Below are 889736 nucleotides of genomic sequence, written 5' to 3'. Positions count from 1 at the left end.
ACCGCCCACAGTCCAGGCAGGGCCGCCAAGCACCGCGGGCCGCACGCGGGGAAAGCGGGGCTCCTCCGCGCCAGGACTCGCGGCTGTCAGCTCCCGAAGGAGACGCCGACTGGACCCGGAAACGCCCCCCGCCCACCCCGCTCCCGCCCGGCGCCTACCTGCGCACGGATGTGTCATGACCCGGGCGCAGTCGCCGCGCATGCGCACCCGGGGGGCGGGGCCTAGCGGCGGCCGGTCGCTACCAAGGCGCGGAACGGGGGGGGCCGCGGGCCGTACCACCAGCGCGGACGCGTCGTGGAAGGCTACCAAGGCCGCTGGGGGCGGGCGGAGGCGCCCCGCCTCTCCCGCCTCTACAGTGAGCCGGCCCCGGACACACCCCTTACGCCCCAGGTCGATTCCTCCCGAACAGTGATGAGCAAGGAAGGGGTCGCCCTAGCCGACTGCACGCGCGCTGGGGTCCTGGGGCCGCCTGAGGGGCGCGGCCCGGCAACTCCTCTGTGCCCACTGTCCCGGCCCGCGGACAGGACCCGGCAGAGCCCCCATGTGACCCCGAAGCCCAGCCCCCCGGAAGGCCCGCTCGGCCGCGCAGCCCTGACTCAGCCCTGCGGCCCCGCCGGGTCCACGCGCAGAGGCCGGCCCGAGGCCACGGCGCCCGGGAGGCAGGGTCAAGTGCAGTTTCTCTTCCCTACTCCCTGCGGCCGTGGGCAGGGGACCCGGCTCCCCTCCATCCAGTTCCGCCCAGGCCGGCCCCGCGCTCGGAACCGCATCTAGGCCCCGGGGCTGTCACGGCGCCGGCTGGGCATGCGGCCCGAGGGTCGCTGGTTGTGACGGGGCAGCAGCTGGCATTGCTCAGCAGGCGGCGCCTGTGGTCGGCGGAGTGCGTCCCGCAGGGTGTGGGATGGGCGTGTGAACCGCCAGCCGGCGTCCTCCCCGCCCGCGGCCTCCCGCCCGCGAGGCCCGCAGAAGATGCAGCCGAGGGGCCCAGAACCTGGCGCAGCCTCTCCGGCTTGAAATCGGACAGCCCTGGGCTCCAGCCCCGCCAGCTGGGAGAGGTTGAGAGAACCTGCTTAACCTGGAGCCCGGCCTCGGGTGTGAAGGTGGACGCCCGCCTGGCCGGGGGCGCCCCGAAGCTCACGTGTCCCCACGGTCTCACCCCGCAGCCTTTCTTACTTTAGGGTACTTATCACCACTGGGCCTTCTGTACTTTCATGGGTTTCTCTAGTTATTTGTTGATTTTCTGTGTTCTCTGACTAAAATGCCAGCCGCATGAGAGGGGAACGTGGTCTTGTCAGTCTTTTATCCCCAGCCCTGGAACGGGCCCGGCATGTCACTGGTGCCCAGTGCAGGTCTGCGGAAAGAACAAGTGAAATCGCACCGCGGGTCGTCTTTGTCCCGCTCCCCTCCCTGCACCTACCCCCCAGCCTCCTGTATGAGAGGCACGCAGTCGTTTTACAGAGTTGAGTCAAAAGCATGACAGCCCTGAGACTAGCGCTTGTTTTGTGCTGTCCCCTTCCCTGGGAGGTGGTGCGGAGAACCACTGCTTCAGCTACCTCTCAGGACTTCTCTGAGGACGAAATAGGTGTTTAAATTATCAACGCCCCTTGAAAATTCAGCGCATTGGGGAGGTTTACATTCGGGCTCAAATTCAGCTGCTTTTCTGATTCTCGTCTAGGTTGAGGCTAAACCCCGAGTCCTAAGTGTCCTGTGAAAATAGATGTAAATGCTCGCGGTGCCACCACCTCCACGGTGCCTGCCTTCATTCTCTGTTTCTCTGTAGTGCCCAGGCCCGCCTTTCAAAGGAGGAACTGGGGCTCAGGAGGGTGATGACCTGCTTAGTCAAGCAGGCGGTAAATTCCTCAGCTTGTTCAAGGATTGTGTCTTTCTGCTCTGCTATCTTTAAAGCATCCTGATAAAAACCATCATTTTTTTCAAAATTTACAGGTATAATTGGTGATACATAACCCAGCAGAACTGAGAAGACTTTGAATGAAATGCACCCTGATTCCTGCTCACAACCTGTCATCCCCAATGAGGCACCCATGTTTCCAGCCTGGCCACTGGCCTCCCGAGGTCCATCTCCTCCCGGCTCCATCCCTCTCCCTGCCCGACAGCAAGGTCACTGTGTGTGTGACATCAAGCTAAGCCCTTTCTGTAAATGGTCCAGTCCCACCTCAGCTGCACGGCACGCTCTTGGATGCTCTTACCCATGTGTCTTAGATGAGGAAACTGAGGTTTACGTCGGTGAGGCTGTGACTTGTCCTGCTTCCTACAGCAGCTCAGGATGAGGCTGAGTTTTGGGGTTTTACGCCGTGAGGACTTGGAGAAGAGGACTAAAAACTCACCTTTTAGAGGAGGTGGCCAGGACGGCATCTCTTTTTTTTGATCATATAAGTAATACATGCTCATTGTTTGTTTAATCAAGAAAAAACAGGCTTTTAAAAGACATTAGCAGAGGGGTGGTGCGATTTCTCCTCTGTGCCCATTTCTTTCTAAGAAATAAGCTGGTGAGGGAGGGAGGGGTCTCCCCAGTTTTAAACCCGGGAGTTACTCAGAAGAGAGCATGGCTGGCTCTGGAGCGCAGATGTTCCCCACACCCTGCTTCCAAACAGCAGTTTAAAGCCCTGGAACCCAGGCTCGCCATCTGCGGACGATGGGTCATAAACAAGCACAGACCTCTGGATTTCTGAATACCAGTGAGCGGGGTCTCTCTCCCTGACCCAGCGCTAGCTGGGCTTCTCTCCGTCCTCAAGGCCTGACCTTGGGTCTGTCCCTGCGTGGTTAGTTCAACTTTAGCCAAACCGCCCCCCCCGCCCCCCCACCCCCCCGGATATCTGATCAGATTCCTCCTGCCCCACCTCGCTGTGTGATCACCTGAGCTTGCCTTCAGCAAGTGTCCTGCTGGGTCCATCCTGTTCCGAATGCCCCTGGCCTTGACGTTTGCTCCTAGTCATGTCCGGTCCACCACCACCCCAGACACACACCCTGCGCCTTGGCTGTGATCCCCACTCGTCCCTGTTGTATTCGGAGCTAAGCCAGTCCCCCTCCCCCCCCACCACTGCCGCAGGCCCCGTGGTGCTGGTCCCTACACCCCGTGATGCTGGTCTCCGTGGTGCCCTGAATTAGAGCTGCCTCACTGTGCTTTAACTAGTGCCATGAAAACACTTTCCTTCACAACTGTGGCAAAATGAAAGCTTCCGGGAAAGAAAAAACATTTTTCATAGAAAAACGTGTCTTCTTAGAATCATTCCTGCTCCTATGAGTATTCATTATGTCCATTTCTTTTTCTGAAAAACATATTTTGAACCACAAAACATGGTGTCTATGGCTTGGATCCAAGAGTCTCAAAATGTGCTAAAGGCTCAGACTGGGGGCTCGACTCTTCCAGATTTTACTCCTACTGGCTTGTAACCCTGGAAGGGTGGATTAACCTCTCTGAGCCACAAACACGAAAAGATGAGATTGGTCTAACATCTCTTCCAGCATCAAGGCTTCTGCTCCTTGAGTGTCATATAAGTCAGGGCCGGGTTCTCTCTGTTGCAAATGATGACCTTGAAGCTAATGGCTGTAATTATCTTGGCACACAAAGAATCCTTAAATCTCAGTTGGCCAAACACGGGAACAACCAGTTTTTAAAAACGCCTGGATAAGATTATATTGGTTCAAGGGCTACAGAGCCAGGCTGTGCTTGTGGGGTCCACCAGAGTGCATCCTTAGCTAGACCACCTCCCTCAGGGCAAGTCTGGACATTTTTGGTTTTCACAGCCGGTGGGGGTGGGGCGGAGGTGCCGTGGGCATCTAGTGGGTTGGGGCCGGAGGTGATGCTACACGCATTACGATGATGCATTGGGCGGAGTCTCACCAGAGAAACGACAGCCATGGGGGGGCCGGGGGGGAAAGTGCCCCAGTTACAAACTGAAACCCTGCAGAGAGGCCCCCAAACTAGTGGGTCCAGTTCCATCTCTTGGGTTGGTACCAGATGGTATCCAGGTGACCTGGAGGGTCAAGTGCAACTTTGAGAAATGCTTAATTCATATCCACAGAGAGATTAATACCCTAGATCTTTCACCTCGGTTACTATCTTAGAAACAAATGTACAGGCTCAAAAATCACCCTCCCTTCCCCCACCCTCCAAACACAGCACAATGTGATACACAGATCAAATATACAGGCATATAAAGGAAAATGGACTTTAGTGTTTCCAAAATGTCAGGTAGAATGTTGTAAGGTAGGCAGATCCAAAAAGCCACACACTGAGATGGGACGTTTGCGAAATCGCCAAACGACGAAAACCTAGTTTCCAGTTTTCCTCCCTGGGAACTGCCCTGTATGATGCAGAGACAAGGATGTGAGACTTCGGATCAGCTGACCAGAAACCATCAACAGCAATTAGGAAACACACTCCCGATTCTCAGGTCTTTCTCTCTTGTTAAAGTCACTGAACCAAAGTCGTCGTGAAGGAGCCAGATCCCAAGGCTCTCCAGCTCACCGTGGACTGAGGGCCACCGATAACCAGACAATCACTTCTTCTCATGACATCCTCTGCTCAGTAAGACCAGGGTAGAGCTACTCTGGTCTTAATAATTACTTGGTAGGCGTGAGGCATGTTACAAACAAGGTCTGGGTCACTCTGCACAAGAGTCACCCAGCACGAGGACCACAGGATGCCCACACGTCACACCTGGGCCATGGTCACACCTGGCGTGGGGCAGGGTGGCCTGGCACCACATCCAAACCGGAGCCCAGTTGGCAAACCTGTTTAGTGTAAGTTGTTTGAAGGTAAAGAGGGCAGCAAGACTTAGGACAAAGCCTTCAGTGGGTCTGACAGGAGATGGTCTCGCCTTCACCAGGTAAAACTCACCGTGTTGGGGTGACATTGACACGCGCTGACCTAAGAGTCACATTTTCCAACAAAAGTGCAGACAGGGCGGCTTTACTTCTGCACACTGCCAACTGGTCTTTTGTTCTTTTCTACCAATAAATATTAACCCCGAGAGAAGAGAGAAGAGACAGGGCCTAAGCTCAGGGTGGTTACTATATTGTAGAAAACAATAATACCCATGTAGATAATGCTTTAGATTATAAAGTTTGTTTCATAAACATTGTTTTCAGCATGTGCTCTAAGAATATTAATTAAAGGGAACAAGTAACCACAGCCATTTCAGTTAACCCTGATCCATTCCAAAAGAAGAAGAGATATTGCTATAAAACAGAATGTATTCTCGATTGAGAAAGTCAATCTTGGCTTAAAGTGTTGTGTTTGTGTATTAAGGATGTTTTTTATTGTCTGTATTTACGATGCTTTGATATCTTGGGGGTGTGTGACCAGGGAGGACTGCTCCTCTCAGGCTGAGCAGACCACATGTAAACCACGCAGGACAAGCAAAAGTTAAGAGAATTCAGCACCACCAAACCAGCTTTACAACAAATGCTAAAGGAACTTCTCTAGGCAGGAAACACAAGAGGAGGAAAAGACCTAACAAAACAAACCCAAAACAATTAAGAAAATGGTAATAGGAACATACATGTCGATAACTACCTTAAATGTAAATGGATTAAATGTTCCAACCAAATGACACAGATTGGCTGAATGGATACAAAAAATAAGACCCATATATATGCTGTCTACAAGAGACCCTCTTCAGACCTAAGGACACATACACACTGAAAGTGAAGGGATGGAAAAAGACATTCCATGCGATGGAAATCAAAAGAAAGCTGGAAGAGCAATTCTCATATCACACAAAGTAGACTTTAAAATGAAGACTATTACAAGAGACAAAGAGGGACACTACATAGTGATCAAGGGATCAATCCAAGAAGAAGATATAACAATTGTAAATATTTATGCACCCAACATAGGAGCACCTCAATACATAAAGCAAATGCTAACAGCCATAAAAGGGGAAATCGACAGTAACGCAATCATAGTAGGGGACTTTAACACCCCACTTTCACCAATGGACAGATCATCAAAATGAAAATAAATAAGGAAACAGAAGCTTTATATGACACATTAGAGAAGATGTACTTAATTGATATTTTTAGGACATTCCATCCAAAAACAACAGAATACACTTTCTTCTCAAGTGCTCATGGAACATTCTCCATGAATGGTCCATACCTTAGTCACAAATAAAGCCTTGGTAAATTTAAGAAAACTGAAATCATATCAAGTATCTTTTCCAACCACAATGCTATGAGACTAGATATCAATTACAGGGAAAAAAACTGTAAAAAATACAAACACATGGAGGCTAAACATTATGCTACTATATAATCAAGACATCACTGAAGAAATCAAAGAGGAAATCAAAAAATATCTAGAAACAAATGACAATGAAAACATGAGGACCCAAAACCTATGGGATGCAGCAAAAGCAATTCTAAGAGGGAAGTTTATAGCAATACAATCCCACCTCAGGAAGCAAGAAAAATCTTAAATAAACAACCTAAACTTACATCTAAAGCAATTAGAGAAAGAAGAACAAAAAAACCCCAAAGTTAGCAGAAGGAAAGAAATCATAAAGATCAGATCAGAAATAAATGAAAAAGAAATGAAGGAAACAATAGCAAAGATCAATAAAACTAAAATCTGGTTCTTTGAGAAGATAAACAAAATTGATAAACCATTAGCCAGACTCATCAAGAAAAAAAGGGAGAAGACTCAAATCAACAGAGTTAGAAATGAAAAAGGAGAAGTAACAACTAACACTGCAGAAATACAAAGGATCATGAGAGATTACTACAAGCAACTATATGCCAATAAAATGGACAACCTGCAAGAAATGGACAAATTCTTAGAAAAGCACAACCTTCCAAGACTGAACCAGAAAGAAATAGAAAATAAGAACAGACCAATCACAAGCACTGAAATTGAAACTGTGTTTAAAAATCTTCCAACAAACAAAAGTCCTGGACCAGGTGGCTTCACAGGCGAATTCTATCAAACATTTAGAGAAGAGCTAACACCTATCCTTCTCAAACTCTTCCAAAATATAGCAGAGGGAGGAACACTCCCAAACTCATTCTATGAGGCCACCATCACCCTGATACCAAAACCAGACAAAGATGTCACAAAAAAAGAAAACTACAGGCCAATATCACTGATGAACATAGATGCAAAAATCCTCAACAAAATACTAGCAAACAGAATCCAACAGCACATTAAAAGGATCATACACCATGATCAAGTGGGATTTATCCCAGGGATGCAAGGATTCTTCAATATACGCAAATCAATCAATGTGATACACCATATTAACAAATTGAAGAATAAAAACCATATGATCATCTCAATAGATGCAGAAAAAGATTTCAACAAAATTCAGCACCCATTTATGATAAAAACTCTCCAGAAAGTAGGCATAGAGGGAACCTACCTCAACATAACAAAGGCCATATATGACAAACCCACAGCCAACATTGTTCTCAATGGTGGAAATTGAAACCATTTCCTCTAAGATCAGGAACAAGACAAGGTTGCCCACTCTCACCACTATTATTCAACATAGTTTTGGAAGTTTTAGCCACAGTAATCAGAGAAGAAAAAGAAATAAAAGGAATTCAAATGGGAAAAGAAGAAGTAAAACTGTCACTGTTTGCAGATGACATGATACTATGCATAGAGAGTCCTAAAGATGTTACCAGAAAACTACTAGAGCTAATCAATGAATTTGGTAAAGTAGCAGGATACAAAATTAATGCACAGAAATCTCTTGCATTCCTATACACTAATTATGAAAAATCTGAAAGAGAAATTAAGGAAACACTCCCATTTACCATTGCAATGAAAAGAATAAAATACCTAGGAATAAACCTACCTAAGGAGAGAAAAGACCTGTATGCAAAAAATTATAAGACACTGATGAAAGAAATTAAAGATGATACAAACAGATGGAGAGATATATCACGTTCTTGGATTGGAAGAATCAACATTGTGAAAATGACTCTACTACCCAAAGCAATCTACAGATTCAGTGCAATCCTTATCAAACTACCAATGACATTTTTCACAGAACTAGAACAAAAAGTTTCACAATTTGTATGGAAACACAAAAGACCCCGAATAGCCAAAGCAATCTTGAGAAAGAAAAACGGAGCTGGAGGAATCAGGCTCCCTGACTTCAGACTATACTATAAAGCTACAGTAATCAAGACAGTATGGTACTGGCACAAAAGCAGAAATACAGATCAATGGAACAGGATAGAAAGCCCAGAGATAAACCCATGCACATATGGTCACCTTATCTTTGACAAAGGAGGCAAGAAAAGACAGCCTCTTCAATAAGTGGTGCTGGGAAAACTGGACAGCTACATGTAAAAGAATGAAATTAGAACACTTCCTAACACCACACACAAAAATAAACTCAAAATGGATTAAAGACCTAAATGTAGGGTCAGACACTATAAAACTCTTAGAGGAAAACACAGGCAGAACACACTTTGATATAAATCACAGCAAGATCCTTTTTGACCCACCTCCTAGAGAAATGGAAATTAAAAACAAAAATAAATGGGGGCTTCCTGGTGGCGCAGTGGTTGAGAATCTGCCTGCCAATGCAGGGCACACGGGTTTGAGACCTGGTCTGGGAAGATCCCACATGCTACAGAGCAACTAGGCCCGTGAGCCACAATTACTGAGCCTGCACGTCTGGAGCCTGTGCTCCGCAACAAGAGAGGCCGCGATAGTGAGAGGCCCGCGCACCATGATGAAGAGTGCCCCCACTTGCCACAACTAGAGAAAGCCCTCGCACAGAAATGAAGACCTAACACAGCCATAAATAAATAAATAAATTAAAAAAATAAATAAATAAAAAATAAACAAATGGGACCTAATGAAACTTAAAAGCTTTTGCAAAGCAAACGAAACTACAAACAAGACGAAAAGACAACCCTCAGAATGGGAGAAAATATTTGCAAACGAAGCAACTGACAAAGGATTAATCTCCAAAATATATAAACAGCTCATGCAGCTCAATATTAAAAAAACAGACAACCCAATCCAAAAATGGGCAGAAGACCTAAATAGACATTTCTCCAAAGAAGACATACAGATGGCCAAGAAGCACATGAAAAGCTGCTCAACATCACTAATTATCAGAGAAATGCAAATCAAAACTACAATGAAGTATCACCACACACCAGTTAGAACGGGCATCATCAGAATATCTACAAACAACAAATGCTGGAGAGGATGTGGAGAAAAGGGAACCGTCTTGCATTGTTGGTGGAAATGTAAATTGATACAGCCACTATGGAGAACAGTATGGAGGTTCCTTAAAAAACTAAAAATAGAATAACCATATCACCCAGCAAACCCACTACTGGGCATATACCCTGAGAAAGCCATTATTCAAAACGACACATGCACCCCAATGTTCATTGCAGCACTATTTACAATAGCCAGGACATGGAAGTAACCTAAGTGTCCATCGACAGATGAATGGATAAAGAAGATGTGGCACATATATACAATGGAATATTACTCAGCCATAAAAAGAAACGAAATTGAGTTATTTGTAGTGAGGTGGATGGACCTAAAGTCTGTCATACAGAGTGAAGTAAGTCAGAAAGAGAAAAACAAATACCGTATGTTAACAAATATTAAAAAAAAAAGTGGTTCTGAAGAACCTAGGGGCAGGACAGAAATAAAGACGCAGATGTAGAGAATGGACTTGAGGACACGGGGAGGGGGAAGGGTAAGCTGGGACGAAGTGAGAGAGTGGCATGGACATATATACACTACCAAATGTAAAACAGATAGCTAGTGGGAAGCAGCCGCATAGCACAGGGAGATCAGCTTGGTGCTTTGTGATCATCTAGAGAGGTGGGATATGGAGGGTGGAAGGGAGAGACAAGAGGAAGGGGATATGGGGATATATGTATACATATAGCTGATTCACTTTGTTATACAGCAGAAACTAACACACCATTGTAAAGCAATTATACTCCAGTAAAGATGTTAAAAAAAAAAAAAGGAAAAGAGGAACAGATAAGGTCTGCGGAGCTTCTGTCCTCCTGTCCCCTGTTGACATACGACTTGTAAATTCAAGTCAAGCTGCCTTGAAAGTTCTTTCTGTGAGTTAAACCCATGAGCCAATGATGCAAAGGCTCATCTGTGAATCTGGGACGGGGTGCTACCCAGACGCTGACACCATCCATCTCAAATCCAGGCTTTAATTTAGCTTCTTAATGACCATTTTGGTAACAGACATTAAATTATCAACAAGCAGGAAGCAGGAGAAGACTGTGGGGCACCCAAGGCTGGCCTGGAACTGGGGTGCAGCTGTGGGGGGCTATGTGATGAATCTGCACGTCACTGGGGACCTGTCGGGTGGGGGAGGGCGGGGGGCTGCCTGGATCCTGGATCCGAGACTCCTGTTTTAGGCTAAATCACTCTGAGCTCAGTCATGTGAGACACGGAAGAATTTAAACATTACATTGTAAACTCCGCACATAAAGCACCTTGGGGCCAGACAACCACCACTGTGTGGGGCGTCCCTGCAGGCGCTGCACCCCGGGCTCCGTGCAGCGTGCTCCGGGTGGTCGCAGGGGTTCCGTGTGAGGGTTACGGTTGAGCCCAGCGGCTCAGACCCTCGCTTAGGGTCCACTACGTGCTGGTTAGGCCGTCGCTGGGGTAGAAACGTGAAGTGATGATTCGGCATCACTCGCTGCCTCCCAAGAGCTCCTGGTCCAGGAGAAAAAGAGGCACCTCTACCCATTTATCCCATACGGCCTGCTATAGATGGAGTGTGTGTGTCCCCAAAGTTCATGCTTGGACTCGTAATCCCCAAGGTGGTGGTGTTGGGAGGGGGCCTTTGGGAGGCGATGAGGTCACGAGGGTGGAGCCCCCGTGATGGGACCAGTGCCCTGATAAGAGCTCTCTCTCCCCACCCCCATCCCCTCCCTGCCACCTGAGGACACAGGGAGAAGATGCCGTCGATGAACCTGGAAGGGGGTCTGTCTGTCCTCACCAGACACGGGATCTGGACGTCCAGCCTCCAGAATGTGAGCAGTAAACGTCTGCCGTTGAAGCCCCCAGCCTCTGGGGTAGTTACAGCAGCCGGAGCTAAGACATGGGTGCAGCCATCGTGTACGCACGACCACATCTCTGTCTGTATCTGTCATTCTATGTAGAATGTGTATGTATAATACCAGCATACAGTAAGGAAATCAGTGCAGAGAAACTGTGTGTTCACACTGCTGAGAAGTGTCCAGCCGGCCGGCCCGCCTGCACTCAGGACAATCCCTCTCACTTCAGGGTCCTGTCGGTGTCCTGGGGCTGCTGTAACCAAGTGCTACAACCGGGCGGCTCAGAGCAACAGGGATTTATTTTCTCACAGCTCTGGGGGCCGAGCTCCCTTGGGAGGCGCAGGGGAGGGTCTGCTCCAGGCCTCCCTCCTGGCTGGTGGCAGCACACTGCCAATCCTCACGTGCTGTGTCCCTGTGTGCGCCCTCCTCCGTGCTGTGTCCCTGTGTGCGCCCTCCTCCGTGCTGTGTCCCTGTGTGCGCCCTCCTCCGTGCTGTGTCCCTGTGTGCGCCCTCCTCCGTGCTGTGTCCCTGTGTGCGCCCTCCTCCGTGCTGTGTCCCTGTGTGCGCCCTCCTCCGTGCTGTGTCCCTGTGTGCGCCCTCCTCCGTGCTGTGTCCCTGTGTGCGCCCTCCTCCGTGCTGTGTCCCTGTGTGTGCCCTCCTCTGTGCTGTGTCCAGACCCCCTTTTCATAAGGACACGTGCCATACTGCACTAGGACCCACCCTCATGACTTCATTTTAACTTGATTACCTCTATAAAGACCCTACTTCTAAATAAGGTCACATTCTGAGGTGCCAGGGGTTAGGACCCAACATATCTATTCTGGGGGGTAGGGGGGGCAATTTAACCTGTAACTGGATCCTTCACAGAAACCCAGGGATCCCACCTAATCCACATCCCGTCTCTTAAGGCCTCATCCCGTCTCTTAAGGCCTCATTCCGTCGACTCATCACTAGATGATGCTGGGAACAAAGTTTTCATACCCAGGAGACTAAATTTACCACTGAATTTTCGTGGCTGCATGCATTTGGCAAACCTTAGAAGCATCAAGACTGTGTTTCAATTTCATGGTTTCACCTTCAGAACATTTAACTACTGCACCATATCCTTGGACTATATAGAATTCATAGAAATTTAAGTCAATTCCAAATATCCTTGGAATTTCATTTTATATGAAAATAATTCACGAATGAACGCGTTGCCCGGGGTTGTTGTGAGTATCAGGGCCTGGTTCACCCAGCTGGGCCATGAGGCAGCCAGGCAAGAGGGCGTGCTCGTCTCTGGCTGGTTCCGTGGAGTCAGCAGAGACATGACTCACAGTCATAAGCTGGGGGCGGGGTGGGGGGGCCTGTAATCACATCTGGGGGCAGGGGAGGGTGGCCGGTAATTCCGGCTGGTTCAAGCAGGAAGCACTTTGCAGTCAGTCCTGGGAGGGGAGGGGAGATTCTGGTTTGTGGTCCTACAACCTCTCATGTCTGGGGGGACGTTAGGGATCCCTGTCCTGTCCTCTTTTCCTCCCTATCGGCCTCGGTATCCTTCCTTTCTTTCTTTTTTTTTTTTAACATCTTTATTGGAGTATAGTTGCTTTACATTGTTGTGTTAGTTTCTGCTGTATGACAAAGTGAATCAGCTATATGTGCACATATGTCCCCATATCCCCTCCCTCTTAAGCCTCCCTCCCACCCTCCCTATCCCACCCCTCTAGGTGGTCAGTTCTCTTCCTTTGGGGTTTGAGGCAGAACAAGAGGAAAAGTTCGGGGTGGGCGCGAGCAGAAAGGAGAAGAGAAAGTGCAGGAATGGGGCTTTCCTGAGAACAGTGTCTTCTCAGCAGTTATCCCGGGCGACTCGCCACTCAGGAGGGGACAGCGGGCAGCTCAAGGGGGCGGGGAGCCTCCGCCCCACGTGTGGAATGTCGGGAATGTCCCTGTGTTTTGGTGGAGCTTCAACTCCAGCGTGTGGGTCCCCAGGTACCCTGTAGGCACCGAACACAGAGAGCTGGGGGCACAGAGAGCTGTGGCCGGTAATCCGGCCACAGGGTCACCCCAGAGTGACGACAGCTGAGGCCACAGCCGAGGTCGCTGTCACCCTCGAAAAATGTTTGGAACTACGGAGTCGGGACTTTGGTTTTGTTTTGCAGTGGTTTTTGTTTTGCAGAAAGTATTAGGTTGGAGGGAGTGCCATGTGATGTTCTTACAAACTATCAGAGACTTAAGATTTAAACCCCTTCAAGCATCAAAACAACCCACAAGGAAGCCGGAGCAGGCAGGCGCAGCCTGACGTCTGGGCCGTCACCTGGGAGTTCCAACAGCAACACGGGTCCAGAAGTGAAAGAAGAGTTTCCAGCAGCGCTGACTCTGAGCAGCCGCGTGTCCCGGGGCTGCATCTCGGCCACGAGGGTTAGAGTTAGGGAGTGTCTCCACCACCTCTATCCACCGCAGGGCTCGGTCTACTTGGGGAAAACATTTCATCATCCTGGAGAAGAAGGACGATGCATCTCGCCACTAAGTCACCAGGGCTCACCCAATGTCACTCGGTGCTTCCTGTGTGCCCGGCTCGGGGCCCCGAGAAGCTGTTTGGCTTTTCTTGAGGTTTTTTTTTTCTCCTTGCTCTTTAGGGAGAGCTTTGGCGCTCACAGGTCACGCCTGCACTTCGCTCCCTGTGCCGGGGTGTCAGAGGTCCCCGCCTCCCATGGCCCGGGGTCCCCGCCAAGCCCGGCGGCCCGGACCCCGACTCCGCACCTTCTCCCGTGACGTGACCCCTCCCCTGTGCCAACCATCCCTACGACTCTCCATCTTCCCGAACTGACGCTCTGCCCCAGTGAAACACTCACGCCCATGCCTCTCCCCGCCAGCCCCTGGCAAACCCAGGACCTTCGAGTGTTTCTGCGCAGCTCGCGTCTGTGACCGAACTGCTGGGGCGCCAGCCCTCCCCACGCCCCCAGCCGGAAGCGCCGGCACAACCGCGGAGCGCGGCCCACCCCGCCCCCGCGTGCCGCCTCGGACCCCAGGCTGGGCGGAGCTGGGCTCACCCCAGGAGAGGAGGGGGAGGCGCCAACCCTGGGGGGAGGCGGCAGGGACACAGGGACCACACCCAGCGCTCGCTCAGCTGGGGGGAGTGGGGTGGGAGGGGGATGGGGAAGGAGGAGAAGGGGAGGGAAGCACAGTTAACTGGGACCCCCTCTTGCCCTACCCGCCCCCCGAAGTACCTTCCGGCAGCTGAGACTTTTCTCCCTGCCTTTGCTTTCCTGCGGTCTGACTGAGGTCGCCCAGGTGCAACTTCTATTTACCCGTCTTAGTGGTGCAGGTGCTTCTTGTAGCCTCACGCCTTTGATTGGGTTTTCAGGATGTCATCGGCCGTTTTCTCCTCCTACTCTGGCGGGACCCCAATCAATGCACATCCCACCTGCGCGCCTGGTCCTGCTGCCCTGGCGGTGGCCCTCACGCTCTGCTCCGCTCCACATCCCCCTTCTCCGCGTGTCTGCGATCCTATACATTCTTCTCCTTTGCTACATGTAATCAGCCTTAGAGTTCTCATTTTCGGTTATTACATTTTTTCTTTCTAGAATTTCCACGTGATTCTATGTATATAATTTTCACTTCTCTAGTGAGACTCTCCATCTGCTCTGAACACAGAATCACATGACTTTTTAAGCAACATCTCATAACTCTGATCCTGTAATTTCCCATGAAACTGCTTCTACTGTCTGTTCTTATCTCTTGGTTTCTGATAATTTTTTTCTGGTATTATCTCTGCCAACAAATTTTTAACTGAATGTTGATTATTGCATCTGAAAATATTGTACAGATAGTTTGAGGATCTGGATGTATTTTTCTTTCACTCTTGGCAGGCATGTGGGTGGGGCAAATCGTTTTAATCCAGTCAGGATTTAATCCAGTCAGGGGCTGGGTTTCAGGGTTTTTGTATCTTGTTTTTGGTGAACTATTCAGATAGTGAATAGTGCATATGTTTTGTGTTTAGAATCGTGAATTGGAAATTACTTTGTATGCTTGGTTCAGACAGACTGGAGGAATGCGAGCTCAGAGATTAACGTGCTCAAACTGTGACAGCAAGTAAGTCAGTGAAGGATCGGCCCGACTGTGCAGTCAGAGCCCCGGGGCTGGGGGCACAGGCTCGCAGACAGCGGAGGAGGTTTGGTGAGGGGGTGAGCCTACAGGACCAGCTGTGGGGTGCTGAGCACCTGCCGGAGGGGACTCAGCTGTGTCACCTACGTTACCTTAAGGCTCAGCACAATTCCTTAGGAGTTCTAATTTTTCTTCTTTTACAAGAACAAAGCAACCAAATTAGAGTGGGGAATCTTGTTAATCTCCGGCCTTGAGACCCAGCCTGGGCTCAGGTAAAACAGGAACTGGGTGTTATCCTAACCTTTCCCATTTTGTGCCTACATCCGCTCTCTACCCTCTCCACCCGTTTCTCTTTTTTTCCTTTCTTCCCCTGAAGTGTAGAATGATTAAAACATTTGAAACATGAACAAGGACCTACTGTATAGCACAGGGAACTCCACTCAATATTCTGTAATAATCTAAATGGGAAAAGAATCTGAAAAAGAATAGATACATGTGTATGTATAACTGAAACACTTTGCTGTATACCTGAAACTAACACAACATTGTAAATCAACTATGCTCCAATTTTAAAAAAAGTAAAACAAAAAGAAATTTGAAACATGAATGTGGACTTGAAATAGTGAAATAGTTTATGAGTTAAAACAAAAATTAAATCTGTGGACTTCCCTGGTGGCACAGTGGTTAAGAATCCGCCTGCCAATGCAGGGGACACTGGTTTGAGCCCTGCTCTGGGAAGATCCCACATGCCACGGAGCAACTAAGCCCGTACGCCACACACAACTACTGAGCCTGCGCTCTAGAGCCTGCGAGCCACAACTATTGAGCCCACGTGCCACAGCTACCGAAGCCTGCGTGCCTAGAGCTCGTGCTCTGCAGCGAGAATCCACCGCAGTGAGAAGCCCGTGTACCGCAACGAAGAGTAGCCCCTGCTCGCCACAACTAGAGAAAGCCTGTGTGCAGCAATGAAGACCCAACGCAGCCAAAAATAAATAAATAAATAAATAAATAAATAAAAAAAAAAAAAAACAAGAATTAAATCTGTGAAATATATAACCTGCAAGGTACTGTGCAAACTCCCCGACTAGCTTTGGACAGCATGGGTGCCCGATTCATCTCCGTCTACAATGCCTTCTGCCCAGAGATGCTCTCTCTGCAGCAGGAGTAAGAGGGCTGTTCGTGGAAGAGACCCTGTGGGGTGAACACTTTGGCCCAGTGTCAACTGATAAATATTTTCTGCACAAGACATGGCTGGTTAGAGGCAACAGTTACTGGTTGATTTTGACTAGGGATTAAAATAAAAGATGTGTCATTTCCTACTATACCGATCATATTAATTTTCTTATTAATCCAACATGGGGTTTGCTTTCTGAGTCATCTCCTGTTAGTTCAGAGAATTGCTAGTTACAGAATATAATCCTTATTTCACGTTTTCCAGGGTGACAGCTTGTATCAAACTGCTCACATTTTGAAGTATAATGTTGTTTTACCAACCCCTGTTTATTCAACATCCTTGAACAAAGATCGATATAAAAATGACACTGGCGGGCTTCCCTGGTGGCGCAGTGGTTGAGAATCTGTCTGCCAATGCAGGGGACACGGGTTCGAGCCCTGGTCTGGGAAGACCCCACATGCCGCGGAGCAACTAGGCCCGTGAGCCACAACTAGTGAGCCTGCGCGTGTGGAGCCTGCGCTCCGCAACAAGAGAGGCCGCGATAGTGAGAGGCCCGCGCACCGCGATGAAGAGTGGCCCCTGCTTGCCGCAATTAGAGAAAGCCCTAGCACAGAAACGAACACCCAACACAGCCATAAATAAATAAATATTAAAAAAAAATGACACTGGCTTTATGTATTTAACTAAAAAATCAGTGTTTAATTTCAGTGTTTACAGCTGAGCCTCAGGAGGCCTGCTGCCCTCTAGTGGACAATCCTTGAGCTGCAATGTTCTTCACCTGTGATCTGGTGAATCCAGCTCCATTCACTGCAGCCAAAAATACTCCTGTATCCCCAGCAACTGTAATGAGTTGTTGCTGAAGTTGTGGTGTGTGCAGCTCCTTATTATGCATAAGTATGCAAAGCAGATTTGCTGGGTGTCAGTTACTTAATTCAAATGAAGACACCTGTCCAGTCTCTTCTTGGTTATTATGGAGGAAGCAGCCTTGCGTGTGTGCAGCAAATTGCTAACCTCAAAAGCCAAGTCCCTGTGTCACCTTGGGAAGCTTCCATCCATCCTGTTTCAAATGGGGGTGCCCTGACGCTATTTCGCAGGGAGACTGCTGTGGGGATGAGGGCTGTGGAAGGCTCTACAACTTTGCTTGGTTTAGTATCTTACGAAACTACTTTCTTCTTTGCATAGTTAAAACAAGCTCTTACGAGAGCTAAACATTTGAAACATCTCCTAAGTTTTTACAAAATTACAGGTCCAATATCCTGAGTGAGCACGGGATCACCTAGAAAGGCTGGATGTGGAGAATTTGGGGGGCACCACAGAAGGTCAAAGATTCATCAGGATGAGACTGTAATGTTTATGAAGGAAAATCACATGTGAGTAAGAGGAGTTCTGTCCAAGGATCCTCTCCCACCCGCGTGGTGTGGGAGCCTTGCCAGCTTGGGGCCAGCTGACCCGGCCTGCACGCAAGGTCTGGCCTCCCCCTGGGGCTCAGATCACAGGGGCCCAGCAGACTCGACCGTGGCAGAGACCACAGGAAGGGAATCATGGGGGAACATGGGGTTTGAAACGGAGAAAAGGCAAAGGAAGAAACAGAGTAAAAAAACCTGTCGCCGAGTGATCTCAGCACGGGCACCTGGTATCTTGGCAGTTGCAGAACAAACGCTCACAGCAGGGAAGCCGCCCTCCAGGCCCGTCCCCCCAACGCCACGTGTGGGGCACGCCATGAGGGCGATGCCCTGACTGCTGCTTCCGGGGCCATCGCGCAGGGCCCAGCTCTGTGTCCACAACCCGGAGGGCGAGGCAGCGTCTCCCGCGGGGCCAAGAGCATCCTGCCTGAGCAGGATGAGACCAGGGCCCCCAGTTCACCGTCCCTCAGCCGTGCCACCAACACCGCACACACAACATCCACCCGCCACCTCGCGTGGCCCCTCGGAAGTCGGGGTAAAGGAGCCACAGGCCGGGGCTCACGCCGTTCCCCGTGAGGGGAGTAACGAAGTTTCGTACTTGAGCAGCACCGATGAACCAGTAACAGGCTAGTTACTAGCTTGTAAGCAGAGAAAATCTGTGACCTGTCACAGACCCAACACCCTTTGAGAGAAAATCTGTCTGGTAGTTGAACGTAAGTGCTAAGTCCATAACTCTCTCTCTCTCTCTTTTAAAAAGACAGTATCCCCAGCGCGGTGCCCAGGGCATAAATGTTGTGCCGACACAGGCAGGACCTCAGCTCCCGAAGAGGCTGGATGCTTCCAGCAGGGGCTGCGTGTGGAGAGACCGAGGGGGCAGCAGGGGGAGACTGGAGAAAGGGGTTGGAGGACCTGGGCCTCAGAGAGAGGAGGCGTCCCTCGGGGCCTCTCAGCACCGGGGTGTCTGTTGTGAGACTGGGCCCTGGGAGAGGCAGAGGGGGCCGCGGGGATGCACACGAGGGTCCCCGTGTTTTGAATGTGGTCTGCATCGTCCCTGAGTCTCGGCTTTGCAAAGCCTGTTGTGGGTATTTTCACACTCTCAATTGTAGAAGACCATAGCGGTGTAATGAGATGGTTTGGAAATGGATTTTCATGGGCACTGGACTCTAATTGTTTGGGGGAAATCCATCTAGTCGATTTTAAAGTACCACAAAAGTTGTAGGGAGCACTCCCAGGAATTCGAAGGGGTGTTATTTGTCTGGAGGCCAAAGCTTGACGCTTCCAAAACCTTTGTTTCTTTCCAGACACAGCATCTGTGTAACAATCCTCTGAACGTATTAACTGATAAGTTAAGAGCTAACAAAACAAAAATAAACAAAAGTAAGGAGCAGAAATCTTTCCAACATCCTACTTTTCACAAGGCAACTCATTTAAAACTTCAGATAATGGAAAACAAGCTGAAAACATCCAAACTGTGGCATCTGACTTTTCCAATCATTGCTTCTTGCTTTGATGTTGTTGTTTTAGTTCATAGGCTATTTTGGGGAACATTTTGGTTTACAGAAAAATCGAGTGGAAAGTACAGAGTTCCCATATAATTCTTCACCCCTCCTCCCAGTTCCCCTGTTGCTAACATCCTCATGGATGTGGTACATTTGTTACAACTGACGAACTAATATGAATACATTTAAAATGAATATTATACAACTTTCCATGCACTTTTACTGACACCTGAGAAAACAGCGTTAAACCGTATGTGGATAAAAGTGTAAAGTTTTCAATGAAATGCTGAGTAAATTAAAACTTTCATGGAAGGATTATGGGATTAAAAAAGAAAAACATATAAAGCTTTCTTTGTGCTAGTTATAGGTATGTTATAGAAAGAAGCAGGGTGATCATGAGGCAAGAACATACAGTGGAGAAAAGACAGCCTCTTCAATACGTGGTGCTGGGGAAACTGGGCAGCTACATGTAAAAGAATGAAATTAGAACACTCCCTAACACCATACACAAAAATAAACTCAAAATGGATTAAATACCTAAATATAAGGCCGGACACTATAAAACTCTTAGAGGAAAACATAGGCAGAACACTCTATGACATCGATCACAGCAAGATCATTTTTGACCCACCTCCTAGAGAAATGGAAAAATAAACAGATGGGACCTAATGAAACTTAAAAGCTTTTGCACAGCAAAGGAAACCATAAACAAGACAAAAAGACAACCCTCAGAATGGGAGAAAATATTTGCAAACAAAGCAACTGACAAAGGATTCATCTCCAAAATATACAAGCAGCTCATGCAGCTCAATATCAAAAAAAACAAACAACTCAATTAACAAATGGGCAGAAGATCTAAATAGACATTTCTCCAAAGAAGACACACAGATGGCTAAAAAGCACTTGAAAAGATGCTCTACATCACTAATTATTAGAGAAATTCAAATCAAAACTACAACGAGGTATCACCTCACACCGGTCAGAATGGCCATCATCAAAAAATCTACAAATGATAAATGCTGGAGAGGGTGTGGAGAAAAGGGAACCCTCTTGCACTGTTGGTGGGAATGTAAATTGATACAGCCACTATGGAGAACAGTATGGAGGTTCCTTAAAAAACTAAAAATAGAGTTACCATATGACCCAGCAATCCCACTCCTGGCATATATCCAGAGAAAACCATAATTCAAAATGATACATGTACCCCAATGTTCATTGCAGCACTATTTACAATAGCCAGGACATGCAAGCAACCTAAATGTCCATCGACAGAGGAATGGATAAAGAAGATGTACCACATATATACAATGGAATATTACTCACCCATAAAAATAATGCCATTTGCAGTAACATTGATGGACCTAGAGATTGTCATACTGAGTGAAGTAAGTCAGGCAGAGAAAGACAAATATATGTTATCGCTTATATGTGGAATCTAAAAAAAGGCACAAATGAACCTATTTACAAAACAGAAATAGAGTCACAGACGTAGAAAACAAACTTATGGTTACCAGGGTGTAAGGGGAGGGGAGGGATAAATTGGGAGATTGGGATTGACATCTACACACTACGATATATAAAATAAATAACTAATAAGGACCTACTGTGTAGCACAGGGAACTCTTCTCAATACTCTGTAATGGCCTATATGGGAAAAGAATCTAAAAAAGAGTAGATATATGTGTATGTATAACTGATTCACTTTGCTGTACACCCGACACTAACACAACATTGTAAATCAACTATACTGCAATAGAAAGTAGTAAAAAAAAAAAAAGAAAGAAAGAAGTATAGGGTGAGTGAAGGCTAAAATATTAGGTATGTGCTCTCAGTTATTCAGAAATGGTTTCTCTTAACTGAAAACTTATAAATCATGATTGTTCGCAGGCGAGTTGAACGGAAAGGATTCGTAAACGGGTTCAGTTTCCCCAACAGTCCTTACGCGGAACTCACGAGCCTCGGCAATTCTCAACGGACGGCACACAACTCACCGAGGGAAACCAGACCACAGTCTCACCCGTCCCGACGGTCACTAGAGACTTTTTTTCTGCATCTTGCCGCCGCCATCAACTTACCTTAAAACCTCGGCGAGGCCGGAGCGGGTGGAAGGCAGAAAGCAGTTTGGAAAGAGGCGGGAAGCCAGTCCGGGGTGAACATGGGGCAGGTGCTGAGGAGCCTGGGTGCCCCCCCAAGACTGTCCATGCTTCCTGGGGAGGGCTGCAGGGAGAGGCTCAAAGGGGGAGCCGCCTGCACTGACCTCCTGCAAAAGCCAAGGGGCCAGAGGCCGGGCGGCGGCGCAAGCCACGGGGAAGCAGAGATTCCCAGCAGGCAGCGAGACTAATTGGCAACAGGCAGGAGAAGGAAGCACAGGTGCCGTCGATCACGCTGATGGGAGAAGAGCCGCCGAAGCAGAGCGGCGCCCAGGCCGCGCCCACCCGGGGGCTCTTCCCCACCGCGGCCTCTGGGTTCCGCGGACACAGCATCCCCCGGCCCCCGGAGCCTGAGCGGCAGACCCCACACGTGCCCTGACACGCCTCTTGTCCTGCAACGCAAGAGAATCTACAACAAGCATTAACTAGCTGCCGTCGTACTTACTAGTTTTAAGCTCATTTTCATCCGTGCCATTTTTGCATGCGTAGGAAACCTGTCGCCTTAATAAATGTCCATTTCTTTTTAGCAGGTAGAGGAGGTGAGGCTATTTCAACAAGGAAATATATACTGGGGGAAGGGTGAAGTTCTCCGGCTAAAACTCTTTGGTCTATATAATTATTTCTGAGTTTAAAATCACACGAGAATTCACTCCAGTAACAAGCAGACATTACTTTTCTCAAAAAATTTAATTGCAGAACTATTTACAGGAGGTGAACATCAGCAATACAGAAATCAGATGAGAGAGGTGTTATCCTAGGAGAAAAGGTGAGCGCGTTTTTCTTATAATCAGCGGAGAGTGAAAAAAAAGTCAGGAGGAAGAAGAACCCAATGACACAATCCTTCAGCGCCTTAAAGTAAGGACCAGCATTCTGATAAGAAGTTACTGACAAGAAGAAAGAAGGTGTGGTGTGGACTGCGTCCTGTACATTCCGCGGAGGCACCCTGCATGCTAGGAAGTAGGATTTATCAAAAGAACCAGAAAAGCATGAGAAAGAGAATTCCATAAAATAGCTTAATTCCAGTGAAGAGTAACTTTGTACAGATGTTGACTTTTTGGCACTCTCTGTTCATCCTCATTGTTGATGTGATTTCATATGTATATATATTTATATATATATATTTATATACTTTTTTTGTGTTTTTTTTAAAAACGTTAACTAAACAGCTAGTTTCCTGGTTCTAACGTTCCTTGAATTTCTGTAGGAGGCATTTCCTTTAGTCCTTAGGCCACACCTGGGTATTTTGGCATGTGACTTGGGGGGGGTGGGGGGGGGTGTGGACCGCTCTCCGGGCGGGGAGGACCTGCACGGGAGGAAAGTGAGAGCATTTGGAAATAAGAGTTCAGAAGTAGCCTAGGATTCACTACCGGCGAGGGGAAACTGTTTGAATTCGGCAAACCAGTTATAAAGTGGAGGGAGAGAGACGTACTGAGCCCTTTAAGTGATGTGATCGTAGTCAAGCGATGGGCTGGGCCGTGGCGGGGTGAGGTGGGCAGGGGGTGTCAATCAAAGAGCGGGCGAATGGCACCTGTGAGGTCCCACAGACAGCCTTGGAGCTCCCTTCTTGCCTGTTCGCCAGCACGAACCGACATCCTCTCCCTGGTCTGCTTGAAAGCCAGAAATGTGTACACAAATCTGGCAGAGACCTTTCCTTTCACCGTCGTGTCTCCTCCACTGAGGACGTGAACGCTTGCGTTCCCGAGGCTTTCAGGTTCAGAATAAGCACCCATGATGGAGAGTCACACAAAATCTAAGAAAGCAGGGAGGTAAACCCCTGTTACCTGTGTGTGTGTGTGTGTGTGTATATACAAAATCTTTTAAAAAGTAGTGTTGTCGTAGGTAACTAACATTTCCTCTGCGAAGAAGTCATCTGTCAAGAGTTGAGATTGAAACTTGAAATAATTTCTTTCAATGCTGGATCAAAATGCCAGGGTTAGGACAGCAATTCAGGAAATTACGTGGCTTTCTCGATGTTGCAAGGATGAAGAGATGGAGTTTCCTCGGAGCGTTCCCACGGAGCACTTCGCGTTCTCTGAGGTGTGAAACGGGGTCATTATCCAAAGCCAGGCCAGAGGGGCCGGCTTCACAAACCTTCAGCGATTTTGGTCAGTATGTCTGATTCCGTCCTTGGCACTGTCCCACATGCTCAGCTTTCTGCTTCCAAATTGTTTTTTCTTTCTCACGTTCATGTTTCACTTAAGAGCTCGTCATTTCATCTAAGATGAAGCTGTGCTTAAGCAGTGGTGAAAACATCGCCTCATTCTGGGTGGTGCCTGACCCTTGTTCGTGGAAGCATCTAGAAGCGCTTGCCATCAAAGCCAGAAGAAATGGAGAAAGGCCCCCGGTAGTTGTCCACTTCCAAGCCTTCACGGAGCTCCTGGCAGCCTCCTGCTGAGCCCAGACAGCCTTCTCAGGAGGGGCCCGCTGCGTTTGGGGGTCCTGATCATGTCTGAGATGCTCAGGATGTGACTTGACCTCCGCAAGCATCTGCCACACAGAAGGGGGCCGTGGGCATCAGCTTTATCAAGAACGGACACTTTCACGCCTGATTCCAAGGAGCTCAGAGGACGTGAATGTCATCAGTCTTCACAAAATGTCTGTGAGGGCGACGGGGATGGGAGAAAACTGAGACGCGGGGTCAAGAGAAGTGGCGGCTGATATAGGAACAGAAGCTGGGCTTCTCATTCGACTCCAGAACCCTCTGCAGCCACTCTGTGCTAAAGGGCGTTTCCTTAAACTGTAAAAGGGCACCTTTCCCAGCATCGTGTCCACTGCCCACACTTACTACAACTATCAACTTAGTCAAGGGACCAGGTGGAGCTCTTGCTGTGAAGGCACAGGGCTCTGATGTGACCTGATGCCATGAGCTTTACGACAAATGGTGCAGGGGGTGCTGATGAAGCCACTTCCATGGCTCCAGCCTGGTGGCGAAACGTACCTACTAACCAGCAGTTGCTACAGTCTTGGTTGCTTACTCTTGAGGTTTTCTATTTTATTTTCAAATTTTGGAAACCTGTATTCAACCAAAACTTTCAAACAAGTGTAAACAAGTATGCAGGTAAAAACAAAGGAGAACCTCAGGGGCTAGTGTTTGAAAAGCACTGTCTTCAACTACCTGATTAGTATGTTAAATTTGCAATAAAAAGAAAAAAAAATCGGCGGTTCAGGCTTTGAGAAGAAAGGAGGTGCCTGGGAAACGTGCACAGGTCAAAGACGTGGGGTGGAGCCATTTGGCCCATTGCTGGGAGACGTGACAGGAATGTCCCACTTTTCAGAAAGGCGGGGAGGTGTGGCATCCAGGTGCCCTCCCCAGGCTGAACCGTTGGGGCTGCCCTTCTCCACCCGAGGTGGGCACGTCCCTGCCTCACTGGCCAAAGTTCTTGGAGGCCTCCACTCCCCTGGACCAGGTGTTGGTGACTCTGGCCAGCCCGGGGGCCCACACGTTCCCAAGCTGATTCCAGATGAGGCACGTGGGACCTTCTGGGAACCCGACAGAACCCTGAACGAGGCTGATGGCTCTGCCAGCAAAAAGCAGCTCAAGCCTTGGCCACGTCTCCCTTGAGATGCCCCAGTGGCCTCCAGATCCTCAGGGCACTCGAGGTCTGTCCGATTTGACCCAGTTACTGCCGATGGGAAAAGGCTTTCTGATGAGGACCGTTCCTCCTTTCTTCCGCTCCCTACTCGCCACTGAAAGCTTTGGCCCAAAGCAGGCAGCTGCTTTGAAGAGCCCACATTCAGAGTCACTCCAGGCACTTGGACCAAATGTCTGCAACGTGACTTTTCTTTCCAGAGTCCATCCTGGATCGGGCCGTGGATTTCAGTGAATATGCAACGCGGGATCTTTGAACTAAAGTGATGGATACAGTGGCTGCTCCAGATGGTATTGGGAAAGGCAAACGAGAGCACAGACCCCAAAAGAAATGTTCAAACCCCATGCATCTGTGGGCTCTGGAATCGTGTTGTCTTCTGGTCATAAATTTGGCCACTTCTACAGGATCTAGCAGGGAGAGTCCCTCTACTTTTAGGGTCACTGACTTGCTGGTTATTTTTTTTTAAAGAGGGAATCTTAAATGTAATCTGTTATTTTTCCTAATACACTTTTCTATTTACTGCTGGAAGTCTTTAGTATCGATCTTGAGGTGCAAACATCAACAACATTTCCTTTTAAACAAAAATGTAATTTTTTGGTATCATACAACAGTTCGATTCTTCATACCCCATTCTAGGATGGTTCTATAAATTTGCTGAGAAAAAAATGGCAATGACGGTCACTGAGAACAACTACTTTTAAGTTAAAGACAACAGTAACAAATGAAGATGTATGAGATGAATTACATCGAAAGCGCACTTGTGAACAAGTGATATTTGCCTTGTTTGGGTTTTGTTAAACTTTAGGACCCTGTTTATCATACTTGTGTTCTGATTTGGAAAGTTAAGTAGGGCCTTCAGCATGGCAACACCAACTTGTTGGCTGTGAGGAAAATGATTTCTAAAGGGGTACCTGGGTTATAACGGTTATGGGCTGTATCTTCAGGGAATACAAGTCTGTGATCACAGAGAACACGGCACTTTCCATCATAATGTTCCTAGAACATCGTGTATTATCATTTTCAACCATATTCTCAAATTTACATATAATCTTTTAGTAAAATTATATCCACGACGTGGTGAAACGATCACAGGATAGTTCTGTGTCTGTAGAAGTGACTGCAGTAAGTTAGTGTGATGGACTAACACAAGTATTATAAACAGTTTTATTTTTCTTTACATGTACAATGTGTAAACATGGCTTATCGGCTGCATTTCATGATGGGATGTCACCATGAGAACGGATATATTGCACTTGGTCATGTCACACAAACGGGTACCATTCCATCAGACCCAGCCGCAAGCATTCCCCCTGCCCCCCGTCACACGACCTTCTTTGGAACAACGTGGACCAAACAGGGGTTCGTACACGTTCCCCACTTCGCATCAACAACTGATGTCAAATTTAGTTGTAGGTGAATTTGCTCAGCAAGGGATGGTTTAGGCCAAGACTTTGGGGGATTTTAAGATAAAAATGAGTCTACAAAACATAAAGAAAATTAATCCAAATCCAGTGAGTACTTTGGTTTAAGTCAGGATCAGGGAATCTGGGATCTAAAATCATTATTGTCTAATTTTATAATTTGTTGGTATATATTTCGTACAAGTTCAAGGAAATGAGATAAAACCCATCAGCTTCCAGGTGAGGCACACGTGAGTAGGTTGGCAAGCACGTATGCAGTTTACATGTCCCCATGTGAAGGAGTACACACCGAGTTTTCTGTGGTTATTCCTAAAGAACTGTTTGTCTTAATAATACATCATGTTTAAAGTCTAAAATGCCAATGCTTGCAAATACATTTGTCTTTAACATAGTATACTGAATATAGGAAGAAGCATCAGTATTGTATACTACTCAGGATTTAGGTATTTATTTAGGTAGAAAAAAATGTTTAGAATACTCTGGGGGAAATAGGATTCATTTATAGAAGAATATTTCAGGGAATTTTTTTTTTTTTTTGCATTTTTCAAGGATATACATTCGTACTGATTTTTGCTTCCAAATATATTTTAAGGCTGTTTGGTAAAATATATACCAGATATGAGGTTCCATTTACAGGGTTTTGTCCTTACAGGGAATTCTTAACTACTCAGCTTTAAAAAAGTAAAACTTTGAAGCTAAACATGCTTTAATATCATCTGTGCTCCTACGAACCCCATGCTTCGTGAAATGTAGAATATGAGGAAAAAAGAAAAGCTGCAGGCGTTAAGGCGCGCCCCAGCTGTGCGAGGACCTCACCGAAGGCTCTCATACATTATCAGGCTGCAGGGAGAGCTGGGTGCGTCTTAAAGTGCGAGTCAAGGTAGGAAAACAAAGTGCTATGGGGCAGGGTCTGTGCTGCTGGGCTGGGGGCACAGCACTCCTGGGGCCACAGGGGACCCGGCGTTCGGGCGGAAACGCCGCGTCACCTGCTTTTACCTGGAGTCACAGCGAGGACTCTAGTATGGGGTCAAATGGATAAATCCACAGGCGCTTCCTCTGAAGTGATGTCTGAACAGACACACACACCGTCGGATTGGAACAACGGTCACGGCATCTAAATTTCATGAGACGAATGGGAAACCTTCCGTTAGAGACCTTCCTATTTTTCTCTGGTGCCAATCAGAACCACGAAAACGAAGGACCTTTGCTGAAGTCCACAGCTGGAAATCACAATGTGCCCTTTTTCTTTTTGTCTGAAACAGGCAAGAAATATATTCTTGACTTTAGCCATACTGCATAGGACAAGAGAATTCTGGAAAAATACAAATGTAAACTACGTTTCTTCTTTACCATTTAAACTGAGAGATACTTACCACTCACATTCATGTTTCTTAAACTTTTTACAACATCACAACTGTCATTTTAAACAAGCAAACTTTTTTTTGTTTTGTTTTGTTTTTTAAGGATACCCTGGAAAGTCAACTGACAGAGCATTTGAGAATATATATACATCTATAAAAAAAAATCACATGGTGCATAAAGGGTGAAACTTAAAGACAGAACCATGTGTGACATTTTAAGTTACAAAGGAATAAAAAATAAATGACTCTTTTATCTGAGTGAGGACAACTCTTTGCCCTTTCTACTCCTGCTACAGAAGTGCCAGCTTTTCTTAAGACTCTGCTCTGTTTCCATCTGTCTCTCCCTGTGTGAATGAACATTCAGCTGACTTTCTGATTGTGTAGATGCTGCGCTGAATATCTGTGGCGGGGGGCAGACTTCTCACCCCCCAGGTTTCTGGAGAAGCACATGGCGGGGAGCTTGGTGGCTGGAGAGATGACTTCTCATCACCATAGACTTGGCACAGAGAACCACGTGAGGGGTCAGCTGGGTTCAGGGCACGGTGACCCCAGGCCACGGGTGGGGTCTTTCTTTCCTGCACTCAAGCTGTAGCACCTTCCTCTTGGGTGTCTAATGCCTCGAGTGAGTGGTGAGATGCACCCATTCATAGTTTTTTTGTTATTCTTGCCTCTAATATCACACAATTTATAAAAATATAAATAACAAAGTGTGAACTGGGTTCCATCTCGAGAGGTGTTCCTCGTCCCCCTCTGAGAACAGAGTGGGTAGGTCAGGTGTCCCCATGCCTCTCCGTCCCTGCTGACGGGAAGCCAGGCCATCCGGGGAGAAGTCGTCGTGGCCGTGAGCTCGCAAACCGTGGACGTCAGGGTGTTCCAGGGTGTTTATGGCACAAACACAACAGTTGGGGCGAGCTCGCTGGAGGAGTGACACAGGAGTGACCAGGGATGTGATGCATGGCACGGGTGATGGGGAGAAGGGGCGGGAGGGGCGGGCCCGGAGCCCTAGAGCCGGGTCTGGGCCTCGGGGATGTAGATCTCGATGCTGTCGGCCCGCTCGCTGGCCGAGCTCTGGCGGAAGGACGCTGCCCTCTTGGCTGCCGCCAGACGCCTCCGGGCCTCCTGGCGCTGTCTGTCCGGCAGGTCCAGAGACTTCTCTCTGGTGATGGTTAGTTTCCCTTTGGGGGGCTTCTTTGGTATTGGAGGGGGGACCTTTCTTTCCTCCTGAAAAGCATCACAAGTCAAAATTGGGGGAGTCAGAGGAGCCCGGCCGTCCCCCCCGCTCACAGCCCCGCGCCCACCCGATGCCGGCGTGACCCTGCCCGGGGTGGGCCTGCTGCGCCTGCCCCCAGATCACCCGGGGGAAGTGTTTACACACGAGGACATCCATCCTGCACTTGCGCGTGGGACGCCGCCCTAGTCTTAAAGTTATTATGACCCTGTTGCTGGGTGAACACTTGGCAAGCGCTCACAGTTCTTGAGTTTCCCAGGGGTCTCGGAGGATGCAGCTTGACAGCCCTGTCCTACGCGACAGTCTTTTCAACAAGACTCCAAGGTCCAAGGACATGGAAACCTTCTCGCAGGGTGTCCCAGGGAACCGATGTCCAAATTCTCTACTATGGGCCTTAAGCCCTTTGACATGAACTACATATGATGCTTCGCTTACTTGGTAAAAGGATGCACATAACTATTTCTGACCCTTAGCTCGTGTTCTCAAACAAGTCACCCCAAGATACATGTATGCCTCTTCCAGAAAGAGAAATGGCACAATTCTGCAGCAAAGCAACACACAATGCTTGCAAGGGTCCTGGTGGAAGGTCTGTGTCCCACACTGTGTCCTCTATTTGCTGTGGCCCCTCGCTAACAAGGCTGGACCTTCCCAGTGGATGGAGGGCGCGAACTCAGCAACCAGTATCCTTGTCAGGAAAGGGGGTGTTACATACGGGGCCCGGACGCTGCCTTTTCTGAGGAGATAGTTGAGGGGGGCACCCACTCCTCTGTCTCTTTCCCTCCAGCCTCCAAAAGAATCCGAAGGGCACCAGATGGGCCCGGGCTTGGACACTAGTGCAGGTTCAGGTGAACACATGGCAGAATCCTGATGTTGTGTGCTATTGTTTTTGGCAGGAAGATTGTTTTGGTGTCTGAAACTTTGTTCCCATGACTTATTTTAAAATGACTTGGACCAGAAGCAACGTCCCTCCTGGCTTTTTGGCAGGGGTACAATCAGGGGTAATTAATTTGTGAAGACTTCCAGCTATTTCAAAATTTAACTCCTGCCTTAAGTGCTTGACTGTGATTATCTATCTCTCTCCTCTCCTTTCGCAGCCTCTGAAAGATGGGACTGTAAGAAATCAACCATTCTTGTGAGTCTCCGTTTTCAAGAGGCTTACAGGCGTCCTGCAGTGGAACGGGGGCGGGCAGGTGGCCGAGCAGATCTATGAGGCAGAGGGTCAGGACTTGTGTCCCGCGTGTAGGACATGGAGCCTCGGCCGCGTTCAAGGGCTGCTCGCCTTCTGGACGGGGTGCTGTACCCTCAGCAGGAACTGTGTTCATTTTGAGGGCTACTCTCTGTGTACAGTTGAGGTGGAAGGGATTATATTAGCTGTCAATTACCGGAGAATGAAAAATAGGGAGGATTTTTGCATATCATCAGACTAGTTTAATAAGTTGTATTTTTAGCGATTTCTTCGAAGAACTTTTTTATTTGGAATCATTTCTTAAGATTTCCTTCACTTCAAGACCAAACCATAGATTTCCTGGACTTGCTTATGTACAACCTGGTGGTTTGCGGGACCCTCGGCCCCGTTATCCGCGGTGAGGACTTTGTCAGCCGCCCGCAATGGAGCGATGGCCTCCAGCCTAGAGCCCCACAACGATGGTGGGCAGCACGTTTCTGGGAAAATGGATGGTGATGATTCTTTCATTCTAACTATCTAGATATACACCCTGAACGACATATTAAGCACCACTGTCCCAAAGTATGTTGGATTAATTTTCTTTGTCATTTTAATTGATAATGTCTGTCCAGAAAAATCAGATTATGATTATGTAGAACTTCTCTAAAATGTGTTAGGAAGTCAATGTCGTTATAGCTAATTTACACTTATCTATTAGCCCCAGTAAAGATGATCTCTAAAGGGAAGAGGTGAAACCATAGGTTCAAACTTAATGGACATTTCCCGCCTATTTCAGGGCCAGGAAGTTTACATCCTCAAATTGTTCAGGCAAGTTTAAAGTGTTCCTTGTCTTCAACTGCAGATGTGCAACTGGAAAGTTTGTCTCCACAGGAGGCATTGTAACTGAACTGAAACTTCCCCGGTGGGAAACCATCTCAGTACAGTACAAACAGAGGTTTGATGGCGATAACGCAGAGGACAGACCCTACCGGAAACCAGACTGCGGCGGACAACGTGATTTTTGTTGGTGTCTTCCGGGAATTGTCAGCAAGAAAGGGACTCACTACGCATGCTGACGACTTTAGCTCCACCCCGATCACGCACACATGGGTTTATCCCTGAAAATCGGATCCCGTACTGTTAATCAAAGACCGAGACACACATAATAACGTGGCATTTGGAGCAGGAGGCCTGGACGCCGGGAGGTGGCAGCGGCAGGTGGGGGGTTACCTTCCTCTCCGGGGACGCCACCTCCTTCCAGTCGCTGAGCTTCAGCTGGTGCAGCTCGTCGAACTTCATGCTGACGTCCTGGACGGACAGCTGCAGCATGTCCCAGTACCCGGCCAGGTCCTGCGAGGTGGGCCTGGGCATGGCGCTGGGGTCCTGCCGACACACACGCGCAGTTAGAGCTGCCAAGACCTCGGGGGGCGGGGGCGGGGCTGCTCTTCCCAAGGAAGCGGGTTAGGAAGAAGCCCCACGAATTCAGAATCGGGTGCGGATATTCCCGAGGGCCCACGAGGATTCAGGAACAGTTCCCTTAAGTATTTGCTGACAGTTAAAAAGTCTGAAAAGGCTACATTCTGTATGATTCCAACTCTAGGACCTGCTGGAAAAGGCAAAACTATGGAGATAGTACAAGACCAGTGGCCATGGGGGTTGAGGGGACGAGGGGAGAACAGGCGGAGCACCGCGGATTTTCAGGGCAGTGAACCTACTCTGTGGGGTGCTGTAATGGTGGATAGTGTCACGATCACTTCGTCCAAACCCGTAGAATGTCCAACACCGAGAGTGAGCCCTGACGGGAACCACGGACTCTGGGTGGTGACATGTCACTGGAGGTCCATCAGTTGTAATAAAGTACCACCTGGTGGGGGTGCTGATGGTGGGGAAGCTGCGGTGTGTGCGGGCAGGGGGGTGTATGGGATTTTTCTCTGTATTTTTCTGTATTTTCACTCAATTCTGTTGTGAACCTAAAACTGCTCTAAAAAGTAAAGTCTATTAACCTGATTAAGAAAATGGACAGAGGATCTGTCTTCCAAGGAAGACATACGGATGGCCAACAGGTGCATGAAAAGATGCCCAACATCACTAATCATCAGGGAAATGCAAACTGAAACCATAATGAGATGTCACCTCACACCTGTCAGAACGGCTACCAAAGAAAAGACAAGAGATAACAAGGTTAGTGAGGACGTGGAGAAAAGGAAACCCTCGTGCACCGCTGGTGGGAATGTAAATTTGTGCAGCCGTGATGGAAAACAGTATGGAGTTTCCTCAAAAAATTAAAAATAGAACTAGCACACAATCCAGCAGTTCCACATCTGGGTATTATGTGAAGAAAACAAGAACACTAATTCAAAAAGATATATGCACCCCAACGTTCATAGCAGCATTATTTATCAATACGATAGCCAAGACGTGGAAACAACCTAAATGTCCATCAACAGATGAATGGATAAAGAAGATATATATATACAATGGAATACTACTCGGCTATAAAAAAGAATGAAATCTTGCCACTTGAAACAACATGTAAGTCAGACAGGAAAAGAAAGATACTGTATGATTTAACTGATATGTGGAATCTAAAAATCAAAACGAGTGAACAAAAATCAAAATGAGTGAAATAGAGTCATAGATACAGAGAAGAAACGGCTGGTTGCAGAGGGAAGGGGGTGGGGGGAAGAGAGAAATAGGTGAGGGAGATTAAGGGCTACAGGCTTCCAGTTGCAAAATAAATGAAATGTACAGCGTGGGGAATATAGTCAATAATTATGTAATACCTTTGTGTGGTGACATATCGTAACTAGACTTACTGTGGTGATCAGCTTGAAACATCAAATCACTATGTTGTGTAACAGGAACTAACAGTGTTGTAGGTCAGTTGTATTTCAAAAACAAACAAACAAAGAAACAAACTCTTAGAAAAAGAGATGAGACTTGTGGTTACTGGAGATGGGGTGGGGAGTGGCGGAAGGGGGTCAAAAGGTACAAACTTCCAGTTACAGGATAAACAGGTGCTAGGGATGCGATACCCAACATGATAAATACCACCATCACTGGTGTGTGTTATACAGGTAAGCTGTTAAGACAGTAAATCCTAGAAGTTCTCATAGCAAGGAAAAATATATTTTTTCTATTTCTTTACCTTTGTACCCATAGGAGATGATGGATGGTCACTAAGCTTATAGTGATAATTATTTCATGATGTATGTAAGTCACATCATTATGTGGTACCCCTTACATTTACTCAGTGCTGTATGTTAATTATATCACAACACAACTGGAGGAAATGGGAAGAAGAAAAATAAAGTCTACTGAAGAATACACGTGTAGTTACATTCCTTCGCTGTTTCATTTTGAAAACTCTTTCTTGGAACCTGGGGACGGCGGCACGTGTTAAGGCTCCAGCCGCTTGACAGTTGGTGCAGCAGCAGGCCCCATGGTTCTGGTCGCCTGTGGGGTTCTTGGGAAGCTGGTGCCCGGGAAGGGTCTGCAGTGGTGCTGGTGGTCCTGGGCGCTGGGGAGATGGGCCTGGAGCCACGGCCGTTTCTGTTTGTTCTCTGAGCGGTCTCAGCCCTGCTTCTGAAGGTCAGGGACGCCCTACAAATGTACCATGTATATTTCGTTGCTCCCACGCAGAGGGAGGGCAGGCACGTCGATCTCCTGAAGGGACAGAACTGTCTCGGGGACAGGTCCCCGCCCTTGGAGGGTGCAGGTGATACCACGGAGCGGCACACGGGCAGCCAAGGGCGCATGTGTGGGTTTGCTTCTGCACACGGCGCCTGATGTATGTGTAGTTTCAATGAGTTTTCTCTACTTAAAGCTGGTGACTCCACAAGAGCAGAGGGCCAGCGGCCTGGCCACGCCCCCGGCGCCCAGCGCTGGCTGGTGACCGCAGCCCCGAGTTCCCCGGGCCGCGTGACCTGCCTGCAGGCACCTGAGTTTGCCACCCTCAGGTTAAGAGTGTGGATTTTTCTGGGTATGGTTCCCTTGATTCAGTGTGGGGCTATCTCAGGTTAAACAGACAGAGAAATTTCTGATAGGTAAACATTTATCTGAATTTGCCTAAAATGTGCCATTTCCGGCTTGTTCATAAGTCCTTCCCATGAAGCACATCAGGAACTTCTATTTGGTTGGGTTTAAACTTCCTTTAACCTTTGTCTTAGTCCATCTGGGCTGAGAGAACAAGAAAACCACAGACTGGGGTCTTATGAACAGCACAGTCTACTTCTCCCAGTGCTGGAGGCTGGACGTCCAAGGTCAAGGTGCTGGCAGATCCTGTGTCGGGTGAGGGCCCCCTCCTGGTTCACAGGCGGCGTCTTCTCTCTTGTGTCCTCACGTGGAGGAAGGGCTGGGGGCTCTCTGGGGTCTCTGTTATGAAGGCACTGATCCCAGCATGGGGGCCCCACCCTCATGACCTCGTCATGTGAATGTTGGGGGACACAGACATTCAGTCCTGGTTCCACATCCACATCCACAAGGTCACTCTTTGAGCCCCATCCGTTCTGCCAACGCAGCCAGATGGCAGCTGTGCTGACCTGAGGGCAGAAGGTAAGAACCACTGTCCAAACGACTTGCACAAAATTCCCTCATTTTCTCCTCCTCCGACTGGAGTGAAAGTTGCAACCCGGGGCCATTGTCTGCGGTTTGAAGCCCGTTCTCCATTGAGCCACCAGGAGGCGACCTGGGCATGTGGATCGAGGAGCGCAGTGGGCAGATTCAGGGTCAGGTGCAGTGTCAGGGGCAGGTGCAGGGTCAGGGGCAGGGTCAGGGACAGGTTCAGGTTCAGGGGCAGGGGCAGGGTCAGGTGCAGGGTCAGGGTCAGGGTCAGGGTCAGGGGCGGGTTCACAGGCAGGGGCAAGGTCAGGTGCAGGGTCAGGGTCAGGGGAAGGTTCAGGTGCAGGGTCAGGGCAGGTGCAGGTTCAGGTGCAAGGTCAGGTGCAGGCTCAGGGGCAGGGGCAGGAGGGTTCATCCAGTCGCCTGGGTTGTCAGGTACTTGCCTGTCTGAGCTCAGCCACTGCTTGTGAAGAAAAGCAGAGCGAAGGTCTTGCCTCCGGGGACGTGTTCTGCAGGTGACGGGGACGCACGGGGGCTCCCTGGACAGTCAGGGCTTGGGGGGGGACTCCTCCCCCCAAAGGCGGGTCCTTAGCTGCTCTTCTGGAAGATGACACAAGTACAACGTCCTCTCCCGCAGGTGCAGGCGTGACGGGGCCTGAACGTGTCCGAGGGATGGAACGGGTCCCCAGCTGGGACTTCGGGCCCTGGTCCTGCCCCACGGCTGTGCTGAGGCTCATGTCGCCCGAGAGTGGACTCTGTGGTCACCTGCCCTCCCCGCTGGGCCGGCGAAACCTTTGTCCTCTGGGCTCCCAGGGAGCAGAGGCCGTGGAGTCGGTGGAACTGGGCACGGCCAGGGTCTGGCTTTGTGCAGGAGATGGCTGCATCTGTGTCCACTGGACATTCAGACGCCCGATCTGCTTGTAAATCTCATTTTTTCATGTCAGTGGTGAGCCAGGCCGGACCCCTCCCCCAGCAACGTGTACAGAGCCATCCGTCCTTGCTAACCGCAGGCTGTGGGATCCAGGTGGGACGTGGGCTCTGAGGCTCCATGTTCCGGAACATTCTCTGGGAGCTGTGTGTCCTGAGAAGGGCTGAGAAGAGACCGTGGGTCGTGTTCAAGTGCACTGTTAGACCGGCCGGTCTGAGCATGACTCCATTTCTCCCTGCTCTGGGGTGCTGAGCCGCTGGCCCGAGAGGTACCGGTATCGACCCGCCAGCTTCAAGGGCGGGTCCTGCCCGGTGTCGTCCATCCTAAACAGCTGGTGGGCTCTTGACGTATCTCCTGGGGCCACTTTTTGACTGAAAACTAGTCACCGGCCTAAAGCTGCAAAGTGTGGGCAGTGTGGCTTTGCTGAGCAAGGCCCCTGCTCGCACTGTCAGCATTTCAGCTTTTCTGCTGACAGGCCTGCTTAGGGCCCCAACCTGACCTCCTCCAACAAATGCTCCAGACTTTTTTGGTCTAATCCAGACGGAGGTCAAAAGAAAAGGAAGCCGTCATGCCAGACTTTTAAAGGTTAACACAAAACGCAATCTGACATGTATAAGACGGATCAAAACTATTAGGGTGGATAATTTTTAAGTGTAATATCAGCTGCTTCTGGCAGAGAAGACATGCAGATTTTATAAGCTTGAATAATGTGCCTCTGCTGAGTGTAGGGTCCTGAAGATGGGACCCTCCCCACCAGACTCGGTGGAATACGGACCATTCTCTCCAACGGCCTAAATCAATTCCTTAAAGATAATCATTAAATACACACGACAGAGGACGCTAGAACATGCCCAGTAAACATGATAACTGAATGTTTCCACAGCTGTATGTTTCTTTCAGGGACTCTAAACCTGCCTGTTTCCCCTTTTAAATGTTGATTATAACTTCACGTCATAGGCAACCAGGCGGTAACTCTTTAAATTTCATGATGAACTTGAATGGGATTAATTGGAAAATATTAGAGAAAACATACTTTTTAATGATCCTGATTAAAAGGGATAAATTGGCAACTCTGACGTGCTATGCTGCCTTTGATGTGGAAGAACATTCTGTAAATCCACACGCCTCCTTGTAAATTTAAAAACAGAACAAGACAAAATCAAATCACCTTGAACCATTGCTATGGGAGACCTTGCAGAGACCTACTTGTGTTTTAATGAAAATGTTTGGTCTGAAAGAAGTCAGTGTATGGATTATAAATAAAAGAACCTGTAAAGTAATGTGATTACTGTTTGGTTATTTCTCCAAATAATATCAGGTGAATATTTTCTTTAGTCAGATAAGGAAAAGTGTGTGTGTAACAATATATATTTATATTTATTTATACATAGTATAGTATACATATAAGTATACATATAGGTAAGAGTGTCCCCTTGATTTTCAGGAAGATCAGAACCAAGTTTAATGCCAACCGTATTACCTAATTTAGTCCATGGTATTTCTGTTCACTCCTGACTGTAACATATAAAGCACAAATTATCTCTAAAATCTCTTCCTAATCTCTTGCACTGTGGTTGTTTACATGTTTCTCTTCAAGCCACCTCCTAGCACCGTCCTCACTGTGACATCCCCCGTGACAGTGATTTACGTTTCCCCTCCTTCCTGAGGTCCCCTGGGGGACAGCCGGGTGGCAGAGGACACGCCTCACGGCTGGGGAAACACCTGTCTCCTTCCCACCCCTGCCCCTCCCCTGCCCATACCCTCGCGGCCTCTCTGCTTTGGCTGCACTTTTAAATCACAGCTCCCCCCAAAGCTGGGAGTGTCCCCCCACTCATTCACCAGGCTGCACATGTGCAGGGGTCTTTTAACAGGCAGGAAGGCAGTGAGCACAGAAAGAACGGACGTTCAGCTTGGTTACAAGGGGCCGAGGTTACCTGAGGATCCACTTACCATGTTCTGTTGGCAAAGCCAGTAAAACTGCTGGAATTTCTGCGACATCAGAAGCTGGGCGCTCCCAACAGCACTCCTGATTTTCCCGAGAACTGTTAAAAAAAAAGAAAAAACAGGTTTAAAACTGGGTCCATTAAAAAACAAAAGCAAAAGCATCACACAAAGGGGATATGACCCAAAGAGCAAAAGCTATTATTCTATCATCTCTGTTACTGGAGGTGAAACCGCTGAATTTATTATGGCCACGGGCTGAACTGTCTTTCCGTCTGCTCCATTCCTGAGCATGAAGGAAATTCAAAGACGACCAAATGCCAGCTACTAGGATACTTCAGTGTTGGGGGAAATTTAGCTTGGAAAGCTACTGCTAACAGCACCAAGCCCTTCGGGGGTCAGCAGTGTGACCAGTTCTCCCGACCTGCTCACATCACCATCCGCTGACCCGTGGAAGCGTCACAGTCGGTGGTAGTGAGAACATCCCGCTTTGGGGTACCCTGTGGGCTAGCTCACCAGCGCTTTCAGGGCGTAGGAAGTGTCAGTTTAATCCAGAAACGATTTGTAAGTTGTAAGACTTTAATCAAATAGCACTTAGAAAATGTAAATAATATAGTTTTGTCAGTGGAAAGGATTTAACCAATTACCCCATAGCTGTGACAACTTTGGGATTTGCACTGGGCAGATAAAAGACTTTGGGCATGAAATTTCTGGGAAAAACCCACACCTGCTGCCTCCAGGGGCCTCCATACTTCCCATCTTTCTGCCCCAATCCTTCCTTAGTCTGTGTAAACGTCGTCATTATTTTGGAAATAATAGCTTTGGTGGGTCCCGCTCCCATGATTCTCAAAAGCATGCAGGAATCTGTAGGAAAACATTTCTGGCGACTCTACCCAGGCCCACTTATCTCTGACGTTTTGTCTAAAAGCAACAACTCCCAGCTATTTCACTGAGCTTACACGGCATCTTCCTCTGACGGCCAGAAGCATCTTCTCTTCTGGGTCCCCCTCGAGACTCTGTGCAAGACACAGATAACAACCAGCCCCACGGACCCCCTGAAACTCAAAGTCGGGCCAGTTTGCTAGTCTGGCCATTCCCTCAGGCTTTCAAGAGAGCAGGCCAAGCTTGTCTCCAGTGCCCTGCGGGCAAGCCTTCAGGAAAGGGGGGGTTTAGCCTGGAGGTTCGTCCGTCATGAAGCAGAGACACAGCCATCACCACTAACAGGCTATTTAAGTACTTACTCTGGACAGAATGCTTACGTCCTTGAGGTTTTATCTGGAGAAGAGCCCACAAAGGCCAGCCCCATTAGCACGTGAGTCACCTGGGGGTCTGGTTACAGGCAGATTCTGACTCAGGGGGTCTGGGGTGGCGCCTGAGACCTGGCATTTCCACAGAGGCGTAGCCTGAGTCCAGAGAAATAAACTCAATTTCGTTACCTTTCTCCCCAATTTCCCAAACATCAGTAATTTTGACAGGCAGCCTTCAATAAAATGACTTGAGACATTTAACGTGCGTTAGAAACTGGCATCATGGCCTTCCCTGGTGGCGCAGTGGTTACGAAACTGCCTGCCAACGCAGGGGACACGGGTTCGAGCCCTGGTCCAGGAAGATCCCACATGCCGCGGAGCAACTAAGCCCGCGTGCCACAACTACTGAAGCCCGCGCACCCTAGAGCCCGTGCTCCACAATAAGAGAAGCCACCGCAATGAGAAGCCTGCGCACCGCAACGAAGAGTAGCCCCCGCTCACCGCAACTAGAGAAAGCCCGTGCGCAGCAATGAAGACCCAACACAGCCAAAAAAAAAAAAAAAAAAAAAGAAACTGGCATCAAAGACTGATCCCTGAGCCTGGCCACACAGCTGCTGAGACCCTGTTCCTTGGCCTGCCTCGAAGGGAGCGGAGTCACAGACACCGTTGGGAAGGGCCGCGATACCACGTAACCAAGTGTCACATGTTGGAACTGATGTCCCAGAAATAAACCCGTTGCTGTGAGGGGTGCTGAGGACACGTCCTAATGCAACAGAAATCAACCACACGACAGAGGGGACAGCACAGCCTTCACTTCTACAGGGTGAGGCTCTGGCCCTACAGACAACGTGTTCGGAACATGGTGCTCTCCTGGGTAAGTTAGTGGCCTGAAACACTTCTTAGTTTGCCTGTGTTTTCTTACTTGTCCAGATTGTTGTTCCCCAAAGTCTTATTATGGCAAATTTCACACGCAGAAAACTTGAAAGAAAGTATCACAAGCACCTCCACCCCATCCCTTAGAATCACCAATCTCGGAGCGCGTTTATTTTCCTGACCCACTTGGATAAGCTGTGGCCAGAGCCCCATCCGTCATCATCCTGTACGACCACAGCGCCATGACCGCTCCTAAGAAATGAAGAGTTCCCTAATATCATCCAATTCTAGCTTGCTCCTAAAATACGAAGAAGAGTTAAAAATGTAACTTTTTTTTTTTAAATTTTATTTATTTATTTATTTATTTATTTATGGCTGTGTTGGGTCTTCGTTTCTGTGCGAGGGCTTTCTCCAGCCACGGCAAGTGGGGACCACTCTTCATCGCGGTGCGCGGGCCTCTCACTATCGTGGCCTCTCCCGTTGCGGAGCACAGGCTCCAGACGCGCAGGCTCAGCAATTGTGGCTCACGGGCTTAGTCGCTCCGCGGCATGTGGGATCTTCCCAGACCAGGGCTCGAACCCGTGTCCCCTGCATTGGCAGGCAGACTCTCAACCACTGCGCCACCAGGGAAGCCCCTAAAAATGTAACTTTTAATACAAGTGAGTTAAGTGGATAACACTCTGGCATCCTTTCAGACTTAAAAAAAAAATGTTGTCTTGTCAGCATCTTGACACTTGGGCCCTCGTGTCTCCTACCAATCCACTGCGAGAGGGGCTTACTCCCCCAGACCCTTGATCCCGCCCACTTCCTCTGTCTGCTTTGCCTGCAGCCTGGCAGGAGGGCAGTGGGGTTGGAGCACCTCCTGGAAGGGCCAAAAATACTTCCTACTTTGTTCCCAGTTTGATTCCCCAAACTGAATATGTTTATGCAGCTCTGGTCTCACTGTTGCTGAGTGGAAGAGTTAGTTTTGTTTTTGAAAAGTTGAATTTTCACTTGTAAACCCCTATAACTTGCATGACTGATGAAAACCTTTCAAGAGACCTGTTTTAACCAAGCTGTCACTGCAGGAATATATAGAAGTGACTCACGTATAAGTGCACTTCTTTTCACTGACTCTATGCTTCCTGAAATGGTATTTATTTATTTATTGTTAATTTCTCTAAGCCTCAGGTTTTTTTAAAATTTATTTTTTTATACAGCAGGTTCTTATTAGCTATCCATTTTATACATATTAGTGTATATATGTCAATCCCAATTTAAAAAGTCAATCAGTTTTACCCATTTTGAGGTTTTAATCCCCAATTTTCATATTCTTAAAACGTACTTCAACGGAAGTGTTAATATAAAGTACTTCAATTTATCGTCTTTAGCACAACATGGATAGGTGGGTGATATCTGGGTGCTGATTTAATGTAGTGGAGACTTATTATAAAGGGTATAAATTGATTATTGCTAGAGAGAGATAATGACCGTCAGAGTGTAGCTAATGACCTGATTGCGAATGGCGGGAGAATTTGCTGCTCAGTGAATGGGGATGATTCTATCTGATACCTATAATGTAAATAGTTTCCTATAATTGCAAAGAATTTGAAGCGAAAATTCAATTTATTCTTTTCCACTATCCTTCCCTAATTTTGTCATAGTTTAGACACTTTCTTTCAAGAGCTACAGATTAGGACGTATGCTCATCAGAATGCAAACGTACAAAGAACCTGAGACAACCCTGGCCTTTGATGTACAAAGAAATTTGATTAACTGACTTGCCCCTTTAATTTATTTTTCATGCGTGTTCTACAATTGTCAATTCTATCTAAATTTGCTATGAAGTGCCAGGACAACATTTACACTATTCTTTTCTTTCAAAATTTGAGGTGGGTTTTTCTAAAATTTGCAGACAGTTTGAAATGATCATTTGAAGATGTATTACTCCGGGATCTCTTGGGATTCCTTCCTGACTCATTTTGTAGAGCAGGCTGGGGGACACGGCTGCTTTCACAACCCTCCTCGCTTCCGGATCTCTGGCTTTATCATTTTCGTTTCGTTTCGTGTTTCTTGAGCACACGTTTCTTTTTATGCTCCAGTTTGCCTGCGGCCACTGGGTGGCTGGGCTGTGTGGGGACATCTCCGTCGGGCACTGACCACATCCTTAGCAGGATTCCAGGATCCCAACCAGGCTTGTGTGTCCTGGCAGGGGTCTGGAAGCAGTGGCTCTTCGTTCCCTGGACGACTGGTCAGACCCCAGAGGCTGTAGCGGCCGCGGTGTTCAGAAGCATCATCGTTGGCTCTGGTCCTCAGTGTGCTGTCTTTGCTGATGGGGACTCCTGGGCAAACTGCAGACCCAGGGGCACTTTCTCTGTGGCCCGTGGCCTCCTCGTCCCCTGCATTGCCACGTGGCCCACGAACCCTCAGGGTCACTCTACCTGTTGTCTGCTCTTCCCTGTGCCGACCGCACAGCGACCGAGCCACGCCCCCTGCCACCGCCGCCACCCAGGGAGCACTGCCCCTCCGCACGGAAGGACTGGGGGACCCATGCCGGACACCGAACCCCGACGCCGGCGTTAACATGACTTGTGAAGCCGGGGTCCCTTAGATGAGGAAGGAAATCACCAAAGCCCCGAGCTCCGTGAGTCTGCGGGTCCCTGCATCGGACTTGGCGATGTTCAGATTATTCGCTTTTGGGCGGAGCTGTTTTGGGGGCGAGAGAACGTCCCAACACCTCTCAAGAGACCCCATTGTTGAGTTCCTTATACCATTCATATTTCTACAGACCTGCTGAGTAAGATCTTTGTGGTTCTGGAACCATTTCTTTTATTTCAGAAAACATACAATTTTTTTGGTTTTACTTTATGCCACTTACCCGTTTGGTTTAACATAATTAACACAAAAATCCCAAAACACTAGTCTAGTGATGGTTTACAATCCTTCCAGAATATATCTATTTATGTATTAACAATACGAAGCCTGCTTTAACATGACTTAACTGAAACCAGTATTTAACTGGGCTCACGATGTTTTTATTAACCAGAGGGCTGAATGAATCTAAATTCGTTCAGTCAATTCAGTGAGCCGTGATTATAAAATTACAGCTTGGGAGAAAAGTTATCTCACGTAATGGAAATTTCAATATTCCAAGCTCAGAGTTTTGGTTCAACAGCCATTTAATTTAAGCTTTGCTTTATGAAAGGGCCGTAACCAATAACTGTATCTGTTCTTAAAACGAGGACTAGACTTGAAGGTTACCTGACCTTTAAACATTACTAGGGAAACAGATAAATGTGGCTAATATGGTGCTAGTTTAATGGGCAAAGCATACAGTTGAGGTTCAAAACAACTGTTTTGTCATCTTGGTCCACAAAAAAATAAAGCCAGGCCAATAAGAGAAGAAATTAAGAAAATCATAAAAAGGATCAAGTGGATCTATTCTCTGTTCTTTGCCTCTGAGCCTCATAGAAATGCAGTTGCACGTAGTTATTAAACGGTGGTAGGAAAACCCACGCAGAGTCACGATTACTGAGCTGGTGCCTGTGGAACAGGGTCTTCCCCAGCCCGGCCGAGGGCGACTGCAGGATGCGTGGGGTTTAGATGCTACGCTTTAAGAAGGCGTGAGCAGGGCTGTGACCATCCCCCCCGGGTGTGAAGGCTGCACCTCTTCCTGCCTTCTTCCTCTCTCTGACTCTCAGTTGCACAGGGCTTCTGCCAGGCACTGCTGGCGGATAATCGATGTACCAAGTGTGAGCCTTCCAGGAGCCTAAGATCTCAGACGACAGTGGGGGCCACACGGTAAGAGCTCTGGGAAAATGCAGAGCCGTCCCCGCCTTTGAGCAGCGTGTCCCCAAGGCAGTGGAGGACGACAGAGCCCAGGGACTCCAGAGGTCGTGGCTCAGCCTCCCCCGCGGGCAGATGCAGAGTCCACGTCTAAGGGAGGGTCTTCCTGGAGGGTCTCCCAGCCAGTTCTCTGCCTCTGCTTGTGCCCTTGACCCTGCTCTCTCATCACCATCTGCCCCCCCCCCACCTGCTTGACCAAACCCATCTCCCCTCAAGGTCCAGCCCAGATGCCACTGTCACCAGGAAGCCTTCTCAGACTTTCCCTGCTGGCAGCATCTCTCAGGCTCCTGAGAGAGTCCTTTAAAAGCACTGGCTCTGCACTGCTCTTGCTACACTTCATATTTCTCACTCGCCATGAGCAGCTCTGCCCTGGTCTTACTTCACCCCTTCTTAGGTCACCGCAGCTTCTGTGCTATACACTCCTCTTCGTATCCACCTGCAGTCTATCGAACGACTCAGAGTATGGGTTCAGCAAATATCTGCTGGGTGTTTACAAGACGGAGGGAGTCCAGAAGAAGGTCCCGAAGGTGCCAAAAAGATAAAAAAAACACTTGTGTATGGAAATACAATTGAGGGACGGCAGAAACTCCCTTCCCGCTCTGCCTTGCTGAAGGAAAAATGTGTTCTCCAGATGTCCAGTAATAAGACAACTGAACATCCTAAGTGATGGACTCTTATTGTTGATGTGGGTCACTGTAGATCATCAAATCGGATTTCAGACACAGTACACTTATGGCATTACTCCCAGAATTTTCTTGAACGCCCCAGTGACAAGAAAATCATAACTTACGACAATGCTTCAGTGCTGAAGCCTTTTAATTTCACCGCTCAATTTCCAAGGGCTGAGGCACAACCCAAGTATGTATTTTAAGGCTCAGGGATTCTCTCTGGACCACAAATGGGTGTCACAGATTCAGAGAATCAGAATGAAGTAAATGGCCAGGGATAGGGGCTCAACATTTTCTAAAAGAGCAGAAGAAGACAGTGTTAGAATACAGAGAAGGAGAAGTTCCCAGGAATGGAACATCTGGATTAAAAAATGTCAGGCAGCGTGGTGGGAAAGCACAGCTTTTGACACAAGACAGCTCTGACTTCGAGCCTGGATTCCATTGCTCTACTCTGTGGAATGTGGGGCAAGATTTTAACCTCTCTGAACCTCAGTTTCTTTACTTCCATAAAGGTGACAGTATTTTCCAGGTATCACGCTATGCTGAGCCCCTGAAGATGTAAGTGATGCACTTAGCGGAGCCCTTGGCACTGTGTTCAGTACATGATGGCTTAGAGATTTCTTTTAAAAAACATATCTTTAAAAAAAATGATAATCCTTGATAAAATAATAACTGAATTAAAGGTACACACTAAATATGGAAAATCATGACATGGCAGGTTTTGCTCTGGGTTGTCTTACAAACACAGCAAGGACTAAGGTCTCCATCTCTTCCACGCACAGAGGGAGACCAGAACCTTGTGGATGTGTCCTAAACGGTGTAAATCCACATGATTCTAGAATAAAATGCTACAGACATACTGTGGGGTAAGCCCTGACAAGGGTTACCTCTTGCTGAACTGTCCCCCCATCTCCTCCCCTTCAAAGGCATTTCACGGAGGAGCCACAGGGCGTAGGAAACACATCCCGACTCATCAACCTCAGGCTCACGTCTTACAAGCCCCGAGGACCGCTCACCAAGCCCGGGCTGAACGCGGGGGTGTGTACAGAGCGGGAGCTGAAAGTCTCCTTCAAATCCCCGGTCAACTTGGGATAAAGAGGATAAATCCCTGATACAATTCAAACGGCTTCGCCCCGTTGAAGCACATACTGACAAGTGAAGAAAAGCTGCGGGAAACGAGGGATTTTTAAACATCAGATTGAGCGCAGTCACCGTCGGCTGTGCCCTCGACAGGTGACATGTGTGGACAAACACATGGGGGCGGTGTGACTTTGGCAGCTACGTGCAGCGACGCCACACGGCCGGGGCACCGGCTACACTTCCTCCAAAACCCTCAGCGTCTAGTACCCACTCCGGTGAAGGAGGTGTGGGGTGTGATGACTGAGAGAGGAATGTGGGAGAAGAGAACTGGGGATTTGAAGGCACTCTCCCCCTTTCTTCCTAAGTTAACAATGTACATTTTAACAACTCAGGATCAAAACACCAACCATTTTCTTGGACTCCTCAGTGGCCAGGGCCACTGCGTCTATAAGTTACCGTCCTGACACTTTCATCCTTGTGCCTCCACTGCCAGGATTACTGACATTTTCTCCTACAGCAGATTTCTGGACATGCAATGTCAGGGTGACATTCCCAAGGACATCAGGTGTCCTTTTGAACTTCAGGATTTATAGTGATGTAGCAACTGTACAAAGGACTTCATGGAAAAAGAAAAAATTAAAAAGAGCATGCTTTGTCGAGTTAAGACATTCAGAAACGCCTCTGTGAAACTGTATTTGGTAAAGACAGGTGTTAGCTGTACATACACTGCAATCATTCTTGTGGTATTCTTGGTCTATAAACAAAGTAGGGAGCTATCTGTTTCGAAATCAACACAGCAATTCATAAAGGATGCTGTTTCTGGACAATCCTGACAAGTTTCTTCAGGGAAAGGGGAGGCTGGTGCCTTTCTGCGCAAGAGCTGGAGACCCACCTGGCGTAAAGGGTTGGGAGCAGATCTGTGCTGCCCACATGAGGTCGGGGAAGTTAGCTCCCCACCCGCCCGGGGATGGGGAACCGGGAGCCGCCAGCACCAGCTGGCTGGTTAGTCGTCTACCATGTCCAACGTTTCTTTGGCATAAAGCCAAAGCAATTTCTTATAAACACGGGACAGTCATGATTCTAGAAAACGTCTGAACTGCTCCACATCAAGTCGTTGCCAGAATTCAAGAGAACCGGCACGTGCAACAGGAGATAAACTACATCCCTGTGAGCACAAGCCAGCCTGTTATCCAACAAACAAAACAAAACAAAAGGATGCCCTTTAATATTTTAGCGATTGCTTTTCTGCTCATTTACTTGTGTCTTAGAATTGGTGGGAGGCAGTAGGAAGCCCACTCATTTAAATTTACGCAGGGACCCAGGGACTTTCCCCGGGGATCCTGCCGTTTGTGTTACGGCAACATCACGAGTGTCTACAAGCCTCAGAGGAGACCTGGGACCTTACTTTCCTCCGCGAGGTCGTTCTCCTCCGCTTCCCTCTCCATCTCTTTGCACCAGCCTTCCATCCGCTTCGTCTCACTGTGCAGCAGCTTCAGAAACCACGCGCCGTCCCTGTGGCACGGAGACACGTGGCCGCCATCCACCGTGTCCATGGACGGGTCCAGCCAGGGGTCGGGAGGGGGCAGGTCGGCAGTGTCCACGGGGGTCCGATAGTCCTCTCGGTAGCTGAAGAGCCCCTGGGTCCGGACGGTCCGCACCGCCCCGTACTGGGTCGGGGTGCTGGGCTCCGAGTGCCTCTGGAAGGAGGACCCGAACTGCAGGCCCTTGTCCTCCGTGGCGACATGTCCCGGGAAGCCCTCCAGCTCCAGGTCCGCCTGCACCGCGGCCGTCACGCTGTTGGAACGCTTAAAGCGTCCGCATCTGCAAGGGAGGCAAGGGGGACAAGTGGGGACTTTGCGAGGTGACCTCGTGCAGCAAAACCTAGATGCGCCCATCAGGAGCGCGCCTGGGCCACAAGCCGGCACCTCGCGGAGAAGACGAGCGTTTTCATCTCTATTACAAGCACTTTGGCGCTTCATCTATGGCAGAACATCATTTGGCTTTGCAAACAATGAACCTCTCCCTTCTACTTAAGTTTCAATGTGTAAACAATGCCCACTTAAGACTTAAGTTTATTGCACGACACAAGGAGGCTTGATGTATCCCGTGAAACCACTATCTTGGAGTGGTCACTTGCCTTTCAGAAAGACGCTACAAGTTCACTCTCTTCTGTTTGTGGCATACACGTAAAACGAAGCCCTCCTGCTTCTTTTATGTCTACAATTCTTTTAAGTAGTAACATCTGTGTCCTACTGAGTTTTGGTGGCTGTTCCTATCACAGCTCAGGACGTGAGTTTCTTCTCCTATCTGAATACTGTAATATCATCCCGATTTTGTCTTTTATGCAAAATAATGAATCCAAATTCTGACCTCAGCAGGTGTTTAAAAAACATTTTCATCGTATGTATTTAAATGTCAGTCATTCCACACAGCCAGTTACTGAAATGATTGGCAGAAGTGAGCTTATAACAGGAGTGCAGATTTTGCTGGTGAGAACTCTGGGTGTGTGTGTGTGTGTGTATGTGTGTGTGTGTGTGTGTGTGTATGTGTGCACGTGTGCATGTGTGTCTGCATATCCAAACTTTGCCCATGCTACATGTTTTGACTCCTCAACAACTGGCCCCCCAGATGGCACACAGCTGTGAGTACAGCTGGTTAATGGACCTGCCACCATCTCCTGCCCTGGAGGCAAAGGAGCTGAGAACAAGCCACCACGGGGGAAGGAGACAGCCAGCCCAGGTCCCCAGGTACAGACGACGTGCGGGTTCTGAGAGCTCGGCGTCCTGGGGAAGCCATCAGTTTGTGTTCTGAATTCCTTGGCAATCAAAATCTTTGCAGGTTGGTCCTAAAGCCCTCCACTGTGAGCGAATCACCGGGGCTTCACGATGTAATGCGCTCATCAAAATTTGTTCTTATGAAATTTACAAGATATGCTATTTTAAATATAAAATAAAATAGTCACCCTGTTTTTGTTACAAAAACAACACTCCTGTAATGGACTTCTCTGTGTTTGACAGTTTGAGGGGTTCCTTTGAAGTGTCACAATCCCAGCACAGCTAAGGTCTTAAACTTCTTTCAATCTCCCTCCCTCTCTCTCTGTCTTTCCTTTTACTTTTAACATTGTAAGGTGAGAAAACCTGTGTTTGTTTCACCCTCAGCCTGTGTTTTCCCTTTGGATAAAGGACTCTAACATTCAGAGCTGCCAGCCCCTCTGCTTTCATAGGTGGTAAATTACTTTAGAAAAAGCAAGTCCCCTGCCGCTTGCAGAAACAAGGCATAGGAGGAAGTTAATTCACACTTGAATGATATACACTGAAAAGTATAAAGATATGACCCTGTTTCCTGGCCTGAATTATTGATGGTCAAATGGCCTGAATCATTGATGGTCAGTGTGGTCTAGACACTTGCAGTCAGGTTACAAACCAAGAGCCCCGCTTGGGAGATGGCGGGTACTGGGGTATTTGGGGGGCTGCTTACCGTTTCTCGTCCTCCACCTGCACGCCAACAGATTGGTACTCCCGCAGGCCACGGCTCTCCGTGTCAGAGTCGGTAGCTGTTTCCACCTAATTCAACACAGAACACCTTATTTTAGAACTGAGACATGGGACCTGGGCCAGGGACTCTTTGTGTGTGTGTATTCATTTGTGGTAATTAATTGTGTATTTGTTTAATTAATGCAGAGATGCACTTGACCCAGGAAAATGACAGAGAGAGGGAAATGCACTCATATTGGTATAAGTAAGTTGCTACTGTGTTTCATCAAATTCTGCATCACCACTTGAACTCAACACGGCACCTCAGTCTTTTAAATGTATGCAAATAAAATTGCTTTGTTTAGCTCGGGCAAAAAATAGGCTTTGTTAGATTGCATTATGAGAGGACTTAAAAGCTCTTATCACACCCTACAGGTACAGCATGAACCAGATAGAGCTAACAAAACACACAAGCGGTTTAATAGGACTGTGCTGATGGCTGCATCCATATACAAGAACACACGGAAGGAATTTAAGCCTTCACCAGGAACACCGAGGCAACCTCTCCGTCTGCGCCTACACAGAACTGTCTCTCTTTTGCTAACGACTGTGCCCAGAGCAGGGCGACGTCAGAACAGAACAGAAATCGTGCATTCTACACACAATCCTTATGGCGGCTGCGTTTGCCAAAAAGTCTCCCTGAACCCAAAGAACCATTTATGATCATCACTGGTGTAAAGTTAACTCATGAGAGAATTCTTATAGCGCAGGTTTTCTAAAAAAACAAACAAATAAACAAACAACTCCCCCCCGCCCCGCAAACTCTCAGTATGAAAAGTCTGCAAAACCAAAGGTTTAGTCAAATATTATCCCAGCTACTACACTGTCCCTTTTCCTTTTCACAAAGAATATTGCCTACTGTCTCAAAAGGACTTTTGACCCCAATCCACAAATGTCATAACTAAACTGTCAAACACATCTTTTCTTAAAAATATTAATGATTGCTGCAAGGGTAAGATACAAACCATTAAACGAATAATCAGGACGCTCTCCTGTGAGTTATGAAAGAAAAGGTGTACTTAATCATGCCTGTAACTTGGGATGCCCCTCGGCTAAGCCTTTGTCACTGGGGGCTGACTCATTTTGTGGTGAGTAGAAGTCGTGGTACTAAGAGCGAGCTGGCATTTGTTTTCCGCTGACCCCGCACCGGGTACCATGCTAAGAGCAGACAAGTGTTACTACACCTGGTGCACATGATACCCTGTGTCGTTTCCAGCCACATCGAACACTGAGGAATCAGAGAAGGTGAGTAACTTGCCCAGGGGTGCACAGCTTGTCGGGGGCAGAGCCATGCTCTGCACTGATCCGCTGTGGCCAGAATCAACACGGCCCCATGGAGACCCTGCAGCTCCCGGTGGGCTGCGGAGCTGGGGACAGCAGTCGGGGGCTCCCCACTGTTTATTGGTGTAATTCTGAAAACATGCACAGAAGTCGTCTCTCATTTGTGTTGCGTATTTTGGCGGCTGGAAGAGGAAATAGGTTGACTGCAGGGGGAAACGTGCTCGAATGAAATTCCTAACCTTGCTGTTAATCACCACGTCTTTTGAGTTTCAAGTGGGTCACGGCTCACATAAATGTTACCTTGCTGGGTGGGGAAACTGTTGTTATTGTTTTACACAAAAAGATTGCAATAAAAGTTAATATATTAAAAACGTTACCCCACGTCAGTGCAAAAGGAGCTGCCTTGTGCTTTAACTGCTCTTCCATTCTATGGCTATAACCTGATTTATTTAATCAGTCTTCAATGGAGGGATAATGTGGTTATTACTAGTTTTCTGACATTGTCAATGACGCCGCTATAAATACACGTCTGCACGTGCATGTACTTTGGTGACTATACTCACAGCCCATTTGGCGGCTGAGGCAAAGGTATCCCATTTTACAATTTTGGTCGGTATTGTCGAATCTGATAGATACATAATACGGGTGAAATTGCTTCATTCGTATAGTTTTAGAGAGGTATTTGTAATGGAAAGAGCATTAGCTTTTACTCGTAAAAATGTTCCAAGTATTTGCCTTACTTATTCCAGTCTTAGGATTCTGGTCTAAAGAAGTTACCTCGAATTCTAACAAATTATAAGGTGACACGTGGGGACAATAGGAGGCTAGGAAAGTAGGATAATAGTAACATATGGTAAGTTTTCATTTCTCATGACACAGAAGAGCTGTGCAGCTATGAAAATGACGGTTTAAGGATGACATCACGAAAGACGCTTACGATACAATGTCCACTAAGGAAGGTAGACAGGCAGGTGGCGTGAGCGGTCAGATCACAAGACGTGTGTGCACACATACAACTACACATCTTCACAGACACATACACATGCCATAAAGTGACTAAAAAGTACGACCAAGATACCACAAAATGCTTTTTTCTTCCTTTCTCTAGTGTGTATGTTTTCTCTTATAATTCTCTTATTTTTACAGTGAATGAGGAAAAGCAGTTTTGGAGGCAGTCAAATCCTGCCACTTGCTGGCCGTGTGGTACTTGGGTAAATCTCTTAAATTCAGTGGAGTCTTTTCTTCCTACTCTCAAAAGCGAGGGAAGCGCTGGGCACCTGGGCTGATTGATGTAAGACTCTTTGGGTGGAGCCAGATTCAGGTCAGCTTCTCCACAGCACATCTCATGCTCTGCCCTCTCACCCCCGCTTTTAAGATCATCAGCTATATTAACAATAAGGTATTAAATTCAAGGAGTTTATATTTAACGACTTTTTTAGATTTTACAGTGTTTGCCATATGAAACCTTTGTAAGAAAAACATGAAGATAGCTCTACTTTTCAGAAGGTAAAGGTGAAGGGGGACATGATCCAGTGGTACAAGGCCAGGATGAGCTAAATATTTACCATTTCAGAAATCGTGGGACAGCTTTATGTAGATGGGGAAAAAAAGTAAATCTGGGACAGAGAAAAGGAATTACTGTTTTGCACAGTGGAAAGGAAATCAAAGGAATCTTTTCCCAAGAGAAATTTCTGCCTGGGAGGGTAAAAGGATTGTAAAGGTTTTGAGAAATATATGCGTACATTCATTTTTTTACAAGATCCACGGTGTTCCAGGCATTGAGAAGAAAGATGAAATCAGCAAAATCCCTGTATTTTAAGGGAACTCTCTGTGAAGCGAACGCTGTACTGGAGGTGCTCGCTGATGAAAGGGGAAAGGACCACCCCATCGCTGCAGTGAGTGGTGGGCGCCGGGATCCGGAAGCCCCCGCCTCACTCTCCCCGGGCCTCAGCGGAGGGACGGCTGCTGAGCCTCGGGCCAGGAGGAGCAGTGGGAAGGAGGACGGTCCCGCACAGGCCAGTTAGGGAACAAGGAGTTTGGTGTGGCCGGTGTGTGTGTGAGTGCACATGTGTGTGCGTGTACATGCCTGTATGCGTGTGTGCACGTGCATGTGCGCAGCGCATGTGTGTACACGTGAGCGCACATGTATGACTATGCATGTGTGTGCATGGCCCGCGTTTTCGGGAGGTGAAGGCTGATCGCCCGTAGTTGGAGGCACCAGAGAGAAGCAAGCTGTTACGAGGATATTTGCTGGAGCTCCAATCTCAAGTTTTTGCTCTAAACTGAGCTCATTTTAGGCTCTGCTGTCAAAACTTCACACATAGCAAAGCGGGTACGTTGCTTCCCCTACAAAGCCCCCGCAGTTCCCTCAGGGACCTATTACAGGTCCAACAGTTAAATATGAGTTGCCAACCCTGCTGCGTGAGATACTTGCAGCTCAGCAGAAGCAGTTAGGAAGGTGGGGTGGGGAGGGAAGGCTTGCTGGAAACGTGAACCGGCTGGGACTCCGAGGGCGTCCTGGGTCAGGGTAAATCAGCATCACCTCACAGAGGACGTTTAAACCCAGTAACCAGCTGGTGACGCCGCAGAGTGGGAATCGCTCCCATTTTAGAGATGGGGTGACTGAGGCAGACAGGATTGAAGGGTCCCTGACGTTAAACCACATCACAGGGTCTGGGAACAGTAAACGTGTTCTACAGAGTTTCACATGCACACACACACACACACAAGTAGAAACTGCAATAACAGACAAATCACAGATAAAAACAAAAATGAGCACAAAGAAAATAGCTAAATGTCACCACCATCGTGAGGAAAAGTGAGGTAGGGCCAGGTGTGGGCTCCAGGTGAGAAGACAGGTGTGCTGGCTGGGATATGTCACCAGGAGGGACCCAGGTGTCGCGCACACCTGCAGGGCCTGGGGCAGGATGTCCCGGAGGAGCCGTGAGCTGAGCCCCTGGGGACCCTACACCTCGGCGCTCCTCCTGGGCCCGGGCTCCAGGGCAGGTGCAGGCAGGAGGGCGCACTCTGCTCGGTGGGAAAGACAGTGCATGTAAAATGAAAAGACTCTGCACTGTCTAAGTTTCCCCAACGGCTGTGCTTCTGGGAACCCGTCAGGTCCTGGTCTGGGAGGCCAGGCGGGAACCCGTCCCCCCAGTGCTGGATGGGCACGCAGAACAACAGCCCCCCTGCCCTGCAAGCTGAGGACAGCGCGATGGGCCGGGGGCGTTGCCGTCCTCCACGCGGGGTCATGGGGTGAGACCCACAGCAGGCTCCCGGGGGGGGGGGGGTCACCGCAGGACCCTCCTTTCTTCCCCTTCCGTGTGCGGCAGGACACTGCAGCCTGGGGTCCCACCCTCCCCCTGTGGCTGTGAACCTGTAGGCAAGTCACTCACCCCCAGCCTCGGGTTCCCCGTCCCTGACGGGGACGTGGCTCCAGCTGGCCCGTGGGGTTACTGAGGACGAGGGCAGCTCGGGGCGGCGCTGGGACGCAGACTCAGCAGATCTACGCGTGGCCCCGAGCCAGCCCCCTTCTTCGCCCTTAACGTCACCTCTACTTTGTGCCCTGACCACCCTGACGCCCTCGAGCATTCTTCTAGAGCTTTCTAGGCATCTAGGGGTGGTCCTTCCAGCGGCTCGGTCTTCACTTCATCCCTCTTCTCCCCTGTACTCTCGAGCTGGCGCCCCACACCCATCTGTCTCCCGTTTATCCTGACACTCGAGTTTCTTGGACGACATCTTCTTTGGCTTCTAGCTCACTTCCCTTGGCCACCGCGAGGTGACAAGCTTGCTTCGTGCTGTGACATGCCGCCAGGAGGAAAGCGGAACCCCTGCATTCGCACGCTCACCCACACTCGTCCACCGACACTGACCGAGAGCTCACTATGTGCCAGGCGCTGTGCTAGGCGCTGGGTACCAAGAGGCGGCAGGTGCGCCCGGCCAGCACGCGATGCGCAGCTGGGGGCGGGTCTGGAGAGGCTGGTAGGGAGGGTGGCCTCGGCAGAGCGGGGGACCTTCTGGGGAGAGGCACGGTGGCCGGAAGCAGAATGGGGCACGGGGGGGGCTCCTGGGGTGACCTGCAGGCAGGAAGTGGTGGCCGGATAAACTCGCTTTATGGGCTTCTGGAATTACCTGAAATTATCTGAATTATCTGGAAAGTTCCCGCTGTTTTCGGGTAAGTTGGCAACTCCTCGTGTTTGGAAGTCGACCCCCCCAGCCTTGTTTGTGGCTGGGTGGGCAGTGCACCTGTGGGAGGTGGTGGGTGGGCAGACCGGGGGGCACACGCGCCCAGGAAGGTGACCTTGGCCTCCTGAGCTTGGTGGCCTCACAAGTCTCGTCTGGAGACGTGCGTCTAATGGCAGAGCGACCCCCGAGTGAACGCCGGCTGCCCCTGTACCAGCACCCCCAGCCCGGCCAGGCCTCGGCTGCAGCGAGTCGCCTGCCCGTTTGAGCCCCAGTTTCGTCCTCATCAGAGTGGGGCCGATTCTGTGTCATCAGGGGATGCAATGGTTCCCTGCAGTAATATGGGAGCACCTAGCATAGAGCCTGGCATATAGAATCAGGACAGAGAGAGGTGACATGAGCAGTTGTATGAATAATCCAAAAAGGGAGAAAAAACAAAATTCATGCGCACTTGGCTTTGGAGTGTATTTTGGTACTTACATCTGACCTCGGGTACGGCTGATGCTCTGGGAACTCAGAATCCTAAACAAAACAACGAAGCCACAGTGTGGAGACCGGGTTCAGAGGACCCAGGCCAGCGGGCAGTCTCCCCAGCCTGCGTCCCCCGGCCCCCGACACCCAGGACACGGCTCCCCTCTCACACCTGCTGAGCTCGCAGGCCCTCCTCCCTGGCGCCAGGGAGGCCCCCGGCTGGACTCGGGCTGGTGGAGGCGCCCGTGCTCGCCGAGGACGCCACGGGGAACCTGCCTGGCTGGCCGACACCACCTCTTGCAGGGAGTCACGGCAGAAATCTTGGGAAACGCGGTCCGCGCGAGGCCTGTCCTGGGCCGTCCCCGGGTTGGGGCAGGAGCTGGATGGGGCTGTTCCTAGCCGGGCGCCTTCCCCGCCCCTGCACTTGAGTGGATGCGGTGGTGGGAGCTGGCGCAGGGGCAGCCTCTACGGCCTGAGCGGAGGTGGCTCGGCCCTCGGTGCTCAGAACACAGTGACCAGAGCTAACCCACCAGTGTCCTGGGGTCGGCGCGGGGACTTTCGGGGCCACCTTGAGTGGCCGTGAGCCCCTTTTTCGTACAAGCAGCCCTTCCCTGTCCTTCAACTTTGGTCCCAGTGCCCTTCCTCCCCACTCTACTGTTCGGCCACAAGACTAAAAATCAGGTTTCAACCACAAAACCTCCTTCTTAAGCGTCAGAATAACCTATTTACATACTCTCCAAACAGCTGGCAGCCCCTGGAAATGCCTGGGGGGGGCCCTCTGGGTGGCGGGTGGGCCTGGCTGGGGCGTCCTGCCCACTGCACCCATAGGCCGGCCTCCCCTGAAGGCCGGGCCCGGGCTCTGGAGCCTCCGGCCCCCGCGGGGTCCCTGCGAGGGCCCGGGCCGAGGCCGGCAGTGCTCGGTCTGTGTCACCGTGGGGGGCACGCGGGAGGTACCTGGACCCCGACGGAGGAGCGCCGGCTCTGAAGGAAGCCCTCAGCCTTGGACACGACGGTGGCCTTGTCACTGGTCCGCGCCGAGCCGCCCTGGCCCTCGGCGGCATGGCGCTGGGCCGCGGCCGTCTCCAGGGCCAGGCTCATGGCCTTGTTGCTGTCCAGACTGTCCGTGGAGGTGTAGAGGCCGCGGCCGTCCTGGGGCCAGGGCGCCATCCTCGGGGCGCGGCTGTCCTGGTAGGCGTCCTGCGTGGACTCGGTGCTGCTCTGCGCTGCCACCGAGATCAGAGGCTTGGAGGTGGCGCGGGGGGGTACGGGCGGCGGCGTCTTTTTGTAGTTGGTGTAGGACGCGGCTGGAAGAGAGACAGAGGCCCGTCAGCGGGGCCGGGTCCCCGCCGCCCGCAGGGAATCTGGTCCACGACCCGAGCCCTCCCGTGGCCACTGGGCAGGTCTCTCCCCGACGTCTAGCCTAGGAAAATGAGGCAGAGTGTGGGGAAAACGCTTCATGCTCAGAGAGAGTCGACAGGGGTGTGTGTATAACAGCGAAAAACTATAGAAACACCCCCACATCCAGCAGAATAAGTAACGTCTGACTCAGCAGGACGGAAGGCAGCTACACCATCGTCTTCACGCGGGTCACAGTAGCAGGCGAAACGCTCACTGTATGACTCTAAGTTAAAAAAGCGGGGCCTACTCAATTCTATCCAGTCTAAGATGGAATATATTGTAAAGAAAACCTGTGAATGAAGAAAGATGAGAAGTACATTCTAACCACGGTCATCATTCAGTGACGGTGCGGCGGACAGTTCTCTGTATATCCTACCAGCGCTTCTAATGAACAGGTATTCTTTTAATCATGGAGAAAAACACACAGTATCAGAAAGCTCTTTGCTCCCCATAAGTACACACTCCCTGGGTGTAAACCGTTGGAGCCGACTGAGAAGGGACCCGGGTCTCCACGTCTACCGGGTTCATAACCAGCCACTTCGCCTCCTCTGAGCCCTGCACACACTGGAGTTCTACACACGCCGCTGACAGTAAACCCCCCAAAGAAAATAAGTGCAATTCGACATGAAATGATATTAAATGCCTCTTAGAAGGCACCCAAAGTTCATCAGATGTATTTGCTGGGCTCTGGGTGTTACCAATGTTCACAGCAGGAATATATCACATCCGCTGTGAAGGGATGGGTTTTCCACAGGTGCTGGTCGTGTTTCTTTACCTGGAAGGAAGAACTGGCAGAAGTGTTTCCGAGAGGGACCCGGGCACCCTCATCACCACGCAAAGCACATGTGCCCACGCAGGGTGCAGGCGTCGGGGGCTGTTGGCTTGGGGACCAGACATGCCCAGGAGGGCGGCCAGGGAGGGCCGAGGCTCGTCCGTGAGGACAGACGGAGCAGCTGTTTCCTTTAAGGCCTCCAGACACTGTGCCCGGGTATCACCATCCCACTGCGGTGCGGAAATGCACCATTTCCTCTCCTGTTTGTGGGGACTTCAACCAACATTCCTAACCCTTACCCTCTGCGCCAGTGATTTTTAAATCTGCATGAATGGATTTTCCCGAGAAATAAAGCCTCAAATGTCATCCCAGATGAACACAGGCAAATAAAACAAAATGAGTTTGTCATGTCAGGATGATCTGAGTTTTAAGGCATAACAACTTCGCATGAAAATTTATGAAACGCACACATTTTTGAAAGGATGAATGGGAAAGAGCCGCTGAAGGGCGGGAAACACAGGGAGGCACACAGTCATTAGAAAAATGGGCTTCGAATATGTTTACACCCAAGAAACCTCTAAAAGCATTCTCTTTAAAGACGCCCATCAAGCTCTAGAGGAAAGCTGTGGAAAGTTGACTTTATTCAGGGCTTTACTGTGGGAGATTCCGGTGTTTAAGAAAAGGCTCCCAAGCTCCAGCACTTACCACTAGTTGCTGTTCTAGATAAGCCTGAGCCCGGAGGCTGTGTCGCCAGCCGAAGCAAGTGGCCCTCCCTGACGTGGGGCTGCGAGTGGCTCCTCCTGCTTCCCCCGGACCGCCATCCACACCCCAGGGCCCTTGTGCCTCAAGTCCGCTTCTTAAGGGCACCTTCAACATCCTCAGCAGACCTTTCCCCTGTGCTGTCCTAGAGGCTAAAACACTTTGGTTTAAGGAGATCTCTGTCCATCCGGTTTCAGTCAATCACAAGGCATCCACCACCGACCCTGCGGTCCCTCCTGCCCTGGTCCCGCCCTCTGTCCTGTCCTCTAAAGCCTGCAAAGCTTCGGGACCGCCAGACCTGCTCAACGCAGCCTTTTAACCTCCCTCACACACCTACCGTCGCGGCCCTGCCAGGCCCCCTCAGAGCACACCCAGGACTGAACGAGCTTGCTGAAAGCCCAGCATCGTTCCCATGGGGCCCAGGGCACTAGGACACAAGGTCCTAGGAGTCAGGGAGCCCGGCCCCATCACCAGGCTAGGGAACTGCTCCAAGAGAAGAAAACTGCAAAGCAAAGAAAACCTGCCTCTTCAAGAACGTTAACTGGTGAATGTTTTATAAAAACATGCTGTCACAGACATAGAAAATGGACTTGAGACACGGGGAGGGGGAAGGGTAAGCAGGGACGAAGTGAGAGAGTGACATGGACATATATACACTACCAAATGTAAAACAGATAGCTAGTGGGAAGCAGCTGCCTCGTACAGGGAGAGCAGCTCGGTGCTTTGTGACCACCTAGAGGGGTGGGATAGGGAGGGTGGGAGGGAGACGCAAGAGGGAGGAGATATGGAGATACATGTATATGTATAGCTGACTCACTTTGTTATACAGCAGAAACTAACACACCATTGTAAAGCAATTATACTCCAATAAAGATGTTAAAAAAAACACACTGCGTCAACCTGAAGTCTTGCTGTGGACGCTGTGACTCTGGATGCTTGGAATTTGCAGCTTCTTCCCCGTGGGCACCAAAGTCACCGGCTGGAGAGGGTGTGGAGGAAAGGGAACCCTCCTACACTGTTGGTGGGAATGTAAATTGGTGCAGTCACTATGGAGAACAGTGTGGCGGTTCCTTAAAAACTAAAAATAGAGCTACTATATGATCTTGCAATCCCACTGCTGGACATATATCCAGAAAGGACAAAAGCTCTAATTTGAAAAGATACATGCATTCCTATGTTCATAGCAGCATTATTTACAATAGCCAGGACATGGAAACAACCTAAATGTCCATCGACAGATGAATGGATAAAGAAGATGTGGTACATATATACAATGGAATATTACTCAGCCATAAAAAACAATGAAATTTTGTCACCTAGAGATTATCATACTCAATGAAGTAAGCCAGACAAAGACAAATATCATATGATATCACTTATACATGGAATCTAAAATATGATACAATGAACTTATTTACAAAACAAAAACAGAGTCAGACATAGAAGACAAACTCATGGTTAACAAAGGGGAAGGGATAAATTAGGAGTTTGGGATTAGCAGATACACACTACTCTATATAAAACAGATAAACAACAAGGTCCTACTGTATAGCACAGGGAACTATATTCAATATCTTGTAATAAACTATTACGGAAAAGAATATGAAAACGAATATATATATGTATATATATCTGAATCACTTTGCTGTACACGTGAAACTAACACAACATTGTAAATTAACTATACTTCCATAAAAAATAAATAAATTTTTAAAAAAGAAAGGGAAATCTCCCATATTTCCATTCTGGTTCTTTTAGAGCTACAGTAAATCTTCCTTGCTTCAGGCATACAGTGACGTAAGCGTGCGTGTGATCTGGGAGAAGCTGCCTTCTCTCAGCCTTAGTTTGCTCATCTGTAAAAGGGAAGCAGCCACAAAGCCGCTTATCTGCTGTCTCGAGGATGATGGGGAACAAAGCTCAGGCAGGGGCGGGCGGAGCGCGGTCTCGGGAAGGGCGGCCCTTACAGCGGTGGTCACTTAGAGCTGCTCATGGCTCCTCCCCCAGTGGACAGGAAGACAAACACCAACAGCAAACAGCACTCGGCACCACCTCCTTTCTTTGGAGGCTGTTACCAGGTCACCGCAGGGGTGTTTATGAGACACAGTCCCGGGGAAGAACGATCTCTGCGCACCCCGCCCGGAGCACACCCAGGGGCACGGCTACGCCTGGGACAGCGTCTCTGTGGCCATCTGAGCTCTCCATCCTTTAGCCTCACGGAAGCTGCAGAACAACCTTGCCAGTTGATGGCACTTGTTCTTCCATTTCCCAGATGAGAAAACGGAGGTTCCAGTGGCTTTAAACATTTTCCTGAGGGCAGCCGGCGAGTCAGCGGCAGGACAGGACCCAGCGCCACCCCAGCTGCCGACTAGAGAGACTCCTTCCTCCTTTTCCTGACCTTGACCCGGCTCAGCCTGCTTTAATTCCTGGAGTATTTTGGACGGGACCCCTGCATCTAATCCCCCGCCATCCTCTGAGGCAGCTGTCCTCAGGTAGGCAGTGTAGACTCGGGTCCCGGCAACCTTGACGGCTGGTTTGCACCACCGGCTGTGGAGTTCCAGGGCTGCCACGCTTCCACGAGCTGTTCCAGGGGACGACCACGTGACGTCCCCCCAGAACATGGGGCTCCCCTGAAGACATGTGGGCCGACGTTTAGCTAAGTGGCCCAGGGAACGTTCTGGCTGAACACGTGAGGATTTCCCACCCCCTGGGATCCAATCACCATCTTCTCAATGGGGGAAGTATGTGCAAGGGTGGGACAGTTTTAAGCCCCTGAATGTATTTATCACTTGTCACTTGATTCCCCTTGAAATGGCTCCAGTGAAAATCCAACACATACATTTATAATGAAATAAATAGACGCTACCTAATGTTTTGAGAGTAAATTTACACAAGTTAAAGAAGCACATTCAGAAAACACACATAAAAACTTCCAGGCACCCAGATATCAGATCCATTAGTACACATTAGTACAGAAGTCAAAATGGGATTTGTAGTTTCAGACGTAAGACAGGCGTTTAACACACGTTTTGAATGTCCCTTTTGCCACCCTCTCAGGCCCTATATGCACACGATGTGATTCCTCGTGTGACTTTGAATGAGGCTGTTTACTGCTGACAATGCAACACTTTTATATTCTTGGTCAACTGGATGCTTTTGAATTTGATAATTTAAAAATTAAGTGTCAAAAAAAAAATTAAGTGTCAGTTGTCAGTCTTGGGTAAATAAAAATTAATGTATACAGACTACTTTAGATAAGTAAAATAACACTGAGACAGAATTTTTGAAAAATAAAGTATATCAATGTATTCATTCATAAGTCCATTCTTCTGACAAATGCATGTTGGTACTTACAATCTCATGGGGTAGAATTGTATATTCTTAAACGCCTCCTTAGAATTAGAATTAGAAGCTGGGAAATATAGTAAAGAAAGAATTAAAAATGCTCATTTGAGCATGTTAATTTGCTGCCATGGATTAAAATAAACCATTATAGGTAACATTTTACACATTCAAGAAAAATATTCGATTATTCAGTTGAACAGTTTAGGTAATAATGATTGAGCTAATTGTTAGTTACAGGCTGTATTATCTATCATTTTCTACATGTAGGTCACAGAAACATTACATATGAATGAAAATTTTAATTTTAACTTAGCAATGTCATTCTGTCAAAGTGTATACAGCTTCAAAAAGCAGATGAATCAACAGAGAGATTTCTAAACATCCCAAGATTTGTTTCAATAAAAGGGATCAAATATAAATTTTAAAGTAAAAAATGAAATGATTACTTAACATCTTTAGGTATCTGAAGGCCTGACTACTCTATTTTTATTTTTTAATTGAGTCCAGGCAGGAACATTCTTTTGGTTTTAAAAGGCTGTCATCGATTTCTTTCACCATGTGTCTAATACTGTGAAAATCCCTGGAGATTTTCAAGTGGCTTCCTGATTCTAGGGAGAGAGATTAAAATGCACTTGTGTTTTAATCCATTTCCTGAGTTAGTCTGGATTCTGCTAATGTCTTGGGGATCAGATGAGTTGGTGAGACTCACCCTGAAAATAATGGAGGTGACAGAAAGCAGCGGCTCTGTGACGTGCCTTCTCTCCTGAGTCTATTGATACCAATATGAGACTTTGTGCCTCCAAGAAAAGGTTAATTACACTATTTAAGATGGAAGGAGCCATGCATATAATACATTTTAGGGAGATTTCTATGAAAATTGTACTAAACTAATAGTAATGATACTTAAAGGACATGTTACTCTTCCCTGTTAGAGCTGAATGAGAACCATGGCAGAGGCATGTGAAAACCGTACTTTCCCAGGTATACGCGGTACATATACGCGGGATTGAGTTAATCTCATTGGGACCCTTTCTGAAGAAAGGGCTCAAAGTCCTGGTCAGAAGGGTGTGAGCTGGGCAGATGGGGAGAGGCTGCAGCTGCTGACCCTGCTGGCCAAGCGAACTGTGCCCCAAACCTCGTAGATTTATCCTGATTGTGTGAGAAGGGTCGCATTCCAGACGGCTTTGTCCAACAGCATAGCCCGGAGCCAAATTTAAATGACCTAAACTTCCAAAATATCTAAACACCTCAACTACACTTAAACATCAGTTCTTCTGCATTTGAGCTGCATTTCAACTGCTCAATAGTCACGAACAGCCCATGGGGACAGTACTGGACAGAGGCCAGAGAACATTCTCATTGCTGGACGGTGCTGGTCTAGAGGTTTTCTCCAGGCAAAGTCGAATCAGTATGAGCACCGCCCCATCTGTTCAACAGATGACACAAAGCAGAGGACATCGATCATAAGGACTTCCCTTTAGGTCTTCAAAGTGTTGGGTTAGCAAATCTACTGAAGGAGAATTTGGAGAAACACATTTTATTGGAGGTAAAGTAACTTGAATGGGATGAAATACACTGCTGCTCAGTTTATACTTCCACACGGCTCTGCGTAATCTCAAATGTGAATACATCGTTACTTTAAATGCATGCCTAGTATCCCTCCACACCTGGAATTCTGGACACCATTTCTGAATTCAGTCCTTACAAGTCATTTGCAAGCCAAAAAGGAAAGTTAAAAATTAGCATTCTGTCATATAAATACGTAATCAAGATAAAATATTTTTCGAAAGTCAGGCATCGCCGTTCTATTTGAATGTAACAGCGACACTTAAATTCACTGCACTCTTAATTAGAACTTCAAAGATAACAGCATAAAAGGAATTACAGTCATCAAGCCCATGAATGTCTAATGAGAGTCTGGATATTGGAGAAACCAAACCAAAGGCAAAGGTTCGACATAAAATTTTAAAGCTATTTTGACACTTTAATTAATGTTAGTCTCAAAACATAAGTGTAAATCAAACAGGACACAGAAGTCTTATCCCACTGGCGTGCACACAGTGGTTTCCCTAAAGTTACAAAAACTTGCGTGGGTTCCCCAAGTTCTGGGGCAACATTGATGGGCTGGTGGCACAGACATCTACCTCGGATGTGTTAATTAGCAAGAAATTATAGTCTAACCAGCATCTAACATCTTGCAGACTGTAAAATGAAGTGATGACAGCTGTTTCATGGTTTGAGACACTTCCTGTTTTCATTTTAAATATTTAAAACTCACTTTGCACAAGAAGAACTTGGATTTTCTGAAGAAAAACTGAGAATGAGCCAACTTTTAAGGATGTGAAGAATCAGATAAGTTTCTAAGTACAGAATTCTGAGTGTTCAAGGGCCCGGGCAGTAAACAAAATGATAACACAACAGGGAATTGATTATAACGACGGCAAGCGCTGAGCTTATAGAGATCAGATAACAAGACAAAATGATGAAAACGTACGGGCAGCAGAGGGTGTCTCTCCCCCCCGCCCAAATCAAGTGTCCAGTGTGACACATCTGTGTCCCACGTCTTTTGAGAATGGGAGGCTTTAAACTTAGATGAAAAACATTTTTGAAAAGAATGATTTGTTTCAGTGGAAAAGCTGACAGACCAATCACAGGGACACAACTGGGTGACTCGGGTCAATCTGTTCGTGGAGAATTTGCAGATCGAGTAGTGGATGGCACTGTCCTGTCCTCACAAGCAATATGTGGGCTGCTCTTTGTTTCACTTGGGATGTCTAATCGTGAATAAAGTCTACATTAAAGTTGTGCCAGAATTGTATTTTTACCATCAAGATGTGGGAGGGGGTAATTCTTGGGTGGGGTTTTGTTTGATGGCGAAACCACTGATTTTCATGTCTGCTCATGGCAAATAAGGAGTATGTAGCTGTGACCCACTGGAGTTAAAGTATCCAGAGTTACTACATTACTGTCTCTTGACTCAAGGGAAAGAAAACGACCTTCCAATGAAAAAATAAATAAAATGATAAAGCTGATGCTACTTGCAAGGGTAAAATCAACCCATAACTTCTGAGCTATTTACACCTATTGATGCTCAGCGTCTAGTGAATACATCCTAAATATTGTCTACTTCTCCCGGAAAGTTCCATAAGAAGGTTGGAAGACCCCCAGACCTCTAATACGGACAACATAGTCACAATCTCAAGGTGACTGTAGTAGAAACAGATACACAGTCGTGGATCCTGACACACGGGACAAGCGTCAGAGGCATCTTCTGTGTGTGCCGTGTTGAGATCAAGCAGTCAGCTGTGCCAGTAAATCAGAGCTCCCGGCCGGGGGCTTCCCGGTGACCTTTCTGAGCCTGCTTGAATCAGTAACTACTAACAGTTTGAGCACGAACAGGTCGTGTGGCCAGGATGCTGGTGGCCACTAGGGGCGTGGGATGGGGTGTAGTGGCTCTGCCTGGACGCAGTGAGACCCTGGCCCTATTCTGGCACTGCCGTCAGCGGCCATGGGGCTCCAGGCCCCGCTCCACCTTCTGCAAAGGGATGGATCCCTACTCCCTAACAAAGCTCGCCGACCCAGCACAAGGACAAGTACGGTGCAAACACAACGTGTCTGTAAACTCCTGCTTCGTCCTGGCCATGGAACTGTATCTGCTCTGAATTCCCCATTAATAATGGGACCCTGAAAACCAGGGGCCTCTAACAGCGTGAAGGGCTCACTGCAGCCTCCAATCTCTGGGAAATCATGTCCCTCCCTGGCCTGCAGGAGAGGGTGCATTGAGAGAAGAGGCTGGCACGGAGACTGAATAGTGAGTCATCCCCGAGCCCGGCCTTGAGATAAAACAGGGAGGAGATGAGACATGGACCAAAGTGGCCATTTACTCTGCTTTTCAGAAACTGCTGGCAACGTGTCGGTCTGCCAGCTGCCTGCCATTCCTGGGCTCCACCTCCCACGATATTCTTTATTAAAAAGAAAACCTGACCCTGACACCTGGAGCTAGAAAACTGATGACGCAGAGTCTGTAATGAAGCACAAAGAGGCCCTAAATGAGTCCCCACAAAGCACTGGTTTGCTGATCGATGCGTCCCTGGATGTCTGCTGGTGACTGCAGTGTGTTGTCAACGTCACATGAAAAGTTTTACTCTCAGCTCTAAACTCATAACATCAATCACAGAGTGAAAACCACCTGCACTGGGAACAGTGCTACCACCTGAGGGCGGCTCAGAGAGAAAAACATCCTTTACTAATTAACCCGTTTGTTCATTGTTTTCATTAAAAACTCGGCAAGTATTTCTTCAATGTTTAGCACATTCCAGGCCCTGGGGACCCAACGGTGAGGAAATCCCTGCTTTCCTGTTCTTTTGTCCCGGGAGAGGAGACGCTGAGCCAGACGCTTCATAAAAACACAAAGGATGCTCTAGCTGACAGACTCCAAGTGCAACTTCATGACGTGTTTGTGAAAAGTACCACGATGTGTATAAAACCCAATTGACTTTTCTGCCTAAACCTGGGGTCTAGTTTAATATTCAGTTAGCACCAGGTTCATGGAATTATTTTCTTAAAGGAGAGAGAGAGAGAAACACAGCATCTCTAAATTCCACACCTGCATGTTAATGAATGTATGACTAGAAAAAAAGCCAACTTAACTGAAGGGAAAAGAGGAATCATTCAAATGGGGCTTCAGAAAAGGAACTCCCTGATCTCCAGCCACAGGCAGGGCCTCTAAGTGCCTGGAGTGTGGGCGGGGCTTGCCGTGGGCATCCACACCTGCAGGACAGTGGGCGGGGCTTGCCATGGGCATCCACACCTGCAGGACAGTATCCACCTTTCTTCTCCCTAACCTTTCATATTTGGTTCTGATGAGCACAGATCCAGACTGAGACTAGAAACAGAAGCTTTCCTGCAGCCTGGCAGGTGCCCAGTCAATCAGGCATTTTCCCGCGTTACTTGACTCTCAGTGGGGAGAAGGCTCCACCTGCCCTGGGTGGTTCTGCGGATTCGCGCAGTGAACAAAGACATCAGGGCTGCGTGTGAGGTGGCTGGTGGCCGAGCACCGCAGGCAGGAGCCGAAGGGCCACGCAGACCATCCTCGGGAGGGATGGAGGGCCAGTGACCCACAGCTGCCTCTGTGGCCTCCACCCTCTGGGCACCCTGGGGCTTTGGGTCTCCCTGACGATGGAGCTGACGCCTGACTGAGGACCAGGGCAGCTGGGGTCGCTGACCAAGAGCTGAGCTGAGCTGAGCTGGAAGCCGCTCTCGGCTTGACGCTGAGGATCCTGGACTCCCAGGGGACTTTCCCGCTGCTGTGACAGGTCTCGCTCATTTCTGCCAGCCTCAGGGCTGCCCACTGAACACACGGCACATGGAACCTAGCGGGTTCCCCGTTTCAGCCACGCAGGATGCCTGTCAATCCTATTAGCTTCAGCACTTGGACCTTGGGTTGTAGGTTTGAGAGAGTGAATGGGTTTCTTTGTTAGCGCTACTCCCCAGATACTTTCCGTGTGATGCCAGAATTATGCTGAGTGGGGATTTTCTTGGTGGAAATGGGTATGGAGACCTAGATTTGGAGCAATAGTGATGGAGCCTGTATCTGTCCTTTCCCCAGTATCTCTGCTTCAGAGACTCTGTCCCCACGCTCCTGTCATCTACATACAAGGGATGCAGATGTAGACTCTGAGCATCCTTTGAGAAGCACACAGCACCTGCCCCTTCAATAACCCCAAGTGCCAAAGGAACTCATTTCCTTTGGGCACCGTCTGCCACCTAGTACAAGCCTTTTAGAAAACTCCCTCACAGTGACAACTAAGCCTCAGTCTTCAGGAAAGAGTGTGTGGGAGGAGACTTCTCTGTCCCACAGTTAAGATCTAAGATCTAAGTTCATGCCGTAAATATTAGGAAGAGAAGAGAACTTTGAGCATTTCATGAATCATAGACCACTTTGTAATAACTCACCGTTAATAAGTAGAAGGGATCAAATGTTAACTACCAAGTATTAGCAGAGAAAATTTGAGCATGGTGATTATCTATTTGCAGATGTGTCCAGAGCTTCTAAATCTATTTCAAATTCTGTTTCCCTTCATTTCATGAAGCATCTCTTTAGTACTTTAGAGACATTAGACACAAAATAAAAATCTGTGGATTTGATTCCGTTGATTGTGTGACTGATCAAAATGGCAGTGCAGGAAAGACCTGCTATAAACCCATAAACCGATAAAGAAAACACCAACTGTCCATTAGAGAAAGCGATCACAGCACACACAGACAATTTAAAGAACTGGAAAGGTGGCCTTGCCCCATATTTGCCATATGGGTTTTTCTCCAGGAATTCAGCGGACCTACACCTGTTCATGCCAGAAACGAGCACTGTTCCTTAGCTGGCGAAACTTTTCCTTCTTATTTCTTACACTCATGGAAACACCGGATATGATCAATCAGTTCATTCTTCCTTATCCCTCTCCTTCTTGGCTTCCAAAAAGTAATAAATGGATAAACAGAAGTATAAATGTTCTTTATGATAAATCCACTGGGAATTTCAAAGCTCTCCCATTATTTGTGTTTAAAAAGCGCAGCATGGCTCCGCCTCTTAGTGGCTACGTTAGGATGAAATAAATCCAATGTAATTAATTATTTTATAAAGGAATGCTTTACGCATATGAATATGTGTTTCCTATGGTCTATAGAACTATTTCCTTACTATGTTTCACTGCCACCTATCTGTCATTTGAAAGCATCCAGGCAGATATAGCCCAAATCCCTAAAACCATAAACCAAGCCCACTAGGTATATGTGTAGCACTCTACTTTTTTTGGCTTCTGAAAAGGGGTTGAAAGATTAATCGCAACCTCATTCAATCTCTTCCTCCAAACTTGAGAATGTTAAAATGGCCTAAACAAATTCTGTTTTGGCCTAATACCTCTACTGAAAATAAATGATAACCAGCCAGCACTAACTATAAGGTCGAGTTTTGAATAGCTCCAGTACCTTTGTAAAGGCAAAAGGAAGTTAGTGGTGGAATTTTTTCCTCACTTAAAAAATATTTTGAGCTATGTGTATTTGGCTTTTGGACGTCCTCAATGTTAGAGGAAGGCAGTTCCCTCAAATTCAGTTTATATGCCTGAATAATTCTTACCTTTTCAGGGAATCAAAATCAAAATTGGAAGGATCACCTGAAATGATTTTGCAATTAGTGGGCCACTAAGGACCTCTTTTCAGAAGTGCTCAGATATCATCTGAGGAGTAATTAACAGGCATGGGTTGCTGCCATTCTGGGAAAACCTCTGCACTTGACCTACATTACAGGATAAAACTTCAGGATATTATTTGTATGTTTTTTCCCACAATCCTTCCCATTGCAAGCAGCTCTGGGGTTCCTCTCTGCAAAGATTTTGTTGGGGGAAGGTAACTCCAGGTTAACCTCGCCTTGACTTTGGTAAAAACCTAGACTCAATAGAGGTTGCCCAGGGGTCAGCGGGGAGAGGCCAGAGAACAGAGGTCTGCAGAGAATGGCGGCAGGAGGAGAACCTGTGGGTCTCTGAGCAGCTGAGTCCTGACCATGCAGTGGAGGCCCAAGAACCCTGAGGCCATGCGGAAAGGGACACGGAGACCTTAGGGCAGCGGGTGTCCGTGACCGGGGGCCTCCAGATGCCTTGATGCCACATGGGAGTCCTGGCCTTGTAATGCCCTGGGTTCACCCCAAAATGACCAAGGCTGAGTATCAGGCAGGAGGGGTGGGACACTCAGAATTGGTATTAAACTGATTTAAAGAAAATAAACTACTGTGTTATTTCTTGCACAGCTAAGTTGTAGGTGATCCACTCACATGTCACACTGAATATCTGATAAAGAAGTCGGTGGGTACCATGAGTTGGTACCGTCCAAAGAAAAACATCCGAGAGAAAAAGCTGAACGAGAGGTCTGAGGGAAGGGCTTAGCAGAGGGGGAGTTTAAATACTGAATTTTAAATATTAAGTGAGTGCAAACTGTTAGTGTAAATAGATTTAAATATTTTATATGCTGTAAATTCTAAAGTCAACCATTCTTACATTCAACAAATATTTACTGAGTCCTGTACAGCCCAGGTGTACAGATCAGGAGATTGGGCAAACCTAAACTCAGCTGCAGCAAATCCCAAAGTGCCCAAGTGTGGTCCTGACCTGACCTTGGCTGATACTAGGAAATACAGTAACTAAAGATCAACGACGCCCAGAACCATGGGTTTGTGCGCTGTCTTAGGCAGGATGTGCCAGCCCATGAGTAGCAGCCTTGCTTAGTAGTGACAGTGGCATTTGTGATTTCCAGCTGGTTTCACCAGAGCCTGGTGGGGTAAGACTGGTCACGTAGCTACAGGTGCCCGTGTGGCCAGTGCGCCATGAGAGACCCCACCCCGAGCAGACCTTGGGCCTCCTCGCCCCACGGTGTTTGCACACATGCTGCTGCTGAAATCAGAAGGCATGTTCTGTGTGACTAGCAGTGAGAGGACAGAGAAACCCTGGGCCCCTTTGGATGCATCCTGTCCCCCTGTTGTGTACTGTGTCTTTTGATGCAAATTGAACACTCGTGGGTGGTAAACTCCAGCCCCTGCTCTAGAAGTTTCTGATACAGTGTTTAACAGCTCCTAAAGGTGCTTGCTCTCATGGCAGTGGAGGAAAGACAGTCAACAGTAAAAGTTAAAATGATTTCTGATATCGATTATCTAAAAGAAAACCTAATACTGCAAATACTGAAAACTGCACATATCTTACCCTGGGGCTGCAGGATGCCTTGTTGGTCAGAGCAGAGAAATCCTACTGTGATACCTGCCGCTGGGCTGTGACCCGTCAGCAGCTCGGTCAAGCCGACACCCTCCTTCTCAAGATAACGTTTTAAATTCAAAAACTAAAATGCAGAGGATTAAAAAATTACATCAAAATATAATCATCAAAATGTTAAAAATGTTTGTGATATGTTCATGTCTATTAATGCAGTACATAATGAGATCGGGCAACGGGACTAATAACTACTGTAATTTCAAAGCCTGATGAGCGTAAATGGTGTTTCGAGATCCCTGCAGGAATCGTGGGGCGACTCTGAACTGACACTCCAGCACTCAGAATCAGACGCACTGCTAACGGGAGCGTGTTCCGTAGCATTCCTAACCCAGGGCGCTGTGAGTTACAGTCAGACGTCAGAAAAAATAAAGATCCACTTTTTATCCCAGCTCAGTTCATGTGGCCCCAAATTCCTGGCTATATTAGGGACCCCCAGGGGCCCATGGATTCCAGGTTGGGGACCTCAATTCTGGAGCCCGCGGCCTCTGTGGGGAGACTGTTGCCAGCTTCCTCGTTACAGTTTCCTGCAGGGCGTCAGCTGCAGACCCGCCAGGTGAGGATGGGAACCGTCTCCCTGGAACTACATGCCCTTAACCCAGAAGTCAGGATGAGCTCCGGGCCCTGCAGCTCTGTTTCTGCTGAGTCCTGGGCCCTCCCTCAGCCACCAGCTGACTGTCTCTTGGTTGCTTCCGATGCTGGGCCTCTCACTCCCTCCTTTATGGTGATGGACACTGGCTTCTCTGGCTGCCACCCTCGGTTCTCTTCCTAGACCAGAACTTCACTTGCCCTCTGGCTCATGCACGCTGACAGCCCTGGTTAACGAGTCACCCAACCAGTGCCAACCCAGTCCTGGCAGTGGGGACACTCTCAGGGACTCACCTGAACGGCCAAGTGGGACTTCTTTACTCTGATGTCCCCGGGCCCCAGGGGAGGGTGTGGCCCCCAGAAGGTAGCATTTGCTGCCTTGGGTCCAAGCCTGGGCCACGCATGTCCCCAGGGAGCACGGTGTCCCGCAGGCCAGCTCCCTGGCCGTGCCTAAAACCTGTCATGTGACTGTTGGGAACCGCCGGCTTTCTGAAACGAATGGTGTTTTCATACTTTTACATCTGGCTGATTGATCATTTTCAAACGTAGCTTATCGACATCTGTGAAAACACCTTCCATCTTAATGAACCCTCCCCCGCACTGGCCGCCCAGCCACAAGGACAGAAGATTCTGATCCATCTCGTTAAAGTCTGGGTTTTTGTCAGAGAGACAGAAGGCCTGCTGGTGAAAATTCTCTGTGTAAATACTCTGACCATTTAAAACATAGAACCTGAAGAAATATTCTTTGGAGATACTGTATTAGTCACGTCTGTCCAGAGAAGCAGACCAAGAGAATGTATCCATACATAAAGAGGTTTATTGTGAGGAACTGGCTCATGTGACTATGGGGGCTGTCAGGACCGGAGGTCTGGGAGAGACAGCTGATGGGTAAGTTCCAGTCCGAAGGCTGGCAGGCCCAAGACCCAGGAAAAGCTGATGTTTCAGTCCAAGTTCTAAGGTAGGAAAAAGCAGATTTCCTACAGTCGGGCAGGGGGAATCCTCTCCTCCTCAGGGGAAGGTCAGCTTTTTGTTCTGTTCAGGCCTTCAACTGATTGGGCATGGCCCACCCACATTAGGGAGGGCAATCTGCTTCACTCAGTCTATTCACTCCAAAGTTAACTTGTCAAAGAAACACCCTCACAGAAACACCCGGAATAACGTTTGACTAAACATCCAAGCCTGGCAAGTTGACACATAAACTTAACCATCACCGGTATCACACATAGAATTTTCCAGTGTTCCTCAGCTGGAAACGCCTTAGTCCTCAACCACTAGTCCAAAGCAAAAATCAACCAACCACTAGCAAACAGAATGGGAAAGACAGTGATAGCATAAGACAAACAGGTTTCAGGAAGTCTCCTTCTCTTCCCTTTCTGAACAATGCTTCAAAGGATAATTTTTCTTAAAGGCGAACCCTCCAGAAAATAGAAATACCTAACAGGAAACCATTTTGTATAAGTCCAAATACACCACATTAAACTGTCAGTGTTTTTTGGAAACTATAAGCAAAGAAGAAAAATCTGAAGTTGCAAAAGTAACAAGTACATTATACTTTTTAGTGCATTTTAAAGATAATGTATGGAAAAATTTCATAAGTCTTAAATTTAAGTCCAGATAATCAATAAACTCTGTGTACATACAGGATTTTATGGACACATTCCTCTGATTTCCAATGTTAATTCTTTTCTACCTCATTTCAAGGAAAGAAAACTAAATCCTGTCAGTGAGTGATTTGATTGAAAAGCATTGCTACACTATTTCTTTCTTCCTGAGAGCAAAATTATTTTCTTTTCAAAGTTCTTAGAATATTTTATAATTTTGTGAATTTAAATAACTTGTTTTAATTTAATTTTTTTAAAATAACATATTGTAAGAAATAAAAGCCATATATCGATGCTTTCTAAACATATTTATGAGAGGATGTAAGTATACACAAATAGTAAATATAATTTGCTACCGTAGCCTAAATGTTTTGCCATCTCATATCTCTATGTCTTTAAAAGGGAAGTACATTTTATTTATTTTTTATTTTTGTGTGGCCACGCTCACGGCTTGTGGGATCTTAGTTCCCCGACCAGGGATTGAACCCAGGCCCTCGGCAGTGAAAGCATGGAGTCCTAACCCCTGGACTGCCAGGGAATTCCCAGTACATTTTAAACATAAATGAAAATTAGGATTTTTTCTGTTTTAATAAATATGTACTTCTGTTGGAATGCATCTGATAGGGGGGTAGGAGGGAAGGAATTAGATGAAGAGCAAATCAGTGAAGGCTTCCTGGAAGAAATGATTCCTGGGTTGACTCTGAAAGCATAGCTAAGAATTAGGCAAAAAAAAAAAAAAAATTCCGAAAAAGCAAATTCTGGTCTCAGCAAATAGGATATGCCAAAGCCCAGAAGTGAGAGACTGTCAGGAGGGGTGAGTGCCAGGGGAGGGGGTGAGAGGGCAGCTGGGGGCCGGGCCGGGTCATTCAGGTCACACACTGGCTGCAGACACTGTCGCCTCGGCTCATGGAAACCACGAAACCATGGGGGTACCAGGTGGGCAGTGCTGGACCAGGCTGAATTTTCAGAAAGTTGGGTGGAGGGTGGGTGAGAAGGCACTTAGGGGACCAGCTGGAGGGCTAAACAGAGCTCCAGGTGAGCACGGCCGGGTGCACAGCAAAGAGGGTGACGCAGGTGCACAGGGCGGGCTGCCTGGGAGGCCTGAGGGGTCGGCCCCACAGCGCTTGGATCTCTGCAGGATCCTAAAATCTAGCTGAATGATTCATTCATCCATCCGTTTCTTTATGCAAGCATGAATTCATTCATTGAATCACTGATTATTCAGGGCGTAGGATGTTAAATGTTAAATCTGACTGGTTCACTTCTCCACAAGTTAAACAGTCATTTCTTATAGTGACTGATCACTCCTGCTATCGTGATGGCCCCACGGAATCCCCAAGGGTCCTGGCTCGAGGAAGGAAGGAGGGTGGGAGTTGGAGGGGACGTCATGGGGGAACAGGCTGGAGTCACGTGGCCAGAGCTTAGGAAGGTGCCAGACTGCACACGATGGAGGCTGTCTTGGGAACTGGAAATCATGATGTATGCTTCAGGGACAAGGTACTATAGACACATAAACAACCAAATAAAACAAGGTTTATGGCTGTTTTCTCTGTCGTGCTTTGTACGGATTTTCCCTTCCTTGGAATGACTTCTGGAATCAGTTCTGACATATGTTGAGACAATTTCTGACCCAGAGAAAAATCAGTATAATCTAATTTTATAGAGTTTTCCTCCATGATATCAATAACCTTCTCTCCCTAGGAAAATCGGGTGAAATGCATATTTAGACAAGTAAATCTATCTGATAAATCATTTCACAGATGAGAAAGAAACCATGTGTGAAATGAAAGTAGATATTTTCAAAGCCACTTCATTTAGCGAGAGGACCCTAATCAGCAAGTGGGTTTTTTCGTAACAAGAGAAAGAGTGGGATGGAGATACGCCCACAGTTGCAGGTCCCAGGGCTGAGCGGCGGATTCTGGTCCTATTTCAGCTCCCTGGAGATTAGGTTGCAAGCGTCTGTTTCAGCTGAATCACCACGGCCTTGAAGGGTTGAGGGAAAAACAGGTGAACTCAAGCCCCCCAAACAAGCGAAACATTTACTAGCAGCATGAACCTGGCAATGTTGAAAATAGAATGCCTAGCATCAGAAAATCTACAAACAACAAATGCTGGAGAGGGTGTGGAGAAAAGGGAACCCTCTTTCACTGTTGGTGGGAATGTAAAGTGATACAGCCACTATGGAGAACAGTATGGAGGTTCCTTAAAAAACTAAAAATAGAGCAACCATATGACCCAGCAATCCCACTATGGGGTATATACCCTAAGAAAACCATAATTCAAAAAGACACATGAGCCCCCAATGTTCATTGCAGCATGATTTGCAATAGCCAGGTCATGGAAGCAACCTAAATGTCCATCGACAGACGAATGGATAAAGAAGTTGTGGTACATATATACAATGGAATATTACTCAGCCATAAAAAGGAAGGAAATTGGGTCATTTGCAGAGACGTGGATGGACCTAGAGTCTGTCATACAGAGTGAACTAAGTCAGAAACAGAAAAATAAATATCATATATTAACGCATATATGTGGAATCTAGAAAGATGGTACAGATGAACCGGTTTGCAAGGCAGAAATAGAGACACAGATGTAGAGAACAAATGCATGGACACCAAGGGGGGAAAGTGGCAGGGGGATGGTGGTGGTGGGATGAATTGGGAGATTGGGATTGACATGTATACACTAATATGTATAAAATAGATAACTAATAAGAACCTGCTGTATAAAAAAATGAAAAAAGAAAATAGAATGCCTAATACATATTCTAAAGCCTTTCATGCATATGGTTGATATTTAATTATTATTAGAAGAATATTAATATAACATATTTGCATTCATATAGGTGAGACAACAAAAGAACACCAACTTTCATGTTTCAAGCTCAAAAAGAAACATTTAAATAAATCTTATTCTTCAAAATAATCACTGGGAATGTCTTTGAAAATAACTTTTTTTGGGAATTATTTTCAAAAGCTAATTTTAGAAGTATAAAAGAAAATCAATGTGTCAAAATAATCTCTCTCCCTCTCCACACATACGCACACGTCAACCAAGGATAGCTATTAAATGTTATATGATCTTCCAAGCAGTATTTTAACACAAAATCATTGAAACCCTGTTTTTGCCTCTCTGACAGGAGACTCTGAATCTAACTGGAGGTTCAGCTTTAATAGAAAGTGGGCATTTACATCCTCCTCAGTTGGATGCTTTTGTTTTTCTACGTTTTTCCAGACAGAGGTTTCTCATTTCTTTGGTATTTTTCACAGTCTTATTAAGTAGACTACTGTTGCATGCCATCTCAATTCTATTTAGGAACGAAATATAAATATTCAGTTTACAATGCTTAGAGTAAAACAGGGGAAGGGAGGAATTCAGGATTCATCTGCACCTACATTTCTTCAAAAAGGCAACTTGTAATTCGATATTTCAGTTATTTCAAGGCAACTCGATATTTCTCCTAAGGTTTTCCATCTCTCCTCTTATTTCCCAGACCATTCCCTAACTCTGGAAGGCACGCCTGCTCTCTGGCTCTACCACAGTCTGGAGGAAACTGTGACTCCATAGCTAGGCCAAGATCCAGGAGAAACTTTGAAGAGAAGCATTTTGGGGTTTTTTTTGGTGCATACATGTTGGGAATACAAAAATGTACTTGGTAAAATGATATGTACATAAATTAGAATTTTAGTCTCAGTTCTGCACTGGTTCTTGTATTATCTCTATGAAACCGGTTTTACTTTTAGTCTCCCTGGAATGACAGCTCTATAAACAATAAAGTCATTTCCCACTAGGTAATTATTGTTTCAAAGCATTTCTGAAGACCAGGAGAGCGCTTAATTGTCACTTGTTCGTAGGAGACACTCAGCGAATATTGGTGACTATATCAGTAATTACCCCTTAATTGTGTTTTTTTTTTTTTTCTTAATTGTGTTTTTATAAACTGCAAGGACGGTAAGGCTCGTTACTTCCCTAAGTTTGCTCATTTTCCACATTTTTTTCCACTCCTACGAGGGGCAGTCCCCAACTTCACGGACAACAGGGTCCCCAAGGGGTGCAGTCCCGCCGCCCACAAGCCCCCGACGGCCACCCCTGCAGTCCTGCGTGGCTCCCGCAGGGCCGGGCTTCCAGAACAGCGCCCACGGTGACCCCCGGCGTTTCTTCAGAAGGCCCCGGGCTCAGCTGTCGGAGGGCATCACCACCTCCACCCTGGGCCACAGGACAACATAAAAAGATCACCGAGGCCCACAGCACTCTGCGCACTAATCCTCAGGCTGACCTAAGCAGTTACTCAGAGCTACCACTTCTCTTGGACACCACGGAGAACCGAGAATCTGAAAAGCTAACCTGCCCAAGGCCTTAGAGGGATGACGGAGTGGGTTTGAATCTGGTTCGCCTTGTGTCCCACCTACAGGTGCTGTGTGGGACAGCAGAGGTTTACGGCAGCGGCCTGAGGCCTGCAACTTGTAATTACACGCAGTCGCCCCAAAGTCGCGCTCACTGTCTTGGCTTCAGACACACCCAGCTCCGCCCATGGCGTGGTGACACGGGCCCTCCCCCACTCTGGTCCCCAGGGCTGTCCCACGAGCCAGCTTCTCTCCAGTCGTTCCCAGAACTGTCCCTGCTCCCCGCTACCCCACACGACCGCAGGTCCAGATCTCACACTCTTCGCATCGCTGCTCGTGCCTGGGCTGCTCGGCTTGGCCTTCCTATGTGGCTCGGCGACTTTGATGCTGGCGGTTTTAGGGGGTGTTCCCAGGCCACGCTTATTCACTGTGTTGTATAAATAACCATAGTGCAGTGATTCTTAGTTTAGGTGGTAAATTTTCGAAGGGGTGGATGTGGTTTTCCCTAAGAACTGAAGGAAACTGTGACCTTGAACCGCACAGCCCCGAGAAGATGAGTGGATTTACATCAACAATCGATTTGCTCTGCGGCACTGAATCGTGGTTATGGATCTGCTCACCAGGCCACAGAGACTCAGGCTGGACCCGCGCTGAAGGACCCCAGGAGTCATCGCACGTCAGCTGAGGCTTTCCTGCAATCTGTTCAACTTTGGTATTTGAAACACAATCACCTTCCAAATTTTCCTATATAAAACTTTATGAAGACTCTACATGAGTATTGTAAAGTACCTTGACAACCAACAGATTTCTTCCTAAGAAGAAGAAAGGTTACCTATGAAAGAAATGTTTCAAAACACCATTGCAAACAGGACCGTGTCACAAGCGTAACTGGGAAGTGTCCAAACGTTTGGAGGGTAACTTACACCCACTCCTTGCAGGACAGAGGCGGCGCACGCCTGTACGTGCCCCCAGAAGGTCAGAGGGCGTCCCTTACCTGCCGTGGGTCTGGTGGTTGAGCTGACATCAGAGGGAATCACCATGGGGATACGTTCATCGTCTTGGGAGTAACCAGCTTGAATGGCTCGGAGGTAACTGTGACTCCGTGTGCGGAAGCCTCCTGGGAGGTCCAGGGCGTCCATGGCCTGAGATTCCACTTCACTGAAGACAGATTCGCACACTGACTCGAGCTGCCCATTGATGTCCGCCTCGCTCATCTGGAACGACCAACAGCCCGGGTGATGGCGAGACCCAGCCAAGGTCATCACGGCCACGTCGCAAAAGAAAAGAGAGCACAGGTCACCCCCACCTTCACTTACCGTCTTCCATTTTCAGCATAATTAATTTGAAATCAGCATTGGGAATCGTTACGCTTGGGAGACAGCTTATTGTGTTATTTCTTACAAAACACTAAGGAAAACCGCCCACTCCCAAGATGTCCTTGAAAGCCTGTGGACCCCGAGGCAGAACTTTAAAGGATGGCTGGCAGTTATTACCAGTGCAAGAGAGACGGGGAGCTTAAGAGTTTCGCACGCTGTTCAGAATATTAGTCTTCCCTCTTTCTCCGTTTCCAGGTGATGCCTTCGCGCCCTGGGCTGTTTACAGCTCAGACACCCCCAGGCGTGGAGGCTGTACCTGCGAGACTCATGGAAATGGCTCAAGCTGATCTCACTCTGCGTCCGCTCTGCGTCCTGGAAACTAGCGCCCAGCTCGGCAACGCGCTCACATCCTTGTCCCAGGAGAGCAGCACAGGCCCGTGTCCGGGACGGTGCTGCCGTGTACACACAGCATGGGTATCACCTAAACTCCGGCGACGCTGTTTCCCTCCTTCAGTCTGGGATGGTAGTGCCTGCGCTTTGTTAGATGGTTCCGCAGGTAAAGTCATTATTTTCAAGCCTGAGATTTAATTTCCAAGTAGAGAGTCACCCTGGGAACCTAAACGTTCCAACTGTATTTAAAAAAGAAATGAGCAGGCTTTGGCTAGTGCAGGGGTCGTAGGAGATGTGCACACAGGGGCCTGACCGTCGGGTGAGCTGAGGGCCTCCGTGTGTGCAGTTGATGGCGGGACATGCCTTCTGAGGTTTCTAGGTGGTAACGCTCGTGTGTTTCCCAGGAGCCAAGTCTAGAGGTTTTAAATGGAAACCCAATAAAGTGACATAGAGCACTAAGGCAAGGTTAAAGAGCACGGGGTGGGGGAGGGATGGGAATTTTAAGAACGAAAAGCCCCAGTTGGGCAGGTGACGTGCAGCTGCTCCCAGGCCCAGGGCTCGTGGGCAGAGGCAGGGGTGGGCCGGGGGGGCTGGTGTTTGCCCCGTGGTTGGAGGGGACTTGGATGAACGGCCCCGCCCTCACTGCTCCTGTATTTAGGGCCCACCCCCCGGGGGGCACATGTTAACATGGAAGCGTGTGTGGGGATGCTTGCGGTGACCCTGACACGGGAGGGCTGAGGCTCTGGGGGGCATGGGAAGGTGGGAGTGGAATCAGGGCTCAGGCAGAGGCCACAGACGGGGCTCACGGAGGGGCCCGGGAACCTGGGCTGGTCTCCCTGCGCAGGTAGACTCTGCCCTCCGACCCCCTCTGCTCCCCAGTACCCACTCACTCCTCCCAGCCGTGTCCTTACAGCTGCCAAGACCTGGTCACCGTCTCAGGCCAGCACGTCTAACAGTCATTCATTCCACTGCTTGAAATGTCACCCACAACTTCCTGAACACCCCCGGTTATGTTGACAGGTAAATAAAAAAGTATTGTTTTAAACACCAAATTAATCCTTTTCCTCTAATTGTTCAGAGAGTAAAAGCAGGTAAAAGAATCAGATTTCCCCTTCAATAGGGAAGACACCTTCTGCCCACCTCTAATTGTAGACTTGGGTGTGGGTCCTGGCTTCTACCTGAGATGCTTTACCTGAATCCCCTGCTTCTACCTGAGATGCTTGACCTGACTCCCCTGCTTCTACCTGAGATGCTTTACCTGACTCCCCTGCTTCTACCTGAGATTATTCAGGAGCTAGAATAATGGCTCCTTTCCTTTCACTGGACAAACCCCAGCGAGAACAGCCCATGGAGGAAGGTGCTGAGGGGGATTTAAAGGCGGGACTGCTGGCCTGAAGCCCAGAGTAAGAAAGAGAATCTTCAGGTTGTTCAGTCAGAAAAGACCAGAGAAAAATTAATGGGCGACTGCATCATCCGAATGGTTTGAGGGTGTCTGACGTTGGAAAGAGACACACAAATTCAGGGCAAAGACAAATGACGACACCCCACCATGATCACCTTGGGTGCCTAGTGAGGCAAACGCATCTGAAACACTCACACTGGTTTGAAATATGACATTTTCTGGAGTACAAATTCCTTTCAATCCAAGTTTTCCCTTATGTGGAATTATATCAAAAAGTCTCAGATTGTTTTATGTCATTTACGTCAAAGATCCATGTTAGACAACCTGAAAAAGCCAGAAACCGAGTGATGGTGCCGGCGTCCACCAGCTCCAGGACGCAGGATTCCGGTGGATCCCTCCCCTTCTGCAAACCCGCCTGCGCCCAGGAGTTTCTCCACCGGGAAGAGACGCTATCAAGCTTGCACGTGCATTTCACAAACGAGTGATGGACGTTTCCGTGAGGACCATTCGGACAGTGCTTCCAGCTACAAAACTGATTAGTGAGGTTCTAGAAATGAAGGGGACTTTTTTTTCACCCAAACAATTAGTTGAGAAGGATCTCAAACTGGTCTAGACAGGAACTGAAATGACCTGTTCTCTGAGAGCTGATTTGTTCACTAGCTTGAGGGAGATTTGGAAAAGTGGGTGTTTTGCTTGGCAACTCAAACCACAGCTCAGGCCCACTGGAGATGTCCCAGGAGGACGTTAAGCCAGTGCGGTAAATAACCAGTGTGGGCTGAAGCAACCGATTTCTTTTGTGAACTATAAACGCAGAAAAGCACTTAAAGTGCTTCTGGAGAATGTGGGCACCGAGAAACCAAAGAAGAGAAAATTGGGAAGATGGTGAGAAAGGTGACTGTCCCGTTGGTAGCAGAGAGGTCGACATACAGCTGGGGGTGGGCTCCTCGGGCGTCAGGATGGATGACAATTCCAGAGCAAGCATGACGGTGACGGTATGGGGGCCCTGGGACCGTGTGCACAGCTGCTAGGGGTGAAAAATGGGGCAGGCGCTGTGACAAACCATATAGAGTTTCCTCAGAAGGTTAAAACTAGAACTCCTGTCTGATGCAGCAATGCCACTTCTGGGTATACGTGCACAAGAACTGAAAGCAGGGACGTGAACAGACACTTGTACACCCGTGTTCACAGCCGTGTTACTCACAGTAGCCAAGAGGGGGAAGCAACCCAAGTGTCTGTTGATGGACAAACACAATGCGGTCCATTCACACAATGGAATATAATTCAACCTTAAAAAGGAAGCAAATTCTGACACAGGCTACCATATGGATGGACCTGGGGGAAAGTGAAATAAACTAGACACAGAAGGACACATAGTGTATGAGTCACTCACGTGAGGTCCCTGGAGGACTCAGGTCCACAGAGACAGAACGTAGACGGCGGGGCAGGGGCCGGGGAAGGGGAAAGGGCAGTGTGTTTAGTGGGGACAGTGTCAGTTTGGGAAGACGAGAAAGTTCTGCATGATGGTGGCGTTTGCCCAACAATGTGAATGTACTTAATGCCACTGAACTGGACACTGAAAAGTGGTTAAGATGGTAAATTTTATGCTATGTATATTTTACCATAATTTAAAAAAAAAAAGGATGCATGACAGAAAGAAGCTACGATCACACTGAAACAGCTTTTCAAAGATGAGAAAGAGAGAAGAGACGATGGCAGGACCTGACACGGAGGAAGGCAAACGTCCTTCCTTCAGTGAGTGAGGATGCAGGGTGCCCCCCCCCCGCCCCCGTGCGGGTCTCCTGACATCCCCCCGCCCCTGCGGGTCTCCTGACATCCCCCCGCCCCGGCACCCGTCCTGATGCGCAACAAAGCGTCCGCCGCAGCCCTGAGCTTCCCGGGCTCCTGGGAAAAGGGAGCATCGTCAGAATTATCCGAATGGTGGATGAGCAGAAACAAAGTAAACGCAGAGACTGTCTAGGGACGGTGAGCTCAGGAGATTCGGCCGGGCGGAGCCTCAGCAAAGATGCCGCCCCGGGGACAACACGGCGAGGACCAGCTCAGAGCCTCACTCGCGCCCTCGGCCTCGGGACCGTTTTGTCTTCCCGCCCAGGGAGCGGGCGTAGCTGCCCCGTCCCCAGAGCTTGCCCGCTCCCACGACAATGGCCACATTGTGGATCCCAGGGCGAGACTGAAAATATTCCCTCGCACTAGCCGTACATTGGGTCACAGGGACACTGAGAACCAGGCACCGGCGTGTACAGAGTGGCGACTAGGATGTGAGGGGTGAGGAGGGCCGGGTCCGGTGGGGAAGAGGGAGAAGGTCTGCAGGGACGCGGCGAGGCCCCCCGGCAGGTCCCCCTCTTCCATCTGGGGCCTCCGTCTCGCTCAAGCGGTAAGAAGCCGAGGGGAAGGTTTGGACACACCTGCCACCTGGCATCTGCAAAGAATAAGGGAGGGTGTGACCTTGCTCCAGGCTTTCCTGGAGCTGAGAGGGTGTCTGTCCCCAGAAACACCAGCAAACTTGGGCAGCTGGTGCTGGGAGACCCTGTGTGTCCCCTCAGGGTGGGACCCAGACCCTCCACATGGGGGGCGTGACACAGGGAAGGAGGCTGATCAGCGTGGAGGGGACGGAGGGGACGGAGGCCAAGACGGCCAGCTAGTCAGCCATCCCGGCTCAGAGCAGGCGGGAGAAAGAATGACAGAGCCATAAACGCAGCCCCTGCCCCCGCAATTAATCTTATAAAGTTCCCGGGGGCGCAATCAGGCCAGGATGACTCCAGGCCGGAATGCGCGTCTGCTCACGGCCTGTGGCCCTGGCTGGGGCTGACTCAGGGCGGGGTGGGAGGGAGGAGGGACCCCACCTGGCTGACGCAGCTGGCCTGGCTGAGGGTGCTGACGGCCCGCATGTAGCTCTGGTTCCGGGAGCGGAATTTCGGGGAGCTGTAGTTGGCAGAAGGGTCCAGGCTGTGGCCGGCAGGCCCGTCGCTGGCAGCTTGCAGGTAGCTCTGGCTACAGGAAAGACACGGAGAGAAGAGAAGAGGCTTCCGTGAGCATCGCCCAGAGGCTGTTACCAAACTTCGTCCTGCGGTGGACACCTTTGCCTCACGTAAACATTCCTGACAGACACTCGCACAGATGCGATTTCCTCAAAAGCAACAGGGGAGCCTATTTACAAACTTGCTTTGAAACCTGACTTTTTATGATCAGGGAGTGACATTAGCATCACTCCACATAGAATAAAAAAGTGCTGAAAGCACAGGTAACTCACACACCATCAGAGCGAATTGGGGTCAAAAAACCATGAGAGTCTCATAAAAATCAGGGTAGCTTTTAGCAACTTTACAACACTCAGAAAAATGAAAGAAAAAAATCAAAGGCTCGCCTTCAGTTTTAACTTACGGGAAGTTGTGCAGATTACACAATACAGGCAGAGAGCAGACTGAAAAATCAAATCCATATTGTTATCGTAAGGATCATTTTCTCTCAAACAGCTTTAAAAATCTATTTCCTCTGGTATCCCTTCTTGTTCTTCTGCAAAATGTTAAAAGTATGGGAAAACCTTGAGGGCGTCTGGCATGTAGAAGGTTCGGCTTAGCTTACGTTTCTGACTAACTTAACTCCTTTCAGCTTTTGGTGACAGACTTTCCACAATATAGTAAGAATTCCTCTTATTTGACCCCAAACTGGAATAATGTGGACACAAATAATGAGTTTATTCTTCTTTCCTATTGCAGATCACAACGGGAACATTAAATAGGATCACCGCACAGGCCTGTGTATAAAAATGTGTCTAAATATGAGGTTGCTAATTCTGACTCCATATATGGCCGAAGAATGTTCCCTTGTTTTTCAAAGTAAACTCTTGATGTAAATTGCTTTCTCTGTGCCTTACTTCTTTAGAAATGGGGCAGAAGAGAAAAAAATGGGCTCAATGAAAAGTTCTAATTAAGCAAAGCCCATTTCTTATAAAGTCATTATTTTGGGTAAAATTAGTAATATGCATTTTTAGATATTAATAGAATACAATTTATATTGTAAATTATTATAAAAATAATTTTTGTTTTAAAACCAGATGTATAACATATTCCAGCTCCTACCTTCCTCCTCTCTACTCAAAACAAAAAAACAAAGAAAAAAAAAAAGAAAAGAAAGGAAAAGGAATGGGAGAGAAGTGAGCTTGGAGCCAGCTCTGACCTTGGCTCGTAAAGGGTGCAAGCCCCTGCCCAACTCGTCGTCACCCCCGCTGCTCCCGGCCGGGGTCTGCACCAGCACGGCCACGGGTCCCTTTGTGCCTCCGTGGGCCCGCAGCTGGAAGCAGGCAGGTGTGCGACCACCTCCAGCGCCCACGGCCGCCACGTGGGGCCCAGGCTAGCTTGGACGTGACCTCGCCAGCCTCACCTGCACCGTGTTTAGTCCAAGGTCACCTGCAGGGGCCTGAGCATCGCGGCCTTGGCGGTGCGTGTGGAGGTGTGCTGCCCGGACCCTCAGGCTCTCGGCCTCATGTTTGTTTTTGCAAAAATAAAACCTTTCTGGGTTCCCCTCTCCTTCTGTGTTTCCTTGAATCGCTGACTTCACACTACGATTTCTACCTGTTAGCACTTTTATCTTATTTCCTTCCTACAGAAGACATTTCCCTGCTGATTAACACCTCTCTTCACCGTTTCAACATTCTCAAATTAAAGTTCTGAGAATCTTTAAGAGAAGGGCTGTGTCTTCTTGATCTCTGTATCCAGATTTCCAGCCCAGAGCCTGGCGCCGTGAGCCGGGGGGGTGACTCAGAACTACAGCAAATGCCCCTTTGGTCGTGGCTGGGTGGTACCCACACACAATTCCGTGTATTTGTGACTCTACGTTTCAAATACATTTTAAAAACTCCCAACCATCTCCTTATTCCAACACAGGGTAGCCTCTTAAAGAAGGGCTTCCACTATAGAAAGTTAATCAGGTTGTTTTCTTTTACAGACTCACAACAGTTAACGTTTACTATACACTGTTATGCTGGATTCCTGTAAGCTTCTGACCCGGTACCAACCCATTCAGCGCTCGCGGGAACCCCACACGGTAGGGCCTCATTGTGCAAACAGGCAGACCGAGGCGCACCTTGCCCAGGTGCCCCCGGGGCGAACGCAGAGCTAGACTCCGGGGCCAGGCAGCCTGGCTCCGAAACTCATGCTTTTAGCCCCAAGATCGCAGCTGCTGAGTCACAGGAGAAGAAGGCCTGAAAAGTCTGGTCCTCTATCACCAAATGTTTTAAACAGTTAAAAAAACCCAACTGGAAGATCCCACCTGCTGCGGAGCAACTAGGCCCGTGAGCCACAACTACTGAGCCCACGCGTCTGGAGCCTGTGCTCCGCAGCAAGAGAGGCCGTGATAGTGAGAGGCCCGCGCACCGCGATGAAGAGTGGCCCCCGCTCGCCGCAACTGGAGAAAGCCCTCGCACAGAAACGAAGACCCAACACAGCCATAAATAAATTAAAAAAAAAAACCCAACTGTGCCACATTAGGGTTAACAGAACTTTAAACATTTTAATAGCTTGGCATCTTCTAATACTGCCCAGGAAGGCCAGCGATCCTCACGAATCACAGACCCGGAGATGGATCAGGAGCTGAGACGGGGAGGTGAGTCGACGGTGGAGGGGCAGGGCTGTCGTGACCCACTGGAACCGGGGCCGGGACCCCAGGGCCTGTCCCTCTCCCTCAGTTCCTGACGATGGAGTTCTGCTCTTCCTCAGAAACCCGTCTTCGGGAGTTGATACCACTTTGAAGTTCCCTTTAAGCCCCTCAGTTATTCCCTCATAAGAATAAATCCTACTTCGACATCCCAGTTGTCAGGCATGGAAATACATCTTCATGTATAGACTTTCTGGTGGCTCAGAAATTCTTAAGAGGAAACCATAGAACGTTTTCTAAAATAACATGAAACATTTTTTTTTCCAGTTTTTTTCCCTTTCAAATGATGCCCACGTTAGACAGTCATATATGCATAAATGAGATTGGAAACCTATTTTGGAAAGCTGTAAGAGTGAAAAGGAGTCGTATAAAAGAGGTTTCCTAGTTTTCTACTTCTTCCTTTCCCTCTGCAAACTGTCAGAGTTGTCTGCTGGACCACAGGCTCACAAACCTCTTCTGTGACTTCGGATCATCGTAAAAACAAATTCATGTAACAAAACACATGCCAGGCCTCTGGATTCAGCTATCAGATCCACGTGGATATGCTTGAATATTTAGACAAAATAAACAATTCTCTTTATTTTTGTCACCTTACAAAAACAGTCAAGACTCTAAGTAGGTTGTATGAAGGAGAAATATAAGAAAACATTTTTTTCAAACTAAATGTGTTTATTCTAGATACAGAGGGCAACTTCACATTTTTATAAATGGAATCTGACCGGAATGGCATGCATATATGACCACTGTCTTCACTGCATTACGTGGAGAACGGAACATTCTAAACATCATTACAGATAGGGGTGTGAGAAAGTGTGTGTGTGTGTGAGATATAGGTGTGTGTGTGCTATTCCTCCGACAAAATGGAAATTATTCTAATGTCTTTCAGCACACATGTCACATAAGCTTGCAATTAAGTGATTTCAGAAAATGTTTTTTTCCAGATTATTTCCGTATTTAGACTAAAAGGGTCCTTTAAGCTTTAATTGCAGTCGCAGGAGATGAAGGTGTGCTTGTGCCCTAATTACACCATGCTGGGCCGGGGTGTCTGTTGGTGACAACACAAGCGCTCAGACCCTAAAAGTGACACTGGAGGACCTGGCACTCGGGGCCTGGGGACAGCTGAGACCTTCCCGCCTCTATGGAGGCTTCTGAAACGGGGCAGGAAACAGGCTCAGAATCAGGTACCTGCATCTGACTTGAAGGCTGGGGGTGGGGGTGGGGGTCTCACGGAGGAATGGCTCACGTCACGTGGCTGGAAACGCATCCGGAGAGGAGGTGGCCGGCGTCCGGGGCTCGCTAGGGAGGAGCTGCCTGCAGCCCGGAGTCCGTGAACTTTCTACACTCTGCCGAGGTTGCCCTTGCGTCCTGCACTTTCCCCTCGTGCCTCGCTCGACTGTCTGGACCTGCTACTCCGATTCTGCTCCTCTGCTCCTCACGTGTATTATTTTACTGGCCAGCACCCCCTGCGGGGAAAAGCCTTTGTACCTTTCCAGTAAATTCTGCGGATTTCCTCGAGCGGGTGCCAGGAAGAGCGTCAGGCGCGGAAGACAGCAAAGATGGAGGAATAACTGCCAGATCAAAACGCAGGGCACCCGGTTGAGTTTGAAGTTCAGAGGAACAGCAAGTAACTCTTAATATCAGTATGTTCCAAACGTGTCCCAAATGGGACATCCTTATACTAAAAAAATGCACTGTTTACCTGAAACTCAAATTTCACTCTTTGTCTTTCTTACATCTGGCGGTGCTACAGTGGAGGTATGTTCAGGGTTACGGTGTCGGGGATGCAGATGGGAGCGCAGGTGTTCCTAATGCACAATGTCTGGGAGTTTGGTAGAAACGTCTTAGGACACACCTGGGGGAGCTGACAGGGGGGCTGCTCAGATGGGGCCCCCATTTTTCCGGGTCAGATTTTGTCCGAACAAAACATTTCAACTGTTTGATTTTTTTGAAAAGAACAAACCTAGGTGAAGTCATCAAAAGAACATAATTTTTTCTAAAATAGAAATCAAGGAACAGAAAAATAAACACCACTACATTGTTATAAATTGAGACAAATTGATACACGTGAAATGTGCAGAGCCCACATTCAGGACTCAATGAATTCTGACAGTTTCTTTTCTGTAACCCTCACCCACACTCTCATCAGCATTCTAGGTTGTCATTCTTCTCAAGCTGAGCCATTGTACTGAAAGTGAAGTGGTGTCTCCTTAACGTTTACTCCTCATTTCCTGGATGACTAATGATGTGATGATTGGTTATTTGTACATCTTCTTTTGTGAAGTGACTTTTCAACTTTTTCCCCCCATTTTTAATCGGGTTATTTGTCTTCATAGTTTTGTTTTGTGGGAGTTCTTTATGTATTCTGTATTCAAATCCTTTGTCAGATAGGCATTTCAAATATTTTCCTTCACTTTGTGGCTTGCCTTGTCCCCTTCTTTTTGGAGTCTCTTGGTGAGCAGAAGTTTTAAATTGTGATGGTTAGATTCACTCTTGTGTCACATTGATATATTCTGTCCTTTTGAGTTTTCCTTATCCTGAGAGATTTCACCTCCCGCGGGACAGTTGGAAATGCCTGGAGATATTTTGTTGTCACAACTTGGGGTGGGTGCTGGGCAGAGGCAGAGATGCTACCAAAACTCTATCGTGCACAGAGAGTCGTCAACTGAAAAGAGTCGTCTGGCCCCAGATATCACTAGTGCTGAGGGTGAGAAATCCTGGTCTATTCTGACACCAATAGCTCTCTGTCTTAAGGGCAGATGGTCTCCAACCCACAACAGCACCATCCCTAGTCTCCTCAAGTGAGTGCCCATTGGGCATTCAGCACAATAGACTATATTCTAAAACAAACCTTAGCAACTTTGAAAGAATAGAAATCATACAAAGTATGTTCTTGGACCAAAATAAATTAAACTAGAAATCAGTAACAGAAAGATTTCTGGAAAATCCCCAAATATTTGAAAGTTAGGTCTGCAGTGACTCAATTCAGATATGAGAACAGGTTCTGAAAAGTGACCTGTGTGGTCCATCTGCTTAGACTAGTTGACGTTCATGTGATGAGTATTTGTTCATCTTTATTAGTGAGGATTAAAAGACGAGCAGATTATCAAGACTCCTACCTCTTTTGGTCAGACTATGTATTTTGGCAGAGTATGTGAAGAAGAGACCCAGTTTCTAAATGAAGGAGCTCTGCCTTTTCTCTGTCATGCTGAAAAGCTGATATATAATACTATGTAGGTAATATTCCTTCCCTTAACTATGCCTTTCTTGGCTTTGTATATGTTGAAAGAGATAATATCTTTTGAGGAACACGTGTCAAGCAGGAACTTTGGCATGGATTTGGTTTCAGTTGTTTTAAGGATTAATTAATGACATGCCTTGATCAACTTTCCGAACTTTTTTTTAACATATGAATAAAACAGACCAAGGAGCTGGATCTCCTGCTATACTCACATGCCTGCTATCTATCAACTAAAGCTATCACTACTGTCTTGGACAAAGTGGCAAAAGATAAAATAAAATCTTTGAGTGAATTAGTCAGTAGGGTCTGACACATGCTAACAATGCTGTTGACTAGCACCTCAGTATTTCAGCACCTTAGTACAATAAATTTCAGTCAGTCGACAATAAAGCGAGTGTTTCAACTAGAAAAAACAAAAACAAAGACAAAACAAAACAACACCAGTCTTCTAAATTGGTTCAAAGAGGAAGTCTCAATGGAAATTTAAACCTATCTTGTACAGATAAGCAAGGGGAGGGAGAAAAGCTAGAATGAACCATGTTGCATTAGATTATAGTCAGAGGCATCGGTATGAATTCATGTTCAGCTTGATACAGATGCAGACGGGTAGACAAAGTAAATAATTATAGATATAAGCGTGTATACCAGCTCTGCCTGCTAAGGAAACTAGCAGTGAGCACATCCAGTGCCCAGATCTTGGTTTCTAAACACCATTCTCCTGAAAGGCAACAGGGATCCTTGAAGAGACAGCTGGTTCTAGGGCTGGAAAAAATCAGGTAGTGTGAGTTGTCCAACTTTGTTCTTCTTTGTCAAGATTGTTTTGGCTCTCCTAAGGTCCTTTGCATTTTCACACACATTTTAGAATCTTCCTGTCCGTTTCTCTAAAAAGTGAGGCTGCTTTGAATTGCATCAGCTTTGACTGAGGTTGCATTGAAATGATACCTCAGTCTGCGGAGAATTAATAACATCTTAGCAACATTGCAGTTTCCATCACAATTTCTCTCTCCACTTGTGTTGGTCTAATTACATATGTACACGCTACATGTATACACGCACATCTCGTACATACACAGTGAATTCACAGATAAATGTCTCAGACAGATATCTAGCACATACTTAACACACTCCAGAGTGTATGGCTGCTTTCTGTAGCAGAGTTAGTTCTCCGGAGCTCCTACCTGGGGCGTTTTAGTTTTACATTATGTGGTGATGGTCTCTGTCATCTATTTGGCTCACAGACGTCTCAGTCCTTTTGTTGTTGTTTGTTCAGAGAATCCGCCACTGCGACGGGCAGAGGCAGGCTCCTCCTGCAGGACTACACACGTTAACTAGTTCCTTTCTCAGACTCCCCTGGAGCCGGGGGAAGGGCACATGACCTGCGCTCCTCTGATGAGATGCATTCCCCCAGACCTGGGTGAAAGCCAGGATCACAAAGCAGAGTCCACGCTAACGGCGGGATCGCGTCTACAAGGTCATGTGGCTGGGGTTCGGCCCGGGGGTGTCAAACCGAGAGGTGTTTGCACAATGGGGCTGGCAGGCACTGGCTTCACTACGGCAGTTCCAGTTCCGAGTGAGGCTCTTTCCCTGCTGGAGATCCTCCCTTATTTTCTCATACATGTCCTTTCTGCTTATTTAAAGAGCCCACTGTTGAGTTTATGACCCTCTAAGCCCTCTGTGTGATGATGAAACTGTGTTTCCTGGATGCCGAGTATTCCAAGTGGCAGCTGAAGCCACACCTCGATTTTTACAGAGAACAGCGTCCCCCAGGGTCCCTCTGGCTCCACCAAAAGGCTCCTCGGGTCCATTTTACTGAAAACACTGTTGATCCCAAGACCCTCTAAGTCACATATCACAAAACTTGCCTTACTACCCATATTTGTATTAGAAATTGCTGAGTGTAACCAGAATAGAGGGTATCCATTTAAACCTTTGACATTCAGCATTTCTGAGGTTTATTCTTTGAAATTCAATTTGCTAGCATCTTTCACTATAATTTATTTTTCCAAAGAGACACAAAATAGAGGTCAATATTAGTGAACTGTGTACGCAGAGTCCGTATAAACAGAGAGGAACCCAGAGGCCTGCAGACCAACATCATCAGTAAGGACCACAGCAGAACAACCCCTCTTAGGAGATGTTTTTTGGTGTTAAAACGCTCTCCCCAAATATGTTTACCCAGCAAAATGAGTCATTTATCTAACACACATTTATTGGGCACCAAGGACAGAAACAAGATGATTGAATACTCGCCCTTGTTCTCAAGGAGCTTGCTGGGCGGCACATAAATTTTAATAGAATTCGATTTTCCGAAGGATATATTTAAAGAGACCCAATGTCTTTCGAAAAATCCCCTTCTTCTCCATTCAAATTGCCTTATAGTTCAACTTATGAAATGTATTTTAAGGAAAAGGTGGCACTATTGCTCAAAGGATTATGAACTAGAGTCCACTGTAAGGAAAGCAGAGAGATTAAAAAATCAGAAAGAACGATGAGTATTAAGGAAAAGCTCCAATTACTTATCTTCCATGTTATGACACTCTATCAGCACCAATGGATGTAAATGTATCAAGGTTCATGAAAAAATCTGCTCTTGTTACAAAATGATGTGCCTGTAAGCCTTCAGAGATGAAAGCATAAATGGATATAAATAAGAAAATTAAAAAGTTAAAATGAGGGATACAGTTTATACAAATATATTTATACATAAAGCACAACATAGTATAGAATACATTGAAAATTTACATTATTAAGTAGATGAGGTTCAGCCAGTTTAAAAACAGTCTGGGAGCTCTATTTACAATAGCCAGGACATGGAAGCAACCTAAGTGTCCATTGACAGATGAATGGATAAAGAAGATGTGGCACATATATACAATGGAATATTACTCAGCCATAAAAAGAAACAAAATTGAGTTATGTGTAGTGAGGTGGATGGACTTAGAGACTGTCATACAGAGTGAAGTAAGTCAGAAAGAGAAAAACAAATACCGTATGCTAACACATATATATGGAATCTAAAAAAAAAAAAAAAAGGTTCTGAAGAACCTAGGGGCAGGACAGGAATAAAGATGCAGATATATAGCATGGACTTGAGGACATGGGGAGGGGGAAGGGTAAGCTGGGATGAAGTGAGAGAGTGGCATGGACATATATACACTACCAAATGTAAAATAGATAGCTAGTGGGAAGCAGCCGCATAGCACAGGGAGATCAGCTCAGTGCTTTGTGACCACCTAGAGGGGTGGGATAGGGAGGGTAGGAGGGAGACGCAAGAAGGAGGAGATATGGGGATATATGTGTATGTATAGCTGATTTACTTTGTTATAAAGCAGAAACTAACACACCACTGTAAAGGAATTATACTCCAATAAAGATGTTAAAAAACAAAAAACAAGCAAATAAACAAAAAAAAAACAGTCTGGAAGCTCCTCAAAAGGATACATCTCATGTTCCCAAATGACCCTGCAGCTCCACCCCCAGGTATTAGAGAATGAAGATAAGCATCCACATAAAAACTTGTGCATGAATGTTCACTGCAGAACTATTCATAAGAGCCCCAAAGTGGAAACAACTTAAATGTTCATCAAGTGATGGATGGATAAACAAACGGTGATGTAGCCACATGATGGAATATCTTTCAGCCAGAAAAAGAGAGGAAGAACTGACACCCACCACAAAGCGGAGGAACCTTAACAACATGCTGAGCGAAAGAAGCTGGACACACAGGGCACGTACTGTAGGATTCCACGTCCATGAAACATCCACAACTGGCAAACCCGTGGAGACAGAAAGCACATTGGTGGCTGTGGTTGGGGAGGGATTTGGGGAGTGACTGCCGGTGGGTGAGGGGCTCCTTCAGTGTGAAGATATGTCCTGACATTGATCACAAGGACCTCTGTGAATATACTACAAGCCACTGAATTGTATACGCCAAGTGGATGAATTGCATGATCTATAAACTATATCTTAGTAAAGCTGTTAGGAATCAGATAAGAAAAGGACAATATTTAGTTTTCTGTCACTTGTCAATTGAAGTGAAATGTATGTTCACAATGATGGTTTGGGAGGAATTTTCCAAAGGAAGCTGAGGCCCCACTCACCAGTTCACGGTGTGTTCACGGGCCCTGGGCGTCACCGGGAGGGGAGAGGAGGCCCCAAGGCCGCACAGGTGACCACAAAGCGCTTTCATTGTCCTCATCTCCTTTGAGGCTGTCTATGATTCTCTGGGGAAGGGATGCCAACCCACTTGCTTCATGAAGGCAAGGGGATCCTTCCTGAGAGGGGACCCAGGGCCCAAAGGTCCCAGAGCAGGCGCTACACATTCTGCACAAAGATCGCTACCTCCAAAGCCTGCACGTGTTACTTTAGTATTATACATATGTTTTAAAACATTTGCAATGCATTATTACAACTGTGTGATAAAATAATAGCTCAGCAGAATACAAAACCATGCAACGGTTTCTCTCCAGAGCAGAGAGCTGCCAGCTTTGGTTCTGGCACCATCACTGACCCAAGGCCTCAGAGCCAGCACAGGGCCTCATGCTTTGTTTCCTCCCTTAGATGAGAGAACTTTAAAGTCACGGGGCTGGGGGTGGTCGCTGAAATGAGCAGAGCGCAAGGTCTCAGATTGCTAAATGGAAAAATCCTACCCTGAAGCGGCATCTTAGGCAAACAAGGATGGGGAAAGTTTGTAAAGCTAATGGAAAAAGTACAGGCTGGTCTCACTAGACGGTCCGATTGGTGCAATCAGGAGAAATTCTTGCCACCATCTGCTTTCTGAGCTGTGAACAAAAAGACCTCAGGGGAATATGGAAATGGCCTTCCTTCTCCCGGTTGTGATAAACCTTCTCCTCTGAAAGGTCCTGCACATCACCATCCACGTGAACGGAGACAAACGCAAAAGGAGGGCTTTCAGCTTCACCTTAACATGCGCCCCCCAACCAACCCCTGCAAAGAGGGAGGGGCTGCGGGCCGAGAAGAGCAGAGGTCTGCAGCCAGGGGACCTGGGTCCGGGGTCTGAATTTCCCTCTGTCCACCCTCGCAGTGTGAGGCTGAGTGCATCGCTAATGTGCTTGACCCAGACTTCCTCCCTTTGACAAGGACCAGCCCAGCCCCACGCACTTCAGGGTCGTGCAGACGGTTCAGTGACTCAGGCCGCGGCAAAGATTCAGAGAAGCTGGCTGCCAAGCCATGACCTCCATCCCACTTCTCTCACTAGGGCTTCAAAGACAGAGGCGACCGCAGCATGTATCTCGTCACACCACGAGCCCCGTACAGAGTGTCAGACCTCCCTCCGGCGGTGCTGGGCAAGGGCTCCACTCGGCGACTATTCTCGAGACCATCGCAGGGGAACTTTCCTCTGGCCTGAGATCCTTTCAGGGCTATTTACATCCACACCTTCTATGTTTGAGATCGTTTTTTAAGCAAGTACAGAGCTTTCTTCTTTATTAAAATTTCTGACAGTTGCCGGTTTATATTAAAGGCTAGTGTCGGGGCAGCAGGAAAACATCCATTTAATGGTTTCACAAGTGCTAACCTGTATCACAATCCCCTGGGGGCTTGCCAATAATGTAGATTCCTAGATCACATTCCCTAGATGGACTTAGAGGGTGGGGTCAGCCCCAAATCCGAATTTTAATAAACATTCTCGGTGAGTCTATGTCAGGTGGTCTATGGACCAGCCCACAGTTTGAGAAACGCAGGTGTACTTGGACAGAAGAAGAGGGGACCCCACTGAGGGATCTTGCAGAGAATCTGGACGTTTATCCATTTCATCCACAAACAATAATAAACACACTCTTGAAAAGTCTCTCCGCCGGTGCTGGCAGACAAGGTTTGTATCTGCGTGACAGGCAAGCGCCGTGCACTGAGAGCAGGGCCCCCAGGGCACAGCTCACTCAGCCCTGCTTCCTGGAGAGAAAGCCTGAATCCACGCAGATGCTGACCACCTCCGGTCAGAGTCCGGAGCGTCTGGTCACCGGTGTGGTCGTTGTTTAAACATCTCGGGCACCCCTGTGCCAACTTTGCTCTGAGCACTGAGAATGGTGACGTGTGACTGTGGAATCCCTGACACAGGGCAGGTGGGGATGCAGAAATGGGGCCCTGAGGTCCTTGTAGGGTGGGGAGGCAGGGTCGGGAACTCTTCTCGTGGAGGAGACTTCAGTGTAATCATTGCCCTGGAGCTCATCAAATATTAAACGGTCACGTATTGACCGGCGTTTCCTGCCCGGAGAACAATGAGGGAACGTGCAGCCTGGCTTAGAAGTATCCTAACCCTTTCCCAGGCCTGGTCCCTTAGACAAATAACCACCACGACAGGACGTATTGACTGTTCAGCCCTGAGCTGGGCTCGGTGCCCCATCCGAGGGCGGGGAAACAGGACACCAGATCAGTGACGTGAAGCTTTTACTGATGTCATTGCCCGGCCCAACGGTTTTACCAACGGCCAGGACATCGGGGGTGTGGGTCAGACAGACCTGCGCCTTCAGGGAAGGCGCTCTCAGGGCCCGTCCGAGGTGCTGTGCGGTCCAGTGACCAGCCTTCCGAGTCCCTGCTACATAAACATTCAGAAGAAGCCTACCAAACGGGACAAAACGAGCACTGCTGGTCGGGCTAACCAACCTGTATGGCTTATAGGTAATGGCGGTCCAGTAAGGAGTTAATTCCATTAACAAGCTAACTGGTACACTGGATGAATACCTTACCGTTGATTAACTTGTTACCTACGTATTTAACTACTATACCTCTTGGGTGCCACCACGCTGGGCACAGATGTGAAACACAGAACTCGCCTGCAAGTGCATGGAGCTCACGCTCTCGGCGGGAAGAGACTGCACACAAACGATGATAATCAACACTAACTAAATACTTGTGGATCGTGGTGATCAAAGAAAAGATAGAGTGCACATTCAATGACTCCATCATACAGTTGGCAAAAGGAAGCAAGATAATGGCAATTTTGAAGAAAATGGAAAACCCAGAGAATTTGTGAGTGATGGGTGAAATCGGCCAGCCGCGGAAACAGCTGGCCGCCCTGGGAAGCTCTGCTACGGGTCCAGCAGCCCTGTCGTCTCTGGATTATCCAGCGCAGTTACCGCGAGGACGGTGACTTTCTCCGAAATTCTGCTGCCTCACACCCAGAATCTGACTGCTTCTTGCTCTGGCTTTGTCTGCCCTGCTGTGGCCTCCATCACCTGAATCAGGAAGGCTGGTTACTGCAGCATCACTGGTCTCCCTGCCTCTGCCCTTGCAGCTTCTCCAGGCCGACTTCCACCCTGGAGCCAGCATTCCCGCTGACAAAGAACTTCTCCTTGACAGGCTTCAGTCGGGCCCCTCCGAGCCCCGGCCTCCTGACTCTGCCCCCAAAGAGCCCAATTTTAGGGAGAATCCTGCCAAGTCAGAGAAGCCAGAATCCCTCACCTGATATCTGCTCACCCCCAGTTCCGATGGGGTTCCCTGTGCCCCACTCTCCTCCAGGTGAGGTCTGATCACCTGCCCGCCTGCAGCAAGAATCCTGTAAGGTGGGTTTGGCCAGAATCCCTGAGCCCTGATGTTTCCTCTTGGAGATTTTCCATCCGCAACCCCACCCTGCTCCCGGGCTGGAACCCCTGCTTGTCCTTGTGTGTTCACAGTTGAGCCTGGTCCCTCTCCGCCTGTAACACCCATCGCAGTGGTGGCCACACCCGCCGTGATGACTCTGGACAAAGTCGGCCTCACCCTTCTGATCAGGGTCATGGGTGATTTTCTCCTTAAGGCTGTTAAGACATGAATTAGATGACTTCACCTGTCTGCTCAAACCACTGGCTCCCTCTGTCCCCCAAAGTAACGCGGCAATGGATTTATGATCATGTGGATGGCGGGGCCCCGCTAACCTGCCCTCCCACCCAACCCATCGCCTCTCGCCTCTCTGACGACCTTTCCCCTCCTGGCGACTTATTCCAGCCTCACCGGACCCTGCTTCTCCCGTGACTCTGCAGCACGCCCTGCTCCCCGCCAGGAACTCAGACATCCTCTCGCCAACACCTGTGCCTGGCTGTCACCTTCCCGGGAAGCCCACCCTGACCAGGCCACTTTACTTGCAACACCCTCCCCAAGCCACCCACATACCCACACTCGCAGGCCTACCAGACCCCCAGACTTGGATCATTTTTCCCCATGGCACTTCCCGCCTCTAACAAGTGATGCCCTTCACTCATTTATTACTGATTAGTTATCACGTGAATGGTGTGTCTTCCTCTTTTGGAGACTAAGAACCACGAGGCCTGGGATTTCTGTCTGTTTTGTTCATTATGTTTCTAAAGCACCTAAGCGGTGCCTGACACCTCACAGGAGCTCGGTCAGTATCTGCTTGATGGGGAATGAACAAACGCCCTGAACTGGACTGGCCAGTGCCAGCCTGGATGGGTCATGACCATCCCTCCCTGGCCTGGGAGAGTCTGGATGCAGCAAACACACAGCAAAGCAGGAGTGAGTCTGCAGGGTTGTGGCCTGGACCTCTGCGGATGCAGGCCTCAGGGTGTCTCCAGCCCTGGACACTTTGGTTTTATCAGTCAGCACATTCTCCAGTTTGCTTGAGCCTTTCACCTTCAGAGCTAAAGATCCTGGAGCAGACATGACCTCCAAGCAGTGATGTGTAAACAGATGGCTGAATTGCTAAAGAAAGACCCAATTTCAGTGACATTTACCAGCCACAGCATATCATTAACTACAAACAACGTTTTGCAATAATTCTGAACCCACAAAAAGTTCCAAGAATATTGCAGAATGTTTCCATACACCCTTCCCCCACCTCTCCTTAATGTTCACATCTTACATAATTGTAGTATAATTAGAAACACCAGGCAATTGGAACTTATTAGAATTTGACCAGTTTTCCCACGAGTGATCTTTTCATGGTCCAGGATCCATCCCAGGAATCCAGGCTGCGTTTGGTCGTCCTGGCTCCTGAATCTCCTCCAGCCTGTGACGAGTCCCCCGTCCGCCCTTGTCTGTCATGACGGATGCTTTGGAAGAGTGTTCGTCACTTATTACGTAACTATCCCCTCACTTGGGTTGTGGACTTTTTCCATCATCAGGTGGAGGCGATGCATCTCTGGTGAGAACCCCTCAGCAGTGATGTGCTTCTCTGTGCACCATATCCAGGGTGTATGATGTCTTTGCATCTCAGAGGGTCGATGTCAACCCTAATTACCTGGTTAGGTGGGGGAGGGTCCTTCTGGTTCTCCACTGTGACATTTTTATCGCTCCCTTGATAACTAATACACGTCTTGTAGGCAGATATTTTGAGGCCAAGCAGACATGAGCCTTCGCTCACCCATCGGTCACTCTTGCTGCATCATTTAGCATGGCGGCACTGGCCCAGATGTGATTTTCTTTCCCCCAATCCTCCTATGTTAAAAATTCTACTGCAAGAAAGCACTATCCTGCTTCCCCATCATTTATGTATTCAGTGCTTTGCAAATATCTGTATGGACTCATGGGCGCTTCTTTTGTGGATGAGAATCCAATACTTTTTTCTTCTGTGGCTCAAACTGTCCTAGTTTTGGCCACTGGGGCTCCTTCAGGTTAGTCTGTGTCTTTCTGACATGTCCCCACCGTGCCCACCCCTCCACCAGGCCCAGAAGGCAGAGAGAGTGGGCAGTCGGCAGGTAGGCAGCACCGGGTCTGGGAGGTCAGGTCTCTCACCTGGTCACCAGGACTGCGGGGGCCACTCCTCTCCGCCACTGTAGACTCAATGTGTCCAGGCTAGACTCAGCACCTTCCCGATGTCTGCTCCTCCTGCCGGTCTCCCCCTCTCACTGAATCACACCCCCAGCCCCGCCCAAGTCGCAGCCTTGGGGGTTCGCCTGTGCCTGCTCCTGTGTCCGGCTCTGTCCCTAACATGCGTACCTCCCCACACATTTTCTCCACTCCCACTGCCATCACTAAGGCAGCCCCTGACAAGTCATCTGGATTTCCTGATCGACACCTAATTGTGTCCACCCAGACAGACCGATCTCTCTAGAATAGAAATCTGCTAGCCTCCTTGAAATCTTCAGTGGCTCTGTGTGACCTTCAGGAACAACTTTTTAAGAGAATTATTAGCCTCACAAAGGAGATGAGTGGGACACAAAGTTACAGTAGAAATTACCTCTAATAACCACACATAATTGGCCCCAGCTAAAACTTCCTTATAAGCAATTCCATCCATCAAATATTATTAAGCATCTACTCTGTGTCAGGATAACGCAGACGTGTTCTGTGCTCTCAGGAGACTTAGAGGGAAGTCTGGTAACGGAGACCATATCAAATAAATAAATTCCATGTCAGCTGGTGTGTGCAGAGGATGCGGCATGTGGGGAGAACACATTCTGTTCTACCCTGCAATAACTGCCTTTGTTCCAGTATTTTCCCTATTAGCACCTGAGATTAAATACCACTGCAGCAGTTAAATATGTATTTCTATTTTTCTCACTCCATTATATTTTCTGACTCTTGATTTTATAGCTTAAATATGTGATTACCTACCACTGTATAAAATAAGAGGTACATGCTACTTAAGAAGAAAGAGTTCTTTTACTATTGCAATGTTTAATGACAAATGCTGAATTTAATAACTATTTGATACTCACTGTACAAACGTAGGAATCAATAGTAGAATCTACTATCCTGTTGTGATAGGAGATAATCACTACATGTACCTCCATTTGAAATAAAAATAAGAGTGTAACTGTACCACAAAGAGATCATAAATGGGGTCCCAGTCAGCTAGCAATGTTTGTTGAACATTCACTGGATGACAATTACAGGGATAATAAAAAGAAATGAGTGTACATTGTCATTCGAAGAGGTCATAATTTAATCAAGAAGTAGAGTAAAACACAGAAGATAAAAAAGAAGAATTATGACATCAAATGTGCAGGAAAATGACAGATGGAAAACTCTCAGTATGGGAACTCTGCAATAGTTGAAAGTCACCCGATATTGGGAGGGGGCCCGACGCTGGGAGGGGCATCTGTCCCGGGAAAGCCCTTGACTGTCTGGACCAGGGGGATGTTGGAGGCTCCTTTTCCAAGTACTCCTTGTGGTGTTGGACTTAGAAGTGATTTTAGAGAGACTCCAGGTAAGTAACCCTCAAATGCTCATCCCTTTCACTCCATCAAGGAAGAGGTTCCCTGGTGACAACACCAAGCTGCAACTACTCCCAATGACACACATCTCTCCACCAGCATCTCTTTCTGTAAGTCTCATGTAACATGAGCCTTGGAGACACAAAATGTGGGAATACTACTGGGAATAAATTTCATTTTATGGCTTTAAAATCCACATAAAATTATAATTCCACTTGCAGCTGAAAAGTCTAATAAAGTCACTGAGCATAAATTTATTACTACTGTAACTTTACAACACAAGGAAAATTCATTTTAAATGCAGTGTTATTATTGGAGAGACAGTAATTACAGGTTACGAGGGCGCTTAGAAGACAATACAACTGATTTTCAATATCTTTTCTTATTTTAACATTAATATATGCTTTTGGAAAAAGTTTTAAAATATTAAAAAAAATAAAATTCAGCTACGAGTCCACCACCCAAAGATAACCATTACTAATATTTTAGTGCCTTCCTATTTTATTTTTTTGGCTGTGCCACTGGTTTTCAGGATCTTAGTTCCCTTACCAGGGATTGAACCTGGTCCAATGGCAGTGAAATCGTGAAGTCCTAACCACTGGAGTGCCAGGGAATTCCCTAGTGACTTCCTGTATTAGTTTTCCACTGTTGTGTCTGATGGTTCATTTTATGTATCAACTTGGCTACACTGTGGGACCCAGATATTTGGTCAAACAGTATTCTAGATAGTGCTGTGATGGTATACATTTTTTTTTTTAGCTGCAATTAATATTTAAATTGGTGGACTTTGAGTAAGCAGATTGCCCTCCATTATATGGGTGGGCCTCGTCTAATCAGTTGAAAGTCTTAAGAGGAAAGACTGACCTCCTTGGGAAGAGAAATTGTGCCTCCAGACTGTCTTCAGACTCGAGCTACAGCCTAAATTCTTCCTTGGGCCTCTAGCCTGCCAGGCTGCCCTGCAGAACTTGGACTTGCCAGCCTGCAAAATCACAGGAGCCAGTTCCTTACAGTTAATCTCTCTGTCTCTGTCTGTCTACACACACACACACACACACACACCTTATGTTTCTGGAGAACCCTGACTAATACACTGCGTCACACATTACCATAAATTCACTGGCTTAAGGCAACACTCAAGGGTTAGCTCACATCAGAACTGTAGGTCACAGTCTGGCCCAGCATGACCGAGTTCTCTGCTCACAGTATCACAGACGGACACCAAGGCTCCAGCCAGACTGAGTTCTCACTGGAGGCTCTGGGAAGAATTAACATAAGTGTTTTTTTGGATATATATTGCCAAATTTCGCAATAAAAGAGATTTTAAAAACACTTTTAACCGTGATAAAATGATTATTTCAAAAACAGTTTAGTTCATCAAAACCTCACTTTTTAAAACTCTGTGAAAATGATTTGTGTCATTTAAAATTAACTGTTTAGTTTTAGATGCCTAGTTAATATCCTGGCAATCTGTACATTTATTCATTTATTTACTTGATATCTTATTTACACACCCAGCCCTTAACATACACTTACTTACTGGATGAACAAATAAATGGGGAATGCATATATTAAGTATCATACACCAAGGAAGACAATGATTTCCACAGAATAAATCATCTTTACTACATTTGGGAGAATTGCATATAATGTGACTTATTAAAAGTCACTGCTGCTTCAGGTTTACTATTTGGCTTAATTTTATTTAATTTTGCACCCAAATCTTACAGATTTGCCTCTCTTTGCTCTAATCTCTTTATTCAGTGCATTCTCTGGAAACAGTCAGTGCTTTGACAGCCACTGGCTTCTGGTTTATTAACAGAAAGTCCTGTCTGACCTCTCACAAGTGCTCAGCTGATCCACCTGTGTGTCACTGTTAGACGTTTGAAGTCCACAGAGGTAAAGACAGTGACTTGTGTTTAAAGAGTGATTGCTTTCAACACTCTTCACTGTTCAAGTGTGACAAATTCTTTGTCCATTATGCTATCCGAACTCTGGCAGTTCAGCATGAGGTGAACTGAGGAAACGTCCTCAGCTCTGTGCAGGAAAGCACATGTCACACTTAGATGAATGGGAGCAAAAAGGCCAAAAGTAGCTCTGTGGTAGATTGAAGAGTGAGTAAATGAGTATGCAGCTGTGAGAGTCATCAGGAATGACGACTTTTGGGGGAATCGAGAGCTCATACAATGAGAAATGGGAAAACATTGGAAAAAAGAACAATATTTTATCTGTTTCTCTAAAATCAAGTTCCCTGCCCAAAGGGCTGGAAAGGAAAGGTGGTCAGTATTAAAAACTCTACACAATACTTAAGTTTCAAAAAGTAATTAAAAGGAAGAAAAATAGTTACTAGTGGCTACATTTATCCTAGTAAGTTGATCTTTCCTTCATTTAATTCATTCAAACCCTTGATCAAGGTGAAAATCAAAACAAAATTGCAGACTATCCAGAAAGTAGTGACAACAAAAGCCTCACCTATCAGGGTATGTGTGAGGCAGGTATAGGTACACTCTCAGGAATATTCATAGTCTTAAACACTTTCACTACTAAATAAGCATTCAGCTGAAGAATGAGAGAAATAACAAATTAGATCTAAGGAAATACAAAGAAAAAATTAACAATAAGAGCATAATTACTGAATTAGAAAACAAGAAAACAGTAGAGAATAATAACTCAACACAGAGCTGATTCCACAGTCTGAGAATCAAAAGCTGAGTATTTACTAGAGAAACAATCAAAATAAATGAAGAGGTGTGAGGGTGAGATCCTGGTGACATTCATGAATAGCGATAGAAAAAGGCCACAGTGCTGAGCGGGTCCACCCTCCTTCACAGACAGATGCCTGCCGAGTCTGCAAAGCCTGCAGTGGAATTGCTTTCCCTATGGGTGGAGACCTGAGGGGCACAGCGCCAGGTGCCATCCCTGTCCCTTGGTCCCTACCTCCTATTCAGTCTCAGACGGACCATCTGAGCCCATCTTCCCACCTCTTCTCCGGCGCTCACCTCCGAGCCGGGGTTCTCTCCTGTGACTCATTCGATCTCCTCTCCAACCAGCAGCCAAGGGGCATGTCTTATGCTGCCTGATGTGAACCAGCAAAAAGGGGGTGAGGCTGCAGTGCTCTCCCCTCCTCCTGTCCTGGATTAATGTTTATGCCTCGCCACAGAGGAGCTGCTTGCACACACCCCATTTTACCGCCTTCTGTTTTTGATTTTGCAGGACTGGGTTTTCCAGTTCTGGTTCAGTTGCCCACTGTCAGCATCCCTCCCTTTCCGCACAGCTCTGGGCATGGTGGCAGGCGCATGGTCCTGTAGCTAGCATCACAACGCAGATATGGAACTGTCCTTTTCTGCACAGCCCCAGATGTCTGTCTGTCCTCGTATTATCCCATATTCGTGCCTGAAGAACTTCCTTTAATATTTCTCCTAGTACAGGTCTGTTGGCAATGTTTTTCTCTGCTTTTGTTTTTGTGAAAAAGTCTTTATTTCACTTTCATTTTTGAAAGATACTTTCTCTAAGTCTATAATTCTGGGTTAATAGGTTTCTCTTTTAATACTTTAAAGGTTACTTCATTATTTTCTGGCTTGAATACTTTATGACAAAAAGTCTGTGAAAATTTTTTGTTCCGCTGTATGTAATGTGTCTTTAATTTTTCTCCAGCTTTCTTTAAGATCGTCTCTTTATCCTTGGTTTCTGGTAGTGTGAAAATGGTGTGTGTATACGTGTGGCTTTTGTTTTGTTTCTGGTACTTATCTTTCTTGAGATTTTCTGAGATTCTTCAATCTGTGATTTAATGTCTTTTGTTATTTTTATGAATTCTTGGGTGTTATGTCTTCAAATGTTTCTTCTATTGACTGCTTCCCCTTCTCTTTTCCTTCCAGGATTCCGGCGTGTTGGACAGTTTGATATTTTCCCACAGTTCTTGAATGCTCGTTTCCACTTTTTATTTCTTACATTTTTTTCTTTGCGTTTCAGTTTGGTGATTTCTGTGGACCTATCTTCAAGCTCACTGATTATCACTCAGTTATGCTGAGTCTGCTGAGGTGCTCAGCGGCAAAACTCCTTACTTCTAACACCATGATTTTCATCTGTAGTATTTCTAGCTGCCTCTTTCTTCTAATTTTTCTCTCTCTGCCAACTTCCCTTCTGTGTATGTAAGTACTCCACGTTTTCCCTTAGATCCTTTGGCATTAATTTGTTATTTTTAGGTTCTCTCTGATAGTTCTATCATCGGTTATCTCTAAATCTCCTCTTGGCTGCTCTGTTTTTTGAGAGTGGGTTTTATTTTCTTTTATCGTGTCTTCTAAGTTCTGTTATTTCTGAATAGATGGCACATTTGCATAAATGAAGGTTAACACTATATACAGAAAAGGGACATATTGAGATGTCCTGGTCCCAACCCTATTACACCTACTTCCTCTTCACTCCTTAGAGGTAAACATTTTTATTAGTTTCTATTTATTCTTCTATTGTTTCTTTATGTAATATAAACTGATATGAGTTTTAATCTTATCTTCCCATTTTATTATAGAAAAGAGGCAGCTATATAATAATGTCCTATGCTTTGCTTTTTAAAGGTGATGTAACCTGGATCACTCCAAATCGGTACATAGAAATCTTCCTCATTTTTTATAGCTGCCTAATCTTCTAGTATATTCTATTAATAATATTCTACTATTTTAATACTTGTATATCTATTATTCAATCAGCACTATAGTGGTGAACTTTGGATGGTTTTAAACTTTTGCTATTACTGATGATGTTGCAATGAACAACATTTTACTTGTGTCACTGCTTACAGGTGTATCCAGAGGCTAGATTGTCCCAAGTGGGACCCAAGGCCTACTGATGGGCATGTAGGCAATTTACAATTTCTTACAGTGATATACAATGAAATTGTGCACATCACTACATTTTTGCACATATTTGCATGCTTTACAGCAATTTCTTTAGAATAGGATTTTAGATTTTTAGTTTTAAGTGGAATGCTAAAACACTCTCTAAAAGTTTCAATTACTGATAAGGTATGTAAACAGTCTTTTAAAAAAATTAAATTAAATTAATTTATTTCTGGCTGCATTGGGTCTTCGTTGCTGTGCGTGGGCTTTCTCTAGTTGCGGTGCGCGGGCTTCTCATTGCGGTGGCTTCTCTTGTTGAGGAGCACGGGCTCTAGGTGCGCAGGTTTCAGTAGTTGTGGCACCCGGGCTCAGTAGTTGTGGCTCACAGGCTCTAGAGCGCAGGCTCAGTAGTTGTGGCACACGGGCTTAGTTGCTCCGCAGCATGTGGGATCTTCCCAGACCAGGGCTCGAATCCGTGTCCCCTGCATCGGCAGGCGGATTCTTAACTACTGCGCCACCAGGGAAGTGCCGTAAACAGCCTTTTCTGGCCTTTGTCCATTTTTATTGCTACAGTGCTCACCTTTTCCTTACTGATTTGTAAGGCATCTCTTTGTATTAAGAGTATGAAAATGTGTCACCTGTATTATGGAACATTTTCCCAGGTTTTTATGATTGTTTTACTTTGGTGACAGTACTTTTAGTTTGTTGATTTGTTTGTTGGCTTTTACCATGAATACGTTTTTAGTTTTATGAATTAAAATCTGTCAATGTCTTGTAGTTTCTCACTGTGGAATAAGGTTTGGATATGCCTTCTCCAACCCAAGATTGTAAAATATTCATATACACACATTCATGTATATATATACACATATACATATACATACACATGTATATACACATACATGTATACACACATGTGTATATATATACACACACACACACACATACCTGTATATACTCACACATACAAATATGATTCTTATGCTTATATCTGTAACCCACCTGAGTTTATCTTTACATATGAAGTAGTTCTTAAAATAAGCTCTCCTTTCTCTATACATTTAAAATGCTACCTTCTTGAGAGAATGACTCAGAGATGTTCACAATTATTAGAGCTTTGACTTCTCAATTCAACTAAGCAGAAAAATATATCCCAAAGCCCCCAAATTAAGTTAGTTGGTCTACCTTTCATAATTATAAAAAGTGAATTCTCCAGATACTAATACATAAGTTAATTTAAAAATCCAGTAAATTAGATTCAGTAGCATCTTGAAATTTGCACTTCATTTAAAATAATTCTGAATGGTGTCTGCCTATGGGCAGGGTCTGACCCACAGAGAGACAGGGTCTGTCCCCGGCCTGGGGGTCTGATTTTCCTGATCAGTCAACACAACTGTTGAGAATTCTGAGCAGTAAGACAGCTGTGACAGGTCTTTGCGTGTCTGTTTTTGTTTCATTTTTCTTTCGAGAGTGAAAAAACTTTCTGTCTCCTTGCACTCTATAGAGAACACAGCAAGGTGAAAGAGAAAATCCTTATATGTGTAATAAGGACATGCACTCAATTATTAATGAGAAGACTGACTTTTTTCTCGGTTTAACAGCAGGAAGACAAGACAGTGTTCAACAGAATCACTGTTCCCAGAGGTCAAGCATTTCGAGTACATGCGGCCTTCACAGAAGGGGTTTTATATTATATGGCTCAAAAGGGCTGGTAACAGGCAACTAAACACCCAATCTCCTTTCAGGTCTCAGCCGGGCAGATTGAAGAAGGTCTGCTGGGAAAGTCCATTTTATACCGGTGTTTACTGTGACTTGGGAGGCTCGTAAAATTCCTAAGGTTTCAGTGTGCCCATATGATAATTCAACGATAAGAACATAAATCCATCAATCCAACAAATTAAAACTAAAGTATAATTACTAGGTTCATCTGGCTATTTTATCTGCATTCTTAAATACCATTATGAATGTGAATAGAATTAATTGTGCATACTGAGAATAAAACCTAAAGGAGGTTGGCAGACACTAATTCTTATGTTTATCACTTGACTCTTAAACCCTTCTGTCAGTCAGCTCCTGCTGGTGAAGTTCTGTGGTGTCAGAGGGAAAACATTCAGTGCACTGTTAAATCTGATGGCTTTCAGTCATATTTTAAACACAGCTTTACAACTACCACTTCCTTTCCCTCAGAGATCATGCTGGTCCCCAGGTACACGATCCTGCTATTTGGGTGAAATACTTTCCTTGGACGTGGGATTAAAAGAACTTTTCATTTCAAACCCCTGGTCCCTTATGCGGCCTTCAGTACCTTGTTCCTCTGACTCAGGGTTCTGTTCCATAAAATGGGCACACTTTTTATTTCCCTGGGTAAAGAGTTGAGTTTTCATGATGCCATTTAGGACGGAAATAAGTGAAATTATATCGAAACCTATAAAATTCTAAGATGTGCTAAGATCCTAACAGGCAATAATAACAACTTACTTGATATACCTCCCAGTAACATATTTTAAAGAGAAATTTCATATGTTAACACAAAGAGCAACTTGTTATGGGAGTTTCACGGACTTTGCAAATTAGCAGAGGAGTCCTGCAGGGCACGGTGTCGTCTGGACATGTCACAGGGAGCTGCCCCCTCCCCTTCACATCTCCACTGCAGTGTCAGATTTGGGGGAAAAGAATAATTCACACATGTGTAGGGAGAATTTAGCACAGTGCCTGGCACGTGTCGGAGGGATGAATGGAGTGATAAATACAGAATAACGGGAAGAAGGGCCCGACCGAGGGCTTATCTCTGCAGACAGAGTGGGCAGTGTTTGCAAGGCCAACGTAGACGTAAGTGAGCTGAGAACAGCAGCAGGTGTTAGGCAGCATATTCTATTCATTTCCCCCCAAGCTTCCCGAGCTATGAAGTGCAGTGGGTGTGCTGGGGTTAGAAGCCTCTGTGGATGAACCCCCAGCTCCATTTCCACAGGTGGATGGTGAACGGTTACGCTGTCCGGTGGTCTTGCCTCTCCATCACTCTCTTGGGTTTCTGGGGGAATTTTTACGATGTTGGGTAATGATGTGGGTTTTACAAATGTAAACTCCTAACAACATCTTCTGAACATCGTCAGCATTGGCGCCTGGTACAGATGCGGGGAGGGATGAGAGGCAGGCGCTGACGGCTGAAGAAGAAGGGAATCGTGGTCCCGCGGGGAGAGGTCAAGGGCTGGGGACAGGGGTCCAGGGAGCACGACCAGTCTGGGGTCAGCAGGCAGGGAGGAGGGACCTTGTCAATAGGAAAACGAAGTGCGTAAGTCTTAAATGGCCTGATCCCTGCTCGCAGTTCAAACACTGCTTGCTTTTATTTCTTTTTCATGGTTTGCTTTCAATGTGCACAATCATGAAATGAATCACGAACTTTTAAAATGAGGAGTTAAGTCGGTGGCCCTAGCCAGCGGATCAGAACCCCAAGACCTGCTAAGCACAGCTGCTGCCCAGGGACATGGGGTTTTCAGATAACCCAGAGTTCTCAGATGTGTTGTCAGGCACCCCCAAATCAAGCTGGGGAGACTGATGCCTGGTCCAGCCCTCGACGGCTGGGTGCCTGGGTCAGGTGATGCCTTTGGCTCCCCACCCCTAACCCCTCACTTCTTAAGTTCCCAGCACAACCTTCCACTGACAACCTCTTCCAACGGTTTGCTTTCTTTGCTTACACGCCCCCCTCCCGGTTTTCCCTCTGTGAGCTCCACAGGGAGAGCCTCTGGCTTGGCTCCCGGGCACTGATTCACAAACCTCCCCTGACCACCTTCTCTGTGTAAGACAGCGCCTTACCTTAGGGGACCCGTAAGGAAGGAGACAGACGTCGCCGCCTGCCTCACCTGTTCCTGCCTGGCATCCCCAACACAATTGTTGAGGGATTTAAGTGAACGAGGTCATCAAGGTACCGTTCACGTTTGTCAAATGTAGGATACGGTTCAATTCAAAATTTTAATTTTTCATCCTGTGAGGTAACATTTAACGGATGACTGGATTTATCAGGAGAAATCACACCATTGTTTCACATGTCGCCATGTGCACGGGGCACGGGTGGGGGATGACACAAAGGTGACACCCTGGTCACAGCCCCATCCTCTCACTACGTCACAAGAACAACTCTGGATGCAACACTGGCAAAGCACTGAGCTGCTGTTTCACCCTCTTGTTGAACCTTCACACCAGAGAAGCCACAGCTCGTGGTGGGAAAAGCAGACAGTTCTTTGCACTTAACATCCAGACTTAGCTGGAAGGACCAAAAACACACAAGGTGACTGCTAAGAATTACAGTCATATTTTCATAGTTCAAATGAATAGCTGAGTTCCTAGTTTCCTCTGTTTATATTTTGGAAATTAGTTAAATTTATCAACAATGCGTCTTTGCATGCACCCCTATGTTTATTGCAGCACTATTCACAATAGCCAAAACATGGGAACAACCTAAATGTCCATCAACAGATGAGTGGATAAAGAAGATGTGGTACATATATACAATGGAATACTACTGAGCCATAAAAAAGAATGAAATAATGCCATTTATAGCAACATGGATGGACCTAGAGACTATCGTACTACGTGAAGTAAGTCAGAGAAAGACAAATACCATATGATATCACTTACATGTGGAATCTAAAATACGGCACAAATGAAGCTATCTGTGAAACAGAAACAGACTAACAGATATAGAGATCAGACTTGTGGTTGCCAAGGATTGCCAAGGGGGAGGGAGAGGGATGGAGTGGGAGTTTGGGATTAGCAGATACAACTAGTATATATAAACTGGATAAACAACAAGGTCCTACTGTAGAGCACAGGGAACTATAACCAGTCTCCTGGGATAAAACATAATGGAAAAGAATATCAAAAAAGAATGTCTATGTGTGTATAACTGAGCCACTTTGCTGTACAGCAGAGACTGGCACCGCATTGTAAGTCACCTATACTTCAATTAAAGAAAAAACAAAAAAAACCCTGATGTATTTTTGGACAAATATATAAAGCATATGCTATGATATTTGTAAAATTAATCCAGTTCCTGCCTCTACCCTGCAAAAAATTTGTTGCCTACATGTGCACTTGTAAAGTTACAGTAAACAAAAAATTCCCCATTGTGGTTTTCACACACACACACACACACACACACACACTCACACACTCACACAAATGTGCTCCTGATAAATAGCTGGAAGGATCTGAGAAGACACGGATTGGTCATCGGCTATGATAGGTGCTTGAAAATTAATATTTGACATAGAAACTGCCCAAGTGTATTTCCTTAATTACTATGCAATGAGTAAATAACCGAAGGTCTGATTTTTTTTTTTTTTAAGGATTTGAAAATTGATGGCCATTGAGTGTAATATTTTCAACCCAGGACTTTTTCTAGGGTTTTTTGACAAGTGGCCGCGGTTAGTGTGAGAAGAGCCCTGGGCTGGGGTGAGGGAGGCGCACGGGGGGCTTACGTTTGGAGGTCTCCCAGCGGCCTCTGTCCGATGGACTTGAGCAGGGGCTCCGGCCGGAGGGCCAACTTGGGGGACATTTTGGGGCTGGAGTCCGACTCCCCGCTTTCCTCGTCACCCATGGCTTTGATGTAACTCCCGCTCCTCATCCTCCTGCAGGGAATCTCCTCGTCTTTGCCCCCAGTGGGGTACCCTCCCCACTCATCCTGGGGCACCTAGGAGAGAACAGACAGGGCGTGCGTCAGCCTTGGCGTGAGAATTCCGTTACTGCCTCTTTGGGGACAAATCCTCTGAGCTCGTGAAGACACAGCTCGTTATGGTCACTTAGCATTGAAAATCAGACGCTTCTTAGGGGTCTGTCATTCAAATCCCAAAAGGACATTAATATACAATTATTGTTTTCTCCCCTGTAATAAAAGTAATAAACGTTATGGGAAAAGTGAGACAATGTTAGAAACGTAAAAAGAAAAACCCATTTGTAGTCTCAGCACCTGGAAAACAGCACCACTAACATTTCGATTTATTTCCTTCTGGTAGGAAAGCAGTCGAAACTTGAGAAAACTGGAAAAAGAGGTCTCCAGTGTGGAGAAGAAAGAAGAGGAAGAAGGAAACCAGGAGGAGGAGGCCCTGCTGCGTGGTGAGAGCTGACAGGGGTGCACCCCACAGTTGGGTCGTGGCCCACACGCCAGGGCCCTGCACGCCCGGCAAGCACACTGTGCTGGGTTGGGACTCGGACCCCGAACGCTGTCCACGGCCTGGGTCCCAGCAGAGCGACGCCCCCTCAGCGCTTCTGTGTCACTCCTGGGGTGCACGGGCTACGCCACGAAGAGGATGAAGCAGGCCTGCACTCTGTGTCCCCCCGCCATCTAGGAAACCCGGCGTCCTCACACAGCACACACAAGTCACAGGGTGTCTACACCGCACGCGCCTGCCCCGTGCAGCTCACAGTCCACTGGCCGTGACCCTTACAAAGACCCAAACCACGCCCAGCAGCGGCCGAGGGTAGAGGGTGCACGATTCCACACATGCCCGCACCGTCACGCGGAGTTCCACAGTCCAAGGAGCTAACACACGTGCTCTCCGTGCTGCAGGACGGGATCTCCCAGAGCGCTCTTCACCGAGACAGAGGACGTTGCCAGTCTGTCCTGACAGTCTTCAGAGGCAGGGTTCTTCCTATGGTGACTATTCAGAGACTCACGGACACTCCTTAGATCATCCTAAGAGGAGTCCCGTCATTTTTCCAGGGTTTAAAAAAAATTTTATTGACGTCTAGTTGATTTACAATGCTGTGTTAATTTCTGCTGTACAGCAAAGTGACTCAGTTACATACGTATATATTTTTTTCATATTCTTCTCCCTTATGGTCTATCACAGGAGATTGAATATAGGTTCCCTGTGCTATACAGTAGGACCTTGTTGTGTATCCATCCTGTATATAATAGTTTGCACCTGCTAACCCCAAGATCCCAATCCACCCCTCCCCCAGCCCCCCTTCGCAACCACAGTCTGTTCTCTGTGTCTGTGAGTCTGTTTCTGTTTCATAGATATGTCCCTTTGCCATCTTTCCAGTTTTGATGGCGCCAGTGGGCCCATTTGTCACCATCCCCGCCAGGGACGCGCATGCCTGGCTGGAAAGGCAGAGTTTTCAGCTGAAGGCACCTTCTCTCCATTTTCTTAAAACACATCTTCAGACATCTCGCATGTTACAGCCCAGGAGGGGAAACCGGGGATGGGACAGCATGTACCTTCTGTGGTTCCGGCCAAGACAAGCAGGGACGGGGCGGCCCCTCGCTGAGAGGCCAGCGGGTGGGCATCAAGCCCCTCCAGGCCCCGTGGTGACACGTCGTGGGTCCTGCCTGCAGTTTGTGTTTTAAAACAGCTCCCCCTCCGCCCACCCCGAGCTGGCTTAGGTCCGCGGGAAGCGCGTGGAGACTTCGCAGCCACACACAGCAAGAGGAGGGGGCTTAGTGGGGTGGAGATTCCAGGTCCTCAGTGGACCCTGACCCCCCAGGGCTGCGTGGCCCCGGGGGATCCGCAGCCGAGTCCCCGCAGCTGCAGAGCAGGGGCTGTGTGGGTGGCGTTTCCAAGCTCCTTGTCGCCGGGTGCTGAGTGCCTGTCTCCAGGGGGTTTCAGAGGACAGTGACCCTGGGGAGTGGTCCAGAGTGGGCGGGCGGGCACGAGGCCACAGACGGCAGTGCAGAACCGCCAGAGACGCGGTGGGAGGAGAGAAAGGCCCGGTGACAGAGCAAGAAATCAGCCCCCGGGGAAATAGGCGTAGATTTACGCACATAGAAGGTATCTCCTGACGCTCAGGATGTGGGGCACGAGGAAGAAATGACTAAGGAAGAAGGAAGACTGAGCTTCTCTGGGCATTTAGATCCTCATCCGTGGGTTTTCTTACCAAAAGTCAGTTTTCCACCATCAGAACAAATTACCAGGATGGAGACAGATGTGGGCACAGATATTTCCACGCCATTTCACGCCAGGTGGTAATGTGGGTCCAACCTTTACGGCCACATATCAGAAGACTTCAGACTGTGGGCGCCTCTGACCCAGCAATGTCCCCAGGCAACAGGGTTTACGCCAGAGAGTGTGAACCATTCATTAGGGTCAAAGGAGGAAAACTGATAATATCTGATGGGGTGGTGGGAAATACTTACTACAAGCACGCCATGGATACTGTGCAGAAGAACTGATATTTAGCCGAGGAAGGGTGTTCATGGGCGGGAGCATTTTTAGAGTATGCACTCCGTGTTCTTATACTTTAAAGACAGATATGCCTGCAACATGCATAGACACGAAGCCGGAAGGATGTGGAATCATCCCTGGGAGATAGTGACTGCGGGTTTCTCAATGATTTTTCTTTATACTTATGTCTTCTAAATTTTCTACATGGACCATATATCTTGCTAGTGTAATAAAAAGTAAACTTTAGAAAATTTAGTCCTGAATGACAGTACATTTCAGTAGGGAGGCAGGCATAAAAGAAAGTGAATTATGGTTTAATTAGGGCTACAGAAGCAGGTGTGGAGGGAAAACAGGGAAGCAGTCAGTGGAAGCTGTGGACAGAGGGGAAATGATCTGGGAAGGCTTCCTGGAGGAGGGGTCTGGGCTCTAACTTCCTGGGATTTGAGCAGCAGGCAGAAGAGAGAGGCACACAAAGGTCCAGGAAGGAGAAGGCCGGGGTTCCGCTATGGGCCGGGCGCTCCAGGGAGGGAGGCTGGAGACGGCAGGAGACAGATGGAGAGGAGCCGGGAAAGATGTGTCCCCACTGGCAGCTTTATGGAGTTTTTGTGAATTAAAAACATGTTTCCGTAAAAAAAACAAAGATTTTTTCCCCAGCAGCTTGTGAATTAACTAACAAATGAGAGCAGCTTGTATTTTTTTGTTTCTGATGTAAGCCGCCAATTTCGCAGTCTCTGACAGGAGAGATTTCAATACAGAAGGAGTGTAAACCAGAGTCAAGCGTGGGCTCTGAATACTGCTTCCAAAGCACATGTCTCCAGACTATCAAAAGAACAAGGGGGTGACACGAAAATGCCACCGTGCCTGAGTCAATAACTCTTTCTTGGGTGTATTACAGTGTCAAAAACCTGCAATGGCAGGTAAGAGTGGCCAGGGTTGGCCCCAAAACAACAAGTGTTTTAATGAACGAACAAATGAACTTCCTTCCACAGTGACAATGAACTTCCTTCCTCTGCAAATCCATGCGTGATCTTTGCTGCATTTAGCGATAATTATTAATTTAGTTCCTACTTGCATAGAGTGATATTTATGATGTCTAAATAGGCATTTTCCTAAGGTTGAGTTGAGTGTACAGTTCAGGGTCTCCTGCTTCTTGCTTGAAGGAAACTTCAACGCAGCAGATTAAAATGTCCTTTCTTCCTTTCAAGCAGCAAGGCACAGGTGACAAGGGCCAGGGTTTTGTAATAATATTCTCTTTCAGGTGTTGAAACCAAGGAAGAAAATACCATCAAACGCTGTGTGTCCCTGTAGGGAAATGTCTTCTCCATTCATTCCAAAAAATTTTTTTGTTTTGTTTTAAATGCATGCCAGGCACGCTCGCCACTGGGAATATAATTGAGAGCAAGACAGCTGGGCTTCTCAGTTCCAGGTTGTTACAGTAAACAACAGCAGTTCCAAGTGGGGACACCCTCTAGGGCCACCCAAGACACCCATCGGGGGCAGCCGTGACTGCCATATACTTGGTGGGCACGACCAGCATCCCGGGGGCCAGAGATGCTCGTTCTCAGGAAAGCACGACACAATCCCACCCCATGAAGAACTGGTTTGTGTGGTGTATGCTTTTCTGTCTATAATGACCTGAGCCTTGAATCTAACTCCTCTTTGTATGTAAACTAAAGTTTTTTTGCTTTTTTCATTTTTCGTTTGCATGGTTTTAACGAACAGTGGATTTTTCAGGAATGCAACTAACCATGTAAATCAGGGCAAGAGAGAACTTTGTTTGGTGTGATACTTCACCAAGAACTGTTTACCGTTGCCGAAAATCCCATCTGGTGGGTGAATCTGCTGGTGGTGCGTGAATCATTACTATTCCCTCCACGGGTCTAAATTATTGTGTCTTCATCCAGAAACAAGCTTCCGAATACCTCCTTCTGTACATGTTTGCCATGTGCCCAGACATTCTTATATTAAAATTCATGTTCTTAGTTAAAAGTGACCCTCCTTTTATTTCTCTGTTTTATTAGCGTTTGGGCACATTATACATGTAAACAAACCTATACAGTTGACCCGTGAACAATGCAGGTGTTGGGGTGCTGACCCGCCATGCAGCCAAAAATCCGAGTATCACTTGTAGTCAGTCCTCCACATGCTCGGCTCAGCATCTGAGCAGTCAACCAGCCGTGGATCATGTAGCACTGAGTATTTACTACTGAAAAATTCCACCTACAAGTGGACCCACGCAGCTCCAACCTGTGTTGTTCAAGGGTCAAATCTATACTCAGAATAGCGTGTGTAGGTCGCTTACACATGAATTTCATTTTAATTTTTATTTATTTATTTATTTATTTTTGGCTGTGTTGGGTCTTCGTTTCTGTGCAAGGGCTTTCTCTAGTTGCGGCAAGCGGGGGCCACTCTTCATCGCGGTGCACGGGCCTCTCACTATCGCGGCCTCTCTTGTTGTGGAGCACAGGCTCCAGATGCGCAGGCTCAGCAGTTGTGGCTCAAGGGCCTAGTTGCTCCGCGGCATGTGGGATCTTCCCAGACCAGGGCTCGAACCCGTGTCCCCTGCATTGGCAGGCAGATTCTCAACCACTGCGCCACCAGGGAAGCCTGAATTTCATTTTAGAATAGTCCAGGAGACACCATGAAATATTTGCTATACACAGGATACTTGGTTTGACATGTTTAGGAGCCATGGTTACGGGCAGGAAAGTTGTTTAAACAATTGCACAATGGGTATAAATGCATGGACTTTGGAGAGGGCGTGGTTTAGCTATCAACAAGCCTCATAGGACCTGAGAAGGCGTCTCATGAGAAGGTGTCTCACATGTTCCAGAACCACCCCGTACAAAAACAACTTTCTGAGGTTACCAACTTAAACAAGGGATCAAGGTTAGCGTTACCCCTGATATGACATATAAACATCATGTACCCCTTGACATGATGTACTGAATAGGACACAATATCACTTCTGGGTATTCTTGCCAAAAATGCATAACTTTAATCATGAAAACATCTGAGAAACCCAAACTGAGAGACATCCTACAGAATAACTATTATTCTTCAACAGTGTCAAGGTCATAGAGGCAAGGAAAGATTGGGGACCCACCATGTATTCGAGGAGATTAAGGAGACACAATAACTAAAAGACTGTGGGAACAGAAAGAGGACATCGGGGAAAACTGGTGCAATTCAAATGAGATCTGTTTTTAAGTTAATAATATTATAACGTTAATTTCCTGATTTTGACAACTGTGCTATGGTTATCTAAGTTGTTAACACAGGAGAAATGGGGTGAAGGGTACACCTCAGTTTTCTTTTCTATTATTGCAACTTTTATGTAAATCTAAAATTATATCAAAATAAAAAGAAAAAAATTAAAAAAAAAAAAGGAAGGCGTCTCATAAGAAGGCTTCCCAGCTGAGCTCGGACACCTGGGAGGTGGGTGGTGCTGAGGGCGGGGAGTCAGGGCCCGGGAGGAGGTGCAGGCGGAGGGGGGCCCTGCCCCCAGCCCAGGGGAGTCGGCTTCTGATGAGCCCAAGTCCACCTAGTTCTAACCCTCATGCTCTTGGGACGACCCCAGTGGTTCTCAGCTGGTGGTAATTCTGTCTCCCGGGGACACTTGGTGACATCCGGAGACAAGTCTGGTCATCTTCAAGGTGGGGGGACTGCCTCCTGGCCGCTGGAGGCTTGAGGCCAGGGATGCCTCTCACCATCTTGCCCCGACCCCCGTGCACAAGAGAGAATTGCCAGCCCGAGTGTCAGCTCTTCTTTGATTTCTACCGTGCACATTCACAGTCACACACAGACCTCGTCCTGCTTAACTGGTAAACGTGGATAGAGTAGAATATTCACCCACACAATATTATAGGTTTATATAATGACTGATGATTTTCCAAGCGCCTTTCTTACACTGTGTTGAGTCTCACCACAAAGGCTGATATGTATGAGATCAATGAGGCAGAAAGGTTGACTGGGCTCACGGCTGGCAAATACTTGAACCCCAGCATCCTTCAGTGAAGAATTTATCTCAACAACATTTCCCAAATGCCTGTCACAGGCCTGAGACCATACGAGGGACTAAACATGATGCACTGAACGGGGCGTGGCCTCCTGGAGGTAATCCTGTGTGCTGGTCACCCATTAGTCCTCTGTCGGCACCGTCCATATGTGCCGGGCACTGTCCACATGTGCTGGGCAACGTCCATATGTGCTGGTCACTCTCCTACGTGCTGGGCACCGTCCATATGTGCTGGTCATGCTCCCCATGCCCTCTCCTGTCCCCTTTGGTCCCCGGTCTCCTCCCCCCACCCCTTGCTCTGTGCCCTGACACTGAGGGAGCCTCTCGCCAGCCTGGGTCCCTTAGCCTCCGGTTCTGGTTGGCTCTGCCGAGGGCTGCACTGCGTGGGGAGTGGGGAGGGTGCGGAGCACCTTCCAGAGCTCTCTCCAGCTTCAGGCCCACGGTCTGGCAGGAGCTGCCTCAACCAGGCCTCCGAATGCTGGGGGTCCTGCCTGCACGGGCCCCCTCTCTCCGGACCCTGCCCACAGGCCTAGGACGGTAATGGTTTCCCCTGTGCTCTGGGAACGGCTCCTTTCAAACCCTTCCCAGGGATTGCCACTGTTCTCCAGGACCCACCCGTCCACTGTCACGAAAGAACAGAGACGGCAAAATGCCCCACGATGTGAGCGTGTCTTAGGTGCTGATGAAATCGGCCAAGACGTGCACGTGGAAACACGAGAGACCGATTGTGAGAAGCGCCCGGAAGCGGGACGAGGGTTTCCATGGGGACTCCGGGGGAAGGGACCCGCCACCTCAGCAGGTTTGGGGAGTAACCCAACCCACAGAGGGGCCAGAGAAATCTCCTAGTGGCCACGATGCCAGCCATTCCCGGCGGGGACAGCCCCGGGGCTCCGGGGGGCTGGGAACCGGGTGAAACAATTAAGCTTCTGAGAAGCTTGTCAGAATTACTGGTTTTCTGGAGTTGGATGGTCTTCATGAGCCCTAATTCCAACCATCCTGAAGAGTCATGAATCCTGTGAGAGCAGAAGGGGCTGGGGGCTCATCCATCCTCCTGATCACCCCGATTCCAGAACCACCCAGACGCCTCCAGTGCCTGGAAAGACGCTTGTTTTGTTGAACCGACATCTGAGTATCTTTTCACTGCTTCCAGGTGTCCTGCGGCATCACAGGACAAACGAGCCTCCTCGTTCCTTCATTTGGGGCTTTATTACGAGTCCGACCCCACCAGACGCCGGAATAATGCGGTGATGGGGGTGTAGAGTCCTGTTGGGGAGACAGATCGTAGACCAGCGAGCAGAGCAATGCAGGCGGAGGGAGGGACGGGGGCGCGAGACACACTCTGGACAGATGGGGCGGCCACTTCATCCAGGGTGTGGGAGGTGGTCAGCCTCAGAGCTCAGCTCTTAGTCAGAAGTCAGCTTTCACTTCTGATCGCGTGGAAGCACACGTCCAGGGCTCTGGAAGCCTGAGGCCCCTTGAAGTGCTTACTGCAGAAACGAGAAGAGGCCCCCTTTGGTAGAGGTGGATGGTTTCTCTAAAGCACAAACAGAACCCACTGAACGAATGTCATTGGGAAATGCAGCGTTTGTAGGATGTACTTCTGTGCGCACGCCGGTACTTCATCAACTTTATGAGCCGGCTTCCGCTCTGGGATGCAGGATGCTCACGACGTACGGAGCGTTTGGAGCCCTTTCCCGCGCAGGACGGTGGGGCAGGCTCGGTGCCCGGGTCTGGGGGCATGCGGACCTCGGCGGGATGGAGCTTGGGAGTGGGGCTGAAACACTTGGCAAGTGTGGGGAGATTTTCACGCTTCACAGTGGCTCTCCCTGCTCCACAGTCCTTCCGCTCCTCCCCTCTGGCGGCTCCCTGGAGTCGTGTCATGTTGGGACGGGAATTCTTCCTGTGTTAAACACCAAACAAGATGCTGCCTTTGGAACGGCAGCATTATTAGCACAGACACTGGGGTAAGACCCCCAGTCGCCAGGAGAGACCCTGCGAGTCTGGACCACCAGTCGGGCAGAGACAATCAAGAGAGGAAGGAGGGAGGGAGAGTGAAGGAGGCCTGCGGAGAGGCCAGGAGGCCAGGACGGGAGAAGGGGGTACCGAGCTGGTGCTGGCCCCGGGCTACGTGCCACTGGAGTGCGATGTGATGGGGGCCGAGGCCTGTGTTCCTGGCATGTTCTCACGTGTCCCCGCCGTGTTCTCTAGACGACGCAGTTGCCCTCACCCGTCCTCCCATTAGGGCCGGGCGGGCACCTCCTACCTTCGTGTCCCTAGAACCCAGGGCAGCACATGACAAGGGGGCCACCTGTTCCCTGAGCTAAGCCCCCACAGGTCACCCGCCCAACTCACGTGACATTCATTAACACTCTGACCTTAGACGCTTTGTCTGCTGATGGAGAAACTACCCAAACAAGCTCTTTCAAAGAATAAAAAGGACCATAATTTTCTTTCAATTCTGCCTATTGTCTGCTTTGACCTACTTAAAAACATAAAAACTCTTGCTCTAATGTTAACTATGTATTCTGTACAAACCAAAGGTGAAAGTGAAAAGCAATCCTTTTGTTCAGCTCCAAATGTCTCAGCTTTTGGTGGAAAAAGAAAAGCGTATGAGCATTTATTTCTCCTTCTGTTCTTCTAAATCGTATTCCTGCGGTAGCACCTACAGACAAATTCTTCCAGTGCCCCTGCCTTCTGGCTGTGAAATAAGATCTGCGCTGGTGAGGATCCAGAGATCTGTATCCTTCCCCAGAAAGCGTAATGCAGTCAGCGTGGTCAAGCCCTGTAGCAGAAGGTTCTGGAAGTCCGGGCCCAACAGGACAAAGGAGCCTGGGAAGGAGGCGGAGCTCGCGATGCTCCTGGTCTCAAATCTCTCCCCCGTGATCCAGCGGGGGCCCCGGGGAGGACGCGGCTGGCTCCCTTCCGGGAAGGAGCGGGAGGGAGGGGGGCTTGGTAGGAACCCGTCTCCTGAGTGAGCGCCTCACCCGCGTCTCTCTGGGGCCCCGTGGCGCCGCCCTGCCTGCGATGTGGCCCTCACCGCGGGCGCCTGTGGTCCAGACTGTTCTGAGGCTGCATCGTGAGTGAACTCCAGACAGTATCCCTTCACGAGGACCACGCGGCTGGCTCTACGACTGCCCACTCCGAGTGAGGCTCTGGGGGGTTTGCGGGCCTGCGTGATGTTATTTAACACCAGGGGTTGTTCCACCGAATCACAACTTTTCACCGGGATCCAGTCACTTGTCATTTCTCACACATTATCACATAAGGACGAATGTTCCGAAGTCTGGAAACCGGGTTTTGCTGGAGCCACGGCTGGAGGGACGACCCTCTCGCTCCACCGGGCGAGGTCCTTAGTGACCCTCACGCGAGCAGTGAGGGACCACAGCGGGGGTGGGGGGGGGCTGATGGTGGAGGCCCGACCACCGCCTGACAAACACGAGGGCCCGAGAGGCGGCTGCGTGACCCCTTGAGACCCCACAGTTGGAGCCCAGACTGCGGGGAACGTCAGACAAATGGGTTCCTAACCACCGCCCAAAATAAAATCCCTGGGGAGGACAGTGGAGGCAAGAGAGAGCAAAGAGAAAGAGACAGCGGAGAAACCGACAGATTTTCCATGGACAGGGCACCCCACCCCGCACAGGCCCCTGATCTGGATGCCGACGCCAGCAAACCGTGAGAGAGAAATGTGGGCAGACGGGGAACCCTGCACACTGACCAGATATTGAAACGCTAAAGAACTGTGACTCCTTAATGTCTTAATGGCATCGCAGTTGTGTTTCAAAAGGAAGAGCCCTTACCTTCCAGTGTGGGTCTTTTAGAGATAAATACAGAAACACCTACCTAGGCCGTGTGGGCTTTGTTTCAACATAACCTGGACCGGAAGGCAGGTGAGGTACTGATGGGACAAGACTGGCCCTGAATCGATCGTCCCCGAGGCTGGGTGACGAGTGTTTGGGGTTCATTATGTTGCACTCTTGCCTTTATATCGGATTACTAGTTTCCATGATTAGCAGATGTTCGGTAAGCGGAGAGGGGACAGAAAACGTTTGAGAGGGAGGCCCTGAGGGGTACGAGGTGCCCCAAGAAGTGTCATGGAAAAGTCAGGTCATTGAGTCAGGCACCCAAGGGGCCCCATACCCCAGCTGTAGGTCCAGACTGACGTGCTCAGGGGACACTACATTGGAGATTTCCCAGGTCCAAACACGGACACAAACAGGAGAGTTTTGCTTCTCTTACAATGACTAGACTGGGCCCAGAATGGATTTGTCATATTTCTTTAGAGATGTACCGGTAAAAATTTCATATTTATATATCACTGGCATTTGCTAACTACAAGCAAAATTTAAGTCTCTCCCATGGCTACAAAAATAATATTTTATCCATCTACCAATTTGCCTCCTTGAATAAATCTTCCTATAAAAGCAATTTGGTTAGCATTTCCTTTTAAAACAGAACCACTGGGTTTGGGACCATGTTCCAGGATGGCAATTGGAATTGCTAAAATGATTTGCAGCCACCTGACGCCCGAAAAGATTCACAGTTGTTTATCTGTTCCATTAGCTGACCGTCTGATGACTCAGCCAGCGTTTAGCGCTATTATTCATTATTCCGTGAGGGTCTCCCTAACCCAGAGCACAGCCTACAGCAACTGCTGTCGGGCACGTTGAAGGGAGTGTGAATTGGAATACAAATTATACATGCGCTGAAGGAAAACTTCAGACTTTCCAGCTTTGCTAACAGCACTGTTAGCTAACAGAAGCGATTGCAGAGGCCTCTTAAAAGGGCTGGGTGCCTCTCAGTGGCTGGCGCTCCGCCAGCTCCCTCAGGGGTGGCATGGTTAGGAGGCCGGGAGGAGAAGGGACTGATCAAAAACAGAGGATTCCACAATACGCCACCTCCAGCCAGCCACTGCCTTTAATCTGTTTTTGCCTTTGGTGAATGTGTTTCATCCACACCCCAGGGGAATGCATGTGGTTTCCATAATCACGCTCCTTGGCTTAAAGAGGCTACTGTCGGGTAAGGCCCGTGAACTCACTCAAGCTCACTCCCGGACCAAACCAGCCACGTTCAAATGGGAAAGCACTCCCATGGGCTGGCACACGTTTGTGGCCGGTGCCACAACATCCTGCAGCCTTGGAGGCACCCGAGGACCGGCCCGTCGTACCCAGGGCTACGGTCTGGAGGAAGGACCGGGGGGTCCCCCTGGGCCCATCCCACTCGGCCTGCCGAGACGGCACGCGGTGCCCTCCCTTACCTGCAGGTAGTGGCAGGGCCGCAGGGGCGGCTTCGGCTCCGGGGGCCCCAGCGGCTTGTCCAGGTGCAGGGAGCTCTTGCGGTAGGCCTCCTTGGCCTGGCTCACCGTGAGCGTGGACCAGGAGCTGCGCTTCATGTGCTTGGCGTCCGGCGCCAGGGCCAGGCCCTCACAGGCTGAGCACTTGACGTCGCTGTTGCTCTTGGAAATGCGCAGCGAGAGGTCCGCGAAGGGGCCGGGCAGCGCGTCGGGGTAGCAGTGGGCCGCGGGGTCGGCGTGGTGGCGGCTGAGCGCGCTGGGGGCTCGGTAGGTGCTGTCGCTGTCCAGGTTGTCGTCCGAGCTCCACCAGCTGCTCAGCCCTGAGCGGTGCCGGCCCTCGGCCTTGCGCTCCCGGCTCTTACTCCGCTTGCCGTGCTTGGAGTGGTGGCCGTGGGCGTGCTCGTCCGCCCGGCCGTCCCCCTTGGTGCCGTTGACATGGCCCTTGGACGAGCCCTCCAGGGAGTGGGACTTGGTGAAGAGCTTCTGCACGGAGTGGACCAGGTGCCGGATGCGGCCGGGGCTCTCGCTGCGCTGCTCGGCAGCCGCAGACGCGCGCTGGTACTGCAGCGTGTGGAAGCCGTCCCTGTGCAGGGGCAGCTGCTTCTCGAACTGGTCCAGCAGGTTGGCCGGGATCCGGTTGGCCTTGGCGCCAGCGTGGGCCACGGCGCAGTCGTCCCTGGTGTCGTAGTGGGAGCTGTAGTGCATCCGGGGAAAGGTGCTGCTGGACACGTGGTCTCCCAGCGCCACCGGCAGCATCACGCAGTCGGAGTGGACAGAGGTCCGCGGCGAGCAGCGGTGATGGTCCATCGGGCAGCTCTCGGCCGGGCTGAGCAGGTAGGGCTGCCGCGCCTCCGGGCCGCGGTGCAGGCGGCCGTGGCTGTGCTCGCAGTCCTCGGGGGGCGTCAAGCCACAGGTGTGGCCGGAGCACAGCGGGGGCTGGTTCCGACTCCCGGACAAGCCTTTCATAGTCCTCAGCGCAGGGGAGTACCTGTCTTCATTGAAGTGCTGAGTCGGGGACCATGAGTGCTGCTGGTCTGTCGAGAGAACACAGAGGCACCGCGTCAGACTCAGTGGGAACACGGATGGAAGCCCTCGCTTGACACCCATCCCTCTATACGTGGACTATTTGTATCCCGTGGCCGCTCCTGGTCTGGACGCTCAAGTGAACGATCATTGTTTTATACCACATCGCCTGCTCCAAAGTATAAGAGCATTAAAAGTAACTTCGATATTCCCCAGTGTGGTTCGACAACTACGAATACTTAATGCCTAATACGTTCATCAGGTCTCTTGACAGCAAGATTTTGTGGTGTTAAACAAATGAACAATTTGGGGGGAAAAAAACAAGTTACGTTTCAACTAGACTTGCGTGTTGTGGTTCAGTTTAAGAAGTTTGAGAAATCACACCTGCTATTTCATCAGTGACACTGCCTGGTGGGCTGATGCACCACACGCTAGGGGGTCGGTCATGAATCATTTAAAGCTGTGTCCTCACTATGCAGGCGAGCAGCGGAGGTGACTTTCTCAAGGCCACCGTCCGCGTCAGCACGAGGATGGAACCAGGATGTCCTGACTTCCTATTTCAGACTGTTGATTTTGAGCTGTACAATTCTACTCAGAAAAGTCAGGAAAAAAAAGGTCTGATTTTGTGAGCTGCACTATTAAACACAGACCCTCGAACCACCAGAGCTGACCTCTGCCGGATGCTGGGTTTGCTGCTGCTGGGTGCCCTGGTAGGAAGGCAGCTGAGCTCAGTGGTCGAAACGGGGGCCTCTGGGCACGGACTAGTTAGGCTTAGGGTCCCAGTTCTGCCAGCACTAGTGTGGGACTCTCGGCAGGCTTCTGTCGCCTCAACTGTGCGCTGGCAACAAGCAGAGGTCCAGGAGAAGGACACGCTCAATGATTATTTTTAGCTACATTATTATGATTGTAATTGTTACCATTTTCAGTTCTCTTGGGTCAGCATGTATAAAGTCCAGGGTTTATTGGATTCCAGGCTTGCTAGAGAAGCCCCTTGCTCCACTTCTGCTTCCCGCTGTCCCAGCGTCTCTGCTTCTGTTGCTTCCAACTGGTCACCAAACAGATGCAGGAGACACAGACTCTATTATAGTATATGATATGTCTATAAACTATGTATGCATAATGCACATATCCATATAGAATATGCATACCTAGTATATAATATGCATATAATATAATCTATACAGGAAATACAGACTCTGTTATAGCATATGATATGCCTATATACTATGTATGCATAATGCATATATCCATATAGGACATGTATACATAGTATGTAACTTGCATATAATATAATATATAAAGGAAACAGACTCTATTATAGCATATGATATGCCTATATACTATGTATGCATAATGCATATATCCACATAGGACATGTATACATAGTATGTAATGTGCATATAATATAATATATAAAGGAAATAGACTCTATTATAGCATATGATATGCCTATATACTATGTATGCATAATGCACATATCCATATAGACTATGCATACCTAGTATATAATATGCATATAATATAATCTATACAGGAAATATAGACTCTATTATAGCATATGATATGACTATATACTATGTATGCATAATGCATATATCCATATAGGATATGTATACATAGTATGTAATTTGCATATACTATAATATATAAAGGACATAGACTCTATTATAGCATATGATATGCATATATAGTATGTACACATAATGCATATATCATATATAATATGCATACACTGTATATAATATGCATACATTGTACACAGTATGCATATAATATACACAGGAAATACAGACTACTATAGTATATAGCAGGGGTCCCCAGCCCCGGGGCCACAGCTACCGGTCCGTGGCCTGTTAGGAACTGCGTGGCACAGCGGGAGGTGAGAGGCAGGTGAGCCAGCGAAGCTTCATCTGTATTTACAGCCGCTCCCCATCGCTCGCATTACCGCCTGAGCTCCTCCTACTGTCAGATCAGCGGCGGCATTAGATTCTCATAGGAGCGCGAACCCTACCGTGAACTGCGCATGCGAGGGATCTAGCTGGCACACTCTATGAGAATCTAATGCCTGATGATCTGAGGTGGAGCTGAGGCGGTGATGCTAGCGCCGGGGAGCAGCTGCAAATACAGATTATCATCAGCGGAGAGGTTTGACTGCACAGAGACCATAATAAATCAAGCGCTTGCAGACTTGTATCAAAACCCTATCAGTGAGTGGCAAGTGAAAACAAGCTCAGGGCTCCCACTGATTCTACATTCTGGTGAGTTGTATAATTATTTCATTATATATGACAATGTAATAATAATAGAAATAAAGTGCACAATAAATGTAATGCACTTGAATCATCCTGAAACTATCCTCACTCCCCCCTCCTCCCCCGTCCGTGGAAAAATTGTCTTCTACAAAACTGGTCCCTGGTGCCAAAAAGGTTGGGGACCACTGGTATATAGTATACATATATAGTACATAATATGCACATATGGCATGTAATGTAATGTATACTGGAAATACAGACTATTATAGTATATAATATGCATTTATAGCATGTATATATAATGCATATATCCATATATAAAATGCATGTATAGTATACATATAATATATAGAGGAAATAGATCCTATTAGAGTGTATAATATGCATGTATAGCATGTATGTATAATGCATATATTTGTATATAACATGCATGTGTAGTATATAGTATGTATGTAATATATAGAGGAAATAGATCCTATTATAGTGTATAATATGCACATATAACATGTATATGTAGTGCATATACTCATACATAATATGCATATATAGTATACAGCATGCATATAATATACACAGGAAATAGATTCTATATTATAGTGTATAATAGGCACACATAACATGTATACGTAAGGCATATATTTGTATATAATATGCATATACTATAGCATGTGCAGGAAACACGGACTCAGGATGGCAGGCTCCCTGAGGCTACTGGCTGGCCCCAGCCCCGTGCCAGGCCCAGAGCGGATGCTCCGATCTGCGTGGTGACCAGATAAGCCAGCAGAGCCCCTCACTCTAGGTTCATCTCTCAGCTCTCCTGGGAAGTATCCTGTGCTTTGTCACATCAAACTGCTGCTCCTTCTAAAAATTCCCCCGCAGGTCCTCTCCACGCTCTGCTCCCCAGGCTGGGGTGCTTTCTCCAGGATCTGCTCTCTGAGACTCGGCTCCAGCACCACCCACCGCAATTCAGACAATGCCCGGGCCCCCTGTGCGCTGTCCTCAGGCTGAGGGTCCAGAAAGGGACGATAAGGGGACCTTCTCAACGCGTGAGAGCCTCGTCTCCTCAGGAAGGAAGCTGTCTGAGCCCCGACCCACCTAGGTGTCCAACACCCTCTCCCCAGGGCCAGTGCCCACCTCGGCCCCACCCGCCTGTCCTCCTCCACTGAGAATGTCCCCCACTCACCCTCTACTCACAAAGCCTCGCCTGAGACACACACCAGCATGCACAGAGCCACCCACCCTGACCCCCAAAGTGGCCTCCAAGGGCCACTGTGGGAAACAGGGAAGAAAGCTGAGAGACATGAGACTTCTCCCTGATGACCGCCAACCCAGCTCTCCTGGTGATCCACGCAAGGGAAACGTCACCACCTGCCAAGGACACTGGCCCAGTGACTGGTGCAAGGTGTGGAAATGGAGCAGGACCCCATGGGGCCCCCCAGGTACACAGGCCCCGCCGTGTCCCCCGTTTCTTGCTGGTAGATAAAGGCTTTCGTTTCCTAGGCCTTCCCCGAGTCCCAAAGAGCAGACTCAAGCAGTTACTAGTTAGGGAAGTGAGGGAATTGCAGAAATAAAGGAAAAGCAGTCAAGCAAGAAACGTAATGAGAGATTAAACGATAGTTCAGGGATAAACCAGAGTCCTAGTTCCTCCTCAAGGGATGTACCTACCACCTGACACATATCTTGGGGCTGTTCTGCAGAAGCTAAGACCCCTGCCCTGGGGGAGGCCGGTGACTACAGGCTGAGACCCCAGACGGCTCGGGACCAGGAGGCTGAGGATTGAGATTCCCGGAGCATCACCCCGTTGCCGCACCACCGACCAAGCAGAAGAAAGTCACGGTCCCTGCAGCCCTCACCCCAAAGGTTGCCTTTAAAAACCTTACGCTCAGGCCAGCCAGTAACACGGATCAGAGACAAACCTACGTCTCCCATCTTCTTGGCTGTTGCCTCTGGGTCAATGAAACTTTCTCTGCTCCAAACTCTGACCTTTCGATTTGTTTGGCCTCACTGTGCATCTGACACACGGACTTGGGTTCGACACCAGTGTGGGTTCAAAAGGTCCCCTTTTCAGGCTCCAGAACTGCCACTTGTCAGGCCAGCTCAGATGTGGGAATGTATTATAAGAAAGGGACCCGGTTTCACGGATCCCTGAGAAGTTAGGGGCAAGACTTCTACCTGGGAGCAACTGACAGCAGGAGAGAAAGTAAACCTTTTCTGAGGATCCCAAGGGGCTCTCACTCTCTCCTGCACGTTCGCAGCAAACGGTCCCCAATTCCAGGGTCCGTGGGCCCTTTATCTCCAAACAGAGCTTTGCTTCATCCCAGTGTGAGGTGCTTCGCTGTCTCATGGGAGTGGCCATCCCATAATAGCTAGGCAGTGCCTGTCCTTCTCAACAGCCAAATTATAACTAGAGCACTTCAATATATCAGGCAAGGATATTTTAGATTATATTTTAATATAATTAAAAGCAAGTTTTCAAAGGAAATTCAGTATTCAATTGATAAACAGCAAAAACTGTGTTCTGTAATCTAGACTTTACAGCAGCATAAAGTTGTCATCCTATTATCTTTTGCTTCATTTTTGCATTAACATGTATTTAATACAATTCTAATCTTCCTCCATATTAAAAAGCCAGCCCATTATTGCTCCACTCACGCATCCCATTTCTACCTGATGTTTAGCCTGCAATCTACACTGTGAATGTGGCTCCATAAAAGAACAGCACAAAAGAGAAAAGTTTAACTGAAATGAATTAAATTTGATTATGCCACATGTTGATAATATTCTCATTTTCCCTGAATTCCCTGACATATGCGTGGAAGCTTACACATTACCTGTCAAAAATAAAACAATGACAACACACAGGATAATAGTCCACCGTAAATACTGGCGATACCGAAACATATAATGAGGGCTTGTACTCTATAGGTTTTTTAATAAGTCTACATAACATATAACAAATACCTTAGGGGCTGGTAATTTCTCTTTGTGAAAGTGAGGTAACAAACACAAAATGCGGAAGGCATCTTAGCTTCCTAATTTACAGCTATTCACTGAACCCTTTTTTGTTATTAAGCAAAAGAAAACAGCAATTATCATCATTAGTCATTAACTGTCTCCCCAAATTCAAACTAGAATGTAAATGCACATTTTACTGCTGGATTTCATGAGACTGTTGGCATACCCAGTCTAAAAGATATATTTTGAGTGGTGGAATGAAACCTTTTAAAATACAGCTAATGTGATGGAGTGCTCACTGTGCGTGGGGTCGTGTAACAGGCTCTACCCTCCTGGCAGCCCCCCAGGAGCAGGGCCTGTCTCCACCGCAGGCTGAGGGGGCCAAGGCTAGCAGGGCAGTTGGGCAAGGTTCCCCAGGTGGCACCACACGCAGACACACACATGCACATGCACACTCTCATATCAGAGCTGCATCGGAACCCCAGCATCCCAGCTCTGGGCTGCTGATGGATGGGGAGGATGGAGGGGGCCCCTGTGCCCTTTCTGGTTAAACCAGGCTCGTGGTTCCAACACCAAGCCCGGCCTGAGCCACCCAGGCTGGACACACACTGCGGCGAGGGGCCCAGGCCCAGGTGTCTGGGGAAAGCGTGGAGGCCCCTGCCTCCGGGTGCAGACAGGCATGGCCGGGCCCTCCCCAACCCCACTGTGGGTGCTTGGGAGGTCCTTCCCCCGAGGGAACCAGCTTTGTCTCCCTCTGCCGGAAGCTCACTTACACCCAAGCTGCCAGCCTGCCTGCATCTGCCTCTGATTTTATCCCCCATCAGGGGGAGGGACAGACCTTGCACTGCGTCACTTGCCCCTGCCCTCACTTGGGAAGGAAAATCCTGTAGGAGGGAGAGGGCTGCTGAACTAAACGGAAAGAACAACCCAAGGAAGACAAAACGAAGGGGCAAAAACTTTATCTAGTGGACCACGGTGTTGCTCGCTAAATAAAGAAGGATATATTTTCCCCAAACTAGTGGAACTTATCAACATTTCCTCAGAAATTTCAGCTGGGTCTTGTGCGAAGCCGTGAGGCCTCCCTGGTGGTCCCTGGAACCGCCGCTCCCTTTGCATGCTGACTTGTCCTCCTCCCCACTCCTGTGTCCTCCCCGCTGGCCCCGGCAGCACTGGCTCAGCCCACTTCCCTTCACGACTCCTCAGGAGCCGCAGGCCACCTGGCCATCTCGCCAGGACCTTGCGACACAAGTGCAGGTCAGGGAACCCAGAAAGAAAGAGCCGAGTGGACCTGTTCCCGTAGGTAACGTGTGAAGGTATGAAAGATGGGGCCCACCATGTCAAAAGGAGCCTATCTGAAGCTCCTTTAAAAAAGTTTCCTCAAAAATTAAACAGCAAAGTTCAAGATTTGTATCCTGACAGCTACAAAATATTGCTGAAAGAAATTAATGATGCTCTAAGTAAATGGAAAGATATACCCAAAAAAGAATGCATAACTGAATCACTTTGCTGTACAGCAGAAATTAATACAACATTATAAATCAACTATACTTCAATAAAAAATAAAGATATCCTATATTCATAAATTGGAAGAATTAAAATGGTTAACATGGGAATATTCCCCCAAATGACCTACAGATTCAACAGAATCCCCATCAAACCCCCAACTGGCTTCTCTGTCAAAATTCAAAACCAGATCTTCAAATTCATATGGATAGAAAATGAAAACTAAATCTAAAGCTAGCAGGAGGAAGGAAATAATAAAGCTCAGAGTGGGGATAAATGAAATAAGAAACAATACAGAGAATCAATGAAATCAAAGTTGGTTCTTCAAAAAGATCAATAAAATTGACAAACCTTTAGCTAGACTGAAAAGAAAAAAAACACTCAAATTTCTAAAATCAGAAACCAAAGTGTTGGATTACTACTAACCTTATATAAATAAGAAGGATTATAAGGGAATACTATGAACAATTGTATGCCAGCAAATTAGATAACCTAGATGAAATGGACAAACTCATAGAAACACACAAATTATTTTGAGAAGAAACAGAAAATCTTGGCAGAACTATAAGACAGAACTATTGGGTTGGCCTAAAAGTTCGTTTGGGTTTTTCGTACAACCCCAAATTCGCAGGATACAAGATCAAAACACAAAAATCAGTTGTGTTTCTACATATGAGCAATGAACAATTTCCACAAAGGAAATTAGGAAAGCTATTCCATTTACAACAACATCTAAAAGAATAAAATATCTGTGTCTACATTTAACCAAGGAGATGAAAGGTTTGTACACTGAGCATGAGAAAGCAGTGCCAAAAGAAATTTAAAAAGACCTAAAGAAATGGAAAGACATCCTATATTCATGGATTGGAAGACTTAATATTTTTAAGAATTCAATACTATCAAAAGTGACCTACAGATTCAACGCAATCTCTATGGAAATTCCTGCCAGCAATTTTGCAGAAGTGGAAGAACCAATCCTTAAATTCAGTGGAAATTCAATGGGCCCCAAATAGCTAAAACCATCTTGCAAAAGAAGAACAAAGTTGGGGGACTCACACTTCCCAATTCCAAAACTTGCTAAAAAGCTACAGTAATCGAAACAGTGTGACTCTGGTATAAGGACAGACATATAGACTAATGGAATAGAATTGGGAGCCCAGAAATAAACCTATACATCTATGGCCAATTCATTTCTGGTACAGGTGCCAAGAGTGTTTAGGGAAAGAATAGTCTTTTCTATAAAATGTGCTGGGACAACCAGATTTCTACCTGCAAAAGAATGAAGTCGTACCCCTATCTCACACTGTATGCAAAAATGAACACAAAATGGATCAAAGACCCAAAGAAAGGCATAAAAGTATAAAATTCTTAGAAGAAAACACACATGTACTTCTTTGTGAATGTGGATTAGGCAATGCTTTCTTAGATATGTCATCAAAAGGACAGGAAAAGAAGAAAAAATAGATAAAATGGATGCCCTAAAATTGAAAACTTTTGAGATTTAAAAGACACCCCCAAGAAAGTGAAAAGACAACCTGGAGAATGGGAAAAATATTTTGCAAATCAAGTATCTGATAAGGAAATTGTATCTAGAGTATATAAAGATCTCTTACAACTTAATTATAAAAGACAAATAGTTCAAATAAAAATGGGCGAAAAATCTAAACAGACATTTCTCCAAAGAAGATATACAAAGGGCCAATAAGTACATGAAGAGATGCTCAACCATCACCGGCCATCAGGGAAATGCAATTGAAACCACAATGAGATACCATTTCACATCACTAGGATGTCTAAGTAAGAGACAAAGTAACAAGTGCTGATGAGGATACAGAAGAAATGGAACCTCATTCCCTGCTGGGGGGGGTGTCAGATGATGCAGTCGCTTGGAAAGTTCTTCAGAAGGGTAAACACAGAGTAACCATGTGACCCAGGAATTCAAATGTGAGGTACATGCCCCAGAGAAATGAAAGCAGATGTCCCCACAGAAACTTGTATGTGAATGTTCATAGCAGCGTTATTTGTAATAGTAAAAAAAAGGAAACAACCCAAATGCCCATCAATGGATGTACAAAAGTGGTTATGTCCATCCAAATGGAATATTATTCTCCAATAACAACCAATTAAGTATGGGAACACCGTACAGCATGGATGGACCTTCAAAACATTATGCTAGTGAGAGGAGGTAGTCACAAAGGACCACATATTACATGATTCCACTCGTATGAAGTTTGCAGAAGAGGTAAATCCATAGAGACCGGAAATCGATTGTTGAATGTCAGGGGCTGGGGCAGGAGGATAGGGGGTGACTGTCAGGGTGTGGGGTGATGAAAATGTTCTAAAAGTGACTGCAGTGGTGGTCGCACATATCTGTGAATATAAAAAACACTGAATTGTACATTTTAATGGTGAACTGTATGGTAGGTGAACTATATCCCCATAAACCTCTTATAAATGAATAACTATATACGAAGAAGACATAAAAACACAAAATTGAATATATACAAAGTCCACTTTAAAAAATTTTCCTCATGTGTTTAGAACTCAGTAAAAGACCTTTTTAGCAGAATTTAGGAAAGCAGTATGCTTGTTGGTTTGCTTTTAAATGTCCTCTCTCTCCATGGTAGGGACGGATGTGATTGAGCTGAGTTCCATTAATTTGACTGCTAGGCAGCTCAGGGCCAATTTGGGGTCCACGGACAGTCACTTGTTTCCCTTTGCTCCTTCATTCTTACTGAAAGTTCTCAGATCATGATTTCAAATTTGCATTTATATTTCATCAGTATATTTTACATGTTTTTGTTATTCACGCGTCACATTCTTATAAAATGAGATGAGGAATAAATTAGTGAATAAATTAACTTTAAGTGGTTCGATACTATTAGTTCAAGTTATACAGTAGACGGTTGAGAGCTGTTGAATCACCTGCCAGATAACGGCTGGGGAAGCGCGAACGCACTCCGGCTGCGCTGGGGGCAGCAGGGTCAGGAATCCAGGGAGCTGGGGGCCAGAGCTTTCCTCACTCCTGCTATCCAAGGTCTGATAGCTCATGCACGTTTGAATTTCCTTACCCATCTGTGGTTTTGCCTTTATTTGACAAACAGTTCAAAGCCCTTCAAACCTGGGCTATGCACTAGGATCACCCGGGAAGCATTTCAAAGGGCGGTCCCCAGGCATTACCCCGGACACGGTGGGACTCTGTCTCTGGAGCCGTGGCAGCTCCCCAATCTGTAAACGTCAGATGCTGCTCTCGGCTTCACGCAGGGCACTGCTGTCACTTGTCGAGTCTTCCCCTGTGGCTTTGTGTCCCCAACTAGCGCCTTTCACCTCTGAGTCACCGTGTACCTGGGGGGGGGGGTTCCCTTGAACGACTGTCACGTCTCCATCATGGCTGGTAACTGAATGAATATGTAAACAAGCGAAGCTAATAAAGAGGATTTGCGCCCTGGGCTTTGCCAGGGGCAGGACTTGCAGGGAGGTCTCCAAGGTTCTTAGGCAAAATTTAGATCCTCTACCAGCTTCTAGGCCGGAGTTGCTGGAATCACAGAACACTTTCCAGCAGCTGGAGCCCTTTTGATGGGAAGGTTCTGTGTGGAACGCTCTCCGCTTCCAAGCTGTGAAGCACTGAGTGCAGTGCTGTTGAAACGGTTCTGCTGCCGAGCTTTTCTGGCCCTTCTCTCTGCTTGTTCTTTAATTCTTTTTCTAAATTCTGCTTTTGTAAAATCACGGGCCCCAAGGGCAAAAATGCTCAAAGTTTGTGCGCTTTCAACCCGTTTTCAGAGGCACAGCCGTGTACCCCCGGGCGCTAACGCTGCCACGGTTCTTAAGCTGAGGGCCTTCGGGCCTGCGGGGCTCAAGACCCTCCCCTGTGTTACAGATGCAGGTCAGCTCGCTGGGCCCCGGTACTGTCCGTGGAAGCAAAGTCCACAGCTACTCCCTGACCTCGGATGGGACCGGCCGGGAGGAGGCGCGTCTGGGCCGTGATCCAGGTGTTTTTCTTTTTCTCGTGAGGTCACAGATGCCCGGACGGAGCTGCCCAGGGGGAGAGGCCGAGGCAGGGCGTCCGCGGTGAGAGCCTCTGTCGTCCCCCTCCTCTCGCGCTGACCTGACCTCATGGTTCAGCCACCTGCCCACCCTGCACGTCCCAGAACCTGCCCAGATGCAGGCGGTGACAGGTGACAGAAACCAGGGGCCGGCCGCAGGCCAGGGACGGAGGGAAGCGTGGACAGCCAACCCGGGAGGGGTGACAGTGTGTGTGGGTCTCTCCCCTCTCGTGGGCCTCGGGCTCCGGGCGGGGGTCGGGCCTGGGCCGGGGAGGGGCCTGGCGGGAATGCGGTGGAATCTGCGGGCAGAGTAGCTTGGAGGCTGCAGGACTTGGTCTACTCCCTGGAGCAGAGAAGCGGCAGAGGGGCCTGTCTGATGCGCTCCGGGGCTGTGAGCACCGGAGCGGGTGAGGCGACGCGCTCAGGCCTCCTCCACGCCCCAGCCCAGGGGACGGCGGCAGGTAGTGCCCTGCACCCACGTGCCCCGTTCACAGGTCGCAGCTCTGACCCCCAGAGAGTCCGGAGACGGGGCCCGTGAGGAGAGGGCTAAAGGTTAAATGAGGTCCCCGCAGGGCCCTGACCCGCAGCACTGGTGTCCCCAGGGGAAGAGGGAGGGACACAGCGAGGAGGGCCCTCTGCCCCCGGGCACCCTGACCTTGGACTCCCAGCCTCCAGAGCGTGAGAAGCAGACGTCTGTGGTTTACGCCGCCAGCTAGTGGCGTTGGCTGTGGAGGGAGCAGCGGGGGTGCGGGCGGAAATGCCGACACGTGGGCAGTGTGACCCCCCAACGCGGTCCTCCCTGGAAGCTCACTGCCAGCGTGTCCCTGTGAGGAAACGGGGTTCAGAGGGGGGAGTGGCAGCCCTGAGCCCGGGCCCAGCATGGCCCGGAGGCCTCCTCCCTGCCCACCTGTGACGCGGGCTCCAGGCTCCGCTCCTGTGGACGCGACTGCTGCCCGCTACCTCCAGGCCCGTCCAAAGAGGGGTCCGTAATACCGAGTCACAAGCGTGTTGTAACCCCTGGTCACGCCTGTCCCCACATACAAAGGTGTCCTCCTCTCAGGAGCCTCATGGGGGTGTGAAAACCAACACCGACACGTCCACAAGTCCACCTCTGACCCCCGAGCCGGGGCCCCGTGAACACACGTTGTTTCAGCTTCTTCGGGTCCCTTTGGACACGAACGCTGTTTGTTACGAAAACAAACAAAACCCACGAGCGTCGGATCCCATCCTGGGGAGGCTGAAAGACAAGATGAGGAACCCCTTCCGTGACAGGAGGGCGTGTGCCGGAGCCAGGAAATCTAGGCTCCGGCCTCCGACCCCGCAGACACCGCCTCCCCGATCGGGCAGCTCGGTCCTTTCAGGAGCTCCGGGGGAACAGCGTGGGCCCCCGTCTCGGAAGACAGGGTTTGAATCATGAGGGTAAAATCGAATTCCTAGAGGAGGGGTCACAGCACCTGGCAGAATCTCAGTAGACAAGGCAGCGCGAGCCGCCCTCACCCTCAGGAGGAGGAGGGGGTCACAGCATCTCCATCCCCCGCGGCCCCTGCCCGGCGAGCACCACCCGGGAAGAACTTTCCTCTCCTTACAAAGCGCTCTGCCATATCGTACGCTGAGCCTTAAACAGAGAGCAACACAGGGATGGAAACAAACTTAACATGCTTTGCATTTTCTCTCCATTCAATTCTGGTCTGCTTTCCAGGGAATTTCGGATGGTGGAGAGAGCGCGTTTGGCGGTGAGATGAAGGCACAGCCTTTCTGAGGCACAGCACAGCCTGGGGAGGAAGAAGAGTACTGCGCACATGAAGTAGTTTTTGAACGCACTGTAGAGCTTTGCGTGAGTGCAGAAGTGTATTTTGGGTGGATTTAGGTGGAGATAAAAAGAAGACAGAATTCAGCATGGACGGCAGGGTAACCAGGAAGGAAAGGAAGAAGGGAGGAGAGAGGAGGGGGCAGCCTGAAGGCTGCAAAGAGCTTCCTGGCCGAGGGGATGCTTTCCCTCTGCCAGGAGCCTGCGGGGCGGCCCCGCCCACTCCACGCAAGGCCACGCCCTCCGCGGGGACCCGCATCAGCCTGAATCCATGATTCCCCGCGAAGCGAACAGCTCTCTTCCCTCTAAGGTCCCTGTTCCCACGGCGGTGCTTCTCTCCGCGGGACTCTCCGCACTTTACTGGACCCCACCCAGCCTTGAAGACCCACTGCACGGGCTTTCTCCTCCCGTGGGTGTTTCCCCAGACTCTCCACCTAAACCCACTCATCCCCCCTCTGAGTGTAAACAGAGCGTCTCCGCTATGACAGTTACACATTCATTCACACATTCTCCCATCTACCCATCCTCACCCTCAGCCACCCAGCATCCACAGGGCACCAGCTCACGGTCAGGTGCTGGGACCGTCCCTGTTCTGAGGCAGCAATGCCTGAGACGCTCATTCCACTGGAGGAACGAGCATGTGAGCAAACAGAAACCTCTGTGACAGAGAGAAGCACGTGCAGACAGGGGGGAGTTGGGTGAGGGGGACCCGGGCTGGCGAAGAAGGGTCAGGGGCTTGAGACATCATCCACAGCTGACACGTGAGAAAACCACTGCTCTAAGAACGCGATTTCCCGGGGTCAAACAGCTCAGGGGTCCAAGTTCCGGCTAGACCCCCACTGCCCTGACTTCAGTTGTCCTCCTTCGGCCCGCCCGCAGCTTTATCCAGGACAGCGCTCACTGGTCCCTCGCCTGCTCCAGGTGCTGGGGACCCCACGCTGCTTTTTCCTGCTCCCCTGAGCCGACGCTCGCAAAAGGTTTAATCCCGTAGATGGATGAACTGAACGGGGGTCGAAGCTGCCCCCTGTCACCCCTGTTGCATCCCGGCAGGGACACCAGCCTTCTCAGGTCTAGCCGTGCGGGACGGCACGTGTGTTGTCTACAGCCTGCTTCTCTTCTGGCTTCTCCACCTCCTGGAGAAATGGCTCACCTCCCAGCCAAGCCCCGTCCACTCACAGTCTAAGCTCGGGGCCCTGGGGACGGGGACAGAGCTGGCGTGCGCTGCCGCCCACACTTTGCAGGCGTCTGGACTGTGGGTGCTCAAGCGCGGTGCACCCAGGGGGGCTGCGAGAGATTCTCAGAAACACCTCTTCCTGCAGCCCTGCGGCCGCCTTGTTCAGGTGGATAAAAACGGCCGTCTGTACAAGCAAGTCAAGGAACAGTGCAACCCCAATTCACTATTTTTAGTAAAACCAAATCCATTGCCTAGTCTTCCAACTATGCACATTTGGACAAGAGGTCAGTGTGCTGCCCCAAGGCACAGCTGCCTGACCGCTCATGACCTGCCCACATGTCACACGACCTTCCATAAACCCTGCTTCCCGGCCATCCTTCAGGGGATGAGGGATTGAGGGAGGTTCCTTTTCCACCGTGGCATGAGGCCAAGCCAGCACATTGTGGGTGCGTTGATGACGGAGAGAATAAATCACACCTTCTTTCTCAGGGATTTGAAATCCAGACATTTGGAGAGAGAGTTTGTCAGTGCCGTAGCAGCAAAGCGGGGGGACGTCTCAGAGGCTGTGTGGGATGCCCAGGTCTGAGGGCACGACGCCCAGAGCAGCAGCAACCCCGCCTGCACGGCCACTCCATCTGGAAGGATGCTCTGGTCCCCTGCAAGCAGCAGCTGGGCACATGCTGACAGGGTCCTGTCCCCTTGAACCCTCGTGACCTCTGCAGCAAACTGCCTTCCTGAAGGTGACCTGAGGCATCTGTCCCCGGCAGCCAGAAAGAGCTTCATAAGGGGACACTTGGGGGACGAAAACCGCACCTCAGGCAAATGGAAGCAAACTGCCAACTTGCAAACCTAACTGACCAAAGGAGGATTTCACCCATTCAAACCACAGTCTCAGCTAATATTTAGGATTTTATTAACTCTTGTACTTTGTTCCATAGTGTATCCTGCAGTGTTGATTTCGCACACACACACACCCTAGTGATTTAACTTGGCTCTTAGATCGGCAGTTTCCATCAATAATTTGTAAGATATGCAAGTAGCTTTCTTTTTTACCCCCGTTAACTCCACACAGATCAAAGTTCTACTTTAAAAGAAAAGTTGCACCTAGATGTCTTTTGAACGGACGATATCAACACGCAGAGTTTTGTGATTCTAAACTCAGGTGCTGAAATCTTCAGCTACTTTTCAGAATTTCCTTATATTTTTGATTAAGCTTTTATGGTGAGCACGTTGGCAACTTAATTATACTTAATTACCAAGTGACTTCTTATTTATGGGCTAAATAAATAGCTTTTAAACAGATCTTTATTCTGCACTCAAAAACAACAGCTTCCAAAGCACAAAAGAAAATTGCTATCAGTTGTAAATCCAAACCATTACTCATGAGGCCCAAAGTCATTTCTGACTCTTTATTAGGAAATATGCCTTGTGAAATACGCGTGTAGCTTCACAAAATTATAACTGTTTTCCAAGTCTCTTTCTCCCTGAGTTCCTTTGATACAAATCAATCTCCTTAATTTAAATCACAAGTCTCTTTCTCCCTGAGTTCCTTTGATACAACTCAGTCTCCTTAATTTAAATCAATCTCTCTCTCTCCTTTTACATAGTTTTTGATGATTATCTTATATTTCTGCCTTGACAAAAATTTATAAGCTGTCAGAAACGTCTGTTGCCAATTCCCAATGTATATATCCAGTAAAAGAATGCTTGTTTTAAAACATTTGATTTTTGACAATTATTTCATAAGCAATTTTGAAATAGGAGTTCATAGTAAATTTTAAGGTAGTGTTGATGATTACCTTAAATGCCTCAATTTATAAACTTGAAGTTTTATGAAAATTAAATTCATTTTAAGATTTTAGATGATGTAAACTCATAATACAATCCCTGGTGTAAACATTTTAATTTAAAATCCACGCTCTCCACTGGAAAGTAGTCAAGACAGGATTCATTTATCGCCAGTGGTGTCCGGCAATTTCCAGAAGCAGAGTGTTCTTTTGCTAAATCAAATGATGAAGGAAGCAACACCAATATGGATTTACGTCATTAGCTCATTTCTCCCCAGTATCAATGACTACGACTGAAGATTCATTAATAGGGAACATTTCTTTGGGGAGAATGTCTCCCTGGAGAACATTTAGATCAGCCCTATGCATGTGAATGACGCATCTGGAAATAGTTTACATGTGGGAAGAGGAGGAAGAAGTACAGGGGCAGGTGCGCGGGGCCCACCTGCAGCAGGTGTGGCGCGCCGTTTCCTGTTCTGTTTGACCATACTTCTCCCTCCTACAAAGATCCGTTTTCAAAACCTTTGAATAGAACTGAACCTTCTTTTACTGCGTTACAAGTCAAAGAGAGAGGTTTGTCTACAAACCAGCCCCTCCTTTCTACTCATGTAAAAAATTAAATTGAAGTCAAAATATATCTGCACATTTCTATGAATCAAATAGGTATATTAATAATTAAAACAAGCTGTTGTGGCCAGAAAGTGGCAAAGCACGAATCCTTCACTACGGGAGGGTGTTTATAAATTAGTATGACCTTCTGGGAAATAAATGAGGCAAAATCTTAGAAGCCATGAGAATCTTTATACCTCACAGCCAGGGAAGCATACGTACAGTATTCTACAGAAGGAGCAATCTCAGATGAGGAAGTCACCTCTGCACAAGGATGTTTCTGGTGATCTTAGAAAACCGACCTCCTATTTGTTTGTTGGTTTATACGCTGACACGTTCCAGTGAGGATTTAGTTTGTTTTTACAAATACAAATGAGAAAGTGAACTAAATTGAAAAACTTTAACTATGAAGCAAGAGAAAGGAGAGTAGGAACGGTGATGGGGCCAGGACCTCCTGTCTTAGCTACGACTTGATTCTGACAACCATTCGAGGAGAGAAACACCCGATTCGGTTACCTGCACGCTAGAGACACAAGAGTCAGTCAGAAAAATGCAATTTAAAAATCACAGGAGAATTTCCTCCTCTGTGTCCCCTTGCAGAATATATTTTCCCAGCTTTGTTGGGACATAATTGACCTATAGCGTTAAGTCTAAGGTATACAGTGTGATGACTTGATACACGTACGTATCGGGAAATGTTTACCACAAGAAGGGCAGTTAACACGTCCTTCCCCTGACGTCTATAATCACCATTTGTTGTTGCTGTCGTTACGGTGAAAACAGTAAAACTCTCCCGTCTTAGCAACTCCAAGTATACAATCTAAGTGTTGCTGACTATAGTTGCCATGCAGTGCGTTATGTCCCTGAACTCGGTCACCTTATAACTGAGAGTTTATAACTGACAAACATCTCCCCATCTCCCCACTTCTTAGGGAATATTAAAATATAAAAATTCTTAGAGAATATTAAACTATTAAAAAGGAAAGAAATATCCCAAATACTAACATCCTCAATGTTTAAGGAAATCATGAAGGTAAGAAAAATAATTCCCTGAAAAAATTAGCAGGTAAAATGAAAATAATTTCATAGACACAAAATACAAATTACTAGCAAAATATTTTAACCTCACTAACAATCAAAGACCACCAAACCACATGAATAAAATATCTTTCAGAAGCATAGATCCATTTACCAAACTGTTGCACATGGAGCTTTGTCCTAGAAAAATAATAGAACAAAGAGAGAAGGATGGTCTCATTTCACAATCACCTTTTGTGAAATTGGTTCCAAGTCAAGAACACACACACACACACACACACACACACACACACACACACTCGCATACACACACAGGTCTCTCTAATCATCTCAGTATTGAACGGGCCACCATACTCAATTTTAATCAACTGCCCCACTTTTTTTGCGGGGGGAGGGAATTTAAGTTACTTCCAAAAATGGACTTTAAGAAAGTTAAAAAAAATAAACTTTCAGCATACTGAGGGCAAAGTGAAGTTATAGAATATACTTTTGGGGGATTTGGGGTTTCTCAACATTTGTTAAACACAAAAAGTTGGAAAGAAATTTCAAGTTAAAGAGTGTTAGAGAACAAATGGAATTGTTGTACCTAGCCATTTATATTTGGAGTCCAAAGATGCTCTTCAAAGTGGGACATTTCCGCTGAGTTCCCCGTGGACCCCTGCCCCGAGCCCCCACGTGCCCCTTCCCAGAGGGGACATCGTGTCCACTGAGATCACTGAAACCACGGTCACAACAACTTTTACGCGGGATGGGCCAATATTGGACACGTTTACTGCCTGTTCAAGGTGCAATTATTTGCCAATTTTTTCACGTTGTACAACATCAACTTCTGTTATTTTTAACCACTCACTGTACCGGCACTGGTCTGGACTTTGTAGCAGCCCCAGTTTTTGGTGACGAGTGCTCTTTGGGTAGTGAATATTTTTGGAATTGGTACTTTTTATAAACGTTAATTTATCTCAGCATTAGACGAACACTCCGTTCTCTAAATTGTCGCCTTCCTTCCAAAACCCGTGGTCCATCTCACTGACCACCGCTGAGGCAATAAATGAAGGAAATGATAAACATTTCCTGACATCACAATTTGACCAAAATCAGGAAAGTTAAATCACATGAACATTTGAAGAAATACTGGGAAACAATAGGGAAGAAAGTGGTATTAAATACATGGATGGACCTAGAGATGATCACACTAAGCGAAGTAAGTCAGACAGAGAAAGACAAGATTATATGATATCACGAATGTGGAATCTAAAATATGACACAGATGAACTTATTTCAGAAGAGAAACAGACCCACAGGCATAGAGAACAGACTTGTGGTTGCCAAGGGTGGGGGGACGGAAGGAATGGGAGTTTGGGATTAGCAGATGCAATTATTATATATTGGAAGGATAAGCAACAAGGTCCTACTGTAGAGCACAGGGGACTATAGTCACCATCCTGTGATAAACCATACTGGAAAAGAATATGAAAAAGAATGTATATACATGTATAACTGAATCACTTCACTGTACAACAGAAATTAACACAACACTGTAAATCAACTATTCTTCAGTAAAATTAAATTAATTTTTTAATGAGAAAAGGTTCTTACTTTTCCTTAGCATCAATATTTACTTGTGGGGAAGGCACTCGGGAAATTGGGGCTTTGGTCTGCATTCTTCCTAGTCGTGCCCTCTCCTCAGTGACACTGTCCTGTTTCTGTCACCTTTCTTGTTTCCTTCTCCGATTTCTAAACGGGAAACCAGAGACGCTCGTGGCTGCCTTGTGGCTGCACCTGCCGAGACCCTGGGGGCCCCGGCTGCCCGCAGGATGGGGGAGGCTGGCGGAGGCCTCGGCACCCCGCGCCCCGTCCCCTTGCTCCCAGCCCCTGCACACACCCCGTCCCCCATCTGGCCCCCCCGTAGGCCTCCTGCCTCTGCCGGGGACGCCGCACGTGCCCCTCCCTGCCCCCGCACGCCCCCATGGTCAGTTCTCTCCACCTCCCGCCTCAAGGGTGGGGCAGCCCCTGTGACCCCCCCTGCCTGTGAGGAAGCCCGCAGACCCAGCCTCGCTTCCCAGTAGGCGTCCTGACACCTCAGGGCAGTTTTCTGTATGTTTCAGTGCAGAGTTTTTGAAAAAAACAGAACGTTAAGAATGCCGGTACTCCGCCTATGACCAGGACCACTGGCCACCGCACTGTCACGTGGATTTAGGTGGTTCTGTGGCGAATGCCCGTCGCCCTTGTGGGACGATAAGCTTCATCAGAATGGGAGGGCCAGGTGACACGGCCCCTCCCCTTCCCAGACCCGGCCTCTTCTCCCCGAGGCCTCGCCCAGCCTGTAAAGACTCGGACAAACACTAACAAAGTTTCTCTCAGCTCAAGGCCGCATCCCTGGGAGACCCCAGCCCGAGAAAACAAGGTGCTGCAGCCACACCTGAAGACGGGCCCTGTGTCCCAGCCTCTGGCCTGTCCCCTTTGGCCGCAGTTACACTGACCGAAATCCGTCCTTACACCTGCCGGGTGTCAGCCGTGTTCACCTCTGAGGCTGGGCAGACGGCACCGGGCGCTCGGCGTAGGCTGTGGGATTCCTGTGTCATGTGGGTTCTGCTGTTTCCTGACATGTGCTTATGTGATGCTCCCTCAGGCCCTCTTTGGATGGATGAGGATGGAGAGAGAGGGACTGAGGGCCAGTCAGACACGGCCCCCAGAGGCGGGAGGGACGCCGTTGGGACGGGCTGACGGAGGTGGCGCTGGGGTCCGGACCGTGGCTCAGTTGCGGCCTGACTCTCCTCCCTTGCGGAGGGGCTGGGAGACAGAGAAGGATGGTGGGGGACTGCGGGGGACGCTCTGAGGCTACAGCTGTGAGCAGGACCGACGGACGGTGGTCTGGCTACTACGATGTGTGAGGAAGAAAACCGCCTCGTGGGGGAAACACAGGAAGGAATGCCCGTTCCCCCTTTCTAACTCCTGGGTCCCCCCAGTTCATATGTAGGAGTCCCACCCCCGTGCCTCCCGACGTGGCTGTATTTGGGGGGGGGACACTAGAGAAGCACTTCAGTGAGGCCACTAGGATGGGCCCTGATCCAGTGTGACGGGTGTCCTTACAAGAAGAGACGAGGACCCGGGCACGCACAGAGGGGTGACCACGTGGGGACGCGGGGAGGGGGCGGTGGTCCACACCCAGGACGGAGGCCTTGGGGACCAGCCCTGCGACGCTCCCTCTCGGATTCCAGCCTGCAGGGCTGGGGGGAGTAAACGCAAGCCCCCCGTCCGCGGTGCTGAGCTACGGTGGGGCAGTTAGCCCCCAGATGCGGCGCCTTACACTCAGAAGCACAGTTGGAGTGGCCAGTTCCATTTCCCCTGGGCCGCGGCAGCGTGGAGTGACGCGCGCCTGCCTGCCCCCAGGGCCCTGTAAAGAGGCCGCCAACAAGACCACCATGGGTCGCTGGCAGAGGCTGGGCTCCAGATGCAGTCCCGTCCCTCAGGGGCTCCCCAGGACAGCCGACTCGGCCCTCCGCGGGGAGGACCCCCGCTCCTCAGAGCGCAGACAGCACCTGCTGCGCCAGTGAACCTTTCCAAAGACGACAGGTAGTTTACTGGAGCCCCAGAGCCCGACCTCCTTTCTTCCAAACCCTGAACACGAAGAAACCGCTGAAACCGCCGGGTCCTTGGGAGGCCAACGCCTGTGCTCACGCGCCCGCTGGTTTTTCCAACGACGTAGCGACTTCCGTGGGCCCTGATCTACGACACGATTCCTCCTGAGCCACGAGAGGAGTTCAGCTCACTGACTGAATTTGTTAAACCGAGTTGTTTTATCCAGTCGATTCATTCCATAGATTTCTTCTGAATCCCTATTAAGTTCACAAAGTGCTGAGAGAGGCCGGGATGGGCGCGCCCTCGGGGGCTTGTCTTACATCCGTGAGAGCAGGTGCGCTCGAGCGCTTGGATGCCAGGTGTCACTCCTGCTGAAACCGACAAAAATAAAGCACGGAGGCCCCAGAGTACTCAGGGACTGTGGAGTCCTGCCCTTTAGGATCTGGATGCCTCAGCCGTGGTCTGAGCAAAGTATGGGATCTGCCTTGGGACTGGGGAGAGCTGGGCTTGCACCCAGACGTCCTTCCCAGTTTCTGAAGGATGGCTCCACAGCCCCATCGCAGATCTGTAGTGGGATTCCCAGGACGGCCCAGAGACCCCAGGGCCGCCCGTGTGGGGTAGGGCAGCAAGTCCCCACATCTGCGTGGAGTCTTAAACTGCAGGCCAGCGATGCTGTTTTCAACTGGGCCACGGCCACTGGCCCAACGTACAGCTCTCCCCCTGGAGGCTCCACGGGAGCAGTGGATTCTCCTCTGAACGTTTTACTGAAGGGTCATGTCTTAATGTCATGGTGTCCCCTGAGAGCCCAGAGTGGGGGGACTGGTGTCCCTCCCCCAACTTATTTTATTTGAGGAAATTCTCGGGATGGACGATGAGGTCGCCCTTCAAGGTTGTCCTGCTGGTGTCTGGCAGAGCCGGGACACCAGTGATGATCGTTCCTTGGACAACGGTCTTTCCAGCACCCCTGCCCATCTTTATTCTCCACAGTTACTGTGAAAGACAGATGAGAAAATGTAAAGCTGTATCCTTCTCGGTCTGCAGAGCTAGTCCTTGGTTTTTATTCCAAAATTCACACAAGACTACAGAAAGGATAAATGGCTGTTGTTTGCTAGTTAACGTGATGTATTTGTTTGGGAAACATTTAATGTCATATAACTTGAAAGCTTTTGAATTACTATTCAAAATAGGTAATCTCCATTTCCTCATTCTGCTTGCTCATTTTTCTTCTCTCTGACAAAATAGGAGCTTCTGCATTGAGCTCCCACGTCTGGCCGGCTGCCTCACATGAGTTACCTTAGTCCTTCCAACAGCCATGCTCGGAAGGCGTCCGTACCCCCTGTACTGATGAGGAAACCAAGGCATCACAGGCACCAAACCTGAGCCCAAGATCTGCGGCGGGGCGTTGCCGTGTGGTCATGGCACCTGGTGTGAGCTGCGTACGTGTTTACTGGCTGAACCAAAGGAAAGTCCCCAAGACAACTGCCTTGATGTCTGACCTCTCCTGACCTGTCCCCAGGCCCACCGACGGAATCCACGGCCGGCCTTCTCTGTGTCCACCCGACCCAAGTCGCTCCGGGCAGACCTGGAGCTGCTGAGGGAACACAGTTTGGTGGGGAAAAGAAACCTCTGTGTTACAGGGGACACCGCACTAGCAAAATTCTTTACAATAGGAGGAGTCGAGAAGGGACATGGTGAGCAAAGTTTGGGATCTGCCTTGTCCCATGACCATCGGCTCCATTAAAACGTGCTCTACATTCACCGCATTTGGCAGCTTCCACCCGAGCCATCGCTGTGAAATCTAGAGCATAATGATGGCTCCAGCCGTCCTGTGACTCCCTCTGCAGCCAGCCTGCTTTCCCACCCCCGCCTCTGCCCACCTGCGTGGGGACCCTCCCTCACGGCACTCCTCTGCCCCCCGAGGGGCCCCCCTGCCTACCCCCTCCATACTGCATCCCTACAGCTTTCTCTTCCAAAAGCACAGCCCCGACACTGCCCCTCCTCGTTAAACAAACAAACAACCCCAAGACCTCTGAATTGCTCAGTATAAAATCCAAACTCTCCAGACAGGCAAGGTCCTTTGTAGTCTGTTCTCAAAAGCACCCTCCACTTTATTTCTCAGTTTCTCCTTCACATGCTGGTTGCCCACGACCTCCTTCAGTTCAGCCTAACATCAGCTCTTCTGTGGGCAGGGCCACTGGCGGCTGAAGTTGCTGGCGGGGTTCGCACCCCTCCTTCTGCGTGCAGTGTCCTTCCTTGCTTGTCCCCCAGCCTCACCGCCACCACTTTTGTACGGCTGAGCCCTTCCCCTGTGTTAGTTTCCTCTGGATGCTGGGACAAGTGACCACGGTCAGGAGCTTAAACAGCACTCGTTAGGCTTTTGGTCTCTGGTCTGGCAGGTACGGAGCTTGAAGTCGCCACCCCCATCCTCACAACGAGTAACAAACTGAACAAACTGAAAGTCAGCGACTCTTCTTAGACACAGCAGAGAACCAAGGTCACTGATGCAAAAGTTGAAGATGCAGACAGGTGGATACAGAGAATCACAACTTACCGGAACAGAATCCAGGGCTGGGGCAGAGGAAACTGAGCTGTAATGGAGGACTTGCTGGAGGCTCTGTGGGGACAAGTCTGCAAGGGGAAAATTCTAGGGGACCCAGTCTTGGGGGACCCACGCTTTGTGAGATTTACCTCCAGGAGCCTGCCTGGTTCTCCCAGTGAAGATCTGAGAAAAATCCCCTCACTTCCAACAGAGGGAGGGAAAGGAGCCACACTGAAATACGCCAGAGCATGCTGTTCTCCTTAACAAGTTCTTCCTTCTGCAGAAACTCTTCTACCAGAGCTAACTTACTGGGGTTGGTTAGAGCCCAGCTGAGCTGGCGGAAGCCTCCCTAGCCTTCCTGTCTCACCTAAGTGGAGAAAAAATCCAAAACAACAAAACACGAAGTTTTAGCCTCTGACACCTACAGCTACAGCGTCAGTGAGCACAGCCCAACTACTAGAGAGAAAAACATGGCGCCTCACACCAAAGACCTTTCACCAAGTACATCACCTGTAGCTTTTAACCAAAGGTTATAAGGCAAACTAAAGACAACACAGTTTGAAGAGATGCAGAGCACTAGAACCAGAGACAAATATGGCCAGAATGTTGGAATTATGACACCAGGGTTTAAAACAGTTATGATTAATACACTAAGGGTTCCCATGGCAAAAGTGGATGTAATGCAAAACCAAATGAGTAATGGAAGCAAACAGATGGAAACTCTAAGAAAGAATCAAAGGAAATGCTAGAAATCAAAAACACTTTGACAGAAGTGAAGGAAGCCTTCAGACTGAACACTGATGCAACAGACTGAACACTGATGCAAAAGGAAGAATCAGTGAGCTTGAAGAAATGTCAATAGAAACTTCCAATACTGAAATGCTAAGACAAAATGATTTAATTAAGAGGCAGGACAGAATATCCAAGAACTGTGGGACGATTAAAAAGGTGTAACACATTCATAGTGGGAATACCAGAAGGAGAGAGAGAAAAAGGAACAGAAGAATATTTGAAGCAACACTGACTGAGAATTTCCCCAAATTAATGACAGACACCAAACCACAGATCCAGGAAGCTGAGGGAACACCAAGAAGGATCAATACCAAGAATATACATGTAGGCACATCATATGCAAATATTCAAAATCAGAGACAAAGAGAATATTTGAGAGAAGCCACAGGAAAAAACAGCTTCCCTGCAGAGAAGCTAGGGTAAGAATTACACTGGACTTTTCTTCAGAAACCATGCAAGCCTGAAGAGAGTGGATGAGATATTTAAAATGTTGAAAAAAGAAAAAAGAACCTCACTAATTTGTAGTTCTATATTCAGCAAAATATCTTGCAAAATAAAGGAGAAATAAAGACATTCTCAGACAAACAAAAATTGAGGGAATCTGTTGCCAGTAGATCTGTCTTAAAGGAAATGTTAAAAGAAATCCTTTAGGAAGAAGAAAAATTATATAGGTGAGAAACTCAGTCTATACAACAAGGGAAATTCATTAGAGAAGGCATAAATGAAGGTAAAGGAAATTCTCCTTTTTTTCTTAACTTATCTAACAGGCAATACTTTGTTCAAAATAATAACAGTGACCAGTGATTACAGCTCATGGACAAGTAAAAGAAAAGACAGCAATGTTATAAGGGATAAGACAGAAGGATTCAGATGCTCTGTTATAAGGTATTTTCACTACCTATGAAGCAGTATAGTGTTATCTGAAAGAGAACTTGCATTAGCTGTAAATGTATGTTGCAAACCCTTAAAAAAGTAGGAAAAGAAGTATAGTTCATGTGCTAGGGAAAGAGAGAAAACATAACCCTATAAAATGTTCAATTAAAACCAGACAAGGCAGAAAAAGAGTGGAAGACAAAAAACAAAACAGAACAAAACAAAAAAACAAGGATAAGGGCAAAACCAGTAACAAATATAGTAGATATTAATCCAACTATATCAATAATCATGTTAAAAATCAATGGTCTAGGGACTTCCCTGGTGATGCAGTGGTGAAGAATCCTCCTGCCAATGCAGGGGACACAGGTTCGAGCCCTGGTCCGGGAAGATCCCACATGCCGTGGAGCAACTAAGCCCATGCACCACAGCTACTGAGCCTGCGCTCTAGAGCCCGTGAGCCACAACTACTCAGCCCGCATGCCACAACTACTGAAGCCTGTGCACCTAGAGCCCGTGCTCTGCAACAAGAGAAGCCACCGCAATGAGAAGCCCGTGCACCACAATGAAGAGTAGCCCCACTCGCCGCAACTAGAGAAAGCCTGTGTACAGCAATGAAGACCCAACGCAGCCAAAAATAAATAAAATAAAATAAAATAAATTTCTGAACTTCATATCATCTTTATTCATTTATTTATTTATTTTAAAAACATCTTTATTGGAGTATAATTGCTTTATAATGGTGTGTTAGTTTCTGCTGTATAACAAAGTGAATCAGCTATACATATACATATATCCCCATATCTCCTTCCTCTTGCATCTCCCTCTCACCCTCCCTATCCCACCGCTCTAGGTGGTCACAAAGCACTGAGCTGATCTCCCTGTGCTGTGTGGCTGCTTCCCACTAGCTATCTATTTTACATTTGGTAGTGTATATATGTCCATGCCACTCTCTCACTTCATCCCAGCTTACCCTTCCCCCTCCCCATGTCCTCAAGTCCATTCTCTACTTCTGCGTCTTCATTCCTGTCCTGCCCCTAGGTTTGTCAGAACCATTTTTTTAAAATAAATAAATTTATATATAAAAAAATCAATGGTCTAAATACACCCTTCTAAGAAAGATAGAGACTGTCAGAGTGGATAAAACTGAAACCCAAGTGTACACTGTCTACAAGAAAATCACTTTAAATATAATGACACAGAAAGATGAAAAGTAAAGGGATGGAGAAAGCTATGCCATGCTCACACTCATCAAAACAAAGCCGGGATGGCCATATTAATGTCAGACAAGGGAGACTTCAGAGCAAGGAAAACTGTCAGGTGTAATGAGGGGCTTGACATAATGATAAAGTGGTCAATTCTCCAAAAAGACATTATAGTCCTTAGTGTATGAGTGTCTAAGAACAGAGCTTTCCAAATACACGAGGCAAAAACTGATGGAACTGCAAGAAGAAATAGATAAATCCACAATTATAGCTGATTTCAATACCCCTCTATCAGAATGGGCAGACCCAGCAGGAGAAAATGAGTCAGGATGTAGCTGAACTGAGCAGCACCATCCGTCAAGGGGATCTGACATCTGTAGATGACTTTGTTCAGCAACAGCAGACACACCTTCTTCTCAAGGTCACACAGAATATTCACCAAGACAGACCACTGAGCCATAAAACTCACCTTAAAGATTTTTTAAAAATAGAAATCATACAAAACATAATCTCAGACAACAATGGAATTAAACTGGAGATCAATAAGAGAAAGTTACCTGGAAACTCCCCAGATTTGGAGAACAACACATTAAACCCCACATAGGTCAAAAAATAAGTCTCAAAAGACATTTAAAAATATTTCAAACTAAATGAAAATACAACTTATCAAAACTTGTGGGATGCAGCAAAAGCAATGCTCAGAGGAAAATTTATGATACTGAAGCGATATATTAGAAAAGATGTAAGACCTGAAATCAATAATCTAAGCTTCCACCTTAGGAAACTAGAAAAGAAAGAGCAAATTAAATCTAACATAAGCTGAAGAAAATAATAAAAATTAGAAATAATAAAAATTAGAGTAATAAGAATAAATTAAAATGAAAACAGGACATCAGAAAAGAAAATCGATGAAACCAAAAGCTGATTCTTTGAAAGATGAATAGAATTGATTAGCCTCTAGCCTATTTAAGAAAGAGAGAAGGAATACACAAATTGCTAACATCAGAAATGAAAGTGGGGCCATCACTAATGATCTCACAGACATTAAAAGGACAGAAAAGGAATATTATGAACAACTCTAAGCCCACATATTTGATAACCTAGATAAAATGGACCAATTCTTTGAAAGATATACCTCCCAAAATTCACACAAAGAGAAACAGATAATCTGAATAGACCTATATGTGTTATAGGAAATTGAATCAATAATTAATAACATTCTAAAACAGAAAGCACCAACCTCAGATGGGTTGACTGGTAAATTCTACCAAACATTTAAGGGAGAAATTATCAATATATCAATTCTCTACAGTCTCATCCAAAAAAAACAGAATCAGATGGTATATTTCCTTACTCATTCTATTAGGCCAGCATCATCTTAATACCAAAATCAGACAAAGATATGACAGTAAAGGGAATCTATAGACCAATATCTCTCATGAACACAGATCAACAGACTATTAGCAAATCAAATCCAACAGTGTGTAAAAAGATTTATATACATCATGACCAAGCAGGATTGATTCCCTCTTGGAATGCAAAGTTGATTCAAAATTTTAAGATCAATTATGTAAACCACACATCAACACGCTAAAGAAGAAAAATCTATTCAACATAGTAATGGAAGCCCTAGCCCAGCAATCAGACAAGAAAAAGAAATAAAAGGTATCCAAATCAGAAGGGAAGAGGTAAAATTGTCATTATATGCAGATGACTTGATACTCTATATAGAAAACCCTAAAGACTCCACACAAAAACTATTAGAACTGGGACTTCCCTGGTGGCACAGTGGTTAAGAATCCGCCTACCAATGCAGGACACATGGGTTTGAGCCCTGGTCTGGGAAGATCCCAAATGCCGTGGAGCAACTAAGCCCGTGCGCCACAACTACTGAGCCTGCGCTCTAGAGCCTGTGAGCCACAACTATGGAAGCCCGCATGCCTAGAGCCTGTGCTCTGCAACAAGAGAAGCCACCGCAATGAGGAGCCCATGCAATGCAATGAAGAGTAGCCCCTGCTCGCCACAACTAGAGAAAACCTGCGTGCAGCAACGAACACCCAACACAGCCAAATAAATAAAAAAAATAAAAGTTAAAAAAACCCCAAACTATTAGAACTAATAAATGAATTTAGCAAGGTAGCAGCATATAAGATTCACATACAGAAATCTGTTGCATTTCTTTACACTAACAATGAAATAATCAGAAAGAGAAAGTGAAAAAAAAAATCCCATTAAAAAATACGTAGGAGGGGCTTCCCTGGTGGCGCAGTGGTTGAGAGTCTGCCTGCTAGTGCTGGGCACACGGGTTCGAGCCCTGGTCTGGGAGGATCCCACGTGCCGCGGAGCGACTGGGCCCGTGAGCCACAGCTACTGAGCCTGCGCGTCTGGAGCCTGTGCTCCGCAACAAGAGAGGCCGTGACAGTGAGAGGCCCGCGCACTGCGATGAGGAGTGGCCCCCTCACGCCGCAAGTCGAGGGAGCCCTTGCGCGGAAATGGAGACCCAATGCAGCCAAAAATAAATAAATAAATTAATTAATTAATTAAAAGAAAAAAAAATTTAAAAAAAATACCTAGGAATAAACCTAACCAAGGAGGTGAAACATCTATATGCTGAGAACAATAAAACATTGATAAAGGAAATTGAGGATGATTCAAAGAAATGGAAAGATATCCCATGCTGTTGGATTGGAAGAATTATATTGTTAAAATGGCCATATTACCCAAAGCACTCTACAGATTTAATGAGATCTCTATCAAATTACCCATGACATTTTTCACAGAACTAGAACAAATAATCCTAAATTTTACATGGAATCACAGAAGACCCAGAATTGCCAAAGCAATCCTGAGGAAAAAAGAACAAAGCAGGAGGCATAACCCTCCCAGACTTCAGACAATACTACAAAACTAGAGCAATCCAAACAGTGTGATATTGGCACAAGAACAGACAAATAGATCAACGGAACAGAATAGAGAGCCCAGAAATAAACCCACACACCTACAGTCAATCTTCTACAAAGGAAGCGAGAATGTACAATGGAGAAAAGACAGTCTCTTCAGTAAGGGGTGTTGGGAAAGCTGGACAGCCACATGTAAATCAATGCCGTTAGGACACACCCTCATACCATATACGAAGATAAAAAAGTGGCTTAAAGAATTAACTATAAGACATGATACCAAAAAACTCCTAGAAGAGAACATAGGTAAAACATTCGGTGACATAAATCGTACCAATATTTTCTTAGATCAGTCTCCCAAGGCAAAAGAAATAAAAGCAAAAAATAAACAAATGGGACCTAATCAATTTATAGCTTTTGCACAGCAAAGGAAACCATAAACAAAATGAAAAGACAACCTACACAATGGGAGAAAACATTTGCAAATGATGCGACTGACAAGGGATTAATCTCCAAAATATACAAACAGCTCATACAACTCAATATCAAAAACCAAATAACCCAATCAAAAAGTGGGCAGAAGACCTAAATAGGTATTTCTCCAAAGAAGATATACAGATGGCCAACAGGCACATGAAAAGATGCTCAACGTTGCAAATTATTAGAGAAATGCAAATCAAACCTACAATGAAGTATCATCTCACACCCGTCAGAATGGCCATCATTAAGAAGTCTGCAAATAATAGTTGCTGGAGAGGGTGTGGAGAAAAAGAAACCCTCCTGCACTGTTGGTGGGAATGTAAGTTAGTGCAGCCAATATGGAGAACAGTATGGAGGTTCCTTAAAAAACTAAAAATAGAGTTACCACATGATCCAGCAATCCCACTCCAGGGCATATGTCCAGACAAAACTATAATTCAAAAATATACATGCACCCCAGCGTTCATAGCAGCATTATTTACAATAGCCAAGACATGGATCAACCTAGATGTCCACCGACAGATAAATGGATAAAGAAGCTGTGGCACATATATACAATGGAATACTACTCAGCCATAAAAAGAATGAAATAATGCCATTTATAGCAACATGGATGAACTTGGAGATTATCATACTAAGTGAAGTAAGCCAGACAGAGAAAGACAAATATCATATGATATTACTTATATATGAAATCTAAAAAAAAAGTGACACAAATGAACTAATTTACAAAACAGAAACAGACCATAGACATAGAAAAAAGTTTATGGTTACCAAAGGGGAAAGGGGTCAGGGAGGGATAAATTAGGAGTATGGGATTAACAGATACACACTACTATATATAAAATAAATAAGCAACGAGGATTTACTGTATAGCACAGGGGACTATATTCAATATCTTTTAATAACCTATAATGGAAAAGAATCTGAAAAATAATACATTATCTACCTGTCTATCGATCTATCTATCTACCTATCTATCTGAATCACTTTGCTGTATACTCGAAACTAACACAATATTGTAAATCAACTATACTTCAGTAACAAATCAATTATATAACCCACACACCAACAGGCTAAAGAAGAAAAAAAATCACATGATCATATCGATAGATGGAAACAAACATTTGACAAAATCCAACACCCATTTACGATAAAAACTCTCAGTGAACTAGGAATAGAAGGGAACTTTTTCAACTTGATAAAGAACACTGACCAAAAACCTACAGTTAATACCATACTTGATGGTGAGGAACTAGACATTTTCCAGCTAAGATCAGGAACAAGGTAAGGATGACCGCTCTTACCACCTACTCAACATCACACTGGAAGTCGCAGCTAATGTAACGAGACAGAAAAAGGAAATAAGAAGTATACAGATTGGGAAGGAAGAAATAAAACCACTGTTGTTTGCAAATGACATGATTTTCCATGTAGAAAATCTCAAAGAATCAATTAAAAAATTCCTAGAAATAATAAGTGACTATAGCAAGGTTGCAGGATACAAGATTAATATTCATAAGTTAACTGCTTTCGTATATACCAGCAATGAACAATAGGATTTTGAAATTAAAAACACAAAACCATTTATATTGGCAACAAAAAATGAAATAATGCAGCATAAATCTAATAAAATATATACAAGATCTATATGAGGAAAACTACAAAATGCTGATGAAAGAAATCAAACAAGATCTAAATAAATGAAGAGCTATTCCATGTATATGGAAAGACTCAAAATTGCTATGATATCAATTCTTCACTACTTGGTCTATAGACTCAGTGCAATCCCAATCAAAATCCCATCAGGTTATTTTGTGCATAATGACACACCACCAATTATAAAGTTTATAAGGAGAGGCAGAAAAGTCAGAGGACTGGCTGCCTGATTTCAAGACTCACTACCAAGCTACAGTTATCAAGATGGCGTAGTGTTGGTGAAAGAACAGACAAATAGATCAATGGAACAGAACAGAGAGCCCAGAAATAGACCCACACAATATAGTCATTGATCTCTGACAAAGGAGAACAGGAAATTCAATGGAGAAAGAATAGGTTTTTTTTTTTTACACAAATGGTGCTGGGGGACTTCCCTGGTGGTCCAGTGGTTAAGACTCCATGCTTCCAATGCAGGGGGTGCGGGATCGATCCCTGGTCAGGGAACCAAGATCCTGCATGCCACATGGCGCAGCCAAAAACCGCCCCCAAAACAAGAAAACAAATGGTGCTGGAATAACTAGATATTCACATGCAAAAAGAAAAAAAGAATCTGGATACAGACCTTACACCTTTCACAAACATTAACTCAAAATAAATCGTAGACTTGAATGTTCAATGCAAAACTATAAAACTCCTAGAAGATAAGAGAACATAGGAGATAATCTAGGTGACCTTGGGTTAGACAATGAGTTTTTACCAGAAACATGATCCATGAACGAAACAGCTGATAGGGTAGACTTACGTACAGTTAGAGACTTATTCATAATTCCCCAAACTTGGAAGTATCCAAGATGTCCTTCAGTAGGTTGATGGATAAACAAACCACGGGCCATCCAGACAATGGAATATTACTCAGTGATAAAAAGAAATGAGCTATCAAGCCATGAAAAGACATGCAGGAAACTTAAATGCATATTCTTAAGTGAAAGAAGTCAGTAGGAAAAAGATACACCCTGTATGATTACTATTATATGACATTTTGGAAAAGGCAAAACTACGGAGACAGTATCAAGATCAGGGGTTGTTAGGGTTTTAGGGTTGGGAGGAGGGACGACCGGGTGGAGCACAGAGGGTTTTCAGGGCAGTGAAACTACTCTGTATGACACTGTAATTGTGGATACACGACATTGTACATTTCACAAACCTACAAAATGTACAACACCAAGGGTGAGCCCTAATGTAAACCATGGACTGTAGTTAATAATTATAGTTAATAATCTGTAATAATAATAATGGAACCATATTGGCTCATCAACTATAACAAATGTAGCACATTAATGCAAGATTTGATAAGAGGGGAACCTGGGGGGGTTGATATATGGGAACTCTGTATTTTCTGCTCAACTCTTCTGTACACCTAGAACTGCTCAAAATAATAAAGTCTATTAATTGAAAAGGAACAAAACAGAACCTCCCAAGCGACAACACATGTTTATCTCAGATTGCGGGGCTCAGAAATCTGAACTAGATTCCAGTGGGCGAAAGTCCAGACAACAGCAGGGCTGGGTCCTCCCGGGGTGGGGGCGGGGGGCAGGGGCTCCTCGGGGAACCGGCTTCTCGCCTTCTCCAGCTCTAAGGCCCACCCACCCCCCCCCCGCGTGGGCTGGGCCTCCTCTGTCTTCACAGCCGCGGTAAGTCCTTCTCACTCGGCTCTCTTCTCCTGTCCCCTGAGGATGCCGGCGGCTGCACTGGGTACAGCGGGTCCTGCACCGTGCGTGGCCTGGGGCCCAGGATGGCGCTGGCCATGCAGAAGCCCCCTTCCTTCCATCAGACCCAGCCTGAGCAGCTGGAGATGCCCCAGGGTGACTCATCGCCCCTCCGCAGAACTAAACCACGACTTAGAACACGCATGTCACAGGCAGGGCGAGGTGGAGATGGGTCAGAACCCTGGGGTCTGGATCTCAAGTCCAGCTCAGCCCCTCCCCAGCTCTGCCTGAGTGACCTCCACCATGCCTGGCCAGGAAAGCAGTGGGAAGACCACGGGCCCTGGTGCAAGAATTCATTTTACGAAGTATTTAGGGATCAGCCAGCACTGTGAAGCCTATATGCACAGACATATACTTACGCGTGTGTGTGCGTGTGTGTATGTACATATGATTAAAACAGATAATTAATACAGTTGATTTTGTCAGTGGCCGAAGCAGGTGACTAGAATAGAAATATCTCACACTGGCCTAGCTTGATTCTCAGAACCCTGTAGAATTTACATATTACTATCACAGTGTTTGGACACTAAGAAAGGTAAAGCTCAAAGATTCAATAACTTACTTAAATCCACAGTAAATAGCAAAAGGAGAAATAAAAATTTTTATCTGACTCCACACCCTCCAGAAACACTAAAGCTGCCAGGAGACCTGGGCCCAAACCATCTTGAGGTCATTTCCTAGCTGATCAGTGGTTTGACAAGTAACTTGATTCTGAGACTCAATCTCTTTATTGGAAAACTGGATCCTCACAATAGCTTTGCCGTGAGCTCCAATGTTATGTAATTGTCAGCTAGCTCTATTCCACATACCTTACTTCCACACCACCCAGACATGTAGTATGTATTGGCTTTTTCCCTTTATAATGTGCATTTCAAAGTCCATTTTTAACTTTGACTTGGTCTGCCACAGCCAGAGATTAGACAGTTTGAAGACAAAGCAAACAAAACCCCACAAGAGCTAATAGGCTCTGTCCCGGTGAACGCGGATGGAGCAGACAGATCTCATTACGACCGGAATGCAATTTGGAAGCAGCAGCCAATCCAGCTGGGGCAGGGTAGCAACAAACTCGATTTTGTGCCTGAGCCCCGTGGACAAGTCACCCAACCCGGGAAGGGAACGCGCAGTATTCTGGACGGATCTGTGGGCGGCTCCCAATCAGCCCCATCTGACACACACCAGACTCTAATGGAGCAGGGCCATCAGTTTTAATCACTCCTAAATGTTTCTACTGATGTCATTTCAACAAAACAGTCTGCAGATCTGCGTTGAGTGGAATTCAGTTAGGGAGTCGCTGTGAACCAGGCGTTCCTTCTGGCAATTTCCCAGTTGCGAGGCCCACGCCCCCGGACGCTTACTTGGTGCAAAGCCCCCTAATTCCCCACCCATATTCCATTAATTCCCCGGGGCCGTATTACAACGTGAGGCCTTGTTTTTGAAAAAGAAACACGGATTTGTGGCTCCTGATGCAATGAGTACGTGGGTACTGACTTCTCGGGTTTTCATGGAACCAGCAATCCAAGCGTGACAGCAAAGAGAGGCTTGCAAAGGCCACCTCCCGTCCCGACGAGGACAGTCGTGTCCAGAGACGGTGCATCCTTTCTTCTAGCAGGCGCGGCTGCCTCGGGGTGGAGGGTCCCCCACCAGGACGTTTACGCAGAGAAGCGCTCCTTGGTACTTTGCTAAGAGGAGCGACTCTTCCCCTTTCCTGGAGGTGGCCCAGGCAGTGCTGTCAGTCATGTACACGGTGGGGAGAAACGCAGTGGGGACGGGTGTGGAAGTGGGGAGGTAAGGGGGCATGTGCACCGGGGGTAGGGGATGGGGTGTGGGCCCCTCTGCTGTGGCCTCAGCGCTCACCCTGCGGGTCCTGTCTTCCTCCCATCGCTTCAGGTCTGACTGCTCCAAATAGGCCCCGGACCCCGCAGCTGTCCGGCTTCTCCCTGGTCAGGAGGCGGGGGCTTTGGGGGCTGATATGGTCCTGAGGGTGGAGGCCTCACAAATGGGATCAGAGCCCTGATAAAAGGGACCCCCGAGAGCCCCCAGCCCTGCCCCCATGTGAGGACACAGCATGAAGACGCCGTCTGTGAACCAGGGGAGGCCTCAGCAGACACCAAATCTGCGAGCGCCTTGACCTTGGACGTCCAGCCCCCAGAACTGGGAGAAGTGAATGTCAGTCGTCTAAGGGGCCCGGCCGATGGTGTCTTGCTGTGGAAGCCCAGAGGACCGAGACTGCCGCCCCCCTTCCTCCACGTGGCTGCCAGAATCCACCCCCAGGACCCAAGCACGGTTCTTCCAGAGACAAAACCAGACGCAACTTTCACGGCTCCGGCACCTTCCGTGCACAGGAAGCCTATCCAAGCAGCTGGTTGGTCCAACCTCAAGTGGCCGCCTTGGCCGCCACCCGCTCAGCCCGGCCTCACCCGCGTGGCACTGGGATGGGGTGAGTGCAGAGGGCTGGTGCTCGGGCCCCGCGGGTGGCGTGGGCGTGCTGGCCCGTGGAAACGCTTTCTGGTGGTGCCAGCCCTTACCCTTGCCCTAATGAAGCCAGAAATCTGGATGATGAAGGAAAAGCTCCCCTTCCGTTTGCTGTTTGTTTGCGCACTTGGTTTAAAGAACAGCACGTGGGCCACACAAAATACGTGCAAGGGGCCCTCCGGGGGCTCACAGGGGCCGCTGTCACTTCCAGACACGCGTCTTCCCTGTGCTCAGGGTGAAACACACGCCACCGACCCTTCCAGCACGTGCCCTTCAGCGCCCACATAACGTGCACGCCCCTCCAGGGCCCTGGGGCTTCCTTCACAGCGCCTCCCGCAATCGCGGCTGCTCCTCACGCTGGGCACGGCGCCTTCCCCACACCTGCAGCTGCTCCCCCTGGCCCCGGCACGTGCGTGTGCGCGAATGTGATCCTGCGTCTGTGTGCATGTGTGCGCAGTCTGCATGTAATGCATATGTGTGCATGTATGTGCACGTGGTCGCGTGTGCATGTATATGTGTGTGCATATACATGCGTATGTATGCATGCATGTATGTGTATGTGTCTCTGCACATGTGTGTGTATATGTGCGCGCACATGTGCATGTACATGTGTATGTGTGTGCACGTGTGTGCGCACATGAGTGTGTGTGCGCGCACTGCCCGCCATGCTGTGTCTCTCTCTGGGGAAGGGACAGAGACCTGGTCTCTCCCTTCTCCTCCCTGGTGGCCACCCGTGCAAGTGTCTCATGCTGGGACCTTCTGCGTATGAAACGGAAGGACGACACCTGAGCCGGGCAGACTTTCACGCCCAACGTGGGTTCAGCCACCATCCATACACACGATAATCCTCTACGGCTTCTGCCCTAGGTGTCCAGCTGGATCCCCTCATCCCACCCCGACGTGTCACCGTCCCCACGTGATCCAGACTCTGTGTCATCCGTGCGTGGTCCTCGCCCCTGTCCCTCTCGGGCCCTCACCCAGCTCTTCTCCATCACCTGATTCCCAGGCTGCAGCGGCAATGCCCACATCCGGGGTGCTGCACCTTCTCCCACCCCCGTATCATGCGACGGGAGCCACACCAGCCACGGGGTGGCAGCGGGGATGGGGGGAAGGACAAATAAACCAGTCCTACAAGTGAAGTGCTTTAAGCAGAGCCTGGAACTCCAGACTGGCCCGTTCAGTGTAGACCCAGGTGCCACCCAGGTTCCCCAGACCCACACGTCTACCATTTACTCAGACATGAGTGCTCTTGTCGTGAATCCCTGTTGCATCCTCCTACCCAGCATAAATTGTTTTCACTCTTCTCTGATACAGTTGCAACCACACTAAATTTTATAACATTTCATTTCATTGAGTTTTAAAAATGGAGTTTCAAATGCACTTGCAGATTCTGTGCGATGAGTAATAGAAAGCAGAAAACAGGGCTTCCCTGGTGGCACCGTGGTTAAGAATCCGCCTGCCAATGCAAGGGACACAGGTTCGAGCCCTGGTCCTGGAAGATCCCACATGCCACGGAGCAACTAAGCCCGTGCGCCAGAACTACTGAGCCTGCACTCTAGAGCCCGTGAGCCACAACTACTGAGCCCGCATGCCACAACTACTGAAGCCCGTGAACCTAGAGCCCGTGCTCCGCAACAAGAGAAGCCACCGCAATGAGAAGCCTGCGCACGGCAACAAGGAGTAGCCCCCACTCGCCGCAACTAGAGAAAGCCCAAGCGCAGCAACGAAGACCCAACGCAGCCAAATATAAATAAGTAAATTCATATATATATAAAAAGCAGAAAACATGTACATGAAATTTAAAAATCCCTGGGCTGCTCGGAATTAACCTCACTTTGTAGGGTGTACGTGACCTTCTGGGAAGACTGGTGTAAGCAAAAAAATGAGGGTTGAATTTAAAATCGGGCAGGGAGAGGACATCTTGTAGTGGACAGAGAATCTTATTTCTGACTAATTACGGACACTTTCGTCCCCTCTGATTCCACTTCCTCCCCGCTCACTGTCTAATTCGGCACCAGCCCCACGTCTCCCGCTGCCCGCTCAGCAATGCCCACAGGATGCCTGCGTAGCCCTTCTCTGCAGGGAGATACCCAAACGTGCTTGGTTAAAGCAAATCTAACACCCTGCACGGCCTAAAAGAACCAAAGAATTTGAGAGAATATGTAGAGTTATTTGCATCTTTTGGTTCAACATCTAAACAGCATTTTGTATGCAGCGGGGTTTCAATAAACACTTGACTGGGGTGCTGGCTGGCTGGACCTCTGAGCTCTGCAGAGTTAGACGCTGTGCTGTTTATCACGATGCGAGCATGGGAGGGTACTGGGAGACGGGGGCCCTGACCTCTCGGCATGGGTTCTGTAACTTCCCCTGGTTCTATAATTATTTACTAAAGAGTGTGCCTTCTAGTTTTGAGGACTGGAGTGTAGCTAGGAGATTTTGCTGAGGAAGGCGGTAGCTCCCAGGCCTTGCTGCAGATGAGGCTGGGAAGTCTTGCCACCATTTTTGGGTTCAGGAACTCTGTCTCGTCTGTCTCCAGCCTGTATCTGTCTCTTGGAGGTGGGTGTACACTGGGTTATGAGAGGCTGGTGTGTACACAGATAGCTGGTGTTGGTGACAGCTAATGTCCCTGTGACAATACAATGCCTTTCTTCCTCCCTCCCTCCTCCTATTGCTGTTGGGCTGGAGGATACAGGGATTGCATCTTTGTGATAACTCTGCACAGGCTGGGGCCTGGGGCCACGTGGCTTCAGGCCCCGCACAGGTGCACTGAGGATGCTGTAGGGTTCGACTCACTGGGCTAGGTGCCCAGCAGGAGCAGGGAACACCGCAGGGGTCCTCGGAGACACCCAAGTCCCCTTCCCGCTCCTCTCCCATTTGTTCCCTTCATTGCCATCTCACTCTCGATGCCAACCATAAAAATGGAATATTGGAAACATTTCTCAAAAGCCCAGGGCATCTGCTACCTTTCATTTTTCACAAACTACAGAGTTCCTCTAGAAGCCCAACACTGGGTCAGATAATTCTGCTCTTTTCCCTGCCAGCTGACCGTTCATTTCCTATATCCTGGATGCCAGACTTCACAGGCACTAACACCCAAAAAGACCAGCACGCCGCCCCGTTTCTACCTAATTCTGCATCCACTAGACAAGACAAGCACATCTCCGGATGGCTGCCTCACGTTTGAACGCACGTGTGCTCATGAGTCTCCTGCGGTTGAAGCGGCAAACGCTTACACGCACACAAATCTTCAGAATCAAAGAGCAGTCTTGGAATCCGTGTTTTCAGCTTTTGCGACCTGCATACAAATTTAGTAGCCATGGACATCGTGTTCTAGACTAACACTGAGGAAACCAGACGTCCGTCCGGGAGCTGGCGCCCATCTTCCCGTGTACGATCTCTGCCTACGCATCCCTCACTCTTTCACGCTTGGATTAGTGAAGGCGGGCGGGTGACAGCAGAGTGGTCATGACGATCACAAGGGTGACAGTAAAGATGATGAAAGCTAACGTGCATCAAATGCTAATAAAGCTTGCTAAGGTCTTACACTTTTGGGTTTAATCATCCTAATAATCCCAGGAGGTAGGAAGTCCCCTTATGGCTTCCCCTTTATTTGTAATAAACAAGGAATCAAAGGCACAGTGAAATTAGGTGGATGCGAGGTTCCCAGGTGCAGGATTAGGTGGATGCGAGGGCTTCGGGGCTGCCTCGGTGCTTCTGTCCAAGCCACACGGTGGGATCCCTCTCATCTCCCGCCCGGTTCTACGGGGCGCAACTCTGCCGGCAGCTTCCTGCCCACGCCCATCGTGCCCCACACGAGATGCCTTGTACATTGGTACCTAGTCCACACACACACACACACACACCCCTGATGTTTCCTTCAGCGATACTTGCCCTACTATGTGTGATGTGCTTTGATATTTTCTACTCTATACCTTCCATACTTTCCTGTTCTTTTTTTTATTTAAAAAATTGCTGGTAGCGACCCAGTAACTTGAACTCATGACCCACTGAATGGGTTGCAGCCCACGGTTTTACAATCAGTGTCATGTAAATATAAACATGAGAGATAGGAAACGGAATGAAAATTACATGCTGACTCAGCAAACGGCCCATTCACCAGACAGTCTCTTCTCTGATGAGGTGGCTCATCCGTCACCCTCCTCCCTCCCTGACGGGATCTGCCTTCACCCAAGACCATGTCACCCAGCGCAAAGGCCATCGCTTACTTGTCGTAGAAGCTGACGTCTTGAGGTGCTATCGCAGCAGAAGTGTCATTTCAGGAGGAATGGCTTTGAAAGGTGAAATGAAGACTTCCCGTGTTACTCAAATTTGCATGGGTGTGCGTGTGTATACAAAGACAAATGCACGTGTGGAAATACTTGCTTCCTCTAAGATAGACGGATTTCTGCAGGAATGGACCACAGAGCGGGTGTGTTGCATACGCAAGAGCATCTGGGCAGAATCAGGAGGTGGGGCTGAGGAGACACCCCCTGAGTCTGGCTGGGTCTGCAGCAGCAAGAAGCACGTGGCAGCTGGGGTCTCCTCATCCTCGGCCACTAGACAAGCCCAGCGTCCTCACCGGGTCCCTGGCACCTTTTCTGATCTCACATCACTGCACCCTTGTGACATCTACACACTGTCCTCTAGACCCAAGTCCAACCTCCACTGAGTTATCAAGCTCCGAGCCCAATATGATTCTATTTTGCCATAATCCCATATTGAAATGCTGATTTTATCAACAGGTACATAAAAAGATGCTCGAGACAATTAATCACCGGGAAAATGCAAATTAAAACCACAATGAGATATGATCCGACACCTGTCAGAATGGCCGTCATCAAAAAGACTAGAAATAAGTGTTGGTGAGAACGTGGAGAAAAGGGAACCCTTGTGCACTGCTGGTGGGAATGTAAATTGGTGCAGCCGCTATGGAAAACAGTATGGAGGTTCCTGAAAAAACTAAAAATAGAGTTACCATATGATCCAGCAATTCTACTCCTGGGTATTTATCCAAAGGAAATGAAAACACTAATTTGAAAAGACACATGCACCCCAATGTTCACTGCGGCACTATTTACAATAGCCAGGACATGGAAGCAACATAAGTGTCCATCGGCAGAAGAATGGATAAAGAAGATGTAGTATATATATATATATATATATATATATATATATATACATACACAATGGAATATTACTCAGCCATAAAAAAGAATGAAATCTTGCCATCTGTGACAACATGAATGGACCTAAAGGATATTGTGCTAAGTAAAAATAAGTCAGACAGAGAAAGACTGTTACTAAATGATCTCACATATGTGGAATCTAAAAAATAAAACAAATGAGCAAAAAACAAATGAACAAATATAACAAAACAGAAACAGAGTTATAGATACAGAGAACAAACAGGTGGTTGTCGGAGGGGAGGGGAGAGGGGAGGAGAGAAATAGGTGCGGGAGATTAAAAGGGACAGGCTGCCAGTTACAAGATAAATGAGTCATGGGTGTGACACCTACAGTGTGGTGAACACGGTCAATAATAATGTCGTATCTTTGCATGGTGAGAGAGGGGGTCAAAAGGTACAAACTTCCAGCTGCAAGATGACGAAGAACTAGCGATATGATGCTCAACATGCTAAACGGAAGCAACACTGCTGTGTGTTATACAGGAATGTTGCTAATGTAAATCCTAAAAGTTCTCATCACAAGGAAAAATCCTTTTTCTATTTCTTCTCTTTTGTATCCATATGGGGTGACGCGTGTTCACTAAACTTACCGGGGTCATCACTTCACGACGTATGTCGGTCACATCATTATGCTGTACACCTCAACTTATAGAGTGGTGTGTGTTAATTATATCTCAATAAAACTGGAAGGAAATAAACTTGATGTACAATTTGCAAAAGAAAAGGCTTATTTTACTCAGAATGAATTCATCTAGCTACGTTTTGATTAGTATTGATACTTTGTGGTTTAAAAAAAAATGATTTCAAAGCCAAAATGTAATCTTGGGAGTTAAGTCTCTCTTTGTATTCTGCATTATTTTTTACTGAAATCCCCCAATTTTCGTGCTGTTCAGGGGAGGGTCTGGAAGCACAGTTCTCTGTCCAAGGGCACGTGTGGCCGTGTTTGCCTGGGGTTTGGGGGACGCTCAGAGCGACCTCCTGGATGAAAAGCAGCCTCCAGGTTTGCAGGACTGGGGCTGAGAAACCCCGGTCCGGAGCTGACTGAATGGGATACAGCTGGTGGACTTCACCGTGAGAGTCCCTCTCCCACCCTCTCCTGAGCGTCTCCTCCCTCTGAGGCCCGTCTGTCCCCTCCCTGTGGGCCTGGTGATTCCGCTGGTTGGACCACTGATGCATCCCCGGTAGCCCTGGGTCGGGCTCACAGCCCCGCACGTTCCATACGAGCCTGTTTCTCTCCATCTGCAGAAGCCAGAGGGTGGGACAGCGTCTGACTCCTGATCATCAAGTATTTACACAACGGGCACCTTGTCTGGTCCCACCGCTCCAGACCCGCGGTCACCCTGTGACCTTTCAGAAGCCCTGGCGGGAGGGGCCTTGGTACAGCCCCTCCATCATCCCGCACCTTCCAGAAGGAGCCCTGCCCAAGCCAGCACCTGGGTCCATCACTAGAGCACGGTTTTTCAGAACGCATCCTTAAGGTCCCGAGTTCACACGCTGCCCTGACGGACGCGCTGAATAGAGTTCAGGGGCGACCCCACGCCCATGCGGCCCTCCCTGCCCGCCCCCAGCCCCCTGGAAAGGTGCGGGTCCTGACACGTGGCCCCCTCGGTGCTCAGGTGTTTGGCAGCAGGAACGGCCTTACAGCTCCTCTGTGTCTGGAAACCTGCTCGCCCCTGGGACCCCAACCAAAGCCGCCCTGCTCACCAGCCTCTCTGGGTCCCTAGTCTGCAGCAATTTGATTTTGGTCGCAGTATACAGAGTGCTGACAGTGCTTCTCTAACTGCACTGAATTCCTTTTCTCTTATACGCACAGTGGTGACGCACTTGGTTTTTTCTAACTCCTCAGAGCGTGGAGGCCGCTGGGTCAGGGAGCTAGCTGGTCATCCACGTGGGCGCATCCTTCAGGGCAGAAAACACTCAGTAATTGTTGTTTGAGTGAAATCTGCTATAGACTGAACGTCTGTGTTCCCCCAAAATTCATGTGTTGACTCCCAACCGCCAAAGTAATGGTGTCGGGGGGGCCTTTGGGAGGTGAGAGGTCATGAGGATGGGTCCCCCAGGATGGGATTAGTGTCCTTCTAACAGAGACCCCACAGGGCCCCCAGCCCTTCCTCCACGTGAGGACACAGAGAGAAGACGCCGCCTGTGAGCCAGGAAGAGGGTCCTCAGCAGATGCCGAATCTGCCGGCACCCTGATCTCGGACCTCCAGCCTCCAGAACTGGGAGAAGTAAATGTCTGCTGTTTGTAAGCCCCCAGTCTGTGGCATTTTTTTTTCTTTCACAGTAGCCCAAATGTAGTAAGACAAAGCCACACACGCACTGATGGAGGCGTGAATGCATCAAATAAAGATTTACTGTGTGAGGAAGGGAACCAACACGGGAGAAGGTACCGTAATTCATTCGGCAGCAGCCAGGCTTGGAAACTGTGCAAGTTAAACACTGATATTTAGCATAAAAGCTAGGCAGTGCACTCCAGAAATCTAGATGAAAAATCCCAATCTCCTAAGTTCTATAGACACGTGTTAGTAGCTTTAAAACTGATTTTGATTTGTTTGTACAAAGTTTTAACGTTAAATTGTCAAATAAAATACATCTTTTGGGCGGTCCCCTTGATTAGCTGGCACGTGACCTTCCCTCCTCTGCAGCACGCGACAGGGACTCGACGTCACACGCTGGGAGGAGCGTTCCCCGAGGGGTGTCAGGATCCCCAAGGGGCAGGTGGGTAGGAGGGGGCTGCACGTCCTGAGGTGTCTCTGCTGTGGAGGAGGGACCTGGGTGGGGGGGAGGATGGAGGGATGCAGTAAATAGATACATTGTTACTGTCCAGACAGAACCTTGGCAAGGCACCGTGTCCACTATATCTAGAAACTTCTAGAAATTTCCCTGAAGGAAATAAGTGTGGACGCCCCTCAAGTTACAGAGTTACACATCTATATGTACGTGTAGGGGTGTTAATAAAAGGACACAAAAATAAATGTCTAAAAGGGGAGTTCTTTTAAAATGAGTTACATATTATAATTACTTTGAGACATTCATGCAGTTAGATGGTGTGCAGACGTCAAACAATGCCATCTAACATCCTTTACATAAAAATATTTTCACAACATGTGCCTGTCCTGAAGAAGGCTTTAAGTATTGGCAGGTATTATTTTATATTCAGGTATTTTTAAAATTACATAGTGTGTCCGTTTTCTCCGTGCTGTGTCTCATATAATATCTGCCTAATATTCTTTAATTGATCATTTCATTTTGTCTGCCTTTTTTCATTTCAGTTTGCAATTGACTTGCCAGTGCAAAATCTGGTTCAACAGAACAGTCCTCATAAATGCTTATAAATTACCAACTCTTTACAACTGACTTAAATTTAACATTCGTGGGAATTAAGAAAACCCATTATTAGTGATCACATCTCCTATAAATGAGCCAATGTCACAAAAATTACTGGTAGGGCAATTTAATTTCAGTGTGTCTGAGGGTCTTCCCTCAAAATGTTCCTCCTGGAAAAAGTGGGTTTTCTCTTCCATTGTAGTCATTTTGAATGTGCTGCATTAATCCACTTTTATCACTGACTTTAATTTCATAGAAACCTTCTTTATCTTCCTCTGTTCCACGGCCATTTTCCTCATCATAAAATTACTTTTCATACATTACATCCCATGAGCTTCAGAGAATGTCTGTGCCCTAAAATGGAATGGTTAATGGCAAGGGCATGGGGTGTGATACTCACTTCTAAAAAGATGACTTTACTCATTTGTCTGTCACTAAAGAAGATTTTAGGGTTTTCAGTAAATGTCTCTCACCTTTCCTTGGAGTTTTTAGATACTGAGGCCAGTTGAAAAAAAAAAAAAAAGATTGGTATTTTGAACGGGACCAGAGGCAAATGTTCCTGCATTGTTTTATGCCTTTAACTTCTACCAGGCTGCAAAACGTCCCTCAGTGTTCTGTAAATGACAATGAGTCATTTCACTGCAATAGCATGAACATCATTATAAAGCGTTTTTAATTTTAATGTGGACGGTAGAATCAGAGACTCGGAGGAGATGTTAAAAGCCTATCCAGGGGCTTTCCTGGTGGCGCAGTGGTTGAGAATCTGCCTGCTAATGCAGGGGACACGGGTTCGCGCCCTGGTCTGGGAAGATCCCACATGCCGTGGAGCAACTAGGCCCGTGAGCCACAACTACTGAGCCTGCGCGTCTGGAGCCTGTGCTCCGCAACAAGAGAGGCCGCGACAGTGAGAGGCCCGCGCACCGCGATGAAGAGTGGCCCCCGCTCGCCGCAACTACACAAAGCCCTAGCACAGAAACGAAGACCTAACATAGCAATCAATCAAACAATCAATCAATCAATAAATCTTTTAAAAAAAAAAACAAAACCTGTCCAGTTTCACCCTCTCGATTCAGAGATGAGGAAACTGGAAAACCCAGTTTGGAAAATAAAATGTCTAAAATTATGGTGCTTGCTCTCAATTAGTTATTGTAATAACACTGGGAACATAACTTATACCTTCTCTCCTTCCTTCCTCCCCCCACCTTCCTTCCTTCTCTTTTTTTTAAACCTTCCTATAAATTATCCTTTCACACACTTTACATCAGCATTCCTGACCCGAGGTGCGAGTAAGAATCACGTAGGGAACTTTTCTAGATAAGAAGCCCACCAGGTACCAGGATTTAAATGCCCCCCAGGTGACAGTGACCCACGAGAGGCAGGTTGACCCTCATGTTTCAGCGAATGGGCTGCTCAAGATCCCTGGACCGCAGTGCGCATGCGCCTGGCGGGGGCACCTCGGTGCTAAGTCCACTGGCCGGTCCACTGGCTACTTGGCTCCATCCTGCCTTGCCCGACAGCCGATGTAGGGTTTCCCCTTCCCATCAGAACCCACCGCCGCCCACTCACCACCACAAGTGGGAAACTGGGCAACATTTCGAGAACTCCTTTGTAGCCAACGTCACCAAATCCTCCTGTCAGTTTCTTCCCAAGTCCTTTAAAATCTGACTGTTCTCATTATAACCACCAACCATCACCTCATGTCCACACTGTAGGAACGGCTCACTAAGTACTTTCTGTCCCTAAACATTATGGTGGCTTCTAAAAAAATTTTTAAATAGAATTACCATAGGACAAAGTAATTCCACCTCTAGGTGTCTCCCCAGTAATTAAAGCCAGGCCCTCGGTGCCCTCGGGCTGTGCCAGCCCAGGTGAGACAGCACCCCGAGTGCCACGTGCTGTCCAGAGGTGGACGGCAGCCTCTGAGTCAGCCTCAGGTTCCCGCTGCCACGGAGATGGAAACGTGGCCTCAGGATGCATAGGCCTTATGTTTTGGCAGGTCCCCCTCACTCTAAAAGCCTGTCACAGAAAAGAACTGGGGCCATAGACACAATTGTGATGCTGAAAAATCTTAGACCCAGTACAAATGCAGGTGAGCTATTGTCAAAGTCTCATGAAACAGAAGTCAAATGAGTCATCCATTCATTCGGAAGCTTCACAGAGTGAAACAAAAAATAACGCATGCTTATTCCAATGAGGTAGCCAGTATTCCTTCTAAATAAAGCGTAAAAATAATTTTATTGGCCTATTTCCAAGTAGAGAAAGGCCTGGATAGACTGGCAAGTTAGAAATAAATTTCTAACTCAATCATAGTGGATAATATACTGTCATTCTTTTAGGACTATACCTGGTTTCATAACTTTACATTGAAAAGCAAACTTTTTTTGGTTCTAATTTCCTTTAAAAGAAAGCACAGCTTTACACAAAAGGACTCCTGTGATTTTCAATATTATTCTTTGAGCCAGTCAAATGAGTAACAGATTCACTGGCTAAAGATCGGATATAAATTAAGAAAAATTCGAACTTAAATAGAAATCAAGCTTATGATCCGTAAGACGACCTCTGCGCGGTCACAGCAGATGGCCATCAGAAGCTGAGAAGGCAGCTGGAAGTCTTTGAGGCAGGCGAATAACCATGTTAAGTGCAGGGCCAGGAACCCAGAGCCACGGAGAGGGTGTCTTTTCTCAGTTACATTCAATGTGGATTTCATTCAGCCGTTTGATGCTGAATTTATCCAGCACTCCCCATTTCTAAAGGAGCATCTGCCCCGTTTCACGTAAGCCCAACTCCCTGTCAAATGGTGATGGCCAAATGCAGCTCCAGCTTCACTGTGTCTGTGGCAGCATACAGATAAAATTTCCACGTGATTTCAACCAGCACTGGGGAAGATAGAATGTGATAGTAACTCGGAGCTCCCTTGGAAGCAAGCATATAGTTGCATTCAGCACCCAAGCCACGTGGAGCTGGGCTTGCCTGGAGATATCGGCTGTTTTATGTCAAGTAACAGAGTTACTTGAGGAAAATGCAAACAAAAAAGCTTTTCCCTCCCTTAGATTGACTTAGGGTTTAGCGACGAAGGAGGGAAGGAGAGATGTGTCATTCTACATGTGCGGACAGGTCTCAATTATGTTAATGCAGCTTTACTAATAATATTAATTATGTAAATAACTGCCTTAATGATTAATCTGTGATGATCTGGAGAAACTGTGTTCTCATCTAGATCTTCCATAATGTTTACAAACCGCTATTTAAAAAAATTTCACTGCATCTTACTTAGTTCTCATTAGGACCCCCTAAAGTCGAACGTATACTTAAAACATTTTGTGGGGAGGGTCACCAGTGACGGACGTGCACGTCCCCCCCGCCTGGAACGCCCGTCTGCTCTGTGCAGCACCGGTGTGTACTCTACCTAGATCCTCCTCGGCCGGCCCCGGAAAGCTGATGCCCGGCTGGGCCAGGTCCCCGCCCTCTTCCTCTGCAAAGAGAGAAACAAAGTCACTTTTCAGTATGTTGCTGGGGTGGCTCGCGTAATCACAACGCATCCCCTACACGCCCCCCCCCCACCCGACACTCAGACACGAGACACGCTTTCCAGCTTACGCCACTGCTCGGAGCTGGCGCTTGGGGCCAAAGCCCAGGAACCACCACCTTTTCTGACCACAGGCCTGCGGGCGCAGGTGCACGTTTGCCCCACAGAGGTGCCGACTTAGGTGGCCGTGCAAGGGATTCTCGGCTACTCCTCGGTTTCCTGCAGACTTTGTAGACTTTGTCTGCATGTGAACTGGATTCTGTAAACTCGGCCGCACGATTGTTTCCCAGCTGGTGAGTCCCCTGTGAGCCCTACCCGGCCCTGAGGAGGCCTCCTCTGACGTCTGGAAAGTCTCGTACTACCTGAGGCCTCATTTGGCAAAATTCGAAGCCTGCAGTTTCTGTTCTCATCTTAATACTCGTTAACCTTAGGTCAATTTTGTCCAAATCTCATTTCCTTCTCTTGTGAGAACAGGTCACCGGCATTGATTTTCAATTGCTGGGTCTGTGATTAGTGCAGAAGCAGACACGGCATTCTTAGAGGGATACGTCGTGCAGCTGTACAAGGTCTCGGGGGTCATCTCACTCTGGCCCTCCCTACCCAGATGAGGCAACAAAGCCAAAGAGACAAAAGGCCTGGGCTCTTTGTCCAGCTGGCCCTGGGGAGCTGGACACAGACACATCAGTGGCCTTCCGTCCTGGGCTCTGCTCGGCGAGCCAGGCGCCTTGGTCTGCTGGCTGCTCTGGGTCCCACGGGTGCTGCCAGGTGGCTTAGACCTGCTGATGCCCAGGGACTGTCTGCCCCGCGCTGCACAGAGAGCGGGGCAGACAGCGGGTCTCCGTATGGAGACAGGGAGTTTCAGATAAGCTTCATATATGTGCCATCATTTGGGTGTGTAGTCCGTAAATATCATTCTAAATATAATTACATACTCAGACATGCGTTCACACAGGTTTCCAACATTCGCGAATAAGCTTTGGGCAAATATTCTAGTACGACATCCTTCTAGCAATCTTAAATACAGCTACCATGTTATAGTCGCTGGGGGCTTCGTTTTAGGACATTGTGATCAGCCCACTGACATTTTCACCATCTTCAAGTCAGCAAATAGGCACCTTCCACTTTCAGTAAGTTTACAGGACGTTAAGAAAGAAAGGTAGGGTTATTTGTAGTAAGGTGGGTGGGCCTAGAGTCTGTCATACAGAGTGAAGAAAGTCAGAAAGAGAAAAACAAATACCGTACGCTAACATATATATATGGAATCTGAAAAAAAACGGTTCTGAAGAACCTAGGGGCAGGACAGGAATAAAGACGCAGATGTAGAGAATGGACTTGAGGACACGGGGACGGGGAAGGGTAAGCTGGGACGAAGTAAGAGAGTGGTATGGACATATATACACTACCAAATGTAAAATAGGTACCTAGTGGGAAGCAGCTGCATAGCACAGGGAGATCAGCTCGGTGCTTTGTGACCACCTAGAGGGGTGGGATAGGGAGGGTGAGAGGGAGATGCAAGAGGGAGGAGATATGGGGATATATGTATAGGTATAGCTGATTCACTTTGTCATACAGCAGAAACTAACACCCCATTGTAAAGCAATTATACTCTAATAAAGATGTTAAAATAAAAAAAAAGAAAGAAAGGTAGGGGGATTGGCCATGAAAGATGATGTGGAATTTACCACATCTCAGGTAAACTGTGGTGGAATTTCATCTTATGGGGTCTCCCAGGCACTGCTTTTAAAACATATACAATATACATGAATATACATGTATATATGTCTAATAAATGTCTGTCTGAATTGGGGTAAGTACTTTAGAGAGAGCTTATTCGAATGCATTCACATAATTCAGCTGCGCCCCGTTTTTGATGGCTAAGAGTACATTTTGCACATTTGAAGTCTTGTTTTACTGCTAATAAGCCATCGATGACAAAGCTGGCTGGTCAGGTGACCACATTAAGGATAATACGAAACTGAGGATGGCATGTTTCATTTGTTTAGAAGCATAATGCAACAGGATGCACAGTGCTAAGTAGATACGGTTGCCACGGAGACTATGTTCACGTGGTCAGCATTATTAACTTGAAGACCGTCTACGTTAGGTGGGGTAGAATAGAATTAGGAGAATAAACCAAAACAGTGAACCTTCGATTTCGATCCCATTTGTTCTCCTTGAACACACATACACACAAACAAAGGGACAAGCTTTCCCAGTATGAATCTGAACGAGGAGCTAACATCACACAGTGGAACCGCGAGCACGCGCTGAACCGACAAAGACGCCCAGCGGACGCAGACGAACAGAGCCCAGCGCAGTGCAATCAGCCGGCAGCTTCACAAAAGGGCGAGTCTCATTATCCCCAGAACAAGACTCCAAGGACGCCGCCTGAGGCCGTGCGGAGGCCAGCCCTGGACTGTGAGGGTGGACGCCCCCAGCTGCACATTCCACCTCCACTCGTCCTTCCTCAGATCAGATAAAGTGAGGCCTCGGAGCCGCTACACTTAGGGAAAACCTTTCAGTCAAACACATGGAATGTGGGTTAAGGGCAAATGCATTAGACGTTTCTGTTTCTGGTTTTACCTCTTAGCCAGTTGAGCCTCATTCAAAGCGTGTGTTGGTGTCATTAGTGGCTGTGATCCTGCCTTATCCAGCCAGCTTTGTCTTTGCAGTTCACATTTTGTGTATCCGCCAGATACCTACTCACAGCCCAGAGCACTGATCTGGGCACCGTCCTGTTCACATGCACAGACGGGGTCCGCGGGCTGGTCACCCAACGTCCTGTGTCCGCAGCGGGACGAGAACGTCCGAGGTGACCGGCGAAGGAAGCACGTAGGGCGCAGGGCACGTCTCCTCCTCTGATACCTCTCGGTCCCCAAAGCTGCCCCTGCCAGGCTTACAGAGATGCGCCAACACGGGTTCTTCCCGATTCCCATCTCTGACCCAGCTTGCGCCACGGAGAGGAAGCATCTCTCCTGCCAATGCTGCACAGACAAGTGGCGGACCAGGGAGTAGCCCGGCTGGAGCAATGAGCCGGCAGCTCGTGAGACCCCCGGGGACTGCGACCGCTCCCCGGCCACACGAGCACACCACAGCCTGCGGGTGGGGGGGCGGGCAGTCACCGTGCCGATCACACATGTGAGATTAATCACGCTGTAAGATGAGGAGCGCCTGCATCGGACACCATGTTCACATTTCAGCATGTTTTCTTTGCAAAAATAGAAACGTGCCACAGACTGAAAACGTCTGGAAATCATCCACAGACATGTCTGAGTGCATCTAGTGAGTTCTGGTCTTCACTAGAGGATCGGCCCTTCGCTGTTAGGGCTCTGGGCCCTCCTCCCCGCACATTGGGTGCTGACAATACCTTCCAGATGCGTTCACCTTACGGATTAATCGTCTTATTTACCAAGTCGCTAACACATGACCTAGCGACTCGATGACACCTCTGGGTGAATTGTAAGCAGGTCTTTTTGTGGTTCTGGGCCACGGTGCTTCTTCAAAGGGTCAACGCCTAATTCCACGTGTGCACCGAACTTCTCCCAGATGAAATCCAGATGAGGAGGACCAAACGCGGCTGGTGGAGCTGACAGGGAGCTGATGTACCACCACGGAAACACCCCGTGGGCCCGTCTCTGAAATCTCCTGCACACGTCAGACAGTCGCCACCCTCGTCCCCTGCACCCGGGAGCCGCGGAAGTTATCCGAGAGAATCCTGACACACTGCATACGATCCAGGGCGTGGTCATCATCGCAGAGCACGACCGGTTTCTGCCGCCTCTTCTCACGGACGCACCGCTCACGCCCCCTCCAGGGGGACGGGGTCAGCTCGGGGTTCCCTCACGGTCAGACCTCACATGCACGTTCCAGGTGGCTGTGGCATCCACAATGTGCAATGAGGACCAGAGAGGCGGGCATGTCACCTGGGGAAGAGAGACACTGGACGCAGGGGGCCCTGCTGGGACAGAAACGAGAGCTGTGGGTACAAGAGCCCACAGCGGGCGGGGAGACAAGGAGGCCGGGATCCGAGGTCCCGAGAAGCAAAGACCCCACCTCAATGCAGACCAAAGTCGGGTCCCGAGTAAAGAACCCCCCAGTGAGGGTCAGAGCCAAGTGTGCTGGCAGCACCGTGTCAGAATGAGATCTGGCTTCACTGCGCTGAGAGCGTGGCCGTGGGAGTGTCTCCTGCTTCACGGAGAGGGTCCTTCAGGAAGCGACAGGGCCGAGCACCTAACACAGCCCCTGCCCCGCCCCCGCCTTCCTCTCGTCCTCCCGCTGGATGCGATCCAGGACTCGGGCCCTTTTCCGGTCTCGGGAAGTGAGGACTGGCTTCGGGACCACCAGGCAGCACCGCTGGGTCTGCTTCCCAGCTGGCTTTTGGTCATTTGGCCAGATATGGGTGAAGCAGAGAAGAAAAGCGCTACGTGTGATAATGTGTGTGCACATGTGCAAATCCTCAGGCCTCCATTGCCTCACTTCATTGACCCGACCGACCGCTCTGCAGTTATGGCACGAATGGTCCTCTGCCCTGACGGATGCAGAAGTCGAGGCCCGGGAGGTTCCGTGCCTTCCCTGACGTCACGTTAGGGGCGGATTCCCGGAGGCTGAGCCTGGATTGATGGAAGTTCCGGCTCTTTCACCCCGCTGTCTGGGGGCATCTGTTTGGAGGCGTCAGCAACGTGACCCTTCATTTCTTAAAGACCTGACCCACGAACGCCCCGCTGCCAGGCTCAGAAAAGAGTAGGGAGGACACACACTTCCAATCTTTGGGCTTCTAAACCCTCTTAAGCACAAGTACAAATTATACCTTTTGAGGGGGAAAGTTGTCTCTAAATCATGCCCACTTGGAAGCAACATTAAGAAAGAATTAGAAGGAAAAACACTGTTTATACATGAAAAGAGAAATTGCTCATAAGAAAACACCAGATTTCTTGGTGTAAAGGAATACAATACTGTTACTACCTCATAAACACCAAGAAAATGAAATGATACGCTTTGTCCACTGTGCCCAGGACTTTGCAGCAGGTCTTGCTCCAAATGGTGTTTTTACTCATGTGCTTAATCAGTTTTCCCCCACTGTGTCCCTGTGGGCAGAGAGGGGGCAGAGACCACTGTCCTTGTGGACACAGTGGCCACAGGCCTGGAGCAGAGAAGTGATTCGCCCACAGTCCCCAGCAGAATCGTGCTTTCTGATGGAGATTTTCAGTAGCACATCCTTTTTTTTTTTTTTTTTTTTTCCCAAATGACGTCTACACAGAACTCCAAATATAAGAAAGGATGCTATGGGTGCAGTCTGGGAGCACTGGGACAAGAAGGGGATGCGGTGGGGTGTCTGCCCCCCTTTTCTTCTCTTGCCGCCTTCGGAGCTTCTCTGCAGAACCCAGAGCGGCCGGGACACACGGCTGCCCGGGGAGACCACAGGGGTGAGTGACTCTCACTTCTTTTTGTTGCTGGGATGATACCTTTTGAGCCGAGGGTAGTAGCATGTGAAGCTTTTGCTGCTGAATCTAGGTTCCAAAGTCTGACTGATGTTACCAAAGACCCTCCACCATGCCCACCCTGAGTCCAGCTGCATCTCTGGGTCTTCCCTTGGGATCGGTCCCTCTGACGGTCATTTCTTTCCTGTTCCTTTCCACCCAAGCCCAGGGGACCGGTCTGGCTCAACCCACCTGGGCTCCATGCACTCGGCCTCTTCTCCAGCCTCACTTCACCTGATCCACCTGGTCTACCCGCTCACTTCAAGTTCACTCACACCTCTGACCCCGCCCAGATCCTCTGCCAACTAAAGAAGGTCACTCGCATTGGGCTCTACAAGGACTGAGCCACAAGCCACCGTAGCTGCTGACCTTCAACCCACCGTTGAGAGGAGTCCAGGGCGGAGATCAGGAGGGAGGCACTCTGTGCTCCAGGAAAACGCGTGAACAGGCCTTCACATAGTTAGGTATTTTCAGGAGATATTACGAAGCCAAATTCTCGCACCTCCCCATACTCAGAAAAGTGCTAAGACCATTAACTAAGGCATGTGCTCCTGTGACCAACAGAAGCTTCTAGCCAGCTGTGTGCTTGGTTGCACGCACCCTTTGCCTGAATCACACACGTGCTCACCTCCCCCAGCTCCGGGGAGCAGGTCCTCAGAGCCACCGGGAGGCTGTCTCCAGCTCATCGTCCCCGGTAAGTCCCCGAATAACCCTGAACTCACAGCCTCAGGTGGTGCGTTATTTCCCAGTCTCCACCTCCGACCTCTCCTCAGTTAAAAATGTGGCTTGTGAAAATGTCTCCTGACTGTGTGACTGGTTGGAAACTCCTCCTGGTGGACAGAAAGGGCACAGGACACGGAGCCACGGAGTCAGGGTGACGACCACGGGTGGAGTGACCGAATCTCCAGGTGTGACACCCGGCAGCTACTTCTGGACGTGCCCAGGAGATACTCTGCAAATTCAGTAGGTGAAGAAGCCACCCACAAAGTTCGGCGATCTGACAGTTTGCCCAATTTCTAGATTCTTCTCCGTCTTTAAAAGTTTGCTCTGCAGAAAGCACTCAAGTCCCCATTTCAGCCGTTTCCCTAACGACAGGATTTGAAGCTGCTCAAATTAAGGGTTCATCTCTGCTCCTCGAGGATAAAGACACTGATTAGTGCGACCAGCCCCTCCTCCTCACAGCTGCGCCTGCAGCATGCATCCAGCCCCCGCCAGGACCGCTGCTAATGGCTTTTCTCTGAAACACATAAAAATGCTCATAATTTTATTTTGGACCAAAGATCAAGCCTCAGAAGAAGCTGCCTGAAAGTCTGCAGAATTTTCACTCATAGTTAAGTGTCACTCAGGTGAGAGGAAAACTTGGGGTCACAAGAGGAGCAGCTGAAGTCCCGATGGCGGGTGTCAGGGTTCACACCCCTCGGACCCGGGCAGGGGAGTGGCATCCCTTGTTTGCAAACTTTGAGGGCCTCACCACGCATTCAAACAAATCACAAAACCGTCTTCCACAGGAATTCACGTGCGACTAAGGGCAGCACACACTTCACTCTGAATTTCTCTGGACTTGGAAAAGAGAGGAAAAAATGCTGAAGTAAAAGGCAGACTTTCTTATGTAAGAAAGAAAGCTTCAGGCTGAAACGTATCTGTCTGCTGTTAAACTTAAACATTAGTCACTTCAAAAGTGACGTTAATTATATTTTATATAATATGTTTTAAATCTAAATTCCAAATGAATGTAGTGTCAAATCCTCTGCACTACCATCTGTATTTAATAAGGTTTTACACCCAAGTTTGCTGGGAGATATGTCCACCACGTTTAAACTGGAAATACAGTTCTAAGGACAGAGTAAAGGGCATTTTACAAAGCTTAGAAAAAGCTGTCCTTTGCAGCCTGAGCTACTGCTGCCAGACCCTGGGTTAGGTAACCACCTCAGAGATGGGAGTGAACGATGCTGAAACCAGACACCTTCTTTATCTCTGACGGGTGGTTTTCTGCTTGTTCATCAGAAGTTCCTGGGTAGGGCGGCCAGAGGACATCCACGCATTTGAATTTCAGATAAACAAAGAATAATATTGAAGTATATCCCAAGCAGTATCTGTTGTGTATCTGAAATTCAAACTTACCAGGTCATCCTGGATCTTTATTTGCTAAATCCTGCCTCGATGCCCTGGGGGCTTTGAGAAGAATGCAGATGCTCTGGCCTCAATCCTGGAGGTTCTGGGTGGCCCGGGGTCAGTTCACCTCACTCCAGAGGCGACTTTATTATGCAGCCGGGTTGAGAACAACCAACTTCACAGAATGAACAAAAGCGATGTATTCAAGGCCCCCATTCCACCCTCCCTCCTCCAGCTAGGAACAGGAGGCCTGACCGCCCTGCGCCCGTAGGGTCCAGGTGGCTGCCGTCCTCGGCCGCTGGGAGGCCCAGCGTGGCCCTACTCCCCGCAGGCACCTTCCGGAGGTGTTGACTTCATACCGAGACAGAAAGTGGGGCACCTTCTGGAGATGCTGACTTCATACCGAGACAGGGAGTGGGATTCTCTGCTTGGAAAACTCTCTCCCACTTTCTTTGTGATACCACCTACTTTCTGGAGAGGAGTTTTCCAGCATTTTAATGTTATAAAAAGCCACAATGTTAACTTTTAAACACTCTAAATTCTTTGTTTTAATAGATCTTTATTGGAGTATAATTGCTTCACAATCCTGTGTTAGTCTCTGTTGTACTCTAAACTGTTCATTTGACGTATCATCTTAATTTTCTACACTTGATGAATTTCCGGCATCTCTTGGCTCCTTCCAGATGACGTCCACCCGAGCGCGAGGGGCTTTGATGACCCAGGAGTAACGAGAGCTCCAGTAATTTTGTGTCTTTTCCTGGATTTTGTGCAAGTGACTCGAGGGTAAGTAGTGACGCTCTATCTTTTTCCCCCTCTAACAAAATTGGCAAGCCTTGATTTTCAAATATCCAATTAAAGCAGAATGGTTAAATAAATTACGGAACAATCACAGCATGGGATGTTAGAGAGCTTTTAGCCATTTTAGAAATTCCCGATGTAATGCTAAGTGAGACAGCCAAGATGCAAACTCTGAGTGCTTCACGATCCTCGTCTGCTCTGGAAAAAAGACGGGGGCCGTTTACCAACATGCCAAGAGTGACTGTCTGCAGTTGGAGGGATTATGGCCACGTTTTATTCTTCTCTTTAAACTTTTCGTGCTTTCCAGATTTTCTTCGACAGGCCTGTATGCGCTTTATAAATACAAAGGGGATTATAAAAACACTTGGTGTTCAGCAGTCTCCAGTAAAACCAACATCTGTTTTCTTCTTTGCTGGAATTAGATGGCCCGGTTCCCAAGTCCACCTTCTTTCCTATTCCGCGTGTGGGCATTAACCGCTTCTCTGCTTGCTGAACCGTGCGGCCCCTCCAGGCTTAGGTGGGCGTGGGATTAGGATCTGTCTTTGGGAAAGTGACGGGGATAAAATATGTCCTCGGCATTTTTACTTTCACTGTCTTTCTTGGGTGTTCATGTGCCCGCTCTCCTTTCCTAGTTCCTCTTTAAGACACTCCTTTTCCTGAATCAAAATCTGGGCTCAGAAAATAAATGTGCTAAACTCATTCCCAGTAAAGTGCAAAGGGACCCGATCAGCCTCCTTGAGCACGGCCTCTGCATCCAGGGACTGTCTGTGCCCAGAGGGACGGGGCCTGCTTTGGACACCACCACGCAGGGGGTTTCACCCCGCAGATCACAGCGGGGAAGGAGGGCCTGGGCCGTCCACCAGCCCCGCTGCGGCCGTGCCGGGACCCCGAAGGACCTGCTATACAGCACAGGGAACTATATTCAATATCCTGTAATAAACCATAATGGAAAAGTATCTGAAAAAGAATATATATATATATATATATAATAGATATAGATAGATAGATAGAGATATATATAACTGAATCACTTTGCTGTACACCTGAAACTAAAACAACATTGTAAATCAACTATAGTTCAATTAAAAAAAAAAGAAAAAAAAGATATCATTTATTTATTTTTGGCCGTGCCACACGGCATGAGGAACTTCATAGCATGAGGAACTTCCCCGACCAGGGATGGAACCCGGGCCCCCTGCATTGGAAGCGCGTTGTCTTAACCACTGGACCGCCAGGGAAGTCCAAGCCATCATTTAAAAGGTAGCATTTTCACATTTGCTGTTTCACTGGACCTAGCGCTTCCTGGAAGGGGACCTGAGAGGGGTCATCTGAGGGGAGGGGTCCAGAGGCGGCCGTCCCCCCCGGCTGTGTGAACGACACTGTCCCAAACCTGCCCATACTCAGCCCCTGAAATCCCCCCCCCTCACTTCCACCCCATACCTGCCTGCTGACACCAAGTGCTGGCCCTGTGACTCTGAGACGGGACCCACACCCTCGAGGGGCCCACAGTCTGGCAGGAAAATTACATGAAACAGTGACCGCAGGGCCCAGAAAGGAAGGGCAGGAACAGGTCTTCGCGCGGACGAGTGCCATCCCGTGTGGCTTTCTGGATGAGGACGGTGACTTCATAGGGCACCTAATTTAAAAATACATTTTTAACTCCAGTCACTCCGGAGTTAGATGTATCATGTTCAGCTGTTACACAGACTTGAATAAACTCAATTATGTACAGAATTCATCATATAAGTCTATACATTAAAATGTTTCCTAGCCAAAATGTTATGTTGATTCTTACTTTCTAAAAGAAAGAAACTTTGGAAATTTGATTTGTGGTCGGTTGTTTCAGACCCTGAATCTTCGTAAACACCCACTTTTAGTGCCCCTTCGCCGTCAAACTGAATTTTGATCTATATCCCCAGGCCTGCCATGAGTCATTTATTCCTCTTTGGATATTAATCAAAGTGAATCACATTTGTTAGAAAATGACAGATGAACCCGGTTACCATTATGCATCGACAAATCACGTCCAAGGCGTCACTCTTCCGTTTTTGAAATACATCACACGACAAGTTTACTCGCAAGAAACCAAATAAGTACAATGTTTCACGACAGCACCTGGATTGCAATACATTTTTAAAGCCCTCGGATTCCAGATCGATTCTGGTTTAACAAATGATGTGGTCCTTGACCTGAAACCCAACCAGAAGTGGCGCCCCCATATTGTTTCCATCTCCGAAATGGCTGGTCTCCTGGGTCAGCCGGTGACATTCAGAGAGTGGAGACGCCAGCTTTCCCATCTGTTGGTGCTTCAGGAGATTAACAGCGGCAGGACTCATGCATTTTAGCATTTTAATGCCGTGTTTGTGACACAAGTGTGTGGTTCTCAACCTCCTGGTTCACTGGCAGTGAATCTGTCTCCAGCAATTTGTGTTTTCTATTATGAAAAACCCTGGCAATTTCACCCCACTTGGCAGGAAGCGCTTTGCTGGCTCAGAGCTGGAAGAGCCAGAAGCGATGGATGACGGGGACTGATCAGCGGTGCGGGGCCCGCGAGGAGAGTGGCATAGGGGTCCCTGTTCCTGGGGACACGGCATGCGTCAGCTTGCCTGGGGACGCGGAGCAGACAACCTCCCCCCAGGACCTTCCCCTCTCCAGGCAGGACCACTCTCAAAGCTGTTGGGAACACAATGGACCCCATCCACTTGATGGTGTTGCCGTCCTTTCTAAATCACAGGGACCGGCCATCTCCCAGCTCTGAGCCGAGAGTCCCGACCTTGTCCCGAGCACACTTCCTTCCACCTGCCTGGGCTCCACTGCCTTTTACAAACGCCAGGGGAGCCCAGGACCCTTAGCGGAATATTTGGCATTAATACACCTTCACCTTGGACTTCTCCATGGAAATCCAAAGGGCTCTTGCGGGATGCTCCTCATTTGTCCCTTCCCTTCCAGCGTGAAGGCTGAGCCACACCGGGAGGTCTGGCCGGAGTACACGGCCTGGTACCGAGGGCCCGGGCAGGGATGGGGTCCGGAAGAACACGAGGCGGAGAAGAGACCCTGAAGACAGGCACTGCCTGCTTATTGGTTTTCTGCGACCCACCTGAGCCCTTCAGAGGCTCACCCTGTCCTCCACCTGTAAGAGGGCCTGAGTGCCAGACCGCACCCGGCCCCGGCGGCTGAGCTTGTGCGTCTCCAGGAGGACCAGCGCGGTGCCCGCCCCCAGCCATGCTCACACGCCCTGAGCTCGGGACACCCAGCTTGCCCCACATCTCACTGGCTGTCTCCACCGAGAGAATGTTTGCTCCTCGATCACGTTCCTGAAATCTGTGCCTCTCCTGCTTCTCCTTCCCACGTAGGGCATCATGGCTGGCCCATTCTAAACTGGTCTCCCGGGAACTTGGCAGACACATGGTTGCTTTCAAACACACTTTCTGCATGTGAATGACAGGTGAGTCCTGCCTGAGTTCTAAGGTGGAAAAACTAGAGAAAACCTGCAACTCATTAACCGTGTTTACAGTGTACAGCGGGTCTGGCTAATCAACCCGATCTAAATTATACCGAAAAAGCTTATCATAATTATCTGGCAAGATGAGAGAAAAAGATGAGACAAAAATACATTTTTTTCTTACAGAAAAATAACAGGGCAGCTGCATTAAAATCATCCCAATTTTCCAAGTCGTTTCTGAAACCGCTTGCCAAGGCGAACTCAGCGTCCACACAGCTCTCTGAGGCTCCGTGAAAGAGACCGTGGAAACGCCTGATGTTAATGGATAATCTTCACCCTCAATTTATTCATTCTCATCGAAATTGAAGACAACGCCTCCTTACTGACATGGCAGCCACGGTGGCAAAACAAAGTTTCTGCAGGGCAGATGTCAGCGAGAAAAAAGGGCGGGGAAGTCAGGGTGGAAGGTGTGGTGAATTGTTAAGGGGACAAATCAATGTTCCATTGCCAGAAGATTTCGATACAGTCTGATGACTCAGTTTGAGAGGAAATGAAAGCATCTCAGAAACCATAAAATGATCTATCGTTGTCCCCGTTCCTCTTATATTTATGGCCAGTTAGGTCTGGTTTAATTTTTCACGGAGCTCCCATGAGCGTTTATGTACTAACAACATGAATGTTTTTGTATCAGATGCTACAGCCATTTGGAAGAGAAATCCCCTCCCAGCTTATACCTGGGGTCTCCGTTAGCTTCACGGGCTGCAGTGAGCAGGAAGGACCCTGGTGCTTCCAAATCAATTTGAACCCCCTTTGAGTTTCTGGGTCGGAGTTCTGGACTATCACCAATGATAAAGAATTAAAGCCCCATGAAGGACACTTGGGGTCATTGGGATTTCCAGGGACAGAACCTTCCACTGTAGGTCTAAGCCACTAGGTCTAGAATTTTCCTTTTTTTCACGTATTTCTGGGCGATAAGGATCTAAGGAACTCATGTTAGCATCTTAAAAGAATCACCATTGATGTTTCTTTTCTAAATCAAATCAGAAATGTTGAATTCTAGAACTCAAGACCTTTTATCCTGCTGGACCAGAGCAATGATACTGGTCTGATTGCTGAACAAGAGGTCTCCAAAAACTACACCAGTCCACACTGTAATAATCTCAGAAATCCACAGAGACTGTCAGGGTCTTCCTGCTGTCTGGTCTCTCCACATCTCCTCAATGGGGCCAAGCCTCTTCTCTCCTCTTCCTCCTGCTGCCCCCTCCACACCATGGCAGCTTCGCGATGGGCACCATGCCCTCATCCCATGTCATGCCACACCCGCAGCCAGGCATATAGGACTCCTATCTTTGTATAAAAAAAGGAGTTTGATTACTACCTATCACTATTGCTATTTTTGAATCTAATAGATCCTAATCAGTCAAGAATCTTGAGCAAAGGACAGTTTCCAGATGCTCACAAACCACCCCTTGTTCCACAATGGTCCTGGAAGCGTGCTCCCTGCCTTGTCTTTCTTCTCCCTGGAGAAGCCCCAGCAGATCCATCTCTGAGCCTCCTTCTCAGAGCTGAGCCTCTCGGAGCCGTCAAGGCGGACCGCCAGGTGTGCGTCACCTCGTGCAGCAGCTGGAAATTCTGAGATCGCGCAGGTGGCATCACCTGCGTCTAACTGGTCTCTGTCCACTGTGGCCCCGTCCCCGCCTGGTGGAGCAGATGCTGTAGCCATACTTCACTGGATTCCATCACTTCCTCACGGAAACCTCCTGAGCTTCTCAAGGCGAGAATTCTCCAGGTCATTCAGGGACCCTCCCATCAGCCCCAAACGATCTCCTCCAACTGCCTTAGGAAGGCCAAGTCCCTGCTGGTCGCTGAGCCTGCCTCTGCCCGCTGGCCGTGCACGGTGCCCTCCGGCCCCGGTGCCAGGTCCTGGACCCTCTCCAGCCCCGGGGAGTGGGGTCCGGGCCGGGATAGCCGCGTGCGCTCCTGGGCGGCCTTTCTTGGGGGCCCGAGGTGCTGCCCGCCGGCCCTCCCCTGCATCTGCTGCCTCGCCAGCTCCCACTCCTGTGACTTGGACTCAGCGTCCAGTGTGGAGATGACCGTCCTGCCGGTGGCCACGCTCTGGGGGACCACATACTCCACTCACTGTTCACGACAGGGACCCTGATGGCTCAGCTGCCCAAGGACGCGCTCCGGCCAGCAGTCTGTCCCCGGTTCATTGGTTTGGCGGCGGGAGTGGGGCCGGGAGCCCACAGAGCAGCAGGGGCTGGACGGGGACGCGGGGCCGGCGGCCACCGCCCTGGGCCTCATCCCTCAGGGTAAAGGCGGGGGGTTCAGTGAACATGGACCCTCCTTGCTAACTGCACGGTGTCTCCTACAGCTGTTGTGAGAATAACAATGATGAGAAGAATGTATGCAAATCGCCTGACAAAGCGGATATTCGATAAATTCTGACTACTATGATTTCTCTAAATTCTTTACAAAGTAATGCACTGAATTTCAACAAATGCTAAACTGTAGTTCAAGTATAAACACAAAAACTAAGCATCAAGAGACAGAGGGTAGGACGCACAAGTGGGTACAAAGCAGGCCTGGCTGCGGGTTAGTAACAGGTAAGAATGGATCAAAATTCATCTCCGCTCTGTCCTGTCTGGGCACCAAGAAGTAGACCAAATGGCTCTTCAGGTTTCTTTTAAAAGGAAAACCATGACCAGGGAAAGCCATCATTCTGGATTTAAAAGTATCTTTGAGACCCATGTATCCTGAAGCACACAAGATCTGATAAAACTAACACAATTTCCCCCATGCTGTCGCGTAAGCAGATGCTAGGGTGACATCCCACCAGGGCACGGACGGCTCTCTTCTCTGTGAGTGTGAGTGTGGTCATGTGCTGCCCTCCTGAGGAAGATGGACTTGATCCGGTGGAAGTGCCGAGGCCCTAAGGGTCATAGGTCAGGGGCCAGTCCCAGGAATCTCCTCCCGGCTGGTCATTCTCAACGATGGTGGAGACGTGGCCAGGTGACCGTGGCCAGGTCCACTGGAGAGGACAGCGGCTGGGGCCCAGAGGAGGCTCAGCACACAGAGGTGCCCAGGATGAGGTTAATTTCTGGGCTGGCCCAGGAATCAGAGGTTTTTAAAATTCTTTTTCCAAGAGTTTAGTGGCTTAGACAATAAAATCCAACAAACTGTCATCTAACTCTGACTTTTCCTCCTAAGATTTTTCTGCTAAAGGCTGTGCCACTGGAAAGAAAAGTGTGCTTCCTCTTTCCAGCTCAGGCCGGTGGGCGCCATGGCTGGTGGGCCGTCTCTCGGTTTCGCAGGCTCGTGGCCTCACACGATGACCTCGTAGGAAGCACATGAAACCCACACCCACAGACTTTCGGAACACGCTGATGGCTGTCTTTCATTTTTGTTGCTCTTTTATTTTGTTAACACCAACTCTCCTATTTGGCAAATCATTTATAAACGATCCGCTGGGCTGCCAAAGGATCAGCTGTCTGCCTGCGCATTTGCTTAAATTAACTCTCTTCCCTGGTTTAAGTTGTTTTAAAGCAAAACGTGTGTGCGTGCTGGCCCGTCCAGCACCAGGGGTGCTGCCTGGTGATGACGTGATGCTGAACAAAAGCGAGGAAAGACTGAATTGGCCCTGGACCGTCTCCCACCTCCCGCTCCCTCCTCTTTCAGGAAAACACAGGGAAAACCTCACCGAAGTCATGTGCAGTCTCTGAAGCGCCACAGAAGCCAAACCGCACCTTTGGAGACTCCGAAACCCTCACCGGCCACACGGTGTTCCTTGAATCATCAAAAGCTCGGAGGTGGAGGGGGGAGATTTAGTGCAGTTATTACTCAGTGTGCAGATTAAATGCCTGGCTGCAGGGGGTCCTCGGGAAATCATGGTCCTCTCTGGGCGCCAGAGAGAATAATCGCACTCCCATCCGGGTTCATGTGAGGATTAAACGGATTAATACTTGGAAAACATTTTGAATACAGACTGGGGCTTTTATTAAAAAAAAAGTCAAACAGCACAACTGAGTTTAGATACGCAACTGAGGTGCCCTCACAGTAAATCCTACACAATAAATCCTGCCCAAATCTTCCATCCAGAGAAAGGTTTCCACAGCGGATTCTCTTGGCCGCTCGTATTACTCTATTACAAAGCAAAGTGGAGCAGAGATACCAAAAAACTAACAGCCAGCTTGGACCTTCGGGTGAGGCGCAAGGAAAAACCACCGCAAAGCTGACTATTTTCTCCAGCGTAGGGCTGGCCGAACCCTCTGCCTAACAGGCATGATAAGCGAGGCAGAAATCGATGACTGGCCAGAACAACACAGAGAAGGAAACTGTTACTGCTTCCAAGGCTCAGCCCGCGAGGAAAGTGAAGTGCACGTCACCCACCTCCTGCTTCGGAATCAGATCCCCGTCGAGCGGGCTCGGACCCCACCCCCGGACGGCCCGATTCTCAGATCCCCACTTCCGATTCATCACCTGCTGCAGCACCACAGTGGGTTAGTGCCTGGGCAGGAAGTGCTCCCGACCCCACCTCTCAGGACAGAGCTTCCTCGGGCCAAGACAGGGGTCATTTCTGCCCCGAAAAGGCCCAGGGTGGGCGCTCTGCACAGATGGAAATGATCGCCCTGATGGGCTTCGTATCCGACGCGCCCTTACAATTCCCGTCTGCGTTTCCTGGTGGTTGAGTGACGTTCAGGACATGCCTTCAGGGTTTTGAAATGGAACATATTTTTAGACTCAGAGCCCCGCAGTCACTAGGTCACTGGAGGCCGTCCTGTCATTGGGACACTGTCAGGCTGGCCATCTTGGGTTCTGGGTGCTGTCACTTCGTGTTATGGGGCCTGACGAGGTTGATAGATTTAATTGTTTCTGCATTATTTAGGGAGTGTTAATAAATTAATATTTCTTGGAGTTTCTGTGACATGAATCACATTTGGCTAACGCCGCACTCTGACCTTCGATTTGTCCCTCATCCTCACAACTCTTCTTAGCACCCGGCTAACGATGCGTCTTCATGAAGGACTAAGATGGAATAACAGCTCCTCCACCAGGAAGGCCCCCTGGGTTACCAAACACAACACTGCATGGCTCTGACATCAAGGAGCTGCCTAATTTAACCGGAGGCCACGTGAATGGAGAGATGAGTATAATCGGGATAACCTTGGGGAGAAAGAGTGGCCATAAATTTTGGACACCTACAGGCCCACCCAGGAAAGTGAGGGGTTAAAGCTGCAGCCTTAACATTTTGGGGAACCTTAGGAGAATCTTATGGGAATCTTAAACGGACTTTCTGAGAAAACAGGGACGTCCATACACAACCCTTTTTGCCTGCATCGAGGACGATTTCCTCACAGCCCTCCAACGCCCATCAGCGTCCTCCAGGGCACAAGTCCCCGAAGTAAAGAGACGGCAGCCTGTAGCCTGGAACAGGTCACAGGAAGTCACCTGATGTCTCAGGAAGACGAGAAGTAAGCAAAGACAGCAAATAGTCTCTTTTGTAAGAGAAATGCAAGAAAACGAACAGGTAGTTAAGGATGAAACGGAAGGTATTTCACTAACAGCATTTAAGGTCATATGAGCGACAGCTCAGATATTGTTAACAAAAATCGTTTCTTGAAATCTGAGTGCTTCATGACATAGGCAATTGCCTGGTTAGCCAGATTTGCATAATAACCAGCAGATCGCACTTGGAACCAGGGCTGGAACCATCCACCCACTTCTCACAGGCCTCTTCCAGCTGTCAGATGGTGGTGGTCCCGCTGCCACCAACTTGGGTCAATTCAAATGGCCACGGAGATGATGATTATTATTATTTTTTTGGCCACGGAGATTTTAACTGATGGGTTAAGACACGGTGATTACAGTAAAAGATGGCAGTTGGGGGAAAAGGAAGGTGGGCCATTTCCGAAGGTCACATCAACCCCTTGTGTACAAAGGATGAACAGAGTTAAGCCACCCGGACAGAGGGCAACAAACAAAACCTCAAGAGAAACAAAACCTCCGTGCCTCCCGCCCCGAAAAATGCTTTTCTGAGTGGCCAGACTCCACTGGCTCTGTCCACGAGAGCAAAACTAGCGAGACGTCACTCTTCCCTGCTGATGACTGTTTCCCGAACCAGCCCTCTTCTCTCGGTTTGGGTTCTCATGCCATCACGCATCGTTTTTAGTTCCCCACCTTTCAAATTCTTCCGGGCCACATCCTCTAATTGTTGGTCCTCTCTGAGTCTGTGAATCCGTAATAACCCATATGTTTAAACATGAGGAAATAAATGTCAGGGAAGTAAACCCTCCGAGCAGATGGGAAGGATGCTGTTTTGTCTTCACCACAGGCAGGTGAGCTGTGAGAAATTCGACTCCGGATCAGACAGACGCTCCAAAGATGACTGACGTGGCCCCGGAGCTCGGGCTTTAAAGCCGCCTCTCGGAGCCAGAGTTTCAACAAAAGAGCACGATTCCCCACAGTGAAGACTTAACCGGGGGGAGTTCAGTCGAGTTGGGCCACAAGGGAAGGTAAAATAGAGTCAGATGGAGATTGAAGGAGACGGGGAGGGAGAACGGTGTGTGCACGCGGCAGCACGGGATGGCAGCCAGCTGCAGCCGGGTACTTGGGTTCCCGAGAGTCAGACGGAGCACGCAGATTACACAGCAGAGTCTGACTTAGCAAAAACGGGCTACGCATTTGGAGGAGAACGCAGAGCATCAGGAGTGGGGTCTGACCCAAGGCGAGGCACTGAGGGGAGACTGGCTTCTTAGAAGCGTCACTCCGATGACAGTGACACTGACGCCCGCACGGGGGGGAGGAACCGCGGGGAAGCGTGTGATCGAAATATCCAAGCTGGTCTCAGCGGAAATTAGCTTGACTCAGCGAAAACCACACATGCTGTACTCAGCTGAACTGTGAAAATTAGAACCTAGTCTCCTAGGGTCAGGGACACCCTAGGAGCACAGAGGAAAGGAAAGGAAAAGACTTACTGGCCTCACAAGAGTAGATTTATCTTTTAATATGGCTTCACATGCGCTATAGGAACATTGTGAGGATTACATTGCTGTCTCCCGTAGATGTGCATGTAAATAAGGCTTCAGACGGATTTTAAAGCCGAGATTTGCGAGCTGCATCTTCCCACATCCCCCCAGCTTTAAACCGTAAGTTTGAACCCGCAGGTGAGAGGCACAGCTCGGAACTAAAAGCTCATGGAACGGCAGGTTAGTGCTGGATGATTACGCACTGTCACTTTTAGTCTGTTAAACTCTTCATTCTGTTGCTTGAGGATTTAGTCAAGCATCAACTATTTAAGAGAAAATAGAATAAAATACCAATATGTGCTTCTGTTTGCCACCAATCCACTGATTTGGCCGTATCTGAGCTGTTCTACGAAGGTTCGAAGAAGGGAAGGCATGACAAAATACCGTGTTTCCACAGAGGTGGTATTAAAAATATTCATCAACTGTGACGTCACAACGTCCACCACTTAGAATGAATTCCAACCCCACTGGGGTGGCTGCGGGTCATAGGGGTCCATGAGGCCGTACTGGTGCAGAGCGGCTGGAAAACAGCCTTGCGATTAAGGGAAGCATCTGGCTCAGCATGCCTGCAGCGGGCTGGTCACAGCGGAGAGATCGGCCAACAGCAGGAGGCGGATAGACACCATCAGGCAGGACTTCTGCCTGGAGTGACTCGCCGCGATTGAGTTTCGTAGGGTTCCCTCCGCGTGCAACTCTTGGGGGAATGACCGTGGACCATCGGATTGAGGAGGGTCACAGATGGATTTCTGTTAGTTATTTCCTCTTGTGCAGTGGAAGCACTTCAACGAGGCCTGTTGCTGGGGGTAATTTTATTTAGGGCAACAAATCATAAATTTAGTATAATAACAAATTCCTGGGTAAATGCAGAGGCGGTGCTTCTGACATTGAAAATCATCTTGGGTAAGGGCAGAGCACGAAAGGAATCCTTTAGTTGCTAGAGAACCTCTAGTAAAAATAAGTCAGAGGTCTTCTGAGGAAGGTAACCCTTGACAACAGCGGGACAGGTAAAGCCTCAGTAGCAGGGATTTCTCTCTGGGCTACTTTTCATGATCTTCGAGAAGAACATCTCCAGATAGAAACAGGGAAGCAAAACTCACAACAGTTGGCTGCATAAGGTGCCGGTGCTCAAGGGCCTCCTGAGGGGTGGGTGGCAGCCCCTGGGGTCTTCCTAGGAGGAATTGAAGCAAAACACCCATCTTTCTTGGGCGGGGTTCTCTCCACGCACCACGCGGCTCGGCGCCGAACGCTGCAGCCCATCTCCCCAGGAGCTGGGGACACTGCAGCCCGTCTCCCCCGGAGCTGGGGATGCTGCAGCCCTTCTCCCCCGGAGCTGGGGACGCTGCAGCCCGTCTCCCCCGGAGCTGGGGACGCTGCAGCCCGTCTCCCCCGGAGCTGGGGACGCTGCAGCCCATCTCCCCCGGAGCTGGGGACGCTGCTGGCTGCCTGCGGGTAGTCACCCCTGGCCACTGCTCTTCCCCACGCAGGAGCTGGACTGAGGGACACAGATCTAGACCCACAGGACCTTCCTCCAGAGCTCCACGAGGTGGGATCCTGCCAGGTCTTCAGGCCCCGGAGCCTGCTGTGCAGGGCGTTGGCAGCAAGTATTTCTTAGTGAGCAAGACTGATGGCAACTCCTGTGGGGTGATGTGTGTCCCCTATGCCCAGCCCCGGCACCTGCGCCTGTGACGCTAGTCTTTGCAGATGGGGTCACGTTACACTGGGGAGGGTGGGCCCTAAACCCAGTGCCTGCTGACCCTTTGAGGAGACAGGGCTTCGGGCAGAGACACAGGAAGAAGGCCGCATGGTCACAGAGGCAGAGATTGGAGCGAGGCTGAAGGTCACGGGCAAACGGCCAGAGCAGGAAGAGGAAGGGCAGGAGCCTCCCCGGAGCCTTCGGAGGGAGCACGGCCCTGCCACACGGTGATTCTGGACTTGTAGCTTCCCGACTGTGAGGGAACAAGTTCCGTTGTTTAAGCCCGCAGCTTGTGGTCATTTGTTGCGGCCGCCCCAGGACACAAATCTGGCCAGGAGGGCACTGGCCCCCGAGCTCCTTCCCAGGGCGGACAGCACACCAGGACCCTGACCTGGCGAGACTGGACGCCAAAGGCCGAAAATCCATCCGAACAGACCTGGTGATTCTCAGAACCACCGAAATTCCTAGAGAAACATGGGACCAGCCTGGATTTACCTGCCCTTCTGACCCAGGGTCTATGTCTTGGGCAAACTATTCTGAAGGCGGCTCCATCGAGGGGTCAAGATGCAAATCAAAGCCCCCACTGTTCGGCTGTGCAGAGAAGTATGTGGGGAGTAGACGCTCCCTTGGGAGGGGGGACTGGGAAAATTAGCATCCCTCTGCTGGGTGACAATCTTCAAAAATTTTTAGCAGCAGAATTTTTTTTTTTTTTTTTGGTCAAATCAACTTGTATGATGAGACACATGAACGTGGTGGCCTTCTGACAGAAGTGGATCTGGGTTCTCAGAGCGCCAGCACTGCGTCACCCTGCCGCGCAGCGTGGAACCCCCGGGCCCTGCAGGACACAGTCTGAGAACCGGGGAGGCTTTCCTCCCCCCGAGGCTCCCCGGCAGTGGGCAGGAGACATGCTACGCTCTCCGTAGTTACTAGAAGGTCCAGACCCGGGCGCTCACACACTCCCGTCCTTTCACACACTTGCCCTGCCGGGCTCTGCGCCGCGGGCGGGGACCTGACGTCTGCCCGGGACGTGGTCTGGTGAGGGGCCCACTCTGGTGCGCCAGGGAGACCATGAACAAGTGAGTAAAAGGAGGCCCCCTCCTCTGTCTGGAGCTCCCGAGGGGCGTCCCAGAGGAGGGGCCACTGAACTGGGCTCTCCGGCAGAGACCAGGGTGGGGAGGCCATGGGGGGAGGACACAGGGGTGCAGGGGATGTGGACCTGGGGCAGGAGCGGGGAGGAGGGGCCGGCTGTCCAGCTTTGCCAGAACCCGGTCAGCGAATCGATCTACAAGGACGCTTGCTGAGAAACACCAGCAGGACTTGGGTTGAGACTTGGGTCTCCCCGGTGTTGTGCCTCACTGGGCCAGTTCCAGGATCAGAGCTATCTGGGGTTCTTGTTCCCCCCTCGGTGTGATGCCTGCACCACCCAGTGGGTCACTGGGCATAAGCATCAGGAAACTAAGTAAAAGCCTCCCGTGAGACTATCCCTTTGCTATGACTGGACGGAGAACCAGCACCACGGGCTCCAGAAGGACTCCCGGGACCGCAGTCCATCCATCAGGATGTTGGAGAACTCCTCTTCACAAGTGTTTTTATCTCACTCAGTTGCTTACGTATGTTTTACAAGACACACGACACAGCGGTTCTGCACTAGGCGTCATCGTTAGTGAAGAACCAGCACGTGTCGGGGGCTCTCCTTTCGTCAATGGCGCGAATGATTTTTAGTGTTGCTTACAATTTCTCATGTGATGAGAGGAGGAGCAGCATTTGTTTCAGTCATTTGCTGGGAAGCAACATTTTCTTCTGGAATCAACCTTTTGAAAATAAAATGGCTCCGATAAATCACGCGGCGCTGTGCCCTGGGCTGGGGGGCCTGGCGTGTTTCTGGGAGAAAATGCTTCTCAGAAAGTAGCCCAGTGGATGCATCTCCCTCGCCGGCCCTGGGACTTGCTCAGTCCCGGCTCCCGCACCCTCCCACTGGTACCTGTTGCCAAGCAACCCGGGATGTTTAGCCCAAGTCCCGAAGGCTGAGTTACAGCAGCAGAGGAATTACATTAATTTATATCTGCCTGATACAACAACAACAACCCAGTGAAAACTGTGTTCTTTTCAACATGAACCCAGCTGGTCTCCCTTCTTTCTCGTCCTTCACAGGAATCTGTCATTTCACCAAGCTCACCGACTCCTTGGTTATGGAGGTGGGAAACCTAGCCTGGGATTTCCAATTTCAATTCTTTCAAAATTTAGCTTGTTGTTTATGTTCCATAGAGAGTGTGTTTCCTGAATCCCTATCAATCCAGACTTCTATGTGGAAATTATATTGAATAAGAAAATGCGCTGGTGACACAGATGAATAGCTGAATAGTTTCTACGTGGGATACTGGAATCTTCAGCCACAAAATATATTCCCTGATTTAAAAACTAATAATAATTCTTTAATCTTGATTCCATCTCAAGTTCTCCAAAGAGATTGTACCACAAAGTGGATTATGAGATTTTGTCTCTTTCAGGTTGAGGAAATACTGCCCTAATCCAAAATCCAAAAATGTAAAGAAAAATGCACCGGTGTTATCTATAGCATCTCCCTATCTGTCTACAGAAAGCAATCAAATCCAGCATTCCTACAACTAAAACCAGAGCATGAAAGCCATGAGGGGATGAGTGTCAGTTGCGGTGCTTTTGACGTGACCCCCGTTGTCTGCAGGGGAAGTTGCAGAAAGAGGACCTCCTAGTCCAATCCGGGGACGTCACTTCGCTTTGCAGGACTTTATTTTCTTATCATCCTAATACCATGTTAATCCTCAGGTGTTGCTATTAGGACAATGTGAAAGAAGATGAAAAAGGCCTAGCAAGTGTCTGGATAAATATTTGTTTAAACAGTTTTAAAAAATTAAAACGATTAAAAGCTCCATTAATATTTGTTCCTTCACAGCTAATCAAAACAATTAGTTACAAGACACAAGTTCAATACTAAGCTGCTTGCATACAGGGGTAATGGCTACAGTGTGTTTGGGTGAGTGGTCTTAAATAGAAAATAATTTTAACTTGACAGACTCAATTCTTAAGCCTATGTAACTCCATGTTTCAAAGGAAAAATTACTGGGGACAGATGCCCGGAATTTAGGAGCCGTTTCAGGGAACGTGTTGGGAGGTTCCTGGTGGCGTCACACACGTTTCCTGTTGTCTGGTTACTATCAGAGTCATTGTGTCAGTACCAGGACAGGATCTTGTTACTCACTTCATTCCATTAAATGCCAGCGGGTCTGCAGGCAGCAAACCTTCTCTGCACCGTCTGCCCCCATGAAGGAAACAATAGGACTTAAAGCCCCAAGAGAGGCTCCAAAGGAAGCTGCTAGGCTCTGTCCCTGGGGTAGGTCTGCTCGGATTTCATGTGTTCACCCCATCAATCAAGTTTTGCAAATAATCCATGCTTGGTATGCAGCTCATTTGAGGAAGAAATGAATCCAAGCTCACTTCGAGTTTCCCTGACAGTGACAAACACGCCCTCTCAGAATGAAGCCCCTTCAGGGACCCCCCCAGATGCAAAGCTGACCATGACGAGGGGCATCAAGCCTTCAAAACAGGTACAGGATTTGCGACCGGCGACAACCCTCGACACAGCCAGAGAACATCACAAGGCTCGGAGGAGAGCTGTGAGCCCTCACGTGGTTGGATCAGGACAGCCCGGCGCCCCTCCCCATCTGGGAAGCAGGTGGGAGATTGGCCAGGACACCCAGGGATGTCCCAGGGCCTGTCCCAGTCTGCCTGACAGGAAAAGCCCTTTGCACCTCAGGGTGCTGAGCAGACCCTCCGAGTCCTCTGGCCAAGCCCGCCCATCATCGCCGAGTCACTAAAGCTGAGACACAACGCTTTCCCCGGAAATTCACCTGCCACGTCCAGCCCTGGCTCCCTCAAGACGGTTCGGGGACATTCATGGGAGAGTCGGGGATTGCTTCAGGCTGGTAAAGAGTACAGACACATCTACAAAGCATTTTGTGGAAAATTTTAGGGTTTCATTAACTCCCAGAAGCTGAGCCATTATCCACAATGCCAACCAACACCCCGCGTCTAAATATGAGGTTAAACCATAGGATCTGCCATTCCGAAAGGTCAAAGTCAGTGAAGTATCAGTCATCTCATCTTGTTCAACAGACTAAAAGGAGAGGAATAATACCTATTAGAATAAGTTCCACCTGAAATCAGAAAAGGTAGTACGTTTTTATCCTGACTGAGGGAAAAGGCTCAGTTATTCAGAACACTAAACCAACCAAATGACTAAACTACTAGAAAAATTTTTAAAAACTGTATATTTCCAAACACACTGGAGGAAGAACACGTAGGTCTTGTGAAGACCAGAGAACAGACGCACGGACAGGAGTGGTCACTTTTATCACTCGTCTGCATCAATTTTACGAGCCATAGAAACATGCATTCCCTCCAGAACGGGATTAATGAGGAAAATGGCCAAGAGTGTGTGGTCTGTGACAGCAGTCCTGTCTTGCTCTCATGAAGACACACTTGGAAGAAGAGAAGTGTCTCAGGAGGAAGGGGTGGGGTGCTGGCTCTTCACCAAGGGAGCTAAACTTTGCGTTAGAAAAAGAGAAACACGGCTGGTAGCCGCAAATGCAGAGGAAGCACCTGCAAGGAAGACGTGATTTTTAGTAAATATCAGATCTCAGTTTGTCTCAAAATGAAGCTGGTTGAAACTATACTTGCAAGGATCCATCTGTCTTATCAGAATTGAAGACTTGATTTGGTGCCATCAGCTTGTCCTATTAGTATTCGAAATGGATCTTAAAGCTACTAATTAAGGAGATAAACCTGTGTTTCTAGGAGACAGGGTATAGACTAACAGGCTGGAATACGTTTCTCATGACATTTTTTCTCTTCTGGTGTGCACGGCCTGTACAAGAACTCAGAACAGCACTTAGAACAAGAACAAGGAAGGGATCTAGCCCCTGGTTTTCCCTCTGCAGCTACTTTCATGGTGGCCAACTGAGGACCATTTGTATGGATTGTGAATATAACTTGAGAACAATCCTTTGGGTTTAGACCTTTTAAAAATGTAAATAAGCAAGATGAATAAAATGGGATGAAAAAGAATACACAAAAATGCCTGAGTTAACATATTTAATCTGCTGGAAGATAGGATGCCCTTAAAAATCCTATCACTCCACTGAGATGGGAGTCTTTCACCAGGTCTCCCGAGGCTCAGAGGGAACAAAGACAGTGGGTCCTGTAAAGCCCGCGGTCTGCAGGCCTGGGGGTGGAGGAAGCTTGGAGCTCCGACAGGCTGGCTCAGGCCGGAGCACAGAGACCGTCGTACCTCCTGGGCTCCTCAGATTGCCTGCAAACACTGGGCTTGTCAGGGAGATCCTGCTGAAGTTCTCTTTCAGAGAAATTGCTATTTGGCAATTATCAAGCATAAATTCTAGACGACTCATCAACAATCTGTCTCATTTTATTTTTTAATAAATGCAGTTTGTGTTTCTTTGGCAGCACTTTTTTTTTAAATTAAAAAGCTTAGTTTGCTGCAGAAAGGTGATCCTTCTCATCGAAATTTTTTAAAACCAATTTTTACTATTAAATTGGCCACTTCCGAGACTACATTTTCACAATCCCAAGAGTTCCTTATTTGAAGGCAACATAATAGGCACCCGTCAGTTTTGAACAGCTATGTGATTGTCTTGCAAACACTGCTGTAACACCCACACTGTGTTATTCATTTAGTGAGACTGACAGAATTTCAGTCATATTTAAAAGGGCAAAATGAGCAAAAGTAGCGTTGGCAGCTTGGAAGAAGGAGGGGGCTGGTGTACGGAAATGTTTCTTTCCAACCTGCAACGCCGTCTGTGGTTACGAGACGCGTCCTCCGGGTAAGCAGTGTGCCTCGCACACGGGGCTTCTGCGAGGAGAGGGGAATCTTCGTATTTGCAAAATACTGCAGAACCTGCAGCCTCCTCAGGAAAGAGCTTGCTCCAAAACCATCGAGGAGGTCGCTTCCAAATGAGACGCAAGATGGTAGCGGGAGCTTAATCCACGGAAACCACTGGAAAAACCTACAGGTGGGGCAGCAGGGGTTCCTCAGAATCAAAGCAATGGGTTAACGCTGGGTTAAAAGTCAACACGGCGAGTTGGATCTTTTCCCGTGGGATGGGCTGTGGGAGCCTGAGCAGCATCAGGTCCCCAGCTGAACCTCCCAACCACATGCGTGGTCTTAGCCACACCGGGAACGACGCGCCGGGAAGGAAGGGCACACCGGCTACTGCCCTCATGGCGCTCACGTTGGCCAGGGCACCTACGCTGAACAAGAAAGGACTCGTAAGATGAGCTTTACTAAAGGGAGGGGGCACTGTGTTCCGCACACTTAGCAACGAGGCTCAGCTTAGGCTGCGGGTCTAAGTGCTTCCCTGAGGAGGTGACAATTTCATCCCAGAAAAACTGGGTTTCTGGGCCTCTAGCGGGTGGGAGGCCTGGGGAGGCCCTGAGAAGAGGGAGCAGGGCTGATGAAAGAGGAAAGGACTTCAGCCACTCAGCAGAGCCCAGGGAAGAAGGAGGGCGAGCGGCTCTGCCTCGGGAGGACTGCAGGGCACTGCGGCAGCCCCGACGCCTCCTTCGCCCCCAAGCCGGGTGACGTGGAAGCAGGACACGGGCCATGGGGTCGCTCTGTCCACACACTCGCACCTGGATCCCAGCTCTGCCCCAGCCTGGAGTCTCGATAGACATGAATGGGCTGAGGCCCCGTGTGGAGCAGGATGCCCTTGGCTCTCTCTCTGCAGCACGTCTGCCCCTGCGGGGTTGGGAGGCGGCCGTCCGAGTGCTGGGCCTGAAGCCGGCAACTCTGTGGGCATCCTCACCCCCCCACTCTGGCCTCCAGATCCCTGAAGCCAGTCCTCCCAGGATGCAAAGGACCTGTCCAATTCTGACGGGGCTGGTGGCCAGGAAGCGAGGTGGGACCACAGATCTCCCCGGAGTCGCCGCCGGGAACTCTGCCGGCTTCAGACAGGCCCTGGGCAGCCTCCCTCCTGACTTGAAGACCAGAGGATCCGGGAGACGTGTGCCCTTGGACACACCAGCCTGCACCTCAAGGCCTGTCCAGAGCCCTCCTTGCAGGATGCTGGGCCCCAGGTCGGCTGCAGTGCCGGACGCGACGGCTGCGCTGAACCCGATGGGTGGGCGGACGTGCGGGACCAGGAGCCCCGGGGAGGCTGGGAGCCGGCGATGCTCCTGCTGTCCTGGTGCAGCTTTAGCTCGGTGAGGAGGACGCAGCTTCCCTGGACGGCGGGGCTGGGCCGGACCGTCTAGAGGCCCCGTGCCCTCTGCCATGGGCAGCTGAGGGGACGCGCACCAAGGGCGCTCGGGGCACGAGCCAAGCAGGACTTGGCCTCCGACTCACCCGGGGCTCTTCCCACTGCTTCTCCACCCTGCCTTCTCCAGACTCCTAACTGGACCCAGAGGAGAGAAAACGCCTCAAGTCCCAACTGCAACACAGATTAGGGAAGACGTGACATAAAAGCTGCACGTCGCGTATCTGGAAACGCTTCACTGTTTCCTTTTCAGCCCCTGCAATGCAGCTCAGAAATGCGTAGGCATTTTATTTGAGAAAAATCTGTTTCCCTTGAAATAAACACTCACCTCAGCAAATCCCTACCACCCACTACAACGCAGGCTCATGGCTGTGTTTGGTTCATTTCACAGCCAGCAAAGCCCTTGCCTTCAAATACACTTAAGGATGAGAGGTTTCAGTGTAGTCTAAAAAATCAAATCCTACAGGGGAAGGAAACCTCACTCAGCCAGGCTGGCCGCTGCTGGCAGAGGGGAAGTTGTGCTCTGAAGAGCCAGGCCGCTGGGGAAAGCAGAAGGCCACGTTCCCATGGAGCCTCTTTGCTCACATGCTTGTCACCGGCGTTGACAGCTGGCTGTGAGAAGACCCCGTCCTCTCCCCGGCCAGTGTCCGCGCTCTGGTTGTTGGGAAGTTTCTGGTTTTGTATTTCCCCAGAGTCAACCTTTCAACAGCAGCCACCTGTGCCCCGTTTCTTGGATGAATCCCACCGCCGACGTGAGCCTTTTCCATCGGCGCCTCACACCCTGTTCGCTGCATCTGGCTTTTTGTCTGTGCACGTGTCCAAGTTCCAAGACACACAAAAACTCCAAAGACAAAAATATCTTAATGCATCCGAACATCCAGTTTCTATGGAGACGGAAATCAAAGTGAACTAATGAGAGGAGTTTAAAACATTTTTCTTTATACTCCCAGCCTGATGCTTTACATTTTTGGAGTATGTTGAAATGCCCGCAAGCTGGTTATTATTCCAAACACACTTTGCTAAAATGCAATCCCGCATTCTAATGAGAATTATTGATGACAGCTCATTTTCATTGCCATGGCCTCGCTGACCCTTACAAATGCTGATTACACGGTAAGGTGGTGGTTTCGAAACTTTTGGGCTCTGAGAAAGCTCTCTGTTCCTTCTCAGGCCCAGATACAGTGTTAGCCTGGGTCAACAGGGTGCCACGTGCACAGATTAAATGTGTTGCTTCTTTCAAGGGACCCCAAGAGATGTTTTGTAAGATGCCACCAAATTCAGTTTGCAAATGACTGCACTCCAGAATAATCCACTTAATTTCTGGGCCTTTCGTTCAGAATACGTAATGACTGTCAAAGCACTCACACCCACACACACCCTGGCATACACTCCATTTTGTCATTCGTGTTATAGAGGAATTAGATTGACCCTGACAATAACCTAGTTAGAAAAGTACATTTCATTATGGCCTGTGTTGCTCTCGGAGATGTCTATAGGAAACACAAGAGAGATGGTGCTCTTTCGTGCTCAAAGATAACTGTGAGAAAGAAGACTGTCTCACACACGGCTGGTACCCACGTACTCTCTCCAGCGGTGCTGACCTATCAGGTGTCTGAGCTCCCGTCCCAGCTCCCTGAGCTCAGCAGGGCACCCCATCCCATCCCACCCCTGGAATGTCCTCACTGCAAACACCTGAGCTCACCTCTCCCTCCTTAGAGATGCAACTTGAGGGCCGTTATCCTCCGTGGAGACTTTTCCTCCCATTTGTGTCCCTCTGTACTCTCGACCTACTTCCAATGCTCCACGTATGTCGTTGTAGCTTGTCTCTCCTCTAAACAGTGGGTTCCTTGTGCCCCATTCACCTCTGTGACCTGAGCCCAAGCACAACGCCTGGCAGACTTTGAATCTCCACAATCCGAGGTGTGTACACAGTTTGCATCTGGGGATAATACATCCCCCTGGTGCCAAAAGAGTGATTCTCCAGCTTCATACGGTCTGATTCGGTCATGTGGAGCAGGTCCCAGGTGATACCGGAGGTGCTGGTCCACGGGCTACACTTGAGAACCACCGATCCCAGCTGGGATTTGTAGCTCTGCTTCCCAGCCTGGAAGCTGCAGAAAGTGCCTTCCAGCCGGGTCTGTCTGCCCCCAACTTCTCCATTGTCCTCTCCCGTGTTCCCGGCTTCAGCCCCTCCGACTGGGGGTTGGAGACCCTGGCCCCCAGGCCCTGCCCGTGTCCCACCGTGTGTGAGTGGGGTCCTTCCCTGTGTCTGCACCTGGAGGATCAGGAGCCTGGCCTCGTCCTCTTCCCCCCGGGGCTGGTGAGTCTCTCACACACCCAGAGTCCACGCCTTGTCCTGTGTCTGATAAGCTCCTTTGTCTGGTAATGCCACCTACTACACAGAGGCCGCGCCTTTTCCTGGACCCTCACGGTGACCGAGACAGGGCTCCTGGGCAGGAAGGCCTGGCGAGCGCGCTGGCTGCAGCTGTGCCCAACGGCACCTTGAGGAGATGGGCTGAGGCTCTGTGGGGCTGCAGGACACCAGTGCTGGCAGGAGGCGGGCTGGCGAGGAAGCGCTGGAGTCCATTCGGCAATGGCCTTTCCACCTCCTGGGTGTCTGAACTGAATAAATGCCTCAGCCCGGCTAAGCCTCAATTTCCTTCTCTGTAAACCGGCAGCAAGAATGCCGGACTCAAGCTTATTGTGACTTGAACCCCTGGCAGAGCACCATCCCAAGTTCGTCCTCGTCTCAACCGTGCCCCTGGCTGAACCCCTCCTGCTCCCACACACGTGCAGAGACACAGCACCAATGGCAAAGGCTCCTGCCCCTAAATCACACCCAGCTCTGGTCCCTCGGTCCCTGCCCCAGAGGGTGACCCGCCACCATCACCACGTGGCACGTGGATAGTCACCAACGGCTCGAGCGGACTCTCCGCCCTGCCCCACGGATCCTTCCCTCCTTTGTCTTGGGTCCCTTCCTCCTGTGCTTCTGGCTCTTTCCTCGGTGTTCTCACTTGTTGAGACCTGTGTGCTCCACAGTTATGATTCCTGATTTCCGTTAGTTTCCATCGTGATGAAAAGAGGGAACCAGGGACCTGGGACAGGCCCGGTACAGTCTGGACCAGCCACACTGGCGCGCACCGGAGTGCGTTAGGGTGCGTGATCTCAGCCCCACCACGGAATCGGCATCCACGGTTTACAGGTCTCCCAGGTGATTCACAGGCACCAAGCCACGGCCAGATGCAAAGACCCGATTATAAAGGCATCGTCACCGGCTGCGGTCCGTGAGCACGCGGCTGTGCCTCACCCTCTCTCGATGCTCCAGATGCGGGGTCCACGGCAGGGAAACTGACCCCAGATTCTGCGTGTTGCCGGCTGAGTCAGAACAGAGATGACAGAAGGGAAGTCTCTCTTCCGTGCAGGCTCGTCCGAGCCGCGCCCCAGGCCGGTACCAGCCTCCAACTCCCCCGGGGGACAGATAAGAGCCTGAAGCTCAGGAAGTGTCAGTCACTCACGGGCTGTGTTCCCTCGGAGCCAGGAAGGCACCTGGTTGGCTGATGCAAGGCTCCTGCCCTGCCCGTGGGTGCTTCCCGGCCCTGGCGCAGCCTGGCTCCGCCGTGAGCAGGGGGGCTTGTGCGGCGAGGGCTTTGTGACCCTGCAGCGCGGCCACCCCCAGGGCACGGCCGTGCCTGTGTCCCCCTGGCAGATGGGGGCTGGAGCCTTTGTGTGGACCCAGAACAGGGGCGTGGACCTCAGACCCTCTCAACAGCACTAACGTCAAGGTTGCAGTGGTTTCAGCTGCCTGTCTTCTCTGTGACGCCACCACCAACAATGAATGAGGCTGGTACAGACGTGTGGGTTAGTGATACTCTCCCAAATCACGCAGCCCACATTCCAGCGCAGGGATCTAACGACGGGGTCGGGGGCTGCGCTGCCACAGAGGGGCCCAGGATGAGACGTCTCTCTGGGTGGGCGTCCCTGACTTGCACGTGGGGTGGGGCACCGTTTTGGATTGATGCCCAAATCTTGATTTTCTCCTTGACTAGGATTAAGATAGTCTCAGCATTACTAATCCAGAAAAACCTAAACTAGAAAGGGATCAAACTTTTATACAAAATCATGTTTCAATATCTTCTCCTCCGGCAAGAACGATCTAGGCCTCAAAACGACAAGTGCCATATATTAAACTTTTGTTATTTGCCAGATGCTGAGTGAAGTGCATGCATTTTATCCCATTTAACCCTCAAAGTAATCATACAAGTTAGCGCCTATTCTTATTCCTGTTTCACTGAATTTAGAACTGAAAAGGTTATGAAATGGTCATCAATCCCCCAGGTGCTGAGTGATGGGAGTGGGTCAAACTCAGATCTGCCCTGAGAGTCAGGCAGGTGGCGGGGCTCTGGAGCTGGATCTGAACAGAGGCTACGGGGAGAGTTTGCGGTCGTCCATGCTTCCTGGATACACAGCCGCCTGCACTGCTGAGTCAATGAGATCCCAGCTTCACTCTCTTATTTCTGATGTCAGAGGAAAAAAAGATGATCTACTCGCTCTTGGGTCCTGCAAATGAATAATTTCGATTCCGTGGAGGTCAAGTCCTTCCTATTTGCGTGTGATGGGCTAAAAAGAGTTGACGACACTTAATGTAAGAAGGAGAGAACATCACTGGCTTTGTTCACCTAAATTTGAATGAACAATGAGCCCTGCAGCTCTTCCCTATCTCACAATTCCTCTGAGGAAATGGAACGTTCTCTAACCTCTGAAACGATTCCGGACTTCAAAATGCACAGGGAAAAGCCCTAGGTCCTCCCTTCCTGACATCACCGTGTGTGTGTGCACACGTGTGTGCGTGTATGTGCCTGCGTGTGCGTGAGGCTGGGGGCGAAGTTCAGAGCCAACGGCAGATGCCGGCTGTGCAGGTTCGCTGGGCTTTGACCGTCCCTGTCCGCTCGGAGAAGGAAGAGCCGTCTGTGGCGAAGGACAGGCGGCACCAGGTCCACCCTGACGTCCACGGCCAGTGGCACCGAATGACCTTGGAAGAGGCAGAGGGGAGGAAGAGGTGAACCCCTGGCAACCACTCAGCTGTCTGCCCAGGAGCTCCTCCGACTCCCAACAACCACACCTCCTGACTCTTCATATTTCAGCCAACTTTCCCAACACCCCCGACCCGGTACAGTGTCCTGGGGGGGCAGCTGCAGGGGTAGAAGAGGCTTGATGTGGTGCGTGACCTTTGGGTGGACGTGAGCTGGAACGGGGGTCCTCCCTGCACGGCTCCCCAGCCTTGAGCAGTCACCTCACTGGGCTCCGGCTTCTCTGCATATGAAACAGTGACCGTCATCACAGGTACCTTGCTGGGTGATTGAAAAAATGAAAGAATGCACACCATCCATATATAAATACGTATGGGATGTTCGGTGAGCGCTGTGCATTCAGATCACAGCGACATGGAAACCGGCGTATATTCACCGACTCAATGATGACGCAGTACAGAACGCTGACCTGCGCGTGTGCACAAAGGTCGAGACGGAGACAAGGCACAACACTGACCGCAAGGCTGACGGGGTCTGCGTGAGGTTTTCCCTTTTTTATACTAAATAGGACCCGTGTTACTCATGTAACTTTAAAAACTGCCATGGAAACCAACGAGAAGTAAATAGTCTGGAATTCATGACGACTGGGACTTGCAAGTTTCCAATTTGAAGGTGTGATGAGTTTTCAAATAGAGAAAGTAATTCTATAAATACATCAGTGCTTTAACTTAAAAATCAGGAGAACATGTTCAATAAGCAGTTTTTAAAGGACTGCTTATTACAGCGCTTCTTTTAAAATAAAAAGGAATTATTGTTTGTACTTTACTACTTCTCTCTAACTCTCTCTCTCTCTCCTAAATATCTGCCCAAATAGCATTTTTCTGCCTCTCAGGCTTTTGAGCAAAAAGAGACATAAACGTCAGATGAGGAGAATTTTTCCTTTGCCCCTCGGCTGCGGCGGCAGCTGGCATCCTCACACAACTTCATTCTGTAGCATTTCTGTCACCCCAGAATAGTTGGCACATCCATTATTTAGAACTGCGATGTCAACTAATTACAGGGGAGAGTACTACGGGGAGGAAAGATCAAGTCTGGAAGGGAAATGGGGCTGTGAGGGGGAGGGATGCAAGGAAGGGCCCCCAGGTGGCCTCTGTCAACACCAAGGGGAGTAATGACTGCCCTACGGGTCCCCGACTCAGCACGGGCCCCTGCCCTTGACAGCCGTGCTCTGAGATGCTCGCTTCTGGAACAAGGCCTTCTTCCCGTGAGTCTTCATAGGACTTGGGGCTCAGTGTCCTTCCCTAAGATCCATCCTTCAGAGTGGGCGGGAGCCTAGTTCTGGTGGCACGTCTGGTGCCCCATTTCCAAGTGTGGCTCTGGGACCACAGCCCGCGGTCCTGGGAGCTCATGAGACTGTAGATTCTCAGTGTCCCCGGAGCTCAGGGACTCAGCCAGGCTGACACACAGGCGTGCCTTCCCTGGCCGCCTCCCCAGCCCGTTCTTCCTGATGCTGACCCCACAGCAGCTTTGTCCATCTCGAGTCCCCCTGGAAGGCCAGCCTCTGGTCAGCCTGGGACGACTCCCTGGGTCTGCTCCAGCCCGGCAGACGGGCCTGCCTCAGCCCTCCGCCCTGAGTCACATCAGCATCACCCGGGGGCCTGGGACACCCTCTCTGGCCCGCCCCGTCTCAGACAAGTGCACGGGCATCCCTGGGTGAGGACAGCAGTCGGGCAGGTGTGAAGACTCCCCAGGTGACGCCAAGGCTCGGGCTGGACTGAGAACTGTGCTGCAGGGTCAGGGTGACCACGGAACCGAGTCTCCCGTCCTGGGCGATCTCGAGAGGGAAAGAGACCAGTGATGGCAGTCACGCCAGGATGGCAGACAGAGCCCCCCTGCCCAGGGGGTTTGGTTCCCTGACTATGCCAAGCCTCACGCTTGCACCGTTTTCAGGATGGGTATCGGCTTCTGAACGAGAATATGAACTTCACCAGGGCACAGACCCTGTTCTGATGATCTCTGAACACCCAGACCCACCATAATGTTTGATGTGTAGTTGACGCTCAAGGGGCATCGGAAAGTATACAAGGTGACATACAGTCAAGAGTCAGGGTCAAGATTGGAACTCAGGCTTGCCATCTTTCCAATACTCTTTCCAGTACATCTTCGCCAACTTTCCAATACTTTATCAGGGTTATCAGTGCAACCTACTGGTTTTCAAAGGCAGTGATGGAAAGGTGAGGCTAAATGAGAAAGATGAATCTCCACATGAAAAATAGGTTTAAGAAGAATAGCAAAAAAAAATCAACGTTTCCAAGATGGTTGCTCTGAAGTTTACGCATTTAGGTTTATTTAGTCATATTTTCTTTGGGCTGTGGCATTTATTTGGGTGTATAAGTCCCAACTGCTGGTGGTGTGATTATGAAAAAAGTCCAAAGGCTAGTTGGGAGTAAGCATCCGAGAAAAGAAGAGACCGTAGTTAATGAAACTGTCATTAAATTATGGGATTATAAGCCTGAGAAATGAGAAGAAGAGACCCGGGGATGATGTGGAGGACTCCTCAGAACGTTCCATGAGGGGTCTGTCTTTTTAATCCAAGGAGGGATACAAAGTTCCACCATAGAAATGGTGCCAGAGGAAAGATGTCAAACAGAACCGATTAAGGAAGGTGTTAAATGTGGAAATATTTCCAGCAACGGGAACACCCCCCCCCCCCGCCACAAATTCCCTTTTAGATAATAATCGGAGGATTTAATAGTATTGCTAGTAGTTAAAAATTGAGTGTAAGTACCCATTTCTCCGGGCTTGGTCCAGTACACCGTCGCGTTGTTGTCGATTACACAGATCCCAAACAACCTGTGGGGTAGGGTAAAGGGAGGGCAGGGGGTCATGCTTTTCTCCACCACGAATTCAGCACGGTCAGGAAGATCAGGAACGTGGGAAAAGCCACGCAACTGTCAGAAGTATGTCGACTATGACGCTTAAGCCACGGCTCTATTTGTTTTGTTATAGAGCTAAGATTGCAATTAAAAAAAATCAAGGTAGGTTTTTATTTTTTAATCTGTTCCATTTCTAAGTAATGTGACCCTGAACATTTAGTCATGCCACCTCAATGTTGCAGAAAAAGACTTAGTGATTTGCAAAAATAACCCTAGAACATAAAGTGAAAAGGGTAGAAATAAAGAATGATGTTTGATACTATAATTAACAACATGCGGAAGGAAGGGAAGGAGGGGTGGATATATAAATACCCAAACATTCACCGGGATCATCTTTGGGAGGAAGGACTGTATCTTTTCATGTTCCTCTGTGTTATCTAAACCTTCTATAATGATTATGAATTACTTTTGCAACATGAAAAAATGTTATTTTAAAAGTATATATTCAAGCTGCCCAGTATTATCTGTAGTACTAAAATGACAGTATAATGAACGGTTATCTAGCAAAGACAAAATATTAAGCGAATGATCAATGAAGTTAATGGAAATCACAATTAGAAGAGTAACCTTCACCGAGGTATGTGTTTACTCTCAAAACTATTATTTATGGAAAAAGGCTTAAGCATATCTATGTGATAAAAATGACTAGCTGCTCGACAGTCTGGGTGAACGGTACAGTCAGAATGGCTGAACGGGTCAATAGCGCGCAGGATCTAAGTACTGATAAGACATCTCTTTGGTCCGATTGAGGAAAAGCCACATGTCACTCTGCATCTCCAGTTCAAGAAAGTCCTCATTTGGCACCTGGACAGTCCCCATAGGAACTGGTTGATTAGTAAAGCCCACTTTCACTCTATGTTATAAACTTGGAAAACAAATTTCAGTTACAACAGTGACACTTACTGAAATGAGAGGCTGAAGACACGTGTGTTATTTAACAAGCCCAGACATAAGTGAGGTATAATTTTATGCAGTCTTACAGTACAATGATAAATAGTATGTCCATAATTAAATCTCTAGAATCTATGAAAACTCAGAATGCATTTTAATGAAGAGATCAGCACTGAATAAATGCTGCACATCAATTATACTAATAATCTCTTCATTTAAGCATTACTTCCTCAAAATTGTGTTTCTTTGAGCTTGATTTGTATCCTCAGATTACATTTCTAATATAAAATTTTCCTTTCAGTGGCTTTTACATACTTGAATTGTAACCACTGACTATTTCATTTTTCTGCATAAGCACCAACCATTTGGCTAGAAAATCCCAGCGGGGGGAAGGTTATCGTGTAGACGTAGGTTCTTTTACGTTGGCTTCGTTTTCTAAAAGCTATTTCAGAAGTTACTCCTCCAATCTGGGCATAAAAGTAGCACTTTAAAATGTGTGATTAAATGAACAGTTATCAGAATCTGTGTTATAAAACAGTACTGCACACACCAATGAATTCCTCAGGGATAAACATAAAAAGAGCTATCGGTCATTGTAAGTCAAGAGGCGCCTGGTACCTCATCTACAGAAGCTGGTTTCTATCAACATCGCCCTCCTCCTGCTGGGGTGACGGGGGCATGGAGCTCCGAGCTGCACCCACGACCCACTTCGGACCAGAAGAACCGACGCTCTCAGGCTAAGCTAGTGGCAGGTCAGCCACCTTCTTATCAGAACAGCCCACCGTCTCTCTTAATTTCTGCAAACTTCCCCCTGTTGCTCTTAAATGATTCTCACAGCACATGCACATCTTCCAGCTAACAGGTCTCCTCCCTTTTCCCTTCTGTGGATGAAGAGCTCCCACTCTGTTTCTGCACTTGGGAGAGGATGGCAGCGCATCCGCTGTGAAGGGCACCTACATGCCATCCGCTGGCTCTGCACACATTCGTGAAAAGTTAGCTTTAATGAAACATTCAGCTCATAAAATAGTTTGTCCTGCGAGTCTATTTTAAACTTAGATTCAACAGACCTTACGGCACAGAATTCAACGGTATGTTAAAATAGAGATTGAACTCAAACTAGGCACCCAATTAATTGACAGCACAATTTGGGACCATGTCTGTAATTTACATGCTTGGTGCAAGTTGTATCAGGGTCTTTTTTCCTCTTACTTTAACCAACTTATTTTTTTCTTCTTTAAGTTAAGAGAGGTAAACGCCAACATTTCCACTTCTTAGCAGGATGAGAGGTGAGAGCGGCTGAGAGCAGAGGTTGGAGCCAGAGGACTTGTCTCAGCCCTGCTCTGCCCATCACTAGGGTCTGCCCTCAGTACCTTACCAACCTCTGTCTCCATCTGAACTGAGAACAGAGTCAGGGGGTATTATAGGTGTTAAGTCAGTTAAAATCTCTAAAGCATTCAGAGCACTGCCTTGCACATAGCAGATACTCAAATACCAAAATATTGTCGCCTCAAAAACACTGGATTCATTAGTCAGCCGTAAAAAAGAATGAAATAACGCCACTTGCAGCAACATGGATGGACCTAGAGATGATCATACTAAGCGAAGTAAGTCAGACAAAGACAAATATCATATGATATCACTTACATGTGGAATCTAGGAAGTGATACAAATGAACTTAATTACAAGACAGAAACAGCCTCAAAGACATAAAAAACAAACTTATGGTTACCAAAGGGGAAAGGGGAGAGAGGGGAGGAGAGATAAATTAAGAGTTTGGGATTAGCAGATACACACTACTAAATATAAAACAGATAAACCACAAGGACCTACTGTATAGCACAGGGAACTATATTCAATATCTTGTAATAACCTATAATGGAAAAGAAGCTGAAAAAGAATATATATCTGTGTAACTGAGTCACTCTGCTGTACAGTAGAAACTAACACAACACTGTAAATCAACTACACTTTAACAAACAATAAACAAACAAACAAACAAAACTGGATTCAGGTTCATTGCCTAGTAATGGACACAGGAAGCCGGTTCACAGCCTCAGAAATCTCTCCAAGTTCTCCTTAACACCTGGCATCTCCCAGAGCCCTCACCATGCTGTTCAAGGTGTCTCCACACATTCAACTGAACCCAGAGTGTAGACAGAGGTAGGTGGGATTCAGGAACTCTGCCTGTGCTGTACTTTTGTTTCCACACTTCAGCCCTTCGCTCAGGCCATTCTTCTGCTGCAATGGCCTCAATATTTGTCTAGAAAACAGGGTAATGCCCTGCGCCTGAAAACACACAGGTTTTGGAATTGGGAACTGGAGAAGCCTTTGAATCCCAGCTCAGCAAGTAATGACTGTGTAACGTTGAACAAGTGCCTGAACCTCTCTGAGCCCAGGTCCCCAGTCAGTGCGGAGAGACAGTCCTACCCACCTGCCTGGGTGCTGACGGAATTAAAACCAGAGCACGAAGGGTAAGCTGGGACAAAGCGAGAGAGTGGCATGGACATATATACACTACCAAACGTAAAATAGATAGCTAGTGGGAAGCAACCGCATAGCACAGGGAGATCAGCTCGGTGCTTTGTGACCACCTAGAGGGGTGGGATAGGGAGGGTGGGAGGGAGGGAGACGCAAGAGGGAAGAGATATGGGAACATATGTATATGTATAACTGATTCACTTTGTTATAAAGCAGAAACTAACACACCATTGTAAAGCAATTATACTCCAATAAAGATGTTAAGAAAAACCAGAGCACGCTCGGTGTCTCCCTGGGGGCACCGCGGCCCCGTCGGCAGGGACTGCATCGGTGCTCATCCTGGGAGCCTGGACACTTCAACGCCTGCTCCTCCACTGACCTCTCTGCACTCTCGCTGGCTGGTCCGCAGCCCGGGGCACAGCTGCTGGGGCTCAGTCAGTGAGGTGCCTGGCGGGGACCCAACCTAAACTCAACTCTGCCCACACTCTGTGCAGCTTCTGCTTTACCCTTTTAATTCCTAGCTCCTAAAAAACATGCTCTACCTGGTAAATTATCATTGAAGACGAAGCCACCACGTCTTCTGGCAAGGATAATTATTTCCCATTTCTCTTGTTTGTTCTCATCCGAGTCCAAACGGAAGCCGAGACTTCTGTATAACCAAGAACTACTTTTAAATGGCCAAGCATATTTTAACGAAATGATCCTATTTTCATGTTTATATTTCATGAAAGTGATGTTATTTCTAATAAAGAATATTGATTAATATCAGGATATCAGTATTAGACCCCATTTGAATTCCAGCTCGATCCTGCTCAGGAAACAGTTGTGAACCACAGTTTCCATAGCAACGAGCATCGTATTTTTAGCGAGCGCTGCTGCCTTCCCTTCTGTGAACCTCATTGTCTTCAGCCGACAGACGCGGTGATTTTCTCAAGAAGCGCGTATTGGGAGAGGTCGAACACCACCCTTGAGAAAAGACCTTTATGTGTATTGCCCTGTTTCTGCTCCCCTGTGCAAACTATTTCTTCCTTTGTTGCTAGTTTCCCTAAAATATTTTCAACATAATTAATTCTTTTTAAAAAGAAAAATTGCATGGTTGAAACTGAGTGGTGAGTCACCCCTTATATATATGCAGTGGGCTTTCCTCACAAACCGCAGCTCTTTGGGTCTGGGTATGGTTAAGTCAGACCAACAATTTTATCCTTTAGAAAAACTCCCTTCTCAATCCAGGCAAACGGCCTCCTAATCTAAGCAGGGGAGTTGGTGAGATGACACAGAAAAGCTGGTTGTAACTGGCCTCGTGGTTTTAATTCCCAGTAACGTTAAGATCAGGAAGGGCTCTGCAGCTTCCAGCCAGGAAGCAGAGTCTCTCGGTCACCTCGCTGCAGAGCTGGGCTGTACGTGAGGCCTCTCTGACCCCCAAATCTGCATGTTTTCCAGTACACGGCCCCGCCCTGCCCCTTCAGGCAGGGAAAGTGAGAGAGAAGGACCACAGTGTCTGAAATATAAAAATACAGGTGGCAGCTCTGTCCCTGCAAAGTTCAGGATGGAAGACGAGAGTGGCCTCTGGGGACGAGACAAGCATTTTGAAGTAGAAACGCCCATCATATGGCAAATCCTGTGCACAAAGTAAGGATTTTATTGTATCCATTTTGGGTGAAAATATTTATTTTTTACTATATAAGCTGGGTGCATATTTACCGAAAATGTTGGTGGAGGTGAAATAACCTTTCCTCACATAGTCAGGGACTGGGGGTGGGGGGCGGGGGAGGAGCTGGCGGCCATACGAGGCCGAGGTCCAGTCTGGAGAGGCGGGAAGCCCCAGGCAAGAGGACCCCAGCATCCCGGGACCTCCACAAAGCGAGGTCCCCTCAGAATCTGCTCAGAAACAGGGTGAAACAGGGCTTCACTTAAACTGTGTTCTCGTGCCAAAAACCAACAAGGATCCGACTTCTCAGTATTAGAAGTAATTAATATTGCTGCCAGCTTTAGAGATTATAAAGCACTTGCTCACTGATGATCTCATTTAAGACAGATATGCTTGGGAAATAGGCCTCGTTACCCCCATTTCACCCTGGGGTTGCAGTAGGTTCACACTCCCCAGTACAAGGAACTTGATTAAGTCTCACGGCTAATGTGGGAAATCTTAAACTCCAATATCCTGACCTGAAATTGCGGCGTCTGTTTACTAAATAAGAGAATAGCTTTGGAGGGCACTGGGTCTCTGTATCAGAAATCCCAACAGTCAGGAAGAGGGGGTGCCGTCGCTGTTACAATGCTGGCAACACTAAAGTTCCAGAAAGAAGAGAGAGAATATCTGTGTGTGCATCTGGACGGAAAGCGTCACGGCTCCGTTCCCAGCGGCAGGTGAGCGTTCACTGGGTGTCCTCAGCCCCAGGTCGGGGTCCCCTGCCCATGACAGCAGGACAAGGACAATCCCCATGGCTCACATTCATACAGCACTTCCTATCGTTCAAAATGCCTTCACTTTAATTTGCCGAGCAGTATTTTCAACAGCCCTGTGATCGGTGTCGGGAAGATGGCCCGACCTCCCTCAGGGACAAAGACACTCAGGTAGACGGAAGCGCTGGCCTCCAGCGCTGGGCCACCATCCACCATCCAGAAACCGCCCAGGCTGGTTTCTCCCGTCACCTGTCCTGCAATTCAATGACCCCCATCTTCATGGTCTCTGATAATCCGCCAGGGAAGCTAAGTGCGATTTCCTCAGGTCCCTCCAAGAAAGTTCCGTGTTTGCCAAGAGAACACCTCCCCGTAGAGCCGAACTGCTGGCGGTTACGATTGGTCCCCTGATGGCAAACACACGACCCCATGCGGCCCTCTCTCCACGCTCGGCCGCGGACCAGCTGACTCCTAATTAGGTGCTGGTGCTCGAACTGTCTGCAAAATGTCTTTGTTGCAGGCGGGGGGATGGAGGGGCTCAGTGACATCCTGTTTCCTTTATTCTCTCTAATGGTATTTACATGACGAATCTTGGCTGGCGGCTCTCAGAAAGGCATCATCCTCTCCGTTTTTGAGAGCTTCAGGTGCCCCAGGGACTGGGGAGCACATTCGTCCATTGTACTAGATTGCATATGCGTCCTGGAGGAAGGGTAGCAACAAATAAACAAATCTGGATTCCTGCAGAGACGACGGTCATCCCTGTGTCCGACAGCCCGGCTCAGAAGCCAGGATAGTTCACCCTCAGGGCCAGCCAGCACGGTGTGGGCACCTCAGGAGGCTTCAGAGGTTGGCTGAACGCATGTTTGTGGACCCAGAAAAAAAATTCCCAAATCAGTAGGTCTGTGCTTTTACTGCCCGGTGTTTGATAGTTTTCCCATATCGATTACGAATGTGCCTCAAGCATGCTGTCAGGCGGAAGGGCTTTCCCAGGTGGCTCGTGAAACAATGGGCGCAACTGAACCCCTGCAACAATCACACCAGCGCCAAGCAGAGCAATCGCAGGCTCAGCAACAAGGCCTTGCGCAAAGGTCTGCTTCCAAACCATGCTGTTCCAGGCGCAGGCTCGGCGGTCTGTGCACTTAGGGGGCTGGCGGGACCCGTTCACCCATGGCTGACGCCCCGCTGTGGATCACGTGCGTCCGTGACCAACATGCTTCACCCACGGGGATAGCTGGGTGGGTTCAAGAGTAGTTTCAGAGCACCTAGAGAGGACTGGATGGGTGCTGTCCCCAGGAACGCAGGAAGCGTCTTAAGTGGTCGATTTTCAAGACTAAATACTTTGAGCGCTGGCGGAAGGCAAGCCTGGCAGACTTTCTGGAGGCGACGTGAGCTTTCCATTCTAGCTCCCCTGCATCTGCGGCTCTTCAGAGCATCACTCTGGAACGTGCGGTCCAGCCAAGGTAGCCCCTAAAGGGTGCTTTTAGAAGTCTTCGGACTAAAACGCGCCTGAATCAAGAAGGGAGAGGGCGGCGGGGTCATCTTCATGGGAGGTCCAGAGGCCCAGGGACGAGCAGTCTCCTGTGGCCACGAGTGAATTCACAGCCAGGACCCTGATCAGCCAGGGCCCCGAAGTTGAACCGGACTGGCCAGCTCCCTCTGAACCCAGCTTACGCCAAACACACCGCAAGGGGAAATAAACGTGCTCTCCAGGCTAACAGGCCCTGCGTGAGCCACTGCCACCCTGGCATTTTATTTCCAAAACTCAAGAGCATGCCAAATACAACAGACAGGGAAAAAAATAGCTGGGTGTAAGTGCTTTCAATGGGGAGATTTCATATGTGTTTTACTATTAATAAAAAAATGGCCCTGACTTTCTAGAAAAGCATAAAAAGAAATAAAGTTTCACAAATTCAATACCCAGCACGCTTTTCTCCCTATCCCCCAGCCGACAATTTCAGAAGACTATGCCGCAGGAATCATTACGGGACAATTAAAAATAGGCACGCAGGCAAAACTGTGGTTTCCTTGACTGGACTAATCTCTTCACTCTCAGCCCTTGAAAGTAACTTGGTGCTTTATCCTTCCCCCCCTCTTCCTCTCTTTCATGGCACGTAGCATTTCTTGAACGTAAGAGCAGCTTCTCAGATTAAATTTGGCAGCGGTTTTGTAGAGAAAGCAAAGCAAATCAATGCGGAATTTTTAGGTGCTATAATCTTGATCTTGGCAACTGGCCTTTACAAACGGTCTATGCCAGTGGGATCTGGAGAAAAGAAAAAGCAGGGAGAGGAACACCTGTTCCCATCATGAGCGTGTGTGGTGGAAACCGCCCCAGGCAGTCAGCATCCTGTCCGAGCCCGGATGACACTGGAACAGTGACCGGCCAGCACGGGGCTCTTGGTGCCACCACTGTCCCGGGGCTTTGCGATCATCAACCGATTTAAGCACCAAAGCAGCCCCTGATGGAGCCACACTGGTCTCTGCACCTTGTAGATGAAAACTCCGAAGTGAAGAAAGAAAGGAGAGTGAGCGGCCCGCACACCCCACAGAGTCAGCAGGGAGAGGAAACAGTGAGCCCCTCTCCGTCCCGGGAGCGGCAGGTGCCAGCCTCACCCAAGCCCTCCACATTTCAGGTGGAGAAACAGGAGCAGCTCTGCCCGCAGAGTGAGAACCAGGGTGCGAGGGGCCTGTCCACCGAGGCGGTGCTGCTGTGGGTGCCCCGTTACCGCGGCTCGCGGCACAGTCTGCCTGAGGGGGTGAGGCTGGGGCGAGCGTGGTGTCGGACTCCCAGCGGCTGTCCACGCCCGTCGGGCACACGTCGCTGAGTCTGGAAATAAAACGCTACTCTACTCATGGCTAAAACGTTAAATTTACTGATTTCCAGCCTTTAAAAGCACCCTAAATGTTTGAATCAGGGCTTGAACACAGTGGTTCTAACCGGGTGTCAGATGGACAGGAGATGCAATTTTTTACGGATGGCCTGAAGATGCACAAAAGGCAGGTCAGCTGGGCGCTCTACACTTGAATCCCGAGAGCGGTAAATGAACGTTTGTGATGGGGATAACGATCGCCACCTTGGCTTGCGTTTTCCAGTTTACAGGGTCACCTTATTTCACGTGCACACATTACGTTTCCTTTGCTCCTCACAGGAAGGGGCCGGCTGCGGGGACTTCACCCTGTGGGACCCCCTGACGCCCAGAGACAGAGCCGGCTCTCCTGACGCCCCAAGAGCAGAAATCCTTGGTCCAGGGTGAGAAATGAGCCCTCTCCACTCTTCTCATTATTTCTTGTGCTTGATATTTACGAAGTTGCTGTTCCATTCCTGGCTGAATGTTGTCTTTTATTTTAAAGACAAACAGCCTTTGAATCACCACTGAGTCGTTTTGTTTTTCTTTGGAATCTGCAGTTTAAAGCTGTTTCTCAGTGGAAACAAACTTGTGTTTGTGTTAGTGATAGAGGTACACACTTCACATGATTAACTTTGATTTTTCTCAAACAAAGTACACAGGCGGGTTGTAAACTATTCTGGATCTTACAGAAGAGTGACGACACGCTGGGATCTGTAGTCCCATTCTCATTTTAAACACCGAGTCCTTGAGCCTGGAGGTATTCTGGGTTTGCTGGAGGTACTGCAGCCACAAAGTTTGTGCATCCAGGTTTTCTGAACATAATCCCGGTTCCTGCCACCAGGAGACCTCCCACTGGTTAAACAGTCCCCCGCCTGGCAAAGCACATCAGCACAACTTCCTTGTATTCTAGAACCGCATGCCTGTTCACACACACAGCGTAAACATGCCTTAAGTTCCTCTACTAAATGTAATGACGCCTTTTAATATTTAAACTGTATTATTATTTTCTTATTATTTTTAGCAAGGACAATTTCTAATGCCTATTAAAGTCGAAATTAAAATCTAACCAAAGGATCATGGCTCATTGAGGGATTAAAATCTTTTGCAGAAGGGCTTCCTTGGTGGCTCAGTGGTTAAGAATCCGCCTGCCAATGCAGGGGACACGGGTTCGAGCCCTGGTCTGGGAAGATCCCACATGCCACGGAGCAACCAAGCCCGTGCTCCACAACTACTGAGCCTGCGCTCTAGAGCCTGTGAGCCACAACTACTGGGCCAGCGTCCTGCAACTACTGAAGCCCGCGCGCCAAGAGCCTGTGCTCCTCAACAAGAGAAGCCACCACAGTGAGAAGCCCATGCACCGCAACAGAGTAGCCCCCGCTCACCTCAACTAGAGAAAGCCTGCGTGCAGCAACAGAGACCCAACGCAGCCAAAAATAAATGAATAAAAAATAAATAAATTTATAAAAAAAAACCTTTTGCAGAGAACCTTATCTTTAAAGTATATACTGAAACAATTAATGAGTAATAGAATTATCCCAAAAGGCAAATTGTACTGCAGTGGTTTATTTTACCATACTGTCACATAATCCTTCTCATTAAAAATGAATTACGTTTTCACCTATAAATTGTCTCTCCACCTTCTATTTGCTTTCATTCCACAGCACAATACTAACCAGTGTCCCCCTGGAAATTATCTAGAAAGGCACAGGTAATGAATTCCAAGTGCATCCTAATGCAACAAGCAGTAAATAGCTCCTAGAGTGCTAACGCACAGAACTGTGACTACAGACACGATAACTGTGTTATAATCTTTAAACGTGCTAAGAGAGTAAAAACAATGATTTCAACCACTAAAAAGAAAGGAGATGGACCTAGAGATTATCATACTCAGTGAAGTAAGCCAGAAAGAGAAAGACACATGCCATATGCTATTGCTTACATGTGGAATCTAAAATACGACACAAATGTACTTATTTATGAAACGGAAACAGAGTCACAGACATAGAGAACAGACTTGTAGCTGCCAAGGGGGAGGGGGGTGGGGGAGGGACGGAGTGGGAGTTTGGGGTCAGCAGATGCAAACTTGCATATATAGGATGGATAAACAACAAGGTCCTACTGTACACCCCAGGGAACTGTATTCAATGTGCTGTGATAAACCATAATGGAGAAGCATATGAAAAAGAATATATATATATGTATAACTGAATCACTTTGCTGTACAGGAGAAACTAACACAACATTGTAGATCAACTGTATGTCAATAAAATAAATTTAAAAAAAAGAAAATTCAACTATAGAGCATAAAAGAAGGAGAATTATGTGGCATGATAGAGGTGCTAATTATCGCTACCATGGCAATCACAATGCAACACATCAGTGTATCTAATTAACATGTTGTGCACCTTAAGTTTGCCCATGTTACATGTAAAATATATTTCTAAATAAATAAATAAAATGTATTCTGAGCATCTACTTCTGACCCCACCATTAATGACCCAATCACCTTGGCTGAGTTAGATGAGTATTTCTTGAATCTTTTTTAAAGAAGTGAACACAAAATCACTGCCTTTCTGCCTTAGAGGAGAGGGTGCTGGGGGAGCACGCGTTGACCCCCTTCTACACAGGGATGGGCTTGGGAGAGAAGAGCTCTGCTCCGTCGCGGGTGCCGTGCCTGCTGCTGGCTGGCCGGAGCCGAAGGCTGGTCTAAATCACGCTGACACACCACGCGCTGGTGCATTTCTCCAGGCATTGCTATGGCTGCAGACGGTCGTCTTCAGGACTTATTTTTTAGTAAGTTGTTGTTATAAGAATGTTTCACAAAAGGGCAGCCCTCAGCATCACTGAGTAATTATCAGTTAATCCAGCCTTTCATTCTATCGTCATCATTTAGGGTCTATCTCCTGTACTTTATCAAGCGCTGAAATCACAAAGACCAATAACACGGTCTCGGACCCCATGAGCTCACCACGGGCGACAGAGGCCGTCATGGAGATGCCCACATCTCGCTGGAGCAGGGCAGTGCCCGCTGGACGGATGAGGTGGGCTCCGGGCAGCTTCGAGTGAGAGAGCTGCGTCTGCTCGTATGGGAAGTAAAATACACGTCCTGGCACAAGCTCCTATCTGCCTCATGTTACCTCTAAACCTGTGGTCTGATACGTTTTCTGATATTCAACCATCTTTTCATTCCCAAGATCCACCTTACTTCTTCAAGAGTAATCAATACATGAAAATTCAGAGTATGTGCATATTCACTGTGTTTAAATTTTTACTTACTATGTACCTTCAATTTTTTAACATTTTATTTAATGTTTTCCGTCTGTGATCACAAATAAAACTGACTTGTAATTTTCTTTCCTTGTACCGTCCGTGGCCTGTTTTGGTACCAAGAAGACACTATTCATAGTATTGGCTGAGTGTCTTCCCTTTTCTGTGTTCTCTAGAGACTCCCCTTCTAGTTATAACATTCTTTCCCTCCCCTTCTTTTTCTGCTCCCCTTCCTCAAGAAGAGTGGAGATTCAGATTTTTTTTATTATGGTTTTATTTACGAGTATTTGGTTTATTTGGGTTCTCAATTTATTCTCCAGCCAATTTAATTTTTAAAAATTGTCCATTTTAATCTATATTTAAAAATTTTATTATCATGAAATGGCTCATTGTATTATGATTTTAAAAATTTCTACTGTGACTTTTAAAAATTTCTGATTTTTGGGATCAGTTTTGATAGAGCTTTTTCTATTTTCAAGCTTTTTCTGCTTTCCATTTTGATTAATTTTTCTTTTACCTTGATCATTTTCTTTCTCTTTATTTGGTGTACTCTGTTCTTTTTTCCAGATCATTTTGCTATTTACTTAACTCATTTACTTTCCCTTATCCTTGTCATTTTTCAATAAACATATCTATGGATTTTTAAAATTGCAGTCTAATTAATATTTTAGCCTTATTCCCACAAGTATTGATACTAGTTTGTTTGGTCTTATTTAATTCCAAATACTTTATAATGTTCATCGTGGTGTCATTAAGTCATGAATTACACAGAAGACTATTTCCTTTTGGCATTTGATTGTTTTCCAAGTGTACAGGTACGTTTGCTCATATTATGATTTCTAGTTTAATTGCATTATGTTTAGAACAAATAGCTTCATCATATTACATTTATTCTTTAAGTTTTTTGTGGTTGATTTTTGAAAATGTTTTACTCAATATTTGTTGATACATTGTTACAATACATTTGTCATTGCATTACTCAAATCATCTGTAGCCTCATTTTTTTTGTTGTTGGCTTAATGACTTGTCTCTAAAACATATATTAAAATCTACCACTGTAGATTTGTCAATTTCTCCTCTGGATTTTATAGAATTTAATGTATGTTGTAAAGAGCATATTAGCTCATGCTGATTACATGCTCCTGGTTGAATGTATCTGTAATCCTACAGAGTGTTTCTTATCACCCTTTTAATGCATTTTGTCTTTATTAAAGTTATTTGCTGAGACAGAGAAGAGTCTCAACGCTTTATCCTAAGGAAATTATTCCTTTCAATTATTCAAATAAGCACTCAAAAGGTTATTTTTAATCCTCAATAATTAATCAGGCTTACAAAATAATTCTGTTGGTTTATCTGCTTGCTATTATTGCTTGTACCCTGTACCTGCCCTCTGTTATTTTTTTCTTGCTTAAATATACAGTTTAGCAACATTTCAAGTATAATAAAAGGTTGAGCTTTTGTATATCCAGTACTATAGTATTCTACAGTAACTAAATTTTTATCTAGACATGAAGCTTTAGATGGGAAGTTATTTTTCTTCGATACTTAAGGGCTATAATTTGACCATCTTCTCATGTGATTGTTGCTAATGAGGAATTTACTGGGGTCTGATCCTTGTTCCTTTGGAGATTTTCTAGCTCATAGTATGAATTTCTCTTGATCACGGATGGTCTTGAGTTTAACTACAGTCTGTCCAGGTTTGCAGTGTTTTCCTTCCAGGCTGTAGGTGAACATTTTCAGTCTGGTGATGGGTGACGACTATTCTCTGGCCACTGCTTCCTTGTCCTTCCCTGGAATCAATTCTTCTGGAATTCCTCCCTCATGTACTTTGGAGTCTCTAAATTCTTCCTCCTTGTCTCTTAACTTCTGTTTCATACTTTTCATAAGTCGATCTAGAGTTTATCCTGCCTAGTGCGTTATTGTTAAGTTTTAGTGACTGTACTTTACCATTATTTGGTTCCCTCATCTTTCGTATCTGTTCTTGATTCCTGTCTTGTTTTTCGCTCATCATTTAAATTTGTTTAGGATGGATGTCCCTCTTCTTTCCTTTATTTCTGCGTGAATCTTCCCCAGACCTGTTTTAGATCCGTGTCGCAGCTCCTCCGTCACCGGCTCTGCGTTCGCAGTGAACCTGTCTTGCACTTGACGAGCCTGCATCTCCTCCTCCTGCACCTCGTGCTGTGCTTCCTGCAGGGACCCTAACCCTCCCTTGGTGGCTCAGAGCTCTGTCCTGCTGGCACAGGAAGGCCACCAACCCCGCAGGGACCTCCCTCAGGTGTGACTCTGCATTTTGTCTTGTTTCCCCGTCTCTGCTGTGCCCTGGTTGCAGGCCCTGAGTCTGGGCTGGCCCTTAGCTCAGGCCACGTGCCCGCTCAGAACTGAACTCGTGGCTGCCTTGGATGGCGCTGGGGTCCTGCAGCCCCCGCCCCACAGGCACCTCCTTGTGGGTTTATCCTTTCAGTGGGACATGGAGATACTCATTCTGATTCACTACCCGCACAGGCCGCATCCGGACACAGGACAGGAGCCCAGCTTCCCGTCTGGGCCACGCCAGGTGTTCAGGGGACGGCCTCCCGCGCAAGGAGACATCACGCTGGGCACTGCAGGGGCTGCGGGACCGGAGAGGCCAACGCCCCCGACCCTGCTGCACAGATGGCGTCCTCCCTCCTGGGCCCGCAGGGGAGTGACCTGTACACGGCACCCCACGGTCCGCATCAGATGCTTACCCTCCCCGCCCGAAGTGAGTCACCAGCAGAATCACTGTTACCGCTGGCAATGCTGCCTGGTGACGCAGCCATCATTCTTACCCTTATCAAGTTTCCAGGGGCCCGCTGGAGGGATAACACGAGGTCACGTTCTCACCCGGCAGGGGGCGGGGACTTATTCCTCCTCTGCCGAGGGTGGGCACGGCTGAGTCATTAATGTTCTTCGATACACAGATGTGCACGCACACGTATACACACATACACGCACAAATACACATTAACTTAATATGTATATTTTATATATAATATATATTAGCTTTCATTGAAGTCAGTTCAGAGACTGCATTCACAATATTATCATGTCCGAAGCTGTACAGTTAGGTATAATTTACAAATTTAAAAGTCCTTCTGTTGATCAGCGCTGAAATATAATTAAAACATAAATCGTTTGCAAAGTGCTGTACAAGTTTACTAAGAACTGGACACTTCATTTTTTAAAAATTGCAGTAAACTACACATAATATAAAATTTGCCATCCTGCCCGTGGTTAAGTGTACAGGTCAGCAGTGCCCACCCCACTCACACCGCTGTGCCACCACCCGCCGTCCGTCTTACAAGACCGACACTCTATCCCCAGCAAAAACTCACTCGGCCGCCCCTCCCCCAGCCCCCAGCCCCACCAGCTGCGTCCAACTCTGTGAGTTTGACCATTCCAGTCCCACGTGGAGGAGGGATCACAGAACAGTCGTCCTGCTGGGACCGGTTTACTTCACTCGGCGAATGTCCTCAACGTCCACCCATGTGGCAGCACCTGCTAGAACTTCCTTCCTCTTTAAGGCTGAATCATATTCGACTGCACGGGTTTAAAGAACTGAGCATTTTAATTTTCATTATTTCATCTGGAAACCACAGACACCCCACATCCCCCAGTGTCAGTGTGGTCCGGCCGGAGGGAAGTGCGTGTCTAATGAGGACTGAAACACAGTAGGTGCTCAGTACAGACGTTTTAATAAACTTATTTAAGTCTCCTTGAAATTTAAGAATTAGAACAGAGACGGAGGACAGGCCTCTCTCACCGGAGCAAACTTCTTACTTATGCCCAATGATCAGCTCAAGGCCCAGAAGTCCCTGAATTTGGGTAAAGACAGAATTATTTGCAGCAGTACTTGTGTTTCCTCCCGGGGGGGCTTCCCGTCACCCACGTGGAATCTTTTCAGGGAACGAGGACACTCATAAGACACATCTGATTGCTACCTTCAAGAAAATAATAAAAAAGGAAAACCTCAGTCCGACTGGTTACTTAACGTGAGCGTTGAATTATTTGGCTGTTGTTTTTGTTGTTGAACTCATTCAAATCCCGTGTGTTTACAGAGAGAGTACGTCCATTTTTCAACACTGCTTGGTTATTTCAGGCTATTTTGAAGACGTTATACTTGTGCTTTCCTCAGCTCACTCTGGGGAATGACCGTGTATATGCGGGTGCAGTTTTTGAAGAGAGACTAACCTGCAGGAAATTCTTCAGTGACCAGGGGTAGCTCAAACAAGGGGGCTATTTCTCCTGCCCCACCTCCCTCGCTCCACAGGTTCTGGGCACACTTGTCGATCACATTGATACAGACGGGGCATCGCACGTGGGTTGGTGCCGGGCGGCTATGCCCATCGAGCAAGCTCTACCAGAGCTCAACACGCAGAAGCCCGCCTGCCCGAGGGTCCTCAGGCAGTTCTGACAGTCAAGACTATTACGGAGCCAGGGCTTGGGGACAGGTGACTTGAGGGCCGAGAGCTGGTAAAGAAGGGCTGAGCGGCCACCTGTCAGACACCAGGGCACGGTCATCAGAGGTCAGTGAGCACAGGAAGGGGTGCCTGGGGGGTGGGAAATGCAGTTCCAACCCCACTCCCCCGTCCACTGACTTAGCACCTCTGGGGTGGTCCCCGGGATAGTCCGCAGGGCTCTGCACCCACAGAAGCCCTCACACCTTTCCCGTTCAGGAGACCCGTCTCCACCCGCTGAGAAAAGCTGGGGAAGGGAGGGACAGAATCAGGACCAGCTGGAGTTTACAGCCCCACACACCTATTGACATTAAAACGGTAAATCTCTGCCGATCGAATTAAAAAATATGCATCAACCCACCAACCAACCTGCGACCTCTGAGTTAGACGTTGAGATTTACTTATCCATTCATTATTCTGAAAACAGATCGTGCCCCCTAAAAGACAGACATGAGTCTGTGGTGTTGGGGTCATCTAAGAGTTTCAGAAAACCCACACTGCTTGTGCCCAGATGTCTCATCATTCCCCCCTGGGAGCCCTGAATTGTCTTGTTCATCTACCTGTCTATGTATCTGCTCAGGTCCATGTTAGAACAAGACCTCGATAGTTCTCATCTTCGTCGTGCACTTAGCTGACGTGACCAGGAAATGAGACAGTGCTCACCGTACAAATAAATTAAATACTTTAAATCAAGGAATCAGAAATTCAGAGTTCAAAATCTTTGGGTTTATAATGATACTCAAAAAAGAGAAAGGGAAAATAAAGGAAGATTCTTGACCGTTGGAGGCTAGCTAATAAATCTAGAAGGACTGGTGCAATTAGAAAATCACCATTTTCAAAACCAACGTAATGAATCAGACAAGGGCTTGTGTGAAGTTTGTTGGCCAACAGGATATTTACGTAGAGTTGAACTATCGCCTCAAAACTGTCCACTAAGTGAAACCAGGTAAATACACCTTTCCAAGGGAGAGAGTTGTCACCACTGAGTGACACAGTTTACCATCACTGATAGTGCAGACACCTGCCAACATGTGTCTCACAGTGTGGTGTGATGTGAACGACACATGGTCCCTAAGAAGTATTGTTGCCGAAATCATTTAGCCTGAGTCTAATCCAGGCATGATTTTCGGTTTGGAGGAAACACAGAGGTAGAAGGAGCAAATTACACATCTGGCTTGGACTCTGTCAAAAGACATCATGACAAAAGGTCCAACATTTAAAGACACAAAAGTGATAAAATAACCAAATACAAACACATGAAACTTGAGTGAGTCTTGATTTGAAAAACAAAGTAAATGCTGCAAAGCTATAAAAACTGAAAAAGCCATAAAAGACATTCTTGGAAGAATTGGATAAATTGTAATAGAGACAGAATATTACAGAATATTATAGAATTATTGTTAGTTATCCGAGGACAATAATCGTAACCATTTTCATATAAACACCCTCCACGGTCACGGCCTCACTGCCCTGCCATTGCTCCCGTCGGCAGCCTCAGCTCAGATAAATGCAAAGCGCCCCATGGATGTCACCACCAGGACTTCCTTGAGGGCCCCTGGTGACACCCCCACCCCCACCCCGGTCTTTACTTCCTGGAAGATCCTTCTTGTCTTACGTGGCTCCGTCTCTCTTTCCCCCCAGCAGTTCCTTAAACCTTCTGCATTCTCTGCAACTTTGGACTCTTTTCCCCTAACCCTTGGCAGGTTCACCTAATTCATTTACAAATTGCTTCCTCCAGGAAGCCTCCCCTGACTGCTCCAGCACTGGTTGGACAGCCTTCTGGTGTGTCCCCAGCAGCCTGTGTGACCCCGAGAGAGCGTATATCCACTGCATTCCAGCTGGAACTGCACTGGACAGTAAACTCCACGGTGCAGACACGCCAGCCAGCACCCGGCCCCTTCCAGGCCATCAATGAATGCAGTTCCGTGGACGAGGGTGGCCGCCCTGTCGGCCCGCCCTGAGGGAGCTGCCTCTTTCCAGCTTCCTGGCAAGCCGCCCCTCCTGTGGTTTGATCAACTCCTGCAACAAGGGCTTCCTTGCATCTAGAGCGGCTCATTCCCTTTCCAACAGCTCATCCACGTGGTCCCACTTCTGATTGTGGGAACTCTGAACCACCGGCTTCTGAAACAACGCAACCCACACTTCAGCCCAGACTGTTTCTAGTATTTGAAGACAATTTCTGGGCTGAGCACTCCCCGTGCCTTTAGTTTTTCCTCGGTTGACAATGAAACGCGTCCTCCCATAGCTCTGGCTGCAGCCTGGCTGTGTCCCCCACCAGTGTGGGGCGGGTCCACGCCACCCGGGGCCTGCCCGCCTTCTGAGCTGACAGACGGAGGGTTAGGCCCTCAGATTCACCCAATCCCCGGGACGTCCACTCCACCACCCGCCCCTTTTGGTAAAGGAGGTCTTCCGGCTTCATGGAAGGAAGATTCAGGTGTGTTAAGTCTATAAGCACAGAAATGCGGATTCTCGGCATCATGTGATCTCAGTGAATCCACCTCCATCACGGACATCGTGGCTTTTCTTTCTAAATATTCACAAACTGCATCTTAAAAGGCAGGCTGTGTGACTCTGCCTGCGGTGGACGCAGACTTCACCGCTACCTAACTGGTTGTTAGAACCCCCTTCCTCCCTAGTTTGAAAACCGGACGGCACATTTTACCCATCTCCGGGCACCTCTTCCAGTGCCTCTAAACTTCTCCTGTCGGTGCATCAGTGACCAGACCCACTAGCTCCTCAGCTCCCCAGGATGGATTCGTCTGCAAACAAACTCATTTAGGACAATTATGCTGTCAGACAGTCTCCTGGCCTTCCTCAGACCTCAGCTCTCTCCACAAACATGTGTTCCCCTCTTTCTGTCAGAAGATCGCTCTCCTTGGCAGAGAGAGTGGATTCACAAGAATCACGGCCCCCTTCCTCCCCGCCCCCCCACCCCCGCTCCCACTGCTGGCAGAGCCCGGCTGAGCCTCGTCTTTGTGCTTCACCGTGACTCAGACTCTGTGGTCTCAGCCTCGGGTACGTGGGGCGGTTCTGCAAAGGTCATTTGCACGCAAGACCCAGAAGCTGTCAGGGAGCCCAGCCCAGCCCTGGACAGTCCCCCCTAGAGCCTGTACGGGCGGGGCAGTGGGGCCGACCGAAGGGACTCAGGATCGTGGGCACCAGTCCAATCACCCCTTAGGCTTAGCTTCCCTGGGGATCTGACCCTGAACCCTAGGGAAGGACGCATGGAACGCAGAAGGAGCCACGTTCAAACACACGCTGGCCGAGTGGTGAACGCGGAGTGAGAGAGAGGCGTCTTTCCACCTCGTCTGTGTGCACGGCAGGGCTGCAGAGGGCAGAGCCCCATGGCTCCCGGAGGCCTCTGTGCCGGGGCCGCTGTGCCTGCTGACAGCCGAGCAACGGCTATGGGCCTCCAGCCTCAGCGCGCATTGGTGCTGGGAAATCGGGGCTGCTGAGCTCAGGCTGTTGGAACCAGAGTGGCTATGTCTCTCCCTCCTGGAGGCCATGTGGCGTCGGGAATCACCCAAAGTCCATCAGCTCCATCAGGGCCCAGCCTCGCTGTCTGTAAAACGGGGGCAGAATCCTGCTCACCTTGCAGGGGTGTTCTGGGGACTACACGGGATAAAGGACACACCTGGCCCTCAGTGCCTGGCGCACAGTAAATGAACATCAGCGATTATGATTGCCGGTACGCTCATACGCCACGTTGATCATTTACACTAAACCCACATGCTTGCTTCTTGATCATCATTCATCTCTCTTCTGGCTTTTGTGCAACCTTTGGTCTCTTCCATATATGGAGATAGAATTTTCATCGTATTCCCAACTTTAATAACTGGAGCTCTACCCTCCCCCCATTGGAGTATCATGGTGGTGTAGCCCGACTGAGCTACAGCATAAATCTGATCCTCTCTTCAAGTTTCGTTGGCTGATATTCTGATGCTGTGTGGGTTTGCTCAGGTGTCATTATTCTGGGACCCTCTGATTTTGATGTTGATGGATGAACTGCGGTCAAAACTTTATTCAAAACATCTCACGCATGCGCGACATATAGGCATGTTTTCCTGTTTTAAAAGCGCTGGATACGAAATTCAAAGAGGAGCGCGTGGCAGCTGCATCCGCAGACGAAAACAGCTCCCATCATGGGACGTAAAGGAGCTGGACGTCACGCCGTCTTCCAGGGAAAGGAACCAGCCTTCCTGTTTACAAACCACAAAATGAACACGTCTGGAACACATGCCTTGGACAAGTTGTTTTACCATTTTCTGTTTGTCACTTTTTGGAGTAGCTCAAGTTTTCTTGAGTGAGTGCTTTATTCTGAGTTGAAAAGATTATAAGACAACTGGCCTCCTCCTCAGGAGGGTGTTTCCCCTCGGGAAGCTCCCTTTCAGGGCAGCCTTACAGCAGCCACTGGAGCCGCTCAAATCCCAGACAGGCAAGTTCCCTGCGGGGCTGAGGGAGGTGGGCAGCGAAGACAGCAAACAGGACGGAGCAGACGGGCTGCCATGGAAGTGGTCCAAGAGGTTTGCACCTGGATGCCTGTGGGGTTTCAACCAAGGTGCGTGCGGGGGTGAGGTGCACTGCTAAAAAGACCAACACAGAACCAAGGCGGATGGGAAAGTGATGTTTGGGGAACAGCAGGAGGCTTGATTTGGTTGGAGGAAAGGGTGTTTTGGTAGAAGGAACGCAGTTGGGATGACAGATTTGGCCCGGATGGTGTGGGGTCTTGGTTTGGAGGCTAAGGAACCTCACTAAGTCCAGCATAGAACACCTGACATCTTCAGAATGTACTGCAGATACACTAAACATTTTGAGTAGGGTAGTGGCGTGCATGAAATTGTAGTTCAGGACATTTTATGTGGGATGAGTTTGAATGGGAAGAAATTCTAAGCGGTGAAATGAATGGACATGCTAACATAGTCGTGAAGGGGAGAAAGGATTTTCTACATGTTGACAGAAAGATCTGTTTCAAGTTCATTTACCTAAAACACAGTGAAAGTAGACTTAACTCATTGGATTTGGGGCTTAAGAGAGACAGGAGGGCAACACAGCCGTGAATCAGGCTACGTGGCTGGAAAAAAAATTACTTCTCCAAAATGAGCAGAGTTAAATCCATTCACTAGATGTTTTAAAAAAGACCTGAGGATGTATTCTAAAATTTAACAATTTTCAGGTTTCAGACCTTTGAAAGCAAGGTCCTAGAATATTTTTTAGGCATATAATTTAATGAATGGCTTAGTTATAACATGCTGAATACCTATTTCTTCACTGTTCAATGGTGCAGACTATTACACAGTAGGGTTTCTTTTGGCCAACCAAGATCAAGATCTTTGAAAGTGAATTTCAAGAAGGACACGGTACTTGTGGCAACACTGCCTGACTGGAGACGGAGCAGGAGTTAGGTTTTTCTCGCTAATGAAGTCACAGTGTTCTCGAGGGCAGGGAATTCTCCATCCCACGTTTAGGACCTGACAAGACACAGACTCTGCTCCCCAGACACGTGCTGACTTCAGGTCTATCATTCTGTTCTTTGAGACAGATGAATGTGAGCAGCAGTTATATTCTGAACATATAATATTTCACGAGAGCCAAAGGCTCCTGGTGCTATAGCGTCTGTGTTGTGAGCCTCTGAATTCTTGCCAGTGAAGATGGGGCAGTAATTGAATTCTTCAAATACATTAGCAGCATTTGTGTCGACATTGATCAATTTCCCTGAAATCATTCCAGGACCTCTCGGTCTGTTCAGAGACCCCCGTGGCATCTCCACACAGACCCCTGCCAAGTGGGCGGCGGGGCTGCCCCGGTGCCAATGGAGACGAGACTCTGAGCCCATCACCGCTGCTTCATCCGTCCCCACTTCCTCCCTCCCTCCTTCCTTCTGGCTCCTGTTTCCTCCAATTATTTACATCTGCAGTCTGCCTACTACACTGACCTGGAAAAGGGGCCGCGTGAACCTGGCTAGAACCACTCTCATGAGAATGCATATGTACGTGTAACTGAGTCACTTGGCCGTACAGCAGTAATTAACACAACACTGTAAATCAACCGTACTTCAATAAAAAAATAAATACACAGAACCACTCTCACGATACTAACCCCTCAGATCAGAAGGACAAAAAGACATGGAATCAGAGAGAAAGTATAAAGGCAGGATGACCACGTTTGCTTCGGGGTTCTGCAGAGACTGCGTAGCGAGGTCCCTGCAGCGCTGGCGTTGGCAGGTGACAGGTGCCAAGCACACCTGGCCTCCCCCACCCCCACCCCGCCCCGTCCTGGTCTCTTCTGTTGGGTGCCCGGGTTGGGGTAGGGAGAGCACGCCTGGTGCACAAACAGACCCCACGTGGGCAAGCCCTGCAGCACCAGGGACCTGGGCTTCCTAACCAAGTAAGCCTGTTACTGAGAACAAAAGCGCATTCTTTAGAGATTCGAGCAGCATTCACACTAACAGGTTTCAGGCAGAGAATGGATTTATGTTCATACTTTGGAACAAATGCCTGAACACAGACAGGACGTGCAGGAGGAGGGGCTTGAGCAGGATGTTCACGAAAGGAATTCAACGGCCAGAAATGCTCCTTCCACACGATGCCCAGCCCAGAGGTCGCCACGTCCTCATTCCTTTTTTACTTCTGCTGCTGCCCAATAGATGTTTTGGCGGAACTTCCTTGGCGTTTGTCTCTCTGTGGACATTTTCACAGAAGGAGCCAGAGGCGGAGACCATGGCCCCCACATCCTCACTCCATGTCTCTGTGACCTTGGGGGGGTCATTTCAGGGCTGTCGGAACTCCGCCTCTTCACCCACAAAACAGGAGATACATACAGACTCTCTGAGTCTACCAGCACACGAGAGGGCCAGACACAACTGTGTCAAAGTGTAATAACCACACAAATGTAAATTACAGTATCACTGCGCAGAAGACTTTTGAAACCTCACTGACATAGAAAAGCATGTATTGGGACTTCCCTGGGGGTCCAGTGGTTACGATTTCCTCTCCTAATGCAGGGGGCACAGGTTTGATTCCTGGTCGAGGAGCTAAGATCCCACATGCCTCGGGGCCAAAAAAACAAAACACAGAACAGAAGCAACATTGTAACGAATTCATTAAAGACTTTAAAAATGGTCCACATCAAAAAAATCTTTAAAAAAAGAACATATTAATTAATCTATGACAATGGAGGCAGGCATATATAATGGAGAAAAGTCTGTTCAATAAGTGGTGCTGGGAAAACTGGACAGACACAAGTAAAAGAATGAAATTAGAACATTCCCTAACACCATACACAGAAGTAAACTCAAAATGGATTAAAGACCTAAATGTAAGACCGGATACTATAAAATTCTTAGAGGAAAACATAGGCAGAACACGCTTTGACATAAATCGTAGCAATATCTTTTTTGATCCACCTCCTAGAGTAATGAAAATGAAAACAAGATAAACAAATGGGACCTAGTTAAACTTAAAAGCTTTTGCACAGCAAAGGAAACCATAAACAAAATGAAAAGACAACCCTCAGAATGGGAGAAAGTATTTGCAAACGAAGCGACCAACAAGAGTTTCATCTCCAAAATATATAATACAAGCAGCTCATGCAGCTCTATGTCAAAAAAACAACCCAATAGAAAAATGGGCAGAAGTTCTAAATAGACATTTCTCCAAAGAAGATATACAGATGGCCCAAAAGCACATGAAAAGATGCTTAACATCACTAATTATTAGAGGAATGCAAATCGAAACTACAATGAGGTATCACCTCACACCAGTCAGAATGGCCATCATCAAAACGTCTACAAACAATATATGCTGGAGAGGGTGTGGAGAAAAGGGAACCCTCCTACACTGTTGGTGGGAATGTAAATTGGTGCAGCCACTATGGAGAAGAGTATGGAGGTTCCTTAAAAAACTAAAAATAGCATTACCATATGATCCTGAAATCCCACTCTTGGGCATATATCTGGAAAAGATGAAAACTCTAGTTGGAAAAGACACATGTCCCCCAACATTCATAACAGCACTATTTACAGTAGCCAAGACATGGAAGCAACGTAAATGTCCATCGACAGATAAAAGAATGTCCATGGATGGATAAAGAAGATGTGGTACATATATACAATGGAATATTACTCAGCCATAATAAAGAATGAGATAATGCCATTTGCAGCAACACAGATGGACCTAGAGATTATCATACTAAGTGAAGTAAGCCAGAGAAAGACAAATATCATATGATATCCCTTATATGTGGAATCTAATTTTTTAAAAAATGATACATATAAACTTATTTACAAAACAGAAACAGACTCACAAATATCAAAAACAAACTATGGTTACCAAAGGGGAAATGTGGGGGAAAGGGAGGGATAAATTGGGAGCTTGGGATTAACATATACACCACTACATATAAAAGAGATAACCAACTAGGATCTACTGTATAGCACAGGGAACTATAGTCAGTATTCTGTAATAACCTATATGGGTAAGGAATCTGAACAAGAATGAATATATGTATATGTGTAACTGAATCACTTTGCTGTACACCTGAAACTACCACAACATTGTAAATCAACTATATTTCATTAAAAAATTTTAAAAAGACCTAAAATTTAAAAAATTAAATAAAAGTTAAAAAGCACATGTTAACTTAAAACTTCAAATGCTCCACTAATCACTGGAGATCAGTTTCCATGGAGACTACAGTAAGAACCTGGCAAACGTCACTCCAGGTCAGGTTACTAACCCTTGCGTCTTTGACATTGGCACCGTAGGGCACCACGTGGTTGATGTTCAAAGTGAGCATTTAAAATAATTTGAAAAGTATTAACAGTCCCTCTAGCTTACATTATGAAACGTCCATTACATTTCTGTCACCTAAAAACATCTCAGACTCTTTTGAAGTTATTTTTATATTCAGCCTTCAGCACTCTCCTACATCACGCGTCCCCAATCCTTATTTTAAACACTTTGCTTTCAGTCATGAAGTTATTCTTTTAAGCCATAAAGGAACAATAGAAAGCCAGAAGGAGAGAATTAGAAATGAAAGTTTAGTATCATAAAACCAACTCCTGGCTGCCTGGACTCAAGCTAAGTTCATAGACAGAAGAAAAGATACGGACAGACACAGGGAGAAGCAGTGCACCTGTCTGTGTGCGTGTGTGTGTGTGTAAACATACATACACACATACACAGACTGGACACGTGGAAGACAGTGACCAAGGCTCTTTGAACTTATTTCGCAAGCCGTTTGCTGCCTTCATGTCAAGACGTGTTGAGGACAAAAGCCGCCTGGACTTGAAGGGAGAGTGAAAGTTCTGAGGCGGCCGCTAAGCACGCAGCATGGTTCAGCGAGCGCGCCCGTCCCGCTGGCTTTCTGCTCCCAGCTCACGGTTGCGCTGTATCTCGGCCCGTCGGCACCCAGCACTCCACGTGCTCCTGTCTCCCAGACTTGGCAGGCTCTGTGGGGTCTCGTCCTGACTCTTACCTTCAAGCTTCCGGTTCTGGCTGGACACGAAGAGCTCCTCGAGGCCTCTTCTCGGCCGCAGCTTCGGACACGCTGGCCCCAGTCGCCACCCACCAACAGGCTACGGAAACAAGACCAGACTCCAACTGCGGACACACAGCGTTGCACCACGCACAAGCCACACCACTTCAATCCCACTGACAGGTCACGTAACCCTCTGTCCAATCTTTCCCCCTGTTTTTTCTCTGACTCTGTCTTTCCTAACATAAGTCCCTTTCTCCAACCCTAAATATTTTCGTTTTCTTTCTCTTGACCAGCTCTAACTCTGACGTTATAGAACTTCAAAGGAACATCTTTTCCCAACAAGAGGAGGGGGCAGTGTTTTCATATGGTTACCACGTTTTCACTTGATAACATCCATGTTTAGTAGAACCTTTGGATTATTTGCTTTAGATCTCAGCATCCTGAAGGTTGGTGTCTTCAAGGAACAGCTTATTACAGTTTCAAGATTCTTTTTGGAAAAAATTAAGATAAGAACTCAGAGTTTCATGAGGATACAGTTGGTGCTACATATCTGTACGTGCATTTCCTTACTTAGGCCCATCTGAGGCGCGTCTGCTCACGTGTCCTGACGAGGCCCTGGGTTGTTCAAGAGAACCACAGAGTCAGAGACTTGGGGATATCTCCTAGTCCAAGATGATCTATAAGTATGACAAATAGTGAGTCCAGTACTGGTGACTGAGGATTTGATTCCCTTTACATCATTTCTCCGTCCAGGGAAGGGCCTTCCAACACTTTGTATTTCTTGATTTTAAGATGATATTTTTCTAATGTAAACATTTTTTCATTTCTATTATAACTGCATTTGACAGATTTAATGTGAAACAGTCAACAGCTTTTTGAGAATCTAAATAAAATATGCAGAGTGATTTTTGCTTGTCCTTACATTTATTTGACTCATCTTGAAAACAGTCCGTTTTATCCTATTGCAGCACTGAAGCTGCACTTCCTCTAATAGGTGAAGATCATTTATGTTACAATAAACAGTCATCCATCCTTTCCTCTGTTCTCTTATATATCCGTCCACTTGTCCGTTCTTCTATCCATCCTTCTAGCCTTGTGTTTCTTCTTTTATTGACTTTATTTATTTAGAAGTGCTATTAACGAGTAGCTGACAGTAGAGGGACTGAACAGGGCAAAGGGCCACAAGATGAACAAGAGGTGTCATCACTGTATAGGAGCCACAATCCAGTGAGAAGATAGACGGGCGAACCAGAACACAACCTGGTAAACGTGAGAGCAGAGGTCTGCAAGGAGCATGGGGGCCCAGGGGAAGGGGCCACCACCTGCACGGGGAGGGCGAGGGTGCCACAGAGGAGGCAGCCTGGAGTGGGTGTTGGGGGGTCTTCCCGGCTGGGGAGAGGGATTCAGGGAAAGGGAGTGGCACTGATGAGGTGCTGTACATTCAGGAAATGGCATGTGGACCCGAGTGATGGAAACATGGGGTATCGGACAGGAAGTGCTGTGAAGCAGGAGGGATGTATCCGAGCCAGGATGGGGATAACAGCTAATAACCGCCTTAAACTCATTGAGTTTGTACTGTGCCCAAGAGCAGTGCCAAGGATGCAGTAATTCCACGTGTGAACACCCTTGAACTTCACAAGGAGCCCTCTGGGAAGGCTCAGCTGTTACCACCATTCCTCAGATTAGGGCCCGAGGCGGAGAGAAGTTCTCAGCGGGTCAGAGATGGTTGAGGACGTGCAGTCCCACCCGCTCTGTCTACCGGTCAGGGGGGAGCTTCGGGGATCTCGAAGCACTGAGTTCGTGAGATCAGATACGAGCATCAGCCGCATAGCAAGTGTCTGGGCGGAAGGCAGCCTGAGGGCCGGGGGTGGTGGGTGGGATTTCCAGAACCCACCCTGCAGGGCCTGCACGTCCACAGGAAAGGTGGGGAGGAGAAGCCCGTGAAAGGGGCCATTAGAGAGGATGGTGGGGTGGCAGGGAGGGTGCGCCTGAAGGAGCCCTGAGAACGAGGTCCTGCAGGGGGAGGGGCTGCCTAGCAGAAGGGCCCTGTGCTGGGGGAGGGGAGGTCCATAGAGGGCAGGGGTCAGGACCGGATGCGGGTGAGGGAGAAGGGGCAGGAGGCGCAGCCCCCCACCCCCGAGAGGGGCTTGGTGGCAGGGCGAGCAGGATGGGTCCCATCAGAGGCGCCATCAAAGCCCAGCGCATCCCCCATAGCACCCACTTCTCTTCCAGACCCTCGCCCTGCTGTCGGGCTCTAGGAGCAGAAGACTGGAAGCAGGTGATACCGAGGGGGCTGCACACACACCACGCACGGGTGCCCCAATTATCACACGGATGGGGGACACGTAACACAACGAGAGAAGCACAGCCAACGGGTCACGAGGGCAGAGTCGACCAGGAGAAAATTATCTTTGGATACGGGGACTTAGTGCTTAGCTTTCTATAAATTCAGGGTCTGGGAAGTTCATGAAAATAGTTTTGGAAGCTACTTAAATGAAGGTAGGAACATCTTGGTGAGCTTGTGGGTTGTGTGGTGTAGACACTGCGGTTCAACAGGTGGTTCTAAGCAGGAGGGGAGGGAGGGGTGGGGATGGACGGGGCCAGAGGAGAGCGAGGCATGCACTGGTGTGACACCTGGCTGCCTTGTTTAATCCCCCCAGAGCCCACTGGCTTAGCGCTCTTACTCTGCTTTACAGACTACGTACCTAGGCTCAGAGAGGCGACGGCAACTTGGCTGAAGTGAGAGTCAGAAATCGCGGCTCCAAGGGTCGACCCTGGGTTCTCAGGCCCCGAGGTCAGTGCTCCTTTTTGCTTTTGTGGTGTTTTAAGTGGAAAACCTGTATATATTAACACTAAAATTCCCTGCTTTCAACACTACATTACAATTTTTTGGTGTTTTGATTATAGTCGTCTGTTTTCTTTGAGTTATAATAGTATATAATTTAGCTGTTCGTTGTACACGATTAAAATACATAAGTTCAAACAAATATAAGCAGTGATTTTCAAATCGAATAGCTGAAATTAATGATTAAGCAGAACAATTAGCATAAGATGCTTTTCATTAAGAGTCATGGGGTTGCGGGGTCAACAGGCCCAGGGTGGGAGGGCAGTAGACGTGGGTGGTATTTCTTGTGGTGACGCTTGGATCATGCCTGGCGAAACATTTAAAATACCGGAGCTCGGCAACTAAAGGCCAGAGAAATATTGATTTAGCTGCTGAGTCAAATTAATTTACAACACCATAGAATCATAACAAGGTAACTATTAAAATATCTTCAAATGACTGTTTTTACAACTCCACTAGCACTCGCTGTTCCTTCCAGGATAAGACTATTTAGGACACGAAGAAACCACACATTGGCTACGGAGTGTATGCTGGGAGGTTAGAATGAGGAATGATGGCGATTTGGGAAAATCCCTGAACAAAACAAAGGGGATCACGAACCAATAGCTCTAACGACGCTGACGTGGAAGTGGGGCCTGGTGCAGGTCACACGTGGCCGTGGTGACACTGACGTGTGAGTCCTGTGACCTCTTCTTCTTTACGAGGGATCCTGGGGGTTTACGAACGTGACTTGGCTACACTTCACTCCGGGAAGAGAGCCGATCTGATACCTGGGCTTCAGCACATTTCTATCCCGAGCTATTCGTGAACGGAATATTCCGCAGATCAGCTCCTGAGGGAGGCTCTTCTTCAGTCATCCTATTCAACTGTACGATGTTAAAATAAGTTATTTCAGAAACAGGTGAAGGGGGGCATCAAATAAAAAGGACGAGCCTAAATACACGTTTAAAGGGATAAAAGTTCATCAACATTTGTTGTAACCTTTCACCATGAGCTTAGTGGGACCACAGCAAGCCCACGGAAGCCGTTTTGTGTGTCAGGACTGTGGTGTTCTCATCGCCCGTCTCCTCAAAGTCCATGTATTCTGTGTGGTTCTGAGGCAGGTGAGACTCTGACAACCTTTCGAGGGACGGGCACCGAGAGGGGCTGGCGGTCTACACAGAGGGCTGTGTCCTCTTGTGCACGTGGCGTCAGAGCCTGAAATCGCCTGGAAGGAGCCCTGTTTGGCTTACAGACCAGACAGATTTCCTAGTGATCCGCCAAGGGTCTGCACACCTGCAGTGACGAGCACGCAGACAGGGAGGGTGTCCAGCACCTAATCACACTCATCTTCTTTCCTGAACTTGCCCTTGAACTTGGGGAATTTCGGAAATCCATCTTTCCTGAGTCCACTTCCTCTGGTTCTCAGTCTCTCCTGGACAAATACCTGCTCAGGACGACGACCATCAGGGTGAGACAGTGCCCGACACAACAGGGATGGCCCGGGTGGTCTTCAGGAGGGAGACTGAATTCTGGAACCAGGACTGGTGCCCCCCTTGTCACAAGTGGATTCACCTCTCAGGGAATCAGTTGACGCGTCACTGAGGGACACAGACGAAATGCCCATCTTCTCCATGTCGGTGGACCCGTGAGCCCAACAGGTGGCAGGACTCAGTACCGTGAACTGTAGCTGCTGGCGCTCTACTGTCCGAGCCTTTAAAACCTCGATATTAAATCGAATCTTCCAACTCACACAGTGACAGTAGCAGGCGATCGGTCTCTCGGTGTCAGAGGGGTGGGGTTCCCCAGCATCCCTGGACTTAAGTTCATCAGAAAACTCTGCGCTGTCACATGGAAGCTTATAATCTAAACACACAGGAAGGTCAGCAGATGAGTAAAGGGCATTTTCAAAGTTATACGTGATCAAATGTGGCTGCTCCAGACAACAGGTCAGAATTGTATCTATCTTTGCCAGACAAGGTTGCTGTCACAATGCACTGTAGCGTCCCAATCCTCTGGACCACAGGGCCGTCGTCCTCCAGAACCTCAGAGGCAGAAGCCCCCTGGGACCCCAGGATGCTACTCACACCTCACTGATGACCCCAGGTCCTGGCACAGCTGAGAGGTCAGAGGGGAAATGACAGTCTTGGGGGATGGAGGCGAGCTGCGAGTCTGGGATGTTTCCAGAAAGGATCGTGGATGTACTTCGGAGGGCAAATGGAAACCATCAGCAGCTCTTAAGGGGGAAGGAACACATCCTGACTTTCAGGAGGAGAGAGAACTTTGAAAGTGGAATTGGGATTTCCCTGGTGGCGCAGTGGTTAAGAATCTGCCTGCCAATGCAGGGGACTTGGGTTTGATCCTGGTCCGGGAAGATCCCACACGCCACGGAGCAACTAAGCCCATGAGCCACAACTACTGAGCCCACGTGCTGCAACTACTGAAGCCTGCACGCCCTAGAGCCCGTGCTCTGCAACAAGAGAAGCCACCGCAATGAGAAGCCTGCGCACCACAGTGAAGAGTAGCCCCCGCTCGCCACAACTAGAGAAAGCCCGCACACAGCAACGAAAACCCAACACAGCCATAAATAAATAAATAAATAAATATTTTTTAAAAAAGAGAGAAAGTGGAATCGAGGGAAACTGAACGTGTGATGAGTGAGGCAGAGCCTGAAGAACACAGGGTTCCTGGAGGAAAGCTCCACTGCAGTGGGGAGGGTGGGGGGGAGAACTGGGCCGTAATAAAGACCAGCCTCTCGACCAGGGATGCTTCCCCAGGGGGCGTCTGGCAATGTCCGGAGACACGTTTACTGCCCTGACAGGTAACCAGAGGGTGGAGTCCAGGGATGCTATGACACATCCTAAGGTGTGCGGGACAGCCCTTCCCCCAACCAAGAACTACCTGGGTCATGACCTTGATAGCGTGACTGTCGGGAAAGCCCGCAGTGGACCGTTCAGCACCCAGCAAGCCACGCTCGGTGAGTCTGGGTGACAGCGGTGCTGTGACATTCTCATCAGCCCAAATGCCTTCCTGAAGGCTTTGTTCTGTATTTATAACAAAACCAGTCCGTCTGAATTTTGGGGAATAGCTGTGGGAAGCGCATCACATCTTCTAGAGACTCAAGCCCCCTCCAGACACTCAGACGTGTGAGCACGCTGGCAAAGTCCCCAGGACCAGCAACAGCCGTCCCCACGACATGGAGCCCAGAGCCTGGGGCTGGACTCTTGCGCCCCCGCTGAGCCCCGTCCAGCGCGGCTGCTGAACCGGGAAGTGGTGACCCAGGACCTGCCGCATTCCCGGAGCTGCAGAGAAAACCTAGCTCTTCATTAGCGGGCCCGGGCCCTCTCTGCTGGCTTCCGCCCCATGTAAGGTCACAAGAAAAATTCAAAGTTAATAGGAAAACAACCAGGCTACTTTAGGCACTTTCGGACGAGGGTTCTTTACTTTCACTCCACTGCATCCTTACACAGGGCAACGAAGCACAGCAGGATAATGGCACCTCAAAAAGGGCCGTGCAAAGTGAGAGCAGATTGAGGCTGGACTCTCTTATAGAACGTGGCTGACTTGACCCGAAAGCTCTTCTGAGCGCTGTGAGCTCGCGGGAGGTCAGCGCCATCTTCTTCCCAGGAACACAGGTCACGGCAACCACCATGCACCGGTGTCGACACCGACCCAATCCCGGCTCTGACCGGCGGGAGACTGGCCGCCTCTGCCCCTGCCCCCCACCCCCCGGCATCAGTGTTTCCCTCTGAAAATTCGGGGGCTGGATCAGACCATGTGCCAGCTCTTCTTGCTCAGTCCTGTGATCCGGGTTCTTCTGAAAGATGTCGCAGCCCGGGAACAATCTGCTGCCCATCTTTCTCCCCAGTTCCTAGGGCGACACTGTGACCCCTCCATCAAGGTGGACGCGCAGTCATGGGAGGGATGGACAGACGGAGACTGGAGAACAGGGCCACACGGTCGCTGCGTCAGCGAGCAAGGGTCACTCCCAGAGGTCAGCTGCCTGGAAGAAGGGCTTCCACTTACATCTAGAGAAAGAAACTCCCCCTTTTCTGATGTTAGCTCCTTAAATAATGGAGTAAAAGGAAGACGAGAAAACACACCGGCGGCAGCGCCCCAGACGCCTTTCAGGGATTCATTCTCCTTCCTCCTGTGCACCTCTCTGGACCCTGGACGGACCAGCTCAGCCTTGAATCAACGCCAACCGTGTGCTCAGAACGGCGGCCCGGATCTGGGGTCAGGCCTCAGGTCCTCCTGTCCTCTGCTGAACCTCTGTGTCCGGGATGGGCCACGCTCACCTCTCATCGCTCAGAACGTCTCCCTCTGTTCCCACCTTGAGATTCGGGATGGAACACACGTCTCTGCTCAGGCAGGAACTGGCCTCCTGCCCCTGGACTCAGGCTCCGGCCCATGCACCCTGCGGTCGTCTCTGCGCCCCAAACACGCTCGCCCAAACCTTCAAGGTGGTCCCACTGCCGGACTTGGAAACTCAGAGCGCACGGCCTTGGGGTCCAGGCCAGTGGACGCTTCTGAGTTCACCCCCAGCTCCCACCACAACCCCCAACCCATCAAGGGAGCTCCCCGTGGTCCCGTCCCGGACGCCCTGCCCTAAGTGTTCCTCCTGCGCTTGGAATGTCTTCTCCTGTCTGCTGACTGTGCTTCTTCCAACTCGTTTTGGACGTCTAGTTTATACTGACCTGTGGGAGCTGCTCCAGATAACCCGTGTGTGGAGTGACTGGTCTCCCCAGTACCTCTCAAAACACGTCCTGTCAGTCCCCTCCCCGGGGTCCTGCTGTCTGCAAGCTGACTTCTTAGTTTTGTTGAAATCTGTTCCCAGGTCCCTGCCTCACTGGTCGCTTATGAGGGCAGTGATGCCAGCCTGCAGTTCCCGATGTGTCTTCCTGAGCGCAGCACAGTTTGTTTACGCTTATTATGGGCTTGATCTGCAGGCTGACAGATTTGAATATTGGGTTCATACAGAGGTGAGGGCGTAGACCCCCTTTTGTGTTCTCAGGCTGACCCCTCAGCCAAGCACCATGTCCCACCCACCATAGCCGCACTGGAGCCCTCGGCAGCCAACCCCGCAGTTGACGGGAGGTGAAAGGGCAGAAGCCCATCCTCAGGGCAGGTGGGCGCCATGCAGAAGAGGAAGCACGAGGTCAGACACAACACTCTATAACTGCGGGGCAGGACACGGGGGTCTCGGGAGGGGCAGGAGGGGTGCAGAGGTGGCCCCACATACGACCCCATACACAAAGGTCACGGCTGTTTCTTTTTTTTTTAAATTAATTTATTTATTTATCTTTGGCTGTGTTGGGTCTTCTTTGCTGCGTGCGGGCTTTCTCTAGCTGCGGTGGCTTCTCTTGTTGTGGAGCACAGGCTCCAGGCGCACGGGCTTCAGTAGTTGCAGCACGCAGGCTCAGTAGTTGTGGCTTGCAGGCTCTAGAGTGCAGGCTCAGTAGTTGTGGTGCACGGGCTTAGTTGCTCCGCGGCATGTGGGATCTTCCCGGACCAGGGCTCAAACCCGTGTCCCTTGCATTGGCAGGCGGATTCTTAACCACTGCGCCACCAGGGAAGCTGTTTCATTTTAAACTTTCACAAAAATGGAATCATTTTCTCCAGCAAAAGAGGTAGGAAGAAAGAAAAGCAGGATTATTTTAACAAATAGATAAAAAGAGATTATGCGTGATTTTGATGAAGGAAACAGGATGCCGTGTAGGTGACAGCGTTTTCTGCGTCTCCCCAGGATGCCCCGAAAACTGCTTGCATCTGCTTTTCGCCAACATTACTGCTCGTGGCAGAGATCCTTGCAGACTGAACTGGCTGACATCTCGGTAGCCCCCTTGCTGATGTCGGGATGGCGTTTCCTTTAAGGTAGATGCTCCGCCAAGGGTGCTGTGAGCCCATCAACGGGCATAAGCATCTGAGTCTCCTTCCTGCTTTGATGCATCTGCGGAAAAGTTCACCTGGACGTGCTCTGTGCTCACAGCCTGAGGTTCTGGTGCCCTAGCATTAATGTTTTCGGCGAGAATTGTCCATATTTTCTTTCCACGACTCGTGCCTGGTTCCCTGTGCTCGCTGAGTCTGGATGCAAACTGGGTTGGCTGTTCTTTGGTGGTTACAGTCAGGCCTCCTGGTTTTCAGAAGACGGTGCCACCTGGGGCGGACCTGCTTCTAATCCTGCAGGGACGTTGCCCCTGGGTCTTTGCCCAATTTTAACGGCACGGTCCCCGGCTACTCGGCCGTCACCTAAAGGAAGGCGTAGGAAGCTGCTGTCCCCGAAAGACGCTGTGAGGGACGAGCGGCTTGTCTTCTGTTGCATCCACTCTGCAGAACCGGAGGCCGGCGAGGATGCAGTCATGCAACTTCCCCCGTCCAGGCTGCTGAGCGTGGCTTGGATGAAGCGGATGAAGCCACGGCGACAGGGTCACTGATAGCGTGTGGCCTCCGCCCCCGCTGTCACTTCAACACTGTCTCCCGGTCCATCTGGGTCCTGCTCAGGCCCCCCTTCCTCTCGTGCACCGTGATTCCAAAGGTTCGCCTTTTCTTTTACCACCTTCCCTCTGTACATCCTCCGATGCCCCTGAGATCTGCAGCACCTTCCTCCCCGCCCGGCCCTTCCCCGCCTCCGCCTGGGACGAGGCCACTCTCTTCACCACCGCCCTCCTGTGGGCCCCCCTGCCCACTTCTTCCCTGTCTAAGAGCTTTTCCAACAAAGATGCCTGAGTGCCTCTGTTAGGAAGAAACCATGTCCTTCCATCCAATTCCATCCCAATTCCTAACTGCTGAGCTCCAGGCCCCACGAGCGAAACAGCCCTCGTGCAGCTCTGCGGGATGTGCTGGGCCAGCGTGACGGACTCTGAGCCCGACCCTGCTGCTTCCCTGACAGGCTTGGAGCTTTTCCTCGTTCTTAGTGCACCTCGGGTTGGTCTCCAGATAAATCAAGCCCAGCCCAGGACCAGACCTCACCCCTCTCTCTCCCTTCCTTCCAACATTCATCCAGCTAGCTGATCTTTCCTTTAAAAATGCTGCTGAAATTGACCATTTTGCCATTGTTTAGTGTGCAGCTCAGGGGCATTAAGTGCATTCACGCTGTTCTGCCACCGTCACCAGCACCGTCTCCGGAACTTTCTCATCTTCCCGAACTGAAACCTCGAACCCGCTAATCCGACATCCGATGTCAGCCTTTGCATCTGCCAGATGCTTCAAATCCACCAGTTCCCACTCCATCCCCGTCACCACTGCCCAAGTTCAGGGGTTTCCGCTCCCTTCAAACTGATTTCATTCTCTTCTTTAATGAAAAATTTCATCTTTATAACATTTTGCACATCATAAAATTTTACAAAAATCAAATACCAAAGGGCTTATAAGGAAAATCAGTAACCCTGGGTCTCAGCCCTATTTCCCATCTTGAACACCCCTCCCCAGAGGCAGCCCCTTTTTAATATTATCCTCCTGATTTATAATGATCATGATTAGACAGCTATTTTGGGGTATTTAAATTTTAGCTTTTGAGCTGCATCTTCATTACAACCGGTATCTTCTTCCCTCTTCTCTGTCTTTCCAATATTGTAACATTCGTTAAAATCAACATTTAATGCTGGAGAGGATGTGGAGAAAAGGGAACCCTCCTACACTGTTGGTGGGAATGTAAATTGATACAGCCACTATGGAGAACAGTATGGAGGGTCCTTAAAAAACTCAAAATAGAACTACCATACGACCCAGCAATCCCACTCCTGGGCGTATATCTGGAGAAAACTCTAATTTGAAAAGATACACGCACCCCCATATTCATTGCAGCGCTATTTACAATAGCCAGGACATGGAAGCAACCTAAATGTCCATCAAGAGAGGAATGGATACAGAAGATGTGGCACATATATACAATGGCATATTAATCAGCCATAAAAAAAGAACAAAATAATGTCATTTGCAGCAACATGGATGGACCTAGAGACTGTCATACTGAGTGAAGTAAGTCAGACGGAGAAAGACAAATATCGTATGATATCGCTTCTATGTGGAATCTAAAAAAGGGGTACAAATGAAATTATCTACAAAACAGAAATAGAGTCACAGATGTAGAAAATAAACTTATGGTTACTGGGGGGGGGCGGTAAGGAGAGGAGGGATAAATTGGGAGATTGGGATTGACATATACACATTACTATACATAAAATAGATAACTAATAAGGACCTACTGTATAGCACAGAGAACTCTATTCAATACTCTGTAATGGCCTATATGGGAAAAGAATCTAAAAGAGTGGATATATATATCTGTATAACTGATTCACTTTGCTGTACACCTGAACTAACACAACATTGTAAACCAACTATACTCCAATAAAAAATTATTTTAAAAAACCTATATTTAGTATTCACATTATTTCTAGGTAAATATTATTTGCTGAAAACTCACATAATAAGGTAATATTATATTTCCTTTCTTATACAACTTATTGCTTTCCTTGGAGATACTAATTACTTTATTTTTTAGTGTGCATAATTTCTAGGTTCCTACTATTAACAGAGCCCAAGATTCTCAATCATAACATTTCTTTCTATGAATGTGATCAACCTTATCCAAAAATTTGCCAGTTTTTTTCTTCAGATCCCCTCCATAGCCACAGGGATAATTTCCTGCTCTGTTTTCTCCACGCTCATTCAAGAACCTTTTCAACATATGTTGGTGTTTCTGGAGAGTCATTGTAAGCATATTATCTTTTTACTCTTATTTTCCATTGTTTTGTCTTTTTCCTACTTTCTAGGAGATTTTTTTTTTCAATTTCATCTTCCAAATCTTACGTGGATGAAATCAAATATGAATCCACAGGAGACCTTGCTTGTTCCCTGGATGGTCCTTTTCGAGAGCACGCTGTGCAGGCTTCGGATTTCTCTCGTCTCTCTGAGAAGTGGTGGTTTCGTTAGTTTTGCTTTGCAATTTTCTTCTGTTACTTCTGATTATTTCAGCATCTCTTTCAGTCTCTGCCAGTCCTGATAGAGGCTCTTCTCAAGTCTTTGGTGGGAGCTACAACTGACTGGAGCAAAGCACGGAAAAGCTACGGGGGCGCCGGGTGAGGAAATCCGGCTTCTCACTCGGTGGGGGGAGCACTCAGCGGTCAGCATCTCTGCAGCCGGCCCACTTCTCCCAGGGGAGCCCTCAAATGTCCCCTGGGCTTGGGAAGGTGTAAGCCTGCCTGTGAAGCGAGGAGAAGGGCTGGAGAGAGCTCGGGGGGAACACTTGCCTGCCCCCAGCCCCCCAACTGCGCTGCACTTGTCTCCAGAGCCCCCCTCCACCTGCTGCAGGTCAGCCTGGGGCCCACTTGGTTCCCGGGGGTGGAGGACCGGGGCTGGTGCCCAGACTTGCCACGGCCCTGTCCATGTCCCCGTCTCTGTCTCCGTAGGTTTCCGCTGGTCTCCATTCCGGGGCCTTTCTGGAGACTCCCCTGTGTAAGAAGGTTCCCCTCCTTGTCGGTTTCTCTCTGCTGGGAGGGGCACTCCCTCCTCACCCACCTCCCATATTATTCATTGATCTGCTTCCCTTCCCCCAAATGTTGTCATCTCTGCAGGCGAGCGTCATGTCCCACATCCTCTTTGTCCTGTGTGTTTATACTGTTTTTTGTTGTTTTTTTTTTCTCTTCAGCATTTTTTTTCTTTTTAAAATTTATTTAATTTACTTTTTTTTTTAACATCTTTATTGGAGTATAATTGCTTTACAATGGTGTGTTAGTTTCTGCTTTATAACAAGGTGAATCAGTTATACATATACATATGTTCCCATATCTCTTCCCTCTTGCATCTCCCTCCCTCCCACCCTCCCTATCCCACCCCCCCATCCCACCCCTCTAGATGGTCACAAAGCACAGAGCTGATCTCCCTGTGCTATGTGGCTGCTTCCCACTAGCTATCTATTTTACGTTTGGTAGTGTATATACGTCCATGCCACTCTCTCACTTTGTCCTAGCTTACCCTTCCCCCTCCCCACATCCTCAAGTCCATTCTCTAGTAGGTCTGTGTCTTTATTCCCGTCTTACCACTAGGTTCTTCATGACTTTTTTTTTTTTCCCCCCTTAGATTCCATATATATGTGTTAGCATACTGTACTTGTTTTTCTCTTTCTGACTTACTGTTTTTATTGTGCCGTCGCTCTATGTGATTTCGGGACGGGGCCGCATCCACGTGTGTAAAGAGGGGCAGGTCTGGAGGGAAAGGCCCTGGAGCCCTTCCTGCCTGCACACGTGGAACCACGGCCCTGCCCAGCCCAAGTCACATTCTCACTCGTCTATTCAACGTGAAAATCAGAGATCTTCTCATGTTCCATTTTAGAATCCTCTAAAAACTGCCCCTTGTTTTCAGGATAAAACTAAACTCCCTCCTTAGTCTGCTCTCTGCCCACTTCTCTGGCCTCCCCCCCATGACCCCCTCTCGCTCGCCAAGTCCCTGCCACATGCAACAGCGAGTGTGGACATGGCTCTACCCGCCGAGGCTCCGCACATGCCCGTGTCCTCCCTGGAGCCCTTCGTTCTTTCCTCTCCATCCTTTCCTGAGCAGCCATCTCCACCCTGCCCTTCAGAACCCAGCTCTACCGTCTCCTCTGGGGACAGTCCTGACCCCCATGTAGTTTGGAAGCCTGTGTCCACATCCCACGGGGCCACAGGCACTTCTGCCCGACATGAAAGGTTTCCCTTTACATCTCAAGTCCTGCACGAGCCCCAGGGCCCGGGACAAGTAGAAGGTGAACGTGGGGCAGGAGGGGCAGAGCATCTGTTGTTTGTCGTTTCAGTTTCTAGCATAGCGACGATGCTGAGTAGCCTCAATAGATGTTTTCTGAATGAATAGATGAATTTTTTAGTTTTTGTTGCCTTTGTTCCTGGCTCAACCCCACTGACATGGCAAAATGGTTCCTGCAAAAAATGCTCTCCAGGGGTTTTATTTGGACCATCCACTCCTGGCCAGGTAGAGAGGTGGGGCTGTGAGAAACCACCCATAAACCAGCTACCATCTCTATTTTAAAAACAGGTGAAGGATCTTTCTTCAAACACTGTGGTGCTGTATCTCTCATATGAATCCTATGTAAGAAATTTCTCCATACCTGAGAATTGAGGAAAGCTTTGTGACTTCTGAAGAGCTGGCATGCCCTTTATGGTGGGGGGCCATAAACATCTTGTGACCACGGATGGTTCTTCTTTTGTGCCCTGATGGCCTGGATGCTCAGAATCAAATTTATTTCGGGTCATAGAAACCACCATCACTCATCCATTTTCACGAATACTTGAAATGCTACCGTAATGAATTCCGATCGGGTCCTTTATTAACTGATGCTTAAATCAGAGTCTATGCTTTTCCAGCATCTGAAAGGGCTATTGAATAACAGAAGGCTTTTTCTCCTGACGTCCACATATTTCATCACTAACTACGGACACTGAATCTCAACGCGGGCTGTATGAGTCTTCCTGTATGAACATATTGCATCTAAAGAGAGGAGAGGGAGCGCAAATGACCTTTTGTCTCCAGAATCTCCTGCCAAAGGCACCCGCAGCTAATGGGCCCTGTCATCCATGAAGAATAAATAGATTGATTAGTTTACTCAGCTGGAAAATGCCTGCTGGGAACTGCCAGTGGTCATCTGGCCAGGAATTTAATTCATATTTCCTGTCACCATGAAGCTAATGTGGGCTGCGACGTGGTCATTCAAATACCAAGAAGTTTTCATGCCCTTAAAGAGAGAGAACCTGAAACCCCGAGGGCTCAAGGGGGGCAGAGCCCAGCCGCCCATCCAGCTCTCGGGGGGAGTGAAACAGCAGTGAGATTTAGCCATTCATTAAAGAGCTGATGCAATTCCTAAAAAATAAGACACAAGCAGGCAAGCGAGTCTCCTCAGACTGGAAGCTTCCTACCTGTTCTGTGTCACTAAGTTGCTTCTTTCCCTCAGTTGGTCAATCACCCGCCAAATCCCAGTTCCCTCCACGGAACACAGGACGTCCACACAGACGCCATCCTGCAGGGCTCTCACTATACAATCTGAGTCTATTTTGATCAACTTATCTTTTACTGTTGCCTTTCTTTTTATGTTTTATAGCATCCAGCACAAAGTAGGTAGGAGCAGTACTATTTCTTTAAACACTTTTTCTGTATTTGAGAATTTAAAATACTTTATTCCCTGCTTTCACTGCTCAGAAAGTACATCATTATTTTTTAAACAATAAAATAGCCTATTTTTCTGGTTGCAGAATTAATGATTATACATGATAAAATAATTCTAAATTGGCTAAAATATATATAAAGGAGATTATCACTACAACCTTTCCATACAAATATGGCACTGCTCATATTTTAATACCCTTCTTCTAAGTATTTTCTATGTATACATAGATGCTTAGATTCATCTTCTACAAAAGTAAGATGACAGTACTTATGCTACATTTTCAGCCTAATTAACATAATACCTTAGGTATAATTTCTTATTATTGGAGTCTCTCTTTCCACACACACAAACTCATCATACACATGCGTCCCCGCCACAATTTTAGTTGCCCACTGACCTCTGTTTATCAGATGTACTAAAGTTTATTTAACCAGTTCTCTTTGATGGAACATTCATTATGGCTTCTAAATTCTTGCTGTTACAAAAATAAACTATATGTGTTTCTGTACATATGTCTATGTGTATTTGTTTGGCTTTTTTCAAGATTCCATAAATATCTAGTTAAAGCTTTCTGTGTATTTTACTATTCCAGGCGCTGGGGTTCAGATGTGAACAAGGAATTTACATTTTACATTTCCTTAACATAAATTTGCAGAAGTGGAATCCCTATCTCAAGGATTATGCTTATTTTAGCTTGCCACAGTGAACATCAGAAATGTTTAATGTATGTACGTATACTATATACATACATATAATACCTCTATTCAACTAGTGAGAGCCCATTTCCCCATATCTTTGCTAATTTGCTATCGTTGGCTATCATTAACCTTTGCCTGTTTGATAGGTGACGAGTGGAATTTCATGGGAGGCGCACAGACGCTATCTGTGGTGGGTCTGAATGCCTTCTGACTGTATACACTCATTTTCTGAGGGTCTTTGTAAAGTACCTGCTCTATTTTCTCTTGTCCCTCTTTCTGTAGTATCTTATAAAACTTTTCAATGTTAGATATTAGCTCTCTATCAATATCTGCTAGTGATTCCTCTATTTTAAACTTGCCTTTTTAAGTCTAATTTTGATTAAAAAAGAATTTCTCTATTATTGTTCCATGAAGTCAAATATAATAGCTTTTCCATTATGCTGTCTTCTTTTTTTTGGAATCATGCTCAAAACGTCATAACCAATTCCAAGATGATACAAATGGTCACCCAAATTACCTCCCGAAATTCTTATGATTTTGTTTCCTTACGTTTAAAATTTAGGGCTTCCCTGGTGGCGCAGTGGTTGAGAATCTGCCTGCCAATGCAGGGGACACGGGTTCGACCCCTGGTCTGGGAAGATCCCACATGCCGTGGAGCGACTAGGCCCGTGAGCCACAACTACTGAGCCTTCGCGTCTGGAGCCTGTGCTCCACAACAAGAGAGGCCACGATAGTGAGAGGCCCGCGCACCGCGATGAAGAGTGGCCCCCGCTTGCCGCAACTAGAGAAAGCCCTCACACAGAAACGAAGACCCAACAAAGCCAAAAATAAGTAATAAATAAATAAAGGAGTTCCTTTAAAAAATAAATAAAATTTAGTCCCTCTGGGATTTAAGACGTTAGGTAAGAATCTAATGTCGTTTTTTCCAAATAGCTGCCCTTCGTCCCATGTGGTAGCCTACAGTGACCGCTCAGTGGGATGGGTGACGAGAGAAGGTTTAAAGTTCCTCCAGGACATAAAGCGCTGGCAGTGCCACCCCAGGTCCCCAGGACACAACACCCTTGGTGGCGTCCCCACTTCAGGAGTAAGTCAGAGCTACGAGTCTTCCTTATTCCTGTTCATCCTCAAGTGACACTAACTCACGTCGCCTGAAACCAGGTGACACGAAAAAGGTGTAGACGCCCTCTTGGAGGAAAGCTTGTTTATAACATGTCTTTTTTGTGGTAGATTAGCTTTTGCAACTATACGCCTGAGTTCTATGCACTGAGCTGTGTTTTTCCAAAGATGACTGCTTAGTTCAGCTCAGTGATGCTAAGTGAAGGGTCTGGAGATAACCTACAGTCCCATCCCGGACCTCCTGAAGAGGTGGCACTACCGTCGCCCAGGTGTAGCTGCTCCCATCCCGGACCTCCTGAAGAGGTGGCACTACCGTCGCCCAGGTGTAGCTGCTTTCCATGTGGCTGAAGTGCCCAGACCATGTGTGACACCCAGCTCTGCAGACGCCCTGCAGAAGGAAAGGCCAGGGCACCCCCTCCTGCGCCCCAGAACACGTCTTACAGGTCTCCTACGGGTTCATTTAAACATGTTCACTGAATCGGTGTTTGGCAAGGCCCGGGGTCTAAGGAGAAGGGGTGAAGGAGGTGTTGGGGCCTGCCCGGGGAGCTCACACATGTGGGTGTGTGTGCGGGACAGAGCTGGACTCAGGAGAGGCCCCCGGGGGAGCTGGCGGGCTTCACCAAGCAGGGGTCAGAAGGGAGGGCATCCCACATCAGGTGGCCCCATCACAGCCTCTGTGCACCCCCATCATGGCCTGGGGGCACCTTCTCTTCAGTGCTGTGCCTCCCCCTCCCTAATGAGAAGTGGAACTCTCTTCTCCATCTCTGTATCTCGAGGGCCTGGAAGGCCCTGGTTAATAACAATGATAGTCGTTACTGCACACAGGGGTCTGCAGACAGAAACAGTCCTGCTGCGACCTGCCTCTGAAGCCTGTGTCTCCCCGATTGTCTCAGGGTTGCGACGTTCCTCAAATTCCCTTTACGGTGATGTCCATCTTATCTGAAAATCACTGACCCCGGACTTAGGAGGTCTGGCTAGATTCTGATATCCAGCCAGGTGACTTTAAGAATCTGATTCTGGAGTGTCGTAAGGAGGTTCACAAAGGTGAAGAAATGGCCCCGGTGGCCACATCGGGCTCAGATCCCTGTGCAGAAAATAAACATGTGACCCGAGGATCCAGCCCCCCACTTAGCATCTGGCACTGGGGGGGCGGCCCACACACTGTCGCTCTACTAAAGGGCATCGGTCCTTAAAGCAACTCAGACCCCTGAACTATTAAATTAGATAACTCAGTATTTTGCAGCGATTTCAACAATCTAATCATCACTTTCATGACATAATGTCTTGATAACACAAAGTAAAACTAATGAAGTTAAACAAGATGAATAATTATAGGATCGTGAACACTCAGAGGTGAACTTAGAGTTCAAACCTCTAAGGCCCCAATCAGTGCAAATACTCTCTGCAGTAAGTTATAGGATGGAAAGAAGTTTAATTTTCAGAGATACAGTTAAGCACAGCAGGAACAAATCCTTCCCAGATGTCCTTCCTAAGTAAATTGGCGCAAACGGAAAGCTTCAAAATTCCCACTGTTTTCAAAATGACTCTTGTAACCTCTTGCTTAATCGTCCTAAAATGGATGAAAAATAGGCATTGGCCCGGAACACAAGTAGACCTTCTGATAAGCGAAGCTGTAGCGCTGCCTCAGTTACTAACGTGTGCGTCTGGGGGGTTAACGGGAATGTCCTGGGGTTTTCCATGAAGGGGCGGCGCTGGGGTGTGGCTTGGCCCAGGCTCAGGGTCTCCCGTGATCGTTCCCAGACCTCATACCTCAGGTCTCAGGTCCCATCCGTGACCTGCTGGGTTGTGATGAGGAGAAATAACTGACCGTCCAATTGGAATGATTTTTTCCCAACACAGGATGAATGCCCTCTGCGCTCACCCATTCTGCACAGTGATTTACCTGTTGTTTAAAACAGTCTCTGTGCACCTGTTACATACGTATGACCATCCCAGGGGCCAAGATGGGAGAGTCAGCATCCTGAGCGGGCTCCTTGAAGGCACTGTAACCTGTGCAGAGAAGATACGTGGGAGCCAAGCCAGTGAGTCGGATGGTCGCGAGGCTGCATCCGATGAACCCTTCCATAGCGACGCCCAGCGCACCCAGAGGGGCTCGCGGAGCGCCGCCCTGCAGGTGAGCAAGCTGCGCTGAAGCCTGCAGTCCAGCCACTGGCTTTGGAACAACGTCTCAGTCCTCTGGGGGCTGCAACAAAAGGCCACAGATGGGGCAGGGGAGACCTATAAACAGCAGAGGCTCACCTCTCACAGCTCTAGAGGCTGGAGTCAAGATCGAGGGGGCAGCGTGACCGGGCTCTGGGTCCTGGTGAGGCTGCAGACAGCGGACGCCCTGCCCTCGCAGGGGGAGAGCAGAGGGAAGCAAGTGCTCTCCTGAGACTGCACAGGCACCCACCCCATCACAGGCCCCCCCTCAGGAGCTCGTCTAAACGCAATCATCCCCAAGCCCACCTCCTAACACCGTCACCCTGGCGGTCCGGCTTCACTACATGCATTTGACAGGACACACACATTCAGTCTATGACAAATAATGTCAGCAAACACTGACAAAGCCCGCAGCTCCGTCAAGGGCACAATCTCTCAGTGGGCAGACGCATCTCCACACACAGGTCACGCCCGGTCCTGGGCTTGGGTCTCCACTGACAATTCCCACCCTCCCCCACCCCTGACCCCCGGCCCCGAGACAGCGGGTGCCCTTCCCCGACAGGTTGTTGGCCCGGAGTCGGATCTGCATGTGCTCCAAGTCCACACACACACCCGCGGGCACATCAGCCAGTGTGTGGACCTCTGCAGATGCCCGCAAGCCGCCCCGGTTGCCCCTCAGGCCTTCCCTACCCCACCCCTGCCTGTGGGATGAACTGACCGCTTAATGGATCAAACAGCGGGAAATGTAAATATTCGAACGGCCAAGCCAAATTTTATTCTTAAAGCTGTGTCCCGTGCCCTGCGTGCAGACCACCTCCCAGGGTCACACGTGTCGTAATGGGAATCAGTCCCAGTGGTTCAGAGTCCCAGGAGTGATGAGGACAAACCCAAATGTGGTCCCAACGTACAATGAAAGTATGAGCTACGCCGTGATTTTGCATACATTATTATTTAAGTTAACGTGTGACCCACGCTCCTTTCACTGAAGCATTGAATAGCACACTCAGAACATCGCGGATCAATGTTTACATGAAACCCCTAGGGCTCCGTGCTGAAAAGCGAAACACCATTAAGAAATCCTCACACTGGGTTACATTCTGATGTGGTTGTTTCTAGCTCTGTGTTCACTTGGGAAAACATACAGCCTCCCTTGCAATACAGTAAATAAGAAACTAGTCATAAAACACGAGAAATACACTATAACCTACACCTCTCCTCCCCAGTCTCCCCCACCCCCGCCCTGCCCATCCATTTACTCTAAGAGCTTGGATCATCGGCTTCGAGTTGAGAGCTCCGGGTCTGAACAAGAGCTCTCCATTAAGCCGCCTGACTTCTCTGTACTTTTTTTACGAAGTGCTCCTGCTGTGTGGGGGGCAGAGGCCGGGCAGGTCCTAGCTGACCTACGATGGGCAGCACGACCCCCGCTGCAAAGGCTTCTGCAGCCCATGCGTTGACGCGCGGAGCTGAGAAGCCCTGTGCTCGATGGGAACCACGGAGGTCCGCCTGCTTTCCATGCTGAGAGGGAGCAGCTCGGCGCGGGGTCTGCTCACCTGCAGAGTCAGCGCGCAATAAACGGAGCAGTCAAGGGCTTCCCACCCGTGCCTGTGCCCAGAGCTCCTCTCTGGAAAATTTATCTTCAACATTGAAAACAGATTTTTTTTTTTTTTCTGAGTGCGAAACTGTTCCCATCACTCAGCTACTTAACACTCAGCTACTTGATGGTTGCTTATGGCTTAGAGCTGGTCTGTGAGGTGTGATTCCCGGACCAGCAGCATCGGTCAGCTGGGAACTTGCCGGATTCTCAGGGCCGATTCTCAGTCCCTCCTGTCTCTTCGCCCATCACCTTTTTTTAAACATTTCTCTTTTTTTGCTTTCTCTTTTTATTGCATCTCTATGAGATGATGGATGCTAATTAAACTTATTGTTAGCATTAGCTTATCATTTCACAAGATGTGTAAGTCAGACAATTATGCGGTACACTGTCAAGTATTTCTCTATGAAAGGTGGTTTTAAAAGGCAACAAAATCCAAAAACAAGCAAACAAAAACTGTACCTAAAAAAGAAAAAGAATAATACAATTTATAATAATTTAAAAATTGTATTGCTCTTTTTATAGCAATGTTTAGTGACCTAACTCATCGCATGCCTTAGACCCCAGGTCTAGTCCCCGATTCTCTGGAACTGAGCAGCGTGTTGAGGTTGGCTTCCTGAGTGAACTGCCATCACCTTTTGATTCCTGCGGTTTTCTTTGCCATCCGAGGTTTCCCAAACACACCGTGATGTTTCTCTCCCCAGAGCCTTCCCATACACTGCTCTCTCTTTCTGAAATAACTGTTTCTTCCCCTTAGGGAACGCCACCCTTCTTTAAAGGGACATCTCCCCACAAGAGACTGTTCTTTCTTCTAATTTATTCTGTTTTACCCTGGTTTTATATTCTGAAGGAATTTAAAAATTGCATAGAGTCAAAATTACATTTGTAAATCCTGTATTCTGGCACTAGACACATAGTATCCTTATAATTTAGCGGGATACATAGATACATATATATATACACAGGTAGATACACAGGTGGAGATCTAGACACAGATACGTAGAGGTGACACATACGGGGAGGCGGGTGGGGAGAAAGAGAGAGATGGATGCTGGTACACACAGACTCTTCATGAGTCTTGATCTCTGGGAAGGAAGAAGAGAAGACAGGAAAGGATGGAGGGAGGGAGGGATAAATGTCATTTAACCCAGTGGCTTTTCCTATGTAGCAGCTTATATTTATTCATGACCTCTTTTGAACAACAATTATTTTAAAAATGTCACTCATCTGAAGTATTTAGGAAACTAACAGCAAAAGAGCCCCATCAGACAGTTATTCTAATATTTTTAATTGCAGAAATGCTGGCTTACTGCATACACTTGCTGAGACAGGGCGGGAAGAGGGCAAAGGCAGGGCTGCAGGTGAGGTCAGGTCCTCAGGCTCACGCACATGCTGGCCGGGCTCCTGGGCCGTCCCTTCCCCAGCGGGGTCTCAGCACCCATCTGCTCCACCAAGTTTACTTGTTTAAAATGCCACATCTCTGTAAGAAGTTCTTTCCTATTCTCCCGTGCTTCCTCTTTCAGAGCAAAGTGGTATATTCAAGAGAACACTCCCTTGCTAGGGTGTGATGCTCTGGGACCCAGTTTCCCCATCCAGAGCCTAGAAATGCCCTTCTCCCAGGGTTGGTGTGACAGCTGCATGATCCAAAATAAAACACTCAGAATATAGGAAAAGTTTACGAATATTCATGTCTCCTTCCTAACCCGGCAAAGGACACGGAAGCTAAACTCTCCAGCCACGATTCTAGTCTTTCCACGTAGGGCCTTGAGATGTCCTGTTAGCAATGATTTATTCGCCTCAAATTTCAACATCCAGTTTCATTACCATCAAATTTGAGAAAACACAAAAGATCTTTAAATTCCTCCTTTTCCAATCAAGCCACGGGAAGTGAGAGAATAATAGGGTTCAGCTGAAGAGATTTCCAATCATGGAAGCCGCAGACTATCCCTGAATATGAATCCTACAGCCTCCGGGCGTCGGCATTCAGAGCAGAAGGCCAGCCCGGACCATCCTGCCTGCATTGTCCATTTTTCTCGTCGCAAGTCCAGGAAACGCAGCTGACCTTTGTCAAGCCGACAAGATGCATCTCTGGGTGTAAACTGGGCACTGGGACCCAACCTGCCTTAGGGTCCACGACAGGAAGTTTAACGAGAAGATGGAAATGCAGCACAAATAGTGGCTGCATTAGAGGTTTATTGCAAAAGAGAATATCGTTTTGGTGCCATTGGATGTCTGGCTACAGATCGCCTGTTAGGTGCTGGCCGTGCTGCCGGGCACAGGGCAGGGAGCAAAAGAAAAACAGAACTTTTCTCTCCCTCGGGAAGCATGTGTATTAGGGAGAGAAGCAATGCAGACAAAGCAATTAGAGAAATAAACAAGACAGTCTACGGACAAATTTTGCTTCAGATGACAATTACTGCAATAATAATACTAACAGAAGCAGCTACAATAAAATGCTTGCTATTAACAGTGTGAAGCTGAGGACAGAAAGGGAAACCTACAGATGGGAGGTGTCACGGGGTGTGGTCCCAGGGATGGTGCCGTCGCCTGGCTCCGTTCCCCACATTCCTTCCACCTGCAGCTACCGGAGGATGCGATAGAAGACAGCTTTTCCAGTTTTTTAAAAATTTATTCTTTACCTTTTTCATGTTAAGCAAAGAAAAGGGGACTAAGTATGTGGCTTATTATTTGAGTAAAGACAGTTTAATGTGAACAGGAGGTAAAGGAAAACCAGAAAGGGAAAAGAGTAGGACCCACAGAGAGGAGGGGTCCTCCCGGCCCAGGTGGGTGGAGCGGGTGGAGATGAGACCCGGGACCCGCCTCCCCGCGTGAATGTGGGCCCAGCTGCACGGGGGGCCGGGCCCATCTGCAGGGCTCCGTCCATCTGGCCGAGATCCTGGAAGGGAGACTGACCTCGCCGTCTGCCGCTCTGCGGGGCGGCTAAGAAACAGGGTGGGAATTGAGGGAAAGGTGAGGTCTCCTTCCGGGAAGAACTCTCACCCAGCAGGACAGTCCAGGGTCGGTGTAGACGGCTGCCCATGGGCTGTGCTGATCACCCAGGACATGGCCAGCGAGGGCTGCACCCACCACCTTTGGAAAGTGAGCTGGCAAATCCGAGGGCACGTGGCCGGAGAAAGCGTCACGGTTCCCTCCTTTCCGGGAGCTCAGGATCCCCAGGTTCTCCATGTCCAGACACCCGTCTCTCCCCTCCTGCTGCCATTTTCGGTTTACCATGTGTGGGCACTTTTCCCTTCTTTGTGTTGCTTTACGATTTCACCTCCATCTTGCTTCTCTCGCGCTTCTGCACTTTGGGAAGAACAGATGGATCCTTTACAGACGCCACCAGGGGTCAGATCCCTCTCCTTCCTCTGGGCACAGAATCTCGGGGCCTGTGGCCTGTGTGAACCGGACACTCGGTGAACAGGGCTAAACGGATACACACTCCCCAGACCCCGTGTCCAGCCGCATCCTGGCCCGTGGCCTTAGCGACCGAGTCCCCGCCAGGCTCGCGTCTTGAACCTCCTCTGCGAGCCCACTGGGAATACCTGAAGATGTCTGGAAAACCGAGGTATCTTCCTGTATCACTGCCACGTGACTCCTGCAGATGCCAAGCGTGAAGAGTTCAGAGCTCGCAGGACTTAGTTTGGCCTCGGATAGACTGGGGAGGGCTTTGTAACAGCAGAGGGATTTGAACTGGGCTCGAGGGACGGAGGACTGAGGTGAGAGACATGGGGCTCCGTGCATCCACGTAAGGAGAAAGACCCAGAACAATCCATCCCTGTAAAATGCAGGCACTTCCAGAATTTAAATTTGACGTCAAATGAAGTAGAGAAAGCACACAGACAGGGCAAGAAAGGACAGGGCAGCGTCACTGTGTGTCCCCCAGAGTCTACGTCAGAGCCGAACCCCCAGGACCTCAGCATGTGACTGGGGCTGACACAGAGCCTTTCAAGAGGTGATTAAGGTATAATGAGGTCCTAGGGGTGGACTCGAATCCTATATGACCGGTGTCCTTATAAGAAGAGATGAGGACCCAGGCACGCACAGAGGGGTGACCGCATGGGGACACAGGGAGGAGGCGGCCGCCCACACACCCAGGAGAGAGGCCTCGGGGACCAGCCCTGTGACGCCTCCATCCCAGATTCCAGCCTCCAGAACTGGGAGAAATAAGTTTCTGTTTGTCAATCCACCCAGACTGTGGCACTTTGCTTTGGCCGCCCCAGAAAACTCACGCCAACTTGAACCAAAGCTTTGAACCAAGCTGTGTGTTCCTTCACTGCTGGGGGCGGGGGGCTTCTAACACCGCCCGGCAGCCTTCCTCTCTCTCTGGGCTGCCCGCTCCACGCAGGCCCACGACCCGCAGCACTGAGCACCAGGTGCGTGCGGCCGTGCTGGGGGTGACCCTGGGACGTGGCACATGCCAGTGCTGGGAGATGGGTGCACAGCGCATCTGGGGAGGCCATACTGAAGGAGGAGACCACAGGAGCCACAAAAGGCCACGCGGCCTTTGTACTGGAGGAGTGGACACAAGGGGAGCCCCAGGTAAACTCAACTAAACATGAAAAGATGCCTGGGTCCCGGGTTCCTCGGAGCAGAACAGGCTGCCCTGTTTTGTTGGAATAACCAAATAAATCGTTTAACTCCGAAGTTTATCATGTAGTTTACCCAACATTAAAAACATACATTATGTAAAGTCACAAGAAAGATGAAGAGGCTCATGGACATTTCAGTCCTCTTGAAAGATCTGTATTTACTTGTTTTCAATCATTAACCCTCCCCATTAGGCCCACACCTAACACATGCTGGGCGTCTTTCATAAACGTTCTCTCCCTATTTCTGGATTGTCTGCGGGGAGTGCCACGGGGAGCGTGGGACTCGGTGCAGGCACGTGAGTGCCCGGGACCCCGTGCGGCCTGTAGGCCAGCAGCCCGGTCCCACCCAAACCCCAGTTAGAATCTGCCGCCTCACCAGAGCCCGAGGTGGGCCGTCCACACGACAGCACGTGAGGGAGAGTGAACGTGCACAGAACAGAACAGAACAGAGGGCGCGGCTGGTCACCTCCTCCAGTGAGACAGAAGCGCAGGAGCTCACACAAGCACCCCGGGCATCTGCTCCCGCCCCTGCGCCCTCTCTCCACCGTTTACACAGGACTCACGTCTGGACCCAGGCCAAGTGACTGGATACCTCTGGTCAAAACTTGACACTCAGTCCAGGTGCGTTGTAAATTCTCGCAGTTAAGAATGCACACACAATAGCACACACTTTTGTGAAAAGCAGTGTTCAATGAGACACGCGTTAAATCTTCCTAAGATACAGAGGGTTTCCAAGCACAGCAACTAAAGTGCTTTTTATTAGCAGTGTGTGGGCTATGCCTCTCTTGACTTTTAGGATGACAAGAACAGCTCTGGGAGGGGAGGTGGAAGGTTCCACTTTCCCCTGGAGCCTCCAGCGGGGCCGGGACGCTCAGGGTCCTGGCTGTTTCCCAGGCTGGGCTCACAGGGGCTTCAGCTCCTGAGTCAGGAAGCCCCAGATCATGGGCTGATTTTTGTGTTATTGCCGATCTGTGAATTTTCCCAGAGACACAACCACATTTTCACTAGATCCAGGTTTGGGATCCAGAAGAGAATCCCAAAGATCAGTCTTTTTTTTTTTTTTAAATAAATTGATTTTATTTTATTTTTGGCTGCGTTGGGTCTTTGTTGCTGCGCGCAGGCTTTCTCTAGTTGCAGCGAGCGGGGGCTACTCTTCGTTGCGGTGCTCGGGCTTCTCATTGTGGTGGCTTCTCTTGTTGTGGAGCACGGGCTCTAGGCACGCGGGCTTCAGTAGTTGTGGCACGTGGGCTCAGGAGTTGTGGCTTGCGGGCTCTAGAGCGCAGGCTCAGTAGTTGTGGCGCACAGGCTTACTTGCTCCGTGGCATGTGGGATCTTCCCAAACCAGGGCTCAAACCCGTGTCCCCTGCATTGGCAGGCAGATTCTCAACCACTGCGCCACCAGGGAAGCCCCAAAGGTCGGTCTTTAGACTTCAGTTCCTGGAGGGAGTTTCCGGGTTTACTCCTTCGGCCTTGCATCGCCCAGCGAGTCCCACGGATGACAGCCAAGCAGTGGTCAAATCCTTACATTTTGGTTCCACGACCACCCTCCTCGCTCCTTGGAGGAACTGTTTCTCACAACGTGATTTGCAGCTAGTAAGTCCCACTGGTGACTGGGTTCCCTGGTCAAGTGGGAGGAATAACCTGTGCAAATTTCAATGCAGTTGCTTACGACCGGATGTCTCATCTCTCAAAACCTCACTCAGCCACTGAGAAAACGTGCTGCAGGACACCTTAGAAAGTGCACACCTTGGGGGTGGGCGTCTGTCTGCAGCCCCGGGTGCCGGGGCCACCTCCCGGCCTGTTTCTCACCACAGCCCTCTCTCTCGTGCCTGTTTGGGCTGTGCCAGGCACACGCTGTGAGGTGTCCTGCTCAGAGTCTCTGCTCCTGCCTCGTCCGACGCCTGCAGGAGCTCTGGCCCTCACTCGCCTCCACCCTTTGCACTGGCCCACTCCCTTCACCCCTGAGCCTTACCTGGCACCACCTCCTCCAGAAAGCCTTCCCTGATTGCCCCTCCTCAAGCCTCAGTGGATGTCCCTTCTCTCCACCTCCCGATCCCTGTGGGCGGACTTGCAGGGGTCTATGAGCAGCCACTCGGCCTGGAGCCCCCGCTAGACTATGAGGGCAGGACACGGGTCTCATCTCTCTCTCTCTCTCTCTAGCCCTTGGCACTGAATCTGGTGCAAGTTAGGTGATATTTATTTTATGAAGAAATACACGAGGATATTGACAATTCAGGAAATGACCTGTTAGAGATCCTGTTACAAAGAGGGGAAAAGGGAGGAAGAGATAAGAAAATGGGAAACTTTAAACACCGTGAGGACTTCCTGGGTTCCCAGCACAGGGTCTGTGAGTCAGACCAGCGCTCCCACCTGGCGCATCTGTCAGCACCAGCTCTGACAGTGGGGCGCGGGGTCGGTTTTACAAGGACAAGTGTGGCTGGATGATTTCTCTGATGCAGGACACACAAGGCACTCATCCCTCACCGCACGCATGGCTCCTGCCAACACGTATTTTTGCTCCTGGGCAAACATTTATTCTGGGCAGTGAAAGGAAAGGGGCAGGACATTTATATCTGTGCCCCTGCGAGACGCTCACGGCATCCTGGGCGTTGATGCTGAGGGCGCCCCGCCCCCATCGGCCCTGCTGCGGCCCCTCCCCCCTCTGCCCTCTGGTCCTGAGGACATTCAGTAACGTGGCTGCAGGGGCTCTGTCCACGGGGACCAGATCTATGTGCTCCTCTCTGTGTGCTGAACACGTGGCTTTCGAGACGGGTCAATGCCATTAACAGCAAGAGGACATTCAGGTGGCAGCTTTTAGTTCAGCAAGAATCTTTTATCCGAGTGAGCAACCTTCCCCTCCCGGACCCACAAAGCATCCATTCCATGATGTGCACTTTCTCCTTTACCATCAAATGTGTTACTACCGATCTGTGAATTTTCCCGGGGACACGACCTTGGACCCCCTCTTCCTCGTCCACAGGAGGTAATGCTAGCCTTGCAGAGATGCGGGGAATCCACGTCCCTGTATGCTGTCTGTGTCTCCTGAGCCCTGCGACCCCACTCACCTGGGTGTCCCCTCCAGGGCCAAGCCCACTCTGGTCCTGAATGAAGGGGTGTGAACTTGGCTCTGCCCATGGGGCTCCGAGCCCGGCGACAGTGGAGGGTCTGATCTGCCAGCCCGCAGGCTTTGGCCAGAGGTGCTGACCGAGACAGTGCCCTGAGCAGGACTGATTCAGACGTGCCTCTTCCTGACCCCCGTTTCTTAGCGCATTTACTTTAGAAGCTTGTTGTTACAGATCCTCTCTCCGCCCCTTGGAGACGTGGGTCAATCTCTTTAGAAGCCACTTGCCAGGTTCACAGCCCAGGGCTGTGTTTCTCAAGGACCCAGGAGCCGTCCTCTGAAATGTCATCATCCAGGGCGATGGGGCCCATCCCCCAGCCCTGCCGGAGGCCAGGAGCCTGATTTCGGCAGCACCTGCTCCCAGTTGCAAAACTACCTGCCGTCGTGAAGATGAGAGGAAGCTCACGCCTCCTCTGGGAAAGGCCCATCTGCAAAGGCGGGTGGCCTGGGGTCTCCCACCCCGGCTCCCAAATACCCCCTCCCTTCAGCCCCGCAGAGCCGAGCTCAGTTCTCACCCCTGGACCATCAATTCTCCCTCGCCGTCCAACTGTCCTGTGCGATGTTCCCGGTGACACGCATTCGCGTGATGGACAGAAAACTCCAGGAGGCAGCGTTAGGGTCAGCGTGCCGACGAGGGCTTTCGGCTCAGGGAAGCTCACCCAGGCCGGGGCTCCCGCGGTCCTGGCACCTGAGCCCATCCCCTCCTGCCGCCCGTGAGCTTTCTAACAGGGTGTGCAGACTTCCTCTGGAGAGGCTGCCACCTCTGCATCCCCGGGACTAAAACACGCTCAGATCCCCTGTTATGGCTTGTGTTGTTTCTGTGAGAAGAGGCATTGCTGGGTGGCAGTGGGAAGAAAATGCGGGGAGGTGAGCAAGGGCTCATTCGTCCTGCCTCACCCCGGCCTCTAGTTTGGATGCAGAGATGTAGCTTCGAGGGGCAAGAGATCGACGTCCTGAGGAGGGCGGGGGTCCTTCTCGCTGGCCCCTGCGCACCTGCTCTTCCACTGCGGTCTTATTTCCTCTCCTGTAAAGGGAGGGTGGAAACTTCCAGGCTGGCAGCCAACTCTACCTACAGATGGATTTCGTCTGGCCCAATCGTGAGTCACAGTATTTTTTTTAATGAATTACTTGCCAACATCTAAAATAAGAAGTTTCAGACAGAAACCAGATTTTTGGCTTCTCTTGAAAGCTCAGAGGATCTAGCAGTGTTGGGCCCGAGTCACGGTCACGGCGGAGCTGGGGCTGCTCCCTCCGAGGTGGTCCCGCTTCCCCGCGGCCCCTGCCAGGCCCCTGAGTGCTCTGGGTCGCCACCCTTCAACACAGAAAGGCAGCAGGATAAAGAGAGACTTGACAAATGGGAAGGAGGGGGAAAAGGCAAGGAAAACTAGCTGTCTACCTTGAAATTTCACACTAAATTACCTGAGAGAAGTTCAGAAAATCATGAGGTCACGTTTCTTAACCTGAAATGAATATCATTAAGTCAGCGCTGTTCTCAAAACTAAGGTTTTAGCTTCACAAATTAAAGAAGACACGAGAAGAAAATAGATTTGAATTCTTTCTGCGCTCAGGGGTGATGTTAAGCGCTTGGGTTAAGGAGAGACCCCCTTCCCTTGGTAACGGGGTGTTAGGGACTCGTGATTGACTATTATTAGTGTGGAATCCACGGCTCAAGGGAATCAGACAAGAAATTGGGGAAATGAGGAAATAAATGAGCCGTGACACAGCAGCCCCTCTGCACAGACGCTGCAGCCGGTACCTCACCTCCTCCGCACAGAACTCCAGGAAGTCTGAACCATCGCCTGCATTTGTGATGTGAGGACACTGAACTCAGAGGGCTGGGGTGACTTGCTCGAGGTTGTACATAGAGACTAGGCGGGGGGGGATCTGGGTCCAAACCCAGGTCACTCCCCCGACATCCAGGCCTGGACCCATTTTATCCACCCTGCCCTGGGGCAGACATGCCAAGGACCCTGCAGACCCCGCCACCAGGGGCTCTTTCCCACACGCAGCGGCCTGGCCGGTCCTGGGACTTCTCCTCAGACAACTTCGGATGCTTCTAAGGACAGCGTGAGTGTGCCGTAGACAAGAAGAGAAAGAAATCTCTGGAAAGGAAAAGGAACGGCCACCACCTTCAGGCTCCACCTCCGGACTCACTGAGGAAGAAACTGCTCCTCGAAAAAACGGTGCCCTTGACATTGAAGCACTTTGTTAAAGGAGGGAAATTCTGGGAGACGACTCAGCTTGCATTCGACATTTCTGGACAAATTGAGTCGCCAGCTAACGTGCAGTCCTCTTTTGTGTATCTCGGTTCCCACTGGAAGGCGAGAGGATGACTTGCAGAGAAGATGCTTGACACACACTCACTAAACTGAGAAATCTAATAATCGACACAGGTGGGCCTCCGGACAGACTTCTGGTTCTACTCAAACTGTGAGTTGAGTCAGGAAATCAAGCCAAGGGTCAGAATTCATTTAATATCGCTGACCTAAAACCACGATGACCAGAAGGAAGCCCCAGCTCCAGACAGCTGTCCACAGGGCCCTGTGTTAGGACTGACCCCGGTGATAACCAAAGAAAAAAAGGAAAAAAATCGATAGAGAAAAATAATTTCTAAAGGCAACGCGTGGATTTCCATTTGTTTTCATCTTTATAAATCATTAAGAAAGATAAATCCGTGTCCTTCAAATCCAATCTGGAGTAAAAACTACGAATTAAGGTCTAGCCTCAATGCTGCAAAGTCCTTTGTTGGAGGAGAATTTGATCCATGAAACGTCAACCGAAAGAACTGGGCCACAGGGGCCCTGCAGGAGCCGGCTCATCTGGACAGACCTCCAGGGAGCGGGCGGGAGCCAGGGTCTGACAGCGCAGAGTCACTGCCATAAATCTTGCTCAGTGAGTCCCCGAGGGTACCACCAGTGACGGTCATTTTAACTTTTCTGTTCCATTAATAGTGTTAACCTGGGTTCTGGCCCCAAGCTCAGGCTACTGCACGGTGCTTCAAGAGAAAGGATCAGAGAAGCATTTTCTTCCTGTTCTCAGGATGAGATTTTTAATCAGGTGACTTTTTTGGGTAATTGCACGCCTCCCTTTTAGACACAGGGCGTGTGTCTGGAGCACACGTGACCCAGAAGGGGTGTGAGACAAGGTTTCTGTGTCTGGTGGGACTGTATGGAAACTTGAAAGGAAGCAGAGGGTCACGACCAAGACTAACTCTGCAGCCAGAGGGGACGCGGACCCCGATCTCTGGAGGGGGTGGTGCACATGTGCGGCCCCGGGACGTCCTCCTGCACTCCAGCCCAGGCGACACAAAGCAGCACAGAGATGCCTTTAATCGCCTACATGGACCCATGTGCAAAATTTTTAAAGCACGTTCAGGGCGAAGGAAACAACACTTGGTTGCTCGTTTCTGTCTGCGTGTTTGCCAAAAGACAACAATAGAAAAGGTAAATCTGAAATCACATCGCACTTGAAAGCCACGTGAAGGATTTCAGCACTTTTCTCCAATGTCCTTGAATAAAGACATGAAAAGCGGCAAGGGATTGTCACAGGCTCAGGTTGGGTCTCTGCTAAAACCCTGAGGATATTCAGGAGAAGAGTGTGGCTGGGGGGTGGAAGTCCCTCCGTGTTCGGAGCCCGTGGGACTTGCTGGTAACACACAAGACAGAGGCATGCTTAGACCACAAGCAAAGGTCACAAGAGCAACACGCAAAGGCTTTTTCATGAACAAATTTGGGGTGGGCACTTTATTTTCAAGCAGCAAAGCTCGTAAGACCGACGTAAAACCACAGGGAGGAAAACGTGAAGCCTGTCTGTCCTTCCATCCACAATAAGAGGGAGCGGGTGCACTGTCCTCAGACCACAAGGTCAAGCGGGACGAGAACGCGTGAACGCTGTAACATCTGCACAGTCAGCCCAGCAACAGGCCCTCCTGCGGCTCTGACGACAGTAAAAGGTACACAAATGGCAACACCTCTGCGGTCCGACGCCAGGTTCCGGGGGGTCCCCGACCTCCGCGCGAGGGCCTCTGCGTGGCCACGGCATGGCCCCCCATCCCGCCTGGACTCTGAGGGGCCCCCACAGACCAGCCTCTGCTCTGAGCCCCTCCTGAACCCACTTTCCTGGCGTCTGGAAGGGACGAGGGAAACACGGGGCTCGGGAGGCCTCCCCGGCCCTGCGCTCTGCGCCCGTCTGCCCCCGGAGCCCCCGTTTCCCGGGTGCAGGTGCTGAGGCCCCGAGGTCAGGATGGGAGCTGAGCCGCAGCACAGAAGGGGCCGGAACGAGAGTCCAGGGAGACCCGTCCCCAGGGACCCCTGAGCTGCCATTCTGCCAACACCTGCTCTCGCCCTTCAGACTTCTCACTTTTCTGCTGGAATTCTGAACTTAATGCAGTTTCAAAACCAAGAAAAGAGAGATTTTTGTTTCACTGCCGTGAACATCCAACCGTCTGTGTGAGGCCAGCAGATAAACACGCCTGCGTCACCCCCCAGGCGAGTGGCTTCCTCCCCAGGATGCTTCCTGTCATGGAGAAGTGTCTGGAGGGGCCGCTGGGGGGAGGCCACGAGGGATGTCCGCCTGTGGTCAGCAAGCCCAAGGGGGACGGTAACCTTCTAGGGGGCTGCCCTGTTCTGGGAGCATGGCATCTGGTGACCCGGCTAAGACCGATGACCTTGCCCCAGCCATCAGGGGGCTTACGGGTGGGTTTGGGGGGAGGAAAGAGAAAAACAATACGAACACCCAGATAAGGGCCACTGGTGAAGTTCCTTCCCCCGAGTACCGGGAGGGTGGATGTGTGACCTGTGGCCAATCTGAGTGAGAACCCGTGATCGCCGTCTGACACTTGGGGGTGACAGCAAGGGGGACGGACCCGTCAGGGGGTGCTGCTGCCTCGGTGGGAGGGGGGAAGGGGCCAGGAAGCCGCAGAGCTCTACGGGGACTCGTCCGGGCTCGTGGCTGCCAGTCAATCGAGCATTGGTTTAAAATAATATGTACCTTCATTTTAAGACATGCATCCTTCCTTAGACAGAGAAAGGGAATCTCCTACGGCCTCACTTCTTCGAGACATCCCCGCTCGGCCCTGGTCATCACAGCAAGTTCTACACCACGTGCCTTGTCACGCAAAAGTGATCACCTTCGTGAAGCTTCCTGCATTGCTCCATCCACATCCTTCACACATTCGTCTGCAACATCATCTGAGCGGCTCCATCATGTTTCATTATACAAATACTTTCTTTCACTTAATCTCCCACTGTTGAACATCTAGGTAGTTTTCAAGTTTTCATGCTAAGAGAACATCCTTTACAGTAAATACCTAGAACCAGAATCTTGGGCTCAAAGCAAATGAACATTTTTAAGGCTTCTGATATATAATTTTTCCCCAGAAGGCTGCACCAATGTGTCCTCTCATAAACAGTGGTGGCCGCTGCCATTAAAAACAAATTAACAACATGGTAAGTAGAAGAAGGACTTGCTTTTTTTAAGGTTTTTTTCAATTTCCATTTATTTCTTTGCTAGGAATACTGGAATTTTTTCATGGCTTATTAAATTTGTACTTTGTGAAATAACTGTTCTTTCCTTTGTTGATTTTTTTCCCTCTAGGGATACTAACTTGTATCTTCCATATTGAATTGAGATATTTTTCCTATATTAAAATTTTTGTGTCGGTATATTACAAATATTTTTCCTGCTGTGTTCCTGCCTTTTAATTTTGTTGACAATGTCTTTTTGACCTGTACAAATTTGATTCTTATGTTAAGTCAACTATTTGTTTTTATGAATACTCCTGAGTTCAATGTCATCCTTAGAAAGGCTTCCTACCCAGGAATTGCCTCGATTTTATCGCGTACTTTCGTCCACATGTGATAATGAAAACCTCCAACATATGTCAAAGACTTAACTATAAGATGCCCTCATCTGCCCCACAACTGACAATCCAAGCAGGTGCGTGAAGCCAGCAGACACAGGTGGGGACCGTAAGTCTGTCCCCAGCACCTGGAACAGGTGGTTTTTGGGCAGCTCCTGTCACAGTGGACCGGCTGAGGGTCAGGAAGCCATTCCGTAAGGAGTTGCCATCTGCGCCCTGGTGACTTCCACATGTGGGCACGGGGCCAGAGCTCTCCAACACCAGGCTCTCCAAGCCCGGGGGCCTGGAATGGGGGACAGAGCCGCCCCTCTGCTGCCATACTGAGGGCCCGTTCTTGGAAAAATACGGTCCCCCACCGTCCTCTGTCCCCAGGATCCTCTTGCTGCTCCCCATGGGGTTCATTCTGGGGACCGGGGGGCTGCGACCAGGTGGACGGACAGTGGCGTTCCAGATGGCCGAGCTCCAAGTCCAGGCCTGCAGGGAAACGCATGTCCAGGGCCCAGTGAGTGCACGGCAGGCCTGGCCGAGGAGATGCACAGAAAGGAGGAACGTGGGAAAGGCCAGGGGGCCAGGTTCACGGTGCAGGTCGTTCCCTCAACTGGGGGGCAGCGGACAGCTGAGCTTTCGGCTCCAGCGAGTGACACGGTTGCTTACTCATCACTACAAATGCATGGATGGAAGCGATGGTATGACGGACGTTTAAGAGCATTCATCTCGTGGGGAGTCACGGGGATCCGTCTGCGGCGGGGAGGACGGTTAGGAGGTGATGAGAATGGACACCGGGGGTGCTGAGGAAGGAAGGGAAGGAGAGCCCGGGGCTCCCGGGAGGGTCGTCCCCCCTGGGGACCGAGGAGGGGAGAAGATGTTCTGGACCGGACAGTGACTGCACCAGCTGGAGCGGGCATCACAGTGCTCGGGGGTCACTGGCCATCTGTCCTTCTTCCACGACTTTCCTGTTCTCTCCTCTCTCTCCTCTGCCCTGAAGGAAGCCCTCGGGTGTCAGACCAACAGCTCCGGCGGGAGGTGAGTGTGCCGGGCAGGAGGGGGTCAGGGGAGGCGGGATGCGGGGGAGAGAGGCTCACTCCTGCCACGTGGTCCTCACAAAGCCTCCTTTACCACCAGAGGCACCAACACTGGCTCGTCCAAGAGCTTGAAGTTTCGGGCGAGGACCTGGACCAGGTGGCGGGGCCGGGAGACTGAGACGGGACGTGTGTCCCCAGACGAGCCGGCAGCCGGGGAAGCCTCCAGGGGAGCTGCCGGGGCCTCACCTGCAATCTCGGGTCCCGGCAGCAGGAAGCACGGTGAGCCGGTTACTTCTGCCTGAGTTTCAATGATCGGCGGATTTTACACGTTAGAGAAATTACTGCGCCTTGTAAAGGAACCTCTTTCAATATGAAAGCTGTATTTTCCTCCCCTTTATATTAGTTTTGAGGTTATATTTGTTTGTTTCCATTTCTGGGAAAAACCCCAGGACATTTATAAACACGGCACATTCCTAAGACTTTGCCTGGAGATACAGGCGCAAGCGTTTCTCTTGAACGTTAAACAAATGCGTAAACAATTGAAGGCGTCCACAGGATTTATGATGTGACAACACAACCGTAATGTAATTCATGGGGAGTCACGAGTTTCCGTTTCTCTTCAACAAATCTGTGGTCACTTGGTGTCTCAGTCCTGGGGGAGGCCGAGAGGCTGCCCGTGTTTCTCTGATATCTAGTTTACGTACCTCAGCTGTATAGTAAGTGTTAATGTTTAACGTCACGGTGTACAGCCCTGCTGCGCTTTACCTGTGCAGGTTACTGGGAAGGGAAAGGGCACCCTGGACCCATCGGCCTTGAAGATGGGTTCTACCCCAGGAGTGCTGCCCTGAGCAGAGCTTCCGGAGCAAAGCACCAGATCCCTCCTCGGCAGGTAGCATCTCACTATATCTCGCTCCACGCACGATAATATTTACTCACAGAAAGAGTGAGTCAACCCCACCGATGTTTAATATTTAATAATATGTCCAAGCAAGGCCACAGACCTTGGTGGTGAATTTCCAGTGTAAGTCAAGACACATCCAAACCCACCCGGAGACGACTCCCCAGATCCCAAAGCAGAGGAAGCCCAGGGACGAGGAACACATCGGGGGAGGGGTGCATCTGCACGCGCGTGTGAGGCTGAATCCAGCAAGCTGCTCCCATGGCATCTGGAAGGCTGAGGTCCACAGCTGCCTCACAGCTACTGGGAGGGCACGGCAGCGAGGGACTCAGGCCCGGCCGTCTGCAAAGCTCGGACCCCGGGTGTGACCCAGCGGCTGGAAGCTGCCCTAGAGGAAGCAGCGCAGGTGGAGGTCAAGGCCGCCCCGCTCTTCCTGCCTCGTTAAGTCATTAACCTCTGCCTCTTGTGCTTTTCTCCTAGAGGGCTGTCACTAGCAATAATGACAGGGACACACTACAAACATGCTTGTTTAACTTTACAACAGCTCTGCAGCAGGTGTTACAAGCCTCATTATACCGACCAAAAAAAGCTCAGAAAAGTTAAATGTTTGCATTTGCGGCACCTGACGGTTCCAAAGCCTCTGCCCTGGCTCCTTATGAAATGGAGGTGATCACCTGTCCACTCTCCCCCGAGATCAGGGCACAGATCAAAGGAGCTAATACACATAACACAAAGGGCTACGGGAACCACAGGATTAGAAAGTGCAAAGTGTCATGTTTTATTGACAATTCTATTGCTAAAGGAAAGCATGCATTTTTAACCCAATTACTTTGTAGTTTGTAACCTATTTTCTTAAAATAATCAAGATGGCTTTTCATGTTAAAATGTGTCAAACAGGACAGCTCAGATTAAAAAAACGGAAGTAATATCAGAAACTATTTTCAAGGAAGGGAGAGAGCCTGGGGTGAAAAAGTTTTTATAATTTTGAACCTAAATGTCACCTCTCTAGATTTTAGCAGCTGGTTCACAAGAGAGGAAGCGATACCACGTAGTTCTCAGTGGTGATAAAAGAAATCCAACAGGTTTACCTGGAGAAGAAAAACCGAAGGACTGACGTCCACCCTGAGAGGACGTGAACTTACATCTTCAGGTAAAGGAAAGGATTCTCCAAAACCCTATTTCACAGAAAGTTCATGGGGCTCCAGGAGTCCCCTGCTCTTAACTCTGCCGCCACAGCTCAGCCCCTCACTTGCTAATGTTCCATAGGGATGGTCTTTGCAAAGAGCCAGACAACAGGTGCCTTCGAACTTGTCCTCTGAATTACCAATTGTCTCGGTATCTAGTTTGGAAGCCTCTGAAAGTAGCTGATCAGACGGTGAGCCCTCCCGGGATGTTTGATGTGTTCAGACGTCTGGACCAAGAACGCACCTTTGCCTGTAAGTGGCAACATTTACCCCAACAGAGGTGCATGCCGCGTCGTGCAGCCGAGCAGGAGACTCTGAGTCTGTGCCGTGCGTCGTACCAGGGCGTCCTCAGGACAACTTGACGACAACATTCCCATCCTACGGAGCAGGAAGCTGAGGCACAAGGGGTCCAGAGTCTGGGAACTTGTCAAGGTCAAGTGGCTGGTGGATCCTGATGTCTGCGTCCAGACTGCAGATTTTATCCGCACGGGCACCGTGAGGGGGGCAGGCTCCGCTCCATCTCAGGGGGCAGGGAGAGTGTCCTGGGAAGCGGGGCTGGAGACGGGGGTGGGTCAGAGGCGGGACTGCCATGTGCGGGGACCACCCTTAGTCAGAGGGCTCGGGCCCACGGAAGGTGGGGAAGCCTGGCAGGAAGTGAGGCCACATCCAAATCCCCAATTAAAGGGAACAACAGAGGGTCGCCAGCATCTTATTTCGTCAAGTAGGAAAAATGAAAATAAAAACACCATCATTTTCACAATAATATTATAAAAGAACGTGAAAATATAGGAGGGATGCAACCTCAGAGCAAAGAGTGGTCCTTTAACTTCAATGCATTTTGGTTTTGTTTTTTTAAATCTCACCACAATGTCCTACTTTTTTCAGGCTGCAGGCAAGGAAATCTTGTCACAGGCTGGTCCCAGTTCTTAAACTGGAGCCTGGAACCCACTGCTGGGAGTGGTACAGGGTACCGATGGGTTTGTTAAAAGAAGATTATTCTTATGGGCTGAATTGTGAGCCCCAAATTCATGTGTCGAAGCTCTAACCCCAGGACCTCAGAATGTGATGCACTTGGAGGTGGGGCCTTTGAAGAGGTTATGGAGTTAAAAGGAGGCTGTTAGGATGGGTCCTAATCCAGTCTGACTGGGGTCCTTATAAGAAGAGGGAATCTGGATGCACAGGGACACCAGAGATGCATGTGGTCACAGGGATGACCCCATAAGGACACAGCTCGAAGGAGAGAGGCCTCAGCATGAACCAACCTGCCCACACCCTGAGCTCAGATTCCAGCCTCTAGGACTATAAGAGAATACATTCCTGTTATTTAAATCACCCAGTCTAGGTATCTTAGTCTGTTCAGGCTGCTATAACAAAATGCCATAGACTGGGGGGCTTATAAAACAAAATCATCTGTTTCTCCCAGTGCTGGAGGCTGGACGTCCAAGGCCAAGGCACCAACAGGTTCAGTGTCGGGCAAGGACCCCCTTCCTGGTTCACAGACGGCGTCTTCTCCCTGTGTCCTCACGTGCAGGAAGGGCTGGGGGCTCTGTGCGGTCTCTGCTATGAGGGCACTGATCCCATCATGGGGGCCCCACCCTCATGACCTTATCACCTCCCAAAGGCCCCCCTCCTAACACCATCTCATTGGGGTTTGGTTTCAACATGTGAATTTGGGGGACGCTGTGGCATTTTGTTATGGCAGCTCTAGCAAACTAACGTAGTTATCTCATGTCAAATAAAGAGACGTGCAGCCTTGACCAGAGGACAGAAAATATACTCTCAGTTGACTCCCTGTGGCTATTAACTCCACCAGATACACACCATGAGCATTTCCAGTGCCCCATCACGAACACTTCCTCTCACCCCCAAGAGCATCCAACGTTGCTCACAAAAGATGGATTATGCAGAAATCATTTCTAGTGTTTATCAAGGACGAGCAGCTTTGCCTGGGCTCGGTGAGCACAAGAGCTAACTCAGCATGTCCAGGTGTCCTAACACCACAGACTCCAGAAAAAGGACCGGCCTGGACACTCCTGGGAGGTGACCTCAGAGCCCTTGGGATGTCCTGCCTGATAAGAGTGTCTTTGTAAACCCGGGGCCTTGGGCCACACCAGATACTTGATGCTGCTGTGTGCTCACCAGGGAATGCCTGTTTTGTTTGCCGGATGCCTGGGACGAGGTGTCATCATCTGGACTCATACCTACATGACCGAGCCCCAGTAGCCCTGCACACAGGCTCCAGGAGCTTCCCCATGGGCCCTTGCCCTGTACAACTTGTCACACGTGGCTGCTGGGGAATTAAGTCTGACTCCAGGGGCTGTGCCCGGCCTCTCCTGCCCTATGCACCTCATTCTTGGTTGTTATCCTTTCCCTGTAATCACCATAACCATCTCCTATCACCACATCATTGAGCCTGAGGGTGGTCTTGGGTACACACTGGGTGAAGAACAGATTATCAGCTACTAAGAACTGGTTAATGTGTGTGTCTCGATTCAAAGAAATGTGAGGAAAAAGTAGCAAAAGGAATGTAGCAAGAGCAGGTTTCTCCCTAGTACCCCACCCCATGTGTGAGCACAGGCCCAAACCTAACATCTAAAGAAAAACAGGGAACAGCTGGACCCTCGGCACCTGTTTTACTATTTCAGTTTCGTAGCTAAGGCGACACTTAGAAAGCAGTTTAGGCTAAATGCAAAGGGAAGAGGAAGAATTGGGGCTGGTATTTTAAAATAGCGCTTTAACTTAATCGATAGGGAGAAATGCCAAACGCAGAGCAGATGACACCACCTGGCATTTTGACAAATATGCCATATTTTACAAGCTCATTAATTTTCATTCTGAAGTTCTGTTTAGTCACTTTCAATTAATGTTAGGGAGGGATAGAAAGGTGGAGATGAGAAATCTTGCCAGCCAAGAGGCACTTGCTGAAAATTCTAGCACAGCTTGTAAATCCATCTTTTTCAACTTGTCCATGTCAGGAGTTGAACCCTGAAACACACCAAGCCGATTTGATAAAAACAAAACAAAAACGAAAGGAAAGACACGCGCTCACTTCCTCTTGTGATACTACCGGAATCACAACTAACTGCTGAACAAGCACTGACAGGAAGACACTGGAACTCACCAAAAAAGATACCCCACATCCAAAGACAAAGGAGAAGCCACAATGAGATGGCAGGAGGGGTGAAATCACAATAAAATCAAACCCCATAACTGCTGGGTGGGTGACTCACAAACTAGAGAACACTTATACCACAGAAGTCCACCCACTGGAGTGAAGGTTCTGAGCCCCACGTCAAGCTTCCCAACCTGGGGGTCCGGCGATGGGAGGAGGAATTCCTAGATAATCAGACTTTGAAGGCTAGCGGGATTTGATTGCAGGACTTCGACAGGACTGGGGGAAACAGAGACTCCACTCTTGGAGGGCACACACAAATTAGTGTGCGCATCGGGACCCAGGGGAAGGAACAGGGACCCCATGGGAGACTGAACCAGATCTACCAGCTAGTGTTGGAGGGTCTCCTGCCGAGGTCGGGGGTGGCTGTGTCTCACCGTGAGGACAGGACACTGGCAGCAGAAGTTCTGGGAGGTACTCCTTGGCATGAGCCCTCCCAGAGTCCGCCATTAGCCCCACCAAAGAGCCGGGTAGGCTCCAGTGTTGGGTCGCCTCAGGCCAAACAACCAACAGGGAGGGAACCCAGCCCCACCCATCAGCAGGCAAGAGGATTAAAGTCTTACTGAGCTCTGCCCACCAGAGCAACACCCAGCTCTACCCACCACCAGTCCCTCCCATCAGGAAGCTTGCACAAGCCTCTTAGGTAGCCTCACCCACCAGAGGGCAGACAGCAGAAGCAAGAAGAACTACAATCCTGCAGCCTGTGGAACAAAAAACCCACTCACAGAAAGATAGACAAGATGAAAAGGCAGAGGGCTATGTACCAGATGAAGGACCAAGATTAAACCCCCAAAAAAACAACTAACTGAAGTGGAGATAGGAAATCTTCCAGAAAAAGAATTCAGAATAATGATAGTGAAGATGATCCAGGACCTCGGAAAAAGAACGGAGGCAAAGATCGAGAAGATGCAAGAAATGTTGAACAAAGACCTAGAAGAATTAAAGAACAAATAAACAGAGATGAACAATATAATAATTGAAATGAAAAATACACTAGAAGGAATCAACAGCAGAATAACTGAGGCAGAAGAACGGATAAGTGACCTGGAAGACAGAATGGTGGAATTCACTGCCGCGGAACAGAATAAAGAAAAAAGAATGAAAAGAAATGAAGACAGCCTAAGGGACCTCTGGGACAACATTAAGTGCAACAACATTCACATTATAGGGGTCCCAGAAGGAGAAGAGAGAGAGAAAGGACCTGAGAAAATATGTGAAGAGATTATAGTCGAAAACTTCCCCAACATGGGAAAGGAAATAGCCACCCAAGTCCCGGAAGCACAGAGAGTCCCAGGCAGGATAAACCCAAGGAGAAACATGCCAAGACACATAGTAATCAAACTGACAAAAATTAAAGACAAAAATTATTGAAAGCAACAAGGGAAAAATGACAAATAACATACAAGGGAACCCCCATAAGGTTAACAGCTGATTTCTCAGCAGAAACTCTACAAGCCAGAAGGGAGTGGCATGATATATTTAAAGTGATGAAAGGGAAGAACCTACAACCAAGATTACTCTACCCAGCAAGGATCTCATTTAGATTTGATGGAGAACTCAAAAGCTTTACAGACAAGCAAAAGCTAAGAGAATTCAGCACCACCAAACCAGCTCTACAGCAAATGCTAAAGGAACTTCTCTAAGTGGGAAACACAAGAGAAGAAAAGGATCTGCAGAAACAAACCCAAACAATTAAGAAAATGGTAATAGGAACATACATATTGATAACTACCTTAAACGTGAATGGATTAAACGCTCCAACCAAAAGACACAGGCTCGCTGAATGGATACAAAAACAAGATGCATATATATGCTATCTACAAGAGACCCATTTCAGACCTACGGACACATACAGACTGAAAGTGAGGGGATGGAAAAAGATATTCCATGCAAATGGAAATCAAAAGAAAGCTGGAGTGGCCATACTCATATCAGATAAAATAGCCTTTAATATAAAGAATGTTACAAGAGACAAGGAAGGACGCTACATAATAATCAAGGGATCAATCCAAGAAGAAGATATAGCAATTATAAATATATATGCACCCAACACAGGAGCACCTCTATACATAAGGCAACTGCTAACAGCTATAAAAGAGGAAATCGACAGTAACACAATAATAGTGGGGGACTTTAAAACCTCACTTACACCAACGGACAGATCATCCAAACAGAAAATTAATAAGGAAACACAAGCTTTAAATGACACAATAGACCAGATAGATTTAATTGATATTTATAGGACATTCCACCCAAAAGCAGCAGATTACACTTTCTTCTTAAGTGCACACAGAACATTCTGCATGATAGATCGCATCTTGGGTTACAAATCAAGCCTCAGTAAATTTAAGAAAATTGAAATCATATCAAGCATCTTTTCTGACCACAACGCTATGAGATTAGAAATCGATTACAGGGAAAAAAACGTAAAAAGCACAAACACATGGAGGCTAAACAATATGTTACTAAATAACGAAGAGATGACTGAAGAAATCAAAGAGGAAGTCAAAAAATATCTAGAGACAAATTACAACGAAAACAGGATGATCGAAAACCTTTGGGATGCAGCAAAAGCAGTTCTAAGAGGTAGGCAATAAAGCCTACCTCAAGAAACAAGAAAAATCTGAAATAAACAATCTAACCTTACACCTAAAGGGACTAGAGAAAGAAGAACAAACAAAACGCAAAGTTAGCAGAAGGAAAGAAATCATAAAGACCAGAGCAGAAATAAATGAAATAGAAACAAAGAAAACAATAGCAAAGATCAATAAAACTAAAAGCTGGTTCATTGAGACGATAAACAAAATTGACAAACCATTAGCCAGACTCATGGAGAAAAAGAGGGAGAGGACTCAAATCAATAAAATTAGAAATGAAAAAGGAGAAGTTACAGCAGACACTGCAGAAATACAAAGCATCCTAAGAGACTACTACAAGCAGCTCTATGCCAATAAAATGCACAGCCTGGAAGAAATGGACAAATTCTTAGAAAGGTATAAACTTTCAAGACTGAACCAGGAAGAAATAAAAAATATGAACAGACCAATCACAAGTAATGAAATTGAAACTGTGATTACAAATCTTCCAACAAACAAAAGTCCAGGACCAGATGGCTTCACAGGTGAATTCTATCAAACATTTAGAGAAGGGCTAACACCCATCCTTCTCAAACTCTCCCAAAAAACTGCAGAGTAAGGAACACTTCCAAACTCATTCTATGAGGCCGCCATCACCCTGATACCAAAACCAGACAAAGATACTACAAAAAAAGAAAATTACAGACCAATATCACTGATGAATATAGATGCAAAACTCCTCAACAAAATACTAGCAAACAGAATCCAGCAACACATTAAAAGGATCATACACCATGATCAAGTGGGATTTATCCCAGGGATGCAAGGATTCTTCAATATAAGCAAATCAATCAATGTGATACACCATATTAACAAATTGAAGAATAAAAACCATATGATCATCTCAATAGATGCAGAAAAAGCTTTTGACAAAATTGAACACCCATTTATGATAAAAACTCTCCAGAAAGGGGGCAGAGAGGGAGCCTACCTCAACGTAATAAAGGCCATATACGACAAACCCACCGCAAACATCATTCTCAATGGTGAAAAACTGAAAGCATTTCCTCTAAGATCAGGAACAAGACACGGATGTCCACTCTCGCCACTATTATTCAACATAGTTTTGAAAGTCCTAGCCACAGCAATCAGAGTAAAAAGAAATAAAAGGAATACAAATTGGAAAAGAAAAAGTAAAATTGTCACTGTCTGCAGAAGACGTGGTACTATACATAGAGAATTCTTAAGATGCCACCAGAAAACTACTAGAGCTAATCAATGAATTTGGTAAAGTTGCAGAATACAAAATTAATGCACAGAAATCTCTTGCATTCCTATACACTATACACTAATGATGAAAAACCTGAAAGAGAAATTAAGGAAATGCTCCCATTTACCACTGTAACAAAAAGAATAAAATACCTAGGAATAAGCCTACCTAGGGAGACAAAAGACCTGTATGCAGAAAACTATAAGACACTGATGAAAGAAATTAAAGATGATACAAACAGATGGAGAGATATGCCATGTTCTTGGATTAGAAGAATCAATATTGTGAAAATGACTATACTACCCAAAGCAATCTACAGATTCAATGCAATCCCTATCAAATTACCAATGGCATTTTTTACAGAACTAGAACAAAAAATCTTAAAATTTGTATGGAGATACAAAAGACCCTGAATAGCCAAAGCAGTCTTGAGGGAAAAAAACGGAGTTGGAGGAATTAGGCTCCCTGACTTCAGACTATAGTACAAAGCTACAGTAATCAAGACTATATGGTACTGGCACAAAACCAGAAATATAGATCAATAGAAGAGGATAGAAAGCCCAGAGATAAACCCACACACCCATGGTCAACTAATCTATGACAAAGGAGGCAAGGATACACAATGGAGAAGACAGTCTCTTCAATAAGTGGTGCTGGGAAAACTGGACAGCTTCATGTAAAAGAATGAAATTAGAACACTCCCTAACACCATACACAAAAATAAACTCAAAGTGGATTAGTGACCTATATCTAAGACCGGACACTATAAAACTCTTAGAGTAAAACATAGGAAGAACACTCTTTGACATAAATCACAGCAAGATTTTTTTGATCCACCTCCTAGAGTAATGGAAATAAAAACAAAAATAAACAAATGGGACCTAATGAAACTTAAAAGCTTTTGCAAAGCAAATGAAACTACAAACAAGACGAAAAGACAACCCTCAGAATGGGAGCTAATATTTGCAAATGAATCAACGGACAAAGGATTAATCTCCAAAATATATAAACACCTCATGGAGCTCAATATTAAAGAAACAAAGAACCCAATCCAAAAATGGGCAGAAGACCTAAATAGACATATCTCCAAAGAAGACATACAGATGGCCAAGAAGCACATGAAAAGCTGCTCAACATCACTAATTATTAGAGAAATGCAAATCAAAAGTACAATGAGGTATCACCTCACACCAGTTAGAATGGGCATCATCAGAAAATCTACAAACAACAAATGCTGGAGAGGGTGTATAGAAAAGGGAACCCTCTTGCACTGTTGGTGGGAATGTAAATTGATACAGCCACTACGGAGAACCCTATGGAGGTTCCTTAAAAAACTAAAAATAGAATTACCATATGACCCAGCAATCTCACTACTGGGCATATACCCAGAGAAAACCATAATACAAAAAGACACATGCGCCCCCAATGTTCACTGCAGCACTATTTACAATAGCCAGGTCATGGAAGCAACCTAAATGCCCATCGACAGACGAATGGATAAAGAAGATGTGGTACCTATATACAGTGGAATATTACTCAGCCATAAAAAGGAAGGACACTGGATCACTTGTAGAGATGTGGATGGATCTAGAGACTGTCATACAGAGTGAAGTAAGTCAGAAAGAGAAAAACAAATATCGTATATTAATGCATATATGTGGAACCTAGAAAAATGGTACAGATGAACTGGTTTGCAGGGCAGAAATGGAGACACAGATGTAGAGAACAAACATATGGACACCAAGGGGGGAAAGTGACGGTAGGGGGATGGTGGTGTGATGAATTGGGAGACTGGGATTGACATGTATACACTGATATGTATAAAATGGATAACTAATAAGAACCTGCTGTATAAAAAAATAAAATTCTAAAATTCAAAAAAAAAACCCCAAAAAAACAAAAGGAAAAAAACACCCAAAAAAGACCCTGTAAATTCAGTTTCTTAGGAACCCATGAGTTTCACTCATTCATGCTCAGAAAAATCATAGACCAGGTGCTACAGTCCCAGCTTTCAAGCAGGACTATCCCTTTTTAAAAAATTTTATTTTTAAACAAGAATTGTATATATTTAGGGTGCCCAGCATGCTGGTTTGAGACACGTGCACACAGTGAAACGGTTAGTACAGCCAAGCTAGTTAGCACGTCCTGCTCACATGGTGACCACTGTATGTGGTCAGAGAACCTGGGATCTACTCCCTGAGCAAATTTCCAGGATGTGACCCAGCGTTATCACCTGCAGTCACCGTGCTGGACGGTAGTCTCGGGACTGCTCGCCCTGCATCCCTGAAGCTTTGTCCCTGTCACCAGCTCCTCCCCACCTCCCCCGCCTCCCAGCCCCTGGTCACCCCCATCTACCCTCTGCTTCTACGTATTGGACGTTTGTAGATTTCACGTCTAAGTGAGATCATGCAGTTTTTGTCTTTCTCTGGTTTATCTCACTGAGCATAATGCCCTCAAGGTCAGGACTTCCTTTTTCATGGGTGAAAAATATTCCCGTGTGTGTGTGTGTGTGTGTGTGTGTGTGTGTGTGTGTGTGTGTGTGAGAGAGAGAGAGAGAGAGAGAGACGTGTTCTTTATCCACTCATCCGTCCACAGACAGCGGGGCTGTGCCCCCGTCGTGGCCTCTGCTGTGAATACGCTTGAGCAGGACTCTTCCTGACTCACAGACACTTTCCCTCCTTTTATCCCTGTGCTGCCTCATCCCACGAATATTTCTTGAGCAACAGTGAGTGCACCACGGTGTTACTGTCCTGCATCTACACTGGGCAGCAGGGATGTGACACACAGAGGGAAGAAGAGTCACTGCGGAAGCCATTCTCAGTCCCCAGAGGGAGAGGACTGAGGGGGGCACACGCGTGATGGTCCTGCAGGACTGGGAGAGGCAGGCGGTGTCCCCAGCACCTGCTCCCTCCGGACGGTGCCGCCTGACTCCTGCCTGCCTCTTACCCCGCGACTGCACCTGCCTGCCTGGCTCACCTGTCATCTCGTGTGCTAGGTCCCCCCTTGCTCAGGGGCGCCCAGCTGAGACCCCCGCTCCCTGAACTTTGCAAAGGCCCAGCCGTGTCTGAGCGGCCCCTCTTGGCCACCGCTGCGGAGTGAGGAGTGGTCTCGCCTCCTTTCTGTCGGCTGCAAACACAGGGCAGGCGTCATCAGGTAAAAACCACCGGGAGCACGAGGATAGGAGTGGAGCCAGAGCAGAGATGCAGTCACGCTGTGAATCAGGGTGAAGGGAAACAATGCTTGGAAACACAGAAGTGCCGGGTCCCATGGAAGATGCTCTGCCGATAGGTACCCAGCAGGAAGCCCAGGAAGGAGCAGACATGCCTTTCAGAAAAAGCTCGCTGAGGGTGTGTGTGGGGCTGGTCTGTGATGTCAGGAACGCTCCGGGTGTCGCTTGCCCCTGATATCCTTACCCGAGGCCCGGCCCGTCAGACGCAGGGTCTGTGTGAACAGTTAAAGCACTGCTGACCGTCAGCCCAGCCTCCCATTGATGTGTCCAGTCTGCAGGGGGAGGGAGGCGGCGGGACAGAGTCACAGGCTCAATGGCGAACACGCACTGACCACCCACGACATGCCAGGCGCTGTCTGGGCGTCAGAGACACGGGGGGACATCCTTGCCCCCAAGCTTGCGTCCTGCCAGAGTCTGACAGAGGTGGGCACCCAACGGGCGGCCGTGTGGCTGGTGGGTGAGCGCTCATTTCTGAAGTTCGATTTGGGCCAGAGGACGTGCCAGCAGGTGGCTCGAGCCCTCCCTGCCCTTGACGCCGCGGCCTCCCTGACTGCCCGAAGTCCACCCACAGAGCCCGAGGTCTGTGCTCTGCCCGCGCTCCCCTCGGCTCCACGGGGCACTGCCTCCTTCCCCCAATGCCGCCTCCGTGTGCCAGCCTGCCCCGGAACCCCGGGAGCCGGGCTCTCCCTGTGCCTGCAGGTTCCCTTTGCTCTCCTGGACCCGAGTCCAGCTCCGCTTCAATTATCCTCATTAACATAACCCCTCCGGGGCTCCTCGTCTCAGAGCATCCCAGTTTGCTTTTTGGCTAAGTGGGCAAAAGTTGTTATTTCCAAGACTTTGAACCTTCCAAATGATAACATAATAATATGTTATTATTTCGCCTGTGAGACCCTGAGAGAAAATGCGCAGAAGGAACTCGTGCTGGGTCATCAACGCTCCTTCCCTGGCCGTCCCTGATTTTTCTGCGACCCTTGGACACGTCAGGCCTATACTGGGTGCAGAACTGCTGACAAAGCGTTCTGTGAAACACACACGTGTGGTCCAGTGATTTATGACGATGATGTTCAATAACCATTTGGCTACGGAGTGCTTCTGCTTAAGAACTATCTAGCGAAATTAAATGTCCCGTGAAAAAGAAAATGTGCCAGGAGAATTAAATACAGCTCTCCTGGAAAATGCTGGTGGACGTCAAAAAATGCAATTTTTTTAAACAAAAAGGAAACTATTGGTATTTGAAAATGTATTTTGCACGTTGCCCTGGATGCGATGGCGTCAATGCAGAAGGTACCTGGATGCTTCCCTAGCCACGCTTTACACAGGTGACCTGACACCTGTACAGCTTCCTGTGAATAGACATTTTGTCACTGGATCATGGTATCCCAGAGGAAAAAAGAAAGGTTCTACTTTTTATCTATTATTGGAAGTGCTACAGAATCCTTACCAGCAGTGCTGAGAGATGAGCTCCCACGGTTTTTAAAGGGATTTTGTGCCAACGGGAACACGGCGGTGGGGAGAGGGCTCTGAGCTCAGACCTGCCTCTGCGGCCCTGTTGGCAGGTCACCCAACCTCCCCAAGACCCAGGGTTCCCGCCACTACACGAGGGCGAGGAGGTCACCTCTCAAGATCACGCAAAGCCTTAAAGGAGATAATGCCCAAGAAGCTCCTGCTACATTTGCTTTGCCTTTGGTTTGCTTTTTAGTTTTTGAGGTCAGGAAGGTGCCGTGCACCAGGCAGGTCACTCACCCGTCCCGCGACACCAGGTACATGTCTCTGTGTGCACAGCTCACCCTCTGCCCCTGGAGGTGTGCACTGAGCAAGCTGGAGGCTCACGCGTATTGGCCCCGGGCCAGGGGTGTGGAAGTGCCCCCACAAACCCCTGAATGCTCCCCGCACTTGAGGGTATTGTGGGTACAGGAGGGATTACGGGTCCAGGACACAGCGTCCAGAGGCATCTCCATCCCAGAAGGGGTCCCCTCTGAGAATCCTGAAGGAAATCTGTTGCTGTGCATCTATACTTCTGCACAGGCATCTCTGCAATCTTACCCCAACACTGTCTTGGTTTAATTGTTTATTCCATGGAAGAGGCAAAAGGCATCTTTCGGTTTGTCAGTGAAATAGGAAAGTGAGTGGCTCTACCTGTGGGAGCACAGAGGGAGGGTAAGGGTGTCTTGGAGTCAGCGTCGGAGGGCAAAGGGTCGGGGCCGGATCACAGGTCAGAGACGTGCTCCCAACTCAGCAAGGTCAGTGCCTGTTTCTGTGGAATGAGGTTTTCTCTCCGTGGGGTTATTAGCAAAGACGGTTCACCATGACGTGCACTGCACGACGGCCTCGCATGCCGGACTCTTCACACACTCTGGGGACACGAGTGGATGCCTGGCCCTCAGGTCAGCCCCACTCCTGCCCTTGAACCTGCTGTCCATGCACCGAATTCTCCCAGTTCCCTTCCTTTCTGGGAGGCCCCACATGATAACCTGATTTTTTTGTGTGTTGTGTTGGATTATCAAGAATACCCGGTTTTCTTTCTTTTTTCTCTTTTAGTATATTTTTTCAGAGCAATCCTTTGTTTTTGCCACTTAGATATTCTGACCCCTGTAGTAACTGCGCTCTTCTCCAGGACACTCAGCCCCGTCCACAGCCAGAGTGCAGGGTCACTCACTTCACTCGTTCTCATTGTGTGCTGTCTAGGGTTCGGGCTCCCCTGGGGCCCAGGATACAACTGGAGGGAGCAGAGACCTTGCCCGGGGAGCTCGGGCGCCTCTTGTTCAGCGGCTCACAGCCCTGACTGCACTTATTTCCTCCCCTTACCTTCTGTCTGCTTATGTGTTTTTACCCGAATAAATCCTTTTCAGAAAGAGGCGGGACACAAAATACATAAATAACACGCTGGGCTCCCCGAGGTCCCCAAGGCCCTCCGAGAGCTGTGTCTTCTTCTCGGGTGGCTCCCAGCTCTGGCTCCCCATCAGGACCAGGTCAGGAGGCCCCTCCTTGTGAGACACCCCCCTCCCCCATGGTCTCTGGGTTCCTGGAGCACCTGGTACCGCGAGATCACGTTTACACTGCGACTTAATGATCGATTTACCACCTGTTTCTCCAGAGAAGGAACTGTTCCAGGACAAGATGGATGACAAGGGCCATGGGATCCTGCGACTGCATCTTCACGCCTGAGGAATCGGATGTTCTCAGGATGAGGGGCCCATCCACAGGCAAGTCACCCCAAGGTCCCCGGGACTGACTGTTCCTTCAGATCTGCCCTGGATGCGTAGACAGCTCAGCACCAGCCACCGGTTACCCAGATGCTTATAGGACTTCTGCATTTTCAAAGATTAACTGAAGCCCCTGTGAGGTCTGGGTCCCGGGACTCCATCTGATGAGCAGATGGGGAACCGATGCTGCAGGACAGATGTGGGGAGAGCTGAGGGGACAGGGGACGGAGGGGACGGGGGATGGAGGGGATGGGGGATGGAGGGGACAGGGGCATCAGGAGGGGACGGGGGATGGAGGGGACAGGAGGGGACAGGAGGGGACAGGGGCGTCAGGAGGGGACAGGGGCGTCAGGAGGGAACGGGGGATGGAGGGGACAGGAGGGGACGGGGGGACGGAGGAGATGGGGAGACAGGAGAAATAGGAGGGGACGGGAGGGGATGGGAGCTGGGGGGATAGGAGGGGAGGGGGATGGGGAGATGGGGGGGCAGGAGAAGACAGAAGGATCAGAGGGGAGAGAGAAGGCAGAAGGGCAGGCAGTTCATGGGGTGACTTGGTGCCCTTTTCTTTACAACCTGTGGGCACCTCCACCAGGGCACCGGATGGTCGGGAAAGAGCTGAGGCACACCTGTAACCATAAGAGGCAGGAGGCGAGGTTGCTGTGGAAACCCTCCGTGTGGCAGCCAAACCGCCAAGCTGCAGGCTCCGCGGGTTGTTCCGTGGGATCCGACGTACGGCCTCCAGCACGCTCTCCTCGGTGTCGGGGGCAAAGGCGGGGCAGGTACGTGCCTCACACACATCAAGTCTGCACGGTTTCTTAATTGGAAGCTGCTTCCCCAATTGTACCGGCGGCTTTTAAGGAAGATTAAGTGGAACGATAAAGTAAAAATGAGAAATTCACAGGCCGCCTCCACACGTGCTTAGAGAAAATGCAGTTGAGCCCTTGAAAGTCTGCACCGTCCAGACGCAGGGGTCTTGCAGGTGTCGTCTGGGGGGCGGGGAGACGCAGGGCCAGCAGGACAGCCAGCTCGGAACGCAGGTCCCGCACGGCCGTCAGCTGCCCGCCGGCCAATCCTGACCTCCAGGGCTCTCTTAGCTTAAGCGAGTCAGGTTTGCAGCTGGAAAGCTGCCAGTTTTCATTACCATCAAACTCTTCCTTTGCTCTCAACTTGGTGGCTTGGAAGGTAGCCAGTCAGAATTTCCAGAACAGCACGGAGGCGCAATCTGCCCTGCCCCGGCTTTGCTGACGCCCTCACCCAGGCGCAGGCTGCTAGGGGCCTCGGAGGGGGCTCTGGTGGCCCAGGTGGGCCTCAGGCCTGTCCCGAGTCCATGGAGAGAAGCACTCCGCTCTCCTGCGGGGCTCTCCGCGGCGCCTCCCCACCTCCCGGTGCCAGCTCTGACAGCCGCGTGGGTCGGGCCCTGGCAGGGAGGGAAGAAGATGCCCAGAACTCGAATTTCCGCGCCCCTCTGCTGCTGTCAGGGTCTCGGGGGGGCAACCCGCCACATGCTCTGCCCCACTCGGGAAGAACAGCCCCGGCTTCACGCGGTGGCTGCAGGGGGAGCCTCTGTATGTAGGTTCAGACCCACCCAAGTGCCTCTGGCGATGGAAGGCTCAGAGACCGAGGCCACCCTTTCTGACCCACAGCCTCGCTCCTGCCGTGACACAGGCTCCGTGGATGTCCCTGTCACAAGGGGTCACGTGGACGACACGCACTCTGCCCACAAAGACACTTTGGGGGATGTGAGGCTGCCCACGTGTGGCCAGAGGGAGGGCCCAGGGCTGGCAGGGTCAGAGGATGCCCCGGCCTGCATCCTTAGAGATGCCGTGACGTCGGCACTGTGAGTGCGGCGGGGCCCCGGGCCTGCTTCCTGCTGGCGGGGCAGGCGGCTGGTCGGGCCGCAGGGGAATGTTGACAGGCTCTGCTTTTCCAGAGCGAAGAGAACACCCGCAGGAACCGGGATGAAGGCCCCCTGCTCCCTAGGAGCCCCGAGCCCCAGGCAGATGGGGCCGTGGCAGGATCTCACGGGACGCATCCGGGGGGCGTGGGCTCGGTAGCGGGATGTAAATGCTCGTGCCCGGGCCTGGCGCACGGGAACCTGCCTGCTGTTTGCACAGATGCTCAGGCCCGAGTGCAGACCGCTGTCTCTCCAGCCCCAGGAGGCCTGCACAGGACCGTGTCACCCGTCGTGCAGTGGACACTCCTCATTTACCTAAAGTCTGCGGAAGGTACAGACGCCTCAGCCTCGGATTGAAACGCCCACTGCGAGGGCCCCAGGAAGAATAAACAAACGACGGTATCAACAGCCCCCTTCCGGAAACCCTGTGCTTGCAAAAGTGACTTTGGGGCACAACACGCTGTGGAAATCCAGATGATTGCTGTCACGTGACCCTGTTAGGTTTAAAAATACCCTCAGCATCTGCGTGGAAATAAACTGACTACTCAGCTTCTCCACGAGCTGTGGCCCGCGCCCGCTCACAAATGCAGCCACAAGGTCCGGAGCTGGGCCCCAACCCGGTCCGACCAGCACCGGCTTGCCCGGTGTCCACACGGGCAAGCTGGGGATGCAGGCGGGAGACGAGACAGGACAGGCTTGACATCCCCCCAGCTCCAGGCTCCTAACCGTCCACTCATCCCAAGGCTTCCTCAGTGACGTCTGGGACCCTCGAGTTCACAGCTTCTGAAGTCAGAAGTGAAGCTCTGCCCACCCCCAGTTCTTTCCCATGATTTGCTGTCAGGAAGAGTCAGTTTTCTGTTCCACACCTTCCACCAACAGCTTTGGGACCCTTGGCACCGGGCACCAGCCATCCGGGTGCATCAGTGGCACATGTGGATTCTGTATCACGGCTGTTCCCAAGGGCTTTGAAGAGCGACCAAAACCTGGAGCCTTTATCGTGTTCACAGAAACATGGGGACCTGGGGAACGGGAAGGGATGGAGGTCGCCGCCCGGCACACACTCCAGGGGAGCCGGTTCGGGGAGGAGGGCCAGGGTCCGAATCCTCCCGTGAGTTTCCCATCGTGTGCCCTCGAGTGGGTTTCCAACTTTTCTGACTGGTTACTTTGGTTTCTTTAGCTGCGGGAAACCACAAGGCTATTTGGAGGATTAAATGCATTCATGGAAGCTGAACGTCTGGCAGCTGTCAGGTCTTAGGAAAAACAGAGCATGTCTGCTGTTTGCCATGACCTGGGGTGGCAGCCAGGTGGCCCCGCGAGCACAGGAGTCCCGGGGGATGTCGGCTCCTCCTGCCTCCGGCACTTTTCTGCACCCCAGGGAGCGGCCGCCCAGGGCTGGAGGCCAGCGCAGGCTTATCCCTGCCCCGCCCGCAGGATTCCTGACACCAGTTTTAACTTGTTAAAACGGGCTTTAACGAGGGTCACGCGCGCATCTCTCCCCATCTCCTTCCGCGATCTTTATTTTTCTTTGCGGGTGAAGATGGGTATTTCTGCCAAGATTCAGCCCTTGTCAGTTTTTCTTCTCATCATTTGGAAAATCAATAATTACCCAGGCTTCAGCTCTCAGCTCAAGTACTGCCCATCTTCACTCAAGTACCGAAGCCGGCAGCCGGCTCCCCCCGCCTCACCACCCCCCCGCCCCCCGCCAGAGCAACCGCCGCCTTCTCAGACGTCTGCGCTTGGAACGGGTTGTGACTCTCTACCTTTGTTTCTTTTCTCCAAGCCAGTTGTCTGAGTTCAACCAATCTAATAAAAAATAAAATCTCAGTGTATTCACAAAGCTGATTTTAAGATTTCCTCTTCTTTACATTCCAACACAGCTGACTACATGCTTTTTTTAAAAAAATAGCTGACAATTATTAATTGACCTACAAAAACCTGTGCACATTTGAAGTACACGGTCTGATGAGTTTGGACCTATGGACACACCCGTGTCACCACTGTCACCATCAAGGTAATAAACATCCATCACCCCCGAAAGTTCCCCTGGGCCCCTTTGCTCTTTTGTGGCATGAGCCCTTTGCAGGTGCCCGGCCCGGGTGACACGGTTCCACGGCTCCGCATCCCTGGACCTGCAGCTCCCGAGAGCGTCTGTGTCCACCAACAGCGTCCAGACTCAGGCTCCTGTATTCAGAGCCAGGACTTCAGAGGAGAAGCACAGGGACGGCAGGGAAGTGGGGGCAGGAGGCTGAACGGGGGCTGGTGGGCTGGCGGAGTTAGGAAGGTGAGAAAGGAGGCCGTCAGGGTGCGGCTTTGGGTCGCTTCTACGAAGCTGCCTTGAAAAGACGCCGTTTGAATAAAAGGGCACTGAGAACACGAGGGCATCACCTCAGGGCCAACGCTGGGCCCCGTGAGCACGGCTTGGGTGGTGGGCTCTCTCTTCCCTCCCGTTCTCTGCGCCCCTTCCACGTGCCAGGAGGTGACGGGAGATTCCTGAACCTTCCGAGACTTGTTTTCTTAGACAGGGATCTGGTCTCATTATGAGGAACAAGATCCCGCTCTTGTAAGAGGTCCGCACCTGCAGAAGAGGCAGAGGAAGGTGGCCTGGGGAGCCTACCTCTTGAGCGACTGTGAGACGTTACATAAGCGCCTCTGAAACCGTGTCCCTGCGCTTGACACCATTCAGAAGGAAAGTGGGTGCTGCTTCCTGGCGATCAGATGCCTTTGGGAGGAGCGCTGCCGGGGCTGCTCTCGGGAGCGTCAGTGAGGCGCTGCCCCCGCCACCAGCCAGTGTCTCTGCAGCCCCAGCTGCTTGCTGCGCCCCCCCGGGGACGCTCTGTGTCAGCTGCGGTTTCACTTCTGGCCGCCTTCTGGGCGCTGATTTTACGCTTGGCTATTAATAGTCAGATCACAGAAGCTCCTGCTGCCATGAATGGCCCTAAATTGCTCAGGGGAGAGGTGGGGCGGTGCACCAGGGGCGGATTCCCAGCCTGGCAGAGCCCGGAGGCCAAGGGCACTTGGGTGAAGGAGCCGCTCAGAGCGCGAGAGGCCGGAAGGGAAGGGATGTGCGTGCACACACCCTCTGAGGGGCGGACATTCACGTAGACAGACAGACAGACAGACAGACAGACAGACACACACACACACACACACAGACACAGACACACACAGACATGTTTTATGCCAGGACATGGCCGGCATGTCCCAGGCAGGGACGGTGGGCTTCTCCAAGCAGGTCACAGAGCCCAACTAGATGAGTTTTCACCCTGCTCCTGTGGATGCAAACCCCTGACGCTTCCTCCTTCCTTTGAGCTGCTGACCCCGTGGCAACGGCCATCAGGTCATCTGGCGATCAGCACTGAGAACAGATGTGCAGTCAGAGGGGGGCTTCCTCAAGGTCCAGCCGCAGAGTCCCCATGCTGGCTCTGCACCCGCCCCGCCCTGCACCCCCCTGCCCCCCGTGGACACGCTCCCCCTGAAGCAGCTCTCCCTTGTGTGAGACCCTGCTCTGCATCACCAGGCTTTTTCTTCCCTGCTGGAGCACACACACACGTTTCACTCCTTTCCTGGGTGTGGAGCTGTGGGAGGAGAGCAGCCCGAGCGTGCACTGCACTTTACAACCCCTGTTGCCTCTACGTCGGCCGTGTGATGAGTTCTGGCCACAGAAACAGGAATGGAATTGACAGGGGCCATGCGAAGCTTGGCTCCCCACCCTGCACTGGCTTGTCTGCCGGTTTGTGGCCACGAAAGCCACACACTAGAGGTGGCGGCAGAGCCTGGGACCCTGTATGGTCGCTGATGGCGGCGTGTCCCCTCCCCACCCTGAGCTCCCCAACGACGGGACTGGTTGTTGAAAACTAAATGGCTTTCTGTTCTCTTAAGGTATTGAGATTTCATGGCCTATCCTGTGATGGCAGCTTCTGTTAAACATTTCAGGAGGCGGGATTTCCCTTTCGTGGAAGGCAGATGCCGTTGGAGGGCTCTGGTCGGTGGAGTAACGTCACACGGCTTGGAAGAAGTAGGCTTTCTGCTGTGTGGACAAAGCTGCTGCAGAGGTATCGGCAGGAAGCTGCTGAAATATTCAACCCAAATTAAGATGCATTAATCTTAATTAACTAAGGGTGGGACCAGGTGGTAGGTATGGAGCTGCTGAGACCCCCGGTGTGTCCTGAAGGAAGGGCACCTAGAATCTGGGGTTGGACTCAAAGTAGGGACACGTCACAGGAACCGAGGAAGACCCACTGCTTCTGGCTCAGCAACGAGTGGAACGAATCGCCTTCCCCTGAGATGTCGGGCCGCAGAAGGAGCAGGCAGTGAGAAAGGGTGGAGAGATCTGGTTTTTTTTGTTTAATAGACTTTATTCTTAGAGCAGTTTTAGATCAGATAGCACAGGATTCCCATGTGCCCGCTTCCCCTGCTCTCAACCTCCTCATTAGTAACATTTAGCATTAATGTGTACAGCTACTATAACTGACAAACCAATATCGATACTAACGAAAGTCCATGCTTTACATCTACAACCTTGTATGCTTTATATTCTATGGCTTTTGACAAAAGCAAAATGACACGCATCCACCACTGTAGTGTCACACAGAGTCGTTTCACTGCCCTAAAAATCCTCTGCCTGGTCATCCCTCCTTCCCCACAAACCCTGGCAAACACTGATCTTTTTACTGTCTCTGTAGCTTTGTCTTTTCCAGAATGTCACTGAGTTGGAATCATACAGTGTGTAGCCTTTTCAGATTGGCTTCTTTCACTTAGTCATATTCATTTAAGGTTCTTCCATGTCTTTCCATGGCTTGATAGTTCATTTATTTTTAGGGCTGGATAATATTCCATTGTCTGGATGTATCACAATTTATCCATTCACTTACTGAAGGACATCTTGGTTGCTTCCAAGTTTGGGGAATTATGAATAAAGCTGCTATAAACATTGTGTGTAGTAGCTTTTTGTGTGGACATATTTTTTTCAACTCATTTGGGTAAATACCAAGGAGCGTGACTTCTGGATCATACAATAAAAGTATGTTTAGTTTTGTAAAAAAAAAACCTGCCAAACTGTCTTCCAGAGTAGCTGTACCATTTTGCGTTCCCACCAGCAGTGATGAGAGTTCCCGTTGCTCCATGTCCTTGTCAGCATTTGGTGTTGTTGGGCTTTGGGATGTGGTTTGCTTTTAAACGTGTTAAGAGTTGAGATGTTTTTTAGACATCAGTAAAGGTCTGGGGTAGATGCAGGATATAAGAGTTTGGGGTGCCGAAGAGACATTTAAGTTGGATGTATCAATTAGAGAATCATCAAAAAATAGATTGCGCTTAAAGCCATGAGAAGGATGAGGTGACTTGGAACATAAGTCGGGAAGAAATAAGGTCCAAGGATGGAGCTCTGGGCACCAAAACATTCAGAAGCTGGAAAGATGAGGAAGAACTAAAAAAGGCACTGAGCAGCCAGTGAAGTAAGAGGAAACTGGAGAGAACGTGTGAGGGAGAAAAGGAGGGAGAGAGAGGAAGGGAGAGGAGGGAAAGAGAAGTGTCTGGGAGGCTGGAGAAGCTGTTTAGGAAGGAAGCAGATAGTCAAGGATGCAGAGATGCCAGCTGGTCCAGATCTAGTCCCTGGTGAGGCTACAAAAGGAGTTCTCGTTGGTCAGTGAGGCTGAAAGCCTGAGGGGACCACTTTCAGTGAGGAGGCTGAGAGCAGGTAGGGGCAGCAGAGACAAGCCCTTTCTTTGAAGGGAAAGCAGAGAAACATGATAGTGGCTGGAAGCAGATATGAGATCACGAGAAGTTTCTCCTTGAAGGTGGGGGATGCTACCTGCTTGTGTGCCAATGGAGATGCCCCAGAAGGGAGGAAGAAGGCTGGTGACGCAGAGCAGGGTCTGCGAAGGCAAGGAAACGGCCCCTCACACAAGGGGGGCTGCTTCAGGGGGAGCGTGTCCACGGGGGGCGGGGTGGGTGCCAAGCCGGCGCAGGGACTCTGTGGGTGGACCACGCGGAAGCTCGCCTCTGACCGCACGTCTGTTCTCGGCACGTGATGGCCAGGTGACCGACACGGGGTCAGCAGCTCAAAGGAAGGAGGAAACGTCGGGGGTTTGCCTCCACAGGAGCAGAATGAAATGTCAGCTAGTCGGGCCTTGTGACCTGCTTGGGGAAGCCCAGCGGCCCTGCCTGGGGACACGCCACGTCCACGGGAGGAACAGAAACCGTGCTGCAGAGAAAGACCAGCCTGTACTGTGACCTTCTCCAAGGGCAGGAGAGCGCGTGGGGTCAGCGGTGGACGCCGCCGGATGGAGGGAGGTCTCGTCTCAGGAGGGCGGGAGCTGTGTGCTCTTCGTCTGTATCAAGAAGGGGCACAATATCTGAAGGATTCTGGAACCTTCCAGGCCTCCGTGGTATGAGTGACTTGGGAGAAAAAACAGCCAGCACCTAGCAGGGCTCACAGGGTGTGAACTCGGGGTGGGTCTGCTCACACCCAGGCTGGCTCTGCCGTTCCGACTGGGCCACGCGCAACACCGTCTCCTGACCGTCTCAGCATCCCCCAGGACCGGCCAGGCTGGTGCATCGCAGCCATTCAGTAAATATTGGCTGAATTTCCCCCAAATTGCAAAGCAGAATCTACTAACCCTTTAGGCACACGTGAGCACGCACACACAGACACACACATACAAAATACTTTTAGGAATAAAGGATAGGAATGTAAAGTTTCAGAAATCACTATGTTTTGGTCGAAAATGACCTTCCTCAAATAGATCTGCCTTAATCGAACCAATTAATAAAACACTGAAAAGGGAGTATTGTTCTAAAACAAAATACCATTTAATCTCAGTTGGCAAAAATATTTTGAGACAAGCCTTCTGTCATCCTTCTGTGATTAGTTGAGAGTTATGTTCTTTGATGAGAGAATTCCGGAAATTAAAATTACCTTTAAAGACGGACTAGAAGACCCCTCCTTTTTTTTTTTCTAATGCAGACTTTTATCAAAGTCTCTTAACTACTCAACAGCTGGTCCGGGCTCACTTTGGGCTGAGATCGTAATCTGGCTTCATTATGTCGCCATGGCTCGTATTTTATCGCCCTTCCCGGGATTTTTCTTCCTGTCTTCGTGGGTGTCCATTTAACCAGGTCACCACAAATCTAGCTCATGCGACTCTCCCTCAGGACACAACCGCTGTGCCTGACTTGAGCTGTGTCTGGGGGTGAGAGGCGCCTTTCCTGCAAAATCCAAGCATCACCTACTCAGAGTGAATGTTGTAGATAATCAGACACCTCATTCTTTATTATGTCCAATTTCCCCAAAGCCTCCAGCATGTTCCTCAGCCTGAGTGCAAATTATTGCAGTCTCATGGCAAGTATCTATTTTCTACATTTCTCACAAACACGGTTCTAGAACATGAAAACCCAAATATTTAAGCAGTATTCTGGCATTTCCACTGTGTCTTCCATTATTACAGAGAGTTCATTCTGTTGTTGTTGTTCTGTCTTTACTAATAGTTTTTAAGAACACTGAATCATAAAGATCATTGAATTGAGGAAGGAAGTATATTAATTGTAAAAAGATCATCATAACAGAAACGTCTCCCATTCACCCATGAAATCTAAAAGGTTGCGTCGTGCTCTGCACAGACTCTTGGCTGCTCAGTCCTGCCCTGCAACCCTTGCACTTCTGTATAATCTAAGAAAGGGTCCCCAGACCTAATGAAAATGTGGGGAATGGATCTGTTTACAAGTTTTCAATTTTAAGAAGTAGGGTTCTTTAGAAATCTTATATTCATGCAAATAGCCATAAATATAAGAAGTATCCCCCCCAAAAAAGAATAACAACCTACACAAATTACCCTGTATAGAACGCACCCCTGTTACCAGGCCTATAATTGGCAGGACCCAGTGCACAGTGAAAATGCAGGTCCCCTTGTTCAAACAGTAACAGGAGAGCGTTAACCAAGCTGGGGCCCCTCTGAGCACAGGGCCTTTGTGCTGGTGGAGGCCCAGCGCCTCGGGCCAGTGTCTGGGGGAGAGGCCGCCCCAGCAGGACAGCAGCACAAGACCCCACAGCACAGATGCAAACTTCATCCCTGTGGGCGGTCTTCACTCAAAACTGTTATGCCAGAAGGCTTCAGGCCCATCAGAGGTAAATTTTATGTTATTCTACTAACTAAAATGATACAATTTATTACTTGTTCTAACCTATGCTGAAAAGCAATGGATACAAGGCTTTCAAATGAGGTTCAAGCTAGTTTCTACTAGAATCCAGTGCTTGTTCAGTTGCTAATCGTATTCCTACAGTCAGCGAACTACTTTCCTTTCACTTCAAGAAAGAGCATGGCAGTCCCTTCAGTCTCCAAATTATTATTTTTCTGTATGCATGATATAAACAATTTATACTGAAATATTTCACCTTCTACAATCATGTATTATGGCTACCTTGTAAACATGTTCATTCAAATTCATTGTTTTGTCTTTCTATTTTCTACATTTTTTTACTGATAAATTTGCTTTGCCTAAAGGTATCACCTAGGAATCATTCAGTGTTAGTATATATTGGGTTTGCGTTTTAGTTACCAGAATTTACTGAAACACACATTCAGATTTTTCTTTCCCAGTATTGCTTTTATGTTATGGAGTATGATTTATCATTATATATCCTGTCTTTGTAGCCAACAATTTCCCAGTTGCTATAGACTGAATGTCTGTGCCACCAACTCCAAATTCATATTGAACCCTAATCCCCAAGGTGATGGTGTCAGGAGGGGACCTTTGGGAGGTGATGAGGTCATGAGGGTGGGGCCCCCATGCTGGGATCAGTGCCCTCATAACAGAGACATAAGAGCCCCCAGCCCTTCCCCCACGTGAGGACACAGCAAGAAGACACCGTCTGTGAACCAGGAAGAGGCCTCAGCAGACACCAAATCTGCCGGCACCTTGATCTCACACTTCTGCCTCCAGAACTGGGAGAACTGACAGCAGTGTTTGGAGATTTTTTATTTTTCTCTCCGACTCAGTAGACAGTTACTCCCATCTAAGGTTTCCTCCTGGACTTCCCGATGCCTCATAGGACCCTTACAGGAAGGACACGTGTCTGCCCCCTTTGTGGGCACGGCGGGCAGAGGGGAGTGTCCAATGTGGCACAGGGGCCCCGACTCGCTGAGTGCTGTGCTCAGACGGTGCTATGTGATGACTCGACACCTGATGCCCAGCCTGCCCCCAACAGAGTGGAGTCGGCTGAGATGGCGGCGTGTGCCAGAAGACGGCCTCCCCAGGGCCTCGGGAACAGTTCTGTAAATGCTCTCCTGGACTCTCCCTCCACTACATTCACTTACCCCCCTAAAAGACTTAAATTTTCCAAGAACGTCAAGTTCACCCTCTCTGGATCAAGTTTAACAAACTGTAAGTTGGTGAGAACCAAATGAAACCCAGTGATAAGACAAGGAGGGCAGCAAATAACGACTTGGGCATAGAGATTCCACGTTAGATACAGCACATCACAACGAAAATTGAAACAGTTGAGTTGGTTTTGTGCAATGTTTCCACTGTTCCATCAAGCACAAAACGCCCACGTGCCTACAGATGAGGAAATACAGACTAATTCCAGTGATCTGCATACAAGTTGCACACGCTCTCATTTTTATTTAAAACTGGCATTGCGCTGTGTGAGGACAAATGGTAAAGTTCATGCTGATAATTAAAATATAAAATTTTTCTTTACTTAGGATGACATAAAAGGGCAAGTAAACAATATGATGACAACTCAAGAGACCAGAAAAAAGGCAAAGCTCGACTCTTCAGTACTTTTAAGGAGACTTTTCCCTGCTTATTGAACAGGCGCCCCCATGTTTTCATTTGGCACCAGGCCCTGCGTATTAGGAGGGCAGGCGTTCACGTTCTCATGGGCCTTAGTGCTCACTGGGGAAGACGATGATAAACTTGCAACTTAAACTGTGATAAGTAGCACGAAACAGCAGTGTCGGGCTTCCGTGGTGGAACATGAGCTGAGTTTATGGGGGATCCTTGGGGAAAGCTCCAAAGGGAGACTGGGATAACCCCGAGACCGTAATTGTACATTTTATCTTTCTCAAGAAAACAGATCTGAGTTTGGCCATTTTTCGTTAGTAGGTGTACCCACCAAGGTTGCTGTAAACTTTCTAGATGACACCTGCCCACCTGGCCACGGGAACAACGAATAAGCCTGGCTCCAGGCTCTTCTGTTCAGGCCCTTTAAGCTCATGTGTCTTCCTGGTCCATTTAGGGAGAGATCCCTGTCATATTCCAAAGAGAGAAAAGAAAATGGCAATAAGGTTTAATCTGGGCTGAGCTAGCAGTTTATGCATTTGAAGTCTGCACAAAAATAAGTTCATCGAGCACCTCAAATTGAAAGGACGGAAGATAATAAAAGCTCGCTGAAATGACAGAATGCTCCAGCATTTCCTGCAGCGCTTGCTGCAGTGTAGCAGGGCCGGCTCTGAGGGCCAGTTTCGCTGAAGGATGGAGAATGCCCATCTTCAGGTGAAAGCCAGGTGCAGGATGGGTTTGATCTCTAAGCTGTTTGGTCACGGTCGTGGTTTGAGATCTTTTATGTTCCTGTTCTTTGGAGAAAGGAAGTAGGTCAGCTCCTTACTTCATTGGGCTGTCAAGAAAAGTTTTGTTTTAGGTATTACAATCCCTACTTCTCTCTTCACTGCCATTTTAGGAAAAGAGAAATATGCCTGCCTGAATGTCTAGTATATATTAATTTTCAATAATTAAAGGACTGATAAAATGTTAAAAAAAAACAATGCAGCTAAGTAAGCAGTAATTAATCCCCATCAAAAGGAATTTTTGATAGGATAACACTTTTTCCCATGTCATAAAATTTAAAAAGAAAAGTTAATGGAAAATGGATATAATATTGTGCCTTGAATAATTTTACATTTAGAGTAATGTTAATGCCTTAAGGTGATATCAGAACATGTTTGCCGTACATACTAGAACATGCAGAACGAATGCCATGGTGTAATTACAGACAACGTTGGGGACATAAAATCACACTTGGTTTTAAAAGGGCAACTGTAACAGCAACCCAATTCTCTTATAGTTTTGTAAAGTTGAAGCAGGGTTAAGTTCACAGTCAGTGCAAATAAGCAGGGGACAGACTATGAACTCAGGCTCTGGAACAAGGGGTCTGTCGCTCCACTGAAACTCTGATGTCAGGGAATTACAAACACCCAAACACCAATCTGTCATTATGGGGCCCAGACAGTAGTTTGTCCTGATTTGGAAAAGGTTAAATAAGGCTCAAATGCCGTATAACACAAACAGCGTGTCTTGAACACACAGAGACCTGAGACACGTCCTGCATCCCTCACAGCCCTCCCTGTTTAATGAAGCCCAAGCATCCTCAAGACCAGAGGCCACGTCCGTCTCTCCTGTGAGGGTTATGACAGATACACACACACACAGAACTGAATTCATGTAAAGATCCAGCAAGTTCTTCATTCTACTGAAACTGTTAATCCCATGAAATAACAGCTGGGATGTCTGGAAAGAGGTAGGGTGCAAACAGTAAACAAATAATTAAGAACTGTGGTCCCTGAGCAGCCGTGAGCTATAGACCGGCGTGATCATGGAGCAAAAGGTGTTCAGTCCAAAGCTGCTGCAGGTTTCCCGGCAGCAACTTGATCATTCAGCAGAGGCAGTCGGCTGGGTTTCACGGACGGGTTTGTGAATATTTCAGAAAACGGCGCCATAAAGACAGTCGTGGGTAATGACCTGCTAACACGGCATCTCTGCCCTCCGGGAGTCCACCGCCTGCACCTAAGTGGTGACAGGATAGAGCCACGCTCTGTCCACGTGGTGAGATGTGACCACCAGACTCACAACCGGGCACTGGCTGAACCCCGACCCTGCGGACGAGGCTGTGTGTCACAGCTGCTTAGAAAGACTCCAACAGGTTTTCAGTTGAATTTAACACAACCAACATTTGTTACGCACTGTTCTGTTGGGCATGGAGGGGAAAACAGTGAACTTAAAAAAAAAAAGACCCTTACTTTCATGAGTTCATAGTCTAGGAATTGAGGCGGACACTTAAAACAATAATAAATAATAATTATCATTATGCATTTTGACAAATGAAACAACACGTAAATCTGTAAACAGATGAGAATTAAAGAGTGATGAACTCAGCTTATCAGAGAAGACCCTGACATAGTAACATGTGATCCACGTATTTAGTAAGGAAAAGGCATTTTCCAGGGTAGGAAATGTGGGGAAATCATTTCATGCTGAAGAAACCACGAGTGCCTAGCTGCCAGGGCCGTGCTCCCCAACGTGACTGTCTGGGACATTCTTTTACTGTGAAGCGTCCTGACTTGTCTCAGTTGTATTTATCCTGGTAAAGAATGTGTATTTTAAGTCTGGCATTTCAATGTGTTTCATTATGCTTGGCTTTTAACTGAAATTCTATTTTATAAAATATGAAACATGCTAAACTCCTGTTAAATTATGTACATCTGAAATATTTAATGGCTATAAACTGATGTGAAGTTCAAGGCTCACCCGACGTTAAGTCAGGTGTGTGTCACTAGTTACTGTTATCCAAGGTCTCTGCTGACCTGAAGCCTGTTCCCCAGATGAAACTCCTCGGAGATGTGGGCAGGTACACATTCCAGTTTATAGAATTAGAATACAGTTCAGGGTTTATGCTAAATTTTATGCTGTGAAATACAATTAAAATGCTTGCATTTATTGTGTCCGTTTGCTGAGTTACTTTGGAAACTAAAGAATAGGCCTAAGAAAATTGATTCTATAAATCGAAAGTAAAAGAGCTCCAACTTACCAGAACCCAGGTAATCACCAAGCACAACTAATTACACCTTTTTTCTCCCAGAATTCTGAAGTCAGAGAACCAATGAATTTTAGATTTTACAGACAAGGAAACAGAGTCCCAGAGAAATGCCATTGGGTTTATATGTGTTTTTAAACATTCTGAAAAGAGCTTGCAATTCCTTTTCTAACACAAGAACTGAACATGCAAGCAGGCGACATCCTTGGACTGCAAGCACGGTGGCGGGTAGGGGCGGCACTGGGTCCCCGCTAACCGGGTGCCTCCCGCTCGGCTTGGGGAAGGACCCCGGCAGAGTGGGATCCGGCTTCAGGCACGGGGGGAGCAAGGCGCTGAAGGGCGCGGAGGAAGGAGAGAACAGCGTCCCTCAGGGCAAGTGCAGGGACCTGGGGCAGCTGGAGCTCAGCGCGCGTGACCGGCAGGGACTCGGGATAGCCCAGGTCGTGGCAGTGTTCACACCACTATCCCACAGCAGAGGAGATGCCCTGCCCTTGTGTGCAAACCGCCCACCCACCTCCGTCCTTTTGTCTGCCCGTCTCCCAGACCTCTCGCGACACCCCTGCACCCACCGCCTCCTTCCTTCCCTGCATTCCCTTCCTGGTGATCTGATTTAGCTTCGTGGTTTCAAGTCCCATCTGTATGTTCATGCTCCCAGGCAGTCATCCCGGTCCTGGCCGCCTTCCTGCACCCCAGACCTCTGTAATCAGCGGCCTACTTGACACCTCCGTTTCGGTCTTTATTACACTCAGCTTGGCTCAGAGAACCCGTGATTTTCCACGGCAAATCTCTCCCTCCCCCAGTCTTCTCCTTCCCGGTAAACGACACCACGATTCCTAAACCACTCAGCTGCTCGGCTCAAACAGGAATCAGGCATCTTTGATCTGATTTCTTTCTCTCACTTCACAATAAATCCATCAGAACACACTGTCGTCTTTGCCTTCAAAATGAGCCCAGAATGCAAACACTTCCGAACGAAGCCGCCACAGCCCAGGCCACAGCATCTCCCGCCTTGATGCAAACCTTGCAGCTGGTCACCCTTCCCACTCTTGGAGCCCCGCGGTCACCCCCACCAGCATCAGCGCCGCCAAGAGCGTCCAGCCTCGTCCAGGGCAGAAGTCAAGTCCACAGCACGCCCTGAAGGCCCTCACGTCCCCTCGCTTCCTTCCGACCCCACCTGCTGTGGTTCCCACCTCGATCACGTCACTCCAGCATCACCCGCCTGGATGATTCTTACGCACAAATTTCCTTCCCGTTTCAGTTCCTTACACCTGATATTTCACTGCCTGGACTGTCCTTCCTCCAAAGCTCCCAAGTCTCCTTCTTCCCATCCTTCCCATGTCCACCTGAAGGTCAGCTCCTCAGAGAGACTAAGCCTGAGCTAAGACAACCTCCCTTCGCCAACCGCTCCACTTTCTTATCTCAGCACAACTGATGTTGTTTGTTGACGTGACAACTTACTAGGTGCCTACCTTCCCAGGAGAATGTAAGCTCCATGAAATCAGTGAGTTTAACTTTGTTATTGCTGTATTCCTATAATGAATGAATATTTTGTCAGCTCTCTGTATTGGCTTATTGCACATCCATCCCAATCCTGTCTAGAATGCACATGCTGGAAACATAGATCGATGATGTATGGATAGAAAGATACGATACATAGGTGACGCATAAATAGAAAGATATGATAGACTGACCGATAGACGACTGATAGATACATGCATTTCCTAGTCCTTGTAAGGAAGGTTCCAAACCTGATGTGATTTCTGTTCTACCAATCTGCTGCCCTTGCATGAGTCTCTGATTTGAATTTGAGTCAGAGGAGACCAGTTTGAAGTTTCAGGGAATCTATTTTACCAGCACAAATTGTGGCAGAGATGGGGGTGATGATTCCAGGGAGAATCCCACAACTCAGCCACTCACGGGTGCAGCAGCGGAGGCCCTGACCAGAAGCCGGAGGCTGTGGGCTCAGCGGTGGTGGCCACAAGGGCACCCGGGGAGCTGGCCCGAGCCGGCCCTCCGGTCCCAGTAACAACCTGAACGCCTCCCATCCCCCTGCGTCCCCTTTCCACTTAAACTAGCAGATGGGAGCTACTGTTTGCACCTGAGCCCTCACCAATATACCAGCTAAGTCTCCTAAAAAAACCACAAAGGAGATACTAGGTCGATTCCCATCTTCCAGGTGAGAAACATCCATACTGAATCCATGCATGATGAGTTTGGACTTCATCCTAAAATCTATGGGGACCCACTGAACCCTTATCAGTGGTAAAAGGACATAATTAATTTTGCAGTTCAGAAAGATTGCTCTAGCAGCTGTTGGGGACGCCGGGGGCTGGGAGAGCAGGGAGACTGATTACTAACAATGGAAACTAGAAAGATGTCCAAGTCCTCGCCTCCATACACACACTTTCATACTCATACACACACTTTCATACTCATACACAAAATGGATAGGGTTTATACTTTGTTAACCTAATAATGAGCTATTTCACAAGGCAAGAACACCATAATTAAATACATAGTATGTGCTAATTTCTCGGTATTGTTATATATACCAATGGGAAGTTATTGCCAAAACCTAGGACCAATACTTGCCCGATGAAAACACGTCCACAGACACATACAGTCTGGCACGTGGGAGCTTGCAGAGATGCTGCAAGCACCAAACTCACTCAGACGGATGGGGTTTCAACCGTAATCTTTCATCGCTGTGTATCCATTGTTTTGTAAGAGCTCCCTAATTACTTCACGCCTATGGTAACAAGTCAGGCATCTGATGTGGGAAGAATGAGGGTGTTGGGATTATGTGGTTCATGTTGTTTAATCAAGGAGAACACGATTTTTAGCAACATGATTGAAAAAATGACATCCCTAGGTAAATAATTTAAGCTAGAGACCCCAAAACTTCTTTTGTATCTGCAGAAGTATATTACCCATCACGCATTGCAGATTTTGAGAAAAATAACCCTTGTCAGTGACCTGATCTCCCCACTGACTGCTGCCCCTTCAGATAGCTTTCCTGGCTAGTGGGTCACTGCCTGTGCGATTAATTCATTAACTCATTCACTAACTTCTGCAGAAGTCAAGCTAAGTGCCCTGCCTTTAGTTAAGCTGAATCAAATGATTAGGAAAATCTTGTCCTTGTTCACAGACCAGAAAAATCTACCAGTGAAAACAATAAAATTGATGACAGACTTACAAAGCTTAAAGCAATGGTAAAAAATGATTTTAAAAAGTACTGTATTTAAAGTCCTTGTATTAGTTTGCTAGAATTTGCCAAAACAAACCACCACAGGACTGGGCAGCTTCAACAAGAGAAATTCACTCTCTCACAGTCTGGGGCCAGAAGTCCGAGGTCAAGGTGTGAGCAGGGCTGGTTCCTTCTGAGGCTGCGAGGGCATCTGTTCCAGGCTTCGCGCAGCCACCGTGCCTTTGGTGGTCCTCTCCACCCTCCGATTCACGCATGTTCTCGCTGTGTGTGCATCTGTGTCCTAATCGCCTCTCCTTGTAAGGACACCAGTCACATGTGATGAGGGGCCCACCTGACCCCAGTATGACCGTATCCTAACCAATTACATCTGCAGAGATGATATTTCCCAATAAGGTCACATTCTGAGGTGCAGGGGGTCAGGACTTCAACACAGGAACGTTGGAGGACACAATTCAGCCCATAACAGTGTTCATCAGAGATAAAATATATCTCAAGTTACTGTTGACCAGAATAAATCTAAACACCTTAAAACATTTGGATTCATAACGATCCCAGCAGCAATTCAGCTGAAGTCCGACTCACTCGATCCCTCCCGCCCTCCCTCCCTCCCTCCCTCCCTTCCTTCCCTCCTTTTGCTTAAACAACTGGACAATTTATCACCTCACATCCCAGATGCCCGGATGTAGGGCTACTCCGCTCAAACTTGAGCCAACACCAGGCTCCTTCCGTCGGTCTTTCCTTCTCTACCCTCCCCAGCGCTGGCGTCTTGGACCAGAGGTCAGGGAGGACCTCCCGTGGGGTCCCCGTGGCCCAGCAGGAAGGAAGGCTCTTCCTCTTTGGCTCTGTGTTTTCAACAGAGAAAGTTGGAATTTTCCAGTTATCAGCTGGGGATTGTGGAAGCTTAGCTCACTCTCTGGTGGCCCTCGCCACTTCCTAAAACATGTAAAATTTGAGCTATAATTCACCAACTGCAACATTCACCAATCTACAGCGCACAGTTCAGGAGTTTTCAGTGCAATCACAATGTTGTGCAAACATCACCACCATCTGACTCCACAACATTTTCATCACCCTAACCTAAAAGGAAGCCCCCCACCCATCAGCTGTCACTCCCCATCCCCACCTACTGCCAGCCCCTGGCAACCACCAATCTGCTTTTTATTTCTATGGATTTGCCTGTTTTGGGCATTTCATATTAGTGGAAGCACACAGCATGTGACCTTTTGTGTCTGGCTCTTTCATTGAGCGTGAGGTTTTCAAGCTTCATCCATGTTGCAGCCTGTGGTGTCAGTATTTCCCTCCTTTTTATCACTCAGTAATATTCCATATTATGGGAATAATATTCCAATTACATTCAAATATTCCTATATTTATATAAATGGAATAATATTCCATTGTATGGATCTACCATATACCATATCTCTTCCTAACTTTTTATCTTCCTATCTTCCTTTCCTCCTTCTCTTTTTCTGAACAGTAAATGTCTTTAGAGTAGACACTTTAAAAAAAGCCTTTTATTCCTGCTATATCTGTGGAATCCTAACCTAGGTTTGGGCACAGGGAAAGCATTTAATACAAGTTGGCTGTTTGAGTGACAGAAGGAAAGGATGAATGACCCGACCTGCCCGCCCGTCAGGACAGGCGTAGGGTGGTCACAGGGCATGACACAGCACCCTGTCCCCAGATGACAGTTCACCCCTGGGGAGAGAGACTGGCACCTGCCCTCTGAGGACCCTGACTTCCAGGCGAGCAGGAGACCTTGGGTTTGGACACAACAGGTTTTCAGTGTCGCCCTGGCCTCCCCACCGTGGCTTGGTGGCTGTCAGTATATGTCAGTGAAGACTTAGCTGAGATGAGAAAAATCAGACGACGCAGTCTGCAATGCTTCCAGGTGCACAAAAGCAAACAATCATGTTATTAGCTCTCCTGCTAATGGTCATCCAGTCCGTGTTTGCACAGAAAATTAAAACAGGGCAACATTATATTAAACTTTGATATGAGTCACTTGTTCATCTAAAAAGTAATAAATTAGTATATCACTTGACAGTATCTAATTTATAACCTCAGGTCACATTTTAGTGACGTGGGGGAGCTGCTTTTAGCATCAACGGAGGTGACCTATAACGCATATCAGGGGACGCATCTGTCATTCAGGGGAGGATGCCTCACGTGGAGGCTGAACGCCCAAGTCAGAAACGGCCTTTTGCAAAATCAAAGATGCTAAAGGCTGCTGTTTCGCGGAACGGCATGCCCTGGCTCCAAAGAAGCGACGGGCACTAGTAATTTTAATGTACTAGATATGCACAGTGGATAACGGTGCTGGGGAGATAAAATATTAAAGAGCTACTGAAAACAAACCCAAGAAAGTGAAACTGAAGTGATAACCACATATTCCTGGACAAGCTATACACCGAACAAACTTATTTTCATGTTGTTGCTTTGGTTTTGAGAAATTAAAGACTGAAATGCGACTGTTCAACAGTTATTGAAAGACAAGAAAGGAGGGAGGGAGGGAGGGAGGCAGGAAGGAGGGAGGGAGGGAAGGAAGGAAGGAAGGAAGGAAGGAGGGAAGGAGGGAGGGAAGGAGGGAGGGAAGGAGGGAGGGAAGGAAGGAGGGAAGGAGGGAAGGAAGGAAGGAGGGAAGGAAGGAGGGAAGGAGGGAGGGAAGGTGGGAGGGAAGGAAGGAGGGAAGGAAGGAGGGAAGGAAGGAAAGTCACTTCTAGGTATTGTATGAGGGATTCCACACCTATAAATGTTCTGTTTTTAAAACTTGTTGACTTTCTCTAGTGTTGGGAATTACCCCCAATTATTCCTTGACTTACCTCAGGAAGTTTTACTCTTCCCAAAACACTACCCGTTATATGTGTTTTCAATATCTGAAAACAACTCTCTAGTGAAAGTATTAGAAAAATATCACAATGAAGCGATATTCTAGAAATAATATTAATAATTCAGAAAAAGTAACTGCTGCTTATAACTACCTTTCAGTCGATGTCCTGCACCGTACGGGGTACGTTGGGCGGGAGACGTGAAAGGAGGCACACAGCCTTTTTCTGCACAGGTTGCGACTCCGCCTGGAGAAATCCCGGGGACACTGCTAGAGGCTGGTGACCAGCTGCATCCCCTGTGTCCACCATATGGAACAAAAGAAAACTTCCAGGGAATTCGGGGACAGGAAAGCCATGGGGGAGGCCATGGAGAGTTCCCAACCTCAGGGGAGGGGGAGTGGGAGTGTGGCCTGGGTGGCAGCGGGAACCCTTGTAGCTGAGTGTTTGCTACACACCCTGAGCTGGGCTAAGCGCTTTCACTCGTTCTATTCTCTCCTCAAGGCAGAAGAAACTTGGGAGGTGGCCACGGAAGACTGAAATCAGAAAAGTAGCCTATGACATGAGAGTAACTCAGCAGTATTTTTTGATGGAAAATTCTCCAAATACTTTATCAAACAACAGACAGATCTACAGCGTAATGATTTTAACACGTTAAAAAAAAAAAGTATTGTGCGACCCTTAACTTCCTTACTGCTACAAAATACACTGCACTTTTAAGGCCAATAGCACCACGACGAACTCATTTCAGTTAGCTGTAAGATGAAGTTGGGCTTCAGTGTGAGAAGACAATCTATTTTCTAAGGGTCATTTGTCAAAAATATTTCGCATGTGTAGTTAACTTAATACTAATTACAGTGGATAACCGAAAAGCTTGTGTTGCTATAAATTCTAAAGCAAATAAATATGTATTGATAAGTTTCTTATAACACATTTTTATGGGATATTACTGTAATTTTTAAAGTCTATAAACAAGTAGTTAAGTTTTATCATCTTATGTAGGAAAGCACCTTTTTGGCGGTTTCTGGAAGTGAGGGGAATTTACGAGCCTCAGTCTTTGAAATAACTAATGAATCTGGGGAAGGAATAAATACTTGGGCTCAATTTCGGCTCTGCTTGACCCAGGCCTCCTTGTGCTTTCCCACCACACACGACCCAGCCTTTTTCCTTTTGACATTTATATTTTAATTTGAACCTTTCCTCACCCTCTGATTGGAAAATCTTTTGCCTTTTACACGATTGGCCAGTTGGGATTGAATCACCTCCCAGCAGCCTTCAAAATAGGGTGTTTGTATTTCCCACTGCATGTTCTCCACCGTAACGCAGATGGACTACCTCAGCATGTGTGCATATGTGTATGTATATGTATGTGTATATATATATATGTATGTGTATATATATATAAATATATACACACTGTGGGCACGTGGTGAAGACACACGCCCCGACCTCTATCGAGTGAACACTGGTGAGCATTTTCTTTCAGTTCTAACCATGGTCCTATTTCTACTAATGAAGCCAAAGATACATGTGGTTCTGAATATTACCTTTTTATTTTATTTTTTTAATGAAGCTTAGTACCTTTGAAATTAGAACGTATTGTAGATAGGGCTCGACTTCACTCATTTGGTTGGACTCACAGGATTCCATTAAATAGCTGCACAGAGAAGAGAAGTAACCCTTTTCTTAGAGATGGACTATTACATTCGTTTCCAGTCTTTCATTCCTATGAACCCTCCTGCAACAAACAGCTCTACCGCTATTCATGTGAGATCATATGCGTATTTCTATGCAATGAATTCCAATTTAATTAGTTGAGTGAAAAGGTGTGTGCATTAAAAAAAATTTTTTTTGTGAATATCTTTATTGTGGTAAACTATATGTAACAGCAAATATGCCATTTTTTAAACCATTTTTAAGTGGACCAGTCTGTGGCATTAGATACATTCACTATGTTGCCAACTGTCACCACTTATCTTTTTCAAAACTTTCTCATCACCCCAAATAAAAATCTTGTAACCATTTAGTAACAACTCCCCATTCCCCCTCCAGAAGCCCCTGGTAAGCACTAAACTACTTTCTGTCTCTATGTTTGTTTTCTTACTGTTGAGTTTTAATTGTTCTTTGTATATTTTGAATATCGGTCCTTGACTGGATATGCGTGTTGCAAATATGATCAAGTCTGTGGTTTGTTGTTTCTTTTTCTTAACAGTGTCTTTTGCAGAGCAGAAGTTTAATTTTACTGAAGTCCAACTAATCATTCTTTTCTTATTCTCCAGTGTTGTATCTGAAAAGTCATGGAGAGACCCAGGGTCACCCAGATTTCTCCTATGTTAACTTCTACAAGTTTTATAGTTTTACATTATGTCCACAATCTATTTTGAGCTAATTTTTTGTGAAAGATGTAAGATCCAAGACTAGCTATTTGGCCCACATATGGTCTACCTTGGTGAATGTTCCATGTGACCTTGAGAAGAAGGGGTGTCTGCTGTTGTTGGATGAGGTTGTCTATAGATGTCAGTTAGATCCAGCTGATGGATGCTGTTCAGTCCAACTATGTCCTTAGTGATTTTCTGCCCCTGGATCTGTCCATTACTGATGGTGGGGTATTGACATCTACAATTATAACAGTGGATGCACCTATTTCTCCTTGTAGTTCCATCAATTTTTGCTTCATGTATTTTGACACTCTATGGAATGCATAAACGTTAAAAATTGTTATGACTTCTTGGAGAATTGACCCCTTTATCATTAGGTAACAGTAGGCCAGAAACTGGAAGTCTCATCTTTGGGTTTTTCACAAATGTCCTCCATTGTGCTGAGGAAGTCCCCTTCTATTCCTAATTTTCTGAGAGTTTTTAACCATGAACAATTGTAAGGTTTTGAAAATGCCTGTTCTGTATCAGTTGAGATGTTTTCTTTCCTTCTTTTAATGTGGTATTAATCGATTGCTCTTATGTTGAACCACCTTTGCATTCCTTGTTTTTTTCTGAGTTTTTTTTCCCCCATCTTTATTGAGATATAATTCACTTGCCTCCCTTGAATAAATCCCACTTGGTCATGTGTCTAATCTGTTGGATTAGGTTTGCTAGACTTTTACTGAGGATTTTTGCCTCTATGCCCAGAAGGGATATTGGTCGGTAATTTTCTTCCTTGTGATCTCTTTATCCAGCTTTGGTATCAAGATAATGCTGGCCTCAACAATGTGTCGGGAAGTACTCTCTCTTCTTCTATTTTTCTGGAAGAGTTTAAAAAGGATTGGTGTTAATGTTGTATATGTGTTAATTGGTGTATATGTTTTGTAGGATTCAACAATGAAGCCATCTGGACATTTCTTTCTTGGGAGTTTTTTTTTTTTTTTTTTAATTACTGAATTGATCTCTTAACCTGTCATAGGTCTATTGAGATTTTCCATTTCTTCTTCAGTCAGTTTAGGTAATTTGCATGTTTGCAGGAATTTATCCATTTCAACTCAGTTATCTAATTAGTTGTACAATAGTATTCTCTTATAATCACTTTTATTTCTCTATGGTCTGTAGTAATGTCTTCACTTTCATTTCTGATTTTAGTTGTTTATGTCTTCTCTATTTTTTCTCTGTCAGTCTAGTGAAAGGTTTCTTAATTTTTTGATCTTTTCAAAGAATCAACTTTCAGTTTAGTTGATACTCTTTATTGTTTTTCTATTCTTTATTTTAATTTTCTCTACTTGACTACTGATTATTTCTTCCTTCTGATAACTTTGGCTTTCCCTAGTTTCTCAAGGTATAGAGTTAGGTTATCGATTTGAAATCTTTACTCTTTTTAAAATATTTTAATAGCATTTATAGCTATTAATTTCCCTCTAAGCACAGCCTTTGTAACATCCCATATGTTTTGGTATGTGGTGTTTTCATTTTCATTATCTCTAAGTATTTTCTAATTTTCCTTGTGATTTCTTCTTTGACCCATTGGTTGTTTAAGGGTGTCTTGTTTAATTTCCACATACTTGTAAATTTTCTGGTTTTCCTCCTGTTGTTGATTTCTACCTTTTATCCTCAAAAATATACTTCATATGATTTTAATCTTTTCAAATATACAGAGACTTGTTTTATAGCCTAAAATATTGTCTATTATAGAGAATGTTCCATCTGCACTTTATTTAGAAGTGTATTTAGAAGTATATTTTCTCTTTTTGAGTAGAGTGTTCTACATATACATGTGTATTATATCTAGTTGGTTTATAGTATTGTTCAAGTCCTCTATTTTATTGATCTTCTATTTAGACATCCTATCCACTACTAAAAGTGCATGCAAGTCTACCATCCTTTTATTTCCATCTGAATAACTCCCCTTAGCATTTTTTGAGAGCAGGTCTAGTGGTATCAAACTCCCTCAATTTTTTGTTCATGTGGGAATGCCTTAATTTTGCCTTTATTTTGAAGGAAAGGTTCAGTGGATACAGACTTATGTGACAGTTTTCTTCCAGCACTTTAAATATCATCTCATTCTCTTCTGGCCACCACATTTTCTGGTGAGAAATCAGGTAAATAACCTTTTAAGAGTCCTTTGCATGTGATGAGTTGCTTCTCTTTTGCTTCTTTCCCTCTCTCCATTTTTTGTCTTTCAATGGTTTAATTATAATGTGTCTTTTTGTGCATCTCTGTGTTTAGTCTACTTGGAGTTTATTAAGCTTCTTAAACTTGTAGATTCATCTCTTTCCTAAAAATTTTGGAAGTTTGTGGCTATAATTTCTTCAAATATTACTTCTGCTCCTTTCCTTCCTTCTTCTCCTTCTGGAACTCCCATGATGGGTACATTAGTCTCCTTGTTGATATCCACAAGTCCTTTAGGCTCCCCTCACTTTTCTTCATTATTTTTTCTTTCTGTTCCTCAGCCTATAATTTCAGTTGTCTTGTATTAAAGTTTGTGGATTCTTTCTTCTGTGTGCTCAAATGTGCTGTTAAATCTCTGAGTGAATTTTTCATTTCAGTTATTGTACTTTTCTTCTGCAGAATTTCTGTTTGGTTTCTATAATGTTCTATCTATTTATATTCTCATTTGTTTATACATTGTTTTCTCAATTTCTTTTAGTAGTTTGAGCATATTTAAGATAATTGTTTTAAAAGTATTTGCCTGGTAAATCCAGTGTCTGGACTGCCACAGGAATGGTTTCTTTCAATTTACTTTGTTGCTTAGAATGGGCCATACTTTCCTGTTTCTTCTACTTTTTTTTTTTTAATTAAAACTTTAAAATTTTAACAAGTTAAAACTTTCCTATGTGCTTTTTATTTTTCGTTGAAAACTGGACGTTTGAAAATTATACTGTGGTAACCCTGGAAACTCTTCCCCAGGGTTGGCTTTTTTTGTTTTTGAAGGCTACAGTAGTCTGTTTAGTGACTTTCCAAACTTTTTTTTTTTTAAACTGTATTTGCTGTGGTATGTGGTCACTAAGGTCTCTGTTCCTTAGATTGAGACCAGCTAGTGTTTTGACAGAAATTTCCTTGATGCCAGGAGCTAAAAAAACAAAAAACAAACAAAACTGTTTTCCCAGTCTTTCCAGATTTTCTCTGTGCTGAGCTGTCCTCCAATGTGTAGGCAGGTTTGCAAGAGCCTAGATGTTAGCCTGAAGCAAAAACTCAGAGCCTTCTCAGGTCTTTTCTGAACACACACATTGACCTGGGTATACGTGTGGCTGTCTAAATTCCCACTTACAAACAGGTACTTTTTATTATTTTTTTAATCATGGTAAAATAAACATACCTGATGACTGGTTGGAGCCAAGGCAAAGGAAAATTCCACAAAGTTTTCTTACCATTTTTAAGTTGCCTTTTTCTTGATTAAGCATTTTCTTGGTTGCTGTAAACATTCAACTATTTTCCAGTGTTCTGACAAAGTTGTTTCTGACCTTTTCTCCCTGTTTTTTTGATGCTTCTGTGGGTGGATCAGCACTTGGAGCTGCCCACCCCACCATTTTGCCGATGTCACTCCTGTTCACCTTAAATTTCCCTTCAAAGAAGCTCTGTCAGTCTTGGGAGGGAGCATCGAAGGCCTTCATCAGCGTAGTGCATGAAGAAATGTTTTGATCTTTGCCAGTTTGATGAGAAAAAATAAAACACTTCATAAAAAATGCTTCTTTCATCATTAAAAAGGCTGAGCATCTTCTCATATGTTCAGAAATCATTAATGCATATTTATACAGTGAAGTATGCAGCATGCAGCCATCTAGCTTAATGTAGTAAATATACAAGATGAATCACAGTGCCTCACTCAGTACGTGATCACCTGCCACTCTAACTCAGAAAGGGATATGCGTGTGGTGGGGAGACGCACGGGAGGGAAGGGGGAACCCTGAGGGTGGAGAGCACATCCACATGGAAGAGGGACACTGTCACTTTAAAGCTGGCATGACTTGGGCATATGCAGAGTCAAGTGCAATCTAGACTGACTGCTTTCCTACAAGTTCTTTCTGCTCTCTCTGTTTCATGTGACTTTTTCTGACTTCTTTCACTAGAAATTTTAAAAGATACATAAAGGCAGATGCAACTCACTGCAGCCAGTTTGCAACTACCCTTCTCCTTAGTTCAGAATTGTGGTGAGGGAAAGCAGACGGCATTCACATGGCAAGGTAAAGAGAGTGTCCTTATTCCAGAGGCTGCTTCCCTCGTGTAAGGAAAGGAGGGCTTCTGCGTCCTTCGAGACAGCAGGGGACCCACACTTAGGACACAGCCTATTATGTTCTGAGGCGACTGAGCTGCCAGGCTTCGGCCACCGACGTCAGTCGCTGTCTCTAAACTCTTGTCCTGCAGCAAAGCCTTAGCAGGGCCTGCATGTTTCTGCTCCCACTAAGGGCTCCGAGCCGATTAAATGAGCGCTTTAAAACTGCAGTTATCCTTGGGAAGGAAGTAGTAAACCCTGGGTGAAATGATTCACTTTGCAAGGTCCAAACAAACATTTCATCTAATGACCGTCCCCAGTGAACCAGCAGCTATTGGCTATATAAACAAAAAAACACATAAAATAATCTTTGAGCCAGGAAAGAAGAGTAAATTCAGGGGTGATTTACTAACTTGCTGATTGTAATCCAGAAACTTTAGAATTAAAAAGATATATTACTAAAATAGTTTTGAACACCAATTAATTGTATATTGCTTTGATAGGATCTGTGAAGAATACTGAAGAAAAAGAATTCACTTTCTATAAAAGAATAAAAATATTATTACATACAGAAAGCCATGTATAGTGCATACTGCCAGGGACTATGGTTATATTACGTACTAGACATGACACAGCATTCTTTCATGCAGGTCTTGTGTGGGTACCATTTTCTGAAGAAGAAAATGAGGCCAGAGAAGTACCAATAGAACCTGTGAAGGACAAAGTCAGAATTTTAACCAATTCTTAAGGCCCATACCGCAGTTTTAAACGAAGTTATGTTATTGAATAATAGGTTGTGAGGACTCACTATTTTAAGGAAAATGTAAAATAAACACGTGATTTGTATAAACCAAACAGGGCAATACTAAAGATCCAGAGGTTCTGGGGCCCTGTGAAATCACCAAAGCAACAGCTACTGTGTGTTGAGACCACCAGGGACCACGCACTTCACGTGTGGTATTTCTGATTTCCACAACTCCCTAAGATATTGATAGATAGACCCTACTTTCATCTTTTAAAGAAGGAAACTGCACTCAGGGTCATTGGATCGCTGGCTGTGATGGCAGCATGGGAAGTAGCAGAACAAGCTTTAACCCAATGCAGTTGGGCCTTGCCCTGCACCCCACGGCGTCAGCCTGGACGAGGCCAGATGACACTCTGTCGGCCTCGGGCTCACCTCCGGGGGGGCACCTGCCATGTTTCCCCGTTTCCCCACTCGCACCTGCCTTATTCCATCTGCGTGTGCATCTGACCTTTACCTTACGATCTATCTCTACGTGGAAGACAGGTGATGGTATCAAGTGTGATTTCAGATATGTGCCTTTGCAAGTTATTCCCATGATGCCAGACTGTTCATCGTACGTTAATTAATGACAACAGAGATGCACAAAACACCGGCATGCAGGTCCAGGGCCCAGGTGTTCATGTAGCAAGTGTTACTCGACTTTCAAGAAATTATTTCCTCTGTAGTTTCATAACATTTGATTCATTATCTCTCCTGAAGCTCTATTTACCTATGAGAAGTATTAAAACAATTTTTTAAGTATAGTCAATATAAATTTAATTTACTCTATTGGATTAAGAAAAAACAATCACCACTTGTGCCTTTTATTGCTCTATTTTCTTCTTCTTTTAAAAGAAAAAGTGGATTAATAATCTCGGCTTTTAATCAGCTATCATTGTAGTTGTTTTCCTTAGATATTCTACTTTTGCTATAAGCTTTTTATTGTTTGTTTTTGGTGCAAGTGTACTGCCATTATTTTAAAGATCTCATTTACTGCTTTCTTCATAAGCGAAAGCCTAGGACTCTCAGATTTCTCGCCGTTCAGTCACGTCCAGAGACCTCCTTACTTAAGGATCCTGGCTTCTGTGGTTCTCAACAGCCGCCTCACCCACTACACGCAGTGTCCACACGCACCTGCCACAGTGGTTTCCGGCTCAAGCCTAGCAACGCTTTGTGATCCGCAGCTCACCAGCCCCCTGTTCCTTTAGGCAGAACCCAGCTGCTAAATCAGAAGTCCTCAGATATATTTTAGCTCCCTTCAAGGACACACTGACCGGCTACTGATGTAACCTTTCTTTTGGCTTCACTTGCAACCTCATGAATATTAAAATGGCCTCTGCATTGGAAAACGCAGTTAAAAACTCTCTACCCCCGATTCCACCCACTGACCTTTGTGAACTGGGAATAAGTCTCCTGGATACTCTGAGTGGTCTTCCAGGGGTCCCCTCTCCCACAGAGGGAAAAAATCACCACTTTTCTTTAAAAGTGCATTAGCTGCTCCATTTACTGGGGAGATAAATACACCTTAAAAGCCCATCTCTCTCAAGTTCACCTGTGATTCTGGTCCAGAAGAGAGGACGCTGGGATGCGGGGATGGAAGGGGCCCCCCAGGACGGCCAGTGCAGTCGGTGATGGAAGCAGATGTAAGACTGAATTAGCTTATGTAAGAAACAGTCCCAAACCCCGGAGATGAGAGAAGGGAGAAGAGAGGCCTGGCAGGGAGGCACCATCAATCAGACCACCTGACCTTCCTGTTCCCGAGACTCTGCCTTCTCTCCTTTCTTGGGGCTTCTTGCTGGTTCTCGAGCCCCTGTGGGGTTGAGTCACCACTGCGTGCCGGGGGAGAGGGCGGCTGGGCTCGTGCACAGACAGAACTACTGATTCTCCATTAAGAAAACATTGGCTCTTCCAAAGGAAAAAACAAATTACTAAAGCTTACGGATGGCACTAGGGATTAAACACCGTATATCAGCTCCGGGACAATCAGCCTCATACACTTGCTTTCCTCCTTCTTACCCCGTTGCCTGTTCTCTCTTCCAGGAAAGTTGTCTCCCCACTGGAGGCGGGGGTCCAAGGACAGCCAACCACCCATTCGGTTACATTCTGCAGATGGAGCCACGAGAGAAATGGGCTGGGAGGAAGTGGCAAGTTCAGCTGTGTATTCCCCCCACCGCACAGCCGGGAAGTGCCACTCCCAAAGAAGATGCAACCATGCGTGAGAGACAAACAAATGCACGTCGGATTCTGCCCACTACAATAGTGGGGCTGTTCCAGGGGTTGACTTCTGTCTCCCCAGATCTGAGGGCCCGTCTCGGCCACGGTGCAGTCCCAGAGCAGAGGGGTCCCACGCCTGGTCAGCACCCCGTAAATAAGTGACAGTCACCTTTCTTGTAACCCGGGGTCAGTGCCCGGGAAGGTGCGGTTAGGGATGCCAGGCAGAGGCAGACTCTTATTTCTTACAAAAATACTGCACCTGATCTCCAGCTCTTTGATTTATTAAACCGAGATTTGTTTAGTATCGCTGACACTGCCAGGCCAAACGAGATAGATGTCCTCTCACCTGTACACTCGGGTTGATGTGGCTGAAATACGGCTCTGTGTTTTCCAGACATTGAGCGGTTAACGCCGTGTCTCGTGTCCGATCAATGTGGAACTGCATCTCAGCAAACGTGAGGGGAGAGCAGGAAGCTCTCAGGGGCGAACGTCTAGTCCAGGCCCCTTTCAGCCCTCCTGCTCTAAGTCCAGGGGCAGCGCGTACGTTTTGGTGGTGCTGGCTTTGAAAGTTGCTATGGACTGAATTGTGCCCCACCTGCCCCCAAATTCATATATGGAAGCTGAACCCTCAGGGTGACTATATGTGGATTAAGGAGGTTACTAAGGTTAAGTGGGGTCACAAGGGTGGGGTTCTAATCCTATAGGACCAGTGCCCTTTTAAGAAGGGGCACGAGACAGCTCCCCCTCTGCAGGTGAGGACACAACCCGAAAACCACGTCTGCACTCCAGGGAGGGTCCCCACCAGGAACTGAACCTGCTGGCACCTTGGACCCCAGCCTCCAGACTGTGGGAAACAAACGGCTGCTGGGACAGGGCCCCTGTCTGCGGCCTCCTGTACGGCAGCCCCAGCTGATTAGGACAAAAGTCATTCGAATTGTTTTAAATTTTTACTTACACAAGAAAGTGGCTTCAGACCAATTCTTGACCTACTTCAGCAGCGTAGCCTAGTGGGAATTGTAGATGATAATAATTATGATATCATTTTGGTTTTATGCAGCACTTTTCTTCTGAGCAGTTCACAGCACTTTAAAAAAATAATTTAAAAATACGAGGTAGGGATGAGCATTATTAGTCATAATTTGCAATCAACCTTGGAAGACAGGCTTTTAAAGTGAATAATTTGAACTAATCCCTTAGTTATTGAGCCAAAGAATTAGTAAAATCTAATTCTTTTTTAAAATTTATTTAATTTAAAAAATTTTTATACAGTTTTAAAGGTTACTTTCCATTTACAGTTATTACAGAATACTGTCTATATTCCCTGTGTTGTATGATACATCCTTGGGCCTGTCTTACACCCAGTAGTTTGTGCCTTTCACTCCTCCACCCCTCTACTGCCCCTCCCCACACTGGTAACCACTCGTTTGTTCTCTACATCTGTGAGTCTGCTTCTTTTTTGTTATATTCACTAGTTTGTTGTATTTTTTAGATTCCACATATGAGTGATCTCATACAGGATTGGTCCTTCTCTGTCTGACTTACTTCACTGAGCATAATGCCCCCAGATCCATCCATGTTGCTGCAAATGGCAAAATTTCATTCTTCTTTATGGCTGAGTAGTATTCCAATGTATGTATACACCACCTCTTCTTTCTCCATTCATCTGCAAAATCTAATTCTTTTTTTTTTTAAGTTAATACTCTTCATTTTTTAAAAAAATTAATTAATTAATTAATTTTTGGCTGTGCTGGGTCTTCGTTTCTGTGCGAGGGCTTTCTCCAGTTGTGGCGAGCGGGGGTCACTCTTCATCGCGGTGCGCGGGCCTCTCACTGTCGCGGCCTCTCTTGTTGCGGAGCACAGGCTCCAGACGCGCAGGCTCAGTAGTTGTGGCTCACGGGCCTAGTTGCTCCGCGGCATGTGGGATCTTCCCAGACCAGGGCTCGAACCCGTGTCCCCTGCATTGGCAGGCAGATTCTCAGCCACTGCGCCACCAGGGAAGCCCCAAAATCTAATTCTTAAAAGAGCGTTTTTGTTATCATGGAATACTTTCTTCATGTGCTTTTCTGTTAAACATGTGCAACTTTGTATTTCTAAGATTATGGCAGGGAAACGTTAAACATCATTATAATTTTACAGTAAACGCTAGATGAAATCCACATGTGAAAAAGTCTGTGAATCCATTTCCAGATTTCATACTTGTTTGTGCGTTTCTCAGGTGCACGGTGGGAAAGCCCCACTGATCAAAGGCTGGGCTGATGGCCCTCAGGCCCTGGTACTGCCCAGAACGTGGTCTCCACGGGGTCTCGGGGAGCACGGTTTGCCCCACAGCAGCCCGTTCAAAGCGCAGGGCTGTGCCGTCCAAGACAGAGCACTGGCCGCTCTGAGTGCTTGAAGCGTGACTGGTCCAAACTGACTTGATTCTGCTGTTCCTTTTAAATGTGGCGACTAGGAAACGTAAACCTCACAGGGCTCACTCCTCTCTTTATGGGCAGCTCTGGTGTAGACAGACGTTCCCAGGACTCCCACCAACCTCCTCTCTCCTTCAGGCTTTTAGGCCCAGGACACAGCTCGACCACCAGCCCCGGGAAAGGGGCCCCTCCTCCTGTTCAGGCTTCTGGAAGGTTTGCTTATGCCCGCGGTCTCTGGTTAAGCCACCCCCCGCTTTTTGTGAGCTAGCCACAGTTAGGATCACATTGCCTCTCAAGATAATCTCTGCAAATGAAAAGTTTTATTTAAGAAATTCCTATAAAGAAACCCTGCAGTCCCTTTAGTAATTCAGTGACTCCTCACTGACAGGAGAGGACCGTTGCCCTGGCACGTGGCACATCTACTGCAACCGTGAGAGTGACTCGCAGCCAGGTTTTCTCAAAGGATGTTCTCTCGGATTTCTTCCTCGCGCTCACGTCAATGACATGCCGGAAGACGTTATGCCCGTTACTGGTCTTCGGGGCCACAGGTCAGCCTACGCTGAGTTCCCTCCTCTGTGTCCCCATAAAGCCTTATTCACACCTCACTTAGAGAGTTTACCACAATCTGAATTATGGCCTCCTGGGTGTCTCCACTGCTGGTTTCTGACGGTGTCTGGCACACAGCATTGCTCAACCCCTGCAGGATGAACGGGTGGGTGGATGGATGGGTAAATGGGTGGGTGGGTGGATGGATGAATGGATGGGGACGTGAATGAGCTTGGTAAATGGATTTAGAGAATTTAGATTCCATTACTTCTACCAGATCATTTATAAAGATGTTGAAATAAAATTATGCCCAAGGATTTTCATTATCAATTATTTTCTATTTGTCCCTGGTATCTGTTTTGTACCAAATCTCTCATCAGTGAAATGTACAATTTAAAGTTTCCGACTGAAGCTCCAGTTCTTGGAGGAGACAGTGGGCCACTTCTCAGATAGCCTCATCCTAAACACAAGAGGAGATGTGTGCTTTTCTAACATATGTTTATATACACGAATATTAAAGTTTATTTACAGAGATAAATACGTATCTTTCTCTAGATACGTATGAGCTCCTCATTATTTGAACTTCTCAGCCCTTATAACTGCATGGACTCTTTCTTAGTGGATTCCCAGGGAGCCATCTTTCTTCTCAACTTCGTGCAAACCACGCAGCAAAGAGAGGAAAGGGACAAGATTTGCAGAGCATGTGCCCTGTGCCAGCGCAGTATGAGGTTTCACACACTTCCCCTCATTTCATCCTCACCCCAACCATCCAGGTCATGTCCTCTCATTACACAGAGAACTAAACCCTGGCGTCGGGTGAAAGGGCCCCCAGTGCCCTAGAGGCAGCGGGAAATCCAGGCTCAGAACCGAGCCTCCGGGAGCCCTGCCCCGCTGCGTACCCTGTGAGCTGTACTGTCCAGAGTGCAGGGGCCACCCCTCCTTGCCCTTTGCACCCACCACACTGTCCCACTGGAACAGCGTGAGGCTCACTGGAATCACTGCACCAGATCCTTGGAATGAGTCCAGGGGTTTTAAACTCTTTAAGTGCTTTTTTTTTTTTTTTTAATTAATTAATTATTTATTTATTTTTGGCTGTGTTGGGTCTTCGTTTCTGTGCGAGGGCTTTCTCTAGTTGAGGCGAGCGGGGGCCACTCTTCATCACGGTGCGCGGGCCTCTCACTGTCGCGGCCTCTCTTGTCGTGGAGCACAGGCTCCAGACGTGCAGGCTCAGTAGTTGTGGCTCACGGGCCTAGTTGCTCCGCGGCATGTGGGACCTTCCCAGACCAGGGCTCAAACCCGTGTCCCCTGCATTGGCAGGCAGACTCTCAACCACTGCGCCACCAGGGAAGCCCTAAGTGCTTACTTTTTAAAGTGGAGAGTGAAAAGGCTGTGTTCTTTGTTCACAGGACTTGTCAAAATTCAAAATTCAGTAAGACTTCACATAGATTATGAAACCAGCTTTTATGCTGCTCCAGGCACATGTTTATTGATGTAGAACCTCAAAAAGAATTTAATAAAAGGCGTGCTCTGCCAGAGAGGCCGCGACGGAGATTAGCCCACGTTCTGTCGCTCTCCTTCCTAAAGACGTACGTATAAACGGAGGGCTGAGCAGCCCCGAATGATAACACCTGCATTTGATCTTGACAATCATTAAGAACATTTTTTGGAAGTTAGGAAGCCAATGCAACCAGAATTCCATGTGAGATTAAAGGCACTCTGCACATCTCTTTCAAGCACACATTGGAATTTATTTATAAAGTTATAATTGGGACTTCCCTGGTGGTCCAGTGGTAAAGAATCCGCCTTGCAATGCAGGGGATGCGGGTTCAATCCCTGGTCAGGGAACCAAAATCCCACATGCTGCGGGGCAACTAAGCCCATGTGCCAGAACTACTGAGCTCGCATGCCTCAACTAGAGCCCGCGTGCCGCAAACTACAGAGCCCACGCGTCCTGGAGCCTGTGCGCCACAACTAGAGAAGAGAAAACCCGCACGCCACAGCTAGAGAGAAGCCCGTGCACCACAAAGAAGATCCTGCCTGCCTCAACAAAGATCTCACGTGCCGCAGCTAAGACCCGTCGCAGCCAAAAATAAATTAAAAAATAAAAAAAGTTATACTTGAGGTTCTGGGAAAGAACTGAAGGTAGCCCAGGACCACAAGGATAAGACATATTCAAGAAAGTGTCAGGTTTCATGTAGGTTTATCCTTAAGCTCCCAGCTACGGAGGGCCCCAGCCCACCCAGTGGCGGGTGAAAGGCACAGCCCAGCGGCCACCTGGGCTCCAGGCCACAGCGAATCCCTGGAAAACCAGTGCTCAAGGGAAAGGGTGAAAACCACTGGAATGACAGTGGACACAGAGAGGGCTGTGGACAGACATGTCCAGGGTTCCATCAGCTCACCAGTGCCCTTCAGAGGCGTGTCCCTGCCCACCAGCAACACTGCCGTGGGGTTTCTCCTCCAGACACAGGCATGCTGTGACGTGTGCTAATTACAGTCCCTGAAATGATTTCAAATCCCCAGGCACGTGTTGGGGAAGGTGTGCAAAGGATGAATTTTGCTTTAAGCAACACAGTACCTCTCTCTCCCTTTCCTTGGAGTAAAGGGATCACCGCACGGAGGTTCCAGGGCAGCTCCGCCGCCGAATCACCTGCTGTCAGATCGATGCCTGAGCCAGTGCAAGGTGGGGAGCTGCCAGGAGGGCTTTCCTTGACGTTGTCAATGAATCGTGCCTTTTACAAAGACAGTCCACTCCTAAGGACATATATATATATATACACACACACACAGATATATACACTGTATATGTGTGTGCGTGCTTTGTGTGTGTATTCTACATAGGTATGTGCATTATGTATATCTGCCTCTCTGTACTACACATGCACATACACGTGTGCACGAAGGTCACTTTTTAAACACCTTTAAAGGTAAGATGGGCAAAGCACGACACCCGTGGTCTGCACTACACTCCTCAAGGGAGAGCAGAGTATCATTCTGGGTGTAAACCACAATACGCCCGCTAATAAACTCTTTATCTCAGGTATTTAATTAAATGCAACATCTTCTTCCACCATTTACAGTAACGGGAAAGAAAATAGGTATTCTACAGCTCACCAGTACCAAATATGGCAAGATTTTTCGCACTGAAATCTTTTCTGGAAAATGGGTTGGTACAAATAAGGCGCCTCAGAGACGCAGACCTTTGAAGATGTCCATGTAGCCTGGAGTTGGACGTGCCCCTGGAGGTGGGTCCCTGAGCTGAGCCCCTGGGGGGGTGTTCCAAGTGTTGGGAGAGGGGCAGACGGTGGCGCAGGCACCAGGGATCTGTACCCATTACCCCTGTGCACGCAGTGCTGGCGAGACGCCCAGCAGAGGTTTCACCCCAGCATCTCTCCTCCCAGTGGGGCCAAACCCCTGTGACCAGTGACTGACACAGCGATGTAGGCCACCTCCTGCCTGAAGTGGCCTTCGCTTCCCTCCCATCTGGAGGCCCGAGGAAGCTGCCCACGAAGCCCAGCGAGGCCGCGGGGGCCGGGAGACCCTCCCTGAGCCTGGGCTGGGGCTGTCTGCTGGTGGATTATTGGGAGGCTGGCGGACCAGGCCCTGCCCCCTCCCCCCAGACCGCCAAGGTCACGCTCGGTGCCGACATCAACACACACGTGGAGCTGCTTCAGCGGGGCGGCTTTTTGTTTTAAACATTTGGTGATGAACACAAGTAGCTGGTTGACTCTCTTAATTTAAAAAATGCAACTCAACGTTGATCCGGTGGCTTCTCTGTTCCAGGACTCATTCTTGGCCTGGGACACTGAACGGACAACACAGTCCTTGCTGTAGGGACGCACAGAGCGCCGGGGAGACCGTGCCTCCATCACCAACCACCCTGAGGGTTATGATGGACATGTGAGAATCTCTTTAACACACGGTCTCAGTTACTCCTGAGAAAAATGGGAGAAGAGTTCCTACAAGGCAGACGCGTGACAACGTCACTGGTCTCTGCTACACAACATGGGTCACGGTCTGGGTCCATGATATTCTGTTCTGATGGAAAAATGATATTTTCTGCCATAACAAGACAACATTCGCTAAGCCGAGTGTGATGTGATCAGAAAATCCAGCTCTTGTGAAAGAGCTTTAAACCACACCAGCCACCCTGGAGGGCGGGAGGGGAGAGCCTTGAGCTGGGAGATAAGCGACGGCTCACCGTTGTTCTGCTTGGATGCAGGAAACAACGATGAATGAGCAAATCCCCCCCCGCCCCCCCCCCACGCAGGGCAGCTCCTGCATTAGTGGAGCTGCCCTCCCGGGTGGGATCCGAAGCCCTAGGAAAAGGGCACGACCTTTCCTTCCAATATGGTGCCACATGCCCTCAATCGTGGTATTTGTTTTGCAAATCAAAATCAACCTGATGTAGGTCCTCCGAGTACCTGCTTCTGAAGAAAATAAACTATTAAAGTATGCTGATCAATACCACCACCAGATAGAAACACTAGCAACGTCTAATAAAAGGAAAGTTGCCAAGAACTGGAGAAAGAGACTCTGAGATTCAATTCTTCTCTGTTCCACAATGTTCCTGATTGTTTGTAATAATGGGGGGGGGGGCGGGTCCTGGTCTCTGGCTCCCCAGAGATTCTAGAGGCCGCAGGCATGAGGAAATGTTTCCGTTCAAATTGGGGGTGGGCAGCTGAGGCCCTGACAGGTAAATTTCAGCCCAGCATGAAATGGAGAAATACACAGATTATTTCAGGAAAAATTCCAGACCCAAAGGAAGATAATGAGAAAATTTCCTGTGCCATTAAGCCCACCGAGATAAACTGCATGAGCGCAGAAGACAGGGGAGTGAGGGAGGAAAAGTGAGGGAGTATGTGTCCTGAGAGAGCGCTGTCCCTGCTACACACGGGGTGGGGGGATGGGGTCCTTCCTGTACCAGGAGGAGGGGAACGGGGCGTGTGCGTGTGTAAGAGAGAGAAAGACAGAGAGAGAGCGCAAGAGAGGCAGAGATGGAGAAAGACGTGGAGACACAGACACAGAGTCAAAGAAAGAGGGAGAGAGAGAGATGGATTGAAAATGGGGGTTGTGCCCACGTGGGCCCCCTTCCCTCCCGCGACGGGGATAAAGCCGACTCTTCAGTTCACCCTTGGCGCCAGCTTGTCTGGCACAAAATCACATACTGAGCATCCACATCCACCAATTGCTGGAAAAGAGCACGATAAACAAGCACGGCCCCTGCCTGCAGGGGAAGACGGAAAAGCAAGGATCACACTGTGCGGGACAAACGCTCTCATACGCGGTACCCCAGGCGGGATGGGACATTGTTTATCGGGGGTGGGGGTGGTGGGTGACAAGTGACCTGGAAACACGGGTGAGTAGGAGTGAAACAAAGGAGGCTGGGGGAGGCTTTGCAAGAAAAGGGATGACACAAAGGGAGTGAAAAATAGAAGCTTGGGACAGAAGCATGTATTTGACAAACTCCAAATAATTCACTCCTTTGGAGCAAAAGCTGGGCTCATATTTATGTGGCATCTCTCAGTCTATTAAGTGTCCAAACAACGGCTGCCAATATACTTGATAACAGGTTACTTGTCATCTTTTCTGGTCATCTACTTTCCAAAGTATTTTGGGGGGATATTGAAAATAAAATTATACCACATATGTACAAAAGTTGTCAACATAAACATAGAAAAGGACAGGGACTAAATAGAAAAAGGACAGAGCTATCACCTCCCTCAAGAACTCAAACTGACGAGGCATGCTGCCAGCTGCCCAAGCAAAAGTGGGGAAGTGCACAGCATCTGGTGAAGGGAAGCCCCTCCTTCACTGGGTGAGACCCCTCTCTGGGTGGTTTACAGCTTGTTGACGTGTCTGCAGGATGTCAGAGGGCTTGCTACTGTCACCTATTCGTGCTGTCCTTCCTGGTTACCTTTGTCAGAGGGGATGACGGTTCTTTCTGTGGTGATGGCTGGAAAACATTGTGAATTGTACACTAAAAAATGGTTCAGTGGCAAATTTTATGTTTTGTACATTTTACCATGATAAAGAAGGAATGCCATTTCTTTGAAACCTCACCTCGTGCAATTTTGCCTGCGTGGACAACCTCAAGCCATCCAGCCTGGGCATCTCGGAGGGCTGGATGCGTCTTCACACAGTGCTATAATGTTTACACCGTGTATATCCTTGAATGTAAAATTTATACAGATCTGCGCAAACACAGAAAAGCATGTAGGAAAAGCACCGTCCTACCCGAGAGGTCTCTGACTTCCTGTCTCTGAGCCTGCGTCTCTTTTTCTCCCACACAAGCGCCTATTTGCAAATGCCAACTGCAGGGTGCCTCGCCTCCCATAATAACTAAACTTTGACCCATTATAAACGGTGTAGAGCCTCGAATAGGAACTGAAAACTTTTAAATGAGATGAAGATATGGGAAGCAGTTTTGTGGGATGGAGGGAGCAGAGATTTACTAGCCAGACATTTCTAAGTTTCAATCCCATTGTCACTAGTGAGTAAATGCATATACTGAGGCAGGATATTAAGTGCTTCTGAGTCTCACTTTCCACGTCTACGAAATGGGGATAATAATGTTTAATTAGTGGGTGTGTTTTTAAATGAGATTTAAAGAAGACAAATATAGGAAGAAGAACAAGGGCAAAAAATAGAAAATGGTAACAAATATGGTAGATATCAATCCAACTATATCAGTAATCACTTTGAACGCCCATGGTCTAAATGCACTGATTAAAAGACAGAGATTGTCAGAGTGAATCAAAAAAAATACGTTGTCTACCAGAAACCTACTTTAAATATAAAGACACATGTAGATTAAAAGCAAATGGATGGAGAAAAATATGCCATGTTATCGCTAATCTAAGCAAAGCAGGAGTAGCCCTGTTCATTTCAGGCAGAGCAGACTTCAAATCAAGGAAAAGCATCAGGGATAAAGAGGGTCATCACATAACTCTCCAAGAAGATGTTACAATTCTCAACATGTACGCACCCAACCACAGAGCTCTGCCAAACTATGTGAGGCAAAATGGATATAATAGCAGAGGAAAAAGACGCATCCACTATCATAGCTGGAGACGTCAACACCTTGATCAGTAATGGACAGATAGAGCAGACAGAGAATCGAGAGCAGACACAGCAGGACAGAGATGCGCTCAACACCACCACCAGCCAATGGGGTCTCACCGACATCTGTAGACGACCCCCCTATCAGAGCAGAACACACCTTCTTCTCAAGGCCACATAGGACACTGACCACAACAGAGCACATTCTGGGCCGTGAGACACGTCTTAAAGGATGAAATGATAACTAAGTGAAACTGGCTGCGTGCTCAGCGCACACAGGGGCTCAGTGGACACCCTCCTCCCTACTTCCTCCAGCTTTCTGATCTTCAGGTCTGCGTTTCACTCGACTTGGGCTAATTAAGCCACCCCAGGAAGATGTGTGACTCCTCAAGTTCCATAACAAGCTCTGCCTCTCCCACGCATCCCCAACACCTGTATCCCTGGCAGGACTCAAGCCCTATCACTAACTATGTCGCTGAAATATTATGATCTGGACCCTAGAAACTGGTGAGTGGATGCTTGGCTTACGGAGCTGTTTCCAACTGGCTACTCCCAACCCAGCCCACTCTGGCTCAGTTCCTTGTGTTACATCACACCTTCTCTCTCCCCAGATCATACACGGTCAAGAAATATTGAGTAAAACCACATAAGACGGGCTTACGCAACTTAGGAGAGAGTCTTTCACACTGCATTTGCTTCTAAATCTGAGAAGGTTCTCCCCGTTACCCTTTTGCGGCATGCAGCAGGGGTACTCCTGCAAGACGCCAGCGTGTCCTGCTTTCATCAGCGTGTCCACGCCATGTGGGGTTGCATGATCTTGTGAAACGTTAGCTCAGGGGGTACTTTTGTCCGGATGCTGCCTGATGGAGACGGGGAAGTCTATCTTGAAGGCAGCGGGAGAAACTCTGCAAAGCCCAGTCTAGGCAAGTCCCATAGGAGCAAGTACCCCAGGAGTGCACCAGGAACTGGGTGACGTGACACAGTTGATGCTGGATGCACCTTGGCTTTAAGTCCACAGGAATAAACTTTGACAGCTCCACAAAAAATTATATTCAAGACACCCAGTGTGCAGAAGGGCTTACAAGGATACAGAGGGTAACCTTGCAAACAGAACCACTAAGAGCCAATGGCAGAATTCAAATGGCAACTCTGAGTCTCAAAGCAAAACTCATCATTTGTTAAATGTGACTTCTACATGTCATAATATACTGATTTTTACTTCCTCCAATTCATTAAAAAAAAAAGTAGGTGCTTCCATTTATTGGCAATTCTATAACAAACTTACTGCTCTGCTTACCTGATCCAGGCTCTAAATGCTTCCCAACAAACTCGGCTCCTCACGGTAGTTCCTAAGTCATAAACACACTTAAACCCAGAAATGAGTTTCCTTCAGGCTGGGAGTGGTCCAGCATCTCGTTTCAGGCTCCCCCACCCAGGAAGTGCATTTGCATTTCTTGTATCAGAGAGAAGCCAGAGCAGCTCTGAATATTATAGTCAAGGAGAGAAAAGATCCAAAGGGATTTTGTTCTCAGAGATTTTCTTACATTCAGCAACTCCAATACATAGATGACCGTAATTTTCTAAGTCCCGAGCTTCAGGCTAGAAATCTTACATGATTTTCTGCAAAAGAAGCCAACAGGCATCCAAATTCACTTGCGAGCTAAGGCACAGTGAACACCTTTGCAGTATTTTCTTCTTCCTAAATTAACAGGCACAGGCACACACACACCTGTGCACACACTGAACCCAGACACAGCCAAACACACCCAGGGATGGGAGATGCCTGCACATTACACACCTGGCTCTTTTCTTTCTACAAGTAACTTACTGAGGCTGGTAACAGTCTAGCATAACTTGCTGTGGGTTAATTTATAGATAAGCCCCCAATCTAGAGTGTTTACCATTCTCATCACCCTGGAGACTGGCTTTCTTCCCGAATACGTTTGTGCAAATCAAGGCACTTTCCCCACATTGTCTAAAGCGCTCTAATTCTGCCGTGAAGATGGGGTGAATTCACAGACATGTGGGGAGGGGTCCGGTACAGTGCACGGAGGACACACTTTGAAGATCGATATGCGTTAAAATTCCGGTCTCTCCCGTTCACGCCCCTGAAACACGGTGGGATTCTCCTGGGACTGAAGGAGCTGCATGTGGCCCGTCGTGAGCAGGATGAGAGGCTGAAACACACGAGGACTTCATCACCGGAAAGGCAGAAGGGGGTGTGGGTGTGGAAACCACAGAGCCGATACTCATTCGAGCCCCTGCATTGTTCTAATCACAGCTCCAGGTTCTGAATATATGCTGTTTCCTTCATTTTATACACCGAGAAAACTAAGGCTAAGAGCCCAGCTCTCAGACGGCAGAGAACTGATGCGGCTCCTGTTGGCCCCGGAGACCCTTCCCGAAACCTCTTTTCACTTTGATTTCTGCATATTGTATTTGTTGATCTAAAAGAAAAATGTGAGTGGACAAGTCAAAAATGGAAATATTTAAGGCGTATTTGTGGTGTCTCGCATGTCATAAAAATTTCCCTGTTTACAAGCTATTTTTCTTGGCTTAAAAAAGCCGTACTTTTTATATGAATCAGCGGAATTCTTTCCTCAAAATGATGTATCTCATTGTCTGTGTAGCTGGACGGTAGCCTGTTATTATCCTACAATACCATGACACCAAATATTTATGCAAAGCCGAAGCACGTCTTCTATCATCTCTTGGGCAACTTCTATTTATAAACATCTTTTCAAAATATCTTCTAAAGCTAATCTAAATGCACAACATTACATTCACTTGTTAGTGTCTTTTTTGAAATGTGACTGAGCTTACTGAGAAAAATGAATCACAAGGCATTTTTTAAAAAAGAAATGTATCAACCGTTTTTCCAACAATGAATACTGGGACCAACCATTCATATGGTAGATATGAAGATGTTTTAACTAAAAATAGTTTTTTCATCTGCTTATATGCTTATTCCACCATGGAAACTGTTAAGAAGGTGATCAATGAAATCTGTGACGCAAATGTAAGTTCTCATCATCAAATTTTATGTGGAAACTGCCTTATCTGGTAGAGTTTGTACTCTACATAACTCTGCTAAATTTTGGCAGAACACCGAAAGCAAAGTAAATAAGGCAACTTTCAGGTCACTGAGCCCTGTGAATTTGGTGCAGAGGGAGGGGAAGGCAAGAAGAGATGAGTAGAAGCCTGGAAGGTCAAGAACACAGCGGGGTAGGGAACAAGGTTTGGGGGCGAACAAAAGAGCAATTAAAGGAATAGAGAGAAACGGGCCGACCCTGAAGGGGGCAAGCTGGCAGGTCTCCGTTCGTATCCGGACCATCATTTTTTCTTGGAGTGCATCCTTATTTCTTTGACTTGATGTTGGAAACGGTACCGAGATGGGTAAGCCTGCATTCTCTTGCATCTTCTTCTCATGCGGGGCCTCAATGATGTGACAGGATCATTTTAATGGGTCTCTTTGAAGCAATTTAGAAAACCTCTACTGAAAATACAAGCCCCCGGAGAACTGCTTATGTGGCCACTAGCATTTGTTCTAGAAATCAGGGCACTTAGCTACTCGAATGAAAAAGTCCTGTAATTCAGAATGCGTGTAGTATGACTTCCCTGCTGGTCTAGGGACTGGGTGATAGTAATTTTTAAACAAGTTTTCCCACTGATAAGCCACAAACTGGGACTTTGCTGGCAGTCCAGTGGTTAAGACTTCGCCTCCCAATGCAGGGGTACCGGTTCGATCCCTGGTCATAAAGCTAAGATTCCACATGCCTTGCGGCCAAAAAACCAAAACATAAAACAGAAGCACTATTGTAACAGATTCAATAAAGACTTTAAAAATGGTCCACATCAAAAAAAATCTTTAAAAAAAATAACCCACAAACTTATTTTAGAAAATTTGGGATATATGAGAAAGAAGGAAGGCGAAAACACAAGAAGCTAGAGTTCCATGTTGAAATTTTTGATCACTTTTTACATCATTATACTTCATCTATGGATTATTTAGTGATGCTACTTTAAAAACGTACACTATGGCATTTCCCATATTTTTATAAATGTTCTAAAGCATCACCTTGGAAGGATATATATGATTTCAGTGCACGGATGCTACGTGGTGTAACAGCCACCCCTTCCTATCACACTTCAGTGGTTTCCAACTGTTTGCTTTTACTAATAAGATTGCAATACACATGCTAATATTAAAGCTTTTTCTGAGTGTTTACTTATTTCCAGAGATAGAGTCTCAGAATTAGAAGTCCACAGTGTATGAACATTTTCAAGATGCCTGTTAGGTGGCAAAGAGAATTCTTACTAAAAGAAAATTGAATATTCAATAAAAGTCTTCCCAGTATCATCACTGTCATTTTCTGGAGTTTAAAAAAAAATGACAAACAGAAAACTAGAAATTACAACAAAGCAGAACCAAGCATCAGGGCTGAAATAAACTGTCTTTTGCAGCCACTGAAGTAATTCATCTTTTCAGTGGAGCAAAGGGAGATATATCTATATTTTATTTATTTATTTTTTTAACATCTTTATTGGAGTATAATTGCTTTACAGTGATGTGTTAGTTTCTGCTTTATGACAAAGTGAATCAGCTATACTATATTTTATTTTAAAATAGCTTGCATTCAATAAATTAAAACAAATATGTTATACCCAAAGGATCTTGCTTCTTCCTTAACAAAAGGAACAGGCTGGGACACTGGAGGGCCACACGGGGTCACGAGCACGGGCCAGCAGGTTTGGAGCAGGGTCACGCTCTCACGCTCCAAGCCCCCTGCGTCCACTAATTCACAGTGAAGAGCGCCATCACAGACGCTCGTGCTGTGGAGCTGAAGTTCCTCCCGGGGCGGATCAGAGACAAGGTGATGGGCACCGAGTCTCCCTTACGCCTGTGCTACCATCTCCCTCAGCCAGACTCCTGGGGGAGCGGCCGCAGGAGGGGCTCCGCCTTAGCCAGTCAGATCGACGGACCCCGGGGGCTGGATCTCAGGATGAACACCTGGTGCTGTCCTCCGTCCACGTGCTAATTGAAAACTCCCGGTGAAAACAGTGCCGGGCCCAGCACTGGTCAAGCCTAGAACGTGCTTCTGTTCTGGAGGCTGGCTCGGCCCTGCAGTGACCTTGGTCCCACGGGCTGCCTGGGGTCAGATGCGTGACAGCCTGCACCTGGGGGGAGGGGGAGGGGAGGCGCAGGAACGGGCCTTAAGCCCCTAAGCCATTTGGGGTGTCTAAAGGGCAGGGAAACATCAAGGTCACGATGACAGGAAAAGCTAACCTGCAAACTTCCTTGGCCCCAAAATTGGGCACAGAGGCCCTTGACTCAAAACACAAACCTAAGCCTTGGCAGGTATGTGCCTTCTGAGGTTGCTACGTCAGCACTGCTTAGCCATTTATAGGATACAGACTAATTAAAAAACCCAGGATATTTATGCATATTTTTAAAATTAAATTATCACTACATGGAGGGCATTATGATAAAAACTTGACACACATAATCTCATTTAAATCTGACAACACTCTCTGAGCTGGAAAATGTTATGAGCCTAATTTTACAGAGAAAACTTGCAAGGTCATTTCTTGGCCAAGGTCGCAGAGCTGTCTCTGAGATTCCCAGCCCACGCCCAGCGACTCCAAACCCAAGTTCCCCTTACAGCTTCTGCTTTTAGCAGTGGACTTGTTCCCCAGAAGACGGCACACAAAACTTCTGACTGTCGTGTCAGGGGTGGGCGATGTCCTCACGGGCCCCAGTTAAGAACCTCTGCATGACAGGTGACATCTGCAAACACGTCGGGGCACAGAGCTTGACGTGAGCTCCCTTCCAGCCTCGTGGCCCACTCGCCCCGCCCCCTCCACCCTCCACGCCCACGACTCACAGCTTAGCCCACGTGGCCCCTCCCCGTCCCCACCAAACAAAAAATACCCATCACATGTCACTTCTCCCATGAACCTTCTTTTCATCTTTTGTCCATCATCCTGCCTCTTTTTTCTAAGCCCACGCCATTACCTGTTCTTAATTCCTCCCATTAAATCCCCTTCTGTCTAAATACCTAGAGAGGGGTCTGTCTTTCTGACACAAGGAAAATCAATGCCTGTCTGTGAACTAAATGGATAGAAACAAATACATATTGTGACTCAGGTAGACCTCTTGGTTTTCCTCAGTTAAATATTCATCTCAAGGCAAGAGATGGAAGGGATGGGGTGTAGACAGATTTTAAGTGGAGTACAAGGCTGCTTGAAATCCTTAGCTATTGGCCTGAGATCTGATCAATAAACCTGGCCCCTGGAGAGGAAGCCCCAGGGATAGCTAAACCACCCGCTAGAAACGGCTGAATGAGAGGTAACCTCCGAGGCCAAGTATCCCAGGAAAAGTCAGAGATAAGACAGGTCACAGGGAGAGAACTCAAGGACCACCAGACCCCTAAGTGAGCAGCCTTCAAAGATACACAATTCTGGGCTCTCAACGTGGAGAAGTTTCTTCATGTTGCTTCTTCACCCTGGGGCAGTGGGCAGACGCCACGTGGCCCCAGGGACCCTCACTTCGGGGTGTTCACGCCTCCCCTCGCTTGAGGGCAGGACTTGTGCCTTGGACCTCACCAACAGAGGGTGGCCAAGGCGAGGGATGCCACCCTTGCGGGTGAGTCCCACCAGGATGGAAGACTCCATCCTGGGTTCCCTGGCTCCATCGTGGCTTTGAAGCTGCCGTGAATCCTACAGCCTCAGGGGTGAATCCTACCAGCAAGCTCGGTAAGCCTGGGAGCAGGCACTGCTGGGACCCCCTGACAGGTGAGAAGTCAGCCCTGGACACACCTTGACTGAAGTCTTGCCAGAGACCCAGCTAAGCCGGGACCCCTGATGCACAGAAACTGTGACACAATAAACGTGTATTATTTTCGGCTGCCAAGTTTATGGTAATCGTTATGTGGCAATAAAAAAACTCATATGCCTAGAATTCCAATTTCCCTCCAAAGCACACTCTTTGTATGTTGACTAGGACTCTTATTTCTGTCTTGAATCGTAGGTTTGGACATGTCTAACTTTCCTACTTGTTGATAAATTCAGTTAGGACAGGCATCATGTGTACATGTCCACGTGTTCACAGGGGCCAAAGCTCAAAACAGGCCCATCCACAGCAGGTCTGTACAATTTTATTGAACTGGAGTTGAGCTGGAGAACATTCTGGAGACTAAAATCAGTGAGTTGACAAACTCTGATATCAAAATAATCAAGACTTTAAAGTCGTTTTTACGAAGGACTTTTGAGATTGGGAAATTCTAGTTTAAAATTACCACAGTATGACTGTCAAACCACACGAGTGACACCTCTCACCTGCAATTTCACACAAGTATCAGTCAGAAAAATACTGTTTTTTGTTTTTCTTAGCTTAATTGAGATATAATTGACCTTTAACATTGTGTAAGTTTAAGATGTATAACAGGACCATTTGATACACATATATACTGTGAGGTGATTACTACAGTAAGCTTAGGTAACACCTCCATCCCCTCATATAATTAGCACTACTTTGTGTGTGTGTGTGTGTGTGTGTGTGCACGCATCTCACGTTTTCTTTATTCATTCTTCCACCGATGGACACGTAGATTGTCTCCACATCTTGGCTATTGTGAATAATGCTGCAATGAACATGGGGATGTAAATATCTCTTTGAAATAGTGATTTAATTTTCCTTGGATAAATACCCAGGAGTGGAATTTCTGGATCATATGGTAGTTCTACTTTTAATTTTTTTGAGGAACCTCCATGCTGTTTTCCATAGTAGCTGCACATTCCCACAAACAGTGAACACGGGTTCCCTTTTCTCCACATCCTTCCCTGATGATTAGTGATGTTGAGCATCTTTTCATGTACCCATTGGCCACCTATATGTCTTCTTTGAAAAAAATGTCTATTCAGCTCCTATGCTCATTTTTATTCAGATTTTTTTTTGCTATTGAGTTATATGAGTTCCTTATAATTTGGATATTAACCTCTTATCGGATACATGGCTTGCAAACATTTTCTCTCATTCAGTAGGTTACCTTTTCATTTTGTTCATGGTTTCATCTGCTGTGCAGAAGCTTTTTAGTTTGATGTAGTCCCACTTGTCTATTTTTGCTTTTGTTGCTTGTTTTGTTCTTATTTTGCAAATTTATGCAGTTAAAATCTATTCCCTGGGGTGAATAAGGTTCATTTCCTCCCAATTATTGTTATTTTGCTACATATTCTTTCTCCCAGTCTGAAATGGAAGAAACCACTTCTGTATAATAGTCACGGGTTTATCAACGTGAAGGACACTTCTGCATAAATATCTTCTAATGTCTTCTTCTCTGAGAATACTGAGCAGGGCTCATATTTTAATCAAATGAACAGTGAAGCACTTGTATGGCTTTAAGCTTCTCATTGTCAAAGGGCTCTTCATCACACAGTTCATTTATCAAACGTTATAACCAAATACGCATAAAATATAAAGATAGGATGGTATCACCACTGATTAGGTAGAGGGTACAGATACGGCATTTTTAACCTGAATACAATCAGATACACAGGGATCTCTTTACTTCAATACACCCGTGGCTTGACTAAAGAAACATATCTTTTTTATAATAAATTTACATTTTATTGAGCAGCATACGTGAAATAACTGTTAGTTTAAAAATATTAAAATAAGATTTTTTAAAGAACTATATCATTTTTATTAAAACCTGAACTTTAAAAATCCATCAAGTTATTGACAGCACCAGTGAGCAAATAAATTTTTTTTTAAGTTAGCATAAGGATTTAATTGTACTGGAATTCATTTATTCTTCCTGGCATTTATTCCCTCAGCCAACAATAAAAAAATTATCGAGTACTGACCACGTTCAAGATTAAGCAAACGACACGGAGAGTGAAGTATCAGCTTAGGCTCCCTGGAGCCAAGGGCCACGCCTCATCAGCATCGGATGTTGGAACTGGAAGAGATCTCACAAGGTACAGAGGTTTTCCTTTTCCTTTTCCGTGTAAATAAACTGAGGACCCCGGGGACTCGTGGCTTGCCTGGGGTCAGCCGGGTCTTTGGCGGCAGAGAGAGAACCACACAGCCTTTCTCCCTCCACATGTGCGCTGCCTGAGCGGGGCTCCGGTATCTGATCTAACGTGGTGCTTACCGGAGTCAATGGAAAACGGAAAGACCATGTCTCCTGAACGCTGGAATTGGAAGAGACCATTAAAAACTTATTGCTGACTCAGGCCAATTAAGCACAGTCACTGGTTTGAACTGAAAGCAGTTTGATGATTCCTATCTGTACAACCTCCCTCCCGACACCCAGTCCAGAACTGCGTTAAATTAACTGAGATTCAAGAGACGTTTTCCATCACAAGTCTTCCTGTTTACGGACACGTCTATTTAACTTTCCTTGCCCAGTATTTGTCCCAGCAGACTGGGGAGACGGAGGACACTGCACGTGAATTTGAGGAGAATCAAGGTTGGGAGCAAACAGGCTGTAGCCACTGATGTAATGTGACCTGGTGAGTGAGCTTGGCCGGTCCCCATCCCTGAGCTCTGCCACAGCTGCGCCCCACCTGGAGGTCCCCACCCCGCCTACCTGCCTGGCTCACACTTGGACATCTTTCTCCACCAAGTTCAAGACTCACCCCTATTATGATCATTTTTTATAATCCACTTGCCTCCTGGCAAAACGGCCCATTCCCTTTTGGACACTATACATCTATCACAGCATATACATCTTATTTTATATACCTTTTGATATATGTACATCTCCCTTCATCTCCCTGCTCTGATTCTTTCTGCATCCCTAGTGCTTGCTATGGAGCCTGTTAAAAACAGGTTGCCTAGGTATCTGTGAATTAATAACAATAGTAAATAATAGAGCTTCTGAACGTTTGGTGGAACATCTGCACTTGCGCAGACATGCCCTTGGCTTCAGGATGGGAAGGAAGCATATGTGACAGATCACTCCTGTATTCCAAATATTCATTAATAAGGTAACCACACTTTGAATTAACAATTGTATTTCTAGGATTTCTAGAATTTACCCTCAGGAAATAATCATGAATGAGCATACAGATAAAGCTATGAATATATTCATGAAGGTATAATTTATATTAGTAAAAAGATTAGAAACAGCTTAAATTTCCATTAAAAGGGGATTAATCCAATAGGGTTTCCCTGGTGGCGCAGTGGTTGAGAGTCTGCCTGCCAATGCAGGGGACACGGGTTCAAGCCCTGGTCTGGGAAGATCCCACATGCCGTGGAGCAACTGGGCCCATGAGCCACAATTACTGAACCTGCATGTCTGGAGCCCATGCTCCGCAACGAGAGAGGCCGCGACGGTGAAAGGCCCGCGCACCGCGATGAAGAGTGGCCCCCGCTTGCCGCAACTAGAGAAAGCCCTCCCACAGAAACAAAGACCCAACACAGCCCAAAATAAATAAATAAATTAATTAATTTTAAAAATAAAATAAAAAAATAGTGTTTGTAAAAAAAAAAAAAAAAGAAAGAAAAAAGAGAAAAAAAAGGGAATTAATCCAATAAATCACAGTGGACCAATACAATGCAATATGCAACCACTAAAAGTGATACTTAAAAGCATATCTAATGCCGTGGAATAGCATCACAACTCACAGCAAATGAAATGCATATCATAAGGAAAGACGTGTGGTTTAGAGTCAATAAACAAATACATCTATTCCATGTTTAGGACGTCCTCAAAAACCCTGGTACGAAGTGAAAAGCCATAAAATGAACACTTAATTATATTCATTTTCATGAGAGAATTATAACGTCTCCTTTCTCCTTCCAAGACACACAAATAATTTTCACTGATAGAAAATACATCAATTAAGCAATGTAATCTAGTTTATGTTTGTCATCAACAGTACAGTTAAAGTAAACCAACAAAACTGGGCCATAAAATTAAGTACTAGTGGTTTGTTTTAGTCCAGAACAGACTTGCTAAGAGGGAGGGGGGAGTGAGGGAGGGCTCCTTTGGAAGGTGATGGAAAGTCAGACACAACCTTGGGCTCCTACTCAGACCAGCGCTTTACACCGCACCTAGCGTTCCAGCAAGGAACACACTTTCAGGGCAAAATAAAGGATAAGCCATGTCAATAATACACAGCACAGCAAGGTGAAGGGTCACAGGACAGGAGGGGGTACTCAGCACCCCTCCGCCCAGGACGCCCCCCGAAGCAAGTGCCATGGGCTCAGACACGGCCTGGGAGGATGGATGACTTCTGTTTTCATTTTCCTTCTATTTTGTGGTGGTTCTCTTTCGCAATAAGGACAACATAAAATGATTAGAAAAATAAAAAACAGCATTTACATACGGAAAACCTAAATTAATGAACACTTCGAAGAGGGTAATGTTGATTTTTTTTATGAAAAGCATACTTTATTTTAGTCCTAATTATTATTGTCTCCCCAAATCATTATTTTATATGGAATTTATTTTATATGTGTTCTTCTCTTTTTGGACTGGGGACAAAGTTCCAGAGGCCCTAGCATGGCAGTTGTTTACTTCGAGCCTTTCCTTATAAACTCATAAGCAGAGCTTTTGCATCACCTTTGTGTCGCCGTGTCTACGTAAAGATCTGAGAAGGGAACGTAACTGAGGTCACAGGGGGATGAAGCCCAGAAGCGACACATGGAATTCAACTTCTGATGAGACAGTGAAGCCATCACCATCTCGCTTCGGCGCTGCGGTCCACCGCGCTTCAGGAAACGTGACTTATGGAACTTTCCCTCGGCATGCAAGGCACAAATCTGTCACCGTGTTTTGCGTTTTTTATTCCAAATTCTCTGCCAGAAGCTAGACAGCATGTTTGGTTCTATTGCTCCATAAGCAAGGGTGAGTGCTCTGCCTTTCTGAGCCTGCGTTTACCTAACTGCAACCCAGGGACGGGGACCATATGACCTTCACGGACATTTTTCCCCATCCTTAATATTATGATCAAATTATATGTATATAACAACGGAGATGCTTCTGTGTCATTCAGGAAGACGCCAGACCCTGGTGCTGTAGTCAGACGGCTCTAAATTCAGACCCAGGCTCTCACGGATCATATGCGACTGGGCTGGGAACCTCACAGCTCTACTTCTGATGGTGACTAAGGAATAAACAGAGAGAAGCAAGTCTGATAGATGTAAGATGCTGAACACGAGGCAGCCTGTAGGGAGCGCGTAGTATGGCTGCTACAGTTAGTACTGCTGTTTTGGGGAGGCTCTGTGAAGAGTATTTAATAAAAGTTCCCTAATGAAGAAATTAAAGAAATATGGAGCATTGTTAAGTCAATAAATTAAGAGCAAAGGGAATTTCTTTTCTCCTCTTGTTATTAGCCTGAGCGTTAGGTATGTGATTCTTAGGTCTAATTGAGCTGGACCACTACTAAAGCAACAACAACAACAAAAATTTAAAAACTACCTCAGAAAATGAATCCAAAGACACTCATTTTATGTTTTATGTTTCTATACATGTGACCTGTCCTTATGTTCACATTTGTGTGTATGTGTATATGTGTGTGTTCATTCCAGCACACTGATATTTGGAGAGAGAACAGTTACTATTTTAAATAATCTTATCTCTTAGACACATTAAAGTATAATTTAAAAATGCATTTTCCACGTAAAAAATCTGACAAATGCAAATTAAGAAGTGATAAACATAGTGCTATTAGGCTGAGATATCACAGCATTATAAATGATTTTATCGCAAAGCTATTATTTAAATTGACAAGACTTTCATATATGAAAAATGGTTACTGAATGACTCAGGTTTTGAACTGATTTCAAAATCAGAAGGAATATTAATAAGTATATAGCCTGTTGCCCACAGTCTGAGCAATTCTCAGCTACATACAAAGGTACTAAACTCCGGAAAATTCATTTAAAGTTCCCCATTTGGAATTATACATCAATGTCATTCTAGCTTCACTCTTTGAACAGAATCCCATTTACCTCACTGGGAATTCTACAACAAGTTTATCTTAATTTAACATGCAGTATATATCCCAGTTCATTAAAAACAGCTTCTGAGTTAAAGCATTCATACTGGCTTGAGAATTTGGATTAAATTCAAATTCAAACCAATGTTTTTATGCAGTAAACTCCAAGGATCTGTAGAAAGCTAGGAAGCCTTCTGGAAAAGATGGAGCCATCTTTGCACATCACAGAGCTGCAGCAGGACACATAAACTAACACAATTACATGTTCCTGCCCCACCGTGTACACGTGCATCCAGGAACCAAAGGGCCTTATCTCCTGATCATCCCTCTGGAGTGTAAACTCAGTGAAGTGATACCAGCTGTGATTCAGCTACAAGGTCAGATGGGCAAGAGGACCACAGGTCAGCATCCTGGATCTCGCTCTTCATTAGAAGCTCTGGGGGACGGAGGTGCCTATGTTCCCCAAATGAGTACTCAGCAGCTGGGTGTCTCCTGCCCTGCTCAAGGCAGGAGCTCCCCAGCCATCCCATGCCCAGCGACTCGGTACCCAGGGTGGGGGGTAAGTATCTGTGGTCCAGGTGAAGGCCTGTCTCCAACGTGACCCAACCACATCCATCCAGACAAACAAAACTCACTCACAGCAGCTATTTGGACGTTATTACTTACTCTCTCTTGTCGTAAGGGTTGGCCCTGAGGAGGAATTCAGGAGCGAGCAGGACCAAGGTCAGTTCCCAGGGGTCAAGTGGGTTTCATCAGAGATCCAAGGTGGAGATGGACACACAGAGCACTGACATATGAACAGACTGGGAATCTTCCCTTCCAGGCTCCCCACACTCACAGCTCTTTTCACCTTTTCACGGTCATAAACCTCTATGAGAAATTGATGAAAATTCTATGTCCTTTTGCCCCGAAGTATATATAGACAGTCTCAAAAGTTCTGCACACAGTTGTAGGGTATTCACAGACCTACGGCTCATGGGCCCCCTTGAAGAGCTATACGAAAAATCTGCAGCTTGATACGGAAAGCTGCCCGTGATCTGAGTCCTATAGCCCCTTCAAACCCAACACCATGGTTCCTAAGTCTTTGTCCTCTTTTAGGGTCCAGCTCACCATTTGTTTCAGATGCTGTTCCCACGTCCAGTGTCGGACAACTGGTTATTCCTCTCACAGTTGAAATTATTTGCTGTTTCTCTGGCACGATCATAACAGAAAGTTACAAAAGTTACGGCATTTATATGATGTATGTGCCTTTCTTTCCACTAGATGACATTTGTCCCCTGGCTCAACGCCCTCACACAGCATAGACCATCTCCATATACTGACTCACATGAGTGGCTCTAACCTCAAACCCAAAACGAGTGTTGATTCTAGAGATATCAATTCAAACTCGATTTATCTCATGTTTCACCTAAAATGATGATATTCTAATTACTTCTTAAATCTGATTATGTAACTTTCTTATTTTTGCTTCACAATACCTAAGTAACTATTTCAGAATTTGAGAAAGCGGAGAATATTGAAATCACTCTAATTTCATTATTCAAAACCAATAATAACGGGCTTCCCTGATGGCGCAGTGGTTGAGAGTCTGCCTGCCAATGCAGGCGACACGGGTTCGAGCCTTGGTCTGGGAAGATCCCACATGCCACGGAGCAACTACGCCCGTGAGCCACAACTACTGAGCCTGCGTGTCTGGAGCCTGTGCTCTGCAACAAGAGAGGCCGCGATAGTGAGAGGCCCCCGCTTGCCGCAACTGGAGAAATTCCTCACACAGAAACAAAGACCCAACACAGCCAAAAATAAAATAAATAAAATAAATAAAGAATTATTAAAAAAACAAAAACAAAAACCAATAATAAGCAGGCCTGTTAAAAGAGTCATATCAGGTCAACGTATACATATAATCCAATCAAACTGTAATGTGGCGTCTGTATCAAAGCTGAGGTCCCCTCCTCAGTGTCGATCCAGTCTACGTCTCTATGGACTGCTCTCAGGTGTATTCCTAAGACTCCCCAACTAATCATTCCCAGAAAGACCCAAATGGAAATTCCACTTTACTCAGGGTCACTGAGCATTTTTGAGAAAGATCCAACCACATCCTACACCTCTCCCACCCGATGCCCCTCCCAGACCAAATGCCAAGGATGGTGAGGTCTGGAAGGACTGATGGAAGGTCCACTTATACGTAGATTCTCTGCTTTTCTCTCTAGCCTTTAAAAGTGTCAGGAGGACAAATGTGGGGAATTCTTCTGGCACAGTTCCCTGTTGAATCTGTTGGTGACCCAACAGTGAGTGACCCCAATTGAGTCAACAGCATCTACTGCCCTTCTGGTCTGTGCCAGGTGTTAACCCAGGCGCTGATACAGGTGCTGATACAGGTGCTAACACTGGCACCACCAGGGCAGCGATGCATCCATCTGATGGGGTCTCTCTTCTGTCGAGGAAGGGAAGTGATTCTACCAGATGGAGGTGAAGGGTTTCTATAGCTACCTCTTAGAAAAGCCCTAAAATGTAAAAAATAAATAAATAAATAAATAAAAAGATTCCCTCTCTGCATCTTCCATTCTCTGCTTACCCTGAACTACCTCTTCACCTTACGAGCCATATTTTACTATAACTGGGAGCAACTTTCTGTGAAACAATGGATTCATCATCATCATCATCGTTACAACTACTGGTTTATTTGTAGCTATTTATTACAACTGTCACTTTCTCAGATTTTCTTTAGATGCACAACTATCTCCTCATCCTGTATTTCCCCAACACCTGGAATCACAGCTGACAAATATGCATTGAATAAAAACACAGAATAATCGACAACTGAGCAAAGAAGTAAACAGCAAAACAAAACACACACGTCACTGAGTCCCTACTAGGTACCAGGCACTATGCTAGCCACTATAATCTTAAAAGTGCCTTGTAATGTGGATACCATATTACCCATTTCGCAGATGAAGACTTCAGCCTCAGTGAAGTTGCACAATTTGTTCAAGGTCTACTTAAAGGGAGAAAGCTGGATTTGTTCCAAAACCTGTTTAGTTCTAATCTTGTATTCCTAATTTATATTCTTTTTTCCCCCTTTTCACACATTTTTATTCTGTATATTTATCATTAGTTTGTTTAATTCACAATTTATTAATTAGTCTGGTAATAGTTAATCTGCCAAAATTGCCATCAATTTCATGAAGAGGTGGAGGAATCATGAACTTGAATAACAGGAAGTGGGTCAGCCCTCAGCACAGTTTTGAACAATTAGTTCCCATCTGCCTTCATCACCACACGTCTAATAGCAAGACACAGAGTTTCACTAAATCAAAGGCCAATGATGCGAAATGTCATGGAAACAATTGATGCCCATGCAGAGTATCTAGAAAATAAAATGGAGACACTTGAAGCCAAGACTTTACTCTGTAGACGTGCGTGTGTGTGTAGACACACAACTTAGGAAGTCTTAGGCTGAGAACATCAGGTCCACAGGGAAGCTTCTCATGAAAGCTCATGCTTCCATCAACGGAAAGAAGCTGGGACGCTGGCTCCTGATTCCTGGCCCAACTCTCCTTCCACTGGGCTCAGAGCCTGTATTTCTCCCCAGGAAAGTCGATAACCTTGGATACAAGGCAGGAGTCAAAAAAGGCATGTATTTCAAAAACTATATTTAAGGGCAAAGCCAGTGATTTTTTATCCTATTAGTTAATGAAGTTGTGATGATCAATAATCACATCTGTTGAAGGGCTCTCCCTTGCCCATGTTGTATATCCTGCTTTTCTTTCCATTTTTAGTCTCATAGAAACATGTTCCAGCAAGTCTGAACTCTCCTGACTCCACTCACTCCGTATATATAGTTCAGTAGCTCCCATGTCCCTAATTCTACTCCTTTTAACACAGCCCCCCGCCCCTGCACCTGCACGTCATTTCCCATTTTGCTGAGATGAGGCCCACACAATCTTCAGGAAATAAAACCACCCATGGTGCATGGAGGGTGGCGGCGGGGAAGCTCTGTATTATAGTCAAGAGTGAGCTGAGCTGAAGGGAAGACGGTGTGTCTACGGTGATGTGAGGGGGCATTTCTAATGGGAAACTATAGGAAAAATAAAGAGAAATGGAAAAAAGCCCATCATCTGCAGCAGGTTTGCTGAGTAAGGCCTTTCCTGAGAACTCTCTCCAGCCAGGAAAACATGAGCTCTAACCATCCCTTCCCTACACGTCATCTCACAAGAGCCCCTCAAGAATTCCATGAAGACAGAACCACGGCTAGCTCAACATTTTTAGAAAATGAGTCATACATCTAGTTTGCGTTTTTGGTTCCAAGATCACTGATCTGCCCATGACACCACAGCAATTGTCCTATTTTTAAAACACGGTGTCCCCTGCAAGCATTTTGCCAACCTGTAAGTCCATACCCTGAGTTCTGGGTCATCTGATCACAAGATCGGTTGGGGGAGGACACAGTAATTCTATGTTGGGAAGTTTACCTCCAAGGTTATTCCACAGTGATAGACACTGTAAAAATCTCAATAATTTGTTATTCATAACATTGGTAATGAGATGTAACAATCAGAGAGAAAAGCAAAATTATGAATACATATCATTAATAACAACAAGGGATTCAGTAAGAAGGCTTTCTCATCTCTGTCAGTCACTTAAAAGACAAGCAATACCTTAAACCCAGCCAAACCTGTAAACACAAACCCTGGGGCAAGTATTGGAGAAAGGTCAAACCAAAGGCTTCACATCATCTCCTCTGTGAAACGCTGATGACAGACGCTCTGGCCCCATGATGGACGGTCTTTCCAGCACATTCTCAGAGCTCAAAGAACTCTATCCGCGTTGGAACACCCTCCAGCTTTTCTTCCTGGCACCCAGTACAGAGTCTTGGGACTCACTGAATGCTTGTGAAATGCAGGCAGGAAAATGAAGAAAATTCAGGAGAAAGGCAGGAATGAAGTCGCAAACCACAGTCAGGAGAGAGAAGGGCAGACAGAGGAGTGGGAGCATGGGCAGTTGTCCAGAAGCCTTTGATTACATCCAAATCAGGAGCCCTGCTGCTCAATCAGGCCTTTTCCTTGCCTCTGTCTACCTCTAAGACTTGTCTCACTGATAGTCAGGGCCTTGCTGCTGCCCTGTGGATCCACGGGAGAAAGTGGATTTACAGGGCTGGTGGCACCGGGACGGCCATTGTGCCATGAAGCCAACTCTGCCCGAAGGTCCAAGGCACAGAAACGCTTCTTTGTCTTCGAAAGTGTCTTGGTACTCGCCACGTCAGAATGAGACTCCCAAAAGGATTCTCACAACGTTTGCCAGTGTACAGCATAAAACTCAGGGTCAGAAAATTACAGGAAAAGAGGTAATAAGAGGAGATCATTTAACCTCTGCATGGACATTTCATTCTCAGGAAATAGAAGCACTCCACTTCTTCGTGTTCCCAGAGCTTAAGAAGATGGAAAGAATTCTCTCACGGATACTGATTCACATCAACCAAAAGACAGCCTAAATTTTGGGTATTTTAGGCACGGACCCTGAGGTGACATGAATGATATTCAAAATTTAAAACAAAGTTCTTGCTTTCAAGGTGGCGACATTCTAACATGGAAAACAAATGTTACAGCCTGTCTTCATGCTAAATTTCTCTCTTTATCCATTTTTTCCAATATTATAAAGGAGTTTATTATGAATTACTAGAAATAGTAATTTGGCGCTTCTCAACATTCCACTGCATATATTCTGTGTGTGCTTTCACCTCCCAAATATGCTCCAGAATGCAACAAATAGGCATAAGTTTAGCGGCAAGAAAATAGACGGTACTTTACCTACACGTTGGAAACCTGAAACCTGATATTTAAATTATCTGGTGACCAGAAACATAGAATATTTATTTATTCCTTGAGCAAATTAATGAGGTAAAATTGTTTCAGTGCCAGCTGAATGCCTGAATCTCAGATATTGGATAATCTAAAAAAAATTAGAAATTTGCAAATCAGGGTTCTTTGTGCATTTTATGTCATTCGGCATAAATGCATAATTGTGACAGAGTCTCAGACACCAGATGGTATGTGCAATTCATCCCCTTTTCACTCTATTTTATCATATTTAATAGCTGTAGCTTCACCTCTGAGCGAAGCTTACATAACTGCCTTTGTTGGCAATAAGACCAGATATACTAATGATTAGCTTTATGCATTTGGTTCAGAAATACGCAACTGGGCACTTTGGGATGTAAAGATGAAGTGACACAGCTCCTGTGCTCAGAGTGCCTACAAATCAGCACTCATCTCCAAGTCTGGTACACATTGTGCTCCAACAGGTATCCCTGGAGAACAAAGAATGGGAGGAAGGCTACCAGGAAGCACAACAAGGCATGGAAGATCCCAGAGGGTGAGTGCCCATGGGTGACGGAGAGGACCCAGAACCCTGCATCACGGAGATGGAGCTCGAGCTGGTCCTTGAAGGCTTTTCTAGACTTTTCTATGTTTAATACAAATACATTGCAAGTCTCCTCTCCCCCTGTACATGCAAAACTAACCTCTGCTGAGATAACAAGTGCCAACCACCCCTTGCGTGTCCCTTGATCCCCCTCTCTCTGCTCATCACACACACACACACACACACACACGGTCCCCACCAGCCCTCCTCCAACCTCTGTCCATCACAAATGCTTCAGTGTCCAAGTGCACTCTTGGAGCCCTCCATTAGGATGTGGCAACCAGAATCCAGAGGGTGCATGAGTTACTCGTGGCTACATGAGGTGGGAAAGGCAAGATGGGTCAAGTTTATGGCAGATTTTGAATGTGGAGTTCATCCTATAGATGACAGGGACCTTGACACCATTTGAGGAAGGAAATGATACCGTCTGACCTATAATTCAGGAATAGATATTTATCTGCCTCAGGCTATAAAGACTCGAGGGGCTGGAAGGTGGGCTCGCTGAGCTTTGGGGGCCCTGGGAAGGGAAGGCAGAGATGCTCCACCGAGAGAATGTGGTCCAGAGGAATCTCTTTTCATCCTAAAGCCAAGTGGGTTCTGGATTTCTGCAAATATTTCCAATAAAAGCTCAGATTGTTTGGGCAAGAACTTGCTGTGGCCACAGAGCCACAGTATAAAAGGACTGAGGTTGAGCAGAGAACTAAACCTTAACCTTGGCAAGAACTCCCTTCAGCCGTCAGTAGACAGGGTTCCCAGCAGGGATGCCGGGGGGAAAGGAAACACCTAGGAGCTCATCTCTCTCCCTGGGGAACCAGCTTCCTCCTGCAAGATTCTGAGTACGTACTGAGATTAGCGAGTCTCCCATCAGAATTTTGAATTTGTCAGTTTCTCATTGTAATCCTATTTTTCTTTTCTGTCTTTTTTTTTTTTTTGCATATTTTCAGTCTATTCTAAAGTAATGATTGTTTTGGCTTCTTAGAGCAGTATCCTTTTATCATTAAATAATGATTTTATTTATCTGAAAAAATACTTGAGTCACTTCTCTCGTATTTTGTGTTATCTGAGCCTTTTCCCCTCTCTCTCTCCCTCTTTCCCCTTCTAATGAGATTTCTGTTGCACATGTGGCATCTTCCTTACTCCCTTCAATTTTCTCAGTAATCTTTAGACATGACTCTAACGCCAATGCCATCTAACATCAATTTTGATGACAGTAAGCCTCTGCCGTCACTGTAGCTTGTATATTCTCTTTGGCTATATTTAAGATCATTTGTTTGTCTCTCATATTCTTTTTTTAAAAATTTGTTTATTTTTATTTTTTTTTTTGGCTGCATTGGGTCTTCGTTGCTGCGCGCGGGCTTTCTCCAGTTGTGGCGGGTGGGGGCTGCTCTTCATTGCGGTGCGAGGGCTTCTCATTGTGGTGGCTTCTCCTGTTGCGGAGCACGGGCTCTAGGCACGTGGGCTTCAGTAGTTGTGGCTCACAGGCTCAGTAGTTGTGGCTTGCGGGCTCTAGAGCGAAGGCTCAGTAGTTGCGGTGCACGGGCTTAGTTGCCCCGCGGCATGTGGGATCTTCCTGGACCAGGGCTTGAACCCATGTCCCCTGCATTGGCAGGCGGATCCCCAACCACTGAGCCACCAGGGAAGCCCTGTTTCTCATACTCTGAAGTTTCACTTTGTAAGATATGAATGTGCTTTATTTATTGGCTTCAGTATTTGTGGTCTGTAGATCAACAGGCACAGCCCATTGCTTCAGTTCTGGAAAAATCTCAGCCTTTCCTCCTTTGAGCAATGTCTCCTTTCTCTCCATAGTATCTTTTATATGCTTATGCAAAACTCTAGGTAATATCCTCATATCGTTTTTCTAGTTTGCTCATTCTCTTTTCAGCTCTGTCAAATCCACTTATAACACACGGACACAGTAGCGAATTTAAATGACATTTCTTATTTCTAGGTACACAGTTTTTTAATCCGTCTTTGTTTTCATGCCAGATAGTTGTTTTATTATGGTTTCTTTTCCTTTTGAAAATCTCTTTAGTAATTTTAAGCCTACCCAACGTCTCTGCAAGTCTGTTGATTCTCATCCTTCTATCATGTTTTCTCACCCCCAAAGTTTCTTTACAGGGGTTATGTTTTATTGTATGTTTATCTAAAGTGGGGGTCATTTTTTAAGTGGAGGAGTAGCCCCTGGAGCCCTGTTTTGTCAAAGATCCTGTAGATAATTTGTGATTTAGATTCTGCCGCAGCCCGTCAGGTTTGGACAGAATCCTAAATGCTTCTGCTTCTGGAACAACGTTCACATTAATTTCACCACATGGTCCTTCAGACACAGGTGGTAGAAATTCAGATTTCACGTCCGTGCCTAGAGTGTGTGTACCCTGGTAACCATATTCTACCCATGACCCTGGTAATGTGATAAGCTTCCTTTATACTTTCATGGGTCAGTGTTTTCCAGTCCTTCTCTCACACATGGGGAAACTTGCTGAGATTCCGGGTTTCATTCCCAGGGCTCAGTTCCAGCTTCCCCGCCAGCCCCGCACCACAGGTGCAGCCAGTGTCCCTCATCTGCCCGAGCGTCAGCCCTCTGCCCACCCCCGCACCCTTCTGGGTTCACTTCTCAGGGGCCAATGTCCCTTGACTCATGCCTATCCTCGGGTTTAAAATCCTTTCCTAATTCTTGGCACCTAAGCGATTCCCTCTCTTTCTTTCATTCAAGTTCAACCATGTGCTGAAAGCAAATGTTGATAAAATCATGCAGCGATTTTATGTGTGTAGTAGGGCCGGGACAGTCTTCCATGCTTTCTGATGTCCCCCATCATAAACTTTTATGAGGAACAGTATTTTCTGTCTTACCCTAGGCAATATCTTCTGATTTCCGCTATAACACAAACCATTTTAAGGTCCTAGAAGACAGATTGGCTGGAGCAGAGTTCTGTTTTCTCTCAAAAATTAGTTGAATTCTTTAGTTCCTAAGCAACACTAATTTTTTTTTCTAGAGTGCCTGGCACATGGGGAGAACTTAATAAGTGGTGGTTATCTTCCACTAACCATCCAAGAAGAGCAATCAGAAAAAATGATGTTTATCCAAAGCATACAATTAAAAAGGTATGATCTTAAAACAAGAGAGGCACGAGCTGTATTTGAGAATTAATGCCCCCGTTTCCATGGACGGGGGTGAGAGCTGGGAGGAGGGATGGAAATGCTTCTCTCTAAACCCTTTGATGCCCAGTTTTCTAAAAGCAACCTTATTATTTTCCCTAATTGTTGAGGGGCCTTAAAATCTCAGGATGACACATTCTCAATTAAGGTACAAAAAATAGTGCGGAAATTTCCACTGTTTAGAGTCACTTGCAGGGAAAATCTTGATTATTTGTATTAAAAAAAAATCAAGAACATAACACTATAAATACCGGGGGAAATTCTCCTTTTCTCAAATGATGGGTTATGAAGAAAGAAGAGGTATTTGGGACTCATTCTATCTGTAGTAAAATACAAGAGTCTGTATGTCTGTCCAAAATTCCAGGAGCAGTATGCAATTTAAAAACAACATGATCAAAGTAAAAAAAAAATTCAGATTTAGAAAGAAAATCCCTCACTTTAAACTTTTTGAGATTTTCTTTTCTTAACCTTATATTTGTTTTTGGACTGGTATTTCTACAAATAAGATTTTCCCAATGATCCAATGTATATTTATGCCACCACAAATGGTCCACTGCTTTGAAGTTATAATCTTAAGGCCTCTATCACTGAAAAATCTTCCATTCTAAAATCCATCCTAACATTTTTGTAGCACGTTCCTTCATGCCAAATTTATATCATAATAGCCTATTTTATTTCTTAGTTTTAATTGGGTTAAATAACATAAATGTAAGACATTGTTATTACATTATAGTAGATTTCAAATAAGTTCTCCTCAATCCCGCCCAGGCATCAGGATCTGTCTTCCCACATCAGAAAATCTATTAGGTAGGAGGGCAGGTCGAACCACAAAAGTGTAAACAAATAGACAAATGCATGAACGGACATCTGTGGTCCCACCAAATGTCCATAATTTTCCTTGTGGTCTTGTTAAAAAGCAAGGGATATCACGTATCTGTCAGTAAAGTTTGGAAAGGATCATATACCCTTAAATTATCTTCCTATATTCAAGTGATGGATTATAGCATACAAAACCTTCAGAGATACTTTCAATGTCAAGAAGATCTGAGAAGGTGACCTTCTTGCTATATAACATCCAGTTACTTCCAAGGTCTAAACGATAACAGGAACCACTAGGGAAATGATACAAATGGAGACAGTCTTACTGTTAAATTATTATAGAAAATTATTTTAACAAATGAGATGGCTCTGAGTAAATTTTAAGCTTTTTTTGGTTTTGTTTTGGAATGGGTCCCCATCCCAGGGAACCACTGTGGTCACTGTTCCCTTGCAAATGCCTAGATGAATCTGAGTCACTAAATGACCCCCCCCCCACTTTCACGCCCCCTCTCTTGCAAGCATTCAGAGTTGAGTGGTCCGTATATTCTGAGTAGAAAGAAAGATACCAGTAAATAACAATAAATCCCATTAAACATTCTCATAAAAACATAGTCATCCAAATTTCAGAAACCTTGCAATGTAGAAAGTGTAAGCAATACTGAAATTGTGATCTACGTTTTATATACAATTAAACTTTTATGTTCCCTGGAAAACAGGCCACAGCAGTGCAGTGATCCACAATCTCAGAATTCTGAGGTCTCCAGCCTCCCGTAAACTTGGTTCCTAGTCTCACTAGCTTCACAGATATTATCATCTGAGACAATGTTAATTATTCAATCTGGATCCAAAGAACCAGCTCTCTCCCAGAGAACCAATCATTAAAATGCAAATAGGTGTTTCCCACTTCACTGGTTTAGCAGTGAAACGCTGTTCACAGCCTTCTGACAAGAAAGAGGAGCTCAGTCAGTTGATGCCTTAACCTTCTGGGTGTGATGAGCGTGGGCCGCCTGGATCTAAGCTGTACATCCTGTCGCCAGCCTCCAGCTCTGATCCTCCCTGGGCAGGGGGCTTACGAGGGAACTGATTGAAGCTGCCGGAGAAATTACTGAACAAAAAAGCTGATTTCAGATTCCGCTCACTGCACCCAGCCAGCCCTCACTTAGACTAATTACTTAAATGATTTAAAAATGTATGAATATTCATATGATCGTGCTTTTCAGAAAATAAAGCACAGCTGAGGCTGTGCCATCAAGCCTTTCCTGCTCTCTGAGTTGGAGCCACCCACTTGCATGTCTGAAACCCTGAAATGGCTGCAGAGAATCAGATTGTGCTGGGGTGGGGGTGGGGGGTAAGGGGACCCGTAGGGGGTCCAGCCACCGCCCCCCAGATACCCAGCCGCAGCTTGAGACCCCCCCCTCCCCCCGACCTTCGGGGCTCCGGCTGGACGGCTGGGGTCGTTCTCACATGGAGTCAAGCTAGACTCTGACTAAACGTTCACAAGTCCATCTGCCCCAGAACAAGAACAAACGCGTCCCCCGCTTCCCCGGACAGTTCCCCCTCTGCTGGGCTAACGGCTTCCGGGACGTGGACCTTAGACCAGAGCAGATGGAAGCAGCCCCGGGCTTGTCCGAGTCGGGCCGGCCCTGGTGTGAGCGCAGGGCTGGGGCCTCAGCCTGGACCTGGGTCCCGCCTCGCCGGGCTGCAGGCCCGCCGGGGGCTCGTTCGCTCCGGAGCCAGCCCGCCGCCCTGGGCGTCCGCGGACACTGACCGACGCCCCCGAGCCTGGACGCCCGGGGACGCACGTGCCTACCTCCGCCCCTCGCCCCTCGCGCGCGCCGGGCTCCGCCGACCCGGGGACCGCGCTCTGCCCGCCCCGCCCGCCCGCCGCCAAGCACATGCCCGCAGAACACGGCCGGCCGGTCGCGGAAACACGGAGACGGACACACAGCGCGGTTTGCAGCCGCCAACACGTACGAGAATTTCATGTTTCACGACTTTTGTAGGGTACGTAACACGCTGACCACGTTCCACGAAAGGTGTGGGGAAGGGCAAGGAGATTAGACGGGAGGCCAGGGCGGCGGCATGGCCGGTGTGGGGCGACAGCGCAAACCTGCGACAACGAGACAGCACACAGGACACGGTGGAGAACTCCATCAGTCCCCCCGCGACACCCACAGCTCCCCGCAAAACCCCGAGACACCGCATGACACCCACAATCCCCACGACCCCCGGCATCTGCGCGGTTCCCACATCACCAGGCAGCGCAGCTCAGCTGAAACCCGCTCTCGACCGTCATCCTGGAGCAGCCGCCCCGAGGACCATAAAACCCACGCATCGTTCGACCCTGGAAACACCAGGGGCCCAAAGTTCATGTTTCCATGACAGTGAAGCTTAAGACTTTAAAATATGAGCAATCATTGCCATAGCTATCATTATATAGTCCTTAAACAACACGGGAAGAATTCCAAACTTAGCCCTAGCATCTCAATTAACCCAAAACCGAGGAAATACAGTGTTTGATGGAATTTCCAAGTTAACACTAGGTTCACTTTTTTTTTCGACTTGTGGGCAGACACCTTTCTGGTGGTGTGATCGCGTGCATGTACGGAAGCCCCGGGGTGGGGGGGGGGCACTCCACACCTGCTGCCCAGGGCTGGCTGCTCTGACCCCACCCCCTCGGCTTCCGCCCCTGACAACTAGGAGGAAGGAAGAGTTTCCAGAGGTCTCATTGCACGTGAGGCCCGTCAGCGCCACCGGCTAATTTCTTTAAAGCCAATTCATATGTATTTCTAATATTGGCATTTAGAAAACGAACTGAAATTTCTAAAGCCAAACCGAAAGTGTTGCAATTTGGGTGTCATGCCAATTTTCCTTTAGAGATGAGCACCTCCTGCCCAAAGCTCATCCCGCGCTCGGTTCTGATTCTTTTACTCACTTGTTCCATCAAACACCACACAGAACGTGCTTTGGATTTGTAACCCGCCTCTGACAGGCTCCGCAGCGTCTGTCACAGCACAGGCCCCGCAGCGTCTGTCACAGCACAGGCCATGCCCACCTGAGGCAGGTGTGACGAGGGACAGGCACTCACCTTCCGGCTCCCCGCAGAGGGTACACTGGGACTCTGCAAACAGAACAGACAGAGAGACAGTTACTCCCAGGCTCTGCCACTGAGTTAGAGGCTCTGCTGCCGCCTGCCAGGCAGACGGTGCGACCCGGCCGCCCCAGCAAGACGGCCGGCTCTGCCTTTGCACCTCAGCAGATTTTGTTGTAAAGAAACTGCTCTTGCAAATGTTTTACATGATACAGTTTTTCAAAAATGACAATAACTCTTTGTCATATGCATCTGCACACATTATATACATGTTGAAAGCTGTACATGACCCAGATTACTTAGCTGAAATAATAACGATGTATTTTATCACTTAATTTTAATATTGAAAACTTTGATTATGACTCAGATCTCTCAAGCATAAATAATTATGAGCAAAAGTACAGTACTGTATTTCAGTAAAAACACTAAAAAGGACAAATACTGAGTCCTCACAAAACAGGCCCATGACTCAGTACCAGGCTCTGCAGGAGGGACGCACCCCGGGACCCACAGGGAACAAGGGGCCGCAGTCTGCACCTGTGCGGGAGCCCGGGCACCTGTGAGCATGGTGGACGCAGGGCCGCCAGGCTTTCCCACCAGAAACTGGAAAGAGGCGCTTCCTTTTCCCAGGAAGAGTCAGAAAGAGCCACAGAGTCAGGAAAGCCAAGACAGCTGTACACAAGAGCTCCTAGCCCTGAGTGTCTCCCCCCTGCCCTGCCCTCCAAAACCGAGGCCCGGGGGAGCCCTGCAGTGCAAAGTAGCCGCCCCCCTTCCCAAGCAGAGGCCGACGAGGCACCGTGAAGGAGCCCACCCCAGTCTGCTTCACCACGAGCTCCCAAACTCGACTCTGGGTGCTGCACACACACTCCAGCGGCCCCACGTGGGCAGGGGCCCCCGACGCTGCCTGCGTTTAGGGGCGCGCCCGAGGCCCGATGGGCTCCTGTCACGGTGACGAACTCCCCCTGGGACCTTGGGAGCCAGGTCCGCCTGCAGGGAGAGGTCACTGCTGGGGCCTTGGCCTTCGTGAAGCAGATCACGGAGTGAGGATGGGGCGGGGGAGGGGTGGCCACAGGCCAGAGTGTGGCCCTGAGCTCAGAGTGGGCACTTGGGGGACCGGACTTCACACCCAGCCCCACCCTCGGCCTCGACCACCCTCTGCCCCCACTGCCCTGTATGGCAGCAAAACTCAACACCAGGCTGTTTACCCGGGATGAGAATTGCGGAATGATAACCGAATTTGCATCAAAATTGACCCCGAAATTCAAGACCTTCTCAGTAGATGTCATCTCCATCACGGGCTATATATGTTATATACGTTCAAAACTACACAGCAAGTTCAAAACACAGTAGTGGCCCGATGCTGATGATGACTCAGTAACTGACACCCTCAGGAAATTCAAATTCTGTGAATCAAAGATCATTCAAAAGCCTTGGGAGAAAGGTATTAGTTGAGCCGGTGGCATATGAACTTCTCTAGAACACAAGTCTTAAGCAAATGTCATTTCAAATTCAATTATTAATGCATCTAGGCCTTAGCCTTTAAAAAATCATTTCCAGCAAGATCATAAGTGAGAATCTGTCAACTGTGTGTTATAAGCCCAGGACACAAAGCAACTGGCCCGTCACTGCACGTCTGACAGCGTTCTTCTCCTAAAGGTCTGCCCCGGCCTTCTGCCATGAACCACGGGAATTAGTAACGAGATGCGGTGAGGGTCCCCGGCTCTTTCCAGCAAACGCATCCTGGGGGCAGTCACCTCTGAGTCGGAGTAAACAGCTCCAAAGCACCCGACGCCCCATGAGCTGGAAGGAACGGGCGGATGCTGGGAGCTCCCAGCCGGCGTGAGGGCAGGGGCGCTGGGTCAGGGCCGACCCCTCATCACACGGGTCGTGAGCTCCAGACGTTATCATCTCACAATCAGAAACACACACCAGAATAACAACTGACGCCCAGACAGTGACCCACGCAGACGGCGGGCCAGGGACCTCACTGCGATGACACTCCGAATTCCAACACTCCCTTCTCCAGGCGCCTCAGGGACACAGCCCTGGGCCTCCCCCGGGTGCACCCTCTACCTGGTGTCCACAACGCAGAGACAGCAGGCCCACTGCCGCTGGGGATTCACCGGCAACCAGACACACGGAGCAGAAATGCACACAACCCAGTGTGAGCACACGCTAAGACCCCGTGCTGTCCGAGATATCCTGCCCAAGGTTTGCTGAGAAGCAGCTGTTTGATGCGCACAGATATCTCCCAAGCGGCAGCAGGAGAGGCTTCGGAAGCAGGGAGAGGTCCAGACACAGGGGCATCTCCTCTCCTAAGGGCGGCAGGTCCGAGGATCTGACCAAATCCTGGCGCAGGGCCATCGGCACGCACAACTCCAGTGTGAGAAACGCTGACGCTCCCAGAAAATAAAGCCCACTGAGTTAACACGCCCCTTAAAGTCCCTTTCATCCATAAGGCCATTCCGAGCCCCAGTTACATCCCCACCTGTCCTGGGTCCTGTGGTACAAACGGGGAGGTACATTCCTCACTGAGAAGTTTTGCAGTTAGAGGAAAAGGAGGCCTTTCAGAGGCTGGTTGTAGTTCAATGTTACAGCGGCTGGAAGGGCCCTGTGGGTAACAAAGCAGCAGCAGAGAGGAGGGGAAACGGCGGGCTGAGCTGCAGGAAGCTTCCCAGGGAGCGCTTGAGGGGGCGGAGTCACAGCATTGGGGGTTTCGCTGGGCGGGGGGGACACAGAGGTATGAGGCCCAGGCCACCAGGCCCGCACGTGGGGAGTCCCAGGGGAGGCGGGTTGCAGTAGAGGGAGCGGGACGCTCATGGCTCACGTCACGGCGAAGCGTGGGCTCAGGTGAGGGGGGCGTGAGGCCTATGGGGGCCATTTCTCCCAAACACTGAGGGGCCATCAGCACCCGTCTGCAATGTTGGGATATCCCCCTCCTTCCCAGAGCTCAGTTTGCAGCAGGAGGAACCATGGCAGAGATAAACAGGACTCACCTGTCCCAAACCACAAAGCATCTTAACCAGAGGTGGCCATGGGAAGGGGAGGGCATGGGGGGGGGGAGGATGGTCCTGGGACGAAGGAAGGATGGAGGGGCGGCCAGTAACTCAGCGCCAGGCGACGTGGCTGAGGGGACACAGCCTGGAGCCCTGACCCACTTGCTTACGCGACCTAAGACCCTGGGGGTCCCTAGGCAGCGGATGGGGCTTCGCTTCCCTCGTGATTCACTGTAAAAGTAACTATTTCACAGGCTAATGAGGAGGGAGGACCAGCCACCCAGACCAGGGCTGCCCCCCACCCCGTCGGGGCCGCGTGGCCTGTGAAGGCGCTAACCCCTCCAGCCCTGGTTTCCGCATCTGGTTCTCATCTAAAAGGCGGCTCTCCCTGCTGCCGCCACCAAGTGTACTGAACACACGCGGAGCCTGGCGCTGAGCAGGGCTCGGTCAGTGACGGTCCTGGTCCCTGTGCTTCCAGGACGGGGAACCGCTCCTGCCTTGCCGCCCTCGGACACTTCCCCAGGCCCTGCACCAGCCTGACCACACCCCTGGAGCCCCACGGCAGGAAAGGCGCGCCCCCCCGTGGAGCTGGCAGCATCCGATTCACGTTATCACCTCCTTCCTCGAGGAGCACGCACGAAGAGAGAGTCTCCGTGTAGGAGGGAATTAAACGTGACGTGTCGTGCATTCATCATCGTTACTGCAGGGTCTCATTTAAATTAGGAGAAGACTACACTAATTGATGCTAATTGACACAATATGGAGAAATCTGCCTGATGATTTTGTGTGCACATAATCTGTACCTGCTCCGGGCGCAGACCTGCTTATCCCCCCACCCGCGAACCTCATGTCGGGAAGCCGGCCTGCCCTCCTGGGCGTGAGGTGGGCACCGTATTCTAATCTTCCAGCGGCTCCAGTGCGAACCCAGAAAGCATTTTACGGCAGAGGCTGCTCTAGTTTAGGCTCCTGTGTTTAGAGAGGCGGCTCTCAGGCCTGTGAGTGCACAGCTCCCCACCCCCGTTCTCTCTCCTGTCTGAGGATGGGGATGGCCGTGGCCGTAGCCCCCACCTACTTCCCCTCGTGACCCACTGGGGTGGGTGACAGCAGCTGCAGGAGACACAGGTGGCGTGGCAGCCCCCGGGGGAAACGGCTGACGCACAGAGGCCCAGCAGGCACCACTGCCAAGCTCGCTGGCACAGACCTGTGAGCGCGGCCAGGACTCCTGGCAAGGCCAACCTCAAGGTCACTGAGACAGTGACCCCCTGAGGCTCCTTCATATCCAGCCATGAAGGAAAAGCATCGGCGCTCGATCTGCAGGAAGCCGGCCAGCCAGGCGCGGGCGCAGGGCACCTGCTGTGAGCTGGGCTGTGGCAGAGAAGGGCCGGGCGCGCTGGGCTGAGAGGGCGCGGCTGTGCCCCTTGTACTGATGTGCTCTCCCTGCGCCCCCTCCACCTCCCTCCGGAGGCCCTGAGTGATGGCAAAAACAGCCCTCCCTCTCCCGAGCCTCCGCGCCCGGGGGCGCAGGATGCAGGACGCTCTGTGCCCTCACCACCAGGAAGTGGTCCACAGCGACAGCCCCTGCAGGCAAAACTCACCCCTCGAAGGGGAGGTGGAGACACCCGGAACCAGGAGCCACTTCCCGGACAAGCAGAGAGCACGACGGTGCGACCCTCGGGGGAGCTCATGTGACCCGGCGCTCACTCACCAGAGCGCTCGATGTGACACTGCGTGGCGGGATGACTCACGGCAACACACGACACAGGACAACATGCCGAATATTCGGCAAAACGTGACACACAAAACACGGCTATATGACAACACGACTGTATGACATCACTACATGGCAATATACATAACAGCACAACTATAGACAATATATGATCTGTGACAGCATGACTATCTGACAATACAGGACACGTCACAGCCTGACTGTACGATGATATCTCGGGTATATAATAATATGACTATAAAACAACAGGACTATTTGAGAAAATCACTTGACATAATGGCTCAAGAAACCTGACATAAATCATAATTTGTCGATTCTATGAAATCTTATGCGCTAAAATGGAAAAAATCTGAAATATTCAAAAATAAAGAGAAAGAGCCAAGAGTAGAACACTGTGTCTCATTTCCACTTTTGAAAGCATATCCTTTAATATCATTCAATACCTATGTATAGAGAGCCTATTGGGTGCCAGGCTTTATGCTGGGTGATATGCATTGATAATATTACATTGTGACACATGGTGCTGTGTATTTATAAATGCATAGGAAAGCCTAGAATGGTAAACGGCAGATTTTATCAGAAGGTATTTCTAAGGAAGGTAGTGTGATAGCAGGGGTACATGGCCTAGGGCTTAGGTAGGAGACAGAAGGGGATGAAGTGAACTCTCTCAGTGAAGGTACACAAATTTGTAATGCGAAAGGCACTCTTTAAAATTCAAACAGGTTAAGTATAAAGGAAAACAATATTTCTGGCACAAAGTCAGTCCGTAAACATTAGCTGTTAATATTACCATCATCTGACTTGTTCCAATTTCAAATACACAGGATACAATTGACTGTCAAAGGGGGAGCCCTTTGGATTCCCCAATGGATTCTCCCCCCAGGGCCAGTCCAGCAGTGAATGAAGTCATCACATAAATCCTTTCCAAAACCTCGCGCATATTGATCAAACACCAAATGTTAGCACTTTACAAAGAATTTTCATTGACTGTTAATGAATAAAGATAAGGATCACCTCACAGGGGGAGACGCTGAGGAGGAGAACCGATTACAACGGAATAAGAGCCAAGACCAAGAGACCAATGTGTTCTAGAAGCTGCAGCCCCGAGGGAGCAACAGTGACCAGGGCGTGGCAGGGGGAGCAGGACTTGTCTAGAGGGTGGGACCCTTTCGGGAAAGGAATCAGCATACGTGTCTGGGGAAGAAGTCATGCAAGTTTGTTTCTAATCATTTTCAAAATATTTTGTCAAGAGGAAGATTGCTATGTGCAATCTCTCTCTTACCTTTCAGTGGTCACATCAGAAATGTAAAGCATCAAAATAGCAGAAAACTGTATTCAGGCTTCTTCAGTACTTGGGAAACACTTGAAGAAAACCCATCAGAAATTGAGTGGGTGGGAAACATGCTGTTGTGAGTGTGCCCACAGTGGACTGACAGGTCGGGGGGAGGGCAGTTCATTCAAGCAGGTAAATTGCAAGTGAGCAAAATTCTAATGGGTTTTTTAAAATTAAATTTTAAAATGTGAAGGCAAACCCAGGAGTCAGTAGCTTTAATAGAGCGAAGAGCCATAGGGGACAAAATACAAAATCCATAGACAAATAGTTGAGAGGACGTTGTCTTCTCTTGTCTGGAAGCCACTGTTGGCTGGTCATAGACAACCATCCACTCAGGGTCCACAATGGCACATACAACTCAGACTTCAAGATCCGGCTCATGTGGACACCCATGCAGCCAGACCATCTCCCTCCCTCCCTCCCTCCTTCTTTCCTTTCCTCCCTCCTTCCTTCCACAAGTATTGACTGAAATCTCCCATGTCCTAGCATCACCCATGTGTTGGGGGCACAGTTGTGATCAAAACAGAGACCCACCTCCGCTCTGGAGCTCTCATTCTGCACCTCCGGCCCCATCTCGTCTGCTGGGAACAAGCACACAGTGTAGGACGAAGCGCTCACCTACCCCAGAGCTACATCACCTGTGAATGAGTTCACACCTCATCTCACCCCCTTTCCAGCTGTCAAACCCCCAAATGTCATATTTGACTTTGGAATGTTTCTGGGGAGCTGATCTACCCTCCCAGTAAGCTTGACTTAAGGAAGTTAAGTGATTTATTAGAATCTCTGAGCAAAAACAGGGTCCCGAGATTATTCAACTCCAACGTGTGCTCACTGCCAGGCAGAAGTTGAGACTGGGATGCAAAGTCAGCCAAGAGTAAATGTCTCACGGTGAAGAATCGACAGGTCACTCTATTTTACACCATTTTTATCTATGAATTCAATGCTTCCCTCGACTCCAATCTTAACTCCCAGGACGACTGTATGTAAATAACCAGCATTACTATTTCTTTCACTCAGTCAGGAAGAGAGATGCCCAAAGAAATGAAGTCAGTTGCCTGTGGCTGGTCGTGTAGGCAAGTCGACAGTCAGGACCAGCGATCTATTCCTGGGTGACAGATGCTCCCGAGATGCAGCCATGACACCAAGAATTCTGGGCTCAGTAGGTTCCGTCCATTTCCTTTCTCCTCATCGACCAAATAGTCAAGGGCGTGAGCGGTCCTTCCCCATCACTTCCAGCATTCTCACAGAAGGGGCATGAAGAAGCTGTGTTAAACTCAATTTCTCATTTTCCAAGGAGCTGCCCCAGTTCAGTCTCTTCAATATCGCAAGCCAACATAACGACCTCTCTCCTAAAAACGTGATGTCCCCCCAGGCCCTATTCTTGACCCACTGCTTGTCTCACTTTTCAAGGCTTCTTTGGGTGCGTTCATTCAATTTCATGGCTTGAACGATGCGTCGTGTATGTGGATGACATGCCCGAAGCGCAGATGCACAGACCCAGAGCCGCTGGTGCTGAGCGTCCCCTGGTCCCCGAGGTCCTTCCTTCCTGCAGAGACGCTATTCCCACAGTCTGGACCTGAGGAGCCTCCTGCATTTGCCTTCTCCCCGTGTCCCCCCTTCTCCCCGTGTCCCCCTCTTCTCCCCGTGTCCCCCTCTTCTCCCCGTGTCCCCCCTTCTCCCCGTGTCCCCCTCCCCGCCAGCCGCTGCGTGTCCACAGCTCCCTTGTCCTGTGCTCCCAGCACCACCCCCCTTGCTTTAGGGTTCCGGCTCTTGCCCAGGATGGCGTGGCCTCTGATGTGCCCTCCCTGGAGGTCTTCCGATGGGTCCCTGCAACATGCTGGATGCTCGTGCCCCTGCCCCAAACTCACACGTTGAAGTCCCGATCCCCAAGGTTGCTTCACTCGGCATCATGGCCTCCAGGCTCATCCGTATTGCAGCTGTTGTCAGCACTCCCTTCCTTTCAAGGCCAAATCATATTCTCTTGTACGTACACACGGCATCCCTGGACACCTGGGTTGCTTCCACCTTTGGCTGTTGTGAGCTACGCTGCTGTGAACACGGGTGTGCAAGGATCTGTTTGTGAGTTCCTGCCCTCCCTTCTTTCGGGTGTATCCTCGAGGGTGAGATTGCCAGGTCATGTGGACTGAATGTTTGTGTCCCCTCCAAATTCTTATGTTGAAATCTTAACCCGCAGTGCTAGAAGGTGGGGCCTGTGGGAGGTAATTAGGTCATGTTGGGATCAATGCCGCTATTAACAGAGACTAAGGGGACTCGCTTCCTGCTTTTTGCCCCGTGAGGATAATGGGAAGGTGGCATCTGCAGCCTGGAGCCGACCATGCTGGTACCCTGGTCTCAGGCTTTACGTTTCTGCTGTTCATAAGCCACCTGGCCTCTGGCACTTTGTCACAGAAGCCTGATCGGACGAAGACAGTCCTCCACACTGCCACCAAAGGGAGCCACCAGAAAGTGAGCCACACAATCCTGGCACAGGGATTGTCACACACTAGTGACTTCCCCTGCTGATGCCACACTAACCCGCCCAGTGGCTCAGGCCTAAACTCTGAGTCATCGAAATCATACCAGTTCAATCTTTAACATGGGAAGACAGACGGACTGGGTTTTGGGTTTGGTTTGGTTTTATTGTGTATAGACTTTATTCTTTAGAGCAGTTTTAGGTTCACAGCCAAATTGAGAGGGAAGCACAGAGGTTTCCTGTATGTCCCCTGCTCCCCGACCCCAGGCACAGCCCCCCCATTATCAACATCCCCCCAGATGGGACATTTGTTGTCCCATCTACACTGGGACAACAAGTGGTGAACCTACACTGACACATCACCACCACCCCGAGTCCATGGTTTACAGCAGGGGTCACTCTCGGTGTGAGACGTTCTCTGGGTTTGGACAAATGTGTAATGACATGTGTCCATCACTACAGTGTTACACAGAGTAGTTTCACTGCCCTAAAAATCTTCCACATGCACCGGTTTTCACTCCATTGGGATGGTATATTTGGGGTCTCTGGTAGTCAGTGTCTTAAGCCTTGATCATCTCATCTTGATTCACACAGTTAAGGCTAAAATATAGGACTAGTTTTCCCACACCTGCTGCATCCTCAACTGTGACTCCTCTTAAAGGGCAACCCCAGAAGTTATCACGAGTCCACGCCCTCCACCTCCACTGCCAGGCCTCACACGAGAGCCACGAGATGCCAAACCCACTGCAGTCAGAGCCTCCTGGCTGCTCCTAGCTTGCACTCTGGCGTCCAATGTGGCAGCTTTAAAGCATAAATCAGAACATGCCACTCCCTTTTTAAGCTCCCTCGTGGTTTCCCATCACAGCTAAGAGAACAAGCAGGAGTCTGAGTGACACCCACAAACTCCATACCCTCAGACCCCGCCCCCCCATCTCAGCCCTCATCACAGGTTCTACCCCCTGCACTCACACAGGGGAGGGGACTTGCACCTGCTCTTCTCTCTCCCCAGAGTGTTTCTCCTCCAAACCTTCACATGGGGCGTCTTCTCTGCTGTGAGAAATCCGCCCTGAACAAACCTCTCACCCGCCTGCCTCTATCCCATGACCCTATTTCATGTTCAGGCTAAACTCAGTACTGACCCGTTTGTGCATTTGGTCAGATGTTTGTCATTCACCCTTAACCACCCAATAGGATACGAACACAATAAGAGCCTAGATCTCGTTTACTGTGTTCTCCCTTCTATCAACAGATTTAGGACAGTTCCTGGCACACGAAGAGACAATGAATATGTGTTAAATAAATCCAGAACGCTCAAGATTCTTATCACCATAAGGAGTTTCACCACCAAAATGCACACAACGCACATAATTATAAACACCAGGACCCATCAGCCAGCAGTAAAGGTGATGCATTTCAGCACCTCGGCCAGGCAGGACACAAGCACCTGCTATGTGGCTTATTAGAGCAACGCTTCGGACGCTGGCAGGAGGTAAAGTAAGAGAACAGGGAAACGTCAGGAAACAGCTGCCGTGAGAAACAGGATGGGTGGGGCGGTGCTCACGTCTGAAAGCCTGGAACCCAACCTTGCCATGCCGATCACGCTGTCACCTCTGCCCCCCGTCATCTTGTCTTGCACCCCCTCTTGAGGACCAGCTTCACGTGACACATCCCTGACTGACCACTTCCTACCAGTGCCCTCAGGCTACCAGCTACCTTCTTCCTTCTGGCTCATAAGGTTCTTTACACTTTAGTCAGTGGTTTAGGTGGTCTTCTCCCCTCTAGACTGGGGTGTGCTGAGGCCATGGCTGGGCATTCCCTGCATTTGTGCCCAGGTATTTCTCAGAATTAGAACAGTCTTTGAAAATGGAGATTCCAGTCCCCCTTTGAAGAGGAAATTTCCCCAAGACTTACACTGTACTATAATTAATTCCTATTCATTAATCTAACATTATAAGCTGATATTCCTTATATATTTTATGCCATACCAATTACATTCACATAAATATTTAGTCATTCATCTAATAGTTCCATAGGGATCTAATTACATATATGTACATACATGCATACACACATGCATATATAGATAATTACATGTATTAATATAGATATTATGTATAAGTACATAATATATAAATACAAACAGAAGTACATACAAACATATACACATATAATTATATAAATGCTTTTACTATCTATGCGCCTTACATGCTCTGATTGGCACAGATACAAAGATGGATACATATATGCAGACATATGGATGTATATGCACTGAGACTCCTGGTAATGTAGAATGGCACATTCATAGGTGCTCATAAACATTGATTAATGTTTTTAAAAATATATGTTCAGTCATCCTCCGTATCTATTTCTGATAATCTCACACAGAAAACAAATATTAGCCTCAGGGGACTTGACCTAACTTATCATTGTCAAACTAAAGGAAATTCACGTGACATACCAAAGGTACCCAATAGTCTGCAATACCATAATGACACAGGAGACCCAGGACAGGTGCCTTGACAGGAGCCCCTTATGTAATGAGGAGTCCAAGATTGCCACAGGGTGACTTTCACTTCCCTGAACCGTAAATATTTCCACTAGAACCTTCTGTATCAAATATACTTTCCCTGACAGCAGTGTGTCCCTAGTTTGTTCCAAAGTGTCAGCAAAATCTCACTTATTTTGAAGCCTCTTCCTTTGTTTGTGGCAAGGTATTCATCTATTACAGTAGGACTCACAAGAGCTGATGTGCGAGGCGTTATTCAGCACCACAGACAGAGGCTGTTGCTTACTTGTCAAGTCCGGGCTCATTACTCAGACTGCTGCACAGAAAGAACTCCACTGCGAAAGTTGGAACAACGTTCACCAGGTGATGGCCGTCACACTTCAATTCCACTTGAATTTGTATCTTCTATTTTTTGACATAACCTATTTTCCCCCCATTTCTGGCACTTGTAGGCAATGCGTGAAGTTGAAACGGAGTTTAAATATACCTTAAAAAGTATAAGGTCTTTTACAAATGTTTTTGAATTTAGCTTGAATTTATTTTTCAAAGAGAGCAAGTCTTTGTGATAGTTTAGACTGTATAAAATATCCCTCTGAACTGGAGCCAAACACAGCTACACTGGAAGCCTTGTCTCCAATTCTGAGAACCTGAAAGTGACTTAAAAGAGGGGCTCCCCAAACTGTACTTAATTCTGCACCCTGATGAAGAAGAGCATAAGTGATCCCCAAATCCAAAGCATCTGCACAGGTCCCCTCAGTGAGAGGGGCTGAGGAGGAACATGGATAAGAAGTTCACCAAGCTTCTGGCAGCTACGGACAAGTAACATTGGTGGAAAGGAACAGAGGAAAGAATGAGGGATGAAAATCTGAAGAGCAGTTAATGTATCCAAAAGCATCATCGCTTCAACTTTTAATTTTCACAAATATAACTGCAATTAGTAGGAAAACCGTTTCTCTATTTCCAGGTTTTACTGAAAGTTTCTAGAACTCTTCCATTTTTAGGTTAGGTTCTCTCCTTCATTTACCAATTTTGTTTGGACCAATTACCTACGTCCTGAGCACCGAACTGACCAAGTGTTATGAGGTGATTATGAAGTGTTTAGAGGATATATAGGAATCCTAGACATAACACACTTAAAATATTTAGGAGGTCAAGGTGTGTTCATTTGAACTGAAAGGTAGTCATTTATCAATACATAAGTAACAGGAGCAAATTTCAACAAAAATTTCAATGTGGAAATTAAAAGTGCTCTGTTTCTGTTAATAGCTCCATTTCCTAAATGACAGAGCCCTCACCTCTTGACAAGGAATAGACGCACCTCTTCCTACATCCCCTGGTTACATTAGAACCCCATCAGACCACCCAGTGCTCAGACCAAGCCAGGCTCCTACACCCCTGGGCCTTTGCACATGCTATGGTGGTGAAGTGTGTCCTTCTGCCCTTCTTTGCCTGGCAAATGACTACTCATTCTTCTTCTTTAGTGATTTTTTACAATAACAGTTCTATGCAGATACCATTCGTGTACCAAACAATTTTCCCATTTAAAGTGTACAATTCAATGGTTTTTAGCATATTTACAGAGTTGCACAACCATCACCACAATCGATTTTAGAATATTTTCATCCTGTGCCATTTAGCAGTCAACCTCCAGTACCTCATCAACTCAGCCCCTGGCAGCCACTAATCTAATTTCTGTATAGATTTGCCAATCCTGGACATTTCATGTAAATCAATTCTATAATAATGTGGTCGTAATAGGTGACTGGCTTCACTTAGAAAAATGTTTTCAAGGTTCATGCACGGTGTAGCCTGTGTCAGTACTTCCTCCTGTTTGACTGTTAAATAATATTACATTGTACGGCTATACCACAATTTATTTACCCATTCCACGGTTTTTGGGCACTTGGGTTATTTGTACTTCTTGGCTATTATGAATATTGCCTCTATAACATTCATGTACTAGTTTTTGAGTGGACGTATGTTTCATTTCTCTTGGATATATACCGAGGAATAGAAATTCTGGTCATATGGTAACTCCGTGTTTAACATTTTGAGGAAATACCAAACTGTCTTCCGAAGTGGCTGCACCATTTTACATTCCCAACAGTAGTATATGAGGGCTTCGATCTCTCCACAATCTCACCAACACTTGCTACTGTCTGTGGCTTTGATTATAGTCATCCTACTGGGTGTGAAATGGTCTCCCATGGTGGCTGTGATTTGCATTTCACTGATGGCTAATGATGGTGAGCTTCTTTGCACGTGCTTATTGGTTATGTGCGTGTCTCCTTCGGAGAAATCTCTATTCAAGTCCTTAGCTCATTCTTTTATTGGCTTACTGCCTTTCATTATTGAGTTGTAGGAGTTTCTTGTAATTTCTACACATAAGCCTTTATTATATATATGATTTGCAAAATATTTCCCTATTTTGTGGGCTTTCTTTTCCCTTTCTTGATGGTGACCCCTCAAACACAAACATTTTTAACTTCAGTGAAGTTGAATTAGTCTTTTTTCCCTTCATTGCTTGTGCTTTTGGCATCATATCTAAGAAACCACTGCTTAATCTAAGATCACCAAGATTTATGCTTATGTTGTTTTATAATTTTAGCTTTTACATTTAGGTCTTTGATGCATTTTGAGTCAGTTTTTGTATATGGTGTGAGGTAGGGGCACAGCTTCATTCTTTTGCATGTTAATATTTAGGTATTCCACCACCATCTGGTGAAGACCTAGTCATCCTTTAGGATTTATTTTAAATATCAGTCCTTTTGGAAGTCAGCTCTAACTGCTCCATAATGAATTCATTGGCCCCTCCTCTGTGTTTCCATAGCACCTTTTTCACGCGGGGCTTCAGAGGTGATGACTTGCTCCCTCACTCCTTACTCTCTTTCTCATTGAACTTACTTCACAAATGTTTTGAGCACTCACTGTGTTGCAGGCCCCACACAATGTGCTGGGAGTATCTTTTCAGGGAGAGACAAACGTGCAAGCAAAACAAAATATGATAATAAAAGAAAGTGAAAAATGGGGGAGTAGCAGCTGAGTTTGCTGGGGGGTCAGGAATGGCTCTGCAGAGATAAGAAAGACTGAGATGATATTTGAAGCATTGAGGGAACATTTTCATTCATTCATTTCTTCATTGTGGCCCTGCCCTCAGGGCTTACCTTCAAGTGAGAGAGGTATCTGTCCACAAATCAAGGAGTCACAAGGATAAAGAGAACATGTGAAATGTGGCCAGGGCTCCCAAGGGCAGGTGCACAGGGCCCAGACAAGAGAAGATGCCCTAACTCTGTAAGCAGGGATGTTTCCTTGCTTACATCCCTGCTTGAGGAAGGAGCTTGAGCAACATTTAAGAGAAAACAGGATAAGGTCCAGGGAGAGGGAACATTATATAAGAAGCAAGTGATGTCAGCCACACAGGTATCTCCCCATTGTATGGATGGGAGAATCTCAGAGAAATTACATAGGTAACCAAGGCCTCAGGGCTAGTATGACAGTCAAGGCCATGGTCATGGGTCCAGGGATTTTCTTTTCTGCTCCAATTCCTGTCCAGGTCTGAGCAGGCAGTGTGATGTTATGGTTCCCCTAGAACCTCCCCTTCTCCTGCCTGCATCATCTCTGTTCTCTAGCATCCCTGAAACTAGCTCCTCTCCCCCTCCTCCACCCACCCCACACAAATGTGCCAGAGCACATGTCTGTCCCTCAGTACCCAGAGCTCTGCCAGCAAATTGGATAAACTAATTAGTACTTCCATGTTAATTAATTTTCCATTGTTTATATAAGCTCTGAGAGTTCTGTTCTTGTGATGGTCCCTTTAGGTAAGTTTATCTACAAACAAATTAAATCCCATTATACCAAATTATACCAGAATGTCAATCATCAAAGCAAATCTTAAATGAGTGTCTTTCCCTGCAGTACCCGCACAGATAATCTCATACCATAAAGAAACATTTAAAACAGAGGTAATGCTCGTAATTGATGTACGTTGTCATATTAAAACTTCAAAAAGATTTATTAGAAAAGTCATTTGAACAGTGTGACAGCTACATTTTTCTCTATATTTCTAAATTGTGAAAATTAAATCATCAGAATTGAGAGTATAAGTAACACTGAACTTTAAAATTGAACAAGGCCAATCTGAATGTTTCCAGAATTGATTCGTTTTCCAAGACTTACAAGATTTTTGCCAGTTTAAATCTAAATCACACTCTTGCTCTGAGAAATTAAAATTACACAGTTAATGCAAGTCCTTTCTATCAGTTAAAATGGAGTACCTTACAAATGACTAAGTCCAATGTGGAGCGAAACAATTCGGAAGCTGACTGGTTCCCACCTGGGGGCAAATTATATCAGGGGGCTCCCCAGAATGCACCACATTCCACCTCCTCCAGCATTTCTATAGGTAGGTGTCCTCAGGGACAAAGCGCAATAACTCCAAGGAAGAAGTAAACAATACTTCGAGACCTGAGAGAATTCCTAAACCCAGTGCCATGATAATTCAGCACTAAAAAGCATATGTACCACACTGGCTATAAACACTGTGTACTAACTCACTCAAGAGCATTTTTGACCCAGCTCCCAGAGAAATGGAAATAAGAACACAAATAAACAAATGGGACCTAATGAAACTTAAAAGCTTTTGCACAGCAAAGGAAACCATAAACAAGACCAAAGGACAACCATCAGAATGGGAGAAAATATTTGCCAATGAAGCAACTGACAAAGGATTAATCTCCAAGATTTACAAGCAGCTCATGCAGCTCAATAACAAAAAAACGAACAACCCAATCCAAAAATGGGCAGAAGACCAAAACAGACATTTCTCCAAAGAAGATATACAGATTGCCAACAGACACATGAAAGAATGCTCAACATCATTAATCATTAGAGAAATGCAAATCAAAACTACAATTAGGTATCATCTCACACCGGTCAGAATGGCCATCATCAAAAAATCTAGAAATAATAAATGCTGGAGAGGGTGTGGAGGAAAGGGAACACTCTTGCACTGTTGGTGGGAATGTAAATTGATACAGCCACTATGGAGAACAGTATGGAGGTTCCTTAAAAAACTACAAATAGAACTACCATACGACCCAGCAATCCCACTACTGGGCATATACCCTGAGAAAACCATAGTTCAAAAAGAGTCATGTACCAAAATGTTCATTGCAGCTCTATTTACAATAGCCAGGACATGGAAGCAACCTAAATGTCCATCGACAGATGAATGGATAAAGAAGATGTGGCACATATATACAATGGAATATTACTCAGCCATAAAAAGAAATGAAATGGAGGTATTTGTAATGAGATGGATGGAGTTAAAGTCTGTCATACAGAGTGAAGTAAGTCAGAAAGAGAAAAACAAATACAGTATGCTAACACATATATACGGAATCTAAGGGAAAAAAAAAAAAAAAAAGGCCATGAAGAACCTAGTGGCAAGACGGGAATAAAAACACAGACCTACTAGAGAATGGACTTGAGGATATGGGGAGGGGGTGGGGTGAGATGTGACAGGGTAAGAGAGTGGCATGGACATATATACACTACCAAATGTAAAATAGATAGCTAGTGGGAAGCAGCCACATAGCACAGGGAGATCAGCTCGGTGCTTTGTGACCACCTAGAGGGGTGGGATGGGGAGGGTGGGAGGGAGGGAGATGCAAGAGGGAAGAGATATGAGAACATATGTATATGTATAACTGATTCACTTTGTTATAAAGCAGAAGCTAACACACCATTGTAAGGCAATTATACTTCAATAAAGATGTTGAAAAAAAAAAAAAGAGCATATACGAAGCTCCAACCAAATGACCTGTTAATTCTAAGTTATAAGTTAATTCTCACCATCTAAGATTTTCCATCCATGATATCTAACAAGACCAAATTCATTAGCAATCCTTCAAATCCAGATCATTGAATATAATTTTAAGCCTTGTTTTCAAACTGTTCCCTAACACAGGATCATCTTAGAACTGAAGCAACCTGTTATAGGCTGCACTGTGACCCCTATATTTGTAGGTGGGAGTTCTAACCTCCAGGACCGCAGAATGTGACCTTATTTGGAAAAAGGGTCTTTGCAGATGTAGTTAGTTAAAATGAGGTCAACTCTCCTTAGTAGGATGACCCCTAATCCAGTATGACTGGTGTCCTTATAAAAAGGGGACATTTGGACACAGAGACATGCACACAGCGAGACGCCAGGTGAAGATGGGACTGCCGGTGCCACAAGCCAGGGACCTGCCAGCAGTGAGGAGAGAAGCCCGAGCAGACCCTCCCTCACAGGCTGAGATGTAGCCCACCCTGCAGACACCCTGATTTCACACTTCTGGCCTCCAGAACTGAGACAGTCAGTTTCTGTCCTTTGGGCCACCAGGTTTGTGGAACTCTGTTACAGCAGCCCCAGCAAACGAACACACCACCTGTGACAATAATCAAGAGTACCTTCCCCTTAGGAAGGCGTACAGGAAGAGCCTTTAACTCAGTTTACTCTATAGTAATAGGCTTTAGAAATGAAGAACGGCTCGTTAAAAGAAGACCATAAGAGATAAATGAGATGAGTTAATACCTCTGTAGATATTCACTTGGGACTTTCAACAGTGCCAGCACCGCCCACCAACAGAATAACCATGGAATCTTTCCACGGGAGACCCTACTGATCATCTAGTCAGACCCCTCCTATTATATCTGAAGCCCTTTGTATCATTAACATTATTTTTTTTTTTTTTTTTGTAAAACTTTTTTTTTTTTTTTTACTATTTGAAATGCATCCTCTTTATTTATTTATTTATTTATGGCTGTGTTGGGTCTTCGTTTCTGTGCGAGGGCTTTCTCTAGTTGTGGCAAGCGGGGGCCACTCTGCATCGCGGTGCGCGGGCCTCTCACTATCGCGGCCTCTCTTGTTGTGGAGCACAGGCTCCAGACGCGCAGGCTCAGCAATTGTGGCTCACGGGCCCAGTTGCTCCGCGGCATGTGGGATCCTCCCAGACCAGGGCTCGAACCCGTGTCCCCTGCATTGGCAGGCAGATTCTCAACCACTGCGCCACCAGGGAAGCCCTCATTAACATTATTTTAATTACCACAGTTCATATACATCTACATGACACTATCATGTACAGAACTCAGTGCATTTAGCCTATGTCACAGATCTACGGGTTAATATAGCACTTTTCAAGTCTTCTGTATCTGGGCATGTTTTGCCTTTTCAAGTACAGAGTGAGCTCCTTGAGGGACACTTACATTCAACATATTTATATTTCCTTGTGTTGCTTCGGAGGTCAATTGACAGGTACTCACTGAATTCTTATTGACCAAGATCATCTATCCATAACTATAAATGATGTGAAAACTAGGAGTAGGACCAATAGGGCTTGGAGCTCAGAAGTTCTGAGATTGGGCCCAACCCTGACAGTTTACTAGCTTCAGGCTCTTTTCTACATTGTCCAAAAGTCTTTATGATCCATCACTCTGTGTCCTGCCCTTTCATACACTGTGTTCAGCCACACGGGCCACCATTCTGGATCTGCCATACATCAGGCATTCACAAGAGTTACTGAGACCGGCAGTCTCTGTTCTCACGGGGCCATACTTTAGTCTTCTGCTGTTAAATTAAGGGCTCCTTGGAGCAGAGGCAAGACCAGATTCACCTCTGTAAATATACCACATGGCAGAGGGTCAGGCCAACATCCAGTAAAATTAGTGGAATATGCACAAAAAAGGCATATCAGTGTTCGTAGCAGCATTACTCGTCATAACCAAAAGGTAGAAACAGCTCAGATGCCCTTCAATTGATAAGTGGATAAATAAAATAGAGTATATCCATACAACGGAATATTATCCAGCCATAAAAAGGAATGAAGTTCTGGTACACGCTACAACACGGCTGAACGACGCTAGGAAGGGGACCAGTCGCAAAAAACCACCGATGTTGTAGGATTCCATTTATATGAAATGTGCAGAGTAGACAAATCTATTGAGACAGAAAGTAGACAGGTGGTTGTCCAGGGCTGCGGGAGGGGTGGGCCTGGAATTGGGGTGAGTGTTCATGGACACAGGGTTTCTTCCCTGGGGAACAAAAATGCTCTAAAAGTAGATTATGGTGATGGTGCTACCACCCTGTAAATACACTAAAAATCACTGAAGTCTACACTTTAAAAGGGTAAATCATATGGTGTGTTAATTGCATCTCAATAAAGCTAAAAAAGAAGGTTGGCAGAAAAATGAATGAGTGAATGAGGACGTGGCGTCAGGTAAGTTACTGAACACATGCCTCACTTTTCTGAGTGATAACATCTACTTCACAGAGATTTTTGAGGATAAATGAAATACTGTATATGAAGGCACCTTGAACATCAAACACTCAACAAAGACAAACACCTATAAGCAATTTTAAGGGATTCAATTATCCCTCTATATTTGCAGCCCCTCCTTGTTGAGCCTCATGCTGACCCACTAACAATCCAGCTCTTAGATGCCACTCAAGACCTAAGACAAGTTCGTGCAAAGCCAGCTGACCTGGAAGAGGCAGGTTGAAAGACAATGCTTCCCGGTCACCACCACCCACAGGCCAGTGTGATGGTCACCATGGTGAGGGGGCTGGACAGAAAGGGACAAGGGAGTGGGGACCTGGCCCTGCACACTTGGCTCCTCAAAGCCCGTAAGCCAGAGGACAGACAACCCAGCTCGGCGTCCAACTGCCCAGCTCCAACCAGGGCTCGCTCCTCGCTTTGGTGAGCTGGCTCTAGCAAGCCTGACCGTCCTCCTGGCTGACGCACAGATGTGATGCCTTATTGTTTAGTGGAGTGAAACTGATCAGCCACCATCCAATTATAAAAGTGACAAGGTTGAATTATGAACTCCCTAGATAAATACCTCAGAGTCTTCTTCAAATTAAAGTAGAAAAAGAAATTCAAAATTTGGAGTGACTGCTTGTATAGATACTTCCTAAAGCAATTCTTTTATACATAATAAAATGCAAAACAGAAACAAAATTAGTCTTAAGATCAAAGACTGGACTCATGTCCCACCTTAGCTGCTCCAACAGCTATGTGATCATGACTGAGTCATTACAGTACACTGCATCTCAGAACCCTTATCTTTATTTATTTGTTTATTTATTTTTGTGGGGTGGGTGGGGAGTGAAGTAGAAAAGAATAGCTTTATTGATTTGCCAGGTAAAAGGGGCCACGGTGGGCTAAAACCCTTATCTTTAAAATAAAGGTACTAGTTATATGTCTCACAAAGCTCAAAGCAGGGCTCTTTTCTTGGCATGGGGAGAGGAATAGCTTTGCCATGATATAATTCACATACCAATTTACCCATTTAATGTATACAATTCAATGGTTCCTCGTATATTCACAGATATGTTCAAACATCACTACTACAATCAATTTTAGAACATTTTCATCACACCCAAAACAAACCCCATACACTTTAGCAGTTACCCCTCTCCACTTTCTTATCCCCTCAACCCTAGGAAACCACTACTCTACCTCTGTGTAGATGTGCCTATTCAGGTCCCTTGACGGAAATGCAATCCTATAATAATACATCGCTTCTGTGTCTGGCTTCTTTCACTGAGCACGACGCTTCAAGGTTCATCCAAGCAGTGTGCATTAGTATCTCATTCTTTTCATTGGTACATAAGATTCCATTGCATGATGTACCACAGTTTATTAATCCATTCATCAGTTGATGGACATTTGGGATGTTTCATTTTTTGGCTATTATTAGTAATGCTGTGAGGAACATTTGTGTAAAGGTTTTTTGTGGACATACGTTTTCCTTCATCTTAGGTACATACCTACGAGAGGAATTGGTGGCCCTATAATAACTCTATGTTTAATCATTTGAGGAACTGTCAGCTGTTTTCCATAGTGGCTGCACAATTTTACATTCCCACCAGCAGTTCATGGGGGTTCTGATTTCTCCACATTCTTTACCAACGCTTGCTATTATCTGCCTTCTTGATTATAGACATCCTAGTGGGTGTGAAGTGGTATCTCATTGTGCTTTCGGTTTGTGCTCTCCTGATGACTAACGATGTTGAACATCTTTTCACGTGCTTATTGGCTATTTGTATACCTCCTTTAGAGAACTGTCTATTTAGATCACTTGTCCATTTTTATATTGACTTATTTGGTTTTTTTTTTCCATTTAAAAAATTATTTATTTATTTATTTATTTTTGGCTGCGTTGGGTCTTTGTTGCTGTGTGTGGGCTTTTTCTAGTTGTGGAGAGTGGGGGCTGTTCTTCGTTGAGGTGCGCGGGCTTCTCATTGCAATGGCTTCTCTTGTTGCAGAGCACAGGCTCTAGGCGCGCTGGCTTCAGTAGTTGTGGCACGTGGGCTCGGTAGTTGTGGCTCGTGGGCTCTAGAGCGCAGGCTCAGTAGTTGTGGCTCACGGGCTTAGTTGCTCCGTGGCATGTGGGACCCTCCCGGACCAGGGCTCGAACCCGTGTCCCCTGTATTGGCAGGCGGATTCTTAACCACTGTGCCACCAGGGAAGTCCTTATTTGTATTTTTTACTGAGTTGGAGGAGGTCTTTATATATCCTAAATACAAGTCCTTTATTAGATATATGATGTGCAAATATTTTTCTTTCATTCTGTGGATTTGCTTTTTACTTTCTCAATGGTGTCCTTTGAAATATAAGTTTAAAATTTTGTTTTGATGACTTCCAATTGATCTACATTTTCTGTTGCCAATTTTCCTTTTCATGTTACATTGAAGAAAGGACTGCCTAATCCAAGGTTATGAAAATTTGCCTCTGTTTTATTCTAATAGTTTTAGTTATTAAATTTAAAACTTTGATTCATATGGAGTTATTAATTTTTGTCTGTGAAGTAGATACCAACTTCATTATTTTGCATGTGGATATCCAGTTGTTAAAGCATCATTTACTGAAAACACTATCCTTTCTCCATTGACTTGTCTTTGTTGAAAACTAACTGATCATATTGTGAGGGTTTATTTCTGGGATCTCAATTCTATTCCATTTATTTATATGACAATCTTTATGCCAGTAGTATACTGTCTTGATTACTGTAGCCTTGTAATAAGTTTTAAAACCAGGAAGTATGAGAACTTACAAGTTCTTCTTCTTCATTTATTTATTCATTCATTCATTCATTCTTTCATTCATTTATGGCTGCGTTGGGTCTTCGTTGCTGCACGCGGGCTTTCTCTAGTTGCGGCGAGCAGGGGCTACTCTTCCTTGCGATGCGCGGGCTTCTCATTGTGGTGGCTTCTCTTGTTGCAGAGCACGGGCTCTAGGCATGCAGGCTTCAGTAGTTGTGGCGCACGGGCTCGGTAGTTGTGGCTCACGGGCTGTAGAGCTCAGGCTCAGTAGTTGTGGCGCATGGGCTTAGTTGCTCCGCAGCATGTGGGATTTTCCCAGACCAGGGCTCGAACCCGTGTCCCCTGCATTGGCAGGCAGATTCCCAACCACTGCGCCACCATGGAAGCCCACAAGTTCTGCTTTTTCAACACTGTTTTGGCTGTTCTGAGTCCCGTGAATATCCATATGAATTGTAGGATCAGTATGTCAATGTCTGAACAAAAAATCAGCTGGGATCTTGCTACAAATCTGTAGATCAATTTGGGGAGTATTGCCAGTTTAACAATGTTAAGTATTATGATCTGGTCCATGAATATGGGATGCCTTTCCATTGATTGAATCTTCTTTAATTTCCTTCAACAATATTTTAATAGTTTAAGGAATATAAATTATGTACTTGTTACATTTTGTTCATTGGCAGTGTACATAAATGCAATTAATTTTTGTATGTTGATTTTGTACCCTGTAACCCTGTTGAACTCAGTCATTATTTACAATCATTTTTTAGTGGATTCCTTAGGATTTTCCATACAATTTCATGTTTTCTGGAAATATAGTTTTACTTCTTCCTTTCCAATCTGATTTTTTTTTTTTCCCCATAGCCTGACTGCCCTGGCTAGAACGTGCAGGTCAATGTTTAGCAGAAGTTACGGAAGCAGATATCTTTGTCTTGTTCTTGATCTCTGAGGCAAAGCTTTCAGTCTTTCACCATTAAGTATGATGTTAACTCTAGGTTTTTCACAGATGCCCTTATTGTGGTTGAACATTTCCCTTCTATTCCTAATTTGTTGAGTGTTTCTATTATTAAGAGGTGTTGGATTTTGTCAAATACTTTTTCTGCATCTATTGAGTTGATTATGTCATTTTTGTCCTTTTAATCTATTAATATGGTACACTACATTACTTGATTTTCAGATGTCAAATCCACCTTGCATTCCTGGGGAAATTCCAATTGAATATGTTGTATAAACTTTTATATGTTGTTGGATTCAGTTTGCTGGTATTTTCTAGAGAATTTTAGGTCTATATTCATAAGAGATATTGTCTGCAGTTTCTTTTTTTGTGATACTGTTGTATGGTTTTGTATGAGAGTAATACCGGCCTCAAAGAATGAGTTGGGCGTTTCCTCCTCTTCTAACTTTGAAAAAAAATATGTGAAGGATTGGAATTAATTCTTCTTTAAATGTTTGGTAGAAATTCCCAGTCAAGCAATCTGGACCCAAGCTTTCCTTTGCAGGTAGTTGTTTTATTATTATTATTATTATTATTATTATTATTATTATTATTATTACTACTACTACTACTACGACTACTAATGCAACCTCTTTCTTCTTATAGGTCTCTGCAGGGTTTTCTATTTCTTCTTGAGTCAGTTTTGGCAGGTTGTGTCTATCTAGGAATTTACCCATTCCAATTAAGTTACCTAATTTATTTATTGGCTTACAGTTGTTCATAGAACTCTCTTATAGGGTTTCCCCGGTGGTGCAGTGGTTGAGAGTCTGCCTGCTAATGCAAGGGACACAGGTTTGAGTCCTGGTCTGGGAAGATCCCACATGCCGCGGAGCAACTAGGCCCGTGAACCACAACTACTGAGCCTGTGCGTCTGGAGCCTGTGCTCCGCAACAAGAGAGGCCACGATAGTGAGAGGCCCGCGCACCGCGATGAAGAGTGGCCCCTGCTTGCTGCAACTAGAGAAAGCCCTCATAGAAACAAAGACCCAACACAGCCAAAAATAAATAAATAAATTAGAACTCTCTTATAATTTTTTAAAACTTTAAAAAATGGAGGTGAAATTCACAAAACATAAAGTTAGCCACTTTAAAGTGAATAACCCAGTGGCTTTTAGTACCTTCACAATGTTGTGCAACCACCACTGTTATCTAATTCTACAACATGTTTATCACCCCAGAAGGAAACCTTATACCTGTCGGGGAGCTCCTCCCCACATCCCTCTCCCCTGTGTCACTGATAACAACCTATCTGTGTTCTATCTGTATGGACTTAACAATTCTGGATATTTCATGTAAGTGAAATCATACAATACGTGACCTTTTATATCTGGCTTCTTTCACTTAACATAATGCTTTGGTGGTTCCCTGTTGTAGCATGTATCAATACTGTGTTCTTTTTCATGACTGAATAATATTCCATTGTATGTGTACAAGAAAATTGTCTATTCCTCAGTTCATGGGCATTTGGGCTGTTTATACCTATTGGCTACTATATCAGTGCTACTATGAACAAGCTTGTACTTGTTTGAGTATCTGTTTTCAATACTTTTGGGTATATAATTCAGAGTGGAATATGCTGGGTCATATGGTAGTTTTCTTTTGTTTTTTGTGGACAGCTAAAGCATTTTCCATGGCAACTAAACCATTTTACATTCCCATCAGCAATATAGAAGAGTTTCAATTTCTCCATATCCTCAGCAACACTTGCTTTTTTCTGGGCTTTTAGTGCTGTTATTATTCTTTTTAATTATAGTCATCCTAGTGGTATGCAGTGACATCTCATCATGGTTTTGATTGCATTTCCCTAACGAGTAACAAAGTTGAACATCTTACCATGTGCTTATCAGACATTTGTGTTATCTTCTTTGGAGAAATGTCTATTCAAGTCCTTTTCCCACTTTTAAATAGGTTGTAATTTTTGTTCCTGAATCTTAAGAGTTCTTCATTTATTCTGGATGCTACCTTTTAATTTTTTCTGTGAGGTTGGTAGTAATGTCTCTTTGCTCATTCTGTATTTTAGTAATTTGAATTGTCTCTTTTCTTCTTCATCAGTTAGCTAAAGGCTTGACAATTTTGTTGCTCTTTTCAAAGAGCCAAGTTTGGGGTTCAATGATTTTATGTTTTTCTATTCTGTATTTCATTAATTTCTGCTCTACTCTTACATAGAGTAGTTGTGAGAGAAATAAAATCCTGAATGTGAAAGGGCCTTTAAAAATGAACTTGTGTATAAATATTTATTTATACTATTTATTATAACTACTGATTGGATACTTTCTCTCTGCCATGCAGGCTCTGTTTTAGATGCTTGGTATATATGGCAGTGAAACTTTGTTCTAGGCTGTGGTACTTGCAAATGTGCATACTCAATTGTATTTCTTATTTGGAAGAATGATGCCATATCCATCTTTATATCCCATCTTCCTGGCCCACAGAAAATGCTCCATGAATGTCACGTAAATGCTTAAGGAAGAGTAAGATATTTCTATTATCTGTCATTTTCCTTGCAATTCTCTTTGACCATAAGTTCTTTGTGAGTAGTAACCCTATCTTAATCATACTTGTAGTTTAAATACTGCCACTGTGATGCCTGAAACATACTGTATACCCCCCAAACTACCATTTAGATTAATTGATTAGCTTGAATCTGCCTTCATACCAATTAATATTAGGAGAACATACAGAAAGGAGAAATCAAGGCTGATAAAGTAACACAATTGAGGTTAAGAAAATATCCTGAGTGTTTTTAATACCAAGGACCACATCTCCTGCTTCTTTTCTATCTCACACATTGCTTGCTAGAGAGTAGAGCATACAGGTGGTGCGCCATAAATCTCTGCCTATTGTTCAGCTGATTTTATTCTTAAAATTCCAACAAGTAATTGTCCTACCTCACTTAGGGAAAACTGAACCATCATCACAGAACCCTCTCTAATGATCACAGAGAGTAACTTAACCACAGGGCTCACTGTGCAAAACACTTCCTTTTAAGAAATCTTACCCTAGGAACTCAAATAAGTCAGGGCCCCATATGTGGATGTCTCTGGTGTTTGAGCCACACATGACTTTTAATAAATCATATTTTTAAATGATATCAGCCTGTCAAGAAGACAGCTGATAGAACTGGATTTCTCTTATCCTACTCACAGAAAGAAAGAGGAATAAGAGCTCAACAGTTCTGGCCAAACACTTTTTTCCAAGCAGCCCTTATTATGCAATGATTTTTTTTCTTTAATATTTTAAACTTTTAGTCGTCTTGTAGAGGAAAGAGAAATGTCATCCACCCACTAATTGGTTCAAAGTCAGTCTTTTCCTTCCCACCCTGTACAGTAGTCCCTGGATAATAAATGCAGAGCTATCATCTTGTTATGTCTCACTGCAAAATGAAAAACAGCATCTCTATGTTGAATAAATGTCTCCTCTTTACCTTGATTTCTCATTACCTTCCATCAACTAAGACAGAATAGAGTTTATCCCCTAATTATGTTACTACTGTGTAGTTCATTCTGTTTACTTTATATCCAATTCAAGGGAAATATGACCTTTTTGGTGGGGGAGAGAGGATGATATATGTACAATTATGAGAGAGAATGTGGTAGCTGGTAGTGTGGGATTAGACAGTGAAGTTCAAGGAGAGAATTAAATTTAAAAATGTATCAGTGGTTGCAAAACAATGAGGAAGGGAGCCTAATTTACTCAGGTAATGATGGATCATTCTGGAACGCCAAAGCTTCCAGTTTGAACCAGAGACATGACTGCTTGTGATTATGACTCAGCATTTAGGGTAATTAACTTTTTTCACGTAATCGCTGAGAACCCCCATCTGACGGGGCTAAGCACAGCTTGTCAAGCCCCCATAGACACATGCGCACTCTGCAAACGCACACCCCTCTGCCCACACACGCTCTTTGGAAACAGAGGAAACGGTGAAGAAACTCCTGCCATAAATTAGTAGGAAACCAACGTCTGGAACTAAAAGCGACAGCCCGAATGCACAACCGGCCCCCTCCCCAACACCGTCAGAAGCGCATCTCCAAGGCGCTGCACACAAACCTACTTGTTAATGTACAAACACGAATCTCCCATAAGCCCGTTCAGGGGCAGCAGCTGTCAAGAGGACCGCTGACACACATTAATTTGAACTCACAGAGTCTTTGTCTTAATTCCCAATTAGATGTTCTGATCTTGTTCTTCTTTCTGAAGCTGAGACGCTCCACGTATGACCCCCTCCCACTCCATCCCCTTTGTACCGCATTTTTATTAACGCCCCAAAGTTCTTCCCTTGATGATGATATTTACTGTTTCCTACATGGATATAGGTTATTTTCCCTTTTGATTTTCAACAACTCCCATGAGCCTCTGAGAGAGAAGTGAGCTGCAGACTATATGAGCACAGATCACAGTCTCGAAACGGAATTGACTGCATTTCTAAACGCTCGTTCTAGTGAGTATGAGTCAGGGGAGGTGTGCATGTGCCCTAATTAAGTTCCGATTACAGCCATGGACACAGAAACAACAACAAGAGCAGATGGTTTTTAATTCATTAGAGAATACTGTATGTAATTCAAGGCTAATTAGAAAATCTTGATAGTAGCAAGAATAGCAAAGATTTATGGATTCATTCGCCCTCCACAGATTCATTGAATGCCCGCCATGCAGGTGCCAAGAACCGGGTCCAGAGTGTTGAGTGGAAAGATCATTGTCCTCATTACTGGGAGCCCAGGGCCTGGCTGAGGGTGCAGACATCCAGGAGGACACTAGCACACTGATGACTGATGGAAGCTCAAAGGCTCCAAAACCAGGAAGAGGAAACCATGCAGGAGGATAAGCAAGCTGGGAGAATCAGCCTCCCAGGTGGGACTCCTGCACCACTGCTCTCGGCCTCATTCTTTTCGTAAAGCAGGGAGAATAACAGAGTCCTTCTGATTTTTAGAAGACCGTAACGTCCCATCACACGCCACCAACAGTCCCAATGTACGAGTCGCCTTTGGTGTGATTATTAATAGCCCCTGTTCCCTCTGGCAAGCATCCTGGTCTGGGTGATAGGAAAGGTGACCGCCCGCCTTACCGAGGAGGCTGCATCTGCTACCCGCTTGGTAACCCTGAGGCTTTGCTGTGGTGGCGCTTGTGGTCGTGACCACTGTCACCACTGCTGTTTCTATTCAGGTTGGTCAGGAAAGGCCTTTCTAAGACAGAGATGCTTACCTTGAAGGATGAAAAGCAGCCAGCTGGGTGGAGCAGAGGGTCGGGGGAGCGATGGTGAGAGAGGAACCGAGGGCGGGGGGCGGGGAGCGGGGGACAAGAGGCTGGAAGAAACCACATCAGGACGAAGGGTCCCCGAGGAGGAGGACGCTCGGGGGACAAGGGCTGTTCATTCGAAAGCACCTCGAAAAGCCACGGGAAATGCTTTAAGTGACGTTGGAAAGCCTCCAACTACTCCTCCTCCCCGCGTGCTCCCAGCTGGTTGCGGGCAGGAGGCCCGGCTCCGAGGCCCCGGGGCTGCACATCCTCGAGGGGCAGCACTGAGCCGCCCCGGGGCCCTGACACCGCCCCGGGCAGCCTGCAAGCCGGGGCTGGAGAGCAGTTACATGGCAGTTCGCCCGCGTCAGGGGCCTGCTGGGCGGAGAGCGGGGCAGGCAGACCCCAGCAGCTGCCAGACCCTCGAGGGTGGGGCACGGCAGGCTCCAGTCAACCTCACGAGGACACAGTCTCCCCAGGGGCCAAGCCGTCCAAGCTCAGGAAGCGGCCAGCCCACGGGAAGCGGGCCCGGCTATGGGGGAGGGCACAGGGCTGACGTGGGCAGAACTACACTCGGGGGCCGTCGGCGGGGCCTGGGCCACCTCCGTCCTGCGTCCACAGGAGGCTCCACGCTCACGCCTTGTATCACAGGAGGTTACAGAGGACCTGACTCAGTGCCACACAGACCGGTGCCAGCGCCCCAGCCTCACAGGCGACAGGCTATACGTCAGCCCTGACTGCCCCGCGGGGTCAGCCCGGCCCTGCAGCTGTCCCCGGTGTCCTCTGGACGGATGGTATGGACATTCTCTGCCGTGACCCACTGGCCTTGCTTCCTTCCGTCCTCCCTGTGCTGCCGGATACCCAGTGGGTGTGCAGCTGCTCTGTCCGCACTGGACACGCACGCTTCAGGCGGCAGCTGGCTCCCCGGCCTCTGGGGGAACGGGAACGGCGCCCCCGGACCAGGCCTGCACTGCTGCGGGGCCCCAGAGCCCATCCTGGATCCGAAGGAGGTCACGTGGGGCCCCGGCCACGCACAGGCTGTGCACCTAAAACCCACAGCAAGACCAGCACCTGCCTTTCTTAGAATTAGGACCTCGTCGGCTCCTGTAACAGGGCACGGGAAGATATTGGGCCAAATGGACTATTTGGTGCCACTGAAGACACTGAGATCGGGGGCAAGTGACTTCACCTTTCAGTCGTCCAGAGGGCGGACATTTCTCCACTAGGAGATGCTCAAATGCAGTGATGTCCCCATCGGTCGGGAGGGGCCTGGGTTGCGAGGGGGTTGTGCCTCACCCAGGAGGGCTTCTGGGCACCTGCCTGAGAAATAAATTCACTTCTTCTATCAAGAGTCCTAATATTATCTCAGTGAAATGTGAAAACTCAGGATGGACACAAGAAAGAAACAGATCATAAAAGTGTAAAATAAACTCGCGGAAGAACTAATTCCTGGACAGATACTGTTCGACCTGACCCTTAACTATAAAAGCAGTTTATATCAACTGTGACAAACGGCGGTGTCCGAGTTGGCCGCTCAGCTGCCCCCGCGGCTGGACACGCCCGGACGGGGGGCAAGAAGACCCCTTATTTGGGGCCATGGCATCGCGACCGGGGTGATAAATTCCTTCTAGTCCTCAATCGCCCCAGGACCATCATCTTTTCTTTCTATGATTTCCCCACGAGAATGTGACACTACGTTCAGCTCACTGCGACCTGAGAGAAGGTGTCTCCAGGAACGGGTCCCCTCGGGAAGGGTCGGCGCCGGGAAGCGGGCTCCCCCCATCAGTAAGCGCACGCTTCGGCCCCGAGGGTGAGCCGGGCCCCCGGCCTTCGAGGGTCCTGGACGGTGGCGAAGCAGCCACTACGCGCGGACACCCCGACGGTGCAGCGAGCGCTGTGGGCACGCTGCACGGACGACGCCGTGAGTCCCCCTTGACTTTCCCGACGCTGTGCCTTAAACGAGACGTTGAAGGAGGACGAGCTACGAAAGAACACGAGGAGCCTCCAGGCATGAAGAGTAAACTGGGTCGGAGCCCAGAGGCTGAACATAACGGCGCAGCTGGGGGTGATGGGGGTCATGTGGCCGCACTCGGATCGTGAGACGGGGCTTGGGAAGACGGATCCAGGGAAGGGTCGCAGGAGGCCCTGGGCTTCCTGCCTACCGGCACCCATGCTCCGGCCCACCTGAGGGGCATGAATGCCCCCCCCACCCCGGGGAGCCCCGGGCCCGGTCTCTCTGTAGCGCAGGGGCGGGGAGGGCAGGGCGTCGTCATCAGGGCGCCGTCTCCCCAGCTGCGGGGCTGTCACAGAGGGTACGCACGTGCAGGGATCGGGGTGCACACGGCTCACCCCTCACCAGGAAATCCTGAAACCCTAAACCCAGGATCCGCAGAAACTGGGGTGAAGGCACAAGTGTTCCTTTTTCATTTTTACACGCACACTTGATTTTAGCTTGGTCTCCATGTGGACCCGCCAGCTTTCCCTGCAGGGCTGCTTTCAGAGGCGTTTATACCCCCCTTTGAAAAAACTCCGTGAGGGGTTCTAGCCACCCCCTCCTCCTCCCCCACCGAAGGTTAATTAGACCATCTTCCTCAATATAGAATGCCTTGGTCCTATTCTCTCTTAGTATTTAATTTGTCATTCTCATGAGGCACTGTGTCTACTCTCCCTTCCTTGCGTTTGCGTGGCATGGACGCTTTCCGATGCTCTCGTGAGGGGCTGGCTGGCCACCCCACTGTTTATCAGGCAGCAGCAGCATTACCACTGCCTCCTGGCTCTGTATCATCTGTGAATTCAATTAACATATGTCTCCCGACTGTTTCCAAGTCCTCAATGAAGGCCCTGCATTACACTGGATCTGATTCTGGTCCCAAGGGGACCCTAAGAGACATCTCCCCACAGGGCACGGCTGTCCTTCAAGAAACAAAGATACTGAATTACATTAACTGTGGGCCAGAAAAGAAAAGAAGTACTGGAAGTGTCTGCCAGACATTAACGTGAATCACGCAGAGTGAGGGCCGTCTCTGGAGTTGGCAACCCACAGGACGCGAGCCGAGGGACACTGGGACACCCCGCCTGGCGCTGGGATGAGGAGGGACATGCTTCTGCAGAGCCATGCTGGGCCGCTGCTCCAGGAGCCACCGAGGCTCTGCTCCGCGTCCCCTCCCCTCTCCAGCGTCCCCTCTGTGTGCCACCTGCCTGCCTCTTCCTGACCTCACCTGCACTCAGCCTGGAGAGGCTCCACCTCCCCCGGCGCCCGTCCGTCCCTAGATGGCAAGATCGTCGTCAGCTCTCCCGGGGGGCAGACAGGGTCCCCGCCCCAGGAGGAGAGACGTCAGAACACGAGGAGAGGAACCAGAAGGAGGTCCCGACATTTCCCTCCAGAGTCAGGAATTTGGGGGCAGTGAGAGGAGCTGGCGGGAAAGGAGCGGGAGAAAGAGTGATGGAGGGGCCGGGGCAGGAGGACGTGGGGGCCGTTAATCTGGATGACGGATGCTATTTGTTGTGTAATACAGAACTTGTCTGGTTTTGTCCTGGGCTCCTGGCGTAGATGCTCTAAAAGTGCTGGCGTTACGGACTGAACTACGTGCCCCCAGAGCCACACGCGGACAGCCTCACCCCCAGCGTGACGGGGCCTTTAAGGAGGGATTAGGGTTAAATGGGGTCATAGGGTGGAGCCCTGACCCAGGGGGACTGATGTCCTCGCAAAAGGAGGGGACACCAGGGATGCACTGCACAGAGGGACGACCCTGCAGGACAAGGAGGGAGGCCGCAGGGGAGCCAGGCCTGCGACGGCCTGACCTTGGGCTCAGCCTCCAGAACCGGGGAATGAACGCTGCTGTTTAACCCTCCCCTCCCTGGTCTCTGGTGCTTTGTGACAGCAGCCTGAGCTGACTAAGGCATCTGGAATTTCCTGAGTGGTGAGTGGCTTCTAATGTTAATGAGGTGACTCAGGCTGGGCTGGTAGAGAGCTTGGACGGGGGCTGGTCCCCAAAAGGACCAAGGGTGTGACTGGGGGGGTGGGCTTGAGCCAGCCTGACCTTCGGGGGAGGGGCCGGAGGTCATCTCAGGCATCCGCCCAGCCACTCTGGCGGCCGAGGCCCAGTGGTGAGTGGAGGTTCCAGGTGGGCAAGCACAGGGCGGAGGAGGTGACTCCGGGGTGGAGGCAGGGACGCTCTGCACTCAGGAACCACCCCCCCAACGCGAATCCTCCATGAGAAACCGGACCACGCGTGTGGACGCCTTCCAAAGCTCCCTGCGCACTTTCAGGGAATTATCCAACCCGACGTGTCGTGGGAACCTGCACGTTTTTCTCCGGTTGGTCAGAGTGTGGGTGGCCTGGCGACCCCTGGAGGGTAGCGGTCTTGCTGGGGGCCGTGCCCTTTAACCCGGGGGTCCCCTCAACTTGGTTAGTGCCGGAACTGGATTGGGGACGACCAATCCAGTTGGGTTGAAATGGGGACATTATGACAGCTTTGCGGACCGACACTGAGTGACTCGAGTCGGCCACGGGGCTTCCCTGAGCCCCAGGTGCCCGCGCCGGACTCGGGCCTGCCGGCCTGAGGCCCCCCAACCCCCGATGGCTCCACAACCCAGAACCTAAAGGGCCTCGCCCAGGGCTGTGGCTGGCGGGCCTGGGACCCGGCGGTGCCTGAGCTCCCTCACGGCTAAGCATTCTGAAGTGTCGCCTCACCTTTTCCTGCTAATACTTTGTAAGCGCTCCTGTGTCGGACGTAATAAAACCACCATTTATAACAGACCAGCACACCCTGTGGGCTACGTGAGGGGCTCCGACAGGCACCAGTCCTCACATCCGCTGTACCGTTTCTACAGGGGGAGTGAGCTGGGCGCGTCAGTAACTGGCCCGTGGTCACAGGGCCATCGTGTCTGGGCCAGGCGGCAGGGCTGTTTTCTCGACATCACGCCCACTCGCCTTCCCACCTCTGGAAACAAAACCCTCAAGACAGTTCCTCGAAGAGCTCTTTTAATCAGAAGTAACAGTAACCGACATCCCAGGGTGAGAACAGATGACAGGGGGCAGCTTCCTGGAACCTGTCGTGACTGTGACGACCACCCCACACGCACGACCCGGGACCGCGGCTGGCAAGGGCGGCGGGAACAGACCTCGCCTGTGCCAGTCACCTCTCACCAGATGCCCCCCACGTGTTTATTACCTAAAGCGCTGAGGGTCAGGAAGCACCACGTGCCTGATGATAATCTAGCGTCAAGGCTTAGGGCTGGGTTACCAGGAGACCAGAAGCCGGGGCCTTGGCAGGGCCTGCAGTGGGGGGGTGGGGCATCCTGACTGCCCTGGACGTGAGGCCCGAGGACCGGTGCGCACGCAGGGCTGCGGTCACCACGGCGCGGGACGGACAGGGGAACCGGGGAGGCACCCAGACCAGCCCCTACCCCCGAGGAAGGCTGGACAGGCTGGAGGGGACTACTTTCCTCTCTTTCACTTAGAATTGTGGGTTACTGCTATTATGCTGTTCCTGTCATTTCTGAAGTGGAATATACACATTAACCAGGTTTCTACATGGCTTTTAGCAAACTCAGATAAAAATAAATGCCACTGTTCCAGGGGTTTCTGCTTAATAGTAGAAATGATAGCATGGAAATGGAGACTCTATCTCATCCACCCAAATTATCTCCAAAGCCTTTCCTTTAAAACAAAACTGGGGCCAGCGACTGCCCGGAGAGCATCTAAGCTTTCAGAAATTTCAGCCCCTGACGATTTCCAGCACGTGGACTTCGGTCGTCCCTGCCTGTTTCATAGGAAACACCTGGCTTGTAGGTTTGAATGCTCCAGCGACACTGGGTTCCTCGGTGGCCAATGTGGAGAGAAGGAGCTGAGGTGACACAGGAAGCAAGTGCCAGGTCCCGTCTGCCAAGTGGACGCACCTGAGTGCCCCCTGCCCCAGAGCACGCCCCACCCCCAAGAGGGGATGGCTGGCCTGAGCTGCCATCTGCAGCCCTGCCTCTTCCCAGACGTTCCCATCGTGAAAGGAATCACATCCGAGGACTGGAAATAAAAGCTCGTACTCCTCTAGTGAGAAATCAGAAGGATGGGACCCAAGCCCACGGCCGTGCCTCAGCAGGGCTGCGTCACAGCAGAGAGGAACGGACACGGGTTTGGGTCCCAACCTGCCATGTAGGGCACCTGGCTGCCTCCGAGCCCAAGGGGGCTTTACCTGCAGAACCAACCCCAGGCCCTGGAGGACCCGGTGAGGTCGCGAGTGGCACAGTGCCCACTCCTCTCTGAAAGCCGGTCCCCTCCTGGCCCACAGCTCAGGATGCGAAGCCCTGGGGTCACAGTGACCTCTGAGTGTCACAGGGAAACAGCCCCAATCTAGTTCTCGAGGAACACTTTCATTACAGGGAAACTCTGCTTCGTCATGTTTGTGGAATTACAGCCAGAGTGACTCCTGGAAACTAAAAGGTAAACTTTCAGACTCAGCATCACGGGAGATTTCTCACTTACTTTGCAGTAATTGTTGGCAAATCAACCACTTCTTTTCATCTACTACTTTCTGTGAGAGCAGAGCCAAAGGGTAGCAACAAAGCGATGAAAGGAAGAAGGTATAACTGGGAAAATTCCGCTCACTCACCCAAGTTTCCCTAAGACTCAGGGCGAGATAACGTTCCTGCTCCACCTGGAGCGTGTCGGGCCGGCCCCGCTGCCTCGGACACAAGGCCTCACTCTGGAGGCCACCCGGCCTCGCTGCCTCGGACACAAGGCCTCACTCTGGAGGCCACCCGGCCTCCCCGGAACCAGAAGCAGCCCCCGTCACCTAAACTACGACACTTCCGCAGCAGTGGGACAACCACCAGGCCCGGAAGACACATCCTCGTAAAGCTGGAATGTAGGAACTCCACGGACCTGACATCAAATCAAACATTACGTGGCATTTTATGGTTTATGAAGGCCTTTAACCAATAAGGCACACACAGCACAGCAGCAGGCAAGGGGAAGGTTTAATTTTCAAAACTTAATGTGATATTCAGTAGTATGATTAACTAATTGAATTTACTAAAAACAAAACAAACAAAACAAAACTCACCCAAGAAACAGTAAATGAACACCTAACGTAGCACTTGTGCCAACCAGGGAGCTGGGGCAGGACATACGTGATGAACCACAGACCTGCCCCCTGTCTCTCTGGAGCTTAAAATTCAGGAAAGGAAACAATCAACGGTGAGCAAGCCCATGCGGGAGAGGAGTCTCGGGACCGCCCTCTCGAAGGGGCTGGGGAGGCGTGATGGTGACCGTGACGGTGACCGTGAGGGTGCGGGGGCTCCTCTGAGAGGGGCCGGCGGGGCCTGGCTGACTCGGGGACCGGGCACCGAGATGGACAGAAGGCAGCAGGTGTGCGGATGGGAGGCGCAGGCTCTCGGGCGGGGGGAGCAGGTGTGAGAGGCCCGGGAGGGGGGCAGAGCCCACTGAGCTCTCGGGCAGAGGGGGCGGACAGAGTGGGACCAGGGACACGGGCAGGCCGACGGGGAGGGGGTGGTCATCCCGGTGGGGACCTCACAACACCCAGGATGTGCCCTAGGGACCGGCCGGTGACGCTGAGCCATGAACTGCGGCCCTCAGACACCTGTCCAGCCGCAGGACACAGGCCACCCTCCTGTGCCTTCTCTTCACACCGTCCTGCGTCAACAGGACGCTTGGATTCACGTCCCTTTGCTTTCCAGGGGTGTAAGGCTCTCAGACGCACCCTGGCTGAGATGCAGATGAACCTCTTGTTTAGTTTGCTGATGAGTCCCCAGGGTCACCCCGGGTCTCTGAGATTTTGTCAACCTGCCCCGGGCTGGGTGGAGCCCCCCTCGGAATTCCAGGAACTTCACACACAGCCGTCTCCCCGCCCCACTGAAGGAAAACGGAGACACTGGAAACCTGTTCAAAACCCAAGGCCGCCTCAGCCGCATCGCATCCCCTCCCCTCCCGAGGGGCTCGGCCGGAGGCTCCAGAACCCTCCCCAGGGTGGGCCCTGCTGGCAGCGGCGGCCACTCCTCCCACGCTCTGTGAGCCCAGGACCGCGCGTCCCCGGAGCCTCCTAAGGCAGATCCCGCACTGTGGGTCCGTCCTCCCCCAAACGGCAAGAGCACGGCCGTCGTCGCAGAGGCCGCCGGCTGCGCTCCGGGTGCTCCGGCCGGGAGATGCTCTGCCGCGGCTTCGCACCACCAGCTGAGCCAACGCTGCACTTTCCCCCGGGGACTAACCGCGGGGTGGATAAGGAGGCCTGTTCCCAGGACACCGGCCCGGCCCCATCACCGGGTGGACAGGGAACGCACGGATCCCACGCGCCCGGATGCAACTACGGTTTCATTTCACAAACAGACGAGTTGTCACAGGGGCGCCGCCCCCGCCTCCTGGGTCCATCCGGCTGGACGACCGTTCCCACCGTTACCCCCTGCTCTGGGCACCGTTACCCCCTGCTCTGGGCAAACGGCTCTCGCCGGCTCTGGGACCGAGCCCACACTCTGCTCAAGGCCTTTATGATTCGGCTCAGCCCCAAGCGTCTGCCCAAAGGAGCTCCTGTTCTCACCTCTCCTCCCACCAAGGCGGTCCCCTCTCCCCTCTCCCCTCCCCTCGTCCCTCCGTAGTCCCAAGTAGACACCGAGGTTCCCACCCAAGGACAGGAAATGAAGCGCTTACATCGTCAGCCGTATGCCGTGTGCCGGGCGCGTCCCCTTCAGGACGAAAATCTGTACATACGGACAGATGTACTGTGTACGATACAGCATAATATAAATGTACATACCTGCGCAGACACAGTGTATACACACACACACACGCAGGATACATATGTGGGCACTAGGTACCTATGAAAGCCTAGTACACACACACAGAACATACGTAGTGTACAGGTGCATAGACACACATACGTGCACTTGTGCATCTTGTCCTGTCTTCCCAGAGGTAGAAACTAAGATCTTAGAAACGAAGTCACTTGCCCTATGAGAGGTTCGACCCAGATTCGAGCCCAGTTCTACCTCATTCTACGACCCACGAGCGTTAACTTGGCCCCAAACTCCACCAACATTGATGTTCCCTCGTTAACTTCCGACCACCCCGTCGCTTTCACACGACGGCTCCGTAAGGGCCTCTCCCATGCCATTCTGGTCTCCGAAGGTGGTTAGACTCTGTATTACTTACTTTTACTCCTCACTGTACGTAACACAGAGCAGGGCACACAGGAGAAGCTACTCAAAGTACGTCGAGATGTCCTACAATAAACGTCAAACTGTGGTCCCTGGACCAGCAGGGCTGCCATCACCGGAGGGGCTTTCCAGAAGGGCAGAGTCTGCCTCGCCTCAGACCTCCTGAATCAGAATCTGCATTTTAATGAGCTCCCCAGGGGACTCGTACGCATGGGAAGAACTGATCAGCCTGTATTTTCACCTAAAACAAAAGCCTTTTTAGAGCCCACAGACTTTTTGACACTTGAAATGCACATGCTTACTGGCAGGCTCATGGGGTGAGCACAAAATTCCCAACACAAACACAGCGGCTCCTTACATAACTGAGTGACACGTAAATTGCCCATCTCAGCCGACTCACTCAACAGCACACAGGTGAGAAACGGGAACAAAGAGGGTAACTTGTGGGTGATGCTGGCTGTGTGAGAATAACGATGATATTCATCACCGTGAGGTGAGCACAACAGAATTTGTGCACACAGCTGGGAATGGGGCTGGGATAAGCGGATTTATGTGATCTCAGCTCTGGGCTCTGTTCTCCATTCCTTCCTAAGGGAGGAGGGACGTTGCCATCAGGCAACGAAGGCTAAAGGGAAGATAGGAAGATACTCAACACGAGACAGCGTTCGGACGCGTCTCTGCAAGGCCTGCTCGGAGGTAAGAAAAGGTTCTTTGGAAAGGTAAGCTCTCAGGATTATAAATCTCATGGATTTTCAAACTAAGCTGTGGACAGCTGCGCCATTAAAGGACACATATACCCACAGACACGTCATTTCAAAGCGGAAGCTAAACACACGGGGTTCCCAAGGGCGTCAGTGATCACCTGCCACTGTCATCGCGGTCCTCCCGGTCACGTGACTAACGCCGGGTCAGTGAGCCTCGCGGGCACAAGTCTCCAGGACCCTCAAGAGTCATCCCACGCTGCAGACCCCACACCACAGTGTCAGCAAACCACGTCACCATCTCCCGGAGTCCACGGCTTACCTCGGGGTTCCCTCTTGGTGCTGGACATTCTGTGGGTTTGGACAAACGTATAATGACAGGTATCCACCATGAGAGTGTCACGAAGAGTAGATTCACTGCCCTGAAAATCCTCTGGGCTCCGCCTGTTCCTCCCTGTGACCCAAAACCCCTGAGGATGTGTCAACGTAGGTTCATCAGTTGTAACAAAGGGACCATCTGATGTGCGTGGGTGGGGTCAGGGGTACGTGGGAAATCTCTGAACCTTCCCCTCAATTTTGCTGTGAACCTAGCACTGCTCTTAAAACTGAACTCTTTAAACAACGCATCAACTTCTCTGGCTGCAAACACTATCAGGGACACCTCATGAGCCCCCTCCTCTTGCACGGATGAGTCACTGAAGCCGAGTGGGAAGGGAGTGACCTGCCCTCGGGCCCCAGGGGTGGAACAGGGATCCCTCCCGGCTGTGAGGGGTCTGCACTCCAGGACTTGAGACAGCTCCCCGGGGGGCACCTGCCCTGGGGTCTCCCGTGGGTCGAATCTGTGAGGAGGTCTGTGCAGTGACACCGGGACCACCTGCCTTCTTGATAAAGGATCGGCCTCTGCAAAGTGCCGGGGGGTGAAGAGAGCGGACAGCGACCCCCCCGGGGGTCAGAAGCAAGTGCGTAGAAACCAATCTCCCTAACAGGGGTCCCGGCAATGATTTTTTGTCAGCAACAAAATAAAAAATAAGTAAGTGAGACCACATCAAACAAAAAAGCTTCTGCACAGCAAAAGAAAGCATCAACAAAGTGAAAAGACAATCAACTGAATTAGAGAAAATAGCTGCAAATCATACATCCGATAAGAAGTTAATATCCAAAACATATAAAGAACTCATACAACTCAATGGCAAAAAAACCCCAAATAATCCAATTTAAAAATACACAAAGAGTCTGAATAGACACTTCTCCAAAGAAGATACAGGAAACGCCAATACGTACATGAAAAGATGCTCTATATTATTAATCATCAGGGAAATGCAAATCAAAACCACAATGAAATACCACCTCACACCCAGCAGAATGGCCATCATCAAAAAGACAAGAAATAACAAGTGTTGGTGAGGATGTGGAGAAAAGGGAGCCCTCTTGCACTGTTGGTGGGAATGTAAGTCGGTACAACCACTATGCAGAACAGTATGGAGATTCCTCCAAAAATTAAAAATAGAGCTACCGTACAATCCAGCAATTCCACTTTTGGGTGTTATTCGAAGAAAACAACAACGTTAACTTGAAGACATATCTGTGTCCCCATGTTCACAGCAGCATTGCTTACAATGCCCAAGACATGGCAACAACCTAAGTGTCCATCGCAAATGAATGGATAAAGATGTGGTATATATTACATGTGCACACACACACACACACACACATATACACAATGGACTATTACTCAGTAATAAAAAAGAGGAAATCCTACCATTTGGAGTAACACTGAAGGTGTTATGTTAAGTGAAATAAGTCGGACAGAGAAAGACGAATATTGTATGATCTCACTTATACGTGGAATACAAAATATACGCACACAAACGCACACACACTCACAGAAGAAGAGACCAGACTTGTTACCAGAAGCGGGGACGGGGGTGGGGGTATTGGAGGAAGATGGTCAAAAGGGAGAAACTTCCAGTTACAAGATGAATAAGCACCAGGGATGTAGGTACAGTTGGTGACTGGAGCTAACATTGCTGCACGATGTACAGGAAAGGTGATAAGAGTGAATCCTAAGTGCCCTCAACACAAGGAGAAAAAATGTTTCCTGTGTTCTTTCTTTTCTTTTTATTGTATCCATGTGAGACAATGGAAGTTAGCTGAACCTGTTGTGGTCATTTCACAACGTATGTAAATCCAACCGTCACGCTGTATGCCTTAAACTTATGCAGTGATTTCTATCAATTACTTCTCAGTGAAACTGGAAAATCAATACAAGCACTGTAAACCTGAGTCTGGACTCTCTGATGTCAGTGTGTCTTTGAACAGCATCCCAGTTTGGAAGGTCAAGGTTGTGCACCTCCCTGGGGCTACTGCACCCCATGCCCGCACCCACACCTCCCTGGAGGTGAAAGCCTTGGTGCCTTTGGGGAATCACACGGCGGGCGGCTCCAGCAGGGGTCTGGGAGGGCCGGTGGCTCGCAGAACCCGGCAACTTAGCCCAGAGAACAATCCACTGTTCCAGCAACACTGTCCTCCGAGGAACGAGAATCCAGACGGGGAGTTTAATGATGAATGAGCACCAAGACGAGTGGCAACACCACGCGTCACTCTAACAAGTGCTGGCGACTGTCCTGGAGGAAACAAAGTGAGAAGCATCATCCTAACAAGCACTGAAGATAAATTAAGAGGGGACGTGAGGGGCTGTGCTCCGTGACGAAGGGACAAACACAACCCTGGAGCAAGAGACCAGAAACGTGCGGAAAAATCCCCGCTGGAACTTGGGGCACACGAAGGAAGGACACGGAGAAACACAAAGAGGAAAGAAACACGGAGCCCCCATGGGGACCCCCTGCTCAGGGCTGTCTGCCCCCTGCCCCCAGCCCCTTGCTCAGCCATCCTCCAGGGCCTCATCTTGCTCAGTTTTACTCCCTGCTCCCTCTTCTCTGATCGACTCCAAATTCCCTGTGCTTTTTCCACACAGTGACAGCGTGAGGACTAATACTAACAAGACAGGAAGGGTCTCCTGGGGTCTCCGTCCTTACAGATGAGGCTCCACAAAGGAAAGGGGCTGAGGTCTGCTGGCCAGTGGGCTGTCGGACTTGGGGCAGGTCAGGGGGATTTTCCAACTCTTCCCGTCTTCTCTTCACCAACCTGAATCTAACAATACTTGACATTCACACATGCTTTCATCCTCTGGGGAGTTTGGTCCTAATGCATCCTGGACACAAACATTTAGCAAGAGTGAGAGCTGGAAACACACACCTGGGAAAGATCCTCCACCAGAAAGCTCTACTTTTCACTGCAAAGGATGGAATCCACTTCCTGGCACTAATCTGATCCAGGTGAGTTTGAGTCGTTAAGATGGTTTTCCCAAGATCGCATTACTTTTCTGAAGCCAACCTTTGAGTCTTCTGACCAAGAGGCCTGAGAAATAGCGTCGATCTGAAGACTTTCCCGATCTCTCTTCACCTCAACTCTGCCACGTGTGTATCTTTACTGCATTCTCATATTTCATGTTTCATCCAAAATATTAATACAGTGTCTATTGTAATCTGTACTCACTTTCAGTCTTGAAATCTATTTTTCTACTAAGGAGGTAAAAAGGAAAGTGCTACACAAGTTAATAGCCACAACATATTAAAAAGGAAAAACTTAATCTGCTCAAATATTGCAATGTATTTACTTATTCATTAAAGCAGGCTCCTGAATGATATCTATTCAGCCATGCTTTTAATTATTCCCGCTTAAAGTGAAGACATTAAAATTTCATTTCTATAAAATCACTCAATAGTCCAGAACGCTTTTCAGTAATTCAGACTATTGTTTCTGTGTGTGCATCTGTAATTATTTCAGAGTAGAGTCTTACTATCTCCATAACTTACAATCCTTCTAAAGTGAACAATCTGAAAATCTGAAACGTCACCTTCACTCTGTCATCTAATCTGTTCACAAAAGTCTAAGGAGCAAATCTGAAACTCAGCTCCGATGATGCGCTTACATTCAGCACAAAATCTACCTGAAAAGCTTCTGGGTTCAGGCATTTTTTTCTGTGTTCAAAGAAGCTGAATCACCAATATGCTTGCCTCTTTTCCTGAACTTCAACTTCCAGAGAACGGAGGGGATGGACCGAATATTCACTCAGCGCCGGTTACACATTTCACAACCAGGGCAACTCGTGTCACGACGTGCTCACAGTCACTTGTGACGTCAGAGCAAAAGCTTGACTAAATCCCCAAGGTCACAAAGTCGAACACAAGTCTGTTTTGCTCCGGGTTAAAGCACGGACCCAAATCCACACGTGCCGTTGACGGTTCGGCGTCTCAAGTAAACTAATTACATGCTCTGAGCCTCTCGGTCCTCAGCAGAAACCAGTGATCGTGGACCCCCCAGGTGTGAGTGAGGATTAAAGGACACCACACGAGGGACCCAGCTCGGTGTCCGAGCCCAGAGGCCCCTGAGCCAGTGGTAACAAACACTCCGAGAGGAGAAGTATGACTTGCGGCAGGATTTTTAAGTGACAAACAACAAAATAAAAATAAAACAGCAGCAAACCCATCCGAACCATGGTCTATGTCCTTGAACGACAGACGTAAAGTCTGCACCTACTTCCTCCACACTCCTTGGTACATGCGGGCGCGTGGTGAGAACCCTGAGGCCTTGACAGACCTTCACGTTCCAAGTTCAGAGTTCCTGCCGCTTCCTTAACTAGACTCATGGTGCCCCTCCGTCAATAACTCCCCAAAGCGCTCGGTGAGCCCCAGCGTCCAGCACAGTGATTTTCAGGGAAGCTTTAATCCGTTTGTTGATGAATTGATTGGTTTTACCACATGGGAAGGCAGACCTCTAACTGAAATTATTTTGCAAAATTCACCAGTAAACAGGCTGTCCTTTACCCAAGTGAACATGTTTCTAGGAAGCATGGCCTGAAAAGACTCTGCTTGTACAACGGTGATCAGTGTGAGGGTCACTGGGGTCTTTGGGGGAACTACAGGGTTCCCTGGAAAGTGGGGTGACCCGTAGCCAGGAGCACCCAGGTTCAGGGTGCGGGGAGGGTGCAAAATGCTGAGACCCCTCCCGCCACAACGTCAGACGTGCTCTGTCCAATCCCTTTGTTCCATTCCTTAGACGATAACTCTCTGGTCACTTTCAGGTCTAGGAAGCCCAGTTTTAGAGGGTCCACCTTGAACCCGAATGCCCCGTCCTCTCCCACCCAGCGCTGGCCTCATGGTTCTGAGAGAAGAGCAAGGCTTGACCTCCTACTGAAACTTGCCCTCCTTCCGTGCCCCTCTGCTGCAGTCTGAATGCCTGTGCCCCCAAATCCATAGGTTAAATCCTAACGCCCAAGGTGATGGTGTCATGAAGGGGGACTTTGGGAGGTGACAGGTTCACGAGGGTGGGACCCCTGTGAATGGAGTTACTGACCTTATAACAGAGGCCCTCCTCTCCGCTCACCTCTGACCTTGGGCACAACCAAGATAAACCTCCAGAGACTTGTGGGCAGCAAGAGGCCTGACTTAACTCTCCCTGTGAGCCCTGGGTGGGGCTTGGGGGTGAGAGCTGCTCCTCTAATGGGTGGGAGGGTTTAAAAAATGGTTTTTCATCCTCTTGTTTGTTTTTTTATTGTTTTGTTTAGTCTACCTCCATATGTTCAGCTGTTCTAGAAATCTGGAAATTCCAAACTAACGTTGCCATGATTAGCGCATCTCAAACTTTAGGATGCCATCCCCTGGAGATGATTCAGCATGGACTCCTGGCGCCACCCTGGAGGGTCCGAGGATTTGGGGCAGAACTTGTGAATTTCTCCTTGAAACAGGCTCTCAGGTGACACCGAGACCCCCTTGGAGTTCAAGCACCTGGATCCGGAGGTTGTGTTGCACATTATGAGGTATTTTAGAATAAATTCCCACGAGCTATAAAAGGTGAGTCAAGATACACCCAGAAGAAGGTCCCTCCTTGTCTGGGGTTAGAGGAACTGTAATCAGATCAGCAGAGCAGCATATACAAGCCCAGACTCCCGGTGGTATGTTCACTGACCAGCACTGGGAAAGCCCAGGAATGCAAACCACGAGAGCAAGTTTGGAAATGCCCGGCATTGTCATTTCTCTTCAAATTACCGGGAACCTCAGAGACAAGATGCGCCTGATGGCTTCTGTCATCTCCCCGGGCAGGCAGCCTCCTTTCCATTCCGCCCGCGTGGAGTCGGAGCCCGGCAGGGACGCCCTGGGGTGGGTTCCAGAAGGTGCAGCCCCTCCCGCTGGGTTCATCAAGGGAGGCATCTTCATCAGGAGCAAATCAACTCCGCACACTTGTCTTTCTAATGGTTTAAAAATCAGCCCTGAAGTTAAGTCACGCGCTCCGGAGCTCTGCACCGCAATTAGGCATCGCCCAGAGGCCTTGCAATTATTCGAAAACTGACAGGCTCACCAAAGAAAACCTCAAAGGGCCTTTCTTCCCAACTTCTCCGCAACGCAGGGTAGAGCGTCAAGCCATGTCACACACCCGGTGCCACCTGCAGCAGAGGATGCTGGACGTGAAATCGGCTCCGGCCCCGCCCCGTCCCTGATCTGCGCCGCCAGCACCGTCGGTCCTGGAGGGGGGACTCTGCTCTCTGAAGGCCCCAAGGGGACCCGCCTGCTCCTGGGGGCCGACCCGAGGCCAAGTGCGAGGACCCTGGAGGAAAGGTTTCCTACCGGCAGCTAGGAATCTTCCAGGAAGGGAGCAGGTGATGCTAATAACAGAGACGCATGGGTGGCTCAGTCCTCACAGTCACCCGGCTCCTTCCCCTCGAAATAAAACCTCAAGGAGCAGAGATACTGAGAGCGGGAGAGCGGCCTTCCGCATGGAAACAGCTCGAGTAAAGCCCAGTGAGGAAGGAAACGGTGAGGCCCCGCCGGGCACGGGCTCGCCCTCCGGGCACTCTAAGGCTTCCTACGCGTGAGGCCAGCACAGGGGCTCCTGTGGACAGCGTGTGCCCCTGCCCTGTCACCTGGCACACATCCACTGCCCGGTGACCACGAGTCAGCGCCACTGTGTTCTCCATCAGCTCCTATTCACCCAAATCTGTTGGAACTGCACGGGTTTAAAACACTTTTCATAAACCCTCCAGCACGACGTGCGAATTCACTCGTCTTGGACAGGAATTTCCTCGCCGGTTTATAGATGTGGGGACTCCGGGTATCTTCATTTCCTTCATCCTCAAAGTGTGCTTGTCGGCCGAGCATCCTGGGTCCACGTCTGCTGAGTGGGTCGGTCACAGGGACACCAGGAGGGGAGGCAGAACGTCCAGGACCTGGCTCGTCACACAGGAGATGCAGGGAGGTGGCCTTGACTAGGACCGTCACACGGCCTCCCGGGGTTCTTAAAGGTTGGTGAGATCTTTTGAGGACAGACACAGGGGCTGCATTACGGGCTCAAGAGTCAGTGGCAAGGAAGACACGGGGGGGCCCGTCAGGAGGGAGAGAGGGAATCGTTATGATAAATAACGAAAGGGTCATCAAGATACCATGCGATGCACGTCAGGTCCAGGGGCGCCTCGGGCTGAGGGAACCAGGAGGACGGGGCACCTCTGCAGGGTCTGGAGGCTGAGCTGTGTCCCCAACGCTCAGGTCCAGCAGCCCTAACCGCAGGACCTCAGAATGGAAGTGGATCTGGGACGGGGCCTTAAGAGGTGATTAAGGTGAAACGAAGCCGTTAGGGTGGGTCCTGACCCCACAGCACTGGTGTCCTTAGTGTCCTTACAAGAAGAGATGAGGACCCAGACACGCACAGAGGGGTGACCACGTGGGGACACGGGGAGGAGATAGCCTTCCACACGCCCGGGAGAGAGGCCTCGGGCACCAGCCCTGCGATGCCTCCCTCTCAGCCGCCCAGCCTGCAGGACTGGGGAGAATCAACGTCGCCGGCCTGCGTCCTCAGGGGGACCCCGAGCCGACCAGGACCCGCGCTGCAGAGACGGAGACGCTCCTCTCCTCCTCCTCGTCCTCCTCTGGTCTCGCCATCAACAACTTCAGGTCTCACGTTCTAATATTTATCTCCTCGGCTACAACGCTGACCTCATGAAGATGACAATGCTGACCTCATGAAGATGACAATGCTGACCTCATGAAGATGACAACGTTCACTGGATGGAGTGGCAGCCTTTGGGACGAGGGGACGAGCTCACACTGGCCCACGATGAGTGACGAGCCCCCGCCTGCGTCCTCACTGCACGGGACTCAGGGCTGACAGACCGAGGGCACATCCTCACCTTCTCGCGTCTGCGAACCGCTGACCACGCACCCAGCAGGGGAGGGGGCGCGGGACGAGTCGCCCCTCGGAGGTGAAGGGGCACTGAGGCCGCCAGGAGAGGGGACCCACCAGCGGGGCTCACGGCGGTGACCTCAGAGGCCTCCCAGCTACAGGGTCTGCAGTCCCTCTGTGAAAGCCCAGCCTGCTGTTCCAGGGACAGTCTGCACCGACAGATGTGCCCCACGGTCACCCGATCCAGGCGCCAGAAGGTGGCAGTGGGGTCCATTCCAGGTAAGCAAGCAGCTTTGGTCACGTGGTGATAAAAACACATTCAGAGACTCCCCAGAGGAGAGTTTCACGGTGTCCAGGAAACAGCTCTCACTACAGGGTGTGTGGGTGTGTCTGTATCTGCGTGTACGTGTGGCATGCATATACTTTTTTCTGTGCAGATGTATTTACACACACATACAACAAAATATTATCTATTTACAAAAGAATTTGAGATAATTTACAAAAACACCGAAAATATAACACATTGACACACTGTTTAAAGGTGACCATCAACAGTACAGAAAGTCACGTGGAGCGAGAAGAGCCAAGCATCAGGCCCTGGCCAGTGGCGACGTCTGACTCCTGACACCTGCTTTCAGGGTGTGGCCTCACCTGGAAAGTTTCTTCTGTTGTGAGAACTATTCAAAGAGAAACTGAGCTCTCTACTCAGTGACGCTTCTTTACACCAGGCTTGTTACCACTGTGGTAGAGGCCCAATGGAAAAATCCAGAAAGGGAAGTAAATACTAATTAAGCTGGAAGGAAATATTCTTGACTTACAGGAGAATCAGAAATGTCAAAAGCGGGCTTCCCTGGTGGCACAGTGGTTAAGAATCCACCTGCCAATGCAGAGGACACGGGTTCGAGCCCTGGTCCGGGAAGATCCCACATGCCGCGGAGCAACTAAGCCCGTGCGCCACAACTACTGAGCCTGCACTCTAGAGCCCGCGAGCCACAACTACTGAAGCCCACGCACCACAACTACTGAGCCTGAGCTCTGCAACAAGAGAAGCCACCACAATGAGAAGCCCGTGCACCGCAACAAAGAGTAGACCCCGCTCGCCGCAAGTAGAGAAAGCCCACGCGCAGCAACGAAGACCCAACGCAGCCAAAACTAAAATAAGTTTAATTAATTAATTAATTAAAAAAAAAAAAAAGAAAAGAAATGCCAAAAGCCTCAGCTGAGAAGATGTGCCTCGTTTGGAAGCGTTTTCACCAAATGGAACACATCCTTTCAGACCCAAGTGTCCACGGGGCCCCCACGTGGTTCAGGGACCCTCACCCGTCCAGTTCGCCTGTGAGCCCCTGACGAGACGCAGAGACCCCAGGCGCCGTGGGCCATGGCTGCACCCCCTCCGCACAGTCCACGCGGGATTCTTCCCGCACTTTCTCTCCGAGCCTAAAAACACAGCGACGCAGGCAGCACCAGTGGATGACGACTTGAACATATTCATCTCCTGGGGAAGAGGAGAGGCCAGGCTAGGAACCCGAGGACCTGCTGAGCAACGTGGTCCAGCCCAGGCCACACAGCTGCGACCACGGTACCAGCCCCTCTTAGCTCCGTGCTGGCCAAAGAGGGACCGGCGCTCACCCTGGGGTTACTGCTCAGAGTGAAGCAACAGAGAAATAGGCTTGAAGACGCTTCACGGAGAAACACATAAATATAACTGGTAATGTTTCCTCTGACTGGACAAAGTCCCTGCTTATTAACGTAGGAGGTCTCATCAGGGAGCCCCGGTCTCTCAAGCGTTTTGCTCACAGAGAACGTTCACAGACCCCCAGGCCCCCATCATCTGCCACCGCCCCTTCTCCTCTCCCCGCCGTGCTCTCCCCCGCCCTTCCGGGCAGTTGCCCAACATTCAAAGCCCAGGCAGACCATGCCTGCACCAAGAAGCCGCCCTGACCTTTCCCGTCCCCACTGTGTCCTCTGGGTCCCTGCACCTGAAGTGTCCTCTCCCTCCGTCTCTCTCTGTCCCCCTCCCTCCCCCGCGCTGTGAGATGCTGTGAATGATTTCCTTACACGTCTGTCTCCCCTGCTGGACCGTGCTTCCCATGAAGTGGGTTTGTGTCTTGGTCTTGGTGGTACCCCTGCCTCAACACTTCAGGAAAACAGCTTGTAGGATTGTTAGGTTGACGCCAGGTTGCTAAAGATTTAAATTCTGGGAACTCTAAAATTTTAGTTCTATTAAAAGGACAAACAAACAAATAACAACTTTCCTTAAGTCATCTGAAGAGGAATGCGTGGATTTTTTAGGCTCCGTTGCAAGATCTCAAACTTTATGCCTTGCCAAAGCAACCGACAGAATAAAACAGGATGATAAATCCTTCCCCTCCGACAGGTGACCTCTAGCCACTGGTTTCCCCTCTTGTGAGTGACACACAGGACAGGTGACATGGCCGAGGGTGATGACAAAGGCCAGCCTGCCCTGCATGGTGGGCAGGGAACAGCCGGAACAGGGCGTGGAGAGGGGTTGGCCCGTCCCGTGACTGGACACGGGGGGGCTCAGAGCCGCAGGGAGGGTGCTTGGAGGGCAGACGGCCCCCGACCTTGGCTCTGGCCCGAGCACGTGACCGCTGGCCCGCACCCCGGCGTGGTTATGCCTCCCTGAATCTCGGGAGAGGCGCGAGGAGGTGGCAGTGCGTCCGCACGTCCACAGACCAAGGCCAGCGGGAGGACAGGGCGCAGGGAGCCTCTGTGGGGCCCTGGGGACGTGTGAGGTGTCGGAATCCCAGTTTAAGGAAGAGCAACCACTTCTCCCCGGTGCAGACTGGCACCCGGCTCAGGGCCGCAAAGGATGGCTTGTCACCCATTCAGAGGGTCCTTGCCTGAGGAACAGGAAACTCACCGCCAGCAGCCTGCCTGCCGTCCCAGCAGACGGGGGTCTCGGACCCTCACGGACACGGTATCCTCTCTCACGGTTCTCAGAACTTTCTGGGTCGTCTTGTTTCACCCTTAGTGGGGGCTTTCCCGGGCTTTCTAGACGCCCCCCAGCACCTGGACCCTGAGTTAGCTCCTCCCTCCCCCTCTGCCCCCATCTGTGGTCCAGCCTCCCTAGGTCTCGGGTGCCGGTGGCCCCTCCCTGCTGTCTCCGTGGTGTCTCCCCCCGCCCTCCCGCTCCAGCCTCATTCACTCCCCCCAACCCCGCCGGAACTGCCGCCTCGGAACCCAAATGCCAGCTGGATGCCTGGCGTGGTGTCCACATCCCACCAAAGCTGACCTTCCCCAGGGAGAGGCCTGGCCCTGACCTTCCCACACCCCAGATTCCGGGCACAGGGACGTCACACACCAGCTGCTAAATGTGTTCAAACGACCAAAACTACCGTTTCTTCATTAACAAAAGTAAAGCTTAAGCTGGTCTTTCCCTGACTGCCACAAATTCAAAATCAGCAGAGGATAAACGAATGGTGTCACACGTGCAGCGGAACGAAGGTCAGCAACTGTGAAATCGCCCATTTGTTTTGTGATGAACGTCTCCACTCCACAAATTTCTGATAAGCCAAACATCCTAAACAGTCCAGTGTCTTCAATGTTAGCAGAGGACCGACTTCACTTCTCTTCACACTGGAATCTGAGTCTCCACTGCAGGCTCCTGGGTTTCCAAACATTTATTATGTGCCATCCTTGCTTTCAACACTGGCTGAAACTTCTGCCCAGGTTTGAACTCCAGGTAAAATTAACTCAAACAGTTGAAAATGTTCTGAAATGTGACAAAAGCCAAGCGATCTGTGTGACTAAGAGAATATTTGGTGCCGTCTATATTTAGAGTTTTCGGGTTTTTTTTTTTAACGGTGTGGAGTGACAAGTTAGTGGCTGCTAAGAAAGGCACATCCTGAGGACGCAGAGGGGACACGCCTGAAAGCCTTCCTTCCATGCCGGGCAGGGGCCATCTTCCAGATGCCAACAGCTCAGACACCGTAGCAGCGAGTTACAGTCTAACCACTTGCCAGAAAGGGAAGCAACATATACATACTTAGTTCCCTCAAGACTGTTTGCAGCGTGAGTCACCGTGCCTGCTGGGAGGTGCTTTGAAATTCCAAAAGGAAAAGAGCACAGAAGCCTCATGTTATTACTGTCCCTGTTTTTCCATTACAGATAACACGTGGCCTGTGCTATTTTGGTGACACAATATCGTCTTCAAAGGTATTTAAGAGCTGCCTCTGCAGCTGCCTGGAGATTCGGAATAACTCGGAATCCCTCTCTTCCGCTTCTGTTCCCTCACTGACGGCCTGAGCTCGTGTCCTTTGGTGAAGGATCCCAGTGTGAACGAGGGAAGACCCACGTTGTCCCTCAGATGCCATGTGGAGTTTGGGACAAACTTTAAAGATGCCTGTCAGGGCTGCGGGCGGGCGGGCGGTGCAGGCCGGGCGCGGGGGCACCTGAGGACCAGGGAGGTCCCGCTGGTAAGAAGACTCAGGATGGACGCGATCCAGGTCCCCCCCCCCCAGCTGCTCCAGGGACCCCCAGGACGAGCTCAGCCCCGCACAGCGCAGGTGCGGGTGACGCTTCAGATCACCTCACAGACAGCCACGAGACAGCCTCTCCTTGCTGTGTCTGTAGGATCAGAAGACTGCCACCCCCCTCAAGAAAAAGGAACGACAGGACTTCCCCTCAGGGTCACCCTGAAGTTCAGGCAGGGTCCGGGCTACAGGAGTGGCCACAGCGCGCTGAGCACGTGTTAGCTGTGGTCGCTGTGAGCCTCGGCGTGACCTGCACGGGGAGCCTCCGGCTGGCCTCACCGTCCTCACAGCTGCACCACCCTCGGAGCCACGCCCCCCCGAGTTAAGATACGAAGGCACCAACCTGCGGACGGCACGTGCACAGCTCTGCCGCTGCCCCATCAGCCCCCCAAGCTCCCAGACACCCCGGCACCGAGGACCCTGTGTAAACAGCGGCCACGGCCAGGCACTGCCCTCCGTGCCTGGGGTGCGCTGATCCACTTTGATCCCAACACCGACTCCGTGAAGCTGCCACACAAACCTTCCCTTCTACACAGGAGGACACGGGGCAGAGCCCTTGTGGGTCGCCCAGATGAGACGTGGCCAAGGCAGGACCCTCCCGGGATGGTGGCTCAGGGCCCCCCTCTCGGCCGCCACGCTCTGGAGGGCAAGCCTGGGGTCGGCTGGGCAGACCTGCCAGCCAGGAGACCTTGCTTTTCGGTCTGGGGTGCCATCCGCCCGGGCTAGTTTGCCATCTGTCTGTTATCTAAAACTATCCATTGATCTCCCCATATTTCTTTAAAAGCTAGTTTATGATATCTTCCCGCCAATCTTGGATTCTACTGCTTTCTTGTTTGGTTTGGTTTTTTTCCTTCTACCATTTTGCGCTATTAAATGGGGAACCAGCGAGTGACCGATTAGATGCTGAGATATTTCCTGGAAGGAGTTCTGACAATGCGATCAGACAACCTCCATGTTGAAAGACACGTCCTCACAGCTGACGTAAGTGTCAGACCTGCTTCCACTTAGTGGAGCATTTTGCTCTTATTCTCGTGGGGAACGTGCGGTCTTTCAGGAGCGACCGCGTGGCTGTGGAAGGCCTACTGTTGCTGGAAATGCCCCGGGATGTCCACCTGATCCAGGACAACAGTATCGCACACACCTGGCTCCATGCCTTGATCTACGCCCTGAGGTCGGGCAGTTAACTCCCAGAGGCCCCGGGTGCTAGGCTGTAACACACGGGAAGCACATCTCTTACAGAGTGACGTGGAAGGAGGAGTGAGATAGTGAACAGGGCCCTAGAGCACGTGGCACTCAGGAAGTGGCTGGGAATCACAACATCACTGCGGCCGCCACCACCAGGGCCTCTGCGGCCAAGCTCAGCCCTGTTCCTGGTCCTCCCCTGGGAACAGTCGCTCTGCAGCTCCCGAGTCAGGCCCCCCAGTCTCAACCGCTGGCTCCCGAGCCTGGACCCCCTCCATGGCAGGCATGATTCTTGACAGTCTGCGAGGGGAGGGTGAGATGCCTACCGCAGATTCTGGGGCACAAGGAAAAGTTCAACGATCTTGGATTCAGAGGGAACAACCTGGGTTTGAAATCTGCCTCTTTCGCACGGGGTCCCACGATGGGGGCAAATGAGGTAACCTTTCCAACCCTGTGAGCACAGCTCTGTCCTGGAGAAACTTAGACCCCCTAGAACGGGCTTGGGGCGTGGCCAGCTCTCAATAAACACGGGATGAGTTCAGTGTCATATGGCCCTGACTCCCCCCGGCCCAGGACACCTCTCACAGCACCTGTACTGAACCACTTCCTGCTTCCAAACCACACCTGCCACTCCGTGCATCCCCTGCTAAGGTGACCTGTGTGCCCCATGCCTGGCTCAGGACTGCTTGGCAAATGCCCACTTAACTTTCAAGACTGAGGCCAAGCCCTGCTCCAGTAAATGCCCAGGCACGGCTTTCCTGCAACTGCCCAGGAGAAGACACTTCCCCGGACGTCCTGCTGGGTGAGGGGTCTCAGCTGCACCACCGATGTGTCTATACGACTAACACAGGTAGATCTTCACTGAATTATCACCTGAATTATCACGTGAATTATCACCTCAAGAGCAAAGGAAGACACTTTGTAGATAACAAAGTTTCCAGTTAGTTTCAGACTCTGATTTGTATTTCTCACATCTTCCCCACCATTCTGCAGCTACACATAGTTTCACCATGTTTCACATCTTGAACTAATAAACCCAAAATGCTTCCTACCTTCCTACGTGATGTTATCTTTAGTTCACCTTGATTTTTTAATTTCAAATAGTATGTTTTAGAATGATGAGTAAAGACTGGTAAAGACGCCTGAATAACTTGGACATATCAAATGGGTTTGAACAAAATGCAAATATTCTGGATTTTCCAAAGATTTTCCCCTATCCTGATTCTACGCCGGTCCATGTAATGTTAATGTGAATAAAAGTAAAAACCTGTAGAAATTTTCTACCTCCCAGTCATCACTCCTTACATATATCATTTCATTTCATTTTCACAAAATCATATGAATTAGATAGTCTTATTCCTATTGCATAAATAAATAAATGGAGGCTCAGAGACGCTAAATAATTTGCCCAAATTTACACACCTTACAAGTGGCAGGCGCAGGATTTTAGTCTACGCCTGGAGGCTTGCAAAACGTCTTCTGCTCTATGCCGCTTTAGAATTATAAGGCAAAAAAGAGTAAATTCCATTAATGAAGAGGCCCTGGCTAGGAGGCTGCAATGATGTAAACACGACTGCGCTGGAATTAGCTTTTCCCCCGTGCCCTGGGCAGTCCCGTGCCTGCCTGGCAAAGCTTCCCTCCACTCAGGAACCGCAGCGGCCCCGCCAGCTGTGCCTCCCTGGCCCCAGCTTCTCACCTGAAACATGAAGATATGAGGAGGAGCCACCTCGCAGGCTGCCGTGATCAGTAAATGAGGAAATACTTCCAGCGCTTGGAACCCTTCCTTGGCTGGTGAACATGTGCTAGTATTTCTAGTAGCTCGCTCTACAGATCAACTCTTAGAGCAAATATTAGTATCGGGAGACACACTTGCACACACACGGAGCCCTGCCAAAACTGTCATCTAAACACAGATAATCGCTCGGCTAATTACCAATCAGCCACCTTTCCCATTGTTGTTATGCTACTTATTCCATGAACTAAGATTATCTCCCAAACCTCCGAATCTTTTCCATCCCTCATACACGTGACTGTCCCTCCTCCAGCCCCACCGCCCTTGTCCTGAGAGGCCCCTTCTCACTCGGGTCCTCTCTCCCAGCTCATCTTCGCTCCAGCACTGACGTGGCTGAAGGGGCCACCTCCACGGTCAGCCCAGGGGGTCCCACCAGAGCACCATCTGTAACGTCATGGCCCCTATCGTAAAGCTCAGATACTTCTCCTTGTTCTTAAGCGAAGCTCATGCTCCTGCGGTCTACACGCCCCCAGAACTGCCCCCCTGTTCCCTCCAGGGCCTGAGCTTCAGCAGTCCCATCTGACAATCCTTCACTCTGCCAGGCTGGTGTGTCTCCTCACTGAATACTCAACGCTTCCGAACTCTGCTCTGTCCCACTTGCTGACGCTGCCCCGAGGTCTGGAAGCCCAGCGTCCACGTCTACCCGGCCCGGGTCACCTCTTCTTGGATTCTAAGAGCCTCTCCTGTCTCCAGCACACGTTGGGAGCTCATCACATGCTCCTTGGCTTCTAGCACTAACTTCTATCTTATCTGGCTTTTGATATTATACACATTATTCTCCCCAACTAGATTACAAGATCCATAGAAGATGGGAACTTGCCCTTCAAAATTTGTTAAAGAACAAAATAGTTCTTTACATAAATAATGTATATATTTTTATATATTATGTAATTATATATATACTATTATATATAATCATTCTTTATATAAATAATATATATTTCTACATATTATATAATATATATGTATTTATATAAAGTGCCCCAGAATATTAGTTTACTTTCCCAGAATAACTTCTCAAGACAAGTCACCTGGGAGCTTCTAGGAGAGGTATTGTAGGTGACCTGGGCACAAGTTGGGTCACGTGCCCAATGCGGGCAGCTAGCGTGAATATTGGAAAATAGCTGTGTTTTAAAGATTATTACAGAATGTGTGTCAGCTGTGCCTGAGTGGACTGCCCTGGGTTGCGTCACCTGACATCACCTTGTTTACACATGTGGCCAAATACCCAGAGCCACTTGGCTTCAGAGCTGCCCTTTTCTGAATTCTGACTCAGCACATTTACATTCAGGTCCATTCCGGTGTGCGGTCTTGTCTTAATAATTCTGTTAAGCATTTCTAGAACAAAATGGAGATGTGTGTTTCACTTCGTCAGCGAGAGCATCTGGCAGTTAGGTGCACACAAGCCTCATGTTGTTATTTATCCTTAGGGTCCACTTCGTCTACGTGAGGAGGTGTTTCCAGATTTTCAGTTTTCCCTTCTGGGATGTTAACTGAACGTGTCAACCTGCCTGGCCTTGAAGCGCCCAGACACTGGGTCAGGCATGATTCTGGCTTTGTCTCTGAGGGTGTTTTCAGATGAGATTAACGCTTGGACAGGTAGACTGAGTCAAGCAGGTTGCCCTCCTACGTGGGTGGGCCTCATCCAATCAGTTGACGGCCTGAACAGAACAGAGAGCTGACCCCCTCGAGTAAGAGAGGACTCTTCCCGCTTGACTCACTTCACACTGGGACATCGGTTTTCCCTGCCTTCAGACTCAAGATGAAACGCCGGCTCTTCCCGAGTCTCTGGGCTGCCAGCCTTCAGCCCGGACTACACCATCGGCTCTCCCGGGACTCTGATTCGACGGCTCGCCCTGTACATCTCGGGGCTTGGCAGCCTCCAATTCCTTGTTTTAAATCTCTTTCCGTGTAGGTATAGTCACCCTTCCTATGGTTCTGTTTCTCTGGAGAACCCTAACACACCTCCTGTGAGACCCAGTAAACGTTCCGCTTACTGTAGTTATTTGTTCAGGGCCTCGTGCGCGCTGGCTCTGAGATCCCAGGTCAGAACCCTGATTTCACGTCTCCACTGCTCACGCGTAGCCAGCGCCCGACACCCAGAGGTGCGCGGTGCCTGGTGCCTGAGGAGACGCGGGCCTTGACCGCGGGCACTGTGTCCCGCAGACGACACGTCCTCTCGCTCTATTCTTCCCGGCCTTCGATAAAGACTCACTGCTGTGGAGGAGATATTCCCCACCCACCATCCGCTCCCCCGCGTCAACCCGGTGGGACGGCCCAGGGAGACTGGGAATGAGCTGGGAGTCAGCACAGACAGTGCTTAACGCCAGCCTCTCCTCCTGGGCCTTCCCCCCAGCAGGGAGAAGCGTCTGGACCCTGATCTCCATTCCCCCCGGAGGAGCAGGCCTGGCTTGGAGGCTGTGGTTGTGAGGCTGTGGCTGCGGCCGCCCCTCCCCCAGCTCCACTTCCTGGGGCAGTGAGACCCCCAGGGGAGGCCAGACCACCAGCCTGGGGAGGCACAGGGTGCCCAGAGAATGACGGGAACGACGACTGCAGAGCAGACCCTCGTTTCCTCGTGACACAGCTCTGCTTGGACCACAACAACCGGTTCCGAACCAAGTCACGCGGCAGGTGGCCTGATGCAGACACCCACGCATGGGAAGGGCACTCAGCTTATTCAGCCACAAACAGGACCTCAGGTGACAAACGTTGCGAGTCCCTCTCGCTGGCACCCAGAGTGGGGAGGGGGTGATTGCCCTGAAGCCACCTGCTGGGAACCTGCACAGGTCTACACGGTGCTGAGAAGACCACTAGACAGATTACGCATGTGAACAAAGCAGGGATAACGTGTAACTCAGCATTTCCTGCAGAAAGTGCTGGATAGGAATGCTTGGAACAGAACAGCAGCTCCTGGGTCAAAACCATCCATCAGGGGAATGGCTCTTCCGTTGGGCCGTCTGAAGGCTGCAACCTCCCGGGAAGGGTTCCACGAAACTAGACCTGTAAAACTCCCTCTTCACCTTCAACCTTGATTATTCTGCAGCATTTATGTTCACCTCGAATGTCAACTTCTATCAGCGAATCGTGGCCAAGGAACAGGAGGCAGGTGTGCTGGGTGTGCAGGGCAGGCACGGACGCCGTCTGCGGCTGGGGTGGACCGCCACGCTCTCCTGTGGGACCGTCCGCCACCACGCGGCCCCTCGCGCCCACCGGCTACCTCTGCTTCAGTGTCGGCGTTTACCCTGCCTTCGCTCTCCAGGACTGAGTGATGCCCTCAGACTTTGCACCCATTTCTCTGCAGCACTTAACGCAGCGCCCGCAACACCTTACACGCCGTACATGTGGCAGCTTCAAGATCTCATGTTAAATCACACTGCTAACCTTTGGTGAGAGACATCAGGAGACTTTGCTTCTGGTGGCCAAGGCTTCCCCTGAAGAGCTGTGAGGGAACTTTCTGGGATGTGGACAAGTTCTCTGTCTTGATTGGTGCCCGAGCTACATGGGCATATGCACACCTAGTATATGGGCATCTCCTGTATGTAAATTATACATGGATAAGACAAGAACAAACCTGGCTTTATGAGAGAAATAAATTATGATTTGTATCCTCATTTGTTCAAAAAAGAGGGCACTTTATGTCACTGGGAAGGCATATCTGTTTTGATTTATTCATTCAACTTTATGGAATCGTTAGAAAGATAATAGGAATACTCAATAACCTTTTAGAACTGTTTTTCCATTCAAATAAAAACAAATGAGAAGGGCTTCCGTGGTGGCGCAGTGGTTAAGAATCCGCCTGCCAATGCAGGGGACACGGGTTCGAGCCCTGGTCCGGGAAGATCCCACATGCTGCGGAGCAACTAAGCCCGTGCACCACAACTGCTGAGCCTGCGCTCTAGAGCCTGCGAGCCACAACTACTGAGCCCATGTGCCACAACTACTGAAGCCTGTGCGCCTAGAGCCCGTGCTCCACAACATGAGAAGCCACCGCAATGAGAAGCCTGCGCACCACAACAAGGAGTAGCCCCCTCTCGCCGCAACTAGAGAAACCCTGCACAGAGCAATGAAGACCCAACACAGCCAAAAATAAATAAATAAAATAAATAAATTTATAAAAAAAAATGAGACTATGTCTTCACTTTAATTGGGTAGTATCAAACACCAAATATTTAATTGCATTTATTCAAACAATAATCCAGTATTTACTTCTAATGGAATGCTTTAATTTTCCCTCTGCTAGTCATTTTGTTTTCCCATAATTATTTGTGCACTGCAGCTAGTGTTATATATTGAATATTTTTCAATCCATTCTTGGCAATCACTGGGTATACATTTAAGGGTATGCTATGAAGGGTAAAATATTTTTCCTGTTTAGTTCAAAAAATTTTACTCACATTTATATTTCATAAAAATAGTACAACTCGGGCTTCCCTGGTGGCGCAGTGGTTGAGAATCTGCCTGCCAATGCAGGGGACACGGGTTCGAGCCCTGGTCTGGGAGGATCCCACATGCCGCGGAGCAACTGGGCCTGTGAGCCACAGCTACTGAGCCTGCGCGTCTGGAGCCTGTGCTCCGCAACAAGAGAGGCCGCGACAGTGAGAGGCCCGTGCACCGCGATGAAGAGTGGCCCCCGCTTGCCACAACTAGAGGAAGCCCTCACACAGTAAACGAAGACCCAACACAGCCATAAATAAAAATAAATAATTAAAAAAAAAAGATAGCAGGGTGCCTGAAATATAGCACATGTAAAAGAAAAAAAAAATAGTACAACTCTGCATAAGTGTATACTAATGTAGTAATTGCTACTTCCGTATCATTTAATATGTATATCTAGTTTAAACTGTGATTGAAGTACACAGAGAAAAACAGATTTATTTGAAACTACAATGCATAGGTGATGTGGAGAGTTAATTTAACTACTGAGTACCATATTTATTTTACCCTCCTGAATTAAAAAAAGAAAATTAGTGTATTAACTTTCAGTATTAACAGTACTAAGCAGATACAAAGGAAATCGTAAAAGTTTAGAGCTCCTCCGCCTGGCGACAGGCCTGTGGCGGGACGGGCAGAGTCTTGACGTGGATACTGCTGAATGTGCCAGAAGCCAGATGCCGGAGGCTGGGAACCCAGGCCGCTTGGGTTCTCCACATGGCCCAGGGCAGCTCGCAGGGACCAGCAAGGCAGGGGCTGAGCCCTCGGGAAAGCTGAGTCCCTTCCGGCTCCACGACTAACTTCTCTGAAGCCCTAAGTCGTCCTTTCTCCCAAACTGCAAAGTGGAAACAGCAATATGTGTGGATGTTCACTTTCTCTGGGCACTTGAGGGATTCGAGAAATTAAGTCCATAAAACACTCCAGGCTCTTTGGTATTACACGAAGGTGCAGAAAACTTGCTTTGTATTTCTTTTTAAAACCTGTTTGTTGTGGAGCCCTACATCAAGGACACGCTACATCAAGGACACAGGACAAGAATCCCAGAATTAATGGAGCCCCCATAGTAGCTGTTGCCATGGGCTCTCCTGACCTAAACGGGACACCCCACCCCGCCCGACTCCACATTAGGCAAAATAATCACCATGTAGTCACCTTGTCGCATCCTGACCAATCACCTAATGCCATCCTGCCAGCAGGAATTTTCTTTGTCTTGAAGCTATAAAAGTTGGCTACTAGCCCACAAGGGGGGGTCGGCTCTCACTGGTCTATCAGGAAGTCAGCCCGCTGTGTTTGCAGCGCCCTTCACTAACTCTGCTCTCTTTGTTCGCAATAAACTCACTTTTCTAAAGTACTTCGTGTCTGGAAATTCTTCTTCTAACCCGTGCTCAGACCACGACATTTGTGTGTGTGTGCGTGTGTGTGCGTGTGCGTGTGTTGAAACTTAACTCCTGACACAAGCTGGGAGTGACAGCGGAGACACAAACAAATCTGTAGGGACCTCGCGCGGGTGAGATGGAGACCTGGGCCCATCTAGGTGCGCGTGGCAGGTGCAGACCCAGCTCCGAGGGCAGAGGCCGGGGGTTCTGTCGTTGGGGGGTGAGCAGGTTGCTCCCCCTAATTAGAGGAGCCGTCAGAGGCCAAGCAGGGCAGGAGGCTCTCCTGCTGGCTTTTCCCACGGCCGTGGAAACAGAGGTACGAGGTACCAATGGCCAGAAAGGTGACTGGGTACAGGACGACCCTGGGTCTTTCCCGGCATTGACAGAGCAGAGTCACAGGTAAGATTCTTCCTCAAAGTGGAAGAAAATCCAACCCTCACGTTGCTTAAGTGTCCACATCTCGTGCCTTTCCCCAAGAAGAAGCAAGGTGGGTTTGAAAGCTGTGCTGCATTTGTGCTTTAGAATCAGGGGATTACTCAGTAGTTCAAAGCTCACCTGGAAAAGAGCAAGAGAAATGCCTGACCTCACCTAAACGTCGCCTCTCTCTAAATCCCACATGAGACCGAACGCCACGCTCATCGATGCTGCGTGATGCCTGTTATCACAGCAAAGGTGTGACGGACCATGGGCAGAGGGAACAGGGTACCAATCTCTGAGCCAGTTCATTACAACCTCGGGGAAACCCTCCCCACCACCAGCTGCTTCCTGGGACTGTAGGTTTTTCCCTCACAGGAAACAAGCAATCACTGGCCTGCCAAGGTCAAGAGCAAATGCCACAAAGTGAGAGCTCTGTAAATCAGCTGGATAAAGTGCCTGCAGACGCACACGGAAGCAAACTAGTGTCTCCCTCAAATCCACCCTTCACGGCTTTCAGGTGGTCCTCCGGGAGGAACGACTCTCCCAGGAGGCCTCGGGTACCCCTCTCAGAGACCACAGTGACACCCCTGTCCACCGGGCCCCCAGCTCCGACCAGCCCACCGTGACCCGTTACACCCGCCACCATCACAGCCCTTCACGATGGGAAGCACTGAAGCATCCACTTCTGCTTCTTAGGGCTTTGCCTGTTTTCTCTACCTGAGATCGAAATGTGATGGAAATAAACGTTAGCGAAGATTAAAGACACAAATCAACAAAGCCGCACAGCAAGAAACCAAACAACGCCGCTCACCGTGATGCAGCGGACAGCCTGTCCGGAAGCGGGGTGACTCGTGTGCAGACTCCGGTTTGCACAGACATCACGGGCAAGGCGAGGGGGCCTCTTGACGAGGCAGTGGGGCAGGGGTCCACGTTGTCTACCTGGAGAACCTGATAAAACACCCAGGCTCACTGATACGATTCATCCCCTGAGCAAAAAATACTCCAGGAACGTATGGAGAAAAGATAAATAAATATGTGCCTTTGGCCAAGAATCCAAAATAAAGTGCAATACAGTGCAACTGGGGCACAAGGCATCCACAGAGCTGAGCTGTGGGACAGGCTCTAAATGCACCCATGGCAGTTCCTCACCTGCTGAGGGCTGACCGTCCTCAGGGACTAGGACTTCTAGACCAAACATATATTTGCAATTACATACGTAATTATCTAGAGAACTATCACGCATTATACATGTAACCGAGCAGGACCCTCTGGGGCCTTCCCGGGGCAGAGCCCTCCCCCATGTCCTCTGTTGTAGCTCTTCTCTATCTGAGGTATCTGATGCACGCTTCCTGAGTTGCTTTACCCATGCTAACACCCCCGCCAAGTGGAAGAAATTAACTACTTGATGCCCATGAGCACGTAGCCTCCAGACCTCTTGGCGCCTAAGGACTGTAACCTGCCTGTGACCTCACCATCAACCAATCAGAGAACTGTGCACAAGCTGGTCACATACCCTGCGAGCCCCCCACCCATCCGGCCTTTAAAAATGCTTTGCTGAAACCCTTCAGGGATTTTGGGATTTCGGGGGCGTGAGCCACCCATCTCCTTGCATGGCCCTGCAATGAACCTTTCTCTGCTCCAAATGCCGACATTTTGGTTTGTTTGGCCTCACTGTGTGTCGGGCACATGAACTTGTGCTCAGTAACACATATGAAATGTTGTATATTATACATTTCATATATGATGACATATATGTAAAATGTAATTATATATGTTTATGTACATACACAGATGTTGGACTCTGTTGGCGCTATTGTTCTACACCAAGAAAAGTGTAATTAAAAACGTTACCACACTAGCAGCGTGCCCTCCAGGGTGTGGAGACCCCCGGCTCCTAACGCCGTCCAGAGCATGTGTGAAGGCGCCTGTGGCCGAGGCCCGAGAACCCTCCCGGGGCTGCCCGGCTGCCCGTCCCTGGAGACGCGCGGCCGCGTCTGATCCAGCAGGACCGCGTCTCTAGCTTTCACCTCTGTCATCTCAGGGCCCCGTGGAGGGAGCACGGCCACCATGCCCGGAGCCTCCGACAGGCCTGGGTGACTCACGTGCACCCCGCTTTCGGCCCGGCTCGAGGACGACAAGAGGCAGAGCCCGGCGGTGTGTCCTTGTTCCCTGGCTTCTGTCCCCAAGAGGGAAGAGGAAGGAAGCAAAGGGCTCGGCTGTGCTAGTGGGGCCTTGAAGCCGTCACGTCCACGAGGAACCTGAGAGGGAGGACCTCTGAGAACCGTCCCTCCAGCCAGAACCTTCCCCTGCTCCATCCTTCCTTCCACGTCTTGTTCAAGCACCGAGAAGCCGCCTGCAGTGTAGACCTCACAGGGCTGGTGGCACCAGCCTGGACCGGCCCCAGCACGTAAGGGGCGCTGGGGCGCTTCCCCTCTGTCCCCGCGGGCGGCCGGGACGCTGAGAGCAGCGCTCGCTCCTCCCGTGGTACACAGTCACCTGCGTGGAGGCGACACGCGTGGGTGACAAAGGGTGGACTCACGGCCCAAGGAGAAGTTCGCTTAAATCCAAACTCCTTGTACTCTATAGACACCAGCAGCCAAACAGCTGTCACTTGGGATTTACTTTAACCACGAGGGGCCGCCCGACGGGCACACGTGAGCACCACCAACTCAGAGCGGATCTAGTCATTCCCGAAGGCACGACATGTAGCCACACACGTCGTCCCCAAGACTGGCACAACGCAGGGGCGTGTCCACCGCAATCCTCGCTCCTCTTCTCCGGGACAGTCTGGTGTTTGTCACGCCCCGGGGGACACACGTCAGGGCCAGAACATTCCATCCCCACTGGTGACAGCTGAAGAGACTCATGATAACACCTTTTAATAGCAGGAGTGGATCAGGAGATCACATTAGGGTTTCATGGTGGAGCTTCCTGTTTATAAGTGGGCGGCATTTCTGCTCACAAATATAATGGTAGCATCATTTTCCCAGGTGATGATATTCACCCAGAGCTGCTGGTTGATGTGCCAGAGATTCTCGGAAACCAAGCCCGCACAGGCGTGCAGGACCTCCCCACGAAGGGAGCCACTGGGCACGTCTCCCTACACGTGCAGTTTACAAATTCCCACATGTGAGGATGGTCCTGTGCTCGCCCTGGGTCACGAGTAGGGGACTGTGTGGCCCACGGCACAAGTATCCCCAGAAAAACCTTCACATTTACCACAGTAGATGCTCCCAGGTCTGGAGACATGAGGTGGGTCATGGGAGGGGAAGCCTAGATTAATTTCATGGGAAAATTGAATTTATTTTTGTACTTCAATCCAAAGTCTCTACTATTATCTGACTACTTTAGTGGAGGAAAACAATAGAATTTCATTCTCAGAGGAGAAGACAGACATTATTTATTTACATTTATCCCCATAACAAGACGACAGGTGAGCACAGGGCCTCTCAGAGCTGCCTCGTCCCCTGCACCTGTGTCCCCCTCAGCCCTGCACCTGTGTCCCCCTCAGCCCTGCACCTGTGTCCCCCTCCCCTCTGCACCTGTGTCTCCCTCCCCCGCACCTGTGTCCCCCTCCCCCTGCACCTGTGTCCCCCTCCCCCTGCACCTGTGTGCCCCCCTGCACCTGTGCCCCCTCCCCCCTGCACCTGTGGCCACATCTCCTCCTCTCCCCCACGAAGGATTTCCCCACAGGCTGCTGCCCAAGGGAACTCTGACCGCAGACCCAGAAACCCCAGACCAGCAATAACTGATTTCACACTGGCCACCCTAAAGAGTTCCACCATCATAATTATCAAAATAAAGTTAAATTATGTTCACTCCAGTTTTAAGTATTAACTCAACCTGGGTCATTTATGATTGTCTGATCCTCAGGAAAGAGGCTGAGCTTCTGTTGGGAAGCCCTGGGGCTGTAAGAGGCTGTAATTCTGTTCATTTGCACAGAAGCCCCAGGAGTGACAGTCACAACGCCTGCGGCCCAGCAGTGGACGGGCCGCACCTGCTGCCTGACTGGACCCTCTCCTGGCCGGTTTCCTCTGCTCGGCTGCTCTCTGCGGCGCTAACCGGGCTGTGTGTTCCTTCCTTCCAAGATGAAAGCTTCCCGGCCAGAAGTAAAGGGAGACAGAGAGGAGCAATAGTTTTAAAGAACCACGCAAAGACATTTCTCATGAATGCTCTATAAAAATGTCATCATAACAGGGCGATTCACAATGAAAACAGGGGTGTGAGACTATCCCCTCCCCACTAAATGGAACAGTGCCATCGAAGGTGCCCCGCTCTCCCTACAGGTCCACAGAGGGAAAAGCCCACAAGCGGGAGTCAGATCAAAGGCGGCATCACATCAGCACACCCGCCACGTCGGGCCTGCGGTCCCTGCTGCAGGAGTGTCTGGGGGCCGGCACGTCCCCAGGGACAGACGCGGGCGGCCACTACTTCTGGGGCCCAGGCACCTGCGGGGACTCGGGGCAGCAGCTCGTAGGAAGGACGATGTGAGGCACTTGCTGAGAAACAGACAAAGCCCTAAAACTGACAGGTGCCAAGGAGGTCCAGGGAGAGAGGGCTGGGCACCCCCGGCAATCAGGCAGCTGAGGGCCCGGGACTGGGGAAGCGGGGCCCCCTCGGTAATCAGGCAGCTGAGGGCCCGGGACTGGGGAAGCGGGGCCCCCTCGGTAATCAGGCAGCTGAGGGCCCGGGACTGGGGAAGCGGGGCCCCCTCGGTAATCAGGCAGCTGAGGGCCCGGGACTGGGGAAGCGGGGCCCCCTCGGTAATCAGGCAGCTGAGGGCCCGGGACTGGGGAAGCGGGGCCCCCTCGGTAGACTAAGCCTGGACGACGGACGGTCACCGGGCCCCGAGCGAGCTCTTCTGCAACCTGATCCAGCCGATGCCTCCCCAGTAGCACCACAGGGAAAATCAACAACCACGTAAACCTGACGATGGCTCACGCCACACAGACGTCTGACTGCTGAGCTACCCTGTGACTTTAACACCATGAAGTATCACAGAAAGACACACACAAAATCGTGGCCGCCTTCCTCAGCCCTGATACGGAATGAGAATGTGTCTTCTTTCGCAGTTCAGGTTCTTTACTCTCAATAGCGCGTATGATTCTGAGACTACTGTATTAGATATGCTGATCATTTTAAACCCACTTAATTTCTCCTCTTGTCTCCATTCCTAATACAGCAAGTGAGTGAGCTGCATCGTTTTCTTCACCAAGAGGTACAGGTTGCTGTAACTGATTTGTTTGCCTTTACTGCAAGCAAAGCTCCCTTCCCGCAGGTAAGATCTCCCCACCATCAGCCCGGATTACAGTTCAGCCACTGCTCGATGTGCAGCCGCTAGAAACAGGCGTCCAGTGGGTTTAGACTCCGACCCAGAAACGGGCGCGCGGTAACCGCTACACAAACATCTGCTGAACGAATGCATGTTCAAAGCGGGTGAGCTGCGGCCTCCCCGGCATCTCCCACCTGCGTTGTGTCACCTGCACCAGCCCCTCCACTCGGGATGCTTTCTCCCCTCTGCCTCCTCCTGTCCAATTTCCAACCCACCGGTTTACAAACCTTAATGAAACCAAGAAGTAACTAGGGCACTTGTTGCAGATGCAGATTCCTGGGCCTCGCCCTAGCGTCGCCGATCTAGTCCATCTTGGGGAGGACCCGGGAACCTGCATTCTGAAGGGCAGGCGCTACGGGTGACTGTGATGGGGCCGCGGCTCGGCGTGTCTGTTCCCGCGTGCGTCCCCATCGCCTGCACGTGGCCGGTGCCCAGGGGTTCTTCTCAGGAGCTCTCACTCCCCGCTGCGTCCCAGGAACGGCTCCTGCTCTGTCGAGGAGGCTTTGTTTACAGGGACCGTCTCCGCTGGACTCTAAGGTAAACCAGAGACCCTCGGAGTCTGGAGTTTGGCCTCCAGAATGGCTTCCTTTCTGCAGTCACTCAAACCCGCATGGTCGCAGTGCCAGCAAGGAATCAATACCCGCTCCTGCTCCAGAGCGAGCTTGCCAACAAGCAGCGTCGGGAAGCGGGTTTGTAACGTGGGATCTGCCTGCATCTCCGCCAGGAGGCTGTGCTCCTGTGGCCCGACCCTCCCGCCCTCACGCTGGGACCCCGGGCTGCGCCAGCCTTTGATCCAGGCTACAGAGAGGGCCTTTGATCGTGAGGCTAGGACGCTCAGGACAACCTGTCACTCTGCCTGCGAACATTTCAGCCCATCTTCCCACTGGCCATCTACTCTCCAATGGAACTCAGCGAAAGCCTGCGACATTTCAGGCCCTGGGCTGCTGATGGTTGGTTTACACGTTTACAGATCAGTCAGTGCTCCTCTCCAGAGGGTTCTATGCCTGGTGGGAAACTCAGACGAGCTTCCAAAGAGCCAGAGTGCAAACTGTGAGGGTAGGACAGACCTGACAGTGACTGCTGCTACCGATAATTTACAAGAGCAACCATACAACCAAAGCTACGTACAAGGGCTGAGAATATTCTTTAAGTACCTTTAGGAACACATTAGATACAAACAGATCCTTTAAGATACTAGACAACTGTAGGTGCATTCAGCAAAGGTCTAATTTTGCTGTAACTTGGAGGAAAAATAATAATAATTTGTTAAGTGAAAAACCTGCAGTATTCCCAGTCTTCACTTACTTACCCGGTTGCTAGAATCAGGTTTCAAGAACAAACGCAACCAAACAGAAAACAAAATCAAGGCTGGTCTTCAAGATGGTAGAAAAAATGACACCTGCAATGTTTCCAGGGAAGGTTTTGTCATGAAGGACCCAGGCGGGATGGCTTTGTGCTTTTTAATTTGTACAGACTCCGCGCCCCTCCTGTCCTAGAGCAAGCCCTCCTCAGCACAGAAATTTCAGTAAAAACCAGCACTGCCACCATCGCTTCCAGAATCTCTGTGTAAGAACTAAGTTGTTTCCTCGAAACTGGCAATCAGATGAACATAAGATCCAAAGCAAAAAGCACACATACTACATCCTTCTCAGTTTACAATTTAAAAATATCACAAAAGATTCCCTTCACTGAAAAAACCTTCAAGGCCAGAGAAAATCACACACACACACACACACACACACACACACACACACACACACACACACACACACACCCAGAAAACCTGAAGACAAGGACCACCTCCTCCTGCCCTGGACCGGGGGGTGGCGTTCCTCTGACTTGGGCAGAGGATGGGTGATCTTAGACCCGCAGGTCACTGACTGCCCGGGGCACAGACTGAAACCAGCCTGGTCTGTTCACAAGGGTTTCCACCAACATGGAAAACTGCTCTGTTCTTACGAGTGTTTTCGATGCTACACTGCCTACTTGTAAGTAACAGCCCAAGTCTTATGTTGGCACATATGCAGGACAGTGATCTGTTAGCTCCGGCCACGGAGGACGGAGGCTTCCATGGTCAGCTCACGGGCAGGCCCTTCTCCATCAGCAGGAGTGAGGCCGGGGCAGGACCACCTCTCACCCCGCACCTCACACCCCTGCGCCTCTCGGGGTCCTGGCACTAGGGGGACACTCGGTGCCGATTTCCTGTGATGCCTTCAGCAGGGAGGGGCCCTGCAGAGATACACCAGCCTTGGGACCGGGCCGACCTCCTGCCCAAGGTCATCAATAAACACAGAGAGTCACCACTTCTTCCCTGAACCCGTCGCTAGAATTACTCAACTTATGAGTGAAGTTTTGTAACCACAAGTTCGATCTAACTGCACTGACCACGTGTGACATGAAAACACACTTCAAATAGCCAAAGCTTCCTCCTATTTCCATCTGAGACACCTTAGACCATTGTAGGCATTTCATTTCTCTCGTGTAAATCCAGAGAGAACACTGAATACACCCAGTGTATGCTGGTCAGTGAGTTAACGCGTACACACCTCACCAAAAACTCAAATCTCCAAACACCTGAGGGCACAGGCCTGCGCGTGACTGACTGACTGTTGTTAAGTGATGCATCTCCGGAACCCAAGACACAATCAGTTCTAGGGGCAAACCAGTTCTGGGTGGAAACAAGTTCCTAAAAGTCACCGTCACTTTCCTGGTACCTTTTCCTCACATTGTTTAACTACAGCAGCTCCGTAAAGCATGAGAGAACAAGAGATGTTTGAGAAACACGAACCAAAAAAAAATCCTTAAATTTACAGCAGTTTCAGAGGTAAATTTAGTGACCTCGACATTTTCTGTATTTTTTTGTATCAAATAACTTTTGATATTGTTTGTATCAGATAACTTTTTAAAAATCATACAAATCCCTTAAAGAGATAGAGCGACAGTCTGCTTTCTGCCCCCAAAAGAGTAAGAGCAGCCCGGCCTCTTCAGAAACAAACCACTCACATCAGAGTCAGCACATGTGCCTCACATACCAGAAGCACAAAGAAGGAAAACGGGATTCAAAGAAAGTTCGTATACCTTTGAACAGGTTCAGTCCATGAAAGTTCCTTTGATTTGAGTCAGTTTCAGTTCCATGGGTCAGGCCCGACCTCCTACTCATGTGCTTTGGAAAATGCAAAGTAAGGGTTCCACTAAAGTCATCCCTAAAGTGATCAGATCACAAGAAAGTGAGCTTTACGGTCGTCGGTGTGGATGGAATCACAGACACCCTGAGGGTTGGTGTGACTGTGGACCCCGGGCACCCACGGGCTCTTTATGCTGTTCACTCACAAAGGCAAGTCTGCCTTAAAGAGCTGCGTGGGTACATAGGGAGCATAAGGTGGTCTATGGGCTCAGGCTACTTGGTGAAAGTGGAGCAGCTCCTACACGAAGCCAATCGCTCCAGTACTGTCCACAGTCATTAAAAGAGCAATTTCTACACATGAAAATATCACATTTATAAAGTCACTCACATACCCCCCTGAAATGTGTAGTTATATCTTAGTCAATAATAACCCCAAATCATTCAGGATACAGTGAAATTAATTGTAAATCAAGTATAAGTTGGCATTCTCGGACATAAATAGATGAACATTCTGGCTTGCAGATCTCAGGGGAAACAATAGATTACATGCATGTGCACATGTGTAAACACAGATGCACACGCATGTATGTAATGAGATGAACTCTGCTTATTTCTCAATGTAATGCAGCACAGTAGGGTTGATTTTTTTTTTTACTTTGCCTCATTCTTTACATTTTAAAAAATTATGGGGTAGCCCACAAAATAATTATATAGTTTATTTTAACTGATAACTTTAGACTGACCAGGCATGGTTTAAGTTACATGAGCTTTATACAAATAACTGTAAGTACACAGCAGCAGGGCCGATTAGGAAGAAAAAACACAGACTGAATCTGTGTTGAATCTCAGCTCTGTCCCTCCCAGCTGTAGGAATGTGGATGGAGGTTTCACGTCTTTGGGACCCAATGTCCTCGTCTGTAAAATGGGAGTCTGTCTCCTGTGTTGTTTCAGATGTTACTGAAGGAACATGTGGAGAATGATGTTGAACCTCCCCGGGAGCCCAGGGCGCTAGATGGGTAACACTTAGGACGCGCCTCATACAGGGCCGGGCCCCAGGCTCCTCCCTGAGGCCCCTCGTCCCCTCTCGGACACAAATACGAAGCTGTTTTAGGAGAATTATCTAAATCAGGAAGCGCTGGGCACAGGCTGGTGGCTGGCATCTGCCATGATGCTGCCTTGTGCTATTTCCCTAAGAACTGGTCACGGTCACCAAAGAGGAAGGAGGACCTGGACCAGCCCAGGACAATGTCAGGGGCATGTGCTCCAGCAGCTGAGATGCTGAGACCCTGGGCCCTCCCGACTCCCAAACTCCATCTAAACTAAGACTGGCCAATGGGCCCAGGTGGTGAGGGCCGCAGACCTAAGAGGAAGGAACAGAGAGTTTCCAATCATGGTTCCAGCATCCCTGGCATGTGCCCTTAGAAAGGGCGTTCAGTTTCCAGGTAAACTTAAGGTCAGGATGTAAAACGTGAGGCTCAGGCTTTGGCACTGTGAGGATTAAAGGAACATTTGCAGGACACATAGCAGCCAGCCAGACCCAGGGTGACACCCAAAGCAGAGGCCAGCTCGCCTCCCGCCCTCCTCCCCAGATCCGCCCCAGCCTCTGCACGCGAGGACCGCCTTCCAGAGATTTCCGTTCCCTCCTGGTTAAGCAAATGGGCCCCTGGACTTCAGCCTAATTGAAACTGTCCCCCGCAGGAATCTGGCAGAACCCTACGCGCAGGGCTCCAGGCCAGAGAGGGGAGGCCTGGGAAACGGCCAGCCTGTGTGATGAGCCGAAGGAAGAGGAGCGTTGGGCCCTGACGCCCTGGACGCTGCCCCGCCGGGCACAGGCTCTGAGGACAGCCCTTCCCACACACAGCCGCCGCCCCTCTGGGCAGCGCTCGGCTATTTCAGAGCATTCCTGGCCAAGTGGAGGGAAGAGAGAAGTCAGGGATACAGACGGAAGCAAAGGGGCAGTGGTGGGGAACCACGGCCCACGTGAGCTCGTGAAACCAGGGCTGCAGAAGTCCATCTAGGAAATGCTTTCCCACTCCCTCTCCCATCAAGACGGGGCCAAAGGGACCAGGTGGGGGTGAACCAGACGCCTAAGCTGACCTCCAGGACGTGTCCCCCTTCACGCCGCCTGAGGGTCCTCTCACCCTCCGGCACCTGCTCCCGCCCGATTCTGGGACATTCCTCCTCCATACTCAGCCCATCATTTACTCAATCAAACACTCACTGAGGCTCGGCCCTGGGCACAAAGACGCAAGCACGCAAGGTCTAAGTTCTCAAGGAGCTTGTGTCCTAGAGCAGGATTCAGGCGCCAGGATGCCAATTCCCTGCGTGGGGATCTGAGAAGGGGAGCCCGGCGCGTGCGCGGGTGGGGACAGAGGGAAGGTAGGGAACATGCCACACTGCAGGGTGTGCCCTGGAGGCGGCAGTGGGCACAGGGGAGGGGGTTGGGGGCTGCAGGACGGCAGAGACCCACACGTCTACCGCATCCTCCAGGTGTGAAGCCAGCGTGGCGCTGACGATGCACCGTCGTGGGGCCTCAGGGGCAGCACGGCTAGGAGGTCCCGGCCCCTCCCGTCACAATAGGGTCCTGCAAGTCCCTGCCCTCCCCACACGAGAAAACGACCGGGTCCCGTCTTCCCACAAGGGCCTTACTGTGTCGAGGGCAGTTAATATGGAATGAACGTTTGCATCGCCCCAAACCCATATATTGACTCCCAACCCCCAGTGTGATGGTGTCAAGAGGGGGGCCTTTGGGAGGTGAGAGGTCATGGGGGTGGGGCCCCCATGCTGGGATCAGTGCCCTCATAACAGAGACCCCAGCGAGCCCCCAGCCCTTCCTCCACGTGAGGACACAAGGAGAAGACGTCTGTGAACCAGGAAGGGGCCTCACCAGGCACCACATCTGATCCAGGATGTCCAGCCTCCAGAACTGGGAGAAATAAAGTTGTCTATGAGCCGCCTGGCCTGTGGTGTTTTGTTACAGCAACGCGAATGGACCAAGACCGGGGTCAACGTGGTGAAGAAGCCGTTCGGGCGCGAGCGTGAAGGGAGACGTGTCCGAGGCCGCAGGGGCGGTGCGGGGAGCGCCCCCATGAAAGGCAGCGTGGGGGTTCAGAGGTGGCGAATGTCAGGGTGCAGAATGAGAGAAGGAGAAACAGATAACTTAGGGGGTGCAGGGGGAGGCCTGGGGGCCTGACTCTTGGTCCTGGAACTGGTGTGCGGGGGGGCGGCCAGGCATCCGTGAGCCAGAACCAGGACGGAGGTGAGAGGAGGAGGAGGAGCCGAGGAGACGCCCCCGGGGGCAGGTGCAGCTGGGGACAGAGAGGAGGGGTCGGTGGAGATTCCAGGGAAGGAGCCTGAGGAAGGGCCTCAGGACTGGCTTAAGCATTGCAGACCACCGTGCGGGTGACAGAGACACAGGAGGAGAAGCCTGTGTCACACGGGACGGCGGGAGCAGGGCAGGGGCCCAGGGGACCTCCTGGCCGGGCCCCTGCTCAGCCGCCGTCCCCTCCTTCCGAGCAGGCGGCCTCGCTCTCAGCCCGGCCTCTTTGCTACCAGGTTCCCAGACACCCACCCCCGGGGCAGGGAAGCCCCATCCAGGGCCCAACACGAGGACACAGTGTCTGTGCCGAGGAGGCCCCCCGGCCTGCGGGACGGAGCCCACTTTTAAATGTTCAAGACCTTTACAAGTCGGCAGTTAAACAGTCATTCTTAAAAACTAAATTTTGTAAACTTACAGTCGAATAACTCATAGTAAAGCAAAGGTAGTAACCACTCACATTCACCCTAATTACCTGACTACGTTTTCCTGCTCCCTACACTCTCGAGGCCTTTGGCTTCCGTTCTGCCCATGAGACAGATGCACTCCAGCAGAGTGTTGGCCAACGTCGTGCCTGGGCTCCGAGCCGCAGTGCTGGCGGGAGTGTCCCCATCACGGGGACCGTGAGGGCAGGGCTTTCCCTCGGGAGCCGTTGCTCAGCTCAGGCTTTAAGAGACTAGAAGCCTTTGAGGAGCAAGGAGCTGAGAGGGTGCTGGGAGAGACTCCTGAATCTAAAGTAGCTGTAACACTCAACTTCTACGACCTAGAAAATTAAGGCCTGACAGGACTTCCTACTGTCCACACACAGAACCCCAGCATGTTCTAAGGCTGCTGGAAAAAGCCTCCCTGCCCTGCAGGCCCCATGGTCGGTGACACTTTCTTCTCTCTCAGCTCATTTCAGGCGCTAAGGGGATGCGGCCAGATGTGGTAAGACTCACAGTTGCCTAGCAACCTGCCTACGCTGCATCCAGACCTGCTCCCTGAAATATCCTCCTGCAACAGAGCTTTTTTGGAAAGTTCCAGGGAACGTTTTTAGAATGAGTTTCCTGAGGTTGATGAACAATAGCAGGGGTGCAGGAGGCTGTAAGGACCCCTAGCAGTCTGCCCTGGAAAAGGCCCCAGGCCACCCCCCTCCTCCTAGCCCCACGCTGCGGGGAGCCTGGACCGTCCAGAGGCGAGGACGCAGGTGGTCAATGCCCCCGGGAGGAGGGGGCATCAGGATGCCTTGAGGACGGTTCACCTGTGTGTGTATTTAGTTCTCTGGTTCGACCCCCATGTGCCAGAAGGCTCACTGAGCTGGGCAGAGGGGATGCTTGGGACGCAGGGCGTGGCCAGCCTGCCCCACAGGAACCCATGGGGAGCCGCACATATGGCTGACGGGGCCACTGCTGGGAAGTCAGCGGGTGTGCGAGCTGCACAGCCAGGGGGCTCACGGGCCAGGGCATGGGGGCCAGCGGGAAAAGGCAGATCTAACTGAGGAGGGCCAGGGAGGAACCCGGGAGACAGTGGACACAGGCCCGGGGGTCTGAGATGTGCCGGTCTCAGGGGTCCCCAAGATCTCGCAAAGAGTCTGAGGCAGTGGTGAAGTCTGCACCTGAGAAACGCCGTGCGCCAGTGGCCAAATGAGGCTGTTCCCTTGCGAAGGCTGCTTATGAGCAAACTCAACTGGTTTTGCCATTCTCCTTACCATTTAAGAAAGCCATCTGGATAAGTTTGGAAGGTTGGCAAACTTCCCCTAAATGTAATGAAAATGCTTCTCTCTTAACCATCCTATCGAGACAGGTTGAACAGGAGTGAGAATTCTGAGCCTTTGTGAAAAGGAAATTGTTCTCTGAGGCTCAGAATCTGGGCTCCATTTCAACAGGTGATGGAGATCCTTCCTGATTTCCTTGCAGAGACATCTGGGGATGAAGGAAGTGGAGGGGACAGAGATGAAGATGAAGAATTATTACTATTATCACTGTGAGGTTTGAGTGTGTAGGAGGAAAGCTTCCGGGAGAAAAGGAATTCGCTGCCAGACCCAGGGCCCCGGGGTGGGGTGCTCTGAGGACAGGCTGGTGTCCGAGCGCCAGGGGGGAGAGGACCACAGGGGGAACCGTCTGAGCGCCGGCCCGGTGGACTTGAATGCCCTCCTTCCGAGCAGGAACCCCCGGGACGCGCCCGGGATCCGCCAGCGGGAGCCCGCAGCTGGGAGCCGCGCCCGTGACACAGGCGTCCCCCTGCCCTGGCCTGTCCGCCCGCACGAGGGCTCTGGGCCCAGGGGACGGGGGCGAGGACGTCCTCATGAACTTCCTCAGCGGGCGGCTGTCTGCCTCCGGTACGACATTGGCAGCACAGTTGAGACAATTTAACGCTGGAGCTTCCTGGTTACAGATCACGGGCGAGAAGGTGCAGGGGGGCTTCTCGGCTGTGTCCCTCGAAACAGGAGGGGGTGCCGGCCCCGAGCCAGACACTGGCAGGTGGCGGGGGGAGGAGGAGTGGGGAGGCTGGCTGTGGACGCACCAGAGGGGACGTGAGGGGCCAGAAAGACAGAGGGATGCACGTGTGGACGTGGGAGCCACCGGCAGGGAGGCCACGATGGCAACGTGGCCCGGGAGCAGGGACAGCGGCAGAGGGAGCCCCGCAGGGCCACCTGCATTCAGGGGCCAGAGCCCAGGAGCCTGCTCACCCGGTCCCTCCGCCTCGGGGCAGAGCCCGAGCTGGGGACAAGCTCTGGCCAGAAGGTCAATGACACTTCCAGGGGCCCCGGCCACTCAGGTCTGGCCTCTGGGCTGTGAACAGGGACGGCGTGTGGCCTGTGAAAGCCTCTGAGTCCAGATGAAGGGTGCACCTTCGGGAATGTGGACGCAGTGGCCACAGCTCAGGCCACCTCCCAGCCGTCCAGACCTCAGGGACGAGGGGCCCTCCCAGGGCCGTGGGGTACACAGCTGGCAGCGACCGTGGGGCCCTTGTCAACTACCCCACTCACACACCCACCCGGGCCCCCAGACGGGTCTGTGTGCATGTGTGTGTGAACAAAGCCGTGGGCCTGAAGATACCGTTAAATGGGCTCTCATCAGGGCCGGCTGGGACTCACCACCGACTCGACTTAACACGCGTATTAGCTTAGTCATCCGGACATCTGACAACCCACCAACTAGCGAGCGTGAGTTACTATTTCTATCCCTTGTAATAGACGGAACTGACATCAAAGCTGCCAAAGACAGGTGGACGCCCCCAGTAAATGCTCCCAGTCGGGGAATAAATGCCAGGGTCCTGGGCAGACACCTGGGGGAATCCAGGCACCTGGCCCTCAGCAAACACTTCCTGAAGGTCCGTGTCATGCAGTCACACAAATTAAAGTAGACACGGAACACGAGTGTGCGTGAGCATGAGCGCGTGTGTGCATGTGTGTGTCTGACAACTCAGCTGTCAGACAGAGGCCAGTGTGTCAGCTTAAATTCCCTCTCTACACAGGGTCATCCAGGACCACGGGGGCTCAGGGCAGTCCCGACCTCAGCCTGCGGGCATTGGCATAGGAGTGGAAGGTAGGCGACTCCTGCCCCTTGTTATCTGGTCAGTAGCCTGGGGACATGTTGGGGCCCAGGAACAACAGAAACCACCAGAGAATTCACCTGGGCACAGCAGTGAGGTGAGAGGCTTTCCTCCAAGACAGAAACTAAATTCAGTTGAAAAACTGCTCCCTTTATACGAGGATGACTGCTTGAACTCAGAAAGTCAGGGGACACGCAGACCCTGACATCGCGTGACACACACTTAATACACACTAAGAAACAGTCACGACGAAAACCAAATGCCACCCTCAGCCTTTCAGGTTCACTCCCCTGCCCACAGGGCAGCCGTCCATGCAGATGGGGCCACAAATGTCCACTTAATCCTTCAGGGAAAGGTGAGAGACTGGTCTGTGTGATAAGATGTTTTCAGGTCTCCCGTCCTCCCTCACATGGTCTTAAATGTCCGATCCCCACCGAGCTTGTTCAATGTCTAGAAACGGCCACAGAGGACAGAGGACGGTGTCCTACACGTGAACACCATGGACAGAGACAACTTCCCTGGCACCACCCCACTGGTAACATGACCCAACCCTATACAAGGCACTCATCCTGCCCCAAAGTGCAAGCTTTTCAAAGCCAGCAGAAACATCAGTGCCTTTGGATGACTCCCCTGACAATAGGAAAGCTGTCTCCACTCTCAGCTGTCACGGCACAGGGTCAGCAAGCCTGTCCAGGGCATGCGTGCTATAGCCCAGCTTGGGCCACCCCAATCACGCGTCCAGAGCCGGGGAGGGGCAGGGCCAGCTTCTCTTCAGACAGGACTCTGTTTACTTAACTTGTGTCCAGCAAGAACCACTTATCCTCAAGGTCCGGGGAAATATTTCCTCAAATTAGACAAGACTGATTTTAATTTATTTATTTTTTTAAGATTTTTTTTTGATGTGGACCATTTTTAAAGTCTTTATTGAATTTGTTACAATATTGCTTCTGTTTTATGTTTTGGGTTTTTTGTGTTCTTTTTGTCCCCCAGGCATATGGGATCTTAGCTCCCCGACCAGGGATCAAACTCCCACCCCCTGCACTGGAAGGCAACGTCTTAACCACTAGATGGCCAGGAGAGTTCCCTAGACAAGACTGATTTTAATTTCACACACTGGCCTAATTCCTAAGTGCATTTAGCATTACATGCCACACGGGGAGACTCCTGCCTTTAACGGCTTCCTTCTATTTTTCCCAGGACATTTCCACTTCCTGTCCAAACCGCCTTCATTCAACCCACTCCCCCAAGCACACCTGTCCCTTCATCTCCCACCTGCACCCTCTGCCGTCCAGCTCCTGTTCACACCTGACTGTGTCCCATCAGAGGTGCGAGGGGAAAGCCAGCGGGACAGAAGCTCAGAGCATGACGTTTCCAGCCTTCCTAGGGGAGAAACACGCTGTACTTTGGGGGCATCACTCTTCAGATGCAACAGGAAATAAAGCAAATTGGAAGGAAACTGATGTGAAGTAAGGGAAAGACTAGCCAGGGAGAGGAATTAGGCGTAAGCTTCGGAGTAAGAGATCGTGATTCGTTAGAAACAGCAAGAAGAGAAAGCCACATCACGAGGCTTGTTTCCTGAGGACCCTCTGAGTTCAGAACAAAAGAAAGCAGAATGCCAGCTGAAACCCAAACTTCAAAAGTATAACTCAAAGACTAACTGAACTTGTCTTTGCCGTAAATATCCAGCGAGAGCCAGGACCCAAGATGAGTAGCCGCTGACAGCGCCCCCAGCTCCCATCGCACTCCCCAAGGGCAGTGAGGTTCCCTTGCTGAGGGATGCCCAAGGGAAACACTGGAAATATGCTCTGGGGTCCACCTGGGACCCCAGAATATGCTCTGGGGTGGTTTCTGTTGTCCACTTTCCCAGGTCAACGTCCTCTCCCACCATCCAAGTCAGCCTAGTGCCTCGTTATTGGTTTTCTCACACAAACAGCACACACTCAAAACTTAAATAACAAATGGCAAAATTTCATTCTTTTTTATGGCTGAGTAGTATTCCATTGTATATATATACCACATCTTCTTTATCTATTCATCTGTCGGACATTTCGGTTGCTTCTATGTCTTGGCTATTGTAAACAGTGCTGCTATGAACACTGGGGTGCATGTATCTTTTCTAATTAGTGTTTTTGTTTTTTTCAGATATCTACCCAGGAGTGGAATTGCTGGATCATATGGTAGTTCTATTTTTAGTTTTTTGAGAAACCTCCATACTGTTTTCCACAGTGGCTGCACCAATTTACATTCCCACCAACAGTGTAGGAGGGTTCCCTTTTCTCCACATCCTCACTCACAGTTGTTATGTGTGTTCTTTTTGATGATACCAATTCTAACAGGTGTGAGGTGATATCTCATGGAATACTACTCAGCCATACAAAAGAATGAAATTTTGTCATTTGCAACAACATGGATGGACTTGGAGGGTATTATGATCAGTGAAGTAAGTCAGACAAAGACAAATACTGTACAGTATCACTTACATGTGGAAGCTAAAAAATATAACAATCTAGTGAATATGACAAAAAAAGAAGACTCACAGATGTAGAGAACAAACTAGTGGTTACCCTTGGGAAAAGGAAAGGGGGAGGGGCAATACAGGGGTGGAGAATTAAGAGGTAGATACTATTATGTATAAAATAAGCTATAAGGGTATATCATACAGCACAGGGAATATAGCCAACATTTTATAATAACTGTAAATGGAAATATAACCTTTAAAAATTGTGAATCACTATATCATACACCTGTAACTTATATAATATTGTACATCAATTATACCTCAATAAAAAATATTTTTTTAAAAAAACTTAAATAACAAAGAAGCAGCATTAGGATTTAAGGTAAGCCTTCCCTTTAAAGTTCTGGTCCCAAATTAGAGTTACAATGGATACAGTTAAACTACTCTTGATCCCCCAACAGTGAAAGACAATGTGTTATTATACATTAAAAAAAGAAAGCAAATCACAATCCCAGGAGACAGACATAGATTCACCATCCATAACAATCCCAGCACCAAGCACATTTATACAAGTTCAAGGTTACTGGATGAGGAGCACAGGGCCAATGTACACCAAGATCAAACCAGATGACCGTGTTTGGAGATTTTAAGGTAATTTTAACTGATTACAAAGTCATTCAAGCAAAGTATAAAATGCACAGCAGACTACGTGATAGTAACATTAGGGTCAAATGTACTACTGCCCATTGGAAACCCAGTTCATCAACTCCCCTAAGAAGACAGTGACCAACACCTGCCAAAGAGATTTGGGATGTTTGCCCCAGAACAAATCTATCAAAACATTCTTTTTTCATGTGCCTCTGTTCTAACTGATCAAATAGTAGGTGTGACTCACTTCTAACATGAATTATTTGCATGTAAAAAAAACTGCTCTTATTCCGAGAAGGCAAAGAAAATTAATAGGAAGAAAACTGACTATAATACTTAAGCACATTTTTATTTTCTTATTTCTTTCCTTCTTGTTTGTTTCCTTCCTTCCTTCCTCCTTTCCCTTTTTTCTGCTTTCTGTGTCTTTCAAAAGATATTTTTTTAAAAAAGAAAACACAGAAGATGAAAAGTGAAATATGATCACTGTTCTGAGATCTTAAACGTTCTCACAGGTAAGAAAGAAACAGTACTTATGTGACGTGATGCAGGTGTACTAACGTTACAGCTGTAATCAATTTGCAATACACAGGTATCAAATCATCAGGTTGTATACCTTAAAGTTACACAGTGTTATATGTAAATTATATCTCAGTAAAGCTGGAAAAACACAGGATCGCTGCTAACGTGGAATTACCTTTGCACAGGGAGGAAACAGTCCATCACCAGCTGAACATACTTTCATGTCATTAGTGTTTTTCACAAGGAAAGTCCTAGATGTATTTATCAAGACTTCACTAGGTGGCATTTTGTCATTGACATAGATCTGAAAAACATTACGCTGTGTTCTTAATAATTACAGTGGCAAATGTGCCCCACTAAGCAGAGCTAATGACATTAAAACAACGTTAATGATCTGGCAAAACAAGAAAAGTCTAATTTGGATGGATTGTTTCACAATAGAGTCATATCCCAATATGCCCACGGAAAGTTAAAATCAAAGCTATGTTTGTGCAACTTTCACTTAATGTTTGATGATTTCTCTCTAAAGCAAAAAAGGAAAAGAAAATAAAAACAGGCTAATTAATTCAGCTAGAACTATACACATCCCCTCTCCCAGGACGCCTTATGGATTCTGTTAGTGGCAGAAGAGGATCTGTGCAATAACCCACAGGGCTGTAGGCTCTCTGCTCTCTGTGCTACTATGGGGAAAAAACGTGAAATGCTCTATGCTAATTAAATCCTAGACTGTAAAGACGCAGGTAACATGCTACTTAGGAGCCTAAAAAGCTGTTTGTAGCACTCTTGAGGTAGACAGGTTTTGATTTAGATACAGTCAATGCCAAAAGCAGAATTTTTCCTTCTGAAAAACATGACAATTATCTGGACTTGTTCTGAATTAGGACTGATGACTGTCTGCTTAGACAAGGAGGAACCAGGATCTGACATCACTGCAGTCTGAGGCTGAGGAATGCCTTCTCCTGCAGAAACAAGGACAACTTCAAAGCAGAGACAGGATTTTCTCAAATTCAGCACTCTGGAAATCAAACCATTTTCCTTCTTCTAAAAAGGCTTAAGCATGATTAAAGAGGTAAATTTCATTTTTTACTTTCTTTAGAGTGGCTTGGGACTTCCCTGGTGGTGCAGTGGTTAAGAATCCGCCTGCCAATGCAGGGGACACGGGTTCGAGCCCTGGTCCAGGAAGATCCCACATGCCACAAAGCAACTAAGCCCGTGCGCCACAACTACTGAGCCTGCGCTCTAGAGCCCGCGACCCACAACTACTGAGCCCGTGTGCCACAACTACTGAAGCCCACGCGCCTAGAGCCCATGCTCTGCAACAAGAGAAGCCACCGCAATGAGAAGCCCACGCACCACAATGAAGAGTAGCCCCCGCTCACCGCAACTAGAGACAGCCCGCGCACAGCAACAAAGACCCAATGCAGCCAAAAATAAATAAATAATAAATTTAGGAAAAAAAAAAAAAAGAATGGCTTGAATTTTTATGAGTGCCAAATACACTACCAAGGAAAAATGTCTGACTGGGCAAGGTTCCATACTTTTAAAACATGCTAATTCACTTAAGTCATTTCAAAAGCGAGTGGACAGCAAGATAAATGGCTGTTTGGGGAAGAACAGCTAACTGCTTTGGACAGAGATGCTAAGAGTCAAAGTGTAACACAGGTTTGGCCTGTTTTGGGTGTATCCACTCCACTCACTGTACCTCTGGGAGGAAGCTGGTTACACTAGGCATTTTAAGACACGAAGCAATGGAGGAAGGCCCCCTGCTCCACCTCACACCTCACGGTCCTTCCAGGCTGCCTCGTAAAGCCCCCTCCCCACCAGGAGGTTCCTCTTGGATGGAAGATGTCTAATGCCTGCTCCGAGGCCTCAAAGACTTCATCAGATCAACCTCTAACTTACTCACTGCTTTGTATTTTATAAGTCCTTCAAAGAATAGTGTCCAGGGTGAAGGGTGGCAGAAGAGGCCACCCCAAAATATGACGAGAAGCTCAGGACACACCACCCCAAATCATGCCACTTTGGTGTATTGATTATTTTGAACTGAAAGCACTGGAGAAACAGCAAATGCAGGGAGAGGTTTTCTCTGCCTAAAGAACGAGCCTCCTAAAGGAACTCAGGTGCTGTTAAGTCCCCTCCCGGGAGTTTCATCAGTGGGGATGTGTGGGTTGGACTCTTGCCGAGGAGAGGAGCCTGGAAGTGGACCCCACACCAGAGAGGCTGTGGCACAAGCTGTCATCCTCCCCCCATTCTTCGGAGGCCCAGTCTTCCCTCCTAAAATCATTCACTCCCCGCACAGGCCTACTTCCTCCTCCCATTTGCCTATTAAGATGGTTTTTAAGCCACCTGGGGAGTCACTCATCTTCACTGCGTATCTCCCTTGTAAACATGAGGTCTATGTGCTAGTAAACTGTTTGTTTTTCCCTTGTTAATCTGTCTTTTATCATAAGAGGTCTCAGCCAACTACTCAGAAGAGTAGAGGGAAAATTATTTTTCCTCCCCTACAAGAAAAAAAAAAGAATAGATATTTTCCTATTTTGCAAGAACCAGATCACAGAATACAATAAAAATCATTCAATTATTCACAGCTTCTGAGACTGTACTTCGTCCTATGTGAATATTTAATGTTGTTTCTTTGAGGTAAGATGATCCATTCAACCTGCATGCTTAGAATCCAGCAAATGAATGGTATGTTCTAAGGGAAAAGCTGAGTCTACATCACAATTTACGTACGTTAAACATAGTTATGTACATAATAAAAAGACAAAAGTCCAACTGGAAACATATCTCAAAAAATAACAGAAAATGTTAGTAGCAACATTATACAAAAAATTCTTAGAAAACATTAAGAAAATCACTAACATTCTATTTGCTATGCAAAGTAGATAAAAGTCTGAAAATAAAACTTACAGAAGAAATGTAAATAGCAAGTAAATATTTGAACACACATTGTGCTCTCTAGGAAATAAAGGGATGAGAATTAAAACAAGATACAGCTGTCGCCTTTTAATTTAGGAAAGATTAAAACTGAACTGGGATTTAATGTTACTGAGATGCGGGTGAGAAAAGTATTCATAAAATTCTCACAGAAATATAAATTTGTTCAAACAATCAGAAAGGTAATTTGCCTTTATATACCATGAGCCTTAAAAATGTTCCTAACAGGGCTTCCCTGGTGGCGCAGTGATTGAGAATCTGCCTGCCAATGCAGGGGACACGGGTTCGAGCCCTGGTCTGGGAAGATCCCACATGCCGCGGAGCAAGTAGGCCCGTGAGCCACAATTACTGAGCCTGCGCGTCTGGAGCTTGTGCTCCGCAACAAGAGAGGCCGCGATAGTGAGAGGCCCGCGCACCGCGATGAAGAGTGACCCCCGCTTGCCACAACTAGAGAAAGCCCTCGCACAGAAACGAAGACCCAACACAGCCAAAAATAAATAAATAAATAAATTAATTTAAAAAAAAATGTTCCTAACATCTGATCTATAGTTTAACTTCTAATATTTATTCTAATGAAATAATCAGAAATGAAGTCAAAGATTCGTGTAAAAAGAGGCTTATAGCAATAGCACTAATAGTAGTTGTTAAAACCTAGAACAGCCCAAGTGTTTGGTAATAGGGACACAGTGAAGTTAATAAAAATCCAATCATAGTGAGATATAAGCCAGTCATTACCTATGATGATTTGAAAAAAAAATGAATGAAATACAAATTTGTTAACTACACAGTGCTGGATGAAAAAAGCAGAAAACCAAGTCACACAGATGACATGATACCCTCTGCACGTGTACATATGTGTGTGCGTTTTACACACATGTTTACAAACATCAAAAGAAAACAACAGAATTAGACTGATGATAATGCTTATCTCAGAAAGTCATATTACACGTTTCTCATGTTCGTATTATTTTTAAACTCAGAAAAGTGTATCTGACAAAAAAAGTGAGGTTTATATATTTAGAGTAAGGATACTTGGTTTGTTGGAGTCTCACATAACTTTTCGGACCCTGACGCGGATGGCTCACTCCCATTTCTTATAAAGCGTGACATTCCTGAATCTCGTGGTCCTTCCCCGACATCAGAGTGGCGTGTAAACTGAGCAGCTCCCAGTCCTGTAGATGCGCACGGATGGACCGAGGGCTGCCCTTCCCTCCTCGGATTTTCAGAAAGCCACGGGCGGTAAACTGGGATAGTGAACGGCCACCAATCCTCATCTCTGGCCCAAAGGGACTGTTAACTACAAGTGACAAGTCCCCAGAGCCCTGCATCGTAGCCTCGCACGGATTGCACAGGTGTGGGCAGGTACTCGCAAGTACAGCGGGAAGGCCTCAGCGAAGACGAAGAGAACATCGTGAAAGAAGCTGAGACATAACAAGTAAGCAACGATACAACATGATGACCTCCCAGTAAAACACGGTAAGGGAAAGACGGGGGTGACATCACTAAAAAGCTAAAGGAAAATAACTGCCCGCCTGCATGCCCATAGCCAGAGAACTCATTCTTAAAAAGGAAAAGGAAAATGAAGACAATTCCAGGCAAACCAAAAGTGAGGGAATTTGTTGCCAACAGATGCTCACTAAAGCCCAAACTGGGAGAGTTGTCAGGGAGAAGGAAAATGACCCCAGACAGAAACAAGGAAACAGGAGAGTTGGTGACAAGCTAGAAAGGTGAAGATCAATATCAACCACACAGACAACAGGAGTATGGTCTCGCTGGGTTTACAAATACGTGCTGAATTTACACATGGGCCAAAAACAACACAAAGCAGGAGGGAAGAAAAGGAGATAAAGGTTTTAAGGTCCGGAAAGGGGTATGAATACTCCACTCACATCAGCTTCCAATAACATAAGGATGACGACAGTGATCCCTAGAGAAGCTACTAAAGCAACAGTAGCGGAAGCTGCAGATAACAAGGCAGGAGAGGAGAAGATGGAATAATAAAAACAAATCTTGATTAATACAACAGGAGGCCAAAAAGGAGAAAAAACAAAATATTAGAGCTAGTAAGATGGGAGATTTAAACACAATTACATCAGGAATTACATTTAATAAAAATGGTCATACTGGACTAAAGTAAAAGCAACTACCTTACTGTGTAAGGAATACAACTTAAATATACGAACAGAGAAAGTTTGGAAGTAAAATGACTGAAGAAGATGAACTGCACAAATATTAACCCAAAGAAAGCTGATATATACTAACATCAGATGACGTGGATTTTAAGGCCAAAATCAATGAAAGAGAGAGTATTTCATAATGATACAAGGGTGAATTTTCTAGGAAGATATAACAACCTGATATATATGTGTCACTATATGACTTCAAAATATTAAGAAGCAGAAACTGACAAATTGAAAAGAAAAAATAAATAAATCTAGATAAATTTGAAGGGTTAAGCAGACAGATGAATCAGAAAATATCAGTAAGGATTTGAAAGGCCTGAACAAGAGGGCTAACAATCTTGAGTTACTGATTTGTACTGAAACCTGAATACAAAAATAAGATAATTCTGTTCTTATATGCACACAGAACATCTGCCAAAAATTAGCCATATGCTGAAATTTAAAGCAAATCCCAGCAAATTTCAAATGACGGAAAACATTCAGAAAACATATTCTCTGACTACAGTGGAATTGAATCTGAATTCAATAATGAAATAGATAACTCGTAAAGGACCAATTATTTCAAAACTAAGTAATAAACTTCTAAAAATTCCTTATCGAAAGAGAAATTAAATGGAAATTATAAAACATTTTGAACTAAAGGTCTTGCAAGTATTTCATATCAAAACTCACAGGATGCAGCTAAGATTGAACGTAAGAAAGATTTGCAGCCTTAAATCCATGCATCGGAAAAGATAAAAGCTAAACGTCAGTGATTTAATACTACTATACATCACAGGAAGTTAGAATAAGATTAGAAAATGAAAACTAAATAAAAAATAATAAAGATAAAATTAGAAATTCATTAAACAGAAGAAAAGGAACATAGTGTTGGAAAAAAATCAACAAAGCCAAAAAGTTATCATTCTTTAAAGACTAATAAAATTCATAAACCCTTACGAAAGTTAATTAAGGAAATGAAACAAAAGAAGGCCTAAAGCAAAAATATCAGAAATGGAAAAGGAAAAATCATTACAGATTCTAGAGACATTAAAAGATTTTAAGAGGATAAAAATGGTGATGTGGCACATCCTTGTTTTGTTCCTGATCTTAGAGGAGAAGCTTTTAGCTTTTCATCATTGACTATGATATTAGCTGTGGGCTGTCATATATGGTCTTTATTATGGTGAAGTATGTTCCTTGTACACCCACTTTGTCATGAATTTTTATCATAAATGGGTGCTAAATTTTGATAAATGCATTTTCTGCATCTACTGAGATGATCATACGCTTTTCACCCTCCATTTTGTGTGTTATCACATTTATTGATTTGTAGATGTTGAACCATCCTTGCATCCTTGGGATAAATCCTACTTGATCAAGGTGTGTGACCCTCTAATGTATTATGGAATTTGGTTTGCTACTACTTTGTTGAGGAGTTTTGCACCTGTGTTCGTCAGGGATATTTGTCTGTAATTTTCTCTTTTGTGGTGACTTTGGTTTTGGAATCAGGGTGATGCTGGCCTTGTAAAATGAGTTTAGAAGCATTCTTTCCTTTTCAGCTTTTTGGAATATAGTGTGAACAACTTTATATCACAAATCTGTAAGTTAACAAAAATGGAAAAATTCCTTGAAAAACACAACTTATAATAACTATGACAAAAAGAAATTTAAAATCTCAACAATCCTCTGACTAATAAGGAAAATCTGGAACCATAAACTTTCACATAGAAGAATCACCAGGAGGAGATGGTTTCCCCAGAAATATTTCCAATGTTTTAGAGAATAAATAATATTAATTACGCAGACTCTTCAGAGTTGAGAAAAAAGAACATTTCCCAAATTTGTTTTGCTGTCAGATTAATCTTAATTCCAAACCAAAAGGATTAATAAAAGAAATGCAATCTGTTGTAAATATATACAAAAAAGTACCAAATAAAATATTAGCAAATATTATGCAATATTTCAAAAGGATAAAAAAACACAAAAATATTGTGTTTATTTTGGGAAGGCAAATGTGGTTTATCATTCAAAAAACAATCAAGGGCTTCCCTGGTGGCGCAGTGGTTAAGAATCCGCCTGCCAATGCAGGGGACACGGGTTCGAGCCCTGGTCTGGGAAGATCCCACATGCCGCGGAGCAACTAAGCCCATGCGCCACAACTACTGAGCCTGTGCTCCAGAGCCCATGAGCCACAACTCCTGAAGCCTGGGCGCCTAGAGCCCGTGCTCTGCAACAAGAGAAGCCACCGCAATGAGAAGCCTGCTCACCACAACTAGAGAAAGCCCGCACACGGCAACAAAGACCCAACGCAGCCAAAAATAAATAAATAAAATAAATAAATTTTTTAAAAAACCTTTAAAAAAATCAATCAATATAACACCATATAAAGGATAAAGAATAAAAATTATATAATCATCTTGATAAAAAAAGATTAGATAAAATTCAGTTTAAGCAGATAATTAGAAAGAAATTGTCTTGGCCTGATAAAGGTTACATGTACGTCCTATAGTAAATATCATACTTAATACAGAAATATTAGAAATTTCCCACCCTTAACTGAATTTAGGAATACAATTTGGATGCTCAATATCCTCACTTCTATTCAACATGTCCTAGAGGTCCTGGCCTGTGCAATATAGCTAGAAAAATGAATAAAACAACTAGAGAAAAAACTGGCATTTGTATCCAACTTATTATGGATGTAGAAAGTCTAAAATACCTACAGAAGAAAACAGAATAAATTAGCAAATAAATATAGCAATTTTATCAGAACAAGTTTAATAAAACTATTATTTCTATATAACAGTAGTAAACAATCAGAAAATTGTTTAAACTATGTCTTCAATAAATTGCCAGTCAAAGCCTAGTGAGTTATTCTTTGTAAAAACTAAGACACTGATTCTAAATTTCACATGGAAATGCGAAGTGGCAGTACTATAAAGCCAATCTCGAGAAGGCAGGACTCAGTTGGAGGACTTAAATGCCAAGATGCCAAGACACAGTAACAACAGTAATCATGGCAGCATGGTACTGGCCCAGGTGAGACAAACCCCCAACGCTACGTGCAGGCAGTGCAGGAGAGGCGCATGCGTGTGGCTCCCTGGGCCAGAGCAAAGGCTGCAGTGCAGTGTGTGTGTACGGCAGGGCGGGGGATGCAGTGCCCTTTCCATAAATACTGCTGGTTGAAGGGCAGCAGAACACACGAACCCGAAACAAGCCACTCTGGCGTAAGATCACTTTTGAGCTGAAGGTAACTGAGAAGAAGCAGACACAGGAAAAGCTCTCTGCCCTCTCCCTGCTGCCGAAAAGCAGGACATGAACTTAAAAAGGTGCCCCCTGCCCTCTCCACCGGGAAAGACAGAAGCAATCACTGGAGACAACTGTGGACCCTCATCAGCCTGAGACGGCGCCGGAGGAATCCACATAACAAACCCAGCTGGAACAACCTTGTTTACCACCAGTTCCTATATATGTGCCTTCCCACAGCTTGCCACCCTAGAAACCCCAAGTCCTTTTCCTTTGTCTTGTCACTTCCGTACGAATTCCCTGTTCTTTGTTCAGATGCCGCACGAGCCCAAGTTCTAACCACCCTCTGAGCTCCTCATCTCCGTGTGCTCCCATGAACACGCGAGATGCACGTGTTAATAAACGCCTGTGTGTTTTTCTCTTTTGAATCTGCTGTCAGTCTAACCTGCGGCCCCGTCAGAGGGTAGGAATAGATGTGTGTTATTTAAGCCCCCAGCCTACGGCATTTTGTTATAGCAGCCAAACAAACCAAGATAACAGTGCTGTAAGAACTCCGTAAATATCCCTTCTATAGCTTTTGGAAAAGAAATTGTGAAGCAAAATAATAAGAGTTTGATAATGATATTAAGTGAAAGGAATCAGAGTGGCGAAATAATAAATTAAAAATGTTAACGCAGAGTTTCGGGAGAACATTTTCATTACAACCCATGTCACAGAGAAATTCTGCTCGGGGTGGCCCTGTTTTGTGTATGATTCACATCAGTTTATAGAACCTTTCTGTCCTTTCAGGCACTTTTAAGTGTGTTTTCATTTTATTCTCAGAATAACTTTGTACAGAGAACAGGAGAGATTATTTTCCATAAACGAGAGAGCTTTGGCCCAGAAAGTGGTGACCTGACTCCAGTCAAAGGGCCGAGTGGTGACAAGGTCTTGCCTGCAGGATCCCAGGCTCCCCTGGCAGGACCTCTGCTGATTGCCTCAGGTCCCGCAGGTTTGCTTGGAATCAAATCTCCAGAAAACAGACCCTCATTCTTATACATTACCACTCTTCTCTGAGGGAAACTCTCTTAGAGGGAAACAGCTTGGAACAGAAGCAACGGGCCCGCGGTGCAGGGTGGCTCCCCGCTGACCACCTTCCCCTGCTTAGTCCTGGGCATCTTCACGCACAGGTCTGGGCCTCCACACTTTCCCACTTCCTGTCTCCTATCTCCCTACACACATCCTCCTCTGCCTAGAAACTCCCCGCCTCTAACTGCAAAGATAGGAAAGTTCTAAGGCCCCTTCCAGCTATGGTGAAAGCAATTCCAACAGCCAAGGGAACGGCCCTTATGCATTTTCTACTTAAATGGCTGCACTTTCCCCAGAAGCCCTTTTACACCAGGTCTCTAAGGAAAAAGCATCTTAGAATATTTGCCCTTTTCAGTTCTTACAGGCAGAAATGCCGTGCTTCAGCTTCCTTTAGAACTTTTACAAAAGATGTTCTTCTACGCTACCCCAAATAATTCATAAATACCACCTATCAAAGTCCTAAGAGATGCCGGCTTTCCTTCTGATATCTCTTTATATTTGGACACTTGATCTACTTGCTTTCTTATCCATCTCTAGGTCGAGGGATTGCTGAATAAACCTACTGACTCATTTTTTATTAGATTTTAAATTATGAGGCATATACTGCTCAGAACTCATGGCTTATTTATTGCACATTTTTTCTTCAGGAAAGAAAGAAAACTTTATATAACCTTTCAATTCACTGATGAACCACCTTATAATTCTTAATTTCCTTATCCAGTTAATACACGCAAAAATCTCTATAGCAACCCCCCAGAACTTCAAAGATCCTCAGCTCCTTAAATTAAAAAAAACAAAGCTACTATTCCAAATTTCTGAAAAGATTCCTTGTGAAAGACTATGGTCTAAATTGTGATACCACTGCAAAAGAATTACGTATGTAGGCAGAAAATAAAAATTTCTACATCCCCTAGGAAATAGCAAGTGCTTTGAGATATATTTTTCAAATCTTTTCTTAAATAAATGAAAATAAACTAATTGTTTATAAATTCTTCTATATGTAATTTTTATAGAATGCTTACTAGTTATAAACTGAATATGAATTCTTTTTGGAAAATTTGGGGAACATTTTAAGAAGAATAAAGAAACAAAGAAATGATCTAAAATCCAAACAAAAATATCAGTCTTTTGTATTATTATTTATATTCAGCCCTGAAGCATGTATCTTTCAGTTATCTTTACATCTTAAGCATTTTAAAAATATTATTTAAAAATATAATTGTGGTTGCCAGGCTTTGGTACATGACTCATTTTATCATTCTTCTATTTTAGAATTTTAAGGTTATTTCCCAACTCTTGCTAATATGTACATAATGTGTCCATGTTGATCATATCCACAGAAAAAACATTCTAGAATCGGTATATTCTCTTACAAAGGTCAGAGCTAATTGGATTCCCATTAATCGTATAAGAAAGATCCCAGCTGACCATATCACTGATAATTTGTATTGACTTTTCCTTTCTTTTTCTAATATTACAGACTCTCTTCTAAATACCAGCATGCTTTGAATCTGTGAGCTCTGATTCGTGTGTCCATGTACCAATCTTTATAAACTATAAAAGAAATCAGGTCTGATTGGATTTTTTCAGCTGAAATTCAGTTTTGCTGGGAAATTCGGTTGTGAGATTTCTAAATGATTTAATTTAAAATGTACAGTTGTCCCTCAGTATCTGAGAGGGATGGGTTCCAGGACCCCCTTCAGATACCAAAATCCACAGATGCTCAAGCCCCTTATACAAAAGGGCGTAGTATTTGCACATAACTTATGCACATCCTCCTGTACACTTTAAGTCATCGATGACTTCTGTAACCTAATACAATGTAAATGCTATGTAAAGAGTTGCCATTGCAGTTTCGCTTTGGGGAAATTTCTGGAATTTTTTTTCCAAATATGTTCAGTCCTCGGTTGGTTGGAACCTGCAGGTACAGAGGTTCCGCTGTGTTCAGTTTGCAAGGCCCATTAAAATGAACATCCCTTCCCTCATCCCAAGTCCTGCTCCCTCCCTCCTGGTCATTCCCGGTCCACGCTGGGGCCCCTCACACCGTATTTTTGGTCCTCGACCACCCCCAAGACAACTGCCTCTCTCCAGGTACAGCCACAACCCCGTCACCCCTTAACAACTGCCCGCTGTGATAATGGGGAGCTTCTGCTCCAGGGCATGGTGTGGGCCGGGCAGCTTCATGTGACTGTCCCTAGACCACCCACACGGCCACGAGGCGGTGGGGCAGGCCGCACTCGCTGATGTGGCCCCAGCAGTAACGAGACACTCTGGTCTTTGCTCACTTTTGTGGTTTGGTGGGTGCGATGGAGTGAAATGCATCCCTCGAAACTCATAGGTAGAAGCCCTCCCCCCAGTATGACCGTGTGTGGAGATGGGGTCTTTAGGAAGAAGATTAAGGTTAGATTAGGTCACAGGGTGGGACCTAGTCTGATAGGTCTGTTGTCCTTATAAGGAGAGGGACAGACGCCAGAGATGCAGGACACAGGGAGGACCCTGCAAGGACAGCCGTGCCCGGAGGCTGCAGCCCCATCTCTCACCAGCCCCTGCCCCGAACAGTGAGTCATGTGACACCTGACTTAGGATTGTCCTTTCATAGCTGGAGACAGTGCAGATTTTTAAGAGCTTGAGGTGTAGTAGCTAGTAAGTGGGGGGGCCAGGCACTGAGACCATCCCTGCAAAAGTCCAAGGCCGGGTCGGAGGGCAGCAGGACCCAGAGGGTCTTTGGGGGTGGTATCTACTGCTCACAAGCGAGCCCTCCCCTGGAAGAGGATGGGAGAGGGTCCTCAGATCACAGCAGCGGGTCTTTGTTAGCAGGTTGGGGAAAGTTGGTTCTGAGCCCAGAAAGGGGATAAAACTTCTAACTTGAAAGAGGTTTGAGTCTGGAGGGTCAGCGGTTCCACGTGTAGGTGGCAACAGGCAAACAGTAAAACAGCTTCAGTCCAATTTCTTACCTTCCAAGAATGGTCGCTTGTGATGAAAGGACCCACCTCTTCCACCCTGACTCTCACCAAGCCCGGCACTGGCCCCTGGTCCATGGTTTCACCTGCACTGACATCTCCACAAGAGGACTAAACTTGTGAGTGGACATGGCCGTTTCCCGAGCCTGGACTCATGTACCCACCCTGAGGTTTGGCTTTTGAACCAAAGGCTCACGATCTCACAAGCAGCTCCTGGAAAGGACGCTCTCCAAGCTTCTCTGTGCTTCTGTCACATCGCAATGGGAGGAAGAAATCACAGCACCAGAGCATCTCGGGGTTTTGCACTTCAAAGCAGACGCCTGCTCTTTTTTAGAGTCTCACGCTTCTCAACAAATGGGCTGAAAAAAATACCCCTTCCATAATCCAAGGTGAGGAATTTACAAGGAACTATCTCTTCAAGCCTCCCAGAAACCACTTCAGACTCTCCATCTATTCACGTTGACGGCTGTTAAGGTTGTTCAGGGCTCACTTTCTCTTCATGTAACTGAGTTCTGTAGCTGCCTTTTAATTCTTGCAATTGGTTTTGGGGCTGAAGGTTTTGCTTAGATACCCCAGAAAATGCTGACTTCAACCTGCTCATTCAAAAACCAAACCAAAACAAAAATCCAACTTCTTTACCAAGGAGGAGTGCCTACACTCAATTTTTTCCAGCTATGTCGACAAATACAGTTGTACATATTAGAGTGTTCAACACGATGATTTAGTACGCACATACACCGTGAAACTGTCACCACAATCAAGTTAACTAACACCCCGTCAATTCACAGAGTTACTTTGTTTTTTTTTTTTTTTTTGGTGTGGTGCTTACACTTAACACCTACTCTTCTAGCAGCTTTCAAGTACGTAATTCAGTGTCGCTAACTAGTCCACACTGTACGTGAGATCCCAGAACTTATTCATCTTCTAATGGGAGGTTTGTGCCCTTTGACCAACATCTTCCCCCCAGCCCCCAGCCGTTGGTAACCACCATCCTACTCTCCGGTTCTGAGTTCAGCTTTTCTAGATTCCACCTGTAAGTAGATCTTACAGTATCTGTCTTTCTCTGACATCTCACTCAGCATAATGCCCTCAAGGTCATCCACGCTGTAGCAAATGTCAGGACTTCCTCCTTTCTCGTGGCTGAATAATATCACACTGTGTCTATACCACATACTTATGCTTTTAATTTTATGTGCCCAATACCAGGAATAAAAATGTAAAAGGATCCAAGGAAGCTATACATGTGAAGGTGCTAAAGACATTGGGGAGGGATATTTTTCAGTGACTGGATTGGAGAAAATGGATGGTTTTTATCAAATTAAAATGAAGAGTAATAAAATCATTTTACCACAAGGCTCTTTGGTCCTAAAAATCATAATCAAAGTTTAATCAAATAGAGTGCTTTCCTTTCCTTTGATTTAAAATCCTATTTTAGATTACTTTAAATTACCTTGCTCACTTTAATGTGGTTAATATTAATGTAAATTTGTGATGCCAGATGAACTAGAGTTTTGATGCTGGAATAAAATCTGATACAAACCATATGACTTGTAGTCAAATGAGTGGGTCCAGGCCCTTCTTAAACCCAAATCAGCTTTATAATTTGAGAAAGACAGTCACAATCCCAAAAATCTATTTTTGATAAAGTTGGACTTAGTTTTTCCAGAAAATAAATATCTATAAGGTGTCATCTTAAATCTCTTCTAAAAGAAAAAAAAAACATGATTTTTTTGGCTTACACATGTGTATTTCTCATGATGATTTATCCTCCCAATAACCTACAGAATGTTATCATCACCTAGTTTAGCTTTCTGGTTTTACAGAAAGATGAATTTTCTTTATAATCTTCTAAGCACAGTTTCCTACAGAGAGCTATACACATATCTGTTACAGTAAACAAATGTGTTGCCAAGAAAAACCAGCACATCAGTACTGATTGCTGAAGCCAGAGGGGTTTGTTTGGTTGGTAATTAACCCTGGACCCTTCCTTTAATCCCCAGGACGGTCAAGTCACCTGGTATAACACAACAAGAATCAAGAATTCCACAGATGGCCTTGCTGGTCTCTTGTTCACCCACCGGGGCTCCACACAAAGGTTTGTAAGGTGGAGTTTTTGGCCTGGGCTATGAGTAAGCTGATTATGTAAGAGACTGTGTGATAAAAACTACCAAAAGGAAAATAAAGACTCTACGGAATGTAAACGTCAATTGCCAAAAGCATCCCTTTGTGTTTCTACAGTTTACCTCTTTCAGATACTGCAGCATCTTTCTACTCCAAGGCAAAGAGTCTTCACTTGTTGATTTTGCAATAAACACATATAATGAAAAAGTTGTCATTCATTTCAAAAGATCACTGCACTACCCTTCCAACATTTTCTGGGAACATTCACACTATTCTTGTTTTAGTCTATGTTGACAGTTAAATACAACTGGTATTCTTTAATAGTTGGCCAAGCTTAAGATACAGCTGATACTCTCAGATTCATAACAATCTGGCTTCTGAACAAATATGCAAAAATTCTAAGTAAAATATTCATCCATCAAATCCAGTGGGGTATTAACAGAACATCATAATCAAGCAGGGTCTATCCCAGAAGTAGACGAATGACTTGCTCTCATACAGTGTAACAGCATAATTAATAAATCAAGGAGTGAAAACGTAATTCTTATACTAGATGTCCCCCAAGCAGCATGACACTCAAAATATATTCCAGATAAAAACTCTCTACAACCTAGAAATCAAATGTCTTTAAAATAGGACATCTTACCAGAACCTCACAGCAAGCATGATATTTAATGTAAAATGCTGGCAGCTCATTCTCATGAAAGCCACAGGCTTTCCTAGACACGAGCACACACACACGTACACGCGTGCACACGTGCACCACCCCTGGCTTACAGCAGTGGTTGCGCAGAGAGGGCCTCTGAGACCCAGGGGAAGTAGGTAAAAGATTCTAGTTTTCCCCTCAAAGTCTGGATCACTGCTTTTATTCTTTTATAATATGAATGCATTTTATATTTCTTAGGTGATTAAGCATAAATATGAAAATTTTCTCAAAATTAAGGAAAAGAGTGCACCTCCTTTTTTAAGAAAATCAAGTGCCCAAGTAAACATGTGGGGGGTGAAGGTCTTTCCAAGTTCAGATTTACTCAGGCTCCAGTGCAGCCTGGGGGCACATCCAGAACTCAAAGTCCGTTGAATGCGCCCTGACAGCCCCACTACTGAGGGAGGGGCCCCTGCAGGACGCACACAGACCCTCCCCATGGAAAGTCCATCTCCAGCCTCCAGGCTGGACCACCAGAGAGTCCAAGTGCCTCCCTGCCTCCCCCCAGGACGGCTGCACTTTGATGCGATGCCCTCAGCCTCTCGGACACCCGCCAGGGAGGAGAGTCTGGCAGCTGGTTGCCGTGGTTACGAGGTGCTGATGCAGGGTCTGGCCCTGCAGCGCTTTATGGCTCCTGGTGAAAACCCAGTGGGGACGCCCCTCCTCAGGCCCAGGGGTGGTTGCTCTCCACAAGCCCGGCACCTGCTCTTATTGAATGGACACTATCGATCCTGGGATTGACCCTCTGCCCGTTTCATCTGGCTGCTCACACCTGAATCGAGACGCTCGGCCATCATGAGCCACCACGGCGTTTCATGTTGTTAAGTCAGGTCCCTTCCGTTCCCTTATCTTTCAAATTCTGCTTCCCTTTGAACGTGAACTCCTATCGCTGAGTTGCCTTTTGTCATTTTTTTTGAATTAGGACTGATTAAAAAATAAGTAAACACATACAGCCACACATGCATAGAAACACAATAGAACATTAAAATTGTCATCACCTGAAAACCTACTTCTCCAAATCACTCTTTTTAAATCAGAGAGAGGTGGGTACTGGTCGATTATAAATATTAGTCACAGCTCATTAACTGAAGGGTTACTGTGTGCCAAGCACGCGCCCTGTGTCACCTCCCTGAGTTCACGGGAGCACTGAGACGTGTCAGCTGTGACTATCATGGGAGACCCTGTGAACGGGCATTATCACCTCACTTAACACCTGCAGGGTCTGGGGCTCACAGGGCTCATGGTGGGTTGATGTCAGGGTCACTTATGGTCTGTCGACTTTCAACCATAAATCTAGACTGTTCCAATGAAGCATGTGTTTCTGCCACAAAGAATGCCTCTTTCCTATCAAAATAGGCAGGATTATTGTTATCATGTTAAAAAGTGTACACACACACACACACACACACACACACGGGAAACACGAAGCATGCCAAAAATCAAATCTAACTGTATTCCCGGTTACAAACACAACAGTTCAGCTAATTTGAGAAAATGAAGTAAAAATGAAATCGACAGAACAGGTGTCTGTCTACCTCTGAGCACCCACAAGGCAAGGTTTGCTCGGTGAAGCGACACTCCCCAGTGAAAATGTGAATGAGATATTTCCCCCCAATAGTTTATGGAATTTCGTTAGACTTACAGCAGTAAATGTTAGTGATGCTACTTTCCTGACTTCTAAAAAAGCGTATCATTGCCTTTAATTTTTAACCCATTTTACCTTTTGAAGACTGTCTTAATGAAACACATGACTCCAATCTTCACGTCCATACACAAAGACAAGACAGGTCCACGAGCTGGAATTCTGAGTTTGCTGTGATCTGCCGATACTGAAAACCCTTTCCCATCAGTGGCCAAAGCATTTAGAATCGCGGGGGAGGTGTCACCGGTACTGACCCTGCACACGTGGGCCAGCCTGACTCACAGTATCTGATACTTTTGTCTGAGTATAACGTGCATTATGCTTTCAGAATTTATCTCCAATATTGATTGATCAAAACTACTAAAGGTAGATTTCCAATTCTCTAAAAACAATTAGCCCTTAAAATTTTCTTATCAGAGGATGATTTGGGCGTGTTGCATAATTTGGGACATTGGAAAAAGTTACTAAATTCTAGTACTTCAAGATTCAACACATGCTCCTAAGTGTGGAAAATAGCTAGTCTCTAAATATTAAGTTTTTTGGCTACTCCTTTTTAAAAAGGCAAAAACATCAAAATAAAGAAACTTATTTTTAGTGGGAGAATGATGCTATTTTAAAATATTTTGTATGCTTTCTTCATTACTAAAAGATCCAGGAAAGAATGCACATCTTTGACTAGGCTCAGATTCTCTGTAAGCCTCCTGGAACTGTCAACCTACCAGCCACACCTGAACAGATGAGTCAGGGGACGTCCACGTGGGCCTGGCTTGAAAATGCCGGGCTCTGAATCTGCAGGACGCCCGTGGACACGGAGATGTGTTCTGAATGGGGCTGTGATGTGCTGTGGGTTTTGTTATCTTAATCCAGTAGCAGGTGTTAGAACGGTGTCCTGACCTCGTGTGAGAACGTCAGGACATACCTAGGAGCAGGACCGGGAGACGGAGCTCGGAGACAGAGGTGATGTCCTTGCAGCCCGTGCACGTGGGCATCCCCACCCCCTGCAGGTCTTTACTCCTTAGAGCCAAACACAAACACATGCTTCTACGTGGGGACAACTTCCAGAGACCTTCATATTTTAAAAACCAATGTATTTCTGAGCATGAAAGGCACATAGTGTTGGAAATTCATAGCCAGGCAGGCACAAGCGGCCGCCCATCCGTCTAAGGCAGAATCTACCACACCCTTCAGTCCAAGGACTCGCCAACTTGGTGAGTAAAAAGACCAATGTTGTACTCATTGTTTCTTGGCTTTAAGGCATGTGAAATAAAACCACAGCCTGTTAGAGCTGGCAAAGTCCACGGCGTGAGCACAGCATTTACAAGAGGGAGCGGTGGAGACAGGATGCTCGGTGCCCACGCGGAGACTGTCTGTCCTGCTTCACCTCCCGCCATCCCTCCCTGCACATCCTGCCCCGCCCGCCCCGGCCTCAGCCCGGGCCACGCAGCCCTACCACGGTGCAGCCTCAGCCCCTCAGCCCGGGCCACCTAGCCCAACCACGGCGCAGTATGCGTTCCTCTGCAATGTTTGGCTTTCAAATTTCCAAACACCTTCTATTTCATAAGTTACGTGTGAGTCAAAACATGCAGGTCTAAAATGCACAAATAAATCAAATTGCATTTGTAATAAAATAGCCATTCTTTTACGATCTCTATCTAATAAAACATAAACATAAATCAACAGCTTTCATACTAGATTTGAATCCGACTAGACAGCAAGAGGGAACAGCCCTTATTTTCAAGAGCCGAGTGGGCTTCATCAGTATGATGTAATTGGAAATAAGTGGTTACACTGAATTCAAACAAAATCTAGGACTATTTATGATTACATAGTTCATAGTATATGGAGACAAACAACTGTAGCACCTAGAATTAGTTTGAAAATAAGTGTGATGCTATTATAGGAAATTCCATTTCAGGTAATGGAAGAAACTCATTTTTCCATGAGAAAACATTCGCTCCAGAGCTGAGTATTCATCAGGGCCGTAGTGCAATTTCAGTTCCAGAGCTCTCACATAACAGTTGGGAGCCTTGCCGTCCCAGGTGGAGAAGGACATTCATGTACCTTCCTGGGGGTTTTGTAAACCAGATAGCAGTAACAGACGGTGCTCCTGGGAAGCTGTCAGTAGCTCCTCTGTCACATATGAGGCCATGAGGCCGGGAGCCACGTACAGTCCGTCTTGGGAGAACGGGCCCAGCCTGCCAGAACTCAGACACTGAGTGGTTTGGGAAACTGGAATATAGATCAGAAACTGAGAGGTGCTGAAAGGATTAATGATACGAAATGGTCCTTTGGCAGGATTGTCAGAGGGCAAAGAAACGGCAGCTGTAACTGAGAATTAAATCTGGAAATCAGGGGCCCCATTCCTAAGGGGCCGACCTCACGTCAGAAAATGAGAGGATGTGACCAAAAAAAAGAAAATCTGACCTGGGGGGCTGCACATTCAGATGAAACCAATGAAACCTATGAGATACTCTCCATATTTCAAAAATAATGCAAACCACACGCTCAGTGACGGCAACAGCACAAATTAGATCAAACGATAGGTTGGTGAAGGTTCTGTGGGGTTTTTATCAGCTCTGAGCGGTGACACCGTGAGATGAATGGTCAGAACATCAAATCCACAGTGATATGTGACAAATGATGAGAAAGAGGAACATATAAATGATTGCTGAATCAATGCAGCTCGCTTTACAGGCCTAACTTTTTAAAACAGGTGGGAGACCCCTATGTCCCCAGAACCCGGGGAATTCCTCAGCAACCAGGACCGACCCATCTCTGCTGTCCATGGGGACGCCCCACCCGAGTCTCCTGTCATCGGCTGTAGTCCCGGAATGAAAATGTCCCCAGTTTGTGCGAGGATCAGAAGGCGACCTGGGGACAGTCAGCCGACAGGTGCACCCTGGTGTCAACACTCAGACAACGGTCAGACGACGATCAGAAACCTTTCCTCCCACTGGTGATACTGACTGATTTTTCAGCATCCAGAGGAGACGAAGAGCTGATTTTTTTTTTAATGTCATGGTCCCTCACTCCAAAAACAAGACAAGAAAAACAATATCTTCTCTGCTCTAACGAGTGGCTTGGGAGCATAGGGTTAGTCATTACACATCCTTTGTTTCAGAGGAAAGAAGTCTCTCGTGAAAAAAAATTAATTTTATACGAGTGGGAGAGAATAGAGCCTGTATACAGAGGAACAGGTGATGTTAACCCTTATCATTGTTACCAGTGAATGTTAATAAATTTACAAAGTATTGAAGAGAAATTCATTTTAGGTTGTATTCAAAAGGAGTGTGGGTGGGGAGAAGGAGAGAGACAAAGCGAGACAGAGAGACAGAAAGAGAAATGGACTGAGGGGTGAGGGGAGGAGAGAAAGAGAATGAATATTGTACTACTTCCATTATCTTTTTCTTTAGGGAACAAATGAAAGACTATTTACAAATTATTTGAAAGGCCCACTCAGGTTTATGATGTACAGTTTTTCCAGGTTTTAGTCCAAATATATGACACTTCAGTGTTTTTCTTCTAGAATCACCAAAGATGACAGGCACCTCCCGTGTGTGTGCGCTTGGAAACCACCCTGGGTCTGTTCACCAAGCCCTGGGGACCTGCTCTGACTGCAGGACGCTTACCATGAAGTCCCAGGTGTGACTTCAGGAAGCTCAATTCTATCACCCGCCCCAGGGGAGCAAACAACGAAACAAAAGAACAACCTACCAAACGTAAAATAGATAGCTAGTGGGAAGCAGCCGCATAGCACAGGGAGATCAGCTCGGTGCTTTGTGACCACCTAGAGGGGTGGGAGGGAGGGAGATGCAAGAGGGAAGAGATATGGGAACATATGTATAACTGATTCACTTTGTTATAAAGCAGAAACTAACACACCACTGTAAAGCAATTATACTCCAATAAAGATGTTAAAAGAAAAAATTAAAAGATTAAAAATGGTTAATGGCAAAAAAAAAAAAAAAAAAAAACCACCGTGAGAGAGTCAGAGTAATGGAAAGCATTGTTCTTTGCTTTTTCTTTATGCTTTGGGATACAAATGACACTTTTAATTGAAATTGCTGTAAAAGTAGATTAATGGGGGTGCCTTTTGGTTCATAACTCACAAAGCAGTCAAAAGTGCTCATTCCAAGATCCCAAGCTGATGCCGTTTTTCTGTATGGTGAGGTGGTCTAGACAGAGAAGGGTGCATAGTTACCCCACCAGGTCTGGAAGTTCACGGGTCCCGACCAGGTTAGGTTGTGTGAGAGCCTCTCAGGCAGACAGTGAGTTAACGCTCCCTCTGACCACACTACCTTGCTGAGCACGTAACAACCCCAGGTGAACAGAATTCTTAAGAGTTGCGTCACGCTCAGCCTGGGGCTTGTCCGGTTCAATTAGGAGCCCGAGAAACCTCTGCTATCAAATGTGAGGGAAACCGCTGGTCAGGGGAACGAAATGCTGTTTTCAAGACTGAATTAAACTTAAAAAATAAGGTTCCTGAAAAAAAAAAAAAAGAGGAAGGAAGGAAGGGGAGCTTCCACTGTATTTATCTACTAAAAATTCTCCGAAGTGTCAACTTGGCGAACACGAAGCAGGCAAAACGCACGTGAATGTATTCACCATCAGAGAGCGTGTTTACTGCGATAAAACCATTTCAGATAAGGAGGAAAAATTCTTCACTGCAATCAAATAAACAATGTTTTATGGGATGGGGCTATGGCCTCTCTGTGTGATAGACCATAGGGGAAGATGGGTCCATTCTGGGGAGAACAATCATCTAACGGCGGACGGCATCTATGTCACCAGTGACCCCAGGGTTTTGCTGCCCAGTCCACAGAATTCCGTCTGTAACCTGGGAGGAGAGCCCAGAATGTCACATTCTGCGGTCAGAATTTCTCTGAGGAGGCGCCCACGTCCTCTCTTTGTGGAGAACGGCTGGCCTGTATCTGTCTTCAGCTCACACGTGCATGGAAAGGGCATGAGGCAGGTTGCCCGATGTCCTCGGAGGCCAATCCAGGTTGTCGTGGGAATAACTCACTCCCCCTCGGAGCCATGGTGACGTGGTTACAGGAAGAGCTGAGCATCTCAGTGCAGCTCTGTGGCCTTGCTGGAGGGAGGGAGGGAGGGAGGAAGGGATGGGTCCATCCACTGACGTCTCCCTTGATGCTCTCCAGAACGGGAAGGCAGCGACCCTCCAGCCACACGCGGATCGATAGCCAGTGTCGGCACAGAGCGTGGCGAGGACCCCAGGGAGCCGGGGTTCTGGCCCGGAGCGGGAGGGGCGCCAGGTGGGGAGCAGTATCCCGCCCCCGGAGGCCGTGTCTGAGTTTCGCACAATTCAGGGCCCACGCCACTAGGATGGTTCTGGGGGGACGCCCACCGTGCCACTAGGATGGTTCTGGGGGGACGCCCACCGTGCCACTAGGATGGTTCTGGGGGGACGCCCACCGTGCCACTAGGATGGTTCTGGGGGGACGCCCACCGTGCCACTAGGATGGTTCTGGGGGGACGCCCACCGTGCCACTAGGATGGTTCTGGGGGGACGCCCACCGTGCCACTAGGATGGTTCTGGGGGGACGCCCACCGTGCCACTAGGATGGTTCTGGGGGGATGCCCACCGTGCCACTAGGATGGTTCTGGGGGGACGCCCACCGTGTCCCCTCGGCCACCTGGATGGCTCCTCATAGAGGAGCCCCTTCCTCCCACCAGGGAAGGCGTCCCTCCCTCGTCTGGCTCGGGGGGCCCGAGTAGGTACAGAGCCGCTGAGGACGGAGGGGCTGGACCAGGACAGCAATGACCCCTCCCAGGTCAGCCCCAGCTCTCCCAGCGCCGAGCTACCACTTCAGTGTATTCTGTTAAAATCTTGGGGCTGAGCACCTTCTTCCGTAGGAGGAGGTCCAACAGCAGCTTCTAACACTGTGCTGAACACAGAGGCCGCTGCCTTTCACCCTCGAGGCAGAGTCCCCCTTGGGGTGCAGAAAACGGGTGTGATGGCATCGGGGAGACTTGAATTCAAGGGTCAGTCACCAAGCCTCTCATGTACGTATTGATATAATATCATGGGGGCCCCCAGCCGGTCTCCAGGGAAAGCAGATCACCGTGCGCTGTGTCCGGAGCTGCGACCTGGCAAACCCGCCACTCCAGCCCCGGGGCAGCGGGCCGGCCGCGTCCCGCCCACGAGGAGGTGGAGCCGAGGTCAGCACGGGTTTACTGTCCACTGAAGACCCGAGGGGCACACGACCCAAGAAACACCCGGAACAAACCTGCACACACTCAGCACACCTGGGCCCAGGCGCATCCGGCCCGGCCGCAGGGCACGGGGTAGGGGCGGCGGAGGAGGAGGGAAGATTCTTTTTAGTCAAACACTCTTGATACTAAAATATTGTGCAGATGAACAAGGAACTTACATGATTTCAGTAACTGCGGCCTGAAATAAAACCATTTCTACCAAAGATCAGAAACCCACCTAAAATGTATGTCACACTCTACAAATTGGATGCCTCAGTACAGAAAGGACATGGCATTTATGCCGTTAGTGCAAAATAATACAGATCAAAGTTATTTGTAATTTACCAATCCGTACTTAAATGAAAAAAATCACACATTTTTTTTAACATGGAACCAATTATAAATGGTCAGGAAAACAGTTCCTGGTAGAGTCGTCCATTATGTAAGAACGCCTAAGCACGGTCGTCCGCACTCACGTTTACACAAAACGATTAACCCGCTCAATTATCCTATGCAGATGTAACTCTATGCACAAAATAAAACTCACCTGTTCCTCCAAGTCTGAAGTTTCTGGGGGTGTCAGTGGCAGCTCAAGGGCACCGATTATTCTGAAGATTTGGTTATTCAAGGAAGCGGCGCCATGATGGACCCTCCCGAGGACCAGCTTTCTTCCACTTGACACAGTTTAAGTTCAAAACGGGTGTCACTACATAATCCACATACGTGCACCTCAGAATTTCTTCAGTCCCCAGACAGAGAGACTGTTTTGAAGGATGCGCCAAGTGACGGTCGACAAACCGCATCCTCTTCAGCTGCCCTTCCTCAATTCCCGTAGGTTCTGCTGGGACCCAGACCCACCTCCACTGACTAAGGAGCAGAAGAGGCCCCGCTGGGCTCCCAGTGCACAGTTTAGCGCCTCTTCCTGACGCTGCTCTCGGGCTGTAGGGAAGCCGTGTGTCCGGGCAAGAGTTTGCCCCGAGATGACTGAGGCTCTTCTGGCTCCTGAGGGAACATCTGAGCCGGGTGAGGGGTGCACGCTCTCCAGACGGAGCCCGAGAGGGGGGACCACGTGCGCGCCGCTCCTGGAAGCCCTCACCCCGCCCTCAGCCTGGCCCTCACCCCAGGGCTGAGACCCTACCTTGTGTCCCGAGCTCCGGCCGCTGCTGCCGGCCGCCCACTGGCCTGAGCACTCGCTTCTTCAGAACACACCCGCACAGCCCACGTGACCTGAGCGCACGAGAGGACACGGCCCAACGCCCTCGGAACTGCGGCGCAGCTCCCGAGCCGGCCCCTCGCTCCCCGGAACCGAACGCGTTGAGGAGCTGAGATACAGCGCTCGGGTCACAACCACCGAAGGCCTAATTAATCCATAAACTTGTCCAAGTAATCACGATTAGGGAATCCGCTTTATCATTTCATTAGGTCTATTCCACCTGGAAAAGGGCACATACCCACTAACCTTTAAAATGCTCTGTCCATGCTTGCGTTGTTGATATCGATGTCTGCTTTTCTAAAAATTAATTTGAGAATCTGTGAACAGTCGTGGCTCAGTGGGGAGCCTGGGAGGCTGTGAGCCCGAACGGCCCTCAGGTAACAATGACGAACACCTGCCCGCCCACAGGTGCTCCGCATAGGGGCCGCTTACACAGGCTGCTCGCCTGCAGGACTCCGGGCCTCACCCGCTCGGCCACGCCCGGCCTCGCTCAGCACCGCCCCCCCGCCCCCGCTCCGCCCGAGGATTCCACGCTCATGTGGGTTCAAGCTCAGCCTACTGGCCTCCATCCAGAGAACACGCCCCTTCGCTCCTTACTTACCCGTCTCTTTACAACTCCTCACCCCTCCCCCCTCCCCACCCACGCCCAGCCTCCTCGTGCTCTGGACCTCACAGGTGATCATCGGAGATCTGTTACTTGCTTCCAACCTCTGGCCTCACTGCAGAGGGCGTAGTGCACCGTAACTGCACCTCCTGTGGTGGTACCTCCCAAATCAGGATATTTTCACATCTCTGCTCAAGATAACGCCAACAGCTTCAGAAATGGAGGTGCTCAGGCAGCCCCCCTGTGCTACCGTCTGTGCTTTGCCCTCAGGCCTCCATCACAGGGCAGCTCTTAGAGACGATAATGGGTTTTCTAAACCCTTAACGATAAGCGTCCAGGAGGTAAACTGGTTGTGGGGAACTTTGAAAGCCCCCCAGACCTTTCCGACTCTGCAGAGCAGCTCTGGGTTTACTTGGGAACCGTACAGCAGGTTTACCTTTCAGCTTCGTTTTGGCAAAAGAAATCCTGGGATTTCCCTTCCGCCTATTCAACCGAAAGCTGTTGGCTGCTGCTGACTTTTTGCTTTGGTTTCTGCATCTTCCCAGAAAGCGTGTTTAGATTCAAGCCCAGCTGATTTTTATTCAGTTCCCACCACGTCCCACATATTGTACTGGATGTACTCAAGTGCATTATCTGCCCGGTTCTCACGGCGAGGGGGTACGTACCATCACCCCACTTTACAGATAAAGACGCTGAAGGAACAAGGAGACGGCCCCTGCCTTCTGGAAGGCTGCACGGCCCCCGTGGTGTAGGATTTTTAAATTCACACCCAGGCTTTCTGACTCCAAGTCTTCGTCGCCCCAAACTGAAGCCAACGAGGATGATATTCCAGATTCCACAAGAATGTGAGCGCGTGGGGCGTGCAGGCGAGGCTGCCCGACGGCTGACCCTTGTGGGCACCCAGGGCTGCGGGCACCCAGGGCCACACACACATCACGCACGTCCGCGTGCGAACCCCCGTCCCCCAGACCTCAGGAAGCAAGGTCACCTCTCCTGTCCTTCCACTCGAACCCGTGGAGCCACAGAGGAGACGGAGGGAGGCCCGCGGAATTCAGCCATCGTTTAGTCATTCGACAGCTCCCTAGACCCAACGCACAGCACCGACTGGACCCAGAACGGGAGGGTCTCCTCCCTCGTGAGTTCAGGCCCAGGCGGGGTCCGTGGGCTGACATCAGTCACACCCGCTGAGTAACAGACACCCACTTGAGGCCATGCTCTCCGACTCCACAGAGCCCTCCCAGGGCTGCACCCCAGGCTCCCAGGAACCTCCGTGGGCCACACACACTCCTTGGGGGGCAAGTCTGTCACTGGGCGGAATGGCCCCCGAGGGAGGCCCACAGCGACGGCTTCCTGGGACTGGGGCCCGAGAATGACACCCGCCCCCAACGTCTTCTGGGGAACTGGGGCTCGTCGCATCCTGTCACTGCGCACTCAGACAGGTTCAGCACACCTGTACCAACCCCCGCAGGTGATGGGGCTGAACAAGGGATCAGAAAAGTAGAGCTCAGACCCCCTAAGCAGAACAATAGGGGCATGTGTCATTTTTGTATCTTAAGATTACTGAGGTGGACCACTGGTTTGAATTCCTGTACAAAGAGCACCAGCCCCGATTTTAGGGGAGCCAATGGTCTCACTGCGGGGAGACTCTCGGCAGCACAAACGTTTCATCGTTGCAACTTCGTTTTCTTGATTATTTGGATCTTACCATTGAGTAGAAGACGGATTCCTAAGAATTCCATTGTATTTATGCCATTTAAGAAACTCTTATAGCCTCTGTAACACGTTAGGTGCTGTCCTAGCACTTTACAAATAGAAACCCCTTCAACCCTCATAACCACCTTATAAGGTAGCGTCTTAGTCTGCTGAGGCTGCAGTAACAAAGTACCACACGCTGGGTGGCTCATAAATTGATTCTCCCAGTTATGGAGCTGAAGCCTGGGATCAGGCCACCAGCAGAGCACCTGTTCTGGGCTCAGGCTTCTCACTGTGTCCTCACGTGGAGCAAGGGGCTGAGAGCTCTGTGGGTCTCTGTTGTAAGGACACTGATCCCATCATGGGGGCCCCACCCTCACGGCCTAATCACCTCCCAAAGGCCCCCCTCCTGACACCATCACCCAGGGGATTAGGGTTCAAGGTGAATGTTGGAGGGATACATTCAGTCCATTGCAGGTAGTGGGTTAGCACTTTTACCCCCATTTTCAGATGAAAAGTCTGCATCACACAGAGGTTAAGGAGGTTGCCGCTCACACAGGAGGACACTGTGACCCCCCCAGGGGCGTGGCCAAGAATCCCAGCCTTCGTTCCACACTGTGCTGTTTCTCCACAGAACAGACGGAACAGGTTTCCGTTATCATCCTGGGGAAGCTGATGGGCATGTGGAGAATCGGACACAGAGTGAAATCCACGCACCTGCCCCCTCCGGCTCGTTACCCTTCGATTGTTTCCAGGATGCAGTCACTTTTGCATCCGGAGTGCCTGTGACGAATATGCTGGGCTCTGGTGCACAGGCTGGGGGGGCCCCCCGCCCCAGGGGCTCGCCCTCCAGAAGGTGTCAGACATCCAAGCCCGTGTCCAAAGCAAAACACACTCTGCTGCCTTTCTTCTTCTCAGACCAGTTTCCCTGCAGACCAGGGAAATCCTCACCTGGACTCGTTTGGGAGCCGCTCTCTGTAAAGTCTGCAAACACATGCAAGGACAAGACAGGATATCTCAGCAAAGTCGTTGCCTGAGAACTCTTCCAGCCCCTTCCTCACACCCAGGACCTGACTCTGCACACGGCTGTCATTTATGTCCTTTCCCCCCATTTTCTTATTGTAGTAAAATGCACACAACAAAATAAATAAATACATAAATAAATAAAATTCAAAAATTAAAAAAATAAATGCACACAACATAAAATTCCATCTGCACCACGGTTAAGTGCACAGTTCAGGGGCACCAAGGACGTTCTCGATGTTGTGTAACCATCACCACCATCACCTCCAGGACTTTCTCATCCCCCCAGTGAGAATAGGGGGCTCTGTCCCCATTAAACCCTGACTCCTCACCCCTCCCCCAGCCCCTGACACCCGCCACCTACTTTCTGTCACTGTGGATCTGAGTCCTCCAGGGACCTCCTACGTCACGTGGCCTTCCGGGCCTGGATGATTTCAGGGCCACAACGTCCTCAGGTCCATGCATGCTGGAGCGTGTGTCAGAATCCCTTCCTTCCCCAGGCTGAACAGCATCTACTGTGTGGATGGACCACGTTGGTTCATCCACCATCTGTGGATGGACCCTCCGCGACTTCCGAGTTCTGGCTGCTGGGAACGTGGGTGAAACTTACATCCTTCTCTACCAGTTGAAACAAAGCCGTGAAAATAGGGTGGTTTCTTCAAAACACAACAATAAAAAGCAAGCACAATCCGAGCTGGGGTTTACGACCCTCTTCAGAAAAGACTCAGGATGAGCCCGGCATCCGCATTTAGGGGAGGGCTGAGGCCGCTTTAATTGGAGGAGGACAATCAGGGCCTGAGCTTTATACAAGCAGGGCAGGTGGCCCTGCAGGCAACACCTGAGTCCCTCGGGGCTGCCTGCCCTCACGCAGGCCCGCCTGGGAGGGGGCTTCCCCCAGAGCCCAGCGGGGTGGGGGACAGGAGGTGCTGCCACTTGAGCGGGAGGGGAGTGGTGTCCTCGGCACAATTAAAGTGAAATTGTGAACGTGTATGATTTATAAGCAGGCTCTACTGGGGGGAGCAAAAAGGAAGAGCAGAACCAGAACCCCCCCCAGAACCTGTGCAGATGACCACATAACGCAGAAGGCCACCAGCTGGCAGGTCCCACCTTGGGATTCCGCCCCAGCTAAGGGGGCAGGAGTGGTGCCGCAGGCCAGAAGCACTGCCCTCCCTGCCCTGAGCTGCGGCCCTTCAGTGACCCCCGTTCAGGTGTGACCCACAGGGGAGACGACCAGCCACACAGCGGGCCTTCCATGGGACAACCTGGGGATTCAGCCACTCTGGTGAGTTGAGCGCACCTCTGCGCGAAGACCTGCACCGGCCCCAGGGGCATGCGTCCAGTGGGCCCTCCCCCAGTGCAGGGGCTCCAGGCTCAGCACCTACCCTGTGCCCCGCCCACCGACCGGCTGCCAGGAAGCCCTCTGGGGATCCCCCCAACTCAACTCACAGATGCACCGTCAGCCTCCAACCAAAGCCACAGCACAAGTAAGCTGCCCAGCCCTGCTCCCTCCACGGCACCCCCTGTAAATATGCCCCCAGCTTGTATTTTTGATGCATGTGCGGTAATTTCCCAACCTGAACAGCACACAAGTCACATTTTATTAGGATGGAAAATCCATTTTCGGTGCATTTAACACTGCCTTCTCGACGCAGTAAACAGATTTGGTTTAATAGACTTGTCTGCCCTTGTTCTGCTCATTTGCTAAGACTCTTCCCAGCAGAAAATGTGCCTGAGACGTTGAAGAAAACCTGCTTCAAGGACCCTGCGCAGCCCATTCACTACGGAGCACAAATGGCTGAATGACCCTCCTTTAAATTTCCCCTGACGCAGCTCACCACTAGGCACCCCGGCCCGGCTGGAAGAGCCCCTTCGACGGGAGAAGCTCACCCGCAGGGATGCCTGCTTACGGCTCACACGTACCTCCTGCACGACAGCCAGCTCAACGCTCAAAATCGGCCTCAGCAACTTCGCTCTTTCCAGAGCCCCACAAACAGCAACGGAACAGTAGCTCCCCAGTGGACAGGACAATTGTCTTCACGCAAACACCGTGAAGACGCCGGGTGTCTGTCCCTCTGTCCTCACCCTGGAGGACGCCTGGCCGGGCAGCCACCGGAGCTCCTGTAAAACTGCCAGCTCATCGCACATTAGAAAGTCCCAAGCGTTATTGTTCTGAGGTCCCTGACCCACGGGGGGTGATTTGATTCACTAGGTCATTTTCAATTAAGTCTTATTCTCTATCTAGAGAAATCTTCCCTTAATCCCATCAAGAGTTGGGGGGACCGTCCTCTCCCAGAGCCATCCAGGGACACGGGGGCCACTCAGGCTGCACCGTGGCCATGAGGACGGCTCCCCCCCACCCCCGAGCAGCAGCTGGGAGCCATGCGAAGCCACAGACCAGATCTGTTACATGACGGCGCCGAGCCCTCGCAACGGTGCAAGTTGCCCCTGGGCGCCCATGGATCTTGGTGGCTGGTCTGTCCGCGGCAACGCTGAGCTGGGGCCCCGGGAATGCCTGGGGCCCCCCGACCCCACCCACTGGTCTTGGCAGGCAGTGACCAGGATCAGGTCTCCTGGTTCCAGACCTGCATCTGGGGCGGGGGTGGGGGGAGTCTAAAGCGGCTCAGTGCCCGTGGAAGCATGAACACACTGAGGCCTGTGCTGTGACCTCAACACTGCTGCCGTTGTACTTCAGTTGTTAAATGAAGGCTGGCATCACGAAAAACACGGGGAACAGCATTTACCAGACAAACTACCCACTCACTGTATTCACGTGGCCACGAGCGGCCCCTGCAGCCCAGCCCTGTCCTGACTTGCCCAGGACGCCCTCCTGCCCTGTGCTTGCTCCTGGGGCCACGAAGCACCGGCACCCCCTCTGCGTCCAGCCGGAGCAGGTCCCTGCGCGGCAGGACCCCTGCTCAGCACACACGGCGCCCCAGGCCCCTGCTCTGATCGCAGGCTTTGCTCCAAGCACAGTGGTTCACTTACGAGCAGCTGCGGTTCCGCCAGGGAGCGGCCTATGCTGGTGAGCCTCGGGGTTCAGCACCAGCGAGGGCCCGAGCGTGGCCCTGGGGACACCGCCTCGCTGTCACCGCCCGGCCCGGCTGCAGGTGCGCTGGCAGCGGGAACTCTCTGGGCTGCTGTCGGAGACCGCCAACGAGGCAACGTCCCGATGTCACGCCAGCCTCCCCGGTGGGGATGCAGCCAGATCACGCTGATGAACCTGGCGGCGGGCGCTGGTGGTCCTGAGGCCACCCCACCGCCAGGCCGGGGTGGCACAGTAGCTGCATGGACCTCTGACCCCACCCAACCCCGGGCTCTCTTCCTCTGCAGGTGGGCATGGGTGTCCCCCACGTGGTCTCCGGGACTGAGCCCGACAGAGCCGTGCATCCGCCACTGGGCTCACTCAGCCCTGGGCACCTGCCCCTGCTGCACGTACGTGGCTTGTGTCCCTGATCAAGGGTCTCTGCACAGCAGCCCACGGGGCTGGGGGCTGGAGGGCTCCTCCAGGCTCTCCACATGGCACCATCCGGTCTGCAATATTCGCTCCTGGTCCTGCTCCCGCACAGGCCCTCCCGACGCCCCGGGGGACCGGGAACTGGGCTGTCCTGCTGGGAACTGCCCACCTGCCTTGGGCATTGGCCCCATCACTGGGCTTCGGCCTGGCCGCACAGTGTGGCCCCGGGACAGGTCGGGACGTTGTGTCCTAGGGTTCAGCCCTGGCCCTGAGCAGACCAGCTGCTCACGTTCTGCCCCCGTGAAACAAGGACTCCCATCCCCCTCCCCCAGCACCCACCATCCACTTCCCGTCCCTGTGAATCTGACAAGTCCAGGGACCTCACAGAAGTGGACTCACACAGGATTTGTCCTTCTGTGACTGGATATCTCCTGAGCACAGTGTCCTCAAGGTCCGTCCGTGTTGTCACCTGTGTCAGAATTTCCCTCCTTCTCAGGGCTGAGTAATATTCCACTGACCATCAAGACTGGCTTCTAACCCCCCCTGACAGGCATGGCGACGTTGTTTTCCTTCCCAGTAAGTGAGGACCCACTTTGAAAGTCACTGACATTACATTTCAGTAAAAATCCTTTCAAGAGGCTTTAAGAGGAGGCAGAGTCTTAAGGATTCACCCTCAGGGATTTCTTGCTAAACAAAGAGCTTTCCCACTTAATTATTCAGCAAGTACAGAAGCACAAAGCTCCCCAGGTTCCCTGTGCCTGTGGACGACTCCGCACATCCAGTCCTGTTAGGTAACGCATGCAATATCCGCCCTACCCCCCAGCAGCGCACCCGTGCACATGGGCTCAGGCTTCCAGCTCACTTAGCGTCTACACTGCGCCCCCGGATCAGGGCAGCCCCACATTAGGGACGCGCAGGCGGCACATGGCTCTCGGGGGCCGGACACCCACACACAGAGCCTGCGCAGAAAACTGTCACATCGGCCCCGTCACAGGAAATGACACGGTAAAATAAAACATAACTTGTGTTGCTTAATTTTAAAGCATATTTGACACGGACAGCTCTCAAGCAGCTGAAATGCTTCGGTTACGATGGGTTGCTTGGGGAAGCTGATTTTTAACTGCCATCACCTGTAAGAAATTTAAATCCACTTTTCAAATTCAGTCTATTTCTGCAGAGTGCCTCTTCCCAGCTCCATCCTCCTGACGTCACCACACGTGGACAGGGGACGGGGTCAGGGCCCAGACACAGAGCCCACCGAGACGGGATTCCCCACACTTGGTGTCTGAGAACTGTCCTCCTGACTTACTGCTTCACCTTCATTTTCTTATAAAAGCCTACGACAGAGTACGAGCAATGTTGTTACTGAAATAAGGGTCTTCAATGCACACCTACACGTATTAAGAAGGAATCATGTAAGTGTGAGTGAATTATCTTTAGAATGCCAAAGACTGGGTAAACATAAAGACCTGTGTTACTTTTTTCTTTTTTAAAGATTTAATTTTATTTATTTTTGGCTGCGTTAGGTCTTCGTTGCAGTGCGTGGGCTTCTCATTGGGTGGCTTCTCCTGTTGCGGAGCACGGGCTCTAGGCGCACGGGCTTCAGTAGTTGTGGCACACGAGCTCAGTAGTTGTGGCGCACGGGCTTAGTTGCTCTGCAGCATGTGGGATCTTCCTGGACCAGGGCTCGAACCCGTGCCCCCTGCATTGGCAGGCAGATTCTTATCCACTGCACCACCAGGGAAGCACTCAAGACCTGTGCTACTTCTAAATACTGTACCCACCACTTACGAACATCTAAATGTCGGGCCACTTTCAGCGAGTCTACCAGTTGACTTCAAATGAGCTGTCTGCTGAGTTACTATGGGAAGCCCAGTGGCAGATTCGCCCTTCAACACTCCACATGGAAACGGTTCTTCCTCAACCTTCTGGATTCCTCTGCCAGAGTGAAGCCGCATCGCTGTGGCCACTGGGCCGTAAGCTGAGTCAGCCTGGATCTGCTCCCAGGTCACCTACCAGGGGCTCAGAGGCAGACAAACCATTTCAGAAACGATCAACCCCTCATGCTGGCATCTCCGCAGAGCGCACAAATTACTCCTTGTTTTCTTTCTATTGTTGTAAAGTTTCTCGAGCTGCTAACAGAAAACATTAATTCCCAGAAGCACTCTGGAAGAATTCATACCTGTTTGTATGAATTCCAAAAAGCAAGAGCAAATCCAGTGAAATTTCAAGGCACATAAGAGCTTTAGAAAGCTAGATGCCTGGAATGTAAGCAGTGCTGATAACTTAGGTTTTTCTTTCACTTTTTGCCTTCAAAGAATCTCTTTAAAATGTCATAATAATAGTACTTCCTGGGACTTCCCTGGTGGCGCAGTGTTTAAGAATCCGCCTGCCAATGCAGGGGACACGGGTTCGAGCCCTGGTCCGGGAAGATCCCACATGCCGCAGAGCAACTAAGCCCGTGTGCCACAACTACCGAGCCTGCACGCCTACAGCCCGTGCTCGGCAACTAGAGAAGCCACCGCAATGAGAAGCCCGAGCACCGGAACGAAGAGTAGCCCCCGCTCGCCGCAACTAGAGAAAGCCCGCGCACAGCAACAAAGACCCAACGCAGGCAAAAATATATAAATAAATAAATACATTTATTGAAAAAAAAAAATAGTACTTTCTAAATGGACATTAGCCCCAGAGGAGACGGCCCTGAAACGTTCCCCAACCCCAAACAAAACAGCTGTTGAAATGCACACCTCTCCCACCTACAAGGCACATACAGTCAACAGTAACACATTAAAATTTATGATTTCTGTAACGTCCAAAGCAAGAGAAAAGGAAAAAAGGGCCACATCCAGGGACTGGTGGCAGATCGCGGCATCTGTAGGCAAGTGTCTCAGTGCCTCGGGCCAGTTTCCCAGAACGGCCAGCAAACAGCTTGGCCGCGTCCCACATGGTGCCTGTGCCTTGGCAGGAGCCCTCAAGTTTGCCCACAAGGTTGTGAGGGTCCTTGCATGAGCCGCCCTTTGAGAAGGAAGGTTAATCCACAGCCATCTAGAGGCAGAGGCCAGTGAACGTCCTGTGGGCGTCTTATTTACTATCTCACGGCTGACGTGATTCATTTCCAACTGAGTCTACACATTGAAAGTCTACTTTTGGAAACAAATGGGCGTGAGGACGAGTTTCCGTGATGTAAGCGCAGAGAGCTCTGAATTTGGCCGTCCTCCGGAGCCGTGTGCCCCGGGGAGGGAGGTGCACCTAGAAAGTCCCCCACAGGACGGTCAGCTTACAAGAGAGCCGAGCTCCGTCCCCAAGTGAAGCCACTCCCTGAGGGCCTCTTCCGATCAGCATGGTGAACATGCTGAGGGCGGCAGGGATGGAAGCGAGCACAGGAGCAGCCCGGAGGCCAGTGCTCGCTCAGGGCCCAGCAGGTCTGCACATCACGAGCGTCCACTCTGCTGGAAGGATGCTTTCCAGGACGAGGCCGGTGGGCGTCTGGACTGTCCAGCACGGTGTTGCCCAAAGTCCCTCAGGATGCGCGTGACCCGGACTCACTTTAAACACTGCATTTCTGACCCCAACCCAAACCCATTCAATCCAAGTTTCTGGGGAAGAAGTGTGAGCCGGGGCTTAGCAATCTTTTAATTTAAAAGATTTTACAAGGGTCCCGTGTGCTTCTTACGATAGGAGTTTGGGAAATAATCAGTCTCTCTGGCAACTGAGGAAAGTCGGCCGTAAGGCAGAGTGCAAACACGGGTCTAATTTTAATCCAGACCTGCCTACAGCACGTTTTGCGTGTTTGCGCTCTTGTGATTAGGAAAAAGATTCAGGGCGACATCGTTTGTAAACAAACCTGTTTTGTTAAATGTTTACTTTAAGTCTTTTTTTCATTGAACAGCTAGACCTTGATCGCTGAAAAGTAAACTTTGTTTTTCAAGATATGCAAAGTTCCCTAAAATCGTTTGGTGTTCTTGGTGTCAAATTCAGCTGGAGCACTCTCTCCAGGGAAAGGCAAGCAAATGTGTACTCAGCTGACACTTCTTAGGCATCTCATGCTTAAGATCCACATTGAGAAATGAATTAGCTCTTATTAATGTGTGCAATTGCTTTATTACCCTTTCACTTTGGATTCTAGAATCAAAGCAGTTTTTTCCGATATTGAAAGAGGAAAAGATGATGTAAGCGCAAAGCCTCCTGGGTGTTTCCCTCCTCAGCACAGGACCGTTTTGCCCCAAGACCTGATACAGGTGGTGACAACACCAGCGACTACAGGTCACTGCGTACCTACTATGTGGCTACGTGCGTTACATGGGGTTGCTTTCCACTTCTGACCTTCACGACTATCTTGAAAGGTGGCCACTCATATCCCATTATTAAAGTTAAATAAGACTCCTGGAAGTTACAAGAAATAAGCTCCAAATGGTTTCTTATTCAATATCCCCTGTGCTGACCACAGGGACCGGGAACAGTCCTCACCCAAGACCAGCAGCCCCAGTGGAGAGCCTGGCGGACGCCCCACAGCCCGAGGTGCTGGAGTGGTGGCCACAGGGTCTGGGCGGGCGAGGGGGTGTGTACACTAGTTAGTGATGGGCCACCTGTCGGTGAGTCCAGCAAGGGGCTGACAGAGGACATGTGTGGCCCCCTCCACGTGGGGACACTCTCTGGCAAGACTGTTCCTTCCTAAATTTGGTCCAAAATCATCCCAGCCTCCATTCCTATGCTTTTGTGCCCATCATCTTAAAAATGCCAAGAAAAGGATGACTAAAAGATCCCATCTTTCTGCTGAATGGATGCCAAGGTTATCACTGAAGATTGAGTGTCTGTGTTCCCCCCACCAAAATCCATATGTGGATCCCTAGCCCCCATGGGATGGTGGTGGGGGGCAGTATGGAAGGTGATGAGGTCATGAGGGTGGGGCCCCCATGAACGGAATCAGTGGCCTCATAACAGAGACCCCAGAGAGCCCCCACCCCTTCCTCCACGTGAGGACACAGAGAGAAGACGCTGTCTGTGAACCAGGAGGGGGCCTCACCCGACATGGAATCCGCCAGCACCCTGATCCTCGAGGTGCAGCCTCCAGCACTGGGAGAAGTGAGTGTCTGTTGTTTATAGCCACCGAGGCCGTGGTTTTTTGTCACAGCGGCCCAAGTGGACTAATTTGGTCATCTACAGACACCTGAAGGGAAGATGATTCCAGATCGGAGCAGACTGGCCCCCAGAACCTCACCAGAGTCACGACGGAACAGAGATTCTATTTTCTATTCTACTCCTTCCCGGGTCAGCTCTTCCCACACAAAACAAAAACAAAAACAAAGCCCACACGAAACAACATGGAAAACAAACACAAAAGAAACAGTCGTCGGCAGGGTCGGAACCTCAGGTTGGATGACTCTCTGTCCACTGTGTGTCACGCCCACCCTCCTGAAGTAGGCAGCTGTGTTGAGTGCCATGAGTGCTGGGACAGCAGACAGGTGGCTGCTCCGTGGAGAACACGTGTGCAGACACGGACACTCAGGTCACCAAACACTCAGTAAACATAAACCGGAGCGTGGTTCGGAAGGCTTTGGATAAACCTCTAACAGAGTCTCATATTGTGATGAACCAAAGGACTCAAGTTGCAGTTCATTGGTGTCTCCATAGAAACAAGACGTACTGGAAGACAGGATATCGCCAAAGGACTGAAAAATTTAAGGCTCAGCAGAAAACAGAGAAAAGTACTTGAAGGATTTTTTTTTCCTGGAAAAACAAAATTAATTATTCATTCTCTGTACTGGAAGCATTTGGTTTCATGGTAAATACTTGATTCTCCGTCCCTGGGATTTACTGTGGACCCTCCTGACAACCTTCGAACACCGTTAGTGGACTGGGAAGGAAACATTTTTACAGCATAATTAAAGTTAAAATGCCTGAAATTACTCAGCCTCCAGTTGAGCAAGGCTTTCATCATGTTGAAGGTGCGTACCCTCCTGGCTCACACTGAGTTTCTACCCCTGGGACCCTGGGCTGAGGCCGACCTGCCCCATCAGGACCGTGCCCCCAGATGGGCCCCTCGGTGGGGAGACCAGGCTGCCCCCCTACCCACCTCCTCGGGGCTCAGACCTGTCCACTGGCACCTGTGGATGAAGAGGAACAGGCTGTGGGCCCCCTTCCCCGACATCAGCGTGGCCCTCAGCTGACGCCGTGTCCACCTTAGGCACCACTGGGCCGCGAGCTCACTGAGGTCCGCATGTCCAGGAAGCAGAGCAAGCGCCTGCCTGGGTAGCTGACTGTACGTGTCAACTTGGCTGGGCTGTGGTATCAGACATTTGGTCAAACACTAGTCTACATGGTGTAGTGAAGGTATTCTTAGACGGGCATTGCATTGAAGTTGGTAGACCCTAAGTCAAGCGGATTGCCCTCCACAGAGGGGCGGGCCTCTTCCTATCAGCTGAAGGTCGTGGTAGAAAAAGGGTGTGGTCCCCGAGGAAGAGGGAATTCTGCCTCAACTGGCTGTGAACTTCAGCAGCAACAGCAGCTCTCCCCGGGGCCTCCAGCCATCCATCTGCCCTGCAGATTTCAGAACTGCCAGCCCCACAATTCCTTCAAGTAAGTCCCTTAAAATAAATCTCTCTCCCTGTCTGTCTGTCTGTCTGTACACCACCTCCCTTCCAGTCCCGCTCTGCCCGCGCTGCACAGTGAGTGGCCCATTTGGCCGCACCCCTCCAGGAGGACCCCAAACGCACACTGGTGGGCAAACGGCACTGCTGGACTCCTTGCTGGAAGATAGCTGAGAATTTCAGGTGACAGCAGAGCCCCAAGCCAAGGGCAGGGCCCTTGGGCGACTGCCCAGCACAGGAGACCTGACAGAGGCCAAGTGGGCACAGAGGGACACGTGTGTCGGGGCAGATGCCAGCCCACTCACAGCAGCTTGTCTCTGACGGAGCCAGCTGTGCGCATCCCCAGGGAGAGAGACGCTGGAGCGCGGGCGGGCACGGTGCCTTGGAGACAGACCTGGGAAGGGAGGTCCCCTGGGGCAGCCAGGGCTGGTCTTGGTCTCCCATGGTCATTGGAGGCAAGAACACGGAGAACAGGGGAGTACAGGGGAAGGGAGAGGGCGGAGGGGCTCAGAGCTGAGCCGGCGGGGCTGGGGAGGGGCACATCCAAGGAAGACACCCAACCTCAGGGCCCTGGACGAGAGTGGTTGACAAACCACGACTCCGGGGTCTCCTTCCAACACGGAAGATCACAGTGCTGACATCAAAGAGAAACCCTAAACGACGGCAAAATGCCAAGATTTTTGTTAAAAGATAAGCGTGCGGACATACGTGTGCATACGAAGACTCCAGATCAGAACGTTAGCGGCCTGGGTGGTGGAATTATGGGTGGATGATTTTTCTTTCCTTTTCCTATGAGTTTCCTTATTAGTTACATGTTTAATAATTAGCTTGTGATTACAATCAAGAAAAGGAACAAGGCCTCTTCCCGTAAAAAACAAGCTTTTCCCATTCCCTCCAAAAGCTCCAAGTTCGGCAGATACACGTGATAACATCTCTGTGCTCGTTTCTGACCCTGAGTCCGTGGGTTTGGCGCCCCCGAGCCCCACCACCAAGCACGTGCTCTGAGCTCAGTGGGCCCGGGCTCTGGTCTGGTGCCCTCGCTATCTGCAGAGGGAATGCACGCTGGCTCACAAGGGGGTCCAGGCCCCATTTCTTCCCTGCCAGCCCTTTCTCAGAGGACTGAGCCCCAGCCCCAAGCTCCCTGGCACAGGCTGAGTCTGAGATGCCAAGCGAAGCCAGTTGAAAGCCAATCCCTGAGGATGAAATCAGAGCCTGGGATTCTGGTAAACGGAGCCTGGGATTCCGGGGAGAAACATGTTTCTGAAGCAGCTGGTTTAGGTCAGGACCCCGCCACCAGATGACTCATTCTAAACTGACATCCATCGCAGCAATGATGGAAACAATTTTGGCAGGAGTGTGAACAGATTCCGCCCAAAATCCCCGTTAACATGAGCCCTCAATGAAGGGAATTGTGTTCCTTATTTGGCTTTTGCACAAAAAATAAATCAATAAGCCTCTATTAGGGCAAAAAACTGGAAACACAAACCCCAAATTCCCAGCCTCCGGGGGTACCCCGTGTGCCCTGTCTCCCTGTGCCAGGCGGGTTCTGGAGCAGCAAGCCCCCCATGGCCCCTGCCCGACCCCTCCCAGGGTACACTGACTGGGGATTCTTCAGCCCTGTTCCAGGCCTCCGGGCCTCCGCCAGACACCTGGCAGCTGGTACAGAGAAGGATGGTCCCAGAAAAAGCAAAGGCAGATGGGGGAGACCCCTCCCTTCAGGGGCCAGAACACCCCTCCCCCCATCCTCCCAGCTTCCTGCCGCCTCGGCCACTAGGATCGCCCCTCACCACGGGGTTGGGCAAGGACCCCAAGTCTGGCAGACAATCGGGGCTCAACGACGATGTGGGATGAATGAAGAAATGGCCTGTCGTAGGTGTTTCTCCAACGTGCTCCAGTGGGAAACACCGCTCAGGTTTTGTTTTGGTTTGGTTTGGGGGATTTTTTGGGAAAATATTCTTTTAATTGGCCATGAAACATGATAAAATCCCAGACACAACCCAGTTCTCTTCTGGGTCCTCTCTCCTCCTCATTAGATTAGCTAGTTCAGTGTAAATAAGAACAGCATTACTTGGCCTGGAAATTGGTACAGATCTATGACTCTTCAGCACATTTGCAAAATACCCAGTTCCAACCCAAATGGGGAGAGCCAAGGCCGTGGGCTTGGCGCCCCCGAGCCCCACCACCAAGCACGTGCTCTGAGCTCAGTGGGCCCGGGCTCTGGTCTGGGCTGCGCCCCGGGTTGAGGGCACGCAGAGGCTGCAGAAACCTCCCCCGAGGCCTGGGTGCTCGGGGGGCGGAGGGGGGCCAGGAAGGCAGGGGAAGCCGGCGCGGACGCTGGCGGAAGGTGGAGAAGCCGCAGCCGGGCCACGGGGAACAGGCAGGGCGCCCTCCCCAGAGACAAGGCGCGGGCCGCTCCGCAAGGGAACAGACATGCTTGTTCTCACCACGAGGTGTGACGCAGGCCGCCCTGTACAGATTCGAGGAGAGAACGAGTGGGGAAGACAAAGGGGACCTGGGGACCTTGAGAAGCTCCTCCATTCTGAGTGAAAGAGGAGGACCTGCCCACAGCTGAGCGACGACTGAAGGACACGCCCAAGATTGTCAGTGACGTGGCCGAACACCGCAGGAGTCGCACAGAATTAGATGGTGGGCGCAGCCCCTCAGGAGCAGGGGCAGGCTGACGTGTAAGGGGGATGGGGTCCAGCAACGCCCCCCGAGGGGGGAAGGTAGAGGGCTCAGCACATCTGTACGTTGAGAGAAGAGAGTGGGAGCCGCAAAGATGGAGAAATGGGACCCAGATGTGGATGAGGCAGGGCAGAAAGACACGTGCGCCAGCGGGTGGGGGGTCGGCGGGGATGCACCCGGTCCTTCAAATAGTCTCGTATTCACGGTACCGGCAGTAAGACCTACACATCACATGCTGGAAACCAGAGAGACTTTCATGAAGGAGAAATGTTGCTTTACTTTACAACTAAATAAGATGCCTTCAGCGTGTGCTTAAATCATGACTCGTAAGATGGGGAAGAGAGACCTCCCGAGCCACAGGATTTTGCATTTTGCCAGAAGCTCACTCCTTTATTAGAGAACGTGAGTCACTTTCTATTTTAGGAAAAAATTCATTGTGGTGCAAATTAAGACTTTCTTATTTTTCTGAAGGTACATTCATAGTTCTGACTTCTAACTTTCAGAACCCGGTGTAATCGCTGAGTGGGGGACTGGTGCTTGAACAGGAAATTAAGGCTCTTAAAATTCTCTTTTTAATGATCTACTTTAGAAACATGTGCCCTAACAAAAGACTAATAATTATCACATCAATTGTCCCAGTTCAGTTAACCATTAAGATCTGATTCTCAACGATTCATGATACCAGTTAGTACAATTGTGAGGAAAAGGGCCATTTCTAAATTCATACTTCAAATATTCATAGAACATTAATATACGTATACTTTATGGAATGACTGAGCTCAATAAAAAATACTTAGAATATAAATTTGGGTGATGAAGTCAATATAAGCGTAAACTTCATAAAAGAGCAAAATCGACTTCAAAATCCCCCATAATAGCTGGTATTTGCAAAAATCAAATAAGAAATAAAGAATAAAATAAATCAGAAATAAAGGGGCTGAGAAGACTCATCACTTAAAGCAGAGGCCATATCTCGGGGTCACTGGGGGGGAACGGGTGTGAGGAGATGGGGGGAGATTGGAGTCCACTCCCCAGTGGCCTCTGCGGAAAACTCCTTTTAAAATTTAACATCCTCCTCTGCCTCGTTTGAGGAAGAGTTTTCTATAATTGACCACATTTCTTGTCGCCTTGACCACAGTAAACCAGGAGTGAAACCTCATAACTAAGATCAACTGTAGCCGACATTCTTCCTCTTCCTTTTCTATGAATTTCGACAGGTATTTCGACAGGTACATTTCGATATAATTTATTTATAAGCCCATAACAGACCCTTTTAAAAAGAAGTTTTATTTTTAAAGTTTTAAAAGAATTAGATGAGGAAATAATACCTGAATTCATTTACCCTGTCTTCATTTCAAATGGTTTCAGGAAGAGCCTATTTTGAGTTCTCCTTTTCCCAAATCAAATTAGTCACCACTGATGATCTCCACAGAGTGCCATTTGGTTCCTACCAGGTTTTGTACTCCAGGTAAACTCTTACAGAAAGGAAAGAGCGTACAGCCGCCTCTCACATGATGAATACCACTGGTTACCAGGCAGCCCTCAAACAAGCCACTCTAATCTTTCTCTAGGAGACAGCCCATGGATGGGGGCACAGCTGTGCCGAGCCCGGCTTGTACCAAACGTGGATTCCTTGGCAAGTGTGCTCCACACATGCTTCTCCTTCTGAGTCGAATCGTCCAGAAGCGTGTTATTAGTCTACCTCTGAGAGCTACGGTGCCCTCCGTGCGGATGCAATATCTCCTCCACTGGTACCCCAGATTTGCTGCTCCCACCCTTAACCAGAGCCAGACACTACTATTACCCTCCAAACACAGTATGTAAAAAACACAGAGAGTTATGTAGGAATGCGAAGACCAAAAAGAGTCAAAGAAGGAAAGGAAAAAATAGTCTGAAAAATGTTTTTGTTTTTGCAAAAAGTCCATGAAATTGTTTTTGAATTATCAACACAACATACTTTAAGTGTAGTTAGCAACCTACTACTTGAGTTCTGTCTCCAAAAGATTAAAATAAAAAGTATCAGGAGGATGTCTATGTCAACAGCAGGCACCGTCCCATGTAGAGGAAGGGGACTCACATCTCTGCCTGCAGGGAGCCCTGACCTTTCACAGAAGAAAGAAGGTCTCCCTTCTCCTCCTTCCTTTGGGGGATTCCTCTTCTGATTCAACCCAGAGGTTAGGGGACGTTTTCCCGTCACCCTGATTAGGGCTGAAAAGACCAGGGAGACACCAGCATCAGCTCAGAAGCCACTCACTGCTGCAGAGATGAGAACATTTTGCTTCCTCTCTCTGACACTGCAGATGACGTGAAGTTCAGAACAGGTGACAGTGTTTCCAGTTTTACCAAGTTCCTAGTTCAGGGGGCGACCTGCACTCAGGGAAGACTCAACCAACCATGAAAGAGCAGAACGGAACCAGAAATAAAAGAAACACACTGTTGATACATTTCTCCTAAAACATCTTAGTTAGCCTATTACTAATCAGAAATTTAGTAACAACAATAGCAATGGCTGAGCATGATCCAAGTGAGGGAACCTATTAGGGGTACACGTGGGTTAGCATGTTAATGTTACCTAAACTCTAGGAGGTAGATGTTATTGTTATTATTACTACTCTGGCTGTTACTATTATTATTATTTCAGGAACTAGCACACATTAAGAAATGCAGCAGGTTTAAACGTTATTATCCAGTTGTTTAAAAAAGTAGAACAATGTGTGAATGCAAATTTAATTCAATTTTGCAATCATCTCCAGAATAAAGCCTTATTTTAAATTTTAATATACCAAACATAATACCTGTGTATGCAAATGAGGTAATATACATATAATTTCATATTGTTAAACTATCAAGATCTCCATGGCTTCTCCATGTTCAAAAACATTCTGGATCTATGTGTAGAATTCCAGGCAATATTTTACCCTCTTAAAGCAACGCTTAACACGATCCATTTCCAGTACAATAGAGTCAAAAGGACAACTCCTCAGAGTGCCATGTAAGTGGGTGTGACCTAGTATGGGTTTACCACTGATGAGTTGGTTTTTTGAACTTGATGATATGAACATCTGTGACTCATAACTGGGGCTGAGGAAACTGGTTCCTCTGTGACCACCTAGAGGGGCAAGATCGAGCATGTGCTTCGGGACCTTGGCTGAACCACGGTGCGCTCAGCACCACGGACAGAGCTCAATGGGCGCGCTCCCTCTGTCCCTCTCCCCCTCTGTGTCTGTCTCTCCCTGTCTCTCTCCCTCTCTCTCTCGTCTCGCTCCCTCTCTGTCTCTCTCTGACTCTCCATCTCTCTCTCCTTGTCTCTCTGTCTCTCTCCCTCTGTCTCTCTCCCTCTCTCTCCTTGTCTCTCTCCCTCTCTGTCTCTCTCCCTCTGTCTCTCTCCTTGTCTCTCTCCCTCTCTGTCTCTCTCCCTCTGTCTCTCTCCTTGTGTCCCTCTCTGTCTCTCTCTGACGCTCCATCTCTCTCTCCTTGTCTCTCTGTCTTTCTGTCTCTCTCCTTCTCTGTCTCTCTCCCTCTCTGTCTCTCTCTGACTCTCTGTCTCTCTCCCTCTCTGTCTCTCTCCCTCTGTCTCTCTCCTTGTCTCTCTCCCTCTCTGTCTCTCTCCCTCTGTCTCTCTCCCTCTCTGTCTCTCTCTGACTCTCTGTCTCTCTCCCTCTCTGTCCGTCTCTGACTCTCCGTCTCTCTCTCCTTGTCTCTCTGTCTCTCTCTGTCCCCCAGCCCCTCTCCTTTGTAACAAAACAAGTTGACTTCCTTACTATTGACCGTACTCTGCTCAAGCCTGAGAGCAGAGGGTGCTTTCCCAGGCATGATAGTTACCTTCACAACGCACGCCTTGCACGAGGCCCCCAGGCTCCACCAGGGCGGAGGACCAGCCCCAGAGGGAGGAGGCCCTGCCCACTCTGTGCCTGACAGCAAGCTTGGCATCAGTGGGAGAGAAGGCCGCAAAAAGTTCTAATGTGGAGGTACACACATGCTCCATCCCAGCGCCAGCCCACACGGAAACCCGCGGGCCACTGGGGGTCAGGCCCTCCCCACACTCAAGTCCAAGATGCAGGTTCTCACCCAGGCTCTGTCTCCCACCGGCCCCGTTCACCTGTCTGTAGAACCGGGACCATCACAGCGTCACAACACTAGCAACACACCAGGAAGGATGATGCAGACCACGCGAGGGGGAGGTTAGAGATGACAGGCATTCGGGCACGTGTTCAACCGTCCCTTAACCACCTCCCAGCCCTTCATGACGCCGGGCAGCTGCCGGACGCTGCCCCACTGTCTGTCGGCTGGAAATGACTTCTTCCAATTCTGGTATAAACATCCCAGCTGCACTCCAAAGTCCAATCAAAACCTACTCCCTCTGTAAAGCTGTCACTGATCCTTCAAACCCAAATTAAACTGACTTCTTATCCGAGGTCCCCATGGCACTGTGTCCACGACTTCTCAGGAAAGCTGTCTCATTTGCCCTGTGTTGATGCTATTTATGTCGGTGACCATCTTCCCAACTGGATTATAACCTCATTCAATATATGAATCATGTTTTAATTGTCTCTGTATCACCAGATCCTAGGAGCCTTCCTATTCGTGGTTCACAGTCAGTACATGTTCATAAAATAAATGCATGACTATAGAACCTACACCCTTGTTGGGGAACCTAGCTATATGAGTAAAGCTGCAAAAGACAGAGTAAGGTAGCACATAAAGGCGAAAACAGTGCTCAGCACACCATCTGCTAGTCAGCAGGCCATAAACAACTGCTGCTAAACTGATTTAAATTTTGTTGAAACAGTTTCAACAAAAAAATCCAGAAGAAATGAAAGCATTACTACTTAAGAAGGTATACATTACTTAAAAAGATAAACCTATGTACTTATATGTATACATATATGTTTACCGTATATTAAAATAGTGCTTAAGAATGAAAAGGCAAGTCACAGACTGAGAAAAATTATCTGCAAAGCACACATCGGGTAAAAGACAGGTATACAAAGAATTCTCAAACTCAATGAGAAATAAACAACCCAATCAACAATGGGCAAAAGACTTGAACAGACACCTCACCAAAGAATGTATACAGACAGCAAACAAGCACATGAAGAGACGCCAACATCATACATACAGCCGCTCTGGGACACAGCCCGGCAATTTCTTGCAAAGCTAAACATACTCTTACCACACAACCCAGCCATCACACTCCTTGGTGTTCACCCAAATGAGCTGAAAACTTATGTCCACACAAAAACCTGCACTCAAATTTTTATAGCAGCTTTATTCACAATTGTCAAAACTTGGAAGCCATCAAAATGTTCCTGAGTAGGTATGTGGATAAATAAACTGTGGTCCATTCAGACAATGGAATATTATTCAGCTAAAAAGAAATGAGTTATCAAGCCATGAAAAGACGTGGAAGAACCTGATAACTACAGGAAAGAAGCCAAACTGAAAAGGCTACAGAGTGTATGATTCCAACTGTATGACATCCTGGAAAAGGCAGAACTATGGAGACGCTAAAAAGATCAATGGTTGCCAGGGGGTGCGGGGAGGGTGAGGTGAACAGACAGAACACAGAGGATTTTTAAGGCAGTGAAACTACTCTGCCTGATATTATAATGATGGATATATGTCACTATACGTTTGTCCAAACCCACAGAATGGACAACGCCGAGAGTGCATCCTGAAGTAAACTATGGACTTTAGTCAATAATCATATACCAACACTGGTCCGTCAATTGTAACAAACGCGACAACAACGCAAGACGTTAAAATAAGGGAAAGTTCCTGTGGTGGAGGGGGGTACTTTCTGCTCAGTCTTTCTGTAAACCTACAACTGCTCTTAAAGTCTATTAATTTTAAAAGGATGGCTCTAGCTGCTGTTCTTCCTTCACTATTAATATTATTCTAGACACATGGATGTTCTGAACTAGGAGAAAATCCTCCGGGGAGCCCGCGAGTGGAGGGAGCCGGGAAGGGTGGGAATCCAGGATCGTTCCCATTTCAAAGTTCAGGAAAATGACGGGCAGGGGATAACCAGCCCAAGGACCCAGAGGGATCCAACTTCACCTTGGCTTGACCTTCAAGTGCATAGTCCAGAGCTGGAAACAGCCACGAAGGATGCGGCCTGAGGACCCCTCTGGGTTTGGGAGCAAATGGAAACAGCCCTCGCGCAGGGCTGCCACTGGGAAGGGCCACCCCAAGCACTTCCCTCCTGTGGAAGAGGGTGATGTGACAGGCTGACTCACACCACGGTGGGTGACTAAGGGCCACAGCTTAGGGGGGACTGCTCCTCTCCCCGGGAACAGCTGGGCAGCAGAAATAGCTTAAAGGTTTCACGAGACGATTTTTAGTACAAAACTCAGATGTGGAATTCTGGCGGATTTCCCAGTAAATGTGGTATGGCAATTGTCAGTTTAAAAATCCCTAAGCGTACATCCTCCCAGGCCTCAGGTGAGCATATGAGTCGATGTCGCGGCGATCGTTATTCTATGGAGGAATAAACATAGGCCTACGACAGAGGACGCGTTCATCCCGTGCTGTAAACCCTGGCGACCGCGGAGTGGAGAACGGAATCGAATTTCCAACGATCTTGTGCAAAAAGTGCAACATCCCAGTGACAATCAGAATCGAGAAAGGGACTCACTTTAATAGCAAAGGCCATCACCCCACCACGGTCACCCTGCTCCCCAAATCACAGAGGCAACAGCATGGCTGCACCCTAAGACCAGTTCCTACCAAGGGTTCCCTGCTGACCGGTGCCCCTCCCACCAGACTCGCGGGTTGGGGTCCTGACCCCCAGCAGCTTGGACGTGAACTCATCTGGAGACAGTCCTCGCAGACGTGGTTCATTAAGATGGGGCCCCCCTGAGCCCCAGTGTCTGGACCAAGAGAGGAAGTTTGGACACAGACCCTCCCCCCCAGGGAGACCACCTGGTGAAGATGAAGGCAGAGACTGGGGTGATGCATCTACGCTCCCAGGGAAGCTAATGATGCCAGCAAAGTAGGAGGGAGGATGGGACAGACCCCTGAGCCTCAGGAGGCCCCCGGGACACACTGGCCTCGGACGCCCAGCCTCCAGACTGGGAGACCACAGACCCGGCTGTTCAAGCCCACGTGCAGTGCCTGGTGAGGAGCCCAGGACCTCAGCCCTCAGGGCTCACTGGCCTGTAGCTCCGAGGACAAGACTTGTTCTTTCCCCAGATCTACAAATTTCAGGGAGGAGGGGAGCAGACAGAACTCACGCGTGAAAACGGGAGACGGTGCAGCCAGGACAGGAGCCGGGGGGGGGGCGGTGCTGGGGAACAGGGACACCCAGCCCCCCTCAAGGCGGCCCAGCCCCGCCATCTACAGAGGGACCAGGACGCAGGCCCAGCCTTTCTATCCACTTGAAGATTTTCAAGAGAACTCTTTTCTTAAACACCTCTTCTATCACTCGCTGTTTGTAGGAATCACTTTTTCTCTCTGAAAGGCACACTTCACATCTGTCCTCAAACCACCCTCTGTGGATGAGGTAATCACGCTGAGGACTCGGTCCAGACACTGGTCCCGGCTACTTTGACACAGACCGTCCAGAGCCACGGGCGCTGCCTGCACAGACGCTTGTCCGGAGGGCAGCTCGGTGCCCGGCGACCGACTTCACGTGCAAAGGCCGCAGACCACGCCGCAGTGCACCTGCATCTACTGCTGTCCTGGCGCTCGGTCTGTGCGCAGAGCTTCTGGTGTTTAAACGGCTCCTGCCCCCTCCCCACCGAGGAGAGGACGGGGCAGGAGGAGGTGGGCTGGACGGCAGCCGCCCCCACACCCAGGGACACGTGCAGGTCGCTGGGGACGAAACGGCACAGCTGCCAGAAGCCGGCGGTCCTTCCCCGACGCTGCGCACGCGTCCGCCCGTCGACACCGGGCTCTGCCCTCGAACCATCCGTCTGGAGGCTCCCCTCCCACGAGTACGGACGCAGAGTCCACCTTTAAAAGGCAGCTTGACGGGCAAGCCGGGCGGAAGACACCCCCAAAGCTTTGCACAGCCCCACTTGTTAGAAAAGGAAGAGCTTTCCACTCGGCCCAAACAGGGCCTTACCTGGGTATAAAACCAAGCGGGGGAGAGAGACAGAGGCGGAGGGGAAGGGGAAGAGGAAGGAAGGAGGGAGGGAGACAGACAGGAGGTGTCCTCAAATCAATCCCTGGACTTTTCCTCCTCCGGGCCCAGCTAGGAAGCGCGGCCTTTGCAGACACCAGCCCTCCTTGACCCCTGGGTCTCATCCTCAAGGACGACCTGACCTCTCTCAGGCCTGAGGCACCATCAGAGGCGGGAGGAGGGTTCACCTGCCCTGGCTGTCATGGGAGCCCTGGCCTGTGTGGTCAGCGCTCACCCAACCGCCCCGAGGGCTTCGGCGTCGCCCACCCGTCCAGTCGCTGGGACTGAGCACGGCCCTGCCGTGCTCAGTCCAGGCAGGACCCCGCCGGCGGTACCAGCGTCCACTGGATGCTGGCGGTCCCTTTGCTAAGTGGTGTTGAATTTTCTGGGGTAGAAGTGCATTGAGTTTATACAACCCCAAAGAATAGATCAGATGACGTCTCAAAAGTCACCCCACATCTTAATTGTCTGATTATGGGAAAGATGAGTGGCGGGGACATCTCTTTCCATTTCCCCAAAGTTTAACACCCATGGCCACAGAAATTAAGACACTAAGGCAGTTTCTCTTACCAGAAAACAAACAAAAAGATCTTTTGAAAAGTGAGAGAAATAATATACGTTATTTATTTGGGACCAGTTGTGTCATGTTTAAAATTCTGAGTTCACAGGCTGGTTTTCATTCTTTGCTGAGTTACACATGCCCATCTATAAGTTTAACATTGATATACAAATATTTTTATTATAAAATTTCTACAGACAAAGGTCTGATATGCTCCATGGCCATTAGAGAGAAGGACATCCTCAGCGGCTATTTCTCCCTGGTTCCAGCTACTAAACTTCCTAGTTCGGGGCTATTTAATGGCTGTTTTTGCTATATTTTAAAACTTTAATATTTATGGTAAATTTACAAAGGGAATGTGAACTGATGCACTCCAAAGGCAGGAGAGAAAACGATCTCAGATGTTTTTGTGGGGTTTCTATTCAAGAATCGTTTTGGAAGGTGGAAAACCCACTCGCTTCCAAACCATGCCCAGGGGTGGGCATCAGGGCGGACCTTTCCTCTTTCAGTAAAGGAAGTGCCTTTCTTAACGATCCTGGTGACGTCATGGCAGAGGTGCAGTGGGGTGATAATTAGTGGCTTACAATTAAAAATCACAACGTGTCACATGGGAACTCCCTGATTAAGTGAATAGAGTGACAGCGGCTTCCCTCGGAAATCATCACGATCTAGTCAGCAGGGAAAACTTCCAAGTCAGCACGTGGGCAGCATCCAAGTTTTCAAGAACACTCTTATGTTTGAGGACGGGAAGATTTCAACAGATCGAGTGCACACTCGCGAGACACTCAACGCGACAGTGATGAACCACACAGGTGAGGCACTAACGGGCGGAAGCTGTTTTCTTACACGAATTACAGCACAGCCTCTAGCGGTCAGGACGGAAGCAGGTGGAGCAAGGGCAGGCGAAGGCGTGATGGGGCCCCCACCCCCTGTGGCCCTAACGTCCTGTTCTTGACACTCACCTGCCCACCAGCCCTGCTCCGAGAGCCCCACCCCCCCGGACAGAGACGCAGCTCCAGGCCAGGTCCGTGCCATCTACACGTCCACACGCACGGGGCTCCTAGAACCTCACTAGACATGCACACCACGTCTTTGAAGAATTCCTTCTTTGAGTCAGTAAGTGGGTGATAAAGGATATTCATTTCGCCCACATACACACATTTGAAAAATAAATTAAATAAAGTAGGAAAATAAATCTAAACCACATGCACGCACACATACACCTGGAAGCTGCATGCCCGAGACGTTCCTCGTAAGTTGGACGCTAACACAAATGCTTTAAAGAGAGATGAATTTTAGAAACTGGAGTGAGTGAAAATCAGGAGGGATGAGGAAACCGGAAAGTCAGGCACAGAAAGAGGCGACTGAAGGGCAGCAGGACGCCTGTATTTTGCGAGAGGTGTGTAATGGAACATCTGCACGGTGGCCTCCCCTCGGATGCCCCAAGGCCAAGGTTTTGCTGAATCGGGTCCCAGGAGAGCTGTGCAGCCCCCCCCCCCTCCATCCCCACAGAACTCAGGGTCAGCCCTCCCCACCTCCAGCCCCACAGGACCCGAGGGTCTGCCCTCCCCACCTCCATCCCCACAGGACCCGGGGGTCTGCCCTCCCCTCTCCACCTCGCAGGACCCGGGATCAGCCGTCCCCCCTCCATCCCCACAGGACCCGGGGTCAGCCCTCCCCCCTCCATCCCCACAGGACCCGGGGGTCTCCCCTTCCCTCTCCATCCCCACAGGACCCGGGGGTCAGCCCTAGAGCTGGACGGGGTGAGGCCCAGGTCAGAGCCGTCCAGTCTTCGTCAGATGGAGGTAGATGCATGTCCCAGCTTAGCAACCAAACCACAGGAAATGGCAGCGCAGGGGGGCAGCAGGGCCTGGGCCTGACGCAGAAGGATGGCGCCCGTGGCCTGGGACAGAGGAAGCCTGCAGGTCCGGAGGGCTTTCCGGGTGGTGACCAGGACACAGCTCAGCCAGGTCCAGCGGGGACCTGTCGGGTGACAAGTGATCCAGACGAGCTGAGCCAGCCTTCCTGGCTGCGGGGACCAAACATGCCATGTACGCAGCCCGAGGACACGGAGGGCGCGGGAGGGTGCGTGTCCTGTAACCGCCACCCTCACAAGGGGTCCCTGTGGGAACAGCTGTGCTGACACCCCAGAGGCCACTGTCCCTTGGGGCCTCTGGGGCATGACCTGGGGGGGTGCCCTTGCCCCTCTCACTGGCTGAGGAGGTGAGTGACAGCCCATGAAGCCCAGCGGCTCAGGAAGGCCCTCCGGGGCCTCTGGGTCCAGCTCTCCAGATGGACCGGCCTATGGGACTCTCTGGGGACATTAGCGATTCAGATCCTCTGTCTGTGAGCTGCCCACTACACAACCACACACGTAAATGGGAGAACCAGAGACGCAGGCCCCAGGGCGGTAGGGACCCTAAGGTGTGTCCTAAGAGCCCAGTGAAGAGAAGAGGGAATCAGACCCGTCCCGACCCCATGGGAGAGGCAGACGCCGGCCTCTGCTGAGTACCTGTCTTCAGTGAGAGGAGTCCCCAGAGGGTCAGCAACTCACTTTCCAGAGGCGCCACTCCTCACCCACCAGGTTTACAAGCCAAACGCTTTGTGCTGTGTGATACGTGACGAAAACCAAAGATTCCCACCCAAATTCGTCACTTTCGGGCCCCGCTGAACGTGGCACATTTTTCACAAATATGTGTGGACAGGAAAGCAGTTTCACAATAACTATTCTCTAAATAGAAATGTTATGACTTTTTCCCCCTGACGCTAGTCAGAGGAAGAATGCTAATTTTACTACCAGTTATTATCTGGAAATAATCATGAATAAAATAAGGACCTGATGATCAAATTTCTGGCAGCTGTTATGTCTTTGGAAATAACGTACCGAGTCAGAGTTGAGACACCAGCCTCCCAGTGTGGGTCCCGGTGCACAGCCTCCCGGAGGGGGATGTGTGTTCAAATGGGGACGAAGGCCGTCACAACGAGCGTGGGGCGGGGGGGGGGGGGTGTTCAGAAATACCGCGCACACGTTGTGCACCAGGTTACAAGCACACAGAGCGGGGGCGTCTAGTCCCGTCTGGAGACCCACGCTGCGCGGAGGCTGCAGGTGCACAGCAGCCGTCAGACACCCTTCCTGTGCCTCCCGTGACAAGGCCCTGAGCGCTCGCACTCGCCTCTGCCTCCTTAGAAGGGTCTCTGCTAAACCAGGAGTGTGTGTGTGTGTGTGTGTGTGATGGGGCAGGGGTGTGTGTGTGTGATGGGGCAGGGGTGTGTGTGTGTGTGATGGGGCAGGGGTGTGTGTGTGTGTGATGGGGCAGGGGTGTGTGTGTGTGTGATGGGGCAGGGGTGTGTGTGTGTGTGATGGGGCAGGGGTGTGTGTGTGTGATGGGGCAGGGGTGTGTGTGTGTGAGATGGGGCAGGGGTGTGTGTGTGTGTGTGTGTGTGTTACAAGGCAGGTGTGTGTGTGTGTATGGTCATCTTCTTCTTCCTAATCAGCACTGAGGTCAGTGCAGCATGCAGTGGACTCAAAGGAGAAAGGAAACAGTCTCAAATGCTCCTCGTATCAGGCAGAGCCCAGCGTGTGGACAGTCCCCGTTCAGCCTGAGTTGAGTCTGTATTTTTTAGAGGATGTCAGTCTGATCCGCTACTGTAAAAACTCGCTCGTTTAGAAAAAGCAAGCTATCAAATTAAATAGTATTTAAACAAAAGCGATGTTGCTTTAGAAAACAAAAAAGCGCTTTGAAGTTACTGATGCCGGTTTGATCAAACCAGAGCAGAGAGCTAGCGTTTACCCGCCAAATGCACACCAGACTCCGAGGGCATCTCTGGTTTGATTGTAGAAGGTCTGCTGTCTGTCACGTTCAAAGAACTGGGTGTGCATCTTGCAGTTACAGTTTTCCAATTTGAACAGTGTTACTATACAGACTTATTTTCAGGCTATTCATTATTGTTCTGGCCATAAACAGATTGAAATGAGTTGGTAAAAAAATATGCGATATTCATTACTTGCCAACACTTATTGTTGAATTAGTGCTGCAAACCCAGGCTGATGTCACCTGCTCTCCGGGTGGGCGTCTGCTCACACCCATGCCCAGACCTCGGCACACATGCAGTTGGTCTAAATCAAACTCTCTGCATGGCCCTGAATCCCACCAAGGCGCCCACTCCCTAACTGCCCCTCTGGGGACCGTGTAGGGCCCTGTTTCCATGAGTGACATTCGTGACCAGTGATCCTGGGCCAGCACTTGTTGCTGAGAAAAAAGCGTGATTCACAAGCCAGAGAAAGTCCCACTGACTCGTTCTGCTTCCTGGACAAGCTAAAGGCCACAAAATACTCCATGGTGACACGGAGCCTGTGAGTGGAAATGCACCTGAGCTCTGGCGACAAAATTATGAATGAAACAGTCAATATTCATCTAAATATGGGCAAACCAGTAACTGCTTCTTATTGGACGTGCCGGCTTCTGCACAGAGTGTAACATCTACATAGAAGGCATCTTGGTCGTTTATAGCAGGAACTTGTAAAACCAGTTCCCTAGATGCCTGAGTGAATAATAACCTCCCTAATCAACAGCCACTCTCGTTAGGAAGAGGTGGCTGCTACTATTTAGAGGGGGGCATATTTTTGCACAAGGTAAAGCAAAAGAAAAACGTCAGCAGAGCAGAGCAAGAAGCACAAGAAGAAACACCCTCAGCTCACTGCTCAAGGCTCGCCGGGCACCTGCCACCATGCCCCCCCCTGCCCACTGCCCTCCAGGGACCCGGCTCGCGGGGACCCTCAGCAAAGCATGTCGCTCTGAAACCTCAGCAATTCCCTTCACAGCCCAGCACCGTCACCTCTGCCAGGACAGAGGACGGCTGCTCGGCCGGCACCACACACCGAGACCTCCTGCTTCTGAAGGGGTTTACAGCTTTCATGGCATAAACACAAGGCAGCGCTTCCCAGCATCTCCAAGATCTTCCCCCTTCTCTTTCATCCTATTTAATGCAGCTGCAGGGAGCAGTGAGGTTCTGGCTGCAGCAGGCATTACAAAGGAAGCTGTCTTCACAGGCTCTTCTCCCCACAGCTTGCATAAAAAACACGGGTTTTAATAACTGCAGGTCCCTGGACTTACTCGTTCCCAAAGGGATGCTGAAGCCAGCAGCCCAGCTGCTGCATCTTTGCTTTAACAAATGGAGAGAGAGCCAGAATAGTTCTCGCCTTACCCATCGCTCGGATGTTCAGTGATTATTGGAATCAGGGTTAATTGGAGAATGAACTTGTCTTCTCAGAATGACAGCGGTGTCGTTCTAGACCGCCGTGCCAGTCCTCTCTCCCAAACCCTCCTCAGCAATTAAGACGCTCCCCCGCGGCTGCTACCGCGTCTATGGAGAGATGAGTATTTTACTTATAAAGGCAGAGCAACGTACGGTGGGAGGGAGGACAGTGAGAAAACCTGGTGCAAAGTGCCGAGGGCAAGCTGCTCCCGGAGACTAACCAGTCGGGTGCTAATCGCTCCTGGCTGCCTGCCTGATGCCACCGCACTAGTGGAAGTACATCTGAGCTGGGGAAAGTAAGAGACGAGTCATCCTGGACTTACCGAGGCAAGACTCCCGCCGTGCTGCCTGCAGCGTCCAAATGCACAGAGCAGGAGGCTTCTCAGCAAACAGGGAGACGTGCAATGGGAGGAAGGTTCAAAATCACTGCAAGAGAGCGAGGCCAGAGGCGACCCAGCGTGTCTCCGGGGCCGGGCAGTCACGGCGTGGACCAGGCAGCCACGGGGCTCCACCAGACAAGTGCACTGCAGCACGGTGGCGGGCATGGGATTGCGATGCATGTCCCATATATTCAAGCGTAATAGAAAACACGGATCTGGAGTCGACTCCATGTGGATGCGGGGGCCGCCCGGCACCGAGCAGGAAGGGGAGACGCCCCGCTCGTAATGGAATCAGCCACGGGGGTGGACACCTTCATTATGGTGCAGCCCGAGCCCCCGGGGTATCGATTCCAGAAAGCAGGTGCCTGTGCCTCCTGTTTTTTTCAGAGGAACGTCTATAATCTCATTTCACAAATGATCCCTATTTAGACAGGAGCCACCTCTTGTGATGATATCATTTTAGCCATAAATGGGCAACTTCCTGGGGGTGTCACAGCACTGACGACACGGCCTCTGGAAAGTGAGTGGGCAGGGCACGCGGAGGCCCCGTCACCCGGGGCAGCTCCCACTCCCCGGCAGGGCTCCCTGAGGTCTGAAAAGTTATAGCCCAGGAAAGCCCTTCACCCAGAGGGCTCCGGACAACTCCTCCTCCTCCCGGGGAGGGGCCGCCTCTGGGCGGGAGGTGGGGGTCGGCCAGGGAGCGACACACCGGCCTCGGCCACAGGACCCCTCCACCTGCCTCATCAGGCAGCCCGCTCAGAGGACCTCGGAAACGCTTTCTGCTGACAGCGGAGGTTGGGGGGCTTGGCGCCGCTGCTCCTTAAAGAGCTGAGACCCCACCCCTGCTTCACCCACGCCTGCAGTACTCACTCTCCACGACACCCGGTCGGAGGACGGAGGCGGAGCAGGGATGTCCGGGAGGCTGGGTCGCCGGCATCCGTGCACGCAGCCTTGCCACCAAACCTCGGTCCTCTGTACGGGAGCACTGGAGTAGCCAGGGAGCTGGGATCTATTTATGTCCGCCTCTGTCCCATCATCATCTGCGCCCAAAGAAGAGGGGACGGTGAAGATCCAGATGGAGAGTAAGAGGCCGCAGTTGAGTCACCACGTGGAGACAGTACGGGAGGAGCCCAGGCAGCTTCTCATAACAAACCCCCTGAAGCTTCCCTTCCGCTACCCCGGTGACCCAGATACCCACGTGGGAGACGCAGCTTCCCACGGACTCGCTCACCGCTGATGAGCTTGGTTAGTGCATGAGGACGTCGGCTTTACTAAACGACGCTACAAACGTACTTGAGTCAATCACGGAGGCTCTGGGGCGCCGTGTGTTTCTACGGGCTCGAGTTTTCATCTGACAAATTCCCAGCCAGGGTGCCAGCCGATGGGGAGAAGCCTGTCCTGCTGGGTGTTCACTCGAGCCCTAGGGGACGGTGGCACCGAGAACGTGAAACCCACACATAACGCACGATGCCGCATTTAGCACACAAAGTCATAACGGGTCCAAAAGGATGGGGACTCGAGGTGCGTGACGTCACAGGGAGGGGGCCCATGGGATTCGCCTTGAGGACACACATCGGGCTGCTTCCAGGAGTGTCCTCTGGCCCGGTCTCAGGTGGCTTATGGAGGCCCCGACAGGAACCTCGCAGACCCCACTCAGGGAGGAAGGCGCCTGTCACAGCTGAGATGAACATAGGGTGCATCATGTGTGGGGAAGGCATGTCATCATCAGTGGGTTGAACTGTGTCCCCAAACTTACATCCACCTGCAACCTCAGAATGTGACCTTATTTGGAAACAGGGTTTTTGCAGATGTAATTAATTAAGGATCTTGAGATGCAGTGATCGTGGATTTATGGTGGCCCCAAGTCCAAGGTCAGGCATCCAGGGACCTCCAGGGCCTGCCGGCCGCGCCGAGGCCGGGGGAGAGCACGGCCGGACTGTGCCTCGAGGCTCCGAAAGGAACCTGCCCTGCTGACACCGCGACGCTCGACTTCCGCCTCCAGGCTGGGGCCAGCACGTTTCTGCTGTTTCACGCCCCCCGGCCGGTGGTCCTTGGCTTTGGGGCCCCAGGAAACACGTGACCCTCCTGTCTGTCCCAGAACATTCCCAGACTTGATTCAGGGGTTCGGCTCCCCTGGGACATTTCACACTGCCGTCACAAGGAGCTCAAGGTGCAGATCTGCGTCCCTGAGATCCTCTTGCCCGGCTCAGTGAGCTTCCCCAGCGTCACTGCTTTGCTGTCTGGACGCTTTCTCTAGGTTTCCTGGAACCCCAGAGCCTAGAAGCTCCTTGAAATTGCCAGCATTTTAATACATGTGATTTATACTATTGATAACGATTAGAATAATAATGCACATCGTTGCTGCATTCTTAGTCCTCCTAGCCTTCTCATTCTATTCCCGCTGCCTGAAATGCCTTCCATGGGCTGTGTCACCTTATTCTGGTGTTTCTGTGACCCTGGACAGAACAAGACGCCCGTCCCTGCCTTGGCCGAGTGGGAGGAGGAGAGGACGCAGCGGGGGAGGAGCCGCGGCTGCCCCAGGGCCCCCACCACGATGAGCCCGATCGCTCCATCCTCCCGCAGCCTGCGACCCGCTTCACGGGGGAGAGACTGAGGCGCAGAAAGTGCCAGAGCCCAGCGATGCACCCACACGGCCTGGCTCGCGAACGCAGCCCCAGAAGCCGGGCTCCTGGCGGATGCAGCAGGCCTCCCGAGGGCACAGCTCGGAGAGGCCAGGAAGCCCCTGGGAGCCTGGGGACTCTACGGCCAAAGTGGGGACAGGCTTCTCCAGTGAAGGACGTGACGGGGATGGAGGAGGGGGTGGGGGGCCTGGGCAACTCACGGGTTCAAGGTCCTGCTGGGGCACAGAGACCTGCGGCCATGCTCGAGGCCCCTGACTGCTCCCCGGAACAGGGTCTGCGTGTGCCTTCTCAGAAGGAGGGACTGCTTTGTACGTGACCCGCAGATGACAAACAAAGCTTCGCTGAGCTGGATTTACACTTTCCAAGCTCTGAACACCAGTTTTATTCGGTTTTTTCTGGGGGGGTTGGGGTATAGACACAGGCAGGCACTCTCATTGGGGAAACAGCCCCAGAGGTGTGAGGTCATCTGCCTGCATCACGTCAGAGCACCTCTGCGTCCCACCCTGTGCTCCGAGGACTGGGCCTTGGGCCACGTCTAAGACCAGCACCGACCTCCCTCAGAGGTGCCCGAGGGGACTCTAGTCCAGCAACCACATCCAGGATAGGTCCACCCCCGGTGACGACCATAACCTAGACTTCAACAAACCCTAACACGCCTGCCACCTCCACGCGACCTCCTTTCATCAACACCGACGTCTGGGCTGTCGCAATGCCACCCGAGACGTGAGAAGTGCTGCACGAATGGAAATGAACAGCCACGTGGAACATCCCCGTGCACTGACTGGTGAGCTTGCAACTCAGAACTCAATGCGCGATCGTGCTGCACGACGCTCTGGACAACTGCAGCCACGGGGCCCGGCCCTGGCAGGCGGCTAGTATCGGCCTGGGCTCCCCAGAGAAGCAGCACCGAGAGAGGATGGATACAGACACGGATACGGACGAGAGGAGATTCATTATGACGAATGGGCTCGCGTGACTATCGCGGGACTTCTCGGGAGGCCGAGAAGTCCTGCGATCTGCCGCCCGCAGACCCAGGACGGCCGGTGGAGCAATTCGGTCTGAGTCTGGCGGCTGAGACCCAGGAGGGGCGGGAGAAGGTGGACGTCTCAGCTCAGGCAGGAAGGGCGAGGCTTCTCGTCCTACCTGGGCCCTCAACGGGTGCCCGCGTTGGGAAGGGCGGGTCTGCTTCACTCAGTCCACAGATTCAGAGACTAAACTCCTCTGGAAACACCCTCACTGACACACCCAGAAATACTGTTTTACCAGCTACGTGGGCCTCCCAGTCAAACTGACACATAAAGTTAACCGTCATGTGTCCAACTGGGAATTCAGGCTTCTTCCCACAGCACAAAGCAAGCAACAACCTACATGCAACGCAGCAGCTCAGTCCCAAAAGGAGGAATTTCAGCAAAATGGCAAAAATGAGACCCTTTGTGAGTAAATCAGACCAAATGCCCAAGAGAAGTCCATCCCTGAACCCACGGGCTCCACCTCACCCCCACGTGGAGACATGGAAGAGCCACATAACATCCGTCCTTCTCGAAGCAGCTACGTGTACCGAAACCACGCTCTTGCTAGTGGGCTGGTTTTCTTTTCTTTCTTTCTTTCTTTCTTTTTTTTTTTCAAAATCATAGATTCTTGAAGAACCACAAATCTAAAAAAACAAGTTCTCATGTTGTATGCAGCTTTATGCTGGAATCCTAAGAGGTGAAGGATTTAAGAATTGGTAAATAGGTGAGCAGTAGCTCAGCACTTTTTTTATATCTCCAGTCTTAAGCATCAAAGCTTCAACAAGTACTTTGTTTTCCTTCATTAAATGAAAGATTATCTTTCCTTCTGTTTTCTTGGTCACACATTTTAACCTCTAGTTTTGGTATCAACGAACAGAGTCACAATTCTTAACGATGAAAGGCCACAAGCTGTTCACAAATAAATCTCATTCACAGAAAATCACCTCAGAGGCTCTCTTGTCTGCAGGGTCTCTGTTCATAACCTCCAGAAGGATTTTGCGGGTGTTTAGAATAGAGATCCCTAATCTTTCAGAGGTAGATGTAAGAAATGAAGAGAAAGTCCAGCTAGTAAGTTATAGGAACAAAAAATAAACTGCCGAATTCTTAACAGTAATGCCATTTATATCTATAGAAGGGAAACATAATTAGTTGACTGATGATTTATGCCGTTGCTGACACAACTATCACAGTGGAAAATAATTCAGCAAAATTGAAAACACATGCAGTACTTGAATCTTTGGATTAACCTGAACTCTATGTCATCCAAATTTGCCTGTGTTAGAATGTATTTTCATTTGCTCATGTTGCCTAATAACCTAAATTAATACAAACTACTAACTTCAATTTATCATAACTGCATGCCTATCTAACAAGGACTCCATGTCAAAATTATTCTCCAGTTGAAGACTTTCAGACCTTAAAGATGAAACTTTGTAGGAATCACTTTACAACTCAAAGCCATTTTCATGGGGTGAAATGTCCCATCAAACCAGGGTCTGACCATTCCCACTGGCCCTTAAGTTCTCAGGCCGGACAAACACTGTCTTTAGTTCTTCAAGGAGATTCTCTCCTTACGAACATGTATAGACGTATAGAGGTCTATATGCTGGTTGCATTCGTTGGAAAATGAAGGCAGAAAGGATTAAGTGCAGATTACTTCTTACTGAGCTGCCTACTGGCACTATCAGAAGTTGCACGGGTGTAATTGCATTTATTCAGTACGGCTTGTCTGGCGTAGGCGGTGGTGCCTCCAATCTACAACTGAAGACACTGAGGTCTGTTCAGAAAGTGACTTCTGGAGAGGCCCTCTGGCCCGGTCAGAGTGCTCGTCTCGCCCTGTCCCTCAAGTCCTGTCCTTGATGTCGCTAACAGGACTCCTTTTGTTAAACCACACCTGCCCTGAGTCCACCTGTCTGTGTGCACCCTCCCTCCTGGAGACGCTGGGATCCCTGCGTCGGCATCCTCCTGGCTCGGGGGGATGCAATTCTTCTTTACTAGTCCAACAGCAACCAAGAGAAGAAAGAATAACCCCTTGAAATGCACATCCAAAACCAGAAAAACCCTAAACTAAAAACCAAAACAATTAAGTACCCCAGGAAAAAGAGGAGAGCCTAATGGGAGGGAGCCGAAGCGATCACAGCACAGAAACAGGCGGAGCGATGAGAATCAGTCCTTCCCCATGCGCACAGACTCCATCAGTGAAACAGAACTCTGAAACAAACAGGCTTTAAGAAGCTGTGCATGCTCTCACATCATAAGTGGATGACCCAGTGGCCGGGCCTCTCGGAAAATGATTCCACATTATGCACCCGACTGAGACCCTTTAATCAAAAGTTGTCACAAGAAACAGACTGGGTAGGTTTTCCTAAAACATGAATCATAATTTTTTAAAACCCTCTAATACTATTATGAGTTGCCTTAGCAACATAACAGAGGGATGGCCTTGCGATGAAACGTGGTCCTGACACGATTCCACCCGGAAGACAGAGAGCTCGCCTGCCATCCACGCCCACTGTCCACACCGGCTCCCCGCCGCGACCCACCACGACTCACCACTTCTTGCATCTCAGCACCACCTTCACCAAGATTACACCAGCTTCAGCCTGTCCGAAGACTCTTTTCTGTGCTCAAACAGGTATTACTGAGAAGCTGAGGCTTACAGAGATTAAATATTTTGCCCAAACCTATGAAGTAAGAATCCAGGTCCAAACCCAGTTCTGTCAGACTCACACTGACAATTTCCTCAGTGGAACCAGCTGTCATTCGTTTCCACGTCGGAGCCTTGCTGAAGTCTGACTCCTGGTGCAGCCAGACGAGGGCCGAGCAAAGGCTGAGCAACCGAAAGGGCAGTTTCCACTGTCGTAGAACAGTCCTTAGCATTGAGAAAGGAGAGGCATTTGGCTGTAGATTTTTAATGGGAAACGTTTCCCAACAGGACTATTCAAAAATGCATAATGGCATCTAAGTAATAAGTGCAGAGTTTAAGTGGAAAAATATATTTATTATCTGACTCAGATATTAAACCAGATAAAGCCCTAACACGCCCATGGGTGGAGAGCCTGGATCATTTATCACATTAATACTCAGAGCAGAAGGAGGAGACCTGAAAAGTCTGGATGATTCTAAATCACTGTCCTTAAGGTTTAAAACGAAAAATAAAAATCAATTTGCCAGTTTAATAAGTTGAAGCTGAAGTCCTTAATGAACTCACCTTCTTTCATATCCCCTAAAAGAGATCTTACCAGTCCAGATCTACTACTAAACCACTTTATGTTTTGAGATTGTCATAGTTTCATCACATAATTAGACACGTAAGAAGGTGTCTCCTCTACCAAAATGTCTGTGCCATAGATTTGACTTCTCACTAAAATGTTTTGAAAACTTGATCCTTATAAATATCTGAAACACATGTATAATTCATACACGTGGAACTGTTTTTCTGAGCCAGCGATACCTCAACGTGTGCTCCTGTGGGGGCAAACTATTTAGTTTTGTGTGTGTGACTTAATGCTCAGCGAAGAAAAATTTAGTTTTGTGTGTCATGGGCTAAAAGGGCTGTTAATTATTTTGTTTAAAGAAAAGCATTGAGATTTGAGATTTGTTCTCCTGTCTTCTCCTTGGCTGCCTTGTGAATAAGCCCTATCTTCGCTGCAAACCTCGGATGTCTCAGTGTTTTGGCTTGCTGTGTTTCTGACAAAGGGAACCTGGCTCAGATAAATCGCCCAGCAAAGAAAAATCCAACATACCACTCAGATTTTTACCACAGTTGTCTACTCTGTGTGGCTGACAGGGTCTTGGTGCTCCAGCCGGGTGTTGGGCCTGAGCCTCTGAGGTGGGAGAGCCGAGTTCAGGACACTGGACCTCCAGAGACCTCCTGTCCTCACGTAATATCAATTGGTGAGAGCTCTCACAGAGATCTCCATCTCAACGCTAAGACCCAGTTCCACTCAACGACCAGAAAGCCCCAGTGCTGGACACCTCATGCCAAACAACTAGCAAGACAGGAACACAACCCCACCCATTAGCAGAGAGGCTGCCTAAAATCATACTAAGTTCACAGACACCGCAAAACACACCACCGGACGTGGTTCTGCCCACCAGAAAGACAAGATCCAGCCTCATCCACCAGAACACAGGCACTAGTCCCCTCCCCTAGGAGGCTTACACAACCCACTGAACCAACCTTAGCCACTGGGGGCAGATACCAAAAACAACGGGAACTATGAACCTGCAGCCAGCAGAAAGGAGACCCCAAACACAGTAAGTTAAGCAAAATGCGAAGACAGAGAAATACACAGCAGATGAAGGAGCAAGGTAAAAACCCACCAGACCAAACAAATGAAGACAAAATAGGCAGTCTACCTGAAAAAGAATTCAGAGAAATGATAGTAAAGATGATCCAAAATCTTGGAAATAGAATGGAGAAAATATAAGAAACATTTAACAAGGACCTAGACAAACTAAAGAGCAAACAAACAATGATGAACAACACAATAAATGAAATTAAAAATTCTCTAGAAGGAATCAATAGCAGAATAACTGAGGCAGAAAAACGAATAAGTGACCTGAAAGAGAAAATAGTGGAAATAACTGCCACAGAGCAGAATAAAGAAAAAAGAATGAAAAGAATTGAGGACAGTCTCAGAGACCTCTGGGACAACATTAAACGCACCAACATTCGAATTATAGGGGTCCCAGAAGAAGAGAAAAAGAAAGGGACTGAGAAAATATTTGAAGAGATTATACTTGAAAACTTCCCTAATATGGTAAAGGAAATAGTCAATCAAGTCCAAGAAGCGCAAAGAGTCCCATACAGGATAAATCCAAGGAGAAACACGCCAAGACACATATTAATCAAACTATCAAAAATTAAATACAAAGAAAAATTATTATAAGCAGTAAGGGAAAAGCAACAAATAACATACAAGGGAATCCCCAGAAACTCAGTAAGCCAGGAGGGAGCAGCAGGACATATTCAAAGTGATGAAAGGGAAAAATCTACAACCATGATTACTCTACCCAGCAAGGATCTCATTCAGATTTCACGGAGAAATTAAAACCTTTACAGACAAGCAAAAGCTAAGAGAATTCAGCAGCACCAAACCAGCTTTACAACAAATGCTAAAGGAACTTCTCTAGGCAGGAAACACAAGAGAAGGAAAAGACCTACAATAACAAACCCAAAACAATTAAGAAAATGGTAATAGGAACATACATATTGATAATTACCTTACATGTAAATGGATTAAATGCTCGAACTAAAAGACATAGACTGGCTGAATGGATACAAAACAAGACCCGTATATATGCTGTCTACAAGAGACCCACTTCAAACCTAGGGACACATACAGACTGAAAGTGAGGGGATGGAAAAAGATATTCCATGCAAATGGAAATCAGAAGAAAGATGCAGTAGCAATCCTCATATCAAACAAAATAGACTTTAAAATAGACTATTACAAGAGACAAAGAAGGACACTACATAATGATCAACTGATCAATCCAAGAAGAAGATATAACAGTTGCAAATATTTATGCACACAACATAAGAGCACCTCAATACATAAGGCAAATGCGAACAGCCATAAAAGGGGAAATCAACAGTAACACAATCATAGTAGGGGACTTTAACAGCCCACTTTCACCAATGGACAGATCAACCAAAATGAAAATAAATAAGGAAACACAAGCTTTAAATGATACATTGAACAAGATGGACTTAATTGCTATTTATAGGACATTCCATCCAAAAACAACAGAATACACTTTCTTCTCAAGTGCTCATGGAACATTCCCCAGGATGGACCAAATCTTGGGTCACAAATCAAGCCTTGGTAAATTTAAGAAAACTGAAATCGTATCAAGTATCTTTTCTGACCACAGCATTATGTGACTAGGTATCAATTACAGGAAAAAAACTGTAAAAAATACAAACACATGGAGGCTAAACAATACGCTACTAAATAACCAAGAGATCACTGAAGAAATCAAAGAGGAAATGAAAAAATACCTAGAAACAAATGACGATGAAAACACGACGGCCCGAAACCTACAGGATGCAGCAAAAGCAGTTCTAAGAGGGAATTTTATAGCAATACAATCCTACCTGAAGAAGAAAAATCTCAAAGAAACAACCTAACCTTACACCTAAAGCAATTAGAGAAAGAAGAACAAAAAAAACCCCCAAAGTTAGTAGAAGGAAAGAAATCATAAAGATCAGATCAGAAATAAATGAAAAAGAAATGAAGGAAATGATAGCAAAGATCAATAAAACTAGAAGCTGGTTCATTGAGAAGATAAACAAAATTGATAAACCATTAGACAGACTCATCAAGAAAAAAAGGGAGAAGACTCAAATCAACAGAATTAGAAATGAAAAAGGAGAAGTAACAACTGACACTGCAGAAATACAATGGATCATGAGAGATTACTACAAGCAACTATATGCCAATAAAATGGACAACCTGGAAGAAATGGACAAATTCTTAGAAAAGCACAACCTTCCAAGACTGAACCAGGAAGAAATAGAAAATATAAACAGACCAATCACAAGCACTGAAATTGAAACTGTGATTAAAACTCTTCCAACAAACAAAAGCCCAGGACAAGACGGATTTGCAGGCGAATTCCATCAAACATTTGGAGAAGAGCTAACACCTATCCTTCTCAAACTCTCCCAAAATGTAGCAGAGGGAGGAACACTCCCAAACTCATTCTACAAGGCCACCATCACCCTGATACCAACACCAGAGAAAGATGTTACAAAAAAAAGAAAACTACAGGCCAATATCACTGATGAACATAGATGCAAAAATCCTCAACAAAATACTAGCAAACAGAATCCAGCAGCACATTAAAAGGATCATACACCATGATCAAGTGGGGTTTATCGTAGGAATGCAAGGATTCTTCAATATACACAAATCAATCAATGTGATACACCATATTAACAAACTGAAGGAGAAAAACCATACAATCATCTCGGTAGATGCAGAAAAAGCTTTTGACAAAATTCAACACCAAATTATGATCAAAACTCTCCAGGGGGCTTCCCTGGTGGCGCAGTGGTTGAGAATCTGCCTGCCAATGCAGGGAACACGGGTTTGGGCCCTGGTCTGGGAGGATCCCACATGCCGCAACTAGGCCCATGAGCCACAACTACTGAGCCTGTGCGTCTGGAGCCTGTGCTCCGCAACAAGAGAGGCCGCGATAATGAGAGGCCTGTGCACCGCGATGAAGAGTGGCCCCCGCTTGCCGCAACTAGAGAACGCCCTCGCACAGAAACGAAGACCCAACACAGCCATAAATAAATAAATTAAAAAAAACAAAAAACTCTCCAGAAAGTAGTCATAGAGGGAACTTACCTCAACATAATAAAGGCCATATATGACAAACCCAAAGCCAACATCGTTCTCAATGGTGAAAAACTGAAACCATTTCCACTAAGATCAGGAACAAGACAAGGTTGCCCACTATCACCACTATTATTCAGCATACTTTTGGAAGTTTTAGCCACAGCAATCAGAGAAGAAATAGAAATAAAAGGAATCCAAATTGGAAAGAAGTAAAACTGTCACTGTTTGCAGATGGCATGATACTATACATACAGAATCCTAAAGATGCTACCAGAAAACTACTAGAGCTAATCAATGAATTTGGTAAAGTAGCAGGATACAAAATTAATGCTCAGAAATCTCTTGCATTCCTATACACTAACGAAAAAAAATCTGAAAGAGAAATTAAGTAAACACTCCCATTTACCATCGCAACAAAGAGAATAAAACACCTAGGAATAAACCTGCCTAAGGAGACAAAAGACCTGTATGCAGAAAACTATAAGACACTGATGAAAGAAATTAAAGATGATACAAACAGATGGAGAGATATACCATGTTCTTGGATTGGAAGAATCAACATTGTGAAAATGACTATACTACCCAAAGCAATCTACAGATTCAGTGCAATCCCTATCAAATTACCAATGGCATTTTTCACTGAACTAGAACAAAAAATTTCACCATTTGTATGGAAACACAAAAGACCCCAAATAGCCAAAGCAATCTTGAGAAAGAAAAACAGAGCTGAAGGAATCAGGCTCCTGGACTTCAGACTATACCACAAAGCTACAGTAGTCAAGACAGTATGGTACTGGCACAAAAACAGAAATATAGATTAATGGAACAGGATAGAAAGCCCAGAGATAAACCCATACACATATGGTCAACTTATCTTTGACAAAGGAGTTAAGAATATACAATGGAGAAAAGACAGCCTCTTCAATAAGTGGTGCTGGGAAAACTGGACAGCTACATGGAAAAGAATGAAATTAGAACACTCCCTAACACCATACACAAAAAGAAACTCAAAATGGATTAAAGACCTAAATGTAAGGCCAGACATTATAAAACTCTTAGAGGAAAACACAGGCAGAACACTCTATGATATAAATCACAGCAAGATCCTTTTTGACCCACCTCCTAGAGAAATGGAAATAAAACCAAAAATAAACATATGGGACCTAATGAAACTTAAAAGCTTTTGCACCACAAAGGAAACCATAAACAAGACAAAAAGACAACCCTCAGAATAGGAGAAAATATTTGCAAACGAAGCAACTGACAAAGGATTAATCTCCAAAATATACAAGCAGCTCATGCAGCTCAATATCAAATAAACAAACAACCGAACCAAAAATGGGCAGAAGACCTAAATAGACATTTCTCCAAAGAAGATATACAGACTGCCAACAAACACATGAAAGGATGCTCAACATCACTAGTCATTAGAGAAATACAAATCAGAACTACAATGAGGTATCACCTCACACCAGTCAGAATGGCCATCATCAAAATATCTACAAACAATAAATGCTGGAGAGGGTGTGGAGGAAAGGGAACCCTCTTGCACTGTTGGTGGGAATGTAAATTGATACAGCCACTATGGAGAACAGTATGCAGGTTCCTTAAAAAACTAAAAATAGAACTACCATACAACCCAGCAATCCCACTACTGGGCATGTACCCTACAAAAACCATAATTCAAAAAGAGTCATGCACCCCAATGTTCATTGCAGCACTATTTACAACAGCCAGGATATGGAAGCAAACTAAGTGTCCATTGACAGATGAATGGATAAAGAAGATGTGGCACATATATACAATGGAATATTACTCAGCCATAAAAAGAAACGAAATTGAGTTATTTGTAGTGAGGTGCATGGACCTAGAGTCTGTCATACAGAGTTAAGTAAGTCAGAAAGAGAAAAACAAATACCGTATGCTAGCACACATATATGGAATCTAAAGAAAAAAAAAAACGTTCTGAAGAACCTAGGGGCAGGACAGGAATAAAGAGGCAGACGTAGAGAATGGACTTGAGGACACGGGGAGGGGGAAGGGTAAGCTGGGACGAAGTGAGAGAGTGGCATGGACATATATACACTACCAAATGTAAATAGATAGCTAGTGGGAAGCAGCCGCATAGCACAGGGAGATCAGCTCGGTGCTTTGTGACCACCTAGTGGGGTGGGATACGGAGGGTGGGAGGGAGACGCAAGAGGGAGGGGATATGGGGATATATGTATGCGTATAGCTGATTCACTTTATTATACAGCAGAAACACACCATTGTAAAGCAATTATACTCCAATAAAGATGTTAAAAAAAAGCATTAATGAAAACATTTGATAATGAGAAACCTTTCTACATAAGTTATGGCTTTTCTTTACAATTTAATTGTTTGGGGGAGTTTGTTCTCAGTCCACAAAAGAGTTTTAAATCTTGACAAACATAATAGCACAAAACTAGCACAATGCAAAACGGTAAATCTAAATGTTCTAAATAATCTTAGTTTCTGCTGAGAAATTAATTTCTGCTGTTTTGTTTTATTTAAATTAAGCAGTTCTTCATTATCTGACAACTCCTTTGCATTCAGTCTAAGGGGGAATGACAAATTATTGTGCTTGTTTTATTTAATTTTTATATTGTTAGGGAATTCCATGGAAAATGTAAGTATTTGCAGAAATATAATGTATTGTAATATACAGTGAGTTAGACTATCTTAATGATACTGTGATCCAAAGATTTATGTGTATATGATGGTAAAACCAGCCCCCAAATCCTAACAGTAATCACTAACTACAAACTCAAGATTTTTGTCTAAGAACAAAGCTCAGTCGTTTAATACAGACACTAAAATAGCAGCACATAATTTTTTAATACTATGTTTGAATACATACATGACTACTGGGGTTTTATGCATGTATTTTTGTGTTTCTCTCTCTGTGTAGGTGTATGTGTTCTAACTGGGAAAAGAAATATACGAAATAAATAAAGGAACCCTCCAAGAAAGACTTTGCAGCAAACTCTTAGCTCCCAGTTTCAGCACTTTTGATGATGAACAGATCCCAGAAGTCAAATGTTAAACCTGAAACCAGGAAATGAAGCAAGTGTAACAACCAAATTTGTTGTAGCACTCACCACGGCATTCTTTACACAGAAAGACCCAAATAAAAGTTAAATTCCTCAAAAGGACCCTTTTCATCTTTTGGAAAATATAAACCCTACAGCCCTTGCTCTCAAAGCACTGTGGAACAACTTTCTACAAATAGAATGGGAATCCATTCTGCTAAGAAGGGTAAGTCACAGCGATGATAATGGAAAATAAAATATTAAAGTTTTCATTCTTAAATATTATAATGATTTTTTGCTGCTTGCCAACCTGCAACTGTTATGGGCTCTGTTGCTATGGCGACGTCCTGCTAGTCCCCAGTATGTTAGGCAGAACGACTGTGGGCCCTTTGCAATTCAATCCAAGAATTACCCTGTTTCCTGCTGCAACAGGCATCAACCATTTCAGTCCAGGAATTATCCTGTTTCCTGGTGCTGCATTTCATCAACCAATTCCTGCTTGTCCTCAGGGCTTTTGCTTCCTGTTCTTCTGAGACAATCTTCATCGTTCACACGAGTTGCACTAGAACATTTCCCTTCTCACATCTTCACAGGACTGGTCTCAAGGATGTCCAGGTGGGGGGTGGTCAGGACAAAGTCTGGGGTCCCACCTGCCCTCCTGTGCGAGCTCCTTACTCGCTTGCACTGAGTATGTATGAGACATTTGTATGTCGCCTGAAACCTCACAAGACTCACAGGAGGAAGGCATCGTATAGATTAGGAGCCTGAGGTCAGGAAGGACTAAGTAATTTGCCCAAAGGGACAGAGGAGGGTCCACGTCGCCCGCGTTTTGGCCCTGATTCTTTTGAATACCCCAAACTGCAAAATCGAACAGAAAGGATCACTTTACCACTTTCGCAAAAATGCAAACAGCGGTGCGCATTATGCCTATTTCCTTGTGTCTGTAAATACATACACGTATAAAATAAGGCTCAAGCCTGATGACGGAATAACTCCACGAGGAGAAGAAATGTCGGCAAACTTATTAATTACGTCACATTTGCGGTTCTCTTCACAGGTTCATACATTTGCTTAACCTGGGCACTCCTGGGTTTGCTGTGTAGACAGGCATTTGGGGAAAGATCCTGAGTTTGAACACTGCTACTATGAATGCGCTGGTGGAATCCGTCATCACCCGGTGTTTCAGCAGGGCCTCTCCCGGAAATGTGAACCGCCTTTCCAGAACCTTAGAAATGAGCCCAGTATATGGAGCCAAGGTCCTCGCAGACCCCCGTAAGTCACCAGGTCACCAGAACAGGCAAACGTCCCGGGCGGCTGCTCCCATACAGGCACCGGCTGTCACGTTGCCCGGCTCTGCCGCGTGACCCCGGCCCTCCAGGGACTCTGCCCTGTGACTTACCCCTCTCCACGCGCCTGGGGTGCACCAACCACCCCAATAGTATCCCCCCCTCTCTCAGGCCCTCCTCTGAGTCTTAGCACCAACTTTTCCCATGAACAGTATGTGTCACATTAAAATGACCTGTAAAAATGGTTTCTCCCTCCTAGTATCTTTGAGGTCAGGGGTTGCAGGTTATTCAACTTGGAACATCGCACAGCACTTGCCACAGCACCTTATGAAAAATAAATCCTTCGTGTCTGTGGAAAGAAGAAATAAAGGCCCGGGAGAAAGAAGGGAAAGAGCAGGAAAAGGAAGGAGAGATTCCTGGACAGTGACGGAGCCCATTCGGCACAGCACCGGCCGCCTGGCGGGGAGCCCTGCCCCCCGACGACACGCAGAGCTCAGTGCCCAACACCCTGCCCTGGAGCTGAGTCGGGACGGGGACCTGCTGTCACTCGGCAGGACGCACGTCGGGCGGGCTGAGCCCGGCTTCTGCCTCTGCCTCCTTGGGCCATTGCCTGGTTTGCGCGGGAAATCGTAAACGCATCTGCGTCTGCACATTCATGAGCTCACAGCAGGCCAGAATCTAAAGCAAAACAAGCCTCCGCTAGCTCTTCCAGCCCAGGCCTCCGTTCAGAGGGAGTGAGCCCCCCCAGAGAGGCCCAGGGCCCCTCCGAGGGGCTGCAGGGGGCTTCCCAGGGCCCCTGCACAAGCCCACATGCTGAGCGGGGCTCCCCAACAGGATTAAGTCTGAAAGGTCCGAGCGACGAGGCGGATCAGACGTGACTTTACTGTTGACACAAACAACCAGTGCGCTGAGCGCTTAGGAAACGTTATTATTAGGATGAATCGTACACGAGCAAATCCATTGCCACACGTGCAAACGGTCTAAATTCTCTCGTGTGTCTTTAATAGAATATTCTTAGTGTGCCATCTTCTACTGAGGGTATTAAAACTAATAAAACCTGTGCTGTGTGATCACTTTGCGTCCGGGTATAAAAGGAGCTTGTGTTGAGGACACGTCACAGCCAAGACAACACGGCCCAGCGTGCTTTCAGCTACATGCTTCTGGAACGTTCTGTGTGGACACCACCCAGGAAGCCAGCTCTCCCGGGACAGTCTGGGCCACAGGCAGGTGCCTGGACATCGCCCGGAGTGAACCGCTCTGCTCTGCACGCCCGTCCCAGGCCGGCCCCCATCGGCCCCTTTCCCTCCGCGGCTGCGAGCCCGGCAGGGGCCTCACGGCTGTGCGTCAGAGTCTGTCGGGAAGCTCATGCAGAATGCAGGGTTTTCCATCCTCCGTGGACCTAATGAATCAAGGTCTCTAAGAACGTGCACTTCAAACCAGTTCCTGAGAAACCATCCAGGCTTTTCAACACATGTCTGTTCTTAGATGTTGTTACATGTAACAGTGAAAATTGTTGAAGCAATTTAAAGATCAAGAATAGGAGCAACAGGGACTTCCCTGATGGTCCAGTGGTTAAGACTGTGAGCTCCCAATGTAGGGGGCACGGGGTCGATCCCTGGTCGGGGAACTAGATCCCACATGCCACACGATGCAGCCAAAAAGAAAAAAAGAAAGAAGAAAAGAATAGGGGACAACAGGGAACTCTACTCAATACTCTGTAATAACCTATAATGGAAAAGAATCTGAAAAAGGATATATATATATATATATATATATATATATATATATATATGTATATATACACCTGTATAACTGAATCACTGCTGGACACCTTAAGCTAACACAACATCACAACACTGTAAATCAACTATACTCTAATAAAAATTAAAGAAAGAAAAAAGAATAGGGGACAGAGTTGGAAAAAATCGGTACATGGACATGAAATACTCCTAGATATTAAACTCATATAGTAAAACACTTAAAACGGCTGTACTTGTAAGTTACAATTTATGATTCATGTTTAAAAGTTGGTTAAAACCCTAGGCACACCACAAACTCAAGTTTGTTCTCTGAAGGTGTAAGTCCAACGTGCGTGTGTACGCTCGTGTGTGGCGTGGCCGTGCGGGTCTGGGTCTGCGTGCGCCTGTCACACGGAGTGGGTGCCATACAGCCTCGGTGACAGTGGTTATTTCAGGGGTCAAATATGGGATCACAGAGCATATTCTTCTTCTACATGTCCTGCATTTACTAAAGTAAACATTATTTACAAAACCGGAGGAAAAAAGCACAACGAATTTAACTTTAACAAAGAAAGGAGAAAAAGGTAAGTTCTATCCTCATGGGATATTAAATAAGGAGTTTAGAAAGATATCCAAACTTCTCTTGCTGGCTGCATACTTCTAACTGGGATGGGTTTACATGGCGGGACCCTGGGTGGGAACCACGGGGAAGAATATGTCCGTATCTTAAAGGCACTGAAATTATAGAGGCAGAAGAGGCCTTCATACTAAACATTTAAATTTCTAATACTGCTCACAATGTTACCATACATTTTTTTCCCAGTAACTTAAGAGACAACGAATATAAAATCTTTATGGTATAAAAACTCAGAGAGACACTCAATAGTTTTTTAACAAATTATTGATGACATCCTCCTCAACATCTTTCCCCAGGACATATTTATGGGAATTTATCCTAAAATGGGAGGTAACTACTCAATGACAGACACGTCACTTTGTCAATCTCTTATCAATCTCGTTCTGAAAATTCTGTAATTTACTGTATTTCCTGAAAAACTGAGTTCCAATTGTGACTCAAATGGTAGCATCATGGCTATTTTTTTGTTCTTCTCCCCTGTAGACAGCCGATGTTGTTTCAATACAGTTGTGGAAATCACTTACTCACAGTTATAGACACACTGAGTTTTAAAGAGAGAGAGTACCCAGGGGAATAGCTCATTTTAAGGAAGAAAATAAAGACCCATGAGGGGAAGGAGTTGATCCAGGACCTTTGGCTTCAGTGGCAGGAGCGTGGACAAAGCTAGACCCTTTGATGCCCTGTCTGGTCTCAGACGCCCGTCATCTTGGGGCCCAAATCAAGCATATTGTTCCTACCCAACTAATCTGACTCGACTAATGACCCAAAGTGTGTGGCCCAAGTATTCATCACTGTACTTTCTGGTTAGAAATCATTTCAAGCAGAAAGTGCATGTACTGTCATGCATCCCCGCGTACCTCACGGGGATAATCTTGGGTCCCTGTTGGCTGGCAGAGAGTAAGCGTAACCGCGCAGACAAGCCTTGTTACCGCAAGGAGGCAAGTTTTAAAATCAGCCGTTATGACACCAGGAGATGCCCAGCTCAGAACAGAGAGAACAACGGCTTTGTAGTCAGAAGGCAGTGCAAATTCTACCTTCTCCATGTACTTCCTGCTGCACCAGGACAATTCCCTAATTTCTGTGGGCCTTCGTGTCCCCATATGTAAAATGGAGACAACACATAACCTCACAGGACAGGGGGTTGAGTGAGAACACACACCCGGCACGTCCTGAGCAATCTTTGTACGTTACACACCCGTTCCTACTTAAACCTCACGCCAGTTCTATCAGGGAGGTTTTTCTTTGCAGATTCAGAACCTGAGGCTTAGGTACTTGGAGAAATTTCCCTGGGCCAAACTGTTTCCAGCTGACACTCTAACCCAGGCAGGTAGGTGCCAGACCTTGAACTATTTATACAAACACACTGTAACAACGCTGAGTCCATCCCTGCACACCTTAAGGCTCTAAAATGTTCAAGCACAAAGGAAAGATTATCATCTCCTTACGCAAGATAGACATATAGATCTATGGACTAAATCTGAGAGCCCAAAAAATAAACCATTACAAGCGATTTTCAACAAGGATGCCAAGACCATTCACTGGGGAGAGAATTGGCTTTTCAACAAATGAACCTGGGACAACTAGATTTCCACAGATAAAAAGAAGTTGGATCCCTGCCTCAGACCATATGTAAAAATTAACTCAAAATGGATTGTAGATCTACATCTAAGAGCTGCAACCACAAAACTCTTAAAATAAAGCATAGGAGTAATTCTTTGTGGCCACAGATTCGGTGATGTTTTCTTAGGTATGACACAAAAAGTACAAGTGACAAAAGACAGAAATAGGTAAATTAGACTTCATTAAAATTCAGAACTATTGTGCTGCAAATATACCATCAAGAAATTCAAGAGAGGGCTTTCCTGGTGGCTCACTGGTTAAGAATCTGCCTGCCAATGCAGGGGACATGGGTTCGAGCCCTGGTCCGGGAAGATCCCACGTGCCGCGGAGCAACTAAGCCCGTGCACCACAACTACTGAGCCTGTGCTCTAGAGCCCGTGAGCCGCTACTACTGAGCCCGCGCACCACAACTACTGAAGCCTGCACACCTAGAGCCCATGCTTCGCAACAAGAGAAGCCACCGCAATGAGAAGCCCGCGCACCGCAACGAAGAGTAGCCCCCACTCACAGCAACTAGAGAAAGCCGGCGCGCAGCAACAAAGGCCTAACGCAGTCAAAAGAAAGAAAGAAAAAGAAAGTTAAGAGACAACTCTCAAAATGGGAGAAAATATTTGCAAATTATAAACTGATAAGAAACTTGTATCCAGAATATATCAGTTGTCTTTACAACTTAATAACAAAAAGACAAATAACCCAATTTCTTAAAATAAGCAACGGATCTGAATGGACATTTCTCCAAAGAAGACATACAAGTGGCCAATAAGCACATGAAAAGATTCTCAGCATGATTATCTGTCAGGAAAATACAAGTTAAAACTACAAACAGATACCTCTGTACACTCATAGGATGTCTGCAACAAAGGAGACAGATAATAACAAGTGTTGACAAAGATGTAGCGAACCCTCGTGCTTCGCTGGTGGGGATGCAAAATGGTGCAGCCACATGGGAACCAGCTATGGGTTCTGCGGGCGTTAGGGTTACCATGTGACCCAGCAATCCCTCCTAGATTTATACCCAAGGGAACAGAAATCATACGTCCACATACATATTGTTCACAGCAGCATTATCCAAAATAGCAAAAAAATGGAGACAACACAAAGGTCCATCCACTGATGAATAGACAAATAAAACATGGTACATCCATACCATGGGATATTATTTGGCAATTAAAAAGTACTTATCTGTCCTAAAACACAGGTGAAACCTGAAGCCTTGCTAAGTGAGAGAAGTCATACCAAAGACCACCTATAATATAATTTTTTATATAAAATGCCCCATACAGGCAAATGTTCAGAGCCAGAAGGTAGGTTATCAGTTGCCAGGAGCTGAGAGAGGAGAGAACGGGCAGCAACGGCTAATGCACACGAGTTTCCTCTGCAGGTGATAGAACCTGTTCTGGAAAGAGAGCTGTGGCGGCTGCCAGCTCGGCGGGGAGACTGAAACCTGCTGAATTGCGCATCTGAGTGAAGTTCACAGTATGTGAATTACATCTCGGTGCAACCGTTTTCAAAACCTTATATACTGCTGTAATAGAGCAGAATCAGATGCACACGGGCTTTCCCAGCCGAGTGTTCACCCAGTGGCTGCTCACTGTGGCCACGGCACCGACACCTGGGCGTCCAGGTGAATAACAAGGTCAGCAGAGGACCAATAACCCACACACCCCTGGTCCTCGGGCATCTCTTGTACATCAGGGCTTGAAGGAGGTAACCCTGCACTTACAATTGTGAAACCCCATACACGGCCAGAAGCTGATGTAAAGTGGACAGTCCACACACCCACTCACCCACACTCACACACACGCGTGTGCTAGCACCTGTCACGTGGGATTCCGGGTCACCGAGATGGAGAAAACATGTTCACATCACGTAAAAAATCACCAAAACGCCCACATTTGAGTATATTATTACTTGGGCCTCTCTGGTTAATTTTTTAGCAGAGGACGTTTCATTCAGCCAAGTCCAAGGACACACCCACACCCGCAAAGTCATGTACACAGAGGGCTGGGGGCTGGCTGGGGGTTTAGGTCACAAATTCAAATCCGAAGAAGCAGCAATGTCTGGCCAAGAGATGACACAGAATGAGCACCTCGGTAAGACACACATTCTGACATTCTTGGTGGAAAATAGCAAAGCCAATGTTTTTATACCATACACAGTCCATTCAGCAAATGAGAGACTGCATTAAAGGCAGAACAAAAATGAAACCACTAGGGAAATAAAGGTGATTAAACTCACATTATGCCTCAAAAATAAAGTTTCTGTTAATAACCACCTGGCTTTATTCTATTTACCACCAATTTACCAGACTGGGCAGCTTCGATACTGCTGGGCTGCTTTTTGTAACTTTTAATGGAAAAATCTTCAGTAAAATTGAATAGCATATTTCTTCCCTTCCTGAGCTACTCCCTCCTTCACCAATCAAACCCGAAGCGCGTTTACGTCTTGCATCCCTTCACTTTGAAATAACTGGGACGCAGGCACCGAGAAGCTGGACCACAGATGCAGGGGTAACACTCCCCACTGTGCAGACATCCCAGGCCGACTCGGGAGGTTCCCTCCTCTCACGATATTTACTGAGTGCTTATTACCTGCCAGGCCCTCTTCTGTGCGCTGGACAGAAAAGGCAACACGGCAGACAAAGAGCCCATCCCGTGGAGCTGACGTTCTATTGAAGGAAACGAGCAACAGAACAAATATGTTTACCTTTCTGTGGGGAGAAAAGAGGAGAAAGAGGTTTAAGTCTTGGGCCTTTGACACACTAGAGAACGTGTCAAATGGAGATAAAGGCACCGAAAAGTAAAGCAGGGAAGGCGGCAATGAGGCGGGCGGGGGCGGGGCCTGCACTTGTTTTCGGGGGCTGGGGACCTGCGGTGGGCGCGGGTGACCCCCAGGTCGCGGGAACAGGGAAGTGGTCGGGCTTGAGAACGTGCGTGGAGACCGGCGAGCCCGGGGCTCGGGGCACAAGAGAAGGCGGTGGCCACGAGGTCCGGCCTGTATGGGGCTGCGGACTCTGTGAGTAAGCCCGTGGGCCTCCTGGGGCCTTTGGTTTTTCCAGCGAGTGAGCCGGGAGCCCTGGGTTTACTGGAAGGAGCGTTTAGTTGTCCTGTGTCTGGAGGGTCCCTGGGGCCGCTGCGGTGAGCGCTAAGGAGGGTTAACCCTGAGGCGGGGCGGGGGGGAAGGCCAGGGCAGCGGGCAGGTGGCAGCGGGCAGGTGGCAAGGACGCGGCCTGGACGCCCCAGCAGGGGAGGTGGCACTGGGACACCGGGCGTGCACTGAAATTAGACCAGGATCTGCCGAGGGACGGGGTGGGGGACGTCAGAGTCCAGGGCAACCCCGAGCGAGTCACCGAAGCTGGACGGTCAGGGCCGCAGGAGTGGCCTTGGGAGGGGACGTGGGTGTGGACCGCATGACGCGGTTTAGACGTGATGCAGCTGGACGCGTCTCACCGAGCGAGGAAGTGGGTGGAAAAGAGGAGAAGAGAGAGGCAGGTGCCAAGCCCGAGGGGCAGAGCCCAGAGAGACCGGAGCGTAGCAAGGGGCGGCCGGGACGGAGGGGGAGCCGAGGGTGTCCCGAGGGGGTCCCGGGATCCAGGGGAGGCCTGTGGGGAGCCGGGGCCACCGACGGTGTCAGACGGCGATGGACCGAGAACGGGCGGGTTTGACAGCCTGGAGGCCGCAGAGCCCCTGCCCTCTGTGCAGTGAGGCTGCCTGAGCAGAGGAAGGAGGTGGTGACCCCCTGAAGGGGCAGAAGGACGGGGGAAGCTGAGGAGGAAACATCGTCAAGAGAGATCCTTAAAGATGGAGAAACGCCAGCACCCCCATGCTTCGACGGGACGCCTTGCACGCTCACAGGCGACAGGGGCGCATCCTTGGGGCGTGGCCTAGTGGGGACCTGCGGGGGACGCGAGCGATCCCAGGGTTGCCGTAAGGCTGGGGTCACGCGGGTGGAGTGAGGCCCATCTGTGCAGCCCTGCTTCTCCCCCACCTCGCGCAGCCACGGGCGGGTACGGGTGCCGGCGAGGCGGGGGCAGTTTGTGGGCTGGGATGCTGCCACGTGAGCAGGACAGACCCAGAGGCGGGCGGGGGGTCTGCGATCACGGGCACTTCTGTCCTTCTGCCATCTCGATACTCCATTTATCCGGGATGACACTAAGAGACAATTATTTAACGGTTTGCTGTATTTCAGGTTTTAAGCTCATCTCGACACAATTGTAAGGAGCCCCTACTCTTGGCAAAGTGCTGGTGGGAAAGGGGGACAGAAGATGGACCAGAGTCCTCCCCCCGTAAGCTGAGAATCCAGCAGGGGGACCACGAACTACAGACCGAGAAACAGGGTAACCAGACGGTCACTGCTCCACAGGACGCCCGTGGGCCAGCGCTCCATCCTTAGGGCTTCAAGAAAAATGTGAAGCAAATGACCCGCGGTGTCACCACAGACCCTGCAGCCGAGGCCGCCTCCTCTCCCCGGACGCTGACTCTCGCCGGCCGCTGCACGGAAGCCTCACCACGTGCAGTCTTGTCCTCATTGCTTCATTGTCCCCCCAGCCCCGTCACCCAGTCCTCTCAAAGGAGCAGATGCGCCCTGACGAGGCCCCGCCCGTCCCCTCGGCGCCGGCTCCGTCTGGTTGATTTATCCGAGGCACAGATGTGGGCGCGTTGCTATTTGATAAAGTGACGTGTTTTGGTCTCTCTTCCCCTCACACCTGGTCTAAGGGCACGTGGACCTGCCCATCCCTCACTGAGAAGGAGCCACACGTCCTATTCTGCCTTTCTGGTTTCCACCACCTCTGACCGACACCTTCACCATCGTCCCTCTGCAAACTGTCGCCTCCCGAGAATCCCCTGCAGCACCGCGGATGGAGTTACCTTCACAGATTCCCAAGCCGACCAGCACTGTCAGGTCTGGGGACGGGGCCCCGACATGGCGTCTGTCTGTCCGTCTGCAACGCTCTCCCCTCCGTCAGTGCAGGAAACTGGCACATGTTCCCAGATCCCAGGAAAGCAGCCCATCCCCGTGTTTACTCTGACCTCGCAGGCAGAATCGCAGAATCTTCTCTGCGTCCTGGTGGCATTTCTGACGCAGCCTGTCGACTACTGTGACGAAGGCACGAGTTACGTGCACGTGTCCGTCCTCTCCACACTCTGCCCGGGGTGGAGAGCTGTGGGCCGGGCTGTGGCAGTGGAAGGTGCCCCATCGAGGCCGCTGTCCCAGGCTGAGTGGCCCCTGGTGGTTTCCTCCCCGCCACTTCCCACGTACACCTTTGGGTGACAACAACCCCAGGTACGGCTTTCCCCCCAGGATTCACTTTTACAAGATAAAGATAATAAGTACTTTGATAGAGATTCAAGGTCAGAATTAAATCCCGTGCAGCCTCCGAGTACTCAGGAGCGTTTCCTAAAAACTCTCAGGAATCCAGCCTGGACCTGCTTCCTGCAGGGGCCACGTGTTCCAAGCATCGGGGCCTCGACCCCGGTGCGCGTGCAGTCCACACGGACACCAGGCTCCACGCGTGCTGGGGGGAGGCGGCAGCTGGGGTCCAGCCTCTGGCCAGACGAGGCCTGCATGGTGGGCAGGGCCCCCGAGAACGGCGGACGGACAGAGTCAACCTGCAGGGGCGACGCCCACTGGGCGAACACTGGGCTCCCCCCCGGGGCCTGGCCACCTCCGTGCCCAGCGTCCAGCGTGAGGACCGCCACAGAGCCCCTCGCCGACAGGTCTGGTCCTGTGCTCTACAGCAGGTGGACGGCTCCATCTAGGGGACACACACGTCCTGGCCGGCGGCTCTCGGGGGAGCTCCTTCTGTCACCCACACCAGGCCAGGGGAGAGTGGTCACTCCGGGAAGAGGCTGTCATCGGAGATTCTCCTCTCTGCTGCCAGCGGCCAGTGGCACCTATGGCAGATGTGGGAGGCCCGTCGCCTTGGGGCCGATGACAGCAGAGACGATTGCAGGAGGAAACCCCTCCCATCCCCACCAGCACTCTTCCCTCACCGGACGCTTCCCGGCACACGACCACCCTCCGACTTTCAGGGCACGCCCAGCATTTAGGCCACAGCTTGCAACTCCGAAGCAAAAGCCAGAAGCGGTGGAAGGCTTGATCCCCATGTGCCCACAGTCTAATCAGCTCAGCACTGACCTTTCTGTGTCGTCTTCATCAGCACCACCATCACGCTCTGGTTTTCTGCTCCACCCCCGACAAGATGAGGCTTTTTTTAAAAAAAAAAAGGGGGACCCTCTTAGCACACTGACAGCAGCAAGGTGTGATGTGAAAACGTGCAAAAATGTTCCAGGAACCACAAGGGTCACGTGAGGCCCCAAGTACGGCCATCAGAGGGTCAGCTGAGCCGGGCAAACACCCTGCCACCTCCGGGGCCCCGAGCCGTGCTGGCGAACCCTCCAGGACTGGGGTTCTCGCTCAAATGAGGAGAAAGGCTGGCGTCACTGCAGCAAAAGGAAAAGACACCTGCGTGTCAGGACAGGGGTCAGTGCCAGGTCTGCACGTGAGGCCGGCTGCCAACCACGCGTGCGGGGCTGCAGCCAGAGCGGGTCGGGTCCCGGTGGGCGTGGAGGGACAGAACACGTGAGGCAGAGGCTACGGGTCGGGTCCCGGTGGGCGTGGAGGGACAGAACACGTGAGGCAGGTGCTAACCGGACTCCTTCAGGAAGTGTGTGCTCAGAGCCCAAACACGCGGCAGACCCCGAGTTAATAAGACCACGGTGCCTGACCCCAGGGTTTCCGGAATGAAGGATAACGAGACGGCTTTGATGTGATGAGCTTGATGCTGCCATGAAAGAAGGCTTCCATTCCTTAGACAAATCAGGCCCATAGGTGCTAATGTTGATCCTGTTTTATTTCCCCAAATTTAAATGATCCTACAGTTATATTTTGCATTCCAATTTTATTTAAAATTAACCATATCAAGGGGTCAAGGATAGACACATGCCCTAAAGAAAAGGAGAGAGGATCCCGCACCACTCCCCAGATCCAGCAAAAATTCAAAATGCATCCTCCGCCCGTTAACAGGAAGTAACTGAGGCAGAAGTCTGGGTGCGTCCTACGCACTTTATTTATGGCAGCATCCTGCACCCATCCAGAAGTACCGCCCAGATCGCAGGGGCCGCGACCGGGCTGAGATCCATGCCAGGAGGAAAGGCTTCTCTTGGTCTCCGGTCGGGATGCCGTGAGCAGCTCTCTGCTGGGCTCACGCGGTCACTGTCCCCAGGCCGTCCTGACACCGGGTGTTTCCACAGGGATAAGCCCCATCCAGAGCACACCTGTCCGTTTTACAGATGAGGACATCAGGGCTGGAACGGAATTCTGGAAAATCACAGACACTTATTCACCTTCGGATCTTTCCACCAGGTCAGGGTCAGGCCTCTTAAAGGCGTGAGAATTGTGTGTAGCTCGAGACGGACAAACACCAGCCCCTCAAAGGGACAGAGACCCTGAGAAACCTGCAGGCACGTGACAACACAGACACGGGTCCTCAGACCTTCTTACGAAACAGTCCCATTTTCTGAGAAACAACTGAGTTTCCAGCGAACAAACGTCGGGTTGTAGCTATGTGTACAATCCTTCCCGGCCACGAGGTAATGTGGACCCTCACCTATTCTCAGATTTGGCTGCAGTTCTATTATTCCTTCCAAGCCCCTAATTTCATACAGAAATGGAGGCCACAGGGAAGAAAGCCGAGAAATGAAACCACGAACCAGAGAAGGCTCTTAATTTACCCAAGTTGGCAAACTCATAACGGACTTACTTCCTGAGAATTACTGCTAACATTCAATCTTTATTTATTGCCCTAAATGTTATTTAAGAATTATCTCGTTCTGCCGCTCAGTTTCCAATTTGGTGTCTAGCAGACGCTCCTCCAGGGGACGTGAAAATAGTAATTTCATGGGAGGCTGAGGGCGTTTTTCTCATTTCTTCAAGTTCAGGGAGCTGTCCTTAGTGCTGTCTGATGCTCCTGGCACACAGGAAACCTCAGACCCAGGGTCCTGGGGTCATTCTCGAACAGAACTCCCCAGATCCGAGCCCACCAGCCCTCAGAGGGAAAGAATTACCTGGCGTACTCATCCCAACAGTTACCGTAACTCCATGCAGCATCGGCTGAGGACCCGGGCTCCCCATCTGCACAGGCTCTGCATCTACCAACCGGGGCACACGGATGCACATACGGTCCACCTAGCACGATACCCTGTCCACGGATGTACACACGGTCCACCTAACGCGATGCCCTGCACGTGGACACACACGCAGTCCACCTAACACGATGCCCTGCACGTGGACACACACGCGGTCCACCTAACACGATGCCCTGCACGTGGACGCATATGCGGTCCACCTAACACGATGCCCTGCACGTGGACGCACACAAGGTCCACCTAACACGATGCCCTGCACGTGGATGCACACGCGGTCCACCTAACACGATCCACTCACAGCTCGTAAGCACACGAACCAGGCAGTCAGGCGGCCTCTGCAGGCCCCACGGCGGGTTCCCTTGCCCTGAACCAGCCCGCTTGGCTATGTGCACTGGAAACTCGCCACCTTGCTGTCTGCAAGGCCTCAGCTTAGACCAGTGGTTCTCAGCTGTGGTCACCAGACCGGCACCTGGGCACCGCCTGGGAACTCACCAGAAATGCACCTGCTGTGCCACCCCCTGGACGTACTGAATCAGCAAGTCTAGTGCGGGGGAGGGAGGGTTGCGGCCGCTTGAGTGACAGTGAGATCTCCCGGTGAGTCTGAGGCCATTAGTGTTTGTTGGACCAGCAGGACGGCATCAGCTTGAATATTTCAGTGGCCTCAGGAGGTTCCAGAAGCCAGGTTTGTGTGTTTCTCTTTGGTTAAACTTCTAGGATAACAGCTCTCCAAGGAGCCAGCGGCGCCTCACTAAGCAACACATGCAGCTTCCAGGAATTGCAGGTGCTTAAAACGCTGCTTTTGTCGTGTGCAAAAGTGCACCCACTGACGAGCCCTTCGAGAATAACGTGCACGTGATGCCCGAAACCCTTGCAGACAGAGCCCCGTCTCCCCAAGACATCGGGGAGAATACCACCCCCTTCAATCCACGAGAGCCAGGCCCTGCTGGACTCCGGGGGGCAGCGGTCATGGAGAGAGCCCCCCGGCAGCCTGACAATCAGATAAGAGAGGGAACAACGCTGGCCCCCAAGGATGGGCCTGCTCGCTCTACTGAGGGATTTGAATAAGGGGTGTAGTTTGGATCAGATGAAAGCTTGAAGACAGCCTTGCAAAAGGGCAATAAGTAAAAAGGGAACAGCAGGGGCAGTCGGGTGGGAGGGAGGGCAGAAGGGACCCCGCACCCCAGGGAGGCGGTGCCCCGAGCCCACGGGCGCTTCCTCACTCCTTCGTCCTCAAGGGGACCCAGCTCGTCCACCTGCCCAGCTGCCCAGGCTGAAAACACACCACGTGGGGCAACTCTTCACGGAGGTCAAGTCCAGCCAGCGGGACACAGCACAGATTGCCAGATGCTTCCTGGCATCTTCGGAGGCCCCATCGGGAAGATGAGGAGGAGAAGCCGAGCCCGAGCGGCCCCAGGAGAAGGTGACGACACCCAGTATCCAGCAACAAGGCGCTGCTTCCAGACGTAACTAAGGGCAAAGAGTCGCCTGCTGTGATTTTCCAGGGCACTTCCGAGGAACACATTACTGCGCTCTTTTACTTCATTTCACCGTCCCAGGCCCATCCCTCTCGACGGCCTCCCGGCTAATGTCACAGCCTCTGGCACGTCCCCTTCACTCTGCCGGCCCCTCCCAGCCAGAGTGACCCCCAAGGACCCAGCTCCTCCTCCCCGTACAAAACAGGCACCAAGCACCCAGCTCTCTATTAACCTGCCAGGCCCACGTCCACAGCTTCCTTGGGTGCCCAGGGAGCCGTTCAGAATCCCCGGGTACCTGCCTTCCCTCCACAGACGAAGGGAGAGCCCCGTCCCCCCAACACACCTGAGTAATTCACGGTTGCCGCTGCGCACACCTGCCCAGCCCGAGAGCAGGCGCGCGGGCTCCACGGCACCGGGCACCCGCTGGTCTGCTGCTCCACCCGGGCGGTGGTCCTGGCATCTAGCATCCCGTCTACCCATCTCCAGAACAAACACGGGAACGTGCAGGGCGGGCAAGGAGACAGCGCGTTGATGCACAAGCTCAGATCTGACTCCCAGGTTCAGGCTGAGTCTTTGGGCTTCGCTCGCCTGCCCTCCTCCCAGTAACGTGGAGCTAAGTGGCCCGGCCCACGTGCCTGCCGTGAGGGTCCCGTTCATCGTTTCTGTCACTGGCCGCTGGGCGCACAGCCTGGAGCTCAGAGGGGGCTGGCGCTCCGAGGTCCGCTGCCGCGCGTGTGGGCGGTGGGCCGAGAGGTGCCCCCCAAGCCCGCCCCTCTGCTAAGTCACCTGCCAGTCTAACATGTGCTCACAGCCTGGCAGTCCTTGTCTCCTCCCAGGCAGCCCGACGGCCACGAGGACACCGACGCTCAGGACAGAACACGCGACGGCAGACGGAGGCATCGTGATGCTTTATTTATCTTGACAATCACCCCAAAATACACAATTGTGAACAATACTTTCATTCATTTTTTGAGGCCCAAGCCATAAGTGCATTGGTCCTTAAAGCTATGACACTCCGGTGGCAAAGGGATGCTTCAAAGACAAGCACAAGACCATCTCCCTTCTCCAAAGACAAGGCCCTCTCTCCACTCTCGGGAGGGATTTGTGGTTTAACCTGAGGAGGAACTGACTCCAGTACTGAGAAATGGTCCCTTCCCGTCCACGTCCAGCGTCTGGCTTCTCAGATGTGGTAAAATCTTCTAGCACACAGCCACCTAAAAAGAAACCCAGATCAGAAGACGCTTCAATCAGCAAAACAAAAGAGTCCTGAGAGCTCGCCCTCCCTGGGTGTTCTAATGTGTACTCAGCATATCAAGGTCGTTTTCACCAGGTCTGGCATGGAGCGACACCTTTGCTGGATTCGGAGACACGTGGGTCGTGCTGAGTTCCTGACAGGAGAGCATCCCCGGGTCCAGGTACCTGCTGCTCCCACCGCAGGGCAGCCGGGAAGTGCCCGGGCGTCGCCCTCACACTGCCACCCCGCCCAGGCTCCAGGCTACGGAAGCTACACCTGCCGCGGTTTTCCATAAATGAGCTAAACACAATGCCGGCCTGTGCTGACTGAAGCCGGCCAAATGCCCCAGAGGCAGAGGTCTTTTCAGAAGTGCAGGCACTTTTACAGACGTTACTTAAATCACACGCTGGACGCAGACTAAAACCATGGCTCAGCAGGGACGAAAGTCCCTGGGGCCTCATCGGAGGGCAGAAATTCCAAGTCGATGGGCAAACTTGCTTCTTTAGCATTAAAGATCCAGATTTGGAAATGGTGGCCATCAGTGAATTCATTTCTAATGGTAATGGACTACTTTAAAAGGATTGTTTTTAAATGTAGTGGAGAAATCTTCTAAGCATCATAATGATTTTTTTTTTTTGGTAAAATTATCCTTAATAAAAATGGACTCATTCAGACATTTCCATCCTTTTGCATTAATGCTCTTTCTGAAAGGGATCATAGATTTCTGTGTGTGTTGCAAATGACCTCAGAAGGACACTTCAGAAAAGCCTGAGTGCCGGACCCAAGGGTGCTCGACCGGTCGGTGGGACTGACCAAACGGGAGGGCCTGACTGGGCCACCTCGCTCGTAGAAAAAGACGCCTCCTGGCACTTCCACCTCCCTGGTGCCCGGAGAAGTCACGATGCCCCCTTGCTGCCTTGGTTCCCGGGACTTCTGCAAAGGAAGCCGAACCTGTCCTATACTCGGCGAGGCACAGGCTGCATTCTGACACAGCAGTGGGGCTTGTCTGATGTGACAGCAGAATCTGCTGAGGAAACAGCAGCGGGCGGGGGGCTCTGAAAACAGAGGAGACAGAAGACCCCCCCGCCTTGAGGGAAAGTAGCTTTTCTTAAAATCGTTATTATTTTTTAAACAACAAAAAGAACTTACCATTTCCAGGAGGCCGTGTGGATCCGATGGAGGGTCAGGCTCACACCCTGGGCCCTTTCTTGGATTTCTCTTCAGACCCTCCATTGCCTGAGGTCAGAAACTTGCTCTGTGTTGACTCTTTTCCCTCTAAGAGAGACCGAAGATGCCATACTGGCTGTTTGGGCTGCTTTAGCTTAGATCAGTGAACAAAACCTTAAGAACGTCACCTCTCTAGATAGCGTCTTGCCTCCTGTCACTTGGGTGACATCAAGAGTACAGCTGCTTATATAAACGAAAACCGCAAAGCAACCAACACAAAGGAAATGTGGAATATGCGTCCTCAAATCCTCCACAGGCGGGCAACAGCGCATTCGTTAACTCACTAAAGGTACCGAGTACTAAAGATTAAAAACTAAAAATGTTTTTTGGAGAGTATTTTATGTTACATGCTTTAAACCTCACTTCTTTCCAACATTTTAAGGAATGATAAAATCCATACTATGACAGACGCCAAGACTATCCAAATCCTTAAATGGAACAAGTGAACACGCGTCTGAGCTGCCCTCATCTTAGAATGCCATGTCCTGCAGCAGGGCTCAAGTCGCCAGAGCCTCGGTGTGTTTTGATCAGTAAGATTAATTCTGAACAAAATTACATTTGAAAAATATTTAAGTAGTTTCCTTTCACCTCAAGAAGAAAATACAAGGGAACCGAAGAGTTTGGGGGAAGAAACGTAACGCGTCACTTTTTATTTTTAGGAGGGGCCAGCTGTGTGTGGAAGTCGACGTGTGAACAGACCGCGGGCGGGAAGTCTCGGGGCGCCTGGTTCCCGGGTCCCCGCGGGCTGTGAGTCTACGCGATGCTTCGGCTTCACAGACGACCTGGGGGGTGGGGAGGGGCTGCGACATCAGCTACTGTCTCATCTGGTCAAAGGATCCCTTTCTTTAAAAACGTAATGGATTTTTTCAAATTCTGAAGTTGAAATAAAACTGAAATCCTGGTAATCAGGCCGGTGAACGTGCGGACCTCCTGGGTTACAGCCGTGACCGGCCTCAGCCTTTCCCGGGCGCTGACCGGCCTCCAGCCTCCTGTTACCAGCTTCTTCAGTGTCCAGCTCTCTCTTTCTGCTGGTCTCTGCCCAGAAGGACTCAAACCGGTTCTTGTCTTTTCGGCTCACAAACACGCCCACCCCGGCCCACCTGCTGCTCTAACGCAGCCTCACCTTCAGGGACTGGACGTGTGTGCGGGGACCGTGCAGTGAACACGCCTCCCCCGCTCCCTCCCAGCAGGGTCACCCACACCCGACGACCTCGACGCCGCTGGCTCTTCCAGCGTCCCACTGCGCCCCGGCTACACGTCCTCACCTGTCCGCTCCGCTCACCCCGCGTCTCAGGGCTCCTCTCCCCTTCCTCACCCACGTCCTTTCTAAGAATGTCTCAGCTCCAGTCCACATCCTGATGCTGACAGATCTTCCCAAAGCAGCTCCAGCCCAGACCCCGCACCAGGACAGCCGAGGCCCCCCGGATGCGATGGTCCAGATGCACAGCCTCGGAACCAGGGCTGGGAGGTCAGCCCTCACGCCCCTGCCCTCCCCTGGCGTCCTGCCCACATGTGAGGGCCACTCGGTCCTCCCGTCTGCTCAGCAGGACCCAGGGGTCAGCATGGACCACCCCCTTCTGTATCCGCGTCCAGGTAACTGTCAGCACTGCTGATTCCGCCGCCAACACCCCCTTCCCGTGGCTGCGGCTCCCCCCGCTCTGCTCCCCGCCCGCCCCCAAGGCCACTGCGTCCCCAGGTTCCTGGCAGAGTCTTTGGAGGGTCTCTCCGGGTCCGGTCCTCCGTCTGCACCTCTAACCCACCCTCTGTGCCACAGCCCTAGGGAGCTTCCGGAGATGCAAATCCCAGCCAAGGATGCCCAGCACGGAACAGCCCTGGGAGCTTCCCACTGCCTTTGAGACTCCAAACTCCCACCACGGTTCACGACAGTCTGCGAGCTGACCCCCACCCTCGCGCCCGTGTCCTCTCTCACAGCTCTCAGACTGCACCCCAGGCGCGAGAACCTCCTTCCGACATGCGTCCTGCCGTCCACGCCACGTCCGGGGCCTGAACAGCTACGCCAGCCCCGAGCCCGGACCTCACGGATGCCCAGCGAACATCTGCCGCGTTAACTAGCGCATCACGCCCCGCATGTTGGGGTTATAACCCTATTCTAGAACAAGGCATGAAGTAACTGAACATGGGAAACGCCTCCATTTCCTACTGCCTTTCCTGGGAAGCCGTTCACTGAAGAATCGTAACTAAATTCTGAAAACCAAAGGCACGGCCCTCAGAGATGCACCTACCACAGAGAGTGCACCTACACAGAGACGTTCACCGTCTCCCATAGGATCCTGAGCTGGTTAACATTGAAGCACAAATGTGAGTGATTTTAATAATTTATACACCAGTCACACCTAAAAGAGCAGACATTTCTAACGTTCAGTGATAATCTTTAGAATTCCAAAAGGAAAACGAGCATATATTTGTTGGGGAACAGTCACAGTATCCATTTTAAAACTTGTCACTACGCTTGTGGGTATTTTAATAAATATTTCAGCTAAATAAGATAACTGAAAGATTAGATTGTCATTAAATGTTAAGTTATATATAAATAAAGTTTATATATAACTTAACATTTCACTTGAATAAGAAGTTTGAGTTATTATGGAAATAACTTAAGTGCCCATCGATGGATGAGCAGATACAGAAGATACAGTATATATATTACATATCGTATATAATACACACACACACACGCACACGCACACGCACACACGCACGCGCACACACACACACACACACACACACACAAATGGAATACTATTCAGCCATGAAAAAGAAAGAAATCTTGCCACCGTGACAACATGGATGGACCTTGAGGGTATTATGCTAAGTGAAATAAGTCAGACACAGAAAGACAAATGCTGCATGGTGTCACTTATATTCAAAACAAAAACAAAAAATAAGTCAAATTCGTAGAAATGGAGAGTAGCAAAGTGGTGGCCGGGGCTGGGGCTGGGGAGACAGCTGGTAAAAGGGTACAGACTCTCAGCGCTAAGTGGGTAAGACCTGAGGACCTGATCTGAACATGTGATAACACTGCATTGTATCACTGACATTTGCTAAGAGAGTATAACTTAAATGTTCTCACAGGGCTTCCCTGGTGGCGCAGTGGTTAAGAATCCACCTGCCAATGCAGGGGACATGGGTTCGAGCCCTGGTCCGGGAGGATCCCGAATGCCACAGAGCAACTAAGCCCGTGCGCCACAACTACTGAGCTCGCATGCCACAACTACTGAAGCCTGCATGCCTAGAGCCTGTGCTCTGCAACTAGAGAAGCCATCACAATGAGAAGTCCACGCGCTGCAATGAAGAGTAGTCCTGCTCACAGAAACTAGAGAAAACCTGTGCACAGCAACAGAAGACCCAATGCAGCCAAAATAAATAAATAAACAATAAAAAATAAATAAATTTAAAAAAAAATGTTCTCACCACCAACAAAAAAGGATAAATATGTGAGATGATAGGTATGTTAATTAACTAGAATAGTGGGGATTCCTTTACAGGGCGTACCTCTATCAAATCACCGTGACATACACATATATCTCACAATTTTATGTCAATTATTCCTTAACAAAGCTGAAGTTAAAAGAGAAGAAATCTGAGTCAGACCAAATATTTTATAGACGTTTAATTTCACTTTTCAATGTTTTTGATTCAAGATGACAAAATAAATATGTAAACAGTAACAGAACTTCTTGTGGTCTTCTGCCATTGTTGTGAATTTTTTCAGTTTCCAGATATGGAGATGAATGTAGTGACAAATTAAGAAAACTGTCTTACTGTAAGTGACCTGCAAAGAAAAGAAAAACATTGTTAGAAAATCCGCGGCACAGCCAGTGTTTCAGATCACAGGGTGAGGGGGTCCGGGCATCACACACCCCGAGATGCACCCGAGGAAACGTGCTTCACCGTCTGCAAAACCAAACCTGGAACCAACCATTCAGCGAACATCAACGATTTACCGTTTACAGCGACCTGAAGTCACTGTGGGCTGTCAGAGGAGAGGTGTGAACGACACCTGGTGGGGGAAACAAGACGCTCTCCCTGTAACTGCAGAAGGGCCGGCACCGAGGAAAACGATGGCTGCCAATGTTGCCACAGAGCAACTCGGGGTCCCTGGCTCTTCCTCGGCAGGATGGCTCGGTGATCCACGGTCTCTGGAGCCCTGGGGACCAGCTCCGTCTACCGCAGGTCCAGGACTACGCGGGCACCGACGGTACGAGGTGGCGGCCAAGCGCACAGGCGGCCTCCCCCCACCCCCGAGGCGCACGCACGCGGTGGTCTGCTCGCCCTTGTCACCTGACGTCTGGTCCAGAGGGAGTGTCTGCTATGCCTTCAGCGCCCACGGCTGCCTACGAGCTCCCCAGAACTTCCCATTCTCTCTCTTTGTGTTTGTTTTTCTCGTGGAGGCTCCAGCCAGGCCCACGATGCTCACGGCTAGGAAGACCCCGGGGCTGACAGGAATTGAGGGCTCACTGCCCACACTGTGCGTTCACAGGCCCCCGTCCTCAGGACAGCCCCACACACCTGCCTGGTCCTGCCCTTCCCCCCGTGCTGCTGCTTCTCCCTCATCATGTAAAGTGCAGTGGCACGTGGCAGCCGCCAGGCGTGGCTCTGAGCCTTGGCGGTGGGAGAGGTGGAGGCACACAAAGCAGGACCTGCATGTGGGAGAGGGTCTCCTCCCGTCACCCCCGGGCCCTGGGGGCCAGAACTCCTGCCGTCACCCCTGGGCCCCAGGGACCGGAACTCCTCCCATCACCCCGGGCCCCGGGGGCTGGAACTCCTGCCTTCCCTGACTCACCAATCGCTTAAAACAAAAACGTTTTCTTTAACTACGGTGCCAGCTCTGTCTCTACTACTGTACTTATTTATATCACATTAGGATTATTTTCTAGATATCCCTTTCTAACCAGAAAATGAGCTGCTTTGAAAGGACCATATGTTACGAGTCTCTGCCATCCCAGTGCCTGGCACACGGGAAGTTTAGAGTGTGATGTGCTGAACAGACAGGAGACTGAGGTGAGAGCGTGCGAAACAGCCTCAGACACGGGTCCTCTGCTGTTATAATCGCACGAGGCCACGCAGAGCCCGGGAATCGCAATGGGACCCCGGGAAACTGACACCAAGGAGGGTCGCTCTTCTGAAAGTGGCTGAGGCTGTAATCTGAGAACGTTCTAGGAGAAGCCAAGCAACACTAGGGCAAATGTTCTGACCAAGATGGGGTTTTCCCTGGAGACGGAGCCCACACGCATCAATATGCCACCCAGGTCCTTTTCCAGTTTAGGTGACTGTGTGTGTGCATGTATGTACGATGTATGCACGCACATATATATGGGCAGACATACATACACATATATGCATAGATATGCACACATGTACATATCCATATATATTGATTCCTCCTCTGCCTGTGTATGTATACGTACATGTACATACACGTGTGTGTGTGTGTGTGTGTGCATACACGGACAGAGAGAGAGAGAGAGAGAGGAACCACTACATATCTGGAAAGAAGCAAAACCTTATAAAATGTAAGGCCCTACATCACACACGTAGGCAATTCAAACAATCTGTCCCGTCACCCCAGACTGTCCTTCCAGGATTCTGTTCCCAGCTGCTCCCTTATGACAAGGACTAAAGCATCAGGTCGGGCACCAGGGTCGGTCTTTGCTCTGGAAACTCCAGAGATCCCCAGCCTCACCCCTGAAACGTGACTTCGTGAGGCTCTTCTTCTCACACAGGCAAGTCCTGCTTCTGAAAAATGCACGGTGACCCTTACCCGTCCTGAACGACACTCTGTGAACTCTATAAGCAAACGGAACAAACCCACATCGCTGTCACACCCCCATCCAGGTGCAAAAGGACACGTTACCTTCTTGTAACTTTACTTCTGTCTCAAACCCACCAGGCCCGCAAGAGACAGGGATTCTGTTTGGCAGGGTCTCCACATCAGGCTGGGCGTGGAGCCAGCGAGAGCAGGGCCCCAGGCCGCCATCCCCACGGAGAAGTTCCAGTGTCTCCACGAGGGGCCCGCTCGACTCGGAGCTCGAGCCGGAAGGAGCCCTCCCGCCAAGGGCCTGGCTGTGCCCTCGCTGCCCTCCCCTGTGGCACCTTGGCGGGGGCAGATGAAAAACGCAGCATCACCCCCGTTTATAATAAAGAGCAGCCGGGACTTTGCAGAGCATTTGGACAGCAAACTCCTCCCAAAAACTGTATTTAAAATTTGAGCGCTTGCAGATGGAAACACTACAGACTATCTGAAAACAGCAATAAAGACAGACTTTGAAATGGACACGCCACATCTCACTGCAAAAGCATGAGAGAGGACACCTTACGGGGTATCCACATCGAGACAGCAGAACTGGGCTAATACGAGGGGAAAAGGAGCTGATGTGGAACCAGGGCTGCAAACAATGTCTTAGCCACACTTTGAATGGTCCCGGCCAGGTCCTTAAGTAGAGAAGACCTTGAACCCGCCCATTTACTTGTTGACTGTTTGTTACAATAAAACACACAGGCATACTTGCAACCACACACACGAAAATACTTCTCCTTTTAGAGTTTGTGTTCAGTCGTTTTCAATACATCATTTTTGGGGGTCTAAGACTTCTATAAGTTACTGCAGAGGAAAAAGTGTTCCCAGCCCGAACTGATCCCACTGGGGTTACAACCAGAGTTCAGGGCAGGTGGGTAAGTAACATCTTTTACCAATCCTCCTTAGTAAATGAGACTCTGTCCTGTATCTTAAAATATACTGATCTTCCTAAAAGTGAATCAGACAAATTTTTTTTTTAAAGAAGCATCCAGAATTTAAAAGAATTCTTTATCTGGTCCTTTGAGAAAATTAATGCCCAGATGTAATCGCAGACACCCTGATAACACCTGATCGGAGATTCTCCACCCCTTTGTCCCTGGGGATCTAGACAAAACAGAATATTTTTATTAGCAAAAGTGTGTCCTTTGCACATTTGAAAACCAGTGTCTTGCTGATTCCTGGGAAGGGAAGTTCATGGCCTCAACCTCAGTGTCAGCGTGACCGTGTGTTGCACAGCGGGCCTTCTGTGCAGCTGCAGTGTTCTGTCTACATAGACATGTGTGCACGGTCAACGCCCTGCATGCAATTGGTGCGAGCACGTTCACACGACAGCCTCTAAATCCTGATCAAGGGTGTTTACGTTGGTCGCTGCTTCTCAAGGTCGCCGTCCCGGGGGGACGGGCGGCACCTCCTGAGTGCCTCTCACCCCCCGGAAGCAGCATCTGTATGTTGCCCAGACTCTGCTCTGCACCTCTCAGTCAGCGGCAGCCCACTCATTCCCACAAGCACTCTGCACCACTCACCCCCCGTGTGTCCACAGCTCCTCCACGTGGACAGCCTACAATGGTCTCAGGGCCCTCCTCTAAAACCGGCAGTGACATCGAGCAAGGGGACGCTCCCCAGAGGCAGTGGTGACAAGATGGCAAGCACAGAGACCTTGTCACGGAGAGAAGAAGGAAAGCGCCCACCCTCCTCCTCACACCAACAGGCATGCGTGGCCCTGACCGACCCCGCGCTGGCCAGGCACTTACAGACGGACGGACGGACGGACCAGAGAATCCTGCGCGAGAACACACTGGCTCCCCGACCTTTTCTGCAGGGAAATAAACTCAGTAGAATCGTTTGACCCTAAGCCCTTCCCAGGCTTTCGCCGGGTTATCAATTTAGCAAATTATTTTGACTCCTTAACTCTTTTTATCACATCGATGGATGGTTTTTCCAGGCCTCTGACGGCCTACACAGGTTTCTGCCTGCCCATATTTGTTGGTCTATAATTACAGGAAATCACTCCAATAACTGGTCCACAGATGTTAGCTGAGCTCAGCAAGGCTGATCCACCCCTGCAAATAACAGGGTGTCTCTGCTGAAAGCCAAACAAGAGGAATGCCACAGGCCACCCCAATCATGTCTGTGTGTCTCACAGAGCATTTCCATCACCAAGAAATGAAATAGGTCATCTCAACTGTGCTTCCGTGAACATTTCCCAAAACATATTATATTTCATGGCTGGCAGCTTCTGATCTTGACATGCTGGAAAATTAGAAAACCCCATTAGGAGCCTGCTAATGTCGAGGGTAACCACATCTTAATATTTAAGATGTTGCCTTCATTGGAACTGTTTATTTCTGGAGTGCATTAATACTGAAATTAGTATTGATTGCCTTGTAAACACATGACCATCACAGGAGCAAACTTCTAGGACAAGCCAGCGCTTTGGTTTTCCACCCGAGCTCTGACACCTACTCACAAGGTAAGTTTGGGCAAGTCACCGGCCATCTCTTCCTTCCAGCTTCTTCATCTAGGAAATGTGTGTAATGACACCTTGTCCCAGTGGGAGAGTGACTAACCACTCTGCCTGCTCTCAGGCCTTGGGGAGAAGCCTGGTGATACGGGGTGAAGCAGGATGGACCACAGCCCATGCTGAGCCAAACAGACACCCCCGTTTAGAAACTTCAAATCTGCAGAGAGATTCTGTTCATTTCTGGAGTGTAGACACACATGCGAATCCAGAGCTGGAAGGCAGTGTGGTCCTCAGGCCTCGGGTTCTGGAAGGACTTGCCCAACATCCAGACAACCAGCTTCTCATCTTCCTAAAGACAGGCTGAGCGGGTTTTGGGCCCTTTAAACCCAATGATCCCTAAGATCAGTGACCATATGTCCGTGTGATCAGTACAGTCTCTGATCACATGGTTCCCAGCATCCCTTTCACTCTCAAACATGCCCTGATTTAGCTAATAAATGACATGGTCATGATCTCTAAGGCCGCATCCCCTTCTTAGATTCAGTGTAAAATCGAGCGAGAGAACGTGTATGTGAGGTTTCTGAAAACTGTTAGGCTGTAACGTGTAAGCTCTTACTAATTAGGGCAAGTAGCAGAGGGTTTTACTTAGAGTAAGAAATCAACAAACACTTGTGGAAGGAGAGAAATCTGTCTTCAAGCCAGCAAGGGCTTCAGGACGGTCTGAGGACAGCAGCGACGGGCACACGCGTCCTGTGAGGTTGACAATAAGCACGGGCCACCCCCGAGGGACCTCACCACCTCACGGCCAAGTTGGTTCCCCTGGAACTCAAAAATCCTTCAGAAACAGGATGACCTCCTTGTATTTCAAAAACAAATAAGTAAACAACTTGTGAGACAATCAACAGAAGCGGCTCCACTCTCTATACAAACACTCCAGGAATCTTATGATTTATCTTACTTCAAAATTATGCATTTGCTTTCTAGAAAGTGTTTTGTAGCCATCAGATATTAATATATGTGTCTGCTTCCTGGTGTATCTCTTATTGGATGACAATTAAAATATCAAACCATAGCTCACGAAATAATTCTCTTGCACTGCAGGGGACGGGGCCTTTGTCTCTCCCCGCTGCCTTCACAGCCCCGGCTACTCTGGAGGGGTGGGTGGTACCCTTGCTTTCCTTCTGTCTTGCCTCCCATGAGAATCAGCGGCTGCGCCCTACGTCCAAGGCGTCATGGTGTATCTCACCCTGGGCCAAAGGCAGAGCCGCCAGCCCTGCATCTGTCCCCACTGGGAGGGAGCAGCAGGGCAGAGCACCTCACGGTGAAAGAATATGACAGAAACATCAGTTCCACTCATCTCTGTAAATACAATCACACCAAAGCAAAGTCCGTAAAACAGGTGTAGAATCCGAAGTAGCAGAAGCCACTGTCCCACAAAATTACTAAATTCTGGTATCAATAACTCACCTTCCAACCCAGAAATCGTTTCCACCACTAGATGAGGCAGCAAATTCTTCTCGGTCCCCATCCACAGAGGGGAGAATGTTATACTCAAGACACAGAGAGACAGAATTCTCTTTTACATAAGATTCTTGGTGAAATCTTACTTTGTGGAATTATCGCAGTGGAGCTGCTCTGGTCCAGGCACTTCTCAGCTTGGTGCAATTATCTCAAGATGGGAAACCATGATGGAGAGAGATGTCTGAGCTCCAAACAGCAAGACGTGTGAGAGCTGTGTACGAGCCACCTGTGTGCACGCGTGAAAAGGCAACATGTGATATGGCACATTTCCCAGGTATGAAAAAGCTGTTCAAATTCGCCACGAAAGAATAACGCTTATATGGTAGCAAGCAACTAAGGCAATCATGATGGCGCGTGACATGCACTTAGATGGTCTCCAAAGACGTGTGAATGGGACTGACCTTGTCCGCTGGCCGACGAGGTGAGAGTGGGCGGGGCCAGCTCCCCGGAAGCGTGTCCGCCTCAGCTGCTGAGCCCAGGACCGTCTTCAGTAACACCTGCTTCAGCCGCATCTGCTCCTCATTGCACGTGTCAGATTCAAGGGTTTGGAAAGTAAGTCGCACAAAATAAGGCACCAAACAATTCTTTAACAGACGAGAAGTCAAAGTCCCAAACAGCAATGACGTTTGAGTTGAAGCAACAGTTGAAATGGGTTTCCTTTGAATTAACAAAATATTTCTGAGAAAGAATAAGATCTAGAATAAAGTAGCCAATGAACGTGAAAATTATGAAGCTCGTTTAAATATCACAAGTTACTAAGTTAAGGAGTCTTCAGTTTGGGATGAATTCACTTTAATTTCTGCCGAGAGGAATGTGAGCTTACAGTCCGATATGTGCAGGGTGGGGCGTGGGGGGAGCCCCTGCTCTCCGGGACGGCTGGTCGACCTCCGCAGGGGCCTGGCTGGATCCGACAGCAAAGGCAACTCACAGAGCGGCCAAGAGCTGGCGAGCTAACTGAGAAGATAGTAAATGTGGTTTGTTTGCAGGAGGACTTCCTGACTTAATGCAAAACAGAATCGCAGGAAACTACCCTGTGATCAAATCAACGCCTCATGCTTCTTCCTCTGCAGCTCGGATACCGACACACTGACCGTCAACCTAGGTCAGCAAAAGAAGAAAGCCGTCACTGCGGGAAAGTCTGAACCGGAGCATTCACCTGACCAGAGCAAAGCATGATAAGGACGGAGGAGCAGTCAGGGCAGGGGTCGTGAACGTCCCCTACAAGGGCCGGAGGGGACGTATTTTAGCCGCTGAGGGTAACATTCTCTGCCCCGCCTGTCTCGGTAGTGGGAAATCAGCCACAGCAACACAGAACAGTGGGAGTGGCTGTGTTCCAATAACACTTGCTTTACAAAAACGGGCAGTCGGATGCAGGCTATGGTTCGCCGGTCCTCAGCCAAAGCTGACTGAGGTCTGGACACGGGTGAACCTGCCGGTGTGGAGAGGACCCAGGAGAAGGGGTCCACCTTGCAGAGTCGGCCCGGTCCCTACCGCCTGCTCCCAGGGCCTCCGGGGATGCCCTGCACTAGCCCTGGCATCTGCAGGCCCCAGGAAACACAGCCAGCAAGGTGACAGCCCCACCTGCCCGTTTTCTAGGCAAGGACGGGCTGGCACTGCCCACCTCGGAGCCGCTCCGTGAGGGGTGCTGGGGCTGCAGGGGACCTCGCACCCCTACCTGCTCAGACCCCTCCTGGTGCTTCCGCCTTCTCCGAAAGCCCTGCTCCTCCCTCAGGTATTAATTCCAAACTCCCTTCAAGACTCAGGCCAGCACCACCCCTAGTGATTACACACTGAGCTCTCCCCGCCTTGAACCCTGCAGAACCGTGGTGGTCTCGACTACGCAAACCAGCACACTGAGTCTCTACTCTCTCTCCCCTGTTCTTTATTCTGTTCATCTGTTTCTTCTCATCAATTTATAAGAGGCTAAAAGGCGCTATGATATTCTGCTTGGGGGCCAGGACACAGCTGGCGTTTAACGAACGCTCTTCACGGCAAGTCCTCACCGCAGACACAAGCTCTGTGCGGAGAGGACCACGGAGGCCTAGAAACAGCCGCCGTGAGCACCGGCCAGGATGCATTTGTTTCGGACACTTTCTATCACAAAGATGGTAGCAGATTTTAAAACAGGTTTCCAAGAGTGTTTTCTGCATTTTCTTTCTCATTTCCAGAGGTGGGGGGGCACCCTAAGAAGAAAGCGGGGAGGGGGGCAAGCTGGTGGGAGGGGAAACTCCCCCGGGGGGACCACACAGCCGACAGGGCGCTGGACTGGACCCGGCCACCCTGAGGGACAGAGCGGTGACCCCTCCTCGGACTCGGACGGCGTCCGGAGAGCTGGCCTGTGTGGGCGGAGCCTGCAGAGCAGCCCGAGGTCACCTCTTCTCCTGAAGCCGCACTTGTGGACACAAGCCCCACAGGAGCTGACCTCACGATCAGAACGTGCTCACATGTCCACCCACACACGTCCGGGAAGAGTCACAGGCGGATCCACACCCAGAGAACCAGAAGATCCCCGGCCAAGGACACAGACCCCAGGCCACGCCCCCTGCACCCGTCCCCCAGCTCTCCCACCCCAGGCTCATCGAGGGTCCTGCCCGACAGCCCCCGAGGGCAAGGACACACCGAGCTTTCTGTTTAGATTTCTGAGGTGTTCCTGAGGTCTAACTGGGGGTTCTTAAAAGCAAAACGTCCCCAAGACCCTCTGGAACTACTTTCTGAAGGAAGAAAACAAGCTTCATGACCGGAAATTGGGGAGAAATTCTTCCGAGGCCCCTCGGTCACCCTGAGGCCATGCCTCCTGGCGAAGTCGCATCCTCTCACCGGTCCTTCTTTAAGTCCCACTAAGGCTCCATCTGCATCACCCTCGGCAGAGCCGGAGCTGCAGAGTCCAGAGAACAGCCCCACGGCTGACCCTTCAAATGCTGTGCGTGTCTGTACACATACTCAGACAGCTGGTGACCAACCGATGAAGGCGTGTCTTTAACATAATAGTTGGTCGAATATGAATAAGTCTTTAGCTCATTGACAGCAACAGCAATGAAGGGATAACACTCTCTTTAATTTAAAGCAGCACCTGGAAACTCTATCAAAAGCAAATCACGCTCTTATTCTTCAGATGCAAAAATGCAAGCACCTCCCTGGCTTACTGGTGAAAACCTGACATCAAGTATGATCTCCCATAAAGCTACTTTGAAAAGATAAATGGCTCTTTGTTATTGACTGCTGCTCCGGTTTAGATGATAATCTCCAAAATTATAATCTCTGCTTTCCTCTGCAGAGTGCCCTGGTCACAGAAGCAAAGACTAGACTCTTCCAGACAAGTGACTCGAGGCCCAGGTTGCAGGTGGAATGGAAGGTGAATCTCTGGTTCTTTAAAAGGCAAGTGCCCAGCAGAGCAAAAGGGCACATTTGGGCTAAGTCTGGGTCACGGGCTCTGCTTCCTGCCGACATGGGGTAGGACCATCCCACCCCATCCACCTCCTCCACTTCCATTTCAGCTGGAAAAAATCCAGTGTGTAAAGCTAACATCCTCACTTGAATTTTAAAAGTTCCACTTCATCATCTACCCTCGCAGAAAATGTCAGAGCATCAGTAAGGTCTGTTCCAGGTGTTAACCCTGAATGACAATCAAATAGAGCCTCCTTCAAAAAATCTAGTTTGTTCCTCAGGTCAAACCAACCGTCATTAAAAGAAGAGCCACTGGGGTTGATTACACAGTCACCTCCCCAAAGTCTACGAAATTTTCTAATAAAATGGGAACTGGCATCTCTTGACATACGTTCTGAGTGGCGCTTAATTGACAGGAAGTGAGTCTATTTTATTGCAGGAAGGGGAGGGGTGAGAGGCAGCAAGAAAAACAGAACTGCAACGTCAGTGAATCCGGGGACCGAGACTTATGAGGAGACCCCCCCAAAAAAGAACGGGGAGGCTTGAGCGACAGGACGTTTTATAAAGGAAGCCGTTGGACCAAAACAAAGAAGAGGGTCCCCTGGCGCTGGGCATTCCATCAGGGGTCCCCCAACCGTGCACATAAAACTCCCATAAACGTAAAGGAAGGCACATGACACAGGCTTCCACCCCCCACCCAACCCCGAGGGTCTCTGGGGGGCTGGCTGGGCGAGGACAGTGAGGAAACGTCGGGACAGGCCAGGAGCTCCGGGCACCTGCCCTCGGGCACCCACGGGCCCTGGTCTCTGCCACATCCTGCTCCTCTCGGCCCCCGTCCGGGTTGAGAACCGGTGCCCGGGGGCTGGCGGCCCCCCACGTCAGCACCAGCGCCCTTGCACGGGAGGAGGGGGCCAGGGGAGCCCGTGCCCACCCCCGGCAGTCCTCGAAGGCTGGCCGGGCACTGCCTGACCCTGACCGCGGGGCGGGGGAGGCCGAGAAGGGCGGCTGACCGTGAAGCATCAGCAGCCCGCCTCTGAGCGTGGACGGCTGCCCACTGACCCATCGAGGCAGCGCCTGGCTGCACAGGACAGCCTTTGCCGCTGGAGGGCTCGGTCTCTTCAGCCTCGTAGGGCTTAAAATCATGTCTTTCGTGTGCTCAATTGTTGCCTATGTGGGAACAGCCGTCTGAAATTACAGGGAATCAATAAGAAAATACGGTTTTATATGCAAACACTCACTTTGTTCCCATTTCAAGAACACACTTAATTCCTTTAAAAAGCTAAATCACATCTTACTAGAATATGACCATAATTCTGTTAAAATCATACGATGCAACTGGTGTCAGTTCTCACATTAATAGATGCTAGTTGCAAAATCAGTGAGTGTCAAAGAAAACTGAAATAGTTTAATGTCTTCATAGAAACTAACTGCAATCAAATTTTTAAATGACCTTTTTAAGTGATATTTTTGTTCTAAGTGATCACTGCTGACATTTACCTCTTTATCAAAATCTTGACCCTGAATTTCTTAAATGCTTCCTAATTTCAAAAATAAATATGCCCAGAGGCAAGACAGATCAGTACTCTGCTTCACTAATTAATCTGGATGAAAAATGGGAAATACATAAAAACATACTCGAGCCCGGAGAGTCCTGTGACTTTCAACTAATAACCTGAAAGCACAGATTCACAGCCTCTCTAATCCGTAACAGTAAAAGAACACATCAGCTCTCAAAAGGAGGGCTTTTTTCCACCAGAGAGATAACACTTCTTCAAAAACCAAGTACCAAAGAATAGGTATTACCCTCCCCCATTATGGCACATTTTGTCTTTTAAAATGCCTTTGCTATAGTATCGGAGAAACATAAATTCTCGTGTTATTGGGCTCAAATTTAAGCCAAACCGCTTTCCCTAGAATCACAGTTCTGGTTGAGACAAAAGACACTTTGCCCCAGGACCGAATCAGTTGCCTTGCTGCTGGTTCCCACACGGCGGAGGTGTTGCTGGCCAGCTCTCAGGGAGCTTGCTGCCGCAAACCCCGAAACACCCGTGGAGAGCACGACCGGCGCCTGCACCTTTACGGGGATCCCCCGCACCTGGGGCCACCTGACCGCACGGCTCTGGGTCCTTAGGCCCAGCAGCGAATGAAGGAAACGTTTTCCTTCTAAGAGGAAATCAGGTCTCGGGACTCAGTCTGTGACTAAGGTGGTCACAACCCATCAATACGAAAAGGCAGCAGGAAAGGCCGTCCTTTCTCTTCACCCTCCCATCCCTGCCTCGGTGACCGTAAAGCGACAGGTATCCGGTCAGGCAAGACGTGGCACCGGGCCCTCCTGCCGATGCCCCCGGGGAATCCCAGTAGCAGAGGAGGTAGTGAAGCGGGAACGTGAGTGCCGACGACAGAGCAGGTCCTGAGACGCGTGACGTCCACGGGAAACAGACGGCATAAAGGCACAAGCCTTTCAGAAACGCAGCATCACGTGATCAGTTTTGGCCCAACTTCTCTGCAATCTCCACTGCTCTCCATTAAAACCTAAGTCCTAATCATGCCAGCTGTCAGACATCTGAACGCTCCCAGAAAATCTTACCTGGGACACCAAATTCCAAGAGGGACACGTGGTAAGAGTGTGAGCGCAGAGACTGTCACAGCCGTGGGGTCTGCAGTCCCGACCACGTGAGGACACTCTGGCCAGACGGGAGAGGGTCCGGGCATCAGACGCCTGAAGGGCTGCCCTACAGAAGGGGCGCTGGGTCTCCGGACCTTCTCTGCAGCTGTGACCCTCTGAGCGGGAAGCACAGGGAAGCAGGTCACTCCACCCCGGGCAGGGCGACAACCGTGCCACCCTCCTGAGTGCACGCAAATGCCCCTTAGGGAAGCAGCAGAAAGGACGCCGACTTGTTAGGGCACCAGCCGCTTTCAACCAGTGTGCTCTGAACTCCCTGCAGGCGTGCCGGTGAGGCTGTCTCCGGGTTGGATCGTGAAACGGTTACAGACCCGTGAGAGGCACGGGGGGTACAGAGTGCCCGGTATGTGCCCCCCCCCCGAGGCTGCCCCTGCGCCCCCGCCTGTCCAGCCAGGGCAGGCCCAGACCAGGGAACCGATCTTGCCCGTGGCGAATGGCTGGCTCTGCACAGCTTCCCGCGGGAAGAGCTGTGTAAGCCCCACCACGATCAGGACCCACGCCCTGGCAGTGCCCCAGACCCTCCTGCCTGCACGGTGCCTGCGAGTTTCAGCCACTCTGTGATGCCCATGTTTTGACGCAGCTGGAGGATATAAAACGTGATGGCAGTGTCTCAACAGTGTGACGACCAGGGACAAGACTGTGCCTAGCAGTTCTTACAAAGCAGGGCAGAGAGTGCTGCAGGACGGGCCTCAAGTTGCTGGTGTAGTGGCAGCCTGGCATCAAAGAAAGCTTCTGCGCTTGCTGGAAAATGCTCGTAACTTCCTAAGAAAGTGAGATTAGTTCTAGTCGGTGGTGGGCCCAGAGGTTCGGCGGGATGGCGTGGGTACAACCTGACGACTCTGTACGAGCCGTCAGATCATCTAAGACCCAAAGCGCCTCAGCACACATCTGGATTCTGGGACACTGCCTCAGTCTCTTCCAGTTCTAAGCTAAGTTACCCTATGTGAACGTAACACTCCACCACACCAATGCCAAAACTGCACGTGTACTTAACAAGCTAGAGCTCACCTACTTTATATGGTGCGTAACAATAATCCCCAAATGCAAATTAGAGCAATAATGAAATGTCACTTTAGCTTATCAAATTTATGAAGACAAAAGACACAACTTAAATCGCCAAGTGCTGGCTAAGCTGCTATGAAGAGCTCTCTCGTGTTTGCCAGTGGTGATATAAATTCCTACAGGCCCTGGGGAAAAGTGTTAACTTGGAGATACATAGCAAGAGTCTAAAACATGCATATACTTTGAGCCAGTGTTTTCATTTCTAGGAACAAGTCTAGGGAAATTTTAATTAGTAGAGGAAATTTTAAAATTATGTTTTTGTCTTAACATTGTAAAAGCCAAAAAACTGCAAACAACCTAAATGTCAATTCTGTTCTCATGTGTATTAGACACTTCCTCTGTGCCAGGCACCACAAAAAATAAAAAATGGGTATAAAAGACTTGAAGTAAATATATTTCCGGTATTGGTAAAGTTTATAACCGGGGGGGGGGCAGGGAGGGGTGAGCACACGAAAATAAAATTATAATTTCACCAAAACACGACGACAAAAACACAGCTGAGAAATGGCCTGTGGATCATCTTTTGTTAGAATGTCACGTAACTATTAACCCACTGGGTCCCACTTAGAGCCCAGCCACCACGTGGCAAAGCCAAGCCTCGTGGGTGGTGGGTGACGTGGAGGAGACGCAGGTGACCCAGTCGACAGCCCTCGATAACGTGCTGGCTGACGGCCAGTGTCACTGCAGCCCTGTGGGTGGACGTCTGGGTCCCCCCCACCCGTCAAAGCGGCAGGTGACCGCAGCCCCGGTCACACACAGAGAAGAACCACGCAGCTGAGCCAGGCACCCTCAGTCACTGGAAATGACAAATCGACGGCTACTGCTTCCAGCCGCTGAATTCTGAAGTGGTTTCTTACACAGTCATAGAAGCCAAAAGAGGTGGATTTGCTAGAAAATTAGTTGGCCGAAGAAACACTCCATCCACTAGAGATATTTTAGAGTCCTCATTCTAGCAGCCTGGGCTATGACGTCTGTAACAGGATTTACTGAGCCTTGGGCTGATCAGTGATGTGACAGATAACATTTTTGCAGACGCTTTTACCAAAACCAGCAGCCACAAGTGTTCACCAAAAGGTGAGGCCACAGCGGGGTTAAGACTGGGACACACCTTGGGCCCACGGCCACACACACACACAACGGCCGCCCCACGGCCATCATCACGCGAGGGTGACAGATGCCTGAGACCCAGCCTTTGGAAAGTGTCCCCCATAGCTGTGCTTCCCCCGACCGCCTTGGCCTTGGGACATCCCCAGGGGTCCTCACAAGGCCCCTGGCGACGTGGGGTGAAGCCGCGGCGGGACTGGCTCTGGGCTGCTTGGCTCAGCCATGTTGCCGAGCTCTGTCCATCCCCCCTCAGACAGCGAGCTGGAATCCAGGTCCCCGTAAAAGGTGATGGAGCTGGAGGAGCACAGAACACACCGACGTGACAGGTGTGGCCTGGCCCACTGGTCCCAGGTCTGTGGCCAGAAGGCGTGTGTGTGACCCTGTCCCCACCACGGCAGGCTTCACCCTCATCACCTGTCACGAACCCCTCCGGGGCCATCTCTTCCTATCAACTGCCCTCCCTGTTATCATTCAGGACTTCTCATTCTCACCCTGGTTTGTCCTTTCTTGTCCCTTTAGAAATAATAAGGAATCTGGGGGACATTGCCTCTAGGAACCGGACTCAGGCTTCAGGCCCCACTTTACAGCCAGCCTGTGGGGACCGCCCTCCACACCTGTGTGTCCAGGAAGGGAAATCAGACACACTCACCTGTTACCGACCTTGTCCGCGTTCCAGGCACCTGCCTCCAGGCCACACGGACGGTCATGATTCCATAAGTAATTGTTGAACAATTTTTCCTGATATTTGCCCCACTCAAACCTGGTCTTCTTTCAAAGTTTGACTCTCTTCACAGAAAAGTCATCCATTTCATGTAGATAATTTCCTCAGCGTGGGTTCAGTTAAACAGGTTAACTGTGGCCATTTCAATAGGACCTCTTTCCCCTTAATTATAGCATGAGGTCACAGGACCCTGAGGAACTACTGAAAATGTTCTTTGAAAACCAGCAGGAAAAATTGCGCTTGTGTAACACAGTCTCTTCTCAAATGCAGTGACACACAAAAGAGCTCTGGGGCCCGACTGCCGAGGAAGGAACCCCGGACTCACCCTTCGTTAACTCTGCAGCCGTATCTGATGCCCTGAACTCAGACTCTGCATCTGTAAAATGTGGTAATAACAGCAGCCCCCTTCAACACATGGGTGGAGGCTGAGAAACCCTGCAAAGGACTCGGCACCGTCCCTGGAACAAATGACAAGTGCAGCACCTCCTGCACAGGAAAATGAACGCCTTTCAGAGTGGGGTCGATTTTCCTCATTCTTCTTACCATATTTTAAGTTCAAACAAATCTTTACACCCATCACTTCCCAAAGCAAGGCCATCGCTGAGACCAGGAGCATCTGCAGTGATCTTCCTGCCCTTCAAATCTGCGTCTGTGAAGTCCTGAATCACAAGACTTTGTCCTCGCTTCCTGGTCTTGAAACAGTGACAGAAATTTTGTGGGGACGTTTAAATTTGTAAATACTCTGGAGAAATACAGAAAAAACAAATTGCTTTTGCTGCCAAACTCAGGAGCCCTGGTGACTTCTACAGCTTCTAAGACAAAATAGCCATGCTTCAATTAATTCTAAAATATTATTTCTGTTTTACCTGTAAAAACGGCCTGTTTTCTTTTTTTGTCTCTATAACTCACCTTGGATATTTCAATACACTTACTCAAAATTTTAAGTATCAGAGTGCTTTATAAACAGAAGCACTTTGGTCGATAATAGTATCATGTCATAAATGTATTTTTATAGATGAAAAACTTGAAAAATTTTTGTAAACATTATTTAAATACTTTGCTGTCAAGGGCTGGCCTAAAAATAATAAACATTAGAAAAAAATGACATGAAATAGTGTCTTTGTTCAAAAATCACTCAGCAAGCTTCTGGTTAAAATAATGTCAAGTTATCAGGCTTCTGGGTTGAGAAGTAGAGAAAAGCTATATCCAGTATATCCCTCTTTTGATCATAATAAAATGAGAGGAGATAACAGTAAAAGCAATTCCTCCCTCCCTCCAAATTGCAGAGGTAAAAACCTAAGTTAAGAATGAAAATAGCAGCATCACAAAACCAAGAAGTCAGACAGGACTAGCAACTATCAGAGCAGATACATATTAAAAGAAAATTCTTGACATAGAAGATTTGAGATAATCACACTGAAATCAAAGGAGAGGGAATGAGATCAGAAAAGTCAGAAAAAAGATAATAGATAGGACGGAAAAAGACAGTCCAGGATAAGGATAACTGGCATGGCTAAGGAAGAAAACCCACCTAACATCATCAAAGGAAGTAGAAACAAACAGGAAATAAAATAACTTCAAAGATAACAATCGGAGGAATTATCTATGACATGAAGAAAGCATTAAAAACCACAATTAAAAATAATGACACAGGGCTTCCCTGGTGGCGCAGTGGTTGAGAATCTGCCTGCTAATGCAGGGGACACGGGTTCGAGCCCTGGTCTGGTAAGATCCCACATGCCGCGGAGCAACTAGGCCCGTGAGCCGCAATTACTGAGCCTGCGCGTCTGGAGCCTGCGCTCCGCAACAAGAGAGGCCACGGTAGTGAGAGGCCCGCGCACCGTGATGAAGAGTGGCCCCCGCTCGCCGCAACTAGAGAAAGCCCTAGCACGGAAACGAAGACCCAACACAGCCAAAAATAAATAAATAAAATTTTAAAAATAAATAAATAAATGACACAATATTCTAACAAATTTGAACAAAATAACAGATACCAAGAAATATCTTGATTATGTAAGTAAGAATTAAGTATAAATCTTTTTTCAAACACACAGGCATAAAGTCGAGGATGAAATTAACCTGGTGTGATACACCTCCAGAAGTTTACAGGTAAACGTGACCCAAGGATATCATACCCAGCTAAGTCATCCCTCAAGTGGAAAGAAGGCTACGGTGGTCTCTCCAAACGTGAACAGTGTGGGCAACGTGGCGCTCGTGTGCCTTCCTGGGTGAGGAGTTCAATTCATAATAAAGTCCAGCCCCCAAAATAGTAAGTGGAAAATCGTGGTACGAGGATTACTGTAATATTCTGTGCTAGAAGACAATGGGACAGTATATCAGGAGTGAGCACTAAAGGAAAGGAAGTGCATGACCCAAGAATTTAATCTCAGCCAAGTTTTCCCTTGAGACTAAGAGCAAAAGACAGGCATTCTCATCCAGGAAGAAAAATCAGAAAATAAATACCCATGGCCCATGTCGAAAAGAACCACTTGATAATAAAATTAACCAACCAAGAGATCAAAATAAAGAAGTCAAGTTGGAAAAGCCACAATAAAAGGAGTGGTGGGTGGGCATGGGCACTGAGTCCACGTGAATGGCTGAAAGAAAGGCTCTGCAGAGGTTGGGTTACACGGTGTATATACTGTAGACCTCGTCCAACGGACTTACATGCGTGTGTGTGCACTCACGTGTGTGTATGTGTGTATATGCACACACACATAATTCTATTCTTGTGGTAGAGGAGAGAATACAGGAGAAAATATAAAAATACTACTCTCATATTTCAAAGCTTCTTAATGTTTTTTTTCAATTTTTTCTTTTTTTATTCTTAGAAGGCCTTTTAAGAAACTATGTCTATTTTTGATAAAGAAATATTTATGTGAAACACAGTAATGAGGGGGTGGGGAGGAGAGATGGGGAGAAAGGGATAGGGCTGAAAAAGAGAGATTTCTGAGGAATTTCTAGACATTCCTTTGTGCTGCCAAAGTTTAAATTAAGAAGCAAAAATCACATTTCTTGTCCTTCATGTGAAATGAACAGCTAAGGAAACTGAGTTAGGTGGGTAATAAAAGAATCTCAGGCTGAGCGTTCGTCGAAGCTTCGGAGAAAAGAATGAAAAATTACACTTTGCCAAGAGACTTCAGGGCTTCAGTTTGCAAATACTGATATTTCTAGGTTTCACAGAGACCCTGAAACTAAAAGCTATATTGCTTTTAAATACACATGTTTATAAAATTCCATTATGCATTTGAGGGTGATTTGGTACCTACTTCTTGGTCTGAATACCAAAGGGCACCAAGTAGATAAGAATATTTAGGGAGAGAAAATACACGCCACGTAAAAGCCCTACGATTAAGTGCTGACATGGGAGATCGAGGAGACTGCGGTCAAAGTGCACTCAGGTCTCAGTGACGAGAAGGAGTCACAGGTGCTTCCGACAAGCCTCACTGCAGCCACACCACCTCCTCAACGTGTACTGCATACGCTGCTGACCACATGCAACACAGAACCCCAGGGGACTCGGAAATTAGCAGCTGAAAACTTAAGAGGCGACCCTTATCATTTTCTTATCGTATCCAGGAACCACTGTGAAGTAAAACTGAGATTTCTTGAAATAGTGACTGTTTGCAAATGGAAGCAAGGCTTGCTGTCCACTTGGACTGATTTCCAGCTTCTAGCAGAAGAGCTGAGGGTAGCATCACGGGGAAGAGAGCAAGGTTCCCACGAGCTACAAGAAGACCAGGCAGCCAACCCTCTTGACGCATAGGTAGTTCGTCCTGGTGGTTTGCTGGCTGGGTTTCCAGGGCAACCACAACGAGAGATGTTGGAGAGTGGACAGCAGGGAGACCGCCGGGGTGTCCAGTGGGTTTTCGAGCAGCAGGTTTGCTTCTTCCTTGTGGGACCACGGATGAGTTTAATTTTTTAAAATCTTTTTTTATGGAGTTATCATTAACATACGATGTTATATTCGTTTCAGGTGCAGAACACAGTGATTTGATATTTTTACACCTTATGAAACGATCACCACAATAAGACCAGTCACCATCTGCCACCGTACAAAGTTGCTACAATATTAATGACCATATCCCCTGTGTGTTCATCATATTCCTGTGACTTATTTATTTTACAGCTGCACATTTACAAACAAACAAAACAAAACAGAAACAGACTCACTGATACAGAGAACAGACTGGTGGTTGCCAGGGGTTGGGGAGGTGGCATGGGGACAGAGGACATAGGGTAGGATCTGAGCTGCACAGGAGCAAGCGGGGAGCAAGTGGAGACGCTCCCCCAGCAAGATTCCTGCGGGTCTGCAGCGCCGGGAGGAGACCACCACTCCTGGCCACGTCACCCAGTCCTTCCGGAGACACGTCTGGGCACGTGGACGGACGCCCTCCCGCCCAAGATCAGTGACGCCACGGGAGCGCAAGGTGCCACCTGCCACCACAGCAGAACAGGGAGAAGGCAGCGAGGACTTGGAACAGCAGGAAATGTCCAAGGAAGTGAGTAAAAAGACACGGTGGGTGGAAGCACGAAAAAATAAAAATTTGAACCTGATTCCTCCAGGAATTTGCTCATGATCTTATTTATTTATTATTTACTTACTTATTTGCCTACTTATTTAGGCTGCGCCAGGTCTTAGTTGCATGCATGGGGGATCTAGTTCCCCAACCAGGGATTGAACCCAGCCCCCCCCCCCTCACTGGGAGTGTGGAGTCCCACCCACTGGACCACAAGGGAAATCCCTGCTCATGATTTTAAACTACCCCCTTGTGGGCACAGATTGAATTAAACCACTTGCAGACTATCTGACACAGTGTTGACAGGGAGCGCCCAGTGGGTGTGAGACCCTTGTGCTACCCGTGGTCTCACCTCCAAATCGGACCATCTACGGGGCTGCTTGCTGCTGTTGGAAGCGCACCTTTCTCTACCTCTTGGCGTCTGGGAGAGAGTTTTAGTTGTAATTTTCCTTTCAAGTAAGAAACCATCATTGATGCAGCATTTAAGCCTAGATGGCAGTGGGGAAACTGCATATATTGAGGTACTAAAATATCTAAGTGAAATTTAGTTCACATTTCCATTAGCCTTCGGGAATCCATCCCAGAAGACGAGTGACTGAACAGGCCGGCACCTCGTCTGGCTCAGCTGTGCTCAGCCCCGTGCCGTCCCGACCCAGAGCCTCCAGCAGACTTCTCCCCACCAGACAGAGTCCCCACCAGACACGGTCCCCACCAGACACGGTCCCCACCAGTCTCGGTCCCCACCAGACACGGTCCCCACCAGTCTCGGTCCCCACCAGACATGGTCCCCACCAGACACAGTCCCCACCAAGCATCTTCCGGGCACGCTTTTCATTCCACCAAGAGCTCTGAGAGGACAGCATGTGAAGAGGGTCTGGTCCAGATGCTCAGACACGTGGGAGCTCATGCCAGGGGTCAAGGGGATAAACTCAGTGACCGACCCATGTGGCTCCTGGCAGCAATGAGCACGCCTCCCTCATTCACACACCTGAGGAGGCGCTGGAATCACAAGGCCAAACAGAGTTATCTTAAAACACTTTCCCCCTTGACAGATTTGACAGATTGCAGATTTTCAGGAAAAATAACCAAATTCTGCCATTGTAGGATGTCTTGTTCTCAGATATACGCTGGACTTTATTAGAATTTCATTTTGCTAAACTTAATTAACAATCCTGATAAATTTAACTGGTCTGCTCTCCTTTGAAACATAGTGACTCCTCTTTGCAAAGTTTTCTCTGCATTAATCATCTTGACTCGCCCAACAACTGGTGAATGAACAGGGAAAGAATCGTTTTTGAGAATATGTGCCAACCACACGCATTATTTTATTAAGTCTTGACAATGTTATTGCCCGTTTCTTTAACAACGGAAATGCAGGTTCTGAGAAATTAAATAACTTGTCTACACAGCATTAGGTCAGAGATGAGAACCCTGCCTGATTCTGAAGCTGGTGTGTCCACCACACTCATGACAAACCCTGCCTCACAAAGTCCTGAGGGGCACACAGGACAAAGGAAGGGAGTGGACAGCCCGGCCAGGCTTCTGTCCTTTGCTCTTGAGCCAATTCCAGAAGTCCGCCTCTTGCCGATCAGAATGAGACCTGGACACGGCCACACCGAGCCAAGCACGGAGGAAGCGTCAGACCAGCTCTGGTGAGTCACTGTCACGGGAGAGATGCCTGAAAACTCTGTGTAGACCATAAAGCACTTTACAAATATTTGCTTTTACTTTCCTCTCAAGATGTATTTGGAATTGTGTCTGAGACATGTAGCATATGTTCTGTTTAAGCTTAACGTTAAGATAAATACACACAGGCGGCAACTATTCTGAGGTGTGGCCTAGTGCTTTATGGTCTGCACAAGACGTAGGGGTAGATGCTCAAAGGCCACCTTTGGGACCCCCACTCCTCACATTAGCACAGGCTCCTGCAGGAACCCTGGAGCAGTGAAACGCCAGCAAGAAGATGCCCTGTGTGCCAGGCATCGGGCAGGGCAGTTTCACTGTTACCCGTTCCAACCCTCAGAGTCACCCCATTGACAGTGAGGAAGCAGAGCCTTGGAGAAGTGAAGAGACACCGGCGGGAGGTGGATGGTGCCAGTGGACCAGAGGCTCCAACACCTGGGCCTTCCAGCAGCCCCCGGTTCTCAGGGCCTATTCCAAGGTCCACCGATGTAGGTTTTGAGGAGACTACATCTAAACCCTGATCTCGTGCTGTGTACCCAGACCAGCGGGTCAAAGACTTAGGCCCAACACACCCGGCCCTGGGCCGTATTCAAAGTGAACAATAGTTCTTATTTCCCAAAGAACTTACTGTCTTAAAGGGAAGGTGTAGATAGAAATATGACATGAAAGCAAATACATTCATTTGACGAATCTTTCTCATGGAGGTGCCCAGTGCAAAGCCTGAGAGGGAATCAGAGACATAAAACAATTCCCTCCTTCCAAAGCCCTGCCGTGGATGAGGGCAGAGCAGGGGGTGCAAATGCCAAACCAGCAGGCAGTGTGTAATGGGGACCCATTGCATGTAACAGGGACCCACTGTGTGTAACGGGGACCCACTGTGTGTAAAGGGAACCCACTGTGTGTAACAGGGTAACGGGGACCCACTGCGTGTAATGGGGACCCACTGTGTGTAACAGGGTAACGGGGACCCACTGTGTGTAACGGGAACCCATGGCATGTAACAGGGACCCACTGTGTGTAACAGGATAACAGGGACCCACTGCGTGTAACAGGGACCCACTGCGTGTAGCGGGGACCCACTGTGTGTAACAGGGTAACAGGGACCCACTGTGTGTAACGGGAACCCATGGCATGTAACAGGGACCCACTGTGTGTAACAGGGTAACAGGGACTCACTACGTGTAACAGGGACCCACTGTGTGTAACAGGGTAACAGGGACCCAGTGCGTGTAACAGGGACCCACTGTGTGTAACGGGGACCCATGGCGTGTAACAGGGACCCACTGTGTGTAACGGGGACCCATGGCATGTAACAGGGACCCACTGTGTGTAACAGGGTAACAGGGACCCACTGTGTGTAACGGGGACCCATGGCATGTAACAGGGACCCACTGTGTGTAACAGGGTAACAGGGACCCACTGCGTGTAACAGGGACCCACTGTGTGTAACAGGGTAACAGGGACCCAGCGCGTGTAACAGGGACCCACGGTGAGCCAGGAGACTGCAGACAGGAGAGAACCCTGGCAACCTCAGGGTCTCGGGTGCCCGGCGGAGTCTTGTGAGGAGCAGCCAGTGGGTCACCTGCACTCACATGAGACGTCTTGAGACTCAGAAACCCTCAGATTTGCAAATGCCCCTCTGGCATTTATTTCTCTTGAGAGGATTTCTCTTTATAGCAAAGAATCCTCACTCTCTTAACCCTCCTAACCGTCTTTTCCTTCAGCAGCACAGCTGGCCTTCTTTACTGTGCTGTATTTTCCCCCATAAAGAAATGATTTCTATCACTTCATAAAAATTCATTTTAAGTTCTTTCCTGAAAAAATCCCCTTGTGTACAGGGCACATGGCAGTCATTCACATCCTTGGTCAACTGCTGAATATCTCTACTTACCCAAAGTAAAAAGAACTGGATAAGAAAAGAGACAACAGACATCAATACTCCAGTCCAGTTGGATAGAAAAAAAACTCACAGTAAGAGAGCAGCACATATTGAGTGCCTACTGCATGCCAAGCAGGGCTCTAAGGGTCTTTCACACATTAAATACGTTAATTTAATGTATACTCACCCTATGAGGTAGGCACCACTTTTATGCCCACTCTGCAGATGAGAAGACTGAGGCATGGTAGGTTAAGTAACATGCCCACACTCCCCACCCTGGAAGGCATCAGAGCTGGGAACTGACTCAGGCCGCTGGAGTCGGTCCTTAACCACTCACTGTATGGAATGTGCTGCACAGAAGGGGTCAGATACAAACCAGGCAAGGGGCTTCCCTGGTGGCACGGTGGTTGAGAATCTGCCTGCCAATGCAGGGGACACGGGTTCGAGCCCTGGTTTGGGAAGATCCCACATGCCACGTAGTAACTAGGCCCGTGAGCCACAACTGCTGAGCCTGCGCGTCTGGAGCCTGTGCTCCGCAACAAGAGAGGCCACGACAGTGAGAGGCCCGCACACCGCGATGAAGAGTGGCCCCCGCTCGCCGCAACTAGAGAAAGCCCTTGCACAGAAACGAAGACCCAACACAGCCAAAAATAAATAAATAAATAAATAAATTTTTAAAATTTGAAAAAAAAAAAAAAAAAACCAGGCAAGTGGACAGGGGGCAGCTACCTTCCAAGTGGCACAAAAGGACAAGTGTTGCCTGGAGATGACTCTCTGAAGTAGGAACACTGTGTCTAATTTTCTGAATAGAGTAAGACAGAGAAGAAACGTGGAATATCAAGACTTACTGTATTTCTATTCAATATTAAAATTCATGAAAGGGCAACCCACAGAACGGGAGAAAATATCCTCAAATCATACGTCTTGGAAGAGATTAATATCCATAATACATAAAGAACTCCCAGAAGTCAACAAAAATAAAGTAATTCAAAAATTGGCAAAGGACTTGAACAGACATCTCTCCAGAAAAGATACACGGATGGCCAAGAAGCACATGAGAAAATGCTCAACATCACTAGTCATCAGGGAAAAGCAAATCAAAGTTACCACGACATCCATCACTTCACACCCATTAGGATGGCTATTAACAAAAGAACAGAAAGTAACAAGTGATGTGGAGAAACTGGAACCCTCACACATTGCTGGTGGGAATGTGAAATGGTGCAGACTCTGTGGAAAACAATTTGGCTTAAAAAGTTAAACATAGGATTACCATGTGATCCAGCAATTCCACTCCTAGGTATGAAGCCAAAGGAATTGAGAGCAGGGACTCAGATTCTGATGTGCCAACGTGTTTTGCATTCACAATAGCCAAAAGGTGGAAATAACCCCAGTGCCCATCAACAGATGATGGATAACCGCGTCTCCATACCGTGGAGTATTATTCAGCCATAAAAAGGAATAAAGTTCTGACAGGTGCTACAACATGGATGAACCCTGAAAACATTAGGTTGAATGAAATAAAGTCAGATACAAAAGGACAAATGTTGTATGATTCACTTATACGACATATCTAGACTAGTCAAATTCATAGAGACAGAATGTAGATTAGAGGTTACCACAGGCTGGGGGAGGGGAAGAGGGTACAGAGTTTCTGTTCGGGATGATGAACAAGTTCTGGAAATGACAGGGGTGATGGTTGCACAACATTGTAAATGTACCTAATGCACCTGAAATGCAGAGTTAAAAATGGTGAAAATGGTAAATTTCCACAATTAAAAATAATTAGACTCCTTAATGTAGAATTCAAGATGCTCCCGATCTTCTACACCTACCATTCCAACCCTATTTCCTCTACACCCCTTCCCCACAGGTAATGCTTCCCTCCCCCCCACCTGTATGAGGCTCCTGATTTACTGACCCCATCACCTCTGCCCGTGCTATCCCCTCCATCCCCTAAATCCACGCATCCTTCCAGATCCCCTCCTCTGAGGGTTTCCTCTCGCTGTGGGTACCCTCTCCTCCCTAAGCTTTGCTAGGAGTTTGCCGGTGCATCCCCTGGGAGCACAGTTCCTGCAAACAGACTCTTATCCAGTACCATTAACTACAGGGAGAAGCTGTGTTGAATTCATCTGCGTGCCGTCAGAATTTAGCCCAGACGCTGAACACAGCACATATTTAATAAACATTCACTGAATGCATCACGAGGAGGGAGCGAAAATAAACATTATCATCATAGTTCCCAAACTGTGCTCCAAGGCACCCTGGGGTACCACAGCCTGGCCGGAAAATTTTAAATTTCAAGGGAAACACAGTAATACTCCACTTCTGTTGGACCCCCAGAAGCCATTACCTCACTTATAAGTAGGATTACACTTCACCTGACGACCAGGAGTAACACTGCCCTGATGGGCACTTCCTTCTAGATGGTAAGGGTTTTCCCTACAACACGAGACCTCTTGCTCCCAGGCACGAGTCGGGTATTTGGGACTGAGAAAAACGTCACTGGATCACCTGAGAGACGGCACATTTTTAGGAAAGTAATGAAATCACAGAACGCTGTACTTGCTCCTCTGTTCAGTTCAAATCCTCGACTTCTCTCCTCGTGAGGCAGACGTAAGCCAGGTTCTCACTGGTCTCAGCATCTGTTCTCCCAGTTATTTGGATATCAGTGTATTTAATGCTCTAATCTCCATTTGCTTAATGTTTTTATTATTTTGTCATTATAATCCCATTAGAAGAGATTCTAGTTGCCATTATGGTCCTTTATGGAGTCACCGTGACTGCTTTTGAAGGACTGTAATAACTTGGAACCCATCCAGACGTGAGATTAGCCATCACCACCCCCTAGATTTAAAATTCTTCTTAATGACGATGGTCACATCCCCTGACACCCCTTCAGAGCCTGAGGAGTGAGAAGGAAGAGTCAGTGGCTCAAACCCTCCACTGGGATCTTCCATTAATAGCACTGCTACAAGGATCACTGATTCATAAATGACCGGCCCATTCACTGGTGAAGGACGGGTTACAAAGTTATTTTTGTAATAAGATGTCTTACACTTTCAACTGTTAGTATTCAGGATAAGCATCATTTTATCTTGGAATGCTTAAGGAAACCTAGTTCTGTAAAACATATCAAAAGTTAAGCTGGTTTGCAAACACTCTTTCGACTTTAGGAAAAAAAATATAATACATCTTCGAAATGCCTTACCAAAGGGTCCACGTGAGTTGTGACCAAGTGAGAACCCAGCCCCTCCCTCCATTCCAGACAACCTTGCCTGCATCACCGAGGCTCAACAATCTCGTAATAAACATCTACAAAAAGGGAAATGTGGGACTTCCCTGGCGGTCCAGTGGTTGGCACTCCACGCTTCCAATGCGGGGGATGCGGGTTCGATCCCTGGTCGGGGAACTAGGATCCCACATGCTGCACGGGGCAGCAAAAAAAAAAAAAAAAAAAAAAGGGAAATGTTCTAAGACTCTATAATGAATAAAGACAGTTTCACAGGCTTCACAGCTTTACAGTTTTTACAGAATCTACTAGGTATGAATGAAAACACGCATTTTGTCGCAACTCCTCAAAATAACCCAACGGATGCATGAGTTCAAAAGTAAAAATGTCAGACTAACTGGCAATAACTTGAAGCAGCAGCTTCATTAGGGGATAAGAGATTTTGCTACATTAGAAGGTGACATTCGCGATTAAACAAGCTTAACGTAGGTTAAAAATTTTAAACTTGCATTCTAGCTTAAAAGAGTATTGCAAATTGTTTAAGCAGTGAAATTCTGTATTTGCTTAGAGGGCTTTAATTATGTTATCAATGTCAACGTGCTCTGGGGTCTGATATATGTCATGGAAAATGCACTGAAGTAAACACGTGTCACTGGATTAGTTTTTAAGCCTGAAATCAAGGATTAGAACATTCCTGTCAAATCGCACACCTGACCTCCCCTCCTAGGAAGTCCTCTGTGATTGTCACAAATGAACATCTGTCGTCCTCCTGTCTCAGGAGATGATAAGAAGAGGGTCCTCTCCCATGTCCGGAGGCGGCCAGACCTGCATCCGGCCCCTCTGAGCTCAGAAGGCTCCTCGGCAGAGGAAGGCTCAGTCTCCCGTGGAAAGGACAGGTCCCCCGAGAGGGACACAGGTGGGAGGCGCCCCTCCCCCCCCAGCTGGGTCCCAGGAACCGAGGTCCAGCCCCAGGGGGCCGGGGCCAGAGCTGCCCCAGAAGCAAGGGCAGCAGTGGGAGCTTCCCCCAGGGAGGGAGAGGGGAGGGGGCCCGGGAAGGGGGACCTGCAGGCAGTGGTGCCTGCACAGGACCCACCGAGGCCCCAGGACGGGCGCTGACCTTCTGAGCCGTGGTCCTGTGTCCCCGACAGGCCCCATCCACAGTCAGCACCCAAATGTACTTTCCAAGGACTCAGCTGAGGTTCCAGATGTGCATCTGAACTTTGAGATACTGTCAAGTACATTAGAAATTATTGCCGTTGGGCATTATGTAAGTGAAATAAGACAAACAGAGAAAGACAAATACTGTCTGCTATCACTTATATGTGGGAGCTAAAAAATACAACAAAATAGTGAATATTACAAAAAAGAAGCAGACTCACAGATGTAGAGAACAAACGAGTGGTTACCAGTGTGGGGAGGGGCAATAGAGCGGTGGAGGAGTGAAAGGCACAAACTACTGGGTGTAAGACAGGCCCAAGGATGTATCATACAACACAGGGAATATAGACAATATTCTGTAATAACTGTAAATGGAAATTTACAGTTTAGAAATTGTTAAAAACATTTTTTTAAATTTTTTTAAAAAGAAATAACTGCCCTTGAATTAGAAGGGTTTGAATTAGGCTTTGAATAAGACATTGGGTTATGACACAGCTCTGCCGTGTGTGGGAACATGGACGGTCTCCAGGGCACGACCTAAGAGGAAAAGGCGGGCAAAGGCCGTCTTACCGCGTGATTCCACGGAAGACACAAGGAAGGAGGTTCCAAGAATGCATGTGGCGTGCCCCCGAGCAAACTTCACCGATTCAATTTTTATTTGTTGGCTTAAAAATGGACACATAGCTAGACACAGGTCACATGACACTTCGAATTAAGGTGAATCCCTGAACACATCAGGCTGCTCTGAAGTTTTGGGTTTAAGACCAGCTGTCTGCCTCCCTGGATTTGTCATGATGTGACGATCTTTTATACTAGCCTTGCGTTTGTTTCCTCAAGGAAAGTGTGAACTACCTAAATGTTTCTGTACAGTTTTATAGATCCCCGTCCTTGCTTCTGACTAATGCTTAAGGTTATTAAAATGCACACATCTGTGTCAACTAAACTGAATTTTAATAAGTGATCTTTAGGGGAAAAGAAGGTGGTCTCTTACAAACTTGAGGCAACGTTGCAAACCATTTGAACTTGGTTTTACACTAGCATTGATGTTAAATATCACCTCTGACAAAATTTTCAAGTCAACAGTGATGGTGTTGTTCTCTGAAGCAACATTTACTGTAACTCCCAACGTCCTTAAATGACATCAAGATCTTAAAAATAATATTAAATTAGTTAATAACTGGAAAACCTTTGGTTACCTAGACAACTTTAAATAAATCAAAATTCAGAGAAAGAAAGAGAGAGAGAATAGGTCCTGGGTCATCAACCACAGGCTTTACTGTTTAAAGTTTCTTTTTGTAAAATTCTGGTTAAGATGATAAAATCAATCCCTGCATACACTATGTTAAGGGTGATTATATCTGAAAGCTCACATTAAAAGCTTTAAATAACACTGTCATCTCACTACATGGAAATTCTGTATACACACAAAAGCTATGGTAAAATTAATATGCAAAAGCAGCTTTTATGTAGGAGGAGACTGGTCATTCCAAGCTGGTGGATGCATTTGCTGGTGACAAGCCACTCTTGATTTTCCGTGTGGTTGGTCCAGAGAGCTAGGCCTCGAGAAGGCCCTTACTTGACAGCTGCTAGCTTTTGTTTTTTAACAAGACACCACACGTCCCTCACTTCTGAGTCAATTTTCTTTATTATAATATTGCTTCCGGAAATATTCATTTCCACATGTCGTATCGTTAAACTGGATTATGTGGAAACCACACAATATCCCCTGCCCTCTGAGGATGCTCTGGGGTATTTTCTTCCCACTGCTGTAGACTGAGTGTTTGTCTCCACCCCCCAAAACTCACACACTGAAATCCTAACCCCCAAAGTGATGGCATTAGGAGGCGGGGCCTTTGGGAGGTGAGAGGTCATGAGGGTGGGGCCCCCATGCTGGGATCAGTGCCCTTATAACAGAGACCCCAGAGAGCCCCCAGCCCTTCCCCCACGTGAGGACACAGAGAGAAGATGCCGTCTGTGAACCAGGAGGGGGTCCTCACCACACTGAGTCTTCCAGGGCCCTGACCTTGGACTCCCCACCTCCACAACTGTAGGAAGTAGATGTCTGTTGTTTAAGCCCCCAGACTTGGTGCTGCTATAGCAGCCAGGACGCACTAAGGCACTGGGGTCAGATCCTGGGCTTCGAGCATGAGGCTCTCCAGGTGTTTGCTGTCCTGTCGTTTCCACCAACACCTGTGGTGCCTGCCAGTGGCCAAGCACCAGCAGCCAATTCAATCATCTGTGAAAGGCCGGGGGTGGAAAGCAATGTGGCCTATTTGAGAGCCATCGAGCTGTCAGTGCTCAGGGGTCGGCCCCCCCAGGCAGCGGAGCAGGCTGGCATGACTGCAGCCCTGGTGCAGCTTGAGGGCGGACAGAGCGCAGTCATAGAGGCTGGCACAGAGCCTCCCGAGAAGTCGCTGATGGTGGGGTGAGGTGCGGGATGCTGAGGGTGGCAGGGGGTCCGACTGTCAGCGAGGGTACTGCTCAGGATCCCCGGGACCCTCCCACTTCCGGGGGGACTCCGCGCTCCCCAATCTGAGGCCGCCATCGACCTCAATGCCCTCACAGTCACAGCCGCTGCCCTGAGTGGGGTGTCCCCGGCAAGAAGGGCCTGAGAGGCGTGGGGGCCATGGCAGGAGCCCCAGGACCGAGCAGACCCGCGAGCTTGGACTGCAGGGCACCCAGGACAGGTCAGGACTCCCGAGGCCTCACATCACGGGTGGGCAACTTCCGAAAGCAGCCCACTGGCCTGGGTCAGGCTGAACTAAAGCTGACAGCACCAACGAGGTCATTTAATTTTATCTGATGCCCTCCTTTTTCTCTTTAAACCACTTTATGGAGGTATGATTGACATGTGAAAAGCTGTATATGGTTAACGTGCACGACTCATGTGTTTGGGGAAAGTACACAACCCGTGACACCATGGCCACCACCGAGGCCACAGACAAACCCCTCCTCCTCCCAGCACGCCCTCCGCCCCGTCATCGTCATCATTATTATTGTTATTGTTGTTATTGTGTGTGCACGTGTGTGTGGTAAGAACACAACGTACGCTCTGCCTTCCTAGAAAGTGTTAAGTGCACTGTGCTGGTGGCATATATGACAATTCTGGAGAAAGCGTAAAACACACCGATCCGCCTTGCCCATCACCATGATCATACACATGCAAAGCTTCTTTACTGAGCCCCATCGGTTTTCATGACAATTTAGTTATTTTTATAGTTTCAATAAGAATCTAGGGCTTCCCTGGTGGCGCAGTGGTTGAGAATCTGCCTGCCAATGCAGGGGACACGGGTTCGAGCCCTGGTCTGGGAAGATCCCACATGCCACGGAGCAGCTGGGCCCGTGAGCCACAATTACTGAGCCTGCGCATCTGGAGCCTGTGCTCCGCAACAAGAGAGGCCCGCGCACCGCGATGAAGAGTGGCCCCCACTTGCCACAACTAGAGAAAGCCCTCGCACAGAAACGAAGACCCAACACAGCCATAAATAAATAAAATAAATAATAAATAAATATTTTTTTTTTAAAAAAACTAGATTTGGGGAATTTAACACCAAAATTAATTCCTTAAAAAAAAAAAAAGAAGAATCTGCTCTTCTCTGTACCAGAATAAACAGAAATATTTAGAAAAACAAATATTTGTAACCATAACAATTCCAGAACCCTGAGGTAAATTTCTTCTTTCAAATTTTCTATAATTTTGAGATAGTTTAAAATGAAAACTTTTAAAAGAACATAAGGATACGATGCACACATAAGGGCACTAACACCTTGGACAGCTCCCAGCACAGCCCTGTCACTCAGCAAACACCTGCTGGATTACTGAAAATAATTAGCACAGACTGGGACAAACTTCACGAATGCAATAAATATCAGAAGTACTAAAGGTGTGCTTACCCTTTAAAATAGAAATGCACTACCTACTGACCGACGTATCTACCAATTTATCCTAAGGACAGAGGTAGTGTGTGAAGAGGCACATACAAATATATTGCTTGTGGTGGTTTTTTAAACAGCAAAGTACCAGAAACAAGGTAGAAATCCCACAAATTAGTTGAATTATGCTTTAGGCACAATGGAATATTATAAATAACGTATTAGAGAAAAGAAACATAGAAAAATATTTACTGTACAATGTTAAGCAAAAAACTACAAGGCAGCATGCACATTCTTCTCCTACTTACATAATCCATGGATATAGAAAACACGAATAAAAGAAGAATACAAATAACAGTGATTCTCTCTGGGCAGAAGATGTAGATACATTTTCCCTCTGCCTTAACTTAATCTCTTAATTTTTCTACAAGAAACATTTACAAATGTTTCTACAAGGAACATATAGAGTAATGCTCACTGTACAGATCGAGTTTAGATTCACTTCTTGCTCTGCAATTTACCAACTGTGTTATATTTCTCTCCAGACATGTTTTCTCAGCTATGTAACAGAGAAAATGCTCCTATCCGAAAAGAGTGTTGTGAAAATTACATGAGAGCTCAATAAATAGTACCAGTTTTATGTATTACTTGTAGAATGAAAAGGCTGGGGGGAAAATGATATTGAATATTTTCCTCCGGAAAGGGCCGCACTGTAAATAACATCCCCAATGAGGTCTTTCTTATTAGGCAAATGAAACTGGCCGTATTGTATTTCCCTGCTCTTGGTAACATGGCATCAAGAAGCTGCATCTTCAGCTGAGCATGAGATTGAACACCCAACCCAGCACCATCTCTGTTGTGGACCTGCTCCAAATGCATTTCCTTGCCATCGCTGCATGTCAAGTCCCGAGGCAGCTGCAGCGGCCGCGGGCAGGGCAGGGGGGTGGGTACGGAACGCCTTGGGGGCCCCGTGGTCCTCTGGAGATGCCAGTGGGGAACATACTGCAATGACTTGTCCGTCTGCCTTATTTTTGGTGCCTTGTTTAAACTGTCATTAAATGCCGCTGTGCCCAGATAAACACCTCCTGTGGCTCCTATCTTCCTGTTGGCAGAAAATCCACACTGCTCTTACCCACGTGGGAGGCCAGGTGGCCCGGGTCCCGAGGAGACCACACTGCTGCTCACGGTAACCCAGGCCCTTGGAGAGCACAGTGCCCAGATCCTCCCGGCCAGCGGCTCCTGCTTCTTCCCCTTTAGGTCAACTGTGCCCGTGACTGACAGCTGACCATCTGTCCGTGTCCCTGAACTGACCTGAAAGACGGTTCCGGACACAGGATTTGTCACCGGGGAGGGGGGCGGGGAGTCAGGGAGGAGACCATTCCCACTGGAAAGAAGGAAGCTGAAAGCGCGACTCTGATGACAGATGCAGAGTTGGAAGACCCACGAGTGTGTGTGTGCGTGCACGTGTGTGTGCCTGTGGTGTGTGCACTCACACGTGCGTACCTTGTCCTGCAGGGCAGGTGCAGGCTCTGTGTCTGCGCCCTCGGCCTCCTGTGCTGGGTTTTCTCCATCCTCTGAGTTGCAGCCCGGGGCTCACGGTCCAGGTCTCTCTCTTCTCTGCACAAACTTACTCCCCGGCTCTCCTCCGACCCCCCCTCATGCCGTCTGCGTGCGGTAGCTCCAGAGTCCATCTCCAGCCTGGCCTCTGCCTGAGTCCCAGGCTCACATCCAGGGACCTGCCTGATATTCGTGCTTGGACGCCTAAGAGGCCACCCAAACGAGCATCGTCCAGAACTGAACTCTCGGTTCTTACCCCAGATGCGATCTCCTTTCCCTGCCAATAACTGCTTTCCATTGCTCGGGCCTAGCATGGACTCATGTTTTCCTCTGTCCATCAGCAGATCCTATCACTCCATCTCCAAAATATCGCTGGCCTGGCACTTCCTGCCCTCTTCAGGGCTACACCCCAAACGGCCCGCAGTCACCGCCCCCAGATGACAGAAGAGCCTCCAAGGGCCTCCTGCCCCCCGCATCACCCCGTCTCTGGGGTGGTTTTTTCAAGTGCAGCTCCGGTCGAGATGCGTCTCTGCTGGAGACCCTCAGGGGTCCCCCCACCCGGCCCTCACCATGAAGCCGGGGCTGCACGTGACCGGCATGGACCCCTGCATCTGTCTCCCCAGCCCTCAGCCCTCCCCCTGCCGTGAGCCCTCCTGGAGAACCCAGGGTCTGCAGAGCCGGCCCCACTTCACGCTTCTTTCTGCTGAATGTCACCTTCTCGGGGGGCCTTCAAGGACACCCTTTCCTGCCATCCTCTCTGTCTCCCCATTTTCTCCCTACCAGGATGCATTTCCCTTCTTAGCATGGGGCACCCCCGCCATATTACGTTATCCGTCTGTTATTTGTCTTGTGTTGAGCCCACAGGATGTAAGCTCCCTGACAGCAAGGGCCTGTGGGTTTAAGGCTCCTTCCCCAGTGCCGCGAACAAGCGCTGGATGCAGATGCCCCGAGACTATTTACTGGATAAGTAGTTCCAGGAGAGACAAACTTAAATAAGAGAAGGACAGGGCCACCGGGTGGACCAGACGAGCCTATAAGCAAAGAAGTGCAACGTGTTACAGTGAGCACAGGTGCAGGGAGACTCGAATTTAATGCAGAATTGGCACCACGAGTGCCCCGATGCTGGGCAAATCACTGAACTTCTGGCTCTTGGTTTCCTGACCCCCAAAGCCAGCACATTTGAGTGATTCATCTCTGGGCTCCATGACACTGAAGGTGCTGGGGTTCGGCTGCTGCATCGGAAGCTCCTGGTCCCTTGGGGTGAAGGTGCTGTGGTTCCATTGCTGCGTCCCAGGATCCTGGGTCCCCTAGGGTGAAGGTGCTGTGGTTCTATTGCTGCGTCCCAGGCTCCTGGGTCCCTTGGGGTGAAGATGCTGAGGTTCCATTGCTGCGTCCCAGGATCCCGGGTCCCTTGGGGTGAAGATGCTGAGGTTCCATTGCTGCGTCCCAGGATCCTGGGTCCCTTGGGATGAAGGTGCTGTGGTTCTATTGCTGCGTCCCAGGCTCCTGGGTCCCTTGGGGTGAAGGTGCTGAGGTTCCATTGCTGCGTCCCAGGATCCCGGGTCCCTTGGGGTGAAGGTGCTGTGGTTCCATTGCTGCGTCCCAGGATCCTGGTCCCTTGGGGTGAAGATGCTGCGGTTCCATTGCTGCGTCCCAGGCTCCTGGGTCCCTTGGGGTGAAGGTGCTGAGGTTCCATTGCTGCGTCCCAGGATCCTGGTCCCCTGGGGTGAAGGTGCTGTGGTTCCATTGCTGCGTCCCAGGCTCCTGGGTCCCTTGGGGTGAAGATGCTGAGGTTCCATTGCTGCGTCCCAGGATCCTGGGTCCCCTGGGGTGAAGATGCTGAGGTTCCATTGCTGCGTCCCAGGATCCTGGTCCCTTGGGGTGAAGGTGCTGTGGTTCTATTGCTGCATCCCAGGCTCCTGGGTCCCTTGGGGTGAAGGTGCTGAGGTTCCATTGCTGCGTCCCAGGATCCTGGGTCCCCTGGGGTGAAGGTGCTGAGGTTCTATTGCTGCGTCCCAGGCTCCTGGTCCCTTGGGGTGAAGGTGCTGTGGTTCCATTGCTGCGTCCCAGGATCCCGGGTCCCTTGGGGTGAAGGTGCTGTGGTTCTATTGCTGCATCACAGGCTCCTGGGTCCCTTGGGGTGAAGGTGCTGAGGTTCCATTGCTGCGTCCCAGGATCCCGGGTCCCTTGGGGTGAAGGTGCTGTCGTTCTATTGCTGCGTCCCAGGCTCCTGGGTCCCTTGGGGTGAAGGTGCTGAGGTTCTATTGCTGCCTCACAGGCTCCTGGGTCCCTTGGGGTGAAGGTGCTGGGGTTCGGCTGCTGCGTCCCAGGCTCCTGGTCCCTTGGGGTGAAGATGCTGAGGTTCCATTGCTGCGTCCCAGGATCCTGGTCCCTTGGGGTGAAGGTGCTGAGGTTCCATTGCTGCGTCCCAGGATCCTGGGTCCCTTGGGGTGAAGATGCTGAGGTTCCATTGCTGCGTCCCAGGATCCTGGGTCCCCTGGGGTGAAGGTGCTGAGGTTCCATTGCTGCGTCCCAGGATCCTGGGTCCCTTGGGGTGAAGGTGCTGAGGTTCCATTGCTGCGTCCCAGGATCCTGGGTCCCCTGGGGTGAAGGTGCTGAGGTTCCATTGCTGCGTCCCAGGATCCTGGGTCCCTTGGGGTGAAGATGCTGAGGTTCCATTGCTGCGTCCCAGGCTCCTGGTCCCTTGGGGTGAAGGTGCTGTGGTTCTATTGCTGCGTCCCAGGATCCTGGTCCCTTGGGGTGAAGGTGCTGAGGTTCCATTGCTGCGTCCCAGGATCCTGGGTCCCTTGGGGTGAAGGTGCTGGGGTTCGGCTGCTGCGTCCCAGGCTCCTGGGTCCCTTGGGGTGAAGGTGCTGAGGTTCCATTGCTGCCTCCCAGGCTCCTGGTCCCTTGGGGTGAAGTTGCTGTGGTTCCATTGCTGCGTCCCAGGATCCTGGGTCCCCTGGGGTGAAGGTGCTGAGGTTCCATTGCTGCGTCTCAGGATCCTGGTCCCTTGGGGTGAAGGTGCTGAGGTTCCATTGCTGCGTCCCAGGCTCCTGGTCCCTTGGGGTGAAGGTGCTGAGGTTCCATTGCTGCGTCCCAGGCTCCTGGGTCCAGAATCTCATCTCTTCCAGATCGTGGGCTTCCCTGTGGATTCCATCACTTTGCTCAGAAGGATCCACGGGATTCTGATTGGTGCCCGCGTGGCCCTCCACGGGCTGCCACCTCCCCGCTGTCCGCAGCCGGCCTCCGCACCAGGCCTGGCACAGCTGGTCGCTGCCCCTTCTCCGGCTCCTCACAAAGCAAACGCCTAAGAGCCTCCCCGACAGCTCGCCCTGCAGGGTTAGGCTGGAAGCACAGAACTTCAACTTCCAGCCAGGATGGTGCAGTCGGGAGCCCCTGCCTTTACGGCTCTCGTTTTTTGTTTTCATTTTTAAAGAACTACAGTGTGACAGAAAGTGACTGATGGTTTCACTGACTAAGAGCCCACTTGCAGAGACCTGAGCGTGGCACCCCAGGGGCCACACGAGGCACAGGTTGGGGTGTGCCCCCCAGATGCACAGTCCAACTGGGAACCTGCACTCAGCTGAGGCCAAGACAAAGGGAAACAGTGCCCTGCAGCCCGTTTCAGGTTCTGGCACTTCTCTCACGACCTGAGGAGGCAAGAAAAGACGAGGGATGGGCTTCTGATAAATCCGATTTTAAAAATAAATCATATAAGGAAACGTGGCATCGCATGCCCAAATAGTACAAATCCTTCATTTGACAGTTGAGGAGACTGAGGTCCTAAGGAAACGTGGCTGATTCACAGCCACTGAGTGACCCACTGGAGCGGGGGCCCAAGAAGCAGCAGTCCCTTCCCACCACGTGCACTGGGTTTCTTAGGCGAACACGTCGTAAGTTTGGCCATGACGGCATCTCTGCAGAGGTCACAGCCATTCCAGATCCTGCGTCTGCACCCACCCGCTCCAGATCTGCATTTTAGGTCCAAATAACCCCAGTTTGGGCCAGAGCACCACCTGAGCGCCTCTCCACGTAATGCAGGGCCAACCACGCCCTCCATGTCCAGCCACACAAGCCAGCACAGACACCACGAGTGTCACCGTGCGGCGTGGAGGTGACGGCACCCTGGGCTTCAAGATGTCCGGGGTGCGTCCTGGCTTGTCTACGGTCTCCTGTCGAGAGGCCATTTTCTCAGAAGCAGGAAGGGTGGGATTTGCTGCAGTCGCAGGGCTGAAATGTCTTGGCATCCTCAGATAACCAGGGCCTGAGAAGGCACCGCTCCCAATGCAGGCCGACGAGCAGGATGACCCCAGAGCTGCCAGCAGCGCCCACCATCCCGCGATCCTGGCAAGTCGTTCCCGCTACTTCTGTCCCCTTATCTTTGCTGGTGCCTCGTGTGTGTTTATCTCTAAAAATCCACTCTCCTGTGTGTGTTTGACTTCAGCTCAGAGAGAAGGTTACAGAGGACCCAGCCCTGCACGCCCGGCCCATCAGGAGGATCTTGGGGAGTTAGGGAAGCCTCTTCCCGAGCCCTGTGGAGACCCCTCCTCGCAGTGGGCCCCCAGGCTCCGCTCAGCCCCATTCTGCACTCACCCGAGTGGGGCCAGGGTCAGGCCACCCCCTAGCAACGACCCAGGTGATGTCGCTCCTACAGCACTTGGTTCCTTCTGACTTCTGTCATCGTGATATACACAGGCACCACTTACAGTTTACAAGGTGCTGTCACACAAACTCGATGACACTAAAAGCCCTGGACTTTTACCCGGTGGCAAAACTGAAACGCCAAGAAGTGAACTTGCGCCCGTAGCTCAGACTTAGCGCACCGCGTGGTGGGCCTCACATGCAAGGTCTGTGACCCCCAGGCCCTCGGCCGCTTCTCCCCCTTGAGGCAGCACCGTCCTCACGACCCCACGTCAGGACTTGCTGGGCTGCAAGCGGCCGGAGCATCAGGCCAGTCTGCCTCCCCCCAACCCAGCTGGTCAGTGCTGCCCGGGACCTTGGGCTCCGCCCAGCCCTGTTCATGCCTCTCCACGTGGCTCCTGCCTGAGGGGGCGTGGCCCACGGCCAGGGCTGCCCACCTTCCCGTGAGCTGGGAGAGGCTGCAGGGGAGCCCTGGGCTCTCGGCAATCAGGTAAGAACAGGACGAGGGATTCCCCCCAACACCGGCTTCCTGCTTGAACTTTTCTGTCAGCCAGTCCTCAGGGTTGAGCCCTCATGTCCTGTCTGTCCCCTCCGCCAGGATGACGAGCTCCCACCCACATACCCCGAGCCCTTCAGGCACAGCCCAGGGGCCTGGGCATCACAGCCTCGAGGGTCCACGCTGATGCCTTGTCCCCTGCAGAGACCCAGAGCCTGCCTTGCTATGAGTGTGGCCCCATCAGCATGGATGCCATGTCTCAGGACCCGGAGGACCAGGTGCTGGCCCTTCGCTGTGAGGTTGGCGGGGTGGGGGGGACACCTTTGGGGTCACAAGGGCAGGGTGGCATCCACATTAACAACCGCTCCTACCACGCCGGCATCACCCTGTCCTGCTGGCCTGGCGCCCGGCCTCTCCCTCCAGCACCGCCCAGACAGTACCTTTCTGGAACGTAGCCCATCTAAGGCTGATTTTCCCACCTCCTGCACTTGGATGCTGGCTCTGCCCCAACAGGGAATGGTCTCCTCTGCCCCTGCTATGGCCCCAGTGCCCGGACCACGCCAGCTGGTGGTGAATGGGTATTTGATGAGTGAATAAGGAAGCTACTTCTAAGGTGACAGTAGTCAGACATGACAGGACACCCACCCCCTGCAGGCCCCTGTCCCCCTGCACCAAGCACACAGCACCACCTTACGTTCCTTCTTTCCTCTGCAGGGATCCTGTTTTCCCAGATACACAGAGGTGGCGTCACAGCCCCATGAGGGTCAGGACGCCCAGTATGTGTGACTCAGGGCTGAAACATTCCACTCAAAGTCCCAAATCAAAGTGAATAACGTCCCTCGACGGGCGGGAGCATGCAGCCGGGTCACGACAGCGTGAGTGCTGCCACCCCGCGGGCCCCAGGCTCGCTGGGACGACCGTCCAGGCTGAGGAGGCACTCGGACACGGGACTCTGCAAGCGGCAGCCTCACATCAGTGTGGTCGGCAGATGGACAGGGGACCCGCGCTGCGAACACAAGGGGCAAAGCCTCCTCCAAGGGGCCTGGGTGCCGGGCAGGAGGTGCCGGGTGACAGGAAGGGCCTGGGGGACGAGAGCGCGGAGTGAAGACTCAGGGTCTTCCTGGACGCGGCCGGGGATGGGGGAGGACAGGACTGGACGTTGGCGCTCCCGACAAAGCCCGTGGCAGACAGGACCTCGAGACGGGGCGAAAGCGGCCTCCGACCTGCAGGTCAGGGGTCAGCACGCTGCAGCCACCACCCGCATTCACGAATCAAGCCCCCTGGAGCACAGCAGGTCCCCGAGGACACACCGCCCCCGGCGCCGTGAGCGCGACACGGGCAGAGCCCGTGGTTACAGACGGGCCAGGGCAGGCGAGACCCAGGCCCCTTCTCCAAAATTACTAAGAATCTCAAGATGTTCTCCGGGCCCGCGGTCCCGCGTCCTGTGTGACAAACCCTTACACGCTGAGCGGACCCTCTGCAGCAAAGGAGGGCAGACCTCTGGTGGGGACAGAGGCACAGCGGCCGAGCAGGACGCCTGGGGACCCCGTCCTGAGACTGGGGGCGGGGGGCGGGGTAGAGTTCGGACTATAAAGTGGGGCCGCCGCCAACCCCAGGGCTCGACGCTACCGCGTTTCAAAGACAGAAGTCTTCCCGGAGGAGGCGGGGCTCCCGGGGGCGAGGGCGGTGCTCCAGAGAAGGGGGTCTCCCTCGGGGCGGGCGGGGCTGGCGCTGAGGCCGCTCCCCTCCAGGCACCTGCGGCAAAACGGCTGCTCGGCTCGCCCCCCGCGGCCACCAGGTGGCGCTGCCGCCCAGCCCTCCGGGAGGGACCGGCTGCCGGTGTCAGGGACGCAGCATCAGCACCATGGTCGCTGGGAAGAGGCACCGGGGGCCCCTGGGGTTCAGCTTCCTCCCAAGTCTAAGACGGGACAGGACGGAGTCGGCGGCGTCCTGAGATGCTCGTTAGGCCGGGAGGAGGGCAGGCAGCCGCTTGTTCCGCTTTTTGCTTTTACTTATTTGGGGTTTACCAGGCTCCCAGTGTCACTGAAAGGCTGAGGCAGGCTGATGGTGGAAAGGGGCGCCGAGACATCACAGCCCCTCCTGGAGACACGGGCAGACGTGGCGGAACATCACTCGTGTGTACAAACCCGCGAGCCAGCTTCAGGGCGTCACCGCGTACCCCACCGCGGCTACCCGAGCTGGCGCTTCTGGAGGCGTCACCATCTCCCGGCTTCTCTCCTGGGCAGGGGCAGCCTCTCGGTCAGTGGCTCTCAGTCGGGGGGGATCCCCTCGGCGCCCCCCAGCAGAGGCACGTGTCTCGAGACATCTCTGACTGGAGGGCCTGGTGGGTGGGGTTGCTGAACCCCCCCCCCGCAGGGCACAGGACGGCCCAGGGCAGAAAGGGACCCGGTCCCAAACACCCAAAGTGCTGAGGCTCAGAAACCTCTGTGCAGAATCACCAATTCCCAGCAATTCCTTGGTTTTGAGGGTTAAATAACAAGAGTTAACTATTCAGGAAATTGCACGCAACCCGGCAAATTTCTAACACATCACAGTTATTATTGGCTATATGGTACCTACAATTTTGTCTGTATCTCTCTCTGGGTCTGATCGAGGTGGCACAGAAGATGGGTCTGGAACCCACAGAGCTAGCACAGAATTTCTCCAAGCCCCTCACGAGCCTGGTTCTACTTATGCTGAGGATGGTAACACAGCCCACGAGGTTGCAGCCCTGTCACCACTCATCCTTCTCGTGCGACAACTCTAAAACCCATTTAACCTAGAAATAAAAGCAGAAGGAAGTCCTGCCTAGCCATTTGTTGTCTTACATGCTGTGTGAGAGCTAAAAAACCAGCATTATTCACAGAGAGGCATTAAATGATTCAGGCAAAGCCCAGTAGAAGTTTCAGGGGACGAGACACAGTATCGATTTGGCCACAGCAAACGGTCACAGGCGCACCGGAGGGCGTGGCACAGGCACTGCCCAGGGACACGGTCACGGCCACGCTCGCCGCGAGAGCCCCCCCTCCCGCACGGGCCCAGGCCACGCGGGGCGGCGGACGCGGCTGCCTGGGTCTGGGGGCAGCTGTCCTGTCTCCACACTCCCAGTTCCCAGGGCCACGCGGGCTTCCCGGGAGCCTTCAGGGCAGCCACACCAGCACGTGAGGGAGGGGGACGCTGAACAGGAGGGGCTCTGCTGGGGGTAATTCATGCCAATTTAAGGACAGAAGAGATGAGCATCCGGAGATCACAGAGCAGTGCGGGGCGCAGTCACTATCTGATCCCCACAGACCAGACTCATGTCCTCCGGTCACGCTTGTTGCCCTCGACTGAAACACGGAATTTCCACGGACACACATTACAGACGGAGCATCATGAGTGCAAGCGACTGTTGTGCAGTACCTTGAGGGGGGAGGAGCAGAGCCAGAGAGGACACACCTGGAGAAAACCGGAAGCTGCCAGCCGTCAGCTTCCCAGCAAAGACGCTGCTCCAGCAATGCCCCTCGACCCCCCACCTCCTTAAACGCGCAGCCCACAAGGTTCTGCCCAGTAGCTTTTCTGGGAAGAAGGATCTTGCACAGAAACGAATGCACCTTACTGTTGCCATTTTCAGCTCCTCCGGGGCTGAGGCAGAAGAAAGGCAGAGGAAGGAGGTGACAGCTCCATGCATTCGGAGCCTCGCTTCCTGAGTGCAACATTGAAAACTCAGAAAATGTAAACTCTAACAACAGACACTGAAATGCTACACGTTATTCAAGGTCAAAATGTCAGTTTCAAGGACATTCTAGAAACTCACTCTCTTTCTCGAAGGCCAACGACCAGAAGACAAAGAGACCTGCTTCAGACCCCGAGGAGGGAGTGGGTGCAGCCTGTGGGGGGAGGAGGATGACAGCTTGTGAGGGCAGGAGCAGCAGAGCCGGTGCCTTGGCTTTGAAATAGGGTTCACACTGTTCAGCAATCAGTCAGATAAAGGAAAACCGGAAACCAGAAGTCATGCCGTGAGGGTGCATTTTGTGCACTGGATCCTAAATCTCCCTAATGTAAGTTTCTATCAACACGCCCCCAAAGAAAGTGTACAAAATGAGAAATGGGGTGGGGGGGGTGGTGTAGAGAAAGAACTCTGCCCTGGGCTTCGTCACACCAGGTATATGGAATGTGAGGTAAATACCCAGAAAGCAGACCAGCAGCAAAATGTTTTCTCATCAGCAGTCACACGTATTACCCTCCTGATTAGGTCAATGCCAAACAGAATCCACGCCCAAACAAATCACAGAGTTGTAAAAGAAGAGTTGTGTTTGTTTATATTTGCAACCTCAAGATTAATCATCTGCAGGGAGATTTCGATGTTTTCACCACAGAAAAAAACAGAGACCAAGGTTGACTTCCTGGAATTTAAGTGAGAAATTTAAACACATTTAGAGAAATTCATATATTTCCACTAACTTCTGGCCATCTTAATTCTAATCAATGAATAACTTTTCACTACATGATGTCCTAACTCAGAACGTATTACTAGTTCTTCCATGTAACCTTATGTAAGTGGCCCTCCTTGTACATGGGGCGAAGACCCCAGTCGGCAAGCACACCCTCTACAGCTGCCACGTCCAGGACAGGGACCACTGCCACACAGGGGCTGTGCACTTTGGAATCTGTCTGGTCCTAACTCAGACGTCCCATGAGTGAAAACACACATTGGATTTCAAAGTGTATCACTGGATTGTTTTTTTGCAAATACACACACAAAAAAACCCCACAATTGCAAATGTCTCCTTAAACATTTTTCTCTTGATTACACACTGTGCAGAGAAGAGAGAATACAGCAGGCCCAAGGCTGCTATCTTCAGAAAGGCCTGCCTGCAAAGCTGACCTTTGCGGATGTCTGAGAACTTGACTGGTGAACAGTTCTCACCCTATAAACTGATGTAAACATCCCCTAAATGATAAGAATGGCTCATTGTGCCTGAGCCCTTAGCATAAACAATGTAGGATGTGCAGAACACCTGCTTTTCCTTCTGGGAGTCTGGAATTTTAGTGACCGTGGTCATCACGCAGGCACTGGGCAGCCAACCCCCACCTGGACCCTATGCGAGCATCTCTCATAGACAGTACTTCATGTCTTGTCCAAACTCACTGCTGGAGGAGCTGAATGTCCTGTGGGACTTCACTGGGAGAGACCCTTGGAAACTGCACCTCGTTTCTCTGGACTTGGCCCCCATGCACCTCTTCCCTTGCTGATTTTACACTGCATCCTTTCCTGGGAATAAGTCTTATCTGTGAGTAAGACTACATGCCAAGTCTTACAAGTCCTCAGGAAGTCACCAACCCTGGGGTTGGCCTTGGGGACCCTGACACAGTTGGTGTCACAAGTGGGATTTGCTAGAACAATCCTGACTCTTTTTGAAATACGGTGAAAGCTTGTTTGGAAAAAGAACGATGAAAGGGGAGGTGGCGGTGAAAGTCCTTTGATGCCTGGTTAGCTGCTGAGTTATCCTCTGTAAGGGGCAAAAGTTACCTATGAAATTCAGCTGTGACACATCCAACCCAAGAGACGTGGTTCCGCTGGATTCTTGGACTGTTTTTGGCTGTTCTGGATAATGTGAGCGAGAAAAAGTGCAGCCCAGTGATGCACTTTTTTTGTTCTCCCCCAGGTGGGAAAAGAAAGACCCAAACATTCCTAAGGTGAGCTTTGGATGTGCCAAAAATATCAAAAGTCTGTGGTACCCTTTCCTTTATTCCTGGGAGGAATAAAGGTTAAATCAGGTTACAGAGGCTGAAGCAAAGCTTTAGATAAACCAGAAAAAAAAGAGGGAGAGAAAACACTCTAGGCGATGTGCACCTGGTCCACCTTGCTTTCCAGCCAGGATCTCCAGGCCGGTGTAACACCAACCCTGTAAGTGCTGAGTTTAATGCTAGGGATTTGGGTGAACTTGCAATGAGAAAAAAAGAAGGGGTTGAAAATTGAAAACTGTATTTTGTGGCTATTGCATCAGAATGCATAATAAAAACAGATGTAAACTGCATGTTTGTCATTTCATAAATGCTAGAGGGCTCATCTCAATCAAAGAGAGCTGCAAAAAGAAAAAAATGTTAGTGAGTCACAGCTTCTTGCTTTTCACCACTGGTGGCAGATTGGAATTTAAGCTCTTTGAATATTAGAAATAGACCAAATTTACATAACTGATAATGGTTGCTATTATTTTTTTCTATCAGAGCTTGTGGGAAAGGGATACAACAGGAAAAGAAGCACTCTCCAGTTGGGGACACACTTTTGAAGGTTTTTTGGAGTTTTCAAAAGCAGTTTTTAGTTTGTTAATGAGCTCTCATGAAACGAGACATCTGCCCCTTCGAGGCTGATTACTTCCCAGCCTCTGAGTGGGTAACTCAGACCCCAAGACCAACAAAGAGAAGGGCTTAGGGAAGCCTGCTGGTCACTGGATGTGGGGCATGGCTATGCAGCCACATCACAGCCTGGCCGACTCCCAAGAAAAGCCACTGGCTGTTTTCATCCCGGCTTCACAGGTCCTGGCCGTCCAGACCTCACTCTAGGCTGTAACCTGAGCGTGGCTGCCGTGAGCTGGTCCAGACCCAATGCTCGCTGTGCAGAATGGAATCGGGGGAACGTGCTCTGCTGGGTAAACGTGCTCTGCTGGGACCAGCAGGTTCAGGATGCTGTTCTGTGGGCCGTGAACTGTGGAAACACCACGGATGCTGGCTGGCTGGGCTGGGTCACCTGCTCATGCCCCCAGGAATGTTCTCGGACCACCCGAAACCGGGCTGCTGATCAGCTCTACATTTCTGATACACGGACGACTGCATCCCTAACACCCTATTCGTGCAAAACCGGACGGCTGGGCTGGGCGGACAAGTCAGGGCGGTGACCCTCCCACCCACTCCTGACAGCTGGCCCCGAGCCCCTGAGCCCCCGGGGCCACTGCTCCACTGCTGCATCGTGTGTGACAGCCTCCCTTCCTGCCCCTCTCCTGGAGCACGCGGTACCCGGGCACGGGGTGACTAAACGCCCTGTTCCCAGACAGGCAGTGGTCTCTCCCAGGCTGCTCCCTGGGTAAATAATCGCAACAAAAGGGCTCAGGTTGTGTAAAACTTTTTTAAATTTTTGTAAAACTTCATTGGGCTTCCCTCGTGGCGCAGTGGTTGAGAATCTGCCTGTTAATGCAGGGGACACTGGTTCGAGCCCTGGTCTGGGAAGATCCCACATGCCGCGGAGCAACTAGGCCCGTGAGCCACAATTACTGAGCCTGCGCGTCTGGAGCCTGTGCTCTGCAACAAGAGAGGCCGCGATAGTGAGAGGCCCGCGCACCGCGATGAAGAGTGGCCCCCGCTCGCCGCAACTAGAGAAAGCCCTCGCACAGAAACGAAGACCCAACACAGCCAAAAATAAAATAAAAATTAAAATTAAAAAAAAATTCATGATTTTTCCCTGACCCCTCTTGAACAGGATGCATCTTTCTGGTCACATTATGTAAAAACTGATTTTGTCAAAATGCACCTCAAAATGCTCCTCTTGCATCCAACTCTGTCTCACGGAAGGTCTGCATGAGAATAAGAAATAACTGGGCAAGACTGCAAAGTTATGATTACAGACTGGGACACGCTGATTTACAAAACGAAATAAAACAAAGGAGAAATAAAACCCAAAACCCCAGCACCTGGAGACACACGGGGAGGGAGGGCGTTGATGGATGTGTTTTCAAAGTCACTCCTGAAAGTTTTCCCTCCACCCCTCCCCCCAGAAGACAAATGAAGAAACGCCCTGCGCTGCCTTTCAAAGCAAATCTCAGCGCTCAGGTTCAAAGTGTCTGCACCTGGCGGGGCTGACCAGGGACAGTGGAGCCCATCCAGCTCCCGCCCATCCCACGACACCCAGCCCAGACGCCGTCCACGCTCGAGCAGACGGTGAGCTGGTGTGATGGAGAAGCAAACCATCTGGAACTGACCGCCCCAGGCAGCCCTCAGAACGCCGGGCCTGGAGTGGGTGATTACAGCTGGACCAGGAGGGAGACCGCATGGGGGCCCGTGAACCTGACGGCCAGGCTAGCGCCTGCCCAGCTGGGGCGCCTGGTGCCGCAAACTCGGTTCCCAGGGCACCTGCGTGTCCTGTGGCGGTCCCCTCCTGGGTGAGTCCCTGATGACCACAGCACGGCCTCAGCCCCGAGGACACCAGCCTACTGGCCAGAGCTATGCTGGGCCCGAGCTGATGCCTCAGGCTACGTAAAACTGAATAAATAAGGTGATGACAAAAACTTGAGGATGCTGTCCCTCAGATTTCTAAGGCAGACCTTCGTTATTAATGGGACTGGTTTTAACTGGCTGAATCTAGGCCCCTAGGGCTGTGCAGGGGACAGTTGATCACCAAGGGGGTCTAAGCCTGCTGTCCTCAGAAACGGCCACTTGCATGGCTGCCCTTGGCTGGGTCTGGGCACAGGACGGTGTAAAATGTTCGCTAAACGACAACAACGCCTCGCTGGGCCAAAAACCTGTGTGCGATGGTGCGACGCAAGAGAAATGCTTTCCTCTGAGTCAGGAACTCGGTGGGTGCAGGGCAGAGGGTGTGGCCTCGCAGCACACCAGGGCTCGGTGGGCTTCCCGGGAGGACTCGATGTCACACGTGCCGTGTGTGGCCACAGCGTGCCGCTGGAGCGGCTAACTTGTCCCGTGTAACTCCCGGGAGGGCGTCTGCAAGCTCGCGCTGGCCCCGGACCTCAAGACGAAGCACAGCCGCCCTGCAGAGTCCTGGGAGGCCTCGGCCGTCAGAGCCGTAGGCGCTCTCTGGACCGATGACCATTTGAAATGATATTTTGAATACATCGGGATAAATCAACTGTATTATTAAAATTAATTTCACCTTTCCTTCCCTCTACTATGACCAGTAGCTACTTTACAATCACCAGCAGCTGCCACTGGGTGTCCAGCGGGCCTCCTACCCCTGCCAGGCTCCACGGAGCAGGCACCCCCCGGGGACGTCAGGGCCCCATGAATATCCTTGCCGACAAGAAGAGCCGTGAGCATCTTTCTCCCAGGTGTGCTGCAGGGCTTAAATGAGCTCATGTATGCAGGGCCGTCGGAACAGCACCTAACGTGTAATAAGGGGGTATAAATGTGATGGTTATTATTATTCTCACATATTTAATTGAAAAAATTGGAGTCAGAAAGGTAACTTTCTGTCATGACTAAAAGTGTGATTTGCATCCAGGTTTGATTCCAAAGTTATGTTCCTAAGAAAAGCATAAGAAAGAGACTTAGTATTTTTTATTATTTTCATTAGTATTTTCCCTCCATTAGAGCAGAACTCCCTTTGAAAACAAGGGTCATGCAGACGGTAACCTCGTACTATTTCACAGTCAGTAGCGAGCTTCTGAAAATTCTTCTAGAGGCAAGCAGGTGCCCTGTATTTCACCAGAGGCTCACGACACTCTTTCTACACCCGAGAAAGGCCATTCGATCGGAGGACTGACGCTGTTGCCATCTGATTGCACGAACAACAGGTTCCATCATTATCAAGTATCTACTGACACCACCACCAACTTCTGTGCCACGTGCTCTGTGTGCTATAACCACATATTGCATATATGTGCATGGTGCACGTATGTGCTACATACCGCACAGTGCATATATGTGCTATATATGTGCTACACGGTGCATACATGTGCACAGTGCATATATGTGCTATATATGTGCTACACGGTGCAGACATGTGCACAGTGCATATATGTGCCACGTGGTTCACAATGTACGTGCGTGCATGGTGCATGTACAATGCATATATATGCATGGTGCACATGTGCTGTATGCTGCATAGTGTGTATGCATGACGGATGTATGTGCATGGTGCACACATGTGTTGTATCCTGCGTGGTGCATGTACGTGCCCAGTGCTGCATGTACACAGCCTATACCACGTGGATGATAGAACATTAGTGTGTTAGAGTCTGCAGGGCATCCTGGAGACCAGCTGGTCCCACCTCTGCAGGTTTCAGGTGAGGAATCTGAGCCTGGTGAGGTACCTCTTACCCAGAGTGACACTACCTATGACACCTCGGTCTGAACCACCCAGACTCAGAGAAGACGCTCCATCATTTTCTGGTTCTCTTCCCGGCTCCGAGGCCTCACAGGGGCCAGCAAGCAGCACCTCACAACACGAAGTGTTTTATATGCATTTCCCGTTCATGTCACCAAGGCATCCTTCCACGCTGCCGTTTTTATTATCCCAATTTTAAAGGTGAAATGGAAACTCAGAGAATTTAAGTAAATGTCAAAACAGTCATAAAATAAGTAGCAAAACTCAAACATTAAGCCGGTTCTTCAGGCTCCAAGTCCCATGGTCTTTCCAGGGCTCTTGCAGACTTCATTTAAATTCCAAGCATTCTTATTGCTTTAATACCAGCCTAAGGCATTTTTAATTTTAAAGAGGAAGCTCATGATGCCCTTATATTCCTGGCTTTCTTTTCCTGGCAGTTCAGGGGCCTGGAAAGTGTGCTGCTCGTAACACATTAGTGATGGCCCCGGGTGGCCCTGTCACGCGGGATGGCAGGCCGGGTCCCGCGGGCAAAGCCCTGCATCCGTCGCAGATGCTGAGCTCGCCGGCAGGTCTGGGTCTGTAGCCCCAACAGGGCCATTTTGCTGCTTCTCCACGGGTTAACTTGCGAGGTTTCTGAACATGATTTTACTTTCGTAGGACGAAAGGGTGTCCTTTGCTTCTACCCTGTTTTCACTCTTCCTTGGCATCTGAGGTAGAGGCCTGTGTGTCCCACTCCGTTTCCTTCACGTTTTCTCTCCGTGGCCCTGTGGCGGGACGAGCGCAGGGCCTGGGGCTCCCCCTGCCACGCCCTGGGCTCCCGCACACGGAGGGCCCGTCTCCCCGGAAGCCCAAGGCCAAGTAAGTGGGATACAGGTGGGGCAGACTCAGGCCTCGCCCTGGGTGTCCTCAGAGCCAGGCTGGCCCGGGGCCCCGCCGTCCAGGCTGCTCGCACAGCTCTCAGGAAGCAGGAGGTCCTGCCAGCGGTGTCCGAGGTCCTCCTGGCACCAGCCCGGCCCGCAGACCCCGCTGCACAGCCGGCACTGATCCCCTTCCCGAGCGCTAGCCCCGCTGCAGACCCCAGGCCTCTGGTGTCTCCTCCGCCCCCGCTGACCCCTCCTCACCTGCACACCCCCCACCCCCGGGAACTTGAGCTCGTCCTCAGCACCCAGCGGGCCCTCTCGGGACCATCGTCCTGGACCGTCCCAGGCAGAAATGGACACACTGATGCTCCCAGCTCACGTGTCCATCGTGCTTCAGGAACCCATTACGTCCTGTCCTTCAACGGGCCCTGAGTTCTCCGGGAGCCGGGCTGCCCTGCAGTCCAGCTCCTGGACAGTCCCAGACACACACAAAAAACTCAGCGAAAATACATCAACATGAACAAGTCCCTCCTCTGCCATCTCTCCCGTGTTGGTCCCGAGACCAAGTGACGGCTGTTCCTAGAAATGAATGACAACTAGACCTGACTTTTAAATAAGGAAAATGATGAAAGACTTAAAATGCCATTTTGTTTTGAGTTTACAATGGCTTTGGTTAAACGGGTGCATGTTTCTGAATCAGTAATCAATAATCCATCACCGAGAACACACCCAACATTGAGACAATACCCGGAGACAGCAGGCGCAGCTGTCCTCCCGCCCAGAGCGAACGCACCAGGTGTGCAGCCCGGCAGAGGCGCCGAGCAAGGCCACGGCGGTGCCCTGGGCTTCACCCCAGCAGCCGCCCCAATAAACCGGAGAACCTTCCTAAGCGATAAAATGTTCTTTAAAAAAACCCAAACAACAGCAGTCGCACCAACCTCAGGAGTTAGAGGCTGGAAGAACATCCTCAAGAGAAGGTCTGACAAGACACGGCGCTGAAGTGACGCGGTGTGAGCGAAGGTGCTCGGACCTTCACGGAGAAGGTCAGCACGCCCGACGCCCCCGGCCGGGCCGGCCACCAGCCCCGCGGCTGCGGAAAAGGTACAACTAGGCGCAGGCGTCCGGGAAGGACAGTGTCTGCTGCAGGTCAGCACCATGTGAAAGCGTGAAAGGCCTTGTTACAACGGCCTGAGACGGCCACGGCCAGGCGCACCCTCGCAACACACTGGCCAGGGCTTTATTCAAGGGAAATGTGGGAGGCTGGCGAAGTGATCTCTCTCATCCTGTCCCTGGAAACCAGGGGGACGTCAGCATCCCTCCCCCCACCACGCTGTGCCTTGGGCTTCGCATCTCCAGATGCTGCCCTCGGCCTCCAGCCGGGCGTGGGTCTGTGAACAAACGGGCGGGGGGTAGGCGGCATGGCCTCCTTCCTCCCTGGGACATTCTTAGGAAAGAAGCGGCAGACGGCTGGCAGGAAACGTGCTCGGAGGTCGTCCATCAGCAGATCCATCCCCCCAGCCTTTAATTTCCACTTTCGAAACCCATGTAACAGCCTCTAAACAATAGCTCCTTGGGGTGCCCTGCTGTTTCCTGGTGGAAGTTGGCCCTCGGCCCCGCCCCCTCTCCTTAACGCCCTTAACCCCTGGCGGCCCAGTGCCCTCTGCTCTGGGGCAGGTGGGCTGGCAGCCCCCCTGCACCCGCTGTAGCCTCGACCCCTCCCGTCGGGCAACACCCCCAAGGCTACACATGGTCCTCCCTCACAGCCCTCGGTCCTTTTCAAAGCCTCCGACTCTGATTCTTAACTTGTTCCTAATTTGCTAGAAGTAAAAACCACTCTCCACTCTTATGTACCCTCCTATTTTCATGAGACAAAAGCAAACATGATTTATAGACATGTTTAAATCACCATAGAAGAAGCACACAAATACTTATCCTCCCTTAAAAACCAACCCCAAAACTAAGCTAGAATAGTGTCCAGCAAGTAAGAAACACTCTGTTTGGGGGGAAGTTACATGAAATAGAAAATGTGGTTCCTGGGCACATGGAATATAAGACTCTTCTGAAGATACAGACTTAGAAATTGCCAACCACACAGAATCAGAGCAGGCACTAAAACATGCCATTTGCTGAAAGAGTCTAAAATGCTAGCGAGCCCCACTGTCCAAGAGAAATACAATGTGAGCCATGCATACAGTTTTAATTTATTAGCCACATCTAAAAAGAAAGGAAATAAGGGGGATTCATTTTAATATATTTCGTTTAATCCAGTATATCTAAAATATCTCATTTTTAACATACAGTCGACATAAAAATATTGAGATGCTTTACTTTTTTTCATGCTAAGGCTTTGAAATCTGGCGTGTGTCTCACACCGTGAGCGCCTCTTGGTTTGGACCAGCCCCATGGGGAGAGCCACCGGGCAGCACAGCGGGGCTGTTTCCAAAGGAAATGCGTGACTCGATGTGGCCTCGGTTCCACGGTGGTGTTGTCACCGAGCTCTCCATCCAGAGCAACCCTCCTGTGAGACGTGGAGCCCCGGCCCAGGGGGACTGGGAAGACCACAGGCCACCAGGCAGGGGGGCAGCACGAGAACAAGGCGTTTCCAAACACCCCGCACGGCTCTGCGGTGTCAGCCTCTCCCGCCCGCCCGGCGGGAACCGCGGACTCGATGCCGGCAGGTGGTCGGGGTGACCGTCAACACACTCAGCACGGACGCACGTGTGAGCTTCCGCGCCGGCAGAGGCCTCCTTAGAAGTCAAGTACATACACGACCTTCTGAATTCCCACACTAGAACCGATTTGGAAACGCTGAAGATTCCTTAGACTTTAAAGAGGCAACTGGCTGAGCTGCGCAGGGGAAAGGCTGCCAGGAGACCCAGGGCTGCTCTTTATTTCTCTGCGTCTGATTGGCTGTTCTTATTGATCCAGAAATAGCCTCAAACGAAGGGGATGTGGGAGCCTTTGCTCCCCAAATTTTCAGTTTCTCCCCAGAGCTGAGACACCAAGCTCCCGCGTGGACCGTGCGTCAGTGTGAAGTGACGACGGGTCCCTGGACTCGGAACAGCTGTTCCCAGGGCTCCCGGCTCCGTTCTCACCGCGAGTCAGGAATAGCTGCTTGCCCCGCGCCCCTCAACCCCCAGAGCCTGCTTCCTCTTCTCCGAGGGACAGTCCCATCCCGGCAGCGCGAGAGGCAGATGGACGGAAACCAAGGCAAATGAGGGTGAATTTCGAGCCATCCCACTCGGTGGAGCCCTAAACAGAGCTATGCAAACAGGCCACCATCCAGCCCAGGGGAGGCCAAGAGCAAGCCCAGCTCTCCTCCCCACGGCCAGTCCCCGCGCAGGACCGAGGGCTTGCGGAGGAAGCAGCAGGAGATGAAGAGCCCTGGACACGGGATGCACACGACCCGCAGGCCTCAGTCTGAGGTCCAACGCTGTGAGCGCCTCCTCTGAGTAAGGGGAACCCCCCCCCCCCGCCGTCTAGGGCTTTTGCAAGAATGAAAGTGGACGATCTCGGCAGATACCTTTACAGACCAGCATAGCGGGGCTCAATGAAAATGTCAGTTCTGTCCCCCACAGCCTTGCCGGGGAGGGAAAAGAGCCCCGGCCCTATTATGTCCAGTGCTTTCCACCTTCCTCCCAAAGAGTCTAAGATCAGGCAGAAAGACCAGATAGAAAGCTGGGTTCTGAATGAGGAACTCAAAGTGCTGACTGATTTCCCTTCTACCTGTGGGTTACCAACATCTTCTTCATCTTCAGAAATGTTCTTTAATTTTGAAATAATTACAGAGACATAGAGAAGAGGTGCAGAAACAATACAGGGAATTCCCACAGACTCTTCCCCAGATTCTCCCCAACTCAACATTTTACCATGTTTACCATTCTTTCTCTTTCTTTCTGATCCATTTGAGACTATCTTGCAGACATAATAGTCCTTTATGACTCATTGTGTGTTTCCTAAAACCAAGGGCATTTGTCTTATAATTGCAGGAGAATTATCAAAATTGGGAGGGTGCAAACTGATGTGATACTATTATTTCATTGACAGACCTGACTCAAATTCTGTCAACTTCTCCACTCCTGAGTTTTACAGACGTGGTGAGTCAGTACCTATGGAGGGCCCGATCGTGGTCAGGGCAATGAGCTACGTCTCATCAGAAATTCCATAAACAGGGGTGAAGGTGCCAGAGAAGGAAAGAAAACTGGGGGAAGTAAGAGGCCCAGGTGGGAGCCGACGTTGAGCCAAGCATCTGAGCTCCACCTGCAGGAGGGACATTTCCAGGGGCTGCAAGAAGATTCTGGAATCTTTGCTGGGAGCCCCACTCTCTCCAGGTGCCTGGGAATGTCAAAATCATCACAAGGTGGCGCCTTCCTGCCCATGTTCCTGACTGTTTTCTGGAGGCAGGAGGGAGGAGGGGCCTCCTCTCAGCCTCGTGTGGAGGCCCTGCTTTCTCGTTCCCTGGGCCTGGCCAAGTCCACCCAGACCCAGGGAGTTAACACAATCGGGTACCACTTGGTGGAAACACAACCAGCCTGGGGTCAGCTGCCCACACGGCCCCTGCTCCCCTCGGAGACCTGGTCCAGCAGGTCCCGGTGACCGAGGTCCACGGAGTCTGTGCGACTCGGGGGCGTACTGCCTCAGCCGTGTCCCCTATACACACGTTTCTGTCTGGCTGCAGGAACGCCCTCTATCACTGCCCCATCCCAGGGAGACCGCTTCTGTGAGTCTGTGGTCTTCCCTGGGGACTGAAGGGGACTCGGAGCTCCTGCCCTCCCGCCATGCGGCCCACAGGCCAGGGACAGCCTGCAAAGTCCCCCAGTTAGCGCCGTCCCCACAGGGATTTCCAGGAGGAAAAGCTCTCCCTTCTGTTGCACAACCACCGGAGATGCGTCTGCGTTTCTTGTTTTCACAGGGAAGGGACCGTCTCCACGGCCGGCGCCCCTACTGCTTTAACTTGTGCTCAGGCTCATGTCCAGCCCCCGCGTGGCTCTGGCGGGCCGTGTGCAGGAGGCTCCACGGCCCAAGATCCTGGCACGGCTTCTCCTCCTGCTCCGGTGTCTCCCCACAGTCGTCCACGGCCTTCTGTTCTCCACACGCATTTACTTCTCTGATCTCCACCTCCGGGCCTCTGCACGTGCTTCCTCCGCGACCTCGGTCACCTCTCTCTGCCGGGCCATCTTCTCGCCTGGGACTCAGCTCCGCGTGCTCCGCAACCCTCCTCTGCAAAGCATCGTCCCAGGGCAGCCTCGGGCTTCTTCCCGGTGCCCTGAGTGCCCGGCGCTCACGGCACGTGCAGCCACGATGACTCACGTGGCCATCACCCCCAACACCCCACAAGTTCCCGCCAAGCCGAGCGGTCACCTCACTCGCCCCACACACACGGCGAGAAGCAGAGAGGCTGGCGCACGGGACAAACCCGACAAACCCAGCAAACGCGGGACGGCCAACCGGAAGGACCGGACCCTGCCGTCTTCATTCCTTCAGGAGGTGAGGGGCCGTGTGGCTCTGACCTGTGCCGTTATTACTTTTGCAAGAGCTGCAAAAGAAGGAACCAGGATTCGGGTGACTCAGGAGCCTTAGCCTCGGACCCCAGGCAGACACACCGGTGTGGCCTTGTCGGATGGACATGCACAGTGAAATCATGACACAAAGGCAGGCCAATTTGTTCCTTCGTAACGTGGAAAACCAGAATCGCAATGGAAGGAAAAACTAACAAAGTTCTGAGATGAGAAAACAAAACCACGGAGTTAAATGCAATTTCTAGGGTTCAATGCATTTCGATCACATTGTCCACCGATGTGTCCTTACCTGGTAATGCAAGTGAGCGTGGAAATGAGTATAAATCATGGACCAGATCCAGGCTCTCCCTGCCGTCCGACGGGCCCCATAAAGCAAGGCCACTGTCTAGGAGGGCAAGGGTCTTCCCCCTTCAGACAAGCCCTGAGGGGGTGGGTGGGAGGGAAGAGCACTTGCAGACGGACCGTCCCCAAGGCCCCTGTGACCCCAGTGCTCTGTGCTTTCCAGGTTTTATCTCCAGCAAGGGGGGAGCCCATTCTACCCCACGAACACGGCTAGATGCCAGACGCTGGGCGAGAAAGAGACAAAAAGGGATGCTTTTAGAGCCTCATCCCCAACAACTTCACCTGGTTTGGGGGTTTTAATGCCTCCAGGGTAAAGTCTTGCTGTTTCTGGTACAGCCCACACTCTCCAGCCACCTTGTCATGGGGGCTTGGGAGCCAGTTACCCCCCCAGGGTCGTGCTGCGTTGTTAGTGTGGGATGGACCCAGGGTCCCCGACTGAGGATCTGCCTGTTTCTTCTCTCCATGAAGCCTGTGTTGACCTGGAGCCACATTAAGGACTCAGTAGGTCCGCCGCAGCCCCTAGAGGATATGCACTCAGCCTCTGAAGGCCCCACCTTAGGAGAGAGGACGAGAGAATTCCCAGGTATAATACGGTCCATAGGTCTGATCTCTGCTCCAAGGCCCCCGGGGCCGACCGAGAACTCAGTGTGGCCTCACCGAGGGGCGTGACTCTCCCACCGACCCCAGACCCAACACCTGTCCCTTCCCCTGACCACAGAAGTGACCCTCACGAAGACCCGATACCGTCGCCCCGATCCCAGCACCTAACGCGCTGTAGCCTGACGGGAAGGTGACCTGGTCATGCTGCTGAACACAGTGGAGGGGGGAGCACAGATGCTCAGGGCACCCATGTGAGGCAGTGTCACTGATGATCCCGTGTCCCCTGTGGGACCGGGGCGCCCTGGGGGGGACCCGCAGCCCGGGCCCTACATCCAGATGCCAGGCCGACCGCGCCCTCACTCGGGACACACACCCTCCTAAGTCACGACGGCACCCTCAGATCCGCGACAGAGGCTCCCGCCCGCCAGGCCCTGTCCTTGGGGGCTTCCCTGCGGTCACAGTCACCAGACGCAGCCTCATCTTCCTGGTGGTCTGTCTCTCAGGGGACCCAGGATGGGGGTCAGAGCCCCCAAGGTCTCATCACCCACGCCCCTGTTTGGCAGAAGCCGGGGGCTCCCAGGATGTCGGTGACCACTTCCCACTCCAACCACTGTCCCTGCTGTTCCGTGTTTTGGGAGCCTCACCCAGATATCAGCCAATCCCCCACTTCACAGGGAAGCAAACAGTAATCTATATTTTATATATTTGTAAAAAGTTGAGTGCAAGGTGCACCGCTTTCAGGCACCAGGCAGGACCACAGAGCTGGGCCTTGCTCACGGGATAAACTCCTCCCTGGGCTCCGCCAGGCTGGGCACTGACCTCAGGGCACTCAGATCTACGCTGACCCATCTCATTTCAGTGCAAAGAGCACAGCTCAAGACCCTGGGAAGCCCAGTTCCAAGTCCTGTCTTCACCCCTGCTGCTCACATGGCAGGTCCCACGGCTCCCAGAACCCCAGCTTCTCTCGTTCGTGTGGAACAAGGTAACCCCACCCACCTCCCAGGGATTCTACAGGGACAACGAGAGGGCCTGCGTATCATGGGACGGCAGGTGTGCACATGGCGCGGAAAGGAAATGCATGCTTCTCCAAACTTCTGCATGCTCCCCGCTACCCACCCCTCAGGTACCAGGGAAGCCCTGAGTCAGCCCCACAAGGGAACCGCGGTCTGACCCTCTGGGCGCCAGGGCCTGGGGGTGGCTCGGCCCTCCCCCCGCTCTCTCCCCACCCCCCTGCAGGTGGGGTCGGGTGTACGTGTCGATGTTGGACAGGTGGGAAGCTTGGCCCCGGCTGAGCCTGAGCGGATGCCCCTGGCATTTTGGGGAGGGCTGCCTGGCCCCCGGCCTGAGCGCCAGCGTGGCCGCTGGAGCCTGGGGCTGGCCTTGCTCATGGGACCTCCCTGCCTCAGGACCACTTCCCCCGATGTCAGGGCTCAAGGGAGGAGCCCAGCTGAGTCCGGCCCAGGCACCTGCTCAAGGTGTGTCCTCCTGTGACGGTGCATTTATGCATCACCGTGACTGGGCCATGGGGCCAACACTGCTCTGGGTGTTTCTGGCTGAGGTCGCCATCTGAGTAAAGCAACCCTCTCAGCCTGGGTGGGCCTCGCCCAATCAGCCGAAGGCCTGAGTGGAACAGAAAGGCTGAGAGAGAGGGGCTTCTCTGCCTGATGACCTTCAAATTGGGACGCTGGCTTTCTTCCTGCCTTTGGACTTGAACAGAGACACAGGCTGTCCTGGGCCTCGAGGCTGCAGACTGTGGTCCTTGTCAGGCTCCAGAACCACATGAGCCAAAATTCCTTATAAGAAATCTAAATCTCTCCCTCTAGAAAGATAGATAGGTAGATAAACACATATATTTATACACACACACACACACACACACACACACACACACACACACACACCCTCTTGTTCCATCGCTGGGGAACCCTGACGGCCACACCTTCAGACGGAAGCCACGGAGTTTCTAGTCCACCATGGGGAGAACCTCGAGGCGCCACAGAGCTGCCTCTACGTCCATCCATGAGGCCTCCCAGGGGGCTGGCTCCTGGCCCACCTTCCACAGACAGCGTCCTTCCGTCTTCCCGTCCCATAATCCAGAGAGAGGAATGTTCAAAATAAAAGGCGAGCCCGGTCCATGTGTAAACACCCAGATACACGCAAACGTCCAAGCTGCCGCCATCATCCTGCTCCCGTGCCACCTTCATTATCAATACGATTGTCATCAATTCCTCAACTACTGAGATCTTCAGATGCCTGAAGTTAACAAACAACTAAGAACAGTTGGGAGCAAGCAGACAGGTCCCCTCCTGAGGCCCCAGAAACTCCCTGCAGGTGCACCCACACCTCTGTCCGGGTGGCACCAGCGTCCCTCCTTTACACTGACCGCCAGCCTGCTCCCCACAAGGCCAGCCGGGGCCCCTCCCCGCGGTGTCCACACCTGGCGCTCAGAGGCTTCTGGTCAGAGACCATCGGTTTGCTGCCCCTTTGTTGCTGTGAGGACGGAGGGGGTCTCATGGCCCATCCACGCTCACAGCCCAGGAGGAGCCCGTGTCCTCAGGACCGACTGACCCAACGTTACCTCTTCAGGACATCAGCACTCAGCCCTCCACAAGCGGTGAGTAATCGGCTGACCTGGACCCAGTGGAGCCCTCGGACGTATGACCCTAACTGAACACCAGGGGACGTCCCCACGAGGCCCCCCTCTCGATGTGCACGCGCTCGTGTTCATGTGCTCATATGTCGTCATCGAGGTAGGGCTGATGCTGTAATTTTATTACACGGAACTCACAGCACTGTCCACAGATCAGCCATCTATTCCAGCAACACTGAACTGGTCGTCCCTTTGGAAGGTAACGTTTGCTTGAACCGACCCTGGAATCACTCACGCGCAGCAGCTAAACTACTCGTACGTGTGTATAACAAACCTCAGACCTTCGGCTTCAATTGTTTAACTATTTTAAAACTAATCTCTGCGACATTTCCCCTAATTGGTTATGCTTTTCTCCTACATTATTTCTCCAGTAACAGGACACCAGTCGCCTGATAAAGGCACACGTTCAATTCAGTTCAATTTAAAATCGCTGTTATCAACTGCCCACCGTGCACTTGTGCTGGGCGCACCCAAATCGGTAAGAGGCCACCCTGACCCTGGGGAAACCTATCGATACCTTTAAGAAGATGCATTAAATGTCACCACTGTGTCCTTCTTAGCAAACATCCTAAGTGTGAGCGTCAGCGTGAGGAAGGGGATGTAAGGTGGGAAGTTGTCATTCTGATCCGGGGGGACACTAACGAGGAATGACATGGGAGGTTGGGGGTGGCAGCCGTGCTGAACCCGTCCTGGCATCAGGGTCTCCACACCTCACTCCAGAGAGTCTCCACCACTGGACCTGGCACACAGGACAGCCCATCGCCGGCTCCGACACAGGTGAGACCTGTCGCCCGGGGACCAAGCCACCAGGACACGTGAAGGTGCAGCGGGACCCTCACCAGCGCCACCCCCTCCCAGGCTCCATGTCCCATGGGAAGCACCCTCTCTTCCTCTCACTGTCTGTGTCTCAGTGCTTCACACTTCCACACGTTAACCCCTGCTCGTGCCAGAAAGAACTGTGCTATAAATCAAGTGTTTGCAGCACGATTCACGTGCCCCAAGTCCCTGCTTAGCAGTGTGAAATTGCACTGCTAAATAAGTAAGCCCTTGATGGAAACATCAATCACTGTCTTTATCTGGTGCTTTTGCCAAACTTTAAAGCCAGGATATTAAAATACACACTAAAACTACTTCTACTGTATATGGTTTGTGGTTGCAAACAATAAAAGCATCTCAGACACACACGCACACACACAATCATGCTGGTGCATGGATTCAGGCAGAGCACAGAAATATTTTTTACTTATCTTTAAAACCTGATAAATAATTTTCATCAAAGATGAAATAAATTCATTATTTCTTAAAAAGCTTTAACCTTTAATGCAGAGTATTTTTACAATAAAATGACTTCCTGGCATTATTTTTAAATGTTGTTTTTGGCAAATATTAAAACTGCCTTGAATCCAAAACAAGAACTTTGGTGTGTCTGGAAGAACTTTCGGGATCCCTCTCACATCAGGAGCTCAGGGCGAGCCCTCCCTTTCCTGAACAGCACCTCCCCCTGAGGACGCAGGAAACTGTGACCCATCCCAGAGGGGACGGTCACCAGGTCACCAGGTCGGAGGACACAGCAGGCTTCTTGTCTAAAGTGGCATCTGCATGGCAGCTCTGACACAGCCTCTGCCGACTTCCACCAAAGTACACGTGAAAATGAGAGTAACGCACCAACCTCTGAACACCAGGGCTGGTGATCACCTGGCCATGAGAGTCGAGAAGCAGCGTCCGCTAACCCGATGCCCACAGCACGGGTGTGCCCCCCTGCAGGGCTCTGGGCGTGCGTTCTCTCTGTCGGAAGCTCGGCCTGCAGGCCACTTCCACCCAGGACCGGCCCACCGTCGGGGAGCTGGTGGCTCTCTTGCCCCCAGTTCTCTGTCCACTTGGGGAGGACAGGCTCGCAGAGGAGAGCAGAGCCAGCAGTGACCGTGCCCCCGCGTCGGGGCATGGCGACCACCAGCACGGATTCCCCAGGACAGGGCTGCAGCCCGGAGCGCCTGGCATCCTCACAGGCAGGGCAGGAGGAGATCCCCCGAAGGACAGAGCCCCCGCGAGGGGACACAGAGAGGCCACCTGCAGCAGCCCCGGGCCTCTCCCAGTACACACACAGCGGGAAATGCCACACACGCACACACGCAAGCACACGGGAACACTGCAGCGCGACAGGGTCTGAGCAGCGCTCAAGTTCTGAACTTGGAAAGTGCACTACAGAAACGGGATAGAAACACTGAGAACGGCTTATTTTTGAAAAAAAAAGGTAGGAAAGGATGATTGCCAGGAACAGTAGACTGAGACGAAACAGGATAGAAAGAGATGAACGTGGCGAGTCAAAGAAGGAGTGCAGCGAAATAAAAAGCAAGAGCTGAATGACACCTGTGTCCGGGCAGAAGCCACAGTGCAGAGGTGAGTGTGCCCAGGGGGACGAGGTGAGGTGCGTCCCGGCAGGATGGGAGGCTGGCCAGGCAGCAGGACTGAGGCAGGACGGCGACGCAGAGTCCCCTGCCCCCGCCGGCCAGCACCTCATCCTTCAGGGAAAGAAGAAAGACTCCGAAATACGCTGAAAAGCGCACACACCCGCACATCCAGGCCTGACTCTGCAGCCTGGCGCCCAGCCCACCAGGCTTCTCAGGGAGGATTTTTGGAAGATCCCGGGTCACACGTTGAGCCAATTTCAACAACCACGTCAAATCCTGTCAACTCAATATCAAATTATAGTGCGTTTTCCATATCAAGGTTTTTAAACATTAATTACTTTTTTTATTGAGGTGACATTGGCTTATAACATTGTATATGTTTCACAGGTACAATATTGTATTTTGACCTCTGTATACACCACAGGGAGCTCCTTTCAAAATACAGCTTCTAAGGCTTAGTGTACAGATGGATTTAAAGGTGTTTTTAAAAATAATATGCTTTGATATTTTCAATAACTCATAAAATATATATCAGTTTATCTTCAATTCAAACTAGTTTGTCTTAACCCAAACACCTATATGTCTAAAATGCATGCAGGAAAAAAAAATAAAGGATGTAACAATGTTTCTTTAGTTGAGAACTTAAACCAGCAGCTGTGGGTTAATGTAACTAAAGACAGGTCATGCAGGGGACACGGGTTCAAGCCCTGGTCTGGGAAGATTCCACATGCCGCGGGGCAACTGGGCCCGTGAGCCACAACTACTGAGCCTGCGCGTCTGGAGCCTGTGCTCCGCAACAAGAGAGACCACGATAGTGAGAGGCCCGCGCACCGCGATGAAGAGTGGCCCCCGCTTGCCGCAACTAGAGAAAACCCTCGCACAGAAACGAAGATCCAACACAGCCAAAATAAATAAATTTTAAAAAATTAAAAAAAAAAAAAAAGACAGGTCAACAGCAATGGCCACTTTATGGGAGATGTCACCACAGACCGCTGTCACAGACACTGACACCTCTGGGGTATGTCATCTCACTGTCTTTTACAAGGAATCACACGCCGCCCAAGCCACTTGATCAGAGAAGGTCAGGGACTAAACGTGGACGCTATAAAAGCCCATCTGTCAGCAGAGGCTTCAGACGACTCTGTGCACCCTAATTTCTACCAAAGGCTGACAAGAAATTACCAACACTCAGAATTTTAAGGGACCTTGACTGGCTGCAACCAAATGACATTTTAAACCAGGAGCCTTAAGCCTGACATTTTTGAACATCTTATAAGCACATGTGCAAACAAAATACTTGCAGAATTCAGCGGAGACTGAGGTCCAAGGTTTGGAAACGCTCAGAAGGGTGAGCGAGTTCACTGAGATTTAAACCCATGATTCCAACACCTCACCTGTAGCAGCGCATCTTCTCCGTGGCTTCATATACAAAACTGACCCGAGAATTTGTCTCCAAAAGTCAGGACACGGTCACGGTGTCAATTAACTTGGTAACTTTATCCACATTGACCAGCTTTACTTCACAAAAGAACCTCGTAGGTGCCGTCCCGGGATGATCACCAACAAGAAGAATGGAGGCTGGGAGAGGTCTCCTGGGGAAGCAGGTTCTCCCCACCGGGGATATGGCTCGGGAAGCTCAGGTCCCGGGGGTGGTCGCCAGCAGTGGGGATGCGCCTCTCCGCTCACCCTCGGCTGCAGCCGCTGCGACTGATACCCTCGCGTTAACTCACCTACTGATGCTAACAGACCAGACCCGATTCAGTATCCGGAGTAACGACCTGTGTGCTCGTCCCTCCACGGGTCCGCAGTCCGGGCTGCGCTCAGCCGGGCGCCCAGCGTAGGACAGACGGCAGGAATGGCTCGGAGGCACAAGGTGGCTGCACTCACGCCCGCGGCCGGGGCCTCTCCCTCCCTGTGGATGTCCACCCCCTAGACGGCTACCCCAGGCCTCCCACCGGCCACACCCGCAGGCCTTGCTCGGAATTAGACATCATCGTTGCCGCCTAATTCTCTGGTCAAATCAAGCCCGGGGCTAAGGCCAGCCCAGATTCAAGGGTCAGGAACTACACCCTGCCTCCTGACAGGGCACCTGTCAAGAATTCTGGATGTTTTCAACCCACCTCTCACTGTAAGCAAGCTCTTCTGCCTGTAACTGGATTCCTCCCAATTGGGAAGACGTCTGAAAGCAATGGCCCAACCAACCTTGTGGCGCTTTACACAGAATTCACAGTGTCCAAGAAGAAGAGCGTATCTGCTCACTGTAAGCGTGCAGTCGACGGGCCAGGGCTGCTGTGGGCCCCAAATCCACAGGTTGAGCCCTGGCCCCTGACCTGAAGGTGTCAGGAGGGGGCCTCTGGGAGGTGATGAGGTCGTGAGCGGGGGCCTTCGTGGTGGGATTAGTCCCCTTGTGAGAAGAGACCCCAGAGAGACACCCGCTCTCCCCTCCACATGAGGACACAGCGAGGAGATGCCTTGACACGCCAGGAAGAGGCCTCACAGGGACCTTGGTCTTGGACTACAGCCTCCAGATGGGAGAAACAGGCGCCTGCTGTCTAAGCCCCAGAATGGACTCGGCGGGGCTGCTGAAGCTCCTTCAGGGAGCAGAGCCCAGGGCCCCTCAGGAAAACCAGAGGCGGCCCTCCTGTGCTCCTGTCCCTCGACTCACGCCACTCCTCATCCGCGGGAGTCTCTGGAGACAATGCTCACGTCCAAACCTCAGCAAATATTCTTAGTGGGGAAACGGACCAAATGGATGACATAAAAAACTGCTTTCTTATTTACAGCCCTTCACTCCTGACAGTGTGTGGCTGAGGTTTCATTCTTCCTCGCAAGTAGGACGAGCAATGGAAAAGCTGGTGACTCCACACGTGTCACACATCTCACACGCTCCTGTCAGTCGTTCACCTTCTCCCGGAAGGGGCACGTCCCGGAGACCGGGTGCCCTTCTGGTGCAGAGGACGGCCAACGGCACGATCCTGTCCCTACAGGCGATGTGAGCCCCGGGGGCACCTGCAGACAAAGCTGAAGGTCTGCCTGAAGAAGCGGTTTCAGGTCCACCTGGCATCTAAGGGATAAAGAGCTCACAGCCCCACAGGTCTGCCCCACGAGCCGGGGCATCGTTACATCTGGTGTCAAACGCCAGGTTCACTCAGGAAACGTCTCAGCAAAGAAGCAGCCATAGAAAGTTCAGCCTTGAGCCACAGAACTTCCTGTCTGCACGTTAACCCGGCTGTAAACGTTAACCTGAGTGAGTAGGTACATCACTTGCTCAAGGGTGAGGAGGATCCAATTTCTGCTCTGCGCAAAAGCACCTGCTCCAGGTGAGCTGGGGCTGAAACCCAGCCTAGTTCAGGGTCCTTACCTCCCAAAGGGCTGACCCTCCCACATGGCACAAAGACGCCAGCCAGGCTTTGAGAAGCCCCCAGGGTTAAGAATAAGCTGCGTGGAATAGAACAGTTCTGGCCTTAAGACTACGGATCCACAGCCTTTCGTTCTGGCAGTAATTAACTAGCATGTCCAGTGTTCTAATAAAGCCATGGTCAGTGCATGAAATAAAGCCCTTTAAGCATATGAGGATCTTATCCATCTCCAGTCGGTGGACAGCAAGGGGGTGAAGCAAGGGGAAGCACGTTCTCACCCCAACGTGGCGGGATCATCGAGATACAGGCTGGAAGGAAAACCGTCGTCATGGCTGAGACATTCACTTCCCTCATCCAGCTCAGCTCGGCGCTGCCTTAGTTATTCTTAGTTTATGAATCATATCATCTGGCATCCTATTTGCACAACCACCATTCTTTTTGGAAAGAAAAAAGGCATTATAAATAATTTCAGTCTCTGGGTAAAAGAAACTTACTTGAAGGATTTGATCTTCCAAAGACAAGACATCTTATGTTTAACCTAGTAAGTTACAATGCCATTCACCTGGTGTTTGGAAAAGTGAGGCACCCCAGGTGTGAAAATGTTCCACTTGATTGAACATCTTTTCAGCAACAGACCCACCTGGTGTACTCCCCCATCTCACATCCTGAAGCTCCAGAGGCTCTGCCGGCAGTTCCGCCCCCTGTGCCCCTGCATCGGGATTCCCAGTCCACACCATTTTGTTCTTTCACCATATTTCATGGGAAACCCACACTTGGAAGATTAAGGACTTATTAAGGGTCATGATGGAATCATATACTGACTCAGAGTGAAAACCTGCCTTTGGGTCTCAGCAAAATACTCAGCAGCTGTGTGACAGTGAAATTCACACACAGCTTTAGGTCTAATTACTGATCTGCAAAACGGGGGCAGTATTTCCCATCTCACAAGAAAACAGTAGGACTAGCCAGAATAAATATAAAAGAGCCTTATAAACCAGAAACACCGCAAAAACACAAGGTGTAATGTCCACCATTCATGTTAGAACTTAAACTGAACACAAGTCACATCACTGTCTACACAGATCTAAGAATCACATGTAAGTTAAGCGTGAAATTAATGAAACAGGGTTTTATTTCCCCAGATACACTCACTGCCAAACTCTTACCGGACCCGTCATTGGGCACAATTTCTCCTTCAGACAGGTCTGCAGCAAAGGGAGCAAACATACTCATTGATTTTTCCTTCACTTGTCCACATGAAATTAAAGGCTTTTTATAACCTTCAGCACAAAAGAAACTTAGGGGATTTAGGACTCCTCAGAGCGGCCGCTCCCACTATTTCAACAGTTATGTCCCCTCTGCCTTTGACCTCAATATGCAAGCTTCCCATGGCCGTCCACATGGCAACAGCCCTGCTCACGGTTCAATACTGTGTAATTGGGTCCAGTGCCCCAAAGGCGTCTGAACCCTCGCGTGATGGAGCGCACACACTCAGTGCCCAAATGCAAGAGTTCTTGCTATGTAGCTTTTTAACACTAAGCGCCCCATTGCAAACATTCAATTTTAATCCCAGATTTTATTTCGCCAACACACAACGGGACAACCTGCCCCCACGGGGGGAGCACAGGCTGACCACGGCCCCTAAATTAACCCCTCAGGAGTTGGACACAGAAGTGAAGGCAAGAGCCAGGCTCGCTAGCTCTGACCACTGGCACCAGGTTCAGACCACTGGCATTCTGTCTGCTACTGGGACCTGGGGACAGTGAGGACCCTTCCCGAACCCATGTCCAGTAACCACAGCGAGGCGTGTGCACCCCAGACACGGGCCAACACCCCACGCGGCTTCCCCCCGCCCTCGCACCAGGCGCCGGAGGCTGGAGGTTAAGTGCCGGCCAGCACATCACTGGGAGGAACCCAAGGTCGGAGTAACACTGAGTCTTCATGGACACCACGCCACAGGTTGGCAAACACGCAAAGATCAGTGACGTAGAATATATGGAAAGAACTTAACATCTTTCCCACCAGTTTTCACATACAGCTTATTTCACAATCATTCTGCTTTCCCTGTGGAGATATAATGTATCTCAAAAGTCAAATACTGCCACGTGCTTAATCCGCTTGATGCTTCATTATTTAGTTATTATGAAAGTCTGCATAGGTAAGTACCGCTGCTGCTTTACTGCAAAATCAGTCATTCTCGTAACTTCCAGTTATTTGTACCAGCCGAGTAGGCTGTGTCCTGATAGACGGGGGAGTAGATGCTGTGAGACCACTAAGCTCAGGGGCAGTACCCCAGCCCACTGTGTCGCCCAAAGAAAACAGAATCTACTAAGCTCACTCCTGCCTAGGCTTGATTTTCCCAAATGGCATGGAGATTCCGAGGGAACGGCACTGACAAACTGATACGGAATCCAGACCATGTAAGGACTAAGGAGCCCCAGCCCCTTCACTGGTCGAAGGCACACCGTCTGGGAAACATGCTCACAGACTGCGTTCTCTCCTACGGGAGGTACAGCTGACCTGTCACGTGACGGTCGTTACATGTAAGTCGTGTACGAACCCGTGAGACATGGAGCAGGAGAGGGAAGATAAACCAACCTGCCAGCCTCCCGCTGCAGCGCGGGGCCACCCCGGCTCCTGGCCCTCCGGAGGCAGCTCCCCCCGGACAGGGGGTGAAGGAGGTCAGCACCCAGGGACAGCCTCTCAGCAGCCGTTCTGACAAAGGTCATACTGAGACAGGCTGGGCCCCCGTGCTGCAGGGCCTGCACCTGGACACACGTCTCCTCAAGCAACAGATACAAAGAAACTGTACGGCACTAAAAATAACTGCATGCTTGTGCAGTTGGGGCAAATTCTGGACAAGATACAAAAAGGCCAAAAAAACCCAACTGCCACGTCTGAGGAGCCGGGAGCAAAAGCAGGGAAGAGGCCGACTGAGCCACCAGAACAAGGGAAGGGAGTCAAGGTGGACGTGAACGGGAAGAAAAGCTCAGAGCCTGGGGCAGGTCCGTGCATGTGCGTGTGTGATGGGGCAGGTGTGTGTGTGTGTGTGTGTGTGTGTGTGTGATGGGGCAGGTGTGTGCATGTGTGTGTGTGTGATGGGGCAGGTATGTGTGTGTGATGGGGCAGGTGTGTGTGTGTGTGATGGGACAGGGGTGTGTGTGTGTGTGTGATGGGGTAGGTGTGTGCGTGTGTGTGTGTGATGGGGCAGGTGTGTACGTGTGTGTGTGTGTGATGGGGCAGGTGTGTGAGTGTGTGTGTGTGTGATGGGGCAGGTATGTGTGTGTGATGGGGCAGGTGTGTGTGTGATGGGGCAGGTATGTGTGTGTGGTGGGGCAGGTGTGTGTGTGTGGGCAGGGGTGTGTGTGTGTGTGTGTGATGGGGTAGGTGTGTGTATGTGTGTGTGTGTGATGGGGCAGGTGTGTGTGTATATGTGGTGATGGGGCGTGTGTGTGTGTGATGGGGCAGGTGTGTGTGTGTGTAAGTGGTGGGGCAGGTGTGTGTGTGTGGGCAGGGGTGTGTGTGTGTGTGATGGGGTAGGTGTGTGTATGTGTGTGTGTGTGATGGGGCAGGTGTGTGTGTATATGATATGTGGTGATGGGGCGTGTGCGTGTGATGGGGCAGGTGTGTGTGTGTGATGGGGCAGGTGTGTGTGTGTGATGGGGTAGGTGTGTGTATGTGTGTGTGTGTGATGGGGCAGGTGTGTGTGTATATGTGGTGATGGGGCGTGTGCGTGTGATGGGGCAGGTGTGTGTGTGTGTAAGTGGTGGGGCAGGTGTGTGTGTGTGTCTGTGGTGGGGCTGGTACGTGCGTGTGTGTGGGTTTGCGTGGAAGTTTCCTCCTTCACAGCAGACATGCTTTACGCACCCAACTCCCAGTGTTCCCAAGAAAAACATGAAAAATAAGGTCACCTACAGAGGTGCTCAACAGAATTCAGTCTGGCTCTTCACATCATGAACCAAAATGATCACAGGTATCGAAACAGCAGGAGAAAGGATGAATTCTGTGTCCCACAGCAGCCAAGCTGACCCCAGAGCAGGGCGACCTCATTACACTTCCCCGCAGCCCCGCTGAGCGTATCAGCAATGAGACACCAGAAAACAGGTGGGTCTTCTTCCAAACATTCAGCTACAACATACGTAAGTTACTGGAGCATACAGTACTTCTAAAATAAGTAAAAATCAAACAAAACGAAAAGCCATGATTCATCCCAAAGTCGATCTTTTTTTAAAATTGTGGTCAACTACACGTAACGTACAATTTACCATCTTAACCATCTCTGAGTGTTTAGTTCAGTGGCGTTAAGTACATTCAAACTGTAGTGCAACCATCGCCACCATCCACCTGCAGAATGTTTTGTATCATCCCAAAACGAAACCCTCTACACAGTCCAAAGTTGATCTTCTTAATCAAAAATTTGAAAAGTCTTCTATAAAACCACTAAGGTAAAACCAAATTACATTCACATTCCTAAGGACCCTATTTGCCATTAAAATGCAAAAGCAATACCACTGTGTCTGAGTCTGAAGAAATTTCCAAATATTTCCTAAATAATTAAGCAGCTTCAGACATATTAGATCAAATTACGTGGGAAAAACTAAAATTCTCACATCTTTCACCTCTAAAAGCTATAATTTCAGCCAACTCCTCTTTCTCCCCATTTAATACGATTCTTTCCCATTTCCACACCTAATGTCACAGCCTCAAGTCCTCGGCAGTGACTTCAAAGTGAAACACTCTATTATATAAAAATATTTTTAAGGAAACTGCCTAGCAGATGGCATCAATATTCAAGTCATAATGGAAGGCAGCTTTCTTGGTTCTAGAGGTTGGTTACCTGCATTCTTATGAAAAGCAAATGAAGCGTCTCAATTTGGAAATATTTGCTATATTAACTTGAAACTTCTTATATAACAAACTGTCTAAAAATAGAAAAAACTCATTTCAATATTTAAAATCCACTTAGATCCCCACAGAACAGTACTTAACTTTTAATTAATTTTATCATTATTTTTGATGCTTCTCAGAATCAGTAATGACTCACCTGGAAGAGAGAAACTTATCTGGAAAATGCATTCCAACCTTAAATTGTGTTATACTCACAGTTGTTGATGGACACAGTTTGCAAAATCTTTGTTTCTTCACATGTGACTTGTTCATATTTTCATTACTAACCAAGACTTTCAGAAGATAGAAAGAGGCTCAAAAAAATATCTAACCATGTTCTAAACAAACTTCCCTATAAGCAGTAAATTTGCTCAAATTTGCAGCTGAGACATAATTGATTGGGCAAAACCAAAACAGAGACAGGTCTATGAACTTTTTTGAAAAATAATAGAGTCGGTAATATAATCTATCCATAATCATAAGTTTAAAAAAAACCTAAGATCTTATTTTTCCAAAATACTCAGTGTTTTACATTGGAATGCATGGTATAAAACAGTGCCTTGTCATTTACGAATGGGACCCCGGTAAACATACCAGCAGGTCAAGATGCTGTTTACGATAAAAGTAGAGAAATTCCCAACAGGTTACATTCTTCTAATTATCACAGAAGAGTCCATTATGATTCATTTTGTTTAGCTAGAAAACACATAAGGAAATGTCAGAAGCCTCTGTTTCATATCCAGCAAAAGTATCCTGGGACACAGACAGACATATTTGGCAGGACACAACTGATTCTAGAAATGAATAAACTCTGATACAACCCTGTGCAAAAAAGAAGCAGCATCTCGATCTTTTCCTCAGGACCTGAGTCTCTGAATAAAACACTTTAAGTTAGAGCGAGTGAGACCCAGATCCACAGGATAACACGCGTCACATAAATTATTCTGTTTGTTTAACTTTAAAACAGCAAAGTTCCAAAGGATTTTTTTCAGACTTTTTTCCCTCCATCGTGTTTCCTTAAAAGTAATGCAAACCACCTTACTTACAACCTCTAACCACATACATCTGCCTGACAATGAGAAATCACAGGGTCATAGAATCTCCCACTTCAAGATATCCATCCTATTGTTTTGTTCACTGAGATCCTCGAGGTTTGAAGAACGTAACACCTGGCCAGTTCCTACCCTGATTGCAAGGAAAGCCTTGATTGCAAACAGGCTCCAAATCCATTCCATGCTAGCCAACAATGTGGTTTGCCTTAATAAATATCATCCACAAAGGAAACAACTTTGAAATTAATATATTCAGCTTTATAAGACGACCGGTTTCCCTTCAAATTCCAAGGCAACAATCATCTGAATCTATTTCCTTCTTCAAATAAAAACAGGTCTCTGAGCTCCGGTCACAACTCACTGTAGAACTGAATCATCCATTTTTTTTTTTGCTTGTTTCAGTCAATATATAAAACAACCACCTTAGAAAACCAAGATATCTAAATCATGCAATCATATTTCTCAATTTTCCACAGATATAACACCAAGAATCTCAAATCAGAAGAACAAAATGCATTTACCTGTGTTCCTGTCTGGTAATATACAGCAATGCTTCTGCAGAATGCCGGGCAAAACCTGTTTCAAAACAAATAAATAAAAGACATGTGGTTATCATTCAGGTAGAGAAAGGCATCGCATTAACCGTTGCAAGTGTTTTTCCAATAAGGCCATTCAATGTTGCACAGTCATCATGCCCAGAACGATCTAACAAATTAAACAGTACTGAAAAATTCTGATACATACATTTTTCATCAAAGAGGTTAATCAGGTAAGTGTGCTGATTATATATGCTGCTCCTAGGACGGTAATGCAGTTCTGTTTTAATGTATGTCTCTAATGGGTCCTCAAAGCACCTTGAAAGCTGCACTCAGGGGATGCCTACAATAAGGTAAATGGGCCCACCAATTCTGTGATGGCTTTTAAAATATGAGATGCAATTAGAGCCTGAAAATGGAGGCTTGATGGGGACAGTTCCTTGAGTCCATCTTCTAGGATCTAAGCCAAGACGCTTTTATCAAGGATGAGTCACAAAGAAAATGTGAAAGAAAAGCCTGTGTTTACACACACAGTTTGGTAGGAAAAGGTGAAGGAAATACCTTATTTGATAAGCAAAAGGAAGGTGAAAATAATGGAAAATGGCTTTCCCAAGAAACTTCAGTACTGTGAGGCAACCGCAAAGCGCAGACGTAAAAAGAATTTGTGACTGAAGAGATCTCTGTGGGAAGTTCATGATTAGGCTCTCTCAACTCAATTAGGGTAAAAGCTGAACTTCCGTCTTAAATCCTCTACCGATGAGGCTGCAACCATTCCCCAGCCCTCCCTGATTACAAATCCCGACATCCTCAGCCAAGAAGCACGCGTTTCCCCCCTCTGGAGCAAATGAATCAGGCAGTGGAGGGGAGAAGCGGGTGTTGCAAAGACGTTGCAGTCTCAACGCTGCCCTCGACCAGCTCAGGGTCTGCTGAGTATACAACAGGCTCTAGTAAATATGATCAATGAATGCAGAAGTTTTTCTCCAGAATAATGATTCCCTTCCCTTCCACGCCCTTACAATGCCTCTACGTCGAGACAAGAAACCCTGGGACCATGTTTGACACTCATCTCTCCCAGCCCTCGATGTCCGACTGTGCAAACACACACACACAGACACACACACACTTCACACCCTGGGCTCCTTGTAAATCTGCATCCCTTCTGATTCCAAAGCTAACACACCCACTCACTGACTTTCTCCAGCACTTTCCAGAGGGACGCTCCTTGGCTTACCTATCCATATTTAAGACTACGGCCTAATCATTGTCGTAAACGTGGGGTCAGACAGGAACGGTCAATGGGTGCTAAGGCTGGGGGGATTTTGATGAGGAGATCTGAGTGGTTTTAAAGCATCCCCGCAGAGCCCCAAGGGATGCGAAAGAGTAGTAATTACACCCGAGAGAGACATGACCAAAATGAGCATCTCTGTGAGAGGAAGTGGGCGGGGCCGAGGGAAAGACCCCTGTACAGCAGGAGCCTCCGCTGCCGGCTACACAGCGCCCTCCGTCTACACGGCACCCTCTGACTCTGGGTCCTGGTTTTCTTCTCCTAACTCTTACATTTGAAATTATTTCCAAATATAAAGTTATTTTGAGTGTTGCTCTTGTTCCTTGACCATCCTCTGCTCTCTGGGCCCTTCTTTCCTGTGTCACCACTTTCGCTGGCCTCGTGAGGAAGCCAGGTGGGCTCCAGTCAACAAGCCACTTTTGACTGGACCCCCTCGGTCCCCGAGGTTCGTGTACAAGTAAAGAGCTATGCTGTTTAAACAGGAAATAACACTGTTCCCCTCTGAGATGCAGACGGCAAATCAGTGTCAGGACGTTACTAATGTTCCGTTAACTGTTCTGGCCAATTGCACGTTGGCGAAGCCACCTTAGCTTACTCTCCAGAAGAAGCCACGTCACCTCCTAACAGCCGCCCCCACCACGTCGCGTCGCCAGGACGGCCGGTCCCACGAGGGTGTGGGGGTGCTTGCAGGTGGTGGTAGCAGGAACGCGGAGGTCAGGCGCCTGCTGGCGTCACCCCGTGAAGGCCGGGCGAGTCCTGTCCGCGACCCCTGGCGCTCACCCTGCGCTTCCTGCTCAGCTCCCCACCGGCCGAGATTGCTTGGTGCCACTGGCTTTGAAGGGTGGAGGCCCCGAAGCCGCTGCCCGGACGGAGGGCGCAGCACACACGTGGTCCCCGTGTCTCTGCTCTCACCTCCCAGGCAGCTGGCAGGATGGACCGAGGGCACACAAGGAGGACACTGGCCAGAGTGCATGGGACAGACGTGTCCAAGGGCAGGCGATGTCACTGCCCCTGATGTCGGGGCCGTCACCGCACGCAACCCTGCTCGTGAGCAAGGCCACGGCAGGAGGGCCGGAGCTGGGGTGCGGGTCAGGACTGCTCCGGCCAGGCGTTCAAACCCTGGGCCGTCACCCGGCAGGCCTGGAGAGGGATTACAAGGACCAAAACCGGTAAAGTCACACCAGCCAAGGGGCAGAAACCGCCTGCGTGGGTATCGCCGGGGGCTGCGTGCAGACTGCAGAGATCCCGTCGGGGACTAGGGGCCGGAGCCCCGGAAGTCGCATTCCTCTCAGCAGGAAGCCCTCCAGGTTCCCCGTGGTGGGGTGGTGTCCCCGAGACCCGCTGCAGGGGGCGCCCACTCAGCGGCACTGTCTGCGCCCCGCGAGGTGCTCTCCCCACAAAAACGGGCGTGAGGAACCTCCTGGAGACGCGGGTGACCACGACCTTGACTGTGCTGATGGGCTCACAGGCGTGTACAAGTGTCCAGACGCAACAAACTGTGCACTGAATGTGCACAGGCTTTGTATGTCAGTTATACCTCAGGACACTTGATAACAAGGTTTCTGCTCCAAATTCTCCGTGAATTTCTGCTGCGCCTTTAAACACACGCGTGTGCACACACACGCACACACACAGACACCGCACGTCTAACGAGCTCCCAGCGCTGCTCACCTGCTCAGCCCGAAGAACCACCGGCTCCCAGGCTGCGCCCAAGCAACACGGCGATGTGTCTAACGAAGCCGTCCCGTCGGTGCACGTGGTCAAGTTTTAAGTGGGCAGAGCGACTACAGTAAAAATCCACAGGCACAAAAAGAACAGGATGGGCGAGCACAGAAGAAAGAGACTGCAGCGTGTCTCTGTGAGATACAGGGCTCTCTCAGAAGAGCTGGCAGTCGGGGACCCGGCCGCCTCCGGAGAGGTGCCTGCAGGGGCCCCAAGGGCAGGAGCTGGAAACCTTCACCCAGTGCGGCCCCTCCAGGTGCCCACACAGGCAGCCCAGCCCCTCTCCAGCCACCAGAGAACGAGCTGAACTAGAGGAAACCAGAGCAGTGCAGGCTCCAGCGGAGCCCCGGGTGAAGACAGGAGAGCTAAGTGGCTGGCTGGCTGGCTGGCTCCCCTGAACCCTCCTCCCACCTTCCTCCAGAGTGAGAGGGGCGCGCTTCCCCCTACCCACCCTCCCTCACCCTTCCGTTCTCCTCTGAAAAACAGAAAAATACCCCTTATGACGCGGGCCTCCAAACGGAAACTCTGGCTCCCCATCAGGTCTCTGTGTGGTCAATTCCACCAGCCAACAAGCCCCATTCATCCATCAAAACATTTTCCACAAATTTTAATCTTTCACTTAATTAGGACTTACAGCTGAGGATTACCACACATTTAAAGAAAACTCCCACTTTGAGAGACACTAAAACAGACAGAAAACTGGAATTAGAGAAAAGAGAAACATTACAGGGGAAAAGGGAACACTTTCAAATAATGATAATTAATATTTCAGAAAGCGAGAGAAGATATTTCGTCCATGACTCAGGAAAAAGATGTTAAGTTTATGAAAGGAAAATTCACAGGACAAGATGGAGCTTTTGGAAGTTAAAAACAGGAGAACCAAATTTTTTACAGAAAAATAAAGAGTTGAAAAAAATTCAAGGAAATAACCCAGAAGGTAGATTTTTTAAAAAATACAGAGAGTTAGGAGAAAAAAAGAGAGAACAGAAACGTACTTGGCCATCCCTGGAGTATCTGACCAATGGCGCATCCAGAATGAAAGGTCCACGAAACAGAAGGGAACACAGTGCCGACAAGCCACAGCAGGCCCCGTGTCTAAGGGACAATTTCAGACTCGACAGGACCCCGGAGCGCCCAACACAGAAGGACCAGCCTCACGCACACTACAGGGAAGCTTCAGCACAAAAGGAGGGTTCCAAACGCACCCAAGCGCAAGACCCTGGATGCCAGGAAATGCGGGAACAGGGCCTTGGAAATTCTAGGGGAAACTGCCCCCAACATCAGCCATGGATGAAAGAGAGACGAAGGGACAAGGAGGAGAACCAGATCTTCCTAAATGACCCACCGAACCCCCAAGAGGCAGCTGCCAGAGGACGTTGTCCGTGGCCGCCGCGAGGACCCGAGGGGTCCAGAGGCGGGGGTGTCACGGAGGGGCAGGGGTCCCAACGTGGCGCCTGGGCGGTGGGCCAGCACGCGGGGTGGGGGGACGTCGCCCAGATGGACAGCAGGCTGAGGCTGAACATGCAGAGAAGAGGCGACAATGCGACGGAGACACTGAAGAGAAAGCCAGGCCTTTTAAAAAAGGCAACTAACGGTGAATGAAAGGCGTTACCAAAAAGGCACAATCCTATCAATTTCATGGGATATAAGTACTAACTATTAATGTATCCCAAAGTCAGGATGTAACCACATTGGGCATTTGGGGAGGGGGAGCCCCAGCCTCCCCCGGCTGCAGCGGGAAGTCAGGGGAGGGGGAAACGGTGAAAGAATGGGGATGGCATCTCTGGGTCCAGGGCGAGGTATGAAGGGGGTATGAAGCAGCCGACTCTACTCTCTATCATAAGCCTCTTAAAACGACTTCTCTTTTTATACTATGTACATGTGTAAATTAAATGAACTTACAATTAACTCACGTAAAGTAGCGCATGGCAAGTCTGCACAATGATTTTTACAACTACAGGAAAGCAGTACTAAAATGTCCTTAAGAAGAGAAAATTTAAAACGACCAAGACACCTATTTGAATTCAAGTACTTCTACTAGACATTTTTACATCTATCTCATTACAATTTAGATACATCTAGAAACTCAGGCTTCACCTACTTACTCAACACACACGTCCAGTAAATCCAGATAAAAGCAAACACACAGTTAAAAGCTAGAACAAAATCTGAGCAAACCCAGCCCTGACCCAGAGTCACTTTATGTTTATAAAGGGATATGGAATAAGGAGTTAAGAATGAGGCAAATGCTTATATTTAAGCGACAGTAATGAAAACAGTGTGGTGCTGGTGAGAGAAGAGACAAATGGATCAGTGGAACAGACGAGACCCCCATAAACATAGTCGACTGACCTTTGGCGAAGGAGCGAAGGCAACGCAATGGAGCAAAGACAGTCTCTTCAACAAACGGTGTTGGAACAACTGGACATCATGTGCAGAAAAATAATAATAATCTAGACACAGACCCTACACCCTTCACGTAAATGAACTCAAAGTAGAGCACAGCTTAAACGTAAAAGGCAAAACTATAAAACTCCCAGAAGATAACATGGAGAACATCCAGATGACCTTGGGTGTATGGTGATGCCTTTTTAGATACAACACCAGAGGCGTGACCTATGAAAGAAATAATTGATAAGCTGGACTTCATTAAAATTAAAACCTTCTGAAAGATGCTGTCAAGAGAATAAGCAGACAAGCCACAGGCTGGGAGAAAAGACACATCTGATAAAACCTGTTATCCAAAATATACGAAGAACTCTTCAAACTCAATAACAAGAAAACAAACAACCCGATTAAAAAATGGTCGAAAGACTTTAACAGACAGCTCAGCAAAGAAGACATACAGATGGCAAGTAAGCAAGAGAAGATGCCCCACATCGTATGTCATCAGGGAAATGCAAATTAAAACAACAATGAGACACCACTACACACCTATCAGAATGCAAAACAGTACAGACACTTTGGAAGACAGTCTGGGGGGTTTCTTAAAAAACTAAACATACTCTTATCCTATGATCCAGAAGTGAAGCTCCTTGGTATTTACCCAAAGGAACTGAAAACCTCTGTCAACACAAAACCCTACACACTTCATCCACAAATGCCAAAACTTGGAAGCAACCAAGGTGTCCTTCAGTAGGTGAATGGATAAATAAACCGTGGTCCCTCCAGACAATGGAATATTATTCAGCTAAAAAGAATTGAGCCTTCAAGCCATGAAAAGATATGAAGGAAACTTCGATGCACACGACTGAGTGAAAGAAGCCAATCTGAAAAGATTACGGACTGTATGATTCAACTCTACGACATCCTGGAAAAGACAAAACTGTGGAGAGAGTGAACAGAGGGAGCACGGAGGATTTTTAGGGCAGTGAAACTACTCTCTCTGACTCTGTAATGATGGATACAAGTTACTATACATTTGTCAAATCCACAGAATGTTCAATGCCAAGAGTGAGCCCTGATGTAAGCCAGGGACTCTGGGTGATGATGATGTATCTATCATTCATTGTAGGTTCACGGATTGTAACAAATGTCCCATCTGGTGGGGATGGTGATAGTGGGCTGGGGGAGGAGCGGGGGACAGGGGTACATGGGAAATCTCTGTGCCTCACCCTCAATTTTGCTGTGAACCTAAAACTGCTCATGAAGTGAGAGTGGCATGAACGTATATACACTACCAAATGTAAAGCAGATAGCTAGTGGGAAGCAGCCGCATAGCACAGGAAGATCAGCTCGGTGCTTTGTGTCCACTTAGAGGGGTGGGATAGGGAGGGTGGGAGGGAGACGCAAGAGGGAGGGGATATGGGGATATATGTATACGTACAGCTGATTCACTTTGTTATACAGCAGAAACTAACACACCATTGTAAAGCAATTATACTCCAATAAAGATGTTTTTTTAAAAAAGTCTTTTTGAAAATGCATATATTTTACCTGAAATTGAGGCATTTCTCGTTTCATCACAAAGTGAACAGACACTGCTGCCCCATGCCCCCCACTCCAAGCAGGAAGACAGGGCCTTTTGTTCTGCGGGGCTCCATCACCTTCCAGGACAGGTGGATCCCAGGTCACAGACACGGGCCACAGGGCGCTAGGCTCCATCAGGAAACCACAGCCTCCTGCGTGGAGGACCAGTCTCTGCTCAAAAGGGATCCCGTCCCAGTTGCCGGGCGACCCTGCCCAGGCCCCTGAGGCTTGCTCTGCCTCCGCCCCCGTCTCCTTTCACGATTGTCTTTCCTACTTTTCTACTGTAGACAAGGGTGCATACCGGTCCCATCTATTTAACTAAATGTCATTCAATTTATTTGCAGCGTAAGAAAATTTCAGTGCACAGACCATGTGTAACCAAGATGTTCACTTAATCGATCGCCTTTTCTGGGTTAAAAGGCAGGAAACCATCCTTCAGGGCTGTTCCAGGGTGTTTTTCTACAGAATGGAGAAAACTGCTGCGCTGGTTGGGTTTTCCAGGGAAGCAGAATCAACTGGATAACAGGATGTACAAACACTGCGTGTGCACGTGTGCATGTGTGTGTGCCTGTATGTAAACATACACATCTATGTGTACATACCTATCAGCCTCCATAATCGCGTGGCCGATTCCTCATAATTAACCCACCGTTCTCCTGCCGTGAATGAAGCTGCCAGGACACGGGGGACAGGGACCTGCCTCCCTGCTCTCGGTTCTGTGGGTACATCCCTCGATCGTATGGCAGTTCTATTCCTAACCTTCTGAGGAACCTCCACACTGGCTTCCACGGTGGCTGCATCGTCTGACGCTCCCACTGACAGCGCACGAGGTCCCTTTTCTCCACATCCTCACCACACCTGCTATTTTCTGGTTTTCTGATGGCAGCCGTCCTATCGGGTGCGAGGCGGCCTCTTCACCCACACGTTGCGGCGCTGTTACGCGACAGCACCCCCGCGGTCAGCTGAGAGCTTTGGGAGTATCCCCACCGCACCCGAGCCGCGCCTCGGAACCTTTAGGATGTCTTCCTGTCCTTCCCCAGCCCCGGGTCGACTGCGGGAGGGATGCTCCTCACTCCAGAACGTGTCCCACAATTCCCTTTGCGACAGGACCTTCCGTCCCGCGTCCTTACCCATCATGTTCCTTAGACGTTCCCACGCCCGCCAGGTGCTCCCGGGACCCGCCCCCTCCTGAGGGCCTCGTGGGATCCCGGACTGCCTCCCCGCCTGCTCAGGGAACCCCCCTTGGGACTCCTGCGGATGAAGGTCTCCCCTCCCCACGGCCCTGAGGCCACCCGCATTCGGGGGTGAAAGGGTCACGACCCCGGCTGACCACCTCCAGCCCCGCCTACCACCTGATGGCCCAGGACGACCGCTCGGACACAGGGAAGCCCGTGCCTCTGTCCTGCCTGCACCTGCTTCCCAGCTGCATCCTCTACATCCTTCCCACGGCCTGACCTTCCGGACACTCGCAGCCTCTCAACCCCCACCCGGCAACCTTCCTTCCTCTTTTCTGTCTATTGAAATCTCGAGCATTTTCCCAAATTAAGCTTGAATCAAATACCCTCCTTGACTTTTCGTGCCACGTAGGTCCTGGTCACCTTTATCACCTCTCCCACATGGCACTAACTGTGTCCCCTGCCAGGAGCACCACCCCCGCGGACTGCAGCTGCATCTCTTTATACCCGTGTTCCCGGCTCAGAGCATCGTAAGGCCCCAAACAGGAGGGCACCATCCACGGGCAGCCTGAGCTCCAAGGTGCGCGTGGGGGGGAATGAACCCACAGACCCTAAATGTGAGGACACTAACGGGAGGGGGAGAAGAAGGGGGAAAGGGGGGAGGAAGAGGACAGAGAGGAAGAAGGAGAGACCAACACCAGGGAAACACGTCTAGGGGACCGGGAAGCGCCGGAACCTGGGGAGGCTGGAGCCACGGGGCCCTGCGCAGGAGCACGTGTTCCATCCCCTGGAGACGGGGCGCTGTGCGGAAAGACATCCGCAAGGAGATGCGACCCCGAGGAGAGCAGAGCACAGATGGGAGGTCGAGGCGGGTGGAGGAGAGCGACGCCTTCTGGAGGCCGGGAAGGAAAGTGACCACAACAGCACAGAAGCCGAGACGACCAGATTTCTAGCTCTCCACGCGGCTGGGACCATGTTTCTCAAATTACACTCCCATAGCGGGGCAGCGGGGGAGATTCAGGGTCAGAGAAGGTGAGGAAACACTGGACATGAATCTCATCTCGGTGGCCGACAGTAACCACGAGCAACCCTGACGTCCCCACGACATCCTGAAGGAGGAGATTCTCCCCTGACGGCGGGGGGCAGCTTTTCTTAAATGTTTCTAGGAGAAAATGAACGTCTAAGGATCGTTACTGTAACTTTCTGTGCAGCCACGGGATGGAAACAAGACAGGCCATGCTCCACCCGCCGTGGCTCGGGGGCCCGTGAACCATCCGTCCCACGCGGCGCCCAGGACCCACCCCACCCAGCCCTGAGTCTGCACGAGGGCGAGGACCGCGGGCAGAGGGCCGGAGCTTCTGCGTCCTGACGCCGCGGGCGACGGCTCACGCACCCGACGACACAGGAAGACGCGCAGCACAGGTGCGGGTGGTGCGTCTGCTGAGTGTGAGGGAGCCTGCCGTCCGCAGAGCTCGACTCACAGACAGAAGCAGAGACGCTGACGGAGCAAAACCGCCCCCCGTGGGAACGACCAGAAGCGACAGCCGTCGGGGCACGAGGAGGGAGCGGAGATGGGGTGCCACACACCAGCCCCCGCAAGGAGCCACCTGGATAGATAAACCCGCTGGGTCTTGGTCACCGTCGGTGTGGGTGGGTGTGCGCGTGTGCAGGTGCCCGTGAGTGTGTGCGTAGAAACACACACGTGTGTCGGGAGGGAGGCATTTCTCACTCAGAATATTTATTAAGGCACCATTTCAAGTATTACAGACAAAGGTCCTGCCTGACCCCCGACACCAAGGTTCCAGGGCCCGGTTGGGCGAGAGCAGCTCAGTCCTGGCCTTAGACGCAGGGACCACACTGACCCCTGGGACTGCTCGTGGGAAGGCCCCAGAGGTCCTGAGGAAGTCAGTGCAGCCAGGTGGGGGGCGGCTAACATCTTCTGTTACATTTCACAGGTTACTCATGGCCATCACAGCGACAGACTGAGTGTTACCAATAAGAAGGGAGTTGGGCTGGTCAGGAGAGGGGAAACTTTGTGTTCTTCTACATTTATTTCTACTGATGTATTTCCTAAACGGTTTCAGTTGCAATTTTGCTTTGAAAATCTAATAATCTGAGAAATATGGAACAGAAGAGAAACCAGAGTCTCTGGTAAAATATCCTACAACCAGCCAAATTATAGGGGGCGAATGTCTCACCTAAAACCAAGGGATAAATGAGATTCATGGGGAGACTAAGTCCACGCAGATATATTAGTGCCCAGAGAGAGTTTTCCAGCTCAAAGAAAGATTGTCTATTAATTTTCTAAAAAGTAAAAATCCCTATTCTAGGTTGCAGAACTTTGCTGAATTGTTTTACATTTTTTTTCTTTTGGCTGTGCCACGTGACATGCGGGATCTTAGCTCCCCGACCAAGGATAGAACCTGTGCCCCCTGCAGCGGAAGCATGGAGTACTAACCACTGGACCGCCAGGGAAGTCCCTTTGCTGAACTGTTTTAAAAAGAAGTATTCTACCTTAAAGTATGTAAGATCAGATTTATTACTGTTGTCACGCTGCATGAAATTTTTGCCAGTTCTTGGGACGATCACTGAGGCTCTGCGGGCGCGGGCGGATCACACTTCTCTGTTGGGCCACGTACGAGCCCCTGCCCGCTGTGCGCCGTCTCCGGGGGATACGGCCGAGGGACCCGCGACGCGTGAGCGCGGCGCATGCAGGCTGTGGGTGCCGCTGCTCGGAGGAGATCTCGTCCGTGTCAAGACGCGGAACCTGCAGCAGGAAAGGGGCGACGTTCTCAGCAGAGTCCCGCCAGCAGTACACACTGTGTCACCAGGACCGTGGCGGACACGGATGTTACATCACGGGGACTGAGCCCGCACGCTGTCCCGGGACCCACAAGGCAACGGCAGTGGAGGAGGATAGCCTGGCCGCCGGGGCCGAGGGCAAGAAGCATGGAGATGGGCTCCAGGGTCTGGAGATCATCCGGCCAAAGGAGTGAGAAGAGGGGACAAACCTGACAGAAGGAGGTCAAAGGGAGGGCGGAGGGCCAGGGACACCGGTGATGAGAGCAGCCCCGGCGGGAGGACGCTGCCCTCCCCTCCCCCCCAAGGAGAGCCAGGGAGGAAAGGGGAGCCGGAGCCCCGTCACCTGGGGAGGGAGGGGTGGGGAGCAGAGCCTCTCCTGAGGACCCGCCTTCCTTCTGGGAAGCAAGAGCGTGCAGGCAACTGGAGCAGGAGGGCCGGCACCACCCGCCCAGGGGGGACGGGAGGAGGGGAGAGCGCTGGTAGGACCACGAGGCTCCCAGTAGAGGCTCTGGGGGTGCTTGTCAGCGGCAACGACTCAAATACATGCTTCCCCAGCAGCGATCACGTCTTTTCGGTATCGAGTGGGGAAGATCAGTGACGGAATTAATCCACTCTTGGAACTTTGCCAAGTAGGAGAAGGACAGACTGGGGGCGGGGGAGGGAGGCGGTTAGTGGCAGAAATAACGACTTGACAGACTCAGGCGAGCTCTGCTCCCCAGGGACCACGGAGACGAGATGGGACAGACGGGGGACAAACCAGAGGGTTGGGGCCAGGTCCCGACCGCGGCAGGGCTGACCTCAGAGCAGGAAGATGCCCTCAGCACAAGTGAGAAGCAGAGCACGAGGGGGGCCTGATGGAGAAAACCCGGCACCACCAGACCTCGGGTCCCCAGCTCAGCACGCCCTGCGCTCCCCGAGAAGAGCCTGTCCCTCTGGCGGACGTTCCAGCAACAGAACGGCTGCTAGTTCAAGGCTGAGGAGCGTGAAACTGGTCTTTGCAAATGACAGTCAGAGAGCAAAGAACCCTCCACTCAGAGGCCGGGGGGTGGGGGAGTACATTCCTCCGGCCTCGTTCTTGTAGCCCATGGACTAAACAGGTCAGAACCCAACTCCTCCTGGGATCCTAGCCCAGATTTGTTCTGACAGCATCTCTCTCCGTGTAAAGATGAAAAGGTTAAAATAGTAACCGTGAGCTTTTTAACATATGACCAAGCCAGCTTTCATCAGCATGGACCCTGGAAGCCTCCTGGGTATATTTATTTTAGGTTTATTGAGGAGCAAGTGACCAATAACTTTGTAATCTAAAGCGTAGGCATGACGATTTGATACACGTGTACATTGTGAGATGATCACCACCATCGAGTTAATCAACACGCCCCTCACCTCCCAGAGGTGACTCCTGTGCGTGTGTGTGCGTGTGTGCATGTGTGCATGTGTGTGCTTTGAGAACACTTGGGACCTACTCTCAGCACCTTTAAAGGACACGATATGGTATAGTTCACTGTAGTCACCACGTTGCACGTTAGATTCCCCAGAACTTATTCGTCCTACAGCTGGAAGTTCGTGCCCTTTGACCAAGGTCTCCCCATCGCCCCTCCCCCAGTCCCAAGTAATCACCATTCTTCTCTCTGCTCGATGACACAAGCTTCTGTGTGTGTTTGTTTCTACATATAAGTGATGCCACACAGCACTTGTCTCTCTCTGTCTGGCTGATTTCACTTCGAATAAACGTCTGCCGGGTTCACCCATGTCGCCACAAGTGGCAGGATTTCCCGACCCTCACATCTTCTTTATCCAGTCATCTGTCACCGAACACTTAGGCTATTCCCACGTCTTGGCTCCTGTGACTAATGCAATGAGCACACAGTGCAGATACCTCCTTCAAGATCCTGATGTCATTTCCTTTGGATGCACACCCAGAAATGGGATGGATGGACCATATGGTGGTTCTATATTTAATTTGTTGAGGAACCTCCAAACTGGATGTACCAATTTATATTCCCCCCAACAGTGTACTAGGGTTTCCTTTTCTCCAACAAATAATCCGATTAAAAAATAGGCAAAGAGCATGAATAGACATTTTTCCAAAGAAGACATACAGGTGGCCAACAGGTACGTGAAAAGATGCTCAACATTGCTGATCATCAGGGAAATGCAAATCAAACCACAGTGAAACATCACCTCACATCTGTCTGATGCCAGAACGGCCCTCATCAAAAAGACAAGAAGAAACTAGTGCTGTTGAGGACGTAGAGAAACAGACGCCCCCTCAAGCCGCCATCGACCAGCACACCATCCATCTGGGACTCCAGGCACCACCAGTGTAACGGGATTAAGAGTGAATCCTGAGCCGAGTTAATAACCACTGTCTGCTGAAAAGTCTAGAATTAAAGCATGTGAGACTCCTCCCCTCCACCCCCTAACTGCAAATCCTAACTCACTTTCCTGGAAACGCCGGCTCCCTCTCACTTCCCAGCAGCTGTGGGAGGCTCACGAGCCCCCTCGGCCCCGCTGTGCCCCGACCCACAACCTTCGTCCCTGTCACAAGGAAGAGCAGAGCCGGCGACAGGGACCACAACACCGACGAGCCGTCCCCTGACCCCTGTGACGTCAGAGACGCATCCCACGTACCTGACACTGAACCCCCAATGTGTCCTGGACACCACGTTCTCCTAAAAGGACTTGCGTCCCTGATGTCCCATCTCTGCCCACATATTCACCCTGCCCCCACCGCTGACTTTTTCACACGAGCGTTTAAACAGGCTCAGATTTCTCCATCATTAAAAATGAGATCGGCTTCCAGCATGACAGAGCAAAAACCCCCGCTGCCCACTCCCCAGAGAAGGTGTGAAGATTATAGCAAAAAAATAAATGAAAACAACATTTCAGCCTCTGGAAATGGTCCTGAGGACAAACAGCAAGTGAGGAAAATCTATTCCAGAAAACCTGCACAAATTTGGGGAGAAAGATGAGAGTCTGTGGTACTGGAACTGAATCTGCTCCCTCCCGCCCCTCCCAGCTCAGGAAGGCCGAGCCTGCACCCGGCACGGGGCCAACACCAGTGAACACGTGCAGGGTCAGGACCCATTCATCCCCCTCCCCGGCCCCATGCGTGGCACCAGTGTGCTGAGGACAGGGGGCCCTGACAGCCCTGCCCACCGGAGACGTGCTGGTTCCATGTAGGACCGGCAAGCTGAGAGGACCCGAGGCTGCTGCCGCCCCTCCCACCAAGCGCTCAGTTCCTGGCGGGATGGAGTGCTGCTCGGAGAGAAGCCTGCCTTCTTCCCAACCCCCAGCTCCAGCAGCAGCAGCGAGAGCAGACAAAATAGACTTCGAAATAAAAGGTGTTACTAGACATAAAAAAGGACATTTTATAATGATAAAAGGGTCAATCCATCAGAACATATAACAGTTATAAATATATATGCACCTTAATAACAGAACACCAACGTGCGTGAATCAAAGACTGACAAAAATGATATTGATAATAATAGCTGAAGACATCAATACCTCACTTTCAATAACAGGTAGAACTACTAGACATAAGATCAACAGGACAGAAGCCTTAAGCCACACTGTAAGTCAGCTAGACCTAAGACACATCTACAGAACATTCCTCCAACAGCAGTAACAGAGTACACACTCTTCTCAAGTGCACCTGGAACATGCACCAGAACAGACCATATGCTGTCATAAAAAAAGCTCAACAAATTTAAAATGAGAGAGTTAACACAAATTATGTTCTCTGATCACAATGAAATGAAATTAGACATCAATAACAGGAAAGAAACTGGGAAACTCACAAATATGTGGAAATTAAACAAAGCACTCCTAAATAACCAATGGAACAAAGAACAAATCAAAAAGTAAATCAGAAAATGCATTGGGATTCATGAAAATGAAGACAGCTAAAGCAATACTTACAGGAAAATTTATAGCTGCAAATGCCTTTATTAAGAAAGAAGAAAGATCGCAAATCAATAAGCTGAACTTCCACCTTAAGACACTGGAAAAAGAAGAGCAAACTAAACACAAAGCAAGAAGAAGGAAGAAAATACTAAAGATTAAAGCAGAAACTTGTGAAACAGAGAATATAAAAACAAAAGAGAAAAATGAAGTCAAAAGCTGGTTCTTTGAAATGATCAACAAAATCAACGTCTTTAGTTAGACTGACCAAGAAAAAAGGAAAGGTTCAAATTACTAGAATCAGGAATGAAACAGGGAACATTATACAGACTTTACAGGCGGAAAAAGATTAAAAAAGAAAACTATGAACAACTTGCACCAACAAATTAGATAACTTAGATGAAATGTACAAACGCCTCAAAAGACACAAACTACCAAACCTGACTCAAGAAAAAAGAGACGATCTGAATAGACCCTATAGCAAGTGAAGACAATGAATTAGTAAACAAAAACTGTTCACAAAGAAAAACTCAGACCCAAATGGCTTCTCCACTGAATTCTTCCAAAAAATTAAGGAAGAATTCGTACCAGTTCTTCACAAATTCTTCCCAAAAATATAAGTAAAGGGAACACTTCGCAACTCATTTTATAAGACCAGTTTACCCTGATACCGAAACCAGGCAAAGACCTGTTGAGAAAAGAAGGCTAAAGATCAATATCTCTCATGAACATGGATGCATAAATTCTCAATAAAATACTGGCAGAACTAATCCAGCAGCATACAAAAATAATTACAGGTTCTTGATGAAAACACTCGACAAACTAGGGATAGGACTAGGGAACTTCCTCAACCTGATAAAAGACATCTACAAAAAACTACAGCTAACATCATACTTAATGGAGAGAGACTGAATGCTTTCTCCCTAAGATCAGGAACAAGGCAGGGATGCCCACTCTCACCACTACTATTCAACATAGTCCTGGATGCCCTGGACAGGGCAATTAGACAATGAAAAGCAATAGAAGCATCAGATTGGAAAGGGAAGAAGTAAAACTATCTCTATTTGCTGGTGACATAATCTTGTACATAAAAAATTCTAGGAAATCCATTAAAAATAATTAGAACTAATAAATAAGTTCTACAAGATTGAAGGATACAAGATCAACATAAAAAATCAATTGTAATTCTATGTACTTGAACAATCTGAAAATAGAAACAGTTCCATTTATAATTACATCAAAAAGAATAAAATACTTAGGAATAAATTTAACAAAAGAAATGAATATCTTATACTCTGAAAATTACAAAATACTTTTGAAAGAAATTAAAGATCTGAACAAAAAGTACCCCCATGTTCATAAATCAGAAGATTTAACTCTTCAAACCAATGTACAGATTCACTGTGATCCCCGCCACAAATCCAATTGACTTCTTCATAGAAACTAACAACCTGACTCTAAAATTCATATGGAATTGCAAGAGACCCAGAATAGCCAAAACAATCTTGAAAAAGAAAAACAAAGTTGAAGGACTCACATGTGGATTTTGAAACTTCCTACAAAATAGTAATCAAGACATTGTGGTTCTGGCACAAGAACAGATCAGTGTAACAGAATTGAGAATCCAGACGTAAACCCATAGATTTCATGGTCAACTGACCTTCAACAAATGTGCCAAGACCACCGAATGGGGAGGGTAGACTTCTCAACAGATGGTGCTGAGACAACCTGACGGCCATGCACCAAAGTATGAGGTGGGACCCCAATCTCATACCATACACAAAAATTAACTCTAAATGGCTAAAACACCTAAACTCTTAGAAGAAAACATCATGGTAAAATTTCATGACTTTGGATTTGGAAATAAATCGATGATGATGAGAAAGGTCTGGAGATGATGGTGGCGATGGTTGCACAACAATGTGAACATCCCTGATGCCACTGAACTGTACCTTTAAAAATGGTTAAAAGGATGAATTTCATGTGATACATATTTTTCCACAATTAGAACAATAAAATTTTTTTAATCTTTAAAAACTAAAAAAGTAGAAATTTTAAAAAGAAATAAAGTTCTAATACAATGTGGATGAACTCAACCTTGAAAACATGCTTAAGTGAAAAACTCCCGTCACCCAAGACCTCATGTCACATGATTCCATTCATATGAAACATCCAGAACAGGGAAATCCACAGAGACACGCAGTAGCTTAGGGGGCGCCTAGCACTGGGGTGGGGGATGGGAGGACAGGGGGATGAAAATGTTCTGAAATTGACTGTAGTGATGTTGTATAAACTAAAAATCATGGGATTATACACTCTCAATGGGTGAACTCTGTGGTGTGCCAATTATATCTCAACAGAACTGGTTTTTTTTCAAATGAAAGAAAAACTTGCCCTGAGTAGAAGGAAAGTTTGCTCTTATTTAAAAGAGTGAGTGTAATGTTTTTTCACCTTTCCTAATAGTTCTTGCTTTGAAATTGAATTCAAGAAACAGAGACTTCAATATATTATTTAAAATAAAACATAAACAGTAGAATAAATTCCTTCTAAATTTCTGGGGAAGAATGAGAAGAAAGCTCACAAAAGACACACAGCACAGAGCAAGGTATGTAATCTTTTAAAGTTTTCAAGCATGTAAAAGCATATAAACTTAAACAACAGCACAAGACATATGTTACATTAAATAGGATAAAATCACCCAGAAAGAGAAAGACTAGGACTGTGTCAAAAAATAAAATCCAACTCTACGTTCTCCGAAACAGAGAGACATAGAGAAGAATTGAGATATATTATGGTTGAGCTCAGGACAAAACTGTCAAACATAGGAAGGAGATTTCATAACAGATAAATAGTAAAAGTCAAAATCTATCATGAATGCATATGCACTGAAATGGTTAAAGGAAAAACTGTAGAATATTTAAGAAGAAAGTCAACAAAAACACAGTAGCACACGGCTGCTACCGCCCATCTCGTGTAATATCTCAGGGAGCCAAGTAACGCGAGGCTGTGAAGACAATAAAATACGAATAAAGATTATTTCATATATCCATATAAATGGAGACGTGCATACCACTATGTGATAGAGTCTCCCAGTGTCAGTTCTTCTTAACTTTATCTGTAAATCCAACATAATCCCAATCAAAATTCCAAACACGATTGCTTGGAAGCTTGAAACATGATTTTAAAGTTTACCTGGATGAATAAACATGTCAGGAAATGAAGGGGGATCACCCTGTCAGATACTGAAAGGCTCACTGTTAAAACAGTGTGAAGCTGCTAGACCAATGGAAGCAAAGAAAAATCCAGAAACAAACCAAAGTACGGATGGAAATGCACAGCCTGATAAGGTTCCATCTAAAACTCAATTAAAATGGACAAAAGATGGATTAATCGATTAATTTAGCTGTGGACAACTGGACAGCCATTTGAAGAAAAATCAGTGGATCCTGGAATTGGTCTGTGATCTGATTAGATCTGCAGAGCTGGGTGACCCTGTGTCCGTGGTAAAGGGGGACCAGGAGTCCACAGTTCGGGTGGCTGACGCCTGTAATCTGATGCCAGCGGAAGAAAAGGCTTGAGGTCACTCGGCATTTGCTACCATAGAACATCTTAGGGGAGATAAATGGGGTCGTTCAGTTGTTTCTATTTGTTCTGAAGAACTAGAGGAAAGAAAATGATGAGCTGGGTGCTGAACGTCGGCTGCATTTCAGAGCCGGGGAAACACACCGGGCGGCCAGCTCAGCTCCGTGGGGAGGTGACCCCTGGCCCACAGTCCGTCACCCCTAACCCCAAGGAGCAGGGCAAGAGCACAGGTGGCAACACAGCCCTGCCAGGGCTCGGGAGGCGCCAACCTGTGACGCTCCTGGAAACCTCTCACCCAGAACAACGGCCAAGACGTGAAATGACGGCCTGACCAGGGAGGGCAAGGAGAACAGGACAGAAAATCCAAGGACGAGGGTCTGCGGAGAAGAAGGAACCAGGAAACCGTGTCTCCCTCTGGGAAGTGGGGAGACAGCGAGGGGGAGGAACGGCCCAACCACAGGGGTGCTGCCCCCACCCACCCCCTGGGGACACGCCCCATCCTGGGAGCGAGGATGGAAATTCTTGGGCTTCCTCTGCAGGGAAGTGATGCCTGAAAAGTGTACAACGGCTCTGGGGACCTGTCAAGGGGGAAACGCAATGACAAAGCTGAAAAATGTCTGCATTTGAGGAAAATTGACAACGAAATAGCCGCAGAAGAAGGAAAATTGGGGCAATGTAGTATTCAAGTAGGCAGAGAGAAATGCTAAGGAAGCGATGGTTGCGTGGATACAAACTGGTCAAGCGCATTACGAAGAATGAAACCAGGGCCTGGAGTTTGACTTTTAACATCAAATTGTTTTGTAAATCAGTGGTGACACTTTCTCAGCCCGTCTCCAAACCCTCTGCTCCCTGAAGAAACCGCTTCCCTAGTCCTTCCCTCCTTCCCTCCTGGGGGTCGTCATGCTGTCCCGCAGGTGTCCTGCCCGCAGGGCGCGTGGAGGCCACCGGGTCCTTATTAGATGCCACTGTATCCAGACCGCAAGCCTGAGATTCTGGGGAACAATCTCTAACTCTCGTGGGTTCTCTGACCAGCTCCTGGTCCCTAAATGTTGCAGGTACGACTTGAGACCATGTGTGCACGCTCGTTATGAAGCCCAGGGAGTCGTTTGTTTTTCTTATAAAATTTATTAAGTTCAACTTTATCCGGCCACCAGCCTGGGAGCAGATGGAGGTCTCCGGTGATTAAAAAGCCTTGAGACGTGGTTTCCTTTTAGTGATTATCAGTGACTGGCTGTCCCTTTCCACAGAGCAAACTAAGAAACATCTATTTTAATTACTGTACATTCAAGCTCTCAGAGTACACACATAAATGGAATTCTTCTTTTGCTGCAAAAGAAAATGTGCACCATAGCCTAAGCTGGAGAGAAAAACCCTGCACAATCTGCCAGGACACAGGACGGGGCGGGCAGGGCTCCTCTGGTGGGAATGAGGGGCACATTGGGAGGCGTGACCACAATCCAGGCCCCATCAGTGGCTACTCCAAGGGCTTTTTTTTTTTAATAAATGTATTTATTTTATTTATTTATTTTTGGCTGCATTGGGTCTTCATTGCTACGTGCGGGCTTTCTCTAGTTGGGGTGAGCGGGGGCTACTCTTCGTTGCGGTGCGTGGGCCTCTCATTGCGGTGGCTTCTCTTGTTGTGGAGCACGGGCTCTAGGCACGTGGGCTTCAGTAGTTGTGGCACGGGGGCTCAGTAGTTGCGGCTCACAGGCTCTAGAGCGCAGGCTCAGTAGTTGTGGTGCACGGGCTTAGTTGCTCCGTGTCAAGTGGGATCTTCCCGGACCAGGGCCTGAACCCGTGTCCCCTGCATTGGCAGGCGGATTCTTAACCACTGAGCCACCGGGGAAGCCCTGCTCCAAGGGCTTTAAAGAAAGAACAGTCACCAATGAGACGAAGGCTCAGGCATGACTCCCAGCATGTAGGAATGGTTTGGGGGTGGCCGATGGGTCACAAAGGGGAAAATAATAAATTGCCTCCAAATTATGCAAAGCTGCATAGTAAACAAAGTGAAGAGAAGAGGCTAAGAGGCCTGAAAGGGGGAGCTGAGCGATGCTGGTGGCAGGTTGGGGCCGGGGGACCACGTGCAGCCACCTGGTAACTGGCTCCCTGAGTCCGTGTGCAGGTGATGGGGATGCCTGTGGAGACCTGGGCGTCCTTTTCTGTTGATGAAATTTAGACCAACTTGGAATCACCACTTTCCTAAGAGAGCAATTCCACGTCTTCAGGTCCTTGAATGTCACTGTCTCCACGGAGGACCAAAGTGCCAGGGGACACGATGACGCTTCAGAATCGTTTCCAGACTGTCTGACACTCCTGCTCTCCAGCCGTTCCCCTCGAGGACTTGCTGACCTGTGACGGCATCACACCTGGAAGAGGGACAACCTGTATGTAGGGCGTGCGACCACGCGATGGCAGGATGGAGCATGTATCAGATGTACGAGACCTAGCAGACCACATCCCCCAAAGCACCGTGTCCTCGGAAGAGAAGTCACATCCCCAAAACGCGTTCACCAAAATGTTTCTGGGGCGCTTCTGTAAAATCACCCTCAGAAACAAGAGCACGTCTCTGGATCACCCACCGTCGTGACAGATCCTCCTTCTCCGCGGCCGACTTGATTTGAGGTTAAGTATGAGTAGCGCTGGTCCTGGCGCTGTGACACAGTGTGTGTCCCACACCTCACGGGACCTCCTCCCAGGGAGATACTGTCACACGTGTTTCATGAGTGGCCACGGTGGCTCACGTCTCTGTGGATAAAGTTCCCATGGATTCACAGTCATGAGATTTTCTGAATCAGAAATCAGAACAGGAACAGTGGGCCTTCAGCTACGAGCTCAGGAAGGTGACAGTGAAAGGTCACGTGAATAATGAGTGGGGCCGACGGCAGCTCCAAGTACATGACAGACCTCGTCTGCACCTAATGGATATAACCTCAAGGTCAGACTGTCACACGTGTGACACCTTATGACAAACAGAAATCAGAGTCTTAGGAATGAATAAGAACAATGTTCTTTTTCTTATATGCCCCTTTTTTCATTGTATCCTTAAGGTCAGGTATACTTCTTAAATACAAATAATAAAGGAAAAAATGTGAAAATATTTTTAATTAGCTGAAAATAAAGTATATAACCACTGTGAAAACTGACACCTTTAAATAACTGACAAGTATCTACATTTGAAGCAATGGGCATGAGGGATGGAGCTGATGAGAAACTTTAAAAATAAACTTTTAAGTGTTGAACTATCTTCTCAGATGTTAATAAACTTTTTCAAAGTGAGTGTAAAATCAGTACAATTATCACACAAAAGTTGAGAAAATATGTCTACAATAGTCACTTGAGCAGAAGACAAAATATACCACTTAAGAAATGCTGGGTTCACCTCCTGGAATTTTACTCAAAACAGAATTACTCAAAGATTCATTTCCCCATTAGAAACCAACATGAACAGGGGATTACACACTGAGAAATCCTCGACGTAAAGCATAGATGACGAGGTTAAAGTAATGTCTTAGATAAAATAAATTCTAACATGCAGCCAACATCAGTATGATTTGTTCATAATCATCAAAGCCCAAATCTAAAACCCTTTGTGTTTATCGCTAAAAGATTACTGTCACCAGGCTCAGTCTGAATCCAGAGCGAAAAATATCTGTACGACTGAACTATAATAACATCGTCCTTCTTTCACTCTCAGATACCTTGGATATCACAACGAATCGACACTGTAATATGGACCCCAACACCTGCCAGAAGCATATACATGACCTCACATCCTCTGTTCCTTCTCCACCAAATTAGAGAAATCTCAGCTTAAAGGGTTTACGTTTGCTAATTAAAACAATCAGGGGCATAAAGTTTAGATAATTAAACGTACATGAATTCAACACATTCCAACATAAAACTGTAAAAAATAAATAAATAAAGCTGGTTGCTCCCGGGAAAGACACAGAGGAAACACAGGTTTTCTCTTGCACAGAACAAACCCTGATGGTCAGAGACAAAATTTAATTTGAAGATTCTGCCTCTGAACCCAGCATTCAACGGTCCCTTGATCTATGGTGACAGCAGGTAAACAGCGTGCATACTGGAGTCCCAGGCTCGGACAGCAGAAACGCCTGACTGCTGCTGGGCATCCGTGTGACCGGCGGGAGAATGACCTTCACGATGGAGAGAAAACGAACAACGTGTAAACAAGAAATCGCAGCCCCAGACGGTTGAGGTTGTGAAAACGACAGAGACCCACCTGCCTGCAGACCTGGGAATCTGACCCCGTGCCACAGAGAAACAGGAAAAAACCATCTCTGAGCAGCTTTTCCCAAGAGTCACGTGGGACAGGGAGAGACCCAGAAAATTAAGAAGGCAAATGCCAGGCTGATTCATGGAAAGGGAGAAACTGCAAATCTAGGAATGAATGAGATTATGAGTGTGAGGCCCACAGGTAACAACGTTGGGGGGAAACACTTAGAAGCTGGGGTTGTGACCTTGAGAACCTGCGGCCCAGGCACCTCGGGCTGCCCATCCCCTTGGCGGGGCTGTTGTCCCCACCCCACCCGGGGCCTTGTCTCCACCTGCTGGCGGGACACGCTGGGAATGAGGGTGGCAACAGCCTGACAGGAGCCAGGAGGGAAGCGCGGATGGAGACGTTGCCCTGGAACCGCCCTGCACGCGCCCAGCCTCCAGACACCCCACCACACCCTGCACCTGCCCCAGGTGGGCTCACAGGTGCTCCCGGACATAGTAGGGGGAGAGGAAACGGAGAAGAGGCTCGGAGAGAAAGGTTTGGTGCCGCAGTGAAAGGCTCTGAACGACACGGGACAGGAAGCCTGATGCGGTGCCTGCTTTCTAGTTCCGGGACGTTTTTAAAGAGGGGCTGACGGCCCGAGCTGAGAGCAATAAAGAACGCTGGAGACTGGGGGGATTCTGTCCTGCACCTAAAATAAAGCAATTAAGTAATTATCACACGCCCCCAAATATGGTCCTAAGATCATATTTTTTCTTCCATATAAAATTTAAGAGGAAACCCATGAGAGTGGATTAGAATATTGTGCCTCATCAACTATCCCCTCCACCTATTCTAATACAGATGGAACAGGGAGGGTCAGAAGTAAAAAGGACGCTCTCGTGCTAAGGGAACAAATTAGACAGGGGGGCCTCCCCATGCACACCCACCTCTCCCCGCTGAGAGGACTAACGAGACCCAGAGGCTGGTGGCCAGCAGTGTGGAAGCTTCAGGAAGGCCGTCCTGCCTGAGTGGCCCCGGGACGCACGTCCGGCGGACAAGCTGCAGCCTGTCAGGAGAGGTGCAAAGGCTAGCGAGCTGGGACCACGCTCTCAAAGCCACACTTAGGGGAAAACTTTATCTTTTCTCACAAGCAAATGCCCCACAAAAGCATGTCCTGGCAGGAGGGGAGCAGCTGGGAGAGCAGAGGATGTAGAGAGTCAGGTGGCGGAGGATGATCGCTGCAGCGACCGCACTAAACCCGGAGGGACATCGCAGCATCGTCAGTACAGAGAAGCATGAGGCTCGAGAGGAGTCTGCAAGTGCAGCCGACAGTGCAAGTCAAGAGAGAAAGCGCAGCTTTAAAGTACAATCCTGAAACCAACCTTACCAGCCAGAGCGGATACAGAGGCATCAGGCTGGGGTCTAAGTTGAGCATGAAGAGGCGACAGTAAGTCCCCTGTACCCTCCTGCATTAACCAGACTCCAGCGGGGATGGATGGAAGGTCTGCTGAGCAGCTTTCCACTGGCCAGTCAGCCAAAGCACAGGTCAGAGAGCACAGGCCTGAGGGCAGCCCTGTGCAGCCCTCCCGGCCCACGTGACGTTATGTGTGTGGAGGGACCACCCGTCGGCTGAACGCTGAACGCCCACCATTTCCAGATTTGAGAATCCATTCAAGGCTCCTCCATCTAGAAAAGACTCAGATTTTCAACACGTCTATGTTTGAGGTTCCTAAATCCATTCTGCAGTTTTCCCATACCTGCGAATCCAAACCACTCAAAATTCCAAAGAAAAGAGATGTGAAAAGAAGCAGGTGTATATTTATGCCTTATCCTCATAAATGACAAGAACATTGACTAATATAAATATTAATTTTTATTTTAAGATGCCTTACTATTTCGAATGATCCCTTAAAGAAATAAACTAGCAGCGTTAACGCAGGACCTGGCCATTTGTCAGTAAGTGCCGTGAATTTCCAACACAGGTAACACTCACCATTTCGTGACTGTAAACGTTTATTGAAAGGAATACTGTCTGACCGCCATTCTTGAATCCTACATTTCATAGCTCCTAACTCCCAGTGAGTGGAAATATATAAATTTTGTTGACTGTAAATTAGTATATTATATCAAAGCATCTTGACAAACAATCAAAGAGGGCCTCCTGCAACCACGAGATCACCCCTCCTGTGTTTTCCTGCCCAAAAGAGATTCTAGAACACTGAGATTTTATTTCCAACAAGTATGGACATGAGTTAAATGCTGAAACGTGATGAGATGCCATATCTGTCTACCTGAAATAAGAACTAAGAAATTACCCTTCCTAGTGGGCCTAAGGTCATCAGATCTTAAATACTGGGGATTCAGTCATTATTTGTTGTTTAGAGCTGGCCACTCAAGCCAGGGAGAAAATGATGCTATTGGCATTAATGCATCCTTGGCTGACCTGGCCCCGTCCAGGAGCCCCGTCAGGGTCCACACCCTGACTCCCAGCTCCAATCCCAACACCATCCTGCTTGCTGAATTTCACCCGCCACATAACCACGCTGTGAGCAACAGGAATAATCCACACCAAAGACAACTCACGGGAGCCACGCACTCAAATGCAGCAGTGCACACAGAAACAATTTACAAATAGTAAAGTACAACACAATTTTGGGGCATATACCCGCAGTCAGCTCGGCTGCCAACTTCACACCGATACACCTGAGGGACCTACATACCGACCCGACTCTCAAATGACCCACATCCTCTGTGGCAACAGAGAAGCACTGTGATTAATTTCCCCAATCCTGTCCATCAATTATATAAGCTACCGAATAAAACAGGAAATAATGTCCAGACACATAACCACGCATAGCGTGTATCTATCTGTGTGTGTGTCACCACCAGGCTTCCGGGAACAGGGAAAATCACCATTTCAAAAGCTGAGGCTTCAAATTAAATTACTTCCTTGTTTGATTCAAAAAGTGCGGATTCAGAAGCAACCCTGGTATGGTCTATTCTAAGTCACTTATTTCACAGATGTAGAACCTGAGGAAAGGGTAGAATCGAGTGAATTTCCTGAGGCCATACAGCTATTTCCCATCACTGCTGATGTCCAGGGCTCCTGCAGGACCCCCAAGAAAGCGTCCATCAGCCATGGGACGCAGTGCTTCCCAGCCAGTCAGAGAGCAGCTTACAGGGCGATGACTCAGCCCGTGGCCCAGGTCTAACTGCAGCGCAGAATCTGCTGCCCACAAGGTATGCGGTGCTTTGTCCTCCACTGTTTGCTCTGGTCGTAGTTGGAAACGAGCTACCTAACTTCTCAGCACTTCTGCTCCTTGGCGTCTGTGTATTACACGTTCTGACAGTTCCAGCAGTACTCGGAAGACAAGTTCTAATTTCTTTCTAATTCAATTCTATTTGGACCTACTTAGAAGAGCCACAATCATGATGAGTTTGTGAAATTATTGTTTCTACGTGTATTTCAGGAGAATTACAGAAAACCGTTGAAAACACTGATGCAGAAGGTTGTAATTTCTTTCAAAAGTCTGCTAATCTAAACAGTTGGTGGGATGTGAATTTATACTTAACTGCCTTTTGAAACACTTTCCTAGGACAATTTACATTTATTTACTTTGAGCCACAGAGTATTATCTGGGGAGTGAAATAGCACATAAACTACCAGCAGAGAATAATCTCTTGGCCAACACAGCAAAGCATCTGCCAGCAAATACCCTCCCACTTGGAGGGGCACGTCCTGCTGCTCCAGGACACAGATAACGAGCTGGTGCCACTCCATCTTGGGCCCGGATCAGCGGACACTCACCAGGCCAGCTCTGCCAGCACGTCCAACAAACACTGCTGCGGTCAAGGCTGTCAAATACACTTCCTGTAATTTTCTGAATAATTCTCTAGCTTGTTTGGAATTCTAATTTAATTTCACAGTAAATGGTAGCAGGCTTGCAAAAGTCCTGTTTAGAATAAAGCTGATCAATTATCTGTCAGTCTACTTGTTAACTTATTCTTTCACCAATACCCACAAAGCAGCAAGAACTGTGCTGGGAGCTGTGGACTCAAGAAATATTTGTTCTTTAAAAAAATGTCCAAGGCAGATTTAGAGTTAAGGCTTCAAACTTCTTACACAAGTATTTAGAAATTCTACTGCATGTGTGAATAGAGAAGAACTCAAGTTCAAAGCTGTAACTGTAAGAGAAAGAGTAAGAGAAATGAATTACTGACAGTGCTCAATGTTTTCTTTCCTTTTCACTCCTTTATAAATTAATTTTGAGCATATAGAATATGCTCCAGTGGCAAGTATTCCCTCCAAGGAAGCAAGTCAACCTGAGTGCCATGAAGACCCTGGCCCACGTCTTCACGGGTGAGAGCAGAGGGCCATGTGTTCCTTCTCAATTGTCTATGTATTAACTAAAAATGAGAAAGAAAACCTTCTAAACAGCAAGAAAATTAACAGACTACAAAGTTAATACAGAATATGGAAACAAAGAGATAAAATTCACTTTGCAGATAATACAACGAGCCATATAGAGGAGCCAAGAGAACCTACCGACAAACTGAGATAGTCACCAGGACATCTGGGCACCAAATCAATAATGAAACTCAGCAGGTACGAACCCAAGAGGAGTAGCCAACCAGAATAAGCAAGAGATTTTTTAAAATTCTATTCACAACAGGACCTAAAACTGTACAATGCTTTTCCAAGTATAAATCTAACCAAGGATGTCCAACATCTAAGTGTGGAAACTAACAAATATTATTTAGAACATAAAAGAAGTCCTAAATATGTGGAGACATACACTGTGCTTGTAATAGAGAAGACTAAATATTGTAAAGCCATAAGTTCTCCATTAACTACTCTATAAATTCTAGCTGATTTGAATCAAAATCTCAATAGTGTTTTGGAAAACCTGATAAGTAGTTTTCACGTGGAAAAAAGTAAGAGGTCGAGAATAGTTAAATAATTTTTTCAAAAACAAGATGGGTATATTTGTCTACCAAGTATTATGTTTTAAAGGCATAATAATTAAGAAGATGAATTATTGCCAAAAGGTTTACTAAATAGACCAAGGAAACAAAATAGAAAGCACTGGAATAGACCCATACTCACGTGGGAACTTGACATATAACAATGATTGATGTATTTCATATTGATGAGAAGGTGACTGAATTGGAAGAACAGATTATCCCTGGTGAAAAATAAAATTACATCCCTATCTCACCCCAAACCAACTCTAAGTAAATTAAATATGTAACAGTGAAATGCAAATTTTAAAGGCTTAAGGAGAAATAATTGGCATCTTTATCATATGGAAGAAGGTGTAGAAGATATTCTAAAGAAAATTAAAAAACAAAAATTGCAAAACAAAAAAAGTCAATTTTAAAATTTAACTAAAATTAACATTTTTAAACAGGCACAACAATAGACACTACAAAACGGTTACAAGAGAAGTCACAGCTGACAAAGGATTAGTATCTCAAATATATGAAGAACATCTATAAATTAATCAGAAAAGACAAATAAACCAATAGAAAAATGAGCCAAGGATATGAAGAGACGATCAACACAAAAGAAAATATGAAGAGTCAATAAACCTTAGGAAAGTATGTGCAATCTCATTAGTGATCAAAGATTCACAAACAGAAAAACACAATGAGACTACCCCACAGCCTTCAAATGCCAAAAACTAGAAGTGTTACAACAGCGACTGTTGAATGAGAACGTGAAGTGAAGGAGTTCTCACAGGCTGATAATGGGGGCAAACCACATTTTACATCAAACTGAAAATAAAGTCAAGCTGAAGATGGTCTTACCCTACGACTCCAAGATTCCACTTCAAGGTAAATCCTAGAGCAGGTTCTCAAACTCTAGCTTGAATCAGAATCACTGGGGTGCTTTTTGAAAACCAGATTTCTGGGCCTCAATACCAAAGTTTCTGGTCCAGGAGGTCTGGGGCAGGGCCCAGGAACTTACATTTCTAGCAAGTTCCCAGGTGATGCTGAGCTGCTGGACCTGGACCCCACTTCAAGAATCACTGCTATGGGGACTGCTGCTCTTTCACCCTAGGACATGGGGGAACTGCCCACCACAGCCGAGCTCTAATGCCCAAAACTGGACACGACCCAAATGCCCGTCAGCCTGAGGAAGGGTAAACCGAGTCATTACAACAGTGCAGTACGCACAGACGTCCACCCGCAAACACCTGCAAACAACTCTACATGTTTTACTATTTACGGTGGAAACAGAGATGCCATCTGTGACAAAAACACGCCTGGGGTGACATGAACCAGATGCCTGGGAGGACCGGTCCAGGGTGGGCACAGAGCAATGGAAGCGAGGGGAGGACACAGGAGCCTCGAGGAATCACATCCTTAAGGCTTCACTTCTTGGAAAACTGAAAGTATGAAGCACATTTGGTTTGATGTCAAGATTCAATAAACCTGAGAAGGGATGGAGTGGTGAGCGTTACGTGGTTCTCTATTCCTAGGTGTGCACTTGGAATAGTTTATAATAAAATGAAGAAAATCCTATATCAATATGAACTGTTTAAGAATCAACTGTACATAGTAAACGAATGCTTTATAAAAGCATTTTATTTGGATTAAACCTTACATCAGAACATAAACACGTGACTTTGTAGCTAAGGGAGTTTCTCAGCCAGTGAGTCCCTAACGTGGTCCACAGGCAGGTGGGCACCTACTATCTGCATGGCACCTGGGCACCTGGCCCCCCAGAAGCTTAGGGGTATGTCCAGGGAGAGGGACTCCAGTGACCAGAACAAATGCTCTGCCAGAGCCACTGGCTGTGCCGTTAGGGAGAAGACGGGGGTCAATAAGAACTGGGGTGCACTTACAAAGGTGGGTTTTTAGTTGAACCTTTGAATTCAACTAAAAAAAGAGGAGCGATGTGTCAGGTAAAAGGTGGGGAGACGTCACTGCCTGCAGGAGAGACACACGTGCAAGGTGGTCAGGGAAGGGTGGGCTGTTCACCTGGAACCCAGGTTCTGACCCGGGGCCATCAGAACAGAAAACGGCAGGTGACAGGAAACTGAGCACTTAAGAGAATCCAGTAAATGACATGTCGCTACCCGGTTCTCATGCCAAGCGAAGTTCACCTTGATGACACTCTTCCTCTTACAGCTGCATCCAGCTAACTCATCACTAAGTTGTCAGCTCTGCTGTGAAGGTGCATCCAGAACGGAGCCCCGTCCCCCACCCCCTCTGTCCACACCTGGACGGGCAGAGGCTGCAGCCCCCAAGCTGCACAAACTGTGAACCAGCCCACGCTCCCTGCCCAGAGTCCGCCCGCAGCTGTCTCCCAAAGGATCACCAGGCTCCGCGGCCTGACCGAGGCTGGAAGGCCCTGGGCCCCGCTCTCTGCTCCAATGCTCTCCGTCCGCGTCCCATATGGTCCCGTGGGGCCTCGCTCCGTGGGTCCTTCTGTCTGGCAGTTGGCAGGTGCTCTCCCGACCCCTGAAGGCCTCTGGTCGACCAGGTGGCCGTCTCATCCACAACCACAGGCCCAGCAGCTTCCTTCCCCTGCTCCTACTTCCCACTCTCTTCACAGAAATTACAAGTTTGCCTACTACTGTGTCACTATTCGTTGCTTATCCTTGTCTCAACACATAGGCTTTAGATCGCTGAGCATTCACCATCAAGATGCGCGCCTGGGACACACAAGTGACAAAGAAACATTCTGTGGGATAAATGAGCAAATGACCAAACACTCGCCGTGTTTATATTTTTGCAAAGAAACAAAAGAGAAAATGGTTTAAGAACAGAGTGACAGGTAAGGGCCGGGAGCGGAAGGAAGAACGCTCGCTGACCTTCCCTAAAGCATGTGAGCCTCGGCCACGGCCCCAGCGCTTTCCCCAGGGACCCGGACGCTTCACAGGCCCTAGGAAGCTGCTTAGGCCACGGCAAGTGACATTCATTCCACCAGGATGGAAAAGCCAAGGTGATAAATAGATGGAGAATCTCGGAGAGGTCTTTGAAGTACAGTTTATTTTTAAACCCCTGCAAGCAGGCGGTTTGATAATATCAAACCATTTGATAATATCAGGAGAGTCGGAAGCAACGAGTTATTGGTAATTAAAGTGATTTTTCTAAAAACCTGGGAAGTCTTCCCAGGACTCCATTCTAATTTCTAACCAGTGGATCTGAGAATTTACATAACAAAGGTCACACTTGAAATGTGGGGTTAGTACTACTAGAAGACCAGTGAAAAACTCCTTGAAGCCCTCACAGACTCTACAGCAACAGGGCAAAAAGAGCAAAACTCAAGAAAGAGTTACCCTGCTTGCTTTATTTCTTTAACTGGGAAACAGTGATCTAAAACATAAGCCAAATTTATTAATACTATGACAAGAAATCATCTTGGCTAACAATAATTTATTTTTTATCACCATTAACACTAAAAAGCTGCAAAAAAAAAAAAGCAAAACCTCAATATTAGAAGTACGATGAGGAGCCTATTTTAAGCCCCACCTTTTTCAAGTTTATGTTTGTAACACAACCACGTCCCTCCTCCAAGCACGTGCCCACCCTTCTGCACGGCCTCCATCCTCTCATTGGGATGGCACACTTGCGACTTGAGTACCTAGGCCTCTGGAAGGGAGCCATACGCCAGAGTGAACGCGGAGAAACGCCAAGATTCTAAGAACATTTCCGTCTGGTTTGTCAACCCAGCTCTTCACTAAAGGCAGTCACATGTCCTGATGCCGAGACAGCAGACAACCTCACAAGATTTACACAGCCAAGAAAACAACGCAGCCCAAATGCTGATGCCATGAGGTAATTAGCTAATGAAGTTCCGTGTTGTAGCAAATGTACTAATACCCGAGGTTCAAACCCCAGTTCCACCATCAACCGGCTCTCCAGACAAACAGCAGTCTCTCCACAAAGCCCCAGTCACCCAAACACAGGTTTTGTCCACCTCTCAGTTTTTTGTTTTTTGTTTTTTAAATTTTTATTTACAATTTATTTATTATTTTTATTTTTGGCTGTTTTGGGTCTTCATTTCTGTGAGGGCTTTCTCCAGTTGCAGCGAGTGGTGGCCACTCTTAATCGCGGCGCGTGGGCCTCTCACTATCGCGGCCTCTCTTGTTGTGGAGCAGAGGCTCCAGACGCGCAGGCTCAGTAGTTGTGGCTCACGGGCCCAGTTGCTCCGCGGCATGTGGGATCTTCCCAGACCAGGGCTCGAACCCGTGTCCCCTGCATTGGCAGGCGGATTCTCAACCACTGCGCCACTAGGGAAGCCCCCACCTCTCAGTTTTTTAGTGACAATAAAACACACGTGTAAACCCATTTTTTGAAATAAACAGATTATTTTTAGAGCAGTTTTAGGAATATAAAAAAATGGAGGAGGAGTTCATATAGCCCCTTCTTCACCCCCCCGACCCTCCCCCCGTGTTACTAACATCTTGCAACGTATGGAACATCTGTTACAGCTGCTGGACCAGTATCATATCAATACATTATTATTAACTACAGTCCACAGCTCAGTTAGGGGTCACTCCTGGGGTTGGACATTCTACGAGTTTGGACAAATGTATCCACCACTATAGTATCATACAGAGTAGCTTCACTGCCCTAAAAACCCTCTGTGCTCCACCTCTTCATCCCTCCCGACAATCCCTGTAAACCACTGATCTTTCTACTGTCCCCATAGTTCTGCCTTTTCCAGAATGTCTTATAGTTGGAATCACACAATCTGTAGCCTTTTCAAATTGGCTTCTTTCGCTTAGTAATATGCATTTAAGGTTTCTCCATGTCTTTACATGGCTCGAAGGCTCATTTATTTTTAGCTGAAGAATATTCTCTTGTTTGAATATACTAGAGTTTACTTATCTGTTCACCTGCTGAAGGACATCTTGGTTGCTTGCAAGTTTTGGCAATTATGGATAAAATTGCTATAAGCATCCATGTGCAGGTTTTTGTGTGGACATAGGTTTTCAACTCATTTGGACAAATACCAAGGACGGTTGGATTGTTGTAACTTCAACTGCTGGATTGTTGGATCAAATGGAAGAGCGTAGTTAATTTTTTTAGGAAACTGTTAAACTGTCTTCCAAGGTGGCTGTACCATTTTGCACTCCCATCAGCAGTGAATGAGAGTTCCTGTTGCTTCACATCCTCATCAGCATTTGGTGCTGTCAGTGTTCCAGATTTTGGCCATTCTGATAGGTATGTAGTGGTATCTCACTGTTTCATTTTTCATTTCCCTGATGACATACGATGTTGAACTTCTTTTCATATGCTTATTTACCATCTGCATTCAGGTGTTTTTAGATTTTTACCTGCGTATTTCTTCTTTGATGAGGTATCCATTCAAACCTTTTGCCCATTTTTAAATTGAGTTTTTTTTTATTTTTGAATTTAAGAAATCATACTAATCCTTTATCAGATGTGTCTTTTGCAAATATTTTCACTGAGTCTGTGGACTGTCTTCTCATTTGCTTGACGTTGTCTTTCACAGAGCAGAAGACGTTTTTATTTTAATGAAGTCCAGCTTACCAATTATCTTACATGGATCATGTCTTTGAGGTTGTATCAAAAAAGTCATCGCCATATCCAAAGACATCTAGATTTTCTACGGTATCTTCTAGGATATTTTTAGTTTTGCATTTTACATTTAGGTCTGTGGTCCCTTTTGAGTTTATTTTTGTGGAGGATGTGAGTACGTGTCTAGATTCATGTTTTCTGTGTGGACGTCCAGTTATTCCAGCACCGTTTGTTGAAGAGATTACCATTTTTTCCATTGTGTTCCCTTTGATTCTTCGTCAAAGATCAGTTAAGTATATTCAGTGAGGTCTATTTCTGGGCTCTCTGTTCTGTTCCATTGATCTACTGACAAACAGATATTTCACCAATACCACACTCTCTTGAACACTGCAGCTACATTTACAGCAAGTCCTGAAGTCGGGAAGTCAGTCCTGTGACTGTTCTCCTTCACTGCTGTCTTGCCTATTCTGGGTCTTTAGCCTCCTCTCTGTAAAAACTTTAGAATCAGTGTGTTGATATCCACAAAATACTCCGCTGGTGTTTTGATTGGGATTGCATTTAACCTATAGATCAAGTTGTGAAAAACTGACATCTTAACAATACTGAGTCTTCTTATTCATGAACATGGACTATCTCTCCATTTATTTGGTTCCACTTTGATTTCTTTCATCAGAGTTAGGTAGTTATCCTCATCTTGTACGTACTTTGTTAGAGTTTTACCTATGTCATGTTTCAGTGCAAAGATAAATGGTTTTGTTTTTAATTTCAAATTCCAGTTGTTCACTGTTGGTATATAAGGAAGCAATTGACTTTTGCATATTAAACTTATATCCTGCAACTTTGCTACAATCACTTATTAGTTCTGAGTGGGGTTTTTTGGTTGATTCTTTGTGATTTTCTACATAAACAATCAGGTCATCTCAAACAAAGACAGTTTTATTCTCCTTTCCCAATCTGTATACATTTTATTTCCTTTCCTTGTCTTGTTTCATTACCAGGAATTCTAGTACAAAGCAGAAAAGTAGTCGTGAGAGGAGATATCCTCCCCTTGTTCTTGATCTTAGTTTATCACCATTAACTATGATGTTAGTTGTGGGGTTTTTGGAGATTTTCTTTATCTGGTGAGGAAATTTCCCTGTAATCCCAGTTTGTTCATAGTTTTTATCAGGATTAGATGTTGGATTTGGTCAAATGCTTTTCCCACAACTATTGATATGATCATGTGACTTTTCTTCTTTGGCCTGTTAGTGTGATGGTTTACATTAATTGATTTTCAATACTGAGCCAGCCTCCCACACTCCGGATAAATCCTTGACTTGCTCTGTATGCCTCAAAAATCAGTAACTTTTGTCCCTGCTCCCACTACCCCCATTCCACCCCAATCTGGCTCCACTCTCAGACAGCTGACAGTCACCCGTGACCTCTGTGGCGCCAGTCTGACAGACGTGTTTCATCATCATCCTCCTCGGTGCATCCACAACATGAGGCACAGCATGCACCCCCATGTTCCTGAAACTCTTTTCTCTTCCTCAATTTGCCAACTTCCTGATTCTCCTTCTGCCTCTCTGATCACTCCTTTACAGTCATTCATTCATTCAACAAACCTTTCTAGAGTTCATTCTAGACTTCAGCCCCAGTGTTACATGTTAGGCATGCAGTCTTGCCCAACACACGCATGCCCTGCTACAGCACCCAAGTTAGCGGAGAGCAGAAACGTGACAAAGAAAATGTTTACGACATGGCATGACGGGTGTGTCCCCCAAGGTATGTTGATGTTTTAACCCTGAATACTTCAGAATGACCTGATCTGGACATGAGCTCTTTACAGAGATAATCAAGTTTAAGTGAGGTTATTAGGGTGGGTCCTAGTCCTACATGGCTGGAGTCCTTATAAAAAGGAGGAATTTGGACACAGAGACAGACACGCACAGAGGGAACGAGATGTGAAGAGACACAGAGAAGAGACGGCCACCTACGAGCAAAGGGGGGATCCCTCCCTCGCAGCCCTTAAAAGGAACCACCTGACTGCACCTTGATCTTGGACTTCCAGCCTCCAGAACTGTGAGACGATAGATTTCTGTTGTTTAAGGCCACTAATTGTGTGGTACTTCATCACAGCAGCCCCAACAAACCAAAACACACAGTGAAAAGCACCTGGGCAGAGGGGTAAGAAAGTGCAGCGGCCAGAACAGGCCTGTCACCCAACACAGCGAAGTGCAGGGGAACCAGCGACCCCGCCGGGGACAGAGGAGGAAGCAGCACGTGACAGGACAGCATGTCACACGTCGTAAGCCACAGGAGCCGGTCCTCAAGCCGTGAATACAGCTCTGTGCTGAGTCCCGAGGGTCCTCCCCGTGGACCACCGAAGCTGGGGGTCTCGGGGACCTCGACACAGAGCTGAATCAGGCATTACACTCAAGCTTTAGCACCCAGCATTATGAAAGCCCTGAATGTCTTCCTTACAGCATTTATCTATAATTATTTACTGTGTCATTACACAGCCCATCTCCCCAAAGATTTTTAAACCAGGTCTTATCTAAGTGTGAAGATCCAGCGTCTGGAACCAAGGCCCCACACGGCAAACGTCTGTGGTGGCAATAGCTGAATCCATCAGTGGGTTCACATGGGAAAACAGCACGAAGTGCAGCAAAGCCCTCTGTAAAGGCCCGGCAGCTGTGCAGTCAGGAAGCTGTGTGAGCACATAAAGCCACGCACGGCTCATGGATTCATCCTTTACGAAACTGTAGAAGTGACAAAGATGCTAAGGTGACAGTGGGTAAAACAATCAGTACCAACACTGCTGAGAACATAATATCCTATCTGAAATTTATACAGAAGCGTAAGAAGCTGGCGGATTTGGTTTGCTTATTCGTCACAGGCAGACAATCCATTCGCTGGCAGGAGAAGGATGGAAATGACCACAGGATCCCGAGCAGAATAAAAGTGATAATTCACTGAAATTTACAGCCAGTGAGCAGATAAAAGACAGAGGAGGCACCACGACGGTCGGATTGGATTCACCACCAGCCTCCGTTCTTCCTGCTGGAAGGCAGGTGAGAGCAGGTGAGAAAAGCCCACCGGAGATTTCGGGCAGGCGGGTGGGACTTCATCACGTGCAGGACGAGACCGAGGAGGGTGATGACAGGCCAGGACCCATCGGCAGTTCCTGCTGTTCAAACTCAAGACGCGGGAAGAGGGCACACGGAGGAGGGAGCTGGGGGCGGGGAGCCGAGCAGGTGCGGGGAGGCGGTTTATCATCCCACCACGTCGAGTCCTGACGCGGCAGCGCGTTGATTCAGCTTCAGCCACGCAGGTTCCCAGACCCGAGCGCACAGTGAGAGGTCGGTGCCCGTTTTTCTCCAAAGCACGTGCTGGTGCAGGAGAAGCGCGAGCGCCCGTGGCCAGGGTCACAACAGCTCAGCTCGGCCTCCGGGGGCTGGGCTCGGGGCCAGCGTCCTGCCTGGCGTTCCCGTGCGCCCACGGATGCAGGACCTTAAGAGAGTTCCTGAGCCTCTAGCGTGCCCTTGACAGTCAGGGAGGGATAGTAATAAAGACCCCTCAGGGAGAGAGCGGAGACGAGAGAGGAACCACACGGAGCCACTGGCACGGCGGACCGGCGCCCGGAGCCCCTGCCCCGCGGGCCCCGGGGCCACAGCACGCGCTCCAGGAGCTTCACCAGCTGAGGGGACAGCCATGCCTTCCCCCCGCGGCCACGTCTGCGCACCTGCCAGGGGTCTGTCCCAGCAGTCGGTGGGTGGATGAGAAAGGAGTGAACCATTGACGGACACAGAGCCAACTGTCCCCAGAAGCCCGCGGGCCCTTCTCAGACCACGTCTGTCAACACACGCGGTAAAGTACACACTAAACAGCTACACCGAGATAGAGTAAGAGTCAAACATTTTAATCAAGCTGTAGCAACATAGGAGGCTGATTAACACCTTATTTTACATGATCGGGCAGCAGACATAACACTGGCCTGATCTCAAAGCGCTGCTGAGCAGGGGCTTCGCTCACGACATGACATGAACACATCTGCTGGAAACGCCGAGCCCCACTCAGAAGCTGCTGGGAACAAAGCCCGTTTCCCCGCACAGACTCACAGAGCGCTTGATTTCCTATCTGCTCCCCCCTGAGGGGTCCATGCACCCCAAGTCCTGAACCCCTGCCCTAAATTAAGATGTGACGTCTTTATAGTCCTGGAAACACTTCACAGAATGTCAACACTCAGCTTTGTGTCACAACTATCTTAGAGTTTTTATCAACAATCTCGGGATATCAGTGTGTATCAGGGTCCCTGTGAGACTGCTGGCACCAACCAGGAGCTGGAGGAGTGTTTGGTAAAGAACCCACAGGAAAGTCTGGGCAGGAAGGAAAGTAACAAACATCGCAGAGCTGAGGGCAGTAACCGGTACCAGCCTCGGACCTGCAGGGGCCAGCGCTTTTTACTCTCAGATTCTTCGTCTGCAAAGTGGGAGGACACACACAGTACACACCGAGGGCGTCTTTGACAAGATGACAACAGACTCTACCCACGCTCATGCTTCATTCCATGTTTTTTCAGAAAATGAGTTGAATTACTTGGATGGCATGCAAATCAAACAAATACCCAGGATGCCAAGACGACAAAGCTGTGAACTCAGATCCCTAGGGGGGTTTTCTATATGAAAGCCAACAATGGAAGTACTTGTCACAGGGCGCCCTAAACTAATGGTGCCCATGCAATGAGACAGAATTTCGTAAAAATCTATACACAGCCAAAGCCCTTGAAATTTGCTGAGGAACAAGGACGATACATCCCTTCGAAAAAAAGCTTTGCCTGTCCTACCGAGTGTCTTGGTGATTTTTCTGGCGACTATATTTACAAAGCCAGCTGCTCCTCTGCATGTCACTATAGACAAAAATAAGAGCCTCAGAAACAAATCCTATGTCACCTGGTCTGCAAAGACTTTTAAAAATGTTTCCAGGAATGGAAGAAAACATTTGCAAATGATGTGACCAACAAGGAATTGATTTCCAAAATATACAACCAGCTCATACAGCTCAGTATCAAAAAACAAACAGCCCAATCAAAAAATGGGCAGAAGATCTAAATAGACATTTCTCCAAAGACATACAGATGGCCAAGAGACACATACAAGGATACTCAATATTACTAATTATTAGAGAAATGCAAATCAAAACTACAATGAGGTACCACCTCACACCAGTCAGAGTGGCCATCATAAAAAAAATCTACAAACAATAAATTCTGGAGAGGGTGTGGACAAAAGGGAACCATCTTGCACTGTTGGTGGGAATGTAAATTGATACAGCCACTGTGGAGAACAGTATGGAGGTTCCTTAAAAAACTAAAGATAGAACTACCATACGACCCAGCAATCCCACTCCTGGGCATATACCCTGAGAAAACCATAATTCAACAAGAGTCATGTACCACAATGTTCACTGCAGCTCTATTTACAATAATAGCCAGGACATGGAAGCAGCCTAAGTGTCCATCGACAGATGAATGGATAAAGAAGATGTGGCACATATAAACAATGGAATATTACTCAGCCATAAAAAGAAACAAAATTTAGTTATTTGTAGTGAGGTGGATGGACCTAGAGTCCGTCATACAGAGTGAAGTTAAGTCAGAAAGAGGAAAACAAATACCGTATGCTAACACATATATATGGAATCTAAAAAAAAAAAAAAAATGGTTCTGAAGAACCTAGGGGCAGGACAGGAATAAAGACGCAGACATAGAGAATGGACCTGAGGACACGGGGAGGGGGAAGGGTAAGCTGGAACGAAGTGAGAGAGTGGCATGGACATATATACACTACCAAATGTAAAATAGATAGCTGGTGGGAAGCAGCCTCATAGCACAGGGAGATCAGCTCGGTGCTTTGCAATGACCTAGAGGGGAGGGATAGGGAGGATGGGAGGGAGGGGACATGGGGACATGTGTATGCATATGGCTGATTCGCTTGGTGTACAACAGAGACTAACACAGTATTGTGAAGCAATTACACTCCAAAAAAGATCTATTTAAAAAAACTGGTATTTAAATGTTTACAAAACTTTTCCTTGTTAAATCCATAATGCATGAATTAATTATGTATATAAGGTGCAAAATATATAAGGAAAGGTCAACTGTTTAATGCTAAAATATAAATTAATTATTTAATAAATGCATAAAACTGAGTATTAAACAAAATAAAAATTGAGGAAATAGTCCTCTCTCAAACAAAATTCCTTGCAAAACAAGAGAATCCATGAAGAATTAATGAAGTTTATCTTCCCAAGAGTGTGGCAGGCTGGATATTCTAATTACACCAACACTGGAAACAGACATTCAGAGCAAAATAACTGCGAAAATCTTTCTTAAATTTACAGATGTGCTGAAAATATATCTTTGAAAAGTTTAAAAGGCAAGGAAATCATATGCAACAAATATATAAGTAAATAATAAACCTCAAACTATTCCTCACATCTAACACAAAAATTAGTCAAAAATAGTTGAGACTCAAATATAAAACTTAAAACTATATAATTTTTGGCAAAAATAATAGGAAAAAAAATCTGTGGCTTTGGGGCAGGCAAAGAATTCTTAGACACAACTCCAAAAGCACAGTTCATAATAGAAAAAATGACAGACTACACATTATTAAAATTAAAATATTCTGTTGTTCAAAAGAAACTTAAGAAAAAAAGACAACTCACAACTGGGGGAATATATTTCTAAACCACATAGATGAAAAAAGACTTGTACCCAGAATATATAAGGAAATGTCAAAATTAAACATCAAAATACAAACAACCCTTTTTTTAAAGTAGGCAAAACATATGAACAGACCCTTCATCAAAGAATAAAGATGGAAAGTAAACATGTGAAAAGAGGTTCAATGTCATTAGTTATTGGGGAAATTCAACAAAAACCTCAACAGAGATGTAACCACCTACTGTCAGAAAAGCTGGGAGAGTCACCCAGCCTTAGAGGCCCAAGCCACAGGGACCTGCAGCCACGGGGACACGGAGCCACAGAGACCCAGAGCCATGGGGACACAGAGCCACAGGGACCCGGAGCCACAGGGACCCAGAGCCATGGGGACACAGAGCCAAAGGGACCCAGAGCTACAGGGACCTGCAGCCACAGGGACACGGAGCCACAGAGACCCAGAGCCATGGGGACACAGAGCCAAAGGGACCCAGAGCTACAGGGACCTGGAGCCATAGAGACACAGACCCACAGGGACCCAGAGCCACGGGGACCCAGAGCTACAGGAGGGACCCAGAGCCATGGAGACCTGGAGCCACAGGGACCCAGAGCCAAGGGGACACAGAGCCACGGAGACACGGAGCCACGGGGACCCAGAGCCACAGGGACCCAGAGCCACAGGGACCCAGAGCCACAGAGGCCCAGAGCCATGGGGACACGGAGCCATGGGTACCCAGAGCCACAGGGACCCAGAGCCATGGCGACATGGAGCCACGAGGACCCAGAGCCATGGGGACCTGAAGCCAGGGGGACACGGAGCCACAGGGACATGGAGCCACTGGGATCCGGAGCCATGGAGCCATGGGGACACGGAGCCACAGGGACCCTCGTGCTTTGGGGGAGGCAGCACACAGGGAGAGGGTTTGGCAGTTTCCAAAGAAGTTCACACATGCTTTCCCTTCAACCAGCCCCCCATCCTGGTGCTGAAATGAAACCCCCATGAGAACTGAGGACCATTTTCACATAAAATCCTGCACAGGAACATCCAGGGCAGCTTCACTCATAATCGTCGGAAGCTGCAAATAGCTCAAATGTGTTTCCACAATGGAATCGATAAAGAAACGGACACAGTCACACCATGGAACACTGCTCAGCAAGTTTCCAAGCGGAACTCCTGGGGCCACAGCAGTGGGATGGACCTCAGATGCACTGTGCTGAGGGCAGGGAAGCAGCATCACAGGCTACGCAGTGTGTGGCCCCGTTCACACGGCATCCCTGAACAAGTGGATGTGCAGGGACAGGAAAACAGCCGGTGCCTGAAGCCTGAAGAATTCTGTCCATAACCTGTGGAGCACAGCCAAAATTACACCTGCAAGGAAGTCTTCCCCCCTTAAATCTTCATATTAACTAGAAATAGCACCATAAATAAACAAATAAGCTAAGCATCCAACCTAAAAAGCTAGAAAAGAACCACAGAACATAACGAAGAAAGGAAAGAGGAGGAAATAATAAAGAGAAGAGAAGAAGCTAATGGAAACTAAATAGAAAAAAGTGCACAAGAGAGATGGTACAACAACAAAAAGCCTGGTTCATTAAGAAATTCTGGCCAGAATTATGCAGAAAAAAAAGAAAGAGCACATAAATTATATCTCAATTAAGGTGTTATTTAAAATTGCTTTAATTTTAATTAAAAATTAAAGGCACTAAAAACCAATATCAATGCACAGGAGAACATAGCTTAAAACAACACAGGGATCAAACAGATCCTAAGAGACAATGAACTTTTTCCAACAAATTTGAAAAAGAAGATGACATGGAAAAGTTTAGATAAATGAAACTTCCCTAAGCTGTCTCAAGAAGAAATAGAAAATCTGAATAGTCCCTAATCATTACAGTTATCGAGTCAGAGGTTTTAAATCTTCCCACAAAGAAAACACCAGGTCCACGCAGTTTTAATGGCAAGTTCTACAAAATATTTAAGGTAAAAGATTTCCAATTGTACAGAAACTATTCCGAAGCAAATAAAAAGCACGAAGCTGCAACTCACTTTATGAGACTAGCATAAATGTAGTAGTAAATCCTAACAAGAAAAATAGGAGAAGCAAAACAAACTGGCTAGCATCATGCAGCAACATGGATGGAAAATCATAAACAAAATAAAAGCAAGCTAAATATGGAAAGGTAAAAAAAAATGGTACAAGGTGAGCCATATCCCACAAACATAAATCTGAGATTAGAAAATATATGAATACCCACCCCATTAACAGATTAAAGAAGAAACACTGTTTTATAATCTCAACAGAGGAAGAAGGAGCACTTGTGAAAATGTAATACCCGTTCATGATTTTTAGCAGTACTTAGCAAAACAGGAACAGAAGAGAACTTTTTAAGCTCAATAAACCTACAGCAAACATTCCATGGTGATGAGAAACCACACAAATGTGCCCACTAACAACTTTTCTTTTCATTAAAAGAAGAAAAATGAACAAAAAGCTTAAGGACTAGATAAAGCCCAGGGGAATTAAAGATGTAATGGTAAATGATGCAGCTTCTAGAAGGCAGTGCAGGAGGCTGCGTGGATATTGTGTGTTCCACCTGTTCCCGGGAGCTAAGCTCTGGGGCTGTCCCCCCGCCAACCTGCCTCTGGCTGCCAGCTGGGGTTGTCCAGTTGACGATGGGCAAATGCAAGAAGACGGTAAGTTTGGGGCGTTTGCTCCCCAGCGCGCTCCCTGATGGTCAGGGGGATTCCAAACAAATTTTCAATTGTTCAAAGACACTAACAACCACAGCTCTGCCTGCAGCTCCCGTGGGCCTGCACCTTGTCCTTCTGACCTGAGAGCAATGGTCTCCCAAGTCCCTTCACCAAACTGTCCTCATTTCAGGGTGCCACCTGCTTCCCCACAGGACTCGGTGACATAACCACTAACCACAACGAACAAGATTAATGAGTGGACTTGACTAAACTTAAGAATTTCTGTTCATTAAAAGAAACCATGAAGAGCATGGAAAGACAAGTACACATTGGGAAGAGAAATTTGCAATATGTATAAATGATACAAGATTTGTATCCAAAATGTTAAGGATTTCTAAAAATCAGCAATAAGAAGATAATCAAGTAGAAAAATCAACAAAATTTTTCTATAAGCATCTATCACAGTAGGAAATATGTATGGCTGACAAATATAAAAAATAGCCAATCTCATTAATAATCAGAAAAATACAAATTAAATGAGATATCACTTCACATCCAAAAGACGAGCAAAAAAATTTTAATCTCACGATGACAAGTGCTGCCGAGAACTGAGAGAAACCCAGGGCCTCACCCAGGTCCAGTGGGAGTGGACAAGGGTACAGTAACTTTGGAAAGCAGTTTAGCATCATCTAGTAACAATGAAACAGGTCTTCCACAAAACAAGGGCATACAGAAATTCACACACAGGTGTCAGGAGATATGAGCAAGAATACTCACAGCATCCCTGTAAGGACAAAACTGGAAACAATACAAAACTGGAAACAGTGCAAATGTTCATGTAGCAGAAAATGGAGAAATCAACTGTGATATATTCATACAATTGAAATTTCTAACAAACAAAGCTCAGCTACAAGCAAAATGCAGATGAATCTCAAAATACTGAACTGTAAGATACAAGAGTAAATCAGGGAAGAAAAATACACCGTGGTTCCATTAATGTAAAGTTCAAATACTTGCAAAAGTAAGCAATATTTTGTTTAGGGAATAGAAATATTTTTAGTAAAACTACTTTTTAAGTTTTTTTTAAAAGGCAAGGGATTACCTCTGTGAGGCTCAAAGAATCAAAGAGGGGGACTTCCCTGGTGGCGCAGTGGTTAAGAATCTGCCTGCCAACGCAGGGGACACAGTTCAAATCCTGGTCTGGGAAGATCCCACATGCCACGGAGCAACTAAGCCCACGCACGACAACTACTGAAGCCTGCGCACCTAGAGCCTGTGCTCCAAAACAAGAGAAGCCACCGCAATGAGAAGCCCGCGCACTGAAACGAAGAGTAGCCCCCGCTCACCGCCACTAGAGAAAGCCCATGTGCAGCAACGAAGACCCAACACAGCCAAAAATAAAAAATATAAATAACTGTATTAAAAAAAAAAAAGAATCAAAGAGGGGCCCAGAGAGAACTTTGAATAAAATCGTGAAGCCTCAATTTTTTTCTTAAACTGAGTTTTTATCATATCATTTTTCCATACTTTATACATATTTTAGAAATATTTTTATATCTGCACAATATTTAATGAAACCATTTTAAATGAAAAAGAATGCTACTGCCACTACAAAAACATGTCTAACAACCCAAAAACCTTCCGTCAGCCCCTAAATGATAGCCAGACACCTGGCTGTTTTTCCAGAGGAAAAAATAGGTTTCCACCATTCCAATTTCTTTTATCATTTGTCCCAAGCAGGAAACATTATTAGCATCTGAATAGTGATCCTGTAACATTTGCTTCTATTCAAAGCATGATTCTAAATCAGCTTCCTGAAAAACCACTCTGAAAGACAGCTGAGTCCAGGCAACTTGAACAACGTAAGTAAAATAAATACAGCAGGTGTGCCGCACCGCACAGTTTGATCTCGGTGATTCTGGAAAATACCATGGCTAACTGCTGCCCACCTGCCGGTCCAGGACGGTCCCTCGTGAGGCGGGCATTTAACACATGCAGGATCAGCGCCGCTGGACCAGGGTTCTCAGTGGGAGACTGTCCTCGGGGCGTCTGGCAGAGCTGAGAGAGCATTTTTGGTGTTTACCATGACTGGGGTTATTACCGGCTTTAAAGAGAAGGACCAGAGATGCCGTATTTCCTGTAATGCCTGGACACCCTGCACGACAAAGACTGGTCCTGCCTGGCCCGCGACTTTGAGGTGGTTCTCCAGATGCTCCTGTGCGTCAGTCAGTCCAGCGGACCATTATCTGAGCGAGAACTTAGCTCCGTCGTTTAAAAAGAAAAAGTGCTTAATGTGTTCTGCTCAGGCTCACAGACATATAAGGAGGGCTGTACTTTGGCGTTTTTTTGAAGCTTTACAAAGAGTTTTGCCTTTTCTTCTTTTTTTTTTTTTTTACGATTTTGGAAAATCATTTCATGGAGGACAAAATGTTAAGACGGTATTAGAGTTGCCAAAACAGCTGCATTGATAGTGACCCTTTAAACTTAAAGAGATACACCTATGTAGCGCTTCTCTTTAATAGCAACTATGAATCAAATGTGTCAACTTTTACTTGAATATAAACAAACACGCTCATGCTAAGTTTACACAAGCTTCTCCTTTTCCCATTGAGTCACTGACTATATGCACGCCTTAGCACATGCTTATTAAAATATGTATTATTTTATTATAAAGTCTTTTCTTTTTATTTCCCCTCTAAAATAGGAGTGGGCATTATGCCAGTGTTTAGTTATGTGTATCACAAAGTTATAATAGCTACACGTTTCTTTCTTTTTTAGCAAAAAAGGGAAAGTACTGGACACATTCACAGTGTGAGATTCCTCCAACTGACCCCGGCGAACTTTGTCTTTCCCCTGACAGCCAGACTTGTCAAGATACAGCCTGGCTTGTTAATTGTGTCACTGGCATTTTTACAAACACATTTTTTTTATATGTTCTTAACAAAAGGTGGAGGTTAAACACACACAAAAAAAATATCCATTATTCAGCCTGATGCAGCAGAAATCAGAATTACAGGATCAGGAGACGTGTATTGAGAGAGGTAATCCCCATGGGTACTGAGAGACCCAAGAATGCAAGGCACCCACATTCTTTCCTTGGGGCATTTCTAAGCGTGGCGATTGCAGCAGAGCAATCTGCTCCCTTCGGGACCAAGAACAGATTCCTTAATGCTTGGGATTCCCCGAGCTCCTATTCCTCAGGTGACAGTCAAACCCACTGCATACGAGCAACCACCAGGGAATTTGGTTGGAGGGTCCCGGTGTTTGATGTTTTATGACTAATAAAGTCCTCTGTGACTGACCCAGGCACGCCCTATCTTCTGCCAGCATCATGACACAGTAACGGGCTGCTTTATTAGCCTCTAAGATGTAAAGGCAAATGCCAGACCCAACACTGAGGTTCACGGCAATCTGCTGAATCCCCTTCTCTGTCTATTTCCTGATCTGAAAAACTGGGGAAATGTTACATAAATCACATGGACGATTTATGGAGCCACAGAGTAGAACATGCAGGCACAATTACCATCTAGTTCCTCTGCTACTGAAAATAATGCTTCTAATTTGAAAGCCTTACTTTTCACAGTAAATTGACACATCATACACAAAACCAGTTTCAGACTGAGAGCAAATATAAATGAGAAAAGTAAAAAAAAAAAATTCAGTAAGAAAACCTAGGAGATCATCTTATGACCTGGGAATGAGAAGAGAATTATTAAATAACATAAAAAATAATGCCAGCATACAGGAAAAAATGATTATATTAAAATTGAGAACATCTGCTAATCAAAATATACCATGAAGAAAGTTAATTCAATCACAGAGTCAGAAAAAGTAACTGAAATCAAAGATGGATAGCCAGAATATATAATCTATTACTATATAAATTTTAAAAAATACAAGGACAATAGCTCATTAGAAAAATGGGCAGAACATTTATACAAGCACCTTGAAAATGAGCCAAACAACCAAAAATATATATAAAGGTGCTTAACTTCATTGGCCACCAGATAACGCACATTAAAACTATAACTGGGGGGAGACCTTCAAGATGATGGAGGAGTGAGACGTGGAGATTGCCTTCCTCCCCACAAATACATCAGAAATACATCTACATGTGGAACAGCTCCTACAGAACACCTACTGAATGCTGGCAGAATACCTCAGACTTCCCAAAAGGCAAGAAACTCCCTGCGTACCTGGGTAGGGCAAAAGAAAAAAGAAAAGACAGAGACAAACAAATAGGGGCAGGACCTGCCCCTTTGGGAGGGAGCTGTGAAGGAGGAAAGGTTTCCACACACTAGGAAGCCCCTTCACGGGCGGAGACGTGGGGTGGCGGTGGGGGGAAAGCTTTGGAGCCACGGAGGAGAGTGCAGCAACAGGGGTGCAGAGGGCACAGTGGAAAGATTCCCGCACGGAGGATCGGTGCCGACCAGTACTCACCAGCCCGAGAGGCTTGTCTGCTCACCCGCCGGGACGGGTAGGGCTGGGAGCTGAGGCTCAGGCTTTGCAGGTCAGATCCCAGGAGAGGACTGGGGTTGGCTGTGTGAACACTGCCTGAAGGGGCTAGTGTGCCACGGCTAGCCGGGAGGGAGTCCGGGAAAAAGTCTGGAACTGCCGAAGAGGCAAGAGACCATTGTTTCGGGGTGTGCGAGGAGAGCGGATTCAGAGCACCGCCTAAACGAGCTCCAGAGACGGTCACGAGCCACAGCCATCAGCGTGGACCCCAGAGACGGGCACGAAACACTAAGGCTGCTGCTGCAGCCACCAAGAAGCCTGTGTGCGAGCACACGTCACTCTCCACACCTCCCCTCCCGGGAGCCTGTGCAGCCCGCCACTGCCAAGGTCCCGTGATCCAGGGACAACTTCCCCAGGAGAACACACGGCGCGCCTCAGGCTGGTGCAACGTCACGCCGGCCTCTGCTGCCAGAGGCTCACCCTGCATTCCACACCCATTGCTCCCCCTGGTCTGAGTGAGCCAGAGCCCCCTAATCAGCTGCTACTTTAACCCTGTCCTGTCTGGGTGGGAACAGATGCCCTCAGGTGACCTACACGCAGAGGCGGGACCAACTCCAAAGCTGAACCCCAGGAGCTGTGCGAACTAAGAAGAGAAAGGGAAATCTCTCCCAACAGCCTCAGGAGCAGCGGATTAAATCTCCACAATCAACTTGATGTACCCTGCATCTGCAGAATACCTGAATAGACAACGAATCATTCCAAAATTGAGGCGGTGGACTTTGGGAACAACTGTAGACTTCGAGTTTGCTTTCTGCATCTAAATTGTTTCTGGTTTATGTTTATCTTAGTTTAGTATTTAGAGGTTATTATCATTGATAGATTTATTTACTGATTTGGATGCTCTCTTCCTTTTTTTATATATAGATTTTTTTTCCTTTTTCTTTTTTTGTGAGTGGGTATGTGTATGCTTCTTTGTGTGATTCTGTCTGTATAGCTTTGCTATTACCATTTGTCCTAGGGTTCTGTCTGTCTGATTATTTTGTTTTTTGGTTTTCGTTTTTAGTATAGTTTTTAGTGCTTGTTATCATTGGTGGATTTGTTTACTGGTTTGGTTTCTCTCTCTTTATGACTTTTTAATTATTTTATTTTTAATAATATATTTTAAATAACTTTATTTTATTTTATTCTTTCTTTCTTTCTTTTTTTCTCCCTTTTCTTCAGAGCCGTGTGGCTGACAGGGTCTTGGTGCTCCAGCCGGGTGTCAGGCCTGAGCCTCTGAGGTGGGAGAGCCGAGCTCAGGACATTGGTCCACCAGAGACCTCCCGGCTCCACATAATATCAAATGGCGAAAGCGCTCCCAGAGATCTTCATCTCAATGTTAAGACCCAGCTCCACTCAAGGACCAGCAAGCTACAGTGCTGGAAACCCTATGCCAAACAAATACCAAGACAGGAACACAATCCCACCCATTAGCAGAGAGGCTGCCTAAAATCATAATAAGGTCACAGACACCCCAAAACACACCTCCGGACATGGTCCTGCCCACCACAAAGACAAGATCCAGCCTCATCCACCAGAACACAGGCACCAGTCCCCTCCACCAGGGAGCCTACACAACCCACTGAATCAACCTTACACACTGGGGGCAGACACCAAAAGCAACGGGAACTACAAAGCTGCAGCCTGTGAAAAGGAGACCCCAAACACAGTAAGTTAAGCAAAATGAGAAGACAGAGAAACACACAGCAGATGAAGGAGCAAGGTAAAAACCCACCAGAGCAAACAAATGACGAGGAAATAGGCAATCTACCTGAAAAAGAATACAGAGTAATGATAGTAAAGATGACCCAAAATCTTGGAAATAGAATGGAGAAAATATAAGAAATGTTAACAAGGACCTAGAAGAACTAAAGGGCAAACAAACAATGATGAACAACACAATAAATGAATATAAAAATTCTCTAGAAGGAATCAATAGCAGAATAACTGAGGCAGAAGAATGGATAAGTGACCTGAAAGATAAAATAGTGGAAATAACTGCCACAGAGCAGAATAAAGAAAAAAGAATGACAAGAATTGAGGACAGTCTCAGAGACCTCTGGGAAAACATTAAACGCACCAACATTCGAATTATAGGGGTCCCAGAAGAAGAAGAGAAAAAGAAAGGGACTGATAAAATATTTGAAGAGATTAGAATTGAAAACTTCCCTAATATGGGAAAGGAAACAGTCAATCAAGCCCAGGAAGAGCAGCGAGTCCCATACAGGATAAATCCACGGAGAAACACGCCAAGATACATATTAATCAAACTATCAAAAATTAAGTACAAAGAAAAAATATTAAAAGCAGCAAGGGAAAAACAACAAATAACATACAAGGGAATCCCCATAAGGTTAACAGCTGATCTTTCAGCAGAAACTCTGCAAGCCAGAAGGGAGCAGCAGGACATATTGAAAGTGATGAAAGGGAAAAACCTACAACCAAGATTACTCTACCCAGCAAGGATCTCATTCAGATTCAACAGAGAAATTAAAACCTTTACAGACAAGCAAAAGCTAAGAGAATTCAGCACCACCAAACCAGCTTTACAACAAATGCTAAAGGAACTTATCTCAGCAGGAAACACAAGAGAAGGAAAAGACCTACAATAACAAACCCAAAACAATTAAGAAAATGGTAATAGGAACATACATATTGATAACTACCTTAAATGTAAATGGGTTAAATGCTCCAACCAAAAGACACAGACTGGCTGAATGGATATAAAAACAAGACCCGTATATATGTTACCTAAAAGAGACCCACTTCAGACCTAGGGACACATACAGACTGAAAGTCAGGGGATAGAAAAAGATATTCCATGCAAATGGAAATCAAAAGAAAGCTGGAGTAGCAATTCTCATATTGGACAAAATAGACTTTAAAACAAAAACTATTACAAGAGACAAAGAAGGACACTACATAATGATCAAGGGATCAATCCAAGAACAAGATATAACAATTGTAAATATTTATGTACCCAACATAGGAGCATCTCAATACATAAGGCAAATACTAACAGCCATAATATGGGAAATTGACAGTAAAACAATCATAGTAGGAGACTTTAGCACCCCACTTTCACCAATGGACAGATCATCCAAAATGAAAATAAATAAGGAAACACAAGCTTTAAATGATACATTAAACAAGATGGACTTAATTGATATTTATAGGATATTCCATCCAAAAACAACAGAATACACTTTCTTCTCAAGTGCTCATGGAATATTCTCTAGGACAGATCATATCTTGGGTCACAAATCAAGCCTTGGTAAATTTAAGAAAATTGAAATCATATCAAGTATCTTTGCTGACCACAATGCTATGAGACTAGATATTAATTACAGGAAAATATCTGTAAAAAATACAAACACATGGAGGCTAATCAATACACTACTAAATAACCAAGAGATCACTGAAGAAATCAAAGAGGAAATCAAAAAATACCTAGACAAATGACAATGAAAACACGACGACCCAAAACCTATGGGATGCAGCAAAAGCAGTTCTAAGAGGGAAGTTTATAGCAATACAATCCTACCTCAAGAAACAAGCAAAATCTCAAATAAACAACCTAACCTTACACCTAAAGCAATTAGAGAAAGAAGAACAAAAAAACCCCCAAAATTAGTAGAAGGAAAGAAATCATAAGATCAGATCAGAAATAAATGAAAAAGAAATGAAGGAAACAATACCAAAGATCAATAACACTAAAAGTTGGTTCTTTGAGAAAATAAACAAAATTGATAAGCCATTAGCCAGACTCATCAAAAAAAGAAGGGAGAAGACTCAAATCAATAGAATTAGAAATGAAAAAGGAGAAGTAACGACTGACACTCAGAAATAAAAAGGATCATGAGAGATTACTACAAGCAACTATATGCCAATAAAATGGACAACCTGGAAGAAATGGACAAATTCTTAGAAAAGCACAACCTTCCGAGATGGAACCAGGAAGAAATAGAAAATATAAACAGATCAATCACAAGCACTGAAATTGAAACTGTGATTAAAAATCTTCCAACAAACAAAAGCCCAGGACCAGATGGATTCAGAGGCAAATTCTATCAAACATTTAGAGAAGAGCTAACACCTGTCCTTCTCAACTCTTCCAAAATATAGCAGAAGGAAGAACACTCCCAAACTCATTCTATGAGGCCACCATCACCCTGATACCAAAACCAGACAAAGATGTCACAAAGAAAGAAAACTATAGGCCAATATCACTGATGAACATAGATGCAAAAATCCTCAACAAAATACTGGCAAACAGAATCCAACAGCACATTAAAAGGATCATACACCATGATCAAGTGGGTTTATCACAGGAATACAAGGATTCTTCAATAGACGCAAATCAATCACTGTGATAAACCATACTAACAAACTGAAGGAGAAAAACCATATGATCATCTCAATAGATGCAGAAAAAGCTTACAACAAAATTCAACACCGATTTATGATAAAAACCCTCCAGAAAGTAGGCATAGAGGGAACTTACCTCAACATAATAAAGGCCATATATGACAAACCCACAGCCAACGCCATTCTCAATGGTGAAAAACTGAAACCATTTCCTATAAGATCAGGAACAAGACAAGGTTGTCCACTCTCACCACTGTTACTCAACAGAGTTTGGTAAGTTTTAGCCACAGCAATCAGAGAAGAAAAAGGAATCCAAATCAGAGAAGAAGAAGTAAAGCTGTCACTGTTTGCAGATGACACGATACTATACATAGAGAATCCTAAAGATGCTACCAGAAAACTACTAGAGCTAATCAATGAATTTGGTAAAGTAGCAGAATACAGATTAATGCACAGAAATCTCTTGCATTCCTATACACTAATGATGAAAAATCTGAAAGAGAAATTAAGTAAACACTCCCATTTACCATTGCAAGAAAAAGAATAAAATACCTAGGAATAAACTTACCTAAGGAGACAAAAGACCTGTATGCAGAAAACTGTAAGACACTGATGAAAGAAATTTAAAATGTTACAAACACATGGAGAGATATAACATGTTCTTGGATTGGAAGAATCAACATTGTGAAAATGACTATACTACCCAAAGAGAGCTACAGATTCAGTGCAATCCCTATCAAACTACCAATGGCATTTTTCACAGAACTAGAACAAAAAATTTCACCATTTGTATGGAAACACAAAAGACCCCGAATAGCCAAAGCAATCTTGAGAAAGAAAAATGGAGCTGGAGGAATCAGGCTCCCTGACTTCAGACGATACTACTAAGCTAGAGTAATCAAGGCAGTATGGTACTGGCACAAAAACAGAAATATAGATCAATGGACTAGGATAAAAACCCCAGAGATAAACCCACACACATATGGTCACCTTATCTTTGATAAAGGAGGCAAGAATATACAATGGAGAAAAGACAGCCTCTTCAATAAGTGGTGCTGGGAAAACTGGACAGCTACATGTAAAAGAATGAAATTAGAACACTCTGTAACACCATACACAAAAATAAACTCAAAATGGATTAAAGACCTAAATGTAAGGCCAGACACTATAAAACTCTTAGAGGAAAACATAGACAGACACTCTATGACATAAATCACAGCAAGATCCTTTTTGGCCTACCTCCTAGAGAAATGGAAATAAAAACAAAAATAAACAAATGGGACCTAATGAAACTTAAAAGCTTTTGCACAGCAAAGGAAACCATAAACAAGACGAAAAGACAACCCTCAGAATGGGAGAAAATATTTGCAAATGAAGCAACTGACAAAGGATTCATCTCAAAAATTTACAAGCAGCTCATGCAGCTCAATACCAAAAGAACAAACAACCCAATCAAAAATGGGCAGAAGACCTAAATGGACATTTCTCCAAAGAAGATATACAGATTGCCAACAAACACATGAAAGAATGCTCAACAGCACTAATCATTAGAGAAATGCAAATCAAAACTACAATGAGGGGCTTCCCTGGTGGTGCAGTGGTTGAGAACCAGCCTGCTAATGCAGGGGACACGGGTTCGAGCCCTGGTCTGGGAGGATCCCACATGCTGTGGAGCAACTGGGCCCGTGAGCCACAACTACTGAGCCTGCGCGTCTGGAGCCTGTGCTCCGCAACAAGAGAGGCCGCAATAGTGAGAGGCCCGCGCACCGCAATGAAGAGTGGCCCCCGCTTGCCACAACTAGAGAAAGCCCTCACACAGAAACGAACACCCAACACAGCCAAAAATAAATAAAATAAATAAATTAAAAAAAAAAAAAAACTACAGTGAGGTATCACCTCACACCAATCAGAATGGCCATCATCAAAAAATCTACAAACAATAAATGCTGGAGAGGGTGTGGGGAAAAGGGAACCCTCTTGCACTGTTGGTGGGAATGTAAATTGATACAGGCACTGTGGAGAACAGTATGGAGGTTCCTTAAAAAACTAAAAATAGAACTACCATACGACCCAGCAATCCCACTACTGGGCATATACCCTGAGAAAACCATCATTCAACAAGAGTCATGTACCACAATGTTTACTGCAGCTCTGTTTACAGTAGCCAGGACATGGAAGCAACCTAAGTGTCCATCGACAGATGAATGGATAAAGAAGATGTGGCACATATATACAATGGAATATTACTCTGCCATAAAAAGAAACGAAATTGAGTTATTTGTAGTGAGGTGGATGGACCTAGAGTCTGTCATACAGAGTGAAGTAAGTCAGAAAGAGAAAAACAAATACCGTATGCTAGCACACATATATGGAATCTAAAAAAAAAAATGGTTCTGAAGAACCTAGGGGCAGGATAGGAATAAAGACACAGACGTAGAGAATGGACTTGAGGACATGGGGAGAGGGAAGGGTAAGCTGGGACAAAGTGAGAGAGTGGCGTGGACATATATACACTACCAAATGTAAAAGAGATAGCTAGTGGGAAGCAGCCGCATAGCACAGGGAGATCAGCTCGGTGCTTTGTCACCACCTAGAGGGGTGGGATGGGGAGGGTGGGAGGGAGACGCAAGAGGGAGGAGATATGGGGAGATATGTATATGTATAGCTGATTCACTTTGTTATAAAGCAGAAACTAACACACCATTGTAAAGCAATTATACTCCAATAAAGGTAAGAAAGAAAGGAAGGAAGGAAGGAAGGAAGGGGGGAGGGAGGGAGGAAGAAAGGAAGGAAGAAAGAAGGAAAGAAAGACTATAATCGGACACCATTGCAAACTCCCCAGGATGACAGAAATGGAAAGCATAGAATACACCAAGAGTTGGCTAAAATATAGAGCAACAAGAATTGTCCACACTGTTGATGGAAGTGTATTTGGGTAAAAACCACTTTGGAAAACTGTTTTGAAATATCTGTTCAACCTGAATACAGGCCAACGTATAAACTGTAACTTCCAATTCCAAGTCTATACCAAAAAAATGCAAACATATTCTCACTATAGGACAAATAAAAGAACATTCAAAGCAGCACTACTCATAATAGGCAAACCCTGTGCACCCACCAAGTGTCCACCAACAAGAGAAGGAACAAATAAACCGTGGAATAAATTGGGAGCAGTTTACAATTAATGCAAGATAGGTAAATCCACAAACAAATGTTGAGGGGGAAAGAGCAAATAAAAGAAAATACACACCAGGTTTATCCAAAGAATGACAGGCTGGTTTAACATCCAGAATTAAATTAGTGTAAAACGCCATATTAATAGAATAAAGGACAAAAAAAGAGATGATCAGAAAAAGATGATGGTGGTGGCCTAGGGCTGCAGCAGAGGTGGGAGGACTGGGTGTGGGTGGCCAAGGGATGCGCGGTTTCTTTTGCGGGTGATAAAAATTGTATAAAACTGATTGTGGTGATGTTGGTACATCTCTATGGACATACTAAATAATACACTAAAAGCTGCTGAATTACAAACTTTGAACAGGTTAATTGTGAATTATATCTGGATAAATTTGTTCAAGAAAGTTAATATGTACGGTACAATTCTATTTATATGACGTACAAATATAAGCAAATATAAGCAAAACTGATCTAAGATGTTAGAAGTCAGAACACTGGGGACCCTTGGTGGCAGAGGAAGAATGGTAACTGGCAAGGGGCACAGGAAGCCTCATGGGAACTGGGAATATTTCATTTGTTGATCTGGGTGTGTTCCCTCCATGAAAATTCAGGGAGCTGTAAACTCAAGAAGAGCACACTTTCTGTAGGTATGTTCTATTTCAATAAGAAGTTTCTTTTTAAAAAACTAAATTGATTTACACATGAACCAGCCCTATTATTTCTATCCAGTCCCACTTCCTGACAGAAAAATTACTGACCTCCACAACCTACAAACACACTTCCCTTCTACTTCATTTACTTCCAGGGAAAAGCTGAAGAAATACTATTATTTGTGCTACACCACAAAGTGATAAAATATTTTAAATAAATGAGAAATTTAGAAGAGCGCTCAGTATCAAAAATGCTTATGTCAATAGGTACCATTAAATGTCAAAATCATCTTCAAAATCATTTGCATCTGACATACCAAAACATATTACTAATATTTTAAAATATTTTATCTACTAAGTAATCCATCAAAATATGTCTAAAACAACCCAGGTTTAAACATATCTTTTAAATAAAGTCACAAATACTGAAAGCATTTACTTACTTTTAAAAGAATATATGCGAAATAAATATAAATATATTATATAGCAAGAATATAGTGAACATAAAAAATCACAAGATTTTTGTTTTTTAAGTTCTATATGAAAATGTATTAATAATCTTTAAAATCATGTATGTAGAATATGGTGAATATTTTAAAAACAGCAGCACAGTTTTTAATCTCCCCAAATCCCCACATCAGAACATACAAAGTAACAAGTTAGCAAAACACAAAAGCTCATGAATACCACTTACTAGAAAAGTAGGTGAGGAGAGCGCCTGGTAAAGTACAAAATACAAGGAAACAGGCAAACCACCTGCGGTACCAGGAACTGCATGGCTTTGTGTGCAAGGAAAGGAAGAGGGAAGGGACAGGGCAAAGGGCAGACTGAGAGCATCACCCTGCCCCCAGGGCTGACAGGTGTTCCCTGCACACGGGCAGCCAGCCTGAGCCGGGAGGGGGCTGGGAATGGAAGGGGCTTTACCCAATCCGACAGCCGTGATGAAGCCAATACGGCCCCTATGGACTTGAGATTGGTCAGCCAGACCTCCCGTCCAGGACAGGGTCCCACACTGAGAAGAAACTGCTCAGGCTGCAGGGGTGATGAGAGAGGAAAGAAACTGTCTGGACAAAGCCGGGGAGGGGGACAGAGCCAGGGAGCCTCAGAAACCAAGCTGCCACATTTTAACTCTCCATGCGAACATCAGGAGGGGAGAGATCAAGGAACTGGAAAGTTATCCTGGCCCTGCTTTCCTCTAAAGTTCAGCAAAATTCAGTTTACACAAAAATGAACAACAGACAAGTATCAAGGTCAAGCCTGATATAAAGTTATGATGAGAAACAAAGAAGAAATATCTCAATAAAGCTGGGGAAAATTAATTTAAGAAGAAAAAGAAAAAAGAATCAAAGAAAAAAAGAAAAGAATCAAAGGAGCAGAATAACATCCCTACACACAATGGAATCCTACCAGAAAGACAAAATAAATTTTAAAAAACCACCTGCTACTCTAAGTTATCAGACATGAAACAACCATGTAGGTCAAAATGAGGAAAACTTAGAAATGAAGTGACAGAACTCAGGGGAAAAAAACTAGAAATAAACAGTAGTTCACTTCAGAAATGATGAATCGATTAGAACAAACATAATAAATGACGCATTAAGAGAAGGTAAAAAAAAAGGAAGGAAACTTTAAAATAAAAAAGAAGTGAAGTGGCAAATATTAAAGGCAGGCAAAGAGGATACAAAGAACAGATGATAGGAGTCACTAAAAGTGGGCATTAAAGCAGTAGAACAGAATAACTGCTCACAGATATAATGTATGAAAAGTCTACTGAATTTAACAAAAAAAGGTTTGACTACGTATTGAAAGAACACACCACGTACCAGAGAAACTGACTCAGAACAACTAACACCATGGCATATTATACTGCAATTACTGAACATTAAAGAAAATTAAAGTCCTCTGGCATCTAGACAAAAAGACAAGTGACTTTATAAGGGAAACACATTACCTGCCAGCAGCCTTTGCCACAGCACTATGTTGCAAAGAAGGAAGGCAGAACATAAGATAAGCAGGGAAAGGAGACATAAGCCAGTGGTTTTCTACCCAGCAAAGCTGACCTTTCACGTATAAAGGACACAGAAAAACTGATGTCAACACGTAATAACTTGAGGATTACTGTTTCCATGAGCCTCTTTTGAAGAAATGACTGGACCACAGGCTCCAGGAAACCATGAGGACATAAGACCAGTAGTTGGAAGTAAACACATGAAGAACAGACTAAATGAGGGTTAAAGGAAGAACACAGTATTTAACGCATACATGTTCTGACAACACTGACAGCAATCAAAAGTGGAGGAAATGTGACAGCAAATGCGAAAGATCGTTCATGGTTTTCAGGGGTCCTGTTGGTGATAGGTTTCCCTTGTTATTTTAATCCTGCTGTAGGTATAATGCGGGATAGAGCAGATGCATAATAATAGATTGTTCTAACCCCATTACCTCTGTGCTCTTGAAAATCAGGATTTTCAGCATGGGAGAAAAGAGATACAAATGTAACATAAAAGAGGTGTAGTAAAAATTGCATTTGAATTGCAATTACCAGTATGAATTCAAAATGTAGTCTGTCTTCAAAAATTCACACGTTTGTCCCAGCTTTTCCCCTACAAAAATCTAGAAACAATGACCAACCTGCATCTCTAGAAATAAGAATGTGGTCTTGATGCCACTTTCACTAAATACAGCAGGTTCCCTAGACACAGGCTAATCCAAGTCTGGGACCAAAAAATGGACAATATGGACATCTCTAAAAAACTCTAGGATTGGGTGGAAAGGCCTCAGATGCCAACCTGAAGAGACTCGCCCCCGGCCAAAGACAGCAGTCACTAAAGTCTGAGCACCAACACGGGTAATAATCTCAAAGGACTAAAAAAACATTAAATGTATTTAATCCATGACTTATAATAATACTTTTAAATGAAGGGTCATCTTTGCAGAGTGACGGGAACAATTCATTATTTTGCTATCTTGTAAATAAAGAGGAACATAAAGCATCTATCTTGCCTGTTCTGTTGTAGAATGAAATAGCTGAAGGAAACTCTCTCATTATACAAACAACTCCAAAAGGATAAAGGGCAGCACTCGGAGTCTGATGCCGCCACTTAAGGTGACGTTAGAAGACAAACAGAAGAGCGCTCTGGGTGCCATCTAAGCCAGGAGGTGGGTGACCTGCTCTCATGGGAAAAGCCACCATCTCCTTAGCGATGCAGCCGTGGTACAAGGCCTGACCCGCTCTCCAAAGTCCTTCCAGCGACCGAGGAAGCTGCTGCCACTCCCACGAGGGCCTCGGACTCCCAGCTTCACGACTTATTCCTACAGAAACGCAAATCCACCAGCAGTCCTGTTAAAGGGGCCTCTGCTTCCTCTGCACCTTCCTGCTGTTCTGAGCCCAGATGACCACACCGGGCACCTCTGTGACCAGGCCCTGTGGGGCGCACCGAGGGGCCCTGCATTCAGAGTCTGTTCTGACCCAGTGCCGCTTCGGGGACAGGCCTGGGGCAATCCCACCAAGGACCCTCCTCTGGAGACCCAGGACTAAGCCAGGCCCCGCCCCCCAGCTCTGACTGACAATTAAGGGCTACTGCCCATCACTTCATGACTCTTACGTTGTTTTACTCTAGTTCATTCTTTAGAATTTTAGGTCTTAGGCTGAGTAACACATCATTTCTCACATTGTCTCCATAAACTATCCCTAAAACAATTATTTGCCTTAATAGAGAAAATGCCCGGGTACCTAAGAGAATTGGATTCCTGTAGCCAAATCCCCACCAGTCACAAAAGGGCTTCCCAACAATCTCAAAGCACTACCTTCCTCCAAATCTCGCCCTCACCGTGACCAGGACCTCAACAAGGTGGACAAACTTTAAACTCTGCCAGGGACTTTGAAAGATTTATAATGTGCGTAGCTATGGGAAGCTCTTTCCCGCGTTTGCCCTAAATCCCTTGGCAGCAGTAAGAGCCTCGTGGAATCCTCGAGCTGCCGTGTACCCCACGGTCCCCCACGGGTTTCCAAGGCATCACCCCTGAGAATGGTGAGTGTTCCCTGTACCATTTACAGATGTAGGGCCACCTCTAGGGCAGGAGCCAGAAAACTCTTTCCGTGAAAGGCTTAGCAGTAACTGTTGGAGGCTTTTCAGGCCACAAGCCGCTACCCACCCCATGGAGCCCATGCGCGGCCATGAACACGCGGCCATGAATGCACAGCTGGCTGGACCTGGCCCGCAGGCCGGAGTTTGCAGCCCCAGATGTAAGAACACACTGAACAAACTCAAAATGTCTTCTACCTGACAAACCTCCACCTACTCACAGGCCTTTCTTCTCCAGACAGAACGCACGTCAGCTGTTCTCCACGAACAGCCCCAGGCCCGTCCTGGCCACTCCTCGCTGAACGCACAGCAGGCCCTGGGATGGATGCGTCCCCTGGCCCCTCCCCTGGTCTCCCCTCCCTGGGGCCTCCCGCAAGGGAAGTTCATCCCTCTCCAAATATATTCTTAGTAAACAACCTTCTTCAGCTCTAAAAAGAAATGAGCCTTCAAGCCATGAAAAGAGAAGGAGGAACCTCCAATGCATATGACTGAGTGAAAGCAGCCAGTCTGAAAAGACTACAGACTGTGTGATTCCAACTCCATGACATTCTGGAAAAGGCAGAGTTATGGGGACAGTAAAAAGATCAGGGGGTGTCAAGGGGAGGGACGAGGAGACAGAGCACAGAGGATTTTAGGGCAGTGAAACTACTCTGTTCGATACCGTCGTGGTGACTTCACGTCATTATAAATTTGTCCAAAACCAAAGAATGTACAAACACCAAGAGTGAACCCCAATGTAAACGATGGACTCTGGGTGATGGTGACGTGTCAGTGTAGGTTCATCAATTGTAACAAATGCACCATCTGGTGGGGATGGTGACAATGGGGTGGGGGGGGAAGAAGTACATGGGAAACCTCTGTACCTTCCTCTGAATTTTGCTGTGAACCTAAAGCTGCTTTAAAAACTTGTCTTTTTCTAAAAAGTCAACCTTCTAACATATTTCCAGCTCTAGTGCCATATCAACCTCACCAAACAAACATTTTAACCTGCCCAGCCCCCCGCCAAAGATCAACCAAGTCAATCCGACATTTCCATCTTCCTCTCCCACCCTCAAAATCGGCTCGCCCACTGCACCACCCCAAGATCCTCCCAGCTCTGTCTGCAGGTCCACACATCCACGCTGAGCTGCAGGCAAGACACTGTTAACATTTGCTCAGTGCAGACTTCCTACCCAAACTCTCCTTAAAATTTCTAACCACCTACACCCCAGCATATGTATTTATTTATTTAAACGGCAATTCACCATGAACGACTGTACAAGTGGAAACATCACAGTTAAAATTCTGAGTGGCGTGAGCTCTGAGATGACATGCCTCTGGGAAGAAGAATCGCCCTTGTGAAGGACAGGACAGGGACCCACACGTCAGCAGCTTTATACAAAAGCAGGGCAACAAAGCCCATCACTCTGTCTGCCTCAAACCAGCTGCATCCAGGCCTTGTGCTTTGAGCGCTGGTTCCCCCAGTGAGTGCCCGCAGCACAGACAGGTCTAAATTTAAGACAGAGAAAAGGTTCTTCAGGACCACACAGCTGCTGTGTTACCGTGATGTCCTGCTGTCACAGATGGCTCTTCAAGTCCAGGCGCTTATTTGTTATGTAAGGACAGGTCCGTCACCCACCCAGAGACAGTCTTCAGAGGAATGAAATGTTCTCGGATCAGAACCCAAGGTCTCAAACATGACCAGAAAGACCTGTGTTCAACCCTGAGATAAACGTGTAAGTGTCAGAGCCTCAGGACCAACTGACCTAACCCGAGAGTGTCCACGAATCCAAGGGCCCGGCTGACACAGGAGGAAGGTTTACATGTGAGGCTGGAAATAGTCCCAAACATAAAGAGACCTATGATTTCGTTATTCTAAGTATTTCAAGAATTTGGAGACTCAGACTAACATTGAGAAGAGAATTGTATTCCAGGTTCACACTTGAAGTTCATGAAGTGTTCTGAGCACGTCTAAGATCTCATACGCAGACACACAGACAAACACACATACACACACATGCACAGACACACACGGAGACACCCAGTCAGACATACACACATAGACACACACACAGACACTGACACACACAGAGACGCCCAGGCGCACGCGCGCACACACACACACACACACACACACACCCAGATACAAAGACACACACACACATACCCAGATACACACACCCAGACACATACACAGACACCCCCAGACACGCAGACATAGAGACACACACACCCAGACACACACACACGCACAGACACACACACATACACACACGTGACACTTAACAGGACAAGGACAGCCCTACTTGAGTTAATAAAGTCTCAGTCCTGAAAGTATGTGATTTACATGAAATAATTTTTTGAGAAATAAAACAGAGCACATTTGGGAAGAATCTACCAATAAAACCGTCAGGATAACCGCCTTCTAAACCACGCTGGTGGGAGAATCAGACAACGACAAGGATGTGACCCAAAAGCTGTATTTCTAAGCAGCTCTTCTTTTTTTACACTGATTCCCTAGAGGAAGGCAGCTTTTTTTTAAGGCAAAAAGATCCAACCGCTCTAAAGAAACACAAATTAAAATGCAGAGAAGTGTGCACTGCAATGACATTTACAATTGTTTTAACTAGAAATCATTCTTCCCATTCAACAAAAATGTACTGAATAATAGTTCAAGGCACTAAGAAAAGGCAAGGAAGCCCTCCTCAGCCCATGTCTGCTCAGGATCTGTTGGATGCCCTGCAACGATGGTGCACAACGCCGCCGGCGCTCACATTTTTCACTTCAAAGCCCACAAATGAAAGCGGTGTATCCGGGCACACCTCTAAACCCAGCCACGAGGCCTGTGAATTCCTAACGCACCACCATCCACCAGCCCGCATCCTGCACACGCGCAGCCTGACCCCGGCCTCTAGGCAGGGGCTTGTCTCTGCGGGGCAGGTTCACAGAATGATTAAACATAATTACATCCCAGACAGTTCTTACCATATTCACCAAGTAATTCAACCTGGGTTTCCCTGTTCTCAGTAACAAATCCTGTGCTTGGTTATTTCATGTTTATTTAGGGCAACATCTTAACTACGTTTATATATGTCACCTAAGAGGAAAAGTCCACTGCACTGGTGGTGAAATCACAAATCCAGGTCCCGCTGAGGGACCATCAGCCTCAGTAAATAATTTTTTCCAGTACTTTAAAAATGGTAAAGGAGCTCTTCTTACCTATTATGCTCTGAAATATAGGTAAAAGATGAAAAACTTACTTTGCAACTATTTTTCCAGGAAACATAGAAATTTTGTTCAAATTCATGGTAAAAATAAAATCTCTAAAGATGAAAGCTAAATACAAATTTATAATATATTAGAAATAAATATCAGTGGAAAAGAAGAGTGACCCCAATTAGCATTTTCCCAAAATACAGAGATAATCCAATATTGGAAAAGGTAATAGCACCGTTTCTCAGTAAATGATAGCACAATAGCTCATTGCCCACTTAGTGGCAGAAATAAGTACAGCCTTTACTTTATACATAAACTACAATAAATCCAGAATTAAAGATTTGAAGGGAAAAAATGAAATAAAAATATTAAAGTAAAATATAGCTGAATGTTTATGCAAAATCTGGCAAAGGAAGGCTTTTTAAGCATGACACCAAAGTCAGAAATCATGAAGGAATACATTCCTAGATATGACTGTGTGAAAGTTTACTTCTTGCATAAAAATTGTAAAGTTGACCATCAACAGACAATTGGTACATATATACAACAGAATACCACACAACCATAAAAAAGAATGAAATAGTGCCATTTGCAGCAATATGGACGGACCTAGAGGTGATCATACGAAGTGAAGTAAGCCAGACAGAGAAAGACAAATAACATATGATATCCCTTATATGTAGAATCTAAAAAATAATACGAATAAATCTATATACAGAACAGAAATAGACTCACAGACATAGAAAACAAACTTGTGGTTACCAAAGGGGAAAAGGGAGGGGAGAGGGACAAATTAGGAATTTGGGATTAACAGATGCATGCTACTATATATAAAATAGATAAACAGTAAGGATTTACTGTATAGCACAGGGAACTATATTCAATATTTTGTAACTGCCTATAAAGGAAAATAATCTGAAAAAATATATATATGTATAAAAAACTGAATCACTTTGCTGTACACCTGAAATTAACACAATATTGTAAATCAACTATATGTCAATTAAAAAATTATAAAATTGAAACTTAAATGGCAATCTGAGAAGCAAAAAATATTTGGATCATAAAACAAGAAAAGAGTTAAAGACCCAACCATGCAATTCACACACACAAAGGAGGAAAAAAAAGGAAAAAGCATATTCAACAGAATCACTAACCTAAGTAATAAATGAAATCGCCCATTACATGTCACCTGTCAAACTAGTAATTATACAGAGAATTTTAAAAGCAAATACCGTTAAGTGTATAATCTTGGTGGGAAGGCAAACAGGTGCATTTTTCTGTATTGAAATATACACTGAAAATCTTATAAATCTTCATATCTTTTGAAACGTTTTAACTCCAAAAATGTATTCTAAGGAAATAATAAAGTAACTGAATAGAGGTAGTTTGTCCAAGCTTTATTTATATTACAAGAGAATTGGACATCATTGTCAACCTGAGAGGCTGGCTACATCAACTGAGGTGCACCAACCTAACAGTATTCATCTGTGGATAAAAACATTTTAGCAGCTACGAAGTACACCACTATATGGGCAGACCTCAGTGGACATAACCAGCCCACCCAGGTGACAATGATGTATGCAACGGAATATTACTCAGCCACTAAAAAGAAGGAAATCCTGCCATTTACAACAGTGCGGATGGACCTGAAGGTATTATGCTCAGTAAAATAAGTCAGAGAAAGACAAACACCATATGATCTCACTTATATGTGGAATGTAAAAAACAAAACAAATGAGCAAACATAAAACAGAAACAGTCATAGATACAGAGAACAAACTGGTGGTTGCCCGAGGGAAGGGGGATGGGAGGATGGACAACATAGGTGAAGGGGATTAAAAGATACAAACTTCCAGTTATAAAATAAATAAGTCACAGGGATGTGAGGTACAGGATGTGAGGATGTGATAGGGAATATCATCAATTATATTGTAACAACTTTGTGTGGTGACAGATGGCCATTGGTCTTATCATGATGATAATTTCATGATGTGTAACAATATTAAATCACTAGGTTGTACACTTGAAACTAATATAATGTTGTACGTTAATTATAACTCAATAAAAATAGATAAATATTTTAAAATATTTTTATGGACAAGGAGAGTTGCCATAATATACTGTATTAACTTGTTAAAACATCTGTTATTGAAACAATTGGTATAATCATTTTATTAATATATCTTGTGGAGATATATATATATATATATATATATATATATAGACATAAAAAACATGGAAAGTAAACCAGGACAACAATGGCCATCTCTGACCCAGCAATCCCACCCTGGGCATAAACCCAGAGAAGACCATAATTCGAAAAGACACATGCACCCCAATGTTCACTGCAGCACTATTTACAATAGCCAGGACATGGAAGCAACCTAAATGTCCATCAACAGAGGAATAGATAAAGAAGATGTAGTACATATATACAATGTCATATTACTCAGCCATAAAAAAGAACAAACTAATGCCATCTGCAGCCACATGGATGGACCTAGAGATTGTCATACTGAGTGAAGTGAGTCAGACAGAGAAAGATAAATATCATATGATATCACTTACATGTGGAATCTAAAAAAAAGGGTACAAATGAATTTATTTAAAAGACAGAAATAGAGTTACAGATGCAGAAAACAAACCTATGGTTACCAGGGGGTAAGGGGTGAGGAGGGATAAACTGGGAGGTTGGGATTAACATACACACACTACAATATATAAAAAATAGATAACTAATAAGGACCTACTGTGTAGCACAGGGACCTCTACTCAATACTCTGTAATGGTCTATATGGGAAAAGAATCTAAAAAAGAGTGGATATATGTGTATGTATAACTGATTCACTTTGCTGTACACCTGAAACTAACACAACATTGTAAATCAACTATACTCCAATAAAAATTAAAAAGAAAAACAACGACCATCTCTGAATCTTGTTTTGTTTATGCTAATCTCTTCAAGGTAAGATATAGTGCTTGTATGATTTTTAAAAAGAGAAGAGACAACTAACTTAACACAATTTACAATTACAGTGTTCACAATTTCTACAAGTAAATCTCTGAACTAGCCAGAGAGAAGGTACTTTCACAAAGAATTCGTGTAATTTACTTTTAATATAAATGTACTCGCTGCTAAAACAGTTAAAATTATTTAGTTATAAAGGCAACGGATATTCGCCATCCTATGCCCAGGAGTCCTTGTCGGTAAGTGTGATCTTCCTGCAGATATGAGGAGATCCAGGGCTCATGAGCATGGCCCCTCACTCACTCACGGGGGGGCGGTGAAAGGAGACTGCAACGAGCCTGGCCACAGTCAAGGAAGGTTATTGATGCATCTGAGTGAGAGCTTCTCAGTGGGGCTGGGGGCTGACCTCACCCCCCGGGGGCATCTGGCAATGTCCGGAGCCGTGTTTGGCGCTCACGGTCAGGGGGAGGGTCCTGGCATCAGTGGGTGGGGATGTGGAATGCTGCCCTCATCCTACCACGCCCAGGACAGCCCACCACAGAGAATTCTCTGCTCCAAAATGTCAATAACAGTAATGAGTGTCTTTTAAACATTATCCCTACATTTCCATGAATTCCCACAGTTCAAGTTCTACCCAAAGGCAGAATCTGACAAAACTGCCCTTTTCAGCAACTTTGCCTGTAAACTGAAGGCAAGGCAGCTGCTGTGCCGGGGCGCTGGGGGGCTGGGAGTGGGGAGGAGCAGAGGGGGCGTCACAGGCCACTCTGGGGTTACCCGGGGCAGCAGGCGCTATGGAGGCTCCTCACGGGCCCGCTGTGCCGGCAGCTTCCGGGAATTGTCCCGAGAAGCCTGTTCCTCCAAGAGGCAGTGTCTGCCGTGGACCAGGAGCCACACGTGGTACCCTCCTCCCGTGGCCACAACACGGGCTCCTGGAAGCGTGGAGGCCATCAGGGCGGCCCTGGTTCCCGTCTCCAGGACTCTCCAGTCTGCCCTGTTAGGCGTCTTGGTCCCCAGGGAAGGACAGTCCAGGAGGGAGTGAGTTATCCATGGAAACACAGGGATGCCCCGTGGACTGGATCTGGAGGGTGAGTTGGGAGCCGCTCAGGCTGCTGGACCGACAGGTGGCAAGGGCGTCAGTGGACCCACGGTATTAGGACACAGAGGAGCTTCTGCTCCGAGCAAGGGCAGAGGGTCAGACCAGGGGATCCTCTGAATCCCCCACTGGCACCACCACATCCCCTGGAAAAGCTCACGGGAGCCTGCAGAGACCCCCACAGGTAGGACCACCAGGAACTCAGGCGTCTGAGGCATGAAGCACACTCACTCACCTTCACCCGGAAATTCAAGGTCTCAGACTAGCAGAGCCACTGGCCGGGGCCAAGGGGATGTGGAGCGGGGAGGGGAGACGGGAGCCCCGCAGAAACTAGAGCTACCATCACCCCCATAGTTCTTCTCCACTGTGTCACGTATATATTTATAATGAAAACTAAAGCAACCTGAAGAACCTGTAACCTAGTTTCCGAAAGGCTGTGTTGGCTGTAGTTAGTATACAGGGCCCAGAAACCAGGAAGGGGTCAGGCTGAGCTCAGTGAACTTTGTTCCCAGACCCTGACTAGGAGTTAGACTGTGCGATGAGTGGGATAAAAGTAAGCGTGTTTGCATTTTATACGGGACGGGGGCATTTACAACAGAGTGCTATTTGACAGCGTGGGGATGAAGAATGGGATCCATGGAGCAGACTCCAGCGGTGGCTTCCCACGGGGGCTGCCCAGCATTTCCAAATAGGCTCCCTGCACCTCTGTCACTTTCCCTTGCTGGGATCAACCCCTTCCCAAACGGTAACATGAGCACAAACATCAACAACAACAACAAAGGAGTTTTCCAGCCTTCCTGGCAGCCAGACGCAGGCAAGGCCCCCGACCTTCCCTGTGTGGGAGCAGGCATCCCTGGAACGAGGCTCATGCCCGGGTACCAGGGCATCTCCTCATCATGCAGGGCCCTGCGGCGGGGCTGACAGCCTCGTACAGAACATCTCTCTCCAGCCCCACCGAAAGGTCTGTGATGTGCCTAACATCCCTTCTTTGCAATTAAGAATCCTACCTAATTCCTGGGAAAAATATGCAGTTGTCTCTCGCTAGCTGCAGGGAGTTTGATTAAAGAGCTGATAAGAGCACGAAGAGACATCATGCCTTGTCTTTGCTGAACCAGAGGGGGAAGCAGTTTTTTGAAAAGAGAGAAGAAAAGGCTTGGTCTCCACCCCAATGTTCATGCAGCACTATTTACAATAGCCAGGTCTTGGAAGCAACCCAAATGTCCATCGATAAATGGATAAAGAAGATGTGGTACATATATGCAATGGAATATTACTCAGCCATAAAAAGGAACAAAACTGGGTAATTTGTAGGGACGTGGATGGACCTAGAGACTGTCATACAGAGTGAAGTAGGTCAGAAAGAGAAAAACAAATATCATGTATTAACGCATATATGTGGAACCTAGAAAAATGGTACAGATGAACTGGTTTGCAAGGCAGAAATAGAGACACAGATGTAGAGAACAAACGTATGGACACCAAGGGGGGAAAGCAGGGTGGTGGTGGTGGGATGAATTGGGAGATTGGGATTGACATATACACACTAATACGTATAAAATAGATAACTAATAAGAACCTGCTGTATAGAACAGGGAACTCCACTTCGCTGTACAGTAGAAACTAACACAACATTGTAAAACAACACTACCCCAATAACAAAATAAATAAAAAAGAAAGAAAAGGCTTGGTCTCCTCAAGGCTCTTACACAAAACTCCCACCAAAAAATGACAGTGTTCCTGGATATGGAGACTGACACCCCATGTCAACATCCTTTTCTGAGAGCATCAAGAAGGTAAAAGAAGGTCTTAGGACACGGAGGTGCAAACATGTGAGGTGGCACCAGGTGAGATGCACGAGGGGTAGAAGAGGAGGGAGGAAGGTCATCAGGGGGCCAGTAACAAGGGTCCACTTGAAATTTCAACATCGTTCATGCCTTAAATCTCTCCTGGAGTAAGAAATAAGATAGACTACAAATTGCCACCTTTTCCTTTGAAAAATCAAATGAAAGCCTCTATCTATAAAGGCTTCAACTGATTATTCTATTTATTGGCATCAGGGACGGTAAAAGGTCACACCTCTGCTCTCAAATACACTCCAAATGGTGCAGATGGGTGAGTGGGCTGTGGCCCTCTGGGGGTTTCCTGAGAACACGCTGCAGCCCCGGGTGTTTTAGGAACGAACTGCAGTCAGATTGCCCCTGAAGGGGCGTCTGTGCCCCGTCTCACTCGCCATCAGTGAGTCTCAGACACACACGCAGAGCCACCACCGCCAACTCGTGGAAGCCCATTATAAGCCTGGTAAGGTCATTCGACGCCCCTGGAGAAGCCCCATTCCAGGTGTGAGGTTTCACCGCAGTCACGCCCACGTGTGCCCACAGAGCCCCTCCTCCCAGCACACATGTGACAGCACGTGTGACATGTGACGCCAGCAGGACCAGAACCCAGATCTCATCTCACGCTCGCTCCCTGGATCTCCAGCGGCCCCTCCCCTCTTCCCCAAACACTACACACAAGCACCGCATTTCTGAGCCGCTTACAGACACGCCTCCATCTGAGCAGGAAAATCCTCTGCTAGAAGCTGCGAGACTGCCCCCTGGGTATTTACCCACCTCCATCACCTGCATCACCTGCATCACCTGCATCACCTGCCTCACTTCCATCACTGCATCACCTCCATCACCTGCATCACCTCCATCACCTCCATCACCTCCATCACTACATCACCTCCATCACTGCATCACCTCCATCACCTCCGTCACCTCCATCACCTCCATTACCTGCATCACCTCCATCACTACATCACCTCCATCACTGCATCACTTGAATCACCTGCATCACCTCCATCACTGCATCACCTCCATCACCTGCATCACCTCCATCACCTCCATCACTACATCACCTCCATCACTGCATCACCTCCATCACCTGCATCACCTCCATGCATCACCCCCATCACCTGCATCACCTGCATCACCTCCATCACCTCTATCACTACATCACCTCCATCACTGCATCACCTCCATCACCTGCATCACCTGCATCACCTCCATCACCTGCATCACCTCCATCACTACATCACCTCCATCACTGCATCACCTCCATCACCTGCATCACCTCCATCACCTCCATCACCTCCATCACTACATCACCACCATCACTGCATCACCTCCATCACCTGCATCACCTGCATCACCTGCATCACCTCCATCACCTCCATCACTTCCATCACTACATCACCTCCACCACTGCATCACCTCCATCACCTGCATCACCTCCATGCATCACCCCCATCACCTGCATCACCTGCATCACCTCCATCACCTCTATCACTACATCACCTCCATCACTGCATCACCTCCATCACCTGCATCACCTGCATCACCTCCATCACCACTACTACCAGCGCCTCCCACCGTGTGGACGTGGCCCAGAGGATGAAAGGGGTCACACGGTACCTGAGCAGTCCCCATGGTGGCGGAGCCGGTGCGGGCCGGGTGTTCACGGGCAGCTGCTGGGAAACCGGGCTGCTACGGCCGGGCCTCGGATGGTGGGAAGGCCTATGATGAGGAATGGATAGAAATGGGGAAAACATGATAAAAGAGGGTAAACAACCTCCCCCATGGAAAAAGAAACATATGGAATGTACATTAAAAAAACATGACACTGAGCAATAATTAAATCAATCTAGAACAGCAATATGGCAAGAACGAAATAGGCAGAGACGCTGTATATAAAAAATAACACCAGGTATTTTTAAATAAGACCGTGGAACCGAGAACCCTGTAGGCACCTACATCACATGGGCATTATGCAAGTATTTCGATTCTCAAGCTGGATTTGAGGTTATGATAGATAGATTTCCCAACTTCAAAATATTCACCCAAAGAGAAACAATAAAACCATACTTTAAATTAGGGGTGATGATTCCCCATATAACTTGAGGATGGAAACAATATTTGTGAACTTAGACTGGTTCTGCAAAGAACCAGCCAGATTCCAAGAAACAAAAGAACAGTCCCAGGGAATATTAGTGATCGATCATTTTCTTTCCACGACAAAAAAGTGCTATCCCCAGATAAACCCAAGCACAGCATTATTTTAAAACAGGTGCTAGTTCATATACTTTGATAAATTATAAAGCCTCTGCTCCTTTTTTCATTGCATACTGATACACGAAATTACTGTTTACCCCGAAATGAACCAGATGAAAGAGGAACACGCATTTTTTTGAGAAGACTTGTTTATAACATCACACTGGAAAGTGTGCTGTGCTTTCTTCATACTGAGCGTGTAGGATCACAAATGCTCACCCACAAAACACTTCACGTGGCCCTGAAACACCGTGGTCACATCAGATTAATTTCCACGAATCCAGAAGAGCTGCATGCTCTACCCCATCTTCTGAAAATCCTGTTTTGTCAGCAAAAGCTCTGACCAAGAACCAGTCTGATCACATGCTACTAAACACCATGTACTTACTTTCAAAGGTACAATCCTAAAAAGTTGAGAAAATGAGCCATTTCTTACTGTAGCAAGCACCCGCCACAAGCACTGATTACAATACACAAACTGGATATCCACCCTTGGTCTCCAGTAACCAGTTAACACACATGTGTTGTGACTTGTCAATCTAAACTGTATATTAGTTCCAAGTTATTGAAGGTTAAAATGCCTGACCCTCCCAGAATTGACATCCGGCTCTTCTGCTGGACTAATTCACTTACTGTATCACCAAGATCTCTCCATGTCAGCACACAGGCACGCCTCCTTTTAATGAACTTCACTTCACTGCATTTCGCAGATACTGTGGTTTTTACAAATTGAAGGTCTGTAACAACCCTGCATAGGGCAAGTCTGTTGGTGCCATGTTTCCAACAGCCTTTACTTGCTTCATGTGTCTAAGTCACATTTTGGTAACTCTCACAATATTTCAAACTTTTCATTAGTATTGTATTTGTTATGGTGATCTGTGATCCGTGATCTTTGATGTTACTATTGTAATTGTTTTGGGCATCACGAACCTCGCCCGTAAAAGACGGGAACTTAATCGTTAAATGTTGTGTGTGTTCTGTTGCTCCACCAGCCATTCCCCATCTCTCCCCCTCTTCAGCCTCCCTCTTCCTTGAGATACAACAATATTGAAATTAAGACAGTTAATAACCCTGGCAAGGGCTTCTAAGTGTTCAAGTGAAAGGAAGAGTCGCACGTCTCTCACTTTAAGTCAAAAGCTAGAAATGATTAAGCTTAGTGAAGAAGGCATGTCAAAAGCTGAGACAAGGGCTTCCCTGGTGGCACAGTGGTTGAGAATCTGCCTGCCAATGCAGGGGACACGGGTTCAAGCCCTGGCCTGGGAAGATCCCACATGCCGCGGAGCAACTAGGCCCGTGAGCCACAACTACTGAGCCTGCGCGTCTGGAGCCTGTGCTCCGCAACAAAAGAGGCTACGATAGTGAGAAGCCCGCGCACCACGATGAACAGTGGCCCCTGCTTGCTGCAACTAGAGAAAGCCCTCGCACTGAAACGAAGACCCAACACAGCCAAAAATAAATAAATAAATTAATTAATTAATTAAAAAGCTGAGACAGGCTGAAAGCTGGGCCTCTTGCACCAGTTAGCCAAGTTGTCAATGCAAAGGAAAAGTTCTTGAAGGATATTAAAAGTGCTCCTCCAGTGAACACACAAATGATAAGAAAGCAAAACAGCCTTATTGCTGATTTGGAGAAAGTTTCAGCGTCTGGTTAGAAGATCAAACCAGCCACAACATTCCCCTAAGCCAAAGCCTCATCCAGGTCAAGGCCCCAACTCTCTTCAATTCTATGAAGGCTGAGAGAGATGAGGAAGCTGCAGAAGAAAAGTCTGAAGCTAGCAGAGGTTGGTTCATGAGGTTTAAGGAAAGAAGCCGTCTGTATGACGTAACAGTATAAGGTGAACCAACAGATGCCGATGTAGAAGCTGCAGCAAGTTATCCAGAAGATCTAGCTAAGATAATTAGTGATTTTCAGTGTGGATGAAACTGGTTTCTATTGGAAGAATATACCATCTAGGACTTTCATAGCGAGAGACGAGAAGTCAATGCCCGGCTTCAAAGCCTCAAAGGACAGACTGACCCTCTCATTAGGGGCAAATGCAGCTGGTGACCTTAAGTGAAAGCCAATGATCATTTACCTTTCCAAGACTCCTAGGGCTCTTAAAAATTATGCTAAATCTACTCTGCCTGTGCTTTATAAGTGGAACAACAAAGCCTGGATGACAGCACGTCTGTTTATAACATGGTTTACTGAATATTTTCAGCCCACTGTTGAGGGTACTGCTCAGAAAAACATTCCTTTCAAAATATTACTGCTCATTGACAATGCACCTGGTCACCCAAGAGCTCTGATGGAGATGGACAATGAGATTAATGCTTTCAGGCCTGCCAATGCAATATCCATTCTGCAGCCCACAGATCAAGGAGTAACTCCTACTTTCAAGTCTTATTATTTAAGAAATATATTTCATAAGGCTATAGCTACCATAGACAGTGATTCCTCTGATGGGTCTGGGCAATCGAATCAAGTCAATTGAAAACCTTCTGGAAAGGAGTCCCAATTCTGGGTGCCATTAAGAACATCTGTGGTTCATGGGAAGAGGACAACATATCAACATGAACAGGAGTTTGGAAGAAGTTGGTTCCAACCCTCATGGATGACTTTGAGGGGTTCAAGGCTTCAGGGGAGGAAGGAACTGCAGATGTGGTGGAAACACGAGAGAATTAGAATCAGAAGTGGAGCTTGAAGATGTGACTGAATTGCTGCAATCTTGTGATGAAACTTGAAAGATGAGGAGTTGCTTCTTATGGATGAGCAAAGAAAGTAGCTTCTTGAGATGGAATCTACTCCTGGTGTAGATGTTGTGAAGGTTGTTGAAATGACAACAGAGGATTTAGAATATTACAGAAACTTAGTTGATAAAGCAGCAGCAGAGTTTGAGAATACTGACTCCACATTTTTTTTTTGACTCCACATTTTTAATGTTGCTTTTTTAAAAATTCTTTTTCATATTCTTTTCCATTATTGTTTCTTACAGGATATTGAATATAGTTCCCTGTGCTATAACACTAGGACCTTGTTTATTGCCTGCAATTTTGAAAGAAGTTCTGTGGGTAAAATGCTATTAAACAACACCGCCTGCTACAGAGAAATCGTTCCTGAAAGGAAGGGTCAATCAATGCAGCCAACTTCACTGTTGTCTTAAGAAACTGCCACCCCAGCCTTCAGCAACCACCACCCTGATCCGTCAGCAGCCTCAACATCAAGGCACGACCCTCCTCCAGCAAGAAGATTACAATTCACTAAAGGCTCACATGATGGTTAGCATTTCCTAGTAATAAAGTACTTTTTAATTAAGGTAAGTACATTGGTTTTTTTAGGCACAATGCTATTGCCCACTTAATAGACTACAGTACAGTGTGAGCGTAACTTTTATATGCACTGGGAAACCAACAGCTTTGCGTGACTTGCTTTATGGCGGTGGTCTGGGCTGGAACCCACAGTATCTCAGAGCTGTGCCTGTACTTAATTATTTTTTCTTGCCTTGAAGACTCACAACTGGCCCTACAAATCCCTTACTGTTAGGCATTTGTGTTGTTTCCAATTTCCTCCAACTGGTAACAATTTCGTATATATTTTTGATTGCTCTCAGTGAGTTTATGCAGAATACGTTTCTATGAGTAGAATTACTGGGTCAAAGGATATGCACATTATTAGCCCCAAATACAGCCCAAACATTTGTACCTATTTACCCATCACATAGTATCAATTTTTTTTGTTTTTGCCTCTGTTGAAAAGAAAGCTTCTCATTGTTTTCATTGAGTTTTGGGGCCTTTTAATATGACTATTGATCAAATGTATTTCTGTATAAATTGCCTGTTCCATAGATTAGCCTACTTCTTTGGGGTGATAAATTTTTAATTACCAAACAAGTATCTCTTTATAAATTCCAGAATTTTATAATTCTGCTCTGTAGGTTACAAACATTTCATTTCATTGTCATTCATGTGTTAACTTCATCAATGGTATCTTTCAACAATTTAGATGGGTTTAACATTATTTATGTGTCCAAATATATCATCCTTTCCTTAATGGTTTCTGTGATTAGAAAGATCTTCCCAATTCCACAATTTAAGAGATATTTTCTATTAAATTTTCTTTTAGCCCTTCTATAACTATTTTTAATGACTGAAACTTTTTAAAATGTATTTGAAACTTTTTTGAGTTGTGAAATAGAAATTAATTTTTTTCTCTCCAATGGCAACCAGTTACCCCAACAAATTGGCCAAATAATCCACATTTTCTCCACCAACTTGAAAATGCCACTTAAATAGAGAAGTTTGTTCTGCAGATCTGTCTACCTTCTGTAGCATTAGAATGAGATTTTCTCTCCAGTAGACCAGAACTCCCACCATTCAGATTTTCTTTAAAATTCTTTTTTGGACAATCTTGTGAATTTATTCTTTAAGTTAATTTTATTATCCCTTAATTAACTCCTCTCTCCCCACCTTTATTGCCCTTCCAAACAGGATTCTGACTAACGTTACAGCGCACGAGCACACACGCACGCACACACATGCACACACACACATGCACACCTGAAGGGAAGTGATGTGTTTCGGTACTGAGTTTCCCACTACAGTGTCTCCCCATACCAAGCACTTGGTAATGTCTTATGTCCTTTCCAAGCATTTTATCACTTTTTCCCCTATAGCCCTCATCCATTCCTGTTTTATCCCAAGGTATTTGGTAGGGTTTGTTGTTTTTGAGAGTGGACCTCAAAAACATTATTTTATCATGTGCAGTATAAGGATTTTTATTTATTAGTTTTTTATGTGTCCTATATAATCAATGTTCCTACTGATCTAGCAGATTTTGTATAATATCTTCCATTTTTCACTGAAATTAAGTCTTGATTTCCAACATTTTATCTCCTTTATTTTCCCATATAACCTTAACTAGAGACCCCAGAATAATATGGACTAATAGTGATCATTTTGACATTGTTACTTTGTTCCATATTTTAGTATTTCCTCCATGACTACCATGCTTGCTGTGGTTTCTGATTATATTCTTACCCCTGTTGAGAAAGGTCCCTGCCAATGCTCTTTCACTTAGAATTTATCATAAATGGCTACTGTATTGTTTCAAGGTCTTTCAGTATCTACTGATACAACTGTATATATTTTTTCTTTTTTAACATGTTCATCTTATTCATTCCCACAACAGAGATTCTATTATTGAAATAATCTTAAATTTATGGAACAGAACCTACTAGGTCATATTAATATACAGTTAATTCAATGTGCTAACAGTTTGTTTATGAAATTTACATTTACACTCTTAAGTGAAATTAGCCTTTTTCTGATCCATTACTAAATTATGGGATTATTCATTATAAATGAATTATTTATAATTCATTATAAAAGAGTGATGCTTATTTCTCTGAAATAGTTTAGATAACACAGAATTATCAATTCCAAAAAGTTTCTGTAGAATTTACCTATGAAACTGAGCCAGTGCCTTTCATAAAATCATATTTATGAAAAAACTTTAATTTTCCCATGGTTACTGTTCCAGTCACATTTTCTAACCTTTGTTGAGTCAACTTATGGCACTTATATTCACCAAGAAAACCAACAATTTCATCTTGATTTTCCAACTTCTCAGCAAAAATGTCTACAGATTATCATATGATTTTCTTTTAACTTTATTATTTGTGATTCTATCACATTTTCCATCTCGAATTCTTTATATTCTTGAATTTCCTCTTTGTTTTCTTTATTAATCTTGCCACAAGTTTATTCTCAGTACATTTTTTGCATGTTCTTGTAAACATCACCAAACTCTATATTGTATTTAATCCAACCTGAGAGTCCATTTTTAATCTTTTTTTTTTTTTTGGCCACACCACACAGCTTGCAGGATCTCAGTTCCCCAACCAGGGATTGAACCCAGGCCACGGCAGTGAAAGCCCAGAATCCTAAGCACTAGGTCACCAGGGAACTCCCTGTTTTTAATGTTTGAGTTTTGCCCATTTACATTTATTGTGATTACTGATAAACTGGAACTTATTTTGTCCTGATAGTTCATGTTTAATTTAATGTTTTCCTTTGTACATTTTACTATCTTATATAGCAGAGGATATATACTATCTTATATCCCCAACCTTTTTGGCACCAGGGACTGGTTTCGTAGAAGACAATTTTTCCACAGCCAGGGTGGGGATGTGATGGTTTCCGGATGATTCAAGCACATTACATTTATTGTGCACTTTATTTCTATTATTATTACATTGTAATAGATAATGAAATAATTTTACAACTCACCATAATGCAGAATCAGTGGGAGCCCTGAGCTTGTTTTCACTTGCCACTCACTGATAGGGTTTTGATATGACTCTGCAAGCAATTGGTTTATTATGGTCTCTGTGCAGTCAAACCTCTCTGCTAATGATAATCTGTATTTGCAGCCACTCCCCAGCACCAGCATCACCGCCTCAGCTCCACCTCAGATCATCAGGCATTAGATTCCCATAAGGAGCGCACCACCTAGATCCCTCGTATGTGCAGTTCACAGTACGGTTCGAGCTCCTGTGAGAATCTAATGCCACCGCTGATCTGACAGGAGGTGGAGCTCAGGCGGTAATGTGAGTGATGGGGAAAGACTGTAAATACAGATGAAGCTTCACTCGCTCGCCCGCTGCTCACCTCCTGCTGTGCAGCCCGGTTCCACTACTGGTCCATGGCCAGGGGGTTGGGGACCCCTGTTGTATAGGATTTTCATTCTACTTGTTTTGTACCTATATATTTTATTTCTCCCTTAACAGTTTTAACATATGCAATTATATATATGTTTTTCTAGCAAAGTCATTAATTAACCAGTATCTCTAACATCCTTTTGAACAAAACAAGGACTTTAGCCCTACGCTCTCACTTTCCTCCAAGTGTAGACTTCCCTCCCCCATACCACATCTGCTCTGATATTACCGTTATGTGGATTCCAAGTATGGTTGCTTATCAAACAAAGAGAAAATGTATTCCTCATTCTAAAATCAATACCCATAAATGTGTCTTTGGTATTTTTGCTCACATCTTTCTGGGTTAATTTTTCCTCATCCTCAAAAACATGCTCCTGTTTTTCTTTCAACATGGTCTCTGTGGGGTCAAATTTCCAAGTCCTTGTTATGTCTAAAAATATCTTTATTTCACCATCGATATTGAATGACAGTTAGACTAAGTATAGAATTCAAGAAAGTCAACAGATACCTCCAGGCACCTACTGTTCCTGTTGAGACATTTCTTGTCAATCAGTAAGCAAGTTCTATTTCCTTGACCAAGTCTCTCAGGATTCTGTCTTGACTCTGGAGTGTGTGATGTTTCACAATGATGGTTTTTCTTTGCCTTTATTCCAGCCTCGCAGGTGGTTCAATTTTTCAATCTAAAGACCGTTTTCCTCGATTTGGGGAATTATGAGCCATTTGATCACAAATATTGATTAACCACCTTTTTTTTTATAATTCCCTTCTTTAGCATTTTTGCCTTTTGCATCCATCTACTGCAACATTAACTGTGCTTCCTCATGTTCTCTCTTTACCTTTTTTGTGCTTAATTCTAGGGAATTCCTTCAGCTTGATCGTCTAGTGCACTGAATTTTTTTTCAGCTATGCTTGATCTGTGACTATCTACTGAGTTTTCCTCTCAAGGGCTATCATTGTTATAGTATTTCTACTTGGTGCTTTTACATAATTACCCATTCTTGCTTTATAGGTGTTCCACATGGCATATGGGTTAAAAACACAGGATCTGAAGCAGAGGTTTGAACCCAGGAGCCACTCTTTACCAGTAACACATCCTCTGCATGCCTGTTTCCTAATCGGTAGCTGCTGATAACAGGACTTACCCCATGAGGCAGTTATAAGGACTAAGACCTTATTACTCATGTAAAGTCCTCAGAACTTCAATAGAAACATCTTAAGAGCTCATCGATGACACAGGAGTGGTCCCTGGGGCCAGTAACTTACTTTGGCTGTATGAAACCATCCACGCTACTTTTCACTGCCTCTACTGATTTTAAGGGGAAACAAAGCTAAATTCTAATTTCTATTCTAAAATTCTTCCTTTTTCATGGCATCTGCTCCTGCTTTGTAGACGAAATGTGAAATCTCCCTTCAAAGACATATGAGGGCTTTTTCCAAGTTCTCTTCTGGTTTCTCCTTCAGGAGGTCACCATTTATAACTCAGTGTGTTTTGCCTGTCAAGTGACGATTGCCTTCAAATGGCCTATTTTTTACCATCTACTCACCCTCATCCTTCCACAGTCCAAGCAGCCTGAGTCCGGCTTCTGGGCTCGAGAAAGTGGACAGGCAGGCTGCCACTGAGAAGGATGACAGCCATCCCGAGACTGATTAGCTGGAAAAGTGTGGACCCCACACTTGGTGAGGCAAGGAGGAGTCTCAGGCTCCCAGGCTCTTCTGAGTGTTCACAGCTGGGGGTGTGAGAATGTGCCCCCCACCCCAGCCCACTGGTCCCGGGTCCCAGAGGGAAAATGTTCGGGTCGGCAGAGCAGGCCCCAAGGAGGATCCGATCAGCAGCATCTGTGGGCTTTTTAGGCCCTAAACCTCCTGTAAACGACACTGTGTAATTTTAACATAAACTTAACTTTCCATTTTTATTCCTTAGTGCTGAAAGGAATAGGATTTAAGAAATGTAACACACACACATGCGCACGCTTCAAGAATGGAAAGCAGAGCATGGTTCATATTTATATTTTACAAAAAGTATTTTCCCTAATAGAAACAGATGAAATTATAGGAATCTACTTTCCAAATCACAAAATAACATTTTCTTAATTATATCATATGCACACGAGTATAAGCATTATACCAAATATTCCCTACCTAATTTATGATATCCATAATTATTTCAACTGGCCATCCCAAAATGTCTCAGGTTTTTTTACTCTCTAAAAAGGAATATAAACCACTATGATATGCATGTGATAACAGGAACTGCAGATCATGTATGTTTGCTCTCTTGATACTTTAATACGATGAGAAGGGGACTTCCCTGGTGTCCAGTGGGTAAGACTCTGCATTCCCAATGCAGAGGGCCCAGGTTCAATCCCTGGTCATGGAACTAGATCCCACATGCCTGCTGCAACTAAGAGTCTGCATGCTGCAACTAAGAGTTCACATGCTGCAACGAGGATCCCGTGTGCCACAACTAAGTCCCAGCACAGCCTAAATAAATAAATAAATAAATAAATAAATTTTAAAAATAATAATCAGATGAGGAAATGTAGAAAGTTCAAGTTCTGTTTAGTTGGTTAAAAGGTAATCTTTTTTTTTATTGGTGGCTTGTGGGATCTTAGTTCCCCCACCAGGGATTGAACCTGCTCCCTCTACAGTGGAAGGGTACAGTGCAAACCACTGGACCACCAGGGAAGGCCCAAGGTAATCTTGATTCAAGGTAGTACTGAAATAAGAATATCTTCTATGGTACTTAGAAGAGGTCATGGTAAAGCACAACCGAACACAGCAATGACACGTGTGTTCTACTATTCTCATTTTGTCCCTGATATGATACACAGAGATCAATCATTCCTCATTTGGTCCCTGCAGCCAAAGCCAACATCCTCCCCATTTTCCAACAAACTTGAATTAACTGCCTTCTCCGTATCCACAGACAAGGGAAGAAAGCAGAGCCTGTTCCCAGAGATGTATTCTAAATATCACACACTGAGGTGAAAATAATTCACTCAACATATTATCAATTCCGATCAGAACTTATCATGTTTCGTCCAGACATCACATCAGAGGTGAGCGCCCATGTTTAGGGAACGAGATCATCTATTAAAGTTTTAAGAAATAAACACGTCTCAATAGATGCAGAAAAAGCTTTTGACAAAATTCAACACCCATTTATGATAAAAACTCTCCAGAAAGTAGGCAGAGGGAACTTACCTCAACATAATAAAGGCCATATATGACAAACCCACAGTCAACATCATTCTCAATGGTGAAAAACTGAAACCATTTCCACTACGATCAGGAACAAGACAAGGTTGCCCACTATCACCACTATTATTCAGCATAGTTTTGGAAGTTTTAGCCACAGCAATCAGAGAAGAAAAAGAAATAAAAGGAATCCAAATCAGAAAAGAAGAAGTAAAGCTGTCACTGTTTGCAGATGACACGATACTATACATAGAGAATCCTAAAGATGCTACCAGAAAACTACTAGAGCTAATCAATGAATTTGGTAAAGTAGCAGGATACAAAACTAATGCACAGAAATCTCTTGCATTCTTATACACTAATGATGAAAAATCTGAAAGAGAAATTAAAGAAACACTCCCATTTACCATTGCAAGAAAAAGAATAAAATACCTAGGAATAAACCTACCTAAGGAGACAAAAGACCTTTATGCAGAAAACTATAAGACACTGATGAAAGAAATTAAAGATGGTATAAACACATGGAGAGATACACCATGTCCTTGGATTCGAAGAATCAACATTGTGAAAATGACTATACTACCCAAAGCAAGCTACAGATTCAGTGCAATCCCTATCAAACTACCAATGGCATTTTTCACAGAACTAGAACAAACAATTTCACAATGTGTATGGAAACACAAAAGACCCCAAATAGCCAAAGCAATCTTGAGAAAGAAAAACAGAGCTGGAGGAATCAGGCTCCCAGACTTCAGACGATACTACTAAGCTACAGTAATCAAGACAGTATGGTACTGGCACAAAAACAGAAATATAGATCAATGGAACAGGATAGAAAGCCCAGAGACAAACCCACGCACATATGGTCACCTTATCTTTGACAAAGGCGGCAAGAATATACAATGGAAAAAAGACAGCCTCTTCAATAAGTGGTGCTGGGAAAACTGGACAACTACATGTAAAAGAATGAAATTACAACACTCCGTAACACCATACACAAAAATAAGCTCAAAATGGATTAAAGACCTAAATGTAAGGCCAGGCACTATAAAACTCTTAGAGGAAAACATAGGCAGAACACTCTATGACATAAATCACAGCAAGATCCTTTTTGACCCATCTCCTAGAGAAATGGAAATAAAAACAAAAATAAACAAATGGGACCTAATGAACTTAAAATCTTTTGCACAGCAAAGGAAAACATAAACAAGAAGAAAAGACAACCTTAAGAATGGGAGAAAATATTTGCAAATGAAGCAACTGACAAAGGATTCATCTCCAAAATTTACAAGCAGCTCATGCAGCTCAATACCAAAAAAACAAACAACCCAATCCAAAAATGGGCAGAAGACCTAAATAGACATTTCTCCAAAGAAGATATACAGATTGCCAACAAACACATGAAAGGATGCTCAACAGCACTAATCATTAGAGAAATGCAAATCAAAACTACAATGAGGTATCACCTCACACCAGTCAGAATGGCCATCATCAAAAAATCTACAAACAATAAATGCTGGAGAGTGTGTGGAGAAAAGGGAACCCTCTTGCACTGTTGGTGGGAATGTAAATTGATACAGCCACTATGGAGAACAGTATGGAGGTTCCTTAAAAAAACAAAAATAGAACTACCATATGACCCAGCAATCCCACTACTGGGCATACACCCTGAGCAAACCATAATTCAAATAGAGTCACGTACCACAGTGTTCATTGCAGCTCTATTTACTGGAAGCAACCTAAGTGTCCATTGACAGATGAATGGATAAAGAAGACATGGCACATATATACAATGGAGTATTACTCAGTCATAAAAAAACGAAATTGAGTTATGTGTAGTGAGGTGGATGGAGCTAGAGTCTGTCATACAGAGTTAATTAAGTCAGAAAGAGAAAAACAAATACCGTATGCTAACACATATATATGGAATCTAAAAAAAAAAAAAATCGTTCTGAAGAACCTCGGGGCAGGATAGGAATAAAGACACAGATGTAGAGAATGGACTTGAGGACATGGGGAGGGGGAAGGGTAAGCTGGGACGAAGTGAGAGAGTGGCGTGGACATATATACACTACCAAATGTAAAACAGATAGTTAGCGGGAAGCAGCCGCATAGCACAGGCAGATCAGCTCAGGGCTTTGTGACCACCTAGAGGGGTGGGATAGGGAGGATGGGAGGGAGACACAAGAGGGAGGAGATATGGGGATATATGTAAATGTATAGCTGATTCACTTTGTTATACAGCAGCAACTAACATAACAATGTAAAGCAATTATACTCCAATAAAGATGTTTAAAAAATGGTAATAAATATGTTTAATAAACAAAGGGTATAGAAGATTGTCATGTGGCATATGTCGTAAATAAGGATTATAGAAAAACAGTTTACAGCATAATGAAGTTTCATTTACAGAATGTATTTCAAGAACAACAGGCAGCAAAGAACTAAGTGTGAAATCCAATTATCGGCGCATTAGGCACTTACAACTTCGTATTTGCGATTGTTTTATAATCACTGTACTGCCATTAGCACAAGATGTGTAATGGTGTGTACCAGATCCGTACTCTACATTCTGCTTCATATTTTAATTAATGACTAAAAAGATAATAAACAGCATTTCAGTACAAAATGCATTTTGAACAGTATTAACTTATCAAGCATTGCAAGAAACAGTGGTATTGGAGGAATTAAAAGACAGCGGCCACAGGTGGACACAGCAGAGCAGCACTGAAGCCCCGATGTCCCGCAGAAGGCGAGCCGGTGCTCAGAGACGCCCCACGATCACGGGTAGACGCATTTAAAGGGCTTGACAGCGGATCAAATTAAACCCCGATTTTTCCGCAGGACTGACCCCCACCCAGAGGAAGCATCTGGGCACAAACCTCAGCTGCAGCTCCAGGCCCAGAGCGGAGGCCCCGGCTGGGGTGTCACAAACCACAGACACAGGGTGCCGTGCACAGTGGTCTCCCCGGCAGGTCAGCCAGACAGCAGAGCAGAGCTTCCATGCCAGCGATTACGGAGGACGAACGGTGACCGTCAGAGAGACCCCCCTCACACGCGCTCGGGCTGTGCCCTCGGGGGGCGTCTGAGGACGAGACAGGCATCCTCTTGAGGGGACTGTGAGTTCTACTGATTTCAGGCCCCTTAACTCAGAGGGGTGGACACACTCCAACTCACAACAGAATGAAGAAATTGTATCTGTGATCCCATGTTCTTTCCCAATGCTACGCCACCAAGGAACCACTTAAACTAGACAGAATCGCGCTGTGTAAGAGAGACAGAACGTGTCTGAGCTGATGAGACAAGCCGCATGCAGAGGCTGTGAGAGAGACGATGGACGGACAGAAGGAGAGAGAGACAGACAGATGGACAGACAGACAGACAGAGGGAGGGAGACAGACACACACAGAGGGAGACACACACAGAGAAACACAGGGAGACAGAGGGACACAAAGAGACAGTGACAGAGGGAGAGACAGATAGGCAGACAGAGAGACAGGGAAACAGAGAGACAGAGATAGATGGACAGATGGAGGCGGAGAGAGAGACAGACACAGGGACAGAGACAGAGAGACAGACAGAGGCAGAGAGACCAAGAGAGACAGAAGCAGAGACAGAGAGAGACAGAAGCAGAGACAGAGAGAGACAGAGACAGAAGCAGAGACAGAAGCAGGGACAGAGAGAGACAGAAGCAGAGACACAGACAGAAGCAGAGACAGAGAGAGACAGAAGCAGAGACAGAGAGAGACAGAAGCAGAGATAGAAAGAGATAGAAGCAGAGACAGAGAGACAGAAGCAGAGACAGATAGACAGAGAGAGAGCATGAATATAGACTTACTCTCAGCAAGTAACAGACACCAGTTATTTCCTCAGCAGTAAAAAGTTAGAACAAAATAAAGGGTCTAAGAAAAAGTCAAAAAATTAATGGGAAAGTTTCAAACAGTGAGGAGGAAGCTGAATGAAAACAGTTGTTGATAACCCTTTCCGAACACACTTTGGGGACACACTTTTTAAGGGGATTTCCACAGTAAAGCAGTGACCATGGGCCCACACAATGATACAGAAAATACAGATAAATTTTGAGGAAGAAATCCTGATAGATTTGAAAGGTACTAGGCAGCTAAGGATTAAGTACAAATGTCATTACCGGGTAAACGAGGTGTTTCTGTCGCAGAGAAACTGTCGGTCCACGGTTCAAAGGCTTAGGGAAGGGCAGGGGTCTACAGCAAGGTCATGAGCGTCGTCCGCCTAGGCCGCCCTGGGACGGCTACACGCCTGCACTTTGAGAAACCCCACCTCCCAGCAGCCAGTCACCCTGCGGAGGACACGATCAGATCCCACCCGGAAAGGTGCGCATGCCCCTCCCTGTGGGTCCCGGTGGGCAGCCCCATGGTTTTCCCCTGGGAAGGGGGGGGCACCCATTCCCTCTGAGGGGAAGCGCCCTCCCCGCACCCCCCTCGGTGGTCCCAGCAGGACCAGGAGAACATCCTGCTCATCAGAGAGGATGAACCCCACCCACACCCTAGACCTGGGGTGTCTCCTCCTTCGGGGGCACCCACCGCCCCTCACCTGCCTGGCACACGCAGGCCCTTCCCCTTGAGATCTCCGTGCACGAGCTCACCCCACACCCGCCCACCACCAGGTGCACACGCGGCACTTCATCCACGTGTCATGGCAACAGCAGGGGTCCAGTGTGCCAACCCCACTGATGTGACACCCAGGGGCCCTGTGCCACCTTGTAACACAGAAGGCACGTGACCTTCTCTGACCCTCACGACAACCAAGGGTGGGAACCACGCCCACGACTGGACAGGAGAAGTCAGGGTGGGGGAGCGAGACACGGTATGTCCACAGGAGCCCTGGCCGGGACCCCAACTCAGGTCCCTGACCTCAAGGAGCAGGGAGCCTCAGCGATGCCCTTGGCCCCCGGGAAGCTCCCCGTCCCCTCCACCTCGCGTGACAGCCAGGCCCAGCTCCCAGCCCCTCCCCCCAGCCGTGGGTCCCTCCTCTGCTCTTTACTCATCCCCCTCGTCCCTTCCTTAAAGTCCTTTTAGCCACTGTTCCCTTATTTCAAAAGCATCTTCAAGCTCTAAAGGTAAAACGGGAAAGCTAAGAAACTGCCTTTTGGTTACGGGGTAAAAGCAACCAGAGGTTGTGCAGGAAGTAGATAAATATATTATGGCGTTATCCTGTTCCTCGGGCTTTGACAAGCATAAAACGAGAGACAGAAACAGAGAGAGCGAGAGAGGGAGGATAAGATTGAGAATATCTCCCTTAACATCAGGCCAGAGGCGAGTTTAGGGTTTAGGGAGAGAACACGACTACTTAGTGCTACCGGCCCGTTGGGCAAACCCACAGTAACCAAAGTCTCTCACAAAGAAAGTAAAACTGACTATATTTAAGATAGAACACCAACAAGGACCTGCTGTACAGCACAGGGAATTCTTGCTCAGTATTCTGTAATAACCTAAATGGGGAAAGAATCTGAAAAAGAATAGATACATGTGTATGTATAACTGAATCACTTTGCTGTACACCTGAAACTAACACAACATTGTTAATCAACTATGCTCCAATATAAAGTAAAAAGTTTAAAGAAAGAAAGTAAAAACGCCAAAAACAAGAAGCATATGAAGGATCCAACATCTGAAGAAGCTGCTGAAATTCTCTGAGTCAAGAATTATTTGAGGTTCTCCGTCCAAGGCAGCAGATCCAGGGTTCAAGCCTGTGCCTGTTACAGTCATAACAAGACCGTCCATCCTTGGGGACACTAGGGTTTATACGATCCCAAATCATACAGTCACAGTATTAAGTATCTGTGTTTATTATTCCTTCTGGTCTTGCGCTTATGTGCCCTGGTCATTTCATAAAGATAATAACTTAATATTTTTCTTTTATATATGGCTGTCTAATTTATAGAACCTCTTTAATGAGAAGAGTGACAAGCATAAAACTGTAATTGAACAGGGAAGCTTTCTGTCTCACTTAACGATGGCTACAGAAAGCAGAGCTGTTTGATCAATCACGATTTCTCTGCATAAAAAGTGCCTAAGAGGGCTTCCTTGGTGGCGCAGTGGTTGGGAATCTGCCTGCCAATGCAGGGGACACGGGTTCGAGCCCTGGCCTGGGAAGATCCCACATGCCGCGGAGCGACTGGGCCCGTGAGCCACAACTACTGAGCCTTCGCGTCTGGAGCCTGTGCTCCGAAACAAAGAGAGGCCGCGATAGTGAGAGGCCCGCGCACCGCGATGAAGAGTGGCCCCCGCTTGCCGCAACTGGAGAAAGCCCTCGCACAGAAACGAAGACCCAACACAGCCAAAAATAAATAAATAAAGTGTAAAAAAAAAAAAAAAAAAGTGCCTAAGAGAAAGAAAATGAAATCGATCAACTAAAACCGCAGCATGTGCCACAGGAAACACTGAGGAGTACAAAACGACGTACAGGGAAGAAGTTACAACCGATTCCTGTCTGTGCGTCATCTTTGCCTATAGAGCACGAATGCCTCCGCCTCCGGCCTTGTGTTACCTCTTTTCCTTTTGAGCTTGAAGCTGCTTTTGAAATAAAGAGGACAATGGCTGAAAGGATGTTAAGGAAGGGAAAGGGGGAATGAGTAAAGATCAGAGACGGAACCACACCCCCAATCACAAGGGAATCCGCCGTGCTCCCAGGGTGAGCACACAACCCAGACCTGCTCCGTCAGTGCAGCCCGCTCCCGACCGCGGCTACCAGCTACTAGTCAGGATGTGCCCGCTACTCAGTGACCGAAGGACAGTCAGCGTACGGTTTTCCTGGGGCGACCAGACGTGATGGGGGTGGTGAGGCTGCAGCAGCCACGGGCTCCCCATGGAGAAGGCCGCCTGAGAGACGCACCGCAGCCTGGAGCCGGGTCAGAACTGGAGAGAGAACCACACCCCAAGGCCACCACTGGAGCCCTTAGATCCTGCTGCCAACGACACGATCCCATCAAGTCCCCGAACATTTGTAAACCACAGTGAGCTGAGCATCTGGCACTTGTAACCAATTGAGTGAGCTACTATTCTAGCCCAGGAAAATGTTGCCTGGCATCTTCTTCCGGTTCTAAGATAACATCTTACGCCCGGTTTTCCAAGGGGTTTCCAAATGCTCTTGGTAAAGATCATATGCAAAGGAAATTAGCAACAGAGAGCATTCTTCTTCAAAATGGAAGAACTAGAAGGGAAAACTCAGCAGGAACTAATAGACCAGGATGAAATCTGCACGCAGTTTCCCACAGATACATGAATATAAGTGTTGGTAAGATTCCCAGATTGGATCATGTCCCAACAAACAAGAAAAGATTAGGCCGCAGGGGTACATAGGACCCTGGAAACTACAGGTGATTTGGGAGTTCAAGACCACGGACACAGGACAACCCTCCTGTGAGCTGGGATGTGCCTGACTTTGGGTCTGGGTTGTATTTCAGGGAAGATCTTTCGAGAAGGCGAGAGTCGAGGAAGACGTAAAAAGTGTGGTGAAGGTAGCAGGTGACGAGCATCCCCAATCCAAAGACACCTCCTCAGCAAGGACTCTGAAACAGCCTCGTAGCTGATCATAAAAACGGCTTCCCTGGAGCTCAGCTACTGCCCGGAAGGAATGAGAATTTGGGAGGATGATGGGGAGTAGGGAGGAAAAGCTACGGTTTTCCCTTCTCAGACTTACACTCCTGATACAACGTCACAAAAAATCTCACTGTGAGGCATTATAAGAGGGAAAAAAGCAACTGCAGGCAGTTGCCATTTACTTAGGGGCAGGTCACTCCCATTGCAAGTGACTTGAGGAAGGATCTGGGGCTTTAAAAAGTGAAGATGAGTCGACATAAATTAGTGCAGGACAATCAGTGTCCTTTCTGGATGACTTAAGCTGAATTAGAGTGAAAACATCATAGGAAAGTTTCATATATCTTGAGGGGATGAGAAAGGAAATAATTAACTTTGCACCTTCAAATATTCTCATGTTAGAATTTTGCTGGCGAAAGTACGGGCTGCTGAGCCACGCACTGGAAATTACAAAACACAGAGCAAATTCTAATATGTCCACCCTGTCCTTTGTCACTACGTCCCTGACAAGACACGGGAATAGGAAGGTGATATCAGAGGACCAGTCACTCTGGGGCGTGTCTGATGCAGAAAGATGTGTGTGGTCCAGTGACGGCTCCCACGGGCAAAGAGCAGAGAACAGGAGCTCGCGCTGAACACGCCGAGGGCCCGGGGGACCCGAGACCCCCCCCAACTGAACACGCGGAGCCCATATTGGCTCACCTTCCTTCCCACTTACAGGAGAGTCTGAGAACTGGACACACAGCATCGAAGAGGGTAAAGAGCAAGCAGTTTCCCTGGAAATCCCAGAATCTGAATGAAAATAGCCTTCAAGGAGTCCTCGAGAACAGGGCGACCTCACACAATTCAATGATCTGTTATTAACAAACACACGATCCTCTCTCCTGCTTTGAAAGACTCTGCGGTAAGAACCTCTTGCAGCAGTTCTGGAGCTCAGTCTACTGCAACGTAGATGCTGGCCTCCTGTTCTCACTGCCTTTTAGATTCCCCATCCGCACCCCTCCTAAACCAGCAAGAAAAGGCAGCGCTACACTCACGTCGGAGCTGCAGGTGGAACGTATGCAGTGGATCCATCTCTTTACCCATAACTGAACTTCAGATTTCTCCTAAAGGTCCTTGAGTGGTACTTCCTTCCCAGAGCTAGCAAAACACTAATTTCCATTCAACAGTGCAGCACAAATATAATACGCTCGTTCGTTATGTTCACCACTCTCAGCGTAAGTCCTGCAAAGTGGGAACACGAGATTCTAGGGAAAATGCACTTTGCTGCTGAAACAGAAAAAAGTCCCTGTGGCTCAAGTATTTCTGCTTCCCAGGGAAGGCTAATACTTTGAACCAGCCTCTTGATACTAATTGCACCTTGTGATTTGAGTTTTATAAAAGAAAGAATTGACAACTAACTTCAGAAGAAACAAAGTTCTGAGTGTGTGTCTTACATAATCCCTCTCCAGCAGCCAGGCCCCTGGTAACAGCCGAGTCGGCTCTGACCGAACAGTCACTAAGCCTTCTGGCCCTGTTTCCTCGACCACATGAGTCGGCTGAGAGGCCTCAGAGGTCCCTCTCACTTTCAACCAATAAATACTGGATGAAAGATTATACATCTGTGCAGAAGTTATAAAAACGAGCCACACGTAGATGCTATTTTTTTAGAGTTTACATACATACCGAGGGATAGCCATGAGCAAAAATCAACTACAATATAAGGAAAACACTTTAATTCTATGGGGCGAGATGGGGTGAAATGCAGTGCGGACTCCCAGACGGGAGAACTGACGCCAAGCTGGAGAAGCGAGGAAGGATCCCTGTGAAGGAGGGGGGTGCCCGGGCTGGACCTGCTGGGACTTGAGGGCGATGTCGGGGGTGGGTGTCCCGGGGCTGTAGTGGAGCAAGGGAGTCAGAGAGACCGTTAGTGTTGGGTTTGGCTGCAGCACGGGGTGCATGAAAGGGAACAGAAAAAACGAGAGCGGCTGGATCAGCCCCTGATCTGCAGACCCGGGAAGAGCAGGCTGAGAAGCCGGGACTTGGCTTTGAGGCAGTGGGGACCACGCCACTGCCTTCCTGAGCAGGGAAAGGCCAGATGGAGCCGCTCTGGGAAGGGTCTCCGGGGCCCCCAAATATGGTGGAATCAGGGGCACGACAGGAAGCAGCCAGTTGCACTGGATCGGGGGACGATGGACACAAGGCCAGAAGCGGGGTCAGCACCGGTGCGGGTCTCAGAGGCAGGAGGAACACGCCCACCCCCACGGCCGCAGCGTGGACGGTGCGGGGACAGGAAGACACGCCTCTCCCGCTGGCCCTTCCCTCCTGGGGGGCGGGGCAGAGCAGGTGGTCCTGGGCCCCCGGGCTCCCAGCAGTGCCCGCTAAGCTTCCAGGCAGGGCGGGCCACCTCCACCCTCTCGGGCCACGGTCACTGCACCGGGCCACACCCTCTGGCACGATTCCAGAATCTAGGGGCCTGAACACCCCACACAGCCCGGACAGCAGCCCATGAGCCAGGGCCACGAGCCTGTCACCCGCCGGCCAGCCTCTGCCCTCTGAGGACCCCCCCCCGCCCCCCAGCACTGCTCGAACGGTCACTTTTCTCTGCCCTTCTCTGGCCTCTCCTCACCCCCCTCACGCCGTTCAGAGCATCTAGAGCCCCAACAGGCCCCGGACTTGCTGCCACACACCCTCTGTCTCTTTCTGCCCTGTGTGCTTCTCCCTTTCTGGACAGTCTGAATTTATAACCCTAACAACCCCTGGACACAAGACTCCAGCTGCACTTCACCCTGCTTGCAGCTGTGGACGCCCTCGTTCTCCGTTCACTTCTCTCCAAGGAGGAAGGGTCGGCCCCAGGGTGACCATGGGTTCCAGGGGGTTGACTCGATCTTAGAAGTTACAATGGTTCGTGACCCCTCCCTGACCAAAGGCCGCAGCACGGAAGCCGATATCCAGTGTGTCTGTGGGGCTGGAAGCCCACAGCAGCGGGTGCCGACTGGGGGAGAAGCTCCTTAGAGGGGTGATGGTAAAAAAACATTGAGAAACAACCTTCCATCGGCTGTGAGCTCCCCCCATGGTGAATTTCACCCTCAAAGGCACCCCCAGTGTTTAACCCAGAGCTGGACCCAGGGTAAGGGCTGAAAACGTTCAGACTGTCCGCTCTCCTGCCCCCACACCACCACAACCACACGACCACACCGCGTGACCACGTGACCACACCACCACACACCACATGACCACGAGACCACACACCACACCACCATGTGACCACGAGACCACACCACCACCAGACCACACGACCACACAAATGTGACCACGAGGCCACACGACCACGCACCATGTGACCACGAGACCACATGACAGAGGCAGAGGGACACGTGTGGCCCCAGAGCCGGAGAGAGAGGTGCAGACACAGCTGCGGTGGAGACCAGGCCCCAGAGGCCCGCTGTGGGACAACTGTCGCGGATGGAAAACAGGTGCAGGAAACTGCGAGGAGACAGCAAGGAGCCTGCGTCCCAGGGTCCCCAGACGGGATGGCCGCTGCGCAGGCCCCAGACGTGTGGAAGAGCGCTCGCACGCCTGACTTTTCACCGAGGTGCCCAGGTATGGAAGGGGCACCCCCAACAGCTCGCATGATGTTCGCATTTATGTTCCACTTTACTTAAGGCAAGAGTTGCAGCCTGCAGAGTTTTCCATGAGACTAAGACCCATGGGGTCTTGTGAAAATCCTACAGTCCTCAGTTTCTCTTTAAAAAGGAGACAATATGCATCTAGAAATCAAGATTATAAGACTCGTTGTCAAATTATTCAAATTATTTCCTCTTGTAGATGCCCTTTGCTAGATTATTTTCTTAAACAGCTTCATTAATAAAGATATATTAATAATAATTACAACTTAATGGCTGCTTACTATGGGTCAGAACTATACATATTAACCACCAAACATGCACCCAGAATTCTGTGATGTGAGAAGAAAATTCCAGAAGAGATGGTGCAGGAGGCCAGGCTGGTTACCGTTTATTTGGGTGCCGTGACCTGTGGACGAGCAGAAAATCAAAGGACTCTGGGGAGAGGGGTTAATGGGAAAGGATTCAGGGAAACCATAAATCCTGATCGTTAAGGAGTATTAGGCTTCCCGTGGGTGACAAGAAGCAGGGAGGGTCACCCAGGAAGGGGGGGGGGCACACAGAGGGGACAGGCACGGCTCCCAGCCAGCCACCAGGGCAGAAAAGAACAGAACCCCACCTACGAGAGGCAGGACCACGTACTTTAGTCTCAACAAACATCACCAATGCCCTCCGCACAACCCACACTGAGAAACACACATGCTTGCACACACACAGACATGCATGCAGACCTGTACGGGCGCATACACACATGCACACCTGCAGCCCTGCACACACGTGCATAGACACATGCACACCTGCAGCCCTGCACACGCTTGCATACACACATGCACACCTGCAGCCCTGCACACACGTGCATAGACACATGCACACCTGCAGCCGTGCACACACACATGCCTACACACATGCACGCCTGCAGCCCTGCACATACACGCAGGCACACAGACGCACGCACAGGTTCCCCTACTGTGGACACCAAAGAAGGCGTCCTGCCAAGTGACTCTCAGTCTCTACCTTGAGGGGCAGCAGGACAATGGGCCCGCCCAGCTGGGGGGTGACGGCTCCGTCCCCGGCGGACGTCAGGTGCTGCACCGTGCGGGCAGGGCTGTGGGCCCCTGGGTGGCGCCTGCATGGTCATATACAGCCGTCGGACTCGGGGCATCAGGACTAAACGGGCGTTAAAGATCCTTCCACTGGGCCTCTCCAACGAACCTACTTCTTGTCTCTGAAGAAACACTCCCGCTGCACAGCTACCCTGAAGAACTCCAACAAGTCAGGAACCTTCGAAACACTGGCCCACAGACGTCCTCGCTCAGGCCGGGGCCTCTGCGTGCCTCAAGCCTGAGAACAGCACGGAGAGATCCTCAGAAGGGCGACTGGGCGTGTCGGGCAGACGAGACTCGAGCAAGCAGGCACCCAGAACAGGGTAAGGTGGCCTCCTTTAAAAAGTGGCCCCATTTTAAAACTTTTTAAAATGTCATCCAACAGTGCGGTCTTATCAATGTGCTTCTTCCATGTAAGCACTGCAGAGGCCTTAATTAAAGCAAGTAGAAATGCTTATCCAATTACAGTAATTATAACATTAATTCGTAATATTTAAGCCCTTTTAATAATCCAAAGCGAGTTCACAGTCAGTAGCAAGTGTTTGATACGCATCGTTAGTAAAATGCATTTTTGCCAAGGATGCCACATCATCCCGTGGACTTTGCTAGGAACGTGAGCCAGCAGGAAACAGAGCATCAGGTAAGCTGCCCTCGCCCGTTGCCAACCTAGTTTCCAGTTCCCAGCTTAGCCCACCTCAGGTGCACCTCATTCTTCCATCCTGCCGCTCACTAATGAAGCCCCGCTTTCCCACGAGACTTACCCTCCACACCTCCCCCCGCCACCCGCCAGCCAAGCTCACACCCTTCAGGGCCCTGGTGCCTCCACAGCCCCACTCGCTAGACACGGGCTCAGGGCAGTAACTGCTCAGGAAGGGAAGGGGCCCAGCATGGGGTGGAACATCTAGAGAAGGTTCTGCGCCAGCTCCCGGAAGCTCCCCACGTTCGTAGGGAGGAAACCAGCTCACCCCAAAGAACGCCTGTGGGTAGGGACCTCCAGGGATCCTGTAACCCAACTCACATCAAGCTGCCTCCAGTCTCCTGAAATTCTAGGTCAGAACACACAACCAACCTCAAGACTCTCAGGAAAATATCCAGTGGGAAGCCCATCTGTAAACATTTACCTCCAGGGTCAACAGAAACAAGCACCTATTGTTTGCTGGGCCTTGGGTGCACCCCCTGCCAGGCCCTGAGCGGAGCTGGGCCGGAGTTGGGAGAAAGGCGGGACCCAGGCCCCGTCGGGAAAGCCTTGGAGGTGACAGACGAGAGCCTGACGCAGAAACCACCACATGAAAACGTGGCAGGGCCCCCAGGACACCAAGTGTCGGTGAGGGTGTGGTGTGCCTGGAACTCTCGGCGTTGCTGGATGGGACATAAGAAAGTGCGACATGCAGAGGACTGCATGCATTTCTCTAAAAGTTAAACCCACAAGCGTGGCCCAGCAGCTCCTCTCCCAGTATTTACCCAAGAGAAATGAAAACCTATATCCACAGAATGGCCCACCTCATCCACGAAAGCCAAACGCTGGTAACGACCCACAGAGATGGGACAAACAACGCCGTGGTCCGTTCGTGGTCATACAATGGTGTCCTCACCAGTAATAAAAGGAAACGGCTATTGACTGGCGTTCAACAACATGAAAAAATCTTAAATACATTATGTTGAGTGAAAGAAACCAAACACAGTAAAGTACAATCTGTACGGATCCATTTTGTTGTCAAGAATAGGCAAAACTACTCTGTGGTGACAGAAGTCGGAAAGTAATTGTCTCTGGGGACCTCTGGGAGGGGGCACTTCCTAGAAATGGGTACAAAGGAGGTTTCTGGGGTTGTGGTCTCTATTGTGCTTGGGAGGGTAGTTACGTGGTTATGTACAACTGTCATATTCACTACCGGTCCATTTTATTGCATGTAAATCACTCCTCAGTAAAAACTTATGAAAGAAGTGATGTCAGGTGTCCCGATGGGAATTAACTGAAGCTCAAGACAGTGCCTGTAGACAGGCGCTGGCAGTTAGTGGGGGCTTCACAGACAAAGGGCCCCTTACCCGTGCTTGAAAGGGAACAAAAAGGGCCAGATTAGTTGTTGGGGAGCATTTGATGCCACGAGGCTTTAGGGGGAGGGAAGGTGGTCCCAGGAGAGAGACCTGGGGGAGGGCCGTGCGGGGTCCAGCAGGGAGCAGGCGAGGGGGCGGGGCCGGGAGGGGAGCTGAGCACCGGGCATCTGCGGCTGCAGAACTGGGCAGGGGTCAGGGGTCAGGTCGCGGAAAGACTTACAGGTCGTGCCAAAGGGGTCTCAATTCCCCTACTGGAGGCTGGGAGCTGGCGAAGGATTTTAAACAGGGGAACGAGGTGATCGATCAGGCCTGTGCTTTCGTGAAAGACAGATGAGGTGGCCCTGAGACCACTGCAGAGGAATCCGCTCGGACTGAAACAGTGACCAGAGAAAAGCAGTGAGGGCTGAGCCAGGGCAGTAGCTCTAGGGATGAAGCAGCAGCAGGAGGGACAGCTCTCCCTAGATCCCTAGACATCACATTAAAGGTTTCTAAATGGTGCTTAAAATCAAGAAAGAATCCAACCAGCTGCACAGAAATCCTGAGGATTTCCTGAAAAGCAGAGGTCAGTTTGGACGGCTGGTGGGCCACGCGAAGTGGCGAGAAAGTGGCCGTGAGGACGCAGAGAGCAGGCGGGTCCCGGGCAACACAGCTCCTCCTCACTGTAGGGGTCCCCGGGCCTGAACTCACCTACTTTGTTCAGGCTCAAGTTACAGCGCTATTCGCCATCAAGTTCAGTGGGAACAGATCAACAACAGATATCAAATAAGGTGTCTTTCAACAGACACACACGTAAGACAAGGTCTAACCGGCTGATGGAAACGTGACGTGAGTCCGCTGATTCCAAGTCTACAGCGGCTTCACAGAGCACAGCCATCAAAGGAGGAAACGCACACAGGCTCCCTAAACAGTCGCCCCTCCCTGGGGTGCTGTGCTAGGGCATGGGCTGCTGGGCCTCTCCCCAGGCTGCCCAGAGGGCTCCAGGGCGGCCCGTCAGCCGCCACGACCCAGGACCCACCCAGCACGGGTCACTGTCACGGCACACGTGGCAGACGGTTCTGCTGACTCAGGTCCGGGGAATGATTCCGGTTGTTAGAAACAGTTCCTGCCATCAGGCCCATGGGATTTCAGAAGCACAGATGGACAGAGGACCCGGATCATTCAGCGCGAGGACGTCACGCCATGAGGACAGGACACCCAATTCAACCAACAGAAAGAGAAACAGAGAAGCAGCCCTCGTGACACCAACGTGGTGACAACAGGTGGCAGGAAGCACTGTGCCAAGTTCTGTGGAAAGGTCTGAATAGAGGCGTCGGAAATGAAAACATAATAATCATGATAAAACAGGAGGAGAGGCTGGGGACGCCGAAGGGCAGTTACTGAGCTGCAGGGCAGGCGAGGCTTCCACTGGAAAACCGCACACGATGCGGGGTTTGACAAACACGAGGTGACAGGCAGGAGGAATGACTCCAGGACCCGATGCCTATCCAACAGGACTCGCAACGGGAGACCAGAGAGAGCAGGGAGGAGGAGAAGACAGAGAGAAGACAGATTCCCGAACACAAAGGGAAAGCGGCAGCTGGAGCTTGAAGGCGCCCGAGGGCAGCAGGAGACAAGACACAGAGCAGGACTCCAGCCAGGACGGCGGGGGCACAGCCCCGTGAAACTCCGAAGATCAGATCAGATCAGGGCGGGAAGGGCGCAGGTCACCCATGAAGAAGAAAGACGAGGAGGTGCAATCAGACCTCAGGCACATGGCCGTGGCTGTGAAGGGTAATGACTGAAGTTTCATTCCAGCACTCAGTAAAATTAGATTTTACGTGGGAATAAAATATTTTTAGTCACCGAAGGACTCTGAAAGCTTTCCCACTCACAGATGTTAACAAAGGCCCTCTCCAGAAGACAGACGCCAGCAAAGTGAAAAATGAATAAAAATTAAGAAGGAGACACGGGAGAAGAGCCAGCGGCAGATGAAGCCGGGAAGGAGGCGCAGGGCACGGCGGACAGGCCGCGGCCGGGCCGGAATGTCCGGCTGAGGGTCACTGGAACTGAGGCTCAAATAAAATTATGTTAAGTATGCTCAACCTCACCAGTGATCTTGGAATTTTAATTAAAACAATGGTATGACAACTCTTCATCAGAGCAGAAATCGTAGAAGGTGGATAAAATTCAAACTGGTAAACACTTTACCCATCAAAGTCATAGGCATGAATATTCATTGATTCAGCAATTCCACACATTCACAAAGATGAGTATGCAAGGTTGACTACTATAGCATTGCTTATTCTAGGAAGAAAAAAACCAGAAACGACCTACATGCCCATCACCAGGGGAATGGTTAAGCAGATCACAACACATCCACACTACAATGCGCTGTGCAAATAAGGCCGGGAAGGAAAGGCGGCTAAAGAGACGTGACAACTAAATGTAACTCTGATCCTCACCTGGAGTCTGTACAAAAGAGAAAAAGGCGATAAAAGACATGATTGGGTCAATTGACAAAACTGGGGTGTGGGTGGTACCTTAGCTAAACACACTGTATGATGTAAAGTTGACACTGATCCCTGTACTGTGACTGTGGACTGACTATCCCTATTTCTGAGAAACACGTACTGAAGGATCTAGAGGTGACCTGCAAGGACATTTGCCACTTACGCTCACGTGGTTCACAAAAAACATACAGTATATGTGAGCTGGTGTGCAGAGAAAGGAGCGTGACAAAACAGTGACAACGGGTGAATGTGGGTGAGATGCGATGGGTGTCTCTCTACTGTTCCTTTCTTGAAATTTTCCTCAGTTTGAAATTAAAAGGTTTGAAATAAAAAGGTCTCTTTAAAGGAATAAAGTAGATTTTTATGCACATACATTAAAATGGAAAGCTGTTTGGCACATTAAGTGAGAAAACTAGCTGGAGAATACAATGCACAGCACGATCTTATTTATGTTAGAAATCTACACAGGGACACAAATATACATTCATAATGGATATACAGTTATTCGTACAAGTACAAAAAGACGCAGTTACATCTAGGGAGGATGAGAACTTGGGGGGCTTAGAAATTTTGCATTCAACTGTGAATTACCTGGAGTATTTTCAAATCTCTTAAAAACATACTCTTTGTTGAACTGTTTTCACTTGACAACACTGGCGGGAGGGGGGAGAGATGAAGACTGTGGCGAAGGTGATGACCCCGGATGCCCCCAGCTTTTCACTGCACGGGACCAGCTGGTCACACGCTCCCAGGATCAGGAGTGGAAGCGTCATTCACTCAGAAAACATGCAAAACGCCAACGACGGTTCCGTCGCGGTGCTGGGATTACAACTGATCGTTGCATTCTTCTTTGTACTTTTCAGTACCCTCCAAGTTTTCTACAATGCGCTTGTATTACTTTGAAAATTGGGCAAATTATACAGAGTTTATATATATAACGTAATATATCATCTAATTAAATCTCCAACGTTAATTGTAACAAAGGATGGTTCAAAAGCATGTGTCAAATGAAGGTGAAAAAGTGGAGAGAGCAAGCCGGGCTTTTTCCCCAGAAAGAAGTAGGGAAATGGGGAAGCGCATTGCTGGCTTCCTGGTAGCAGAGGCCACATGCAATTCTGTTGCAAGAGGGGGTCTGTCCAGAGTCTACCCTGGGCATTGGGGTAAACCTACCACCCAGGCCTCCTGGGTTTTCCTCCCCCAGGTGCCACGCAGGTGCCCAGGCATCCCGACACTCACGCTCTCGCGTTCATAAAGTATCTTTATCTTTCACAGACGAAAACCACGAAGGAGCAGGAACAGAGAACTTCAGCACTCGAGGGTAGGAAGTGGAACTAAATCATACGTGTCACCGACTCGGCCTCTTTGCAGTTGGTCACGTCATCCCCACCCCACCGTCACTTTCCCTTCATCCGTCCTCTCGTTCCTGGACGTCCAGGCCACCCTTCACTCACTGCCCTGGAAACACAGCCTCGGAGCCCCCCCGGGAACAAATGTCCCCCTCTCCCCTTCCCGTCCAGTCCTGTCATTCTCTGAGGCCCTGACAGATCCAAACTCCCCCGGGACCCGTGAAAGGGACCCTTCCTCCTTCATGACCTTCCATCCCATGGCCCCAGCAGGGGGGAGCAGCCCAGACCCCAGGGGGTGGTCTGTGGTCATCACCACCATCCCGGCTGGGGGGCTCTCAGTCCCCAACTTCCACGGGAGGAAACGGACCGCCGGCCACACCACTCGTTCCAGACAGACCTCAGGGTCATATCCCGGGCCAGCTGCCCCGGCAGGCCTGTGCTCCCCTCCCACAGCCGGACGAGGAGGCCCGGGCCTGCAAGACCCTGACACCCCTGTAAGGATGCCCTGAAGCCAGAACGTCCGACCCACAAGCAGCAGACTGAGGGTGGGCGCAGAGGCTCCCCGAGGCGGGTCCGAGACTGGGGCCCGAGTCTCGTTTGTGCCCCTTGGGATGGACCTCCCTGCGGCCTGAGCCAGGGAGAGGCAGCCGGAGCCGGGCAGGGGTGGGGGTGGGAGGGCCGGGGGGTCACCAGGGCCCCGAGGGGGCAGGACGAGACGGCACTGCACCTGCAACGCCAGGACGTCATCCAGAACACGCTCGACTGGAGAGAGAACCACAGCCAAGGTCTGTTCCCTCTTCCCCACATCAGGGGTCACGCCACAGCGATCAAGAAATAAGGTGCACATGGCGCCGGGCCTCAAAGATGCTTGCCCCTGGATTTTTATAGTATCTGGGGGAAATATTACACAACCTTGCACGTTTTCAAATTGGCATCTAATATTCTCCATAAATTCAAGTGTCAAAGGATGTAAAAACTGGTATAATTGACATTGGACATTTTGAGAGAAAACTCATGTCACACGTATCAGCTGGAGTCTAAATGCTGTACAGACTTGATACCAACCATCATCCACGTAAAAACACGTGAGCAAGCTGGTCTCTGATGGTCTAAAGCACTACATCTCTCATTTTTGTTCTTAAATTCTCATATTCATCCCACCCTCCCCACAGAACTGAATCCTGCTCAGACACAGATTTAGGTTCAAAAGGCTGCTTTCCCTCTTTCTCAGCAGGCGTGCACACACACATATATACATGTATGTATATAAAGTCAGAAATGTATTGTTCAATTTTATGTGACATAAAGATTGCAAATAATAATTTCCACCTGACTAAATTTTCATTACTCTTAGACTTGCATAATTGACCCAAAAATAGAAATATATTATAAATTTTGATGAATGAGTATTTTTTTTTGGCCACACGGCTTGAGGGATCTTAGTTCCCTGACCAGGGATTGAACCCGGGTCCTTGGCAGTGAGAGTGCAGAGTCCTAACCACTGGACCACCAGGGAATTCCCTGATGAATGAGTATTAAATATTAACATTTAAAATTTAATTGGGGGCTTCCCTGGTGGCGCAGTGGTTGGGAATCTGCCTGCCAATGCAGGGGACACGGGTTCGAGCCCTGGTCTGGGAAGATCCCACATGCCACGGAGCAGCTGGGCCCGTGAGCCACAATTATTGAGCCTGCGCGTCTGGAGCCTGTGCTCCGCAACAAGAGAGGCCGTGATAGTGAGAGGCCCGTGCACTGCGATGAAGAGTGGCCCCCACTCGCCACAACTAGAGAAAGCTCTCGCACAGAAACGAAGACCCAACACAGCCATAAATAAATAAATAAATAAATAAATAATAAAAAAGAAGCTTTAAAAAAAAAATTTAATTGGAAATGCATCTCCATGAGATAGAGATTTTTTCCCAATCATTAGTGTGTCTACTGATAAATATTACTTTTTAGTGAAGGAAACAGTTCAGCATCAATGACTTTTTCAACAGCTATAAGTACGGAGAAACTTACATTAACAAGTGGGTGACAATGTAACAAGCACCTTGTTATGGCAATGACCCTCAATTCACCATCAAAAATATCTTTGTTAATTAGCTACCAACTCTATTTTATCCTCTTTCAATTATGTTGAAAGCAGGTAAGGAGACACCAAAAATAATTTGTACCTACTCATTAGAGCCATTAACTTTGTCAACGTCAACACTGCTATCTTTCCCCTGATGGCCTCTCCTACCCGGCAACACGCCGAGATTCAGGATGACAGGTGCAGACCTTGCCTTTACGAAGTGGGAGAAAGGTGGAAATGAGACCAGAGGAGAAAAGAGAGGTTCAAGCGTAACAAACACTTTCTTAGATTAATATGTTTTAGGGAAAAAAGCACATATGAAACTTACAATCAGGAAATTAATTTCCTTAAAACGCTCTCATCGTGTTCTCCATAAAAAGCCTGATGCACTGACAGAAGGAGCACCTCATTTTGAAGACACTGAATTAAGATAAAGAAATAACACAAATTCCCTTTCCTACCTAAAATGTCAAGAATGTATCTGCCTTTTGCACTCAGCTTTGTAAACTCAGAAAACAGTCCCAGTGATATTTCCCCATGTACACAAGCTCATGAGATTACTTTAAAAATATGAAAACCATACTAAACCAAGAAAAATGACAGATGCTCACGTGCCTCTTAACCCCCTGAACCGTGTTCTCCCGCTAGAAAGAGCTGCAAACCACCTTCTGCAGCGTTTCTAAGCAATTCAGTCTCAAACAGCAGCAGGCAGAGGCACACGTATTAACACCTGGGGACGTTTCAGGAACCGTTTGCAAGCAGACTTAAAATCTACCTTGGGGGCTTCCCTGGTGGCGCAGTGGTTGAGAATCCGCCTGCCAATGCAGGGGACACAGGTTCGAGCCCTGGTCTGGGAAGATCCCACATGCCGCGGAGCGGCTGGGCCCGTGAGCCACAATTGCTGAGCCTGCGCGTCTGGAGCCTGTGCGCCGCAACAAGAGAGGCCGCGATAGCGAGAGGCCCGTGCACCGCGATGAAGAGTGGCCCCCGCTTGCCACAACTGGAGAAAGCCCTCGCACAGAAACGAAGACCCAACACAGCCATAAATAAAATAAATAAATAAATTTTTTTTAAAAAAGCCACACAAAAAGATAGGCATACAATATTAAGTAAAAGGATGTATTTAAAAAAAAAAAAAAAATCTACCTTGGTCACAGGGTTCTTTCACTGTTAAACTATTTCCTAGAAAGATCACAGTCTTCAGGGTAACCCAAGTGACTTGGGCAACTTTACTTAACCCTGCAATAACTGATGACTCCTTCCAACTGTCCGGGACATCGTGCTGTCATAGTTCAACTTTCCCGGATAAGATGGGCAGTCACGCACAATGTCTGAGCCACAGGTGTGCGTTGAGATGTTTGGGGTGAATACCTATGGCTTGTCATGTATAGTTGACAGCACCATGAGAGGTGAAGGGGATCTGGGGTGCCCTTGAAATCCCCTGAGGAGGGCTTGTACTTGAGGACATGGAGAGGAGGAAGGGTAAGCTGGGACGAAGTGAGAGAGTGGCATGGACATATATACACTACCAAATGTAAAATAGCTAGCTAGTGGGAAGCAGCTGCATATCACAGGGAGATCAGCTCAATGCTTTGTGACCACCTAGAGGTGTGGGACAGGGAGGGTGGGAGGGAGACACAAGAGGGAGGGGACATGGGGATACATGTAGACATACAGCTGATTCACTTTGTTATACAGCGGAAAGTAACACAACATTATAAAGCAATTATACTCCAATAAAGATGTTAAAAAATAAAAAAAGAAATGAAAAAAGAAATAGTTCTAAACCAGAAATATTCTAAGTTAGGCATGTGATTGGCAGATATAAGTTCATGCTCAAAGAGCCCTCAATTACCTTGACATATAAACTATAACTTCAGGTTTCAACGTGTTGATTGGAATTTTCTGTAACAGTAATGTAACCCAAATTTGTTTGGGTTTGTTTCTCAAGTCTTTTTATGAATAATTAAAATATTTTTTTGAGCATTAAAATTAAGCAGTGCATGATCTACAGATCCAATGCAATCCTTACCAATATACCAATGGCATTTTTTTCACAGAACTAGAACAAATAATTTTAAAATGTCTATGGAAACACAAAAGACCCTGAATAGCTAAAACAATCTTGAGAAAGAAGATCAGAGCTAAAGGAATCACACTCCCTGACTTCAGACTATACTACAAAGCAACATTAATCAAAACAGTATGGTACTGGCACAAAAACAGACACATAGATCAATGGATCAGGATAGAGAGCCCAGAAATAAACCCACATCTATGGTCAATTAATCTACAACAAGGCAACAACATACAATGGAGAAAAGTCAGTCTCTTCAATAAGTGGTGCTGGGAAAACTGGACAGCTACATGTCCATGACATCAATTAGAACACTCCCTAACACCATATACAAAAATAAACTCAAAATGGATTAAAGACCTAAATGTAAGACCAGACACCATGAAACTCCTAGAGGAAAACAGGCAAATCCCTCTTTGACGTAAACTGTAGAGATTTTTTCTGGATCTGTGTCCTAAAGCAAAGGAAATAAAAGCAAAAATAAACAAATGGGACCTAATTAAACTTAAAAGCTTTTGCACAGCAAAGGAAACCATTAACAAAATAAAAAGACAACCTATTGAATGGGAGAAAATATTTGCAAATGATATGACCAGTAAGGGGTTAATATCCAACATATATGAAGAGCTCATACAACTCAACATCAAAAAAAAGCCAGTTAAAAACTGGGTAGAAGACCTGAATAGACATTTTTCCAAAGAAGACATACAGATGTCCAACAAGCACATGAAAAGATGCTCAACATCGTTAATCATTAGGGAAATGCAAATCAAAACCACAATGAGATGTCACCTCACACTTGTCAGGATGGCCATCATCAAAAAGAACACAAATCACAAATTTTAGAGAAGATGTGGAGAAAAGGGAACCCTCCTATACTGTTGGCTTGAATGTAATTTGGTGCAGCCATTATGGAAAACAGTATGAAGTCTCCTTGAAAAACTAAAAATAGAGTTGCCATATAATCCAGCAATTCCACTCTTGGGTATATATCTGAAACAAACAAACACACTAATTCGAAAAGATACATGCACCCCAATGTTCATAGAAGCACTGTTTACGATATGTAAACAGCCAAGATATGGAAGCAACCTAATTATCCATCAACAGACGAGTGAATAAAGAAGATGTGGTATATATATACAATGGAATACTACTCAGCCCTAAAAAAGAATGAAATTTTGCCATTTGCAGCAACCTGGATGGACTTGGAGGGTATTATGCTTAGTGAAATAAGTCAGACAGAGAAAGACAAATACTGTATCATATCACTTATATGTGAAATCTAAAAAATACAACAAATTAGTGAATATAACAAAAAAGAAGCACACTTGGGCTTCCCTGATGGCGCAGTGGTTGAGAATCCGCCTGCCAATGCAGGGGACATGGGTTTGAGCCCTGGTCCGGTAAGATCCCACATGCCGCGGAGGAACTAAGCCCGTGTGCCCCAACTACTGAGCCTGAGCTCTAGAGCCTGCGAGCCACAACTACTGAAGCCCGCATGCCTAGAGCCCATGCTCCACAACAAGAGAAGCCACTGCAATGAGAAGCCTGTGCACCGCAATGAAGAGCAGCCCCTGGTCGCTGCAACTAGAGAAAGCCCACGCACAGCAACGAAGACCCAGTGCAGCCAAAAATAAATTATTAATTTTTAAAAGAAGAAGAAGAAGAAGCAGAGTCACAGATATAGAGAACAAACTAGTGGTTACCAGCGGGGGAGAGGGAAGGGGGAAGGGGCAGGACATGGGGAAGGGAGTAAGAGGTACAAACTATTAGGTATAAAATAAGCTACAAGGATAGACTGTATAACACAGGGATATAGCCAGTCTTTATAATAACTATAAATGGAGTATAATCTTCAAAAATTGTGAATCACTATACTGTACACCTGTAACTTATATAATATTGTACATCAATTTCTTAAAATGCTGCAATGAAAAAATAATAATAATAAAAATATATAGGGGACTTCCCTGGTGGTGCAGTGGTTAAGAATCCGCCTGCCAATGCAGGGGACACAGGTTCGATCCCTGGTCCGGAAGATCCCACATGCCGTGGAGCAACAAAGCCTGTGTGCCACAACTACTGAGCCCACGCACCACAACTGCTGAAGCCTGCATGCCTAGAGCCCGTGCTCCACAACAAGGGAAGCCACCGCAATGAGAAGCCCATGTACTACAACGAAGAGTAGCCCCCACTCACCTCAACTAGAGAAAGCCTGTGCGCAGCTACGAAGACCCAACGTGGCCAAAAAGTAAAAATAAAAAAATATATAGGACAAGAAAAAATTAACTGGTGCATGAATATTGACTAAGAATTGAGTACGGTTAACTTTAAAATATTGATCACATGAAATAACCACAAGCATCTCAATATTATAATATTTAGGAATTTATAAAAAATTGGTAGTCTACTGAGACATTGTATTTATTATGTGTCATCAACCCCAAAGGCAGTCTGAAGCCTTGCATGGTTTGAAAGGAGAATTCATGCAAGACGTCTACCAAGATCCCACCAGTCATTAGAAGTTAACCGTGTGATTGTGCTGAGCAGGAGCCAGCCCCCATCTCTTGAATCATAGTGTTATCACCTCCTAAATGCATTCAACTCTTCCCTCTTAACATCACAAACAAAAATTATAGCACAAGAATCGGGTTAAATACTGGTTGCTGAAGAAAATTCTAACAAACATATGTCAGGAAGTGAGGCTGTAGTTCCCATAGCAACAATCACAGGGGCCCTTAGACCGATTCTGTGCATTTGCGTTGTTTGACTCTAAGAAGTAACTTAATTCCTTAACGTGTCATGTAAACATTCAACCAAAACCCTGTGTCACAATGAATTCCTTTCTTCCTTTTGTGTCAATGGTCGTAGAGCCCTGTAACCACCATCACCCTCCACATTCACAGAACTAATGTGGTGCTTTAACAACACTTCATTTTTTTTTTTAACATCTTTATTGGAGTATAATTGCTTAACAATGGTGTGTTAGTTTCTGCTGTATAACAAAGTGAATCAGGTATACATATACATATATCCCCATATCGCCTCCCTCTTGCGGCTCTCTCCCACCCTCCCTCTAGGTGGTCACTGAGCTGATCTCGCCATGCGATGCAGCTGCTTCCCACTAGCTATCTATTTTACATTTGGTAGTGTATATATGTCAATGCTACTCTCTCACTTCATCCCAGCTTACCCTTCCCACTCCCCATGTCCTCAAATCCATTCTCTACGTCTGGGTCTTTATTCCTGTCCTGCCCCTAGGTTCTTCAGAACCTTTTTTTTTTTTTTACATTCCATATATATGTGTTAGCATACGGTATTTGTTTTTCTCTTTCTGACTTACTTCACTCTGTATGACAGTCTCTAGGTCCATCCACCTCACTACACATAACTCAATTTCGTTTCTTTTTATGGCTGAGTAATATTCCATTGTATATATGTGTCACATCTTCTTTATCCATTCATCTGTTGATGGACACTTAGGTTGCTTCCATGTCCTGGCTATTGTAAATAGAGCTGCAATGAACATTGTGGTACATGACTCTTTTTGAATGATGGTTTTCTCACGGCATATGCCCAGGAGTGGGATTGCTGGGTCGTATGGTAGCTCTATTTTTAGTTTTTTAAGGAACCTCCATACTGTTCTCCATAGTGGCTGTATTAATTTACATTCCCACCAACAGTGCAAGAGGGTTCCCTTTTCTCCACACACTCTCCAGCATTTATTGTTTGTAGATTTTTTGATGATGGCCATTCTGACTGGTGTGAGGTGATACCTCATTGAAGTTTTGATTTGCATTTCTCTAATGATTAGTGATGTTGAGCATCCTTTCATGTGTTTGTTGGCAATCTGCATACCTTCTTTGGAGAAATGTCTATTTAGGTCTTCTGCCCATTTTTGCATTGGGTTGTTTGTTTTTTTGATATTGAGCTGCATGAGCTGCTTGTAAATTTTGGAGATGAATCCTTTGTCAGTTGCTTCATTTGCAAATATTTTCTCCCATTCTGAGGGTTGTCTTTTCATCTTATTTATAGTTTCCTTTGCTGCGCAAAAGCTCTTAAGTTTCATTAGGTCCCATTTCTTTATTTTTGTTTTCATTTCCATTTCTCTAGGAGGTGGGTCAAAAAGGATCTTGCTGTGATTTATGCCATAGAGTGTTCTGCCTATGTTTTCCTCTAAGAGTTTTATAGTGTCCAGTCTTACATTTAGGTCTTTAATTCATTTTGAGTTTATTTTTGTGTATGGTGTTAGGAAGTGTTCTAATTTCATTCTTTTACATGTAGCTGTCCAGTTTTCCCAGCACCACTTAGTGAAGAGGCTGTCTTTTCTCCATTGTATATTATTGCCTCCTTTATCAAAAATAAGGTGACCATATGTGCGTGGGTCTATCTCTGGGCTTTCTATCCTGTTCCATTGATCTATACTTCTGTTTTTGTGCCAGCACTATACTGTCTTGATTACTGTAGCTTTGTAGTATAGTCTGAAGTCAGGGAGCCTGATTCCTCCAGCTCTGTTTTTCTTTCTCAAGATTGCTTTGGTTATTAGGGGTCTTTTGTGCTTCCACACAAATTGTGAAATTTTTCAACACTTCATTTTTAAGAGGGATGTGAACACTAATAAGTTAATTACAGCACTTAATCACAGTTGTAGTGAGTGTCAAGTGTTTTCACATTTTCATTCATTGTTTGCATTTTAAGCTATTTAATTTAAAAAAAAACCTGAGGTAATATTAAGTTTTTTTCTTTAATGTTTTTTGCCCTTCTATGAGTATCATTAGGAATCAAACCTCTTTATTAACAAGACTCAAGAAATAATAAGGAAAAAATGTTAATTGCATTTAGACAATGGAGAAAATATAGGCAAAAAATTTTAACACAAAATTTTAATATTCAATTAATATAATGCATTTATAAATTTGACCCTATAAGGTGTACTAGGCCAAGCAATTTAGTGCTTATTAATAATAAATATGAAATGTTAAAACAAATAAATGCTAGTAGAATCCTCAACAGACATGTGACTAATGTAAAGAAAGGTGACAATAACAAAAGTTTAAAAAATGGTTATACATATTTTCATACCTGGCCTGAAACAAAACTAAAAAGTGCTTTAAAAGTCATAAATCACAAATAGGCCAAATGAGTGAAGGGGGTCAAAAGGTGCAAACTTCCAGTTATAAAATAAATAACTCCTGGGATGTAATGTACTGCCTGGTGAGTTAATAATTCTATATTGCATATTTGGAAGTTGCTGAGAGTACATCCTAAAAGTCCTCATCACAAGTAAAAAAAAAAAAAAATGTGTAACTATGTGTGGTGATGGATGGTAACTAGATTTATTGCGGTGATCATTTCACAATATATACAAATATTGAGTCATTATGTTGTACACCTGAAACTAACATAATTAGTGTCAATTTAAAAAAAAAAAAATCACAAACACTACACAACTGCATGGAGTTAACGGTAATTCCTCTCCAAATGCTGTTTCCCCTTATACACAATCTAACACAAGTGGATTTATCTTGGTATTCTTTGTTGACATATTCAATAATTTGTATTCTGGTACAGGAGAGATCCCTCCCAGCCCTTAGAAAAGGGATGTGACATTGTGATATAGTTAAGACCAATATGATTGGTCTCCATCCCAGTTGCTGGCAGAAGAGTTCCTAAAACCCTTGGAATTTCTGAGTGAGACAGGTAAAAGGAGAGTCTTTGTTATTCATAACAAGCCCCTTTCAACCCACCTGAGCTATGCTAATGAGGTGATTCTAGGAGGATGGGGGCCGGTTGTCAAGGGAACCAGCTGATTAGAGGGTTGGAACTTTCCGCCCCACCCCCGACTTCCAAGAGGGGAGAGGGGCTGGGGATTGAGTTTAATCACCAGCCGCCAATGATTTAATCAATCGTGCTTCTGCAATGGAACCTCCAAGAAAACTCTCAAGGAAGGGTTCAGAGGCCCTTGGTGGACCCGGGGAGGTGTAGGGGAGCGGGGGCGGGGTGTGGCGAATCCAGAGGGCAGGGAAGCCCCCTGCCCTCCTCACCCCTCACTCTGTGCGTCTCTTCCTCTCTACCGGCTGGCTGTTCCTGAGTTGTATCCTTTATAATAAACACCTTCTTGTGTTCTGTGGGTTGCAGCAAATTATTGAACCCAAAGAAGGGATCGTGGGAACCCCAATTTGCAGCCAGTCAAAAGTACAGGTGATAACCTGGGAGTTGCTGCCGCATCACGAGGTGGGGAAGTCCTGTGGGCTGAGCCCTTAACTTGCGGGTCTGTGGTGACCCTGGGAGCTAGTGTCAGAACTGAATTAAACTCTGGACACCCAGCTGGTGTCGGGAGACTTGCTGGTTGGTGCAGGAAGACCCACACTTTTGGCGTCAGAAGCGCTGTTGGGAAAAACAGATCAGGGGCAAAAGGAAAGCAAAGACTCTGCAGTGACCCCAGCAGAGGACACGAGGAGGCAGGAGCAGATATCCTCTGTCACTAAGACGGGAGGTGCAGGCACGCAGGGGGCTGGAGGGCACATGATGGCAGAAAGAAGGTTCTGGAAACCAGAGAACATAAGTCACCCTCACCTTCCTAGAATAACTTCTTAGAACAACTTAGCAGATCTGTGAAAACATACACAGGCAGACCTCAGAGCTACTGCAGGTTTGACTCCAGACCACCTCAATAAAGCAAATATCATGATAAAGTGAGTCATGAATTTTTTTGTTTCCCAGTGCGTATAAAGTTATGTTTACACTAGACTGTAGTCCATTAAGTGTGCAACGGCATTATGTCTACAAAAAATGTACAGACCTTAATTTAAAAAATACTTTACTAGGGACTTCCCTGGTGGCGCAGTGGTTAAGAATCCACCTGCCAATGGAGGGGACACGGGTTCGAGCCCTGGTCTGGGAAGATCCCACACGCCGTGGAGCAACGAAGCCTGGGTGCCACAACTACTGAGTCCTTGTGCCACAACTACTGAACCCTGCGCACCTAGAGCCCGTGCTCCGCGACAAAGAGAAGCCACTGCAATGAGAAGCCCGTGCACTGCAACGAAGAGTAGCCCCTGCTCACCGCAACTAGAGAAAGCCCATGCTCAGCGATGAAGACCCAATGCAGCCAAAAATGAATAAATAAATAAATTTATTAGAAAAAAATACTGCTAAAAAATGCTAACCATCACCTGAGCCTTCAGCGAGTCATAGCAGTAACATCAAAGATCACTGATCACAGATACCATAACAAATATAATCATAATGAAAAGCTTGAACTATTGTAAGAATTACCAAACTGTGACACTGACACAGAGACACAAAGCAAGCAAGTGCAGTTAGAGAAATGCCACCAATAGAATTGCTTGAAGGGCTGCCACAAACCTTCAATTTGTAAAAAAGGCAGTGTCTGAGAAGCACAATAAACCCAGGTCTGCCTGTATCGTGCTTCCCCTTTACCCGATATTCCAAGAATGCTCCCAGCTGCACTGCTGTGAAACACACAGCTTGAAACCCCCTGAGTGTGTGTGCATGTGTGTGAGTGCGTATGTGTGTGTGTGCACGCGTGCTAATGCCTAGATGCACTCTGGTTGTGCTGTATGGACTCTAGGCTATTCATCCACTAAAAGGAGTAAAGACCTGTATGTACTTACGGAGAGAACCCTCCAATGTGCGCCGGTAGGGGAATGAAGTTTTTTGCAGAAAACATAATCACATTTATGTTACAAAAAGCCATTTGTGGGCAAAGTACCAGGTCTAGAACTATCCTGCCCAATACAACACCCAATAACCACATGTTGCTCGAGCACCTGGGGTGGGGTTAGTCCAAATGAGATGTACCATAGTGTAAAACATCAGATTTAGAAGGCTTGGTACAAAAAGAATGTAAAAAGCTTTCTTGATTATTTTATAAGGATTATAAAATGAGGTGATAATACTTAAACTTGGCTTAAATAAAATATGCTATTAAACATAATTTCACCTGTTTATTTGCACTTGTTTTAATGTGGCTTCTAGTGAATTTAAAATCAGGTAGTACCTCCAATATTTCTTTTGGACACACAGTCTAGTAGGTACTCACCATGGACTGGATTGGAGAGGGGAAAATTCTCACTCTTTATATACTTCTGTGCTGTTTTAATGTTTATGGTAAATAGAAATTACTTCCATAATTTTTAAACAAAGTGATTTTTAAAAGAAAAAGGGCTCCTGAAGTTAAATTTGTTTCACCTTATGCTAGGGAAGCTCCATAGAGGCAGCCAAAGCTGTGTTAAATATGTCTGAGCTCTGGGTGGTCGATATAGATGATGGTGGTGCTGGTATTTTTACTATTATCACCACCACCATCATCACCATCATCATCATCATCATTATCATCACCATCATTATCATCACCATCATCATCATCACCATCACCATCATCACCATCATCATCATTATCATCACCATCACCATCATCACCATCACCACCATCATCACCATCATCTAAACTACCCAGATTAGTACTGAACACCTTTTAACTTGGGACTGAGAGTCATCCCTATAATCCACATATTCTAGATATGAAGCAAGTAAACAGCAAACACTCAGTGTCACAGCTGGCAGACTCATCTTAAACCAGCCTCGGGGGGCACAGGGACATGAGGTAGTTGAAGAGAGTAGTAAAAACCAAAAGGGCTTCTGAAGGAGTTTCTCTCTACTTAACAAGGGAGACCCACCTAATTTTCCTATGAAACGTATTTTGATCTTAGTGTTAACAGATGTCTCTAGATGCATTTATGAAAAGCATTTGCAAAACATTTTAAAATGTTTTAAAAGCATTTTAAAAATGACACTTTTGAGTATTTGCACAATATTCTTGGAGGCATTTTCAAGTAAATATGGCCAGAAAAGTAGAAATACACATGATGACATCTTTAGAGTTTATGGGAATTTAAGCCATCATGGACATAAACTAAGGACCAGTCCCATCATGACAGAGCAAGGAGAGCTGGGTGAGATCAAAGCCAGGGGCAGGGGTCAAGAGCTCGGACAGCAGACAATTCAACCTGTACGTCCTGTTGCTGGGTTCAGCGCGTGATGCTTGCTCTGATGATACTTTTGTTGACTTTAATCCAAGTCCCCCAAATAAAAAGATCATCTAAAGGTAGTTTTTTTCATGTTTCCTGCCAGGACCAGGTCGACACGCCGTACAGAAAACTGACCCAGATTTCCACTGGGTGGGAGGACTGTGGATCCATTCAAAAAACTCACCGTGCTTTTCACAAAGTACAGTTTTTAAACCAAAATCGGGCTCAGGGGTCAAATGTTTGTCCTGCAGTGGACGAGAGGAATGGGTCCTCATCTGATCGTGCGGTGCCCGACTCGGAAGCGGAGCTGCCCACCTCACCCCCAGCCCCGACGGGGTCTGCTCACAAAACACACAGTTCACCAGCCCTGCAGAAGTGACCGTGTCAGCACGGCCGACCCAGCGACCACAACTCACAGCCAACAAACGGACTGATGTGGACAAAGGGGGATCATCCGGTCCTCACCTCAAGGGCCATGCACCCTGGAGAGTGCAGAGCCCACAGAATAGCCAAGGGCAATGCGGTGTGAATTACAGAAGCTCACCAAGGGGGAGGAGGACGTTGGTTTGGGGCGATCCAGCGAAACTGGAGAACAGATGGCTTTCTGCAGAGCACAGCATGTACCCTCGGTCTCCAAATTCAATTTCCACAAGGAAAAAAGGCTTTCGGGCATCAGTCAGAAAGTCTTCAGTCACAGACAAATTGACAGAATACGATCCTGTAACTAAATAGATCAGAAGTGTAACCTACTCCCCAGGGTGAGGAGGCGAAAAACAGTGAAGCCGGCACAGTGACCCAGCGGCCACGTTGCCTTCTGCACCGGGCGCCCGTGCACAGGAAACACACCGCGGCTCTGGGGCAGGAGGTGGGCTTTCGTCCTCAACCCCGGGACCCCAGGACCCTGGAGGGTCTCTAACAGCCTCACGCTGTGGAAATCAATTCAAATAGTAGGAATAGTGTGTTTGTTTTTTGCAGGAACATACAAAACATGTAGTAAGAGAGTCTAGATAAGGCCTTGAAGGTACTGGTTAAAAAGTGATACGGGAAGATAAAACCTTTTATTATTATTATCATTCATACCTACGAATATCTTCCCCTCAGAAGACATACACTGTTTCAGACATGGAGAAACCCCCCGGGTGGCTGCGTTAGGGCCTCAGTGACCGGAATCCACACCTGCTGCGGCGACAGCTCAGCTGGCGGTCGGTGGTGTCACACGGACACGCCAGGACAGCTCCTGCTGCCTTTTGGGTCTCATTTCTGGTGGAAGAATCCCGTGGAATCCAACAGGCTCCTGACCCGTCCTCTGGTTCATGTGGTCACGCAGAACTGGACGTGGAATCTTCATCTAAATCATTCAGAGTCCAGTGTTTCCCTCCAAACGCATGGGACTCAGGATTTTGAACGGATATTAGCTGAGATTTACTCCTATCTTCCTTCCCAAACTAGGTGAAAGTTTCCATAAAAAAAAATTTTTTAAGACCAATATGGGAATATGAAGGCTTATGGGGATTATCTCTGTGCCATTTCACTGCACAAATCATGTCACATCTTTCCTGACTCAAAGTTAGGGGTACACGTTCCGGAACAGTGGCTGCTCTCGCTGTGGCCACCCAACCGCGTGACGATGACACTACCAACCCCATGAAACAACCCCCAGCGTTTCTCCACGGGCACCTCATGGAAATTCAAGAGGCCGACACTTCTCTCCTACTGAGATCCGACACCACAAGTCTCTGTAACTCTTCACTTCGTAGAACCTTAGCTTCATACTACTCCAAATTAGTCCTTTGGATTTTTCTGGTTATCATTATTTATTAACCTTAAAAGATTTTTTGTGTGGATTTTCTTTCTCTGGAGGGTCTGGCTGATAACACTGATGTTCACGGACCACTGAGCACACCTGGCGATCGTGCGCTATCTCACATGAGCACATCACCTGTTTTGCTACCACAGGGCACAAACGACCACGTTCTACTCCAATAAATTTCTTCCAAGTGATCAAGTTTGCAAATTTGCTGAATTTGGTAAAAGTCACTTGCTAATACGTAAACTACTCATCACTAGCACCCACCCCACACTTCTGCTGCAAGTGTCCGGTGTTTCAAGTGTGTCCACATCTCCTTTAAAAATGCTTTGTGACATCTCCCGTCACCGGCACGACCAGTACACCTGGTGTGGCCTTCTGGTTCCCTCACTGGAAACAAGGGAAGATAGACGAGGGAGCGCCATGCAGCGCCAGCACCAGGGGCAGAGCATGGATGAGGCCTGGCTGGGACAAGCGTCCTCTGCAGACACACGGTTCACAAACGGCCACAGAAGAAGGAGACACAGCCGCCAGTACGGGGCCAGACCGAGCAACCCGAGTCTAATTTCTCTTCTGTAGACGTGAACGTGCTCGAGGAAATTTATTATCCAAAATCTCGGGCCCAATTCCGCCTCCATCACAACTGAGAGGCAGAGGCTGGGCCTGTGCTGCGTCAGGGGCCTCGGGGTGTCCTCAGCCTCGGTCAGCCCCGCCGTCCACACTCACGGTCCCAGGCCATCTGATGTACTTACGGCACCGATGAAACAGCTCATAAATAAACTCTCGATGCGCCCAAGCAAGCTTGCATCCCGGCCTCGCTTATTCCACGGTCCAAAGCCAGCAGGGCTTCTTGGGGTGACTGGTTCTTTGGGGCTCCGCTCTGGGAGGGCAGGATTTTTTTTTGCAAAGAATGCACATCCTCCTCTGCAGCGTCTCCAGCAATCGTGAAATGATGCTCCAAGTATCGGGCAGGGCCCTCCCCACCCAGAGGGAAGCATTTACCTGGAAGAGCTCCACCTCTGATCCCAAGAGCCTGTGCACATGGAATCACAGACAAGAGAGATGCAAGGTGGTAATCAGTCCACTATCAAAACTTGTTTGCTGCACAATTCAGGTCACCCCAGAGTTCGGTTCTGGAGATCATTACAGAGATTGACTTGACCCATGTCAAGGAATACTATGACTCACCTGGAGACCGCGGTTCCCAAGAGAAGCATAACTCGCGTTGACTGTCCAGCCCACACTGCAGGTCTACGTAGCTACCCGGGAAGGACCTGGAGGACAGTTGTATGCCCACACCCAGGACATGCATGTGCGTGCGTGTGTGCTTGTGCGTGTGTATGTATGCATGTCTGTGTGTCACACACATGCACACGTGTGCCAGAAGTGGGGCAGAACAGGAAGGGGAGACACCTGACGTGTCCTCCTCTCTCACCTGCCCTCCTGCTTCCTCAGCCGCCTCAACCTTCACGATACTGCACGAGTCCACATCCCTTAGTCCAAAAGTCCAAATTCAAAAGGCGCTGAAAATCACAAGTGTGTGGGCCACTCACTGAGCAGCAGAGCCCAACTCCCCCGTCCCTCACAGAGAGGCGACAACTGGCTGCAGCTGCCCTTCGTCACCCGCGTGGTGTGAGTATCCTGCCCCTGCAGAAAAGATAATGCCCATCCGCCCTCGGACAACCTGAGGGTCTCCGGACAGCACCCTTCCTCTGCCCTTTTTCCTCCCAGCACCTTCCACCACCCAGGCCCACAGGAGGTGGTTCCAGGACAGGAGCTCTTTGCTTCTCGGCCGTCCTCCTGGTTCAGCGCCTGGTAAACAACGCCACTGCAGACATCCCCGTTGACTAAGTGTTACTTAAACCACAGACTTAACATTATAAATTTCTGAAATCGGCGTACAGGCTCAGCTGCAAAAAAAAAGAAGGTAGATAACCGGAATGGAACCTTCCGTGCACAGGAATATGGTTTCGAACGAGGAAAACCCCACGTGTCCTTGTCCTGCAGTTTCGCACACCAGTCACCCAGGAACCCGATCCCCAGTTTGTTGATTTGTAAACTGGAATGAGCAGCTCACGCCCACAGGCATGAAGAACGCGAGTAACGTAGGAAAGGATGCTTTAAGCCTGAAAGCGGCAGAAACATCACTCTCTGGCTTCAGTGGTGGGTAGGGAGGACCGCAGGTCCCGGAGCCGCAGGTGTTTAATTTTAAAAGAGAACCAGGCAATTTTTTAAAATTTTATTGAGTTATACTTGATTTACAATGTTGTGTTAGTTTCACAGGCAATTTTTTAAGTCCCTTTCTAGCCCTGTGGTGTGTGAGCTCTGATTTCATGACTCAGCCGGCCAGCATTTCCTAAAGGAAAGGTCACGCACAAACGGAGGAGGAGACGCGGGTGGAGAAGGGAGATCCCGCAGGTGGCGGGCGGTCACCAGGGAGGCGGGAAGCAGGGGCGCGGTCACCTCCGAGCGCAGCCGGCCTGGCCCCAGCCCTGCTGCCCCAGCAGCGCCCGGACCCCACCTGCACACACACACGTTCAGCTCTTCGGCTCAACAGGAGTCAAGGAGAAGACAGTGCTTTATCTACAGACGTGCCCCAAGCCTCTACAACATGTGCATGTGCCATTAGGGAAAAGATCATCTTTTCCAGGGAACGCATACTTTCCCTGGAAAACTAGGCTATAAGTCACCACGACAGCCAGATGGGGCTTCCTGTGGGTAAAGAAATCAGAATTTGAGGTCTGAGTAAAGCACTGTTTAAGATGAGCTCACCACTGTCTGATCAAAACCATGTGAAACCCTAGTGAGAGAGAAGAGACACTCAGAACCGTGGGGCGGGGGCGACAGTGAACCAGGCCTCAGAGCGCTAACCCAAGTCTTCACGTCAGCAAGTCCAATGGCTAAGGAAGCCGGGGGTCGCCAAGCTGCGGGGACCTGCGGGTCAGGGCACGCGAGGGCCACGGACAGCCCTGCCCACCGGCTCACCCACCGCCCGGCACGCCCGCCCACGGAACGTCTCCATGCACCCATAACGCGGTCCCAGCGAATTCAGAAAAAATCTACACGTGGGAAAACAGCAGAGGCAGACTGCTCGCCTCCAAGTACTAATAAGGGTCCGGCTTCAGACGGCACTGGTCGTGGTAAAGGGATCTGGGCAGCACCCGTGAAACAGTTCAGAGGATTATCGACCACACACCGTCGTTCACCAGGTGCGGGCAGGACGAGTTCCAGGACGTGAGGCCCGGGAGCATGACCCCGAAACGCATCTGACACGGGCCGCCCCGGACGCAGCAGCGGAGAGCTGAGCCTGCGGCACCGCCGGGTCCCGGGGCCTGTGCCCCAGAGCATCAGCTGCAGACGGACCCGGGAGCCTTGCGGGGAGGCAAAACCTGAGGTGGGGGGTTCACCCGTCCTGGACTGAGAATGACACAACAGCCCTGGGCTCTGGGAGGGTCAGCGGCAGGACAGGGAGGGCCCCCTGCTCCCTCTGGGTCTTGGTCAGAATCCGAAGGTCGGGGGGAGCAGAATAAGGCAAATAGGAAGCTGGACTCTAGAATGTGCAGGAAAAGAACACAAGGCAGAACCACTGTGTGACTGAGCTCGGAGACGCTCCCTTCTCACTGAGGGGAATAAACCCAGAAAAGCGGACGGCAGGGCCGCGGAGCTGAGTGCACAGGAGGGGCACGTTCACGGCGGCTGTGGGTGCCCTGATGGCAGAGAGAGAGCAGGGGTTGTCATCACGGCAACCTCCTTGCCAGGAGGCCCCAGGAAAACACACAAGCATGCAGCTCCTGAGATGCTGTGGGACCAGAGGGAAAATGCCTTACAGAGGGGGTTTCCTGACAGCAAGAACGCTCTCTTAGGGCTCTGGGTTTGTCAGCGTTTGCTTTAGAAACTACGCTGCTTCTGAGCTGATGACTGGGGAAATGCCTGGTACAAAAACAAAGATTTCTAAACAGCGGTAAGCCACCCTCTTGAGGCAGCATCCCTGTCCTGTGACCCCGTCAGACGGGGAAGGGGAGTCAACCCAGAGCTCACTCAGACCCCGTCAGCATTCCCAGGGCCGGCAAAACCCACAGGGAAAATCAGGATGCAATTCCTTGTAAGGGTCATGTCTTAGATACTCACACAACTTTTGCCTTTGACTCCAAAATGTTAGAATGTCTTCCTTAATTAAGAACTTTTATTTTGTGTGTGTTTATTTCTCATTTCAAGTTTCTAATGTGAGAAAGCACAAAGGATAATATAACAAAACTGGGTATCCACCGCTTACATTTTCTTCAGAAATAAGACCTTAATGCTGGGAGTCCACTGTGCCACCCTCCAGCAGAGACGCCTACATGTGCAGACCCACACTGTTGTACGTTGCCTTATCTTTATCCATAAATAAACATATTATCAATGGGTTTAAACGTACATCAATGACGTCCTATGATACAATCCTTACAATACTTGCTCTTACTTTTTACTCAAGAATCCTTCCAAATGCTATGTGCAGACCACTGGCCCTACTGTAATAAACACCGTAAGCCCTTGGGCACTTGTGTAAGAACCTCTCCAGGATGGACACAAGGAGATGAGCTCTCCAGGTTGCAGGGTAAAGCCTTTCCACTCTACTGGACGTGGCCAGGCTGCTCCTGCAAGCAGACGCACAGCTAACCCTCCATCCTGCAGTGTGTGGGCTCCTTTCCTCCATGTCCTCACCATTATTCAACACAATTAGCTCTTTTAACTTTTGTGACTATGACAGGCGTACAATTGCACCTGGTATTTTAATTTATATTTTCCTGATTACTCCGTTATGGACCAGCTAGTTTCCCTCATCTGTGCGTTGGGACACGCTCCCAGCCAAATGACCACATGGGTGAAAATTATTTTTTAAAAAGCAACCATCTAAAGTCTAGAAACTGTCCTAAGAACATGCAACAAATGAAGAGATATTCGAGAAAATCAACTAAATCCTGGTAAAACCAGCCTGCAGTACAGTCTCAGCAAACACAACCCACTCCCACCGCCCCCCCACCCCCGGCTTGGTGTATGGGAAGCTCCATTCCAGGTGGGTGTGGAGACGGGTTTCCTCCCCCCTCAGCTTCAATGAAGGGGTACAGGAGGCCAAGCCACCAGCATTTCTCGTTCTCCTTGACTCTGAGTTACAAAGGCCAAACTCCTGTCGGTGCCACCAAGAGGCTGGGAGAATCCTTCCTCTACCTGGTCCCAGCCAATAGGGTGGAAGGCCTACTCCAGGTGCAGAAAGCTACTTGGCACCTCAACTGTCCTCTGCCCATAAAACAGAGGCTCTATGATAAGAGCGGTGCTGTGGACTGAATGCTTTTGTCCCCCTAAAATTCATATTTTGAAGCCCTAATCATCAATGTGATGGTATTAATTGGTAGGGTTTTCAGGAGGTAATTAAGTTTAGATGAGGTTATGAGGGTGGAACCCCCCCTTATGGGATTAGTGCCCTTATAAAAACAGGAGGAGACAGGAGATTGATATCTCTCTCTCTCACTTTCCCTCTCTCCCTGTCTCTCTCCCTCCCTCCCTCCTCTCTCCATGCATGTATCAGCAAAAGGCCAAGTGAAGACATATCCAGGAAGAGAGCCATCACCAAGAACCTGACCGTATCCTGATCTCAGACTTCCAGCCTCCAGAACCATGAGAAATAAATATTTGTTATTTAAGCCACTCAGGCTACAGTAATTTGTTACAGCAGCACAAAATGACTAAGACAAGAAGAACAGATGCACCAGTGGCTGCCCAGCCCTGCTGGTAGAGCAGGGGTCACTCAGAGAGAAGCAGGCCACTCCACTCCCAGGCCTACAGTCATGCCTCACAGATTGTGCCCTGAAGGCGAGGCAGCCCATACAAACGGAGAACCCCAAAGCTCTCTCCAAAGGAACTGACTTCATGTGAAACAGACTATAAGAAGTTCAAGCCCAAGAGCACTCTCAAGACGATGGGTATTTAGATGAAGCAATTAAAATGAGGATGGTAGCTCTATGACAACAAGTTAAATGAGAGGGAAACAAGTTTATCATAAAGAAGCAGGGAAATACACATCTAAGAAGAGCCTTCCTGGGGTCAGAACAAATCTCAAAGACTGACCTCAGAAACTATCCTTGAAAAGGGGCCCAAATGTAATTGGATCAGACTGTGGCACAAATTATTGCCCTGGGCATAACAGAAAACAACAGAGAAATCAGCTGACACCTAGTGGAGCCTGACAGCTGGATGTGGTACCAAATGAGGCAGAAATGTTAAGAGAGAGGAAAAGATTGAGACAAAGAAAACTCTGGTAAAACTACTGATATCTGGGGTGACTGTGTGCAAGGCCATACCCTCTAAAGAGCTTCAGGCTGCAGGGGATGTAGACTCCACTGGAAGAGTCCAGCCAAGACTTTCAAAATTAAGCATCAAGGAAAAACAAAAGCAAGCCCCAGAGGGAAGATCGAAATCCTGTACTACCACGGTAAATTATCTAAAATGTCCAGTTTGCAATACAAAATTATGAGACATGCAAACAGACAGGAACGTGTGATGCATACACAGAGGAAAAAAAGGCAACAGAAACCGCTTAAGAGAAGACCCAGGTGTTAGACGTAACAAAGGCACCAAAGCACCCACCATAAATATGTTCACAGAACAAAGGGAACCATGCTTGCAGAAGAACTGACACTGTCTCGCCAAATAGAGAACATAAATAAAGACATAGAAATTGGAAAAAAGAGCTAAATGGAAATTTTTGACTTGAAAAGTACAGTAATTGAAATGAAAAGTTCACTTGAGGGGCTCAACAATAAATCTGACTTGCAGAAGAATAAGCAAACTTGAGATAGTTCAGTAGAGATGATGCAATGTGATGAGCAGAAAGGAAAAGGGAATGAAGTAGAATGAAGACAGCCGTAAAGAAATGTGCTCCATCATTAGCTAAATCAACATACGTGCAATGGGAACACCAGAAAAAAAGGGAACGAAAGAAGCAGAAAAAAATATTCAAAGAAATAATGGCTGAAAACAAAGTTCCACAATTTAATAAAAAAATTAATATACACATCCAAGAAGCTCAACAAACTCCAACCAGGATAATGCAGAGACCACGTACAGATACGTCATGATGCTAAAAGCCAAACACCAGGAGAAAATCCTGAAAGCAGCAAGAGAAAATGATTTGTCACATATAAGGGAGTTCCAAGAATATGAACAGCTGAAATTACATCAGAAACAATGAGTTCAGAAGGAAATGGCATATTCTAAGTGCTGAAAGAAAAAACTGTGAACTAAAGATCTTATATTCAGAAAAACTACTTTTCAAAAATGAAGGTAAAATAAAGAAATTTCCGAATAAATCAAAACAGAGATTTTGTTGCTAGCAGAACTGCCTTAGAAGAAATACTGAAGAAAATTTTTCCATCTGAAAGCAAGTGACCCAAGCCAGTAATTCAAGTACATAGAAAAAAACACACCAGTACAGTAGGCAAAACAACAGCACCCCCCAGCCCTGCAAATCTCCAGGCCCTAATATCCAGAACCTGTGACTATGTTAGGTTACATGGCAAAGGGGAATTGAGGTTGCAGATGGAATTAAGGTTGGTAATCAGCTGATCTTGAGATGGGTAGATTATTCTGGATGATCTCAGTGAGCTCAGTGTAATCACCAAGGTCCTTATAAGTGTAAAAGGGAAGCAGAAGATACAGAACCAGAGAGATGACTGGGGGGTGGGGGTTAGTCCCAACACTGCTGCCTCTGAAGACGAAGATGAGTCCTGCGGCCTCCGGAAGCTGAAATAAGCAGGGAAAGGGATTCTATGCTAACCCCTCCAGGAGGAACACAGTCCTGCTGACACCTGGACAGTAGCCCAGTAAGACCCATTTCAGACCTCTGACCTCCAGAAATGCCAGATAACCCATCTGTGGTCCTTTAAGCCACTAAATTTGTGATCATTTGCTATAGCAGCAATAGAAAACGAATATGGTTAGTAAAGATAACTATATAATTATAAAATACCATATAAATACTTATGTCTTCCTCTTTCTTCCCTTAACTGATTTAAAAAGCAATTGCAAAAGACAATACGTATATGGTTATTCATGCACATAATCACATAAATGTAACTTATGTGCTTTTTTTCTTTTGTTGTTTGTGCTTTTGGTATCATTCGTAATAAATCATTGGATAATCCAGTCATAAAAATTTGCTCCTAAATTTTATTCCAAAAGTTGTATAATTTTAGCTCTTATATTTAGGTCTTTGATTTATTTGTTAATTTTTGTATATGGTGTGAGGGAGGGGTCCAACTTTATTCTTTTGCATGTGCTGCATATCCATTTGTCCCAGCACTATATTCTCCCTTCATTTAATTATCTTTGCACCCTTATCAAAAATCAGTTGGTTCTATGGCATGAAGACAAAGAGCCCAATGGAGCAGAATAGAGAGCCCAGAAAGAAACCTTTGCACAGATGGTCAAATGATCTTCAATAACGGTGCCAACCCTACACAATTGGGAAAGGATAGTCTCTTCAACATATGTTTGGGAATACTGGAAATCCTCATGCAAAAGAATGAAGTTGGACTTCATTCATTACCTTCACCACCTGCAAAAATTAACTCAAAATGGATTAAATACCTAAACATAAGACCTGAAATGATAAAACTCCTATAATACAATAGGTGAAATGCTTCATGGCATTGGACTTGGCAATGATTTCTTGAATAAGATACTAAAAGCACAGGCAACAAAACCAAAGCAGACAAATGGGACTACATGAAACTTGGAAGCAACCAATATGCCCTTCAGTCGGTGACGGGATAAATTAACGGTGGTCCATCCAGACGATGGAGTATTATTCAGTGATAAAAAGAAATGAGCAATCAAGTCATGAAAAGACATGAAGGAACCTTAAATGCATTTAACTGAGTGAAAGAAGCCAATCTGAAAAGGTACAGACTGTATGATTCCAACTCTATGACATTCCAGAAAAGGCAAAACTATGGAGACAGTAAAAAGATCCGTTTTTGCCAAGGGTTGGTGGTGGGAAGAAATAAAGAGGTGGAGCACAGGGGATTTGTAGGGCAGTAAAATTACTCTGTATGACACTATAATGATGAATGCATGTCATTATATATTTGTCCAAACCCACAGAACGTACAACACTAAGAGTGAGCCCTGATGTGAACCATGGACTCTGCGTGATGGTGACGCGTCAGTCTAGGTTCATCAGTTGTAACAAATGGACCATCTGGTGGGGATGCTGATAATAGGGGGGGCTGTGCATGTGGGGGGGGCAGGGGGTGTATGGGAAAACTCTAACCTTCTCCTTAATTTTGCTGTGAATGTTAAACTACTCTAAAAATACTGTCTTGATTTATTTTAAATTCCTATTTTTATTTGGGTTAAAAAACAGAGCTAATAAATGAATTCAGCAAAGTCACAGATACAAAATCAACACACAAAAATCAGTTGCATCTCTATAATAGCAATGAACAATCTGAGAAGATAATTTTTAAAAATTTCCATTTACAAAAGCATCAATAAATTAAATACTTAGAAATAAATTTAATCAAGGAGACAAAAGACTAGTACACTGAAAACTACAAAACACTGCTGAAAGAAATTGAAAGAGACATAAATGAATGGAAACACATCCCACATTCATGGATTGGAAGATTTAATACTGTTAAGATGACCATATTATACAAAGTGATCTATAGATTCAATGAGATCCCAGTCAAAAATCCCAATAGCGGTTCTTTGCAGAAAGAGAAAAACCCAGCCTAAAATTCATATGGAGTCTCAAAGGATCCCAAATAGCCTAAACAATATTAAAAATGAAGAAAAAAGCTGAAAGGCACACACTCCCTGATTTTACAGCTTACTACAAAACTACAGTAATCAAACTGTGGTGCTGGCACACAGAAAGACATATAGACCAATGGAATAGAATAGAGAGCCCAGAAATAAACCCTCATATCTATGGTCAATTGATTTTCAACAAGGGTGCCATGATCATTCAATGGGGAAAGGACAGTCTTTTCAACATATGATCCTGGGGAAACCTGAATACCCACATGCAAAAAACATGAAGCTGGACCCTCACTTTACACCACATTCAAAAATTAATTCCAAATGGATCAAAGAACTAAACTTAAGAATTAAAAGTATAAAATTCTTAGAAGAAAACATAGGGTCAACATATAAAACTTTTGGGGAGTTCCCTTGCGGTCCAGGGGTTAGGACTTGGTGATTTCACTGACATGGGCCCGGGATCGATCCCTGACTGGGGAACTGAAATCCTGCAAGCCTTGCAGTGTAGCCAAAAAATATATATATATCTAAAACTTTTGTGTATAAAAGTATAATATCAAGGAAGTGAAGAGACAACCCACAGAATGGGAAACAATAATTTGCAAATCATACATTTGATAAGAAATTAGTATCTGGAATACATAAAGAACCCCTAGATGCAACAACAAAAAGACAAAAAACCCAATTCAAAAAATGATCTAAGGACTTGAATAGATATTTCTTCAAAGAAGACATACAAATGTCCAACAAGCACATGAAAAGATGCTCAACATCACTAGTCATTAGGGAAATGCAAATCAAGACACAATGGATACCACTTCACACCCAGTAGGACGGCTGTTATCACTCTTAGTTATACATTCGTCACCACTCCTAGGTACACGTCCGAAAGAACAGAAAACAGGAACTCAGATTACATGTACATGCATGTTCGGAGCAGCATTACTCACAGCAGAGTAATGTGAGTGGTGGAAACAACCCAAGTGCCCACCAACAGATGAAAGGATAAACAAAATGTGGTCCATCCATATAATGGAATATTATGAAGCCTTAAAAACGGAGGAAGCTCTGAAACACACTACAACATGGATGAGCCTTGAACACATTATGCCAAGTGAGATAAGGCAGACACAGAAGGACACATATTGGATGATTCCATTTATATGACTTACCTAGGGTAGGTGAGTTCACAGAGACAGAAAGTAGAATAAAGGTCACCTGGGGCTGAGGGAGGGGAAATGATGAGTTAGGGTTTAATGGGGACAGAGGTTCTGTTGTTAAGAAAAAAAAGTTCTGAAAATGGATAGTGATGAAGATTGCATAGCATCATAAATTTACTTAATGCCACTGAACTTCAAATGGTAAAAAGGCTAAATATTATGTTATGTATGTTTTACCACAATAAAAAAGGAACAAAGTGCTGATACACCCACAACATGGTGAAGCTCAGTGAAAGACACCAGTCACCAGCGACCAGGAATGGTGTGATTCACGTCCAGAGCAGACAGATCCACGGAGACGAAAAGCAGATCAGTCCTGCCCGGGGGCGGGGGCTGGAGTACCTGCTAATGAGTACAGTTTCTCTGGGCGGCGATGAAAATGCTCCAACACTGACTTGGTGACGGTTGCACAGTTTTGTGAATAGACCAACAACCCTGGAATTGGACATTTAGATGGGCGAATTGCAGCGTATGTGAGTTATATCTCAATAAATCTATTCTAAGGGAAAAGCTGTGCCAAGCTTCCCCTGGGTGCTCACCTGTGCCCAGGACACCTGTGGGCATGGCTCCTGCGCCCAGTCAAACAGCACAGAACTCTGCCATGATTAACAGCAGCTGGTATTCAGGTCAGATGTGGGATCACGTGTTCCCTGGAAATGCGATATTTATTTATATATTCCTATTCTCTCTTAATATTAAAACACAATCATATGAAGCACAGTGCCTAATCAATACTTGCTCTGTGACTAGTTGTAGGTATAGAAAAACCTCTCATGTTTGGAAAGAGACTCTATGAGGTGCATGCTCTACCTTGTGATACCTGGTCTCAGGTGGGAATAAGCAGTTTACAGATCTGTGTCTACGATTCCCAAACTATTTCACTGAGTCCAAGGGCAAGATAATGGCATTTTTTTTAAGGCTGGAGGGGATTTAATAAGAAGATCCCCGGGTGTGTCGCACTTCCAACTCTTGTACCTAACTTGAGGCTTCCCTCACCTACATACACCCCTGACTTCAGGGCACAGCCTCCTGCAACCTAAAAATGTCATTTTTACTAGAAATTCACTCCTGTGCATATTGAGCAAGTCCTCCTGTGCTCCAACGACAGTCAGCAACTCCTCGGCTGCATACAGCCCTGTCCCCACCTTGGAGTCCTAAGCCTCTGCTACAGACCAAGCATCTGCGTTCTCCCAACATTATGTTGTAACCTAACCCCAAGGCGATGGTGTCAGAAGGTGGGGCCTTCGGAGGTGATGAGGTCATGAGGGTGGGTCATGCTAAAGGGACCCCCGAGAATCCCCAGCCCTTCCCCCACGTGAGGGCACAGCGAGAAGAGAAGACACCGTCTGTGAACCAGGAAGCTCTCACCAGACACGGGATCTGCTCCGGAATTGTGAGGAATAGACGTGTGTTGTCGGTAAGTCGCCCAGTCTGCCGTGTCTCCTTATAACAGCCTGAACGGACTAATGGACACCTTTCCAGGGCAGAGCTACCCTCATTTCCGAAGTCTGTCTCTGGTTTATAACAGGCAGTGTCAATACTTGTTGAAAAACTGAATGAGTCAATTAAATTCTTTAGCTCTTTCTCTATTTCAAAACGAGAAATCTACTACGGATGCCAGGATCCGACAGTCTGCCTTCAACGTGGTCCCAAGGTCTACCCGAGACACAGAACTTTCTGGCTCAGGTGTTGAAAGGACCAAAGCAGGAGGCGCAGGCTTCTCCCAGAGCCCAGCGCTGGCACCTCAGCCGAGCTGGGACCCGCCGGGGACCAGCCCTCCCCGCAGGGAGCCCACCGAGCCGGGCTCTTCGGGGTCGGACACGAAGCCTCCCTCAGGCAGCAGCTCAAGTGTCTTTCATCTGTTTCCCATGGTCCACCGCCTCGGTGAACCTTGTTTTAGTTCTCAGCCCTCAGCTGTCTACTTCCCTAATGAACACAAGGACTTCCAAACCCCTGGAGAAAAGGCCTTCATTTGACTACTCTCCTGACTGGGGTCCAAAAAAATTGTTGCCCTGGGTTTTCCTGAAACTTGCTCACATCCGAATATATTCACCAGCTCAGAGCCCAATTTCCCTGGGGACCCTGTCCCCAGACACCCTGCAGGGCTGTGACTGAACCAGCGCTCTCTCCGCTGTGTCCGGGCTCCAGGGCGAGGCAGCCCGAGGCTGTGTGGGGATGCGGGGATGATTCTTGTCCTGATAAGGAATGTTCCGGGTGTTTCCCCCACCCCCATCCGACTCTGAATAGGCAATAACAGCTTCTTTCAACTCCCAAGTTCCAGGGAGTCAGCTGCTGGTTTTAATGATCCTCAAAAACCCGTGTTCCTCCAGAGGGTCCCCGAAGGAAGTTACAAGGACCTGCTTCCTGTTGCATGATTAATGTGGATCCTGGGGTGAGTGGCTCTCCTCCCCGCCGTGACCCAGGTCAGGGTCACCCCATCCCGCTGTCCTGCTCCCTCCGAGTGGACCTAGATTTCCAGTTAAGCTCACACACTTCCCAGCACTTCATGCACAGGAAGATGAGTGAATGGCCAGCCCTCCAGCCGCCCAAGTACAGAATCTGAAAGGGCGTGAAGTGGCCCTTCAGATTAAATCAACAGGCCAAGAGAAAAAAAGAAAATCCAGCATTAGACCCAAGGTATAAACTTTTACCTTAAACCATCAGCAGCTGTTGAAATTTGAGAACAACTAGTTCATCAGATCAGACACCAGAAGGCTGCGCTCTGAGACTGAGTTAGGACAACTCGGATGGGGGGAGGGGCGAGGAGAGGGAGCGGTCACGTGTGCAGCCACGCGGCCGCCCCGGGCTCCACGCCGTACAGCCCGCGAACGCAGAACACGCCCCATAAACGAGCTTCACCCGCTGCATTCACCAGGCGTTCTACTCAGTAATGCATGTGCAGAACTTCTACACGTGTTCTCAAATCAATTTTTAACATAAGACTTACTGAGAATTGGGTGGTACTGAGATATCACCTTCGAATCCCTGATCTACTTTTATCAAGGATTGAATCCACAAACATTCCCTGATTCTCCATGTACTGTTCTTGTCTAGAAGAGCAATGTCTCTGACCTCTCGGTGGTATGTGCCCCTCAGAATGTTTTCTAGGAAGGCTCGAAGTACCCATAGCTGTCTGCATCATCCTACCTGGTCTCCTTGGAAACCATGACTTGCAAAACCTTCCTTTTCAGCATAAATTCTGCAACACCTCTTTCCTTGATACCCAGGACACAGGTGCAAGCAGAACCAATCCGTACAAAAAAGAAACAGAGGTGGCATATTGTAAAGATAGATACATCATAGTTAGGATTCAGTTAGATTCCAGTGTTTCTGCTGCTAATTTTAAGGTCCTTCATTTGGGTCTTATATCAAATTTTAAAATAGGCCCACATTCAAATGATGGCACCACCACTGTGTGATCTTGGACAAGGAGGCAACCTTTCTAAGCACTGGGTGCTTTTCTGTGAAAACAGGGGAACTAGACCAACACCAAACAGCCTGACTTAGCAGCCTGCCACACCAGGGACACGCCAGCAAAGGCAGCTTTTTGCTTGGTTTTACCTGCAAATGCTGTGTAAATGTCCAGTCTGCGGTTCTGAACAATATTCTCAGGAAAATCAACTAGTCTTTTGGGCAACCAACTATACCTCTACGTTTTGAATCGTTTGCATCAAGCTTAAAACAATCCATCTTGGCGACATCTATAAATTAAAACAATTAAAAACGAAGCCGCTGGGGCTTCCCTGGTGGCGCGGTGGTTGGGAGTCTGCCTGCCGATGCAGGGGACACGGGTTCGAGCCCTGGTCTGGGAGGATCCCACATGCCACCGAGCGACTGGGCCCGTGAGCCACAACTACTGAGCCTGCGCGTCTGGAGCCTGTGCTCCGCAACAAGAGAGGCCGTGATAGTGAGAGGCCCGCGCACCGCAATGAAGAGTGGCCCCCGCTTGCCGCAACTAGAGAAAGCCCTCGCACAGAAACGAAGACCCAACACAGCCAAAATTAAATAAATAAATAAATAAAAATTTAAAAAAAAAAAAAAAAAAAAAAAAAAACGAAGCCGCTACCTGTTTTAACTCCAGTGTGGTCTCATAAGCTATTATTTTATTAATAATTCTACTAAAACGCAAGAATCAGTAAAGATGACAATGAATGCACTTGTTTTCCTGCAATTGAACTCAACCATTTTAATTCGCAGAAACATAAATTTACATGCATATTTTAACCAGTGTTGTGGACTGAATGTGTTCCTCCAAAATTCATCTGCTGAAGCCCTAACCACCAACATGACTGTTTGGAGACGGGCCTCTAAGGATGTAATTAAGGTTCTACGGGGTCATAAGGGTGGAGCCCCAACCGACAGGACTTGTGCCTAATAAGAAGAGGAAGAGACAAGAGGAGGAGGACGGAGGCCCTGAGGTCACAGCGAGGAGCGGCCCTCTACAGTCGGGGAAGTGGCCTCACCAGAAACCAGCCCCGCTGACCCCAACCCGAGGCGTCCAGCCTCCAGACTGAGAGAAGTAGATGCCTGTGCTTGAGCCCCATCTGTGGTATCTTGTTATGGCAGCCAGAGCAGGTTAATACAACCAGAGGAAAAGAAGCACAAATACACTCCATTTATGTAACATCACTTTGTGGGGGAATCCATGAAACACTCTGCTTCAGCCCATTATGTATGAAGAACAAACAAAATCCAGAAAGAATAAACTAAAATTTTAATTTGAAAAATATGATCAATTTTGTCCTCATTTTCTAAATTATTCATTTTTCATCAATTTTCTGCCCATATCACTATAAAACAAGTAGGTCAAAAATCATCTGAAAAGAAATCTGTGTCCCTTTCACCAATAAAATACAGTTCTCCATAAAGCATTAAGAACAATGTTTTTCACATTCTGATTAAAAATGACAAAACCCGTTGCTAAGTGCTGGTGGAAGCTCCACGGTTGTCCCCTCCTCCCAGGCCCCGGAGGACGCGTTTTGGACAGCAGAGGGCACCAGCTCTCCTGCTCGCCGGGGTTGAGGCACAGCCAGCTCAGTGCCCCGTGCCCACCGGGCTGGCATGCAGCACTTCTTTCCACAATCTGAGGAAGCCACACTACACTCAAGTACACCTCATCCACAACAGTGACAGAGCAGTTCTGTAATTATCTCCACGGTTATCACAAAGCATCATCGCTAAGGACCAAACCTGGAAAGGAGGTGGTGATTTGTAAACAAATGACTTAATAGCATGTTAAAATGAAACGGTGAGATGAGAATTTCTGAAAGGTGGTTTGATCCAAATAAAGTAGACGGACGCCACATTTTAATTTTTTTACTGTACTGTGGAAAGAACACTTAAAATAAAATCCACCGTCTTAACCCATTCAAGGTCCAACACAGCACAGGCCGGAGGTGGGATGTGGGGCAGCAGGGTCCCGAGCTCATCCTCCCACTTACCTGAGACGCAGGCCCGCGGACGAGCGAGCAGCCCACTATCCTTCCCCGCCCCGCCACCACCTTCCACCAGGATCCTATGGGGCTGACTATTTCAGGCACCGCATGTAAGTGGAACCACGCAGTGTTTCTCCTTCTGAGACTCACGATGCACTTCAGATGCCTCTTTATGTCAACCTTCTTCTATCCCCTGGCCGCCTGGCACTCCCTAGGGCATGGCTGCTGACGACCAGGCCCTGGGGCCCAGGAGAGATCCCGCAGGCATCCGCTAACAGCCTTACCTGCAGCACGAGGGCAGCGCTGCCTGGAGGGGACCCGGCGGATGGGTGTCCTGAGCGTCCACAGTGCTGCTGGCCGGTGAAGGGAGAGAGCGTGGATGTGAGGCACGCAGACACGTCTGTGCCCTGATTCTGCTCAACGTGCCACACCACGGGCTGGACAGGCCACGCTTCTCCACGCTCACAACCACCCTGCGAAGTAGAACAAGCCTCCCTTTTCAAGTACAGAAACCAATCCTTAGGTCAAGTGACTCATCCACTATAAGACAGTAAGGGGGCCTTCCCTGGTGGCTCAGTGGTTAGGAATCCGCCTGCCAATGCAGGGGACACGGGTTCGAGCCCTGGTCCAGGGAGATCCCACATGTCGCAGAGCAACTAAGCCCGTGAGCCACAACTACTGAGCCCACACGCCACAACTACTGAAGCCCGTGCGCCTAGAGCCCGTGCTCCGCAACAAGAGAAGCCACCGCAATGAGAAGCCCGCGCACCGCAACGATGAGCAGCCCCCGCTTGCCACAACTAGAGAAAGCCCAAGTGCAGCAACGAAGACCCAACACAGCCGAAAATAAATAAATAAATAAATAAATAAATAAATAAATAAATCTAAAAATTAAAAAAAGACATAAGGGGTGAGGTCAGAATTTGAACTTAGATATATGTGGCTCCAAACCCATATTCCTCACAGCTACGCCACCACACATACACACGTGTGTCACCAACCAAAAAAAAAAAAAGATCTGCAAACAAAATTCAGAACCAGCTCTCAGAGGATACCGGGCTCGTGAGCTCTGAACATCTGATGGGTTAATTCTGGGGAGTCTCCTTAGAAATGGTGAACTCTGTGAGTTACAGGAGGAGAAAGATGGTCAGAGAAGGGAGGAGGGAAAACACTTGTGGGGAGTGGTCTAGAAGCAGAAACAGATGTGGGAAGAAGCGCCTTCTCCATTTTAGGGCAAGGATCCTTCACAAAATCAGTTTTACCTTAAAATGTAACAGGCAAAGCCTGGGGCAAAATCTTATATTCTGTGCTTCTGGCTTAAGAGGCAGAATTCTATTCCTATTGGCCAGTTTGGTGCACTACCATCATTTTAACTGATATGTGTCTGGATAATTTTTATATCTCCAGGCAAGAAGAAGGAAGTATAAGCCCTCTTGTAACAAAACACATTTAATATATGTAGTGGCACATGATCTATTTTATGGAGAAAATTCGAGATGATTACAAACATAATTGGTTTGTTAATTATGAGAGATGCTGAAGGTCCCTAAAGTGAGATATGAACAACCAAACTTCAAAGATAATTAAGAAAATGCATGTTGGAAATTCCAATATATCAACAATTATATATTTTAATCCTTTAAAACCTAAGACAGGAGAAAACATGAAGTGTTACAATCACATCACTTCTTAAAAATCTATACCTGCCACCAAAAATTATCTACAGTTATTATAAATAACAGGTGCAAAGTAGAGCTTCCAAGAGAGAGAAATCCTTATTATGTTGGCTCTTCCAGCAGCAGTAAAAATTTTTTAAAAAGTAGTATATTAGCTGGGGAATCATACACTCAACATCTCCCTATATACTTTTTATTGTGGTAAAAATATACATAAAATTTACCATTTTAACCTTTCTTAAGCGCACAGTTCAATGGCATTAAGTACATTCACAATGTTGTGCAACCATCAACACTACTTACATAGTTTGAAAAATATTCATAGCAAAGAGGCTTATTAGCACAACACAAAGAAATAGGAACAAACCAGGTACAAGCCTAAACGCCTGGGTTTCTGCTTAGGAAACAACAGGAGGTAAAGTATAGGTCTCCGGACGCCGCTGACGTGGTCCCTGCCCCCGGACTCCCCGAGCACGGTCGGTTCACAAGGCTCAGCCACTCCAGGCTCCCTGCCTCGGCCGTCACGTCGGCGAGGGTGACCCCCACATGAGGCGACACGGCAGGGACTCGGTGGGCTCCGTCCAAAGCCACGGAAGAGTGAGGCTCAGCTTCCCTGGCCCTTCACGCCGCCCTCCCCCCCACCAGGTTGCGTTTCTGGTCACTGGAAGGTCCACGGCCGTGGACATGCCTGAAGACCAGGCGACAGCTCTTCTGCCACCTGGTCCCCCGGGGTGTCCCCCGCGTCCCTCACAGTTCACACTCCCCGTCTGCCGTGGACACTAAAACAGCCGCGTCCACACCGCTGTGATCAAGGGCCTTGGGAACTTTCCCACAGAGCAATCAGCTGGATGTATTTAGGGAGGATGAATGTTGTCAAAATCCATTAGGTGCCAATGAAAAAGAAATGAATTACCGTGGCAGGTCCCTGCCTATGGGCAAAGAAGCCAAGGAGACCACGAGTCACCGCAGGAGAGGCACAACCCGAGTGACCGGAGGCCAGACATACACCTTCTCCTCTCCCACCTTCATTGAAGTGTAAGTGACACACGACACTGTGTAAGTTTAAGGTCCACGATGTGATGGTCTGATACACGTATATATTGTGAAGTGTTTACCACAGTGAGGTCTATTACCACTTCCTTCACCTCACATGGTCACCATTTGTTGTCGTGGTGGTGGTGGCAGTGGTGAGACACTCACAGCAACTTTAGGTACATAATACACAAGTGACTAGTCACCATGCTGTATGTTAGGGCCCCAGACTTACTCATCTTATAACCGGAAGCGTTGACCCTTTGACCGACAAGGGGATCCGGCCAACCCCCAGGCCCCCGGCAACCACCATTCTACTCTCTGCTTCTATGAGTTCAACTCGTTCTATTTTTTTTTTAATTCCACATATAAGTGAGATCATATAATATTTGTCTTTGTCTGGCCTACTTCACTTAACATAATGCCCTCAAGTTCCATCCTTGTTGTCACAAATGGCAGGATTTCCTTCCTTTTTAAGGGTGGTTAATATTCCATCGTGTATGTATACCATTGTGTATACATAACCATTCATCCGTCAGTGGACATTTAGGTTGTTTCTATCTTGGCTTGTAAATAATGCTGCGACAAACATGGGGGTATGGATTTCTCCTTGAGATAGTGGTTTCATTTCCTTTGGATATATAACTTATATCTTCTCTTTTTTTAATTTTTTCAAAAAATGTATACAGGTGCCGATATATTTTTTTCTAATTTATTTAAGAGCATTACCAAATTACTAGGGTATTTAGGTTTTTAAATGAATGAAGGAATACTATAAGCATAGCTGTTATTACTCAGGAATGTAAGGTTTTTAACATTAACATTACACGCTGTTACTTTTTAAAAGCTGGCCCGCCCCTGTTCCAGTCCAAATAAATGCTTGTAGGGCTCATTATTGGCAGATGGTTGGGAGAGCCTGGGAGGACAGGGACCTACAGAGGCACTGACGCTTATCCCCACATCCACTCTTTTCATCCTTAGTAATAACACAACCCCTGAGTTTAAGGTTTTTGTCACGGTGGTGGCAAAATATAAATAACATAAAATTTGCCATTTTAACCACTTTTAAGTGTATACTTCAGGGGCATTAATTACATTCACAATGTTGTATAACCGTCTGCAGTGTCTCCAAAATTTTTCAACAGCCCGAAAAGAAACTCTGTGCCCTGTAACACCCCCTCCCTCGCTTCCACCAGCCCCTGATAACCTCTATCATACTGTCTTTATGAATTTGCCTGTTCTGGGTATTTCACATAACTGGAATTTTGCAACATTTGTACTTCTGTGTCTGACATTTCACTCAGCACAGTGTTTTCCAGATCTATCATCCTGCAGCACGTGTCAGCCTACATCTTTTTCAGGGCTGAATAATATTCTACTGTACGGATGGACTGCATTCTGTTTATCCATTTATCACTGATGGGCAGTGGGTTGCTCCACCTTTTGGGAGCTGTGAATAAAGGCTAGCACATACAAGTCCCAGTTTGAGTTGCTATTTTCAGATCATTTAAGCATATTTTAGGAGTGGAACTGCTGGTCATAAGGTATTTCTGTGAACTTTTTGAAGGCCTGCCAAGCTGTTTGCCGCAGCAGATGAAATATTTTTCATTCCCACCAGCAACGTATGAGCGTTCCAGTTTCCCCACGTCCTGACCAAAACTTCTTTTCCTTTGCTGTTGTTTTGGGGTTTTTAATTGTTCTTTGTTTGCTTGTTTGTTTGTTTTGTAGCTCTTGAGTACTTTACTTTGTTTTAAACATCTTTATTGGAGTATAATTGCTTTACAATGGTGTGTTAGTTTCTGCTTTATAACAAAGTGAATCAGCTATATGTATACATATATCCCCATATCTCCTTTCTCTTGCGTCTCCCTCCCACCCTCCCTATCCCACCCTTCTAGGTGGTCACAAAGCACCGAGATGATCTCCCTGTGCTATGAGGCTACTTCCCACTGGCTATCTATTTTACATTTGGTAGTGTATATATGTCCATGCCACTCTCTCACTTCGTCCCAACTTACCCTTCCCCCTCCCCGTGTACTCAAGTCCATTCTCTACACCTGCGTCTTTATTCCTGTCCTGCCCGTAGGTTCTTCAGAACCTTTTTTTTTTTTTTTTTAGATTCCATATATATGTGTTAACGTACGGTATTTGTTTTTCTCTTTCTGACTTACTTCCCTCTGTAGGACAGACTCTAGGTCCATCCACCTCACTACAAACAACTCAATTTTGTTCTTTTTTAGGGCTGAGTAATACTCCATTGTTTATATGTGCCACATCTTCTTTATCCATTCATCTGTCAATGGACACTTAGGTTGCTTCCATGTCCTGGCTATTGTAAATAGAGCTGCAATGAACGTTATGGTACATGACTCTTTTTGAATTACAGTTTTCTCAAGGTATATGCCCAGTAGTGGGATTGCTGGGTCGTATGGTAGCTCTATTTTTAGTTTTTTAAGGAACCTTCATACTGTTCTCCATAGTGGCTGTATCAATTTACATTCCCACCAACAGCGCAAGAGAGTTTCCTTTTCTCTGCACCCTCTCCAGCATTTATTGTTTGTAGATTTTTTTGATGATGGCCATTCTGACTGGTGTGAGGTGATACCTCATTGTAGTTTTGATTTGCATTTCTCTAATGATTAGTGATGTTGAGCATTCTTTCATGTGTTTGTTGGCAATCTGTATATCTTCTTTGGAGAAATGTCTATTTAGGTCTTCTGCCCATTTTTAGATTGGGTTGTTTGTTCTTTTGGTATTGAGCTGCATGAGCTGCCTGTAAATTTTGGAGATGAATCCTTTGTCAGTTGCTTCACTTGCAAATATTTTCTCCCATTCTGAGGATTGTCTTTTTGTCTTGTTTATGGTTTCCTTTGCTGTGCAAAAGCTCTTAAGTTCATTAGGTCCCATTTGTTTATTTTTGTTTTTATTTTCATTTCTCTAGGAGGTGGGTCAAAAAGGATCTTGCTGTGATTTATGTCATAGAGTGTTCTGCCTATGTTTTCCTCTAAGAGTTTTATAGTGCCTGGCCTTACATTTAGGTCTTTAATCCATTTTGAGTTTATTTTTGTGTATGGTATTATGGAGTGTTCTAATTTCATTTTTTTACATGTAGCTGCCCAGTTTTCCCAGCACCACTTAGTGAAGAGGCTGTCTTTTTTCCATTGTATATTCTTGCCTCCTTTATCAAAGATAAGGTGACCATATGTGCGTGGGTTTATCTCTGGGCTTTCTATCCTGTTCCATTGATCTAAATTTCTGTTTTTGTGCCAGTACCATACTGTCTTGATTACTGTAGCTTAGTAGTATCATCTAAAGTCCGGGAGCCTGATTCTTCCAGCTCCGTTTTTCTTTCTCAAGACTGCTTTGGCTATTCGGGGTCTTTTGTGTTTCCATACAAATTGTGAAATTTTTGTTCTAGTTCTGTGAAAAATGCCATTGATAGTTTGATAGGGATTGCATTGAATCTGTAGATTGCTTTGGGTAGTAGAGTCATTTTCACAATGTTGGTTCTTCCAATCCAAGAACATGGTATATCTCTCCATCTGTTTGTATCATCTTTAATTTCTTTCATCAGTGTCTTATAGTTGTTTGTTTGTTTTTGCCATACTGGTAGGTGTGAATTGATATCTCTTTGTGGTTTTGATTTGCATTTTCCTAATGACTGACTAATGATGTTCAGAATATTTTCATGTATGTTGACCATTTTATATCTCTTTTGGAGAAATAGCTCGTAATGTCCTTTGCCCATTTTTAATTGGGTTGTTTGTTGTCTTATGGTTGATTTGCAGGATTTATACATTCTGAATATTAAACCCTTACCAGGTATATGATTTGCCAATATTCTTCTCTATTCATGAATTGTCTTTTACTCTATTGATGGTGCCCTTTATGCACAAAAATTTTCCTATGATATAAACAAGGTCCAACATATATATATATATATATATATATATATATATATATATATATATATAGTTTTGTTACCTGGGCTTCTGGTGCTGTATTTAAGAAACTATTGCCAAAAAAGAAAAAAAGAAAGAAACTATTGCCACACCCAACGTCATAAAGATTTGCCCCTATGTTTTCTTCTAAGGGTTTCAGCTCTTACAGTGGTATTTGATCCATGATGAGTTTATGTCTGTATGTGGTATGAGGTAGGGGTCCAACTTCACTCCTGTGCATGTGGACATCCCATTTTCCCAGCATCGTTTGTTGAAGGCACTATTCTTTCCCCACTGAACAGACCTGGCACTCCTGTCAAAAATCAATTGCCTCTCCCTGTTTTTATATGGCTCATAAGCTAAAAATGGTTTTCACATTGTTACATGGCTAAAAAATCAAAGTAATAATGTTTCATGACATGTGAAAATTATATGGAATTCAAATTTCAGTCTCTATAAAGTTTTCTTGGAATATAGCAATGTATATTCATTGATGTGTGTCCAGGACTGTTTTCACATAATAATGGCAGAGATGAGAAGTGCAAGAGAAACCATATGACCTGAAAAGCCTAAAATATTTATTATCTGACCTTTTATAGAAGAAGTGTGATACTCCTGCTCTAGGATAAAGAAAACCTTTCCCAGCTTACCTTGAAGACAGGAATGACCATTTGACTACGTTTTGGAAGGTAAGATGTTAGCAGAAATGTTGTGTGACTCCTAAGACATGTGCTTAACAACAGGGAGTGTGCCCTTCTTCATCTTCAGTGTTCCTCCTTACTGCTGGGTAGAAAGCAGATATGATGACTGGAGCTCTGGCATCCATCTTGGCCCATAAGATAGAAGACCCAAGTTGAAAGATGGCAGAGCAACAAAATAGAAGCTTGTATCCCTGATGCTAAAGGAATGTCCATAGAGCCGTGCATGCTCCTGGTTTGGCCCTTGTTTATATTATAAAAAATCAATGTCTCTTTAATTCACTGTTATTGCAGGATCTTTTTTAGATGGTGTGTCAGAACCTAATCTAGACTGAAATTCATCTGCCCCTAAGAGCTGCTGTATTTCAATGTCATTTAAGTCAATTAAGTCAAATGCCATGCGTTTGGCAAATGATTATTTTGTTCCTGGCACAATAAATCAACAGAAACTGTCTCTACCAACTGTGAGACCCAACTGTTAGAGTCACTTGGTGAAGAATTTCTTTCATTTTGCCAGGTACTGAGTAACAGGCTTAAGAATATTCTCAACAAACTACATACATACCAAAGGAAAACAAGGTCTTTACCAAACACAGTATTTAAAAGTTATCAATTATCAAATCATCTTGGTCCTAGAAGGGCCCTTGAAAATCTTCTAGTTCATATTACTAATTTTTTTGCATTTGAATTATATTTCAAATAAACTTATACACAAAAACCCCTATATAAAATACAGATAGAAGCAGACAAACTCATATTGAAACCGGGGTGGAGAGATGGGAGCCCCACCGACTCCCCCTAATTCTCAAGTTCCTTCTGCAATACAGGCATAGCTCAGAGATATTGGGGGTTGGGGGGTGAGGTCTCAGACCACCACAATAAAGTGAGTCACATGAATATTTTGGTTTCCCAGTGCATATAAAAGTTATCTGTACACTATACTGCAGTCTGTTAAGTGTACAATAGTATTATGTCTAAAAAAAAAAACTAAACATATCTTAATTTAAAAGTACTTTATTGCTAAAAAAAAAAAAATGCTGAGCCTTCAGCAAGTTGTAATATTTTTGTGGTTGGAGGGTCATGCCTTGATGTTGAGGCTGCTGACTGATCGGGGTGGTGGTTGCTGAAGGCTGGGGTGACAGTTTCTTAAAATAAGGCAACAGTGAAGTTGGCTGCATTGATTGACCCTTCCTTTCAGGAACGATTTCTCTGTAGCAGCAATGCTGTTTGATGTTATCCACAGTAGAACTTCTTTCCAAATTGGAGTCAATCCTCTCAAACCCTACTGCTGCTTTATCAACTAAGTTTCTGTAATATTCTAAATCCTCTGTTGTCATTTCAACAACCTTCACAACATCTACACCAGGAGTAGATTCCATCTCAAGAAGCTACTTTCTTTGCTCATCCATAAGAAGCAACTCATCTTTCAAGTTTCATCACAAGATTGCAGCAATTCAGTCACATCTTCAAGCTCCACTTCTGATTCTAGTTCTCTCGTGTTTCCGCCACATCTGCAGTTCCTTCCTCCCCTGAAGCCTTGAACCCCTCAAAGTCATCCATGAGGGTTGGAACCAACTTCTTCCAAACTCCTGTTCATGTTGATATGTTGTCCTCTTCCCATGAACCACAGATGTTCTTAATGGCACCCAGAATTGGGACTCCTTTCCAGAAGGTTTTCAATTGACTTGATTCGATTGCCCAGACCCATCAGAGGAATCACTGTCTATGGTAGCTATAGCCTTATGAAATATATTTCTTAAATAATAAGACTTGAAAGTAGGAATTACTCCTTGATCCATGGGCTGCAGAATGGATGTTGTGTTAGCAGTCATAAAAACAACATTAATCTCATTGTCCATCTCCATCAGAGCTCCTGGGTGACTAGGTGCATGGTCAATGAGCAGTAATTTTCTTTTTACTTTATTTATTTATTTATTTTTGGCTGCATTAGGTCTTCATTGCTGTGCGCGGACTTTCTCTAGTTGTGGCAGGCAGGGACTGCTCTTTCTTGTGGTGCGCGGGCTTCTCATTGTGGTGGCTTCTCTTGTTGTGGAGCACAGCCTCTAGGTGTGCAGGCTTCAGTAGTTGTGGCACGCAGGCTCAGTAGTTGTGGCACGCAGGCTCAGTAGTTGTGGCTCACGTGCTCTATAGCGCAGGCTCAGTAGTTGTGGGACGTGGGCTTAGTTGCTCAGCAGTATGTGGGACCTTCCCGGATCAGGACTCGAACCGGTGTCCCCTGCATTAGCGGGTGGACTCTTAACCACTGCACCACCAGGGAAGCCCAGCAGTAATATTTTGAAAGGAATCTCTTTTTCTGAGCAATAGTAGGTCTCAACAGTGGGCTGAAAATAGTCAGTAAACCATGTTATAAACAGATGTGCTGTCATCTAGGCTTCGTTGTTCCATTTACAGGGCACAGGCAGAGTAGTTTAGCATAATCCTAAGGGTGCTAGGATTTTCAGATGGAATGAGCATTGGCTTCAACTTAGAGTCACCAGCTGCGTTAGCTCCTAACAAGATGGTCAGTCTGTCCTGTGAAGCTTTGAAGCCAGGCACTGACTTCTCCTCTCTAGCTATGAAAGTCCTAGATGGCATCTTCTTCCAACAGAAGGCAGTTTCATCTACATTGAAAATCTGTTGCTTAGTGTAGCTACCTTCTTTTATGATCTTAGCTAGATCTTCTGGATAACTTCCTGAAGCTTCTCCATCAGCACCTGCTGCTTCGCCTGGCATTTTTATGTCATAGAGACAGCTTCTTTCCTTAAACCTCATGAACCAACCTCTGCTAGCTTCAGACTTTTCTTCTGCGGCTTCCTCATCTCTCTCAGCCCTCACAGAATTGAGGAGAGTTGGGGACTTGATCTGGATGAGGCTTTGGCTTAGGGGAATGTTGTGGCTGGTTTGATCTTCTAACCAGACACTGAAACTTTCTCCAAATCAGCAATAAGGCTGTTTTGCTTTCTTATCATTTGTGTGTTCACTGGAGGAGCACTTTTAATTTCCTTCAAGAACTTTTCCTTTGCATTCACAATTTGGCTAACTGGTGCAAGAGGCCCAGCTTTCAGCTTGTCTCTACTTTTGACATGCCTTCCTCACTAAGCTTAATCATTTCTAGCTTCTGACTTAAAGTGAGAGACGTGCGACTCTTCCTTTCGTTTGAACACTTAGAAGCCCTTGTACGGTTATTAACTGGCTTAATATCAGTATTGTTGTATCTCAGGGAAGAGGGAGGCTGAGGAGGGGGAGAGATGGGGAATGGCCGGTGGAGCAATCAGAACACACACAACATTTAACGATTAACTTCCCGTCTTTTACGGGCGAGGTTCGTGATGCCCAAAACAATTACGATAGTAACATCAAAGATCACGGATCACAGATCACCATAACAAATACAATACTAATGAAAAGTTTGAAATATTGCGAGAGTTACCAAAATGTGACTTAGACACATGAAGCAAGTAAAGGCTGTTGGAAAAATGGCACCAACAGATTTGTTAGATACAGGGTTGTCACAAACCTTCGATTTGTAAAAAACGCCACATCTGGGACTTCCCTGTTAGTACGGTGGTTAAGAATCTGCCTGCCAATGCAGGGGACACGGGTTTGAACCCTGGTCCGGGAAGATCCCACATGCCATGGAGCAACTAAGTCCGTGTGCCACAACCACTGAGCCTGCGCTCTAGAGCCCGGGAGCCACAACTACTGAAGCCCACATGCCTAGAGCCCGTGCTCCGCAACAAGAGAAGCCACCGCAATGAGAAGCCCGCTCGCTGCAACTAGAGAAAGCCCGCACGCAGCAACAAAGACCCAACACAGCCAAAATAAATAAATAAAATAAATTTATAAAAATACAAAACAGAAACTCCACATCTGCAGGGAGCAATAAGGCAAAGTGCAATAAAGGGAGGTCTGCCTGGACTCAAAGTTTATGAAATACTTTCTAAGTGCAACTCAAACTTTCCGATAAAGCTTGTCAAATTATATTAGTAATTACCACAGCTTTACTGCATCTGTTCTGGTCACTGTGAAATTTTTTTTTTCTTTCTGACTCTTCATTTCACTTTGAATAGGTTAAATTACCAAGTACCCGGATCTACACGTGAATTTTAATACAATTAAAAGTAAAGTTCTGTGGTCAGAATCTGCGGTGGGGGCGTTTTTGTCCCAGTCACGCCTCCACCTACGAGGGAATCTCTTAAGTTTCGAGCCCCGGGCTCAGCTGCTTAGAGGCAACCCAGCTCCTTTACGTACTGTAACTGCAGGGCCCTATTTTATGGTACATGTGACGCAGGTCAGGGATGTGTGGCATTATAAAACTAACTGGCCCACAACATGTGGATGAGTTTTATGACCTCACGGTAGAACAGCTTGAACTCGGGAGTGACGCCCAGGCCAAACAGCACTTGAGGACTCACAGTTGCTTCCTAGTTGTTATTCTCTCACAAGACTTGTTCATGGGTTTTAGAAGAAACCCACAGTTCTTTTTTAAACACCACAGTGACAAAAGTATATAATAAGCGTTCGGATAAGTTGTGATCTCATTTCTTCTCCCAGATGGAGTAACTCATAGGAAATAAGGAAAGTGCTGAGTAAGGGTTTAAAAAGCCTTGTGATAGAAGTCATTCTCTAAAGAGGAACTAAAATAAAACTGCTGTCCCCACACTCCCTGCCCTGCTGTAGAGAGGAGCCTTCGCCGCTGCTCCGATGCCATGCCCGGGACCCTCCTGTCGAAGGGAAGCCATGAGTGGCAGCCGCTGGCCCAGCTCAGTGGACTGGGAACTCTGTGTAGACAGGACGCCATGCTTCCTGGAGAACGGATCATAACTCAGTAGCACACCAACATATTTAAACCCTAACACAGAATGGGAAGCTGTAGGACACAGACATAGGATTATGGGAGCGAACGAGCTCTCCAATAAGAAGCCAGGAGCACGGCCAGATATGGGGCTCCCTGCACCCCAAGACCCTTGATTTATTTACGACCCTGTCACTTTCTGCTTCATCCTTGATGTTGTTTTAAGTAAGGAAATTATCAGCTAAGGTTCAAGACCACAATTAGGAAGGATCTCTGTTTCCGTTTCCCTGATTTTTCTCACCCTTTTCCAGTTCAGCTGTAGGTACTGAGTTCCTCACGTCTTCCGGGTGCACAAGGCACCGTGTCAGCACCCGCATGTCCACACCCTTGGAGAAGAGCGCGCCAAGCTCCCTGCCAGGCAGGCTCACCTCCTCTTAACCAGCATCGTCGCCGGATGGGGTCCGACCAGACACCATCTGGGCATCTCCAGATCGCCTTTGCCACCCACTGTGCATTTATTTCCATAACTGTAACTGTCACTCCTTATCTCTCCTTCTTCCCAGATCCTTTCAGACAACGTCTCCTAGGAACGGTCTTGAAAGTGGAGACCCTGACCTAACACGACCCCACGTCAAGGTGCCACGTACACGCCTTTCCCTTTGGATGTTCCTCCTGGAATATGATGATAGCACAGTCAAGAGGGCCAATCACAGCCCCTCGGATTCAGGCAACTCAATAATTCCTGAGCAGAGCGCTCTTTATCTCAATGAGCAAAAAGTGTTACTTGAAAATGGTATCACTGCACTTTCCTTAAATAGAGACATCTCCCTAAAAATTAGGTTTCTCAGAGAAGTACAATAATAGCACGCAAAGGCAGGGGCTTGTTAGCCCCAGAGCTCAGGGTGATGGGGCCGTTATCCCAGCTGCATCATTCCTCCTCCCTCCCAGGCATAAAATCCAGAGCTGATTTTCCTACTGTTCCTTCTCCCCTTATCTCCACACTCCCTAAAACACCAGATTTCCCGATTCCTGACTCCCTAAACTAGTGGTCTTCATGATTTTGCACAAGCACCCCTTAGAAAAATTTTGAAGAACTAGAAGAGCATTGCAAACGGTTAAATTCCTAGGATAGTATAATGACTGCCATTCAATGAAACTGTTACCCCGTTCTTTTCAACGTATCCAGTAGACTCACAATGACCATATCCATTTGGTGGCCACTATCCTCCGAGCTGTCTGCTGTGACCAAGTAGATGGACCCCACGGAAGGACAGTGCTCCTGGCAGTGGGAAAGTAGTGACCCTGAGCTGTCTCTTTTCAAAACACATGAACCAGGCTGTTAGAAATTTCACACCGTTACTTTAACTCCTTCAACTCCTAATTCCACTCCATTTACCCCAAAGAATTTCATCCTAAAGTAATATATTTTACACTTGAAAGTTTTTATTGATCATCACTTCATTCTCCTCTGCAACAAAGATATGTATGTGAGTTAAAATAAGACATCCTGTGACCATGAGGTTCAAAGTGTTTTACACAGATACTGCAAATTTCTATTCATAACTTTAAACATAAAAAGGAAACTTTTACCACTTCATAACAGAGCTCTTTTTTTTAATGTTTCCTCGAATAAATATGACTTCTTGCTGGACTGAAAGCGGGTCCAGCACCATTTCTATTCTCTATTTTGTTTGCCAAGATGTAAGCATGAGAAGCCTTTTTCACACAGACGCTCCAGCCACTGATTTCTGCAAAGTGCTATAGCAAAACTCAACAGCAATCTTCCATCCAAAACCACTCTTAATGATCCACCGGACGACAATCTGATAGGTCCTCCTCCTATCTGGTGGAAAAGGAAGGACTCAGGACCACCTGACCTGCACCAGGACGTGTTCCCCAGTCCCTAGGGTCATCTCTCTCCCCTCCCACCAGCATCCCGAGTGTCCCCCAGAGACGGGCGCACTCTCTCCCCACAGGTCTTTGCAGGGACCAGGGCAGTGGCTCTAGAGGACAGAGGTGGGACGAGAACACTGGGGAGTGGGGCCCCTTGATCTCAGGACGAGTTTTAGGGAAGAAGGGAACTTATGTCATATTGTGTGTTTCACTGTGTTCTGTCTGTAATGCAGGGTCCATGCAGACGTCTAACACACACACGTTCACACACGGGAGGGAGACTATCCACCACAGTCACTAAGATGCCTGATTCAAGAATCAAAGCGGCATGCTCGCCAAGGGAAACATCACAGGGGTTCCTGCCCATCTGTCTGTCATCGAGCTCTGATTCTCCAGCATCGGCATGTCTACTTGTGAAATGTAAAAACACACAGACCTTTTAGGAACAGTGCTTCACAGAGACAGGAAAAACGATAACACTGAATTTCGGGCCAATGTCATTTAAATAATGCTGGAGAATCCTATTACTTTTCAAACTTTTAAAATAAAATAGTGGTTTCCATCATATTCAAGGTGCCCAAGTACCCAATTAATTACCTCCTCTTCCTTCTGAGACCCCCTTACGTGACAGCCAAGGACTGTAAGGAGAAGCAAATCTATAAACACAAAAGAAGCAGGTGCTGGAGAATCTGAGGGAACTGCTGAGTGGGCAGAGAAGAGGACTGAAGATGCAGAGCCAAAGAGGTGACAAAATAGGCAGGAGCGAGGATGCAAGCCCGGCCACCCTGCGGAGGCCCTGGGACCCCGGACGGGTCACTGGGGCAGACAGAGATGTGGTAAACATCAGCGACTGTATCGTCCTCATATCCCTTCACACAAAATGCCCACCAGCCTGCCCCACCCACTCGTAAAATTGGAACTTCTTCCCTTCAAAACCAGAATTGATTTGATCTAAATGAAGACCTGAATTCTGGGACTTAGAGCTTCTCCAGCACCTCGGCCATCTTTCTGCCCAACCGTCCTGAAGAGAAGCCCACCTGGCGACAAGCCCCACCTGCAAACACAGAGCCGGAGCCAAAGTGACAGAATAGGCGAAAGAGACATTGCAAGGAATAGAGTGAAAAAAAGCAAATTAGTCTCCACAGAGAAATTTGAGAAGATATTGGACCAAGAAAAAATGAAGCAGAACAAAAAGAAGTCTTAGAAACTGAAAATAAAATTGAGATTAAAATTCTGATGGAAGTGTTAGAAGGCAATGTTGAGAAAATTTGCCAGAAAGTACTACAAAAATATAAAAGAGACTCAAAAGTATATAATGGAAAAGACATAGGACACTATGAATCAATGTGAGGAAGGTCCTGCATACAAAGAAGGGTTTCAGAAAGAAAAGAGAAAAGATAAGAAAATAAAAGAAAAAAAAAGAAAGGAAAAGATAAACAACAGAAAAAATAGATGGTAAGAGATTATCAAGGAAATACTACATGAGAGTTTACAAAAGCCAAAGTCACATAATTCGAGACCAAAAGCATCCACGTAGCCCAGCATTTTGACTGAAAGGGGGGAAAACCTACACCCATGTATACCTTCGTGAATCTTTAGAACACAAAGATAAAAAGAGAAAACTAAAACTGTCCAGAGAGGAGAAGTCATTTATAGCAAAGGAACAAGAATTGGACTTTCCACACTAAATTACAATAAACAAAGGAAAAATGCCTTCACAATTCTTAGACAAAATTATTTTGACCCTGGAATTCTATACCCAGCCAAACTTTCACATACATGAGGGCAGCATTTCAGATGGGCAAGTTCAGAAAACTTATCTTCTACTCTTATTTTCTCAGGAAATTATTTGAAGATGTGTATCAACAAAAGGAGGGTAAAAATTGAGGCAGAAAGACAAGAAATTTAAGGAACTCTAGGTCAAAGCAACCGAGAAATGAGAGTTAAAAGGGAGAGGCTCCACTTCATGACCAGAAAGCAGTTTGTTCTGAAAATCAGAACAATGGTTCAGGAAGAAAACCTCCTGCAGGTCAGTCACTTGATGGGGGGATCAAAAAGGGTGGTTATATCTTAGGAACGTACATTATCCCTTGAGCATCTGGAGCAACTTTAAAAGACAATGAAGAAAGAAAATGCAAGAAAAGAAAACGTCATTAGAAACTCCAGGAGCAAGAAGCTGTTTCTTTCTCAAAAAGAAAACAATCAACGTGCACCAGTCGGCAGAGCCATGGAAAATATCAGCGGTCGGAGGACAATGCAAACATATACGTCTATTTTGTGTCTTCAGCCTACAGAAAAAGCAAAAAAATTAACTACAATTTCTAAACAGAACTTAAATGGACTCAACCTTGACAAACGCTGGCTGGTGAAGTGAAATGAGAAAGTAAGTAAATTGAGAGTTGCTAATGTCTCCACATCACAGAATGGGTGTCAAGTGACACCACCAGAGCTGCTAGAATAAGAAAGAAGGTGGGGATTATCCATTAAAGCTAAGGAGTCAGCAAAGAGAAGAAACTAAAAGGAGTAACTTGATTATAGGGAGAGAAGGGGAAGACGTGGTAAATAGCTAATAACATCTACAGTAGATTAACTAGGAGACATGGAAATCATCTGTGAAGACACGAAAACACAGGAACAGTAAAATGTGAGTTACATGGTGAAATTTCTGTCTGATACTATAATGATGGATACATGTCATTACACATTTGTCCAAACCCACAGAATGTCCAACCCCAAGAGTGAACCATGGACTCTGGGTGATGGTGATGTGTCAGTGCAGGTTCATCAGTTGTAACAAATGCACAGCCGGTGGGGATGTTAATGATGGCGGGGACTGTGCATGGCGGGGCAAGCGGTAGACAGGAAATCTCTGCACCTTCCTCTCGATGTTTCTGGGAACCAAAAACTGCTCTTAAAAAATAAAGTGTACTTAAAAACAAAAAACATCTAGTTACAACTGATTCTCCTGGGGCTTGGGCTGGAAGAGGTAGGTAAGACCCTACTGCTTTTGATGATAATCCTTCTGTACTGCTTGCCCATACTTTAAGTATGTGCAAGTGTTACTTTAAGACATATGGAAAGATATATGTTAAAATTAAATAGTTTTTAAATTTTTATTATATAACAAATCTGAGAAGCAAGAATAAGGAGACAGAGTTGAGCTTTTCCTCCTAAAGGAAATTCTTCATTATTGTTTCAAAGCTTATACAGAAAGGAAAAACGTAGCCCTGAGTTTTTATTTGAAGGAAATACTAAGAAGGCTTCCAACACAGGCAACACCTGGTTAGATCATCCTGACTTCTCTCCTCTCCCAGCACCCACCAGCCTCGGGCCAGAGCCACCCATTCACCCTGAACCAGCTTCGAAGCCTCGGGCACTCACAGCTCCGACCTCTCCGTCCCTCATCTTTAGAGCAGATTGATGACAGAGAAACGGCCTGCGTTTTGCTTTTCTTGTGGGGTCCTGTCTGGTTGTGGTATCAGGGTGATGCTGCTGGCCTCAGAAGATGAGTTTGGAAGTGTTCCCACTACCTGCATTTTTTGGAAGGTTTTAAGAAGACCTGGTTTAGTTTTTCTTTGAATATATGGAAGAATTCAGCCATGAAGCGATCTGCTCCTGGGCTTTCCTTTGCTGGTAGGTTTTTGATTCTTGATTCAATCTCCTTATTGTTAATGGTCTCATCAGGCTATTTCTTCTTGATTCAGTCCTGATAGATTGTATGTTTCTAAGAATTTATCCATTTTTTCTAGGTCATCCAATTTTTTGGCCTAGAATTGTTTTAAAAAATCCCTAACGGTCCTCTTATGTCTAGGCATCTGTCGTACCGTCTCCCCTTTCATTTCTGCTTTTACCTACTTGAGTCTCCCCTCTTTTACCTGCTGGTCTAGCTAAGGGCTTGGTCAAGAGCAGAACCACCGTTTCGGCGGCACCGCAGACTCAGTCCCCAAGGCACCTGCCCCACTGGCTCAGGAGAGGACCAAGAACCCACACTGTCTCTACACTGAGGTCCGAAAATAATGATCACAGTATAAGTAACCTGGATAGAGTCTTGATGAATAATTAAACCTAAAGAACTACAGAGGAAGAGAAATTGATGTTTAAACTGAATAACCAGAATTATCTATTCCAGTTCCATCCACTGAGAGAGTGTGAAACCAGAGCCAGGTGAGGCTGTGCTCACAGAATCTCGGCTGATTAAGGGAAAGGGCAACGCTACAAGGAGTGAGGGGCTAGTACGTATATCGGCCGTCAGCAGACACGTGCCAGTAAATAAGCTCTACGTGGAAAGCGCGAGTGAACGTAACCATCATGCAGAAGAGGTGACTGATTTCAGAGCTTGGAAGACACCCAGCCATCTTCAGTACAGAGCCTCCAACCCCTCCACCCCCCCCACGCCACACCCCCGAGCCGAGAGCCGGCCGGCGGAAGCACGTGGACGCGCCAGCCGAGAGCAGCAGGCCTGTGCTGAGATATGGCTGAGGATGCACCCGGGAAACAGCAGAACCCGCACAGCCCTGCAGGAGCCAGACCTGCCCTGAGGTCGGCCAGGAACGCTAAGCCAGCCCCGCCACCCTCTCCACTCGCTGTCTCCCTGATGGGCGCGAGGAAGTCAGGCTCATCCCACACCCAGCCTCACACACCCCGCAAGGCCATCAAGATCAGAACCTTGAGAGAATCCTGCAAGCACGTTTTTCGAAAGTTCCAAGTTAAACCTATGAACTTCAGATGCGTCAGAGGACACGCTGTTTTGTTATTTCTAATTTAACATAAATCCTCACAGATAGCTTTTTTTATCAATAAAAATAAAAGACGTTCTAATCAAAACAATCATAGAGAATGTTAGATTTAAAAGAAGCCAGGTGCCGCGGAGCGAGGCAGCCGTCGGTGGGGAGCCTGGCCGAAGGAAGGGCCCGTGTGTCGGTCCCGGCCCCCTGCCACCCTGGCCTGCTACCCCCCAGGCCTCAGTAACCTCAATGTCACTTTGATCTTCACAGCCCCATGTGAGGTGAGAAACTATCTTCATCCCCACTTCACTGATAAGTTACTGAAGCCCAGAGAGGCTAATGCCACGCTCAAGTGCACTCAGCCAGCTCTGGTCCTCACTCCCCGCCACTGCTCCAGGTGGTCACCGCTCCATGGTGACAACAGCAGAGCTGTAGGGCGCAGCCTCGAGGAAGCCTGGCGCGCTGGTCCTGCTGGCCTAAAGCACAGAGAACAGATCCAGCCTCGGACCACACAGTGAACTCGACGCAGAGCCCCGGGGAGCTGCGCACAGCTTCCCACCAGCCTCAGCACCGTCTAGATTCTGTGAAAAACATGAATCCAAAACGAGGAAATCAAAGACACACAGTCTTAACTCAAAGACATCGGATCTGAGATGCAGCAGTGCGTGACTGTAAACGCCCCCGGCCGGGGGGCCACTCCACCTGGTGAGTCAGCGTCGAGCAGCAGGGGTGCTGAAGGAGGTGGGTCCAAGCTAGTCATGGGCATCATCCTTAGGAATCTTAGGAATCTGCCAGAATATCCCATCAGCCAGTAAAACACGGTGAGACAACTTTCAGAACAACATGCCTAAGACCCAGTGTGAAGTAAACCTCATGTAACTGCACCATTGCCAATACAAAACGGAAACTATTTTTTTAAAGAAAGCTCCTAGTGGGGTGCTTCCTAGTATATTTTTGTAAATCCAGCCAATCATTAGGTGATAACTGGTTTGCTGGATTCAGGTATCTTATATAAGATGCCTTCTGAATGTTATGAGATGAAGAACTAACTACTAAAGGAAACCAAAAAGTAAAGGAATGGTCAGAGTTGAGGGAAGGAAGCATTTATAGGCATCAGTTCCAAGAAGAAAGGGGTTTCAGAGTTAGACTAGAAAGAAGAACGGACACAGGCCAAGAAAGAAAAATAACACAAGAAACAGGCTGATAACGAATTCTCCAGGTGGGTGGTATGGCATGTGCAAAGGACCGGTGGCAGGCGACAGTAAGACAACAACAGGGAATTTGAGCAGCACTTTGGGGCAAACGTTCCATAAAGGCTCACAATGGAGATCCTCAGAAAGGGGACATTTTGCAGAAAGCCTTGAGAGCCAGAAAGGAGAAATCTGGATTTGACAAAAGGCAACAGAAAACAGCATGCAAAGAAGTGACATGATAAAAATGGCTTTAGAAAGATTATCCCAGCAGCTGTGTGTAGGATGGTTTCAAGCTGAGAGAGACTGGAGGCGGGTGGGGGGGGGAGTTCTGTAAGAACGTTCTCCTAATTCAAGTGCAGTGTGGCGAGGGTGCAGCCAGGCACAGCGCCCAGGGGACAGGAACAAGGAATTCTGGGCCCGTCCTCAGTTTCCCCATCTGTGAAATGTGAGGCTTCACCAGAGGACATGTCAACTGGAGCAGTTTTTGGTGCAGCAAGTTTTCCGTTCTCCATGATCCAAGATGTCCGGGTGGGCTGGATGTGACTGTGGATTCAGGGAGAAGGGAAAAAGTAAATTCCAACCTGCACGTCTAAACAGCAAGGTCTGGTTTGGCAAGTTAAAGTTCATGCATCTTTTCATTGTCTTAAAATTCTCTTAAATACATGAAACTGCATCCGTTCTAACTGAAAACAGATCAGAGACCTCTCCCAAGCAGGAGGTTAATGGTCTCCAACCTCAGGGGCTGGAACTGCACCTCCGCTGGCTCAGGCCAGAAGCCTTGGTTAATCCTTGACGCCCCCTACACCCCTTTCCTCGGGCCTGGAAGACTCCCAACTCTGCTCCTGACTCCTGTTTATTCTTCCCAGAACCAGAAATGCCACTTCTGCCCCCAGGCTCCAGGCTGCTGGCCACGGGTCAGAGGACCAGTATCTGGGCACAGCTGTCCTCAAAGCTGAATTAGAATCGTGAGCATGAAAACACTTTTAGTATATGATTGCTGTATATTTATTTAATATTTATCTCCCTCCACAGACTCTTATCCAGCATCATCCTTCTCGTTTATTTACTAAAATATACATAATGGCGAGCACAGTTTTGGCACCTTGGGAGTCTACAAGAAAACACATCGAATGAATGAATTATTCATCAGTAATAAACACTAAATTAATGTCCTCTTTTGTATCCACCAGATATGCACCCTAAAGTTATTTTCCAAAGGATATATGATCAGCAAGTTACCCAGATGATTACGAATTGCTGGGGTGACTTACCAGACGATTAAAAACATGTATCCTGGAGGGGACGGTGCACACCCCTTCAATCCCCTCTGCTCTGAGCACGAATGATTCCTCCGAGGGGATGGAGGAGGCTAATTGCACCCTTTCTAACCAGTTTCACTCCCTGCCCCAAAAGGCGTGGGCGCTCAGGACGGATGGGATGTGGGGAAGCCGCGCCCCCCCCCCCGGGTCTTCGTAGCTCTCGGGTCACCACCCTACTGACCGTGCGGGTCCCTGGCTTTTCAACCAGGGCTCTGTCCCTTCCTCAAGGTCCAGCGAGGCCTGTCGGCGCAAAGTCCAAGGAGCGCCGCTCAGTGGAATCGGGAAGATGAGCTGCAGCTGGATACGACGCGATGATGCGATCGCAGACGCCCCGCGGGTCGCCGTGAGCGCAGAGGGGCTGGAAGCATCGGGGCGTCTCCCCCAGCGGCTGCTGTGCTGGCTCAGAAACACTGAGAGACGCCCCTCGTGCCCTCTCAAGACCACCCCTCGTGTCCCCGCAGGACCGCCTCTCACGCCCCCCCAGCACCACTCCTCCCGCAGGAGTAACCGAAGCCAGCTCCCCCCTCCCACTCGGGAGCGGAGCCTCCCCCACGCGGAAGACGTAGCTGAGCAGGCAGGGTCCGCATCCTTCAAACAGCACGTGGAGGACGCGTGGTGCTGCTTCCGTGAATCTCGGGGTCTCGAACGCCTACCTCCTCGCAGTTACACAGACCGGCCGTCACCCCTCACTTGCGGTAGACCCTAAAACACACCCTGCGTTCTCTACACAAAATTTTTTTAAAGACGTCAAGCAAAATAATGATCATTTATCTCGTTTTATTATCTTGGATCATGAGAGGACACACAAGCCTGTTTAAGAAGCAGATAAAGCTCCACCTGGTGCGCTGGTAAACTCTTTACACCTACAACATTGGAGCGGAGGAATAAAGAACTCAGAGAAGCTTCCGAGCTGGTGAACGGCTCGCCCTCAGGTTACGTCCTCTCTCTTCACTCTCTTTCTGGGTTCATTTACTGCCCGGGCACCTCCCACCTCCCCCGGCGGCCTCCCCGGGGACTTCTGACTCCCTGAGAATCTGTCCGTGATTTCCAAACACCTTTAGCGACACCTGGTATCTTAACAGAAACTCTAGACTCTTCTGTCCTAGAAGGAGATGTTGTCAAGGCCTACTTAGGATTAAGCAGCCTTCATTCTTCCTAGGGATCAAATGCCCCCGATTCTTGACAGACAAAGCTGAATTATAAAACAAATCGTGGCTACCTTAGCGCAGAAGTACCACTAAAGAAAAATGACAGGATTACAAACTTGCCCGATGTCTCTCTTCCTCAGAAGGTGCATGTGTAAAGTTCAGGTTCTGGAGGCGAAGCAGGGATCCCGCCAGAGTAGCCACTGTCCTTGCTTCCCCAAGAATGACAAGGTCTGAGGCTACGCGGCCCCTCACGGCCTAAACCTCACGCCTGTGCCCCTCACTGCAAAGGCTTCCCAACTTTTCAGGCCTCTGTTCTCATGTTTGCAAGAGAGAGGTCATAATACGTGACCCAAATAAGTCAAAAGACTCTCTTCTCTGTACTCTGTGTGTTCTTTCAAGGTAGGGTTTAGGAGCAAACACTGGGTTCACCCGAGCTCCATGCCACAAAAATCAAGGGATGACCCTATCCTGGGCTAAGAGAATGCTACTTCTTAAGAAAAAAATAATAATACTAAGCTTGAAAAAATAAGACGAAGCAGAAGTTTAACACTTACTGTAAGAATGAAGAAAGGGAAAGGAATCCCAGAAAAAGCCTTATGTTTTTTAACATTATGATTCATCTCATTTAAAGTCTTCAGAAGAGCCGAGAATAAGGACCAGCAGGAAGAAGAGAGGAGAGGAAAGTGACCCTCCTCATGGCTCATCAGGGCCGTGTCAGAAGCAACGCACCACCTCGGGCAATCATGCCCCAATGGAAGAGGCCGGCCAGCGCACGAGGAACGAGGACCTTCTCAGTGACAGGCTGTCATGAGAGCGCATGGCTGGTGACACCTGTTTGCTGATGGGACAGGAAGCAGAAACTTTCACCTTCCCAAAGCCCCAAACAGCGCAGGCCTGGAGACAGATATTTTGGAATAGAGCTATTTTCGATCTGGACATTTTTCAGACACTAAATTTAGCCAGCTTCAATTCTTTTTAAAAATGCTATCCCATTAAACCTTTGAAACAGGAAATCTACATTTATTATAAAGTTGGAACACAAGGTTCTCTGGTCAGCAAGCCCAGGAGGGACCGGGCGCCCAGCAACAAAATGCCACCGCAGGCGCATTTGGGAAGATTTGAAGGATGCGAACCAACAGAGGCCTTGAAAATCCAACACTGAAAATGTGTGGTATTTTTAAAATAATAACCCATTTGATAAGTTTTTTAAAAAGTGATGTTTTAATTTGCCATCTTGTTACCATTCACTAGTGGTTCTCATTCTCAAATGCTTACGGACCCCTTCACCAATTTCTTGTTTTTTTTCCCCATCCACTTTTATGCACACTTGAAAAACCTTTGCATATAAAGGAATTAGCCTGTTTTTCAGGATGAGAAGGACCGCGCTGCAGGCTCACCATGCAGCCTTACTTGGGTGGGCAAAGAGAAGCTCCCACGAGCTCTGGGCGAATCTACAGACCCTTTCCTTTGCTGCTCTTTGTTTGGTTTCCTTTGTTGCCCTTACAAAGCCCTACCTGTGGCACAGTCGGCTGCCCTTCTCCCTGCACTTGGCGAGGTGGCAGCAAAATGAGCCTCGTATTCAACACTGGCGGGAGGCTCTGGCCACCAGCAGGTTCAAGGTTCATGGAATGTTCGTACCCACTGTATGTGGGTGTCACCATGGAAATCCCTGGAATCTACAAGCATGACCTTATTTGGAAAAGAGGTCTTTTTCAGTTGTGATGAAATTAAGAACCTTGACGTGAGGAGAAAATCCTGGATTATCTGAGTGGGCCCTGGGTCCAATGACTAGTATCCTTAGGAGAGAGATTCGAGGTGGACAGAACGGGAGACACAGATGCAGAGGAGATGGCCCGTGAAGACAGGGCAGAGATGGGAGTGATGTGACCACAAGCCAAGGGAGCCGGGTCAGGCACCAGAAGCTGGAAGAGGCAGGAAGGATCTTTTCCTGGGCCCTCTGGAGGGAACACAGCTCTGGAATGCCTTGATTTCGGGCTTTTCTTGTTCCCTGTAGTTTTAAGCCCCTGAGTTTGTGGTAATTTGGTACAGCAGCCCTAATACACTAGATACATCCATTAACCCAGTAATTCTGTTTCTAGGAATTTACTAGAGAAAAATTACACTTTCACAAAACATCAAAAAAGATATTAATCACAGATTAATGGCCAAAAATTTTTGCAAGCAACTTAAACATTGAGCAACAGCGGAATGGCTGAATAACACTGCATACTGGAATATTATACTTCAATTAAAATCAAACTGTCAAAGAATATTTTGAAAATTTGGGCAAGTTCTCAGAAAAGAATATAAAGTGAAAAAACAAACAAACAAACAAACAAACAAAAACAACCCAGGACAGTTCCCACTTTGGGTTTAAAGAATAAGAAGACACAACTGTAATTATTTCTAGGTCACGGAATTATTGGTGACTTCCAAGTCATTAATTTGTGCTTCTCTATAATTTCTAGATATTTAGCAGATTAGATGACCAGAAAAACAAGAAAAGAAAAATGTACGAAAGCAGCCCAACCAGCCCCCAATTCACCACAGCTATGACAGAACAAAATATATCACAGGAGAGAAGAGTCTCCAAAAGTGGAATAAATATAACAAAGAGAAGATCTGGTAGCCAAGGAAATGCGTTACCAAGTCTGACAGTAAAGCACTGACCTCCGGGTTTTGCCTATTTTTGTTTCCCGGAAAAACACTGAATGCTCTCCAAAGCATATCCTAACCCTAGAGCAGAGAAAACCTGTAAAGGATGGAACGGCAGCTCAGAGGCAGAGCCAAAGAATGGGCTGTGCACATTGCCCACAATTAATAATCTGAGTCGTCTCTGGGGACACTGCTAGACGTCTGACACCGTGGACCTTGATTTTACCCAATGTCCCTATGTGGGTGACTCTTTTAAAAACATAAGCATGTTGTAGCATGACACGAGCTGCTATATCTCTCACCTTCCTCCCAGATTGGACTCCAGTTCTCTACTGGGGAAAGGCCAGGCAAGGGTTTCCCCTTTGGGTCACGGGATAAGACTGCATATGTCTGCCTGGCCCACTGCCACCCCCAACCCAGGTGCCCCACACACCTCAGGCTGAAACAGAGCAGCCCCGGGATGCTCCACCTCTCAGAGCAAGGCAGGGATGCCCGGGGGAGGCTTCCGCACCCCTGCCACGGGGCTCCTACCTTCCTGAAGCTTCTTCAGCCTTCCCTCGGCCGAGAGCTGGTCCAGGTCCTGCCGGTGGGGTCCGTCGTGCTAAAGTTAGCGGGACTTTGTTTCTGGGACTTGAGAACCCTGACACGTGAACTCCATCAGACGATGGCCGTATGGACAACTGATCGAAGGTGGACTAGTTACGGCGGGTCTAGTGGGTCATCCGAAGGTCTTTCTCTGTCCTATTCGCTTTACAACAGCTCTGCCATCCTTTACTGCACGGATGCATAAAGATTCCTTTAAGACATTATTAGATTACAGAAGTGTTATGCTGTGCCCCAGGCAATTTATAAATTCACAAGAGCCGTGTAATAGACACTACTGGTAGATATCCAGACAGCTATCCCCCTCCTGATTTCTAAGGGAAATCAGCTTTTCCCCAGGGGTCACCCTCATCTGCATGGCCTCAGGGGTACCAGGCACAGCCTGAGGGGCAGCTTAAGATGAACCTTAACCCAAATAATGATCCCATCCTTCTCACCGTAACCGGTCAGGCATGACAGGACAGGAGGTAAAGACTTCTGGAGACGTTCTAGGGAAGGTCTCTTCACTCCATAAATGAAACAAGGGAGGCTTCGCAAAACAGTCAGCTGATCACAAACCCCTTCCTCTTCTTTCCCACCTCCCTTGAGGTGCGTGTAGCACACGACAGAGGCCAAGGGAACAGGAGCAGAAGTGGTGCGTGTGCTCCCAGGCCACGCCCGCGTGGTCCCCCAGCTCTTCCCTCTCCTGGTTGGATGAGGATGATGGCGGCAGAGCCACCAGACAGGAAGAGCCTGGTTACAGGATGACCATTTGGGGGACCAAGAAAACCTGTCCTGACTTGACGTGACCTGGAAGTCAACTTGTGCCACGTTACCCCACAAGTGCTTCAGAGGGTCTTTGATACAGCAGCTATCGGACCCCACAGAGGGACGTGCCCTCGACATATGGGGAGCGCAGGCACGGGCCGTGCGAAGGGCCCAGCACCAAGCCTCCCAGGCCAGCCGCTCAGGGAACGGCACGGAGGGAGCAGCAAGGCTGGGCCTCAAGAGGGGACTCAAGTCACGCGGGCGGCGGGCGGCAGGCGGCAGGTGGTGCTGGGCGGCGCAGACTGCTCTGGGACGAGGCCTGGATCCCGAGCAAGGTGCTGATGCCACTGGGTGACACCCCCCTCCCCGCGCCCCCCCCACCCCGGCTGCTGGGTCCTTCCAGACTCCCTGCTGTGTCCCCCCCGCACAGCAGCTTCAGGGAAGAGACAAGGGTGCTGTGCCTGCTGTTTGGTAACCTGCTTCCTTCACCTAACGGGATACGGACACCCCTCTGTAGTATTAAACATTGAGTCTTCATCTTTTTAATGGCTGTGTATTTTTTTACGACGCTATATCATAATGAATTTATCCAATCTCCGGTTATTGCTACTTTCCAGTATTTTACTATGGAACAACACTGGAGTGAACATCTGTTTAGCTGATTTCCTGTAAATTCATGATTATTCCCTTAGGATACGTTCCCAGAAGTGAAATTGCTGGGACTAGTTATATGCAAAAGAAGATTTTTTTTTTTTTTTTAAATGGAGTGCCTGCTGTGACTTTTAATAAAATACCATTGGAGAAACAAGCAAGTGGATGAATTGAAGACTAAGAATTACTGTTTGGTTGCTTTAAAGAGCTGCATAACCCATCTCTCCCAACAAAAATAAAACTTTGAACCTAACCACAGTAATAATCTAGACGATTATGTTGTCGATGCAGGAATGTTATACAACGGTCACAGTGGAAGCTTGACGGTACAACATTCCACTGTTTATGAAAACGTCTAAATTATCTATAATATGGATTCATTATTAAGTTTTTAATAGAATCAGAAAACAGATATTCAGAAATTTATTTAGAAACTGTCAAAATATTACAAAGAATGGCAGAAAATGGAAATTATTTTTAAAGAGCCAGAAGTTTCATAAAACAAGCAAATCCATTGACGTGCTTGTGAGGTGTCCTGTCTTGGTGAGACTCATGCAACTTGGGGAAGCAAGAGGTAAAGCCCGCCCATAACTGAGGAACCTTCCTCGAGGGTGCAAAGGGTCAGCTGCTTATGGATCTACTTATTCATTCGAACGTTTATTGAGTGATATGATCTAAAATGCTACGGTGGGAATTGTGAGGTTGCCAAATCCATCCGTTCCCTGTTTCTCCTGGCAGGAGCAGGAACAGGGTCTCCCCAGGAACGTCCCTGAGGCCCAGGGACCCCAGTGGCTGAGCAGTGGCATCCAGGGTCTGGGAACATGCAGTTCGAGGTCTGAGAGGATAAATACGAGGAAAACGTAGAAAAGAAAAACCAGTGCTGGTGAGGGAGAGTCTTCCCCACCAAGCAAGGGCAGTGGTGAGTCTGGTAAACACCACGGGGAGCAGCGTGCCCTTCACGCGCCTGTCCATTCACAGCAGCACACAGGCAGGCCCAGGGCTGAGAAGGGCAGGCTGTCCTCCTGAAGGGCAAGACAAGCCGGGGGTTCCCCTTGGGGCGCGTGAGGGCCACCCCCATCGCAAGCGCACGGGGAAGGCACTGGGCCTTCCGATGGCATCAGGAGGAGCTGCTGAAATAGCTCCTGCGCCCCCGGGGCTGGAGCTCTGCTCCCCGCCAGGCGGGGTGGATGGCGAGGAAGCAGGGACTCCAGGGGCCTTGTCTTAGGCTGAGACACTTGATTTACATGAAAGTACAGTGGGAAATAAGATACATGTGACCTGAGAGATCTGAGTTTTCCCCGAGACACACAACTCGAACCCACATATAAATGCTAAGCTGAAGTAGACCAGGGGGAGGTCCAGAGCTCAGAGCCCGTCTCCCGAATCCACAGTTTCCCATCTGGTCAGGGAGGGAACGCAGAAATACGAGGAAAAGGTCACTGCACCTCTAACAGGTTGCCTGTGTATGTTTTGCTTTCCTTCAAAGTCTACTGTAATCATGAAAAACACTTCTGTGTTTGTATAACTGATGTATATGATCTAACCCAGCCCCTCTATACAAAGTCAACCACGAGAGCATCTTTCACGATTCAGCACTCGGGAAAACCTTTTCTTCACTGAAAAGCGAGTATGCAATGTCCACCCCACAAGGGAACCAAGCGAGGGCCTGTGTCTTCCGGTTTTGTTGAGTTGGCTTCCGGGAAACTCCGACTCAAAATTGATGCCCAGAGGACTATGTTAACCCTTGTGGTTACCATATTTGTTTGCTCTGATTGCCTATTTCTACTTTATTTCGTTTCTTGGACCTTGTCCTTTTGTCAGTGAGTCAAAAAACTTTTTGGAAAGAGGTGGCAAAAGAGATACATAAGAAAGTAAAAGAAGACTGGAAATAGTAAATACCTAAGTTTTATGGGAATTTGGAGAGTGGCTTGATTACGTCCAATGCAGGATGGCCCAAACTGGGCCCCAATTTCATTTCTTCATGATCAAAATAGTGGACACATGTTGGGCATTTACTATGTATGCTGTTCTAACTGCCTTACTCTCATCAATTCATTTAATCCTCCTGACAACACTACCATGTTAATATTGGATCTGTCCCTCATTTAGTGATGAAGGACAAAAATATAATGAGGGCAAATAAACTGCCAGTGCCACGCAGCCACCCAGGCTGTCTGACTCCAGAACCCTCACCCTCACTCCTAATCACTACCTACGTGGCCAGTATAAAAAGCTGCTGGTTGGCATCGTACAAAACTAGTAGGACAAATGTCCATTAGGCAGAAGAGGATAATTTTATGTTGCCTGGCTTAAAATGTGTACTCCATGGGTGCTAGGAGATCATTTCAATATTTTTTTTCTTTTGTGCAGAGTATGGCACATGTTTTAAAGATAATGACCACTTAGATTTACAAAGTTACTTTTTAACAAATTTTGCTATAATTTTATGCACAGGCTGGTTGCAAGTACTTATTCCTTTTTAACAAAAATTACTTTTTTTTTTCTGTGGATACACACAAAAAGGCATACCAGACAAACGTGTCACCGGATGATGGATAAATGTCACCCCGCAATGAGAGCTTTAAAGAGGAAATTTTTCGGGAAACTAAAAACCTTTACATCCCATTGGGTGGTCAGCACAGAACCCACGGTAATGACTGTTTCAAGCCCTACCTGACTCTGGACCTCAGTGACGTCGTAGGACCAAGTGCGTCGGTCCACGGCCCTGCTGTCCTGGGTACTGGCTTCCCAGGATGGACAGGCCACCCCGCCCCAGGCTGCATGTGATGGACCTATATCCTTTTAGATTGACCTCCTAAAGCTCTCCATTCTTGGCTGAGAGGAAACGCAGTGCTCTTCCCGGAGGGGGGGGTGGGGTCCTGACCTCCTTACGCAGCCAGGAGCCCGCCAAAGCAGCCACACCCTAGAAGTGGGCAAGGCCGGCTCTCCGAAGAGAGCAGTGTGCAGGTATCCTGCAGGGCCAGGCAGCGTAGACCACAGAAGCCGTCTGCAGTCAGCCTGGTAAGTTCAGCTCCTTGGAGACCCCCCAAGAAAGACGATGGTGCAAGAGCAAAGGTCTGGAGAAACTAACCGGGGACGCTTCCCAGGAGATGCATTCTCTCAAGAGGAACCGCAACTGAAGCTCCCTGCGGGAATGTCGGAACCTCCAGAAACGGGAGGCGCCCTCCCAGGCTGAGGGTGAGGGCCCTCAAGGGCCCTGGAGCTGCTGCCTGACGAGGCTTTTCACAGCGGGTGCGGCCAGGGCACAGGCCCTGCAGAGAAAGGGACAACTGGTCTTAACACGCGGATGCCACTGCCTTGGCCCAGGAGATTAACACCGGCTCCAAACTTGCTGTTTGTCACTGGTGTTAAGCCCTGGAAGGGAAGAGTGCTGTAAAGGTAAAGGCTCTCCTAAGGGCAGATGCAGGATTTTGGGGGGAATCTGCACCCCCCAACCATACCCGTCAACGCCAAAGCCCACACGCTTAGCTCCCCATAAACGGGAGTGTCTGCCATGAATAAACTGGAAGCTACCGTGCTCAGTCTTTGTGACACACATGCCCAGAAGACAACGACACCTACTTTAAAAGCTGGCGATCTGCTGGAAATATGGTTACATGATAAAAACAACTTGTATGTAAAGCTGTGGTTGATAAGAATGATTTTTAACTGCAGAGAATGCTTTGCCCGCTAACTTCCTGTTGGGTGGCCCGTAATTCTTTTATAACCAACATGCTGCCAGTGTTTTAAATATGACTCCCATCTGGCCAAAATGATGAATCATAGTTATTTTTATTGTATCCAGTGAATGACCATGGCATATCCATTCCAAGGGTCAATAAATAATACATTTAATTAATTTCCCTTTAAAATCTATGATCAAAGTGTATATCACTCAACTCCTTGAGTGACTGAGAAATCATGAAGTTTTTCCTCAAATATTAAAGAATTACAGCATTTCTTCAATTTCATCATGTAGGCACACGATGGAAGACACTCTGTTAAAAACACAGATAACAAATCCTCTAACAAGCTTTAAAATGTTAGAATTTAGTTTCAGAATTGGTTGGATTCTGGGTATCCAAAATCTAATGTGACAAATTGTGCAAAGTGCTTTTTCACTTTTAGTATTTAATGTGAAATTTCCACCAATTTCAAAAATGAAGTAGACAAAAATAGGAGAAGCAATAGACTGCTATAGGAGGACATATTTATGTCACTGAGGAGAAATCATGCAAAGCAATCTAAATTCTATAAAAATAAGATATATTGTTATTAATTCGCCTACAACACAAGAAACCTAAGGCACAAACACATTGGTGAATAAGTACATGTTTACTTCTATCTCCAGCCACTTTGGATAGCTATACTGTAAGTGGAAGGAAAGGGAATAAATGATTACCAGCATGGAAAATTGAATAGGATAGAATGTGTATTTCAGAAAACATCTTTGTGGTGAGAAAACTTAAATTCCTTCAACACTTTGGATTATTTACGTAGAATTCATTTTGCTCTTTAACCTAAAATGTAATCTGCAGATATGACATGATAGATCGCTAGGGTAAGTCATCCAATGCTTATCGATTTCTTAACCAAGAACAGAGGAAATTAAGGACAGGAGGGCACGAGGGGGAAGGAGGGGCTCGCAGACACAGCGCAGGCCTCCCTTGACGGGGGATCACAGAGGAGAAACCCCCCCCCCCATTGATGGAACTCCTGACCTGGGACGGGACTCGAAAGTGCTGGTGGGAAGGGGCTGCGTGCTTCAGGACAGGACTATTTCTTCTGTTTTCATTCACTGGGTCCACACCTCTCCCAGCCCAGATGTGCCTGAGCAGAGAGTGTTCCCCACAGCCTGCTGGCCCTGCTTCCAGATGTGGGGTATAAAATGTTCTAATTTGTTCCCTTCCAAGCAATGAGAAAGTCACACCCTCTAAAAGGAAGTGGTACACACACTCTACAATTACTATCAGAGCTAAATCTGTGAGTCACCCAGCCACCTGCACAAGACAATTTGGCTACTGGAAAAGCCTGATTAATGACATTTTTTTTTAAACACCAGAGAAACAGCTTGACCTGCCAAAAATCACCATTTTTTTCATCATTTCACCATTTTTTGCCTTGGTTACCTATTACCTTTTGCGAAGAATATAAAGGAAGTAAAATGAAAATGGTGTTGTAACGCACATTAACCTCAAATCCAAATGTTGTTCCTTCCAAGGTGTCGGGGGAGGGGAGACGGCTCTGTGGTGTCGGCTTTGAGACAGAGAAAGAGTCCTTTTGGATGAGGCTGTGGGCTCTCTCAGGCCATGCTGAGATGCCAGGGGGATTTCTAATAACTAATACAATCGATTCTCATCTGCAAACAAGAGTCTTCCTTAAGTCATAGATTACCAGGCCCGCGAGTTCCAATCAGACACACTGTCCAAGAGGACACACGAGCTGGTTACCGTGAGCAAAGCCCCAAGACCCCCGGCGCTGAGGCCCCTCGGGAAAGTCCTAGGCTGAAGTCCTCCTCAGATGGCAGAATAAGCAGGTGCGCTTTACATTTCCGGCTCCAAAACCACCCACAGCCCGTGCTGGCAGAATTAATCACAGGAAGGACTCGATGCCATCGCTTTATTTTTGATCGATCCGAGCCAGCCGCGCCGGCAAGTCCCGAATTCCGAATCCGGAGCCCGGCCGAGTCGCCATTCACCGGGGAAGCGACACCCAGGCGGCCGGACCACGTTCCGGCGAAGCGCGGGCGCCGGAAAAGCGGCTCCCGACTTTCCGACGCAGGTCGCCCCCCGGAGCTGGTTCTCGCCGCTCTCCGCCGGCGAACCCGCGGGCCCCCACCCCACCCCCGACTCTTCACCCAGCCCCCGCCGGGTCCCGTCCACTCTGCTCCGCGTCTCTCGGCGCCGCACGCGGGAGCCGGGGGCCGGGCGCCGGGCACCCAGCTGGCCCGCCAGGCGGCCCCCGTGCCTCCCGCTCCCGCCCCTCGCCGCCCAGGCTGTAATAATGACAGCCTCCTTATTTCTCCTGCTACCGTTAGCGAGCGAGCCCAGAACGGCAACAGCCGCTGCCGGGGGAGGCTTGGTTACAGAATCCTGCGCCGGGTAGCGGCTCGCTTAGCAACCGCCCCGAAAAAGCCCCCGCGCTCCGCTCCCACTCGGAGAGCCGGAGGCCGCCCTCCCGACGCGCTCCTCCAGCCCCCCGGGCGCCGCGCCCCGGCGCCAGTGACCCCTCCCGCCGCCCGGCCGCGCGCCCCCCGCGCCCCCCGCGGGGAGCCCGGGCTCACGGCGCCTTCCACGCGTTCCCAGGGGCGGTCGGCGTCCCCGCCTGCGCCGGGCGGGGGGAGGGGGCGCAGTTTGCTGCCTGCCGCCCCCATCCCCTCGCGGTGCCCAGCCGGAGCCCGGCGCGCAGCCCCTCGCCGGCCGGCGCTTCCTCCCGGGTCCCCGCGGGTCCCCCAGCTTGCCGGGCCGAGCGGAGAATGTCACCCCTCCGCGACGCCCCGCTCTGCGCCCGCTCCCGCACGCCCTGCAGCTCAGGGTGAGGGGACCCAGTGCACAGGCTGCCCCGGGGTCCCCGCCCCTCACCCAGCCGCCCTCGCGGGGCCCCAGCGGTCCGTCCCGCCGGGCAGCCTTCTCCCCCGCAACCCCCGACGGTTCTCGCGCCCCTAGCCCCGTCCCCGCGCGGCTCCGGTCCCGGTGGCTCGCACCTTCCTCAGCGCAGACATCCTCGGGTGCTCCAGTTCAGCAGGTGCGGGGCGACATGGGCCGTCCGCCCGTCAGTTCGCCAGCCCGCGCGTCCCCTCCACTGCCGCCGCTCCAACCCGCTAGAGCCCAGCGCACGGTCGGTCCTCACGGCCGGCGCCTGCGCACTGGGCGCCCGGGGAGGCACTGGCGCACGGGGGGGCGGCCGGCGCGCGGCAGCATCTGGAAAGGGGCCGGGCCCGCGCCTGGGGGAGCGCCAGGCCTCTGCGCCGCGACCCCGGCCCGCGCTTGCGGCCCGGCCGCCTGGCGCGCCTCGCGCGCACGGCCCGGGGAGCGCGCGCACCGCCCGCCCCGCCAACTGTTGCGCGGGGAGCGACGGGTCACGCGGGGACGGCGGGGGACAGGAGGCGCCCGAGTGGCTCCCGGGGGCAGCGGCCTCACCGCTGCACGCGGAGCAGGTGCTCACGGCGCTGGAAAGTAAGCCCGCGAGTCCGACACGCACCCCGACACCTGGCACAGCGCGGCCCGCTCGGGAGCGGGAGGAGTGACACGCGGGCGCATCGTGCGAGGGATTCGTGGACGAGGTAAAGTCTTCCCCATACCCGGGATGCTCACGCGGCACAGAGGACGCGGAGAGATGTGTATCCTACATGTTGGCAAGGGTATCGATGGGCTGCCCCTCCTGCTACCTAAACCGAGCCTCCACCTTTCCATGCGCGCTCCTCCCGTAGAGAAACATGCCGCCGTGTCTTCGCAGGGAAGAAGGGTCACCACGGCGTCCCCAGGCCCAGGAACAGCGTCTCTCTGTCGGTAATCCTGGGGCGATGGGGTCTGGACGCCTTCGCGCGTCCGCTCCCAGAGCGCAAAGACCACAGCAGCCGGGGGATAAGGAAGGAGAATCGGTTCAGTAGAAATTCTGTTCACGACCCGCAGCGAACTGGAACAATTTACCGACTTTGGCCATGTTTTGATAGACTGGGATTAAATTCATGGGAATGTCCTTCCAGGGTGGGACTGCCAGGGGGAGGGAAAGTTACCATGGCCTAGCGTGAAGCCGCCGCACCGGTAACCAGAGACCAACTGGCTTCGTTCCCGCTTATCCCTGTGTTTTACCTGACCTTGGGCCAGTCCCAGAGCCCCGGTTTTTAATACATCTGCAAAACGGAGCTTTCCACGTCTCTAACTGGGCTGTTGTGAAGTTTAAATGAGATTAAAGACATGAAAGCTTCTAGAATAAGAGAAAACACCAAGATGAAAGTTTATAGGAAAATGGGCAGGGATTAGAATAGGAAAAGAGAATCAGGCGACCAAAAATATTTGGGATGAGGCTAACCAATCTTTTCCAGAAGTTCTAAGATCTTTAAATAAGAGCACTGTCTCCATAATATTTCTTTATATAATTGATCATTCACATTAATCAATTGCAGCTTATCTTCATAGCGGAGTTCCAAATGCTGAGGGAGTGGATACAAGATGAACTAAAGAAACCTGCCCACAATCACATTTCTCCTTAGTGTTTATCTTCCAACTTGTCTCCTCTGTCAAAACCAATGAATTGTGTGTTCCAAACCTCAACCACAAATCTAAGTTCTAGATCAATTTTTTAACTTTAAAATGTACTTTCCCTTTACTTCCCTCCTCTCCATATTTGTCCTCATCCTTTCATCTTTATTAATTAATTAATTTTTTAATTTTTATTTTATATTGGAGTATAGTTGATTTACAATGTTGTGTTAGTTTCAGGTGTACAGCAAAGTGGTTTAGTTACACATATATCTATTCTTTTTCATATAGGTTATTACAGAGTATTGAGTAGAGTTCCCTGTCTACAGTAGGTCCTTGTTGATTTCATCCTTTCATCTTTTAAAAATTCATTTATTTATTCATTCATGCAAGAGCAACAACAAAAATAAGAAAATTGTACTGAGTGCCCATCACGTCTGTCAAAATGTGAGCAAAACAGAGAAGCCGTCTCTGGCCCCTGGAGCTTCCAGTCTAGACAGAGAATCATTTTTTTAAAACAGCACAGTAACATATAATTACAAATTATAATTACTTTTCTAAAGGAAAGTAGAGGGTGTTATTGAATGGTAGAAGGGCAACCACACAGCTCTGAGATGAGAGAAGAACCCTTTTTGGGAATCCTCATTAAATCTTTATCTTCCTCTGGGTTCTCCCACAAGCAGGTCCTGAGACATGAATTTGGGTGCAGGTAGTTTATTTGGGAGGGTGAGGCAGGAAACGAGAAAGGAAGCAGGAAGAGTGAAACAAAGAGGGAGGGAATGTTATTAACATTGATGCATTATCAAGTTGGCCACCCCTGTGGAGAGTGGGATCTCAATCTGGCTGGGGATCCCCGAAGGCACCGTGTGGAATGTACCTCAGCACTGCCTGCCTTCAGTAGAAAGGCTGGACATTTTTCCATCTGATTTCCATCTGCCAATGATTGCTTGTTGCTCCCCCCACCCCAGGTTCCTCTGGTTGAGTAAGTCCCACAGCTTCAGAGAAAGCAGTGAGGCTGAACTGTAGGGCTTAAGGTGCCCGCAGGTGAGTGCAAGGGTCTCTACAACAGAACCAGCATGAAATAAGAAGGCCACTTCTACCAGAGCCCTGGAGAAGGAATGGGATTCAGGGAAGAAGAGAGTGGGGCAGGGAAAGGATTTCAGGTAGAAGGAAGAGCAGGCCTGAAGACCCAGGGGAATAACAGTCAGAGAAACCAGAACAAAGTGAGCGAGAGAGAGAATAGCATGAATGCATCTGGAGAGCAAGTGAGGGGTGTTCAAAGGACATTTTAAGGACTCTGAGTTGTATCTTATATACAATGAAATTTGACATAGGATTTTTAGCAGGGAAATAAGATGTTCTGCATAGACAATCATGTCATTTGTGGACAAAGACAATTGTATTTCTCCCTCCCCAATTTATATACCTTTTATTTCCTTTTCATGTCTTACTGCATTAGCTGGGACTTCCAGTACAATGTTGAAAAGTGGTGAGAGGGGCACCTTGCCTTATCCCTGACGGTGGCGGGGTGGCATCTAGTTTCTCACCATTAAGTATGATGTTAGCTATAGGCTTTCTGCAGATGTTCTTTATCAAGTTGAAGAAGTTCCCTTCTCTTTCTAGTTTGATGAGAGTTTTATCATGAATTTTGGATTTTATTGGATTTTGTCAAATGTTTTTTCTGCATCTATTGATATGATCATGTGATTTTTCTTCTTTAGCTTGTCAATATGATGGATTACAGTCATTGATTTTTCAATAGCAACGAGATTTTTTAAAGGTCATTTTGGCTGCTATGAGAAGAGATGGAGGTGGGGATGGGAGTGAGGAAACAAGAGTGGAATTGGGGAGATCAATTTAGAAATGCCTGGATAAACCATAGTGAGGGATGATGAGGACATGAACGAGACAGTGGAAATAAGAAATGATGCAGGTAGAATACACTTGCCGTGATTTCTTCGATGGGTCATGGGGGAAGAGAGGGAGGAGAGGATGCCAATGAATCCCAGGTCTCTGCAGCTGGGTAGATGGTGCTTCTGGGAGACCACTGAGTGGATACCGACAAGTGTGTGCTGGATCCTGTGACATGAGGTCCTGTGACTTCAGCAAGAGCAGTTACAGTGGAGGAGGATGGAGACACATATGGGCAATAGAGTCAACCGAAGATGACAAAGTGGAGACTGACTTTGTCATCAACTCTTTCAAGAAGTTTGGGTGTAAAAGAGATTAAAGGAACAGGGCTGGAGGAAAAGAGATGGTTTCTGGGAAGATCTCGTTGTAAGGTTAGAAAGTCCAGAGCTGCTTGGACACTGTTGGGAAGCTGAAGTAGAGAACGAGGTCAAGTGTGAACTAATCAAGGATACCATTCCATGTGCACTCCCTCTCTCCTGCACCATCTATTGTTAAATAGACTTGATTTTTTAGAGCGGTTTTAGGTTCACAGGAAAATTGAGGAGAAGATGCAGAGATCTCCTATATGCCCTCTGCCCCTACCCGTGCACAGCCCCCGCCCCATTATCAACATCCAAACTAGATGGTCCATGTATTACAACTAATGAACCTATGTTGACGTGTCACTATCACCCAGAGTCCATGGTTTACATTGGGTTCATTCTTGGGGTTGTATATTCTATGGGTTAGGATAAATGAATAATAACATGTTTCCACCATTATAACATCATACAGAGTAGTTTCACTGCCCTAAAAATCCTCTGTGCTTCATCCCTCCCATCCCAACCCCTGGCAACCACTGATCTTTTTACTGTCTCCATAGTTCTGCCTTTTCCAGAATGTCATAGAGTTGGAATTATATACAGTATGTAGACTTTTCAGATTGGCTTCTTTTGCTTAGTGATATGCATTTAAATTTTCTCCATGTCTTTTCATGGCTTTTGATAGCTCATTTCTTTTTAGCTTTATAATATCCCATTGTCTGGATGCACCACAGTTTACTTATCCATTCACCTGCTGAAGGACATCTTGGGTGCTTCCAGGTTTTGGCAATTATAAAGCTGGTATAAATATCTGTGTGCAGGATATTGTGTGCACATAAGTTTCCATCTCATTTGGGCAAATACTGGGGAATGAGATTGATGGATCATAGGGTAAGACATCACCAAACTGTCTTCCACAGTGGCTGTGCCCACCAGCAATTATGAGAGTTCCTGTTGCTCCACATCCTTGTCAGCACTTTATGTTGTCAGTGTCTGGATTTGGCATTCTCATAGGTGTGTAGTGGTGTCTCATTGTTTTAAATTGCAGCCCGTGATGACATATGATATGGAGCAACCTTCAATATGCTTATTTTCCATCTGTCTATCTTTGGTGAGGTGTCTGTTAAGGTCTTTGACCCATTTTTTAATTGTGTCATTTGTGTTCCATTACTCATTTTCAGTCGCAACTTGATCAGATCCTTCAGCACATAAATTTGGTGTGTGTGGCATGTGTATTTTCTAAACAACCCTCTTTTGATTATATGTGTGTATGTGTGGTGTGTGTGTGTTCTGTCTTTAGGGACCCTCCAGCTGCTACCCCATCTTGGGTCCAGTAGAGAGAGATCTGCACCCAATATCTTCCATTTCTCTCCTGCAATTCTCTCTACCGAATTCCCATCAAGCTTTTGCCTCTGCCACTTCAACGAAATTACTGTAATCAAGGTCACTGAGAACCTGCGCTTGATGAATACAATTGTCTATGATGGGTCCTCAACATCATTTCAGACCAGCGATGACGTGACTTGGCTTCAGGACAGCTCACTGTCCTCCCGGCCCCCCTGCCCTTTCCCTCCTCATCTCCCCACCTTCTAGAAGTTAGAGCCCCTCAGAGCTGTCCTTGGACCACTTCTCTATCTACACTCCGTCTTACAGCTTTAAATGCACCTACATGCAGACAAACCCAGCTGTATATCTCCATCCTCGTCCTTTCTCCTGAATCCTAAAATCCTATTCAGCTGCCTAACTGATGCCCACATTTACACGTCTAAGGAGCACCTCAAACCTAACATGCCTGGCACTGCACACTACCCAACAATGACCGCCCCCCCTCCACCCCCCAGGGAGGTTTCTCATTTCCTTGGGACCACTCCAGCCTCCCAGTTTCCAAACCAAAACCTGGAGCCGTGCCACACTTCTCTCCTGCCAAAGCCACTCTTGGTCAATCAGAAAACCTCTTTTGCTCTGTCTTCACATATATCCAAATCCAACCACCTCTTCCCACAGCCTCATCCACCACTACCCTGGTGTTAGCCACCAGGGTCCTTCTCACAGGGATGGACTCCAGCTGGCCTCCTGCTTCCCCCACCAAATCTGATCTCAGCTCAGCGGCTCAAGCCACTCCTTCAAGATGGGCTTCAGATAATTTCACTCCTCTGCTCAAAACCAGCCGTATCCTCCACCTGACTGCCTGGGAAACGTAAGGCTGATCCTCGCGTCTTCGCAAACTTGCCCAGCACCGCCTGCTTTCCTATCTGACGGCGGCTGTCGCTGTCCCTGCTCCCTGTGCTCCTGTCGCACGGGCCCTGTGCTGCTCCAGGCCTGGACGGTCCCTTCTGCGTCGAGTGCTCTTTCCTGGACATCACCGAGCCTTGCTCCCTCTGCCTCAAGCCTGGTTCAAATGACCTTCCAGGAGGCCTTCCTGACCCCCCACCTCCGCACTCTGAAACCCCTTCCCGGCGGGAAGACAGTGACGTGCTCTGTCTCACGAGGACTTGTCTGCTCGTCAGCCCGTCAGGAGGTGCCCTGGCTTCCATAGCAGGGCCCGGCACAGACAGGCTCTCAGGAAATATGTTCTCCAAGAAACGGATTCAAAGAAGAAGGGTAAACAATAAACCAAGGTCCCAGAGAAGGTGAAATGGTTGGAGGGGAGCACAGGGAAGAAATCCACCTGCCGCAGTCGCAACAGCGGGCAGAAGGGGTCAGTGGCACAGGGGTCAGGGGTCAGGGGGCGGCGGTCTTCCTGGGCAGCCCCCGGGCTCCCCTCTTTCCAGTTTCCTCTCTGCTCTGAGTCCCAGCTTCTGCGGTATGATAGGACCCTGGCCCGATGGGCACTCAGCGGACCCCTCCCACTGCTCGCATCCCTGTGCAGCGCTGGGACCCAGGGTAACACTGTGGGCGGTCACCCAGGAACACAATCCCGCCCCGCGCTGACTTCCTCCCAGTGACCGCCTAACCCCTGACTCCCCTCCTGCTGACCCACTAACCACCTCTCGCTGACCCACCCATCCCCTTCCAGTGACGGTCTTCTGATGACCCCCTAACCCCTGACCCCCTCCCGCTGACCCCGCCCCATGACCCCTCCGCCGCCCGGGTCGGCTCACCCCGGTCACACCCTTCCCTCTGAGCATGCTCGGAGTACTAACGCCCACGGGCCATGCCCACAGCGCGCGTTAGAGCCAATCTGCAGCCGGTGCGCGGCTGATTGGCGTCCAGCGGCAGAGACCCCGGATCCTGATTGGGCAGGCCTGCTGTTGTGGACGGGCCTACAAGGACGGAGTCCGGAAGTGCAGTCGCGCCGCTCGGGCCTGGGCTGGGGTTGCAGGGGTCGCCGGGGCGGCGAGGCCGGCATGGCGGCGCTGCGGAAGCACGGTAGGCGGGGTTCGGGGGTCTGTGGGGACCGGGAGCTTTGGGGGACGGGGACTCTGGGCCCTCGGGACTGTGGGGACCCGGGGCTGTGAGGACTGTGGGAACCTGCGGCTGTGGGGACGGAGGCTGTGAGGACGGGGACCGTGGGGACCTGGGACTGTGAGAACCCGGGGCTGTGAGGACGGGGACTATGGGGACCCGGGGCTGTGAGGACGGGGACTATGGGGACCCGGGGCTGCGAGGACGGGGACTGTGAGGACCCGGCGCTGTGAGGACGGGGACCGTGGGGACCCGGGGCTGAGAGGACGGGGACTGTGAGGACCCGGGGCTGTGAGGACGGGGACCGTGGGGACCCGGGGCTGTGAGGACGGGGACTGTGAGGACCCGGGGCTGTGAGAAGCCGGGGCTGTGAGGACGGGGACTGTGGGAACCCGGGGCTGTGAGGACGGGGACTATGGGGACCCGGGGCTGTGAGGACGGGGACTATGGGGACCCGGGGCTGCGAGGACGGGGACTGTGAGAACCCGGGGCTGTGAGGACGGGGACTGTGAGAACCCGGGGCTGTGAGGACGGGGACTATGGGGACCCGGGGCTGTGAGGACGGGAACTGTGAGGACGGGGACCGTGAGGACCCGGGGCTGTGAGAACCCGGGGCTGTGAGGACGGCGACTGTGAGAACCCGGGGCTGTGAGGACGGGGACCGTGGGGACCCGGGGCTGCGAGGACGGGGACCGTGAGAACCCGGGGCTGCGAGGACGGGGACCGTGGGGACCCGGGGCTGTGAGGACGGGGACTGTGAGGACCCGGGGCTGTGAGAAGCCGGGGCTGTGAGGACGGGGACTGTGGGAACCCGGGGCTGTGAGGACGGGGACTATGGGGACCCGGGGCTGTGAGGACGGGGACTATGGGGACCCGGGGCTGCGAGGACGGGGACTGTGAGAACCCGGGGCTGTGAGGACGGGGACTGTGAGAACCCGGGGCTGTGAGGACGGGGACTGTGAGGACCCGGCGCTGTGAGGACGGGGACCGTGAGGACCCGGGGCTGTGAGGACGGGGACCGTGGGGACCCGGGGCTGTGAGGACCCGGGGCTGTGAGAAGCCGGGGCTGTGAGGACGGGGACTGTGGGAACCCGGGGCTGTGAGGACGGGGACTGTGAGAACCCGGGGCTGTGAGGACGGGGACTATGGGGACCCGGGGCTGTGAGGACGGGGACTATGGGGACCCGGGGCTGCGAGGACGGGGACTGTGAGAACCCGGGGCTGTGAGGACGGGGACTATGGGGACCCGGGGCTGTGAGGACGGGGACTGTGAGAACCCGGGGCTGTGAGGACGGGGAATGTGAGAACCCGGGGCTGTGAGGACGGGGACTATGGGGACCCGGGGCTGTGAGGACGGGAACTGTGAGGACGGGGACCGTGAGGACCCGGGGCTGTGAGAACCCGGGGCTGTGAGGACGGCGACTGTGAGAACCCGGGGCTGTGAGGACGGGGACCGTGGGGACCCGGGGCTGCGAGGACGGGGACCGTGAGGACCCGGGGCTGCGAGGACGGGGACCGTGGGGACCCGGGGCTGTGAGGACGGGGACTGTGAGGACCCGGCGCTGCGAGGACGGGGACTGTGGGGACCCGGGGCTGCGAGGACGGGGACTGTGGGAACCCGGGGCTGTGAGGACGGGGACTATGGGGACCCGGGGCTGTGAGGACGGGAACTGTGAGGACCCGGGGCTGCGAGGACGGGGACCGTGAGGACCCGGGGCTGCGAGGACGGGGACCGTGAGGACCCGGGGCTGCGAGGACGGGGACTATGGGGACCCGGGGCTGCGAGGACGGGGACTGTGAGGACCCGGGGCTGCGAGGACGGGGACTATGGGGACCCGGGATTGTAAGGGGCTCCTCCCAAAGCCCAGATTCTGACTCTCAAACCGTTTACCTGCAGGGATTCTGAGTTTCTGGGCACGTAACTAGTGTTATTAAGTTATGGTAGTATTTTTAGTCAACACCAAAGGCAGGATGGATACATTTAATTGGTTAACCTGGCACATGCCTTAGAATGAATGTCAGAGGTACAGGGAACTCCAGACACCTCATGGAAAGCCCAGCAAACTTCTCATTACCCTATAATCATTAATATTAAAATGAAAAAAGGGAAGATTCTATTTTTCCTAGTTTTATTCAGATATGATTGACATATAGCACTGTGTGGGTTTAAGGTGTGTGTACAGCGCAGTGACTTGATGGGCTGTGTGCTACAAAACCACCACCCATCGCCTCATCCAGTTACACAATTTCATTTCCTTGTGATGAGAACTTTTAGGACCTACTGTCTCTCTCAGCAACTTTCAAATTCGCCATACAGCAGTGTTAACTATAGTCACCATGCCCTACAACTACATCCCAGGACTTACTTATCTTATAACTGGAAGTCTGTACCTTTTGACCATCTTTAACCCATTTCTCCCATCCCCCAGTCACCTCTGGCAACCATCAGTCTGTTCTCTGTATCTGTGAGCTCCTTTTTTCAATTGTTTTTTTTTTTAGATTCCACAAATAAGTGAGATCTTACAGTATTTGTCTTCCTTTGACTTATTTCACTTAGCATAAAGCCCTCAAAATCATCCATGTTATTGGAAATGAAAACATTTCCTTCTTTATGGCTGAGTAGTATTTACATCTGCTTTATTCATCCATCCATCAATGGACACTTAGGTTGTTTCCTAAGTGTCCATTGATGGATGTTGTTGTGAATAATGCTGCAGTGAACATTGGGGTGGATGTATCTTTTTGAGTTAGTGTTTTTCTTTTCTTTGGATAAATACCCAGAAGTGGAATTGCTGGATTGTACAGTAGTTCTATTTTTAATTTTTTGAGGACCCTTCATACTGTTTTCCATAGTGGCTGCACCAATTTACATCCCACCAACAGTGCATAAGAGTTCCCTTTTCTCCACATCCTCACCAACACTTGCTATTTCTTGTCTTTTTGATGATGGCCATTCTGACAGGTGTGAGGTGATATCTCATTGTGTTTTGATTTGCATTTCCCTGATGGTTAGTGATCTTGAGCGTCTTTTTGTATACCTGTTGGCCACCTGTATGTCTTCTTTGGAGAAATGTCTGCTCAGTTCCTCTGCCCATTTTTTATTCAGATTGTTTGGGTTTTTTGGCTATTGAATTGTATGGATTCTTTCTGTATTTTGGATATTAGCCCCTTACCAGATATATAGTGTACAAATATTTTTTCCCCTTCAGTAGGTTGCCTTTTCATTTTGTTGACAGTTTCATTTGCTTTGCAGAAGCTTTTTAGTTTCTTTTGTTTGTTTTTGCTGTTGTTGTCTTTGCTTTTGGTGTCAAATCCAAAAAAACCATTGCTGAGACCCATGTTGTCAAGGAGCTTTTCCCCTATGTTTTCTTCTAGGAGTTTTATGGTTTTGAAGGTTTTAGATATGTTTCTCTTTTTACTTGGATTAGTTCGGGCCGTGGTTATTTTTTTCCTCCTCTACGTTTAAAACAGGTGGTTGTGTTTTTGCCGTTTGAAAGGAAAAGCCCAGTGGCAACTCTAGTTAATAAGCATTTGCTTAAAATAGGAAAAAGAAATGAATTTCTCAGTAAGGCAGAATACAGAGAAGAGTAAATAATGTTCCCAGCCTGTGGCTTCCTTTGTAGAAAACCGCTTTGCCCGGCTTCCCCCTTTGCTCTGAGCCCCAGGCGTTAGGACTCACCTGGTCAGCCTTAAAGAACAGATCATCTCATAAAGGAACGAAATTCCTCAACAGTCAGATGTTAGCTCCAAAGCGGGCATTACAGTATTTTCATGGGTCCCCAAGCTACTTTTTATAACTCCCACCAGCAGGGGAGCCAGCAGGCTCTGCAGACCAACTGTGAGGTTCGCGGGGGCAGCCCTGACCGTGGCCTTCACGGGCCCCTGTGGCTGGTTGACCCCCTGCACCCTGACTGGGCCTCCTCTCTGCCTGGGGCTCTGCCCTCATTCGCCAGCACCTGCTCTCCATCCTTCCGGTACGTGCGGCCTGGCCAAGCCTGGCAGCGACGCCCTGCTCCCGGCCCTCAGCTCGCTGCACCCGGAGGACTCAACTTTTCACCATCCGTTCTGAAACAGGCCTCCTTCCTGTTGGGTCTCTGACAAAGTTACCAAGTAAAGTTGGGCTGTTGCAGAACGTTGTGGTGAAAGGCTGGATTAGTAAGTCTTGAAAGCGTCCAAGCAGCCATTGTAAGTGAGAAACGCAATATCCATTCTCCGCATCTTCTTAACCAGGTCGCAGGAGCACTCGTGCCGGGGTAACAGACACTGAGAAACACCCGGTGGGGTTTTAGCCGGAAAAGCTTCTAAGCGCTTGTACCGGGTTGAAGTGTGAACCAGGGCCGCCTCTTGTCTTCCTGGTCTGTGGGACTCGTGACGTGGACCCGATTCAGGCCGAGTGACGGAGCAGATGCCCCGCTGGCCGCGCTCGGGGCGCCGTGGGCCGGGGCGGCGGAGGCGGCTGCAGGGCTGCAGCGTATCTGGGCTTCAGAGGAGGAGGGGAGAGGAGGAGGCCCGGCAGGAGGGGGACTGTGGGGTTGCTAAGCCCAGAGCTCTCCAGCCCGGGGTGCCTTGGGGGCCAGGGTGAGGGCGGCTGGGCGAAGCGCTTCTTGGGAGCCCCACTGCATGCCTTGGAAGAAAGGCCCTCAGCTTGAGCTCAGAGTGAGAAAGCACGAGGCAGGTGGGCTGGCGTGCTGCCTGGGGCGGCGGTTCTGAGGCTTCCCTGCAGGTCGACGGCGTCTGCTGGGTGATGTGGCCTCCTTTGCGGTGGCAAAGCTCCTCGGGATGAAAGGAGGCTGCTGTCTTTGCAGCAAGGCTGCTGGAGGGAGAAGTAAATCTTTACTGCTCTCTCTTTGATGCTGGGGAAGCCTGTGGCCTGTACTGGAGGCCGTCCCTTGGGCATCCTTCGGGAGCTTCTGGGTTAACAGGCAGCGGCGGGTCCCGCACAGAGTGTGGTGGGGAGAGCGGGTGAGCATCCAGCACGGAGTTACGGGCTTCGCCCGGTGGGGACTGTGGAATCAGGAGGGATCTCGGGACAGCCCGGCGGGGCGCTGCGGGAGGGAGCTGCCCTGAGGTTCTCTGGCCGTCTCGCAGGTGCTGGCCTGCTCGCTGGAGGCCGACTGCTGAGGGGTGACCTGAGTCCGGCGTCCCCCCACCTCCCCACAGGCACCTCGCCCCTTTTCAGAAAGTCCGCCGGCTCTGCTTCTGTCTGTGGCAGCTTCTCCGCTTGGAGCGTGTGGAGCCTCGTCCCCTGCTGCACAGACCCCAGCAGAGCCTGGGGCACTCGCCCTCCGGGCCTGCTCCACGCTGGACGCGGACTCTCAGGTGGGCAAGCGTGAGGGCCATCCAGGACCGGGGTCCGGACTAGGAGGACGCTGCTGTCGCCCCTCCCTGCTACTCGCGTGTGTCTATGTGTAGCTGTGTGTGTCTGTGTGTGTGTGTGCATGTGTGTATCTGTCTGCATGTATGTTCACGTGTGTGTGTGTGTGTCTCCCCCGTTGCACCCTCAGGCTTACACTGCCCGCAGCTTCCTTTGGAGTCTCAGACCCATGGGTACTGGTTGGGGTCTGTGTCGGTTGGGAAGACCCCGCTTTCCTTTGTGTTGAGCCACGTGCCTCGGGCGCCCCAACAGGTGGATGAGCAGTTGCTCACTGACCTGCAGGAAGAGCCCAACTCTCTTTATCCACAGACGTGTCACTTCGGCGTTTTCTTCTGTGTTCAGTGTGATGCGGCAGATCCCTTCTCTTCTGGATCAAGAGCCCTTTTTCCTTTCAGCGATCTTCCAGGACTGAACGTGTGTGCCGCAGGGCCTGGAGAGGGTTAACGCAGAGATGGGCCGGGGCCGGGGCAGGGGGTGGACACGGTGCGGGGAGAAACTCAGAGCTGGAGGGTGAGGGGGCTCAGGCCACGGCATGGGACGTGGGGAATAACTCAGAGACCAGGGAGGGGGCTCAGCCAGGCGGGGACATGCCTTGCAGGGTCCCGTGCCTTGGATGTGACTGGGGACCGGGGCTCAGCTACCTCCTGACAACTGCTGAGTGGTGAGCCTCACACTGCCCTGGGACCCGGGCAGCGTCACTGTCACCTCTGGGGAGTGCGGAAAGCCTCAGCCTGTGGCCAGCAGCAGGATAAGGTGGGCTTCGGCGCACCAGCTTCAGGTCTGGTTCCTCTGTCACCATCCCCTGTGTGTGACGAGCCCCACGGAGGCGGTGCCACCCAGGGCAGAGCCAGCGAGGTCGGACTAGTGCCCTCCCCGCCGGTCAGCACCCGTGGCCGGGAGCTGCACCCCTGGACCGTCATCTCCAGGTGTCCGTCTGAATCTGTCCAGGAGGCCAGCGGCCGAAGGGAGGATGGAAGACGTGAGGGTCGAAGCTAGGCGGGGGCCGTTGGGGCGGGGGAGGCGGGAGGTGTGCTGGGAGCAGCGGTAGGTCTCTCTCCCGGGCTTGACAGGTGTCGCGCGGGCATGTGTGCAGGTTGCGGCGGGAGAGGGGCGCACCCGTGAAGGCGTTCCCTGGGACCCTCGGGCCTCGTCTGTAAGGTGGGGGCTGTTCTGTGTCCTTTTACGCCGGAGGAGGCTCAGGACAGGCCCAGGAAGGACGGTTTGTTGGGCTCTCGGGTCCTAGAGGCAGGGCCACGCCGGGCACGTGGGGGGATGGCCAGGGGCTCAGGGGGCAGAGGACAGGACAGAGGGAAGACTGAGGGCACGGCCTTTACTGGGGTTTCCAGGGGAAAGGCAGGCGGGGCGGGGGGAACACGTACGATTGGCTGGTTTTAGTGATTTTGCTGGGCTTTGGGTGACAGGGTTGTCCTGAGCCTCTGGGCACCTGGCCTGGGTGTTTCGGGCAGAGAAGTGTCACCTCCCCGGGGGCGGGGCAGGCGGAGGAGGCCGGGCCTGGCCGGCTGTTGGCATAGGTCACAGGCGGGCTCCTGGCTGGGCCCTTGGCTGGCGGGGGGTTGTCTCTGCCCAGCCAGGCGGGACTTACGATGTCAGAGCGTCACAGTAGACAGAAAATTTAAGATGTATGACTACTCGGTGAATAGCAGAGTTGTGAAGATTAACGCGGGTCATGTTTGTGAGGCGTGAGGCCCACGTGAGCAGCCTGCCGTCACTGTCACCATGGGTGTGGGACATGGAAGCGGCCGAGGGGGACCTTGTCGGGAAGACGGTGTGCACGGCCCAGTGGCTGGAGAGACGACAGCGCCTGGACAAGGCTTCAGGACCGTGGGAGCAGGACGGTTCCTCAAGCAGAGGGTGCCAGGCGCAGTGGGGGCACGATGGGGAGCCAGGGCTCCTCCCTGCTCGGCTGGGGCGGCAGAAGCCAGTGGGAGGATGGGCACTTCCTCCCCAACATCCTCACCCAGAGAACAGGTGACCCGGCTATGGTCAGGCAAGCCTTGTGCCCTTTGGGTTGAATTCCAGATCTGTCTGCTGAAAAAGCCAGTGTCGATTAAACTGGAAAAAAAATAAAAGTATTGGAGTAAAAGTAATAGGTTATCCTCTGTCTCCCCATCGTAATGAGGCAGCTTTCCGAGTTGCCTTTGAACGTCCCCTCAGCCCGCCCTGTCGCATCGCGTCTTGGTGAGAAAACAAGACAGGCTGGGAGCTGTGTCTGCTCTCCCTGCATCTCCTGGGTTAGGACGCAGTCACCAAGCCCAACAAAAACGATCACAGCCTTACGTGCACTTAAAATGTTTCTGAATAGCTGATGGCATAGTAATTGCTGCTTAAAAAACTGCGAGGAAAAATTTTGGACAGAGTTTAGAATTTTTTTTTTTTAAGTGTTAAAGTTTTGGGAGAAAATGAAAGTTTAGTGGATGTCTACCTCTTAAATGGGGAGACCACCTCAGACTGGTCATGGCGTAGGATTCCAATTATGTCCCATTTGAGTACTATTTCTGGTCTTATTTTGAGAACTATCTTCCTTTTAATTAATATTTCAGAAAGCTTGCCAACTGTTGCTTAAATCTTAGCTAATTGTTTTTCCATTTATAATTCTACGATGAAAGTCATTAACAAACTATCATTCATTGAATTTGCATACTATATTGAGCGGCTCTTTCTTGTGAACTGATGCAGTGCTATTATCAATTTATTCCTTTATTCATAAGCATCCATTAAATACCTTCTCTCATTATAGGGATAAAATGGAAAAAAAAACCCATATTGAATATTGTGGGAGGAAAAACTATGGAGAGGTTGGCAGATAAACATAGTCTTTACTGAAAAGAGAAAATTGAAAATGCTGTATCAGATTCCAAGAAATACCCTAAGAAAATTTAAATTTAAAGTGTCTCTTAAGCTATACAGATACCAGGTGGAAAAGGGAATCAGCTGAGTCAGTGTTTACTGAGGTTGGGGAACTTCTTCCTTTTCTTTATGATTTGTCAGTGTGTGTTTGTTTTGGAAGATTTTCTCTACTATGCCAGGCTAAGGTCGGGAGGCTGTCATCAAACTGGCCACAGGGAAAGTTTCAATGAATTTCCATTTCTGATCTTATTTTCAGTAGCAGTTTTTCATTTATATATGATTTCAAAAAGCCTGCCAACTCTGGTTTCAAATTCTAGATAATCACTTTTCCATTTAGATAATCACTCTAAAAACATACATCATAAAACCATTTGTTCTGATGTTTTTTTCTCATAATGAAATATCTAGAAGTCACTTTTTAGAAGTTATTTGTTAAGATTTATGGTCTCTTTTATTTTTGTGTAATTCCTATAAGCATGTGGCCCATCAGTTTTACTGTTTCCCATTAACATCCACCCTTGGAAATATAGTTTTTTAGCTAATTTTATTCCTCATGACCCCAGATTAGCTCCACGTGTTTTTTTTGTCCTCTGAGAGTTATGCTTTTCTGAGAGACAGTGGTTTATAGGGATGATTTGGCTAGAGAATCACAAATGAATCAATATCATTTCTAATCTCATCCATTACCAGAAAGATCTACAGTATATATTTAGTAAAAAATAAATGTATAGTTTTACACCAATGCTAAATAAAGTATATTGTGTACATAGATGTTGAGGGAAATGTGTATCACTTTACCATCAAAGTGAACTTTTTTAAGGAAAAGAAAAATATTTCTGACATTGATGGGGTGACTTAGTGGTCTCAAAGATCAGAGGTGCTTTTTTTTCTACCACATAGTTTTCATTTTCCTTTGCTCTTTTCAGAATGGAATATTACCGAAGAAAAAGTTCCTATTTTTGTTTCTTTTTTTTTTTTTTCCATGAGAGCCTTTTCTAATAGAAAGTACATGCACCCAGTTTCCCCTGATGAGGAAGCTTTCCCGGCTGGGAGGTGTGCCGGGAGCACCGTCTGACTCAGGCAGGAGCCTGTTAGACATTCTGCCCTAAGACCACAGCGAAGGAGACCTAATTCCTTGAAATGCTGCCGTTAACACCTCTGTGTTAAAAATGGAGCAAACCCCTTCCTTTTTTACACCCAACTGTTAGATTTTAAAACGCATGACTGTGTGGAAGAAGAGTTCAGAATTGAATAGTTTACCACCAGCAATCAAACTATTTCCTTTTGAGTTCTTCCCAGGTGTCTAATTTCCAAAGAACACTTTACTGAAATTTTATTTTTATTTGGCTTGTGTCTTTAACCTGAAATAGCAAGTTTAGATGGCAGTCCTCTCTGAAAATTATATCAAAATGACTTAATTCCCCTGTGACACAGAGACTTGATCTCTCTGTTTGGTATTTCGTCGTATTAATTTCAGACAGGATGTTTTTCTCCACAGTGACCTTTTTCTGTGTCTCTCATGTCCCAGCTCCAGTCGCCCGTCGCGTGGTGATTGTACTTGTCTCCTGCAGGCATCAATGTCCATTCCCCTGCTTTTTTATGTTCCGCTGATTGCTTTTTGACAGACAGCAGAGTTTCAAGTTACAACCTGCTCTTGCTGGGAGAGGGGGACGGCACAGGCAGGAGGCCAGCGGTTCACTGAGCTCCTGTGGTGACACAGAGCTGCCTTCCTGGACCCAAGCACCTTGCTCTTTTTTGTTTGTTCTTGAGCACAGTGGAAATTAAGCAGAAAAGAGACTTTTAACCTATAAATTGATTTTTAGGACTACATTTGCAGGAGGCACGTGGGTGCACATGCGCACGCACGCGCGCACACACACACACACACACACACGAGTCACAAGGCGCCTTTCAACAAACCAAAGCTGACAGATGCTTTTTAAAAATGATGCTTTACTGTGTTCCTACCCTGAAAAAAATAACCTTTCATTTATGTTCTGCTTTTAACGTGAATCCCTAAGTAAGTCTGGCCAGTTAGAATTAAGTCCCTATTTGTAGGAAACCGGCCGGCAGTTCATGGGGTACCCAGCTCCTTCATAGCCCTGGAGGCTCAGAGAACTGAGAGTCCAGTGGCTACACATTTCTTTTGGTCTAAAATAGCTGGTAATTTGTATTTAAGTAAACTACGAGCTCCGTTTGTGATAGGAGCCCCATGTGACTGCACAGGAGCAGGTCCATCGTCCCTTTGAAAAGCAGAGGCACTGATCACTGGGGCTGGCGGGGGGCTGGGCAGGCAGGTCCACGCTGACAGCTTGTTTGCTTCAGAGGATGGTGTTCGGACGTTCAGTGGTCTTATTCCCTGTGTTGTCTCAAATGCTGGGATGAAGTGAAATTCACCAAGGAACCCTCCAGCAGTATTGGTTGGTAGAAAGTATTGTTTTCATTCTGTTTGTTACACATTGCTCTTTTAAAGCCGATTTTGAATAACTAAAATCACGTTATTTTTAAGAAGACTTTATGCTTTGAATTGTGGCAACTGAAAGTATTAGACATGTATATTTATCAGCAAAATTATTTTAATCTGAGGTTCCTGGATATTTGGAATCCATTAAGACTTACTAGTTAGACTTCTCGTTGAAGACACAGGCTCCCACTTTTGCTGTTGGGATGCGCATCCTGACAGCTCTTTGAGATCATCTGTTCTTGTGCCTGTTGACAAGACACTTGATAAGTATCTCACGGATCATGGATAATAGGACGTAAAACCTGCCTCTCCTCTCAGAGCAGTTTTGTTCCCGTGAAAACGTTTATTACAAGTCGTGGGGGTGGGATTGAACCCCTTGAACTCACCCCTTTATGGGGCACATGTGCTGCCGGGAGTGGGAGCTGCAGAGACGCCTGGAGAAGGTGTGTTTTTGCTTGTGAGGTTTTTAACACACATGAGTGTGAGATGGAAATCATGCTGCCTCTTGGGTTTACGAGATGCTTAACCCCATTTAGCTTAGGAGGATGAAAGTTCTTCTCTTTGTTTTAGTTTTTGAACTACTGTGCTCAATTTTAAATTTAAAACTTAGGAAAATTGTCTTTCCCATTTGATAAAGTGTGAACTGTGCAGACTCTCTGGCCTTTATGAATGAGCACATCTGAATCTGTGTACTGTTCTCCCCACAGTCACCCTCCAAATATTAATCTTGGGATTGAAGCGTAGAGTATGACACTTTTATATTTAAGTTGTACTTTTATGAACATTTGTTTTGAATTTTGAGTGCACAGCCTGTGTTCCCTCGATCTTAGATGGTTTGCGTGCTGTGCGTGCTCAGCCCCCTCCCCGTGGTGCAGCCGCGGGCTCCTCAGATGCACATGGACATGTGGTGCGTCCTCCTTCCCCGTGGGCACGTCCGGCGCTCGTGGGGCAGGTTCCCTCTCTGCTTCTGTCTGCTGTGGGGCCTTGTGTCTTCAGTGGCCAAGACGGTCCTCCCTCGAGCAGCCGTGGTTGTTAAGCCAGGACGGATGTGACTGGATTTGTGTTCAGAACGAGGACGCACCCTCCTCCTGAGCACAGGCTCCTTGGAGACGTGCCGATCCCAGGGCGCCGGCAGAGGGAGAGCAGATGAGCCTGGAGCAACTCCTGGTGCCGGCAAGTAGCCACGTGCTCTCAGAAGGGCGTGGGGGGGGGCATCAGGCAGGCAGCGCAGGGGCTGGCGGGCCGGCAGTGCCCCAGGCCAGGCCATGGGCGCAGGGCGAGTGGGGAAAAACAGTTCAGTTTTGCTTTGTGAAAACACCGGGCACTGCAGGCCATTGGGTGGGCTTGCCTGCTGTTGGCAGTGGGGTCTGGATCTCAGGCGAGCTCCAGGAGGTTTCAGCCTTCGTCCCGGACTGAGATGGGAGTGGGAAGGGAGAGAGGCCAGGCGTGAGGAAGTGAGAGCCCCGTCGTCCGCTCCTGTGTCGTCTCTGCAGCACACCTGTGTTGTCAGTCTTGCAGCCTTGCCCGCAGAGGTGTTTCTGCCCATTTTACCGAGGGAAACAGTGAGGCTCAGAAAGACCACGTAACTCAGAAAAGGTTTCCTACCTAGGAGTGGCAGAACTGTGGCTTAACCCAGTTGAACCCGACTCGTGGGGGGATCCCTGGGGGGTATTGTGGGAGAGGGGAGGAGCTCTGTGTGGGGAGACCTGCAGGTTTGCCCTGTGCCCTGGGCCTCCTGCTCACCAAGAACCTTCTCTCCTCTCAGGGTCACGAAACTTTGCTTCCTGGTAACGAGGCCGAGGCGGCAAGTATTGAGCCTTTGAGTCTTGTGCTAGATTTAGTTTTTAAAATGTCACTGGGGACACTACAGGGCCTGGCAGCCCTGAGCAGGGTCCCATAGTCAGGAGACATGGAGAGGGGCCCTGTCCCTGGCGGGGCTGCCTCTGGTGGGGTGTTGGCCGGGATGATGTTTGAACCCCAGCTCTTGCCACCCTTCCCTATCGGGGAGGCCCAGAGCCCGAAGCAAGGCCCGACCAGCCCCCGTGGGGCGGCGGGGGAGCCTGGATGGCAGATGAGGCCGCCCTCGGACCACAGCCCTCAGACCCAGGCCCCTTATAAGGAGCTTTCAGCTTCCAGAGCCAGGTGTGAGGCAAGCTTGTAGCCCCCAGACCCCACCCAAGTTGGGGACAAAGGGTTCTGGCCCCCGGGACCTCAGCACTGGAGCGCTCAGCCTGGGGCTAGGACTGAATCTTGTCCCTGAGGAAGGACCACGTGTCCTGAACCTCCCAACGGGCTGAGGCCCCTGCAGCGGTCATACGGGGACACCGCAAAGCCAGTGAGTGGAGAACCAAAGGGCCTCGAGAGCCGGAGGCTTTGCAGACACGCCGCCAGGTAGCTCCTTGGTGAAAACCCCTATTAATTAGGCTGTAAACACAATTTATTTAGGCAATACGTTGAATTCAGTGAAAGTGCCACGGGCTTTTGCTCTTTTCCTTGCCCCTACACACTACCAGTGTCTCAGCTCAGGGTCCACGGCAGAAAGCCTGGGCGGTGAGTTCCTGGCCAGCCTGCTGTGTGCCACGCCCTCGCCGCCTGTTGTCAGGGCACCTGTTCAAGCAAAATCGTCAGGTGCCCAATCCACTTCAGTGTTCCCTGTAGAGGGGGGCCTTCTGGGGGCCTGGCTCGCGCTGGTCTCTCCCCGGGATTGCTGTGTTTTTATGCCGGCTTTTTCGGGCTGTGTGTCTGCTCAACTGTGGTGCAGGCACTGCTTGGTGATGGCCTGTGTTGGGTTTTCCTGTAGTGTTGTTGTGTGTTCAGACACACACGTGTGTGCAGAAGCTTCGGCTCAGAGATGACCTCAGCTGGACGCCCGTGTCAGCCGCCGCCAGCCCAGGCGAGTCTCAGGCTCCGAGCTTCCCCAAGTTTGTTTCAGAGCAGGGTGCCCAGTTAGGATTTTACCTTAAATTTGTTCTAGTTCATAAAAATGCTGACTTGTTGATAGTTTGTAGGTAAAGTTTATTTTATCTGCCTTTGGCTTCCGCTGGAAATTGCCACCCAGTCTTCTGGAATAGAGTGTTTTCCCCTCTGCCATTTAAGGAAATGCACAGGACAGTTCAATTTCTAACGGAAACTTGGAACCTACCCTCTGGATGTGTCTTTGAGCGCCGGTCTAACGGAACAGCCTGTCTCCCCGTGACGCACACGCTGCCCGGGGCCGTCTGCAGAGGCCTTGGGGATATTCTGAGCCGGGCCCTGCGCCGTTCAGCCAGGCAGAGGTGGGGGTTGGAGTCCAGCGTTGCCGGGACCCGAGACCGTAAATGAGGGCATCGTTGCCAGAGACGGTTTCTTCAATCCAGGGCCTCCTGGCCGAGCGGGCAGCCAGCCGTCAGGCCACCGGGCCAGCGGGCGGGTGGCATCAGGACCCCATGCTCCTCCCAGGCACCCGGCCAAGCACTGCCTGGGCTTGAATAGTTTTCTGAGAAGGCCTTTCGTGTTTTTCGACCCAAGTTGTGTTTTTTCCGACTAGGACCGGTTGGAGGGGGTTACTTCTGCTGCGAGGGCCGCCTGAGCACGTGATGAAATGAAGGGTGGTCTGCGTCTTCAGGGTTGTGCCTCCCACTCGGGGACAGGGCCCTGCCCTCTGCAACCCACAGCCGCTCAGTGGCCCCTTCAGACTTCCCCTCTCACGTCACCGCGTCCTCAGTGGCCCAAACATACATCCTCCACTTCGTCGTCTGAAGAACTCAAGCCCTTCTCCGGGGTCCCGATTTCTGCCCCACGGTGCTTGGTTACTCCAGAGCAGCTCTCTCTCTCTTTGCTGATTTGTTTCTAAATTTAATGAGGTTAAAACAGGTTCACTGGATGAACCTTTTCGCCTCACCTTTTCTAGGATGCTGTTTTGAGATTGTACCTGTTCATTGTTCACACTTAAATCAGGACAGAAATATTTATTCATTGTGGCAGCTCTCCCCCTCCAGTTAGAGCAGAATGTAAACTAAAATAAGCCAAATGAAGACTGCACACCCTTGTGAGAACCTTGCCGGCTTTGCTGGTCCCCGGCGGGTGCCCTGGAGGGAGGAGCCGGGGCCGCCTGGGGCCTGCCCAGCGTGTCTGCTGTGAACTGACGTGGACCCAGCCTGTCTGGGGCTGCGCTGGGGCCCAGGACCTCAAACCCAGATTCTCAAAACACCTCACAGTCTGTGCTTTACACATACATTCAGCCAGAGACAAGGTGAGGGAAGAACAGAACTGTGAGCCCAATGCGGCCCCCAGGTGTGAGCACAGGTGTGAGCAGCTCCTACCTGTGCTCACACCTGTGGGGGCATCCAGTGCCGGGGGGGGGCGGCATCCTTTCGGGGACAGTGCCGAGGGGTCCTCTGATGGGGACGGTGCTGGGGGTCCCCTGAGGGGGACGGTGCTGGGGGTCCCCTGAGGGGGACGGTGCTCGGGGGTCCTCTGATGGGGACGGTGCTGGAGGGTCTTGGGGGGACAAGCCCAATGGTGTCCTGTAGGGGGGCAGTCCTGAGGTAGTGATGTTGTGATATGCCTTTGTTTTATATAAAATCCATTTGCAATTTAAATAAAACTGCCATCAGTAATTCTTTTCCTTTCTTTTGCAAATTGATTGCGTCTGTAGTGTTTGTTGGAAAAGTGCTGAAGAAACTGTATCCTGAGGTTCCACGTGGCCAAGAGAAGAGGGCCCCAGTGAGTCCAGCCTGCAGAAACCCACCTGAGAAAGTGGCTCCTGAGAGAGTGAAGGGCAGGAGCGTCCCCCCCATGACAGGTGAGGGCGGGTTCCCTGGACATTCCCCAGGAAGCACGTGCCTGGCCTCAGGCCACTGGGGTGTCAGCTCAGGGGGCGGGCAGGTGTCGTTCTGCTCACGCTCCGGGAGGACAGTTACTTCACTTGGGGAGGGAAGAAGCCAGCATCGGTGCCCCCAGCTGGGGACGAGGTCAGGTTCGCCATTGGTGTTGAGTTCGTCTGCATGCTGTTCCCGGTCGCAGAGACTGGACCCTGCTGCCTGGCCTCTCCCCTGCCCTGTCACCCTGCCCCACTCCCTGTCCACCCAGGACACGCTCCTGACGTCTCTCCTGTTTTAGTCTCCTGCCCATTGCTCTTCACAGATGTCTGTCCAAGATCCTCACACAGTGGGGTGGTCGGCCGTGGAGGCTCCTCTCACTCTGGTTCCCCATCAGTGCAGCGGCGTCGCCTGGCGAGGGACCACTGAGCGGGACACACGGAAGGAGGCCAGGCGAGGTGGGGGCAGCCCTGGCGGCAGCCCCTAGTGCCCAGGTGGACGTGAGAGGGCAGAGTTCCCAGCACCCTTTCTCGGGTCAGTCCCGTTTCTCTTTGGCAGTGGCCCCTCACGGGGCTCTGTCCCGGAGTGATTCTGTTCCTGAGCGCTGGTCTCTCCTGCTGGCCTGGCCCGGTAACCTTGTGTCCACAAATCCCGACCCTCCCTGGACCAGGTCTCAGCGGCAGGCCCGACAAGCCCAAGGCATGCCTGCTGCCCACAGGCTGGATCTCCAGAAATAATGGTGCCCACGCCTGTTTCACCCATGAGATGGCCGATGCCTGTGGACAAGGGGAAAGCGTTTCCCCCCACAGGATGGGGGGCTCCACAAGCTTGTCCTGCAGGATGAACCCGGGGCTGCCGAGTTCCCTTTCTGTGTCCTCACGTGCCTCGGTGTGGTTGGGATGCTCTGAGCCCCGTGTAGCATCCCCCCAGGACCACCACTCTCTGGCGCACCTGCTGCTGTTCTGACAGAGAGCCTGCCAGGTGTAGGATGGACTCCCACCCCTGGAGTCACACTAAGGAATAGTGGCTGCTATTTAATGCGTTTTACCTTTCAAAGACCCTACTGTCGTGGGCTGAATTGTATCCTCCATAATTCATACGCTAAAGCCCTGACCTCAAGATGTTGACTGTGTTTGGAGACGGGGCCTTTAAAGAGGTGATTAAGTGAAACGAGGCCATTAGGGTGGGTCCTAGTCCAGTGTGACTGGTGAGGTCAGGAAGAGATCAGGACCCAGACATGCACAGCAGCGCGACTACGTGAGGACACGGGGAGAAGACGGCCATCCACACGCCAAGGAGAGAGGCCTCGGAAACCAGCCCTGTGACACCTCCATCTCGGCCATCCAGCCTCCAGAACCAGGAGAGAAGGAAAACCTGTGCTTAAGCCCCCACCTGTGGTGCTACCCAGAAAACTAACGTGACACCCGTTCCACCTGTGAGAGACGCACGTGGTTTTGAAAAAGCACAGCACAGCTTAGCAAGGCGGGAACCGTGGGGAAGACGTGCCACCTACAGGAGGAGCAGGCGTCCCTGGGAGTTCCTGGTTTTCTGTCCAAGTTTGACTGAACCAGTGTTCTTAGTCTTTTTTAAAATTTTGTTTTTACAGTTTATTTGCATTTTCTTCCCTCTTCTAACTTGACGGTTTTAACAGTGATTATTCACTAATAGTAGTAATCTGGGCGGTGTCTTTCCACGGAAGCTCCAGGTTCAGTCACGTCATTTCAGCAGGCAGCTGTGAGGTGCTGTTGTTGTTCAGTATGAAGATGTTGAACTGAAAATCAAGATGCTGATGTAAAGTTGGTTCAGAATGTATTGATTACGTGAAATGACCCGTACGGAAGGTTCAGAAGCTTGTTCCATGGAGCAGATGCCTGGTGTGAGTGGATGAGGGGGCCCTGAGCGTGGGGAGCCTCCATCACGTCCGCCAGGAGCTGGGGGTGGGCCCCAGCTGCCTACAGCCTGAGCTGTGATGGGCAGTGGGGCACCCATGGGTCTGACTGGTGATCACACTGTGGTGGCTGGTGCCAGTGGCTTTGTGGCACAGTCGGCGGATAGGACAGGATAGACACCAGTGTCCGGGTGGAGTTGGCCCAGCCAGCATGGTGATGGGGCCAGAGGAGAGGTCCCATGAGGACCGCAGGGCAGGATTCGGCCCATGTTCTCGGTGGCTCTCTCCACCCGCGTGATTTCTCAGACTGCAGACCCTGCGCGTGGTGCTTGCTGTCTAAGGCAGCGCAGTGTGCCTTGCACAGTGTAGACTGGCCACCTGCCATGGCCTAAACTAAGGGAGAGTGTTTAATGAGGATGTGGTGTGACCAGGGCAGTCTAACCGGGTCCTAGAGGGGCGTCCAGTTCCTGCATCTCTGCACACCCCGCACTTTCTCCCCTTCCAGAGCACCCTCTGGCCGCCAAGCATCCTGGAGGGGGGAGGGGTCTGGTGGGCAGGACCCCCACACCCTTTCTCATGGCTTCAGGCAACAAATAGAGGAGGCGTTTCTGAGAGTTTTAGTATTTCACAGATGCAAATGAGCCTAACTTATATGCCTTTTTCTGAAAACTCCATACAACATGCAGCAACATATTTTTTAAAGATAAAATTCATTTAACCTAAAGTTTACCATAACCATTTCAAAATTTACAGTTCAGTGATTCTTAGTATACTCACAATGTTATGTAACCATCACCACTAATTCCAGAACATTCTTTACACCCCAAAAGAAACCCATATCTATTACAGTCATCCCCATTCATGCTTCCCTGCTTTCTGTCTCTACAGATTTGTGTATTCTGGACATTTTGCCTGAGTGGAATTGCATAATAGGTGACCTTTGTGTCTGGCTTCTGTCACTTAGCATGGTTTCCAGGTTCATCTGAATTGTAACGAGTATCAGTGCTTCATTTCTTTTTGTTGCTCAATAATATTCCATTCTGCGGATATACCACATTTTGTTTATCTGTTCATCAATTGATAGATACTTGGGTTGTTTCTACTTTTAGGCTTTTATCGATAATGCCACTTTGACCATCCCTGCACAAGTGTCTGTGTGGACATGTGTTTTCAGTTCTCTTGGATATAAACCTAGAAGTGGAATTGCTGGGTCACGTGGTACTCCTATGTTTATCATTTTGAGGAACAGCCAAACTGTTTTCCACAACAGCTGCACCATTCTTCATCACACCACCCATGCAGGGGGGTTCCAGTTTCTCCACACCCTTGCCAACACTTGTTATTTTCTGTTTTCTTATCCTACTAGGATAACCATCCTAGTAGGTGTGAGACTGCACCTCACTGTGGTTCTGATTCCCATTTCCCTGATGACTGGTGACGTTGAGTGTCTTCTCATGTGTGTGTTGGACATTTGTGTATCTTTTTTAGAGAAATGTGTATATAAGTCCTTGGCCCATATTGTAATTGGATTGTTTGTCTTTTTGTTGCTGAGTTGTAAGAGGTGGTCATAATCTGGACACTAGAGCTTTATCAGATACATGATTTGCAAATATTTTCTCCCATTCCATGGGTTAGCCTTTCACTTCCTTGATGGTGTCTTGAAGTATAAAACATTTTAATTTTGATTAAGTCCATTATATCTATTTCTTCTTCTGTTGCCTGTGTTTTGGTGTCATATTTTAAAAACTGTTGCCAAATCCAAGGTAACAAATTTTACATGTAAGTTTTCTTCTATGAGTTTTATAGTTTTAGCTCTTACATTTAAGTAATTTATCCATTTTGAGTTAATGTTTTTATATGGTGTGAGGTAGGGGTCCAGATTCATTCCTTTATCTGTGGATATCCAGTCATCCCAGCACCACTTGTTGGAGAGACTGTCCTTTCCCCACTTGGCACCCTTGTCAAAAATCAACTGGCCATAGATGTTTGGGTTTATTTCTGGGCTCTCGGTTATATTCCATTGGTCTCTATGTCTGTCATTATGCCAGTACCACACTGTTTTAATTACTGTAGCTTTGTAGTAAGTTTTGAAATCAGAGTAAGAGTCTTCCAACTCCGTTGTTTTTCAAGATTGTTTTAGCTATTCGGGGTCCCTCACAATTTCATATGAATTTTAGGATCAGCTTGTCCATTTCTGGAAGAAAAAAAGAAGGGAAGTTGGAATTTTGATACAAATTGCATTGAATTTGCGGAACACTCTGGGAATTAGTGCCATTTTAACAATATTAAGTTGTTCAATCCATGAATTTAGTCTAGCTTTCCATTTAAGTCATTTTTAATTTCTTTTAACAATGCTTTGTAGTTTTCAGTATAAATTTTATACTTAAAAAAAGTTTATTCCAAAGTATTTTATTCTTTTTGATACTATTGTAAATGGAATTGTTTTCTTTTTGGATTATTAATTGCTAGTGTATGGAAATACTAATAAATCCTTTGACCTTGAACTAGGCAATGGTTTCTTAAATATGGAAATACAGATTTTTGTATGTTGATCTTGTATCGTACAACTTTGCCAAACTTAATAGCTCTAACAGTTTTTTTGTGTATGTGGATTTTTCAGGGTTTTCTATATACAAGAGCTTATCTGTGAGAAGAGATATTTTACTTCTTCCTGTTCAATCTGGATGCCTTTTACTTCCTTTCTTTCTTGACTAATTATCTTGTCTAGTACTTTCAGTATAATGTTGAAGTGGCAAGAATGTGAATTGTAATCATTCCTAATCTTAGAGGGAAGCATCCAGGCTTTCTCAATGGAGTATGATGTCAGCCGTGTGTTTTTCATGCTTTCTCTATTGAGTGTAGTGTCAGCTGTGGGTTTTTCATGCATGCTCTTTGTCATTTGAAGTTCCCTCTAGCCCTAGTTTCTTGAGTGTTTTTTAATCCTGAATGAGCAACATATTTTTCTGAAGCAATATGTCTTGGGAATTTTGAAGAAAAAATTCATTTGCAGCTGGAAAAAGAGAACTCTTGGCTAAAGGCAAAACAATGAAATCACAATCAAATAGACAAATAAAAGTTGTGTGCAGGTCATATGAAACATTCTGTAAAGGTCATCTGAGAATTCGTTTGAGGGGTTGATGTTTGTGGAGGACACAGTTTGGCGAGAAGTAGAGCTGCAGGTGTGCCCAAGTCTTTTCAGTGTTGGAAGAAGCAGCCAAATGAGGAAAGGGGCCTTTGTCAGTCAGTCCTTGGATGACGTTGAGAAAATGTTCTTTGTACAGTTAGGACACAGCATGGTGATTCTGATAATTATTTGTTCACTTTACAGAAGTGCGTCTGTTTGTTTGTTTCAAAAGGGCATTGATAGTTCCATTTGTTCTTAAAGATGAGGGCATTATCTGTAAACAGCCACAACAATTCGTGTGTATGCATTTTGGTGAATTTCTGTCACTCAAGAGCCCATGTTGGACCCTTATTTTTGGTATTGCTTTATATCTGTATATATTTTAAAGAGCCAGGTAATCCCAGAAGAATTATAAAAAGCAGCATTGTACCCCGAGCTCCATGACACAAACACACCGATTGTAAAGGCTGCAGCCGTCCCAAGGGTGGCTCAGTGGCGGTGCCCTGGCGGAGGACGTGCATGTCTGCTTGTGGGCAGGGGGCCGTGTGGACAAGCACAGTGCAGGGGGAGTCAGAGGTTAGGCATGAAATCAGGCTCGAGTGGGTGTCCGGCAAATCAGACCCAGAGCCAGAAAGGGTGAGAATTATGAACCTCGGATCTCAGCCAGCCGACCAACGAGAGGAGAGCTGATTAAGTCACCTCTTCTGAAGCCTTGCGGCCACCCCGGTGTTCCTAGGGAGACGGTGGCCTCCGTCAGCAGTGAAGGGGGTCCTGACATGCCTCGTCCAGATCCCCAAGCCTCACCCTGCGGGCCCGATGTGTGGGCGAGGGGATGCTGTGGCCCTGCTGAGCCCCGAGCCCTGAGCAGTGAAACACAACATCTGACTGCCGTCCAGCGACGAGCCATCTTCTACCAGACGAGACGAGGGAAACCCAGGCCGGGAAGCTGCGCTCTGCGCCTGGCCACCCTGACGCTCAGACAGCAGATCGCCTTCCTCAGCCCGCAGGCTTGGCCTCCGATGAGCGCGTGCTCGGCATGAGCGCGTGCTCGGCATGGGAGCGTCGGGAAGAGCTCTGCCCTCAGGTGCATCCTTGCCCTTCATCACAGGAGTCATATCCTGCCTCAGGTCCACGGCGCCGCCTGTATTCATCTTGATACTTAAGTGAGCAGTAGTGTTTCCAAGTTCTGTTAGCTGATTCAAAGCTCCCAAAAGTATTCTGTGAAAAATGATCAAATGTTGATGTTACCCGACGGGATGGTCTGCCTGGAAGCACGTCCCTGCTCTGCCCTTGATCTTAGTGGTAAAGACACAGTCGTTAATCAACTGGGTGGGTCAGATTAACATAAGAACTACATTCTTGCCCCTTAGCTTCACAAAAGTGAAGTATATTGATGGCAGAAGAATTTGAAAGTGTTCCAAAGCTTTTACAATTTAAATGTCTCGAAACCACACGTTCTGTTATATGTGCATTAGTGATTTTGCTCAGTCCTTGTCGTTTTTAAAGTAAAATATTCATTTTTCTGAGAAAGACTAATTGGGACATCCACTTGTGTTGGATAAAGGTTACTTTGCCATATCTTGAATGAGAGCATGAAGACTAAAGCGTCGATCCTACCCAGCATTGAGAGCGTGGGGAGCAGCACCGGAAGCTGCCTCTGGACGGTGCAGACCAGCAGGTCCATTTCCAGGAATTTGTTTGGAGGAACCACGTGGTCAGTTGTGCAAAGTTATGTACAACCAGGATGGTCATAGCAGCTGCTTGTAATAGTGAAAATTTAGAATCAACCTCCATATGCAAAATTTAGGACAGTGGTTAAATTATAGTTAAATTTGCCAATAACATGGAATATCATGTAGCCTTTAGGAGTATGTAAGTTTAAATGTATCTTAATATTTTATCATATTCACTTTTGAATTATATTATACATATAATATATATGTGTATAATGATAAAATATGTGTAGCGTGATCCCATTAGACGTGTGTGTGTCTGTGTGTGGGTGTGTACAGACACACACAGTGCATACATGTTGTTAGCATATAGAGAGAAAAAGGTCCAGAAGGTTACGCACCAAAATGTTGAAATTCGTGTTGTGGTCATGAGGGGTGTGTTACGTGGAGTCTTTTTATTTTCTGCTTCTTGTTCATGAATTAGTTATGTTTTTATACCGTATTATAAAACCCCAGAAGTTTACATAATAAGTAACTTAATGTGAATTTAAATAATCATAGCTCACCCCTTGTTCCTGGCTGGGTGAATAGCTTAGTGACTCTGCTGGCAAAATGCTGGGCTGATTGACATCAGTATTTACGGCTCTGGCTACCCATCTTCAGTGAACGTGGTTGGAGAAGCTGCTTGGCAAGTAGACGTCTGATGGCATCTGTCCCCGCCTCTTCCTGCAGGTGGTGACACTCAGGTCCAGCCTGCGCGACGGCTCTACACTGTGGGCCTGCCTCCTGAGGGTTGGGTCCCCCCTCCGCCAGAGGCCCCCAGCTGCTCGAGTCCCGAGAGCTCCTCCAGCGGTGAGGACGCAGGAGGTAAGACTGCTGACAGCCTTCGGGGTCTTCCAGGGTTGTGACTCCATCTGAACTTTAACGGGGGTGAGCGTCTCACTGCCGTGTGGTCTGCAGTCATCAGAGATGCCTGTAAGATCCACAGCAGGAAAAGCTCAGGCTGGGAGGAGACTTAAGGCTGGAATGTGATCGCAGCCCCATTTGTTAGCAAGTTAGGAGAAGTCTTGCGTTAATACATCCAAATGTGAAAGTGCTTTTCTCGTTAAGTAGGACTTTTTTTCTTGATTTTCCAATTTTTTCAAAATTTCTGAGATTGTATATCAACTTTGTAATGATGGAAATAACTTATGTTGCATCTCTTGTGGAAAGTTGAATGATGATATTTGCTTTTGCTGTTGGATGTTTTGTGAGTGAAGGAAGATCAGGGGTCAGGTGCTCTGGTGGCGGTGCAGAGGCTGCACGTTACATTCTTACCTTAAAAAGTCAAATGGTAGTTTTTTCCCCTTTTAATTCATCATTTCGGAACTTCCTTAAGAGGAATTGGGAATTTTCAGGTAAAAATTTTCCCCAGTTGATTTTTACCAAGTAAAAACTAAGAAACTCTGTACCATAAACCTTAACTTTGAATATCAAGAAAATATGGTTTTCTAGTAGATTGATCTTTCTGACTTCCTAATTAAAGCATCAGAAACCACAAAACCAAAAATGGGATAGCTAAGCAGTAATATAGTCATCTATTCAAGCCCTGTTGAAAATCTTTGGAATATAATTATTGGATAAATAGATTATTTCATTCAAAAATTAAGCTATGTTCTTATAAAGATAAATTACTTTGGTGACATACTCCGTTGTGTACTTAGTATATTCAATAAAAATTGTGGACTCATTCCGGGGCTGTTGCCCACAGTGAGCTCTGCTGCCCATGCCTCCCGGGCGGGTCTTTGGGCAGGATCCCAGCCGAGAACCTTCTGGGTGCCCTTGACTGAATGCATTGCCGAGCTAGAGGGACGTCCTTCCAGGAGATGGGAAGGCGTCTCAGCAGCTGGACACACGTCCCTGTGGTAGTCACTCTTCCTGGCCCTCAAGTCCCAGTGCCACCGCCTCCAGGAAGGCATGGGGGTGGCCTGGTGCCGCTCTGCTCTAGCAGGTGAGCAGTGGTCAGGGCGAAGCAGAGAGACGGGGAGTCGGTGCCTAGGACACATCCCTCTAATTACCCTCTAATTACCATGCATATCCCCGGCGACTTTCATTGTACCTTTGGCTCCAGCAGGTCCCAGGTTACGTTTCTGCAGTTGCTTCTTGGCAGGCCATCCTGTTCACGTCCCTCTTTCTGTCCTCTGGTTCCCGGGAGCACACGGGTTCCAAGGACCTTCTCCCACAGACTGTGGTCAAGGAAGGTGTGGTGGGCCGCCGTCTCCCTCAAAGGAGAGAGTGGACTGGGAAGGGAGGTTGGGGTCTCCTTGCACGGTGTCAGCTCCATCCCTAAGGTCACAGGGTGACGTGTCCACCTCGCCCTGCCGTTCTGACTCAAGCTTCTGCCCTGACCTCACATCTGAACCCCAGTGCTGCCCCCGCCCCACGTGTGTCTGTCCCACAGCAGGTGGGCCTGGGCTCCTCGATGACCTCCCGGTGGCCACATGCTCTCCTCCGCGGGGGACAGGTCTCAGCTTTAAGAAGTGGTCCTTTCTCTCAAGAGGCCCTGTGAGCTCAGTTCCCTAAGTCAACATCACTGAAAACGTTAACCCAGGTTTTCAGAAGAGCTTTGAATAACTCCTTCATGCACTTCTGGCTGGGAAGTTGATATCTTTCTATCATGAACACTTGTAACTCATCTCCAGTGTTTCAGCTCACTTTTCTTACTATTTCTCTAATATTTTTCCCCTTTGTGAACCCATTTGACAAGGTGGGCCACTTCAGGGGTCTGAAGTGATGAAGTGGAAGGAAGTGTTGATGACACTGTTCAGAATGAGAGATCTGGACTTCCCTGGTGGCACGGTGGTTAAGAATCCGCCTGCCAATGCAGGGGACACAGGTTCGAGCCCTGGTCTGGGAAGATCCCACATGCCGCGGGGCAACTAAGCCCGGGCGCCACAACTAGTGAGCCTGCACTCTAGAGCCCACGAGCCACAACTACTGAGCTCACGCACCACAACTACTGAAGCCCGCGCGCATAGAGCCCGTGCTCCGCAACAAGAGAAGCCACTGCAATGAGAAGCCGCACACCGCAACTAGAGAAAGCCCCTGCACAGCAACAAAGACCCAACGCAGAAATCAATCGTAATCAATCAATCTGCCAAAAAGTTTTTAAAAAAATAAAATGAGAGACCCTTCAGAGAGGCCTGAGAGGCCACTGCGCTCAGCCGGGAGGCATGTGTCGGGGGTCGTTAGGGCTCGACAGGGGGCTGGGACAGGAAGAGGGACGCCTGAGCCAGGACTGGCGGGGTGTGAGGCGTGCAGACCCACAAGGGTGAGAGTGGGGGCTCCGCAGTCTTACTGGTGGCACTGTAAGCACAGAGGGCGTGAGGATTGGAGTCGGAAAAGAAGAAAAAGTCCAGAGGTGACTGTGGCCACTGTTGATGTCCATTTGAATGCCCAGCACCAATAAGCCAGTTCAGTAGCGACTCCTCAAGAAGTTGGGAAGGAAGAGGTTTCCCGGTCGGCTGCCCCGTCTGCGGCCGCCGAGTCCTGCCTCCCCTCCCTCGGCCCGTGTGGGGCGGCAGGTCTGGTGACACCCAAGGCTGACCCCTCCTCACCTCAGGGCCTGGTCCGGTCGCCCCGCCCAGTACCGCTCTCAGTGGGTGTCGTGCCTGGGCAGGGAGACTGGGGCTGAGGGTGCGCGGGACCCTTCCAGGTGGTCTCGGTTCTCACCCCCTGTAGGTGACGGTGACAAGAGCTGGGTCCCGGCTGAAGGAGGGCGCCGGCTGCCCGGCTGCCCACCTCCCCTCTGCCCTGGCTCCCATGACACGGACTGAGAGCAGGAGTGACTTTTTTTTTTTTTTTTGGATAAATTTGAATTCATAATATTTTTTAAATTTATTTTTGGCCACGTTGGGTCTTCGTTGCTGCACACAGGCTTTCTCTAGCTGCGGCGAACGGGGGCTGCTCTTCTTTGTGGTGCACGGGCTCTATGCGCACGTGCTTCAGTAGTTGTGGCGCACGGGCTTCGTTGCTCCGTGGCATGTGGGATCTTCCCAGACTAGGGCTCGAACCCATGTCCCCTGCATTGGCAGGCAGATTCTCAACCACTGCACCACCAGGGAAGCCCAGGAGTAACATTTTTAAAGGCTGTGAAAGTCCTTTGTGAACTCTGCAGCTGTGCAAATCTAAACTGTCGTTCTAAGCATTGTCTCACGTGCTCCAGTTACAAAGAAATTTGCATTTCATATGAGGCATCTCTTCTGATTTTGATGTTGGCAGCTTCCACCTGGGTCTGCAGGGGCTCCTTGCCAGGCACACCGGGGTCTTCACACCTGCCGCCTGCCCATGGCGCTGCTCGGTCTGTCCGGGACCCTGTGCAGGACTGACGGTCCTGCGGACTCTCCTCTGTGTGAGCTCCTGGTGACGGCACCACGTGGGGACTGGTGTCGCCAACGACCCACAGGTTGACAAACTTGTCTTCTTCATACTTACACTGGACTGAGAATCCACATTGAGAACTGGGTGCAATTCTGCGTTTCCCTGTTAAGGCTTTGGTTTTCTTTTGATGTGAAACTGTTTTATTCCAGTAACTGATGTGTTTTAACTGTAACTGAAATTACTCTTTCCGTTTCTTTTGTGAATGTCTGGTCTTCTCCAGCAAGTCCCCTCTTTAACCTCTGTGGACCTTCAGTGCTTTCCTGTCCCTCCCGGTAGGAATGGTCTGTACTTAGCCAGCCTCCTGGTCTATCGATTTTGTAACAAAATTTGTCCTTCACATTTGCATCTCTATGGCTCATTTACCATTTTCACGGGCTTCCTTCTGCCCCTTCTCCTTTAATAGCTGAACCAAGAATTCAGCCTTTCAACAGAGAGCAATAAGCCACCCACGTCCCTTTAGAAACAGAATTGTGACTATGGTCTCATCATTTCAGCGTTGGCTCTGGCAGTGAGCCGTCAGCAGCGCTGCCCCGTGTCTTGCATGCGCATTGTTGAGAACATAGGTGATCTTGGCGAGTGACAGGTCAGGTGCACTTACCTGGTTTGAAACTTGCTTTTCACAGCCACCACTTTCTACACCATCATCTTCTCCTCTTTTCCTTAATTAAGTATTCTTGCTAGTTGTCCTTCTCTGCCTCCCCTTTCCAGCTTTCGGTGTCTCATCTCTTATCAGCAGGCACTTGTCCTTGGAGCCGACCCCGTGTAGCCAAAGGCGCGTCCCTCCTCTGCGGGCATTTGCATCCTGCCATCATAGCAGCTTTGCAGAGGTCCTTTTTTCATAATGAAAAGGCAGGAGTTCCTGCCTGCCGCTGCCAGCAGGTGAAGTTCTGGAACCTCTACACAGAAACTTTACATTTACACATTTTATACAGAAATAAGAACCTCAGTTTTTTTTTATAAACTAAAAAACAGGCCAGCCTCTAGGAAAGAGGGCCTCTTCTTCTCTGTTACTCCAATCTTTTTTTTTTTTAAAGAAAAATATTTTGTTTTTCTTGACCACAGAAACACTTACTATAGAAAAGTCAAGCATTACAGAAAACGCACAGGAAGTAAAACATCACCTAAGGCCACCAGGCTGAGACCCTAAGTAAACATCTTTTGAAACCTCTCCCCTGTGCATGTTGTATATGCATGCGCAGATTTTATAAAAGTTGTACCATATTATATGTACTGCATTATAAACCACTTTCCACACTTAATGTATTATGGAGGTTTTTTCCCATTTCAGTGCATATAGATATATTTATATCATTTTTTGAAAGTAGCTGAAATCTATTCTATGAAAGCAACTTGTTTATAACTAGGCTCCCCTCCCCTGCATTGAAAGACATCTAGAACTTCCCCTGGTGCTCGATAAGCACTTTGCACGTGAACATCATTGTACATACATGGTACATACATGCGATAGTCTGATTACCTCCTGAATATAAACTCTTGGAAGTGGAAATATTAAGCGTAAGAGTACATGTGTTTCTAAATTTGAAGACATAATAACAAACTGTCTTTCAGAAAGCTGTTCCAATTTTCATTCCTGAAGGCAGTTTAAGGAAATTCCCTTTCTTCCATTGCCTGGACATTTTCAGTCTTTTAAATTTTAGCTAATTGTTTGGACAACATATATCTTACATTTTCATGTGAGAAAACTGTGCGTTAGGGAAATTCTTTCTAAGCCTAAGAGCCGAAATGACAGGTTTGACTGTGAAGAAATTTAAACTTTCTTTATGGCAAAGGGCACTATAAACAAGGTTCAGAAGCAAAGGACAGAATAGGAGATGATATTTGCACATTCCACAATAGATGAAAGTTTCCTTACCATATAACAAGATATTACAAATCAATAAGAAAAGAAAAGATCACCCCAGTAGAATGAGCAGAAAGATGGCAACACCCAGAGGGACAAATAATACTCACAGGCACCCTTGTATGGCTCCTGTTTTTATATTTTTATATGAAATGTTTGACGCATCTGAGATATATTTTGTTAGAACAAAGTGTAGATCCATCTTTTTGAAAATAGATTTTCCTTTTTAACTCCCGCACTTTTTCTTCAGTTACCTGTGACTTTTCCCTGATGGCTTAGAAGCCGTGCACATGACGGACCCCGTTCCACATCCACGGCTCTCTTCTTGGCTCCTGCTCACCCGCCTTCCCCGACCTGCCTTCCTCAGCGGCTGCCCCGCTGGCTCATGGGCTGGATGGGGCTTCCTCATGCCTCTTTGCAGGCGGTTGGGTAGATGCAGCGTCCATCCCTGTCAGCAGGACGGCTGGGGATCCCTGCCCTCATCTGCACCCTCCCTGGGGCCGCATGGGCATCGCAGAGCCGCGCGGAGCTGAAGGGCCATTCCAGGAGCCATGGGGCGCCCGCGGAGTGGGGACTGCACCTGGGTCGGAGAAACCCGACCCATCTGGTTTCTTTTTTCTTTTTCCAGAAGAGCTTCTTAGTCGTGAATGAGTGATTCCCACGTTTGTAAATCGATCCTTTATTAATGTCTTATATAACTATTTACATTTCTTTGTGACCTTTTCCAGTATTGATCTCTGGATTTTATGATGGCACCACTGTTTGTTTTTTTTTTTTTGGCTATCATAACATACTTTATGAACTTTTTGCAGACAGCCAAGTTTGATGAGGGCTGAGACTCTGTAATTATGTCATCTCTGCGTTTCAGGAGCCACCTCCACAAAGTTCCCTGACCTGCATGTGCTGGGTTCCCCTGGTAAATGTCACCACCAGGAGGGCTCCCACTCCCTAGAAAGTGAACACCTGGGCAGAGTCTGGAATGCACGGCTTTCTTCTCCTTCCGCTGCCACAGCCCCGCGCCACCTGTGAGGACACCCAGCCTCCTCCACACTCTCCCCTTTGCTCCTTCAGCTGCCACTCCGAGAGGGCACAGTTAGGCCAGAATTCACTCATTGAAGTCACTTCCTCCCGTCCCCATCCCCATCCCAGGGCCTCCAGGGCTGTGGGCTCGAGACTCAGCACCGTCTCGGGGTGCTCTGACCCAGGCGCCACCCTGGACCTGAGAACACTGGCCGGCTCCACAGTCCAGGGGTGCACTGCGGGCTGGTCCCGCTGCACTGTCAGAGTTGTGTGTCAGCTCTCCCCAATGTCCTTGTTCTCCGTGTGAGAACACGGGGGAAGTCTGGTCAGACGCCTGGTCGCTTCCCTCGCTGCCGGCCGGTCGTCTGCTTTCCTCTTCCCTGGGCTGCGTCCCTGCAACAAAGTACACTCAACACCTGAAGCATTTAATAATCGCACACGCCCGGAACTACTTCCTCTCTTTGTGCCTTTTCCAGAATTTATGTCTGTATTGAAGATACCTGCCTTTTTATAACTGAGTATAACATATCTATCATGTTATACGTTACTTTAGTTGTTGTAACAGTTATGTTCATTGCTTGCTGGGTGCCACAATCTGGCATCTGCTTTTGGATCTGTGGTTTCAGTGACTGAGAGGTGCCCCTGTCCCTCCGGGTGTCTTTCTTACACACTCCCCACGGCTTGCTGTCTGGGCTGTTTCCCTGTTTTTCCTTGCTGGGATCTGTTTTGGATCTTCCTCTGCAGATGTCTTCCTTTTCCAGATTTCCTACGAAATCTGACTTGCCTTTGGTTTTAATTCCTTCGCTAAGGTCTGTGGCGCAATTCCCCGGCGTGTCACCGTCACCGCGGTGTCTCACTCTCAGGGTCCTCGTGGCCTCGCCTCTTCAGTGACTTTCTCGCTTACAGCTCCCCCCTCCAATGCTGTTTATAACGGGAAGTGAGACCCCCCCCCCCCGGTCTGGCTCTCATCAGAGGGTGCAGCGGGGCACTGGTGGCGGGGGGGAGTGAGTTTGGGACCCTGAGCCCCTCTGCCTGGTGCCTCTGCCTCTGTCAGGGCTCATTCAGCCTCCTCCCGTCGCTCTGATCTCCTCCTGTGACCTCTGCCCCTGCCTGCTGAAGTAGCCCAGGGGTTCCCGTCTGCTCCTGCCATTCATGTTCTTGCGAGTCGGTCCTGCTGGGGCCCAGCTCTGTGCTGGTCGGTGCGGGGGCTCCCGTTCGCTGACCTCACACATGTCCTCTGTGTCCGTCTGAGACCTGCCACACTTGCTGTCACCCCCTTTGCTGATCTGCTCCCCCCTCCAGCCCGCCGGGCGGGATCGGGTCGGGTAAGGCTCCGGCTTCCTTCTAGCCTCTGCCCGCTGCTCGGTCCCTCCAGCGTGGGGACCTCTCCTCTGCCCAGATCCTTCCCTCCGCACGTCCTCTCTTGGCCTCCCTGACCCCACCCCCCACCACGACACAGAAGTGCCGCCTCCCTTTGCCTTCCATCCAGTATCTGGTTATTTCTGTAACTGTCTTGCTCTTGCATCCTCACCTCCAGCCCCTGGGGGACGGAGCTCCGACTTGCCAGGTGGCAGAGTGAGCGTGAAGGGCCCTGAGTTTGCAGCCCCACTGTTGACTGTGGGTGCCGTCTTCCTTACTTCCCTGAGCCTCAGTTTCCTTGACCACCTGATGGGGTAATAATCCTGCGCTAGCACACCACACGCTTGCTGTGCCAATTAGATTGGGTTTGTGCAAAGCTTGTGCAAACATGAGCGCTGCCAGCTCTTAATTCCCTGAGGCACCGGCGCCTGCTGGTGTTAAGTCTTCAGTCAATATTTGATGAACCAAGTTGCGTAATTATTTATAAAAGCAGCCTGCAAAGAAGGACCAGTCCTCTCTCCTCGTATAATCACTCGTATAATCACAAGTGGTTGACTGTATTGACATGGTTTTTGTGTTCAGATCAAGCTGCAAAGTCATTAAAATCAAGTCATTTTGATGGAACGCTATTATGATTAGTATTCTAATAGCAAGCTCTGGTTGAAATAGTTATTAACTTCATGGCTTTTGGAAGCATGAGCTAAATGCACAGTTCTAATGTGGCTTCGTTGTGAGTCAACCATCCTTTCAATGAGTTTTGACAGCCTTAGGCCGCAGTTCTAAGGCAGATCCATCTTCAGATCTCACTGGCTCTGTCTGGGCTGAAGAAACCCTGATGCGTGATTTCTCTGAGCTTCCCAGGTGCAGAGCACAGCAGGCACTCTAGCTCATTTGACGAATAAGGTGCAGTTTTCACCAGAGGCCACCGGAGTCAAGGTAGAGTCCTAGGCAGGCTCTCAGCAGAGATTCTCTGACCAGGGCCTCGTTCCATACACATCATACTCTCTCAAGGGGCAGCAAAGCCAGACTCAGAGTTAGCAGACTTTCATTCTTGTCCCGGTGATTTACTGAGATGAGACTTAAGACATGTAATTGTGTGAAAGCCTTTCCTTTCTCACAGGTTACTTGGGGGCATCTGAGGGACAGTAGAGGTGGTGTCATTCTGAACCACTCTTTTCTCTCGGTGAGTCGAGAACCCTCACTTAGACCAGCTACCTCTGCCATGCACTGTCAACAAGGTGACATAAAAGGCTAGACACAGAAAAGAGTTCATGCATTCTTAGAGCACCTAAAAAGGCCTAGATTGTTTCTAGAAGGCTAGAACTATTCTGTATGCTCATGTTTTTGTTTCTTTGGCATCTTATTGGCACACACACCCGATACCCTGGATTCCTCTCAGTCACAGTGGAGTGAGCTGGCATAGCTTTAGATGTATGATTGACCAAGGACTATGCGGGTCAGAATATCGATTTTGAAATAATTTACCAGTGGAGTGTGCACAGCTCTTCAACCTGCCTTTATAAAAAAAGAAAACCCACATTTGTTTGGATTGCCATTTATTTTCTTGAAGTATTTACTTAATTTCCAAACCATTGTTGGCACATATTCATAAGAAACTTGGATTAGAGAAATATTTAGATCTTGGTAAACCCGTACACCACCTTAGCTTATTGTAAGCAAATGCATTACAATAATAGAACAGATTATGAATACTTCTTTGGATATTGATTAATATTTCTTCAACTAATAAAATTTATTGATTAATATGTCCTCAACTAATAGACATTCCAAAGAGATACTGAGAAAAGAAGGTGGGAAATTATTTAAGTTAAAGATGTCCACTCTTGGAACTTTATTCAGCGTAGTATTGGAAGTCCTAGCCAGAGCAATTAGGCAAGAAAAAGAAATAAAGGCCTCTAAATCAGGAAGGAAGAAGTAAAACTGACTCTATTTGCAGATGACATGGTTTTATATATAAAAAAACCCTAAAGACTCCACCAAAAAAAAAAAAAAACTGTTAGAATGAACAAATGAATTCAGTCAAGTTGCAGGGTACAAAATCAGTTTACGAAGATCAGTTTCATTTCTTTACACTAACAATGAACTATCAGAAATTAGGAAAACAGCCCAATTTACAATTGCCTCAAAAAGAATAAAATTCCTAGGTAGGAATAAATTTAATGGAGATGAAAGGTCTATACATGAAAACTATAAGACATTGATGAAGGAAATTGACAACGACAAATGTAAGTAAATGGAAAGATATTTCATGCTCGTGGATTGGAAGAATTAATATTGTTAAAATGTCCGTACTACCCAAAGCAATCTACAGATTCAGTGCAATCCCTATCAAAATTCCGAGGGAATTTCTCACAGAAATGGAACAAATAATCTTAAAATTTGTATGGAACCACAAAAGACCCTGAATAGCCAAAGCAATCTTGAGAAAGAAGAACAAAGCTAGAGGTAACATGCTTTCTGACCTCAAACTATATTACAAAGCTGCAGTAATCAAAACAGTGTGATATTGGCATAAAAACACACACATAGATCAATGGAACAGAATAGAGAGCCCAGAAATAAACCCACACATATATGGTCAATTAATTTACAACAAAGGAGCCAAGACTGTGCAATGGGGAAAGGACAATCTCTTCAATAAATGGTGTTGGGAAAACTGGACAGCCACATGCAAAAGAATGAAACTAGACCCCTGTCTCACACCTTACACAAAAACTAACTCAAAGTAAATTTAAGACCTGAATGTAAGAGCTGAAACCATGAAACTCCTAGAAGAAAACATAAGTGGTAAGCTCCTTGACATCAGTCTTGGCAATGACTTTTAGGATTTGACACCATCTGTATCCTAAAATAATGAGGTAGCATAAGAATCTTGTGAATTCTGAATGTAAATTCCATTGCATTTTCACAGCCAGTCAGATTCTTAATCTCAAGGTAATCAGAGCCAAACAGGAAAGTACTTTCAACAAAAGCATCCGGTGTGAAGTAGCAATTGGTCATGGTAGAGCCAGGGTGATGGATCTCCTGTGTGTCCAGAGGCTGACCTTGTGAAGGTGACCTTACACCCTGCTCCCTGCTTTGTCCTGGGCCGTAGAAGCCATTGGCTGCGTGTGAGACTTGGATTAACTCATTGACAGCCCAAGGAACTCCCTGTTAGTAAAAAGTCAGGAGACCCAGACTTCCTAAATTCACCGTAATCTATCTGACTGGGAGAGAGAAAGCCTGACTGTGAGAGTCCTTTCTGTTTGTATGGATACCAAGGAGTAACTCTGATCATCAGCAGATTTAAACAGACCACGTGTAGCCATACTTCAGTCTCCAAAAGATAGTTGGTTCATATTTATGGAAATGATAAATAAGCAGCTTTTGCTCTTGACTTTCAGAGCACATGGGTTCTGTCCCCTGATTGCACCGTCTCTTTCTGCACCTTGGCTGGATCTGAGATAATGAGCTATTTGTTAGAACCTTGTGCGTCAGACATTGAAGGAACAACCGTGATGATAACACAACCCTTACTGCTGTAGAGCTTAGAGGTTAGGGAGTGGAATAAAGTCAATAACAGACTTTGTCATTCAGTACTAAGTGTTATTAGCGATTGAGACCAAGCGCCGTAGGAACACAGCGGATGGAGAAGCTAACCTTGGGAAGTCTTATAAAGCACTTGAGATTTGAACTGGTAAGAAAAGGTTGGCTCATAAACAAGAGGAACGATTTAATTTTAGACAGAGAATAAAGAATCATGAAAAGGTCTGGTATGTTTGGGGTGGAAAATGTTATAAAGGGTCAAATTTATCATTTTTCCATATCTTTATAAATTATGTTACATTACTCAGAGTTCTACATGTAACCCAGCCAAACAGCTACGTTCTATTCTTTTTAAAAGCAACTGACAAAGGATTAATCTCCAAAATGTACAAGCAGCTTATGCAGCTCAATATCAAAAAACAAACAGCCCAATCCAAAAATGGGCAGAAGACCTAAATAGACATTTCTCCAAAGAAGATATACAGATTGCCGACAAACACATGAAAAGATGCTCAACATCACTAATCATTAGAGAAATGCAAATCAAAACTACGATGAGGTATCACCTCACACCGGTCAGAATAGCCATCATCAAAAAATCTACAAACAATAAATGCTGGAGAGGGTGTGGAGAAAAGGGAAGCCTCTTGCACTGTTGGTGGGAATGTAAATTGATACAGCCACTGTGGAGAACAGTATGGAGGTTCCTTAAAAAACTAAAAATAGAGCTACCATACGACCCAGCAATCCCACTACTGGGCATATACCTTGAGAAAACTGTAATTCAAAAAGAGTCATGTACCATAACATTCATTGCAGCTCTGTTTACAATAGCCAGGACATGGAAGCAACCTAAGTGTCCATCGACAGATGAATGGATAAAGAAGATGTGGCACATATAAACAATGGAATATTACTCAGCCATAAAAAAGAACAAAATTGAGTTATTTGTAGTGAGGTGGATGGACCTAGAGTCTGTCATACAGAGTGAAGCAAGTCAGAAAGAGAAAAATAAATACCATATGCTAACACATATATGTGGAATCTAAAAAAAAAATGGTTCTGATGAACCTAGGGGAAGGACAGGAATAAAGGCTCAGATGTAGAGAATGGACTTGAGGACACAGGGAGGGGGAAGGGTAAGCTGGGACGAAGTGAGAGGGTAGCACTGACATATATACACTACCAAATGGAAAATAGATAGCTAGTGGGAAGCAGCCACATAGCGCAGGGAGATCAGCCTGGTGCTTCGTGACCACCTAGAGGGGTGGGATAGGGAGGGTGGGAGGGAGACGCAAGAGGGAGGAGATATGGGGATATATGTATACGTATAGCTGATTCACTTTGTTATACAATAGAAACTAACACAACATTGTAAAGCAATTATACTCCCATAAAGATGTTAAAAAAAAATTATGTTCAATTATGTGTAGCCATTGCCCAGTGGTCTATAGGTTATGCTGGAAATGTTAAAAGAAGAAAATAAACAGATCTTTGTATCGATTGTAATGCCTACATATCATATCTAGGTATTAACATGCAGTACTGTTTTTCAAAAGAAATGTTGAACCATGTCTGTGTGAGTTAACTGGATATTCTCCACGCTAAGTCGCATCAAGATGTTGTACTTAGGAAACAGACACGAAGACATCTCCTTTGGGGAAAAGGCCTCTAAGCACCGGCTGCTGAGGCAGATGTGAGCCCATGTTGGCTGCCACGCGATTAGGGTGGTAAAGTCCTCCTGCAGTGACTGCTGTCCCTCATCTGTGAGAAAACGAGAGACTCAAGCAACAAATACATAGCGTCGAAAGGGCATTGAGTGATGAGTATTTCTTCAGATCAAGTAATTAGTCCTGTCCGTTACCATGAACAAGACGCGGAAAGAGCAGGGTGGCCGTGTGACCTCTGGCCCCGGGAGCCGGGTATCCCCAGCCATTGCCTCCTGCCCGCCGCTCCTGCACGAGCCCGTGGTGAGCGTCCTGGATGGTACCGTGCTGTCCAGAAGCAGAAGGACTCCCCCACCTCCGGGGCCGTGAGCCCTGGGAGTGACGCAGGGGCATGAGCTGAGGTGTAGACTCGGGTGCCACGTCTGCTGACCCCAGGGCAGCATGGGCACCCTTGCCTCGGCCTCTGCGGAGCCCTCGTTACGGGGAGACCCAGGGACAGTGAGGCTCCCTGCTGCTCTGGGTCTGCGGTTCCAGTTCCCGGTGGGGTCCCTGCGGTTGGTGCTCTCTGCCAGGGTCGGCGCTTGCCGGCGTTATCTTGCGACCCTGGTTGCCGTGCGGGTGAGCGTCCTCCTTGCCGCACTCATGTCCTGCTTCTGCGTCTGCAGGCTCCCAGGCAGCCTGTCTGTAGGGCCTGGGGACCTTCTGGACTCACAGTGGTGCCAGCTGTAGCTGGCGTCCCCACGAGGTCTGACACTTTCCCTCCTCTTGTTGCACCGCCAGGGCCTCCGGCAGGGAAGCAGCAGGGTGAGGGCTTCACGTGCAGTGTCCCTGCGGGATTTTCTCACCCTCTATCGCATTTCGCATTTCCCTTCCATTTCTAGTTTGCTACACGTTTTCATGATCTGTTGGTGTTAATATTGATTGAATACTTTATATCACTACAATCAGACGGTTAACATTTTGTTTAGAAGTTTTGTATTGATGATTACGAGATGGGTTGGCCTGCAACTTTCCCATCTTTCAGTGTCCTCAACAGGTTTTGAAATGAGCACTGTGTTGTCCTCGCAGAGCGTGTGGCCACTGTCACTGTCTCTGTTCTCCAGAAATGTTTCGTATGTTGGGCGTTTGTTTCTTCCTTCAATGTTCCTTAGAAGTCAGGTGAATCTGCCTAGGCCTGAAGTTCTGTGGGATTATTTTTAACTAAAGATTCCATTTTTTAATAGATATAGGACTGTTAAGATTTTCCGTTTCTTCATGTGTCCAGTTTGGTATGTTGTACTTTTCTCAGAATTCTCCATTTCATACAAACTATGTAATTTATTTGCATAGAGTTGTTCACAGAGCCATCTTATGGGTCCTTTTGCGCCTACAGGGTGTATGTTAACACACGCCTTCACCCCACACTGGCGTTTGTGTGTCCTCTGCTCGTCCCGTCCAGTCTTGCACTGTTTGTCTGTTTTCTTTCTTCACAGTGTCAGTGCTGATTGCTCTCTCTCTGTTGGGTTTTCTTTTCTCTTCCTTTATTTTGTGCTCCTCTGATTGTTATTTCTTTCCTTCTGCTTTCCTCAGGTATAAGTTGCTGTTGTTTTTCCAGCTTCTTTCTTATATCATTGATTTTTAGCCTTTTTTCTTTCCTGACATATTTAAGATTATAAATTCACCTTTAAGTAGAATTTAGTGACATCCCATGTTTTGAGTTGTCATAATTTCATCAAGTTTAAAATAATAATTTTTCCTTATTATGAAAGCAGTATCTGCTCAAAGTCCTACAGTTGGAAATCAGAAAAGTACAATGAAAAAAAACAACCTACAGTCACAGCACCCAGAAACCACAGTTAACCCCACAGGTCTGGCATCTGGACCTTCAGTATCTCAGTGTGTATTAAGTTTTCCTCTTAAGAAGTACGCCCACACACTTATATGAAAAAGCATGATCCTCTTATGTTTTACACCCTTTTTTGCCACCGCCTCCTTCTCAGATTCCTGTTTTACAGTCTTTTAGAGTAGCAGGCTGGTAGCATAACCATCCTCACAGGGCAGCACTCATGCTGTGCTCTCGCCACTTGCAAAGAGGAATGAACCGGAGGATGACGTCAGTGATTGGCTCGGCTGGAAGGGCCTGGAGAATGGAGATATCGGAGAATAAATGAGAGCAGCTCTCCGGATGCCACTCTTGGTGGACAGAAAGGATGCCCCCAGATGACTGCACGCTGGTCCCCAGATGGCTTTACTGTGGCGTGATAAAGCATCCTATGGATGACTTTTTTCCAAATCATTAAAGGCAAGAATAGACCCCAATGAGGAGAAATGTAATTTTTTCTTTTTTTAACTGAATCTCGAAAATTTTTTAAATTCCATAAGCAGTGGTCATTTTTCAAACATTAATATTTGACAGGACCAGCTCAAGGGCCAGCTATTCAGAGATACTCATGAATCAGGTGTCTGTCAGCGAAACTAAGCAGGTCTCTAAAATCAGTTAATATCAACTTTCAAATGAAATAGGAAAATGCTGTGTTCAGTCATCCACTGGTGATTGAGAAGAGAGAGAAAATGTCCCAAGTATGGGACTGTATGACAGTGTCACATCATGATTTTATGAGGAGTAATTTGGGCTTCACGCCAAGTTGCAGGCAGCACCAGGTCTCCTGGTTGTCACGTGTATCAAGAGAAAACTGAGGACTCTCATTCCAGAGTCAGGGGAAGACTCTCCCTGTATCCAGAGGCAGTGTCTGGTTTGGTGACGACACGAAGCTGCAGGGGAGGGGGCCTTCCGTGTCACACAGGCCGGGGGGGGGGGTGCGGGTGGACGCTTGTTTAAATGCGCAGGTGGGAGTTTGGCTGCATTAACAGACTCAGAGCCCAGAACAAGAGAAGAAACCACCTCCACAGATTGGAGGGTGTGACCAACGGGTTCTGAGTCTCAGGCCCCTCGTCACAGGAGCCGCAGCGCAAGGACCACACGGCATCTTCTGTCTGACGTCAGCGGCAGATCAAAGCCTCAGAGTGTGAATTACAGGGAGAGGGATCTTCATTCCATGTAGTGACGCACAGTGTCTCAGAAGTCTCACGCATGGTGTTTGATTTCCCACCATAACCTGTGATGGGCCTAGGGAGAACCTGTGAGAAGTGAGGGTTGTTGAGAAGAAGCGTCTGAGCGTTGACGGCAGCACCGCCGTGCTTGGTTGGCTGGGACGGAGCAGGTGGGCGCGTGTGGGCAGCAGCGGGTGTGCTGGGCATGCACCGGGCGTGTGCTGAGCATGTGCCGGGCATGCACTGCCACGAGGGTGCGGGGATGCGGTGGACGGGGCAGGATTGGCGTGGGGGTCGTTCCTCTCAGGCTCCACGTCCACTGCAGGCCTTCCCACCACACGTCCACCCCAGACCTTGTCTGTTGCATGGCAGTGACTGCCACATCTCGACCATGTCACTTACCTGCCGAGAGCCCAGGCTTCATCTTCATTCATATGGGACCCATTGCTGATTCAGATGGGCAGGTCGTCACTGTTTGCTTCTCATCCTCACACACAAGTAACTCTTTAGAAGGTGCTAAAGTACATTTTAAAAAGCATAAGAATTCATGTTTCTCTCCCCAAGACCATAGACATGAAATTTTACTCTCGATAAAACTGCAACAACTCTTAGATCCTTAAAATCTTACAGTATGTCATGATTGTAACAATGTTGAATAAATACACATACACACACACAGACGCGTACACATACATACACCTTTTTTGGAAGAACAAGTAGGTTATTATTTACTTCATGGTAAATCCCAGCATCCTTAACAGTGTACTTTGTTGGTATAAAGTTAAGAATCACTGAAGTAAATATTTTAAATTCCTTTTCTGCTAAAATTATAAGATCCTAATGGAAAATTTATTTAGCCTAGTAAGTTGTTATGGTTCCATTTTACAGAAAATTGTTATATTTAAATTTCTGTTTTTATAGATCAGGATCTTCATGCTCAACCAAAGAGAAGAAGAATTAGAAAGCATAATTCAAAGAAAAAATTTAAAAATCCCAATAACGTTCCTGTAGAACAAGCAGAATTAGAGAAACAGCAGAGTATTTTGCAAGAAAAATTGCAGCCACGGCACACAGATGGCCCCACAATAAGCAAAAATAAAAAAAGGAAACTGAAAAAGAAACAGCAAATTAAGAGGAAGAAAGCAGCTGGCTTACTAACAGGAGTCTCTGGCGTCAACTTCATGTACCAGCCTGAGGAGACCAGCAGTGAGCAGGACGACGTGAGAGTGAGTGATGGAGAGGACGTCGCAGACAGGGAGGGAGGGGTCCCAGAGGCCGAGGAGGAAGGAGCCACAGACGCCGGGGAGGAAGACGTTAAAAGTACCAATGAAAAGGCAGATGGTATCCTGAACTTTTTGAAGTCAACACAAGAAATTTATTTTTATGATGGTATGTTTTTTCCTGTTGTTCTTTTGAGTAATGGCATCTACTTATTTGGAAAAATAAGCAAATGTAAAATATTTAAATGTTTAAAATACAAAACATTTAAAGTATTCAGTATTCAAAATAAGTCGTTAGTTTTGAGGCAAAACTCCAAATATTTAAATTCATCCCACCAAAGATCTGGGCTGGCCCGCTGCTCTAGGCTCACCAGGGGAAACAGCCAGCCCATTAGAGGTGTGGGTCCAAACGAGGTTGGTCTCATCATCCTCATTTCTCTAAAATCCAATTTCAGAATATGTTGCTATTCTCAGCTATATGTCTAAAGAAAAGATAAATCCAGGTTGGAGGTTTTGATGGACTCTTGCTCATTTTCATCAGCTAGTAGAGAAGTGAAGGAAGCACAGCTCTCTCTCTTTCGGACACACGTTGATTTGCTCCCCAGTGTGTGGCTTTGTGATTTGAGATTTTTCAGTAAGCGTATTTGACCACTATTTGTACTGATACAGGAGCGGAAGTCTATCCTGGGATTTATTCTGACGGGTGATAATCCCTCACCTTTGTGTGGAGCGTAACAGACAGCAGCCCTGAGGGTCAGGAAGAAGCGGGTGCTGGCTCGGTGCCAAGAACAGAGGTGCTGGCATAACTGCCCCTGTTCTGATCCGTCCCTGGGAGATTCAGGGGATGTGGTGGGCTTAGGGCATCGAACCTCCAGCATGACCAAGATGGAGAAATACTGCCTATGTGACAACTGGAGGGGTAAGGAATGGACTTAAACAGTGATGCAAAAACACCATGATTAATGGGTCCATTTTAACCAAGATTGACCCTTTTCACTTTCGCTTGTTTGTCCACACTTTGTGTTAAGTTGAAAACATCCTTAACGAATATCCACATGAGACTAATAGGAGGACGTTGCGGATACACTGCAGAACAGAAGTAGGCTTCAGAGAGATCTCAGTAGATTATCCATTCTCTGCGTGAGGGAGTAGCCTGTGGCAGACAGCCCTCCTGCCAAGGAAGACTGAAGTTTAAAGTGTACTTGGAGTTTAAGAGCTGCTGAGGAAAAGCCCTTGTGACAGATCCCAGAGGAGGTGAACCACAGGCCGGGTGAGCCAGAATGCTGCTGCCCTCCTTCCCTCAAGGTGTCTGCCAGTTTGGACAGGGGCTTGAGCGAGGGTCCAGGGGAAGGGGCAGTGCAGCCCTGGAGAGCAGGCAAACCAGCAGAGCCCCCGTGGTCTCACAGGTCTGGGGAGGAAAGTGGAGGGCCCAGGGTCGGCCAGCTCTGTAAGAAAGGAGGGTCAGAGACCAGAGCAAAGCTCTGCTGATCCCCCCTCAAAACCTTGGCCAAGCCCTGAACTGTGGGATGGGAGGAGGGCAACCCGGCAGACGTCTTCCTCATGGCAGGACGGCCTTTGTGGCGTCCTGAGGGACCGAGCAGGCAGGGCTCACCGGACCCTCCGGCGCAGCACGCAGGCCACGCGCTCAGGTGCAGGTGGACAGCTGCTGGCCAGACGTGCAGACACCCTGTGGTCAGTTCAGTCGCCTGCCCCTTCTCTGCCTGCCGAGCAGAGGCAGGGGGGACCCCCTCTGGAGGAAAATGTCGTTAGCCGAGACCCTGTGATTTTCATGTTCATTCAAAGGAGTGCGTCAGGCACAGCAAGAGACAGGACCATACGACCAAAACCATGAGGAAAAGAGCAGTAGAAAGAGGCTGCGGGGTGGAGACGCTGATGTTACCAGACAAGGGATTTAAAAAGCTATGATCTAGATGTCCAAGAAGTAGGGAGAAGATGCAGAAAAAAGGTGAAAAGCGGAGACTTTCACCAGATAATGTGAATCTGTTAGGATAATCAAACGGAAATTCTAGACCTGAGAAATATAATAACTGAAATTAAGAACTCAAAGACGAGTTCAGACAGCAGATTAGATTCAGCATAAAAGAGAATTAGTAACTGCAAGGCAGGCTGAAGGAAGTATCCAGAGTGAAGGAGGGAGAGGAAAGGATGGAGAACACAGAAGGAGCGTAACGGCCACATGGGTCGGAAGGAGCCTCACCCACGGGACTGGGGCCCGAGGGACGTGTCAGAGGTGGCAGCTGGGAGTTTTTCAAAGTTGGCAAAGACCATGAAGTCACAGATTCTAGACGTCCTGTGAACACCAACTGGGATTAGTGCAGAAATGGCCTCAGCACGATGTAGGCCTGCCACCGGCCGGCAGTGGAGACAGCGCTGTGCTCATGGGGCAGCTTTCTTGGCTTCCTTGAAGCATCCCAGATGCCCAGCAGCTTCATGCTCTGTTTGTAGATGCCTGACACCTTCGGAGGGCTTGGTTTCGTGTGTTTCCCCTGCTCCGTGCGTGGATTCCAGTACCTGGAACACTCAGAGCTGCTTTACGAGATCAGTGCCCATAACAGACACCACCTTTCCACTGCGGTTCAACAGTTGTATTTTGTTGTTTGCTTTTCAAAGTTCTGTTCTGATTGTCTCTCAAACACATCATTCTAAATAGAAATATACGTTTGAGGCTTTCTTTAGGAGGTGAGAGCTTATCTTCAGTTTATAGGAGTAAAAATGCATTTCCAAGTGATCCTGTCTTTGTTTAGGTGTCTCCAAGGATTCGGACTCGGCTGTCTTCATGGAGACCAGTGAAGAGCTATTTAAATATCTTGAAACTCACAGCATGCCCTCCTCAGATGTGTTCATTCTGGATCACATGAAAACGCTGTTACTTTTGCAAGATACTGAAAGATTGAAGAGTGCCCTGGAAGTGTTCCCAGAACATTGCAGGATGCCACCCGGTATGTACTGTGCACTTTATTCATTGTGCTGCTTTAGACACTTGTCTAGGGTTTGCCTCTGAAAAACTTACTCTATAGCAAAGCAGTCCTGAATCAGAAAATATAAGGATGCACATATGGCTTGAGGAATAGATTCCCACAGAGGAATATGCTTCTTGCGTCTCTCTTGCTATAAAAATATCTCACATGATATATGCAGACATGCGTGTGCAATCTAATTCTCCAGACTTGCGAGCTCCACTCTTAGGACCAAATCCTTATTAGTTTAAATGGAAGTGAAAGAGTTCATTTCTTTTTCCCTTCTCCTTTTACTCTGCTAGATTCGGAGAAGGTACATTTTTTCTCTCCTCCAAATGTCTTGGTCTGCCTTCCTGGACCCTACAGTAAAAAGGGAGTTGAACTATAAGATGATTTCTCTTTTGTTACTTCCTCAACCTTTGTTGGGTGCCCATTTCATGCAAACTGTAGAGTGCTGGGCCGACTGTGCTTGTGTCTTCACAATGCCATGGGTAGGGCTTCACACTGGCAGCTTGAAGTCCCACTGGGCCACGGTGGGAATACTCCGGCCGCAGAAATCTGCAGACACTGAGTATCAGAGGATCGGGACTTCTTGGAGCGCACTTCAGCTGCACGGCATGGGGCAGGACTCCAGTGCCTGTCCTGGGTGCCGGACCCAGGACAGGCACTGGGCAGACTTAGCTGAGTGAATGAAAGTGATTCTGCAGATTACCCTGGGGCAGTGATCTCAAAATGAGTACAGTGCATGGTTTTTCTCCTTGGAAACCTCATAGTGTAGCTGAAGAGTCAAGACTGACATGTTTAAAAAGCCACATATCACATTTCGTCACATGAAATAACAGTAAAGCCAGCAGTAAAGCAATATGGCACCAGTATAATTAGCAAGTGGCTGGCGGGGGTTGACGAGACCCCTGTGCGTTGGCGTCGCCAGGATGACCTGCCTCCCCCGTACGTCCAGTAGTGATCTGTTAGGGGGCCTCGTCTGCCCTGCCTGTGCGGCCCTGGTCCCGCCGCAGGTCTTCAGGGGAGAGCGCCCTGCCCTTCGGGGCTTACGTTCTAGTGGGGGACGGAGGAAGCCAGATGGAGAACTCAGTGAGGTGTGCTTCGTACAGCTGAGCCCACGGAGAAGACATGGGGGGGCGGGGTCTTGGGGGAGGGAGCGAGGGGGCAGAACCGGGTGGGAGAGGAGCCGGGGACCGGGTCACGTCGGGCCCTGGAGGTTGTGCTGAGTTCGTTGGCCTTTATCCTGGGCGACGTGGGGCCGCTGGAAGGCCAGCCTGTTGGGTGTGACCGCACTTAGCAAGATCTCTCCGGCCGTCACGTTCGGACTAGAGAAGGGGTCGGGGACAGCGGGGACTTCGGTCATACTCCCGGCGAGATGGCTGTCCCGGGCACGGTCAGATTTGGGTCGGCTGTGAAGGTGGACCCAGTAGGGTTTGCCGACCGACTGGATGTGGACGTCTGTGGCCCGAAGCCCTGCACGGAGCCTGCAGCGCATCATGAGGCAGGAGAGGCAGCCCCAGGAGCAGGTGGGCTGTTGCGCGGGGCCGGCTGGAGGCTCCTGTCGGAAGTCCAGGTGTGGGGACTCAGGCCTGGGAGAGCCACTGCCCGTCACCCTCACAGAGCAGCCTGGGGTCCGGGGGGACAGAGGCTTTGTCAGAGCGGGGCCAGAGAGTGTGGGGCTGGGGGACCAGAGATGGGGTGAAGGCGGTGCCTTCCGGGGGGGTTGCCACAAGGAGTAGGACCAGAGGAGGTATGGGGGGAGCGAGAGCCGGTGGGCTGCCGGTGGGAGCAGCTCCGGGAAGGGAGACCCTCAGGCAGGGGAGCGAGTGCTGGCAGAGGCCTGCTCCTGCCGGGGGCGCCGCAGGGCCACTCGGGACCCCCAGCCCCGTGATCCAGTGTTTGCTCCTTTCCTTACTGCTGGTTGTTGGGCCTGCTGTATTCAGTATTTAAAAATTTACATTTCTGTAAGAAATGTAAAAAGATTTACATTTCCATAGTTTACATTTTCAGATTGCAAAAAGCCAATTTTATTAAGTTAAACTAATATGAAGTTTTTATGAGAGATGAAAATAAATCATTTACAATTCAGTGGAGTTCCTCACACTGAAGACGTTCCTCACGCGTGGCTCTGAGATGCATCAGGAGAGTTTGGAACAGGGATTGGGGATTGAGTGGAAATGCTTCTCTTGCTTCTTACATTGAAACCATTTGGACAGGTTTTGCCTACAAGCACCTTAAGTAGTTGGTGGAACTAAAATTTATGCATGAAGCACTTTTCTGTGAAAACGGATTCCTTTTTAGTGCATGTAGGATGTGCAGTCCAAGTTTTTCTATGTTGAGCTACTTTGTAAAATGAAATCTTACAAATGGTGAAGCTTTATTTTCAAATATTGGTTCTGTCTAATTCAGATTTAGCATTCTGAAATTGTTTTCTTTTTCTTAAAACTAGCTTATGAAGTTTAATTAGTAGCTGTATCTCTCCTGTCTATAGAGTAAGCCTGGAAATAATAGCATTTTACCAGCAGACACAGGGGGCTTTCTCTCTCTGCTGCCTCAACGATTGTTTTTCCTAGTTCGCGGGTGTTTCATTGACTGGGGTGTAGCAGCCGTGTCCCGAGGCCAGTGCACGTGTTTCTATAGTTGGTCTCACATACTGCGTTCCGTCATCTGCATGTACATGCGCGTCACCACCTGTGGGGTTTTTATCGTGCTCCGCGCACCATGAAGATGCTGCAGGCATCCCCGCCCTGGACCCTCCTGAGTCCTCTGTGCACACATTAGCCACCGCCATCCTCGGGAGCCCGAGGCTGGTGGGCCGGGCAGCTGGCCCGGGCAGGACGGGGGACGAGTTTGGAGGCACCTCAGCCACACTTCTGCATGGAGCGCGAGATGGGACCCCTCCCCGCAGTCCCAGCCTCTGCTCGAAAGTGCGTCTCAGGGCCTCAGCAGCAGTCGGCTGCCCCTCGGGCACCAGGATCTGAGCCAGACAGGGTGTGCGTGCTCTCAGGGTTGGAGCCTCCAGACCTGCGTCCCGCTCAGTGAGCATCTTTACGAGGAGTGAGGCCCAAAATGAGGGGCTGTGACGTCAGCTCAGGCCCTTTGCTGGGCTGTTCCTGGGACAGTTTCCTGAAACTTGAGTGCTGTCCCTTCCAGCTCATCTCACTTAGAATCCTGCTTCTGACTTCCTGCTACTTTGTCCATCTTTGAAGTAAACTCCTATTTCTGTTTCATTTCAGTTCATATGTGGTTTTCTTTGAGCTCAGATGTTAAGCATGTAATATTGCGTGTGGTGTTATGAAGTTCAGCTCTAACAGAACTTTCGTATCCAAGTGAAATACAAATATTCCAGACTCACCCATACTTTTATGGGATTTGCAAGCGTGCTGACAATCAACATCATTTCAACACCCGAGTTGTGTTTTATTAGATTATTTCAGGGTTTACTTTGGGCCTAAGGACTAATATCTACAAAATAATAATTTATAATTTTTCTTTTTGTTTGAATATTTTGTTTTATTTTATTTTTTGTTCTGTTTTCTTTTTGCTTTCCAGACTATGCCCGAGTAATCTCAGCTTTCTTTAATTACTGGATCACACATATCCTTCCTGAGAAAAACAATGAATAAAATCAGTACATCTATTTAAGAAGAGCTAATATTTGACAAGAAAATAGGAAAGACAGATATGAAATGGGCTGAGACTTAATTCCTATACACAGAGAAGGTGAAATTCTCTAAGTTTTCTTTGTAACCCAAACCCTGGGAACTTTGAGGACATTTCTATTCATCTGTTTGTACATAATAGGTAGATGTAATCTGAGACTTTAAGTGAGAAATTGGGATAAAATTGAAAATTTCTTTGAAATTGTGTGTGTCTTAAATTAAAAAATGGACAGTCTGTTAAATTGAATAAACTGTATAGTTTGAAGCTGTATATATATTTTTATAAAGTTTTAAATCACTTTGTGTCTGAAAGTTTGTTTTAAGAATGTCGTATGGATATTAAAACGTTCATGTTTAAATAGTTTGATTCTAGTTGAATTTATCGATTGTTTTCTTCTTTTTTTCCTCTTCTCTACTTTGAGAAGAATATCAAGAACATGTTTTTCCTGTTTGATCTTCCTTTTGTCACAGAAGCCGTCACCAGTTTTCAGTGAGACTGAGTTTTAAAAACACCAGTCAATCGATGCAGCGTCTTAGGATTGGCACTGTCTCTATACATGAAAATATACTTTTTTATTGTGGTAAAATATACATAACATAAAGTATGCCATTTTAGCCATTTTGAAGTGTACAGTTAAGTGGCATTAAGTACATTCACAGTGTTGTGAGGTCATCACCACTGTCCTTCCTTTTTTAGGCTGAACAATGTTCCACCTTCTGTCCATGGACATTGGGGTTGTTTCCCCCATTTCCTGTTATGAATAACGCTGCTGTGAACATCACGTACAAAATTCTGCGTGCACATTTGTTTTCATTTATCTTGGGAGTGGAATAGCTGGGTCACATGGTGACTCTACGTTAACCTTTTGAGGAGCTGCCAGGATGTGGTCCACAGCAGCTGCACCGTCTTCATCCCCACCAGCCAAACATGAGTGCCGAGTTCTCCGCGTCCTCACCAACACTTGTTATTTTCCATTTTCCTGGTAACAAGCCATCCTCATGGTTGTGCAGAGGCATCGTGTGGTGGTTTCAGTTTACATTGTATGTACTCATTGGCTCTTCTCCTCCTTGGAGAAATTCCTGTGGAAGTTACTGCCCATTTGTGAATTAGATTATTAGCTTTTTGTCACTGAATTATGAGTTCTTTATGCTGGGTATTAACCCCTTATCAGATCTATGATTTGAGAATATTTTCTCTCATTCTGTAGCTTGTCTTTTCACTCTCTTGTTAGTATATATGTAGATAGATTCTTTTTCATATTCATTATGATTTATTACAGGATATTGAATATAGCTGCCTGTGATATACAGTAGGACCTTGTTGTTTTTCCATCCTGTATATACTAGTTTGCATCTGCTGATCCCAAACTCCCAGTCCGTCCCCCTCCCCACTAGCAACCACAAGTCTGTTCTCTCTCTGTCTGTGAGTCTGTTTCTGTTTTGTAAATAAGTACGTTTGTGTGATATTTTAGATTCCACATATATGATATCATATGGTATTTGTCTTTCTCTTTCTGACTTGTTTCACTTAGTATGATAATCTCTAGGTCCATCCATGTTGCTGCAAATGGCATTATTTCATTCTTTTTTATGGCTGAGTAGTATTCCATTTTATATATATATATATATATATATATATATATATATATATATATATATATATATATATATACCAGATCTTCTTTATCCATTCATCTGTCGATGGACATTTAGGTTGCTTCCATGTTTTGGCTATTATAAATAGTGCTGCTATGAACATTAAGGTGCATGTATCTTTTTGAATCAGAGTTTTGTCTGGATATATGCCCAGGAATCAGATTGCTGGATCATATGGCAACTCTATTTTTAGTTTTTTGAGGATCCTCCATACTGTTTTCCATAGTGGCTGCACCAGCTCACATTCCCACCAGCAGTGTAGGAGGGTTCCCTCTTTTCCACACCCTCTCCAGCATTTATTATTTGTAGACTTTTTACTCAGATTAGGGCCATTCTGAGTGGTGTGAGGTGTTACCTCATTGTAGTTTTTTTTTTTTTTTTAATTTATTTATTTTTGGCTGTGTTGGGTCTTTGTTGCTGTGTGCGGGCTTTCTCTAGTTGCGGTGAGCGGGGGCTACTCTTCGTTGCAGTGCACGTGCTTCTCATTGCGGTGGCTTCTCTTGTTGCAGAGCACGGGCTCTAGGCGCCCGGGCTTCAAGAGTTGTAGCACGTGGGCTCAGTAGTTGAGGCTGGCGGGCTCTAGAGCGCAGGCTCAAGTTGTGGTGCACAGGCTTAGTTGCTCCACGGCATGTGGGATCTTCCTGGACCAGGGCTCGAACCCGTGTCCCCTGCATTGGCAGGCGGATTCTTAACTGCTGCACCATCAGGGAAGCCCCTCATTGTAGTTTTGATTTGCATTGCTCTAATAATTAGCAATGTTGAGCATCTTTTCATGTGCCTGTTGGCCATTTGTATGTCTTCTTTGGAGAAATGTCAATTTAGGTCTTCTGCCCATTTATTGATTGGGTTGTTTTTTTTTGACATTGATTTGTATAAGCTGTTTGTGTATGTTGGAAATTAAGCCATTGTCGTTCACATTGTTTTCAAATATCTTCTCCCAGTCCATAGGCTGTCTTTTCATTTTGTTGATGGTTTCCTTTGCAGTGCAAAAGCTTATAAGTTTGATTAGGTCCCATTTGTTTATTTTTGCTTTTATTTCTATTGCCTTGGGAGACTGATTGGTATGACTTCTGTCAAAGAATGTTTTGCCTATGGAGTTTTATGGTGTCATGTCTTATATTTAAGTCTTAAAGCCATTTTGAGTGGACCTGTCCTGATCCCCATCCTGGTTGGTGGCCCATCCTAGCTGGTGGCCCATCCTGGTGTCCAGGCCTGGCTGGCAGCTCCACTTACCAACCTTTATTAAGCTCGGGGAGCTGTATGGTGTATGGTATATGGGTGTGTTCTAACTTTATTGATATATATGAGGCTGTCCAGCTTTCCCAACACCACTTGCTGAAGAGACTGTCTGTTCTCCATTGTATATTCTTGCCTCCTTTGCCGAAGATTAATTGACTGGAGGTGTGTGGGTTTATTTCTGGGCTCTCTATTCTGTTCCATTGATCCATATGTCTGTTTTTGTGCCAGTACCTTGCTGTTTTGATTACTGTAGCTTTGTAGTATTGTCTGAAGTCTGGGAGGGTTATGCCTCCTACTTTGTTCTTTTTCCTCAGGACTGCTTTGGCAATTCTGGGTCTTTTATGGTTCCATATACATTTTAGGATTATCTGTTCTAGTTCTGTGAAAAACATCATGGGTAATTTGATAAGGATTGCATTAAACCTGTAGATTGCTTTGGCTAGTATGGCTATTTTAACAATATTAATTCTTCCAATCTAAGAACATGGGATATCTTTCCATTTCTTTGACTCATCTTCAGTTTCCTTTATTAATGTTTTATAGTTCTCAGCATATAAGTCTTTCACCTCCTTGGTCAGGTTTATTCCTAAGTATTTTTTTTTTTGATGCAATTTTAAAAGGGATTTTTTTTTTAAATTTCTATTTCATTGCCTTTCTATTTAATTGTTATTATAAAGAAATGCAACCAATTTCTGTATGTGAATCTTGCATCCTGCTATTTTGCTTAATTCGTTTCTCAGTTCTAATAGTTTCTGTGTGGAGTCTTTAGGGTTTTCTATATGTAGTGTCCTGTCATTGGCATATAATGACAATTTTACCTCTTCCCTTCTAATTTGTATACTTTTTCTTTTTCTTGTCTGATTGCTGTGGTGAGGACTTCTAATACTATATTGAATAGAAGTGGTGAGAGTGGGCATCCTTATCTTGTTCCAGATTTTAGTGGGAGGGCTTTCAGCTTTTCACCATTGACTGTTATGTTGGCTGTGGGATTGTCATAAATAGCTTTTATTACATTGAGATATGTTCCCATAAATGGAATTGTTTTTATCTCCTTTTCAGATTGTTCACTGCTAGTGTATAGAAATACGGCTGATTTTTTGTATTTATTTTGTATCCTGCTAGTTTTCTGAATTCATATATTAGCTCTAACAGTTGTGTGTATGTGTGTGTGTATAATCTTTACAGTTTTCTACATATAAGATATCATCTGTGAAGGAGATCATTTTATTTCTTTCCTTCCACTGTGGATGCCCCATTCTCCAGAGCTCCTCTTCCCCATCACTGTCTTTGTCCTTAAGAGGTGTCTGTCCCACTAAGTAGAACCTTCTGGAAGCAGATGAAACAGCAAGGATGCCCTACTGGTTCTGGAGATCTGTCAACTTGAGACTAGTTGCTGTGAAGCTCCCTGAGCTTAATAAAGGTTGGTAAGTGGAGCTGCCAGCTAGGCCTGGACACCAGGATGGGCCACCAGCTAGGATGGGCCACCAACCAGGATGGGCATCAGGACAGGTCCACCAACCAGGACAGGTCCACTGACCAGAACAGGGCCCCCCAACCAGGATAGGCCACCAACTAGGATGGGTCATCCAACCACAATGAGCCCGCAACTGGGACAAGCCACCAGCCAGGATGGGTCACCAACCAGGATGGGCCACCAACTGGAATGGGCCACCAACTGGGATGGGTCATCAACCACGGTGGGCCCACAACTGGGACAAGCCACCAACCACAATGGGCCGCCTACCAGGACAGGCCAGCAACCAGGATGGCCCACCAACTGGGATGGGCCCACCGTACCCCAGGGGCTGCCTCCTTGAGACTGGATGATGGTCCACTGTCTCCGTGGAGCTGGAAACAAGACACGGCCGCAGCCTGGAGTAGGACTGTGGGCAGCTTCCGGTCCATGCCTAAGATGGCCTTCGTCTCATTTCCCCCTCGGTGGAGATGTGATCTGCTGCCACAGCTGCTTTTCCCGCCTCCCCTGAGACGTAACGTCGGTGAGGTCAGAGGCCCAGGAATTGTGTCCCCTTCACCGCAGGGCTGAGGGGTCACTCTAGGCAGGTAACATCAACCTGCTGCTTCCTTTCCAGAACCTCTGACTGCCTCGGGCGGGACACCTGACTTTCTGATTCGCCAGGTTGTAATCCTTCCATTAAGATGCCTCTTAATTAATGACACGTGTTTTCCGGTATGAAAATAAATTAAATATTGACAGATTCAGAATTTCCCATTAATTCTCAATATCCAATTTGTGTCTTTCAGTTATGCACAATTTACATCTTTTCCATGCCCAGCAAATGAATACACTATTGTTGGATTCTGGGGAAAACTTCTGATTTGCAGACAAGACTTAACCCTTTACTTGATTCTTTCTGGTCTCAGCACAGAATCCCTGTAAACTCTCCTCCTGTCAGCTCATTGGGTTTTACTTTGTCCGTTTCTCTGACCACACCCTAAAAGTACTGAGGAACAGGGGTGTAACTGAGCAGGTGGGATGGTCAGGGTTAATCAGTTTTGCATATCATTCTAATTTCAAAAAGAAAAATGCCTCTTCTAGAAAAAAAATAAATCTTGTCTCTGTGTCAGCATAAATACGATAATATGTTTCTCCCAGTGTGACTGAAGTTAGATGATAATTAGATCAACTTATCTTTTACAATAGTGCAAAATATCATTCAGTCTGAGTCATTTGTTTTCTGTAAACCATACCAATTAAGGCAGAAAGGAAGCTCTCGAGAATGTGAGGAATGCTCATCACAGTGAGATGGGGGGCGGGGGAAGCCCAGCGCTTTCCTGCATCCTGAGATCTCAGCAATTAGGAGAGGTGGCAGCAGTGTCTCCCTGCTGTTCCCCAGGCCCTGATGCTCAGTGTTTTCAGAAAAAACTGTCCTAGGTTCGCTCACACTCACTTGGCCGGTTCTGGATTTTCCTCTCCATGCAGCACTCGCTGTGCCCAGTTTCTCTAGGGAGCATGTGTTCTCATTCAGAGAATCTGGTGAAACATTGGGTCCCCTCCAAAATAAAACACACAAGAGCTGCCCCACCACACACACACACACACACACACACACACACACACACACACTGCACAACTAAAGGGGTTGCAGACTCCCTGAAACCCACGCAGCGGTGGATTGATTGTCTACTTCTGCATGACAGATTACCACGAATTTAGTGGCTAAAACAATGCCCTTTATTGCCCCCCAGTGACCATGAGTCAGGCCCAGGCTTGGCCTGCTGTGTCCTGGGTTTGGGGCCTCATGGGCTGTGGGCAGAATTCTATTCCCGTGGTTGTGGGACTGAGGTCCTAGTTTTCTTGCTGGCTGCCACCTGGGGCTACTTTCACCTCCCTGAGGCCCCCCAAGTCCCAATTCCCCCCACCCTCTTCCCACCTGGCAGTGACTCCTCTGAGGCCAACAGGAGACCTGGGAAGGACCAGGTTCTGAAGGGCTTCCCCTGGTGGAGTCAGGCCACCAGGTTGGTCTCCCTTTTGCTTCATTTTAAACCAACTGATTACAGGCCTTCAAGTCCTTTGTCCTTGCATGTGGCACTTGGCAATGACCCTTCTGGTACCTACCTGGCCCATAGAACCTGGCACAGATCTTGCACTGGTCACTCAACAGACATTTCTTGAGGCAGCCACTCAAGTTTTCCTTCCAGAGGACCAGCCGTCGGAATGTGGTTAGCTGCTGCCAGCCCTTCAGACCCACATACTGCATAGAGCAGATGTCCTCATTTACCAGGGTAGACTAGATGTCCTCATTTACCAGGGTAGACCAGATGCCCTCAGTTACCAGATGACCTTTATTACCAGGGTAGACCAGATGGCCTTGGTTACCATCACTGTATAGGCCCCATAGATGTTCACATGGGGTCATGCAACCCCTTTCATTTTGCAAAAGAGAAACTAGTGACCAGAGAATTTAGGAGGCTTGCTCAATGTCACATAGCACTCATAAAGGTAGAAAGTAGAAAGTAAGATGAGTAAGGTGTAGGTGAGAATGTATAGGTGATATGTTTTCAGAATTCAGGTGGAGAGAAATTACCTTCATGGGGGACTCAAGGGAGAAAGATGGATTCATAAAAGGTGATACCTGAGCTTCTCCCTAAAAGACAGATAGGATGAGGATGTGTGGAAATACAGGAGGAAGGCAGAGGGGCTGGGAGGTGACAGAGCAGGTGGAAGAAGGGGGTGCTTCCCCTGCTTGTGACTGTTTTCTATCTGCACCAACACAGAGATATTTCAATCAGCAGCTATGCTGTTGACTCATAAAAGTGTCACACTTCTGCTGGAAATTATCCCCAAGAATGTCTCCTCTTCAGAGTTAATCACCACCACCCATGCTGGAAGTGTGCCTGTTCTAAAATAATAAATGTTTTCTTAAGGGGTTAGAACATTCCAACATGAATGTAGACAGTAACTGATGCATCTGCCAACAATCAACCATGCAAGGCAGTTACCACAGAACAAACATCAAGTAAATACGTCTGCAGAAATTACAGGGCAGCCTCATCTATTCATCCTCACAAACGCCACTGTATAATCCATTTTCTTATCTCAGTGATGTTCTCATTGCAAGTTTAGGTGCTCATCCAGTTTTTAATTATATTCATAATGGAGAATGAAGAAGAAAAAGGGAACTAACACTTACTGAGCACCTGCTGTGTGCCAGGCGTGATAAATTCCTTACATACGGTACCTTTGTATTCTCGAAATCCATTAAGGTTTTTTTTTGTTTTTTTTGTTTTTTTTATAAATTTATTTATTTATTTATTTTTGGCTGTGTTGGGTCCTTGTTTCCACGTGAGGGTTCTCTCCAGTTGCGGCAAGTGGGGGCCACTCTTCATCGCGGTGCGCGGGTCCCCCACTATCGCGGCCTCTCTTGTTGCGGAGCACAGGCTCCAGACGCGCAGGCTCAGTAGTTGTGGCTCACGGGCCTAGTTGCTCCGCGGCATGTGGGATCTTCCCAGACCAGGGCTCGAACCCGTGTCCCCTGCATTGGCAGGCAGATTCTCAACCACTGCGCCACCAGGGAAGCCCTCCATTAAGGTTTTAACAGTTATTAGCATCCCCACTCTGTGGATGAAGAAATGTTTGCTTGACCTTAAGGTCACTATTGACCGCGAGTAATGAAACGTTAGAATTTCCATCACTAAAGCTAACTTGTGATCATCCTTTCTCATAAACATACATATGAAACTCGGCCTCACCACTTAGCCAATTGTTTCCTTTTCCCTGCATCTGAGAATAGCCAGTGTCCATGACGGACATAGAGACCCACAGTGTCTCCTGCCTGGCAATGATGTTATGAGGCCCAGAGCAGAGTAGGCACACAGCACGTGTGATCTGATGGTGCCTGCATGCATATGATATCCTGGTCTTAGACAGTTGTCACTTTCTTTAGTGGCTTGGGAGCGTCCTGAAATGGCCTTTTGGACCCTGGCACCATCCCTGTACCTGACTGTCCCCCTAAATGTGGCCCCATTAGTTGATGCACTTACCATGTGTGATTCAGAAACATCGCAGGGCAGTGTTGGGTGCTGGGCAACATGGATGAACAGGAGCCACTGTCCCATTTGTGCCCTGGGGCCAGCCAGCTGCTGTGCATTGTTGCCACATGGGTGAGTCGTGACCAAAACCCCAGCAGGTCACCAGGGGTGAGAGGGGTCTTCCGCAGGTCTGAGTGGACGCTGACAGTACAGCGCCTGAGGGAGCGTCAGAGATTGTCCCCGGCAAGGCTGGCTTTGCTGCACTCGGCGCCAGGCTCGGGCCTGAAAGGTTAATCCCAGCCCAGTGCTCCAGAGGAAAACCGGTGGAGGCCGTGGAGCGGATTGATTTTAAGGACTTTGTCTCGAGAACACTCCCAGCCGGAAAGGGCAAAGCCAGGTGAAGCGATGTAGCCAGAACCGAAGACGAGCTGCCAGAGAGCCAAGGTGACCACGGCTCCAGCCAGCAGGACGGGGGCAAGTGTCCCGGAGCAGCCAAGGGTCAAGGCTGACAGGAGCACCAGGGGAGTCCTGGGTCCGAGCAGGCTCAGGCGGCCCAGCCCCTCACGGCGCCTGCGCACAAGGCAGCCCCCCAGGCTGGCACCTCGGAGGCTCAAAGAACTCCCTGTTTATTGCTTTTAAGAAATGTTATTTTTATACTGTTAAAAATTAAAGCAATGCAAAAAAGTACAGCTAAGGAAGTAAAATATTACTCCCTAAGTCCCACCACACAAAAACAAAGATGGTTAATTTTGCTGAACATGACAGGCCTCGAAGGATGACAGCCACGCCGATGGTTGGGAAGAATTTTATAATAAAAGACTCAAACGAAGATGAGTCTATTAAAACTAACAGGCATTTCAGCTCATTTTACTTGAATTTAATAAGTAAAAGGTTATGTGTTCGAGGGAAAGAAACTGAAACTGTATTAAAGGAGGTGCTGAACTTTGTAAAAATATTTCTCCTCCCAAAGAATATTAGTTCCTAAAGGATCCTTGCAGTAGCTCTGCCTGGGGGGCTGAACCCCGCAAGGGAAGCCTTGTAACCTGGGGGGACTCTCTGGACATCAGAGAAATCGGGTGGCCAGTTGGCGTTTAGGAGAGGGGGAGGAGACCAACCACCAAGCAGGACGGCCCTCGTGCAGTTTCCCCAGATGCCACCTGACCTGCAGGTGTTCCAGCGACAGGTATGCAGGTGAGAAAGCTGTTTACAGCGATCTGAGCTCAGCACCACCTCTGTTTTCACGTATAAACACAAGGCGGTTTTCACACAACTGCAGTATTTCCTGCATATTTCAGGAGTGCCATGGTCTGTCATACACATGGGGGATGTAGCACCTCCTTTTGTGCCAAGAACTGTTCACCTTTTCTGAAAATCAGTCCCCATGGCAACGTCAGTCGTGTTGCTGAGTCACCATCAGGTCGGGAGGGGGAAATACCGGGAGACCACGACCAAAGATAGGAGAAGGATTGTGCGCCCACGCTGCAGACAGACAGGCTGCCCACTGCACGGTAGTGGCCGAGCCCTGTGTGGGGTGAACCGCCCCTTGCCCGCCTGCAGGATCTCTCACCCCGGCACATCCATCGGGGCTGCTTCGGGGATCCCGCATCTTATGGGTGCAGAAGAGGGGTGTCTGTGCTGCCTTTTAGGGGAAAGTCTGTTTTTAGGCAGAAAATGTGCTGGTGCAGGTGGGCGGTGTGTGGATAGTCAGTGCCACACGGGCCGACAAGGGTTGTATGGAGCCTGAGTACTCGGGCCAAGTCCAGAGCTGAAGAACAGAGCCCAGGTCACTTTGTCACACCTGCGTCTCCAGCACCGAGGCCACGGATGAAATGCGGTGAGAAGCCCTCTTAAAACTCCTGGAAAAGAAAAGTCTGCACGTGTGATTCCCTTTCCTGGTCATCTGTCCCCTGAAGACTCTGAGTGTGAACCCGAGGACTCCACGGAATAGATACCCCACTTCAGCTCTTGTGAAGGGTGATTTAATAGTCTTGATTTGGCTGAAGTGGGCCTTGGCAAACTGACAATAGGAAAATGACAGTTTCCTGCCTGCTCTGCTCATTAGTAGAACTTGGCCCACATTTAATTATTCGGAGCGAGCAGGGTGATGGCGGGTGAGGAAGAGGAAAAAGTGCAGCCTGGGTGCAGGGCCCGGGGATGGCGGGCCAGCCATCAGGATGCCTCACGAAGAAGCCGGCATCTCCTGCGGGCCACCAGGTGCCAGACAGACGTTGATCCCCTCCATTCCGGAGGCCGAAGGCCCAGGCCCCAAGCCTGGCAGGTCCTGTGGGGCCTCTTACTGGCCTGGAGACACCCCTTCTGTGTCTTCACGTGGCATTTCCTCTGTCGGGAGAGGGGACCCCAGCACCCCCATCAGAGCAGGATCCACCCTGTGACCTCATCTGACCTTAATCTCCCCCCAAAGGCCCACCTCCTGAAAAGTCACACAGGGGTTAGGGCTCTCGCAGGTGCGTCCATATGGGCGGTGGGAGAACAGGGAAGAAAGAGGCAAACAGAGCGATGAGGCTCAGGAGGTGGGGAGGGGGGCTGGGGAAGAGAGGTCTGGTCCTTGGTGCCCGGTGCGCAGAGAGGCTGGAAGGGGCTCCGGGTGCCCCACAGCAGAGGGGATGATGGAGCCTCTCCTCAGGGCCGGCCCACCACGCTTTCCGGGCCCACGAGTGACACCATGGAGCCCCCAGAGGTCAGGGCAAGCCAGTCTCATTCTTTCCCGCCAGGCGAGGCCTGCACCCCCGGGGCTGAGAAAGCACAGCCCCTGGAGATATGGTGAGGGCCCTCCCTCCATCTGTGATGCGTGGCGATTCAGGTTGAGCCGTTGTGATGTTTAAGCCAAGGGCAAGTGCTGGTCCGCCTTAAGCACAGGGTCTTGGGTCCACAGTTATGGGGTCAGGGCCTGGGTGGGGCTGCGGAGGGTCAGGAGCATCCAGAGTCTCCGCCACTGAATCCAGACGTGGAGCTCCCTGCAGAGTCGGGGGAACTGTGGGCAGAGACTGAAAAAGACACCCTCTCAAATAAGGGATAATTGTGCTCTTGGGAAGAAAGAGGAAGGACCAGCAGGCAGAATTCCCTCCGTTTCATCCAGTCCTGAGCAGCTGTGACGTCACAGCAGTAGCAGGAAGAGACAGAGCCAGGCACATGGGCAGCGCCGTGACGCAGGGGAACCTACAGCAGGGTGCACGGGGCTCACGGGGTGCACCTGACATTCGGTCCTGGTTCAGACATTCTGGTGTCAGGACGGATGGAGACCCCCAGGCGGGGAGGGGCTGGGCGCTCGCAGGCCACCCAGCCGGGGGAGGGCGCAGATGCTCTGAAAAGGCTTGTTGTCCTTGTTCTCAAATGTTTGATCCTCTTTTAGCCCAACTGAGCAGCTTTTTGGGGGAGGGGCACACTAGCATCGTCAATGCAGATGAGAAGGAAAACGATGAAAAACACAATCGTGACAAGTTTTCAGTTGGCTGGCCCGGGGAGGGGAAATACGCAGAGCCAAAAGTTTGCTTGGGGATTTCCCTGGCAGTCCAGTGGTTGAGAATCTGCCTTCCAATGCAGGGGACGCGGGTTCAATCCCTGGTCTGGGAACCAAGATCCCACATGCCACGGGACAACTAAGCCCACACGTGGCAACTACTGAGCCTGCGCACTCTAGAGCCTGCATGCCACAACTAGAGAGAAGCCCGCGTGCTGCAACAAGATCCCGCGTGCTGCAACAAGATCCCGCATGCTGCAACAAGATCCCGCATGCTGCAACAAGATCCCGCGTGCCGCAACTAAGACCCAACACAGCTGAATAAATAAATAAATGTTGTTTTTTTTATTATTAAAGAAAAGTTTGCTTGAACCGTTCTCACAAATCAGATTGCAAAGAAATTCAAACACTTAGCCACAAACAAAAACTTTGCTGATGAGGCTGTGAGGGACAAGAGGGTCACCACGTGGCTGGTGGGAGACACAGGGCACTGCGGAAAGTGGTCTAGAAATAACCCAGCAAGGGCTCGTGCCTAGGAACCATCCTGAGTTTACATCTGCAATGGTTAAAGACAAATTATATATATACACGTGTATATTTATATGCACATACATGCATTATATGTTATATACAGTATTGTGTATTACATGCAGCGTATACAACGTTATATATTGTGTGAGAGATAACAGTGTTATATATTGTGTGATAGATAATGCGTACTGATAGTACTTGTTGCCAGTGACAAAATTCAAATCTTCACATGAAACCTTGAATTTTGGAAACGTCATATCCATCACAATTATTGACACGGTTTCATATTCCAGCTGCCACCAACCTTTAAGAAACTTCGGGGCTTCCCTGATGGCACAGTGGTTAAGAATCCGCCTGTCAATGCATGGGACATTGGTTCAAGCCCTGGTCCAGGAAGATCCCACATGCTGCAGAGCAACTAAGCCCATGCGCCACAACGACTGAGCCTGCGCTCTAGAGCCCGCGAGCCACAACTACTGAGCCTGCGTGCCACAACTACGGAAGCCCACGCACCAGGAGCCTGTGCTCTGCAGCAAGAGAAGCCACCGCAGTGAGAAGCCTACGCACCGCAACAGAGAGTAGCCCCCGCTCGCCGCAACTAGAGAAAACCCGCGCGCAACAACGAAGACCCAACGCAGCCAAAAATAAATAAATTAAATAAATAAATTTAAATTAAAAAAAAAAAAGAAACCTCAATTTGTTGAGGTTGGCTGTTGTATAAAAAGTATCCATAATTATCAGGGAAGAATATTAACATACTCCTTCCTCTCTTTTTCCATTCTATAGTAAATTTGCTAAAGAGTTTGTTTTGAAAAGTATAGTTATTTTTCACTAAAATGCATTATTTGTGTTAACATATGAGGGGTTTATTACTGTTCTTTTAAAATGAATGAATACATGTTTTTAAATTTCTGTTTAATTTCTAGTGTGGTAAATGTTTATAGTCATATACACACAAGTACAGCTCACAGTGTCCTCAATACCTTTCCAGCATGTCAGGGGCTCCTGAGAGGCAGAGTTTAAGAACCACTGCTGCCCACCTTCTGCCCGGAATTAACCAGGCTCCTTGGAGAAATGGCCGGTTCCAGGCGTGGAGCAGGAAAAGTACAAGGTGAGTCCAGAGTATCTTGTTCCAGGAAGCAAGTAATTGCTCAAAAATGTAAAAGGTCTTATCAAAATGACAGAAAAGCCAGCTTCAAGAGTCTCCCAGTGGCCAGATTTGGAAAAATTTAAGCATTAAAGAGAACAATGATGTAACCCTAAGGAAAGGATGGGGAGGGAGGTGGGGAGGAGGAGCTCTTTTCTCTCCCCCTCCGCTCTCCGCAGGGAGGTCGGGTTGGGGCTGAAAATTCCAACCCTGTAATCACAGGAGGGTTCCTCTGGCCACCAGCCCCCATCCTGAAGCCCTGGGGCCTCACCAGCAGTCACCTCATTACTTATAAAAAGTCACTCATCACTCTGGAGAATCCGAGGCTCTTGTGTCAGGAACTTGGGACGGAAACCAAATGTTACCTCACAGTATCACACCCGCTGCAGCCCCAGCAAGCCACCCTGCCCTTGGGCTCATCAGGAAGAGGGTCTCACGGGCGGGACAGACCGATGTGGCCAAAGGTTGGAATCATTTTCCCCCCTGCCCACAATTTGGGGAGAACAGAGATGGGCTATTCCTCGGAGCCAGGCCTGCCTGGAGGGGGTGTCGTGCACAAAGGTCCTGAGCCTGCCGCTTTCTTGGGGGACCTGTCCTCACAGGAGGAGTGGCCGAGGGGCCTGGTCGGATGCCAGGTGTGAATGCAGCCAGCCATAGACCAGACGTCCCCCACCCTCCCTCCTTCCAGGTCACACGGGGCCCCAGCCCACCGTGCTCGATGGGAACGGGCTAAGGGTTCAGTTGTGATTGGGACAGACGTGAGTGTCTTGTGCAGAAGCTGGACCGGTCAGCTGTCCCCGATGCAAATGCAAGGCCGACGGGAATGGACGTCGTGGAAGAAAGCTCAGAATTGGTGTTCAGATATTTACAGACAGCTCCCCCTCCCTCTGAAGTCCTCCCAAAACACAGTGAAGAGGTTTTTTAAAGGCACAAATTCACGACTTACAGTGATGGGGATGGCAGATCTGGAAAATCTAGTCCTGGTCTATTGGTACAGAAAATAAGAACCAACACAGTTTACTCAGAAGAATAGCCCATGTTATGAGCTGACTGTCCCCCCTGCCACCCCAAATTCATCTTTGGTGTTTTATTACAGCAACTTGCTATGGTCTGAATGTTTATGTCCCTCGAAAATTCATATATTGAATCCTAGCCCCCATGTGATGGTTTTGGGGGGGACATTTTGGGAGGTGATGAGGTCATGAGGGTGGAGCCCCCATGAATGGAATTAGTGTCCTTCTAACAGAGACCCCACAGGGCCCCCAGCCCTTCCTCCACGTGAGGACACAGGGAGAAGACGCCATCTGTGAACCAGGAAGCTCTCACCACTACACCTTGCTGACACCTTGATCTTGGATGTCCAGCCTCCAGGACTGAGAAGCAGACATCTGTTGCTTATAAGGCCCCAGTCTGTGGTACGTTGTTACAGCAGCCTGGACAGACTAAGACACAGCCCAAGCTGACTAAGCCCAGACGCTCAAGATTTGGCAACATCAGGTTCTGTAGAGAAGGTGAAGGTCACCACTGAAATAAGGAGGATCCTTTAATGGTCAGTTAAGAAGCTCTGACCCCTGAGGCCCCTCCCCAGCTCTCTGCCGCCCAGTGACTGCACCTCCCTTATCCCTGCAAAGACGGAGCTTGAGTCTCTGGAGGAGAAAAAGCAGAGGTTCCCTGGATGGAACCAGGTACAGCTAAGAGCAAGGCTCCCATCCTCACAACATGGCATCAGGGTGTCTGCCTTGTTTTCTGCTTGCTGCTCATCCCTCAGAACACTTCCTCATCATACCCCAGGGCTCCCAGCTAGTCCCCAGCTCTGCCAGCCCTCAAACTTGTCCTTCACGGCTCTTACCACGTCTAACTGTGTGTGTGTGTCTGTGTGATGTCCCACTGTGCCCGCCTGCAGATGCCAGGGCCCTCCGGGAGGTCTGCTGTTTACATTGTGTCCTCAGTACTGTGGTCGGGGGGTTGGCGCACAGCAAGACTCGATGAACCATACTGACTGGATGAGTGGTTGGAGGCCGGGGACGCAGCGCAGGTCGTGTGGAGGGAGGGCAGGGCTTGAGGGGCTGTGGACCAGAAGAGAGAGACAGGAACCAGGAGCCGAGACTAACAAAAACAGGACGGGCAGTCAAACCCAGGAGGACCGTCCGTTCCAAAGCACGGGAAGCAAACTGCACAGAAATCCCAGAGCTGAGCGCACAGAACTTGTAAGTCTCATGGGAGAAAAAACAAAAGCAACCAGGAGAGTTTAGACAGCTGGGTCGGGCCAGGTGTTGGAGAGGGTGTTGGGCTATGCACGGCTGCAGGATGGGTGGGCAGGACAGGACAGCCTGGACAGGGTCCAAGCACTACTTTAATCAAGCACAGGCCTCACTTCTGCCACTCTGCCTTTGGGTGCGTCACTCCGGGAGGTTCACGTGGGTCCTGGAGCTCATGCACGAAGATCCCCGCTTCAGCGCTGCTGGCGGTGGCTGCAAGCAGGAGGCTGCTTGGTCTCCACCTACAGACCAGGCCATAGTGTGCGTGTTGAAAGCGACAAATCAGATGGACATGTAGCCTCACAGGTGGAGAGCTAAGAGGAAAAGTAAGAAACGTTTTCATAAAAATGCATGCTCGTAAAACAATAGTAGAAATTTTGCAAGAATGTATTCAAGTAAAAAGACACATGGTAGAGAGGGGAGAGGGAGTGGGGAAAAGAGGATGAATGACAATAGCCAGAGAGCTCGCACAGAGCAGGAGTGGTAGTGTGGGGTAAAGTGAGCAGCATGATTAATTCAGCAGCTGGGGTCCTAGAAACAAAGGAGCAACCAACCAACCACACAACCAGCTAAACCAACCAACAACACAGCCACTCAACCAGCCAGTCACACAACCAACCAACCATACAACCAACTAAACCAACCAACAACAGCCACTCAACTAGCCAATCAATCACTCAACCAGCCAATCACACAACCAATCAACCACACAACCATCTAAACCAACCAACAGCACAGCCACTTAACCAGCCAGTCACACAACCAACCAACCACACAACCAGCTAAACGAACCAACAACACAGCCACTCAACCAGCCAGTCACACAACCAACCAGCCAGCTGTACAACCAGCCAACCACACAAGCAAATATGCAACCAACCACACAACACAACCACACAACAAACGCCACAACCAGACAACCAACCTCAACAAAGAAAAGAGTGAGCTACTCAATGTAGGTGGGTATTTGGTACACCAGAGCACTCATAATCTGAAACATGAAATCCGCACTTTGTAAAACTTGAAGTCCATGTGAGCGAAGGGCAAAAGAAAACTAACGAAATTCGTATTAGATTTTTTAAATGTCAAAAGATTCCGAGACTCCTGGCTATGCTAATACACACATAAATTTCTCTGCAGGCTTAATTATTATTTGCTGTGTTTGATTCACTTACAGCATGCCTGCAGCTTTGGGATGTGTGAATGTGAGAATAAAATAGAATTTATTACTGTAAGTCACAGAGTGCAGTCTCCTGTCTAGAGACACAGAGGCCTAATCTGTTAGAAAATCTAGGCCAAGACGAATAGCAGAGCCCGTGCTGCTTCTCTTCCTGAGAACGTACACGTGTGCCTCAGACCAGGGCACACGCCGAGGCCCAGCTGCAGCCCAGGCTCTGCAGGGACAGCCTGGGAGCACAGAGAGCAGATGGTGTCTGGTTTGCTGGTTTGCAGCCTTCTCAGCGGCCTGATGTGACCGTGCCTGAAGGGAATCTGTAACTAGCGGGAATTAAAACACCACATCGGCCAAGTTGGCAAATTGTTGACTCTTTAAAATATGTTCCATCAGATGCCACTCATGTTTTCAATATGCATTTTCTTTTTTTTTATAAGATGTATGTTATCTATGCATGTACCATTTTGAATTAGGAAAAAAATCAACCTTTATTCATAAAATTACTAATCGGCATTGAAAAGTGGACTCAGGGACCCACATTTCAGTACATGAACAAGAGGGAAGAAGTCAGACGTTGCAGAGACATCTTGGTGAGATGCTCCGGAGACCCCACACGAGCTGGGTGGCTGCAGCCGAGCTGTGTCCTGGGGCAGGTGGTATCGTTCCTGAGTTTTCTCAGCAGTTTGTCTTCTGCTTTCCCCTCTCTCCCAACTTGCAGAGGTTTGCTTTGTGCCCCAGAGATTTTTCCTGCCCTTGCTCTGTGTTAGCCCTATGGTACAGCCTGGGAGGGGCCTTGTCGGAGGGGAGGGGACGCAGGGGACATGGGTGGGTGTGAGTGGCCGAGAGAGCCAGGAAGAGCTGGAGTCGTGTCTGGGGACCCAGCAGCCAGCGTGCCCTGTGGACCAGCTCATCTGTGGGCAGAGGGGCAGCGCCGGGGCTGCAGGTGCAGCCTGAGCCTGGTCTCTGGAGGACACTCAGTCTTACACGTTCATGCCCCCCAGGCCTTCACGAGGACCCCCAGTGTCCAGGAAGTGCTTGTTGAGGGTGCAGGGGAGGGAAAAAGCTTTTCTTCTCGGCTCCCGGGTTCTGCGCTGGGGCCCGGAAGTTAAACCTGCAAAAGACAGATTGACAAGAGGAAACAAACAGAGTCTCCTAAGAGGTGATCACACACACACACACACACACACTCACAAACGCACACACATATGCATGCATGCACAAACACATGCACACGCATGCACACAGACACGCACACACATACACAGACACACGTGCGCACACACACAGACACACACGCAACACAGACACACGCACAGACACGCACACAGACACACACGCACAGACACGCACACAGACACGTGCAGACACAGACACGCACACAGACACACACAGACACGCACACACAGACACACACGCACAGACACGCACACAGACACGCACACAGACACACATGTACACACGCAGGCACACACACATACAGACAGACACACATGCACACAGACACGCACGCACACACAGAGACACATGTACACTGACACGCACGCACGCACAGACACACGTACACACAGAGAGACATGCATACAAACACACGCACACACACACATACAGACACAGACGCGTGCACACACAGACACGCATGCACACAGACACACAGACACACACACACAGACACAAACATGCACACAGATACATGCACGCTCACACACACAGATGCATGCAGACACGCAGAGAGACACACACATGCGTGCACACATGCACATACGCAGACACACACACACTCAGGAAAACCCAGCGGTGAGGAGCTCAGAGGGGTGGTTAGAACTCGACTCATTTGAACAAAGAACAGGGGATTTGCAGAGAAGTGACAAGACAAGGAAAGGGCAGCAACCTGGGACGGTGAGCCTATGGGGAAACGAGTGCAGATAAGGAGGGCGTAGGTTTGCCGTGTAGATTCCTCTGTGCCTCCCTGGGCTGGTGAGAGTCTGGATGTGTCTCCGGCGATGAAGAGTCTAGAAGGCGTCCTCTTCCTGCTACGGGGGTGGAAGACACATTACAAGTGGACATTTCTGTCCTGCTTCTAGGAAAGTGGGGGCGGGGAGCCGCTGCTCCCCAGTCGCCTTCAGCTCACAATGGCCCTCGTGCCGAAGAGGCCAGTGCTGGGGGCTGGGGGGAGGCGTGTTCTGCCCCCGGGTCTCCTGGCTCCTCCTGGGCTCTCCTGGGGTGGGGGGCGGGCTGGCCATGGGGTCCTGGGCAGTAAGTCTGCACCGCCCGGCATTCCCTGAAAGCCTTTCAAGAAGCCCAGAGGACTTCGGGCAAAAGACAGAAACTTAAGGTAAAAGTAATATATCTTCTGGGAAAACCGAACTACAAGGGGAGCCTCTTGGAAAAGCAGGAGTCAGCGCTGTCAGAGAGACGAGTGAGGCTTTGTGCAGATCGTTCTGACGGGATGAGGGCAGGACCGGGGGAGCCTCTCAGGGGAGGGCGTGGGGATCAGAAACAGGAGGGAAGGCCTCCCCCATGAGAGGGTAGGAATTAGGTCAGCAAAGGCGAGGAGGTGAGAGGCTGCGGCTCCCTTGATGGAATTAAAACAAGTGTCGAGGGCTTCCTTGGTGGCGCAGTGGTTAAGAATCCGCCTGCCAATGCAGGGGACACGGGTTCAAGCCCTGGTCCAGGAAGATCCCACATGCCGCGGAGGAACTAAGCATGTGCGCCACAACTACTGAGCCTGTGCTCTAAAGCCAGCGGGCCAACACCCCTGAAGCCCACATGCCTAGAGCCCCTGCTCCGCAACAAGAGAAGCCACTGCAATGAGAAGCCCATGCACCACAAGGAAGAGTAGCCCCGCTCGCTGCAACTAGAGAAAGCCCGCGCGAAGCAACGAAGACCCAACGCAGCCAAAAAATAAATAAATAAATTTATTATTTTTTTGAAAAAGTGCAGACACGACACCCTCCCCGTACAATTAATCAGACAATATTATTAAATTATCGTTTGAATAATCTTTGAAAAAAGGTCTTGTAGGATGCTTTAGGGTACAAACTATTAACCTTTTACCAGGTAATTAAAGCCATCAAGTTATAACTGTATGTAAATGTAACGGTGCTTTGCATCCATTTCCTCCAAGATTAGACTTGGGGGTTTCTTCTTTGTTTTTTTAATTTTAAATTTTGAAAATGATGCCTGTCAACCCTGTTACATTTACCCAAGGGATGTACTGAGCAGCCCATCCTTTTTGTCATTGTCAACTACAAACACATTTAGACCGTGCTGAGGACTCTTTCCTTCACAAGAATTAATTCCAGGAAACTTGAAACTGAACTCTCGGTCAGGCTCCAGCAGATGGCCCACCAGCGTCCAGCAGTGTATCTGTTTTAATGTAAAACCACAGACTGGAGCAGATGTTCTTCCCCTGCCTCCCCTGTGGGGGGTTGAGGAAACGTCAGCCACACCCAGAAGCGAGGAGCTGGGGTGGCCTCGGGGGGGAGTGACAACGGTGACAGGGGCAGGGCAGACCCTGAGCAGGGCAGAAGAAGTGAATGGACTGTCCTGCAGGGCTTTGTCCAGTTTCACATTTCCCTCAAACGCTCACTCCTGACCCTGGAAGCACTTACTTTGAAATCTTGGTTGAAACAAAACTGAGATTTTTAAGAAAAGTAAAAATAACGCAATTTCCGGTACTTTAAAATGTGAACTGTATTAAGCTTTTATTGGCTTTTGTCAAGATCAGATCGCAAGGACTTCAGTCCCAGCCACACCCAAAGTGAAAGAAAAGATCCTGTCCTGTTCCCAAGGAACCAGTGGCCAGATGGGTTGAGGGTTCTGTCCTGGGTGCCTCGCCCTCTTCCCTGGGGCCTCCTCCTCCCTGGCCTTCCTCACCCTCCACTGTCATCACAAACAAAATGAAACCAAATACCGGAAATAGAGGCCAGGATGGAATGAAGGCTGCAGAGCACCAATTCCATGGAGCTCAGAAATCACGTGCTCTGTTTACACTCACAAGAGGAGAGCGAATCTCTTCTATCGAGAAACCTCGTTCACGCTCGTTTCTTGGGTTTGGTAGTTTTTCAGGATCACAAGCAAGAAAACATGTAGAGAGAACCAGTCACATATCTAGGATGTTTGCACACATTACTTCAAAGGTGGGGGGCTTCCATGGAAGGAGGCAAGTCACCTTGACCAGGGTGTCTGGCTGGTGCTTGGGAGCAGGGAGGGGGCGGGGAGGGGTCAGGGAGGGGCAGGCTGGGTGCCGACCAGGGCGGAACGTGCCTTAGAGCCTGCGCCCGAGGGGCTGCAGTTGGCCTGCGGGGGTTGCATGTCAGCGGCTGCTGGGAGGAACTGGGAATGAAAAGTTCAGCTGAAATACAAAGAATTCACATTTTTGGTATTAAAAGAGAGCATCTGCCCCCATTTCGTGAGCCCCCACCCTATACAGGCTCTTCGTTTACGTGGAGCATCGTTCAAGAATCTGTGACTAAACGCCCAGCTCTGCACCTCCTCCTCTGTGTCCAGGATGGCCACTCGGGCTCGTCCTACAAAGGGGCTCAGAGGGCTTCCCCGCCGAGGCACAGAGGACGTGCTCCTCAGATGTTACTTATCATCGTTCTTCTAAGCATCCCGGAACCTCAGCCGGAAACGTAGGGTCAAGAAATAGGACATGTAATTAGGGGCAGACAGCCAAGGAATTCAGAGCTGGGGTTATTTCTAAGCCCAGCGCCTGGGTCACTTTCGCGGTAGCCCCTTCGGCTCATGCGATGACCCCCCACCACGCCCACGGCGGGCGGGTTATTTGATATTTCGTGTAGGTGCCGAGCTGTAGCCCAGAGGCTCTGAATTAAATTCTTAGTGCAAAGTGCTTTTCAAACCGTCGCTTCCTGTGTCTCTGTTTCAGTTCTTCTAGGAAGCTGTTTTATCCAATAAGATAGATTGGAGTTTTCAGCCTGGAAGAGGGAGCAAGGTGACCACACCACAGAGACACCAGGGTGAAAACGAGCGGGGATGGAGCCCCGGCCGGGCCCTAGATGGAGCCGGGTTCCAGGAGGAGAGCGCATTTATGAGCCTGTGAGATGCCCTCGAGCGCCTGGGCCCAGAGGTGAGTCCCTGGGAGAGCTCGGCCTGTGTCACAGCTTTCACCCGGAACGAGACAGGCAGAGAAGCGACAGCAGGGGGACAGCCTGTAGCTTCCGAGGGTGGGAACGGTGGTGGGTGAGGGGGCTCCGGCGCAGGCTCTGGGCTGAGTCTCGGGTGGAGGTGAGCGTGCAGCCCTCCTGGAGGGGGACATGGGGTGGGGGGCTGGGAGAGAAGAGAGCTTTCCCTGCTTTGCTGCTCCTTAATCAGCTTCAGCTCAAAGTGAAGTTATGTCACAGAGGCCCTCTGCGGAGACACGTGCTGGTTTCCTTCGGCCTCGAGCCTGATGGGTGATTCTTCGTGGGGGGAGCGGGAGGACCCAGGCCGTGGGTATGCGCACCGTGCCGGGGCTCCGGGGGGCCTCAGGAGGGTGCGGCCAGCCCGGCGGCTCCGGGGGTGTCAGCACCTGGGGAGGGAGGGAGGCTGGAGCCCCTGCGGACCACAGTGACTGGCTGCAGAAGCAGGAGCGTGGGTGCAAAGTCGCCTCATCGCCGAGCGCTGCGTGCGGGCAGGGCGCTCGGAGCCCCGGTGCGCAGTCCACACGGACACCTGTGGGACTGAGCCCAGGGCTCTGTCCTTGGGCCAGATGAAGGGGACAGAATCTGTGCGGGTGTCCTGGACGCCAATCAGTGCCGGGAGGGCCATGTCCTGGGGACCAGGTGACTTTTCTGCGGGAGGAAAGATTAACAAGGCGTCGGGGCGGCGCGGGCGCCTCGGGCCCAGGTGTGTCGCTGCGTGTTCCCTCCCGGGCGGTGGCTGAGAGCCCCGGGTGTTCACCAAGCGTGTTGCTGGGACCGGACACGGCCCCGTGGGCGGGGCCCACGCGGGAGCGTGCGGTCTCTCTGCCTCTGCTCTGGAGGCCGGGGTCGGGGGGTCACGGTGCCGGCAGGGGGCCTCCCCGGGGGCTGTCGGCCGCAGACCCCTCCCCGCCCCCGCTCCCTGTGTCGCTGTCCGCCCGTCACTGGATTAGGACCCGCCGCCAGGACCCCCTCTAACTCGAGCGCAGGTGTAAAGACCCCTCCCCGCGTAGGGTCACGTTCACGGTGCGGGTGCAGGATCCCCACAGCTTTGGGGGACACCATTCAACCCCCAACAGTAACAAGACAGTTCCTGAGCTTGGAGGACATGCGCAGGACGGGATCAGCAGCCAAACCCCTCGCGGGTCATCTCAGCCCCGCTGGGAGGTGGGCCCCGCTCTGCCCTCCTTTCGCGGAAAGGGGTTTGGGAGCGGGGACCCTGGGACTGCAGGCCAGAGTCAAAGCCTGTACCCCTTGGCCTCTGGGCCCCGGGCTCTCGTGAGTAAATTGTGTGCGAGATGGAGTCTTAGTTCATTTCCAGTCCTACCACCTAGGAGACTGTGGTTTATCATTTTGCCTCTGAAGATACTGGCCATCCACCAGCACTGTGGCCTGAGGAGGAGGGGCCCAGGGCCCCCGAGTTGTGAGGCCGCCCTCGCAGTCAGGACTCAGAAATCAACCTCAGTCGGGCTCAGGCTTTGTGCATCTGAAAAGTCGCCTTTTGAGAATTGTTTCGTGAGCAGGAAACTTGAAACATTGGGTTTTCAACATGTAAACGCAGTTTGGTTTTGAATCCATTTGTGATGTTTATGAGAAGAGGCCTTACGATTACAAAGCCCTTTCTTGTAACTTCAGGTCCAGGCTGTGAAGTGAATTTCTCTTTCTTGGTAGCAGCTTTTGGGGTTAAGAGAATCCGCTAATCAGAAATGAGACATTTAGTAAAACTAGCTGTTCTTTTTATTTATTTATTTATTTATTTTTGGCTGCGTTGGGTCTTTGTTGCTGCATGCGGGCTTTCTCTAGTTGAGGTGAGCAGGGGCTACTCTTCATTGCAGAGCACAGGCTCTAGGCACACAGGCTTCAGTAGTTGTGTCACACGGGCTCTAGAGCGCAGGCTCAGTAGTTGTGGTGCACGGGCTTTGTTGCTCCACGGCATGTGGGATCTTCCCGGACCAGGACTCGAACCCGTGTCCCCTGCATTGGCAGGAGGATTCTTAACCACTGCGCCACCAGGGAAGTCCTGAACTTAGCTGTTCTAAGAAGCCATCCCGGTCGTGTGAGAACTTTGGAAGCTGGTTTACAGGAGGTGGTGGGTAAGCCAGCTGGGGGTTGGCTGGTTGGTTGGTTTTGGGGGTGGGGACCTGGGTCATCAGGGAAGAGTTCTTTGGAGAAGGTGACCCCCATCTTCCCGTGCGTCCTGGCCTCTGCTCTGGACCAGACTGCACCCCAGTCACTGGACCAGCCCCCTGACCTTCTGTGATGTTATGATAAAAAGCACATAATTACTCTTCATGCCCAGCTCCTGGCCAGAGCTTCCAAACCTCTATGATTTCGTAAGCAATGAAAGTGCCAGGAGCATCTTTTGCTCTGGTATTTTGTCTTTATCCCCACTTCCTGACACAGAGCCCCTAAACCCCCTGGGGTTTCCTGGGTGATGGGAGCATGTTTGTCCAAACGAGGCAGCTCTCGGTGGTCCTGGACAGGGCTGGTCACCAGGAGGACCAAGCCACGGTCAGAGGCTTGGGACTTCCAGCCCCACCCTCATCCTCCAGGGAGAAGAGAGGGCTGGAGATTGAGTTAATGACAGATCGCACCCTCGTAACGTGATGGAGCCTCCATCAAACTCCCAGTAATGGGAGACTTGGGAGCTCCCAGGCTGGGGCGCATGTCCCCGTGCTGGGGGCTCAGAACCCAGGGAAACACGTCCATCGGCTCCTTACATGATAAGGATTTGATAAAGGACACAGATGAACAGCCAGAAAATAGGGCACAGAGCGCGAGATCGCGGGGTCCCTGGGAGCTCCTGTCCCCATGGAGTTGGGGTGCATCACCTCCAGCCTGCAAACTCGAGGTCAACCTGTGACTTTACCAGGTGCTTACGTGTAACAGCTGCTGAGGTCTGAATGTGTGCATCCCCCCAAATCCATGAATCTGAGACCCTAACCCCCATGTGTTTTGGGGGGCTCTTGGGGGGCTCTTGGGGGCAGTGAGGTCTTGAGTGTGGGGCCTGGGTGAACGGGGTCCATGCTCTGATGGCAGACACGGGTGAGCTGTGTCTCCTCCATCCCCGCGTGGGGACGTCCACGACCTGGACGAGGCCCCACCTACACGCCAACACCCTGATCTCGGACCTGCGCCTCTAGGACCGAGAGGGGGCGTGTCGTGGGGTCTCTGCCGCAGCCCCCTGGCCGCTCTCTCCTGCAGCAGATGGGCTGCCCCGTGGGGCTTCTCCACCCTCTGCTCTCTGCCACCTCCCACCTCACAGGCCAGGACCTTCAGGGGGCTCCCCAGCACCCCCGGCCTCCTGCTGACCCTGGCCCCCCCCGCCCCCGTCTGCTCTTCCTGGGGGCCCGGCTCCCTCTGCTGAGGCGCTGGTGCACGTGAGGCCTGACTCACAAGCAAGCACCTCAGGAGTGGAGAATGCTTTCATCCCAGCAAAGGGACCTGGAGACACTTCTTGCCGTGGATGTTCTGTCACCCTGCCTGTTTCCACCCGTCCCGCCCGACCCAGCTCTTAGGTCTCCTGCACCTACTGGAAATGGCAGTTTCTAGACCCCATGGAGTAAATCTTTTTTGAGGGGGTATTTTTTCTTTTCAGCTTTATTGACATACGACACGCAAATTTAAGGTGTACAGCGTGACGGTTTAATACACACATGTACACTGTGAACTAAGTACTGCACTAGGGTTAGTTAGTTCCCCCAGCCCTCACATCATCACCTTTTTCATGTGGTGAGAACATTTAAGATCTGCTCTCTTAGCGACTTGCAAGTGTACAGTACAGTATTAGTCATACAATCACCACGCTGGACATTAGATCCCAGAACTTACTTGCCTTGTAACTGGAAGTTTGTGCCCTTTGACCAACGTCTCCCCATCGCCCCCCGCCCCAGCCCCTGGCAACTGCCATGCTACTCTCTGCTTCCATGAGCTTGACTTTTTTAGATGCCACATATAAGTGAGATCATATGGTATCTCTCTTTCTGTGTCTGACTTGTTTTACTTAGCATAATGTCCTCAAGGTCCATTTATATTGTTGCAGATGGCAGGATTTCCTTGTTTTTTACGCATAGACAATGTTCCTTTATCTATCTATCTATCATCTATCTACCGTCTATCTATCTATCTATATCTACCATCTATCATCTATCTAATCTATCATCTATCTAATCTATCTATCATCTATTATCTATCTATCTGTCTCTCATATTTTCTTTATCCGTGTATCTCTCAGTGGACACCTAGGTTGTTTCCATGTCTTGGCTATTGTAAATAGTGCTGCTATGAACATGGGGGTGCATATATCTTTTCAAGCTAGTGTTTGCATTTTCTTTGGATAAGTACCCAGAAGTAGAATTGCTGGATCCTACAGTAGCGGAGGGCAGCATAGAGGTCGTGTAGAAATGTGTCGACTGCCACCACGTGGACCCTTCTGGTCTCACCGAGAAGTCGAGGAGCAGGTGGTGGCTTGTGCTGGTTCATCTTAACAGCATCACTAGAAACCCAAACTCGTGGTGGATTTCTACTCCTCCATCTTTCATATGTTGGCTCTGGCTTGATGCTTCATGGTCACAGGGGCTAAAGGATCCGTTTCAGGGAAGAAGGGGGGCTTAGATATTGAGTAAAGGCAGTGAGGAGCATCCAAGTCACAGGACGTGATGCCCATAAACTCACACGTGGCCTCGCCACGTCACAGGTGCAGAACCGAAGGGCCACCTCACAGCTCGCAGACTCTCAGCCTGCTCTTCTCCCAGCCCTGCTTAGCTTGGAGGAAGGCCACTCATTTCTGTCGGCGGTTTCCAGCCCACAGTGCACGCGGTTTGGACAAAGACAATGGCCAAGCATTTTGAGAACCTTCTGGTACAAGATCCCATGCAGTCACTTCTTTGCTGTTTCAACTATAAGGATCCTTATCTTCTCTGCTTTACTCCCATTGACTCCGTATTGTGAAAGAGCTTATCTATCAAATTGATTTTTAAAAATTGTTTCCATTATAAAGATAATTACATAACTAACTAGACCCCATAATCAGAATGCTAATTGGGATTACCACAGTAGGCTGATGTAATTTCAGCCCAAAACAAAGTAATAGGGCCTCCCGGGGAGGCTTTGCATGTGTTTATGGGTGAGTGTGGGATTTCCGTTGGGTTCATTAATTTCACTACTGTCCACTGTGATTTCCATTAAGTTCTCGGCTGCCCAGGTTCCTGGGAACCAGATCAGTAACCGTGTTGGATCCGCTGCTGCAGCTCCTCCCCCTCCCCAGCCTGGTCCCCATGCGATAGGGTGTTGAGGACGATACCCTTCAAACTGCCTTGGAACCCCGAGAGCCTCCAGTGCCAGGAAGAGTGAGAAGTGGTGAAGAACATCCCTGCTGATCAAGGGGCGCTGTCTGCCTTCCTCTCTTGGTCGCCAAGTCCTGATAGGCAGCTAGTGGTCCAGCCGCGGGCTTGCGGGCACCCTTCACGCCAGAGCCACACGTGAGGTGTTAGGAAGCTCGGGAGCCACATACAGGCTTGAACATGGTGGCTTCCAAGTCCCATGGACAGTCTGCAAGCCCAGCTCTGGAAAGGGACCCTTGCTGCAGCACCGCTGACCTCCACCTCTCCCGTTCCTTGCGCTCCTGGCCCCGTGGACTCTGCACAAAGCGGGCAGCCCTGGAGTTGAGCTGGAATGTGAATGTTTTTCCCGTTAGTTTCAGGCTCGCAGAATCAGGTCCCCTGACGTGTTTGCCGGGAAGAGAGCCTGAGACAGAGGCCAGAGTCCAGAGGCCAGCATGTCTGCTCTCAGGGAAAGGCTCCTCTTTAGCTAAGTTGACAATCCTATGTGTCAGCTTGCATGAGTTTCTAAAGCCCCGGAGTGGCTGGGTCCTGAACCCAAAGTGCTCTTTGAAGCAATGAAAAGCCAGCAGCTGCAGGAGAGCCCGAGGGCCACTGTCACCCCTTCCCCCTACTTTCTTCCCCAGAAAGGCTCCAAAAGCAGGTAGCTGGGTGCTGGGGCTCCTGGGGGCCTTGGTGGGCACTGTTCTGTTATGGGGTGAGGGGCCTCAGAGCTGGACATTCCTCAGGAGGCAAGAGAACCTCTTCCCTCCATTTTCCCATCTGTGATCTGGGTTGGCTAGCGAGGCTGGACCACTTGCACGTGTCCTGCAGACGGCCAGCTGTGAGCACTTCTGCATGACCCCCTGTCCATCCCCATGGCCGGTCAAACCACTCAGAGAGCAGTCTCCTGCTATGAGGCCCCAGCCATCCTTCCTCTGCACATACAGTGAGCACCTACTGCATACCTGAGCCGTACTGGGGGCTGTGAGTGAGACGAGAGCAATCTGCCTTAGAAGGCACCAGCCTTAAGACATTCTTCACTTGAGATAAGAAGACACATACGTAATTAGTACAAAAAAGAATAGAAGAGAGACTGTCTTAGTCCATTCGGGCTGCTACGGCAGAAATTCCATAGGCAGGTGGCTTATAAACAACAGACACTTACTTCTCATGGTTCTGGAGTCCAGGATCAAGGCACTGGTGGGAACTTCCTGGTTCACAGACGGCGTCTTCTTGCTGTGTCCTCACGTGGGGGAAGGACTGGGGGCTCTCTGAGGTCCTTTTTTATCAGGACACTAATCCATTCAGGGGGCCCCACCATCATGACCCAATCGCCTCCCAAAGTGCCCACTCCCAGCACCATCACCTTGGGGTTGAGCTTCATTGTATGAATGTTGGGGGTCACGTAGAGGCCTCCCTGAGAGACGGGGCAGTGAGTTTTCAGAGGACACAACACGGTCACCTCCTCTGCCTCATCCTCACCTGCACACATAGCCCCTCCCACCCGGCCCCTTCAAGGATCACAGGCTCGTGAAAGGATATATCAACGGGCATGTGAACAGCTGACGTAAAGCTCTGTGAGCCTGGAGGTGACTGAGTGCGCATCTGTCCTGTGTAACTGATGTGAAATCATTCAATTCACTGGAAAGAGAATTTCAGTCTTGGAGTTTCTGAAGTTCAGTTAGAAGATTGTAAAATGATGGGTGAATCACTGGATCTTAGAACAGAGTGGGAACTTGGACAGCATCTATACCAGGGCTTTCAAAACTTTATTATTGTTATTTTTTAAAGCAAAGGAACCGTTTTCCAAAGTCTTACAGTTTAACAGCATGACAGAGCTGCTCTGACTGAAATTTTTTTCTTCTAACTTCTTAAAAATGGTATTAAAATACACATCACATAAAATTCACCATCTTAACTATTTTCAGCGTACAGTTCAGTGATACTAAGTATAATCATATTGTGCAGCCATCACCACCATCCACCATCAGAACTTGTTTTATCTTGCAAAACCAAAACTCTGTCCCCATTAAACATTAACTCCCCATCCCCCTCCCCCAGCCCTTGGGGTTTCTGTCTATGAATTTAACTACTCTAAGTACTTCATGTAAGTGGAATTGCAATATTTGTCCTTTGTGACTTGCTTATTTTCACTGAGCACAAGGTTCTCAAGGCTCATCCGTGTTGTAGCCCGTGTCAGAATTTCCTTCCTTTTTAAAGCTGAATAATATTCCATTGTGTGGATGGACCACATTGTGTTTATCCATTCACTGTTGGTGACACTTGCATTGCTTCCACAGTTCAGCTATTGTGAATGATGCTGCCATGAACATGGGTGTACAAATATCTCCTTGAAACCCTGCTTTCAATTCTTTTGGATATATACCCAGAAGTGGAATTGCTGGATCATACGGTAATTCTATTTTTAATTTTTTGAGGAACCACCATACTGTTTTGTACGTTGCTGTCCCACTTAAATATTCCCACCAACAGTCCACAAGGGTTCCAGTTTCTCCACATTGTAGCCAACACATTATTTTCTGTTTTGGTTGATAGTTGCCATCCAGGTGGGTGTGAGGTGAGCATCTTTTCATGTGTTTATTGGCTATTTGTACATTTTCTTTGGAGAAATGTCTATTCAAGTCCTTTGCCCATTTTTAAGTTCTTTTTTTTTTTAAGTATTTGTTTGTTTATTTATTTATGACTGTGTTAGGTCTTCGTTTCTGTGCGAGGGCTTTCTCTAGTTGTGGCAAACGGGGGCCACTCTTCATCACGGTGCGCGGGCCTCTCACTATCGCGGCCTCTCTTGTTGTGGAGCACAGGCTCCAGACGCGCAGGCTTAGTAATTGTGGCTCACAGGCCCAGCTGCTCCACGGCACATGGGATCTTCCCAGACCAGGGTTCGAACCCGTGTCCCCTGCATTGGCAGGCAGATTCTCAACCACTGCGCCACCAGGGAAGCCCGCCCATTTTTAAAAGAGGTCGGTTGTGTTTTTGTTGTTGAGCTTTAGGAGTTTGCTGTATATTCTGAATATTAATCCATTAATGTGACTTGCAAATATTTTTTCCCATTCTATGGGTTGCCTTTTTACTGTGTTGATAGTGTCTTTTGATGCACAAAATTGTTTAATTTTGATGAAGTCCAATTTGTCTATTTTTTGTTGTTGTTTTTACCTGTGCCTTTGGTGTCACATCCAAGAAATCATTGTCAAATCCAGTGTCATGAAGCTTTTGCCCTGTGTTCCCTTCTGAAATTTTATAGTTTTAGGTTTTACATTTAGGTCCTTGATCCATTTTTAGTTAATTTTTGTAGATGGTATGAGGTGAAGATCCAACTTCATCCTTTTGTGAGTGGATGTCCAGTTTTCCCAGCACCGTTTGTTGAAAAGACTGTCCTTTCCCCATTGAGTGGCCTTGATGCCCTTGTTAAAAACCTTTTGACAGTATATACGAGGGTGTATTTCCGAGCTCTCTCTTCTATCCCATCGGTCTATACGTCTGCCTATGTGCCAGCACCACCGTTCTGATTTCTGTAGCTTTGGAATGTGTGAAGTCAGGGAGCATGACGTCTTCACCTTTGTTATTTTTAAGATTGTTTGGCCATTTGGGGTCCCTGGAGAGTCCATGTGAATTTTTGGATGGGATTTTCTATTTCGACAAAAATGTCATCGGGATTTTGGTAAAGAGGTAACATTTCAAGGGCTTTAAAATGTCCTATTAATGTTATTTACTTTTTTGGCACTTTGTCTTCTCAGCATTATGCTTGTGAGACTTATCCGTGTGGATGTGTGTGTAGTTCACTCACCTTAATGCAATGTAATGTTGTGTTGTGTGAATACATCATCACTCATCCATTCTCCTGTTGAAGAATATGCCGATTATCAGTTATCAAACAATGCTTCACTGTGTCTCCTTGTGCGGAGTGGGAGAGTTTTTCGAAGGTATAAACCTCGAAATGGAATTGTGGGGTTGCAGGGTGTGCCATCTGTTTCTTCATGAGATAGCATCAAACTGGCCTCTACCCAAGTTATCCCAGTTTACATTCCCACCAGCAACATCCAGAAGTCCTGGTTGACCTACGTCCCCTCAGTGTGTCTCAGCGTTTCCTATCTCAACACCATTAACGTTTGGAGCTGGATAATCCTTTGGGGGGATGCTGTCCTGTGCACTGCAGAGTGTTGAGCCCCATCCCTGGCCTCTACCCACCAAATGCCAGCAGCACCCCTAGTTCTGACAACCAAAAATGACCCCAGACACTGCCAGACATCCCCCCTGGGGTAAACATCACCCCGCTTGAGAACCACTGATGTACTTAATCTTTGTCAACTTCACATAAATAACATCCTTATCTTAATTTGCATCTCTCAAGTTACCAGGGAGGTTGAGCCTCCTTTCGTGACTTTTGGCCATTGTGTTCCTCTTTTGTGAATTTTCTGTTCATAACTTTTGCCCATTTTTCTATTGGGTTGTTTGGTTTATTCTTACTGATATATATATTCTTTAAGTATTTTGGATACTTATCTTTTGTTAGTTATTCCAGTGATCTTTCTGCACCAAAATAATGTTCATATATTTATCCTTATAACGATAGGAAATATAAAGCCTCTCGAATTAGTAAAACTCCATATATTTTTAAGTAGATGGGCTTTAAGAATCTTTGGACGATTTGATCTTTCACTTTCTTTTAGTCTTAAGTAAGATGAGTGAACTTTTAAAAATTTCTTTCTGGGGGACTTCCCTGGTGGCACAGTGGTTAAGAATCCGCCTGCCAATGCAGGGGACACGAGTTCAATCCCTGGTCCGGGAAGATCCCACATGCTGCAGAGCAGCTAAGCCCATGCACCACAACTACTGAGCCCCCGCACCCTAGAACCCGTGCTCCGCAACAAGAGAAGCCACCGCGGTGAGAAGCCCGCGCACCGCAACCCGCGCACCCCAACGAAGAGTAGCCCCCGCTCGCCGCAACTAGAGAAAGCCCGCGCGCAGCAACGAAGACCCAACGCAGCCAAAAATAAATTAACTTTTAAAATATTTTCTTTCTGGCTTGGCATTTTAAAATTTTTTACGCAAGTTGTGCTGCTAATCAGGAATTGTTGTCAAAACTTTGCATGAAATCAGTCACAGGTTTGAGAAAAATTATCTTGAGACTTTTTTTCCTCTGGAAACATTAACTAATGAAAGGTATTAACTCTGAACGGTTGAATATTTTTCTCACTGTAAGGACTGGTGGGTTTTTTAAATGAATCTCTCTTATTCCTTTCAGCAAAGCTTGACTGAGGATGAGGCAGGACACCATAGATACTATCACGTCGAACAAAACAGTCTCCACTTGAGTGGTTTGTGATTAGTTGGGAAAATAAGACACTGGTGCAAATCACCGGAACATCAGAATTTAACACCTCCTAAAAAACAAAAAACAAAACAAAGCAAGCCTCGCAGCCGGATGGGTTTACGCGGCAGCCGGCTCTCTGCCGGTGCACGAGGGGGCGGTTAGGGTCTCGGCCCCGAAGAGCAGCCTGGTCGCGGAGGAAGTCAGAGCGTGTGTCCGGGAAGCAGGGCTACTCTTCTGGCTTGAAGCTGCAGAGAGTTTAAAGAAGCAGAGAACCCCGATCTAGCCCTTAAAGAACAGGCAGAATTTCTTTGGGGATAAGAGAGGGGTGGGCTTTCTGGAGCTTAGCGCACAGCTTTGAACATCTGCCTCAGAAATCAGCGCGACCCTGAGCTGGGCGAAGGCCCCCTGGCGGGACGTGCCCTCGAGCAGCGCCTGCTGCGGCGCCCCAGCTCCCTCGAGCACCCCTACATCGCCCCCCACGAGACCATCACAAAATATTAGTCAGTGCCCATAAAACCCAAAGTTCTTGGGTGATTTTTAAGAGAGCTGAAAAACATGCATTAGTCATGCCCCCCTGTGAAAACTCAAGTTTGCCAGTTTTTATCCGGTGGAGGAAGCTGCAGCCTCTGGGGTGTTGTTGGCGGGGGGTCCCCTAGGCAGTGAGGGAGGGTGGTCTAGGCGCTCTCCCTCTCTCCCACCCTCTCTTTTTCCTTCGCTCTTTCTCAGTCTTTTATTTAGAACGTGCAGACAAAAAAAAAAAAAGTGCGTGCCCGGCTGGCTCTATTTCAGCGTGTTGGGTACAGCATCATGGGGTCAGTCCCGCCCTGGGCTGTGTGGGGGGCGGGAGGGGGGACCTGAGACGGTGCCACATCTGTGCCGAAAGGGGAGAGGGGCTGAGCCCCCCGCCGGTGTGACCCGGGCCGGCAGACGTGTCAAATCCACCTCGGAGATGAGAACGACCCAGGAGCAGAAACTAAAAGGAATCTGGGGAGTTTGTGGGGGGAGTGAGTGTTATTATTTCGGTTTTGTTTTTCTTTTCGAGGAGAAATACCAAATCAGAGTCCCTTTATTTCACATGCTGGCCTGATCCTGAACGGTATGAAAGGCGTGGGCGTTTCTGGTGCTTTTCCAGGCATTTCCCTCTCGCTGCGCTGTCTTCCCACTTCTTCAGTGCATTTGTCACAAACCTAATTACCAGGGTGGAGATTTTGGAACTTTGAAAGAACTTCCAGAACTTTGGAACTGTAGAGCTGCTCAAGCCATTTTGTGACACCCCCATGGCTGCAGAGTGAGAGTCGGCTCGGGGCGCTCGGCAAGTCTGTGGGGGGGGTGGGGCGGGAGAGAGGGAGAGGTGCCAGCTTTAACGCTCTGCCTGCCACCCACGTGACCGGCCCTCAGCGCCCCAGAACCCGCCCTGGTGAAGCACGCCGTCTGCCCTGACCAGGGATGGATAAACAAGCTGTGCTCCATCCGTACCACGGAATGTCATTCAGCTTTAGAAAGAGAGGAAACTGGCACCTGCTACGACATGGCTGAGCCCTGAGGACGGTCCACTTAGTGAAAGAAGCCAGAACGAAGGACAGACACTGCATGATCCCACTTATGTGAGGCAACCAGGGGAATCAAACTGAGAGACACAAAGTGGATGGGGTGTCCAGGGACTGGGATGGGGGTTGTGTTAAGTGGGGCAGAGTCAGTTTGGGAAGACGAGAAAGTTCTGGAGATGACGGTGGGGATGCCACCAAGCCGTGCACCGAACAGTGGTTAAGGTGGTGGATTTTCTGTGATGCGTGTTTTCCCACAATTAAGAAACAGCCCCTTCCCAGATGTCTCCTCCACTGGCAGGCAACGTGTGCCTGGGGGTGTGTGTGCATGTATGTGTAGTGTGTGTGTTGCATGTGGTGTGTGTTGTATGTGGTGTGTGTGGTGTATATGGTGTGTGTGGTGCATGTGTTGTATGTGGCGTGTGTGTTGTATGTGGTGTGTGTTGTATGTGGTGTGTGTGTTGTATGTGGTGTGTTTTATGTAGTGTGTGTTGTGTGTGGTATGTGTGTTGTATGATGTGTGTGGTGTGTGTGTTGTATGTGGTGTGTGTGTTTTATGTAGTGTGTGTTGTATGTGGTGTGTGTGTTGTATGGTATGTGTGTTGTGCGTGCTGTGTGGTGTGTGTTGTATGTGGCGTGTGTGTTATATGTGGTGTGTGTTATATGTGGTGTGTGTGGCGTGTGTTGTATGTGGCATGTGTGTTATATGTGGTGTGTGTTATATGTGGTGTGTGTGGTGTGTGTTGTATGTGGTGTGTGTGGTGCGTGTGTTGCATGTGGCGTGTGTTGTATGTGGTGTGTGTGTTGCATGTGGTGTGTGGTGCATGTGTTGTATGTGGTGTGCGTGTGTTTTATGTAGTGTGTGTTGTATGTGGTGTGTGTGTAGTGTGTGTATCGTGTGTCGTGTGGTATGTGATGAGGTTGGAGGGCTGGAATCATGAGTATAGGACCAGCCTTGGCGGCTGCTCCCCTGATCCCTCCCGGCTGTAGGGGGAGCTTGGACGGCTAAAGCCCCTGCACATCCCTCCGGTCACAGTCAGGGTCAGTGTCTACCGTGCCCCCCACCCCGTCCCCTACCCCTGGCCAAGCCCAGGCGTACAGGCTCTGGTCCCGTCCCCAGCCTCTGTCTGCCCCCCGACCACCTGAGTGGTCCCAACAACCCCGTGGGGTCCAGACATTTGGAGGTCACCGAGGACCCGCAGAGGCAGAGGTGACGGGGAGGCGGGGGAGGCACGGGCCGGCCGGGATCGGGTCCGTCTGTGTCCGTCAGCAGCAGGTCTGTGCTCAGCTCTGCTTCCGCCGCTGCTCCTGGCCCCACGGGCTGTTCGCAGAGCAGTCAGTTGGCGTCCACACGCCTCCCTACCGCCCTGACAAAGCCCGAGCGCAGCTGAGAGGACAGACCAGCGGGCATTACTGCCGCCATGCGGGCAGAGACGCGCTGGCTGGTGGAGGCTGGTCTGTGGCTCCAGGTGTCTTCCCATCGTCCTGTCTGTCCCCGCCCACCTGTCTCTGCCCAGCGGAAGCCTGAGGCTCAGGAGTGCCCGTCCCACCTGGGCTGTCCCCTCAGTACTGCCCGACGGATCGTCACCTCACCCGGCGGGCTCGCCGCTCGCTGACTGTCTCAGAAGCAAATCTGGGCTTGGGGTCAAGTAACCCGAGTCTTGATCCCCACTTGCACGGACTTGGTGTGGCCTCGAGTCCTTGTGAGGGACGGGCAGCTGCCTGGGTGGAGCTCCGCGTCCACCTGATCTGTCTCATTGGATCCTCCCATCCACCCTGCAGGGACGGGGCCTGGCTTTGTCCCCTGAGGCTCGGCCAAGGGCAGAACCAGGTCCTGTCAGCACTAGGGAGTGTCCAGGGCACCTTGGGGTCCCGGCCTGCCCTGCTGCACTGCCCACTGCCCCACCCCCAGCCGCTGGGACAGGGATGCTGGCCCTTCCTTTCTCCGATGAGGGGCCGGCAGTCGGCTGGTGTGGAGGCTGGCAGGGGTGAGGACCACGCTCCCAGGCCTGACGGGCAGGAGGGCTGCAGAAAGGCGGTGGAGGGTCTTTCTCTCGATCTGCGCTGAAATCCTCAATATTTGGCTCTGGGGAGAATCTCAGAAAGTGGGCTTTTCTAAATTGTCACAATTTCTAAGCAGACTCAGACCTCCAGGTGTTTGCACCTTGAACCCTGCAGACAACGCTGTGCAGGCCACCCTTATTCTTCATTGAAACAACTTTAAGACAGGCGGGCCACTTTCCTGGAGGACACTGCTGTTGGAACAGGGCCACAGTGGGCGCAGGAACAGCCACACATTTGACACGTGTGTGGAAGGGGCAACGAGGCAAGAGGTACATCCCCACGTAGAAGGGACGCAAGTGGAATAAAAACAACTTTCCTCACTAGGTGGACGTGGACTTTTTTAAACCAACATGACTGTGATTTTATGGGACAGAAAAGTCTGGACCACTTTTTTGAAATGGCATTTGTGCCACAAACCTTGGAAGATCATGGCTTCTTAGCCCAAGTGAAAACAACATTTTGTAAGAGAAATCACACCTGAGGACACGTGCATCCCAGGGTGAAGAGAACACGTAAGGCGCAGATCCTGGAGACCTTGGAAACAGGCTTGACGTCACGCACCACACAGAAGTGGGCTGTACTCAACGCCAGCCAAGTGAGGGAGTCCCCGTCTAAAGGCCTGGTCTGTATTACTTTTAACACGTTTGTGGGAGACACAATTCAGAGGCTTTTTGTGCCGCCGTCACTATGGTGAACTTCAGAGCATTTTCACTCCCCACAAGAGGAACCCCACACCTCTCAGCCCTCGCCGTCCACCACCCTGTGCTCTCAGCCCTGGCAACCCCTCGTTCACTGTCTGTCTCTGGATACTTCACGTAAATGTGCTCACACATGTGTGGTCCTTTGTGACTGGCTGCTTTCACTCAGTGTGATTTCGAGGTCCATCGTGTTGGGGCCTGTGTCAGTGCTTCATTCCTTCTACGGCTGAATCCTATTCCATTGTACGAATACCTGACGTTTTATTATCCATTCATCAGATGATAGCAATTTGGGTGTTTCCACTTTTGGCTGTTATGAATATTGCTGCTGTGAACATTCGTGCACAAGTTGTGTGGTCATGTGCTTTCAGTTCTCTTGGATGTACACCCAGGAGTAGAATGGCTGAGTCTAAAGTAACTCTATGTTTAACTTTTGGGGGACCTGCTGCACTTTTCCAAAGTGGCTGCAGCATTTTATGTTCTCATCAGCAACATGTGTGATTTCTTTGAATTTCCGTCTCAGTGGCTTCTGCCAGCACTTGATGTTATGTCTCTTTGCTCATAGCCACTTAGTGTATCTGAAGTGATACCTCATTGTGGTTTTGATTTGCATTTCCTGATGGCTAATGAAGTTGGTCATCTTTTCATGTGCTTATTGGCCCTTTGTGTGTCTTCTTTGGAGACTCATCCATTCAAATCCCTCCCTAATTTTTAATTGGGTTGTCTTATTGTTGAGTTGTCAGAGTTCTTTATATATTTTGGATACCAGTCCCTCATCAGATACATGATTTGCAAAAATCTTCTTCAATTCTGTAAGTCGTCTTCTTTCTTTGTTGATGGTGTCATTCACAGCAACAAAGGTTTTCATTTTAATGTCGTCTAATTTATCTATTTTTTGGTTGCTTGTGCTTTTGGCGTCATATCTAAGAAACCATTGCCACATCCAAGGTCATGTGAATTTACTCCTATGTTTTTTTCTGAGAGTTTTGGCTCTTACAATTAGGTATGTGGTCCCTTTTTACTCAATTTTGGGTATAATGTGAGGAAGGGATCCAACTTTATTTTTTTATATGTGAATATCCACTTGTGCTGGTACCATTTGTTTAAAAGACCATTCTTTCCCCTTTGAATTGTCTTGGCACCCTTGTCAAAAATCAATTGACCATAAATATAAGGGTCAGGCTGAGGAAGTCTTCTTCTACTCCTGGTTTGGTAAGTGTTTTCTAATTGTCAAAGGATGTTGGATTTTGTCAAATGTTTTTTCTGCATCTATTGAAATACCCACGTGGTTTTGTCCTTAGTCTATGAATTATATGGTGTATTACATTGATCACTATTAAACCAATTTTGCATTCCTGGGGTAAATCCCATTTAGTCATGTTGCATAATCCTCTTTATATGTTGCTTTAATCTGTTAGCTAGTGTTTGGTTAAGGACCTTTGCATCTATACTAATAAGGGACATTAGTCTGTAGTTTTCTTTTCTTGTGGTGTCTTTGCCTGGGTTTCGTATCAGGATAATACTGTCCTATGGAATGAGTTGGGAAGTGTTCACTCCTCTCCTATTTTTTGGAAGAGTTTGTAAAGCATTGGTATTAATACTTCTTTAAATGATTGATAGAATTTTCGAGTGAAGCTCTCTGGTCTAGACTTTGGTAGAAAGTTTGTACATTGTTAATTTAATCATTTTACTTAACTTTAAATCTATTCAGATTTTCTATTTCTACTTGAGTCAGTTTTTGTAGTTTGTGCTTTTCTAGGAATTTGACATTTTATTAAATTTTGTTGACATATAATTGTTGATAATGTTCACTTATAATTCTTTTCTATTTTTATAGTATCATTATTTTTATAAGATGTTACCTCTTTCATTTCTGGTTTTGGTAATTTAGTCTTTCTTTTTTATTCCCTTAGTTAGGCTAGCTAAAGGATTGAATTTTTTTTTATCTTTTCAAAGCAGCAACTTCTAGTTTTGTTGATTTCTCTAATGTTTTTCTACTCTCTATTTCATTTATTTCTGCTCTAATCTTACTTATTTCTTTCCTTCTGCTGTATCTGGGCTTAGTTTGCTCTTCTTCTTCTGTTTTTTTAAGGTGAAAATGTTAGGTTATTAATTTGAGATCTTTTTTAATATAGGCATTTATAGCTATAAATTTTCCCCTGGGCACTGCTTTAGTTGCATCCCATAAATTTTGTGTTTTCATTTTCATTCATTGCAAGACTTTTTAAATTTCCCTTGTGATTTATTCTTTGTCCCATTGGTTATTTTGGAGCATGTTGTTTAATTTCCACATGTTTATGAATTTCCCAAATTTCCTTCTATTATTGATATCTAATTTAATTCCATTGTGCTCAGACAACATATTATGTATTTCAATCCCTTCAAATGTACTGAAGTTTATTTTATGGTGCATCATATGGTCAATCCTGGAGAATGTTTCATGTATACTTGAGAAGAATGTATATTCTGCCATTTTGGGTGGAGTTCTGTAGGTATCAGTTAAGTCTAGTTGGTTTAAAGTGTTATTCAAGTCTTCCATTTCCTTCTTGATCTTCTGCATATTTGTTCTATTATTGAATGTGGAGTTCTGGATTCTCTAACAATTATTGTTGAATTGTCTGTTTCTCCCTTCAATTCTGTCTGTTTGTTTCATGTATTTTGAGGTTCCACTGTTAAGTGTATATAGGTTGATAATTGTTTTATCTTCCTTATGAATTGACCCTTTTATCATTACAAAATGTCCCTCCTTATCTCTAGTAACATTTCTGTTTTAAAGTCTATTTTTTCCCTGATGTTAATATAGTCTCTCCAGCTCTCTCATGGTTTGTTTGCATGGTACATCTTTTTCCACTCTTTTACTTTCAGGCAATTTGTACTTTTTAAATCTACACTGGCTCTCCTATAGATAGTATATATTTATGTAACACAGCATACAGTGTAGATTCATATAAATATATGTAAATATGTCTTTATCATATTTTTTCTGTTTCCCATCTGATAATATCTGAAAATAAATCTTTTATTATTTTCCAATTGTACTGAGATATTATTGACACTCTGACTCTTGATTGAATTATTCAGTTGATTCACATTTAATGTTATTATTGGTATAAGTGGATTTACATCTGCCATTATGCTCATCGTTTTCTATGTCTTTTTTGTTCATTTCTCCTTTACTGCCTTCTTTTGTATTAAGTAGATACTTCACGGTACAACAGGTTTTTTGTCTGTTTTGTTTTGTTTTGTTTTACTACATTTTGGAGTTATTTTCTTGGTGGTTGTTCTACAGCTTATAATACACATCTTAACGTCAAAATCTGCTTCATATGTATACTAACCTAATACCACTGAAATACAGAAATGTTACCCCAATAACATTATAGCTCCATTCCATAGATTCTTTTTTGTGCTATTATTACCTCTATGTCACAAGCCCAACAATATAGTATTAAAATTATTATTTTATATAAACTTAATTTCTTAAAGAAGCTGAGAGAAGAAAAGAAAGCATATGTAAATAAATGGAGTGTGTTATATTAAACTTCTTACTCACCATTTCTGATTCTCTTCATTTCCTCCCGTGGATGTGGGCATGGGTTACCACCTCTGTCACGCCTTTTCTCTGATACAGCTTTGTCCCTACCCACCTGCCGTGTACTGCTATTTCCAAATATGTTACATTTCTATATGTTAAAATCCAAATAATACAATTCTTCACATATCGTTTTATGCTGTTATTTTCTAAATTAGTTACGAGACGAAAGGGGGAGAACTATGCCATTATACCATCCTTTACAATTACCTCTACTGGCCTCTTTGTTTCATCGTGTGGATTTGAACTACTGTCTGGTGTCATCTGCTCTCAGCTTGAAGAACGTCCTCGTACACCTTGGAACCTGATTCTGCCAGCAGCAAGTTCTCTTACTTTTGTTTATCTGGGAATGTCTCCACTCCGCCTTCATTTTGCTTGCCGCAAAATCCTTGACTGACAGCTTCTGCTCTCCGCATGTTTCATGGGTCATCCCACTGCCCCTGGCCTCCGTTGTTTTTGTAGCTCTGCCATTAATCTTACTGGGGCTCCCTTGTGCGTGATGTCATGTTCCCTTGCTGCTTTCAGGAGTTTTCTCTTCTTTGGCTTTCAACATTTTAACTGTGATGTGTCTGCCTCTCAGTCTCTTTGCTTTTATCCTGCTTATTGTCCTGCTTAGCTTCTTGGATGTGTAGATTAATCTTCTTAATAACATTTGGGAAGTTTTCAGCCATTATTTTTTAAAATGTTTTTTCTGCCCCCTTTTCTCTCTTCTATCCAGGTAGTACCATTACGTGTTTCCTGGGGGGCTTAAATGGTGTCCCACATTTCTCTGAGGCTCTGTTCATTTTCCTCCGTCTTTTCTCTCTCCTTCAGCTTGGATGATCTCTCTTGCTCTGTCTTCCACCATCCCACATCTACTGTTGAGCCCATCTAGTGAATTTCCACTTCAATTAATGTACCTTTTAACCCTATAATTTCCATTTTTATGATTTCTCCCTCTTGATTGATATTCTCTATTTGATGAGGTGCTTCCTTTAATTCTTTAGACATGGTCTCCTTCAGTTCATTGAACATACTTATGACAGCTTCTTTGAAGTCTTTGTGTGCGAAGTCCAACACCTCAGCCCCTTCCAAAGCTTTTTCTGTGGCCTGCTTTCCTGTGTATGGACCACACTTTTCTGCTTCATCAGATCTTGACATTTTCTTGTTGAAAGCTGGACATTTAAATACTATATTGTAGCAACTCTCAATACTAAACCCCGCCCCCTCACCTGCCCTAGTGGTTGTTGTCGGTGTGTTTGTTGATTTATTTGTCTAGTGACTTGGCTGGACTAACTCTATGAATTCTATTCCCCTGTGGTGAGCAGCCTCCGATGTCCCTGCTCAGTCTTCTTTTTCTTGTTTTCACCTTTTAGCCTGGCTACCTAGGGGTCACCCTGGGCCAGCATAAGTGACTTATCTGTCAAAGGTTGTGCTTAAGGCCCTGTGGCCAGTGAGATTTTCGGTCTTTACCTTTGGATGTCTGTGCGACGTGAAGGCTGCTGTCCCAGTTTACATTTTTTTGCCCCACGTGAGGGAGACCAGTAATGTGAATTCCCTTTCGACCCCCTAGTCTGCACCTTTAGGAAAACAACCATCAGGTCGTCTGGAAAACCTTAGCTTGGTCATTTGAGAGGATCATTTTCTTTACAATGCATGAGACTGCAGCATATTCATTGAAGTGAAAAACTAAATATTGACAGAAAACAGGGGTCGGACGTTTGTAACAAGACGTTCTAGCAGAAGATGGGATGTTCTCTGTCTCGTGCAGGCTGTTAGCACAGCTCTGCGGGCGCCCCCGTCACTCGGGGCATCGGGAGGTGTGGTCCTTCCTAAGTGGCATCACCGCGACAGGCTTCTAGCTGTTTCCGGCAGCCACAGTCGGTGGGGCCCATGCGCCACCTCTGGCCCCGTGGGGTGTGGCTCCCACGTGTGATAGCGGCTGGCCCGAGCCCTCACCTGAAAGCCACGGGGGGCGGGTGTGTGCACCGGCCTTTCCAGGAATAGCGCCATCTCGCCCCGCCCCTGCAGACAGCAGCCACTGATGCTATTGTGATCGCTGGTCTTGTCATTTTCCTCTTGTCTATGGGGGAGAAAGTGCCGCTGTGCGGGCTCGCGCTAGCTGTCTCCTCCCCCCGCGGCCGGCACCCGTCTGCGGGCCCATAAACATCAAGTCCAGCCGAAGAGGCTGCTCTCCCTTCCCCCGCCGTTTCCAGGAGCCCGAGCAGACCCAAGAGAGGAAGGGTAAAGGTGCCCGTGCTGACTCGTGGGCTGGCTTCGGCGCTTCAGGTCAAAAGTGACTTTGTCTTCCGTCGCCTTTCGCTTGGTATGAGAAAGCTAGGAAAGACGGGCCACAGACTCCGTGAGGCCGCTGGTTCGCCAGGTGCAGGAGGGCAGGATCTCCAGTGACCGGAGCCCCGGAGGGCGGAATCCCTTACGTTTGTCCACCCCGGATGCGGGGCGACGGGCACTGCCCCTGCCCCTCTGGCTGGCGGTGCGGGCCCACAGCTCAGTCCCGCCCCCCTTGCCCAGGGGGGCCGGGCGCCTGGCCCAGCTTCAGGCCGCGGGTGACCTCCACAGCGCCGTCCGCCGCCCGAAGGACGCCCTGTTCAGGTGAACCCGCCTCAACGTCGGGCGCAGAGCCGGTCAGGAGCACGTGTCGGTTACTAAAGCAAGCAGGTGTGGCCTGAACACCTGTCCACGCCTCCCGCTCAGTCCTACCTGAAACCCTAGGGGAAGCGAGTCGTGGTCTCTATCCACGAAGGGCGCGGGCTCAGACGGGGACACACACGCGCACAACCGTCACTGCTGTGGACACTGCCCCCACCCGCCCCCCGGCGAATCCAGTAGAAGGCGCGTGCGGAGCCCTGCTCCTGCCCGCACGGATGCACACGGGTTGCAGTAAGTCTGCGGTCGTGAGAATGGGATGTGCATGTCGACGGGTCCCCGACTGAAGAGAGAAATACCCGCAAACAGGAAACCTCACCGGGCGGCGATGCTTAGGGAAGATGGGCGTCCGTGCTCCTCTTTTCACTTCTGAGAGGCCTGGGCCCGAGTCCCAGCGGACAGCGGACCCTTGAACAACACGGGTTTGAGCTGCCAGGTCCACTTAAACGCGGGTTTTCCTCCCGAGTAAATTCTGCAGGACTGCACGCTCTGCGGATGTGGAACCGCGGATACTGAGGGCCGACTGTAAAGTCACTCGTGGACTTTCGACTGCAGTGGGGAGGGGTGGTAGGTGCCCCAACCCCGCGTTGTCCAAGGGTCACTGGTACCCAGATCCCAGAGTCTGAGCCTCGGGCGTCCCCCCTCGTCCCTCAGGTCAACTGGGAGGCCGTGTGCAGGTCAGGGCATCCGGTCACCACAGGGAAACACAGGATCCCGTCCTCGGGTTTCCAAGTAAACAGCCTGTTGTTTTCGGGTGACTTGGATGCAGGGATGAACTGGTTTTCAAAATTGACTGCGCAGCCTGGAAAGGTTTCGGTGCTGTCATTTCAGTTACTGTTGTGCTCATTCGGTTCCCTGTGTTAGGGTAACACCGGTGCCGCCTGGAAACCCGCTTGAGTCTGTTGGGCTTGATGGTTCTGGAGGAGATGCCCTTCCTCCGAGGATACACCCGCTACCCCCTCGTTAGCCTTTGACTTAGGCCTGCAGCCCGCAGCTGAGCCAAAACTAACACCGCAGGGAACTAGGAGCCAGTGAAGGAGACCCAAAATTATCCTCTGTGATGCGACCCAGAGTAAAAGTTCTAAGTTTAACACCTGTAGATGTTTGCTTTGAGAACTTGGAGGAGAGATGGCCTCTCTGGGCCTTGTTTCCATCTGCAAATGGAAATGACAACTCAGTTGTTCTAAATTCCTGGGGAGCATAGGAGAAAAATAAATATGGTTTGGCCTGTAGGATGGGGCTTTAGTGCATTGGTCATTTAGCCCCCACCATGAGTAACAAGGCTTTGAAAGGGAGCCCTGATTGACTGTCTTATCATCAGAGGAAAAGAAGTGAACAAGTAAGTGGATTTGGGCGTGGGAAAATCAAATACCATAAGCGTCTTTATGACCAACATTGTGTATGCAGTAATGTACTTGATAACTATTTCCCCAAAAGAATGAATAATGAATAAATCAACTCAATATATATTTAAAAATTTTTAAACCAGTTGGGGCTTTAGTCCACTTTGATGGCCTCTCACAGATAAAGAAACAAAGGCCCAGAGAAATGAAGGCATTGGAGGATTTTGGAGATATTATTGGCCAAATATTTTGTGATTTTTTTATTCATCAGTTTTAACTAGGATTTTATCATTTAACTTTGTATATTTTTTTCCTTTTTATGCGTTTCCTAGATTGCGTCTCATGAATGTTTAATTTCTGTTTAAAAAATTTGTTGTATCTACATATATAAAATTCAACAAATTAGGCATTCTTGCAACTTAAACAAATTTTCTCACATAAGACTAATACATTTAAAATATACCTTTGGTGCAACATTTTGGCTTTAACTAATGAAAAATGCTCTATTTCACATTTGGAGTATTTTCAGTTTCGTGGATATTTTATCTGTGTAATGAAATTCATAATTCATTCTTTAAATAACAGTTTCATTTTGTGCATTCTATAGATTTTATGCAAGCATACATGCAAACCTTCATTGGTCCACAGATTCCATTCACTGTCATCTCATTGTAAATAAAAATTGGAAATTATATGAATATAAATCTTTTGACTTAGGTGAGTGAACATTAATAAAAGATACAACAAATTTGCAAGATTTTAATCATCCATGGAACTAGGCCCTGAATAGCTGGGTAACATCTTTCAAACTCTGCAGTTATTTTGTTAGACAAACAGCTGATTCAAGTTCAAGTACCTTGTACTCTCAGTACCTCCACCCACACGTCTTAGGGGTGAGCATTGGATTGTGCTGCTTTGTGTTGTTAAGTCTATATTAAAAGTAACTTTGAAAGTACCTTGGAGCCCTTTGTTTAGAACAAAAAGCTTGTACTTAACACTGACTGGAAAGATCAAACCTGGCTTATCCACATGATCTCCATTGATTTTAACGTTTTCATTCTTCCCTCTTCTGATCGTAAGAAACTGAGTTGAAAGAGAAAAAATAATGATAAAACAAAAAGCATTTTCTTCTATTTTTTGAGAGTGAATGTCTTTGTGCTGCAGATAAAATTATTCATTTTGTACACCTATTGGGATTAACTATTTAAATGGAGCACGAAAGTTTCATTCCCGTGACTTTCAGTCACAGAATGGAAGTTTGTGGGTGTAGACGGCCTTACTCCTGACCATCCCTGCGGTCAGCTGGAACCCTTCATGCCCTTAACAGCAAACTTCACCCAGGCTGCTTGGAGGAAAAATCTGCAGCAATAAAGACTTCCCCCAAATTCTCACCCAGCAAGTGAGTGCCTACCTGTCACTCAGCCCCTCGGAGTTCTGTGGGACCACTTGGGTTGTATGGCTGTGTCTTAGTCCCTTCTGGCTGCTATGATGAGAATCCCGTGGCCTGGGTACCTATAAACCACAGACATCTATGTCCCACAGCTCTGGAGGCTGGATGTCCAGGATCAAGGCACCAGCAGATTCAGTGTCGGGTGAGGTCTCTTCCTGGTTCACAGATGGCGTCTTCTCCCTGTGTCCTCACGTCGGGGAAGGGCTAGGGACTCTCTGGGTCTCTGTTTTAAGGGCACTAATTCCATCATGGGAGCCCCACACTCATGACCTACTCACCTCCCAAAGGCCATGGGGGTTCGGTTTTGTCAACTGAAAAAAAATTGCACAACCTAAAAGTTGAGAGTTATGTTTTATTTGGTGGACATACTGAGGACCTCAAGCCTAGAAGGCAGCATCTCAAGTGGCCCTGAGAAACCGCTCCAAGGAGGCCAGGGTATATAGGAGTTTTTACAACAAAAGGCAGGTAGTTGGAAAGTCAGTAGATTATTGTTAATTAAAGAAAACCAGATATTCAAGTTAAGGAATTTAGTGCTTTTCTATGTATGGGAAGAGGCAAGAGTCTGGCTTGGCTCACTGAAGTCATTCCTTTGATGTGCACCTCAGCTATCTGGGGCCAGTGTCCTGTGCTTTCTCATCTGGAGTCTCCTCAGGGCTCACTGTCGGGGTGCCTGCAGTCTGATGGCTGCTAGATGGCGGGCATTCCTTGTTTCCATCCTGAGTTCCCTCAGGACTCACCGTCAGGGTGGGAGGGGCTGCATTCGCTGATGACTGTGACATCCTTCATTTTCTGAAAGGGCAGCAGCATTCTTAGTCCACAGTTTCAACATATGGATTTGGGGGGGACACGCACATTCAGTCCCTGGTCCTCACTGTCCAAGACTGTGGCATGAGGAGGCCGGACGGGGGTCCCTGGTGTGGTGGCCTCACGGTTACTCTGTCCATTCAGGAGCAGCAGTGGCCAGGAGCCCCCGGTCTGTGGCTCCAGAGGTTGAGGTCAGTCAGGCAGGAGCTGGACTGCTGTCACCTTCAAAGTTGCCCTATGGGCTGTGGCTGATTTTCCACACTTTGCAGATGAGAAAATTTATCAACTGATTTGAATCATCATCATCTTCTTATCCTTCTTCTTCCTTTTCAACAAACTGGAAGGAATAAGTAAAGAAGGAAGCTGGTGGGAAATGTGAAAATCTAGAGGCAAAACCACACATTTCCTGGTCTCCCCCTGGGTCATGACTCTCAGGTCATCCAGGGCTGGTGACAGGGTCTTGCTCAAGGCAGCCGTTACTTGGGATCCTTGTGCTGAAAAAATAGAGTCCCTGGAATAACATTTGTGCAGAAAATCTGAGATTCTCCCCACAGGCTGTCTCCCCCGGGCCCTGCAGTAATTGCCTGTGTTTCTCTGGCAATGTGCTTGTCTACCAGAAACTGCATTTTAGAATAAAGGAGGTAGGGTAATTTGTGGCATTATTCTAGTCTCCAAATGGTCATTCTTAGGTCTGAGTTATATAAAAAGAAATTCAAATAAAATAAACAGCAATTGAAACATAGTCTAGCTGGCCCACAGAAAACAAACAAATCGTTTGTCCCTCAGGTTAACGTAAGTCTGTGTCACCCTATCAGAGCTCTGTTTTTCTCACTTTCTCTATGTCCACAACTTAAGATTAATTTTCTTGTGACTTTTTGATTCAAACCAAAATGTCTTTTGTAACATTTGTAGACAATGTCTAGAATTTTGCCGTTAGCGGGTATGAATCTTCATAAATGAGAGAGTCAAACATAGAGACATCCCTAAGTCAGAAGAGAGAATGCCAGTGGCTTTTCAAATTAGGAACAAAAGGGCAGAAAAATAGTATCCAGAGGTTAATGTGTGGAATATAATGGCACATTGTTCCAAGGTGAATTAGCATATTAACCTTCTTTTAAAAATTCATTTGAAGGTAAAATAAATGGAATTGGTTTTCACAACAGTTAACCGACTCCAATCTATTTGGTTCTGGACTCTCAACATGAAAATCTAATCGCAATAGTTGAATATATACTTAATTGCAAGACGTTTTATTTTAGGAAGTGAAAGCCATGCTTAGCTCTTTTCTATTGGGGAAAAAAAGAGACGTTATGATATTTTGGTAGTCGGATAATTTTTGGAGAAAGGTTTTACATTATTTTTAAAGCATTTTCCAAAAAGATGCTAATTTTACCCAAACACAAATCAACCAGGAAGTTACATAAATTAGATGATCAACTTCTGTTTTGTTGACAGGAACTGACCTCTTAATTTGCCATCTGCAGACAGATGTGATTCTGAGTATTTGTTACATCCCATTAGATATCAAATCATTAGTTAAGCTAAGACGGCACAAATAAATTTCAATACGATTATCTCCTGGTGCAACCTCTTTCACCTACTCATGGATTTACGTGTTCTGGAAACCAGGCCGCTCTACAGTCAAGGAATTCAAAAAACATAACTTGAAAGACGGACCTTCCCCCTTGACCGCCCGCCACGCTGGACTCTCGGCTCTGTTTAAGGGGCTACAGTGAATCTCCACGAGCACCCGGTGGAGGGAACACGCCATCCCCGCTGGGCACGTGGGTGCTGAATGCACAGGTCCTCGTGACATCGAGGGCAGAGGGCGGGTGCACGGCCCAGCCTCTAACCACAGCTCAAGGCTCTGGCCAAACCCACCAGCCTTTGAAGCCAACCAGCTTTGGATGCTCAAGTCCCTCCCCTGAGATTTTACCTGAACCACCAGTTTCCGTATCTCTAAGGACAGACGACAATGAATCTTCACACGAGCCATTCACACAGCCTCTCTGTGTGCCTTTGTGCTGCAGGTTTTCCCCAGCGAGGTGACCCATGTTAATATCTTACTGACTTTACAAAGAACTTGGTTTCCTGATGCTGTTTCACTGGACAAGCAACAGAAGCCCCTTCTGGCTGATATAAGTGAAAAAAGGACTTAGTGGAAAGATACTGGGAGGGTGTGTGGAGCGGCCAGAACCCGAACCGCACCGAGGGGGCCACAGGAGGCATTGGTGAGCACTGGAGACCTGGACGCTGGGCGACAGCCAGGGCAGGAGTGTCGCCGTGCCCTCTGCCGCACTGGCCAGGACCCCCCCAGGCCCTCCATGTCACTCACTGCAGATCAAGTCCCAGAGGGGCCCGGTCACGCCTAAGCCACCTGCACACACCGCACTGGGGGTCAGCTCTGTCGCAGATGCGGGTGTGCTGGATGTGGTGATTCTGGTGCTCTGAGTTAAAGCACAAGTGAGTGTCGGTGCTCCGTGCCCAAGAGAACTAAGCAACCAGGATGTCTGCAGTCAGTGATTATTTTTATATTGAAAGGCAGCAGAAAAAGTGAAGGCTCTAGTACTTATTTTGTATTTGCCATGTACCAGATGCGATAAACAAGCCACTTGAGAAAATCCTCAGAACAACCACGTAAACAGATCACAGGGCAAGTTGTACAGCCAGGTCTCTGGGCCCCCAGAACTTGTGTCCCCATCAACAAATTTATGGGAATTTGCTCACGTGTGGGAGCTGGAACATGTGTGTTTACGTCCACGTCTTCAGAAACTCCACTAAAACCAGTCACAGAATTGTCTGCACAGAGGTGTGGCAGGGGGAGGGGGAGGGGAGGACTTACAGTTTCTGGTCCAGCCCGTAAGGAGCTCGAAAGTCATTACTCCTGTCCTGAAAACAACACAAGAGCTGAGCAAGCTGAAAATCCACAGCTCTTCTGAGATCCATCAGAAAATTGAGGGCAAACTGCTGCCCCAAAATTGGAGAGACAGCAGCGGATAGACTTAAAACGTGATTGAGAACTGTTGGAAACTCAGCGTGGATAAGTTTGAGAGTTTAAAACTCCAGGGGGGGACCAGTCTAGGGTCCCCCATACTCTTTTTCATGAGCTCTACCACCAGGAACCCTACCAGGTTCTTACAGTAAAGATCAGAGAAAATTCCCCTCCTGCTTCCAGTAGGGGGAGGAGAAAGTAGCCCTGTTGAAATATACCCAGAACATTGTTTCATTTGGGTTTGTTTGTGTTTTGTTTTTAAAGAGAAATTATTTTACCAGAGCCTAACCAACCTAACCCACTCTAGCCGCTTGTAGCCTTCCACCAAATATCAACCCCTCTAGCCATTCTGTCTCACCCGAATTGGAGAGGGAACTGAACACATTCGTCACAGCGCAGGGCACAGGCTCACTGAAAGACAGACCTAATCACAGGACTAGAGAAGATTCCCATCCCCCCACACACCTTACCTCCACATCAGCAGGGCTCCTGCGTAATAACAGGAATAAAACTGAAAGAATTAAATGTCTCAGCACTTACGTAAGAAGTGTCTAAGGAAACCCAAAGACAACGGGGAGATGAAAACAAGGACACACAGATGAAAACAGGACACAAGGACACAAACAGCTGCAGCAAATGGTAAACACAGCCCAGCCCCTGGCAGATAAAAAGAAAACCTCACATGAAAGAACTATTTACTTCAGTTCCTTTACCCAGTGCATCATGTCTGATGTGCAACAAGAAATTACAAGGCATACTAAAAGTCAAAACAAAACACAGTTTGAAGAGACAGAGCCAGACTCAGATATGGCAGAGATGTTGGAATTATCAGACCAGGACTTTAAGACTATGATGAACATGTTCAGAGCCTGAATGAAGAAAGAGGACAACATGCACAAACAGATGGTAATGTAAGCAGAGAAGGAAACACTAAGAAAGAATGAAAAAGAAATGCTGAAATCAAAAACACCATAGCAAAAATGAAGAGTGCCTTTGATGGGCTCAGCAATAGACTGGGCACAGCTGAGGAAAGAATCAGTGAACTTGAAGAAATGTCAGTAGAAACTTCCAAAACCAAAGTGCAAAAAACTTACCAAGAAAAGCCCTGAAAACTGAAAATCAGTTAATGTAATCCATCACACCAACAGGATAAAGAAGAAAAATCATATGATCAATAGATGCAGAAAGAGCATTAACAAAACCCAACATTCATGCTAAAACCCCTCAGAAAACTAGGAATAGAGGGGAACTTTCTCTACCTACCAAATGTCTACAGCTGCCATCACACTTTTTTTCTTTTTAATAAATTTATTTATTTATTATTTATTTATTTTTGGCTGCATTGGGTCTTCGTTGCTGTGCGTGGGCTTTCTCTAGTTGCCGCGAGCTGGGGCTTCTCTTCGTTGCAGGGCGCGGGCTTCTCACTGCGGTGGCTTCTCTTGTTGCAGAGCACAGGCTCTAGGCACGTGGGCTTCAATAGTTGTGGCACGCGGACTCAGTAGTTGTGGCTCGTGGGCTCTAGAGCACAAGCTCAGTAGTTGTGGCACACGGGCTTAGTTGCTCTGCGGCATGTGGGATCTTCATGGACCAGGGCTTGAACCCGTGTCCCCTGCATTGGCAGGTGGATTCTTAACCACTGCGCCACCAGGGAAGTCCCTGCCATCACACTTAATGGTGAGAAACGATGTCTTTCAGCTAAGATCAGGAGCAAGGCAAGGATGCCCCATCTTGCCACTGCTTTTCAACATACTGGAAGTCCTAGCCAATGCAATAAGAAAAGGAAAGGAAATAAGCCATATGCAGATAGGGAGGGAAGACATAACACTGTCTGTTCACAGATGAAATGATCGTCTATGTAGAAAATCCCAAAGAATAATTTTTAAAAACTCATGGAACTAATAAGTGATTATAGCAAGGTTGCAGGATGCAAAGTTAACATAAAAAACTAAATTGTTTTCCATATATCAGCAATGAACAAGTAGAATTTGAAATTAAATACACAATACAACTCATGTACATTTTCACCCCCAAAATGAAATGCTTAAGGGATAAATCTAACTAAATATGTGCAAGATGTATATGAGGAAAAGTACAAAATTCTAATGAAAGAAATCAAAGAAAAAATAAATGGAGAGATAATTTATGTACATGGATAGGAAGATTCAATATTGTCAAGATGTCAGTTCTTCAGAACTTGATCTATAGATTCAATGCAATACCAATCAAAATCCTGTTATTTTGTGGATATTGATGGACTGGTTCTAAAGTTTATAGAGAGAAGCAAACAAACAAACAAAAACCCAGCCAAACAAACAAAAAATAGCCAGAACCCAGAACAGCCAACACAACATTGAAGGAGAAGAACAAAATTAAATGACGAACACTCCCTGAATTCAAGACTTCCTATAGCACTACAGTAATCAAGACAGTGTGGTATTGACAAAAGAGTAGGCAAATAGATCAGTGGGACAGAATAATATCCCAGAAATAGACCCACACAAATATAGTCAACAGATTTTTGACAAAGAAGAAAAACAATTCAGTGGAGAAAGGGTAGTCATTTCAACAAATGGTGCTGACACAACTGGACTTCCATATGCAAAAAAAGTAATCTGGACACAGACTTTACACCCTTTACAAAAATTAACTCAAAATAGATCAGAGATCTAAATGTAAAGTGCAAAACTATAAAACTCCTAGAAGATAACATAGGAGATAATCCAGGTGACCTTGGGTTTGGTGGTGACTATTTAGATATACCAAAAGCATGATTCATGAAAGAAAAATTTAACAAGTTTAATTTCATTAAAATTAAAAACTGCTCTATGAAGTATACTGTTAAGAGAATGAAAAGACAAGCCACAGACTGGAAGAATATCTTTGCAAAACACATATCTGATAAAGGACTTGTATCTAAGATGTACAAAGAACTCTTAAAACTCTACAATAAGAAAACAGGCAACCCAATTAAAAAATGAACAAAAGATCTGAACAGACACCTCATCAAAGAAGATATTCAGATGGCAAATGAGCATGTGAAAAGATGTTTACCCATCCTAAGTCATTAGGGAATGGCAAATTGAAAAAAAAGAGCTACCACTACACACCTATCAGCCTGGCTAAAATTGAAAACACTGACAACACCAAATGCTGGTGAGGATGCGGAGCAACAGGAACTCTCATCATTGCTGGTGGGAATGCAAATGGTGTATCCACTTTGGGAGATAGTTTGGTTTTTTACAAAACTAAACATACTCTTACCCTATCATTCAGTAATCACATTTCCTGATTTTTACTCAAAAGAACTTATGCCCAACACAACACCGTGCACACAGATGTTTAAAGCAGCTTTATCCATAATTGCCAAAACTTGGAAGCAACCAAGATGTCCTTCAGTAGATGAATGAATAAATAAACTGTGGTGCAGCCAGACAATGGACTATTATTCAGTTAAAAAGAAATGAGCCTTCAAGCCATGAAAAGACACGGAAGAACTTTAAATGCATATTACTAAGTGAAAGAAGCCAATCTGAAAAAGCTACAGACTGTGTGATTCCAACTATAAGACATTCTGGAAAACGCAAAACTATGGAGACAGGAAAAAGATAGTGGTTTCCAGGGGCTGGGGAGAAGGAGGGATGAATAGGTGGAGCACAGAGGATTCTTAGGGCAGTGAAACTACTCTGTATGGTGTTGTAATTATGGATACATGTTATTGTATGTTTGTCCAGACCCACATAATATACAACACCAAGAGGGAGCCCTAATGTAAACTATGCGCTTTAGTTAATAATGATGCATCAGTATTGGTTCATCAATAGCAACAGATAACCAACCATACTAATAAAAGGTGTAAATAATAGGGAAAACTGTGGAGGGAGAGAGGGAGTATGTGGGAACTTTCTGGTTCATTTTTCTGCGAACCTGAAACTGGTCTATAAAATAAAGTCTATTAAAATTTAAACAAACTATTAAACAAACTATTTAAACAAAAAACTATTACATACATACAGTATGACTCCAATTATATGTATAAACATTGGAAAAATATACCAAAATGTTAATTATGGTTGCCTCTGGATAGTGGATTATGGATTGTTTTGATTTTCTTCTTTATTTATACTTTATTGAATTTTCTTATTTTTATGCAATGAGAATATGACTCTTTAATCATTAAAAAAATAATAAAAGTGGTTCATTATGTTTTGTTTAAATAAGATGCATAGTTTCACAAGTATAACTGTACTTTGGGGACAATAGAAAAGAATGTTTGAAGTTGTTACTGTCCCAGAAAATCCAGGGACCGTGTTTCCTGTTATTACATAGAACACCAAGACACATGCCCCAAAGAGCTGACACTAAAATGAGAACAGATGTTGGACAGATTTATGTGTTTGTCTCTAGTTCAAGGGAGTCATTACACAGGTAACAGTGTGGTGTTACCTGAGAAAAGGACACAAGAAAGCGCCCTGTTGTTTTGACTCCACTGCTGTAGAATAAGCTCCAGGGAACCAGCCATGAGGAAGTGCTTGACTCTCTTGGATTCTGTGGACCGTGGGGTGTGTTTCCAGGGTAGAGAATCGATGCTGCTTGTCTGCCTGCAAGTTCACAGATTCTCTTGTCTGCATGGAGCAGTGTTCTGTGCACTCAATTCTCCTCAGCATTTTGAGAGGGTTAAGTGGTTGTTGTTTTTCATTGTTTAAGGTGAGGCTGGAGGGTCTTAGGCAATAGTCGTCTTTTGTTTTTTGCTTTGGGGCTTATTATGTCCTTTGTTTTCACAAGTCCATCACATCTGCTTCAGAAGCCTTGACATGAGGGTGAGAGGGGCTGCTGCTCTGAGCCCCCAGGGCTGTGTAATTGCGTGACTGTCACTGCCGGGTGACCATGCTGCGTGGGTGGGGAGCTCTTGTCTCAGGACGGTTGGAGTTCGGAATGACATCAGGTAGCAAGCAGGCCCTCACAGCGATCCAGGTGGACCGATTTTAGGCGTACACTGTGTTAGGCGGAGTGGGTGACGGTGGAGCTGGTGGAGGGGGGAATCCACATGGCATCTAAGGTCTAATCATAGCGGGGGCACCGGTACAGGGACAGCTGTGGCACGAGGTTAACCACTTCATCAACTAGTCCTGGCCCCACCAGACCCCTCCCTCTGTGACCTTGAGTAAACCACTTCCCCTTTTGCAGCCTCAAGCAAAAGGAGGGGTTGGATTAGCTCAGTGGTTTTCAAACTATTTTTGGCCTACAGACCCCTATGTTTAAATGAAACTTAATTATACAGAAACCAGCCTAGAAAGGAGATAAAGGAGGAACAGCTCTGTTCTAAGCAGGAGTGGTGACATGGGCACCCTCAGCCCCTCAAGGGCACACGGAGAACAGAGGTTAAGCTCGTTGGGATCACATGATGTCTAATCTCCTTGAAGCCGTAACACACCGTGTGGGAGGATGTCTTGTCATATGTCAGTCTGGGGTCTCCTGAATCTAGCCGACCACACAGTACTCTTTTCACACCCACCAGATACTAAGAGAAGCAGCTAGAACGGAGATGAAATGGTACCCAGGGTCAAAGCAGGTGGGTTAGTCCTAACCCACCCTGACTCGGTCCTGACGTGGGACAGAGCCCCAGCTCTCTGGCTCTGTGAAGAGCACACGGTGTCTTGCTGACCTTACAGAGGGTGGAGGGGTGCAAATCAACGGCCAAATTGGTGGTGTTTGCAAATCAACTCAGCATCAGCGGGGCATCGGTTATGAGAGGTACAGAAGAGAATGCAGAGATAATTAAGAGATGGTCTGATCTGATGTCACCATTACAAAATCTATACAGAGGTAAGGTACTGTCTTTATTTACAAATCAAAATGCACAATGAAAGAAACTTTTTTTTATTAACCACTCTTATCATGGTGTACATTACACCCCATGGTTTATTTATTTTACAACTGGAAGTTTGTACTTTTTGACCCCCTTCACCCATCCCCCCCAACCCCCCAACTCCCACCTCTGGCAACTGCCAATCTGTTCTCTGTATACATGAGCTCAGTTTTTTTGTTGTTTATTTGCTTTGTTTGTTTGTTTTGTTTTTAATTTCACATATGAAATTTGTCTTTCTCTGTCTGACTTATTTAATTTAGCCTGACACCCTCAAGGTCATCCATGTTGTTGCAAATGGCAAGATTTCCCTCTTTTTTATGACTGAATAATATTCCATTGTGTATATATACCACATCTTCTTTATCCATTCATCCTCAGTGGACACTTTGGTTATTTCCATATCTTGGCTATTGTAAAAATGCTGCAATGAACGTGGGGGTACAGATATCTGAGTTAGTGTTTTCATTTTCTTTGGATAAAGGCCCAGAAGTGGAATTGCTGGATTATATGATAGTTCTAGTTTTAATTTTTTGAGGATAGACTTCATTGCGTGAGTTTAAACTGAAATCTTACGGGACATAGAAGAAAAATTCAGGAACATTTGTAAAGCTGCTTCCTGGAAAGGATCTCGTCCAAGATAAAGATTATAATGCAAAACAAACCAAAAATGAAATATTTACCATTCCTGAAAGATTTAACTGTCCTTTATCCTTATTTGTGAATAAGGGGACACAGCTCTAATTTCTTTCCTCAGAAATGAATTACTAGGACTTCTGCTCATGGGAATATGTACTTTTCCCTATTCCTTGCACTAAGTTCAACTAAAAACCCTACACTGTGTATAAAGGAAACAAAAGACAACTCTGAAAGATGGAGAGAAGAGATGGAATAGGGACTCCAGGAGCTGAGGAATGACAACTGGGTTGTCTCATAGGTCCCAGAAAAAGCCAGAGGCCTGGAGACACCAAGAGTGCAGACCGTAAACGCCCGACAAAGGCTGCTCTCCTAACCAAAGATCAGGGAGCGGGGCTAGAAAGACAGACAACTTTAGACAGTGACTCTCAAACACCACAGAAAAAACTGTGGCCACAGCCCCACCCATGCCCACGCCCAGCAAGGCCTGGAAGAGCAGAGACGCCCACCCTTGGAAATCTGCTAGGTGGTGCCGTAACCTCTCCTCAGATGTGATAAAGCTGGTGACCTCTACCGAGACTGACAAAGAACCAGAGAAAAGACACAAGTGATGAACATTAGGAAGAAACAGGGACATCACTACAGACCCCACAGACATCAAAAGGACAGTAAGGAAACACTGTGAACAACTGCAGACACATGAATTTGACAACTTCGATGAAAGGGACAAATTCTTCTAAAAACGTAAACTACCACAATTCACCCAATATGAAAAAAACCATTTGCGTAGCCCTATAAATATTAAGGAAATTGAATTCATAATTTTAAAGCTCCCCTAAAAGAAGTCTCCAGGCCAGATGGTTTCACTGGAGAATTCTACCAAATATTTATAAAAAAATTAACACAGATCCTACAAAATCTCTTTCAGGAAATAGAAGAGGGACTACTTCCTAATTCATTTTATGAAGCTAGTGTTACCAGGATGCAAAATTCAGACAGACAGTACACAGAAAGAAAACTACAGGCCAACATCCCTCATGAATACAGATGAAAATTTCTTTTTTTTTTTTTTAAATTCTTAACAAAATATTAGCAAATAGAAGTCAGCAATATAGTAAAAGAATTATAAACTAATGACCAAGTAAGGTTCATTTCAAGATAAACATACAAAAATCAACTGTAGGGAATTCCCTGGAAGTCTGGTGGTTAGGACTCAGTGCTTCCACTGCTGAGGGCCTGGGTTCGATCCCTGGTCAGGGAACTAAGATCCCGCAAGCCACATGGTGCAGGGAAAAAAAAAAAAAAATCAATTGTATTTCTGTATACTAGCAATGAACACCAAAATTAAAATACAATACCATTTATAATAATTTAAAAATTGTGTGTAAATGTAACACATCATCTATAGGACTTGTATGCTGAAAAGTACACAACACTGATAAAAGAAATCAAAGAAGATCTAAATAAACTGAGATGTTATTAATGGATTGGAAGACTGAACATAGTTAAGATGTCAGTTCTCCCCAAATTGACACACAGTTTTAACAAAATTTCTATCAAAATCCCAACAAGATTTTTTTGAGATATAGACAAGATTATTCTCAAATTTATATGGAAAGGCATACTAGAATAGCTAAGACAATTTTGAAACAAAAAAAGAATAAAGTGGGAGGAATCATTCTATCCAGTCTCAAGAACTTATTTGGTAACTACGGTAATCAGGACTGTGTGATATTTGCTGAGGGACAGACCCACGGATCAAGGGACCAGGACGGAGAACCCAGAAATAAACCCACACAAATACACCCAATTGATTTTTTTTTTTAATTTTTTTAAAATTTATTTATTTTTGGCTGTGTTGGGTCTTCGTTTCTGTGCGAGGGCTTTCTCTAGTTGCGGCAAGCGGGGGCCACTCTTCATCGCGGTGCACGGGCCTCTCACTATCGCGGCCTCTCTTGTTGCGGAGCACAGGCTCCAGACGCGCAGGCTCTGTAGTTGTGGCTCACGGTCTTAGTTGCTCCGCGGCATGTGGGATCTTCCCAGACCAGGGCTTGAACCCATGTCCCCTGCACTGGCAGGCAGATTCTCAACCACTGTGCCACCAGGGAAGCCCCCACCCAACTGATTTTTGACAAGGATGCAAAGATGGCCTTTTCAACAAAAGCTGCTGGAACAACTGGACATGTACAGGCAAGAAAATGAACTTCAACCCAAGTGTCCCACCTCATTCAACAATTAACTCAAAGTGGATCATGGACTAAAATGTAAAACATGAAACTATAAAAACTTTTGGAAAAAAATACAGGACAAAATCTTTGGGATCTAGGGTTAGGCAAAGAGTTCTTACACTTGACACCAAAAGTATAGAAGAAAAAATTTACAAATTGGATTTCATCAACATTTTAAAACTTTTGCTCTGTGAAAGCTTTTGCTAAGAAGATGGAAAAACAAGTTACAGAATGAGAGAAAATATTCCCAAACCATAGATCCAACAGAAGACTGATACCTAGAATATATAAAAATGCTCAAAGTTCAACAGGAAGAAAAAAAAAGTCCAATTAGAAAATGAGCAAAAGATCTGAAGAGACATTTCGCCACAGAGGATCTGCAGATGTCAGGTCAGCCTGTGGGAAGATGTTCACCCCCGTTAGCCAGGAGGGAAATGCAAGGTGGAACCAGAGCAAGAAATCGCTGCACACCCATCAGAGGAGCTAAGTGAGCAGCGACAGCCCTGCACACGTGGGCCTGGGGGCCCTGGCTCACACTCACGGTGGCGGGGGTGTGACATGCTGCAGCCACTGTGGAATCATCCTGGCAGGTCCTTTAAAAACTAAACTTGTGATTACCCTGGATGTGGCGGCCACGGTCCTGGGCACTCATCCCAGAGAAATGGAGGCTGGCGACTTCACACAGCCTGCACACAGCAGTTCATAGCAGCTTCACTCACAGGGGCCGGGCACTGGGGACAACCCAGGAGCCCTTCAGTGGCTGAAGGGCTAACCAGAGTGTGCCACATCCTTCCACCAATTCCACGGGCTTCCACGCACAGCAAAGGGGACGGACGTGGTACCCACGACAACCTGGCGCGTCTCCAGGGAGTCCTGCTGCTGGAAAGCGTTAGCCCAAAGGTTAGAGACGCAGGACTCCAGTACGTCATGTTCTTGAGGTGACGAAACTGTGGAAATGGACGCCGGGGCGGGGTGAGGGCAGCGCAGAGGTCTGCCCCTCCCAGGGTGGCCGCTCCAGATCCATCGTGGACGTCTGGGTGGACGGTGGGCTGTGGTTTCACGATGCTCCTGCTGGAAGAAGCCAGGTAGAGCGTACCCGGCCTCCCTGCATTCTTACGACCACCTGTGAGTGTACTATTACCTCCAAAATCAAAAACTTAATTAAAAAGATAAATTGCTAAATTCCTATCTATGTGGCCTTCTCTCATCTAATTTTGAAAGGTATTAGATACAATGAAAATATTACATATACTTCCTCTAAAGCACATTAAGTGTTTCTTTAATCTGGAGATTCTGAAGCGCTCTCAAGAGTCATCTCTGCAACATCCGCTGTGGTTGCACCAGAAAAAAAACAAATCTTTTGAGCTTCGTGGAGCCTCAGCTGTGTGTAGGAAGTCCTGTTCCCATTTCCACAGAAGCCAGGAGAGACTGGTTTGTTTTTTCTGTGATGTCATTTTTGCTGCCGTGAATCATAATGCATTGAAGTCTCATTAAACCCATGATGCGTGAAGGCCTAGAATTTCGTGGAAGGCAGATCCACCTCGGAAGGGACATGACTGTCGTGAGTTCCTGGGGGGCTGTCACGGGAAAGAGGGGTGCCTTCCCCGAGCCTCAGAGGGCAGAGCTGGCCTGGGGGTGGCTGTCTTCTTCCCCAAACAAGGAAATTTCCCGAGGCCAGAGCAGCAGGAAGGAGGTCAGCTCACAGGACGTTTGCGATGGGCCAGCCCTGGCGGTGGAAGCTGGGGGCTCTCTGCAGCCCTGACCTCCCTCCATCCTCTGACCTGCACTGAGCCATCGGGTCTGGAGGCTGGGCCGCCTGGCCACTGCCCGCCTGGAGCTGTCACCAGAGCCGTGAAGGGGACAAGTCCCCGGCCCCCCAGCCCCACTGACATCTGAGTCGAGTTTCTCAGCCTCAGGACCCAGGGGTTCATTCCTGGGGCAGAGCTGTCTGGCCGAGGCCCCTTCCCAGCCCTGTGCTGCGTGTCTGAGGCCTGGATACCTGCGTGCGCTGCTCTGGTCGGGGTGACAGGACGGCAGGGGAGAGGGGAGAGAGTCGGCTTAGGCCCAAGGTGGGCGTCCACGTGGTTGCCCTGGAAAGAGTTCTGGGAGCGGGACAGTGTCTGCGGTCAGTGTGGGAAGGCCCAGGACGTCCGATGATACTGGGGGGTTAGCGGCCATCAGAAACCCCGTTGGGGCCAGACTTGGGAAACGTGGGGCCCCCGTGAGGGGCGACTTGGTGCCGGTTGATGCAGGCAGACCCTCCTCTCTGCCCAGCCCCCCTGCTCCTCCCCTGGCCCCCCCACCCGCCCCTGGAACTCCCTGAGTCCCCTCCCCTCCCCCATCCCCAGGGGCTCCCTAAGTCCCCTCCCCCTCCCCCGTCCCCAGGGCCTCCCTGAGTCCCCTCCCCTCCCTCTCTCCCCAGGGCCTCCCTGAGTCTGTCCATCCCTTCTGAGGCTTTGCGGGTCTTTTGCTGTGTGGTGACCTGTGTTCTGGGAAGAGTCTGGATCTGGCAGAGGAGAGTTCGGTGTGAGGACCCACCATGACCACAGTTTGCTGGGGGCCCAGAATTAATCTTTTAGATGCCCTGAGATTCAGTCTGCTGACCCACAAAGTGGACAAATGCCCATCATGTCATCATGTGAAGATAATATTTATGACAGTACTTTGTGAACTGTGAAAAGTACAAGCTTTTAAAAATTAATATTTAAAACCTTTTTACCCAATCCTCGTGAGTCTGTAGCGTCAACACTTTTCTAAAGCTCTTATGTATTTGGCATCTTTTATCACGTCTGTGTTTCCACAAGTTTCTCTGCACCACTAATATGGAAGCAGGAAGTACCAGGGTGAAGAGTGAGCTCCTGGGAATACCGAATTTCATGCTGTGTCCATCCGACTTCGGGCAACACCCTGGCACCCTTTGTGCTGGGTTTTCTGGCCGACGCTGGTTGGAGGAGATGGAGGTGGTGAGCAAGCTCCGCCCTGGCGGGTCCTGAGCTGGAAGAGACACCGTAATGCTCATCTCATGAGCCGCTGCTTCACCTGAGCACCAGCTTCTCACTCTGAACACGGAGGCTTCACTCTGTTCCTGGAGCACGGTGCTCAGAGCAGGACACAAACCACCCCTCAGCCCCCACGGTCCCTCCCTCCAGCTGATGGCACCTGTGCCCCCGCTCCTTCCCCTCCTCCCCGCCCCCTCCCCCTCCTCCTCCCCATTTCCCTGGATGAACAATGGGGCCTCATTCCCCCTGCTCCCCACCCTCCTGGGGCAGCAGTCACCAGCTCAGGTTATGCCAGGTTGGACGTTCTGCGTCCACCTGGCCGTGGTCGTGGCCGTGGTCCTGCGGTGGTGCATCCGCTGAGCCACGGAGAGCACCGTGGTCGCCCCTTCATGTGCATCCTGTTGCCCTTTGGAGCTCGTAACTGTTGCATTTTTGTTGTTATTTGCTCAGATTTCTATGAAGCCACCACCACGTTAGCCACACGCTTTCTGACTTGCTGTCAAGTTGAGAGCATCGGGTGACCCAGCGGTTCTGGCCCGCCCCCCGTCTCCGCTGCGTGGCTGTCACCACCCGGTTCCACCCTTCCTTCCTTCCTTCCTTCCTTCGTCCCCTCCTTCCCTGGTGGGTATCCTGGTGTCCCAGCACCATCTGATTACGACTCTTTCCCCATCAGATGTTCTGGCACCCTAACGAAAATCCAGATATACAATTTTAGAGTCTGCAGATAATTTGATCTCCTCCTTCCTAATTTTTATACTGTGTTTTCTTTCTTTTATATCCAATTGCATGGACTGGTACCTCCAGTATAATGTTATACAATGCTAGTACTGGGTATGTTTGCTTTTTCTTGATTTCAGTGGAAGTACTCTCCTATTAAGCATGAGAATGTACTTTATACTTGATATATTTCTTAATAGTAAAGAAATATTCATCTATTTCATTTTATTTGGTGTTATTTTAAAGAATGTTTTTAGAAATACTTTTTTAGCAATTCTGAAGATGATCATAGAATTTCTTCTTCTTAATTATTAATATGATGGATTATATGAATAGATAATTGATATAGACCCATCCTAGCATTCCTTGATCACCTTGCGTTATTACTAATGTGCTATTGACTTTGTTTCTATATTTTATTTACATTTTTATATTGATATTTATAGGCAGGTTGTTGAAAACCTGTATTTTCATTTGGTGCAGTCTTTTTAGGTTTTCGTCACTAATGTTATATGCACTTTGTAGAAAACGTTGGAAGTTTACTTCCCTTCCCAGTGCTCTGGAAATGACTTCAAGTTGTTGGAGACAGGTCTGTTCTGCCACAGGAACAGAGCCATGAAAAGACAGTTCGTCATCTGATTCCAGGATGAAACTTCTCTGTACATTTAAACTATAATCTAGGGGGAAATGTTAATGATAAGCCAAGGCTACACCAGGACAGGAATTTATGACTTTTTGATTCCCCAAAAAGATTGAAGTAAAAATGAAAATTCTTCCTGTCCAAACGGGAGTAAAGGTTAACGATACATGGGAAACACAACTTCAGACCCACAGTCATTAGAAATGTGGTTCATTCTCGTCCCCCTGTGGTCCCTGCATCCTGCGACCACCTGTGGCGGCTGCTTCTGTTTGGGCCACCGGCCAGTGGTGCCCGTGGACTTGACGGGCTTCAAGGACCACAGGCAAGTTGTGTGTGAGCTCAGGGCACACCCAGCGTGTACGGTTTACCCATCAGGTCAGTGGGTAACGTTGTGTGGACTCAGGCACCTGGGCTGCACACACGGGTGTGTCCGCCCGAGGAGGGATTCGGGCTCCTGTGTCCTGAGATCCGGGAAGAGTGTGGTCATGGCTTGAAGCAGACACCAAGGCTGTTTGGTTGTCTGTGGGGACTGAGTCAGCCTGCAGGCGGCCGATGCACATGCACGGTCTGCCGTCAGGCCCGGGAAGCGCCAGCAGTGCAGGGGCGGGAGCCCCTGCTCAGACACCGCCGGAGGGTGGGGTTCCCTCGGGCTCCAGGCTGCGTATTTTCTACCCTCATTTGTTCGTCTAGTCTCCGGGGCAGAGGGCTGCGCACAGCGTTTCTGCCGCGGTCCCGGCTTCTCCCTCCCATGTTTCTCGATTCGTCCCCTTCACTCGGGGCCCCTGTCCATCTCCACTCATCACGGCTCCGTCTGCTGTGAGCTTGAAATCCGCCCTCAAACGTGTGTGTGGAGTGTGAGCTCCCAGGGGTGGGGATTTCCATCTGCCCCGTCGCCGGCGTCCCGAACACACTGTGCACCCCAGGAAATGTTTGCCTAGAGGCTCCGGGGCGCTCCGTGTGTGTGTTAATTTCATGGATGGCGGGAATGGTTGACGCCGTTCTTCTTTGACCCCTTTTTTGTCTCCACGTTTTAAACATCTGTCCATGCGCTGTGTGAACACCGGGGTTCCCTCCAGTGCGTCCGACCTGCGGGTGATATGTGTCCTTGGACGCGTCCCCTCTTGCACCTGGGCCGGCTGCCCTTGAGTCACCGCTGATGGCTGTGCCAGAACTTCCTCTGCCCCTACTGTTGTCACCAGCAGCCCACGGGCTCCAACTTTCCAAGCTTTTCAGAACCGATGGGTGTCGCGTGGCGTCTGGTTGCTAGTTAGTGCTGCGTTTCTCTTACCTCCTGAGACTTAGAGGAATTCTGCCCACAGATCATCCGCGCTCCCTCTTCTGTGCACCCGGTAGCAGTTTCCTGTGGCCGCCCTGACAAGTTCCCACAGACACAACACTCTTATTCTGCTGCAGGTCTGAGGGTGGAGCCTAAAAATGGGTTTCCCCTGGGGGCTCCGGGGAGAATCGGCTTCTCTGGCTTTTCTAGCTTCTAGAGGCGCCCACATTCCTGGGCGGTGGCCCTGAGTCTCTCTGCCTGTTCCGTCCTCACGGCTCCTTTTTGACCCCCACCCCCCTGTTAGAAGGACCCTCATGATTACACTGGACCCACCCAGACACTCCAGGGTGAATAACATCTGCAGCGTCCCTGTCGCCGCATGTGGTGATATAATCGTAGATTCTGGGCATTAGGACCTGAACTCCTCTGAGGGGGAGCTGCCCTCATTATGCCCACCACAGTTGCCATTCCAAATCACTTGCAAATTTTTCTGTTGAGTTTTTTGTCTTTTTCTGGATGATTTGTGGGAGCTCCTTGTATATTTTAATATAATATTATCCTGGTTGTGTGAAACATGCATGGCATGAGTCTAGGGTAAACTTCACTGAATATAAGTTGCTGAGGTTGACATAAGTTCTATCTTTCTTTTAACTTTACGGATTGTGTTTTGGGATTCTTATTTAAAAAGCTTTCCCCACCTGTAAAGATCCTTTCTATGATTGTCCTACTTTCACTTTTTACATTTGAGAATTAGTCTGTCTGGAGCCTACCTTTGCATCAAGGTTGTAATGAGGCACTAGTTCTACTTTTACCCATGCAGTCATTTTCTCCTCACACAGACTAAATGACCCACTATTCCCCACTTGCTTTGTGATGTCTCGTGGATCGTTTATCTGGGTCACTGTTTAAACTCTCCTTGTTCCATTCGTCTGTGAAAATGTTCCTGTGTCAGTACGATACTGAATTTTAAAAAAAGAGTTTCATCATTGAAAATTTAAAACAATTACTAGAGAAGAGAGCAGTACAAATACCCCCATAGTCCCTGCCCGGCTTCCACAATGATGGGTCCTTGCTATTTGTATTGTGACTTACCGTCCTCCCTCCTTTGTCCCCTTTTAATAGAAATCACATTTACTAACAGGCATTTCTGCTTTCATATTAGTTTAGAATAAATTGTTGAGGTCAACAAAAAATCCAGCCAGAAGAGGAAAATTCATAGCTTCAAACACTTGTAATAATAAAAAAGAATGACTGAGAATAGATTAATTAAGCATGTGACTCAAAAAGCTGGGGAAAGAACAAAAAGTAACCTGAAGGGAAGCAGAGGGAAGGAATTACTAAAGATAAAAGCAGAGTTTAATGAGAGGGAAAGGGGGTGACAAACAGATTCTTTGGAAAATAGAGTAGATAAATCATTAGATGGCATCATCCAGGCAACATGGGGAGGCACAAATACACAAATAGCAAAGGCTGAGGTGAGAGTGACAACAGAAACACGAGATTTAAAGCATCCTAAGGGTCAGGTGCTCCGTGCGGCTCAGATCTGCTTGGAACCCGCTCCACTGCTCAGGGACACAGAGACGGGGGCTGAGATTCCGTTCCTGGTGAGGCCTCTTCCTGGCCCGAGGACAGCGCCTGACCTCCTCCTCTTCTTACAAGGGCACTGATCCCACCTCAGGCGCCCCCCTCCTCACTCCCACCTGGGGGTGCACTTGGGGGACATTAGGTCCAGAGCACCAGGGTTCCTGCGCCCGCCACCTCCTCTCTGGGGTCCTGTCTGCGGAGGAGACGTGAGGGGCCAGCACTGCAGCCGGCAGCCCACTTGGGGACCCCAGAGCTAGGGGACCCGCGAGGGTTTCTGAGCCGCCCGCGGCCTCGGGTCCCGTCGGGACACAAGGCACTTCTGTTCTCATCTCTGGGCCAGGGGCTACAGTCCGTCCATCTCCCTGTTGGCCCCGTTTTGTGGGAAAACGGCTGGGTTTGGGCTGTCTGCCCACCAGGCTGGGCGCCGAGGCCCTGCAGGGGTGGGGGCTGTGGCCCCTCAGCCTCTGTCACGGCCGGAGCCTCGCGGGGCTGGGTCCCTGCCGAGGTCGCATGTGGAGAAGTGCGCTGGCCTGAGGGAGGGCCCGCGTTCCAGCATTAAGGTCTGCACGACACAGCTTTCCCTCGAGAGGAGCGACAGGGAGGGGTGGGAGCTTAGTAACCACAACCCAGACAGTCGTGTTCATCAGCTTGCGGCCTGCGTGCCACCGTCTTAGATGCCTGGGGCACACAGGTCCCAACGGTGCCTGGAAGAGCCTCCCTCTGTGCCTGGACAAAGAAACGCCGTTTGAGGAGCCCAGCAGGGACAGAGCATGGTGACAGCCACCTCCCTGTGCCCCGGGTCACCGTCTGTCCATCCGCGGGGTGTCCAGGATGGGCTGTGGGCTGGCTGGCCATTTTAGGTGACATTTGCTGCAGATTATTTTCCACAAACAAGTAAAAGGCTGTCTCTGACTGGTCCTGAGGGGGAAGCAGGGACAGAATCACGGCAGCGGTCAGTGACGATCCAGTCCTGGCCGCTTGGCCGACTGTCGTGGGCTTGGCGTTGGGCTTCCTGGACTGTTTGCTGGAGACACAACCTGACCTCAGCAGGGCCCTGGGCAGGTGAGTGCAGAGGGCGGGCTGAGCCCTGGGCTGGTGAGTGCAGAGGGCGGGCTGGGCCCTGGGCTGGTGAGTGCAGAGGATGGGATGGGCCCTGGGATGGTGAGTGCAGAGGGCGGGCTGGGCCCTGGGCTGGTGAGTGCAGAGGATGGGATGGGCCCTGGGACGTTGAGTGCAGAGGACGGGCTGGGCCCTGGGCTGGTGAGTGCAGAGGGCGGGCTGGGCCCTGGGCTGGTGAGTGTAGAGGACGGGCTGGCCTCTGGGCTGGTGAGTGTAGAGGACGGGCTGGGCCCTGGGCTGGTGAGTGCAGAGGCCGGGCTGGGCCCTGGGCTGGTGAGTGCAGAGGACGGGCTGGGCCCTGGGCTGGTGAGTGCAGAGGCCGGGCTGGGCCCTGGGCTGGTGAGTGCAGAGGCCGGGCTGGGCCCTGGGCTGGTGAGTGCAGAGGCCGGGCTGGGCCCTGGGACGTTGAGTGCAGAGGACGGGCTGGGCCCTGGGCTGGTGAGTCAGAGGATGGGCTTGGCCCTGGGCTGGTGAGTGCAGAGGGCGGGCTGGTCTCAGGGCAGGTGACCACAGGTGAGGGGCTGGTTTCTAAACTGGTGATTGCAGAGGGCAGGCTGGTGCCATGGGCTGGTTGCTGCAGGCTGTGGGTCAGGGTTCCACTTTTGCACCTGGTCTGGCCGTGTCCATGCGCACGGTCAGTTTCTCGTTCTGAAGTGACGAGGGCTCCCTGTCTCAGGCTTGGCTGGAGCAGAGAGCCTGGGCCTGAGGCCGTGCAATGGTCTGCTGTCTCCTTACCACCCTCGGAGCCCAGCTTTGTTCCCGAGCGCCCTTCCTGGGTGATGCACAGGACTCAGCCCCGCCCCGGAGTGACTGCTGGCCATTCTGGCTGTTTTGTTCTCCTCTGAGTGATCACTTTATCCGAGGGATCGGACCCCAGCTTTGTTCCCGAGCGCCCTTCCTGGGTGATGCACAGGACTCAGCCCCGCCCCGGAGTGACTGCTGGCCATTCTGGCTGTTTTGTTCTCCTCTGAGTGATCACTTTATCCGAGGGCTCGGACCCCGCCCGGCCAGCACTCTGATGTGATCTTCATGGCGGGGGGCCTTCAAACCTGCCAAACGAGGGCTGTGTGAGGAGAGGCCCTCTCGTTTCTCCCGCGAGATTGGCCCCCATCCTCTAACCGGGGGAACGGGCCTGAGAAGACGCCAGTGCCTTGGAGCTAAAACACGGCAAGAGAGCAACAGTCTTCTTCCTTGAGAACACCGCCTCCAGACTTTGTGATAGGAGAGCAAAACCCCTGCTATTTGGGGCAAAGAGAGTCCGAAGCCTCCGCCTAGGGGGAATGCATGCTCCTCTTCTCAGAAAGGCCGGACGCTGGGTACTTACTGATGGGAATTTGTACCGAGTCCATCTTGGGGAAATGTTCAAGCCCAACGCTGGAACGGAAGATGTTCCAGGGAAGCTTGCTGTCACCTCGTGGCAGCGCGTGGCCTGTGACAGGTGCACAGCTGGGGGGTGTGCAGGTGTATCACGGCCCCAGGCGAGGCCCTGACTTTTCAGCCTTTGACATCAGAGAGCTGAACGCTGGCTATATTCCCACGTAACTACTGCACTTGGAGAAAAGTAAGAGCAAGTGGGTTTGCAGTTTACAGCTGGTATTCTGAACATTCCCTTTGTCAGTAAAAAATCCACCCGTAGGTTTATAAAACAACCGCAGTCCTGTTACAGAGCAAACAGCCCTGCTTCCTGTAACCTGAAGGGAAGACACGCCGGGAATTTTCCTTGAGGGGCCGACGGCGGGGAAGGGCCGGGTGGGACCAGAGGGAACTCAGGGTCCAGAGCTGCCTCCGCAGCGGAGTGTTGCCCAGGAGTTGATGTGCTGTGTCCTCGGCCCAGAGAAATGTCTCATTCGTTTTGGTTGTAAAGCAGACCATTTGAAAACTTTTAAAAAGCACTAATGTTTCACACTAAGTCAGCAATTCAGATAATTGTTTAAAACTCTTCAAAATTATGCCCATAGATTTCACACTCACTCTGAGGATGCAGAAATGTTTTCCAAAGGCTCAGAACTCACCGTGCTGCGCAGGCAGGTCACACAAGGCAACAAAAGGTCAGAGCAGCAGCAGTGGAGGGGGACGGGGCCTGGCCTGGAGGAGGGTCGCACAGGCGCTCCCGGGGGCCATCCCCAAAGGGTGGACCGTCCATGCGGGAGCCTGAGGGGAGGGACAGGCAGGGCAGGGCCGCAGCCGCTCTGCCCAGTTCCCCCAGAGTACGAGAGGCGTGTGTCCTCCAAGACCCCTCAGAGGCACGTCCTAGGGAAAAGGTGTCCAAGACACAAAATAAAGGGAAGCTTGTATGCTGCCATTACAAGGACCTTCTTACCTGCAGGCACTCACCCCTAAGAGACTCGGCCATTTCCTCAAGCTGTCATGTGTCACCGGGAGAGACGTGTGAAAGCATCAAATGAGAGCAAACCTGTGACAACGTTTGAAATCTCCTGCCCTCAGAGGACCGCAGGCAGCAGTTGGCAAGGTGATTTTGGCCCATGCATCCACAAAAGACCCCCTTCCTCATGTTTTGCTATATAATGTATAAAATATTGATTATTGCCACAGACTATCTTTTTTAAAGGAAAAGATCACCAGTATGTTTGTATTTGCGTGTTTAGGATTTGCAGTCTAATTAACCGTAAAATGGATCTGTGAGTTCACACAATTAAAACAACACACAGCAAAACCAAGTGAAGCGAGCAGAGATTCCACCCCGGGGCACCTGCCACTGCGCACGATGGTCTCGTCCTGAATTAGCTGTGGCTCTCCCCTAGGAAGCTGGGCAGGGACACCGAACGGCCGGCTTCTGGAACTGGGGCAAAGCACCTTAATTTCCGACTAAAATTATTAAAACCAAGTGTGTTTAGCTGTTTAGCTCATTTACGTGAGAGAAACTGAAAGAAGGAGTTCTGAGGAAAAGGTAGAATCTTTCCACATTCACGGGATGCGCCAGGAGCTGCAGGAAGGAAGACACCTCAGGAGCCTCCGTGTGTGACCATGACGGAGTCTGGGGCTGGAAACCGCTCACGCTGCTCCCAAGCTGGCAACGTTAGAAGCCAAGTAGAAAAACAGAGGAATTCCGAGCATTTAGAGGCAAACTGGTAACTGGGGAGAGCGACAGGGACCCCAGGTGCTGGCCCTCCTGTGTCCGGGGGGGTCCTGGGTCTTCCTTCTTCAGGGAATTGGGACGATTCCAACTGGGGAGAGGCCAGGTGGCAAGTTTCCAGTTGAAGGAAATGCAGTTATTATTAAACTCTTTGATGCCTAGAATCCCCAGACAAAACGCTCTAGAAGAAGGAGACAGAGAAGGAGAAGGAGAAGAGGAGGGAGAAGAGGGTTCACTCTCTGCACAGAGAATCTTTGCCTGGGAACAGCAACGTTCCGAGAGTCGTTGTACTGAGAACCAGAGGGCAGGGGTCCTCTCAGGCCGTCTGTTTCCTCATCTGAGGGCAACTGGGTTCTCCTTACAGGGCTCCTTCAGCTCCCACTTCCTGAATGAACACTCCTCTCAGCCCAGGCTGGGGTCGCGGGGTCTGTGAAAAACAGCTGAACTCTAGCAGCTTGTTTAAAGACAGGAGCAGAGATTTAGGGAAAATTCAGATACGGCTCAGTAGACTCAGTAACCTATTCTCTGAAGGAAAAGGGTACTTTCACAGGAGGAGACCGCAAAGATGAATACGTTAAAGCTTGATAGTTCGTTCCCCACGTGGTATCCCTGCGAACACTGGTTTCTTTTATTTTCAAAGAGGAACGTCTTCTGCATCACCCCCAGATGTTTCTCTTTTACCTCAATAGGTAACTTTTACCTCCAAAAGGTCAAATATTGTTTCTACTTCCTGTCCTCATGTAAAAATCAAGAACGCTTTCTAACACGTGTTTCCAATCATACTTCATGCTCATCTTCCTCTAATCACGTTCAGTATACAATTGTGACAAAAGTGACATTTTTTCCCTTTCTCTTGGGGCAAGGATGCTGCCACAGAAAAATAATTCCTGCCTATTTTGAACTCTGTGGCATCAATTTGAAATAATGCCTAATCACTGAGCTCATCATTTGGAACCGCTGGTTAATCTACCCAGCAGTGTGGGAGCAGGGCTACGGCTGCCCCGAGGAAGGTCCTGCAGGACGACCCAGGAACATGAGGGCAGAAATGGGAGAGAGGGGAGAGGGAGACAGACAGACAGAGCACAGGAGCTACTGCCTCTGATTAGCAATTGCTTTAAAATTGCATATAAACGGTGACAGCCAAGTGGTCTGCCTGTTCCGTGCTGTACTCTCAGTGAGTCAATTGACTCGTTTTCTCCCAGGACATTAATAAGACTTCCTCAAGGCTTTTTTTAAATCTAGGAAATACTAAGTACCTCTTAAAGCTCTTTGTAGAACAGAACCCTTTCTACCAACTTATGTCTCTATAGTAGGAAGGGAAAAGTTATGTTCTCATCTTACCCACTAGAGCTGCCTATAGGTAAAGAAATCTCAGAATCTTGTTCCACTGGGGAGATGAGTATGAATATTATTTTGAAAGAAATTGTACCCAGGTTAGACCCCGTGAATATGGGATTGAAAAGTGGGAATTCGTGTGGTCCCTACTGGAACATGAGGCATGCAAGTCTGCAGCGCCATCAATTCCAAAGCCAGTTTTTAAGGGTTAGGTTCTTAACACGTGTGATCGTCCCCCGGCTCCTCGGGGACGTGTTCCAGGACCCCCAGTGGGTGCCTGAGGCCGCAGATAGTACCGGACCCTCCATACACGACGTGTTTCCTGTCCACACACCCCTGTGACAGAGTTTAGTTTATAAGCTGGGCACCGTGTGCTGAATTCCCAGCATCACTCCTCCTGAGCTTTGGGGTCATTACTAAGTAAAGTAAGAGTCACTTGAAAACAAGCTGTGACACCTCGGCAGTTGATCTGATAACCAGGACGGCTGCTAAGTGACTGGCGAGCAGGCTGTGCTGGGCGAAGGGAGGCTTCATGCCCCGGGCAGGACGGAACAAGATTTCATCACGATGCTCAGACGGTGCACAATTTAAACTTTATCAAGTGTTTACTTCTGGAATTTTCCATTTAATATTTTCAGATCACAGTTGACCACAGGTAATTGAAATTGCGGAAAGAGAAACCGTGGATGGGTGGGGGCTACCGTATTTCAACGAACAACGGCCAGAACACACAAAAAGTAGAGCCTGGCCCACACCTGCAGCAGGCAGCCCAGGGCCCAGCCCATCCTCTGCAGTCACGGCCCAGGGCCCAGCCTGCAGAGCTCACACCTGTATGGGGTCCTGCAGGAAGTCCAGGAAGCCCAACAACAACTCGGTGACAGTCGACCAAGCGGCCAGGACTGGATCATCACTGACCGCTGCCCTGAGTCTGTCCCCGCTTCCCCCGAGGACCAGCCGGAGACGCCAATCCTGAGGAAGCCCTTCTAGTGGGCGCACTGCACCTGCCCCACCTCAGCCTCCGTCGAGGGCCCCCAAATACCCTCCCTTCTCCCCCTGGAGAGCTGCCCCACGGCCCTGCCTGCCTTTCAGCCTCTCCCAAAGGCTTCCGACCAAGGCCAGCCCCCCTCCCCAGCAGGCTCTGTGTGAACGGCCTCTGCCCGCTCTCATCTGGATGGTTTTCATTTATTTCCACAAGACTGAGAATATCCTGGCTTTTCTTGGTGTCCTGACATCTGCAGTCCTTAGGCACTGGTGTAGATCTGTTCGTTTTCCCTTCTCAAAGTATCATATATTCTTGGTGTCAATAATCTGTAACATCTACGGATGAACTGATCTGACTAGCATATACTACGTGCAGCTTTGAGGAAAGCCCCTTAATCTGTCAACCCATGGAAATACTGGCTAGCTTGTAGCATTTCCATTATTTGAGCTGCAATTTCAAATCCTGCAGCAACATGCCATCAAATTACTCTGTGGGAAAGGATGGAAGGGGTACAATTCTGCCGGTGCATTCTCCTTAACCTTCTCCCCATGTGCTGCATTTCAGATGGGTCGTATTTTTCTCTGCTCCTAGACCCACTCATCTTCACCAAAGACGTTCATTCACTTTGCAGAATGAATACACGTCTTTAGGACCTATCTTCCCTAAAGCCCTTCTTATCAGCAAAATTACTGTCTATCTGTGTCAGCCATGCCTTCCTCCTGCAAGGGAATTCCACAGATGTCACACCCGTGAATGCCACTTCCTTGATGAGTTCCAGACCCTGGATTTTCCAGGAGAATCTCATTTTTAATGAACAAGGATCCTTCAGAAAGACTCAGGGAAGTGACAGGCAGAATTGCTTTGTGGGTTGATTCATTTACATTTATTCAATCAACCAATAGTGATTAAGTACCTATTCTGTGAAAGGTTCTGAACGCACATGAGTAAGACGGCGTGCCCTGTCCCCAGGGGCTCTCAGTCCAGCTGGACACACGGTCACGAGGCCACAGCCACGGTGAGAGGTGTGATCGGGCTCTCCCAGCACAGATAAGCACTTACCTCTCTGGACATTTTATTTCTCATGGCTCATGTACCGTATTTCATTCTTATGAAGACAGTGGAAACACTGCGCAAAGCTCACTCCCTCCTATTTCTCATTTCTCAGCATCTGGTACTTATGCCCAATACGTGTTTGTTGAATGAATGAAGGAAAGAATGAATGAAGGCTAGCTTGAGGAGCCCAGCGGTGCCTCCAAGTCCTTCTCTGTCCCTGCGGGGCCAGGACTCAGGCCAAACAGTGGGGCTGGGACTCCCCCCCAGCAGCCGAGCAGACATGGAGACTGACAGCTCACCGCTTGGTGCCCCGGACGTTCCTGCTGCTGCACGTCTGCAAGATGTTATGTTTATGCCGAAGCTACCAGCACTGACTGGCACCTTCAGTGGAGCTACTCCCGGTCCACGGGTAACCTGACCCCGCAGGATCCTATCTGGAGATTTTTATTGTGTTTAGAGATTTGGCTGGGAACATTCCCACAGAGATAGACAGATTTACGTTCTTGAGAATTTTTAATGTCATTGGAAAATTCTTACTACATGACATTTAACGAAAAAGGATGGATGAAAAATTTGAATTGAGGGTATAATTTTTTTAAAAGGCAGAGAAAAGAGTGAACAGAAAAATGCTTACACACTTAAACAGAAATTCGAAATGAGGCTTCCCCAAATGCAGTGAATGTTTTGTGTGTGTGTCGGTTTCCTATCGCCTCTGTGACAAATTACCACAAACAGTGTCTTATGAGGACACAGTTATCTTACCGTCTGGAGTCAGGGGTCTGGAGTGGGTCTCCCTGGCCTAAAATCAAGGCGTTGGCAGGGCTATGTTCCTTCAGGAGGCCAGGGTGGGGTCTGTTCCTGCCTTTCCCAGCTTCCAGAGCTGCTGCTTTGCCCGGGCCCGGCCCCTCTGTCTTCAGCCGGTGCTGCCCTCTCTCTGGTTTAAGGCCCCTTGTGATCACGCTGGGCCCACCCACATTATCTAGAATAATCTTCTCATTTTAAGGTCAGCTGTTAACAAATGAAGTTTCAGGGACTTCCCTCGTGGTCCAGTGGTAAAGAATCTGCCTTACAATGCAGGGCACGCAGGTTCGATCCCTCGTCAGGGAACGGGGATCCTTCATGCCGTGGGGCAACTAAGCCCCACGCCATAACTACTGAGCTTGTGTGCACCCCAACTAGAGAGCCCACGTGCTCTGGAACCTGTGCGCCACAATTGCAGAGCCCACGCACTCTGGAGCCTGTGCACCACAACTAGAGAGAAGTCCGAGCGCTGCAATGAAAGATCCTGCATGCCTCAGCGAAGATCCTGCGTGCCGCAACTAAGAAGCAACACAGCCAAAAGTAAATAAATTAAATAATAAATAAATCTTAAAAAACAAACAAACAAAAAAACGCCCGCAATTTCAACTGCAACCTGAATTCTCCTTTGACCTAACATATTCGTAGGTTCTGGGGATCAGGATGTGGACATCTTTGGGGGCCATGATTCTGCCGACCACATGGCGAGTGTTGGGACTCAATATTAGTTTTACTTTATTTTGGTTTTTCCTAGTGTTGTTTAGATTCTTCTTTTTTTTAATGAACATATATAATTTTTAGAATAAAGATGTTTGTTTTACTTTTCTTATAATTCTTGGAAAAAAATCTTTGTATGAACTGGATTTAAATGTCTGCATCACATTTCAGTGTATGGATGTCCATTTGAGGATTTTATGAATGGTATTCAGGTAGGAAGGTCTTCTCACGTGTGTAGTTCAGCCTTGTCCCTGCAGTGAAGTTCTGGAGAAGGACGTTGATGTCACTACTCAGCTCTGCACTGTCACCACGAAGCAGCACGGTGGGTCACGGCCCCTTAGGGGCACCTTGTCACTTCCACACCTGCTGTTGTTAAGGGGGGGAGGAGGTCTCGCTAAGTCCCAACTCTTAACTTTCTCATCGAGACACTGAACTGGATGCTGTGCACCCCACAAATGTTTGGCCTCTGCCTTGGGTGGGCCCCAGGCTATGGCGCCCATCCTGGAGGGGGTCCCCGCTGGGGTCGTGATGTGGACTAGATTTAGGGGCTGGGGGTGAGCACGAGCTCGCTCCCCCAGTTGTCTGGGTTCCGGACCGTCCTCCTCAGCCTCTTCAGACTGCCCTTTGGCCCTCGGTGAGCACGGGGCTGGGCCGCCATGTGACACACCCTGCTTCCCGCTCATGTGCTGGTCTCTGTGGTCCCTGGGTCTCCACGAAGGGTTCAGAACACGCTTCCTGCCCCCCCCCCCCCCACCAAACACACCGCGTTGGCATCTTGATTGCTCTGGGCCAAGGCACCTGAGAAGCAGCAGTTACAGGAGTGGCTCTCTGGCGTCTCTCTACCTGAAAGCAGGGCATGAACTTTCCCGTGGGGAAGAAGCACCCCCCCAGCACCAGGGAGAGCAGAGCATTCTTATCACTGGAGAAGGGGGTCGACGCAGAAAGGGATCTGGGCAAGCCCAGTAACATGACCCTGATCTCCTGTTGGGGCCTGTATGTTTCCTAGTCTCTGTGCCACAGTTTACCTCGTCACAGCGCCAGGACTTATCATATCTTTGTTTAAGAAGTGTACAAGCTCTGGATCCTAACTGCTTCTTCAGTCTCCATTTTCCTTATGAAGACTCCTCTGTGTACACAAAAATATTAAATAAAATCTATATGTGCTTTTCTTCTGCTAATCTGTCTTATGTTGGTTTAATTCTCAGGCCTCATCACAGAACCTAAGAGGGTGGAGGGAAGTTTTTCCTCCCTACAAAACCTTGAAACCTAATTTGTGTAATGGAAACTGTGATTGGCTTAGTTAGGACAGGTTATCCACTTGTCCACTGAGTAAAATCAGCCATGAGCAGGAGCCTGCGGTGTCAGGGACACCCTGTCATCAGCAATGGAGGTGATGGAGAGTTCTCGGGGAAGGGGCTGACCCGGAGAGGCCTCCTTGAGGGTGTCTGCCTGGCCTTTACTGGGAACCCATATACACCAGGCCCTAGGGGGCAGCTGAGTATAAGCTGGGCTGATCCAGTTCACTTCTTGGGAAGGAAGGACAGATCACAGTTCATCGCACCACAGCACGCTGCCAGCTCTGCCATGGTTCCTCCTGGTCTGTGGAGGGACGAGAAAGAAGAGAGTGGAAGGAGGCCGACATTTGGGAGGTGAGACAGTTCCAGGACTATGAGGGTCTCGTCAGCTCAGCCTGGTCCAGGACGACTCCTGCGGCTGGTGAGCTGTGTAGCTGGGGGTCGGCCCCAGAGTCACGTTACAGTTTTAAACCCTAAAGCCCTGCGTGAGGACAGCACTGCATGTTCCATGCATTTGGTGAAGGGCCAGGCTGCTTGGCTGGATGATGAAGTTATTGCAAATTGGATAATTCCTAGTTTCTTTGTGCTCTTCATTATTTACCAGGTGGCCTATTGTGAATGTGCATTATCCTTGTAGCAGAAAAAAACACAGTGAACATTTTAAAAGATATTGACTATTTTAACACCAGTATAAGAAATATGTTGCTATTAAACGGAATGAAAAGGGACAGGCATATTGCATAAGCAAAAGCCTTTACACATCCAATTATTGAAAAGAAAGGAGGAGGAGGAGGAAAGGAGAGGGAAAGATGGCTGCATCCTGACGGAGCGGAAGGTGCCGACACCGGGACCCCGTGCTGCCTAGGCACCGAGGCTCACTGGGCACTGGGCTCATCGGGTCGCGCTCCGCTCTGCCAGGTCCGCAGCCCCTGCATGTGAATGCTGTGCAGTCGTTGACGTGCTGTGTTGCTTTTTTTCCATTTGACACCTTAAAAAAGGACTGATTCAATGGTGAGATGCAATTTACTGTGGCTCCGTGAAAGCCTGTGATTCTGCACAGCTGGCGGCCACTGAAGGTCAGTGTGCTGGGCTCTGCCCTGCGGCGCTGGAGCCTGTGCCCGTGCATGTGTGTGTGTGTCGTGTGTATGTATGTGTGTGTGGTGTGTGTGTGTGTGGTGTGTGTGTATGGGTGTGTGTGTGTGTGGTGTGTGTGTATGTGTGTGTGGTGTCGTGTATATGTGTGTGCTGTGTGTGTATCTGGTGTGGTGTATGTGGGGGGGTGAGGGGTATGTTGGGGGGTGTGTGTGTGTGATGTGTGTCTGTGATGTGTGTATGGTGTGTATGTGTGTGTGTGGTTTGTGTAGTGTGTGTGTGTGTGGTGTGTGTGGTTTGTGTAGTGTATGGGGTATGTGTGTGTGGTGTGTGTGGTTTGTGTAGTGTGTAGTGTGTGGTGTGTGTGGTTTGTGTAGTGTGGTGTGTGTGTGTATGTGTGTGTGGTGTGTATAGTGTGTGGTGTGTGTAGTGTGTGGTGTGTGTGGTGTGTAGTGTGTGGTGTGTGTGTGTGGTGTGTGTGGTTTGTGTAGTGTGTGGTGTGTGTGTGTGTGTGGTGTGTATAGTGTGTGGTGTGTATAGTGTGGTGTGTGTGGTTTGTGTAGTGTGTGGTGTGTGTGTGTGTATGTGTGTGGTGTGTATAGTGTGTGGTGTGTGTAGTGTGTGGTGTGTAGTGTGTGGTGTGTGTGGTGTGTGGTGTGTGTGGTGTGTGTAGTGTGTGGTGTGTGTGTGTGTATGTGTGTGTGGTGTGTATAGTGTGTGGTGTGTGTAGTGTGTGGTGTGTGTAATGTGTGGTGTGTAGTGTGTGGTGTGTGTAGTGTGTGGTGTGTTTGTGTAGTGTGGTGTGTGTATGTGTGTGGTGTGTGGTGTGTGTATGTGGTGTGTGTGTGTGTGGTGTGTACAGTGTGTGGTGTGTGTAGTGTGGTGTGTGTGTAGGTGTGTGGTGTGTGTATGTGTGTGTGGTGTGTATGTGTGTGTGGTGTGTGTGGTTTGTGTACTGTGGGGGGTGTGTGTGGGGGGTGTATGCAGTGTGTATAGGCGGTACGTGTGTGGCGCATGTGCTGAGTGCAGGGCGGGGGTGGGGGGTGTAGATGGACACGGGCAGGCGGCTCCCCCCGCACCCCACCCCCGTAACTAACGAGGCGTCGCATCCCCGGGTGGGGGGCGCCCTGCAGGACCAAGGCCCACCAAGTCCCTGCCACACACACACACACAACCCCCCCCCCCCAGCGCCTCCCACACATGACCCGGGGCTCGGCGGCTCCGCCAGTGTCCTGGAGGATGGACAGGCTCGCCCAGCGCCTGCCCCATGCACAGACCCCAGAGTTGGAAGCAAAGTCAAATGGGGAAGCCACGGGGCTCCCCCTCCCTCTGGCGGACCCCCGCAGTCTCCACGCTCCTGGGAGGGAGGGGCCGCCCCCAGAGAAGGTCGGTGGCGCCTCTGTGAGGCTCCTGGTTGGGGGGAGGGTCAGATGCCGAGCGGGTTCTGGCTGGGCTGGGACACGGGGGCACCTCTGGAGCGCCGCCCGGCCCCATTTAGTCCGACCTGGCTGTCGGGTTGCCCAGCAGATCCCCTGGCCTCGGGTCCCCTGACCCTGCTCCCCTCGGCAGCCACCGCAGGAGGGGAGGAGCGGGGGAGAAGTCACAGAGCTCGCAGCTGGTGGGGCCTGCGTCCCGGAGGGTGGGGGGCCTTAGGTCTGCTGGGCGGCCTGTGATCACGGCTTACAGGTTTTAAAAATGCACGTTTATGACTTTCCGTTTCCACATTTTTTAAGCATGTAAAATAACTATTTAAATACAGTACAACCTCTTAACATGATTATAATTTTAAAAGGAAATACACAAACTTGTATACAGAAAATAGATAAGCTACAAGGATTTACTGTAAAGCACAGGGAATTATACCCAATGTCTTGTAATAACCTCTAGTGGAACATAATCTGCAAAAAACCGAATCACTATGATGTACACCTGCCTGAAACTAACACAGTGTTGTAAATCTGCTACACTTCAATAAAAAACAAAAAAAAGGGAATAAATATTACGCTTGTTAATTAAGACGTTGGGAATGATTCAAATGAGACAGCAGATATAAAAGTGCTTTAAAAATAAAGGTGCTTGGGGTGGGCAGCAAGTGTATTCATTGTTCCTCTCAGTATTTTATCGTATTACTTACCCTATTATTTCCTTGGAGAAAACAGGTTTAATTAAAAGGCACAGGCCTTTGGTTTGGTGACAAAGAGGATGGCTAGTAACTGGTGACCACCAGCCCTCAGAAACTGAGCGTCCTGGATGGAGATGGCTGAGGGGGGACTCGGGTGGGAGGGTTTTGATTCTTCTGTGCTTTCATCGTTTCAGAGTGTGAGGGGGACGAAGGCTGAGTCCTGATCCCTGGGCGGCCACAGCACCGCTAAGAAAGGTATCCGGACGGTCGCTAAACATGGTCCGGCTTTACTCCAGCGGGGCTCTCCCTGGGGCGCTGCAGCTGGGCCTGGGAGGGCGGGGCTTCCAGCCCAGGAGTGGGGCGGGGTCATGATGGAAAACATCAGGGGCGAGGGGATTCTTTCTGGAGGCAGGCTAGGGGGTCAGGCTCCCCTGGGTGGTCAGCACGAGCTCCGGCTAAGCTGACCCAGCAGGGGTCTTGCTGAGACTGGGCGACGCAGGCCAGCTGGACCGACGCTGACGGTCAGACACTGGAGGTCGAGCCTGGAGGGGCTGAGTGTGGGCCCGGAGGGTTTGTGTGCCTCACAGAGGGCTTGTTGTGGAAGGGGGAAGGGAGCTCCGACCCAGGTCACGGAAGCAGGTGCTTCACGCACCGCGTTTATCCAGAGATGTGGTCTGGCTGTGGTTAGAACCCGTGCTGGTCGGGCTCTACAAGTGGAAGAGGAATCCCGTTCAGGTTAAAGACCTGGAACACTGAGGCTCAGAGAGGGCAAGGAACTCTTGCAAAGCTTCACGGTGAACGCACATTGCATCTTTATGCTGAAGACGAGCCCTACCATCCTCACCTCATCTGTGAAGCCTTCTCATCACTAGCTGACCAGAGAATAATAGCTCAAGATGCTAAAATGACTTTCCAGAGTCACAGAGTTAGTAAGTCAAAGAGCTGAACTATTTATATTCCCCAAGGAATCTTTTAATTAGAAAAATACAGAAGAGTACAAAAACAGAACACAAAGTTCCCATAAACAGACATGTGATTGTTAGTAACATGCTGTATATTACGTTTAATTGCAGGAATGTGAGCTTTTATGTTTTCACCATCATTATGTATACATTTGGATATAGTCACTGAGGTTATCATAGGGTTTTAACATTCAAAATAAGATAAATTAGAACAAATCAATCATTTAAGTTTGTTGTAAATTCCCTATCTGTTGCAATGTGTAGATTGTTTATATTTTAGAGTAGCAAATTTCTTAAAAATTCAAAACAGCAAATACTTTTTGATCACCTTGCTTACATACTAGATACATAATATATATGACCTATACATAATTTGTTGTCTATATGTGTCAAAATTCATATATATAACTACATAAACCAGAGTGGAATTTTCTTACTCTGATTCTCAAGCTTACTTCCCACAGGTAACCAGTACTGAAGTTTGGTGCAAATCCTTTCAGGCTCTATTTTTTTTTTAAGTAGAGCTAAAATTGTAATCCAGGTCAATGTGCTCCAAATTCTGTGTTCTTTCCATTAAGTGAGATAGTGTGTGTAAAGTACCAGCAAATGCCTGGTGTGTAGTAAGCACTCAGTAAGCTGTAGTTTTGTTTCACTTCTGTTAACACCGCTGTATGGAATTAGTGATCAAATCAGTGAATTCTTGGTGCAAGTTTTGTTCTCAGTACCACACTGGGTATAGGATGTACTTGAGAAGGTGTGAAGGGTACAGAATGTCATTTTAATAATACCTACAGGTAAGGGAGTCCAGACAGAAGCCTGGCCGGGAGGATACTAGGTAACCTGGTAACAGAGCAGGGCGTGAAGGCTGACCTTCAAGGCCACAGTGATCGTACCCCTTAATCCTCCAGGTGTTGTCAATGACCGTTCCCTCGCTTTTGATAAAAACGCATTGCAGGCGTATGGCAGTTTCCACGTGGGCCTTCGATGTGGCGAATGTAACTGTAAGCAGATAGGTTAGGGGGTCCCCAGAGAGAGAGAACTAGGAATGGCTTTCTTGACATAAGAGAACCCATTTTGTGATGTAAGCCTGGCCACAGTGCTTGCCCTTGAACGGGTCTCAGTCATTAATCTTAAGGGAACAAAGGAATGCAGGAACAGAGAAGAGGCAGTCAAAAGTAGTGCAGTGATAAGCAGAGTCCTAGCTCCTCTTCAAGGGATAGGCCTAATAATACATCCTTGAGCTCTGAGGGAACTAAGGCCCCCTCCCCAGTGGAGGTTGGAACAATGACGGTGACCCTCCTGACTTCAATCAACTAGAGCTTGGACTCTGTCGACCTTTGCCCCAATTCTATGCTGAGTTCTCCTCTGCTCAAGCCCCTCATGAATATGCGTGTACCCTAGCTTAAAACTTCCTCGGTTTTGCTGTCGGGGAGACACTGCCTTGAGATTCCCGGTGTTCTCCTTACTTGCTGCAAGTAATAGTAAATCCCTCCTTCTCTCCATCTTCGGCTTGGTTGTTGGCTCGCCAGCCACCAAGAGGCGAACCCAGTTTTTGGGTAACAAAACCACCAGCCTGTGGAGGCTCGAACTCCATCGGATATGCCTGGCTTCATGGCCCACGTAACTGGAATAATGACTTCAAATCCAGCTGCCTTTGCTGCTCAGATCCGCCTCTGCACCATCCCCTCCCGGGGTGCGGACCTGTCTCTGGAGGCCGCTTAGTTCACTCAAGTTCTGGTTGCTAGAAGCTTCTGTGTGGTGCCCCAGACAGCACTCTCCTTTAAAACTAATTTTGCCAGGGTAAAATCTCACTAAGTTGAGCCTTCAAACAGGGATGGCACACTTGATCTTTGTTAACAGAGTTCCTACACCAGTGAATTTTCAGGACTCTATTAGCCAGTAAGAGCAATTCAGGCTAAAATTAGTAGCTTCCTCCAAGGAGAGCTCAGTAAATGAAAGGTTCTGTAACCTTGTCTTTCTAGATCTAGAAATGGATTCTTATGTGTAAGCGTTGTACTTTTAAATAATTAATTAATTAATTAATTTTTGGCTGCGTTGGGTCTTTGTTGCTGCGCGCGGGCTTTCTCTAGTTGTGGCGAGCGGGGGCTACTCTTTATTGTGGTGCACGGGCTTCTCATTGCGGTGGCTTCTCTTGTTGCGGAGCACGGGCTGTAGGCACGCAGGCTTCGGTAGTTGTGGCATGTGGGCTCAGTAGTTGTGGCGCACGGGCTTAGTTGCTCCGCGGCATGTGGGATCTTCCCGGACCAGGGCTTGAACCCGTGTCCCCTGCATTGGCAGGTGGATTCTCAACCACTGCGCCACCAGGGAAGCCCCATAAGCGTTGTATTTTTGTGACACTGGATTGTGTCAAGCACACCTCTTACGGAACTTTAACAATAGCATGACTTAATTTTATAAAACTCATAAATGAGTAAATGAATGACTAGGGCCAAATTCCAAGAACTCCCGAGAAGTGCTCAGAATTCCAGGATGCCTAAAGCTCAGTCATCAGCCCCCCTTCTGCTCGCCTCAGGCGCTGTGCTTTGGGTTGCAGGTCTTCCCTCCTGAGCTCTCCTAGAAATAATGCAAAACATTGTTTAAATATACTGGAATTTAGCTTTTTTATTTAGTTACCCTGGCCTTCTTATTCCAGATCGGCCTGGATTTGCAGGAGGTTACAGATTAATTTATAAAGAAAAATTTCAAAGCAGAGAAATGCGGATATGCCAGACAAAGGAAGTCAGTGGT

The 889736-nt window shown here is 48.3% G+C and overlaps 2 protein-coding genes and 4 long non-coding RNA genes across 14 annotated transcripts; 4 read left to right on the top strand and 2 right to left on the bottom strand.

Moving 5' to 3' along the window:
- Positions 1-6: 6 nt before the first annotated feature.
- Positions 7-2445, top strand: LOC309651362. Its single transcript, XR_014258067.1, has 2 exons — positions 7-1176; positions 1942-2445. It is a non-coding gene; the product is annotated as an uncharacterized lncRNA (long non-coding RNA).
- A 19560-nt stretch (positions 2446-22005) lies between these two features.
- DLGAP2 (DLG associated protein 2) lies at positions 22006-758829 on the bottom strand. 9 transcript variants are annotated; one of them, XM_082443966.1, is made up of 15 exons: positions 752506-752656; positions 658555-658656; positions 588497-588551; positions 349338-349370; positions 170096-170161; positions 121689-122758; positions 109732-109943; positions 82274-82421; positions 77299-77518; positions 55646-55995; positions 48702-48787; positions 46630-47045; positions 37541-37632; positions 31333-31485; positions 22006-28930 (listed from the first exon to the last, which is right to left on the bottom strand). In XM_082443966.1, the coding sequence occupies exons 2-15, from the start codon at positions 658567-658569 to the stop codon at positions 28712-28714; spliced, it is 3135 nt and encodes a 1044-aa protein (XP_082300092.1). In that variant the 5' UTR covers positions 658570-658656; positions 752506-752656; the 3' UTR covers positions 22006-28711. The 9 variants fall into 9 exon arrangements, with proteins under 9 accessions (XP_082300092.1, XP_082300090.1, XP_082300091.1 ...); XM_082443964.1 differs by lacking the exons at positions 658555-658656; positions 752506-752656 and adding an exon at positions 753207-758825; XM_082443965.1 differs by lacking the exon at positions 658555-658656.
- LOC309651611 lies at positions 366174-369373 on the top strand. The gene is made up of 2 exons (XR_014258253.1): positions 366174-367082; positions 367438-369373. It is a non-coding gene; the product is annotated as an uncharacterized lncRNA (long non-coding RNA).
- On the bottom strand, positions 517225-524661 carry LOC309651367. Its single transcript, XR_014258072.1, has 2 exons — positions 524353-524661; positions 517225-518259 (listed from the first exon to the last, which is right to left on the bottom strand). It is a non-coding gene; the product is annotated as an uncharacterized lncRNA (long non-coding RNA).
- Positions 563411-675441, top strand: LOC309651369. Its single transcript, XR_014258076.1, has 2 exons — positions 563411-563591; positions 675342-675441. It is a non-coding gene; the product is annotated as an uncharacterized lncRNA (long non-coding RNA).
- Positions 758830-758836: 7 nt separating the features above from the next.
- ERICH1 (glutamate rich 1) lies at positions 758837-810141 on the top strand. The gene is made up of 7 exons (XM_082444009.1): positions 758837-758914; positions 759381-759585; positions 774964-775110; positions 782544-782678; positions 799635-800102; positions 802699-802893; positions 806467-810141. The coding sequence occupies exons 1-7, from the start codon at positions 758852-758854 to the stop codon at positions 806538-806540; spliced, it is 1287 nt and encodes a 428-aa protein (XP_082300135.1). The 5' UTR covers positions 758837-758851; the 3' UTR covers positions 806541-810141.
- Positions 810142-889736: the final 79595 nt, after the last annotated feature.

Source organism: Balaenoptera physalus, assembly GCF_965194825.1.
Source record: "Balaenoptera physalus genome assembly, chromosome: 21".
Taxonomy (NCBI): domain Eukaryota; kingdom Metazoa; phylum Chordata; class Mammalia; order Artiodactyla; family Balaenopteridae; genus Balaenoptera; species Balaenoptera physalus.
The sequence above is the reverse complement of the archived record's forward strand: the minus strand, read 5'-3'. Positions and strand labels throughout refer to the sequence as shown.

Bases quoted from the DNA above. Each gene is read 5' to 3' on its own strand.
- DLGAP2 (XM_082443964.1), bottom strand. From the start codon at position 753,239: ATGTTTCTCTACGGGAGGAGCGCGCATGGAAAG. The intron at 170,162-349,337 runs GTGAGTGCCTGT...CTCTCTTTGCAG, and splicing joins CCTCTGCGGGGAGCCGGAAG to AGGAAGAGGGCGGGGACCTG. The intron at 28,931-31,332 runs GTAACCCCCCAC...GATGCTTTTCAG, and splicing joins TGGCGTCCCCGGAGAGGAAG to GAGGAAAGAAAGGTCCCCCC.
- ERICH1 (XM_082444009.1), top strand. From the start codon at position 758,852: ATGGTTGGAGGGGAGCACAGGGAAGAAATCCACCTGCCGCAGTCGCAA. The intron at 800,103-802,698 runs GTATGTTTTTTC...GTCTTTGTTTAG, and splicing joins AGAAATTTATTTTTATGATG to GTGTCTCCAAGGATTCGGAC. The intron at 802,894-806,466 runs GTATGTACTGTG...TTTGCTTTCCAG, and splicing joins ACATTGCAGGATGCCACCCG to ACTATGCCCGAGTAATCTCA.